The 1,153,433-nt window shown below is 40.6% G+C and overlaps 1 protein-coding gene, 6 long non-coding RNA genes, 1 other non-coding gene and 1 pseudogene across 22 annotated transcripts; 4 read left to right on the top strand and 5 right to left on the bottom strand.

Moving 5' to 3' along the window:
* Positions 1–28,511: 28,511 nt before the first annotated feature.
* LOC123331022 lies at positions 28,512–66,845 on the bottom strand. The gene is made up of 2 exons (XR_006547431.2): positions 65,586–66,845; positions 28,512–28,951 (listed from the first exon to the last, which is right to left on the bottom strand). It is a non-coding gene; the product is annotated as an uncharacterized LOC123331022 (long non-coding RNA).
* A 186-nt stretch (positions 66,846–67,031) lies between these two features.
* On the top strand, positions 67,032–68,247 carry LOC123331017. Of its 2 annotated transcripts, XR_006640403.1 has the most exons (3): positions 67,032–67,171; positions 67,673–67,766; positions 68,051–68,247. It is a non-coding gene; the product is annotated as an uncharacterized LOC123331017 (long non-coding RNA). The 2 variants fall into 2 exon arrangements; XR_006547407.2 differs by lacking the exon at positions 67,032–67,171 and having other exon boundaries at positions 67,362–67,766.
* A 781-nt stretch (positions 68,248–69,028) lies between these two features.
* LOC123465238 lies at positions 69,029–160,861 on the top strand. 2 transcript variants are annotated; one of them, XR_006640401.1, is made up of 3 exons: positions 69,029–69,227; positions 160,349–160,452; positions 160,752–160,861. It is a non-coding gene; the product is annotated as an uncharacterized LOC123465238 (long non-coding RNA). The 2 variants fall into 2 exon arrangements; XR_006640400.1 differs by lacking the exons at positions 160,349–160,452; positions 160,752–160,861 and adding an exon at positions 82,728–83,140.
* An 87,167-nt stretch (positions 160,862–248,028) lies between these two features.
* LOC112587447 lies at positions 248,029–248,173 on the top strand. Its single transcript, XR_003111949.3, has one exon. It is a non-coding gene; the product is annotated as a small nucleolar RNA SNORA51 (small nucleolar RNA).
* Positions 248,174–309,991: 61,818 nt separating this feature from the next.
* Positions 309,992–937,573, top strand: UNC5D (unc-5 netrin receptor D). 9 transcript variants are annotated; one of them, XM_044933610.1, is made up of 18 exons: positions 569,744–569,902; positions 601,269–601,308; positions 658,321–658,539; positions 678,214–678,357; positions 711,558–711,661; positions 815,116–815,296; positions 816,165–816,332; positions 818,311–818,475; positions 838,980–839,012; positions 857,981–858,166; positions 862,578–862,955; positions 869,305–869,389; positions 892,366–892,534; positions 894,474–894,701; positions 903,921–904,070; positions 911,614–911,778; positions 920,303–920,481; positions 935,443–937,573. In XM_044933610.1, the coding sequence occupies exons 3-18, from the start codon at positions 658,458–658,460 to the stop codon at positions 935,645–935,647; spliced, it is 2,622 nt and encodes an 873-aa protein (XP_044789545.1). In that variant the 5' UTR covers positions 569,744–569,902; positions 601,269–601,308; positions 658,321–658,457; the 3' UTR covers positions 935,648–937,573. The 9 variants fall into 9 exon arrangements, with proteins under 9 accessions (XP_044789466.1, XP_044789366.1, XP_006058490.3 ...); XM_006058428.3 differs by lacking the exons at positions 569,744–569,902; positions 601,269–601,308 and adding an exon at positions 309,994–310,404 and having other exon boundaries at positions 857,981–858,127; XM_006058425.3 differs by lacking the exons at positions 569,744–569,902; positions 601,269–601,308 and adding an exon at positions 309,994–310,404.
* LOC112582979 lies at positions 350,652–352,466 on the bottom strand. Its single transcript, XR_003107344.3, has 3 exons — positions 352,225–352,466; positions 351,666–351,937; positions 350,652–350,777 (listed from the first exon to the last, which is right to left on the bottom strand). It is a non-coding gene; the product is annotated as an uncharacterized LOC112582979 (long non-coding RNA).
* Positions 722,804–722,901, bottom strand: LOC112587396 (annotated as a pseudogene).
* LOC123330977 lies at positions 851,564–879,938 on the bottom strand. Of its 2 annotated transcripts, none has more exons than XR_006547366.1 (3): positions 879,559–879,938; positions 872,668–872,807; positions 851,564–852,785 (listed from the first exon to the last, which is right to left on the bottom strand). It is a non-coding gene; the product is annotated as an uncharacterized LOC123330977 (long non-coding RNA). The 2 variants fall into 2 exon arrangements; XR_006547377.2 differs by lacking the exon at positions 851,564–852,785 and adding an exon at positions 855,181–856,191.
* Positions 918,951–970,519, bottom strand: LOC123330946. Of its 4 annotated transcripts, none has more exons than XR_006547319.1 (3): positions 970,362–970,519; positions 952,262–952,632; positions 918,951–919,743 (listed from the first exon to the last, which is right to left on the bottom strand). It is a non-coding gene; the product is annotated as an uncharacterized LOC123330946 (long non-coding RNA). The 4 variants fall into 4 exon arrangements; XR_006547285.1 differs by lacking the exon at positions 918,951–919,743 and adding an exon at positions 936,379–936,717; XR_006547295.1 differs by lacking the exon at positions 918,951–919,743 and adding an exon at positions 939,337–939,486.
* Between the last annotated feature and the right edge of the window lie 182,914 nt (positions 970,520–1,153,433).

Here is a 1,153,433-nt window from a genome sequence, read left to right as displayed (position 1 = left end):
GGCATCAACAACCTGCCTTTTGGATGCTTGACTTTTTTGAGTTATCATGGGTGAAATCAGTTATCTTCTGGGAAAATCTTAGATTTCCTTGCTGGTAATCACTTACTTACTCCTTTTTTGCCCACCTCTCTCTGAAACCAAAGCTAGAACAGCTCCTTTTGAAAAATTGGACGTATGATTGCTTGACAATGTGGTGTTAGTTTCTGCTGTACAACAGGGTCAGTCCACCATCTGTATACCTATACCCCCTCCCTCTTGAGCCTCCCTCCTACCTCCTCCCATCCCACCCATCATAGTCATCACAGAGCACTGAGGTCAGCTCCCTGTGCTGTATAGCAACTTCCCACTAGCTCTCTGTTTTATATATGGTAGTGTATATATGTATGTCAGTGCTGCTCTTCAGATGTGGTACATATAGAACAGCTTTTAAAGGAAAAGGTGAGAAGTTTTATCCAGAAAGACTTGCACACAGAGTTTGAGGTCAGTCACAGGGTGAGTATTGAGACAACAACAGGAGCAATAGATCCTTTTCCATTTCCCAAGCTGAAAGGAAACCGAATTTGTTCTCACTGATATTGCTAAAGACTACAGTAAAATCAATAATATAATTTGAGAAGCAGCAGTGTATGCTAGAATGAGCACAATATTTGGAGGGGAAAACTGAGAATTAAATTCTGAGTTGCTCTCTTACATCTTAACATGCCTGAACAGTTATCTAAGCTTCATGAGCAGTAGTCTCCTCATTTGGAACCCAAAAAGGCTGCTGGTAAGCTTAAATAAAAAATTACGTGAAAGTGCTCCCTATAAGATAGGCAGTCACTCTATTAGTCCCTCAATTTAGAACATATTTCATTAAAATTTTAACTCTTGTTTGTATTTATAAACTTATACAAGGATAGCATGCTTCTGTTTACCTAATTATCATCTTATTGCAATATTTGCACTAATAGAACCAAAAAATTAATTGAGTTTTACATTTGGATTTCTAATGTTTAAAGTATTTTCAGATAAATGGCACATTTGATGAGCCAGAGATGCTGCATTAAAATGAAAGTCATTGTATATGCAGAGGAGCAGAGAAACGGATCTTCATGGTGTAAATTCAAGATATAAAAGTGTACATGACAGGAAAAGCAAAGAGAAGACACCAACTAGTAGGCAAAGCTCTGTGCTCTTGTCATTGAGACACGTGCAAAAAAGATTGTCTGTCCCATGTCAGGCAAGCAATTAAAAACTGTAGAGATGACCAATCATCTTAGAAAAAACCAAAGAATTTTTAGGAGCTGTTATATGAAGAAGGGACTTCCTGGTGCCTCAGATGGTAAAGAATCTGCCTGCAGTGCAGGAGACCAGGGTTCGATCCCTGGGTTGGAAAGATCCCCTGGAGAAGGACATGGCAACCCATTCCAGTATCTGTGCCTGGAGAATCCCATGAACAGAGGAGCCTGGTGGACAGCAGTCATGGGGTTGCAAAGAGGCGGACACGACTTAACACACAGCACAGACACACACAAACCTTCATACGAGCGAGCTGTCCCCCTTTTCTAGCAAACCTTCTTATGGTACATATTTCTAACTTCAATGGGATTAAAGAGAATCTAATCAGATGGACATAGTAAAGTTGACTAAGTAAATTTGCAAGTTATTTCTCTCTCTTAAAATTCCACTGAAAAGGCAGAATAAATGAAAATATAAGGATAAACCAGCAGTAATATTGGAACAATGAAAGAATGCTAATGCCCAGGCTGAAAGAGTGATTTCTAAAAGATATAAATATATTGTGTGTGTGCATGCTCAGTTGTGTTGGACTCTTCGCGATCCCATGGACTGTAGCCCACCAGGCTCCTTTGTCCACGGAATTTTTCAGGCAAGAATACTGGAGTGGGTTGCCATTTCCTTTTCCAGAGGATCTTCCCAACCCAGGAATTGAACCCAAGTCTTGTGTCTCCTGCATTGTCAGGTGGATTCTTTACTACTATGCCACCTGAGAAGACCATAAATATATGCTATTAGGTAAAATTCAACAGAAAGGAGGAACTTACAAACATAAACAAAAGAACAGGAAATCCTCTTAAATATGATGAGTCTTCTTGGCAGAAACTTATAATAAGGACTCAGTTAGTGGAGTCCAGTTCAAACAATGGGCCATAGGCTAGTAGAGTGGTGTATTAATCACCAGCTGTATCAATAAACTTTTGCTCTATCAATAAACACATCCCAGATCTCATTGGCTTGCAGCAATAAACATCAGTTTCTTTCTCTTTTATATGAAGATTGACTAGGAAATCTTAGCTTAGCATGTGAGTTAGGTTCAAGTCCTCTTCAAAAGTTTTCTAATTCCAAAACCCAGGCTAGAGCATATCATATGAATATATAACACATCCTATCCAGGGTGTCCTGTCTTCAAGACCAAAGAATGGAGTACAACAGGGTGAGTGCAAACTTGTGATGCCTCCAAAGCTTGTGCTAAGAACTGGGACACATTCCATTTACCAAAGGCAGTCACATGATCAAGCCCCACATCAGTGTTTGGGAAAGTATTCCCGTATCCACATAGCATAGCAAGAGGACAGTTTAAGCATTTGAATAATAAAATCTACCACAGTCTTCTCTTTTAGTCACAAATATTCACTTCATTCAAAATATAAAGTGCATTCACCTTATCCTCAATACAGAAGCTCCAAAATTCCACTTGAATTTTCCATCACACTTAAAGTCCAGGACCTCAGGATACTCCTCTTATTTGTTCCAAATATAGGTCTTATTGATCCAGAGACCTCTGACCTAAAATGCTAATTATCCGCTCTCATATCTCACAACATACGATGTTGGAACAGAAAACAACGTACCGGCAAAAAAATTCACGTTCAGAAGGGTAAGAATGGGAGGCACATGGCAGTCACTGACCCACAGTAATTCTGAAATCTAGCAGGACAAACTTTGCAAGGTTCCCCCTCACGTGGTGGAGCACTGATTAGACATCAGTCTTACTCCCTGGTAATGCTTATTCCATTCTGCTCCTTTAGCTCTTGACTCTGTCCTTAGAAATTTCTTCTCTTATTCATTTTTCTCCTTGGACACATCTGAAAAGGGCATTAGAAAATATTTCCAGGATGGCTGAACAGCATCTCAGCCAGCTTTCTGCCTACCCAAAATTTGAGTGTGCAAGGGTCATTTTACATCTCAAAGAGTCATGATAACTCTAATTCAGATTGGAAATGGATTTGTCAGAACTTGGTGTGCTTGTTTGTTAGGTTTATTCTTACCTATTTTATTTAATCAGCTCCATATGCAAATGTCCTTATCCACAATTCTTTGCAAACTATGACTGAGTTTCTGATGTGACTTTGAATTTCTTGGTTGTCTGTGGGAACATGCCTTTAAAACCTGTTATAAGAATCATTTTGACCAGCTGAAAGGATGATCTTGGGTCAGATTAATCCAAAAAGTGGGTTCTTAAAAAGTTGCTACTGTCATGCCCTTGTTAGTTCTTTGCTCCCAGGTCCAGTGTTGAACTTGATCTCACTAGGTCTTTCTCAGTCAAAGGGAATTATATCATTCAGCCCTGTAAGCGACAACATTTATGGATTTTCTCTTTCTTCTCCTATTTTCAAAGAAGTTAAACTCTTTTTTTGTGTGTTGTTTTCCTCTAAGCTAGTATCATTTTCTTATAGAAACTTCTCAAAACCCTACCAGTAGCGATCAAATCAACTACCAACATTCTGTGTTGCAGTATCTTGAATGTACTCAAAATATGATGAACCCCTGTCTTTGGTTGATTCAGTAGGAAGAGAGAATGTTGGTAGTTGAGTTTGGGGTGGAGAGAGGTGAGCTGAGATCTGTTATATATGCCCTTTCTTCCAAGATTAGGCTAAAGGAGCTGCAGTTGCCTGGGGCATTTTCTTCTCATGCTTGAATGGAGGAGTAAAAGAGCATAAGCAAAAAGCACAAATATATTTGGAAGGCCTCCCAGCTAGAGCGACATGTCTTTGTAATAGCCAAAGATATGGCCAACCCAGCATATTAGCGCAGGTGAGTATAATTCTTCCACTGACAGGGTAAGACAGAAATGAATAGATACTAAATAAAATTTCAATTTGCCATAGCCAGACAGTAATTAATAGCTGTTGTTGAAAGGTTGTGCCAAGGATCCATTTTCACATAAGTAGATTCCAGTATTTGCCCTTAGGATAAAACTACAGGTCTAGTTTACTTCCACAAAATAATTAAGAGTTCTTTAATATGCCAGGGGCAAAGGTGACATATCTGGAATCCTTGTTGATTACCAGGAAAACTGAGATTTTCCCCAAAGCTGAAGAAATTCTCCCTCGTGACAAAAATTGGTCAAACATAGAACCTCACTCAAAAAGTTTGAGAAAAAATTATTATGAAAATAAAGTTTAGAAATCAACACGAGGACTTCCCTGGGGGTGCAGTGGTTAAGAATCTGCCTCCCAAGGCAGGAAACACAGGTTCAATCCCTGATCCAGGAAGATTCCACATGCTATGGAGCAACTAAGCCTCTGTGTCAAAACTACTGAAGCCCATGCACCTAGAGCCTGTTCAGTTCAGTTCAGTTGCTCAGTCCTGTCCAACTCTTTGTGACCCCATGAATTGCAGCACGCCAGGCCTCCTTTCCATCACCAACTCCCAGAATTCACTCAAATTCACGTCCATTGAGTCGGTAATGCCATCCAGCCATTTCATCCTCTGTCGTCTCCTTTTCCTCTTGCCCCCAATCCCTCCCAGCATCACAGTCTTTTCCAATGAGTCAACTCTTCACATGAGGTGGCCAAAGTACTGGAGTTTCAGCTTTAGCATCATTCCTTCCAAAGAACACCCAGGGCTGATCTGCTTTAGAATGGACTGGTTGGATCTCCTTGCAGTCCATGGGACTCTCAAGAGTCTTCTCCAACACCACAAGTCAAAAGCATCAATTCTTTGGCACTCAGCTTTCTTGACAGTACAACTCTCACATCCATACATGACCACTGGAAAAACCATAGCCTTGACTAGACAGACTTTTGTTGGCAAAGTAATGTCTCTGCTTTTGAATATGCTCTCTAGGTTGGTTATAACTTTCCTTCCAAGGAGTATGCGTCTTTTAATTTCATGGCTGCAGTCACCATCTGCAGTGATTTTGGAGCCCCCCAAAAATAAAGTCTGACACTGTTTCCACTGTTTCCTCATCCATTTCCCATGAAGTGATGGGACCAGATACCATGATCTTCATTTTCTGAATGTTGAGCTTTAAGCCAACTTTTTCACTCTCCTCTTTCACTTTCATCAAGAGGCTTTTTAGTTCCTCTTCACTTTCTGCCATAAGGGTGGTGTCATCTGCATATCTGAGGTTATTGAGATTTCTCCAGGCAATCTTGATTCCAGCTTGTGTTTCTTCCAGCCCAGTGTTTCTCATGATGTGCTCTGCATAGAAGTTAAATAAACAGGGTGACAATATACAGCCTTGATGTACTCCTTTTCCTATTTGGAACCAGTCTGTTGTTCCATGTCCAGTTCTAACTGCTGCTTCCTGACCTGCATAGAACCTGTGCTCCACAACAAAAGAGGCCACCACAATGAGAAGCCTGCACACTGCAACAAAAAGTAACCCTCATTTGCCACAACTAGAGAAAGCCCGCACAAAGCAATGAAGACCCATCACAGCCAAAAATAAAATAAATGAATAAAATTTAAAAAGAAAGAAATGAACACACAAGAAAGTTATTAAGGAAATAGAGTTAACACAAGAAACATTTTAAATTATTACATTATATTTTACATGTATAATTATATTATATTTAAGCTTTCAATATAATCTAAGTAGATCTTTAATTCTTAGAAAATAATGTGATAGGAAGAAAAGGCAAATGAGAAAGATAGGGAGTAAGGGAGAAAGAAAGAATGGAAATGCTATGAAAGAGTAATAATCAGAGTTATTGGAAATTAAATTCTGAAATGATGCTGCAACAATAAAAAAGTTGGACTAAAGAGCAGAAAGTTCACAGGTTACAAATATTAAAATATGTGAATTTGTTAGTTTGCAGAGAGATCAAGCCAAAGTGTCTTTCAGATTGCCAAAATAAGAGTAAAAAGAATAAGAATTCTGAGATTAAAAAAAAAATGAAGAATGGAGTAACTGTGTTGAACATTTAATATCCCACTGAAAAGGAGAAATATTTTCAATATTTAGCTAAACATATGGCAAAGATACCAGACAGTCATAACAGATATCAGACCACTCAGAATGGAAGTCACCTGAGATATAGTGTTTAGGACTTTGTGCTTTTGCTGCGAAGTACACAGGTTCAATCCCTGTTCAGGGAACTAGGATCCTACAAGCTGAGCGGCATGACCAAAATAAAAAACAAGAATGGAAATCCCATCATACATTGCACTGAGACTTAGCTGACAATTAGCACAGCTTTAATAGGAGACTCTGGAGTAGAAAACAGAAAGAACAAAGGGGGAAAGATACTTAAAGTGCTTTGGAAATAATTTAATTAGTGACGAATAAATTGGCTTTTGAGTTCTATACTGCAATGTGCTTGCTGGAATACAATAAATCAATGTTGTCAAAGTTCTGAATAAGAATGGTGATGATTATGATGATAATTACTGTTCCTTATTAGTATTTTATTCCTTAATTGTATGCTCAGGCAATACCTCCAATTATTCACATCTTCAACTAGAAATGAAGTCTCCTTTCCTGTTGACTAGGTTTGGTAGCCATCTAGATTCTTCTGTAGCAATTCGAATCCTAATGTACTACCATTTTACTTTACTCCATCGTCTTATGTATACCTTCAACAAAGAAAGTGAAGAACTAATTAGAGATATATGAGACCTATATTACAGATAATCCTAGAATTTTCATAAGGATGCTCTTGTCATTGCCTGATACTGAATTTTCTTTCTCTCCTGCCCCTCAGGTAGACGCAGCCAGCATTACTCTCTGGCATTTGATTCTGTTCTTTGTCCTAAGCACTTGTCTCATATTGCTTTGTGGGGTAATAATCACCCCTATTCCCATTCAGCCTATGTCAGGCTCTCAAAATATCACAATAGTTGAAAAACCCTAATTTGACACATGTGACAGAGAGGAATTTGCTGTTTCCTTGTGATCAGAAATTAAGACACTTTCTAAGACATAGGGTCAAGCAGGTAGAAGATCATCTGTTAAACCATGTTAAAAAAAAAAATCAAACCAACTCTCTTCCATCATAAAAACCAGAAGTCTCTTTCCTATATTTCATATAGTTTGCAACTTTGTTTACACAGCAGAAGATGAGGGAACCATGTGGTTCAATAGACAGAGTCTCTCTTTTCAAACAATTAAAGACCTAAATTTGAGCATGACTTTCTCTGTCGATAGGTTGTATAAGTTAAAAATTGTACTGTCTCAGAGTTTCAGTCTTCTTCATATGTATCTTGTAAATAACTCCTAATTTGCAGGATTGTTGGAAAAATATGTAAAAAAAAAATACCCGGTACTTTAAAAAATTACAACTGTTTTTACTTTTCAATTATTATTTTACTCCCAAAGGACTCTGGATTTTCTATAAATTAGCATAGTTCTAGAGAAAGCTTTCTACAGAAGAGAATGCCTTTCCCATTTTTGGCAGCCTGGTCAACAGAGAGATTTGTGAGCTGAGTGATGGGCCAATTTGTTGCCTGGATGAATTATATTCAAATAACTTCACCATGTCTCCCCCAGAGGACTGTTGATAAGGTTACAAGCTCATCAAGATGCTGTCCTGTGTAATAACAGCTGATTGGGTTTGAACTGAGGTCCCTTAAAGCAAAAACCAGGCAGCCAGGGGTCTCACAAAGCTGATTGGAATTGTGCCCTCCCCTGGCCTCTGCTTCCTTTTACTTTTGACAACTTAAGGTGGTAGGGAATGTTTCTGGGCAGCTAATGTTTTCAGGGTTGTGATCTAGTCTGAGGAAGAAAGAAATTTCTCTAGTGGCAAGTTTCATCCCTCCCTGGAATGAGCATGGTCACTTGCCCCTTAGTGCCATATCAAATATTTAACAGAGGTGTTAAAAATGGGGCTGAGACCACTCCATGCCTTCCGTGTCACTTCCACTAACTCTGATTCTCACATTAAACTTTAAATAAGGTGTTTGTCAGAGTAGTTGCTGACCTTGGTAAATAAGTGTTAATAAAATATTACCTAGAAAAACTGTGTTGCATAAATCACATTTCATCAACACTTCCTATTTTGTTTTCTTCATGAAATGGTGGGGAACAATCACTTCCATTTTTCTTTTTGAGGAAAGATATATTGCGTGTGTTGCTGTCCATCCGTTAAATTGCTTCCACATGGAGCATCTCTTATGGGCCCCAACTTTCCAGCATGACCTCTTGCTGTATGTCATTCAGGAGTGGTGGTGACTGGCAGAGTAGTCAGCTGGGCAGGATTTGTCTCTTGCAGCCTTGAGTTTCCAGAGGATTATTCTCCTAATCGTATATTTTTTTCCATAAGCTCTTTAATCAGCCCTTAATCCTCCTTCCTTCCTTTGCCAGAGCTAATTAAATCCTTTATGGAAGTGGGCAGTTTCCATGATGTCGGCAGGATGGGATCCTGGGGAAGCAGGCCTGGGGTCCTGTGGTGGGGATGCCCAAAGAACCCAGTGCAAGACTGGTGAAGACTGGTTCATTGATCCTAGGGAGGTTGCCAAGCTACCATAATCTTTTGAAGAAGGTGGGATTTCTCCATCAGGAAAGAGGGCTCTTTCTGGAAGAGTATTCAATACCGGGAATTACATAGGAAGCTGGGAAGGGCTTCCTATGAGACCAATGCTAAATGCGATTTCACCCCTCCTACCATCTTGCTGGGACTTCTCCGTTGCCCTTGGAGGTGGGGTATCTTTTGGTGGTGGGATCCAACATTCTCCTGTCTGTGGTTGTTCAGTGGTTAGTTGCAGTTTCTCAAAGGAGAAAGTGAGCACATTCCTTCTACTCCACCATCAGAACAATTCAAACTACCACACAATTGCACTCATCTCACACAAAGTAATGCTCAAAACCCTCCAAGCTAGGCTTCAACAGTACATGAACCAAAAACTTCAAGATGTTCAAGCTGGATTTAGAAAAGGCAGAGGAACCAGAGATCAAATTGCCAACATCGGTTGGGTCATAGAAAAAATAAGAGAATTCCAGAAAAACATCTACTTCTGCTTCACCAACTACACTAAAGCCTTTGGCTCTGTGGATCACAACAAACTGTGGGAAATTCTTCAAGAAATGGGAATACTAGACCACCTGACCTGCCTCCTGAGAAATCTGTGTTCAGGTCAAGAAGCAACAGATAGACATGGAACAACTGACTGGTTCCAAATTGGGAAAGGAGTACTTCAAGGCTGTATATCATCACCTTGCTTATTTAAATTATAGGCAGAGTACATCATATGAAATGCTGGACTGGATGAAGCACAAGCTAGATCAAGATTGCCAGGAGAAATATTGATAACCTCAGATATGCAAATGGCAACACCCTTATGGCAGAAAGCAAAGAGGAACTAAAGAGCCTCTTGATGAAAGTGAAAGAGGAGAATGAAAAAGCTGGCTTAAAAAAATCAACATTCAGAAAACTAAGATCATGGCATCTGGTCTCATCACTTCATGGCAAATAGATGGGGAAACAATGGAAACAGTGACAGACTTTATTTTTGTGGGCTCCAAAATCACTGCAGATGGTGACTGCAGCCTTGAAATTCAAAGATGCTTGCTCCTTGAAAGAAAAGCTATGACCAACCTAGACAGCATATTAAAAAAAAAAAAGAGAGACATTACTTTGCTGACAAACGTCCATCTAGTCAAAGCTATGGTTTTTCCAGTAGTCATGTATGGGTGTGAGAATTGGACCATAAAGAAAGCTGAGCACCGAAGAATTGATGCTTTTGAACTATGGTGTTGGAGAATACTCTTGAGAGTCCCTTGGACTGCAGGGAGATCCAATCAGTCCATCCTAAAGGAAATCATTCCTGAATATTCACTGGAAGGACTGAGGCTGAAGCTGAAGCTCCAATACTTTGGCCACCTGATGTGAAGAACTGACTATTGGAAAAGACTCTGCTGCTGGGAAAGATTGAAGGTAGGAGGAGAAGGGGACAACAGAGGATGAGGTGCTTGGATGGCATCACCAACTCAATGGGCATGAGTTTGAGTGAGCTCTGGGAGTTGGTGACAGACAGGGAAGCCTGGTGTGCTGCATTCCATGGTGTCACAAATAGACATGACTGAGTGACTGCACTGAACTGAACTAGGAAGGGCTCCTGTCTAACCTGAAGATCTCTGAAACTATGCTTAGTGATGAAAGGCATACTGATGGTGGTGGACCCAGACCACCTCCACACCTCTCACCACAACTGGAAGGTGTTGATCACACCACTCACACCATAATGATGTGCAGAACTCTGGTTCCTCTGTGTCATTCACTGATCACCCACCCATTCACTCTCTCATTCTTCAGACTTCTTATATAACAATTGTAGTCCATCCTGCAATTAATCATGTGCTTCCTGATGACATTTCTTATTTCACTGGCTTGAAGTATTACTTGCTTAATGGCATGTATGAGGGTTTAAGTCTCTCATTTCTCAGGTCATATACTTATTTTTTTTCTTCCTTCTATTGTTTTGCTAATTACATAAATTTTTTCAAGACCTCTATAGGTGGAAGGAATGTTTCCTAACTAGAAAATCCCAATAAGTTGCAATTCAGATCACTAGGACATCAGTTCCATTCCTCTGCCATTTGTGTATCAGATGAAGTTTTTTTTTCTTTTTTTATTGATTTTTAAATTGAAGTGTTCAGTTCAGTTCAATCACTCCCTCAGTCATGTCTGACTCTTTGTGACCCCATGGACTGCAGCATGCCAGACTTATACTTCACTAACTCTTGGAGCTTGCTCAAACTCATGTCCATTGAGTCAGTGATGCCATCCAATCATCTCATCCTCTGTTGTCCCCTTCTCCTCCTGCCCTCAATATTTCCCCACATCAGGGTCTTTTCAAATGAATCAGCTCTTAGCATCAGGTGGCCAAAGTATTGGAGTCTCAGCTTCAACATCAGTCCTTCCAATGAACACCCAGGACTTATCTCATGAATCCTTTATAACTGAGTGCTTAAAATGCGGCCAGTGTGACTGAGACCAAAATATCTAATTGTGTTTAATTTAATCAATTTAAATTTACATAGCTCTATGATAGCTTACGGTGAATGATGTCAAATTCCTGATCTCCAAAGATGTTTTAACTTTGGGACCAGGGACCAGGCTTGATCACTCAAGAGCTTTTGTGTAGCAGAGTTTTATTAAAGTATAAAAAGGGACAGAGAAAACTTCTGACATAGACATCAGAAGGGGGATGGAAAGTGCCCCTCTCTCTAGGCTTAGCAAGGGAGCTGTACATTTTTTTTAAATTGCCTATTACAATAAATGAAAAGAATGTCTCAAGGTTGTACTTGATCTTACTAGACCCACTCCCACAATTTACATTTTAAGATGACAGGTTAAGAATTAACAATAGAAAGATCTTACCAGACCCACTCCCATAATACACATTTTAAGATAACAGGGTTAGCCAGACGGTTTTCAAGAAGGAGAAACTGTCCTCAGTTCAATTCTGTTCAGTTCAGTGGCTCAGTCATGTCTGACTCTTTGTGACCACATGGACTGCATCACACCAGGCTTCCCTGTCCATCACCAACTCCTGGAGTTTGCTCAACTCTTGTCCCTCGTGTCGGTGATGCCATCCAACCATCTCATCCTCTGTCATCCCCCTCTCCTCCCACTTTCAATCTTTCCCAGCATCAGGGTCTTTTCCAGTGAGTCAGTTCATTGCATCAGGTGGCCAAAGTATTAGAGCTTCAGCTTCAGCATCAGTCCTTCCAATGAATATTCAGGACTGATTTACTTTAAGATTGACTGATTGGATCTCCCTGCAGTCCAAGGGACTCTCAAGAGTCTTCTCCAACACTACAGTTCAGAAATATCAATTCTTTGGCACTCAGCTTTCTTTATAGTCCAATCCTTAGTACAGAGTTTAAGCAGAGTTGTTTTGTTGTGTAATCATCAGCTTCAGACTTAAAAAAATAAAGCATTTTTTGTGACTTAAAGAGATGGGAATACCAGACCACCCGACCTGCCTCCTGAGAAATCTGTATGCAGGTCAAGAAACAACAGTTAGAATTGGACATGGAACAACAGACTGGTTCCAAATAGGGAAAGGAGTACTCCAAGGCTGTATATTGTCACCCTGCTTATTTAACTTATATGCAGAATACATCATGTGAAATGCTGGGCTGGATGAAGCACAAGCTAGAATCAAGATTGCTGGGAGAAATATCAATAACCTCAGATATGCAGATGACACCATCCTTATGGCAGAAAGTGAAGAGGATGAAAGTGAAAGAGGAGAGTAAAAAAGTTGGCTTAAAACTCAACATTCATAAAACTAAGATCACAGCATCTGATCCCATCACTTCATGGCAAATAGGTGGGGAAACAATGGAAACAGTGGGTGACTTCACTTTCCTGGGCTCCAAAATCACTGCAGATGGTAAATGCAGCCATGAAATTAAAAGACGCTTGCTCTTTGAAAGAAAAGCTATGAACAACATAGTCAGCATATTAAAAAGCAGAGACATTACTTTACCAACAAAGGTCCGTCTTATAAAAGCTATGGTTTTTCCATAGTCATTTATAAATGTGAGAGTTGGACTATAAAGAAAGCTGAGTGCCAAAGAATTGGTGCTTTTGAATTGTGGTGTTGGAGAAGACTCTTGAGAGTGCCTTGGACAGGAAGGAGATCCAACCAGTCCATCCTAAAGGAAATCAGTCCTGAATATTCATTGGAAGGACTGATGTTGAAGCTGAAACTCCAATACTTTGGCCGCCTGATGTGAAGAACCGACTCATTGGAAAAGACCCTGATGCTGGGAAAGATTGAAGGTGAGAGGAGAAGGAGACGACAGGGGATGAGATGGTCGGATGGCATCAGCAATGTGATGGACATGAATTTGAGCAAGCTCCAGGAGTTGGTGATTGGCAGGGAAGCCTGGCGTACTGCAGTCCATGGGGTCGCAAAGAGTTGGACATGACTGAGTGACTGAACTGAAGACTAAGGAATGTAGAAAATAAAAGTATATCCTTTTCTCCTCCTTGAGAATTCCAGACCCCTCTCTCCTCCTCAGGGACCCCGGACTTCTTATCAATCTGCCTAGGAATTGACTCTCTCATCTAGCATAGTGGCCCCTAAAATCTACCATTAATTCCTCCCATTCAAAAAATAAGAATTGCAAAATATAGTTAAGTTAGCAAATAAAAACAAAGTACCACCTTTGTTGGAAATTTACCCACCTGTAATTTTCAATGTAAACAGAAAAATAAGTTTTGAGAAGGGAGCCCAAACCAAGACCATTCTGGGGCTGTAGAGCCTGCTAGAAAAGGGGGAGACGTGCCTGTATACAGCTAATGAACTAGAACAGAATCTCACAGAGTGTGAGAGGTGGGAAGATGAAAGAGCACAGATTGAGTTGTTCAGCAGCGCAGAGCGCCTGTCTAGAAAATAATTTAACCTTTGATCGTTCACTCTGGGGAATAGGGAAGAATGGATCTTACTTTACAAAGAGAAGTGCTTTCTTATAATGGATCTCCATGTAGAAATGGATAAACTAGCTAGTAGCTTTTAACTAGATTGCAGATAAATGGAAATGATTATAGGAAGCCACGCAAATTAGGCAGTAAGCATGACAGCCCTGCTGACTCCCCACAGACACCTTTGCAAATACATTACCGCCTGAGACAGAGCTGCTCATTTATTACCATCTTATTTGTATGCCTCTCCTTCCAGCATAAGTCACATAGGATGCTTGTATAAAAAAAGTAGGATACGATGGTCGGGAAAACTTTTCGCCTCCTGCTGTTCACGCTGTCACACAGAACTGGCACTGTGTGGACTTCCTGCAGGCTGGCTAGGGACAGCTAGTTAATCATGCCTCCCAGAAAAGTTCCTGTTTGCAGGAGTGGAGGCTGAGCAAATTACTCTCCTACTTGGGTGCTCCCTTCCTCTCACCTCTGTGCTTCTCTCGGACTAGGGTTTTTGCCCAGCTTGTGGCTGATGAACTAGAATCACACATTGTATACTGCACGGCTGCAAAGATGGTGTTGATGACGGGGATGACTTAAACTGTAAAGCTCAGAACTTCAAATATGGATCCAGCATTGTGAAACTGTCTATATTACTGAATGTAAAAACAGAAGTCAAACACAGTAATGAACAAAGTAGTACAAAAACCTGCAATTGTTCCTACAACATTAATGAGTAATGTTGAAGCTTCCCTGAGCACATCAAGAGAAGCACTTTGGGGAAATTCTACTTGGGTTTCAGTTCTCAAAAGGCAGGTAGCTTACTTGGGCTAAACCAGCTAAACGTATTGTAATATAATTAGAGCTGTTCAGAGTTCTGGGGAACAGCCTGTCAATTCTTCCTGGATTTCATTTTTAATTTGCCTCGGGAGCATAGGACCCACTTCAGAGTCTATTTAAATAGAGACAGTCTTGCACAGGTACATATGTAAATATCCCTCCAAGGCTAAGTGGTGATGCTAAAATAAGCTGCTGTAGGTATTAGCCAACTGGTTTGAGCTACACACTTGAGAAAATCTGTTCTCTGGGGAGACCATTTTGAATCTTATAATTGCCTAATAATTCTTCTCCATTCCTAAATATGCTTTCATGTCTGTTATTTTTAAATTTGTATAATTTTGGATCTTTTGACTGAGCAGTTCTTTTCCCAGGTATATACTGGGACAGACGTTGTGTGTGTGTGTATCACCGAAAGATATGTACAAGAATGTACACATGAGTACCATTTAGAAACAGCCCAAATATTTTCCAAAAGTAGAAGAGATAAATATATCATATGGTATAATGATGGAAAGGAGTACTACATAGCAGTGGAAAAGAACACAAATGGCTGCACACAAATATAGGAATAGCATTACATCACTAACATAATGTTGACAAAGGGAACAAATAAAAAATCATATGCATTTAGAGTTTTGTGTGTGTGTATACCAGTAGATTAAAAACACGTTTTGGAGCTTCAAGTCAGGATAGTATAAAGGGACACAAGAACTGAAGTTGTGAAGTACTGGGAATATTTTATTGCTTGATCTGTGGGTGTGTTTGGTTTAGAAAATTTCATTGAACTATATGCTTAACAATTGGTGCATTATACTATGATATTATACTCAGCAAAAACACATGAAAATAGAAAAAGCTTGTTTTACATTTTAATTTTTTTATATGTAAGAACATGAAAATAGAACAAACTTGTCTTACATTTTAATTTTTTACTAAATGCAAATTTTCATTTTACATTTTCATTGTTTTACTAAAGTCCAAATAGTACAAAAGCTTATTTCATACAGTATTTTATTAAAACTTTTTATTAATATTACACAAAATCGAATAAATCATAAGCATGAAGTTTGATAAACTTTTAGATAGTCCCATGTAACCAGAACCTATGTTCAAAAATAATCAAAAAGTAGTATAATGCTATACCATTGATAAGAATCCTGCTGCTGCTGCTGCTGCTGCTAAGTTGCTTCAGTCGTGTCCAACTCTGTGCGACCCCATAGACAGCAGCCCACCAGGCTCCCCTGTCCCTGGGATTCTCCAGGCAAGAACACTGGAGTGGGTTGCCATTTCCTTCTCCAATGCATGAAAGTGAAAAGTGAAAGTGAAGTCACTCAGTCATGTCCGACTCTCAGCAACCCCATGGACTACAGCCCACCAGGCTCCTCCATCCATGGGATTTTCCAGGGAAGAGTGCTGGAGTGGGGTGCCATCACCTTCTCCGTGTAGGAAAACTGGGAAAGGTAAATTAGGGCCAGGTCATAAACAGTCTTGATTAATAAGGTGCAACATAATGTAATCCAAAAAACATTTTCCTGCCCCTCTTCCTCGATTAAGGCTAAGGCAATTCTGTATGGTCTTCAGCTTCATCTTATTCTTGCCTCTTCGCCTAGCTGAGCCCCCAGATGAAGGAAGAAACAATAGCCAGGCTGTTATTAATACTGCCTCTTCCACAGTGCCACCCTCCTGCAACCAGACTCACTTTTACCTACCCCCACAATGGGGATGCTAACTGATCTCCTCCCCTCTCCCTACCCTTTTTCTTCTTTCCTCCACACTCCTGGATCCATATCCCTCTTCCTGGGGTCATTTTTCCTTCCCATCATCCATTCTCTCCCTCCTACTATCCCATCTGTTTACCCAGTGTTCTTTCAAAAAGCTGGACCTATAAAGCTGGACTTAGATTCCTGTCTAAACCCCCCAAGCAACCCTGGGTAAGCGCCGCTGCTCACAAAGGAGAAACTGAAGTCCATGCAAGGAAGAATTAGGAGAAGTAGAAGGCAATGGCACCCCACTCCAGTACTCTTGCCTGGAAAATCCCATGGATGGAGGAGCCTGGAGGGCTGCAGTCCGTGAGGTCGCTGAGAGTCGGACACAGCTGAGCAACTTCACTTTCACTTTTCACTTTGATGCATTGGAGAAGGCAATGGCACCCCACTCCAGTGTTCTTGCCTGGAGAATCCCAGGGATGGCGGAGCCTGGTGGGCTGCCCTCTATGGGGTTGCACAGAGTCGGACACGACTAAAGCGACAGCAGCAGCAGCCTTCAACTTAGCAAACGACAGGCCCTCGCAGGTTTAATTTCCCGAGAGTGGCAGGAGGGCAATACCCAACAGTAAGGTCTCAAAGGAGTCCTAGCATCCTGTCAAGTGGGGCTTACACCTCCTTGCGTCTGTCTGACCATCATTGTGACATGACAGCTCTTCGTAGGGCCCTGCTCTCTGACTGACTGGCTCCATCTCATTCCCTCAGGTCTCGGCTTAAAGTCACCTTTTTTGGGGGTAGGGGGTGACTGGCTCCATCTCATTCCCTCAGGTCTTGGCTTAAGAGTCACCTTATTTTTGCGGGGGGGAGGGGGGTGCTTCCCGGGCACCGATCTAAGGGAGACCTTCTGTCAAGACCCCATACAGTTCGCCAGGACGAGGACCACTGGGGACGCCTCGAGCGTCTCAAGAGGAGGCGCCTGGCGGGCTCGCGGGCTCCGCCGACGCACGGAGACGGTCGCCAAGCCCCGGTATGAAACGGGGCGCCGCCCCCCGACCCCGAGCTCCCGGGCCCGCCTCGCTCGTCCCCGCGGCACCTCCCGCAGCTTCAGCCCCAGGGCCTGCTTCCTTAAATATGACTCTGTGATAAAGTAGTGAATAATACAGTGTGCTTATTTTAGCATATTCATTGTTTCACAGTCTTTGATTTTGGGTACCTTGTGTCGATTTGAAAGGGAAGTCAAGACGAAGAAGAAATAAAATTTAAATTTAGTTTTGCTTTTTGTGATTAGATATATGCCAATAACTTACTTTAATAATGTTTCAAGCTGATGAATTTGGTTTTAAAAACCTGTGGAGGTAGAAAATGACTCTTATGGTCTTGCATGTATAACAATGAACTTTATTCATTGGAGATTTGTGTCCTATATCAAACTGCCTAACTCTCTCATTCAGTAGATAAATGATTCAGTACATCACATAGCCTTTGTATGTTTTGATTTCATGAAGCAAAATGATATCTGACATCTATTTTGTTTAATATTATTAGACATTACTTTTGCCTCTTTTTAACTTTTCTTTCCCAATAATTAATTTATTCAACAATTTATAAATGTTTATTTTATTCTTAGCACTACGATAACACAAAGATATATATAAGATAGTCATTTTTCCAAAATAGTTTATGTAAGTTAGGGGAAAAAAAAAAAGGCATGTGATAAACATTTATATCAAGCAGTACCTGTATGAGTTATATTTAAGGGTGAAAAAAGTACAAATTCCAAAGGCAGGATGCCCCAAAATAAGATTTCCTTGACTGGTGGATGGTGGTTTCCGGATGGTGGTTTAGTCACTAAGTCATGTCTGACTTTTACGACTCCATGGACTGTAGCCTGCCAGGCTCCTCTGTCCATAGGATTCTCCGGCCAAGAATACTGGGGTGGGTTGCTGTTTCCTCCTCCGTGGGGTCTTCCTGAACCTAGGTCTCCTGCACTGCGGGCAGATTCTTCACTGATCGAGCTACAAGGACTGGTAAAACAATGCTGAAGCAAAAAGACCAAAGTTTTCCATGAGAAGAACTTCTCTTCAGGATTCTGTCAAGAGTTTCCATTATTAGATAGGTTCAGCTAATCATACTCTAGTAATCATTTTAAAGTAAGGTTCTTAGTCCAAACAACATGCAAAACAAAAGCAGAATAAAACTCCCCAAAAATGTGTTTTATAAAAATTATAAATGAAGCCAACTTCAACTCTTCACTGCTTAACTGAGCCAGAATTGTGTTTCTTTTATATTCTTACAGTTAACTTCAATTCAGTTGTTATGTTCCTTTCATATAAAAGACACCAATTCTTACTCTTTTAAGAAAGAAAAATCACAAGTTTTCTTCTTGCAAAAAAGGAAGATAAGTAATCAATGCATGTATGAAAAACCTGGCTACTTACTATAAAAATTCAAAATAAAACAAATATGAGACTGATTCCCTGGAATTTAGAGCAGACATGGGTACACTGTATTTATGCAGTAACCCATTAATGAATATTCAGTTTATCAAATGAATGAATGACATAATTCTATTCTCAATCATAAAGTGGACGGACAGAGAATAAATTTTCATAAGTAATAGTTCAGATTTGTGGTGGGAGCATAAACAGGTACAACTTTTCTGAAAAACAATTGCGCAAAATGTAAAAATTTCAAGAAGTTCCACTATCCATTTTTGAATAGTTTCTCTACAAATTTAGTGCTTAGTATTAAAAATAACCAAAACTGTACATAAAGTTTTACATATAAGGATATCCACTTTGTGTTAGTAATAAATTGAATAATTTAAATGTTGGGGGATTTGGGGATGAAAATATTAAATACATAGGATGCAATATTATACATCTATTAAAACATGTTATCAGATTATATTATTCATAATATAACTATTAATAGAATAATGTTTACAATGTAATATTTAGGATACAAATTCAGGTATAAATATTATCCCAGTTCTATAAAATAAACACAGTTTAGTTCAGTCTCTCAGTTGTGTCCGACTCTTTGCGACCCCATGAACCGCAGCACGCCAGGCCTCCCTGTCCATCACCAAATCCCAGAGTTTATTCAAACTCATCTCCATTGAGTCGGTGATGCCATCCAGCCATCTCATCCTCTGTCTCCCCTTGTCCTCCTGCCTTCAATCTTTCCCAGCATCAGACTCTTCCAATGAGTCAGTTCTTTGCACCTGGTGGCTGAAGTATTGGAATCAGCTTCAACATCAGTCCTTCCAGTGAACACTCAGTACTGATTTCCTTTAGGATGGACTGGTTGGATCTCCTTGCAGTCCAAGGGACTCTCAAGAGTCTTCTCCAACACCACAGTTCAAAAGCATCAAATCTTCAGTGCTCAGCTTTCTTTATAGTCCAACTCTCACATCCACACATGACTACTAGGAAAAAAAAACAACATAGCTTTAACTAGATGGACCTTTGTTGGTAAAGTAATGTCTCTGCTTTTTAATATGCTGTCTAGGTTTGTCATAGATTTTCTTCCAAGGAGCAAGTGTCTTTTAATTTCATGGCTGCAATCACCATTTGCAGGGATTTTGGAACCCAAAAAAATAAAGTCAGCCACTGTTTCCCCATCTATTTGTCATAAAGTGATGGGACCGGATGCCACGATCTTCGTTTTCTGACTGTTGAGCTTTAAGCCAACTTTTTCACTCTTCTATTTCACTTTCATCAAGAGGCTCTTTAGTTCTTCTTTACTTTCTGCCATAAGGGTGGTGTCATCTGCATATCTGAGGTTATTGATATTTCTCCCAGCAGTCTTAATTCCAGCTTGTGCTTCATCCAGCTCAGCATTTCTCATGATATACTCTGCATAGAAGTTTGATAAGCAGGGTGACAATATACAACCTTAATGTACTCCTTTTCCTATTTGGAACCAGTCTGTTGTTCCATGTCCAGTTCTAACTGTTGCTTCCTGACCTGCATACAGGTTTCTCAAGAGGCAGGTCAGGTGGTCTGGTATGCCCATCTCTTCCAGAATTTTCCACAGTTTATTGTGATCCACATAGTCAAAGGCTTTGGCCTAGTCAATAAAGCAGAAGTAGATGTTTTCCTGGAACTCTCTTGCTTTTTTGATGATCCAGCAGTTGTTGGCAATTTGATCTCTGGTTCCTCACCTTTTCTAAATCCAGCTTGAACATCTGGAAGTTCACTGTTCATGTATTGTTGAAGCCTGGCTTGGAGAATTTTGAGCAGTACTTTACTAGCGTGTGAGATGAGTGCAATTGTGCGGTAGTTTGAGCATTCTTTGGCATTGCCTTTCTTTGGGATTGGAATGAAAAGTGACCTTTTCCAGTCCTGGGGCCACTGCTGAGTTTTCCAAATTTGCTGGCATATTGAGTGCAGCACTTTCACAGCATCATCTTTCAGGATTTGAAAGAGCTCAACTGGAATTCCATCACCTTCACTAGCTTTGTTCATAGTGATGCTTTCTAAGTCCCACTTGACTTCACATTCCAGGATGTCCGGCTCTAGGTCAGTGATCACACCATCGTGATTATCTGGGTCGTGAAGATCTTTTTTGTGCAGTTCTTCTGTGTATTCTTGCCACCTCTTCTTAATATCTTCTGCTTCTGTTAGGTCCATACCATTTCTGTCCTTTATCGAGCCCATCTTTGCATGAAATGTTCCCTTGGTATCTCTAATTTTCTTGAAGAGATCTCTAGTCTTTCCCATTTTATTGATTTCCTCTATTTCTTTGCACTGATCACTGAGGAAGGCTTTCTTATCTCTTCTCGCTCTTCTTTGGAACTCTGCATTCAAATGGGTATATCTTTCCTTTTCTTCTTTGCTTTTGGCTTCTCTTCTTTTCACAGCTATTTGTAAGGCCTCCTCAGACAGCCATTTTTCCTTTTTGCATTTCTTTTTCTTGGGGATGGTCTTGATCCCTGTCTCCTGTACAGTGTCATGAACCTCTGTCCATAGTTCATCAGACACTCTGTCTATCAGATCTAGTCCTTTAAATCTATTTCTCATTTCTACTGTATAATCATAAGGGATTTGATTTAGGTCATACCTGAATGGTCTAATGGTTTTCCCTACTTTCTTCCATTTAAGTCTGAATTTTGAAATAAGGAGTTCATGATCTGAGCCACAGTCAGCTCCCAGTCATGCTTTTCCTAACTGTATAGAGCTTCTCCATCTTTGGCTGCAAAAAATATAATCAATCTGATTTCGGTGTTGACCATCTGGTGATGTCCATGTGTAGAGTCTTCTCTTGTATTGTTGGAAAACGGTGTTTGCTATGACCAGTGTGTTCTCTTGGCAAACTCTATTAGCCAAATTAGAAAAATATATCAAGTATTGAACAGTGGCTATTTATGAATAAAGAAATTTAAGTTGGCTTTTTTTGCTGTTTTTAAATAATTAAATACTAATAATACAGCATGTTTTTTATTTCATTTTGTTCTCTTTCAAATTTCAAATCTTGACCTGACTTTATAGCTTTCCTTTCTCATCTTTCCTGTCATACTCTTTACTCTTGATAAACTGATCTATGTGTTTGTTCTTCAAAAGGAGCAAGTTAGGAAGTTCTACTCCAATATTCTAAGACACAAAAATAAGTCACACCTCTCTTTAATGATTCTGTTCCTATTCACCAGTATCCATAACTGAGCCGTGCCTTGGATCCTCAGTAACTGACTTATCCAATGACAACTAGTAGATCACTTTTACCTCCATGTATCACTTTGACCTCCATATACCAGCTGCTGAATTGCTATGCCCAGGCCCCTCTATTCATGATTAACATATCCCCATAATGTTGACTACAACACACATCTACACTTCCTCATAGTCAACATATATACTCATTAGAAACTATATTCCACCTGCTGGAATGGCTGCTCCCACCGAGACCATCTCTCAGCATCTCTCCCACTGTGTAAGTTAGTGATAGCTCTAGATTCCATTCCGCCCAGGCTGCAGTGGACAAAGCAATGGGTAAACACGGCTTGAGATTTGAGAAGACTCTGACCAGTCACAATTCTTATTACTAAATTTGAACTTGGATAAAGATCACTTTTTTCTTTTAAATGTGAACAGTTAATAGTTTTCTATAACAATGTGCTGTATGAGCCTTTTATGAAGTGATGTAATAACTTTGGATTCAGACTGCCTACGTTTGAATCCCAGCTCTGCCACTCGCCATTGGAATAATGTCTTGAGTGATTAATTTAAACATCCAGTGTCTCTGTTTTCCCATTAGTACTATGGACATAATTAATGGTAACTACTTCATTGGGTTGTTATAAGGATAATTTTGGGGGGCTCCAAAATGACTTCAGATGGTAATTGCAACCATGAAATTCAAAGACGCTTGCTCCTTGGAAGAAAAGCTATGACCAACCTAGACAGCACATTAAAAAGCACAGACATTACTTTGCTGACAAAGATCTGTCTAGTCAAAGCTATGGTTTTTCCAGTAGTCATGTATGGATGTGAGAGTTGGACTATAAAGTAAGCTGAGTGCCGAAGAACTGATGCTTTTGAACTGTGGTGTCAGAGAAGACTCTTGAGAGTCCCTTGGACTGCAAGATTAAACCAGTCCATCCTAAAGGAAATCAGTCCTGAATATTCATTAGAAGGACTGATACCGAAGCTAAGACTCCAATACTTTGGCCACCTGATGCAAAGAACTGACTCATTGGAAAAGACCCTGATGCTGGGAAAGATTGAAGGCAGGAGGAAAAGGGGATGACAGAGGATGAGATGGTTGGATGGCATCACTGACTTGATGGACATGAGTTTGAATAAGCTCTGGAAGTTGGTGGTGGACAGGGAAGCCTGCTGTGCTGCAGTCCATGGGGTTGCAAAGAGTTGAACACAACTGAGCAACTGAACTGAACTGAAAGGATAAAAGATATTATTATATATAAAGTGCTCTGAACAGTACATGGGAAATAGTGTGTATCACAGGACTTGTAGTCCACAGGTAGAATTACACAGCCCTGTTTCTTCAGGACAACTCCACAGCTTTAAATAATGACCTTTTGAAAACTGAAGAGTAAAAGCGCTCTGAATAATGTCAAGTTATCAGAAAAAGACTGAATAAGAATGTGCCACTATTGAAGTTAGGGCCCTTGAATAACACAGGGTGTAGGCAATATCCAGAAAGGGATGTATATGGAGAATCAATATGAGTGTCTCAAATGTAAATGAGAGTATTTTCCTGATCTATGTTCTCATTCAAACTCTGATGAAATGAGCATATTCTCTATTACTACCTCTCCAATAGGAGAGTCTGATGGTCTTGGTAACCTTGGAAACTGGATGAGATTATAGGGCTTTAGGGACCTTAACAGTGAAGAGATTTTTGATTCACAACTGAGGGAAGGTCTGAGTTATACCCAAACCAGCAACAGGTGTTGATAAATGAAGCCGTGATTCAAGAGTGTTGGAATTAACATCACACAAAGTGGTCATTCACTCCTGTTTTTCCCTTAGCTCAAGTACTGCTTCTCCAAGCGTAGAGACATTACTGAGACTAATTCATGCTTCTAATTTTTCATTCTTCCACTGCTTGTTCTGTAATCTGTAAGCAATGTTCTTCTCAATTTCTGTTTTTTATCAAATCCATCATCCTTTCATTCAGTTTATTTTGCTCATCACCTGCCACAATATCACTGATGTTCAGTGGCAATTTGAATAGACGTGAAATAATTTTCCTATGCACATTTCACCTGATGATATTAAAGCAATAACAAAAATTCTTCTCTCAGTTTCAACCTATAGGGACACTATTAGTTATGGCCTACTGAAAGGAAAAATTAAAATGAAGACTCTAAAAACTAAAACATCCAATAATTCTGACATTTTTATGAACTATAAGGCAGCTTGCTTATTTTTTTAAGTAAGATGAAAAATGCAAGACAGTGGGAGTGTAAATCCCTGAATGTGTAAATGAGTGGGCCCCAGATGCCAGTATTTTGAGGAACTGAGAACGAGTTGTCTGTATTAGAGTCAAAGCAACAAAAAGGCAAACTGGAGAAAAGATCCCGTAAGTCATCCTTTTCTCTTTACATCAGTCACAAAATTAGGATGAATTCTCACAGACTCTTATTTCTCTCCAGTTCTTTCAAATAATTCTTTGAAAGAGTTTTTTTTTTTTTTTTTTTTTAAACAGGAGAACATGTGGTAGATTAAAAATGATCTCCCAGACTTTGCTTCTCCTCCCATTGACAGCCAGAATCTAACCCCTCTCCCATTGAGTCTGGGGTGCTCTTATTGACTTGCCTGATCAATAATTATTCCAGTTCTTCTGAAATTAGGCCAGGAAAAAGCCCTGCAGTTTTCATCCAGGCCTCTGGGAACATTCTGTCTTGGACCCCTAAGCTACCTTGCAAGAGAGCTAACTCTTGGCCACCACGCTAAAGGTCGCACATAGAAAGCCATGGCCACCACACAGGAGGAGAGAGAAGCTCAGCTCAGCGCTTTGGGCCTCTAGCCATTGGGTGAGCCCGTCCGAGGCCCCAGCAGCAGAGGTGAGTCAGCACCCAATATGCTAAAGTTTCAGATCTGTAAGAAGCACAAAGTCCCATCGTTCTTTTAAACCACTAATTTCAAAATGGTTATGTGGCAATAGAGAACATGATCATGATTAAATAGCATATAACCAACTTGCTTGGCCAAGAAACAGGGGTGTGCCTGGGCATGTACTGCATTCCTGTGCCAGTGACCTGAAGAGAATACGGGACAGTATTTTTTTAATTGAAGTATACTTGGTTTACAATATTACATTAGTTTCAGGTATACAACATAGAGATGTAATATTTTGTATAGATTATATTCCACTTAAAGTTATTATAAAATAATGGCTATATTACTCTGTGCTATAAAATATATCCTTGTCACTTATCTTTAGTAGGATGGAATTTAGAGGAATGGCAATTTTGAAGCAATAAAGTGAAAGAGACATTGTAGTTTGAATCACATACTCATTTATAATGAAAATTCTTTATTTGGAGCAGACTCCAGAATAATAAAGAGTTTTACACACAACTCAGATCATTTGTTGGATGTATGTTTCTAGGGTAATCCGGAGTTACTTATTCCAAAAAGGGCTGATGATAAGGGCTCTAAGTTTTACTAAAGGTTTGGTGTCTGCATTCTTTAACTACTCACTGTGTTACAGAATTAGCTTTTCTCTTTGTTAATAGGGTTTTGTTTATATTTTTATTTTCACAGTAAGGTCTAGATAGTCTAGACCTCAGTGTCTGATAATATATTTTAAATCCTCAATACTACTCTGTAACCTTTACTACATAGCCAATTTTGTTTTGTTTTTTCTCCCTAAGATTTTTTCATTCCCATATTGACTTTTGCTTTGAATATATTTTTTTCAGTCTTTTATTCATAATCTTTGGCTGAAGCAACAAAAATCACAGCCGCTAGTAGTAACTACTTGCCAACAAATGTCTATAAAAATATTTTTCTTATAAAAGTCCCCTCTGATTCATTTTGGAGAAGGGAATGTCAACCCACTCCAGTATTCTTGCCTGGAGAATCCCATGGGCAGAGGAGAGCCTGGTGGGCTACAGTCCATGGGGTCACAAAGAGTCGAACACAACTAAGAAACTTTCACTCATTCACTGACTCATTTTATTGGGGTTGTCAGCATTATCTTCCTTTCCCTTATTTAAAAATGAAATATTCAAGAATATGGAAAAGTGCCATTAGATAAGAAGAAAAAAATAGTTTTAGGTCTACTGTACACTATAATTCTAATAGGAATACAGATGCACATACGTATATATCAACACAGCAGAAGAATTTCCCACATCATTTTTTAAAATTTTTAATAGTATGATTAACTCTTTCAACATATAGAATTTTTAAACTTTTATTTCTTTTTAATTTGAAATAACACATTTTTTCATTTCACTTGGCATACATATAAGAATGAGTAATACTCATGTATTTCCTTAAGAGTTTACAGAACACTTCCACATAACTTTGCTCATGTGGTCCCCACAGCAATCCTATAAGATAAAGTATTAGAATCTTTGGACTTGGTTTCTCTGGTCCTCTCACTTCAGCATGCATGCATACTCAGTTGCTCGGTTGTGTTCAACTCTTGGTGACCCCATGAACCATAGCCCACCAGGCTCCTCTATCCATGGGATTTTTCAGACAAGAATACTGGAGTGGGTTGTGATTTCCTCCTCCAGGGAATCTTCCTGACCCAGGGATCGAACCCATGTATCCTTCATCTCTGCATTGGCAGGTGGTTTCTCTACCACTGAGCCACCTGGGCTCACTTCAGCTCTCTGGCATAAATTTTAGATTCACATTCCATTTTACAAATAAAGGAAATGGGGCTTGGAAATGCCATCGAGTCCCACAGCTTGAAAGTGGCAGACACCAAAAATTAATGCACATCTAACTCCAAAGGCAGGATTGCAGCAGCCCATAGCAGCACACCTTGCCTGCAGACCACTCCTGTGTTCTCTGCGGCTGTACCTCCTTGCTCCTTTTGGGACATGTCTTGGTCTTGCCATTTCTCTCTAAGGCAATCATTTGCCCAGATCAGATTTCCTTGACACCACGTTCTCTGAACTCTGGATTCCTTCTGGCAGCTTGGCTGTGGTTCCACCTTCCCCATGCTCCAGCTCACACATTCACCACGACTCACTCCAGATCTCAGCATCATCCTGACTGCTCTCACAGTAGTTAGATTCACGCTCTGAAAGACTAGCCCTGCTTGCTGAAGAAGTTCCTGCAACTTTCCGAATTTGAGTTTTATCACATGCCAGATGAGAATTATGGACACGTTTCCCATTATTTTTGTGAAAGCTTTATGGGCCCTTTACCAGAAAACTCTAAATAATTGAGTAACACCTTGTTAATTCTATATTAAGGGAGCTATGAAAAGAAGAACTTTAAGTATATATTATCTGATATTTTATTTAAGAGCAGTAAGACATTTGAGTCAACTAGGGAGAAATAGCTACTTCAAATTCATGCTGTTTTGAATAAAACTATATCAATTTAACAAGATTTCATTGCACCAAGATATGCTGTTATTACTTTGTTGCATACATTATGGAAAGTTGTATGGAATTATGATAGTGCCAGCTAAATTTTCATTTTTGTATTTATCAAAGATTCTGTGACATTTGCCACCATCGTTTGATGAGTTTTGGGGGTTCTCCCCCCACCCCTAGACTTCTCTTACCAACATGATTCTGTTTTCCTGAATGTGATCTTCAGCCATTCATACCATAGTCACCACAGACCAAAGTCCATGAAGGCAAATTGAAAACAGTTACTAGGAATCACACTTACTGTCTTAGAAAGCTCACCCCAAAGGTTCCTTCCACTGATGGGGAACCTTGGAGCTCTGAAACACTGCACTGTTCTTCTGTACTTTCTGTATCTTAAATTAAAAGATGTCTCCAGTTGGTCTCTCCAGTGCCCAACCTCTGACTTCCTCCTGGGTATTTTTAACCATTACATACCTCGTTCTGTCTTTGTCTTATGTTGTAACCCACCATCTTGGAGGGAAGAGATGAGATGGATATATGTCTGTTCAAGCTTCATGAAGCCACACTTCAACCCTGGCACTCAGGCTTCTAACTCCCTGAGGATGGCTATGGTCCCTCCATATCACACCCTCCCAGGGAGCATTGAGATGCCTGTAGTCCAGGTGGAGGCCATGAAGAGATATTTGGTGCCTGGGGTACTGGATCAGGTCCTACAAGTATATTCTCCCGTGAGAGAAGGAGAACAAATACCTGGTGGCCTTGAGAATTTAGCCACTTTTCTCCAGTACATTGGATTTCCACAGTCTTCATAGCTTTTAATACACTCCCTCACGGACCAGAGGAGTATTCCTATCGTGTGGAAGCATTGATAATCTGTTTTATAGATAAAAACAAAAATTGTAGATAGATTTATAGATAATAAAAAGGTTTCTCTGATGGCTCAAATGGTAAAGAATCTGCTTGCAACGAGGGAGACCTGGATCTGATCCCTGTGTTGGGAAGATTCCCTGGAGAAGGGAATAGCTATCCACTCCAGTATTCTGGCCTGGAGAATTCCATGGGCCAGAAGAGCCTGGTTGGATACAGTCCATGGGGTCACACAAAGAAAAAAGATTTATAGATTAAAAAAACTTCTAAAAGAAAAAAATTTGAAGTTTAAGTGACTTACATAAGGCCACATGGATATTTAGAGTCAAGATAACTTCTCTTGAAGGCTGCCTTTACATTGTTCCAAGCCTTTGGACTTAGGCTTTAGGGTCTGGGCTAGGGATTGGACAGAGTCCTGATATCAAGATTCCCTAATCCAGACTTCCTGTGAAGGAAGGTGAAAGACAAAGAGAGTTGTGAACCATTGGGTCTGTTATTAAAAGCACATGCCATTTCTGAAGGGAGGAATTATGCAGTAGATCAGAAACAAGAGTGGAGAAGGAGGAGAGTTCATCCAGATAACCGCATCCGAAGAGCTGAATAGATGGGAAGTTAGAAACACAGGACAAGGGTGGAAATGAAGTAGGAGGAAAATTTTAAAGCTCAGTATGTTATGTCAAAGACTGTTGAGAGACCAGGGTCTTCAACCCTGGGTGTTGGCTGTGCATGTCACTCTGGGCAGTGTTGTATGATCTCTTGGCCGGAGAACCATCGAAGACCATACATCACTGTGACGCAGCGCTCTCCCCATTTTCTCTTTCTTAGCTTGAAGCGCCTCGGCTCCTTCCTGTTTTGTAGTTTATGTTTCCATGTTCTGTCTTACTTTCACCTCTTCTCTTGATGGTTTCTGGAGACTAACAATTAATCAAAATTAATCAAAGATTGATGAGAACTTGGCAAGCAAAACAATGATAATTCTGAATCTAAAGCATCCTTTATGGATCTCGTTTGCTTTTCTAAAGTACAGGCTGACAGAATGTCCCCTGATACTCCTTGAGACCAAATCCTAGTCCACAGCAAAAGGCCTTGCCAAAGCTTTAGACTTCCTTCTCCTCTCCCCTCATGAATGCCTATCAACTATCTGAAGGGTCGCTCATCAACCTTAGTGAGTTTGTTCAGTTTATTATAACCATTTATCTGATAACCTTTCACCATTGTAATCCATAGGTAATTTTATAAAGAGCCACAATTTCCTCTTTTTTCCTGTTTTTGTCTGATTCTTTCCTACCACTTTGGTGCCACTAGAAGCAAGAGTACCAAAGATCGATCATGAATGATTCAGAAAAATGCAGTGGACTTGCACAGGCCTGAGCCTGAGTGCTCCACAGCTTCAAACGTGCATGACTTTAGCTATTTACCTCAGTCCAAAGTATTGTACATGAGGCTGCCCTAGTGGCTCAGTGGTAAAGAACCTGCCGGCTGATGCAGGAGATGCAGGTTCAATCCCTGGGTCTGTAAGATCCCCTGCAGGAGGAAATGGCAACCCACACCAGTATTCTTGCCTGGAGAATCCCATGGACAGAGGAGCCTGGTGGGCTATAGTTCATGGGGTCACAAAGAGTCAGACATGGCTGAGTGTCTAACATTTCACTTTTTTTCATTTTCTCATAGAACTCAGGAAAACAGTCTACTTATTGTTGGCTAGTTAATTATAAAAATATATGATAAAGGATACAGATGTAAGAGATGCATAGGACAGGTATGAAGCAAGGGGCCCAGGGCTTCCGTACTCTCTCTGGGTGCCCTACCCCTGACCCCCACCACGTGTTCAGCAACAAAGCTCTTCTAGCCCCATACTTTATATAGGGGCTTCATCATGTAATCACAATTGATCATTAAGTACACTTCCAGCCCCTCTCCACTTTCTGGAGAATGGGAGGTAGGACCCAAAATTCCAAGCTTCCGATCATGGCTTGGTATTTTTTGTGATGAACTCTTCCCTGGGAACCCCTCCAGAGTCACCTTATTGGAACAAAAGACACTCCTATGTATTTTAATAATTTCAAAGTTTATTCATGTAAGAGCCCTCTGCCTCACCTTCTGGTGGAAGTATCAGATCAGATCAGTCTCTCAGTCGTGTCTGACTCTTTGCGACCCCATGAACCGCAGCACGCCAGGCCTCCCTGTCCATCACCAACTCCCGGAGTTCACCCAGACTCATGTCCATCGAGTCCGTGATGCCATCCAGCCATCTCATCCTCTGTCGTCCCCTTCTCCTCCTGCCCCCAATCTCTCCCAGCATCAGAGTCTTTTCCAATGAGTCAACTCTTCGCATGAGGTGGCCAAAGTACTGGAGTTTCAGCTTTAGCATCATTCCTTCCAAAGAAATCCCAGGGCTGATCTCCTTCAGAAGGGACTGGTTGGATCTCCTTGCAGGCCAAGGGACTCTCAAGAGTCTTCTCCAACACCACAGTTCAAAAGCATCAATTCTTCAGCGCTCAGCCTTCTTCACAGTCCAACTCTCACATCCATACATGACCACAGGAAAAACCATAGCCTTGACTAGACGAACCTTTGTTGGCAAAGTAACGTCTCTGCTTTTGAATATGCTATCTAGGTTGGTCATAACTTTCCTTTCAAGGAGTAAGCGTCTTTTAATTTCATGGCTGCAGTCACCATCTGCAGTGATTTTGGAGCCCAGAAAAATAAAGTCTGACACTGTTTCCACTGTCTCCCCATCTACTTCCCATGAAGTGGTAGGACCGGATGCCATTATCTTTGCTTTCTGAATGTTGAGCTTTAAGCCAACTTTTTCACTCTCCACTTTCTAGGCAGTTATTAAATATAACCAGGGCTTGAAAGAAAGCTACAAAAATCACTCTAGTGAGCAAAATCCCTGGAAAATTTATAGTCAATTCTTCCCTGAATGATGACAGCTTCCCTGGTGGCTCAGTGGTAAAGAATCTGCCTGCCAATGCAGGAGATGCAGGTTCAGTCCCTGAGTTGGGAAGATCCCCTGGAGAAGGAAATGGCAACCCACTCCAGTATTCTGGTAAATCCCATAGACAGAGGAGCCTGGTGGACTATAGGCCATGGGATCACAAAAGAGTTGGACACAACTTAGCAACTAAACAGTAACAAAAAATGATGACAAGCTACCCAAACCATACATATAAAATTCTACAGATGTATATGTCATGGAAGTTAGTGCTGTTTTTGTGCTTATTTTATCCTTTGATTTACTGTAGTCTCTGATTTTGTTGGACTGCAAATCCACACACACCAGTGTTTGGTTTACTTTCACTGATATATCCAAAAGCTGTAACATTTGCTTCATCTTTTACTTTTGCAAACTAAACCTCTCAAATTTACTGCAGGGATTTACTTTATTTTATTCTGCCTTTTGTTTCTTTATTTTTCCCTTCTATCCTGGCTGGTTAGAATTGGCAGCTGCTTTGCCCATTCCCGGGAGAAAATCCTACACAGCTAATGATGCTGGTAGGGGTTCCATTCATTGCAAGAAAATGTCAAACAAGGTACTTAGGAAGTGGAATTGGCTGGAGAATGTGGCTGTACATTATTATTTAGAGTGGAGGGGGGAAGGTAGGTCTGTCAGTTCTTTGCATTTAAATGTCATTCTTGTCTGTTTCATGGAGTTTTATGTCAGATTGAATATAACTGAGATTCAGCTAGTATGAGTTAATGGAGCTACTTCTGCTACTAAGTACCATTTTTCCTCTTGTTTTCAGAGGTTATATGAAAATCTGGGCAGTATGATGTGAAATCAGCATGTCTTTATGCCTTATACACACACACACAGAATCACACAGTCCATATACTCTCTTGTGCCATTAACTGTATAATTTATGTGAGAATCAAATTGTGGGTACTGCCTGCCCTATTCTGGAAAATCCCATGGACATAAGAGCCTGGTAGGCTGCAGTCTATGGGGTCGCTTAGAGTCGGACACGACTGAGCGGCTTCACTTTCCCTTTTCACTTTCACGCATTGGAGAAGGAAATGGCAACCCAGTCCAGTGTTCTTGCCTGGAGAATCTCAGGGACGGGGGAGCCTGGTGAGCAGCCGTCTCTGGGGTCGCACAGAGTCGGACACGACTGAAGCAATTTAGCAGCAGAAGAAATTATTTTTTCCAGCATTTTATCTTATACTGAACTAATCTCTTGTTTTCTCATCTTCCTTCTTGTTATCTCCCTTCATCGATAGAAAGTGGACATCAACATATGCACTGTCTTTTTTTACTTATGAAGGTTATGCTTCTATTTGGTCCTTGTTGTGAACTGAATCTTGTTCCCCCAAAAAGCATACATTGAAGCCTAAGCCCACTGTGATTTTGGAGGTAGGATTTTTAAGGAAGTAATTAAGGTTAAATGAGGTCATAGGGTGGGGCCCTACTCCCAGAAGACTGGACTCCTTGTAAGAATAGGAAGGAGTCTTGTAAGAATTGGGAAAGGAGTACATCAAGGCTGTATATTGTCACCCTGCTTATTTAACTTATATGCAGCATACATCATGGAGAATGCCAGGCTGGATGAAGCACAAGCTGGAATCAAGATTGCAGGGAGAAATATCAGTAACCTCAGATATGCAGATGACACCACCCTTATGGCAAAAAACAAAGAAGAACTAAAGAGACTCTTGATGAAAGTGAAAGAAAAGAGTGAAAAGGCTGGCTTAAAACTCAACATTCAGAGAACTAAAATCATGACATCCAGTCCCATCACTTCATGGTAAATAGAAGGGGAAACAATGGAAACAGTGACAGACTTTATTTTCTTGGGCTCCAAAATTACTGCAGATGGTGACTGCAGTCATGAAATAAAAAAATGCTTGCTCCTTGGAAGAAAAGCTATGATAAACCTAGATAGCATATTAAAAAGCAGAGACAGCACTTTGCCAACAAAGGTCCGTCTAGTCAAAGCTATGGTTTTTCTAGTAGTCATGTATGGATATGAGAGTTGGACCATAAAGAAAACTGAGTCCCAAAGAACTGATGCTTTTGAACTGTGGTGCTGGAGAAGATTCTTGAGGATCCCTTGGACAGGAAGGAGATCCAACCAGTCCACCCTAAAGGAAATCAGTCCTGAATATTCACTGGAATGACTGATGCTGAGACTGAAGCTCCAGTGCTTTGGCCACCTGATGAGAAGAACTGACTCATTGGAAAAGACCCTGATGCTGGGAAAGATTGAAGGCAGGAGGAGAAGGGGACAACAGAGGATGAGATGGTTGGATGGCATCACCAACTCGATGGACATGAGTTTGAGCAAGCTCCGGAGTTGGTGATGGACAGGGAAGCCTGGTGTGCTGCAGTCCATGGGGTCACAAAGAGTTGGACACAACTGAGCGGCTGAACTGAACTGAAGAATTGGAAAAGATACCAGAGATTTCTCACTCTCTCAGTCTGTGAGGACACAGCAAGAAGGCAGCTGTCTGCCAGGCAGGAAGAGAGGTCCCACTAGAGATCAACCCTACTGGCGCCTTGATTGGACTTCAAGCCTCTAGAACTGTGAGAAATAAATTTCTGTTGTTTAACCCACATGATCTGTGACATTCTATTATGGCAACTTAAGTAGATGAATATAGTGCTCAATAAAATGCATATTCCAAATTATCTTCTCTCCTCTTAGTGATGAATATATTTCATATAATCTAGCCTCTTTCATCTTGCCCTCTTAGAATTATTTTCAAATGTTTTTATATTTTAAACTTGATTTTCAAAACACTAGACTTACAGAAATTGCAAAGCTAGGACGCAGAGTTTCTGTGTACTCTTCACTTGGTTTTTCCTAAGGTTTACATCATGTGTAACCAGAGTGAAACGATGGAATCCAGAAAATTAGCATTGGAATATATGGGGTATTAGTAAATAATCTATCGACTCTGTTCTTGTTTTACCAGTTTTTCAACTAATGTTTGTTTCATAATTCTGGTTCCAATTCAGTATTCCATATTATTATTTATCCCTTTTTTCCAAATTGTGACAGTTACAAGTACTTGATACGTTTCTCTCTCAGGTGCTTATACATTTGAAGAATACTGGTTAGTTTTCTTATACAATATTTTAAAATTTAGATTTCCTTGCTATTTTCTCAGGATTTGATTGAGATTATCCATTTTTGGCAAGAAAAGCACAGAAATGAATTGTGAGCTTCTCAGTGCTTTATCGCAGGGGCACATGATGCTGATATGTCTTGTTACTGATGATGTTGATTCTGATGACTTTGTTAAGGTAGTATCAGTCACATATCTCCACTTTACAGTTACTTTCCTTTAAAATTGTTAACTGTCTTGTGAGGAGATAATTTGAGATTATGCAAATGTAATTTTTCCTTATTTTTTTCCACCAATTTTAGCATCCATCAGTAATTCTTATGGAGAAGGAAATGGCAACCTGCTCCAGTGTTCTTGCCTGGAGAATCCCAGGGATGGCGGAGCCTGGTGGGCTGCCGTCTATGGGGTCGCACAGAGTCGGACACGACTGAAGTGACTTAGCAGCAGCAGCAGCAGTAATTCTTATCTGCAACTGTTAGGACTGAAATTTTTCCTAGTGATAATTTTTCATCTCCATCATTCTTCCACACTGTATAATTGGAATTTTTCTAGAGAAGGGGCTTTCCCTTCTCCCTAAAATATTTATTCATTCCATCATTTATTTATATCAGTACAATCTTATGAATATTTATTCTTTGTGTTATAATCTATTAGTGTCATATTTTGTCATTGTTCAAGTTGTCACATGTTTGGTCATTTAAGGGTCTTTCAGTTGGCTCCTTAATTTAAAAATCCTTTATTGCTAAAAACTATGCTAACCATCTTGTGAGGTTTCAGTGAATTGTAATCTTTTGGGTGGTGGAGAGTCTCGCATCAGTGTCAATGACTGCTGACTGATAGGATGGTAGTTGTTGAAGGCCAGGGTAGCTGTGGCAATATCTTAAAAAAGGACAACATGGAAATCTGCCACACTGAATGACTCTTCCCTTCACCAGTGATCTTTCTGTAACACACAAGGCTGGAGTGTATCAGATATTCTGAATCTTCTGTTGTCATTTTAACAGTTTTCACAGCATCTTCATCAAGAGTTGATTCCATCTCAAGAAACCACTCTCTATTCATCCACAAGAAGCAACTTCTCAATCATTCAAGTTTTATTCTGAGATGGCAGCAATTCAGTCACACCTTCAGGCTCTACTTCTAATTCTAGTTCTCTAATTCTCTTGCTATTTCCACCGTATCTGCAGTTATGTCTTCCACTGAAGTCTTGAACCCTTCCAAGTCCATGAAATTTGGAATCAGCTTCTTCCAAACTCCCATTAATATTTATTCTTTAACCGCTTCCATGACGAAGGAAGAATGTTCTTAATGGCATTTAGAATGGTGAATCCTTTTCAGAATCTTTTCGATCTACTTTGCCCAGATTCATGAGAGAAATCACTATCTATGGAAGCTGTGGTCTTAAGAAATCTCTTTCTTAAATAATAAGACTTGAAAGTTGAGATTACTCCTTGATCAGTGGGCTGGAGAATGAATGCTGGGCTAGCAGACATGAAAACAACGTTAATCTTGTTGAACATCTCCATCAGAGCTCTTGGATGGCTATGTGTATCATCAATGAACAGAAATATTTTGAAGGTAATCTTTTTTTCTGAGCAGTATGTTTCCACAGTGGGCTTAAAGTATTCAGTAAATCTTGTTGTAAACAAAGCCATCTAGACATTGTCATTCCATTTACAGAGCACAAATGGAGTAGATTTAGGCCCTAGGATTTTCAGAATGGTAAATGAACACTGGCTTCAGCTTCAAGTCACCAGCTGCATTGGCCCCTAACAAGAGAGTCAGCCAGTTTTTTTTAAGCCTTGAAGCCAGACATTGACTTCCGCTCTCTAGCTGTGAAAGTCCTAGATGGAATCTTCTTCAAATATAATGCCCTTTTCATCTACATTGAAAAATCTGTTGTTCACTGTAGTCACCTTCATTAATTATCTTAGCTAGATCTTATAGAAAACTTGCTACAGCCTCTATATCAGCCCTTGCTACTTCACCTTGTACTTTATATTATGGAGTTGGCTTCTTTACTTAAACCTCATGAACCAAACTCTGCTGGCTTCAAACTTTTCTTCTGGAGCTTCCTCACCTCTCTCAGCCTTCATAGAACTACAGAAAGTTATTACATTGCTCTGGATTAGATTTTCGCTTTAAGAAACCTTGTAAATGGTTTGATCTTCTATCCAGACCACTCAAACTTTCTCCATATCAGCAATAAGGCTATTTTGCTTTTTTATCCTTTGTGTGTTCATTGGAGGAACACTCTTAATTTCCTTCAAGAATTTCCCCTTTGCATTCATAACTTGGTTGGCAGTTTGGTGCAAGAGACCTAGATTTTGGCATCTCTGAGATTAGGACATGCTTTCTTCACTAAACTTCATCATTTCTAGATTTTTATTTAATGTGAGAGATGTATAATTTTTCTTTACACTCAAACAACTAGAGGCCATTGTAGGATTATTAACTCACCTAATTTCAGTATTGTGTCTTAAGCGATACAGAGGCTGAAGGAGAGATGGAAAGGGACGGGGGAAGACCAGTTGGTGGATCAGTCAGAACACACATAGCATTAAGTTCGTAGTCGTGTTCGAGCATGATTTGTAGGACCTCAAAGACAATTACAGTAGTAGCACCAAAGATAACTGATCACAGATCACAATAACAAATACAGTTATGAAAATAAAAGTTTCGAATATCTGGAGCATTGCCAAAATGTGACACAGAATCATGAAGTAAGCCAATGCTGCTGGGAAAAAAAAAATGGTGCCATAGACAAGCTTGCCACGAATCCTCAATTTGTAAAAAGTGCAATATCTGTAAAATACAGTAAAGTGAAGTGCAATAACACAAGGCGTGCCTGTATATGCACTTTTACAGAGATAGAGCCTTATCCATTTTCTTAACTGTAACTTCTTTTTCCAACACTGAGCAACATGACTTTCGTTAGTTGCTATATATTAGCTTATCTTCTCAATCCTAACATGTACATAAATTAGTTTTAGAGTTACTAGCCATATCTCCATGAAAATCAAATTTGCTAACAAGAATACCATATCAGTATACAGTTTTTTTGTTGTTGTTGTCATCCTTCCAGCATGTAACCAAAGTCGTCTTTTCCAAAGTATTTAGGTCACTTCTTCTCTGTCCCATGCCCTTCAATGTGATTATTTTATTCAAGTTATTCAAGCATAATACAAACTCATTTGTTATCATTTGAATTCCATTTGGGATCTCCCCAGCACCCTGGGGTTGGTTCCAATTATTTATTTATTTGGGAGGAAGGGGTTCCCACCACTGGATTGTGATGTAGTGGTGGTAAGGTGGAGGAACCGTCCCCTCGGATTCAACAAACCGTTCTTGGACAGCAGCTGCATGTCCTACAGTTTGACTCAACCCTGCCACTCCCTGGAGGTAGCATCAGATCCTGCAGTTTAAGGACTCAGGCCTGCAAGACCGCCCCACACACAGTTCAGACACCAATCTCAAGCCTAGTTTGTTATCTGCACTTCTGACCTGGGTGTAAATCCGAGAGCCCCAAGACCCGCTTCTTAGGTTCATTTAATTTGCTAGACTGGCTCACAGAGCTCCGGGAACCAGTAAGAGATAAAAAGATGTATAGAGTGAGGTCTTAGGAAGAGTGCAGAGCTTCATTGACCTCTCTGAGAACAACACTCTTCCCAAATCTATGAGTGTTAACCAACCCAGAAACTTTTCAAACCCCATCCATTTGGGATTTTGTGGAGGCTTCATTACACAGTTATGATTGATTAAATCATTGGCTGTTGACCATCAGTTCAACCTACAGCCCCTCTCTCCTCCTCAGAGGTGAGGTGGGGGTGAGGACTGAGAGTTGCAGCCTTCTAATCAGGTGGCTGTTTCTCCGGGCAACCAGCCCCCATCCATAGGCACTTTCCAAAAGTCACCTCATTAACACAACAAAAGACATTTTTATTGCTCTCATCTCTTAGGAAATACCAAGGGTTTTCTGAGCTCTGTGTCAGAAATTGGATGAAGACCACGAATATATATATATATATATATATATATATACACACACATACATATATATATATACACACATATGTATGTGTATATTGTCACTCTGCTTATTTAACTTATATGCAGAGTACATCATGAGAAATGCTGGGCTGGATGAAGCACAGGCTGGAATCAAGATTGCCAGCAGAAATATCAATAACCTCAGATATGCAGATGACACCACCCTTATGGCAGAAAGTGAAGAGGAACTGAAAAGCCTCTTGATGAAAGTGAAAGAGGAAAGTGAAAAAGCTGGCTTAAAACTCAACATTCAGAAAACGAAGATCATGGCATCCAGTCCCATCATGTCATGGGAAATAGATGGAGAAACAGTAGAAACAGTGACACACTTTATTTTTTTGGGCTCCAAAATCACTGCAGATGGTGACTGTAGCCATGAAATTAAAAGATGCTTGCTCTTTGGAAGAAAAGCTATGACCAACCATGCTGCTGCTGCTGCTAAGTCACTTCAGTCATGTCCATTTCTGTGCGACCCCACAGGCAGAAGCCCACCAGGCTCCCCCATCCCTGGGATTCTCCAGGCAAGAATGACCAACCATGACAGCATATTAAAAAGCAGAGACATCACTTCACCAACATCAAAGTCAAAGCTTTGCCATCTAGTCAAAACTATGGTTTTTCCAGTAGTCATGTATGGATGTGAGAGTTGGACTATAAAGAAAGCTGAGTGCCGAAGAATTGATACTTTTGAAGTGGTCTTAGAGGATACTCTTGAGAGTCCTTTGGAGTGCAAGAAGATCCAACCAGTCCATCCTAAAGCAAATCAGTCCTGAATGCTCATTGGAAGGACTGAGCTGAAGCTGAAACTCCCAATACTTTGGCCACCTAATGCAAAGAACTGACTCATTGGAAAAGACCCTGATGCTGGTAAAGACTGAAGGTAGAAGGAGAAGGGGAAGACAGAGGATGAGATGGATGGATGGCATCACCAACTCAATGGACAGAGTTTGAGTAGGCTCTGGGAGTTGGTGATGGACAGGGAAGCCTGGCATGCCACAGTCCATGGGGTTGCAAAGAGTCGGACATGACTGAGCAACTGAACTGAACTGTTAGGTAACTCAGCTCATTAGTTTCTGGTTTATTCATCCTCCATTTTTTTCTTTTTGCATAGGTTAGCAGATACATGCATAATTTCTTAACTTTCTTTCTTGTATAAAGATTAGTATACTTTAGATAATATTTTGTAATTAAGTCATATATTTTGATGAGAAAACAGGGCACATTCCCCAAATAATTGACTAGAGCTTATAAAACAGGAAACTAATACCCTGGACTTTGGGGCTGAAAGGATCTGAATTTGAACCAAGTTCAATCAAGTACTAATTGTGTGATCTTAGAAAACTAACATATCTACATATTAATTCCTTTGTCTATAAAATAGAGATAATATTAGTATCCACGTCACAAGTCTGCTTAAGGCTTAAATAAGCATTACATCTAAAGCTCTCAACATAGTGCTTGACATTTGATGAAGTACTCAAGAAGTGGTATAAGTATTAGTAATATCAAGTGTATTAATACAGGAACTGTCAATTTGTAATTAGCTAATTGCTTATGGCTAGAAGGAAATAGCAACCCACTCCAGTATTCTTGCTTGGAGAACCCCATGGACAGAGGAGCCTGGTGGGCTGCTGTCCATGGGATTGCACAGAGTGGACACAACTGAAATGACTTAGCATACATGCATGCTTGGAGAAGGAAATGGCAACCCACTCCAGTATTCTTGCCTGGAGAATCCCAGGGATGGATGAGCCTTGTGGGCTGCGGTCTATGGGGTCGCACAGAGTTGGACACGACTGAAGTGACTTAGCAGTAGCAGCAGAAACTTTTTTAATTTTCATAATTTCTTTCTTTAAATGAGGACCATCAGAAACTTTGCACACAAATAAATTTTTTCCCCAGAGAATTTTATAAAAGACATAGCTGATCATACTATTAATTTGGAAGAAAATCCTCAACTCTGCCATACTGAAATTTCAGTATTTTTTAAAAGTTCAGATATCCTATTTGTACTAATCTTAATCTCTTTCACTTCATACTATAAGACTCATTATACTTCTGTGCACCAACTTTCTATGCAATTTTGACAATGGGATTTGTAAAAGAGAAGATCTTTATGGCTAATATAATTTTTTGTACTGGAAAAGGGACAGCTAATGGGAGTCTCTATAAAGCACAGGAAACTTAGCTCAGTGCTCTGTGGTGACCTAGAGGGGTGAGATGAGGGGATGGGAGAGGTCTAAGGGAGGGGAATATATGTATCCAAAGAGCTGATTCATTTCATGGTACAGTAGAAACTAACACAACATTGTAAAGCAACTGCAATAAGAAAAAAAAAAAGACGCAATTACAAAATAATAATAATAATGTTTTGTACTGGAAGGGTAATGTAAAAGTAGTTAATCTGTTTAAGTATACTGTTGCAGTAATTTTAATATGTTATTATATTTAAAGATGAATTTAAAGTCTGTGAATCTTGCACAAACTGAGCAATATTGATTCGAAAGAATTGTCCCTGTGTTGGCAAAATTTTAATTTGTTAGCATTTACTAAGTCCCTGATATAGGTCATGAATTTGAGCAAACTCCGGGAGATAGTGGAGGACAGAGGAGTCTGGCATGTTACAGTCCGTGGGGTTGCAAAAAGTCAGACATGACTTAGCGACTGAACAACAGCAACGGGTCATGCCTGTGTTAGTTGCTGGAGGTAAAACAACAAAAAAGTAGCCCTTCCATGAAGGACCTCACAGTCTAGTTAGTTTCCAGAAGTTAGTCACTTGAGTTGGTGGGAAAGGGTGTGAAAACTGGACTTCACATCTTGGACCTTCTTTGATGCAACCAAAATCTGTGTGGACCATTCAGAATGAATTTAACCAGTTGTAACCCATTAGAATAATCTTTGCAATCCTCCTTCATTCTGTAAGTAAGTTTTGAGCAACAATTAGATGCAAGGCACTTTTCTAGATGCAGAATCCACCACAGTGAATCCCCACTCTCAGGGAGCTAGAGGAAGAAGGCAACTCGGCCATTTATCAATGCAAATCAGTCAAGTGATCATAAATGCTAGGGACAAAGTTGATGAAGCATATGGAGAATAGATGAGTGTGACATTTTGTTCAGATTTGGTTAGGAAAGACCTCTCTAATAAAGGAATATCTGAGCAAAGATTTAAGAAGTGGAGAGTCAATGCGATGTGATAATCTGGAGAAGGAGAATTCCCTGAAACAAATTCAGAGGTCCAGAGTTGGAAGTATGCCTGACATATTTCATAATGAGCAGAGAGTCAGTGGGGAGAGAGAAAGGAAATGAGAGAGTAAGAGAAATAAGGACAGTAGGGTAGTGAAGGCCAGTTTCCTATAGGAGAAATTGTCAGAGGATTTTGAGCAGATGAATGGCATGATCTGTCTTACAGCTGTAAAAATTAATCAAGATATCCATAATTAAATAGGATTGGGAGACCAGAAGGGAAGAGGTGAGTTTTTTTTGTTGGCTTTTTTTAGTTTTATTGTTATTACTTTTTTTTTTTTTTTTTTTGGCTGTGCTGCAAGGCATCTGGGGTATTAGTTCCCCAACCAGCGATTGAATGCAGGCCCACACTTCCCCTATCCCTCCTCCCCCCACACCCCCTGCAGCAGTGGGATTGTGGAGTCCTTCCCACTGGACCACTGGAGAAGTCCCCCGGAAGGGGAACCCAACAGGAAGAGGAAAGACTCCAGTTCTTTCCTGGCAAAAACTCAGCTAAGGAAAAAATCCAAGGACTTTTTGTTTATTATAACCCTCCCAACTTCTTTTTCCTCTCTTTAAAAATGTTCTCCTTCCCTTGCTGGGTGGGGACTTAACCATGGCTTGCCATTGTTGCAGACCCCGAATTACAGTTCTCTGTTGATTGCTGAGAAATCCTGCTTTCCTGGAAAAATATCTGTCTTTTTGTTTCAGGTCAACACAATATAGAAGGATCCTGTTTGTCTTTGTACAAGAACAGGCTGTCACATTTCAAGACATATGGCTGAAAACAGGGAACTCTGTTGGAGAGGAGATCCAGCAACCGAAACCCTGGGAGAAATACCACATCTCAGGCACAGGTGGGAACAGTGGTGTGTGGAGGTGGTGGTTTTCTTAAAGTATTTTGAACATAGATTCATTAAGGGTGAATCCAAAGTTTGGATAAAAACCCCATCTGAATCATTAATTATCTATTAAGGGCCCCAATATAGAAGCCATTCTTCCATTTTTTTTTCCTGGGGAAGCTGCATTCCATTTCCTGAGAGGGGAAAAAAGGATGTGCTAAAATTAAACCACAGACACATGTACGGTGTCTCAAATGGATGGAGGCCTATCTCCTGCTTTATGTATCACCTTGCCTAGGAGGACTGAGAAATCGTGTGGTCTTGCATAGAATATCAGCACTTGCACTTGCATAGAATAGCAGCATCCAGAGCTGCAGGGACTTTTTCTGACTCTCAGCAATGTGAAAAAAGCTGAGGCTAGTTCAGTGCCATGAAAGGAAAGGCAAGTGTTGGTCCCTCTGTCACGTCTGACTCTTTTCGATCCCATGGGCTGTAGCCCGCCAGGCTCCTCTGTCCGTGGAATTCTCCAGGCAAGAATACTTGAGTGGATTGCCATTCTCTTCTCCAAGGATATTCCCAACCCAGGGATCGAACCTGGGTCTCCTGCACTGCAGGCAATTCTTTACTGTCTAAGCCATGCTGTTTAATATGAAGTCCAGTTCAAACCTGAGTCATGTGTCCACATCCTGATGCTATAAGCTGATCCACGTATGGTGTATTCTTTGGGGCCAGAAATATGCTCTACCTTCTAACATTACTTTAGAAATTTTACTTTATTGGACTGCATATCTTGGGATTTATTTGCAGATTAGGAGTTACCATGCTTGAAACTGCCAGTCTTTTACCCCCCAAATGATCCGGTGTCTAATGTCTATGAGCCTAGAGCACTTCCTTCTTTTTTCTTTTAATTATAGAGAAGAAAGGAGTTTTTTTCTACTCAGATAGCTTCTCACAATTTAGAAAAATCAGATATTTCTTTGCCAAGGGCGGAGAAATACCAGACATACACTGTTCTGTCTTATTTCTGACTGTGAAAGTTTCCTGCATTCTTTCGATTTTTGAAGGCCATGGTGAATTTATTTATTGTTAGGAACTGTCTTTTTATTTTTTTTGTCTGAAATATTGTGTTTTTCTTTTCTCTCCACAGTGTGTCAGGTTGCCTACGTTTATCTTAGAAAAATAATAAGACTGACTTGAAAAAATGAATTTATGTTGTCTTGGCTCCTGCTGCACTACCATAAGCATTTTAAATGACTCAGAGGAATTATCTGTATTAATAAAAATGAATTATTAATTGGGTCTTATAATTTAATACTTGAGTTCTGATTCCTTTATTTTAGAAAGAGGTTTCATTTAGAACTGTAGTGGGCACATTTAGATATACTAATCTTTATTTCAAGCCCTCCTTTTAAGAAGGCAGCTATAGTTGCAAATCTTACCGTGGAACCAAAGGAGGAAGCAATAGATTCAAAGGAGAATAAATTCATACATCTAATGTTACAGAAAATAAGTTTATACATTTAATGTTACAGAAAGCAGACATCAACCTGACCTGAACGTTACTGCTGGCAATGGACCCAACTGGAAAACCTGATAAGCTTTTTAGGGTCAAGTGGAAATGATGGTGCTTAATTACACATGGACTTTATTTTGTTCATTAAAAGCTGCAGGTAAGCAGTGCTCCCACAAGGATTTGGGGCCAGATTCACAAGGGACCATATGCACGCCTTCTATTTCCCAGGCATGATTTACTTAATTCAACACGGTTGAATCCAGTGATATTTCAGGTGAAAACACTAGAAAGAGTCCTGTGGCTAGAGTGAGAGAGCATAAATTAAATGGTGTGACAAGTGTTAGGGCACATCCATTTTCTGAGCCTCAGTTTCCTTATCTGAAGAAAGTAAAGTGGGGCAGCTGGAGTAGGTACATTTTAAAACAATTTCCAAATACGAGATGGAGAATATCTTTTAAATGTTGTTATCCTTCAGGAGGCCATCAGCATTTAAATAACCTTGTTAATATTGGGGAAAAAAAAGACCATTCATGGCCCACTGACCATGCACACATTCGCAGCCACTTTCCCCTTCAGCGTGATGCAGGGAAGGTTGTGTGATGTGTTCAGTATCAGCCCTCCAGCTCTCAACCGCATCTGAACTGGGATATGGTTGGTGGCTGCCAGGAATCTAGTCCCCCTGATCTTACGCCAGGATGGTACATTACCCACATCTGATTTTTATTTGACCCAGGAGCAAATACCTTTTAACTCTAGGCCCTAATAATTTAAAACATCCTCTGAATCCAAAATTTCCTGGAATAGGATGAAAGGGGGCAGTTAAAATATTTTTGTGAATTTCCTTCTAGGTTAAAAAAAAAAAAAAAAATTGTATCATCTAGGAGCAGAAATCCCAGATATGGGATCCCTTTCGATCCTAAGCTGTTTCTTTTATAATATTAATCCTGAGGCTTTGTGGGGTTAGAAATGATTCCATAATCAGTTGAGACCTCCTCTAAAGGCTTCATTATACCTGAGGTTCATTTGTTGATGGTAGGAAAGTCAAAGGGATAGCTGACTAACCACATAGCAAACATTGTTCTGTTGTTTTTTTAGAAAACCATTCCTCAATTATGTGCCAGGCTGAATAATAATAATAGCAAACACATGTGTGACACTTGTGTGCCCAGTGCAGTAAGTGCTTTACATATAATAATTAGTTTAATCATCACTGTGAGGGAGGTATTATTATCACCGCATACAGATGAGAAAACTAAGGCATCAAATAACTTACCTAAGGTTTCACAAGCTAATTTTTGAAACCAGCAACCTGGCACTTTAGTCTCTGCATTTGACTATGGAAACAGCACATGCATCGGTTTCCACAGCCCTTATAGCATCCTAATTTAGCATCCTAATGTATCATTCTATTTGGGCTTCCCAGGTGGTGCTAGTGGTAAAAATCCCACCTGCCAATGCAGGAGGCATACAAGACTGGGGTTCGATCCCTAGGTTGGGAAGATCCCCCCAGAGGAGGGCATGGCAACCCACTCCAGTATTCTTGCCTGGAGAATCCCATGGACAGAGGAGCCTGGTGAGCTACAGTCCAGAGAGTTACAATGAATTGGACACTACTGAAGCAACTTGGCCGGAGAAGGCGATGGCACCCCACTCCAGTACTCTTGCCTGGAGAATCCCAGGGACGGGGGAGCCTGGCGGTTATTTGCTTTTTGTTGTTGTTCTTGTTCCTGGAAATCTTATGGCTGTGATTTCAGAGTTTGTGTGTCTAAATAGAATTTCAAAGAGGAGGGTAAATGAGTCATAAAGTTCTGAGAGTTAGAGATATGACCCACAAAAGAAAAAAAAAAAAATCTCAAGGTCATCGGAGCTTTGTAACTAATAGTTCAGGCCCTGAAGTCCAACAGCTGTGGTTGAAATTCGGCTCTGTGGCTGATGATTATGGATCCTTGGGTAAGTGATTTACACTGCTGAAGTTCTAAAAAAATACTTGAATACCAGGCAAGTTAGCAATTCAGGAGCCAAGAGAAATGGAGATCCAGTTATAGGATTTAGAGTGTAAGATAAGAATTTGGTCTAAAATCCATATTGGAAAGCCTGGTGCTTAAATGTTACTGAAAAAAGGAAAAAGGAGATTAGAACTAAGGCTGGCTTGACCCTGAACTGAGTCACATCCGTTTTTCGCTAGGTTTGTCTAAGGCCATCTCTGGCTTTGGGCACATTTGAATCAAGAGCTCACAGTCAGTGATGCCACGTTTTAGCACTTATGGCTACCACATTGAGAAGAGGACAGAGAACCCATTAGCTATCAGGTCCCACCATAACGGAGGGGGAAATGTGCTAAGGTTGGCTCTGGAGTGGTGTTTAACCACGCTTCTCTATGATCTGCCTGTCTGTTTGCTAACACTTTTCCCTTCCTAGCTAGAAAATTGGGGCAGTTAAAGAACTACCTGTTTTCCCCACTGGAAACAAATAGTCACCAAAGATTGGCATTGTCTCACAACGTCTTTCTCCTAAGCACTCCTCGTCCTTAAAATTACCGAACGGTTGGCTTATACCTTGTGCTGTGTTGTGCTTAGTCGCTCAGTTGTGTCCAACTCTTTGCAACCCCATGGACAGGCTCCTCTGTCCATGGGGATTCTCCAGGAAAGCATACTGGAGTGGGTTTCCATGCCCTCCTCCAGGGAATCTTCCCAACCCAGGGATCGAACCCAGGTCTCACATTGCAGGCAGATTCTTTACCAGCTGAGCTACCAGGGAAGCCCTGTTATACCTTATCTCCCTGGAATGAGCATTCATAATCAGATTAGGGAAGGTCTAGGTCAATCTACCTGCTAATGAAGGAGACACAAGAGGTGCAGTTTCCATCCCTGGGTTGGAAAGATCTCTTGGAGAAGGAAATGGCAACCCACTCCAGAATTCTTGCCTGGAAAATCCCATGGACAAAGGCGTCTCATGGGCTACAGTCTATGGGACTGCAAAGAGTTGGACATGAGTGAATGCACACACAGACAGGTCAGTCACAGACTGTTAATCAAGGGCCCTACTCATAATAATAATGTGAAGATTGATTCATCATTGTTCCTAAGATCTTCAACTTTCTGAGAATTCTATGGAAACGTTGTTGGAAGCTGGACTGATACTGAAACCTCAGGCTCTCTGTACACCAGTGCCATTATCATCAAATCCCAGAGACAGAGGTTTGGGTGAAGGACAAAAATACAGCTTTATTGCTTTCTCAGGCAAAAGGAGACACAATAGGCTTTTGCCTTGAAAAAATATGTCTCAATCCCAAAGGATTTGATGAAAGGCTTTATAACAGTGAGCCAAAGATAGGGTCTCAGATAAGATTAGAGTATGAGCAGGGCTTGTACTCCCTTAAGCACCAGGTAGCATGGCAGATGGGGCTTCCCTGGTGGCTCAGAGGGTAAAACGTCTGCCTGCTATGCAGGAGACCCAGGTTTGATCCCTGCGTCAGGAAGATCCACTGGAGAAGGAAATGGCAACCCACTCCAGTACTCTTGCCTGGAAAATCCCTTGGATGGAGAAGCCTGATAGGCTACAGTCCATGGTGCCACAAAGAGTTGGACACAACTGAGTGACTTGACTTTCACTTTCAGCATGGCAGAGTGGTCTGAGGCACTGGATTAAGACTCCAGTCTCTTCGGGGAGGAGGGGCACTGGTTCAACTCCTACTGCTGCCAAGAAGCAATTTTGGGCTTGCCATTTGGTCCTAGTGGTAAAAAACCTGACTGCCAATGCAGGAGACATAAGAGACTTGGGTTTGATCCCTGGGTTGGGAAGATCCCCTGCAGGAGGGCATGGCAACCCACTCCAGTATTCTTGCCTGGAGAATCCCCATGGACAGAGGAGTCAGGTGGGCTGCAGTCCATGGGGTCACAAAAAGTCGGACTTAGCATACCCTTAATCTCCTGTCAGGTGGTCGGTCTCCTGATCTTGATGACCTTCTCTGGTCCTTTAATCTTACCTCAGGTAGTTTTTTGGCTGGTCCTCCCTTGATTGGCAATTGTTCAGATCCACCGTTTGGAACTCATGGAAGGTTATAACTCCAGCCAAGACTCATGGCTGGAGTCTTGGCTACAAGAAATGTGGGACAGAAAGGCCTCTTAGCCCAGGAGTCCCACAAAGCCCCACTTGGTTTCAAGACTGCCATCACCAGTAAAGAAAAGGTATGAAGTTCAAAAATATATATGTATATCAATGACCAGCACATAACAGTTGCCACTTAATAAATACATATGTGCTAAGTTGCTTCAGTTGTGTCTGACTCTTTTGTGACACAATGGACTGTAGCCTGGAAGGCTCCTCTGTCCTTGGGATTCTCCAGGCAAGGATACTGGAGTGCATTCCCATACCCTCCTCCAGGGTGTCGCCCCAACCCAGGGATCAAACCCACCTCTCTTATGTGTCCTGCATTGGCAGGCAAGTTCTGTTCCACTAGTGCCACCTGGGAAACCCTTAATAAATACAGTGGCATTCAAACAAATATATGATCATGAAAGGCAAATACACCCTCAGAGGTAGACTTGCCTGCAAGTCAAGGCAACCCCCTTGCTTACCAACCTCAAGGCCAAAACTGCTTCATTTTCTTCTTTACTAACTTTTTCTCTAAACCAAGTAAAATCTGATTATCAACTGTGATATCTCCAAGACATGCCTCCACAAGAAAGATAAGTTTACCCTTCTGTGTCTACATTTTTCTGAAGTTTGAGAATTACCCACTAACATTTTGCAAGAAACAGAGGGGATATAAGTGGCTGCTTGATGGTACTAAGACACATCCGAATATGGAGACACATGGGGACCATCTCTCAACCTGCATCACGTGACAATCAAAACGCATGGAAATCACATGGCATGGGCTGTTCCATCATGTTCATTGGGAACAGAGACCAACTCAATGTGAGAGCAACTTGGCTTACCCTAATAGGAGTTACAGAGTAATTAAATTCTTCCACATCACATGTAAGTATAATGTGTTAATAAAAAAGTAATCACACCTCCATTGTTTCTGCAGGTTCAACTTAATTACACGGCAGTTAGAACTCTCTCTCCTTATTCATACTCAGCAAGGACTCCCTTTACCATCTGCTGATATTTAATTAATATACATTCAACACCCTGCTCTATTATTAAATGTAATTTAACAACTTCCTCTGCAATCTAAATTCAGAGCAACATGAATGGAACACATAATGAAAGGAAACAGCATCTACTCCCCTTATTAAAGTATTATATACATATTTATCTACACATTACTTTAATCCAATTTAGGAAAGATATTTTTCACCTCTAAACATACTGTGACTCTTGGAAGCTTCAGGAGTTTGTAGATTACTATGAGCCAAGATAGAGTTAACTAGGTTAGCAGAGTTACGTAATGAAAACAGCCCCCTCTTGACTGTTTCAAAAGCTTGGGAATTTGAAGAATTGGTAGATGAATTAGAAAAAAACAGTAGATGCTGATTCCTAGCTAATATTTTCAGTAAATGTTTAATTTACTGAAATGTTAGTATGTATAAACCTCAGATGTAAAAGAGAGTGATGGCAGGGCTTAGAGAAAACAGCTGCCCTCGTTACCGAAATTCAGATGATGTCAAGATTTCCAGTTTAACTTATATGTACTTGGCATTATAAACCAAAGAATATTAAACCTGCAAGTTTCTAAATGTTGTGAGGAAAAAGAATCAGGCATTGATATACTTAAGATTCGAGTATTGCAAAAAGTGGAAACCCAAGCCAGTGATGTAGGAAGTGGGGCAGTCGGGGTGGTTGACCTCTGCCCCAGGTGCAGGCAACAAGGGAACAGTGTATGGTCTAAAGAGAAAGTGTAAACATTTATAAAAACCAATTAGCAGTCAGCCTGCTGTTTATTACCACCATACAGTGGCAGTTTGGGTGATCAGCTACGTCTGTCTGAAGGGTAGGCTGTTCCTCCCAAGTCCTCCTCACTTCCCATTGACAAAGCGCCTCCCAAACTCCTAAGTCAAGAATACAGTCACAATTTACATCACTGTGCCACCCGATCGCAACTCACTGTCTAAGGAAAATTTGATACGAACAATATTATAAATGGGAGGCAAAAATTCATTTTAGTTCTATCCAAGCTAATCCAAATCATGCAGATAGGATATCCTGCTTTGAGATATCCTGGCATGATAACACTCTCTGACAATGTAACTCTTAAAGAACCTCCATGCTTGCTGAAATATCAATAGAGTAGGAGGGCACATGTATCAGGAATCCCCTGCTCTGGGGCTTCCCTAGTGGTCCAGTGGTTAAGAATCCACTTGACACTGCAGGGGACACAGGTTCGATCCCCAGCCCAGGAAGATCTCACATGCCACGGAGCAACTAAGCCCATGCACCGCAACTATTGAGCCTGTACTCTAGGGCCTGTGCTTCGAAACAAGAGAAGCCACTGCCGTGAGAAGGCCATTCACAGCAAGTAGAGAAAGCCCCCATGCAGCAACAAAACCAATAAATACATAAATAATTTTATTTTTAAAAAAGGAGAAACACTTGCTCTGAACTGTGCATTCCCAAAAATTGAGAAACCCTCTTATAACGGTAGCAACAGAAAACATTCATGTTTGAGTCTAATGTGTACCAATTTGGTGGATAGCCTAGGTGGTTTTGATGGAGACTTGAGAGGCAACAGTGAAGTGGGCTGGGTTAGGATGTGGTGGACCCTATCTCAGGGGTCAAGTAGAATCCCCTGGTTTGTATGGATCCTCAAAGACCAGTTCAACACATCTTGGGGCTCCCACTCTCTGTGATGTGGGCAACACACCATCTAATGCTGTATACTAAGATTCATTGTTTCCCTGTTCAGTTCAGAAGGTGATTAGTCCTAGTAATTCTTCTTTATGCCCCTAGTACTATGCCCAGTGTCTTTTACGTGAGTCACTCTCAGCCCATGTGTATTAAGTTGAAATTACTTGATCAGGACCCCTGTTCTACCAGGTATTACAGAAAAAGTTAATTGGGATTACATGATTTTTATAACATCCTATATAGCAAACAGGGGCTCCCTGGTGGCTCAGAGGTTAAAGCGTCTGCCTGGAATGCGGGAAACCCGGGTTTGATCCCTGGGTCAGGAAAGATCCCCTGGAGAAGGAAATGGCAACCCACTCCAGTACTCTTGCCTGGAGAATCCCATGGAGGGAGGAGCCTGGTAGGCAACTGGGAACAGCAAACATCATTATTTTTGCCTTTGATATTCTCTTCCCAAAGTTCAAGTAATTTCTCTAGTTCAGTGAGGGTTAAAGATTCATTTTTTTCCTTTCTCTCAGGGACTGTCTTTCAAGAACTTCTCTCTCATTCCTGCATCACCAGCAAAATCAAAATCCCCTTGAGGATGAGTAATTTAAAATATATAAATGCCTGTAAGTCCCAGTTGCCTTTGCAGAGATGCTAGAGGGAAGATGTTTTTCTCATCACTGTAGCTGAAGCAAGCTGTCAATCATTATTGACAAAAAGAGCCAGCCAAAGCTATCCTCAGGACCAGCTATTGCTACCTGCTCCAGAAGACAAGCCCCATGAGCTTTCTGTCTCTGACATTCCCAGAAGTCACACAAATGCCTCACTCAAGGTATCATTATCATTTCAGGGGTGCTTTTACTTTTTACTCAATTTTTTTTAAGGTGGGGAGAGCGATAAAGGGAGAAAAGAACTCAAAGGAAAAATTTAACTGTAATTTCTGATCACAGATAACAGCTCTGGGCAGACCCTTATCTGTGTTTGATTTTACAAGGTTGAAACTGAATGCATTCCCTCTTCCATCCTCAGAGGGCTATGAGCAGTCTCACCCAGCTGGCTGCATAGTTACAGAACAGAGAGGGCCAGACACGAGTGAGGTCCAGCCTGGGATGCTTCCGTCATGATGAGGCAGTGGCATTGTTTGAAGCTGCATATAGTTATTGTCTAGCCCTAAGCTAGCCCTATTTTTGTACCTACACATAGCTGACCTCTAAAGACCATGTCCTGTTAGCTTCTAAGCTTAACATTTTCTTTCTTTAGTAAAATTTCTCACATCTTTTTATAGTAGCATGCAAAATTTTAAAACATAACCTAAAGTAGGAAATACATTTTACATTGCAGTCTGGTGGTAGTGGTGGTAGTTTAGTCACTAAGTTGAGTCTGACTCTTGTGATCCCATGGACTGTAGCCCGCCAGGCTCCTCTGTCCATGCAATTCTCCAGGCAAGAATACTAGAGTGGGTTGCCATTTCCTTCTCCAGGGGATCTTCCTGACCCATGGATTGAACCCATGTCTCCTGCATTACAGGTAGATTCTTTATGCAGAGCCATCAGAGAAGCCCATGTAATCCTATCAATATGCACAATAGATTTGTTGTGCATTAAGTACATATCAGGGCAACAAATGTTTCATAAAACAACACTGAACTATATTGTGAGACATTTTCTAATATGTTCTATGCATTTTCTTTTCTTTCTTCCCCCTTTCTTTCTTTTCTTTTTCTTCTTTGTTTCTTCCTGTCTAATATGGCATGGCCACCTAAGTCCTACTTCTCAGCTTGAGAAATACTGCCTTATGCCACATTAGCACACCTATTCCTAGATATAACAATCTATTTTATAACTGAAACTGATTATCTTTTCAATAAAGAAAATAAACCTCACCATCATTCTGGACTGTTTCTTGATGGCTCTTGTTGAATATACTTCTGTGGTCACAAGATCAATACAGTTTTTACACCAGACAAGGATATAGGTTATAAAAAAAAAAAAAAAAAAAAAAAAAAAAACAAAGAAAAATGTACAGAAGTATAGTTGGAGAGAACAGGATGGCAGAGGAGTAGGTGGACGTGAAGTACATTTCTCTCCACGGATACATCAGGAATACACCTTCAGACACAAAAGTGCATGCAGAATACCAGCTGAGAACAGACAGGAGTACCAGACCAGTGGAAAAGAATATATGGAACCACGCAAAACTCGGTAGGGTGAAGGAACTAGCCGGGGGGAAACAGGAGTGTGAGTAGGACTGGACCTGCCCTCAGCGGGCAGGGGAACTGAGGCAGGGGTCTGATCCCTACATCAGGGCAGTTGTCTGAGTCAGAGGAGAAACATTTAAGGCTGAGAGTGAAACAGCTGATCTGTGGCAGCCTAAATGGAATGAGAATCAGACAGTCCTTGCTGCAGCCATACATACCCTGGGCAGGAATGCGGGTCCCCTAGAAGGCTCAGTGGCCAGGAGCTGGAATTTAGGGGTTGTGGAGCAATCCCAGGGCGAGGGCTGCTGTTGACTGCAGAGAGAAGGATTTGAGGGAGGAGACGGTGGTGGAGAATGCCTGTGGAGGAAAGCCAGGCAGCCATGGAAGCAAAGTGATACTGCTGAGTCATGAGTAGGGGGTGGAGCCAGCACCATAGCCCCTCCCCACAGGCCAGCATCAGCAGCTGAACAATAGAGAGGCTGCCCCAGCAAACGCCTGACGCGCTGAACTATAGAATAGGACCCCACCTAGGGTTCCCCTTTAAGTGCCTGACACATTGATCTACAGAGTAGGACCCCAGCCAGGGGGGCCCCCTCTAGGTGCCTGAACACCAAACAATAGAGAAGGGCCCCAGCCAAGGGAGCTCTCTAACTACCTGAACTGGCAGAGCTATGGAGAAAGACTGGCCAAAGAGGCCTTCTGATTGCCAGCTATAAAGGGCTCGGAAAAAAGGCTCAGATAGGGCCATGATTCCTGTGGTGGAGGCAATCTGTGTCCCTGCACACTTTGCAGTGCCAGGGCCCCCACAAGCCAAGCATCTGTGCCACCTTCACGCTCAACTCTCAATGGGGCAGAGCTGCCCCAGGCCAAAAAAAAAAAAAAAAAAAAAATCTTGCATCTATATACGCAGGGTCACTGTGGTCATAACCAACTCTTTGCGACCCTGTAGACTGTGGCCTGCCAGGCTTCTCTGCCACGGGGGGTTCTCCAGGCAAGAATACTGGAGTGTACTGGCCAATACTGGTTGCCATACCCTTCTAGAGCACTATATTCCCTGCTGCCCTAGCTGCCAACTCCCCTGAGTACCTGGTGCTGCCAGAATCCCTGCAACCCAAGCAGCTGCACTGCCTCCACACCTGGCCCTCGCAGGGGCAGACCCAAGTCCTCCACGGCAGCCTCAAGAGCAAACCCCAGTGGACTACCCACATGCAGAGGTGGAAATAAAACAATTGAAACCCAGGGGCAGTGTGACTAAAGAAGACCCAAAACCTTCCCACCAGCTATACAAGCTCCAGATTAAATCCACACAATCCCCTAGGCAGACTTTGTGCCTATGGAATATATAAAAGGACATTGCGAGCTCCCACGAAAGAAAATGCACTAGTTCTGATAGCTGTGGACATGGGAAGCATGAACACACAGGAGTAGGACCAGATTAGAATCTGAGCTGCCCCCACAACAGGTCCTGAGATGAGCACAGTGTTGGAGGGCATCCAAGTGGGTGAGGTGGACTGTGACTCCCAGCAAGGAAAAGGACTCTTGCAGCAGTGACTCAAGAAAAACATTATTCTTATGTTTTCACTTGCTCTGTAGATTCTTTTGGATTCCCCCCTCCCCCGCATTGTAATTGTGGATTTTATTGGCACTATGAAATCTAATTAAGCTTTTGAGCTTTTTTTTTTTTCCCCTCAGTCATATTTTTTATCATTGTCATAAACCTCTGCCTCTATGTTGGGCTTTTGCAGTTCTGTAGAATTTTCCTTTTTTCCCTTTCCTCTTTTTTCTTAATTTTAATTTTTAATTTTTTAAACATAGTATTATTTTTCCACATTTATTCCTCTGCTTTTCCTGCTATGATTTTTTCCCTTGCAGCTAATCTTTAATGTATATAAATCTTTATCTACTTCTATTTAACTTTGCATAACTGTTCTTGCTTTTTCTTTCTTTCCTTTCATCTCAACGTATTTGTTAGTTTTGTTTTCATCACTTTATTCCCCACTTGGCACCTCGCTTTAGTTTGGTTTTCTGGTTTGTGCTTTAGTTTTGTTCTTAACTGATAAATATAATTTTTGATTTCCTTTGTTTGCCAGGTCAATCTACTGTACTTTATTTTTGGTGGACTCTTTTGATTTTGCTTGTGGGTGTATATGTATATATTCCATTATTTTAATTATTATTTTCCTGATTTTGTAACTGCCATTTGTCTGGGGTTCATCTTTGGTTTCTTATTTTTGGGTATTTGTTTTAATCTCACTTAATGCCATAACAGACCACTTGTGGAATCTTCGTTCTTGACCAAAGATCAAGTTCTGAGTCTTTGGAGTGGGAGCACTGACTCCAAGACCCTAGACTATCAGAGAACTAACCCTAGAGAGTATCAAATAATGAGAACTCACACGAAGGAAACCACTTGAATACAAAACCCGGCATGACCCAACCACCAGCAGCACCCTGTGCAGGATGCCTCATCTAAACAACAAACAAAACAAAAATACAAACCCAATCATCAGCAGACAGGATTAGCACCTCACTCAGCTTTGCCCATCAGAGGAAAAACAAGCAAGCAAGCAAACAAACAAACAAAAAAAGACTCAGCACAATCTCACTCTATATGAAGGTTACACAAACCACCAGACCAATCTTAGGAGGGCAGAAGCCAAAAGGTAGAAAGAATTCAACCTTGAAGCCTGGGAAAAGGATACCTCAAACACAATACGTTAAAAAAAAAAAAAAAAAAATTGAAAAGGCAGAGAAATACTATAGAAGTGAAGGAACAAATTAGAAATGCAGAAGTCCAAATAAATGAAGAGGAAATAGGCAAACTACCTGCAAAGGGATTCAGAATAAGGATAGTAAAGATGATCAAAAACCTTGAAAACAAAATGGAGAAAATACCAAGAATCAATTAACAAAGACTTAGAAGATTTAAAGAATAAACATACAGAGAAAAACAACACACTTATTGAAATTAAAAATACTCTGAAAGAAATCAATAGCAGAATATCTGGAGCAGAAGAATGACTCAGTGAGCTGGAAGATAAAATGGTGGAAATAACTTCTGAAGAGCAAAATAAAGTAAAAAGAATGAAAAGAACTGAGGATAGTCTCAGAGACCTCTGGGACAATATCAAATGAACCAACATTCAAATTATATGGATTCAAGAAGAGAAAAAGAAAGGGTATGAGAAAAATTTTGAAGAGATTATAGTTGAAAATTTCCCCAACATGGAAAAGGAAATAGTCAAGTCCACAGAGTCCCATACAGGATAAACCCAAGGAGAAGCATGCCAAGACACATACTAATCAAACTAACAAAGACTAAACACAAAGAAAGACTATTAAAAGCAGCAAGGGAAAAGCAACAAGTAGCATACAAGGGAAACCCCATACGTTTAACAGCTGATCTTTCAGCAGAAACTCCACAGGCCGGAAGGGAGTGGCAGGATATATTTAAAGTACTGAAAGGGAAAAATCAACAACAAAGATTATTGTACCCAGCAAGGACCTCATTCAAAATTGATGGAGAAATAAAAAGCTTTTCAGACAAGCAAAAGTTAAGAGAATTTGGTACCACCAAATCAGCTTTACAACAAATGTTAAACAGACTTATATAGTCAAGAAATACAAGAGAAGAAAAAAGATCTACAAAATCAACCCCAAACAATTAAGAAAATGAAAATAGGAACATATATATCAATAATTACTTTAAATGTAAATGGGTTAAATGCTTCAACAAAAAGATACAGACTGGCTGAATGGATACAAAAGCAAGATCCATATATATGCTGTCTACAAGAAACCCACTTCAGACCTAAAGACACATATAGACTGAAAGTGAGAGGATGAGAAAATATATTCCATGCAAATGGGAAGAAAGCTGGAGTAGCAATCCTCATATCAGACAAAATAGACCTTAAAATCAAGAAGATTACAAGAGATAAGGAATGACACTACATAATGATCAAGGGATCAATCTAAGAGGAAGACATAACAATTGTAAATATCTATGAACCCAACATAGGAGCACCTCAATACATAAGACAAACACTATCATACATAAAAGGAGAAATTGGCAGTAACACAATAATAGTAGGAGACTTTAACACCCCACTCACACCAATGGACAGATCATCAAAACATAAAATTAATGAGGAAACACAAGTCTTAAATGCTACATTAGATGAGATGTATCTCATTGATATCTTCAGGACGTTCCATCCAAATGTAGAAGAATACACCTTCTTCTCAAGTGCAGATGGAACATTCTCCAGGATAGACCATAACTTGGGTCACAAATCAAACCTCAGTAAATTTAAGAAAATTGAAATGATATCAAACATATTTTCTGACCACAACACTATGAGACTAGATATCAATTACAAGAAAAAAACTGTAAGAAACACAAACATGTGGAGGTTAAACAATCCTTTCTAAATCACCAACAGGTTACTGAAGAAATAAAAAGTGAAATCAAAAAATTTCTAGAAACAAATGGCAATGAAAACATGACAACTCAAAACCTATGGGATGCAGCAAAAGCGGCCCTACGAGGGAAGTTTATAGTAATACAAACCTACCTCAGGAAACAAGAAAAACAATGAATAGACAATCTAACTTTACACCTAAAATGACTGGAAAAAGAAGAATAACCCCCCCAAATTAGTATAAGGAAAGAAATCATAAAGGTCTGAGCAGAAATAAATGAAAAAGAAATGAAAGACACAATAGTAACGATTAATAAAACTAAAAGCTGGTTCTTTGAGAAGATAAACAAAATTGACAAAACTTTGGCCAGAGTCATCAAGAAAAAAATTGAGAAGAATCAAATCAACAAAATTAGAAATGAAAAAGAAGAGGTTACAATAGACAATGCAGAAATATAAAGGATTCTAAGAGACTATTATGAACAACTATATGGCAATAAGATGGATAACCTGAAAGAAATGGACAGATTCTTAGAAAAGTTCAATCTTCCAAGACTGAACCAGGAAGAAATAGAAATTATGAACAACCCAATTACAAGCACGGAAATTGAAGCTGTCATTGAAAATCTCCCAAAAAACAAAAGCTCGGGACCAGATGGCTTCACAGGAGAATTCTATCAAATGTTAGAGACGAGATAATGCCTATCCTTCTAAAACTCTTTCAAAAAGTTACAGAGGAAGGAACACTTCCAAACTCATTCTACAAGGCCACCATCACCCTGATACCAAAACCAAAGATAAAACACACAAATAAAACACTATAGGCCAATATCACTGATGAACATAGATGCAAAAATCCTCAACCAAATTTTAGCAAAGAGAATTCAGCAACACATCAAAAATCTCATACACCATGAACAAGTTCGGTTTATTCCAGGGATGCAAGGATTCTTCAATATACACAAATCAATGTGATACACCATATTAACAAAATGAAAGATAAAAACCATATGATAATAGATTCAGAAAAAGCCTTTGACAAAATTCAGCATGCATTTATGATTAAAACTTTTCAAAAAATGGGCATAGAAGGATGCTACCTCAACATAGTCAAGGCCATATATGATAAGCCAACAGCAAACATTATTCTCAATGGTGAAGAACTGAAAGCATTCCCCCTAAGATCAGGAACAAAACAAGGGTTTCCACTTTCACCACTATCATTCAACATAGTTCTGGAAGTCCTAGCTACAGTAATCAGAAAAGAAAAAGAAATAAAAGGAATCCAGATTGGAAAAGAAGAAATAAAGTTCTTACTGTTTGCAGATGAATGACACTGTACATAGAAAACTCTAAAGATAGTATCAGAAAATTACTAGAGCTAATTAGTGAATTTAACAAAGTTGCAGGATACAAAATCAGTATACAGAAATCACTTGCATTTCTATATACTAACAATGAAAATCAGAAAGAGAAATTAAGGAATCAATCCCATTCACCAGTGCAACAAAAAGAATTAAATATCTAGGAATAATCTTACCTAAGGAGACAAAAGAACTGTACACAGAAAATTATTAGACTAATGAAAGAAATCAAAGATGACATAAACAGATGGAGAGATATTCCATGTTCCTTGGTAGGAAAAATCAATGTTGTGAAAATGACTATACTACCAAATGCAGTTGACAGATTAAATGTGATCCTATCAAACTACCAATGACATTTTTCACAGAATTAGAACAAAAAATTTCACAATTCATATGGAAACACAAAAGACCCTGAATAGCCAAACCAGTCTTGAGAAGGAAGAATGGAGATGGAGGAATCAACCTTCCTGACTTCAGATTATGCTACAAAGCTATGGTCATCAAGAGAGTATGGTACTGGCACAAAAACAGAAATATAGACCAATGGAACAAGATAGAAAGCCCAGAAATAAACACATGCATCTATGGGTACCTTATTTTTGATGAATGAGGCAAGAATATACAATGGGGCAAAGACAGCCTCTTCAATCAATGGTGCTGGAAAAACTGGACAGCTATGTGTAAGAGAATGAAATTAGAACATTTCCTAACACCATACACAAAGATAAACTAAAAATGGATTAAAGATCTAAATGTAAGACCAGAGACTATAAAACTCTTAGAGGAAAACATAGGTAGAACACTGGATGACATAAATCAAAGCAAGATCCTCTATGACCCACCTCCTAGAGTGATGGAAATAAAAACAAAAGTAAACAACTGGGACCTGATTAAACTTAATGGCTTTTGCACAGCAAAGGAAACACTAAGCAAGGTGAAAAGACAACCCTCAGAATAGGAGAAAATAATAGCAAATGAAACAACTGACAAAGGATTACTTTCCAAAATATACAAGCAGCTCATACAACTCATACCAGGAAAACAAACAACCCAATCAAAAAGTGGGGAAAAGACCCACACAGACATTTCTCCAAAGGAGACATACAGATGGCTAACAAACACATGAATAGATGCTCAACGTCACTCATGCAAATCAAATCAAAACCACAATGAGATATCACCTCACACCAGTCAGAATGGCCCTCATCAAAGAGTCTACAAACAATAAATGCTGGAGAGGGTGTGGAGAAAAGGGAACACTCTTGCACTATTGGTGGGAATGTTAATTGATAACAGCCACAATGGAAGACAGTATGGAGATTCCTTGAAAAACTAGGAATAAAATCACCATATGACCCAGCAACCCCACTCCTGGGCATATACCCTGAGGAAACCAAAATGGAAAAAGACACATGTATCCCATTATTCATTGTAGCACTATTTACAATAGCTAGAACATGGAAGCAACCTAGATGTCCATTGACAGATGAATGGATAAAGAAGTCGTGGTATACATACACAATGGAATATTACTTATCCATAAAAAGGAATGCCTTTGAGTCAGTTCTGATGAGGTGGATGAACCTAGAACCTATTATACAGAGTTAAGTAAGTCAGAAAGAAGAAGATATATATCATATCCTAATGCATATATACAGCATCTAGAAAAATGATACTGAAGAATTTACGTACAGGGCAGCAATGGAGAAACAGACATAGAGAATAGACTTATGGACATGGGGAGAGGGGAGGAGAGAGTGAGATGTATGGAAAGAGTAACATGGAAACTTACATTACCATATGTAAAATAGATAGTCAACAGGAATTTGCTGTATGGCTCAGGAAACTCAAACAGAGGCTCTGTATCAACCTAGAGGGGTGGGATGGGAAGAGAGATGGGAGGGAAGTTCTAAAGGGAGGAGATATATGTATACCTATGGCTGATTCATATTGAGGCTTGACAGAAAACAACAAAATTCTGTAAAGCAATTATCCTTCAATAAAAAATAAATTTTTAAAAAATGTTTGTACAAAGTACTGGTTAGGTCACACTTGGACTAGTGTGTGTACTGCTGGTTAAACTACCTCAAGAAAGTGATAAAGAAACTAGAGAGTTTCCAGGGAAGGCAGGTGATAGGGCTGAAGTCCCTGGAGATTCCAGGTAAAGGATATTTTGAAGAAAGTTTTCCTGCAGGGTGTCATATATGAATCTGTCTCATGAAGTCATCAGGTCTTCCCAGGTGGCTCAACATTAAAGAATTTTACTACAGTGTGGGAACTGCAAGAGACATGGGTTCAATCCCTGGGTGGGAAGATCCCCTGGAGGAGGGCATGGCAACCCACTCCAGTATTCTTACCTGGGAAATCTCAAGGACAGAGGAACCTGGCAGGCTACAGTACATAGGGAAGTACAGAGTCAGACACGACTGGAGCGACTTAGCACACACATAACATCATCACTCTGCTTTGCATCCAGCAGTGAGTCTGGAATTCTTTTAATCTGATTTTTTTAGATTGATATCAAAGGATTGCTTTGGAAATGAGTGAATTTTCTTTATGTTTGAACCTCCACAGCATGAATGCATTTATGTCCTTCAACTATGCAATCATGGTATTGCCTTTAAATTCTAGGACTTGTCCTCTCGATATTTCTGTCCTGGGGATGCTATCTGTGGCATCTCATGACAGTGTTGCAAGTGAAATGACCTCACAAAGAGATTCACTTCTTACATTATTAATTCAACACCTTCAGATGCCTGGAGACAAAGGTAAAGATAGAGCCATTATTTGAACATGCAGCCTCTGAGCCATGAGCAATTTTAGAAATCACACAATCCTTCTCGCTTCTTAATCCTCTCATTTTTTATGACTTAAACAAGGGTGCCTTCCCTGGTGGCTCAGACAGTAAAGAATCTGCCTGCAATGCAGGAGACCCAGGTTCAATCCCTAGGTCAGGAAGATTCCCTGGAGAAGGAAATGGCAACCCACTCCAGTATTCTTGCCTGGAGAATTCCATGGACAGAGGAGCCTGGCGGGCTACAGTCCATGGGGTTGAAAGGAGTTGGACGCAATTGAATGACTAACAGTGAACAAGCAAGGGTGCCAAACACATTTTGTCAACGTTAAGATCAAATTTAATTTCACTGATTCTTAAGCCAGTCTTATGTTTGTTTTCTTTTTTGTTTGTTTGTTTGGTTTTGTTGTTTTCTTAAACCACTATATCGTATACCTCAAATGTGACCAGAGAGCTATTTAAAGAGAACACTGCTATGGGCTGGATGTATGTGCCTTCCAAAAATTAATACCTGGAAGCCTAAATCTCCTATATGATGGTGTTTGTAGATAAGGCCTTTAGGAGTGAACTGGGTTTAGAGGAAGTTCTCAAGGTGGAGCCCCCATGATGGGATTTGTGAAGTGAAGTCGATCAGTCCTGTCCGGACTCTTTGTGACCCTGTGGACTGTAGCCCACCAGGCTCCTCCGTCCATGGGATTCTCCAGGCAAGAATACTGGAGTGGGTTGCCATTTCCTTCTCCAGGGGATCTTCCGGACCCAGGGATCAAACCCAGGTCTCCTGCATTGCAGGCAGACGCCTTAACCTCTGAGCCACCAGGGCAGACCCCTGATGGGATTAGTGCCCTGTTAAGAAGAAATCAAAGCTCTCTCTCCTTCAAATGAGCCTCATATGAGCAAGAAGGCTGCTGTCTCCAAGCCAAAAAGTGGGCTCCCACCAAGATACCAAATCTGCTGGCACCTTGATCTTGGACTTCCCAGCCTTCAGACTTTGAAAAATAAATATTTGTTGTTTAAGCCACCCAGTCTATGGTTTTTTTGTTTTTTGTTTTTTGCTCTAGTATCCTGAACTGAGTAAGGCAAATATTGTTTTAATTTAATCACTAGCTGGAGAAGAGGAAGAATGTCACTTCACCCTCCGTAGACTGCTTTCACTTCTTTGTCTCTCCTTATTCCCTGTTTCTAGTCTCTACAACCAAACACCAGCAAATCCAACACAGATATGAGCAGGACCACCTGACTGCTCTCAGCACAGGCCGGCAGAGCAAAGCAGGATAAGATTAGGTCTGAGATCTCTGTCATCTACCGTCAACACAATCATGTGGGCTTGAGCAATATTTGGGTCAAGGTAATTGTCTGGAGAATCTATTAATTGCACTGGTTAATGGATAATTATCAACTCATACCCATATGCTCTCTCTCTTTTTTTTTGTCCCCTACTGGAAAACATAACACAGCAACAATTTTTCCATTTAATATCCTAATAGACTTGCCTTATCTTGTGTTTCTCTGGGAATTTGTTCAACCAAGACTTCACTGATATAGAGCTGTTGTTTAAATTGAAAAATCGCAATGCCTTCCCCAACAACCTTGATACAAGTCTTATCTGTGCATGAAAGTGACAAAAACATATCTTTTTGTTGAGCCAGTGTGGGGACAAGCTAAGCCACATTGACATGTTACTTTAAATCTAGGACTAGGAAGAGAAGGCTGGTCCTTTCTTGGGGTTTACCTGATTATAAACACAAATGATATGAATGTGTGACTCTGCCACTTCTCTCTGGAACCTATCAGCAGTGTAAAAGGGGAGTGCACTATATTTTTTTAGGAAAGGTGTAGCTTTCGCATTTAGGTTAAAGCAGGAAGACGATGATGAAATCTGGAGAGTTTTTATGTAGGCTTCATGTCAACGTCTTGTATCAATTACACATTTATAGAAGCATCTCTAATGTATTTTATGAATTCATAGACTCTGTGTTGTGGTTGCCAGAGTTAAGCAGCAAGGTAATGAAAGAATATATTTGGAAGAGCCATTGAAACTGAGCAGGATCCTGTGGGGCCCCTGGGCACAAAGCCTTTCTGTGCCCCCTGTTTTTTCATTATAAAAAATGGACTTCATTCAACCTTCATGACCTTCCCTGAGTTCCAGTGGGCAGGTTCAAACATTTGCTAATTAGAAAAGGGATGGGATGCTGAGACAGAGGAGGGAGGAACTATCAGGAAACACATCAAGAAGTGTGTAGCCTTGGGACAAGGTCCTGGTCATACACATATACCCCCCAGGGGCATACATAACAATATCTTTGAGCAGTTTTGCAGCTACTAAAATCCCCACTGAGTGAGAGGAGTTAACTGTATGTGGCCCACAAGCACATTGATCCCAAACCAGTTGGAAGCAGAAGGTTGATGATGCCGAGTCCTATCTATTCTACCAACCAATCAGAAGAATGTCTGTGAGTTGATCACGCCCTCTTTGAACCATTTCTATAAAACTCCTCACTACCCCCCTAGGTTGGGACACAGTTTTGAGGGCAATAACCTGCTGTGGCCCCCTGTGACTGGCAAAGCAATAAAGTTAATCTTTTTCTACTTCACCCAAAACTCTTATCAGTGAAAGTATTAGTCGCTCAGTCACGTCCAACTCTTTGTAACCCCACAGACTGTAGTAGCCCACCAGGTTCCTCTGTCCATGGAATTCTCCAGGCAAGAACACTGGATTGGGTTGCCATTTCCTTCTCCAGTGCATGAAAGTGAAAAGTGAAAGTGAAGTCGCTCAGTCGTGTCCGACCCTCAGTGACCCCATGGACTGCAGCCTTCCAGGCTCCTCTGTCCATGGGATTTTCCAGGCAAGAGTACTGGAGTGGGTTGCCATTGCCTTCTCCAGGGGATCTTCCCAACCCGGGGATCAAACCCGGGTCTGCTGCACTGCAGGCAGATTCTTTACCATCTGAGCCCCCGGGGAAGCCCCAAAATTCTTATCTCCTAGATTTAATTTGGTGTTGGGGTACCGAGGCCAGAGTCTGCTCCACCATCCTATTCAATTAAACAGAAGTTTTAAGTATTACATTTCTTATCATCAATAAATGCAACACCTTAAGCCAAAACACATCACACAGATGAATATCTTTTCTGAAGGAGAAGCCAGTTCCTTTAGTTTAAGAAATGCCTAGATATGTCATAGCTAGTTGAATCTCTTGCTCATCTTCCATTGTCATGTTCTTTATTACATGTAATTGGAGAAATAGTAAGGCCCGCACAGTGTGGAGGGAGGGTGGGGCCATGTCTGTGCCAGTGTGTGTGTGAGTGAGTATACCTGCAGATGAAAGAGGAGAGAAGGAGGGATGATATGGGTAGATATTCAGGGTATAAATGGCTAAGTTTCTAGACCACAGGGTATCTACAGTTGGATGAGAAAAGCTCCTCAGAGAATTACAGCTGCTTCACAGCAGTGACACTTGCTGATAGATGCACCAGGAGCGTACCATTTCCTGATAAATCATTTCACAGAAGCCTATTCCCTAGGTGGGCTAGTAAGAACTGATTACTGGAACTTACAAGAACCAGAGAAAGATCATCCAATATATTTTAGGGTCTCAGTCTCTCAGCCTCATAAAAATAAAAAATAAATTAAAAAAAAAAAAAAAGTTTGATCTCTGCAACAGAAGGAGACATAGGGCCAAGTATAGGTAGTTTGCTTCATTCACATGCAGGGTGAGCTGGGCTGGCAATAAATGCATTATTATGAGGTACTCTGAGATGTCTTTAATCTGTTTTTAAAAAGTACATACACCTATACTATTGTTTTGTAGTACTTCTTTTCAGCAGCCAAATTATCCCCAAGAAGGTTGGCTCGCTGGTTTATTTCTATGTACAAGAATGAAATTTATCTGTGTGTAAGAGAATATACTCGCTGACCTTTACATGATATAAAGAAGCACTATGAATCTTAGTTCCTAATCACTCACCCTTCAGCTTGTCCTCGGCCCACGAGGCACTGGTAAAACGCTAGCCATAAGGAAAGAAAATTTTAAGAAGTAAGGAAGTGACAGTAACTGAAGACACCAGGTGCCTGTCGGCAAAGTTAGAGGATTTCATACACAGCTGTTCATGGTGGCAGAATTAAATGCTTTCATAGCTTCAGAACCTTGTCTTTGCTAAATTTCCTTTTTTTTTTTTTTTGCCTCCTGGGATTCAATTCATAGCCTGTCAGCATAACATTGTCTTTTACTTATCAGGAAAAAAGGTAAAGCTTCTTTGAGGGGATCAGTATTAAATAAGATGGTCTTACTCAGACATAGAAGTAAATTCCACACATCTCCCCAGGGCTCAGGACCAAAGTACTTGCAGATATGATGTCCTTCACTCTGGAGAGTCACAGTCTTCAGGACAGGAGCCAGAAATTGCAGAATGAAACAGTGGTTGTGGGGAAGTTAACGTGATGGTGCCAGTCATACTCTCTCGCCCCACACTCTCAGGCCCTCTCTCCCCTTGTTCTGTAAACAATGACTTTGAACGGTTATGTAACTGAGATCATGAAGCTGAGCTCACGTATAGCACTGCGCATGCGCGTCCCCGAGATACTCGCTTGGCCACGGGCTACTTTTGTTCTCTAAGTATATATAAGCTTCACCTGGAAAAGCCCTGGATAGTTGTTGTATGCAGTTATGTTGTGTTGTTATGTCATGTCTGCTGCTATGGCTGCTGCACCAGACAAGAGAGAATAAACGCATCTGCAGTTCTCACGGATCCTCGAATTTTCTTTCAGCCTTTTACCTCATGCTTTGTCTGCCACGGGTTCAGCCGAACAGTGAGCACAACGAGATGTAGCAAGACAGTTGGCAACAACAAGACAGTCGACAAGACCGTGGTCAAACAACCACGTCAATCAAATGCATAGTTTTATTTACTTGCATCATCTTTAATTCACATAGTAAATATTTGCAGGCACATATTCTACCCATTTTGCACGTTAGTAAACTGAGTCTTCGAGAGGTTACTTTATTTTCTCAGGGTCACCCAGCTTGTGAATAAATGCCAATGTCAGGATTTGGTTACTGGACTCAGATGGTTAAGGATCTGCCCACAATGGGCGAGACTGGGTTCAATCTCCAGGTAGCGAAGAGCCCCTGGAGAAGGAAATGGCCACCCACTCCAGTATTCTTGCCTGAAGAATACCATAGACAGAGGATCCATGGGGTCACAAAAAGTTGGGCACAACTGAGCGACTAACGTTAACTAGCTAATTGATTCTAAATTTTTCCCTTGATTCACCAAGCTTCTGAAAGGTCAAGCTTGAGAGAAGGGAACTGTTTTTATCCAAAATCATTTAGCAAGAGCTTTCCTCCTAACACTTGTGTGATGACCTCTTGTAGAAAATTCTGCTAGTATTATGGGACTAACACCTGTGCCAAAGCAGTGTCATGGAAGAAAAAAAATGACATAGCACAAGGAAATTGTAATATGTATATAGCAGACACACACACAAAGGCAACAGAGGATCAGGAAAAAAATAGATTAACTCTGCTTTGGATGACTAAGCTTACTCACGAGAAAGGTTTGAATTTAGTTATGCCTTGAAGGAAATCCTCACAGATGTGGAGAAGGGGAACAGTATGGCTGAAAAAGAAAAATGAAGCTAAACTCTGAGCAAAAGTGTAGGGCAAAGTCTGGGAGTTTCATGACTCAAATGAATGAGAGTACGGAAGGGTAAAAGGATACAAATTCCAAAATTCAGAAATTTGTATTTGATTCTGCACACAAAAGGGGCGTTTGAATTTTTCTAAAAAGAAATTTGGTAGCATTGTTTTACAGATTATGAGGATAGTCTGGCCCCTGGATGCAGAAGGCAGAATTTTAAAGTCTTTAGGTTCTGGGGTGAGTACATAGAGTGTGATGGAAATAAGAATATCTGAGGGTAGCGCTGACATATATACACTACCATGTGTAAAAGATAGCTAATGGGAAGCTGCTGTAGAGCACAAGGAACCCAACCCAGCGCTCTGTGATGACCTCAGGGGTGGGAAGTGGGGGTGGGGTGGGAGGGAGATTAAGAGGGAGGGGATATATGTTTACATATCACTGATTCACTTTGTTGCGCAGCAGAAACTGGCACAACATGTAAAGCAATTATACTTCAATAAAAAAAATAATAAATGTTTAAAAGGTCCTTATAGTAAAAAAAAATCTGGAAAACATATTTCCATCTGAAAGCCCTGAGATTTGAAAAGAGTAGCTGAGTGCATGGCCCATATGCCTGACCCTAAATGCTAATTAGTAGCAAGCCCAGGTGGTACCAATTCAATCAGCATCTCCATCCCTTGGGCTAAAGGTGACGGTTGTTAGGAGAGGAATGGACTGGTTGTATCTGCTCCACAGCAAACAGTGAACACTGCCTCCACCAAGCAAGCTGTGAATAAGCCTTACAAGATTCTGCAGGACGGTGGAGTGGAGCTTTATCTCAACTGTGAAGGTAAGCCTCAGGCTGACATCAGCTTATAAAAGGCGAGAATCTGGAAAAGACACATCCATACTCTTAAACCCACGCTCTTTCTTCATACAGACCTCCTAAATACACTCGGCAAAAAGGCCAGCATTGTTTCTAAAAAGTGGCTTCCTGTGGCCACAGTCAAACACTAGATAAACTGAATATTTGCCTCTACATGTTATGACTACAGTCATTTAGGTCTGAAATCATTTAAAGCAGACAAACCCAAATGCTGCATCATTATAATTTTTTTTTTTTTTTTTTTTCAGAAAGCTCTAAGGATGCAGGTGGACATACCAAGAAGCTAATGAGGTTTAAGGTTCAGTGCTCCTGACTTGCAGGACACTTTGTGAGGCATGAGAAACAGCCTGAAAACATGTAAAATCTGTGGAATTTGTAGGCTTTTGTAATTTTGAGTTGTAATTTACTGTGATTTTTTTCCTGTCTAAATAAAAACTTGCCCTTATTTTTAAAATTCTATTTTATAAAGAGGGCCTCCCCAAATATTATAAGCTACCCCTCCATGGTTTCCTTACCTTGGGTCATGTAACTTCCTGATGTACTTTCCAAGCTAAATTGGTTGAAAATAGAAGCCCAGCTAACTAAATGATTTTACTCACTAAATATAATTACAGGTTTCCCCACTATTGGAAGGTGGAATGTTCCTATGAACCCTTTCATAAGCCCAAATGGTGCAAAGAAAAGAAGCAATTACCTTAGGACACTTCTTGCTAATGACACACAAAATAAATCGAGATAAAGCCCAGATGCTCACAGACACCGGTTCAAAGCATTGGTGGCTAGATGCTGGGATGCTGAGTATAGTTCTGGGGAAGGAGTTTGTGGGGCCGCCCTACCTGCTTGGGGTGCCCGCTGCCTCTATAGCACCTTACTGCAAAACAAACACTGAACACTATTTTCAATTTTCACCTTTTTTTTTTTTTTTTCATAAAAGCACAAATCCTCCTCTGATTTCTTTCAGTTAGAGAAAACAGGTACTAATACTGGTTTTTTGTAAAAGCAAAGTGGTGTAAAGTGAACTTTCCAAAAGCAGGGGCTACCTATATGATTTCCAGTCTCTTAACTGTTAGAGGTCATATGCATGCATGTGTACTCAGTAGCCCAGTGGTGTCAGACTCTTTGTGACCCCCGTGGACTGTAGCCCACCAGACTCCTCTGTCCTTGGGATTCTCCCAGCAAGAATATTGGAGTGGGTTGTCATTTCCTCCTCCAGGGGATCTTCCTGACACAGGGATGGAACCCACGTCTCTTGCATTGGCAAGTGGATTCTTTACCCATCATTGAGTTGGCTTTGTAATATTTATCTTGCAGCCATTTATGTCAGCAGTTGACAAAAAAGCCAGTTGTTTTTTAAGGCCAATCCCTCCTGCCAAAAATCTACATAATCTTCATATAAGAGAAGGCCACACCTTTTTCTTCTCTGTGGTAAGTGACATGCATCCATTTTATCCAAGAGTGATTTCAGGTTATTAAGGAACAGGTTAAAGAACAGAGGTTGAAACACACATCCCCATTTTGAATTACTGAAAATTTAATGCTTATCTGACATAGCTGGTCTAGTATTATGACAAAGGTCTTATATAAACAATGATAATTCAGTAACTAGAGTTTATATTGAGCTACAGCAGTTTACCTGGCAACAATTGATGTCTGCAGAGACAAAGGAAATGGAAAGGTCATTAACAGCCAGAGCCTAGTTTCTTCCAGGAGATTTCTATGTATGGTGATAAATAGTACATGGGGAGTCCACTGCAGTTTAACCGTACATCAAACTTGTTTCCCCTTTGTGCAGAACCTCAGCCTTAGAATGAGCAACACAGTGATCAATAAGAGAATTGGCCAAGGTTTTATATTGAATGCTTAATGAGATAATGGCAGCTGATTAGGGGAAAAGTTGGCTTATTTAAAAACAAACCGAAAAATTCTTATTTACAACTAAAACTGATAAATTCTACAATGGATTCTGGCAAACCAGGGGATGTTTGTGGAATTGTTCAAGGTAAGTAAATTCATGAGGCTGTGTGTCCATCAACCATGAAGAATAGTATTTGGACAGGTACAGGAGCAGGAAATCAACTCCATGTTTTTGTTTGTTTGTTTTCTTCTAATAATGTACATAAACAAATACTGTCAATATCTGGTCGGAAAGTGGCTTTAGCTTTATGAAGCTCGGCCTGCCTTTGAAGCTTGGGGAAGCCAGCTCCTCTGTGCCATTAGATCCTGGCACCTTTACGTTACTCTCATCCCAGATCTGTCAGTCACGTGAAGTCAGGCTTTGCCGCATGTTGTGATTGGACCTGAGGTTTGTGTTTCAGCGATTTATAATAAAATTTAAATAGAAGAAAAATCCTAGAGGTGTTCTTAATACTTTGCAGTGTTGTTATGTCAGACACAACTGAGGACTGAACTGAACTGAACTGACTTCATAAACTTGACTCTGTCTAGAGCAAAGTCTCCTGCTGACTGCTGTGTTCTGAGGGTAGGCCTGATTTTAGGGTATGAGCAGTCTATTGATACTGAGTTGGAGCGGAAGTCTTATTTTCAAGGACCTGAAGGAGACTTTACAGGCTAATAATATTTATTGCAGTTCTTCCCAATTATAAAAGTGTTGTGTTCCTCTTAAAAACATCTGTTTTTTTTTTTCATTGTAATTTTCCCTATTCCTACTTCATAGTTAACTTGAGATTCTGATTCAATAGGTATAAGGTGGGACTAGGACATCTGTGATTTTAATAAATTCTCCAGGTGATCCTGGGGTGATTCTTGCCAATGTTGAGAACCAATTATGAATTATAGATGGTGTCTTTTTTTTGTTATATCCTTGTTAACAAAGTTGTTACATTGCTAACAAAATATTTTATGAGTGTGTTCTCATGTCATTAACATCTCTTTGAGAGTATGATTTTCAGTGTTTTCATGGTTTCCTGTCATAGAAATGGACCATAAAGTTTAAAACATTTTGTAATTTTAATATTTAAAGTTATTTTAATTTAGCTCTTACAGATTATGTAGCAGGAAACTTTTCTATATATAAACATGTCAAACCTTCTGATACGTTTTTTCAGATAGATTTTTAGAAGTAATAGTACAGACCAAAAGATTTGCTTTCATTAAGGCTTTAAGGAATGTTGCTATTTTCCAGAAAAGCATGATGATAATTTATACTAGTAGCTATCATATTGCTTTTGTGACCTCACTCCACTAGTTTTAAATGTTATAATTATTTTTATCATTGCTAATTTGACAGCTGAAAACTGTTATCTCCTTGTATTCTTAATTTGCATATATTTGAATATAGAGATGGTAAACATTTTTTTTCCTATGTTTATGGAAATCTTTGGTAATCTTTCTTTGTAATCTTTCTTGGTAATCTTTATTTAATGGATTGTCTGTTTCTCAAGGAAGAGTTAAAGGTCCTCACTTAACTACAGAACATGGAGAGATTTTGAAATTCCCCCAGGACATCAAAATCTTCTCCTTCCTCTAACCTCTCAAGTCTAACTAAAGTGTGCACATGGGTTCCAGTCAGCTATACCAAGGTTACAACTTAAGGGAGGGGTCTCCAATCCAGCATATTTGTTCTCAGGGTCAAAGAAGACAGGAGGGAATCAACTTCGTTGTCAGTATCCTTCCCTTGACCTCATGTTGCCATAGGCAGGAGAGAAGTCCCCCTTTCCGGCTCTGTGTGGGGCTCCATCCCCTCTTCTGGGGCACTCCCAGTTTCCTGCAACCATCTAGGAGATAGATCAATCCCTTCATCCCTCTAACCCTGTCTGCTGCCATCCTCTATCCCTACCAAGAAACCCAACCTTCAACATTTCAGACTCTGGCCCCCCAACATCCCCAAATCTGGGTGTATCCCCCACCCTCTCTCAATCCCTGACACCTTTCCTCTGTGCCCTCTGAAACTCAGAATCCCTCGTCACCTACATCTCCATTATTTTCAGGTCCTTCTCCGAATGCCTCGAGTCCATTTTGTTCTTTCTGTCTCAGGGAGAACACTGCTTCTCTCCTGCAGCTTTCTCCGCTGGTGGCTTGTCTGTCTCTCACCCACTTCATCCTGGGCTCGGATGTGTGTTTGTGTCCTCCTTGCCCCTGCAGCTCTTCTTGGAACATAGTCCTCCATATGCTGTGAAAGCCTTTAGCTGTGAAGCTCGTGAAAACTCTATTACCAGCCCTCATGGTTGAGGTCACTTACACATCGCTCTCATCCCCTGACTGTTTTCAGCTCATGGCTCATGCTTATTCTGTCAACCACTAGTTGCAGGATGATTTTTGACTATTTTCAGTAGCCTCAGTTCTGACTCTTCCAACCTTGATGTCTCAGACCCTGATCTCCTCTGTTCTAGTGATCTTGAACTTCACCCAACCTCAGTCACTTTCTCAGATAGTTATGCCTTATATTTTGACTTTACCAATAACCACACTCCCTCCATATCCTCGGTTTCAAGCCTCTCTGATTTCCACATTCTGTCTTTTGAGCTCATTCCATCTAAGCACCCTGACTCACAATTCTTTGATCCTACTGGGACCTTCAGTCCATTGAACCTATTAAATTTTCCCAGCAACCTGTTCCTATAATGTCATTGGTCACTTCCTTACCCAGATTAAATCCCATATTCTAATGTTATCATGCAGATGTCCTCAACCCTCTACTTGTTTCTACTCACTTGTTTATGTTAAAGTGTTAGTCGCTCAGTCATGTCCAACTCTTTGCAACCCCATGGACTGTAGCTTGCCAAGCTCCTCTGTCCATGGAATTTTTTAAGGCAAGAATACTGGAGTGGGTAGCTATTCCCTTCTCCTGGGGATCTTCCTGACCCAAGAATTGAACCCAGGTCTCTTAAGTCTCCTGCATCAGCAGGTGGATTCTTGATCACCTAAGCCACCACTTGTTTCTACTGCTTGGTAAAATCACAAACCTGGCAAAATTCAACCATCAGACTAATAATTTGCAGCATCTGCACAGTTGAATGAGCCTAGGAGGAAACACACATCCATGCTGGGTGATCTCACTTGGAACTTGACAACACGTTCTGCTCAGTAGTTATATTTATGGTCCTTGAATTCTCCCCTTTCCTGGGACCATTGGTATCTTTTTGTTTCTACAAGCACTTAAAACATCTTCAATCTTAACTCATGACATTGATTCTTAATTTTCTGAGGAAATAGGAGCAATAAGAAAACAGCATCTACTTCATTTCATTTACTTTAATCTGTGCCTGGGCTTCCCTGGTAGCTCAGCTGGTTAAGAATCTGCCTGCAGTGCTGGAGACCCTGGTTCAGTTCCTGGGTCAGGAAGATCCCCTGGAGAAGGAACTAGCAGCCCACTCCAGTATTCTTGGGTTTCCCTGGTGGCTCAGATGGTAAAAAGTCCACCCACAATGTGGAAGACCTGGGTTCAATCCCTGGGTTGGGAAGATCCCCTGGAGGAAGGCAGGGAAACCCATTCCAGTATTCTTGCTTGGAGAATCCCCATGGACAGAGGAGCCTAGAGGGCTACAGTCCATGGGGTAACAGAGAGTCAGACACAACTGAGTGACTAAGCGCAGCATAGCGAAATCTGTGCCTGCCTTCTCTGCCTTCACTCTTGTTACTGTACTGGACAACTGCATTAATGAATCCCTTCCTCTAGACACACCCTATGCCATCTTATTTGACGGTTCCTTTCACTAAGAAGTGAAGTGTATTTTCTCACCTTTTGACTCTGGGTTTGACAGTGTAACTTGCTTTGGTTGATAGAATGAAGAAAAAGTGACAGGGCCAGTTCCAAACTAAGATTGCAAGTGGCCTGAAATTTTTCCACTGGTGTTCGTATGCTTCAGCCATTACCATGGGCCTGGACTCCAGAATGGGAAATGTCAGTCAGACCAGGGCCCAATCCATCAAGATGAGCTGAGTCACCAAACTCCAGCATAGAAATATTTTAAACTTGTAACTTATGTGCATCTCAGTTCAGTAGCTCAGTTGTGTCCGACTCATGCAACCCCATGAATCACAGCACGCCAGGCCTCCCTGTCCATCACCAACTCCCGGAATTCACTCAAACTCATGTCCATCAAGTCGGTGATGCCATCCAGCCATCTCATCCTCTGTCGTCCCCTTCTCCTCCTGCCCCCAATCCCTCCCAGCATCAGAGTCTTTTCCAATGAGTCAACTCTTCGCACGAGGTGGCCAAAGTATTGGAGTTTCAGCTTCAGCATCAGTCCTTCCAGTGACTATTCAGGACTGATCTCCTTCAGAATGGACTGGTTGGATCTCCTTGCAGTCCAAGAGATTCTCAAGAGTCTTCTCCAACACCACACTTCAAAAACATCAATTCTTCGGCACTCAGCTTTCTTCACAGTCCAACTCTCACCTCCATACATGACTACTGGAAAACCATAGCCTTGACTAGATGGACCTTTGTTGGCAAACTAATGTCTCTGCTTTTGAATATGCTATCTAGGTTGGTCATAACTTTCCTTCCAAGGAGCAAGTGTCTTTTAATTTCATGGCTGCAGTCACCATCTGCAGTGATTTTGGAGCCCCCAAAAATAAAGTCTGACACTGTTTCCCCATCTATTTCCCATGAAGTGATGGGACCAGATGCCATGATCTTTGTTTTTTAATGTTGAGCTTTAAGCCAACTTTTTCACTCTCCTCTTTCACTTTGATCAAGAGGCTTTTTAGTTCCTCTTCACTTTCTTCCATAAGAGTGGTGTCATCTGCATATCTGAGGTTATTGATATTTCTCCCTGCAATCTTGATTCCAGCTTATGCTTCTTCCAGCCCAGCATTTCTCATGATGTACTCTGCATATAAGTTAAATAAGCAGGGTGACAATATACAACCTTGACGAACTCCTTTTCCTATTTGGAACCAGTCTGTTGTTCCATGTCCAGTTCTAACTGTTGCTTCCTGACCTGCATACAGGTTTCTCAAGAGGCAGGTCAGGTGGTCTGGTATTCCCATCTCTTTCAGAATTTTCCACAGTTTATTGTGATCCACACAGTCAATTGTGATCCACACAGTCAAAGGCTTTGACATAGTCAATAAAGCAGAAATAGATGTTTTTCTGGAACTCTCTTGGTTTTTCTGTGATCCAGCAGATGTTGGCAATTGGATCTCTGATTCCTCTGCCTTTTCTAAAACCAACTTGAACATCTGGAAGTTCACGGTTCACGTACTGTTGAAGCCTGGCTTGGAGAATTTTGAGCAGTACTTTACTAGCGTGTGAGATGAGTGCAATTGTGTGGTAGTTTGAGCATTCTTTGGCATTGTCTTTCTTTGGGATTGGAATGAAAACTGACCTTTTCCAGTCCTGTGGCCACTGCTGAGTTTTCCAAATTTGCTGGCATATTGAGTGCAGCACTTTCACAGCATTATCTTTCAGTATTTGAAACAGCTCAACTGGAATTCCATCACCTCCACTAGCTTTGTTTGTAGTGATGCTTTCTAGGGCCCACTTGACTTCACATTCCAGGATGTCTAGCTCTAGGTCAGTGATCACACCATCGTGATTATTTCGGTCATGAAGATATTTTTTGTACATTTCTTCTGTGTATTCTTGCCACATCTTCTTAATATCTTCTGCTTCTGTTAGGTCCATACCATTTCTGTCCTTTATCGAGCCCATCTTTGCATGAAATCTTCCCTTGGTATCTCTAATTTTCTTGAAGAGATCTCTAGTCTTTCCCATTCTGTTGTTTTCCTCTATTTCTTTGCATTGATTGCTGAGAAAGGCTTACTTGTCTCTCCTTGCTATTCTTTGGAACTCTGCATTTGGATGCTTATATCTTTCCTTTTCTCCTTTGCTTTTCATTTCTCTTCTTTTCACAGCTCTTTGTAAGGCCTCCCCAGACAGCCATTTTGCTTTGTTGCATTTCTTTTCCATGGGGTCTAATACCACTAAATTGTATTCACCACTGAATACAGGTTTACTTTTTTTATTAAAAACGTTTTTTGAGATCATCATCAATTCATATATAGTTATGAAAAATAATGTAGAGAGTTGCACATACCCTTTACCCAGTTCTTCCCAGTTGAAATACCTTGCGAAACTAAATGATAGTATCACAACTTGAATATCCATCCAATCAATGTACAGAACCATTTCCATCACCACAAGGATCACTCATACTGCCCTCAATAGTGCATTCTTTTTCCTTCTTCAGTAGTATTCCATAATCTGGATGCATCTCAGTTTGTATAACCATTTGCGTATTGAAGGACTCATGGGCTGTTTCCAGTTTGCAGCTGTTATGAACAAACCTACTGTAAACATTTTTGAATAGGATTTGGTGTGAACGTAACTTCATTTATCTGGGATAAATGCATAGGAGCGCAATTTGCTTGCTGTTGCGGTAATTGCATACTTAGTTTTTTAAAGAAACTTCCAAACTGTTTTACTGAGTGGCTACACCATTTAAAAAAAATTATTGGAGTATAGTTGATTTACAATGCTGTGTTTGTTTCAGGTGTGCAGCAGAGCGATTCAGTCTATCTAAATATATACAGATACATGTATATGGGCTTTCCAGGTGGTGCTAGTGGTAAAGAATTTGCCTGCGAATGTAGGAGACACTAGAGAGCGGGGTTTGATCGCTGGGTCGGGAAGATTCCCTGGAGGGAGGGCATTGCAACCCACCTCAGTATTTTTGCCTGCAGAATCCCATGGACAGAGGAGCCTGGAGGGCTATAGTCCATAGGGTGTCAAAGAGTCAGACACACTGAAGCAACTTAGCATACACACATACATGTATATGTGTACATATATAGGCCCACTATCATATGATCTGAATCTGTTCAGATCTGATCTTTAAAGTTGACAGAGATATATTTTTTCTTTGATAGCCAATAAAATAATAAATTCTAAAGTTAGGAGATCAGAATATTAACTGTTCTAAAATCACATCTCTTCAGATACAAATAATATTAGATTCCCTGAGAAAGCAATGTCTATAGATCTTTATCTTTTACCTATCAACCAGTCATCATCTGAGAGAGATGATAAACACTCTAGGGAGTTTTCTAAATTAAAAAAAAAAAAAAAATAGAGCTCTTGGGTTTGCTCTACATCTTAGTTCCATGAAACCAGCTATTCCCAGCAGAGTACATTGCTCCATTTCTGTCCCTTTCATCTGACTCAAAGTGGGCTTAATACTGGAAATGAGGAAAATTAGAGGGTTATGGCGGAGAAGGCAATGGAATCCCACTCCAGTACTCTTGCCTGGAGAATCCCATGGACAGAGGAGCCTGGTGGGCTGCGATCTGTGGGGTTGCTAAGAGTCGGACACGACTGAGCAACTTCACTCTCCCTTTTCATTTTGATGCATTGGAGAAGGAAATGGCAACCCACTCCAGTGTTCTTGTCTGGAGAATCCCAGGGACGGCAGAGCCTGGTGGGCTGCCATCTATGGGGTCGCACAGAGTCAGACATGACTGAAGCGACTTAGCAGCAGCAGCAGCAGAGGGTTATGGACTGGGTTGAGGTCTTACTTTAGCTCAGCCAAAATAAAGTTTTATTCTCAGGGATTCAGATCAGATCTGTCGCTCAGTTGTCTCTGACTCTTTGCGACCCCATGAATCGTAGCATTATCAGCACACAAAAACTCACATAGGCATTGGTGGGATCAGTAGTGGAAACAAGATCACTTTGCTAAATCAAAGGTACACATTTTAAAACTAAGGTCATGGTATCTGGTCCCATCACTTCATGGCAAATAGATGGGGAAATAATGGAACAGTGGCAGGCTTTATTTTCTTGGGCTCCAAAATCACTGTGGATGCTGACTGCAGTCATCAAATTAAGACATTTGCTCCTTGGAAGAAAAGCTACGACAAACCTAGAGAGCATATTTGAAAATAGAGACATCTCTTTGCCAACAAAGGTCCATATAGTCAAAGCCATGATTTCTCCAGTAGTCATGTATGGATGTGAGTGTTGGACCATAAATAAGGCTGAGCACCCAAGAATTGATGCTTTTGAATTGTGGTGACTGAGAAGAATCTTGAGAGTCCCTTGGACAGCGAGGAGGTCAAACCAGTCAATCCTAAAGGAAATCAACCCTGAGTATTCTTTGGAAGGACTGATGCTGAAGCTCCAATACTTTGGCCACCTGATGTGAAGAGCCAACTCATAGGAGAAGAACCAGATGCTGGGAAAGATTGAAGGCAAGAGGAGAAGGGGGCGAGAGAGGATGAGATGTTTGGATGGCATCACTGACTCAATGGACATGAGTTTGAGCAAACTCTGGGTGATAGTAAAGAACAAGGACGGCTGGTATGCTGTGTCTGTGGGGTTGTAAAGAGTTGGACATGACTGAGCGACTGAACAACAACCAACGTGAAAAGAGAAGGCTCAGCCTCAAGATCTCTTGATTCTCTATTGTAAGTTGTGTGAGCAACTCAGTCTAACAAGTGAAACACTTCTAAGGGTGCCTTGAAAAACAGCTCAAAGGAAATCATGGGTTCAGATTCTCATTTATGCCACCTCACCTTCAGCCATCCTGCTGGCCAGTCATTATAAAAGCAAACTTAAGAATAAGAATAAATCTTAAAGAAGAAAGACTTTTACTTTTTTTACTCTTTAAAAACAATGACTCTATGGTAGATGGTTCAATGCAAATTCGAACTGAAATACTGAGAGTAAGGTAAACGAGAAAATAAATGAATCAAGTTAGAGTTAAAAATAAAAAATTCAAATTCCAATAGAATTAAAAGATTGAAAGTTAAAAATAATAAGATAAAGTAGGTGAAATGTAAAATAGAAGATAAAGAGCAAGAAGCCAATGAGATAAAAGGTTAAACACTTGAAAGTCGAGAAAATAAAAAATTAAGATAAAAGGCTAAAGTCCAGGAGATGAAAAGTTAAATATGTAAAAGAAAAATGGATTAAGGATGGAGAATAGAATGAGGAACTTAAAATGTAAAGCTGAAAAATGTGAATCTGGGGGGAAAAAAAAGCATTAGGAGAAAAATGTTTTGAAAGGCAAATGGAAAAAAGGGCTTGAATATTAGAGAAACAGGCAATCTTAAAAAGCATGAGAAAATCCTCCATCGGTTGACTAGGAGCAAGAATTTGCTGTAACTGATTTCTTAGGGGTATTGTGGCTTTCCTCTTCCTGCAGTGAAATTTGTCCTTTGAAGTAGCACTTCCCCTCAGGAACCCTACATACAGAGAACTTTTTCATCAAGTCACTTTCATGGTAGGGCCTGGGACTCATTTGTATAAAATAACAGTTGGATGGGGCCCCAGGCTGATACCAGCAGCATCCAGTTTGGCCTCTGAAAAATTCTAGGAGAAGAAAAATGTGATATATAGAATCAATACTCATCACATTGTGAAATACAGAATCAATAATCATCACATACATCTGCTTTTTGTGTTAGCTTGGAAAGCACCTCCCTGTTTATTATTTCCTTTTGATGTTGATACTGGCTGGCTTCATGAGGTGGACAGAGACCATTTACACCTTTAAGAAGAAACAGATTCCTAGAGACTTGAGGTTTACAGAGCTGACAAGCATGGAGCGGATAGCATTGCACTATGAGGAAAGAGCACTGAACTTAGCCTAGTTCTGAAGCTGAGGGATAAAACCACAGGTTTACACACTCCTAAAACAGGAGGTAGAACCAAGGGTGAATAAGGGGAAGCCCTTCAGAATTTTTGCAGTGAAGCCCATTCGCTTGACCTAAGCTGAAGGACCTCTGTGAATTGCCTTAGTTGGAAGGAAGTCTCTGCAAGGGCCTCCATGCCCTTTGAATCTAATCCCTTTCCTGTTTTCTGCCTGCCCCACCATATGTGATCTCCTCCATAGCCATTTGTGCAGCCACCTCGTGGCCTTGCCATGGCAGGTAAGAAATGAGAAATTGTGAGGACGGCTGCACTCCCTGGATTTTCATGGCCTTGCAATAAAAATATTTAGTGCAGGTGCTGTCTGACCAATGAACTGGTGACGAAGGGTTGCAGAGAGCAGTGAGCCTCAAAATCACCTTTCTGTCTGCAAGGAGCTGCCCCAGCCTCGATTGCCCTCATAGTCTGTAAATACCAAGGCCAGTAGAAGGAGTCATTGTTTCTGGTCATCATTAGAGAATTTCCACTTTGGGCAGGGGCTCACTATAAAAAAAAGAGTGTTGTTTTTGGTTTTAATCTTTGCTTTCTGCTGACCTTTGAAGGGGAAGACTTTGTAACCAAAGATTAACGTGAATTTGGACACCTCTTTGCTTTGAAAGAACCATCACCGTCTGTTGATAAACCAGGATGTCTGATGTCTGATGAAAGGAGAGGGCAAGGACAACCCTTTCCTCTCCACTCTCTGCTTCCTACAATTCTGAGTGTCCTTAATATGCTGACTTGATTTTCCCTGCTCTTGAGCTGTTGAAAGATAGAAGCAGCTAGGCGTGAAAGAGAAAAGTTAACAAGGGCAACAAAATAAAGAAAGCAAGGCATTATGGGTGATAGAGGAAGGCTCATAAGCCATTTTTAAAGAGAGAGCCAAAGCTTTCCAAGAATAATAGGTAAACCATGAATGCCATAGAAAATATGAAAAAATTTCTTCTTTAACTCCTGTGTTGTGGATTCATGTTTCTTCTCTGCTCTGACTCTCATACCCCTTTCCCTCTCATCCTTCTTTTTTAAAAATTTTTCTTGACTTTTCTTTTAAGTATATACCTTATACTTTAAGTATTGAAGTGTATTTGATTTACAATATTGTGTTGGTCTTGGGTATAAAGCAAAGTGATTTGATTATATATGTGTGTGTGTGTGAGACATATACATATGAATTATAGTTTATTATGGGTTAGCCACAGAGTTCATTTGGATGTTATGTGGTGGTTTAGTTGCTAAATCATGTCTGGCTCTTGCAACCCTATAGACTGTAGCCTGCCAGACTCCTCTGTCCATGGGATTTCCCAGCCAAGAATACTGGGAGTGGGTTGCCATTTCCTTCTCCAGGGGAATCTTCCTGACCCATGAATCAGACCCTGGTCTCTTGCATTGCAGGCAGTCTACTGCATTGCAGGTGGATTCTTTACCAAGTGAGCCACGAAATCCAAATGAACGTTTTGGCCAACCCCGTGTAAGATATTGTATATGGTTCTCTGTGCTATACAGTAAATTCTTGTTGTTTATCTATTTTATGTATCAGTTAAGTTCAGTCGCTCAGTCGTGTCCGACTCTTTGCGACTCCATGAATCGCAGCACGCCAGGCCTCCCTGTCCATCACCAACTCCCAGAGTTCACTCAGACTCACATCCATCAAGTCAGTGATGCCATCCAGCCATCTCATCCCCTCTGTCCCCTCCTCCTGCCCCCAATCCCTCCCAGCATCAGAGTCTTTTCCAATGAGTCAACTCTTCGCATGAGGTGGCCAAAGTACTGGAGTTTCAGCTTTAGCATCATTCCTTCCAAAGAAATCCCAGGGCTGATCTCCTTCAGAATGGACTGATTGGATCTCCTTGCAGTCCAAGGGACTCTCAAGAGTCTTCTCCAACACCACAGTTCAAAAGCATCAATTCTTCAGCGCTCAGCCTTCTTCATAGTCCAACTCTCACATCCATACATGGCCACAGGAAAAACCATAGCCTTGAGTAGACGGACCTTTGTTGGCAAAGTAATGTCTCTGCTTTTGAATATGCTATCTGGGTTGGTCATAACTTTCCTTCCAAGGAGTATGTGTCTTTTAATTTCATGGCTGCAGTCACCATCTGCAGTGATTTTGGAGCCCACAAACATAAAGTCTGACACTGTTTCCACTGTTTCCCCATCTATTTCCCATGAAGTGATGGGACCAGATGCCATGATCTTCGTTTTCTGAATGTAGTTTGTTAATCCTGTATTCTCAATTCGTCCATCTTCCTCCTTCCCCTTTGGTAACTGTTTTGTATGTCTGTGATTCTGCTTCTGTTTTGTAAACAAGTTTATTTTTCTTATTTTTCAGATTTCACATATAATGATATCATATGATATTCGTTTTTGTCTGATTTACTTCACTTAATATGATAATCTCCAGGTCTATCCATTTTCTTGACTTCTTAAAAAGCTGATCTCAAGGCTTTGTTCTAGCATCTTCACCTCCAGGTAGAAGCAGCATGATGACCATCCATTCGTTTCTTTTTTGCTTGTTTAACACATATTATTGAATTCCTGTTATGTGCCAGGCACTGTACTAGGCACTGCTGCTGCTGCTAAGTCACTTCAGTCGTGTCCAACTCTGTGTGACCCCATACATGGCAGCCTATCAGGCTCCGCGCTTCCTGGGATTCTCCAGGCAAGAACATTGGAGTGGGTTGCCATTTCCTTCTCCAATGCATGAAAGTGAAAAGTGAAAGTGAAGTCGCTCAGTTGTGACTGACTCTTAATGACCCCATGGACTGCAGCCCACCAGGCTCCTCCATCCATGGGATTTTCCAGGCAAGAGTACTGGAGTGGGGTGCCATCTCCTTCTCTGGTACTAGGCACTAAGAGTGCTAATTATAGTAAAGGCTTATATTGAATATCTGCTATGTGCAGTAATATATTAAAAATATTGTAAAAAAGTAGCCTGCATATTCTGAAAGAAATGCTGACCCAAACCTGCTTCACTAAGACATTACTTCTTGGGCAAAGCCATTTCAGATACCATCCCCCTTCCCTGGGCTTGTTTTCATTTGCAGGAAGGGAAAGTGACTGATAGTTCCTGTTTATCACTTTATGCCAATTTCTTATTCACTCAGATATCAGCTCTGTTGGCAGAAAAGTTATGCCTGGCATCTATCCTATATCTAATGTCAAAATATTAATGGGTCTTTCATTTATAGCAGAAGACAATTCATATAAAGGGGTAGCCATATGAGGCAGCTCAATACACACAACTAAGATCAGTAAACAAAAATAATTCTGTTTATACATTTGATAAAAATCCTCTTCAGTGTCTTTAATGAAACACATCCTGCTATAAGACCCCATTATACAGGCTTGGAATGAAGATTAGAAGTCATTACATCATGAGATATTTTGACAGCTGAAAATATGTCATGGATGTTTGAGCCTGAATTAATCAGCAGGGGCGAACAAGAAACCCAAAGGACACACGTGGGACAACCAGAGCTGAGAAGACATCAGCAAAGAACACCCAGGGATGCAGAGACCCAACAAGGTGGAGGACACCTCAAGAGAAGTCAAGGAGGAGCACGTGTGTGAGAGAAGACCAGAGTCTAGTTTCCCTACACTCAGTCTCCATCATGGAAGGATGTGGACAGAAACCATCTTGGTGGAGAATTGACATGCTGAGTTGCCTAATGGGAGCCTTAGTTACTATGATTTAACAAGACTGACTTTTTCTCAAGAGTAAGATCCCATAATATAAAATACAGAGAAAGTTACAATGTTTTAGACATAAGGGTCATTGTGTTTCAAAGATTCTACTCTCCATACATTGACTTAGTCGGAGTAGTGTTAATCGCTCAGTCGTGTCCAGCTCTTTGCAATCCCATGGACTCTAGTCTGCCAGGCTCTTCTGTCCATGAGATTCTCCTGGCAAGAATACTGGAGTGGATCGCCATTCCCTTCTCCAGAGGATCTTCCCAACCCAGGGATAGAACCCGGGTTTCCTGCATTGCAGGCAGGCTTTTTACCATTTGAGCTACAGGGAAGACCTAGTGTGAAAGTGAAAGTCACTCAGTCCTGCCCGACTCTTTGTGACCCCATGGACTATTCAGTCAAATACTGGAGTGGGCAGCCTTTCCCTTCTCCAAGGAATCTTCCCAATCCAGGGATCAAACCCAGGTCTCCCTCATTGCAGGAGGATTCTTTACCAGCTGAGCCACAAGGGAACTTATCTGGCCCTAACTGGGATTCATTTGAGGAAGGAGAAATACGAATGTAGTTTTGATGTCAGTGAAACTGTTACCAGAATACCAAGCAAGAATACAGATCAGTGAGTAATGTCAGCTTTGGAATGAACTTAACCTTACCCTTCAGAAGGCACTCCAACCATGACTTCTTGGTGAGAAAGAGGGCTCACACTGGTAAACACATGTTAGAGGGGATAATTTTTTTCCCCATTATAACTGAAATAAAAGACCATTTGCTCAAATTTTTTCATACGTCAAATATATTTTTGTCTTCTAATACTACCAACCTTTGCACACCAATAATAAAAGCCAAAATTAACAAAGAAAATAAATTTGTTCTCATAAGTTTATCACCATTTTAACCCTGTGTTGAAGTAAAGGTAACTTATGTATCACCTAAGAATTAAACAAGGAAAGAAAAAGACACATTATACTGTTGCTTTCTTGCTGGTTTGAAAAAAAAAATTTTTTTAAGGCATAGGAAATGCAGTCTAGCCTAATCAGGAGACGTTTGTTATTCTTTCTTGTTCTTCAGTCAAGCATTTATTACAAGGACAGGACATGGAGGTTTAATTAGGGGAGGGGCTCAACATGGGACACTTGTGTCTTAGTTGGATACAAAACCTCATCTGATTTCCAGCACTGTTCGGTAATAAATATTTAACAGGATACCATGCAGAGATGGAAAGTATTCAACTCATAGGAAGATGGAGCGCACCAGGCCAATGGTTAAACCAAATTACTACCTTTTGCAACTGGAGGCAGCAGATTCATAAGCGAGCCAACAGAAAAACCGAACCACTTTCCAACAGCATTGAATCTGGATGATGTTAATCCTTCTGCCAGCCTCAATTATGTTCACATGTATTTCCACTTCATCGTGTGTTTTCATTTAACTATTTTCATTTAAGCATGTATAAACATTCTGTCTAAACGTACATGACATTAAGGGAGGAAATTTGTAAGTCCAGGTAATAGGGCTCAGAGAAAAGTGGCCTTTAGAAGGGCTGTGTCTCACCTTGACACAGATATAAAGATCTGAAATCACTGTCTGGTTGGGTCTACACTGTATCTCAAATAAGATGAACACGCCCAGCAGGGTCTTAAAATCTTTTGGTGTGTTTGCTCCTTGCTTTCATGATCTTTTTGAATGCTAGAATCATGTTTCCATCCATTTCTTCATCACTGCTCATTCAGAAATTTGAAGCTAAGGATTCAGGATGTATCAGGGTTTCCAGAGGATTTAGTTATCTGATAAAATGACAAGGGAATAAATTAATAAATAACTAAAGGACAGGCCTGGAAAATCTAGTTGCAGACTGATTTTCCTGCAGTTTGAGTTTTCTTTTAAATATCTAGCTAAGGAAGAAAGCTGAGCACCAAAGAATTGATGCTTTTGAACTGTGGTGTTGGAGAAGGCTCTTGAGAGTCCCTTGGACTGCAAGGAGATCCAACCAGTCCATTCTGAAGGAGATCAGCCCTGGGTGTTCTTTGGAAGGAATAATGCTAAAGCTGAAACTCCAGTACTTTGGCCACCTCATGCGAAGAGTTGACTCATTGGAAAAGACTCTGATGCTGGGAGGGATTGGGGGCAAGAGGAGAAGGGGACGACAGAGGATGAGATGGCTGGATGGCATCACTGACTCGATGGACATGAGTCTGAGTGAACTCTGGGAGTTGGTGATGGACAGGGAGGCCTGGCGTGCTGTGATTCATGGGGTCGCAAAGAGTCGGATACGACTGAGCAACTGAACTGAACTGAACTGAAGGAACTTTTGCTGTAAAGGCAGCCATGTGTTGAATTCTATAAAAATCAAAGGTTGCCTGTATTTGTTTTTTAGACTGGATTTCCTCTCATTGAATTCCCGAAAGAATGGAAGTCATAAATAAATACCAATTATAACTCACTGTGGAGTTTGTAAATGATTCACGCTATTCCTTTTCCATCTGGCTTCCTTTCTTTCATCCCTTTGCTCTGTCTCTCCACACCTTTCTCCTTAAAATGAGACTAAGTCTGATCTTATGGGGTCATTATTATTTCTGAAGAAAAAAGAAAAACCTGCGCCTTCCTCCTTCCAACTGCATCCCCCACCTCCTTTTTTCCACACCCATGAGGGACCTAATTCTCTAACACAGGTCAGATATATAAAAAAAAAATACATTAATACCAAAGGAAGATTCATGGAAGGTGGCCTTTTTCCACTTAAAATTCTGAAACTACACACATTTTCTGGCAGGGTCTTACAAAATAAAATAGCTTCGATTCGTTTAAATTAAAATCCTTCTCATTTTCCTTCTGTTAAAAAAAAAGTCAACTCAAGTGACATTTTGCTAATAGTGATCATATCATTCAGTGAATATTTAAACTTTTGTAAGTTACTGACTATTCATTTTAGTTTTAAACACTGATTTATTGAGCAGTAGGTACACTCATTAAATATTCATTGAAAGATTCAATACTTTTGAAAGCATTTAAATAATGAAAAGGAAAAGGAACGGTAATAAGAATAACAATAACTAACATTTATTAAATGAAAATTCTGTGTCAGATGCTGTTCCAAGTACTTTACATGTATTAACTCAATTAATACAACAGCCCTGTCTGATGAGTCCTGGTGTCCCCGTTTAACACAGCAGGAACCTCTGAGAAGTTGAGTTTCTCACCTCAAACCCATGAACTGGAAAATGCCAGCATTTGAACCTTGATCATCTTCAGAGCTCGTGTTCTTAATGAAATGAGGAAATGAAGGAAATGAAAACAGCTTTTAAAGAGAAAACAGAAAAACTATCCAGACATGGTAAAATCATCAGTCCAAAGAATAAGAGATGCACAGATGCCCACCTTTTGATGACTGAAGAAGAGACAGCCAGAAATAAATATCCCCCAGCACATAGGAGTCCTCCTCAAATCTCTTCCAGACCAAGTGGAGTAGGGGGGGTGCAGAGTGCAGGTGATGATTCCAAAATCCAAGAATAAGATAAGGAATGCAGAGTAAAACGTGATAGCTTCCTGGGGTAAAGATGAGCTTAGGAAAAGAAGAGTCCATTTCATCTAATAGTCTAAGTCAGAAAGAGCCTAGCAGAGGGGTAGAAGAGCAAGTACAAAGCTATGAGATCTGGAAGATCCTAGAGAGGAAAAGAGTATAATGCCTGGGAATCTTTAAAATTTGACTGTAAGTAAGAGAAGTGGCTTTGCTGGTGGCTTAGTGGTAAAATGATATGCCTGCCAATTATTTGGCAGGAGACCCAGGTTCGATCCCTGGGCTGGGAAGATCCTCTAGAGGAGGGAATGGCAACTCACTCCAGTATTCTTGCTGGGAAATCCCATGGACAGAGGAGCCTGGCAGGCTATAGTCCATGGGGTCACAAGAGTCAGACACGACTTAGTGATGAAACCACCACCACTTTAACTGGGAGGACTGAAGAAAAGTGGCATTAAGTTAAAAACCAGCTTCAACTGTTTTCACAACTGCCTGTTACCAAAATTCAGGCTCAACTACTGTTCTCAGAGACTCTAAATAGGTTGTTTCTCTACCATCTCTTCTCAATATAGCCAGAGTAATCCTAATAAATATAAATGGAAACTTTTGACTTCTCCACTGGAACTCTTCCAATGGCTTCCCATCTACTTGTTGCAAAATCCAAACCTTTTCCAGAGCCCACAGACCCTTCCACACTGGTCCGCACTCACTGTGCTCTGGCCTCCCTATCTGTCTGCCTCAGGGCCTTTGCACCTTCTGTACCAATCATCTGTAAGTCTAGTACCTGAAACATCAGTAAGCTTGCTTTCCTATCATTTTTATGTCTCTGCTCAAATGACTTTTTGTTTTGAGACCTCTCACACAAGGCCTGGGACTCCAAGGTAGCTCAGTGGTAAAGAATCCCCTTCGCAATGCACGAGATACTAGAGACTCAGGTTTGATCCCTGGGTCGGGAAGATCCACTGGAGAAGGAAATGGCAACCCACTGCAGTAGTCTTGCCTGAGAAATCCCATGGACAGAGGAGCCTGATGGGCTATAGTCCATGGGGTCACAAAGAGTCAGACACAACTAGGCACAGCACAGCATCACACAAGGCTTTCTCTATCTTTTCCACTTGCTAGATGCTGTCGGTAACCCACACCATCATCTGGTATATTCCGTATTTATTTATCTTCGTTGTCTCTTCCCACAAGAATGCAAGCTTCCTAATGCAGGCATTTTGTATTCTTCATTGCTATGTCCCTAGCATGTAAAATAGTGCTGGATCCACAGCAGACATTCAAAAATAATTGTTGAACGAGTAAATGCAATCAAGAGTGCCGAGAATTCTGAATCGTGATAATGAGATTGAAAGGTAGAAAAGAGTCCTTATTTTATTAGTCTAGAGACAGTAGAATTTAGTCCTCAGCCATGTTTTATCTGCAGAGCAATTTTTCAAGAATATAAACTAACATTTAAATATCAAGAGAGTTCACATAAAAATCCAGAGTTCTGGCTCTTGCCAGAAGGTGAAAAAAGATTTGGCATCCACTGGACCTACACTCTCACATTTCAACAATTGTCCAAACTTGAGTAGCAGCTCCCATTTCAAGGCCAGGTCTGCCGTCACCCTTGAGCACACACACCCTACAACTATCTCTCCAGCATCACTGCCAAGTGTTACTTACCACTTATCATTTTTATTGTACTGTTGGGTGGATTATGGGAGAGAAATATTTCTCCGTACTCATGTCTCTGTCAGGATCAGGAAAACAAAAAAGCCACATGATTCAAGGAAAATGGGAGCGAATATATTTCTTTGTAGAAGCACAGACAGTCCTATATGTTAAAATGCCAACATTAGGCCACCTGTGCCATATATTTAACTGTCCGGCCCCTGTAATCACTTAAATTTGCCACACCTGTGCTCTATGCAAACTGAGAAAGACAAGGGCAATAGTAAGCTGGGTCTCTGAGGCCTTTTGGTGATTGGGCTTCGTGGCCTTAGAATAAGGACTCGTGATTCAGTATGTGTGTCCATTTGTGTGCTTTTGCATTCATCTTTTGTTTATTTTGTCTGAGCTTCCTAGGAAATTTTATTTGGGAGAAAACTATTTCAGGTGAAGAGTGTGAAATCTGTGACTTATTATCAAGTATCATGTGCCTTGAACAATGTTAAGTTGTTCTACATGTATCAGTTCATTCACTTAATCTTCCCAGCAAACCTACACAGTAATGATCACTATTACTTATTTCATAGGTAGGAAAACTGAGGCACAGATAGGAAGAACAGCTTGCCAGTAACATCAGAGCCAGTGAATGGCAGAGACAGAATTTTAGGCCAGGTGTGTCTGGCTCTGAAATTCACGCTCTTCACCATCTCCGTGCACTGCCTTCCTGTAACGCTACAGAGAGCCCCACAGCTTCTCCACCAGTGACCTTGGCGGGTGGGAGTGCTGTCTCGTGTCTTGTAGGATATAGAGCAGTATCCGTGGCCTCTACCCACTGGATACCAGCCACTCTCTCCCTCCACCCATGTGACAACCAAAATTTTCTCCAGGCATCCCTGAATGTTTTCTGAAGGACAAAGTGGCCCTTGGTTCAGAACGACTTCACTAAAGGGAAGATGAGGTTGGCTTGTCCCTCCTTGATCACACTAGTCATTAATAAGAGGCTTAGACAGCCAAAACAAAAGGTGGCAGCAACATTTTGAACTTAAAAGTTTAAATACCAAAAAAAAAAAAAAATGTAGATACAGCTCCAAATATGGCCTGTAATGAATGAACCACAAAACAGAGAGAGATGCATGGGTCCTAGTGATTGTCCATCCGTCCTCATCATGAACTTCCCCCTCTCGAGCAATCTTGGTGTAATCAAAAGTAAAGGCCCGGCTAGAGATCATTGTACTAAGTGAAGTAAGTCAGAGAAAAGATAAATGTCCTGTGATATCACTTATATGTGGAACCTAAAATATGGCACAAATGAGCCTATCTATGAAATAGAAACAGCTCACAGAGACTGAGAGCAGACTTGCGGTTGCCAAGGAGGGGTGGGGAAGGGATGGATTGGAGTTTGTGGTTGCCAAGGAGGGGTGGGGAAGGGATGGATTGGAGTTTGTGGTTAGCAGATACAAACTGTTATATAAAGGATGGATAAACAACAGGGCCCTACTGTATACACAGGGAACTATATTCAATATCCTGGGATAAACCATAATGGAAAAGAATATAAAAAAGAATGTGTGTATGTGTATAACTGAGTCAGTTTGCTTTACAGCAGAAATTAACACACTGTAAATCAACTACGAAATTTGAAATTGAAACCAGCACTGTGCTGTGCTTAGTTGCTCGGTCATGTCCGACTCTGTGACCCCATGGACTATAGCCCTCCAGGCTCCTCTGTCCATGGGGATTCTTCAGACAAGAATACTGAAGTGGGTTGCCATGCCCTTCTCCAGGGGATCCTCCCAACCCAGGGATCGAACCTAGGTCTCCTGCATTGCAAAAGGATTCTTTACCTCCTGAGTCACCAGGGAAGCTCCATTTCAATTAAAAAAAAAAAAAAGGCACTCACAGTACTGATCTTTGTTGATTTCAACATGAGCAACAGGCAAAGATGAATTGGAAAGTTAATAGAACCAAAAAAGAACAGAAATATTAATACTGAAATAGCCTAGCAATGCAACAGGCAGCTAATTACTTTTTTAAACAAAGATATTATTGATAAGCTGATTGGTTGAATTTTAAATCAAATGAAAATATGAATTTCAAATGTTTACTTTACGAAATAGTGTTTTTCTTCTATTAAAATCAGTCAGTCAGTTCAGTTGCTCAGTCATGTCCAAAACTCTTTGCGACCCCATGAACCACAGCACGCCAGGCCTCCCTGTCCATCACCAACTCCCGGAGTTTACCAAACTCACATCCATCGAGTCGGTGATGCCATCCAACCATCTCATCCACTGTCGTCCCCCTCTCCTCCTGCCTTCAATCTTTCCCAGCATCAGGGTCTTTTCCAATGAGTCAGTTCTTCACATGAGGTGGCCAAAGTACTGGAGTTTCAGCTTCAACATCAGTCCTTCCAGTGAATATTCAGGATTGATTTCCTTTAGGAGGGACTGGCTGGATCTCCTTGCAGTCCAAGGAACTCTCAAGAATCTTCTGCAACACCACAGTTCAAAAGCATCTGTTCTTCGGCATTTAGCTTTCTTTATGGTCCAACTCTCACATCCATACCTGACTACTGGAAAAACCATAGCTTTGACCAGACGGACCTTTGTTGGCAAAGTGATGTCTCTGCTTTTTAATATGCTGCCTAGGTTGGTCATGGCTTTTCTTCCAAGGAGCAAGCATCTTTTAATTTACAAACTGATGTAAGAGTAGAATTATGCTCCTCCCTCCTCACCTTTTGCCTCAGTGCCCCTTGCTAAGTGCCCCTGCTCCCAGCTGTCATTGTGCCCTTTGCTATGGAGTGGTTATGCCATGGTTTTGAAGGGTTGGCATCAGTAATATCTCAAGGCAACAGGTGCTATTAAGTTTGATTGAGCAGTGATGCTTTCTGGAGTTAGTATTAATTATAAGATTTAGATTCCATAGTATATTTGTATTTCATAAAAATACATATGTGTTGAAAATACCTAAAGGAAATGTCTAGCTATAAAATAAGAAAACAATTGATAGGGAAAAAAAGTGAAATATGGCTAGAGCTCCTTGTGTGTGTGTGTATTTGAGCACACCTTCCCTTTACTGAGGGAAGAATAATAGCATGTGTGTGGCTTAGCAAAATAATATTTATTACTGGGGAACTGTTTGACAGGTAGCCTGTGTGAAAAAGCTGCTAACGGGAGGCACGGTGTCTTACCTAATTATGATCCTTGCTTACAGGTCACAAAGGCCATCTCCAACTGGTCTATTCATATAGCAAATTTATTAGAAAGATTCTCAGGGGTCACACAAAATCCAAAGACATTATTAATAATCAGGATTCGGGAAGATGGGAACCTTCGCAGCAGGAGTTCATGAACCTTCCCTGAATTTGTGCTGTTCTCACTCTTCACCTTCAGTTCGCCATCCTGAGAATCTTGTTGGCCCTTCCTAGGTCAGGTTCCAATCCCTGGTGGAATTGGAAGCGGCCAGCATCCCATGGCAGGAAGACACTCTGAGGGGTTTCTTCTTGCTGTGAAAGACGGCAGTTCTCAATGAATAAAGTCTCAGCAGTCACGCCTATAGATGTCTGGGATTAGGTTTTTGAGACAGAGGAAAAAAACAAATGTAATATAGGGAGATAAGAATTCAGAAGTCGTGGGAATACAATGTAGTGGTAAAGAGCGTGGTCTACAAAACAAATAAGGTTCAAATTCTTGCTCCACCACATGCTAACTGTGACCTTGAGCAAGCACTTAACCTCTCTGTGCCTCAGTTTCCCCATCTGTAAAATAAAGCCAGTATCAAGCTGGCTTATGGAGTTGCTGTGAAGGTAAAACAAGTTAATAGAGCTCAACTATTTAGGTGGTAACTGACTCAAAAGAAATGCCAGATAAGTGGTAGCTCAGTTAACCCAAATGTGGCTGGTGACGTGGGTTTCCTTGGCTCTTGACTTTGCCCAACTTTAGATCATACTTAACTCAAACTTTGGGTGTCCCCCTGAAATTTCCAACTCCAATATATTAGTTGGGGGGAGAGGGAGGGATAGATGATAGATAGACAGGTAGCCAGTCAAATAGATAGGTATATAAAGCTTTCATGGGCAGCCAAAAATAAAAGATGATTCCCATATATCAAAATTTAATGAAATTCTTCTAGGTGTCTCTGACCTCTCCTTAAATTCCTCTACTCCTGTAAGTTTCTTTCTTTTGCCGGTGCAAGCTTTGAAGTCCCCTCTAAGGGCCCCAGCAATTCAATCTGATTTCAAGTTTGCACTCAGCTGAGAGGTTAAAAAAAAAAAAAAATGCTGCAGTTCAGCAATCTTACCCTCCATGCCAAGGGGCCCATCTGAGGATCCACACACAAAGCGTACAGGCCCTGTCCTGTGCTGGATGCAGTGAGAGGGAAAGCGCAGGAAACTGAAGTGAAGGGATTTTGCTGCAAAGAAATCTAGGTTTAACCCCAGGGTTTTAAACTTTCAAAACTGGAGATACAGAAATATCGTTTAAAGCAGGGTGTAGATCAGACAGAGAAAGAGTATTTCAACTTACCGAAGGCAAAACAAGGGCTGCAGGCCTGCACTAAGGCGAGTGTTAGTGAGATGGTCTCATTTGGATGAAAACGAAAAGCCTGGAGTGGAGAATCCTCGTGAAGGTGTGTGTGGAGGACCACAGGGGACATGGGGCCACTGCCTCCGGGTGCCCTGCAAGGTGGGTGCAAGGGCGCCGGGGCAGTGTGTGGTTGGCACTCATGCTTTGAATCCCAGTCCTGCCACTCAACACCTGCCTCTGAGGCTTTGGCAAATTACTTGATTCTCTTCTGTCCCAGTTTTCTCATCTGCAAAAATACCACATACCTCAGACTTCCCTGGGGGTCCAGTGGTTAGGCCTGTGCACTTCCAATGCAGGTGATGTGGGTTCAATCCCTGGTTGGGGAACTAGGATCTTGTGTATGGCACAGTGTGGCCAAAAAATTAAAAAATTAAAGAAAAAAAAAAAAAAGAACACATACCTCATATGCACATACCTTGTTTCATGCATTAAATAACAGCTTCTATGTGTAGGGCTTAGAACAGCACCTGTACATCACAAGAGCATGCCGTTATTAAATTGATTACATTGATTGACTGGTCATAATGACTGACTATGAAGGAGTCTTTCCATGTGGCAGAAGATGCGATGGGGAGGGGGGAGTTGAGAGTGTGTAGAATTCTGTTAAAATTCCAAAATAGTTTAAGCAATGGACACACTATCTAATATTCAAAGTTATGAAATTATATACTGGATACAGTTTTATAATGCAACAAACTATCCTAAGGTAACTTTTCACCCTGGAGGATGAGATGAAAAGAAAATCAAAGGCACAGGTCACGATCTGATAGAATGTGGTTTGAAGAAGAGCCACCGCACTTACGTGCTCCAGCCCAGTCCTCTCAGAGTCCTGGAAGCCCTCGCCTCAGATTCCGTCTCAGAACATCACCGCGGGGCCTTGTGCACGTGAGGCATAGGTTGTAGCCGTACCTGACGCTTCCCGCGCACAGTCATCAGTCTCCCTCGTCATCGTGATCTACTGCCTAGTTGAATGCATAGGTCCAGACTTATTTATTTAAGAAAGGACTAGGTACTATGGCCTGCTGTAGCATTTCATCCTCTAAACCTTGTGAAGGAGGTATCATCAGCCACATTTACCGACAATGAAGCTGAAGCTCAGAGAATCTCCATCCTTGTGCTTTGTACCAAGACCACACCACTGAGCAGTAGAAACAGGGTTTCAGCTCTGACCTTTCATCTGCTGTAATATGCTGCAATAATTTTTTTTTTCTTTCTGGAAGAAAACAAACAAAAAGACAACCCTCCTGCTACTTCCTGTGGCAGGAAGATGTCATTAGATGGACATTCCTGATTCCTGCAAAGATCTTACACGTTTTCGCCTTTCAAACTTCCCTTCCCACCTTTTCTTATACTTGTTTTATCTCCGGCCAAGTCAGCCAGCTCCTGCTGAGTTCCTGAAATTGCTCCCTGTTTTGCCTTTGCTCTTATTTCCACTGCCTGGAGCAGCTCCTCGAGTTCACATTGCTTCTCCGTTCAGGCTTATCTGACAGCCAAACTGGAAATGACTTTTTTCCCCCCTTCTTAATCAGTAGAACATACTCTCTGTGCCTCCCTTAAAGCATTTTTAATTTCTTAATCATGAAATGATGATCGATGTGACTGTTTTATTCCTGGAAACTTTTTAAAAGAAGGGAACTGTATCTGAAACATCTCTGGGATGCTTCAGATGGATAGTTTCTGCAGGCTTTAACAGATGGGCTTGAACCAAGGCATCATTGATCACCACGAACTGAGCAAATGCGCAAGGAGATCACTTTCAGAGGTGGCCTGGTAGAAGAGTGAAGAACTCAATTGTGGCACTACATGGATTACAATAGTTTTACAGGACTAGTTAATGTCCTTCGAATATGACATGATTTGAACCAGCACTCAGCTAGGATGCCTGAGTCTGGGAAGTCAAGGGTGAAAATAAGAATGAATCATCTCACTATGACATCCCATGACCCAGTAGAAGTCTTTTGTTTCTCATCCCCAAAACTTTGATTTCCTTTTAATCCGAGGTCTTGGTTTCCAAAACAAAGAAGCTTCCAAATCCTTGGGGTTTCTTGTCTTAAACAAGGGCTTCCTTGTCCTAAAAATTGAGACTGTCACCCAGTCACTTTGGGTGTCTCAAACGAACAAAGGAGTTTATACATCGGCTCGGTGACATATCAAGGGGAAACAGTTACTGTCACTCACTGGGGCATAAAGGAGCATGCCTGGAACCCAAGGGATTCTCTGAGGAAACTTTTAGTATCCCCATATTCCATAGTAAGCATTTCTGAGAAACTACAATAACAAAATACAAGCAAAACTACTAAAAAGTAGAGACCCACCAGGATAAAAACCACACCAACTGGGATACTGGCTGAGTGCAAAGGGAATATGAAATGAACAGTGGAGGAAGAAAGTGTCAAATTGTAGTTTTAGCCTTATGACTAGTTTCAAGAATGGGAACTGGATTAGTCATCCATGTTTCTCATTATTTTGCATATATATATAAAGTAATTTATCTTTTCCTTCTTCAATTCACTTTTTATCTGATATAAGATACGTTAATAGCAGTTAACTCTATAACTCATTGTTTAAGTTGAAGGATATCAAAAGGATTGTGACTTGTTAGAAGAGTGGTATATATAACCCAGGGTAAATAAAGTCGCATCCATCATGTAGTATCTCCATGTTTTTGTGCAAAGATGAGGATGTGTTTGGTTGTAGTCAGAAAAGCTGCATCAGATCCTGTTCTGTTCTTTCTTCTGAAGCTGAACAGGGGTTAAAGGGGAAGTATGGATACGAAGTTGACAAGAGAGTGGACTCTGCTAGATTATTAGATGCCGGCCTTTCACTTGATCCTTAGTGTGATGTGCATGAAAACAGGATTCACAGACCTTCAGCTGCAGAGAGCTTCTTGGAGAAAGGCCCCTGCTGTGTGCTCTGAGATTCATCACCACATTTTCAGTGAGACCACCCTTGCCATGGGCTACTTCCAGTCGATGACTGAGTGTGGCAAGGATACAGAGCAGACATCTTTCTGAGAGACCTGGGACTCCTCCAGAGACCAACTTTGGTTTGAAGGCTCCCTGAAACTTTTGGTGAATCTTCATTAGGCTGCACAGTGGTCTATGTCATTTCCACTTAACCCTTCTTCCCTCTTGCTTTGTATACTAATCATAAGAGCATCCTGGTCTGACATCTCTCCCAGCTTTCTCAGCTTCCTCTTCATTTTTCTGTCACAGGCATTTCCCCTAATAAAAACTGCATGTTTAACTCCATCTTAAAGTCAATTTCATGGAGAACCTGTATTAACACACTTCTACTCTACAATATCATTTATAATGCAGAGGGGAAGCCAAGAGCTATATTCCAAGATTATCCTTTCCTATGTGGCTTCAGGATAAAGTTTACCTATAAGTCACTTGCAGGACATCTAGAGGGCTTCCCTGGTGGTTCAGGTGGTTAAGAATCTGCCTGCAATGCAGGGGACCTGGATTTGATCCTTGAGTCAGGAAGATCCATTGGAGAAGGAAATGGCAACCCACTCCAGTATTCTTACCTGAAAAATCGCATGGACAGAGGAGCCTGGTAGGCTACAGTCCATGGGGTCACAAAGAGTTGGACATGACTGACCAACTCACACACACACACACACACACACATGCATACTCACACACATGACATTTACAAGGCAGAACGGAGGTGAGATCATTGTTTTTTGGGGGTCATTTTGAGCAACTATAGTGGTTTCTCTGATTTCCTTGTGAGTTATCTCTTCACTACAGTAAGCTGGAAAAATATCTTTCCCAAAGACTAAAAATTTCTAGTGGTTTATCATCGTACTTTTGAAAAACATCCACTTTAGTGTTTGACTGTGAGTTTTCAATGACTCTTTCCCCAGTCTTCTAACTGCAGCCTTCCAGAAGGTAGTTGTCCAAGATCAATAAGCTTTAATTCCTGTATTAAATCCCTTTATTCCAGGAATAATTGGAATAGCTCAATTTTCTTAACCATATCCAAACAGATACAAAAAGAAATTGTATAATCTCTGTACAATGCTTAAAATACAGGTATCCTCAGGGTCCCCATACAGTATTTGAGCATGAAAGATACTCACTAATTATTAAAAGAATGAAGAGCACTCTCTTTTCATTTAAAAAGGCATAATTATCAATTTTTAAAACTAGGTAAAATCCATAAATACTTGACCTTTTGGGTTTATCTTCCCCTGTTCTGCCATCTCTCTAGATTCTTGCATTTTTACTCCCAGCTCCACCCCTATCCACCTAGTTTTTAATCCTAATCTTTCTCTATTCCCTCACTCACACTAGAATCACAAGCATTCACTGGAACCCTTCCATTCTGGAAGGCACCACAACCTCCCATGGGCTCATTTTGGTTTCTCTGTTAATGATCTACTGTACCCATAGGAAATACCATGCATTCTCACACAGAGGCAAGTATGAGCTTTGCAAATTGCAAACCCAATTATGTAAAGGCCCACGCTTAAATGTCTTCCCTCAGCTTCTAGAATCTAGTCCAGAATCTTTGAATTGCCTTTCATGGCCCTGTGTGATATGTCTCTTCTCATTTAAATCACTTTCCCCCTTGCTCTGTGTTTTCACTACAGCCTTTTAAAAATGTCTCTAATATATATCAGGTTAACTTTCCATTTCACATTTTTTTTAAACATAATGTCCCTCTCCTTGAAATACTTCCCTCCTGATACACTCCCTGGCGCATGGGCATGGCACACACATCCTTCACCACAGTAATCTCATGCTGCAGGCGTCAGCTTGAAACTCACCTTCTTAGAAAAAGCCTTCTCTGATACCCTATGTAGGTCGAGTTCCTGTGTTACACATTCCCAGAAGGGCTTCTCCTATAAAGCACTTCTCACAAGTGTATTTAGTTCATTTTCTTAGATATTTTATCTCCTCCTCTTTTTCATTTAAAGTTTTTGTGGGAAGGGACCAATATTCTTACATTTGCCATCATATTTGTCTATGTTAGGCATTTGATAAATACTTTTTAATACATCCATAGTCTTCATATCAACAGGCAAAGTTTATAATCTGTATTTTGTCCACGCGCCTCTCTTCTGTGTTGGGGACCAAGAGTGAGCTAGTGACAGGACATTGTCTTCAAGACAGAATGCTGGAATTGGAGAGAATGTTAACACTTATCCCATCTTTATTTTTTTAAGAAAGCACAATAACTTATCAATTATCAAGAGCCCAGAACATAGCACAGTGACAAAATCAAAAGACAAATAAAAAATAAGGCCTGTTAATGTCTTTAGGATAGCTTAACCTAGTGTTATTTGAAAAAAAAAAAAAAAAAACACTTTATATTCACAAAAGCAAATGAAGTTTTAAAGTAAAGACATAAAATTAGTGGTTTAGATTGAATTTATTATAGACTTATGGCTCAGCTGGTAAAAACTCCACCTGCAATGCAAGAGACCTGGGTTCAATCCCTGGGTTGGAAAGATCCCCTGGAGAAGGGAAAGACTACCCACTCCAGTATTCTGGCCTGGAGAATTCCGTGCACCACAGTCCATGGGGTTGCAAAGAGCTGGACATGACTAAGCAACTTTCACTTCCAGAGAATACCACACATAAATAAGTTCTCATGAAACAATATTCGAAGAATTGCCCAGATTTGCCTTGGGCAGCAGCATAGGATCATCAGATGAAAAAAACTGTGCCCCTCTAAATTATCCTCCAGGTTCACATTGACCTCTTTAATTTTTTATGAAACAAGCATGCATGCCCATAAGACAAGCCTCTCACTCCTCCTACTGACTTTGAGATGAGCCGTTTCATTGTGCACAAAGGAAAAGACAATGTCTATTCCATTACTAATTTCAAGAAAGAGTCAGTATCTGAGGAAAACAACAATACTTCAGACTGCTGAAAATCCAGACAAGCAAAAAGTCACCCTTGGAAACCTCCACGGCTGGTAAATGGATTGTATTTGAGTTTCATGCTTCATTTTCCCCCTCCCAACTGAAACATTAAGAATTTCTCCAAACAATCTGACCTATTTGTCTAACAACACTCCAGTTTTTGTATATCATTCTTTTGGACCTTGACTTTAGTTTTTTTTTATTTTTATTTTTGAACTCTTCACTTCAAAGTAGTCTAATAACACTGGCAAAGTGTGCTCAAGCTTAGCTCTAAGATAGGCTCTAACAAGCTTAGCAAATCATATTATTGTTACATGCTGTCCTGGGCACCCTCTACTTCTGAATGAATAAAGCCAGAACTCAGATGCTCAGGAACCTAGAAACTGCTGTATCCACATCCTCCAGAATAGTAACCCCAAACCTAGTGCCACCATCAAGGGCTTCAAATGTATAAAAGTAGGTGGTTTCTGCCTCATTTCACTCATCTGTTTGGAATCCTAATGCAACAAAGGACATTCAGATAAGACTAAAGAAATTTGAATAACGTTATGGGCTTTGGTTCATGAATGCAAAATAAGCAAAAGATTAATCTTACCAACAAATATCATAGTAAATTCCACTTTCAAGTCTTTATTTGTGCAATCTCCCAAAATGAATGCTTTAGCCTCCCGCTTTACTTATTTTAATTCATTCATTTTCCAAAGCTAAACTGGAGACCTACCTTTTCTATCAATTCTGAGTTGACTACTTTAATCCCAGTGGTCTCTCCCTCTAAGGGCTTAGTGTGAGAATATGTGTCACACCATGTAACCCCTATTTATAATGTTATAACTTTTTTCTTTATTCCCTTTGTATCCATATTTTGGCTTGAATGATTGCAAGGTAAACAGATATGTCTTCATAAACTTCCTTTATATGGCAATCAACTTTGAGTATAATTCTAGCCTTAATGTATGTGACAGAATTTGTTCATCAATTTTTTTTAAAAAATCACAAGTGATGTGCCCCAAATTGTGTTTTCAGGTTCAATCGGGTATCTATCACTAGGTACCATTTTCCTGAGTGTATGCTGCTGCTAAGTCGCTTCAGTCGTGTCCGACTCTGTGCGACCCCATAGACGGAAGCCCACGAGGCTCCACCGTCCCTGGGATTCTCCAGGCAAGAACACTGGAGTGGATTGCCATTTCCTTCTCCAATGCATGAAAGTGAAAAGTGAAAGTGAAGTCGCTCAGTCATGTCCAACTCTTAGCGACCCCATGGACTGCAGCCTACCAGGCTCCTCTGTCCATGGGATTTTCCAAGCAAGAGTGCTGGAGTGGGGTGCCATTGCCTTCTCCGTCCTGAGTGTATAACCTACTATAATTTTGAAATTTATAGGAATGGCAAAGACTAACTGATCTTTTCTTTCAAAGGGACTCCAAACTCCCTAATGACTAAATATTGGGTTGGCCAAAGGTTGGTTTTTTTTGTTTTTCAAAAACCTGAACAAAACTTTTGGCTAACCCAATATACAATCTCAACTCTTCAATTCCTTCATAAACTGACTTCTGCCCCCAACTCCAGTCTTATCCCCTGATAGTCTCAAACATTTAACTTATGCTTCAAATAGGAGAGAGAATTCAACTTACTTGGGGGAAAGGAGGTGGGGTATGGATTTCCATGCTCTTCCCTACTTCCACTTATTTTGAAGTGCTCAAACCACTTCAGCTGGTCACTCCTAACACCTCAGCTAGTAAGACTTAAGTTCTCTTTCCCTGTTCTTCTATATTATTTCAAAGTATTAAGTCATATTATTTAAATGTAACTATTACAATACTATGTTGATGTAATTATATTTACTTATCCATCTTTCTGACCATATTGTGAGACTCTTTATAGCCAGAATAACTCACAATGTAGTTGGCACTTAATACATCTTCAAATGAAAACTTATTGAAAGTGAAGGGAAAGAAAGTATTCTAGGAACTATGATTCCCAATGGCCTAAAAATCCACAGATAGTTGGCATCATTAATATATTTACTACAATATAACAGAAAGTGCAAACTATTCTAAGAAATGCTTGTAGAAACAACCACTAATCATCTCAGTAAAGAGTCTGAAGCTTGAAAGCACATAGTCTATGTTTACTAAGCTGTAGATATGACCTTTCTCTATTACTTTTTATTGTGTATTCCTCACTATTTTATACTTTATACGGGTACTGTATATTCTATAACTCACCTATACTCTACTATAAACCTCTCTTATCCCCTACACACATCTTGAACCAACTGTCTTTCAATTGCAAGCTCTCTTTGAAATTTTCTACATTTTATAAGAATTTGAACTACCCCCAAATGTGGCCCTGTCTTCTGTAAGTTTCCAGCCAAGCAAATGCAATTCATAAGCACATTGGCCAAGTGGCTGGCACCAAGGCACATCAGCAGATCATTGCTTTAAGATGTAACTTTGTTGTTGTTCAGTTGCTAAGTTGTGTCTGACTCTTTGTGACCCCATAGACTGAAGCACACCAGGCTCCCCTGTCCCTCACTGTCTCCCAGAGTTTGCTCAAACTCATGTCCATTGATTGAGTGATGCAATCCAACCATCTCATCTTCTGTCGTCCCCTTCTCCTCCTGCCCTCAAACTTTCCCAGCATCAGGGTCTTTTCCAATGAGTTGACTCTTCTCATCAGGTCGCCAAAAATGTAACTTAGTGTCACAAAATGATGGAGCTGAAAGTTGCTTTCTTTCATTCATTTCTCAGTGCACACTGAGAAAGCAGACCTACTATGTGCAGGTGTAAAGCTGAGCTCTGGGCTCTTATAGCTCCAGACTTTCATTTTATACAAGTTCATGGCAAATCAATGGGGAAACAGTGGAAACAGTGGCTGACTTTATTTTTCTGGGCTCCAAAATCACTGCAGACGGTGACTGCAGCCATGAAATTAAAAGACGCTTACTCCTTGGAAGGAAAGTTATGACCAACCTAGACAGCATATTAAAAAGCAGAGACATTACTTTGCCAACAAAGGTCCGTCTAGTCAAGGCTATGATTTTTCCAGTAGTCATGTATGGATGTGAGAGTTGGACTGTGAAGAAAGCTGAGCACAGAAGAACTGATGTTTTTGAACTGTGGTGTTGGAGAAGACTCTTGAGAGTCCCTTGGACTGCAAGGAGATCCAAGCAGTCCATCCTAAAGGAGATCAGTCCTGGGTGTTCATTGGTAGGACTGACGTTGAAGCTGAAACTCCAATATATTGGCTACCTGATGTGAAGAGCTGACTCATTTGAAAAGAGCCTGATGCTGGGAAAGATTGAGGGCAGGAGGAGAAGGGGATGACAGAGGATGAGATGGTTGGATGCCATCACCGACTCAATAGACATGGGTTTGGGTGGACTCTGGGAGTTGGTGATGGACAGGGAGGCCTGGCGTGCTGCGGTTCATGGGGTCCCAAAGAGTCGGACATGACTGAGAGACTGAACTGAACTAAACTGAAGAAAGACATCCAGATGGGTAAGTCAATTCCCTCAATCACGAAGCTGCTGCTGCTGCTGCTAAGTCACTTCAGTAGTATCCAACTCTGTGCGACCCCATAGACGGCAGCCCACCAGGCTCCCCCGTCCCTGGGATTCTCCAGGCAAGAACACTGGAGTGGGTTGCCATTTCCTTCTCCAATGCATGAAAGTGAAAAGTGAAAGTGAAGTCGCTCAGTCATGTCCGACTCCTAGAGACCCCATGGACTGCAGCCTACCAGGCCCCTCCATCCATGGGATTTTCCAGGCAAGAGTACTGGAGTGGATTGTCATTGCCTTCTCCACAATCACTAAGCTAATTATTGCTAAAGTAAAGGGAGAAGTCAGGTCTCTGAGATTCCCCCTTCATTGCATTTGTAGCCATGAAGAGTCCGGTAAAGTTCACTAAAAGGAAAAATTTACCATTTCCAGAGGATCCTCAGTGCTAAAATTCCACCATCCATTCCTGTTGGCCCCTTCTCTTCCAAATTCTCCTGTGAGAAGTAAGAGACTAATTTTAAAATCTGTAGTAATTTAGAATAAATTCATTTTTAAGTGGGAAAAAGTTGGAGAAGCATGGAAATTCTGGCAGGGAAATAGATAACAAAAAACAATAATAAGGAGCAGGAAGAAAGGAAAATCTAAGTGATGCACCAAGACAGATGCCAACTACCTCATAACTTCACCTTAGGCCCACCCACCCTGTTTCAGAATGGAGTAATTAGCCGTCCATCCTTCTGTCAGAAGTTCTACCTGTGGTTTATAAACTTCATCCTTCTGCCCATGAGTAGACAGACCTAGTGAAAAATCACCATGATACAAAGTTTGCTGCTGATTAACAGAGTAACTGCAGGAATGCCCACTGTGGAGCCCAGAAAACAAAGAGCTTTAAGTGTTGATTGCAATGCTCTTCCTTGTTTTGGATCAGAAACATCAGCAGGAAGAAAGGACACTTAAAAAAGGATTTTTTTTTTTTTTTTTAAAGAAAATTGTAAGACCAGAAGAAATTCTAGCAAGAGCACAAGCTTTCTGATAAGAGGCCAAAAATGGCTTAGCTTGGCTGCCTGAATTTTTCACTCATAAATTGATTAGAAGCACTAGGTAGACTCTGAGTGTAAGTAGAAAAGAACCATCCTGGACAACTCGAAGGTAAAGCTTAATAGGGTCATGCCCAGATGGGGGCCAGTGGAGTGAATGCATGCTATTTATAAGAGAATATAAAAGAGAAATGGAACAGGAAGGCTGATGTGTCGCATCTAAAAATGAAGCCATTTTTCTCCAAGTTTCATATATACATTCCAGCCACTAAAATCCAGGACCACAAATGATGACAGTAGAGCTATTCGTTCCTTATGGAAGGTCCCATGAGCATCACTGTGTGTAGCTGCTGCCACCAATGACCCTCTGCTTGAAGCATTTGGGGCAGAAAAGTCACCCTCCATGTGAGGATTTTGACAAGTGGATCTCCTGTATGCCAGGCCCGCCACTCTCTTGCAGAGTCCCTGTTTCAGCACCACAAACAGCTCCTCAGAAAGTATCTAGATACATGGAGACGCTCGTCTTGAAGAGGACAACAGGGGAAATGGATTTGGGTACTTTTGGTGCCATTTCATTCAGAAATGATAAGTTATATCCCTCGAGAGAGAATCAGTTCTCAAAGAGGAGAGAAGGTTTAGCCTTTGAATTGGAGTCTGCGTGTGCTAGAAGTTTCATCAGACATACAATGCCAGACAACCCTGAATGACAAAGCTGTAGAGTGTATGCTAAACCCACCCTTCCTTTCTTCTGCCACTTCCTTTCTTTCTTTTGACTTTTGATTGTGGAAAGATTCAAACATAAATGCATAGAAAAGAGTGCATATGGGTACCTTCAGTACCCATCTTTGCGATTCTAAATTACAGTTGTCTGCCAATCTTGTTTCACCTCCACCTGTTTTACTTCCACTGCATTACTTTAAAGTGAACCTCAGATAGCATATCATTTTGTCATAAATAGGTCACTCTACCTTGCCATAACCTGTATTTCTTGAGATGTATTTCAGTTCAGTCCAGTCGCTCAGTTGTGTGTGACCCTTTATGACCCATGGACTACAGCACGCCAGGCTTGCCTGTCCATCACCAACTCCAGGAGCTTACTCAAACTCATGTTCATAGAGTCAGTGATACCATCCACCCATCTCATCCTCTGTTGTCCCATTCTCCTCCTGCCTTTAATCTTTCCCAGCAGAAAGATGAGCACACGTCCTTCTACTCTGCCTTCATTCTGCAAATTATTTTTTTTTAAACTGGCACTAGATTAAGCTGGGGGCTCTGCTGGGACTTAGATGGTACATTCTTAGCACATCCTCTTCTGTATACCAAGAATGCTTTCCTACATTGATGATGAAATCTAGGGTGTATGATTTGGTAGCTCAGTAAACACAATTGAAGACAAGAGACCTGGGGATGGCATGGTGATTGTTTTCTGCCTAGCCCCTCAGACTGTGTATAATCTCCAATTTGCTTAAGAAAGTAGAGGGAATAATTTTCATGTAAGGCTGAGAGTCTGCACGTGGGGTTAAGGCTAGTGCTTAAAGGAGTTGTTTTAGGAAACATTGAGAACACTGATCAAAATAAATACAGTTTAGGGACCCATGTGTGAGATGAGCTTGGCAGAAAGTCACTTTTCTGACTTTTGCATGGAACTCAGCAACATTGATGTGGTGAGATTTATATAGCGTTTGGAAATAACTTCTATTGGCAGAATCTTAGGCATTTACACAAGGGGCAATTTCAGCTCTGGCAAGAGCAAATTCCCACCATTCATTCATTGATTCTTTCGTTTATTTATTCAAAAATGTACTGTATACTAGCCATTGCTCATGTTACTTGGGTCAATAGCAGAGATCAAGATAAGAAAAATTTGCTCACATTTTGGAGGGAAAAAGAAAAAATATGCCCTGAATATATAATATAATGTCGAGGTAGATAGATGTTATAACAAGGAAAGGAGACCAAATTAAAAGGAGACTAACTTCAGGGTTGTCTTTTACACACATGGACATGGAAGCCCTCTAGGAAGAGATAATTTCTGAGAAGCCTGAATAAATTATGAGGACAAGAAATGAACAGGTGTGAGTGAAAAGAGACTAGGTTAAAGGAACAGTGATTGCAGATTCTTTGAGATTTAAATAAGGTGGGTATGTCCAAGAAAAAAGGGCCAGTGTGACTTTAGTATGGTGTCCAGGTGGACAGGAAACCAAGAGGGAGTCCCATCAGTCTTGTAGACCTCTGGACGACAGTAATGAATTTGTTTGTGTTCTCTGCAAGATGTCTGCATTGCTTAATGACAGGCTTGAGTCTGGGATGTGGGCCTGAGGCTAAGCATTTAAAACAATGGAATAACAAGATCTGTTCAAATTTTTTAAAAGACCATGGCTTCTATGTAGGCAAGCAATTTCAAGCAATACAATGAAAGCAGAGACCTTGTAAGAAGCCATTGGGTTAATCTGGCAAGAGATGAGGGGATTGAGCCTAACAAAGAGATAGTGAGATGTGCTTGACTTTAAGCTACATTATCACATAAAGCTAATAGGACTTGCTAATGGATCAGATGGATGTGGGTGTGAGAGACTCAAGAATCTGGGGATTTGGCAGTGAGGTTTATGCTGGTGCCCTTTTCCAAGATGGAAAAGAGCAGGTCTGGGAGTGATGTAGAACATTTAGTTGCTAACAAACTACATTTACTCCTTGTTCTCTTTCTTCGGCAAAATCAGTTGTCCTCTCTACTGGTCATTCCTAGAAGTAAACAAATGTCCAGTAACATTTCACCTATCATATCTAATGCTGTTTCAACCTCCCTGGCTTTGCAGCGTCTGGCCCCCTTGGGCTATGTTTCCTGCTGAGTTTAGCCAATGAGAGAAAATGGGTGGAAATCAGAGGACAAGAAGAATGAAAACCAACATGCTTCTCTCAGGCCCTCTGCCGAAGTGGCATCGCTGGTAGAATCAAGGACTGAGCCTATTGGCTCTTGGACTGTATTTAGAGTTCAGGAAGTTCAAGAAGATCCAGAAAAAAAGGACTAAGATGGAGTGACCAATAGAGAAAGAAGAACCCCATAAACCAAATGATAAAATCTTTCAAAACACAAACAACCAAGTTTTGTCAAATGATGTTGAGAAGTCAAGTAAGATGTAACAGAGTATCTATCACATTTCATAACTGATTCTATGAGAAGAACAGCTTGGTTGGGTTGATGAAGGTAAAAGGTTGACCTGGAACTATTAAGGCAAAATATGAAAAGAGGAAATGAATATTGGTTAATTATAATGGGAACAGGGAAATGTGATTATAACTTGAGAGGAATATAGTGTTCGAAGCTGGAATGTTCGACAGATGGGAGATAAAGTAGCCAAGAGTTGCTGTTTTTGTTCAGTCACTAAGTCGTGTCTGACTCTTTGCAACGCCATGAACTGCAACACCCCAGACTTCCCTGTCCTTCACTATCTCCTGGAGTTTGCTCAGATTCAGGTCCATTGAATTGGTGATGCCATCCAACCATCTCATTCTCTGTTGCCCCCTTCTCCTCTTGTCCTCAATCTTTCCCAGCATCAGGGTCTTTTCCAGTGAGTCAGGTCTTTGCATCAGGTGGCCAAAGTATTGGAGCTTCAGCCTCAGCATCAGTCCTTCCAATGAATATTCAGGGTTGATTTCCTTTAGGGTTAACTGGTTTGATCTCCTTGTAGTCCAAGGGATTCTCAAGAGTCTTCTCTAGCACCACATTTGGAAAGCATCAGTTCTTTAGTTCTCAGCCTTCTTTATGGTTCAAATAGCCCTCAGAGGCCATCCAGTAAAGCAGAAATCCCTCTAATTTAAAACAAAGTTGACATAGCTCAGATGCCAACAAAGGTAGGTAAAGGAGCCCAGAATTAGCACCTGTAGGCCACTAATTCCTACTGCCCAACAGAACACGGTGGGGGAAAATAATGTAGGATCACCTGCAGAAGGTGGAACCACATATCCATTTAGATCTGGAGCCAAGGAGAAGATTTTGCTTTGGTCAGAGCTCTTCCTCATCCAAGATTCTTCTCCCTGGGACAATTAGGGAATTTGGGATTGACATGTACACACTCCTATATTTAAAATGGATAAACAACAGGAACCTACTGTATAGCACAGGGAACTCTGCTCAATGTTACATGGCAGCCTGGATGGGAGGGGGGTTTGGAGGAGAATGGATATGTGTATATGTATGGCTGAGTCCCTTTGCTGTCCATCTGGAATTATCATAGCGTTGTTAACTGGCTGTACTCCTATGCTGCTGCTGCTGCTGCTAAGTCGCTTCAGTCGTGTTTGACTCTGTGCGACCCCATAGACGGCGGCAGCCCACCAGGCTCCCTCATCCCTGGGATTCTTCAGGCAAGAACACTGGAGTGGGCTGCCATTTCCTTCTCCAATGTATGAAAGTGAAAAGTGAAAGTGAAGTCACTCAGTCGTGTCTGACTCTTCGCAACCCCATGGACTGCAGCCTACCAGGCTCCTTCATCCATGGGATTTTCCAGGCAAGAGTACTGGAGTGGGGTGTCATTGCCTTCTCTGGTACTCCTATACAAAGTTTTGAAAAATAATAAAAAAACCAGCCAATCAAAAAAAGAAAAAAATCCTTTTCCCTGATGGCTCAATATTGTCTTGGCAAGTCTTACTGCATGCAGTGATTCTCAACAATGTCTGGACATCCAAATCATCTGGGGAGCCTTTAAAACATACCAGTGCCCAGACTGTACCTCCAACTGGTTAAATCAGAATCTATGTAGTAGGGAGCAAAGCTTTGGTGTTTTTTAAAAGATCCCTAAGGATTCTAATGTATAATCAGGGTTGAGAACCACTGCTCAAAATTCTGCAAGGTAAAACAGCACTGAATGCTTTCTTGCAGGAAAGTGCCTCCGATGCTTGCATCCGGATTTGAGGAATCCATCATTACAGTGAATAGTGAAAGCCCCAGACCTCTTGGTTGAATTAATTTCCTTAATGAAATAGGCTGCCTGAAAGCTTCATCCCTTTAATGCTGTTTTGAGGTTATGAGAGCAAAAGATGAAAAGCCCAGAAGCAATGTTCTCTGTTTTCTTTCACAAGAACAGAATAATTAAGCAATGTGGTTACCCACATGGCACTGAGAGATGCGTTTTCCACAGCGCTGTAGGTCACAGCTGAGAGAGGTGCAAGCGTTTATGTTAGCCATGGGAGGGGGGAATTAATACATCTGATCTCTTCAGACCACTAAAATGCCTTTCAAAGGGGCTCGTGTTTGTGCTTCTCCAATTTGGAATCCATCATGTACCTCATAATTAGGGCTTCTCTCTTTCTTGGGAGCCTGTAACGTTTGTCACTTTTAGGGAATCAAAGTCTTGAGTCTGTGGATCAGAAATAAGTCCCCATTCTTTTATTGAGAATCCTGCATTTCGGGTAAGTAATTTCCCCAAGCAGCTGGGACTTAGTCCATGTTCTTAGTTATAATTAAATGATAAATCTTCACGTGGAAGGCATCCAACAGCAAGGATGTCAGTTCCATCAAAGTGGAATAGATCACAGACACATTTACCTAGGAAGATGATTCCACTTTGGAAAACTATATTCTCTTTTCAGAAGCCAGGTGACAAGCAGTGCCCGTGAACGGTAACAAAAGGTGCTTTAGTGACTCGTGATACATCTTTCACACTCTACATCCATGCAGTTTTCAGGAAATGATGAGTGCCTCCCGCCCTGTCTCACATTTTCTTTTGGCATCAGCATCCCCAGTGCCCAGAGAGTCTTAGCACTCAGCATTGATGGAAGGATGCTGTGGTGCTCAGGGACGATGCAGTACACATCCCAGGCAGCTCTTCTTGTGGCACTCAGGTCATTGTACCTTTCAGGATGGTTACTTTCAAATCTCTTCCCTAAACAAACGTTTATTAAATACCTACTGTGGACTGGTCTTGTACTAGGCAACGTGGGAGGTTTTAAGACAACCCTGACTATGACATTTTTGAGTCAATTACCCAGTTTGGCACTGAGAGTTGATTAAGATCGGGGCGGGGGTGGGGGGGAAGCAAAGAGCTTGGAGCTGATAATTCAATTTGTCCTTTCCAAATTAAAAATTACATGGCTCTGTTGACATATGTCTGTGTACGTTGATCTCTCTATGTTTCTATATAGTAGAGTTTAATTCGTGTTTGTATACAACATGCATGTGCGGGCATGCATGCTAAGTCACTTCAGTCGTGTCTGACTCTTTGCTACCCCATGGACTGTAGCCCACCAGGCTCCTCTGTCCATGGGATTCTCTAGGCAAGAATACTGGAGTGAGTTGCAATGCCCCCTTCCAGGTCATCTTCCTGACTCAGGGATTGAACCCATGTCTCTTACATCTCCTGCATTGGTAGGTAGGTTCTTTACCACTAGTACCACCTGGGAATCCCAGATATGCACAGGGCTCTATAACTACGAAGAATTCAGTTAGCTCTTATTCACCAACCCAGCAGTTCTGTGATCTTAGACAAGTTCATGGACCTAAATCAGTCTCAATTTCCTCATCAAAATTGTAAGGACATCTATCTTGTTAGTGAACAGATCATAGAATCAGACTAATTGCCTAATTGAGCAAACTGCATAACCTCCCTGTGCCTCAGTTTCCTTATTTGTAAAAGAGGACTCAGAACTGTACCTATTGCATATCATCATATCATTGTTATCAAGGTAACATGTATCTATATTATGAAAGTCTTTGAATAATGCCTGACACCAAATAAGTGCTGAATCTGTGTCAGTTATTATTTTATTGCTATATATATTGCTACTATTGTTTGACTCTACTAGAGAGCAAATATTTTTATTGCTCCCTAAGGGCAACCTTTTCATTCCAGCAATATTCCATTGCCAGGCCCTTGTTGCTGCTTTTTTGTTATAAGAATATTCCTTTTAAAAGTTGTTTTTGTTATTGCCAATATTTCTCCTTTCACTGTTTTTATTTTTAATTCTTTTGTGGTATATACGGAGAAGGCAATGGCACCCCACTCCAGTACTCTTGCCTGGAAAATCCCATGGATGGAGGAGCCTAGTGGGCTGAAGTCCATGGGATCGCTAAGAGTCGGACACGACTGAGCAACTTCACTTTCACTTTTCACTTTCATGCACTGGAGAAGGATATGGCAACCCACTCCAGTGTTCTTGCCTGGAGAATCCCAGGGACGGGGGAGCCTGGTGGGCTGCTGTCTATGGGGTCGCACAGAGTCAGACACAACTGAAGCGACTTAGCAGCAGCAGTGGTATATGCAACATACAATGTATCAACGTAATCATTTTATTTCATACAATTCTGTGGCATTAAGTACATTCATATTGTTGTGCACTCATCATCACCTTCCATCACTGCCTCTCATCTTTCAAAATTGAAGCTCTATTCCCATTAAATAATAAATCCCCTATTCACCACTTCCCCTAGCAGCCCCCGTTCTACATGCTATCTTTATGATGCTGGATGCTTTAATTATCTGATATAAGGAGAATCACACAATATGTTTCCTTTTGTAGTTGACATTTCACTTAGTATATTGTCCTCAAGTTTCATCCATATTGTAGCATATGCCACCTCCATGTATTTTGATATTCTGCTATTAGATGCATAAATATTTATAATTGTTATATCATCTTGCTGTAGTCAAAACTTTTAATAATATATGTGTGCTCAATCACTCAGTTGTGTCTGACTCTGTGATCCCATCGACTATAGCCCACCAGATTCCTCTGTCTATGGGATTTTCCAGGCAAGAGTACTGGAGTGGGTTGCAATGTCCTTCTACAAGGGGTCTTCCTGACTCAGAGATCGAACCCTGCATCTCTTGCATTTCCTGCATCATCAGGCAGATTCTTTACCACTAGCACCACCTGAGAAGCCCTTAATAATATATAATGCCCTTCTCCACTTGAAAGTTTGATTGTAATGTGTCTTGGCAATGATCTCTCTTTAAGTTCATCCTACTTGGAATTCATTGAGTTTCTTTAGTATATACGCATGCATCCAATTCATGGATGTATATTTAGGTATTTTGTCAAACTTGGCAAGTTTTTTACTATTCTTCAAGTAATCTCTCTGCTTGTTTTCTCCCTTCTCCTTCTGGGACTCCCACAGTGCATATGTTGGTTTCCTTGATGGTCTTGCACAGGTCCTTAGGCTCAGTTCACTTTTTTTCTTTTTCTTTTTCCTGTCCCTCAGTCTTAATAATTTAAATTGTACTATTTTCAAGGTCACTGATTCTTTTTTTCTGCATGCTCAAATCTGTCTTTAAATCCCTTTAGCTAATTTTTTATTTCAGTTGTTATGTAATTTTCAGTTCCAAAATTTCTTTTTGGTTTCTTTCTAGGTTTTTTGACTCATAACTGATATTTGCATTTGTTCATGTATTATTTTCATGACTTTCTCTACAACGTTCTTCAGTTCTTTGAGTATCTTTAAGAAAATTGTTTAAAGGTATTTGTCTAGAAGGTCTGCCATCTGGTCTTACCCTGGGACAGTGTGTGTTGGGTATTTTGTTTTTTTCTTTTGAATAAGCCATGTGCTATGCTCAGTTGCTTCAGCTGCGTCCAACTCTTTGCAACCCTATGGACAGTGGGCTGTAAGGCTCCTCTGTCCATGGAATTCTCCAGGCAAGAATACTGGAGTAGGTTGTCATTCCCTTCTTCAGGGGATCTTCCTGACCCAGGCCATGCTTTCCTGATTTTTGTTTGTTTGTTTGTTTTTGGCATGGCTTGTGGCTTTCTTGTTGAAAACTGGATATTCAAATATAATGATATGATAATTCTGGAAATAAGATTCTCCCCATTTCCCAGGATTTGCTGTTTTTTGCTTTTGTTTTGGTGTGGTTTTATTTTAGGCTGTGTATAAGTTGAGGAACAGCCTGAGATGTAAACTAAAGATCTTTTTAGGTCTCTTCTGAGACTGTGCCTTCCCCTGAGCATGGATGGTGGCTTCCTAATTTTCCCTGTATATGTAGTTGCTTTTGAGTGTACTAGTCTTTAATATCTGGCTCCCAAAAGGAGAAAAAGAATAAATGAGAGACCAAAAACCATGCACACTAGCCATTTAAATCCCCTGAAATTCACTTTAGCTGGAGAAGGAGGGGCTTGCAACAAGGAAGGAAGAACAAAAAGTCCGCTCTCCTCTTTGTCTGCACGTCTATAGCAGAAGCAGCAGTCAAAACATGGATCCCTGACAACCGGAGGACAGGGTCCTTATTGCCCACCCTTGCTCCCTTAAGCTTTGTGCAAGCTTCTGCAGGAACATGTGCATGCTTCTCCAGGAACATGTGCACAGCTGCCTGCCACTGGACAGCCACTATTGAGCTAAACACTAAAATCAACCAAAGTTAATTTCAGTTTCCTGTCCAAGTCTTACCCCAGAAGTTGTAAGCCTTCAATAGAGTTCCAGTATAGTTACATCTGGAGAAGGCAATGGCACCTCACTCCAGTACTCTTGCCTGGAAAATCTCATGGATGGAGGAGCCTGGTAGGCTGCAGTCCATAGGGTTGCTAAGAGCCGGACACGACTGAGCGACTTCACTTTCACTTTTCACTTCCATGCATTGGAAAAGGAAATGGCAACCTACTCCAGTGTTCTTGCCTGGAGAATCCCAGGGACGGGGGAGCCTGGTGGGCTGCCGTCTCTGGGGTCGCACAGAGTCGGACACGACTGAAGTGACTTAGCATAGTTACATCAGATAGACTCTGCCAGTGCAGTTGTGTCCATTTTATTTTTCAAAGTCAGGTTCATTGATGTATAATTTATTTACGAAAAAATTTTCCCACCTTTTGGCACACAGTCCTGTGAATTTGAACAAATGCATAGTTGAGTAATGACCACTATATTCAAAACATAAATCATTTCCACCATCTCAAATATTCCCTCCAGCCCATTTTTAGGCAAGTCCCTCACATACTCTTAGTCCCAGAAAATCACTGATCTTTTTCCTGTCCCTTTGATTTTTGCCTTTTTCAGACTGTAGTATAACTAGAAACCTGCAGTATGTAACCTTTTGAGTCTGACTTTTTTCACTTAAAATAATGCGCATGAGATTACTGACTACTAATATAGTATGATATTCTATCATATGAATGTACCACGAATTGTTTACCACACACAAATTGATAGATATTTGTGTTGTTTCTAGTTTGAGGTAATTATAAATAAGGCTGCTGTAATCTTTCATGTAGAAGACTGTGTGAACATAAATTATTGCTTTTCTTGGAATTAGGAGCGGAGTGGATGAGTAGTATATAATAAGTATTTGATTAACTTTGTAAATCTTCTGCAGTCCATTTTGCTTACCCAACAGCAATGTATGTATGAGTCCCAGTTTCTCTGTTTCTTCATTAGCACTTGATATTATCCATTTTAAAAAGAAACATTATAAGAGGAAAGGGCTAGTGCCATAGGCTGAATGTCCGTACCCTCCCGCAACTGCCCTGCTCCCAGTTCCTCTGTTGAAATTCTAACCTCTCAAGTGGTATCAGAAAGTGGAGACTTTGAAAGTTAACAAGATAAAAGTGGAGCTTGTAGAATGGAATTAATGTCTTTATAAAAGACATTCCAAAAAGCTTCCGTGTCCTTCTGCGACAAGAAGACACAACAAAGAGATGACCAACCATGAACCAGGAAGTACACTCTCACCAGACCCCTAATTTGCTGACACCTTAATCTTGGACTTTACAGCCTCTATAACTGTGAGGATAAATATTTGCCTTTTACACCACCCAATATTTTTGCTATAGTGTTCCAAATGTGCTAAGATAAGAATTGGTACCAGGAGGAGTATGCTGCTATACCAAATACTTTAAAATGTAGAAGCAGCTTTGGAACTGGGTACTAGTTGGAGACTGGAAGAGTTTTGAGGTTCAAGGTAGAAAAAGCCTACATTGATGTGTACACATCTTCAGGGGCAACGCTAGTAAAAGGCTCAAAAAGAAAAGAGGAGAGCTATAGAGAAAGCCTCAGTCTTCTGAGAGAATACTTAAGTAATCCTAATGTCAATGAAAACATGGATGGTAAGGATCATTCTGATGAGGTATCCACTAAAAATAATGAACATGCTATTGGACACTGGAGGAAAGATGATAATTGTGATGAAGTAGTAAATAACTTTGCTGAATCATGTTCATATTCTACTATTTTGTGCAAATGATGACGATGGATATTTAGCTGCAGCTATTTTTAGGTAAAGTGAGGGTCTGTGGCTTGACTTCTCCAGACTTCTCATAGTAAAATGCAGGAAGAGTAAAACTGTACAAATGGAAGTGTTAAATTAAAAATAGGCACAACTTAAAGGTCTATAATGTAAAAAAAATAAAGCCTGACTGGAATAGAACACTAATGGTGTGGCCAATGGTAAAGCACTCCAGTATTATTGCCTGGGAAATTTCCATGGAGAGAGGAGCCTGGTGGGGATAGACCATGGGGTCCCAAAAAGTCAGGTAAGACTGAGCCACTGAGCACAAAAGGGCTTCCCAGGGGGCACTAGTGGTTAAGAACCTGCCTGCCAATGCAGGAGACATAAGAGACATGGAATCGATCCCTGTGTCAGGAAGATTCCCTAGAGGAGGGCATGGCATCCACTCCAGTATTCTCCCTGGAGAATCCCATAGCCCACCAGGGTCCTCTTAGTTCATAGGTTCACAAAGAGTCAGACAGAACTGAAGCCACTTAGCACAGCATAGTAGTAAGCACAAAGCAACCACTTAACAATAGAATGGGAAAGACTAGAGATCTCTTCAAGAAAACTAGATACCAAGGGAACATTTCATGCAAAGATGAGCACAATAAAGGACAGAAATGGTATGGGCCTAACAGAAGCAGAAGATATTAGGAAGAGGTGGCAAGACTACACAGAAGAACTATACAAAAAAATCTTCATGACCCAGATAACCACGATGGTGTGATCACCCACCTAGAGCCAAACATCCTGGAATGCGAAGTCAAGTAGGCCTTAGGAAGCGTCACAACAAACAAAGCTAGTGGAAGTGATGGAATTCCAGTTGAGCTATTTCAAATCCTAAAAGATGATTCTGTGAAAGTGCTGTGCTCAATATGCCAGCAACTTTGGAAAACTCAGCAGTGGCCACAGGACTGGAAAAGGTCAGTTTTCATTCCAATCCCGAAGAAAGGCAATGCCAAAGTGCTCAAACTACAGCACAATTGTACTCATCTCACGCTCTAGCAAAGTAATTCTCAAAATTCTCCAAGCCAGGTTTCAACAGTATGTGAACCATGAACTTCCAGATGTTCAAGTTGGTTTTAGAAAAGGCAGAGGAACCAGAGATCAAATTGCCGTCATCCATTGGATCATCAGAAAAACAAGAGAGTTTTAGAAAAATATCTACTTCTGTTTTATTGACTATGATGAAGATTTTGACTGTGTGGGTCACAACAAACTGTGGAAAAGTCTTCAAGAGATGGGAATACCAGACCACCGGACCTGCCTCCTGAGAAATCTATATGCAGGTCAAGAAACAATAGTTAGAACTGGACATGGAACAACAGACTAGTTCCAAATCAGGAAAGGCTGTATGTTGTCACCCTGCTTATTTAACTTATATGCAGAGTACATCATGTGAAATGCTGGACTGGATGAAGCACAAACTGGAATCTAGATTGCCAGGAGAAATATCAATAACCTCAGATATGCAGATGACACCACCCTTATGGCAGAAAGCAAAAAACAACTAAAGAGCCTCTTGATGAAGGTGAAAGCAAAGAGTGAAAATGTTGGCTTAAAACTCAACATTCAGAAAACTAAAATCATGGCATCTAGTCCCATCATTTCATAGCAAATAGAAGGGGAAACAATGGAAACAGTGACAGAGTTTATTTATTTTTTTTTTTTTTGTGGGGCTCCAAAATCACTGCAGATGGTGACTGCAGCCATGAAATTAAAAGACACTTGCTCCTTGGAATAAAAGTTATGACCAACCTAGACAGCATATTAAAAAACAGAGACATTACTTTGTCCGCAAATGTCCATCTAGTCCAAGCTATGGTTTTTCCATATGGTCATGTATGGATGTGAGAGTTGGACTATAAAGAAAGTAGAGTGCTGAAGAATTGATGCTTTTGAACTGTGGTGTTGGAGAAGACTCTTGAGAGTCCCTTGGACAGCAAGGAGATCCTACCAGTCCATCCTAAAAGAAATCAGTCCTGAATATTCATTGGCAGGACTGATGCTGAAGCTGAAACTCCAGCACTTTGGCCACCTGATATGAAGAACTAACTCATTTGAAAAGACCCTGATGCTGGGAAAGATCCAAGGCAGGAGAAGGGGACGACAGAGGGTGAGATGGTTGGATGGCATCACCAACTCAGTGGACATGAGTTTGAGTAGGTTCCAGGAGTTGGTGATGGACAGGGAAGCCTGGCCTACTGCAATCCATGGGGTCTCAAAGGGTCAGACTGGACTGAGCGACTGAACTGAACTGAACTGATAAGGAGATTATCAAGGAAGCCATCTCAAAGGAAACCAGGAGCTATTCTCCAAGATAATAGAAGAATTCCCAGAAGGCAATTCAGAGATCACTAAGGGCTTCCCTTGTGGCTCAGCTGGTAAAGAGTCCACCTGCAATGAGGGAGACCTGGGTTCGATCCCTGGGTTGGGAAGATCCCCTGGAGAAGGGAAAGGCTACCCACTCCAGTATTCTGGCCTGGAGAATTCCATGGACACTATAGTCCATGGGGTCGCAAAGAGTCAGATGCAACTGAGAGACTTTCACTTTCACTTTCAAGGCCCATTACAGGCCCAGATGCGGGGCCCAGAGGGCAGAGCCATTTCGAAGGAGGGGCAGCTAGCAAGGATGGACCTCAATCCACGGTATCCAGTGCTGCCTCCCATCATGGGCCATCCTCTACTCACTACAGTACCGCTCTGTAGGGGTGATGTTGCCACCCTTGTGGGCTTGGAATGCAGAGCATTGAGCCAAACAGGATAAATCTTGACCCTCAAGGTTTAAGGTATTATTTGCCTAGCTGGCTCTGGATTTACCCTGGGACTTGCCATCCCTTTCTTCTTTTCCATTTTTCTCTTTGGAAATGGAAATGTCTTTACTACTCTTGTCTCACTATTGTATTTAGGAAGCACTTAAAGGATTTGGTTTCAGAAGTTCACTGCTGGGGAAGAATTTGCCTCAGGGTGAACCATTCTTTGGGTCTCATGCTTATCTGATGTAGGTGTTCACATGAAACTTTGAACTAAGACTGGAATGAGTCACAACGTTGGGGCCTGTTGGGGTGGAATTAGTGTATTTTGCATGTCAGCAGGAGGTGAATTTGGGAGATCAAAGGCAGAATGCTATATACTGCTTGTGTACCCTTAAAATTCATGTTGAAGTCCTAACCCCCAATTTGATAGTTAGGAGATGGGGCCTTTGGAGGGTTATCAGGCCTTGAAGATGGAGCCCTCATGAACTGGATTAGTGTCCTTATATGGAAGACCCCAAAAGTTCCCTCTCCCTTGTGCCTTGAAGACAAAGTAAGAAGATGGTTGTCAATGAGGTAGAAAGCGGGCTTTCACCAGACACCTTAATCTTTCTAGCTGCCATAACTATGAGAAATAAATGTCTGTTTTTCAAGCCACCCAGTCCATGGTATTTTTCTTAAAGCAACCTGAACTAAGAGAAGTGGTACCACACCGTGGTTTAAATATGTATATCCTTGATTATTTAATCTTTTTTATTGGCTGTCCAGATATTAGTTGCTGCACATTGAATTTTCAATCTTCTTTTAGTTTCGGCATCATCTTTTAGTTTTGGCATGCGAACTCTTAGTTGGGATATGTGGGAATCCTGACCAGGATTGAACTCGGGCCCCCTGCATTGGAAACACAGAGTCTTTGTTCAGGAAGATCCCTTAATGTCTTTTGAAAAACAGAAGTTTTAAGTTGTGATCGAGTCTAGTTTATTGATTTTTTTTCTTTTATGATTCATGATGCTATTTGAGATTTTTAATTTTATTTGAGATATTTTTCCCCCTAAACCAAGGTGACAACTGTTTTCTTCCATGTTTCCTTTTAGAAATTTTAACATGTAAAGTTTTATATTTAGATCTATGATACATTTAAAGTTCAGTTTTGTTTCTGATGTGAGATTTGGGTCATTCCTTCACATATGGATATCCAGTTATTCCAGCACCAATGTTGCCATATAACACTACATATTCTTGGGAGTATATCCCATTCTATTTATAGGTGATTGTATAAGTTTGGATCAACTTATGAATAACTGTTTTATTAATCTATCTATATTTTTACCACCACCACACTGATGGACAGGGAAGCCTGGCCTACTGCAGTCCGTGGGGTCTCAAAGGGATCTCAAAGGTAGCTTTCTCAAAAGCCTTGATATCAAGTAGTATATAAGTCCTCCATTTTTTATCTTCTTTTTAAAAATTATTTCCTGATATTCTAGCTCCTTTGCTTTTCCATATAAGAAAATCTTAGAAATCAATCTGTCACTCTCTACAAAAGAAAACTGCAGAGATTATGTAAATTTATAGATGAGTTTGAGATAGTTTACATTTGAACAGTACTGAGCCTTCCAATCTATTAGCATAATTTATCTCTCTATTTGTTTAGATCTCATTCAAGTCCTGTCAGCAATGCTTTGAGGTTTTTAGCTACAAACCTTGCACATAATTTACTAGATTCATCTTTTAGCAGTCAATGGTTTTTAGTGATATTGTAATAATACTTTTTTTAGTTTCGAGGTTTTATTACTAATACGTAAAAATTCAGTTACTTTTATATATTAATCCACAATCCTGCAACTTTGAAAAACTTACTGACTAGTAGGTTCTGGTGCATTTTAGGGATAGTTTTATTTTTTTAATTTATCTGTATGGCCTTTATTTCTCTTACAAATACTGCACTATATATGAACTCCAGTGTAATGTAGATAGAATAGGACTGCTGAAAGCATCCTTGTACCCAGTACTAAGGGAAACTCATTGAATGTTAAACACTATTAAGAATTCACCCATAGATTTTTCATGAGGAGGTTATCTTTAATTCCTAGTTTTCTGAGGCCTGTTATCTTGAATGAATGTTTTGTTAAATGTCTTTTTTTTTTTTTTTTTCCCCTGCATCCGTTGACATGGTCATATTAATTGTCTTAACCAGCCAAATAAAGTGAATTATATCTTAACCAAATAAAGTGAATTACATCCATTGATTTCAAATGTTTGCATTCCTAGGATGGTCATAATATATTGATACTATCCTTTCTATATATTGCTGGATTCCATGGCAAATGCTTTGTTGAGAATTTTTCTGTTTATGTCTTGAGGGAAATTGATTTGTAGTTTTCTTGTCAGGTATTTGTCTAGGTTTTAAGATGAGGGAAATGGCGGCCTCATAAAAGCAATTCTGATATGTTCCATTTTCTTTCATTGTGTGGAAGAAATTATATAATGCTGATATTATTACTTCCTAAAATTTAGTAGAATTTGTGAAAGAAATCATCAGGATCTGGAGCTTAAATTGTTTCAATTAACTAAATAGATATATGACTGTTCTTTTCTATATTACTTCTGGGTGAGTTGATCAATTTCTTTATTTCCTAATTTGTTCATTTTATCTAAATTGTTAAATTTACTGGCATAAAGTGTTTATAGTTTTTGCTTCTTAACCTTTTAATGTCTGTTGAAGTACTAGTGATGCTCCTCCTTGTACATCTAACATTGCTAAGTAATGTCCCTTCAGTCTTTTTTTAGAGGATTCTAAATTTTATTGCTCTTTACCATTACTGATCATTGTGTTTCATTGATTATAATCAAATTTATGGTTGCAAGTGCTTTCCTATTTGTTCTATTGATTCCTTTGTTCCTTTTCTTCTTTTTCTATTTATTTTAGAATTAATTGAGTGTTTTTATGATTCTGTCTAAACTCTTAGCATGTTAGGCATATACATCTTTCTAAAAATATCATAGTTGGTTACCCTTGTAATTACAACATGGGCTTCCCTAGTAGCTTAGCTGGTAAAGAATCCACCTGCAATGCAGAAAACCCAGGTTCAATTCCTGAGTCGGGAGGATCCCCTGGAGAAGGGATAGGCTGCCCATTCCAGTATTCATGGGCATCCCTGGTGACTCAGATGGTAAAGAATCCATCTGCAATGTGGAAGACCTGCGTTCGATCCTTGGGTTGGGAAGATCCACTGGAGGAGGGCATGGAAACCCACTCCAGTATTCTTGCCTGGAGAATCCCCATGGACAGAGGAGCCTGGCAGGCTACAGAACATGGGGTCAAAAGAGTCAGACATGACTGAGTGACTAAGCACAGCACCTAATTACAACATACAAATTTAGTTTATCACAGTTTGCCTTCAAGTAATATCATACTGTTCATATATAGAGTCTTAAATGAGTGTAATTATAATTCTTTTTTCTCTTGGTTTTTGCCGTCACTGTCATATATTTTGCTTTTACATATGTTGTAAACCCCACAATGTATCATTACTGGGTTTTTTCCAATTTTCAAGTAATTATAGATAAGGAATAAAATGACTCTTTAAAGTTACCTTTATTTTTATGATTTATATAGGTTTTTTAGGTCCATGTTCCTACCTAATCGGAAGAACTGAAGCACTTCCTTTAATATTTCTTATAATGAAAATCTGTTTCCTACTTTTTTTTTTTCTAGTGGTCTTTTAGTTTCACTTTGTTGTTCTTTTTCAGTCATTCACTCATGTCTGGCTCTTTGCGACCCCATAGACTGCAGCATTCCAGGCTTCCCTATCCATCACCATCTCCTGGCACTTTCTCAATCTCATGTCCATGGAGTTGGTGATGCCATCCAAACATCTTGTCCTCTATTGTCCCTGTCTCCTCTTGCCTTCAATCTTTCCTAGCATCAGAATGGCTTCTTCACACCAGGTGGCTAAAGTATTAGAGCTTCAGCTTCAGCATCAGTCCTTCTAATGAATATTCAGGATTGATTTCCTTTAAGATTGATTGTTTTGATCTCCTGGCAGTCCAAGAGATGCTCAAAAGTCTTCTCCAACACCACAGTTCAAAAGCATCAATTCTTTAGTGCTCAGCCTTCTTTATGGTCCAACTCTTACATCCATACGTGACTACTGTAAAAACCATAGCCTTGACTAGATGGACCTTTGTCAGCAAAGTAATGTCTCTGTTTTTTAATACACTGTCTATGTTTGTCATAGCTTTTCTTCCACAGAGCAAGCGTCTTTTAATTTCATGGCTGCAGTCACCATCTGCAGTGATTTTGAAGCCCAAGAAAATAAAGTCTGTTACTGTTTCCAACACTTTATCTCATAAAAGTATATGCTGGCATTTTTTCAGCCTTTTATAATATGTCACTTCGATATCTTCTTGAGCCTTCCATAATGTTTATCTTTGTTCATTTATATCTTTATGATTTTTTCTGTAGTTTTACTTTTGAGAAATTGGAAAATGAGTATGTCTAATTACATGTGTGTGCACTTTGGATTTTATTCTTTGTTCTGTATTCCATTTGGGGGTCTCCACTGTTTGCCAATGGTTTGATGTCTTTTATTATCTTTGGAAAATTCCCATCCTTCATTTCTTCAAATATTTATTCTTCCCTGTTCTCTCGCTATTCTGAGATTCCAAGTATTAGCATGTTAAATAACTTGCTACTAGTTAAATCTCTTGGATGCTCAGTTATGTTTTTTCTCTTTCTGCAATTTGAATAATTTCTATTGATCTCTTTAACTTCACTAATTCCCAGCTAAACCTAGTCTACCAAACAGCCCTTTGAAAGAATGACTTCTGTTATCATTCTTAATTTCTACCCTTTCGTTTGTCTCTTTCCTATAGTATATATATATGTATCTTTGCTAAAATTCCTCATCTTCACAAATATTGTTTGTGCTTCTACTAGATAGATCCTTTCAGACATGTCACAGTTATTTTTCAAATTGTTGTCTTATAGTTCCAAAATCTGAAACAACTCAGTCTGATTCTGTTGATTGGCTTTTTATCTTGACAATGCATTGTTTGTTTTTTCTTTTCTTGCTTTTGTGTGTGTCTTTTTTTCTTTTTTTCTTATTTTTCACTGAATCTTAGGCATTTTATGTAGAACAGTAGATACAGGGGTAAATAATATTTATGCCTGAAAATAGAATTGTTTCTTCCTCGATCAGGCCATTAGAGAAAAGGGTTGAGTCGATTTAAGCAGCAGTTGATCTGTGTTTGGGTTTTGTTGTTGCTACGGTTACCCTAAGTACCATCAGCTCAAATTTCTCTGATGGAGCACGGCCACTCACTTCTGATGAGAGTCTGGCCTACAGCACCAGAGAGTTTTTCTCAGTTCCCTGGTTAGCCCAAGCATTTTGGATAACTGGGGCACTCTCTCTATACCCTTCCCCTATTTTAATGGACCAGGTGCTTTCTGATCCTCACTGTATACCTCCTATACTTTGGGCAGGGGCAGGGGAGATGCTCTGTTGTCCAGGTTCAGCCTGTTGTAGGCAGGTTTTCTAACAATGGGCCTCAGATAAAGAACTTTATAAGCATTTCAGTTTTTCCTCTGTGTGACAGGCATATTTTCCTTGTGTCTGTGATGGATCTTTTGAAAAAGAGCTTCTTGCATCTATCTCAATGGTAGCTGACTTTCAATATGAGCTTTGGCACCTAAAATGCATCCCTGTTCTTCTTTCAGAAGTGGAAGAAGTTTTCTTCTATTCTTTCCTCAGAAGAAGTAGGATTCACTACCCTCTCCCAGGAGCCTTAAAACATTTACTTTGTATAAGAAAAAGGGTTCTAACCACTTTGATTGTTGCAACCAAATTATCATCATCCATTGCCTGGATTATTGTTACAATTTTTTTTTTTTCACTTTCTTTTTTTTTTTTTTAATTTTATTTTATTTTTAAACTTTACATAATTGTATTAGTTTTGCCAAATATCAAAATGAATCCGCCACAGGTATACATGTGTTCCCCATCCTGAACCCTCCTCCCTCCTCCCTCCCCATTCCATCCCTCTGGGTCGTCCCAGTGCACCAGCCCCAAGCATCCAGTATCGTGCATCGAACCTGGACTGGCAACTCGTTTCATACATGATATTTTACATGTTTCAATGCCATTCTCCCAAATCTTCCCACCCTCTCCCTCTCTCACAGAGTCCATAAGACTGTTCTATACGTAAGTGTCTCTTTTGCTGTCTCGTAGACAGGGTTATTGTTACCATCTTTCTAAATTCCATATATATGCGTTAGTATACTGTATTGGTGTTTTTCTTTCTGGCTTACTTCACTCTGTATAATAGGCTCCAGTTTCATCCACCTCATTAGAACTGATTCAAATGTATTCTTTTTAATGGCTGAATAATACTCCATTGTGTATATGTACCACAGCTTTCTTATCCATTCATCTGCTGATGGACATCTAGGTTGCTTCCATGTCCTGGCTATTATAAACAGTGCTGCGATGAACATTGGGGTACATGTGTCTCTTTCCCTTCTGGTTTCCTCAGTGTGTATGCCCAGCGGTGGGATTGCTGGGTCGTATGGCAGGTCTATTTCCAGTTTTTTAAGGAATCTCCACACTGTTCTCCATAGTGGCTGTACTAGTTTGCATTCCCACCAACAGTGTAAGAGGGTTCCCTTTTCTCCACACCCTCTCCAGCATTTATTACTTGTAGACTTTTGGATCGCAGCCATTCTGACTGGTGTGAAATGGTACCTCATAGTGGTTTTGATTTGCATTTCTCTGATAATGAGTGATGTTGAGCATCTTTTCATGTATTGTTACAATTTTTAAACTAATCACCTTCATTCCACTTTTGCCCCAGTACTTGTCATCATGGCAGTAAGAGTGAATTTTGGAAACATAGGTCAGATCGTTTCACTTTCCTACCCCCAAAACCCTCCACTGATCCCTGTTTAAGTCAGAATTCTCCATGCAAGAATACTGGAGTGGGTAGCCTATTCCCTTCTCCAGAGGAATTTACCGACCCAAGTATGGAACCAGAGTCTCCTGCGTTGCAGGTGGATTCTTTACCAGCTGAACTACCAGGGAAGCCCCCAGTGGGTAAAGAATCTGCCTGCCAATGCAGGAGACACAGGGAATGCAGATTTGATCTCTGGGTGGGGAGGATCCTCTGGAGAAGGAAATGGCAACCCACTCCAGTATTCTTGCCTGGAAAATTCCATGGACAGAGGAGCCTGGCTGGCTACAGTCCACGGACTTTCAGAGAGTCAGACACGATTGAACACACGCGCGCACACACACACACACACACATGCATGGACCCCATAGTATATAAATGTTTTACTTGTTTACTATGCTTGGTTGTCCTTCCTCCCATTAAAAAAGAAAGCCATGATTTTTGTCTCTTTTTCACTGCTTATCTCTAGTGCTTTGAAAAGTATCTAGCAAGTAGTAAACAGTCATTAAATGACTGTTGAATGAATTGTTAATTCAGGGTTGATTGTTTGAATTAAATTAAGTAGCATGTAAAATATTTGATATTCAAGAGTATCTCAGCAAATACTTTTTAATGAGTACAGCAAGCAGGGATGAGCTCATATTAAAAATATTCTATAATGAATGGGTATGCATTTTAAGTTTTTAAACTTTAAATTCCCTATTCTAAGTTAGAAAAAAAATGAAAAAGTACAAATTTAAAAACTGAATCCCCATAAGTGAGAAGGTCAAGGTAGTAGAAGACAGTGTGCATTTTACCATTTTTGTGAAGATTTTAAAGTATGAAAAGAGTATTTCTCTAAAAGACACACAACTCTGTGTGAAAGTAATTGTCTATGGAGGCAACCCTAGGGCACTAGTGAGTATCAGGGTTGTATAAGGACTTATTTTCCACTGAATATACTTAGTTCCTGTTGATGTTTAAAAAAATCATATGCATGTACAGCTTACTATAAGTAAATAAAATCCAGTAACTACATTTATAGATGAATTTGACTTCTCTAGAGAAACAGGAAAAAGAATTATGTGTGTGTCTGTGGTGTGTGTGTCTGTGTCTGTGTCTGTGTGGAGAGAGAGAGAGTGGCTGTAAGGAACTGACTCACTGAGTATAGAAGCTGGCAAGTTTAATCTAACAATGCAGGCCAGCAGGCTGCAAACCCAGAAGAACTTATGGTGCAGGTAAAATCCAAAGGCCATCTGTTGGAGAATTTTGTATAGCTTGGAGAGGTCAGTCTTTTGTTCTGTTTAGCTCTTCAACTGATTAGGTGAGGTCCACCCACATTTTGAAAGGCAATCTGCTTATCCAGAGTTGACCATTTAAATGTTAAATTCATCCTAAAATACTCCCCATGATGACACATGAAGTTAACCATCATAATAGGTATTTGCCCAAGACAAATTAAATACTCAACTAAAAAATGTCTTTTACAAAAATTCATAGCAGTTTTATTCAGAATAGACAAGTCCATCAGCAAGAGAATGGATAAATATGCAGTCATATACTTATAAATGGGGATACTAGTTATGACTAAAAAGGAAAATGTCCTGATATGCTCCAACATAGATTAATCGCAAAAGCATTAATCTGAATGAAGAAAGGATTACATTAAAAAGTTCATCAAGTATAACTCAATTTATATAAAGCTCTAGAACAGGCAAAACTAATCTATAGTTGAAAAAATCAGAATGGTGTTGAATCTAAGGGAAGGTATTGAGGAAAAAGCTTGAACTTTCCAGGGTAATAGAAATGTTCATATCTTAAGAGGGATTTGATTTTCACAGATGTATGCAGATGCTAAACCTATCAAATTGTACACTAAAAATTTTTGCATATACTTAATAGAAATTTTAACTTACAAACAATAAACAAATGCTGAATACTAGTAATAATATGTATGCTCAAGTTTTCAGAAGTACCTAAACGTTTCAGCATGCATATTATTAAATGGAGTTTAGTATTTGCTATTGTCTTCAGTTCAGTTCAGTTCAGTCACTCAGTTGTGTCTGATTTTTTGCGACCCCGTGAATCGCAGCATGCCAGGCCTCCCTGTCCATCACCAACTCCCGGAGTTCACTCAGACTCATGTCCATCGAGTCAGTGATGCCATCCAGCCATCTCATCCTCTGTCGTCCCCTTCTCCTCCTGCCCCCAGTCCCTCCCAGCATCAGAGTCTTTTCCAATGAGTCAACTCTTCGCATGAGGTGGCCAAAATATTGGAGTTTCAGCTTTAGCATCATTCCTTCCAAAGAAATCCCAGGGCTGATCTCCTTCAGAATGGACTGGTTGGGTCTCCTTGCAGTCCAAGGGACTCTCAAGAGTCTTCTCCAACACCACAGTTCAAAAGCATCAATTCTTCGGCACTCAGCTTTCTTGACAGGCCAACTCTCACATCCATACATGACCACTGGAAAAACCATAGCCTTGACTAGATGAACCTTTGTTGGCAAAGTAATGTCTCTGCTTTTGAATATGCTATCTAGGTTGGTCATAACTTTCCTTCAAAGGAGTAAGTGTCTTTTAATTTCATGGCTGTTGTCACCATCTGCAGTGATTTTGGAGCCCCCAAAAATAAAGTCTGACACTGTTTCCACTGTTTCTCCATCTATTTCCCATGAAGTGATGGGACCAGATGCCATGATCTTCATTTTCTGAATGTTGAGCTTTAAGCCAACTTTTTCACTCTCCACTTTAACTTCCATCAAGAGGCTTTTTTAGCTCTCATTCACTTTCTGCTATAATGGTGGTTATCATCTGCCTATCTGAGGTTACTGATATTTCTCCTGGCAGTCTTGATTCCAGCTTGTGTTTCTTCTAGTCCAGCATTTCTCATGATGCACTCTGCATATAAGTTAAATAAGCAGGGTGACAATATACAGCCTTGATGTACTCCTTTTCTTAGTTGGAACCAGTCTGTTGTTCCATGTCCAGTTCTAACTATTGTTTCCTCACCTGCATATAGGTTTCTCAAGAGGCAGGTCAGGCGGTCTGGTATTCCCATCTCTTTCAGAATTTTCCACAGTTTATTGTCTACAGCCTACTTTAAAATGCATCAAAAACTTAAGTGTATTTGTGGATAAACAATGGGAGAGAGAGTTATGTGAGAAAGAAAATGTGGTAAAGTTAATCATGGAAGTCACATGGTAGATATACGGGAATTCATCATACACGTCTATGGTTTCCTAAGTTTGAAACTTTTTATAACAAAATATTGGGAAAAAAGAAAGCATAAATAAAACAATTTTTAAAGTATCTCTTAATACATTCAGCATAATTGACCCTTTTTTGGTAAAAATGAAAACACTTTTCCAATTAATTTACATTTAAATAGAACATATCTACAAGGAAAAACTATAATAAAGTTTTTAATGTTACCTCTTTCAATTCCATTTCTTACTGAAGAGCAGAAGCAAACTGTAATAAAAACTAAAGCATTTCTTATGAGGAAATGCACGTGATTATTCCCTTCAACCAGGCATGAAAGGGAGAATTTTAAAAGAGGGTTCATGAAGCTTTTATCTCCCCGCCTAAAGTGTATTGTTACTGTTGCTATTGCTGTTAGAACTTTAGACCTAGAAGTCATGGCACATTATATTGAAGCATTGATAACAAAGCTTCCTTTGCATCACTACAATTTTCTAGTTGAAGGGCTCAGAGATCTTCAGATAGAATAGGAGTGATAAATCCTAACACTTGAGTCTGATCCCTGATTGCAAAATAAAAGCCTTTCTTTTACCATAAGTTTGGCAACAACTTGTATGAACCAGTGATTTTGAAAACTAAGTTTTGCAAAAGAAAAAAGAGTAAAATTTCTTCTAACTTTCAACAACAATTTCAGATATGAAATAAAAACATTGCCTATATCAGAATGACTTAAACGATGTTCATAACTGCACTAAGGATTGTGAACTTGACACCCTATTTTATCATCAAATAAGGGCTCAATCATCTCTTCTAAATCAGAATTCTTTTGGGACCCCCTTCCCATTTTTGTTTCTCTGTTATTCCACTTCCACAGTGTCTTCTGTGGAAGACACACACTAATGCACATAGACACAGCCTGGTGATGTTGAAAAAGTATTTTCTAATAATAATACATCAGTGCCCTTTCATTTACCTAGTGCCTTACATTTCAATATGCTTGAGGAATTTAAAGCCCGCTAAGACTCAATAAGGTGATGTTGTCTGCAGCACTAGTTCTCAAACAGTTGTTCAAAGAGAGTTGCATGAAAATCACTGAGGTGGCTTATTTTCAAAGCAGCTTTATGGAACATACACTACAGCTATTCAAGCAGAATTCTGTACAATGGTGCCCAGGGTCTTATATCCAGATCCAGATATTTTCACTCAATAAGATTTAAGAATCACAATATGCATACCAATGCTTATTCTTGGCATGAGAATCTTTTTTGTGGTTGTTTTAATTGGATGATAATTGCTTTACAATGTTGTGGTGGTTTCTGCTGTACAGCAGCATGGATCAGCCATGGGAATACTTATAACCTCTCTCTCGTGAGCCTCCCGCCCACCCACGCCCCATTCCACCCTTCTAGTTAGTCACAGAGTGCCAGCCTGGCCTCCCTGTGTTATATAGCAGCTTCCTACTAGTTATCAATTTTACATATTGGCATGACAATCGTGATTGAAATTATCAGCTGGGGTCCAGCTAGTTCTGGACCTCCTTTTTTTTGTTTTTGTTTTTGAATGTGTGGATCTATTGAACTATGGAACTAAAAAGAGACAGAAGGATTAATTGAAAATGCTTTTATGTCCACAATGCAGTAACTTTGCTAGAGTGTATGTATATAGATATAAAAGAAAAGTGAAGATGGAATCAAGATAGGCAATCAGATTAATATTTATGTGGTTCTGGTTTTAAGACCTATTCCCTTCTTTCTAGAAACTACTAGTAATCTTAAGCAAATGAGTTTAGAATATATCTTTGGCCATAGTCTTTCTTGGACTTCCCTGTTGGCTCAGTGGTAAAGAACCCACCTGCCAATGTAGGAGATGAAGGTTCGATTCCTGGGTCAGGAAGATTCTCTGGAGAAAGAATTGGTGGCACATTCCAGTCTTCTTGCCTGGGAAATCTCATGGATAGAGGAGCCTGGCTGGGTACGGTCCATGGGGTCGTGAAAGAGTCAGAGGTAACTTAGCAATTAAATAACAACAACCAGAAATCCTAACCAAGTGAGCCTAAAATATATCTGTTTGGTCATAGTCTTTCGTGTATTTCTTTGTCATCCTGGGTCACTCTTCTTCATCTTTGACTTTCAGTGCAATGGTGGTTTTTTTACAGCAGCTATGACATTTAATGTTGGGAGGCAACTCTCCATTGGTTTCTCGTATTTCTCTCTGTCTTATAAGCAGAGGCATTGACTGCCTTTGTTCTGAGGTATATTTTCAAGAATGTGTGCATGCAAGTAACCTCGGAAGGTAGAGGTGATGTCTTCCTCCAAAGCAGCAGGTAGGTGTGCTTGATGTCCGATACAAAGATTCGAGTTTTCTAAGCCCCAGGGTTCACTCCTGTAATACAACTCCTCACATATTCAGGTATCACCTGTTTCTCTTCACATCATCTCAGAGGAACTAGGGTTTGGGACTCCAGTATAAGAAAACACTGAGTCTTTGGCTGCTGGAAGTAATTACTGATATTTGTCCTATCTCTAATCTAGAGGTTGTGTGCCTTCTGCGAGCATCTTCTTCCATAATCTATGGTGGGGTAATTTACTAGTTTGAAGGTAAAGTAAAATCCCAAAGGCTTTACAGTTTTGACCGCTAATTGCATAATGTTTTCAATTTCTCTCAGCTTACGAGAGGTTCAGACTAAGCCACAAGTCCTAGAAAAATTTGGGTAGTTCTATAATAGTTATCACTGTTGCTGACTTATAAAATTTCAGGAAGTTTTTTCAGCTGCAAAGCAACACTCTGAAAACACTTCTACAAGTGGTTTGTAGACCAGGTACGGTGTCTTTCTTTTTACCAGGTTTACACTGTGCTAGGTTGTCTCTCTTGAGAACTAGGAAATATGTTCTTCTGTAGAGAAGAGTTTGGCATCTGACCCAACAATGGCCTGAGCGTATGCAGCAGCTTCCAGGTTAAATCTGAACTGAAACATACTCTCCCATTGATTTTATGATTGATTTTCTCAATGGCTCTCATCAACTTCACCAAAGCTGCCTAAGCAACTGGAGAGAAGGGAGGATGGTAGTGATCCCTTACCTATTTATTATTTCTGTGGTCATTTATAGACTATGAAATTATTTTACTTTATTTCATTTTATGTGAGTATAGTATCATAGGCTTAAATAGGCAAAATCGTCTTAGAACTGTCATCTGTATGTAAGCTCCCACACAAAGCAGATGCACAAACTGTAAGCAGACACTGCTTAGTTACCTACAGTGTTGGGAGCTGATGGAATTCACAGTCAGTGTTTTTATCACGATTGTGCATATTTAATATTTCAAAATGTCTGCCTATACCAACCCTAAGTTATATCAATCGTCTCCAACCCTTCATCCCAAGCCCATCATCTGGTGCCACCACTGACTTTATCTGTCCTATCCCAGATAATCACCCATGATCTCTTCCCCAAACTAAACTCAGCAAATGACCACAATTATATTTTAAAAGACATGGCTTCAAAATCTTTGAATATTCTGGCAAAATTCACACTAAAATGAATTAATATGTGCTTTTCCCATGATGGCCTAATGACCAAACTCAACAATGTATTGGTCTTTTCCATGCAGATCACCACACTATTGATCTATATTATGTTCACAGTTAACTAGAAACATCAGGTCTTCTTCACATGAATTCCTGATAAACCAGATTCATCACATTGTAAATGCCAGCAATTGATCTTTTTTCCTTTTATCTAAAGTAATCTAACTGCTAAATTAATTTGGTGGGTTTTAATCCATTTCCATCCTCTTAGGATTCTTTCCAAGTGTTTATCCTTCAATCAAAACTGTTTGTAACTTTTCCAAGATTTCTCATTAAAAACTCTGAAACAAATGCCTTTACACCTTTAATTTATTGATTAAAACATCAGACAGAACAGGACCAATAACAGAACTCTTTGATCTTTAACTTTAGCCCCCTCTCACAATTGACATAGTTCTAAAGATCTATATTTTTAAGTGTGATTATTTAAAAGGCTTAAAATTTACCTTTCTATATTATCAACTAGAATTCATATATTTATATTATTCCCAAAGTTACAGTGACTTGAGAAAATGTAATGTGTCTTGCTCAAATTTGAAAAAATGTTTTGATTAAGCTTTTGTTATAAAATGTATAAATATTTATTGTAGAAAATTTCAAAATCACACAGAAAATTTAGAGAGAGTACAGTTGACCCTAGAATGAAGGTAGCTGTCAAAATCAGAACTGGTACATATAACTTGGAAAAAAACATGTAAATAAAGACATAAATATGAAAACACATGCAGCACACATATTTAATATTATTAGAAAAGAGAGTTCTACAACTTCAAATCACCTGTACCTAGAGAAACCAACATTAAAGGCTAGCATAGCCATTCTTAGAGTTCTCACTATCACTTCGACACATGTGTGCAGAACAGGGCTATGTCTGAGGAGAAGGCATGGAAAATACAAAACGAGAAAGGAGAGACAGACAAAGCGAACATAAAACCACCACAGAAAAATCCAACACTGAACTCAAGTCTGAAACCTGGTAACTGAAAGTACTTGTTGTTTAGTTGCTAAGTTAAGTCCAACTCTTTTGCGACCCCATGGGCTGTAGCCCACCAGGCTCTTGTGTCCATGGGATACTGGAGTGAGGTTGCCATGTTCTTCTCCAGAGGACCTTCCCGACCCAAGGATTGAACTCATGTCTCCTGCCTTGCAGGTGGATTCTTTACCACTAACCCACCAGGGAAGCTGAAAAGTTCTAGACGTGATTAGAGAATTCAAAAACATTTAGGTGACAGTCTTCAGTTCAGTTCAGTCGCTAAAGCATGTCTGACTCTTTGCGACCCCATGAATCGCAGCACGCCAGGCCTCCCTGTCCATCACCAACTCCCGGAGTTCACCCAGACTCACATCCATCGAGTCAGTGATGCCATCCAGCCATCTCATCCTCTGTCGTCCCCTTCTCCTCCTGCCCCCAATCCCTCCCAGCATCAGAGTCTTTTCCAATGAGTCAACTCTTCGCGTGAGGTGGCCAAAGTACTGGAGTTTCAGCTTTAGCATCATTCCTTCCAAAGAAATCCCAGGGCTGATCTCCTTCAGAATGGACTGGTTGGATCTCCTTGCAGTATTTCTGGAGAAGAAGGTAATTAGAGAGGAGAGACATCTTTCTAAATTGTAGTAATGAAGGTAAAGAAGCAATTAAGAGAAAAAATAGGGCTCTTGAAAAAATAAAAATAAAGAACAAGACCTAGGAATTATTTCCTGCCACATTAAAGATACTCATTTAAAAAGTAACTTCATTAAACTGACCAAAAAAATGTACTTTTGAAATATGAACTTTGTTTATGAAATGGATTGAATAAAATTAGCCTATTTCCATATAAAGCCACTATAAGATAAAGACAGAAAATGATAAACAGTATATATGATAAAAATTCCTTTAAAAGAACCAACCACAAAGCATAAAAAATGAGACTACAAACAAACTGAATAAAATATCCTAAAGCAAGTGTTTGAAGATAATTTTTATATAACAAATACAGTTAGGACAACTAGAAAGGAAGTAAGACTTGATGAAACTCAGCAAAGAAACTAAAGAAAAAGGTCATAGATAAGGATTAAGGTAAAAGATAATTGAGAATGGATTTAAATGAAAATTTAATAAGGGAACCTGAATAGGGACTGATAAACGAACAAAACAATGAGAAAAAGAAAGAAAAAAAAAAAACGAGTCAGAGGGAAAGTGATCCAGTTGGGATACAGGCAAAGAAGAGCTAACATAAGATAAATAAAATTCTGGAAGAAGAGTATTAAACAGTGTTACTGAACTTGTATATAAATCTGCAGTCCAGAGGTCTGCTTTTGTTCACATGAAGCAAACAAGGCCCTGGCTTACATTCCTGTCTCAACAACTAGAAAACTGGAGAAAATGTATGTCAACCATGCTGAAACACTGAAGATCACTTAGTGAAGGACTGTGATCCATAAAAGAAGAGAAGCAAATGATTCTTAGTGACGAATCATTGTGAGCCTACGATTGTTCCCATCCTGGGATGTTTCTATTAATAGCAGAGCGCTGTGACTGTGGCCCAGATCATCAGCTCCTCAGTGCAAAATTCAAGCTAAAACTGAAGAAAGTAGGGAAAAACCACTGGGCTTCATAGGTAGTGCTGGTGGCCAAGAATCCACCTGCCAAATGCAGGAGAGATAAGAGACATGGGTTTGATCCCTGGGTTGGGAAAATTCCCTGGAGCAGGGCATGGCAACCCATTCAAGTATTTTTGCCTGGAGAATCCCATGGACAGAGGAGCCTGGAGGTTACAGTTCACAGGGTCACAAAGAGTCAGACACAACTGAAGCGACTTAGCATGCACACACAGAGAAAACCACTAGACAATTCACTTATGACCTAAATCAAGTCCCTTATGATTATGCAGTAGAGGTGATGTTTCAGATTCAAGGGATTAGATCTGGTAGACAGTGCACCTGAAGAACTATCGACAGAGGTTCATAACATTGTACAGGAGGCAGTGGCCAAAACCATCCCAAAGAAAAAGAAATGCAAGAAGGCAAAGCAATTGTCTGAGGAGACTTAACTCATAGCTTCAGAAAGAAAAGAAGCAAAAAGCAAGGGAGAAAGAGGAAGATACATCCAACTGAATGCACAGTTCCAGAGAACAGCAAGGAGAGAAAAGGATTTCTAAATGAACAGTGCAGAGAAATAAAGGAAAAAAATAGAATGGGAAAGACTAGAGAGCTCTTCAAGAAAATCGGAAATATAAAGGGAACATTTCATGCAAGGATGGGCAGATAAAGGACAGAAATGGTAAGGACCTAATAGAAGCATAAGAGATTTAAAAGAGGTGACAAGAATACACAGAACAACTATACAAAAAAGATCTTAATGACCCAGATAACCACAAGAGTGTGATCAGTCACCTAGAGCCAGACATCCTGAAATCTGGAGTCAAGTAGGCCTTAGGAAACATGACTACACACAAGGCTAGCGGAGGTGATGGAATTCCAGCTGAGCAATTTCAAATCCTAAAAGATGATGCTGTTAAAGTGCTGCCCTCGATGAATGGATAAGAAAGCTATGGTACATATACACAATGGAGTATTACTCAGCCATTAAAAAGAATACATTTGAATCAGTTCTAATGAGGTGGATGAAACTGGAGCCTATTATACAGAGTGAAGTCAGCCAGAAAGAAAAACACCAATACAGTATACTAACACATATATATGGAATTTAGAAAGATGGTAACAATAACCCTGTGTACGAGACAGCAAAAGAGACACTGATGTATAGAACAGTCTTATGGACTCTGTGGGAGAGGGAGAGGGTGGGAAGATTTGGGAGAATGGCATTGAAACATGTAAAATATCATGTATGAAACGAGTTGCCAGTCCAGGTTCGATGCACGATATTGGATGCTTGGGGCTGGTGCACTGGGATGACCCAGAAGGATGGTATGGGGAGGGAGGAGGGAGGAGGGTTCAGGATGGGGAACACATGTATACCTGTGGCGGATTCATTTTGATATTTGGCAAAACTAATACAATTATGTAAAGTTTAAAAATAAAATAAAATTTAAAAAATAAATAAATAAATAAAATAAAGTGCAGCCCTCAATATGTTAGCAAATTTGGAAAACTCAGCACTGGCCACAGGACTGGAAAAGGTCAGTTTTCATTACAATCTCAAAGAAGGGCAGAGTCAGAGAATGTGAAATTGTGCTCATTTTGCTCAAAATGCTAGTAACGTGATGCTCAAAATGCTTCAATCTAGGCTTTAGAGCACATGAACTGAGAAATTCCAGATATACAAGCTGGGTTTTAAAAAGACAGAGAAACCAGAGATCAAATTGTCAACATTCCTTGGATCACAGAGAAAACAAGGGAATTCCAGCAAAGCATTTTCTTCTGCTTCATTAACTATGCTAAAGCCTTTGATTGTGTGGATCACAACAAACTCTGGAAAATCCTTAAAGAGATGGGAATACCTGACCACCTTACCTGTCTCCTGAGAAACCTCTATTGGGGTCAAGAAGCAACAGTTAATACATGGAACAATGGACTGGTTCAAAATTGGAAAAGGAGTACGTCAAGGCTATAATATTGTCACCCTGTTTATTTAACTTATATGCAGAGTACATTAAGCAAAATGCTGGGCTGAATGAATCACAAGCTGAAATCAAAATTTCTTGGAGAAATATCAATAACCTCAGATATGCAGATGATACCACTCTGATGGCAGAAACTGAAGAGGAACTAAAGAACCTCTTGATGAGGATGAAAGAGGAAAGTGAAAAAGTTGGCTTAAAAAGCAACATTCAAAAAACTATGATCATAGCATATGGTCCCATCATTTCATGGCAAATAGATGGGAAAAAAGTGGAACCAGTGACAGGTTTTTTTTTTTTTTTTTTTTCCCCTTGGGCTTCAAAATTACTGTGGACAGCGACTGCAGCTGTGAAATTAAAAGATGCTTGCTTTTTGGAAGGAAAGGTATGACAAACCTAGATAGTGTATTAAAAAACAAAGACATCACATAGTCGAAGCTGTGGTTTTTCCAGTAGTCATGTACAAATGTGAGATTTGGACCATAAAGAAGGCTGAGCACTAAAGAATTGATACCTTTGAATTGTGGTGCTGCAGAAGACTCTTGAGAGTCCCGTGAACTGCAAGACCACACCAGTCAATCCTAAAGGAAATCAACCCTGAATATTCATTGGAAGGACTGATGCTGAAGCTCCAATACTTTGGCCACCTGATGCAAAGTATAGACTCATTGGAAAAGACCCTTATGCTGGGAAAGATTGAAAGGAAAAGGAGAAGGGGATGACGAAATGAGATGGTTAGGTAGCGCCATCAACTCAATGGACATGAATCCGAGCAAACTCCAAGAGCTAATTAAAGACAGGAAAGGCTGGCATGCTACAGTCCATGGGGTTGGCAAGAGTTGGACATGATTTAGTAACTGAGCAACAACAACATGGCCTCAGTTGAGCTGAGGAGGCAGAGATTTAACACTTGTCTGATTTCTCGACTGATCACAAACTTGGGAGACACACAGAAGAACCCAAAGGAACCTGGTTTAAAAGCAGCAGATAGGAGATTTAAGAGCAAAACTGAGATATCAATTTTTTCATAATGTTCAAGAAGTCATTTCTTTAAAGTTTAAATCCAAGCAAGTAAACCAATACTCTTCAGAAAAACACAACTGAATCCATAGTCCCTATAACATACTATCTACAACATGCATTCAATAACAAAAAGTTGTGAGATATGAAAAAACAAAAGCACACATACACAAATTTTATTTTTAAGTGTTACCCCATACACAGGAAGAGACAGTCAATTAAAAAGTATTTTGTGTATGAACAACTGTTGGATATAGCTGACAAAGACTTCAAATCATCTGTTATAAATATGTTCAACAAATTAAGAGAAAAATATCCAAAGTATTAAAGAAAGTCTTATAAAAGTGAATGAACAAATGAGAAATAGAAATAGAGAACTAAAAACTTCAACAAAATGCATATGTAAGTGGAAATTGCCATCACAGAAAGTTAAAAATGACCAGTTGGAGAATAATAGCTGATTGGTTCACTTGATCTTGAAACATATACAAAAGCAATAAAGAAGTGAAGCTTTACCTTAATAAAATATGTTTACATCAATGGAAATGAAAAGGGGGTCGAGAAGTAAACTCCCAGATTTATGAGCAATTGATTTTTGACAAAGGCACAGAGGTAATTCCACAAGGGAAAAAATTGTTAATAACTTTTTAGCTAATAATACTTGGACCACTTGGTGCCAATCAACAAAAAAAGTAGATCTCAAGCTTTATCTCCTATCATACACAACATTAATTCAAAATAATGCCTAAGAGATGGATAGACCTATTGTAAAAATTATAATAATAAAGATTCCAGAAGATAGCATAGAAGATTCAGGACTCAGGTTCCTTAGACAAGACCTAGAAAACTAGAAGCATAGAAGAAAAAAAAAAAAAATAGATAAATTTCATCAAATTTTAAAATGCCTTACAAAATATACTCCTAGGGAAAATAATAGGCTGCCACACACTAGGAGGAAATATTCACAGTAAATATATCTGATAAAGGAGTTGCATGCAGAAAATGTCAAAAATTTCTACAATTCAGTAATATAAAGACAAACAGCTTCCACAAAACTGGCAAAAGATTTGAGCAGAAACTTTGTAAAAGAAGGTTTTTGAATATCCATTAATTACATAAAAAAGTGTTCATCATTAGTCATCAGGGAAATGCAAATTAAAGCAACAATTAGATACCACTCCACGCGCACTAGAATGGCTTAAATAACAAATAACAACAAAGTGAAACGACAAAGTATTGGCAAGGATGTGGAACACCCAGAGCACTTTTACAGTCTTGGTAGTGATGTGAAAAGGTTCAAGAACTTTGCAAAACAGGTCATCCAGTCAGTTCAGTCACTCAGTCATGTCTGACACTTTGTGACCCCATGGACTGCAGCACACCAGGCTTCCCTGTCCATCACCAACACCCAAACCTTACTCAAACTCGATGCCATCCAGCCATCTCATCCTCTGTCTTCCCCTTCTCCTCCTGCCTTCAATCTTTCCCAGCATAAGGGTATCTTCCAGTGAGTCACGTCTTTTAGGAGCAAGTGTCTTTTAATTTCATGACTGCAGTCATCATCTGCAGTGATTTTGGAGCCCAAAAATATAAACTCTCACTGTTTCCATTGTTCCCCATCTATTTGCCATGAAGTGATGGGACCGGATTCCATGATCTTAGTTTTCTGAATGTTAAGTTTTAAGCCAACTTTTTCACTCTCCTCTTTCACTTTCATCAAGACGCTCTTCAGTTCCTCTTCACTTTCTGCCATAAGGGTGGTGTCATCTGCATATCTGAGGTTATTGATATTTCTCCCAGTAATCTTGATTCCAGCTCGTGCTTCATCCAGCCCAGCATTTCACATGATGTACTCTGCATACAAGTTAAATAAGCAGGGTGACAATATACAGCCTTGACATACTCCTTTTCCTATTTGGAACCAGTCTGTTGTTCCATGTCCAGTTCTAACTGTTGCTTCTTGACCTGCATACAGATTTCTCAGGAATCAGGTAAGGTGGTCTGATAGTCTCATCTCTTGAAGAATTTTCCACAGTTTGTTGTGATCCACACAGTCAAAGGCATTGGTGTAGCCAATAAAGCAGAAGTAGATGTTTTTCTGTAACTCTCTTGCATTTTCAATGATCCAACCGATGTTGGCAATTTGATCTCTGGTTCCTCTGCCTTTTATAAATCCAGCTTGAACATCTGGAAGTTCTTAGTTCATATACTGTTGAATCCTGGCTTGGAGAATTTTGAGCATTACTTTGCTAGCGTGTGAGATGAGTGCAATTGTGCAGTAGTTTGAGCATTATTTGGCATTGCCTTTCTTTAGGATTGGAATGAAAACTGACCTTTTCCAGCCTTGTGGCCACTGCTGACTTTTCTAAACTTGCTGGTCTATTGAGTGCAGCACTTTCACAGCATCATCTTTTAGGATTTGAAATAGCTCAACTAGAATTCCATCACCTGTACAAGCTTGTTCGTAGTGATGCTTCCTAAGGCCCACTTGACTTTGCATTCCAGGATGTCTGGCTCTAGGTGGGTGATTACACCATCATGATTATCTGTGTCATGAAGATTTTTTGGTATAGTGCTTCTGTGTATTTTTTCCACCTCTTCTTAATATCTTCTGTTTTTGTTAGGTCCATACCATTTCTGTACTTTTTTGTGCCCATCTTTGTATTAAATATTCCTTTGGTATCTCTAATTTTCTTGAAGTGATCTCTAGTCTTTCTCATTCTATTGTTTTCCTCTATTTCTTTGCATTGAACACTGAGGGAGGCTTTCTTATCTTTCCTTGCTATTCTTTGGAACTCTGCATTCAAATGGATATATATTTCTTTTCTCCTTTGCCTTTCACTTCTCTTCTTTTCATAGTGGTTTGTAAGTCCTCTTCAGACAACCATTTTTCCTTTCTTTGTCTTGGGGATGGTCTTGATCCCTGTCTCCTCTATAATGTCACAAACTTCCATCCATAGTTCTTCAGGCACTCTGTCTATTAGGTCTAATCCCTTAAATCTATTTCTCACTTCCACTGTATAATCCTTAGGGATTTTCTTTTGGTCATACCTGAATGGTCTAGTGTTTTCCCTACTTTCTTCAATTTAAGTCTGAATTTGGCAATAAGGAGTTCATGATCTGAGCCACAGTCAGCTCCCAGTCTTGTTTTTGCTGACTATATAGAACTTCTCCATCTTTGGCTGCAAAGAATATAATCAATCTGTTATCGATATTGACCATCTGGTGATGTTCATGTGTAGAGTTGTCTCGTGTTGTGGAAGAGAGGGTTTGCTATGACCAGTGCATTCTCTTGGCAAAACTCTGTTAGCCTTTGCCCTGTTTCGCCCTGTACTCCAAGGCCAAATTTGCCTGTTACTCCAGGTATTTCTTGACTTCCTACTTTTGCATTCCAGTCCCCTATAATGAAAATGACATATTTTTGGGGTGTTAGTTCTAGATGGTATTGTAGGTCTTCATAGAACCATTCAACTTCAGATTCTTCAGCATTACTGGTTGAGGTATAGACTTGGATTATTGTGATATTAGTGGTTTGGCTTGAAAAGAAACAGAGATCATTCTATTGTTTTTGAGATTGCACCCAGGAGCAGCATTTTGGACTTTTTTTTTTTTTTTTTTTTTTACTATGATGGCTACTCCATTTCTTCTAAGGGATTCTGGCCCACAGTAGTAGATACAATGGTTATCTGAGTTAAATTCACCCATTCCAGTCCATTTTAGTTCGCCGATTCCTAGAATGTTGATATTCACTCTTGCCGTCTCCTGTTTGACCACTTCCAACTTACCTTGATTCATGGACCTAACATTCTAGGTTCCTATGCAATATTGCTCTTTACAGCATTGGACTTTACTTCCATCACCAGTTACATCAACAACTGGGCATTGTTTTTGCTTTGGATTTGTCTCTTCATTCTTTCTGGAGTTATTTCTCCACTCTTTTCTGGTAGCATATTGAGCACCTACCGATCTGGGGAGTTCATCTTTCAGTGTCAGATCTTTTTGCCTTTTCAAACTGTTCATGTGGTTCTCATGGCAAGAATATTGAAGTAGTTTGCCATCACCTTCTCCAGTGGACCACGTTTTGTCAGAGCTCTCCAGTATGACCCGTCTGTCTTGGGTGGCCCTACATGGCATGGCTCATAGTTTCATTGAGTTAGACAAGGCTGTGGTCCATGTGATCAGTTTGATTAGTTTTCTGTGATTATGGTTTTCATTCTGTCTGCCCTCTGATGGATAAGGTAAGAGGCTTATGGCAGCTTCCTGATGGGAGAGACTGAGGGGGAAACTGAATCTTGTTCTGATGGGCCATGCTCAGTAAATCTTCAATCCATTTTTCTGTTGATGGGTGGGGCTGTGTTTACTCCCTGTTGTTTGACCTGAGGCCAAACTACAGTGGAGGTAATGAAGATAATGGTGACCTCCTTCAAAAGTTCCATGCACACACTGCTGCACTCAGTGCCCCTGACCCTGCAGCAGACTGCCTCTGACCCACGCCTCCATTGGAGACTCTGGACACTCATGGGCAAGTCTGGGTCAGTCTCTTATGGGGTCACTGCTCCTTTCTCCTGGGTCCCTGTGCACACAAAGTTGTGTTTGTGCCCTCCAAGAGTCTGTTTCCCCAGTCTTGTGTAAGCTCTGGTGGCTCTGTGGTGGGCTTAATGGTGACCTCCTCCAAGAGGGCTTATGCCACACCCAGGTCTGCTGCACCCAGAGCCCCTGCCCCTGCGACAGGCCACTGCTGACCTGTACTTCCGCAGAGACACTCAAACACTCAAAGGCAGGTCTGGCTCAGTCTCTGTGGGGTCTCCTGGTGTGCACAGGTTTTGTTTGAGTCCTCTAAGAGTCTCTGGTGGGTATGGAGTTTCATTCTCAATGTGATTTTGCCCCGCCTACCATCTTACTAGGGTTTCTCCTTTGCCCTTCGACCTTGGGTATCTTTTTTTGGTGGAATCCAGCATTCTTCTTCTGTCGATGGTTGTTCAGCAGCTAGTGGTAACTTTGGAGTTCTTGCAGGAGATGATGAACGCAAAACAGGTAGTTTCTTATAAAATTAAATGTATATGTATACTTACATGATTCCTAAATTTCACTCCTATTTATATAAGAGAAACCAAAACATGTTCATACAAAGACTTGTACACAAATGTTCAGAGAAGTCTTATTCCTAATAGCTCAAAAGTGAATCAACAACTGTGTGTCAGCCGATAAACTCATAAACAAATAGTGGTATATACATATAGAGTCTTCCCAGATGGTGAGGTGGGAATCCGCCTGCCAATGCAGGAGATGCAAGAGATAAGATTTGATCCCTTGGTTGGGAAGATCCCCTAGAGTAGGAAATGGCAACTCACTCCAGTATTCTTGCCTGGAGAAACCCATGGACAGAGGAGGCTTTTGGGCTTCAGTCCAAGGGGTCACAAAGAGTTGGGCATGACTGAGCATGCACCCACAGCACAACATATACATACAGAGGAATACTCATCAACAAAAAGAAATAAACTACTGACACATGCAATAGTATGGATAAATTCCAAAATCATGCTGAGAAAGAGAAGCAAAACAAAACAGAAGCCAGATACATTTTAGTTCATACTGTGTGATTCCATTTAAATGAATTCTGAAAAAGTGAAATCTGTAGTGTTAGGAATCAAATCAGTGCTTGCTTAGAGCCATGAAGTGGATTTGGAGGTAGTGCAAGTGCATTAGGGGAACGGCATTCAATAAAAGGGAACTCAAGGGAACTTTGAGTTATGAAAACTCCTTTATCTTGATTGTGGTGGTGGTTATGTGGGTTATATAAGCATACATTTATCCAAAGTCATCAAACTGTACATTTAAAATGGTTAACTCAATATGTATAAATTAAATATCAGTAAAACTGAATCCAAAAAAAAAAAAATCAGAAAAAGTTTTTGGTTTTGTTTTTAAAAAGAAGAACTATACCTACTTAAAAAAAATCCACTGGGGCCCTGGAGTAACTGTTGAAATTCTAAACTCTTTGAAAAAACTCTAATGAAGATATTCCAAGTTAAAGATTAAGACAAAAATTCTAGAAACTTAGACACTAAAAGACAAAGTAATAAAATCATATTGGTATCAGGGACCTCCTACATGGTGCTGGTGGTAAAGAACCTGCCAATGCAGAAGACATAAGAGATGTGGGTTCAATCCCTGGGTCAGGAAAATACCCTGGAGGAGGGCATGGCAACCCAATTCAATATTCTTGCCTGGAGAATCCCATGGACAGAGGAGCCTTGTGGGCTATAGTCCATAAGGTCATAAAGAGTCAGACATGACTGAAGCGACTTACCATGCATGTACATTGGGACCAGACATCTAAAAGTCAACATACAAAGAAAGGTAGTAATGCAGCAGCATTTGAATAAACTTTGAGAAAAGAAAGTATGATACAAGTATATTATATCCAATTAAGCTACTGTTCAACTGTCAAGGCCACAAATACTAAGTTTACACCTGAACGGACTCAGGCTGTCTCATGAGCCTTTCTAGAGGAAACTACCAGGGGATGATCTTCATTCAACCAAGAGATAATGTGCAATTTTTGGTGAAAATGCTCATGGTAAACATTCAGTATATTTAATTATAGATGTAAGACTAAAACAAGGATGAGGAAAAGGGTGAGAGAGGATTGTATATAAGTATGATCTCATAAAGTACAAAGAATTCAACTTTTAAAATGGAGAAAAAGAGGGATTGAAAATGGGAAAGTAAAATAAGTTCCTTTTTTGTTGAAATGGGAATAAAAAACAAAAGATAATCATTTAATATTGACCAACCAACTAATAAAAGGGAAAGCAAAAAAGAAGTGGGGATTATGATGCTCTAAAGGGTAAAAATAAAAAGATAATTGCTAGGACAAGCAAAACAAAACTCCCTTTAAAAAAATAAAAGCAAAGAAATTTATGTGAAAAAAAACATTGATTTTAACTTCCCAGAAATAGTCAATTGTTAGAATTAAAATCATTTCCAACCTCTCCCTCCACACCCTGTCTCTCCCCTTCTCTTTCTCTCCTATCCATTCTGTCTCTCTCCACGTGTGTTATTAGGACAAACCAGGAATTTTCATTTCATATTTCATCATGAGCATTATCCATGCCAACAAATGTTCCCAAAAAACAATGACTTTCAATAAATTTGTACATATTTCACATAATGGATGAATTAACATATTTGTTCTTCTGAAATCTTCATGATTCATCCTATATTTGTAATCAAGTGTTCATACATTTATTCAGTCATTCAACATATGTGTATAAGTTGTCTATTGCATGCAGTACATCAATGGGCAGGATAAAAGTATTCTCTGCCCTCCCTAGGAAGGCAATTAAATAATTATATGTGTGATTAATGTTAATAATGTAGAAGTTCAGAGAAACGTGGGGGTCCATTTGTGGGGGTCCAGTTAAATGGATTTTTCTCAACCTTGAGATGAAGTCTAGGTCTAGTTATGGTATTACTGTAGAAGGAAATGAAGTTTAAAATGAAGTATAGTAGGACTTCCATGGTGGTCCAGTGGTTAAGATTCTATGCTTCCAATGCAGGAAGCGTGAGTTTGACTCCTAGCTGGGGAACTAAGATTCCACACATCATGGCATGGTCCAAAAAAAAAAAGCATAGCAATGTGAAGTGGGCCTGGAATCAGGATCTGGGGATCATTTGGTTGTACTTTCTTATCATTTCCATTTTTCTATCATCTAAAGTCATATCCTTTGACTTTTTCCCTCTCTCTGAATAGACTGTATACTTACTTTTTAATTCTAGATGTTGAACTTCTTTTTTTCTCTAATTATGGTGTTTTAAATATGTCAAGGCTGTATATTGTCACCTCGTTTATTTAACTTATATGCAGAGTACATCATGAGAAACGCTGGACTGGAAGAAACACAAGCTGGAATCAAGATTGCCAGGAGAAATATCAATAACCTCAGATATGCAGATGACACCACCCTTATGGCAGAAAGTGAAGAGGAACTCAAAAGCCTCTTGAGGAAAGTGAAAGTGCAGAGTGGAAAAGTTGGCTTAAAGCTCCACATTCAGAAAACGAAGATCATGGCATCCAGTCCCATCACTTCATGGGAAATAGATGGGGAAACAGTGGAAACAGTGTCAGACTTTATTTTTCTGGGCTCTAAAATCACTGCAGATGGTGACTGCAGCCATGAAATTAAGAGGCGCTTACTCCTTGGAAGGAAAGTTATGACCAACCTAGATAGCATTTTAAAAAGCAGAGACATTACTTTGCCAACAAAGGTTCGTCTAGTCAAGGCTATGATATTTCCTGTGGTCATGTATGGATGTGAGAGTTGGACTGTGAAGAAGGCTGAGTGCTGAAGAATTGATGCTTTTGAACTGTGGTGTTGGAGAAGACTCTTGAGAGTCCCTTGGACTGCAAGGAGATCCAACCAGTCCATTCTGAAGGAGATCAGCCCTGGGATTTCTTTGGAAGGAATGATGCTAAAGCTGAAACTCCAGTACTTTGGCCACCTCATGCGAAGAGTTGACTCATTGGAAAAGACTCTGATGCTGGGAGGGTTTGGGGGCAAGAGGAGAAGGGGATGACAGTGGATGAGATGGCTGGATGGCATCACTGACTTGATGGACGTGAGTCTCATTGAACTCCGGGAGTTGGTGATGGACAGGGAGGCCTGGCGTGCTGCAATTCATGGGGTCACAAAGAGTCGGACACGACTGAGCGACTGATCTGATCAGAACTCTTCTTTGTGTTAAGATGAGAAGATAATTTTTCTGGCTTCCTTCTCTCTTGCCCATCTTTACACATTTTGTTGTTGTTATGAACTGATTCAGATTTTATGAATTATAATGTATCTTTCATTATACATATGCTTTAAAGAATTATCTTAGACATTTGCTATATTTTATGAACATTTTAATGACTGTCAACTCTACACGTAAATGGTTGTTGAGATATTTTATACCACAATTTGTCCATTTTTAGTTCCTTATCTTGACTAATTTTTTGATGGGCTGTAATATTTCAAATGTCCTTTCTTCCAGAAAAGTGATATCTTTGTTGATATTTATACACATCTTGTGCATAACATTTTAAAGAAAGATCAGAGTAATGTAATCAATGAAGAATTCATCATGTTTGGGCAAGATTTACTTTTAAAAAGTGAAATGTTGATCATGAAGAATCAGTTTAAATTCCATTTAAAATCCAGAATAGTCAAGTCTATAGAGACAGAGAATAGATCAGTGGTTGTCTGAGGCTGTGGGGCTGGGGAGATCAGACGTGCGGCTAGGTGATGTGATGTGGGGTTTCATTTGCAGATAAGAAAAATGTTATAAAATGTGTTGTGGTGATGAACGCACAACTTTGTAAGTATATCATCATTAAATTGTACAGTTGACTTGAATGAATTATGTGGTTTGTGAATTATATCACTATAAAGCTGTAAAAAAAATGAATTAGCTTATTATTTTCACTATTTAGTTGTCTATTGTTTGCTGAAATTCCTCTTCTTTTCCCAAAACTGGAGGCATCATCTGATCATTTCCTGGCTTTTGGCAATCGCTTCTCTTCACCATCGTTTCAAACTCAAAGTATGAACTTGATAAAAATCGCAGCCTTGTAAGCATTTCATGCAGACCCAGCAGGATATAATATTATGGATTTAAAGTTCATTTCTAATATTGACTCTTAGTTCTATTTCGCTATTATCTGCCTCTCTGAAGTCTGAGGTTATGCCCTCCTCACACTTTCACCCCTTAGCCAAATAAGCTATTACGAGTGGATCTTATCAACGAATTCATGTTCTTGGATAAAGTCTTCCCAGGAAACATCACATTCTGCAGAAACTTCATCACAATTGCAAAAACCCTTAAGCCAAAGAACAAAAGTTCTAATGGTGGGATTTAAGGCAATGGAAGAGATTAGAGAAGCATTTGGCAACATAAAGCGATTTTCAACTACCCTGAACTCAGGACAGGTGGCCATACCTCCCACTGAGTCTGGCTCTTGAGTGATCCTGGTTTACACTTCCATCCTCTACATTACATTCTGGGACCGTTAAGGCTAGAATTTCTTCAAAAAATTCCTCTTGCCTAACCTGGGTGGGTTTCATGACATTTTCCCATCTAGTTTGTTTTTTTCTCTCCCATGGCTGTCTGCAAATCCCTGTCAATGGAAGATGTTGATGTCTGCTATTATCAGGAAAGTAATAAGTTCAAATAGTTCTCTTTTCTTCATTTATGTTACTTTATTGAAACCTTTTTATGAACTTTGGCATTTTTTTACTCTTTATCTAAAATAATGCTGAAGATGCCTAAGATTTCAGACAAGATGTTTATGACGCCTTAGAAAAAAACAATGAGAAAATCAGAATCAGAGAAAACATGCTTTTAAAAAGATTACCTATATTCTGGGAATTTTTTGTAGTAACCAGAGAAAGAGAACAAAAGGCCATACAGTGATATTTTTAAATTAATTTGGCACCACTCAGGAGTGTCTGGAAGTCTGTGGAATGAAATCATGGATAACCTTTACCAGTGAACATCAGCTGAAAAAAAACTTATCATCCTTGGGAGCTGAAAGAATGAAGACAGAATCTAGGGCTTTAGAAAAGATTACCAGGACCCTCAGATCAGTTTAGTTCAGTTCAGTCACTAAGTCGTGTCCGACTCTTTGTGACCCCATGCATCGCAGCACGCCAGGCCTCCCTGTCCATCACCAACTCTCAGAGTTCACTCAGACTCACATCCATCGAGTCAGTGATGCCATCCAGCCATCTCATCCTCTGTCGTCCCCTTCTCCTCTTGCCCCCAATCCCTCCCAGCATCAGAGTCTTTTCCAATGAGTGAACTCTTCGAGTGAGGTGGCCAAAGTACTGGAGTTTCAGCTTTAGCATCATTCCTTCCAAAGAAATCCCAGGGCTGATCTCCTTCAGAAGGGACTGGTTAGATCTCCTTGCAGTCCAAGGGACTCTCAAGAGTTTTCTCCAACACCACGGTTCAAAAGCATCAATTCTTTGGTGCTTAGCTTTCTTCACAGTCCAACTCTCACATCCATACATGACCACAGGAAAAACCATAGCCTTGACTAGACAGACCTTTGTTGGCAAAGTAATGTCTCTGCTTTTGAATATGCTATCTAGGTTGGTCATAACTTTCTTTCCAAGGAGTAAGCATCTTTTAATTTCATGGCTGCAGTCACCATCTGCAGTGATTTTGGAGCCCCCAAAAATAAAGTCTGACACTGTTTCCACTGTTTCCCCATCTATTTCCCATGAAGTGATGGGACCGGATGCCATGATCTTCGTTATCCTCCACCCGCAATCCAATCATTACAGCTGAATCAATATACTCCATCACTAGTAATAGTCAAATCCTTTTTTGAAGAAAGATGCTACTTTAATCCCAAGTAATCTGCTGCTCTTTTACACACTCAATTAAATCTTCAGCTATCTTTTTGGATTATTTTAACATTCCTCTGTTCAATATAGCCTTCCTTCTTCCTCTTGTTGTGTCCTTGGAAATGAGAATTTATCATCCTTCTCTGGGTTTCAGTGTTGTTCATTATGGTTCTTCAAAGACTGTAAATCAACTGACTTCAATTTGTAAAAAATAATAACTAAAAAAGGAAGTCCCTTGGCCATAAGACTTCCTAATAAAAATTATTCACAAGAAATTTTTCAAAATTAAAAAAGAAAGAACCTTTTATTTGTCTCCCCTGCCCTTTTGCAGTTTCTCAGGGAGGCGCAAGTGTCAGCTGTTGAGGCAGTTTTTAATTATTGACTCATCAGACTTGGCCTTCCCCGGGGACAGGAAATCTGCTTTCTCGCATTTGTGTTATTGAGGGCAATGCCTAAGATATGATAAATAAATAACCGCGCGTGATGAATGTCTGCTCCTCCGTAGGCCACATGAGAAAACTTCTGTCAAAGCAGCCATGCTTCTTTCTACTTTTACCAAGGCGTCCTCACCGAAGCTGCCACGGCTGCTGCTGTGGAACAATAAGCAAGTGCTTCAAGCACCCATTTTTCCTGTGTTTGGAAAAAAAAAGGGTGGCAGGCTTCATAAATCCTAAGCGGTGGGGCCTGTCTGTTTTCATCCTTTCTCTGGTTCATTTTAAAGGAAGAAGAACACAAGTGAGATTTCCTCTCTGGAGATCTGGATGCCTGTTCTTGATTCATCATTGTGGGACTTCAGGCAACCCACTGTCTTTCTGGTTTTCAGTTTCCTTTACCCTGCTAACACGGCATCAGTGTTGTAAGACGGCAATGAAATGATATGCGTGGAAAATGTACAAATGTGAATGTTTATTAGCATCATTATTAACAGGTGTCTTTTCTCTTTCACTCATTCCTTCATTTGACAGGTATTTATTTTAAGGTCTATGAAAGCTGGGTTTTAGTTTTGTTCACTGCTATGTCCTGTTACCGAAAACACCACCTCACACATGGTCAACACTCATTAAATATTGAAGAAAATGAACGGATGAAGGAATGAAGAAGTGAGCTAAGAGTCCACCATGCAGTTACTGAGCCAGATACTGGCTAGTATAAAAGTGGATAAAACAGGCATGACCTCTTTAAAAGTGCCCCCTCTCTTCCACAGTTAATGATTTTTGCCCCTCAATTCAACCTATTCTTCCATTCATAATCTGATTTCTGCGTTCTCTTTGTTTTCTCTGGCTTGCTTTGTTTCCTCCCATGATTTTATCTTGGCATTTCAGAAGAACATTATTCAAAGTTTAGAAAGCGATATAATTCAGTGTGAAAGCTGATTTTAGTTTTTGATACTATCTAATTGTTCCAGTTAAGTGTACTTGATTTATGTGTATATTATCAAAACATTTTAATTTTCTATTTTGTTCTCCATTCTAAATAAGTCATAAAAATTTCTACATGGGAAAGAGAATACAGGCATGACCTCTGCCCTTATGGGATTTATTCAATGATTTATCCTTAAGTATGATGTTAGTTATGGGTATTTTTATAGATACTATTTTTCAGAATGAGAAACCTTTCTTCTATTCCCAGTTTGCCAAAGACTTTTACTGGAAATACTGTGCCAAATACTATTCTGCATCTAATGAGATAACAATATGAGTTTTCCTAAATCTATTAATATGTCAAGTTACTTTCAGTGCCTTTTCTTCTTCTTTTTGTGTTTCTTTTTATTTCTTGAGGTATAGTTGATTTACAATATTGTGTTAGTTTCAGGTGTACAGCAAAGTGATTCAGTTAAACATATGTGTGTGTTTTTCAGATTATTTGTATTTGTATTATGTGTATTATTTTGTGTTATATTATGTGTATTTGTATTATGTGTATTATTTTCTGTTATAGGTTATTACAAGATATTAAATACAGTTTCCCCAAGTATGTAGCAAATTTTTGTTGTCTATCTAGTTTATATACGGTCATGTGCATCTGTTAATCTGATTCTCCCAATTTATCCCTCTCCTCTTCCACTTTTGTCGGAGAAGGCAATGGCACCCCACTCCAGTACTCTTGCCTGGAAAATCCCATGGATGGAGGAGCCTGGTAGGCTGCAGTCCATGGGGTCACGAAGAGTGGGACACGACTGAGCAACTTCACTTTCACTTTTCACTTTCACGCATTGGAGAAGGAAATGGCAACCGACTCCAGTGTTCTTGCCTGGAGAATCCCAGGGACGGGGGAGCCTGGTGGGCTGCCATCTATGGGGTCACACAGAGTCGGACACGACTGAAGCGACTTAGCAGCTTTCACTTTTGTACGTTTGTTTCCTATGTCTATGAATATGTTGTGTAAATAATCACTATTGTTTAGATTCAAAATAGTGATATCATATAATGTTTGTCTTTCTCAGTCTGACTTCATTTAGTATGACAATTTTTAGGTTCATCTGTGTTGTTGCAAATGGCTGTGTTTCATTCTTTTTTATGACTGAATAATATTCCCATTCTTGCTTTTCAAAAGTGGGGCTTTTGAGTAAGCCCCACTTGTTTATGAAATGTTACCATTTTAAATACTGCTGAATTTTATTTGCAAAAATATATTATTAAAGTTTGGTCTCTATGTTCATGAGACATATTTGTGTATAACATGTCTATTGTTGGATTCCTTTTGTCAGGCTTTAAAATCAGTACTTTGCTATCCTAATGAAACAACTTGGTATGTTTCCTGCCCTACTTTCTCAAAGTATTTCTGTAGGATTAATAGTATTACCTTCTTAAATGTTTGATAAAATGCATCACTTAAGCATCACTGGACCTGAAATTTTCTTCTTGGGAGCATTTTTAATAGATGACAAAATTATTTTAATGAGTATATGACTCTTCAGATTTTATCCTATACCATTTTGGGTAGGTTTTAAATCTCAAGGGATTTATCCATTTTATCTGAGTTGTCAAATTTAGTAGAACAAAATTGTTGATAACATTCCCTTAATACCATTTAATATCTATACCTCTATTCTGATATTTCATTTTTAATTGCTGATGCAATATTGATAATTTATGTCTTTCTTCTTTGAAAAAAAAAGCCTATTCAAGTCTTCTACCCACTTTTAATCAAATGTTTTGGTAGTGAACTGTATTAGTTCTTTATATATTTTGTATATTAACCCATTATCAGATATATTATTTGTAAATATTTATCCCTATCAGTGGTTCTTTTCAGTTATGTTGATGATTTCTTTTGATGTGCAAAAGCTTTTTAGTTTGAAGTGGTCCCCTCTGCTTATTTTTGCTTTGTTTTTGTTGTTGATGAAATAGATCCTATAGATACATGGGATGCCAAGATTGATGCTAAAGAGCATAATGTGGCTTTTCTAGGAGTTTTATTGTTTCAAGTCTTACATCTAAGTCTTTAGTCCATTTTTACTTTATTTTTCTACACTTTTTGGGAAAATGATCTAGTTTTATTCTTTTACATGTAGCTGTCCCATTTTCCCAACACCACTTGTTGAAGAGACTGTATTTTCTCCCCTGTATACTCCTGTCTCCTTTGTTGTACATTAATTGACATTAATTGTGTGTGGGGTTCTTTCTGAGTTCTCTTTTCTGTTTCATGGATCGCTGTGTTTGTTTTTGTGCCAGTACCGCACTTTTTGATTATTAAAGCTTTGAAGTATAGTCTGAAGTTAGGGACTGGGGTGCTGCTTCCTGCATCAGTTTCTGCTTGCGAGTCTCTTCTCCAGTAAGTTATCCTCTGTATGCTCCTGCCTGACTCACCGTGTGACGGGGTCAGTGGTTTGCCCTCTGTTCTCATCTCACTAATGGAGTCCTTCTAGACTATCGAATTTTTCAGTCTGTTCAACTTTTTGCTGTGCTTAGTTGCTCAGTCGTGTCTAACTCTTTGTGACCCCATGGGCTGTAACCCACCAGGCTCCTCCATCCATAGGATTCTCCAGGCAAGAATACTGGAGTGGGTTGCATGGAGTGGCAACTTTCAAGCTCCTTATATGTGGAACCAGAAACCATAACTCACAATTTTCTAAATACAACATCCCACTCACATACACACATGCTGTCATTCTCTTAACTCAAAATTCATTTCAGCTGTCATTTCTCTTTCATTTCATTTATAAGAAAACTTGTTTAAAGTGACACGCTCGTTGTCTTTGGTTAGGGTCCTTTCTTTTTTACCTTGTGCCCATTTCTATAGGGATTTTGCCAGTAATACTTTACTGAAACTATTCTTATCAAATTCACATAAGCACTTGGTAAACCTAATGGTAAATTATTAGTTATCTTACTTAATGTAACAGTAACACTTAACGTAATTATTTACTCCTTCCTCTTGGAACTGTTGGATTGGCCAAAAAGTTCGTTTGGGCTTTTCCATAAGATGTTATAGAAAAACTCAAATAAACATTTTGACCAACCTTATATTTTCTTTACTTGACTTCCAGGGTATCACACTCTCATCTTTCTTCTCTGGCTGCTGCTTCTTAATTTCCTCATCTGGCTTTTCCTCATCTCCTTGCCTTCTAGATAATTTAGAACTCAGTCTTTAGACCTTCACCCTTTTGTATTTACTCTTATTATTTAGTGATCTCATCCAGGGACTTTGTTTTAAACAACATCTATATGCTGATATCTCTCAAATATATGTGTCAAGACCAATCCTAGCTCATGAAATACTATGTATCTCCCACAAAAATTTAACTCTGCTATGCGATTCATGGGGTCGCAAAGAGTCAGACACGACTGAGCGACTCATCTGATCTGATCTGATCTGATACTCAGCATATCCTTCAGGATACAGACATTTTATTTATTTTTTAAAGATTTTTAAGAATATTTATTTAGGCTGCACAGGTCTTAGCTGCAGTAGGCAGGATCTTCCATTTTTGTTGCAGCATAAAGGACCTAGTTCTCTAACCAGGGATTGAATCCAGGTTCTCTGCATTGGGAATGTGGTGTCCTACCCACTGGGCCACCAGGGAAGTTCCAGGAAATAGATATTTTAAACTTAACCTAAGTCAAACTGAATATTTGATTTTCCCCTCTAAACATATTCCATCCAGCTTTCTCCATCTCAGTTAATGGTAAATGCATGCATCTGGTTACTAGGAATTTTACTGGTGACAGGGAAATGTGTCAAGAGATTAGTGAGGAAACCGTATTACTTCCCCTACAACATGTAGTCAGAATCCTCTGTCATCAAAATCCCTACTATCAGCTTTCTGCCCAAGCAGCCACTTTCTCTTTTGTGAATTTTTGCCATATTCTTGTAACTTGTCTCCCTTTTTTGATCTTTGTCAAACCTAATCTACTCACAACATGCAATCAAATAGGTTAGATCCTATTACTTCTCTGCATCAACCCTCTAATGACTTTTCTCCCAACTCAGAGTAAAGGTCAAAAATCTTTCAAGAGCATGGAAGGTCCTGTACAATCAGTCTCACCCGTTATCTCTCAAATGTCACCTCCTACTATCTCTGCTTGCTTATTCTGTTCTAGCCACACTCAACCGCTTGCTATTTACTTTCCTACATTTACAAACATGTAGGACTTCTGGAAGTAATGCTTTTATTTCCTGAGATGCTTTCCTTGGATAGTTGTGTGCCTTGTTTCTTTTCCTCCATCAGATCTTTATTTAAATGTATTATTAGTGAGGCTTTTCATGATCTTATTTATAACTGGAATCTTCCAACTTCTTTAACTCCTTTCTCTTTTTTATTTTTTGTTTTAGAATTTATCACCTGCACACTGTGCTACATCTATCGATCTAATTTTTGTTTCTCCCTCACTACGTTTATGAATAGATTTTTGCTTGTTCTATTTACACATGTAAAATTAATATATAGTATGGTGAATTATTACTTTCTATGTGCAAAGGAAAATGGATCTGAAATGCAAATAATAAAATGGGCATTACTTGTTGAGTATTTAGAATATGCCAGCCTCTAGGCTAAGAGTTTAACACATCCTATCTCTCTCATTTAATCTTCACAAAAATCCATTAGGGTAAAACTGGTCTTCCTGAATATTTCAAGTGAGAACTCTAAAGCAAGAAAGAAGAAATAATTTTCCAAAGTCAAACATGTTGGCAAGGCCAGTTAGTATCTGAGCCCAGCCATTATGATTCTAGAGCTCATATTCTCAGCCACCACAAGAACATTTGATAAATAAAACTATAATTATGCAGATTAAGACCTTCATAATTAATTAATTAATGGCAACACATTCTTCTAGGTCTGTGAGATATAAAAAGAAGATATAAATAAATTGTCCTTCAACTAACTTTTAAAGATGCCAATAAGATGGTTGTCTCAGGACTTCCCTGGCGATCTACTGTTTAGAACTCCACCCTTCCACTGCAGGGGACATGGGTGTGATCCCTGGTCTGGGACAGTGTGGCCAAAAAAAAAAAAATTTTTTTTTCAAAAGATGATTGTTTATTTTTAAACACAAACTTTCTTTAAATATTGTTAATTAGGAAAATAAAAACTTCTAAAATGTTTTTGAATGAAAAATATAGAAGCATTATACTTTTCTTTGGTAGACTCCCTATTATGTGTTAGGCAATTGTTTAAGTTATGTTTTTTTCTGTCTTGGGCAGCTTTGAATTTATAGCTCTTAAAAATTCCTAAAAGGACACAACTAAAAATTTAATGGGCATTTCAGCTAAGTCTTCTTGAATTTTGTATTAGATTTCCCCTTAGCCTTGGGTAAAGCCATAAAAAAAATTGCCTGCTTAAAAATCTAATCATCACACAGGAACCTTCCTAAAGTCAGCATCAAATAGAATAAAGTATATTTTATTAATGATACAATTCACAAAATTACCAAGCCTGCCACTCTCTGCCCTCCGGGGAAACCTCCTCCTACTATTAAATGTACACCAGTCACTGGTGTTTGTTCTGTGTAATTTAACCTTCTGATTGCCTTGAATGCTTAATGAACTAGATTAAGTGAAATGCTGATGAAAAGTGTTAAAATCTGCTGCGAAGGGAGACCACTGAAATCCTTGTCTTAAGACAGAGCCCAAGAATGCAGAGTCCTGATATGAGGAACTGGAATCCGGAAGGGACATGAAAACTTTTTTCACTTCCTAAGTGAGGTTTTGTGAAGGAATGGAGTCAAAGATCCAATCAGGCCTGGGAATCTAGGCCCCTCTTGTGGAGCAGTGGCCCTGTTTCTACTTAAATGCCTTTTTCTTCTTCAACATATATATCTAGGACTCATGCCACATTATAACTGATCTCTTCCTCTTACTTCAATGGTTGGTTTATCCTTAGTTTGAATAACTTTCTTCCTTCAATTTGTCTCAAAGAAAGAGGAGGTGTGTCTCCCTGGGAGACTAAACGATGCTGTAATAACTAAGAAATACCAAGTGAAAATTTAAATGACGTTGAAAATTGAGATGCAAATGATAAAGCCGTGGCAATTTATGATAGCAGTTTTCCAGTATCTAACGTGGATTTCCCTACTGAGATGGAAGAAATGGTCCAAATGGCATGCTGATTGTCTGAGAGTAAATTTCTACTAACTAAATTTATGCACAAAACTAATTTGATTTATTAAACTTATTTACTCCTCCAGTGAAATTATGACTCCACTTCAGAGGACATAAGCCAATGAGAAGATAAGTTCTTATTTCTGAAGTATCTTAGAGTGGAATGAGAAGCAAATTGTTTCAACAGAAATGAGCTTTGTGTGTGTGTGTGTGTGTGCACGCATGCATGTGTGTAAGGGCTGCTAAGGGATTTATATAACTGCAAAGACACACTTACGCACTGGAGCTTGTGTGATTACGCTTATTTCCATCCTGTTCAGAAGCTACCCTAAAGATGCAACTCTACACGAAGCCAAACCGTGTGAGATTCTGAGGGAGCTTTTAACAAGCATCACATCTGCCTTAAGACACATACTTTGCTAGTGTAGAATGCTCTGACCCTGAGAGAATTCCACCCCTGACACAGAGTGGGAAATTAGGGAATTATTCACACTACTTTCAACTGTTCCTTTATTCTAATGCCCCCAATAAGGTGGGGTTTTCTTCCCTTTCATTTATTCTTTAAATGTCTGGAGTTAAGAGTACTTAATTGGGCTGAATCGAATACATGGGCATTAAAAGAATTAAATTGGCTGTTTTTAAATTGCTCCAGCTGGCCCCCAAACCATTTTGAAACACTGCATTAGACAAAAACAATTAAAAAGATGTCAGGAGACAAAATATAAGGAGAGAAAGATGGATTTTTCTACTCTGCTACTTTATGACTTCTGATAGAATCTTTTAACAAACTTGTTTAATCTCAAGAACCTACCTAAATATATATGTTCAGTAAAACTTCATTGAGTAAATTAATTCATAGAAAATATTAAAGATGCACACAAGAGAGGAGATAATCTTATGACTGTGTTTTGACTTTTAAATAACATTTTATTAATATATGCAAAGGACACTGATTATTCCTAAAACTTAGAGAAGATACAATTATCTGTACTTTATGTGTGTGTGTGTATTAGTCGCTTAGTAGTGTCCGACTCTTTGTGACCCTATAGACTGTAGCCCGCCAGGCTCCTCAGTCCCTGGGATTCTCCAGGCAAGAATATTGGAGTGGGTTGCCATTTCCTTCTCCAGGGGAACTTACCAACCCAGGGATTGAACCCTGGTCTCCTGCATTGCAGGCAGATTCTTTACCATCTGAGCCACGAAGGAAGCCCTTATAAACCTGTCTGCTGCTGCTGCTGCTAAGTCGCTTCAGTCGTGTCTGACTCTGTGCGACCCCATAGACAGCAGCCCACCAGGCTCCACCGTCCCTGGGATTCTCCAGGCAAGAACACTGGAGTCGGTTGCCATTTCCTTCTCCAATGCGTGAAAGTGAAAAGTGAAAGTGAAATCGCCCAATCGTGTTCGACTCTTCGCGACCCCATGGACTGCAGCCCACCAGGCTCCTCCATCCATGGGATTTTCCAGGCAAGAGTACTGGAGTGGGGTGCCATTGCCTTCTCCAATAAACCTGTCTATTTTATAGTTATTCTCAGTCTTTAAGAGAAATAAAACACAAAGTCATATTCAATCACACTTATGATTCATATTTGCTCATGTTATTACCCTACTCAGTTCTTTCTCACTGATATAAAGATAGGTCCAATTTCTTTCCTTCTTTCTTTTTAAGTATTTGTTTATTTGGCTGTACCAGGTCTTTGTTGCAGCATGCGTCATCTTCATTCTTCATTGTATCATGCAGGATCTTTAGTTGTGACATGTGGAATCTAGTTGCCTGACCAGGGAACAAAGCCAAGCCCCTTGCACTGGAAGCATGAAGTCTTATCCACTGCACTAGCAGGGAAGTCCCAAAGGTTCAGTTTCAAAGATGGGTGAAAAATGGCTGTAGGTGATTAGTTTTGATGACAATATTGAAATGTTTTCTGAAGAGATGAAGAAAAACTTTATGATAGGGTATCTATTAATAACATGGATAGAGGGAAACTTCAAGGGAAACCTTCACTTAGTACCAGTGTCAGAAATAGAGACTAGTTTATAACAATTGTAAGATGACATGTGGAGAAGGCAATGGCACCCCACTCCAGTACTCTTGCCTGGAAAATCCCATGGATGGAGGAGCCTGGTGGGCTGCAGTCCATGGGGTCGCTAAGAGTCGGACACGACTGAGCCACTTCACTTTCATGCGTTGGAGAAGGAAATGGCAACCCACTCCAGTGTTCTTGCCTGGAGAATCCCAGGGACAGGGAGCCTGGTGGGCTGATGTCTATGGGGTCACACAGAGTTGGACACGACTGAAGTGACTTAGCAGCAGCAGCAGCAGCAAGATGACATGTAACTACATATACATGAGTATACACACACCCACACACACACACACACACACACTCACACACACATATACACATTTATTAGATCATGCTGGGGAATGACCCTAAACAAGCAGAACTTAAGAAGATTTAACCCCTGAAAGAAGTATGAGAAGAGATTTCAGCTCAGGCCATTTGCATGAAAGACAGATTATGGAGTTTGAATTGTGCCCAAATGGGCTTGGAAAAGACCTCTTAATTATATGGAAGCCCACCAGGGTCATATCTTAAAAGTAAACACTGCATCCCAGGGCTGAGGATACACTTAAAATAAATTGCAAAACATTTGATTCCTCCCCCCAACCAAGTATAACAAAGCTGTTCTCCACAAAATTAAGTATGTAATAGCATTTTTATACATATTAAGAAACTTCAGTATTTGAATCATAGTCAAGATAAAAATTAATCAAAAGAAAAGTGACTCTGAGGTGACATAAATATTGGGTTTAGCATACAAGTATTTTAAAGAAGCTATTTTAATTGTGTTAAAGTGGTATTAATAATGTGGGTGGCTATGCATGTGTGGGGCCAAGAGATAGATGAAAATCTCTGTACTTTTTCTCTCAATCTTTCTGTGAACCTAAAACTGCTCTTAAATAAGTCTATAAAAAATTAAAAAAATGAATTATGATGTGGGGTGAAGGTGAATTACTATAGCAATGTCCTTGGGGAGATGGAATAAATTCTAATCCTGAGAGCACCCAGGATGGTAAATGAGGTAACTGGACATCGTAGTTTTATTCTGATTGTTTCTATTTTCTCAGATAATTAGAAAATAAACTACTCACGGAGAGAATTTAAGAGAGGAGAAGGTATGAAATATTTTATAAGGGGGGTGTTGCTTTTTTTCTAACATTTTAGTAATTATAGTGAGCTATCTTGTATATCCACCAAGTAATTATACTGAGTTATTTTGTGTATCTTGTATCTACCAAGTCAGTTGATTGTTTATCTCAATTATTTTCTCCCTTTGCTGAGACCCAGTTTTGCCACTGTACTGTTTATGGAGAGCAAGTATTTATCTGTGTCTATGGTACCTACTTCATTGTCTGGCACACAATGGGCATTTAAGCAATACTTCCTAAACCAATAATTATTTAGAACCTTATTGTGTTTATGTTTATTACTGATTTTTTACATACATACGTGTTGAAGGCATGTGTATCATGTTAGTCCTTGAACCCTTCCCAGCATCAATTATCTAGCTGTATCCAGAATACTGTCTTCTGAAATTAAAAAAGAAATATGCTGCCTTTCAGGGAATATTTTAATGGCTTATGCCTTGTAAATATTCAAATTTGGGAAAAGTATTTTCACCAATCTGTATCTTAGGGCAGATAGTTCAACTGTTTCTAGAGTACCGTCAGCATGAATAATTCTCACAGGAAAGAAAGACCACACTGTTTGAAATCAGAGATTGTCATGAGAATTTATCGTCCTATTTGGAGTGCTGTTTTAGCACCCTCCTGTCCTCTGTCTGTAAACTGGGGTCACATATTAAATGAGAAGCTATTGTCCAGATCAAAGTTAGTAAATAGTGGCATTCAATACGTTGGAGCTAGGGAACCCAGTGCTTCCATATTATATCTCTAGTTTTAAGTCAAGCTGACAATGAAAGTTGTCCAGCTGGAGACTACAATTTACCTTGAGCTATATTTTGTTAAAGGAAGAATCACTTGCGTAGAATCCCATTGTTGTATAAATGTGAGACTCATAGGCACCCAAGGACCCAGACTGTGATCAAAACTCTTAATGTAAACTGAAGAAGGCCTATAGCATTTGAACAAAGAGACGGACTGAAGAACATCAGTGGGTGAATAGATCACCACTGAAAAACCACTGAGGCTTCTGTAAGTGTTTGGAATAGAAAGAACGTCATATGCGTGAAGGAGACAACTTTAGACTGCTTGGGCCAGAACTTTACTGATTGGCAGGAGTATAAGAAGCAGCCATAGAAGAAGCCCTCTAGTGGACTCATCATCTTCTCTATTTTCTTGCCATGATGCTTTTGAGCAGAGTAGACCTCTATCCTTTCTCAGAGCCCAACTGTCAAGTAGGCATTGATTGAAGTCACTTTTAATTTGAAAATCTAAAACATATGTAACCTCATTTGATATTAACCAGCAAATTAGATCATAAAAATTACATTACTGTAACTAATAATATTAAAATCAGCAGTAGGTGACAGCTTCACAGAGGAACCCCAAGGGGAAAGCAGAATGGCCCACTATTCTCTGTGATGACCTAAAGGGCTGGGATGGGGGTGATGGGAGGGAGGCTCAAGAGGAAAGGGATGGATGTATATTTATAGCTGATCCACATGCTTGTACAGCAGGAACCAATACAACATTATAATGCAATTATTTTTCAATTAAAGGTAAGTTTTAAAAAAGAATGGCCCACGATTTCCCTCTTGTATGATTCCCTTCAGCTTAAATGTTTCTCTGAAGCTCTTTCTTTTTTAAACTCAGGCATCCAACTAAGACCAAACTTAGTCTCCTAATTTCCAGCTTCTGAACCCAAGTTCCTACTAAGATTCAGTGAGCTCTTCTGCCCTGCTACTTTTCAGAATACTCTGTGGACGTCAAAAAGAGCAGCTGAGATTTTTACTGCCTCTTTGGAGAAAATGCCAGCCTGTCTTGTCTTCCTAGAGAAGCCATGAGCTCCTAGTAGGTAAGTACTATCTGATGCTTGATTTATGGTTCTCTATAACATCCAGCACAGTGAGTAGATTTATGATTGATGGATTGGTTAGTTGTGAAAACACATTTTATGGTGGGCAATGAACCCAGGCATGAAGAAAGCTCTCTGTCACAGCTGGAATTTCCAATATCCCTGTGGTGCTAATCATGACTTCCCTGTTGCTTTACTTATCTGACATCTATTTCTCATCAGCCGTCGCCAACTGCTACCGTTGATATTTTACTGTTCTTTACCTTGATTGCTGTCCCCCAACCCTGCCTCCCCAAAAGACTCACCCTGAAGAGTGGCTTTTTGGTGTGAAATGCCAAGTCTATAACAATGAGGTTTATACAAAGACCAAAAAGAAAACTGAAGGCAGTTGGCATAAAAACTTCACTTGGTAAGTCCTAACCTCACCTTTTTTGAACCTTTTCTCTTGCTTTTGTTATTCTGTTCTATGAAAGTCACTGTATTTAGTACCTTGTACTATCTCCATTCTTAAAAGTGAAGAAAATGTTAATTGTGTCAAAGGCTAAGCATCATTTAATTACCCTTTTTAAAGAATGTGAAAGGCATTGAAAATATTTAACTGCCAGGTGAACTTCAGAAAAGTAGCAAGACTAGGCAGTACAGTGTTCCAATTCAATGAGCAGCGGGCTGGGTTTAAAGAATGTTAGTGAATGGATGAGAAAATGTGATTAAAATGTCAGTCCTGCCAATGGTTGATTACTTTCCCTGGAATATACTAACGGAGTTCCTCAAGCAGTTTATTGTGTCTCTTATCTCCACCATCACCTTTCTTTCTGAGAGCAAGTAAGGGCTTTCAATATGGTTTCCCAGGTAGCTTCTCACAATTAAAGCAGAGGTAAATCTTCAAAAATGACATAATTAGGATTGGATGATGAAGCGCTTGAATGTTCTGTCCCAGTTTATCTTTCTAATAGGAACTTTAGCCCTAAGACTTTCAGTCACCCAATTCTCTGCCTCACATTTTTAATGGACTGAAAAAATTGGTGTGGGTGACTGGGTAAAATGTGGTACAAATGACTCAAAAGTGCTGGATCCATAGTAGGGTAGGGTAAAAATTGATATCCACATGAATTTGAAGAATGGGTGCTCCCCCTCATACCTCTTGCTCAGAAGAAGCTTCTCTGATGTGAGGTTACCCAGTGCAATCCAGTACTGCCATCTGTTCTGTTCTAATTCACCATCTCTAACTGAAGTATTTGGTTTTATTGTCTATTCCCTTCAACCATGTGTGAGTGTGTGTGTGTTGGGGAAAGAGAATTAAGCACACAAAATCAGTTCAGTTCAGTTGCTCAGTTGTGTCCGACTCTTTACAACCCCAATGGACTGCAGGACGCCAGGCTTCCCTGTCCATCACCAGCTCCCAGACTTTGCTCAAACTCATGAGATGCCATCCAACCGTCTCATCCTCTGTCGTCCCCTTCTCCTCCTGCCTTCAATCTTTCCAAGCATCAGGGTCTTTTCCAATGAGTAGGCTCTTCACATCAGGTGGCCAAAATATTGAAGTTTCAGCTTCAGCGTCAGTCCTTCCAATGAACATTCAGGGTTGATTTCCTTTAGGTCAGACTGGTTGGATACCCTTGCAATCCAAGGGACTCTCAATAGTTTTCTCCAACATCACAGTTCAAAAGCATCAATTCTTTGGTGCTCAGCTTTCTAGCTTTCTTTCAGCCCAACTTTCACACTACATGAAAAACCATAACTTTGACTAGAAAAAACAAAAGAGCAATAGTATGTGGTCCTTTTCCTAAAAGGCTCAGTCTTCTTAAGACACGTTCATATAAACTAAGTATTCAGCATGTGTGCATACTCAATCATGTCCAAATCTTTTGCAACCCCATGGACTGGAGTTCACCAGGCCCCTCCATCCCCGGGATTTCCCAGGCAAGAATACTGGAGTTGGTTGCCATTTCTTCCTCCAAGGGATCTTCCCAACCCAGGTATCAAACCTGTGTCTCATATCTCCTGCATTGGCAGGCAGGTTCCTTACCACTGTGCCAGCTGGGAAGCACATAAACAAGCTAAAGCCTGCACCAAATGCACTGGGACATAGAAGAAATAATACTCAACTCAGGAAATGGCAACCCACTGCAGTATTCTTGCCTGGGAAATCCCATGGACAGAGGAATCTGGCGGCCTACAGTCCATGGAGTCCCAAAGAGTCAGGCTGGATTGAGCAACTAACACACACTGTATGAGGAAAGCAGCAAAAGTATCACAGACACAACAGGTTTGAGTTTGACACAATTAATGATAAGGAAGACACCCTACTAGGGAGCCCAGCAGGAACAGATGCACAGTGACATCCAAATCAGTGGTACATCCAAGGAGGTGCACTCAGTTGGGATGGTGACAGAGCAGGGTATGTGGAAGAAGGGTGAGGATTACAACAACTGAAACTGAAAAGTCAAGATTGAGCACAGACCAAGATAAAAGATTATAACACTGATGGAAATCTACTGAAGATGAATTTGGTAAAGAAAATTTTGTGATTGTCCCTTTCTGATGGCAAGTGTAGGTAAGACCGAAAGTGAAATGAAAGTGAAAGTTACTCAGTAGTGTCCGACTCTATGCGACCCCATGGACTATGCAGTCCATGGAATTCTCCCAGGCCAGAATACTGGAGTGGGTAGCCTTTCTCTTCTCTAGGGGATCTTCCCAACCCAGGGATCAAACCCAGGTCTCCCACATTGCAGGCGGATTCTTTACCAGATGAGCCACACGGGAAGCCCGTAGGTAAGGCTAGAGGCAAGGAAACTAATGAGATCATCTCAGTGGTTCTGAAGAGAAGACAAAAGCCTTTTGGGACAAGAGTGGCAGTGTTAGGAAGAACAGCAACCAGCTTGAGACACTTAAAGCTGAAATTCACATGACTGAGTTGCACTGAAAGATGAAAGTGATATAGAAGGATGTTCTGGCTTCTGAGTCATTTATAGGCCCTTCAATAAAGTTGAGGATATAGGAGGAAGAGCAAGCTTGAGTGAAAAAGATATTGTTCAAACCTGAACGTGTTGTTTGAGCCATTTGTGACATTCCTCAGGCATTGATCTTGGCAGGAACTTAAATATATGTCTATAACTCAGGAAAGAGTTCTGGTCTGGAAACTTAGATATAAGAATCATCAGCATAGAGGTAATAATAGAAGCTGTGTCTTGTATGAGAAAGCATTCAGGGTCCTTATCAAGTCACCTCAACCTACCTCAACATACAATTCTAGACTCATCTATGATTGTTTTTCTAGTCAATTTCTTTCCTACATAAAGCATATTCTTTTCATTATCTTGACACAAACTTTATGAATTTTTACCCAAATACCTTTGTCATACTATTGCCACTTCCTAAAAAGTTATGTTCTTCCTTTTGACTTCCAGTATTCTATTTTTCCTTTAAAATAAACTCAAGTCTCTCTTAGTCTGTGAATCCTTTTGTGACTAATCACACTAAATACTATCAGTACTTCATTTGAATTGCTACAGGTTATACTATATGTCTCAACTATTAGTTACTTGTTTTGTAGTTAATATTAATTTATAACTATATAATAATTTATATAAATGTATAATTTAATGCACATTATTATGTGCAAATATTTTTTGCTTTTTTGTAAGATTATTTTAAAGACAAATATTATAACCTATGAAGGCATATGTAATGTACTATGTCCCATACATCATACATATACAATAGTTTTACTATTGGTTTTGTAGCTGTGAAAGTGAAAGTGTTAGTTGCTCAGTCGTGTCTGACTCTGCGAGCCCATGGACTGTAGCCTGCCAGGCTTCTCTGCCCACGGGATTTCTCAAGAGTACTGGAGTGGATTGCCTTCTCTTCTCCAGGGGATCTTCCTGACACAGTGATTGAACCCAGGTCTCCTGCATTGCAGGCAGTTTCTTTACCATCTGAGCTATCAGAGAAGCCTACATATAGCAACAGTTATACTACTAATGATCCTTATACAACCTCTTTAAAAGATGGTTGTAAGGGTCAAATGAAATAATTTGTAAAAAGTACTTTGTAATTATGAAGCATCTTATAAATTTAAGGAAGATTATTATCATATCATTTAAATAATAAATATGTGAGAGTTATATATATTACCATATCCTACATGCATAATAAATGATCATAAGAAATAAAAAGTTTTAGAACTGATGTAATATTACAGACCAGACTTGTGAAATATACCTTCAGAGCTTATATTGTTGGCCTTTAAAAGAAGAATCCTCACTTCTGATGAGGGAAAATTTGGGTTCTGAACTAACAAAACAGAAGAAAACTCCAGATTCACAGCTGTTCTAGAGAATGTCATGTTAATTATTTCCTCCTTATACTTAGAATTATGCTTTAAAAAACGGCGTTCACTTACACATTCTTTAGAAAGTAGAAATGACCACAGTAAACATTTAAATAAGAAAAAAGTTGGAAGTTTTCACTACCTGTCTGTAGACGCATGAAATTTTAGTAATGGAGAAAGTGTCGTATTGACATTAAGACAAAAAGGAAAAAAAAAGTAGAATGATGTACATGATTAGACAATTCAAAAAGAAACTCACACTCACATGGTCAATCCAATTTGGTTCAGGTACAAAGACAATTTCTTGGCAATAGATTTCAACAAATGATGCTGGAACAATTGAATAGCCATTTATAAGATATTTACCTTAATTCTTACCTCATAGCTTATACAAAATTTAAGTTGAGATTGAGCCTAGGCTTAAATGTAATTTTTTTTTTTAATTTTTGAAAGAAAACAAGGGAGAAAATCTTAGTGACCTTGGGTTTGGCAACAATTTTTTAGATGGAACACACATCATGAACTATAAATGCAGAAATCAATAATTTGGGCTTCATCAAAATATAAAAAATCCTTTGCTCTTCTAAAGACACTGATTAACATATACACACTACTATATATAAAATGGGCTTACCAGGTGCCACAGTGGTGAAGAATCTGCCCGCCAGTGCAGGAAACACAAGAGACGTGGGTTTGATCCCTGAGTCGGGAAGATCCCCCAGAGAAGAAAACGGCCACCTACTCCAGTATTCTTGTCTGGAAAATTCCATGGACAGAGGAGCCTGGCAGGCTACAGTCCATGGGATCAAAAAGAGTCTGACATGACTGAGCATACACACACACATATATAAAATAGATCACCAACAAAGACTTACTATATAGCACAGGAATCTGTACACAGATTAGGTAATAACCTATAAGGGAAAAGTATCTGAAAAAGAAAAAAAAATATATATACATATATATATATAACTGAATCACTTTGCTGTACACCTGGAACTAACACAGCATTGTAAATCAACTATACTTCAATGAAAGAAAGAAAAGAAACTGCTATAAAAGTGACATGATAGGCCACAAACTTCGATAAAATATTTTCGAGACATATTTCTGAGAATATTTTAGTCTAGACTATATAAATATTTTAGTCTAGATTATATAAAGAATATTTAACATCTCAATGTTAAAAAGACAAACAACTATATTTTTAAATAAGCCAAAAATATTTGACAAATATTTCACAAAAATATAGAGTTGGTAAATATGTATGAGAAAAGATGTTCAATATCATTAGGAAAGTACAACTTATATCACAATGAAATATGATGGTGTAATCACTAGAAGGGCTAAAATTAAAAATACTGCTCTTATTGACTCTTGACAAGAATGTAGGGCAATCAGAACTCACATTCATTGCTGGTGGGAAAGTAAAATGGTTCAACTACTCTGGAAAAATTTAACAGTTAAGAAACTTAACTTCTTAACTGTTAAACATAGACATAATATACAACCCAGATATTTCATTCCTATATATTAATATTTACCCAAAGAAATAAAAATATACTCCCAAAGATTGGTACATGAATGTCCACAGCATTATTATTTGTAGTAGGAAAAAAAAACTGGAAACAATGAATGTGTTCATATGAGTGGATAATAATTTAGTCTATTCATATAAATGGAATATTACTGTTGATTTAAAAATAAACTTCTAATGCACATAATATGAATGCATCTCAAAATATTTGTGCCAAAGAAAAAAGCCAGATAACAAAGAGTTTATACAGCACACTTCCGTTTATATAAAGTCCTAGAAAAATCAAACTAAGCCATAGTGACAGAAATCAGATCAGTTATTGTCTGGAGACAGGGGCCAGGAAAACGGAGAGGAAGAGAGAGAAAGGAGTTACAAAGAAGTAATAAGAAAATTTTGAAGAGTGGCATTAATAGATATGTCCACTGTCTCGATTGGAATGTTATGTATATGTCAAAACTTATCAAGTTGTACACTTTAAATATAGGCAGTTTATCAAATGTCAGTTTTACCTCAATAAAGCTACAAAAATATTTTAAAGGTTAAATGTCTGCCTTAAACAAAAGGTACATGTCTTTTGGTAGACATTCTTGAGAAAGAAGAAATTTGGTAAACCAGCAGAACTTCTATTAAGTTTGCCAAGCCATCCATCTTGCTTCATATTTCTCTTACTGAGCCTCCTAGAAGTCCCACTTTCATGTTCCATATGGTGTGAGTTCAGTGGAAGAGGAAAGCCAATAATATGTTAGAGCCAATAATAATGTGTAGCCAATAATAATGTGTAGAGACCAGGAAAGGCACAAATCCATCTCTTCAGCCTCAGGTACTCCTCACCAGAGCCCAAATGGTATAGTGTTTGGGTGAGAATTTTGCTACATCAACAAAGCAGGAAGCATCTCTTCTTATCAGTCTTTATCACGTAGTTTCACTGATAGACCCCCTTTGTTTGGAACCAGACCTTTTTTTGCTATATCCCAGAAGCCATTCATCACAGTAGGATTCTATGAGACACTTTTTTTCTTTTTTTTTTAATTCATTATTATTTCTATGAGACACTTTTAAAATCCCCTTTACATATATATACATATATAATATAGATGGCAGCCCACCAGGCTCCCCCATCCCTGGGATTCTCCAGGCAAGAACACTGGAGTGGGTTGCCATTTCCTTCTCCAATGCATGAAAGTGAAAAGTCAAAGTGAAGTCACTCAGTCGTGTCCGACTCTTAGCGACCCCATGGACTGCAGCCCCCAGGCTCCTCCGTCCATGGGATTTTCCAGGCACGAGTACTGGAGTGGGTTGCCATTGCTTTCTCTGATATATATATGTATATAAAACCAAATCACTGTGCTGTATGGCAGAAATTAACATTGTAAACCAACTATGTTGTTGTTGTTCAGTCACCCAGTTGTGTCTGACTCTTTGTGATTCCATGGACTGCAGCATGCCAGGCCTCCCTGTCCTTCACCATCTCCTGAAGTTTGCCCAAGTTCATGTCCATTGCATCAGTGATGTCACTGAGCCATCTCATCCTCTGATACCCTCTTCTCATTCTGCCCTCAATCCTTCCCAGCATCAGGGACTTTTTCAATGAGTTGGCTGCTTGCATCAGGCGACTGAAATACTGGAGCTTCAGCTTCAGCATCAGTCCTTCCAATGAGTATTCAAGGTTTATTTCCTTTAATATTGACTGGTTTGATCTCCTTGCTGTGCAACAGACTCTCAGGAGTCTTCTCCAGCACCACAGTTTGAAGGTATCAATTCATACCTCTGCCTTCTTTACAGTCCAGTTCTCACAACAAAAGATAAAATCCCTCATACAAAGTAAATTCTGAACCTTTTCTTGCCATCTGGAATTCCATTTTCTGATATATGTGTGTTTCCAAGTATATCAACAGATTGTAGAAATGGATCATAAAGAGTTACAACAGAGAGTTACAAAGACAATATGAGTTGTCTCAGTAAGCAATCTGAGTTCAGTTCACTGAAGATGAAATGTGTTAAAATATCCAAGAATGAAGGAGCTCAGTCTTCTTTGGAGGAAAAATCTTACTGAGAAATAAGAATGGTCACTTGCTTTTGCTAGTCCTCCTTAGCAAAGAGAAGACCACTTGCAGACCGAGCCAGCAGTCAATTATAACCATGAATAGCAATGAATCAGAAGATACCTAAGGGCTTCCCAGGTAGCTCAAATGGTAAAGAATCTGCCTGCAATGTGAGAGACCTGGGTTCGATCCCTGGATTGGGAAGATCCCCTGGAGAAGGGACTGGCAACCCACTCCACTATTCTTGCCTGGAGAATTCCATGGGCAGAGGAGCCTGGTAGGTTACAGTCCATGGGGTTGCAAAGAGTTGGACACGACTGAATGATGAACATCTTCACTTCAGAAGATAGCTTCCCACCAACCAGGAGCAATGAGTCTGAACTTTATCTTTCTGTATCAAACTTGGTGTCAACCCTGAACACTTGTGTCCCCACTGAGTTGTAGCTTTCCATTACTCATCTGCAAACAGTTTGTCTGACCCTAAGTTTTGATTTTCTGGATTATCTGGTTCCATTTTGATTCACTTTGGTGAATATTCACTGAATTCTGCTCTGTGCACTGAATTGTGTTAAATCAAGGTACTACAAGGATAAAGACTAACCAAAATCTCACCAAATCATGAAAATAGAAATCTGAGAAATATATGGACCTTGACTTAAATGAACCCATATCTAAACTGTGAGACTGATTACCAGTATTATTACTAATCTTGGTCCCATATCTATTTATTGTTTGGTTCCAGGCATCTCCTCCTGGGGCCACTATCTGTTACCCCAAATTCTTTCTGCCACACCAAAGACCATCTTGGACTCTTTGGGTACTGATTCACAACATATGTTTTCTAAAAATGTAACAGTGTAGTTTGATTGGCAACCCATCTTAGGGTCATTCCTTCAGCTGGTTTTTAGCACGGCCCATTCTTGCCTTCTTTATCCTCCCTACCAGCTTTCTATAAATATTTCATAATGTTTCGTATCCAAGCTTCTATAGGTTATGGAACTATAAGTGTGTTAGCTGGTAATATTATGATGCTCACTTTAGTATTCAAACATTGTCCTTGACTGACAAGAAATTCAAGGAGGGCATCTAAAGTTAGTGTAAATATCAAGGATCAAGAGCTCAAATATCTGGGATCAATGCCAGGCCGAGGCAAAAAGAGATCACAATTTTATTCAAATATTACAAAAGAAAGGAAATTAGGTAATTCTCAAATATTACAAAAGAAAATTTGGTAAGTATCCCTCTAGAATGACCACACACACACACACACAAAAACAATTGTTCTGGAATAGTAGACTCTGGCCTTGCTCTTTGTCATAGTAAAAGAAAGGAAGTTATAGACAGGAAGATGCTAAAGGAAATACTGAAAGAGAGAGTTAATCTCCAGGAGCAGGTCCTATGGAAAGAAGGTGGTGTGATCTGTTGCATATGTCAAAATGTTGTCAAAGAGGGGGAATATAATTTTATGTGATACTATAGTAGGCTGAGAGGACAAGGTGAAAATGGATATGAATTGAGATGTTGAAGACAGAGAAAGTCAAGTCAGAAATTTTCAGTTCTGCCAGTATCACAGGTACAGTTAGAACTTTCAGATGACACGCGTAGGGGTGGCAACCCGAGGAAATTGATTCTCTGGACGAATGTGGAGCAGTTGCTTCAGGCGAGGGATGCTATGTTGTATCTCCCACATATAAATAAATAGATCAAGGAGTATTGAGCAGCTGGGAAGACCTAACTGTGTTTACTTAGCATGAAATTGCAGTGGACCCAATTACTTTAGTTTGTGACTTTCCTTGGCTACAGCCCAGCAGAAAGAGTAGAGACAATGCTGGATGAGGTTACCCAGGATTAGGAATCTATAAAGTAGACTTGACAGAAGGTTGGGAGTGGCAGTGGGAAGTTCTAAGGTGTTAAAGAGATGTCACAGAATTGTCTGACCATGGGTTCTAAACTTTGTAGGAAGACAAGGGGATTCAGACAGAGTTGGTGGACTGAGGACAGGGAGAGTTTCAGGAATTTAAATTTATGAAGAAGGTGAAGAGGCTATCAGCAAGAATAAAGGGTTAAGATAAAGGCCTGATTAAAAGGACAGCAACAACAGCAAGCACCTCAGAGATCCCAAGGGGAATGATAATGAGGTCTGCAGACAGCCTTACTATTATGTAGCTGAAATGGTATCAGTGTAAAGGTCAAGACAATGGCAAAAACAGAGTAGAGAGGAAATGCATAAGCAAGATACTGTGCTTATTGAGAAAATGGATAAATGCCCTGGATATAGACAGATGTGAACAGAGTCATCCAAAAGATACTGAAGAAATGTCATAAACCCCAAAGGTAAGCAAGCTATTGAGTGAAACCATAGTCTGGAAGTAACCATAGCACGAGAGAAGTTAAAAAAAGTCTGAATCCATCAATTTGCCTCAAGACTTGTCAAGGTGAGGGAACAGAGATGAACTTGGTAAGAAATCAAGGATCAAGTAAGCCACTGGAGAAAGCCAATTTTCTATGAAGGCTAAGAGATAGAACACTAATGGAAAAGATTCAGTCATAGGGAAATTTCCTTGTTTATAGAGTACCATAAATTTTCCATATAGCACAATTAAATGGATAGGAGGAGAAATGGGAAATGTGTAGGCAGGAAGTCTAACCTGAAAAATAGTCTAACCTGAAAAAAGTCTAACCTGAAAAATAGTGGGACTAGACAGGAAGGAAAGAGTGCACTCCTATGGTAGTAAGTGTTGAGAACTGGCATGAAGGAAGTGTTTAAGAACTAGATATCTTTACTCAACTCTTCTTTGCTAAATTTATATCACATTACTACTTATAGATAATACTTCAATGCTGAAAAAATAAATCATTGAGGGCTAGCTGAGAAAAAAACAGGCTGAAAATTAAAGTGAGGAAGAAATTTAGATCTCAATCAATTCTTACAGTAAAGAAAATGAGTTTAATGAAGTTAAATAGCCTGTCTAAACTTCCTCAGCTCGGGAATAGAATTCAAGTCTTTTAACCACATTGTGCCTAATTAACTGTCAAACAGAAGACACAGATTTTTGCCCCATCTCTACCATTAGCTAGCTTTCTTTGATGTATTCTTAACCACTATCTGATTTTTTTCCCTTTATTATTATTTCACATACAAATCACACAAAAAGGCAGTGTTTGCTCTCCTGTGTCTCCTGGTGGTAAGGTGAACTCAGCCTGGGACCTTAAGCTAGCAACACTGCCTGGAGTTTCCTTTCCTTTCTCAAGGAGGAGAAAGGAGAACCTTTAATTTTGAATTCAGGATTCTCAGATTTCCACTAAATTTTTGATCAACATGTTATTTATTAAAGTTGCAACCAGCTATGGGGTTTTCTTTCTGGCCTGCTATTTTTCTTTTATTTCTCATATTCCCTCATATTTCTCATATTCCCTGTGGAACAGTATGTAACACATTAATATACTTTGCCACTGACAAATGTTTGAACTCAATAAAGTCAGTTCATCTTTCTGGTCTGTACGTCATTTACTTGTGAAGTGAGGAAGTTGTACAACACTATTCCTCAACTCATAAAAGATGTAAGAATTTGCTATGAAACTCTTCATTTTTTCTATTCTCTCTTCCTTTTCCCCACCAAAGCTCAAAGTGTCAGGATTTTCTCCAACTTGAAGGATTCAAAAGTCTGTTTAGTTCTAAAATGTATAGCAGACAGTATCTACTCTAAGGTCATGCTGCAGTGACGAATAGCCCCCAAACTGCAGTTTATATCCAAAGAGACACATGGTTTGAGGTATGCTGGGTAAATAAGTTCTGCAGATCTAAGGTACAGCAGTGTGTCTATATAGTTAGCAACACTGTACAATACACCTGAAATTTAGTGAGAGAGTAGATCTAAAATGTTCTTACTACAAAAGAAAAGTCAGAAAGACGAAAAAAGGTAACAGATATGTTATTTTGCGGCAATTATTTTACAACATATTTGTATGACAAAACATCAGACTGTATACCTTAGATGTATACCACTTTTACTTGTCAATTAAAGAAAGTCTTTTTTTTTTTAAGTCCACTGTGAGCCAAATGAATTCCAGGTTAATTTTCTTTCACATGAAAGCTCAGCATTCCAGACTGTTGTAATCTCATGACACCAACATCTTTTCACAGCAGCACATGCTATCAGGATCTCTGGGTGAATTAGATAGTCAAGTACTGAAAACAAAATGCTTTAGAAGAAAGTGGCGTGTAGTGCTTTTGCTCACATTTTATAAGACAAACAAGTCCTATGGCCCCGCCAGAATTCAAGGGGTGGAAAAGTCCAACTCTCCTAATGTCTCCTGATGAAAGAACTGGCTAATGGGGGGTAGTTAAAATACCCCAACAGTTTAGAAACATAGCATTTAAATTCCATTTCCCCCTACTTTAAGTGCTCATAATAGCCAGGAATAGCTCAATAGTCTAGGCATTCTTGTATTAACATGCTATTAAAATGCTTATAGTAATGTACAGGTGCTCTTATCTTAGTTTAAATACTAGCTAAGGGAAATCGGCTGTTTTCAAATGGTTATAAACAAAGAGCATTTGAGATGCATGAACTCTAAATCGTAAGTGCCCGTGGATTTAATTTTCTGTCTACATTTTCAAGTTCTGCGGGCTTTATTATTTGTGGAATTAAGTTTGTCTGTTTGCTTTTTATTTGCTTTGCTTTTTGTTTTAGTTCTATAAAAACATATAGAAACTAAAAGTCACTTATTCGGTCTGGAAATCTGCTGTATTAAAATTATACACAATAATAACATAAGGATAAAATTCTTAGCATGTTTTTCAGTCCCGTATTAAGAAAATGTTGCTCGCAGGACTATTCAAAAAAGAAACTAGGAAAGAACTGAACCATAAAGATCACTTGTGAAAAGTTTGGCTTTCTCCCCATCTATGTGACAAAACTGCCCCAAATTTACTCAAAATTAGGTTGAGATGAGATAGGATGCCTGCATCTATGCTTTGGGATTTTCCTAAAGATGCATCTTACGACTGGCCTTTTAATTTTCCTTGATTTTCACTTTACCTATGGAGAGTAGAGCCATTTACCAGAAGTTCGCCAAGACACAATGGGGATTTTCCCAGAATGCTGCATACTAAAGTTAGTAGACTAAATACTCAATGTATATGCCTTTCCCAGACCCTTTCTCATATAGTATGTTCCCACAATAATTGCTAAGTGGGACAAGTGGGACTCATGATTCAGGTCTTTTACCCACAGTTGATTGGACCAGAGACAAGGAATCACGTGACCCCCTAGAAAGCTGAGTCTCTGCCTTGGTGATCCTGAAAGCTTTCTAAGTTCTGGCTCAGGAATACCCTGAAAACCAACTACTCTACCCTTGCTCAGTTCCTAAAGATATTGCTTTAACTTTGAATAAAAAGGTAGCTTTTCAGGTGTTTGTTTTGCTTAAGGTAGTTTCCATACCTTTGTGTCCCATTATAAACAAATTAGTCCTGATGAAGACGCTAGGCATTTGCCATATAATGGTAGGTAAAAATTTTGAGCATATATTGTGTTTCAGACACTATTCTAAGCACTATATATATATTCTTTCAGTCCTCAAAATTGCCTAAGTCAGTTGTTATATTATCCTAAATTTACAAACAAAGAAACCAAGGTTAAGTCATCTGCTGAAATCATAGAGCCAGAGTCAGGATTCAAACTGTTACTGAGTCCACGTTTGTACTGCTCACAGCACAACAGCCCAATAAGTTGAGAGACAAGTTACTGGGGCAAGGAACAGTGACTTTACTTAGAAAACCAACAGACCAAGAAGATGTTAGACTGGTGTCCCAAAGAACCATCTTACCTGAGCTAGACTTCAGGATTCTTTTAAACTAAAAGGGAAGGGTATATTGCTGGTTGTTGCAAATTTCTTGGTGCCAGACTTCTTTGTTCTTTAAGTTGTCCTTATGGCTCTGATCTGATTATCCCTGTAAACCTCCAAAAAGACAAAGGTTATTCTCTGTTCTGCAATTTTTTATCTCTACATGAATGCAAAACTATTCTGCTTTTAAAGGTGAGAGCCCTGAGAATCGGCTGTCCTGTGTATTTCAGGCCATAGGCAGCATTCTTTTATAAATAGGACAGAGCCAGCATGGCTCAGCACAGGCCACAGAGCACAGGGGTTAGAGCCACATGAATAGGTCCAATATGGAGTCAGATTTGTTCTTCTCTGTTACCAAGCCAATGAAGTCTGACTCTAGAGCATGTACTTTAACCACTGTGACACAACACTCTTGGAGATAATAGCTCTTGGTGTCTCTCTGCTAGGGTTTGTATTCACTAGTGCCAAAAGTATAAAAAGATAGGTTTGAGAATTTCAAAGTGGAGAACCTCCAGAATAAGATGTCTGGAAAATCATCGAGGTTGGGAGAGAGGATGAGGTCTGGAGATACCAGAAACTAGTGTACAGCCATCAGAATACACCATTTAATGCCTGAGAAGTTTGCTGAAATTCTTGCCTGGAGCAATGGTGTGGAGTGGAGGATGAAAGCTGCCCCTGCTGGAAGTAAGAGCAATGTTTTTGCTTTTGCTGTTGCCTTTTAGCCTCTTAAGAGTTTATAAATTAATGCACCAGCTTATATACATGAATCACTTACCGACTAGGTTCTGCAAGTTTTTACTTCCTCCAGAACATAATTGATTCAGATGTTTTGAACTATATCCTTTCTATTGTTAATAAACCCTCAGCACTTCAGTAACTGGCGAAGACTGAACAAACAAATAAATAATAGAGAGATTTTTTAATATAATTTTATAATCAGGTAACTCCAGCAATTGAATTAGTCTCCAGCACTTCATTATCAGACCTGTCACAGACTAAACATTCTGCTACCTAACAGATTTCTGCAAAGATTCTTCCACTAGTCATGCTTCTAATTTCCTCCCCCTTGACAAGAGACATCAGATATATTATGAAGTGCAGCTGATTTTTATCCCCGACATTAAAAAAAAAAAAGCTTGTTTTGTTGTTGTTGTTGTTTTTCACCTCAATCACACCCTGTTCCTTCATAGGAAACACTCAACGTGTGTCATGGAACCTGCCGGTGCTTACTACCTTGGGCTGTGTAAGAGGTAAAATAAAAATGATCAGATTTAAAGGGGCAGCAGTAATGAGAATGCAGGAAGAAAATCATCTGGAATAAATGGTTATCTGAGGACACAGCAAATGCCGCATAGCAAATTGTGGAGCCTCGGCAGTATTTCCAGGCCCCCACTTCATGTGAAGGTTAAACAACACGGCCTATAGTCTAGGCAGTGGGAAACAAATTAGTGACTCTGCAGGGAGAAAGGCTGGTGGCTGCTCCAGTACTTACATCTAGAAGTAATCTAGTCAGAATCATTGCAGGATATGGAGAAGTCCTTACTATTAACAGGTGAACATAAAAGTTTAGTACTAAGTTGAGAAAAAGGAGATAATTTAGATGAATATATCTATAACAGATGGAGGCCACCAAGAAATATGATTCTTCACCTTTTATCAATAGTCAACATGCTTTTAAAAAACTCGAAGACTGAAATTGTGGACAAGCTACTTGTGTGCCAATGGTCACCCTTTCCATACGTTAGAGGACTGGCTCCAGGAATTTATATACTGGGACTCTCAGTTGGGAACTTCCAAACTGCTGCAGCCTTTGTTGTGAGCCTTTCTGGCAATGGCACCTGTTCATCACATTGTTTGTTTGTTTGTTTACAATTTTAGAGGACTATATCTATTTCATGGGAGAAAGGGTAGATGTTTTATATAATCAATTTTATAATCTACAGTTTTCTTATCTGTTGGTTCTTCTGTTATTGGTCCGGCTCAGTTCAGTTCAATCGCTCAGTCATGTCCGACTCTTTGCGACCCCATGGACTGCAGTATGCCAGGCTTCCCTGTCCACCACCAACTCCTGGAGCTTGCTCAAACTCATGTCCATTGCGTCAGTGATGCCACACAACCATCTCATCCTCTGTCACCCCATTCTGCTCCAGCTTTCCAATCTTGCCCAGAATCAGGTTCTTTTCCAATGAATCAGTCCTTTGCATCAGGTGGCCAAATTATTGGAGTTTCAGCTTCAGCATCAGTCCTTCCAATGAATATTCAGGACTGATTTCCTTTAAGATTGACTGGTTTGATCTCCGTGAAGTCCAAGGGACTCTCAAGAGTCTTCTCCAACACCACAGTTCAAAAGCATCAAGTCTTCAGCACTCAGCTTTCTTTATGGTTCAACTCTCACATCCATACATGACTACTGGAAAAACCATAGCTTTGACTAGATGGACCTTTGTTGGCAAAGTAATGTCTCTGCTTTTTAATATGCTGCCTAGATTGGTCATAGCTTTTCTTCCAAGGAGCAAGCATCTTTTAATTTCATGGCTGCAGTCACCATCTGCAGTGATTTTGGAGCCCAAAAATATAAAGTCTGACACTGTTTCCACTGTTTCCCCATCTATTTCCCATGAAGTGATGGGATCAGATGCCATGATCTTCGTTTTCTGAATGTTGAGCTTTAAGCCAACTTTTTCACTCTCCTCTTTCACTTTCATCAAGAGGCTTTTTAGTTCCTCTTCACTTTCTGCCATAAGGGTGATGTCATCTGCATATCTGAGGTTATTGATATTTCTCCCAGCAATCTTGATTCCAGCTTGTGCTTCTTCCAGCCCAGCGTTTCTCATGATGTACTCTGCAAATAAGTTAAATAAGCAGGGTGACAATATACAGCCTTGACGTACTCCTTTCCTGATTTGGAACCAGATGATTGTTTCATGTCTAGTTCTAAATGTTGCTTCTTGACCTGCATACAGATTTCTCAGGAGGCAGGTAAGGTGGTCTGGTATTCCCATATCTTGAAAAAAATTCCACAGTTTGTTGTGATCCACACAGTCAAAGGCTTTGGCATAGTCAATAAAGCAGAAGTAGATGTTTTTCTCAAGTTCTGTAGCTTTTTCTATGATCTAATGGATGTTGGCAATCTGATCTCTGGTTCCTTTGCCTTTTCTAAATACACTTTGAACATCTGGAGGTTAATGGTTCACATACTTTTGAAGCCTGGCTTGAGAATTTTTAGCACTAGTTTGCTAGTGTGTGAGATGAGAGCAATTGTGCAGTGGTTTGAACATTCTTTGGCATTGCATTTCTTCAGGATTGGAATTAAAACTGACCTTTTCCAGTCCTGTGGCCACTGCTGAGTTTTCCAAATTTTCTGACATATTGAGTGCAGCACTTTCACAGCTTTATCTTTTAGGATTTGAAATAGCTCAACTGGAATTCCATCACTTCCACTAGCTTTGTTCGTAGTGATGCTTCCCAAGGCCCACGTGACTTCGCATTCCAGGCTCTCTGGCTCTAGGTGAGTGATCACACCATCGTGATTAACTGGGTCATGAAGATCTTTTTTTGTATAGTTCTTCTGTGTATTTTTGCCACTTGTTCTTAATATCCTCTCCTTCTGTTAGGTCCATACCATTTCTGTCCTTTATTGTGCCCATCTTTACATGAAATATTCCCTTGGTATCTCTAATTTTCTTGAAGAGATCTCTAGTCTTTCCCATTCTACTGTTTTCCTCTATTTATTTGTACTGATCACTGAGGAATGCTTTCCTATCTCTCCTCTTTATTCTTTGAAACTCTGCATTCAGATGGGTATATCTTTCCTTTTCTTCTTTGCCTTTAGTGTCTCTTCTTTTCTCAGCCATTTGTAAGGCCTCCTCAGATAACCATTTTGCCTTTTTGCATTTCTTTATCTTGGGGATGGTCTTGATTACTGCCTCCTCTACAATGTCAAGAACCTCCATCCATAGTTCTTCAGGCACTCTGTCTATCAGATCTAATCCCTTGAATCTGTTTTTCACTTCCACTGTATAATCATAAGGTATTTGATTTAGGTCATACCTGAATGGTCTAGTGATTTTCCCTACTTTCTTCAACTTAAGTCTGAATTTTGCAGTAAAGAGTTCATGATCTGAGCCACAGTCAGCTCCCAGTCTTGTTTTAGGACTGTATAGAGCTTCTCCATTTTTGGCTGCAAAGAATATAATCAATCTGATTTCAGTATTGACCATCTGGTGATGTCCATGTGTAGAGTCACCTCTTGTGTTGTTGGAAAAGGGTGTTTGCTGGAACCAGTGCATTCTCTTGCAAAACTCTTTTAACCTTTGCCCGGCTTCCTTTTGTACTACAAGGCCAAACTTGTCTATTACTCCAGGTATCTCTTGACTTCCTACTTTGCATTCCAGTTCTCTATAATGAAAAGGACATCTTTTTTGGGGTGCTAGTTCTAGAAGTTCTAGAAGGTCTCATAGAACCCTTTAATTTTAGCTTCTTTGGCATTAGTGGTTGGGGCATAGACTTGGATTACTGTGATATTGAATGGTTTGCCTTGGAAATGAACAGAGATCATCTGTTATTTTTGAGATTGCACCCAACCAAGTACTGCATTTCGGACTTTTTGTTGACTATGATGGTGGCTACTTCTTTTCTTCAAAGGGATTCTTGCCCACAGTAGTAGATATAATGGCCATCTGAATTAAATTTGCCTTTTCCAGTCCATTTTAGTTCTCTGATCAAAAATGTAGATATTCACTCTTGCCATCTCCTGTTTGACCACTTTCAATTTACCTTGATTCATGGACCTAACGTTCCAGGTTCCTATGCAATTACAGCATCGGACTTTACTTCCATCACCAATCACACCCACAACTGGAGGCTGTTTTTGCTTTGGCTCCATCTCTTCATTGTTTCTGGAGTTATTTCTCCACTCTTCTCCACTAGCATATTGGGCACCTACCCAATACACTGGCTGCTGCTGCTGCTAAGTCGCTTCAGTCACGTCTGACTCTGTGCGACCCCATAGATGGCAACCCTCCAGGCTCCCCCGTCCTGGGATTCTCCAGGCAAGAACACTGGAGTGGGTTGCCATTTCCTTCTCCAATGCATGAAAGTGAAAAGTGAAAGTGAAGTCACTCAGTCATGCCCGACTCTTCGCGACCCCATGGACTGCAGCCTACCAGGCTCCTCCATCCATGGGACTTTCCAGGCAAGAGTACTGGAGTGGGTTGCCATTGCCTTCTCTGAATATACTGGCTAGGGATTCCCAAACATTAGTTAATAGAAAAATTACTAGGAGAGTTAAAGTGTTTATACAGTTTCCTGGCATTGTCCCCTTTAGTTCTGGGTGAGGTCTTGAAATTGAATTTTTCAACAATTACTCAGCTGATTCCTACTTTGGGTACTCTATGGACCAGACTTTGGGAAACACTCTTCCAGAATGACCAAGTTTGCAGAGCATTGCTTAGGAATAACCCTAGCCTGTGCTATGCTTAGTAACAATGTTGCTTTGGCTCACATAAGAGCTGGAGAACAAAATATTGAACAGGAGAGACAAGCACAGACCCATGATGCATCCATCTCTATGCCTGGGCTGGCTGCCCTGCAGTTGGCAAGTAAGGCTCATTTCTGATGAGTAGAGAGGGACTTAGCAAGCTCCTAGGGAAAAGAAGTCTAACATCTTAGATTTGTTCATTCTAGTAGTCAGAATCTCATTTCCAATCAGATCATCAAGAGTATTTAAGGCGATAAGATGATCAGTTTCCTGACTGTGATTGCAAACTCAAAACAGTACGTTTATAGCTTGGAAATCCCAGAGAAGAGCATCTCTCACTGATGCTGCTCTTAAGGTTACAAGTCAGACTAATACATTTTGATACAGCTTGTCTATCAAGTCACCTAAAGTTCTACTTTTGATTAGTAGACAAAGACCTGGGGGTGAAGAGGAAACCTGTAATTAATCAGTCAATGGCCAAGCAGCTGTATCAGTTCAGTTCAGAATTCAGTCGCTCAGTTGGGTCAAGGAAGGAGAGAATTGCAGCAAAATCAATGGAAGTTTATACAGCCCCTTCAGTTCAGTTCAGTCACTCAGTCATGTCCAACTCTTTGGGACCCCATGAATCGCAGCACGCCAGGCCTCCCTGTCCATCACCAACTCCTGGAGTTCACTCAGACTCACGTCCATCGAGTCAGTGATGCCATCCAGCCATCTCATCCTCCGTCGTCCCCTTCTCCTTCTGCCCCCAATCCCTCCCAGCATCAGAGTCTTTTCCAATGAGTCAACTCTTCGCACGAGGTGGCCAAAGTACTGGAGTTTCAACTTTAGCATTATTCCTTCCAAAGAAATCCCAGGGCTGATCTTCTTCAGAATGGACTGGTTGGTGGCTAAATTTGCTCCCTACCCTTCATACCCTATTTGTGATCAGAATTGCACCTTCATTGTTGTTCCGTCGATCAGTCATGTCCAACTCTTTGCAACCCCAGGGACTACAGCACACCAGGACTACAGTCCTGCACTTTAGTGCATATGAAAACAAAATCGACCTGCTGCAAACATCACATCCAAAATTGGTCTTTTGTGAACATTTAATGTAAAGAGGATGAGGAGAATTATTACATTATGTACAGCATTTCACTTAAAAAATTTAAAAACCTATTTTGCCAAACAATTTAATAACTGCCCCCTCCAGTTTGTACAGTCCACTAAACAAAGCCCTCTAATGTTAGTATTTCAGGGAACCAAGCCACATATGAAACCCCCGTGGAGTGGGGACATTGCTATCAGTTAAACTTTTGATCCCTGACTTCCCCTGTAAATCAACAGAAGGAAGATGTTTCCCTTCGTATTAGACACCAGCTCCTAAATGTCCCTTTCCTTTGAAATCTAAGATAAAAATGGGAAATACTTTTAGCTCCTGAATTGACTAACTGGTTGATCAGCATTTACAGAAGGTATCCGTTAGGACCTGTGGGAGCAATTTTTTAGACAACTTCAATTTCGAAGTTGTCTTCTATTTGCCTAAAGTGATCCTTTCCCTTAAGTGCAGTGAGGTGGCTGAATATCAGTGCTGTTTCTTTGATGATCAACAACAAGCCTTACTCTAAGGGCAGTGACCTCCTCCATTTTGGATGACATTCCCTGATAATACATCAAGTCTGACACTTAACCCTTATACAACTCAGTAAGAATAGAGGCTCCTGCTGTTTTAATGCCTATGGGAGAATCACATGTGCTCAGCAATGTAATCACTCCTGTTAAGAGGAGTCTTAGCCTTCAAGTTCTTAATGTTTTTCAGAAACTCACAGCTGAGAGTAGATAAATGTCAGTACATTGCTCATATTAAAGTTTAATTGTCTTATTTTTGTAGAATAGTGGGCTAGTTCATACAATTGACTTTTTTTTTTTTTTACACCAAATATGGGAACATGAGAAGCAGAAGTCAAAAAGCCAAAAGCAGAATCTTGGAAGAGTAAAGTATGATAGGGTTTTAGAGATGATGATATTAAATCTCCTCATTTTACAGATAAGGAAAATGAGGTTCAGAGAAAAGTATCCCTGCTCTCCAAATAGATCACACTTTCGAGCTGGTGTTTGTCCTGCTTCTACCTGGAACTTTCTTCCATTTGATAAGTTTCTACATATTCTAAATTCCACACTGCAAGTCCACTAGCGATGCATCTCTATTGTAGTCTGATAGCATTGTTTTAAATAGTTGGCTGTATATTTATGTCTTTAGGGGAGTGCCTTAATTATCTTTTTATTCTCCATTCCAACTGCAATGTGTTGTACAGAGAAGTTACTTTAAAAAAAAAAACAAAACTGAGTGACTTCTTCAAGGTCACACAAGTAGCCATAAAAACCACTGATTGTGTGTGTGTCTGTGTGCACTCGTTAACTTTATTTGGCTAACTTTGCTATATTGACTCAAAGATTATAGAAGAATTGGCTATGTCTGTTATGCTTCTCATTTTAACAGAATACATCTGGAAAAGGTGAAAGTATTGAAAAGACTCAGGTGTATTTTTCTCTTTTTTTTTTTTTTGCCACTGGTCTCATCTTTATAGACATGAGAAACAAACAACAAGACCTTGAAACTTAAATGGCATAGGAATAAATGCTAGTTCTCCTATCATTTGTGAATTATTCAGCTGATATGAACTGTCTACATGAGCTATTATTCAACTCATCTGGATATCCTTTCTAAAAGGGATATTGTAGATGTAAATGAGATTTATGAGATTATGTTTGCAAAGCACAGGAAAACAGTAGGCATTCTATAGAGGTTACTTCTTTCTCTTCTTCTCCCATAATTTGACACTGTATAATTTCCAGGCTTTTTTTTTTTTAATATACATTATCTCATTTGAGTCTTATTATAGCTCTGTGGGGTGGGCAGAAGAGATACTACCCTCTAATTATAGACAAAGAAAATGACATTTGAGATGTGTTTCTGAGAAGATAAAATCAGGCATTTTTTGTATCTATCAACATAGAATCTATCCAGTATCACAAATCAATGCTAAATGTTTTCATATGCTGAAGTATAAGATAAACACAAACTCTGTCTTTCATAGCTACCCGCACTTTCCTAGCAAAGTCCAAGGGAGTCCAAGATGAACCATGATGGAGTCTCAGAAATAACCATGATGGAGTCTCAGAAATAACCACAGTCCAATCTGACAAGAACTAGTTTAAGTCAGATATACTCTCAATATAATAGGATTATAAAGCAATGCAACTGCTAAGGATAATGAAACGTGGAAGTGATTGTTGTCATTAACTTGTAAACACAGTATCCAGACATAGCTTTCTTCATTCTGCTGAGATACTTCTTCAGGTTACATGTGGTCAGTATTTTCCCTGAGTGAGTCAGTCTCTTTATTATTAAAATATCTCCAATCTTACTGAGCTTCCCTGGTGGCTCAGGCAGTAAAGAATCTGCCTGCAATGCAGGAGACCCAGGTTTGATCCCTGGCTCAGAAGATCCTCTGGAAAAGGAAATGGCAACCCACTCCAGTATTTTTGCCTGGAGAAGTCAATGGACAAAGAGCCTGGTGGGCTACAGTCCATGGGGTCACAAAGAGTCAGAAACGACTGAGTGACCAACACTTTTCAATCTTACTGATGATTTTAGAAGCATGTGAAGAGCTGGTGGCTTCCTCCATGAAGTTATTGCCATCTCTTATATAATATAGAAGATGGAGGTCAGATTGCTGAAATACAATGTTGCCCGTGATTCCTTTAAGCAAGGGTGGAAGGGTAAGGGGTGAGTTTACCTTCCCCTTTAAAAAAGAGATATAGCTAGTAAGTAGCCACAGGCCTTTAATTGAGCTATTATGTGAAAGAGGATGTGAATAATATATGTTTGGCTAAAGCTGGGACAGGACGCTGGCTACAGTTTCATAGCCCGGTTGTTGTACATTTCTATGGCAATGACATAGAAGAGAGTGGACTCTGCCGGGTGGATGTGGTGGGCCCCTTTGCTAACACCTTCACTGACTGTTTGCCACTCATCTCGTTTTCAAGCGTTCTCTTCTTCCCTCAGATATGGTCAGTAAACACATAAAGGTGATTCTAGAGTTGGACACAGCGTGGCCCTCTGTTGGCCAAGCAGGGTATTATATCAGGCCCCTAGATCTCCATTCCCTCTGGAGACATACTCTTTGACTTTCTGTCTCTGTGTGTGTTCATAGCTCAGTCCTGTCTGCCTCTTTGCAACTCTAAGGACTGTAGCCCGCCAGGCTCCTCTGTCCATGGAATTCCCCAGGCAAGAATACTGGAGTGGGTTGCCATTCCCTTCTCCGAGGGATCTGCCCGACCTCAGGAAAGAACCCAGGTCTCCTGCATTGCAGGCAGATTCTTTACCATCTGAGCCACCAAGGAAGCCCCTGAGCACTGCCAATAGGGAAAATGGCCTAGAAAGAACTTTGTCCTCTTTGAAGATAAAGCACCTCTTTTCTTGTAACCCCCTGATTAAATTCTCTCCTCTTCAACCTCATGTTTTGTTTTGTTCTGGATTACCCCCTACAGTTCATCATTCCAAGTCCTGCAATAAAATGTAAAAGGCATTGAAAAATATACTTAGATATAGAGTTGGAAAGATATGGTAGCATTCAAAATTTTCCTTGAAATCCTTAAGTCTTCTCAATGTGCTAAGTTCCATAGAAACCAACTATTTCACCATTTTTCCTTCATTGCCACTCTTCCACATACTGCCTGCACCACGATACTTTTAGATGGGGTATAAAGCCTGGGATAAAGAAGGAAGGGTGGGTGGATATGGCAGCAGTGGCTGACTAGGAATGTCTCTTAGGGAGATAGACATCTGATATTTGGAAAGGAATCATGAAAATAAATCAATTTAGAGGCATGACTTTTTCATGCATCATTTCTTTAAATAAACTTTTTATTTTTTACTAGCTGTAGATCTATAGAAAAATTGCTAAAATAATACAGTGAGTTCCCTTATGTTGTTATTGTTTAGTTGCTAAGTTGTGTCTAACTCTTTTGCAACCCCACGGACTTTATTTAGCCTGCCAGTGTCCTCTGTCCATGGGATTTTCCAGGCAAGGATACTGGAGTGGGTTGCCATTTCCTTCTCTAGGGGATCTTTCCTACCTAGGGATCAAACCCATGTCTCCTGCACATCACTTGCATTGCAGGTGGATTCTTTACCCGCTGAGTACCAGGGAAGCCCAAGTTTCCTTGTATCCCACACCTAATTTCCCCTATTACTAACATCTTTCATTAGCATGGTATATTTGCCAGAACAAACCAGTGTTATATTTTTTTATTAAATAGATATTAATATAAATTATGTTACATTGACACAAGTACATTGATATTAAATATATATAATTGTTAAGGTCTGAACAGATTAGCCTGGTGGGCTACAGTCAATGGGATTGCAAAGAGTCAGACATGATTGAGCGACTAACACTAACTAAACATTCTTCCTTTTTGTCTTCTCTTCCTTTTTCCTTCTTTATTAGTCCTGTCTAAATAAATGAAGATCATCACATGAGACAGTGCAAGACTGCTGATTCACAACTCGCTATAGCAAGGGAGTCAGGAACTTAAAGACAGGCAGAGAAAAGAAAAGTTCTAGAGTGGAAAAGAGGGAAGGCTCATGTGTGCGCTGCTGGAAACTGTTCATGTGAGAAGCTGTAGGCAAGCTAACCATACTATCTTATAGAAAAACCCAAATGAACTTTTTGGCCAATCCAATAGAAGTAGGGCATCCTAGGCGATTGGGTATGGGGGTCTCTTTTACTTCCTCTGCTCAGTCCTAAGTTGGAATCAAAGACAAAAATTAGAGAAGGAGTCAGTTATGTACCAGTTCCTGGCCATTAAGAGATAATCGTTAGAGAAGTTATTGGTCATCTTTCTGGATTGCTCCTAGGGACAGCAATCTGACTTCGTACCAGTCTGTCTGACAGCAGGCTGGGTTCCTGGGCTGTTTACAGTAGATCAAGGGGTTGCTTTCCTGAGCAAGTTGCTGCAGCTCATGGGTCAGATTTCAGTTTTTCTATATGGTCTGGTTATTGTCCATTCATACACTGGATCCCTCACTCCTCTTAACTGTTTCATCTTCTTTTCTGAAAATCTTTTCTTATTTTGCCTTCAGTTCAGTTCAGTTCATTTCAGTCACTCAGTCATGTCTGACTTCTTATGACCCCAGGAATTGCAGCACGCCAGGCCTCCCTGTCCATCACCAACTCCCGGAGTTCACCCAAACTCATGTCCATCGAGTCGGTGATGCCATCCAGCCATCTCATCCTCTGTCGTCCCCTTCTCCTCCTGCCCCAAATCCCTCCCAGCATCAGTCTTTTCCAATGAGTCAACTCTTTGCAAGAGGTGGCCAAAGTATTGGAGTTTCAGCTTCAGCATCAGTCCTTCCCAAAGAACACCCAGGACTGATCTCTTTTAGAATGGACTGACTGGATCTCCTTGTAGTCCAAGGGACTCTCAAGAGTCTTCTCCAACACCACAGTTCAAAAGCATCAATTCTTCGGCACACAGCTTTCTTCACAGTCCAACTCTCACATCCATACATGACCACTGGAAAAACCATAGCCTTGACTAGACAGACCTTTGTTGGCAAAGTAATGTCTCTGCTTTTTAATATGCTATCTAGGCTGGTCATAACTTTCCTTCCAAGGAGTAAGCGTCTTTTAATTTCATGGCTGCAGTCACCATCTGCAGTGATTTTGGAGCCCAAAAAAATAAAGTCTGACACTGTTTCCACTGTTTCCCCATCTATTTCCCATGAAGTGATGGGACCAGATGCCATGATCTTAGTTTTCTGAATGTTGAGCTATAAGCCAACTTTTTCTCTCTGCTCTTTCACTTTCATCAAGAGGCTTTTTAGTTCCTCTTCACTTTTTGCCATAAGGGTGGTGTCATCTGCATATCTGAGGTTATTGATATTTCTCCTGGCAATCTTGATTCCAGCTTGTGCTTCGTCCAGCTTATTTCATCTTAATATTTGTCTTTTCTCAGTGCTCAGTAAAGATTGGAAAAGAAGAATATGAAATGTGCCCAAAATTCAATGTGTAAGGAAACATTTTCTTCATTTGCATCAAGCTCTCAGTAACTCTTGTCTTAAAGATGGAGAATTAGGGAAATTTTGTGATCCAGAAGCTGCAGTAAAGTTTGTTTTCATGAACACATAGTAAATGCCATTTTATTATTTGACTATGATCACACATAATATTGAAATGCTTCTCTGTACAAATTTCCCAGAAAACAGAAACTTAAAAGTTGAAAACATTACTTAGTATCTTCTGGACTTGAAGTTGGAATGAATATACTTCATTTTCTCTACTCTGGACTTTATAACATGTGGAACCATTTTGAGACGAGGTAGCAGAAAAATAACATAGCCTTCAATCAGTTCAGTTCAGTTCAGTTCAGTTCAGTCTCTCAGTCATGTCCGACTCTTTGCGACCTCATGAATTGAAGCACGCCAGGCCTCCCTGTCCATCACCAACTCCCGGAGTTCACTCAGACTCACGTCTATCGAGTCAGTGATGCCATATAGCCATCTCATCCTCTGTCGTCCCCTTCTCCTCCTGCCCCCAATCCCTCCCAGCATCAGAGTCTTTTCCAATGAGTCAACTCTTCGCATGAGGTGGCCAAAGTGCTACCTCTAAAATAGTTCATCCTTCTCACTTTAGAAACTCTGAATGGATCCTAAATGTGGCCATTTGACCTAACAGTGCTTCCTGTCTGAGATGCATTAAAAAAAAAAAAAATTGAAAAAGGCTTTAAAGAAAGTAGATGTTTGTGTCTTCTTGAAATATAACTCACTGGAGCAGTAAACCTAAGTGAATCAGTGAGCAGTAAGAGTGAGAGGCTCATTTAAATTAAGAGCTAGAACTGATATTTTTATGGAACACCTGTTCCTGTGTGCTGAAGATCTGTGATCAAAGTGCTAGGAATATATTCAATTTTCATATTCATTGCAGATTTGCTAAGTTTGTGGATCACACTTTATTATGTGAAATTTATTTTTAATGGAATTCTTCCTCTCTTCCGGGTTTGTAAAGCTAATTAGATATTGATACCTTTAGTTGTGAACACCTGCACCATTTTCTCTGATCCACTCTCTACCTAAGGTAACACGGGGGTCTTTCCAAGGGAAATGAATATTGCCATATGTCTCCAAACCCACAGAGAAGGGAGTAAGGTTAAACACTAGGTCACAACAACCTCCTACTGGAAAAAAGTGCCCAAGAACAGCATTTTTGAAGGTGATCCAGCTGTGCAAGTTGAATCATTGCTCACAGTAATTTTACTAATGCATTGCATCCTGAATTTTAAAAGCCCAATGAGTCACCCTATATGGCCAACTGCTTACATTATTAAGCAGAACATAAAGGCATTTACATACATTGGCATAATTCATTGCTGGATCAACCAAATTAACTTCTACTTTTGGAAGCCTTCAGACTTCACTTGAACAAAATAAATGGTCCTTTAACCAGTGAAATGTGCTCTCAAATATAGAATTAAAATGTCACCTGTTCTGAATTTTTTATTTATTTAATTTTTATTTATTATTATTTTTTATTATGTGCCTATGTTGTTCTTCAGAGAAGGCAGTGGCACCCGACTCCAGTACTCTTGCCTGGAAAATCGCATGGACGGAGGAGCCTGGAAGGCTGTAGTCCATGGGGTCGCTGAGGGTCGGACACGACTGAGCGACTTCACTTTCACTTTTCATTTTCATGCATTGGAGAAGGAAATGGCAACCCACTCCAATGTTCTTGCCTGGAGAATCCCAGGGATAGGGGAGCCTGGTGGGCTGCCGTCTATGGGGTCTCACAGAGTCAGACACGACTGAAGTGACTTAGCAGCAGCAGCAGCAGCAGCATGTTGTTCTTCCATGAAAGTAGTTCACCAGTACAGGTGAATCTGGAGAACAAAGGCCTATGTGAAATTGTCTAACATACTAACATTACACCCATGTGAGGGTATAGGACATTCTCCTGGCTTGACTTACCCAGAAAGTATCCTTCAATTCATTTCAGAGAGGCAGAGAGCAGACTAAATTCTCTCTGGATGGTGTATTGAGTCTAGACCATTTCCAGCTTTATGAAAACCGGATTTATATGAGGTTTCTTCAAGTCCTTTATAAAGAAATACCAATGTTACGGTGTTTGAAAAGAGGTAACAACTTTTTCTGGGTAATAACAGTGTCTCTTCCTGTGGCCATTCTCCACAATTATGACCATCACTCATCATTTATGGTACATGGCACTTTTTATCTTCAGAACATTTGAGGCATTTTATCAAATTTTCCACACATCACTAGGAGGCTCAGCTGCCTATAACATTCTGGATATCACACTGTACTTTGAAAAGTGTCTGGGGATTTTATTTATTGAGTCATTAGTGATAGGAACAGAACATCTATATTTATCATCATTTCTGAAAGAACACGGTCAGTCATTGGTCCATGATTGGAGAGTATTTGTTTAATCTCCAAGGCAAATATATGACTCTTTCCTGTGTTACAGTTACTTTGGTCATGCAATGCTTTCTCATTTTGTCTTGTATATGTTTGTTCTGTAACTGTATTAGTTAGCATGCTATGCCATCAAACATGGAGTATGGTCTGTACACATTTTACACACAATGCTCATTAGATAATTATCTCATGGAAAGAGCACAAGTGATACAGCATTAGATAATACTTATGCAGTTTTTTACCATCTTAAAAGTTAAAAGAGTCTTGAGGAATCCCTATACCACTTTCAAAGATTCTTGAACTTCTCCAGCATTAGGTAACTCATTAACTTAAGCTATTTTCTGGAGCCACACAGGGACTAGAATGTTAACATGCATGAAAGGGCTAGAAATAAAGTGTGGCCTTTTCAAGGTGGAAAGGCGAAACTGAGATGCCCATATAAAATCAGAACCTCTGTGGAACTACAGACTTAGCAAATAGGTTCACACTAGAAAAAAAATCTAGACATTACAACTTGAAGAATCATGGAGATTTGTTTATTTGTTTATTTGTTTGAGGTCTTAAGAGGACTAAAAAGCCTCTTGATGAAAGTGAAAGTGGAGAGTGAAAAAGGTGGCTTAAAGCTCAACATTCAGAAAACGAAGATCATGGCATCTGGTCCCATCACTTCATGGGAAATAGGTGGGGAAACAGTGGAAACAGTGTCAGACTTTATTTTTGGGGGCTCCAAAATCACTGCAGATGGTGACTGCAGCCATGAAATTAAAAGATGCTTGCTCCTTGGAAGAAAAGCTATGACCAATCTAGGCAGCATATTGAAAAGCAGAGACATTACTTTGCCAACAAAGGTCCATCTAGTCAAAGCTATGGTTTTTTCCAGTAGTCATGTAAGGATGTGAGAGTTGAACCATAAAGAAAGCTGAGCACCGAAGAATTGATGCTTTTGAACTGTGGTGTTGGAGAAGCCTCTTGAGAGTCCCTTGGACTGCAAGGAGATTCAACCAGTCCATTCTGAAGGAGATCAGCCCTTGGATTTCTTTGGAAGGAATGATGCTAAAGCTGAAACTCCAGTACTTTGGCCATCTCACACGAAGAGTTGACTCATTGGAAAAGACTCTGATGCTGGGAAGGATTGGGGGCAGGAGGAGAAGGGGACGACAGAGGATGAGATGGCTGGATGGCATCACTGACTTGATGGATGTGAGTCTGGGTGAACTCCAGGAGTTGGTGATGGACAGGGAGGCCTGGCATGCTGCGATTCATGGGGTCGCAAAGAGTCGGACACGACTGAGTGACTGAACTGAACTGAACTGATAATTTGTTTACTTTAGTTTGGCCTGCTTTCTATTCCTGGGAAAAGTCCCCCTTACTAAGAATTTATAACATGCATTTGAGATTTAAATTTATCATACCAAATGGTTCAAGAACACCTAATTATCAAATTAATAAAAATATAAACATAAAATATAAAACCTCTCCTATAAATCAAAGGCAGTCACCTAGAATTCACCCCCCAGTCTTAATAATTCATTTCATGAACCAAAATAAAAAACATGTAAGGGAATAATCTACTGTGATAGAGAGAGCTTTTGGAATTAAAGAACTAAGATCTTTGTATCTTCCTGGGGGAATGGTATGCATGAACTGTTAAATCTGGAAAGTCAATATGAGTGATGCATGTTAAAAATTTAAGGGTATTTGTAAGAAAATAGAGACTATAAATGTTAAAACAGTGGCGGTATGGGGGAGAAAAGAAATAAACTCCAGAAGACAGGAAAACAGAGAAATGCTGCTGCTGCTGCTAAGTCGCTTCAGTCGTGTCCGACTCTGTGCGACCCCATAGACGGTAGCCTACCAGGCTCCCCCGTCCCTGGGGTTCCCCAGGCAAGAACACTGGAGTGGGTTGCCATTTCCTTCTCCAATGCATGAAAGTGAAAGTGAAATCACTCAGTCTTGTCTGACCCTTAGCGACTCCATGGACTGCAGCCTACCAGGCTCCTCCGTCCATGGGATTTTCCAGGCAAGAGTACTGGAGTGGGGTGCCATCGCCTTCTCTGAACAGAGAAATAAGAAACACCAAAAAGCAGGGAAATTAGCAACAAATAAGCTGGAAGAAATAAATCCATGTATATTATAAAATCAGTGTGAGAAATTGCATCTCTAAGAAGATAAAGTTAATTGTTTTCCCTATTCCTCCCACTAAGTACAGTTTAAAACTTGGACATTATAAACAAAAATTATCATAAGAACACTCTGAGAGCTGAAGAGGGAAGGCAAATTGGTTGAGGATCTCAGAACAAGAGGAACAGTATAATAATCTTTTCCCTGAGTTTTTCTTTTTACCTCATATAATCCAAACTTAGAGCTGAAATTAATAGCAACCCAGAAATACCAGCAAGGACAGAGAAAAGGAGCTTCCCAGCTTCCACTGACACCATGAGGGACTGATTTTGCTATTGCTGGATGGTGGTAAAATTCCAGACTGTCCACTAGGACTCGTCTGATACCATCCCAGCAGGAGTAAGCGGGATTCCTCATGATTTATTGCTGCGTGGGTAGGTGGGGGGAAATAACCAGACTTTCCATATGGTCTCAGGTGACACTGTGGGATGAGGGGAAGGGGTGGCCACATTACCATCTGCAGAGACAGAAGTCTCAGCTTGTTACTCAGCATCACCGGTGGTAAGGGGTTGGGGTGCCTTGTTTCAGCCTAGTGAGAGTGAAAGTCTAGGCTTCTGATTTGGCCCCTGTTGGATTTGATGATGATAGAGCGCTCTCTGTGGTGTTTGGCTGGAGAAAAGTGATTGTTGTCCAAAAATGTTTTGTCTTGTAGTAATGCTTCTTTCCTGGACCTTTGGCTACGGAGTGCAGACTTTAGTTACTTCCAGTCTGGGATGTATGAGGCAAAATGGACTAACACGTGTTCTTCCTCAGGTTGAGGTCCTAGCCATTCTCCCTTCTTCTTTCCAACCTATCAGAGTTTTCTTAGGTTTGTTTTATGCATAACCTGGGCTTCTCCAGGTGGCGCTAGTGGTAAAGAACCCGCCTGCCAATGCAGGAGACATAAGAGATGTGGATTCAATCCCTGGGTTGAGAAGATTCCCCTGGAGGAGGGCATGGCAACCCACTCCAGTATTCTAGCCTGGAGAATCTTGTGGACAGAGGAGCCTGGCGGGCAATGGTCCACAGCATCGCATAGAGTCGGACGTGACTAAGCAACTTGACACTGGCCCTGGCCTGCATACTCTCCAACGCGTTTAGTTATACACAGTGTGAGGAACAGGGAAAAGTTCTTTCGCCTTCTTCCTCAAAGTGGAAGCTTTCTAGCTTCCTTTCCAAATCTTCTTGCTCCCAGGAATAAAATATGTTGTATATTTATATAAGTGTATATTATATGTATGACATATTATATAGCCAAGAGAGCTGAATAGTTGTACATAAGCAGCTTTATATGCTCTCATAGTCTGTATACTGAACTTGGATTTCTGTTCTCCTATTTCTACCACAGCATATTTTGTCTGGAAGAGCATATCCAAAATAGAGAAAGCAAGAGAAAAAAAATTAAATTGTAGTTTCTTCCCTCAACTTCCCTCAGCCTTCTGTACAGGAAGTTCATTCCCTTTTTTGTTCTCATGGTTTTTAATGTAATTTTAAATACCTATGTTTATAGTTAGAATTTTCAGAGGTTTGCATATTTCACCGTACCTCATATGAGTCTTATTTTTTTTAATAATTTTTCATTTTATACTACCATTTATTTAATGTTTGTTAAGTGTTCTACCAAATAACTATACGGCTATTAATTTTTAAATGCTATGAAAATGGATTTTCTTTTTGGCTGTGCCACATGGCTTGTGGGATCTTAGTCCCCCAACCAGGGATTGAACCTGTGCTCTTGAGAGTGAAAGTATGGTATTCTAACCAGTGGACTACCAGGGAATTTGCTGAAAATAGATTTTAGAGTTATTTTTTTCATGAAATATGTTTATTCATAAGTCATACTGATTACACAGAAAAATAAACAGACATGGCCTCAGCCTTCATGGCTTTTGCATTCTGTAAGCAAGATAATAATAAGGAAGCAAACAAAAATACACAGGAATTGCATATTGTGGCGGGTGCTGTAAATGGCTTGGAAATGTAACATTGTGGAGAATAATAAAGTAGATCGACCTAGGAGGGTCGCCAAGGAAAACTGGACTGAGAGGCTAAGACTTGAAAGAACAGAAAGAAATCAGTTCCACAAAGAGTGAAGTAGAGAGTGTCCTAAGCAATGAAGAGAGAAGACAGCATCACACACTGACACAGAGGTGTGGAGAATGACCCCCTCACGTTTGGAAACTCCCTTCCATGACCATTTTCCGGTTGGTTTTCTTCAACTCTTCAAGATGCTGCTTTTGCCTACCATCTGCTCAAGCAGAAGCTGGTCAGGTCTCAAGAAACATGGGTAGTGCCATCTTTTCCCATGCTACAGAAGCCTCAGGTCACCAGCTGACTACCCATTCATCTGAAATCAAAACCCTAAAAGCAATAACACTTTCTGCATCATCCAATCTCCAAAGCACAAGGCCAAGGGCAGAAACTAAATGAAAAGAACTGCTATGAAGAAGCAATTGAAGACTGGGAATAGAATGCCAGGGTTCCAATCTTAATTGAGCCATGCCTTTTTTTTTTTTTTTTTTTAATGTGGGTGAGCTGTTGCCTCTACTTGAGAAATTATTCTTTCTTGCCTTGAAGGATAAAAACCTTGGTGGTGGAAAAGACATTTGAGATTCAGTGGTATAGCTCTCTTAGCAGAAAACCAGGTGTATACCAATTTCCAACCTTCATATCCAGCAATCCACTGTACCTCACAGCTGTTACCCATAAACCTGCCCTGTCTTAGCTCCCAGGAATTTAAACCAGAATAAATTGTAAGTAATCAGTGAATGTGTATGATATAGCATTTGTAAACATAATCTATTTACATTTTATATACTTGTACAAAATAGCTGGGTGTTTCAATTTCCTCATAAAAACAACTAGATGTATTCAGAGAAGTGTTAATGTTACATAAGGTGAAGTTAAGTACTTACAGTTTTTCTACTTCCACGAGTATTCCTACCTCTGCTGAAGACAGAGATGGCTAACTAGTAATTGCCTGGGGAGAATGAGACACACAGAGCATTTTCTCTTTCAGATAATGTTGAGCATCTTTCCAGAGAAGAATAAGACTTGACAAGAGGGAAAAGCATGGGAGAGATTTGTTTTTAGATGATTTAAACACCAACTGTAAGCCTCAAAGGAAAAAAATATACAAGACAGAAATAAAAATGAATGATGACTTAATTGGGACAGTATTAGACAGGGCACTGAGAATTTTAACTATGCCACTTAAAAGCTTTCTCCGTAGGATCAGAAGGAGAATCAAGGCATAATCTGTGGCCAAACATAAGAATCTAGCAAGACAGACTTCGTGTTTCTGAGATTTAAAAAAAAAAATTTTTTCTACTTTGGATGTAAGTACTGCAAGGAGATCCAACCAGTCCATTCTGAAGGAGATCAGCCCTGGGATTTCTTTGGAAGGAATGATGCTAAAGCTGAAACTCCAGTACTTTGGCCACCTCATGCGAAGAGTTGACTCATTGGAAAAGACTCTGATGCTGGGAGGGATTGGGGGCAAGAGGAGAAGAGGACAACAGAGGATGAGATGGCTGGATGGCATCACTGACTCAATGGACATGAGTCTCAGTAAACTCCGGGAGTTGGTGATGGACAAGGAGGCCTGGCATGCTGTGATTCATGGAGTCGCAAGGAGTCGGACATGACTGAGCAACTGATCTGATCTGATCTGAATTTGAAATAAACATTTTTATTCTAGTGATATCCCCCACTTTATTCACTGCCTATTGAGCTCATTCAACCTAACAATCTCCATTCTACCTCTCCTAGAACCAACATCTCCCAAAGTATCTTCTGTGAGTTCTATTATAATTTCAAAGTATATTTCAGAAAAGAAAGATTCTATGTAAAGTTAAATTTGAGAAATGCTGAGTGAAACAAGGCTACATGTTCATCTTCTTCAGGGCTTTACCAAAATAAGTTGCCTTTCCCACATCTATTTGAGCAAAGTACACTTTATGCATCAAGAAAGATATTCCTCAAAACGGAACTTAGGAACCAAAATCTCTCTAGACAAGCTGCAATATCAAAGCACAATTCGTGGAATCCTTGTATGAAACGAAAAAGCATAACTTTCGTTTCTCCTTTCACATTGCAAAAATGCTCCACAGAATAAGAGTCTATTATGATTTGCCACTTAGGGTACACATCTCTGTGCAGAAGCAAGGAGTGTCCGTTCTTTTTACCTCTTCATCTGCCCCAAAGCTTGTACTGGACAACGCGATTATCTAGTCTTGCTTTCATATAGCCCAGAGCAGGAACCTCATCACTCTTCTCCCCCTTGTTTTTCTTTCTTCTTTTATATCATGTATCAGTCCATGGGGTCATGAAAGAGTCAGACATGAAAAGTCAGACATGACTTAGCTACTGAACAACAACATCGTTGCTAGTCATAAATGACAAATTCGTGCTCATTGTGGAAAATTCACCAGAGTAAAAGAACATTAAAAATCTGAATTTATATTGTTTAAAATTATCTAAACATGTATGTGTGTGTGCACACACTCAGTTGTGTCTGACTCTTTGCAACCCCATGGACTGTAGCTCACCAGACTCCTCTGTCAATGGAATTTTCCAGGCAAGAATACTGGAGTGGGTTGCCATTTTCTACTCCAGGGGATCTTCCTGACCCAGGGATCAAACCTTCATCTCTTGTGTCTCCTGCATTGGGAGGTGAATTCTTTATCACTGGCACCACATGTATATTTGGTAATAAATGCTTGAGAACAGCCAAAAACTCATGAAGCAAAAGAACAAGAGTAAAAGTTGTTTAGTAAAATTTGCCTTAACAGATATCACAATACACTAAATATTCACTGTAATATAATCAATATAGTAGTGCATAGGAATGGACAAACAAATTATTTGAACCAAAGAGAAAATCCAAGAATAGATCCAAGAAAATACAATAATGTGGGACAAGGGGATATTTAAATTCAATGAGGAACAGTGATTTATTTTAAAGAGGCTACATGGACAACAGCTATATCTCAGGAAAAAAATGAAATTACATCTCTTTCACACATTCTTTACAAAATAAATTACAACTGGATTATACACTTAAATTTACTTATTTTAAATGAAAGAATAAACCCATGGCAGAAAATGCAGAAAATTATATGTTTAAAATATAAGAAGGAGATATTTTTTTACTAAGACAAATACCTCAAACTACTAAGAAATAAATATTTCAATATATAAATATGTAAATTTTATATGCAAAAGTATAAAATAAGAAGTCAATAGGTAACCCTGATACCAAAATCAGACAGACATCACACAAAAGAAGAGAGTTACAGGCCAATATTTTTTGTGAACATAGATGCAAAAATCCTCAACAAAATATTAGCAGACCAAATCCAACAATGTATTAAAAGGATGAAGAGGCAGAAAAAAAAGCGGGGGCGGGGGTAGGCTTCCCTGTTAGCTCAGCGGTAAAGAATCTGCCTGAAATGCAAGAGATGTGGGTTCAATCCCTGGGTCAGAAAGATCCCCTGGAAAAGGCAATGTCAACCCACTCCAGTATCCTTGCCTGGAGAATCCCATGGACAGAGAAGCCTGCTGGGCTACAGTCCATGGGGTTGCAAAGAATCGGACATGACTGAAGCAACTTAGCAGCAGCAGCAGGAAAAAAAAAGAAAACATCCATTCATGATTAGAAAAAAAATTCTCACCAAAGTGGGAACATATCTTAACATAATAAAAGCCATTTACAACAAACCTGAAGCCAGTACAATACTCAGCAATGAAAAACTGAAAGCCTTCTTGCTAAATTCAGGAACAAAACAAGGATGCCTACACTTACTGTTTCCATTCAACACAGTATGGGAAGTCATAGTCACAACAGTCAGATAAGGAAAAGAAGTAAAAGCTATGCAAATTGGAAGAGATAAAACTGTCACTATCCAAGTTGACATGAAACCAAATATGGAGAACCCTAAAAGCTCCACACAAAAACTATTAGAACTAATAAATGAACTTAGCAATGTAGAACGTTTTAAGATTAATATACAGAAATCTGTTACCTTTCTTTATACTAACAATGAGGTATCGGAAAGATAATAATCCATTTAAAATCATATCAAAAAACAATGAAATACTTAGCAATAAGCTTAACCAAGGAGGTGAAAGACCTATATGCTGAAAACTGTAAAAAAAAAAAATTGATGAAAGAAATTAAAGATGATTCAAAGAAATGGAAAGATATCCCATGCTCTTGGATTGCAAGAATTAATTTTGTTAAAATGGGCATACTACCTACTGGAGTGGGTTGCCATTTCCTTCTCCACAGATTTAATGCAATGTTTATCAAAATACCCATAACAGTTTTCACATAATTAGAACATATAATCCTAAAATTTATCAGTTCAGTTCAATTCAGTCACTCAGTCGTGTCCCACTCTTTGTGACCCCATGAATCACAGCACGCCAGGCCTCCCTGTCCATCACCAACTCCTGGAGTTTACCCAAACTCATGTCCATTGAGTCGGTGATGCCATCCAGCCATCTCATCCTCTGTCGTCCCCTTCTCCTCCTGCTTCAATCCCTCCCAGCGTCATATGGAACCACAAAAGAGCTAGAATTGCCAAAGCAATCCTGAGAGAAAAGAACAAAGCTGGAGGCATGAACCTTCCAAACTTCAGACAACACTACAAAGCTACAGTAATCAAATAAGCATGGTATTGGTACAAAACCAGACATATGGCTCAGTGGAATAGAATAGAGAGTCCGGAAATAAACCCACACATCGAAGTGAGAATATACAATGGAGAAAAGAGAGTCTCTTCAACAAGTCATGTTGGGAAAGCAGGAAAGCCACATGTAAATTAATGAAGTTAGAATACTTCCTCATACCATGCACAAAACTAAACCCAAAATGGCTTAAAGAGTTACAAATATAAGACATGACATGGTAAAACTCCTAAAAGAGAACATAGGCAAACTATTCTGACATAAATTGAAGCAATATTTCTTAGTTCACTTTCCCAAGGCAAAACAATATTAATAATAAAAGCAAAAATAAGCAAATGGAACCTAATCAAACTTAAAAAGCTTTTGCACAGAAAAGGAAACCATTAACAAAAGAAAAAGACAACCCACAGAATGGGAGAAAATATCTGCAAATGATGCAATTGACAATGAGTTAATATCCAAAATATCTAATACAAGCAATTCATATAGCACAAAATTGAAAAACAAACCATCCAATTGAGATTTGACAAAAGACCTAAATAAACATTTTTCCAAAGAAGCAATACAGATGAACAATAGGCACAAGAAAAGATGCTCAATATAGCTAATTATTAGAGAAATGAGATCAAAACCACAATGAGATATCACCTCATACCAGTCAGAGGGACTATCATCAAAAAATCAATAAATAATAAATGTTGGAAAGTACATAGAGGAAAAAGGAATCTTCCTATATACTGTTTGTGGGAATGTAAATTGGCACAGCCACAATGAAAAAGAGTATGGAAGTTCCTTAAAAAGGTAAAAATAGAGTTGCCATATGATCTGGAAATCCCACTCCTGGGCATATATCTAGACAAAAATATACTTCAAAAAGATACATGCACCCCAATGTTTATAGAAGTACTATTTACAGTAACCAAAACATAGAAACAGCCCAAGAGCTCGTTAAGAGACAGTTGGCTTAAGAAAACATGATATATATACACACACACATCCATGATGGAATATTATTCAACTATAAAACAACACAATGTTGCCATTTGCAGCAACAATTATACTTAATGAAGTATATCATACTTAGCTAAGTAAACCAGATGAAGAACATATCATATGATATCACTTATATGTAAAATGTAAAAATATACACATGAATCTGTATATGAAACAGAAATAGGCCCACAGACATAGAAAACAAATTTATGGTTACCAAGAGGGAGAGAGAGCAGAGAAGAGACAAACTGGGAGCTTGGTGCTGACAGATACAAACTGCTACACATAAAATAGATACACAACAGATATTTATTATATAGCAGAGGGAATTATATTCAATATCTTTAAATAACCTATAATGAAAAAATCTAAAATATATGTATTATATATACATATGAATCACTTTACTGTACACCTGAAACAAATACAATATTGTAAATCAACTATACTTTAATAAAAAGGTCAATAGGTAAATGTTTGGCTTTGAAAAAATGAAAGCAGATGACAAACAAAAATGTTTATAATTGTGATACACAGGGATTCTTTATAAATGTAAGAAAAATATAGGGCAACTCAAGAGAAAAATTGGCAAAAATAGAAAAAAGCAATTCACAGAATACAAATTCTAATCACAAAATTAATGCCATCTAGGTAAATTCACCTGAAGGTGACCATAAAATATAATTTTATGCCACTAAGATTAGCACATATTTTATTTAAAAACCAACATTTACTGCTGGAAGAAATATGAGATGGAAACGTTAATTGTTACGTTAATTGTCATGTAGAATATGGAAATAAATCTGGCAAGAACAATTGAAAGTAAATATACAGCATTTAATAATAAATTCCTAGTCCTGGTAGTATTCCCCATTGGAAAAAGAAAAGCTTCAGTGTGTACAGAAGTATGCACATGGATGACTATTGCAGAATTACTTGTACAGGCAAAAAATGCAAGTAAGTTTCTCTTCTACTGGGAAGCAGAAAGATGGGGAAAGCATGGCTGCTCCCACACTAGCAATAAGAAAAACCTGAATCAGCTAAAAAATCACAACTTCTCCTGACATCATCAGAATAACCAGATGTGGACACACCCCTCCCAGGTGAGACACATTGGCAGACAAACTTGCTTGTGGCAGACAAAAGAAGGGGAGCTGGTTATTCAAGCTACTCAGATGCGCTCATTTAGGGTCTCTTTCTCATTGAACTCATCAGATGCTTACAAGAAATACTGGTGGCAGGACAGAAGAGACTGACCCCGCCCGCTACACACTGCTTTTGGTGTCAATAGGCAGGAGGAGACTGGGAACACTTTGGCGAAGTCATAGAGCCTCACCACCCCCACCCCCTCCCACAGACACTTATTTCATTTGAAACCAAAGCCTTAAGCATCTAAGAAGAGTTAATAAATACCATTATCTGAAAGGTACACATTAAGACTCATGGTGGCTGGTGGAAAAATAAAACAACATTACTAGGCATGCTTTTGAACTGTGGTGCTGGAGAAGACTCCTGAGAGTCCCTTGGACTGCAAGGAAATCCAACCAGTCAGACCTAAAGAAAATCAACCCTAAACATTCATTGGAAGGACTCATGCTGACCACCTGACCTGCCTCCTGAGAAATCTGTATGCAGGTTAGGAAGCAACAGTTAGAACTGGACATGGAACAACAGACTGGTTCCAAATAGGAAAAGGAGTATGTCAAGGCTGTATATTGTCGCCCTACTTATTTAACTTATATGCAGAGTACATTATGAGAAACTCTGGGCTGGAGGAAGCACAAGCTGGAATCAAGATTGCTGGGAGAAATGTCAATAACCTCAGATATGCAGATGACACCACCCTTATGGTAAAAAGTGAGGAAGAACTAAAGAGCCTCTTGATGAAAGTGAAAGAGGAGACTGAAAAAGTTGGCTTAAAGCTCAACATTCAGAAAACTAAGATCATGGAATCAGGTCCCATCACTTCATAGCAAATAGATGGGGAAACAGTGGAAACAGTGGCTGACTTTATTTTCCTGGTCTCCAAAGTCACTGCAGGTGGTGATTGCAGCCATGAAATTAAAAGATGCTTAACTCCTTGGAAGCAAAGTTATGACCAACCTAGACAACATATTTAAAAGCAGAGACATTACTTTGCCAACAAAGGTCCATCTAGTCAAGGCTATGGTTTTTCCTGTGGTCATGTATGGATGTGGGAGTTGGACTGTGAAGAAGGCTGAGTGCCGAAGACTTGATGCTTTTGAACTGTGGTGTTGGAGAAGACTCTTGAGAGTCCCTTGGACTGCAAGGAAATCCAACCAGTCCATTCTAAAGGAGATCAGTCCTGGGTGTTCATTGGAAGGACTGATGTTGAAGCTGAAACTCCAGTACTTTGGCCACCTGATGCAAAGAGCTGACTCGTCAGAAAAGACCCTGATGCTGGGAAAGATTGAGGGCAGGAGGAAAAGGGGATGACAGAGGATGAGATGGCTGGATGATATCACTGACTCAATAGACATGAGTTTGAGTAAACTCCTGGAGATGTGAGGGACAGGGAAGACTGGCATGCTGCAGTCCATGAAGTCGCAAAGAGTCGGACACCAGTTAGCAAATGAACAAAAGCAAGTACTAGGCATTAGCAAAAACATAACATTGGGTCCTAGATTCTTATGTCAATGCTATTGGAGGTCACTTACCACTGGGGTGGGCTTCCGTGGTGGCTCAGATGGTAAAGAATCTGCCTGCAATGCAGGAGACCCAGGTTTGATCCCTGGGTTGGGAAGATTACCTGGAGAAGAGAATGGAAACGCACTCCAGTATTCTTGCCTGGAGAATTCCATGGACAGAGGAGCCTGGTGGGCTACAGTCCCTGGGGTCATCAAGAGTCAGACACGACTAAGCAACTAAACTTTCACTTTCACACCACTGGGGAATATGGTGGAAAATCCCTCCTATAAAATTTTCTACCAATAAAAAGAAAGTTTTGATTCCTATGGCGAGGAGAGACAAGAAGGCTGAGAAAGCCCTACCTTTAAGGCCTGGCTAAGTGTGACTCAGGGCCAGAAACACCACCAGGAGCCTGGCAAAGCACTGAATAATATGAACTGCAGTCTAGCAGTGGCAGAGGGAAAAGAACTTGGAGCAGTCTTTCCTTTCTTCATGAAAGGACAGGCAAGAAAGGCTGAATGTAAGACTGTAACCCCTGGTGGCTCAGATGGTAAAGAATCAGCCTGCAATGTGGGAGACCTAGATTTGATCCCTGGTTTGGGAAGATCCCCTGGAGGAGGGCATGGCAACCCACTCCAGTATTCTTGACTGGAGAATCCCATGGACAGATAGTGTGGTGGGCTACAGCCCAAAGGGTCACAAAATGTTGGCGTGACTGAGCGACTAAGCACCAGCACAGTACAAGACTGTAACACAAACACTAAGAAAAGCCTCTGACATGACAGCCCTCTCCCTAAACACAAAGGAACAGCAGACTAATGCTCGAATTTTCTTTTTTTTTTGGTAGCAGCTTTATTGAGATATGGTTTATACCACATGTAATTCATCAGTGTGAAGTGTACAATTCATGACTTTCAGGACATTCACAGAGTTGTGCAGACACCACTACAATCAACTTCCAAACATTTGCATCAGCTGCCCCCCAAATTCTGTACCACTTATATATTATCCTCATCGGTTCCTTGCCCCCCACCCCTCCAGCTCTTAGACAAGTAGACAACTCGAATCTGCTCTCTGTGTCTAATTAGTTCACATTAGTCTGTCAGTCATGTCCGACTCTTTGCAATCCCATGGACTGTAGCCAGCCAGGCTCCTCCGTCCATAGGATTTTCCAGGGTAGAGTACTGGAGCGGGTTGCCATTTCCTCCTCCAGGGGATCTTCCCGACCCAGGGATCAAACCCACGTCTTTTGCATCCCCTGCATTGGCAGGAAAGTTCTTTACCAATAGCACAACCTTTTCTATTCTGGACATTTCCTATAAATGAAATCATATAGTTTGTGACATTCTGTGAGTGATTTCTTTCACTTAGCATGATGTTTTATGTGGTGGCCTGTGTCAGCATTTCATTACTATTTATGGCCAAATAAGAATGCCATCTTTTGCCTATCAGTATGGCACGCAGCGGGAGAAGGCAATGGCACCCCACTCCAGTACTCTTGCCTGGAAAATCCCATGGATGGAGGAGCCTGGTGGGCTGCAGTCCATGGGGTCGCTAAGAGTTGGACACGACTGAGTGACTTCACTTTCACTTTTCACTTTCCTGCATTGGAGAAGGAAATGGCAACCCACTCCAGTGTCCTTGCCTGGAGAATCCCAGGGACTGGGGAGCCTGGTGGGCTGCCGTCTATGGGGTCGCACAGAGTCGGACACGACTGAAGCGACTTAGCAGCAGCAGCAGCGCAGCACTTGGTGAACAGGAAAGTTGTTTCCATGTTAGGGATATTATGAAATGCTGCCGTTCTTTGGCGGGGTATACTTTTAAGAGTGGAACAGCTGGGCAAATGGTGATTCATTCTCTGCTTAACGTTTTGAGGAACTGTTCTCCAAAGTGGCTGTGTCATTTCTATTCCTGCCAGCAGTGTATGAAAATTCAAACTTGTCCACAGACTTGCCCAACCTTGTTTTCTGTCTTTTAGATTATACCCATCCTAGTAGATGAGAAATGGTATCTCAACATGGTTTTGATTTGCATTTCCTTAACGATGTTGAGGGCTTCCTTGATAGCTCAGTTGGTAAAGAATCCACATGCAATGCAGGAGACCCTGGTTCCATTCCCGGGTCGGGAAAGATCTACTGGAGAAGGGATAGGCTGCTACTGCTGCTGCTAAGTCACTTCAGTCGTGTCCCACTCTGTGCAACCCCACAGATGGCAGCCCACCAGGCTCCCCTGTCCCTGGGATTCTCCAGGCAAGAACACTGGAGTGGGTTGCCATTTCCTTCTCCAGTGCATGAAGGCGAAAAGTGAAAGTGAAGTCGCTCAGTCGTGTCCGACTCTTAACAACTCCATGGACTGCAGCCTACCAGGCTCCTCTGTCCATGGATTTTCCAGGCAAGAGTACCGGAGTGGGGTGCCATTGCCTTCTCTGAGGGATAGGCTACCCACTCCATATTCTTGGGCTTCCCTTGTGGCTCGGCCGGTAAAGAATCCACCTGCAATGCAGGACACCTGGGTTCAATCCCTGGGTTGAGAAGATTCCCTGGGAAAGGGAAAGGCTACCCATTCCAGTATTCTGGCCTGGAGAATTCCAAGGACTGTATAGTCCTTAGGGTTGCAAAGAGTCGGACACAACTGATTGACTAAGTACAATAATGTTGAATATCTTTACATTATCTTGTTGTTCATTTGTAAAATGGACTGAATAGGTCCATTTGGAAAAATTTCCATTGGAAAAGATGTATGAATAGGTCATTTGACCATCTTTAATAGGATTGTGTGTGAGTGCTTAGTTGCTCAATCATGTCTGACTCTTTTCGACCCCACGGACTAGCCTGCCAGGCTCTTCTGTCCATGGGGATTCTCCAGGAAAGAATATTGGAGTGGGTTGCCATGCCCTCCTCCAGTGGATCTTCATGACCCAGAAATGAGACCAGAGTCTCCTGCATTGCAGGGGCATTCTTTACCAGCTGAGCTACTACGGAAGCCCCTTTAATGGGGTTATTTGCCTTTTATTATTAAATTGTAAGAGTATTCTGTATGCATGCATGCTCAGTCGCTTCTGTATCAGTTCAGTTGAGTCACTCAGTCGTGTCTGATTCTTTGTGACCCCATGGACCGCAGCAAGCCAGGCTTCCCTGTCCATCACCATTTCTTGGAATTTACTCACTCATGTCCATTGAGTCGGTGATACCATCCAACCATCTCATCTTCTGTCATCCCCTTCTCCTCCAGCCTTCAATTTTTCCCAGCATCAGGGTCTTTTCAAATGAGTCAGTTTTTCACATCAGGTGGCCTAAGTATTGGAGTTTCTGCTCCAGCATCAGTCCTTCCAATGAATATTCAGGACTGATTTCCTTTAGGATGGACTGCTTGGATCTCCTTTCAGTCCAAGAGATTCTCAAGAGTCTTCTCCAACACCATAGTTCAAAAGCATCAATTATTCAGCACTCAGCTTTCTTTATAGTCCAACTCTCACATCCATACATGACTATTGGAAAAACCATAGCTTTGACTAGATGGACTTTTGTTAGCAAAGTAATGTCTCTGCTTTTTAATATGCTATCTAGATTGGTCATAGCTTTTCTTCCAAGGAGCAAGTGTCTTTTAATTTCATGGCTGCTTTCACCATCTGCAGTGATTTTGGAGCCCAAGAAAATATCTGTCACCATTTCCATTGTTTCCCCATCTATTTGCCATGAAGTGATGGGACCAGATGTCATGATCTTAGTTTTCTGAATGTTGAATTTTAAGCCAACTTTTTCACTCTCCTCTTTCACTTTCATCAAGAGGTTCTTCAATTCTTCTTCACTTTCTGCCATAACAGTGGTGTCATCTGCATATCTGAGGTTATTGATATTTCTCCCAGCAATCTTGATTCCAGCTTGTGCTTCATCCAGCCCAGCATTTTGCAAGAGGTACTCTGCATAGAAGTTAAATAAGCAGGGTGACAATATACTGCCTTGATGTACTCCTTTTCTAATTTAGAACCAGTCTGTTGTTCCATGTCCAGTTCTAACTGTTGCTTCTTGACCTTCATACAGATTTCTCAGGAGGCAGGTTAGATGATCTGATATATTCCCATCTGTTGAAGAATTTTTCACAGTTTGTTGTGATCCACACAAAGACTTTGGAGTGGTCAATAAAGCAGAAGTAGATGTTTTTCTGGAACTCTCTTGCTTTTTCGATGATCCAACAGATGTTGGCAATTTTATCTCTGGTTCCTCTGCCTTTTCTAAATCTAGTTTGAACATCTGGAAGTTCACAGTTCACATACTGTTTAAGCTTGACTTGGAGAATGTTGAGCATCACTTTGAGATGAGTGCCATTGTGCGGTAGTTATACAACACCCTTATCATATTTAAGACTTGCAAACATTGTCTCCCATAGTGTGGGTTATCTTTTCTCTTTTTCAGAAGTTAACTTACCTGTTTTTGGCTGCACTGGGTCTTTGTGGCTGCACACAGTCTTTCTCTAGTTGCGGTGAGCAAGGCGCCCTGAGCAGAGCTCTCATTGCAGTGGCTTCTCTCGTTGCAGAGCACAGACACTAGAGCGTGCAGGCTTCAGTAACTGCAGCTTGCAGGCTCCAGAGCACAGGCTCAGTAGTTGCGGCACATGGGCTTAGCGGCTCCACGACATGTGGAATCTTCCTGGACCAGGGATGGAACCTGCGTCCTTGAATCGGTAGGTGAATTCTTATCCACTGAGCCACCAGGGAAGTCTTCACTGTCTTTTCTTCCCAGGTTTCTTAAGATATAATTTGACATATATAGCATAAGTTTAAGGTGGTTTGATACATACATATATATATATATAAAATGAAGTGTTTACCACAATAAAGTTAGTTAACACATCTTTGCCTCACATAATTACAATTTTTTGTTGGTGATGTTATGGTAAGAACATTAAACTCTACCCACATAGCAACTTTCTACTATACAATGCAATAGCATTAACTGTAGTTACCACACTGTACCGTAGATCTCCAGAACTTACTCATACAACTGAAAGCTTGTAATCTACCCTTACGTACATCTCCTGATTTCCCCCATTCCTTAACCCCCGGAAACAACCATTATACTCTCTATTTCTATGAGTCTGATGTTTTTGTATGTTAGTCGCTCAGTCCGGTCCAGCTCTTGGTGACCCCATGGACTGTAGCCCTCCAGGCTCCTCTGTCCGTGGGACTTTCCAGGCAAGCATACTGGAGTGGCTGCCATTTCCTCCTCCAAGAGATCTTCCCAACCCAGGGATCAAACCCATGTTGCCTGCTTGGCAGGTGAATTCTTTACCATTGAGCCACCTGGGAAGCCCATTCTTTTATAATATATACACTCAGTGATATGAATTTGATTCTAAGCACTGCTCTCCTTGCATTTCACAAATTTTGGTAAGCTGTGCTTTCATCTTCACTAAGTGAAAATCAAAATCAAAGTATTTTTGAATTTTTTTGAAATTTTTTTCTTTGGTCTATAGAGGTGTGTTGTTTAACATTGATATATTTTCTGTTGCCCTTTTTTTGGTTTCTCATTATTTTCTGTTTTGTGATTTTAGTTGAGCATTTTATGTGAATCCATGGTCTTTCCTATCTTAACATGTTATTCATACTTATTTTATTACTTCTAAAGGTATTTTTTTATATTGCTCTGGAGTTTGGGGCAACTTATCCAACTCCACTTTCAAGTAATACTATGTCACTTCATAGGTAGTGCTAATGTTTTATGATAACAAAGTGATTCTAAATCCTCCCTCCTGTTCCTGTAATCACTGGTATTATTCATTCAACTTAAACATAAACATATTTATAAACACATAACATATATGTATGTAATCAAGTATATTGTTGCTATTATTTTAAATAAGCTGTTATTTGTAGATTAATCAAGAATAGGAAAAATAAAAGTTCTTATTTTACTTATTCCTTCTTTGATGTTCTTTGTTTCTATTTGTAGATCCATGCATCTGACTTACATCATTTTGTTTTGCTCTGCAGTTGACCCTTGGACAGTAAGGGTTTGAACCATATGAGTCCAATTATATGTGAAATTCTTTTTGTCAGTAGTAAATCCTATAGTACCACATGATCTCTGTTTGGTTGAATCCATAGATGTGGAATCATGAATACAGAGGAACTCCAGATATGGAGGGCTGACTATAAGTTATACTCAGATTTTCAACTGCACAAAAAGTTGGCACTCTGACACCCATGTTCAAGGGTCAAGTATACTTTTATTTTTTAATTTTTTTTAATTTTATTTTATTTTTAAACTTTACATAATTGTATTAGTTTTGCCAAATATCAGAATGAATTGGCAGGTCTATTGGTAACACAGTTCCTTAATTTTTTTTCTCAGAAAGTCTCTATTTCTCCATCATTTTTGAAGGATAATTTCCGAGGATACAATATTCTAGACTGGTGAGGTTTTTCCTCTCAGTACTTCAAGTATTTCACTCCTCTCTCATCTTGTTTGCTTTGTTCCTCAGAGAAGTCAGATATAATTCTCATATTATTTCCTCTATAAATAAAGTATTTTTCCCCCTCTGAATTCTTTCAAAATTCTTTCTTTATCTTTGATCTTCTGTAGTTTGAATACAATAAACCTACAGTGCATTCATACCCTGCCTGGTGATCTCTTAGTTTCCTCATTCTGTGTTTTGATGTTGAACATTGATTTTGAAGAACTATCAGTCATTATTGTTTCTAATATTTCCTGTGTTTCTTTCTCTCTTTCTTTTCCTTCTGGTATTCCCGTTGTGCACGTTATACCTTTTGAAACCCATAGTTCTAGGATAGTCTATTCTGGTCTTTTATTTTCACTTTGCTTTTCAGGTTTTGAGAATTCTATAGATATATCGTTAAACTCAGAAATTCTTTCTTCAGCTATGTCCAGTCTACTAATAAACCTACTGAAGACATTCATTTCTGTTACACGGCTTTTGATCTTTAGTATTTAGTTTTCTTATAATTTTCATCTCTCTGCTTCCACTTCCCACCTGTTCTTGCATGCTGTTGATGCATGAGAGCCCTTAGCATTTTATTCATAGTTGTTTTAATTTCCTCTCTGACAATTGCAATATACCTGTCATATTCAAGTTTGGTTTCAACACTGTCTCTGTCTCTTTAAACTGTGTGCTATTGCATTTCAGGAGTTTTGCAATATTTTTTTGATAGCCGGATATGATGTACTGGGTAGAAAAAACTGTTGTGTTGCATTTATTAATTTATAATACATATTACCACAATTTAAGAAAATAACAATGTGATAGACCAAACACTATTGTATACTTTATACAGGTGAATTACATGGTATGTGAATTACACCCAATAAAGCTATTAAACAATTAAAATGGTAAAATTATAGAGATGGAGAACAGATTAATGGTTATCAGGGGCTAGTGATGAGGGGAGGGAGACTGTAAATGGAGTGGCACAGGGGTCCCTTTGTGCTGATGGAACGGTTCTGAATCTTGATCGTGATGGTAATTACACACATCTGCAAATGGTGTGGATGGAATAAAACTACACAGAACTGCAAACACACACACAGATTTCCTGGATTTAATATTTTACTATGGTTATTTTTTTTTGGAGTTACCATCTAGGGAAGCTGGATGAAGAATTCACAGGACTGTACAATGTTTACACCATCTCATGGGTCTATAACTTGTTAACTAGAGGTAGGTGTAGAGAGAGAGAAAAGGTTATAACCTAATCTTAAAAAAGATAGAGAGAAAGAAAGAGAAAAGAAACAAATTAGTATAGCACAGAGAACTCTATTCATTCCCACCAACAGTATAAGAGGGTTCCCTTTTCTCCACACCCTCTCCAGCATTTATTGCTTGTAGACTTTTGGATCTCAGCCATTCTGACTGGCGTGAAATGGTACCTCATAGTGGTTTTGATTTGCATTTCTTTGATTATGAGTGATGTTGAGCATCTCTTCATGTGTTTGTTAGCCATCTGTATGTCTTCTTTGGAGAAATGTCTGTTTAGTTCTTTGACCCATTTTTTGATTGGGTCATTTATTTTTCTGGAGTTGAGCTGTAGGAGTTGCTTGTATATTTTTGAGATTAGTTGTTTGTCAGTTGCTTCATTTGCTATTATTTTCTCCCATTCTATAGGCTGCTTTTTCACCTTGCTAATAGTTTCCTTTGATGTGCAGAAGCTTTTAAGGTTAATTAGGTCCCATTTGTTTATTTTTGCTTTTATTTCCAATATTCTGGGAGGTGGGTCATAGAGGATCCTGCTGTGATGTATGTCAGAGAGTGTTTTGCCTATGTTCTCCTCTAGGAGTTTTATGGTTTCTGGTCTTATGTTTGGATCTTTAATCCATTTTGAGTTTATTTTTGTGTATGGTGTTAGAAAGTGTTCTAGTTTCATTCTTTTACAAGTGGTTGATCAGATTTCCCAGCACCACTTGTTAAAGAGATTGTCTTTAATCCATTGTATATTCTTGCCTCCTTTGTCAAAGATAAGGTGTCCATATGTGAGTGGATTTATCTCTGGGCTTTCTATTTTGTTCCATTGATCTATATTTCTGTCTTTGTGCCAGTACCATACTGTCTTGATAACTGTGGCTTTGTAGTAGAGCCTGAAGTCAGGTAGGTTTTCCTCCAGTTCCATTCTTCTTTCTCAAGATAGCTTTGGCTATTTGAGGTTTTTTGTATTTCCATACAAATTGTGAAATTATTTGTTCTAGCTCTGTGAAAATGCAAACTAGTACAGCCACTATGGAGAACAGTGTGGAGATTCCTTAAAAAACTGGAAATAGAACTGCCTTATGATCCAGCAATCCACTGCTGGGCATACACACTGAGGAAACCAGAAGGGAAAGAGACACGTGTACCCCAATGTTCATTGCAGCACTGTTTATAATAGCCAGGACATGGAAGCAACCTAGATGTCCATCAGCAGATGAATGGATAAGAAAGCTATGGTACATATACACAATGGAGTATTACTCAGCCATTAAAAAGAATACATTTGAATCAGTTCTAATGAGGTGGATGAAACTGGAGCCTATTATACAGAGTGAAGTAAGCCAGAAAGAAAAACACCAATACAGTATACTAACGCATATATATGCAATTTAGAAAGATGGTAACAATAACCCTGTGTACGAGACAGCAAAAGAGACACTGATGTATAGAACAGTCTTATGGACTCTGTGGGAGAGGGAGAGGGTGGGGAGCTTTGGGAGAATGGCATTGAAACATGTAAAATATCATGTATGAAACGAGTTGCCAGTCCAGGTTCGATGCACGACACTGGATGCTTGGGGCTGGTGCACTGGGACGACCCAGAGGGATGGTATGGGGAGGGAGGATGGAGGAGGGTTCAGGATGGGGAACACATGTGTACCTGTGGTGGATTCATTTTGATATTTGGCAAAACTAATACAATTATGTAAAGTTTAAAAATAAAATAAAATTTAAAAAAAGAGATTTCTATTCAATACTCTGTAATGACCTATGTGGGAAAAGAATCTAAAAAAGAGTGGATATATGTATATGTATAACAATTTCACTTTTCTGTACACCCCAAATTAGCACACCATTGTAAATCAACTATACTCCAATAAAAATTTTTTAAAAAGAAACTAAAATACATAAAAGAAGAAATGATATAGCAGATATAAGCCAAAAAAAAAAAAAAAAACCGCCACAGGGTCAGGAAAAACTCAAATTCTGAGAGTGGCAATCACTTTCCATCTTAGCAAGTGATTTTTGAGTGAGAGTGACAGTTGGAGCTAGAGGTGTAATTTACTGATTAATATCTGAAATCTACACTTTTCCTCCATCAGAAGCTGCTACTGTCATGTAAGGCCCATCATTTCTCACCTGCATGTAGCATCAGCCTCCCAACTCATCTCTCTGATTCCATCTTACCTTCCCCAATCACTCTTCACACAATAGCCACAGTAATGTTTTTAAAATGTCAATCCTATGAGGTCACTGAAAACGTCCCTTTCCTATATTAAAATACCAAATAAAAAAAAAGTAATTCTTTTGGGATAGCTTCTATTTCTACAGTTTACTTTTTACAACTGACTTCTTAAATGCTCATTTTTATGTGAGTTATGGAGTTCATTTTTCTTCCAAACAATGGACTATTTTGCCTACATTCAGTCAAGTAAGACTTTCTAAACATCTTTATTTGTGATGTCAGTTTTATCATTCAATAAATCCAATGTGTTCTTGCCTATTTCTGAGTCATTTACTGTCTTAAATTGGTCTGTTAACACATTATTTCATTATTTTAAGTTATAATATATTATATACATGTTAATATAGATTCTTCTTTAAGACTTTTAATATTCAGATTCTTGAATATTAATTTTTGAACATTGAACCAAAAATTGGGCATGATTCTCTTATTTTCAGATAATTCTTAATTTATACTTTCAAGCTTAAAGACCTTTTGTAATTTTCAGTACATTTGTATTTAAACATATAAAATAAATTGGCATCCTTAAATACTCAGTTGTCTTGTGCAAGAATGAAATGAGCCTACTAAATTGATTCCTGAATATTTCAGTATCTGCACCGATGGTACTTCCAATACAAAGTCTCTCAGTTACTTAATCTGTTCTCCTCTAACAATCTGATTCTCCTCCTGGCCTCCACCCACTCCACCCACTCCTATAGTCCTATTCTAGACCTCCAGTGCCAATAATCACCCCTCTCCTACATCCTCAGTTCCAAGTGTCACCTAGCTTTTCAGTTTACTCTGTTTAGAACCCGAATTCCAAAGTTCTTAAATCCTTAAATCCATTCATTTTCTCCCCTATATCTTACATCCTCACTGAATCTCCTATATACCTTCAATAACAGTATTTGCATTTTATTAATGATTATTATCTTTTAGAGATATGCTCAACTCAGCTGCTTTTCTCTCCATTAATCCTATTCACCTTGAAAACTTTCAGTTCAGTTCAGTAGCTCAGTCATGTCCAGTCTTTGTGACCCCATGGACTGCAGCATGCCAGGCCTCCCTGTCCATCACCAACTCCCAGAGTTTACTCAAACTCATGTCCATCAAGTCGGTGATGCCATCTAACCATCTCATTCTCTGTCGTCCCCTTCTCCTCCCTCCCTCAATCTTTCCCAGCATCAGGGTCTTTTCCAGTGAGTCAGCTCTTCGCACACCTTTCTCCATAGTGGCTGTACTAGTTTGCATTCCCACCAACAGTGGAAGAGGGTTCCCTTTTCTCCACACCCTCTCCAGCATTTATTACTTGTAGACTTTTGAATCGCAGCCATTCTGACTGGTGTGAAATGGTACCTCATAGTGGTTTTGATTTGAATTTCTCTGATAATGAGTGACGTTGAGCATCTCTTCATGTGTTTGTTAGCCATCTGTATGTCTTCTTTGGAGAAATGTCTATTTAGTTCTTTGGCCCATTTTTTGATTGGGTCATTTATTTTTCTGGAGTTGAGCTGTAGGAGTTGCTTGTATATTCTCGAGATTAGTTGTTTGTCAGTTGCTTCATTTGCTATTATCTTCTCCCATTCTGAAGGCTGTCTTTTCACCTTGCTAATAGTTTCCTTTGATGTGCAGAAGCTTTTAAGGTTAATTAGGTCCCATTTGTTTATTTTTGCTTTTATTTCCAATATTCTGGGAGGTGGGTCATAGAGGATCCTGCTGTGATGTATGTCAGAGAGTGTTTTGCATATGTTCTCCTCTAGGAGTTTTATAGTTTCTGGTCTTACGTTTAGATCTTTAATCCATTTTGAGTTTATTTTTGTGTATGGTGTTAGAAAGTGTTCTAGTTTCATTCTTTTACAAGTGGTTGACCAGAGTTCCCAGCACCACTTGTTAAAGAGATTGTCTTTAATCCATTGTATATTCTTGCCTCCTTTGTCAAAGATAAGGTGTCCATATGTGCGTGGATTTATCTCTGGGCTTTCTATTTTGTTCCATTGATCAATATTTCTGTCTTTGTGCCAGTACCATACTGTCTTGATAACTGTGGCTTTGTAGTAGAGCCTGAAGTCAGGTAGGTTGATTCCTCCAGTTCCATTCTTCTTTCTCAAGATCGCTTTGGCTATTCGAGGTTTTTTGTATTTCCATACAAATTGTGAAATTATTTGTTCTAGCTCTGTGAAGAATGCTGTTGGTAGCTTGATAGGGATTGCATTGAATCTATAGATTGCTTTGGGTAGTATACTCATTTTCACTATATTGATTCTTCCAATCCATGAACATGGTATATCTCTCCATCTGTTAGTGTCCTCTTTGATTTCTTTCACCAGTGTTTTATAGTTTTCTATATATAGGTCTTTAGTTTCTTTAGGTAGATATATTCCTAAGTATTTTATTCTTTCCGTTGCAATGGTGAATGGAATTGTTTCCTTAATTTCTCTTTCTGTTTTCTCATTATTAGTGTATAGGAATGCAAGGGATTTCTGTGTGTTGATTTTATATCCTGCAACTTTACTATATTCATTGATTAGCTCTAGTAATTTTCTGGTGGAGTCTTTAGGGTTTTCTATGTAGAGGATCATGTCATCTGCAAACAGTGAGAGCTTTACTTCTTCTTTTCCAATTTGGATTCCTTTTATTTCTTTTTCTGCTCTGATTGCTGTGGCCAAAACTTCCAAAACTATGTTGAATAGTAATGGTGAAAGTGGGCACCCTTGTCTTGTTCCTGACTTTAGAGGAAATGCTTTCAATTTTTCACCATTGAGGATAATGTTTGCTGTGGGTTTGTCATATATAGCTTTTATTATGTTGAGGTATGTTCCTTCTATTCCTGCTTTCTGGAGAGTTTTTATCATAAATGGATGTTGAATTTTGTCAAAGGCTTTCTCTGCATCTATTGAGATAATCATATGGTTTTTATTTTTCAATTTGTTAATGTGGTGTATTACATTGATTGATTTGCAGATATTGAAGAATCCTTGCATCCCTGGGATAAAGCCCACTTGGTCATGGTGTATGATCTTTTTAATGTGTTGTTGGATTCTGATTGCTAGAATTTTGTTAAGGATTTTTGCATCTATGTTCATCAGTGATATTGGCCTGTAGTTTTCTTTTTTTGTGGGATCTTTGTCAGGTTTTGGTATTAGGGTGATGGTGGCCTCATAGAATGAGTTTGGAAGTTTACCATCCTCTGCAATTTTCTGGAAGAGTTTGAGCAGGATAGGTGTTAGCTCCTCTCTAAATTTTTGGTAGAAATCAGCTGTGAAGCCGTCTGGAACTGGGCTTTTGTTTGCTGGAAGATTTTTTATTACAGTTTCAATTTCCGTGCTTGTGATGGGTCTGTTAAGATTTTCTATTTCTTCCTGGTCGAGTTTTGGAAAGTTGTACTTTTCTAAGAATTTGTCCATTTCTTCCACGTTGTCCATTTTATTGGCATATAATTGTTGATAGTAGTCTCTTATGATCCTTTGTATTTCTGTGTTGTCTGTTGTGATCTCTCCATTTTCATTTCTAATTTTATTGATTTGATTTTTCTCCCTTTGTTTCTTGATGAGTCTGGGTAATGGTTTGTCAATTTTATTTATCCTTTCAAAAAACCAGCTAGTAGAAGGAAAGAAATCTTAAAACTTAGAGCAGAAATAAATGCAAAAGAAACAAAAGAGATCTTAGATTATTTTCTTTTATGACATAAGGGTATGTGAAGTCCATTTTCAGATTTTCAAGACATAACAAAGTCCTTGGTTCTCTATCTGTGCTCTCAACCTTAGTGATCTCTTCCAATTCCAAAGATTTTTTATTAGGTTGAATCATATGAAATTGCTATTTTTTCCATCAAAAAAATGATCAGATGTTCTGAATAGTGTATAGTTAACCTACATTCCATTTATGCCACATTATGCCACACTCTTGCCTGGAAAATCCCATGGACGGAGGAGCCTGGTAGGCTGCAGTCGAAGAGTTGGACATGACTGAGCAACTTCACTTTCACTTTTCACTTTCACGCATTGAGGAAGGAAATGGCAACCCACTCCAGTGTTCTTGCCTGGAGAATCCCAGGGATGGGGGAGCCTGGTGGGCTGCCATCTATGGGATCACAGAGAGTCAGACATGACTGAAGTGACTTAGCAGCAGTAGCAGCAGCATGCCACACTCAGCTCAGCTGTGTCCTCTCAATCCCAATCAGTGTAGTCAAATGCCCCCTCAGCAAGCCCTAAGGCCATCTAACAGATAGAACAACCTTGACTGGTTATATCTGTCCTCCTGCTCATTTCCACCAAACCACTCTGTCTTTTGCTTAGCCCATGTAAACTGAAGGTGATTCCATCCTTCCAGTGGCCAACATCAAAGTCTTTGAGTTCTTTGCTGTCTTTCTTTTGCTCCACATATCTGGGCAGCCAAAAATTCCATTGACTCTACTTTCAAAATAGGTTGAGAATTTCAAATCCCCCATTAGTCTCATCTTGGGACCAGTTACCATCATTTCCAACTTGGGTTATTGCATTTACTTTCTATGTCTCCCTGCTTCAAACTACCCTCTATAAGAGTCTATTCTCAACACAACAGCTACAGTCATCTTTTTAGAACATGTGTGTATGCTTAGTCACTCTGTCATGTCCTACTCTTTTGCGAACCCATGGACTGTAGCCCGTCAGGGATCAATTCATGGGATTCTCCAGGCAAGACTACTGGAAGGGGTAGCTATTCCCTTCTCTCGGGGGTCTTCCAGACCCAGGGATCAAATCAGGGTCTCCTGCATTGAAGGCAGATTCTTTAAGATTATCTGAGCCACCAGGGAAGCCCCTTTTTAGAACATATCTCAGATTATCTCACTTTCCTTCTCAAAATCACCTGTCTCCCCATGTTACCTAAAATAAAAGTCATATTCAGTGCGATAATTTTTAGAAAACCCTACTAACCTGGCTTCTACTGCTTTCATAGGCCCACACTGTCCCCTCCTCCCTCGCTGGGCTCCAGCCTTTACCTTCCTCTGCCTGAAGTGCTCTTCCCCAGTCTGCCAACCGGTGCAAACTCCTGTATGCACCCCATTTCCTGTCCATCATCACATCCTCAGTGAGAGCTGCCTGAGAAACCAGCCCTCCCCACCCCCAACAAAGGCACTCCCATTCCCGCCATCCTGATGAATTTTTCATCGTGATTCCACAGCATTAATCACCTTATAGCATACTACACAATTTACTTCGTTTTTATGTTTATGGCCTATTTTTATCTACTCCTGCAAAATTACAACTCCATGATTATCTGCTTTGTTTATTGATTGAATTCTAGGGACATAGAATAGTGTCTGGTACTGGTAAGTGATAGATACCGGTTCATACCATAAAGGCTTTCCTTCTTTAATTTTAAAAGTATTATCTAAATATTAGAAAAGTCCAGACAGTCTTACTTTCTGTATTGATTGAGCTGAGCTATCTGCTATACAAAATTGTTGCAATTTTACATCTCCAATTAATATCACCCAGATACCCTTCTCTTAACATATGAACCATCCTCAGTTTGCACTCTTACATCTATCATTTTCTATTAATGCTTCCTTGCTTTTCCCTTTGGTTTCCAAAATGCTGTCCACCATTTCAGCCACTATTGTGTGGACATCCAAATTTAAACAGAAATATCACCATATTTTACAGCCTTTAAAATCTCTGAGCCAATTCACAATATAAAGTTTCTTTAATAACCACAGTTTTCCTAAACCAGGTTTACCAGCAATAAAATGTCTTTAACTGATTTTCCCCCACTTGTCCTTAAACTTTTCAGCTGACACACTAAATTGGTGCAAGTCATGTGATGTGCTAAAATATGAATCTACCATCCATCTTGATACAACCCAATTCAACGTATCAGCTGAATTCATTTTCAAAAGCCCTGCAGCTCCACAGAAATGCAGCATTTTAAAGTCACATAAAGATAACAAAAGATTGGGTTGGATGTTAACTTTCTAAAACCCTGCAAGAAATGAAAGGATCTCCTCAACAGGAAGTGCTCTCTGCCCATCCCTCAGGATGGCACTCCCTGCTCTGCAGCAATATCCACCCTGGACCTTTTCCATGTTCTGTTTCTACAATAAGCAACAATATTTATTATAAAGAGATCTCATAGAATCTGCAGTCCTGTAGACAGACCTGTAAACTGCACAGAATGTAGCACTCCAGTGTAAAAGAAACTAACTCTGTTCTCTTCTACTTTGAGTAACAATATTCTTTCTTGTCACCCAAGTTGAGAGGTATGTAACTGACAAATGTACCTTGCTATAGGTAATAGAGAAGGGATGGCAACCCACTCCTGTATTCTTGCCTGGAGAATACCATGGAATGACCTGGCTAGCTACTGTCCATGAGATCACAAGGAGTCGGACATGACTGAGTGACCAACACTGTAGGTAATAGAAGTAAATTGTGAAATCAGATGATGTATCTTAAATGTTTATCTCTGGCACTGAATCTAGATACAAGGTCAGTGTCATTTTGCCAAAGGGGGAAAAAATCTTTAGAAGAAATATGTTCATTGTGTGTTCATTTTATGTGTCATATTTGGCTAGGTCATATTTGAGTACTCAGGCATTTGAACGAACACTCTTCCAGATGTTGCAATTAAGGTATTTTTAGATGAGATTAACATTTACATCAGTAGTCTTTGAGTGAAATAGATTACCCTCTATAGTGTGAGTGGACCTCATCTAATTAGTTGAGGACCTTAAGAGGAAAACAAGACTGTGTTGTCCCCAAGGAAGAGGGAATTCTACCTTCAGCAGCAACATTGAATTGCTACGTCTCCAGCCTGATGGCCTGCCCTTAAAATTTTGGAGTTGCTAGCCTCCACATTTCTGTGAGTCTAGTAGTTCTATTTCTCTGAAGAACCCTGACAAATATACATGATGTTTAACACCATTAATGAAAAGAGGTCCAAATCAATATGAAATAAAGCTAAAATTTGTTATTGTTTTCCATTACCCTCTTTTCTTTTATTTTTTCAGATTAGAAAAGATACTTTTATTCTGAAGGGTTATTATGAAGAGGAAAGGGGACTATTACAGGAGGATAAGAGTCCTTCAGGGAGAAGGACTATTACTCTAGAGAGGGTATGTTTACATAGAGGTAGGACTTTATTTCTACAAGGGGCAATATTATTGCAGAGAGGTGACTAATATGATAGAGGGGAGATACAACAATAAATGGGGCTATGACCACGTAGGGGGGATGTTACTGTGGAGAAAGTGAAAGTTGCTTGGTCATATCTGACTCTATACAGGCCATGGAATTCTCCAGGCCAGAATACTGGAGTGGATAGCCCTTCTCCAGGAGATCTTCCCAACCCAGGGAGTGAACCCAGGTCTCCCGCAATGCAGGCGGATTCTTTACCAGCTGAGCCACCAGGGAAGCCCTACTGTGGAGAGGGGACTCATAATAAAGGAGGACCCTTACTGTAGTGGGAGACTATTACTGTGGAGGGGGGAATTTTGTAATAGGGGGACTCTGATACCATGGGGACAGTTACGTAGGGGAGGGGCTATGACAATACTATTATAATAAAGGGAACTATTACAATAGAGGGGGACCATTCTGTAGAGGGGGACTGTTACAGAAGTTCAGTTCAGTTCAGTTGCTCAGTCATGTCCGACTCTTTGCGACCCCATGAACTGCAGCAGGCCAGGCCTCCCTGTCCATCACCAACTCCTGGAGTCCACCCAAACCCATGTTCATTGAGTTGGTGATGCCATACAACCATCTCATCCTCTGTCGTCCCCTTCTCCTCCTGCCCTCAATCTTTCCCTACATCAGAGTCTTTTCAAATGAGTCAGCTCTTCACATCAGGTGACCAAAGTATTGAAGTTTAAGCTTCCACATCAGTCCTTCCAATGAACACCCAGGACTGATCTCCTTTAGGATAGACTGGTTGGATCTCCTTGCAGTCCAAGGGACTCTCAAGAGTCTTCTCCAACACCACAGTTCAAAAACATTAATTCTTCAGCACTCAGCTTTCTTTATAGTCCAACTCTCACACCCATACATGACCACTGGAAAAACCATAGCCTTGACTAGATGTACTTTTTATACATATATATATATAGATATAGATATAGATATATAGATACAGCATATAGTTTATAGAAGGAACATACCTCAACATAATTAAAGCTATATATGACAAACCCACAGCAAACATTATCCTCAATGGTGAAAAATTGAAAGCATTTCCCCTAAAGTCAGGAACAAGACAAGGGAGCCCACTCTCACCACTACTATTCAACATAGTTTTGAAAGTTTTGGCCACAGCAATCAGAGCAGAAAAAGAAATAAAATGAATCCAGATTGGAAAAGAAGAGGTAAAACTCACTGTTTGCAGATGACATGATCCTCTACATAGAAAACCCTAAAGACTCCACCAGAAAATTACTAGAGCTAATTAATGAGGATAGTAAAGTTGCAGGATATAAAATCAACACACAGAAATCCCTTGCATTCCTATACACTAACAGTGAGAAAACAGAAAGAGAAATTAAGGAAACAATTCCATTCACCATTGCAATGAAAAGAATAAAATACTTAGGAATATATCTACCTAAAGAAACAAAAGACCTATATACAGAAAACTATAAAACACTGGTGAAAGAAATCAAAGAGGAAACAAATAGATGGAGAAATATACCGTGTTCATGGATCAGAAGAATCAATATAGTGAAAATGAGTATACTACCCAAAGCAATCTATAGATTCAATGCAATCCCCATCAAGCTACCAATGGTATTTTTCACAGAACTAGATCAAATAATTTCACAATTTGTATTGAAATACAAAAAACCCTCGAATAGCCAAAGCAATCTTGAGAAAGAAGACTGGAACTGGAGGAATCAACCTGCCTGACTTCAGGCTCTACTACAAAGCCACAGTCATCAAGACAGTATGGTACTTGCACAAAGATAGAAATATAGATCAATGGAACAAAACAGAAAGCCCAGAGATAAATCCACGCACCTATGGTCACCTTATCTTCGACAAAGGAGGCAAGAATATACAATGGAGAAAAGACAATCTCTTTAGCAAGTGGTGCTGGGAAAACTGGTCAATGACTTGTAAAAAAATGAAACTAGAACACTTTCAAACACCATACACAAAAATAAACTCAATGGATTAAAGATCTAAACGTAAGGCCAGAAACTATAAAAATCCTAGAGGAAGACATAGGCAAAACAGTCTCTGACATAAATCACAACAGGATCCTCTATGATCCACCTCCCAGAATATTGGAAATAAAAGCAAAAATAAACAAATGGGGCCTAATTAAAATTAAAAGCTTTTGCACAACAAAGGAAACTATAAGCAAGGTGAAAAGACAGCCTTCAGAATGGGAGAAAATAATAGCAAATGAAGCAATGGACAAAGAATTAATCTCAAAAATATACGAGCAACACCTGCACCTCAATTCCAGAAAAATAAATGACCCACTCAAAAAATGGGCCAAAGAACTAAACAGACATTTCTCCAAAGAAGACATACAGATGGCTAACAAACACATGAAAAGATGCTCAATATCACTCATTATTAGAAAAATGCAAATCAAAACCACAATGAGGTACCATTTCATGCCAGTCAGAATGGCTGCTATCCAAAAGTCTACAAGCAATAAATGCTGGAGAGGGTGTGGAGAAAAGGGAACCCTCTTCCACTGTTGGTGGGAATGCAAACTAGTACAGCCACTATGGAGAACAGTGTGGAGATTCCTTAAAAAACTGGAAACAGAACTGCCATACGACCCAGCAATCCCACTGCTGGGCATACACACTGAGGAAACCAGATTTGAAAGAGACACATGTACCCCAATGTTCATCGCAGCACTGTTTATAATAGCCAGAACATAGAAGCAACCTAGATGTCCATCAGCAGACAAATGGATAAGAAAGCTGTGATACATATACACAATGGAATATTACTCAGCCATTATAAAGAATACATTTGAATCAGTTCTAATGAGGTGGATGAAACTGGAGCCTATTATGCAGAGTGAAGTAAGCCAGAAAGAAAAACACCAATACAGTATACTAACGCATATATATGGAATTTAGAAAGATGGTAACGATAACCCTGTATCCGAGACCGCAAAAGAGATACAGATGTATAGAACAGTCTTTTGGAGAGGGCAAGGGTGGGATGGTTCGTGAGAATGGCATTGAAATATGTTTATTATCATATGTGAAATGGATCACCAGCCCAGGTTTGATGCATGATACAGGGTGCTCGGGGCTGGTGCACTGGGATGACCCAGAGGGATGGGATGGGGAGGGAGGTGGGAGGGGGGTTCAGGATGGAGAACACATGTACACCCATGGTGGATTCATGTCAATGTATGGCAAAACCAATACAATATTGTAAAGTAAAATAAATAAATAAATAAAATTGTAAGCCTGGAAAAAAAAATAAATAAAATGGATAGCCAACAAGGTCCTACTCTATAGCAAAAAAAGAAAGAAAGAATGGTGCGGTCACAAAACATGTTTTTTTTGTGGTGAAAAAGGAAAATGCAGTTAGTATCCCATACTGTACAGTATCATTGCCTACCCTCTTTTCTTAAAATGAGCACAATAAACCAAAAAGTTTATTTGGTTATTTTTTAGTATCAGTGCTTCTAAGAAGGAAAATATTTCCTAATTTTGAGTTTACAAAGAATAATATATAACCCTTTCTGTGATGTTATATTTCACAGATTTAAGAGTTTCTCTTTACTAGTGTAAGCTATTAGGTATTTTTTTCCAGAATAGTTATAAACAATACAATCCTTGGTTGACATTGGAAAACTGTTTTCCAATGTTTGAGAAGTTAGGCTTAAAATTTATTCTCAAAAGGCTTTTTTTCTCCCAAGTAACATAAGAAAAGTACATAGTTTTATGGTAGCACATGTTTAATGTGCTTGAACCCAAGGGGTGGGGAGACATGAACTTCTTATTGTGTTGAAATATCATCTTCTATACCACCAGGAATCAAATTTGGCCATCCCCTGCTTTGTTATTAGCCAAAAAAAATAATGTATAAAATGTTTTAAAGTTTTCCTGAGTCACAATTTCACAGAAAAGACAAGCCACCAGTATAGCATGGTGGTTACAAATGTCTCTGAATTGGAATCCTAATTTTACCGTTTCATAGACATGTCAGGTGGGGCTCTTTCTTTCTCATCCACAAAGAAAGAAAATAATAATATCTTTCTTTATGTTATTTTGCCACTTAAATGAATGTAATGCATGTAAAACCCTTAGGATGTAATAAACTCTCAATCCATTTGGTCTTTATGTATAAATAGAGAGGCTTTAGTTTATATTTCTGATTGTGTCTGTCTACACATAAAACTAGTTGAGATTACTAGACACATCTGAGGTCAATATAAAGAACAGGAACTAGTTACTATTTGGTTGCAAAACTTTTGTTCACTACATGCACTTGTGCTTTTCCGCCAATTGAAACATGAGTTCTGTGTACCCATGCAGCAGAATTAGCCCTGTTTCTCCTTTATGCAGCACTTTGATGGGAGGCCTCAGCTTTCTGAATATGATGGCAATCATCAGCTGTTTTAGATACAGTAGGTCCTTCTGAGAAAGTTTCTGAAAAACGTTCCCCTGGGCTTTAGTCCCACTTTCTGCTCTTTTAGCAACCAGTTGTAGGCAAATCATTTATCTTCAAATTCATTTTGGAGAAATCTCCCATGGAATATTTGGATATTTTTATTTGTTCTTCCACCTCCAGTCCCTCTCCTTTGCCATATTCCTGATAAATTGTGTTCTTTCTTTGCTCTCAGATTGCATTTTTTTTGTTGTTTATGCTTTGACATCAAAATGTCCTAATGAGTAGAAGAATGGGCATTAAATTCTTTGCTGTCATTTTACTTTGACTTAACTTTAATTTTTCATTTTGTGGCTCCATTTGTATAGGGACAGAATATAAAACCAAAGACCACATGCAGATACCGTAATATGAGTTTATAAAACATGAGTTATCCATTAAACAATTCCCTATTAAGTAAGTTAATTGAATCTCAGTTCTTTTTTAGTCTCTATTTTCTCTGTTGCCTTTTTAATCCATAAAATCAAGCTAAATTCAAATCCTCCCCCAACTACAAGGGAAATACAAATGTCCACCTTTCCCCTCTCTGTATTGTCACCTTTCCCCCCTGTATCGTCACCTTCCCCCTCCCCCTGTATCGTCACCTTTCCCCCCTGTATCGTCACCTTTCCCCCCCTGTATCGTCACCTTTCCCCCCCTGTATCGTCACCTTTCCCCCACTGTATCACCTTACATAAGGTAGTTGCCATTCGGACATGTAAAAATCACATCTACAATTATATGCATACAGATGTTCCACAAATACTGGTTTTAGAGAAATGGATTTTTTCCTCCTGAAAATCTGGAACATCAGACATGTTCCATCTTTATTTAATGGAACAGTCTAAACCTTGCTAAAATTAGAACTTTCAAGATTGATTACATCATTGATCAAACCAAAGCTATTCTGGCATTAACATCTGTTAATCAACCAGATGTTCCTTATGGTCTCAGTGACTGAAGAAGACTCTTTCCCTGCTGGTTATGGACTAATGGGGAAGTGCTTTTTCCAAGGGACTCTTCTCAATACTGAAGGAGAGACAATATAAATTCTAAAAATGAAAAAATTTGTGATGAGTCTCTTTTGATCTATACTTGCTACACTGGAGTTGTACACAATCTGTGTTCTTCTTTGGGTTAATAAGTCTGACTCACTTTCTGACATCAATCCTAGTCTTATTTTAAGGGAGCATATTTTGGCTCCCTTTCAGTGAAACATCTGCAATCCACACACACATACAAAAAGTAAGCTACTTGTAAATAAAAAATCTTTACCTATTTTATAACTCAGTCTCTTACTAACCCCTTGGCTTGTCCAAGTACAATGTCAATATGGAAATTTACCTACTGGCAGCTGCCAAATTCTCAGTCAGTGGCTCACAATCAGAATCTCTTTAGTCAGAACAATGCCAAATTTTAAAAAATTGGTCCCATGAGCTTAGCCTTATTGCATATATATGTATATGCAACAAGGCTGAAAGTTTAGACTATTCCATTAAATAAAGATGGAACATGTCTGATGTTCCAGATTTTCAGCCATATATATATGCCTGAATATATATATATATACACACAAATATATATTTATATATAAATAAAACTGAGTCATATTGTCATACACAAGAAAGTAATAAATTGTAAATCAACTATACTTCAGTAAAAAGCTTTTCAAAAAAAGAAAGAGAAAAGGAGTAAGGAAGGAAAAAGGGAAAGACAAAAGGAAAATAATTGCCATAATTTTTATTTTACCCTTAAGGATGTTTTAAATTGATGTAGGGCCCAAAGCTTTTCCTAGGATACACGGTCAGAGGAAATTTTTTATTTATTTTTTTTTAATCTCTCCTTACACTCCATTCCATTCCTAACATTTATATAAATTTTGCTTTAAATAAACCCAAAGAGCATTAGAAATTATAATAAGCTGCAGAACATTTTGGCCTTAGAGGTCTAAAGGGAAAAGGTACCAATAAATAAAGGGATAGACCCAATATCAAGGCTTGGCCTTCAGGTTATGGGAAAACTAAAGAAATATTTGCACAGTTTTGAGCTCTGGCTTGTTTTAGCTGCAGTTAATAGATCAGCCTGGGCTCTCTCATCTCCCCTCCATTTCCTTGCACATCACCTGCATCTAATCCCTGTCCAGGTATCCTGACCACAGCAGAGGAAAAACGACTGGTCACGTGTCCCGGAAGGCAGTGATGTTAATACCACACGGGGCTGTATAATGCCCCTTCCCATCACAACACTTCTTTTCTTACAGCGTCTCATTTTCATCCTCAAAACAAACCCGTGAGGCAGGCATTATGATTCCATAGCCCAGGGAACTAAGGTTCAGACTAGTCAAGTGAATGCCCAGTGCATACACGATGTGTGAGACAGCGGGAATTCTAACCGGGTCTCCAAATCTCCAGTTCAAAGAGTTCTTTCTTTATCGCCAGAGAAAGGACGTGGCTCACTGAAATGACAAGGAAAGGTCGGAAAGGATCAGGGCTGAACAAACTGCCATTTCTCCTTCCTCTGCATCACAAATTCTGCCCAGATGACGTACCCTGAGCCAGGGAAACACAGTCCAACATGCTCACAAATCTAAGATGCTGGCTCTCAAAGCGGAGGAGCGGAGGGCGTCTCCAGAGACAGCAGCCGGGCCATGTGACAGTTGTTTGTCTCTTGGATCCTTGGAGAATGAAGGAACAGTGCTGAATTTACACTCACAAGCAACTGTTCAAAACAAAAAAAGAAAACAGAGTCCAAACGTTCCTATTTGAGTGATCCTTGCCAGGTGAGACAATGACTGACCTTTTCTGAAGCCACACACGGCGCTGAGCTGTATGCATCTGTGTTTCACCTTAGAAAACTCACAATGGGAATTAATAACAGCTTTCCTGACGGCGGGAGTGGGGGTAAAGGGACTTTGACTTCACAGCAGGGACTTGGCAGGCCCTTACTATTTCGGAGCTTCTCCTGCATTATGCCAGTGACACGATATTCCGGAGCCAGGGAAAGCTGGCTTTTAAGGTGAAAGTACCTGGGGAGAAATGTCTCGCCTTCCCAGCCAAGGACGTTTCCAGTGGCAGCCAAACCCAACAGGGACCGTCTCTCTTCTTTCCCACAAGCCGACTACAGACTCAGATGGTATAAAGGCGAAAGGAGTGCCATGCCCTTATCCGGTCATCTCACAGCTGAGACGTAATAAGAACTTATTTCAGTTCACCATCAGGTCCCTGTTCATCTTGCTATCTTTGGTCCATTGCTTGTAAGCTTTCTTCAGCCAAGTTGCTGCATGAAAAAGTCTTTATTCTAACTCCTTTAAAAACTTGATTTTTTTTTTTTTTTTGCAGTTTTAATTGTTTATTTTAGGCTGTGCTGAGTCTTCATTGCTGGGCACAGGTCTTCTCCAATTGCCGCGAGCAGGGATTACTTTCTAGTTGTGGTGCATGGGTTTTTCATTGCAATGGCTTCTCTTGTTGTGGAGCAGGGACTCTGGGGCTCATGGGCTCAGTAGTTGCATCTCCCTGGCTCTAGAGCACAGGCTCAGTAGTTGTGGTGCCGCCTGGGCATAGTTGCTCGGAAGCACGCGCATCTTCTCAGATCAGGGATCCAACCGTATCTCCTGCATTGGGAGCAGGGAGTCTTAGCCACTGGACCACTAGGAAAATCCTTAACTCCCTTAAAAACTTGAGGACCTATTCTAGATGGATAGTATAGAAATTTCCAAAGACAAGTTCAGCTAATTGTTGATACATGGTTCTGCCTATCCTGAGTCTCAGTCCCTTTGAGATTAATCCATTGGGAGCCTTTTCTTTAAATCTCTTATCATGTGGTTACTAGTAGGCTCTATAGCCTGGTGATTATAAAGTGGGTTAGCTTGGAATATAAATTTGTGTTCAAATTCCAACTTCCAACTCTACATTGTTAGCCTCATAAGTCCCTTGGACTGCAAGGAGATCCAACCAGTCCATTCTGAAGGAGATCAGCCCTGGGATTTCTTTGGAAGGAATGATGCTAAAGCTGAAACTCCAGTACTTTGGCCACCTCATGCGAAGAGTTGACTCATTGGAAAAGACTCTGATGCTGAGGGGGATTGGGGGCAGGAGGAGAAGGGGACGACAGAGGATGAGATGGCTGGATGGCATCACTGACTTGATGGACGTGAGTCTGAGTGAACTCCAGGAGTTGGTGATGGACAGGGAGGCCTGGTGTGCTGCGATTCATGGGGTCACAAAGAGTCGGACACCACTGAGTGACTGAACTGAACTGAACTGAACTGATCCATGTGTATCAGGGATCACAATAACTAACTTTTAGAATGATTGTGAAGATGATAAGAGTAATATATGCGGAGCACTTACCATGTTCCCCAGCACGTTTAATATATTTAATGAATAGTAACTATACAGATGGCACAGGAATACATGTATACCACAAAGAAAACTAAGGAATATATCATGCCTTTAATAAAATAAAGAATACAAAATCCTTTAAAAAAAAAAGGGACACAACTGAACTCTGATTTTTTAAATATCGTTCTGAAAGTCTTTAATAACATTAGAAATACTGCATAGAGCTATAAAAAATGGTTATCACACTATATTCCTAGTCATACATCTCTTCAGTTGGCTTGGTCCTCATCCCTAGGTCCAAGGTTAGCTCTGTTAATTGAACTTGTTAATGCGATTGGCTCAGAGGAACAAGGTAGCAGCCAATGAGGACATGGAAGGCAAGGTTCTCTTCACATTGTCCTTTATCATTTAAAGAACTCACATGTCTTGTATACTCAGTGGGCAATTCAGAGCAATGTCTGGTTAATTTCCCAAAGGGTGGAATTCAATGTTATAATCATCACACACATGGAATACAGCTTCACATACTTGAAAAAGAGAGCAAAACTAGAATATATTCCTTGTTTGAAGTTAATTAAAGTGGTAGTGAAACAGCATATAAAACACTGTCTGCAGCCAACTAACTCTGCTATACTGAGGATGTTGATTTATCTTGCTCCTGGTGCATATATTTTTTTACAGTTCTCCTACTCAAGTAAACAAGAGTGCCTTTTTGTGTGAAAAATTAACAGGGATGCTTAAAAGTGGATGTTTCAAGTGCTTCCTGCTGGTCTCTTACAGGGCGCCCATTTAAGATTACAGAAAAAAGGAACAAAGTTTTTCCCATCTTATTTCCTCTCTGTGTTTTAGTAAGTCTTTGGCCTGTACATGCTCACACAATCATTTAGAGAACAAATTCATTCTTCATGGTTTTAAGGCCGCCTAGGATACAAACTAGATGCAAGTTAGGCATTTATGTGAGATTAACATGGAAATCAGACTTTTTTCTATGCATCTATGCCTCTTTTCCTCCCTGCACCAAAAATGGGGTCCAGGTAAGTTATAAATCCTCATGAATGATTATTGAGGGGATACACAAATTTCCACTCTTGTTTTCTAATCTGCTTAAGCCAACACATGTTTGTTCTTTTTTATGTAATCAGTAAGGATCAAGAAACTCCTAGATACTACAAGCTGATTCTTTTTTCCCCCCAAATTTCACATGAAGAACCTTCTTTGAATTCACTCTCTATCACACTCGTCCCCACTGGCTTAACTGTTCTCCTGTTGTCTTGCTAGCATCACACTTAGAATTATCTACTAAAGATCTGGCGTCATGCTTTGTGTTTTATAATCAGTAATTTTTAAATATCTTAAAACAAGGAGTTAAATTCTACCAATGCCATCTTTATTGAAGTATTGTTGACAACATTGTGTTAATTTTAGGTATACAGCAAAGTGATTCACCTATCAGTTCAGTTCAGTTCAGTCGCTCAGTCGTGTCTGACTCTTTACAACCCCATGGACTGCACCATGCCAGGCCTCCCTGTCTATCACCAACTCCCAGAATTTACCCAAACTCATGTCCATTGAGTCACTGATGTCATCCAACCTTCTTATCCTCTGGCATCCCCTTCTTCTCCAGCCTTCAATCTTTCCAAGCATCAGGGTCTTTCCAATGAGTCAGTTCTTTCCATCAGGTGGCCAAAGTATTGGAGTTTCAGCTTCAACATCAGTCCTTCCAATGAATATTCAGGACTGATTTCCTTTAGTATGGATTAGTTGTATCTCCTTGCAGTACAACGGACACTCAAGAGTCTTCTCCAACACCACAGTTCAAGAGCATCAATTCTTCGGTGCTCAGCTTTCTTCACAGTCCAACTCTCACATCCATACATGACTACTGGAAAAACCATAGTTTTGACTAGACAGACCTTTGTTGGCAAAGTAATGTATCTGCTTTTTAATATGCTGTCGAGATTCGTCATAGCTTTTCTTCCAAGAAGCAAGCATCTGTTAATTTCATGGCTGCAGTCACCATCTGCAGTGATTTTGGAGTCCCCAAAAGTAAAGTCTGCCACTGTTTCCACTGTTTCTGCATCTATTTGCCATGATCTTTGTTTTTTGAATGCTGAGCCTTAAGCCAGCTTTTTCACTCTCCTCTTTCATCAAAAGGCTCGTTAGTTCTTCTTCACTTTCTGCTCTAAGGGTGGTGTCATCTGCATATCTGAGGTTATTGATATTTCTCCTGGCAATCTTGATTCCAGCTTGTGCTTCAACCATCCCAGCATTTCACATGATATACTCTGCATATTAGTTAAATAAGCAGGATGACAATATACATCCTTGACATACTCATTTCCCAATTTGGAACCAGTCTGTAGCTGATTGTGGCTCAAATCATGAACTCCTTATTGCAAAATTCAGACTTAAATTGAAGAAAATAGGGAAAACCACTAGACCATTCATATATGACCTAAATCAAATCCCTTATGATTATACAGTGGAAGTGAGAAATAGATTCAAGGGATTAGGTCTGATAAATGGAGTGCCTGAATAACTATGGATGGAGGTTCATGACATTGTACAGGAGGCAGGGAATCAAGACCATCTGCAAGACAAAGAAATTCAAAAAGGCACAATGGTTGTCTAAGGAGGCCTTACAAATTGCTGTGAAAAGAAGAGAAGCTAAAGGCAAAGGAGAAAAAGAAAGATATACCCATCTGAATGCAGAGTTCCAAAGAATAGCAAGAGGGATAAGAAAACCCTCCTCAGTGATCAATGCAAAGAAATAGAGGAAAACAATATAATGGGAAAGACTAGAGATCTCTTCAAGAAAATTAGAGATACCAAGGAACATTTCATGCAAAGATGGGCTCAATAAAGGACAGAAATGGTATGGACCTAACAGAAGCAGAAGACATTAAGAAGAGGTGGCAAGAATACACAGAAGAACTATACAAAAAAAAAGATCTTCATGACCAAGATAACCTTGATGGTGTGATCACTCACCTAGAGCCAGATGTCCTGGAATGTGAAGTCAAGTGGGCCTTAGGAAGCATCACTATGAACAAAGCTAGTGGAGGTGACGGAATTCCAGTTAAGCTATTTCAAATCCTAAAAGATGATGCTGTGAAAGTGCTGCACTCAATGTGCCAGCAAATTTAGAAAACTCAGCAATGACCACAGGACTGGAAAAGGTCAGTTTTCATTATAATCCCAAAGAAAGGCAATGCCAAAGAATGTTCAAACCACCACACAATTGCACTGATCTCACACACTACCAAAGTAATGCTCAAAATTCTCCAAGTCAGATTCAACAGTATTTGAACCGTGAACTTCCAGATGTTCAAGCTGGATTTAGAAAAGGGAGAGGAACCAGAGATCAAATTGCCAACATCTCTTGGATCATCAAAAAAGCAAGAGAGTTCCAGAAAAACATCTACTTCTGCTTTATTGACTATACCAAAGGCTTTGACTGTGTGGATCACAACAAACTATGGGAAATTCTTCAATAGATGGGAAAACCAGACCAGCTTATCTGCCTCCTGAGAAATCTGTATGCAGGTGCAGATTTAGTTATGCATATATATTATCTTTTTAATCTTTTCCACTATAGGTCATTACAAGATGTTGAATATAGTTCCCTGTGCTATACAGTAAATCCCTGTTATTTATTTTATATATGGTTGTGTGTATATGTTAATCCCATACTCCTAACTTATCCTTCCCCACTTCCCACTTTGGTAACCATAACTTGGTTTTCTAAGTCTGTGAATCTGTTTGTGTTTTGTAAATAAGTTCATTTTATTATATTTTTAGATTCCACAAATAAGTGACATCATATAACATTTTTCTTTGTCTGACTTACTTTCACTTAATATGATAATATCCAGGTCCATCATGCTGCTGCAAGGGGCATTGTTTTATCCTTTTTATGGCTAAGTAGTATTCCATTGTGTATACATATGATACATGTTCTTTATCCATCCATCTGTTGATGGACATGTTGGTTGGTTGCTTCCATGTCTTGGCTACTGTGAATAGCGCTGCTGTAATGAGAAGTATCAGTATCATTTTATAGAAAGGAAATGAAGTTTAGAGAAATTTAATGATTTGATCAAAGCTGCATCATAGGAATGAAACTAAGCAGAGTTCGTTTCTTCATTGTCATACGGCATTGCCTTCACTAATAATAGGACTCAAATTGGTGAGGAGAGAAGGAACTTGGAAAACATTGAGCCCAACTGCTTCATTTCACATATGGAGAAACTAAGTGAGATTAAATGTTTAGCCCAAGCTTTCAAGGTTAAGCTGATCTAAATTAGAAATCTTAATCCAAACTCAAGTCTATTGCTCTTTTCACATTTTTAGAATTTACAATTTACAATGTAATTCAATTCAACAGGAAAATGCTCCTTGCCAATGCCAGCATTCATTGCTAATTTATTGCATCCTTTCCTTGCTTCAGGTCCTTTTACTTCACCTGCATTTCTCAGCAAGTGTTTCTTCACTCATCTTCATTTCTCCATCTTCCCTCTCCTCAGTCCCTCTATCTTGAAGTAAATGACCATTTTCAACTCCTCTTACTTCTTGCTCAAGTTTGCTTTGGTTCCCTTGGCTGTCTGTTCTCCCCATTTTCTTTCTATTAATACATGCATGTGTGAGTGTTAAGTTGTTTCAGGTATGTCCGACTCTTTGCTGCCCTATGGACTATAGCCTGCCGGGCTCCTCTGTCCATGGGATTCTCCAGGCAAGAATACTAGAGTGGGTTGCCATACCATCCTCCAGGGGATCTTTCCCACCCAGGGATCAAACCCGCATCTCCTGTGACTTCTTCAGTGCAGGCAGATTCTTTAACCTCTGAGCTACTGGGACAGCCCCTATTAATGCATACTCAACTGCTTTTTTCAATCTCACTTCCTCTCCTCAACCAGGCCTTATAATGTATGGTCCCTAATGCTTCATCTATGGTTTTATCTTCTTTATCTCAATCACAACTTTATTTATACCATCACCTACATGCTCATGATTTCCACATCAGCAACTCCACCCTGATATTCAAACTCAAACTGAATACTATCTGCAGAATATTCCAACCATCATGAAATTATACATGCAACATTGACTCAAAATGCTCTTTGCTTCCCATCAGACTTGTTTTTTCTTTTTCTTCTTTTCTTGCTTCATGACATTACCATCTACTGACCACTTTAACAGTTACTTGCCAGTTGTTCACCAATATCCGTGTTCTATTCCTTAATGTCACGTGGCTAGACTACATTTCCTGGCTCTCTTGCAGTTAGGTGGGCTTCCCAGTTGGCGCTAGTGGTAAAGAAGCTGCCTGCCAGTACAGGAGATGTAAGAGACACAGGTTCAATCCCTGGGTTGGGAAGATCCCCTGGAGTAGAAAATGGCACTCCAATTGAGTATGCTTGCCTGGAAGATTCCATGAGCAGAGGAGTCTGGCAAGCTATAGTTCATGGGGCTGCAAAGAGTCAGATATGCCTTTGTTGAAACTAATTGTCACAGAAATTAGCTAAACCCTGACCAACAGTATCACCTAGGTGATACTCACTAGGTGAGAAATGTTAGTCAGGAATGGCCCTGTCACCTTACTTCCTTTGCGTACACAACCATTATCAACACCAGGATTCTCCCTATTATCTTTTTTTTTTTAATCTCTCCATTTTTACCACTCTTATCTCCATGTGTGTATGTTAGTCGCTCAGTCGTGTCTGACTCCCTGTGACCCCATGAGGTAGCCCACCAAGCTCCCCTGTCCATGGAATTCTCCATGCAAGAATACTAGAGTGGGTTGCCATTCCCTTCTCCAGGGGATCTTCCCAACCCAGGGATCGAACCCAGGTCTCCTGCATTGCAGGCAGATGCTTTACTGTCTCAGCCACCAGGGAAGGCTCTTATCCCCATGTAATTGTTCCCATTTATTCTCATGGTTTCATATCTTTTATTAGACCTAAGCAATTTATTCTCAATTGTACTTTGCCTCAAATATCTTGTGAAATTCAACCCTCTCCTCTGCTTTCTTCTTAGGTTAACATCTAAAATATCAATGCCTGGAATCATTTCATGGCCTAAAATCACTGTTATGCGTGCAAAAATGGCATGGCACTCAAGTCTCTTTGAATTTCCTTCTCTATACTTTCGCCATTCCAAATGTTTCACATTTTACTCACACTATTCACTTTCTTCTTCCCTCACTTTATTTATTCTATTTATAAGTATGTAAAAGCTGACTCTTTGGAAAAGACCCTGATGCTGGGAAAGATTGAAGGCAAAAGGAGAAAGGGGAGGCAGAGGATGAGATGGTTAGATAGCATCACTGACTCAATGGACATGAATTTGAGCACACTCTGGGAGGTAGTGAAGAAGGGGGAAGCCTCACGTGCTGCAGTCCATGGGGTCGCAAAGAGTCGGACACAACTTACCAAACACAAAAACATTTATAATGGTAGAGAATTATATTTTTGTTCTACGCTGTAAAAATTCTACTTATTCTTCAAAGTCCAAAGTCTTTGTGGTACTGGGGTACTTTCTCCCACCCCAAGGTCAGGCTTGATTCCTATATCCTCTGTGTATGTAACTATTCCACCTTAGCTCTAAAAATCCTTTGTCTCCTCATTATTTTGAAGGATACTAAAAGCCTAGTATCAATGTCTTTTCCAGTGTTTCTTTCCTATTTTAAGGGAGCAAGCTTTGTTCTTAAAGAAAGGAGCCAATAAAGATTTGGCAAATAACAGAAAATGAATGAAAGTCAGATGCAAGGTCAAACATATTTCATCTGTGAGACGTGTTGCTAGGTACTGGTGTTCAGACAAATGGCTCACGGACCACTCTGCTTTCAAAACAAAGTCTAATGGTTTCTCTCTATGTATCCCAACTCATCAAAGATTTGTTGTTTTCTCCAGTCGTTCATTTATCTCAACTCTTTGAAAAGGTTGGAGTTCAAAGCTGTCTTTTAACTTTTTCTTATATTTTATGACATACTTTAGGCTTTTCTTGGATTAAGAAGCATAAACCACTTACCCTAGAAAATGCATAAGAGATCAAAGTAATGTACCTCTGAAGAGTACACTTAAGAACTCAGAAAGGGTAGTAATATTACCATATAATTATTTCAATTTATCTATCTCTCAAAGCCCAAGGAATCCTTTTTCACTTTTCTAGACCATAAGTGTATCACCTCCTTTTAGAAAGTCCAAGAAGATGGTATACAGCTGATTCATAATACTAATTAATTAATCACTGCTTTTATGTAATGTTCCATGTTGTAGCTTATGCTTTTCTTAATTAATTTTAGTATCCATATACCTTTATCTCCTTGCTATGTTTTAAAGACTTCAAGCATAAAATATCCCTTGGAAATTAGTGGTCTATTTCATATGTTGTTTAAATAATCACTCCAGTTTTGTTTTGACTTGGTTTAATCCTTAGAATACACAGCAAACTATTCATGCTTCTTGTATTTCATTTGGAGAAGGGGGTGTATTTCTTTTGCTTAGTCTGTTTAACTGTAGGTTATATATTCAACCTTTGCTCTTCCTTGCTTCTGTGATGATGATCAAGGTCGTTATTTCCAGCTGGGCTCACCTGGTGTATTTTAATTGAATAAGAACTGGTAGGTGGGATCATATTAAAATGAATTGTATTGTGACTCATATCATTTTGCTTGGGACTTGAATGTCAAACCATACATGGTTCTAGAATTGGTTCTGAGAAATGACAGGAGGGAGAGAACAAGATCGCCTCTGTGTTCATAACAATGGAGTTTAAATGCCAAGTCTGATTTTAACTCACAGTTTTTTACTTTTTTGTGCCCTGATGCGGTCACCGTGGTTTCACTCATTTCATTGTTTGTGTTTCCGCTCTACGCAATGTCAGGAAGGAATCTGCTTCCTTCATGGCTATGTACTCATGTCAGATTTAGATTCATATATTTTTTTCAAGGAGGAAGAACTGGAATCAATTGAGGGCCTGCAGCTGGATCCTTGAGGCTATTTTGTTAACATAAATAAATAATCACAGGAGTCATGGTTACATGGTGGCCATAAACCTGCTCCAACTTAGGGTCTGAAAGCACATAAAAGAGAACAAATGGTCTCTCTGCCCCTAACCTTCGACCCTGGCTGTATCCTGCTTGAAACACCAAAATAGGCCGTCTGTCTCTCTTCACTTCTCATTAAAAAAAAAAATTGCTATTTATTTATTTTTGGCTATGCTGGGTCTTCATTGCTGCATGGGCTTTCTCTAGTTGCAGCAAGTGGTATGGAGAAGGCAATGGCACCCCACTCCAGTACTCTTGCCTGGAAAATCCCATGGATGGAGGGGCCTGGTGGGCTGCAGTCCATGGGGTCGCTAGGAGTCGGACTCGACTGAGCGACTTCACTTTCACTTTTCACTTTCATGCATTGGAGAAGGAAATGGCAACCCACTCCAGTGTTCTTGCCTGGAGAATCCCAGGGACGGGGGAGCCTGGTGGGCTGCAGTCTATGGGGTCGCACAGAGTCAGACACGACTGAAGCGACTTAGCAGCAGCAGCAGCTGCAAGTGGTAGCTACTCTCTAGCTGTGGCGAGTGGAAACTGCTCTCCGCTTGCAGTGCACAGGCTTCTTCTGTTGCAGAGCACGGCTTTTAGGGCGTGTGGGCTCAGTAGTTGTGGCTACCCCGCTTTAGAGCACAGGCTCAGTAGTTGTGGCACCCAGGCTTAGTACCACCCCCCACCCCCGCAAGTGGCATCTTCCCAGATCAGGGATGGAACCTGTGTCTCCTGCATTGGCAGGCGGATTCCTTACCACTGAGCCACTGGGAAGCCCTGTCACCTCTCATTTTGAATTCAGAGGGGGGAAAAAAAGGGAAGGTGGTCCATCAGAAGCAAAGGGTATAATTAAAGCTGTTCCTAAGAAAAGCAGGACACAAGCATTCTTTCATTTCTAGGAATTTTTCTTTCCCTTCCCCCCATAAGAACAAAAATAAAAATAAAAAAGAAATTAGAAGTGACTCTAATAACATTTGAAAGTGAAGTCGTTCAGTCGTGTCCGACTCTTTGCGACCCCATGGACTGTAGCCCACGAGGCTCCTCCATCCATGGGATTCTCCATGCAAGAATACTGGAGTGGGTTGCCATTTCCTTCTCCAGGGGATATTGCCGACCCAGGGATCGAACCCAGGTCTCCCGCATTGCAGGCAGACGCTTTAACCTCTGAGCTACCAGAATTAAGGAAATATTGGTATTCAATGCTTTTCAGAAAAACATTCAATGTGTTGCTTCTGAAAAACATTGAATTTTCTGCAAAGTAGCTTTCTTCCCCCATCCGCACGGCCAGAATGCCTTCCCAAGCGTCTAACAGAGCAACCATTTATCTGACTGGCATCACCCTGCCCAGGCTGCAGAGGCTGGACGGTGTTATATTTTGAACGTCAGTGCAACCTGCTCTCCAAGGCCTCTGAAACCCCTAAGCCAGAAAGTCTGCTTGCAGAATGGAATTCCTTAATCGAATGTTCAAAGCTCATTACCTCTAAGGAGCTCCGGACTTCCTGCCCCACAACCATCTGACAGATGGAAAAAGGAGAAAGCTCCTGCTGGGGTTTCCCAGGGACGAAAATCTTTGTTCATACTTGTTAATAATGTGAAGCTTGGAATCCTCAGACAGCATTTCCCTTCACTGAGTCTGCAAATCTCCTCCCTGTCCTTTTTGTGTGTAACAGAGTTAATTCCCAGAGCCAGCACTAAACTAACACACGATGACAGCTTCTCCCTCAGCTCAGTCAGGCGAACACGCGGCGTCAGATTCAAAATGAAAGTCCCACGTCCTTCTGTTTCCTGGCAGTGAGGAACAATACAGGCCGAATCCAATGCAAATCCTTCTTTGAAGTCGGTTTGCATGGGTCCGTCCCCTGCCCTCTACTGCCGATAGGTGGCGCTGCTGCAAAGCAGATCACTGCACTCTAGGCGTGCGTGCAGGACCGTGGTACAGAGCTCTGGAGTCGGGTATGCAGCCTGGTGGATGTACCCTGGCACACCCCAACAAACAACAGCGGGACCGGCCCTCGTTCTGGCAGCAAAAATGATATCTACTCGTCAAGAAGCAGATGATTCAACCACAAACTAAAATAGCATTTTTGCACAGGACCCAAACTTTGACCTATATTTAAATAATTCTAGGCTTCTCTTTCATCAGTTCCAGATTCTTGTCCTTAAATGAGCTTAACTGTAGTTTACCTCATTAAAACATTTAAAAATGTTCATTACATTACAATTCCCTCGGCACGTGCTGAGAGTATTCTTGTTGTCTGTTTTAATATATGAGACTCAAGACTTCATTTCCCCCTTTCTCCCCTTAACCTGGGAGCTGTCTTTCAAAGGATGGCAGGGACCACAGACAAGAACAGAAGCTCTGACTTCAGAAATATATCCATCAGAAACAAGGGGAAAAAAAATCAAAACCGGATCAAGAAGAGATATACACATATGCATATATATGTTTGTGTGTGTGTGTATATGTGTGTATTTATCTCCCCTACAGAATTTATCCAGGTTTTATTCTTTAATGCCTTTCCCTCTCTTGACAGAAAAAATGTGGTTATTTTATTGAAATGATGTGTATGAAGATAACGTGAGGTTAAAACAACAGCAACAAGTTGAAAATCATCCTTACCCATCTGTAATGAGTTGCTGATCAGCTCAAGAGAAGCTACAAGGAATTAAATGCTATGTAAGGCCCATTGTCCTGTCCACCCTATGCCTGTCCATCTTTTCTTCACAACTTGGGATCCTTAGCCAGTGAGTGATCTTGAAGCTCAGCTTTCTAGAACCATCATGCCACAGAGAATGGCATAGGGAACTAAACAAACTGTTCCAAATTCACAAGACATTTCTGAATTTTTTTTGCTTCACAGGAAAAAAAAAATCACTCTAAGCCTTCTAAAACTAGCTCTGAATATTTTTGCTCCTAATTCTGGCAAAACATCAATTTCCAGTGACACCCAACACATCTTTCCCATCACAACTCCCCCTCACCCCCCACTGCCCCCACCCAGATGATTCCCTTCCCCACAAAGCTATGTTTCAACTGAATAGTCTCTGGAAGCCAGCTACGTACTCCTTACATGACTGAGGACAGGGCAATGATAGTTTCCTAAGCTTGGAAGAACTGGGTAGAACAATAGTAATCAGGATGCAGCACAGGCATCAGTAGCAATGGTCCGCATTACAGTTACTGAAACTCAGTTGGTTTTAACTCCATTTTCATTACTGGGAAGCTCATTTGTTCCTGATAAGCTCAACCTTTCTAAGGGGGCCAACCCCCGGAAACACATTTGTCACACTCCGTGTTAGTGCATCTGGAACCTAAGCTGAGTACCATCATGGGTTTCTGGACATCCTCAAGTTATTCTACTGGCCAAAGTTGCATGATTAATATCTTAAAATACCTACTTTCAGGAAATGTGCCTCTTCCTGGGTTAGGTAAATAATGTATTTCTACATAAGAGAAGTTTGAGGGTATCAGGAAAACTGCTCTGATACCCTGACCTCCACCCAAATGGAAAGTTATTGAATCATAAATCTGATTTTATAAAAATCTGTTTCTAATCTTCCTGCAGCTAAACATTATTCTTTCCTGCTACTATGTTCAAAACTATATGTCTCTCCAAAAGATGTGTTCAAGCTAATTCATAGTTTTCTTTTTAAAAGAATCATTGTATCTTGCATTTCTAAAGAAAGGAATACTCGTAAGCCAATTGAATTCTTTTTCCTTAATAGTACAAATATTATTCAAGTCACCTTTCAGCCAATACAGGGTCTATCTTAGATGACTATCAAGAAGTTCCCACTGTATAGCACAGGGGATTCTTCGCAATGCCCTGTGGTGATCTAAATGAGAAGGAAATCCAAAAAGGAGGGGGGATATATATATATATATATATGTATCTGATTCACTTTTCTGTATAGCCAAAACTAACATATTATAAAGCAATATACTCCAATAAAAACTTTTTAAAAATTCCTTCTATTTCTGGGATATTCCTGGTGGTTCAGTGGTTAAGACTCTGTGCTTCCAATGCAGGGGGCACAGGTTTGATTCCTGGTTAGGGAAATAAGATCCCACATGGCATGTGGTACATCCAAAAAAAGAAAGAAAGGAAAAAGAAATTCCCTCTATTTCTGATTTCCATCCTCTTCTGCCCCCCTGCTTTTTATTTTCGAAATTACATTTTAAAAAATATACAGATAAACATAAAACAGATGCTCAAGTCTACTTCAAAAGATCCTTGTTCACTTGCTATGCAAAGAAGAGAGTTTAGAACCAGAGATCCAGTGAAAGATTGTAGCTTGTTGAATTTCCTTTGAACAGCACATTTCCAAAGCATCATATCAGAACACCCACGACATATCCATTGGTTTCAATGAATTTTTATTAAGTTCTTATTCAGTGGGGCAAATGAAATTTTAAGTCTGTAATTCTTCAAAGTGGTTCATCTCAATCTCAGAACAATCATCTTAATAGTATTCATCACTCTCCAAAATTATTTATTTGTGTACACTTTTATTTTTCTCTCCCAACTGAATAAATCTTTATTAAAATACACTGGAATACTGGTTGACACATAAAGACTTTATAAGTAATTGTGATGAATAAATAATGTCCCACACATTCTGCTGTTACAGGTGGAAATAAAATAAGAAGTTAATTCGTCTTCACTCATTGTTGGTAGGAATGCAAAGTGGTTCGGCCACTTTGGAGATCAGTTTGTTAGTTTCTTATGAACTTAAGCATACCCATACTGTATGACTCATCATCTGTGGGACTGAGCAATCCTACTTCTGGTTTTTACTCAAATCAACTGAAAATTTACATTCACCTAAGAACTGTGTTGTTGGAGAAGACTCTTGAGAGTCCCTTGGACTGCAAGGAGGTCCAACCAATCCATCCCAAAGGAGATGGGTATTCATTGGAAGGACTGATGTTGAAGCTGAAACTCCAATACTTTGGCCACCTCACGCGAAGAGTTGACTCATTGGAAAAGACCCTGATGCTGGGAGGGATTGGGGGCAGGAGGAGAAGGGGACAGAGGACGAGATGGCTGGATGGCATTACCGACTCGATGGACATGAGTTTGAGTGAACTCAGGGAGTTGGTGATGGACAGGGAGGCCTGGTGTGCTGCGATTCATGGGGTCACAAAGAGTCGGACATGACTGAGCAACTAAACTGAACTGAACTGAACTGAAGACCGGTACAAAACCTTTATAGCCACTTTGTTCACGATTGCTGAAAGTTAATGTCAGTCAACAGATAAAGTAAATTGTGGTGCATCCATACAATGAAACATGATTCAACAGTAAAATGGAATGAATTCCTGATGAAACACATTCATTTTTGCTAAATATAGGAAACCAGACCAAAAACACTACATGTGTCCTAGGCCATTTGGTGTGATATTTTTGAAAAGGCAAAACTACAAGGATGGATAACAGATAAGTATTTGTTTGAAGGATTTGAGGAGGGGGAGTGACTGACTCAGAGGAGACACAGGGGAATTCGTGGGGTGACAGGACAATTCTATATGGTGCTGTGTAGGGGTGCATATGACTGTGCATTTTTCTTCTTTCTTTTTCTTTTTTATTTGGCTGAGCTGGTTCTTAGCTGCAGCACGTGGGATCTTCATAGCTCTTAGCTCGACCAGGGACCAAACTCAGGCCCCCTGCTGTGGGAGTGTGGAGTCTTAACCATGGACTGCCAGGGAAGTCCTTGGCAGTATACAGTGGACTTTATTACATGCAAATTAAAATAAACAAACAGAAGATGTTGGAGGATCCTGGATAAAATGCAGACTCTGATAAATGAGTCTAATTATATTCCAAATAAGGGAAAAAATCTCACTGGAGAGAGTGGCGGGGTAGCGGGGGGAAATGAGGTGACCTAAGTAACAAAAGGTAAACAGTGGTTTGACTAAAAAATATGACCAAAGGAAAAAAACTACTTTGCCTAAATATCATACTATAGTTGGTAAGTTTGTTTTTCAGGGGTGCAGTTTAGCTATTCTGAAACTACATGTACACTAGAGTTTAACACATCAGTCAGTGGTTGTGAATAATGGGAGCTAAGGTTCTCACTGCCAAAGAAAGAAGTGACCAAATCAAATAAAGGTGGATTAGAGTAGAAGCTATAGTATCAGAGAGGAAGAGAAAATAGAGGGGCGGGACTGAAATACAGCAGGAATATAGACGTAGGATAATGTCCTGACGTATATATTACATAGTTCTGTGCAGTGAGAGAGCCCCAAAGCAGCGACAGGCCAGTAGCCCCAAGGGCAATTGGGCCCAGATCTTTGTTTCTAAATGCCATTCATTGATAACAGGAACCCAGGCTCCTTGGAGAAATTGTTGATTCAAGTGTCCAGGAAATGCAAAATGATTCTGGAGCATCTGGAAATGCCAGACATTAAAGAAGTGCCCCCTCCCCCAAATAGAGGTATGTCAAAGACATCCAACCTTCTGACAGCCAACACTGGAACAAAATAAAGAGAATATTGGGTTATAACACAAATAATAATACAAAAGTTCATGACATGGTGGCATAACTAGATGATTAAGTAAATGAATAAGTGGGGAAACAGACAAATAGTCCTTACAGAAGAATCCCAAATATTAAATACAAAAAGAAAGATAGAAATAGGAAGGCACCCCTGATCCACCACAGTAATAACCGCTTCTTGCAGAATCCACTGAGAGATGCTAAAATTCTGTGAGCAAAATGTGAAGGAGAAATAGGAAAAACGAATAGCCTGAAATCATCTCTGCCATAACTTATTAACTACCGTCATGGTTTTTAATATATTCCCAGAAAGTCTTTGGTACTCCTCCCTACACAGGAGGTGGACCTTAGTGCCTCTCCCCTGAAATGTGGGCTGATCTTAGCGACTTGCTTCTAATGAATAGAGTATGAAAAGAAAAATAAACAAATAGCAGCAGAGAAGCCTGGCAGACAGTAGCTTAAGAAAGGGTTTGAGGCTAACATCGTCAATGATAAGTCACACTGATGTCATGTGCCTTCTGGTAGAATGTGATAATAAGGGTACTTCATCTCTTTGGTATTTTTCCCTTAAACTTGTAGCCTCCATCTAATCATGAGAAAACCCAAGACAAACACAGAAGGCAGTACAGTCTACAAAACCCTTGTACAGTACCCTTCAAAAGTATCAATGTTACACACCAATATAAGAAAAAAGAAACATTGGTGGAACATAAAGTGACGTGATGCCTAAATGCAATGTGGAGTCCTGGATCGGATCCTGGAACAGAAAAAGGACTTTTCATTTACTTATTTTCATATTTGAAAAACTGGAGAAATCCAAAGAAGCTCTGAAGTTTAGATAATAGTTGTTTTTGTTGTTTTAGTTGCTAAGTCATGTCCAACTCTTTGTGACCTCATGGACTATAACCTTCCAGGCTCCTCTGTCCATGGGGTTTCCCGGGCAAGCATAATTGAGTGGGTTGCCCTCTTCCTGACCCAGGGATCAAACCCACATCTCTTGCCTTGCAGGTGGATCCTTTACCACTGAGCCACCTGGGAAGCTCTTAGCTAATAGTAGTACTGCACTAATAAGAATTTCTTAGTTTGGTAAACTTGCTATCATTGGGCTTCCCTGGTGGCTCAGACAGTAAAGTGTCTGTCCGTGACATGGGAGACCTGGGTTTGATCCCTGGGTTGGGAAGATCCCTTGGAGAAGGGAATGGCAACCCACTCCAGTACTCTTGCCTGGAGAATCCCATGGATGGAGGAGCCTGGTAGGCTACAGTCTGTGGGGTCGCAAAGAGTCAGACACAGACACAGACACTGAGCGACTTCAGTTTCACTTTCTTTCAAACTTGCTATAATTATGTAAGATGTTCGCATAAAAGGAAACTAGATCTAGGGTATATAGGACTCTCTATACTATTTTTTTTTTTTAATGGGGCTTCCCTGGTGGCTCAAAGGGTAAAGCATCTGCCTGCAATACAGAACACCTGGGTTTGATCCCTGGTCGGGAAGATCCCCTGGAGAAGGAAATGGCAACCCACTCCAGTACTCTTGCCTGGAAAATCCCACGGATGGAGAAACCTGGTAGGCTACAGTCCATGGGGTATACTATATTTTCAACACTTCTACAAATCTGAATTAATTTTAAGACAAAACATCTTTTAAAAAATATTTATTTGACTATGCTGGATCTTAGTTGTGACAAGCAGGATCTAGTTCCCTGATCAGGAATCAAATCCAAGCCCCCTGCTTTGGAAGTGTGTAGTCTTAGCCACCAGATCACCAAGGAAGTCCCTCAAGACAAAAACTTTAAAAAGAAAACAAGTTAGCTGGTAATATATGTCAAATGAATATTAAAGACCAAAACTGATAAAGGATAACCACTCTGAGTATGGACCTTATCAACAAGGAAACAGATTAGAAGTTGGGTGTTGGAGGGGTGTTTAGAATTCAAAAATCTAGAATGTAAGAGGAAGGTGTAACAAGAACAGAGTTGTAGCAACAGAAGTGCTCAACTGGTTAAGAAAGTTCTGAGTGAACCAGTCCAACCGGATCTCAAGCTGGAGAATAATGGAGGGCAGAGATGACAGGACTTTCTTATGGTATAAATAATGGTTTTGCAATGTGGGTGCACGATTTGATTACCTGCAACATTTATTTTTCTCAATGAAATATCTTCGACTTTATTCCTCGGTAAAAGGGTGAGTTCCTTACGATCACCCAGACATTATCGCATCAACTTGTATAACTAGTAGAAATGTGTTTGTGGTGATTTGGTTTGGGGTATTTTTTTCAGCCACCAATGAACTTGTTACTGACCCAAATATTTGAGTCAGTGTCTCAGAGGACGTTTAGGCAGAGATGTTAAGATCACGACATTTGATTGAAATCTTATGAATGGGTTAGAACACTGAGAAATGATGTAGGCTTCCTGGATCCCTGGATCTAGTTTTCTTTTCTTTTCTTTTCTCTTCTTGTCTTTTCTTTCTTTGCAGCTGTCAGTCAAAGACCCTCCCCAGTGCTCCTGAGTCACAATCCGCAGACACTGGCCGCTCTCACAAGGTGGCCCCTACCCAAAAGTGTTGTCATCTTTGTGCTCGAAGGATTTGAGCTGTCTTTACCGGAATGTTAGTAGTGTTTCTACATGACTTAACATTTGTTAGTTAAGGAGTCTGCCTGGAGCGACTGTGGCCTTGTGCATTGTCACATCCTATAATTCCTGTTCTTCCTACGCACTCAATAGCCCTCTGTGGTCTTCTTGGATGAGCAGCATCTTTTTCACTTCATTTTATGGGAGAAATGCAAAGCGAAGTCCTCTAGGGGGCCAGTTGCCTACTTAGTTGAAGTTCAACTAATGATAGGAACTGTAGCTGAAGCATGGAAGCTAATTCCCTTCACTATCTTCATTCCATTGGCTTTCATTAAATGTCACTGGCCATGTGTTTTCAAGTACCAATCCTGCCATCCAAATGTAAACACATATCGACCCTCCTCATTGCAATCAGCAACTCCCCCCCAACACACACACACACACACACACACACACACACACAGACTCCCCATGGACTCACACACATATTTTGCTTTCATCAAGCCTGGAAATAATTTTCTGCTTTGGGGCAGGAAAATTCTTTCCTGCTGGTAATGAAAACTGTAAAAATGTGCCCATGAAATTCTGTCTCCTTGGAATTCACTGCTGCTCAAACCAAGATTTTGCTGGTAACAAGTTGCTGAGGGAGGGGTTGGGAGGGTGAATTTTGCATGATTGGCGGTGTCTTCATCTAGTCCCATGCTAAAATCTGGACTGCATGTGATATAGTAGCCATGGAAAGTGAGCACATATTTTGCACTCCCCACAATGTGATCAAACATGGATAAATCTTTTGTTCTTAAAATTAATTATGGGCTGGTCCAGAGAGCACTGAGGATCAACTCCCACCTGACAAGAGTGTCTCACTGTAGAGGTTGGCAGGAAAGCATTTCCTAAGATATGAACCTAATTAAACTGAAAATACAGAATGTTAAGGATAAAACCTCAGATTCATGATGTGGTTTGAGCCAACAAGGAAAAAAAAAAGGGAGGGGGCTTTAATCCAAGCAGAAAAAGAGGATGCATAAGAATATGAATTTGATGGTATTGGGGGATCCCAGACAGAGTCCCAGAGGCCAGGAGAAAGCCCAGGCAATTGTAACTAAGAGCGCTCATCATTTTTTTTTCCCCTACCTGCTTGGCACCTTGGCCATGGCCCAGAGAGGCATCATTCATTTTACAGAGCAGTGTGTTGCCCCCTTCAGACTTTGACATCACTGTGAAAATTCAAACGAAGACTTTTTGCAGAAGTGGTTTTCCTCCCGTGGACACCCCACATTCTGAAGGGAAAAAGGACTGTGCTGATGAATTTGCCCACATGAATTCTCATGTGCTCTCCCCATGTGCCCGAGTCCCTTCTCCCTAGCGTGCACGTGCACGTACACACACACACACACACACACACACACACAACTCTTTGGAACTGAGTCCCCAAGAAATCAGAGACATAGGCTTCTGTTTTATGTGTGGTGCCAAACAGAAGCAAAAACTGTCTGCTCCTACTCATAAATTCTGTTTCATTGCAACAAGAAAGCATGCTCTTTCTCTGTCACTCTCGCACGCGCACTCACACACATCCACTCCCAGAAATGTTCCTACTTTTCAGCACATGATCAATAGGCGGATACCCACCTCAGGAAAGTTGCAATTGCTGTTTGCATCTAGCAGTCAATGGGAACTCTGGCAAAGCTGTATTCTGGAAGAGCCATTGGAGAGGTCAGCATGAAGCCTGACTTCAGTCCCCAAGAGAGAAAACAAGTGAGCCCTGATGAGGGTGAGTTGGTCCCCATACCATCATATCGGCTTGACTTGTCACAGGGTGTCCTGACATGCTAGCTTGACATTCGGAAAATAGATACACTGGATGAGAAATCATGGAGGAAAATAATTGTACGTGGCAGAGAGGAATAGGAAGACATTTCTGAACCCCTCTCCCTAGGTGGCTCAGACAGTAAAGAATCACATGCAATGCAGGAGATGTGTGCTTGATCCCCGGGTCAGGAAGACCCCCTGGAGAAGGGAATGGCAACCCATGACAGCATTCTTGTCTGGATAATCCCATGGATAAAGGAGTCTGGCAGGCTACAGTCCATGGGGTCGCAAAGAGTCGGACATGATTAAGTAACTAAACAACAACAAAACCTTCTTTTCTAAGAAAATCACTCCCTGGCACCCCAAAATGTCAAACTGAAAGTCTAATAAGGTTAAGGGATTTGATTCTCTCCAAAGAAAAAGGAAATAAGAGTCAAACCAAAATAATTGTTTAATAGGAAAACAATACCCTGGTCTCTCTCACACCTCAGATGAGAAACTCAAAAATCAATTTACAAAGAAAGTTCTTGCTTTCCTTGTGAATTAGAAACTCTGCAGATGAAAAATTCCTGTCTTTGACTTCAATTTCTGCCACAAACCTGAGAAGCAGCTCAGTTGGTGTTCTCGAAAGCTGCCCCTGAGGGCATGTGATGTCCAATTTTTTTTTGATAAAATGATATTTCCCAACCTCATGCATATCCCTTCCATTTTCCTGGATGCTTCAGCAAATACATGCAAGACTCTGCATTCAAGTGGATTTTGTCATCTATGTCTCTCTAAACATCATTCCCAACCTGAACAGTTTTGAATACCACTTAATGAAATCATTTTCTTTGCTTTAAAAAAAAACAGTATCAAGTTTTGAAATGTGATCATTCTGTTATCTCAGCTCATTATAATTACCCTCGAAATAATCAGTAATTACCTTCTTTTAACCTTTAGTTCTATCTTGGGCTACAACTAAAGGATTCAAGTGAAAGGAAATGAGGGTTCTCACTCTCCTTGAAAAAAATCTGTTCTTAAGCAAATCTTTCAGTATACACCCTCTGATCCTTTTCTGCCTTGGTTTCTTTACTTGGGTAATTTTCTCTTTAATTGCATTCTCATTTTCAAAGAAAATGAGAATGTGTTGGTTTTAAAAAATAAATAGGTGACTTTCAAAAGGAGGAAAACACCGCCTTCTAAAAGGAAGAGAAGAAATACATACCCCACTCACACTCTATCAGATATTATCTTGTTTTTTGCTCAGCATTGATCTCAAGTCAGTGGTAAAGACACAGGGTTTATGTAACTTATGCCCAGATCAGTTGAGAGGTGGAACTCCAGTCCAGACTTCTGGGATCCTAACATCCCTGTCAAGGCCTCTGAAGCTTCCCGAGGTCATGAAATGGATGTGTGAGAACTATCAGAAAAGTTCTGGGATGTCTGAAATTGGGCATTTATTTTTTTGCCATCTTTTCCAGTATTTGCATTGTTTGAGCTTCAGTATTGAATATTAGTGTTGTAAAAGTTTGTGTGTGTGTGTTTTAGCAGTAGTAGAAATCATTAATGTAAAATAATCTAAAATATTACCATCAGCCATCTTGTTGCTTACTGCAGGCTGTGTTCTTACACTGACCATATAGAATCAGAATAGAAAAGTGAAAGAGTAAACCCACCCCATGTACACCTCAGTCCAGGCAGGCCCTTTGCCTGGTCTGTATTGTGAATGGGGGGACATGGAATATAAATAAAAATAATATTAATAAATAAAAATAAAAGTAAAAATAATTTTAAAATAAAGTGAAAAAATTTTTTTAAATTAGCAGTGAATAAATGTATTTTTTAATGCTAAGAAAAATATAGAGAATTTCACCCTTTTAAGCATCTCCTGGATCTTTATTTTTTAAAAATGCCAAGAAAAGAAAAATGGCAGTGCTGAAAGCCAGAAACTTAGTAGAAAGAATCCAAACCTTTAATTACCCAAGCTAAATGGAATTTAGAAGCACATCGTGAATGATGAAGAATCTTCCTTTTTTTCTTGGGAAAAGAAATCTATTTTATATCACTAACAAGAGCCAGAAATAACTTTTAAATCTAAAGTCTTGTGTAAGGCATCTACAAATAGATCAAAAGGCAGAGTCACTTCTGCGGTTATTATTTAGGCACTAAGTTATGTCCAACTCTTTTGCGACCCCGTGGTCTGTAGCCCGCCAGGCTCCTCTGTCCATGGGATTTCCCAGGCAAGGAGTGGGTTGCCATTTCCTTCAGAGGATCTTTCCAACCAAGGGATTGAACCTGGGTCTCCTGCATTGGCAGGCGGATTCTTTACCACTGAACCACCACTACCTACAAATATAAGTATAATCTCAGCATCTTTCTTCTGAAAGTCCAACTCATCCACTTTAACTTATTGAAAGTATGAATTAAAACTTTCTTTATAGCAGAAGAAACCCATGTAATTGTATACCATAAAATTTATACACAATGAATATGTAATATCTAACTAAATTCTCAATTATTATTTTTTAAATTATAATACTGATCATGCTGCTGCAGCTGCTGCTAAGTCACTTCAGTTGTGTCTGACTCTGTGCGACCCCATAGACAGCAGCCCACCAGGCTCCCCCGTCCCTGGGATTCTCCAGGCAAGAACACTGGAGTGGGTTGCCATTCCCTTCTCCAATGCATGAAAGTGAAAAGTGAAAGTGAAGGCGCTCAGTCGTGTCTGACTCCCAGCGACCCCATGGACTGCAACCCACCAGGCTCCTCCATCCATGGGATTTTTCCAGGCAAGAGTACTGTAGTGGGCTGCCATTGCCTTCTCCAATACTGATCATAGTGAGTGAATTTCAGAATACTATCACAAAGACCAACTGAATATCATACTTGTATGAGAAGTAAACTTATAAAAAGTATAAAAGAGTTAGTAATATACTGCATACATATGATTATAATGTATACTGCTTCTATATCAGGAATTAGTAAACTAAACTTAAAGGCTAAATCCTGCCCCACTTCCTGTTTTTGTCAGTAAAGTTTTATTGGAATACAGCCCTGTTCATTTGTTTACTTATTGTCTCTGGCTACTTTTATGCAAATGCAATGGAGAATTGAGTAGTTGCAGCAAAAATACTCCATCCTGCAAAGCCTAAAATATTTATTCTTTTACAGAAAAAGTTTGTCAATCCCTGATCTACATATTTTGTGGAATTGAGTTTCATTAAGGAGCTTTCCTGGATTTACTGCAGTGACAAATTCTGGAGTTAATTGATGAGCTATGATGTGCTTAGTCGCTCAGTTGCATCTGACTCTTTGTGACCCCATGGACTAGAGCCTGCCAGGCTTCTCCATCCATGGGGATTCTCCAGGAAAGAATACTGGAGTGGGTTGCCATGCCCTCCTCCAGGGAATCTTCCCAACCCAGGGATCGAACCCAGGTTTCCCACATTACAGGCAGATTAATTACCATCTGAGCCACCAGGGAAGCCCAATTGATGAGCAAGTAAATTTGTATTTTTGGATAAATTCTGTGATTCTATTTCAGTTCAATGTGATGAAACTAAGTACATGTATACACATATATAAATCCTAGAAGTATACCTAAGAGTTATATAAACAGATGTATATATACAGGCAAGTGTTCATATAAACTCTCCAAAAGATTTAAAGTTGCTCCTTGCTACCTTGGTCTTTCTAAGCCTCAATTTCCCCATTGGTAAAAGGATAATAGTAATTGTTACATTATTTCATCATCATCATCATGATACTCACATTCAGTCATGTCTGACTCTTTGCGACCCCATGGACTGCAGCCTGCAAGGCTCCTCTGTCCATGGGATTTTCCAGGAAAGAATACAGGAGTGGGTTGCGATTTCTTCCTCCAGGGGAACTTCCCCATCCAGGGATCAAACTGGAATCTCTTGAGGCTCCTTCATTGTCAGGCAGGTTCTTTATTGCATATTAGCAAAATAATGCCATAATGATTAAAGGAAACGAATGCTGAATGGAATGCCCAGCATAGAATAAGCACTTAATAAATGTAAGTTACTAATATTTTAGGTTGCTTTATTGACAGCCTTTGCCCCCAAGGAAGCGGATCTGTCTCTGAGAGAAGGTATGTGATCTTTCTTATAGGGAAGATCAAAAGTCATTATCAGAATGCTTGTGTTGCCTTCTAGACCACCCATGTATAAAACCAAAGGATGTGCCTTATCAGTGGGCTGACAATCTGAACTCGATTCTTGTCAGAGCTTAATCCAGATTAGCTCTTCTTTGATGCATATAAAAAGAAAACTCAGAATGATTGGTTTGTACCAAGACAGAGTGCCTGAAGAATTATGGATGGGGGTTCGTGACATTGTACAGGAGGCAGGGATCGAGACCATCCTCAAGAAAAAGAAAGGCAATGGTTGTCTTTCAAAGACAAATGGTTGTCTGAGGAGGCCTTATAAATAGCTGTGAAAAGAAGAGAAGTGAAAGGCAAAGGAGAAAAGGAAAGATACACCCATTTGAATGCAGAGTTCCAAAGAATAGCAAGAAGAGATAAGAAGGCCTTCCTCAATGATCAATGCAAGGAAATAGAAGAAAACAATAGAATGGGAAAGACTAGAGATCCCTTCAAGAAAATTAGAGATACCAAGAGAACATTTCACACAAAGATGGGCACAATAAAGGACAGAAATGGTATGGATCTAACAGAAGCAGAAGATATTAAGAAGAGGTGGTAAGAATACACAGAAGAACTGTACAAAAAAGATCTTCATGACCGAGATCATCACAATGGTGTGATCACTGACCTAGAGCCAGACATCCTGGAATGCGAAGTCAAATGGACCTTAGGAAGCATCACTATGAACAAAGCTAGTGGAGGTGATGGAATTCCAGTTGAGCTCTTTCAAATCCTAAAAGATGATGCTGTTAAAATGTGGCACTCAATATACCAGCAAATTTGGAAAACTCAGCAGTGGCCACAGGACTGGAAAAGGTCAGTTTTGATTCCAATCCCAAAGAAAGGCAATGACAAAGAATGCTCAAACTACCACACAATTGCACTCATCTCATATGCTAGCAAAGTAATGCTCAAAATTCTCCAAGCCAGGCTTCAACAGTATGTGAACCGTGAACTTTCAGATGTTCAATCTGGATTTAGAAAAGACAGAGGAACCAGAGATCAAATTGCCAACATCTCTTGGATCATTGAAAAAGCAAGAGAATTCCAGAGAAACATCTATTTTTGCTTTATTGACTATGCCAAAGCCTTTGACTGTGTGGATCACAGCAAACTATGGAAAATTCTTCAAGAGATGGGAATACCTGACCACCTTACCTGCCTTCTGAGAAACCTATATGCAGGTCAGGAGGCAACAGTTAGAACTGGACATGAAACAACAGACTGGTTCCAAATCAGGAAAGGAGTCCGTCAAGGCTGTATATTGTCACCCTGCTTATTTAACATCTATGAGGAATACATCATGAGAAACAGAAGGGATGGATGAAGCACAAGCTGGAATCAAGATTTCCAGGAGAAATATCAATAACCTCAGATATGCAGATGACACCACCCTTATGACAGAAAGTGAAGAAGAACTAAAGAGTCTCTTGATGAAAGTGAAAGAGGAGAGTGAAAATGTTGGCTTAAAACTCAACATTCAGAAAATGAAGATCATGGCATCTGGTCCCATCACTTCATAGCAAATAGATCAAGAAACAATGGAAACAGTGACAGACTTTATTATTTGGGGCTCCAAAATCACTGCAGATGGTGATTGCAGCCTTGAAATTAAAAGACGCATACTCCTTGGAAGAAAAGTTATGACCAACCTAAACAGCATATTAAAAAGCAGAGACATTACTTTGCTAACAAAGGTCTGTCTAGTCAAAGCTATGATTTTTCCAGTAGTCATGTATAGGTGTGAGTGTTGGACTATAAAGAAAGTTGAGTGCTGAAGAATTAAGTTTTGAACTGTGCTGTTGGAGAAAACTCTTGAGAGTCCCTTGGACTGCAAGGAGATCCAACCAGTCCATCCTAAAGGAGATCAGTCCTGGGTGTTCATTTGAAGGACTGATGCTGAAACTGAAACTCCAATACTTGGGCCACCTGATGCAAAGAGCTGACCCATTTGAAAAGACCCTGATGCTGGGAAAGATTGAAGGCAGGAGGAGAAGGGGATGACAGATGATGAGATGGTTGGATGGCATCACCGGCTCAATGGACATGAGTTTGGGTAAACTCCGGGAGTTGGTGATGGACAGGGAGGCCTGGGGTGCTGTGGCCCATGGGGTCGCAAAGAGTCGTACATGACTGAGCAATTCAACTGAACTGAACTGACCAAGATTAGTATAAGGCAAACACTAATCATCCACTCATTTTTTACAATTCATTTATTTGTTAATTTTTGGCTGTATTGGGACTTCGCTGTGGCACTTAAACTCTTCATTACTGCATGCAGACTTTCTCTAGTTGCAACGAGCGAGGACTACTCTCCAGTTGCAGTGTGCGGGGTTCTCATTACAGTAGCTTCTCTTGCTGCGGAGCACAGGCTCTGGGGTGCGAGGGCTTCAGTAGTTCTGTCACGCAGGCTCAGTAGTTGTGGCCCATGGGCTTAGCTGTTCTGATGCATGTGGAATCTTAGTACCTGGACCAGGGATCAAACCCATGTCCTCTGAATTGGTAGGTGAATTCTTAACCACTGGACAACTAGGGAGGTCCCTAATCATCCATTCTTATAGCCTTTTAAAAGTTTGTTTAGCATCAAGTGTGCTGATAAACAGAATACATCATCTAGGATATATTTCCTTCACTTGACATCAACTTATCAGGTGCCAGGGAAGACCTCTGGGGCATCACAAACACTAGCCTAGCTCTACATGAAATTGCTCTGTTGGAGTGATTTGTCCATCCACTGACATTTGGGGTCTGTTTCTTTTTTCTACCTCTTTCTCTCATCAGCTCCACCTGATTTTTGAATCACTGATGCCCAGTGATAATTTCTTGGCTCTAACTCTGGCTTCTCTCTTCTATGGCTTTTGTCATCTTCTGTATATCTCTTGATCTCAGCATTCAGCTCTGTTTTTCCTTCACTTTGGGGAATGAATAAGATTAATTTGTTGCTTCTCCAGCAAAACCCTCCCCACCAGCTCCCACAGTCTTCATCCCTTTGGTGGTATCACACCAGATAGTATAAAATACTTTCACTGAGTTAAAAATCTCACCTTATATCCTTATTTTTGCTGAGGATCACTATAAAAAAAAGTCTACATGAAGTACATTTTTGTACTTCTAGCCAATTTTCTTTTGAGGATTTGTCTGTTATTAATCAGGAACTCCAATGGGAAGATTTGTATTAGACTGTTTTGCACACAGTTTAATGCCAGACACTCTCTCTCTTCTAAATAACTGAAGTGTGTGGTTTTTTTCAGACTATGAAGGCACTGTAACCTTTTCTTTTTATCTAACTACCTATCTGTTGGCTTAATAACTGGGTGCTCAGACTAAATATGACATTTGAATGTAATTACTGCCTAATCCATGTTTCTATGCAAATTTTTGTTATTTTCTATGAAGTCACAAATCTCTTTTTGGTACCCAAGAGAAATATGAAAACAAACCCCCCTCCCCAAATACATTTTTAAAAAATTTCTACATGCCATGATTTCTAAACAGAATCTGAGAATTAATCATTACACTTAAACTTTTAAAGAAGTGATAAAGGTGGATCTGGGTGTTTCCAGATGGTGTTAGTGGTAAAGTCCCAACTGCCTTTGCAAGAGACATAAGAGACGTGGGTTCGATCTGTGGGTCAGGAAGATCCCCTTAAGGAGGGCATGGCAACCCACTCCAGTATTCTTGCCGGGAGAATCCCATGGACAGAGGAGTGTGGCGGGCTATAGTCCATAGAGTTGCAAAGAGTTGGACATGACTGAAGCGACTTAGCATGCACGCACAGATGTATCAATGGCTATTAGCCATCTTGAATTTCACTGGAATCTTAGTTCAGCATATTGTCCAAAACTTTGTCAGTAGGAGGAAAGGAAGTAAGCACCTTTAATAACAAGCTAAGAACCATATACAGAGTGGAGTTAGGTATTATTAAATACCATGACTATTGAATTAGTTCCTCAAGGAGAGGCAGCTTCATTTCACTGACCAGCAATCCCTGGAAACCATGGAATCTCTCAGTTTTGAGCAGACATTTTAATTGAGATATAAGTGATATATAACATTAATTGCAGGTGTACAACATAATGTTTCAACATTTGTATGTATTATGAAGTGATCATCACAAAAACTTAACAGCCATTACCATACTTTTTTACAAAGTTTTTATTATGGTGGCAACTTTTAAGATCTACTCTCTTAGCAACTTTCAAATATAAACTCTATACAGATGTCCCTTTTATGAGCCATGTTTTTCTTTTCCACTGCTTGTCTCCTACTGTCAACAGCAGTCCAAAAATAATAAATAGAAATTTCTAGAAAGAAACAGTTCAAAAGTTTTAAATTGCTCACAGCACTGATAAAATCTCATGCCATCCAGCTAGTCACTTGGTAATCCTCTGGTTATCAGATTTACTGTCAAAGTATCACAGTGCTTAAGTTCAAGTACCCATAATTTAATAAATAGCCTCAAAGTGCACAAGAGATGAGGCTGGCAATTTGAATATGCCAAAAAAGAAGTCATAAAGTGCTTCCTCAAAGTAAAATGGTGGAAGTCCAGCTTTGCTGTTGCACCTCAAACTGCAAAAGATACAGCTACAGAACATCATAAATTCTTAGTAAAGACAGTTGTTGTCATTGTAGTTCAGATGCTCAGTCATGTCTGACTCTTTGTGACCCCATGGACTGCAGCACGCCAGGCTCCTCTGTTACCCATTAGCTCCTGGATTTTGCTCAAATTCATGTCCATTGAGTTGGTGATGCCATCTTACCATCTCATCCTGTGCTGCCCCCTTCTCCTTTGCCTTCAATCTTTCCCAGCATTAGGGTGTTTTCTAATGAATCAGCTCTTCACATCAGGTGCCCAAAGTCCAGGGGTTACAGCTTCAGCATCAGTCCTTCCAGGGAATATTCAGGGTTGATTTTCTTTAGGATTGACTGGTTTGATCTCTTTATTGTCCAAGGGACTCACAAGAGTCTTATCCAGCATCACACTTCGAAAGCATCCGTTCTTTGGCCCTCAGTCTTCTTTATGGTCCAACTCTCACATCTATGCATGGCTACTGGTAAAACCAGACCTTTGACTATATGAACCTTTGTTGGCTAAGTGATGTCTCTGCTTTTTAATACACTGTCTAAGTTTGTTATAGCTTTCCTTCCAAGCAGCAAGCATCTTTGAATTTCATGGCTGCAGTCACCATCTGCAGTGATTTTGGAGCCTGAGAAAACAAGATCTGTCACTGCTTCCACTTTTCCCCTTCTATTTGCCATGAAGTGATGGGACTGAATGAATGCCATGATCTTACTTTTTATAAGACTGAATTTCAAGCCAGCTTTCACTCTTCTCTTTTCACTCTCCTTTTTCACCCTCATCAATAGGCTCTCTAGTTCTTTTTCACTTTCTACCATTAGTGTGGTATCATCTGCATATCTGAGATTGCTGGTATTTCTCCTGAAAATACATTAAATATATACAATAAGATATTTTGAGAGAAAGACAATTTTCACCTGTTATTATAGTATATTGTTATAATTATTCTATATTGTTATTAGTTATTGTTGCTAATCTCTGTGCCTAATTATAAATTAAACTTTATCATAAGTATGTATGTATGGGAAAAAACATATGTAGGGTTCAGGCATCCACTGGGGTCTTGAAACTTATCCCCCACAGATAAGAGACGACTTCTGTGTTATTATCTGTAGCTAACACTGTACATTATATTCCCAGGACTTATTTATTTTATACCTGAAGTCTGTTCTTTTTGGCCCCTTTCACTCATTTCACTTGCCCTTCCTCTATTTCTGGCAACCACCAGTCTGTTCTCTGTATCTATGAGCTCGATTTTATTTGATTTTTTGTTTTTAGATTCCATTTATGTATAAGTGAGATCGTACAGTGTTTGTCATTCTCTGTCTGATTCATTTTGCTCAGCATACATAATGCCCTCAAGGTCTATCCATGTTGCTGCAAAAGGCAAGATTTCATTATTTTTGTGGCTTAATTGTGTTCCATTGTCTGAGTGTGTATTTCCCATCTTGTTTATCCATTCATCTGTCAGTGGACACTCAGGTTGTTTCCTTATCCTGGTTATTGTAAGTCACGCTGCAGTAAACCTTGAGGTGTGTGTCCTTTCGGGTTAGTGTTATTGCTTTCTTCAGATAAATGCCCAGTAGTGGAATTGCTAGGTTATATGGTAGTTCTAGTTTTAAATTCTGAGGCACCTCCATGCTCTTTTCCATAGTGGCTGCACCATTTTACATTCCTACCAACTGAGCACAAGGGGTCCCTTCTCTCCATATCCTCGCCAACACTTGTTATTTCTTGTCCTTTTGAGGATAGTTATTCTAACAGGTGTGGGGGTGGTAACTCATTGTGATTTTGACTTTCCTGATTATTAGTTATGCTGAGCATTTTTTTAATCTACCTGTTGGCTATTCCAATGTCCTCTTTGCAAAAATGTCTATTCAGATCCTCTCAGCATTTTTAAATCAGATTGATTTTTTTTTTTTTTTGCTATTGAATTGTTATGAGTTCTTTATATAGTTTGGATAATAACTTCTTATCATCTGTATGATTTGCAAATATTTTCTGCCATTCCCTAGGTTGCCTTGTCATTTTGTTGACAATTTCCTTTGATGTAGCCCCATTTGCTTATTTTTGCTTTTGGAGTCAGATCCAAGAAATCTTCGCCAAGACCTATACATATTTTTACTGTGAGATTTTTTTCTGATTTTTTTCTTACATTTTATAAATGAATTGGTCATACTATTAACATTCCATATAGTCTCAATAGATAATCACTACTTTAAAATGTATGTGATTATGCCTTTATACACATTTGAAAAAAGAGAACCCTTGGTGAAAATGCATGGAGAGAAAATCAAGCGTTTTGAAATCTGTGTATTGTTACAGAGATCCATTGATATGGTATATTGGTATTTTCGTTTAATAAAAATACAAAAGGAAACTAATAGTCCACCTGTAAATAGTGATTTTTGCATCAGTTGGGGGCTAGATCTTGGGAAATACAAAGCATGTAATAAATAACGCTTGCTTAAAGGAAATCACAATTCTTCTTCTTCTTCTTTTTCATAGCTTAAAACAAACATTTGTTATTATCCCTCTTGCTGTGAGAGTTGACTGGGCCTCCTTGGATGGCTCTGATTTTGGCCTGCCATGCTGTTGGAGCCACATGGCCATGAGGCTGGAGTCCTCTAAAGGCTCCCTCCCTCCCGTGCGGATCTGCTGGTGTGGCTGGGGGATGGCTGGGTGTTTCCCCTCACTCTCATGCTTTCCGCACACAGCCTTTCCACGTTGCTTCCTTTACTGCATGGCCCGAACTTCTCACATGGCCGCTGGCTTCCCCAAAGCAAGTGGACTGAGAGCTTAAAATCATTTTCCATGGCTAAAATGAAATAATAGTCATAGTTTAACGAACACCAATTCCCATGCCAGATATTATGGATATATTTTATTCTATTCTCATAACAACCCAGACCCAGAGATTGAACCTGGGACATCTACATTGCAGGCAGGTTCTTTACCATCTGAACCACCTAGGAAACCCTAAGAATCCAGGAGAGTATCACTATTCCTATATTAAAGATGAAGGAACCGAGACTCGGAATTGTTATCTAATTGCACCACTGCACACAGCGGGAAAATGGGCAATTCAGGCTGTTTTATCCAATTCAAATCCAGATTTATTCTCTCTTTAAAACCCATATCCTTTCTCCTCTGCTGAGCCACCTCTTATGAACCCAGGAAAAGTTAAATGGCAATACAAGAGATAAAAAACAGTTCAATAAATGGGATGTCATGAATATGTAAGTTCTCTAGGACTTCAGCACAGGTGAAATTCCCTATGAACTAGGATTTCTGAGCTTTCTTACAAGGGATTAAATGATCTAAGTGCTATAAACTTTTGTTCACAAACTGAAGATAATTCTACAAGGTATATATTTTCTTCTTATCAGACATTTTTGCCTACCTCAAATTCTGTATCTTCCCTCCTGACACAGATATTAAAATTCCAGATCTGCTAACGGCTGAGCAGATATAGTTTTCCTTAAGTAGCTTGGATAATAACTCTTGGTTATCTTGATATTTTTGCTGATTTCCTTTTTGCTGTATTAGACTATACCTAGATGATATGAGCATTGTTATTTAAGCCTAAAAGAGAGTCCAATCCACTGATTAAATCAGGAAGAAAGGGTGATTCCATTAGAAGAGGCAGTTGCTAAATTTATGGAGTATTTTCTCTGTTGGTTGCAGACAGAGAGAGATAGCCTTGTAAAATCCTAAAATGCACCTCAAACTTTGCCTTATGCCCACTGGATGTGACCACCAGGTTTAGAGCTTCATGTCTGGTTGACTCTTATTTCCTACTGTACCCCTATGTGGAGCAAGAGCCCCATTGAGGGACTATTCCAGAAAATATGGATTCCAGGGACGGGGAGAGAAATGGCACATACCCATATAGGACATGCAGCAGATTCATCTTCATGCTGATTTGTTGTTTTTCTGTTGCTCAGTCATGTCTGACTCTTTGCGACCCCATGGACTGCAGCACGCCAGGCTTCCCTGTCCTTCACCATCTTCTGGAGCTTGCTCCAACTCATGTCCATCAAGTCAGTGAGCCCATCCAACGATCTTGTCCTCTGTCAGCTCCTTCTCCTCCTGCCTTCAGTCTTTCCCAGCATCGGGGTCTTTTCTAAAGAATCAGCTCCTCGCATCAGGTGGCCAAAGTATTGGAGCTTCAGCATCATGCTGATTATATCCCCCAAATCACAGAAAGTGGATCCTTGTCAAATTAGGCAGTGGAATCTTTAATGAGTTTGAAAGCGCTAATGTCATTGGCTACATCTGAGGGAATTAAGTTGGCCTGGATAAAGGCTACACACAAGTTATCTCAATCATTTTCTTTTCTCATGATGCTTTCTAATCCTAGGCTTGTTGTTGTTCAGTCACTAAGTCATGTCTGAGTCTTTGTGATACCATAGACTACAGCACACTAGGCTTCCCTGTCCTTCACCATCTCCTAGAATTTGCTCAAACTCATGCCCATTGACTCGATGATGCTATCCAACTATCTCATCCTCTGTCACCCCCTTCTCCTCCTGCCCTCACTCTTTCCCAACATCAAGGTCTTTTTCAATGAGTCAGCTCTTCTCATCAAGTGGCCAAAGTATTGGAGCTTCAGCATCAGTCCTTTCAATGAATATCCAGGTTTGATTTCCTTTAGGATTGACTGGTTTGATCTTGTTGTCCAGGGGGTTTTCAGATATTTTAATATGTCTATGCCACCATCCAGAGTTTTTTGGTTTGGTAAAAAAGAGGAATCCGATGATACTATCATGCATCTGGACTGTAAGTTACTGGAGGTAGGGATGTGGGCAAGACCACCAGATTCTTCTAGGCCTCTGAAGTGGTGCTTGTACACATCATATTTCCTTTATAGACAATTATCTTTTGAAGCTCTGCCTGCTGAACACTTTACACTCAAGTGATAGCAAACTCCTGTGTTGGCTTTACACCAAAGTTGGTCTCTGGAATTTTGTTCAATTCTTTGCTCTGTCATTCTTTACTCCTCTTACTCCTGCCTAGCTTCGAGTTCTAGCTCAGATATCTTCTCCTCCAGGAAACTTTCCAAAGCCCCCTTCCATGCCACACACACTTCTGCATGTTCCTGAAATAGTCCACTGGAGGCATCTGTGTATCATGTCTGTCTCCATAAATCCATTAGGAATAAATATCATTTCTCACTCATCTTTGCACCCCAGTGCCCACCTCCATGCCTGGCTTGTAGTTTGAGCTCGGTAGGATTTGTTGAACTAAAGAATGAATGAGCAGGAGCTCAATGAGGCAAACCAGAGAACTGGTTGTCCCAAGCACAAGCACTGTCCTTTGCATGGCTCAGAAAGGATCTCTTGTACAGGAATTCTAACCGAGTTATTCCATGTTGCCTCACAGAAGCATAAATCCATTCTTTTAACCTTCTAAAGTTCAAAATTGCTATGGAAAACACAATTGGGAAGTTCTAACAATTCATTGGGGGCTTCCTTGGTGGCTCAGTCAATAAGGAATCTGCCTGCAATGCAGGAGACCTGGGTTTGATCCCCGGGTAGGGAAAATCCCCTGGAGAAGGAAATGGCAACCCACTCCAGTATCCTTACCTGGATAATCCCCTGGACAGAGGAGCCTGGTGGGCTACCGTCCATAGGGTCACGAGAGTTGGACACAACTTAGAGACTAAACCACTACCAGCCAACAATTCATTGAGTCTAAACTGCTTCCCTTAGGAGTCATGGGAAGAGCCAAGAAGAAAGAGGTAGAAACTGATGTAACCAAAGTGGGAGTTTCTGATGATACCCAGACAGGCACTAAGTCCAGGAAAGCAGACAGAACAGAATGATACCAAACTAAAGTGGTGTGTTCTCCTGGCACAGGGGAAGAGACAGCAAGCCAAAGAGGTCAGACAAATAGAAAGGGATTCAAGTTAATTTCTTAAAAGAACTGATACTATTTGAGACTTGCTTGCATGTGCCAAATTTTCAACAGCCACAGGCTGAGTGGATAATGATGCTGACTGCCTTGCTGTGCTTTCCAGAGATGGGCAGCATTCTCTGGCCAGCTCCATGGCAGATCGGAAATGAGGAACCCCGGGATATTAGCTGTGAATGATCCCAGTGCTGACCGGCAGATCACAGATTTATTTAAGACCAGCAGGAAATGAAGTGGGTATCATGGCCCCCTAAGACTTTCGGATCAGCTTAGAAGACAGGACGGCAATGAGATACAGTAGACAGCCCTTCGAAATCAGTGAAGTGCTATTGGCATCTGTTTGGGGAATAAGAGATTGTGCCGATGGGGAAGGACAGGAGGTTCTGTCTTTCATTGTCAAGCTGGGAAGCCCCTAGGAGCTTAATCCCAGCCTCCCTTGCTCCAATGCTGCTATTGGAATGAGATCTTCTGCAAAAGGCTGCTTTGGCAAAAGATGCTACTAATGTTTCTCGTTGAGTTTAAAGAAAGAGAGTCAAAGAATTGCTTTATCTCCTATAGCCTCTTCATCAGTGAATAGGATTCATGATCCTGGAGTGAGTGAGATTTGAGTTTCTTCAGGTCAAATACTATCCATGAGAGCAGGCACCCGGGTCACCCCAAGCTATCGAGAAATTCTTCTGGACAGAAGCGATGAACTGCAGTTCCCAGCTGCATACTGAATGTTTCCTATTAACTCACTATCCTTTGCAGTAAATCAACTTACTCTCCATTACAATAGATGGCAATACTGTATTACTTGTCAGCAACAAGCTGCCATAATAAGGCTCTTTCAGACAACCTCTCAGATACAGATTGTGATGTCTGGAGAAATAGAATTGCTTTTTTAAAAAAAGTATGAGCCATGACTGTGTAATGAGGTCAGATCCAGTATTTCAACAGGAGGGTCCCTGAATTTTCTTACATCACAACAAGAAATTGACTGCAAAGAGCATGATGAACATTCATTATTTTAATTGAAAACTATTTATGAAATTGAGGTCCTATGAATTCAGCAACAGAAATATCTTGTCCAAAATGTTCAAAGCCTACAGAAACTACAAATTATCCAGTGGACTCTGGAAATAGCCAGAAGGCTTGGATCCATTGCTTGACTCTGCAGCTTGCCAGCTGTGTGACCACAGGTAGGGTGAAAGTGAAAGTCGCTTAGTCGTGTCCAACTCTTTGCAACCCCATGGACTATACAGTCCATGGAATTCTCCAGGCCAGAATACTAGAATGGGTAACCTTTCCCTTCTCCAGGGGATCTTCCCAACCCAGGGATTGAACCCAGGTGTCCCACACTGCAGGTGGATTCTTTACCAGCTAAGCCACCAGGGAAGCTCAAGAATACTAGAGTGAGTAGCCTATCCCTTCTCCAGTGGATCTTCCCAACCCAGGAATCAAACTGGTATCTCCTACATTGCAGGCTGATTCTTTACCAGCTGAGCTACCAGGTTACTTGGACCCCATCCTTACCTCCCAGGTCTGATGAAGGCAACAATCATCTCTTCTATTGGAACACATGATTGTGGTTTAAATGAGATGACATCCTTAATGTGCCTCCACAAATCCCTGTTACACAGGTATCAGATCAATGTCACTTAGTGTTGTCTTATGCCCAGTGTTTCTTTCTTTTTTTTTTTTTTATGCCCAGTGTTTCTAAGTCTGCAGCATTGTACAGCCAGAAGCTCCATTTAATTCAAGGAACCAGAGCATGCCTGCTCCTTATCTCTTGTCCTTCCCCTCATGCCAGCGCAGATTTGAACTCTCAGGAAATATTCCACGGGGGGTTGAACGTTGAGCTTCCCAAAGGAACAAATAAAGAGACCAAAGTCAGCTTGTCCCCACCGGGTTGGCATCTGACAAAGATTTGAAGTGGCTCTGAGGCATCACAGAGAATGGCTGCAAATCACATTGTCAGCCCAAAGTGCATCAAAGCCGTTCGCTGGCTTGAGCCACCCCAGGGAGCGTCTCCATTCAGCATCGTCCATGCACAATCGTGCTGGGCCCTGGCAGGATGGGGAGGAGCTTGCCATCCCATATGGCCCCTGGTTTGTAGCAAGCACTTGACGAGGAAGAAATAATGACAGTAATAACCCTTCTTCACCCACAAACGGGACCCCATTACGGACATCTGTCACCATTAGCACCACTGACACAAAATCTGATATTACTCTGTGCTGCAGAAAATGGGAGGAAACGCACTTTGTAGCTAATGGGAAGTTCCCTTGCCTGAGCGATGAACATGGAGAGCATCCACTGATGGTGACAAGCACGCCCAGCTCTCTGTGTGCTGCTAATACGGAGAAAGAGCCGATAGCTCCACTTGAAGTCATTTTGCTTTTGCTTAGTTCTACTTTTCCAGCCACAATCTTCCTTATGATATCTTAGTAGAATCCTGACTCAGTGGCATCCTTCTTTGACCTCTTGTCTGGACGATGGATGCACCCCCTCCTATCAAAAAGGTCTCTGCAAACTTTGGGAGGAATTTCTGACTAAGAGAACCATAACTGGTCCCTCCCTGCTCTCTGGGTATAAAAAGCCCCTTCTGTCACACAAGTCTGGCTTCCCAAGTGGTTCAGTGGTTCAGTGGTAAAGAATCCACCTGCCAATGCAGGAGACCTGGGTTCAATCCCTGGGTCAGGAAGATCCTCTGGAGGAGGAAATGGGAACCCACTGCAGGATTCTTGCCTGGAGAATCCCATGGACAGAGGAGCCTGGAGGGCTATTGTCCATAGAGTCGCAGAGTCGCACATGACTAAGCAACTGAGCACACACATACATCATACATCACATGAGCCTTGAATAAGTCAGCTTCTTAGTGACTTAGTGACTTAGTGACAGTCTCTCTGGATCAGTGGTTTGTAAGAAATACAAAACTACTTTCAATGTCCTCATAGGTTTAAGGCTGTGCCATTTCTTCACAGAAGGAAGCAGGTTAGTAGCAGAAAGAGGTAGGTTTCCAATCTCTTGAGAATTTGACAAAGGTCAGCCCAATATGGAGCCAGTTTTTTCTTTCTTGATTTCTTAGCAGGAGTTGATATTCTGGTTAGCTAGGAGAAAATAAAATGTTCATGCCTGATTACTCCAAAGCAATGAGCCAGTCCAAGTCCAGTGAAAGGTCTTCAAGCGGGACCAACATAATCCACAATGTACATGACGTCCTGTTGCTTTGACATTGATGTCTTTGGGTTGTACTTGGTGGTGTCTCCAGTTTGACCATCACACATTTTCCTGACATCCTCATCATTCTGCATAGAAGACTGGGCTAGTGGTACAATGATCTGAATCACAAAACCAGCTGGAAAGTTCTGAATTAGATCTTTCAGCTTGTCATTTCAAATTGTTAGCCGACATGAACCCAATTCCATTTCAAAAACTACATGATGCAAGCTAATATATTTTACATTAAGTATGTTCTGTGTGGATCACAATAAACTGTGGAAAATTCTGAAAGAGATAGGACTACCAGACCACCTGACCTGCCTCTTGAGAAACCTATATGCAGGTCAGGAAGCAACAGTTAGAACTGGACATGGAACAACAGACTGGTTCCAAATAGGAAAAGCAGTACATCAAGGCTGTATATTGTCACCCTGCTTATTTAACTTATATGCAGAGTACATCATGAGAAACGCTGGGCTGGAAGAAGCACAAGCTGGAATCAAGATTGCTGGGAGAAATATCAATAACCTCAGATATGCAGATGACACCACCCTTATAGCAGAAAGTGAAGAGGAACTAAAAAGCCTCTTGATGAAAGTGAAAGAGCAGAGTGAAAAAGTTGGCTTAAAGCTCAACATTCAGAAAACGAAGATCATGGCATCCGGTCCCATTGCTTCATGGGAAATAGATGGGGAAACAATGGAAACAGTGTCAGACTTTATTTTTCTGGGCTCCAAAATCACTGCAGATGGTGACTGCAGCCATGAAATTAAAAGACGCTTACTCCTTGGAAGAAAACTTATGACCAACCTAGATAGCATATTCAAAAGCAGCGACATTACTTTGCCAACAAAGGTCTGTCCAGTCAAGGCTATGGTTTTTCCAGTCTTCATGTATGGATGTGAGAGTTGGACTGTGAAGAAGGCTGAGCACCGAAGAATTGATGCTTTTGAACTGTGGTGTTGGAGAAGACTCTTGAGAGTCCCTTGGACTGCAAGGAGATCCAACCAGTCCATTCTGAAGGAGATCAGCCCTGGGATTTCTTTGGAAGGAATGATGCTGAAGCTGAAACTCCGGTACTTTGGCCACCTCATGTGAAGAGTTGACTCATTTGAAAAGACTCTGATGCTGGGAGGGATTGGGGGCAGGAGGAGAAGGGGAAGACAGAGGATGAGACGGCTGGATGGCATTACTGACTCGATGGATGTGAGTCTGAGTGAACTCCGGGAGTTGGTGATGGACAGGGAGGCCTGGCGTGCTGCGATTCATGGGGTCGCAAAGAGTCGGACATGACTGAGTGACTGAACTAAACTGAACTGAACTGAAAGGGATCTAAAGACAAATGTTCCAAAGGCTTGAATATAATAGCTGGACCTTGGATGTTGTTGTTTATTTGCTCATTTGTGTCCAATTCTTTTGCAACCCCATGGACTGTAGCCTTCCAGGCTCCTCTCTCTATGGGATTTCCCAGGCAAGAATACTGGAGTTAGTCACCATTTTCTGCTCCAGAGGATCTTCCCAACCCAAGGATCGAACCCATGTCTCTTGCATTGGCAGGCAGTTTCTTTACCACTGAGCCACCAGGAAAGCCCAAACCTTGTGTTGATTAGTAAGAGATTGAGTTCCATGCTCTGCCTGTTGTTCAGGGGTGCCCTGCCATCTATCCCCCAAGTGACCTGATCCCTCTAAGCCTCTATTTTCATCTTCAAATGAGAATAATAATACTCCTATCTCCTGGCGGTGGTGGTGGTTTAGTCGCTAAGTCGAGTCTGACTCTTGTGACTCTGTGGGCTGTAGCCTGCCAGGCTCCTCTGTCCCTGGGATTCTCCAGGCAACAATACTGGAGTCAGTTGCCATTTCCTTCTCCAGAGGATCGTCCCATGCCAGGAACTGAACACGGGTGTCCTGCATTGTAGGCAGATTCTTTACTGACTGGGCTATGAGGGAAGCCCCTTCTATCCCCGAGAGTTATAATAATGATTAAATGAGCTAATCTACACATGGCACTTACCCTTGTGCCCACAACAAAGGACGCCTTTATGAGCATCACCCATGACGATGGTGATGATTTCTCTTTCTCTTGGCATTTACTACTTTACATTTTTCTGTTTCACTTGGCATTTCCATGTATGTGAGCACGTGGGCTTTTCTTCTCCTGACTGGCCCTGTCTCCAGGTATAGTCACATTGAGATTAGAACTTGAATATGTGAATTTCAGGGCAGCATAAATACTAAACCTATAGCATATATCATTCTGCATGTAGATAGAAGTATTGAGAGAGAAATATCTGGGTCTCTGCCCCAACATGTCCAATTCTGTGTATTTTTTATGTTGTTCACCCTCTGAGAGTTATTTTGTCTGGGTTATTTTTTGCAAACTTACACGGTTGATTTCCCATCAAAGGAAACACCATGCTAGGTTAGTAGTGTGCTCTGGACCCGCAAGAGTGGTTTTCTTGCATCCACTCAGCATGTGGTTTATATAGGACCTATCCTATAGAAATATCCTTACATACAGTATAGCCTTACATACTGCTTATCTTATGACACCATCAATATACCGTAACTTTTAATATCCTGACTGATGGGGCGAGTGCAGTCTTGCATTTCTATTCCCACTGGACTGACTGTAGCATTCACAGGCTGCTGGTTGAGAGTCTGTGCTCATGGGAATTCAATGTAACATTTCACTGATTCAGAAACAGTGGATGGAAGCGGCTGAACCCAAACCTTGCACTGTGGACCTGCCCTCCAACTTTATCCCCCCAACAAGGCATCAGTTGACAAAGGAAGACATTTTCCCTTTTCTCTTTTCACTTAACATCTCCTGATGTGCACTCTCAGTGATCATGAACACTTGAAGAGATCCTCTTCATCAAGGCAGTGAACCACTTCTGTGAGAACTGTTGCATCTCCTTCCATTTATCTCCAAAGATGCTCTTCAGGCTGATTCTTCATCCCGGGGTTGTTTTACTTCAAGTCAGCAGGGGGCCCCCAAATCACCTCTACTTTCACAATTTTTTATATTAAATATATAAACACATTTAGTAATAATTTTTTTACTATTTATTTTTCTCAATCAACTTTCCAATAGATATTCCAAGATTTAAGTGATTTTGAAATAATGACATTTAAGGTGATCCCTTCCTTGCAGGACAGCTTAATCCACCTTAAAGAGGTGTTTCTTTTTCTTTGTTCATTATTCTAGTTATATAATGGATATATGACATCAGTGCTTATGTTTAAGATGTGCAACGTGACAACTTAATAAATGTATTGGGTTGGTCAAAAAGTTGGTTTGGGTTTCCATACAATGCTATGGAAAAGCCAGAGAATGTTTTGACCAACCCAATATATATTACAAAATGATCATTGCAATAGGTTTAGTTAACATCTATCACCTCTCACAGTTACAACTTTTTTTCTTGTGATGAGAAATTTTAAGATCTATAATCTTTGCAAACTTCAAATATAAATACAGTATCATGAACTATAAACCCATGCATATATGGTGAACTAATATTTGACAATGTGAATCACAACAAAATGGAAAGTTCTTAAAGAGATGGGAATACCACGCCACCTTACCTGCCTCCTGAGAAATCTGTATGCAAGTCAAGAAGCGACAGTTAGAACTGGACATGGAACGATGACCTGGTTCAAAATTTGGAAAGGACTACAAGGCTATATATTGTCACCCTGCTTATTTAACTTATATGCAGAGTACATCACGTGAAATCCTGGGCTAGATGAAACCAAGCTGGAATCAGGATTGCCAGGAGAAATATCAACAACTCAGATATGCAGATGGTACAACTCTAATGGCAGAAAGGGAAGAGGAACTAAAGAGCCTCTTGATGAGGGTGAAAGAAGAGAGTGAAAAAGCTGGCTTAAAACTCAACATTCAGAAAACTAAGATCATGGCATCTGGTCCCATCACTTCACAGCAAACAGAAGGAGAAAAAGTGGAAGCAGTGACAGATTTTCTTTTCATGGGCTCCAAAATCACTTCAGACAGTGACTGCAGCCATGAAATTGAAAGACACTTTTTCCTTGAAAGGAAAGCTATGACAAAACTAGACAGCATATTAAAAAGCAGAGACATCACTTTGCTGACAAAGATTGGTATAGTCAAAGCTATGGTTTTTCCAGTAGTCATGTACGGATGTGAGAAAATGTTAGTCGCTCAATCATGCCTGACTCTTTGCAACCCAATGGACAAAAGAGAAGCTCACCAGGCTTCTGTGTCCATGGGATTCTTCAGGCCATAATACTGGAGTGGAGTGCCATTTCCTTCTCCAGGGGATCTTCCTGACCCAGGGATCAAACCTGGGTCTCCTGCATTGCCGGCAGATTCTTTAGCTACTGAGCCACCAGGGGAATCTTTGAGAGTTGGACCATGAAGAAGGCTGAGTGCATAAGAATTGATGCTTCGAATTGCAGTGCTGGAGAAGACTCTTGAGAGTCCCTTAGATTGCAAAGAGATCAAACCAGTCAAATCTTAAAGGAAACCAATCCTGAATATTCATTGGAAGGACTGATGCTGAAGCTCCAATACTTTGGCCACCTGAAGAGAAATGTGGCTCATTGGAAAAGATCCTGATGCTGGGAAAGACTGAAGGCAAAAGAAGGGGGCTGCAGAGGATGAGATGGTTAGATGGTATCACCGACTCAATGGACATGAGTTTGAGCAAACTCTGGGAGATAGTAAAGGACAGGGAAGCCTGGTGTGTTGCAGTCCATAGGCTCATGAGAAGTCAGACATGACTTACCAACTGAACAACAAATATTTGACAAGGGAGCCAAGAATACTTGATGGAGAAAAGAAAATGTCTTCAATAAATGGTGTCAGGAAAGCTGGATTTTCACATTCAAAAGAGTGAAACTAGACTCCTGTCTTATACAGCTCACGAAAACTTAACTCAAAATAGATTAAAGATTTAAATGTAAAACCTGAAACTATAAAACTTCTAGGAGAAAACATAGGAAAAATCCTTCTTGACACTGGTCTTAGCAATTATATTTTTTATATATGACATCTAAAGCACTTAAAAAAAGCAAAAATGAAGAAGTTGGATTATTGCTTTGTAGATAATAATGATGATAGCTATATGTACTTGTTCTTACTATATGGTAATAATATGCTAATTAGTTAACATGCCTTATAACATACAACCTTCATTAACGGCTCAGTGAATTATACACCATTGCTATCATCATTATGTAGATGAAAAAATTTGAAGTTAGGGGGTGTTTAATAACTTTCCAGGTGACAGAGAAGGAGATGATAAAGTCAGGATTTGAACCTCGGTGGGTCCAAATTCCAGTCTCTGCTTGTAACCACTATGTTCAGATGATACCATGACCTCACATCCTTCTAGTCACAGATTTTTTTCTTCTATTACTTTGTTTCCTTCCCCTACATTGCAGTAGAGCTGGTGGTTGTGATTCATCGCAGCGTAAGGCACTCATGTGTTGAACAAGTATTTATTATGGCCCACGAACGTGTAAAGGTGATTTCAGCTGGTAGAGAGGAAATAAAGTGGGTACGTGAAGAATTATTTTCTAAATTCTCCCAGATAATTTCTTTACTCCACATTACATGTTAAGTACGGTTTCTCTATCCTACTTTCTCCTAGAGAGACTCTGCAGCTTTTTGTACTTAACTCCTATTTTACACTATGCGGTGCTGTGCAAAACAGTGTATAAGCTATTTTAAAGACCACCTTGGGTAACTTTCCTGTAATGTTTGAATCTGAAATATTTTCCCCTAAACCTTCAACTTTCCATATAGTCAAGCTGCTAAATTGCCTCTCTGAGAGGCAGAAATTACTCTGTTGATTTGATTTCCTTTGTTTTCTTAAGCAAGTATAAGATATAACCAATTTCTTTTTAATCCCACCACTAGTCCCATGTCTCTCTCCTCGGATCTAAAACTCTAGACAATGCTGAACATTAAGTACTTGCAGGAATAGTAACTTTTAACGAATGGGAAAAAAGTTATGTGTTCTAATTTAATCAGCATCCTTAACCCTCTTTAAGGATTTTCTAGCCCAGGTTCAAAACAAAAGTGAAGCCACAAACAAGCAATCACAACAATCAGGACCTGGCATCCATATCTTCCTTCTGTGCTTCTGTGTCTATTGTTTCTCAAGCAACTCTTATAAGGCTGCCTTAAAGATCTCCCTTAAGAACCAGAGGCAGGTATTTTTGCTACTGTTTTTTTCTTTTTTAAACTTTTAAACTTCTTTATGTGGTAATGAGTCAATATGAGAAGATACAGACCTTTACGTTTTGAAAATTTATCATAGAGGTGGTACTCTTTTTGGAAACCATGCATTTGAACTCTTGCTTTCTGTAGATCAGGGTTACTTGAAATTAGAAGCAAGCAAGCAGTTAATGACCAGTTCCTTCCCTGAACCTGAATCATGATACAATTAAGTCAAGAGAATATTAAGTAGGGATAATTTCTCTTGGTTACAGAACAAGTGAAGTATTGTAAGGATTTATGCCACTTTAAATAACGGAATCCAATGATTCAAGAGCTCAAATTTGATTATGTGCTTATGACTAGAATCTCAGATCTATATCTATTCTACTGACTATACAACACCTCCTATTATATTCTGCTTTGGTCAGAAGTTTCTCTATGGAATTTGGTTAGATTTAGAATGTCTGTTCACCTTCATTTTAAAACATTCTGCTTATTCAATCTCAGAGTGGGTTTGTGATGGAGGCCTATGTTGGCTTTGTTCTGTGCAGTCTGATTTGGGAGGTTTCAGAACCTCAAAGGTAAGGATTTCATCAGTTTACATGAGACATATATTTGTAAATAAAAACATGTGCACTTCTATAAATAAAAAAAAAGATTACTTGTAACAGAGAACAAACCTGACTCCATATTGGATCTACTCCTTTATCTCTAACCCCTGTGCTCTGTTGCCTGTGCTGAGTCATGAGGGCTCTGCACCTTTTGAAAAAGAATGTTTCCTGTGGCCTGAAACATACAGAGTAGCCATTTCTCAAGGCATTGCCTCCAATGCTTGTCCTTTAAAATATAACACTTTTCCATTCACATAGAGGTAAAAAGTCACAGAACAGAAAACAAGTGTCCTATTGCAAGTTTATAGGAACATTGTGATCAGACCTGCCTGGATAGCTGCAAAAAGATTCCTGTACCAAGAAATTTGCAACAACCAGCCACACCCCTTCCCCTTTCAGTATAAAAGAAGTCTGGTGGCTCAGTGGTAAAGAATCTGCCTGCCCATGCAGGGGACATGGGTTTGACCCTTGGTCTGGGAAGATCCCACATGCCATGGTGCAGCTAAGCCTTGTGCACCACATCTACTCAAGCCTCACTCTAGAGCCCGTGCTCTGCAATAAGAGAAGCCATTGCAATGAGAAGTCCATTGCCACATCCGGAGAATAACCTGCATGCAGCAATAAAGACCCAAGACAGCCAAAAATAAATAAATAAATAAATGCAATTTAAAAAAAGATGTCTGAATTCTACTAATAACTCTGGTAAGATAGTTCTTTGGGACATTAGTCCACCGCTTTCCTAGTGTGATAAATTTCAGGATAAAGTCACTATTCCTTACCCCAACATCTAATCCTTCAGTTTATTGGACTTTTATGTGGTGAGAAGTACCAGCTGAGATTTGGTAACATATTTTAAAATTTCAGGTAAAAACACATATACATTTGTATTACATAGACATCCTAAACTTGAAATATAAGCAAATTTCACTGTCACACAGACACACACACACACACACAACTTTGGATTTCTTAAAAAAAAAAAAAAAAAAAAAACTTTGGATTTCTTCAGATTACATTAGAAAGTACTAGAATATATTCTTCAAATAAAGTGATTCTTTTGAACCAAAATGTTTTCCCTGGTTTAAACATACCTGCAATATGTTTCATATTGAGATAAATCAGAGCACTTAACTAAAGAATGAATTGAGTATTATTGGCCATAATCTTTTATATAGAATTTTAGACTTTAGGTAATATTTATGTGGATGCTCATAACTATGAAAAATAGCCAGAGAAGTTCGTTTGTCCTTACATTATATCAAGCCTTTCTTCTTTATTACTGTGTAGGCCAAACAGAACGGCGAATGACCTGTGGATAATGGAGAGGGTTTTCAGTGGAGGCCAAAGTGCCAGACACTGGCAGACCCCCTACACCACCTCATGAATGGTCTGCCATTTCTGTACCAATTCTTAACCCTGAGCCTTTCATCTTTCTTTCTTTCTCCCAATCTTGTAAGGCCCAGAGGCTGAACCTGAAAAGGTGTGAAATTTCCTTTTCTGTCATCTCTTAACTCATCTCTCCAAGTTCACAGAGGTGCCTGGACTGTGCAGATAAACTTTTATCTATCTCTTGTTAACACGTTCAATGTCCCACAGGAGATGATTCTAAATCCTTCCCAGAGTTACCTCCATCTGCCGCAACTCTTAAGAGGTGGCCTTTTCGTTTTCCTCTTTACCTTGTTGAAAAGTGCCAGTGCATCTAGCTTCAATTCCTAATCTCATCTCCACTTCATCTAACAACAAAGGCTTTCCATCATCTCAGGATCCCCATGGATGGTGCCCTAATCTCATATCCCTTCTGTCTCAGAGGATGAGACCTCTCTCTATGTGTAGTCTTGACACTGTAGTCTTTTGCGTCTCTCAAGAATTTCTTTCTTGAATTAAAAATTCTTTTTAACAACAGTTTTAGTTTCTGGCTTTCTGTTGGCCTTTTTTTTTTCCCCTTTTGCTTTTTTCGGTGTTCAGGTCTCCTCACTTATAACTAAAAACTAACAAATAAGAAACACACCAGTATGTACTTTTAAGAATATAAATTAGAATCTCCTCCTTTCCTCTTGGAGATTGTAAACTGTAGAAAGAAATAATGGGGGAAAAAAGTGCAAGCAAAAAGTTTCACACACTCTGAAATGAAACGAAAATCTGGAAAGCTGATGGGGCAGGGTTGTAAGGGAGCTGGCATGGTATTGGACATCAAGAGTAGCAGTGAGTTGTGAAGGAAATCGTGAAGAATCTGAGTGTGGGAGACCCCAGAAAGCACTGGTAACAGTACTTTACTCTTGATCCTGAGGATCAAGGGCATATTCCAAGGTACAATGGCTGAGAATAGAGCTGAGCATTATCCAGAAGCCCCAGTGAGCAGAGATGGCAAGAAAAGTGATAAGGGACAAGACATGGCTGATGCGAGAAATTATTTTATGAAATATCCCTTAAATAAATCCCATGGAAACAGCCTCCTGTGAGCCCAGAGCTGGTAGCAGAAACCCCTCCTGGACCAAATTAATTTTGGAGAAGGGTGGAAGCTTGTTGAGAAGTCACATAGAAAAACACAAAGGAATATCATCCTGGAGTCTACAGTCTGTTTTGCAGGCTGCAGAAGATGGACCCTTTATTTGTAAGACATTTTTCTTTGCCCCACATAGCCCCAGTCCCACCCACCATGGAAAATTGCACACAGCAGGTCCAGAAGCATCTAACCCATTTAACCTTGAGTCATAAAAACACAGCGGCACAGAATCCATACAAAAATACTATTACAAAGGTGTAAAAAAGTAGTAAAGCTTTCCGACAGGAGAACAGTCACCAGAAAAATACTGCCAAGTTGCAGCTGAAGATTTAGCCAAAGATCCCTCCATTAAAATGAGTTATGAAGCAATCACTGGAAGAAGGAAGACCACAAGGCAGAAAAATAAGAACACGGGGGAAATGGCCACACGACAGGGAGCGGCGAGCATCTGCTGACGGAATCCAGAGAAAGAAGAGAAGGAAGACTCACAGAAAGGAAGATTACTGGAAAGAGTACAAGAAAGACAGTTACTCTGGCTGTCAGTAGCCACTGCAGCACAGAGTAAAAACGAGAAAATAAAGGAAGTAAAATGAATGGAGAGTTAGAAGAGATACAGAGGACAGATGCAAAGGGCAGGCGACATATTTATATATGGAATTTTCTTTTAATTGAACTAGAGTTGATTAACAATGTTGTGTTAGTTTCAGGTGTACAGCAAAATGATTCAGTTGTATATGTGTATTGGAATTCTTAAAAACAAACAAAAAAGCAAATATTTTAAAACGTAATTCAAAAGTCTTTTCTGGAAACTCCCCTGGTGATCCAGTGGCTAAGACTCAGTACTTCCACTGCAGGAGTCACAGGTCACAGGAAAAAAAAAAAAAAAATATATATATATATATTAAAAGAAACTTTTCTGAAAATAAAGAAACTTTGAACCTACATTTTGGTCCCCTGAAAAAATGGGCCAGAATAGTCAACTCTGTAAACTTTACTAGTAAAGCTTTTGAATGTTAAAGATAACAAAAGAATTTTTCCACATACAAGACACCAAAAAAAATTAATTCTAATGGGAAAAAAATACCCTTTATATAATTAAACTAACATCAGATGTCTCTCTAACATGATACCCAATGCCAAAAAACAGTGAAGTAGCCCCTGAAAAATACTGAAGGCGGAAAGAGTATGAGTCAAAGATTTTCTGTCTAGCCAAGCTATCCTTTAAGCATATAAAAGATTAAAGCTATGTAAAATAACTACCAACTAAGTTTATTTTATTTATTTTTAAAATTTTTTTTTTTTTTTTTGCCACATCATGTAGCATATGGTATTTTAGTTCCCGGACCAGGGATCAAACCCTTACTCCCTGCAGTGGAATTATGCAGTCTTAACTACTAGACTGCCATGGAAGTCTCCACTACAAACTGTTGAAAATGGAAAAAATTCAGAGAATACATTTTCTGTAAGTTCTACTTGGAGAAAATAACTATAAACTTGGGAAAGGCTTAGCTGCAGACTTGTGTTAAATGGAGACTCTATTTTGCTACAATTAAACTTAAACCAAGGTGTAAATAAGAATAATAGAATCATTGGAAATATAAGATGGCTTGAAAACAGAAAATAGCTAACATGAAGAAGAGAAGAAAGCAAGAGGGTGCAAGTGAAAACTTGCAGATGCCTCATCATTAATAGCTAGGAGGCAAAAGATAGCCTTTAAACCTGGCAAACCAAATAGTAGAAATACACGCATATTTAAGAGTACAGTGGTATTGGAGAAGACTCTTGAGAGTCCCTTGGACTGCAAGGAGATCCAACCAGTCCATCCTAAAGGAAATCTGTCCTAAAAATTCATTGGAAGGACTGAGGTCAAAGCTGAAACTCCAATACTTTGACCACCTGATGAGAAGAGCTGACTCATTTGAAAAGACTCTGATGCTGGAAGAGATTGAAGGCGGGAGGAGAAGGGGACGACAGAGGATGAGATGGTTGGATGGCATCACTGATTTGATGGACAGGGGTTTGAGTGGACTCCAGGAGTTGGTGATGGACAGGGAGGCCTGGCCTGCTGCAGTCCATGAGGTCACAAAGAGTCGGATACAACTGAGCGACTGAACTGACTGACTGAAGAGTACAGTGGTGAACATGAAGGGAAAATACTGTTAAGTCAATTAGGGGGACACTGAGGCAGAAAGGAGGGAGAGAGAAAAGGAATATCAAAGTATCTATTTTTATGAATAGATACAAGATATTATAATGGTGACCATCTGAAAATGTAAACTTTTAAAATATTAAATGATGCACAATTTTTGAAAAAAAAAAAAAAAAAAAAAGTCGACATATGAGAGCTCGTCCTCAGAAGAAACTAGTTAACCAGAGCCTAACCTTCTGGGGTGTTAGCAGAGCTTACCTGACCTGGAGGAAAGCAGACACCAACCCTATCCGGCCAGCTCTCGCCATCTTGTTTCCTCTATACCCGCGACCCCTTTCCCAGGGAGTTTTTCAGTTTTTTTTCTCTCCACTTGTGGGGAGAGGAAAAGCTGAGAAACATTTGTGACTTTCACAGTCCAGATACATAGACTCATGAACAATGTGAAATCTGATCAATGACCATAGAGTACTTCTCCTTCCTCCCCACCTTACACCACGTGACAAAGAACCTATTTATAGTAGTAAAGACATATATTCAGAGTTGCTTATATTTGCATAAAGAAAAATCGGGGAATATATTCAGGAAAATAATACATGTGATTACTTGCTAGAGCCAACAGGCAAAAACCAAAATAAATGAGGGTCTACCTTAAAAGGAAATAGGACCTTTTTATGTTGGTTTGATTTTTTTTCTTACCAAAATGAATGTCTTACCTGCAAAAAAAAAAATGTATTTTTATTATTTAGAAGTTTAAAACTTAAACATCAACTATTTTAAAATAAAGTAAATTGCATTCTAACTGCAAAAATTTCATCAGAAAACTGTCCTTTTGGGAATTCCCTGGCAGTCCAGTGGTTAGGACTCTCTGCTTCCACTGCAGGGGGCCCAAGTTTGATCCCTGGTTGGACACAGTCAAAAAAAGAAAAAAAGAAAAGAAAAAACTGAATTTTGAGCCTCTTGTTCCTTCACACTGCCATTCTACCTCTTTTTCATATACACACAGACTTGTTGAAAGAGTAATAAATAGTATTTCAATCAAAGTGTAAGCAAATTATATTCGCTTTTTTCCACTTCCTTACCATCTGTTACATACCAGATAAATACTGCAGTTGACTTGACTTCCCAAGGTCATCCATGATCTTATATGGACAAAGCTATAAAAATTATTATCGTTAATAAACCTACTTTTGGTGAATTGAGAATGTTAGAGAAGCTTGTTATTTAAAAGAAATCAGAAATGAATCATTTTCTTAGTACATGATATTTAACTCCTAATTTGTTTTTTTCATGTTGCAATTTTTGGTAATTTCAATGCTGTTAAAATAATCTCAGGTAGAATGATTTTTATTCTTGAAATGAAACTTCAGGAAGAATATGACTTGTTGATTCCATTATTTTAAAAAGATGTGTGTATATAGTTAGGTGTGTAGTTACAGAGCCCTGCTCAAAATGTCCATACTCTAGTTCAGCAATTCATGTATTTCAATTCAGCCACCCCAAGTACATACCACATAGTGTCCATTCATGGGAGCTCCTTCATTCTCCACGTCAGAGTCTCTTCTTAAACCTCCCCACCCACACACCCACCTGTTTTGAAAATGTTTATCAAATCCACAATTTCATTGGTATGTACTTGCTTCCTCTCACTAATGCTAACTCCATTTTCCAGGCTTAGTGTGCTGTAAAAGAATCTGAAATTGCATTTTGTCTAAGGTACTTAAGGAGCACTCATTTTCATCACACAATTGAAAGGAAATGTGTTTTTCAAGTAAAAGAAGAACATATAGCCTGAAAAATGCCTTTGTTTTCCTTTTGGTGCCAGAGCTTACTTCATTACGTTAATTCCAGAAGGCCTGCAAAAGAAAACTGACTTCAACCAAACAGTAATCCATAGTGAAATTGACTAATCCAGTTTCCACTTATTACCAACTCTGTTAAATACAAAAGGTAGTAAATTACACTGGGGGGAGGTGGGGAAGAGCACATGCTGTCTCTAAATTGCTAATAAATGGGAAAGTCAAGATCTTTTTTCATGGGGTGTGCATGAAGCAATAAAGGACATGTGTGCAAATGGGAATTTTGCAGCCTGTCCTTATAAACACCTGTAGGCAATTCTATCAGAATTCAAGAGTAATCTTCAACTCAGGCAAATCAAAGAAGCATTTTTATCTGGCAAAACCAGGCACAGAGAAGAGCAAGTAAAGAGAAATTAAGAATTTCATTAGGAAAAGCCATGAAACAATACAACTGTTCAGTATACTATGTAATGAATTTCAGCTTTGTATTTGCCAGATACTTCACATCCATACATTCCCTGCCCTTCACTGTGCATCAGCTTCTTAAGTACAGACACAAACGCAATTAAAAAAGCATTCTCAAAGATACAGAAAAGTATGTATAGTTTATCTTGTTTTAAGGAAGAAGGGAATATAAATATATGTGTGTAGTATATATGTGTATACATCTGGGTATACAGGTATATACATATAAATATAAATGTATTTGCTCATATTGTTAAGGGTACCCATGGTAGGTAGGTGGGAATATGATAAAGGGAACAGAAATTCAAGCTAAACTTTTTTGACTATACTTTGCTTTAGAAATTAGACTTTGAAATCATGGACATGTATTATGTAATTCTAAAACAAAAATTTTTGAAAGAACTTAGAAATAAAAACTAAAATGAAATAAAAAATAACTGTGATTCAATTTTTGGCATAGCCAGTCAGAGAGGAAATATTTCAAGGGACTTTAAAACATGATAATTTGGCCGTACATCCACAGTGGAATAGATCCCAAAGGAAACGAAGTGCAAAATAAAAAATGTGGCTGTTTTCGCTAACCATATCATTGGTGGTAATGTGATATTATTCTTAGGAGAACTTTGTGTGTATAATGTGAGATGAGCAAATGAGTAATTACATTGGCATTATAGAGAACTAAGATTTTGAGGCATGGGACAAATGAAATATTGATGTAAGATCAGTGGTATTAAGTAAAATCTCTATAGTCTTGATTTTTAACTGGAAAATAATTATAAATTCAAAATTCATCTTATTTATTTTATTATTTTTTAATTAATTAGTTATTTTTGGCCATGCCACACAGCATGCTTCATCTTAGTTCCCCAACCAAGGAATGGAACCTGCGCCCCCTGCAGGGGACGCCGGGAGTCGTCCTGAGCCGTCAGGGAGGTCCCCTGGCTTATGTTTTTTTAATGTGTGTTTTCCAGTTCTGCCTAAAAACAATGAATGACTAAATAGTGGCTAAAATCCCTAGTGCCTAATTGTGGCTTTTACATGCTAAAACCAAGTGGAAAAAAAACAAAAACAAAAACAAAACAGGACTCCTCAAAGAAATAGCTATTAACGGAAGGAAAATGTCTTAGATACTTTTCCAAATAATCAAAGAGAGGGTGCCTTGAAAAGTGGATGGAGATATAAAGGAAACAAGATGAGCATTTCCACACCAGTAAACAAGGAAGGCATCAGAGAGGATCACACTGGGTCGAAAGAACTTGGGAGCCAACTTAGGTAGTACTGCCTGTTCAAAGATGAGCCAGTTTGAGCATTGATCAAGAAAACAATTACAGTGGCTTGAAAAATATTAAACTATTTAAATCCATGAGTTCAGAATGATACAAAAAAGCCAGCCATCACTTTTGAAAAATATTAAGACCAACTCATTATTTTGAAAGCTCAGAGATGAAAAAAAAAAAAAAAAGTCAAGCATTTAACCTTTAAGAGCTATACCTTAGGGCAACCAAACAGTTGATGAAGATAAATCTCTCTTTATAGAAGAATTCACACTAATGATCGAAGAAAGAATGATAGATTACTTATCTCTAACCTCTAATGAATTAATGCAATTAGTGATTTTTGGTTGCTAATACTATCATAATGAGCGGGAAAACAGGAAACTCTGCACCTTCTACCAGAGGGATACACCACCACCTGGGTATGAATTCGTCTGGGAAAAAATCAAACTTGGATATGATAATTACCAGTGTACATGAAACACAGAGAACAACAGAGCATGTCAGTGTTATGGAGATGAACTCCACAACACAGTCTGCAAGAAATTCTACCAGAAAATGACGATTCTATAACAACCACCAAAAAAAAAAAAAAAGGGTTAAAAAAAAAGAGAAACGGAGGATGAATCCATAAGTCAGAAGACACTTAAGAAACACATTTCTGCAACTAACATGACATTATAAATCAACTCTACTCCAGTAAAATTTTTTTGAAAATCTCTATACAATCCAAGGAATATATTTTATATTTAAAATGTGGTATTAATTGAAATGTGACTGGAAATATTTAGAGAGAAAATAAATTGAGCCTATTAAGAATTCTCATGCTGCTGCTAAGTCGCTTCAGTCGTGTCCGACTCTGTGCGACCCCATAGACAGCAGCTCATGAGGCTCCCCCGTCCCTGGGATTCTCCAGGCAAGAACACTGGAGTGGGTTGCCATTTCCTTCTCCAATGCATGAACGTGAAAAGTGAAAGTGAAGTCACTCAGTCGTGTCCGACTCCTCGAGACCCCATGGACTGCAGCCTACCAGGCTCCTCTGTCCACGGGATTTTCCAGGCAAGACTACTGGAGTGGGGTGCCATTGCCTTCTCCGAGAATTCTCATAGGTTACCAACATTTTCAAAGAAACGTATAAAAACATAATGTGAAATGACATTCATCTATTATAAACTTGAGGCAATTTATAAATAAAAATTTTAAAGTTTCAAGCACTTAAAAAACAAAAAAAAGAAGTTAACCAATCACAATGCATGGCTCTTGCTTGGCTCCGAGCTCAATAAGCAAAGAGTCAAATAATATAGAATTTGTGAAATGGGAGTGATGCATGGGATGCTGGCTGTGCCCCAGCCACTGTCTCTCAGTCTCCCCAAGAGATCAGAGGTTCTTGGGCTAGCCAGGATCTTCCCGAGTCTCTCTGGAGACAGGTCAGAAGGCCCAGGAGATAACGCTTAACCTGTGAGATGTGACGGTGGATGAATGCCCAGTTTCCTTGACCTTCCATGGCACAATTCTGACATGTGCCCCAGAGAGTGTCTCCCAGGGTCTCCAGGGGGACTGACTCCCTCCTCGCACAACAGTGCCCGGTCATTAGCACAATCTTTCTTGACTTCTGTCACCTCCACTTGGCCACTTCCTCCCATTGGTGTCATCCTCCCAAGTGACACCCCAATCTGTCTTAGGGTCTACTCTTTTGAGGACCCCAGGTTAAGACAATGAGAATTCTGTAATAATAACTTATTTTTTTTTTGTCTGGAGTATGACTATAGCATTGATTCTATGGTTTTATAAAGGAATTCTTCTAGAGGTAATTTTTAAAATAATTGCAGATAAAATTATATAATGCCTAGACTTTGTTTCAAAATATAATTATGAGAGAGTTGTTGGAAAAGTGGGTGGAGTTACAGACATGCAAAACTGCCTCTGATTTTATAATTGGTGAAGCTTTGTGATAGGTTCATGGAGGTTTATTACACTTTTACCACTACTTTTATAGATATTTAATATTTTACATAGTAGAGCTCTATGAAATTACATCCACACCAAAGACATTTCTGGAAGGATTCAAAGAAAGTAGTAAAACTGGTTACGTCTAATGAGGGGCAGTAGGGAGGGAGGAAAATAGGGTGGGAGGAAGATTTTTCAATGTATAATTTTTAAAAACTATTTGTTTTTATTTATTTATATGGCTGCTTCAGGTTTTATTTGCAATATGTGGGATCTAGTTCCCTGACTGGGGATCGAACCTGGGTCCCATGCATTGGGAGTGCAAAGTCTTAGCTACTGGACCACCAGGGAAGTCCCTGTGTAATATTTTTTAATCCTTAAAAGCTGGACCAACAGAAAGCATAACATTTTCAAAGAGCAGAAAAAATGTTGTACATAATAATAAGGCTACAGCAGTTAGAGGAGAAAGTAAAACGCAGTATGATTGATCACAGCAGTTTCCTGCATAAAGTCTTTCAAATGTAACCCACTGACCTAAAGACAAGGACCAAAATCTTTTAACACATCCCCAAAGTCCCTACAGGATCTAGTCCATGTCCACCTGTCAAGTTTTAGCTCTTAGGTACTTGATTTGACATGCCCAAACATTTTTTTCATTTTTGTTAATCTCTTTCTCTCCTCAAAACCTTTGCACAAGCAATTTCCTCTTCCTTAGTGCAGCATTCTCTAACCCCAGACTAAGTTCTCACTTCATGTACATAAACAGTACCCTGTGTCACCAGTCATCACAATTGTGATTTCATTATTTTTATACAATAATCTGTAGAGTAGTTGTGATTTTAGTCCACAAATCCAGCTGCGTAAGAAAATAAACCTTTCTGTAATGTCTCTTTCTCCCCTGTTAGAACTTCATCTTAATGAGCACAGGAGCTCTTGGTCCCTTTGGAAATTCCAGGACATGGTAGACGCTCACTCAATATTTACTAGGCAGAGAAAGATGAATGGATGGATGGATCGATGAGTGGATGGATGAATTGAAGAACAAATAAGTAAATGAATGGATGCATCTATGAGCAGAATCTTTTGAAGCCAAGCCATCAGTTTTGTTGCCCAGTGAAAGATTTGAATTAACATGTGGCTGATCTTTGTATTTCACTGTTTCTGAAATCTAATGAAAGGTTTGGTTTTATGCTGCAAATAAGGAGAAAGAGAATACCGTAACTGAAGCAGATGCCTCTACACTGGGGCTACCCTGGTGGCTCAGACGGTAAAGAATCTGCCTGGGATGCGGGAAACTTGGGTTCTATCCCTGAGTTGGGAAGATCCCTTGGAGGAGGGCATGGCAACCCACTCCAGTATTCTTGCCTGGAGAATCCCCTTGAACAGAGGAGCCTGGCAGGCTGCAGTCCATGGCGTCGCAAAGAGTCGGACACAACTGAGCGACTAAGCACAGCACACAGCTCTACACTGAGGCCACTCCACGCCTGGTATCATAGTAATCACTCTCTTTTTTAACACTTTAATACAACAGGCAGTGCGAAGGGAATTCCACCATAATATGAGAATATTAAAACTTCCTTTCAGTATTATTATCAGTGTTGATAAGTAATAATATATGTCAAAGTGCTTCGCACATATCAAGGATTTTAAAATCTAAGTCTGTGCTAATTCATGGTCCAGATTCCCTAGAGGAAATCCCAGGTTTATTTCAAATAACCTTGCTGCTTGCATCATATAAAGCAAAAACTAACATTTCTGTTCAAATTTACTCTGAGTAAGCAGGGATATTTAAGTACACACAACCAAAAGTGGGACTACCTACAAGACTAGTCAACTGAAAAAGGTAAATTGACTGAAAAATAGTTGTGAATAAGTAGACTCTTCCTAGACTTTCCTACTTTTGAATCCAGTTAAAGGGCTTCCCTGGTGGCTCAGACAGTAAAGCATCTGCCTACAATGTGGGAGACCCAGGTTCGATCCCTCAGTTGGGAAGATCTCCTGGAGAAGGAAATGGCAACCCACTCCAGTAGTTTTGCCTGGAAAATCCCATGGACGGAGGAGCCTGGTAGGCTACAGTCCATGGGGTCGCAAAGAGTCAGACATGACTGAGCAACTTCACTTTCCTTTCTAAAGGGCTAACTTAAAAATCTCTAGTTTTTGTCATGCTCACATAACCCATTTTTCCATTTAAAAATATTTGTGTCTATATGGCCAAGAAGTACTTCCTCATTTCTTATTTTTAATATATTTTATCTATCGATCTATTTTGGCTGTGCTAGGTCTTTGTTGCTGCAAGCGGCTTGCTTTCGCACACAGGATACTCTGTTCTTCGTTGTCATGCTCAGTCTTCTCACAGCGGTGGTTTCCCTTGTTGTAGAGCACAGGGTCTAGGGTGCTCAGGCTTCAGTACTTGACACGCAGGCTTAGTTGCCCTGTGGCATGCGGGTTCTTCCCACATGATCAGCAGGGTAAATGGATGCTTCGACCCAGGACCTGGCCATGCTTCACTCCATTGATGTTGCAGAAGGTACACAGCTCTTGGTCAACTGGAGTTTCAGCAAAAATGTTAACCTTTTACAGAAGCAAAACTATCACCCGAATCACAGAAGAAGCATGACTCTTTTGAGCATTGCCTCTGATGCTCTTTGTACCATCAAAAATCACTGAAAACAAGGCCTTTTAATTTTGGTGCAAATTCTTTGTGGCAAGTTCTTGATGCTACAAGATATAATATATGCTCATAGAAACTATTTTCTTTTAATAGGCACTTAAGAAACTATTTCCTTTTAATTTCTAAAACCAGCAGAGCAGGTGCAAATTTATCCTCATGTACTGAAGTGTATTTTAAGTTAATTAAAAAACTTTCTAAAGAGATTGAATATGGTGATTCCCCTTTGAACTAGTTACAGTGACTCATAGACTCATTCTTCCTCCTCTTTGTTTGGTGCTAACCCATACATCTGACTCAGCCACAAAAAACAGTTGATTCATCAAGTTGAATTTCACTTTGAGACAATCCATAATCACTGTAAGAAGTTCTTCTTCATCTTAAGATGTTTATTTGGAGTAGCTAACCTAGACTCTGTGCTTATGGTGTTACTAATAGTTTGATCCTTGTAGCCATCTATTTCACTTGATTATTGACATAAGGATTTTGATTGTATGCTTCAAATGGCTTCTTAAATTTAAATAACCTTCAATTAGCTTATTCTCAATTCCTCTGCTTCAAGCCATGTTTTCTTGGGGCGCTTCCCTGGCAGTCTAGTGGTCGAGACTCCACGTTTTCACTGCAGGGGCCATGGGTTTGATCTCTAGTTGGGAACTATTATCCCACATACCACATTGTGTGGCCAAAAAGCCATGTTTTCTTGGGTATTCAGGTATCAAGTTATGTCTGGTTTAACTCCTTGCCTTTTATTTGATTGTCCAGGAAGTAGAAATAGGGTGAGATTGGTCTTTAACAATTGAGTTGCCCAGGGCTCAATGTCATGGAATTCCATCCACCTTCATTATATGTGGAATAAGCCCAGTTGATATTATATTTGAGGTTCTTCAACAAGACATATAGGAGAAATATTTCTGTGGGAACAACTGGAAGCCAGCATTAGCAAGACGATGTGAGCTGAACTCAAACAAGACCGAGTTACTCCCATATCCCTAGAATACAGGCTGGAGAACTCAGTGTAGCCAAAAGGCAGATCTGTTTAGCACCAACACTACCATTTAACTCAGTTCAGCTCTCCACCACACATGGATCACGGATCATTGTGACAAGTTTTGCACCAGTAATTGTGACTGTTCACCAGAGAATCTTGCATGAATTATTCTGTCAGATCTTTGCTCTCAGGTCTTATATGGATCATAATAATGGGATTGTGAAGGAAAAGACACTCAAAATGTCAGTTGGTACCGAGGCAGAAAGTCAGTGCTAAGTGAAGGTTAGCTCATGTGGACATGTCTATATATCTATTACTTTTTAAAATTTTTTAAATATTTTGTTAATTATAGTTGATTTACAATATTGTGTTAATTTCAGGTATACAGCAAAACGATTGTTTATATACATATGGATATATTATTTTTTAGATTCTTTTCCTTTACAAGTTATTACATGATATTGAGTATAGTTCCTTGTGCTGTGCTCTCCAGTTGGTCTTTCCTTATTACTTTTAGGTCCTAACTCAAGTTATTACTCTCATAACACAAAGCCTATCATGTCCTCTATATCTAAAAAGTGAGAGGAGAAGAAAGCTAGATATAATTTTCTTTTCTCACATATATATATATCATATAAATGTATATATATGCATGTACATATCATACACATATATCGATCACATACATATATACATACATTATGGTGCTTCATTGCTCTGTTGTGTCCAACTCTTTGCAACCCCATGGACTGTAGCCCGCCAGGCTCCTCTGTCCATGGGATTTTTCAGGCAGGAATACTGGAGTGGGTTGCCATTTCCTTCCCCAACATATATTATATATACACACACATATATATAAGGACTGTCTGACTTCCAGTCAATACACTTGCATTTATCGAAATGTTTATTTCTATAACTGAGCACCTTGAAATGCTTTATACCATTGAATTATATGCTATTAATTACATAACTTTTTTCACAGAGAAAAAAACATACCAGATGTCATATACTCAAGGTGAAAGTGAAAGTGAAGTCGCTCAGTCATGTCCGACTCTTTGTGACCCCATGGACAGTAGCCTACCAGGCTCTGCCGTCCATGGGATTTTCCAGGCAAGAATACTGGAGTGGGCTGCCATTTCCTTCTCCAATATACTCAAGGTATGTCATATTTATTCTACAGATAAAACAACTGTACTAGTTAAAGTAGATATATATTTAGCACATTTTTCCCCATGCTGTGTTTGTGCTTTTTCTCAAATCATACATATTCTACACCAGGAGTGTTTATCTGTTTCAACCCTGAAAACCTCTTCCACATTGTCAGTAAAGAGCGACCTGATTCCCCTTGTCCATAGCATGATAAGTGAAGACCTGAAACAAACAAGTCACTTTCACAATCAGCATCCAACCATCTGTCCCTCTCTTTGTGTGTGTGTGTGGTTTGCAGTTCATACTTCTCAAGAAACAGAATCCTCTTATACTAATATTCTTGCATAATACAATTCATTTCATTGATTTTTACCAGATGGATTTGCCCTGACTTGTCAGTCTTTGCAAGTCTACCTTGTTTACGTTTATTTTTCTGAGTTTACTATGAGTCATGCTCATCATGAGGACCCCATAGATGAGAGAGACACTTCCTGGCTTGTATTAAATAAAAACCAATTGGTTACCTTGTCAAACACATTTTTCTATACTGTAGCAATAGCAACATTGGTTGTGGCCAAGTTAAATGCTGTGATACACAATTGTGTTCATTCTTCAATAGGATACACAAGCAACGTACCATAGAACTGCTTTAAGTTATAAGGCAATAACCATGCTGGCCCAACATAAACAACAAGAACACACACATTGTTCATTTTGAAATAAAATTAAGCATAACATAATTGTATTAGATATTGCTTTGGCACAAACCTAACTGCATTTTGCTTTAATGTATGTAATGGATGCCAATATATTGTTGCATAAAAGTAATGTGACCTTAAGACTACAGAGGGAATCCCCATCTCCACCTAGGAATTTGGTTATAAAGTTGGAAACTATTCTACCCTTACATTTTATTACCAAAGAATCAACAGATATTTTAGATTAGTTATTAAAAGAAATCTCTGTGCTCAATCACTGAGTTGTGTCCAACTCATTGTGACCCCATGGACTATAACCTGCTAGGCTCCTCTGTCCATGGAATTTTCCAGGCAAGAATACCCAAACGAGTTGCCATTTCTACTGCAGGGGATCTTTGTGATGCAGGGATTGAGCTAGAGTCTCCTGAGTCTCCCTCATTGCAGGCAGATTCTTTACCACAGCACCACCAAATCTTTAAAAAGAAAGTAGATCAACTGTGATTGATGACATCTGGGATACCTTCAAAATTATTTTATATATACATTATTTGATAATGTATATATAACACCAGAATATTTTGATGACTCAGCAGCAAGGAAAGGAGATCCACAAATTAATTTGGCATTGTGTTTATATATTTTCCAAAACACCCAGTGCAGGGGATGATTCTCTTGACCATGAATATACAGTGGAAAGACTCTAAAATGAAGAATGGCAGTTTACGTGAATGATAACGTGTCAGAGATGTCACAAGGGGCTCCCGCATCTTCAATTCTGTGCCTTCCAATAACCACTGTGTACAGAATGGGGGCTACTGATCGGAACTCTCCAACATACACACTGCCCACCACAATCCCACAGTAACGGGAGGATTATTTATTTAGATATTCCCATACATCGTAATAATTGAGCATTCTTGTCTGTCAGTTTCCTATGGGCTTGGAATTACAAAGCAGCCAAATCATTTCAGGTCAAACCACTGAGAATAAGTTCTTGAACCCATCCAGGTGAGACGAGACTTTGATTAGCAGTGACAAAAATGAAGTGCAGGTCATCCCTGTAGCCATGCTTTGAGTTGAATGCCGAGTTCCTTTTGTTCAATGTAGCAAAATTACTATTTTTTTCCACATGCCTAGTTAGTACGGAGAAGGCAATGGCAACCCACTCCAGTACTCTTGACTTGAAAATCCCTGGTAGGCTGCAGTCCATGGGGTCACAAAGAGTCCGACATGACTGAAGCGACTTAGCAGCAGCAGCAGCAGCAGTTGGTAAGCAGTTAATGAAAATACTTACAAATAGCATGACTTTTTTTTTTTTTAAAAAGCCAAGCAGATTTTAGTTTCTGTGTCCTCAACTCACTTATTCTAAAATTGTGTCAGTATTCAGAAATTTCCCTGATACTCTGTATTTCTTTCTGATCATGATTGTTATCAAAATTGTCCTCATCACATTTATACAGACAACAGAGTCCACTCAAGAAGACATAGGCAAAGAGAAAAAAATACTTGCAAAGAAGTGCCTTCCTTTACAGAGTGGAATCAAGATGTTCTTTTTTACCTCTAAGAGAATGACCATGAGTCTAAGGACTGGGGTAATTTACCCAATAAAATAGCCTCAAATATTTAAAAAAAATGTGTTTGGTGATAGAATGATGTTATTTACATAAAAAGAAATAAATAACATTTTGCAAAAGAGTTTTAATTAAAATGTTAATTATCTATTAGACATAGTCTTTATTATTTTGCTTAACGAGGCTGACCTCCAGAGATCAAGATTCTTGCACTGAAATTTACCAATGGACTCATGTCATGTGATGTGTCCTTTGAATATTCATACTTTTTAGATAGCTAGATAATTGGTGTATCAAAGCCTGAAGCGCCTCTTTGCCCTGTCAGGAAAGATGTAGTTGTTTCTAAGGACTTGAGAGGAGAATATTAGCCGTTGTGACAAAGATAAAATTTTTTTTAAAGTTTCACCTCCATCTATTAACCCATAGGAAATAAATCAGAGGTGATCATTTACAAAAAAATAAATAAGAATATGCCTCTTATTCAAGTTTATGAATTCATAGATTTGGGGAGCTGGAGTTTAATATATGTTTTATATTACTTTATATAATATCCTGGGATTCCGGAAGGCCCCCTAGAGGAGAGCATGGCAACCCAGTCCAGTATTCATGCCTGGAAAATCCCATGGGCAGAGGAGCCTGGTGGGCTATAGTCAACAGGGTCACAAGGAGTCAGACACAACTGAAGCGACTTAGCACGTGTGTACACACACAGACACACACAATATCCTATTACTAATCTCTCAGAACCTGAAGCACTGCACCTATTATTAAAATACCAACTTGAATTGTTTTCACTGGATTAGAAGCAATAAACCATTGTATACTCTGAGTCCAGAAAGGCAGGTGGTACTTGAGACTTAGAAAGATTTACCTGCCACTCAGTGTAGGATTGGAGGGGAGAGAGAAAGTTGAGCAAAATCTTGCAGGAAAGATATGAACCTACTTGCAGGGCAAGAATAGAGACATAGAGGTAGAGGAAGGACATGTGGACATGGTCGGGGGAGGGGAAGGTGGGATGATTGGGAGATAGATACACTATATACTCTATATACATTACTGTGTGAAAAACAGATAACTAGCAGGAAACTCGGAGAAGGCAATGGTACCCCACTCCAGTACTCTTGCCTGGAAAATCCCATGGACGGAGGAGCCTGGTGGGCTGCAGTCCATGGGGTCGCACAGAGTGGGACACGACTGAGCGACTTCACTTTCACTTTTCACTTTCACTCACTGGAGAAGGAAATGGCAACCGACTCCAGTGTTCTTGCCTGGAGAATCCCAGGGACGGGGAAGCCTGGTGGGCTGCCGTCTATGGGGTCGCACAGAGTCGTACACGACTGAAGCGACTTAGCAGCAGCCACAGCAGCGGGAAACTGCTGTATAGAGCAGGGAGCTTGGCTCGGTGCCCTGTGATAACCTAGAGCGATGGCACGGGGGGCTGGCTGGGAGATCTAGAGGGAGGGAACATATGTATGCATATACCTGAATCACCGTATGGTACAGCAGAAAGTAACACAACATTTTACTCCAATGAAAAGCAAGAAAAAGTGAGAGTGTTAGTCATTCCATCGTGTCCAACTCTTTGCAACCCCATGGACTGTAGCCCACCAGGCTCCCCTGTCCATGGGATTCTCCAGGCAAGAATACTGAAGTGGGTTGCCATTCCCTTCTACGGGGGATCTTCATGACCCAGGGATTGAATCCAGGTCTCCTGCATTGCAGGTAGGTTCTTTTACTTTCTGAGCCACCAGAGAAGCCAAAAGGTAATGAAAAAAGACCTGAGAGCTCAAACTAGTTGTCTGAAAAAAGCAAAAATAAAAACAAGAATGAAAAAGACATCATTAATTATTTGTGCATCTTATATTGAAAATTAAAAAGGGAGTCTTTATTCAAGGCATAAACTATGAGAAATTCAAAAATGTATAAAATTAAAATGCATTCAAAATATAGAGTATTGGATAATAGTTAAGGATATGGGCTCTGAAGTGAAGAAAATCACTTATTATATGGTTGAAACTATTTTCTGAGTTTTAAATTTTCATTGAAAGTGAAAGTCACTCAGTCGTGTCCAACTCTTTGTGACACTATGGACTATAGAGTCCATGGAATTCTCCAGGCCAGAATACTGGAATGGGTAGCCTTTCCCTTCTCCAGGGGATCTTCCCCACCCAGCGATCGAACCCAGGTCTCCCGCATTGCAGGTGGATTGTTTACCAGCTGAACCACAAAGGAAGCTCAAGAATATTGGAGTGGGTAGCCTATCCCTTCCTCAGCGGATCTTTGCAACCCAGGAACCGAACCAGGGTCTCCTGCATTGCAGGCAGATTCTTTACCACCTGAGCTATTAGGGAAACTCTGATAATAAATTTAGTAAATTTTCTAAATTTAGTAAAAATTTATTCAGTTCAGTTCAGTCGCTCAGTCGTGTCCAGCTCTTTGCGACCCCATGGACCACAGCACCCCAGGCCTCCCTGTCCATCACCAGCTCCCGGAGTTTACCCAAATTCATGTCCACTGAGTTGGTGATGCCATCCAACCATCTCATCCTCTGTCGTCCCCTTCTCCTCCCGCCTTCAATCTTTCCCAGCATCAGGGTCTTTAATGAGTCAGCTATTCTCATCAGGTGGCCAAAGTACTGGAGTTTCAGCTTCAACATCAGTCCTTCCAATGAACACTTAGGACTGATCTCCTTTAGGATGGAATTTTCATTACTTAACATAAATTGCTAGAAATTCAATTTAGTACTTTTAAATGTGTAACTCACAGAAGACAATATCCAGTTATTTTAAGTAAACCAGGCTTTTAAGAAAATGTATGAAGTCTTGTAATTATCACAATTCAGTTTTAGAACAACTGTATCACCGGAAAGCATTACCACACACAGGTTTACAAGCAGTTCTTGTTCCAACCGTGCCCTCCCAACCCGTAACCCCAAGAAAACACTGAAAAGCTCTGAGTGAAATTGCTAGATTAGATATTGAGTGTATGCTAATCTTTTGAGAAAACTAGTAGTTTTTCAAAGCCACTGCATCCACCAGCAATGAGTGAGGGTTCCAGTTGCTGCATATTGTCAACCCACATTTTATATTGTTGATCTTTTATATTTTAGCCTTTCTTGTAGTTTTATAATGGTCTCTCATTGTAATTTTAACTTGGATTTCTCTAATCACTAATAATGTTCAATGCATTTCTCTATGCCCATTGTTCATTCAGATATTTTCTTTGAAACTCTGAACATGAAAATGGGCAAGGGCCTGACCATTCGTGACAAATTCTGCAGCAACAAGTCCAGGAAAGCCAAACAAAGACCTCTGCAGCAACTGGCCCAGAAAGGTCAGGAATTGGTAAATAACTCCCAGATTTCTTTATTTTTGATTCGGCTTTCAACTCAGGATCAAAGGAGAGCTCTGTTCTTTTTTTTCCTTTCATTTTGTTTTTAATTATCTTGCCTAGTTTTAAGCTATAGAATCTGTCTCCTACTCAGTGCAAGGGATGTTTCTGCTTAGTTTTTGATTTTTCCATTTCATTTTTTTTTGGTCTGGCTCCCTAGGGCTTGCTTGTGTTTACATAGTTTAGTGGTTAGCCAATAATTTGCCAAGAGCTTATATTCAAACACCTGAAGCCCATAAGGCTGTCATCCTAGGCAGTTCGATGTCTCTGTGGTTCTGGGAGCACATTCATATTTCCAGCCAGTTTCCACAACTCCATCGCCTTTTACTTCTTGCTGGATTCTCTCAGGTCTACTTTGCTGTTGTATGTAGTTTCCTAGTCAGTCAGGTATATGCAAGGAACCTCCTTCAGCTCTTCTGGAGCTCTCACCTTTGCAGAATCTCCCATTAATTTCTGCCTGGCTGCCTGCTTGCCACACGGGACCCTCAGTCCTGGAGTAGCACACTTGCAGGTGTTTCCCATTCATTTCCTATTGAGTTTGCCGTTTACAGCTGACAGAGCTACACGATGTCACTCCTGCCCCATGTGAGTCTCCCACTCGCATCAAATCTGCTAGGATTTGGGGCCAGTCTAAGGCTGGCAAACCTACAGTTCTCACCAGTCAAACTGGGGGGAAAGGATAAGAGTGTACTGAGGCCAGTGGGCCCCAACTCCCACTGTTTTTGCTGCAGCTCTTCGCATTTTATCTCCTTGGTTTGTCTCACTTTCTCCCAATTCAGAGCCTGAAGTGGCTCTTTTTATCCAGTTTTAAGTTGTTGTTTTTTTTTTGGGGGGGGGGGCTAGGATTCACTGACACTCAATTCACAGGCCGATGTTTGTCTTCTTTATCAACTTTGGAAGAGTCTGAACCAGCTGTTGTATTCTACAGCACACCAAAGTTCAGTTAGATAAAACAATTTCTCTGTGGATTTTCTTCTCTTTTGCTTCTTAATGTTATTCATTTTTGGTTTCATATATTCTGCCCTGTCTTCTGTTCCTTTGGGGGCATCTACATCAACCACAGGAGAAGGCAATGGCACCCCACTCTGGTACTCTTGCCTGGAAAATCACATGGACGGAGGAGCCTGATGGGCTGCAGTCCATGGGGTCGCTAAGAGTCGGACACGACTGAGCGACTTTTCACTTTCATGCATTGGAGAAGGAAATGGCAACCCACTCCAGTGTTCTTGCCTGGAGAATCCCAGGGACGGGGGAGCCTGGTGGGCTGCCGTCTGTGGGGTCGCACAGAGTCGGACACGACTGAAGCGACTCAACAGTCAACAGCAACGTCAACCACAAACACGTGAGGGGCAACTCCTATATACTAATTTTGCACTGGATTGTAGTCATGTGGAGAAGACAATGACACCTTGAAAGAGAATATCCTGCAACCCTCCTGAGGCAAGTGATCTATTTTGTCTCTTTTTCATGTCCTTTTGTATGATGTTTTGGTCATTGCCCATGTTTTCAATTATTTTGCTTCACTAGATACTATAAAAAGAGGCTTGTTTCAATTTTATTTAAAAAATTGTGATATGTGAATTCCTTAGTAACATGATTCTTTAGCTTGTTGATTCTGGTGATGCGCTCCTTTTTTAAATTTTTATTTTTCAGTTTTTGGCTGCATCAGTTCTTTCTTTAGTTGCAGTGAGTAGCTGCTACTCTCTAGCTGCGGTGCTCGGGTTTCTCGTTGTGGTGGCTTCTCTTGCTGTGAAGCGTGGGCTCTAGGGCACTCAGGCTTCAATAGTTGTGGCTCATGGCCTTAGCTCCCCCATGACATGTGGAATCTTCCCAGACCAGAGATCAAACCCATGTCCCCTGCATTTTTTTTCCTAGTATAAATTTATTTATTTTAATTGGAGGCTAATTACTTTACAATATTGTATTGGTTTTGCCATACATCAACATGAATCCACCACTGGTGTACACGTGCTCCTCATCCTGAACCCCCCTCCCACCTCCCTCCCCGTAACCTGCCTCTGGGTCATCCCAGTGCACCAGCCCTGAGCACTCTGTATCATGCATTGAACCTGGACTGGTGATACGTTTCACATATGATAATATACATGTTTCAATGCCATTCTCCCAAATCATCCCACCCTCGCCCTCTCCCACAGAGTCCAAAAGACTGTTCTATACATCTGTGTCTCTTTTGCTGTCTCGCATACAGTTATTGTTACCATCTTTCTAAATTCCATATATATGCATTAGTATACTATATTGGTGTTCTTCTTTCTGGCTTACTTCACTCTGTATAATAGGCTCCAGTTTCATCCACCTCACTAGAACTGATTCAAATGTATTCTTTTTAATGGCTGAGTAATACTCCATTGTGTATATGTACCACAGCTTTCTTATCCATTCGTCTGCTGATGGACATCTAGGTTGCTTCCATGTCCTGGTTATTATAAACAGTGCTGTGATGAACATTGGGGTACATGTGTCTCTTTCAAATCTGGTTTCCTCAGTGTGTATGCCCAGCAGTGGGATTGCTGGGTCGTATGGCAGTTCTATTTCCAGTTTTTTAAGGAATCTCCACACTGTTCTCCATAGTGGCTGTACTAGTTTGCATTCCCACCAACAGTGGAAGAGGGTTCCCTTTTCTCCACACCCTCTCCAGCATTTATTGCTTGTAGACTTTTGGATAGCAGCCATTTTGACTGGTGTGAAATGGTACCTCATTGTGGTTTTGATTTGCGTTTCTCTGATAATGAGTGATGTTGAGCATCTTTTCATGTGTTTGTTAGCCATCTGTATATCTTCTTTGGAGAAATGTCTGTTTAGTTCTTTGGCCCATTTTTTGATTGGGTCATTTATTTTTCTGGAATTGAGTGGCAGGAGTTACTTGTATATTTTTGAGATTAATTCTTTGTCAGTTGCTTCATTTGCCATTATTTTCTCCCATTCTGAAGGCTGTCTTTTCACCTTGCTTATAGGATATACAATGGAGAAAAGACAATCTCTCTAAGAAGTGGTGCTGGGAAAATGGTCAACCACTTGTAAAAGAATGAAACTAGAACACTTTCTAACACCATACACAAAATTAAACTCAAAATGGATTAAAGATCTAAACATAAGACCAGAAACTATAAAACTCCTAGAGGAGAATATAGGCAAAAGACATAAATCACAGCAGGATCCTCTATGACCCACCTCCCAGAATATTGGAAATAAAAGCAAAGATAAACAAATGGGACCTAATTAAAATTAAAAGCTTCTGCACAACAAAGGAAACTATGAGCAAGGTGAAAAGGCAGGTGGATTCTTAACCACTGGACCACCAAGGAAGTCGCTGATGGTGCACTCTTATTGAGGCCAATTTCCTGCTCTTCATCATGCAGATTGTAAGCTCATATTTGTCTGGATTTTCTGGAGGAAAATCCCTGTGTTCAAAATTTGTTCTCCAAACAGGACATTCTTTTCCTTGGCTATATACCCTTGAGACACTACCCATCTTGCACAAGTTAATTTCATGGTTTCGACTTTCTATAACCACATAGGTAATATATTTTTGACCCTGAAACCTATATTTAGAAAAGCCTCATTTAAAATTCTTAAAAACTTTCTAACCTAGATCTTAGGCCAAGACAGTTGAGCCTTCTTGTGGCCTCTCTTTGTTAAGTGGATATTTCTGGTTCATATTTTCAGTTTTGTTGAAGTACTTTATGGGTCCCTGGTTTGTATACAGGTCTCACGTCTAATTCCTCCCCTTCTGAAGATCCAAGGATTAGCTTCATATGCCCAGAGTGAGCATTAAAATGCAATCCTGTAGGCTGTAGACTTTGTTAAATTCCCCAGGACAACCCCAGCCTCAAAGGAATCTTATCTTTCCAGATTTATTTCTGGCCTCTGCATTTTCTCCTTAATTTGAAGGGAACTTTGAACTATAGAGAAGTATATGATATTTGATCTAGCATTTCTAGCTTTTTCATTTGTTTTTCTGATGCCACAAGCAGAAATCTCCAGAGGGGTTTTAGTAATTTCTAGAATTTAGTTCTGGCATCATCTAAGTAGGAGAATCATACACGTATCAGAAATGTTTGTTCACTAGGCTCCTTTGGGCTCAGTATAACTTTAATGTATTGCATTGGCTGAATCATCTTGAACATCATTCAATACTGAGAGTGACAGCGCTCTAGCCTGTTCACAGTTTTAATGAGAATGACGCGCGCTTTGCTGTATCACTTTGGCTCTGGCTGTGGAATAGTCAATCACAAGAGTGCCTTACTCTTTATAGTTTGATCATTTTTAGCCAGAACATATATGCAAAATGTCTCAGATGCCCTTTTAGCCCCTCCTGAGGTGACTGCAAGGTTTCAAGTACTCAAATATTGTAACGTGTGTGTCGCGCAAGTGACAGCTGTTACCACCTCCAGGGGAGGAGTCTTACTCTACCTGAAGCAACTTTCCCCCTGTTGCTCAGTCAACTCTGCACTGTCAACTCACTCCATGGTTTGGGCTTGCTAGAAAGACAGGAGTCACAGAGATATTACGGAGTAACAAGGCTCACTCCCCCAACAGAACAGACAGAGCAACATCAGCTTCAATAGAGGGTGTTAGGCCCCCACCTCAAACTGACACTGGGTGGTGGTCTGCATGCACCTCCTCTTTTTTTTGCAAACAATGGACCCCATCCCCTCCTCTGTGCAATCTGAGATACAGAAAGATGAGGCAGGCCCAAAGGTCGTATGACACACACCATTCAGCTGAACAAAGGAGTGTATCTGGAACCGGGTTAAATGCTCCTAAACTGGGTGATGTGCTCAGCACAGGGCGTGGGGCTCTTTATCTCTCTGAAATATCCCAGGTGCAAGGCCACTCTTACAGGGTCATGCAGGGGTCAAAAGACCACATGCACAAAGGAGACAAACATCTTTCCCCAATGTAAATATATCTATATATATCTAATATAGATGTAAATATATCTATATCATATGTAGTCACATATATACATATACAATGCAGTTGTTTTATTAGACTTTTGTAATTATATTCATATAGAATTTATTTGGTATGAAAAAGGGATTTCTTGCTTAAATTTTCTTTGTTGAAATTTGAATCTTAAAGAAATAATGTTCATTTTATCTAGTAGAAGAATATAAAGATGCATAAAATAAATTAGTAATCTCTTCCTACTCTCAAACTCTCCCTGCTTCATTTCCACATTTTTCTATTCGTAACAATACACACAAAGTTTACATATTTATTTTTGGTTGTGTTTTGGGGTTTTGTTGGCTTGATTAAAATGGAATCCCTATGACTCATAATTTATTTTCCTGAATTATACTCAGTATCTTGTAATAACGGGCTTCCCTGGTGTCTCAGATGGTAAGGAATCTGCCTGCAATGTAGCTCAACCGTGTCTGACTCTTTAGATCACCAGTCTCCTCTGTCTGTGGAATTCTCCAGGCAAGAATACTGGAGTGAGTAGCCATTCCTTTCTCCAGGGGATCTGCCCAACCCAGGGACTGAACCCAGGTCTTCTACACTGCAGGCAGACTCCTTACCATCCGAGCCACCAGGGAAGCCCATTATTACGACATACTGAATATAATCCAGGAAAATAAATCATGAGTCATAGGGATTCCATTTTAATCAAGCCAACAAAACCCCCCAAAACAACCAAAAATAAAGACCTGGGTTCAATTTGTAAATTGAACAAATTTACAATTTATATATTGTAAATCAACTATATATTTCAACTTTAAAAAGAAAAAAAAAAGAAACAGTAATCATATAAGTTTCAAAAATATTCCCCATTCTACTGTTTGTTTTTTGATGTTATACAGTTATGACGTTTAGATGTAGTTTTAAAAATCACTTTAATTAAGTGTAGCTTACATACAGAAAAATGAACAGATCATGATTATACAGGTTAATGATTTATTACAGTGAACAAAGCCATAAAACCATCACCCAGATCAAGAAATAGGACAATATCTGCAGCCAAAAAATTCTCCCATTGTCCTCCTTTATTCACAATGCCTTTCCTCATTCCTCACTTTTAACAGATATGGATTAATCTTGCCACTATTAAGATTTATATATGTACACATATTTTAAACACACTATGATTTTGTTTGATGTGATCAATTTTCATTTACCTAAAAATGTCACCTTTTTATTGCTTTTTTCCTCTATTTTCATATTTGTCTTTTCACATGGTGTCACTGTCCTTCTGCCTGAAGGACTGTCCTTCTGCCCTTTAGCACATTCATTGATTTGCATCTGCTGATGATAAATTCCCTCATATTTTATTTGTGGGAAAATGTTTACATGCTTTACCTTCATAAGGGTATTTTTACTGAATATAGAATTTAATGTGGAGCACTATACCGAGTCATGTGGAGACCTCTACCAAGGTCACAGATATGGAGCCCTGTACCAAGGTCAGAGGACAAAAATCTTCAGAACTGACAAAGCTCCATAGCAACTGTTGCTATGTGTACCCCTGGCCTAAACCAGCATTCCCCGACTCCATATTAGGTAAAATATCCACCCTATAACACCCTAACCAATCATCTAATGCCACACTTCCAGCAGGAATTTTCTTTGTCTTGAGGCTATAAAACTTGGACACCTTCCTAAAGGAATTGATCCTAAAGGAAAGCAACCCTGAATATTCATTGGAAGGACTGATGCTGAAGCTGAAGCTCCAACACTTTGGCTACCTGATGTGAAGAGACAACTCATTGGAAAAGACTCTGATGCTGGGAAAGATTGAAGGTGGGAGGAGAAGGGGATAAAAGAGGATGAGATGGTTGGATGGCATCATCGACTTGATGCACATGAGTTTGAGCAAGCTTCAGGAGATAGTGAAGGACAGAGGAGCCTGTTGTGCAGCAGCCAATGAGGTTGCAAAGAGATGGACATGACTTAGCGACTGAACAACAACATAAAAATTGTCTACTAACATTTGAAAGGGGTTGGCTTTCCCTGATCTGTCAAGACGTCGACCTGTTGCTTTTGCAGTGCTTCCTTATCTCTGTTCTTTACTCTTAATAAGGGCTTCCCTGATAGCTAAGTTGGTAAAGAATCCACCTGCAATGCAGGAGACCCCGGTTCCATTCCTGGTTCGGGAAGATCCGCAGGAGAAGGGATAGGCTACCTACTCCAGTATTCTTGGGCTTCCCTTGTGGCTCAGCTGGTAAAGGATCTGCCTACAACGCAGGAGACCTGGGTTCGATCACTGGGTTGGAAGATCCCCTGGGGAAGGGCAAAGCTACTCACTCATATATTCTGGCCTGGAGAATTCCACTGGCCTGTATAGTCCATGGGGTTGCAAAGAGCTGGACACAGCTGAGCGACTTGCTCTTAATAAACTCATTCCCTTCTGAACTATTCTTGTGCTCTTTTCTCCATTTATTTTTGTTGGTTTGTTTCTCTATGCTTCATTCTGGGCATTTTCTTCTGATCTCTCTTTCATATCACCAATTATCTCTTCATCTGTGTCTATTACAATATTACCCATCCAAAAAATTCCTATTTTCAATGGCTCTTATCTTTAAATCTGAAAATTTCAATGGATTATTTTGATTTCTTTTGTTCATTGGTAAACTTTTCCATATTTTCATGTAATTTACCAAAAATATTAATCATATTGACATGCTGATCTGTGCTTTATAAAGCCTCTTAATCTTTAAAGTGTGAGAAATTCCTTTAAATGTTCTATACTATAAAGTCATTACATTTTACACCTATATTTATTTCACTGTAATAATCTGATGGTATTATTCTGTGGTCTTCAGCACAAATCTGTTTCTTTCTACAAAATATTTTTTTAATATTTGATGATTTTAATACAGTCACTCAATCATTGGCATTCTGTTATACCTTTGATATTCTATTCATTTGTATATCATTATAATGTCTTAGTGGGTTTATTTTTATGTATTGTACTTAGTAATTTGAGTGTAATTTTCAGATGAATAATTATTTATACCTTTAATCCTTGAAAAATTTCATCTTGTAGCTCCTGAAAGGGCTTCCCTGAGAGCTCAGTTGGTAAAGAATCCACCTGCAATGCAGGAGACCCTGGTTTGATTCATGGGTCAAAGTCTCCAGCATTGCAGGTGGATTCTTTACCAACTGAAAAATTATTTCCCCACCATCTCCTTTATGGTCACTTTTTAAAACATCTTATTAGCAGAGTATTTAAATCTAGGCTCAAAGTCTCTTAATTTCTCTTACATGTTTGAAATCATACTTACATTTTTTGTCTATATCTGATGTCTCTTCAATACTATTTTTAAATTAACCAATTGTCTCTTCTTTTTGTCAGCCTTGAGCCCTGTGTTTTATTACTTTTCTTTTTTTAAAAAATTATTTATTTATTTTAACTGGAGAATAATTACCTTACAATATTGTGATGGCTTTTGCCATACATCAACATGAATCAACCATAGGTACACATATGTGCCCCTCATCTTGAACTCCCCTCCCCTCCCACCTCCCTCCATACCCCATTCCTCCAGGTCATCACCGTTTATTACTTTTCAAATACCATTGTTCAATTCCAAGAGTTATGTCCTCTTATCCACTAATATTGATTTATTTCAGCTTAACTTCAATTTTATATGATTTTTATGATTTTATAATAAGTGTAGTTTTTCTTTTTATACCTTGGAGCTTTCCAAATAAAGATATTTGATGTCCTGTGATTTTTTTTTCATGAAGAGTAAATTAACATTCAAGTTGATTTTATTTTTATGTATTTTTAGCATTATATTATTTTTAAGTATTTTAGGATATTGGTTAGTATGATCATTTTAAGGCAGAAAATTCTTTTTCTGCTCCCCTCCCCCACTTCATCTCTTTTCAGTGATTACCATTCTGGATTTCAGATTTGTGGCTATCTGCACCTAAAACCAAGTTTAAATTAGGTCTTATAAAAGTGATTCAGGACTTCTGAGTTGTAGAATTATTGGGAGATATGGTATTCAGCCAATATGAACCAATATATCAATATTAATATTAGGTTCACCTCCCAATGAGAGATTTTTGTCTTTATAATTCATCTTTCCCTAAAGATTCATCTTAGATTGACTGAATTTGCTAGATGGACTTTACTTTTGGGTTGGAAAATTCCAACTCAGTCTCTTCAAGTTGCTCCAACTCTGATATCCATGTAGCAAGAAACCATAGATTTCCTATCACGCTGGATTATTTGGATTCCCTCATGCCACTTCCTGCTTTGGGAGCGAGAGCCCAGAATGTGCATGGATTTAGCTTCACTCACCATTTGTCAGTTCTGTTCTGTTGCTGATCCATGAAGATATTTACCTTGGCTTTGAGCCAGGCTATTTGTCTTCAGTTTTGTTTTTTTATTGTTGTTGTTGCTTATCATTCCTATGCGTCTGAAGTAGAGTAGGATTAAAGGATAAAATTACCAGGTCATCTTGGTCAGAACTCATTTCCATTTCTTCATTCTTGAAGAATATTTTCTAATATTTCAGTTCTTTTGTTTCACACACACCCATACCCACACCCACGGACACACTCTAGGTATATGAACTAATTCATTCATACACACACATACACACATATATATGTAGGCATATGTCACATATGTGATGCATCGATGCATTTATATAGATATGTATTCATTCATTCATTTATATATGAATGAAACACATACAAAAACACAAACAGTTCATTTGTACACACACATATACAGATCTTCATCAACTTACTATGGGGTTCTGTCCCATAAACCCATCATCACTGGAAATACTGTTAAATTGAAAATGCACTTAATACAGCCATAGAACATCATAGCTTAGCCCGACCTACCTTAAAAGTGCTCAGAACACTTCCTTTGGCCTAAAGTTGGTCAAAATCATTTAACACAAAGCCTATTTTAAAAGAAAGCACTGAATATCTCATGTGTTGGTTGACGACTATATGCAAAGTGAAAAACAGCCTGAATGATGGGTCCAGAATGGTGGTGTGCTCATTGTTCACCCTTGTGATCACAACGCTGAGCTGTGGTTATCAGCAGAGACCATCAGACTACATGTCAATGGCCCTAGATAAGATTAGAATTCAAACTTTGAAGCACAGTTTCTACAGAACGCATTTCATTTTCACATTATCATAAAGTCAACAAATTATGTCAAACCACGGAAGTTGGGGACCGTCTATATAAATAAATGACATGGCACAACCACTCAGATGCCCAGAGTGTGTGTGTGCATGCGCGTGTATGTGTGTTTACATACATGTGTAATTTGCTTCCTCTTCTCAACAGAGTAATATATTGTCAGTGACTGAATGCAAGAGAGTCAAAGGAATTCTACATTTGTTTTGTTTGGATTAGTTTCTTATAAAAGCTCTAATAATGATCATGGGCCTCTAGTGATCCCCAAAATCTACTCTTGAACTAGATTGTCTCTCTAGGGAAGCTGGTACTTGGATTGGGATGAAGTCATCCTTATACCTGACAAGTTGAGGGGAATACGTGGTTGAATTAAATTGCAAATGGTACTCTTTTAAATTTTATTTTCGGTAAAATACTACTTAACATGTAAAGCAGATCTTTTCTCCTTCAGAATGCATGACAGCCATTTACTAATGAATGCTTTTAAATCTACTGCCTGAGCCTTAAGATATAACAAATTATAAATTCATAGTTTTTTTCCCATAAAGATGGATAAAAGGAAGCAGGTATATAGTAGGATTTGGGTCAGAAAAGTCAAAGCTGTATTTGAAAATTGGAAATGATCCTGTGTGTTAAGCTAGCATTTTCTCTTTGTACACCATTGATTGGAATCATGCAACAGTTACTTAAGTACTGCTTTGAAGGATCCAAAGAAGTTGTCATCCCTCTCAGTGACAGGTAGTCATTTATGGATGTTTTATTCCAGAAGGGAGGTCAAGGGAACTGAAGGGAAAAAGAAAGTGAAAGAAGAAAATTTTTAAAAATGAAAAGAAACCTTATTTTGCTTATTTCATTTTACTTCTCAGAGAAGCCATATTTTTCTTAGTGATTGGCATTGGTACAAGTGGCTTCTTAAGATCAAAGACTCTTTGAGAAACTTTGATAACATAATCCACCCCCAAATGCATACACTATCATTCTGTTCATCATAATTTGTCCCGGAGGCTAGACTCCTTTTTCTTCTCTTGGTCCTGGTACTACAGCAGGCTCTATTGACCTTTCTAGTCTCCAACTTTGACAGATTGCATCCATCTATTCCTTAGCCCTTGTTCTGCAGGAAAACAGGCAACTTTAGTGTAGAAAGAAAGCCACTGGCTCTGTTCATCGCTGGATCCTGGAAACTGTGCGTCTAACCTTACATTTCCCCAACAATTGACTTTGGGTTCCAGGAAAATAAAGCAGCTCTGAATCTTGTAATATTAATAAGGGAATGGAGAGGTTAGAATATGAGTTTGCTCTGCTTGTCATATTTTTGGACTCTTGATTCTGTTCTTGACCAGAACCTGCAGGGCAGTCATCTCTTCATGGGTTCAGCTGTCTTCTACTTGGGGTGTGAAGAAAGAATGCCATCTACCAGGGCAGTAAAGAAAGGACATCGCGGCCATCATGACATCAGTCACTGACAGTGCTCCCTGAGGGGATTCAGGGTGGAGAAGAGAAGGATACTGGCCCTAAATAGTTAACTCTAACATCAAAGGATTGATTTCAATGAGCCCAGACTCTGCATCTCCCCATATATAGAAAAGCGCTAAGTTCATTGACTTGAGACATCTGAGTTTTTTCTTTAATTAACAGTAATCTTTCAACGTTCCAGCTACCTGGTTTTTGTTGCAAAAATTCCCATATATACTGGCTCCTCACTCACCTCTTCAGAGCAGTTCCTCAGAGCTACTTGAGAGGCTGCTGCCTGGGCTTAAGTTCTCAGCAAGTCCACTGAATAAAACATCATTCTCGACTTCTAGATTCTGCTTTTTTTTTTTTTCAGTTGGCAGGAGACAGGTGTGTGGTGTAGTGAAGGTGACATGGCAGTCATGTGACCTGAAATATACATTTACTTTATCTCTGGAAGTCTCTTCCCCTATTTTCTCTATTCACCAGCAGGCATATACCAACCAGCATAGATCAAGAGGAAGAAATGAATGAATGAATGAATGGTCCTCCATGGCAGCTTGTGGAAGGAACACACAGATACAACCTGGGCAGTAAAAACCTGTCACAAACACAGACTCCACAAAGGTTTGGTGGGATCTTCCACTTGACAGTTAAGAATCATAGCCTTTCCTCCCAACATGGAAAGACACCAGGCTCTCCCCGAGCTACCAAAAGGTGCTGGGCTGAGAAACTGGCACATTTCTGATGCTCCGTGCCAAGGTCAGGTAACTCAGGGGTTGCATGTGACACTGTCATCAGAGGCCACATCTTCTATGAATTAACACATCTTGTCTTTCTTCACCCAGTTTATTATTTTCTTAAAGAGCTAACACATTAATTTTACTGCCAAAGAATTGTGTTTCTTGTTATTATTTTTAAGTTTTTCATTCATCCGTGTCAGCAGCTACAGTCCAAACTCCTAGATGCCTGATTTCAGGAAGAAAGTCCTGGAGTAGAAAACAAGGAAGGCACACTTGTGGTGTCAGGAAAAATGTGTTTAGTTAGAGTCTTATCTGAGTGCCCCACTGCCCTTTCTAAACAAATGTATTGAATTTCTGCACTTTATCGCTGCCTTGTAGCCCAACATCCAAAATAGACTTCTCTAATTTTGTGTGTGTGAGAGAGTGTCCTTAACAAACGATCCCATATTGCCTTTACCAGGGAAGGTTGTTAACCTGGATTATTGTACCCAGACAGAACATCACATGTGGAGCGCTCAAGCCTCCCCAGCTCTCAGCATCCTTTTCTCCCCCTGTTCCAGCAGTTTTCTGAACCATAAGTAGGTTGTGAGCCCATAGTGGTGAGTGAAATCCTGTCTGCTCTCTGTAAGTCCCGTGCATTTCTGAAATACGCTGCTCTGATTGAACAAGACCTTTCTGGGGAAATGACTGACACCGAGTATGCCCAATGGCAACATTGCTTGCAGACTATCTCATTTAATTGTACTGCCAGGTTCACCCATTGCAGTAGCCAGCTGTTGCTCTTTCATCTGTTGATTTCAGGCCTTCCCCTATTAATGATCATAACTGTATGATGAATAGAGACAGGGCCTTTTATCAGAAACATCCGGCAGTAGCAGAGCTTAGAAACACTTGAGTCGAGAAATGAGAAATAGTAGTCAGGTTCCTGGAGGAGGAAAGCCACAGATGTGGGAAGACTGCCTCTCTATGGTGCATGCTTAGGAAAGGATCTGTGTGCAGCCTGCAAAGGCCCTAGAAACCTTATGAAAGATTCTGACAGCGGTTGTAACTAAAACTGCCCATTCAGTCCTGAAAGTAAAGCAAGATGTACCACTATGTGGTAGAGTTCTTTTCTGCTCTTTTCCCCCTAAGTTTTCCCCCAATATTCCTAAACCCATCTTCTCCATCTCTTCAGTTAACTCTTCAGTTATTCCCAAAGGTTTTGATCTCACTGACTTCTGACACCTGGCTTTTGTTCAGGTTTTCAATAGGCATCTCTTGCTCCTAAACTAATCCAGTTCTATTGTTAGGGAGGCCCCACGATGTCTCCATACTTTTTTGAAAGCTTCCTCATCTAAGGGCCTTCCTCTCTCTTCTGAGTGTGTTTTGTCTTTAGTAATCTAGATCCAAACTATAGTTCCTTTGCTCTTTTTCATAAAGAATTCACTCGCCTCCATAACTTTCCTGATGATTTGGATCTCCTAGAAGAAAAGCCACATGTTGATAGGCATGGCTTTCCACCCACCCCCGGCTTCTTTTTCCCTCTCCATCTCCTGGAACAAGTTCTTTCCCTTACTCTTTTTTTTTTATTTAAGATTATTATTATTGATTTTTTTTTTTTTTTTGGATGTGGACCATTTTTTTAAAAGTCTTTATTGAATTTATTACAATATTGCTTCTGCTTTATGTTTTGGTTTCTGGGCCACGAGACATGTGAAATCTTAACCTCCAACCAGGGGTCAAACCTAATCCCCTACATTGAGGCGAAATCTTAACCATTGGACCACCTGGGAAGTCCCACCCCTTACTCTTGCAGAATCTCTACATTATTTAATGTCCTTTGGAGTTTTACCACTTCTACCAAACAGGTGCATTAGATCATTTAAAATGTTTTTTTTTATTTTTTTTTCCTAGGCAAATACACAGGATTTCCTAAGGAGTTATAATTAACAACTTAAAAATCATTAATTATATTCAGAAGGGCATATCTTGCCATGCAAAATCTATTTTCTCCTCCAAATTACACTCGAATATTTTCTATTTTTTGAGACTAGTTTGGCTAGAGATAATCAAAAGGCTGCGAAGAAAGAAGGAAATCCTACCACTTGAAACAGTAAGAATGGACCTGAAGGGCATTATGCAAAGTGAGGTAAGTCAGAAGGAGAAAAAGTACTTCATGTTCTCACTTACATGTGTGATCCAAAACAAAAACAACGAACAAAATGAACCAAACTCACACATACAGAGTACAGATTGGTGTTTGCCAGAGGTAGGGGGTGAGGGCTAGGTGAAATAGGTGGACAGGATCAGAAGGTACATACTTCCAGTTATAAAATAAATAATTCCTGGGGATGTATGTACAGTATAGCATGGTGACTGTAGTTAAAAACACTGTTTTTCTTATGTGAAATTTGCTGAGTGGATCTTATAAGTTCTCATCACAAGAAAAAAGATCGAACTATGTAAGGTGATAAATGTTGACTTGTGATCATTTCATAATACATACAAATATCAAATCATCGTTTTGTACACCTGAAACTCACATAACATTATATGTCAATTATACTGCAATATCTCTAGGTATCAACTGCTAGAAAATAGTCATAGTCAATTCAAGCAGCAAAAACGAGAAAAACACTTTCCTAAGCCTATTCCTTAAATGAATATTCCTTGGTTACAGCTAACACTTATAGATCGGCTATGATCCAAAATAATTTCTCTAGAACACAACGCATTTGCTACATAATTGTCCCAGTTTCAGAAGGAGTGGCTTAATTTCCAACTTGATTGTACTGAGCATTCAAGATCACGATATGCTCGAGTTGAAAATGATGGATCTTCAATAGGGTTGATCTTCAGCTTATCTAGTGAAATACCCCCATTTTACAGATGAAGAAACTGAGAAGAGGGGCTGTTGACTTGCCTCAGGCCACATAGTCAGTCCCCAGCAGTGTCAGGGCCTAGCACCCTGGCATCCTGATTCTCAGGTCAGTTCTTCCATGCTGCTCCTCAGCCAGAGACCACGATCTCAAGTAGTGACCGCTCAGTGTACTTCTCCAAATGGATATGGATGTTTCTCCAAATGGAATGGAGTATGATTCATGCATCTTATAAAATAGCCAGAGTTAGATTAACAGAGGGTGTATTGAGATGTAGAACATGATTAATATGGGACCTAAAATGAATACCTGGTCTGTGATGTGTTATAATACTGAAGACCCCACCTCTCCCAACCCAGTAGTTAAACAGTATTGAAGAAAATGAGGCGGAAGGTCTATCTCTGATAAACCCGACAGACTGGACACAACCTCAGGCTTTATCTTGGGTTTAGAATTGTTCAAACTGCTGCCTCATTCTTGATGGTCAGTCACTTGGTTATGTGAGCGAGTGAATGAAAGTCACTCAGTCGTGTCCGACTCTGTGACCCCATGGTCCATACAGTCCATGGACCTCTCCAGGCCAGAATACTGGAGTGGGTAGCCTTTTCCTTCTCCAGGGGATCTTCCCAACCCAGGGATTGAACCCACATCTCCTGCATTGCAGACCAATTCTTTACCAGCTGAGTCACGTTATGTGACCTTGAGCAAATCACTCTCTACTCAGCTTGACTAGCTGCCCGGCAGGGATGCTGCTGCTGCTGCTAAGTCGCTTTAGTCATGTCTGACTCTGTGCGACCCCATAGACGGCAGCCCACCAGGCTCCCCCGTCCCTGGGATTCTCCAGGCAAGGACTCTGGAGTGGGTTGCCATTTCCTTCTCCAATGCATGAAAGTGAAAAGTGAAAGGGAAGTTGCTCAGTCGTGTCCGACCCTCAGCGACCCCATGGACTGCAGCCCACCAGGCTCCTCCGTCCATGGGATTTTCCAGGCAAGAGTACTGGAGTGGGGTGCCATTGCCCGGCAGGGATAATAATACCTAACTTCCAGAGTTTGGTTCTTTTCTGAAACAACAAAAACAAAAATATATAATATATATTTATATACAACAAATATATGAACACATGATATATACATGTCCATATGTAATGGACCTATACTGAGCAAGGTATGCACTCAAAGATTCTTAGTTTCTGTCCTCTCTTAATTGTCATCCCAATTTTACTGGACTTATTAATCTCATCTGTTAACCTTATTAGTGCATCTATTTCTTAGATATTTTTTCAAAATAAAATTATTATACTTTTGCATCCCTTTGAAGTCAATAGTACTTAAATACTATCTCAGAGAAACAGTCATTCCTTTTTCTTTCTTTTTTTAAAGAAAATACTCATTTGTGATATACCTGTCACATAGTCTTGAAGAATAAGGAAAGTTGGAGGATGAATGACTATTTTCCAGGAGACAGGTAAAGCATATTTGGTAGATTAATTCCCAATTCACCTTCTCAGAGGAAAAGGACAAAACCCTCATTTACCAAGATTCTAAAGAGATTTTCAGACGAGTCCCTGGCCAGTCCCACATCAGTCTTTGTTTCCAAGCCTTCATTCTCCAGAGCTTGGTTTTCTTGACCGGGTCCCAAACCTTTTATTGAACGGCAAGAAGACGTGAGGAAGTGATTGCTGACAGTCACGTGTCTGGTGGCACTCCGGAGAGGGATGGCCTGCGTGCTTATCAAGGAATCAATCTTTCTGCCTATCATCCTCTTTTTCCTGGGAAGAAAGCTATTTATCGCAATTACCTCATCCAGAACAATTACCTCACTTTAAACTGTTTATTCTCCTGAGAAAGGTGTTTGGGAGCAGGTAACAACTTGACCAGAGAGATGGATTTTTGTAAAAGTTCTGTGTCGATGTTGAATGTAGGCAGTGGGGAGCCGTTGACAACTTTGTCTTTCTTTCAAACCAAGACTTCAGTTTCTTTTGGGTCCACCAGGCAAAAGGGGACACACATTCTGACCAGCTGAGTTTAGACACCATTTGGGGGTGGGGGTGGGGCTCAATACTCCGAGAGCATGAGATGCCTTGCCTATGGAGCCTTGAACTCAGAGCCAAACCCCCTGGGGTGTTCTTTGCTCTGAAACTGTGTGGCCCAAGGCAATGTCTCTCAAATGACTCCTTCTGCAGGAGGGAGACTAAGAGGCAACCACAAGGTACTTTCAAAAGCAGTTAAATAAAGATTTGACAGTCTATTCAAAACAAACCACACTTTTAAGAAAAGTCTTCTTTCCTTCTTACAAAGGCCCAGCACGACTGCCTTTCCCTGATGCCTAGGAGGAAGGCAATTGCCAGGGCCCAGATTAAAACAAAACAGGAGCTGTCAGAAACGAGGTAGCTTTCTGAAAAGTTGGGGGAATTCCAGCGTGATTAGAACCGCAGACAAGGAAATTGGGGGTAAATAAAGAAAACTCAATCACATCCTCCGAGGGCACCCATGATCCCCCACCGCTTTCTGTACATCCTTGCATATTTCGCCTAGCTGCAATAATGGGTTTATTCTAGTGATATTTTTTTTCCCCCACTTGGTATTTGAGTCTTTTTTTTTTTTTTTAATGCTTCAAGAGTGTTGCCTGATTTGATTAAAAAAAAAAAATGGAAGCTAGAGAGGCAGGGCTGGGAAAGGGCTCAAAGTTGAACAGAACAGTGGTTTCCAAGAAGCAGGAGACTCAGGCTGCCGAGATGCTCACATCTTTCTGCGCCGGGTTCGCCTCTACGAAGCCCGCCGGCTCTGCTCGCATCTTTGGAGCGCGCATGACCTCCGCGAGCCCCGCTCAGGCCCCGCGTCCGCGCTCGCTGAGCTGAGGCTTTTTTACGGAGCGTGCGGGAACCTGGGGCGGGGCGGGGGGCTGTGCGCAGCCGCCGCGGGGCTCACCTGCGCCTCCCGCCGCCCGCCCCACCCAGCGCCGCGCGGCCGGCCGCCCCCGCCCCTCCCGCCGCCCCGCCCCGGCCCGGCTCATTGGCTGCCGCTCGGAGGGGAGGAGAAGGGGCGGCCACGGGGGTCTCATTAGGGATGCGGGTTCCCTCCTTACCTCCCTAGTCCGGATCCCGGCGGCGGCGGGAGAGCTGTTCGCGAGCGGTGCGGAGGGGAAGGCGGGCGGCTCCGGCAGTGACCGTGGCGGCGTCGGTCGCCCCGCCGTGGGAGGCTATGGGGACGCGCGCATCCTCTGGGTGCCCAGCGCGCGGCGACTCGGAGCGCCCTGCCCCGCTGCTGTAGGGAGCGGCCGTGGAGCAGTCACTCGCTGAAGACCCCCGGGACCCACTCTCCTCGGCCCCCCTGGCTCGTCGAGCCTTTCCCGGGGCGCGGAAGAGGACCTGTACTCCCAAGTGGGGCGAGCAGTATGGGGAGAGCGGCCGCCGCAGGAAGAGGCGCTGGAGGGGCGCGCCAGTGGCTCCCTTGGCTGGGGCTCTGCTTCTGGGCGGCGGGGGCTGCGGCTGCCCGAGGTAAGCGCGGGGCCCAGCGGGCGGCGGGGCCGGGTGGGGGGAGGTGGGGACGCGGGAGAGGCGACTGATCGGGACCCGCACCGATGGCCTTGGCTTCGCAAGTTGCGCCCTGCCCCTCCCCGCACGCGCGGAGCGCAAGGGGTGGCTGTCGGGTGGAGGACCTCCGAGGGGACCACTGTCTGTCTCCCACCCCAAGTTTGAGATCAGCTGCAATCCTACAGGTTGCTGGGACCGCTGGGCCCCTACCCTGCCTTGATTCTCTTCGTTCGCTCCCTTTTCCGAGCCCTCCCCAATTGCTGCAGACTGGAGTCCGCCGCTCTCTTCACTCCAATCTCGCTCTCTCGAGTCCACTCCACTTCCTTCCGAAGCGAGCCCGTTCTCGGGTGGGCGCCCGGAGGGGTGTCCGAGAGCTCCTGGGGAGAAGGGACCGGGTATTGGGAGACTCGGTAGGATGGGCTTGAATGGAGATCGCGCCTTTTCCCTTTAGGGAGCAGCACTTAGGTTGAGGTCCGCGAAGCTCGAGACGCCTTGGGCGACAGCAGCCCGAGGTCGTGGGCAGCACTGGGCTGTCTTTCAAGAAGGCCGCCGTGTACCCGGGAAAGCTGTGTGCGCGGGCCGCGCGTAACTGCGCCTGCAGTGCCCAGCCGGGTTCGCAGTTGGCCCGAGGTTGGTCGCCCGGCGCCTGGTTTCCCTGCCGGGTGCCGGCTCCTGCCCGGGAGCTCGCCGGCGCGGGGCCCCTGAGAGGCAGGGAAGCCGCTGCTTCTTTCTATTTAGAGACGTAGACCCCATTTTTCCTGGCTCCTTTGGACTCCAGTAGAGGGAAATTTTGCAACTGGTTTCAGCTCCACCTTGAGCGAGGACGGGGAGCATCAACTTAAAACCCGCGGACTTGTTTGAAGGTGATCAGAGGCAGTGTTACGCATTGCTTGAGGACTGTGCCTTTTACCTTTGAAATCACCAGGAAGCTTCTCCTTTCCGCTCTTCTTTACCTTTCTTTATTTCCTGGGTGTCATCCATTAGGCTTAGAATTTGTAAATTACATTCAGTGACTTACCTAACGCTGGTCTGGCGAGAGGTGAAACAGACCTGCCCACCTCATTTCCCTCGAACATACTGTGAGTAGGCACGAGACAGAAAAGGGTGGAAAGGGTTGAGGATGATCATAAAAGAACCAGTATCATCTCATTTTTATAAAAGCTAACGGTGTGTTAAAAGCAGTCTTGCTGCCTGGAATGAAGAATTAAAAAAAAAAAAAAGGTGGATAGAGGTTTTTCCCCTTTTATGATCCTGTTCAGTGACTATTTGCATTTCATTTCCTGAAAAGTTTTTTTCCCCCTCCTTTTAATGGAGTAGGCTTTTAAAAAGGCAGGAAAGGCTTAAAAATGAGCCAGTGATTGCACACACTGATGGTGGGGAGCATAGTTCTTTTCCTTGCTGGAAGAAGCACAAGCTTCAGCCATTTAATTTACTACAGAGAATGCCTCCTTGCAAAGTCGGCTCTGAGTTGTTTTTAATACACTGTTCTGGGGGAAAGCGGGCCTTTTCTGTCCTGAATGTTGATTTTAAATGTCTGAGTTTCCACTTGGCTATTCTATGCTGAGTACCTAAGAGTGACTGATGCCACATACTGACCTTTGGAATTTGGTTGATGGGTCTGTCTTGAATCTAGCTTGAAACAAGAGGTGCGGACTTGCCAAAAAGCCTCTTGGATGGAGTTTTGCTGGCTGTGAAACTAAGGCTAGCACCTCTTGTCGGCAAGCTGTTCTTCGGAGGACTCCTGGAAAACAAGCTGTACACTCTGCAGGCTTATTTACAACAAATGCCTTGCTCAGATCATAGTAATGTTCAAGACACATGGAGTGGAGCTGTACATTTGACTAATATTTCCCTTGTAATATTTTACTTGCTGGGGCAGCAAGCCCATTACCTTTAGCACCTGTCAGAGATTCCCCAGGAAATGAGCAGTAAACAGGCTGCAAGTCTGCGAAGCCACACGTACCTGACTTGGGACAGGTGAGCACAATTGAGTTTTTCAGAACAAAGGGTGGGTTTCAATGTTACTTCAGTTCTCCCAGCCCAGGAAGGTGCCCTTTCATTGAAAGCAAGATGAGGTTCCCCTGGGGACGTGTTTACTAAGTGGTGTCTCTGGGGATGGCCTCTTGTCGTTCTTACTTATCCAAGTAAATAGTTTTTTATGTTGTTCTTTTCACATTGTTTTGAACCAAGCTTCTCTGCTTTCCCTCAACAACAGGATAGACAGAACTAGGCTCTTGACTTTGGCTATATAATACTATTGAACAATTCAGTAGCCATTTCTTTACAATTAGCTGTCATTTATTTGTTTCCAAGATGATTGTACCAACTCCTTTCCCTCCCCTTTTCTTTCATTCCATATTTAAAGTAAAACCGTCTGAAAATCGGAATGAGATTTCAGATGATTGGCTTTGAGTGTCCTCAAAAAGGAAACTACCTGGGGCAACAGACTGCCTGAAGATACTACGTTCTGGTTCTCTTCTTTGTAAGCTAGACTGACTTCAGATTTATGTTGCTGATGGATAGCATACCGTAAGGAAGGCACTTGGGTACCATGATTACCGTATATTTTAACACTTTCCAACTTGAAAGAAAGTGGTTTAAAAGTTATTCATGACCTGCCAAGTGCTAATTGAATCCCCATCATGTTGTCACACTGATTTGTTTTTGTTCTTTGAAAAAAAGGAGCCCCGCTGTTGATCTGGTTGTAATTCCTCTGTTAGCTACTGTACTTACGAGATCCCAGTCTGAAGGCAGGGAGGAAGATGATCTCAGGTAGGCTGAGCTTTCACCCAGTTTCCTTAAAAAATTTTTCTGGACAATGCAATCTTCCTTACCGTAACCATAGCAATGCATTAAGGGCAAGAGAAATATATGTCTACTTTATGGGCACAGTAGGTCGTGTGGTTTGTGCATACTTAAATCCATTTACCTCCCTCATTCCTACAGTTTTAAATCTATATTCACTTTCTCCTTAATGAACATTATTACTGCCTCCCCTGCCCTACATTCTGCTGCTTTTTCCTCCAAAATCGGCCATTCCACAGAGGGCTATGAAAAAAGAGCCTTTTCTCCCAATTTCTTGATGGGTTTTTCTTTTTGTGACTCTTGGATTGTGCTCTTAGTTTGAGCAGTCCAGTGATACATTCTTTTCCTACCCAACAAAGGCTTCAGCTCAGGAAATCACTTTAAGTATATCCGTTGTTAAGAAATTTCATTGTTTTTACCTGGCCATATAATAGCAGCACCTGTCACCATTTTCTTTTTTTTTTTTAATATTCTTACTAGGAAAAATAGTAATGTCAGCCTTCCATTCGTCTCACTCTTTGAGTGACATGTCTGTGGTTTTTTAAGTGGTACCCTGCAGGCTGGGAAAACCTGTGGAACCCCGGGAATCCTCAGCGAGTTCCATCAAAACTCTCTAAGTGGGACTGGTAGGTCCATACCCTGCAGTCTCAGTCGTTGGGGAAACCCTTTCCTGTTGCCTCAATGACTCATAAACTTTTCACCATCCTCCTTCCACCAAATAATGACCCAGCTTAAAGTATCGCCAGCTTTCAAGGTTTCTCAAGAAATAGCCTGTTCAGGAGTTCATGAAATTTGATATCACTTCCTTGGGTCTGTCTTCTTTTTTAAATATGGAGGCTGGGGACCCAGACCATAGGGGTTATAGTCTAATCCCAAAGACAGGTGTATGAAGAAAGATTTATTCCATCACATCCTCTTAAGGAAGGTGATGGTGGTGGTATAGAGTGTCTTCTTAATGGGCAGACACAGGTGTTCACAGAGCCAGAACATGTCCCCCTTCTTGTTACACCTTAGCCATGAATTCTGATCGTCCCTTTCGTTGGGTGGTACCACTTGACCCACTGCGTTATTGTCTCGTCTTCTGTCCTCCTTATTCAGCTGCCTCCATGAACAAACAGACTCAAATAACCAAAGGGAGCTTTCTTCTGTCATTCTTGGCCACAGGCTCTAGGTCATAGCACTTACCTGCTCACCCGCTAGTGTGTTCAGTACCTGCCATTGGCCGGAGACCTATCATTGCTGCTCTTTATATCATGCCTGTTCTTTAAGAGAAGGTGTTTTTGCAGCCTTGCTTGAATATTAAATAATACTAGTAGTGACTGTATTTATGGGCTTCCCTGGTGGCTCAGTGGTAGAGAATCCTCCTGCCAATGCAGGAGATGTGGGTTTGATCCCTGGGTGGGGGATGATCCCCTGGAGGAGGAAATGGCAACCCCCTCCAGTGTTCTTGGTCTGGAGAATCCCATGGACAGAGGAGCCTGGTGGGCTACAGTCCATAGGGTCTCAAAGAGTTGGGCGCTAAGCAACAGAGCATGCACGCACACCTTGGTTAATTAAAGAATTTTACATGTGTTAGCTCATAGAATGCTTAAAATAAGTCTTTGAGGTGAGCACTCTTAAGATTTTTCTGTTTAAGACAAGAGAACAACTTCACAGAGAGGTCAGGTTCCTTGCTCAAGGCCATGAAGTTTATTTTGTGGTGGTGCCTGGATTTGAACCCACGCAGTCCCGCTCCAGAGCCCACGGTAAAGAGGCTTTTCTAAGCTGTGCCGAAAGCAAAACGGCTCTGATATTTTGGTGACACGAGGGCTAAAATTATCTTTCTAACTATGAGATTTGCAGAAGAATTTAGAGGAGCTTAAATAAATCTATAAATGTATTCAGCTACATCTCAGAGATTTATGTTGTATGGAAACAGCCACCCTCTCACCATTCAGCTTAATATACTTTGGGATCAGATTCACACTTAAAATTCTGAGCACCAGCTTCTAATGCGATAGCTTGTACCCCCCACCTCCAATTTTGAATTTCAGCACAAAATATTGCTCTGATTGAATACGCCATCCATGGAATGGCAGATCCCAAGAGACTATTTGTTGCCTGTCTTGTATTTTTAGCCTTGTTTGCCGGGGAAATGTGAAGCATGAGATTCAAGACTAGATTGTTAACACCAGAGGTTGCTGTTTCTGCTGTTTTGGGTACTCCTGCTGCTGCTTCTGCGAGGCAGATGGCTCGATTCATTTATAGAAGAGAGAGATTCGTTCTGTTTTGCATCTCCACTTTGAGAAGAACTTTTAATTGTTTGGTACCACATTGCGTTGTCTGCTCTTACTGTGTGCGTACACATGCTGTGCGTAGATAACGGGCAGAAATTAGGCGGATGTTCCCGTGTTCAGTTTGGACCGCGTTAGAAATCGACGGTGCACTCTCATGCTTCTGGAGGATTTCTTTGAAAAGTGGATTTGTGCACAGGACGGTGGGGACCGCGTATGTTGTTCTCCACACCCCCGCCCTCTCTGGACTTCCCTGGACTAAGAAATTAGGGGCAGAAATATTAGGGTTGTGTTGGTGGGGCTAAAGTAGAAACCAGAACGTGGAGTCCGCTTGTCGGCTTACGTCAGACCACGACAGGATGTAAACTGTTCCCTGATGTTTCAGGTTGTCAAATGTTTCTTAATACGGTTTCCAAGAGGACAGGAGTTCAGGGAGGCCTCTATTTCTCCTATATGATCAGTTTCTTCTGACAGTTTCCTTCCTAATTAAGAAAGCCGGAAGCCAAAAGCTGTCTTCCAAGTGAGGTCAGTTACAGCCTTACTTAAAGCAAGTATTGACTTTCTGCCCCCAGATTTCTGGTTCATAAAGTGCTAAAGAGCCTCTCTCCCCAGAATGAGAGACCTTGACACTCTATCTGCTTCTGCTGGAACCTGGCTTATAAGGATGGGAGGAAGCATATGGGTAATTTCATTGCAACCCCATGGAATTTGACTCAGGATGGGTTTTACAAGATGTGTTGTTTCACTTCCACTGAATGGTGTAACTTCTCAATCAGGTAAGTCCAAGGGAAAATGACACTGCAGACATCCCCTGAAGGTAAGTGATTTGGCAGGCAGTCATAGGAAGCAGGAGATACTAGAGGTTAAAGCAAAGAAATCCTGATGACTTCAAGGGCCCAACCAACATTGGGATGACTAGGCTTAATGTCATTCATAGATTTTACTATAAAAGCAAGTGTATTTACTAAATATTGAATTAGAAGATTTGCCTCTATAAGAAATTTGTGGCACATTCTGTGGAGTTGTTTTCGTGAGATTGGTGGTTCCTGCCTTGTCACAGTACTTATTTAGTAGTTACTGTCTTTATTTGAATTTAATTTAATAAAATCTCCTGGAAGAGGAAGGGAAACCAAATGATCACGGGTTATGAAAGCTAGGCTGGTAATATTTGAAATACACAAATCAGGGCTTTTCAAATGTTAATGTATGTTTGAATCACTGCACATCTTGTTAAAATGCACATTCGGATTCCGTAAATCTGGGGAGGGGCCTGAGTTTCCATTTTCTGACAAACTTCCAGATGACACTGTCTGACCACACTTTGAGTAGCAGGTCATGGATGGTAGTAATTCAAGATTAAGAAAAAAAAATTTTTTTTTAATCTTCAGTATTGCTTTTCACTTGGAAGACAGTATGAAGTAGGGTCCTATGTAAGAGTATTGTAAAAATGCCAATAGAAGAATAGGCAAAGACAAATGTCAGTTTTAACACAGAGAAATGTAGAACCACTTATAAAGCATTCAGGGAGAGCCCCATTCTGATGGAATATCGTGTCTTGTTTCCAGCATTTGGAATGATGGGTGTAATATTTTCAAAGGCTTGGGTTTTGTTTTGAAGTAATGGAGGACTTAAGTCTGTTCCTAGTTCATTAAGAAACTGAGTCCCCCAGAAGTTGAACAACCCAAAGTCAGAGTTTTATTGAATTAAGGACCTTTTCTACCTCCTTTCATCTTATCGTATCTCTTGACTTGCGCTGTACTTAAAAATGATCCCGAGTTCAGGATATTGAAAGTGAGGCTGTACTGAAGGGAGAAGTCGAACAGAAACAGTTGGTTAAAAACAAAAGCAGAGGAATGTTCATGTGGGGCACATTTGCTCCCCAAGCAGCTGGATCCTGACATGATGTGGGAGTAGGTTTTGGGTCCTCTTTGCTGTGTCTGGACTTCCCTGGTGGCTCAGACGGTAAAGCGTCTGTCTACGATGTGGGAGACCTGGGTTCGATCCCAGTTGGGAAGATCCCCTGGAGAAGGAAATGGCAATCCACTCCAGTACTATTGCCTGGAAAATCCCATGGACAGAGGAGCCTGGTAGGCTACAGCCTATGGGGCTGCAAAGAGTCGGACACGACTGAGTGACTTCACTTTCACTTGCTGTGTCTACTTGGCAATGGCCGTCTCGCTTAATGTTACTTAACCCCGCACTGGCAGGGCTGGTCCCATAACACATGCTAAACAATATTTTTTATTTTAACCTTATTATGTTAAGGTATCAGATCAGATCAGATCAGTCGCTCAGTCGTGTCGGACTTTGCGACCCCATGAATCGCAGCACGCCAGGCCTCCCTGTCCATCACCAACTCCTGGAGTTCACTCAGACTCACATATATCGAGTCAGTGATGCCATCCAGCCATCTCATCCTCTGTCGTCCCCTTCTCCTCCTGCCCCCAATCCCTCCCAGCATCAGAGTCTTTTCCAATGAGTCAACTCTTCACATGAGGTGGCCAAAGTACTGGAGTTTCAGCTTTAGCATCATTCCTTCCAAAGAAATCCCAGGGCTGATCTCCTTCAGAATGGACTGGTTGGATCTCCTTGCAGTCCAAGGGACTCTCAAGAGTCTTCTCCAACACCACAGTTCAAAAGCATCAACGATTTCTAAAATTTACTCAATATTGTGATAAAATATTCAGGAAAATTTAGTTACCATAATAAATTAAATAACTGTAAGAGGGTTTTACATATGCCAACCCCCCTACAACAGATTGTAAAGCCGACATTCCTGGATGCATGTGTGCGTGCTAAGTTGTTTCAGTCGTGTCCGACTCTTTGCAACCCCATGGACTGTAGCCCTCCAGGCTCCTCTGTCCATGGGATTCTCCAGGCAAGGATACTGGAGTGGGTTGCTGTGCCCTCCTCCAGGGGATCTCCCCAATCCAAGGATCAAACCTGCAGCTCCTATATTGCAGGCAGATTCTTCGCTGCTGAACTACCAGGGAAGCCCACATTCCTGGATACGTTCTTCTAAAAAGACGATTAAGTGTAAGATGTGACACTATCATGGAGGGCTGTTTGCAATAATTCATTTGCATGTAATTTGACATTTTTAGGTCCATTCACAGTTGGGATAGTTTTGTATTTTTACATCCACCCTGATATGGAGCAGATGATGAAATTAAGGTTTAGAGACTTTTTTTCCCACCCAAGGCTGGACAGAGAGTCATAAATAGCACTAGGACCAGATGCCGAGTCTCCAAATGGTTTCTGGGACTTTCTGACTACCTTGTCAGTCTGTTCTATTTATTTTGGTACCAAATAAGTTGATTGCACTTAAGTTGGATCTTAACAACATTCTGCTCGTACTACTTTTGAGACAGGACTGGGAATCCACGAACAGGTGTGATAGAAGGAGAAATAAATGAGTAAAAAATTTCAGTGATAGCTGTTGACTTCTTGGTTTATGTGGTGGTATGTTTCTCATGATTATGAACATAAGTGGTCCCATCTGGGAAAGGGAACAAGTAGAAGAGTGTCAGGAGTGACAGAGGCAAGTGAAATTGTGAATATATGGAAAATAGTATACTGTGTGCCGTATATGTGCTTCCCTGGTAGCTCAGCTGGTAAGGAATCTGCCTGCAATGCAGGAGACCCAGTTCAATTCCTGGGTGGGGAAGATCCCCTGGAGAAGGGATAGGCTACCCACTGTTGTATTCTTGGGCTTCCCTGGTGGCTCAGATGGGAAAAGAATCTGCCTGCAATGCAGGAGACCTGGATTTGATCCCTGAGTTGGGAAGATCCCCTGGAGGAGGGCATGGCAACGCACTCCAGTATTCTTGCCTGGAGAATCCCCATGGACCGAGGAGCCTGGCGGGCTACAGTCCATGGGGTTGCAAAGAGTTGGACACGACTGAGTGACTAAGCACACACACATACTGTAGTATGGCCTCAGTGGTATGTAAACTATCCTGAGGAGTTTGCTAACTAAATTTCTTAAAGGGATTAAAATTTAGTTCATTAAAGTAACATCACAGTTTGTTCTTCTGCAGTTTTATTTTAAAGATGTCATTATAGGCACAAAGCACTCTTTAGAAATACAGTCCTGGCTTCTTAATCTGAATCTCTTTCTAAATACATTGTGTTTATTAGTATTGGGTTGGCCAAAAGGTATGTTTGTAGTTTTCAAACGAACCTTTGGGCCAACCCAGTAATCTTGTGCTTTTTTCTCTCTGTATACAGTTTAGAGATAAGATTAAATTCTTTTGATTTGTGCTGCTGCTGCTAAGTCGCTTCAGTTGTGTCCGACTCTGTGCGACCCCATAGACAGAAGCCCACCAGGCTCCCCGTCCCTGGGATTCTCCAGGCAAGAACACTGGAGTCCGTTGCCATTTCCTTTTCCAATGCATGAAAATGAAACGTGAAAGTGAAATCGCTCAGTCGTGTCCAACTCTTTGCGACCCCATGAACTGCAGCCTACCAGGCTCCTCCGTCCGTGGAATTTTCCAGGCAAGAGTACTGGAGTGGGGTGCCATTGCCTTCTCCTTTTGATTTGTACCTGGAAGTTATCTGAGAGGAGGAGAAGGGGATGACAGAGGATGAGATGGTTGGATGGCATCACTGACTCAATGGACATGTGTTTGAGTAATCTCCGGGAGTTGGTGATGGACAGGGAAGCCTGGCGTACTGCAGTCCATGGGGTCCCAAAGAGTCAGACACAACTGAGTGACTGAGCTGAACTGAACCATGTATTTGGACTTGCAATAATAATTTTCATCAATGTGTCTTTAAGAATTATCTCCTCTATTTTTGAAAAAGAAATAGGAAAAAAAATACAGACCACAAAATGAAATTCTTTGCTGGAGAAATATATGTGTTGTAAGCCTTTTGAAAGGAGCTGGGAAAATTGTAACTGTCCTTCATCTGAATAGTCAACCCTTGTATCTCCCTCAGCCTACAGACCTGCAGCTGCAGTGATTGCCAGAAGCTTGCATCAGGAAACTTCCCAAGTTATCTCCCTTCAAAAAAATAAAAAGGCAATCAGGAGGTTCACAGGTTTTGTCAGTGTTAGGTGTGTGGGTGGGATGTAAGTGTTTGGGGGGTTTGTTTTAAAGGAAGAATGGTTTTAAAAATATTTGTCATTTTTTTTTCACCTTGGAGCAAAGAGTACATAAAAATAAAATGCCACCCACCCATCCCAAATACAAAAATGAAAACTAAAACCCATTGGCTATTATCGCAAGTTTAGCAGACTGCTTGAAATGCGCATCAATCTTGGAGAGCAATGTGGAAAGACAGCCCTCCCCTATCATATCCTGCAGCAGACAACACCATCACTTGTGCAGTCAATTATTAATAATTGTCAAGGGGATAAGTGCCTTAATGTGCAGATATCTGTATGTATGTAGTATATATTAGTAGAATGTCATATATCATCATCATTGCAAACTTACATCATTAAAGTTCAATGCTATTAATTTAAATGCCATTAATAACACTTAAACTTGAGATGGAGACACAGTTTTGACTTGATCGTCAGGTTCTTAATTTGGTGCCCCGTTTCTTGCTTTCTCCCTGATCTTTCCCATCCAACCCCCAAATCTCCATCTCCTCTTGCTCCCTGTCTCCTCGCCAAGTCAAAACTGCCTTCCTGGGACTTCCCTGGCGGTCCAGTAGTTAGGACTCAGTGCTTCCACTGCAGGGGGCATGGGTTCGATGCCTGGTCAGGGAACTAAGATCCCATGTACCATGTGGCGTGGCCAAAAAAAAAAAAGAAGCTTTAAAAATAATAACAGGAAAAAAACAAAAAACAAAAAACAAACCCTGCCTTCCTATTTGAGCAGTGTGGTGGGCTGCAAATTAAAGGCTGCATGTCCTGCAAAGGTCACTTTTTTCCTCTGGTTCTTTTATTTCTAAAATGAGAAGAGACAGCATTATCATCAGACTTCCTTCTTGCTCTAATATTATTGTATGATGCTACCTGGTTGTTTTAAGTACCATTTCTTCACAGTATTTTTGGCATATCAGGCGGCATTTCATGGTATTTTAAATGTGTCAAAACCTTCAGTAATAAGTACTCCGAAAGAATTTTTAGGACGAGTTAGTAGGACTTCAGGAATGTTGTTGGTGACCCTTGGCTCAAGTGTTTTCAAGAATCATCAGTAAAAGAAGTGTGATTTTTACATATGAATTTCTCTTAAATCAGTGGTTGTAAACTGTTGCACGCATGTGCAACTCCAGCAGCAGAAGTAGGGTGAGTGGGGAAAAGGGCCGAGTGGGTTAGAGTCCATCCATGGCGGCCCGTTGTTGCCCAGCTGGGCGCATGGACCCACAGTTGCTAGGCTGACTTTTTATTTTTTAGCAGAAACCATCTATATGCTATTTCATGGTACATTTCTAGATTTGAACCTTTCTCAAGTTATTTTAGTAAAACGCCTTTAATTCAACAAAAGTCACAGGATACAGCACTCAACCTTCCAGTTTGTCTCAAGACAAGGACTTTTGCCACCTTTTGTTAGATTTAAAGGGTCAGGGAATCAGTTGGTCCTCATTTTCAACGATGGTCTTTGAGCTCTGCTAATAAAGCTTTTTATAGCTTTGTGGAGGAGTGTTGTCTATTGTCTTCCTTTCCTCTTTTGTTTTCTTGCAGTTTGATGACCATCTTTTAGTGTTTGGGTTGCTTTTTCTTTGTGTGTGTGTGTGTGTGTATCCATTGTCGTTTTTAGGTTTGCTATCCCCGTGAGGTTTTGATACAGCAGTCTATATATTGGGTTGGCCAAAACGTTTGTTCAGGTTTTCCCATATCCAAACGTTTTGGCCAACCCAGTTTGTACAGAATTGGTCTTTTTCCTGTCTAGAGAAATTCCGTTAGCATTTGAGGAGCATTGTCTAAAAGCAAAAGATCGAAAGCATGTGAGTGGCCTTTTATTTAACACAGGATAAAAATTAATTTGATCAGTAAGTTCTTTGTGCCGCTGCATCCCATTTGTAAAGAAGAATCATAAAATTGTATTGCTGAAAATGTATAGGACCCTAACATGTCTAGTGAGTGAGTGTTAGTTGCTCGATTGTGTCCGACTCTTTGTGACCCCATGAACTGTAGCCTGCCAGGCTCCTCTGTCTGGAATTCTTTAGGCAAGAATACTGGGGTGGGTTGTCATTTCCTTCTCCAGGGGATCTTCCTCACCCAGGGACTGAACCTGGCTCTCCTGCATTTCAGATGGATTCTTTACCATCTGAGCTACCAGGGAAATCCCAAAATGTCTATACTGAAGCTCAGATCTCTGCATAAGCAACTGAGGTCTAAAGAAGCGGCATAGATTGCTTGCCTTGTAGGAGATCATTTCTATGAATGTTTGCCTATGAACCCAGATCTTCATTTTCTCAGGGTTCTTGCCTCTTCTTCTTTTTGGATCCATAATAACAATCACAATCAGTAGAGGCACCAAGGAATTCAAAAGAATGATACCCTGAGACTAAAGCCTATTGATTATTTCACCCAGCTGTTAAAGGATGTTTCCCTTTTGCTTAAAATGTTTGTTTTTCTAAATACCTTTGAAATAGGATAGATTTTTCATCTTTGGTGCTGTTCTGAATCATAGAATGATGAGGCTGTGATTTAAGGGGCTCACAGTTTATTGTAGCAGAGCTAATGACCTATATTACATTTTCTGTATCTACATCATAGATTGGTTTTGTGTTTTTATGAAATTTAGGGTGAGTCAAGCTTTTGTTCCAATTACTTACCCTCTGCATCTTTGGTAAAAATTTTGTTCATTCAGTATGAATTCACTAGAAGACCCTAAATATGTTCTAAATATGGTTATTAAAAATTCTGTACATTGGATGAAGTTAGTCACTTCTCTTCAGCTCAGACTATGTGATGTTACTGCCATGAGTTAGAAGAGAAAACCTTATGCTTTATCCAAGGAAATAACTTTAGTGTGAATATTTGCCACACAACTCCTAATTCTTATCTGGATAAGGAAATTGCTTCCACTTTTTATGTTTCCCTATTTAAATCTGGATATTCATGTGTGGTGAGAAGGTAATACTTTCCAGTTGGAATGGTGAGCTAGGTCCATTGTGATGAGGTGGTGTTAATTCAGATGGATTCAGAGGTTGGGTGCTTAGAGGACCACTAGATGGAGCAGATTCTCAATGTGCACAAGTAATAGACTTCCTGGGTAGGAAAGTTCCCCTGGAAAAGGCTACCCACTCCAGTATGCTTGGGCTTACCTGGTGGCTCAGACGGTAAAGAATCAATCCACCTGCAATGTGGGAGACCTGGGTTCGATCCCTGGGTCGGGAGGATCCCCTGGAGGAGGACATGGCCACCCACTTCGTTGTTTTTACCTGGAGAATCCCCACGGACAGAGGTGGGCTACAGTCCATGGGGTTGAAAAGAGTTGGACACAACTGAGCGATTAAACACAGCACAGTTGACTTGTACTTCTTAGAAGAAAGCTTTTTGAGGCTGGCAGCAAGTTGCCAGTGATACCCTCAAAAGGTCATTTGGATCCAAAGAGAGTGACTGGATGTAATTTTGAAAACCTCAATTGCTTCCCCTTCTTGCCATCTCTGGTAGTTTATTTTTGGCCACACCTTGTGGCATGTGGAATTTTAATTCCCTGACCAGGGATTGAATCCTCACCCCCTGCAGTGGAATCTGAGTGCTAATCTCTGGACCACGGCCAGGGAAGTCCCATTGATCTTTATCTTAGAGTGAATTTTGCATCTCTGATGGCCACGATAACTTTCAAAAAACAATCCCTGTAGTTGAGCTGGAGCTTATAAACTCCAGTGACTCTGTGATGATTATTCATGTTGAAGCCACCTTGTTGGAAAAGTGTTAGACGTGGAGGGTGTGGAAAACTTCCGATTCTTGGAGATTAGGTGTCAAAATATTCAGGGTTTGGTTATTTTTAGCAGTTATCAGTGAAGGTTCTTGCTGCTGGAAATAATGATTAGGTTTTAAAGCTGCAAATTCCCAGCCATCACCCAAAGGACCCCCTGCCTGTCCACCCTTTTTTTTTTCCAAACTGGTAGAAACGCTGACCTCTGTAATATTGTCACTCAGGTTAAGTGAAAAGATGACAGAGAAGTGCTTTGAATGTGTGTGCCTACTAGCTTTAAAGTTTGAAATTGATATTTAATATTTAAGCAGTTTCATTGAAACATAGTAGATTGAAAAATGAGTGCCAAATGTTGAACGTCACCTCTGTTTAGAGAGATACGTATGTGTGTAATTTAAATTTTGAAGAGAAAATTTAATCCTCGTGTTCTCAATCAGCTGATGCCAGGACCTCCATCTCAGAAAAACTTACTCAGCATCTCAGGGGAGAGGATCCACTGATACTGTTTTTAAGTTCCTCAGGTGAGTCTCAGTTTGAGAACCAAAGATTGAGAGCCACTGGTTTAGTGGGTACATTGATTGTGAGCAAATATAGAAACTGATCCTGTTTTTGTCTTTTGTTTCCTTTGAGATTTAGAGAAGATATTTGACAATCCTGGTCATAGCAAAGTGTAAGGGATTAAGGTGGCCACCCAGGTTTCTTCTCCCCATTGAATTAAGCCTTAGATTTTCATGTTGGATCACAAATAACTTGGATGATTGGCATTGGATAATGGTACTCAGCATTTCAGTCTTTAGGAACTTGCCTCTTCCTGCTAGGAAGGAGGAACTGAGGTATTGATCAAAAGGATGTGATTAAATAAGAGACATGATATAATAAAGGAACAGAGTTTTAAGAACTCAGGGTTGGAGGTTGTACCATATGTTTCCCTTCCGACAAGAGCTCAAGGGCCCACGAATGGAGAGTCCTACTAGGGCTCATCTAACGTCTCCTAGGTCCAGGATATAAGTGATAAGTGATCACATTTATAAGTGGGTTTCTATCTTTGTGCTCATCGTGGTATTGAATGAAGGCAGCATAGTCCCTGTTACAGTGTTGGGCTGCCCCTATTGGCACTGTTGCTGTTGACGGAATTGGGTGGGAACAGCTGGTACCTCTTTGCCAATTTAGGAACTATGACATAGCAATTCTTTCTAAAGCAAGTGTTTCTTAAAGTTCTATTCTGCTCACGGCTGCCAATGGTTCCTTCTTTGTCTGTGAAATCAAATAATTTCGTGATCAATTGTTGCACATGAGTTTAGTTCAAAGAATCAAAATGGGTATCTGTGCACTTCACCACCATATTGATAGAACGTTATCAACCCTTGACTCATCTCTGTGTTTCTCCTTTATTCTCATCCCGCTGGTTCTCCTTCAGAAATAATATTACTTGAATTTTGTGCCTATCATTTCCTGGTCTTTAAAACTATTTTAAACAAATATGTAGGTATTCCTAAACAGAGTTTACTTTTGCCTCTTTTTGACATATATTTATAGTCTTCAGCAATTGTTTTTTTCACCCAGTATTAGTTTTCAGCTATGTTATGTTGAATCACTTCCCTCCCTTACAATATTTGGTGCTGTGACTGAACCATAATTGACTTATTTATTTTACTCTCAGTGATATTTGGCTTGTTTTCAGGTTGTTTTTTTTTCTATTATGAAAAGTGCTACTAGGAACATTCATGTACATGTCTAATGGTACCCACTTTTCAAGTGTTTCTCATCTGAGAGTAAATTAGTAAGACCCAGAGCATGAGTATGTTAGAATTTCCAGATAAGCCAAAGCATTTTTCAAAGATGAGTTCTCATCACTTCACATCAGCCAACAGTTAATATTTCCAGGCCTAGAGATTTCTGCTAATTTAGTGGGTATAATATGATTATCTCTGAATGGACTTAATTTCCATATCCCTGATTACTAATGAAGTTAAACATTGTTTCATTTATTTCATTGCCGTTTATATTTCTTCTATAAACACCTACTCAAGTCTTTTGCTCATTTTTTCTATTTGTCTTAATGAATTACAGGAGTTTTAAATGCACATGTGTGTGTGTGTTTGCGCATACTAAGTCACTTCAGTTTTGTCCAACTCTTTGTGACTCTATGGACTGTAGCCGCCAGGCTTCTCTGTCCGTGGGGATTCTCCAGGCCAGAAGACTGGAGTGGGTTGCCATGCCCTCCTCCAGGGGATCTTCCTGACCCAAGGATTGAACCCACATTCTCCTGCACTGGTAGGTGAGTTCTTTACCACTAGCGCCACCTGGGAAGCCCGTGTGTGTGTGTGTGTGTGTGTGTGTATTTTAATAAGCTTTAATGTTATATGTGGTTGGAATTTCTTCCAGTTTTTTTTTTAACTTAACTGATGACTTGACTTTTTAATGTTATCTTCTTACGAACTCAGGTTTTAATTTTATGGTAATCAGTGTTGTCAGTCATTTTATGCTCTTCTGAGTATGTTTAGGAAATCCTCCCTGAATCTCATGAAGTATATTCTTCTAATAGTCTAAAATTTTATATTTTGGTCTTTCATATTTATGCCTTAATCCATCCAGAATAGATTTTTTTTCCTGTGTAGAGTTTGAGTTAGGGATTTAATTTCATTCTTTCATGTGAATAACCAGTTGTCACAGAACCATTGATTGAGGGGGGTCTCCCTCCTTTTTCTAATGATCTGTAGTGCCATCTTTGTAATGTATGAAAGTTTCATAGATGCTTGGGGAGTTTTTCAATCTGGGGTTAAGTGTTCTTCCAACGAACCTTTCTGGTTTCATTTCCCACTGCCCTTTCATGTCCCCCCTACTCATCCAGACTCCATGCTGTGCTTCAAAATTGTCTCATGATTTCCTTTGTCTTGTGCATTTTCTCCTTTTCTTATGTCTCCCGTCCTGCATCTTGCTGTTGTTTTTAGGTATATTTATTTCTCTTTTGTGTCACATTGGGTATCAGTTTTTGAAAGCAGGCTTTGTTTTGTTCATCTTTGATACTTGTGAGCAGAAGTGGGTGTCTTTTACTGAATAGCTATTTGATAAATTGTTGACCTAAATTGTATCTTAGAAATTACCCAAGCAGTCTCATTTTATTTGCCCACCTACGATCATTGGGATTTGCAGTGTTTAAATGCAGTGCCTAAGGTCATAGAGCTTGGTTGGTCCCCGACTTTTTCCCTTGAGCTTATTCTAGAACACCTTTCATTATCAGTTCTGTTAGCAAAGAACTAAAGTATCAGACACTGTCCAGAAATAGGAACTAATCCTGAAAATCCTGGAAAATCAACACACGTGGTAGGTCCATGATTCCTTGGCTTGTTGAGTCAGTTTTGGACAGTGATGTTCACAGCACATCCAAATATTGAGCATTTCCCAAACATGTTGTACTGGCTCTCATCTCTGGACTCTTGTTCATATTCCTTGCTCAACAGAACTGTTTTTATAGACCACTGTCCACGAGTCTTCTGTACTCCTAGAGATTAATTTCTTGTTGAATGCTCAATTTCCATACTTTGGCATCACTTCTGTTCCTCCACCAGTCAGACAGTATTTTAATTTATTAAAAAAATTTTTTTTTTCTTGATTTTTGTCTCCTTAGAGGTGAAAGGCAATTTACTATTCTACCATGTCTTCTCAGAACCTAACCCAGGGCTGTGTCAGCTGTAAGTTAGGGTTTTTTATATATAATTTTGTTTTAAGTTTATTTATTTTTGGCTGAGCTGGGTCTTCGTTGCTGTGTGGGCTTTTCTGTAGTTACAGCAAGCAGGCATTACCCTCTAGGTGCGGTCTGCAGTATTCACATTATGGTGGCTTCTCTTGTTGTGGAGCAGAGGCTCTAGGGAGCACGGGATTCCATAGTTGCAGCTCCGGGGCTCCAGCACAGGCTTAATCGTGTGGCCCACGGACTTAGTTTGTCCTTGGCATGTGGGATCTTCCCGGATCAGGGATTGAACCCTGAGGCTCCTGCATTGGCAGGTGGATTCTTTACCACTGAGCCACCATGGAAGCCTTTAAGTTAGGTCTTTAAGATGCTCTATATGCAAAAACCAAACAAGCCAAAAACAAACAAACAAACAAACAACCCACAAAACCTTCAAGTAAGCTTATAAATATGTCCTGTCATTCCACCTTTCGATGTGTAATTTGGGTGAAATCAAATTCCGTTTAATTCACCTATTTAATGCTGGGAACTTCTGAGCAGGAGAACATCCAGAAATGGAGTCGGGGGACTAGCAGGGGCTGACACAGGATGTCTAGGGGCCGACACACTCTTCTGCACTCTTTTAGTCACATGTGGGCTACATGGTTAGAGTAACACAACTAATGAGCCTGGAGAGCTTTATTTGTGCCTATTCCAAGTAGCTTTTTTGGGTGAAAAAATTTTTTTTTCTGACTTAGAAGGATGTTCTGTGCTCATTGTAAGAAATTTGAAAATATGGGAAGGTACTAAAGAGGACAGAAATCCCCAACAGAGCATTCAAAAATAGCCATCTTACGGGAGTTCTTATGGTGCCTCTGGTTGTTGGCAGATCTCTACTGGTCCCTCCTGTCCTTCATCTTTTGGAAGGAGAACCAGTTACGTGATTATTAAACCAGATACGTTAGTTCAGCTCTCCTTGTCTTCTCAGAAAGTTGACATTGTGGTGGCAGACTTAGTGCCTCCTTGCTGAATCCTGTGTGCTCTGGATAATGTGAAATGATCACATTGTTGTTTTTTCTACAGCTGACCAGAGCTAGTGTGCATACCCTTTGCTGTGCCCAAGATCATGAGTAGCAACTTCTTTAGAAGTGTTACACAGTAGGGCTTTGTGTTAACTGAACCAAGATATACACTTATTTTTTATCTCTTCAGTATGAGAAAGGCAAAGTGATTGAAGTACTCCTTTAACATTCAGAACAGAATTTTTAAATTTTTTTTTAAACTCTTCAAGACAGCTTTGAAAGATGGTTTTCTTATTCCCAGTATGTTACCATATACTGGTTTTATCTCGGCATCAGAATGAATCAAACTTTGGCCAGTATGGGCAAATAGGGATACATTTGGACAAATAGGGATACATTTATTAGAATATTTATTGTTCTTGTGTGGTTGGGGACTATCTCAGTTGTGGTAAAGTCTTATCTCTAGGTAGCCAAGAGCAGTGATCACATTACATGTGCTCAAATTATATTCTGTGTTGTTTTTATTCCTTGGAGTTGAATAGGAATTTTCTAGGCAAAGTTAATTAAGATTAGAGCAATTAGTCATTGCCAGGTCTCCTTCCCACCTTCTTATGCTAATTTATTAATAAAATGCATGTGAAGTAATTAAGATGTAGAAAATGAAAATCAGAAGACCATATATTTTGGCATAGCATGACTCAACATATTCTCACTTCATCCATCTCTCCATCACCACCCTCCCTCATAGCCAAAGTACTTACCTCCAGAGTGAAACATCAACAGTTCCTCACCTATAGAAGTGTTTTCCTCTCTGTGTGTGTATACGTAATGACATCAGAGTTCTGTAGCTGGTAGTGGTTTTGTAGGGAGTTGGATGTCTGTTTCCTCATTTGATACCTGCTGACAGGGGCAGTTTGGTTTTCTGAATCTTTGAATACTTGTTTGGCCTATTTTAGTTATTCAAGGAACACGCGAAGAGTAGAATGGATGAATCATTAGCACCATAATGAGTTTTTGTGTGTTAGCTGAGCTCTGACTTGATAATTATATGTTAATGTCAATGTTTGCTATATGTAACCATCACACTAGAGGCTTAACATATATGTGCTTCAATTCCTACAACAACCTGTGAAGGTAGGCATTATTATCTGCTTTACAAATAAGGACATTAAAAGTCAAGTATACTTCTATAAGTCCAGACTACTGATGAGTATGAGCGTAGGGATTTGTCACAGGTCAGCTTTGTTCCAACAACGCATTCTTTCCTGCTATCGTATCAGGATGCCTTCTAATTTTGACGTGTGTGTGTGTGTGTGTGTATGTGTATATACATATATGTGTATACACACAATGGAATGAAAAGAGTGAAATAATGCCATTAGTTGCAACATGGATATACCCGGAGATTATCATACTAAGTGAAGTCAGAAAGAGAAATATTAGGTGATATCACTTATATGTGGAATCTATAAAATAATACAAATGAATCTGTATACAAAACAGAAACACTAACAGAATACAAATTTATGTTTACCGAAGGAGAAAGGCAGAGGGGAGGGATACATTAGGAGTATGAAATTAACAGACACAAACTACTATACATAAAATAGAGAAGCAGCAAGGATTTGTTGTATAGCATAGGGAATTGTGTTCAATATCTTAATAACCTATAATGAAAAATAATCTGAAAACAGTAACTGGATATATTTTGCTGTATGCCTGAAACTGACGTGATATTGTAGAAGTACTATGAGCAGTATGAGGAATACAATTTGTATCCTCCAAACTAGGTTTTTGTCATTTTAATACATGAAAGTAAATTTAAATTTTAAAAAATGCCCTCTACCTTTGTAATGAAGATTCTCATGAGTGTCCAGGCTTCTTTGGATATAATACTCCTTTCAGAGCCAGCTATGGTTGGGTTTCCAAAGTAGCTTTCCCGAATCACCGTGCTGTCCATATGAAACTAACACAGTATTGTGCATCAGTTGTACTTCAATAAATAACAATGACAAAGAGCTTTCCCAGCCCCTTCGTAGTCCCCAGGTATGGTAGAGGTTCCCTAAGAAAATGTGTGTTGAAATCCAGCTTCTTGATTCTGTCTTTGGCTCCTGTCTCTGCTGTGAGCAGTTTATCAATTACAATTTTTCCTAATGTGTAAGTGTCCTTGAATGTCAGTCTTGTTTTCCCCTTTGACAGTTTAAGCAGTGAGCATGGACATGACAGTGTCTGGCTCTCTGGGCCTGGCTGGATGGCAAGCCAATTTTGCCGATCTTATACTGGGGGAAACTGGACCCAATCTCCATGGCATCTTCAGGACCTGTCTGTGCTTCATGTACATCCAAAAGAAGATTGCAACAGTAAGCCCCCTGCCATGGATATGGTATTATGTATGGCTGACCTTGCTTTGGGCAAAGAATATGCGTGCGTTGATGTACAAACTAATAATAGTTGGCAATAGTAATTATAGGCCAAATGATTACCTCAGGTAAAATTAGCAACCTGCATTTTAACAGGGCTTTCATCGCCTGAAATTCACTAATAGAATTAACCCCATTGGTGGGTACCGGGAATTCACATGTATTTAACACATCCATGCATTGTGCTATCCAGATTATGGGACCTTTTAATTTTAGTCCTCAAAGGGGGGGAGATGAGATTACAGAGAAGGAAATAAAATTGGAAGGTATTAGCTAGATTTTCCTGGGTCATTACAGGTTCTAAGTGACACATCTGAATATTAAAATAAAAATCTTTTCCAAAAAACATTTATTGAGTATATTTAAGGTTCCCTGGTGGCTCAGCCAGTAAAGAATCTCCCTGCAATGCAGGAGACCTGGGTTCGATCCAAGGGTTGGGAAGATCCCCTGGAGAAGGAAATGGCAACCCACTCCAGTTTTCTTGCTTAGAGAATACTGTGGACAGAGGAACCTGGCCAACTACAGTCCATGGGCTTGCAAAGAGTCAGACACGACTGAGTGACTGACATACAAAGTGTATAGATACTGTTTTTGAAAGCGGCAACGAAGAATATACTTATAAAGCACAGTCTCTACAATCAGACTGAGCTAGAATTTAGTTTTTAGCACTCATCAGCTGTGTGACCATAGGAAAATTAATTAACCTTTCTGTATGCTGTCTCCTCATCTGTAAAATGGAGATAAGTAATAGTATCTGCTGCTTAGGGATATTGTGAGGATTAATTAAATTCACTTATGCAAAGTACTTACAATTCTCATATGTAATATTTTATCTATCTTCATCACTGTTACTTCCATATTGAATCACTGTGCAAGAAACTGGGATCTAGAAATAAAAGCTACTGTACCTGCCATCGAGGATCTTCCAGCCGAGTGAGGGAGATGCTGGGATCCACTCTACAAGGCATTGTGGGAAATTCAGGGAGGGAGTAGAACTTGGAACATGGGCTTACTCCGAGGAAGAGTTAACCAGGCCAGCTGAGTGATGAATTTTGAGAAGGAAGGTTTTGAGAAGGTTTGGGAGATAGAGGACATTCAAGGCAGCACAAATCAGGACAAGATCCCTCCCCTCTAAGAAATGACTTCCTCTACTTACCCCCAGCTGGCCAGGCATCTGACAGAATAGAAAACATTATATGACATGGAGAAATAAACATACAGATGTCCTTGGAAGAGGATTCCATTGACTCGTTCTGAGATGTTCAGTCCTGAAATCCCATCCTCTTTATAAAGTAGTTTCTAATAGTGAGGTAGTAAGGGCAGACGGAAGCTGCAGTCATCCTTTCAAGACAAGACTTCTGACGGGAAGGAAGGCTCACACCGAGGACCAGCCCCCAGGGAAGGGAGAGCCTGTATTTAGTGGTGCTGGCTGGTGATCAGGACGGGAGAGGTCGGGAATGGACCTTAGTTTCACACACGTGACAGTATGGTCCAGGGTGGAAATTAATGCAGGCTAGATGCTCACCCTCATTGGAGCCTGGAAAAGAGTTGATTCCACGAGAAACAGACCCCACAGACGTTTGAGAGTGGCCAGTACCTCGTTTTGTTTTCTAGCCACGGACTCCAGGGGGCTATATATATATATCACTCTAGATGCTGTAACTACTCCCCATCACATGGCTGGTTCATTTTTACCTTTTCCAAGTGAACACTTTAGGCAGACTGATTTACTTTTTTTCCTCCTCTCTGAAATAGAGAAGTGCTCTTTAGCACTTTTACCCTTTGAAAATATAAAATCACTCAAGGGCTTTCATATTTTCAAAGGGCAGAAGCAACTTTAGCGAGAGAGAAGAGTGCAAAAAGCCGACTGATCTTTTTTTTTAAGCGCTATAATGAAAACATGTATAAGACATATCCTCCAGGCCTCTGTGTGTGGACGCTGGTAAAAGAGGTGGCCGAGGTAAAGAGAGGGAGAGGGCAGAGATGGATGCAGATCTGCAGAGTGAGGTGGCTTTCTCTGTGGCTGGGATTTTATTCTTTTTCTTTTTAACTTATTGGGGAAGAAATAATCCTTACCATTTTCCCCAAAGCACATGCTAAGATCCGCCTAAGTGGTAGCCCTCCATATTTTTTGGCCTTCATTGGATCTTAGTTCCCAACCAGGGATCAAGCCCACACCCTGGAAGTGAAAATGTGGAGTCCCAACCATTGGGCTGCCAAGGAAGTCTTCAGCCCTCCATATTTTATTTTTTAAATATTTTTTCATATGGACCATTTTCAAGTCTTTATTGAATTTGTTACAGCATTGTTTCTGTTTTCTTTTTTTGGCCCTCAGGCATGTGGGATCATAGCTCCCAGACCAGGGATCGAACCCACGCCCCCTGCAAAATCCTAACCACTACCACCACCATGGAAGTCCTTGCCTTCCATATTTTAATAGAGAAAATGATGGCTTCCTTCTTTGACATGGATTTGCCAAATCTCAGACCCCTGAGGATGAAATCATAACCATCAGGAACTTCACCATGTTATTCCTGAGTGAGTTTTGCCTTCGTGTGACAGCTAAAGTTATGTCTCCTCAAAGATGCAGAGAGAGCAGTTGACCTGTCAGGTTACGAAACAAATAACAGAGCTACCAGCCAGGCCCGTTGTCTTAGCGCTGCACCACACCTGAGCACGGCAGACACCTCTGGAGCGGTCCATCATTCAAAAGGGCCATATTTTACCCAATGAGGTGCTTACTACGAACTGCTATAGAAATGATCTACTAACTCCAGCTTCGTTGGCAGTCCTGGATGAGGGCATTCTGTGTCTCTTTACCTCCTCCCCAAATCACAGCAGAGTATTATCTGCAAGCAGGATTTTACTTATGTTTGGTGTTAAATGTAAACATCAACAATGTCATGAGGCATTCCTGGCAGGTATGATTCTTCAGTGCTGTGTGCCAGAAATGGGGTCCTCTGTTGGGGACCCCAGGGGTTACAGCATTAACCAGCAGGCCCTAGAATTGTCACGGACTTTGTTCTAAGAAGACATCCAGGACACTGCTGGCGTGTTCCAGGCTGAGTCGGGTTGGAGTCTGTGCATGCGTGCTAAGTCGCTTCAGTCACGTCCAACTCTTTGCGACCCTATGGGCTGTAGCCTGCCAGGCTCATCAGACCATGGGATTCTCCAGGCAAGAATACTGGAGTGGGTTGCCATTCCCTTCTCCAGGATTGGAGTTTACTGGAGTTTAAAGCTAATGAAGGATACATTTGCCATTTTGGTGACTCAAGGGTATTGTGATGACTTTTTATTAAGGTAGCCTGCATTGCTGAGTTCTGGAGACAGGGGGGATCTTCTGAGTGGTAGAGTCCCACTCTTCCCTGGCTTTACAGCAGAAAAGTGATTTAATTGTGAAACCATGTGAGAGTTTATGATGTTACCTTAGAGGGACTTGCCCATCCAAGGGCAACTTAAAATTCATGCACAGTAGCCACTCTGAAGGAATACCTAAGACTCATAAATAAAACAAACCTACCTTAATTTATGGCCAGAACCTTCTCTACCCATTGAGCTATTCAGAACTCTGCACAATTGATGTTTCTTTCCTCCAGTTATTTCAGTAAAAAAATGAACTCTATTTTATGCCATACAAGCATACTAATAAACCAGTGTTTTGCTGCTTATAAAGGCAAACTGTCACCTGTTAAAATATGTAACTGTCATAGAAAGATAAAAAAGGATCATTTAATAATGATGAACAATGTGCATGTGGCATAAATAGAATCCAAAAGGTAAACAGCAGTTTATTATGCCAGAGCCAGCCAGAGCTATTCCTCAGTGTGGAGGGCTCTCCACTGATCTGTGAGCTCTTCCTTTTAAGGGAAATATAACCTGGCTTAACAGTGATGCCTGTGTGTGTATTTAATGGAAGCTCATTGCTGGTGCAAAATCTGGACTGTTGCTCTCATGAGGGAGGGAAAAGTGGCTCTCAGGCATATTTCCTTAACTGATGAGGAAAATCTTAAGTGTTACATTGTTCTCTCGAGCTTCATAATAGGGAATATTTAGAAGTTTCATTGTTCTAGTAGGTTTGGAAAGGAGGTTGTTTTTAATTAAGCTATTCAGCTGCTTCTCAGTGTTTGAAGCCAAATATATCCTAGCAAGAGTATATCTGATGTGACTAAATAAAGCCAGTGTTAGCAAAAATAGAAGTGGGTTTATTGTAGCTGCCTGGGTTTCTTGATCTCTTTTTATCGGCGCATACAAATAATCTGTCCAAGATACAGCATTGAAAACTCCAGATTTCCTTTATGATGTCGGGGGATGGTTGTAGCCAGTGGACAGTATTAAAGTTGCATCCTTGTACACTGAATTTTAAGAGGCACTGAAGGGTTCTTTGGTTTTGGTGCAATGAACAAGAGATTGTAATGAAACTTTTTAAAATTAATACATTCTTCAGTTGTAGTCTGTTCCACTTTAGCGAACTAAAAACCAGAAGGGTAACCACAGGAAGAGTTTCTTCTCTTCTGGAGTCATTTCTTCTCCCTGTTTCCAGTTAGCATGTATTTATATTGACTAAAGTCTTGGAAGTGACAATATGGTTGGCTCAATAAATATTGAATGTTTTAAAGATGTGTGTAAATATTTGCCCAACAGACAGCCCTGCCTTCTTAAATATTTGGCCTTTTATATTAGGTTCAACGTGCAATGATTTAGAAGCTTATTCAACTATTGAACAGAACCATACCAGTTTTAAAAAGTCTTTCCAAGCCCAGTTAAGTTGGAAAGCATTGTATTCAGTGAATAATAGATTTTCACAAATCAAAGCAGATAAGACTGCATTGAAAAGATTAAGAAGGGCTTCATTGGAAAGCAAGGGTGAAGGTTTCTGGGATAGGAATGACCATTGCCTTGTGTCCCAGCTCCGTACCCAGTGTCCCCATCATAACAAGATTTCTTGTCCTGGAAATGTCCCTTCTTAGCAAAATTCTTAAAATAACTGAGTTGTTTGCCAAAGTGACTTATAGACTTATAGCAAAACAATCAATTCATAAATTCAAGTTGGAATCCTAAATATTAGGTCCCAGGGCAAAATTTGGCTACCTTCTCATACCCCCTAGTCAAATGAATCTTTTTCAGTATCAGCAATCTGTTTCTTCATCCCTTTTTTTTATGAGTCTTACCAAATTGACAGCAGTTCTTTTTTGCCTTTATGATAAAGTGTAGACTCCTTAATGCTGTAGTTTGGCCTCAGTCTACTCTTCTTTAATAGAGAATTTTTTAAGCCAGTTCTCTTTTTTTGGCCACACTGCTGGCATGTGGGACCGTAGTTCCCTGACCAGGGATTGAACTCAGGCCCCCTGGTGCCCTGCAGTGAAAGCGTGGAGTCTTAACCACTGGACCACCAGGGACGTCCCTCAACTTATTTTTCTAACTTCATGCCTCACCACTGTCCATTGTCTACCTTACTCTTCACGAAAATGTACCATGAGCTTTTCACAGCTCTGTACCTTTGCATATGACTATTTACCAGGACATCCATCTGCCTGACTTCTCTATCAAGCTGTTGAACTCCTACTTAGTCTTCAAAGCCCATTTCAAAGATGACCACCACTGGCAATTCTTCTAATGATTCCACTGGGCAGGACAAATCACTCTTCCCTGAAGCCAGTACTTCAGATAGGGCATTGCCATGAATGGCAATTCATAGATAGCTTATTTCTGTAAGTTTGTTGACATGTCATAGATACCTAATAAATGGGTATTCTTCTTTGTTATGAATAGTGGACTTTTTCATTCAACCTGGTGGTGATGGAACTCCCTGTCTGTAGTTTTGTATCCGAACAGGATGGGTATATTTAGGCTTTAAAAGAGCATTTGAGTGTTAAGCCTTGATCGCCGGATAGTTGGATGTGAGAATACAAACCGAATACATCCTTAGCCTGTTAGCCTTGGGGCTGTCACCTAATTCTCGAGCCTGTAACTGTCTTATTTGACAAATAGGAATAAATAATAATATTCTTTCCCTCTGAACTGGATGCAAATTCTGAAGTGACAAAAATTTGACGGAAATTTACCTGAAAATGATGTTCACATGTGGGTTTTTTTTGGCTCTAATTAATACCAGTATTCATTTTAATACATTTCCTGGAAAAAAGCCGTGTTTTATTTTTTTGTGATGAAGCTTATGTGGGTTGTCCTTTATTTGGTCCAGGAACAAACATAATCAAACCAGGTCTTGTGATCGCAACAATCGGGTGACATTTTGGAGAGTAAAAACATGGGCTCATTTATATTCAGCCACAGAATATACAGACCAGACTTACAGCATGACCTGTAGCTTATCAATTCATTGATCTATTTGCTCAGCACTGCAGATGGTATAAGTGCAAATGAATCGAGTGATAAAATTCCTCCACAAGCCTTTGAAGTGCAGCTTGCAGTATAATCTCTTGGGCTACAGGATATCTTTTTGGGTGAAATGTTGCCAATATAGAGAAAAACAAAGAGAATACTATATAGCGATTATCCCTATGGCTGTACCAAGCTTCATTAAATATATACTTTGAATCTAGAAATTAATCTTAAAAATTGAGCTTTTTAAATATATAAACCACAAATTGATTCTTTTGCCCACTCAGCCTATAGGCAGGGCCATCCTGAGATGGAGGAGATAGCATGGAAGAGGTGGGATGACACAGTCCAAAGGGCTTGCCATGATGGTAAGTAATGTTCTGGTTTTCACTCACCTGCATGAAATGGGAAGATAGCTTATAAATATTCCTGTGAACAAATATAAGCAGTCCTAATAAGACAAGCACAGATGAAACTAGAAGAAAATGGCAGAGCTGTACTTCCCCAGATCTGAGCACAGATTCCCTGTCACCCAGGTTGGGAGGGAAAACAATAACAGTCATACCAGGTTTGACAGAAAGTCAAATCATTTTATAGTGATGTTATTTTGACCATAGTTAATAATAATTCCACCCCTTTGTGGTAAGACTGCTACCTAATCATCAATTCAGTTCAGTTGCTCAGACATGTCCAACTCTTTGCGACCCCATGGACTCAGCACGCCAGGCTTCCCTGTCCATCACCAGCTCCCAGAGCTGGCTCACATTCATATCCATCGAGTCAGTGATGCCATCCAACCATCTCATCCTCTGTCGTCTCCTCCTCTTGCCTTCAATCTTTCCCAGCAGCAGGGTCTTTTCACATGAGTCAGTTCTTCACATCAGGTGACCAAAGTATTGGAGCTTCAGCATCAGTCCTTCCAATGAATATTCAGGACTGATTTCCTTTAGGATTGACTGGTTGGATCTTCTTGCAGTCCAAGGGACTCTCAAGAGTCTTCTCCAACACCACAGTTCAAAAGCATCAATTTTTTGGCATGCATTGGAGAAGAAAATGGCAACCCACTCCAGTGTTCTTGCCTGGAGAATTCCAGGGACGGGGGAGCCTGGTGGGCTGCCGTCTATGGGGTCACACAGAGTCGGACACGACTGCAGTGACTTAGCAACAGCAGCAGCTTTCTTTATAGTGCAACATTCACATCCATACACGACTCCTGGAAAAACCATAGCTTTGACTAGACGGACCTTCATAGTATGAAGCTAGTGTGATACCTAATCATATCATACAGTATATTTAAGTATGGAGGTATAATAACTAGTAAGGTATTTTGTGTTACATCTTTTTTTAAAAAAATGTATTGGATTATAGTTGATTTACAATGTTGTGTTCCAGGTGTACAGCAAAGTGAATCAGTTATGCATATACATATATCCACTCTTTTTCAGATTCTTTTCCCATAGAGGGTCATTACAGAGTACTGAATGGAGTTCCCTGTGCTATACAGCCTGTTATTAGTGATCTGTTTTATATATAGTAGTATTTATGTCAATCCCAGTCTCCCAGTTTATCCCTCCACCCTTTCACCTTGGTAACCATGTTTGTTTCTACATCTGTAATTTTATTTCTATTTTGCAGATCAATTAATTTGTACCTTTTTTTTAGATTCCACATATAAGCACTATCATATGATATTTGTCTTTGACTTCACTGAGTATGACAATCTCTAGGCTCATTCATGTTCCATTTTTTTTTTAAAGATTCTGTATTCTTTAGAGAAGGACTGACCTGCATTTTCTGAAAAAGGGCTAGATATTAAAAATTTTAGGCTTTGCCATAGGGTTCAGGCCACAGATTCACTACCACAGCTGCTTTGTTAATGAAAGCAACCAAAGACACCCCATTAATGAGATAAAATTAATATGTAGTGGCTGTGTTCCAATAAAAATTTATTTGTAATGGCAGGTAGCAGGCAGGATTTCACCTGTAGAATGTACTTCACTAATCTCTGTTAGACATACATTATAGAAAGGCTTCTGGAAATATGATGTCTGGGACTAGCATCAAAATACTCTGGAAGTGTAGGGAAAGTTTATAGAGATACAAATGAAGAACGTTGGACCATGTGATAATTATTGAAGTTGGGTGATACATGAGGGTTAAAGATGTATTTCTGACTATATATATTTAATAAACCTCCAGAACATTAGGAAAGACCTCATTTTTTTTTCCCTCAGGATGTTTAAAAGTCAAGCTTTCCTCCAGTAACTTAAAAAATTTCGCTGTTTTGGATGATAAACGCTCAGAAGCTTATTTCAGGTTTCTTGAGACCAGAAGATAGTCTGCCATATACCATTGGATGAAAAGTTTATTTCTTTTCCCTTGGTACAAATGGCCAAAATAATGTGTTCCAAAGATTACAACATTCAATTGAAATGCATTCCTTTGTTGGCAAGTACTGTTGTAAAACAGATCATAAATACACTGAAGACTTGAAGGAACAAGTATTAAAAGACACTAGACCACATGGGAAGCTGGCCAAAGAGTTAGATAAAAGTACAGAAATTTCAACATCTTAGAGCTAATGTTTGTTAGACCATACTCCAGTAGTGAGATATAGAAAGACTATGTCAATTCCTCTTACTGTATAATGAACTTCGCCTAATTTAGTGACTTAAGACCACTGCTGTTTTATTATGCTCTTGGATTCTGTGGGTCAGGAATTCAGTAGGGCTAATAGGGTGGCTTGTCCTCCACTGAAAGATGTCTGGGGCTTTGGCAGGGAAGGCTTGAATGCCTGGAAATGAGGGGACTGGTTAGGACTGGAATCATTTGGTACTTGGTGTGTATGTAGCCTCTGAGTAGTTGAGCTTCCCACAGCATGGCAGCTAGATTTTTTTTTTTTAGATTCACAATAAATTTTTATTTTTATTTACTTATTTATTTTTGTCCATAGCACGTGGCATGTGGGATCTTAGTTCCCTGAGCAGGGATCAAACCTGCACACCTTGCTTTGGAAGCATGGAGTTTTAACCACGGGCCTGCCAGGGAAGTAGCTGGATGCTGAAAGGTAGCATCCCATGTGGGGCATCTGGATGAGTGAATGTTCCAAGGTAACAGACAGAAGACAGGCTCTCATGACTCAATCTCAGAAATCACTTCTGTCAGTGTGGATGGAAGCCATCAGAAGCCCACCTAAATTAAAAAGCAGGAGCATAGACCCACGTCTAAATGGGAAGTGTCGAGGTATTAGGGGTCATGTATTAATATAAAACTGGTTTCCCAGGTGGTGCTAGTGGTAAAGAACCAGCCCGAGACTTGGGTTTGATTCTTAGGTCTGGAAGATCCCCTGGAGGGGAGGGCACAGCAACCCACTCCAGTATTCTTGCCTGGAGAATCCCATGGACAGAGGAGCCTGGAGGGCTACAGTCAATGAGGTCGCAGAGTCGGACATGACTGAAGGGATTGAGCACGCACACAGAAACTTTATGAATTTGCTGATTCTGGTTCTGGCTATATTGAGTTCCTTTTTGCCTTTTTCTTATCAACAACCTTAATGGCAACAACAACAATAATAATATAATAGACTTGTACTTAAGTAGTTATTATGATCTATTGATAGACTGTGTAATTGTCCTTAGGGGAGTGGTTGGTGTGATTTAGTATATTCTTCAAATTAAAAGTAAAACCTTGTGTCCTGTCAGATCTTAAATTATAAGATCTAAGACAGAGCTGCACTGTTCATTTATATTTTTATGAACCTCTTAGCTTTGTACAAGTCTCCAGCAGACACCTGCTTCATGGCCATTTAAAACAGTGGCTCATAATATACAGTAAATTTATAGGCAGTCATTTCTTGCAGTTGCCAACTTATGGTACTGTACTTGTGACTGCAATAAAAAAAAATCACTATTTATTTCTTTAACTTTTAACATCGAAATATGCCCCTAAAGTGCATTATGGAGATACTGCTGTGTCGCTGAGGATGGCCTCCTGCCATTTCTCATCAGTAGTACACATCTGTTTGGGTGAGCTTTGTTTGTAAAATACACAAATGTCGTAGTAAACACCAGTGATCTCGTTTAAATTTTATATTGTAGTATAGTCGATTTACAGTGTGGTGTTAGTTTCAGGTATACAGCAAAGTGATTCATTTACACACATACATATTCTTTTTCAGATTCTTTTCCCATATTGGTTATTACAGAGTACTGAGTAGAGTTCCCTGTGCTCTACAGTAGCTTCTTACTGATTAACTATTTTATATATAGTAGAGACACCCCTGGTATTTTAAGAGATTCATGAATTCTGAATTGTACGTATAGGAGAGTCACTGATCCTAAAGAGAGTGCGAGAGCTGGGTTTCAGATTCTCTCATTTAAATACATGTATTGGGTGCCTCTAACTTTCTAGGTGCTTCTCTAGGCTTTGGGATAGATGGACAGGTTTCTCCCCCCATGGGATTTCCCTTTGCCTGAATATGCTTAAAATGAGTTACAACTCTAAGGATAGCTTTTTGCAAGCTTTCATGTCTTCCTCTGTGACTTAGATAAAGATGAAAGCTCTTTTCAGCTGCATTGTTTACTGTGGCCATGGCTAGGTATAGTATAAGGTCAGTCTACCCATCACTGAATTAAAAGTCCAGAACTCACAGCAGTGGTGGAGAGGAGTTATGGCTCTGCTGTTCTTGGAATTGCTGGATTTTCAACAAAAGTGATGTTGAATTGCTGAGTATTTGTACAGCCCCAAACAAAACTGAAGATGATGTTTTTAAAAAAATAAGTGTTGCTTAAAACATAATTTCAGTTGTCCTGCTGAGGAATGTGATCTTTGCTTCCACTTAGAACATTTTTCCTTTTAAGTGTCCCTCACAGACTGGATTCCCTGGGATGCCCGTACCGAGGATACTATGGGGTGAGTGGGATTCGAGGAGGGTGAAATTGAAGGACACTTTAGCTGCAACAGAGGTTGCAGAGATTCCATGGGCTCAGAGTGGAATGGGCCATTACAATTGTCCCAAATGGAAACCAGTGCCTATGACTTTAAATACACCCCCATGGCCATCTTCTGCCCCTAACAGGCCCCAGATCTGGCCTGCCCGTGGGGATGGTGGGGCTTACTTTGAATGAGGAAGACTCTTGAGTGAGAAATTAACCCAGGGCTGGTCTCCAACGTCTGCACCTAAGTGCCCGCAGTTCCCCAGTGTATTCACAGGGACGCTGCTTGAACTACCAGGTTGACATACTTCCCAGTTTCCCCACTGCGTTGTTTTTTTTTCCTTTCAAATCCAGATTTTCAGAAATCGGTATGAGAAAAAGCAAGTACCGTAGAAAAATCAATGCAAAGCAGAAAAGGAGAGTGGTGGTGTCCATTTGCCCAGGGCTTGAAATTAGAGTGCTCAATGGCTGCTAAGTGGTTAGGACCTGAATACTTAGCAAGTTGTAAACAGTAGGTTGGGTGTCTCCTTAAGACTGTCATGAAGGACTCTCAGAAGTTAGCAAGTTTGAGGAGCTCTGGCCTTAGAACAGTTGTTGGGAGAGAAGGGCTCATCTGAAAGCTGTCAGCCACCAATGCTTCCAGTTGGGAGAAAAGGTATTTTGTCCTGAAGTTGGAATCTGAAAGCAACCCCTAGTGTTCATTACAGGGAATCATTATTGAGTAACCTCCTTGCCAGATACAACTCTTAAAAGTCAGACAGAGCATCAAACCAAACACTACTTCTTCAATTAATCTACAGGAGACATTTAAAGCAATCATGAAAGTGTGGAGATGCACGTGTCCTAAGATTCTCTGGTTGCCATTCATCATGTGAACATGTACCTAACAGTCAGGAAATATGTAAGCATTTCAAGATGGGATCAGGAGGTGTGATTTTAGTGCCCGAGTTCCTGGCTGCAACTTTGTGCTTTGGATCTTTATGTTGGATCTTGTTAGGTGAAAACACTTATAACCAGGCCTCTTTTGTTCTTAAGGAATCCAACTTCCCTCGATGGGAGGGAGTTGAATTCTGAATTTTGCTGTGAAACATAGTGTTAAAGAGTTTCCTCTATATTGGAAAGTTTCCCAAAATATTGATTTAAGAAATATTTTTCCCCAGGGAAGTTAGAGGAAAAAAAAATAGCAAGAACTCAGCAAAAACGGACTCAATTTTGAGGTTTTAGTTTTACAACATTGCCCCTTCAGGTGTGTGTGTGTGTATGCGCTTAGTCACTTAGTCATCTCTGACTCTTCGCAACCTATGGACTGTAGCCCGCCAGGCTCCTCTATCCATGGAATTCTCCAGGCAAGACTACTGGAGTGGGTTGCCATGCCCTTCTCCAGGGGATCTTCCCAACCCGGGATTGAACCCTTGTCTCCTGCATTGGCAGGCAAATTCTTTAGCAGTGAGCCACCTGGGAACCCTCCTCCAGGTGGATATATTTGAAAATCTCCTATGTGACAGTTATTATTGGTTTATGTAAATCCAGTTGTTTTTCCATTGTAGCCTGGATCAGAAAACGCTTACCAAGTGACTGCAGAGCCTGAAAAGTCTGTTAAATGCAAATTTACCATCTTCCACATAAATTTTATTTATAACTCTGGGGAAAATACACGCCTTAACAACCCAAAGCATTTCATTTCTTCGTAGGTCTGCTAGTATAATTTTTATGCCTACTACGGACTTTTAATCAATTTGTAATTTTTTTTTTTTTTTTGCTTACTGATGGAGTATGTGTTTGTCTAATTCAGTTGATTGAGCATAATTGTGGTTTGAATGGTGCTCATGTTTACCACTGAGAACCCCAAATCTTATCTCTTAAAGTTAAAAAGACCTTGCTCATTACCAGCTGGCATTTAAAGAGTAAAATCTTTTCTTAGTCATCGTAATATATAGGTTTCCTCTGATGGGGGTGTGAATTTGTTTTTTTTTTTTTTTTTTTAATTTTGGCTGTTCTGGATCTTTGTTGCTGCATGGAATTTTTTTGCTCTAGTTGCAGTAAGAGGCACCTACTCTGTAGTTGCATTGGGCAGGCTTCTGATGGCAGTGGCTTCTCTTGTGAACCACGGGTTTCTGGACACACAGACTCGGTAGTTGTGGCTGCCAGACTCTGGAGCACAGGCTCAATAGTTGTGGTTCACTAGGCTTAGTTGCTCCGTGGCGTGTGAGATCTTCTTGGATCAGGGATTGAACCGGTGTCTCCTGCATTGGCAGGGGGATTCTTTACCACTGAGCCACCAGGGAAACCCCAAACATGAACTTTTAAAAGACACCTTGGGAAAATAAAAAAGACACCACAGTGCAAAAGGACTGCCAGAGTGAAAAGCTAAGAACAAACTGTTTCTTCAGATGATGTAGCGAATCTCTAGAGAAGGATTTTTCATAAGAACCTGTTGCCTAACTCAAGCACAGCGGTGGTCACGTCCTAAGAAGCTAAACTGCGTCTCAAGGGTCAGGGAGAAAACGACTCACTAGCCAAATTGAATTTGTAACCTCTAACTTATCCGGCTGGTATCGGCAGAGGTCCAGCACCTCTGGGTTCAGTGTGTGTGTGTCTGTGTGTGTACAGGCATACACATGTCCAGGTTCGATGACGGTGACTGGTGATTCATGACACGTCCTTTGATCAGCCTGCTGCTGCTAAGTCACTTCAGTCGTGTCCGACTCTGCGACCCCATAGATGGCAGCCCACCAGGCTCCGCCGTCCCTGGGATTCTCCAGGCAAGAACACTGGAGTGGGTTGCCATTTCCTTCTCCGATGCATGAAAGTGAAAAGTGAAAGTGAAGTCGCTCAGTTGTGTCCAACCCTTAGCATGGACTGCAGCCTACCAGGCTCCTCCATCCATGGGATTTTCCATGCAAGAGTGCTGGAGTAGGGTGCCATTGCCTTCTCCGTTGATCAGCCTAGAAACTCCAAATCTCATTGCTTTGTGAGACACCCCATTTTGTCCTTTGGTGGCAGAGTTTGATATCAACTTTAATTTGTTATATGTCCCATAAAAGGTGTAGGTGGTTAGCAGCAGCTTCATCACCTCAAAGTTTGTCTGTCTGTGTCTCAAATATTGAATATGTATGTCAACCATAGGTGAGAACAGCCAGAGGGAGTTTTAGTAGGCAAAACGCCTTAGTATTTTATGTTTATCAATTCTAAAAATCTCTTTGATTACAATGAAATAGGAAGATAAATCTGCACATTTCTTCTGTCACTTTTATTTCTCATTTTGCCTTCTAATTTTCACCAAATTTCTCTTTATCTTTGTACTCTGGTTTCTGTTTTTGTTGCCAGGATTTTTCCCAAAGGCCCGGGTAGAAGAAATCTAATATTTTGGATTAAAAGTTCATAACATATGTCACCATCTGTTATAAGTAAATTAGCGTGTCCTGATTTCAGGCAAAGTGTGTTGGAGAAATAGTTTTATAAATTCAAATCAATATTATTGTGACAAAAAATGTGGGAAATCATGTCTTGCATGCAGAAAAATGTAATCTGCATTTCTTGTCTCTGGGGCAATATAATTGAAAATTGATATTCCTGTTCTTGGGGCTTCCTTGGTGGCTCAGGGGTCTCCAATGCAGGAGACCTGAGTTCGACCCCTGGGTCAGGAAGATCTCCTGGAGAAGGAAACAGCAACCCACTCCAGTATTCATGCCTGGGGAATCCACGGACAGAGAAATCTGGTGGGCTACAGTCTATGAGGTCACAAGAGATCGAATATGACTTAGCAACTAAACAATAGTCTTCTTTTTCGTGGTGTATTTTTATTCATGTTTCAGCTCCATGAAATTATGCTCGTTTCATTTTGTTTTCATTATTTTTGGAGTCGAGGTGACCAAAAGTGTGAGCTTTCAGGATCTAATCTCATCTTCAACATTCACTCTCTGTGTGACTTGGAGGAAATCAGTGTGCCACACTTTCCTCATCTGTAAAATGGGTATCATGATTCTTCCTAGGGCTTTAGGTACTATATAATGTAACATCGATTTGCCTCTAACAGCTGCTTTGTTTGTGTGGCCTACCTTTCACACACCTGTATCTATCAACCAATCTATATTCTAATATATCTATCTATCAACTAATCTATATTCGTTTTCATGTGTAGTTTAAATTTTTTTCCCTAGTACTCAGACCTTGTATAGACAAAATAGCATAGAATTTCTAAGGTTTTAGGGGCAGTCTGGCCAGAGAAATGGAATCTGTGCCAAGTCTGATTGTTTCCTTGGAAGACGGGATAGAGGTGTAATATTTCCTTTGTGGTTTAATGTTTGATCAGTTTTATTAGTGGTTTTATGGAAATCAGAGATACTGTAAAATGTGGTTTTGGCAGTTTATATGTTTCAGTGTATATCCATCTAATCGTGCCTTTTTTATTTATATTTTTTATTGGAATATAATTGCTTTATAATGTGTTAGTTTCTGCTGTACAGTGAAGTGAATCAGCTACATGTGTATACATACCCCCTCGCTTTCTGAACTCCCTCCTCCCCACTACCCCATCCCACCCCTCTAGGTCACCACAGAGCCCCAAGCTGGGCTCCCTGTGCTATACAGCATCTTCCAACTAGCTGTCTGTTTTACACACGATGGTGCTTTGATGTCAAACCTAATTTCCCAGTTTATCCCACCCTCCCTTTCCCTCCTGTGTCGACTGATTTGTTCTCCACATCTGCATTTCGATTTCATTTTTCAAGTCCTCTGGATAAGTTGTCAGAACAAGGGGTTATACTGATTGCTCCATAACAACATGGTTATATTGGTCGTGAACTTGCTCTCTGAATGTCGAATATTGACATGTAACAGATCAAAGGTTAGATGTGTGAAAGGTTGCTTGGGGTGGTGGTGGGGTTCAGAATTGCTTCTGGGCAGGCAGATTTTGAATGAAAGTTGATTGATTAAATTAGCACAACTAATGAATAACCCATCAGAATGTTGGTCAGACTCCAATGCATAGACAAGTGAGGTCAGGACGCCCACATGAACCCTGGTAATACAAGTACTCTTCAAGCTAGGGTGAGATTTTGCCAGTGGATTCAAACGTTTTTGAGCCATTACTGTAGCTGGGCATATTTTGAGATGGCTGTATCCAGCTACTTTAAGCAGATGGCATTAAAATTTTGATTATCCATCTTTTCCCACTTGTTTGGATTTCATATTCACTAAGCAGTTTTTTTCTGAGTTATATAATTTCCCTTGTCATTCTGTATATAAGGAGGTGGAGGTGATTTTTGCTTGAAATCATGCTTGGGATAGTTGTATATCATTATTAATTAATACATAAGCATTGGAATAATTGGCCTGTCCACTGGCAGGAATAAATCTTTAGGATAGTATTTTAAAAATTGGTAAATAGATGGTGCATTTTCAGAGCTTTTTCTCAGTGAAGAAGAGTTTTCAATTACTTTTTCCTTTAGTGATTCTTTTTTCTGTGTTTGCTCTGGTCTCTGTGTGGTATTCCTATAATGCATGTTGACTATCCTGTACCTGTGTTCATGATCATTTAGCTTTTCCTTTTTGCTCTTCATCTCTTTACTCTTCCCCTTGAGTCTGGAGAGACTTTTCTTGAGCTTTTTCCTTGACTGGTTTGAGTTTTTCCACAGTTTGGACTGCTACTCCCTGCCTTTTTTGCTGTCTTAACTATGTAGGCTGGCCTTTCTGTTTTTCCCTTGTTCTTCACTGCCTCTTTTCATGATCCTCTCTTTTCAGAGATGCAGTGTCCTTTTGAGTTGTATTTAGAGAATACATTTAGAAGAAATACTTCCATTTATTATTATCACGGTGTTTCTTAGAAAGATAATCACTTTGTCGCTTCAGAATTTTGCTTATGTGCAAGCGGAAACGTCTGTGCTTTTCAAAGATTGGCATTGGACATGTATTCTTTCAGAGATGGTATTGAATACTTTTCAGCTTCTCAGTCTCTAATGAAAGTGCTCAGAGATGCAGCGGCAGAGGTGGGGATGACCCGAGCCAAAGGAGGGACCCCAGGCAGCTTGACCTGTTTGCCAGTTTCTCCATGTAGAGCAGTCTGTAGGAATTCTCTGGACTACTGCTTTCTTACTTGGCCTGGTCTAATTCTTCCAATCAGCAGCCTACCAGGACCATACAACATTCTTCATGCCCAGGGAAAGCCAGGATTAATCTGTCAGTGACTCCTGATCGCAGAGGGCCCTCCAGCTCCTTGTGGACTCCAGATACACTGGGGAAGTCACCTGTGCCTCATACCACACCCACGCTCATCACCAACCCTGCCATTGTTACCTAATGGGTGTTGGCAGTACTAATTTTCTGGATCATTTCTGCGACCCTCCCAAGATACTTCCTTTGCATTTAAGATATCTCCCCTGGGTGTATTTTCCTTAATTTATTTCCATCTGTATTATATCTATAAAGTCCTTGAAGTTTCTGGTGTAAAAACCATAAGCAGAATATTCTTTATTTTTTTAAAAATCCAACTAATGGTCATTTCAGTGCATGTCTAAACTAGGGAATGGAGTTTCATGGGTTCGAGGAAATGTCTGCCCACTCCAGTGTTCTAGCCTGGAGAATCCCTTGGACAGAGGAGCCTGATGGGCTACAGTTCATGGGGTTGTCAAAGAGTTGGACATGACTGAGCAACTGAGCATGCATGCATTCTTTATTTTTAAAAAACCCAGTTGATGGTCATTTCAGTGTGTGTCTGAATTAGAAAATGGAGTTTCATGGAATTTCTTTATATTACCTGGAGAAGTGTCTTTTCAAAACAATCCCCTAAATATTAAAAAATTTTTTGCTGTTTTTATTGCTATTACTTTTTATTAGTTTTTATTTTATTGGGGTATGGTTGATTTACAATAATGTATTAGTTTCAGGTATATAGCGTCACTCAATTATACATAGACATATGTTCTTTTTCAGATTCTTTACTCATATAGGTTATTACAGAATATATTACAAATGAACTTGTTTATAAAACAGAAACAGATCTGCAGATTTTGAAAACAAACTTACGGTTCCCCAAGAGGAAGTGGGGGGCTATAAATTAGGAGTTTGAGATTAACATGCATACAGTATTATATATCAAACAGATAACCAACAAGGACCTTACTGTATAGCACAGGGGACTCTCCTACTCAATAAATGTTAAGTTTTGTACACTATGATAGGGTCTAGTTATTAGTACCAGTAGTGAGTGATTATCTGCCCTAAGAAAGATACAGGATTTACAGCCTCGGAGAAATCCAATTTCTGCTTTACGCTGGGCTTCCTGCTATGAGCCCAGGAGACTGCAGAGCCTGCCAGAATCTCCTGTACCCTGCTGAGATGCTCTGAGGAGGACGGGGGCATCTCCTGCATTCTAATGATGCCCTCCTTTCAACGCCTGTGTGCTCAGTCATTTTGTAAATAGTGACTCCTGCTTACAGACGTACAGCATTCTTTCTGCAAGAGCAAGGTAAATAAACTCAAGAGGAATAGTTGGGACTTCAGTCAGTTATCCGCCCACCGGCAAGTTGGGGTGTCTGTATTTACCTTGGAGAGAGGTGGTGCTGGGAAATGAGGGCCAGCTGTTCTGTGAGATTTAATGATGAACTTGTAAACGATTCAGAGAATGTAAACACAGTATAAATTTTTTGTGGGTGGCAAATTGTTCCCAAGCCGGATGACCCTTTGCAACGAAGTGAACATTTGTCAACATCGTATTTGTGTTATAGGTCGCACGGGTGATTAATGAACATGGTTCCCAAATGTAAAATATGGAGGAGTGAGTCCTCCGTGGCCCGTTAATAACCAGGGCTCCTGCCACAGTAAACCTCGAGGGATGATGGTGACTCTTCCTTCTCACCTTTATTCCAGCTACTTCCACACACACACACGTATAAACGCTCTGATGTTGAACGCTGCTGAAATGACCTTGCTTTGCTTCCGAAAGACTCCAGGGGTAGAGACGGACCCAGGCTGTGGGTGGATTGGGTTCTCCCATCGGCAAAAGATCCTCAGCTTCCAGTTAACTGCAGCAAACTGGAGTCAAGACCAACAGAAGATTAGCACTATACACCCCACCTTGTAAATCAAGAAAAATTCAGGATTCTGGGTGCTGTTATAATGGAAACGGAGCATTATCTTTTCAGTCATGCAGGTAAAGACCCAAGCATACTGTACTCCTCCATCAGTGTCCCTGAGGGACTGTATCCAAGACCCCTGTGGATCCCAGTACCCATGGGTGCCAAGTCCCTTGCGTGCTAAAATGGTATTGTGGTGTCAGTCCTTCGCAGCCGCAGATTCTATGTCTGCTGTTGGTTGAATAAGTGCATGTGGAAGCTTTGAATCCAGAGGGATGAATGTATCAACACTATGTATGAAGGAATGCTACCTTCTCTGTTCAGAGGTTGAGCTACACTTTCCTCTGCTAGAGGAACTTTTTAGAGAAGACAGCAGTGAAGTCTTGATAGTCAATCATTTAGTGTTTAGTGAGGGTCTGTGTCCTGTGTTACGTGTTAGATCTGAAGTTGATCTTCCTGATGATATGTTTTTCCTGCATTTGCTTTGATCTGTGAAATTGTGTCTGTCCCCACATGCGGGTGCTGGGGGTGACTGTTAATGTGAGGATGTAGGTGGCGTAACAAGGAATGCATCTGTCTCTCGTTGATGACTTTTTACCTGCTGTCAGCCATAACAGATAGCTCTGCTATCTGTCAGTACTTGAAATGTGCCTGTGCTTCTTAAACAAATTGTATCTTTAGAAATCTGCATTTTCTAATTTAGCATGGACCCCTTTTGCTTTGGACTTTACCAAGTGGTTAAGAACCTGCCTGCTCATGCAGGTTAGACATAAGAAATGCGGGTTCAATCCCTGGGTTGGGAAGATCCCCTGAAGGAGGGTACAGCAACCCACTCCGATATTCTTACCTGGAGAATTCCGTGGACTGAGGAGCCTGGCGGGCTGCGGTCCATGGGGTCATGGAGAGTCAGACACAACTGAAGCGACAGAGCATGTGCACACACTTCTTTTCCTTCCCCTTGCCATCTAGTTTTCTCTTTGCTCAGAAGGCTGCCTGTAAGTGGACTTCTCTCCTCGATGCTTTCTTCCATCAGTTCATTCTGTCCTGGGTTGCCAGGTTGATCTTGATGAGGTTCTGATCCTGTCTCTCCCTTCTCAAAATTCCCTGGTTCCCCATTGCCTAGCAAATGAAGTTCCCAGATGATATTTATTTAAAGCATACGCGTGCCTGCCTCCCCACTCGTTACCGGATTCCTTTTACCCGTCACTGCAGGCGCACCGCCTCCTCCCTCTGCTTCCCCGGCCAGAGCTCACTCTTTGCTTCACCAGCTCCCCGGATCTTTACATGGCCTCAGATCTCTGCTCTGTGATCATGTGTCCATGAACCCTCCTCCCCATGGGCAAGCCCCTCTCTGTGCTGAAGCCTTTGCTTCGCATCTTCCTCTGACTGCCCTGATGAGAACATACCTCTTTCCTGACAGCGTGGCATTTCTGCCTTTTCCTCTTGGCTCTCAAAGCCCTGATTGAAGGAAGGAGCGATTTCTCCAGCACCACAGCTGCGTGGGGTACAGGAAGGGCACCATTCATTGAAGATCCATCCCTCTGTCACTGAGTGTCCATGTTTCTTGCACTGAGTACTTACGGCTCTTTCCCTTTAATATTGTTTTTGGGCCAAAGTTCTCTTCTTTCTGAAACTCTTTCATTGCTGTACCCTCTAGCTAGAAGACACTCTTCCAAGTCACATACGTGATTCTTTTTAATTTGTTTTTTGATGGGAGGAAAACTGCTTTTCAGTGTTGTGTTGATTTCTGCCATACAACGTGAATCAACCATAAATGTACATATATCCCCTCCCTCCTCGATGTCCCATGCCTCTAGGTCATCATAGAGCCCCGAGCTGAGCTCCCTGTGCTATACAGCGGGTCCCCACTAGCTGTCTGCTTTACACATGGTTGTGTGTATATGTCAGTGCTGCTGTATCAGTTGGTTCCATCCTTTCCTTCCCCTGATGTGTCCTAAGCCTGTGCTCTACATCTGTGTCTATATTCTTGCCCTGCAAATAGGTTCATCAGTACCAGTGTTCCCCTATGGGCATGCCTGAGAACTGAGATTTAGGATAACCCCTGTCCACTGCCCCCTGTGACCTGCATCTCCGTTATTACAGGAAATAAATCCTGCCATGCCTTGATGCTTCTCCGTGGATATTATTTTCCCATTTCTCGCCTACTTCCTTCATTTCATTTGGTGAATGGTGTTATGATAGTGTCTTAAATCTAGGTATCCTTCTCACTTTTATATTCTCTCTTTTATGAATTATACTTTTATATCACTTCTTGAATACACACATTTAATGACCTATCCCCTCACATGTACTCAGTTATTCTTTTAGGTACTAAAATATTATATTATTTTCCATCACTTAATATCCATCTAGGCAGGATTCTGTTGTAAAAACAGTTCTAAATCTCCAAAGGCTCAGAGCAATTTGCGGAGGCTGGAACTTGGTCTCAATTTTCTTTTGCTTTTCTTAAAATAAGTAGGAGAAGCAAACCTAGGCATAGTTGGTCTCTTTTTAAAATATCCCCTGAAATGGTGGCCTGTTCTGTGTTACCACAGCAGCCAACACTCAGAACGCCGTGCTCTGGGATTGCTAACTACCACCCCTTTTGAACAATTCTGACACATAATTTTCTTTATGCCTGTTTATTGCTAATGTTCAGTTGTAAACTACGTAAATATAGTAAATAGCCTCCTCCTTTAGAAACCATCAGATCAGACTTGACTGTAAAACTCTATGACCCTCCTTGATAGCAATTTTCATCCTTTTTTTATGTGAATCATCAGAAGTTTTCGTCATGTGTGAGGTGTCTTCAACAAGGAGGAGAGTGTGTCAGGGTGAGGGTAGGATTCCTGTATTTCTTGGCCAATTCTTTGAATAAATAGAAAGACAAAGACCACGTGAAACTACATCAGACTGTATTATGCTTGTGTGTACTTTTTGCTGAAATAATCAGACTGAGTTTAGAAGTTATATGTACAAAGCAATGCTAGACTCATAGAAAGTATAAGCGACTTTTATTAAACTAAATAGCAAATATTTCTCTCTTTAAAATATAGTTTATAAAACCTTCTTTTAACTAATTTTTAAAAAATTCACAACTTTTGGCACTTCCCTGGTGGTCCAGTGGTTAAGACTCTACATTTCTGTTATAGGGAGCTCACGTTCTATCCCTGGTCAGGTAACTAAGAATCCACATTCCATGCTGCATGGCCAAAAAATTTTAAAAAGCATTTACTACTTTTGGTGATAGAGATTTTCTTTGCACAAGAATGGCAAAGTATCATCTCCCTTTGTTACCACTGATACCATCCATCTAAACTCCAGGTTTGATGCAAGGAGTTGCAGATAAATTACCTCCTGGCAATTTCAGTTATATGTACCAGTTGTCACTGGTAAAGAAACCACATTTGTTTTCCATGTAGCAGTAGAAAGTCTGGGAAAGTTATCTAAAAATGTAATTTGTATTTTCTGTAAGTAAAACATTTCTATCTCTGAGTTAGATGTTGCAAAGTTATTTTAATCAGTTTGTATCCCCTGACTTGGAGGGCATTCTTTCGTTTTTGATACCTTCCTGACCAGTGAGTTTAAAAATAGACTCTTTCTGGCTATTGAATGCCTTTGAATTCTTGGCCTGGAAATAATTATTAACACCTCAGTGATACACTCATGAAACAGTGACCTTTGTGTTTCTGATTTTTTTTTAACGTGTATGGTGTAATATAATAGCACTAATGTATAATCATAAGACTTTCACCTCTGTGTCTACGAACCACAAACTGTACTCAGGTAGATGTGAAACTGTTTAACAGTGTTGATAGCCTCATTGTCAGACTCAGGGATGAGGAAAAGTCCTGTGGGTTTCCCAGCTCCCCCTTCACAGAAAAAGACCAATTCATCTTCAGGTGAACACCCTTCTGTGGGCCTCCCTAGCAGAATTAGAGCATTCATGCTAGAAAATTCTGTACATAGGGGAGATAACCATTATCCCCGAATGTTTGGCTCTAGTTTTGTTTAGAAGTAGTAACTGGTTTCAGATGAAGCTTTGAATATATTGTGTGTTCTACGAATCTGTAAATAAAATTAAATTCTCTCCATAGGAGATGATAGTTGAACCTGAGTGAGTCACTGGGTAGCATTCATTTTGCTATTATATGAGATGAAGGTGAAAGGAAAAGAAGATCTAGCTCATAGATCAATTACATTTCTTTAGGGAGCTGGAGTAAACAATTTGTTCTTTCGGTCCAAAGCACAGAATGGGGGAAAAAACAAAAAAACAAAAAATGTCACTGTTCCATCTCAAATTAAGCTTCTTGTTGAGGAAACCTTACTGGGGATAAGTTCTGCAAAAATTACCCCCACGGAGGGCTGGCAAAGTCACAGGTCTATTTCCTCATCCATGAACTTGACAGTGAGGCTTCCAACATTGTCCAGGAGTTTCACATCTGTCTCCCTACAGTTTGGAGTTTCTAGGTCACAGAGGTAAGAGTCTTGGGATGATTCACTTAGGAACTTTTATATGATAGTATATACTTAAAAAAAATAACATTAGAAACATAAGTCACAATTCAGTGCGTGTGTCATTTTTTAGGAAAAAAATTCAAAGTGATAACTATTCATGGGGCCCCAAAGTTTTACATAAAGATGAAAAGCTTTTTGGGAGTTAAGAATTCCTGTAGCCTTCTGTAAAATCTGTCTTGACAACTGTTAAAAGGCATTATCGTCAGAAATAGGGCTGCATTTCACTGTCTGTCAAATATAACCCACATAGAGGACTTTAAGAAAGTATGACAAGGTGTGTTAAAGCAATTGGAAGAATTCACCAAAGATCAGCTACATCAGCTACTTTTAGGACAGACTTCAGAATAACCCCCCAAACCAGTGCCCAGGACCTTCAGTGGAAACTGAGTGGATCAGAATGGTCATTCATACACTGTGAGCAAAAAGGAGTGAAGGAATTTGAAACCACTTCTTTATTTTTGTACAAGTCAACCAACCAACTGTTCTAAAAATAAGTACCTCAGAAGAAATGTCTCTCCAAGGTCATGTGACTTCCTTGATGGTCTGGGAATAACTTGCAGCCCAAAGCTGGCATCTCTGGGGCCTTGGGAGCTGCTGGTGGGAAAGTAGACAGGCTTTTGCCCCAGAGAAATCATTGAGCTGGGAAACTGAAGAACAGTAGTTTCTGGACTCAACTTCACTTGTCCCAGGGGTTGGCTCTTAGACATTTGGGTGACTTCTGGGCTCTTGTTTGTTTTTTTTTTTTTTTTTTTTTTATGCTTAAATGAGGTAGACAGCAGATTGCCTGACCTTTAAGGCCATCTGACCACTGATAGGCCTTGAGTCTAAATTCCATTCCTTCCATTCCATTCTTCCATCTTTACCTTTTATGTTACTGAACTTCAGCTAATCAGAGACATAGCTCACATTTGTTATAATGATGAGGTTCAGTTTGAAGTCTAACTGGGTCCTTGTTTTATACGTAATTTCATCTAGTCAAAGCTATGGTTTTTCCAGTAGTCGTGTATGGATGTGAGAGTTGGACTACAAAGAAAGCTGAGCAGTGAAGAATTGATGCTCTTGAACTGTGGTGTTGGAGAAGACTCTTGAGAGTCCCTTGGACTGCAAGGAGATCCAACCAGTCCATCTTAAAGGAAATTAGTCCTGAATATTCATTGGAAGGACTGATGCTGAAACTGAAACTCCAATACTTTGGCCACCTGATGCGAAGAACTGACTCACTGGAAAAGACCCTGATGCTGGGAAAGATTGAAGGCAGGAGAAGAAGGAGATGACAGAGGATGAGATGGTTGGATAGTATCACCAACTTGATGGTGATAAGTTTGAGCAAGCTCCAGGATTTGGTGATGGACAGGGAAGCCTGGTGTGCTGCAGTCCATGGGGTCACAAAGAGTTGGACATGACTGAGCAACTGAATTGAACTGAATTATGGAAAGATTTATGCAGCCATGTCCAGAAGGATATTTTTTCCCTAAAACATTTATCCACTGGTTTTCGTTTAGTTCTTGAGACCATTGATTGTCTTCCCCATTTTGGCCACCTAACTGAATTTAGACTATTTCTAAAGTGGAGAGACTCATTGCATTGTAAGCTGGCCAGTTTCTTGGGAGTTTAGAAAGTCAAAATCGCTGGAAGGATATTAACAGCTCTCTAGCTCCAAATCCCTTTATGATTGATACAGTTCTATTTTCTCTTATTCTTTTTCTGATTTGTTTTATTTCCTCCCTTCACTAATTTTCCATCTCTGAAGAAGGAACTAAAGTGTCCGAATTGCATGCAGGGCATTTAAAAAGAATTTGTTCTGCATCTCTAATTACCTTTATCTATTATGTTAGGATTTTACTCACTTTGCCAAATTGCGCTGCTACAAAGCCCATTAGGGATTTTAAAAACCAGGATTAGTGCATACTGCATATTCAGAACTTTAGTTATTAATTCAGTTCTAGAGGAAAAATTTTGCTCTAATTATGGTAGCATTGCAGTGTTGGGCATTGGTCAAAGCTTTCAGAGATGGTTATAAACAACTTGAATTTATTTTAAGATGAATTAGTCGATTATATTCTGGAGTCAAAAATAAGTATACCACACCAGATTCCCTCAGACCCCACACTGTATACTGTATTACCCACATTTTTAAGTCTAAGGGCATTCGGCAAGTAATGTCACGCCAATTTGTGATATTCAAAGTAGCATAATAATATTGGTGTTAGTAGGTTCCTTAGAGTTGAAACTCCTATATGTGAAATCAGTTCAGTTAAAAACACAAAAACATTTTGCAAGTCATGGTAAAAACCGATGGTCTAGGTAACGACCATCCCTGGGAAGCTTATGTTTGTCTTGATTCAGTTGAATCTAGAGTTGACCCCAGACAGAGATGTGACATTTTATCAGTAACTACTTCTATCTGGCCATTTTTTTATGCCTCCTACAAAAATAAATGTTTTGTATTTCTCACTTTCCTTCTTAGGAAAAAATTCTCATAACTAGTCCTATAGAAACTTTTCGACTGTTGGATTAACTTTTACAAGAAAAGTTTACTCTAAATTGTGGCTTAATCAGCCTTTCCGTTTTCCAGTAAGTTATAGGATCTAGATAGCAGAGAATAATTTCAGTAGAAGAGTGACTATGGCTCTGAAATGACGTGGTCCAGTTACTGGGACCTTCCTTTTCAGTGATCTGCTTAGCAGAGAACAGAAAGAGTTAAATGATGGAATCACATCTCTTTAGGAAATGTGATTAGGATGTGATCCCCTTAACAGGTTGGCTTAGGCCACCCTGAGCAGAGGAACCTAGAATTCATGCCAGGAGGTCTCATTTTCCCCCCACTAAGGACATTGTCCCAGCCTGTCCTCCCCAAGATCTAATCTCAACTCCATAGCTACTTTAGAGGACTTACTGATGAGGGGCATAGAAGAGTTCCAGTCCTTGTTGCCCTAGCAGTTAACGCTTTAAAACTATGACAGGAGTTCTTTTTGTTCCCTAGCGCTCTGCTGTAAGATGTCTTTATAGTTTGCAGTTCTGCATCAGCAGATGCTGAGTACTTAGACCCCAGATATATTCAAGTTTGGCAGGGTCCTGTGACTTCCACTGGGTGGGTTTGAAAGTTAGGGGGCTGCTTTGGTATCTGCAACAGAGGGGATATGAGCCTGGGCTTCTTCCTTGCCTGTAGGATCAGCACTGGTAACTGGTGTTCTTTCCCATCAGTCTCAGATATGCTGCTGGTAGGGTTGCCTTTCACATGGGCCTCCTCTGCTGTTCTGGGAAGTTCAGCTCTACAGAGCAGCATCTGCCTTTGTTTTGAGCCCATTCCCTTGATGGAGGCCCTGCCTGCAAGTGGAATCCAGCCTTTGTTATAGAAAGTGAAAGTGAAGTCGCTCAGTGGTGTCCAACTCTTTGCAACCCCATGGACTGTAGCCTACTAGGCTCCTCTGTCCATGGGATTTTCCAGGCCAAGGTACTGGAGTGGGTTGCCACAGAAACACCTCCTTATCTCCTGTCTTCTTCCGAGGAAAGCCAGTCTTTCTTACAGGTGGAGCCACTCTGGCCTTCTCTCCCTTCAAACGTTCCCGATCCAGTTCACCCCTAAAGTTTGGTTCCATGGCCTCCTTGAATTTGTATTAAAAAAAACCCGCACAACTGTTAGTTCTCACTTGGGAATAGGAAAGGTCCATTTGTGTTAGTTTGAAAAGCTTGTGTGCTCTCTTGAGAGTGTGTGTCATGGAGACCAGCGGGTGGGAAGGGCTCCTAGGGTACCACAACAAGAGACACATTAATATCTCGGTAGATGATGCTGTTCCTCGACTCTTTGTCAGAATGAAGATTAATTGCTGAAACCTGTACAGAATGGCTATCATTAAAAAGTCTGTAAATAATAGATGTTAGAGAGGGTGTGGAGAAAAGAGAACCCTCCAAAAGCTGTGCAGCCATTATGGAAGACAAGGTGGAGATTTCTCAAGAAACTAAAAGTAGAGTTGCCTTGTGATCCAACAGTCCCATTCCTGGGCATATACCCAGACAAATCATAATAAGAAAAGACGCACGCACCCCTGTATTCACAGCAGCACTATTTACAGTATCCAAGACATGGAAACCACCTAAATTTTTATCAACAGATGAATGGGTAAAGAATATGTGGTTTTTTATGTACAATGGAACATTACTCAGCCGTCAAAGAATGAAATAATGCCATTTGCAGTGGCGTGGATGGACCTAGAGGTTATCATACTTAGTGAAATAAGTCAAAGACAAATGCTGTATGATGTCACTTATGTGTGGACTCTTAAATTGGGCACACATGAACATACCTATGAAACAAAAACAGGCCCACAGATAGAACAGACTTGTGGTTGCCAAGGATGGGGGGAGGAAGAACTGGGAGTTCGACATAAGCAGATGCAGACTAATGTATCCGGGGTGAAGAAACAACACTGTCTTACTGTATAGCATGCTCAGTTGTGTCTGACTCTTTGCGACCCCATGGACTGCAGCCCTCCAGGCTCCTCTGTCCATGGAATTTTCCAGGCAAAAATACTAGAGTTGGTTGCTGGTTCCTCCTCCAGGGGATCTTCGTGACCCAGGGATTGAACCCATGTCTTTTGTTTCTCCTGCACTGGCAGATTCTTTACCACGTGCCCACCTGGGAAGCCCCTTACTGTATAGCATAAGGAAGTATATTTGATATCCTGTGATAAACCATGATAGAAATGAATCTGAAAAAGTATATATATATATATTTGATACCTTGTGATAAACCATTATAGAAATGGATCTGAAAACGTATATATATAAATATATTTGATGTCCTGTGATAACCCATGATGGAAATGAATCTGAAAATGAATAATGAATAATCAGATTCATTTTCATCATGGGTTATCACAGGATATCAAATATATATATATAAAATATATGTAACTGAGTCAACTTTGCTCTACAGCAGAAATTAACAGAACATTGTAAATCAACTATACTTCAATAAAAATTAAAAAATTTGCTTAGACCTCTTAATATTTTTTGGTCATCCTGGGAAAGTAATGAGAAATGCTGATAAAATATATATCCTGGGGTGCGATTCAGACCTATCCATTCAGCAGCAGCAAGGGTTGCAGAATATCCCAATGAGAATAAAGCAAAGAAAATAGAGCACATTTCCATATATTGTCAGGAGGAAAAGTCTTGAAAGAACATGTGTTTGGTAGCCCTGGATGTAAGTATCAGTGTTGGTTCTTCCACAGTGAGTGTGTTAAGAGAAGTGGTACTTGAACATTGATAAAACCATTAGACTAGAAGAGCTCTGAGAAAGAGAAGTATGCTTTTGAATAAAGAGCAATGTTATTTGCATATCTTGTTTATTCATTTTCACCCATTTGAAAACTTGTGCACCTGCCGTACTGGCACTTCAGGGTTAAGGAAGATAATGTCCCCACTGTCAAAGTGTGCAAAGAAACCAGATTTCTCTGGAGCCAAGCATAGCGTAGTGGGTTCAGTGCGGTCAAGATGTTGTCATTACAGTAACCGAGACAAGGGAATGACCTAAATGTAGGCCAACAGATGAATGGATAAAGAAGATGTGGTGCAATGGAATTTTACTTGCCACGAAAAAGAATAAAATAACGCCATTTACAGCTACATGGATGGACCTAGAGATCCTTCGTAAGTGAAGTAAGTCAGACAGAGAAAGACAAATACCACACTATATCACTTATTTGTGGAATCTAAACTATGACACAAATGAACTTACCTGTGAAGCAGACAGGCTCATAGACATGGAGAACAGATTTGAGTGGCCAAAGAGGAAGGGAAGTGGAGGAGGGATGGAGTGGGAATTTGGGGTTAGCAGATGCAAATTTATGTATAGAATGGATAAATACAAAGTCCTACTATGTAGCATGGGGAACTATATTCAATATCCCGTGATAAATCATAATGGAAAAGAGTATGAAAAAAGAATGTATATGGGTGTTATCACTGAAATGCTTTCCTGTGCATCAGAAATGAACACAGCATTGTAAATCAACTACACTTCAATAAAATAAAAATTTAAAAAGATGGCGTGAATAGAGAATTTCTAGAATGCTTTGTCAGATGTAAACGTGTTCTGAGGAAGCAGGATTGATACTTGGGCTTGAAGGGTGAATTGGAACTAAGGCATCTCTAGTAAGTGGGAGTGGGTAGAGGTGTGGGATCGCAAGTGAAAAAAAGAGTGTGGGCAAAGCTTTCAAACTGGGCACTGATGGTGGAATGTCGGGGGCATGGCAAGTCCCCCGATGGAAGGAGCATCAAGAGAAAGTTGTTGAAGTTGAGGCTAGCCTCAAAGCTACCTGGAGAGAGCCTTAATGGCACTTCTAAGATGTGAGAGCTTTATTTCGCAGACAGAACGGAATTATCTATTATTTTGAAGCTGGAGAGACCTCTGTATCAGTACTTTCTTCCCTTCCTCTTTCTTCCTTATAGAGGATTTTATGCGCTTTGTGGAGGATGTAATAGAACAAAAATTAAAAAAAAAAATATGTGGAGCCTGGCACTGTCGTACATGGCTACTGGGAATGCAAACTGGTGCAGCCCTCCTGGAGGAAAAGTTGGTGACACATGACGAAACTACTTAGGCACTTACTTCTTGTCTCAGAATCCCACGTCTAGGAATTTGCAAAAGGCCCACCTCCACCAATGTGAAAATGTGTATTATATGAATACGATTACTTATTGTAGTGTTTGTAAGCACAAAATACTAGGAACAACCTAAATTTCCACAGAGAAGTGTGATGGAATAAATTACAGCCACACAGTGGAGTACGATACAGCTGTAAAAAAGAGTGAGGGTGATTTCTGTGAAGTGATTGCTATTGAGTAATTTCCAGAAATTACTTTTAAATAGAAACTTTTAGTACAAAGGGTATCCTGAATAAAAGTATTTTTCATTCAAGGAAAAAAAATATTTAAAAAGGTATCCGCTAATTTGTGTCAAAGAAATATGTGAATAAAATCAGTACCTAATGAGATTAATTACCTATAGGAAGGGGTGAAGAAAGGGATTAGGAATGAGGTAGTAAAGATGAGATGGAAACAAAACTTCTCTTTATATTTTTAGTTTGACTTTGCCTTTTAGAAGCAGAGTAATGTTTCATATATTAAAAAATAAATAAATAAAATTAACCAAAATGTGGTTGTGGTTTGTGATGGAACCCAAAGAGAATTCAAGTAATGATAAATGAATGTAATTGTATCATAAGTGACTTAAGTCACCTTGTGAAGGATGAAGAACTTGCCTAAATAACTTTTAAGAACATTTTAACTGGATCAATGTTAATATTTTAACTTAAAGACTAAAGTCAAAAGTGTACACAAAGGCTTTGATCTGTTTAGTGAATTTATTTCCCACAGAGATACGGGTTAGTGATTGTGAAACTATTTTGAGTATTCAAGGACTGAACAAGCAAGCACATATTGTGTAGCTAATGGAGAGCTGGATTTTTCATTATTGGAAAAAAAATTTTAAAGAGTAGAACAAACGCTTTGGTGTTATATTGGAATTAGAGGTATCAACATGAGCACATTTTGGGGGAATGTAGGGTAAATTAATTATATATTTTAAAGTCATCTATATCAATCACGGGCTTCCTAGGTAGCATGAGGGGTAAAGAATCTGCCTGCCAGTGCAGGAGATGTCAGAGATGTGGGTTTGATCCCTGGATCAGAAAGATTACCTAGAGGAAGGCATGGCAACACACTCCAGTATTCCTGCCTGGGAAATCCCATGGACAGAGGAGCCTGGTGGGCTGCAGTCCATGGGGTCGCACAGAGTCGGACACGACTGAAGCGACTTAGCAGCAGGAGCAGCAGCAGCAGCAGCTTAGTGACAGTGAGCACCCACAGCACCTCGATCCTGGTTACTAAATGCCATTTTCAATAAAAGAAACCATGTTTCCTTGAGAAATAACTGTAGAGCTTGAAAAAATACAACATGGACTTGGACCATCTTATAGTGTCAGCAAGTAATTTTCAAAAAAAGAGGCAGATGTTGAAAAGACACAGGCACCAACCTGAAAGAACTCCCAGTGGTTCAGAACAACTTGAGCAAGTAAATGAATAAACAATGGCGATATTACATTATAATCCACAGGATAAACAAACATCCCCAAGTCCATCCTGATATAAATATTAAAAAATAAATGCGGGAGAAGGAACTTTTTCAGAGAATCCCATTTCATAAATGCAGAAAGTGAGGGAAATAGAAAATTACCAGTGGGAACACAGCACAGTAGTTATTGATGCAAGCTGGATTCAATGAGGTTTGTGGGTGAAACACTTGAGTCGAAACTGGGCATTTGCAACATCTCCGAGTATCTCTTTCGGTATTCATTGTGTTACAGATAGAAAAAAATTAAAAAACAGAACACACCCAAAGGCAGTACTTTGACGAAGTGATTAAAGTTAATATCAGCAGTAATAAGGCATTCACATCACGTATCTCTTAATATGCAGTGAAAAGAACCCAACATCATTTTGTGCTGTTCTTGTCAAAAATAGATAACCTCAAATCTAATCATGGGACAACATCAGAGAAACTTGAGGGATATTCACAAAATTTTGCTTTTGTTTTTGGAAAAGTGTCAAGGATTTGAAGTGTAAGGAAAGCCTGAGAATTATCCTCAACTATAAGAGACTAAGGAGTCATGACCACTTAAGGCAACCGGGGTGTGTGCGGGGGTGGGGGGTGCTCCTTAACTGGCTCCTAGAAAAGAAAAACGACATCCACGGGGAAAAGAGTGAAATTTTAATAAGACCTATGTTTTAGTAAATAGGGTTGTGCCTGTGTTAATGTCTTGGCTTTCGTAATTGTATAATGATTTTGTAAGATATTAACACTAGGGAAAGGAGAGTGGGGAGTGTGGAGGAACCCTTGGTGCAGTGTAAGTTTCAATTTTGAAGAGGGACGGATGGGGAGAGAGAGATGGAGCCTGAGAGATGAATTAAGAAATTCAGCGATAATGAAGAAACATATGAATTTGAGAGGCCTAAAATGTGCCGGATAAAATGGGCTGAAAGATAGTGGGGACTGGGGATGAGGCACAGGGGTAGAATTTGACTCTAGTTAACCCAGGTTGGGCAAATGCAGCAGCTCACTGTTGTGTGTGAAATATTTATTTGGCATTGAGCAGCTCGGCAGTGCCACTGGGTTTCAAAGAAGGAGAGAAGCCCTGCCTCTCCAAATGGAGATGGGCTGAGAGCCAGATCAAAAAATCCTGTCTTGGGAGAAATTCAGTCTCCTCACTGTTTCCTTTTTTTAGGATTCTGGATGTTTCCTGTGGTATAAAAGAGAAAAGTTAACCGAAATGCAATTGAAATGTGATGCGACCTCATAACCTTACTACCAAGTGGAAGAACGGCAGGGCGCTCTCTGCGTATTTTCTTTTCCTGAAATGTTGCACACTGTGCAGCCTTTTAGAGGATTTTTAGAAGCTGCTTTAAAGAACTTTCTTTTCATGGTCAGATATGATAGTGTTAGCTCTACATGTGTGTGTGAGAGGGAGATGGAATACACATGGTAGGACACAGAGTGAGAATTGTGTTTTTTTTTTTTTTTAAGAGTGGGAATTTTGAAGAGATGCTATATGAAGGCAGGATGGAAGATAACTTTTTAAAATTCTTTTATATCTTTGGAGAACACGCATTAGGCATTCATGAAGATCTTATATGGCAAAGTGTTAAGCAGAAAAAGGATAATGGTCTAGGAAATTCAGAAATTCTGATAGTTTATTAAGATCTTAAGGCATAAGTGTTGTTGTAATAAATAAGCCTTCTTTACCATGTAATAGAATTAAGAAAAATTAACCATTTGTTGAGTGGTATGCCAGACCCTGGTGGCTCAAACGGTAAAGAATCTGCCTGCAGTGCAGGAGACCTGGGTTCAATCCCTGGGTCTGAAAGATTGATCCCCTGGAGAAGGAATTGGCAATCCACTCCAATATTCTTGCCTGGAGAATTCCATGGTCAGAGGAGCCTGGCAGGCTACAGTTCATGAGATTGCAAAGAGTCGGACACGACTGAGCAACTAACTTTCAGCTTTCATGCTAGTCCCCAAGGAATATGCTTTATATATGTGAATTTTAATTTTTACAAAACCCTGCAGTGTCATTCTTTACTATCTGATGGTTGGAATCTAAGATTTGAAGCAGCATTGCTCAGCAGAAACAGAGTGCAGGACACCAATGTAAGTCAAATACATAATTTGAATTTTAGTAGTGACTTTAAAACAGATAAAAGAACGAGTTTAATAATATATATTACTTAGTTCATCCAACATATCATCATTTCAATATGTAATCAATATACAAACATTAATGAGATACGGTTTACATTTTTTATACTAAGTGTTTAAATTGGATCCTATTTTTGCAGAGAACATATCTCAATTCGGATCCTCGATTTTCATTGGAAATACTTGATCTGTATTTAGACCTTGCGAAATGTACAAATTTGCATACCCAAGTTGTTCCAACATGCTTAAAAGTTGTTCCAATAATTGAACTGAGTATCTGCTTTTAAATTTAATTAGAATGAAATAAAACTGAAAATTCAGCCCCTGAGTCATATTTGCCACTTTTCAAGAGCTCAGTGGTAACCCTTGACTGAGGTTACCTTTGGTACCTTTTTGACTGACTAGGGGATGGTGTAAGTTTAGAGAATTAAAATTAATTACCCCCAGCCTGTGAGCCCCTAAGTCCTGGAAGCAACAGTTACATCTGAGTTAGCGCTGCTCAGAATTCCATGATCTTAACTCTGACTTCCAATATGAAAATACTGTTGCTTTGAATGGGTTTACTTTAATGAATGTGTTTCTTCTCTGCTTTTAGATAATTCTACTTAAGGCCTGAATGCCTAAAATCAATTGTCCAATGTTGAAGCAGCTTGTTTATAAGCCTGAGGAAATGCCGGCCCTGAGAGCAGCAAGTACATTTCACATTTCAGCAAGGCCAAAATGCTAATGTATTTCTTAGTTATTCTCAGTCTTTGCCACCATGAAATGGGGACTGAAATGCAAATGGTCAGCTGAAGCCATTTTGCTCTGGAGGCTAGCTCTGTATTTACCAACCTCCCTTAGTTGTTCTTCATTAACAGTCTGAGTTGTCTGTCCTTGTCACAGTGCTTTTAATTTTGTTTTGTACATTTAAGGGGCTCTTTCATGTTAAAAAAAAAAAAAGCCATTAGACTTCTTTTCTCATGAGAGTCACATTGTTCTCCCTAAAGAAGAGTTTTGGCTTCTAAAACAAGAGAAATCAAGACAGAGTCCTTTGATTGGCAGGGAACATTGCCACTATTTGATTTTTTTTTTTCCCCTTCAGCATCGCTAGAGAATTATTTTGATGCTTTCAAAATTTTCACTGATAAAATATTAAGAAAACCGTAAACTCAGTAGTTTCTTTCTTAGTGCTGGCCTGTTACAGACCTGGTTCCCAGGGAGGATGCTTGCTTGTTAGTGATTTGTATTTTTAGAGAGCGGGTTTTGCTCTATTTAGAAAGCAGAAAACCCTGTTTTTTGACTTTGACCATTCTTCAGATGGTGGATAATTGTTTTTGTACAGAGGGAAGGAAAAGAGTAAAAGAAAAGAAATTGAATGACATGCCAGCAATTTTCGTTAATTTCATAATAACTTAATCTATGTCAGACAAAGTAAAATGAATCGCAACCTAAAAGGAAATGACTTTTTAATGAAAATTGTTCAGGCATGTCATTTATACCGTGTGTGTATGTGTGCGTGCCTGTTTCAGACAGAAAAGCCGTTAAAGAGAAAAAAAGAAGAGCGAATATTAAGAGGCCGTAGTAATTTTGGAAGCCAGTGTTTTGTTTTCCTCTTTAGTTTGCTATGTGAAATGTTGGATGCAAATTATATGGGATAAAATAATTGTTCTCTCCCTGAACTATAGTCACAGTGTGACCTATTGGGCTTGCTCTATTTACTGTGTCTGCAGCGTAATTATGAAGACTTAGCTGCTCTCTGAAATAGTTACAGATGTGGGAGAAAAATAAATTACTTTTGCATGCTAGCCCTGGAAGCCGTGCTGTTGTAATATAATGTAATCGGCCATGAACAAAAGGAAGTTATTATATTCATTTATATTAGTTGGAAAGCCACAGAAATGTATTATATTATTTTAGGCTGAAGAATTGAAGCAGGGCCATTGATGGTATTTTTTTTCCCCTGATCATCCAGCTTTCCTCTGAAGGTCATCTTCATGAAATGTGATAATTTTAGCCTTTTCATTTTATTTAAGATATAAGCAAACCATGAGACCTGTCATCAAATATTTGAAGATGTACGGAAGAAGCATTATATTTGGTAAGTATGGTTTCAGGTGAGGAGAAATAGGATCAATGACAGGACAGATTTTAATTGACTATAAAGGAGAAATGATTGTGGACAGAACTATCTAGAAGGGGAAATTGCTTGAGAGATGGTGAGTTTCTAGAGCCTTCTGTCCTACTTACAGGTTCCCTTCTCCGAGATGCTCTAGAATCAGATTGGTGGATCTTTTGAAAAAGCAAACAAAATCATCCAATGTTCTTTTCCTTCCAACCCAGAGACCCATGAAGTCAGAACTCTAGGGGGAGCCTGGGTTTGTAGTCAAGTATTGCGGAAGTGTGAGTAAGCCTCTTAGGTATCATGACCTTGGGGGAATTCTTCTTGTCACTATTTCAGATTTTACATATATGGAGAGGAATATGATACTTATACCCTTTATGTGCAGAAATACGATGAGGTTAACATGGCTTTCTGTGAGATGTATTGGTCTATTTACTGAACCTTAAATAAGTAAACCCTACTTCAATATAAAGGTAACTGTTTCATTTTTCACTAGAAATGAAGAATAATAGTAAGTTGCTTTATACTACTTGGAGTAGTAAATAGATGATGCAAGTTAGGCAAATATATATATACACACACACACAACACACACATATATATATATAATTGTGAGCTTTGAAATAGATGGCAAATTTTTTGCATTTTTTTTTTTATTTATTAGATTACTTACATATGTTCTTACCTAGGGATCACCCTGTGACTTCCTTATTTAAAAATGTCCCTTGAAATATTTCTCAGTTTCTCAATGTTAACCAGTATATTGTCAGATTTGAAATCAAATTTCATAAGCATAATTTTAGTTATTTCTTCAAGGGAGAGATAGTGTAAGTGGTGAGGTTTTTACTGGCATATGAAGAAAAATACTTATTCACACATGAACACACACACAGAATAGGGAAGGGGAAGAACTATTCCTTCTGAGGGATTGTTCTGAGTGAACTTTCTTCATCATTTAGGTTTTTAAATTCTTAATGAAATGTCAGTAACTCTTGTTACTACCAGCCTATGAACTACTTCTGGAAGTGGAGGCTGTTGTAGATTTATGTAGGGGGTTGGAGGAAGAAGCCCTTCTGTAATATGTCATCACCGTAATGAATTATCTCTGAAATTTGACATGGAGTTTTTTTTTTTTTTAATCCAGAATGTTTCTGCTTAAGTTGAAATATACTTCTGGGATGAGTAGACATTGTCCCAATGTTCCATTTATGTTTCCCGTGGCTTAAAATTGTTTAATTGTAAATTTGAAAACATTTTTGATTGTCTTCATTCTGTTGTGGTTTTTGGCTATTTGAGATTTACAGTTGAAAGGCAGTTTGGCAAATCTCAAATTTTGTTAGTACAAGGTATTCACAGTTGGGCCAATAAAAATGGTGGTCAACATCGTAATGTAGAATTCAAACCCAGGACTTATCTGGCGGTCATTGCATTGACTCATTACTGCTAGTGATTACAGATCATCTGGACAAGATTCCTTATCTGCCTGACGTTCTTTGATCTGATTTCTGCTTTCCCAAGGGACTCAGGTGAGAAGGCATCATTCATGTAAGCTGTAGGTGGTCTTCAGTATTCCATGAGATGGTTGTGACTCCATCATTTGCCTGGTTCAGTTCAGTTCAGTCGCTCAGTCGTGTCTGACTCTTTGCGACCCCATGGACTGCAGCACGCCAGGCCTCCCTGTCCATCACCAACTCCCAGAGCTTACTCAAACTCATGTCCATTGAGTTGGTGATGCCATTGAACCATCTCATCCTCTGTCATCCCCTTCTCCTCCTGCGTTCAGTCTTTCCCAGCATCAGGGTCTTTTCTAATGAGTCGGTTCTTTGCATCAGGTGGCCAAAGTATTGGGAGTTTCAGCTTCAGCATCAGTCCTTCCAATGAATATTCAGGACTGATTTCCTTTAGGATGGACTGGTTTGATCTCCTTGCAAGCAGTCCAAGGGACTCTAATGGGACAGTCAGGATACCTGAAAGTTCTTCTTTGGTTAAATGAGAGGTTCAAGAGAGAATGAGATGAAGGGCTGAGTAGTGTAAAATCATGTAAATTGTATTAGATTAAAATGATAGAGATTGAAATAGAAAAAGCAACACACCATCATCTGCTGGGTACCTGGCTAATTAACCTTACATTTCTACTTGTGTGGTCTTTGGGGAGGCAGGGAGAGAATGCTCTGGGATGAAATTGACCTTGCTTTTCCTCCACATGCATATGGAAATGCCGGGCAAGGGCTTTGCAATTAATATTGATTCCATGTCAGAAGCATAACATTGATTGCAATGGAAAAGCCTGGCAGGGGTGTGTGGGGTGATCTCCTGAAGCTTTCATTTGGAACGTGTAAAAGTGCAAGCCCACATTATTGACTTCGGTGGAGATATTGAGGGTATTTGCTGGGGCCTGTGATCACTTACTTCTCATCTTCTATGAAGGCAGCTTTTTTGTACCACTTCGATTATGCCTTACATATTTTGTACTCAAAAAGAAGGCCATGTTTGCAGTGGAAGCAGCAGAGCTACCTGCCTTAAGCCTTTTTACACAAGGCTGGAGTACATGCATGTATAAATGTAAACTTCGAGGGCAGCTTTTTTCCAGCCTGTGAGTTTTGTGTATCATGAGTGCATGCTCAGTTGTGTACAACTCTTAGTAACCCCATGGATACCTGGCCCGCCAAGTTCCTCTATCCGTGGGATTTTCCAGGCAAGAATACTGGGGTGGGTTGCTGTTTCCTACTTAGGGGATACTCCCAAGCCAGGGATGCACTTGCATCAGCAGACGGATTCTTCACCATTGAGCCACCTGAGAAGCCCTTTGCGTATCATGGGTCTCTACCAAAAGGACATTCTGTCAGCAAGTAATTAACAAAGCCTTCCATTGAATAAATGGGACCAGATTCTGATTGGTTAATATAATGGCTGTATTCTCACCTGGGACTGCCTTTTGTGACTCGAATCCAAGGACACTCTTCCAGTGAAACTATAGACGTGTTTTATGGTTAAATAGTCCTGGGTTAACAACTACCATAGGGGCAGTCCAATTAACAGATCTATTCAGTTGGGCCCTATTTGCACTTCTGCTGTCAAGTCTAATTACTTCTTTTGAAATAAAAACTTTGGCCTTCACTCGGGTCTCTGGTGCCTGTCAGTGAATGATCATCTGTTTGCATCTCCTCAGCTATATTCACATTTCACAGGTCTGCCATCTGGTCATAGGAACCAAAGCTCCATCAGTATTTATATGTACAAAATGGCAATTCCTGAGAAAGGATGGTTTCAACTTAAGTGAATGCACGGTTTAACATTGATACTAGAATTACACGTGGACACCATGCTTTGCCGGTCAACAGCGATTATTCCATGCCATGGATGTTTTTGTCTTTCATAGGAAAGAGCTGTTGTGCTGTAAAACTTATAGGACCTGAAATCTGTGCTTTTAGTGCTTGAAGAGGGGAGACGAGGAGGGAGAGAGCTGGGTTGGATAGATGACAGCCCCCGGCCACAGAGGGGTAGTAATGGCACGACAGCCTTGTCTTTACATCACTTGTTTCATGCTTGATGCTTCCGGAACAACTGCTCTGCTGCAGGGACGTGGGCTGAGAGCTGATCCCTGCTCAGCTGGGCTCGTCTTCCTCAACATGAAATGATTCTGAGCACTTTGAGTGTTTGGGAAGTTCCCCTGTGACAATTATTGCTCTCGCAAGCCATAATGTTTGCCAGTGAACTGAGCTCTGTTTCAACCTATGGATTTAGAAACCGAGGCATGATGACCTTGCTACCTAGGATCATATAGTTTTAGGGTAGAAGGAATTGCAGTTAAGTCTTAAACACTCATGTTGCAGACAAGACGCTGAGTGCAGAGGAGTTAAGCTGATGGTTAGATGCCCTGGGCACTGCTTCCTTTGCTCAGGGACAAAACCCTGAATCACTCGGTTGCATGTTGTGTTTTCTGCCCATAGATCATTCAAGTTCTTAGCCTTTGTGGGTCTTTGACTATATTAATGGGAGACGTGCATCTGGAAAAATAACTTTTTAAAAAACATTTTATTTTGTATTGGGGTATAGCTGATTATCAATGTTGTGATAGTTTCAGGTAAACAGCAGAGGGACTCAGCCATATGTATACAAATATCCATTCTCCCCCAAACTCCCCTCCCATCCCGGCTGCCACATAACATTGAGCAGAGTTCCCTGTGCTATACAGTAGGTCCTTGTTATCCATTTTAAATACAGCAGTGTGTCCATGTTGATCCCAAACTCCCTAGCTACCCTTTGCCCCCATCCATCCCCTGGCAACCATAAATTCATTCCCTAAGTCTGCCAGTCTATTTCTGTTTTGTAAGTAAGTTTATTTGTATCATTTCTTTTTAGATTCTCCATATAAGGGATGTCAAACAATATTTCTTTGTCACTACAAATACTGTTTAAGCATGAGTCCTGTTTGAAACAAACCAAGAACACTAAAATGTGAATTTTATTCCAAAAGGTTAATTGTGGATACTTAGCAGTGACTTTTAAAACTTGTTTGGGACTGATACAACCAGAATTCCTGTAAGTCATTTCTCTTACATTTTTGTCACTGTAACATACAGTTTTTACCTAATAATTTAAAATGTTCTCAGACTTTAAAAGACATAAGCCCCTTCTTGGGCCTTACTGGAGATACAGACTCCACAGTACAGCATCAGGAAATGATTTGAGTAATTCTAGAGTCCAAGAAACTGCATGTTCAAAGATTCCAGGTGGTTCTGTTACATACAGATCATCAAAAGATACTTAGGTCCTCATCAATGAAGTGTGCTAATTTTGAATTCTGATTAATTTTTAATTTCAGTCATTGCTTTTTGAGAAATGACGTGTTACAGTATTGTCTTTGAAGGCACTATAAAAAAGTGTTTCTATAGTTTTGGTGCTAAAGATGATTTTTAATGTCTGTGCCTCTATTTGATGACTTTTATACTTGGATACTTTATTCAAGTGTTCCTTGAAAGTTACAAGTGTCTTTTTTTTTTTTTTAGAAAGACCACCATGCCATAGCAATAAATAGTTTAACATTTTTTACATAGTTTAGTGTATAATCCAATGTGAAACTGAAATTCTGTTTGTTTTTACATCTTTTTAAAGAACTTTGTCAATAAATAAAGTAAATCAAAGATGAGAAAACAGAGGGAGAGCCTGAATTGAATTTCAGCCTTAAATTACCTGAAATTATTACATTTTCAAGAATTTACAGCTAATCTGCAGAGCTCTCTATGGCAAAATATAGGCAGCAGTTAGAAGAGCATTTTTCAGAGTTTTAAAAAAAGTTTAGAAAGAGAGGGAATGAAGAACTAAGGATGGGAGCAGAAAAGGGGAAAGGAAGGAAAGTATTAATTATATACTGCAAATATATTTGCATAGAAGCTTGTCTCTCACTATATATGGAGTATATCATGAATCTGTTTCTGATTTAATTCACTAAGCGTTTAGAAGTGTCTACTGTGAATGGTCAGATTTCCATGGATGTATCGGTTTGCTAGAGCTGCCATAACAAAATACCACGGCTAGGTGGTTTAAACAATAGAACTTTATTTTCTCAAAGCTTGGGGGGCTGGAAGTTCAAGGTCAGGATGCCTGCAGGGTTGGTGGTCCTGAGGCCTCTGTCCTTGACTTGTCTTTTCACTGCGTCCTTACATGAACTTTCCTCTCAGGGCCCACCCCACAACCCTAGTAAGTCTCTCTGAATTCTAATCATTTAAGGTCCAGTCAGATTGGACTAGGGCCATCCTTATGACCTCATGTAACCTTAATTACCCATTTAAAGGCCCTATCTCCCAATCAGTCATATTGGGGGTTAGAAATTCAGCTTCTGAATTTTTGATCATACACAATTCATACTGTAACAAAGGATATAAAGATAAGAGTAAGAGAGACACACAATTTGATGGGCTAATTGGACTAATGGCAGTGTCCATTCTAATAAATAAAGTGAAAAATGTAAACAGTGCCTGTAAAAGCCTGGGGAAGAAGGATACTGTCCTTGGACCCAGTAGGAAAGGTTCATTGTGGGGATTATGTTTGATACTAGTCTATGGAGCTATGAACCCAATTGTGAGAAAGGAGGGAAGTTGGGGGATTGAGGCAAGGTGCGTAGCAAATGGAAGTGAGCACGTGAGCATGCGTACAGGGAAATTGTGGGTCATGAAACTGAAAGGTTATTTCAGAGAATGTTAGGAAAAGTGTCAGCGCTCTGCCCAGGAGTTGGGACCATGGATGCTGGTATCTGCTTTGTGTACTGGTTGGTGGATCCTACAGTGATGATGGTCAGTGGTGCCAACTCAGATGCTGGGCAGGCTATTATATTATCTTGGTTTGAGAAATTACTGAACTTCAGGAAACTTTTGCTTCCTCATCTCTTAAATAGTGATAACATTTTCCCCTTCTTCATCGGCCTGCTGAGAGAACTAACTTCGATAATGCACGCAAAGTGCAAGCAAGCTGTACCGAAGACACTTGACCCGTGCTGAGTGGACAGTATTTGTTTCATTCCTCAAGTAATTCAGCAAATATATAGCATAGATTTGGTGCTGCAGCTGGGGCACAGTATATTTTGGTAACAGTATATTTTGATAACAGTATATCAAAATGATGATTGTGTAGAATTTAAAATAATAAGCAACAAGCTCCTGTTGCATAGAGCAGGGAGTTATATTCAACAATCTGTGATAAACCATCATGGGAAAGAATATGAAAAAGGATATATATGTGTGTGTGTGTATAACTGAACTACTTCACCATACAGCAGAAATGAACACAGCATCATAAATCAACTATACTTCAATAAAATTTAAAAAATAAAATACATTGTCACGCCATCAGCACCAACATGCGTGGCAAGTGGTTTGAGGAATGGGGGAGTGGAAGGCATAGAGGGGGTCTTCCCAGGTGGCCCAGTTGTAAGGAATCTGCCTGCCAATGTAGGAGACATGTGTTTGATCCCTGGGTCAAGAAAATTCCCCTGGAGGAGGAAATGGCAACCCGTTCCAGTACTCTTGCCTGGAGAATACCATGGACAAAGGAGCCTGGTGGACTACAGTCCATAGGGTCACAAACACTGAGCATCAGGAGTAGAGGGAGGGCTGGAAGCAAAGAACAGATCAAAGCGACTTGAGAAGTATGAGGAAGAGAACCTTCCATCAGGTCCTGCAGGATTTGTGCGATACGTTATTACCTGTTGTACCTGAAATCCTTGCATCAACACTCCTGACTTCACATCAGCATCATCAATTTCCATCTGTTTCCCAGTTTTTTTTTTTAACTCCCTCATTCTTCTTAAAATTCTGGGCTTTTATGCTCATGCTGTGCTCTATTCAGTCAGTATTTCCTTCTGAGAGGTAAAGTCGTGTTTCCCAAGCTAACATTGTTTTGCAATTAAATAAAATCAGTTAAGAACAATTTAATTGAATGCTGTCATCACGATAAATCATTGTGACGCTTGGCTGTCAGCACCCCACTTCTGAAAACACCTCTTGTGGCAAGATCCAACACAGTGTATAGTCATATCCAAAATGTTTAACCAGGATGACATAATTGTCAAATCTGTAATTGTGCTTTTACTGCCTGTAGCATTCACTCCTATTGGAAAATGTCAGGAATCGCTGTTGCAGGCAAGTCAAACGTTGAGAGAGAGGTCCAGAAACGAATCCTCTGCTGAGATTAAAAAGCATCATGAGTCCTTGGTGACTTAAAGTTGAATGCCCTAGGTATCAGGAAATATCTTCTAGGGATGTTCACATGACATTTCAAGTTTGGAAAGAATGCAGGGAAGTCCAGCCCTGTCTGTGCAACTAAGAATTATTAGGTGTGGAAATTGGATGCAAGGATCTTTCGAAGGCAGTAAGGATGGGTTTGTCATACTGGGTCATATTTTAAAATGAATTTTGACATGTTCAATAGGCTTCATCACACATCATTAGCATCTCCAAATACTTTACAGACTCCAGTGACACCTGCTATGTTAGCCGGGACATCAGATCAGAAGACAGATTCACGGATGTCAGACGAAGTGTGGAACTGGTGTTGAATTTTCCCCTCTGTGTTAGCAACACGTGTTTCAATTCAGGATGGCATTCCATGATATCACCTCCCACTAAATTGTTACTCTTGTCTAGCCTTTATTTACTATTTTCTTTTATAACCAAAATTGTCAAATTAGTATCCCCTCCCACCCCCAAACCAACTTCCTGCACCCATCGGCAGAATGCCTAGCTGTATCAACATGCACTCACTTGACATCTGTGTATCAGATGACAAGAGGTTCCTGTCAAGCGCTGGGTAACCACATTAAAATAATTCAGCAGGTCCTTTGAAAGGAACAATCAGTTCAAATTCAATGGAAATTTCCACTTAAAGGGAGTGCAGCCATCACCGACCGAATAGATATTAGTCCACATTTATTTGATTAGAGCTCACCCACGATATGTCATTAGCATGGACCGAGCTTTTCTTAGACTACAAGGAGTGCAAGCCTCATGTCAATTGCAAATATGATGCAGCCTTTCAAATATTTATTTAGAAGGGTATAGTTCATGGAAATCGTTTCTTTGACATTGAGTATAATGCTCTTTAATATCATGGTGCTTTGTTCCTGTGATCTTGCATTTGACTGTGCTGAACTGCTGTACAGAAAATATTTGAGCAGACTGTAGACTGCTCATCAGCTTTTCTTCTAGATGACATGGAACCACGTCGCATGTGATAGAAAATTGCTATGATTATCCTGTCCCACGTGGAAGTTTTGTGATTTTGCAGAAAGGAAACTGAAGAGCCTTTCAAGCCTGAGATGGGCAGGTTGTTTTGTTGGTCTTCCACTGACATTTCTTCTAAATGGAAGAATGCACATGGAGGGTTTGGTCAGTCACACCAGCGACTTATCGAGTTGTCTCTCTTTGTTGCCTTCCTCAGTAGCTGAGAGGATGGACACAGGGTAGGGCTGCCCACGGCCAGATCCTGTCTCTGTCGCTTAGGAACTCTGACTTCGGCAAGTTGCAGCCTGTTTAGACACACTTCTTCATCTGTTACATAGATATAATAATAGTACATAGGATTGTTCTGAAGATTAATGAGTTTATGTACTTAATAAGCTTAGAGCAGTGCCTGGCACCCAGTAAGAGCTGAGTAAATTTTAGCCGTCACTGTTATTATAACTTTTGTTGGTTTGAGTTGATGTGTGGAAGTTAAATATTGTTACATTTTTTGAGGCTTCATTGAGCATGAGAAAGATGTCCTGAGAATGGAAAAAGGTTCTGTGTTCTAATTTTCTAAATTGATGGAGCATTTGGATTCTGAAAATAATTGTTGCAGTTTCTCCTTTGAAAAGTTCTGGTCAAAATTACCGAACAGATAGATGGCTTTTGAGCACTCAGAAGAAACTGGTGGTCACTGTCCATCATGATGTGTTCATTTAAAGCAAGTCATTCCCAACTAACCTGATCTCATTTTTGGAAAGAGGTACTAGGTTGTTGAAATGTGAGATGCCCTGTCTGGATCTCTGCAAGCTATGTGGATTCATTATATATTTTGATCAAAATGCGGAAATATAAGCTTAATCAACTGGAGTGAGCATTATGTGGATAGAATATCACAAAAGTGATTATTCTCAAGAGAGATCTCTCATAAGTTCAAGTCCAGTTATTTTGTTCACTTTCATATTTATATCCATGGTTTTTGAGAGGATTGGGAAAATGTGCATCATATGTGAGTGATACACATTTCGGAGAGGAACTTAATATTGGTGACAAATCCAAGTTTCATAGCAGTTACATATTATAGAATAAACAAGGACCTACTGTATAGCACAGGAAACTATATTCAATATCTTGTAATTACCTATAGCGGAAAAGAATCTGAAAAAGAATACCCTGAATATTCATTAGAAGGACTGATGCTGAAGCTGAAGTTCCATTGCTTTGGCCACCTGATGCAAAGAGCCAACTCACTGGAAAAGAGCCTACTCATTGGAAAAGACACTGATGCTAGGAAAGCTTGAAGGCAAAAGGAGAGGAGGGCGGCAGAAGAGAGATGGTTAGATAGCTTCACCAACTCAATCGACATGAATTTGAGCAAACTTTGAGAGATGGTGAAGGACAGGGAAGCCTGCCATGCTGCAGTCCATGGGGTCACAAAGAAGAGTCAAATAGGACTTAGTGTCTGAACAACAACAAAAACATAACTGAATCACTTTGCTGTACACTAAACAAATACGACATTGCAAATCATACTTCAATTAAAAAGTGTTTCAAAAAATAGTAGGCACAATGGTTGAAACAAGGTAACATTTAATAGAAGTATGGTATATGAAAGATCATATTAATATATTTTTTAAAACTCACAGTAGTAAAGTTGCTCAGTCGTGTCTGACTCTTTGCCACCCCATGGACTGTAGCCTACCAGGTTCCTCTGTCCATGGGATTTTCCAGGCAATAGTTCTGGAGTGGATTGCCATTTCCTTCTCCAAGGGATCTTCCTGACCCAGGGATCAAACCCGGATCCCCCACATTGTGGACAGATGCTTAACAGTCTGAGCCACCAGGGAAGTCCTAGTAAAGTAGACTAGGCTTAGCAAGAGTTTATTTAAACATATTTTGAACCTTGAAATACAAATAATTTTCTTTTGGGGAGTCAACTCTTATTAGTTAAGGTTGACTGAAGTACCATGATAAGGAGGAATCGAAAGTAAAGCAACAGTTAATCTCCAATAGTGACACAGTCCCTACCCTTAAGTAGCTTATAAAATAGTGAAGGTGGTAAGTATATGAGTGTTGCTGTACAGTATGGAAACAGCAATGGAGTAAACAGAGTTCTTCAGAATTCACAGAAGGAACTTTTTTCTATTTAATGTCTTTTAATTGAAGTATATTTGCAATACTGTGTTAGTTTCAGGTATAAAGCAAAGTGATTCAGATATATATATATGTGTGTGTGTGTGTGTGTGTGTGTGTGTGTGTATGAAAAACCCTAACCCATATATAATACATATATGGTATGATATACACACACATATATATTCCTTTTCAGATTCTTTTACATTTTAAGTATTAGAAGATATTGATTATATTAATAGTTCCCTGTGTTGTATAGTTGGTTCTTGTTGTCTACCTATTTTATATATAGTAGTGTGTATCTGTTAATCCCATACTCCTAACTTATCCCTCTCCCCACTTTCCTCTTTGGTAACCATAAGATTGATTTCCATGTCTGTGAGTCTTTCTTTTTTGTAAATAAGTTCATTTGAATCAGAGACATTGAACACCACATAATTATGGCAAGAAATGATCCTCCAAAGAGAATATAATTTAAACTAAGAGAACTAGGCGTTTGCCACCTGATGGTAGGGACAGTGGAATTTATAACTTGTAAATGGGGCTATGAGTACATGTATATTTAAGGATGGTTTCTGTACCAGTGATTCAAGTGACAATAGGAAGCAAGGCGGAGGCCACTGAGTTATAATAGCCAATATTCATACATGCCTGAAACTTTTAAAAATGCTTTACCTATATTAATTCATTTAATCCTGTCATATCCATTAGCTTTTGCTGCATAACAAAACTCCTGTAACTTAGGGGCTCATAACAGTCATTTATTGTTACTCACTAGTCTAGGAGTCAGATACTTCATTTTGCTGGAAGAGCCAGGCTTGGTCCATCATGGCTGGACTTTCTCATTTGTTCTCAGGTGGTGGTTCATCTACTCTGGATGATCTGGAATGGTCTCGCTCCCATTTTTGGCATTTGTTTTGCTTCTGGTTGGGGCAGTGGAGATGACCTGACCCTTATCTGGTCATTCAGCAGGCCAGCCAGACTTGTTCATGTGATAGTCACAGGGACTCAAGATTAGCAAGAAGACAACTCTCACTGTTCAAGCCCCTTCCAAGCCTCTTCCAAGCTCAAGTTCAGAGCAAGTCATGTGGTCCACTCACATGGTGTGAAAAGTGATTCCATGTGAGAATGGTGTGAGAAGTGATTCCATGTCTTGAGAAGAGTGATAGTATGTGTGACCAATTTTGTCATCTGTACAACTTTAAAAATCGCAGTGACAAAGGTACTGTTACTATAAACCTCAATAATCTCTGAGGTACAGGGAGATTTAACATGGTCAAGGTCACAGAGCCGATGAATGGCAGGTCTGCAATGAGACAGTCTGATTCTGTAGTCTGATTCTTATCCTGTCTACTGGCTTCTTGGGGCAGGCACAATAAGATAGGTACTGACCTCAAGAAACACTGTGTGTCATTGTAGGAAGTTGGGGTTTTATTTTTAGAGCACTGGAGAGTCAGTGAAGAATGATCAAAAGATTGACACAGACAGCTTTACAGCTTAGGAAGCTCACTTGAGCTGCATGATGGAGAATGAATTATAAGGGCCATATTGGAAATTGATCAACTGATTATTGCTGCTGCTGCTAAGTCGCTTCAGTCATGTCCGACTCTGTGCAACCCCATAGACAGCAGCCCACCAGGCTCCCCTGTCCCTGGGATTCTCCAGGCAAGAACACTGGAGTGGGTTGCCATTTCCTTCTCCAAACTGATTATTGGGATGCTGATAAGACACTGGTCTAGAGGCGTGGTAGTTGAATAGCTGTATAAATTTATCTAAAGTAAGGAAACATGTTACAGTTTTTTCATATGAACATGACAGTATTGACTTGGTGTCAATAGCTTGGGGAAACTAGCATTTTGAGCTTGTAACACATTTAGGAAAGTAGAATTACTTTGTCGTTTGTTAGTCGATAAAGAGTAAGAGAGGCAGATGATGTTTGTTGATATAAATAAATGATTGGAGTTGACAGCAGAGGTGTGAAAGGCATTTTAGGGCATGCATTTGCTAATTGGCGTGGTAAAGATGCTTGACCCCATTCTGTCTCTATAAGTGAAACATATAGATGGTAGTTATCCGGTGAACACAAAACTCCTTTGTGATTGTCCATCTGCCAAATTAACTCACAAAGTGAAAAAAATATTTCTGCAGAATACTGACTGACTCAGCAGCTGAGAAAAATCAGATAAGTCGCCCTATTTGAGGATGAAAGGAGGATTTTGTTATCTTATTTGATTGAGCGATTTCTGGCCTCTCGATTTCTGGAATGGTTCATGTGAGCCTGAATGAAAGTGATTACAGATTTAATCGAGAGTATAATTATTTAGGTTAAATTTTCATTGAGCCTGCATTTCGGTGTGATAAGTAAGTGAGGTCAGAGATAATGCAGAGACTATGCAGATTCGTTGTCTTCATTGCTTATATTACTTTGCATTTTTTAGGAAGTATACTGTCAGATGGGTTGTTGGGGGCTACAAGAGGACATTCATTTAATCATTGTGAATAGCCATGACAGCCAAAAAGCCAGTCTTTGAAAGAAAGTGAACTTGTACAACACACAGTAATTGTTGTGACTTGCAGAGGATAAACTAGTATGTAAACTTACAGTGGGTGAGTATTAGAGCTTGTAGAATCCTTAGTATATATTTCAGTTCCTCCATTTTGTGAATAAAGACATTGAGGTTCAGAAGAGTTAAATCACATTTCCAAAGTTATGTAGCTAATTAGCAGAGCTGAGAAAATAAACCAACTTTCTAGTTCCTGTATAATGCATCTTCTGTCATCATTTGCTGTTGCAGTGCTGCTTAATAGTTATGAGTAATTCATCCCCAAATAGTATGTGTCAGAAGGGAATCGGTGTACCTGTTATTGCTAAAATTTACAAACAAACCTCTGTCCACTCACTGATAGAGCATGTCTGAAGATGTTTAAAAGAAAAGGATTTTGGTTGTTCTGGTCGCCAGCTGTTGACCAGTTGACTCTGTTTACTACAATGGACATTATAACAATGTCTTAGTAAATCTACCATGGCCAAAGGTATAATTTTTTTACCTTACCACCCAAAAATTAAATGATAACAATATCAGGATGAACTCAACTGAGGATGCTGAATCACATTAAAGTACTTGAAAGAGACTAACAGGTAGAAAGTAGATTTGTTATTGTTTAGTTGCTCAGTCGTGTCTGACTCTTTTGTGACCCCAAGGGCTGTAGCCCGCCAGGCTCCTCTCCCCATGGGATTTCCAAGGCGAGAATACTGGAGTGGGTTGCCATTTCCTTTTCCAGGGGATCTTCCTGACCCAGGGATTGAACCTGTGCCTCCTTCATTGGTAGGCAGATTCTTTACCACTGAATCACCTGAAGCCCCAGAAAGCAGATATGTGGTAATAACAGGATGAACTCAAGTAAGGATGCTGAATCACATTGAAGTACTTAAAAAGAGACTTTACAGATTGAAAGCATGGGGCCCAACAATTAGCAATGAGAAACACAGCCATCTGTCAAAGTAGACATTCCTTTCGACCTGTTACGTGCACTCTCTTGGTTCCACTGATGTGGGAAACCAGGTTACTTGGTGAGCTTGGGGTTAGACTGAGGGTCAGTTCAGTTCAGTCACCCAGTCGTGTCCGACTCTTTGCAACCCCATGAATTGCAGCACGCCAGGCCTCCCTGTCCATCACCAACTCCCGGAGTTCACTCAGACTCACGTCCATCGAGTCAGTGATGCCATCCACCCATCTCATCCTCTGTCGTCCCTTTCTCCTCCTGCCCTCAATCCCTCCCAGCATCAGAGTCTTTTCTAATGAGTCAACTCTTCGCATGAGGTGGCCAAAGTACTGGAATTTCAGCTTTAGCATCATTCCTTCCAATGAACACCCATGACTGATCTCCTTCAGAATGGACTGGTTGGATATCCTTGCAGTCCAAGGGACTCTCATGAGTCTTCTCCAACACCACAGTTCAAAAGCATCAATTCTTCGGAGCTCAGCTTTCTTCACAGTCCAACGCTCACATCCATACATGACCACTGGAAAAACCATAGCCTTGACTAGACGGACCTTTGTTGGCAAAGTAATGTCTCTGCTTTTGAATATGCTATCTAGGTTGGTCATAACTTTCCTTCCAAGGAGTAAATGTCTTTTAATTTCATGGCTGCAGTCACCATCTGCAGTGATTCTGGAGCCCAAAGAAATAAAATCAGCCACTGTTTCCCCATCTATCTGCCATGAAGTGATGGGACCAGATGCCATGATCTTAGTTTTCTGAATGTTGAGCTTTAAGCCACTTTATCACTCTCCTCTTTCACTTTCATCAAGAGGCTCTCTAGTTCTTCTTCATGTTCTACCATAAGGGTGGTGTCATCTGTATATCTGAGTTTATTGATATTTCTCCTGGCAATCTTGATTCCAGCTTGTGCTTCTTCCAGCCCAGTGTTTCTCATGATGTACTCTGCACATAAGTTAAATAAGCAGGGTGACAATATACAGCCTTGACGAACTCCTTTTCCTATTTGGAACCAGTCTGTTGTTTCATGTCCTGTTCTAATTGTTGCTTCCTGACCTGCATATAGGTTTCTCAAGAGACTGAGGGTAGGTTTAGATAATTGACAAATATTTTATGGTTCCAAGCTTATATTGTCTAATATGTCCATGTTCACTGTAGGAATTTATTCTGCTGGGACCAGGCTCCTTAGGCTTGGCGTGAGTATGACACAGCTTCTGGTCAGTAGGGGGACTGGCCCTGCCTAAGCTTGTTCTGGTTTCTGTCTTCCCTTTTGTCAATTTCTGACTGTCCTCTCTTCTGATTAATACTCTTTCTGCCGGTAAAGAATCTGCCTGCAATTCAGAAGACCCGGGTTTGATCCCTGGGTAGGGAACATCCCCTGGAGAAGGGAATGGCACTCCAGTATTCTTGCCTGGAGAATCCCATGCACAGAGGAGCCTGTGGGCTACAGTCCAAAGAGTCAGACATAACTGAGTGACTAACACTTTCACTTTTCCCACATCCTGAGTACCATATATGTTAATATATTTTCAGATTTTGTTGGGCATAAGAACTAGTCTGTCTCTGAAAGGGGATTTTTACATATCTCTGGTCTAATTTTACTATCTGATTTTTAGAAGACAGTGTGCTACTCTTTATTTCATGATTCTTGGAAGATAATCACATCACCTCACTGTTACTTCCATGTTCTGCTCCCAGCCTGTAGGTTGGTGTCCAAATTCTACATAAATGTCCAAGTTCTTTGGCAGGGTTTAGATGGACTGATACAGAAAGAGTGGTCTTTTTCCTGATACCCAGTCAAGAACCAGAATTACTAGTTCTCATTCCTCCATTAATAGTAATGAGATGGATAGGTCAGGTAGGCACATGATCAATGTAAGGATCTGTCAGGTAGGATTACAAAGGATAGACTTGGAAATCAGATTCAGGGTTTGAAGTGGGTCCCACTTCTTAACCAGCTGTGTGGTCTGGGGCAGGTATTTTTGCGAATGATACTGTTTTATCATCCATGACATTTTAATGATACATGTCTTTTACAGTTGTTTTAGGATTTAAAGCAGTTTTGTACACTTAAAGCTTTACAGATGTGGCTTCAACGTAGGTGTTTAGGATTTGTGTATTTTCTCTTCCATCAGAGAACTGGAGATGGTCACTTCCCATTGGATAACACTTTAGTATCCTAAGCAAGTCAGAATAGCCTGAATACAAATCCCAGTGTGGTATGTTGTTAGTAAGAGCACAGATTTTGAGTAGTGACCTTTGGATACCGAAGCAGCAGACATGTGTGTTTCTGGAATAGCTGTAACCTATCCATTCAGAGTATGTCTGAGTATCCTTAGAATGTACAAAAATGAATACTCAGGAGGCTCATGTATCAGAAAATCTACCCAAGTGCATAGAATCTTAGAGAAGGATCTCACTCTCACTGAAGAAGGTATCTCCTCTTCTTTCAGGTCTTTGGGGGAAAAAAGGGGATTCTGTGATCTTCCAGGGTAGCATTTCATAATCATAAGTCATATGCATGCAGTGCTTTAGGCTGACAAGGCCTCTTCAAGCTCACGTGCACAAGTATGGTGACAAGTCTGGATTTTCCCCTTGTCTGAGACATACAATCACATTATAGCTTCTTATTAAAACACACCTTTTAGGCCAACTTAACTTCTCATTTCGGAGAAGGCAATGGCACCCCACTCCAGTACTCTTGCCTGGAAAATCCCGTGGACGGAGGAGCCTGGTGGGCTGCAGTCCATGGGGTCGCTAATAGTCGGACACGACTGAGAGACTTCACTTTCACTTTTCACTTTCATGCATTGGAGAAGGAAATGGCAACTCACTCCAGTGTTCTTGCCTGGAGAATCCCAGGGACGGGGGAGCCTGGTGGGCTGCCATCTATGGGGTCGCACAGAGTCGGACACGACTGAAGCGACTTAGCAGCAGCAGCAGCAGCAGCAACTTCTCATTTCTGGAAACATGAGTCTATTTCCCTTTGCTGTATGTGAGGCTGTTTGAATTCTTGATCCAGTGTGCACTTGGATAAAGGTCAGATTAATCTGTATTCCTTAATAGGATTGTCTCTTTTCCTGTGACATAAGAGGTTCTTGTCTCTTTGAAATGTGTATTTCGGTGAAGACCACTCCACTGTCACTTTCTGTGAGCTTCTGCACTTTTTTCTTTTAAAATAGTATCTAGCTAAGAGAATCCCTAGACTGAAATACACTGATTTCCATTCCATAGTGAGGAAGGCAGAAAAGAACAAGATGCCTTTTTGACGATACATTTCATATGTGATCAAGACGAGAATCAAAATGTTCTACCATGATTTTCATGTTCTCGTGGGAAATACCAGTAGTACCTAGAAACCAAAGAGAAGTGAGGACTGTATATTCTTGACATCACCGTTTGCTTTTGTGAAGTCGGCTATAATGACAGCAGTTATTACAGCAAATTCTGTTCAACATACGAATATTTGTTAGCAGCCCCAGCCTGTCATACTGCCTTTGCATACACTCGCGTAGAACCTGATTGTGTCCTCATGACTTCAGGAGGCACTGGACGTGAAATGTGAACTCTGTAGCAGGTTCGTGAATATGCTGATCCACTATGTACTACAGCTAAGACATAGAACCAACTGTCTATCGGCAGATGAATGGATAAAGAAGACTGTTGTATGTATATACAATGGAATACTACTCACACATAGAAAAAATGAAATAATACCATTTGCAGCAACACAGATGGACCAAGAGGTTATCAGACTAAGTAAATCAGAAAGAGAAAAATAGCATATGGTTTCATTTATATAGGACTTCCCTGGTGGCTCAGACGATAAAGAAACTGCCTGAAATGCAGGAGATCCAGGGTTCAATCCCTGCGTTGGGAAGATCCCCTGGAGAAGTAAATAACAACCCTTTCCAGTATTCTTACCTGGAGAATTTCACGGACAGAGGAGCCCGGTGGGTTACAGTCCAGGGGGTCATAAAGAGTCGGTCATGACTGACTACCACTTGACATTTATCACTTATATATGGAATCTAAAATATAACACAAATGAGCTTATCTATGAACAGAGACAGACAGACATAGAGAAGAGACTGGTGATTACCTAGGGGAGGAGTGGGGGGTGGGGAAAGAAAGATTGGGAGTTTAAGGTTTGCACCTGCAAACTCTTACTTATGGAATGGATAAATAACAGGGTCCTACTGTAAAAGCACAGGGAACTGTATTCAGTATCCTGTGAAAAACTATAATAGAAAAGAATATGTATAGTTGAATCACTTTGCCATATAGTAGAAATTAATATAATATTGTAAATTAACTATACTTCAATAAAATAAAAAAAGAGAACATGCTCATCCTAGGGCCAGACATCCACAGAAGCAGATCAGGGACAAGAGTCTTCCTGGAAGCTGGGGCTCCCAGGGTTTCAGTTACAAGTACTGCCTGAAGTTATTAGAAAGCTGCTGACTTTGTGTCTCATCACCTTTCCTTTCACCATCCCTTATGCTGGTTAAAAATACCGTGGTGCAGTTTAAGAAAGCCTTTGGAACTGCTCAGTGGATATTTTGATCCCCATTTTGTAGTCAGGAAATGAAAACCCACAGTACCTACTTCACGAGTTTCTTAAGAGGAAAACATGAGGAACATGTATGTGAAATCCTCAGCCCAGTGCCTTAAACATCATAGATGTTCCCTTTCATTATCCCCTGTGTAATCGTGGCTTTCCAGGTGGCTCAGTGGTAAAGAATCCACCTGCCAATCCTGGAGACACCGGAGATAGGGGTTTGATCCCTGGGTCAGGAAGATCCGCTGGGGGAGGAAATGGCAACCAGCTCCAGTTTCTTGCCTGGGAAGGCTCGTGGACAGAAGGGCCTGGCAGGCTACAGTCCACAGGGTTGCAAGGAGTTGAACAAGACTGAGGATGCTCGCACACACACATGAAATCAATAATTGGTTTTTGGAGGGAAAACATTTTTAATGACAACTATGAATGAAAGGCATAATATCATTATGTAAGCAGATTCTGGAGTAGAGTTACCTATATGGGAGGGGTTATTTATTTTTACTACTGGGTGCAGGATTTATTTTTTCTTTTAGAGGCGGCACACATTAATATTTATTACCTGCTCATTTCTTAGACATGCTGAATTACAAATAATTAATGGTTTGTAGTCCTCATGTAAAGAATTGAAAAAAAAATTAGTTATCTTTTTTCCTTCCTTCTTTCCTTCCATTTCCCCCTCCTTCCTCCCTCTCTGCCTCCCGCCTTCCCTCTGTTTCTTTTCCTTTACATTAGAAAACGGTTCTTCTGCCAGCATAGCTCATAAATTGGCTAAGAGAAAAACATGTGTAAATCTTCATTTTACAAACTCACCTTAGTTTCTTGGGATTAGCATCAGCTTTGGGTCCATCCCTTTCCTTGTGGTCTGATACTCCCTGGGTCAGTCTGTGGCTTGCAGGTAATATTGTTGAATTCCCCTAGGGGACTGAATGAACCATGATGCTTTAATCCCCTCTCTGACACTGCCTTCTCAGAAGGATTTAATCCTGATAGGAATAGGGGATAAGTGTATGCGAATGTCCCTCATTTGCAATGCAGGTTGTGTCTGCCTCTTTAAATAAAGTAAAGGTTAATATGTTGATTTCCTATTTATAGGTAACTTAATGCTTCTAATTTTTTCTAATCATGGCACAAGGTTTCGGCTCAGTACTATGATTTCTTAAATGATCTTTCTAAATCGCTGTAATGTTATGATGAGTTTACTACTCTCCAAAGAGGTTGGATTGACAGGTTTAAAGAGACAAATCATCCAGTACTTTTTTTTTTTTTGCCACATAATATCTAGTTACAGCAGCAAGCCCTTCCGTTAAGCAAGCTGTATTTCTTGATGATGTATCTATAGGCATTTTTTATTTTAGCCCAGGCATTTCTGCTTTGGCAATCCAGATTTAACAGTAGGGCCAATATGATCTTCACATAGATCAGAAGAGAATCAGACAATATTAATCTAAAAACTGAGCTAATACACTCCATCAGAGGAAGTAGAGATTAATTCATTGCATCATTTCCATTTCTGACACTTAAAAAAAAAAACTTGACATTTTACTGTTTTTGCTTTCTTCTTTCCCTTTATACATGGATTAAACTTTAGAAAAGCCTTTCTTCAGTCAGTATGAGACCTGGGGCCACCTTAAAGAAGCAAACTTTGCCTCCACAGACCAGCACATGTTCTCTGAAAGGGAATGGGCTGCCTAATTGGTGTCTTTATGTTTTTGTTGAGTCTACTTGACACAACCTTTCCTTGCAGTCGCTTGGTTTCTAAGAAAATGCCATATACCACCTTGAATGAACTTCCGAATCACCTGTCTGCCCACCTTCCACTCTGTCCTTTACCATTTTTGAGTGATTCCAAAAACTATAAACTATGAAAAATAGACATTTCTTCCAAGTAGAAACAAGTCTGAAGGCTTATTCGTTTGACAAATATCACATTATCAGTTCTTTGTGTAAAGCATTCTGTTGGGCACTGGAAATATGACTGCTGCTAACTCAAAACACATATATGGTACCTGTAGGGTATAGAGCACGGTTCTAAGCACATTTACTTATATTAGTATAGTTTTATTTGAAATACCTACATGTTATTATCCCATATTATTATGGGATAATTATCTTATTATTCCCATATTAGTGATGAATAAATTGAAGCCCAGAAATTTTGTTATTTGTCCAAGGTACTTCTAAGTGGTGAAGTTGAATCTGTTCCCAAGCAGGATTTATGCAAAACTGCTTAGTTGCTCAGTTATGTCTGACTCTTTGAGACCCCATGGCTCGTAACCTACCAGACTCCTCTGTCCATGGGATTTCCCAGGCAAGACTACTGGAGTGGGTTGCCATGTCTTCCCCCAGGGGATCTTCCTGATCCAGGGATCGAACCCACATCTCTTACATCTCCTGCTTTGGCAGATGTATTCTTTGCCACTGTGTCACCAGGGAAGCTTTGAGAACCAGGACAGACTCACTCAAATCCGTCTGGACTCCCTGAAAGAGGTGGATGGGCACAAGGGGCCTCTGCTGGTACCAGGACTCCACATCCTTGAGTTCAGACAGAGGAGAGGGATCTGCTCTGGTCCCTTCTTCGATGTCTCTGGAATCTTCTATCAAATACAGTATGCATTTAACTACTTGTACAAAGATGATTGCTAGCAAAGTCATTGACGTTCCCAGATTTCGTAGGTTGTCATTTTGTCCAGTTTTCGTTCAGAAAAGTGCCTGTTCAGTCTCTCAGGAGCATGTCCTGTGCACACAGGTTCTGGGCAAACATAATAATGGTGAGTCATTCCATCTATTCACTTAATGGGTGTTTACTGAGTACTTACTATGTACCAGTTACAATATAAGATGATGATGTTATTTAGTTGCTAAGTTGTGCCCAACTCTCTTGCCCCATGGGTTGTAGCCCATCAGGTTCCTCTGCCCATGGGATTCTCCAGGCAAGAATACTGGAGTGAGTTGCCTTGCCCTCCTCCAGGGGATCTTCCTGACCCAGGGATCAAACCTGCATCTCCTGCACTATAGGTGGATTCTCTACTGCTGAGTCACCAGGGAAGTCCACTATATAAGGTACATGAAGACAAAAAGACGAATAATAAAATTATTTTCCCAATTTCCTATGCCATTTAAGTTGTCCCTTGCTTCATTTTCATCTTTTGTTTTCCTGCTGTTTTCAAGTATTTAAAATGGGTAATGTAGATATTAGAAAGTTCAGTTCAGTCGCTTAGTCATGTCCGACTCTTTGTGACCCCATGAATCGCAGCACGCCAGGCCTCCCTGTCCATCACCAACTCCCAGAGTTCACTCAAACTCATGTCCATCGAGTTGGTGGTGTCATCCAGCCATCTCATCCTCTGTCATCCCCTTTTCCTCCTGCCATCAATCCTTCCAAGCATCAGAGCCTTTTCCAGTGAGTCAACTCTTTGCATGAGGTGGCCAAAGTACTGGAGTTTCAGCTTTAGCATCATTCCTTCCAAAGAACACCCAGGACTGATCTCCTTTAGAATGGACTGGTTGGATCTCCTTGCAGTCCAAGGGACTCTCAAGAGTCTTCTCCAACACCAAAAGCACCAAAAGTTCAAAAGCATCAATTCTTTGGTGCTCAGCTTTCTTCACAGTCCAACTCTCGCATCCATACATGACCACTTGTAAAACCATAGCCTTGACTAGACAGAACTTTGTTGGCAAAGTAATGTCTCTGCGTTTCAATATGCTATCTAGGTTGGTCATAACTTTTCTTCCAAGGAGTAAGCGTCTTTTAATTTCATGGCTGCACTCACCATCTGCAGTGATTTTAGAGCCCCCCAAAATAAAGTCTGACGCTGTTTCCACTGTTTCCCCATCTATCTGCCATGAAGTGATGGGACCAGATGCCATGATCTTCATTTTCTGAATGTTGAGCTTTAAGCCAGCTTACTCACTCTCCTCTTTCATCAAGAGGCTTTTTAGTTCCTCTTCACTTTCTGCCATAAGGGCGGTGTCATCTGCATATCTGAGGTTATTGATATTTCTCCCGGCAATCTTGATTCCAGCTTGTGCTTCTTCCAGCCCAGCGTTTCTCATGATGTACTCTACATATAAGTTAAATAAGCAGGGTGACAATATACAGCTTGATGTACTCCTTTTCCTATTTGGAACCAGTCTGTTGTTCCATGTCCAGTTCTAACTGTTGCTTCCTGACCTGCATATAAGTTTCTCAAGAGGCAGGTCAGGTGGTCTGGTATTCCCATGTCTTTCAGAATTTTCCACAATTTGTTGTGATCCACACAGTCAAAGGCTTTGGCATAGTCAATAAAGCAGAAATAGATGTTTTTCTGTAGCTCTGTTGCTTTTTCGATGATCCAGCAGATGTTGGCAATTTGATCTCTCATTCCTCTGCCTTTTCTAAAACCAGCTTGAACATCAGGAAGTTCACGGTTCACGTATTGCTAAAGCCTGGCTTGGAGAATTTTGAGCATTACTTTACTAGCGTGTGAGATGAGTGCAATTGTGTGGTAGTTTGAGCATTCTTTGGCATTGCCTTTCTTTGGGATTGGAATGAAAACTGACCTTTTCCAGTCCTGTGGCCACTGCTGAGTTTTCCAAATTTGTTGGCATATTGAGTGCAGCACTTTCACAGCATCATCTTTCAGGATTTGAAATAGCTCAACTGGAATTCCATCACCTCCACTAGCTTTGTTCATAGTGATGCTTTCTAAGGCCCGCTTGACTTCACATTCCAGGATGTCTGGCTCTAGGTCAATAATCATACCATCGTGATTATCTGGGTTATGAAGATCTTTTTTTGTACAGTTCTTCTGTGTATTCTTGCCACCTCTTCTTAATATCTTCTGCTTCTGTTAGGTCCATACCATTTCTGTCTTTTATTGAGCCCATCTTTGCATGAAATATTCCCTTGGTATCTCTGATTTTCTTGAAGAGATCTCTAGTCTTTCCCATTCTGTTGTTTTCCTCTATTTCTTTGCATTGATCACTAAGGAAGGCTTTCTTATCTCTTCTTGCTATTCTTTGGAACTCTGCATTCAGATGCATATATCTTTCCTTTTCTCCTTTGCTTTTCGATTCTCTTCTTTTCACAGCTATTTGTAAGGCCTCCCCAGACAGCCATTTTGCTTTTTTTGCATTTCTTTTCCATGGGGATGGTCTTGATCCCTGTCTCCTGTACAGTGTCACAAATCTCAGTCCATAGTTCATCAGGCACTCTATCAGATCTAGTCCCTTAAATCTATTTCTCACTTCCACTGTATAATCATAAGGGATTTGATTTAGGTCATACCTGAATGGCCTAGTGGTTTTCCCTACTTTCTTCAATTTAAGTCTGAATTTGGCAATAAGGAGCTCATGATCTGAGCCACAGTCAGCTCCCGGTCTTGTTTTTGTTGACTGCATAGAGCTTCTCCATCTTTGGCTGCAAAGAATATAATCAATCTGATTTCAGTGTTGACCATCTGGTGATGTCCATGTGTAAAGTCTTCTCTTTTGTTGTTGGAAGAGGGTGTTTGCTATGACCAGTGAATTCTCTTGGCAAAATTCTATTAGCCTTTGCCCTGCTTCATTCCGTATTCCAAGGCCAAATTTGCTGTTACTCCAGGTGGTTCTTGACTTCCTACTTTTGCATTCCAGTCCCCTATAATGAAAAGGACATCTTTTTGGGGTGTTAGTTCTAAAAGGTCTTGTAGGTCTTCATAGGACCGTTCAACTTCAGCTTCTTCAGTGTTACTGGTTGGGGCATAGTCTTGGATTACTGTGATATTGAATGGTTTACCTTAGAAACGAACAGAGATCATTCTGTCGTTTTTGAGATTGCATCCAAGTACTGCATTTCGGCCTCTTTTGTTGACCATGATGGCTACTCCATTTCTTCTAAGGGATTCCTGCCCTCAGTAGTAGATATAATGGTCATCTGAGTTAAATTCACCCATTCCAGTCCATTTTAGGTCGCTGATTCCTAGAATGTTGACGTTCACTCTTGCCATCTCCTGTTTGACCACTTCCAATTTGCCTTGATTCATGGACCTGACTTTCCAGGTTCCTATGCAATATTGCTCTTTACCGCATCGGACCTTGCTTCTATCACCAGTCACATCCACAACTGGGTATTATTTTTGCCTGGCTGCATCCCTTCATTCTTTCTGGAGTTATTTCTCCACCGATCTCCAGTAGCATATTGGGCACCTACTGACCTGGGGAGTTCCTCTCTCAGTTTCCTATCATTTTGCCTTTTCATACTCTTTATGGGGTTCTCAAGGCAAGAATACTAAAGTGGTTTGCCATTCCCTTCTCCAGTGGACCACATTCTGTCAAGATATTAGAAAAGCACTTCATAAATCCTAAACTGCTGTGAAAATATTCACTTTTATTTTTATCATTGCTTATTATATTGGACAAATTTCCATGTGCCTGCCTCATAGGCAACTTCAGCCATTTGTAAATTCCATTTATATTCTAGCTGAATGATTCAACTTGGTGTTTGTGGTTACTGAGTAAAAGATACATAGTCAATTAAAATTTCAAAACTAATATTCAGCATGAGATGACCGAGTTGCTAAATGAAAATGAATATTATATGATGAAGGGAAGCTGCAAATTTACTTAGGTCTTTCTATCAAATTAGCAACTTGCTTGTTACAGAGAATGAATGCTAATTAGTTCTCTGAGCTGCAGAAGGCAGCCCATATCTGTCCCAGGACAATGTTTGTTAAGCGGCCTCATTTCTTTAAGGTATTGGCCCCTTTTTTTCTGACACTGACATAAGAAAAGGGCAGATGGCCATTGTCGTGTGCCAGGAACTGTGTCGGATGATAACCACCCATCTCCTCTTTCAGCATCTGAGACAGTCATGTTTCTTGAATTAGGAGCACAGCTTGGAAACACTGTAGGATCTTCCCACCCAGTGAAAATCTGAAACTAAATAAGACCCAGAGATAGAAGACCCTTGGATTCAGGCCTAAATCAAGTGCATAGAACCCAGTAGGGCAATGACAAACCATTTTGTCAGCCTTTGTCAGTTTGATGTTAATGATAAACTTCATTCTTTAAACACATTCATTATACAAACATGCATACAAAGGTTGGGACTGGAAAAATAACATTTCTCGTGATTATTTTAAAAGAATCTTACCCTGAAATGTTTCTAGGTTGAAAATCTGAGACCCCCAGTGAAAATTTAACAGGAACATCCATGATTTTGTACCAAAGGGAGACAGATTCAAGTGCCAAGACAAGGAATACAGGCAGAAAAATATGATCGAAAAAAGCTTTGACATGGCACAGGGTTGGGGTGGAGAGGGGATTGAACCGGAGTCTGTCTTAAGTGATCAGGCTTGGTTCTAGTTTACACTAGCCTGAACACACATGAGGCAGTGCCTTCCATCTGGGTACCATGTTCAGAACAGAATCATTTAGAACATGTTCAAGGGAGAGTCACCCCTAGTGTTAAGAATTTGAAACCAAGAAGTATTTAAGACCTCAAATGCATCTAAAACATTGAGTTTCATGTGGAAGAAGGAGAAAGAGAAAAGTAAGATCATCTGTTTAATGTCCTCTGTGTTCTGATCAGTCCAAGGCCCAGAAATCACCCCAAATCATGTGGTGGCCTGGTATCTAGTTGAGGCTGGGTCTTATGCATCAGCTTGTATAGCAATACCACGGTGTTACTAGGATCCTAACTTGGGTCTTTTGGTCTTTAAAGCCCGTATTCCTTACTCTCCACTTTGTCATCTCCTGAAGGGTTAGAATGAGATCAATGAGTATAGACTTTAACAGTGATTTGGATCCTGCGTGATGAAGACTTTTCTACCATAGTCTTTAATGGTAAAATAGGTTTTTGTAGGAGAAAGGAATTATTCAGGCTTCAGCAGGATGTCCTCTTGGCTCGAATGCTGTCCTTTAAGATCCTTTCTAACTCTAAAAGTGTATATCTTTCTTTTTTAAATTAGACTATAGTTGCTTGACAATGTTGTATTAGTTTCTGATATATAGTAAAGTGAGTCAGCCACATGTATACACATATCCCCTCTTCTGTGAATTTCCTGCCCATTTAGGTCACCAAAGAGCTTTGAGTACAGTTGCCTGTACTATACTATAGGTTCCCATTAGTTATCTGTTTTTTATATAGTAGTGTACGTATGGCAATCCCAATCTCCCAATTCATCCCACCCCCTCCCCCAATCCTATTGATATCCATGTTTGTTCTCTACATCTGTGTCTCTGTTCCTGCTTTGTAAAAACAGTTTATGCCGTTTTCCTAGATTCCACATATAAGCATTAATGTATGAAAGTGTGTGTTTCTTGATTTTATGAATAAACCAACAGAACATCAGAGTGTAGTAACACATCACTAAAGAGAGAGAATAAAGGCAGGCAGAGAAAGGACTGGTCACGGCAGGAGGCAAGAAGCCAGAAGACACAGGGAGGGAAAGCCCCGCTGGTAGTTACGATGCAGGAGATCCAGAGGACCCCACAGACCAGGGTTTCAGTTTCAAGTGGAAAAGAAATAAGATAGAAGCCATCAGCACCCTGAGAAGTGATCCTGAGGTGACGTTCTACAGAATCAGCCCCTCCTCCTCTCCAGTGATAGGTACTGTAGCAGGGCATGTGTGGTCCAGAACCCTGGGTGATGACAAGTCTGTAAATGTGTTCAGCTCCCGGAAGTTGCATCATTTTAATGTTTGTTTGTTTTAAAGATTCAGCCTTAGCAGAGTTGAAATGGGCCTTGCATTGCATGGACAATGCAGTGGATTGACTTGTAGAGGCGGAAATTTGCCTGAATGAGTAAAGGTGGTCAGATGTGTATTTCTAAGAATAGCAAAGCAACGAACGTGCATTATTCCTAGAGCCTCAGCAGAGAGATGAAGGGAAGAAATGGCCATGAGAATTAAATGCCCACTGAGTTCTGAAACATACAGCCATAAGGATACTTTCTAACCATGTTTCCCAAAGGGTGTTTCAGTGGTCAGCGTACAGCTCCGTCACTTGAAACTATGTAAATTACACCAGTTAAGTTTCATCTGGACCAAATGGCCTTTCAAGATGAGGATGCTCTTGAGGAATGTCCTTTTTGCGTGTGTTCCCATGGGGGCATGTTTGCTGACCCATCTCCTACCAATGACCTGGGCATACCACTGGTGTCAGGCCATCCCAACATCCTGGAGAGAATTCCCAGCTGATGGAAATTGCCACATAGTCTGTATTTGGCAGGAAGACAAGTTTCCCTTCATCCAGGCTCCTGTGATGGCAAGTAGGGCTTGGCAGGGCTCCTTTGCCAAGGGAAATGTATGAACTCTGTCTTCTCCATGGATTCTACTTATGTCTCCTTTGAACTAGAGGCTTGTCTGTTGGAGGAGGAGCCTGGGAAGCTGGTTCCCAACCTGCCTAATTGACTGCTACTGTTCTTCGTGAGTTTGGTGAGCTCCCCAGTTGGAGAGCTGTGATTCATTTGCCATCCGCAATGATGGATTGAAGGTGACAGCCCGAGTTAAAGTTCTGAGCTCCCAGCTGGTTAGTGGATTTCACAAGTACAATGTTGCAAGAGTCATTTATCAGAAGTGTGAATCCAGAGATTTCGATGTTTGAGGTGACAGCTGTTAGACACACTACTTAGAGAAAAACTCACAGAAGATTAGGATAAGAAGGTCTTTGATTTTTTCATCCATGTGATTGGAAAGTTGGAGTAAGGAAAGGTCTCCATGGACATTTTTCTGCTGTTCAAGTGCCAGGAAGAGATTTGGGTGACCTCACATTTCAGTGGAGGCAACCTTCGAATAAGATGTGTGTGTATATTTGTAAATAAATTTAAAACCCTGGAAAAGATACCCTGGAAATCATTTAAAAAAATTAGATTTACTTTTGCATATGGACCTAATGCTGTTATTAGTAGTGGGGAGATAATCCCTGTGCAAAGTCACAGAAAGTAGTGGGTCCAATTCTTTTAGTCACAGATGGTAGAGTCCATGACAATTTTGCACTTCAGACAATGAATACATTTATCCTCCACAGGGAAGTAAATGAAATCATCATTTGCAATACTGCCTGTTTTTGTTTTTTTTTTAATTGTCATATCTAAACATCAGTGTTCAAAGCAAGACATTCATTCACTTCCTGGCAGGGACCCAGATTCGGTTAATTCTTGGGAGTTAATAGCTTTGGTCAGGACAGAGGTTCAAGCTCCCCACCCCCGCTTCCTGCTGTAAATAATTATCCAAATTCCATTTCAAAGATATGTCTATGGATCTCTTTCCTTGTAAAGTTTAGTGGGTATTGGGCCTCTTGATGTAATAGAGCAGTTCCCAAGGCAGGCAAGACTCAGTTTTCAGAGAAAATTTTAATGTGCCAGCTTACACATCCCATATAAACTTAATAAAACCAGATTGGCCCATTGTGAAAACTCCTTCTTCTAAGACAGGCTGTCTATATCAGGAGCCTTTATTCTTGGAGGCCACAGGGGTATCCTTCTGTATGTGACCCCTGAAGTGAATTGGTTCTTTCATAATACATTTTGGAAGGATTCTGTTTCTTCCCCAGTCACATGCTTATTACACTGTTTGTCCTTCTTTGTCTTTTTCACATCTCCTTTCCCCAAATCCCTGCTTTATTTATGTTTTTAATTTTTAAATTGATTTTTATTGGAGTGTAGATGTTTTGCAATGCCGTATTAGTTTCTGCTGTACAAAGTGATACATTCCTGCCCTGATCTCTTATCTCAACTTTATTTTCTGAGATACTCGATAGAGTTCCTTTACTCATAAGGTCAACTTTTTCTCCAGGTTTCCCTTTTTAATTTTCTGAACTAAGAGCCTTTAAAAAATATCTCTTTTCTGTATTACATCCTCTAATCATCACTAGCTCCCATACAAAAGGTATGCTTTCTCTCTTGTACAGGAAATTGGACTCAGAGTGCTTAAGTAATTTGCTCAAAGTCAGAGCCAGAATTTGATTTTGGAATTGTTCACTTCCCGCTTCCTATGTTTTTATTTCCTATGCTGTAGTCTCCAGTGTGTTGGCTCTGGAGAGCCATTTTCCCATCATATAGGAAGATTCCTTATTTCTTATCAAGAAAAAATAAGATAGACCTCTTTCAGCATATAGAAGTGACATAGGTAGAGAATATTCCCAATTTCTTGGTTTTTATAGGGATGACTTATGTCTGAAAAAAGAAACAGGAGATGACAATCCTTAAAACATTCAATTAGATTGGAGTTCTAATCAGCCTGGAAACTAAATAATCACCAGAAAAATGCTGAACATTATGTGAAATTCTGTTAATAGTGCCTTATATTTTGCCTGTTAGGTTTTTTAAATGTTTACTGCATTTTTTTTTTTTCCCCCCTTGGCTGTGCCATGCAGCATACAGGATCTTAGTTCCCTGACCAGGAATTGAACCGTGCCCCCTGCAGTAGCGGAGAAGGCGATGGCACCCCACTCCAGTACTCTTGCCTGGAAAATCCCAGGGATGGAGGAGCCTGGTGGGCTGCAGTCCATGGGGTCACAAAGAGTCGGACACAACTGAGCGACTTCACTTTCACTTTTCACTTTCATGCATTGGAGAAGGAAATGGCAACCCACTCCAGTGTTCTTGCCTGGAGAATCCCAGGGATGGGGGAGCCTGGTGGGCTGCCGTCTCTGGGGTCACACACAGTCGGACACGACTGAAGAGACTTAGCAGCAGCAGCCCCTGCAGTAGAAGCATGGAGTCTTGACCACCAGAATGCCAGGAAATCCCCTGCTGATTATTTTAGCTGTCTTTTGATATTTCCTCCTCCCTGACTCCTTCTCGTATATTAGGCCATGATTAGGTTTGGTACAAAACGGAATCAGTAAAAAATTAAGTAAAAGTTATAAAAACAAAAAGTCTGTACCTGGGGCCCAGCCCGGCTTGCCCAAGGGTGGCCTCTCCGTTAGCAGAATCAGCGGCTTTGTTCCCGTTGCATGTGCCTCCAGGATGGCACTCACTCACTCCAGGATTGAACTCACTCTTATTATTCACATTTCCCTGCATGTTTCTAGACTTGGATTTCTGGCACTTGAGCAGGTATGAGCGGTGCTTTCTTCAACTTGTGATAATAATAATAGGTAACATGTACTTGATGCTGGAAAAGATTGAGGGCAGAGGAGAAGGGGGCGGCAGGGAATGAGATGGTTGGATGGCATCACTGACTCAAGGGGCAGGGGTTTAAGCAAACTCCAGGAGATAGTGAAGGGCAGAGAAGCCTCGCGTGCTGAGTCCATGGGGTCACAAAGAGTCAGACATGACTGAACAGCTGAACAACGTCGACAGCATGTGATGAATCCTTAAATACTAGGCACTGGCCTGAGCATGTCAGTTGCGTTATCTCATTAAATTGTTCATACTTACGAAGGAGACAACTAAATCATGTTTGGAAATTTAGTGACTTCTGAACGTTCGCAGCTGCTAAGGCATTTGTTCAAAGCCACAGAGATGGTCAATAGTGACATCAGATTTAAACCTTTAATTTTTCTGACTTCATTGGCTGAGTCTTTCACCCTAGTTCATATTTGATTTCCATGATCCAGTGCAGTATTTGTTACATACTAATTGCTCAACAAATGGTTCTTGCATTGCCAAATAAGATGGAGTCTGTATGCTGTTGAAACATACTAGGCTAATAATTAGTAGATGAAAGATTCAGTTAGAAAGATGCTGTCTTTGGCTTTGTGATCTCAACAATTCACATTACCTGTCTGGACTATGGGTTTTCTTCATCTGTAAAGTGAAGGGGAAGTGGTAAAATGAGCCTTAAGATCTCTTCTATACTCTGGTGAATAAAACCACAAGTGGTGACTAGAAAAATAATTCAAAGCCACTCGCTGACACACCAGTTATTTGGCGAATAGCTATTGCATTATTCCAGTTGCTCTTCAGTTCAGCCGTAGTGGTATAATTCCATTTAGATCCAATCTAGATACATTTTTGCAGGGCCTCTATCATTTTTCAGACTCTTTGAAAAACAAAATACATTTAGGCTTCAAACCTTGAGTTTGGAAATCTGAAATATACATAAGATGATATGAATGAGCCTGACTTTGATTACCATAGGGCAGCAGAGCTGGGGGCGGCAATAAAAAAACCTATAAAATGGAACTTGATCTGACCCATGGCAGGTCGTCTTAATGCAAGGATGCCTTGGCTTTCAAGTGGATTCTTTCACTGTATTATACAAAATCTGGATAAAGTGATAAGTTAGTTTAAAAATGATTGTATAAAGTGAAGTGCACTGTCGCACAGGAAAGCATTTTGCCCCAGGGAGACCAAAATTGTAACCTCATTTCCTTTCTTTTGAGGACTCCCTGGGTTGCTTGTGGTTGCCACGGTTGGGTGGGTTGGTTTGTCGTTTGCCAAGTTAAGATGATCTTGATATTTTTTTCTTTTTTGAGGAATTGTTATCCAAAAGAGATGTTTTAAGAGGCAGAAGGAAAAGGCAGAGAAACCGAGAAAAAGCCAGGAAAAAGGAGGACCAGAGACAAAGATGTGTGTGTGTGTGTGTGTGTGTGTGTCTCAGAGAGATATATTAATTCATAAGCCTTATAGATATTTGAAAAAGTTTAAAGACATGGGACAGTTATATTGGGGAGGCCATTGGGTTTGCTTGAAGGTCAATGATGCAAAAAAATTAAAAAATGAAAGTTGATGACTTTGGCAGTTGCCTTCTCTAACAGTTTATAGACACTTCCTCACTGACACTGTCCCTCCCCCAGCTGCTATGGCATGACTGTTCAGCACAGATCCCTGTGGTCAGAAAGATCCCCTGGAGAAGGGAATGGCCGCCCACTCCAGTATTCTTGCCTGGGGATTTTCATGGACAGAGGAGCCTGGTGGGCTACAGTCTTTGGGGTTGCAGAGAGTTGGACACAACTGAGTGGCTAACACACCTGTTCTCCCTGTGTATGATAGAATGCTTCATCCATGCAGGTGGCAGTGACCATAAAGATCAGGGGGACCTTTGGACTGCTGGACAGGTGAGTGCTGTGTCCACTTGTCTTACTTTATCTCTCCTGCCATTTGGACTGCTTGCCTGCTGGTTCAGGCAGAGACGATAAGCAATGTGAGCCTGCACTACCAGTCAGGTTGCTCGCCACTGAACATGATTCAGCCTTTACATATAAATCATTTTCTTGTTTTGTTTGTAAACCAGTTGTTCTCCTGAAGAAGGATCCAGAAAGTGCACTGAACACAGTCAAACTGCCTGATACAGGCCAATAAGATTGGGCTATGGATTCAGCCTGCCCTCCTGCTTATATCACTACAAACTGTAGAATATTTGCAACATACTTCTAATAGGAAAACAAGATTTCCTTTGCCTGGATCTTAGGAAAGCTGGTGGCAACAGGCGTCGTTCCCAGCATAAAGCAAGTGTTCAGTGTTTGATAATCATTATTATGATTTTGATTGCTCTTGTTTTCTGTCTTCCCTGAGGTTAGTTAATTTCTACTGTAAGGATGCTGTCCTTTGACCCATCTAATAGATGGTCAGGCTTCAGAATGACTTGATGAGTACCCTTTTGGAGGATAAAATCACAAGCTTTCTGATTTCAGGCCAAAATATGCTAAAATTAAGGTGAATGCTAGTAGTATGCTGGGCTTCCCTTGTGCCTCAACTGGTAAAGAATCCACCTGCAATGTGGGAGACCTGTGTTTGATCCCTGGGTTGGGAAGATCCCCTGGAGAAGGAAAAGGCTACCCACTCCAGTATTCTGGCCTGGAGACTTCCATGGACTGTATAGTCCATGGGGTCACAAAGAGTTTGACACAACTGAGTGACTTTCACTTCACTTCTAGTAGTAACTTAGAGTGTTTTAAAATAATAATGTTAGATCAGTGTTTAGCTTTCAGTCTGAATCCATTTTGGAGACTTTTATTGTTCTCCTGTGAAGCAGCACAGCAGGTTTATGAAAAGCTCATGTTCAGAGTTTTTGGTCTCATACGCTTGGAACTTCCCTGGTGGTCCAGTGGTTAAGACTTTGGCTTCCAACGCAGGAAGTGCAGGCTTGATCCCTATTTGGGGAGCTAAGATACTACATGCCTCTTGGCCAAAAAACCAAAACAAAACAGAAGCAATATTATAACAAGTTCAAAAAAGACTTTAAAAATGGTCCACATTAAAAAAAAAAAAGACCCCCCAAAACAAAAAAGTTCTTGGTCTCATAATCTCAACTGCAAATCTTCAGGTTCACATGAGGGTATTGGCAGTAACAACCCCAATGAGAAGCGATCTCTCCCTTTCTTTCTTAGGGAAACTTTGAAGTATTGTTTGAAAATGCAAATATTTCATCTGAGTTCTTGTTGAATTTTAACAGCTCTTTTGTTTTCTTTGCTACATTTGAATATGTTGGACTCTGATGACTGGTCAGAACTTGATTATCAAGAGAATTCTGTGGTTTTAAAACATAAAATATTGGCAGTTGAACATATAATTGAGCATGTGTGCTAAGTTGCTTCAGTTGTGCCCAACTCTTTGCGACCCTATAGACCATAGCCTGCCAGGCTCCTCTGTCCATGGGATTCTCCAGACAGGAATACTGGAGTGGGTTGCCATGCCCTCCTCTAGGCAATCTTCCTGTCCTGCATTAACAGGCGAGCTCTTTAGTTCTAGCACCTTCTGGGAAGCTCATAATTATACCCAGTCAACTATTAGTTAGAGGCAGATTAGTCATGGGTAAGACCAAGCAAGTTCTAGGTACCTTATTTTTGGGCCAAGGCATTTGATAATTGGGCCATAGGTGATGAGTGCTAAATGTTCACCTCTGTCCATCTTCACGCAATAACTGCAGTGGTATCAAGAAGAGGAGGGAAGTGAATGTGACATCTGGGCAGCTGGAGTGTGAGGACCACAAGGAGAAAGCCCTGGTCCTCATTCCAGCATTAACTGAGCTGACATGCTCCCGGCATTGATGATGCGTCTGAGTGGGGTTCATACACGGTTCTAATCAAGCTTTGACTACATAATTCTCCAACCAGGAAGGCAAAAGAAGCTGTCCCACGTCTCCGATGCCCTTATGAATAAGCTGCTCTGAGATCAGAAGTGGATTTCCTATGTAGCTAAAGCCATGTAAGCTTTAAACCTCTTCCTATTATGGGCCCCCTTCCAAATTCTACTTTGTGTCTGACTTGTAGGTCTCTCAGAACCTGGAACATGAGTATTTGCTACAATCATAACTTCAGAGTAAATTTCTTCCTGCCAAACTAAAATTAGAACATGGGATGCTTTACTGCAATGTTTTAAAATGCTGATACTATAAGTTGTATTGGTTAATTGCCAATTACCCAGCATTCAGATTTTAGAAATTTTGGGAGGGTCTCAGGTGCACCGCTAAGTAGTCTAAATGAATTAACCGTCAATGTCAATAAAAATTCCTATAACAGAGCGTTTTTCCTCCATAGAAAAGGTGTGGCAGGAGCCCTCCTTCAGAACAGAACCTTTTTGATTTTTTTTTAACTTAATTTTGTATGCAGTGGAAGCTTACCACTTTTATTTAACTTCACAACCCGAGGGATTGGAATAGCAGACAGTGAAGAAAATAGATTAAAAGAATAAGTTTAAAAAAACCTTACCTAAACAAGCAAAAAGTAACAGTAGAGATCAGAGGCAGCTGGGAAAAGACAGAAGCTGCATGAATGCAATCAGCAGGAATGTGGGGTCATTTAAAGTGTCCAGGCACGTGGATCAAAACCAGCTTTGTCCTTAAGGATTTAATTTGCAGGCAGGTAACAAAATCACTAATTAGAACAACAGGCATCAAGTAGCCCTTTATATTCTATAGACTAAAGTAAGTGAAATTGCACTAAAGTAAAACTGAATTAAAGTCAATACTCTCCCCTCCCATGCAGGCTGCCATATAACACTGAGCAGAGTTCCCTGAGCTATACAATCGGTTCTTACTGGTTATCCATTTTAAATATAGCAGAGTGTGTCCATCCCAAACTCCCTAACTATCCCTTGGAGGGGAGTCTGGGGGAGAATGGATACATGGATATGTATGAGATGCTCTGCTGTGTATCTGAAACTATCACAACATTGTTAATTGGTTACTCTCCAATATAAAATAAAATGTTTGCGAAAAATAAACTCAGCATTCTTTTTCTCAGTAGGACATTTAATAATATCTGAGGCCATATACTTTGGTGGTTAAGGGCACAGACTTTGGAGTTGGACTGCCAAGATTTTAAAATTTGGGTATAATCAATGTATAGTATGGAGAAGGCATGGCACCCCACTCCAGTACTCTTGCCTGGAAAATCCCATGGATGGAGGAGCCTGGTGGGCTGCAGTCCATGGGGTCGCTAAGAGTCAGACATGACTGAGCGACTTCACTTTCTCTTTTCACTTTCATGCATTGGAGAAGGAAATGGCAACCCACTCTAGTGTTCTTGCCTGGAGAATCCCAGGGACGAGGGAGCCTGGTGGGCTGCTGTCTATGGGGTTGCACAGAATCGGACACGACTGAAGTGACTTAGCAATGTATAGTAAAGTACACATCTTTAAAGTGTCCAATTGGGTGAATTTTGACCTGTATGTTGATGTGTGAACATCACCACATCTAAGATAATAAACCTAACCATCACCCCCATCATTACTTAGTTCCACTTATGAATGCATAGGTCTCTTCTGCATTCCCTTTCCAGGCAATCACTGATCTCCTTTGTATTACTAAAAGCTTGCCTTTTCTGGAAAATTATATACGTGGAATCATACTGTGTGTGTGCTTTTTTTGATCAAAATTCTTTCACTTGACTCAGTTGATTTTAGATTCTTCTACGTTGTGTGTCTGTTGCTTTTTATGACTCAGCAGCATCCCATTGTGTGTCTTTGTGACAGTGTTTATCTGTTGGCCCATTGATGGACGTTGGATTGTTTCCACTTTTGGGCTATCACAAGTAAAACCGTTAAGAACTTTCATGTGCAAAATCTTCGTGTGGACATGCTTTCGATTGCTTGAGTAAATACCTCTGAGTGGAATGACTCATGCTAGATATATGGTGATTATACTTGGCTTAAATTTCGGTTGTATGATCAACTCGCTTATGACATTGTGTTAGTCACTTAATCTGTTCGATGGTAACTAAGGCACCAGTTTATTGGAAGGATTAAATGATATGATTCATGGAAAGCCCTTAGTAAGCATTTACAGTTTTAAATAATTATTTTTTTTAATCTTTAACAATTTTAAAACAATTTAAAAATTTTATCAGTGCTGAAATTTTTTTCTTCTCAGGAAGGTTCATTCATGTGAAAAATGATTATTCCATCATACTGCATCAGAAGGGTCTAAGTCTATTTTTATTATATTTCCTTAGGACATGAGCTGTGTGTATGGTTACCAGCTAGCAACATACAGAGAATGATAGGCAATCGACCTTTGAAGCGATAGGTTCAAATGAGTGATTTCAGTTTCTGAAAGACTATTCATATATTAAAATGCAGGGAAGGTGTAATCAGTCTAATAAGAGTTAGTAATAGGTACCCATTTCTGTGTGGAGAGTCAATGATAGAAGAGCTAAGATAAAGGAAATGCAATTCTTAAGTGTCTCCTTTAGAGTGTAGTAAACTGAGGAGTGATCTTTAGATTGAGGGCTAAGACCACTTTCCTTATCAGTTGGCTTTGCTTTGGGAACATCGTTTAACCTCTCTGCCACTTAGAAGAATGAGCCTCCAGCTCAAAAATTGATGAATCTGTGACATATGATGTGACGAGATACTTTCTTAACATTGCCGGCACTCCCTAAAATCTAAACTTTAAGTTGAATCATGGTTAATTATGCCCGTGGGGAGTTTTATAATTGTTTGTGGAGAGGTGCAGTGTTTTAGTGGATTTATGCAGGAATCTTCACTGCTGTCTGGATTCAGTGCTGTGATCTTTTTTCAGCGCTGTGGATGCTGAGGACTAGCCAAAGATCACAGGTGATGTAGCTGAGCTCTCAGGTTCTAGAGAGGGTCAGAGCTGATCGGCCATGCCCACTCCATGTCTGCTTTCAAGCAGGCCAGACCTGGGTAGTGCCGAGACCTCTTTCTTTTTCCCAAGAGTACTCTGCTAAGGATGTGGTTTTTCAGACACCAGGCCCACATAGATTCAGGGACATGGTGATTTTTCTTTGATTTTATGTTTAGTTTTACTGTTGTTTTGGATATTCTTTTCAGCACTGCCTTATGTGAAATTAACTCTGATGTGGCACTGAAACTGACACCTGCTCTCTGTCTTCTCAGCTAACAGCTGGATGAACAGATGCCTATAAGCCACTGCTGTTCAGTAACCCCCCCGAACTATTTTGTCAGGATGATCACGTGCATTTTTCATACTTATTTATTTATAAGTTGAGATGCTTTTCTGTGAGTAATATTCAAAATGCTGACCCCATCATGGGAGAGTAATGATTGAGAAATTTTGCAGTGTTTATAAATTCTGATACAATACATCATGGGCTTCAACTGCTGAGTGTGATCTTAATGCTGTCTTTTATAGACGTACGCTTGAGGAGACATCAGTGTCTTCAATACATGTCCATCTCCCTATCCTCTCATCTCAACATCACCACCTAGCAGTGTGCAAGAGAGGGCTTTTGATAGGCATTTCCATGGTTCATGCTAATGTCTTTTCAATTAAAATTTGATTATTTTCTTGGAGGAATCCTCAGAGGCAGGAACAGCTTATTTGTCAGTATCTTATTTAGATTTTGCTTTTAGGCAGACTGCTTTCTGTCCATTCTGACATAAGGAAGTAATGTTTTGGGTCACTACTGACATTTTACTTATTGTTGTTCAGTCGCTAAGTTGTGTCTGACTTTTTGTTCTACCCCATGGATTGCAGCACACCGGGCCTCCCCTGTCCTTCACTTTCTCCTGGAGTTTGCTCAGATTCATGTCCTTTGAGTTGGTGATGCTATCCGACCATCTCATCCTCTGCCTCCCCCTTCTTTGCCTTCAGTCTTTCCCAGCATCAGGGTTATGTGTTTAGCTTTTTCAGTGGGTCTGTGGGGTTGAAGCACATGTATTTACTTCAGTTTCCAATCATTGAGAAAGCAGTCAGCTTTTTCTACCACGTTAGGAAAATTTTCCCAGTTGCAGGCAGTTCCTCTTAACATTCTGGTGTGTACACAGCACACATTGAATTTTGCTCTCTTCAGTAAGTTAGTCGAATGCTTTCTCTCAAACAAACCTAACTTCTGATTATCTTTGTTGGAAAAACTCTAAAAGCCTCATTCTATGCAAATATGGAAAAACTATTATCTTTCCATATCCCATGGTGGGGAGTAAAAGCAAATCAGATGGCCAAGAAAGTCAACTGTTGATCTAATATCAACATTTCCAGAGTGGTAATCGTACTTTGAGTTATTACTGTCAAAATGATCAGTTATTAAAGGCTTGTGTTTGTGATTTTTTTCACTCCTGCATTATCCAAATTGATTGGCATGAAGTAAAAATTTAATTTGCCTTTTGCTTTCTCATTGTTGTAAAATGTTTGCAGAATACAAATGATATTAAAATTATTGTGCAGTATTCATAATCAGAGTTCTAATTTAAAGTTTTAAAAGGAAATGAGATGAAACCTCGATTTTGTGTATGTGTGTATATTTATATGTATATTCAATACTTTATAATAACCTATAATGGAAAAGTAAGAAACAAAAGATTCAGTTTAACGTTGGAAAGCAAGGAGATCAAACCAGTCAATCTTAAAAGGAAATCTATCCTGAATACTCTTGGGAAGGACTGATGCTGAAGCTAAGGCTCCAATACTTTGGCCACTTGATGGGAACAGCTGACTCATTGAAAAGACCCTGATGCTGGGAAAGATTGAAGGCAGAAGGAGAAGGGAACGACAGAGAAAGAGATGGTTGGATAACATCACCAGTTCAGTGGACGTGAACTTGGGTAAACTCCAGGAGATAGTGAAGGACAGGGAAGCCTAGTGTGCTGTGGTCCATGGGGCCATGAAGAGTCAGACATGACTTGGCAACTGAACGACAGCAACAAAAAGAATGGAAAAGGCTCTGAAGAAGAATATGTGTATGTGTGTGTGTAACCATATCACTTTGCTATATACCTGAAACTAACATTGTAAGTCAACTACAATTTTTAATGAAAAGTACATGGAGGGTATAGGCGACCTGGGGCAGTTGTGAGCTGCTGGAGCAGAGAGTGGGTGACAGAGTTAGAAGAATGCATCTGGACTGGAAAACCAGGACGGATGATTGACAAGGAGTTTTCCAACCTCCATTCCCACAAAACACACATAAAGCACTTTACTAGAGGGATAAAGAAAGAAAGAAAAGAAAGTGAAGTCGCTCAGTTGTGTCCGACTCTTTGCGACCCCATGGATTGTAGCCTCCCAGGCTCCTCCATCCATGGGATTTTGCAGGCAAGAATATTGGAGTGGGTTGCCGTTTCCTTCTCCAGGAGGTCTTCCCAACCCAGGGATTGTATTGAACCTGGGTCTCCTACATTGTAGGCAGACGCTTAACCATCTGAGCCACCAGGGAAGTCCACTGACTAGAGGGATACATGCTTCTAAATAAAAATATCCTTGGGAATGCCTTGGCACTGAATATGCTGTACAATGTCATGGAAGAATACAGCAATCTGTTGAGTGACAGACACAGCAGTTAGCAAATGGTTGTGTGTGGACCAGAGGAATTTTCAGTCTGTGGATTTTTCTTTCGTAGCTATTTGATTTAAAACTAGTCACTTTGATTGCAGTGTGGTCACTAGTTTAATGTGTTGGGGGTTCTGCATGGGTGTTGCAATGTGGGGGTGAAAAATAAAGCAGCAGATGGGATTGAAGGAAGTGAAGATCCCTGCATGGTGCACAGGGTGCCCTGGGATCTTCTATTTGCAACTTAGAATTAATCTGTGCTTTGTCTCTGGTACCCAGGTCCCCTCTTCATAATACGTTTGGTCATTTGAGATGTACAATTGAGAGGAAAAAACTGAATTTGTGTATACTAGTATGCTGCCTGTTGATAATAAATAGTACTGGTTTGGTAACCCCAGAGTTGAGGGTTACATAATAACCACCCAAAGAGACTTCAATCTTTGTCCAATCATTAGGACCTTGCAACTCAGGGGCCAAAAATTTCCAGTCAGGTGTTAACTGGGCAAAAAGTATTTTGGTCAAAACTTGACTCTTGATACTCACTGTCCTACGAGTAAAGTATAATTTCAGGGGAGGAGAATAGCTTTCTGAAATTAATATTCTATAGTTTGAAAATGGTTGATTTCAGAACCTGGGAACATACCTGACCTATGAATATTGTAATAGTGATTATCTATAGTTACACGCCTATTGTAAGTATATTGGCATAACTTAATCACAAAGATAGCAATTTTCAGGAACACTGAGAGCAAAATCCTTAATATTTCTACTGTATAAATCATGTTGGAATAATTCAGATTTTTTTCCATTATAATCTAGACATGATTTTTATTTATGAGTACTCAAAAACTAATAATGGCTTTTAATTGGACACTCATCACCCATTTTTGATACATGCCTAAGGGAATGGAAAAGATAAGGCATACTTGACAATTTTCTTTGAGTAGTGTTCCATGTTACATGGATTTTAATTCTTTTCTTTTTTTTAAGGTGGACCATTTTTAAAGCCCTTATTGAATTTGTTACAATGTTTTTCTGTTTTCTGGGTTTTTTTTTTTTTTTTTTTTTTTGGCTGCAAGGCCCTTTTTGACCAGGAATTGAACCCACGCCTCCTGCTTGGAAGGTGAAGTATTCACCCCTTGACCACCAGAGAAGTCCCCAGATTTTAATTCTTACTTGACCTATTACCCAAATAGCCTTCTACATAGATAGCAAACACAGCAGCCAAAACCAAAATGGTGAGGTGGGGGTGATGAGGGAGAAGTCTTTATTTTTAGAGGAGACACGTTGGAAGTTGATGGAACTAACGGCCATTGTATTTATTTTTTCCTCTTCTCCTTACCATTTTACAACATTTTTGGCCTGTCATCTTGATATAACCTTTACACAAGTGCTCAGAAGAAAGTGGAGATGCTTAATAATCATGCAAATTAGGCAGAACAGACACATCTTTGATAGGAGAATTAACTAAGAGCAAAACATGTTATTAACAAGTGGCCAGTGATGTGACAAATATTTTGTGTCAATGGAATTAATACTGAAACATGTAGCAGCCAGCTTTTATTTTAAAAATGAGAAAAATCATAGTTAATTCAGTTTTATGAGACAAATATATATTAAACAGATGTTGTATTGATGACTTAGGCAACAGCATGCAATTTTTTTCCATTTTTTTAATGTTTGGAGAAAATAGGGCAAAATGTCAAACACTGCAGGTTTATAATAGCCTGACTATGTCATAGTATCAATACTGCAGAGTATGGATTTTATTTTCTACCCCCACCCCCATTTTTAAGACTCTTGGCTATCAATCTTGTAACATGCTGAAAATTTTAACTTGCCCTTGATGTAGTGAAGTGATTTTTGTCCCTGATAATTTGCAGTCTAAACAGGTCCGTTGATGGAAATCTTAGGACTCAGTGGAGCTCACAGATAGGAGTCTTGTAAATAATATAAAATTCAGTGGTCCAAGAGTGTGAGTTCTGACCTTTCCCTGTGACCTCAGAATCCCAAGTATTTGGATTAGATCTTATATTGTGGATGAACTGGAGAAGAGCATAGAAACCCACTGCAGTATTCTTGCCTGGGAAATCCCATGGACAGAGGAGCCTGGTGGCTATCGATAGGGTTTCAAGAGGTGGATAGGGCTTAGTGACTATACCATTACCACCATGGAAGGACAGACAGAAGGCAGGATGCTCTCATATCCCATTACTCATTCTTATTCATTGTGTGAGACTTGATCCTCTATTGAGTGACCACATACTGCGTTTATAAAATTGCTTGCTGTGTTGTGTTGCCTTCTGAATCAAAAAATGTTGAATCCACATTGTAAACCAACTATACTTAAATCGAATTAAAAAAAAATAAAAAAGATGTTAAGTATGATCTTCTGCCATATATGCTGAAATTTCCCAATTCATCCCATCCTCCCGTTCCCCCTTGGTATCTGTAAGTTTGTTCTCTACATCTATGTCTCTGTTTCTGCTTTGCAAATACGTTTATCTGTACCATTTTTGTAGATTCTACATGTAAGTGATATTATATTTGTCTTTTCTCTTTCTGATGTACTTCACTCTGTATAACAGTATCTAGGTCTATCCACATCTCTGTGGATGAGATTAGTGTTATCTTATAGTACTTCTTTTTCAGTTTGAGGGCTTCCCACGGGGATGGGGTAGCCAAGGAGGGAACTTCAAGGACAATGTGTGGCATTGTTATTATGTAGCTGATGCATCATGGTATTCAAAGAAATAGGAAGACTATACCCAGTCATCTGCTCACATGTACATCTCTGGCTAACCTTACTGGACCCAAGGGGCAGGTGGAAATGCCACACTTAGTGCAAGGGAATTGGTGAACAAGTATCTGAGTCCAGGACGACTTAGAGAGTACCCGACAATCTCTCCCAGGAGTCTCCGGCAGGCCTGGGCTGCAGGGTCAGGGTAACCTGCTTGGGTTCTGTATATCAGCTTCCTTCCCTTCCCTGCGTCCCCTTGATCATGCTATACCTGCAGATGTTGCCATGATTCACAGTTTGGAACTTCATAGGAGTGTGTCTCAGAGAAACCAACTTTCAGGTAAATCCCTGTGACATGGGTTGCTTTGGGGTGAGGAGGAAAGACAACTGGTGCAGCTGAAATTTGAATACCACTGGGAAACTCACGTGAACATCCAGGGAGCATTTATGTAGTAACTTGGGCTTTCAATAACTTTTTGTCAGGTATACTTATTTTGTTAGCGATGAATGTTCTTAAAAGAATTAGAAAATTCGGGTCATGCAAACCTAAATGTTCAAGTCATCCAGCAGCTAGAGGTAAAGGTGGAATAAATCTTACACTGACACGTATCCCTTGCTGTGACTCACAGGGTCCATCCAGTTTCAGAGCAGCATTGTGTTCAAGAGAACACGTCCATCAAAAGAAGGGAAAGTCAAAGTAGCATGAATTCTTTAATTTCTTGGAGTGTTTAAGGGTTAAGTATGTGAAACATAGTCATCACCTCTAACATGGGTATTTCTTCTTCACGCCCTTCAAATACTAGGACAGCTCCCACATCTTTTTTTTTTTTCTTTTACATACAATTTCTCCCCAAATAAAACTCCTGAAAATATCCCACCCATATCAGATTGGTACCACTTATCTTCCTCTTCCTTCCTTTTTGTTCCTAAGTTTACAGGACTTAGAAATCTTAAAAACACCTGCTTGACTCACTGGTTCCCTCCTTAGAAGGCTTAGGAGAGAATCAGCGCAGGAGTGGGTCCCCAGCCTCCCTTAGCAGTTCAGGGTGGTGCCGCAGATCTGAAGACATTGATTAATAAACAATGTGTGTTCTGCTACAGAGATATTTAGACCATGCCTTAGTTTTCTGTGACAGTTTTTTTTTTTTTTCACTTAGCAGTGCCTTGTATAGTTTGTTCTTTAATAATTATGAATGCACAGTCATTTCTGTTGGATTTCACAGATTCAATTAGAGAGTATAATTTATTTGCCTAGTCTGCTATTTCTGAATATATATGATACTTCCATTTTTTTTCTCCTGTTATAAGTTGCTGTGTGTATATGTTTACGTACTGACTTGCTACTTTCCTTAGGATCATTTGCAGATGTGAAATTACTAAGTCACAGATTGCACTTTTCAAATCTTCTGATATACATTGCCATTTTATCTTCCAGTAATATATGGGTATAGTGATTTTGCCAGGACCTCAAACAACCAAGAGGTCAGTGTTCTGTTTTCATCTTTGTCAGTAGATAGGCAAATAAATATATAAATAGCATCTTGTGAAACATCTGGTTTCTTTTTTCATTAATTGCATTTTATTTGGGTAACATTTGTATTTAACGTAATGTAAGTTTCATGTGGACAGCCTTTTATTTCTGCTCTTTGTACACTATAACATGCTCACCACCAAAAGTTTACTTTAGTTTCCTCTCCCCATATAGTTGATCCCCCTTACATGTTTTGCCTTCCCTCCCTGCTACCCCCAGGACTTTGGTAATCACTGCTCTGTTCTCTGTACCTATGTATCTGTTTTTGTTTGGTTCAGTTTGCTTATTTAGTTAGTTTTTTTATATTTTACATATGAATTAAATCATATGCATGTGTCTTTCTTCCTCTGACTTATTTCTCTCAGCATAATAACTTCAAGATCCATCCATGTTGACACAAATAGCAAGATTTCATCTTTTTACAGCTGAATAGTGTTTGTGTGTGTGTGTGTGTGTGTGTGTGTGTGTGTGTGTGTGAGAGAGAGAGAGATACCATCTTTATCCATTCATCCATTGATTGGCACTTGAGTTTGTTTCTATATCTTGGGAATTGTAAATAATGGTGCAGTAAACATAAGGGTGTGTATATTTTTTGAATTAGTGTTTTCATATTTTTTGGATAAATACTGAGAAGTGGAGGATAGCTAGATCATATGGTAGTTCTCTTCTTAATTTCTTTTGTATGTTACACAATCTTCTTTGTGTTCCATAAATTACTCTTCTATCTGCAGCCTACTTTTTCATTGAGGTTTTTATCTTTGATCTATTAAGCGTGCTTAATAGATAAAAAGAAGTTATCTATTTATCTGGGAAATGTTTCCTAGGGTGGTATTGTCTTTGTAAAACATTAGGCTTTTACGCTGGATACTTGAGGAATTATAGTTTTAATTAACAAATCAGAAATCGTCTTTGCTAAATGATTCCTTTTTACCTCGTGGCCACTACAGGCCTCCTTTCTTCAAGTCACAGCACATGTGGTATCATCTCTCATGTGCTGGCCCTTTTTCAGAGCTTCAGAAATGAGAAGCCACTTTATATAATTCTCTAGTGTTGCTGTGTTGAATATAAATGAATGTGTTTGCAAATTCCACTGAAGGATCGCTTTTATCATTCTCATGATTTAAAGTTATTATACTGCACGAGAATTTCATGAAAGATCCATTGGAAGGTTATATTAGATTGCCTATCAAAGTTGGTGTTACTGACAAATGCTGGAGAATTTCAGAGAAGACTGAGACCAGTATCAGCCTGTGCAGTTGCTTCTTGAGGGAGGCAGTGGCTTGAAATGGCTCTGCTGTGATTTCAGTAGGTAAAGAGATAGAAAAAGACATTGTGGATCTTGTTCTTTCTTTCTTTCTTTTTTTTTTTGTATAAGCAGGAAAGGCCTCTTCCAACACAGAGCAAGTAAATAAAAATAAATGGCAATGTCAGTACACAGGCCAGCTGCTCACCCACAATTGAATTGCCCAGTAGCAAGATTCAGCTGCTTGTGGAAGCCCAGATGACCTTCTGTGCTACTCTTCACAAGCAGAGCACACAGTGGCCTTGAGTCTTGGGTCAAACTTGGCAGTGAAATTACATGATCTCTGTGCTTCTGCTTGGATGGAATTTTGTCTTGTTCTGTATCTTTGTTTCAGGTTCACATGCATGGGCTCAGATAATCATACTGTGTAACTGTAGACGACTGTAAGTGATATTCCTTGATATGCTGAATAACTGTGCGGGAATATAAATGATATTTATGAGGAAGTTGGGAGTGCTTTAAATATTGTGAAAATGCTGACTTTGACACATTGGGGATAATGATGCAGAAACACTAGGCTCTTTGTAAACTGTTTAATGGCAACAATTTTCTAAATCAAAGCAATCTACACTTCCCCCTTTACAATTTCATCTCTAACTACTATAGTCTCATAAAGAGGTTTACTACACAGAACTTTTGCTTTTGTGAATGTTTATCCCATACTCTGGTGCTTTGAACCATTTATATTTTGTCTTTTAAGGCAGAAATATTCCATGGGGGTTAGAAGGATGTGTCATTTTGGCTGAAATACGGTTTTGTCAATACACGCAGAGTTTAAGGAGCATGAGTTTTAAGCATGTGAGATGATTTCCTTCTATAGTGTTTAATATCCTAGATAAATATCAGTACTTAAACCAGCGGGGTTGTGTGCTTACATAGAAATAATGCAACGGTGATGTACATAGGTCTCTAACCTGTTGAGTAATGGGTGTGCGATGGTAAATGCCAGGAGGATTACATGGTGTGACTGAATTTCATTTAATTTTTCAAATATGGCAAAGTTTAATCTGTGTGTTAACGTCTGTATTTGCTAAATTATAGACATTTTCCTTTAAAAGCACATTTTTCTCCATATGTGAGCTGGAAAGAATGCTTATAATCTAATTATCTTTAATTGTAACCAGTGCTGTTTACATTTCATAATGTCTGCATGTATTTCTGACCTGCTGTATCTTCATTTAATGAGTTTTCCTCTAGAATTTCCCATCGCCCCCTTTGTTTGCAGCAGATGAAAAAAAAATAATAAGTTAATAAAAAAGACCAGAAGGCTGAGAGAAAAATACTTGCTGGAAAACACTTGAAGACTTGTAAAGGGAGCTGGAAAGCAGTTTCCTACTCTTGTGTTCTTTTTGTCATGCGGAACATTTCTAGAAATAAAGATTCTTCTGTATTCTGCGCTGAGTACATTTGAATCTCCCATCTCAGTGTTAGTAAGTTCCCTCTGATTCCACTTTTCATGTTCATTTGCACAGAGAGATTTCTTTTATTCGGCAAAGTAATTTTCATCTTCTCTGATGGTTTAAGACACAGGAAGAAAAGTAAACCTAGCTTTGTGCTCAGAAACACAATATGCCAGCCTTATATCTCTGGGACTTTGCTATAAACTTTTATCTTAAATGTTCTTCTGTGTGCTCACAAAAATTTAAAGGATATGAAACACATATTGCATTTTTTTTTACCCTCAAACACTGAACAAAAACTCATGCATGAAAGTGCCTAATAAAATGGATAATGTCCAAAGGAAGGAAGAGAGGTTTTATGATTCTGATACAGACCTGACAGAAGAAAATTAGGTTAAAAAGCAGAATAATCTCTTGGTGAGAAGTGTGACTAACCAGTGGAAAGATAGAGAAGATTTGCACATTTAATTTCTGGGGATCTTGGCTCTGTATGATTTTACCCTGAACTTTTGGTTCATGGTATGTATATTCTCTGGAGGATTTCCATGTCATTTTTATGTTGGAATTCTAAGATAAAAAAAAAAAAATTCTCTAAATTGAAAAACTCTGGCTTTACCTGACTGCCTCTTTCAATTTTCTATATGCTCCTGTGGAAAAAGAGGAAATGAACTTTAGCTGGGGGTCTGGGAGGTAAAAAACTGTCAGTGGAAGCCATGATACTCTCATTATTTAGACTAGTAGAAACTGACAGGAACTGTGTAGAAATAATTATTTTCTTTGTGTGGAGTTGCAAATCAGATTAGAGGCTTTCGATCATAATGACTAATTAAATACGTATTTATATAGAAAATAATGAAAACTCATTAGGACTGCAAAGATTTTTTTTTCCATAAATATGCTTAAGGAATCATTTTAAAACATGGGTGATGTATGGAATTTCAAGGTGTATTTTCCTCTTTAGTCATATGTGCTGTTTTCCTGTTCTTTTCCCCCAGTATATACTGCAGAATCAATGTGTGGATTACAGAAGCTTCCCTGGTGCTCCAGTGGTTAAGACTCTGCACTCCCATGCGGAGGGCACGGGTTCAGTCCCTGGTTGAGGAACGAAGGTCCTGCCTGGTGCACCGTGTGTCCCTAAAAAAAGGTTTTATTAAATGTATGTATCCCGGTTGGAGCAGGTTAATCGTCAGAAAGAAAATGAAGGAGAAATATAGAATTCTCAAGGAGCATCTTAATTTCAGGGAAAATATAAAACCATGAAATGAAAATAGTTGATATGTTTACATACATATGTAGAGTATGTATAAATATTTGTATATGTACACAATTTTATATGTATAAATATTTATCACATCATCATATAACCAAGAATTTTTAGCTTAAGTAGTCAGCATTTGATGCAATTAAAGAAGATGAAAAATTTGTATTATGGTCTTGAATGTAGAATGGAATCAGTTGCTTTTTTGGACAGTAGGTAGTGGAGGATCACAATTCTAAATATATATATTTTTAAATTTAGAGTTAAAAGGAGATGTTGTGAGAGGGCAGGAAGACTTCACTACTCCTTCGTTTGCCCAGTTTTAAGTTTTCTAATGATTCCATGTACCAGATGTTGCCATGCCCAGCAGTGATTTTTGTCTTTGTGTTTGTTTTGGTTGACTCACATTGCACCTATTCAGCGTAACACGCTACATCACTGCAGACCAGAAAATTTATACATTAGAGGACAGTGTACACACCTTTTAAAATTGCTTATGCGGATATATTTAAGTAGATTTAGTCTCCATATCATTGGTGGTGTCTTACCCAAATAAAATCATTCTGTATGCATTAATTTGCCTTTTTCACTAAAGAAATATACCATGGAGTGAAAAAAGTGAGTACAAGTCATGCAGTCAGTGGAGCAAGTTTGGGAGTGTCTGGAATATCATATAGGACAGTTGGGAGAGAAGCAAGTTCAGTGGTTACGACGACTGTCGCGTGCTACAGGATAAGATGGATATACCAAATACAGGTAATAAGTAAACACTAGCTTCTTTATTTCTAGGATCACAGATACAGACATTCTAGTTAAAGCTTTAGATCAGCCTGGGAAAATCAGTGCGGCGTTACCACACTGAGAAGTACTCCTCTATCCATGAGAATAAGAACTTTAAGACAGGAATGAAATGCTGTTTCTCTGTGATGAATGACGAACATGAAAAGTTCTGATAATTCCAAAATTTGGAGAGGATGAAAAGAAGAGCAATACATATGCTGCTGGCAGTAAAAATTGGGAAATATTTTTTATTATCTAATAAAGTTGAAGGTTATGTGTATCCAAATCCAGCATTTTCATTCTAGAAATACACCCGAGAAGTCCTCAAACGCTGCTATTTTGTCTCTAGAGTCTTAAACTTTATTAGGAGCCCCAAACAGCTTTTGCTTCCGTAGGTTTTATCTATTCATTTTTTTCTTTTACATTTTGACCGTGCCTCAAGGCATGTGGGATTTTTGTTCTCTGACCAGGGATTGAACACTCGCCCCCTGAGGTAGAAGTGCAGAGTCTTAGCCATTGGACCACCAGGGAAATCCTATCATCTATTGATCTTCACCAAAAATAAGCTTTACATTTTTAGAACATTTTAAGATATTTATTACCATATCTAGAATAACAAAAATATACCCACCACATGTTAGCATAAACAGCAAGTTTTTATGAAAATTAGCTATGTTTTACAAAACAAAAATGAACTTAAAAACATGATTTTTTCATCTTTGCAAATCTTTTTAATGTTTGGCTGAATAGGAAGCAACTCATATCTGCTTCTGGATTCAATCTATTTCGGTTATGTTGTTTTGGTCCCCATATATGAAGAAAATCTAGGCCCACACTGATGTAAACTTGATGAAGGAAGAGGTGTTTACAATCTTTTTAGGTATCTATAGGAATTCTTTTTGATACTACATAAAACTTGACATATAGTAGTTTTGTAAAGTTTAGTGGCAATTTAATAAAACAATATCAAAGAACTTTTACTCTTTGTTTCTGTTCTGGTAGATTGCATTTTGGTTGGGTGTTTATCCACAGTAATTTTGTGATATCATGCAACATTAAATTAGAAAATATTGATAGACTTAGTTCTAAACACCTTCCAAAAGTGGACCCATTGCATAATGCAATGGAAAAATTACTTTCATTAATATTACTACCGATTTCATCTGAATAGTCTTTGATTATTAGGAAGCTGTAACTTTACAGTGACAGATGAATTTTTAGCAATTCTGATTGTCACGTGAAAGCACACACTTTTGTTATTGTCCATGAGTACTGTCTTTTGTTTCGTTTTGTTTGAAATGATAATTTCACTGTTTATTTTCAAGACAATTTCTGCTCAATGCTGAAGTCTGGATAATAGTTTTTTCAGTCTTTCAGTGTAACAGTGTTCCATGAAAAAAAAAGCTAGTTTAGCTTATAGCTCAGTGACATAAGAGTTTTTTTACTTCAGTATGCAAGAGAAGGGCTTTATGCATAATTTTTGTTTTTTAAAAAGCATGTATTCAGGAGTAGAGACCTAATAAAATTAATGATTGTTATTACTGCATTAATGTCCTGAGGTTGACACTTTTTTCCTGCTGAATCATGTGGCAGTATATCATTTTTGCCTACAGTTTACTTACCATTGGTTTTATACCATGAGTTCAGTGTCATGTGGTGAAAAAAGAAAATCACACTTTAATATTGTTAGTAAAAATAAATTTTTCTTCCTGGTCATGTGGATGTTGTGAAGCCTTAGGATTCTGTGAATCACATTTTGAGAAATTTTAAAAATATTTGCATGTCTTCACCACAGTATAGGTATAAGTATGTGTATAGTTTAGTTGTGTGTAATACAGAAATACTTGGAAATAACTCCAGCAGCCATTAACTTGAGGATGGAGAAATAAATTGTAGTGCAAAGGAATGAAACTGTGCCATTTGCAGAGATGTAGGTGGACTGAGAGATTGTCATACAGAGTGAAGTCAGAAAGAGAAGAACAAATACCTTATGTTAATGCATATATACAGAATCTAGAAAAATGGTACAGATGGGCCTATTTGTAAAGCAGAAATAGAGACACTGATATAAAGAAAAAACCCATGGACATCCGGGGGGGAGGAGGGTGGGATGAGTTAGAAGATTGAGATGGACATGTATACACTGCTGCTGCTGCTGCTAAGTCGCTTCAGTTGTGTCTGACTCTGTGCGACCCCATAGACGGCAGCCCACCAGGCTCCCCCATCCCTGGGATTCTCCAGGCAAGAACACTGGAGTGGGTTGCCATTTCCTTCTCCAGTGCGTGAAAGTGAAGTTGCTCACTTGTGCCCGACTCTCAGCTACCCCATGAACTGCAGCCTTCCAGGCTCCTCTGTTCATGGGATTTTCCAGGCAAGAGTACTGGAGTGAGGTGCCATTGCCTTCTCCTACGTATAAAATAGATGACTAACGTGAACCTACTGCACAGCACAGGGACCTCTGCTCAGTGCTCTGTGGTGACCTAAATGAGAAGGAAATCCTAAAAAGGGGATATATGTATACGTCTAGCTGTTCCACTTTACTGTGCAGCAGAAAATAGCGCAACACTGTAAAGCAACTATACTCCAATAAAAATTTAAAAGTAAATCGTAGTGCACAGGCATAGCTCACTTTACTGCACTAACCTTCATTGTGCTTTGCACATACTGCATTTTTTTTTTTTTAAATTGAAGGTTTGTGGCAACCCTGCATGAAGCAAGTCTGTGGCGCTGTTTTTCCAAGAGCACTTGCTCACTTCGTGTTTCCATGTCACGTTTATTTGTAATTCTCTTAAGATTTCAAATGTTTTCATTATTGTTGTGTTTGTTATGGTGGTTTGCGATCAGTGATCTTTGATATTACTATTGTAATTGTTGAGGGGCCCACAAACCCTATGAGAGGCCGCACTTAACTGATAAATGTGTGTGTACTAACTGCTCCCCTGACTGGCTTTTTCCCTCTCCCCGTCTCCTCTGGCTTCTGTCTTTGGGGGTTGGAGAAATATTAAAATTAGGCCAATTAATAACCCTTCAGTGGCCTCTTGAGTGTTCAGATGACGAGTCCCATGTATCTCACTTTAAATCAAAAGAAACAAATGATTAAGCTTAGTAAGGAAGGCAAGATAGACTGAAAGCTAAGCCTCTTGTACCAGTTAGCCAAGTTGTAAATGCAAAGGAAAAGTTCTGGAAGGAAATTAAAAGTGCTACTCCAGTGATAAACATGTAAGTGATAAGAAAGCAGGACAGCCTTATTGCTGATATGGACAAAAGTGTGAATGTTCTGGGTATATCAATGCAGCCATAACATTCCTGAGAGCCAAAGTCTAATCTAGAGCCTAAAGCTCTATCTCTCTTCAATTCTGAGAAGGCTGAGAGAGGTGAGGAAGCTGGAGGAGAAAAGTTTGAAGCTGGCAGTAGTTGGTTTAAGGAAAGCAGCCACATTCATAAAATAAAAGTTCAAGTTGAAGCAGCAATTGCTGATGTAGAAGCTGCAGCAAATTATCCAGAAGATCTAGCCAAGATAATGAAGATAATACAGATTTGTTATTGTTGTTGAGTCGCTCAGTCGTGTCCAACTCTTTGTGACCCCATGGACTGCACCACTCCAGGCTTCCCTGTCCTTCACCATCTCCTGGAACTTCCTTAAACTCAAGTCCATTGAGTCCACAGACAGGCTTCCCTGTCCTTCACCATCTCCCGGAGCTTGCTCAGACTCATGACCATCGAGTCGGTGATGCCATCCAACCATCTCATCCTCTGTCATTCCCTTCTCCTGCCTTCAGTCTTTCCCACCTTCAGGGTCTTTTCCAATGAGTCAGGTCTTCGCATCAGATGGCCAAAGTATTGAATCTTCAGCATCAGTCCCTCCAATATTCAGGACTGACCTCCTTTAGGATGGACTGGTTGGATCTCCTTGGAGTCCAAGGGACTCTGAAGTCTTCTCCAACACCACAGTTCAAAAGCATCCATTCTTCAGTGTTCAGCTTTCTTTATGGTCCAACTCTTATATCCATACATGACTACTGGAAAAACCATCGCTTTTTCAATAAAGTAATATCCGTGCTTTTTAATATGCCGTCTAGGTTTGTCATAGCTTTTCTTTCAAGGAGCAAGCATCTTTTAATTTCATGGCTACAGTCACCATCTGCAGTGATTTTGGAGCCCAATAAAATAAAGTCTGTCACTGTTTCCATTGTTCTCCAATCTATTTGCCATGAAGTGATGGGACAGGGTGCCATGATCTTCATTTTTTGAATGTTGAGTTTTAAGCCAGTGTTTTCTTTTTCTTTTATTTTTTATTTTATTTTTAAACTTTACAATATTGTACTGGTTTTGCCAAATATCGAAATGAATCCGCCACAGGTATACATGTGTTCCCCATCCTGAACCCTCCTCCCTCCTCCCTCCTCCCTCCCCATACCATCCCTCTGGGTCGTCCCAGTGCACCAGCCCCAAGCATCCAGTATCGTGCATCGAACCTGGACTGGCGACTCGTTTCATACATGATAGTATACATGTTTCAATGCCATTCTCCCAAATCTTCCCACCCTCTCCCTCTCCCACAGAGTCCATAAGACTGTTCTATACATCAGTGTCTCTTTTGCTGTCTCGTATACATGGTTATTGTTACCATCTTTCTAAATTCCATATATATGTGTTAGTATACTGTATTGGTATTTTTCTTTCTGGCTTACTTCACTGTGTATAATAGGCTCCAGTTTCATCCATCTCATTAGAACTGATTCAAATGAATTCTTTTTAATGGCTGAGTAATACTCCATTGTGTATATGTACCATAGCTTTCTTATCCATTCATCTGCTGATAGACATCTAGGTTGCTTCCATGTCCTGGCTATTATAAACAGTGCTGTGATGAACATTGGGGTACACATGTCTCTTTCCCTTCTGGTTTTCTCAGTGTGTATGCCCAGCAGTGGGATTGCTGGACCATAAGGCAGTTCTATTTCCAGTTTTTTAAGTAATCTCCACACTGTTCTCCATAGTGGTTAAGCCAGTGTATTCATTCTCTTCTTTCACCTTCATTAAGAGGCTCTTTAGTTCCTCTCCACTTTCTGCCCTAACTGTAGTGACATCTGCATATCTGAGATTATTGATATTTCTCCCAGTCTTGATTCCAGCATGTGCTTCATCTAGCCTGGCATTTCATATGATATACTCTGCATATAAGTTAAATAAGCAGGGTGACAATATACAGCCTTGACTCCTTTCCCAATTTTGAACCAATCCATTGTTCCATGTCCAGTTCTAACTGTTGGTTTTTGACCTGCATACATGTTTCTCAGGAGGCAGATAAGATGGTCTGGTATTCCCATCTCTTGAAGAATTTTCTCCAGTTTGCTTTGATCCATGCAGTCAAAGGCTTTAGTGTAGTCAATGAAGCAGATGTTCTTCTGGAATTCTTTTTCTTTCTCTCTGACCCAGCGGGTGTTGGTAATTTGATCTCTGGTTCCTCTGGCTTTTCTAAAACCAGCTTGAACATCTGGAAGTTCACGGTTCACGTACTGTTGAAGCCTGGCTTGGAGAATTTTGAGCATTACTTTGCTAGCATGTGAAATGAGTGCAGTTGTGCAGTAGTTTGAACATTCTTTGGCATTGCCTTTCTTTGGGATTAAAATAAAAACTGACCTTTTCCAGTTCTATGACCACTGCTGAGTTTTCCAAATTTGCTGGCATATTGAGTGCTTCACTTTACCAGCATCATCTTTTAGGATTTGAAATAGCTCAGCTGGAACTCCATCACTTCCACTAGCATTGTTCATGCTACAAACTCTCCACCATTTCCCGTCCATCTTGTGTGGCCCTACACGGCATGGCTCATAGTTTCATTGAGTTAGACAAGGCTGTTATCTGTGTGATCATTTTTGGATGATACAGTAGCAATGAATTTTTCAATGTAGACCAAGCAGCCTTCCATGGAAGAAGATAACCGTCTAGGACTTCCGTAGCTAGAGAGAAGTCAGTGTTTGGCTTCAAAGAGGATAGGACAAATCTCTTATTAGGTTCTGATGTATTTGATGACTTTTAAGTTGAAGCCCACAGTGGTAAAGCATCCACCTACCAGTGCAGGAGACGTTAAGAGTGGGTGCGATCCCTAGGTTGAGAAGATCCCTTGGAGGAGGAAATGGCCGCCCACTCCAGTGTTCTTGCCTAGACAGTTCCTTGGGCAGAGGCACCTGGTGGGGTACAGTGCACTGGGTTGCAAGGAGTCAGATATGACTGAGCACCAGCACCACCACAACCAGTGCTCATTTACCATTCTGAAAATCCTAGGGCCTTTCAGAGTGATGCTGCATCTGTTCTGCCTTTGCTCTGTACGTGGAACAACAAAGCTTGTATGAGAGCACACCTCTTTACAACATGGTTTACTGAATATTTTAAGCCCATTTTGGAAACCTACTACTCAGGAAAAAAAAAAAAGACTTCTTTCAGAATATTACTGCTTATTGATAAAGCACCTGGTCATTCAAGAGCTTTGATGAAGATGTACAAAGAGATTTACATTGTTTTCATGCCTGCTAGCACAACATCATTTTGTAGCCCATGGATTAGGAGAAATTTTGAATTTCAAGTCGTGTCATTGGAGAAATACATTTTGTAAAACTCTCACTTCCAGAGATAGTGATTCCTCTGATGGATCTGGGCAAAATAAAATAAACATCTTCTGGAAAGTATTTAACATTCTAGATGCTATTAGGAACATTTGAACTATAAGGAAAGTTGAGTGCCGAAGAATTGATGCTTTTGAACTGTGGTGTTGGAGAAGACTCTTGAGAGTCCCTTGGACTGCAAGGAGATCCAACCAGTCCATCCTAAAGCAGATCAGTCCTGAATATTCATTGGAAGGACTGATGCTGAAGCTGAAACTCCAATTCTCTGGCTACCTGATGCGAAGAACTGACTGATTGGAAAAGATCCTGATGCTGGGAAAGATTGAAGGTGGGAGGAGAAGGGGATGACAGAGAATGAGATGGTTGAGTGGTATCACCAACTCAAAGGACGTGAGTTTGAGTAAACTCTGGGAGTTGGTGATGGACAGGGAGGCCTGGAGTGCTGCAATCCATGGGGTCACAAAGAGTCAGATATGACTGAGGAACTGAATTGAGGAACATTTGTGATCGAAGGGAAGAAGTCATAATATCAACATTAACAAAAGTTTGGAGGAAGGTTTTTCCAACCTTCATGAATAACTTTGAGGGGTTCAGAATTTCAGAGGAGGAAGTAATTGCAGAGGTGGAGGAAATAGGGAGAGAACTAGAAGTGAAGCTGAAGATGTGACTAAATTGCTAAAATCTCATGATAAAGCTTCAAAGAGTGGGAAATGGCATCTTACGGATAAGCAGAGAAAGGGATTTCTTGAAAGAGACTCTACACAGGCTGAAGATTCTGTGAAGACTGTTGGAACAACACAAAGGATTTAGAATATTACACAGACTTAGTTGATAAAGCGGCAGTAAGGTTTGAGAGGATGACTTCAGCTTTGAAAGAAGTTCTATTCTGATTAAAATGCTATCAAATAGCAGTGCATACTACAGAGAAATTGTTCATCAGAGGAAGAGCCAATCAGTATGCAAGCTTCATTGTTGTTTCCTTTAAGAAATTCCCACAAAGAAATCCTTTAAGAATCCCCCCAATTCTGCAAATACCACTCTGATCAGTCAGCAGTCGTCAACATCAAGGCAGGGCAAACAAAAAAAGATTATGACCTGCCAGAGGTTTAGATGATGGTTAACTTTTTGTAGCTATAAAGTATTTTAAAGTAAGGTATGTACATTTTTTAGACATAATGCTATTATTACTAATAGACTACAGTATAATGTAAACATAACTTTTATATGCACTTAGAAACCAAAAAACTTGTGTGACTCACTATATTGCAGTACTTGCTTTATGATGGTGGTCTGGAACTGAACCCAGAAAATCTTCAAGATATATAGTAGGGTTCTATCTCAAGAGCATAACGTTAGATGAAAAGAGAAAAATGAAAAAAATTATAGCAGACCACTAAGTATGCCTCGACTAAAATATGATCTCCATGAAATTGAGTGTTTTTAAGTATTGAATTCATGTTTGGATCTTAAATATCCATAAATTCCTAGCAAAAAAAACAGGTACTCAATATTTTTTAAATGAATAAGTGCTATCAATAAAATCCAAGAGAATGTAAAACTCAACAATATAATGTTTGGAGAACATCGATGGAAAAATAAGCTCCTTCACCACTTTTGATTTCAAAGCATTTCTAGCTTTAAAATGTACCCCGAAAGTGAGTTTACATTTTCTAGATAACTATTTTTGACATAATTGCTTAGAAACAGTCAAATTTTCTATCTTCCATCTTCATTCTAAGTATTTAGAGTTTATTTAATAAATTTAGTTTATTTAATAAAATAGGGGACGGGGGAATTATGTTTGCAAAAATGTTTAAGAACATGCTGTCTTCTGTTTCTGAGGTTTTGATTTTCAGTCTGTACACCCTCTTCTTTTGTGACCTTCAAGTGCCTGAAGATCATTGCATTTGTTGTAGTTTTTTTGTTGCTTTTAGCCCAATCCCCAATATTCACTAAGTAGACAATGTCTGGGCTTCATGATGGCTCAGATGGTAAGGAATCTGGCTGCAATGCAGGAGACTCAGATTCGATCCCTGGGAGAAGAGAATGACTACCCACTCCAGTGTTCTTGCCTGGAGAATCCCATGGACAGAGGAGCCTGGTGAGCTACAGTGCATGGGGTCACAAAGAGTTGGACACAACTCTTTAACACTTTCATTTTTCAGATAATGTTTCAATTTCATTTAATGGAAAAAGAAGGATTTTGAAAACTAATCTAAAAAGTTCTTTTAAATGGAAGCTTATGTCTTTAGATTTCGTATTATTCTGGGGAGGATATTTCTTCTGGTTTGAAAACAGCTGTGTGTGTGTGTGCGTGCGTGTGTGTGTGTGTGTGTGTAGTTAAACTTTATAAACTGCCAAGTTGAAAAAACTAGTGTGAATATGAGTAAGCTTTTGGCAGTTGAAAATTAGCTGCAGGAATCCACATATGTGCAAGTACTTTTAACAAAGACCCCTATTCCAAAACCTTGAGATTCATTTTTTCACAAAAGGTCATTGAAAATCCTTTATAATTTCTCTTACCCACCAAGTCCGTACATGACTCATGAAGCCTTTAAACAGTGATAAACTTTTAACAGTTATAACTCATCTTATGGAAAGTTTTCTAAAATATTCCTGATAGTGATATTTAAGGCACTTGAACTCATAGTATTAAATATATCTATACAGTTTGATTGCATTTTATAAAGGTAAATAGGTTGATATAGGTCAGTGTAAGTGATTTTAAGTCTAAGAAATTATGGAAAATGGCACCATCTTCCTTGATAAATTACAGTCAGGACCATCCTCTTGCTGTTGTTTTTGAAGACTGTAGAATCAAACCACTGATCTGCACATAGAGACTAAGAATTGTTTCCCATAGAAAATATGACATTAAATAAATATCATTTATAAAACATGAAATTTACTAATCTCATTGCCCCCAAGAAACATCCATTGCGCTGTTGCCTAATATGAGATGTGGTTTGTGTTATTGGAATTATAAATGGTAAGACTTTAATTTTATTTAATATTATTAATAAAAATTCAGGTTGAAAGATGGAAGTGCTATTTTTCCCCTTTAAAGATTAATAGAGCCTTAAAAGTCTAATAAAAGCTGGTGCTTATATTCTCAAAACATATTTTTCTCATGACCAAAAGTTTGTAAATGTGCATGCTCAGCTGTGTCTGACTCTTTGTGACCCCATGGACTCTGTTCTGCCAGGATCTCTGTCCATGGAATTTTCCAGGCCAGGAATACTGGAGTGGGTTCCCATTTCCTAATTCAGGGGCTCTTGCTGACCCAGCAGCCGAACCTGTGTCTCTTGCATTGGCAGATGAATTCTTTACCACTGCACCACCTGGGAAGTCCAAAAATTTATCTATTTTATCTTTTGTCTCCTCATCTCTCCCTCACTACAGCCCCAGACAACCACCAATATATTGTTTCTGTGAAATTAGTTTTAAAAAAATATTCTTCATATAAGTAATAATATCCATTATGTGTCTCTCTTTCTGATTTATTTCAGTTAGAATGATGTTCATTCATGTTGTTGCAAATGGCAGGATTTCCTTATCTTTAATGGCTGAATCATTACATGCATGTGTGTACGTGTATAGATATATATGTATGTATATATGTATTACATTTTTTGTCCATTCATCCTAGTTTACTTCCATATCTTGTCTATTGTGAATAATGCTGCATTGTACTTGGTATTGAGGATATCTCTTTGAGATATTCATTCCCTCTGGATGTATACCCATAATTGGAATTGCTGGATCATATGGCAGCTCTATTTTTAACTTTTAGAGGAATTATTTGCTGTTTTCCATAGTGGCTGCACCAGTTACATTTCCTGTAACAGTGGAAAGTGGTTTTCTTTTCTTTGCATCTTTGCCAACACATAATATTTCAAGTCTTGTTGATAATAGACATCCTAACAGATATGAAGTGATATCTCATTATGGTTTTGCTAATCTTTTAAAATTTATTAAGACTTGTTTTGTCACCTAACCTATTATCTATTTGGGAAAATGTTCTGTGTGATCATGGAAGAATGTGTATTCTTCTGCTGTGGGGTGGAATGATCTGAATATGTCTGTTAGGTATATTGATTTGGTTGAAAGTGTAGTTCAAGTCCATTGTTTCCTTATTGATTTTATGTGTGAATGATCTATCCATTGTTGAAAGTGGGGTATTGAAATCCCCTGTTATTATTGCATTGAGGTCTATTTTTATTTTCAGTTCTGTTGGCTAATAAACATATGAAGAGATGCTCAACATCACTCATTATTAGTGAAATGCAAATCAAAACTTCAATGAGATATCACTTCACCCCAGACAGAATGACCATAATCAAAAAATCCCAAAACCACGATCCCTGGAGAGGGTATGGAGAAAAGGGAACCCTTCTACACTGCTGGTGGGAATGTAAATTGATACAGCCACTATGGAGGACATTATGGAGATTCCTGAAGAAACTAGGAATAAGGAATTAGATCTGATAGACAGAGTGCCTGAAGAACTATGAGTGGAGGTTTGTGACATTGTACAGCAGACAGGGATCAAGACCATCCCCAAGAAGTGCAAAAAAAAAAAAAAAATGTCTGTCTGAGGAGGCCTTACAAATAGCTGTGAAAAGAAGAGAAGCGAAAAGCAAAAGAAAAAAGGAAAGATATACCCATTTGAATGCAGAGTTCCAAAGAATAGCAAGGAGAGGTAAGAAAGCCTTCCTCAGTGATCAGTGCAAAGAAATAGTGGAAAACAATAGAATGGGAAAGACTAGAGATCTCTTCAAGAAGATACCAAGGGAACATTTCATGCAAATATGGGCTCAATAAAGGACAGAAATGGTATGGACCTAACAAAAACAGAAGATATTAAGAGGTGGCAAGAATACACAGAAGAACTGTACAAAAAAGATCTTCATGACCCAGTAATCATGATAGTCTGATTACTCACCTAGAGCCAGACATCCTGGAATGCAAAGTCAAATGGGCCTTAGGAAGCATCACTATGAACAAAGCTAGTGGAGGTGATGGAATTCCAGTTGAACTCTTTCAAATCCTAAAAGATGATGCTGTGAAAGTGCTGCACCCAGTATGCCAGCAAATTTGGAAAACTCGGCAGTGGCCACAGGACTGGAAAAGGTCAGTTTTCATTCCAATCCCAAAGAATGCTCAAACTACCGCACAACTGCACTCATCTCACACGCTAGTAAAGTAATGCTCAAAATTCTCCAAGCCAGGCTTCAACAGTACATGAACTTCCAGATGTTTAAGCTGGTTTTAGAAAAGGCAGAGGAATAAGAGATCAAATTCCCAACATCTGTTGGATCATTGAAAAAGCAAGAGAGTTCCAGAAAACATCTATTTCTGCTTTATTGACTTTGCCAAAGCCTTTGACTATGTGGATCACCACAAACTGTGGAACATTCTTAAAGAGATGGGAATACCAGACCACTTGACCTGCCTCTTGAGAAATCTGTATGCAGGTCAGAAAGCAATAGCTGGAAATGGACATGGAACAACAGACTTGTTCCAAATCGGGAAAGAAGTATGTCAAGGCTGTATATTGTCACCCTGCTTATTTAACTTATATGCAGAGTACATCATGAGAAATGCTGGGCTGGAGGAAACACAAGCTGGAATCAAGATTGCCAGGAGAAATATCAATAACCTCAGATATGCAGATGACACCACCCTTATGGCAGAAAGTGAAGAGGAACTAAAAAGCCTCTTGAGGAAAGTGAAAGGGGAGAGTGAAAAAGTTGGCTTAAAACTCAACATTCAGAAAACGAAGATCATGGCATCTGGTCCCATCACTTCATATCAATAGATGGGAAACAGTGGAAAGAGTGACAGATTTTATCTTTTTGGGCTCCAAAATTACTGCAGATGGTGACTACAGCCATGAAATTAAAAGACGCTTACTCCTTGGAAGGAAAAGTTAAGACCAACCTAGACGGCATGCTAAAAAGCAGAGGTGTTACTTTGCCAACAAAGATCTGTCTTGTCAAGGCTATGGTTTTCCAGTAGTCATGTATGGCTGTGAGAGCTGGACCATAAATAAAGCTGAATGCTGAAGAATTGATATTTTTGAACTGTGGTGTTGGAGAAGACTCTTGAGAGTCCTTTGGACTGCAAAGAGATCCAGCTAGTCCATCCTAAAGGAAATCAGTCCTGAATATTCATTGGAGGGACTGATGTTGAAGCTGAAACACCAATACTTTGGTCACCTGATGCGAAGAACTGACTGATTGGAAAAGACCCTGATGCTGGGAAAGATTGAAGGTGGGAGGAGAAGGGGACGACAGAGGGTTAGATGGTTGGATGGCATCACTGACTCAGTGGACATGGGCTTGATTAAACTAGGGGAGTTGGTGATGGACAGAGAGGCCTGGTGTGCTGTAGTCCATGGGGTCTCAAAGACTCAGACATGACTGAGCAACTGAACTGAAAACCACCATATGACCAAGCAATACCACTTCTAGGCATATACCCTGAAGAAACCGAAACTGGAAAAAGACACATGTACCCCAATGTTCACTGCAGCACTATTTACAATAGCCGAGACATGGAAGCAGCCTAGATGTCTGTCAACAGATCGATGGATAAAGAAGCAGTGGTACATATACACAATGGAGTAGTACTCAGCCATGAAAAGGAATGCATTTGAATCAGTTCTATCGAGGTGGATGAACCCAGATCCTGTTATACAGAGTGAAGTTAAGTCAGAGAAAAACAAGTATCTTTTATCAACACACATATATATGGATTCTAGAAGGATGGGACTGACAAATCTATTCTCAGAGCAGGAATGGAGATGCGGACTCCGAGAACAGACTTATGGAGAAGGGTGGGGGAGAACAGGGAGAGGGTGGGATGAATGGAGAGAGTAGGATGGATGCATATACCCTCACATACATAAATAGGTAACCAATGGGAATTTGTGTCTGTCTGCCTCAGGAAACTCAAACAGGGAATCTGTAATAACCTAGAGGAGTGGGAATGCACAGAAGGTGGGAGATTGAATGACGAGGAAGGGGATATATGTACACCTATGGTTAATTCATGTTGATATATGATAGAAATCAAACCAATATTGTAAACCAATCAATTAATTAAAAATAATTATTTTTAAAAAAGTTAAAGTCAATACCAGCTTTATACATAACGACTAAAAACCAGTAACAATTTGGATATCCTCCAGCAGGTTAATGGTTACAGTGTGGTATGTCCACAGCTTGGAATACAACTCACCATTAAAAAGGAATGAATTTTTAAAAAATAGTTTAATATGTTGAGATGCTCCAATATTGTGTGTGTATATATTTACAATTATTACTTCCTCTTGATAAATTGTATTTTATCAAGAGGAAGTAACTCCTTTATAATTGTATAATGTAAATACAATTACAGTTGTAAATACAATTATAATGTAATTGTATAATGATCTTTTAAAATAAAAAGTTTACTGCTGCTAAATTTGCCACTAGCCCTATCTGTGTTCCCTTGTATGTGATTAGTCTTCTTTCTCTTGCTTACTTTGAAATTCTATTTTTGTCTTTGATTTTGGAGAGTTTGATTATAATATATTTATGTGAAGATCTCCTTGTGTTGAATCTATCTGGAGATCTTTGAGCCTCATGTACCTTTGTGGCTGTGTATTTCCAACTGATTTAGGAAGCTTTCAGCTATTATTCCTTTAAACAAGCCTTCATTTCCTTTCTCTCTTCTTCTTCTTTTGGAACTCCTATAACGCTAATAGCGTTTTCTTGGATGGTATGCCATAATTTATGTCAGTTTTCCTCTTTCGTTTTTAGTTCTTTTTTCTTTGCTGTATAATGTTGAGAGATCTGTATTCAAGTTCTCAGATTTTCTTTTCTTCTGTTTGATTGAGCCTGCTGTTGAAGCTCTCTATGTCATGTTTCATGGTATTCATTATGTTCTTTAGTTCTATAATTTCTGTTCAGTACTTTAAAAATATCGTTTATATCGCTTTGCTGAACAGCTCATTTTGTTCACACATTATTTTTCTGAGTTCTTTGACTTGTCTGTCTGTATTTTCTTGACCCTTGAGTTTCTTGAAAATAATTGTTTGAATTCTTTTTTCTGGCAATTCACAGGTTTCCATTTCTTTGAGGTCAGTCACTGGAAAATTATTATTTTCCATTCGTGGTGTCATGGTTTTGCTTTTTCACGCTTCTCATGGCTTTGCATTTATACGTGTGAATTTAAGGGAGCGGTTGCCTCTTTCAGCCTTTTATGAATTGACTTTGATGGGGAAGGACTTTCCTTGAAGTTGAATACAGAAGCACCGGCTGGGTGGGGTTCAGTGTCTCTTATGTCTGGGATGCCACCGAGGCAGGGTCTCTTGAGTATCTCCTTCAGCTGAAATCATCTTCTGCTAAAACTTCTGGAGTTTTCTGTGGTCAAGACTGCAGAGGTTCTCTGAATAGCAGTGTCAGCTAGGGCTCTCAGTGTCATCCTCAGAGGTGAAGACTGCTGGGGTCCTTTTGTTCCCTTTATTCTCTTGGGGAGGATATTTTATTTGAGGTTATCCCTGTTGGCCCCAGGTATGGTGTGCTGTCTCTCAATGCAGAAGTGGAGCTGTGGTTGGGGGATCAGGTGCTTGTAGAGCTACTGTGGCACCTGGGTCCTGGGACAGAGATGTATTTTTTATGGTGGTGATGTTGGTGTCTGAGGTGCAGGCCTGTGTCCATCTCCTGTGGAACCAGGGTCTGCATCTGTGGGACTCAGGGCAGTGGTCCTGGCCTCGTGTGTGTGTGTGTGTGTGTGTATGTTGGGGAGACCAGCATTAGCACAGGCCTGGGACCATAGGGTACAGCAGTGTCTTTGGCCCAGGGGTGGGGCAGGGTGCAGTAGCAGGAGGCCCTGGGAGTGGTGGGTCAGAGTCCCAACTCTGGTCCCCCAGAGGGTAGAGTTGGAGATAGTAGCAGCTTGGCTCTGCTGATTGGAGGTCAATGCCACAACCTCCTGGGGGAGGTCACAGAATCCTGGGGGTGGGCACAGAGCTACCACAGTACAGCCCAGTGATGGCAGGACAAAACAATGACTTACAACCCCAGGGGCTGGACACAGAGAAGCCCTAGTGCCCTCCCCTACCTGTGTGATGACAAATCAGAGCCACAACTAGAACCTTTGGGTTGGGGCACAAAGCTGCAGCATCACAGCCCAAGCACAGCCATGATTTATGATCTACAGTGGGCAGTCACAGAACAGTAAGTAGCATGATCCTGGTGATGGTCCCATTAAAGCCTCATGTCAGGACCCAGAGATGGAGAGACAGCAGCAGCAGCTCAGTCCCGGTGATGCAGGTCAAAGCAGTGACTTAGGACCTGGGTCTGCAACTATGACATTAAGTGCGTAAGCATCGGCTGTGCCATCCTGGTTACTAGGAGTCGAAGCCCGACTTGAGCCCCAGAGGGTTGTTACAGAGCAGCAGCAGCTCTGGTCCCCGGAGGACCGGGAGGAGACACATCAGTATGGGCTCTGGGCAGCTCTATCAACTGGTTAAGACTGTGGGATCCTTGGTAGCAAATGCTGCTGATGTTCATGACCTCCTTTTCCCTGCGGGGTGAAATCTCTCCCAGTGGATCACCCCTGGTGCCAAGCTGTTTGGACTTGGGAAGGTGGTGATGCAGGTAAGATGCTTCCTACATTTTTCTGTGCAGCCATCCTTGGGTTTTGAGCTCTATAGGGTTTCTGCTGCTTTTCACCATAGTCTTGAGCTTTCCCGGAGCTATTTTTGTTGATTTGTAATTGTTTACATACTGTTTTTGTGGAAGAGATGAGCATTGCGATCCTCTAGCCCTCCCTCTAGGCCTCAATCTTTCTGACATCATCTTCTTAATAATTTTAAGTGTAAAAAGTTATCAACATCAAAAATTATAACTAAAATTCTATTGTCTAGTGAAAGCCAAGAAATTTCCCCATTGTTTCTTTTTAATTGCACTATAATTACATTGATTCAAATGTTGCTGAAAATAAATGACTCACTAATAAGGATCTTAGAAAATTTTTATTCTATCAAGATTTTCTCAATGATGATAGTTCTTAATGACACTTAACTAATATCTTTTTGCAGGATATTGCACTCATTACAGCAAAATAGATCAACAAATATTCTGTGCTACTATGACCCTAAATGCATAAACCACTGGGAAAAAGTCTGATAAATTCAACTGCGTTAAGAAAATTGTCATGGTAATACCCTGATGAGCAAATTCAAAAGATAATTTGGGAAAGAACTTTTCAAAATTCCTACCAGAGCCAAAGTGATAGTTTCTTTAACATAAATAATCCCTAGAAATCAATAGGAAATGGACCAATACCTCCTTACAACAGTAAGCAAAGAATAAGAGCCAGTGACTTACAGAAGTGGAAGTGTAAATGGCTCTAAAACACAAACAGTACATAAAAGAATTATAAAACACGCCGAAACAACACTTTTCACCTGTTAAATTAGCAAAACTCTAAACAGTAGTAATAAAATCATGTCTATGGATAAAATAAACCACTGACTTTGGTATTGTAACTTTATACAGTCTCTATATAGGCAAAATTGAGAGAAATTATCTAAATTATGCATCCATATGCCCTCTCTCCCAGAACTCTTACATCCTGGAAATAAGTGTCCTGTGTGCTAGGAAATGAAGGATAGTCATTACAGCAGAAGAGCAAAAACTAGAGGCATCCTAATATGCATCCATAGCGTTCTGAGTAAATACAGAGCAGTGGACTAGGCACTACTCTAAAAATGAACAAGCTACCATATGTATTTTTAAAATTTTCAGTACTTGTACGATTCTTTTTTAAAATTTATTTTTAATTGGAAAATGGTTGCTTTACAATGTTGTGTTGGTTTCTGCCATACAGCAACATGAATGAGCCTAAGTATACATATATCCTCTCCACCACCATCCGCTCGTCTAGGTCATCACAGAGCATCGAGCTGAGCTCCCGGTGCTGTACAACAACTTCCTACTAGCTATCTGTTTTACACATGGTAGTGGTATGTATGTCAGTGCTACTCTCTATATGTATTAATATTGAAAAATCTCCAAAATATGTACTGAGAATGGAAAGGTTCAGGACAGTGTATAGTGATTGTGTAGAATAGGGGGAAAGTTATACCCATCTGTACATCCATGCTCATATACATATTTTTTATATAAAATGTACCTATATATGTATATAGGTGTTTACATGCAGTTATATGACAGCATATGTGCTTTTATTGAATGAAATATTTCTAGAAATATTATAGGACACTGAATATACTTTTTGTCTTCGGGGAAGGATACTAGGTGGCCAAAGAGAGGGTTGGAAGGGTCACTTTTCTCTATTATCTTTACAGAGTTTTAGAGTTTGGATAATGTAAATATATTACTTAGCCAGAAAATAAGTGAAATATGTATTTAAAATAGCATAAAAATAAAATACTAATATGACTCCTGCAGTTCATTTGGGTATATTTGGTAGTTATTTGCCAAGTTGTGTTGAATACAAGAAAATTTATTGGACTCACAGAGCACTATTATTTTTTTCTTTCCTTTTTTAAAGACTGAATTGGGTGTTATACTGCAAATAGAATAAAATAAGTGGGTCATGTCTTTTGTAGTCGATATGTTTACTCTTTTTTTTTTCCCACCTCTTGTTTTTTCCCCACCTCTTCTTGGTTTTTCTTCTGATACATTAGGCAAAGCAGGGGCAATGCTCAAATATATGAGTGACAGCTTGTCACTGGAAAAGTTCATAGTGGGAATTTTTATGAGTTTATGACATCTTTGTTAATAAGCACTTAAAATGAACATCTGACAAGATGTTAACAGAGGGATGTGGTGAACTCTAGTGCAACTGGAGCTATTTCATATGCATGTGTTTTCAAGGTAACTGAACATCCTCTGTATATTATGCAAAATGTATTTTGTTTTGCTTATTCCATGTAGTAATTCTTGTCATTGGTCTGGTTACTTTTTATGCTGCTGCTGTGCTTTCGCTGAGGTGAAGGAGAGGTTCTCTTGAGACCAGGGAGACAATCTTTTTTACTTAGGATCCTAAAATGGTGGTTTTGCTTTCTTAGTTCACTGATAATTGCCTCCCAGTTATTCTTTACTGCCTAACAGACAACCTCAAAGCTTCGTGGCTTAAACAAAGTCGTTTATATAGCTCATGATTTTCTGGGTAAGGATGTTAGGAAGGACTGGCCTGTGTGGTTTGGTTTGGATCCAGAGCTGGGGCTGGATGATGCATTTCTAAGATGGTTTCCTCACTCACATGTGTGGTGTCTCAGTTCTCTGTGGCCCCTCTCCCTCCACACAGCGGCTTGTCCTAGCGGCTCTCTCTGTGGCTGTGATTCCCACAGTGTGTTCGTGTCCAGGTAGTCACTCTGCTCTGGCAGCTGATCACCAAGGGACCGAAGTGAAAGCTGCCTGTCTCCTTCGGGCTGGGCCGGAAACTACACTGCGTCACTTCCGGCCAGTTCCGTTATCCAGTGAAGTCACAGGGTCTGCTCAGATTCAAGGGGCGGGAACACGCACCGGAGCTCTAGGTAGAGGGCGTGTCAAAGAGTTTTGAGGCCAGTTCCTTTCTTTTGAAGAACTTGGACAAGATATTGAGGGATCTGTTGGCAACTTTTTGAATGCCATCATTCAACTCAAACCCCAGAGGGTGCCTTCCTTCCTCCTTAGCAAGTAACCTGAGCTTCTGGGCCAAGTCAACGGAACTTAACTTGCTTCTTTCTTTAAAAAAAAATTTTATCGTGGTAAGGTTGGAAGGCATCAGCGACTCAATGGACAGGAGTCTGAGCAAGCTCCAGGAGTTGGTGATGGACTGGGAGGCCTGGCGTGTTGCAGTCCATGGGGTCTCAGAGACTCAGACACGACTCAGCGACTGAACTGAGCTGAACTGAAAAGTCACATAGTATAAAACATATTATTGTAACCGTCTGTAACTGTACAGTGAATGCCCTAAGTAGATTCACATTGTTGTGCAACTTTTTAAACACTTAACTCCCCATTCTCCATCCCCATCCCCCACCTGGCGCCTGGCACCCACCAGTGTACTTTCTGACTATGAATTTGACTCTTCTAGGTACCCCGTCTCAGTGGAATCAAACAATGTTTGTCTGTACCTAAGATATATTGAAATGCCTTTTTAAGGTTAACTTAATATATGTCCTACAAACAGATTGTACTTTCCCCCTCCGTGTTATACAGTAGGTGAGGTTTCTTTATCTTGTTAGGAAGTACCTGCCCAGATGAGAACTCTGAACATTGTGAGTCAGTCTCTGTTCTTCCTCTCCATTCCCACAGTCTGTAACCTGACCCTCAATCTCAAAGCTGTGCTTTCTCTTTCCTGATAAAAAGCCTTTTAAAAATAGCTCCCTTGGTCTTCCATCTTGATATGTCAAGCAGATTGAAGTAGCCCCTGAGAACCTTGTAATGCAATGCTCTCATCAACAGGACCAGGAAGCTTGTTTCCAGTTCCTTAGCAGTCTTGTTACTTAGCCAGTGTGAGTGTAATGCTTCGGGTCTGTGTCTGTTTTCCTAGCACCATGCAGCTCTAAGAACAGGGTCAGTGCTGACCGTAATAGCTGTGGAAATAGATGGTGATAAACAATTTTTCTTTGTTTCAACTTCTGTGATTCTAACCCACTTTTTTATCCCCCTTTCACTACGTACTACCTCTATTTTGACTTCCTTTATATCTTGTCTAGTTCATGCACAGTCTCCTAATTGTCTTCCCTGTTACCAGTCTTGTCTCTTCTGTTCTATTCTTCACATGCTTACTGAAGTGAAGCATCCTGATGTGAAAATCGGGTTCCCCTCACTTGAATTTCTGTAATGACTCTGTTGTCACCAGAGTAAAGTCAAATAACTTCCAAGCCTCTGAATGATTGGCCCCACTTTCCTTGAGCCTCATGATGATAGAGTTCCTCTTCTCACCTGTTGTTCCAACTACAGGGTCTCCTTTTGGCCCTTAGTGTGTGCGTGCTAAGTCGCTTCAGTCGTGTCCGACTCTGTGACCCTATGGACCGTAGCCCTCCAGGCTCCTCTGTCCATGAGATTCTCCGAGCAAGAATACTGGAGTGGGTTGTCATGCCTGCTTCCAGGGGATCTTTACAACCCAGGAATCGAACCCGAGAATCTCATCTCTTGCATTGGCAGGTTGGTTCTTTTCCACTAGCATCACCTGAGAAGCCCTTAGTATGTGCTGCTTTTTCTTGACTGTAAACTTTCCTCATGATGCTCTTCTGCCTGCATTTCTCTCCCCTTCTTTTGTTTTTTGTTTTTTTCTCGTTTTTAACGGGAATGTTTTAACCCTGAACCATTCCATTTTAACTGAGTTTTAACCCTGAATCATTTCATTTTAACTATCATTTTCTTATGAAGCATTTTTAAGTTTGTGATACACATGCTTATGTGTAGTGACAGTCATTCTTGCTGTCCTTTTTATAAAATTTTAGGAGCTGGTACTACATCTATCTTTTGGTGTTACTGTGGAGCTGATATCACTTTAAGCCTTTGTTGAGTTAAGTGGAAATTGGGTTTTTATATGAATCAGTTAAAAACTAACCTGTTATAAATCATGATTGCTTATGAATATCTAAGATACAGATAGAAAATGGACCTAGGGATTATAAATCTCTTTAAGCAGAAACTTTATTTCTATTTGAATGCTCATATTTTTGTTTGCTTTTTACATTCTTGCTTTTACACTTAGTGATGGTCTGAACATGTCTGGGATCCTCTTTTTTTTTTTTTTCCTTTTCCTTTTTCTTTTCTTCTTGCACTTGGGCTATCAATGCTCTCCAAACAGAAATTCTTTACATAGCTACCAGCTTCCATATTTTTGCCCAAAATCATGGGATGAGGTTCTTTTCTGACTTTGTTGCCCCTTTAGAATGCACATCTTATTGAATATATCTTCATTTGTGGACATTACAGGGACTTCCCAGGTGGCATAGTGATAGAGAATCTGCCTGCCAATGCAGGAGGCACAGGGAGATTCAGGTTCAATCCCTGGATCAGGAAGATCCCCTGGAGAAGGGAATGGCAACCCACTCCAGTATTCTTGCCTGGAGAATTCCATGGACAGAGGAGCCTGGTGGACAGTCTATGGGATCGCAAACAGTCAGACACGACTTAGCAACTAAGCAAAAGCAAAATTACTGAAGTCTTTGTGGGTCATGTAGCAATCATCTGTAAACTATTTTTTGATTGAGATGTTCTGGTGAATTGATTTGTTACTATTTGTTATGTGGATTATCAAGTTAAAAAAAATACATACAGTATCACTAGGTCTCTCCTTTCTTTCAATTCCTACCTTATGGCCCTTATCTTTGCTGGTCCCTCAGCACTGAGTTCAGTAGCTTCTTCAAAGATGCCCTACATTACATTCATTAAGTGGATGTGTTTCTAATGATCTTCTGTGATGATTCAGAGAGTTAGGATGGGTTCGAAAATGATGAATACCAATTATCATTATATCATAAAAGCTTGGAAGTGAGGGTTAATGGAGAGTTTCTGTACATTAGCTGATTCTCTGATCACTTTCCATTTTTTTTTCCTGAATTAGCTGAAATTATTCTAGTTCATCTGTGAACTCAAATAATAACTGCATTACAAATGTGGTTTGTTCTAGGATTATTATTATTTTTCTTCTGTCCCTGCACCATTCCCAGCTTCTCACTGTGTCCTTGAAGTCTCTCTGCAGTGCATTTATCAAGCCCAGGTCAGTGGCCATGTTATCTCGTAAGGTCCCTATATCAGCATTGTCTCCTGTTTCCTCTGACATATAAATGTATCTATCCTTTCCAGACGGTAGTAACATGTTGAATTCCTGTAACTCACACCGGAAGCCTTCTCTTCTGTTGGGGAGTGCTTTAATTAGAGGCTCTCTTACCCTAAATTTTGTGGAATGCATTTTCCTTTAAAGTAGCTTTTGCCATCTTCATTAAATCAGTCAGGGGAGATGTGGTCTCTGATACTGGGCTTTGCTGAACTGCTGATTGGGTTGATGTTCTTGGCATTTTCCCTGGAACGCTGAGAGTGTTGGAGGATTCTACAATCTGTCTTGTTTAGTGCACTGTCTATAGGTTACCAGTTATTAGTCAGAAAGGAAATTGTCTTCTCTGCTCCACGTATCTGAATCTTAACTGCAGTTCTGTTAGAAGTCAAGTATGTGCATTTCTGAATTCAATCTATTAATTTCTGCTCTCTTGGGTATATATTTCAGGAGTATGGAAGACTCTGTGGCCATGGTAGTAGATCTAAACTGTGGCTATAGTCATATGAATATATATTCCAAGAAAAGATATGAAGTTGACAATGTAGGTTTTTAAAACTCCAACTGTAGCTGCTGCTGCTAAGTCACTTCAGTCGTGTCTGAATCTGTGCCACGCCATAGACGGCAGCCCACCAGGCTCCCCCGTCCCTGGGATTCTCCAGGCAAGAACACTGGAGTGGGTTGCCATTGCCTTCTCCAATGCATAAAAGTGAAAAGTGAAAAGTGAAAGTGAAGTCGCTCAGTCGTGTCTGACTCTTAGCGACCCCATGGACTGCAGCCTACCAGGCTCCTCCCATCCATGGGATTTTCCAGGCAAGAGTACTGGAGTGGGGTGCCATTGCCTTCTCCACCAACTGTAGCTACTGACAGTCATTTTAAACTCCTCCTGTGTTTTCTTGTTGGTCTCTTCAAATGGCAGGCTTATGACTGGGATACTATTGCAGAATTGCTATAGCTTCAGACAGTTCTATTTTTCTACAAGTTGCTTTAAAAATATTTTTAAGAATAATACACTGTCCAACATCAAAAACACCTTTGAACTCTTTTTTTTTTTTCCCAAAAAGAAAGTAAGTTTAATGGATGTTCAAGTATCTGAGAACTAGCATGTTTGCCAGGATCATGATAAATGGTATGTAGGTATTGGAGGAGTTTTGGGGTAGTTGCAAATATTAAACAAGATTCAGTCCTTTGCATAATGGAATGTAAAGAGTTTTGGACAAGGAGTTAGGGGACCTGGGTTCTGGTCTGGGCTCTGCTTGAGTATTTCTCACTTTCTTTTTTTATTATGTATTTTTGGCCATATCAGCACATGGGGGATCTTACTTCCCCAACTAAGAATCGCACCCAGGCCTCCTGCATTGGAAGCACAGACTCTTAACCACTGGCCCACCAGGGAAGTCCATTAATTTTTTTTTTAAATAATACTGTGTTAATTTCCAGTGTACACAACAGTGATTCAGATATACACACACATATATATAGTCTGACTCTTTGTGACCCCATGGACTGTAGCCCACCAGTCTCCTCTATCCTTGGAATTTTCCAGGCAGGATACTGGGGTGAGTTGCCATTTCCTACTTCTGGGGATCTTCTCTACCCAGGGATCGAACTTGCGCCTCCTGCATTGGCAGGTGGGTTCTTTACCACTGAGTCACCTGGGAAGCTATATTTCAGATTCTTTTCCGTTATAGGTTACTACAAAATATTGAGTATAGTTCCCTGTGCTATGCAATAGGTCCTTGTTGGTTTCATATATAGTGGTGTGTGTATGTTACTCCCGAACTCCTCTAATTTATCCCTCCCTCTTCTCCCCCTTTGCTAATCATAAACTTGTTTTCTATATCTGTGGTTCTATATCTGTTCTGTAAAGAAATTCATTTGTATATTTTTTCTCACTTCCTTTTCTTATGTGAATATTATCATCTCTCCCTGTTTCTGTCTACTTTGTGATCTAAAGTAGCCAGACTGGATGTTATCCAAGACCTAGTTTATGAAACCCCATGGCTAGCCTTGATTTTAACAGGGACACTAAGCAAATAAGGCAATAAATAGGGCTGTTGGATCTTATGTTATCAGACCATGTAACCTCTAGGGAACAAGAAATGTTTAGGACAGACTCACAAGGAATTAGCCACCTATCCCAGTGCCTTCAAGATGCCAATTCTTGAGTGTTAAGAAATCAGCACAATGGACTGATTGCTTTCGGGTGAGATAGTGAGTGTTGTTGATATCAGGAGCAGAGAGCATAGAAATGCAGAGATGTGTGACAGGGTCAGTAGCTTGCAGCCTATGGCATCTATGCAGGAGGTAATTTGAGTTCTCAGAATGGCTTGTGTAAGCTTCTTTCCTTTAACAGAACTGAAATTTTCCAGTCTTGACCATCATTCCCAGTAATATGAGTCTTAGTAACAGCTTTAACTAGCCATCTCTTTTAGTCATTTTTGTTTGTTGTTGTTAAATTAGACCTGTGATGCCACTCTGCATAGGACAATCCAAATTAGTAAAAGTTATTTCCAGAAATAGGAGATTATCATATGAAGTGAAGTCAGACAGAGGACAGATATCATATGATGTCACTTACGTGTGAAATCTGCAAAAAAAAAAAAAAGATGCAAATGAACTTATTTCCAAAACAGAGATTTATAGACAGAACACAAAGTCACGGTTACCAAAGAGGATGGCAGGCTGGGGATGAGGTCATATGTTAGAAGTTTGTGATTAACACATGCACACTACTGTACGTAAGATAGATAACCAACAAAGACCTGCTGTATAGCACAGGGAACTGTACTCAATTTCTTATGATACTGAGTACCTATAGTGGAAAAGAATCTAAAATAGAATATATGTATAACTAACTCTCTTTGATATACACTTGAAACACAACATTGTAAATTAACTATACTTCAGTTAAGACAGAACCCAAAAAACTATATGCGGATCGTATGTTGAATACATATTATATATTGTATTTCATTCTAAGGCATACGTTTTAATCTCTGAATTTGAAATGTTTATTATTGATGACATTTTCTGGTTAAAATGGGCAAAACACTTACCTTCAGGGGTAAATAAAATATAGGTGCATCTTGCAATCAACGATAGCTTAGATTTGATGGATTATGGTATTTACCTTTATCACCAGTCATGATATCAGTCCCCTAATTCAAGCAACGTTCATAGTGAAGTAGAGATAGAAAACCTTCATAAATGTATGCGGGATGTTGGGCATGGAAGAATTTCACTAAACTTTTCACACGTTGCAGTTGAGAATTGAGTCACTATCGGAGGTTGGTCCTCTGTAGCCCTGTTTGCTTATTTTACTATCTACTAGAAAGTTTCTTTTTAATGGAATTAGAAATCTTGAAGTAAATGGACTTCCCTTTTGCAAATGCGCTCCTTTACAAGAAAGTAGGTGAAAAGCACTTAGTCCAGAGCCCATAATGAATGGCAACCATAAAGTGCCTTCTGGGTGAGAGCACTTTCTGGCTAAGTGTATGGCTTTAGCATTTTCGCATTTAGTCTTCTGTGAGGGTGGCCATCTCTCACCAGAGCAATGAAGGGCGGCACTTCAGTGGATGAAACCAGGGAAGAATCTCTTTCTTACAAATGACTGGGCCACTGTGACAGTGGAAATAACTAGGCTCTAAAGCATATGTTATTTTTGAATTTTTCATTTTGAAATATTTTAAGACTCACAGAAGAGTGACAAAAACAGATTTGCTGTAAACCCTGCTCTCAAATTCCCCAAACTAACATTAAAAAAAAAAAAGTGCAGCAATCTAAATCATGACATTAACCTTGATCCATGATTGTTTTCTTCTTTTTAAAAAATTTTTTCACCATATTTTTATTGGAGTATATATTTAATTTAGAATATTGTGTTAGTTTCAGGTATACAGCAGTGATTCAGTTACAGATCTATGTATATATATCTATTCTTTTTAGATTATTTTCCATTATAGGTTTTGTTGTTGTTGTTCAGTCACCCATTCCTGTCCGACTCTTTGTGACCTCATGGACAGCAACATGCTAGGCCTCCCTGTCCCTCACCATCTCCGGGAGTTTGCCCAAGTTCATGTTCATTGAATCAGTGATACCATCAAGCCCTCTTGTCCTCTGATGCCCTCTTTTCCTTCTGTCCTTGATCTTTCCCAGCATCATTTTCCAATGAGTTATCTGTTTGCATCAGATAACCAAAATACTGGAGTTTCAGCTTCAGTGTCCTTCCAGTGAATATTCGGGGTTGATTTCCCTTCAGGTTTGCTGGTTTGATCTCTTTGCTGTCCAGGGGACTTTCAGAAGTCTTCTCCAGCATCACAGTTCTAAGGCATCAATTCTTTGGTGTTCTGCCTTGTGTATGGTCCAGCTCTCACAACCATATGTGACCACTGGGAAGACCATATAGTCAAGGCTATATGGACCTTTGTCAGCAGAGTAACGTCTTTGCTTTTCAACACAGTGTTTAGGTTTGTCATTGCTTTCCTGGGTGACAACAGGCAGCCCTGTTGTACTTCTTTCTCAATCTTGAACCAATCAGTTGTTCCATACAGGGTTCTAACTGTTGCTTCTTGACCCATATACAGGTTTCTCAGGAGACAGGTAAGATGGTCTGGTATTCCTATCTCTCTAAGAACTTTCCAGTTTGTCATGAGCCATAGAGTCAAAGGCTTTTGCATAGTCAATGAAACAAAATTTTTCTGAAATTCCCTTGCTTTTTCTATAATCCAGTAAATGTTGGCAATTTGATCTCTAGTTCCTCTTCCTTTTCTAAACCCAGCTTGGACATCTGAAAGTTCTTGTTTTGCATAATGGCAAAGCCTAGAATGCAAGATTTTAAGCATGACCTTACTAGCATAGGAGATGAGTGTAATTGTCCAGTGACAATTCTTTGGCCCAGCACATTCAAATAATGTCCAGCACATTCTTTGATGCTGCCCTTCTTGGGAATTGGGATGAGGATTGACCTTTGCCAGTCCTGTGGCCACTGCTGGGTCTTCCAGATTTGTGGACATAATGAATGCAAAACCTTGATGGCATCATCCTTTAGGGATTTGAACAGTCCTGCTGGAATCTCATGGCATCCATTAGCTTTATTAGCAGCAGTGCTTCTTAAGGCCTGCTTGACTTCCCACTCTGGTATGTCTGGCTCTGGGTGCCTGACCACACCATTGTGGTCATCCAGTTCATTAAGACGGTTTTGTACAGCTCTTCCATGTATTCTTTCCATCTCTTCTTGATTTCTTCAGCATCTACTAGGTCTCTGCCATTTTTATTCATTATTTGCCCATCTTTGGGCAGAATCCTCCCTTGAGGTTTCCAGTTTTCCTGAAGAGATCTCTAGGCTTTCCCCTTTTCTTGTTTTCTTCTGTTATTAAACAGTCTTCGTTGAAGAAGGCCTTCTTGTCTCTTCCAGCTGTTCTTTGAAACTCTGCGCTTTTACTGGATGTGCCTTTCGCCCTCTCCCTTGCTTTTCGCTTCTTTTTGTTCTTTTGCAATTTATAAAGTCTCCTCAGATAACCACTTTGCCTTTTTGCTCTTCTTTTCCTTTGGGATTGTTTTGTTTGCTGCCTCGTGTACAGTATTATGGACCTCGGTCCATAGTTCTTCAGACACACTGCTACCTAGATCTAGTCCCTTGAATCTGTTTGTTGCCACTGCAAATTCACATGGGATTTGATTTAAGTCATACCTAACTGGCCTAATCTGTTCCCTGCTTTCTTTAGTTTAAGCTGATCATCTGAACCTCTGTCAGCTCCAGGTCTTGTTTTTGCTGACTGTATACAGCTTCTCCATCTTTGGCTAAAGAGTATAATCTATTTGATTTTGGTATTGACCATTTGGTGATGTCCGTGTCTCTAGTGTTGTTGAAAGAGAATATTTGCTATGACTAGTGCATTCTCTTGGCAGAATTCAGTTAGCCTTTGCCCTGCTTCATTTTCTTCTCCAAGGTCAAATTTGCCTGTTACCCAAGGTATACCTTGACTTCCTACTTTTGCATTCCAATCCCTGATGATGAAAAGAACATCTTTTATTTTGGGTGTTAGTTCTAAGAGGTCTTCTAGGTCTTCATACAACTGATCAGCTTCTTGGGCATCAGTGGTAGGGACATAGACTTGAATTACTGTGATGTTGAATGGCTTGCCTTGGAAACGAACCGAGATCATTCTGTCATTTTTGAGGTTGTACAACCAAATACTGTATTTCAAATTCTTTTGTTGATTATGAGGGCTACTTCATTTCTTCTATGGGATTCTTGCCCCAAGTATTAGATGTAACGATCATCTGAATTAAGTTCACCCTTTCCTGTCCATTTTAATTCGCTGATTGCTAAGATGTTGATGTTTATTCTTACCATCTCCTGCTTGACTGTGTCCAGTTTTCTTTGATTCATGGATCTAACATTCCAGGTTCCTATACGATACTCTTTTATGTGGCATTGGATTTTACTTTTGTCACTAGACACATCAACAACTGAGCATCATATCTGCTTTGGCCTAGCCGCTTCATTCATTCTGGGGTTATTGGTAATTCTCCTCCACTCTTCCCCAGTAACATATTGGACACCTTCAGGCCTGGGGGACTCATCTTTGGTGTCATATCTTTTGGGGCTTTTATACAGTTCGTGAGGTTGTCGTGGCAAGTATACTGGGGTGGTTTGCATTCCATCCTCCTGTGAATCACGTTTTGTCAGAACTCCCTACAAATGACCCATCTGTCTTGGGTGGCTCTGCATGGCATGGCTCATGGCTTCATGGAACTATACAAGCCCTTCTGCCAGAAGAAGGCAGTGCTCCATAAAGGGGATAGGTTATTACAAGATGTTAAATATAGTTCCTGTGCTATACACTGGGTCCTTTTATCTATTTTTTTAGATCCATATTATATTCTAATCCAGAGTTTATCATACTTTTTCTATTTTTTTCATACAATTTCTGTTAGCAGCCCAAGAATAAATGTTTTTGGCTTTCTTGGCTATAAGGTTCTGTAGCTACTACTCATCTCTGCTGTTGAACAAGAGCATCTGTAGATAATACTAGATGAATGGTAATAGCTTTATTTCAAAACTTTAATCATAACAATAGGTGGCCAGCTGGCCTTAGGCTTCCCTGGTGGCTCAGTTGGTAAAGCATCTGCCTGCAATGCAGGAGACCCAGGTTCGATCCCTAGAATGGGATGATCCTCTGGAGAAGGACACAGCAACCCGCTCCAGCATTCTTGCCTGGAAAATCCCATGAACAGAGGATCCTGGTGGGTTACAGTTCATGGAGTCACAAAGAGTCGGACATGACTGAGTGACTAATACTTTGCACTTCAGCCAGCCTTAGTTGGCCAACCCACGAAATCCACAGACCTTTTTAAAAAATTGACGATTTTCCCACAAATGACTTTTCTTTGGTACAGAGCCCAACCTCAGATCAGATGTTGCATGTAATTGTTATATCTCTTAGTCTCTTAACGTGCAATAGTTTCTCGGTCTGATTTTATATTAGTAACCATAAAACTTTTGAAGCATAGTGACCAGTTATTTTGTAGTTTAGATATCAGTCTGGGCTTTTGTGGTATTTCTTCCTGTTCTTATTTGACTTATACTTTTTTTTTTTTTTTGGATCGTGCCACACAGCTTGTGGGATCTTAGTTTCCCAACCAGGGATTGAACCCAGGCCCTTGGTAGTGAAAGCATGGAATTCAAACCCCTAGACCACCAGGGAATCCCTGGATTGTACCTTTTTTAGGAGCAACACAGAGGTAATAATTGTGACCTTTTCTATGCTTTATCTCAGAAGGCCCATTATGTCTATTTATCCCATTATTGGTGAGGCTAATATGGGTCATTTGGTTATTAGCATGCCATTTGCCACATTTTCCCCCTGTAAGGTTATCCTTTTTCTATCTGTAATTGAGATGTTACCAGTTTCCCTTTATACTGTTCATTTGAGGCTGTGTACTCATAATACTTCCACGCATCAGTTTTAGTGTTCATTAATGACTCCTTCCTCACACAATTATATTAATAATCTGTTGCATACCAAGTGGTAGTTTTTAAAGTTTCCTTATTTCTTCTACATTTGTCGGTTGAAATTTTATGGTAAGAATTTGCTTTTCCCTTATTCGTTTGTTGGTTCATATTTTAATTTGAGCTGATGGATTCTTATTTTATACTTTGGACTGAGTTCTTTTGCTGTCATGATTTATATCGTTTTTCAAAACTATCCCAGATTTGACTGCTGGGAGGCCCCTGCAGTTAGTTGCTGTATCCTTTTGAATGTCCCTGTCATTCCTTTACGGGCTTTCCTATGTTATGGCACCCCCAAGATGTTCCTGGCTCACCTTTTTTCCTTGCTCCAGTCCTGGAATGAGGGCATTTTGTCACAGAGTTCTGGTTCTTTTTTATACAAGAATAATATTCAGAAACCATGACCAAGAGTTAGGCACAGTATTGTCCTGGAGTGCCATTGGCTCCAAGCCCTCTCAGTGAACAGAGCTAGACAGTGAATGAGCAAAATGTACATACACACACACACACACACACATCTGTATTTATGTCTGTGTCTGCATGTCTGTATCATTATATAAAAGTCCATGAGTTTATACCAATACCTCTTACATCGATCCAACATAACAGAATTCATCTTTTCCTTATTCCTTATTTGTAGCAGCCTTCTTTTCCAGTGAGTAAGCTGGCTGTCATTATCCATGATATAATTAATTATTTAATCAATCCTAGAATAACATAAGATAGATTTGAAATTGCTAGCCTATATCCTTGTGAAAATAAACCTGTTATTTTTGTGCAGTTCTTTGGTTTTTAAAAAATTATTGATGTATAGTTGATTTCCAATGTTGTGTTGAATTGCTGCCGTACAGCAAAGTGACTCAGTTATACATGTATATATGCTTTTCATATTCTTTCCCGTTGTGGTTTAATCACAGAATGTTGAATATGGTTGCCTGTGCTGTATAGTAGGACCTTGTTGTTTATCCATTGTACTTATTTATATAAGAGTTTGCATTTGCTGATGCCAAACTCTCACTCCATCCTTCCTCCACCCTTCTTGCCCCTTGGAAACCGCCAGTCTGTTCTTTTTATCTATGGGTCTGTTTTTGTTTTGTAAGTATGTTCATTTGTGTCGTATTTTAGATTCTACTTGTAAATAATATCATATGGTACTTATCTTTCTTTTTCTCACTTTCTTTAGTATGATAATCTCTAGTCCCATCCATGTTGCTACAAATGGCATCATTTCATTCTTTTTAATGGCTGAGTACATTTATACACTCTCATATATCCAGCAAAAAAAAAACGTACATTTATATATTATATATAAGAAATGCACATATATACATATTTAAAGGATATTTTTTGTATGTAGCATTGTTTGTAATTGCAAAAAAATGGAAACAACCTCCATATGCCTACAGAGGAGAGAGACCAAATTAACCACTGTACATTGTACATTCACACAATGAAATGCTGTGTAACCATAACATAAATGAAGAAGATTTCTATGAACTGAGTTGGAGATAATTCTAAGACACATTGTTAACTAAAGGAAAAAATATACATAAGGAGAGGGTGCGAGCAGGAAGCCCCTAGAGTACATTGTGTCTCCAACACCTTCTTTCCCTACCATCTTTTTGTCCAAAATTTTTCCTTCAGAGGATTCTCTTTTGCTTGTAGTTTTCATACAAAAAATTTAAAAAAGCAAATGTGAAGGGTGAAGTGATGACGCAATAACACAGTTACCAGTCACTCACAGTCAGGAGATAAAGTGTTGGAGAATTGCCCTTGGTCAAAGAGGAAAGGAAACATTCCTGCAGTACCCAGCTCTGAAGACGTGGGGAAGGGATCTCTGGTGGGAAATAGAGTTGTTGTGTTAAGTATTGAGTTTTTCTTTCTAGACACCAGCTAGGTGTAGGCAATGCTTTGCATGTTTTCTACTAGGTAAAATAAGACATTAATGGACAAGTAACAGTAGAGATGCCCTGATCTAAAACTTGAAATGTTTCAACTGTAGTTTATATTAACTTAGTCAGTGAAACAACTATCCTCAGTTTGGAGGGAAGAAAATATAACAAAATATAATTGAATCTCTAGGCATAATAAGCCAGTGGAACAAGAACTGTATCATTTCACACTTTATTCACTACTCCTAAAATGTCATGCTTTTGGGTGGGGTGGGGAAGAAAAAAAGAGGAAAGAAGAGGTGACTCATACATGGGCTCCTAGGGTGCTTGACCAAAATGTACTCACGCTTGGAATTAAATCACCTTTTAATTAACCAATTGCATTTTTTCTTCTAAAGGAGGCAGAGATCTAGTGTGTGGAAATGTACAGACTGGTACGGTAGACCCTCCATACCTGTGGGCTGCATGTCCATGGTTCCTCATCCATGGATTCCAAGGGCCAACTGCATATTTTCTCACTCTTTGTTCCTCTTACCTTTGCGCCTTTGATGGAGATGCTGATGAACTTCTTCCACTTTTCCGTAATGTTCCATTTCCCTCTGGCTTCACGCTCATGAGCTTTACCTGCTTCCCTCCCCGCAGCGCACACACGAACTCACTCCTATTTTGACTGATTCGTCTCCATCTTCAGCTTTCATTTAGATGTCATTTCTCAGATAATTTTCCCCAAACCTCCAGAATTGGTGAGGTTTTTCTGTTACATATTGTTTTGTCTGTTCTTCTAGAACTCCTCCTGTATTTGCTTACATAAATGTTCATTTCCCCTTCTTCTAAGGTCTTTGAATACCAAAGCTCTGTCTGTCATCTGCCTCTGATTAAATCCCCCTAGAGCAGTATTTCGGAGAAGGCAATGGCAGCCCACTCCAGTATTCTTGCCTGGAATATCCCATGGATGGAGGAGCCTGGTGGGCTGCAGTCCATAGGGTCGCTAAGAGTCGGACACGACTGAGCGACTTCACTTTCACTTTTCACTTTCATGCATTAGAGAAGGAAATGGCAACCCACTCCAGTGTTCTTGCCTGGAGAATCCCAGGGACGGGGGAGCCTGGTGGGCTGCTGTCTGTGGGGTCGCACAGAGTCAGACACCACTGAAGCGACTTAACAGTAGCAGCAGCAGCAGCAGCAGCAGCAGAGCAGTATTTGGGCTTCCCTGGTGGCTCAGGGAACGAAATGGCAACCCACTCCAGTATTCTTGCCTGGAAAATCCCATGGACAGAGGAGCCTGGTGGGCTGTAGTCAATGGGGTTGCAAAGAGTTGGATGTGACTGAACCACTAACACTGATGGCTCGGATGGTAAAGAATCCTCCGGTAATGCGAGATACCTGGGTTCGATCCCTGGGTTGGGAAGGTCCCATGGAGGAGGTCATGGCAACCCACTCCAGTATTCCTGCCTGGAGAATCCCATGGACAGAGGAACCTGGTGGGCTATAGTTCCATGGGGTTGCAAAAAGTATGGCAAGACTGAGCGACTAAGCACAGCACAGAGCAGTATTTCCCACCCATCATATATTTACTGAGTGAAAGGATTCACAAATGGCCCAGCAATCTGAGATGTGAGGTAATGTAAACCATGGGTCCTCCTTCCCTTGAGTCCTTTAGAGTCTATAAATATAATGTATTGAAAAACAGTTAATGAAAGACAACAGGGTTATTAAAGCATGATTACCATCATTTAAGATATAGTACATATTCTATTTTTTTTTTCCCATGGTAGACAGCTTGGTAAAAAGCCTAATCACCTAAGATTAATGGAAATTATTTTCATAGCTCATGTCATAATAGAGATCATTAGCCTGGTGCAGTCTCCTTTTGTACAGCTCCAAGTAGGAAAAGATTAATAAAATAATTTGAAATGTAGAGCTATTTGATGTGCCTATAGTGGCTATAATTTAGTTAGTGGAAGTAACAGCCGGCTGCAGATCTATTGACTTAAAATGGTCCTAGTAATTTTTTTGCTGCAGAACTTCTTAGAGCTTGTCATATACTCCTCTTTACTGTGAATCTTGCAGAGAATCCTTTTTATATTTGTTTCTTTATTGAACTGCACCAGTTGCTAGTGACTGTAATGGCATGTGGGATCTTATCCCCTGACCAGGGATTGAACCCAGGCCTCTTCATTGGGAGCATGAAGTCTTAGCCACTGGGCCACCAGGAAAGTCCCCAGAGAATATATTATACAGCATTGCCATAATAATCATGGAGCAGTTTTTTTTTTTCTCCCCATAAATGAGCATCTTCTAAAATTAGTGATTATTACTATGTATCTATTATCTGTCAACTGCTTATCCATCTACCTATCTACCTACCCATTAAGAGAATTACTATTGAATTTTTACCTGTTCCTTTCTCTCCCCATGTTTTTATGCCCTTCTGCAATTTCTTTCTGCCATTACACTTTTTCCCCCTAACTTCTAATTTCTTCCCTGAATCAAAACAGAAATAGTTCTCTTTTTGGGGGGAGATAATACATTATTTTTAAATTAATATTTATTGGAGTATAGTTGCTTTAAAATGTTGTGCTAGTTTCTACTGCATAGCAAAATGAATCAGCCACACATATACCTGTATCCACTCCCTTTTGAACTTCCTTCCCATTTAAGTCAGTACGGTGCACTAGCGAGTTCTCTGTGTTACACAGTAGGTTCTTGCTAGTTATCTATTTTATACATAGTATCAATAGTGTATATATGTCAATCCCAACCTCCCAATTCCTTCCATTCTCCCTTACCTTCACCATTGGTATCCATACATTCGTTGTCTACCTCTGTGTCTCTGTTACTGCTTTGCAAATAAGACTATACCATTTTTCTAGATTCTATATATATGTGTTATTATATGGTATTTGTTTTTCTCTTAATGAAAAAAAGAATGTTTCAGATACAGTGTACTTGTCAGTTACAACAGGAACCTCACCCTCCCCAGCTGATAACCTGATCATAAATGGATCATGTTGGGCGCCCATATATGTGACAATATGTCCCGATACTTTTCCAGCGGGGGGCGGGGGGGAAGCATTAATAATTATTAGAAATGTAATAAAACTGTTGAATGTTCACATCTCAACTATAAACTCTAAAATATGTCAGTTCTGATTCGATAGCAGTATAAAAGAGCAAATAGAAATATAGGGAAGTCAAAACTGAAAACAAAAATATATGGCATTAGTCAGATGACATCCATAAAACAAAGAGGCAAGAAGGGTGAATTTATAATGGTGGCACTTTGGGCTATGGGAGACTTGAAGTTTGCTTTCCCGGGCTTGTCCGACCAAATGAACCAAACCAGTTAATCTTTCTGTCGTGCGGTGTGACACAGAAGAGAAAGGTGGGTGGCACTGGAGTCATTTACAGTACCCTCTGTACCTTCCGTCTCGCTGCCTTATTTGTTTCTCCCCTCTCTCTCTCTGCCTCTCTGTCCTTTCCTCTGTTTTTAATTTATCAACAAGCAGATTTAATTTATCAACAAGCTGGTGCACACAGGTGCAACCCTCTACTTTTGCTTTACACTGGAAGTGATGGTTCAGTGATGTGGTAGAGCTCATGGGAAGACAAAACAGTCAACCCATGGTGCTTCAAGTTGCAAAGTTTCAAAGATGCAAGCGTGTGTTCGCATGTCCGGTCACGTAAGTTAGTTCACGTGTCTGGTGTACATTGTCCCCTGTGTTCATCCTCTACAGGTGCTTGTGATTTGGTGTACTTTGCTATACAGTACGGTGTAGAGTACACGGGGGCAGTATCTTTGTTTCTAGCCCAGGATGTCTGGAAGCAAGAGTAAAAGCAGCGGTTGTGTAGCTGGTCCTGCTAAGAAGCTCCAGCTGTTGCACAGTACCACGGTACTTTTCATGGTACTGTAAGATTAAGAATGTTTTATATATATGTTTTTTATGTATTATAAATTGGTTACATACAGTACAGTACTATATACTTGGTTGTGTTAGTTGGGTACTTAGGCTGACTTTGTTGAACCTCCACACAGATTGGACAAACAAATACGCTTTTGGAATGGAGAGCGTTCATACGAAGGGAACTTCCTGTATTCCCTTGAGTAGTCAGGCCATAGGGCTTTTGAAAGTGATTTCAAGTATATTCACACTTAAAAGGATAGCGCTTTTACAGTTAAGTGGAGAACCCTAATAGAGAGAGGCTATTTATGCAGAGGTTGGCCGGTACGCTCACTCCCTTGGTTTTTTTTTTTTTTTTGCCTCTGTCAGAGAAGGCTTTGTCTATATTAAGTGTGTACGTGTAACGTCTGAAACGTTTCCACGTCTTAGTCCAGTGGTGCTGAGTTCTGTTGGCTGCGTCCATCCATAGATGGATCCTGGAAAACTCTTCTTTCTCTTCTGGTTTGTTTTTGTTGTTTGCAAACAGCTCCCCTGGAAACAGGCATGATGGTTGCTGCAGGATGGTATATATATATAGACAATTCCAATTTCCCCTCTATTTTTGTCTTCTTTATTTGCCTCAGAATAAGCTATAATGAATAGACCTTTGTCTCTGGTGCTTTTGTTTAGTAAGGATTTCATTAGGACTTTCTTGCCATGCTTTCACTGTATATTCAGGATTTATCATCAGTGGCATAAGGATACATTTTTCCGGGTAGCAGTTTTGTATCTTTTTGCTTTACATTTGGAACGTCTCTTCTTCCTTCTTTTTGTTTCTGACTCTTAAAGAGTATTCCAGGTATGTTTCCCTTTCTTCATTTTTCTTAAAGCTTGAGACCAATTTATGTTTTAAAACTTTATTTTTTATTTTGTATTGGGGTATAGGGGGTTAACAGTGATATGAGAGTTTCATGTGAACAGTGATGGGACTCAGCAATACATACACACGTATCCATTCTCCCCTAGTTGAGACCAGTTTAGAGAGAAACTTTTAATCCAGAGTTTCTAAGAGGCTAACATGCCTTGTGAGGAAGAAACCTTTTTCTAGTTAAACTGTATCTGTGGTCTTCCTAAAATGACCTGGTGAAATGCAACTCTGACATAATCTGTAGTGTAGTAGTATAAATACTCTGTATCAACTATGACTATTCATTTCCAGAAGGGTTTTCAAATTGAAAATTAAGAAAACAAAAAAGCTTGGGTTTCTGTCATGACATATGGCAGAATGCTAAAATAAATAAAAAATATAGTTTGTAGTAACAGATGGATTTGAACCGCAGTTGGATCTGTTGAATACTTTTTTTAATATTTAATTTACAATGAATCTTTAATATAACATTTAACTAAGTGTTCTGTCATATTCTTTTTAAATGTATGCAGTCTTTTCAATGTAATTGTGTCTAGAAAATTTCAAAAGAATATTGAGTGTTGAAAATTAAAACGGTCTCTGAAGGAAAAAAAAAACACAGTAATTTTCCTGAGATTTTTATGGTTCCCTTTTATTTGCGCTGCTCAGAATGTTGCATATTTTTTTTTAAACAGTCTGTCAGGCTCTTCTTTATTTTCAGTTTGTTGAAAAAAATGGAACCAAACAATGAAAGTAACTTTTAGTCAAGAAAATCAAACATACATGCTGAGGCCATTGAATCCATTCTGTTTGTTGGGATGGAGCCAAATACTACAGTAGTTTTCTAGCAGAATTATGGTTGTGGTATAACCATGGTTACTATCCTTCATGGAGATAATCTGAATAAATGAAATCACTAAGAAAGTGATAAAGCAACTTAATCAATCACATCTAAAGAGAGCCAATGAAAAATTCTCTAGAGCTAACTTATAATGTACCTTTTAAAACATTTCATGAAAAAAAATATATATATATATTTTTTTTTTTCTTTTCCCCCCTAAAAGAGTGTTAGTAAAGATGGAAAGGGTCAGTAGCAGTTAAGAGGTGTTCTGTTTTATACTTCATGCATTTGGGTTGGTCAGTAAGTTTACTAGAGATTTTCCATAACATCTAATGGAAAAATCTGAATAAACTTTTTTGACCAACCCAATACTTTCTCCATTGGACTGCTATACCTTGGTCATGACTTGAACACCTCGGTCCCATTAATGTAGAAGTAAGGAATATAGAGCTGTGTTCCAGGCCAATACTTATTAAACACTTTCTTCCCTTGCATTTGATGATACTCTTTATTTGGGCATGTGTTAAGTCGACATTATCGTTTTAAAAAAAATTAGGTGTTAAAGACATAGAACGCTTATTGAGGAATATGTCTGGAACTCAAGCCTTTGTCTAGTAAACACCTGTTGAAAGAGGGAATAACACGGATTGTGGATCTGTTCTTTCCTGGTTTGGTAAGTGAGCCTTGAACCTCGTTCTGATGTCTTGTGTCTTGATAGCTGTTGTCACCGTAGAAGACACATACCGGACAGGAAGGTTGGTCCAGGTCATAATTCTTGAAATCTGTGTCTCTGGATATTTTGTGTACATAACTCTGGATCCTTGAGCTTTTTTGTTGATAGTTTTTCTTTTTTGCCCCGCTGTGGCAGCACTAGTGGTATAGAGCCTACCTGCCAATGCAAGAGACTAAGAGACAGGGGTTGGATTCCTGGGTGGGAAGATCCCCTGGAGAAGGAAATGGCAACCCACTCCAGTATGCTTGCTGGAAATCCCATAGACAGAGGAGCCCCAAGGGCCACAGTCCAGGGGTCACAAAGAATTGGACACGACTGAAGTGACTTAGCAGACACAGTGTATTATGGTATTTCTGCATAGTGTCCCATTAGGAAGCAGATGTTTAGAACTGAAAACAGTTCAAAGACCTTTCCTCGTAGCTATGACCTGTGGGCTTATGGTTCCTTTGAATGGAATGAACAAGGAAGAACAATGAATTGTTGTCTAACTGGGTGGGTGAGGAGGAATCATGACACAGAGTTAACTACTCTTCTGATCTTTTATCTTAGCCTCTGATCTGAGTCTGCTATTTCTTTCTCTCTTCCTGCCTTCCCAGACCATTTGATAACAACTATAATAAATCATGTAACACTTGCTTTGGCACATCACTAGTTTTTGACTCTTTGATACCATGTTAATCTTGTCCATTTTTAAAGATTTTTGTTTTTGATGTGGACCATTTTTAAAGTCTTTATTGAATTTGTTACAATATGGCTTCTGTGGTTTATGTTCTGGTTTTCAGGCAGAACCCAGTAAGGTCTGGGATCTTACTCCCTGACCAGGGATTGAACCTGCACACCCTGCATTGGAAGGGGAAGTCTTAACCCCTGGACTGCTAGGGAAGTCTCTTAGGTGTTAATACACTTAAACAGGGAAGCAGATGGGCTTTCCTACTGTAGCCATTGTTTGCTAGTTGATGCTGAAACTTCAAGATGGAAAAGAATACCTAAATGGGAAGGAAATCCAAAAGACTGGGAAAATATGTATATGTATGGCTGATTCACTTTGCTCTACCATAGAAAACACATCATTATAAAGCAGCTGTACTCCAATAGGGATTCCCTGGTGGCTCAGAGGGTAAAGCGTCTGCCTGCAATGCGGGAGACCTGGGTTTGATCCCTGGGTTGGGAAGATCCCCTGGAGAAGGAAATGGCAACCTACTCCAGTATTCTTGCCTGGAGAATCCCAGGCTCCAATAACAATACTCCAATAATAATTTTTAAGAATATTTATGGCTGCGCTGGGTCTTTGGTGCTGCTCGCGGGCTTTCTCTAGTTGCAGAAGAGCGCGAGCTGCTCTCCAGTTGCAGCGTTAGGGCTTGTGATTGCGGTGGCTTCTCCTGTTGTGGCCCCTGGACTCGATAGCACTGCCTCAGTAGTTGTGTATGGGCTTAGCTGCCCTGAAGCACACAGTTCTTCCTAGATCAAGGATTGAACTGGTGTCCCCTGCATTGCCGGGCGGATTCGTAACCACTGGACCACCAGAGAAGCCCCTTCCAATGACAATTTTTTTTTTTTAAAGGAATATGTCCTCAATTTCACAGTGGGTCAGACAGGCTGAATATTTTCCATTCACCCATCCACCTCATATTTTCTTTGACTGAATCATTTCTTTTCCCACACCAGTGAGTGCCCAAAGAGGTTTCGTCCCAGCTCCAGTTGTTTGCTTTGTTTTATGTGCCAGGTAAGTGGTTCTTTCTGCCCTGTCCCCTCCCTTTCTCTCACATGGGCTAACTTACATAACCTTTCCAGAAGGATAACCTCTCCTCTTGTATTTCTTCAGTGGCTCCATATGTAACGAGTAACTTCACTAGGAGGACCCAGCCTGTCCCGATTCTGAGGAACGTCAAGTGGCGGTGCCGCATCTCAAAACAGTTGCACTCTTGGAACGAATAAGGGTCCAAAGTGAAATGAATTGTGAGTTATTCGTGCCCCGCTGTTCAGTGACATTAGCGCGCCATATGGTGCTACGCTGAATGATTCCAGACATCCTGGGAAATGCTACCTACTCCACAGTACAATAGGCACTTCTTTAAAAAACACATGTAGCAATAAAGTCTGGCCATGTTTATCCTTCTTTTCTCCTGTCAGGCATCTTTTTTTTTTTTAATTTTTTATTTTTAGCAGAGCTTTTATTTTCTGGTTAATAAGCATCCCAAATTATGAAGCAGCACATTTGTCCTGCTTGCCCTGGGCTACCCGCCTGAGCTGGTGAACGTTTCATGTCTCTCTCGAGTGCAATAAAGCTGACGGTTCATATAGCCGGGTGGGCTCCCCTGATAAGGTAGATAATGTTATTATTTTGAATGTACCCTGTCCTGAGAATGTTACCAGTGTTGCACTGAGGTTACCTTATCCCCAGAGAGACTTTGAGGGTTGAGAGAGAAGAGATGAGAATCAGTTGTTGGCAGTTGTACACTATTTGAAAGTTTAAACCCCAGGGTAGGGACATTCCTGACAGTCCAGTGACTGAGTTTGCCTTCCAGGGCAGGGTGTGGGTTCGATCCCTGGTTGGGGAGCTAAGATTCCACATGCCTCGCAGCCAAAAAAATCAAAACATGAGACAGAAGCAATATTGTAATAAGTTCAATAAAGGCTTTACAAGTGGTCCACATCAAGACATCTTTAAAAGAAGAGGAAAAGCCCAGAGTTAACTCAGAATTCACAAGTCTAAAGTCATCTTCACTTTTATTATAGATGTTATAGGGGAAAAAAAATAACACTGATGATACATCAGTACAGACTCAACTTTATCTCATTTAAGCACCAGAAATCAAACTGATTTTTTCTTTCTCCCATGTGCTTGACTTTTCAAAATGGGTTGGGAATTATTCTGTCTTAGGGGAAGGGATCAGCAAGTATGTGATAATGTAGATTTACAAAGCTGGGCTTTTCTTAATACTATATATTAGCTTCTAAAATACTACGAGCTTTCCAGAGAAATTATAGGGGTTTTTTGGTGGCATACTCATCATTTTATGTACGTCTTCAATGTGTATTGATGATACTGCGTTTCACTTGGAGAAATTACCACCTCACCTATTCTTGGCTTCTACCATAAACCATTCCTTTACTGTTTAGTAGAAGTAATTCAGTTAAATGATGACAGAAAGTATATCTTTTAAATTGAGTTTGTCTGGTGTTCTGAGCCAGGTGTCTGAGGAGGATGATGTAATGTTTGGAATGGAAACTTTCTCTTGTCAAAAGAAGTTGTAAGAAAGAATTATAAGTGAGAATGAATCTGTGAAGGGTATTCCCCCATTTCTGGTTGAAATCTGTCTCCTGAGAGGTTCCAAGAAGGGGCTATGCAGCTTAAAGAAGACATAAAACTTTTATGTCTAAAGAATTGGCTAAGGATGATAGAGCTTGGTTGGGTCCATGAAGAGACAAAGCCAGAAGGATGCTGTTAATAATTACCATCCTTGGTCCCTCTCTACTTCCTTCCACCCACATTCCCATTCCTGTTGAGCATCAGCAAACTCCTATATTTGTTACATCTCAAGAGGCTATGCTGAATTCTCATTTCAGTTATATATAATTTTCCTCTACATTCTAATAGATTGCAGACCTACACCAAAGTCTTCATTGGTTTATACCCTTTGTGAGAGAAGTGGGGTTGTTGACAATTTTGGATTGTAGAATTTAAAACATGTAACACAGTTATTGCTGTGTAATACATTGAGAATTAAATGCTCTCAGCTTTATCTGAGATTCTTGAGGCTCAACTTTAATAAGGAGGTAAGATGTGTTTTAATTAGCTTAGCGGATCAGATTTTCACCTAGAAATGAACCTCCTATGAAACATGAGAAAATTTATTTTACTCTAAGGAACTGATTGTTCTTTTTATAACCTTTTCTATATTGCTTATTTTCATCATTGAATTTTTTTTATCATGTATACTGTAAAGGTGGAATTTAGCTAAAGATTGTATCTGAATTTTTAGAAACTGTCATGAACAGTTCAAAGTAATGAGATTGTCTTATAAGGGAAATAAGATAATCACAATGTAGAATGAAAAAAAAAAAAGCTTTATTTACATGTGAGGTTGGGCTCCAAAATCACTACAGATGGTGACTGCAACCATGAAATTAAAAGACGCTTACTCCTTGGAAGGAAAGTTATGACCAACCTAGATAGCATACTGAAAAGCAGAGACATTACTTTGCCAACAAAGGTTTGTCTAGTCAAGGCTATGGTTTTTCCTGTGGTCATGTATGGATGTGAGAGTTGGACTGTGAAGAAGGCTGAGCGCCGAAGAATTGATGCTTTTGAACTGTGGTGTTGGAGAAGACTCTTGAGAGTCCCTTGGACTGCAAGGAGATCCAACCAGTCCATTCTGAAGGAGATCAGCCCTGGGATTTCTTTGGAAGGAATGATGCTAAAGCTGAAACTCCAGTACTTTGGCCACCTCATGTGAAGAGCTGACTCATTGGAAAAGACTCTGATGCTGGGAGGGATTGGGGGCAGGAGGAGAAGGGGCCGACAGAGGATGAGATGGCTGGATGGCATCACTGACTCGATGGACATGAGTTTGAGTGAACTCCGGGAGTTGGTGATGGACAGGGAGGCCTGGCGTGCTGCAATTCATGGGGTCGCAAAGAGTCGGACACGACTGAGCGACTGATCTGATCTGATCTGATCTGATCTTAGACCATCTCTACCACCTTGAAAGATGAGAGGAATCAAAGCTCTGAAAGTTTGCTTTGTGGGCAGGACTGAGTACTTAGCGCAGAGTATTTAAGGTGAAAGATGTCTGTTACCCACACGTGTTAAAGGGACCAGAATATTAGTATGAGTCACTAAAGTATGGCTTCCTAATGTTTCCTACCTTGATACACAAACTTGCTCGGTGCTGGTGAAGGAGAGATGAAGAAAAAAGTACACGTGATGTGAAGGTGTTCAGTTCAGTTCAGTTCAGTCACTCAGTCATGTCCGACTCTTTGCGACCCCGTGAATCGAAGCATGCCAGGCCTCCCTGTCCATCACCAACTCCCGGAGTTCACTGAAACTCACGTCCATTGAGTCAGTGATGTCATCCAGCCATCTCATCTTCTGTCGTCCCCTTCTCCTCTTGCCCCCAATCCCTCCCAGCATCAGAGTCTTCCAATGAGTCAACTCTTTGCATGAGGTGGCTAAAGTACTGGAGTTTCAGCTTACTCTTTCGTTGACCATGATGGCTACTCCATTTCTTCTGAGGGATTCCTGCCTGCAGTAGTAGATATGATGGTCATCTGAGTTAAAGTCACCCATTCCAGTCCATTTTAGCTTGCTGATTCCTAGAATGTCGACATTCACTCTTGCCATCTCTTGTTTGACCACTTCCAATTTGCCTTGATTCATGGACCTGACATTCCAGATTCCTATGCAATATTGCTCTTTACAGCACTGGACCTTGCTTCTATCACCAGTCACATCCACAGCTGGGTATTGTTTTTGCTTTGGCTCCATCCCTTCATTCTTTCTGGAGTTATTTATCCACTGATCTCCAGTAGCATATTGGGCACCTACTGACCTGGGGAGTTCCTCTTTCAGTATCCTATCATTTTGCCTTTTCATACTGTTCATGGGGTTCTCAAGGCAAGAATACTGAAGTGGTTTGCCATTCGCTTCTCCAGTGGACCACATTCTGTCATATCTTTCCACCATGACCTGCCCATCTTGGTTTGCCCCACGGGCAGGGCTTAGTTTCATTGAGTTAGCCAAGGCTGTGGTCCTAGTGTGATTAGATTGACTAGTTTTCTGTGAGTATGGTTTCAGTATGTCTGCCCTCTGTTGCCCTCTTGCAACACCTACCATCTTATGTGGGTTTCTCTTACCTTGGGCGTGGGGTATCTCTTCACGGCTACTCCAGCAAAGTGCAGCCATTGCTCCTTACCTTGGACGAGAGGTATCTCCTCACCGCCGCCCTTCCTGACCTTCAACTTGGGATAGCTTCTCTAGGCCCTCCTGCGCCCACGCAGCCACCGCTCCTTGGACGTGGGGTTGGTCCTTCCGGCCGCCGCCCCTAGCCTTGGGCGTGGGGGCATGGGGTAAGTCCTCTTGGCCGCCGCCCCTGACTTCAGACACAGGGTACCTCCTCTTGGCTGCCTAGTAAATACAAAATAGCCTTGTAATTAGGGTACCATATCAGCCATTGAAAAAGGACAAAACAAGACAGGATGAAGAGATTTACAAGTGATAAATATATCAGCAGACAGACTTAATGGGAAGCTTGAATGGGGTTGCTTTTTTTTTTTGCCTTGTATAAATGCTAAGTTTTCTTAGCAAAGAAAGGACACATAAAATACAATCCTTTAAATGTTAATATGTGTGACCATGAAAATAAGAAAAGCAGTCTTATAACACTTGTACTGTTAGCATAACAGACACCATTGCTTCTGTTAACAGCCTCTGATAACATGTGCCTACTCCCTTTGCTAGGTGTAAGGAACAATTTCCTCTAAGAGTGCAGCATAACCCTTAAATAATCTTTTATCTTTGACGTTATTGATACAACCTTCAGAGATATTAGCACCTATAGAAATTAGAGATGGTCAAGAAACCCTCCTCCCACAGTTGAACTTTTAGCTAAGAAAAAGAGAAAACTTGCACACGAAAAGTAAACAACTTACAGTTGAGTCTGTGCGGAATGATGGTGAAAGGTTGTTGCTGAATCACGCAAAGACGCCGGGATTCTTGGCCTCCAGAGGAGAAGAATTCAGTCCAGGGCCAGAGACAAGGCTTGATTGCTCAGAGCTTTTGTGTAATAAAGTTTTATTTAAGTATAAAGGAGATAGAGAAAGCTTCTGACATAGACATCAGAAGGGGGTAGAAAGAATACCCGCTTCCTAGTGTTAGCAATGGAGTTATATACTCTCCAATGAATCCATAGAATGTCTGGAGGTTGTAAAGACCTCACCAGACCTACTCCCATAATTTACATTTTAAGATAGCAGAATTAGCCAGAAGGTTTAAACCAGAGACTGTCCTCAGGCATGATACATTATTGTTATATAATCCTAGTAAAGACCAAACTTACTCCCATAATTTACATTTTAAGATAACAGAATTAGCCAGAAGGTTTTATCCAGAGACTGTCCTCAGGCATGATACAATTATTGTTATATAGACCTACTCCCATAATTTACATTTTAAAATAACAGGATTATCTAGAAGGTTTAATCTAGAGACTGTCCTCAGGCAGGATACATAATCCTAAGTAATGTAGAGGAGAAAAAAAAAACTTTGTCCTTTCTTCCTCCTTGAGAATTCCAGACCCCTCTCTCCTTGAGGACCCCTAGACTTCTTACCAACCTGCCTAGAAAATGACTCTCTCAATGGCAAACCAGCCTTTATACAATAACAATTGTGACCAATGAGATTAATGGTAGTGGCTTTACAATCTATATTTAATTTTAACACTGGGAATTCCATTTGTTAGAAATCACAAACATTTTAAGGGAAAGCAATAGAATAAAGAAAGGTCATTGAGAATTTTCTTCTCTAATCCAAACTATTGATTCAGTGAAATTTCATGGAGTTGGCAGTTCCCAAAGCTATAGAAGAATGGCTGGGCCCTTGAATTTGTCCCATTAGTTCAATTGCATTTATGAAAAGAGGAATTATATTTTTAATCCCCTTAAAGTAGGAGCTCAGGGTGGTATTTGGAATCCCAAATGCTGGTCATTTTTAGATTCTCTTGCAATGGGAAAATTCCAGGTGAAACCGCTTCTGTGTATGCTCCCATTTCATGAAACTCAGAAGAAATGTGAAAAATTCCTCATAGTCGGTTTTTTGCTAGTTATGATCTGTATCGTGTTATGCTGAAGAAGTTTTTCGATTGTGCAGTTTTTTAATCAAAAAAAAAATCGGACCACTTTCTGTCTTAAGTAAAATTGAGATTACGAAAAATGAATTAAAATGTACTGTTAGTGGAGCTGATTTCCCCAATGGCTCAAGAGGTAAAGAATCTTCCCACAAGGCAGGAGACACAGGTGGTGTGGTTTTGATCCCTGGGTCGTCAAGGTCCCCTGGAGAAGGAAATGGCAACCCATTCCAGTATTCTTGCCTGGGAAATCCCATGGCCAGAGGAGCCTGGTGGGCTACAGCCTATGGGGTCGCAAAGAGTCAGACATGACTTGAGAATGTGCACACACATTAGTGGAGCTGAAGTAATATACGCAGAGCATACTGTACCGTTTTTGTGGGGGACTCCTTTGATTTGGTGTGATCTTGGTACCATGCACTTTCTCTTGGCACTAGGAAGTATGTAGATGCCAGTGATGGAGTGATGATGGCACATATGAATTTTAAGCCCCTCCTAAAAAGCCCTCTGCTGGAAAAACTTTGCTTCTCATAACGTCATGAGAGTGGGCTAGAGAGAGTTTCTGCAGAATGAAGTGTATTTGATGAAGAAAATGGCGTTGGCCTGTGAGATGTCCTTTGCAAGTCAGAACAAACATAGGGAGCTATAGTGAATTCGACCCAAGGAGTGGTGGCTAGTGAGCTTAGTTGGGAAAAATTCTGGGCTAAGAAGTTCCAGTTAAATGTGTGTGAGTAAGGGTGGCTATTGCGAGGGGAAGGAGGAAAGGTATATGCTTTTTGGCAAGTGTGTGCCATTGATATAAAGAGGCATTTGATGGAAATAGGTGAAAAGACTTTTTTGGTTCTCCTTGGAAGTTATTCTTCAACTCCAAGCAGTTTCAGAGACTCCTCAAACAGGGCTTGGGCTCTGTTCAAAGCCTTCTTAAATGTGGTCCCAATGTGCCTCTGCAGTATTCACTTGCTCTCCAGGGTGGTCTCTGGGTTCTATAACCATCTGCCCTCTTCTGTAATCTCTTTTTATGCTATTCCATCAGCCAGGAACACTCACTCCCACCCCACCATCAATCCCCATACTTACCATCTTCTGTGGGCAGCAAAAACCATACCTTTCTCGTAGAAATGTCTCAACTGCCTCATTTCATAACACTTGTCTTCTTTTCTGCATGACCTTGGGTAAACTGAGGCAGCTATCCACTGAGTGCTTTGCTGTTCAGTTGCCAAGTTGTGTGTCTGACTCTTTGCAACCCCATGGACTGCAGCTTGCCAGGCTCCCCTGTCCTTCACTATCTCCCTGAGTTTGCTCAAATTCATGTCTGTTGAGTCAGTGATGCCATTCAACCATCTCTTCCTCTGTCGCCCCTTCTGCCCTGAGTCTTTCCCAGTATCAAGCTCTTTTTCAGTGAGTTGGCTCTTCGCATCAGATGGCCAAAGTATTGGAGCTTCAGCGTCAGTCCTTCCAATGAGTATTCAGGATTAATTTCTTTTAGAATTGACTGGTTTGACCTCCTTACAGTCCAAGGGACTCTCAGGAGTTGTCTCCAGCACCACAGTTTGAAAGCATCAATTCTTTGATGCTCAGCCTTCTTTATGGTCCAACTCTCATATCTGTACGTGACTACTGGAAAAAACATAGCTTTGACTAGACAGAGCTTTGCCGGCAGTGATGTCTCTGCTTTTGAATACTCTGTCTAGTTTTGTTGTAGCTTTCCTTCCAAGGAGGAGGGGCTTTTTAATTTAATGGTAGCAGTGACTATCCACAATGGTTTTGGAGCCCAAGAAAATAAAATCTGCCACTATTTCCATTTCCCCATCTATTTGCCATGAAGTGATGGGACCAGATGCCATGAGCTTCGTTTTTTGAATGTTGAGTTTTAAGCCAGCTTTTCTTTTACTTTTCTTTTCTGCATGACCTTGAGTAAACTGAAGTTGCTATCCACTGAGTCTTTTGCTGTTCAGTCACTCAGTTGTGTATGATTCTTTGTGATCCCATGGACTGCAGCATGCCAGGTTTCCCTGTCCATCACCATCTCCCAGAGTTTGCACAAACTCATGTCCATTGAGTCAGTGATGCCAACCAACCATCTCATCCTCTGCCGTCCCCTTCTCCTCCTGCCTTCAGTCTTTCCCAGCATCACAGTCTTTTCTACTGAGTCAGTTCTTCCCATCAGGTGGATGAAGTATTGGAGCTTCAGGTTCAGCCTCAGTCCTTCCAATGAATATTCAGGGTTGGTTTCCTTTCGGATTGACTGGTTTGATCTCTTTGCTGTCCCAGGGGCTCTTTTACCTCTCCTTATACATTTCTGTGTGTGCCTGTCATTTTCTCCAGTGAGAGGTGAGGCTTTTCTAAAAGCACCATGCGCTGTATCATTTTGTCTCTTCCTCAGATCACATGCTTCCTGGTGCCTGATTGCCCAGCAGATACTTTTTGTTCAGCCACAGGGATCATTGCAGACCTTGATCACAGCACCACTTTTAGGCATCCAGCCCGATCTGGGGCCTAGGAGACCTTTGGAAGGGAGATGCTGTCAGACAGAACCTGCCCAGACTCAGGCATGGAGTGACTGTTGTCCTGTGCTGTGGAACTCAAGTGTCCTATTTGCATTGGAAATCTTCCTGGAGCCTGTGAACCCAGCTCACACTGAGAACAGCTTCCTGCTGAGCCCAGCGGGTACACAGGAGAGTGAGTGGTGTGCCTTTGTGGGTCCTGGCTTTGGGGTCATGAAAGCAAGAGTGTTTCTGTAATTGCAACACAGCGGGAAAGCTCCCTGGGTCACCTTTCCTGACTGGGGACCGCAGCCTCCTGCCAGGCAGCCTGGGACTACATTAGTAAACCTCTGTAGGACCACAGGGACGGCTGGACTGCCTTTGATTCATCTGCCCTTGTGCCTCTGGTTTATCTGTGTTTACTATAGAAAGGTAGTGATATTTACCAGCGGAGCTCCATGTGGGCCAAGGGAAAGATATTCCATATCTGTGGATACTGCAGGGTCCTTGGGACATGGAGGGTCACTTTTCTGAAGGATTTAGCAACAAGGTCGAATCTGGCCTTTTTTAAAAAAGGTGCTTTTCTTCTGAGCCTATCCGTTTGCTCTGAGCTTTGAGTTTTCCTCCTGAGAGAAGTTGTCTGTCTTTCATTTGTATACTTTGTTTCTGTGTTCCTTTTTTTGAGGCGTGTCCTTTATTTTCTCAGCATATTACAGACACTCCAGGGTCACCCAGAGCTCCTGCTGCTTCTGTGTCATCCTTGCCAGAGCTCCTTGTATCATATTTGTTGCTTAGTGATTAGGTGATTAGGATTACTTCTAGCTGCTGCTGTCTCCTCACTCACTCCCTGTCCATCTCTACTCTGAAACATTTAGTGTGTTTGTAAACAAACTTTACTATGATGATCAACTGGCTGGCTTCGTAATCCTGTAATTACACACAAGATCCTTCGTAATCCACAACTCCTTGCCTGTGATATCTTGTGATAGCCTTTCTACAAGGGCATACACATGTGATCCTTAAATTGTTGTTCTTCAGTTACCCAGTCTTGTCCCACTCTTTGTGACCCCATGGACTGCAGCACGCCAGGCCTCCCTGTCCTTCACCATCTCCCAGAGTTTGCCCAAGTTCATATTCCTTGCATCGGGGATGCCATCCAGCCATCTCCTCCTCTGATTCCCTCTTCTCCTTCTGCCCTCTATCTTCCCCAACATCAGGGGCTTTTCCGAAGAGTCATCTGTTCGCATCAGATGACTAAATTACTGGAACTTCAGTCAGCATCAGTCCTTCCAGTGAATATTGAGGGTTGATCTCCCTTCAGATTGACTGGTTTGATCTCCTTGCTGTCCGAGGGACTTTCAGGAGCCTTCTCCAGCACCACGGTTTGAAGGCATCAATTCTTTGGTGCTCGGCCTTCTTTACGGTCCAGCTCTCACAACCATACATGACCACTAGGAAGACCATAGCCCTGACCATACGAACCTTTGTCGGTAGATTAATATCTCAGCTTTTCAACACACTGTTTAGGTTTGTCATCGCTCTCCTGCCAAGAAGCATTCATCTTCTGATTTCACGGCTGTAGTCACTGCAGTGATTTTCAAACCCAAGAGGAGGGAATCTGTCACTACTTCCACTTTTCCCCCCTCTATTTGCCATGCAGTAATGAGGGCTGATGCCATGATTTTAGTTTTATTTTTAAATATTTAGTCTTAAGCCGGCTCTTTCACTCTCCTCCTTCACCGTCATCAAGAGGCTCTTTAGTTCCTCTTCGCTTTCTGCCATTAGAGTGATAACATCCCCATGTCTGAGGTCCTTAAACACACCTCCTTAAAATACAGAATGAGCTGTATGAGTGCTGTTTTCTGCCAAAACAAGATATTTTCCTTTGTGACTCTCTTTTCACTTGGCCTCAACCCTTTTGGGTCTCTCGTAGTATTTCCTTGAAGCTTTCAGCCTCCTGCATGGGCTCCAGGCAAAGCAAAAGGATTTGAGGGAGCTGACACAGTTCTGAAGAGCAAGGCCAGTCTTGGGTTTCATACGTCAGGCTGAAAAGGATGGGTCATATCACACTAGGAGTGGAGGCTCCTGTACTTAAGAATCAATGCTGGTTGTTGCCAGTTCTCTGGCCTGCCAGTCCGGTAACCCAGACAGGTGCCTGCTCCTCCTGTAGGAAGTGGACTCCTGCTCCTGCCCTCGAGCCCCATTGTGTCAAGAGATTCGTCCCCTCCTGTTTGGCCCATAACCAAACCCTGCCCGACCCTGTGAGGGGGCCCATTCAGAGTCTCCTGCTAAAAGTTGGGGTGTCCAGCCCCTGCTTCAGCTGTGCCTGCCTAATCCCAGTCTGGTTTCCGGTTCTCAGCACTCCTGGAAAGCCTTGTGACCATCAGGACAAGCCAATCCTTAACGGTCTCTCACTTGCCCCATTTATTTGTTTAATTTATTTTATTGAAGTAGAGTTGATTTCCAGCATTGTGTTAATTTCTGCTATACAGCAAAGTGATTCAATTCAATGTGATTCAATGATATATTTACACACACACACATACATACCTATATATACACACACATGCATATATTGGGTTAGTCAATATATATATATTGGGTTAGCCCAAAGGTTCGTTCTGGTTTTTCCATACGATGTTATGCAAAAATCCAAATGAATTTTTGGGCCAGTCCAATATATTCTTTTCTATAGTCTTTTCCATTATGGTTTATCACAGGATATCGAATCTAGTTCCTTGTGTTCTACAGTAGAACCTTGTTTATCCATTCTCTATAGAGTAGTTTGCATGTGCTAATCCCACACTCCCAATCCATACCCCTCTCCCCTCAGCAAACTATTGCTAAGTCCGGTGGCTTTCAGACTCCTCCTGATACATTGGCTGGTGAGAGCTGTAGGGAGAGTGCGGAAGTCCGGGCGTTTCTCTTCCACTCCTGGGTTGGAAAGGTGCTGTGGGATAGTAGAGCCCGGTGGAAGGAAGGCTGAGGAATGGGTCAGGTGTGGCCTGGGGGCTTCTGACCGTGGCCCCAGTCAGATTGCTTTCCCGTCACGCCTCAGGGCATTGGTAAAAGCAAAGGGCAGCGTTGTTGGTGGACTCAGGTTGCAGGTGTGGAGGGGCTCTTTGGATTTGCAGGGGAGAACCCTCGGGAAAAGGATAGACGACTATTCTCCAGTCTTATTATTCCAGCTAGCCATTCTCCCATGTCCAGGAGAATACATATTTCTTTTGATTTCCTATATTGCTGATTGTGGAAATGGGAGTGATAACATCTGAGCTGTAGTCTCTTGAGCAGAGGAAAGAATGAAAGTCATCTAATTCAACCTGCTCACTTGACAGGAGATAAGTGAAGCCTGCAGGGATGTTCACGTCTGCCACGGTCACACAGCTGCTCTGTGAGGGCACCTGGCTCCCCCTCTGGGGACCCTCCCCTTGGTAGTGACAACACCCTGGTTGTTTAGCTCCTTTTCAGCTTATTTCCCAGCAACCCCATAAAACAATCCACCTTCCTCTTTTCTCCTTTGTATCGATGGCATCACACCAATTGCTTCATCCCCCACAATGAAGATCTATCTGAACATCATCTTCACCCTCTCTACACCATCAGTCACTACACCAATGGATTCTATCATCTCTCCATCTGGTGTTATCTGTTCTGTTCCTTTCTTTCTCTTTGCTTTTATTTTAATATTTTTCAAAAATTATTCATTTCTCTGGCTGTTCCCAGTCCTAGTTTGGCATGTGGGATCTTTGATCTTCGTTGTGGCATGCAAACTCGTAGCTGCGGCATGTGGGATCTAGTTCCCTGTCCAGGGATTGAACCTGGGGTCCCTACATTGGAAGCGTGAAGTCTTAGCCATTGGACCACTAGGGGGTCCCTTTTTTCTTCTCATTGTATTCCGTGTGCTTGGCACGTAGGTCTGCGTGACCCTTTCCAGTCACAGCAGTCGGGGTTTTTCTGACTTTGGGGGCCTCTTGCCCTAAAACCTCACTGCTGGGTTCATCTCTGGTTACATGACTACAGTCCTGTCTGTCTCCTGCCTCACTTGTCATCTAAAACCCCCTGACTTTCCATTGCCTTAGAGTCTCTGCCTGAGACCCCAAGTTACGGAAGCCAGTAACTTAATGAGAAGGCAAACCCTACAACTCACCTTTAACAAAGGCTGCATGAGGAGAGACAGGGGGATTGAGGCTTCACAAAGTTACGGCTTCCTGTTTACATTGGCCCAACAACATACACTTTGACACGTTGTATTATATACTTGTTTATATTAAAAGATATGCATGAGTATGCGATACGTTGCTTCAGTTGCATCTAACTCTCTTTGACCCTATGGACTGTAGTCCGCCAGGCTCCTCTGTCCATGGGATCTTCCAGGTAAGAGTACTGGAGTGGGTTTCCATACCTTCCTGCAAGAGATTTTCTTGACCCAAGGGTCGAACCTGAGTCTCTTAATTCTCCTGCATTGGCACGTGGTTTCTTTACCACTAGTGCCACCTGGGAAGCCTTTTATATATATGCATACACAGAAATATGTCTGAATATATTATAATATGGGGGACACAAACACTCCATCCTGTCTGAAAGAATAATGCTGCTTTCTAAGGCATGATCTTTTATTCAGGGGGATGTTGAAGCTTTTGGAGAGGAATGCCACTGAAAGATTCCTTGGGTATGATTTTTATTCATAGTGATGATGATTTTTAATTATAATTTCATGCTTGTAAGAATCTGGCTTCCAGATTAGAAGGTTGAAAGGAATGCTTATTTGAACTTGTAAAGCAGAGGAAGCCAAAAGTTTACTGTAAAATCTCAAATCAGATGAGGAAGGAAGAATTGGGTTCTTAGGCAGTTAAGAGTGATATCCTCTGGCAGTTACAGCAGTATGTCAGTTCATCAGGGTATGTGGTGTGGAAACTGATAGTAAATATGTGTTAATATTTGCATCATAGTTCTTACCTTAAGCCTAAAAGAGTTTTCATGACCATGTTGAAAAGAAAAAAAGAATTCCTGAAGGTGATTGATTTGTTTAATACCATATTTGCCAGGACCTGCTTACCATCTTCTTGCTCTGACATTACCTTCTAATCACCCAAAAGATGTTTACGGAGAGACTTCCCTGGTGGTCCAGTGGCTGAGACTCAGTGCTCCCAAAGCAGGGGGCCCAGGTTTGATCCCTGGTCAGGGATGAGATCTCACAGGCTGCAACTGAAAGATCCTACATGCTGCTATTAAGACCCAACACAGCTAAATAAATAGATAAATATTTTTTTTTTAAAGATGATCACTGGATAATGAGTAGAAGGAAAGTCTTGAGTTCAACTCTGTGGATAGACACAAAGGGCTGTGTGTGTGTGTGTGTGTGTGTGCAAAAAAATTCTGCCAGAGAAATGACTGGTCTGCTTATATAGAGTACCTTACAGGTAGTCAATTTGTATAATAATCAGCATTAAAAATCAACTTCCTAAATGTTCCGAAGGACTGGAAGAGAGAACTCCTAGGAATCAGAATGAGATCTGTGTGTGTTGACTGGGGTGATCGTGAAAGATTTTATGGAGCAAATGATACTTAAATTTTGCCTTTAGAGTCTAAATGATTTATTTATCTTGTTCTTTTTACCTCTGCAAGTTCTGGGGCCCTGAATCCTAGCTGATTTATAGCTGCAGAGCTGGCCAGCTCTGTGTGAACACATGCCCCCAGCTATCCACCCCAAGCCAGTCACTCAGGGATTCAGTTTAGTGAGATCCTCACTGTATCACCAGCTCAGCTACTCCGTTGTCCACTGGCCTCAGCTCTGGGCCCTTGGGCTATTTTGAAACTATTATTATTTAGAATGAGTAATTTAATTCCAGAGACAATCATCTATATTTTTGTATTTAATTAAGTAGTCATTAGAATGCTTAGTTTCAGGCATCTTTTTGTATGGTCTGAAGCACTCTCATGTGTATAGATTGCACTTATTAAACTTTTAGCTCTGCCAAACCATTGCTGTTTAGTTGCTCAGTTGTGTTTGACTCTTTGTGACCCCATGGACTCCAGCACACCAGGCTTCCCTGTCCTTCAGTATAGCCCAGAGGTTGCTCAAACTCCTGTCCATTGATTTGGTGATGCCATCCCACCATCTCATCCTCTGTTGTCCCCTTCTCCTCCTGCCTTCAATCTTTCCCAGCATCAGGGTCTTTTCCAGTGAGTCTGCTCTTCTCATCAGTGGCCAAGGTATTGGAGCTGCAACTTCAACATCAGTCCTTGCAATGAATCTTCAGGATTGATTTTCTTTAGGATGGACTGGTTGGATCTCCTTGCAGTCCAAGGGACTCTCAAGAGTCTTCTCCAACACCATAGAAGATAACAAGAAATATTGAAGTTTTGCTCCTTTGATTTTAGCCTAAAGCCTTATCACAAAGCATATAAGTCGCCCTGTGCTCCACACACATGCCAGTGCTTGATTTAACAGAACCATCCCTTCCTTTCCTTTCCATGCTCTCTTGTTGCAGATATCCTCTGCTTTTGTTTTGTGCTGAAGTTTACATTTCATATTAAATCTTTATCAAAAGGTGAGTGGATGTGGTTCAGCCCCTCTGGCAGGATCACCTGTTTGAAGGTTGGTTGTGATATCAAAAATAGTGTTGCAGCACTTTGAGGGGATTCATTTGCCTTTGGGATTTTAATAGAACTTTGTAATTATGGATTATGTCGGTGCAAATACATTTTTAAGTAACAAGCTACTGCAAATCTTAACACCGTAAGCCCCAAATAAATCAATCGTAAATAACCTTCAGTTCTTCACAGCTCTGCACAGGCTAAGATGAAATCTGTCAAGGTGAATTGAAAGGCATCTAGAAGCTTCGAATTTGAGGTTCTGTGTTTTCCCCTGCAGGAGCTGATGACATGTTTTGATATGTAACACGGGTCAGACAACTGTATTTCTTATCCTCCTTTACGTGTCTCTGATGTCTTTAAACAGAAAAGAAAAAAATGTTGGCGAGATTTTCAGAACTGCCTCAAGTTGCATTTTCTAAGAGAAAGTGAGCTTGTTTGGGGTCCTTTGCTTACACAATTGTGAACAGAGATGCCCCTTTTTATTTTCTGATTAAACAAAAAAATGTAACACTTCCCTTTGTAGATTTGGGATTTTATGGATCTATTATTTACGTAAAAATACAGTTTTTCATTCACCTTAGAGTTTACCTGCTAAAGTACTTTATCTTTTGTTTTGTCTTGAGACTGAGCTTTAATATTTTACTGGTAATAAATTCCAAAAGATGAATGGGAATCACAAAGGAGTTTTTTGCTTTGTAGATTTATAGTGACTGTGACTGGACTTGGTTCCTACTGTCGTGTCTCAAGGACAGTCACACCTGCCAGCGAAAATGGTGCTTGTTCAGGGAGCCCCGTACGCTGGGGAGGTTGTCTGTGCCCTCGGACTGTGGGTGTGGCTTTGAAGTTTCTGTGCAAGTTTGTGTCTCACCTTTATGCTGCTGCTGCTGCTGCTAAGTCGCTTCAGTCGTGTCCAACTCTATGCAACCCCATAGACGGCAGCCCACCAGGCTCCCCCATCCCTGGGATTCTCCAGGCAAGAACACGGGAGTGGGTTGCCATTTCCTTCTCTAATGCATGAGAGTGAAAAGTGAAAGTGAAGCCGCTCAGTCTTGACCGACTCTTAGTGACCCCATGGACTGCAGCCCACCAGGCTCCTCCATCCATGGGATTTTCCAGGCAAGAGTACTGGAGTGGGGTGCCATTGCCTCACCTTTAAATCCTTGATCATAGTCCCTCTCTTAATTTGTAGATATTATAGGCATTTTGTTAATATTACATCATCTCCTTTTGACTGAAAGTGCCAGGAATTTGGTGCCAGGAGACTGCACAAGCCTAGTAACTTCAGATGTAGATGGATCCTTGCTTAGAATACTCCCCACTGGAAGGTACCAGAGAAGAATATGCAGTTTGTGATGGTTTGATAGCCCATTATCATTTTTATTTTTAAATTATTTTTCTTTGAAGGATGATTGTTCTACAATATTGTGTTGTCTTCTTCTGTACAAAGTGAATCAGCTGTAAGTACATATATGTCCCCTCCCTCTTGAACCTCCCCGCCCGCCCCATCCCACCCCTCCAGGCTGTCCCAGAGTACCTCACAGAGCTCCCTGTGTTATACTGCAACTTCCCACTAGCTATCTGTTTTACATATGGTAATGTGTATGTTTCAATGCTAGTCTCTCAATTCGTCTCACCCTTTTCTTCCCTGGCTCTGTCTAAAGTCTGTTCTCTATGTCTGTATTTCTATTCCTGCCCTGCAAAGAGTTTCATCAGTACCATTTTTCTAGATTCCACATATATTTGTTAATACATGATATCTGTTTTTCTCTTTCTGACTTACTTCACTCTGTATAGAGGCTCTAGGTTCCTCCACCTCTCTAGGACTGATGAGCCCATTATAATTTAAAGAACACTTCGTATCAATGATCAGATTTAAGTGATTCTGTAAGAGGGTAGTTTAAGATCGTCCTGATTTTCTGGACAAGGACCACAGTGACATTACCAGCAGCTCACCTGCAAAATAACCAGGGCTCAGGCTAGGACCCGTGCCTTTTAACTTAGGACTGGTGTTGCTTTCATTCATCTGTGCCATTTCCTGCAATGCCAGCCTCAAGCAAGTCTTCCAGTTAAATGTCTTAGCTAAGGGTGGGGGGAAAAAAAAATATATATATATATATACACACACACACACATATATATTTATATAAAATAGTCATTAGACCATGCCTTTGAAGAGCTCACTGTCAAAAGAAGGGGATGAAAATTACAAGGCAAGTTGAGAAGTGCTATTAGAATTAGGTAATTTTATATCTATTTCTTTGAGTTCATAGAGCGAGAACTGACAGATGTTACCTGAGAGGTTTCTGGGAGGAAAGATCTTTCCATCACAACTTAAAGGATGAATAGGTAAAGCACATCTCAGAAGGTGAGGTGGTATGGGCAAAGCAGGGCAGCCTGGATGAGTGTGGTCTGCCCTTGAGCATAGGCAGAAGTGGAAAGAAATGGAAATTGAGGCTGAACAGGGAGGATTTAACATGAGTTTCAGGGACTTCCCTGGTGGGCATAGGGTTACTACTCTGAGATTTCACTGTAGGGAGTGTGAGTTCAATACCTGGTCAGGGAACTTAAAATCCCACATACTGCCTGGTGTGGCCAAAATAAAATAAAATGTAAACTAAAGCTTGTCTTTCAGGTGGCAACCTTATTTTGTAGTTGCTGTTCAGTCGCTTCAGCCATGTCCAATTCTTTGCAACCCCATGCAGCCTGCCAGGCTCCTCTGTCCAGGGATTTTCCAGGCAAGAATACTGGAGTGGATTGTCATGCTCTTCTCCAGGGGATCTTCCTGACCTGAGGATTGAACCTGTGTCTCCTCCATTGCAGGTGGATTCTTTCCCACTGAGCCATATAATTTTTTTTTAATCTTTTTCTGAAAGGTCCTTGTTGGTTACCTATTTTAAGTAGAGCAGTGGGTACATGTCGATCCCAAATGTCCTGAATTTTTAATAAACCTAAGTCCATCACATATACGTGGGTGTGTGTCAACAAAAAGTTTCATTAGAATAATGTGGTCTTAGAAAAGTATGGGTGTGTTCGTAAATGAGCTCTGTTTCCCACAGTGTTTAGGACAGGCTGTGCAATAGAAGAATTCAGTAAATACCTGATTTGACAGATTTGTCACTGGCAGCATAGGGGCATCTATAACTGTATATTGAGATACACCTTTCTTGTGTTCCAGTCTTTCTCCCCTTCCCCCTGATTTAGCTTGGAAGTACAGTAAGTACTTCCTTAGTAAGTAGGAAGTACCACTACATATGAACCTTCAAAGATGGGAATGTGTATTCCACCTGCATCGGAAGTGAGTGAGATCGCAGCCTGCCCTCCATCTCCTATTGTTGATGATTTGTCAGCCCTACCATCTCCCACCTCCTCTCCCCACCCTACTCAGTAACTCTCTCCTTGAGTGTTCATTTGATGCCAGTTGCTGTATGCCAGCTGTTGTTCTGTACTACTGTACTTTTTAAGGCGCTGTCCTGTAAGATTGAAAATGTGTATTTTTGTGCCTTTTTTTTTTTTACATTATTATTTGTAAGAAAAGTATTGTAAGGCTATTACAATGCAAAACTATATAGCCAATTGTGTTAGTTGAGTACCTCAGCCAACTGCGTCGGGATCTACGAAGAGATTGAAGTTACAAAGACGCTCTAGGAATAGAACTCGTTTGTATGTAGGGGAGTTAATGTATTTTGTATCTTTCAAGTCCCTGCAGACAGAGTCAACTCTCTAAAAGCCCATTCTGTTGTTAATGCCTATTTATTTGGTTGAGCTTTCTTTCCAGTGAGTCTGCTTGTTCCTTCAGCACTTTGGGCTGCCTAATGAGATGCAGGACTCTTCATCAGAGTTACAGTGGGTGGTGGCTGCTAACTGGGACAAAGGGAAGAAAGAGGTGAGCCATTGACCCACATTTATGGATTGTGCTACTTAATTAGCAGGTGAAAGTGACACTCGATTTCTTTCTCATTTTTTAACTTGACAGGCTGAGCAGAGATAGTCGTGCCCCCAAAGGAAGGTTTTTATCTCCCTGCTGTAAAAGTCACCCTGGACTTTGGTCTGATTGGGGTTTACATTTTTTTTAGGTCTGTGAATTGAGAGTCTGTCAGGAGCTCAACCTGTCTAGATGCCCCAGAAGGCATGGGTCTTCCCTTTGGAATCTGAGGGAGAGGACAGTAAATTATGTGGGAGCCCTTTGGGAGAGGCAGTGTGTGTGGAAGACACACCCCAAGTGGTCTCCTGAAAAGGCCAGTGTAAAATGGAGTGGACCTCGGCCAGCAGCCACGTCTCAGCATGCTGCTTCCCTGGTGAAACTGACTTGGTTTGCCAGTGCTGTGGAATCAGAAACTAAGATGGGAAAGGTCTATGCAATCTCACCACCCCCTTCCCCGCCTGCCAGTCTAGGGAATTGTTCCTTACAGTTGAGCCTCTAGTTCCTTGTCCAGTCCACTTTTAAACGATGCAAGTGATAAAGTATTGATCTTGCCCGGTGCTGAATTTCTTTTGATTTGTTCAAGCTGTCATTCTGCACACAAACTCGTGTAACTCCTCGTTAAGATTCTTGCACCACCTGAAACCTACATGCCACAGATTTTCCAGTGGGGATGGTTTCTCTATTAAACAGGGTCCACTTAGTTGTTGTTCTTTTTTCTTTATGTTTTGGCATCATTTTATTTGTTTTATTAATTTTCTAGTCTCAAAGCCATTCTCAGATGATTCCATTAAAAGGACGTGGGATATTTGCCATTTATCAGCAAAAGAATGATAGATGATTGGAAAGAGAGATTATTCATGCCTTGTCACGATCAATATGACTCCATTCTATAACTGCTTTTTTTTTTTTTTGTAAGTTCCCAATTTAACTTTATTTTTTTTTTCCCAGATTGCCTGACATGTAGGCCACTCTTATTTTTTTATTTTTATTTTTTAATTCATTTATTTTAATTAGAGGCTAATTACTTTACAATATTGTATTGGTTTTGCCATACATCAACATGAATCCACCGCGGGTGTACACGTGTTCCCAGTCTTGAACCCTCCTCCCACCTCCCTCCCCATACCATCCCTCTGGGTCATTCCAGTGCACCAGCCCCAAGCATCCTGTATCCTGCATCGAACCTGGACTGGCGATTCATTTCTTATATGGTATTATACATGTTTCAGTGCCATAACTGCTTTTTTGAAAGAAAGTTATTTGACTCACTTTTTGGCTGTGCTGCCTCTTTGTCACTGCACGTGGGCTTTCTCTCGTTGCAGGCAGCGGGGTCTACCCTCTAGTTACTGTTGGGCTGGCTTCTCATTGTGGTTTCTCGTGTTTCGAAGCAGAGGCTGTAGGCGCATGGGCTTCAGCAGTGGTGCACAGGCTTAGTTGCTTCATGGTATGTGGGGTCTTTCCAGACCAGGGATCGAATCTGTATTCCCTGCATTGGAAGTGGATTCTCAACCACTGGACCACCAGGGAAGTACAATGGCTGCTCTTTGTGCACTTAAAGTGATCTTGGGCTTAGTCGCTCGGTCGAGTCTGACTCTGTGGACTGTACCCATGGGCTGTAGCCCACCAGGCTCCTCTGTCTATGGAGATTCTCCAGGCAAGAATACTGGTGTGGGTTGCCATCTCTTTCTCCAGGGAAAGTGAGCTTACACCCTAGTTATTTGTGCCCACATCCTTCTGCCTTCCTCTACTCAACAAAGACAATAGCTGGCATTGTCTTCGGCTTTTGTGTTCTGTTTGTCTTGTCTTACCCTCTCACCAATACCGCGTTCTTTTGATGACTGTCCTTTTACACTAAGTCTTGAAACTGGCTCAGGTGTGCCCTGCAGCTTTGTTCTTTTCCAGAATTGTTGACTGTTGAGACTATTTGATGTCTTTGCCCTTCCATACAAATTTAAATTCAGCATGTCAGTATCGACAGAAAAGTTACGGGAATTGGGATTTTGCCGAATTAATAAATACAAAGGAATGGTGTTCTTTCTAGCTGAAAGTTTTCCCCTGTTTCACAAGAATTCCTGACATCTCTGACTCTTTGCAAGCAACAGTTTTGTATTTGGTTGTAGTAGATGGCCTCCGTGCCCTTTCTAACCATGATTCGATGATGTCTATAATTGGTTTCTTTTACTTAGTTCCCAGGCATGTCTTAGAGCATGAAACAATTGTTGTATGTACTTAAAGTTATGAAAGAGATTATTCTATATTTGAAAGGTCAACATTCAGGCCTAATCTGACTTTAGCGTCTTTTTTCCTAGTTTTCCTTTTTCCAGCAAAAATTTGTAAGGAAAAGAAGAAAGTTAGCTATCACCTATTTTCAAACTATTTAATTTAAACTCTCTAAGAGCATGATGTGTTCAAATTTAGATATAGAAATTATTAACATTGTTAGCTAAAAGCAGAAACAGAATACATCTTTCTTTAGACCCACAGGATTTAAATAGGGAAATCTTTCAGCTCTGAGAGCCTGTAAATCAATTGCTTGCCTTTCTAACAACAGTACCTCATTGTATTTTAACTGGAAGATTGGGTGATTTCTTCTGTTAATTATTTTTTTGTAAAAGGAGATTCAATGCTGTGAGGGAAAAATTGACAAAAAGCCTGAGGAGGGAAAAAAATCATCTAGGTTATAATTTTCGAAGTGCTCTTGCTGTATTGTTAACCAAACTCTGGCTACACCCTGTGCACTGAATCTCTGACCTATGAAAAATGGTGTGGGTTCCCCCATTTATCTTGTTTGAGCAGTAAAGAAAATATAATTGAAGAAATGGCATTGAAGTGTATCCTGGGTTATTTGTTATCAAAAGTGACACTTGGGAGGCTTTTCACATGAAATTTCAACATAAGAAGTGGCTGAATCTGTGACGATGGGGATAGGACAATTTGAGTTTAGTGTTTTTTTTTTTTTGGAAGTTCTGGTTGAAAATGATATGGGCAGGGCTTACTTTTTTTTTCTCTTTTAAAACTGACTCTTTTGAAGGTGATGTTGGTGGAGGGGTAGTTACAGACTGACAATGAGAAGTCGCCTCTGAAATGTGACTATTGTAATTTACAGAATGAACTATTGTGCATTTGTACAATGACTGTTGTAATTTGCAGAAAAAACCTGCCCCACCCCGATAGCAGTGGCATCAGTACCCCCTAGGTGTCTGTTAGAAATGCAGAGTCTCAGGCCCTCTGGGTCAGTCTAATGCACGCTGATGTATAACAACCTCAGGCTTGAGCAGTTTTCAGTGATAAGTCCCTTCTCTAGTCCCCTAATTTACCTTCTTCACCTGCTCAGAACACTCCTGTTTGCTATTGTGGCAACGTTCTTTAACACCAAATAAATAATTTCAGTAAATAAAAGATCATGGAGAGACAAACAGAACTGATATTCCACGTAAGGATCCTTGAGCTGATTATCCTTGAGCTGGGCCATGTGGTGGTTGTGCAACTCTGGATAACTTCCTCAACATCTCTGACCAGTGTCTTCACGGGCAGGATGGGGATAATGCAGTGATCATTAGATTATTCATCTCATTCAGTTTTGTGAGTACCTTATTTAGAGAGGGTAACTGGCACCTAGTTAGTATGCAATAAAAGTTAGCTATTTTTAAATTATGACTAACACTAAAAATTTTTAAAGGGGTGCTCTATGTATTTAGGATTATACACTTGTGCAAATAAATGCTATCTGCTTCTTTTTAAAAAAAAAATTATTTTTATTTATTTATTTGGCTGTGCCTGGTGTTAGTTGCAGAACTTGGGATCTTATCAATAGTTGTGGCATGTGAGATTTAGTTCCCTGACCAGGGATTGAACCCTCCTGCATTGGGAGCATGGAGTCTTAGCCATTGGATCCCTGGTTCTTTTTCTGAAAGCTAGCTGTAAAAGGATAATCAGCTGGGAAGAGAAATAATACCAAAATTATTGTAATCATAATTAATACCAAATAAGTAATAATAAGATTTCCAAAAGAGTAGCACACCAACTATGTGAAAAGGACCAAGAGTGTGTAAGGAATAACGCTGCAAAGGAGTTTTCTTAGGTCCTGTTTAAGAACCGGCTTTTTCTTAAGATGGAACATTTGGAAATGGAAGCTCCTTCACAGCTCTTTAAACTAGCTCCTTTCCCCAAAGATGTTGAGTGCTGAACTTTCCATCTGCCTTACTCTGAGCAGGTTCAGTGTGTTTCCCTTGCTTACACAGCTTCAAAGGTTTAAATCAGAGTGTCCTACAGTCTTGGAATAGCAGCCCAAATAAAAGGGCTGTAAGATCAAACAGATCCCTGGCAAGTGCACAGCGTGACTCTAGTGTTTTGTTAGGGGGTGGACTCATAGCAATCTGTATGCGTGTTTTCAGTGAATTCAGTTCAATGCAGATGTTCTCCCTATGTGTAATCCCCGAGTTCAGTGCTACAGACACATGAAAGATACGTGAAAATTAGTCCCTGCTATCCAGATTCTAACAGATTCTGTTCTGTGCTGGCTTCCTCTTTTGTTTGTCTGATTTTTCAATTGAGAGTTACAGATTGTTCTAGAATGTGTTTTGTTGTTGTTCTAGAATGAACTATCTTTGATGGTAAAAATTTAGGCATTGCCGAGACAGTCAACATTTAGAAGTGAAAAAGCATACTCTCATGTTGAAAGCCTAAGATTTCCCAGCTTAGTAAAATGAGTAAGGCGCTTTTGAAAGGAGATTTCAGCATTTCATGGGGTGACTGGCATGATTCCTTTTACTGAATCCATTCATTGTTTATTTGGGTTGCTTTTATGTTTTTTTCATGAACTTCAGAGTTGACAAGTAGACAGAGGAACATTTGGGGTATATGTCATTATTTCTTAACTGAGTGGAAATAAGATTCTTTAAACTTTTACCTGTGGTTTTCAATGATAAAGACACATCAGAACCATCCGTGTGGAATTTTCTATAGAAATACAGAAGCTCAAGGTCCATTTGTGGAGATTCTGAATTTGTAGGTCATGTTCCCCCAGGATGTCTAATAGTGATTGAATGTGCGTGTGCTAAATCGCTTCAGTCGTGTCCAACTCTTTGTGACCCTATGGACTGTAGCCCACAAGGTTCCTCTGTCCATTGGATTCTCCAGGTAAGAATACTGGAGTGGGTTGCCATGCCATCCTCCAGGGCTTGAACCCAGGGATTGAACCCATGCCTCTTATGTCTCCTGTGTTGGTTGGAGGTTCTTTACCATTAGTGACACTTGGGAGGTCCCAGGATTGAGTAGCCTTGCCTTTTTCTTGATTCCTGTTACTTCTGGCTTTTTCAAGGTGTAAGAGAAAAAAAAAAAAGTGAGAGCTTTGCTCTCAAATTTTAATGTGCATGGCAGTCACCTGGGCATCTCATTAGAATGAGGTGGGGGCCTGGGGCTTTGCATTTCCAAGGAGTTGGAGGTGATAGAGATGCTATAGGTTTCTAGAAAGTAGAAAAGAATTGGGTCAAGATTTGTACTTTTGGACTTCCCTGGTGGTCCAGTGGTTGAGAATCCACCTGCCAACTCAGGGGACATGGGTTCAGTCCCTGGTCCGGGAAGATCTCACATACCTTGGGGCAACTGAGCCCGTGCTCTAGAAGCTGTGCTCCACAACAAGGGCAGCCACCATGGTGAGAAGCCCAACACTGCAACTAGAGAAAGCTCGCGTGCAGCAAAGAAGGCCCAGCACAGCCCCAAAATAAATTAAAACAAAAACAATTTGCACTTTGGCCATCACTATAAATAAGAAAATCTGATACCCACTGTTTAACTTGCACCCCGCCATGTTCTTCCACTTATTTTATAATCAACAGAAAAGAATGTTGTGACTTGCTAAGTGAGTTGCCCTTTCTTCCTTTACAAGATTAAATATAGCTATTACCAATCCTGATAACTACTTTGTGGTATAGATAGGGTTTTGCAACCACGGTTCACCTCCTTAATGGAATTCCAGAGGTTAATGTTCTGACTGATAAAAAAAAAAAGTCAGTCTTGTGAGGCAATATATAGAAGCAATGAGAAGTTATAGGAAATGAGAAAGAACATGTGTGTGGACATCTAGATACAGTTATGTCTGCATGATTATACTTACCATTGGCTATTAAAAGAAGGTGCCTACTCATTATACCTACCTGTTGAGAGCATTTACTTCAAATAGGTTTGAAAAACTTACTGTGCACAGTAAATCTGCAGTAAATAGGAGGTTTATTTGCTAACATTACTATTGTTGTGGCTAGTGTTATTATCAGTGATCGCAGTGCTCATTTTTCATAAGATCCTTTTAAGAGAACTCTCTTGGTGTTAGGTACAATATAAGGTAAAAATAATTTTGAAGACAAGAATTCTGAGAATCAAAATCTTTAAGGGAAGATTTAGGATCAAACTGAAATATGGAAAATATTTTTAAAGACAAAAAAAAAAATGCTGGTTTTGCTAAAGAAACGTGCAAAAGAAATATTTTTCCTGTTCATTGATATAATATTATGGCACATTATTAATCTTAGCAAAGTCTCTCGAAATGTACTGATGCATGTATTCCATTTTCAAATATCTTGTTAATTTGTCTTTATGGATTGAATGGCCATGTTCTCTTGGGAAAACTGGGTTCCAACTGACAGATGTAACTTGGATGTAATGAATGATAACAGCTCTTCATTGTCTTCTGCACTGGTTACACTAATGCAGTGATCTCCTCTCCTCATTTTATGAGAGAGTTAACACACACACACACACACACGAACAAAAATGGAAGATATTTCTCCAGTTGCAAGGTCACATCTGCAGAGCCCCCTTTGCTGTGTAAGGTGTCATAGTCCCAGGTTCTGAGGATTAGGGTGACAGATGAGACCCATCTTGAGGGGTAGGGAAGTTGCATTGTTTGACCAACCACATGGGAGACAGATTCCACAGATGGTGGGGTCAGCCTTGTCCACCTGTAGCTTTTGGCTACCAGAACCACCTCACACACACACAAGTCGCTCAGTTGTGTCCGACTCTTTGCGACCCCATGGATTGCAGCCCACCAGGCCCCTCGGTCCATGGGATTTTCCAGGCATGAATACTGGAGTGGGTTGCCATTTCCTTCTCCACAAGGGACAGATAATTCTTTGGTAATCTTTGGAGCCTTTATTTATGTTCAAAAAGCAAGAATTATAGAGCTTCTCCTTGTAATAAGTTGATGTCAATGAGATCTATTTGATAACATATATATAATGTTTTTTCTTCTTCTTTATTACTATTACTTTTTTTTGGTCTGTGCCGGGTTTTCTTCGTTACATGGGCTTTCTCTAGTTGTAGCAGGCGGGGGCTCCTCTCTAGTTGCGGTGTGCAGGCTTCTCATTGTGCTGGCTTCTCTTGTGGAGCGTGGGCTCTAGGGTGCCGGGGCTTCTGTAGTTGTGGTTCCTGGGCTCTAGATCACAGGCTCAATAGGTACAGCGCACAGGCTTTGTTGCTTCTCAGCCTGTGGGATCTTCCCAGATCAGGGATCGAACTCATGTCTCCTGCATTGGCAGGTAGATTCTTTACCACTGAGTCACCAGGGAAGCCCCTGCCCCACCTTTTTTTTTTTTTTTTTTTTTAAAAGGAAACTGCTGTTCATTTTGTGCTCGTTCACTCCAACAGGACATAGAATACACTATAGATGCTTATGCAAATACAAATATATATTGAAAACCTATTCCTACCGTTTATCCTCTGTAATCGAATGACTCCCTTGATACAACGCTGTTTCAGATGATCTTTGGAAGGAAATACTTGCATTTGGCTTTATATATCACACTGTCATATAGGTCATTCTCAGCAATGCTTTCCATAAATTTAGGAATTCTTTTCTTTCAGGCACATTGCTAATAGTACTCCCCAAATTAAAGACCTCTACAAGCATAGTCCTTGAGTGAGATGAAAAGCACCAAAGACATGCATGGATTTGAACGCCTGACTTCAGTCACTGAAAATGAAGAGCACCTTGATTCAGGGGTGACTCTTTTCTGCCCCCTTTCATTATCTTAGGGTCTTTCAGCCATGGATGCTATTCTTATTAAGCCTGAAACCACCTCATGACTATTTTGGCTCTGATGTAAAGAGAAGCAAAAAGAACCTGAGTTGTAACTTGTAGCTTTATAGAAGTTTTGCACTAGATTGGAATAAACCACTGTAGAACTTAAGATGATCTGTTTCAACTTTCATGTGACTAAAGGAATAAATATATATCTGCTTTCGGAATTTCTTTTCCTTCCCTCTTTCCCCCTTTTCTCCTCCCTCTCTTTCTTCTTGTTTTCTCTTGCCCACTTCTCCTTTCTTTGCTCTCTTTCTCATTTTTTCCCCTCTTCTTCTTCTTAGCCCTACATGTTAAATGATGTCGGTGTGATTTAAGCAAACCACTTGACCACTCAGTCATGGAGCCAGTGAGGTTTGTCCCAGGGTTAGTTCTCCCTATGCAGAAGATGTGGAGCTAAATGGTTTTTTGAATATTATTTCAAATGAACTGTATACACACAAAAGTCACTTGTCATTTAGTGAACAAACTGTGTTAGAATACAAACTCTGTAACTAGTTCCCAGAAGAAGAAACATAAATACACCACAAATCGGATTCTACAGTTTTGTAACTTTCCACGACAGCATATACTCACTTACATTGCACCGCTTTCATATGTTATTTAACTCTATTTCATGAGCATTTAGGTAATTTCCAATTTTTCATCACGTGCGTGTGCTAGTCACTCAGTTGAGTTCGTGACCCCATGGACTGCATGCAGCCCACCAGGCTCCTCTGTCCATGGAATTCTCCAGGCAAGAATACTGGAGTGGGTGGCCATTCCCTTCTCCAAGAGATCTTCCTGACCCAGGGATCGAACCTGGATCTCCTGCATTGCAGGTAAGTTCTTTACCATCTGAGTCACCAGGGAAGCCCTTTTACCATGTAAAGAATCATAAAATAGTCTTGAACATAGAATTTTCTTGGTACTTTGTTCTAGTACATTTGTTAGATGAATAGGTAGACAGAGAAGTGGAAATACCTTGGCCCGCCCTCAGCTTTCTCTGACAAATATTCATTTTGTTTTCCCTTGAAAATGTTTTAGATATTTATATTTATAAACCAAACAACCCCCCCCAATTATAAGGGCTATTCTTTCTTCATAGAACTAGTGGGAAATTACATGGATAATATTTAAGAGAGTTCTGGGAACCTCAGATCAGAAGGGAGACCTTTTATTCAAAGCTGTGATGCTCCAATGTGAACATCTTAAAGAGCAGGGACTATTTTTGTTTTTATTGCTTTCTGTTAATATCTAGCACTCTGGTAAGTTGACTATGTGGACAGTTCATAATGGTACTTAATGATAAAAATGAAATAAATATCGTTTTTCCCTAAAGATACAGCTGTCAAAAAATAGAGGATTTAGCCCAGTAAAGTACTTGCACATCTGATAGGGGTAAAAGACAACTTTTGACCAACATCTTCATCATCCTTTAAAAGAAAAAAGGAATAAAGAAAGGTAGCCAAGAGAGATTATGTGGGGTGGGGTCAAGGCTACAGTATAATTATCCTGAAGTCTGGATTTGCTTTTGCCTTTTTTTGCTAGAATTGTTATTCCATTTTTAAATAAGATTTTCTCTGAATAATGTATTTTTGGATTTAATCCTAGAGAAATAATCATTTCAAATGCTTGGAGAGGTTATAAATAATCAACACACCATCCCCTAAATCTGCCCAGTATTTACATCTCTGTGTTTAGTGCTCCCATCCAGAATAGATAGGTGATGGCTAATTCTATATTTTCACAAAGTAAGAAAGTACCTTTTAGTCAGAAAAAGAAGAAAATCCACAACCACTTCCTGAGCCTCTGACATCATTTTCCTCTGACATCAGCAAGTCCCAGCTTCTCTTTTGTATCACCATCCCCAGGCGTTCTGTGTGGCCCATAGCTGCAGAGTTTAAACTTGATTCTTCAGCTTCGTGGAGAGGTCAGGGCTCGGGAACACTGGGAAATTTACCCTGCATATCAAGATGTTGTTTCTGGTAATTTCTTATGATGACTTTATCTCCCTGAGGAAGGGAAAGAAAGGTCCAAGAACATGAACCATGTGAAGTTCCATTTGGAGAGCATGTAGCTTTCATAGTCACTAGATGAAGTGGCCCGTGCGGTTGTATCTCTGAAGTATTTATCTTATGTTGTCCCCTCTCCCTTCTTTGATCACTTATTATATTTTAGTTCCAAAATCTCTGTTTTGGCAATTTGATCATTGTGTCTGGGGTCCACCCTAGGTGTAGGAGTCCCTAAGAGGACCCAGACCCACTCCAGTGTTCTTGCCTGGAGAATCCCAGGGACGGGGGAGCCTGGTAGGCTGCCGTCTATGGGGTCGCACAGAGTTGGACACGACTGAAGCGACTTAGCAGCAGCAGCAGCAAGAGGACCCAGAGGACTCAGCGCGTGGTTGTACTCACGGCTGTGATGTGTTACGGTGAAATGTACAGAGTGAATAGGAAAAGCAAAAGGGGCATGGCGGAGTCAGGGGCCGGCGGACATCTGCGTCCAAGAGTCTTCTTTCAGTGTTTCACCAGAGGCACATAATCCCTCCAGAAACAAATTGGGGTAACACATGTGAAGTGGCACCACTCAGGGAAGCTTGTTGGAGACTCAGGGCAGAGGGTTTCCACTGAGGCTGGTAGGGCAGGTACCCTCTACCTGGCATGAACCAAAATTCCAGACTCCTATAAGGAAAGCAGCTGTTCCACATAAACCATGCTATTTATGTCAGCAGTCTAGTTCCAGTGGATCATTGTATCAGTTATAGCAATGGGGAAAGCCCTCTTGAAATCCAAGTGGCCAGAGGCCAATTCAAGGCTAACTGTGTTAACGTTACTATCCTTTGAAAGAGTAGTAATCTGGCCTGCTAGGTGAACCCTTTTCTACACAGTCTATTTGCCTCTTGTGTCCCAGAGATATTGCCACCTGATACAAAACAGGCACTTCTTGAAAATGTCAGGTGACACCTAACATCTTGCTAAAACTTAAGCTTTCCTTGCCTGCTCTTTCATCCCAATACACAGTCATCTAAAAGATACCTGGAGTCAGAACCTCCTGGTGGTCCAGTGATTCGGACTCTGCTCTTCCACCTCAGAGGGCCACCAGTTTGATCCCTGATCAAGGAACTAAGATCCTACATGCTGTGCAGTGTGACTAAAAAATAGAAAGAAAAAAAGAAAGATAACCAGAGTCCACCCAGCTTTGTTCTCTCTCAGCACTGTTCTCAGTTCAGTTCAGTCACTCAGTTGTGTCCAACTCGCTGCGACCCCATGGACTCCAGCACACCAGGCTTCCCTGTCCCTCACCAACTCCTGGAGCTTCCTCAAACTCACGTCCATCAGGCCGGTGATGCCATCCAACCATCTCATCCTCTGTCATCCCCTTCTCCTCCCACCTTCAATCTTTCCCAGCATCAGAGTCTTTTCCAAGGTGTCAATTCTTCGCATCAGGTGGCCAAAGTATTGGAGTTTCAGCTTGAACATCAGTCTTTCCAGCTCATGCCGTTTTCATCTCTATATGAGATGGTCATGGTAACCTCCAGAGTGCCTCTCTGTTAAACGTTTGCCTTCTTCTAATCCATACACTAGCAGATTCCCTGGTGGCTCAGATGGTAAAGAATCCACCTGGCAATGCCGGAAACTGGTCTCGATCCCTGGGTCGGAAAGATCCCCTGGAGAAGGGAATGGCTACCTACTACAGTATTCTGGTCTGGAGAATCCCATGGACAGAGGAGCCTGGTGGGCTATAGTCAGACGTGACTGAATGACTCACATTTTCACTTTTTCAACCCATACACTACAAAGCGGCCTGAGACTGTTTTCTTGAAATGGGAGAACATTATTTCTTAATATTCTTCTGTGACTTCACATTGTTCTTAAGGTGAACTCTGATGTCTGGAATATGACATTAGCTGGGAATATGACCCATCTGGCTCCATTTAGAACTTCTCTCATTTTGCATCTGCACAGGTCCTCTCTCTGATTTTATCAAATTCACTGAGCTTTCTCCATCCTGAGGCTCTGAACAAGTTTATTTGGACACCAAGAATAGCTAGTGTTTCTCTAGTTGTTAGGCTGTTGTTCATATCTGACTCTGTGACCCTAAATCTTACCTGACTCTGTGACTCCATGGATTGTAGCCCCCCAGGGTGCTCTGTTCATGGAATTTTCCTGGCAGGAATACTGGAGTTCGTTACCATTTTCTTTTCCGGGGTATCCTCCAGACCCAGGGGTTGAACCCATGTCTTCTGCATTGGCAGTTGGATTACCACAGAGCCACCAGGGAAGCCCACTGTTAGGCTGACACCTGTTAATTGTTGGAGCTTACTTTTAAATGTGGGCAACCACATAATTTATTATCCAAACCAAAACACTTCACAGTAAAAGAAAAAAAAAGGGTGTTATTTATAATTATTCTGCATCAACAAGTGTAACCTTGGAGATATAACCATTCTGCTAATTGATCTCTCCCCTGGAGGGTCCTGTTTCAACCACATCCTTTTAAATTGGATCACTGTCTCTATAACAACCATTTTCCTTCATACTGCCCACCTCATAATCACTCATTTTATACTAATTTACGTGCTCATTTGCTTGACATCTTTTACCCCCACAATAGTATGAAGTTTTACAAATTCACAGGCAATATAACCAGCATTTGGCAATGCCACTAGACCTTTTATAGTCTCTAAATTCATAATTACATAATAGCACTGCTTTTAAACATGCATGTTTTGATCTGTCTTTTCTTCACTCTACTTGCTTTATTTTTTTTTTTTTTCCTCCCTGATATTGTATTTGGGAAACTCTTCATTACCTTCTTGGGTTTATCTTTCAGTTGCTGTCTTACTGAATGTGTAAAGAATTAATTTGGTTATATGTTGTAATGTTTCACTTCTGCAAAAACTCAAGCATATTGGTTCGCTAGTGATTTGTGTGTATTTTAAATTAAATGGGCATGCTGCAAATTTCAATAATTAAAAAAAACCCAAGTACTATTTAATAATAAAAAAGTTGTCTTTATATCAATTAATTCATCTCACCCTGTAAGAATGAATTTGCTCTGATCTCTTGGAAGTGGTCAAGCACAAAATAGGTTTCTGTGAAGACCTTCTGGCATTTCCAGCCCTTTAGGTGGCGATAGAGACAACACTGCCTTCTTTTTTTTTTTTTTTTCAAAGGCCTTAAGAGTCAAATAGCTCTTACAAGTTGTGGGTTAAATTAACAATATGGCTAGACTGCTATCATCCCACGATTCTGATACCCTATTCTCTAGAGAGTGAGCACTTCTATTTTGTTTCAGATTCAACCTGAAGTGAAGGGTTTGCCCATCAATTTTCAAGCCACGTATTTTCTGCTATCTTTGGGAATTTGTTTACACGCTTACTTCTACATCTGGGCATCACAAATTTACACGCATGCGTATGTCAAAAGTTAGTATATTTAACATCTGTGTCTGTTTAAAAGATAAGAAAAACTGTGAGTTGGAACTGAGATTGCTTTAATTACAGAATAAAAGCTTTTCATTGATCTTAATTCAATATAACAGATTTAAATTTTAATCCTCAAAGCTGGGTGTAGACACAGTTGATTGGGTTCCCAGTAGGGGTTCCTCTTTGCCAGCGGAGCTATCCTCAACTCTAGGGCTGAATGATGCAATGCTTTCTTCTTTTGAAGCCCCAGCAGCCAGGGAAAAGGCATATCCCCCAGTGAGACCTGAGGGGAAGTCCAACAATAGGGTCTGAGTGTAGACAGCTTGGGAGACATGTTTTTCTTATGATCAAAACAGCTATGTGTGGAGCAACTGTCTTTTTTTTCTGTCTTTGGATAGGATTAAAAACATGTGATGCCTGGAGCAGTGGCAGCCCTCTTTTGACCATGAAAATTAAACCTGATGATAAGCAGAAAGATGGAAAGAGATGGATCTTTAATGATAACACTGGGCAGTTATATTAATGTTGGGAGCCACTGCTCCCTCCCTTTCTAATGTAAGGTTTAAGCCATTTTTGGTAAAGATTTTGTTTCTTAAGGCAAAAAAAAAAAAAAAAAAAGCCAATACACTGGGAAAATTAATTTAAACATCCAAATGCATTTATAATAAATTTACCTTTAAAATGTTCATTTTGAGTGTGGGCTTACGTGCATACTCTGGTGAAGTATTCCAGCTAGTATCTGAATTGAGACAACAGATATTTACCACTGGGCTTAACAATCAAGCTATTCATTGTCCTGGATTCTACTAACCTCAATTAAGGCAAAATTTTGTTAACAGGATTCTTTGTCCTTTACTGACCTTTTCTCTTCCTTCCTGATAGGCCTAACCAGAGATGGAGTTTTCATTTTTTTGGTTCATAAAGCAAAACCCTACATTCATCTCTCCTAATTGTGTTTTCCTTTGGGTCATGAGAGCAACAGAAATTGATATGTTGGATTTTTATCAACGCACATGTCATTTGAGTAGTCAACGCAAACTTCCTAGGCCAGCTTTTGTGGACAGTGATAAATTTGGACAGTTTTGTAAGCATTCTATCAGCACCACCATCTCCCCCCACACTCAAAACTACAGTAATAGTTGTTTACAACCCCTTCCTGTTCACTTTCAGGAGTGATGGAGAAAGTTAGGAGTCTGTGATTGTCATGGTTGCCATTATTTCTGGGTTATTTGCCTTCCTGCATCATGTATGCTTACGCAGTGGAAGGGGTGTATATATAAATGATATAACATCTCTATTCATTAGCGCTGGGAGTTCCCAGGGTGAGTCAGTTCTACTGTTGTATTGGCACCAGTAATACAATTTACATTCTTAATAGTCCCTAGAATTACCAGAAATAAACACCAGGATTGCATCATCCTTGGGATGTTAGCTCAGACCAGCTCTTACAAAAGAGCTATGCTGTTGTTTCGTTGCTAAGTTGTGTCCAACTCTTTTGTGACCTCATGGACTGTAGCCCTCCAGGCTTTTCTGTCCATGGGATTTCCCAGGCAAGGATACTGGAGTGAGTTGCCATTTCCTTCTCCAGGGGATCTTCCTGACCCAGAGACTGAACCTGTGTGTCCTGCATTGGCAGGCAGATTCTTTACCTCTGAGCCACCTTGGAAGCTCTAAAGAGCATACCTTCTTATAAAAGAAGATAAAATACTCATAATTGAAAATAGAACATAGATTCAAACGATTATGTAGAGAATGGATAAGCAACAAGATCTTACTATAGAGTACAATATCAGGTGCAGAATCACAGGATATTAAATAAATCAAACCAAAATAGAAAAGAACGTAAAAAGAATATATATATGTATAACTAAATCACTTTGCTGTACAGCAGAAATTAACAGAGTAAAGCAACTATACTTCAATTAGAAAATAAATTGAGCAAAGTCCACCTAACCATGACACAGATACTGCTAAAAACATGGGGGAAGAGGCCAAGAGAGACATAGTAGATGTGATGGTTCTGAGATTAGAAGGGAAACGTATGTCTGCTTGCATATCTCTTGTAAAGCCTTCCCACCATCAGAGATTTTCTTTTAAAAAAAATTGTAAGAGGGAAAGAGGCATTCCTTGTTCCAATTTCATTCTTCTGTTTTCCTTCCTGAAAGGTGGTACGGATAACTTAATGCTGAACGATGTTGGATTCGTGATCTCCGAAGAAGTTTTAGCTTCAGGACCAGGGGCCAGACTTGATCGCTCAAGAGCTTTTGTGTAGCAGGGTTTTATTAAAGTGAAAGAGGACATAGAAAGCTTCTGGCATAGACATCAGAAGGGGGACAGAGATTGCCCCACTCCCTAATCTTAGCAAGGGAGCTATATACTTTTTTAATTGGTTATTACAGTAAATCAAAAGAATGTCTCAAGGCTGTAAAGTTTTTACTAGACCCACTCCCACAATTTACATTTTAAAACAACAGGATTAATCAGAAGGTTTTCAAGGAAGAGAAACTGTTCTCAAGCAGGATACACTGTTGTTATATAATCCTTAGTAAAGAGTTTAAGCTGAGTTGTTTTGTTGTGTAATCATCAGCTCTGGACTTAAAGAAGAAAACATTTTGTGTGACTAAGACTAAGGGATGTAGGGAAAAAAAGTTTGTCCTTTTCTTCTCCTTGAGAACGCCAGACCCCTATCTCCTCTTCAAGAGCCCTGGACCCCTCTCTCCTCCTCAGGGACGCCAGACTTCTTATCAACCTACCTAGAAATTGCCTCTCATTTCCCCCTTTTCTTTTAGGAGAATGACATTACCAAGGGAAAGGGGTATCGTTTTCGTTCCATAACTACTTCCTGTTGTTGAAGGGTGTCATCCCTAAATTGTTGAGGCAACATAAGTCTCCTAACTCTCACATTGAGGGTCTCTGATCCAGGGGCCCCAAGTAATAGTTGGAGGAGGCTGGGGCACTCCTAGAAGCCTGGACAACCAATTGTATCTTAAAAGCTTTTAGACGGTTAGAAACAAACCACGTTTTACAGTTACAGATGTAGGGCAAAACAGTCATTAACCCAAGTTAAAACATAATCAAAGGTAAAAGTTACATTTTGTTGATAGTCACGGTACAGTAGATCTTGGACCAGAAGGGAATCTTACAAAATCCCTGTGTGGGCTGAGATCATCACCTGAGTCATCATATTCTAGAAGAAATTAAAGAGAAAACATGTCTGATATTTATGAGCCTTCTAGAATGAATGCCTTGAATGAAAATAGATAGCCAGACCCTTTAGGAAGCTTTCAAAAGAAACGGGCACGGTCGGCATTGACCTGTGCAGATACTGCCATTCTTTATGCTTACTTTCAACTGTTAGACTGTCCTCTTAGTGAAATGTGAGAAATATTGATCTTAATTTTGCCTCGTAAATTATGGATTTGACCTGGACAGCTTTCGCACAGTTGCATACCTTGGCACTCGGATCGGTCTTTGTATGATTGCATTTCTGCCCCATTATTCTCCTTCCAGGTAGGTCACCCAAAGGCTCCACATCTCAGTGTTAAAATCTAATCTGCAAGGAATCTGGTCTGATAATGCCATGTTGAGAGGCTTACAGAAAATGGGATGTGTCTCTCAGTGTCTCCTATCCTTCTAGGTTGGAATTTGAAATTTATGCTAACTCTCTGTTCTTACGAGACCCTAGGAGATTGGTTTTCTTGGGCCATCCACCCCCCTGACTGGTGCATTTGTCTGGTAATGGCTTTCATCTTCAACCCTCCAAATGCAGGAGGCATTAGGATTCTCCATCAGAAGCCTGTGTGATTATCCTTCCTTTCTTCCTACCACTTACTCTTCCATCTTTATTACCCTTAACCCTTCTTTGCCCACAAAGAATAGTGAGAGGTTGAGAACTGTAACTGTTAAGGCATTGAGGGGAGTTGGATGCCCCTCAAATGATTCCATCCTGTTCTTTGTTCACCTAGGAATTTTGCATGAGTGTGGTAGCCCTCTTGGATTTTAAGGATCCAATGCTCATTTCTAGTATCACCCCAATCTTGGGAAGCCACACCCTCATGAGCATTTATTTTGCCTCTTAAACCTGTTCTTTCCTCCCATCTTCATCGTCAGATCTGCTGAGCCATTGCAAGACAGGCATTAGCAGATCCTCAGCAGCAGGGAATACATGAGTTAACGTTTGTTAAGTGTTCGCTGTTTCTGCTTCCTGTCACCTGTATTTATTCATCAGGCCAGGTCATCACATTACACTGTGTAAATCACAGATGTGAAAGCATAGTCATTTGTAATGCTCTCCCCTGCTGCCGAAACTCCTTGGTCAGCAAGCTCTCGTCACCATGTCACGTTTATATAAGCTGCATTCAGGCCACCTTCTCAGCAGAGATGCTGTGTGTTAACGTGTTTGGGTTGCTGGGTATCGTGGGCAGTCAGGATGGGTGGAAGAGGGGTGCTTCTGGATCCAGCCTGGAGCTTTATTGTTCTCGCCATTCCAAGGGCCGCCATGTCGCATCTACTATTAGTGACAACATAATAGTCACTGGAAACGGCCTTCTTAGGTACTGGAAGCACAAGAAAGTGTAAATACTTCAGTGTCTGGAATTCAGCTACAGTAAGAACATTCTGCTGCTGATGTGGAGGATTATCTCAGAAAGGATACTCATCACCATCTTCTTCAACCATTCCCAGAATGACTCAGTTCAGTTCAGTTGGTCAGTCATGTCCAACTCTTTGCAACCCCATGGACTGCAGCACGCCAGGCTTCCCTGTCCATCGTCAACTTCCGGAGCTTGCTCAAACTCATGTCATCAAGTCGGTGATGACATCCAACTACTTCATCCTCCGTTGTCCCCTTCTCCTCCTCCTGCCTTCGATCTTTCCCAGCATCAGGGTCTTTTCCAGTGAGTCAGTTCTTCACATCATGTAGCCAAAGTATGATTGCTGCTGCTGCTGCTAAGTCGCTTCAGCCGTGTCCGACTCTGTGTGACCCCATAGACGGCAGCCCACCAGGCTCCCCTGTCCCTGGGATTCTCCAGGCAAGAATACTGGAGTAGGTTGCCATTTCCTTCTCCAATGCATGAAAGTGAAAAGTGAAAGTGAAGTCGCTCAGTCTTGTCCGACTCTTAGCAACCCCATGGACTGTGGCCTACCAGGCTTCTCCGTCCATGGGATTTTCCAGACAAGAGTACTGGAGTGGGGTGCCATTGCCTTCTCTGAAAGTATGATTAGACCTAGCTAAATCCACATAGTCACTCCTGGTGGGGCAGGGTGCCCTGTTCCTGGACCATCTTCTCCTCTGGTCCCTCCTCTAACTTTTCTCCATATCCTCCCACCGAATCTTATCTCCTGTCAGCTCTCCGGTTTGCTGTGTGGAGATGCCATGTGGGTGTTGACATGCGCTGCCTGCACTTGTTCTGCTAGGCTGAGGTCCGGCAGATGGTGTTCCCTCTCCAGGCATGGCTCCCTAGGGCCTGAGACAGCCTGGGAGAGGACGTGAAGTCCTCATAGCCTCTCTCATCTTGAAAACAGAAAGACAGACATTCCAGTAAATGGTAACTTCTGGAAGGTCTATTCGAAAATGCAAGGGTTTGTAGAGATGTGGTGGAAGAAAGGGTTTGCCCAGCATGGTTAGACATTTCCAGAGGACTAGGCCTCTTCATGGTTTGGGAAGAGGCTGGGAGAGGTGATCAAATTTGAGTCCCATATGTGAGGGACATACTACCATCCTGATGGCCAGCAGTGGGTTTGAGAAGGAAGAGGAGAAATAGATACTAGTTATAAAGGGAGCAGGAGGAGAAGGGGGAAACAGAGGCTGAGATGGTTGGATGGCATCACTGACTCAACGGACATGAGTTTGAGCAAACTTCAGGAGATAATGAAGAACAGGGAAGCCTAGTGTGCTGTAGTTCATGGGGTTGACTTAGTGACTTAGTGGACATGACTTAGTGACTGAGCAACAGCATAAAGCGAGCAGGGTTCTGGGGTGTGTGGATTTGGGAGAAAACTGGGGTTGCAGAGTATCTATACTTTTGCTCCTCACATTATGACCTGGGAAGAGCAGATGTGATCACCTAGTAGAGTCTTAGAAATGAAGATTCTTGGGCCCTATCCCAGAACTGTATCAAATTAGAATCTGCACAAAAAAATTTGTATTAGCTTATAGGTGATTTACAGTGGTGTTAGTTTCAGGTGTACAGGAAAATGAATCCATTATACATATATGTGTATATGTGCACATATACATATCCTTGTTAAAAAAAAATTTAGAATCTGCATTTTAACATGATTTCCCAGATGACTTTTAGACACTTTTAAATTTGATCCATGCCGGTCAATGCTAATAGTGGCTAAAGGGACTTTATATGTTAGGCTCTTGTGCCTTATATTCTTACCTACAAAATGAGAATTATTGTACCTGCTTTACTATTGTTATAAATACTTTTAAAATAAAGCACTCATGCAACCAGAAACATTTTTGAAACCAATATGTGATCAATGAGCTGTCAAGAGTTCAGAGACTTCCTACAAGGAATCTCATTTTCAATCTTGGCAGCAATTCCAAGCCAAGTGGTGGTAACTGCTCTCACCCAGATGATGTTGAAAAGAGGAGTCATTAGAAGTCAGAGATGGGAGAGGGGGTGGTGTGTGTCTTAGACATCAGGCAGTATATGAGAAGTGTACATTGGTTCCCAATAAAAATGAGCCCTGAACTCTAATTTATACGTTGCGTTGTTGTGAAATTTCAGCAGTCCGATGGACCAGATCTCAGCAATGCTTGTGGAATCATGCTGACTGTATGGTTTGATCCATTGCCTTCAGGGACTTCCCTGGTGGTCCAGTGGTTAAGGCCTTGACTTCCAACACAGGGGGTGCAGGTTCCATCCCTGGTCAGGGGCTAAGATCCCACATGCCTTGTGGCCAACAAGCCAAAACATAAAACAGGAGAAATATTCTGACAAATTCAATAAACACTTTGAAAATTGTCCATATAAAAAAAAGTCTGGAAAAATATTACATAGAAAGGTGACCTGGCAATGGCAGTATGTATTTTATGCTAATTGGAAAGAACCAATGTTAGATGTGCAAGGAGTTTTAAAAATATTTCCCTAAATGTGTTATTTCCATAAAGATGCATGTTTCTTTGGTAATGAAGGTTCCTCTAATGTTAAACTGTTTCCAGAAGTTGACATTCTCTGTTTACAACATTTTTTTTTTACAGGTTCTGAAATCACATTATCACAGTTGATTCATTTTCTAATTTTCAACTTCATTTCTAGTTACAGCTCTGACCAGCTTTTAGCACTTCTTCCCTGAGGGAAAATATTATTACATGTGACTATATCTTTCCTTTTGGTGTGCTGAACTGGAGTATATAAAAATAATATCTGTGTGAATAAAATTTGCTGAATTTAGAATTCTGACATACGTAACTCAGAGTTTTAGTCATATTCTAGGTTTGCAGATTTAACTAGACTGAAAAGATAAATGTGAAATTAAATGTTTCTGAGCATTCTCTATTAATATAGTATTCATTTAATTTAATTATAGAGTACAAATTGATTCAGGAGGTTTTATCTCTCCTTCCATTTTATTGTATTTTACCTTTGTTAGAAAATAGTGCCTCTGATAGGACTAGAGATAACAGCTTGGTTCTCCAGATTATAATTATTAATACCTTTTACTTCTTTAAAAAACAGATAATCATGCTAAGTGAGGTAAGCCAGACAGACAATATCATACAAAATCACTTGTAAGTATAATCTTAAAAAAAAAAAATGATACAAATACATTTATTTACAAAATGGAAAGAGATCCACAGATGTAAAAAACAAACTTATGGTAACCAAAGGGGAAAGGACGGGGAAGGATAAATTAGGTGTTTGGAATTAACAGATATTAACACTATGTAAAACAGATAAACAACAAGGACCTGCTGTATAGCACAGGAACTATATTCAGTGTCTTGTAATCTATAATGGAAAAAATATGTATATGCACACACGCATATATATTAGCTGGAATCGCTGTGCTATACACCTGAAACAAACACAACATTGTAAATCAACTGGAATTAAAAAAAAAACACAAAACACTGAACCTTCAACAATGTGAGTTGCTGCTGCTGCTGTTGCTGCTGCTAAGTCGCTTCAGTCGTGTCCCACTCTGTGCGACCCCATAGACGGCAGCCCACCAGGCTCCTTCGTCCATGGGATTTTCCAGGCAAGAGTACTGGAGTGGGTTGCCATTTCCTTCTCTGAACGTAAGTTGAATGCTATACAAAAGATGACAGTAGTTGGTAAACATTAATCATTTTTACATTGCATAATGGAGTATTGATAAATGATACATAGTTTTAAGAATTCATGGGAAATACATATTTTCAAGGATATCTTTACAGTGATAAAACTTAGTCACCCTCATTTTCTAAGACTGTGCTTTATCTGTCCTTTAAACTAGTCCTGAAAGATTAGAGGAGAGTCACTTGGCACAGAAAAGTTTACAGAGTAAAGGACACTCCTGCCTCAACTTTCAAAAATGCACTTTGCACAGAGCATTTGGTACTGAGGGAGGAGAGAAAGGAGCAGGAGGTACTTCAGTTTCCTTGAAGGGCTTTGTGAAGACTTTGATAGAACTTGAGATGACCTTCTAGATTTAGGAAACAGAAGAGTAAGGAAAACACATGAGCAAAGTCCCACAGCGGGTCAGTCGCCGTGAAGATGCTCAGTTCAGTTCAGTCCAGTCATTCAGTTGTGTCTGATTCTTTGCAACCCCATGGACTGCAGCACACCAGGCTTCGCTGTCCATCACCAACTCCTGGAGCTTGCTCAAACTCATGTCCATTGCGTCAGTGATGACATCCAGCCATCTCATCCTCTGTCATCCCCTTCTTCTCCTGCCTTCAATCTTTCACAGCATTAGGGTCTTTTCCAAAGAGTCAGTTCTTTGCATCAGGAAGCCAAAGATTGGATCTTCAGCTTCAGCATCAGTCCTTCCATGAATATTCAGGACTGATTTCCTTTAGGATGGACTGGTTGGATCTCCTTGCAATCCAAAGGACTCTCTAGAGTCTTCTCCAACACCATAGTTCAAAAGCATCAATTTTTCTGTGTTCAGCTTTCTTTATGGTCCAACTCTCATATCCATACATGACATACATGACTACCATAGCTTTGACTAAATGGACCTTTGTCAACAAAGTAATGTCTCTGCTTTTTAATATGCTGTCTAGGTTGGTCATAGCTTTTCCTCCATGGAGCAAGTGTCTTTTAATTTCATGGCTGCAGTCACCATCTGCAGTGGTTTTGGAGTCCAAGAAAAGAAAGTCTGTGACTATTTCCATCATTGCCACATCTATTTGCCATAAAGTGATGGGACCGGATGCCATGCCCTTAGTTTTTAAATGTTAAGTTTTAAGCCAGCTTTTTCAGTCTCCTCTTTCAACTTTCATCAAGAGGCTCTTTAGTTCTTCTTCGCTTTCTGCCATAAGGGTGGTGTCATCTACATATCTGAGGTTATTGATATTTCTCCCAGCAATCTTGATTCCAGCTTGTGCTTCATCCAGCCCAGCATTTCGCATAATGTGCTCTGCATCTCTTGAAGAATTTTTCACAGTCTGTTGTGATCCATGCAGTCAAAGGTTTTGGCGTAGTCATTGAAGCAGAAGTAGATGTTTTTCTGGAATTCTCTTGATTTTTCTGTGATCCAACTTGAGTTTTCCAAATTTGCTGGCGTATTGAGTGCAGCACTTTCACAGCATCATCTTTTAGGATTTGAAAGAGCTCAACTGGAATTCCATCACCTATACTAGCTTTGTTCATAGTGATGCTTCCTAAAGGCCACTCCACTTCATGTTCCAGGACGTCTGGCTCTAGGTGAATGATCACACCATTGTGGTTATCTGGATCATGAATAACTTTTTTGTGTAGTTCTTGTATTCTTGCCACCTTTTCTTAATATCTTCTGCTTCTGTTAGGTCCATGATGTTTCTATCCTTTATTTTGCCCATCTTAGCATAAAATGTTCCTTTGGTATCTCTAATTTTCTTGAAGAGGTCTCTGGTTTTTTCCCATTCTATTGTTTTCTTCTATTTCTTTGTATTGGAATAACAGGCAAGTTTGGCCTTGGAGTGTAAAATGAAGCAGCGCAACAGCTAACAGAGTTTTGCATAACTAACATCCTCTTCCAATAACACAAGAGACAACTCTACACATGGGCATCAGCAGACGGTCAATACTGAAATCAGATTGATTGTATTCTTTGCAGCCAAAGATGGAGAAGCTCTATACAGTTAGCAAAAACAAGACTAGGAACAGACTGTGGCTCAGATCATGAACTTCTTATTGCAAAATTCAGACTTAAATTGAAGAAAGTATGGAAAACCACTAGACCATTCAGGTATAACCTAAATCAAATCTGTTATGATTATACAGTGGAAGTGACAAATAGATTCCAGGGATTAGATCTGATAGACAGAGTGCCTGAAGAAGTATGGATGGAGGTTCATGACATTGTACAGGACACAGGGATCAAGACCATCTGCAAGAAAGAGAAGTGCAAAAAGGCAAAATGGTTGTCTGAGGAGGCCTACAAATAGCTGAGAAAAGAAGAGAAGCTAAAGGCAAAGGAGAAAAGAAAGATATATTCATCTGAATGTAGAGTTGCAATGAATAGCCAGGAGAAATAAGATAGCCTTCCTAAGTATGTGTGTATATATACACATAAATATAAGTAAAAAACATTTCCTAGTAATATTTTGGGGCATAACTATTTTTGATTGTCCAGTGATACACTTTCAGATAGATACAGCATGTACCTACAAACCATTACGCTGAATTTGATCGCTTTCTGAGAAGAACCCCTAGACCACATGATAGAAATACAGGTTTTTAAAATGGAAGACTAAACTGTAATTATTCCTCTACTTTTAGATCATCTGGTATCAACTGTTTACCTAGGAAAGTTTGTGATTGTTCATATCATTTTTGACAAAATCTTTTAATGAGAGTATTTTAAAAAATTGTTATTTGGAAAGAAACCAACAATATCTGTTTCAAACATGTTCAGATATAATGATTTGTTTTCCATGTTTCTCTTTTTCTAGTTCACTCAGATTTTAAACATTAAAGAGCTCTTTTGTTCTCTTGCCTTTGTAATTGCTTGTGTTCTCGATAATTTTTAAAAATATATAATGTATAAATGACTATTTCAGAATGCACATCCTCATTTTGAAAATGATAGAGTCTTAACTCATCAGGTGAAAAAGGACAGGATATAAAAGTCCGTTGCAACAACCAACATTTTTGTGTATGTTTGTGTGTGGTCTTGTTACGCTATGTTAAACTACAATTACACGGCGAGTCAAATCTGGACAGTTAGCCCCAGTGTTACCGCCTTCTGCTAGTGTTTGGTCTTTCCCTTTACATGGCTGACAGTGCGTGGATGCAATGTGTTATTTAACAGAAAAGTAAAGGAAAAGCAGGAAGAATATTTCTTGTATTAAATAGAAGCGTATACAACTGTTGAATGCTCCAGTGCAGCCACCAATTAAAACTCATACTCACTTGCAAGAGTTTAGAATGTAACCAAACATTTAGATAAGTAGGTATGTAGAGATAGAAATAGAGAGAGAAAAAAATATCTATTTTTTCCACAAAAACCCATGTATTTCACTTTCTTAAAATGTATTTGTAATTTAGTTAATGTGTAGTTCAGGCCTCTTGGTAAATGCCCAGAGTCATATAATTACTGTCACATTCAAGATGCCAAGCACTTCTGTTATCCCCAGAGGTCTCCCTCCTGTGACCACTTTGTTGTGAATCATTCCCTCCACTCTTTATCTGTGGTATCCACTGATCTCTATCATTTTGTGTTTTCCAAAATTTCCTGTTTAATTAATAGAGTAGGGAGCCTTTTAAATGTAATTTATTTCACTTTCGATAATGCCTTTGTGTTTCGTCCATATTGTGATATGTACTGCTGCTGCTGCTGCTAAGTTGCTTCAGTCGTGTCCGACTCTGTGCAACCCCATAGACGGCAGCCCACCAGGCTCCTCTGTCCATGGGATTTTCCAGGCAAGAGTACTCGTAGTAGTCTATTCCTTCTTATTTCTAAGTTGCATCCCATTGTATGGATGTACTGCAGTTTGTTTATCCAGTCATTGAAAGATATTTGAATTATGTACCATTTTGGACAACTGTGATTGGAAATGCTTTAAAAATTCTCACGCAGGTGTTTCTATGGACCTAAGTGCATTTTTCCTGGATAAATATATATCATTGGAAATGCTAGGTCTTATGATAAGTATAGATGAACTTTATAAACAACTCTTCTCCAAACAAGCTATACCATATTGCGTTCCTGCCAGCAGTGTATGAGAAATCCAGTCTCTAGACCTAGAGAGGTCTATTGGTATTATTCCTTGGTATTGTCAGCTTTTGTTGTTGTTTTAATTCTTAGCTTTCTAATAGCTAGAAACTGATGTCTTATATGGTTTTATATTTTCCTAAAACATTTTTGAGAATCTTTTTTTGACATCTGCCTATCTTATTAGACATATATATATCTTCTTTGGGGTTGTGTATGCTCATATCTTTCACCTATTTATAAATTGGGAGTTCTGTTATTTTGTGGAATTTTGAGAATTTAAACATATATTTTCTGAATACAAGATTGGTTTGTTTTTATTGGATATGCAAGTTGAAAACAGTTTTTCTAAGTCTGTGACTTGTCGTTTCCTTTTAGCTCCATGTCTAGAAAGTTCTCAACTGTAGCAAAGTCTCATTTATTGAGTTTTTCTTCTGCAATCATGCTTTTTATTTAATATCATGTCTAACATCAATGGCAACCCCCTCCTGTGTTCTTGCCTGGAGAATCCCAGGGACAGAGGAGCCTGGTGGGCTGTCGTCTCTGGGGTTGCACAGAGTCAGACACAACTGAAGCGACTTAGCAGCAGCAGCAGCAGCAACATCAAAACTAGCTCACCAAACCCAAGGTTCAGTGTATTTTCTTTTATGTTTTCTTCTCTAAAAGGTATAATTTTACATTTTTATACAGATTGACAGTCCACTTTGAATTAATTTTTATACAAAGTGTGATTTATGTGTTTAGGTAGGTTCTTCTCTTTGTTGTTTTCATCTTCTTCATCTTTTTCTTTCCCCATATAGACTATCCAGCTGCTAGAGCACCATTTGTTGAAAAAACTCTTTTCTCCATTGAATTGCCTTTATATTTTGTGAAAAATCTGTTGACTGTATTTGTGTGATTCTATTTCTTGGTTTTCTTTTACGTTCCATTGGGCTGTATCTCTATTCTTTCACCAATACTGCATTCTCTTGATTACTGTCATTTTACACTAAGTCTTGAAACTGGGTCGGGTGTGTCCAGCTTTGTTCTTTTCAGTATTGTTGACTATTGAGTGCCTTTGCCTTTCCATAGAAATTTTAGATTCAGCATGTCAATATCGACAAAAGAAATGTTGCCAAGACTGGGATTTTGTTGAATCAGTAAATAAAACTGGGGAGAATTGACATTTTAAGAACAATGAGTATTCCTGTCCATGAGCAGGGATAACCCTCCATTTGTTTAGGTCTTGGATTTACGTTTCACTGAAGATTTATATCTAACTGTGCTTTAGAGAAAACCTAGTTAACTCCAAACAACTAGTGTCTAGTATGTTGTAAACATTCAGCATATATGTATTGGATAAAGTAGCAGCTTAGTTAGTTCAGTCGCTCAGTCTTGTCTGACTCTTTGCAACCCCATGAATTGCAGCACGCCAGGCCTCCCTATCCATCACCAACTCCCGGAGTTCACTCAAACTCACGTCCATCGAGTCGGTGATGCCATCCAGCCATCTCATCCTCTGTCGTCCCTTTCTCCTCCTGCCCTCAATCCCTCTCAGCATCAGAGTCTTTCCAATGAGTCAACTCTTCGCATGAGATGGCCAAAGTACTGGAGTTTCAGCTTCAGCATCATTCCTTCCAAAGAACACCCAGGACTGATCTTCTTTAGAATGGACTGGTTGGATCTCCTTGCAGTCCAAGAAACTCTCAAGAGTCTTCTCCAACACCACAGTTCAAAAGCATCAATTCTTCAGCGCTTAGCTTTCTTGACAATCCAACTCTCACATCCATACATGACTATTGGAAAAACCATAGCCTTGACTAGACAGACCTTTGTTGGCAAAGTAATGTCTCTGCTTTTGATTATGCTATCTAGGTTGGTCATAACTTTCCTTCCAAGGAGTAAGCGTCTTTTAATTTCATGGCTGCAGTCACCATCTGCAGTGATTTTGGAGCCCCCAAAAATAAAGTCTGACACTGTTTCAACTGTTTCCCCATCTATTTCCAAAGATGTAATTGATTTTGCCTTTTCTCCTCATACCCTTGAAGGAAGGGGAACCTTTGGGCGATTAAGGAAAGTGCACTTTTAAATTTTTTTTTAAGACAAAAGAATCCTTTGGGAAAATCATTCCAAAACTTATTAAGCTCACTAGTCAAAATTAAGTTTTGGTATAATAATCATCATCATCATGGTAGTGCCTTTTATCTTTTAAGATTTTCTGATGTGGAGTATCTTTTTTAAAGTCTTTTGTTGAATTTGTTACATTATTGCTTCTGTTTTATGTTTTTATTTTTTGACCACAAGGCATGTGGGATCTTAGCTGCCCAACCAGGTGTGGAACCAGCATTCCTTGCATTGGAAAGTGAACTCTTAACCACTGGACCACCAGAGAAGTCCCAATAGTACCTTTTACTTTTGAAAGGGAGAAGGTAGCAAGTGGCTTTGTAAGGCAGGATAAGTTTGTTTTTCAAACCATTCCCTGCCCCTGCTCTCCATGTCCCTCCAGCCTGGGCAATGTTAGGAATCTCTGTATGGTGGAGTAGAAGGAGGCGTCAGTGCCCCTCTCTTCCAGTGATTATCACCTTGTTTCATTTCAGCAGGACACCTGTGTTTCCAGTGGAATCTTACCCAGACATGCAGTCAAAACAGATAAAAGTAGAGCCGCTCAGGCTGAACTAGACTCCACAGAGATATTTGAAAGCTGTGTATCATGACTGCAATGATGAGAAAACTGAGCCTCAATGAGATTATATAACTTCCCTAGGGTCACACAACAGATTGTTTTAAAAGTGTAAATAGAGTTGCCATCTCCTGATTCTTAGGACAAGGCTCCAAATGACTGCCTTTTCAGATTTTCCTCAAACTAAAATTTATGTTTCTATGGGAACTGTGTTTCTTATCTCCCTTGTCCGATATAGTGAGACATGTGACTAGACTCAGTCGTGTCCGACTCTTTGCAACCCCATGGACTGTAGCCTACCAGGATCCTCCATCTATGGATTTTCCAGGCAAGAGTACTGGAGTGGGTTACCATTTCCTTCTCCAGGGGATCCTCCCGACCCAGGAATTGAACCCAGGTTTCCCGTATTGTAGGTAGAGGCTTTACTGTCTGAGCCACCAAGGAAGTCCGACTAGACTCTATCGTAGCCTTAATATTTGATTCAAGAGGAGGATGTTGGAGGCTCCTCCCCACAGAGTGAAGGAGCCCTCGTTGATGGCTAAATATCTACGATGAGTATGTTACTATTTTATGTTTTTCTCCTGATGCAGGTGGAAAAATACTGACAGACTTGGAAGAGAGATTTCTGAAAACTAGGTGTCAGATTAGTTTAAGGACCCTTCCTGGAACAGGGTGGTGCTTTTCCACCTGGGACCCCTGGCACCCCAGGCAGCGGTGCTGATGCCTCCGGGCTTCCAAAGTTTGTGTTCACTTTGGAGGAAATGGTCTCCTGCTATCTCTGAATGGAGGGAAGGTCATCCTAAGATGTAACAGTTAAGCTGTTTAAACTGGTTGCATTTGCAATTCTTTAGTCACAACTGGGAAAAAAAAAAAGCACCAACCTAAAGTTGAAAATTATGTTTTATTTGGCAGTCTTAAGCGTGGAAAGCAGCCTGGCAGATCACTCTGAGGGACTGCTCTGAAGATGTCAGGGAGGAACCAGAATGAATAGGAGTTTCTGCAACAAAATCTAGGGGCTTGGAGCATCAAAAGATGACTATTAATGAAAGAAAACCAGATAGCCCAAGTTAATGAATTTAGCACTGTTTTACGGAAGATGCTGGGCTCATTGAAATCATTCTTCTGAAGTGGGCCTTAGCTAGCTCGGGCCAGTGTCCTGCTTTTCTCGGTACTGAGGCCCCTCAGGGTATGCTGCTGTGCATAGTTGCAGAGGCTGACAGCTTGGTGGCAGGAGGCCTGTTTGTCTCCGTCCTGTGTTCCCTCTGGGCTCACCATCAGGGGCAGAAGTAGTGGCCAATGGCTTGATGGCTGCAACATCCTTTGTTTGCTGATATTGCAGATGGCATTCCTTGTCTATAACTGGAATTGGATTTTCTTGGTATTTTGTGAAGATACAGAAAAACTACAGACATACCTGGAATGAGTCTTATCTGAAACTGCAAATACCATTCCTGATTTCGGAGTAGCTGTGTTATCTCTTTTCTAGCCCTCTGTTTCCTATGGAGCAGAGGCTTTGCGAATGTCACTTTCTCATGTACAGCGCTGGGCACGTAATAGACAGTGACCACGTTTTTCCTGAATTGAACGACTTGAGTGAATGGAATGGTTCTTATTTAGATCGCAGGTTGAATGCTACCTCTGTAGAGACGTCCCCCCTGGCCACCTTACCTGTGCACAGACCCCCCGTCACCCTGAATTTCATTACCCAGCTGTATTACATCTCGTCTTAGAAACAGCACTGACATTGCAGTCCATCTGTATTTACTTATTTATAGGATTTCATTTATTTATTTACGGCTGCGCTGGATCTTCATTGCTGCATGAGGGCTGTCTCTAGTTGCTGTGACTGGGGCTGCCCTTCATCGTGGTGTGCGGGCTTCTCCCTTCGGTGACTTCCCTTGTTGCCGAGCAGAGGCTCTAGCGTGCAGGCTCATTTGGTGTGAGCACAGGCTTAGTTGCTCCGGGGCATGTGGGATTTTCCTGGACCAGGGATCGAACCTGTATACCCTCCAGTGGCAGGCAGATTCATAACCACAGGACCACCAGAAAAGTCCTTATATTTGTTTATTTGTCTTTCTTCCTCCTCTAGAATATCATCTCTAGGAGGGCAAGGGCTGTGTCCATTTTGCTTACCAATGTGTATGCACAGTACTTAGAAAAGTCCTTGGCATCTTGTGTTAAAAAGTGTGCCATAGGTGTTCCTCGATTGAATGAATGATGATTCTTACCGCTTGGAATGATTCTACTCAAAATGAAAGAAATGATCACATATCACTTAGGTCCTATCCTATTCCTGTGACACTAGGAAAATATTGAAGAGATGGGAAGGGGGTGGTTTTTCTCATTTCCAGAACATCTTGTATTGAGAAAAGTTTGTCATGTGCTCTAGTTGACCTCTTTGTCTTTCCTGATGGTTTTTATACCTCTGCTATTTTTTTGGTGTCTAAACAGCCTCTGGTAAATGTCGGTGTTCTATTTTACATCTACTTCAGTATAAATGCTTCAGGTGTACCTTGAATGCAATATTGGCTCTTAGGTTTCCTGAGAGCCAGCCATGTCCTGTTTTTAAAACTCTCCAATGGGCGCCAGTGAGGAATATCCTGAAACTGTCCACACTGACAGTAATAGAGATAAAGTGCCCAGATGGGTGGTCTTGCCTCTTCTGATTGGATCTTATGCTAAAAATATAAGCACTACTGGGTTAAGTGAAAACAAATGATTTGGCAGAAACTTCAGAGAGGTTCCCTGGGGCTAAGGCTGCTCCCTGTTTTTAGTGCCTATGCCCTCTGCTCTTTGCATGCAGTGACAGAAAAAAACATGTACTCCAAATCAGAATGAGCTGACATCTTATCCTAAACACAAAGGGTTCTTTATGACCACAGGCAGCATACTTAACGTCTCCCTGCCATGGTTTTATCATCTTTAATATGACAGAATGGAGTCCTTTTTTTCCAGAATGAGAATCCTAAAAAATGAGTCAATCCATGCAAATAAAGCACTCTGAGCCTTTCAGAAAGAAAATTCTTACAGTAAGATAAGACGTTGGTAGACTGGCCCTTCCGTTTATTGTTCTGATGAGCTTTTCCTACTGAGTAGACGGCTTGCTATCTGGTTGGGGAAACTGCTCTGGTGTGTTCCTTCCTGTCTGTCATGCACAACTAGTTAGATGTTTGTTCTAACTCCCAGGTCTAGTCATCTAGAAATAGACCCTGACTCTGACTACACTGAGAGCCGCAGAAAACTCTTTGGAGAGGGAGGCAAGTATGCAGTCTACAGAGATAATTTTACAGCTCATGTGCGGGTCTCGCTGGATTTCTTTTCAGCATAGAAAATGACCTGGTTCTATTGAATTTCACTGTCAGGGTGGTTTCTTGTTTACCTTGATCAGCAGCAAAGGCACCAGCTAGCGGATTGTGCCAGGAGCTGTCTACAGAGTTTGGAAGTTCTGTTTTGTTTATTTCAAGGGGCAACGGTGAATTGGTCTGTGCAGTTAATGCAAAACAAATCTACATTAGCCATGTTCTGTGTCCCTGCCTTCTAGATTTCTGAAGATATTCCTCTTAAGTTTCCTAATTAGGGATTCTGATTTCCAATGCCCCCTTTTTTGCTGTCTTAGGCGAATTGAAGATGGACAGCTGGAGACTAGGATTTTAACAGACTTTGGGGGGGGAAAAAAACCCCAAGCCTTTTATCTGTTTGTTCCTTTCCCTCTTAAACTCATTAAGAATATAGTCAGAAGCCTGATGCCACCTAGAGCTTTCTACAACATCATTTTAAGTGTAAAGATAGCAAATGTCACTGTCCTGATGACAGGCGTTAAGTGGGCTGGTGGTTGATGGTGGTGGTGATAACGGTGATGATGATGGTTATCCTCTGACTTTCTGCCATCAACTAAGTCACGTGACAAAATGTAAAAGGAGATAATTTGATCCTGATGAAAGTATCTCTCTGCCCAGGGAACTTGTAATTGTGCTCCAAGCCCCAAATAGCTAGAGTTCCTCAATCATCCATTCAACTTAAGAGAAAGTCTGAGATCTTTTCAAATGCTATGTGAAAGTAGTGAGCCTGGCCTAAGAAATCAGAAAATGTGGAACTACTTTAATCCATCTCTTAAATCGGTAGCAGAGAGTTTTTCTTTTTGTTCCTAGTAGAACATTGTAGCATTGAATTTCATAGAGCATAGATGTTACATCAGTGGGTCCTAATGCTGGCTGCCCATTAGGCTTGTTTCAGGAGCTTTAAGAATTACCTGTGTCCTATAACCTCAAGGATCCTCAGATTCTTGATTGTGTTCAGACCCAGCTATGAGTATGTTGTTTGTAAAGCTCCCCAGCTGGTTTTAAAGCACCATTAAGGTGGAGACACACTTGTGGCATTAACTGATTCTACAAGCTCAATTTCCCTCCATTTCTTTTATATTAATCTTACTGGATGATCTGCAGTAAAGATATCATAGAAATCCAAAAGAGATCCTAGAACTTCTGATAAAATTATGTTTTTAAGTCACTCATCAGTGGGCATCAAGACTTATGTCTTCTTTGTGATCTCTTGAGTATTTATGTTAAATGTTATAGAAGAGGAAAGGTTTTTCTCTATCTTTCTAGCTTCTTTCATTTCAGTTCAGTTGCTCAGTTATGTCTGACTCTTTGTGGCCCCATGGACTGAAGGACGCCAGGCCTCCCTGTCCATCACCAACTCCTGGAGTTTACTCAAACAATCGAGTCAGTGATACCATCCGACCATCTCATCTTCTGTCTTCCCCTTCTCCTCCCACTTTCAATCTTTTGCAGCATCAGGTTCTTTTCAAATGAGCAATTTCTTAATATCAGATAGCCAAAATATTGGAGTTTCAGCTTCAGCATCAGTCCTTCCAATGAATATTCAGGGCTGATTTCCTATAGGATGGACTGGTTGGATCTCCTTGCAGTCCAGGGGACTCTCAAGAGTCTTCTCCAACACCGCAGTTCAAAAGCATCAATTCCTCAGTGCTCAGCTTTCTTTATAGTCCGACTCACGCATCCATACATGACTACTGGAAAAAAACATAGCTTTGATTAAACAGACCTTTGTTGGCAAAGTAATGTCTTTGCTTTTTAATATACTGTCATGGTTGGTCATAGCTTTTTTTCCAAAGAGCAAGCATCTTTTAATTTCATGGCTGCAGTCACCATCTGCAGTGATTTTGGAGCCCAAAATAATAAAGTCTCTCACTGTTTCCATTGTTTCCCCATCTATTTGCCATGAAGTGATGGGACCAAATGCCATGATCTTAGTTTTCTGAATGTTGAGTTTCAAGCCAACTTTTTCACTCTCCTCTTTCATTTTCATCAAGGGGCTCTTTAGTTCTTCTTGGCTTTCTGCCATAAGGGTGGTGTCATCTGCCTATCTGAGTTATTGATATTTCTCCTGGGAATCTTGATTCCAGCTTGTGCTTCATCCAGCCCAGTGTTTCTCATGATGTACTCTGCATATAAGTTAAATAAACAGCGTGACAATATACAGTGTTGACGTACTCCTTTCCCAATTTGGAACCAGTCTGTTATTCCATGTCCAGTTCTAACTGTTGCTTCCTGACCTGCATACAGATTTCTCAGGAGGCAGGTCAGGTGGTCTGATATTCCCATCTCTTGAAGAATTTTCCACAGTTTGTTGTGATCCACACAGTCAAAGGCTTTGGCATAGTCAATAAAGCAGCAATAGATGTTTTTGTGGAAGTCGCTTGCTTTTTTTAATGATCCAATGGATGTTGGGAATTTGATCTCTGGTTCCTCTGCCTTTTTTAAATCCAGCTTGAAGATCTGGAAGTTTACTGTTCATGTACCGCTGAAGCCTGGCTTGGAGAATTTTGAGCATTTCTTTGCTAGCGTGTGAGATAAGTGCAATTGTGCGGTACTTTGAGCATTCTTTGGCATTGCCTTTCTTTGGGATTGGAATCAAAACTGACCTTTTCCAGTCCTGTGACCACTGCTGAGTTTTCCAAGTGCACTGGCATATTGAGTGCTTCAGTTTCATAGCATCATCTTTTAGGATTTGAAATAGCTCAACTGGAATTCCATCATGTCCACTAGCTTTGTTCGTAGTAATGCTTCCTAAGGCCCACTTGACTTTGCATTCCAGGATGTCTGGCTCTAGGTGAGTGATCACACCATTGTGATGATCTGGGTCTAGCTTCTTTAGGCAAATGTAATAATTAAATGGAGTTACGACAGTTTAGTGGGTGAAAGACAACTTTAAGTACATGTGTATGGGACCCTCCATAAGAATCTGAGACCCGTAGCCATCTGGTAATTGAAGTTTATGGCCATCCTGAGCTAAGGAGAAGAGGGGCAGGGATTTGGAACTTTAAAGGAGGGAAGAAGGCAGTTCACATGGAGATGGAGATGTTGTTTGCCATGCCCTGTAGAGATCATGGTACTTGGAGAAATTTGGGAAAAAAAAGACACAGGCTCTGTGTGCTCCCACTGACACCATACTTAGCCCACAGTCTTGTAGTTATCATTGGTGATAGCTCTCTTCCTGGACCAAGCACCCTGTCTAAACTCTTTTAGGCAATTAAAAGTGAAAGTGTTAGTCATTCAGTCTTGACTGACTCTTTGTGACCCCGTGAACTGTAACCCATTAAGAGGCCGTCAAAAGCTCTTCCTGAGACTTTGCGGCCTCAGTTGTCTTCTAGTCAGAATAATCCACACGCCAGAGTGGCACATTTGGGGGAAGCTTATTCTGAACCCCTTCCATGTTTTAGTATAAGACTTGGGTTGTCATTAAAGTTTAGAATTTATGGTGATGACTTTGTTGTCATGTAGCTATAACATATGATATCTTATCTGCATATATTTTCAAAGTGTAGCCTTCTTTTTCTACCACTGATCTTATTATTAATATAATCTTGTCACAGTCTTCATTTGTCTTATTTAAAAAAAAAAAATCTTCTAGCCTCATTGTTAGCCTAATGGAAGTCTTCCAGTTCCTTATTCACCAACCTGAAAGTTTGGAATGAAAATGAACACTATGATTGACTATTATTCAGATATCTTTTTAAAAAATGGATATCTAAGAACAAAAACTTTAAAATGACCAAATAGCAGAGGAAGTTGAGCTTCTTGAAAAAATATAAATTGTTTTGTTTGTCCTATTTCTATGTAAGCTCTGACCTGGATGGAAATGTGCAAACTCTCACCTGTGAAGAAATTCTCTTGTCCATCACACTTGTGGTTTCATTTATTCCAAATTTTCCTCCAACCCCCAGCCATGCAGAGCAGCATATGGTATCTTAGTTCCTGGGCCAGGAATTGAACCCAGGCCTCCTGGAGTGAGAATGCACAGTCTTAACCACTGGACCATCAGGGAAGTTCCCTCCAACTCTTTAAGTGTCAATTTTCCAGATCACAATAATCTTGAGGTCTTTTCCAATCTCAGTAGTGAACATGGAAATATGCGCTGGTCCCTGAACAGGAAGACTCATTATTTTTCACTATCTGTTGTCGCCTATTAGAAAATATTCTCTAATAAACTGTCAGAGTGCTTAATGGAACTCAACTAGGACTGTGAATCCAACTTCTGCAGGGAACTGCTTCAAGGACCTTATGGCTAGACATTATCTCAGACCAGCTGAATCAGAATTTTGTTTAGGGAGGGCAAGGTTTGGGAGTTAGATGAATGTATTAAAATTATCCAAGATACTCTGCTCAGGAACAAATTGCTTCTCCCAGTATTATTACAAAAATTATTGTAGGTTTTCTGCTGATAGTCTTGTAATTTGTTTCTAAATCTCTAATTGATCTTGGCATAATTGTATAGGCTTACAATCTGACAGAATTCAGGATCTTAACTTTATTTTTTTCTAAATGGATAGTCAAGTGAGTCAATATAAGTAGGTGATTCTAATGTGAAATTAGGGTTGAGAAGTAAATTCCCAAACCATCCTTGACTATGCAGTCCATCTGATTTATTTTTCCTTCTAATTGTATTTATTTATGTATTAAATAAGCAACAAATGCACATCATGAATTATTTACAGTCTATTCATAGTTATACAGAGAGGAAGAAGTCTCCCTCCTCCCTTTCCTCTCCCCTCGCTGCTTAGTTTTCCTTTACCTCCCAAAGCAATCACTCTTTGGTTTCTCAAATATTCTCCATCGGATTCCTTTTCAATGAGTCAGCTATATATCAATACTTCTTTTACCCATAGATCTTGGAGGGTGCCTGCAGCACCCTCTCACTTGCTGTTGGAGAATTTTCCAGGTCATTACTGTGAATTTCCAGTTATCCACTGCTGCTTCTACTTCTGTGATTCTTGTGTTCACTTTTAGTTATACCATTTCAGCTTTAAGTATTTCAGAAGATACACCGTTAGTCATGAAGGCCATGGTAGCTTCTCTATGCTCCCCAACTTTCCTCAACTGTGTACAAGCTACATCAAACTTAAAATTATTTTATGGATCTAAAACATGAATGGCAAAGGAATAGGAAGACAACTGCAGTTATACTGAAAGATTTGGGTTTGATTTCTTTGGGAAATGCATTTTGTACACGGTGAAGTACTTAACAAAGCGGAGTTTTGTTATCGCGACTGCTCTTGGCGTCACCCTTACCGGATACAAGATTCCAGGATACCAGAAAGGGTTAGGCATGACTACAGGAAGACTGACTTGCTCTAGGGATTGTCGCTGCTGACCACATTGTTAGATTAATCATTCAGTCAGAAAAAGAGGAGCAGATTTTAGGCACAGAAAGGAAATGTAGAGAGCAAGATTAAAAAAGAAGCAGTTAGTTCAGCCCCCTGCCCCCCCAAGATTAGTTTCCTATTGTCCCTGACTTTTTTGACTTAAAAATGACTAAGTGCGAACTTGAATTTGGCGTTTTTAAAATCACTGGGATGACCCAGAGGGATGGTACGGGGAGGGAGGTGGGAGAGGGGTTCAGGATGGGGAACACGTGTACACCCGTGGTGGATTCACGTTGATGTATGGCAAAACCAATGCAATATTGTAAAGTAATTAGCCTCCAATTAAAATAAATAAATTTAAATTAAAAAAATAATAAAATCAGTCTTTCATAAGCAAGTGGCTCTCTAAAGGCCTGGACAATGTAAATGTAAAAAATCAGTAGTCAGCCATCAGATAGAAAGTTGATGACGGCCCTCAAAATTTCTAATTAGGATAAATACATGAAGAAAACACAGGTGGTCTCACTGTCTTTAGTTTTGTTGTGTTTTAGAAAGTATTTGAATTTATGACATTTCTTTTCTCATAATAGAATCAAGGCCTAAGTGACTGTTGTGATTTTTCCAACTGGGAGAGGAGGTGTGTGTGACCTTGATTTACAAGCGATGACGTGCCGTACTCAGGTTTGTTTCCGTTGTAGGCAAACTTCATCTGGAAGACAGCAGGTGGATATGCTAATATAAAAATAATTCTATAGGTTTCATTCAGTGAGTTTTAAAAATTATTAAAGTATTGTTGATTTATAATATTGTGTTAGTTTCAGATGTACAGCATAGCGATTCAGTATTTTTGCCTATTATATTTTGTTATAGGTTATTTTGAGATAAAGGGTATAAATTCCTGTGTGATACAGTAAATCCTTATTGCTTATCCGTTTTTTATACAATCGTTTGTATCTGTTCATCCCATACCGCTAATTTCTCCCTCCCAACCTCCTTTTCCCCTTGGGTAACTAGTTTGCTCTCTGTCTGTGAGTGAAATTGGTGGAGCCACTATGGAAAACAGTATGGAAGCACCTTTAAGAACTAAAAATGGAACTCCCATATGACCCAGCAATTCCACTCCTGGGTGGAAAAAATGAAATTGCTGCTTTGAAAAGACACATGCAGTCCCATGTTCTTAGCAGAACTATTTGCAAGAGCCAGGTGACTCAGCAGGTAAAGAACCTGACTGAAGTGTGCAGGAGGCCCAGGATCCATCCCTGGGTTGGGAGGATCCCCTGGAGAAGGGAATGGCTACCCAGTGCAGTATTCTTGCCTGGAGAATCCCATGGACAGAGGAGTCTGGTAGGCTACAGTCTATGGGGTCACAAAGAGTCGGACACAACTGAGTGACTAACACACAAGATATGGATGTGCCTAAGTGCCCATCAACCGAAGATGTGGTATGTAATTATATAGTTTTTAAAGTCCGTGGTTATCATTGAGATGGAACTTGACCATTTGAAGGTCCTGTAAAATGAACTGTTTGAATGTGGGGTCTGCTCTTGGGAGTTAATATCCAGAACTCTGCTGAGAGAAGATGTGCTGGGTGATTTTTACATCAGATTCAGTGGGGCAAGATGAATTCAGGTACTTGTATTAGGTTTGGATATACATTTTAAGTAGGATTGATGTGGCTGAGGAGTGGGCTGTACAAATGATTTATTTTCTCCAATAGAGCCATTTGAAAAAAAAAAAAAAGGGTGCAGAAAAGCAATATATCATGAAGTGGATCAGCCAGTATAGCACTCCCTTCTTATTTTGCTTGAAGTAACAGGTCAAACATATATGATTTTTTTTTTTAATGACATGAGTCTAAGTGTTACAGAAATAAATTTTCTCTTTTAAACACGCTAATGTCTTTTCATCTGCTTATTTATTATGACATGCGTTCACCTCTTGGTTATTAAATTTCCCTGTTGAAATGAAAACTGTCTCTTCATTTTAAAAGTGATTGCCAGAGAGACACCCCAGGCATGCTTATATTTCTCCTTTCATATTTCTAAGTCAACCAACAAAAGAGTCATTATCCCAGATCCACAGATGTGAGGTGTCCAAGGCAGCATATTTGTGTCACACTGTATGAGACTTTTGCCTCTGATGTCTGGGTTCTAACTATGCCCACTTCCAGCTCCACTGAGCAGCACTAGGTGAGGTAGTTTTAATCAGGTGAATGCATTCATTTCTTCTGGAAAGCCCGGAGCTCTCCTCTTTCCAGGCCCTACGCCTGCTGCTGAGAGTGTCGAGTTTTGAAAACAGAGTTGGGGTTCAAACCGCTTTAAAGCTAATTGGTGTTGTATATTATTTCTGTTTAATTAAAAGCCAGTTGGTCCTGTTCTTTTTGCTTCTCACTGCCCAGGGCTCACATCAGCAGTGTTCAGAACTAATCTCAGTGGTTTATTGTAGTTAGCCCTGCCCCCTTAGTTTTCCAACAGCTATCTCGCAGCCTCTGGGGAGCAGTTGTTATCAGAAATTCAACCTGTTCCCTTCCAGGGCTGGAGAGTTGCTGCCAGAATTTCATTTCATTTTTGTCCCATCTGCAGGTGCCAGAAGCTGGCTTCATACTTGACATGTAGTGGCATTTGGGGCATATTGTTCATTTCAATAGACATTAATGATGATTTTAAATCCTTTATTGCAGACCAGCTTTTCCACATGCTATAGACCCCCATTACAGGCTGGTTGAGCACAGAAGTACCTCTGCTGAATTGAACAAATGCTAAAAGCTTTTTATCTCCTGTCTTCACAGTATATGATAGAATGCCATTCATAGTCTGGGCAGGATTCCTGATTGTGACGCCAACAAATAAACAAACCAAAAAAGAAAATCAAGAAAAGGTGGGAGGGAATTCATAGGAACAAAAGCCGTCTCCTATTGCTATGTCATATCTCATCAATAGTATCAGTTTCTATATAAGACTACCATGGTATATGTAGAGGAGACACTTATGGTTGCCAGTGGGTAAGGCAGGGGGTGGGAGAAATTGGGAGACTAGGATTGACATATACATATGACTACATATAAAATGGGCTTCCCAGGTGGTGTTGGTGGTAAAGAACTGACCTGCCAATGGAGGAGATGTGGGTTCGATTCCTGTGTTGGGAAGATCCCCTGGAGAAGGAAATGGCAACCCACTCTAGTGTTCTTGCCTGGGAAATTCCATGGACAGAGGAACCTGGTGGGCTAGAGTTCATGGGGTCACAAAGATTTGGACACCTTGAAGTGACTTAGCATGCACATATAAAATAGAGAACTAATAAGAATCTTCTGGATGGCATAGGGAACTCGACTCAATACTCTCTCATTACCTATATGGGAAAATAATCTAAAAAAGAGTGGATATATGTATGCTGCTGCTGCTGCTGCTAAGTCACTTCAGTCGTGTCTGACTCTGTGCGACCCCATAGACGGCAGCCCGCCAGGCTCCCCCGTCCCTGGGATTCTCCAGGCAAGAACACTGGAGTGGGCTGCCATTTCCTTCTCCAGTGCATGAAAGTGAAAAGTGAAAGTGAATTTGCTCAGTCATGTCTGACTCCTAGCAACCCCATGGACTGCAGCCCACCAGGCTCCTCCATCCATGGGATCTTCCAGGCAAGAGTGTTGGAGTGGGGTGTCATTGCCTTCTCCCGGATATATGTATACGTGTGACTAAATCACTTTTCTGTGTACCTGAAACTAACAACATTGTAAATCAACTATACTTTAATGAAAATTAAAGCAAACCAAATCTAACATATTAAATAGGCTTCTCACCAGCCGACTCTGGAATATTCGTCTTCCCTCTGTCTCTACAATGTCTTAAATGTTATGTCCAAAACTGTTGAATACACATTGCTAGAATTTTCATGGTTGAGTTGAGAAGGTGTTTGGAAGGATGAAGGTGTACAGGTGTTAATATTTTCATATTTGGTTTCATGTGGACATAGCCTGAAAGCCCACGGGATGGTGGATGATCACTGACTTCTGCTAGGCATTGGGACTTTGAAAATGTGAACCCGCTGTTTGGGTGCAGTGGCGGAAGCTGCCAGAAGTCTTCAAGAATCACTTGTTAGTAGAAGAATTCACAGCTCTGCATGGTTCCCAAAATACAGCCAAGAGTATCACAACAAACTGGCTCATTAGCACCTAGTTTTAAACTGCTGCACTTAAGCAACATCACTGCCTTACAGAGAGGGTGATACAAACCACGTGTGAGCTTCTGTGTAGCCAGAATTCTCCAGCATCACAAGTCAGGCCAATTAAGCAGCTGACCCGACTTCCTGCGGGGAGGAATCTCTTGCATCTCTGTGGCCAGGTAATGAAGGATCATTTCAGTAACTGTGTTTTTCGTTCTCCCTCCCTTTTTTTGTTTTATAAGGAAAGAATTTGAAATTAAAGAACCTTGTGGAAGCTGTGCAGGTTTTATAAATACATATTTAATTTAATAGTTTTCACGAACCTGGTAAATAACTCACACACATCCTCTTGATTGGAGATTGAAGAACAAGATCTGACCTCCTAGAAAACTTTTCATTAGAATCTACTGACACAGCATCTTCTCTTACTGTTTCTTTCCCCTGTACTGATGCCCTTCTGGCTGTTGTTAAAGGTAGTTGCCTATGTGATGCTGTGCCTGTTGCTTCCTGGATATCTCAAAGTAAGATGTGAACACGGAACCCAGGATGAAATGCCTGTTAGCTCCATCCATTTGAATACAATTAGCCTGGAGTCTGAGAAGTTACAACTCAAGAACAGATGAGCACATGTATTTATGAGGATACCAGATCCCCCTTAGGAAGCAGAAGGTGCTTCCTGTTTTCCACTTCCTCCCGTAATAGCCTACAGTTTAGGATATAAGTGAGTGGAAAAGTCAAAGTGATGTCCTATTAAATAGATGCATTAATATGGAGAATTTTTTCCTGGAGAGGCTGCTATTTCAGTACGTTGGAAGGGAGTGTGTATTTCTCTCATGCCTTAGTATAGAAAGGGTAGACCCAGGAGAGCTATAAAAATCAGCATTCTATAAAATATCTGACAAGTCAAGTGGGATACAGCTCAGAAATGATGTGTGACTCCTTTGTTTTGGAATTACCCGAGACTGACTGAAGTTAGAGCCTGGTCTCTGCTGTCTTTCTTTGCAAGGCTGGATCTGGGCTACATTGTGAAGGCATACAGAGTCCCCTTCTCCTCCCCGCCAACGCCCTTCTAAGGACTGTTTGCCACAAAGGGCTACTTTATCCACCATCCCCCTTTCTCCTCCAGTAAGATTTGTTTTCAGGAAAGGTTATGACATTAATCTGAGTGTGCATCAATGTTTTATTCTCTCAAAACACAGTAAGTGTAGGTGAGAGAGCTGTGCCATTCGGGTACCGAGCGTGGCTTCTGTGTACATTTGAAATGGCACAGGCTGAAATGCAGTGTCCTCCTCCGCTCTGAACCAGAACAGAAAACTTGTCACAGTTCTGCTAGCTCTGCCTGGAGAGGCCACTGTGGCGTGGACCTCAAGACCTCACCTATTAACTGGATTGGAAAAGGGAGAAGATAATTACTAGTATTGGGGAATACACAGGATTTAGGAAGGAAGACACTTTGATATCTTTACACTTTGGTATAAAGAAAGCTGAGTGCCAAAGAATTGATGCTTTTGAACTGTGGTGTTGGAGAAGACTCTTGAGAGTCCCTTGGGTTGTAAGGAGATCCAACCAGTCCATCCTAAAGGAAATCAGTCCTAAATATTCATTGGAAGGACTGATGCTGAAGCTGAAACTCCAGTACTTTGGCCACCTGATGCGAAGAACTGACTCACTGGAAAAGACCCTGATGCTGGGAAAGATTGAAGGTGGGAGAAGGGGACGACAGAGGATGAGATGGTGGGATGGCATCACTGACTCGATGGACATGAATTTGAGCAAGCTTCGGGAGTTGGTGATGGACAAGGTGCTTCAGTCCATGGGGTCGCAAAGAGTCAGACACGACTGAGCGACTGAACTGAACTGAACACTTTGGTGACAAATACACATATCCCCACTGAAGTGATTCATGAAACAAGTACAGCTCTTGTTTTTAGAGACTTTTAAATTATGTCTTCCCGGTGGGAATTTGTTGTCATTTATCCATTTGTTATTTGGCAGCAGCGTTGTATGCAAACTACTGTTGTAATTTATATGCTTCAATATTGATTGGATTATTCTTATAAGCATGTATTTTTACAGCCAAAAATATGTATTTATCAGATATACATATATATATATATAAACGTGTGTGTATCCAAATAACTCCACCCTTCAGCTGTAGATTACTATTGACTAAACTTTTTTGTATCTTGTTGTTTAGCTTTTAAATAGTGAAAAAAACACCTTTAACTCAGCATTTATATACACACGTGTATATATGTATACATACACATCTCCACATATTCTGCAGGGGGCCTTTCTGAAAGACATTTTCACTGATGACCCATAAAAGACACAAGATAAAATCAGACGTTGAACAGGGTAATGTACCTTCTGCTTTCTTCATGTCCACTGATAGAAGACTTGTTCAACACTGACTTTCTGGCTGTTTTTACCTCTGCAGAGGTTTTTTTGTGTGTGGTTGAGATTGTTGGAGCTGTTTTAAGTGTAGAGGCACCCACCCTGATGCTCTCCATGTCCCCGGCAGTTATAACAGACCTCACTGTGGCCCCTTTTTCGAGAGTGAATGGCTCAAGGTGACAGCTTCAGTTGGGCTGCTGATGGAACTCTCTGGAAACTGTAAGAAGAATGTCTCATAGATAAGTGTCACACTGCGTCTTGCTTAGAAAGAACTCGGGGAGGACTGGGTATCGTTGGAAGACCATTCTCTCAGCTACTCTTTGTCTTGCTGAGCAGAGGGTGTTTGAATCGGTCCTGATGTGAGAGAGGGGTTTGGCTCTTCTCTGAAGAATCATCTTCTCTTGGCAGTGATGGTCTAGAAACTTTGTTGCCCTGCCTAGTGGGAGACCATTCATTGGACCCCAGCACTCATGAATGGACGGATCCCCTCCATAATATACAGTGAAACATGATGGCATGTTCCCATGAATGTAGCTGTTCTGTTGCCTTTAAATTTCAGGTACACAGAAAATTATTTGTTCATATTTAACTAAAACCACTGCCAGATTTGTGTGCCTATAAATTTGGATGTGGCTTAATGTCACTTGGAATAATAATAATTGGAAGACAAGCCCTGTCAATAAATTTATTGAGTACACTTCCCTGGTGGCTCAGATGGTAAGGAATCTGCCTGCAATGCAGGACACCCAGATTCAGTCCCTGGGTCAGAAAATTGAAGGAAATGGCAACCCACTCCAGTGTTCGTACCTGGGAAATACCATGGACAGAGGAGCCTGGCAGGCTACAGTCCATAGGGTCACAGAGAGTTGGACTCAACTGAATGACTAAAACATACCTTACCTTTAAGCGCTTTATACAAATGATCCCATGTAATTTTCATAACAACCACTAGAGGTACACAGCATTTTCTGTCTTTTGACATTTGGAAACCGGGATTGAGAAGTAGTGATTTACTCAACCATCTGCAGTGACCATGCTCACCCGTGTCCTGGGAAATTCAAATGGCGAAGAGTACAGGTGTCTTATTACAGGCTCTCCAACAAATACCCCACGAGGTGGACACAAAGCTCCCATGTCTTTGTGGCTTGCTTTGGATTATATGGTTACTACTTGAGTGCTGGTCCTGGAATCCGGGTCTTGTCACCTTTCTTTCAATACTGATCTCCAGGACTTCCCTGGCAGTCTGGTAGTTGAGATCCTGTGCTTCCACTGCGAGGAGCATGGGGAACTAAGATCCCACATGCTGAGCAGTGCAGTTAAAAAAAAAGCTGACCTCCATCAAGTGAAAATGATGTTTTGCTTTTGAGAAGCAGCTGCAGCGTGACTTAGCCAGTGGGTTGCCGGCTTAGTCACTTTTGTGGCAGGAGGTAGTTCTATCTGCATGGGGAACTGTGCTTACAGTTCTGTTGGGGATGCAAGAACAGAGCAGGTGACTGTACTGAGCAGGCACCTCCTCAGATTGTACTGAACCCCTCGGCTCATACGCACATGAACCACCCACTGTCACTGCTCGTGCGTCTTTAGGTATGTTCACGGGAGCCAGGCTGGCCATGCCATGCCCTCCGGATGCCATGCTCCAGGCAGCCTCCTGACCCTCCCTCTGGACATTTCTCCTCTCTGAAATGTCCTCTCTCTTCCTGTCTGTCAGCTACTCCTACTCTTGATGACAGGGATCGACTCTTACACGTGAGCCGGAGTCTTCTTTCCTGATGAAACTAACTTTATTCCCATTAGAAAGAAAACATATTTCTTTCCTTCTGTGGATTAATAGACCCATGGGCTTAGAAATTGACTCACATTGTCATTGATGGGGTACAATACATAAGAAGGTGACAATTACTTGTGCCAGCCCCAATTTAGGCAAGCAGCGATTGATCACCAGATTTGTGATGATGAGAGGTTTTTAATAGGTCTCATATTTTGGAGACAGAGTCATTGGAAAATGTCTTCTGAAGGATGGAAAACTAGGTAGGCTCTTTTCCCCAGAAGCATGCAGGGTGACTACTCTTGGCTTTAATTGAAACTAAAGAGCTCAAAGAAGCTGGAGTCAGTTAAGACATAAAATAGCAGTAAGGGGTTTATAAACTGAAAGAAGTTAATAAAGAGGGTAGGAGTTCTGAGTGAGCTTGAGTGATTTCTTTCTGTTGTGCTTTTGTACGGATAATGAGGCAAGTGAGATAGTCAATGACAAAGCATACACTTTGAAAATGCAGAAGTCTATAGGAATGTAAGAATTAACACAGTGCCTATATAATGAGGTAATTAATACAGTACCAGTGCCAATGTGTAATTTTTAATTTTTTATTTACCTCATTAAAAAAAAGAACAAGGGAAAGTCATTTTAATGGTATATTTTATTTAACAGGAAATATCTAAAATGTTATCACTTCAACATGTAATCAATCTTTTAGGATCGCTTTAGTACTAAGTTTGGGGACTCTGGTGTGTCTTTTATGTGCAACAAATTTCAGTTTTGTTTTTTTTTTAACAGTAGAAATTGTTACTTGTATACTTATTTAATTCTCTATTACATGTAATTTAAATTCACAATTTTTTCCTGCAGACACTGTGTTATCTTTTTATGAATCAGTTTTCCTGGGCATTTTTTATCAAGTACTAGACTTCTGTAGTGTGTTTCAGTGTTCAGAAATTCCTTCAGTTATCTATTAAAATACTTCTGTGGATTTCCAGCTTTTTTTTTTCTATCACACATAAATTTTTCATAGACACAGTTCTGTCACAGAGTAGGAAATTTTCTAATTTTTTGTTTGTATAATTTGAAACCTAGTTCAAAATTGCAAGAGCAATACAATGAAATTCTAAACATTCTTACTCAGATTTAATATTTGTTTATGTTTTTTTATCCCATTTTTAACAAATTTCAATTTTGATTAACCATGTTTCCAGGGCTCAGTAACTCATGTGGTTACCATATTGGACCCAACAGATACAGGGTATCTGTGTAGAAATGAGATACAAACCCTGTGATTCTTGCGTGAGCTGCAAAATCTATAAAGCTATAAAAGCCATAAAGCTTTTTACAAAATAAGCTTTCCTAGACTTCATTCATAGAGGCTTTGACTTGGTAAGCCTGTTATTGAAGCTCTGCAGGTGACTTTGGCAGTGACTTTCAGGGTCAGCTTCGCACACTAGCCTCCCAAGGGTGTCCTTAGGCCTCATGCCTCTCTCCCCCTAACTGTTCTGCTTGTTAGGAAGGTAACTCAGCAGACAACAAACTAGTTTTTATATAATCAAGGGATTAGCGTATTAGCTGCTGCAACTTAAACAGTGAGTTTCTAAGAGTGCTAACGTTTTCTCTGTTTAACCCTTGGTTATGAGATGGTGGTTGGTGGGGCTGATTGGGAGGTGGCGTGCCCACCCTGCAGTATGTGGGATCTTAGTTCCTCGACCAGGGATTGAACTTATGCCCTCTGCAATGGAAGCATGGAGTCTTAACCACTGGACCACCAAAGAAGTCCCGAGGAGCTATTTGTTTGGAGTGTGGGTGGTCAAGTACAGAGTTGAAACTGCCCCTCTTCTAGCAGAGCCGAGTGCCAGGGAAGTGGTCTTCTCTCTGTCTTCTGCCCTCTCATATGTCCATTATTTCTTAACTCTCTGCAGAGAAACAGAATTGGGAAAAAGGCAGGCCTCTGGTGAGGTTCTGTTTCAGCCCCTGGCTAAATGCATTTGTCTCTTAGCTACCCATTTAAGCTTCTTGGTGCTTCTGTTTATCCAGCCACAAATTGTGGGAAATGCTGATGTATATACCCTCGGAGACCCCCAGGTTAAAACACTGCTGTGCTCAGTATGCCATGTCACCTCAGGATTATGGTAAGCTACATAGCATGCCTGGGAGTTAAGTAAGTGCTTATAGAAATTTGAACAAAGCTGTACTTGAGAAGGTCAAATTGACTCGCTCAAGGACAATACTTTTTTCTCGAGGGCTCTGACTGCTGCCTGAGAACCAATTGGCTTCCTCCTCTTGACTGCTCTTCAAGTCATAGGCTTCCTTGTCTTCTAGCCCTGCCCCCACTCGCCACTTGTGAGAGGTTCTGCAGGCTGTGTGTCTGTGAAGGTTTGCTTTCTGGCGACACTTCTGTGACCTGTTTTCTAACCCTCTCAGGGTTGGAAGAAACCTCAGAACCATTTGGTGAACCTCTAATATCATCTTTGCACATCTTTTTGTTTCTCCTGACGCTTAACCCTTTCGTTTATTTCTTAGCTACCCCAAGAAGGGGCATTTCACCATCTCCTAAGGCAGTCCATTTCATGTCTAAACAGTTCATTTTCCCCTTTATTTAAATGAAATGTTTATTTCTGTAACTTCCACCCTTTGAAGCTGTGTAGGTCCTCTGAACAGGACTGGCTACAGCTCTTTCACCACCATCAAATAGTCCACCTGCCTTTTTAGGCTAATTCAGAGTTCTTCCAAGCGTTTGTCAGAAAACTTTGTAAATTTCTTTATTCTCCTCTGAATGGGCTTCAAGGACTGTACGTTAAGTGTGATACTTTAACTATAACCTGACCAACACAGATTTATAAAAGATGGATGAAATATAGAAAATAAAGGAGCAAATGAAAACCTATGTGAAGGTTTTCTTTTCTCCTGTGAGTGATCGTAGAATTCACAATGTAGATGATATCCTATATTTTCCATGTCTTACATGGTTTATGAAACCAAGTAGAACAGTGTGACCTTTCTTTTGCTCAATATTCCTTTCTAATATTACACTAGGAGACTTGTTTTCAGGTTGATATATTAAGTAAACTACCCTATGATGGTCTTCTATAATCATCCATATGCTTGTGTTGTTAAGTTGAAGGCATCTTTCTCTTATTTGTATAGTGAGCAGCCTTAAAACTATTAAAAAGTTGTATTTTTAACTTCAGAGTTTTGTTGCCCCCACATACCCATTTCTAGTGTTTGAAATTAAGCAGCAGGGAGATTTAGGCTGAATGGTCCAGGACCATTGGAGTGAGCTAGACCTCTGAGATGCATTCAGCTGCGTGGTGCTAACAGACTGCTTAGTCCACATCATTGCCTGGCCTCTAGGGTGCATGCCCAGTGGAAGGCATTTATTCACAAAATTAAAAGCACAGCAAGTAAAAGCCAAGGTTTTATTTAAGCCCGTTTATTGACTCCTATTCTGCTACTATTTACTAAATTTCTCAGTGATGCAAGATGATGGGCAAGTTGATTCTGGCAATCACCTGGCTCCACTAAAAGTGGATGCATCTTCCTTGATTTATTCCTTTTGCATTGACAAAACAGCTTTTGGTAGAATTGGAGGTTATCCAGGTGTTGCTGGATAGAGTATGTAGGATTCAAGGTTTGGTTTTTGGTTTTTCCTTTTGAATTCTTCTGTCAAGTCCGCTTAATGAAATGAAACCTATAGAGAGGCTGGCATGCTTGGGATTCAGTGCCTGTTTTCACCTCTGTTTACCTAAGTCCCTTCTTGCTCTTCCAGTGAATATTCTCATATTGTAGGTGCACGCACGCGTGCACGCACGCGCACACACACACACACGTACATGCACAGCTGAACACAGATCTCCAAAAAAAACCCACCTGTGGTTATCTCTGGTAGCATCCACCTAGTCAGAAAACAGAATGAAAAGTCCAAGGATTCTTCCAACTACCACTGTATTGTGTGTTAAATTCTACTTGCTGAGATGCTTTTATCATCAAAGAACTCTCAACCTTTGTAGCACGGTGGATGCCAAACAGAATTGGCTAGCTTTGTCCACCGTCAACCTTGAGAGACAAAGGGATTTATACTGCTCTTTTTAAAAAATTGTTTTATTCAAGTATAGTTGATTTATAATGTTGTGTTAATTTTTTCTGTAAAGCAAAGTGATTCAGTTACACACACACACACACACACACACACACACACATATATACACACACACTTTTTTTTCATATTCTTTTCCATTATGGTTTATCCCAGTATATTAAATATAGTTTCTGTGCTATTTAGTAGGACTTTGCTTTTTATCTATATATAAACTATTATATTTAATAGATTGCATCTGGTAATTCTAGACTCCCAATCCATCCCCCCACCCTACACCCCCCTTGGCATATGCTGCTCTTTGAAGAGTGGGTAGACATTTTAGATCCAACAGTGATGAAATGTGGGTGATCTAGGGAGAAATTGTTTATGACAGATGATTTCAGTTAGTATCTTCCTGCAGCATAATTCTGCACTATGATTTCTTAGCTCTTCCCCTTTCCTGTGTACTGACCACACTGGATTAATTCATTCTTGGTTCTCTTTGACAGTTTTGCCCTCCCTGATAAAATCTCCAGTATGAAGTCAAATTGATCAAACCAACGTTTTTTCCTGGCATGTTCATTCATAAGTCACACGCTTCTGAAACACATTTGACTTTTCCTGCTAATAAAATTGTGAGACATTCTGTGCCAGGGCGACTTAGAGCTTTTGCATCTAAGACTCATAGATACCCTGGGTCTGGTGAGCGTATCATAGAATTGTAGTTTACAATCATTTTCAAAAGCAAACTTTTTTTCCCCTAAACTGTATCTTTTCTGGAAACCCAATATTTGGTATACATAAATGAAATAGTTCTCAGGTGGAACTGAAGATGGATAGTCCACAATCCCAAGGCATGATATCCTGAGAAATTGGCTCATATGGTTTCCCTCTCATTCACTGACACAAGACTGAGATACTCAAGGGTATGTCACATCATATTTTTAATCCTGCTTCTTGCAGAATAATGGATGATGCTCCTTCCTGGCATGCTTGGACCCCATTAGGACACATTTTCCATTGTGCCATATAAGGAAACCATGCTGGTGTTCATAAACTATGACATCAGTTCAGTGGCTCAGTCATGTCTGACTCTTTGCGAGCCCTGAACTGCAGCACGCCAGGCTTCCCTGTCCATCACCAGCTTCCAGAGCTTGCTCAAAGTCAGTCCATCAAGTCGGTGATGCCATCTAACCATCTCATCCTCTGTTGTCCCCTTCTCCTCCCACCTTCAAACTTTCCCAGCATCAGGGTTGTTTCCAATGAGTCAGCTCTTCACATCAGATGGACAAAGTATTGGAGCTTCAGCTTGAGCGTCAGTCCTTCCAATGTATATTCAGGACTGATTTCCTTTAGGATTGACTGGTTTGATCTCCTTGCAGTCCAAGGGACTCGCAAGAGTCTTCTCCAACACCACAGTTCAAAAGCATCAATTCTTCGCCCCTTAGCTTGCTTTATGGTCCAGCTCTCACATCCATACATGACTACTGGAAAAACCGTAGCTTTGACTATGGTCAAACTATGACATGCACACATATATAGACCACACACACAAACACACAATAAATTCTTGTTGGATATCCGTGTTTTTCACTGGATGCCTGAGGTCAGTTAACAGGTGTTGAAATCTTGATCATCAAGGACTCAGCAATTAGAGTTTTCTGACAAGCTTAACTTGAGCAACACAAAGGAAAACAGAAAACTGCAGTAGTGAGAAAGAGATGGTTCACTCATGGAAAACATTAACAATGCCAGAAACCAGCACTCGCTGTGGGGATGGTGGCTACATTTCTGACTATTGAAACTTTTTGTTAAAAGCTTTGATGCCCTCAAACAAGAAGTAAATAATCGTTGGAAAAGTAGGCAGTTTACAAAGGAATCTAATATGGGAATTGATTTGTCATTGAGAGAGTGGAAAGTGTTGCTAAACTGGAGTAAACCTCTTTGCCCCAGTTTGCTAGGTAAATGGAAAATGTGGTAGCAATGAAAGTGAAATCTTTTGGCTATTTTATGCTTCATTTACATTTATAAAACACACATTGCAGTTGATTGTCAGCATGAATATGGACTGTGTTTTTCAAAAGCTATGTTTCCACGTTTTTTATTCCTTTCTTCTTTGGTGATGCAGAACTGAGGTGTATTGGGAGTTAGTGGCATTAAGAAGTCAAAAAGTGGCGTGCTAGAGATTTTTAACTGTAATTTTTCATAGAGATGGCAATAATCTGAGGCTATAAATTGAGCAGTTAATTAGATTTTTCTCTATGTAACCTGTTCTTCTTAGATAAATATTTTAGCGGATAGTCGGTATTCTTGGCTGGAATGTCCCAGGGACAGAGGAGCCTGATGGGCTGCCGTCTATGGGGTCACAAACAGTCGGACACGACTGAAGTGACTTAGCAGCAGCAGCAGCAGAGTACCACTATCTTAGTATTTTATCTCTGTGGTGATGATCAAGGTGAATTTATTCTACCCAAATTGTTATTTACAATGTCAGTCTCAACATTTTAGATCCTTATGCCATAGCCTCTCTAAGGCATTGAACTTGAACCCTTCTTCAATTTATTTTATGATAATACTGTTATTTTTATTATTTAACTTTGCAGCTTGAAAATATTCCTTGGGGAAATGAGTTTCATAAGCTTATTCTACAAGTTGTAAAATAAAAATTTCCCATTTTGTCAGTGTTATCACAGTATAGTTTGTTTGTTTTTTTTTTTACAATAACCATATCCATTTAAAGAGTACTCTTTTATGAGTTTTGATACCACTGCAATCAAGTACAGAATGTTTCTGTCATCTCCAAATGTTTCTTGGTGTTCCTTTCTGGTCTATTCCTGTCCCAATCCTTGGCCTATGACAACTACTGAAATTATTTTTTTTCACTAGACAGCCTAATATTGTGTTTGAATTTTAAAACTACCTTTAAAAATGTTGACACCCAGCTTTTTGCTGTTGGCAAACAATGGTAGAAAGAAAAATATAGAAAAGAAAAGATAATATGCTATTTGGCTTTTCATTTGGGAAGTATACAGATTCAGTTAATACAGTAGATTGTTTATTAAGAACTTGAAAATAATCCCCGAAAGCCTCTATTATGTCATCATTTAGAACTAACACACAAACTTTATAAATTTATACCAAAGGATTTTTTATGAATAAAGTACAAGGATACTGAACTTCAGATAGTAAAAACAGTTTTGCATTATTTTGAGACGGTGGTACATTAGTTAAGTTTCACCCTACATTTTTATACTGCGTTTTGGTTTCCAAACTTAACACAATGTAATATTTAATTTAAAAGTAATTTATCAATTGTGCTTTATCTCAAATAATAATAGTTCTAATAAATTATTCTTAAAAGTGGCATGGCGTGCGTATATGTATGTTCAGTCATGTCTGAGTCTTTGTGACCCTATGGACTATAGCCCACCAGGCTCCTCTGTTCATGGAGTTCTCCAGGCAAGAATACTGGAGTGGGTTACCATTTCCTCTTCCAGGGCATTATCCAGACCCAGAAATTGAACTCACATCTCCTACATCTCCTGCATTAGCATGTGGATTCTTTACCACTAAGCCACCTGGGAAGCCACGAAGTGGCCTAGATTACTTGTTAAATCGGACAGCATAAATAGTTTTCTGTGCAACTTATGATTAACTTAAAATACATAGAGTATTAAAAGGAACTTTATGATACAATATTTAAAAACATTGATTATAATTTAAACTGTCTTCTATATTAGATCACAGAGGAATGATTAAGAGGATAAGTTCTGGAGTCAGGATATCTAGCTTGGAATCCTGGATCTCTAATGTACCTGATGTATGACCTTGGGCAAATAATTTTTGGGCCCAGTACACTTATCTATAAAATAGGGAAAGTAATGCCAATCTATGTTATAGTGTTCTTGGGAGTATCAAACAAGTTTAGCCATGTAAAATGTCTGAAATAGGACCAGACACACAGAAGGACCTCTGTTATTATTATCCCTCCCCAAAATAGTTATTCTCCCAGTTTTGAAAATATATTATTATGTCATAGTTCTATAAATCAGAAAAGCTTGGGAAACACCCCACTGAAATATCTGTAATCCTTATTCATATATATATATATATATATATATGAATATATGGAGAAGGCAATGGCACCCCACTCCAGTACTGTTGCCCGGAAAATCCCATGGATGGAGGAGCCTGGTGGGCTGCAGTCCATGGGGTTGCTAAGAGTCAGACATGACTGAGTGACTTCACTTTCACTTTCCACTTTCATGCATTGGAGAAGGAAATGGCAACTCACTTCAGTGTTCTTGCCTGGAGAATCCCAGGGACAGAGAAGCCTGGTAGGCTGCAGTCCATGGGGTCGCACAGAGTCAGACACAACTGAAGCGACTTGGCAACATGAATATATATTTATACACAGACATAAATATGCTTATATATATACATATTATACATGCATAAATGTATGTATGTTTTGGCTGTGCTGGATCTTTGTTGCAGTGCTGAGGTTCTTTGTTGCAGCACGTGGACTTTTTCCCTAGTTGCGCCATGGCTTCTCCAGTTGTGGTGCCTGGACTTAGTTGCCCCACAGAACATGGAATCTTAGTTCTCTGACCAGGGATTAAACCCATGTCCCCTGCACTGGAAGGTGGATTCTTAATCACTGGACCTGCAGGGAAGTCCCTCATTATCTTTTCATGTGAAATATTTCCTCCCTTTCTGGCTTTATGGTACTGGCCAAGGTGCTGAAAAGGCCCTGTCTCTTTACTGTACTATTTTATCCTGAACACTTCAAACTAGAATCATTTGGGTTAGAGCATCCTGGAATTAGTGCATAATTCTGTGAAATCAATGTTGTCCACTTGGTAGTAGAAAAAAAGGGAGGCATGTTTGATGATAGATGTGGGAAAGTGGGTCACTTGTCAGTTAAATAACAAACCATCTCTTATCACACTTGCATTGAAACCACATTGTGTATATTTTTCATATTTACATAAGAGTAGCAGTTTCCAATTTCTCAGTTCAATTTGCCAAACAATTGGCTGTCCTGCTTGAGTACTTTTGATCTGCAATCACTTTCAAGACCAGAGCAGCTTTGCCTAGTGCCAGGGACAATTAATTTCTCTAGACACTAATAAAGGATGTTTCACTTGGTTGCGCAAGTTAAATAGTGAGTTTGTAGTCAAACAAACAAACATATAAACAAACAGAACAGATACTCACAAATTATTTGATTTCTAGAAGTCAGTGTCCATGACTTCTATGTTATTATATCCTTAAAAATTAATAGTGTTGGCATGTATTAGGCACAGAAATTCTTATGTAATTAAATCGACTACTTGATTTCCAAAGCAGATTTGGAAAGCTGAAATTTATCTTCATTGACTGTCTTTTTCCTATGAAGATTTAGATGATAAAATTCTATTGGTATGCCAAATTTCTCTAAAAATAGCAATAATCAAGTTGTAGGATGGGTAACCTAATGTAGTGGTAGGGCTCACGATGAGATCATTCTACCTGGTCAATAATATTCACAGGCACCTTGGAATTTCCTGTTTTATGTCAAAATGGATATGCCCTTTGTTCATTTGTTAAGGATATAATATTGAGCCTTAAATTATTTATAATATTTTCCATATGGATTTTCTAAAATTTCTTTTTGGTTTATGATGTGAATGATATACAAGAAGAAAAAGTCACCAATTAACTCCTAAAGAATGAAATAGTAGTTTATACATGTTTAAATGTGTAATTTTTATCAATCTCTTCCAACAGAAACAGTCATAAAAATTAATTCTTTTGTGAAAGACTAGTATTAAAAATAGTTGTGTGATTGTGACATCTCCAGGGGGTGCATATACTGGGTTTATGAGTTCAAATGTCCTAGAGGCGGTGATTTCAGATTTAATATGAGGCTCTGCTGAAGATACCTGTTCCTTTTAGAGGATTTTGTGTTTTCTAATTTTGTTTCCCTCATAGTACTAAAATATAGAAATGAACTTAATACCATTTTAGTGAAAATATAGCAAGTTCTACTAATAAGAGTCTATGGATAAATTTTGGTGTTGAAAGCTATCGGTTGTTGCCTTAGAATTATTCCAAAATGAAAATATCTTTGGGGGGAATGTGGAAAATTAAAAGGAATCATTTTTAAATTATTTTAATTTTAAGCAAGAGCTGTGTAACAACAGAAATCATCTCTTTTTAACTTCTGAAATAAAAATGTGGAACAGTTACTTTTAGCTTTTTTAAATAATATGGGTTTTTTTTTTTTTTTTTGAGAAGGAACTGTTTTCCCAGAAAGAAGATTACCATTTTTCTTTCTCTAATTTCTTCTCTTCTTCCTCCTTGCATGATTGTGATTCTCTTGCTGTAAATCTTGGATGATTATTTACTAGTACTTTCATACTTTTGCATGTGGCTGTTCAGTTTTCCCCACACCTTTCAGTGAAGAGACTATCCCTTCATCATTGTACACTCTTGCCTCCTTTGTTGTAAAGTAATTGGTCACAGAAGTCTAGGTTTATTTTATTATGGGACTCTCCTTTCTGTTTCATTGATGAATGTATCTGCTTTTATGCTAATACCATACTATTTTGATAACTACAGCTTTGAAGTGTAGTTTAAAGTTAGGCTGCACGATGCCACCAACTTTGTTCTACTTTGGGCTTCTCTTGTGGCCCAGGCAGTAAAAAAATCTGCCTGCAATGCAGGAGACTCCAGTTTGATCCCTGGGTCAGAAAGATCCCCTGGAGAAGGGAGTGGCTACCCATTCTAGTGTTCTTGCCCAGGAAATCCTATGGACAGAGGAGCCTGGTAGTCTGTAGTCCAAGAGGGTCACAAAGGGTCAGACACAACTGAGTGGCTAACACTTTCACTTTCAATTTGTTCTTCTTTCTCAAATTTCCTTTCAGTTCAGTTCAGTTGAGTTGCTCAGTCGTGTCTGACTGTTTGCGACCCCATGAATTGCAGCACGCCAGGCCTCCTGGAGATTACTCAGACTCACGTCCATTAAGTCAGCGATGCCATCCAGCCATCTCATCCTCTGTCGTCCCCTTCTCCTCCTGCCCCCAATCCCTCCCAGCATCAGAGTCTTTTCCAATGAGTCAACTCTTCACATGAGGTGGCCAAAGTACTGGAGTTTCAGCTTTAGCATTATTCCTTCCAAAGAAATCCCAGGGCCGATCTCCTTCAGAATGGACTGTTTGGATCTCCTTGCAGTCCAAGGGACTCTCAAGAGTCTTCTCCAACACCACAGTTCAAAAGCATCAATTCTTCAGCGCTCAGCCTTCTTCACAGTCCAACTCTCACATCCATACATGACCACAGGAAAAACCATAGCCTTGACTAGACGGACCTTTGTTGGCAAAGTAATGTCTCTGCTTTTGAATATGCTATCTAGGTTGGTCATAACTTTCCTTCCAAGGAGTAAGCGTCTTTTAATTTCATGGCTGCAGTCACCATCTGCAGTGATTTTTGAGCCCCCAAAAATAAAGTCTGACACTGTTTCCACTCTTTACCCATCTATTTCCCATGAAGTGATGGGACCGTATGCCATGATCTTTCTTTTCTGAATGTTGAGCTTTAAGCCAACTTTTTCACTCTCCACTGTCACTTTCATCAAGAGGCTTTTTAGTTCCTCTTCACTTTCTGCCATAAGGGTGGTGTTATCTGCATATCTGAGGTTATTGATATTTCTCCTGGCAATCTTTGGCTATTCGGAATCTTCTGTGGTTCCATACATGTTTTAGAATTGTTTGGTGTTTCTGTGAAAGAGGCTACTGGAATTTTGGTAGGGATTGCACTGCATCTGTACATTGCTTTGGGTCGCATGGATGTTTTAACACGATTAGTTTTTCAGCATGAGCACAGAATAGTTTTATTGATTTGTGTCTTTAGTTTCCTTCACTGGTACACGTTTTCAGTGTCTTGGCCTTTTACCTCCTTGGTTAAATTTATTGCTAGGTATTTTATTCTTACTGGTGAAATTGTAAGTCAGATAGTTTTCTCAACTTCTCTTTCTGGTAGTTTGTTGTTAGTGTATGGGAATGCAATAGATTTTTGTATATTAATTTTGTATCCTGCAATTTGCATGAATTCATTTATTAGTACTAACAGTCTTTTGGTGAGATGATTTTCTTCTTCTTGAAGTACAGTTGATTTACAATCTTGTGTTAATTTCTGATATACAGCAAAGTGATTCAGTTTATATATATATACACGCACATATATATTTTTTACATTTAGGTTATTAAAGATATTGAATGTAGTTCTCTGTGCTTTAGAGTAGGATCTTGTGGTTTATCTATACAAGCTGGTATTGTGTAGTAGTTTGTGTCTGCTAATCCCAAACTCCTAATTTATCCCCCTGTCCTTTCTACTTTAGTAACTAAAAGTTTGTCTTCTATGTCTGTGATTCTGTTTCTGTTATGTAAATGAGCTCATTTTTGTTGTGTGTTAGATTCTGTATGTAAGTAATATCATATATTTGACCTTCTTTGACTTCATTTATGATAATCTCAAGGTCCATCCATGTTGTTACAATTGGCACTGTTTTATTCTTTTTTTGTGGCTGAGTAGTATTCCTTTTTAAACATTACTTCTTTATTCATTCATCTGTGGGTGGATGCTTGGCTGTTTCTATGTCTTTGTTATTGTTAATAGTTCTGATCAGATATGCAGATGATACCACCCTTAGGGCAGAAATTGAAGAGGAGTCTCTTTATAAAGGTGAAAGAGGAGAGTGAAAAAGCTGGCTTAAAACTCAACATTCAGGAAACTAAGATCATGGCATCTGGTCCCATAACTTCATAGCAAATAGATGGGGAAGCAATGGAAACATTGACAAACTTTATTTTCCTGGGCTCCAAAATCACTGCAGATGGTGACTGCAGCCATGAAATTAAAAGACGCTTACTCCTTGGAAGAAAAGCTATGACCAACCTAGACAGCATATTAAAAAGCAGAGACATTACTCTGCTGACAAGCGTCCATCTAGTCAAAGCTTTGGTTTTCTAGTAGTCATGTATGGATGTGAGAGTTGGACTGTGAAGAAAGCTGAGCGCCGAAGAATTGATGCTTTTGAACTGTGGTGTTGGAGAAGACTCTTGAGAGTCCCTTGGACTGCAAGGAGATCCAACCAGTCCATCATAAAGGAGATCAGTCCTGGGTGTTCATTGGAAGGATTGATGCTGAAACTCCAATACTTTGGCCACCTGTTGTGAAGAGCCGACTCTTTGGAAGGGACTCTGCTCTGGGAAAGATTGAAGAAGGCAGGAGGAGAAGGGGATGACACAGGATGAGATGGTTGGATGGTATCACTGACTCGATGGACATGAATTTGAGAAAGCTCTGGGAGATGGTGATGGACAGGGAGGCCTGGCGTGCTACAGTCTATGGGGTTGCAAAAAGTTGGACACGACTGAGCATCTGAACTACTATGAGCATAGGGTTGCATGTATATTTTCAAATTAGAATTTTCTCCAGATACGTGCCCATGAGTGGAATTGCTGGATCTTATGGTAGCTCTTTTTTTGTTTGTTTCTCAGCTTTTTGAGGAGCCTCCATACTGTTTCCCATGGTCCCTGCAAGTGAAACAATTTTTAATTGCATGTTTAATACCAATACTTGAATGTTGTTCAATTCCCTACTATCATTTACTATAACAGACTTCATTCAAAACATCTCATTTTTCATGCTTCATTATTCTAAGTGACAAAGCATGCCCTCAAGGGATTAGGATGGATATTGCATATATAATTTTCATTATAAAAGTCTAAACATATGGCATGACTGTTAGGTATTTACTAGAAAAATGTCACATTTTGCTCATATCAGTGTCTTCTTGATTTAATATATTACATATCTTCTCTAACATTGAATAAATAGATGATACATCTGTAAGATATAGATGTAATAAAAAAGAAATCCTTTTGATCTGTGGAGAATGATGAGTGAAGTTCTTATCTGGCAATAGACAAACAGGTACTCTTCCCAATATCTATCAGTGTTAAGGGAAATAAAGCAACATTTGTAGATGATTGCCTGATAAATACTCATTAAATGCTATAGACCATTAAATGGGCTAATAGCTGTTCTAGGGCTAAATTGAATCAACATTCGTATACCTGAATGGTACGTCACTAGCTCCCTGTAATATCATTTAGTCTCCTCTCTTCTGAGTTACACCTTGTAGTGGTGCCATTAGCCAATATCAAAAGATCCTATAGAAAAGAGACCTGTAAAAAATTTCAAGTCTACTGTAAAAATGCTGTTATGGTCTTTGTTCATGGGATTGCAATGCCACTTTCATGAGTTCCCTTGAGGAGAGATGGTTTACTGCTTCCTGAACTTTCATATCAGGAACAGTTGGATTTCTTCTGAGCAGTTGATTTTTTTGTCTTGTAATGGATCCCTGGTTTGTAAACTGATTAGCTTTCTCTTATGGGAAGCCAAAATACTGAATCATATGTTAACTCACTTGATATTACAGTTATATATGGCTCCTTTTAAGACCTTATTTCATGTTTCTCTACTTTCCCCCCTGTTTCTTCAGATGTATGTTAGCTTGGCATATTTTATTTTTTTTAATTGAAGTATAGCAACATTTAAAAACTCATGTGAAAACGAAAAGATTAAATGAAGCTAGTTTGTAGAGTGCCTTCACAATGCCTCAATAGTGCCCATGATTAGGAAAATCTTAAAATGTATCATTCAGACCGAGTCTGCATTGACGGTTAAATGGGGCACTATTAATAATCATTCCAGGACAGTCAGCGTGAAATCAGGTCTGTCGTAGGCAGAGATGTATGGTCACCTTGTATATAGGAAACCATAAATGCCTTTACGCCGATGTATGCTATCAAGGATCTTTCTCTGTAAATATACATATATATATGTATATGTGTGCATGGGCTTAGTTGCTTAGTTGAATCCTACTCTTGCAACCCCATAGACTGTAGCCGCCAGGCTCCTCCGTCCATGGGATTCTCCAGGCAAGAATACTGGAGTGGGTTGCCATTTCCTTCTCCAGGGGATCTTCCCGATCCAGAGATAGAACCCAGGTCTCCTGCATGTCAGACAGACTCTTTACCGACTGAGCTACGAGGAAAGCCCATATATGTAAATACATATGTAGATACATACACGCATATATATATATTTAAAAATTTTTCTTTTTGCTGAGACTATTTAACATAAGACAGTCAAACCACCTTTACTGGGAGATTTGCTTTGATCCTGGTTTTCACATAATCTGACTTGGCAAAGTCTTTAGCAAGTGGGAAGATTTAAAGTACAAGGTTGAAGTTTAGGTTAAGACTTTAGTTAATTAATGATCAAGAACATACAAGGTAGAGAATCAGAGCTAGAGAATTTGGGATATCAGTTTCTCCAAGACTAGGGAACATTTATCAGAAGCCCATTTACCAGAATTAGGGCATGAAATTATACTTGAATGTCAGGAGATTCAGAGGTCAGGTCTGACTTTAGAGAAGGCAGGGCTAAGCTTGTATTTGGGACTTGAGAGAGCTCCATTTAGGGAGTAAAGGGAGGCAGAAACTGGAAATCTGAGTTGGTGAATGAGACAGCCTGGGTTCAAATATTGATTTTGCCAAGCTGAGTGACCACGGGCAAGTTAATTAAATCATCTGAGCCATCTTTCTAGATTGTATAATGTAGATGATAATACCTGTCTCACAAATTGCCTTAAAGATGTGAAAAGTACTTAAAATAGTGTCTGCCATCCAGTGGGATGTCAGTAAATACTGATTGTCATCGTGTTCCAACACGATGGCTATGTTCTCGGGCTAATCCATTATGTGCCATGATGAATAAAATAGCACGAGGGTAACCTTTTCTTAATTTGGAGGAAACCCAACGTGATTGAATTATTCTCAGTTGGCAGTTTCCCTGAGATCGGGGTTTCCACCCTTTGGTGTTTGCTACTGCTTGTCTGCCGGTGGGAGGCAATAGATGACAAAACAAATGGATGAACAGTATCAGTATTTCGTACTTTTCTTCCCAAATCGAAACAGTCCGAGTGTTTCACCGTTTGGGTGAGTTTAAGAACCTGTGCCTGGTTTAGAACCTTGTGTCTGGAACATAGTGATGTTTGTTTTAACAGAAGTCTCTTGGGCCCATGGAAAGGCAGCTTCCTCAATCCCTGGGCTTTATTTTTTGCTGCCTAAACTGGGATTGGTTGGACAGAAGTGTATTTGAGATCCCTGTCATTTCCAAGAAGGGCAGGCATCATTTGCCAGCTCTGGGAAGTCTTTTCCTAGGATAGTTATGCTAAAAAGCCAAAAAAAAAAAACAAAAAAACCAAAACGTAAAAAGTATAACTGTACTGAACTCCTCACTAAGAGTGTCAACAATCTCTTTTAGGCTAGCATAATTCACCTTATAAAGGTAATCAAAAGGAGGCAGGGGAATGATTTCCAGTTGGAAGAAGATAGATCCAGTTGTACGACGCAGGGATATAGAAGGTCACAAGGCGGATATCTGCAGCTGAAGACTCTTTTCCTCCAGCTACTCACTAATTCTCACTGTTTTCTAAGGACAGTTGTCCCCAAGTTCAACTCTGTCACTCTGATGACCTGTATGGCTAAGAAGTAGCAGTAGGCCCCAGGGGCCTCTAACGAACTCTATCGTTTCTCTTGGAGAAATGTTTCTTCGTAGGCAAGAAACTAAGCATCGCCATCTGGGCTTATCTGAGATCCTAAAAGCCCTCTGAATGTGTGTTGATGGCCTCATTTTAAAGTCCCCAATGCATCCTTGGAGCACATCACAGGGACATAAATCACTCTTAGAAAGTACATTCTTCCAAACTCTGTCAGCCCATGTCTCTCAGAAAATACATTCACTTTTGGCAGCTGTTTATGAAGCTTGGCTTTATGAAAAAATAATACTAGTAAAAGGGGAGCTAAAGATGTTTGTATTCTCTCTCTCTTTTTTTTTAATTTATATTTTCAGCTGGTATCCAGACGAACAGTCTTGTGACTGCTTCCATTGGTGGCTTCCTGATGCATTCAAGGCTGTTGTTAAATTGGAATCACACTGGACGTAGAAGCCCTCTGAATCTCACCTCCTCCATGCAGCCTTCCGTGGCTCCTCTTTTTATTTATTTATTTATTTATTAAGAGTTATTTGTTTATTTTTCGGCTGTGGTGGTTCTTCATTGCTGCGCGTGGGCTTTCTCTAGTCGCAGCGGGCAGGGGCTACTGCTCATTGTAATGTGTGGGCTTCTTCCTGCAGTGGCTACTCTTGTGGAACACGAGCTTTAGGGCATGGGCTCAGTAGTTGTGGGGCACAGGCTTAGTTGCCCTGCGGCATGTGGCATCTTCCCTGACCGGGAATCGAACCAGTGTCCCCTGCATTGCAAAGCAGATTCTCAACCAGGGGCCCACCCGGGAATCCCCCTTGGCTACTCTTGCCCTGATTAAAGAGAAGGAATATCAATGCTCATGGCAGTGCTATGCAGATTTAGTTGGTGTTGGCAATTCTTATCTTCTCTAAACCACTCTACCATATAAAACGTTTGTCACAGATTAATTTGTATATATTCTTTGATTAATGAGTGCTGTGTTTGTCTTCCTAGTATTGTTTCTCATCCATGTGTTCTGTAATAAATTGTTTGGGGATTCATGCACGGTGATCTTATCACTATGGCTACACTAGAAATGTTCTCAAATGAGAGCAAGGACCAGATTGTATCTGCTCCCTTAACTAATGTTTAATAAGGGTCTGCTGCTTAGATGTTTTCTGAAAATGTTGGCTGGTAAAAGATGGTGGCTCTTCAGGGCACGCAATTTCCTGTTGGTATAAATAACTTCCCACTCTAGGCCATGAGCATTTGGTTTTCTTATGCAAGAAGATCTTTGTCTTATTAATAACTTTATTGAGGTATGATAGACAAGTAAACAGTTGCACATACTTAATGTGTACAAGTTGGGGATACATATGTGTCTGTGAAACCGTCACTGACATCAAGGCCATAGATGTAGCATTACTAGTAAATGTGTCCTGGCATTCCTTTATTATTACTTTTTGTGTGGGTCTTTGTAAAGATTACCCACTTGGAAAATTGTAAGTGTACAGTACAGTATTGTTAGCTCTAGGCACGATGCTGTGTAGTGGCCATGCCTAATTTATGGATCTTGTGTAATTGTAAATCTGGACCCTTTGCTCATCTATTTCCCCTTCCGCTCAGCAACTGGTAAAACTTTGCTTTTATGAGATTAACTATTTTAGATTTCACGAGTATGTGAGATCATGCAATATTTGTCTTTCTGTGTCTGGTTCATTTCACATAATGTCCTCCAGGTTCATCTATGATGTTGCAAAAGGCAGGATTTCTTTCTTTTTTAAGGCTAGATGTTATATGTGCAGTGAATTTCTTTATCCATTCATCCTTCAGTGAACATGTAGGCTGATTATATATCTTTGTTGTGAATCACACAGCAGTGAACGTGGGATTATAGATGTTTCTTTGAGATCCTGATTTTGATTCCTTTGAATAAATAACCCAAAATGAAATGACTGGATGATGTGGTAGTTCCAGCTTTAATTTTTTGAGGAACTGCCACACTAATTTCCATTGTAGCTGTGTCAATTTACATTCACACCAACAGTGTACAAGGGTTCACTTTTCTCCACGTCTTGTCCACACTTATTTTTTTATTGTTTGAAAATAGCCATCCTAACAGGTATGAGGATGTGGTTTTTGTTTGCATTTCTCTGATGGTTAATGGCATTGAGTACCCTTTCAAATACCTGTTGGCCATTTGTTTGTTCTCTTTAGAGACGAAAGAAACTTGTTAGCCACTCAGTCGTGTCCAACCTTTTGTGACCCCAGGGACTATAGCCCACCAGGCTCTTCTGTCCATGGGATTTCCCAGGCAAGAATACTGGAGTGGGTTGCCATTTCCGTCTCTAGGGAATCTTCCTCACCCAGGGATCGAACCTTCCTGCATTGGCAGGTGGATTTTTTTTTTTACCACTAGCGCTACCTGGGGAGCCCTTGGTTACCAGAATCTTACGAAATCGTGAGTAGATTCAAGACTTTTTAAAAACCAGAGTTCTGGTCCCGTGTCTAAGGAAGTCTTCATACAACTTATTTATAGAAGAATATATTTAAATTTTCTTGCCTATCCATACTCTTTGAGGACCATAACATTTGCCAGTGAATACCCATTTCAAAAATAGCTTATGCTCTTTAATAAAAACCTATTTTGCTGATTAGAGATGAAGTGTTTGCAGTAGTTACCATAGCTTTTAGATTATATGAGCCTGCACAATACAAGCAATTAATTGTCTTTGTAAATTGAAGCTCTGTTACATATTCAAACACACACACACACACACACACACACACACACACACACACATTCTCTCTCTCTCTCCCCCCCTCTCTTTCTCTCTCCCTCTCTCTTTCTCCCTCTCTCCCTCCCTCCCTCACTCCTTAAGTATTTTAAAGTGTATTAAAGGCTTCCCTAATGGCTCAGTGATAAAGAATTCACTTGTAATGCAGGTGACACAGGTTTGATCCCTGAGTCAGTGAAGATCTCCTGGAGAATGAAATGGCAACCCACTCCAGTATTCTCGCCTGGGAAATTCTATGGACAGAATTGCCTGGTGGGCTACAGCCCAAAGGATTGCAAAGGGTCAGATAAGAGTGAATGATGAAGTACACTCAGACATCACAACACCATTTTATAATAGGAGCCGTTAGGCTTAGAGAGGTTGAGCAATTTGTCTTTGATTTAACAGCTAGTAGTTGGGAAAGGAAAGCAATGACACCGTGGCTTTGGTCTCCATATCCATACATATTATTATTATTATTTTTAAGTTCCTTTGTGTGCGTGAATTTTTTGTTGAGTTTGTTTGTTTGTTTTTTGGTCCTTTTTAAAAATACTTATTTGGCTTTGCCAGGTCTTAGTTGCCACACATGGGACCTTCAGTCTTTGGGTGGTGTGTGGGTCTTTAGTTGCGGCATGTGGGATCTAGTCCCCCGACCAGAGATTGAACTCAGGGCCCCTGCATTGGTCTTTATCCCTTGGACTACCGGGGAAGTCCGTATACATATTCTTCATGCCATACCATACATTGTGAGCTGTTTCTTTCTCTGGGTACTAAAGACCAAAGACTATTTATTTGACTAAGAACAACCTACTTCTTATTATCAAGGAGGAAATTCTAACAATACTTGTAAAATATGTCCCTATGCATTTGCTTTCCTGGGGCACGTAGAGACTTTGGTATTCGTGAGTCAATTTGCTCTGTGTGGCAATGAGGGGCAGTCTCTAGGGGAAGGACGTGGAGGAGATTCAGCAGGGGTTGCAATCTCAACAGATTACTAAATTACTGCAGCCACAGAAGCTGGCGTGCTCAGACTGGAATAAATGGAAAAAGGAAGATGAGATGGGAGCATAAAAGCTCACAGCCAGACATCTTCTCACTCCATCATGATGCAGCTTGGTATCCGTGATGTTGGTGACTTTAGTTCTTTGATGAGTCTCAAAGTATAGATTATGGATTCCAGTGGAAATCTGGTAAATATCCAGTGCTAATCAAGAAAGAACACCCTGCCTGGTGTCTGCTCCCGATCTTTGCCTGCTGATGGTAGTATCTTCACACTAGAAAGTATTCTCTATTCTAACAAATTTTGGTTAAAAACTGCACTTTTTAAAAATGAATTGGTGCTTTCTGATGTTATTCCCTTGAGGTTTGATAGTTGCCATGAAGTCAACACCTGGAATGTAATACAGAATTTGATTTGCATATGAAAGCCTATATGTAAATGTACCTGAAGGTGATGTATCAGAAGTCGCTATTCATCTTTCATCATGGAGAGAGAACCTGGAGTTGTATGCCCTTTGTAGATTCTCTTAGATAGAGATACAAGAAATTAAAGGAAGCATTTTAAATCAACTTTACTTCAGTAGAACTTTTTTTAAAGTTTTAATACCAGAAAAGAAAGGTCACATTCTTCATTGCTTCAAATATGGAAATTGATGGTATTGATTGTTGTATATATTTTCCTTCCTCATTCTTTAAACACACATTTTATTGAAAAAAATGAAATTATTTGGCACAGCCTAATAAAATAATTTAATTTGTTATTATCTCTTATCCAGTGTTTAAAGGCATTTTAGGGGACCGTTTCTTTTCTTTTTTTTTTTCAATTTTTTCTTGAAGAACATGTATAAGCTATTAAACAATTGTTCCTAAGAGGTTTATGAGTGCACACTCATAAACCCACTGGGGCTGCTATTATAGGAAGGGGAAGTCTTTTAATATTTTAATTCTTTAGAATGAACATTTAAGGGGACCGTTCCCTACCCCCATCTCTGAATGTTCATCTTCTTACCAGAAGGTGAATGAGTTTGGAAGCACCATTGGAAGAAGCATCGATTTCCCCATTCTTCTTTCAGACCTGCTTAAGTACAGCTGTTCCAGGGCTTGCTTTTATGGTAAGCTTCATACGCTTTGCATCATCTGCTACTTCTTCCTATTGAACCAAGTGGTAAACTCTTTAAGGGACTTTGGTAATTTCAGTTTGGAAGCACATTCCATCTGAGATTACTCAGAACATTCAAAGAGTGCTTACCCTCTGAAAGTAATCAGTCTATTGTAGCAGATAGAAGGGCCTGATTGATTTTCTTTTCCCCTCTCAAGTAACACATAGAATGAGCATTCTCCCCAACTCATTCATCTTCTGAAATCAAATTAGAGGAGGAAACTCTTTCCTTGAATAATCTTAGCCTTAAGAAGATCAGTGCAACAGAAATTATAGAATTTGGGAGTATAGTGTAACATTCTGACTTGGTCTAACCCTGAACCTAGGTCTCTGACTTCCAAATTTCTGTTCTATTGTAGGGTAGAAAATCTTTTCCTTTTTTCTTTTGTAGGTTCTTTGGTCCAATGATGAAATTGATTTAAGAGATTAGTAGAAGAAAACTTTGTATGTATGGGAGCTCACAGAAGTGTGAGACTCAAAAGAAGTGACCAGGGTGGGCAGCTGTTTTTAGACATTTTTAGACAAAGAAACGATAAATGTCTGAAGTATTGACATGAGAAAGAAGTGTGGCTTTGGAGTAGTAAATTAATAAGGAAGTAACAAAGTGTGTTAATACAGAGTTCTCGGTCTTGAATTCCTTATTTCTGGTGATAAGGATGTTTCTCTACCTTCTCATATGGGAAGGGCACCTTTCACAGGGGAGATTTATTTCCAGCCTTCAGGGGGACAAAGGAGGGTCAGAGTGACCTTCTTGCATCAGCTGTTTCTTAAGTAACTTTAATTTGAAATAATCAGTATGCCAGAGGGGCGTATTTAGGATGGCCTGTCCTGAATCCCATCACCTTCAACTACAGCTTGCTTTCTCTGACTTTATCAGAAACCCAAGTGCCCAAAGTAACAGAAAACTCATAAAAATTATCCTTTTTGACTATAAAAAAAAGAATAAGGAACTTTTACTTGGTGATTTTTATGTCAAAGAACGGAGGGAGATACTATACCTAGAAGTCTCATGTATGCCTTTTATGGCATTCCTATTACTGCCCTCTGCTCACTTTTAGTTTTAATTGGAGGATGATCACTTTACAATGTTGTTTCTGCTGTGCAAAGAAGTGAATGAGCTGTAAGTGTACATATATCCCCTCAGTCTTGAGCCTCCCTCCCACCCACCCACAGAGCCAAGCTTTCTGTGCCTTATAGTAGCTTCCACTAGCTAGCTAGTTTACACATGGTAGTGTGTATATGTCAGTATCAGTGTCCCAATTCATCCCACCCCCTCTTACCTGTGTCCACACATCCATTCTTTACATCTGCATCTCTATTTCTGCCCTGGAAATAGGCTCATTGGTGCCATTTTTCTAGATTCCACATATAAGAGAAAAATAAATATCATATATTAATGCATGTATCTGCTCACTTCTTAAAAATATTTTTTGATTTTATTTTAGTTATGTATGTATTCATTTTTGGCTGCACTGGGTCTTTGTTGCTGTGTGTGGGCTTTTCTCTCGTTGCAGTATGCAGACTTCTCATTGCGGTGGCTTCTCTTGTTGCAGAGCACCGGCTCTAAGGCACTCCGTCTTCAGGAGTTGTAGCTCATGGGCTCAGTAGTTGTTATGCACAGGCTTATTGCCCCGTGACATGTGGGATCTTCCCAGAGCAGGGATCAAACTCGCGTCCCCTGCATTGGCAGGTGGATTCTTAACCATTGGACCAGGAGGGAAGTCTGTCTGCTCACTCTACGTGTCCCAGTTGGCATGAGAAACTATGAAGTCGTGCTAGCTGTGGGTGATGTTTTCATCCTGGGGTAGCACTGTATCATGTGAATTACATCTCACTGGACTCAGTAATGTGAACATCAGTCCTTATCTATTTCTTCCACTGACTTCAGAGTGCAGCATCCCAGCTTTCTTTCCTTGTACCACCATCCAGCCCTTCATAGGTCCATTATTCAGCTGGCCCTCCCTCTGACCTCATTCACTCCCTGCCCTTCAGTAAGGATAATTCTTTTGAAGAGTCTGAATGGCTTTGTGGCAAGTAATTACAGAAGGATTGGAAAAATAGGCGTTAATAACAAATATGAGTACGTTCCAAAATGTGATAAAATTTTAAAAGCTGTTACTTGACATTGTAGTGAAATAGGAATAGTGATAGATTTACATTCCTACTAAAATAATACATGTAACATTTACTCCATAATAAATGTTATTCTGAGTCTCTTACACCTGTTAATTCATTCAGCTTAGAAATGAAGGCTATAAATCTTAGATCCAATAACAGTTTTGAGGGTTGGGTACCATTATGTAATCTCACTGTTTTTATTTTACAGTTGAAGGAACTGAAGTTTGGAGATTAAGTATGATACTTTTACACACTTAGGAAACATCAATGCTGCGATTCAACCCTAAGTAGTCTGGCTCAGAAGTCCATGATCTTACCTGTTAGCCAGTAAAGTGTGGTCCTCAGGGTGTAGGAACATCAGTGTCACTTGCTGCTGCTGCTGCTGCTGCTAAGTCGCTTCAGTTGTGTCCGACTCTGTGCGACCCCATAGACGGCAGCCCACCAGGCTCTCCCGTCCCTGGGGTTCTCCAAGCAAGAACACTGGAGTGGGTTGCCATTTCCTTCTCCAATGCATGAAAGTAAAAAGTGAAAGTGAAGTCACTTAGTCATGTCTGACTCTTAGCAACCCCATGGACTGCAGCCTACCAGACTCCTCCATCCATGGGATTTTCCAGGCAAGAGTACTGGAGTGGGGTGCCATTGCCTTCTCCACAGTGTCACTTGAGAAACTGCTAAATCAGAAACCTTTTGGATGGACCCCACTGACAAACACTACTGGTTATTCTGATGCCTTATGTAAAAAGTCTTTCATTGACTTGTCTCTCTGATCTCATGATTGTTCTTACTTTGCTTTTTAACAATAGCAAAAAAAGTTTTAACAATTCTGTAATCGAGAGTTAATTTCAGAAGTTTGGAAAGTATATAAAAAAGGTTTTTTTAAAAAAAGCTGAAATCTAAGTGGTAATCATGATTGTAATTCGTTGCTTAGTAGCTAAGTCATTTCTGATTTTTTTTTTTTTTTTTGACCTCATGGACTGTAGTTTGCCAGGCTCCTTTGTCCGGAAATTTCCCAGGCAAGAATACTGGAGTGGGTTACCATTTCCTTCTCCAGGGGATCTTCCCAACCCAGAGATTGAACCCTCATCTCCTGCATCGGCAGATGGACTCTTCACCACTAATTTGCTTGCATTTACATAATATACTGTGAACATGTTTTTCAGTCATTGACAATTTTAAAATACCATTATAAGTAACTCCCTGCATTTTCAATGTGCAGAGATTTTACTTGTGGTTTTTTGTTTTGATTCCTACATTTTTGAGAATTTTTTTTATTGGCATATATTTTGCATACCATATTACATTGTTTTTACACTAAAAAGAGTCTACAACTCAAAAACAGATAAGCATTAGATTTTTGAGTAGCTAATTCATAAATTTGATGTGTTCATTTAGTTCTTTAACCCCCATAATATTTGTTTCATTTTGATATCAGATATAGAAGATCAAGTTTTGAAAAGTTAAAAAAAAAAAAAAAAACGAAAAAGACAGTAATTACATTTATCCAATGTCACTAATTGACATTCTTCTTTTAAAAAAAATTATAAAAATCCCTCGTAAAATGCCTGGGTGAACTCAAATATATGTGGAATTCATGAATAAATGAATGAGCCTCATTTGACCTCTCTGAATTTCAGGCATTTCCGATCTTTAAAAAAAATTTTTTTTAGTTGGGTAAAATTGTGTTAACAATGTTGTTTTCCTGCTGTGTAACAAAGTGAATCAGCTGTATGTTTACATGTATCCTTTCCCTCTTGAACCTCACTCCCACCCCTCTAGGTCATCACAGAACACTGAACTGAGCTCCCTGTGCTATGCAGCAGCTTCCACTACCTGTCTGTTTTACACATGGCGATGTATATATATATCAACACTAGTCTCTGGATTGTTCCCCCCTCCCTTTCCTCCCCTGTGTCCACAGGTCCATTCTGTATGTCTGCATCTCTATTCGTGTCCAGCAGATAGGTTCATCAGCACCATTTTTCTAGAAGGAATTTCTTTTTTAATGAAGATTTCTATTTCTTAGCTCATTCCCTATCTTTGTAGAGTCTGAGGTCAGATATTTGTTGTTGTTTAGCTGCTCAGTCATGTCCAACCTTAGCGATATGATGGACTCCAGCACACCAGGATTCCCTGTCCTTCACCAGCTACCAGAGTTTGCTCAAACTCATGTCCATTGACTTGGTGATGCCATCCAACCATCTCATCCTCTGTTTTCCCCTTCTCCTCCTGCCTTCAGTCTTTTCCAGCATCAGGGTTTTTCTCCAGTCAGTCAGTTCTTCACATCAGGTGGCCAAAGGATTGGAGTTTCAGCTTCAGCATCAGTCCTTGCAATGAATATTCAGGACTGATTTCCTTTGGGATGGACTGGTTTGATCTTCTTGAAGTCCAAGGGACTCTTCAAGTGTCTTCTCCAACACCACAGCTCAAGAGCTCCAATTTTTCAGTGTTCAGCCTTCTTTATGGTCCAGTTCTCACAGGAATACTGGAAAAACTGTAGCTTTGACTAGACAGACCTTTGTCAGCAAAGTAATGTCCCTACTTTTTAATATGCTAGGTTGGTCATAGCTTTTCTTTCAAGGAGCACGCTTCTTTTAATTTCATGGCTGCAATCAACATCTGCAGTGATTTTGGAGCCCAAGAAACAAGTCTTTCACTGTTTCCATTGTTTCCCCATCTATTTGCCATGAAGTGATGTGACCAGATGCCATGATCTTCATTTTTTGAATGTTAAGTTTTAAGTCAACTTTTCACACTCCTCTTTGAATTTTATCGAGAGGCTCTTTAGTTCCTCTTTGCTTTCTGCCATAAGGATGCTGTCATCTGCATATCTGAGGTTATTGATATTTCTTTTGACAATCTTGATTCCAGCTTGTGTTTTATCCAGCCCAGCATTTCACATGATGTACTCTGCATATAAGTTAAATACGCATGGTGACAATATACAGCTTTGACGAACTCCATTCCCAATTTGGACCCAGTCCATTGTTCCATGTCCGGTTCTAACTGTTGCTTCTTGACCTGCAAACAGATTTCTCAGGAGGCAGGTGAGGTGGTCTGTTATTCCTATCTCTTTAAGAATTTTGCACAGTTTGTTGAGATGCACACAGTCAAAGGCTTTAGTGTAGTCAATAAAGCAGAAGGATATGTTTTTCTGTAATTTTCTTCCTTTTTCTATGATCCAATGGATGTTGGCAATTTGATCTCTGGTTCCTCTGCCTTTTCTAAATCCAGCTTGAACATCTGGAAGTTCTTGGTTCATGTACTATTGAAGCCTCACTTGGAGAATTTTGAGCATTACTTTGCTATCGGGGAGATGAGTACAGTTGTGCAGTATTTTCAACATTCTTTGGCATTGCCTTTCTTTGGGATTGGAATGAAAACTGCCCTTTTTCAGTCCCGTGGCCACTGCTGAGTTTTCAAATTTGCTGGCATATTGAGTGCAGCACTTTAACAACATCATCTTTTAGGATTCAAAATAGCTCAGCTGGAATTCTATCACCTCCACTGGCTTTGTTCATAGTAATGTTTCCTAAGACCCACTTGACTTTGCATTTCAGGATGTCTGGTTCTAGGTGAGTGATTAGATCATCATGGTTATCTGGGTCATGAAGGTGTCTTTTGTATAGGTCTTCTGCGTATTCTTGCCACCTCTTCTTAATATCTTCTGCTTCTGTTAGGTCTGTACCATTTCTGTCCTTAATTGTGCCCATCTTTGCATGAAATGTTCCCTTGGTATTTCTAATTTTCTTGAAGAGATCTCTTGTCTTTCCCATTCTATTGTAGTCTTCGTTCTTTGCGTTGATCACTTAGGAAGGCTTTCTTATCTTTCCTTGCTGTTCTTTGAAACTCTGCATTCACATGGTTCACATCCTCAGAGCTTTTCTCCTTTGCCTTTTGCTTCTGTTCTTTTCTCAGCTATTTGTAAGGCCTCCTCAGACAACCATTTTGCCTTTTTGCATTTGTTTTTCTTGGGGATGATTTTGATCACCGCCTCCTGTGTAATGTTACGAACCTCCATCCAGAGTTCTTCAGGCACTCTGTCTACCAGATCTAATCCCTTGAATCTATTTGTCACTTCCACTGCATAATTCTAAGGGATTTGGTTTAGGTCATCAGCTGGTAAAGAATCCTTCTGCAAAGCAGGAGACCCTGGTTTGATTCCTGGGTCAGGAAGATCTGCTAGAGAAATGGTAGGCTACCCACTCCAGTATTCTTGGGTTTCCTTAATGGCTCAGCTGGTAAAGAATTCGCCTGCAATGCAGGAGACCTGGGTTTGCTCCCTGGGTTGGGAATATCCCCTGGAGAAAGGAACGACTACCCACTCCAGTATTCTGTTGGAGAATTATGTGTGTGTGTATAATCCACAGGATTGCAAAGAATTGGACACTACTGAGCAACTTTCACTTTGAATGTCCTAGTGGTTTTTCCTACTTTCTTCAATTTAAGTCTGAATTTTGCAATAAGGATTTCATGATCTGAGCCTCAATCAGATATTTGTTGATGACAAAATCATTTAACTTACACAGGAAGCCCAATTAGTTCTTCGTATCTAATGCCTTCTTGTCTGAGACAGTGAATAATAGTCCATTTTGGCTTGATCACTTCTTCCCTGACACAATCGTCATTGTCTGTAAAATTTACCTTGAAGATAAATGGGAAATACTATTTGTGAACTATCTTCTGCTGTGTATACTTTCACAAGCGTGAGTCTCTTTTATTTTTGCACAGAGATATGGAGGTTTCTGGGCTGGTTTTGATAACACTTAGCATCATTACCATCACTTGCACCGTTATCATTGTTTCCATCATCCTCAGAGCTAAGAATGAACATTATGGTATGATTACTTTGTGTCAGCCAGGTAATTCTAAGTGCTGTGTAATAGCTCATTGAATTTATGCACACATACACAGACACACACACACACACACACACACACACACACACACTGTGTGAAGTAAATACTCTTATTTTCACAATAGCACGAGGTGGAGAAAATTGAGGTCATATATCAAACAAGTGGAATTGCTAAGTGTTTAGTAGATATAAGTATTTTAAAAACGCTTATCTCCAAACATCCTAAATGCTTGATGAATTGATGAGCTCTCCTTTTATGTATGAAAAACGTAGCAATCGGAGAGGTTAAGTGATTTGCTCAAGGAGAAATCACTAGTTGTTTGGTAGAGAGCTTCAAGTTCAACCACGAAGTTCAAATTAGAAAATTCTTATCAGCTATGTAAAGGGATGGGCCTAGGAGAGCCCAAGTGTGACAGCTCAGGCTTTGGAACTGGGTTAGAATTCTTCTATTGGGTTGAACAAAAGGTTCATTGAAGTTTTTTCATAAGATGTTACCAGAAAAACCCACATGAACTTTTTGGTCAACCCGATACTAACATGTATTCTTTTTTTATCTTAAAGTCTTTCTAAGCTTGTTACCTCATGTGCAAAATGGAGAAAATACGGATGTCTTTCTGGAGATATTATAAGGCTTAAATGACATTTAAAGTGCTTGCAAATGTATCTTTTGGGCAATAATGCCCAATTAATGGGCAATTGCAATTAAAACAGTAGATTTTTTGGGTGAGCTGAGTTGTGGATACTGACATGGCAGGGAGAGAAAAAATTAGAGGATTAATTAATCACTCCCTCTGCTCCATCTAGATGTGAGATTTTTCAGAAAATCTAGTTCCAAGTCTTTTCTCTGCTTCTATAATTAGTCTTAAACCAGTTATAGGAGGACATCAGAAGATACGGAAGAAATTCAACAGTATCCTACCAGGAAGTAATACTCCTGTCTGTGAGTGTCTGAACTTTTTTTCTGTTTAAAAGTCCTGTCATGTTTAAAGCATTTTTCCAGCATTCTCCAAAATATCCTCCTTCTGCCTCTTCCCCTTTTGCTTGTTTCAGAAATTTTTAGCTGTAACGGCAGCACATTTTGTTATCAGTTTAGCAAATTAGTTGAACCCAGGAAGGGCATGGAGAAGGCAATGGCACCCCACTCCAGTACCCTTGCCTGGAAAATCCCATGGATGGAGGAGCCTGGTGGGCTGCAGTCCATGGAGTCGTTAAGAGTCGGACACGACTGAGCAACTTCACTTGCACTTTTCACTTTCATGCATTGGAGAAGGAAATGGCAACCCACTCCCGTGTTCTTGCCTGGAGAATCCCAGGGACGGGGGAGCCTGGTGGGCTGCCGTCTATGGGGTTGCACAGAGTCGGACACAACTGAAGTGACTTTGCAGCAGCAGCAGCAGCAGCAGCAGGAAGGGCATTGGCGGGAAGCTCTTCAGGAGTTTCATCAGAAGTGCCGGTAACATTGTGTATTTGCAGCTGGCATCCGAAGTGGGAGGCAGCCTCGTGGGACTGAGCCCTGACCTGTTGGACACAATGCTGTCGTGGGGTATGTAGTTGTCAGATTGTAGGACAGCCAGCTGGTGCTGGAGAATTGCTTGGTGGTATGGGGAGAAATCCACAGGCATCGGGTTGGTCCTGGAATCTTTTCTCTTTCTTCTCCACAAAGCTTTGTTAGACTGTCTTGACTCATGCTGATTTCTTTCTTATGAAATACCCTAGTCTGGCTATTATTCTGTGTTTTTCTGGAACTATTAACGACACATCTTTGTTGAATTGTATTACACTAGACATAATACCTCAGTTAAGATTTAAGCTCCTCGAGGGCAGAGAATGCAAATGTAACCTATATAGCACTTAGCAAGATGTCTTGTAGTAAGTGCTGAATACATCTGGATTGATAAACACACACTAGTGAACTCTGAGGGTGTGCTAAGAATGTCCTCCTTGTCACTTCTTTTTTTTTTTTTTTAAGTCTTTATTGAATTTGGTATATCGCTTCTGTTTTATGTTTTGGTTTTTTGGCTATAAGGCATGTGGGATCTTAGTTCCTTGACCAGAGATTGAACCCACACCTCTTGCATTGGAAGGCAAAGTCTGGACCACCTGGGAAATCCCCTCCTTGGCACTTCTGATGACCATTTTTTACATGATTTGTGCCTTACCCAAAGAAGACCAGTGCTGTCCTCTACAAAGAAAGAAAATAATCCTCTGTAAGACAGCTGGCCATATACTTAATCTGAGATTTCCTCTTCTGGGCTTACTCTTAGCAATTTATAATATCAATACCTATAACAACACCTCAGGTGGTTCTTTAGCTTAGAAATTAGAAAGGCAAAAATGCTTTTGAGTATGTCTAATGATAAAGTAATAATGCTTCTGATGCCTTATGAAACAAGTACTATTATTATCTACATTCTCTAGGGAGAGCTAAATACTGATATCAAATATCCTGACCAGCAAATGAAGATCAACTACTATCATTTCTGAAAGCAATCTGCCTTTCCTCAATAAGACATTGGTAATAATCTGTATCAACTAGGAGACTAAGTGAATAGTTCATTTATTAGCAGATCCGTCCTAAATAGTTTCTAGGTACTAGGCATAATTTTAAGTTCTTTAAATGCATTAAGATATTTTGTCTTGACCATAGTCCAAAGCGGTAGACAGTATTGCTATCTTAATTTTATAAATGAAGAAACAGGCATAGAGAGGCAAAAGGATGTGCCAAGGTCACATGGGAGGTTGAACTAAATTCCAACCCCAAGAGTAACCTTCTGGAATTTTCACCTCTTCATACTCATTTTTTTTGTTTTTTTGGTATAGACTGAGTTGTTATTTTTTAAACTTCATTGAAGTACAGTGATTCACAGAGCTATTAGTTTCTGCTGTACAGCAAAGTGATGCAGTTATACATACATACTTCTTCATATTCTTTTCTGTTACAGTTTATCATAGGATAGTGAATGTATTCGGTTGACCAAAATATTAGTTCACGTTTTTCTGCTTACCGGAAAACCCGAACGAACTTTTGGCCAAACCAGTAGCTCCCTATGCCATGCCGTAGGCCCTTGTTTATCCATCCTTACGCTCTTAAGCGGTACACTGCTTTGTAACGTTGGTCTTTCCATGTTCTTGTCTGGGAGTCCCTGTGGATCTGGGTCCTGCTATGATGCTTCTTTCTCTTCCCTCTTATTACCAAATGTAGGTCACTATAAATCTGCACTTGGTGCTGGAACTCTCTGGATCTGTGCCTGAGAGTCCTGTGCCTTTAGTCTTCCTGATAGCTGAGTTCTCTCTCCCAGTGCACCTGGCTCTGCACACCATGATATTAGGAGAAGGAATCTGAAGTGTAAGGGAAAGCCACTTCCTGCTTGGCAGCAAACCAAGCTTGGAGCTTTCTTTGTGAAGCCTTTCACACCCCCTGTGATCCCTTCTTCCTTTGTCCGCACTCTCAGGCAGTGAGCACTAGTTTAACACATTTGTTTAATTCAAGAGTTATATAAGTTACTTCTCCCTATGTGGTGAGCTGTTATTCAACATGATGGTTACCTACCCAATTCAAAGTGCAATGTTCAGGGACTTTGCTGGTGGTCCAGTGGTTAAGACTTCTTCCAACTGAGGGGGTGTAGATATGATTCCTGGTTGGGGAGCTGGGATGCTGCATGCTTTGGGGCCAAAAAAAACAAAACATGAAACAGAAGCAATCTTGGAACAGATTCAGTAAAGACTTTAAAAATGGTCCATGTTGGAAACCCTTTAAAAACAAAAACAAACAAAGAAAACAAATTTCAGTGTTCAGTGCCTGGCACAGGAAGTGAAAAGTGAAAGTGAAAGTCACTCAGTCGGGTCTGACTCTTTGTGACCCCATGGACCATACAGTCCATGGAATTTTCCAGGCCAGAATACGGGAGTGAGTAGCCTTTCCCTTCTCCAGGGGATCTTCCCAATCCAGGGATCGAACCCAGGTTTCCTGTATTCCTGGTGGATTCTTTGCCAGCTGAGCCACAAGGGAAGACCAAGAATACTGGTGTGCATAGCCTATCCCTTCTCCAGCAGATCTTTCCGACCCAGGAATCGAACAGGATCTCCTACATTGCAGGTGGATTCTTTACCAACCGAGCACAGAAAGAAAGTGAAGTCGCTCAGTCGTGTACGACTCTTTGTGACCCCATGGACTGTAGTCTGTCAGGCTCCTCCATCCATGGGATTTTTCAGGCAAGAATATTGGGAGTGGGTTGCCATTTCCTTCTCCAGGGGATCTTCCTGACTTAGGGATTAAACCCGAGTCTCCCGCATTGTAGGCAGATGATTTACCATCTGAGTCACCAGGGAAGTCCCGAGCACAGAGCAATCACTAAATATTTATGTAATTAATGTCTGAACCGATGCTCTGAGTTACAATGCCCTGTATGTATTTAACTTAGTTGCTTCCAGTTTCAGTTTGTTTGTGTGTTTGTGTGTAGAAGAGATTTCTAATTTCCTTTATTAACCACATTTTCAAGCACCTAATCCACATGATGTTATCCTAATTACCAACCAAAGTTAGATAAAAAGAGACATAGTAGTAGCTTTCTTTGACTTCTTCAGAATTTAAGGCTCAAAAAAAAAAAGTGTCACTGATGATTCTGCTTAAGATATGCAGACAAAGAAAGGCATTACATAGAAAAATAAATGGATATTACTGTCCATGAGCTGCAGGTATTTATTGTCCAAATGGACTTGTATGAAAGGTTTCTAATGGAAAGATAACAGACTTAGGCCCCTTCAGATGGAGGCATTAGTATTCTGATCCAAGAGTTTCAGAGGCATTAGTTTACTTTGAATATTTTCATATCTTTTTACCACTGGGGCCTTTAATATTGGAACAAATTGATGTCTAGAGTCCAAAAAAAGCTGTTTAGTGTGTGATAGTGGAGAATTAAATAATGCATTTGTCCTGCGGGCTTCTGGCTCTTACACAAAATCAGAATACCCACAAGCCCCTTTTGTGAATCTGGATGTCTTCATTGGAAAGGGAGGAAATCTGTTTAATTACTGACCTGAAATGAATGTCATGAGGATGAAGTTGCACTTCTTTCTACTTGAATTTCTGTTCCTGACTCCAGTAGCATTTGCTGGTACCGAGAGCCGTGAATTATCCCAGAATTTCAGAGTTCTTTTTGATTCATTACCAGTGGCATCCATTCTGTTGCATCCTATCTCCATCAAAATGGAGATTTAAGATTTGTAAAGCAAATGGATTGTATCTTGAGGGCCTTGAAAAAGGGGAGCATGACAGAGGCAAAGTTAACTTGAAAGTGCCTGGCATTGCCTGTGAAAGTTCCAATTTCTGGCCACCCCCAGTCAGCGCAATCTGCCTTTGTCTGATATAATAATCTGATAATTAGAATTTGCCAGATATACGGGGACCGTCTGGATGAAAGAGTCCAAAGGACAGTTAGGAGAAGAACAAATCAAACAAGAGAATAATTGTGTCTTTAATTGTAAAATTCTGTCAGAGAAACAGAGAAAAGAGAGGATCAAGTCCTCTGGCATTTTCTCAGTTAATTTCGTCTAATTGTGGTTGGCCTAGTTCTTTTTTTGTCTGTGTTCCCTCCTTGCGGGCCTCTTTGCTGCTTCGCATCTCATGGGGGCAGCACGTTCAGGACTCCACTTTCCAACGTGTGTTTCTAAAAGGCAGAGTGAGACATCTGGCTCCCACCCACTCTCCAGCCTACCAGGACATTCCTCGTCCTTCTTTAGCTGCGGTGTAAAATTAACCTCCTGCCCACACTCCGCGCAAGGGGATGGCTTCGTTTTTGTGAGCTGTCTTTTCTTTCCTCCCTTCCCCCTGCCACTTCTTCTAATAGCAGAGAAGTACAGCATCAGAGAAATAGATGAAAGCTTATGAACGCTGAAACTATTTCCTTATAATTCCATAGCACGTTTAATTCCACATGATATACTTGGAGTCTTGGGTTTGTAACCTACTCTGTGACCCACCCACTTGACAGACCATCTCTCTTTTGCCCCAGTTTTTCATGTGATTTAGAACAGGGGTGGAAAGGAGAAGCCATAACGTTGCCATAGTTCTTTTTGAGCCATTGCAGCCTGAACAGGCAGGGTTCTAGATCGTAAAAGAGAAAGCACTCAGGAACACACAAGAGAATCAGCAAGGAGGAGCATTCTCTTCACCCAGCTCAAAGATTCCGGTAAAGGGGTCAGAATGTTGTTGTTGTTCAGGTGCCCAGTTGTGTTCAACTCTTTGCAACCCCATGGACTGCAGCACGCCAGGCCTCCCTGTCCCTCACAATCTCCTGGAGTTTGCCCAAGTTCATGATCATTGCATCGGTAATGCTGTCCAGCCATTTCATTCTCTGATGCCCCTTTCTCTTCTGCCCTCAATCTTTCCCAGCCTCAGGGACTTTTCCAATGAGTCATCTCTTTGCATCAGATAACCAAAATACTGGAGTTTCAGCTTCAATATCAGTCTTTCCAGTGAATATTCAGTGTTGATCTCCCTTCAGATTGACTGGTTTGATCTCCTTGCTGTCCAAGGGACTTTCAGGCGTCTTCTCCAGCACCACAGTTCAAAGGCATCAATTCTCTGGTGTTCTGCCTTCTTTATGGTCCAGCTCTCGCAACTGTACATGACCACTGGGAAGACCATAGCCTTGACTATATAGACCTTTGTCAGCAGAGTAATATCTCTGCTTTTCAACACACTGTCTAGGTTCATCATCGCTTTCCTGCCAAGAAGAAATTGTCTTCTGATTTCATGGCTGCAGTCACAGTCTGCAGTGATTTTGGAGCCCAAGAAGAGGCAATCTGTCACTACTTCCACCTTTTTCCCTTCTGTTTGCCATGAAGTAATGGGGCCAGATGCCATGATCTTAGTTTTTTACTATTTAGTTTTCAGTCGGCTCTTTCACTTTCTTCCTTCACCGTCATCAAGAGGCTCTTTAGTTCCTCTTCACCTTCTGCCATTAAAGTGGTATCATCTGCATATCTGAGGTTGTTATTTCTCTGCCTATTTTGATTCCAGCTTTTAACTCATCCAGCCTGGCATTTCTCATGATGTGCTCAGCGTGTGGATTAAACAAACAGGGTGACAGCAGACAGCCCTGTCATACTCCTTTCTCCATCTTGAACCAATTAGTGGTTCTGTACAGGGTTCTAACTGTTGCTTTTTGACCCACATACAGGTTTCTGAGGAGACAGGTAAGATGGTCTGGTATTCCCATCTCTCTAAGAGTTTTCCACAGTCATGATCCATACAGTCAAAGGTTTTTGTGTAGTCGATGAAACAAAATTTTTCTGAAATCCCCTTGCTTTTTCTATAATCCAGCAAATGTTGGCAATTTGATCTCTAGTTCCTCTTCCTTTTCTAAACCCAGCTTGGACATCTGGAACTTCTTGATTCACATAATCCTGAAGCCTAGAATACAAGATTTTAAGCATAACCTTACGAGCACGGGAGATGAGTGCAATTGTCCGATGATTAGCACATTCTTTGGTGCTGCCCTTCTTGGGAATTGGGATGAGGATTGACCTTTTCCAGTCCTGTGGCCCCTGCTGGGTCTTCCAGATCTGCTGCTGACATAACAAATGCAGAACTTTGATGGCATCATCCTTTAGGGATTCGAATTGTCCTTCTGGAATTTCATCACAGAATATGGGGTCAGAATTGCCACCCCCAAATATGCCACTTTGGTGTAAGGATTATTTTGAACTGAAAGCAGTTGAGAAAAAGCAAACCCAGGAAGAGTTCTGCCTTCCCCCTGTCTGCCTAAAGAAACAAAGCCTCCTTTTCCCTGTGTGAAGACTTCCGGTTCCCCTCTCCCAAACCAGTAGGAGAACCACCACGGTTAATACTGGAGATGGAACCTCAGACCTGAGACAAGTCTGCACAGATTATTTAAATTATCATTATCTTCCACTAGCTTCCCCATAACTCACCTTTTCACAGTTTACTGCCTCTAGAAACTCGCACCCCTTTTCCTTCATCTAGTCACTTCAATATAATTTATTACCCTTTGTTTAAATGGTATATAAGCTCTCAAGCCTGACACTTTTTTTCACTTCTTTTCTGTGAAGCCCCCCTGCACATAAAAATTTAAAACATGAATAAGATTTGTTGATCTATCCTCCTGTTAAACTGGCTTTTTGTCAGTTTAATCCACCGATGCCAGTTTAGAATTTAAAATTGTAAAGGGAAAGTTTTACCCTACCCTGGTGAAGAATCGTTTCCCATTTGGCAGCTTCTCTTTTCTGACTCAGGAAACCTTCTCTAGAGCTCATTTATAAGTCTGAGTCTCAAATGAAAAATATCCCACATCATGGATTTCATTCTTTCATTCCACAAACATTTATTGAGCACATTTATTTAAAGCTTACTTCTTACTCTTATGTAGTTGACAAGGTAGCAGAGGCAAAATTTTAGGGTCCATGGAGACTTCAGATTTTCTCCAGTGAAAATTACTATAGAGATAAAGGGTCCCATGCATCAAGCTTCTTTCTCTTTCTTTCTTTCCTTTCTATCATCTTAGCGTATCCTGATTTCATATATAATGTATTTTATAAAGTAGTAACAAATGTTTGACCTTCCTAAGCATAATTTTATTCCATAAAATAAAGTTTTTACATTAGAAATGGGTAATCTAACATCATGTAAAAAATACAAAATGGCTTTTGGGAAACAAAAGCATAGAACAGCCAGGCATTTAGAGACCAAATTTCCTAGCAGTTAAGGTAAATCCCCAATGGCCTGCATAATTCAGAGATATGTATTTTTTATTTTAAGAAAGAGAATCTATTTGTCAAAATAGGCAGCATATTTCTGATTCCATATACTGGAATATTTGAATATTTTGAATATTCATTTGAATATTACCTAGCACTGTAATTCAATGGCTATTCTGTCCCTGCCCCACCTTATTTAGAAACTGGGTTATTAGACTGTTATTCTCCTTTGGTTGGTGGTTTTCAAACTTGAGTGTGTATCAAATACATGTGGAGGGCTTGTTCAACACAGATTGCTGGGTCGCATCCCAGGATTTTTGATTCTATAGGTCTAGGATGGAGCCAAGTTTTAGCATTTCCAGGCGATGCTGAGGCCACTGGTTTAGGAAGCACAGTTGGAGATTCACTACTCGAGGACATAAGAAGTCAGCAGTTACACAGGTTTGGGTGAAATTGTTCCTGTTTGTGGATCCCTGCAGGGTTTAGGATCCAGTTACAGATCTTCCCTTTACCTAACACTTAGCATTGTCTTCTTAAAGCACTGTAAGAATGAAGGGGTCATGCTGCTTCAGAAAACTTTCAGTCTGACTTGAGACAGCATCACTTTGCTTAAAAAGTACCAACACCAATGAGCTTCCCAGGTGGCTCAGTGGTAAAGAATCTGCCTGCCAATGGAGGAGACATGAGTTCCATCCTTGGGTCTGAAAGATTGCCTATCGAAGGGAATGGCAACCCACTCCAGTATTTTTGCCTGGAAAAATGCTATGGATAGAGGATCCTGGTAGGCTGCAGTCCTTGGGGTCACAAAGGGTTGGACGCAGCTGAGTGACTGAGCATTCAAGCACCAAAACCGCTTAGTGAGGTTTTGGTGAGGTCAGATGAGGCAGGACCTGACCACGGTGGGCTACTGGAAAAAGAATTACTGTTGTAATTGACAGAGGAACTCTAATTGCAATTGCAATTACTGCTGTGATTCTAGCTGTCAGAATATTTGCTAAGCATTGTTAAATTCCATAGCGCTTTGCTTCATTCCATGGAAATCTCAACTCTAGGGACTTCCCTGGTGGTCCAGTGGTTAAGAATGAGCCTTGCGATGCAGGGCATGCAAGTTTGATCCCTGGTCAGGCAACTAAGATCCCACATGCCTTAGAGTAACTAAGCCTGTGAACCACAACTCAAACTCCATGCACTGCAATGAAAGACCCCCCATGATGCAACGACTATCCCCATGCTGCAACTAAGGCCCAGCACACCCAAATAAACAAACAAGAAATCTGGACCTTAATGCTGCAGTCCCACTAATGTTCTCTGGCTTGTTAGGAAAGGACAGTGGGAGACAGTTATGGGGTGGGCATCAGACGACTCTCTGGGATTGTTGCACGATCACACCCACTAAACATATCTCACTTTCATTGTCTTTAGCACTTATAAACTGTAATGCATAACATACTGCTCCCTGTTTTACTTGTAGTGCCTTTAGACGAGGTTTGGGGTTATGGCTCAGAGTTGTTAAAGTATGTTCTTGAGCAAGTTGTCTTACTTTCTCTGACTAGACCTCATTTTCCTCTTTTGTTAAGGGCATAAGAATGCCAACTCTTAATTAGGGTTGCTCAGAAGGCAATGGCATCCCACTCCAGTACTCTTGCCTGGAAAATCCCATGGACGGAGGAGCCTGGTAGGCTGCAGTCCACGGGGTCTTGAAGAGTCAGACATGACTAAGCGACTTCACTTTCACTTTTCACTTTCATGCATTGGAGAAGGAAATGGCAACCCACTCTAGTATTCTTGCCTGGAGAATCCCAGGGATGGGGGAGCCTGGTGGGCTGCCGTCTATGGGGTCGCACAGAGTTGGACACGACTGAAGCGACTTAGCAGCAGCAGCGGATTAAATGGTATAGTTTGTAAAATGATTGGCAGGTAATAAACACTTAATTCTTCCCCTTTCTCTTTTCCTCATTTGCCGAGTACATTTTTTTTAATGAATTGACATTTTCTGTTTGTAGTCATAAGGGGAAAGATTCTTGAGTCTTATGATATTTCTATTTTATTCCAGCCGCAGACTATGGAGGCTTTTCCAGTTTAAGAATTAGTAAACTTCAAATTCTGACTTCTGACCTCTTCCTCCTTTTTTTTCTTTTTTAAGTTTTGTGTGTGTGTGTGTGTGTGTGTGTGTGTGTGTACCATTTTTTAAAAGTCTTTATTGTATTTGTTACAGTATTGCTTCTATTTTGTGCTCTGGTCTTTTGGCTATGAGGCATGTGGATCTTCGCTCCCAGACTAGGGATCGAACCTGTACCCCCTGCATTGGAAGGTGAAATCTTCCACTGGACTACCTCTTCCTTCTTTAATTGTTTTTCCTTTTCTGTCCCAATAGGCTGACAATGGCCAAGGTCTAAACTGTTGGTTCTTATCATTTAGCATTCCCACAGTAACAGGTTTGAATATACCTTCACAATGGTGATAAGTACAGATAGCTAATCAGGTTCTATTGGAGTGGACATAAACATGTCCCCTTTAAATCAGTCTTTCAAGCTGCTTGAAATATATGCATCCCTTTGGTTCAGGTGCTACCCGTAGGCAGGGGTATGGAAGCTGATTCTAAGGTGAAATGGAGAGGAGTTGGAATGATGTCTAGGGCCCAAATCCATGGGCAAGGGTCATGTATGAGTGCAGCTCTCTGCTGTTTTAAAAAGTTTCTTGGATACTTACCTTTTGAGTCCCTTAGGAGTCCAGTGGGGAAAAAAAAAAAACGAATTGACTTCAGAACATTGACTGGGTCTTGTCTGCTCTTTCACTCTCAGTGCTTAACCCAGTGTCTGCACAGTAGGGGCTCGGTCATTACTTTTGAAGGAAAGAGCTTATTAAAATAGCAACATCCTTGGAATTCGTGCACCACCCCAAGTCATCCAAGAATCTCCTGAAAGAAAAATTGGCAAGCAGTTTTTCCAGAGACCTATTCAAATTGGCAGCAAAGCACAGAGCATCCAGTAAAGACCTTGTGAGCCTTTATTATTTGATGAGCTCTGTGGTGGACTGGGCATTGAGCTTCCTGGGGATTGCTAAAGCACATTGCTGCCTGCTCTTCACAAGGCAGATGCAGGAGAGGGTGCAGCTGGTACAGAACAGGAGGTCAGAGCAGGACCTTGGAGAGTCCCCAGTGCAACCCCTTCACTGCATAGAAGAGGAAGCTCACTGCCTTCTTGAGGAGACGGTTTCCTGGCACAGGAATGCCCACCAATACCTTTCCCTACCTTGTAATGAACCCAGAAATGAGTTCTGTAATTGAGCATGAGTGATGTCAGGATATGTTCTGCAATGAAGCACTGCTAATGGCGGTTATCGACCTTGTCAGTTGCTCGCTGAGGAGGGCGCACCGAGATTGGTAGTGGGGTAGTGCTGCTTTTCCTGAGGCCGCCAGCACTGACCGGTTGGTCATGAGATTTGGTCCCACTTCAGTCCAACGTGGCATCTTTAATTAATAGTGTTTAGAGGAAAACAAACAAGAGGACAAGGCTGGCATGGAAAGCCCTCACTTTATGCCAGTAAGGAAAACGATGATGCCCATTTTAAATAACAAGACACTTAAAGATGGATAAAAACAGGTACAGCAGGAGCAGAGCCCAGGGGTGCTGGGGCTGATTGGTACTCACCCAGGTCAGAGGCATGCTCCAAAAGGAAAGCAGTAGGATGAGACAGAACGAGGAGCCTTTTGAAAATTGAGGCACCTCGTGCAAGAGCTTCCCTGGTGGCTCAGTGGTAAAGCATCCACCTGCCAATGCAGAGAGACGCAGGTTTGATCCCTGGGTTGGGAAGATCCCTGGAGAAGAAAATGGCAACCCACTCCAGTATTCTTGCCTGGAGAATCCCACGGACAGAGGAGCCTGGTGGGCTACAGTCCATGTGTTCGGAAAGAGTTGGACACAACTTAGCAACTGAACAAGAGCAACCTAATGCAAGGTTCACACTTTATTGGGTTTTCCTGTTATATCTTATCCAAAAGTAAATCCAAGTAAAAATTTCATCATCTAAGTATAAAATCTTTTCTCCCTTCAGTTTTCTGTACTTCTTCCCTCCACCCAACCCCTTCCTTTTGGCCTTTTCTTTCATGCAGGTGGGGAGGGGGGGGGAAGATTTCAGAAAATCCATAAGCATTGGCAGGCAGATTCTTTAGCGCTGGCCACCTGGGAAGCCCCCCATGAGTTGTAGAGTATCTCAATTGAAGTCATTGATTGATGTATTAATAATTCATTTTCATAGCTCTTTAGCAGAGTGGGACAATGAAATGAGAGATATCATTGGAGAGGTTAACTCATCTGATTTCACTGAGCTTAATTCATCTGGTTTCCTATGGATGACAACCTTTGGTTCCTTGTGTGGATGAGACCCTGTTCCATTCATTCTTTGAGGAGTCTTCGGGGGTCAGGCGAGGCTGGAGGATTTCAAGCAACAATGCTGAGCCTCGAACCAGAAAGGATAGTGGTGCCAATAACAAGGAGAAGCAGGCTAATGACATTTCAGTTTTTAAATTCTTGGCCGCATTTGTCTCTCATGCTGCAATGTTGTTGAAGTATAACTGCTTGTTAAACACACATTAATTCTGGAATCCATGGTGAATCCAATCACACAGAGCTGAGTTTACTGGGCTTGCTACACAAGCCTTTTGACATTTGAGGGCAAATGTTCAAATCACAAAGCTGAAGGTCATGGCGTGTATTAGACAGGGAGGAATTAAGAAGATGCATGCCCCGACAATCTCTTGCAGAGTCTTTATAAACCTGTCACCATCACCAATGCATTATTTATCAGATTAGGTAAGGAAATGTTATCTTTTTTAAAAACAGGTCTTAGTTATGAGGGTGGTTGGGGTCCACTTGTACTCACTGTCAAGAGGGAAAGCATCTTATTTCCATCCCAGACCCTTCCTGTTGCACTAATGAGCCTTCTTGTTTTGATATCCAACACGTTGTTGCAGATATTTTTAGCTTGATTTTTTGCCATTGGACAGTCTTTCTGTAACTGACAAACATTTGCATGAATATAGCTCTCATTAGGTATTTTTAGGTCTGCCATGGCCTTTAGACAAGTGTAACTAAATGGGAGGGTTCTATCCTGTAAGGTTCAGCTCAGTAACTCATCAATATTGGCAGTGGTGTTGGCATCCAGTTAAGCATCAGCCAGCTCATCTGAGCGGGAGAGCTGGTCCCTGAATGGTGTGGAAGTTTATAGTGAAGGGAGAAGAAGAATAAGCTCTACTTTACATCCACAAACTGTGCATTTACAAAACTTGGACTATCAAATTGTTTTTACTCCCAGAAAAGTTAGGAGATTCTTAATTGGGCAGTAAGATGACAAATGCTGGCTCTGTCACTTTCGGAGCAACAGAGGCGGGAATGTTCCTGTTTCAAAATGTTCCTGAGGCTTACTTTCCCTAAAGGAGGTTATAATCTCCCCGGGGAGACTGACTTGACAGCTTGAGAGACACCAGATTCAAGATTTCTTGTGGAAATGTCGGTTAAAACAAACTCCCTATCAGGAAATAGTCCAGATGCTGCCGCATGCAATGCAAAGCCTGGACTTGTTAACTTGAAATTACACCAGGACCACAAAACCTCTGAAATACACATGGCTTCATCAAATTACTCCAAATCCCCTGGGGTAGATAAAGTTTAAACCAAGGAAATGCACTGGCTACAGTACTACACCACAATGCCAATTCATTTTTATTCATTGATCTTTGAGTGTATGTTTTATTTATCAATCCTGCATTTTCCCTCCTCTTTGGCGTGTGATGCAGAACCTTTTAAAGGTCTGCAAGCTTCTTGCAACCTTTGCTCCCATATTGGACCCAATGTTTTTTGTTTTTTTTTTCTTATCAGTCTCTTAACTGGCTGTTTTTCTCTTCTTTCTTGCTCTGCTCTGTGCTTATGCCCTTCAGGCTGGCTTGGATCACCCTTCTCTCTTCTTCACATTTAGAAGACTCATTTGTCCTCACCCGCCAGCAGCCACGGTGATTTTTCCAGACTTTGACCATCTGGTGCTCTATGTAATTAGAAAGTGAAACAGGGAAGGTGGTCAGGATGAGTTTCACTATTGGTTCCTGGGCAGATCTTTGCCTTACTACTATTATTTCACATTTGCACTTAGGTGCCAGTAAAACAAGCAGATTGGATTTCTGTGCATGGCGTTGCTGGATGTGACACTGTGTTTTGAGTGTGAGATGTGGTTCTAAGAACAAGACCACCCAGTAGCAGAGGCTACTGAAAGGCTGACATGGTTGATGTGATGAGTTTGCTACTTGGGTAGTTAGCACAAAGTCCAAGTGCAGGGAGGCCTGGTGTGCTGCAGTCCATGGGGTCGCAAAGAGTTGGATACAAGTTGGCTACTGAACAACAACAAAATGCACTATACTCTTTGGAAGGAGCGATGGTGGGCGAGTTGGGTAGAGCATGGACTTTGAATGGAGACTTGTTGGCAAATTCTATAAACCATTGTTTTTGTAGATGAGCTGGAGACTTTTAGTTGCAGAACTCCTGATCTCTGGGTTTATATTCCATGCTTCCACATTGCCTTACCTTCTGAATCTCCTGCTTCTGTGCTGTGTCCTAATAAAGAGGGATGACTGCCCAGGGTTTCATCTGGAAGGGTTCCATGAGCAGAAGCAAAGCAGAGCTGAGTGAGGTGATTGACAAGCCTACCCATCCCTTGGAGGAGGTGGCAGAACTCTAATATACAGGACCAGGAATGGATCCTAACACATAGAAATAGAAATCCCATTCCTGCTGGAGAAGATGTGCCCTTTGGACAGTGTTCACACATATTGTTTAGCATTTTAAGAACAAACAAGAGAACAGAAAGTTATGAGCAAACCTTGGAGAGATACAGTCCAGTCACTACAATGAATGAACAAATCCAGTTTCATTGATCCTCAAGGCAGTCCCAGGGAGCAGGTGCTGGGAAGTATGTAACAACTTCCTTAAGGCCATAGTCATGGTTCTGTGATAAGAATTGAAATGAGTCCTTGTTGCCGTTTGTAGAAGCCATGACCAACTATGAACCAATATGACCAACTTAACAAACTAACAAACTTCCCAGCAAGCTAGACACAAACCTTCAGATGCTTGCAAGGGATTTTAGAGGTGCTTTAATCCAGACCTTTCATAATGGATGAGGAAACAGACTTCTGGTAGTTCATGATGTCTGGGTGAACGTTGTGGTGTTCTTAAACATGGCTTTAATGCTTAGAAAGATTATTTAAGGGCTATTTTCATTTTGAATAGTAATATTCAGTTTATTAAAATTACCAATTCAAAAACAGAGTTCTTTCTTAAGCCTTTAAATTCAATTTACAAATCTCATTATTCTTTTACTAAATTCAGCAACTTTAGTAATTGCTTTGAAAGGGTTTCTTTTTTTTACAGCCTAGTTAATGAAATCACTTAAATATTTTAAACTGCACTTATAAATTTAATATATTTGATTTTCTTTTTAAGTACTTAAATTGTCTAACAAACTTTCCCATGTGCTTAAATAACACTTGGCAATCTCATAAAGTTTTAAATATGGTAGATCTTAATTCTTTTGTGTGTTACAATATTACTTGTAACTTGAGAAAAGTTTTCTTAAGAGTTACCAACTTAAATTTACAATTTTAAAAGTGATTCAGTTAGGTACCATTTAAAGCTTAAAGATCATAAAGATGACCTCTTGTATATTCTTCAATGTTGAATTCTCAAGCAATACAAGTGGTGTATTTAAAACACAAATATGCCCATAATAATCTTAAGTTTAACAAAAAATAATGGGCTGAAAATTATATACTTTGTTATTTTTGTACTTTATTCTATATTTCCCTATGAGTAAATGATTCTTTCAATCAATAAGAGAAAGAACATATGATACCAAGGTCAGCTAGGTCCCTATCTTAGCATAGGTGATGTGTGGACTGAAAAGAATAAGATGGGAGAAGCAACTTGATTCTTGCCAGAGACATTGCTCTAATGATGGGTGCAATAAAGTAGTGATTCCAGAACATGAAAGAGATTCCATCTCACAGCTCAAATCTCAGGTAATTTTTTTAAAATTTGATCTCAGATAATTTTTTGGTCTCTTTTCTCAACCTGTTTAGCTAACACTGATGACTTTTTCATTGTTGGTACTTAAGACACAGAATGTCTTTCCCCTCTGAAATACCACACCCTTATGTAATACTTTGGACTGAATAGATGCTGGATCTGGATTCTTGACGAATGTTTCCTTCTTGGCAGAACTACAGCTTATATAGGGAGAGAGTAAAAGTATTTCCAGCTAGATTTACACCTGTCGTGGCATTGCCTAAATGTGTTTCCACAAACTGAAATGAAGTCCCATTTCTACCACAAAGCCTACTGGGTCCTCTGTGGTTTTGATTGAGGAGTCCTGGAAATTTTTCTTTATTTGTGTATCTATCAGCCTTGAAAAGAAAAATTAGTTACAAGGAAGTACAAAGGCAAACACTTGGAGGAGAAAATGGCAACCCACACCCGTAATCTTGCTAGGAGAATCCTATGGACAGAGGATCCAGGCAGGCTACAGTCGATGGGGTTGCAAAGAGTCGGACTTGGCTGAGCATCCGAGCACACAGCACAAAGGGAAATACGATACGCAAATCTGGAAGGTGCCAAGGCCATTATGGAAATACAATTATTATAAAAAATTTGTTAGGTACCACTCTTTTTCATGCTGGATACTGATTATATGGTGCTTCCCTGGTGGTTCAGTGGTAAATAATCTGCCTATCAGTGTAGGAGACACTAATTCAATCTCTGACTTGGGAAGATCCTCTGGAGAAGGAAATGGCTTTCCACTCCAGTATTCTTGCCTGGAGAATCCCATGGATGGAGGAGCTTGGCGGGCTCCAGTCCATGGAGTCACAAAGAGTTGGACATGACTTAGGAACTAAACAACAACTGATTATATAACAAGGCAATACCTGCCGTGTTTACCCTGAAGCCAGACCACCTGGCCTTGCCTCCCTCTCTGCCTCTCATGACTGCATCAGTGATACCTGCTTCCAGTAACTCATCCAGAAAACAGTAACAAGACTGGCCTTAGAGGACTGCTGGGTGGGTTAAATGTGCTAGAATGGAGGCGTTACAAAGTCAGCCATTTTGTCTGGTTATTGATTTATTCTCAGCACCTGGAAATTACATATGCTCAAAAAATTGTCTCACTAAACATAAAGTGCTTCAGACAGAGACTCGAATGTAGCAAATGTCCAGTACATGTTGACTCTTGCCTTTGATGACAACTTGCTCACAGTCACTTGCAGAATTTTAATTTTGTACTGATGTATTCAGAAATTGTTGATTAATGTTTCCCATGATGGTAGTTTTGTACTGGTATTTACTTTTGATATTACTCTAACCAAGAGAAAAGCCTTGGGAAAGCTGAATGACTCCAGCACTTGGGTGCCCAGCTTATTTGTAATTTTCTGGGTTTGAAGGTCTTCTTTCTTATCTTCCTTAGCAGATGTGCACCTTTTATTTTGCCCTATTCTTTTTTCCTTAAGTGAGCTTGCCTTTACGTCCTCCTTGACTCTCAGCCTCTTCCCTGTGGGTTTTTTGTGTGTTTGTTCTGTTTTTGTTGTTGCTGTTGTTGTTTTCTGTGTGTACACCCTTTAAGTGGAGGCAGTCTTTGAAGGTCCGTTTTTGACTGTTTATGTCCGTAATTCATCTACATTCCTGGCCGATCTCCTCGATGTGTGTAGCTTTAAGTAAACCTCCCTTTATTCCTATCTCTGACCATCCCCTAAGTCAGAGACGCTCCACCTAAGAAACATCTACTATTTTCTCCAACTCTGACAAGAGAATAATATTTTTATTACATTTGAAATTTGAATGATGTGGGACTCTTTCATTCTCCCCTCCAGAACTCAGAGTATATTCAAAACCTTGTCTGTCCTTCCTTCACCCCATCCGTGTTGAGACCCATATCAGTAACCATGCAGGCTCTTTGATCCCCATCTTTCTGGCCTCCCCAAGCTGGTAGGTACCTCCTTCTTATTATGGTCTTCTCGCACTGTGATTAGGTAGAATATTAACTTTCCTTCCCCCAGTTCCTAACCTCTGGAACCTATGAATCTGTTAGCATATGTGAAAAGGGGGAATTAAGGTTGCGAGTACAATTGAAGATGCTGATCAGCTGACCTTAAATTAGGGTGAGGTTCCGGGCTGGCTCAGGTGTACCCAATGTAATCACAAGTGTCTTTACAAGTAGAAGAGGGAAGTGGAAGAGGGAGCTCCGGAGTGTGGCTGTAGGAGGAGATCCAGGCGAATGGATGTGAGATGAGTTCCGACCTGCATTGCTGCTTTTGAAGATGGAGGAAGGGACCCTGAGCCAAGACGTGTGAGTAGCTTTTTAAATCTGGAAATGCCCAAGAAACAGACTCTGTGCTATAGCCACTGGGAAGTCAAGCTGCCTTGCCAGCCCTTTGCTTTCGTCTAGTGAGACCCGTATCAGACTTCTTAGCTAGAGACTTGTAAGATAATAAGCGTGAGTTTTAAGCCATTGAGTTTGTAGTAAGTAATTGATTACAGAAACATCAGGAAGCGAACACACCCACCTTCATGCTTTAACTCAAGTTGGTCATAATGTTGGGATTAAGCTGCTACTTCACATGGACTTACTGAAGTCTAATAAACACTTCAAGGCCTAGTATAAATCTCTCCTGCTCTAAAACTTTTCAGGTTCCTACAGTCAAAATTCAGCTCTCTAACCCTGCTTATTTAAAACTTTATGTCCTGTATCAGCACTTTCTCTCTTTTATTAGACATGTATGTCTCCCTCATTCAACATGGACTATGGATATCCAGAAAATAAGACCCATATATTATTTATCTGTGAATCCCTCCTGTAAAAGCTTTACATTCAAGCCAGTGGTTTTTGAATCAAATTGTAAAAATGCAACACATTGGAAATGATGCTAAATATGAGTCCTCAATGCCCACAAAATAGATATACTCTTAATAGAAATAATCTTCATTATCCCATGAGATTATTTCTCTTTGACCTCTTTCAAAACCAGAATTTCAATCCTTTTTAGTTGAAAGTGAAAGAATTTCAGTCCTGTATTGACAGTCATAATATGGGTTTTTTAAAGAAGTTTATGTAATGAGAATGTCATTGACCATTTGAAAATACAAATATATGCACATATATTAAGAAAAAATCTTTTCCTAACAGAACTTCCATAAACAGCATAATCACGCTCACAGGTTCTGTGTCTTACTGAGCATAGTTGTATTATGTACTAGTTTTCTGTGTTTCCTGTAGTGAGAGGTCATGAGAAATTGTGGAAATTTCTTCCTTGCTGCCATCTAATTTCACTTTTTCAATTGGAATACAAATTACAGTCAAGGATGCTCTCTCCTAGAGACTCTTTGACAAGGGGTGAAATTCCAGGTTGTGTGAACATGTAGGGCTGTAATAAAATTAGCATGTGAAGCCACTGAGGGTGTCTTCCAAAGCTGCTTCTGACAAGCAACTTTTGAATTTGTGAGTTCAGAAATTCATATCCTCTCATCAGTTCTTCCTTCAGATGCTTTCCTTAAAAATTGCTCCTAACTCCAGTGCCAGTTGTCTTTCCATTAAGTAATGGATGTCTGGTTTCTAATCCCTGAGAACCCAGGTGAAGCTACCTGTTCTGTTCTTAGCAGTACCCACTTGGTCATGGAACTGTGTTCTGGAAAGAAGAGAGGAACAGGTCGGGGAGGCAGATGGACATGTGGAGTTAGTTGTTTTCAAAGAGGGTGGATTGACCGTTTGAAAGCACAGGTTAAGCTATGAAGGCAGGGTAGACGGTAACTTACATCAGCTGAAACACACAAGCTTGCTGGATTCATCTCCTTAGGTGAGCAGTATTAATGTTCACAGTCATTTAGAGCCATTATCTTATCTGAAAGCATCCCAGCTGCAAGGACACTATGACAGCCCTCACACCAGATAAAATATTTGTTAGAGTAACCTTTCAGTGATCATCCAGATATTTAAAGAACTTGAGATAAGGGAGAATATACATGCCCTTGAGTGTGGCATTTTGGGGCAAAGCTAAAACTTATGGGCAGTCGTTGTTAGGAGGTAGAGTTCACTCACTATCAAAAAGCATTGTCTTCCAACAAGAGCTGTGTAATCACAGAGTAAGCTGCTGCTAACCAAAGTCTTTCCCCTCAAAGTGGAATGATTCATTTTTAGCAAAATGTTGGGTGTCAAGTGGTATTTGGTGACATTTATTCTCTTTTTTTCCTACCAAATCTGAAATTCTGTGATGTAATCAAAAGGATTCACACACTGGATGAATTTGTATGCTTCTTTACAAGAAATCCAGAAATGTGCCAACTTATTCCTTAAAGATAATAACACTAAACTGAAGTAGTATTAGAACAGATCTTACCTGCTGTTGATTTTAATCCTCTGTTGCAAAATCAAGATGGTACCTCCAACTCAACAGGTGATGAAACTAAGTTAACCTGGAGGCTCAGGATCTGCCACTCCTAGAGTGGTGAATAATCACTGAGAACATGTGAAAATGAAGCCTCCGGTGAATGGAAATAGGCAGGTACTTCTGACCATCATCACCAGCTGTCGCTACCGGTCAGTTCTTCTCTTTATTTTGCCTGTGCTCTTTGGGAAGCCAAACTCAACCTTCAAAATGGATAAAATGACCCACTGTGGTAAATGTTGTTTCAGTGCTTTCTTTCTTGAAAAATGATTTTGGATTAATATAATCCAAATATCTAAATAAAATAATAAATATCCAATATAATAATATCCAAAAACTTGGATATTAAACGCTGAGTTCTCTTGCGCAGCTTTGATCCCCATGTTGGAAATTCTGTTACTGTCTTTGGCCTCTGTTTCCTAGACAGACTGAATTGATGGAGGTTGAGATTCTCCAGTCTTTCAAGTTAACGTCACCATGCCAGCACTCACTAACTTCTCACCTGGCCAGTGTCAGCCAATCACTCCGGGCTTTTTAATCTTGCAAAGTGATGAGAGTCCCATTTTGCCATCATTCCCAAAGAGCAATACAGAGCGACTCTGAACACCTCCCGGAGAAGTAGGTATAATTTCCAGGAGACAGTGTTGAAGACTTTTTAATTAGGATTCTTCCCTTCAGCATGCTGCGTTCACAGGTGGGCTAGAAGAAAAGCGAGGGTGTAGGAGTGCTTGGGAAACAGGAGAGCCCTTGTTAATTGGAGATAGAAATGGGGAAAAAAAGTGGCCAAAGAAGCCTCTGCAGAGAGAGAAAATATGCGTGTCGTGTGCAAGGTGGGAGTTGCAGAGGGTGGTAGCTGATAATATGAAATAATCTATTATTGCACCTTTCTCAGCAAGTTAAAAATGCTCCAGTGATGTGACAGGAGCTATTAGCTTATTATGATCAAAAAGAAAACAAGTTTTATGAACATTCATTTTCAGACTGGTAAAAAAATCTTCTAATTATCAGGATGACATATAGGTTAAAGTTTGGAGCCAACTGGATTTGACTTAAAACAGACAATTCATTTAGGCTCCATGAGGCTCATTTTCTTTATCTTTAAAGAGGGAATAATACTTGCCTAAGTGTATTATCTAGCAAGTTAGAATATGTGAAATAATGCATAGAAAACACTTGGGCTAGTATCCCTTTATAGGTCATATTCAATGGATATTATTAAATAGTATTGTCAGGACCCAAGCTGAGGAACCTATAAGTTACCAAAAATACTGTCATCTTTTACTGCAACAGCCAACATTGACTGCATGTGTATTTTTTTGAGTGAGGAGGAGGGAACTATGCAGGCTTGATTTAATAACTCAGAATAACTCAACCTCAGATTACCTACTTGATATTTCTATGCCTTAATTTCCCTACCATTCCAGGATCTTGATAGCATTCACTACTCCCTCATCTGGCAGAGAAGCCAGAAAGTTTAGATGGCATGAATCTGCCTAATATTTCCATTCAACCAAAAAAGGGCCTTTGAAGGAAGCTATAATGCATTTTCCCAGGAAGACCTGAATGCTCTATATCAGGTTCTCAGCTCAAAATCCGATCTCCCAACCCATTATTGCATTTATGCCCTGCATACATCAGTTTTTGCACCTTAAAAAGTCTCAAAATATGATGGGAGAGATTTAGGAGTATGGCAGAGGCATTTTCCAGGGGTGTGGAAATGAAGGAAAGAATGCTGAAACTTCTCAAATGCATGATGACTGCCTAACTGCTCACCCATTCCTTCCTTGTCTTCTGGGTACCATTCATGAAGGAGGCTGTTATGAAGATCACTGGTCCTGGTAAATCCATTTTAGATTTCATTTTAAACTGACTTCCCAGCAGAATATTAAGTAAAATCATGAACAAATAGTCAGCCAGGAGCTAAGGACAAAAGAGTAAATATATATTACTAGTAATCAAGAAGCAAACATCTATTCTAATAGTTGCAATTAACTGAGACATATATTAATGCAGGCCTGCTTAAAATAATGTGGAAATACCACAGGTGTGCAGGATCTTGGCAAAGACTCCTCCTCTTTAAACATGCCTTTATGCTGACACATAATGTATCTATGCAATTCTTTTCATAATACAGCAGGCATTTATTAAGCATCCTTTCTTCTATGTATGGCACTCTGTTGGCCTGAGGAAAATCGATTGTGGATTCTCATTAAGGAGGTAATGGTTTGGCTGGGTAAGGAAGACATATAGTTTGTGTAAAGAATTAGCATGCGGTTGGTAGGGCATTGACTGGTGAAGCACGACTTGGCAACTTTGAGACCCATGTCTCCACCCCGTCCCTCAGGGCCTTTTGTCTTCTGTGTGTCGTTAAAACATGCCTTTATAGAGATGATCACACTTAAGTTTGCAGCCACTGTTTTGAGTTCTCATTTTGAAACTTTTCTGAGTTGGTTTTTGTAGTTATAAGATGGTTCAGTTCACACTGCAAGCTAACAGAGGTCCCAGCACTTGAACCTGAGTTTCCCGCTTCTAGGAGCTGGAGCCCAGCCCTTGATCACAGCTTCTAGGAGCATGGAGCCCAGCCCTTGATCACAGCTTCTAGGAGCATGGAGCCCAGCCCTTGATCACAGCTTCTAGGAGCATGGAGCCCAGCCCTTGATCACAGCTTCTAGGAGCATGGAGCCCAGCCCTTGATCACAGCTTCTAGGAGCATGGAGCCCAGCCCTTGATCACAGCTTCTAGGAGCATGGAGCCCAGCCCTTGATCACAGCTTCTAGGAGCATGGAGCCCAGCCCTTGATCACAGCTTCTAGGAGCATGGAGCCCAGCCCTTGATCACAGCTTCTAGGAGCTGGAGCCCAGCCCTTGATCACAGCTTCTAGGAGCATGGAGCCCAGCCCTTGATCACAGCTTCTAGGAGCATGGAGCCCAGCCCTTGATCACAGCTTCTAGGAGCATGGAGCCCAGCCCTTGATCACAGCTTCTAGGAGCTGGAGCCCAGCCCTTGATCACAGCTTCTAGGAGCATGGAGCCCAGCCCTTGATCACAGCTTCTAGGAGCATGGAGCCCAGCCCTTGACCACAGCTTCTAGAAGCATGGAGCCCAGCCCTTGATCACAGCTGCCAACTCAACCCCCACACTTCCTTCAGAGCTCTTGCTTGCAAAGGACTGTTTGGTGGTCTTTCCCTGCGTCTAGAACTGATAATGTTTAGCAGCTAATACCCTTATCACCTCTCATTTATTTCAAAACTTCAATATCCAGGGAATGGCCATTCCAAGAGATTCCTTCAGTTAGCAAATCTTTCTTGACTTGTTTTATGCTGTAGATGATTTGATTAAAGTGTTTCACCAGAAATAGAGAATTCTGGAATTAGACAAAGCATCTCCCTGCTATCCCCATCCCTGCAAATGGAAAGGGTTGCATAAAATCCATTTTTTATTTCAGCATTCAAGGAAGACTGTTATAATTAAAATGGATTGTAACCCCTTGCAACCTAGCATGAAAAACATTGGGGAGAACACTAGGTATTGTTTTGTTTTGTTTTTAAACTGTATTTAAGTTCCCTCTCTCTCTCTCTCTTTAGTCACTAAGTTGTGTCCAACTCTTGCAACCCCATGGATTGTAGCCTGCCAGGCTCCTCTGTCCATGGGATTCTTCAGGCAAGAATACTAGAGTGGGTTGCCATTTCCTTTTCCAGGGGATCTTCTTGATCCAGGAATCAAACCCAGGTCTCCTGCATTGCAGGCAGATTCTACACCAACTGAGCTGTGAGGGAAGCCCCTTTTAAATTCCCTAGTGGACCTTAAAGCAAGGACCTTCATACCAAAAGAAGCATAGTAAAAACATCCAACTGATGCTTTATCATATGGTGTCATATTACATCTTCCTGGTATATATCCTGGTTTCCTCCACTGTAATTAAGAATTAATATTCTGGGATCTAGGGATGTTATCTGAGATGCAGTAGACAACCACTTTTTAATGTTTTACTTAATAAATTAAACAAATGTGTAATGGTGGACACATTTTTGCCTGTTGGCTTTGTTACAGTGTGGTTTGGTGATTATTTAAAGATCCACGGAGTTATTAAAAGAAGAAGCTGCCATTCCAGCAAGATATATTTATGCTTTATTGTAGATCACTGCCAACAATTTAATGGCTATATAAATTAAAACAAAACAGGCAAACACTCAAGTGTTTGCTTTGTGATTCAGTGCAGGATGGACCAGGAAAGCTGTTATTTTCATAGTCTCTGTCTTTAGGGAGTTAAGACAACAAGAGCAAAGTGTAAAGAGACCGTTAGACAGACCTCAAGTGTGTAGTGTTTAAATGAAGTTTTCCACTTTAGCAGAAACTAAGGATGAGTCTACTATAAAGAAGCCAAAGGGTCTTGAGATTTATGTAGTTGGACAAAAAGATCACCTCAAGGAATGCTTCACCATTCCCACAGGTCGGGAGAAACTTTATGAGGAAGCAGAGTGGGTGAGAAGGGCTTGGGGACACAGTCAGAGAGAGGGTGCCAGTGCAAGAATGAGCAGTAGTAGCTTATTTCATAAATTTTATTTTATTGGAGTATGCTGCTGCTGCTAAGTCACTTCAGTCGTTTCCGACTCTGTGTGACCCCAGAGACAGCAGCCCACCAGGCTCCCCCGTCCCTGGGATTCTCCAGGCAAGAACACTGGAGTGGGTTGCCATTTCCTTCTCCAATGCATGAAAGTGAAGAGAGAAAGTGAAGTCGCTCAGTCGTCTCCAACTCTTGGTGACTCCATGGACTACAGCCCACCAGGCTCCTCCATCCATGGGATTTTCCAGGCAAGAGTGCTGGAGTGGGGTGCCACTGCCTTCTCCTTATTGGAGTATAGTTGATTTATAATGATGTGTTATTTTCTGGTATTTAGCAATGTGATTCATTTACACACACACACACATTCTTTTTTGTTTTCTTACCCATTATGGTTTCTCACAGGATATTGAATATAATTCCTTGTGCTATACCATAAGACCTTGTTGTTTATTCATTCTATATACAATAGTTGTACAACAGTAGTTAATTGCTTAATTTATTGAAGTATAGTTGACCTACAGTGTTGTATTAATTTTTCCTGTACAGCAAAGTGATTCAATTATAATGTCAATATATTTTTCATATTCTTTCCATTATGGTTTATCACAGGATATTGAACATAGCTCCCTGCGCTGTACGGTAGGATCTTGTTGTTTATCCATTCTATATGTGACAGTCGAGCAGCAGAAGTTCAGAACCTGCACTAACAAAAGAGGGAGGGGTTTGGTGAGCATTAGACCAGGAAAACAGTCCACAAATGAGGGAATCAGTGTCATTCCTGGAGGTGGGTAGAACGGTGGGATTGGCAGTAAGTTGATAAGTGGTCTTAAGCTGAGATGGAGTGGGAGGAAGCTAAAAAAAGAACTATTAAAAAGAAAAAAAAAAAAAAAACTTTAAGAAAAGTGTGAAGCTTTTGATCTGAACACAGAATGTCCTGGTAAGCACCTTATGAACTATAACTTGTGTTTTTAATGGAAACAAAGACACAGACAAGAGTGATAGCATACTTATGGAAAGGGATGTAGAAAAGAAATCCTTCTGGGAAAATAAAAATAGAGCATGTGGTCTCCATCACCATAAAGCCCCTTGGTAAATAGTTGAGGGAGAAAATGTTCTTGGCTCAGAAACTGAATCAAGAATCCTCTTGAAGCAAAAAATAGAAAAAGTCCCTTGCTTAAAGTAACAGAGGTATTTAGTTGCCAAGATGAATATAAACGCAAGTTTCCTCTCCCCCGGATCCTTCCGTGACAGCAGCATGGAAGGTATTGCATGAAGGTAGAGTGTTGGAGGCTGACTTGTCCACGTGGGTTCAGTGGCACGGGTGTGTGAGTAGCAAGCACAAATCATAGAGGTAAACCCGAGTTCTCATCCTGTCAGGCTGGCAGAACGATGAACCAACACAGCAGGATGTGAAAATAATATTCAAGTTGTCCATTGTAGAATGTGGTGTTTTGTTCAATGTGATCACCCTGACAGTTGGTGACAGGGCCTCCAAGAAACAAGTGAACTGATGACCCAAGTGACAGGGAAAGTGTCACCCGCAACTGACAACCTGGGAGGAATAAGAGGGTGAAGAACCTGGAAATGGACCCATGGGGTTCATTAAGAAAAGGGAGGTGAAAGGCAATGCCCACAGTGGCATTTCCTTATAAACAGTGGAATCCAGATTGATTTTAAAAGGTAAATCCCATGAAGACTTTTGTAAGCTTTAGGCAATGCTGTATCTGCAAACTTTAGAACAGTACCTTGGTATATGGCGAGCATTCAATATTTGTTGAATAATTAGGTGGCTGGATGGATGATGAGAAGATGGGTGGGAGCATATTCAGATTCTTTTCTTTTTTTCCCCAAGCATTGACAGTAACAGGCACTCACCCAGAAGTTGAATGAGTTCCGTTCACAAGCTCAGGAGCCCCATACAGCTCTAAGAATGGCATGAAGGACATTTAAGCTTTTAAAGTCAGCATTCTCCACTAAAGACCCTGAATGGTGGAGAGTAGAAACCATCAAGGTAATGATTAGATTCCATTTGCTTTAGAGTATTAAGAACCTCGGAGAAGGCAATGGCACCCCATTCCAGTACTCTTGCCTGGAAAATCCCATGGACGGAGGAGCCTGGTAGGCTGCTGGAAATTACTGACAGTATAAAAGTGGTGTCTTGGCTACTTGAGGGTGTGTGTGTGTGCCTACACATATTTAAACCTGAGGAGATATACATTGGGATACAGATTTGTGTCATCTGTTCATCAGAGACTTCCACCTGGACTTTTCCCCTTTATGTTCTTCTTATCCCTTTTCTGATTTACCACAGTTCACTTTACTTTTTTTCAATTTTTTAACTCTTTATTTTATATGGGAGTATAGCTATTTAACAATGTTGTGATAGTTTCAGTTGGACAGTGAAGGGATTCAGCTGTATACATTCACATATCCATTCTCCCCTAAACTCCCCTCCCATCCAGGCTGCTGCATAACATTGAGCACAGTTCCCTGTGCTCTACAGTAGGTCCTTGCTGGTTGTCTGTCTTAAATACAGCAGTGTGTACATAACTGATCCGAACTATCCCTTGCCCCTCTGCTTGCCCCCAGCAACCTTAAGTTCATTCTCTAAGTCTTTGAGTTTATACTACCACAGTTCATTTTAAACTTGCCTGCATTCTTATCCTCAGTAGATGCATAAACAAGAATTTTTGACTTGACATTAGTTTGATTTGAATTTTTTTTAATGATATTCAACGTACCCACCCATCATCAGAAAGCCAGAGGAGAGTGTTGTCTAGCTCCCAAAACATGACAACTGTTGAGATGTGGGTTATGGGAATATGAGGAAAAGAGCTTCTCAGATGTGATGTGTATGCTGCCTTTACATACAGATAATTTCTGCTGTCTTATAGAGTCTGTACACATTGACTATTCCACATGCTTCCTCACTTTCACTGCTGTCTCTTACAGTTAGGGCAAAGCCATGGGAATAGTTCTGGTCCCCAACAGGAATGTGATGGCTTACTTCCAGGTGAAGGTAGCTAAAAGCCAGCATGGTCCCTGCTCCCTCTCTCTGCCTCAGCAGCCTTGAAGGCCACATGTTGAGATGGTGGCCTCACAAGATGGCAGTTTCTTGGGTCCCTGAGTCCTGGATGGAGCATCACCCCCATTGACCTGCTTTGGATCTTATGGAAGCAAGGAAAAGCCCTTCATTGTAGGAGGCCTCTGAGATTTCATGGCTCGTTGCAATGGCTAAGACATACTATCCCGACTCATAAAGTTTTGTATAAGGCTTCAGTGAACTAAACTGCTTTACGGTGCTGGAGAGGCGGCCCACTAGAGGAGTGAATCATAAAAATCCCCATAGGTGGGTGGAGTTGATAATCTGAGCCTCAGTAGGTGAGGTCATTCATTCTGTAAATTACTTAACACATGCTTGACCTGAGATGTATCAACACATTTTTAGAGACTAATAGAATTAACATCACCACGTGAAGTTGTAAGAGCTTAAAATTCATCAAGGGGGTCATTATAAGACTTATGAGTGTCATTATCATTCACTTTTGCTCCAGTAGGGTTTTGTTTCAACCTTGTGCATATTATAAACACAAGTTTATTACCGTAAAATTTTCCAAAATGATGCATTGCAAAATTTTTGAGCAAAGAATTTTTCAGTGAATTTCATGCAGGTACTTTCTGTAGTCCAAGCAGTGTATTTACTGGGGTCTCAGAAAATGATTCTTCTTCAGAATATAGTTCTGATTTAGATGATGTGAATACTAGACCAACAAAAAGGCAAAAAAGTCTTAGTGATTGATTCTGATACAGAAAGTGGAAATGAATTGGTGCTGGAGAAGACCGTATCAGTGTGCCAGGTATAGCTATTGAATGTAATAACCCGCCACATGTTCGTGAAATAACAGTTTTTGGTTGGCCAAAATAAAAATGGCTCCTGTAGTCGTTAGTTTCTGCAAAAGTCCCACAGTCAATAATGAGTTAAATCATGGGGGATTAAATTGTAGAGAAGAAACAGACTGAGGTCTTTCCACCCCTGTCACCACCTCCCACTGGAGTTTAGGAGGCTGAATCTGGACTTTCAACATTTGAAGGAATAAAAGAATATCCAGGGGAAAGGAGTAGAGTGTGTGTGGCTTTGTTTGTTTTTGTTTCATTTATCCCAAGCATTGACAAAAATGTTACACATAGGAGTTTAACTCCGTCTGCCTTTGATGTGGACAGTGACCAGCAAATAAAGCACCTCAATGAGACACTGGGCTTCCCTGCTGGCTCAGGGGGTAAAGAATCTGCCCACAGTGTGGGAGACTCAAGCTCAGTCTCTAGGTTGGGAAGATCCCCTGGAGAAGGGGATGCATTCCAGTATTCTTGCCCGGAGAGTCCCATGGACAGAGGAGTCTGGCGGGCTACAGTCCATGGGGTTGGACAGAGTCAGACACGACTGAGGGACTTAACATTTTCACTTTCACATTGAAACACAAGAGCGTGACTCTGGGACGGCTGGGTTGCACGTGTAATTTTCTCCAAGGCCTGTCCCTTTTTGCCAGGTAGGTGCACACAGCAGTCACACGCAGGCCCAAAAGGTGACATAGAAGCAGTTACTGCAGTCCCCGAGCCTGGCCGCCTCCTTCCCTGTGCTGGCTCTGTACCAGGATTTGAACTCCCTGCTTGCCTGTGCATCTGTACTGTGAGTGTAGGACTTTCAGCCTTCTAGAGAGCTGCAGGCTTATCTTGAGACTCCTAGCTTTGAACAGTGACTCCCAAAGGACCCAGCCATAGCCTGGTCCTGGCCCTTCTGAACAGGTGGGTGGAAGATGGGGGAAGAGGGGCCCATTTGTCACCTTGTTTGGGATTTTGTTTATTATCTAGTCACTAAGTCATGCCAGACTCTTTGCAGCTCCATGGACTATAGCCTGCCAGGCTCCTGTCCATGGAACTTTCCATGCAAGAATACTGGAGTGGGTTGCCATTTCCTCCTTGAGGGCATCTTCCCTGACTCTGGGACTGAACCCACATCTCCTGCATTGGCAGGTGGATTCCTTACCACTGAGCTACCTGGGAAGCCCTCTTCCAGAATTGCTTAAGAACCTTCTGAGTGTTTTACATTTTGTTTTAACAAGGAGGTTGGGACAAACTGATCTTGGTCCTGATTTCTTGTTCAAGTTTTTACAAATTGTGACATAGATACATGCTGTTGACACTCTGCTTATGAGCAGACCCGTCCTCACTTCTATTCTGAGTATAGGTAGGGGGTTTGCACCCATGTTATGCTTGGAAAGGGATCCTTTTTTTCAACTGTGGAGATGTGTTGAGCCCCAGTTGGCAGGGTCTAGCACCATCCTTTTCAACTTCTGTTTGTAGAGTACTCATTGAATGCTTGATCTGAAATAAATGTGGTTGCTGGAGTGAAAAGTGTTCGAGTGCAGTGCTTTTTCATCAGTGACTCTATCATTGGACAATATCTTATACACAGAAACCTCAACTGTCTCTTGTATTTGCTGTAAGGTGGTAATGCTGTGAGACCTGCAGTCATCAGACCTTCAGGCTGATCCTTTCTGTTAAATTAGGACTGGTGCTAGTGGAATCACCTTTTAACTAGCCTCTGAATGTAGTTGTTCAGTAGCTAAGTCGTGTCTGACTCTGTGCAACCCCATGGACTACAGCACCCAGGCTTCCCTGTCCTTCATTGTCTCCTAGAGTTTGCTCAAACTCAGGTCCATTGAGTCGGTGATACCATCCAAACATCTCATCTTCTGTTGCCCCCTTCTCCTCCTGCCCTCAATCTTTCTTAGCATCAGGATCTTTTCCAGTGAGTCAGCTCTTCCCATCAGTTGGCCAAAGTATTGACACTTCAGCTTCAGTCCTTCCAATGAATATTCAGAGTTGATTTCCTTTAGGATTGACTGGTTTGATCTCCTTTCTGTCCAAGGGCCTCTCAAAAGTCTTCAGCACTGCAATTTGAAAGCCTCTGAATGACGCTGCTGCAGATGCAAGTTCTGAAAACCAGTGAGTTGGGCCATGGTCTTTAGCAGGTATACTAGAGTCGCAGAATCCCCACCTCCAGGAAGCAATTTGTGATCTCTAGTCCTGGGTCCACTGCGGCATCAGCTAAACACTTCTCTTGGTATTAATTTATTCATCTATGGATGGAGGAGCCTGGTAGGCTACAGTCCATGGGGTTGCTGAGAGTTGGACATGACTGAGCGACTTCACTTTCACTTTTCACTTTCATTCATTGGAGAAGGGAATGGCAACCCACTCCCATGTTCTTGCCTGGAGAATCCCAGGGACAGGGGAGCCTGGTGGGTTGCTGTCTATGGGGTCGCGCAGAGTTGCAACTAAAGCAACTTAGCAGCAGCAGCTATAAAGGTGTCCTGCTAAACACTTGCAGAATTTTCTTCCACTTCTAAAATTGTATGACTATCTGATCTTTCATTCATATCAGTATTCTCCCAGAACTGTAACTTGAATGTGTGAACTCAGATGGGAGAAAAGGTATCTCCTGTGACTGAGAACTTGGACACTTTCTGGCCTTAACTTGGAACCTCGTCACAAGGGCTCAGAGCAGTGTCTGTCCTCAGCATCACCGCTGATAAATGTCTGTCTCCCCTTAGTTTATTCTCCAGGTTAGCTTTCCTTTCTGTTTTCTCCTGACTTGCAAGACCTCTTGTTGTAGGTGAGCCTCAAGTGAAATTCTCACCTTTTCCTGAAAGTTAAGACAGCTCCCAGCCATAGAAGTTCTTTCCTGTTTATTTTTCTCTGCGAAACTCCGGCTGGAAAAATAAATGAAGGATTATACATATGTATCTTTTCATTTCTTTCAGGCTTCATAGCCCAGGGTCTGATGCTTTGATCAGCTATTCTGGCATTAATATTGATTTCCATTCTGCTCTTTTTTGTTATTATTTTTCATCCCTTACTGCTAAAATTCAGCCTGTCTTTCCACTGTCTGCATTAAATTCCTTCTGTGATCTTTCTAGCAGGGCATTCATTTAAATGTTTATCCACATCTACTGCGCTGACCAGACGCAGCCCCCTTATGGGTCCTTCTAGTTTACCTAAAGTGCTGCAAGACACTCCTAATCTTTTACGATAATTTTCTTTGAACTTTAAAAGATACTTGTCTGCTTTTGTGATTCATTTCACTTAATTTTGAACTTCTCTGAGGGCCTAATTGTAATGTGTTGAAATCTTAGGATGTAGCTTTTTTCTCTTTCTCTTTTGATTAGTTCTGAGTTTCCTTCTCACTTTGCATGGTAATTGTTTTTAGTGTATATATTGCTTCTGTAAGCTGACATTCGTCGTTATTTTATCTTCTCTTTTGTCCTTTTCCCTCCTTCTCATCCATTACATAGCATTTGGGTATTTACCTGGATAATTTCAAAGTCTGTGTCACATCATTGAAAATCAGCTTCTTTTCTCTTTCTTCACCAGATGATTTTATGATACCCATTGTTTAAAAATGCTGCTGCTAATGATAATGCTTTCTGCTCAGAAAGAATTATTCTTGAATTTGCGTATGGAGAAAATTTGAATGGAGCATTTCTGACATCCAATCAAAGATAATCATGGGTGGCTATTAAGCAACAGGGGAGGAAAAAAAAATAATAAAAATGAAAAACTAGATTTATTCAGAGTCTTATGGACCAGAAACTTAACATCATGTTATTCTTCAGTACTTTTTACCAAGAATCCATTAATGAACACTCAGTGGTAACATCTGGATACACAGAGCAACTGATAAAAATCATATATTACTGTGTCTTGACTGATCACACAAATGGAAGTAGTTAACCATTTTTATTGAGTTTCTGTTTATTTTTGTTCTCAAAACCAGCAGTTTAAGTAGGAAGATAATCTTTGAACATGATCATTGATAAATGAAAGTAAATATTCATATGGAATTTTGAATTTCATGCCAGAGAGCTGACATCACTAATGAAGATGGATAAAAGGCTTTATTAAATCAGTGGATAATTTCATTTTAAGAAGGCCCTGGATGCAAATCTCATAATTCATGCACTTACCAATGTTCTTCCTTGCTATTGCCGTTAGATAATGACATCTTAGGGCAATAGTCAGAATCTTGAGTTTGGATTTTTGGCCTTATTTTATAATAATCAACACAGATGGGTTCACCACTTCAAAAGTTTTTGAATTTTTATTGAGCTGTTTTTCACAGTGTAACAAACAAAGTGGGCTGCCATGAGGAAGCCAACGCAGGGGTCTTAGTTTAAATGTTGATATACAGACTTGGTTTAGTTGTCGACCTAGAACAATCTGTAACCAGATTAACAGTCCGTATGTTAGAGGCACACATAGGAAAACCCCCTTTTCCTCAACAGCTTCTACAGAAAGTGACTTGGCATAAAACTGTTGCAACCTTGTACTTTAATATTCTGATACAAATATGTAAGCACATTTTGCCTTCAACATCTGTTCTCACTAGATTCTTATTTCAAAGGCTTGTATTTCTTAACCTTCACTACTTGCTGCTCTTATTTGTCCATAAGAGAACCACATTTCAAGCAGACAACCGTGCTCAACTTACAGGCATGTGTCTGTGAAAGGAGAAACCAACATTGAGTTCTCATATTTAGTTACGGTTTTATTTTCAGTGTTTTTGCTGAAGCTGATGATACGTGATGTGATAACGTTAAACATTCTATGCATTTTGATCAAGTGTGAATGATGTATCCGAGGAAGCAAAAAGTCAAGTACAACAGTTTTGTAACCTGCTTTTAATGAGATCATTAGGGAGTTAAGGCTCTATTGGTAGAGTTACACTGCAGTCGTCCCTCTTAGCTACTGAGTTTATTTAAATTACATTTCAAACTAGTCATTGTAGAAGAGCGTTTTGGAAAATGAGTGAAATAAAGGGCGAGTCTTTCAAGAGTATGATATCTGTTTAGATTGGGAGATTTAGAGAAATGGTGTTTGTCTCTGGACCTCAGAAAGAGGAATGTGTTGATAGAAATATCTTCAGTACTGGACTGCCGCATTTTCTTTCAAATCCAGACTTGGCTCTTAGGGGCTTTGAAAAGCTTTGTTTGTACCTTCTGATTTTGAGGATACAAACACACAAACCAGGTAAGCCTGCTTTGCTCAAAACTAGGGGCAGAAAGTCACCTGGCATTTCTAATAAATGATTTGTTAGTCTTTGAAAGGCTTTGATTTTTGATGAGGGTATTCTCTTTTGTTAGAGAAGGAACACAAAGGAGTTGAAATCAGCTGATGGCTGGAGCCAAAGTGTCAGTGTTATGACTGCGCAGGTTTCCATTACCTGTGTGCGCATTAACTTTGTAGGGAATCCATCCCTCTTTCCTCTGGGAGACACTAGCTGTTGACTCGCCTGTTCATGCTGTTTTCTAAGAGTGATCCCTGACCAACTGTTACTGTCTCTTCCGTGCTGCTCATTGACTCAGCTGAGCCTGGGTCTTTTGCAGCCCGCCAGGCTCCTTTGTCCATGGATTTCCCAGGCAAGAATACTGGAGTGGGTTGCCATGTCCTTCTCCAGGGGAATCTTCCCGACCCAGGGATCCATCCTGGGTCTCTTGCTTGGCAGGCAATTCTTTACTTGGGAAGCCCCAAGTTATCAATTACATGCTAAGTCTATTCAAGATCATTTCAGTTTCCAATACTGTATTTTATTTCTATAATGAATTAGTGATTTAAATGTAGAGTGTTGAACACACGATCTTTATAGACAGAGGATTTCTTTCTTTTTGCTCATAAAGGTATGTGATTGCACTACCAAAACAATGCTTTTCTGAAAAATAGGGAAATTAACGTTACACCAATGCACATTTTGTCACTTAACAAATAAATTCTACTACGTTAAGGAAGAAAATTGAAACTAAACAAAGCAACCCTGTGGCATTTTGGATACATGGAAGAAGAAAGGATTTTTGTTCAAGTTTTCAATGAGATTAAGAACAGAAACTAGATTTTGAAAATTATTTAGGCATTACAGGGATCTGATCCTTGTTCTTGGGTGTTCCCTAGGAAACGTCAGGAGGTTTCTTGGTAAAGAGAGAGAAAGACAAAGATCTTTTCATCGTTCAGATCTTTCAATTCAGATTGGTGTGGCAAAAGAGATCATCATTAAAAAAAATTTATTGGCAGCCTCTTATGTTCGGGGACCTGTTCTAGAATGCTGGGATACATTGGTGATTAGGTAAATACAGATCTCTGATCCTAAAGGGCTTACATTCTAGCAGGGGCAAAGCAGAAAATGTATAATAAACCTCATAACTAAGTGAATTACAGAGGACAGAGGTGATAAGTGCTATTTAAAAAAAGTACAGGGGGCAAGATAAAGGAGATGAGAAGAGGCTGCTATTTGCTTTGAGTAGGTAGGGTGGTCCTTATTGAGAAGATAATGTTTGAACCTAAAAGGGAAAGTCAGCAAGGTGGATATTAAATGAGAAGACTTCAGGAAAAAGGAAAAGCCCAAGTAGAGCCTCTACAGTGGGAGAAGCAGGTGGGGTTAAAGGAGAGTTCAAGTAGGGGGAATAAATGGGAAAGAGGAGCTTGTTTGAAGGTTTTGAACAAGGTATGAAATAATGCAACTTAACTTTTCAAACCATTGCTCTGGCTTCCGTCAAGACTGTTGGTGCCCAAAGGAGAAAGCAGTGGGATTAGTTATGAGGCCATTACAATGATTTGTTCAAGCAAGAAATTATGATTGCTTTGATCAGGGTGGGAACAGTGGATATGCTAAGAAACAGGTCCAATTTGGGTATACCTTGAAGGGAGAGCCCACAGGATTTCCTGATAATTGGATTTGAGATGTGAGAAAGCAGTCTACCAACAGTGACTCAAGGCAGCTTTTTTAAATTTCATTTTTATTTTATATTGGAATATAACTGATTAACAGTCTCGTGTTTCAGGTGCACAGCAAAGTGATTCAGTTTTATACACACACACACACACACACACACACACACACACACACATCCATTCTTTTTCAGATTCTTTTCTCATATTGGTCATTACAGAATGTTGAATAGTTTCCTGTGCTATACAGTAGGTCCTTGTTGATTCTCTATTTATCTGTGTGTATATTGTTAATCCCAAATTCCTGATTTATATCCCTCCACCACCATTTTCCCCTTTGGTAACCATATATTTGATACAAGTTTGATTTTGAAGCTTGTGAGTCTGTTTCTGCTTTGTAGATAAGTTCATTTGCATCAGGCTGGATGGAGAATCATGTTGCATCATGTTGGCTTCAGCGGGCAGGGGACTCGGTTGTGGATGTTTATAAGGTGACAGCTAGACTCCCAGATGGAGAAATGCCATGTAGGGAAGCGGAGTTATGTCAAAATGCCTGTAATTTTGGTGAACGGAGAGCATGAGAAGTTCATAAGAGCTGCGACAAAGTTTCTTCGCTGATTCTGTGGATGAATTCATCTTTGTTGAAGCCAACTGACTTTATTTGCTTTTTAGCATGTAAAGCTGTGTGCATATTTTATCAGGCAAACATATCCTACCAGAAAAGGGAATTGACCTTTAACGCTGAATAAAGTGCTCACAGCCCATTTGACTGGCAGAGGATTAGGGAGCAGAAGGCAGGGAGTACTGTCATTCCTATTATCAGAGCCGAGACGCTGTGCGCGCATCACGCCTTCATGGTGTTAGCACCACAATTTTTGTAATGAAAAACAACCATGAAAACAAATAGTAAAATCCCCATCTTACACAGTAGATTTGTACTGGCCCTTCAACACCCACACACTTAACACTTTTCTGCATAATATGATATTAGATTCTGGAATAAATACTCTTCCGAGCCTGTATATTCTTGTCTATCTCTGAATTCAAGTATAAGTACGGAATAGCTTTTTGAAAAGTGTAATATTGAACAAGAGTTAAAACAGTGGATTTTCACCACCTCCTCAAAAACAACAACGATTTCATTTAAAAAATGCTGCTTTCTAATTATCCTCCATATATATGTAATAATCAGGCTTTACGCTGATACGGATAGAGTTTTGTTTGTGGGTTTTTAAAATTTAGAGTATGCTAGTCTTTTTGTTTGGTTGGGTTTTGGTTTGGTTTTAAATATCCCATTCCAACACCCTCCAGTTTCCAAGATACCAACCAGATTGTTAACACTGGTTGTTTAGCCCATCACACATGGCGTTGGGTATATGTAAGAAAAGTAGGTCTAAAGAATTTCCTGAAAATTCAGATTTGAGGTGCAGGACAAATGTGAAGGTAGGTAGAGTATTTATATAATTTGTGGTCCTTTTAAGATCATGCTATCTAAATTTCTCTAGCTCGACTGAATAGTGAATTTCTCTCCATGCCAGAGATACAGATGTAATCATTGTTTTTAATACCTAGTGTTCCATATTATTCATTGTTTTAATTGTTCCCCTATGGATGGACAGTCAAGAATTTTTTTTTTCTCTTTTGGTACTGACTGTAGTGTTTATAAAGCACTTTATGCCTTATCTGGCACAAAGTCAGCACACTAAAAATGTTAGCTGTTTTATTGACCAATTTGCCATAGTAAGTGTTGGAGCTGCTGCAGTTTGAACAGACTACCATTTATGAAGACTGTGTTGTAACGCTGTCACTATACCTCCCCTCCTGCTCCTTCTCTTTCCTTCTTTGTAACAGCTGTAACAGTTACTGAGTTCTAAGCTCACCCTTCAATTGAAGACCAGTGACTCACCCTGAGACAGGGAGGGGTGTAGGGTAAAGTGAAGTGAAGTGAATTTGCTCAGTCGTGTCCTACTCTTTGCGACCCCATCGACTGTAGACTACCAGGCTCCTCTGTCCATGGGATTTTCTAGGCCAAGGTACTGGAGTGGATTGCCTTTTCCTTCTCCAGGGGATCTTCCCAACCCAGGGCTCGAACCCGGGTCTCCCCCATTGTAGACAGACGCTTTACCGTCTGAGCCACCAGGAAGTCCGGTACAACCTTTAAAATGAAACAGCCTGAGGACATGCCATCAACTGATTTGAACCAAATAGGTCCAAGATGGCTGCCAAGACAGTTCCGGGGCTGGCCATAAAGGTGAAAAGTGGGTGGTGACCTAATTCCTGGAAATCCCCACCCCTTCCCTAGAATGCCTGGAATACTCCTCCCACTCATTAGCCTGTGAAGCTACCCACCCCTTAGACACTGACAGTCCCAAACCCTGGGGCCCCTCTTGCCTCCCGAGTTGGCCCACCCTCCATCTGTGGCCTGTGTTTGCTCCCTGATAACCCTTCATTCACTTCACTGACTCACTCTTGAATCCTTTCCTGCGGGAACCCAAGAACCCGCGCTTGGCAGCTATCCCAGGGACTCAGACGTGAGCTGGGATGTGATTGTCCTCTCATGCCCCACTCTCCTTCCCGCAGCTACCGTATGGTTGATATTCCACAGTATTCTCAGTACACCTGTGATTTCAAGACCAGACTTAAGCTTTTCCTCCAAAGCTAGTTCTCCACCACATTTTAAAAGATTCGATTGCTATTTCCAATATACGTCTACTCATTTGTGCCTAGAGCTTGCTCATTCTCCTGCACCTTTTGACCTCTTTACCTTCACATCCAGTTTATCAGAAGAATAGGTGGATTAGATTCCTTCCCTGTCCCTCAAATCTTTTATTTCCCCCTAGGAGAAGGCAATGGCACCCCACTCCAGTACTCTTGCCTGGAAAATCCCATGGATGGAGGAGCCTGGAAGGCTGCAGTTCACGGGGTCACTGAGGGTCGGACACGACTGAGCGACATCACTTTCACTTTTCACTTTCATGCATTGGAGAAGGAAATGGCAACCCACTCCAGTGTTCTTGCCTGGAGAATCGCAGGGACAGGGAATCCTGGTGGGCTGCCGTCTATGGGGTCACACAGAGTCGGACACGACTGAAGTGACTTAGCAATTCCTCGCTTTTAGCATCCTAGTTAAAACATGTATGATTTCAAACTTAATTCCATACTTTTTGTCTTCATCCCGTCAAATATATCCTGTCCATATGCCAAGTTAAATGGTTAGCGTATGCTTTATATATGTCACTGTGTCTAAAATAAGCCTAAATGCATCTTTTAACTACAGATTAAAAGATAACTGAGTCCTGGCATTTTAGGAGGAAGCAGCATTAGTTCAAGGCATCTTCTCTCTAGCATCTCAGCTGGCAAGGATCTTTGAGCTACAATTTGAATTATACACCTCCAAAAGGAATCTGTACTTCTTCCCAAGGGAGATGATGACTTTTTAGATAATTCAGATTATGAGCATATTCTTCCTCAACTTGAATTAATAATGCCTTTCATTGCTTTCCACACTTATTTTCCCTGGAAGTTTGCCTTTTGAAGTTCCAGAATAAATCTAATTTCTCTAAAATGTAACTTTGAACTCCATAAAGAACACTGCCACATTGCCATCTCATTCCTAGATGAAACTGCTGACTTGAATGTTGCTAGTATAACAATCTTTCTAGTTTACGAGTTCTGGGCATGCTAAAAATTATCTTAAAGTATGTACCTTAGACTTGAAAATAGTTGTCTAAATGAGGCCTGAGGAAGAGTCTATTAATTTACCAGGATTTTTTTTTTTTTAATCTACTTTGTGCAAATTCAGTGCTATGTGTTGGTTAATGAAAGAGAAATTAACCTTAGGAAAGTTGCTGCTGCTGCTAAGTCGCTTCAGTCGTGTCCGACTCTGTGCGACCCCATAGACGGCAGCCCACCAGGCTCTGCCATCCCTGGGATTCTCCAGGCAAGAACACTGGAGTGGGTTGCCATTTCCTTCTCCGATGCGTGAAAGTGAAGTCTGTCAGTCGTGTCCAACTCGTAGCAACCCAATGGACTGCAGCCTACCAGGCTCTTCCGCCCATGGGATTTTCCAGGCAAGAGTACTGGAGTGGGTTGCCATTGCCTTAGAGACCACAGATAAAATTTTCGTTTAAAAATGAATGATTTAGAAAGTGACCAAGAGATCCAGTTTTTTTTAAGGCTGCCACCAATCCTACAAGAATTAAGAAAGAGAGGCTGCTCATCTGGAGTCTTCGATCTTGGTGGACAGGCCTTAAAATCTGATTCGTGATTTGACAGCACAGGACGATACAGATCTCCTCTAAGCACTGTGAAATAATTAGGTTCCAAAAGACCTGTCCTAAGTTCAGAAAGACATCTCACCTCCAAACCACTAATGCTCTGAAAGTGGCCAAATTAGGAGCATTTCTTTACCTGCTAAGTTTACCTGCCATAAATGGATCAAGATATTCAGTCTTTATACATCCCCAGTCATCAGCAGGAGATCTGTGTGTGTGTGTGTCTGCCTGTCTCAGAGGTCACTAGCAGGCTAGTCTTCCTGAAGCACAGATCGGATTGGGTCACTCCAGAGGGGGGATTTGTTGACAAACTTTGGCTTGAAAAGTGGAAACTGATCCAAGAACTAGAGCGTGTTAATTGGTTTACTTCTACCTCTTAACAGCAATATGGTTCTTCTTCGGTATTGAACTCCCTACTAACAGCGTGACCCAAGAATGTTTATCCTTCTGTTAATTGTAATGAGTAAATTGGCACAAAGAAAAATAAAGAGTTTTTTTTTTTTTTTTTTTGCTCTATTTTATTTTATTTTTTAGCCTACTTTCAACCTCCATGGATCCTAGGAGATATTGATTCATAAGCACCATTCAGAGGAGCGGTGGTTAAATCAATACATTAGCCTAGGATGAGTCTCAGGAACAGATAAAAACATTGTAATTAATTTTGTCTTTAGGCAGTCACTTACTCTGGTTTTCTGACACCAGAGGCTCAGAGTCTGGTTAACACAGGGCAGCTGGAGTTGGGATTCTAGGCAGGAAACTTGTGCTGCATCCTAATGCTGGGAGGCGGGGAGGGGCTTGTGAACCAGCCAATCGATCGCTGCCTCCAGAGACCTGGCTTCAATTTACAATATAATCTTATCTAGATAATGACCCTTAAGGGGAAGCTGAGTTCCTTTATCTCTGCCTGTAATGAATTAAGCATATTTATATTCAATCACCAAGACATCAGTGTCAAGCTCCTTGTCAAAAGCCTGTTAAGAGGAAAGGAAGGGGAAAAACAATAAAGGAAAAACCCTGCAACCCCCTGGAACTGCTCAGCTCTTGTCAAACCTTCCCATTGAGCTAAAACTTGATGCTGCTACAGCTCACTGCTTGGGCTTCCACTGGGGCAGCCTGACCAGCTCTTAAAGCCAGAGTCTCCAGTTATCCACATTTTCTCTTTTCTTCACTCTACCCCAGTCTATCAGTAAGCTTTATCACTTATGCTCTAAAATATGTTTCTGTTGCCTTTTTTGTTTCTTCATCCTTGTCACTGATTTCCTAGGCTGGGCGCCATCTATTCCTTCCTGTCATTGAAGCAGCTTCTTGGTTTGCTCTTCTCACCTGCATACCACTGAGGGGCATTCGTCACCCAATAGAAAAGTGATCTGCTTAAAAGATCAGTGGGGTTGGGTCATTCTTCTGTGATGGCTTCTCCTGACTTTACAGTGAAAGGAATACCCTGCCTCTCAACTGCCTGCATGATTTAGCTCCTTGTTGTTTTTCAGTTGCTAAGTTGTATCTGAGTCTTTGCGACCCCACAGACTGCAGCATGCCAGGCTTCCATGTCCTTCAGCATCTCCAAGAGTTTGCTCAAACTCATGTCCGTTGAATCAGTGATGCCATCCAATCATCTCATCCTCTGTCATCCCCTTCTCCTGCCCTCAGTCTTTCTCAGCATCAGGGTCTTTTCCAATGAGTCAGCTCTTCATGTCAGGTGGCCTAAGTATTGGAGCTTCAGCTTCATCAGTCCTTCCAATGAATATTTAGGATTGATTTCCTTTAGGATGGACTGGTTGGATCTCCTTGCAGTCCAAGGGACTTTAGGGTACTAATACGGCCTCTTCTTGAGTCACTCTTCTTCTGTATGTAGCATTCTAGTTTTTAGTTGCTTTGAAAACACTTTACCTCTCTCTCTATCCAGTCTTAGGACCAGTGCCATTTCCTCTGCTTCAAATTTTCTTCCCTCCACTGGGTATAACAATCTCCTTCTCTTTCAGATCTCAGTTGAAAGATCATCTATTCAGAGAGGCAGTCTTGACCATCCTATTCAAAAGAGGTCCTCCCAGCAGTCTTTACAGGCTTTGCATCTCTCTGTCTAGTTTTCTTCACACTATTCATCACAAACTAATTATTTGTGCTTTATGCACTTTTGGTCTTTGTCAAAAAATACAGTGTGTGTGTGTGTATAATTCATGAAATCCAGGACCAAGTCAGTTTTAATTATTGCTTTCCTAATAAAATAAATGCTTATTAATACTTTTCAGTGCTCTTGTCTGCAGGTGGAGCCAGAGAGAAGAATGAATTTAACAGTACCTCCCATGAGAAGGCAGGGCAGTTCTGTTCTCTGCCAGTGACTCTGTAGCAGAATCCTAGTACAGTTTCTTATCTGGATGCATGTGCCCATTTTGAACCATAGTCTGTTTCATGATGTATGGTGCTGGTAAAGGTGTGAATTGGGCAAGTATCATTCTAGAGATCTTAAAGGTTCTCCTCGACTTAACTGACATGGAGTTCAGTATCACAGGTATCACTCGTGGCTCAGACGGTAAAGACTCAGCCTGCAGTGCAGGAGACCTGGGTTTGATCCCTGGGTCAGGAAGAGCCCCTGGAGAGGGAAGTGGCAACCCACTCCAGTATTCTTGGCCTGGAAAATTCCACAGAGGAGCCTGTTGGGCTACAGACCAGGGGGTCACAAAGAGTCAGAAAAGACTGAGCAACTAACACTTTAGCGTTACAGGAAGAAGAGCTAAAATGTATCAGGTATATATTATGTGCCTACCAGGATGCTAAGCACTTTGCATCCCTTGCTTAATACTTAAAACAACCTTTTGAGTCCTGTTGACAATTCAGTCAATGTTGATATAGCTAGCAAAACCTGGGTTATAAACTAGGTAGTTAGACTCTAATTCTCAATATTTTAACAACACTCATAAATGTATTTGCCTTAAAGAGCCTCCTCTCTTAAATTGTTTTGTTTTTACTGAAGCAAAGATGGTATGATCTCAGTACTCTTAAGTCACCCACATAATACTTCATATAATTTCATTGGATCACTCTGGATCGCTCTTTGATACAGCAGGAAAAATCCATAGATTCATCAGACAAACCCTGAAAAGCTAAATGCACATAAAACGGTAGGTGGGAGGGCAGTGACATAATAAAGACTGATACTCTGTCTTTTGCCTTAAAGTTCATTCTGGTACTAATGATTATAACCAGTAATAGTTCCCCTATATCCCTAGGACTGAGCCAATATCTGTTTCTAGAATACCTTCAGGGTAGCCTTTTGAGAAATGACAGATTGATTAGAATATATTCATCTTAAATATATTAATATTTTCAAAATTTAGAGAGTTGAGAAACCATCTGGTTTATCATATTCTTACTATGGATTACACACTAACTTGATGTGAAAAGTATCTCATTTAATTTCTGTAACATAAGCCAAGCAATTATTACTCCATTATGTGGTGGTATAACCTGATGCATAGAAAGCTTTAAGTAATTTTATATTTTAGATCCTGTATTAATGGCCAGTGTGTCGACCCACTCGCCCTTCTGGTTTTTGTGGTACCACCTACCCAAATAGCTCTAATCTCCTAAGTAACATGCACAGTACATGCATTGAAAAGAAAGGCTTTGAATTCAAACTATGCTTGTCAATCTTGGTTCCCCCTTTTCCTAGCAAGGAGTACCTGAGTACAGTCTTGATTTTGCTATAGTTTGGTTTTCTCATCTATAAAGTGGTGATAATCAGAATTTAAGAGTTGTTCCAAGAGTCAGATGAAATATTATATGTCAAACCATGGTAGACACAGGGGAAATGCTCAAATGATGGTCGTTCACCATGGTCCCCATTGTTGGCACAGATGTCTTAGGTATAAGCTGCACATGACCAGTCCCCAGCTCTGGCGTCACCCTGGTGCTGATTTCATCCAAGACTTCGTGCAGCTTGGAGATTGCTCAGGGGGCTAGCTGACTCTTTCTTAATGCTTTAAATGTTGTGCTGCCTTTTTTTTTTCCTAGGCAGTAATTTACCTTTGACAGTGATGGATTATTATTCAGCTTTGATTCATAGCTGCGTTGCCATATAAGGAGAGAGTAGCATATCAATGAGGAGAGGTGCTGTTTTAAATATGGGAAATATTTTCAGTAATTTCCTAATTAGCATGAACAGAGAGAAAAGGCATTTGCTGAGCTCTATGAGGGGGCACGTTCTAATTCCTGTTATGCATATGTAAGACTGAATTCCGTCTCCTGTAGTGATTCATTCAGTGCATGCTGTCTCATGGGATTCATCCCTCAAACATGCACCCAAGTGTGCCGAGTGGGGACAGGGAGCCAGAAGCAGCTCTATCCTGGTGCTGATGCTGAGTCGGAATGAGACCAGAGGAGACATCAGAAATCTCACTCTGAGCTTCTCCTTCTGGTAAATGTGAGAATGATCTTTGACCTCCCTACTCCAAGGGAAACTTACAAGGATTAGAATCCAAAAAGAACCCAGAGTTGAGGTCCAACAACAAATGATTATTCACTTGGTTTTGTTCTAATCATCATCATTGACTGGTTTGTTCCATGAAATCAAAACCAGTGGTAAGTCAGAATACCTGTGTTTTGTCACCAAGGGATCAGGAAAAGATATGTAATTGAATAATGTCTGTTTAAAAAAAAAAAGGCGAAATAAGTACCTACTTCAGTGAATTTAGTATCATTATCATCTGTATGAAAGTATCGTGCCATTCCAATATGTAGCTCAGGAAAGTTCCCAGAGATATTTGAAGAGGCTACCCTGAGTGTTAGGCTTCCCTTGTAGCTCAGTTGGTTAAAAAAAAAAAAAAAAAAAAAAAATTCTGCCTACAATGCAGGAGACCAGGGTTTGATTCCTGAGTTGGTTATACCCCTGGAGAAGGAAATGGTAATCTACTTCACTATTCTTGCCTGCAGAATCCTATGGACAGAGAAACCTGGCAGGCTACAGTCCATGGGGTCCCAAGAGTCAGACACGACTTAGTGACTAAACCACCACCACTCTGAGTGTTAGCATTGTAGTGATGGAAGAAGTCTTACCTTTCCGTGCACCCTTTGAACAGTTAAGGAAACGCAGGCTGAAAGACGTGAAGGGAATGTCTCTGAGTCGTAGAACTGAGTCTTAATGTTAGTCTTTATGAGTCTTAATGCCAGCCAAGATGCTTGCAGAAAATAATGATAGATACCCAGGCCATATTATCTTAACTCTAGGATTCAGTGGATGGTTTTATTAGGCTCAGTTCCTGAGAAATTTTAGTCCAGTTACTCTTTGAAGGTAGAGGATATCAGTCTTTGGAAACTTTTCGTTACTGTTCATTTCATTATGGATCACAACACTCTACCTGACACATATGCCTTACAAAATTGAAATGATGCTTGGTGTCATGGATGATTTTGTGGTAACGTGACTTAGACCATGGTGCCCAGATGTTTAATTCAACGTAATTCCGAGTGTTTCTGTGAAGTTGTTTTTGTTCGTTAAATGAGATTAACATTTAAATTAATAACTTTTAGTAAAGGAGATTACCCTCCATAAAGTAGGTGGACCTCATTCAATAAGTTGAAGGTCTTCATAGAAAAAAAAACCCACTAACCTCCTCTGAGCAAGAATGATTTCTGCCAGCAAACTGCTTTTGAACCCCAATTGCAGGCTGTCCCTGGGTTTTCAGTTTGCTGTTCATCCTTGCAGATCTGGGAAAACTACCAGAGAACAGATGTATATCCTGTTGATTCTGTTTCTCTCCTGAACCCTGATTGATAAAGATTTTGATCCTGGGGAGTAGGGTTATTCTATACTACGTGCCTAGGGATGTGGAATTGTCTTTGGAACTGGGTGATCGGTTGAGGCTGGAAGAGCTTTTGGAGTACATATTAACATAGAAGAAGCCTAGACTGCTTTGGAGAGACTGTTGGTAGAAATAAGAACATCAAAGAAAAGGATGACTCAAGTGGTGATTCGTCACTTTCATGAGTCAGGACTCAGAAATGAGGTGCATGCTATGGGAGGAAAGGCAGTCCTGGTTATAAAAATGCAAAGAACTTCACTTGAGTGGTGTCCCAGCATTTTGTAGAAGGTAGAATTTGTAAGTGATGTTGGAAATTACTTGAGGACATTTCTAATCACAGCATTGAAGGCATGACTTGGTTTCTCCCCGATTTAGGATAAAATGCCAGTAGAGAAAGTAAAGGATTGGTGAGCAAAAAGAAACCAGGACTTGGATACTTGTAAAACTCTCAGTGTATCCATGTTGGAAAAAAAAAAAAAAAATGAGAACACATTTTCTGGAGATAACAGCAAGGGGGTGGATGAGTAGTCATTTGATAAAGAGATTACAGTGTGACTCATGGATCCAGGTAAGGTGTTGGCAGAAGACAAAAATAGAAATGGGGTTGCACTGGCAGAAATACGCCCAGCTTGGGCTACTGGGGGGACAGATCTGGGATAGAATAAAGGAAGACAGATTTCTGAGCCTTTAGAGAGTGAACAATACAGGTGTCTAGCTGTGGCCATGTCTTGTCCTTCAAGAAATGGGAAAGATAGATGACCCCAAAGGTGATTCAGAGATTGGCAGAGGTGCTTCTGCCACTGTGAGCACAGGCCCAAGGAGTCAGGCTGTTTCCTCCTTGATTTCAGTAGGCAGGGCTACCTCCTATGTTTCCGGAGATCAACACTGCCAACCCAGTGCACCTGGAAGGTGAGACCACCATCCTGGTGGACCTAGACCTAAAAGCATCAAACCAAAGAGAATTAGTCTCAAGCCTTACAAATCAAATGGAATTTGCCCTGGTAGGCTTTCAGACTTGCTGGTGACCCTGGGTTGGTTGGTTGGTTTGTTTTCCCTCTTTTTCTGATTTTCCATTTTGAAAAGGGAATGTCTGTCTTCTGCCATCTCACCATTGTATTCTGAAAATAGATGATGAAGGAAAGTTACACGGCTCAAAATAGCCTGGAGTGAAAACTCCCATCCAGGTCCTCCCCACCATTCTATGCAAAACAAAGAACTCTCTCACCCGAAGAAAAGAAAATGGACATTGAGGTTGATTACAACCAGCTCCCAGCCGGTCCAGCCTCTGGCCGATCTCCAGAATTCCTTGCCCTAGCCGTTTAAGAAATAACTACTCCGAACAACCTTGGAGAAGAACAGGCCCCCTTAAGACAGTAGATTTCCACATATATGTCTATATATACTTACTCTTTCCTTGGCTTAGTGCAGCAGCTCACTAATCTGACTGCTGCCCTTCCTTGCCTCATTAAAGGCGGTCTGTCCTGTAAATTGCCAGTCTCCTCCTTTTTCTGAACCTCACCTTCTCTAACTCCCTTACCCTAGAGATAATGTGTCTGGTTTCAAAGGTTCATATCTGTAAGGAATTTTATCTCATGATGAATTATACCTCGAGTTGTTCCCACATTTGATTTAGATGAGAAAGTGAAAGTCATTCAGTTGTGTCTGATTCTTTGCATACAGTCCAGGAATTCTCCAGAGCAGAATACTGGAGTGGGTAGCCTTTCCCTTCTCCAGGAGATCTTCCCAACCCAGGGATCGAACCCAGGTCTCTCGCATTGCAGGCGGATTCTTTACCAGCTGAGCCACAACGGAAGCCCAAGAATACTGGAGTGGAGTGGGTAGCCTCTCCCTTCTTCAGCAGATCTTCCTGACTCGGGAATTGAACCTGGGTCTCCTGCACTGCTGGTGGATTCTTTACCAACTGAAAAACTATCAGGGAAGCCCTTAGATGAGATCAGACACTTAAACATGATGCTGATATGGTTTAAAACTTGGGGAGCTGTTAGGATGGGAATGAATTTATTTTACACATGAAAACATGAAGTTTGGAGGGCAGAGTGTTCTGTTCTCAGTACCTCAGAATGTAACTATAATTGGAGACAGGACCTTTAGAAAGTGTTAGTTGCTCAGGAATGTCCAACTCTTGGCAACCCCATGGACTGTAGCCGCCAGGCTCCTCTGTCCATGGGATTCTCCAGGCAAGAACACTGGAGTGGGTTGCCATTTCCTCCTCCAGGGGATATGACTGACCCAGAGATTGAACCCAGGTCTCCAACATTGCAGGCAGATTATTTACTGCCTGAACCAGAAGGTTAAGTTAAAATAAGGCCATTAGAATAGGCCCGGATCCTATCTGAATGATGACCTAATAAGAACAGGAAGTTTGATGGACAACAGACACCAGGGATGAGCAGTACAGAGAAAAGACCATGGAATGAAATAGTGAGAAGGTGGCCATGTACAAGCCAAGGAGTGAGGTCTCAGGAGAAAGCAAACCTGTTGATACCTTGTTATGAGTCTGGTATTTTGTTATGGCAGCCCTGGGAAACTAATACATTTGAAACTTTCCAATTCTATTATTCTGGACTGTTCACTTACTAGACTCAGTTTTATCTGTCACATCTGCTTCGATAAACATGATGCTTTGAGTTACTGCAAAAGTTGAATATTGTGATCCAGGGTATTCCATCTACTCTGGAATCATGAGGTATCATCTGAGGTGTGTGTGTGAAAGATTTATGCTCACTTGAAATCACATCCGGGGCTTCCCAGGCGGATCACTGACTGGTAAAGCAATCTGCCTGCAATGTGGGAGACCCGGCTTCAATCCCTGAATCAGCAAGAAGCCCTGGAGAAGGAAATAGCAACCCATTCCCAGTGTTCTTGCCTGGGAAATCCCATGGACAGAGGAGCCTGGCAGGCTACAGTCCATGGGGTCACAGAGTTGTATAAGACTTACTGACTAAATAACAGCAAACTTACATCCAGCTTTGATTTTAGTTTTATGTTTGTCGTTGTTGTTGAAGATCATCTTTGAGTTTTTACAATAGTAAATACTGCCCATTTAAAAGAGAGAGATCACTATTCACACATATGTTGACTTCACTTAAATATAACCATAGGGGAAAGGATCCATTATAAGGATACTATAGCATATTATAATATGTTTTCTTAAAATTGTGAGTTGGTTGTTACTATAACCAGAGATTTTTGTTTTATTTAGCAATTTGATTTTCTTTCCTTGGGCGGTCATCAGAAACAGGAGTATATAAATGTGGTTGGTATTTGTTTGCCTTACTAAGGGTTTTAGAGGCTTATGGAAGAGAAATATGTAGATAACCAAAGCTTTCTTTGTACCAAAACTGAAACACGGGGTGATCTTGGATAGAAATATCTTTAAAGCACATTATTTGAATCCTTAGCTTGGTGTGTTAGAGAGTCACCCTGCCTTAGATGTCTTGGGTGATTTGGGGTTTCATTATGAACAATATTCTACTGGTCTCTGAAAGTGAAGCGGATGTTCAGAAGATATTAAAAGGTTTGGCACTGCTTGTCATTTCATTAAATGGCTTCATGTGGCTCTCTATACCCTGAGTTCTTAGGAATAGTTTTATCACATTTTTTTAAACAAAAATTTTAAACTATTTTCAGCTGTTTCTTTTCCTTTCCATTCACTTACCTATAGCATTCCTTTCCGCCATTCCTTACTTGATTCTTTTTTTAAATCACTGTGTGCTTAAATAATTAACTACAGTTTGTAAATTAAGCACATGTAGGCTAAGATGATAAATTTTTAGTGCATAAATTTTATAGCATTAGTATTAGTATAAGGTTATCAGTGCTTTCCATTTGCTTGTTTCATTCAGATGAGGCTGCTGAGTGAACTTTAGGTAAAGTATTTTCATAGTAAGTATCATCAAACAAGGACATCTTTCCAAAAAGTGTCTCTTTATGATGTTTGAAGCCTTTGTGGAAGTGAAATATAGATGCTGTGTTTTGAGAAGGTATGATCATTTATTTAACATGTGTAATTTTTCAAAATAAACATGAACTGAATTAGGGAGATACTATTAAGAACATTAATATGACAGACTTGACTTTAAACAATGGGCTCATGGTTTATTAATTGTTTTACTTGCCATAAACAAGAGATTCATTATTCAAAGATACCTCAACTCTAGATCATTCCATCACCATGTTCTTCCATTTTAATTTTTAAAAACTAGATGTTTTATATGTTTATTTCTATAAAATAAGGAACTCCAACATTATCATCCTTGGTCGCTAGTAACACAACATACCCAAATGTACTCCTAGAAAAAGACAGCACTTAAGGAATTATTTTCCTAGAAGAGGAGTTCCACAACTCAGTTATTTCTGTTTTCCACCCTCACGCTGTGGTATTTGGGGCTTAATAAAATTGTTACAGAACTCAGGGTCAAAAGCCAGTAATTGAGAGGCAAATGTTGGTAGAAAGGAAAGATGCTTTATTCAGAAAAGCCAGCAACCTGGGGAGAAGGTGGACCCTTGTCCAGAGACCAGTTCTGAAAATTCTGCTCAGCCATGATAATTTTTAAAGGGAAAATGAGCTCAGTTGATGATTAAGGTAGGAGGTCAGTTTCTTTGTTATTTTCCCACTGTGTGCAGACTGCCGGCTTCTCATCTTTCTTTGGACGCTGTCTTGCCTGCATAAATTAACTAGGGGGAAACTGAGGGTAGAGAGGCAGTCATTCTTTAACTACTTAATTCTTCATTTTTACTCCTCCTAATACAGGAAAGGATCAACAGGTTAGGCAAGGCATTGTGTATATCCCATAAAGCAAATAAAAATAAGGAGGTTAAATGAGACCTAGTGGTGATGGACAGGGAGGCCTGGCCTGTTGTGATTCATGGGGTTCCAAAGTGTCGGACACGACTGAGCCACTGAACTGAAGTGGTCTCATTGCTGTGATTAAGACTTAAGGGGAGCAGCTTACATAAAGTTACTATGTGACATATGTATCCTTTGGCTTGATTTCTTCCCTCCCCTCAGCCTAGCATATGTTTCTAGTATTTAAATTTCTTTTTCTTATTTATTCTACTCTCAAACCTTTATTTGCAGACACTAACTGTATATAACTATCACTAGCTTTTGTGGGAATGCTTATTAATCAGATCTTTTGTTCCTTCCCTTCCTCTTTTAAAACCCATTTCCCTTATCATTCTTGTAACTGTAAGGGGACAAGATGCCTACAACTTCCTTTTGGTGGATGGCTTTGCATGAAGCAAGTATTTGGTAAACAAGAATTAGATAATCACAAATATTTTGTTAGCTAATTTTCTTTATTTTCCATTTTTCCTGAATGCTGCATTCTTCTTTTTTGCTTTCTTTCTAGAGTCTAAATATAAGTCTTAACTTTCTTGCCTTTGTTAAAGAATGAGCTTCAAGTGTAGGTCAAATGAAACATTGTTATGCTACTATTGTGCTTCAGAGCTTCTTAATGTTCATCTCTTAACTATGAGAAGATGTAAATTAGAATAAATAACTTTATCAGGGTGCAAAAGGAGGGCAATATAAAAGGACTGCTATCATTTTCATCCTGAATCAAGAAAAAGCTCATGTTGGCTGTCAGTGGTTAGGAACTTAGGGTTGCAAAAGCTGTCACGTCCATGACGACACTAAAAATTTCCTCTTATCTCCACTTTAATTTGGAGAAGGCAATGGCACCCCACTCCAGTACTCTTGCCTGGAAAATCCCATGGACAGAGGAGCCTGGTAGGCTGCAGTCCATGGGGTTGCTAAGAGTTGGGCACGACTGAGTGACTTCCCTTTCACTTTTCACTTTCATGCATTGGAGAAGGAAATGGCAACCCACTCCAGTGTTCTTGTCTGGAGAATCCCAGGGACGGGGGAACCTGGTGGGCCCCCGTCTATGGGGTCGCACAGAGTTGGACATGACTGAAGCGACTTAGCAGTAGCAGCAGCCACTTTAATTTCACCAACAATTAAGTTTTGCTTCAACAAAGCCTGTGACCAAAACCAACACACACACACACATGAGCGCGTGCGCACACACGCGCACACCCACACACAAAATAACAGTTCACCTGGTGGTTAAGCATATGTTCCTGGTCTTGAAAGCAGGAATCCTGTTATGTGATCCATTTTGCTGGAGTGTCTAGGTTGTATATGTTATGTAATGTTGGGTTGTGTGTGTTATGAAATGTTGTGTCACAGTGGCTCTAGAAGCCAAATGCTTTAAAACTCACTAGAATTTCCTTACGTTGTTGATCTTATGTTTACAATGACTGAATTTGCTTTCCCAGTTGACAAATAATTTCACAGTATCTGTAGGTTGTTTGAATCAAAAAACACAAGAAGACCAGCCAACAGAATTCCAATCCCACAAATGGCATTAAAACAAAAAGAGTTTTTGGTGTTATTAATAGGAAAGAAATTAATACTGAGATTTAGATATTTTTTAGAATTAAACAAATTTCTGGGCTTCCCTGGTGGCTTAGCAGTAAACTATCTGGCTGTAATGCATGAGATGCTAGAGACACGGGTTTGATCCTGAGTCGGAAAGATCCCCTGAAGGAGGAAATGGCAACCCACTCCGGTATTGTTGCCTGAAGAATCCCATGGACAGGAGCCCAGCAGGCTACAGTCCATCGAGTCACAAAGAGTTGGACATGACTGAGCGACTAAACAGCACTAAAGAGAATATTCAGTTACATTAAGTTTGGTTTGTAGTGTTCTTTAGAAGGGTGGTTTGAAGCAGACTTTGTTTTTTGTTTTTGTTTTTTTTTTTTTTAATTAAATGTATTTCTTTTTGGCCACACTGTGTGGTTTGTGGGATCTTAATTGCCTGACCATGGATTGAACCTGTGCTCTTGACAGTGAAAGTGTGGAGTCTTAACTATTGGACTGCCAGGGAGTTCCCTACATTTTATTTCTTTAATTGATAAGCTTTCTACAATATTTCTATGAATAAGAGACTTGCCTTTCTAGGTTTTTCTAGACTATACCAAGAAAAAAGTTACTGAAACTGATAGTGAATTTTTTCTTAAGCAAAAGGAACATCCATGAAAATATTTAGAAATTAGAGAAGGCAATGGTACCCCACTCCAGTACTCTTGCCTGGAAAATCCCATGGATGGAGGACCCTGGAAGGCTGCAGTCCATGGAGTTGCTGAGGGTCGGACAGGACGGAGCGACTTCACTTTTACTTTTCGCTTTCATGCATTGGAGAAGGAAATGGCAACCCACTCCAGTGTTCTTGCCTGGAGAATCCCAGGGATGGGGGAGCCTGGTGGGCCCCCATCTATGGGGTCGCACAGAGTCGGACATGACTGAGATGACTTAGCAGCAGCAGCTTGATTTTAGTGATTTTGTTTTTTAAATAACTAACATTTGAATACATGGAAAGATGATTTAAGTAATTTATTACTTGCAGGTGGATCCCTTTCATAAAATGGATGCCAAGAGTCTAGTTCTCAAAATTACCTTCTCACTTTCCTTATCTTGTCTGTTCTAAATGTGTAAAATGCCCCTTTAGTTGGTTTTCCCTTTCCTGAACTCTAAAGAAATACACAAACTACATTCTCTGTGAGATTATTTGTATTTAGTATTATAAAGTCACATCCAAAATTATGCGGTTTCTAATGATAACGAATCTAAATCTTTGGCATCTCTTCAGAACAACTCGGAAGACCTGAGTTCAGTATGTTTCTAAAGAAAATGAAATGATGTATTAAACATGCTGTTCTAGTCCAACAGCACTTTACATTATAATAATTTTTTGACACGCTAGATGTATTTACCTAATGTCTAAGTATGATATTTTTCCTAAACTCCTAGAAGATTCACTTATACTGTAATATGTTGGTTACTCTTCAGAAAATCCTATGAGAGAGCCAAGTATTATTATGTTTATTTTTCAGCGAGAAAATCTGTCATCTCTGGGAAGAATTGATTTGCTAAGAATTACAGATAGTGACCATGATAAAAAAAAAAGGTATTCTTCCACTCACTATTTGCTATTCCAACCATTGGTACACACTGTCAGAATTATAATTTTTAAACTGTGAGCCTCATGTAAGTTGTTTCAAGGGTCTGGAATATTTTATTCAGATGTACTTGTCCAGGATAATTCTGACAGATCAGAATTTTGTCCCCATCTCCAGCATCAAAATTGTCAGTTAAATTTTTGTGATCTTAGTTCTGCATCTTTGACATATATTTTTTAATAAAGGGACTTTCCACTGTCCTGTTTTCATTGTACTTTTCAGCAATTTTCTTTTTAAAGTTTCGGGCAGAAGAATCTTAGAACCTAGTTTTGGCGCTTTTCCTCTCTCTTGGAAAGAGCATTTCATATGTTTCTCTGTCTAGTCTCCTGGTTTTGTATTAGGGAGTGGTATTCAAGGAATGGGCCCAGTGAGGCTCAGAGTTGTGACCAGGGCATAAAAAGAGGGACTGAATTGGGACTAGACGCCTGACAGCTCACCTTATTGCCACGTGATGGTTGGGAGCTCATTTTGAATCCCAGGAGAGAGACTGGCTGAGGACTCGGCCATGCCGCAGGTGCTGTCAGACAGAAGCTCCCGGAGAAGTCGGTGTATGTAGAGATAAGGAAAGCATGTCAAAACATTTTTTTCCTAACAGAATTTTGGAGGAGTGTGAACATTTCTATTTGGCTGGTGGAGGCTCATTCTATTAAGTAGGAGAAAAGTCTTGATTTAGAGACAAGCTTGAAAGTAATTTCTGCCTGATATTTAGGCAGGTGGCACTTGGCCATATCTCCATCTGGCTGCTCCTCTCTGGGCCTTTGGGACCACCTAGCTTGTTCATTTCAGTCCTCAGTTTACCTGGGTTCAGTGGAGATCAGGAAACTAGATTATTCACAGGTATATTAAGGATGGTGTGTGTATGAACATGTTAATTGAAATGCCAAAAGTAATGGTGGCCATCTTCTCTTCTTTGTCTCATCAAGAAAGAGATTTCTTATTAATAAAGTTGATATTAGCTATTACTATCAGAAGCTATCCTTTGACCAATTATTTACATTCGGGTACCAGTCTAGGTGCTAAAGTTACGGTGGTGACCGCATGGGCAAAAACATGTACTCCCTGCTCTCAAGCAAAGTCCACGAGTAGAAAACAGGGCAGATATTAACCCAAATCATCACAACTGTGGATGTTGAATTACAAAATGGAATTGGTTTTCTTTTTGTTTTGTAATTTCTAAATGTATTTTATATTGAAATATAGTTGATTTCAAGTTTCGTATTAGTTTCAGGTATATTGCAAAGTGATTCAGTTACATACATACATACATGTTGTTTTCAGATTCTTTTCCCATATAGATCCTTATAGAGTATTGAGTTCCCTGTGCTATACAGCAGGTTCTTATTATATATTTTATATAAAGTAGTGTGTATATGCTAATCTCAGACTCCTAGTTTAACCCTTCCTATTCCTTTGGTAACCATAAGTTTCTTTTCTATGTCTGTGAGTCTATTTCTGTTTTGTAAATAAGTTTATTTGTATCATTTTTTAAATTGCATATATAAGTGATATCATTTATTTATCTTTTTCTTTCTGACTTACTTAGTATCATAGTCTCAAGGCTTATCCAGGTTGCTGCAGATGGCATTATTTCATTCTTTTTTATGGCTGAGTAATGTGGAATTAGTTTTCCGAAGGCAGGAAGTATGGTTCTATAAGGGCAGTGACTGAAGTTGCTCAGTCATGTCGGACTCTTTGTGACTCCATGGATTGTAGCCTGCCAGGCTCCTCCATCCATGGGATTTTCCAGTAGCCAATGGTTAATTCCCCTCAAGCTGATTCTTCGATTGCTACCCAGAGGCGGAGTTAGAATGGAGCAGATGAAGGAGGGGTGGAAGACCATAGCAGATAGAAGCATGTAGCTGACCCAGGAGGATGGAGGGAGGGAAAGGCTGGAGAGGGTTCAGATAGCCAGTCTCGCTGGGTCTTTCAGATCATTCAAGGCACATGATCTTTGTCTAAGGACTTTGGAAGTCCATAAGGGATTTCTAAACAGAAAAGATCTTTCTTGCCAAAGTGTGAAGAACAGTTTGATGTGGGTGTCAGAACTAAAGGGAGACACTGGTGGAAAAGTCTGTTGCAATAGTCGGGGGAAAGACGATGCTTACTTAGATTAGAGCACTATAGTCAGACATGAATGTATTGAGAGATATTTTAGTAGTCTGACGGGTGGAATAGGTTGAAAATGGAGGTGAGAGAGAAAAGGAAGGGAAGTCAAACATAATTCCTACCTATATAAGTTTAAAAAACTGTTTTATGGAGATACAAATTACATGTCAGAAAATTGATCCATTTTTAAGCGTACAACTCAAAGTTTAGTCTGTTTTTAGAGTTGGACTGCCAGCGTCACAGCCTGATTCTAAAATACTTCCATCACCGTAAAAAGAAACTTCATGCCCATTTATAGTCACTCGTCATCCCTATCTCTGGCCCTAGGCAACAGCTAATCTGTATAGATTTGCCTTTTGTGGGCATTTTGTAAAAATGGAATCATACAATCTGTGTTCTTTTTGTCTGGCTTCTGTCACTCACCAAACTGTTTGAGGTGCATCCAGCTTGTAGCTTACCTATGCAATTGGAAACCTGGTCGGACCTTTCTTTTAGGGCAGCACCAGAGAAGAGGTGGGGTTGGCAGTGAGGAGGAAGAGAGGATGAGTTAGGTTTTGGACACGTCAAGTGTCAGATGCCTTTTTGGTAATTAAAGCTCTGAGCATGGATAAAAAACACACAAGGAAAAATATGACTTGGACAGGACCTCGGGGTATTCCAACCTTTTCATAATCAATCCAGGGACGAATTTGAAGGAAACCAAGAAGAAATGTCCCTTGAAATTAAGGACAGACAAAAACAAAATAACATTTCAAGGAGAAAGGAGTTGTTCAGTGTGTCAGTTAAGCATAGATTGAAATGTTCATTGGCACTATCATTGTGAAAACCATTGGTGATGTTGGTGGGATCTGTGTTGGTTGAATGTAGATTATGTAGGTTGAAGATTGAGTTGCGAGGAATAATGAATGTAGGTCACTCTTTTGTGAAGGAGGAGAAATGTAGTGGAGTGTAGATCTGTAGACTGTTTCGACTAACACGATAGAGATTTAATCACAGCTAAATATTGACCAGAAGCATCAGTACAGGAAAACTGAAAAGCTATATGTTATAGAAAAGAAAAGGAAACATGATAGGTGAGCATCCTGGAAAAGCAGGAGGAATTGGATCAGACGCACCCTTGCAGGAAGAAGAAGATGGACCACCTCCAGCATGAAGAGAATGGAGAGAGATGGAGGCAGATTGATGTTCGACTTTAGGACTCGTGTTTCAGCTCTGTTGGCACATCTGTGTTACTGCAGCTGAAATGTTTACTTTAAGGTGGTTGGCTGGATTTAGTCATTATTTGTGACCTAAAGCCATGGTTGAGTGTATACAGAGGATCCACAAACCTAGCTTTATTAGCTTGAAACCCACAGTCATTTTAGAAAGTGTGTGAATCACACATGACAACAACCAAAAGTTGTTGATTTGACTATTACTCTTCAGAGAATCTACTCTTTGACCAATTATTTACATTCAGGTACCAGTCTGGGTGCTCAAGATACAGTTGTGACCACAAGGAGCAAAGTATACATCAACCCTACTCTCATGCAAATTCCATGGGTGGAAAAGGGGGGATGGGGTGTTAACCCAAATCATCAGAGAGGCGGATGTTTAACTACAAAATGGGAATAGGTTTCCTTTTGTTGTAGCTGTTTTCTTTGTTTTAGTAATTTAGTTGGCAAAATTTCAGCTTTTATGAACTTTCCCTATGTATTCTCTTTGCTTTCATCCCTGTTCTCTTTCCCTGGATAAATTCTGCTCCCCCCACCGCCCCCACCTCCGCACACACTAGCTTCCAAGCATTCATCAATTGTTTGAGACTTCTTGCTGGGAAATAGGAACTCAACCAGCTTAGTCTAAAGCAGGATGTGAATAACACCGCCGTAAGCACCTCAGTTGTTTGAATCAGCATTTGGTTCCTTCAAATCCCTTTACTTTAATCATGACAATTGATCTACAAATCAAGTTGAAGGAAGAGCTTGGGGATTGGTTCAGACCGATAGCTTCGGTAAATAAAATGTTTCTCCAACCCACACACCGCAGGTCCAATTATGAGGAAGGCAGGATTCCGTCTCCTTCAATACTGTCTTCCCGCCACTTGCAAGTCTGCATATTAGCATACAGTTCAGACCAGAGGCCTGATAAGCACCTGCCTTACGTCTATCATTGAACTGGGAAGGAACCTTGGTTTTTGTTATCCTTTGTGAAAACTGGGTATTAGCCTTGCTCTCCCTTAATTCACCCTCATGGAAGCTTGTCTCTTTGATTTATCATAACTTAACTGACCAAAATGACAAATCTCCCCACTAAACAAATCACATGTGATTCAGTGACCTCAGCTTAGTGGTTGGGAAAACTTTTCTGTTCTCTGGGGTGAAGACTTTTAAACCATTGTAAATATATTTTAATTGTATCTGTTCTGGCGTCATTTAGCCAGAGGAAGCAATTTTTTAGGAGCCCATTTCATCTCCCTTGAAATTTTTGGTCTTCACATTGAAAAGCTTTTGAGATGAGTAGCTTGGAGGGAGAAATGGGAGCAAGCAGAAGCTACAGGAGCGAAGGAGCCATTTATAAACAGCATGTCGAAGGCCTGCTCTCGTTCCCAAGCAGCAGGGCATTATTAATATGTAACAGTTAATACCCTATATTGCTTCTCAGCTATGACTCATTAGTGGAAATATTGCAAGATTTTGAAAAAAAAAATGCAAATCATGGCAACACAAACATCTCATTTTCTCATCCTCCTGCCCCGACCCCATGTTTCATAAATGTCCATGCTGGAAATCCAGAACATCTGATATTCTAACTGAATCTTTGTGCAAGTGAAAATATCAAATTGGGAAGGTGTGTAAATATTGTCTTGCCCCACTCAAACCCAAGATGACATTAAACAAGAGACACAAGTTAGTACTTCCCTTTTCATTGTAAATCCGGTTGGTTGAATCCATGGGTATGGATCCTACAAATACAGAGGGATGACTCTGGGACTTGAGCATCTCCAAATTTTGGTGTTCATAGTGGGTCCAGGAATCTGTGCCCCACAGATTGCAAGACTGCATGCGTGCTGAGTTTCTTCAGTCATGTCCAACTCTTTGTGACCCTATGGATCATAGTCTGCCAGGCTCCTCTGTTTATGGGATTCTCCAGGCAAGAATACTAGAATGGGTTGGCATGCCCTCCTCCAGGGGATCTTCTCGACCCATGGATCAAATCCATTTCTCTTACGTCTCCTGCATTGGCAGACAGGTTCTTTACTGCTGGCACCACCTGGGATGCCCGCAGATCCCAAGGAATGACTCTAATTGATTGCATGTTTTGATGGCATTAAGCTATGTATTCTAATATTAGTTTTCAGAGATACTTGTTTTTATCTCTCATTGACTTATGTTAGGCTTGTAATTTGTGAGATGCTTCTAGTAACCCCCTTATATTTCTAGTCCAGCTATGTATACATGAACTTAACTGTTTCCTCTTTTGTGAAGCCATGTGTGATATCTCTTTCCTGAACTTTCCATCACTATACTCATCAAATCATACTCACTGAATGTTTCCAACTTGCCTACTAGGCTAAGAGCATCTTGAGCTCTTGTGGTATCCTCATGCTTAGCAAAAAACAAGACAAAACAACCCATATGCATATACCATGGCTGCTCAAGAAAGGATGGGTGATTGATTGAATGCATGCATGTGAAAATTAAACGATTGGGCCAAATCATTTTGAAATTGACCAGATATTGTCTGTTGGGGAGTGAAGATGAGTAAATGTGACCTTTTAAAAATAGATAAAAATAGAACCAGGAACTCTGTAAGAGGGGCTCATACAACTGTTATAAAGTAGGTGGTAGGACCAGAGCAGTAGAGAGAAAGATTTCTCTAGGCGTTCTAGGCTGCTCTGGGTGCTTTACCGTAAGCTTGATATCAGGGGCGTGTCTCATTTGTGCACTGGTGCTTAGCACATCACCTGCTACTTGGTTGTTACTGTTCAGTCGCCGAGTTGTGTCCGATTCTTTGCCACACCATAGACTGCAGCACACCAGGCCTCCCTGTCCCTCACAATCTCCTGGAGTTTGCCCAAGTTATGTCCATTGACTCGGTGATGCCATCTAACCATCTCATCCTCTGTCACCCTCTTCTTCTGCTTTCAATCTTTCCCAGCATCAGGGTCTTTTCCAATGAGTTAGCTGTTCACATCAGGTGGACAAAGTATTGGAGTTTCAGCATCAGTCCTTCCAAAGAGTATTCAGGGTTGATTTCCTTTCGGATTGACTGGTTTGATCACCTTTCAGTCCAAGGGGCTCTCAAGAGTCTTCTCCAGCACCACAGTTTGAAAGCATCAGTTCTTTGGTGCTCTGCCTTCTTTATGGTCCAACTCACACACTGTACATGACCACTGGAAAAGACCATAGCCTTGACTATATGGACCTTTGTCAGCAAAGTGATGTCTTTGCTTTTTAATATGCTGTCTAGGTTTGTCATAGCTTTTCTTCCAAGAAGCAATCATCTTCTAATTTCATGGCTGCAGTCACTGTCCACAGAGAGTGAAAAAGCTGGCTTAAAACTCAATACTAAAAAAACAAACCTAAGATCATGGTATTCAGTTCCATCACTTCATGGCAAATAGAAGGTAAAAAGGTAGAAGCAATGACAGATTTCCACTTCTTAGGGTCTAAGATCACTGCTATATGGTAGATGCTCAATAAAAGTGATGTCTGATGGCTGGAAGCAGCCAGGCAGTCTGACATGAAAGTAAGTGCTCTATGGAAGAGTTTACAGGGATCATAAAATGTGATTGCCCAAGGCAGTCAAAATAAGTCCATCTGTGTAGAGGGGCTTACTGTCAAGAATAAATTCTAAGGACTTCATCGCTTCTGGGCGCTGTCTGACGTAGACTAAAAGCAAAAGTGCCCTCCCTGGCTAGCCTGCAGCCTGCTTGGCCCCGAGATGTTGCTTTTGTGCTGATGGCTGCTTTTGTTAAGTGTCTGTACAAGAGATCTTAAGAAGAGGAGAGCTCTCAAAGGCAGATCACAATGGGCTGAACCCCAGGTAGAGGCAACCGAGTGTGGTGTGGGAGAGAAAAACGAACTCCTTTTAGGAGGGAACCTCTCAAGTTATCCAGAACCAAAGCTTCACAGCATCTGTCTTGATTTTTGAAGTTTCTGTGCAAGGGCAGATGGAAGACAAAAAAGAAGGTGAAAAGAAACATTTAAAGTCACCTCTCTCCTAATTCAGAATTAAATCATTTGGGTTAAATTACCCCCATTCTTCCCATCATTAGAGTGTATTTCATGAACATAGACTGTTCTCCTGAGCTTTATAGACTTCCTGGTATTTTACCTATGAGCAAATAGCATCTTGTGCTTTATTTGATGTCTTAACAAAGAAAAACCTTGTGTTTGAGGAAATGATTCATGCTTATTGAATGTGATTTCCTTTCTTAACGTCAGCATTAAATAAGTATGGGAGACGTGATGATCTGTGATAACTCACATTCTAAGTCTGACTGTTTTGTAAATATATACATAGATAAAATATGGGTTTAAATACAAAAGAAACTGCAGTGGAATAATGCTTTCTTCTCAGCTGGTGAGAGACAGCTACTACTGGTGTTTTATGAGTATATTAATCCTCATTGGTAGATATAAATGCATTGGTCTCCCATAGCCAATTATAAATGTTTTATGGGAAGTTCCCTCTCTCAATTTCTCCAGAGCCTCACTGAGGTAAAGATATCATGGCCTAGCTTACCTGAGGCACATAAAGAACTACTTAAATAGAGAGAGTCCCAGAGTGGGGTTGAACTTGGAGGGAAGGACGACCCATAAACTTACCATTCCTACAAGCCAAAGTCATTTTTATTCTTTTTATTTTTTAGCCTCACTGCGCTGCATGTGGGATCTTAGTTCCCTGTCCAGGGATTGAACCCGTGCCCCTGAAGTGGGAACATGGAGTCCTCATCCCTGGACAGCCAGTGTGCATGCTCGGTCGCTAAGTCATGTGTAACTCTTTTTCAACCCCATGGACTGTACCCCATCAGGCTCCTCTGTCCATGGGATTTCCCAGGCAAGAATACTGGAGTGGGTTGCCATTTCCTTCTCCAGGGGATCTTGCAGACCCAGGGATTGACTCCTTCATTGACAGGTAGATTCTTTACCACTGAGCCACCTGGGAGGCCCTCTGGACCACCAGGGAAGTCGCCACAGTTCTTTGTTGAAGTACAGAGACCTTGTCCTGTTCTTACATGTGCATGTGAGCAGGAACACTTTTCAGGGCTGGTCTTACCAGCCTGGATGAAAGGGAAAATCCCCTGAGCTTCAGTGCTCCTCATATGTAATTACTAGTCTTCTTATACATATATGGTTAACCTTCACACAATGTGAGGGGTAGGGGAGTCCACTCAGCACATGGTCAAAAATCTGCATATAACATGGTAGGCCATTGGCATCTGCAGATTCAAATGACCACAGATTGTGTAGATTGGTAGTATTATCTACCATTGAAAAATATCTGCATGTAAGTGGACCCTCGCAGTTTAAACCCCTACTGTTCAAGGGTCGGCTTTGAAAAAAATGAAAATGTTAGTCACTCAGTCATGTCCAACTCTTTTCAATGCCATGGACTGTAGCCCATCAGACTTCACTGTCTATGGAATTCACTAGACAAGAATGCTGTAGTGGGCTGCTATTATCTTCTCTAGGGGATTTTCCCAACCCCAAGGATTGAACCTGGGTCTCCTGCACTCTATAATGTAGATACCTATATTTTCATTTTTTTTAATTAAACTTTTAATTTTGTATTGGATTATAGCCGATTAACAAACATTTTTGTGATAGTTTCAGGTGAACAGTGAAGGGATTCAGCCATACATATACACATAGCCATTCTCTCCCAAACTCTCCTGCCTTCATGGTTTTTTTTTTTTTTCTTTAACAGATTAGGAAACTGCTTAACCTCTTTCTCAAAGTGGATCTGTGGGCCATGAGCATCAGTATTACTTTGGAATTCGTAGGTAGAGAAAATGCCATGATTTTCCCCAGAAGGACTTCAACAGAACCTGCATTTTCAGTACGTCCTCCCAGATGGTACTAGTGGTAAAGAACCTGCCTGCAATGCAGGAGAATCAGAAGACCCAGGTTCCATCCCTGGGTGGGGAAGATCCCCTGGAGGAGGGCATGGCAACCCACTCTAGTATTCTTGCCTGGAGAATCCCATGGACAGAAGAGTCTGGTGAGCTGCCGTGCATAGAGTCACCAAGAGTCACACAACTGACGTGACCTAGCTTGTAGTACTCAGGTGATCTGCAGCAGTGCCCAAATTCACACAGATGAATAACATGGCAAAGCCAGGACTCAAACAGAGCGAGAACTGGCCTCAGAATCTGCCCTTTGGTGAAGTGACCTGCCCAAGATCAGAGCCGGCAGATATCAGAGGTAGAATTTGATCTCTGCTCAAGAAGTGGTGTATTTCACTCTCTGTTAGAGCTGCATTCTCTGATGGAGAAATTAAGAGTAATGAGCAGCGTAAGTTTTTGTTAATTAGAATGCTTAAAGGCTGTGCTGGAAGTTTTCTTAATAGGCAGGGAGTTGGAATGTTAATTCCCACGCCCACCCATGGTGTGCCTCCCTCTGAATCTTCATTGCAGAAGAGTGTGTATTAAAAATGCTTTCTTGCCTAATGCTATCTTGAGATCTAAGCAAAAAGGACAGTGAAAAGAACATTAAATATAGCTACCTGTCATGCATGCGAGCTGTGTGCCCGGCAGAGTGTTCATCAGCATGGAACATTTATAATTTAATTCAAGAAGCAAAACCATAAAGTAGGAAATATATTATCTCCTGTGATTTTTGACACATGAAACGTTTGCCATGTTCGGCTGATCTTAATTAGCTTTAATTCTTGAAGGATGAATGAGACACAGATAGAGAACAAAGATCTGAGGGTCTCCCAGATTGGGGGAGGTATAAGGTAAAGTTCAGAAGGGGCTTGTGTCACATGTTCACAGGACTTTCTGGCTGGAAGGAAGCAATGATTATTGATAAGTTCTCACTTTCTTCTGGCGTTACAGCTGTTTAACTTCTGGCATTAACTGTTGGTTAAAGGGCATTGACTCTGGACCCAGATACCTAGGTTAAATCCTGGGTTAGCCATAATCAGCTATGGGACCTTGGGCAACACATAATCTTTCTGTTTCTACCTTTGTTATATGGCAAACTAGCAGTAAGTTATTCTTATTTAGTCACTAAGTCATGTCTGACTTTTTGTGACCCCATGAGCTGTAGCCCGCCAGGCTCCTCTATCTGCAGGATTTCCAGGCAAGAGTACGGGAGTGGGTTGTCATTTCTTTCTCCAGGGGATCTTCCCAACTCAGAGATCAAACCTATCTCCTGCTTTGGCAGCCGGATTCTTTACCACTGAGCCACCAGGGAAGCCCAAGGTAGCATTTTAAGGGTGGTTAAAAAAAGCTGATATATATCCTTGGTTGGGTGTTGACATCACAGGGGATCTAGCAATGCTAGCTAGCTCTTAGTTTCCAAGTCACTTTGGGGATACCAAGAGCTATTAGATAAGAGTTGGTATAAAACTGTAGAGCTGAGGACTAATGAATGGATGAAGAAATCCCGAAGTGGAATGAGTTGAGTGAAAGAGAACAAAGGAAGAGAAGACAAGACAGTTTGTCTCAGGCTTAAGTATCATATGAAAGTCTTAGATGCCATTCAGACCCTCTGCTCTGCTGGCTCCTTTGATTGCGTCATTCTGAAAGAGTCTCTGATTTTAGTGTGGATCAGAATCACCTGGGGAATGGTTTAAGATGTGTCCTGATGAACTCCGCCTCTCATATGATGATGTGTTAAGTCTGCTGTGGGAGTCAGACATGTAAATTCTATTACTCCCTCTTGCGGTCATGGTGGTTCTGTGATGGCTTTTCCTCCCTCACAGAAAACCTCTGCCTCCCCATTCAGCAACCTGTTTGCACCAACAAGTGCCCTCTGCAGATAGAGGAACACCTGAGCCATACTTGCAGAGGTACTGAGAGAGAAGAGCCATTGTTCTAGACTGCATAAGGATGGGATTATATGAACTTATTCAGGATCCAATTACTTGGGAATGATGGATAAGGATGTCAGAAAATTAGAGGAAAATTTAGAAGACAAAAAAAAAAAAAAAAAATTCCTAGTACAATTGAATGGCCAGAAGCTGTTCTGCTATTCTGGATTAAGGAAACTAAATCAAGTGTTCAAAAAATAATTTCAAATCAATTTAAGAGTTGAGAGTTGAGAGTCTGAGTCGCATGCAGCATTGGAAGTTCTAGACAGAGGAAAACCAGCTTTGAGAGTCAGGGTAGGTCAGGGCTCCTTAGTAACAGGTTGGTGATAGCAGTGTAGACCTTCGAGAAACTATTGGGAGGACTGTGGTGAGGGTCAGTGTGAAAAATCGACACAGAGATAGAGCTACGAGGGCGTGAGGTGCAGCAACTGCAATAGGAGATTCCAGATACTGTCAGAAGCATATGGAATACATCATCATCATTGCAAAATTGCCAGCATATTTAAGTTCCTCCAACTGTGCATTAGAGACCGTCTAGATGACTTTATTTTTAAAGCTAAGCATATTATCCCCATATGAGATAGTGTATGTAAGTAAGGAAAGATTTTTGCACAGTGCTTGGCTCTGACCCAGATTCCCTATGCTCAAATGCCCCCTTTTCTACTTCCAACTGGGTGAATTGAGCAGGTTATAACACCTTTCTGTGCTGTTTCCTAACAACCTGCAAGAACTGCTGTGATAGTCAAGTAAGCTTGTATGCTGACATGTTTGAAATAATACTTGACTTTGAGACTTTTCTTGATGTTCGCTGTTGTCCTAACTTTCATTTAATATGCATTCTGCCATCTTCAAGTGGTAGGAAAAAGCCCTAACTTGGATGATCTAAACTATAAGAATATTTATTAGATGCAACTTGAATGATTAATTCAGATATGCAGTGAGGATGTCAGAAAACCAGATACTTTGGAACGTTATACTCCATTAATCCTCAGTGATTTGCCTGTGTACCCAGGCTGGCTGCACTCATGGTAATAGCTAAAGGTGTTCCAGCCATCACATCCAGACACATCATGTAGTAGAAAAAAGATCCTTTCTTCCTGAGTGTATCTTTCTAAGCCCCCTAGTGTATTGTCATTCATGTCTTAATGGTCAGAATTGTTTTCAGTCTGATTACTGGTAAGGCCAATACAATTGGAAGTATCTTGATTGGCATAAGAAGTTGCAGAATCTTGCAAAGGAGATTTCTAGATGGGGTTCCTCTTCAAAAAGAAGCAGCAGCTCCTAAGCAGTGGTATCCCCCCACCCCCAAAAAAAAGTTTGTCTAATGCCACACAGAAAGTAACAGGCCAGGTTTTGAGTCGCAAGCTCACAAAGTAAAGATTGTAACTTACAATTCAGAGATCTGTTTGCTTTGGGTCTGGCACCCATCTGTTGAGGAGTCTGGGAGTGCCAATGAAGTCATTGCAGGGGATATGATGATGGGGGAGTTCAGAACAGGGCAGCTTTGGTCCAGCACAGACTAATGACTGTGCTTATCCAAGGTCTGAGGTGGAAGGGACCTGTGGGTCCTGAGTGAGACAGGTATGCCTTTGGGAGTCAGCGCTGTTGGAAGAGGGCTCCCAACCTCCAGGAGTAAATGAGAGGTGCCCATTACTGGTGCCATGAGTGGCAGTCTGTCCGGGACTGTGTAATTAAGAATGGCTTTGTGGACAAGGTGCCAGAGGGCAGTGACAGTACAGTCTAGCAGATGGAGAAATTGTCATGGGTCTCCGTGATTGATAAAAGACAAATCAAGAAGGAAAAAACATAGAAACCTTGCTTTTGGAACTGAGTAGGTCACAAGGACTTTGATGTAGGAGCTGAAGTCAAAAGCCCTTGTTCTGTCGCTCACTGGTTCTGAGATGGCAAATGGGGCACTTAGATTCTCTTAGTAAAACGAACTTGAGAATGACATCTCCCAGGACTGTTATTGGAGAAGGAAATGGGAACCCGCTCCAGTATTCTTGTTTGAAGAATCCCATGGACAGAGGAGCCTGGTGGGCTACAGTCCACAGGGTCGCCAAGAGTCGGGCACAACTGAGCATGCCCACACATACAGCTGTTACAGGGACCGATGGGTTTACACGTGGGAACACCTTGAGAACTCAAAACTTCCATCTGGTAATTTCTTGACACCCTGATGCTCTTTCCTCACCATGTGGACTCCAGTGCATTCATAATACAGTGACTTTGGAGGGTCTTTTGTTCCACTTAAAGTTAACACTTATTTTCAGATGCAGCTGGGGAGAAAAGTTGAAACTCTGACCTAGGTCTAGATCATTTCAAATTTTTTAATTATCCTCATCTGCGTAGGGCCTGACATCCTGACTTGATGAGAGAGCACCAGGAGTTTACTAATAAAAAATAGTATATTTCTTTTCAGAGACCAGTCAGTGAGTGACAAAGACAGGGCGAGTTTATACCAAGCCACTGCCTCTGAGTGTTCTCCCGTAATTACTAAACGGGCAAGTCAAGAGGGAGCCCTCCAAAAAGACAAACGGCACGTTTTTTGAAGTCTCTCTGGGAAGGAGAAACTGGCTCCATGTCTCTTCCAATATCCTCTCAAAAAAGAGGATTTCAGAGTGGAAAACAAATTCTGATAGATGGCCAGGTGGCCCCAGGGCAGGGGCTTTGCCTCTCAGAATGGCAGCGAAGCACTAAGCCCCTTAATTACACACACTGGTGATAAGCTTAGGCAGAGCTGAGAGGGAGAAAGTTGGAGAATAAAGATGTAGGACTTCGTCTGCAGTCCTGCAGTGAACTGGAGGTAGCTGGCGGAATTCTGTCGCCTTCGGAAAATAAAATTCAGCAATGTGCATGCTTCAGATTTGATTCTGTAAGTATATTTTTAACACATAAACATAGCCTGAATTAATCACAGCTAACGTCTGATGAATACAGGATTACTTCTTTTCTGATTCTCTCTACTACTCCTTAAGGTAGATATTATCAACTCCATTTTTCTAAAAGATTTTTTTTTTTGATGTGGACTATTTTTAACGAGTTTATAGAATTTGTTACTATATGACTTCTGCTTTATGTTTTGGCTTTGTGGCCTCGAGGCATGCGGGATTCTAGCTCCCCCACCAGGGATCGAATCCGCACCCACCTGCATTAGAAAACAAAGTCTTAACCACTGGACCACCAGAGAAGTTCCCTAAACTCTTATTTTAATACATTAGGAGGCTGTGATGGCTTGGGATGGCTAAGGGACTAAAATCAGGCAAGTTCAGGTGTGTCTGATGACACGTTCTTTCCTGCCGGTTAATACTGTGTCATTGGATAAAACCGTATACACAGAAATTATGTAGACACAAGGAAGCTGTATAGGACGGAATGTGGGGCATGAGGGAGAAATCTATATCCCGGGGGTCGGGGGGACACAGCTTCATTTCTTGAGGGTTGATCAAGGGAAAAAAGACTTCGTATTGTGTCAGAGTAGCAGGGAGAAGGCAATGGCACCCCACTCCAGTACTCTTGCCTGGAAAATCCCATGGATGGTGGAGCCTGGTGGGTTGCAGTCCATGGGGTTGCTAAGAGTCAGACACGACTGAGTGACTTCCCTTTCACTTTTCACTTTCATGCATTGGAGAAAGAAATGGCAACCTACTCCACTGTTCTTGCCTGGAGAATCCCAGGGACAGGGGAGCCTGGTGGGCTGCCGAATATGGGGTCGCACAGAGTTGGACACGACTGATGTGACTTAGCTGCAGCAGCAGCAGCAGCAATAAGGGCAAATGGCCTGGCTGCAGCCCTTCGTGGGAAACAGGGTGATGCACCAGGGCCAGGAAGTGGGAAGAGAGGCCCAGGAAAGGCTCCAGATGAGTTGGGCCCTGATGCTAGAGAGGGAACACAGAGCCTAATATGGACCCCATGTAAAGATCTTGAGCTTGTCTAGCTTGTTAGGGGCATTAAGAATTCTTTATTTTATTTTTTAAAAAATTTTATTAGTGTATAGTTGATTTGCTTCCAGGTTGCACAGTGTTAAAGGCAAGGCAGGAGACGCGGGTTCAATTCCTGGGTCAGGAAGATTCCCCTGGAGAAGGGAATTGCAACCCACTCCAATATTCTTGCCTGGAGAATTCCATGGACATTTGAACCTGGTGGGCTACAGTCCATGGGGTCACAAAGAGTTGGGATACAACTGAGAACACACACACACACAGTTGATGTACAGTGTGGTGTTAGTTTCAGTTGCACGGTACAGCGATTCAGCTATACATATACATGTGTTCATTCTTTTTCAGATTCTTTTCTCATATAAGTTATCACAGACATATTCATAGAGTTGCCTGTGCTCTATGATAGATCCTTGTTGGTTATCTGTTATATATATATATATATTAAGAGGAGTGTTTTTGTAAGTGAATCGCAAGCCCCTGATTTATCCCCTCCCCCATGATTCCCCCGTGGCAACCATAAGTTTGCTTTCAGTATTTATAGGTCTGTTTTATAAATACATATGTGTCATCTTTTAAAAAATGATTAGATTCCATGTATGAGTGATATCATGGTATTTGTCATTCTGTTTTACTTACTTCACTTAGTATGAATGGATGGAATCTCCAGGTCCATCCATGTTGCTGCACATGGCATTACTTCATTCTTTTTTACAGCTGAGTAGTATTCCATTGTATGTAATTAAGGCAAATGTGGTTCTTGGAGACAGTGGGGCATAGCACCTGCTGGATTTCTTCTCTTGTATTCTTCCCCTTCCCCTTTCTCATCAGCTCCTAAGTTAAAATAAGGGTCACTGGTTGTGTGCACACTTGCTTGTGTGCACACCTGTGCCCGGTGGGCCCCTCCTGGCTCTGACTTGTTTATGGAAAATAAAGCTTCAATGTTGAGCTTGTGACAAACAGCCTCTTAAGACCTCTGCACTATGAGGTTGCCCAGGACCCAAGAAAGAGATTATTCAACACCACCATAGCCTCTCGAGTGAACTCAAATGCAGACAGCTCGGCTTGCCAAGATACATCACGTTTACAGTCTATAAATTGGAATCTGGCTCCTTTCTTTTTTTCAGGAAGTAATTTTTGCACATTTTCCGGGTCTGTGTGATTCATACGGTTCCTTCCAGAGTTCCTCCTAATGATCATACCTGCTCTCTGCTCTTACCACATCAAGGACTTACCAGGAAAATTGATGTATACCAAGGATGACGCACATGCAGCAATGTCTGGTATTTCTATAATGTCACACTTAAATTATTCACTCACTCTTGACAGGGACAAATGTGCAGTGAAATTTACTAATTGGGACTAATTGATAGAAAGGCCAATTATACAGCAAAGTCTCCATTTGCTGGAATCCAGCTAGCAAGACCCCAATTCATCAGTTGTTGGGTTTTCATGTCTAGGAGAATTCGCAGCTCTTAAGGAAATCAAGCTTTCAGGGACATTTCCTCTCCAAAGTGATTGCTAGATTATTCCTTAGGGTCAGTATACAAGTAGCACTACTTTGACTGAACACTGACCTTTCTTGGTAGCCAGGCTTCCTGAGATGCCAAGAAAATAGAGACGAGTTGTATAATGCTAACTGTCATGCTGCTGCTGCTGCTAAGTCACTTCAGTCGTGTCCGACTCTGTGCAACCCCATAGACGGCAGCACACCAGGCTCCCCCGTCCCAAGAACACTGGAGTGGGTTGCCATTTCCTTCTCCAATGCATGAAAGTGAAAAGTGAAAGTGAAGTCGCTCAGTTGTGTCCGACTCCTAGTGACCCCATGGACTGCAGCCTACCAGGCTCCTTCGTCCATGGGATTCTCCAGGCAAGAGTACTGGAGTGGGATGCCATTGCCTTTTCCACTAACTGTCACGACTTCTGCCTAATTCTCAGGGGCCCAGGACCAGTGTACAGAATGATGTTCATAACAATAGCAAAAACAACCCTGATTCCAATATCCTGAACACAATAATAAGCCTTTTATATGGCTTAAATTTTAATTTTGACATCCATTCTAGGAAGAAAGTTCTAAGTTTATCCTTATTTTATATATAAGAAAATGAAGGTTTAGGAGTTAAATAAATTACTGAAGGTCTCATAGGAGTAAGTGATACAGGGTATCTGAATCCAGGCTCTCTGATTGGCAAAGCTTATTCACTTAACCGCTTCCAGAATCTTCTGGGCCCCTGACCCTTAGAGAAGGAGATTAGCTTGAGAGGCTAAGATTGCCTCCTTATCAGGTGTGCATTGGCAGAAGATGGACAATGTGTTGATTGGGATGTTGATTTGGGAGTTCAGTGTGTTGATTTGAGAGTTCAACATGTAAAGGATGTTGAGGTAATTATATTTAAATTTTATATTGAAAGTTTATTCCAGCTCAGAGATGCTATCATTCTAAGCAGAAAACAAACCTGACTAAAACGTCTCACCCCCTTATAGTCTCAGCTAATAGATGCACTAGGGTAAGACAAGTTACAAACATAAATTATGAATTAAAAAGGAAGACATTTGATAGCTTTCTCATTTCATATGTGCATGTGTGCATGCTCAGTCATGTCTGAATCTTTGCAACCCACCCGGGTCCTCTGTCCATGGGATTTCCCAGGCAAGAATACTGGAGTGGGTAGCCATGTCCTCCTCCAGGGGATCTTCCCAACCCAGAGATTGGACCCGCAAGTCTCCTGCATCTCCTACATCGACAAGTGGATTCCTTTACCACTGAGCCACCAGGGAAGCCCTACAGTCAAGCAAATAACATTGAATTATCTGGATAGATTACAAGTGGACTTACTTGGCCCTCATGTAAAAGGGAGGCTTCTGAAGAAGTCCTTGAAAAATAGGATTTTTAAACTAGTTTCAACAGTTTCTTCCCCCCATATTATTTACATTTAAAAATTTTACTTGGAAAACTCTCCTTTTAGAGGTGTTTCTAACTAGTATCATTTCTAACTAGTTCAGTTCAGTTGCTCATGTCCTACTCTTTGCTTCCCCATAGACGCATGCCAGGCCTCCCTGTCCATCACCAACTCCCTGAGCCTACTCAAACTCATGTCCCTCGAGTCAATGATGCCATCCAACCATCTCATCCTCTGTCAGCCCCTTCTCCTGCCTTCAGTTTCTAACTAGGGCGTGTATTAAGAACGCACCACTATAAAATGTGTGTGTTTGTTAGATTGCTGACTGTGAGAGCGGATTGTGGATGTTTGTACTGTACCCCAGTTCACCATGCGTTCTGAGGACCCATTACTCAAACACATGCACTCACAGAGGAAATACAGATAAGGCAAGGAAATCTGTCTCTCCACTCACAAGAATACTAAAGAGTAATCAGGCCTGCAGTCACTTCATTAGTTACCTGGCTGGATTCTCCTTAGTTCTCCAAAAGTTTTGCCATTATCTATTTTAAAAACTAATTGAATTTACTAAGAAGAATTTAAATTATATTTCTTTCCTTGCAATTGATGAGGTAGGATTCTTATAGTCTGACCAAGAGCAATGTCTTGAACTTTGGAGAATGTTGCAATCTTGAGGAAAAACACTGGCAAGGAAATCATTGTAGTTTCATTCTTACCGTGACTCATTTAAGCTGAGAACTCTCAACTTAATTCTACCTTTTCTCTTCTCTCTCACAAGCCTGGATGATGAAGAAATACTTTTGTTTCTTAGTACCTATTTTCCCCCAGATTTCCTTATATCATTAAAAGTAGAGCAGCTTGGGACTTCCCTGGTGGTTCAGTGGTTAAGACATTGCCTTGTAAGTGGTGTGGCTTTGATCCCTGGTTGGGATTGAGCCACAATCTTACATGTCTCAGGGTCAAAAAACCAAAATAAAACAGAAGCAGTGTTGTAACAAATTCAATAAAGACTTTAAAAAAATGGTCCACATCAAAAAATCTTATACTATAACCGAGAAAGACACATGTAGCCCAGTATTCATAGTAGCACTATTTACATGGTTGAACATGGAAGCAACCTAGATATCCATTGACAGATGAATGGATAAAGAGGTGGCACGTATATACAATGGAATATCACTTGATGATAAAAAAAAGGACAAATTTGAGTCAGTTCTACTGAGGTGGATGAACCTAGAGCCTGTTATAACAGAGTGAAGTAAATCAGAAAGAGAAAAACAAATAGCATATGTTAACACATATATATGGAATCTAGAAAAAATGGTATTGATGAATCTGTTTGCAGGGAAAGAAGGGAGATGCAGATATAGGGAACAGACTCGTGCACACACTGGGGGAAGTGGAGAGTGGGATGAATGGAGAAAGTAGCATCAACCTATACAAACTATCACGTGTCGAACAGATAACTGGTGAGAAGTTGCTATATAACACAGGGAGCCTAGCCAGGCACTCTATGATCTAGAGGGTTGTGATGGGGGAAGGGGAGAGAGGCTCAAGAGGGAGATGATGCATGTATAATTATGGCTGATTTGTGTTGTTGTACCGCAGAAAACATCACAACATTATAAAACAATTTTCCTTCAATTAAAAATAAATTTAAAAAATCTTAGAAACAAAATAGAACAGCTTTCTGGAGCAGTTTGGAAATCATCCTTAGCATCTTTAAGATCTGTTTTCATGCCTTAAGGAAAAAAACAACGTGTAAGGTTCACAGCCTCACTGAGCCAGGGTCTCGTCTGGTGTTCGAGATTTGCCAATGACCTGGAAATAGATCGTTGTGTATCTGACATTCTAGTAGAGAAATAGGAAATAGACAGTATGCTTTATAAATAAGAAAAAAGGTCTATAAACTTAAAAGGTGAAAGTACTATGGAAAAAGAAGAAGCAGGTTGGGGCATGGAAAATCGAGAGTGAAAGACACAGGTTGTCGTCTAGAACAGAGCTCTCCGGGTTGGCCTCAGAGAAAAGGTGACATCTGAGCTGATAATAAAGTGAGGGGACGTCCCTGGTGGTCCAGTGGTTAAGACTTCGCCTTCCAATGCAGAGGATGCAAGTTTGATCCTTGGTCTGGGAACTAAGACCTCACATGCTGTGGGGCACCCTGCAACCACTGAGCCCATTTGTACAACGAGAGCTCACATGCGTCCCCGTGTGCCACAATGATGGAGCCAAATAAGTAAATATTAAAAATAAGAAATTAAAACACAATAATCTTTTTTTTTTTTTTTAAAGAAAAGGGATACCATGACTCCAAAGGTTTGTCATTGCCCTTAGATTCAGACTCAAAGTCCAGGGGCCTACAAGGACCTCTGTGTGTGCTATCTCCTCTCTCTTCCTCATTCTCATCTCCCATCTGCTCCTCACTGCCCTTTGCCTTCTGCTTCCCCGCTGCCATACACACCTCTCTCCACATCTGCTTCCTCTGTTTCCTCTAGTATTAAAGTCATGTTCCCACCTCAGGACCTTTACACTTGATATTCCCTGTGCTTTTGAAGTGTGGTGTTGGAGAAGACTCTTGAAAGTCCCTTGGACTGCAAGGAGATCCAACCAGTCCATCCTAAAGGAGATCAGTCCTGAATACTCATTGGAAGGACTGATGTTGAAGCTGAAACTCCAATACTTTGGCCATCTGATGCGAAGAACTGACTCATTGGAAAAGACCCTGATGCTGGGAAAGATTGAAGGCTGGAGGAGAAGGGGACAACAGAGGATGAGATGGTTGGATGGCATCACGGACTCAACAGACATGAGTTTGGGTAAACTCCAGGAGTTGGTGATGCACAGGGAGGCCTGGCGTGCTGTAGTCCATGGGGTCGTAAAGAGTTGGACGTGACTGAGAGATTGAACTGAAATGATTCCCTGTGCTAGAAATGTTCTTTCCTAAATATGCATATGCAATGCTTCCCTACCTCTTTTTCCCTTTCCCTTCCTAAGCCCTTTTAGCCGCCACACTACCATCAATCGTAATTCCCCCTTACCCAACAACTTATTTCCTGCTTTATTTTTTCCTATGGAATTTTATCACCATCTAACATGCTATGTTGGAGAAGGAAATGGCAACCCACTCCATTATTCTTGCCTGGAGAATCCCAGGGATGGGGGAGCCTAGTGGGCTGCCACCTAAGGGGTCGCTAAGAGTTGGACACGACTGAGCGACTTCACTTTCACTTTTCACTTTTATGCACTGGAGAAGGAAATGGCAACCCACTCCAGTATTCTTGCCTGGAGAATCCCAGGGACGGGGGAGCCTGGTGGGCTGCCGTCTATGGGGTCGCACAGAGTCGGACACGACTGAAGTGACTTAGCAGCAACAGCAGCAACATGCTGTGTATTTTTAAAATGTCATACATGTGGGGACTTCCCTGGTGGTTCAGTGGCTAAGACTTCGCCTTCCAGTGCAGGGAACGTGGGTTCGATTCCCAGTCAGGCAGTTAAGATCCCACATGTCTCGTGACCAAAAAACACAAACATAAATCAGAAGCAATGTTGTAACAAATTCAATGAGAAATCTAAAAATGGTCCACATCAAAAATTATTTAAAATGTGTATATTGTCTGTCTCTCCCCCGGCCTCAAGAATATCAGTTACTTGAAGGGGAGGGATTTTATCTCCTGATGATGAGTGAATATTTCACTCCCAGCATGGTGTCTGGCACAGAGAAGGCATTGAATAAGTGGTCCTGGACTGACTGATTGGTGTGTCTATAATGGTTGCTTGCCTGTTAAATAGTTTTTTTTTTTTTTTTTAATACCTCTGAAAAGAGTTTGCTATTTAAATCTAAATAATGCATGCAACTGGTCATTTTTGTTTACCTCATTTGTTTAACATTTTTAAGCACTGCAGAAATATACTTCATTGATGGATTGCATAACATTCCAATTCAGTGAATTGGAATCCATTGGTTATCATTATAAACAAAGGCCACTTAAGAAAGCTATTGGTGAAAAGGGTGTGGGGGCAGGAAGAGCCTCCAAATTAAACACAGTATTCTGAATTAATTTGTTTGATGTTTGTTCGGTATGGTGTTTCAGTGGAACCTTCATTCTCCACCTATCCTAAAACTGGTTCCATTATGCGTCTTAGCAGCCAGGTGACCTAAGAAGTGTAAGCCCCACATAGGAAAGAATGGCTGGACGTGTGCAGAGTTGAAGACCTGGAGTGCTAGTATGCAATCCTCTCTCCATCACAGTGTACTGCAAATGCTTTTAGCTTTTCCCCTTGTCGTCACATACCCGTCCGCCAAGCTCTTACACAGTTAGGAAGTGAGCAAATAGAGCTTTCAAGAGAAGCTTTGAGAACAAACATTATCAGAATGCCAGAGTGATCCATCTCTGCATCACAGAGCAGATGGAAGTCGTTTCAGCGAAGCAAGAAGAGTCAAGCCCGACATCCACTCCAGGCTGGCTTGTGTACAGCATCCTAATCTGAGCAGATAAGCACCTGTCTTCAGGAACCAGGTCATGGTAGAAAATGATCACTGGGTCCTTGCATCCTGACCTGGGAGATGGCTACTAACCAAATACAGCTTTCAACTTGCCTTTATTTTGTTTGAACGTTGCATTTCTTGGGCTTTAAAAGTCTGAAAATATTTTCTCCTTCCATAGTGGCCATTCAAACACAAAGCGGAATCAACATTTTAACATTCAGATGAGCCAGAGTTCGTTTACAGTTCGAGATTGGGAGCGCACTGCTTTTGTGTGATAATATTGGAAATTTATTTCCACAAGTTATTGCACATTCATTCCTGAAGTTTTCATTGCAGAAAATTGCCAGAAGGAATGGATTTTGTCTTCTTCAGCTGGCAGAACAATTTTCCACCTGTCGCCCAAATATTTGATGAGAAGGATTATGTTGCCGGCTCAGAAGTTTATACTGTGGATCCTTAGGAAGTGAGAGGGTCTAATGAAACCACTGCCCTGATATCAGGTCTAGCTTGCTAAAGTGTCTATGAAGCTGTGGATGGATTTCTGATGGCTAGGGCAATTTCTGAAAGACTAGCTTCAATGATACATACGCCTCACACATATACAACAAAGAGTTCTCAACTTGCCACAAATGAGGTTTTTCATCTTTTTCTCTGTAACAGTATTCTTGTATTCAGCAAAACTCTTATGTGGCCTTGCCAGAGATCTGAATTAATTGCCTGATATTATTGTTGTTCATCTTCCTGTTAAATGGAACCAAAAAGAAGCACCAGTCCATGGGTATACATGAAATTGTCATTTGATTTCACGTTCGAATAATTCATTGTCTCCAATGAGTTTTACATTCCTCTGTTGCTGGTGAAGTATACTCAGCATAGTACAGTCAACAAAAACAGATTTCAACATTCCATGCATAATGGCAGCAACCTTTTAAACTGTCAGAATAAATATAAAACTGTTTTTCCCTTGTTTCTTCAAACGCTTTATGGACTTCATAAGTAATAATAATATTGCTGCTGTCAGGCGAATTTTTCTGGAGCATAGATTTTATTGTGCCATATCAGGACTCCTCAATTGCCTCAGAGGAAAGGCTAGAATTCTTGGGCTGGCATTCCTGTACCTGGATAATGAGATTCTGACTTAGCTATTTTAGCTTATTTTCCACTTCCCCATGTACTTTCCAAGCCATTGACAGTGGACTATTCTTCCTTGTGCATTCTTTGTAGATTTCTTAATCCCGATAACTTTTGTTTGTGCTGTTTTCTCATCTTTCTTATTTATCAAACTCAAGTTTTACCCTCCCATCATGACCTTACTCAAATTCTTCTCTCCTCCAAAAGCCTTCCATGAAACATGCAGCTGGAAATATTACCTTCTGAACTCAGACCTTCTTCATAGACGTTGTTTATTAAGTCTTTCTGTTTATTTCCATCAGTCACATGCAAATCTTGAATAAGATTTTATCATTAACAGCATTTTGTTGTGTTGTCATTAATGTGAATATAATAGCCTTGCTGCAAACGGAATTGTGTATTTCTCTTCTGAAAATCTGCTCCAGTTTGTACTAGATGTTGGTACAGTTGACACTTGAACAAACAAAGCTTCGAGCTGTGTGTGTTCCACTTACCCAGATTTTTTTGATGCTAAACACTGCAGTGTCTGAATTGGCAGCTGCAGAAATGCAGACGTGGAGCAGATATTTCTATGGAGGTAGTGATACTTCTCCATGGGTTTTTGCATTCACAGAGCGTGGGTGCCGGTAGTCCCCATGCTGTTCAGGGTTCAACCATACCCCCCACAGCTCATTAGTGTCAGCTCGCTCATTGGTCATTTGGCATCAGGCCACCACTAATAGAGCTTCAGCAATCTGCAAAAAGCTACTGTGTTGATCATAATCTTTCCCATAAGATGTTTTCAACTGATGGGAACAGCAACATTCACACCGGGAGCACCCAAGACAGAACTGAAAAGCTGATCAGCTCTCTGCCTCACTCCCTCTCTACTGCCCTCCCAAAGATACCTGCCCAGACCTTCCCCCGCCAACTCAGCCCCTGAGCTGCTGCTTTGCCCTCTCTGTGGGCACAGGTCACAGGAAACCTTTGCTTTGTGCATCCCAGGAAACGCTGTGCCATCCTGGGCCAGTGGTCCTGTGCAAGTATATCAGAGATCCCAGGTAGGACATGCTGCATCTTTTAGTGTTAATTTTACTTAAAAATATTGGCTCAGCTGGTGAAGAATCTGCCTGCAATGCGGGAGACCTGGGTTCGATCCCTGAGTTGGGAAGATCCCCTGGAGATGGGAAAAGCTACCCACTCCAGTATTCTGGCCTAGAAAATTCCATGGACTGTATGTTCCACGGAGTCACAAAGAGTCGGACGTGACTGAGCAACTTTTTCACTTACTTAAAAATATGAAGTCATCATTTTTTGCTTTGCTTAATTATAAAGTGAAATTCAAAATTTGGCTGAATTTTAAGAAGGCAGCAGGTACCAGAGAGATGTCTTGTTTGTGGTCATGCTGTTCTTTTTCACCAACACTTCTCTAAGAAATCTACATTCATTCTTCTCTGCCAGCAGGATGATTTCAGTATAATAATTTAAATCTTTGATGTCATCTAGCCTTTTTGTTGTTCAGTCACTCAGTCGTGTCTGACTCTTTGCGACCCCATGGACTGCAGCACGCCAGGCTTCGTTGTCCTCTGCTATCTCCCGGAGTTTGCTCAGACTCATGTCCATTGAGTTGATGATGCCATCCAACCATCACATTCTCTGTTGCCCGCTTCCCCTCTTGCCCTCTATCTTTCCCAGCATCAGGGGCCTTTTTGTAGTTGATAGGTTTTTGTCCCCTTCTCTTTGCCTCGTTTTCTAAAATTTCCCCTTTACTTTTCTTCTCCCCAAACCGTTTCTGCACCAACTTCAGAAATGTGCCTGCCTTTATCATCTCTGGTTGAGGCAGCTAGAAGGCTTACTATGCATCTAGACTGTCACGTGGTCATGAGAACTGGGGATCCAGATGTATGGGTGAGAGAGAGTGGTAAGGGCAGGACCTGGTTCTTGCTGGTGTCAGGGCAGATCTTAAACATGAGGGACAATTAAATACAGGCCATCTTTCGGTTTCCAGTCTCTCTTAAAGAGAGGAAAGTGAGGTTGGGGAAGGTGAGGCTTGCTTGTGTGTAGTCTTGTGCTTCTCCAGGGCTGAGACTGAAGAGAAGGGTTACCTGGACTTTAACCTTGGGTCCTAGGACACTGCGGACTTCTAGAGCGATTGGGGACCTGCACTATTCTCAACAGTTCACACAGCATAATGAGAAGTGTACATTTACTCCCAATCTGTTTTTCTGATTCAGGTTGTAGCTTTTGAAATCCAGAAGAATTATATTGGTAATCATGGATGAATCAAAAATTCTGGCTATTGTTGTCCCTGAGAATTTTTAAAAAATACTGAAAAAATGAACACTTGTATACCCATCTTTCACCCAGCTGTCTCTTAATTATTATTTATTACTAATCATAAGGGTATTATTTTCCAATTGGCCTGATAGATTTTTAACTAGAGAAATAAGTAGTACAGATAAAGCTTCTTCTTCCAAACCCCTTTCCATCTTCTTTCCCTTCACCATCTTCCCAAAGAGCAGCTTCTGTCTGTAAGTTAATAGCTTTCTATTTTATTTTCATATTTTAGCATACATTTATATACTTGTGAGTACATAATTTTCACTGCATTACTTCATGACGGTAGTTTACAAAAGTTTACAAAATGAAATCCTACAGAATTTATCCGTCTGTAACATATTTCTTTTTCCTTCTCATGTAACATAAATTGAGACTTATCTGTTGGTAGATATTCATGGTCATTTCTTACAAGATAGTCGTCTATTCCTTGAACACACCTTATATGATTAGTTCTACTTTTATTACATATATTGATTTTATTTTTTCTCTAGGAAGCATCTAGAACATACTTATGTGTGCTTATTTGGGCTCATATCCTGATAGAAATTTCTGTATGTCTTTTTTAAAAAATATTTATTTGGCTGCATTGGGTCCTAATTGCAGCATGAAGGATATTTGTTTTTGTCAGCCATACTCTCTAGTCTTGGCACATGGGCTGAGTTGCCCCACAGCATGTGGGATCTTAGTTTCCTGAACAGTAATCAAACCCACGCCCCTGCAGTGCAAGTCAGATTCTTAACCACTGGACCACCAGGGAAGTCACTACATCTTTAATTACTAAAAAGCAGTGGGAGAAATTATTTCACAAATGTCATTTACTAGGCAGAATCCTTTTAACCGTGAACTCCAAAGGAAGAACTAGTCAAAGGAATTGGATGCCATTGATGTAATGCACCTCTCTGCCCATGAACAGGGCTGAATTTAAGTCATCTTAGACATTTTCTCTATACCTTTTGAAAAAATACCAGAGTAGGAGTCCACGGATCCCTTTGGTGGTTTCATATTTTAGTTTCTCAGAGCACTAAGGTTCAGAAATTTTTCATAGCATTTGACCTAAATTCCTACTTCTATCATTGAAGCCCCCATTGCCTCTTGCTTTCTCCAGAAGTACTGAAGCCCAGGGACTTACCTCCACTCTTACAATAGCCCTTTCCTTCCTGAGAGGCTATTTGAAGTTCTTTTTCCCTTTAGCCCAGAGTGCGGTCTCTTTAAATCCTCCTTCTTGAATTTCTTCCTCTAGATCATCTGTGTAGTTCTATTCCAGGCTTTTGAAAATTTATCCATATCTTTAGCTTTATAACACATGTGTGTGTGTGCACACATGTGCTGAGTTGCTCAGCCATGTCCTCTTCTTTGCGACCCCATGGACTGTAGCCTGCCAGGCTCCTCTGTCCATGAGATTCCCTAGGCAAGAATACTAGAGTGGGTTGCCAGGCCCATCTTCAGGGGATCTTCCCAACCCAGAGATCAAACTCATGGCTTCTGAATCGCAGGTAGAGTCCTTACCACTGAGCCACTGGGGAAGCCCCTAGTTTTATAGTGCTCAAGGCTAAAAAGAAAAATCTTATGATGCTCTTGCAGAAGACTGACAGAATCACCTCATAACTTTTAATATGTGACTCTCTGTGTTTATATTTATGTATACATACATATGTGTTATCTTTTATTTGGGAGATGATCTATTGTGTTCCTCTGCTTAGCAAGATTTACATGTTTACAATACACATATATACACACTCATATACAATGATAGTACTTCATGGCTAGATTATATTTAGCATGTGGTCTTTTAGGTTGACCAATTATGCCTTTTGATATGTTGCACAAACCATATATTTTACTATGTAGGCATTTGTTTAGTTGATTAAAAAAAAAATGAGCGAGTGACTAGAGCATGCCAGAAGACGTGTAAAGAAAGTTCATAGCAGGATTGTTTTCAATAGTAAAGAAAAAACAAAATAAAATAATGGCTATTAACAGAATGGATAAGTAAATCATGATACATTCACACCATGGAATAGTCAGTGAAATGTAGGAACTGCAACCACATATATTGGCAATGATGAATTTTAAAAACAGTGTTGAGGCATTTCTCTGGTAGTACACTGGATTGGAATCGATCTGCCAATGCAGGGGACACAGGTTTGATCCCTGGTCCGCGAAGATTCCATATGGCTCAGAGCAACTAAGCCTGTGAGCCACAAGTACTGAAGCCGGTGTGCTGCAGTGGCTGAAGCCTAGGCACCAAGAGCCTGTGCTCCACCACGAGAAAAGTCAGCACAGTGAGACACTCTGGCACTTCGAGGAAGAGTGTCCCCTGCTCTCTGCAACTAGAAAAAGCCCAGGCAAAGGAACAAAGACCCAGTGCAGCCTAAGATAAATTAAAAACAAACAGTGTTGAGGGGAAAAAAGCAATAAAAAGAGTAAGAATGGCCAATAAATACATGAAGAGAGGCCCAAAGCATGAGCCATTATGCAAATACAAATCACACTCATAAGATAACTACTACATAATAAAACTAGGATCAGTTCAGTTCAGTCATGTCCGACTCTTTGCGACCCTATGGACTGCAGCATGCCAGGCCTCCCTGTCCATCATCAACTCCCGGAGTTTACTCAAGCTCATGTCCATTGAGTCGGTGATGACATCCAACCACCTCATCCTCTGTCATCCCCTTCTCCTCCCGCCTTCAATCTTCTCCAGCATTGGGGTCTTTTCAAATGAGTCAGTCCTTCGCATCAGGTGGCCAAAGTATCAGAGTTTCAGCTTCAGCATCAGTCCTTCCAATGAACATTCAAGACTGATTTCCTTTAGGATGGACTGGTTGGATCTCCTTGCAGTCCAAGGGACTCTCAAGAGTCTTCTCCAACACCCCAGTTCAAAAGCATCAATTCTTCGGCACTCAGCTTTCTTTATGGTCCAACTCTCACATCATACATGACTACAGGAGAAACCATAGCCTTGACTAGATGGACCTTTGTTGGCACTGGGATGGCTGTATTCAAAAAAGGATAATAACAAAGATAAGGGGACTTCCCTGCTCGTCCAGTGGTTAAAACTTAGCCTTACAGCGCTCAGGGTTTGAGTTGATCTATGGCCAGGGAGTTAAGATCCCACATGCCTCATGGCCAAAAAACAAAAGCATAATGTGCTCAGTCACTTCAATCATGTCCAACTCTCTGCAACTCTATGGACCATGGCCCACCAGGCTCCTCTGTCCAAGGGATTCTCCAGGCAAGAATATGCAATATTGTAACATTCAATAAAAACTTTAAAAATAGTCCCCATGAAATAATCTCTAAAAGTAATCTTAAAAAATAACAAAGATATTAAGATGATATGGATAAATTTTCATCTCTATACATTATTGGCAGAAATCTACAGTCAGTGTAGAAAAGAGTTTTTAAGAGTTAAGTATAGGGTAATCATACAACCCACCAGTTTGACTCATAGATATACCTGAAAGAAACGAAAACACATGTCTGTGCAAAATCTTGTTTATAAATGTCCATAGCAACATTACTTATAGTAGTGAATAGGTCCCAGGTATCCATCAACTGATGAATAAACTACTGTTTATCCATACAATGGAATATTCCTTAATAAAAAGGATCCCTAGAAATATGCTGCATGGATGCACTTTCAGAATAATACAAATGATGGCATGTTTTGATTCAATTTCTATAAAATGTCCAGAATGGGCAAATTCACAGAGACAGATTAATGATTGTCGGGGGCTAGGGTGGAGGGAAGAGGAGGAGTAACTGTTCATGGGTACAAGAGGTCTTTGGAGGGGTGATATAAATACACTGAACTTAGTTTGTAGTGATAGTTACACAAATCTGTGAATTTACTAAGGCACATTGGCTTTCCTGATAGCTCAGCTGATAAAGAATTCACCTGCAATGCAGGAGAACTCAGTTCAGTTTCTGGGTTGGGAAGATCCCATGGAGAAGGGATAGGCTACCCACTCCAATATTCTTGGTCTTCCCTGTGTCTCAGATGGTTAAGAATTTGCCCACAAATGTGAGAGACCTGAGTTCGATCCCTGGGTTGGGAAGATCCTCTGGAGGTGAGCGTGGCAACACACTCCAATAATCTTGCCTGGAGAATCCCCACTCCAGTATTCTTGCCTGGAGAATTTTGGGAGAATCGCCAAAAAACAACAGTGTGGAGTGGTGGTCATCAGTCCCTGGGTTTCAGACAAGGAATCATATCAAGAATCATATCAAGAATTATAGACACATGGTGTTGGGAGTATTCTGTTTTCTTAGGTTGGATAGCATGTTCCTTTTACTATCATCTTCCTTTCTGATGTTTCCATATATTGTTTTTAGTCAGTGCCTATTATTGAAAACTTTATATGCACCGAGTACTTTATAGTAAAATTCTGAGGGCATCCTTTTCTGCCTTAAAAGGAGCTATAGTATTCCACTAATGTAAAGCGACCTACGTTTATACTATTCCTGTACCCTCAGACTAATAGGGTGGGGCTGAGGGTGACCATTCCATCACCCCCACCCAAAGGTGGCCCATTGCTTAGCCAGCACATTTATGAGCTTTTGGGTTATAGAAATCTGAGTTGTTTTGTGTTATAAAATGGAGGTGCAAGTTTTTTTTCCCCTTAAAGTCAGTTCTGTTATTTCATTTTTTAAGAAGGACTGGGCAGAGGAGGAATAGGTAAGGGTGAGAAGTGAGAGGAAAAAAAACAAAACTACATGGAGGAGTAGAGAATTTATTTTTATGAAAATGGTGATCTGATAGCCAGTTTATGTTTTGCTGAAATTGACATTTAAATGTCATCCAGCTCCAGGGACATTGATATAATCCTGTTGTCTAACAAAGACTTTGTATAAGTAAACTTCATTGAGCACTTAATGTTTTGGTTGTTTTTTCATTGAAATATACTTTACATATCACATAGATTAATTTCAGTTGTACAACCTAACAATATTCGTATGTATAAAATGATCATAAGTCTGCTGCTGCTGCTGCTAAGTCACTTCAGTCCTGTCCAACTCTGTGCGACCCCATAGACGGCAGCCCACCAGGCTCCCCCGTCCCTGGGATTCTCCAGGCAAGAACACTGGAGTGGGTTGCCATTTCCTTCTCCAATGCGTGAAAGTGAAGTCGCTCAGTCGTGTCTGACTCTTGGCGACCCCATGGACTGCAGCCTACCAGGCTCCTCCATCCATGGGATTTTCCAGGCAAGAGTACTGGAGTGGGGTACCATTGCCTTCTCCGGATCATAAGTCTAATTAACACCTATCACCATCATAGATAGATATTTTTTCTTGTGATGAGGACTTTTCAGATTTTTCAGATTTCCTCTCTTAGCAACTTGCAAGTACGCCGTAAATGCGTTAACTACAGTCGCTGTGTGGTACATTACTTCCCCAGTGTTTATTTTATAACTGTACCTTTTGATCCCTTCTTCCATTTCACCCATCTTTTACCTCCAGGCTCTGGCAAACGCCAGTGTATCCTCTATATTGATGATCTCACTTTTTTGTTCGTCTGCTTTGACTTTTTAGTTTCAACATACAAGGGAGATCCTAGAGTATTTCTATGTCTCTGACTTTTTTTTTTTCCACTTACCATAATACCCTTAAGTTTTAGCCATGTTGTCATAAATAGTAAGATGCCCTTCTTTGTGTTGGCTGAGTAATATTCTGTATATACATTTACATACGCATCATGTTTTCTTTATCCATCTGTCCATTATTAGCCAGTTAGGCTGTTTCCATATACTGGCTATTTTAAAACAGTACGTCAATGAAAAGCATATCTTTTTGAGTTAGTTTTTTTTTTTTTTTTCTCTTCAGGTAAATAGGCAAATATTGCTGGATCAATTTTAAATTTTTGAGGAATCTCCATACTGTTTTCCACAGTGGTTGTACCGATTTATATTCCCACCAACAGTGCACGAAGTTTTCCTTTTCTTTGCCTCCTCAACAACACTTTTTATTTCTTGTCTTTATGGTAATAGCCATTCTAACAGGTGTGAGGCGATGGCTTATTGCGGCGTGGATTTTCATTTCCCTGATGATTAGTGATGCTGAGCACCTTGTCATGTTCCTGTTGGCCATCTGTGCCTTCTTTGGAAAAACGTCTATTCGAGTCCTCTGTCCATTCTTAATAGGATTTATTTTTTGGAATTGAGTTGTATGAGTTCTTTGTACATCCTGAATATTAGCCCCTTATCAGATACATGTTTTGTAAGTATTTTCTCCCATTTGATAGGTTCCATTTTCATCTTGTGGATGGTTTCCTTTGCTATGCAGATTTTTTTTTTTAAGAAATCGTTGGAAAAAGCCGTGTTTCAGGACTAGTGATTGTGTCACAAGAGGAATGACATCACTGATTTAAAGAGAGAGCTGATAAACTAATTTAGAGAGGAAGACAAAAGCTAAGAAAAGGCTCAGTCTTCCAACTTCTTGGGTAGGTTCCATATAGAGAATAGGAACAGTTTATCCTGATGTTATGATTTCCAGCCCCATAAATGCACTCAATTTGGTTGGTGAGACTCTCATTTGAAATCCTTTCTGTATCTTAAAAAAATAGTATATCTCTGGGGTACAAGATTATTCTTCCATCTGAAGCGTCCCTTTTGACTTCTTATATATGACTCTGTTTTTATATGCTCACTTTTCAAAATTATAAAAGTTAAGTGGCATTTTTAGTCGCTGCTCTAAAGTTATTACACATGAATCTAAATTGGGTCTCATCAGCACCTTAATGAACAAACTCCTTATAACCCAGCCTTAATCAAAATGTTTTTAAGAATTAGAGCAATGATCAGCTATCAGGCTCCATGTGCTTCGCTCAGATATTAAATTTCAGATCCCCCGAGGAACAATTCACATGACTGTTGGAGTACCCCAAGTCATAAATGAATGTCCCATGTTCCCCATCCCCTGAAACACTGTACACAACACCCCCCGCTAATCCTAGTATCCCCATTTAGTATCTGCTGATTCTAATAATTATCATTTAATAATGTTTATTTCACTGAGTCTGTTTTTAGAATAAATTCTGTGACAATGCTTTAGCTAACTGGCACGGTACTTGGATGCCTAAAATCAGATTCAAAGAATAACTTTTCTCATCAGTTTTGCACCCACTTGGCAGTAATCTGATCCAAACTCAATTCTAGTAGTCTTTGATGAGCTCTCATGTGGAGCCAAATCTAAATTCCTTCAAAGAGGGATGTTTCGCTTGCCCTCTCTGATCAGTGGAGCCCTCGCCGACCTCCAAGAGCTTTCTAAGATGATTACAATGAGCGCTGCGGCTGCAACCAATTCCTGAAATGCCTTGGGATATTTTTACCCTACATGCTGTTATGCAGAGAGGAAGTTGCATCAAAAAGGAATGAAATAGTTCAAGGCAACTTTGGGCTAAAATGTCAATTTTTTTTTTCATGTGAATCTCCATAGTCTGTGGTAGAAAGAACTCTGTTTATTAAGACAGATGTTTCCAGTTCCCTAATCTTGACTCTACCTTTATCTAGATTAGTGAACTTGGACAAATTACATAGATTCCATGACTGGCACTTTGTTTCTAAAATATAAGTTAAAATGGATGACTTCTAGAATGTCTTCTAGTAGTAACATGCAATGTTTCCAAAGAAAGGTTTAGGACACTCTACCCCTTTCTCCTTTTTTCTATAATAGACACCCCAACTGTTCATCTAAGGGGCTTCCCAGGTGGCACTAGTGGTAAGGAACCTGCCTCCCAATGCAGGAGACACAAGAGACAAGGGTTCCATCCCTGGGTTGGGAAGATCTCCTGGAGGAGGGCAGAGCAACCCGCTCTCGCATTCTTGTCTGGAAAATCCGGACAGAGGAGCCTGGAAGGCTACAGTCCATGGGACTGCACGAGTTGAACATGACCGAGTGAATGAGCATGTTCATCTAAAGTCCTTTTTTTATTTTTTAAAAAACTTTAGTTTGTATTGGAGCATAGCCGATTAACAAGGTTAGTTTCAGGTGAACAGCGAAGGGATATATGTGTATGTGTATCATATATGTCTATCAGCCATAGATACACATGTATTCATTCTTTTTCTTAAGGGCCTTTTTTCAAAACACAATGTGATGACTTTTACCTTTGCTTTAAATCCTTGCTTATAGAAACTTGGTTGAGTGCATTTACCAAGTAATGATTATTTGACATCTACCAACTTAACATCTGGAGAAGGCAATGGCACCCCACTCCAGTACTCTTGCCTGGAAAATCCCATGGACGGAGGAGCCTGGTGGGCTGCAGTCCATGGGATTGCTAGGAGTCAGACACGACTGAGCGACTTCACTTTGACTTTTCACTTTCATGCATTGGAGGAGGAAATGGCAACCCACTCCAGTGTTCTTGCCTGGAGAATCCCATGGACAGAGGAGCCTGGTGGGCTGCTGTCTATGGGGTCACACACAGTCGGACACGACTGAAGCGACTTAGCAGCAGTAGCAGCAGCAGCAGCAACTTAACATCAGAGAAGGCGATGGCACCCCACTCCAGTACTCTTGCCTGGAAAATCCCATGGACGGAGGAGCCTGGTAGGCTGCAGTCCATGGGGTCTCGAAGAGTCGGACACGACTGAGTGACTTCACTTTCACTTTTGACTTTCATGCATTGGAGAAGGAAATGGCATCCCACTCCAGTGTTGTTGCCTGGAGAATCCCAGGGACGGGGGAGCCTGGTGGGCTGCCGTCTATGGGGTCGCACAGAGTTGGACATGACTGAAGTGACTTAGCAGCAGCAGCAGCAGCAGCTTAATAGTAAAGTATATCAAACATGTCTAGAAAGAGTGCCTTCTTCATCTACTTTTGTGATTCAAGGCCTACTTTTACTTATTACAATGGCATTATTGTTTTGGCTGATTTTAGAACATTAATTTGCAATCAACAAAGCAAGTAGGAAGAAGTTTATCTGTATCAGGTAATTATGTATCAATAGATAATTTGCAAGAAATGACAGAAATGCTTATTTATTTGAAGGATCCCATGGATAAGATGAAGTTGGAGTATCAGAGCCACTTAAAATCCCTTTTGAAACTCTTTAACTTGTTTTAATTGGGCAGAAAGGCAATGTGTTACTTCCGAAGTACTTAGTCACAGTAAAACCCAGTTCAGCTATTAAAAAAGAAAATCTTCTTTTCTCTCCCTACCCTAGAATGGTCATAAAGAGTCTACAAATATGGTCTTACTTTGTGTGTGTCCCAAATATCACTGGCATAATTATGTCCCCATTTGGCTCATTAAACATTACATTCTCCTGTGAGTCACTGCATGACGATGCCCCAGCCATGAAACAGTGGCCTGTGAAACAAAGGGGAGAAAATACAATTTCAATCTAGTGGTTTTACCTTTAAGTGTGTTGTTGGCAATTGAGGACGTTGCTTTGAGGTATAATTAATCTCACCGAAGTCTAGTGTTTTCCACTTATTAGTAGAAAACCCGTCATCTGCATTTGTGGCAAGCCCAGACCTTCATCCAGACCCAGGGTCCACATTTATCTTGAGGGTTTGCGTTGTTGCCTGCAGTCATAGGGAAAGGAGTACATTCTTCTGAAAGTGGCTCCTTGAGACCTTGGACACTGGAGTTATAATAAGCGTGGGAACTTGCCTCATCAATCTTGCCTGGTTCTGTGAAACGCACACATGGCCTCAGGAGCATTTAGTACTTTGAAAGCCAAGTAGGTGTCTCCCTAGAGGAATATTCCACCAGAGCTGTTGAGGTTGTCATAGCTGTTTAATTTGGGATTTGTGTAGGGTAGGTTAGGGACCTCAGACAGGGTGAAGCAGAAGATGAGTGAGTTATTTTGGTTATTTTGGAATATTAATTTCATAATCTCTGAAGGATTATCTCCAGGAATTTTAAATGTTGAGAGATGAAGAATTTATTTTGTTTTTTCATATATAGAAAGTATTTCTATACTTTCTACCATGCAAGAAATGGAAATTAACCAGCAGAGAGAAATGTTTCTCTTAAATATGTTGATATTTTTTGGAGTACTCAGTTGTCCCTTCCCCAATTTTTTTTTAATGACCTGTGAATGCCCAGGTTACTCCAATAAGTGTTTGCTTATCAATATAACTCACCTTTCAACACCCACTACGATTGCCTCAGTTGGAGCCACGTGGCCATCACACTAGCTTTCTTCCTGACTAGGTCCCATTCTGAATGAGTAACTGATTAGTTTTATTCATCACCGGTCAGAAGTTTGTGTGCCTTCATTTCTGTGTTCATCACAGTTTATTATGGAGAAGGCAGTGGCACCCCACTCCAGTACTCTTGCCTGGAAAATCCCATGGACGGAGGAGCCTGGTAGGCTGCAGTCCATGGGGTTGCTAAGAGTCAGGCACGACTGAGCGACTTCACTTTCACTTTTCACTTTCATGCATTGGAGAAGGAAATGGCAACCCACTCCAGTATTCTTGCCTGGAGAATCCCAGGGACAGGGGAGTCTGGTGGGCTGCCGTCTATGGGGTCATACAGAGTCGGACACGACTGAAGCGACTTAGCAGCAGCAGCAGCACAGTTTATTGTGGGGTTTCTCTCTTGTAATGGAAAGTCACTTGGGAAAAAAATGAAAGAAACACCTTGTAATCTGCAGTCTAAGAGATTGTGTAGTAAACAGTGTAGGCTCCTTGGTTACTTTTTTTCTCTTTGTTACAAATAGAAACTTTGAGGGGCTTCTCCTTTGCCTTTATTGTAAGGACCTCCAGAGTTACTCTGTTGTCTTGCTAGAGGTGCTGTATAGAGCAGATGACCATGGTGGTGATGTTTTGAGTTGAACCCCTCCTATATGGTGATAGTGACCGTACTTCAGGGCCTCCTACCCAAAAGATGGACAACATCCAGTCAGGTTTCCTGGACCTCTGGAATCAAGGAGTCACTTTTAGAGTTGATTTTATCATCCATTTGGTGGAAAGAATCATTTCCATGTAGGTTTCATGAGGCCATGTTCCTCACCCCCTTAAACATCGTACATAACCCCTACAAATCTAAGTAACCTTCTGTACTGCTAATTCTAAAAATTAACATTTAAAAGTGTTTATTTTACCTTGAGACTCACAGTCAGATTTACTTGTTTCATTTTGCATCCTAGGCATTATGTGTTAGTGATGAAATGGTAAGGTAGCACTTACCTAGGCTTTTTTTCCCCCCAATGAAGTATCGTCCAATTTTTTCCAATTGTGGTACCGTCCTTGTCAGCTTCCTCCAACATTGCTGTGCTCTGTGTGCATCATGCTGTCAACTTGAAGCACTGTCTTAACTGTGAACTTTAATGTCTTGACATTGTTGTTTTCAGATGTAGGTTCTAAGTTTGCTTTCTGTTTTGCAGTTACATTAAATCCTAATTCTAATCGACTGTAAACACTTTTGGCCTTCTGATTGATAGCCTTTGTGTTGACAATTCTAGATGATTCTAGAATTTAATTGGAGTGTAGTTGATTTACAATGTCTTGTTAATGTCTGCTGTTTAGCAAAGCGATTCTGTTACAGACATGCATACACGCTTTTTCATTTTCTTTTCCATTATGGTTTGTCACAAAGTACTTAATATAGTTCCCTGTGCACCACAGTACTTCTTGTTTATCCAGTCTCTGTATACTAGTCTGAATCTGCTAATCCCAGACACTCACTTTATCCCTCCTCCATCTCTTCTCCCTCTTGGCAGCCAAAGTCTGTTCTCTCTCTGCAAGTCTGTTTCTGTTTTGTGGATAAGTTCATTTGTGTCATATTTTAGATTCCACATGTAAATGATACTATATGGTATTTGTCGTCTTCTCTGACATACTTTACTTTGTATGATAATCTCTAGTTCCATCCATGTGACTGCAAATGGCACTACTTGATTCTTTTTTTTATGGCTGAATAGTATTCCTTGGAAGGACTGATGTTGAAGCTGAAACTCCAGTACTTTGGCCACCTGATGCGAAGAGCTGACTCATTTGAAAAGACCCTGATACTGGGAAAGATTGAGGGTGGGAGGAGAAGGGGACGGCAGAGGATGAGATGGTTGGATGGCATCACTGACTCAATGGACATGACTTTAGGTAAACTGCGGGAGTTGGTGATGGACAGGGAGTCCTGGCGTGCTGTAGTTCGTGGGGTCGCAAAGAGTTGGACATGACTGAGCAACTGAACTGAAGTATTCCTTGTAAATATGTTTGATGGTTCTCGATTTGCCTAAAAATTCATTCTAAATAAGTGTGAGTCACCTCATTTAGGTACATCTGATGACTTAGGTGTACCTGATACTATGTCTGAAAATTATATGGTCCCATTTGTCATTGAAAATATCAAAAAATCTTTCCTGGATTTTGTAGTGCTATTGTTTCTCTAATTTAGAATTTGAAATGGTCACAGAAACTGTATGTGCCTATAAGAAAACTGTTGATAAGTGTGTTTTAACATAATAAGGCTACAGAAAAGATTGAGAGAGTGTACTGTTACTGACCAGGGTTCTTGACCTTCCTTAATCAAATACAAAGTGTTAAGAGGCCAGACAAAAAATTTAGGCGTGGCTTTATTTGCAGCAGAGGGGAGTGAAGACAAATGCCAGGTTCCCTCGTTGCTGGTTCCTTGTAAGGGGTGAGGGTAAGGTTGCATCCAGGGATCAGGCTGGAGGAGTGGCTTAGGTAGTTTGCCCATCCCATTGGTGGTGCTGATTGCCGGGGGCATGCATAGAACCTTGCTTTTGCTTCCAACACCCTGTTTTTGCTCCTAGATCTTCAGAAGTAGTAGTTGGGTTTTTGGTCTTTCTGTCTTTTGTAGTAAAGAACCCACCTGCCAATGAAGGAAATGTAAATGACACAGTTTCAATCCCTGGGCAGGAAGATCCCCTGCAGGAGGGCATGGCAACCCACTCCATTATACTCGCCTAGAGAATCCCATGGACAGAGGATCCTGGAGGGCTACAGTTCATAGAGTCTCAGAGTCCGACACGGCTAAAGTGACACCAAGCACAGCAGCGTGCCCGTCTCTAGTTTGCCCCAGCTGTATATGCATGGTTATCTTTAATCCCATGTGGTTTCTTTGTACTTTGTTGCTAGAGGAGTTACTTGCCCAGGTGCAAGGATTGCAAAGAGTTCCATGTCCCAGCCTGTCTCGATGATATCAACATCTATTCTATCGACAGCCTCTTCCTTCCTAACCTCCCTAACAAGGACCATGGTGTTGATCTCTGGACTGCCCACATCTTTGCCCTGTGAAAGTCACCTCTAAATGCTGGGGAAGGTCTCATTCCTTCTAGAGCATGTGGACCCATTTAACTGATGGTGTAACATCTGCCCCCAAAGTACCAACTCTAGGGTTGCTTGTTGCTTGTAGTTTCAAAATCTTTTGCATAGTAGCGCGGGTCATTACTGCTCTCCTGACCCAGACCCTGGGTACCAACAAAATTAAGTGCTTGCTATAAGCTATAGGTGCCTGCAAGCTATCCATCTGTTGATGACAAATAGCAAACAGGAATGGCCTAATGATATTCACATGATTGATTCATATTCATTTATACATGGAGGAGGATGCTGAGACAGCTAAATAATTAAATCACATAATGCAATTAAACTTACTCTATTCGAGTGCTCTTTTTCTCCCATTCTTCTCGCTGACAGTATGCATACTAGGCTTCACCCTAGTACAGTTAAGCTGATTAGGTAATACTAAGCTGCTCAAGTATGTAGTGGGCTTTTTTGTTGTTGCCTTTTTTTTTTTTCGCATGAAATTCTTTATATCAAACACCAGATTCTCAAGGTATAACTTCAGGTCTTTAAATAATGTCCATAAAGGTTTTGTTCGAACACATTCCAGCAGACACGAGTGACCTTAATCCTCTAAGAATGCCCAGGCTCCCAGAACTGGTCACTGGCTTTCGATCTTAGATATTCCTTTGTAAATCAAACACATGTAAATTTTTCAGGCATTTCTTGAAATGCTGTTGAGTAGATTGGGCTCTTGCTCTGACAGTTTCTTCCTCACAAGGAAAATAATCTATAGGATGAAAATATACTTCTTCATCTACTTGCCCATCCATCCATCCCTCAGTTTATATCTAATAATTATACTAATATGCTAACAATTTATATTGTATATTGATTGCCTAATATATGCCTTATAATACCCTAAGCAACTCACATTTCTCTACTTGAATGTACACAATAGGCTTGTAATATATATTATTCACTTTCTATAAGAAATGACATGAAGGATAAAGTAGATTAGATATCTGGCCTAAGATCATATAATTCATTATTAAGGAAACCTGGATTTGAGTCTAGCTCTAACTCCAAAGTCCACATCCCTTTCCTTGCATCAAGCTGCGCCTCGATAAGAGATATCAGAAGGAACACTTTATTGTGCTTCCAATCCAGCTTGGTAGAAATCTGTTTCTGACAGTGTTGAGCAGCTTGTCTAAGGAGGATGAAAAAAAGTAAGCCTCTTCTATTGTACACATTCCACCTCCCAATCAGATAACTGTCACATCAGATCAGGACACAGCTTCTGTTGTTGGTCACTACTGCCATTGGTGTATTGTCAGTCTTTGCTGAATCCCAGATCCCAGCAGGCTCAACTAAATCTGTGTATTAGGTAAAATAACAAAGGAATTAAAGGCTTTTACATGAGCATCAAAATTTCATCCTCCTATCAATGTCTTAGGTGTTTTTCAGAAGGACTTTGTTGTGCAAAGAAGGTCATCTCATTAAGCAGTGAAAGACAAATCCTGTTGCTTTCGCTTTTCTTTATGAATCTTCTGCATAAAATACTGATTTTTTAGAAAAGATGTCAGTGTTTTCCTTAGTAAGACCTTTTTCGTGTATGTAGAGCTAGCCATTCTTATCAAAATGTTGTCTTTTGGAATAGTGAAACTGATCTCTTGACTGCTGTTCTCTTGACTGCTGTTATTCCAAGTTGGAGATGAATGAAGAAATTAATGCATTGGAGGAAATAACCGAAAAAGTCAGGTGTTGTTAGTATTATTAAGGACTTAAAATAATAGAATCTATAAATTGTTTAGAATCAAGTTGTTTTAGAGATTATACAGCTATACTCTTAAAAATCTAAAACAAAAATAAAAATGGTAAAAAATAAATGAATATACAGTTCATAAAAAGTAAATGACAATAGTTGGATATTCTTTAATATTTACCTTGACTAGTGATCAGAAAGCATGTTTTAAACAATATTTTATGCATCTATTAACAAATGTCCCCCAAATATGTTTTAGTGATGAGGATAAAGAAAATTGGTAAACTCCTCTAATGCTGGTGGTTATGCCAATTTGCATGGTCCTTTAGAAAATAAATTTAGTCACACATGATAGGAACTTAGTACATTTTTATTGCAAAGATCATGGTCATAAAATTTTATCACATTTTCATTTATCTATATACTTATTTACCCTTTTCCTTCATAGAACTTCAAGTCTAGAGGAAGGTGCAATGATATATATGAATAACTGTATATTAGTACAGATCATTATGTAAAGACAAGGAAATAGGTGACCCAGAGTCAGAATTTTTGTGGTTCCAGAAGGTCTTATATGATCAGTATCAACTAAGTTAAACCTGAAGGATAAGAATAGGCTATAAGCAAAGTGGGGGGATGGTACTGAGGGCAGAAGGAAAACAGGGGTGTGTTTCCAGGTGAAGATCATTTTACCCTTGAAAGAATTGAGAGAGATTCCCTCTAGCCTCCTGGAGGTGAAGTCATTGGTCACAAAGCTAGAGATGTTAAGTGTGGACCAGATCATGAAAAGTCTTGCTCAAAAGCCATGTCAGAAAATGGGAATCTTAGCCAAAGGATTGACGGGTTATAAGACAGAATGCCATGTTTGAATTTGCATTTGACAGAGTTCATTCTGCTTATAGAATGGATGTAAGGAGGGCAAATAAGGATGATGATGAAGACAGGACCAATTGTCATGATTCAGGGGAGTGATGGTGGTGACTAGCTTAGTAGGAATAGAGATATAGGGCTAGTCGTGAATTTAGGAGACAGAACCAGTAGGACCTTGTGATGAATTGGGTGTTTGGTGAGCAAAGGAAAAGTAGATCATGTCCGGGTTCTAGCTTAGGGAACTCAGTGAATGTTAGGGTCTTTTTTTTTTTTTAGGGCAACTGAGCCAAATAGTGGATGTGAGGGGCTAAGCCATACGTCCTGTTTTAGGCATAAGGAGTCAGTGAGATCTATGGAAAATTGAGGTGAATACACGAGAGGCAAGTTACTGTACAGGTTTGAAGCTGCAGAGAACTCTGCTAGCGATGTAAATTCATGTGTAATCAGGATATAGATGGTATAGATGAAATATCAGTGCTATAAATCTAACATTTAGAAATAGCTAAATGGGGACTTCCCTAGCAGTCCAGTGGTTGAGACTTAGCTTTGCAGTGTCAGTAATGTGGGTTCGATCCTTGGCCAGGGAACTAAGATCCCACATGCCATGTGCTGTGGCCAAAAATAATAAAATATAGAAGAAAATTCAATTGTATTATTTAGAAAGCAATAATGAAATGTTAAATAGTGTAGAAATTAGAAAAAACAAAACTGATATATCTACTCTTAATCATTAAGAATTGGCCTAATGAAAAATTAACAAAACCATGACAAAATGAGATAACATCTTGAAATATATGTGAAATATATATGGGTGTGTATATGTATATACACACATACACACACCCTATTCAAAGAAAGTCAAAATATTAAATATATATTTGAAAAAGAAAGATCTGAAAATGAAATATACCAAATTATTAATAGTATTAGTTTTGGGGAACTTGGTAACAATGGATGATGATGTCTTTTTAAAATACACATATTATTTGTACTTTTCTATAATTTGCATTTTATCAACATAATAAGCCATGATTTTCAATACAAAATACATCATAAAATGTTAAAGATGTTTTTGCATTGTATTTGAGTTTGCTCAAATATTTGCCAGTTACAATGTCCTCATAAAAGATTTTACAAGATTGTTTCCTCGGCAGAGTTTCTCAGTAGACAGCAATACAGAATGTAGTTATAAATTTAATCTTTTGTGGCCCACCCAAACAAAAGCAGCATAGTATAATGGGGAAAATACTCTTTTAGAAGTCAATAGAGAGATTTCCACTGAATCTGCTCCTTGGAGTTCTTTAGCAAGTTGTTTAACCTCTGAGGGCCTTGATTATTTGTAGGATAAGACAGTTGGCCCAGATTTTATCTAAGGTGAACTCCCACTCTATTTTGCCTGAGTCCAGGTCACATAGGAAAAAAATTATTTCAAACTGTGTTCCAGTCAAATCACCCCTTATTTATTCAGATATGTGACTAAATGATCACAGTCTAAGTTGCTTTTTTTTTAATGTGACCTGACATCTAATGGAAATGTATTTATTTCAAAGGGAGTTTAGTGTCTGTTCCTTATGTTTTTGTTTCTTTTTGTCCTACAAAGATTGAAAGTCCCTGCCATATTAATGTGCAGAACATAAAACACCAAGCACTTCCTGAGAGGTAATTTTCCAAGAATGAAAAATATGAGAATGGTGTTGGATTGTTTGCTTTTCTATCATTCAATGTTGTATTAAAACAACCATTTTTCCATAGCTATGAATGGCTTCACTCTTGAAAACTGTCAGTTACAGATGAAAAGTGATAGCACTCTGAAAGCAAAACCATTCCCAAATCGCACTAGTTTTTCACATGAATTTGAAGTCTAATCAGTGGCCCACATTCATACATAAACGTATCTATTGTGGGGTGAAAAATTAAGAAACGATCTTTAAGCTTTATCTCAAACCTGGTTTTCAACAAAATATTACCCTTTTTTGTTTACATTTTAAAATGAATTTTTATCAACCTGTCAATCAAATTCTTTCCATTTTTCCCCCCAGGGACATATTTACCATTTATTTCTGCCGTGATTCATGAATTTCACCATACTAGGAGTTAGACAGCATGAAGTAAAATCTAGAAGTTGCCACAGTATAGTTTACTGAGACTTCCATATTCTTGCACTAGAATAGTGTGTATGTGTGTTTTCTGATTCTAAGTGTTTATTTAAGAATGCATTATATCTCCCCAAAGTTTTTCTGATTGAAAATGTTACTTTACTTCACATTTTCTTTTCACAGACTAAACAATATGAGTTTAATACAGTAAGTGGTGAATGTTAACTGTAGAGTACTGCATTGTTTTAAGTTTCTGTAATGTCCTAAACTTGTTTTTGTTATCATTACTTTAATGAGTGTGAGTGAGCATGGTTGTGATGCTGCCTCAATTAGCCTTCGGCCTTTGGTAAAGGATATTAAACTGGAAAAAAAATAAAAATAAAAAAAAATAAAACTAATACAATTATGTAAAATTTAAAAATAAAATTAAAAAAACTCAAATGAAACATGTAAAAAAATAATAATAAAAAAGCAAAACACTTAATAAAAATTTAAATTATCAGTAATCCCATCGCACATTGAAAACCACTGGGCTAAATTTGGCCTCATTTTAGAGTCTCTTTGGACAGACTGTTATTATGGGAACAGGTGTCTCATGCTAAATCTGATTGCACATTTCTGGTTTCCATTAAGGGACAAGGCGCCATCAGAACTCGTGTAAAATCTCTGGCTTCATCCCAATTTCAGAAGTCAGTTTTGCAGATGACTCAAGCAAGAGCTTAAAATAGTGGATGATTTAAAAACCAAACCAAAACAACAACAACAAAAAACTTCCCCTGTGGCCTTGGGAGAAATATCACTTGTGTTGATGTGGCTGGAAAAAAAAACAACTCCTTCCTCAGTACTGGAACATGCATGGTTTCTTCTTCAGCATACACATGGAATGACTTTAAAGTGGCCTTAGGGCTCAGACAATAAACTGAGACCGCTGTCTTTCTTTGATATGGTGATTACTCTGTGTCTGCATCTCAGAAAACTTAATGAAAGGCACATAGAAATAAGAGATGTTGGAGCCAAGTTGGTCCAATAATTTAGTACCAATGCCAAAGTCAACTCTTTATAAACTGTGAATTGTAAGGAACACGATATTTTGTTTTATCTAACTCTTCAGTGCCCATTCTGTGCACTCATGGCACACATATGCACTCACCATGCCCTCAGTTGGAACACCTTCCCCATATGTTGCCCATTTCAACTCCTACATCAAACTATGCTGAAATGTAATCTTCCCCACAATGGCTGTCACAGACCTTCCTAAGGAAAGCTGGGCTTTCTCTCCTCTGTGCCTTGTGATATTTTGTATATACTTCCCGTCTACTCTTGGCATGCTTGTCATTGTTCAGTAATTATTTGTCTCTCATTCAATCAGAGACAGATAATACTTTGGCCACCTGATGCAAAGAGCCGACTCATTGAAAAAGACTTTGATGCTGGGAAAGATTGAGGGCAGGAGGATAAGGGGACAACAGAGGATGAGATGGTTGGATGGCATCATTGACTCAACAGACTTGAGTTTGAGCAAACTCCAGGAGCTAGAGAAGGGCAGGGAAGGTTGTTGTGCTGCAGTCCATGGGGTCGCAAAGAGTCAGACATGACTGAGCAACTGAACAACAAATTCAATCAGGGAGCTCCTTGGGGAAATTGACTGTCTTAGTTATCTGTAAAGTCAATGTCCAGTACCTAGAACACTGCCTAACCTGAGTAAGGATGTACCCGTATGTCAGTTTAACAAAAAGATTGACTATATGAAGGCAAACTGTGGTAGCCTGGGGAATGATGCTTTCATAACCTCTACTGAAATCTGAAGTTTTTTGTGTGAGGAACTGAGGACTTTTCAGATTTCTTTGAATACATTGTCAGTGTTGTTTACCGTCTACTCTGCAGAATTTAAAATCTGCTCAATGGAATAATATCTTAGACCATGTATAAGAATGACACAAGTGAGGTGAACTATGCAAATGAGATGATATAAAACATTTCCATATTTATTAGAGGTTGGGAAGAAGGCAGATCATTTCTGAGTTTAAAAAAAGAAAACTTTTATTGGAGCCTAGAGAAAGAGTCTGTTTCATAAATTGCATTAAATATTTGGTATGTAAAATTCCGGCTGTTGTTCTGCATTAAATGGATACAATGCACCCCTTACCTAATTAAGAAACCATATGGAGTCAAGACACATTTACATAAACAAAAGCAGAGAAGCCAGCTCTATTGTGTTGTCTCCGATTATGTAACTTGGTTTCCAAGGTATGGATTTGTTCTCTGATTTAAATATTGCCATGGACCAAATAGTTTCCAGACATTGAATGAAATTTAAAGAGCTATTTCTAAGGTGCCTTGACTTCATTTAAATATTGCAGTGAAAGGGACCCTGGAATGCTATGCAGTTTCCTACGTTTAATAACTGCTTGCCTGTTAAAGCCAGGAGTTTTGGAATCTGGCCAACAGGAAATCCATTGTATATTATTACATAGCTTTGCAGGATAACCATGTGCCTGGCGTATGGTGTAACCGTTTACTACATGTTTGTTGAATAAAGAAATGCGTCAGTGTGTTTTCAGAGTTGGTGACCTAACACAATTACTCTAGCATACATATGGGTAGCAAACAGAAATGGTATCAACAACAGTTTGTATCATGACGAGCACTGGGATGAAAATAATAACCATCACAGAACCGAAATATGAATATTGGGGTAATAAGTTTGGAGTGGAAATCTAAACCATAGTTATAATTCTTTCTCTTTTGTTTGACGGTCTTTATCCAGGCAATGATACTGATGGCAGTCAGTCGTGGCAAATTAAATGTATATAACGTGTTCTTACTTACTGTATTTTATCACATATATTATCTCACTTTACCATCACAGGGTACCCATTTTATGAATGAGAAAAATGGAACTTCAGAGTTAAGTTCTTCACCCAAGGTCACAAAGTTAAACCAGACTTTCAATCAGGTTATTTGATTCCGAAAGATCTTTTGTTTTACCAGATGTACTCTTTACTTTATGGCAGAGTTATTGGTGGAACTTGCAAACACAAATGCATGTTTTGTTGCAGCGAGAAATGCTCTTTGGAGATAGAAGAGAAAAAAATGAAATGTATTTCAAAATACTCTTGGGGAAAAGGTATGAAAATAATTTAGAATTTCTCAGAATATGTTAAAGCTCAACTTCGTTTATACTCTAACCCCGTGAAATGCCAGTGCCCTGATGGTCCAGGGTTTTATGAATCCCAATTTGGAATGACTGTTCCTCTGCTGTGCCCAGTCCTATTACAGACTTCACATTCCAAACAGTCCAACATTGGCAGTTTTACCTGGTTAAATATGATAAAATGACTAAAGCCCCGGTTCCAGTCCCTTTATTTTTACTGACGTTCACTGCATCTTGGTATATTCCTTGTATTTTAATTGGAGTTTTAGTCGTTAACTATTCCTGCTTAAGAGAGGGGAAGCTATTTCTAAAGGCAACATTGCAAAACCCTTCTCATTATTTTATTCTCAGCCATGCTTGTTCTCTGACTGCTTTGTCTGTTCCTGACTTTAGTGAGGATGCCTAGTCAGTTGACTCTAATCAGTCGAGTCCTTGCTGTGCTGTTCTCTCAAATATTTTCTGGAGACCTTTTCTGGGTATGTCCATAACACACTCATACAGAACTGGAATCACAGTCCAGCCAAAGGGATCACTGAGTGACCTTTAAGATGAATGTTACGCTTAATGTAAGTAGGTGAGGAGCCACACAGATCCTTGAGCCTCTCATATTTTGGTTTTTTGAGCTGTGTAACATTGACTGCCCTGGTGGCTCAGACGGTCTGGTAGGCCGTCCATGGGGTTGCAAAGAGTCAGACACGACTGAGGGAGTTCACTTTCACTTCATCGTTGCCATAATGTAGGCACTCACTCAATGACCCTATCAGACTTCTAAGGGTCCATTCACTTGAACTGAAATGGAATTGTGAGGCGTTTGAGTCAGATTTGCATTCAAATTCAGTTCCCACTTACTAGCAACATAACTTTAGATAAGACATATATTTGAAGCATTTTCTCAAATGCAGAAAGTGGTACTCAACAACCCGCCACTTAGATGTTGTAAAGTTTAAATGACTTAATCCATGTAGAAGGCTTATTACCATAACCTATAACCATTCAATACGTGGCAGCTCTTATTTTTACTCTCTGCTAACGTAGTTCCCTGGTGGCTCAGATTGTAGAGAATCTTCCTGCAATGTAAGATACTCAGGTTCGGTCCCTGGGTTGGTAAGATCCTGATCACTTGGGAATGGCTACCCACTCCAGTATTCTCGCCTGAAGCATACCATAGACAGAGTACCCTGGCAGGCTACAGTTCGTGGGATCACAAAGAGCTGGACACAACTGAGCAACAACAACAACAAAAAAAACCTACTTTCCATGGTTTGTTTTTAGCTTCCCCAAATACTTAACACCGTGAGCATTGGGATTTGATAGAGTGAAGCTTCACACTCTGGCTTTAAAACAGAAGATCTTGAGTATCAGTGAGTGTTTCCTGCAGAAACAACAGGAAGAAGCTGACATATTCTTTGGAGGTGAATGCCTCCTGATGTGTGTTCAGCCTCTGTGTTGTCAGAGCTGGTTGTCTGTGCCCGTCTGCAGTTTTTCCTTGTGCTCTTCCTCAGTTACAGCAGGAACAAAAGATAGGTTGATGCCCACCGCATGTATTCCTTCTATCAGGAAAGTAAAAGCTTTCTCAGAAACGTCTGTTTATGACTCATTGGCCATCGATGGGTGTCACGTGGCCCTTCCCACCTGGGAAGAAGTAAACTCAGTCTGTGACTTTTCATTCCTCTACCAAGTGGGAGAAGGCAGTTGGAGGTTGTCATCAGCATTTGTCACACCGAGTTTAAAAGTACAATCTGAGTTATAAAGCAGTGGTCAGCGTACTGAGATTCCAAGTAAGTTTACCTTGAAGTCTAAAATACCCATGCAGTCTTCCATATGATCATTTATTAAAGTAAGCCATCCCCTGCCACTCGCCTCCAGGCCTAGGATTTGTCTGTTCAGTTCAGTTCAGTTCAGTTCAGTCGCTCAGGCGTGTCTGACTCTTTGCAACCCCATGGAGCGCAGCAGGCCAGGCCTCCCTGTCCATCACCAACTCCCAGAGTTTACTCAAGCTCATGCCCATTGAGTCAGTGATGCCATCCAACCATCTCATCCTCTGTCGTCCCCTTCTCCTCCCGCCTTCAATCTTTCCCAGCATCAGGGTCTTTTCCAATGAGTCAGCTCTTTGCATCAGGTGGCCGAAGTATTGGAGTTTCAGCTTCAGCATCAGTCCTTTCAATGAATATTCAGGACTGATTTCCTTTAGGATTGACTGGTTGGATCTCCTTGCAGTCCAAGGGACTCTCAAGAGTCTTCTCCAACACCACAGTTCAAAAGCATTTAATATTATTTAAGTGTAGTTGATTTATGCTATTGTGTTCATTTCTGTTGTATAGCAAAGTGTTTCAGTTTAACATATATATACACACACACATTCTTTTTCATATTCTTTTCAATTATTTCATGTTCTTTTCTATTCTGGTTGTTAGCAACTTCTAGGTCCCAGCTTGGAACTTCTATTGGCAACTTCCTAGTCCAGTGGGTTAAGAAGGGGGTGTCTTGCAGGGGAGCAGCCTTCATTTTATGAGAGGAGCATCTGAAGGGCAGGGCACTGCTTCACCAGGAATTCAAGCCTGAGCCTAGGGAGGGTCCTCATGAGGGGAAGCCGTAGATAATCAGTGTGAGAGAAACACCACCCCCAACACTTCATGATGCACACAAAGCAAACCAGGGGAGAAAAAGGAAAATAGGTAACTCTTCTGTGTGCCTGGTAAGTAGCTTCAGTCTGTTGGACACTTTGTGACCATTATCCAGGCAAGAATACTGGAGTGGGTTGCCATGCCCTTCTTCAGGGGATCTTCCTGACCCAGGAATTGAACCTGGAATCTCTTAAGTTTCCTGCATTCGCAGGCAGAGTTTTTTTTTTTTTTAACCACTAGCACTCTTCTATTTTCACTTCATTTTTTGTCAGAAGGATGCAAAGAAATGGTAATATGTGTACAAATGTATACCTACAATCTCTCACCTCTCCACTCTTAGTGGCACAAATTGACTTTCGTTGTTGTTGCTTTTTGTTTTCCTGAAACATGGCCTTTTCTGTAAATATACATGATATTTATGTGGCTTCAATAATAGTTAAGATAGAATGCTACATTCAGCCTTTTTTTTCCCTCCTCTGAACATTGAGATTGATTGATTCTTTTAATTTCTTTTCCTTTTTTTAAAAATTGAAGTTTAGTTAGTGTTGTGTTAGTTTCAAGTGTACAGCAGGGTGATTCAGTTATACGTGTGTGTGTGTGTGTGTGTGTGTGTGTGTGTGTGTGTGTGTGTACACATACATATTACTGCCCTGTACCACGATTCTTTGCCATTCTAGGTTGGCTGTTAAAAGGTATTGAACATAGTTCCCTGTGCTGTTCTGTAGGTCCTTACTGTTTGTTTTTTATACAGTCATGTATATCCATTAATCCTAAACTCCTAGTTTATACCCTGCCATATCCCCTTTGGTAACCGTAACTTTGTTACCTCTGTCTATGAGTCTGTTTCTATTTTATAATTAAGGTTGATTGATTCTTAATGGATGTCCTCAGAACAGCCAGGACACTTCAAGCAGCCTTTCCCGTTCCACTCTTCTACTCTCTGAAGGCTGAACTATTTTATCAAAAGGCGCTTTATTAAAGTAGCAGGAAGCTATCCTAATTGCTTTCAGATCTCTGTGTGTTTTGGGGCTCAGATGGTTAAAGCTCGATTTATCTTATATTCCAGTCATTTTACTTAGGCTGGTTTAATATTGTATGTTTACTTAGAAAGTGTTTTCTGTGACCACTTACCCCATTTCAGTAGTCTCTTCTCACATTTATGCATTGTTATTTATACTAGCTAAACAACAGCGTGTAATGCACACCTGTGTTCACTTGGGCTACCACTTTGGGGCTTTGTATTTGTTCATCGGGTGACCCTTTTCTGTATCAGTGAATTACTTTGGACAAAACTCAAACCCCTGATGGGAGTGTGAGCTGTTTGATGCCCATATAAAATCTTTTAATACCTCTGCCATTTCCTCTAATGCATGGATTTACAGAAGCCTGAGGAGACTTGGTATTTATTGAAGATGGAAATTGTTTGAGCAGTCAATAACAAAATGAATTAATATGTGACATATTTTGTGAAGCCCATTGTAAATATAATTTAAAACATTAAAAAAAAAACACTTCTCAGATTCTTTCCTGAGACCCTTCTTTTTCCATGTGATAGATACATATTTTATTTTTTGAAGGAGTTTATCAAACTTTTATGGCTTAAACTGTTTACTCTCTCATTATTTGGAATATTGGCTTTCATGATGGTATTTTCATCTTGTGAGTTAACTTTTCTATTAACATGAGTTAACTTTTCTGTTACAAATGGATTTGAAAACTTATAAATCTCAAGCTTTTTAATGTGTGAACCCCCCCACACCTTGATTTGATATATTTAATGAAAAAATAGTTTGGAGAATCAAGCTCTTGTGTTTAATTTATTTCAGTGGCGTAGTACTTATGTATTCCTGTTGGTGAACAGTCTTTCCCATAACTCAGTGCCTTTTATTTCTTTCTTCTTTACACAAACACAAAATTACAGGCAGTCATTCCTCCTATGTGCTTTTGTCTTTGATGATACCCCCTACAGGCTCTTCAAAAGGATGTTCCACCTAATGTTGCGAGTTTTGTTTACCCTTGAGAGTGCTTAGTCATTTAGCCTCTTGACTTCAGTGTATACAAATGTCTGTGTTTGTTCAGAATTATAATGATGGCACCCAAAAAGCCAGGTTAGGACACAGACGCCTCCTGCCTCCAGACTCCCTCCTGATAACCTGGGTTTTGTTCTGCTGGTTTCATTAGGTCCCGTTTCTCCAGCTGGTCGTAAAGACTGGTTTGCTTTGAATGAGAGAAACCCTCTCTTGGGCAGAGTTGATCTTGGTATTGAAGATCAATACCAATACTTGGTATTTGCTTGCTTTGTTCTTTCTCCGGAATGCCATGGGAAGGCACAAAATAGGGTTCTTCTTGGTCATGCTCCACATTGCTCAGTAGGTATGTCTTTCTCCCGTTGGCCATGTGCTAGTTTCCTAGGGCTCAAGTCCTTGCTAAGTAGAGTAAAGTGGCAATGGAGCAAAGTCTTGGCTCCTGCTTTTTCCTTTTCGTATTATTTCTCTCCACTCATCACTTTCCTATACTTGGGGAGACGTATTTATTTCTTCACTTTGAGCAAATGTAACTATAGATCTTAAACCATAGCTTGTTAGTGATTTGTTTTGGTTCCTAGCCTTCAAAATGAAGTCATCCATGGGTAGAAATATTGGGGCAGGGAATGATGGTCTAAGACAAGCAGAAGAAATACACATTCCCTTTAGAAGGTTTGGTAGGTTTGGAAAAGAAACTATATCCAAGGTTGAACACCAGTCTCCAAGGTTCATAGGTAAAGAAAGTGGACAGTTGCCAATCCTTTGGACATGTCTTATGACCAACTATTCTCCACCAACATCACCATTATTCATACTCATGTATGGGAGAACCAGATCTATTCCCTCCATTATTTCAGCGTTTTGAGGCAGCTGGGGGCCCTCATTGAGTACTTCGAGGTAACCACTCACCAGGCTGAATCTCAAGATTCAGCCACAGGTATCTCTTTCAGTTCTGTCAACAAAAATATAAAGATTAAAAGCTGTAGTTAGAGGAGGGCTCCTATTCGTTACCTTCACTTGTCCAATAACCTTGGATGTGTGTTCGGCTAAAGGTACCCTATGGCGCTAATTCAATCTCTAAACACTAATTCCTCTGCATAGGCCTTGCAGGCGTGCTGATTAGGATGCAGAGTTTTCCAGGACAGATTCTTAGAGCCGGTTGTGTTTTTTGCCCTGATGCAGGTGCTGCCAGTGTAGACTGTTCTAACACCTTCTTCCATTTCACAGGAGCCGACAATGGTGAAGTCCTCCCTGATTCCATCCCATCAGCTCCTGGGACTCTGCCTCATTTCATAGAGGAGCCAGACGATGCTTACATCATCAAGAGCAACCCCATTGCACTGAGGTGCAAAGCAAGGCCAGCCATGCAGATATTCTTCAAATGCAACGGCGAGTGGGTCCATCAGAATGAGCATGTCTCTGAGGAGAGTCTGGATGAGAGTTCAGGTAAGAATGGGAAGCAACGGAAGAATCTATGGTAGCTTCTCAGATTTTTATGTCAATATGACTGGGGAAACCTGTGTTAAGTCAGACACCTTATTTGAGTGAAGTCATATTAACAGTATCCAAGGAATATAAGAGGAAGTCGTGTCTTGAAATGACTCCACAGCACTCCTGCTAGTCTACTCCAATACGGTAGACGAGCATTTTTTATTTTCCTGCTCTATATCACATTAAGACCTAATTTTGTATAAAAGTTAATATTCTCCCTGGAAATAAAATCAGGCAGTCACTGTTTTCATTTTCTGAATTCTGAATATTTTTTTCATGACATAAATCTTTCAAGAAGCACCCTTTTAAGCAGCCTAAATTCAGTTTCTCTAATCTTTCTTCCTGGCTATTATTCTTGTATGCTTCATTCTTTACAGCTGATGGTTTCTGAGTCGTCTGAGTTCTTTTGATTACTGTGTAATGGTAAAGAAGTTCACATTAGAAGACCAGATTTGAATAGGATCTCCTGTATAAAAGAAGTTCAGGACCATCTTGATTAGCTGGCTGATTTGTCTGGTGAGGAGTGATGATGAGAATAGTGATCATATTAGCTAATATTTATTGAGCACTTACTATTTAACCAGACCTTATCTAAGCTTCTGATACACATTATCCTACTGTCTTCTCAGTAGCCCTCTGGGATAAATAATGCTGTTATTGCCTTCTTATAAATAAGGGAACGGAGGCTCAAAGAGATTAAGTAAACTGTGGGCTTGTGCTGGATATCTAAATAAGATCATTTGACTCAAAACTTTCAAAATGTATTACTTTTATATTTTAGCATATAATAAAAACAGTATATGCTTTTGAACTTTGGCTTCTCAGACTAACAGAAAATTTAGCCTCATCCTAAATCCAATTTGATGTTACTCTATGTTATTGATTTTTATTAGTTCTAAACTTACTAGATGTCAGATTTTGAATAAATAAAGTCATGAATAATTAGGAAGTTGTATCAGCTTAATTTATTAACTATATACCAGTCCTGTTTAGTACACTAAGCTAAGTCTTTCAGAGTATTCCAGGAAGGGGAGGAGGCAAACTCTGATGTAGACCTTCATACCTACTAATAGATTTATGACCAGTATAAGTGCAAATGAAGTTATGATAAATGTCTAAAGAGTAGTAGATGGTGCTAGGGAGGATTTTAAAAAATCATGTCTAACTGGGACTCTCAGGAAAGGTGTGGAAGGAATAGCATTTGAAAGGAGCATTGACTATGTGATTCTATTATGCATAATTGATGCTACACTCTATTGAAGAGAGAGGGGTCTCAGTGGTCAATATTAGCAAATGAAAGAAAGCTGAGTGTGTGTTCTACTTAGTTTGGTTTGGTTGAAATATAAAATTGATACAGGAGATAGCAGTTGATAGCTGGAAAACAGCTCAATCAGTGGCATGAAAGACCTCAAATATCAGAGCAAGAAGTCCTTTACTCAACTTTATGGATATTTTCTTAATGGTAGGGATTGATTATATTGACATACAGGAATGCAATGGCTTTGAAACTATACTTCAAAAGATGAATCTGGAACAAGCCTTTGGGATGGTAAGGAGAAGCAGGAATGGAGAAGTTAAGAGACTTGAGTAATTCAGCTGAGAAGGTAAGGGCTGCTGCTTGAGGAATGGCCACAGGAATAAGAGCTAGATACTGATGTGAGAAGCAGTGTCACGAATCGGACATAATAGCTGAATGATTGAATGAATGGAGAAATAAAAACGAATCTCTTAACAGAAGGAAAAGGGTTATGCAATTAATATTAGTAATCACATTAGCAAGGAGAAAAGTCTGACATCATTGTTTGAACAAACTATACTTGAAATACTTGGGGATAATGAAGAGATGTAGATCTGGAACTAAGATCCTCATCGTAAAGAGTGAAGCCATGGAGATGGAGGAGTTGTCAAGAGAGAATGGGCAATATGACAAGAAAGTGGACCTAGAGATGCAGACACACCTCCTGAGGAGTCAGAAGAGGAACATCCGCACCCAACAGGGCAGTAAGCAGGGTATGCTGTGTTCCAAAGCAGAGGGGGAAAATCATTCCATAAAGATCTTCAGATATTACTCTGTCTCTGCCTAGGAACAATGAATGAGGCAAAGAACTGAACATATATATCAACAGTGCTAACGATTATGCAGTTCTGAGCTAATTTGGGTTTGTAGCATAAATGTATCAAAAGGTAGAGAATCACAATTCCCTAATCATTCCACTTTGGAATTAGAATGAGGAAGAAAACAGAAGTGCTTGTTTTAGATATACTATTCTTCAGACCAAAAGCATGCTTAGAATTCCAGTTTCTAAATGTGAGAATGGGAAGGGCTCTCAGTGGTAAACATAACAGCTCTGTTTTATTTATTAAAATAAAAGGTTCCAAGAAATACAAGTAGTTCATGCCGTAGCTATTGCTAGAACCCAGATCTCCTGATCTTCACTATGGATATATTTCCTTGATACTATAAAGGTCCATACAGATTCCTATGGTCTCCTTCCCAATCAAAATATTGACAAATTTCCTTACTGATATCAGGATGGGTTTCATCACCTGTCTCAGCATTTTCTATCATCAATCTGTTTAACGTTTAATTTCCCAAGTATAATCCTTATCACTATTCCACTGGAGTTTGTCTGTTCCTTTCCATCTCAGCCATCTCTCCAAGGGCTAATCCCTTATTCTTTGTTGTGTTTCCAGCACTGACAGAAGTTTGTAACAATTAAAGGTATAGAGACATTTCCAGGATTCCAGGTATAGTTTCCTTCTTTAAAGAAGGGTTTGGCAAAAATCAAAACCAATGAAGAGAACAAACTGAATCTTCGTATTGGGAAAGTTTTTGCTTCTGTGTTCCAAAGATTGGGATCATGAAGAGACCTAGGTGAATAAATCTGGTGTTAAGAGAGTTTGAGTCACAAACAGTAGCAATCTCATTTACCTTTGCATGAAGACTTCCAAGAAAAGTCTTGATATTTGGGGAGAGGGCAACAAAGGGAACAGCATTGCCCATAGGACAAAAGCCTATAGAACAATGTGAAATATGAAATGTGTATGTTTCTTAAACTCAGCTAGTCCAACTGGAGAGGGACTCAGATACTAGTGGCTACATAGGGTTGTGTGTTTTTTCCTCAGACATTTCTGTCCTAGATTTTGCCAGTAATGAACTGAAAATAGCAGAAAACCTTTGGGTAAACTGCTGCAAATAACAGATAGGAAGAACATTGAAAAATGGTCAGCTATTATTTTATACTACTGCTAGAAAATCCTATATCCATTCTCATTTAAAAACCTCTTGATAAATATTGCAGGCCCATTTAACACTCTACCCTCTTGTAATTTCACAACATTCAGTTTTGTTATTGCTTCCTGCTTTTAATTCCTTTCTCATTGCTAGGCAACTCCATGTCTTGAAGACAGCGGCGTTGATTACATTTTCTGCCTCCATGTAAAAGTCTCTGCTTTTGCTTCCTTTTAAAAAAAATAAAATTAAAAAAGACCAATAAAAGTCACAAATTTCAAAGGAACTGGGAAGAACAAAAAAAATCATAAATGACAAAATCTGAAGAGATTATACACTGATTTTAAAAAACAAGCTGTTGAGAACTTAAATTTTAACAACTACCTTTTGAAAAGAATTTAATAAGCACAACCTTTTCTTCCAAGTCATTTTGATTGAACCAATAGAAAAGAAATGTCTCTCCCTAAAACTGTTTTTTTCTTCTGTGTGCTTAATGAAAATCACTGTCTACCGAACACTGCAATTATGTTTCCTAAGCTCTGTATTCATAGTGGAAAAGTGGACACTGGAGCAAGATGAGTGGAGATATTAGACCCCAAACTAATGCATAAGTGCAATTAAGATTGGAAACAAAATGGCCTCAGGTATTGAAAAATAGATGCATTACCCCTCCCCTGGGTTTCTTCACTATGGAGCTGGAGAACAGGAGTTGGCTACCTTACAGCCTTAATGGCTTTTGATGGGGTCTGAAAAATAGTTCCTGCCAGTCCAGGGGGAGTGAATGACACCAGGAGACCAAGAACAGTGGGACCACATTTGACCAGGGGTAGACTGACGCGAAGCAGCAGCAGCAGCAGCAGAGAATTATCCATGCTGTTAAGAAGTTGAAAAGTATCTGCTTCAATATCTTTGGCCAACATGGTCTCCATTTTTAAATCCCAGAGAACTTTGATATCCTTTTTACTTACAGGTTTTCTTTCTTCACTGAACTAATGGGAAATGCATAGGACCTGGGAGTGTTGGGAGTCCACACAGAATCTTTTGTATTTCCAAATTGGAAGCAATAAGTCCTTTCAGTTGTTAAAGGCTGCAAACTGCCTTTGGTCTTTTCTGGTAATTTAGCCCCGTCATCTAACAGTTCAAATATAAGAAGAAAAAGGATTGTGTGTTTTCATGCAATTTAGCTTGGAAAACCCAGAGCAAGAGTTCTTTCCTGCAGAAAGCACAATTTATTTGACATGAGTTACTGTGTTTGCACAGACATGGCTATACCTCTTAGTAATGTACACTTTTAGTTCTCTGCACAAGCCAAGCAATCCCCTTTCATTTGTTCTGCCTCATTTCATTTGGAAATATGGGAAGTCTTCTTCCTTTATTTTTCTTCAGTTAACATCTGGAGTTGAGAGGCAGTCCCAGTTCAGGCATCGTGCCCCTGAGAAAAGGGTGGATTGTTCCAATAACCCAGAAATTAAAGAGTTTTAATATAATAAGCAAGTGCGTGTACACACACACATACACAGAGAAAAACAATAACCAGGAAAACTCATCCTTGGCAATCAGGATAATGTAGCCTGTGGGAAGCTTGAGTTATCAATAAGCTTAGCTACTTTTTTATTGTTCAATAAAAACGGAGTTCCCTTAACAAGCCTCCCTGGTTCTTATTCTGCCTTGGAGATATCGAACTCTAATGAGTGAAATAATGTGTATTTCAATGCATTATGGGAAAAGTCTCAACTCCAGTAAACTAATATTTTTCTTCTTAAAGAATATCATTTCAGGGATTTCACTGTGAGATTTCCTTCATAAAGAACTGGAGTCACTCTCTGGGGAGAAGAGGTTAATGGATTGTGTTGAGAAAAGGGAGAAGAACAGAAATAAAAATGTATTAAATCTTTAAAATTTATATCTAAGAACTTTGCTATGCCAGTGATGGGAATTTGGATATAGTATCTTCCAGAAAACCATTAATTTGAAGTTACCTTCAGTGTTCACAAATCACCAGGATACATTTGGGAAGCATATATTTGAGACCACAGAACACAGAAAAATCCATCTCTCAACTGTTCCATTGCCAGTTTGTTGGTTTAAAACTCACGTTTATAGAAACATTCTTCCACCCCACCCAGGTTTTATCCTGTTCACTACTCTGCTTCTCAGAGAGGACCGACCTATTCTAAAAAGGTGTTCAGGAAAATATTATGAATTCCTTCCCAAAATTTGTGACAGAACATGCAGACCTTGTCTTGTGTGTCTAATTTAAATCTGTCTTACCAAAAAAAAAAGCTGTTTAATATCATTTCATTCATAGCAGAGACAGAAGGCAGCTAACCATCTTATATAATTTAATGGCAAATCATGATATCAGCCCAATATTTGTTCTAAACCCTAAATTCTTAAGCAGTGTCTTTGGACTTTTGTAGTCTTTTCTGTTCATACAGCATTTAGAAGCGTGTCTCTTTATGTGAAGTGGGAATTACAAAGATATTTTAGAAACTGAGGATAGTCCTGTGGTTAAGAGTGTCAATATTAATGCAATGTGACACCTACCATTTTTGAGATCTGTTTATCCATTTACAGACTTTCTTAAGGTAGATATGTTGCTTAGTATCCTTTCACTTCAGCTTTGCCTTGTATAACACGGCAGTTACAATTGTATCTACTCTGGGAACTATAGTGGGGGTGGTCGAACCTAATGTGTGTGACATACTTAGCTCAGGGTCTGGTATATAGCAAATTCCCAATCGAGGTTAGCCTTCAAAATGATAAATATAAAACTGCTATATTAGTGTGTTATTTTATCTTTTCAGTTGTAAAACATTTCATTGTGTTTTACAGTATTACCAATGTTTAAATAGATGCAGTAGTAGTTTCTATGCTTCTAAAAACAAATAGAAAATTATGAACTTTTACAGTTCCAAAAAGTGCTGGTATGTTGTTGTTCATTCACTAAGTCATGTCTGACTCTTTGCGACCCCATGAATCGCAGCACGTGAGGCTTCCCTGTCCTTAACCATCTCCCAGAGCTTGCTCACACTCATGTCCATTGAGTCAGTGATGCCATCCAAACATCTCATCCTCTGCCACCCTCTTCTCTTGTCCTCAGTCTTTCCCAGCATCTGTGTTATTAATAGGTAAAGAGTTGTCTTTCATGGAATGACATCTCATTTGCCTAGGATTCACTGCATTGATTTACATTTTGTCTTGGTGATTCCTAGAGCCCCTGGTACCACCGAGGGAGATAGAATTGGTGGGATAATCTCAGGATGATTTACTACCAGGAAGTTGTTGTAGTGTCTGCAGGAATAAAAAGCCATTGACTGGGGCAACAGGGTTGGAAATCATGAGTGGGTTACCCACAAGCTGTGAGTGTGAGGTGTGAATAAGTCATTCAGGGGTCCTGTCCTCTAAATAACTCTCCCTTCCCTACTCCTGCCTCTTAAATTTCCCTTCTGTCTGTTATCAGACCACACTATCGAGTTAATTTACTTTCCTCTGCCAGACACCTCTGTGATGATTAATTCTAATCTCCGGTGAGGATGAAACTGGAGAGCTTGGGTGTATTCTTAGTTTCTGTACTTAAGACTGAACTTGCCATACTTCTGAGGGATATGTGGAGTGGTTATTATCCAGGGGAAACTAAAGAGTATTCATTAGGCATAGTGCACTTTCAAAGGAGGATGGTTTTTTTTTTTTTTTTTTTATCAAAATACATTTTAATCTTGTTGCTAGGATAAAGTGGCAAAAGACATTTAGCCCTAATTAAGCATCTGCCAGTAAAATGAAATATGGATCTACCTTTCAATTAGCTCCATTTAATTTGCTACTTTCAGTATAGCATGTTGGCCTGAAGATGTGTAAGCTCCCTTAAGAAATGGAAGCACAGTTCCATCTAAAGGCTTCTTTGCATCTCAAAGTTTTAAAACTTCAAATACGGATCAGATTCATGTGTCTTTACTAGAGCCTTGCCCTAGACCCTGAGCTAAATACTGGGCCTTCAGGTTGTAGGTAGAATGGCGCCCACCCTAGAAGCTTTTGGTGATGCTTCAGAGAGGTTAAAAGCCCATCTTATGTGATCTTTGGCAACCTGTGCTCCTCTTGTAGAATTTGTCACACTCCAATGTTCGGGCAGGTTGAAGTGTCTCCTGCTCTATCCACAAGCTCCTTTAGAACGAGAATCTTCATCATTTGCTTTGTCACAGTATCTTCAGTGCCTGGCAAAGTGGCAAGCACATCTGAGGCCTCAGTACAATGTTTTAAAAATAATGTATGTTGTCAACTGTGTCTTTGATCTGTTTCTTATGATATGGGACCTGCAGCAAAATAATAGGACTAGTAATACCATGGTTTTAAGATGATGGATATGATGACATTAATAGAAGTAAAGGGACATACAAATGATATAATGATTAGTCAAGAATGATATGTTCTTCAAAATTTGGGGAAGCTTACTGTTTGAGTCTACTTTCTGGGCTCTAAACCTTGGCTTCCTCTTGTTGTTCAGTCACCAATCATGTCCAATTCTGTGCATCCCCATGGATTACAGCATACCCTTCTTCCCTCTCCTTCACTGTCTCCTGGAGTGTGCTCAAATTCATGTCCATTGAATTGGTAATGGCATCTAACCATCTCTTTCTCTATCTCCCCCTTCTCCTCCTGCCCTCAATCTTTCCAGGCATCAAGGTGTTTTCCAAAGAGTCAGCTCTTCGAATCATGTGGCCAAAGTATTGGAGTTTCAGCATCAATCCTTCCAATGAATATTCAGGGTTGATTTCCTTTAGAATTCACTAGTGTGACCTCCTTGGGGCTCTCAAGAGTCTTCTCCAGCACCACAATTCGAAAGCGTTCTTTGGCGCTCAGCTTTACTTATGGTCCAGCTCTCACATCTGTACATGATTACTGGAAAAACCATAGCTTCCGCTACTTTTGTCAGCAGAATGACATCTCTGTTTTTATATTTTAATTGATCCTTGCTGTCTAGGTTTGTCATAGCTTTCCTTCAAAGGAGCAAACATCTTTTAATTTTATGGCTGCAGTCACTATCCACCATGATTTTGGGGCCCCAAAAAATAAAATCTGTTGCTTCCACTTTTTTCCCCTTCTATTTGCCATGAAGTGGTGGTACTAGGTACTAGATTCCATAATCTTATTTTTTCTGATGTTGAGTTTCAAGCCAGCTTCTTCACTCTCCTCTACTACCTGGACTGCTGCTGCTGCTGCTAAGTGGCTTCAGTCATGTCCGACTCGGTGTGACCCCATAGACGGCAGCCCACCAGGCTCCCCCGTCCCTGGGATTCTCCAGGCAACAACACTGGAGTGGGTTGCCATTTCCTTCTCCAATGCATGAAAGTGAAAAGTGAAAGTGAAGTCACTCAGTCATGTCTGACTCTTCTCGACCCCATGGACTGCAGCCCACCAGGCTCCTCTGTCCATGGGATTTTCCAGGCAAGAGTACTGGAGTGGGGTGCCATTGCCTTCTCCGACTGCCTGGACTAGTAAGAGATAAATGGGAAACGGCCCCTTGCATACATGGTGGAGTCACTTCTTCAAGCCGAATGGGCTGTTTTCCCTCTTCTTAGTAGACAGTGGGATGAGATGGGGCTGTGTCAGAGCCAGGTACACACATCAGAGGGACTGAGGGATCTAAGGGGATGCTGATCTGTTAAAGGAGGTTCTTGAATAAGAGGTGGTTGCTTCTCGTGGGGAGTTTGATATTTTTTTTTTCTCTTGCCCTAAATTGAGCAAGATCCCATGCTACTCATGAAGTTGTATTAGAATAGTTCTTTGGAGCTTTATCTGTGGAAGCTAACTCAATAGACTCATTCTCTGGGCTAATTCCCAATCATGAAACTGCTCAGTGTAGAAGACCAGGCCTGGAATAGGCATGACATGGGCTTGAACAGTCCAGGGAAATGGGCACGGAGATCACGCTGGAAAACAGTTCACCACAATCGAGTCGCAAGCCTCTTAACTACTTTACTGTGGTTTGAAAATATTACAGGAGGAAGAGGGATTCTCCTTTTTTCCCCTTGAATCTGGTTATTTAGTTATCTGAGTATCCCACTACAGAGAACTTCCGAAGACTGAACATCCAGTTGTGGTGATGTGTTTAGCCTCAGAGAACCATGTGAAACCCTCCCCATGCACCCATCCCCAGGTACATCTGAGAACTGCTTTGCAGCAAACCAGTGGCAGGATGGTATTGATGGGCTTCGTGGAAGTCTGATAATAATCAGAAGATGAAAGGCAGGGGGACAGCTGTTAGGTACTGGCTGCAGCTGGCATGGTGCTGAACGTTAAGTACTACTCTAGAAGCCTTTTCTAAAGAACAAGTTAGGACTTAAGCTAGAGCCCTTCTGTTAAAAGTGGACCAGAAATAAATACTCTGTATCATCTTATGGAAAAACTCAAATGGGCTTTTTGGTCAACCCGATAACGTTCAGCCTTTTTCTTTCTGTTTTCTTCTTCTATATCTCTCTTCTCTGAAGAGTGAAGCATATACTTCAATTAGTTTGAAAATTCCCTAACTTTTATTCTCCCAACAGGATTAGACCTGCTAAGAGTAACTAGTGTTTCCTATCTGATAAATACGGGGATTATAGCAATAACTGCTGTCAGCTTTTTTCTCATTTAAACAAATAACGGTGACAAATGATGAAGCTCTGTGCGGCTCTGTTGTGTTTAGTACACGCAGAGCAATTACTCATCCGCTGCCAGCGTTCATCTCTCTACAACTAAACCATCCACAGTGTAGAAAGCTTATTAGCATTTCAGTTCCATAGTCATATTTTTATCTTCTGTAAGACTCTCCTCCATAACAAAGGCTGATGGTTATAATTTGCACAATAATTTAAAGGGTTGGACTTTTCCATGCCTATTAGAGTTGCACAAGTTATCAGGTACCATGCTCGTCTTATTTATGACATGCCAGCTTCCATTTGCCTGGGATTTTTGTTCCCCTGTAGCACTTCCTCTGAACAAGTTAGCTGCCATCTCTTGAGATGGAGAAGTAGATGATGATCTCTACAACAGTATTCAGTGCGGGGGGCTGGGGGGTGGGTAAAGGTGTCCCGAAATAGAGTTGCTTTAAACGAATGTTTCTCAGGTGTGATTTCTCATGTATATATGTAAATGCACATGTTTATACATGTATGCGTATACATTTATTAATGCATGTACATACACACTGTGCTCAGTCGTGTCTGACTCTTGGTGATCCCATGGACTGTAGCCCGCTAAGCTCCTCTGTCTGTGGGATTTCCCAGACAAGAATACTGCAGTGGGTTGCCGTTTCCTCCTCCAGGGGATCTTCTGGACCCGGAGATCAAACCCTCATCGCTTAGGTCTCCCGCATTGGCAGATGGATTCTTCACCTTTGTGCCAACTGTGTGTGTGTGCTGTGCTTAGTTGCTCAGTCCTATCCAACTCTCTGCAACCCCATGGACTGTCAGGCTCCTCTGAGGGCTGCCAGGCTCCTCTGTCCATGGGGATTCTCCAGGCAAGAATACTGGAATGGGTTGCTGCTGTCTCCTCCAGGCGATCTTCCCAACCCAGGGATCAAACCCAGGTCTCCCTCACTGGAGGCAGATTCTTTACCATCTGAGCCACCAGGGAAGACCACACCACCTGGGAAGCACTTTATTAATGCATATATATATATATACACACACTATATCACTCAAAGAACAATAGTGAAGGTTTACGAGAGTATATATACTCTTCCCTGGTGGCTCAGACGGTAAAGTGTCTGCCTATAATGCAGGAGACCCGGGTTCAGTCCCTGGGTTGGGAAGATCTCCTGGAGAAGGCAATGGCACCCCACTCCAGTATTCTTGCCTGGAAAATCCTATGGATAGAGGAGCCTGGTAGGCAACAGTCCCTGGGGTCGCAAAGAGTTGGACACGACTGAGAAACTTCACTTCACTTCATGAGAGTATATACTATTTAATTTTCTATTTTTATGAAATGTTTTTTGTTATGGTGGAGAAAAGTATAATGCCATGTCCCACCAGTTTTCCTGGAGGGTATGGTTGACAAGGCTAAATACTTCACGTTAGAAGAAAAAGGCCTGGTGTGGAGAGCACACTATACTTTGTGGGAGAGGGGAGGTTAGCTAATTCACTTGTGGCCTTCTTTTTTAACTTGAATACAGTTGTTTTACAATGCTGTGTTAGTTTCTGCTGTATGATAAGTGAGTCAGCCCTAAGTAGACATGTGTCCCCTCTCTCTTGGGCCTCCCTTCCACTCTGCCCCCTCCCGCCCCTCGAAGGTGCTCGTAGAGAACCCAGCTGAGCTTCCAGTGTTATACAGCAGCTTACCACTAGCTACCTATTGTACACGTGATAGTGTAAATGTGAAGATGCTACTCTCTCGATTCAGACCGCCCTCCCCTCACCCGCTGTGTTCACATGTCCATTCTCTATATCTCTGCTTTGGAATTGGGTTCATTTGTACCATTTTCTCTAGGTTTCATATACATGGATTCATATACAGTATTTGTTTTTCTCTTTCTGACTTACTTCATGCTATAGGACAGACTCTAGGTCCATCCATGTCTGTACAAATAACTCTCTTTCATTCCTTTTACTGGCTGAGTAATATTCCATTGTATATATGTACCACATCTTTATCCATTCATCTGTCATCAGACACTTACATTGTTCCCATGTCCTAACTGTTATAAACAGTCCTGCAGTGAACACTGGGGGTACATGTGTCCTATTGAATTATAGTTTCCTCAGGGTATTTCCCCACTTGTGCCGGTAGGATTGCTGACTCATATGGTAGTTTTATTTTTAGTTTTCCTAGAGGGGATGGTTTCACAAGACTAAAGACCTCATGTTAGGGGGGGGAAAAAAAGCCTAAGCCAGAGAGATGCTATACTATTTTTGGGGGGGGGAGGGAGTGGTGTGTAGATTGCAGAGTTACTTATAGCTTTTTAAAGAAGGCTGATACCCCAGCGCTACCTTCCAAAGCATACTGTGTTTGGAAATAGTTGGCTGATACTCATTCCACTTTTCCAAACCCACGGGGAGCCTCTTTGAAGGACTTGAAACCAAGGCACTGTAATGCTGAAATCATGACTTCAGCATTCCCCTTTCAGCTGCGGTTAGTCTGAATGAGAGGTTGCAAGACTTCCTGACATGAATGGGGTGAGATCAATATGACCTTCACTGTGGGGGTCTGTGGCCGACTGTCTGTGCTTTCCAGAGCAAATGTATGGCTGTCCACGTGTAGTAACTGTGTTTTTCAAGGTTTAGTATTTTGATTCTCTGACATCTCAGGGTCTCGCTGACCTTCAAGGGACTGTCTTACCCAGGGATAGCTCATTCCTAGAGATGCAAATGACTCACCTGTAAGCATGTCCTTCATAAGCAAACCAACAGATACAGAGCTTTACCCCCAATATTCCTTTTATTAAACTCTTATTCTCCTGCCCTAACCTGGGACCAGGTACCAGACAAGTAGCAACAGTCATTCTCTCCCAGAGTCCACTGAAATGAAGCAAACTCACCAACTCTAAATCTTTTTACCTTGCCTCTCCAGTTCTTCCTAAGGAAACTGCAATAAAGTCTATTACCCCTGTCTCCTGACCCCTCTGCCTCCTGACAGACCCTGATGCTTCCCCATGTAGCCCTGGGTGATATGCCTCCTGTTTCTAGGGATCTGTGAGTGTAAACTTACTCCATGTCTGACTGTCTTCCTCTGTCTCATTAAAACAGGCCCCAGGTACCCTTGAAGCACCACAGTGCCTAGGTTAACTCATAGCATGTTTTAAGGTTTGGATAGGAAATTCTCTGCTTTATAAACATGATGACCTTGAACCATTTTGAGATGGTGTTTATCTTCATTTGCAACCTAGAGGAAGCTGATGGGTTTAGACATTCTTAAAAGATAGAGAAAGTAAAAATAAGTGTGTGTGTAATACACACACAAATATATATGTGTGTGTATATATATATATGTAAATATATGTATATATACTTAGGGCTTCTCAGGTGACGCAGTGGTAAAGAATCTGCCGGCCAATCCAGGAGACACAAGAGACACAGGTTCATCACTGGGTTGTGAAGATCCCCTGGAGAAGGGAATGGTAACTCACTCCAGTATTCTTGCCTGGGAAATCCCATGGACAGAGAAGCCTGGCAGGCTAAAGTCTGTGGTGTTGCAAAGAGTCAGACACGACTAAGCACACCCAAACGATGATGATATATAATTTGTGTATGTGTGTATTTCTCTTTCTCTTTACTTATATATATGTAGGCCTTCCCTGGTAGCTCAGTTGGTAAAAAAATCCAGACATTTCTCCAAAGAAGACATACAGATGGCTAACAAACACACGAAAAGATGCTCAACATCACTCATTATTAGAAAAATGCAAATCAAAACCACTATGAGGTACCATTTCACTCCAGTCAGAATGGCTGCGATCCAAAAGTCTACAAGCAATAAATGCTGGAGAAGGTGTGGAGAAAAGGGAACCCTCTTACACTGTTGGTGGGACTGCAAACTAGTACAGCCACTATGGAGAACAGTGTGGAGATTCCTTAAAAAACTGGAAATAGAACTGCCTTATGATCCAGCAATCCCACTGCTGGGCATACACACTGAGGAAACCAGAATCGAAAGAGACACGTGTACCCTACTGTTCATCGCAGCACTGTTTATAACAGCCAGGACATGGAAGCAACCTAGATGTCCATCAGCAGACGAATGGATAAGAAAGCTATGGTACATATACACAATGGAATATTACTCAGCTATTAAAAAGAATACATTTGAATCAGTTCTAATGACGTGGCTGACTGGAGCCTATTATACAGAGTGAAGTAAGCCAGAAAGAAGAACACCAATACAGTATACTAACGCATATATATGGAATTTAGAAAGAAGGTAACAATAACCCTGTATGTGAGACAGCAAAAGAGACACAGATGTATTGAACAGTCTTTTGGACTCTGTGGGAGAGGGCAAGGGCAGGATGATATGGGAGAATGGCATTGAAACATATAAATTATCATATGTGAAATGAATCTCCAGTCCAGGTTTGATGCATGATACAGGATGCTTGGGGCTGGTGCACTGGGATGACCCAGAGGGATGGGATGGGAAGGGAGGTGGGAGGGGGGTGTAGGTTGGGGAACACATGTACACCTGTGGTGGATTCATGTCAATGTATGGCAAAACCAATACAATATTGTAAAGTAAAATAAATTAATTAACTAAAAAGACTCCACCTGCAATGCAGAAGACTCCAGTTCGATTCCTAGGTCAGAAAGATCCACTGGAGAAGGGATAAGCTACCCACTCCAGTACTGTTGGGCTTCCCTTGTGGCTAAGCTGATAAAAAATCCGACTAAAATGCGGGAGACCTGGGTATATATATTTCTTTTTAGCCTGAACAGATTTTTGACTTACTGAATGCTTCTTCAGCAAGAGCTGATTGCCAAATGTCTTGCCTCTAAGTCTCCTTCTTCGATGACAGGGGAACTCAGGCATATCAATTACCCCACCTTACACCTGGATGCACTGATTTAACGACAGAATGATCTCTGTTTGTTTCCAAGGCAAACCATTCAGTATCACGGTAATCCAAGGCTATGCTCCAACCAGTAACACTAAAGAAGCTGCAGTTGAACGGTTCTATGAAGACCTACAAGACCTTTTAAAACTAACACCCAAAAAAGATGTCTTTTCATTATAGGGGACTGGAATGCAAAAGTAGGAAGTCAAGAACCACCTGGAGTAACAGGCAAATTTGGCCTTGGAAAACGGAATGAAGCAGGGCAAAGGCTAATAGAATTTTGCCAAGAGAATGCACTGGTCATAGCAAACACCCTCTTCCAACAACACAAGAGAAGACTCTACACATGGACATCACCAGATGGTCAACACCGAATTAGATTGATTACATTCTTTGCAGCCAAAGATGCAGAAGCTCTATACAGTCAGCAAAAACAAGACTGGGAGCTGACTGTGGCTCAGATCATGAGCTCCTTATTGCCAAATTCAGACTGAAATTGAAGAAAGTAGGGAAAACCACTAGACCATTCAGGTATGACCTAAATCAAATCCCTTATAATTATACAGTGGAAGTGAGAAAGAGATTTAAGGCACTAGATCTGATACACAGAGTGCCTGATGGACGGAGATTTGTGACATTGTACAGGAGACAGGGATCAAGAGCATCCCCATGGAAAAGAAATGCAAAAAAGCAAAATGGCTGTCTGGGGAGGCCTTACAAATAGCTGTGAAAGGAAGAGGAGCAAAAAGCAAAGGAGAAAAAGAAAGATATAAGCATCTGAATGCAGAGTTCCAAAGAATAGCAAGGAAAGATAAGAAAGCCTTCCTCAGTGATCAATGCAAAGAAAAAGTGGAAAACAACAGAATGGGATAGACTAGAGATCTCTTTAAGAAAATTGGAGATACCAAGGGAACATTTCATGCAAAGATGGGCTCAATAAAGGACAGAAATGGTATGTACCTAATAGAAGCAGAAGATATTAAGAAGAGATGGCAACAATACACAGAAGAACTGTACAAAAAAGATCTTCACGACCCAGACAATCATGATGGTGTGATCACTCACTCAGAGTCAGACATCCTGGAATGTGAAGTCAAGGGGGCCTTAGAAAGCCATCACTACGAACAAACCTAATGGAGGTGATGGAATTCCAGTTGAGCTATTTCAAATCCTGAAAGATGATGCTGTGAAAGTGCTGCACTCAGTATGCCAGCAAATTTGGAAAACTCAGCAATGGCCACAGGACTGGAAGAGTTCAGCTTTGATTCCAATCCCAAAGAAAGGCAATGCCAAAGAATGCTCAAACTACCGCCCAATTGCACTCATTTCACACGCTAGTAAAGTAGTGCTCAAAATTCTCCAAGCCACCCTTCAGCAATACGTGAACCATGAAATTCCAGATGTTCAAGCTGGTTTTAGAAAAGGCAGAGGAACCAGAGATCAAATTGCCAACATTCGCTGGATCATAGAAAAAGCAAGAGAGTTCCAGAAAAACATCTATTTCTGCTTTATTGACTATGCCAAAGCCTTTGACTGTGTGGATCACAATAAACTGTGGAAAATTCTTCAAGAGATGGGAATACCTGACCACCTGACCTGCCTCTTGAGAAACCTATATGCAGGTCAGGAAGCAACAGTTAGAACTGGACATGGAACAACAGACTGGTTCCAAATAGGAAAAGGAGTACGTCAAGGCTGTATATTGTCACCTTGTTTATTTAACTTCTATGCAGAGTACATCATGAGAAACTCTGGCCTGGAAGAAGCACAAGCTGGAATCAAGATTGCTGGGAGAAATATCAATAACCTCAGATATGCAGATGACACCACCCTTATGGCAGAAAGGGAAGAGGAACTAAAAAGCCTCCTGATGAAAGTGAAAGAGGAGAGTGAAAAAGTTGGCTTAAAGCTCAACATTCAGAAAACAAAGATCATGGCATCCGGTCCCATCACTTCATGGGAAATAGATGGGGAAACAGTGGAAACAGTGTCAGACTTTATTTTAGGGGACTCCAAAATCACTGCAGATGGTGATTGCAGCCATGAAATTAAAGATGCTTACTCCTTGGAGGGAAGTTATGACCAACCTAGATAGCATATTGAAAAACAGAGACATTACATTGCCAACAAAGGTCCATCTAGTCAAGGCTATGGTTTTCCCTGTGGTCATGTGTGGATGTGAGAGTTGGACTGTGAAGAAAGCTGAGCGCCAAAGAATTGATGCTTTTGAACTGTGGCTGTTGGAGAAGACTCTTGAGAGTCCCTTGGACTGCAAGGAGATCCAACCAGTGCATTCTGAAGGAGATCAGCCCTGGGATTTCTTTGGAAGGAATGATGCTAAAGCTGAAACTCCAGTACTTTGGCCACCTCATGCGAAGAGTTGACTCATTGGAAAAGATTCTGATGCTGGCAGGGATTGGGGGCAGGAGGAGAAGGGGACGACAGAGGATGAGATGGCTGGATGGCATCACTGACTCGATGGACGTGAGTCTGGGTGAACTCTGGGAGTTGGTGAGGGACAGGGAGGCCTGGTGTGCTGCGATTCATGGGGTCGCAAAGAGTCAGACACGACTGAGCGACTGAACTGAACTGAACTGAAGTCTTCTTTCCTGTTCAATGTAGGAGATGTCTTTCTGGACTTAAATCTCTGATAAGGTAAAAGGTGTGCTTCTGTGCCCTGTGCATAGATGTGAATGATCAACTGTCCTCAAGATGATTTTCTATGCGTGGTACCTTCCAGAAACTCACAAAGTCTCACTCAAATTGTGTACATGCTGATTGATGTGACCCTAAAGTGCTCTCATCACACACTATAAATATCATGTCATTGGTTGAGTGGAAGGCAGTGTTTCCCCAGACTGAGTATTTCACCTCCATTCTTGTTCTTTAAATCCTACCAGCACCCAGGGTATAATAAAATTCTACCTCCTGTACCAAGAGTCCCTGGCTCCTTTAGACTAACTGTTCCCATGGTTCTGTCCCCCGAATGCCTTTTGAACATAAGGAAAAAGCCTAGTTATGCACCCAAATTTTCTTTAAATATACCACGCATCAGTCTTATTTCCATAATTAAGTGTAAGTACCTGAAATACGAGGACCGAGTTGAATTTGAATGAGGGGCCTGTGCAGAGTCCTCGTTTGGGTCAAATCCTGGATCTTCCATTTACAGACTGTGTGATTGCAGACAAATGACTCTTAGGTCTGTTCTCTGGTCTGCAATGTGAGGCTTCAGCAGCCTCAGCTCTGTCCGTGCAATGCGGAAACATAAAGAGTGAACAGATGAAAGGCTTACAGTGATGCTGGGCACTTAGGCAGGATTCAGTAAGCACTTTTTTCTCCCATGCGGCCTATACCAGGGCAGAGCACAGGCTTGGCAAATGCCACTGGCTGCAGAGAGCATGCTGACTCTAAAGGCTGCTCTCCTGCTCGTGATGGTTTACCTGATGCTAGTGAAGAAGGGGTCCTTTTCCCCTCAGCACTTCATGCAAGGTGGCTGTCCTTCCCCTAAAAAAGAAAGGCTGATAGTCCTTGGATAGAGGTTTGAAAGAAGTTCACACTCCCCAATAAGCTGTATCAGGCAAACGTTTTGACTATTAGATGGAGAATACAAAGATATAGTAATGAAAAAAGGACAAGGTCAAGGTCTTAGTTTATCCCATTTCCTGAATGTAGTCTTCACCTCTTTTTCTATAAAGGCTTCTCTTTTAATTTGCCTCCTCATTCCATTGCACCAAGAACCTTTCTTCCTGGGTTCTCAAGCATTCAAGATCAACTTATTTCAGCTTGTCTGCATCCCTTGTGTGGTCTGGAGTTTTGGCTTTTCCTTGGTTTCCTGGACTCTTGACCATGCATAACCTCTGTCCCCTCCTTATTCTAAGCTGCATGGCGAGAGTGACCCTCTCCTGCCATACCCAGAGGTGGGGGCATTTAGAACCACCTGGAACTGTGTTTTGGGGTTGGTTTGTTGAGACCTCTTTAGTCTCTAGAATCCCAGCAATTAATTCGGGGCTACATTCTTCATGGTAGATTTTACATCAAGAAAGACAGGGGAAAGGGGAGAAGAACTTGGGAGATTGGGATTGATATTTGCATACTCCTGTATATAAAATAGGTAACTAGTCAGAACCTACTATATAGCACAGGGAACTCTATTCAATACTCTGTAATGACTTATGTGGGAATAGAATCTAAAAAAGAGTGGATATATGTATATGTATGGAGAAGGCAATGGCACCCCACTCCAGTACACTTGCCTGGAAAATCCCATGGATGGAGGAGCCTGGTGGGCTACAGTCCATGGGGTCGCTAGGAGTCGGACACAACTGAGCGACTTCACTTTCTCTTTTCACTTTCATGCATTGGAGAAGGAAATGGCAACCCACTCCAGTGTTGTTGCCTGGAGAATCCCAGGGACGGGGGAGCCTGGTGGGCTGCCGTCTATGGGGTTGCACAGAGTCGGACATGACTGAAGTGGTTTAGCATAGCATAGCATAGCATAGCATGTATATGTATAACTGATTCAGTTTGCTGTGCACCTGGAACAAAGACAACATTGTAAGTCAACTACATGCTATTAAAAAAAAAAAAAAAGAATGTTTATAAGAGCTGGGAAAAAAAAGAAAGCATGGTGTCAAGGGAGTGTGAAAACGATTCTCTTGTATGGGAACCACATTGGTTAATATTTTACACTTGTTCTTTTCAGCCTACTCAGCTGTTGGAATTTAATTAGCAGTAATATATTATTGTCAAAGTAATTAAAACCTCGCCTTGATTAAAAACAGACTGGTTTTAATTAACAGGAAGAGGTTGGGCTGGCCTTAACTTTCTCTTTAAGGAGTACACCGGCCTCAGTGGATTGGCTCTGTTTCCTCTGCAGGCTTGAAGGTCCGGGAGGTGTTTATCAACGTCACAAGGCAGCAGGTGGAGGACTTCCACGGGCCCGAGGACTACTGGTGCCAGTGTGTGGCATGGAGCCACCTGGGGACCTCCAAGAGCAGAAAGGCCTCCGTGCGCATCGCCTGTGAGTATATTCAGGGTGACCCTCTTGTCCTGTAGCGGCACAGACTAGCTGTTCACAGAGGGGCTGGGGACAGGCCAGGTGCTGCTACAGTGGGGAGATGAGGGGACGGCAAGAAACCATCAGAATTCTCTCCACCCCTAATCAGTCCTTTCTTTTAAAATTGTGTTTTTAATGTTTGAGAATTCCCTCTGGAACACAATCAGCAAATGAGCTGGGCTCAGAGATTCTGCCTAGGTTGTTAAAATGCAGGTGCCTCCACAATACCAGAAGAAATGGTTTTCCCCCAAAAAAAGAAAAGAGAAAAACCCACGCAAATGGATTCTGCTCTTCATCATCAGTGGCACAGTTCAGGGGGCATTGATGGGAAATGTTGAGCAGTGACTGTTTACTGTACTTTGCCAGCAAATCTGCAAAAATAAGACATTAAAGATTAAGGGAGTTTTATAGCCTCCTGTTAAACCTCTTTCCTCTGAATCTCAAAACATGGAAATGGGTTTTTAAAGTGCATTTGTTTGACCCAAGTAGGACTGACAAAAAGGCTCTTGAAGAAAAAAAAAAAGGGGATTGCCTTTCAGAAGAGCCTAAGGTTTCTTCATCACATTTTAGCATCAGTGTTTTTATCATCTCAAACATGTTTAGAAATACACAAATTTCCTTTCTCTTCCTTAAATGTCTTCATCCCTTCCACCCCAGTGAGTCCGCATGAAATCTCCTGTGCCAAGGAGTGTAAAAGCCCACCCCTGCTGCTGCTGCTGCTGCTGCGTCACCTCAGTCGTGTCTGACTCTGTGTGACCCCATAGACGGCAGCCCACCAGGCTCCCCCATCCCTGGGATTCTCCAGGCAAGAACACTGGAGTGGGTTGCCATTTCCTTCTCCAATGCATGAAAGTGAAAAGTGAAAGTGAAGTTGCTCAGTTGTGCCCGACTCTTAGCGACCCCATGGACTGCAGCCTACCAGGCTCCTCCATCCATGGGATTTTCCAGGCAAGAGTACTGGAGTGGGGTGCCATTGCCTTCTCCGCCCACCCCACAGCCCCTCAAAAGAAGAGGCCAGAGATGGTTACTGTTGTTGTTATTATATTAATACCTTTTTGAATGCTTCTTTTGAGAGTGCCGTGAAGAATATAGGTTAAGGGCCATTTATCTGAGGACTCAAGGAGTTCTTCGTAGCAAATGTGGATGGTTTGGGGATTGAGAATAAGACTAAATTGTGTGTTGAAGAGACATTTCTGTTTCTGGGGAAATGAAATCTCCCTCTCAGCACAGGCCCATCACCTTCACTGTCCTCACACTTTGGGAAGCTCTTGGCTGCATGTTGACTGGGCCCTTGGAGGCCAAGGAGGAGGTCATCTTGTAAGCTGTGCTCTTTGATGTAAGAGCCGTGGGAAACATTTTCCCTGTACCTGTAGTTGTTTTAGCCCACAAATAACTGTATGACTGGTCAGCTGAGACAGGGAATGTTTGATTTTATTCTTCCTTAAGACGCCCAGCTCTGTGCTCCTAGCGTGGCCTTGGTCAGCCTCGCCAAGGTATTTGACCCTAGTCAGGGTGAAGCAGATTATCCTTTAGAGCCCAAAGAGAGGAAAAGCAAAACCGTTTAGGGAATTTCAACACAAGTTCCCTCTATTTCCTTTGTCTTTTCCATATCACTTGCCCCCTTCTTTTTCTACTATCTCTTGAGCCCCACATGTATGCTATCCTATATATAGCATCTCATGAATCTGTCCATCTCCAAACTGTCACCTCCATACTTGCTCATTCATTCCTGGCAATTACGTGCCTGCTAGAAACCTCCAAAGGTTCCCCCTCTCCTTATAAAATTTGGCAGAGAATGGCTCAAACCCATCTTCTGTTAACTTCCACAACCTTTGATTGTATACACTGTACTCTGTCCTTCTACTAAACACATTGACCTTCTGCACATCATCCTTACTTCTCAGACATGTGCCTTTGCTCCAAGAGTATCCTGTTTCAGGAATGTGTATCCTGGTGGCTGAGAACCCAGATACTGAGGTCCTGTTGGTTTCCAGTTAGTAAGTCCACTGCTTAGTGTTGCAATGGGGGCCAAATGATTCTTCTCTTTGCATCTAATTTTATGATAAAAGAGTGCTGACTTTGTAGAGTTATTACAAAAGTTAGAGGTATTGATAACTATAGTGTCTAAAATCCTACCTCACACAGAGTTAACTTTTAACAATCATCAGTTATTATGACATATTTGATCCTCTGTATCTCCAGCATCATTAGCCAGTGTGTTAATACTTAAACTAGTTGAACTGAGTTACATTTCTGGTGCCTTAGAATTTTTCTGTGGGTTATGGCTATGTAGACTCTAACTTCATTTGAGGCCACCCCAAAGTATCCAATTCTCACAAGTGGGATAGGATTTAAGAATGTTTAAAAAATGGAAAACACTTTTCTTTTCACTGCCTACTTTTTAGAGTCAGCTGATACTTTTGTGATAATAATCTTGCAAATCTCTTTAGGGATTAAAAAACCATTTGGTCATTCTTGTACAGGATATGCACATGTGACTATAATAAAGGTGATTTTTAAGTAAAAAAGAAAATCTTTAAAGCCCATGTTATGCAGTTGGCTTAATATAATCTCTAATATTTAAACATATTTTTAATCTCTTCCTATGTAACAAGTGACAGATTCTTTCATTTATTTAAAATTATTTATGCAAGTCAAGACATGGTTTATCATTAAATATTGCATTTGACTTGGGAACCAGTGTACAGTAAAATGTAGATTGAAACTTAACCATGTTTAGTGGCATCAAAAGTGGAGGGAAAAAACTGCCTTTAGGACCTTGCTTAGAATTCTTTTGATTTACTTGCAGAAGGGTTAAAAAAAATAAAAAAAGACAGTTCTTATTTTTTTTATAACTTTCATGTTTTGTTGAAATAAGGGATTTCTGCCTGCTATTTGCAAGCATTTCCCAGCAAATAACATATTGCACATGAGAATAGTTATTATTCCCAATAAATGAAAAGCCAAATTGGATATAATGGTCACTATATTTCTTCTTTTTAAGATTGGTTTTTGAAGTGCTAAAGGCCTCTTCATGTGCTCAGTAAAGATTTTGATATATGAATGTAGCTTATGAATCTGATGACAGTTGTCTTGAGGGGACTTTGCAAAATTAGGATCATTTTTGTATGATTGATTAAACTATTGTAGTTCAACATCAGAGCTTCTTATGCTTCCTGCATTTAACCAATGATCCATTAAAAATTTAGCAGTTTCAAAACTGCAGTGGGCAAAACCTTCGTGGCATCTGAGCCATTCAACTGAGAGATGTCTTGTCATGATCACATTAGCTTATCTCTATAAAAACACCAGGAAGCTGGCCGGCATGCTATTGCTTAGAGATCATCTGATTTTCAAGGGAAAAAATACAGACACTATTATTTTATTCCTGTCACTTATATTTTCATTGAAATGGTCCCACCTGGGAATCAGTTAACTATGCAGATTCCTGGGTTCTACCCCAGACCCGAGGAAGGACCAGGGAAGCTGGGTTTGTATGAGGTTATCCAAGTGATTCTATGATTGTATAACCTTGGGACAGTGTACCCGGAAACAGGGCTTCTCAAACTTTCAACACGCATGCAAATCAGCTGATTTCCTGTTAAAATGTAGATGATTCAGTTAAGAGGATTCAGTATGTCCAGTCCAAGGTCTGAGATTCTGCCGTTTCTAAGAGTTCCCCGATCATGCCAATATTGCCAGTTGGTCTGTGGACCCTACTTTGAGTGGGAAGACCCTAAAACCTAGAACACCTTAGGAAGCACTGTTTAGGAAGTAGTTGGCACTTAATAGCTGAGAAAATGACATTCAGAAAAAGGTTAGATGGCATGACCACAGGTCTTCCAGCAAATAGATGGAAGACATGGAACCAGCTCTTAAATCCATCCATTCATCCTTCTGAGTGTTCTTGCTACTAAGCCCAGTTGATTGCATTCTTCTGTTAAATGGGAATTTGAGAACCATCATACAGAAAAACAAGTTCATGTACATGTAAGTGTTTTTTTGAGGGAAGCAGTGATTGCTTTCTTTCTCTGTTTCTGAAAAATTGAGTTCTTCCATGTGGTCATATTTTATATATACATACACACACATATATCATACATACACACACCTATATATAATACATATATGTGTATATATATGCACATGGGCTTTTTTGTTGTCTCAGTGATAAACAATCTGCCTACAATGCAGGAGACTCAGGTTCAATCCTTAGGTCAGGAAGATCCTCTGGAGAAGGAAATGGCAACCCACTCCAGTATTTTTGCCTGGGAAATCCTGTGGACAGAGGAGCCTGACAGCCTACAATCCATGGCACCATGAAGAGTCCAACATGACTGAGTGGTTTAACAACAATATATGCACACATGTAATCCATATGTAGGCTTCCCTGGTGGCTCAGATGGCAAAGAATCTGCCTAGAGTGCAAGAGGCCCAGGTTTGATCCCTGGGTCAGGAAGATCCCCTGGTGAAGGGAATGACAACCCATTCCAGTATTCTTGCCTAGAGAATTCTATGGACAGAGGACCCTGGTGGGCTACAGTCCATGGGGTCTCGAAGAGTCAGACACAACTGAACAAGTAACACACACACACAATACATATGAATAATATATATATATTTATACTTTATGTTATTATATAGAAATGTATTATATATATATATATATATATATGTATATATAGTTACATAAAATCATGAGCTATTCCTTAGTGGCCAAAAAGATTGGTACAGATTTTGTTTTAGTAGCTGAAGTGCCCGTCGTCTTAAACCATTGGATTTTCTTTCATCATTCCACCCCATGCCAGAGAGATGCTGGCTGTCCATCCAGCTGCCTAGGGCTGGAAGTAGCTGAAGCTCCATTTCAAAGTGTTTTTCTAAAGGTAAATAAATAAATACAGCCCAGCCACGTTCTGCCCCCCAAGTTGGCAGAAGTCCATCTCCAGGGAGCATCTCCCACGGGCCTCCTCTCGTTTGTCTGACTCAGTCGAGCTGGAGGTAGTCGGACGGCAGTGGCATCTGTTACTTCTGCTGCTGGACGATTGTCAAAACGAGGAATATTCAATTATTCATAGTTGTTTATTTTCATGGGTGAACATTTGACTGCCTAGCTATTGCTCTTCCTTCCCGTTTTTCTTCCTCTTCTTCATCTGCTTACAACATGTTTGGTGTCTGTCATTAACCCTTTGGTCAGGCAAACCCTTCTTGACACCCGAACTTCTTCTGCCATATGGGAATTGGGGGTTGAGAGAAACATTGGCCTGTTCCAGTCACATAGCAAGTTGGCAGCTTGAGATAAATTGAAGCAGGAACCCATTGCTGATTATTTTTTAAAAGATGAATCTATAAAATATGGATCCTGAATATAACTTTAATAGCTTATTGGAGACACTCCTCCTAAAATATCTATGCAGTTGTGCCAAGAATGAGTGAGAAACTTAGATGAGAATCTCTTTTAAAAGCTGTGAAACTCCCTACCTCATTTCACAGCCCCATAGCAAGAACAGTATTATTTTTTATTTGCTTTGATGGGATAGGGTGTTATCTTCTTTAAAAAATTATTTTTTTTCACATATTTAGTTTTGGTTGTGCTGGGTCTTCACTGCTGCACATGGGCTTTCTCTAGTTTCAGCAAAAAGGAGCTACTCTTGTTGCAGGGCATGGTCTCAAGGGTGCACAGGCTTCAGTAGTTGGGGTTCGCAGGCTCAGTAGTTGTGGCACATGGGCTTAGTTACCCCATGGCATGGGGGATCTTCCCAGACCAGGAATCAAACCTGTGTTCCCTGCATTGGCAGGCAGATTCTTAACCACTGGACTTCCAAGGAGGTCCAAGAGGGTGGCATCTTTTTCAAAACTTAAAGGAGATACCCAGCTAAACCTGTTAGGAATCTTGGCTTCATGGCTTTGATGAAAATTTCACATGCTAAAAGCTGTCCATAACCCTCTCTTGATGGCAAACTTAAATATAAAACAAACATCTTCATGTTTATTTGGTGCTTAGAGCACCTAGCTAAGGAAGGGGATGGACGTTGAAATGCAGCCTGCACCCCACCAGACAGGAATGCACCCCAGATGGTGGTTGCAACCACATGAGTGAAGGGGATGGGTTTCCTTGTAGCCGTTTTATTGCCAAGACCTTGTTCTCGCAGGTGTCCAATTTACACCAAAGTGCCCCCATAGGCTTGTGGCAGCAGAACTGGGTGCAAAATTTGTGGTACTGGGTGAAAAATGAAAATGTGGGCCCTATGTTCAAAAATCAAGAGTTTCAAGCCATCAGTATTAGAGCAATAAATCAACCATTCTGTTTCACACCCATGAAGATAGCCATGATGGCAGTAATGGTTGATGACTCCGGAAATCACTTTGTATATGTAATGGTTTTATAAAAAGGGACTAATTGGCCTAAAGGCTAGGGACACATTCCAACTGGCTCCATATGGAACTGGAGACAAGATTATTCTGTTTTTCCTCCAAAGCCAGAGGCCACATCACAGGAGCTAAGTTTTAAGATAACATATTTGGGGTCAAGCCAGCAACTAGAGATGTGCATATACCGGAGCATTCTTCCTGGACGACATTCTCCTGCAAACTGTACATAGGCAAGCGAGGGCTGTATGTCTGCCGGTGGTGATATTAGTAAAAGAAATTACTGCATTGGGTGAGCAGGTGACTAATAGGGGTTTCTTTTAGAAAACATATTGTGACATAATTCAGACTTTCAAGAAAGTTGCAGTGTAGTACAAAAAAATCCCATTAAGCTCTTTACTCACAACCTTCAAATGTTATCATTTGACCGTACTGGCTTTGACATCATGTCTTTCTGTGTTTATCAGTGGATGTATTTGTAATTAGACAATGATGGTTTGTATTTTGACTTACGATTAAGTTGCAAACATGATGCTCCCTTTGCCCTAAATACATTTTCCCTAAATGCTTTAAATACTGTATGTTCATTTTCTGACATGACTGTAGTATATTTATCAAGAAATTCGCATTGATACAGTTCTATTGTCCAGTCTAAAGACCTTATTCATCTTTTATCAGTTGTTCTGGAAAGTCCTTTATAACAATAACAAAAGTCCTAGATCATGGCTTTCATTCAGTTGCAAGGTCTCTTTAGCCTTCTTTAATCCAAATAATTGCATCGTCTTCCTTTGTTGTTCATTACACTGAATTTTTTCAAGTGTAAAGGTCAGTCATTTTGTGTAGTGTTGCTCAAATTGAACTTGTAAAAAAGAAATAGGAGTCACCTCGAAAGGACTTTGACAGGTCAAATCTGGGACAATTTGAGTCTCAAAAGAGATCATAGTAAAGGTTATAACTTATTAAATAAGAATCCATGAATCTACACTGATACATTTTTAAAAGAATATAAAAATAAATGGAAGGAGACAACTCTCTTTTATAATAGAATAAATGAATAAATGTAGAAGGAATGATGGAAATGGAAAATCATTTAGCACCTGTCATAACACTAATTGATTTAGACAAGTGTCATGGATGCTGAAATCAGTGGCTGAAAGTTTTAAGAGTAAAAGCAGGTTTATAGAACTGAACATGAAAGTATTTCTCCACAAGTCACTGACTAATGACAAGGAGGGAGTTAGTAACTTAGCAGTAGGGAATCCCACCATACACCACCTTAATCAGGTGGTCACAGTTGATATCATCAGCAGTGGGACAAATCCATGAATCACTCCTGATGAGTTAGACTGCATCACTTCAATGATAGTCCTTCCATATATAGCTCATCTGTATTTAACCCTAGGGAAACATTGGACAAGGTTAAATTGAGGAACGTTTTACATTATTGGTCATTTTTAACTACAAATATCTCGAAATTCTAGCCTGGTGTAGGAATGTTGATGGGGTGTCCTGGGGATATAAGATACTACAAGATAGACTTGGTCCATCTTTCTGAAATATCAGTTGTATTTCTCTTCAGATCAGTAAAATATAAACATGAACAGAAATATGGAAAAAATTTTTCTTGAATTGTGGAGATGCAGCCAGAAACGTCAAAGCCCTTTTGGGCATGCCACATCTTTTTAGGCTCTATCCCTAAATGTCTTAGGGATGTGACTTTATTCTCCTCTGCCAGTAGGGGCATTTAGTAGAAAGTGTGAATAACACTGAATTGTAGGAGATTGTGATTCTGTGAGTAGAGTAGGGTGATTTTTATGGAATTGTTGTAAACTGTGCTACTTTTGCTTAATGTGTACGTAACTGAATACATCGACCTTAAAGATAGGAACTTCTGGATAGCAGTGTGTGACTTCATAATGTTTCCTACTGTGGATGGTGAAAAATCCCCCAACCAAATAACATTCCTTCATGTCATTGATTGCCAAGTATTATTTTACTGAGAAGAACTTGCAGAAATAGGGCCACCACCTTTTTTAGGAAATCACAATTCAGTCTGCCATTCTGGCGAAATAAACCTTAAAATTCCTAGAAAATGGCCATTTCTCTAAAAGGCCATTTCTCATAGAGGTTTAAGAGGAAGAGGATATAGATTTTGCTTCAATTCAGCTCTTTTTTTTTTTTAAATTCTTAAGACATTTATTGTTTTTTTTTTTTAATTTTATTTTATTTTTAAACTTTACATAATTGTATTAGTTTTGCCAAATATCAAAATGAATCCACCACAGGTATACATGTGTTCCCCATCCTGAACCCTTGTCCCTCCTCCCTCCCCATACCATCCCTCTGGGTCATCCCAGTGCACTAGCCCCAAGCATCCAGTATCGTGCATCGAACCTGGACTGGCGACTCGTTTCATACATGATATTTTACATGTTTTAATGCCATTCTCCCAAATCTTCCCACCCTCTCCCTCTCCCACAGAGTCCATAAGACTGTTTTATACTTCAGTGTCTCTTTTGCTGTCTCGTACACAGGGTTATTGTTACCATCTTTCTAAATTCCATATATATGCGTTAGTATACTGTATTGGTGTTTTTCTTTCTGGCTTACTTCACTCTGTATAATAGGCTCCAGTTTCATCCACCTCATTAGAACTGATTCAAATGTATTCTTTTTAATGGCTGAGTAATACTCCATTGTGTATATGTACCACAGCTTTCTTATCCATTCATCTGCTGATGGACATCTAGGTTGCTTCCATGTCCTGGCTATTATAAACAGTGCTGCGATGAACATTGGGGTACACGTGTCTCTTTCCCTTCTGGTTTCCTCAGTGTGTATGCCCAGCAGTGGGATTGCTGGATCATAAGGCAGTTCTATTTCCAGGTTTTTAAGGAATCTCCACACTGTTCTCCATAGTGGCTGTACTAGTTTGCATTCCCACCAACAGTGTAAGAGGGTTCCCTTGTCTCCACACCCTCTCCAGCATTTATTACTTGTAGACTTTTGGATCGCAGCCATTCTGACTGGTGTGAAATGGTACCTCATAGTGGTTTTGATTTGCATTTCTCTGATAATGAGTGATGTTGAGCATCTTTTCATGTGTTTGTTAGCCATCTGTATGTCTTCTTTGGAGAAATGTCTATTTAGTTCTTTGGCCCATTTTTTGATTGGGTCATTTATTTTTCTGGAGTTGAGCTGTAGGAGTTGCTTGTATATTTTTGAGATTAGTTGTTTGTCAGTTGCTTCATTTGCTATTATTTTCAGCTCTTATTTTCTCCACTGAAGAAACCTTCTGACAGATAGTCTGAACAGATGATAAGCAAACAAAAGAAAACCAAAAAACCTGCAAAACAAAAACATGAGTTATCTTTGTCCATCTCTGAGGACTTTGTGAGCCTCGTGATATGATTGTTAAATTAGTTTAGTATCCTTCTACCAGGATAAGTAAGGACAAGAAGTGTGTTCTAGAGATTTGTTGAGTGTCAAAAAAAAAGCTAACCAAGGTGGGAAAGTGCTGGATAGCCATGAATAATTGTCACCTTTGCTAGATAGCACCACAATAAATACAATTCCATTCCTTTAAAGGGTTTATACTCTAGTATAGTGAATAGCATAGACTTATGAACAAATCTTTTTCAAGGGAGTGTGGCTAGAGTAAGCACAGTGTGTTTTTGGAGCTCACCCAAAGGATAATTTACTAATCCTCAAGTCCTGTGTTACATTTTCTGGGCTAATTCCTTAGGAAGGAGGAGGGTTGAGTTGAAGATCCCACGTTCAGGTTAAGGAGAGAGCTTGAGTTGTAAGCCCAGAAAAATGGACCAGTGTGGAAACTGCATGGAACTATGGGAAAACAAGGAGTTGGGGCTCCCGGGAGAGGGAGGCAGGTCGGATTGTGGAGGATGTTTGGATTCTCTGCTAAGAGTTTAGAGTCATCCATGATGTGGTCTGGGGCCACTGCACTGTCATAATCAGGCAGTGAAATGGTCATACGTTTGAACCCCTGCCCCACCTTGCTGTTCAGCCACAGAGATTTAAAGGGGAGCAAAGCTCAAGACATAGCTTGCACTAAGCTATGGGACTGCTGATGGGGCTTGAACTTGGCTGGATGATATATTTTAAAGGGGGAGGGGAAAATTGGAGATTCCAGGAACATGAAATGACCAAGACCATGTGGCTGCTTGCATGCAGTGGAGAGAAGTGAAGTAGACCTTAAGGAATTAACCCCAGGTTGGGGACTTTCTAGATTTGGGGTTAAAGTGACTGAATGAATGGTGATTTCCTGAAGTGAGATCATGAATAGAGTAGAAGAAACTAGTGTGGAGAACAAGATGCTGAGGTTGGTTTTTGATCAAGTTATGTGGGAACTACCCATGGAATATCTACGCACAGAATATACCCATGGAATATAGGATGAACCAGTCCATTCTAAAGGAAATCAGTCCTGAATAATCATTGAAAGGACTGATGCTGAAGCTAAAACTCCAATACTTTGGCCACCTGATGTGAAGAACTGACTCACTGGAAAACACCCGGATGCTGGGAAAGGTTGAAGGCAGAAAGATTGAGGAGAAGGGGACGACAGAGGATGAGATGGTTGGATGGCATCACCAATACAATGGACATGAGTTTCAGTAGGCTCCAGGACGTGGTGATGGACAGGGAAGCCTGGCGTGCTATAGTCTGTGGGGTTGCAAAGAGTTGGAGCGACTGAATGGAACTGAACCCATGGAATGTTCAATGAACTGTCATTATCAAGCAGTTGGGGTTATGAGCCTGAAGCCCGGGGATCAGCATCAAACATTAGAATTTGGCAAGTAGTTGGTCTTCAGGGTAGTAATGACCTTGTCCATCACAAAGATAGGAGGATCAGGTTTTTATCTGAAATATTTAAGGTGGTGTGACTTGGACTTCCCTGGTGGTCCAGTGGTAAAGACTTTGCCTTTCAGTGAAAAGGGTGTGGGTTCGATCCCTGGTCGGGGAGCTGAGATGTCATGTGTCTTGCAGCCAAAGAGCCAAAACATAAAACAGAAGCAATATTGTAACAAATTCAGTAGAGACTTTAAAAATTAGCCCACATCAAAATAAAAAAAAATCTTAAATGATGTTGACTAAGAAAGATGCACAACCTACAAGTTGAGAGTTATGCTTTATTTGGCAGGAACTTTTTAGGACTTTAAGCCCAGGGCACAGCATCACAGATAATGCTCAGAAAACTATTCTGAAGAGACAAGGTGAGAAGCCAGGATAGACAAAAGTTTTTGCAACAAAATACCAGGTAATCAGAATATCAAAGGATTCAGTTTAGTTCAGTCCCTCAGTCAGGTCCAACTCTTTGCGACCCCACGGACTGCAGCACTCCAGGCCTCCCTGTCCATCACCAGCTCCCGGAGTTCACTCAAACTCATGTCCATCGAGTCGGTGATACCATCCAGCCATCTCATCCTCTGCTGTCCCCTTCTCCTCCTGCCCCCAATCCCTCCCAGCATCAGAGTCTTTTCCAATGAGTCAACTCTTCGCATGAGGTGGCCAAAGTACTGGAGTTTCAGCTTTAGCATCATTCCTTCCAAAGAAATCCCAGGGCTGAGCTCCTTCAGAATGGACTGGTTGGATCTCCTTGCATTCCAAGAGATTCTCAAGAGTCTTCTCCAACACCACAGTTCAAAAGCATCAATTCTTCAGCACTCAGCTTTCTTCACAGTCCAACTCTCACATCCATACATAACTTTTGGAAAAACCATAGCCTTGACTAGACAGACCTTTGTTGGCAAAGTATTGTCTCTGCTTTTTAAAATGCTATCTAGGTTGCTCATAACTTTCCTTCCAAGGAGTAAGCGTCTTTTAATTTCATGGCTGCAATCACCATCTGCAATGATTTTGGAGCCCCAAAAAATAAAGTCAGCCACTGTTTCCACTGTTTCCCCATCTATTTGCCATGAAGTGATGGGACCATATGCCATGATCTTAGGATTATTGTTAACCAAAAGAAAACCTGAGGGAGGTAGGAGGAAGGTTCTAGAGGAAGGGGTGTACTTATGGCTGACTCATGTTGATATATGGCAGCAACCAATGCAATATTGTAAGTAATTATCCTCTAATTAAAAATAAATTAAAAAAAAGAAATCCTAGTATTTCAAGTTAAAGGAATTTAGTGCTTTTCTCTGTATGAAAAGTGAAAATGTTAGTCTCTCAGTTGCATCCAACTCTTTGCCACCCCACGACTGTAGCCCACCAGGCTCCTCTGTCCATGGGATTCTCCAGACAAGAATCCTGGAGTGGGTAGCCATTCCCCTCTCCAGGGGATCTTCCTGACCCACGGATCAAACCCAGGTCTCATGCATTGCAGACAGATTCTCTTCCGTCTGAGCCAGGAGGGAAGCCCTTTCTGTGTATGGGAAGATACAAGAGTCTGGGGTCATTGAAACCATTCCTTTGATATGCTCCTCAGCTCTCTGGGGCCAGTGTCCTGTGCTTTCTCATCCAGAGATTCCTCAGGTGCACTACCTTGGTTGCTACTAGACGGGCTTGGCAGTGGGCAGCACTTCATTTCTATCCTGAATGCCCTCAGCGCTCACCATTCAGGCAGCTGTAATGTGATGGTTTGATGGCTGCAAAGTCCTTTGTTTACTGATAGGCAGGCGGTATTTTAGTTCTCAAAGGTTTCCCACACTACACATTTCCCATCCTAAAGGGCTGGGAAAGAGAAAGAACAGTAGACCATGAGTAGAATTCTGTACGTGGTTAAGGAGTGGACAGAGGGGAGCCATAGAGGAAACAGAAGGAAAAAAAAAATGACAAGGCACTGAGAAATCCAAGAGAGGAGATTTTTCTTTTTTTTTTTCAATTATGAAAGTATGATAGCACATTTACAGGAGACTTGGAAAATTACAGAACAAAACTGCGCATAGTTCCATTATATATTACAGTTATTTTTAAGTAGATAAATTAAAAATTTTAGTTGGAGTTTCAGTATCAAAGGAAGAGTGGAGATTTTGATGAAGGAAGGAATGGCTCATGGTGTCAGTGTGATCAGCAGATTAAAGTAAGACATAGGAGGGGTCGGTTTATTTGCTTCCATTGACCCGGGACAAAGCAGTGTAATGAGGGTGACAGGAGATGCTCATAGGTCCAGGAATCAGTGGAAGATGAGAAAGTGGAGGTGGTATGGATGCCCTTGTCCAAAATTTTGACCGCAGATGAAAAATCTAGAGCACTAGCCATGGTGTTAACCATTTGAGGAATAGATGGATCCTGATACAAGCATGACATTTAGACAAGCTCATTTTAAAAGGTCACAAGAGCTGGGTTTGAGTTCTGGCATCTACCCAGCTTTGTCCTCTAGTTGAGTATCTCCTAAAACTTGCAGCCTACAAGGAGAAGCATACAGGGAGCTCTTAAAAAAAATTAAGGTTCCTGGGCTTTGTTCAAGATCTGTTGAATCATAATATCTAGGAGTAGGGTCCAGGAATGCTTTTGTGATTTTGCTGTCTTCCCACTGTCCACAAGTCAAGTTTTCTTTGCAGATTCCTCCTTCTCTTCCCGTTTCTAAGTATGGTAATACCCTTAAGTCTCTCCTTCGCCCACAGGTTTTCCCTAGGTGAAATCTCTCACTCCTTAACACCAATACTGTCTGTCTGTCTGTCGTTTAGTCATTTAGTTGCATCTGACTCTTATGCAACCCCATGGATGGTACCCACCAGGCTCCTCTATCCATGGGATTTCCCAGACAAGAATAATGGAATGGGCCACCATTTCCTTCTCCAGGAGATCTTCCCCACTCAGGGATCAAACCCGCATCTCCTGCATTACAGGGAGATTCTTTACCAGCTGAGCCTCCACGCAGTTGGTATCTGTTGATACACTGGTTTTCCTCGGCCCTGACCTTGCACCTCATCTCCTGATGACTTTGTTCAGTGCCTCCCTGATACATTCACTCAGATATCTAGTTGGCATCTCAACATAATATGTCCCAGAGAAAACTCTCTTGGTTTTCACCCCGTCAGCCCTGCTGCAAACCCGTGTTTCTCCCCAAATTTTCCAGTTCAATAATGGTGCCTCAGGGCTCATGGCAAGACCTGGGTGTCATCCTTGACTCTTCCATTTCCTTCAGTCACATCCCTTCCAGCAACAAGTCCCACCCCATCTGTATCCACAGCACATCCTGAATTTGCCCACTTCCCCCCATCTGGTTATGTCTTTACTGCGATAATCTTGCTGCTCCCTTTCTTGCCATACTAAAATCCATTCGCCACACAGCAGCCAGAAAAATTACTTAAACAACAAAACATACAAGTCATATCATGTTCTTCCCTTGGCTGAACTTCTCCCATTGGATTTCCAGATTCCATGATACTGGCCCCATAGAATTAGCTAGCCGCCTCTTATCTTGCCTTGCCCCAAATGCTCTCCTTCCCTGCATCAGCCCTGGTGACTTCTTTTATTACTCAAGCACCCCTAGTTGTCACTACTTCAGAGCCATTGTCATTCCTTTTTCCTGGCAAGAGTGCTCCAGACCTCTGAGTAATTGGTTCTTACTTGTGAGCTTTAGTTTTATCTGCATTATCGGTTAGTCTTCTTGTAAGACTTAATGTGAAATATAGAGCTTGCAAGGCAATGGCAATGGCACCCCACTCCAGTCCTCTTGCCTGGAAAATCCCATGGACGGAGGAGCCTGGTGGGCTGCAGTCCATGGGGTCGATAGGAGTCGGACACGACTGAGCGACTTCACTTTGACTTTTCACTTTAATGCATTGGAGGAGGAAATGGGAACCCACTCCAGTGTTCTTGCCTGGAGAATCCAAGGGACAGAGGAGCCTGGTGGGCTGCCGTCTATGGGGTCACACAGAGTCGGACACGGCTGAAGCGACTTAGCAGCAGCAGCAGCAACCAACATAGTGAACAACTTCTGGCTGGAGTGATCTCTTAGATCCTTCCTGTTCAGGCAAGATTTATTTAAGGTCCCGCAAAATGCCACTCTCATTTCTTCCACTCACTTGGGCCGAGCAGAAAGCAGAGTGCTAGGTAGTTAGTGGCTTATTGCAGCGTTTACGGGCTTAAGACACATGTCCACATCTTGTCGTGATCGACCTTCCAGGCCTCAGGGAGAACTAGGGAAAAGGGAGAATCAAAACACTAAAAATGCAGGATAAAAAATGCATTTCTTCTTGCTGCTAGGTTGGCATTTTCTTTTTTTCTTTCTCCCTTCTTTTTTGCACCCGCCCCTCCATCTCTCTGTAGTACTAGTACTGAATTACAATGAGATGGTGAGTATTGAAAGCATTAGGTTCTTTTTAAGTCATGTCATCTTAAACTCTGCTAGTTCATATCCCTCTCATTTCTGGGGGAGGGCTAGGAGGGCACCTGGCAAAGTCAGGAAAAATTCTTCTGCCTGTGTTGTTTTTAAAACTCTGTCCCATCGACCTTGGAGTTTGTTTGGTGTTCATGTGCTCATCAGGATGCTGGGCTGAAGATAAGCTCTAGTGCTGCTTGTAGGGGATGAGAGGTTCAGGCAGCACTACAGATGGTGAATCCTGACTGTAGAAGGATAAGGAGAGCCACTTTGCTATCTACTTCTTGAGAACTGAGCAGACGAGTCTAGTCAATGGCCCCTAGGACTGCACTGCTTTTTTCTCCATCAAAAGCACTTTTGTTCAAGACTTGTGATTACCAAGGGGAAGCGGGTGGGGGAAAGATGGTTTGGAAGATTGGGGTTAGCGGATTCAAAGCATTATATATAGGATACACAACAAGGTCTTACTATCTGGCACAGGCAACTATATTCAATATCCTTGATATACCATAATGGAAAAGAATTTCTTTAAGAGTGTGTGTGTGTGTGTGTGTGTGTGTGTGTGTGTATGTATGTGTGTGTGTATATATATATATATATATATATATATATATATATATATGCTGCTAAGTCACTTCAGTTGTGTTCAACTCTGTGTGACCCCACAGACGGCAGCTCACCATGCTCCCCCATCCCTGGGATTCTCCAGGCAAGAACACTGGAGTGGGTTGCCATTTCCTTCTCCAATGCATGAAAGTGAAAAGTGAAAGTGAAGTTGTTCAGTCATGTCCAACTCTTCGAGACCCCCATGGACTGCAGCCTACCAGGCTCCTCCATCCATGGGATTTTCCAGGCAAGAGTACTGGAGTGGGGTGCCATCGCCTTCTCTATACATACATACATATATATATATATATATATATATATATATATATTACTGAATCACCTTGCTGTCTAGCAGAAATTAACACTGTAAATCAACCATGCTTCAATTTTTTTAAAAAGTACTTGTTTCAGTGGCTATTCCTGCATTCACCTAAAGCTCAATTTTCCCATTAGAACCACCAGGGGAACAGTAGTGTTCTCAAACAGAACGAAGGTGAAACTTACCAGTATTTTGTCCCCATAGCTATCAGCAGAACGTGATGTAAAGCTACAGAATGTGAGGTATTAACTTTGTTTTAATTTGATTTAATACCTTGAAAACAAAGAAGCAGAGAATCCCTGTGTTTCCTCCTGTAACTTTTGTTCAGATGTGCTATTTAGGTCTTGCTTCAGCTGTCCTTTGTGTGTGGACATAGCCCAAATCAATATAATCAATACACAGAAATCGCCTTTTATGGAACCTGGAGATAAAGCAAACCTTTGACATTTTCCTCAGGTATAGTTGCCTTGTGGAGTCCCCACCTATCGTCCTGCTAAGAGAAGTGGTACTGAGAGCCTTCTTAAGCATAGATGGCTATGCTGTGTCGCACTTGAGTCCGCTGTCGTGTCCACTGGACCAGGAATGCACACCTGGGCAGGTTAGCTGCTATGAGTAGACTCAGAATGAGAGACTTACTCAAGAAGGGTAAAGTGATTGTGTACTTGTGGATTCTGGCTCTTCTGAATTTGACTTGATCCTCAAAGAGAATCAGGAGTTGATAGAGGCACCAGAAAGGGAAAGATAACAGTTAAAAGAAGCAGGCAATAGTGATCCTGAGATACCAGAAAGTGAAGTGAAAGTGTAAACCATTCAGTAGTGTCTGACTCTTTGTGACCCTTTGGACTGTAGCCCACCAGACTCCTCTGTCCATGGGGTTCTTTTCCAAAGGCAAGAATACTGGAATGGGTTGCCCTTCCCTTCTCCAGGGGATCTTCTGACTCATGGATCGAACCCAGGGCTTCTGCATTGCAAGTGAATTCTTTACCATCTGAGCCACCAGAGAAGCCAAGACATGAGTAAATACAATTAACAGATAAGCAGAGGCCATTAAGATAGAACAGAGGGACTTCCCTGGTGGTCCAGTGATTAAGAATCTGCCTTACAATGCAGGAGACTCAGCTTCAATGCCTGGTCAGGGAACTAAGATCGAATATGCTGCAGAGCAAGTAAGCCCACGTGCCAAAAGTGCTGAGCCCATGCACTGCAACAGAACCTGAATGATGCAACCAAGGCTGGATGCAGCTAAAAACAAATTAATATTAAAAAAAAAAAAAGAATGAAAAGCAGTTGGTTAGGAGGGCCACAACATCTGTGCTAAAAGGAGTATGAAATAACCCTGTTAACAGAATTGCATTGACTCTCTTTACCCCCTTGCTTGTTATCTGCTTACTTTGTGATCCGTATTCTGTCCTCCAAGCCTGGTGTGCCGTCTTCCTTGGTTTCCAGGGAGTCTTGGACTCAACACTGAGTCTTCCTCATATTCAGTTAATCCTAAAATTTTGATGGAATCTGAATGGATGTTTTTGTGTCCTTGTAAACAAAAGAAGCCAAATACAATGGAATGCGCTGAGTTGGGAATGGCTCAATAGAGAGCAGGTTAAATTAGTACTCAAAGCGTTTTGTGAAACTGCAGCTGTTTCTTCTCACCATAATGTGTCCCTGCTGCAGGATGCTGCCTTCCAACACCACTGTTGCCTGACAAACTCTGCTACTTGTTTGAAAGGGATAATGACACACCGTGCTAGTTATAAAACGATTTATTGACAACGGCAATTTAACAGCAGAGAAATTGCAGAGCACAGGGGAGCTAACGGAGCCCCAACGTTATTCTGTGGCTCAGAAAAGCAGTCTTGAGTAGCCTCTGCACAACAGGACCCCTGGCATCATCCAAACCCCTTGATGTCCCAATAAACAGACCCTGTGCATTGCACAGCACCAAGGTGGGATCAGAGGGAACATGGAAAGGTTCACACAATCCAGCTTTCATCTAAGTTGTCCCTCCTTCCCTCTTGCTGCCAGATTTACTCAGCGGTAGTTAAGGCTGTGGGCTTCCCTGGTGGCTCAGTGGTAGAGAACCCTGCCTGCCAATGCTGGAGACGCAGGTTCGGTCTCTGAGTCAGGAAGATACCCTGGAGAAGGAAATAGCAACCAACTCAAGTGCTCTCGCCTGGGAAATCCCATGGACAGAGGAGCCTGGAGGAGCTATAGTCCATGGGTCGCAAATGTGTTGTACATGACTTAGCGACCAAAAAATAAGTTAAGGCAACACTTTTCAGAAATCTTAGGACAGAGAAATCTACATGTGGAATTGTCCTTTAGGGCTGGCTATCCTTCAGAAAGACCGCAACGTCAGAACCAGGCGATTCACAGCCAGGGCATGAAATGACAGCAAGGAGCCGCCTGGCATCAACATGGATTAGTGTGTCAAGGATGGGCAGAATTCAGAGATGTAAGTAAGCCAGAGAGTTTAAGCCAGGCTGGCAAGAGAAGTATCTGTAAATGTACCAAAATACAAGGAGATTATCACCAAAGAAAGAATTGACCTGACAGGAAGCCTTTTCTGTGCTTCCTTTGGGAACTGGAGTTAGGAACTGACTTCTCAGGTATTAACCATCAGGGGCTGGAGTATTGAGGGCACCAAGCCTTGACTTTCCTTTTGCTGGCATCCATCTGTTCTGCATGTGAACCAGCCCTTTTATTACAACAAATGATCTGTATTTGGCTAAGTTACAAATTCCTTTTATGTATGACAAATGTGGTTTGTTGTTCCTTTAGTAAAATATGGGTGGGAAAGATGTGACGCTAATTTGAATGCCAGTGTATTCGGGCACTAATGGGACTTTGTACCATCCTCCTGCAATCTTAACAAATGATTATGACTATTAAAAAAAAAGACTATGATTTTTCACTGGCTGATTTGGTTTGAATGAGTAAATTATTTTTATTTCATTGCATTAACTGCCAGAACATTGAATGAGCCGATAACTCCCTGGTGTTTCTGAGCTGCAAAGAACTATTATCCGGAATTGAATTTTTATTGATTTTTCCGTGCTACAGTGACTTTTCTAACATAGTAGCATGAAAGGAAAATGAGAAAAAGGCCAAACAGGGCAGAAGGTGAGGAAAGGGAGGCGGCTGCTTCCCGTGGCCTGGCCCCGGATGGACCACTTATTGGCAAGCACGGCTGCCTGGTTGATCTCGTGGCTGATTGTATGATTTACAGGTTAGCCAAATACCTGCTTCGTTACCTCTCCTTCCTCTCCCTGCTCTGGTTCCAGTTGTTGTGTGCCTTGTTGGCATTCTGCTGAGGGACTGAACAGGGGACAAGGTGAAGAGGCAGCAGAAGCAGACAGAGTGATGCTCCAGATTGATCAGCACTGATGTTTGCTAGTATCCTTCACACTAGCTATGAAGATGAGAATGAACAAGCATTGCTTTAACAGCGTTGTAGTATATTTATCTATTGGAGACGTATGTGGTATATTAGTATATAGTAATCATTAAATGAGTTGATATGGAAGCTCACTGATCGATTTATCCACTCAGCAGATATTTATTGAGTGACCAGTACGTCCCGGGTACTGAAGGGAGGCAGTGAACCAAACAGATGAAAGATCTTTTTATCTGCAGAGATTTCCATAAGTAAAATCACATTAGGATGACTATCTCAGCATGTACCAAAGACTGAAAAATATAGTCCTTCTTGCTTCCTTCTTTAATAGATGCTGTAGGAGTGAAACTTGGTACAATAAAATGAAACAAAATGTACTTTTTCCCTGGCTTCTGATTCAGTTTGGTCTAGTTTAAAGAATCTTTTGACAACTTGTAGGAAAGAGGGGCTTTTTTGGGACATTATTTTTCTTTTTTCTGGCTGTAAAAGAAATCCACATTCATCACAGAAAATTTTAGAAAATGCAGAAACAGATGAAGAATATAATGAATATTCCCATAATTATCCAGTAGCAAATCTTTGAAATGCTGAGTGATTTCTCTTTAGGGCTTTTCCTATGACATATATAGTAATCCCATACCAGTTGCTATTTAAATATTTTTAAATCTTCAATCTTGATGTGTGTGTGTGTGTGTGTGTGTGTGTGTGTGTGTGTGCCTGCAGCTTGGTTCAGTTCCCTTCTACAAAATAATGGGAAAATTATTATTTTTTCTTTCCATAGATGATGTGAGTATCAGTGAGATCAGAAGGTGGAAATCTATTTATATTCTACCCTCTCAATATGTATGGATAGAAGACCAAGTCTAATAGAAGAGTGTCCTTATGGGATGTGCTAACTTATGGGAAGAGGGGTAGCTATGCAGGCATTTTGCAGAGACTTGCAAGAAAGAAACCAGAGAGCACGTATATGTAAAACAGTGTTTTAAGCCAGTAAAAGCCTGATGGAAATAGCAAATGAGGTATAGTGTGTCTGGCGGAGGCCTGTGAGATGCTCTGCCTCTTCCTACCAATACCTTTCTTTGAAAAACTTTCCTCTAATGATTAAGGTATGTCCTACTGGAATACAGTCTTATGGACCTTTCTACTTCTCTACTTCAACGCTCATCCCTGTACCTCTTGAGTGCGTGCTAAGTTGCTTCAGTCGTGTCTGACTCTCTGCGACCCTACAGACTGTAGCTCACCAGGCTCCTCTGTCCATGGGATTCTCCAGGCAAGAATACTGGACTGGGTTGCCATTTCCTTCTCCAGGGGATCTTCCCGATCTAGGGATCGAACCTGTGGCTTCTGCATTGCAGGCGGAATCTTTATTACAGAGGCATCAGGCTTGTTTAGTATCTATCCTCCCTGCTGGAGTGTATGCTGTAGGGAGGGTCTGTGTCAAGTTCAGTAATGTATCCCTGCTGCCTGGCACAGGGTCTGGCCATGGCCAACAGTGGGAGTGAATTCTGAATGAGGCTGTTACACATTTATGGAAAACCTGCAGGCAAATTAAGAGAAGGGCTACCCACCGAAACAAGTTTCTAAAGCGAATGTACCTGCTTTCATTTGGATATGAACGCATTCTATAAAAAGATAATTTTTACATTTGGAGGAGTACCATCCTTATATATTAAAAAATAGATAAAAGAGATCATTCACTGAATACCATTTTATCTTAGTAATTTATTCAAACATTTACTTGTAATTTAAAATATCCTTTGAGCTTTTTTTTTAAAGTTGGCATAGTATTACATTATATGAATGCACAAAAAGATAGTAACCATTCCCATATGATTAAATATTTATATTATTAGCAGTCATTCAGCATTTTAAATGATGATTTGAAGAATATCACTATGCTACATTTTTCTATATAGCTCTTTAATAGTTTTCTGAGAAAATTTTAGTAGTAGAATTACTGAATCATATAAATGAACTCTTTTTAATAATAGCTGTACTGAGATTTAATCCGTATGACTTGGCAATTAATTCATCTATTTAAAGCGTACAATTTGATAGTGTTTAGTTGCTCTCAGAATTGTGTGATCATCATCATTGTTTAGTTGCTAAGTAGTGTCCAATTCTTTGTCACCCCATGGACTATAGCCCACCAGGCTCCTCTATCAATGGGTTTTCCAGGCAAGAATACTGGAGTGGGTTGCCATTTTTATCTCCAAGGGATCTTCCTAGACCAGGGATTGAACCCACATCTCCTGTATTGGCAGGTGGATTCTTTACCACTGAGCCACCAGGGATGCCCTGTGCAATTATTACCAGAGTCCAATTGAGAATATTTTTTATCACGTCATAAGATAGAAGCATTCCCAGCCCTTCCCCCCACCTCACCTGCAGCCCTAATTAAATGCTTATCAACTTTCTCACTATATGTATTTACCTATTTTGGACATTTTTTTATTTAATAAATGGAATCATACAATATATGGTCTTTTCTAATTCATTTTTTTCATTTAGCATTGTGTTTTCAAGATTCTTCTACATTGTAGCATGTACCCATCCTTTGATTATTTTTATTGCCAAATAATATTTGGTTTTATGAATATACCAGTATTAATTTATTAGATAATGAACTCCTAAATTAACTTTTAAGGACATTTGGTATGTATTATCGGTTTCATGTTTAACCATTTTCATTTCTCCTAGCAATGTTTAAGGCTATTCAGTTCTCTCTTCTTTTTTTTTTTTTTTTTAGGTTTGTGATTTTCCAGGATTTTATTTTATTTTTTTAATTTTATTTTATTTTTAAACTTTACATAACTGTATTAGTTTTGCCAAATATATTCAGTTCTCTCAGTCAGTCAGTCAGTTCAGCCACTCAGTCGTGTCTGATTCTTTGTGACCCCATGGACTGCAGCATGCCAGGCTTCCCTGTCCATCACCAACTCCCAGAGCTTGCTCAGTCTTATGTCCATCGAGTCTGTGATGCCATCCAACCATCTCATCCTCTGTTATCCACTTCTTCTCCTGCCTTCAATCTTTCCCAGCATCAGGGTCTTTTCCTGTGAGTCAGTTCTTCACATCAGGTGGGCAAAGTGTTGGAGTTTCAGCTTCAGCATCAGTCCTTCCAATGAACATTCAGGACTGATTTCCTTTAGGATGGACTAGTTGGATCTCCTTGTAGACTGAGGGACTCTCAAGAGTCTTCTCCAACACCACAGTTCAAAAGAATCAATTCTTCAGCGCTCAGCTTTTTTTCAGAGAAGGCAATGGCAACCCACTCCAGTACTTTTGCCTGGCAAATCCCATGGATGGAGAAGCCTGGTAGGCTGCAGTCCATGGGGTCGCTAGGAGTCCGACACGACTGAGCAATTTCACTTTCACTTTTCACTTTCATTCATTGGAGAAGGAAATGGCAACCCACTCCAGTGTTCTTGCCTGGAGAATCTCAGACCCAGGGAGCCTGGTGGGCTGCCGTCTGTGGGATCACACAGAGTCGGACACTACTGAAGCAACTTAGCAGCAGCAGCTTTCTTTAGTGTCCAACTCTCACATCCATGTATGACTACTGGAAAAACCATAGCCTTGACTAGACAGACTTTTGTTGGCAAAATAATGTCTCTGCTGTTTAATATGCTGCTAGGTTGATCATAACTTTTCTTCCAAGGAGCAAGTGTCTTTTAATTTCATGGCCACAGTCACCATCTGCAGTAATTCTGGAGCCCAAAAATATAAAGTCTGTCACTGTTTCCATTGTTTCCCCATCTGTTTGCCATGAAGTGATGGGACTAGATTGCCATGATCTTAGTTTTCTGAATGTTGAGTTTTAAGCCAACTTTTTCACTTTCCTCTTTCACTTTCAAGAGGCTCTTTTCATTCAGTTCTCTATACTCTTTCTAAAACTGGAAACTGTCCTTTAAAACAAAGAAACAAACAAAACAGAGGCTGTTTGGAAGAGTAAAGAGACATACTGACACTTATTAAATTAGTGTTTCAGTAACAATTAGTGACATTAGCACTTCTAAATATCTTTTATTATTCATTTGTGTCCTTCTTTTGTAAGTTATGTTTTCATGCCCCTTTGACATTTTATTTTAGGGTATTTATCCTTCTCACTTTGTTCCAAAAGTGTCCTTTATAATATATTAAGACTGTTAAATTTTTCTTGTAGTGTTTTAGGTAAAAACAGTTTTCAGTTTTGACAAAACAGTATCTGCTGATCATTTCCTAAGGTATTCTTCCTCCAATTTTGGGTTTAGAAAAGGCTTTCCTAACTTAAGATCCAATAAGTATTTTATTACTGCTGTGGCTTTGTAGATAATATTTTTATTAAGATGGGATTTACTTTGGTATGAAATAAGATATAGATCTAACTTTATCTTTTTATCCAAACGGCCATCCTAATTTGTACATTGTATATCAGTATAAGGATCTTCCCTGGTGGTTCAGATGGTAAAGCATCTGCCTACAATGCGGGAGACCTGGGTTCAATCCCTGGGTCGGAAAGATCTCCTGGAGAAGGAAATGGCAACCTATTCCAGTATTCTTGCCTGGAAAATCCCATGGACGGAGGAACCTGGTTAGGCTACAGTCCATGGGGTCACAAAGAGTCAGACATGACTAAGCGACTTCACTCACTCATATCAGTATAAGTATATAATATTTAGTATATATCATATGCTAAGTTATGTTTTTATTTGAGTGCCTTTGAAAGGTGTTGTAGTTTATAAACAATTTGTATATTGATTAATGACAAGATCTTTTAATAGTCATGGCTTTATAATAGGATATAATGATAGATGTGACCTTAATTAAGACCTATTGGTGATGGACAGGGAGGCCTGGCGTGCTGGGATTCATGGGGTCGCAAAGAGTTGGACACAACTGAGCAACTGAACTGAACTGATGCGCCCAGTGCACTTAGAAGGATTCTGCACATATTAGCATTTAATTCAAACCCAACTATATGTAATAGAAATTAGTATGTTTTAATTTTCCAGATGAGGAATATGAGGCAAAGAGAAATAAAGATACTTATCAAGTCAAGGTGCTAGTAAGTGGCAGACCAACAATTCAGACAGATACAGACATAACCTCATTTCAGTGTGCTTTGCTTTATTGAAGGCATAAAAACAGTATTAATATTGTGGATCTCCATTAGAACTCTTGGATGACCAGGTACATTGTCAATTAAATCTGAACAATGAGCTTAAAATAGTCAGCACATCAGGTTGTAGACAGATGAGTTATTATCCAGGCTTTGTTGTTCTGTTATAATTTACTCAGGCAGAGTAAATTTAGCATCCTTCTTAAGAGCCATTGGATTTTCAGAATGGTAAATAAATGCTCAAATCAGATCAGTCACTCAGTCATGTCCGACTCTTTGCGACCCCATGAATCGCAGCACGACAGGCCTCCCTGTCCCTCACCAACTCCCGGAGTTCACTGAGACTCACGTCCATTGAGTGATGCCATCCAGCCATCTCATCCTCTGTTGTCCCCTTCTCCTCCTGCCCCCAATCCCTGCCAGCATCAGAATCTTTTCCAATGAGTCAACTCTTCACATGAGGTGGCCAAAGTATTGGAGTTTCAGCTTTAGCATCATTCTTTCCAAAGAAATCCCAGGGCTGATCTCCTTCAGAATGGACTGGTTGGATCTCCTTGCAGTCCAAGGGACTCTCAAGAGTCTTCTCCAACACCACAGTTCAAAAGCATCAATTCTTCAGCACTCAACCTTCTTCATAGTCCAACTTTCACATCCATACATGACCACAGGAAAAACCATAGCCTTGACTAGATGAACCTTTGTTGGCAAAGTAATGTCTCTGCTTTTGAATATGCTATCTAGGTTGGTCATAACTTTCCTTCCAAGGAGGAAGCATCTTTTAATTTCATGGCTGCAGTCACCATCTGCAGTGATTTTGGAGCCCAGAAAAATAAAGTCTGACACTGTTTCCCCATCTATTTCCCATGAAGTGGTGAGACCAGATGCCATGATCTTCGTTTTCTGAATGTTGAGCTTTAAGCCAACTTTTTCACTCTCCACTTTCACTTGCATCAAGAGGCTTTTGAGTTCTTCTTCACTTTATGCCATAAGGGTGGTGTCATCTGCATATCTGAGGTTATTGATATTTCTCCCGGCAATCTTGATTCCAGTTTGTGTTTCTTCCAGTCCAGCGTTTCTCATGATGTACTCTGCATATAAGTTAAATAAACAGGGTGACAATATACAGCCTTGATGAACTCCTTTTCCTATTTGGAACCAGTCTGTTGTTCCATGTCCAGTTCTAACTGTTGCTTCCTGACCTGCATACAAATTTCTCAAGAGGCAGGTGGTCTGGTATTCCCATGTCTTTCAGAATTTTTCACAGTTTATTGTGATCCACACAGTCAAAGGCTTTGGCATAGTCAATAAAGCAGAAATAGATGTTTTTCTGGAACTCTCTTGCTTTTTCCATGATCCAGCGAATGTTGGCAATTTGATCTCTGGTTCCTCTGCCTTTTCTAAAACCGGCTTGAACATCAGGAAGTTCATGGTTCACATATTGCTGAAGGCTGGTTTGGAGAATTTTGAGCATTACTTTACTAGAGTGTGAGATGGGTGCAATTGTGCGGTAGTTTGAGCATTCTTCAACTGAAAGTCATCAGCTGCATTAGCCCCTAACAAGGGTTGATATTGGCCATTCTGACAGAAGTGAGGTGGATTTGATTTTTGCATTTCTCTGGTTAGTGATGTTGAACACCTTGTCATGTACCCACTGGCCATTTGTACATCTTCTTTGGAAAAATGTTTGTTTGGGTCCTTTGCTCATTTTTTATTTGGATTGGGTCATTGTGTTTTTACTGTTGAGTTGAATGAATTCCTTATATATTTTGGATATAATGCCCTATCAAATATATAGTTTGAAAATATTTTCTCATTCCTCAGGTTGCCTTTCATGTTGATCATTTCTTTTGCTGCACATAAGTCAATTAATTTTATATAGTCGTTGTTGCTTGTAATTTTGTTGTTATATACAAAAGTGTTGTTAAGGAGTTTTTTTTTTCCCCCTTTGTTTTCCTAGAGGAGTTTCACAGTTTCAGGTTTTTATGTATAAGTCTTCAATCCATTTCAAGCTAACTTGTGTGTGTGATATAAGGGAAGGGTTCTCGTGCACATTTCATTCTTTTACATTTGCATATATCTAAATTTTCCAGCACCACTAGTGAAGAGACTGTCTTTTTCCCATTTGGTACGTTTGTATCTCGTTTCAAATATCAGTTAGCCATATATATGAAGGTTTATTTCTGGGCTCTTGCTTCTATTTCATTCATCTATTTCCCTGTTTTTATACCCCTACCATATTGTTTTGATTACTGTTGCTTTGTGGTGTAGTATGAAACCAGGAAATGTCATGCCTCCAAGTTTGTTCTTTTTTTCTCAAGTTTGTTTTGGCTCTTAAGTGTCTCTTGTGGTTCCATGCTAAATTTAGAATTTCTTCTCTTTTCTCGTGAAAGTGACAGTGGGATTTTGATAGGCATTGCATTGAATCTAAGATGGCTTTGGATAAAAGACGTTTTAACAGTGTTAATTCTTTATGAAAACTTTAGTTACTTCTGTTTATTTATTGTAAAATGCTTGTAAAATTATTTTTTACAGTTTTAGAAATTTTGTTAAAAATTTCAACTATAATATACCTAGAACAGTTTTTCTTTTCCAAATTATTTTGCCTTGTATCCAGTGAGCTCTTTTGCAAACTCAAGTTTTATCTCAACTCAGAGAAGACTGCATTTTATCGTTATTAATTTAATTACCATTTATTCTCTTTACACTTACTGTATCCTTCTAAACTAACTATTGTATTTAAATTGTATTTCTCTAACTCAACATTTTCTTTTGTTATTTGTTTTATCCTTTTTCTGGCAAACTCATTTATCATTTCGTCATTTCCTCCTAGCTCATGTGTTCAACTTATGTTTATTGATACTAAGAGCCTTTCCTATATCAGAAGGCACTGGGACTGTAAGAATGAATATCTCAGACATAAAGCCCATACTCATTGAACTGATGATCGAGTGAGGAAAACAGAGATAGAATATGTAATTATTAGAGTTCTCCTGGAAAACATTTTTTAAACTAGAGTCTGCTGGATACTAAGCTACTGCCCTCTCTAAAACGAATGGTTTGTATTTTGTGAAGCTAGGGCTAGGACTCCCTTGTCAGACCCTTGCTCCCCGTAAGGTTCCACCAATAGGGGGCGCCAGAGAAGACCGCAGAGTGAAAGAGGAAGGGAAGGCTGCTGCTTTCTGTTCATTTTCTGTCTCTGTCAACATCATCCCAGCAGAACTTCTGTATAGAAGTGGCAGCAGCTTCTTGCTTCCCACTTACTTTTTTAAAGTAATTCCAGATCCAGCTTTTTTATGTGCTGCACCCCGTCCCTCTCCTCCAAGAGATACCAGCACCACCAGCCCTTCTCAGAGGTCTAGGTCTTAAGTCCTGGGTCCCTCTTGCAAGTTCCTGAGGCACCAGCACGCTGCGCCCTCTCCTTGGAGAGTAGAGCCCTCTCTAAGCTTCAAAGTTCTCTAACCTCAGTGTCTTCCTTTGGTTCCCTCACCCCCACTCCCTGGGATGGGAACAGCTCCTAGGAGTTCCCCTTTTGCCTATTTAGCCCTTCAATTTTTACATGAATATTTTCTGTTAAAACAACTGTGTGCTTCCTGTTTCTTGCCTGGATCCTGACAAATCTGTCTTCTGTTCGATTTTCAGCAATCTTCAGTATGCTGTTTACTGTCTCCGTGACATATATTTCTAATTCAGCAGTTTTGTTTTGTTTTTTTTTTTCATGCATAGTGGCAGTTTTCTTGATCTCAGATGTTAGCCTATTTATAAATCCCTACTGTAGATTCTCAGTTACTATTTCCTTTTGATTTTAAATAACTTAAATTAGAAGTTCTCCAAAAATGCCTCTTGTTTCCAGTCTTAGGGGAAACTGTTTCAGTTCTATAGTTTGTCTCCTTCATTTGTAGTGTGATTCTTTTTACAAGGCTGGGGATGCTTCTCCTACTGTTAGAACTGACACAGTTTTCTCTGTGAATCTTTCAAGCCTTGGAACTAGCATAGGTGATCAAAGTATCTAGTTTGCCAATTCAGAAGTTGTCAGGAATTCCCTGGCGGTCCAGTGGTTAGGACTCCACTTCTTTCACTGCCAGGAGCCTGGGTTCAATCCCTGATCGGGAACTAAGATCCTGCGAGTTGCCTGGCAGGGTCAAGAAAAATACAAAATCAAAAACAAACAAACAAAAACCCTAAGCAAACAAACAAACAGCAAAACTAGATTGAGTGACCTATGATGAGAATCATAGGTAGAGCTGAAATCATTTACGTCTATGTCCAAGAATTTATTTCTGTAATTTTTGGTATATTTAGTAGCTCTCTGGAATTTGTCTGGTATGTTTGTCCTCCTTGGGAATCAAAAATACCAGAGTTCCTGCCACCAGTATTAGGCACAAGCCAGAACTCTGACACTTGGGTCTCTTACTTGGTGTGATACCTGGTGCGTGATGGGCTGCCTTTGATGAGTTGGATCCATGTTTATGACACCGAAGTTGTTGCCTGACCCTGTCTTCTGCCTTTAATCGTCCTATCTCTCCATTTAGAAGTGGATATATACTTCTTGTTGCAAAACTTCAACAGTGATTGCCAATGTCAATTGGAAAGATCAGGATGTCGTGTGGGTCCTTTCTTCAATCTGATCCTGACTGTATGAGATCAAAAAGAAATTTCTCCTAGCTTCTTGCTTATAGACAATACCCTTTCCTATATCCCAGTGTCATACAGGATTTTCCTTCTTTTTTTTTTTTTTTAAGATTTATTTAACTGGCTGCTCTAGGTCTCCGTTGCAGCACGTGGAATCTTTCCGTTGTGGAATATGGGATCTAGTTCCCTGAACAGGGATTGAACCCAGGACCCCCCAGCTTTGGGAGCACCACGTCTTAGCCACTGGACCACCAGAGAAATCCTCAGGGTTTTCCTTTCTTTATATTTGCTTAGCTAGTTCCTTAAGCAGGTGGGAGTATGGAGGAAAAACGACTAAAATCTAATTTCTTCTCATTTGCTGATGTGTGGAAATACCCCAAAACTCTGCATTTTGTTACCATTTCCATTTCTAGTGAGCAAAGAAAGGAAATAGAAGACAAAATAGAAATAGTATAAAACAAAATAGAAATTCCCACTCTCTGTTTTCTGTGCTTCATTGGGTTGAATGCAGATTATTTGGTGTTGTCAAAACTGCAATCATTGTGTAGCAGCCCTGGGTAAGACTTCCTTTTCGAAAACAAAGCAATCAAAGAAAAGGAAAAAGTAGCAAACAAACCAAACAGAATTAGGCACAAAAATACCACCGTTTCTTTCCATTAGCAAACCGATGTGTCATGTAAGAGTCCCCCACGCTCTGCAACAGGCTCCTTTCAGTACGGAGTCATCTGTCTTATCTGAGGTTTCAGTTACCCAGTTACCCACAGTCAACCTTATATTAAATGGAAAATTTCAGAAATAAACAATTCGTAAGTTTTAAGTCACGTGCTCTTCCGAGTAGCGTGATGAACTCTCCTGCCATCCAGCTGCATGCTGCACAGGAAGTGAATCATCTCTTCGTCCAGTGTGTCCTGCGCGTTCATCTTAGTAGCCGTCTTGGTTATCAGATAAGCTGTCCTGGTGTGACAGAACTTGTGTTCAAGTAACCCTTGTTTTAATTAATAATGGATCCAAAGCGTAAGGATAGCGATGCTGGAAATTCAGGTACACCAAAGAAATGCTGAAAAGTGCTTTCTTTAAGTGAAAGTTCTTAATAAGGATTTAGCAAGGAAAGAAAAATTATATGCTGAGCTTCTTAAGATCTATGGTAAGCATGAATCTTCTCTCCATGAAATGGTGATGAAGGGAAAAGAAACCCTTGTTCGTTTTACTGTCGCCCCTAAAACTAAAAACGTTACAGCCACCACACTGAAGTGCTCAGTTAAGATGGAAAAGCGTTAAATTTGTCCAGTAAGATACTTTGAGAGAGACTATATTCATGGAACGTTTATTACAGTATTCTGTTATAATTGTTCTATTTTAGTATTAGTATGTTGATCTCTTACTGTGCCTGCTTTATAAATTGAACTTTATCATAGGGATGTATGCATAGGAAAAAAAAGACATATAGGATTTGTACTATCTGTGGTTTCAGGCGCCCACTGGGTTCTTGGAATGAACCCCATGAATAAGGGGGTTTACTGTAGTCCTGATGAGTAAATTAGTCATAAGAAAAGAGGATTTTTTTAAATTTATTTATTGATTTGTTTGGCTGCATCAGGCCTGAGTTGTGGCGCATAGGGTCTTCTTTGCATTCTGTGAGGTCTTTTGTTTTGGTGTGCAGGCTCAGTAGGTGTAGCCCGCCTGCTTACTTATCCCATGGCACGTGGGATCTTAATTCCCCAACCAAGAAGTGAACCCACATCCTCTGCATTGCAGCACAGATTCTAAACCACTGGACCACCAGGGACGTTCCTGGAAAGGGGATTTTTGAGCAAAGGAGAATTTGTGGTCCAATTGTTCAGGAAACATGAGATTTTTCATTCTGGGGTTTATTCACATCCCCATCACTCATAGTTTTGTTATCAATTATGTGAACTTCCTCAAACTTGGAATCAGAAATTCTGAATCATAAAGGCTGTGGCAATTTGCAGATCTGCCGTGGCAATTTACAGATCTCTAATAGATGGAAGCTTGGCTTTACAATTTGGGAGGACAGCAGAGAAACGGGAAAATAGATCCTGCCACCTGCCTACAGTGTGAGTCCTTGTAAGATCCTTGGCTTCACACATACTCACGATGATCTCCAAATAGACAGCCCTGCTGAAAAAAGACATCAGTCGCCTCTGGGAAGGAAAACATTAAGAGTAAAATTCCAAAGAAAGTGAATACATGGATTGCTGGGCTTGTTATTCATGGCGTGTTTCTGACTTGCTAAAAGCAAGTTTAATGTATTTATACCATCTATACAGATGTAACTGATTCTGAAGCTCTGCTCTTTACAGAGAACATATTTCATGTTATTGTAAGCACTAAAGAAAATTAAATCAATAAATCCACAGCCTGTAATTTGAGATCCTCAGTTGAAGAAAAATACATTGTCCAGGAGGGAGGGGCAAGTCTTGAGGAAGGCTTGTCAAACTGTCTTCACTCCACTGTCCCAGGCTTTCAAATGACAGCAGAAATAAGCTTGTGGGTTTCAATCATCAAAGTGTTGTTATGACATCTCCAAAAGAAGTAGAGGCCAACTCCCACTCTTGTTAATGAAGCATATGCTTAAGTGGAAAGCCATGCAAATGATACTCTTTCTTTCTCAACTGTCCCCATGTGTGTCCTTTTCCCTGAAAAAGATTTGCTGGTGAGTACACAGAGACTAATGTCTGGACACGTGGTAAATTCTTCCCCATCCCTGGCGTTGATACTCTCTGTGACCACTGGCAAGCCAATTAACCCCTCCAAATGTCACCCTTCTACGTGTAAAAGGTTAATGGTGCAGCTTGTTTGCAGAGAGCCTGGAGTCTTCCATGAACGGCACTGCATGGATGCCCAGCGTTGTTGTTGGACTGGAGGGCATTATATTTTTTAATTATATATTTGGTGGGATAGGTTATAGATTTTGTTGTGGTTGAATGTTGCCTCTTCTCCCTTGTTACAAATAAAAGACTAATAGGTAATCACACTCTATTACCATCTTCTAGAGGTCCCTAGAGGGCGAAGGGAACACAGAGGTTACAGATTAATAATGCATTCTTTAGTTAATAAAATCACGAGCACCTCAGATGCATAATAGCTGTGGATGGCAATTTATTAGACCAAGTGTTTTATCAGATGCTAAGTAGATAATGCTAGCTAAGACTCATGAAGTAATGAGTTTTTCTTTCCTGCTCTTCTAGTAAATCTTCTATCCATCATATCAGTAGAGAACATTAGGGACAGTTTGGTTAAGGCTTATTTGAAATGTGTTTGAATATTCAGGAAAAGGATTCTTAGATTCTGGAACTCCTGAAACCAGGGGGGTGTGTGTGTGTGTGTGTGTGTGTGTGTGTGTGTGTCTAGATTGTGACAGTAAGCTCACTGTTTTATCATCTTTGGAGCAAATGTGGATCTTCCTGGCCCCAAAGTGTCATGTCTTTCCCATTCTTTGCAGATTTACGGAAAAACTTTGAGCAAGACCCGCAGGGAAGGGAGGTACCCATCGAAGGCATGATTGTGCTACACTGCCGGCCGCCCGAGGGAGTTCCTGCTGCGGAGGTAAGACCAGGCCAGTTCCCAAGACGGGGGACTGAGTCCTGTGTGCTCACAGGAGATGTAAGCCAGCCTGGGCCAGGCCTTCTTGCTGCCTGGACCCAACCGCTAAAGATGGTGAAGCGGCTGATGGGAATAAGCTGGAAGAGGAAATTGTCTCTCTAATTTCTTAAGCTCTCGCCAGCCAGTTTGGGTGAAATTGTTCTGTGCCCTTCCTCCTGGGGGCCTCGGCGATGCCGGTGCCTGCTCTGTGGCCTCATCCGTCACCCTGGGCACTCTGCTTTGTACATTGGTTTCTAGATCCATCTAACAGGCAAAGTCACATGAAAACAGTGTAGAAAGAAGGCGGCCGGGCTCCAGTGCCAAGTTGCACGGGTGATTGCGCTTATCCTTCATTTGCTTACGAAACAGACAACCCTGAAGTGTTTGTTAGGTTTTAGGTGCTGCGCTGGCGTGGGGGACACACGAAGTGTTGGAGGTCACAGATCTCTGATCAGTTACCTGTCGTTTGCAGTGAGGTGGTAGGAATCCAGAGTCGTCATAGTTTTTGCTCCTTGCTGGTTTTCCAGAAGCTTCTATCATACGGTTAGGCTATAATTGTCATAAATAACACACTGTGCTGGTGGGGATGGTGTTCTTTCAGTCACTATTAAAAGAGGTTCTGATAGACTCATAATATGGGTATTAAGATAATATTGTGGGGTCTATTCAGAAGTTCAAAGATTCCTTGATAAAGTCCTGTTTTGGGGTTGGCCGAAAACTTCAACCGGGTTTTCCTGTATAAGCTGATGGAAAAGCCTGAACAAATGTTTTAGCCAACCCAATACATATGCAAGCATAGGTCTGAGTCCAGCAGTAGAGAGGCCAGCTGTGACTCTTCTCTGAGCAGCTAGGGGAAGGTCCTGAGAGTGGTGGTTTCCTCACTAAGAAGTAGAGATATTAAAACAACAGGAGACTTTGTTGCACATTGCTGTGGGATTTTGCGTTTGGAAGGACAGAGGAGTAAAATGTTCCAAGGGGAACCGAAAACAGACAGACTTGCTGATCCAGACAAGAAGCCTGCAGGGTGGATTCTATTCAAAGCTCCCAAACTTCCCTGAAATGAAGTAAACGGACTTGAAAATTAAAGTGAACTCTCCATGCGTGATGCGAAATGATGAGAAAGGAAAATGCTTATTTTTAGATTTGTATTTAATGTGAAGCAAACAGATATTTGATCTCCTTTGGGCGATGCCTTGTTCTGTACAGAGAGTGTCCTGGATTTCCGAGGCGGGGAACAGGTGGCTGGGTGTAATGGGGCCGGGTGAATGTGGGTATCATTGAGGACACCCCACGTGTTCCTGGGGGACTCACTCAGGTACCAGCCGTTTGCTATAATCACACCATCTCTCATAACCAGGCTCTCTGCCAAGCCTGGGCTGGGTCACTGTGTCAACTTTGAAGCACCAGAGAGCACTGAAGATGGGCAGAAGGTCATGGTTTTATTATCTGTTCTGTGGGAACCGAACATTGTCTAGATGTCTAAAAATCAATTTTTACACCTAGAAGAGAGCTTAGATATTTACTTGGCACGGCCTTTCCATTTTAGGGGCAAGAAAACTGATACTCAGATCAATGACCCACCAAAGAAAGGTCTTACACCCATTTAAGTCATAACGCTGCTCAGTCTTCCCAAAGTTCCTCAGAACACTCAGAGAAAAGTCCACTTTCATGCTTTATGTGGTCCAGGATAATCAGGCCTGCTCTTACCTCTGACCTCATCTGTTGTTCAGTTTCCGGCCCTGCGGTAGCCACATTAGCCTCCTCACTCTTCAACAGCTGCACCAGCCACACGCCTGCCTCAGGACCTTTGCACATGCTGACTCCTCTGCTGGAACACTCTTCCCCAGTTACTCCATATTGTTTTTTCCCTTCCTTCAGGGCTTGCTCAGATACCTCCTGCTCAGTGAGGCCTGTTTAAGGCACTCTGATGACAATATCGGTTCCTTACCCTGCATGTATACTCTCAAGCCCCTTTCTCTGCATTTATTAACTCCTCAGCTCTTAGCACAACCATACTGTATTTATTCAACTTATTTTCTATTAGAATTAACCTCCACAAGGAGAATTTTGTTTGTTTGGCCATGCTACACAGAATGTGGGATCTTAGTTACCAGACCATGGGAGCACAGAGTCTTAAAATCACGGGACCTCCATGGAAGTCCCATATTTATTTTTTTATCCCCAGAACAGAAAAGAGTGTTCCCACTGTTCTCACATCCATGTGTCCAATAAATATGTGCTGAATATGAATGAAAAGTCATTTCCTGCCTTTATTCCTGAATATTGGAGGTAGTGCTGGGACTCAGCCCAGACCAAAGTGTGAATCCACTAGACTCTTGTTTTTGTTTTTTCTCCTGAGTGTTAGAAAATGGGTATATGTCCTTCTTCACTTGGTCTTTGAAGACACAGTGAAAATACAGAACAGAGAAGAGGAAGATAAGTATTGTGTAACCTGGTAGGGTAAGAGCCAAAAGGGAAGATATGCCTTGATATATAAGTGTGTCCATGAGTTTGTACACGTGCACACACACACATTGAAGTGTTTTTCCAGAGAGCTCAGGGATTTAGGAATTATAAGGACTCCATGGCTCTTTGGGGCCCTGGTTGGGAGGGAAGATCCCTGTTGGAGAAGGAATTAGCCTCTAGGAAGCAAGCAGCATTCCTAGCTGGTCAACTGTTGGGTTGGCCAAAAGGTTCATTCAGATTGTCCATACCATTGTATGGAAAAACCCAAAGGAATCTTTTGGCCAACTCAATACTTGGGAAAGGCTGAACTTGGGTTGAATTTGGAAGCAGCTCTTGAAACATCCCTCCACCTTTCTTGCCCCAACACTGTCCTTGAAAGGAAATGAGTTGTCCCTATTGGCTCAGTTCCTTTTTCCAACTTTATGTTTCTTTTGTTTATTTGTTATTGAAGTATAGGGCTTCCCAGGAGGCTCAGTGGTAAACATTCTGCCTGCCAATGCACAAGACGCAGGAGATGCAGGTTTGATCCCTGGGTAGGGAAGATCCCCTGGAGAAGGGCATGGCAACCCACTCCATTATTCTTGTCTGGAGAATCCCATGGGCAGAGGAGCCTGGCTGGCTATAGACCATGGGGTTGCAAAGAGCAGGACACGACTGAGCATACATGTATAGTGGCTTTCAATGTTGTATTACTTTCTGCTATATCACAAATACCTGTTGAGCTATATGGTAGCACAGATGGTAAAGAATCTGCCTGCAATGCAGGAAAGCTGGGTTTTATCCCTGGGTTGGAAAGATCCCCTGGAGAAGGGCATGGCAACCCACTCTAGTATTCTTTCCTAGAGAATTCCCACAAACAGAAGAGCCTGGCAGGCTACAGTCCATGGGGTCACAAAGAGTTGGACCCAACTAGGCAACTGTGTGTGTGTGTGTGTGTGTGTGTGTGTGTGTATTTATATATATCCCCTTTCTCTGGGGCCTCCCTCCTCCCCCGTCACGCCCCACCCCATTCTGATGTGATTTTCAGCTGTAACCACAGGAGCAGAACCTTATGTGAAAAACTTCCAGTAGTCACACACCCTGATGGCAGGGAAAACAGTATTTAGGAGAGTTCTTGGCCAGGGGAAGAAGGGACACAATAAACACAGACTTCTCAGTACGAAAGTATATTTTCTTTTCTGGTGCCTCCCCTCTTGCCAGATTTCTACACTGGTAGGTATTTACTTCCTGGATTAGTTTCTTGGGGCTGCTGGGACAAATGACTACATACCGGGACTTAAAACAGTCAAACTGAATTCTCTCACAGTTCTGGAGGTTAGAAGTCTGAAGTAGGGTGCAGGCAGGGTTAGTTTTCCTGGGGGCTCTGGAAAATGAGCTTGTCTCTTAGATTCTGGTGGTTTCTGACAATCCTTGCTGCCCTTGGGGTGTAGATACATGACTACAGACTCTGCCTCCATCTTCAAATGGGTATTATTCTCTCTGTATCTTTTTTATCACTTTCTTTTTTAATATTTATTTATTTGACTGTGCAGAGTCTTAGATGCAGCATCAGGACCTCTGATCTTGGTGGTGGTATGGGAGGTCTTTTGGGATCTTCCATTGTGTCATGCAAACTCTTAGGTGGGGCATGTGAAATCTAGTTCAACACTGAGGATCAAACCCGGGCCCCGTGCGTTGGGAGCATGGAGTCTTAGCCACTGGACCACCAGGGAAGTCTCTCTCTCTCTATCTCAATATGTCTGAATTTTGGCTCTTACAAGAACGTGAATCATTGGATGAGGGTCAACCTCAATCCAGTAATGCCTGGTGTTAATCTTCTTGGTCACAGTACGTCTGCAATGACCCTATTTCCAAATAAGGTCACATGCACAGCTTATGTGTGGGCTTGAAATTTGGGAAGGGGGCCACTCTTGAACTCAGTCCACTTTCCACTCCCCCTTGACATATTAATAATCTTTTATGTTTAAGCACATTGACATCATTAGAGATAAATTTCAGAGCCAGGCTGGCTGAAAGAGGGCCATTTCAAGGAACAGCTGTGACTGTAGGATGGTTTAGAACAGAAATTCTGAGCTGAAGAGGGGAAGCTTTGTTTCCCACCTTTTGTATTATGGATGAATATGGAGAATGTTTCAGCTGCACTGTGGGTTAATGGCTGGTGTGGGGCCCTAACAAGCTTTTATAGCATCTTCTTAAGGTGGGAAAGCATCTGGTTTCCAAACACATGTGTTACTTTGAAATTTCACTTATTTATGAGATGGATACTACCTATGTCTGTGCACTGATATTTACAGCTCTTTAGTTTCAGCAATAGCTTACACACTAGTTATGACCACCAACGTTTGTGTTTTTGTTGAAGGACAGGTCGATCTAGAGGAGAAAGCTGTAAGAGAGACGGATACAGATAGGGAAAGAAGGTGAAAATGTTCATACCTTCTGTGGTCAGGGTCTCTTGAAGGGGGGATGTCTGCCAATGCCTGTCATGGGGTCATTGCAGAGTATTTTTGTGCTTACTGACCTCTTTGTCATGCAAATATCCTAATGTTAATGACTCTTCAGAATGGCAGTAACTGGAAACTGCTCGGAAATTGATCAGTTACGTAATGGTCACTGTGAAATATCATCAGTTACCTTCTCTGAGCAGGTTGTGTTCCACCCGCTCCACTGCAGCCTGGTTCCCGCCCTGCCCACCTCCTGTGGGGTCCCAGAGGTCATCACTAGAAGGAGTTGTGACTGGTCCAGTCAGAACCAGCTGATGTACCAGCTGGTTTTGTCCTGCAGTGGAATAGGAGGTCTCCTACTTACCACATTGAAAGAAACCTTGGGAGCAAGTCTTATTTTCACAAGACACCTCTGTCTTCTCTCCGTAAGATAGAACATACTTGGCAACTAACTCTATCTAGATGACCAGACAAGGTGCTTTGCATAAGAATAGAAAGAGTGCCCCTCTGTGCCAGGCACTGTGTTAAGTAGTCTTTTCTATTTTTAATTTAATTTGCAGAAGTGTGCTATGAGATGCTAGAAAGCTCTTGGTATTTTCATGTCCATCTTACAGGAACTTGTCCAAGGTTTCAGATCACAGAGTCAATCAAACTTAAAGCTTAGACTTTTCCCTCTCTTTGTTAGTTGTTGTTTCTTTTTAGTGAGATGATAGGATTGGTTAGCCTCTGCAAAGCCTTTCTGGAAGCTTGGGACCCCTAGGCCAGTAATAACATATCTTCTTGTTCTGCTGCCTGACAGTCTGCCCTGAGAAATAGTTTTTTTCATTGAAATCTCTTCCAGCTGATATGCTAATCCTAAAGTTGTTCTAATTGCTGTTTCTTTGTTTGAAATAGGTCATCTGGTGATAAAACTTATGAACACGGAGGGAATAGAGGCTCTGGGAGCAGGGCAGTCCTGAAGCCCCTATGCTCCCAGGAGCCTGGGTTGGATGCAGTCTTAGGAAACAGGAAGTACGGAATGTCTTCAGTTACAGAGAGGGTGCCTCGGAGGGAAAGGAAAGGGGGCATATGAAGAGGAGAGAACACAAGTAGTCTCCACCCTTATTACAACTTTCCCCACATTTGGCCATGACCCCAAAAGATTTCATTGTCATAAAGGGCCCCGGTTATATCCTCATAAGTACATAATGATGTCTGTATCACCGGGTTCTCTCTCCTGAGATATAGTCGTGGAGTCTGGAAATGGTAGAGAACTGAAAATTCTTAGTGTGGCATAATTTTGTAACAATTTTGGAGTGAAACTGCAGTCCAATCCGGACTAGCACCTCCTACCACTATGACCTATGGCAAATACTGGCCACCCTGAACATCTGAAAATAGGAACAACACTTTTCCTGTAGGATTGCTCCAGCCAAAGAAGAAGAAAACCCAAGAATATGCAAGGCATCTAGCACAGTTTCGAATACTAAATAAATAGTAGAAAGGATTGTGGCTTCAGTTCTTCCTTCTCATTTTCTTCTTTTCTAAAGCATCGCGAACTTTGCTTCTCAGAGGAACATGTAGGGTTTCATTACGGTTGAGGATGCAGATTGAAATTGAAAACCTTTGTGATTTTTAACACACTTTCAGCCCCATGAAGAAGGATGCTGCTAGGACCAGCCCTTCTCTCCCCAGGCAGCCCATGAGCTCCTCCTCCAAGCCTGTGCCTTTTTCTTGCCTTTCAAGTTCATCAGAGGATGAAGCACCAGAATGCTTCCTGTCTTCCTCTCTTGTTATCTACTGCATATAATCTTTTATGGGCTTCCCTTGTGGCTCAATGGTAAAGAATCTGCCTATGAATGCAGGAGATGAGGTTTCCATCCCTGGGTCAGGAAGACCCCTGGAGAAGGAAACGGCAGCACACTCCAATATTCTTGCCTGGGGAAACCCATAGATAGAGGAGCCTGGCAGGCTGCAGTCCATGGAGTCACAAAAGAGTTGGACATGACTTAGCATCTGAGCACACACAATCTAGTGCATGGAGGAAATAAATGGTTATTTTGGTTATTTACAGAAGCTGGTAACTATCTGTGGTTTTACCTTATCCCTTGAGGGGTCTTATGAATGACATTCAGTTTAGTTGCATCACTCAGTCGTGTCTGACTCTGTGTGACCCCATGGACTGCAGCACACAAGGCTTCCCTGTCCATCACAAACTCCCAGAGCTTACTCAAACTCATGTCCATTGAGTCGGTGATGCCATCCAACCATCTCATCCTCTGTCGTCCCCTTCTCCTCCCACCTTCAATCTTTCCCAGCATCAGGGTCTTTTCAGTGAGTCAGTTCTTCACATCAGGTGGCCAAAGTATTGGAGTTTCAGCTTCAGCATCAGTCCTTTCAATGAATATTCAGGACTGATTTCCTCTAGGATGGACTGGTTGGATCTCCTTGCAGTCTAGAGGACTCTCAAGAGTCTTCTCCAACACCACAGTTCAAAAGCAGCAATTCTTCAGCACTCAGCTTGTTTTATAGTCCAGCTCTCACATCCATACATGACTACTGGAAAAACCATAGCCTTGACTAGATGGACCTTTGTTGGCAAAGTAATGTCTCTGCTTTTTAATAAGCTGTCTAGGTTAGTCACAGCTATTCTTCCAAGAAGCAAGTGTCTTTTAATTTCATGGCTGCAGTCACCATCTGCAGTGATTTTGGAGCCCCCCAAAATAAATTCTCTCATTGTTCCCATTGTTTCCCCATCTTTTTGCCATTAAGTGATGGGACTGGATTCCATGATCTTCATTTTCTGAATGTTGAGTTTCAAGCCAACTTATTCACTCTCCTTTTTCACTTTCATTAAGTTTAATTCTTCGCTTTTTGATAAGTGTGGTGTCATCCACGTATATGTGTATCTGAGAAATATTGATATGTCTCCTGGCAATCTTGATTCCAGCTTGTGCCTTATCCAGCCCAGCATTTCGCATGATGTACTCTGAATATAAGTTAAATAAACAGATTTACAGTATAAAGCCTTGACATACTCCTTTCCCAATCTGGAACCAGTCTGTTGTTCCATGTCTGGTTCTAATTGTTGTTTCTTGACCTGGATACAGATTTCTAAGGAGGCAAGTCAGGTGGTCAGATAGTCCCATCTCTTTTAAGAATTTTCCAGTTTGTTGCAATTCACACAGTCAAAGGCTTTGGCATAGTCAATAAAGCAGAAGTAGAAGTAGATGTCTGAAACTCGCTTGCTTTTTAATAATCCAACGGATGTTGGCAATTTGATCTCTGGTTCCTCTGCCTTTTGTAAATCCAGCTTGAACATCTGGAATTTCATGGTTCATGTACTGTTGAAGCCTAGCTTGCAGAATTTTAAGCATTACTTTCCTAGAGTGTGAGATGAGTGCATTTGTGTGGTAGTTTGAGCATTCTTTGGCATTGCCTTTCTTTGGGACTGGAATGAAAACTGACCTTTACCAGTCCTGTGGCCACTACTGAGTTTTCCAAATTTGCTGGCATATTGAGTGCAGCACTTTAACAACATCATCTTTAGTATTTGAAATAGCTCAACTGGAATTCCATCACCTCTACTAGCTTTGTTCGTAGTGATGCTTTCTAAGGCCCACTTGACTTCATATTCCAGGATGTCTGGCTCTAGGTGAGTGATCACACCATTGTGGCTATCTGGGTCATGAAGATCTTTTTTATATAATTCTTCTGTGTATTGTTGCCGCCTCTTCTTAATATCTTCTGCTTCTGTTAGGTCCATCCCATTTCTGTCCTTTATTGCAGCTGTCCTTACATGAAATGTTCCCCTGGTATCTCTAATTTTCTTGAAGAGATCTCTAGTCTTTCCCATTCTGTTGTTTTCCTCTATTTCTTTCCCCTGATCACTGAGGAAGGCTTTCTCATCTCTCCTTGCTATTCCTTGGAATTCTGCATTCAGATGGGTTTATCTTTGCTTTTCTCCTTTGCCCTTAGCTTCTCTTCTCTTCTCAGCTTTTTGTGAGGCCTCCTGAGGCAACCATTTTGCCTTTTTGCATTTCTTTTTCTTGGGGATGGTCTTGATCACTGCCTCCTGTACAATGTCACAAACCTCTGTCCATAGTTCTTCAGACACTCTATCAGATCTAATCCCTTGAATCTATTTGTCACTTCCACTGTATAATCAGAAGGGATTTGATGTACCCTTCTGAATAAACCATTGATAAACCACTGAATGGTCTAGTGGTTTTCCCTGCTTTCTTTAATTTAAGTCTGAATTTGGCAATAAAGAGTTCATGATCTGAGCCACAGTCAGCTCCTGGTCTTGTTTTTGCTAACTGTATAGAGCTTCTCCATCTTTGACTGCAAAGAATATAATCAATCTGATTTCGGTATTGACCATCTGGTGATGTCCATGTGTAGAGTCTTCTCTTGTGTTGTTGGAAGAGGGCATTTGCTATGACCAGTGCATTCTCTTTGCAGAATTCTGTTAGCCTTTGCCCTGCTTCATTTTGTACTCCAAGGCCAAGTCAAATTTGCCTGTTACTCTATGTATCTCTTGATTTCCTACTTTTGCATTCCGGTCCCCTATAATGAAAAGGGACATCTTTTTTGGGTGTTAGTTCTCGAATGTCTTCATAGATCCATTCAACTTCAGCTTCTGCAGCACTCCTGGTTGGGGATCTATGAAACTATGAGCCATGCCTTGTGGGGCCACCCAAGATGGACAGGTCATGATGGAGAGTTCTGACAAAACATGGTCCCCTGGAGAAGGAAATGGCAAACCACTTCAGTATTCTTGCCTTGAGAACCTCATGAACAGTATAAAAAGGCAAAAAGATAGAACACTGAAAGATAAACTTCCCAGATTGGTAGGTGCCCAATATGCTACTGGAGAGCAGTGGAGGAAAAACTCCAGAAAGAATGAAGAGATGGAGCCAAATCAAAAACAGCACCCAGTTGTAGATGTGACTGGTGATGGTGGTAAAGTCTGATGCTGTAAAGAGCAACATTGCATAGGAACCTGGAATGTTAGGTCCATGAATCAAGTTAAATTGGAGGTGGTCAAACAGGAGATGGCAAGAGTGAACATTAACATTTTAGGAATCAGTGAACTAAAATGGACAGGAATGGGTGAATTTAACTCAGATGACCATTATATCTACTACTGTGGGTAAGAATCCCTCAGGAGAAATGGAGTAGCCCTCATAGTCAACAAAAGAGTCTGAAATGCAGAACTATTTCAAAAGAGTCTGAAATACTTGGATGCAATCTCAAAAATGACAGAATGATCTCTGTTCGTTTCCAAGACAAACCATTCAGTATTACAGTAATCCAAGTCTGTGCCCCAACCAGTAATGAATGGCATTATTGTTACTAAAAACACTTGGGTATATAAACTTTTTTTTTTTTTTTAATCACCCAAAGTCCATAGTTTACACTAGGGTTCATTCTTAGTGTTTTACATTCTGTGGGTTTGGACAAATTAATAATGACATGTCTCCATCATTGGCCTTCCCAGGTGGTGCTAGTGGTAAAGAACCCACCTGACAATGGGAAAGACAAGAGACTCAGGTTGGATCCCTGGGTCGGGCAGATCCTCTGGAGGAGGGCATGTCAAACCACTCCAGTATTCTTGCCGGGAGAATTCCCATGGACAGAGGATTCTGGCAGGCTGCAGTCCATAGGATCACAAAGAGCTGGGCAGGACTGAAGCGACTTAGCACACATGCATGCATGTATTCACCATTATCGTATCATAGAGAGTCATTTCTCTGCCCTAAAAATTGCCTGTGCTCTGTTCATCCCTCCCTTCCCACAATGTCTGGAAACCTCTGATTTTTTTTTTTAACTGTCTACATGATTTTTCCTTTTCCAGAATGTCATATAGTTGAAAACATACAGCATGTCGCCTTTGCAGATTGGTGCCTTTCACTTAGTAATATGTGTTTGAGCTTCCTCCGTGTCTTTTCATGACTTAATAACTTATTTCTTTTGTAGCATTGGATAATATTCCATTGTTTGAATGTACCCGGTTTATTTATTCATTCACCTATTGAAGGACATCAAGGTTGCTTCCAAGATTTGGTAATTCTGAATGAAGCTGATATAAATATCCATATTTGTTTTGGGTTTTTGTGTGGCCGTAAATTTTTAGCTTATTTGAGTAAATATCAAGGAGTACTATTGCTGGATCGTGTGCTAAGAGTGTGTTTAGTTCTGTAGGAAGCTTCCAAACAAAAATATGTAATGCTTCATGAATTTTTGTTCATTGTTGCACAGGGCCATGCTAATCTTCTCTGAATCATTCCAATTTTAGTATGGGTGCATGCGTGCTAAGTCCCTTCAATTGTACAACGCTCTGGACTGTAGCCTGCCAGACTTCTCTGTCCATGGGGATTCTCCAGGCAAGAATCCTGAAGTGGGTTGTCATGCCCTCCTCGAGGGGATCTGCCTGACACAGGGATCGAACCTGCATCTCCTAGGTCTCTTGCATTGGCAAGCAAGTTCTTTACCAGGAGGGCTACCTCCAAAGCAGGCGTGGTATATAAACTTGAAGGTACTCACCAGGCAGCAGGCATAGGTTTAAATGAAATAATTAGTTGTGTGCTGTTCTGAAAATACCTGAAATGTGAACAGATGATAATTCAGCCTTTGCTAAATGCCATGAGCTCATCCCATTTGAGATGTATTAGAATGCATTTCTCACTAGAGTTGCTTTTAACCTCAACCTTGGGGCAGTTCTAACTAAAGATGGCCACTTTTTAGTGTTTGACACTGTTGTTTAGCTAAAACCAATTTGCTCTTTTCAAAACAATTCGTTATCCCACACTGCACTTTTTTATACTCCCCAATTAAATGCAAAATCTATCTTTCATAAAAGTTAGAAATTATGTCCAATGAAAATCCGACATTTTAATGGTTTTCCACAGATTAAAATTGTAGAGTTCTCAATAAACCCTGATTTACTGATGTTGGTTGTAAAATGGTTATTGCTGTTAATAAAGCCTGTAAATCTTAACAGGTTATATTTGCCTTGGACAATAAAACTTGCCATAAAGGCTTAGTGTCTAAGGCTAATTCTGCACACATCAAGGTAAACAACCTCCTCAAAATAATTCAATGTCTGAGAATTAAAAGCCCAAAGGCAAGCAACTAACAGATTGTAGCCTTGAGCCACTGCATGCTGGGCAATCTTATTGTTTTTATGTCACGGAGGAATCAAGATGGTGCTAGCATTAGAAAGGTCAAGGTCAAGGGGCCATGTCTTGGCTATTAGTTTTGGCTATTAGCACAAATAGTGCTGCTATGAATATAGGGATGCTTGTATGTTTTTGCATTATAGTTTTCTCCAGATATATTGGAGTGAGTAAGATTGCTGGATCGGATGGCACCTCTGTTTAGTTTTGGCGAACCTCCATGCTGTTTTACATAGTGAATGGATTGCATATGCACAATGGACTACTACTCAGCCATAAAAAAAGAGGGAAATAATGCCATTGGCAGCAACTTGGATGGACCTAGAGATGATCATACTAAGTAAAGATGTGATTTCACTTATATGTGGAATCTAAAATATGACACAAATGAATTTTATCTACAAAACAGAAACAGACTCAGACAGAGAGAACAGACCTGTGGTTGCTGTGGGGGAGGGAAGGATTGGGAGTTTGGGGATTATTGATGCAAACTATTACATTTAGAATGGATCAACAACTACTGCATAGTACAGGAAACTATATTCAGTGTCCTGTGATCAACTATAATGGAAAAGAACATGAAAAAAGAATACGTGTGTGTAACTGAATCACTTTGCTATAAAGCAGAAATCAATTATACTTCCAATTAAAAATAAATAGAAAAAAAGGTCAAGGGCCTTAGTCAATGACGTGTAGCTTGGAGAAGGTCCCCTTCTCTCTGTTGACTTATCAGTAGGTTGGCATGCTTGTGTTACAAGGTGAGATCCCAGGAACAGAATGAAAGAACGCACTTTTTGTCTTATAAAGTATGTCAGAGCCACACCTGTGTTCAAAAACAAATTACTGGTGAGGGTTGGGGCAGGAGGGTGGATTTAGGGAAAGTGTTAGTTACTCAGTCGTGTCCGACTCTTTGTGACCCCACGGACTGTAGCCCACCAGGCTCCTCTGTTCATGGAATTCTCCAGGCAAAAATACTGGAGTGGGTTGCCATCTCCTTCTCCAGGGTGAGTTTTGGAAAGGAGATCATTTTTTTCCTTCCAGATGCCCATGCGGAAGTCAAAGGTTTTTAAAGAAGCTCTGTTAATCTTGGTAGACTTGGTGAACATTTGTCCTACTTTATGTTCAGGGAATTTCTTTTAAAGTCGCACCTCCCTAAGGTGAAAGCTGAAAAGCTTATTTTCTAGTCTTTGTGGCTAGGCCCACTCGTCAGGTGTGCTCACCCAAGGTGGGGTGGAGAGTTGAGCAACGTGACAAAGTACTGGTATGGACATCCGTCTCTGGAGAGGATGGTGGCGGAGGTGCTACCAGCAGAACTGGCGAGTCTTACGGTTGGGAGCCTTGTCAATGTCATGGGTTTAGAACTGCGAGGACGCTGCCAAGTGACTCTCCGTTTCCCTATGATGTGGCTGCTCATTGTTCCATTTGGCTGCCCGTTATGTGTCTTTGACTTTACTGGAGAGTCTAGGCAATTCTGTGTGTGTGTGTGTGTGTGTGTGTGTGTGTGTAAGTCGCTTCAGTTGTGTCTGACTCTTTGGGACCCCATGGACTGTAGCCCTCCAGGCTGCTCTGTCCGTGGGGATTCTCCAGGCAAGAACACTGCAGTGGGTTGCCATAGCTACCTCCAGGTGTGTCTGTGGCACAATCATAAGCTCGTTTGGCTTTTAACCTAAAGGTTGGTGGTTCAAGCCTACCCAGGGACGTTTCCTAACTTTTTGGGCTTCCCTTGTGGCTCAGCTGGTAAAGAATCTGCCTGCAATGCGGGAGACCTGGGTTTGATCCCTGGGTTGGGAAGATGCCCTGGAGAAGGGAAAGGCTACCCGCTCCAATTTTCTGGCCTGGAGAATTCCACGGACTATAAATAGTCCACAGGGTCACAAAGAGTCAGACACGACTGAGCAACTTTCGCTTCACTTCCCTTCTTCCAGGGGATCTGCCCAACCCAGGGATTGAAACCGCATCTCTTACATCTCTTGCATTGGCAGGCAGATTCGTTAAAACAAGCACCACCTGGGAAGCCCTGGAAGAACTTTATTAGAGATATAATCTTTAATAAAGTCCTTTGCTACCTAAACAAGTCAGAGCAGAGTTGGTTGCTTGCAATGAAGAATTCTGAGTTTGACTCTCTGTGCCCTGTCTTACAGCTTCAAGGATGCCTTTGATGAGTACCTGAAAGTGTCCCTTAGAACCAAGAAAGTCACTATGAGCTAAAGGCTCTTTGAGGGCTGTTGATCTCTTTTTCTTTATCTGTAAAATAAGAAAGGGGGCTGGAAACTCCTAAGGCCCCTTTTGTATCTCCGATTATTCCTGTTGTATAAAGAATAGAATCAGCATACTATCAGATTTGTTTTAATAACTCTGTTAGACTAGTGCAGTTTTTAAGTCAGAAGCCCTTTTCCCTTCTCCCCTGTGAGGATATTCTTAATGAAAGGTTCATTTATTTCAAATTTGTTCATTGCCATAAAACCCAGGAGAGAATCTTATGACATTGAACTGTTTCGTACAAGAATCACTAGACTATTGTGTTTAACCTCAATCAAACAGACTAGGAAATGAGGATTTTATTTTTAAAAAAAGATTCTTAATAATCCACTGGAGGAACATTGAGATGCCCAAGTTCTGAAGCAGTGGACCTTAGGTATAAATAATTAATTTGGTGCAACCAAAGCAGAGAGAGAATGTCTAATAGTCCAGATAAACTTTGCTTTGAGGAGACTGACAATGAAGACCTTTGCAGAAAGCGACATTTGATTAGAATGTATAATATTGTAATAGAAACCTAATGGACTTTTAGAAAAGGGAATGTTGAATTGGTTAAATACTAGTAATTAAGTGCCAGTAAATTACTTCTCTAAAAACATTCCTGTAAAAAGAAATTTGCTATCGTAAGAGAGATGGGAAAATGAGGTTAATATAAGTTATTTAAAAAGTGAATATCTGCAGCCCAAATACCCTCATCATTAATAGAGGTCCTTAAGTCAATCTTATTAATGGACTGACTTTTACCACATCCTTATCTGAGAAATTCTGGTCCGTCACTGAGGAAGAAAAGAAGCCATCCAAAGCTCCTGATTTGTATTTCTTTTCTTTTTTTTTTCCCTTGTTCTGTATTCCTGGAGGGGGTGAAATATGGAGGATTGAAGTACATTTTTCAAAGCCAAGGGTAGAGACACATGATGAGGTGACAAAGACAGCGTCTTGACTCTTTTCCTTTTTTTTCCTGCATCTTCTAGGTCAGCCCCACACGCTCAACTTCCTTTCTTTCTTACGACTTTCTGGCTGTATTATTTACAGCCCCATCTCTGTGTGCCCCCATTTTTCTTTGTCTGGAAGGTCCATGACATCCCCCATCTGTCTGCCCTTTACAAAGTCTGGGAGAAGCTCTTTTAACCTAGCCCAGTCGGACTTCCTCCTTGGCCATCCCAGGTGACACTGACTTTGCTTTCTTAGAAATATCTACTTTAATCAGTGTGGCCTGGTCAAGTTAAGGACCACAGTTTCTCCTCTCCTCTAAACACTTTTAATTTTTTAATATTTATTGGCATATTGTTGATTTACAATGTTGTGTTAGTTTCAGGTATATAGCCAAGTGAATCAGTTATACACATATCCACTCTTTTTTAGGTTCTTTTCCAACATAGGTCATTGCATGGTGTTGAGTAGAGTTCCCTGTACTACACAGCAGGTTCTTATTAGTTATCTGTTTTATGTATAGCAGTGTGTATGTTTATAGCATAACACTATGAACATTTTTGTTGTTTCTCTTTCTTGCCCTACTTCTTGTATTAACTTCTATGACCTTATGTCATATTTGCTTGAGCTAACTCCCTTCAGGATAGGAAATGCAAATGATGCTTTCCAGTATCCTTTTATACCCTACCCTCCCACCCCCATCCTCCCCATCCCTTTCACTCCCACCCTCCCACTCCCCTCACCCTTACCTTAGCAGATAACACTTGGCTTCTGGGAATAGTCTGGAAGCCTCTGTGACTTAGTGGATGAATATCCACGTGACTGCTTTTTGGTATGCATATGTGCATGCTAAGTCACTTCAGTCGTGTTAGACTTTTTGCCACCCAATGAGCTATAGCCCACAAGGCTTCTCTGTCTATGGGATTTCCCAGGCAAGAATACTGGAGTCGGTTGCCATGCCCTCCTCTAGGGGATCGTCCCGATCCAAGGATTGAACCTGCGTCTCCTAAGGCTCCTGCATTGCAGGCAGATTCTTTACAGCTGAGCCACTGGGGAAGCCCACTCTTTGATATACATAATAATAAACTCTTAAATTCAAATGATCACTTTCAAATTTACAAAGATTTTTCACATATATTGACTCATTTGATCCTTAAAGCTACTGTCTGTGGGAAGGCAAATACAAGAATATCTCTGTTTTATGGAATCGTTGATTCTGTGGATAATTTCATGGAGAAACTACTTTATCGCCAACTTTCATTGTATATGCACTCATTGCCAGGTACTCGTCACTGAATCCTTCCAGCAACTTTCTGGGGTAGGTGACAGTTAGATGCCAGTGTTATAAATAAAGAAACCGAGGCACAGACTGATTAAGCAGCTTACTGAGTGATTAAGCCACTCATTGAATCCCGAAAGCCTGGATTCTGAGGCTGTTCTCTTAAAATTCAACCTGATGAAGCATCTTTATATGTTGGATGTTGTATGCTGAGCATGAGCCGAGTAAGATAAGAAGCCTGTCATTTTCTCACCTACCATCTTATTTCATGCATGTGCTACTGAAAGTATGAATGCAAGATTATGACATATGTGAACCTGTCTGTGTGTGTGCACACATGCCAGCCTTCTGCTTTTTCTTTTCCTCCATTTCTGGTTTTTTTTTTTTATTTCATTGAAGTATAGTTGATTTAGAATGTTGCATTACTTTCTGCTGTACAGCATGGTGGTTTCATGTATATACATATATGTGTACCATAGATATATTCTTTTTCATTATGGTTTATCACAGGATATTGAAGGATATCCCTGTGTTATACAATAGGACCTTGAGGCTTATTCATCCTAAATATAATAGTTTTGCTCCTGCTGCTCTCAAACCCCCGCTTTGTCCCTCCCTCACCGCCTTCCTCTTGGCAGCCGCAAGTCTGTTCTTTATGTCTGTGAGTCTGTTTCACAGATAAGTTCATTTGGGTCATGTTTTAGATTACATGTCTAAGTGACATCATGTGGTTTCCTGCATTTCTTTACTCTTGGCTATGATTCCATGGCTGAGTCTTACTATTCCCCGACTGCAGTGAAACGGCATCATTCAGTGGCCTTGAAATCTGCCCTGTTTTCAAGTTCCAGGGGTGCGCTGGCAGGGTTGCTCAGTGCCAGTATCCACTCTGAATAAACTTTGATTGGGTGGAGAAGCAGTTCACATCCTCCTCCCTCTCTTCCCCTCTTTCTTTTTTCCCCCTGGTGGATTGCATCCTTTATCCTTTCAGAATTTTCAGAGTCTGCTTAAGGTTTCTCAAATTGGGAGAAGAAGCAAATGGATCAAGAGGGAAGGCAATGCGGAGGGAAACAGGAGAAGGTCAGTAGTTAATCAATCGATAGTGAACTCTGAAAGGAAAGCACACACACAAAGGAAATGTGTGATTTCTGAGTTAACGGAATGAAGGTGTGGAGCGATTTCTCTATCCTTTGCCTTCTTATGCAGTTGAGCAGCCATAAACAGGCTTTATATCTTGAATTATGCAGAAGTAAAAGCAGTTTGGGAGGCTTCCCCATAAAGAGCCGCGGTTCTGTAATTCAGCAGTAATGCTCCACGGGCATGAATCAAGAGCTCAGTCCCCATCCTGCTGAGACAGCATGGATTTTAATGCTTCTCTGAAGCACACCACATGCCATCCTGACTCACTTAGCCAATGTAGGCTGCCTTTGTTTTTTAGGCAGAACTTTTTCAAACGTCAAACAGAAACCACCAACCACAGCCGTCACAGCTTCTCCTGGAACTCTTTTGCCATCATTTCCAAATCCTAATTGTCATCTGGTCTCTTGGAGAAGAGACCCAAGGGGTCTCTTTCTTTAGAGAAATGCCACCATCTCTAATAACTTTTGTTTGTTCTTTGTATTAATTTTTTATTGGAGTAAAATGGCTTTACAATGTTGTGTTAGTTTCTTGCTATGCAGCAAAGTCAGTCAGTGATATGTATACACATACCCTCTCATTTTTAGATTTCCTTCCCAGTTGAGTCACCACAGAACATCAGGTAGAGTTCCTTGTGCTATACAGCCTGTTCTCATTTGTTATTGCTGTTTAGTCACTAAGATGTGACCAACTCTTTTGTGACCCCATGGACAGTAGCCCACCAGGCTCCTCTGTCCCTGGAATTCTCCAGGCAAGAATACTGAAGTGGTTCGCCTTTCCCTTCTCCAGGGGATATTCCCAACCCAGAGATCGAACTTGGATCTCCTGCATTGGCAGGCAGATTCTTTACCATTGAGCCATCAGGGAATCGCCTGTTCTCGTTAGTTTTTTGTTTTAAACATGTGTTAGCTGCTCAGTCGTGTCCAGCTCTTTGCGACCTCTTTGCGACTGTAGCCTGCCAGGCTCCTCCGTCCATGGGATTCTCCAGGCAAGAAAGAATACTCGAGTGGGTTGCCATGCCCTTCTCTGAGGTTTTATACATAGTGATATCCCAATCTCCCAGTCATCCCACCCCTCCACATGATTTTTGTTTTTAGTTAACTGTGGGCAACTGAAAAAGTACACAAGTGCCCTGTGTGGTTTTTCACAAATACTAGTCAGATAGAACCTGCCTCTTTCTCCTTCATGGGGTACTTACAGACCCACAAAATAAGCACCCGCCCCCCAGGTACTGTGGAGATACGCCCAGCTGATCTTACAGCAGTTTCACTTCAGATCCACAATCTGCGTCCGCAGCAAGAATCCTCGATGGCCTCTTTCATCGCCCTGTGTAGCTCTCACGCTTCTCCACTCTGTTAAACGTTAAGGAGCCGTGATCTTCCCACAGAGCCGTCTTAGGATCAGCACAGTCAGTACGCTGAGTGCGAGAGCGACTTCATGAAACTCCCTGAGCCTCGGCTGGTGCAAGTCATGGTGGCTTCCGCACCACAGATGACAGGCCCGCTGCCCCAGCTTAGCACAGCTCACATCTGCACATAACTCCGATTCACTTGGCCTTGTCAGTTAAGCCTCCAAGAAAAACAACATCCAGTGTTCAGAGCCGAGCAGCTCATCATCCCCTGCCGCGGTGAATTTTGATTTAAATGTAACGGAGTCTCTCTTGGCTCTGGCTTAACTGAACTGGAACTGTTCTTTTAATTGTTGATTCAGTCTTGCCTTACAGATCTGGCTGTCAGTCCTCCCATCAGAGTCTCTTCCTTGATGTGCTTATTCATCGTGCACGAGGATGCTCATCCTCCGTGGACACCAGCACCAGCCCTTGCTAGTCAGACGAGATGGTTTAAATGTTGACTTCTGTGTGCAGAAGGTGTCACATGGGTGAGTCAAGAGCCAGCTCCATAGTAGCATTTGGAGATCACCTTTGCAGCAACAGCATCCCCTTTATTATAAGAGCTTCCCTAGTGACTCAAATGGTAAAGAATCTGCCTGCAGTGCAGGAGACCCAGGTTTGATCCTTGGGTGGAGATCCCCTGGAGAAGGGATGGCTTCCCAGGTGGCAGTGGTGGAAAAGACCCGCCGGCCAGTGCAGGAGGCGTAAGAGATGTGGGTTCTGTCCCTGGATTGTCAAGGTCCCCAGGACGAGGGCATGGCAACCCGCTCCAGTATTCTTGCCTGGAGAATTCCAGGGACAGGGGATCCTGGTGGGCTACAGTCCTTGGGGTCACAAAGAGTTGGACACGACTGAGCAATTAACACTTTCCCTGTGGGAGGTAGCTGTGGCATGTCACGGCAGGGGAACAAAAGAGCAGATCTGTCTAGTACCACGCCAGTTTGACAGGAGCAGTCGCTGGTACATCAGTTCTGGATGAGCCTATCAGTTTGATCTTTCCTTGTCATCTATGTTATGCTTGAAATATTAATTACCTTGGTTGCAATATCTTTGTATGTTTAGAAGGAGTAAAGTATTATGTGGTAATGAATATCCTATATTTGCTTGGGAAGATGTCTCCTTGATAGGCAGACAAGTCACATTCTCATTTTTAATTATTCAAATATGATAATAGGTGATAGGAGTTGGTACTGTAGAGGAGTGATGGTAATGACTGATCAAGAGAAAAGATAACAGAGCTCATGGGAAGAAAAGCCCTCAAGGGAAATGGAAGCTGACAAGTGCTAGATGATATGTATATGTCATTTCACTCAATGCCATGATCCTTCAAGATGTAAAATCCCCAAGAACGACCGTGTCTCTTAGATACCATATACTGAGGACCACGGGCCAGGCGCTCTGCTAGGCACTTGCCATCTGTCATCCTGTTTCATTCTCACAGCCGAGTTAGGTACTGTTGTTATTTTCATTTTTTAGATGTCAAAATTGAAGCTGACGTTAAGTAGCTTTCCTGAAATGTCTCCGACAGTGAGGGGCTGAGTTCTCTTTGATTTCAAAGCCCAGATCTTGAGACAGCCCTATAGTTCTTGTTTGTTTTTTTTGTTTTTAACCACGTGTTGTGTGCTTGGTAAGTGAGGGAGTAGTGACTCCAGCAGGGGTGTATCCCATTCCAATATTGCATCCTTTCTGTTCCATCAGAGGAGCCTCCAATGAGTGCTGGGTCAGCTCGGTTGTACCTGACATCAGAGTATGATTTAAAGACAACTTATGGGCAGTCTCTTGCTTGGTCTAATAAGCTTTCACCTCTTACTAGTTCAGTAGATGGCTTCTTTGCCTCAAGGAATGAGACCTGGTCTATATTCCTAACAAGCCCAACCATCCATCAAATGAAAGGAATATATAAATAACTATCTCAAGCAGAGTGTGCAGCCTATTATAATGTAACAGTGATAAAATAGAAGGGACATGACTATTTCTGTTGGCCAGAGTGGTCAACTAAGACTATGTCGAGTATAATTCCCATAGAGGTTTTGCAGGATGAATAAGAGGTCACCATGTTGGAAAGTTACACAGAGTACTCAGGGCGTAGGATCAGCTTGGCTAAAAGCAGGCACATGTCAAACAGCATGGTTGGCCAGGAAGTACAGTGAGTTTTGTTTGAGAAAGCCTAAAGTACATAGGGGAGCCTCAATGGAGTGGAGACTCATAGAAAGCCTGGTTGGCCATCTGAAAAATGTTGACTTTTTTTCTTAAGTTTTTTAAAAAAGTCTATTGAAGTATAGTTGATTTACAATATTGGATTTGTTTCAGACCTACAGCAAAATGATTTTGGTCATGCATATTTATGTATATGTCTGTATTTTCCCCATCCTTTTGCATTATACTTTATTACAAGATACTGAGTATCGTTCCCTGAGTTATACAGTAAATCCTTGTTGTTTAGAGAAACTTTGACTCTTGCTCACTGGTGACAGGGAGCCAGTGAAGGATTTGAATCAGAAGTAAGATGATAGATTTATGTGTCTGTTTTTTCAATGTCCTGCTATATTTAGTTCAAGAACCCAATAATTAGACAACAGGGAAGCACATAGGAAGTCATGAATGTATGTGTCTCTGTGTCATTGATTTGTTAATAAATAACTTCAGACTTGCAGAAACGTCCCAAAAGTAAGACCCAGAAATCCACAGAGGAGCCTACTTTCAATAATGCCCTGCCAAGTGCTGGGAGCACCATGCCTCCACTGTCTGGGCAAGAGCAGGCCTGTCTTTCCAAGCCCTCTTGGCATTTCCGCTGCAGGGGTCGCTTGGAGCCGGCGGGAGGAAGCGTTCACGATGTAGACACCTGTGGTCACCAGCCTCAATGCTGCAGCCTTTGGAGCACCACGGCCTTGACTCGCTCAATTCACTCTGCCCAGCTCACCTCTTGGGTGCCCTTCTCCCCTCTGCTCAGAACAAAAGTAGCAGCAGAAGAGAGGGTTCAGGCAGCCTCAGCTCCTTCTATGCCCTGCACCACCAGCCCTTCACCTCTGCATTCAGTGAGGACTTCCCGAACGACGTGACAGCACCTTTGAAGGTCTCCTTTGCCTCCTTTATGCCTTGCTCCTCACTTTCCTTGAAACGACCTGAGGTCCTGCTGTTTCCCAGAGGCTCTGAGTCCATTAGAAGCAGGCATGAAGCTCGGGATTGTCAGGCTCCCCTAGTCGTGAGAGTGCTTCACAAAAGCCTGGGTTCTGGGCTGACAAAGGACAGTGGAGTGTTGTCATTATTGTTTCTGCGAGGCTGGAGCTTTTCATCCAGATAGCGTAGGTATCCTCTCAAAGGCTCTTGGGTACCGCGGCTCTGGAGAGAGCTTTTGTTTTCTTCCGCTCACCTCTGCGACCAACTCATCGTGTGAAGTGAGCCTCTCCTTGCACCCTCCCCCGACCATTTTCTCAGTTAGCCTTGGTATCTGCTTTTACCCTGTACGCACTTGTTCCATGGGCCTCAGTCAGGTAAGCTCCCTGATGCTATTCCAGCTTCCCTGATCTCCTGCGTTCAAAGTGCTACGGCTATTATTCCTTTCATTTGCTTGCTTTCAAGTCTGAAATTTCACTCACATTCACTTCTGTACCTACCCAGTCATGCTCTTATTATGAGCTTTTCATCCTTGAGTTTTCCAGTTTCTCTTGCCTTCCTGGCTTCCAGTGGCAACTCTGCACCCCCAAAGAAATTGAAGACAGCTTCCGTGAAAGCTAATCCCCTGCCCTTTTGTGATACTTGGGTGGTCATTACTTAGGCTCCAAGGGGCACGAGACAGAGCTGGGATTCTCAGCCTCAACACAGTGGACATCTGGGGCTGGAGCCGCCTTTCTTGTGATGGTCTGTCCTGCTCCGTGTTGGATGTTTATAGCAACCTATCAGATGCCATTAGCACCTCACACCTCATTTTGTGACATCCAAAAATGTCTCCGGACGTTGCCAAATTTGCCGGGTTGAGATTCCCTGATCAGCGTGTTGGTTCTAGTTTCAGTTGAGTTCAGTCGCTTGGTTGTATCCGACTCCTTGTGACCCCATGGACTGCAGCATGCCAGGCTTCCCTGTCTGTCACCAACTCCCGAATTTACTCAGACCTCATGTCCATCAAGTCAGTAATGTCATCCAACCATCTCATCCTCTGTCGTCCCCTTCTCCTCCCGCCTTCAATCTTTCCCAGCATCAGGGTCTTCTCCAGTGAGTCAGTTCTTCGCATCAGGTGGCCAAAGTATTGGAGTTTCAGCTTCAGCATCAGTCCTTCCAAAGAATATTCAGGACTAATTTCTTTTAGGATGGATGGGTTGGATCTCCTTGCATCTCACTAAGATGCTACTCACGGTGTCTAAGAGAGTGGCTGCCCCAAATTGGGTGCTCAAAATTTTTTCTGACTTGAGCCCAGCATCAACAGATAGTTGTTAACATATGCCCACTGACCTGGGATCATACAGTAGGTAGAGGAAACCATGGTGTATTCATGTCTGTATAGGCAGCCCTAAGCTGAGTACCTTAGAAGAGATAAGAAAGCCTTCTTCAGTGATCAATGCAAAGAAATAGAGGAAAACAACAGAATGGGAAAGACTAGAGATCTCTTCAAGAAAATTAGAGATACAAAGGGAATATTTCATGTAAGGACAGGTGCAATGAAGGACAGAAACGGTATGGACCTAACAGAAGCAGAAGATATTAAGAAGAGGTGGCATGAATACACAGAAGAACTGTACAAAAAAGATCTTCACGACCCAGACAATCATGATGGTGTGATCACTCACCTAGAGCCAGACATCCTGGAATGTGAAGTCAAGTGGGCCTTAGAAAGCATCACTACGAACAAAGCTAGTGGAGGTGATGGAATTCCAGTTGAGCTCTTTCAAATCCTGAAAGATGATGCTGTGAAAGTGCTGCACTCAATACGCCAGCAAATTTGGAAAACTCAGTAGTGGCCACAGGACTGGAAAAGGTCAGTTTTCATTCCAATCCCAAAGAAAGGTAATGCCAAAGAATTCTCAAACTACTGCACAATTGCACTCATCTCACACCACATTAGTAAAGTAATGCTCAAAATTCTCCAAGCCAGGCTTCAGCAATATGTGAACCATGAGCTTCCAGATGTTCAAGCTGGTTTTAGAAAAGGCAGAGGAACCAGAGATCAAATTGCCAACATCCACTGGATCATTGAAAAAGCAAGATAGTTCCAGAAAAACATCTATTTCTGCTTTATTGACTATGCCAAAGCCTATGACTGTGTAGATCACAATCAACTGTGGAAAATTCTTCAAGAGAAGCGAATACCAGACCACCTGACCGGCCTCTTGAGAAACCTATATGCAGGTCAGGAAGCAACAGTTAGAACCGGACATGGAACAACAAACCAGTTCCAAATAGGAAAAGGAATACATCAAGGCTGTATATTGTTACCCTGCTTATTTAACTTATATGCAGAGTACATCATGAGAAACGCTGGGCTGGAAGAAGCACAGCTGGAATCAAGAATGCTGGGAGAAATATCAATAACTTCAGATATGCAGATGACACCACCCTTATGGCAGAAAGTGAAGAGGAACTCAAAAGCCTCTTGATGAAAGTGAAAGAGGAGAGTGAAAAAGTTGGCTTAAAGCTCAACAGTCAGAAAACGAAGATCATGGCACCCGGTCCCATCACTTCATGGGAAATAGATGGGGAAACAGTGGAAACAGTGTCAGACTTTATTTTTCTGGGCTCCAAAATCACTGCAGATGGTGATTGCAGCCATGAAATTAAAAGACGCTTCCTCCTTGGAAGGAAAGTTATAACCAACCTAGATAGCATATTAAAAAGCAGAGACATTACTTTGCCAACAAAGGTCCATCTAGTCAAGGCTATGGTTTTCCCAGTGGTCATGTATGGATGCGAGAGTTGGACTGTGAAGAAAGCTGAGCACCAAAGAATTGATGCTTTTGAACTGTGGTTGTTGGAGAAGACTCTTGAGAGTTCCTTGGACTGCAAGGAGATCCAACTAGTCCATTCTAAAGGAGATCAGTCCTGGGTGTTCATTGGAAGGAATGATGCTAAAGCTGAAACTCCAGTACTTTGGCCACCTCATGCAAAGAATTGACTCATTGGAAAAGACTCTGACGCTGGGAGGGATTGGGGGCAGGAGGAGAAAGGGACAACAGAGGATGAGATGGCTGGATGGCATCACCAACTCAATGGACGTGAGTTTGAGTGAATTCTGGGAGTTGGTGATGGACAGGGAGGCCTGGTGTGCTACAATTCATGGGGTCGCAAAAAGTCGGACATGACTGAGCAACTGAACCGAACTGAAGCTGAGTACCTGGCATAGACTAGACGTCTACTCATAAAACGTATGTTGAAGCAGTGTTTAAAGGAAAAGAGGAAGCAAAAAGTTCCAACAAAAATGAATGTTAGGTTCTTCAGATTCATCAGGGAGTTCTGTGTGTTGGGTGGGTGTGCCCTGAACTGTGAAATATGTGATGAAGCCATATAAGAAGAGCTGGATAAACAGGAAACCAGTGGGAGCAGCATGGTGAGTCAGGCAGCCGGAAGTTCTGTTCTGCAAAGAGATCGTCCTTATTTATACTCTGTTATTGTCTCAATAGCCCAAGTTACTCCACATGGAAAAATAAAAGCCACATTGCACAGGCCTTGAACCTATGGATCAAAAATGCATGTCATGGATTAATTACATGTGGCCACGACCCTGCTGGGGAAATCACCTCCAGGTAGGATGGTGGTACAATGTATTCCTGAAGGTTGCCTCATTCTCTGCTAGGGCAAATCCAAGATGGACATACGTATCCCATAGCTTCACTGGACATGACCGTAGAGTAAATGTGACATGTTAAATGCGGGAGGGAGACCTGGGTTTCAGACCCCCTTCTCAGCCTCATAATTAGGAAAGCTAAAATCCATTGTTTTGTTTTAATGACATCATTCCCTTTTCTACTTGAAAGGCAAGGGGCTAGGGAAAAGCAATCTTTGGGGGACCCTTAAAATCCAAGGGAGGCATTATTTACTAAATTACTATATTTAAAAGTATAGATCTCGGAATAAATCATAAGTCAGATAAGAGTTCAGTCCAAGCACATCCTTTTATTAGCTGTGTGATCTTGGGCTAATTCTGTGAGCTTTCTAAACTTACTGGTTTTCATGGCAAAATGGGATAATATGACCTCATAGGAATGCTGTGAAGTCTCATTCACCTGAGATCATATCATTATAACATTTACCTGAGTTCCTGGCACTTAGCACAATAAATGGTTATTACTACTAGTAGTTGTGTTTAGATGATAAACTCCATTCACATTTTACTGCTTTATTTTACTGTTTCTCCATAGTGTATGACTGGGGAACCAGATCCGCCTCTGTGGTGTTCTCACGTTGTGAATACACTGTTGAGGTGAAGCCGTGTTGAAGTTTGCATCCACTCGTCTCTTTTCCTAAATTATGTGATCCCATTTCATCCCCATCCCAATTAACCTGTTCTCATCATAGTCCCTACGAGGCTAATGCATATTTTCCAGATGGCTGTGATCTCCCTCAGTTTTCAGGATGCAGAGACAGTGGGAATCGTGTGTTCTCAGTGACACATTTATTTATTTCTCAAAGCAAAACAATGAAGCATGTGAGCAACTTGATTTTGTCATTGGAGGTGCTCTGTACCAGTCAAGGTGGGAGATCAGGATCAATATGACGAATGGACCTGAGCTCCAAGTGGTAGAATCAGCAAAGAGGATAAATTATCACCTCCCTCCTGCCTCTCGGATGGTAATTTCTTCTCACTGTCTCATCGGTGATGGCCAACGCTGTGTCTGCCCCAGCGGCTGTCAGACCAGTCACAAACCACACCTGGGAAGCATTTGGTCAACACATCCAGTGTTTCAAGCTCGGAGTCATTCTACGTTTGTTTGTTCCCCTTATTACTTTCTCTGGCTGAGTAAAATCTCTATTACTTGGGACTCAGGAACAGAGAATGGACTGTGAACACCCGAGGTGTGCATTTTATTTTATTTTTATTCTTTTTTGTGATGACTTCATTATTCCCTTATGCCTGAGTTTTTCCCAAAATTGTTCCCCCACCCCCCTACCTTTTTCTTTCTTCAGCATCTTCTTCTTTGGCTTGCCCATTTATAGAGTCCAGCTGCATGGAAGTGACCTGATGCCAGGGCTTGGGCTTCATTCTTCAGAACAGCAAAGGACTCCCAGACTTCTGGATTTCATAGACAATATTAATCCCCTCCCCTCTCTGTGAGAGAATGAGCTGAGTGTTGGTGGCTTTTTATTTTTTTCCAGGAAAGGATGTTAAGACATAAGAACCATTTTCTTTTTTTTCTTTTTTGGCTTCACTGCACAGCATGTGGGATCTTAGTTCCTTGATCAGACCCCCAGCCCCTACATTGGAAGAGTAGAGTCTTAACCACTGGACCACTAGGAAAGTCCCAAGAGCTATTTTCTATAACTATTATTTCATTTAGAAAAAGGAATTTCACAGCAACATACAATCACAGAATAATACATTTTATTTTTTTATCACTGAAATGTTTACAGTATTGTGTTAATTTCTGCTGCTGCTGCTAAGTCACTTCAGTTGTGTCCAACTCTGTGTGACCCCATGGACTGCAGCCTACCAGGCTCCTCCGTCCATGGGATTTTCCAGGCAAGAGTGCTGGAGTGGGGTGCCATTGCCTTCTCCGGTATTAATTTCTAGTATACAGCAAAGTGATTCAGATATACACACACACACACACACACACACATGTTCTTTTCTATTATGGCTTATTATAGGGTATTGAATATAGTGTTCTGTGCTATACAATAGGTCCTTGTTTTTTATTTTATATTTATTAGCAGTAGCATGTATCTGTTGATCTCAAATACCTAATTTATCCCTTTCCCACCCACTTTCCCCTTTGGTAACCTTAAACTGTTTTTTTTTTGTGTCTGTGGATCTATTTGTGTTTTGTATATAAGTTCATCTGTGTCATAGTTTTTAGATGTCACATGTAAGCAATATTATATGGTGGTTTAGTCGCTCAGTCCTGTCCATGTCTTTGCGACCCATGGATTGTAGCCTTCCAGGCTCCTCCTCCCATGGGATTTTTCCAGGCAAGAATACTGGAGTGGGTTGCCATTTCCTTCGCCAGGGGATCTTCCCAACCCAGGGACTGAACCCAGGTCTCCTACACTGCGGGCAGATTCTTGACCGACTGAGCTACCAGGGCAGCCAATATCATTTTACTTTGCCTTTGGCTGACGTCACTTAGTATGATCATCTCTGTGTCTGTCCATGTTGCTGCAAATGGTGTTATTTCATTCAGAATTATACATTTTAAATAAACATAGCTTTACAAACCAATTTTTTAAATTAATTCATTTTAATTGAAGGCTAATTACTTTACAATATTGTGGTTTTTGCCACCTCGTGCAAAGAGTTGACTCATTGGAAAAGACTCTGATGCTGGGAGGGATTGGGGGCAAGAGGTGAAGGGGATGACAGAGGATGAGATGGCTGGATGGCATCACTAACTCGATGGACGTGAGTCGGAGTGAACTCCGGGAGTTGGTGATGGACAGGGAGGCCTGGCGTGCTGCGATTCATGGGGTCGCAAAGAGTCGGACACAACTGAGCGACTGATCTGATCTGATCTGATCTGACATGAATCTGCCACGGGTGTACATGTGTCCCCCATCCTGAACCCCCTCCTACCTCCCCATCCCTCAGGGTCGTCCCAGTGCACCGGCCCTGAGCACCCTGTCTCATGCATTGAACCTGGACTGGCTATCTGTTTCACATACGGTAATATACATGTTTCAGTGCTATTCTCTCAAATCATCCCACCCTTGCCTTCTCCCACAGAGTCCAAAAGTCTGTTCTTTATCTCTGTGTCTCTTTTGCTGACTCGCATATAGTCTCATCATTACCATCTTTCTAAATTCCATATATATGCATTAATATACTCTATTGGTGTTTTTCTTTCTGACTTACTTCACTCTGTATAATAGGCTCCAGTTTCATCCACCTCATTACAAACCAATTTTTATTGTTTTCATTTGTCCTCTGTAAGACTAAAAGTCAAATAGCCCTTGCATTTTGTGAATGAGTGGTGCATGGCACCTGTCACCTTCCTGCAGGCAGCAATCGTAGGTTAGAATTAAGAATACTGCCCAAGGCTAGCTATAATGGAAGGAGCAATTAAAAATCTCTTTAGTTCTTTAATCAATTCCTCTGCATTATTCTTGTTTCAGGAATGCCTTTCTTCACATTGTGTCCGTGTTTTTGCTATGAAATCAGTACTGCCTGGAAGAGAAATGAGCTTACATTTCCACTAGAAGATACGGTAGTGATCATAGCATCCGAGTCTGTGTAGATATTTACTAGAACATGAAGAAAGAGCCAGACCCCGCGTTGCCCACAGGTTCTCCATGAACAAGCGTGATGGGCCTTGAAAATTGATGTCATAGATCATCATCCACAAGGTGCATGACCCATGATGATGGTTTTAGTTTTGTGTTTGATTTGCACCTTCGTGCTCAAAAGGCCTGAGCTCTGGAATCAACAGCTGGGAGTTCAGACCCTGCTTCTATCAATCACTGGCTGTATGATCTTATACAACTTCTTCCTCCTAAACTCATTTTCTCACTTGTAAAAATAAGTGTTGCCAATGCCCACCTCTGGAAAGTCCTGGGATATAAATGAAAGGATGGAGTTAACAATGATAGGTACACTGCTTGGCACATAACCTTTGGGGATATAAAGGCACTTCCTTATTCTTTTTTCATTGCAACTCCCTTTTAAAGGGAATACCTAAACAGGGCGTTTCAATACCATTCTCTGCTAGCTCAGATGGTATAGAGTCAGCCTGCAATGCAGGAAACCCAGGTTCGATCCCTGGGTCAGGAAGATCCTCTGGAGAAGGAAATGGCAAGCCACTCTAGTATTCTTGCCTAGAGAATTCCATGGACAGAGGAGCCTGGCAGGCTGCAATCATGGGGTTGCAAAGAGTCAGACACAATTGAGCAACTAAAACCATTCTGTCACTCTTAATTAACTAATTGCTATGATTCTTCCCTCTCTTCCAGCAGCCAGCTGTTTTGAGTCATGTTCTATATATGTATTTGCCTACGTACTCCTCCTCGTTATTCTTTAAAATAGGGCCCTTTTCAATTACAGGAATGTTAATTATTATTTTTCACCCTTAATTATTGTAATCTGCTACAGACTTACTTTGAGTGTGCATACGTGTGTGTGTGTGTGTTTTAACCCAGAAGTCTGTGAACTTCAGCAGTCTCTCCTAGCCTTTTATCTGTTTCCAACAACAGCGTTTCATTTCCAGCCCTGACAGGGCATTCCGCAGTGATGGGCTATACAGCTGCTTTCCTGAGAAGCATAAACTTCCCTTGATTTTTGAGTGTTCTGCAGAGGTTGGTACAGTATTATAAAACATCTTTAAAACTCTATCACTTGGAAAAAAAAAATGTTAGAGATGTGCCTTACAGGTTCTCTTTTATCAAATGTTTAACATAGGGTCTGGCACTTTGATGGGCTCCCTTCGATGTTCTCATGGATATCTACATAAACCCTGATGGTTTATTTACTACTGTAGCTTTTAATGGAAATGTAAAATAATTTCTCTTCTGGGCAGTACCGAGTTTCATTGCAAACCCATCCACCAAATGTGAAATTCACATAAAACACCAAGTTGTACGTATCGCCCTAGCTGGGACTCGTTGCTGCCTGTTGTTGATGGGCTGGTGTATTTACGGTTCTTGTACACATACTGTAAAACGGAACGTGGCAGGGTTGCTGTATTGTAATAAAACAGCAGGTGCTGGAGGAAGGAGAAAAGGGCTGGTGAATTACAGCCACCATTGTGCCTTGTTTCCCATTATTGAAAATGGAGTATGATTATTAAATGGGTGCGGTGTGCATTTTGCACACTTGGTGATACATCTTGCTTTTTATGTGTGCCTGGAACATCAATATTTGCTTTACTTTTAGGGAACATTAGTTACAAATACAATAAGTGTGTTTCATTTTTCACTGAAGACATATTGGCTTCGGTTCTCAAGGCAGAGTGTGCAATCTCTGTCCCAGCGATTATTGATCTAGAAACTCTGTTGAAAGTAAGCAAGACTGGTTTTTGTAATAAGCAAGCGCGGGTGTTGCTGCTGCTCACTGAGACACATGAAAGTGGAGTGAGTAGCAGTAAATAAGAGTTTAATTAAATTGCTCCTTGGCAGATAGTGGGACTATTTCTCAGCTTTGGTTTAGAACCTGTGGGGTCTCTTTTTCCTTTTGATGTGTATCTGGTCTTCTCATCGGTGCTAATGGGAACTCTGAACTGACCCTCTGTCCCATTGCGTCTGCCAAATACCACATGGATTTTTCTCCCTTGGGCTACATACCCGTGGCGGATTCATGTCAATGCATGGCAAAACCACTACAATGTTGTAATCAGCCTCCAATTAAAATAAATAAATTTATGTTAAAAATAAATAAATGTAAACAAAGAATTAAAAGTCTCCATGTAGAAGAAAGTGTCAAGGTACTCTCAGAGTATCTTATAAATGCTAAAATAATCATAATTTCTTAGAAGCCCATAAAAGATCCATATGTGCTTTGTGTAGGACTTCATTTCAGATTGTAATTACAACTGAAAGATTAAAGAATACCCTCCCCTTAGAATTGAATTCTCTGATGAGCTATATGCATAGGCGTGACTATGGTACTTGGTAAACCATGGAAACCGTGCTCCTAAGCTAGAAATGAATGAACAAGATTAATTACATTCTGTACGGTATTGCGTTGATAGCAGGGCACACGTAGCCTTCAGCTCATTTGGATTCAAAGCTGTATGAAAGGTATGAGTGCTTGAAAATGATTAAAGTCGAGCTAGCATGGTACAGTTTCCACTTGCTGTGTTGCTGTTACTTTCCCTGGAGCACAGGCTGGGAATATGTATCATGCAGGCATTCTCAGTGCCCCTCACAAAAGAGATGCTTCGTTATTTCTCTGTACGAGTTCAAACACACTCTGGATAACACCATCAGGCAAACCTACGTGTCCATGTAAGGACCAAATCTGTTTATGAAACTGCCTTGCTGGTTTGTAATTGCTTGTGTTTTCTCCCAGACATAGAATTTGTTGGTCCTGGAGATTAATTCGTTTAGTAAAACTCTAGACTGGCTCTGAGCACCCTGGGAAGCAGTGCTCATAACCAAGTGTGTGTTAGCTCTACTAGTCTGTAGAAACTGAAGCCCCACGCCCACAGACCCCTCAACACCCATCAATTGATATTATAGTAAGAAATGGTTAAAAGGCAGCAACTTCATTTATCTTTCTAAATCAAGCACAGATGTAAATAAAATGTATTTAGGGATTTTTTTTCTCTTTATTTTTTTATTGAAGTATAGTTGATTTGCAATGTATTGCTTTTCAGGTGTGCAGTAGAGTGATTCAGTTATGCATATAATGCAGCTATTCTTTTTCAGATTCTTTTTAATAAGCTTTTTATATTAGAGTATATCAGTTGACAACGTGATCATTTCAGGTGGACAGCAGAGGGACTCAGCCATACATATGCATGTGTCTGTTCCCTCCCGAACTCCCCTCCCATCCAGCCTACCGCATGACATTGAGCAGAGTTCCCTGTGCTATACAGAAGGACCTTGTTGATGATCTGTTGATATTTTATATATAGTGGTATGTATATGTCAATCCCAAACTCCTAATTTCTAACCTCCCCCTCCCCCTTGTGCAGTACATTTTTTTTTTTTTTTTTTTGACCATGCACAACTTTTGGGATCTTAGTTCCCTGACCAGGATCTTAGTGCCCATGGCAGTGAGAATACAAAGTCCTAACCACTGGACTACCAGGGAAATCTCCAGGAATTTAAAAAAGTAAAACAGAAGCAAATTTAAGAAAAGTTTATCATAGAGTCCATCATATCAACCTCTTCTCCAGTTTTTCTTATCAGTTTTATGCACACAATCTAGAGTAAAACCCAATCACTTTTAAGGTAGAGTAATGAGTTTCAAAAAATAACGTTCAGACGTGATTACCTGGTTTAATTAATCGAGTAATTTCTGCCATGTTTGTTTGATTCATCATCTTATGATGACAGACGAGCTGGGCGGGGGAAGATGCTTAGCACACTCAGGGCACCTTTATTATATTAATTTGTCACCATTCCCTTCATAGAAAAGCATACAGTCTTTTCCCTGGTGAATAATTTATAGCCTGTGGGTCTTCTGTATAAGACAGCAGCCATCTTTACTGAGCCCTCCTTTTGTTGCAGAAAGTAACCCAGGATCTTCAAATAGTCATCATGGCAAGAAATTCCAAATGCCATTCTCCAGTTGATAACACTTTATTCAAAAAACAAAGGAGGTGGGTGGTTCTTTGTTCGCTGTTTTTGTACTTACTGCACTGTCTTTTGTTGTTGTCGTAGGAAGAAGGAAGAAAGGTGTGAGTTTGGTGTCCAGGTGACAGACAATACTGCATTTCATAGACTTTTAAGACACCATCGATTGTGAGCAGAACCATCACTTTATATGCCACTAAAAAAGGCCACTTTTTAATCATAAGAAGTTATCAACTATAAACATGGCCAGATTTCCAAGATGTCAGTGTGCGAAGTGTGCATGTATATAAATATATGTATGTACATATATATAGTTTAGCTGTGCTCAGTCTTCATTGCTGTATGCAAGCTTTCTCTAGTTGCGGTGAGTGAGAGCTGCTCTCTAGTTGCAGTGTGCAGGCTTTTCATTACGGTGGCTTCTCTTGTTGTGGAGGACAGGCTCTAGGTGAACAGACTCAGCAGTTGCAGCTCGAAGGCTCTAAAGCACAGACTCGGTAGTTGTGGTGACCAGGCTTAGCTGTCCCATGGCGTGTGAAGTCTTCCCGGACCAGGCATCAAACCCTTGCCCCCTGCACTGGCAGGTGGATTCTTTACTACTGGACCACCGGGGAAGTCCTGCATGTGGATCTTAGAATCAGAGAAATATTTCTGTCCTTTCTTTCTTTCCTTTTCCCTAATATTGCACTTTAGAAACTTTACAACTCAGCAAACAATTGTCTTTTTTAAAAACACTCAGAACTTAATGTTTTCAGAAATGGATTAGGTATCAGATGACTAGGTCCTACATAACCTAGAGTGATCGGTTTTATGGGTTCACACAGAAGTGAGGTTTATGAAGGGGAAAAAGAACAAGCTTGGTATCACAAGCGCTATGAGGAGCTGGCTTACTGCTCTATCACAGTATGAGACTCATTCTTGATGATTTAATAATTAGAGGTTTCTCACCAGGTGGCCCCTTCTAGAAAATATCAGTATATAGTATCACAGAATTAGCAATTGTTAAATCTGGAGAGAATCGCAATGATAATCTAGACTTGCCCAACCCTTGTTTATACAGATGAGGAAATCAACCTCAGAATTCAAACATGGTCAGATTCCAGACTGGGGCCACCCCCTTTCTGTGGATACTCTTGTGGGTTTGCTTGCTGCAGAGATGGGCAGAAGATCCAGGGTATAGTTGACATCCAAAGCTTCTATCCATTTGCCTTTTGCGTTTGCCATTTTTCCTTCAAACTCCAAGTACTGTTTCTACAACAAGCCTATTTTTTCCTTAAATAATGGTGGTCATATTTTCTGTGGTTTTGAGTCAGAGTGGATAAGTGCTTAAATATGGGCACTTTTTAAATCACTCTGTCATCTCGTAGTTAGGAAGGGGTATACTTTAGTTGACCATGATGGCTACTCCATTTCTTCTAAGGGATTCCTGCCCAAAGTAGTAGATATAATGATCATCTGAGTTAAATTCACCCATTCCAGTCCATTTCAGTTCGCTGATTCCTAGAATGTCGACGTTCACTCTTGCCATCTCCTGTTTGACCCCTTCCAATTTGCCTTGATTCATGGACCTGACATTCCAGGTTCATATAATATTGCTCTTTATAGCATCGGACCTTGCTTCTATCACCAGTCACATCCACAGCTGGGTGTTCTTTTTGCTTTGGCTCCATCCCTTCATTGTTTCTGGAGTTATTTCTCCACTGATCTCCAGTAGCATATTGGGCACCTACTGACCTGGGGAGTTCCTCTTTCAGTATCCTATCATTTTGCCTTTTCTTACTGCTCATGGGGTTCTCAAGGCAAGAATACTGAAGTGGTTTGCCATTCCCTTCTCCAGTGGACCACTTTCTGTCAGACCTCTCCACCATGACCCGCCCGTCTTGGGTGGCCCCACAGGGCATGGCTTAGTTCATTGAGTTAGACAAGGCTGTGGTCCTAGTGTGATTAGATTGACTAGTTTTCTGTGATTATGGTTTCAGTGTGTCTGCCCTCTGATGCCCTCTTGCAAAACCTACCATCTTATTTGTGTTTCTCTTACCTTGGACATGGGGTATCTCTTCACGGCTGCTCCAGAAAAGCGCAGCCGGAGAAGACTCTTGAGAGTCCCTTGGACTGCAAGGAGATCCAACCAGTGCATCCTAAAGGAGATCAGTCCTGGGATTTCTTTGGAGGGAATGATGCTGAAGCTGAAATTCCAGTACTTTGGCCACCTCATGCAAAGAGTTGACTCATTGGAAAAGACTCTGATGCTGGGAGGGATTGGGGGCAGGTGAAAAAGACAACGACAGAGGATGAGATGGCTGGATGGCATCACCGACTCGATGGACGTGAGTCTGAGTGAACTCCGGGAGTTGGTGATGGACAGGGAGGCCTGGCGTGCTGTAATTCTTGGGGTTGCAAAGAGTCGGACACGACTGAGCAACTGAGCTGAGCTGAACTGATACTTTAGTTTCATGAAAAGAAAATGAAAGCATTAGTAGCTCATTCATATGTGACTGTGTAGCCTGTCAGGCTCCTCTGTCCATGGGATTTTCCAGGCAAGAATACCGGAGTGGGTTGTCATTTCCTTCTCCAGGGGATCTTCCTGATCCAGGGATTGAACCCGGGTCTCCCACATTGTGGGCAGATTCTTTACCACTGAGCCACCAGGGAAGCCCTAGTTTCACCAAAGTACATACAGATTTTTTAGCACACAACTATTATTTCTTCAAAGTCATGAAAGTGTTGAGATTATTATAAATGAGGTCATCTATATGATACATAGATCCTTTTATAATTTGGGGATCATCACTAGATTTTTATATTCCCAGCTATTTTTATTTCCATTTCTTATTGGATTATTGGAATCCTTTCTTACCGGCAGCTTTCTTGAAATTTTACCTTGAAAAAAATAAACTCAGGAAGATAGTGAAGGACAGGAACCCTGGCATCCATGGGATTACAAAGAGTCAGACACGACTGAGCAACTGAACAACAGTAAATAGATACTTACATGTGGAAAAGGCTTTAATTTTGTCCTTTATTTTCTGGATTGAATTTGAGGAATCCAATGAAATAAATGTAATGTATTGCTTCCATGACAGCAGATGAACTCTGGATGTTTTATATTGGACTTTACTTACAGGAAAGGTTGTTAAGATATTGGAATTAGTGGTAAAGCAATTTCAGCAACTTGGAACATCTACAGACACTCTTGCATTCATTGATACGTACTCTTTTTCTTCCCCCTCTGCTTGCAATTACTTTGATCGGTATATGATCAGGGATTAATAGGCTCTCATTTAAATCTGAGCAGTCCTGATCTCATAAAATAAGGCTAACTCAGGGATAGTTTACTTTTTTTCTGACACTGGCTGAGTCAACCAGACTGTTTATACAAGGAGCAGAGGGAAACCCAAAGCTAAGTCTTACCCACTCCTAAGAAGCAACAGGTTTCTGTGCCATCAAGCCAGGAATATCATGGCAGCTAAGTGCATTGAGAATGGTTTGGCTCTCTCTAGGGACCACCTTGCAAACTCTTGTAGAATTTCTCAGAATTTTCTCTGAAATTTTAGGACTGTACCATCTGATCCAGTTTTTCTGTTTCATTTAGTGATTCTTAGCGGGAGAGGAGGAAAGGCTAATTGAGTCTTCACAATCTTCCTCATCTAACTCTGTTAACTGGTTTAAAGTGCTACCAAAGATATGATTCAGAGCCACTTTACAAGGGGAAAAAAAAATCTGCCAGACGCTGCCAACTTTATCCCTAATTTAAGCCAGGCATCTCCCAAGGGCATGATTTTGGGTCTCAAGGATTTAAGACAGCACCTGGGTATCTCTGTGCTCAGCAGTCCTCATTTGTGAATGACAGCGGTTTCTCTGGATGGTGGGTCGCTGATCTCTGCTTTGTGAAAATGAAGCCTATTTGAGCTGGAAGGAGGGAGCCTAAGAAATAGTTTGAAGGGCTGCCTCACCTCAAGGAAGGTGAAATGAGATCCAGACATGTGGAGAGGACCGGTGATTGACTCAAAATCACACAGCTGGTTGCTGTCATGGCAGCCTCTCCACACAGCTCTCCCGACTCCGTAGAGTCTTCATTCATTTGCACCACACACTGCTGGAGGGCTCCACCATCCACTGTTGAAAAGTTGTTGACCCTGTTCCTGCAGTTCATTCGGTGTGCAGCCTCATTCGTCTTTGTCACCCCAGCACGTGTGTGGACTAGGGGAATTCCTAGTTTCAAACTTCAGGGAGTTTCCTGAAGCAGAAAAGTGCCCAAAATGTTCACATCTATGGCCAGTAGTCTGAACAGGGCAAATGGAGAGGAACTTACTCTGATTCTGCTTAGATCTCTTATTTCAGTATACTTTACCTCCCTGAGACTCAGTTCCTTCACCTATCAGTTCAGTTCAGTTCAGTTCAGTCACTCGGTCGTGTCTAACTCTTTGCGACCCTATGAAACGCAGCATGCCAGGCCTCCCTGTCCATCACCAACCCCCAGAGTTCACTCAAACTCATGTCCATCGAGTCGGTGATACCATCCCACCATCTCATCCTCTGCCGTCCCCTTCTCCTCCTGCCCCCAATCCCTCCCAGCAACAGGGTCTTTTCCAATGAGTCAGCTCTTCACACGAGGTGGCCAAAGTACTGGAGTTTCAGCTTTAGCATCAGTCCTTCCAGTGAACACCCAGGACTGATCTCCTTTAGGATGGACTGGTTGGATCTCCTTGCAGTCTAAGGGGCTCTCAAGAGTCTTCTCCAACACCACAGTTCAAAAGCATCAATTCTTCGGTGCTCAGCTTTTTTCACAGTCCAACTCTCACATCCATACATGACCACTGGAAAAACCATAGCCTTGACTAGACGAACCTTTGTTGGCAAAGTAATGTCTCTGCTTTTGAATATTCTATCTAGGTTGGTCATAACTTCCCTTCCAAGGAGTAAGCGTCTTTTAATTTCATGGCTGCAATCACCATCTGCAGTGATTTTGGAGCCCAAAAATTAAAGTCTGACACTGTTTCCACTGTTTCCCCATCTAGAACTGGACATGGACCAACAGACTGGTTCCAAATAGGAAAAGGAGTACGTCAAGGCTGTATATTGTCACCCTGCTTATTTAACTTCTATGCAGAGTACATCATGAGAAATGCTGGGCTGGAAGAAGCACAAGCTGGAATCAAGATTGCCGGGAGAAATATCAATAACCTCAGATATGCAGATGACACCACCCTTATGACAGAAAGTGAAGAGGAACCAAAAAGCCTCTTGATGAAAGTGAAAGAGGAGAGTGAAAAAGTAGGCTTCAAGCTCAACATTCAGAAAACGAAGATCATGGCGTTCGGTCCCATCTTCATCTATATTAGGAGGATATTGATGTCAATCACCCTTACGTCTGACCTTATAAGATGATGTACAGGGATTAGGTAATAGTTGTGGCAGTTTGGAGATCTGTACCCCCTCATTCTTGTACTTTTTTTCTGAGCATGTTTTAACATGACTAACTTCTTTTCCTATTTAATATGATTTTAAATTAACCAGAAAAAGAATTTTTCTGCATCATTTATCCAATTCTCCAAGGACAAGATGAATTCCTAACTCGGGTCCAGGTAGGCATTTGCACTCAGCACATGTCTAACATCACCCACTATTCCCAGGTGGTGCTGGTGGTAAAGAACCTGCCTGCAGTGCAGGAGACATAGAGATGTGGATTTGATCCCTAGGTGGAGAAGATCCCCTGGAGGAGCGCATGGCAACCCACTCCACTATTCTTGCCTGGAGAATCCCACGGACAGAGGAGCCTGGCGGGTTACAGTCCAGAGGGTCACAAAGAGTTGGACACGACTGAAGAGACTTTGCACGCACTTTTCCATCAGGCTAATAGAGCCTGGCCACTCTTCCCAGGCTGAAGCACAAAATCAACTGCATTGCCACAGAGCAATCAGGATCTCCTTGCACTTAAAACCAAGACCCAGTTATAACCAGACTACTGACTCCGAGATGAAACCAGCAGTAAATCTGTAGCCCTGCCCTGGATCTGCTTTCATCGTGGACAGAGAAGTTTTCTGTTTCCCCTGTTTGCAGTGAAATTCAGTCTCTTTTCCACTCATGCTTTCTTCTTAAGGTGTAAGGAATGCCTGCATCTACTGGGAAACAAACTTCTAACATGGTGTTGATCCCCTCCATAACTTGGAGCTAAAAGACCATCTATTTCATTTTGTCCGCTTTATGGAATGACATAGAAATCTTTTCCTTCTGACCTCAGGGGTTATGAAGGCTGAGTGTCGTTTGACTTCAGATCCATCTGGTTGTCCTCTGGTCCAGGTGACCATTATCTGAGGAGATCAGAGAACCAGCTGGCCATCGTGGTCTCTTGTCTGCTCTGGCTGTCACATTCAGAGATAGGAGGAGACGTGAAATTCTTCTCTGAAGGTCACATCCCTGAAGCCAGGGCCTCCTCCTGTTTGCTGTCTGGTCCCTTGCAGGACAGCATACAAGGTCACACCTCGCATTTATGCTGAGGTCCTCAGATTCATGGTGGGCTCCCTGTCCCTCCCAGGTGTGGCCACCTTCGGGCCAGAAGGGCTCACATAGATGTAGGCTGACTCACCCTCTCCCCCAAGGTGTGTGAGTCCTCACTTGCTGCAGGAGCCCTCCCAGTTCTCAGCAGCAGACGGATTCTTTTAGAACCCCTTTTCCTGTCCAAACCTTGCCTTTGACATCCCACATCTCTACAAACTGCCTGTTGGTGGACTCTCACCCTCTTTGTGTGCACTCTAGCTTTTATTTTTTTATCTGCAATTTTTAAAGGTTGCTTTCCATTTGCAGCTATTACAAAGTATTGTCTATATTCCCCCTGTTGTACAGTATATCACTGAGCCTGTCTTACACCCAGTAGGTTGGGCCTTCCACTCCCACATCCCTTGCTCCCACCCCCCACCCTGACTAGTTTGTTCTCTGTATCTGTGAGTCTGCTTCTGTTTGTTGTATTCACTAGTTTGCTGTATATTTTAGATTCCACATGTAAGGGATGCTGTACAGTGTGTGTCTTTCTCTAATTTCATTTAGCATCATGCCCTCCAAGTCCATTCATGTTGCTGCAGATGGCAAAGTTCTGTTTTATGGCTGAACAGTATTCCATGGTATATGTGTGTGTATATATCACATCCTCTTTATCCATCTGTAGGTAGACACTTAGGTCACTTCCATATCTTGGTATTGCAAATAATGCTGCTGTGAACATAGGGGAGCATGTATCATTTCAAAGTAGTGTTTTGGGGTTTTTAGAATATATACATTCAAGGGTGGAATCACGGGGTTGTATGGTGATTTCCAAGTGGGAAACTATTTTTGGTGTTTCGAGAAAGCTCCATGGTATTTCCCACAGTGGCTACACCAAAGAACTCTAGCTCTAATAATTGGCTCCTTCCTTATAGAAGAATGGTTGTTTCTCATCTACCAACTTGCAGTTCAGATAGCCTGCTGCTGCTGCTAAGTCACTTCAGTCATGTCTGACTCTGTGTGACCCCATAGATGGCAGCTGACCAGGCTCCCCCATCCCTGGGATTCTCCAGGCAAGAGCACTGGAGTGGGTTGCCATTTCCTTCTCCAATACATGAAAGTGAAAAGTGAAAGTAAAGTCGCTCAGTCATGTCTGACTCAGCCACCCCATGGACTGCAGCCTACCAGGCTCCTCCATCCATGGGATTTTCCAGGCAAGAGTACTGGAGTGGGGTGCCATTGCCTTCTGCATCAGATAGCCTGGGCCCCAGTTAATTTTCACCGAGTCAGTGTGACTGAGGTCTCCTCTGTAGGGCTCTCCACCTCCCTTCAACATCGACATTTACTCTAGAGCCTGTAGCCCTGTCTCCTGCAATATTCCATGACATTCTCTGCTCCCCTGGGGATATGACTCAGTGTGCAAAAAGTTGGACTCACAATTCCAGTGTTCAGGTAAATCAGTAGTCTAGCCTTGTTGTTGTTCAGTCACTACGTCATGCCCGATTCTTTGCAACCCCATGGACTGCAGCATGCCAGGCTTTACATGCTTGTTAACTGGCTGCCAGGTTTAAAATCTAAATCCTTCTTTGTTGATGGTCCCCTGTGTCCCACCATTTTCTGATTTACAGTTTTTTTTTTTTCTAAACCACAGTCAGTAATTTTGGGTGTACATTATTCAACATGTACCTTCTGGTCCAATACCAAGCAATTTATTTTATCCTCTTTTTGTTTCTTGAGATGAAGAATTACTTTCTGTTTTGATCCCAGGTGTAGTCTTTAAAATGTCTAGTCTAAAATGACTAGACTTGCATTTTCTGGTGCTCGGTACATATTTGTCGCATGGAGGTGCATAGGCAGTGAGTTCAGGCAGTGATGTGTGTCACAGAGCTGAGTTAGGCAAGAGGCAGCGTCACTTACCCGTGGGTGGGAATCCTTAAAAACGGTCAGGTGGAAGGTAGATTCTTAACAAGAAGCCAGATCAAAGCCTGGTGGTTGGTCCAAACTAGTTATCCACTGAAATGTAGAGAAGAACACAGGTTTAGTAGTTAAAAACCAAACAAAAAACTAGTGTTTCATTTTAACTCTGCCACTCATTCATTGACTTTTTTGGTCTTAAGATTTCTGGAATCTCAGCCCAGATAATATACGTCTCCCTATGTTATTATTAACATTTTAAAATCAAGAAAAACACCAATACAGTATACTAATGCATATATATGGAATTTAGAAAGATGGTAACAATAACCCTGTATGCAAGACAGCAAAAGAGACACAGATGTATAGAACAGTCTTTTGGACTCTGTGGGAGAGGGAGGGGGGATGATTTGAGAGAATGGCATTGAAACATGTATAATATCATACATGAAACAAATCGCCAGTCCAGGTTCGATGCAGGATACAGGAATCTTGGGGCTGGTGCACTGGGATGACCCAGAGGGATGGTATGGGGAGGGAGGTGGGAGGGGGGTTCAGGATTGGGAACACGTGTACACCCGTGGCGGATTCATGTTGATGTATGGCAAAACCAATACAATATCATAAAGTAAAAAAAAAAAAAAAAGATTATTTGGAAAATGATTTATAAACTCATGCGTACATGCTAAGTTGCTTCTGTTGTGTCCAACTCTTTGCGACTGTAGTCTGCCAGGCTCCTCTGTCCATGGAATTTTCCAGGCAAGAATACTGGAGCAGGTTGCCATTTCCTTCTGCAGGGGATCTTCCCAATTCAGGGAACAAGCCTGCGTCTCCTGTGCCTCCTGCATTGACAGGCAATTTCTTTACCACTGTAAACTCGTAAATGAGATTAGAACAAAACAAAACAAAATCAGCCATTTTATTTATGTTGTGATCTTAAGCATTTTTCCAGAATCACAGAGAATTTCCGTTCAATCAAGGCCTGTAAGCATGGTGTTTATTTTCCCCAAGAACCGAAAAATTTGCTTATTTTTACTTCTGTGTTAAACTGTAAACTAAACAAGGCAACACACAAAGAAGTAGCAAAGGTTAAAGCACAGGGAGACTGCAAAACACATCCCTACTGATGGGGACGCTGAAATGAGGAAGACCTCCAGTCCCAGGTCCTCTGGCGTGGACTAGAGAGCTCCTGGTGGAGCTGTGTGAATTCATTTCCGAGGCCTTGAGTGGCCTAAACGGATCTATTTGAGAAAATTAAGAGCATTAGAAGAATAATACTGAGTTCCAAGGTATATAGAGACAAGTTATTTCATTTTGAAAGGTTACACATACTGATTCAGGAAAAAAAAAAAAAGACTACAAAAAACAAACAGGTGATATGATAGCATACATTGATTTTGAAGTGACTTGTGTGCAGTTATATAGTAAATAAAGGAAAAATTCTTATATTCCGCACCCACCTCCTGGATTTTTTTCATGCTAAGTCTCTTTAGTCGTGTCTGACTCTGCGAACCCAAAGACTGTAGCCCACAAGGCTCCTGTGTCCATGGAATTTTCCAGGCAGGAATACTGGAGTGGGTTGCCATTTCTTTCTCTAAGGGATCCTCCCAACCCAGGGATCAAACTCAGGTCTCCTGCATTGGCAAGCAGGTTATTAACCACCTGGGAAGATTTCTGCAGAGTTGCACAAAACAGATACAGGCTTCTTAGAAGTGTCCAATAGGGCTTTATTTTTGAACCGCTATCCTTTGGCACCAGAATCTACATCCCACTGTGGGGAGTGTATACCACCTCATTCTCTTCGTCCTCCAAACTCTCCCCTCCCTGCGTCAGTCCCAGGGTATCACACTGCTAGTATTTACACATAGGTGTGTCCTTTGGGTTCCCAAGAGGCAGCTACAGAGTGATACTTCAGCTGCGATCACCTACCACATCCATACACAGCAAAATACTATGACTTTGAAAGGGATGCACGTGTCATCTGAACTCATGAAGTGTGTGGCTTCCACTTTACCTGTCGTTCATCCAGGGTCTACCCCCGTACCCAGAAGCCCCCTCCAGCACTGTGGCGATTCAGCTCTTAATGAAGTCAAGCAGAAGTTATAATAAGTCACTGCCTTGCCTGCTTGGAAAACATGATAATGCGCCTCAGTTGTAAGAAATCATTTTAACAACAGTGACTGGTGGCAGTTCATTGATGAAGGCTCTGTGAAGCCTGCTATATGCACATGATGCATGTAGAAAAGGGTTCTTCTGGGTGGCTTTTATTTATTTGTAATTTATACCCTGCCGACTTTCACAAAAGAATTTGAGCTGGCTGACAATAAAAGACACATATACAATAAGATTGTTATGTGTGTAGAAAGGGGAAATCCAAAAATCATATGGAGAGGAGAGATGACAAGAGTTACATTTGTCGGGTTTTCTTCCTCTTCAAGCGATAGAAGGAGATTGTGGTCTCAGCCTTCCCTCTCTCCAGCTCACTGAAGTGCCCTGAAGAGGAAGCATGCAATTCAGTGCTCAGAGAAATAAACCCAGTAAAATTATGATGGTGGACATAGCAGAGGAAATTATATTTAGAAAGAAAGAAAGTAGAAATCTTCGATAAGCAAAACCTACATAGTGATAATATTTTTCCTAATCACTTAGAGTTCTGATACCTGCTGCCCAATTCTATATTACACTTGCCTGGGATTATGCAGGACCTATTGATCTGCAGTCATTTGTGTGGATCGATTTCATGGAGTAGGGGACAGAAAGCAGAGTCTCCCAATAGGTTTTATATCTTCAGGTAATAGTTTTTAGTAACTAATCATCTGTCTCAAAGGAAATGGTAAATGACCTAAAATTAAACAAGTAAACGATACATTCTTGTGTGTGCGTGTGTGATTTGATGTCACCTTTTATTTCTTTTTTTTTAATTTTTAATTTTATATTGAAATATAGTTAATTTACAGTGTTAGTCTCAGGTTTACAGCAAAATGATTCAGGTATACTTATATTTATATCCTTTTTTTTTTCATATTCTTTGCCCTTCTAGGTTATTTTAGAATACTGAGTAGAGTTCCCTGTGCTAAACAGTTGGTCCTTGTTGTTTATTTTATATTTATTAGTGTGTATGTGTTAATCCCAAACTCGTAATTTAACCCCCACATGCATCTTTTCTGTTTGGTAACCATGAGTTTGTTTTCTAAGTCTGTAGGTCTCTTTCTGTTTTGTAAATAAGTTCATTGATATCAAGGATGAATTCATTTGATTGAAGCTGGGTTTCCTGAACCTCAGCACTGTTGACATTTGGGTCCCAATAATGTTTGTCACTGGGGGGATTGTAGGAAATTTAGTAGCATCCCTGGGCTCCACCCAATCAGTGTCAGTAGAAACCTCCTCCCACCTCAGTTGAGCCAATCAGCAATGACTCCAGACGTTGGCAAATGTCTCCCCTTGATTGGTGGGAAAATTGCCCCCAGAACATCAGTTTAGATAAAGACCTGTACAGAGACTGCCTCATAGAGCAGGTAACACTGCAGAATCCCTCCTTGGCTCTCTCATTCCCAGTGAGGGAATCCCACAGCCAAGGAAAGTACCTGAAGGTGTGGGGATTCCCAACAGGCCCCTAAAAGGATGTTCTTTAATCCTGTTCTCATGAGGTATTTGTGTATCTTGCCCATCCAAACATTTTAGAGACCCTGACTGCACCCTGCTAATTCAGCAGATGCAAGTAACCCCAGTACCATTGCAGACAACCCTGGCTACATTCCTGTGTGTTTACTCTGACAGTCAATAAATCACAAGTCATTTTCACGGGCTCTGTTCCCTAATGGGAGCAGTTCTACATGTCTGCCTGAGGTCTGTTCCTGCACTCATTCTGACTTCCTGTGGGGAAAATGCTAGTAAATGCTCTCCCATTCAACCGCTAAGGAAGAAATGTTTGAAACATAGAAAGTTCGTACTTTAATAGGATCATGCCCAAGTGTATCACAAATGAATTGCTTAGTTTTCTAAGTGCTTCCTAACATGGTTCGTAATGTGTAGCACACTTTTTAAGGTATTTTTTAAAGTTAGTTACTTTTTGGCTGCGCTGGGTCTTCATTGCTGTGGGGGCTTTCTCTAACTGCGGTGAATAGGGGCTACTCATTGGTTGTGGTGCCCAGACGTCTCGTTGTTGTGGCTTCTCTTGTTGCAGAGCACACACTCTAGACGTGTGGGCTCAGCTGTTGAGACACATGGACTTAGTTGCCCCTGAGGCATACAGAATCTCTTCAGACTAGGCATCGAACTCCTATCCCCTGCATTGGCAGGCTGATTTTTAACCACTGGACCTCCGGCGAAGTCCAGATACTCTGTTTTAATATCAAGTCCTTAAACAGAATTGTGCTCTGAAAGAGTTTACCTGTTTTGTCTTATTTGCTATTAACAAACTTTTTCTTCTTGATTGAGTCACAAATGTATTCTAGCTCAACTCAGGTTCAACTGTCACACCAAACATTGTCTTATTTAGACGTCATATGGAGGTCAAGTTTCCCAGGTGCATAGAATAAATGAGTTTTTATATAGTTCTGCCTCACTTTCCATCTAAAATCCCCAAAGCACTCTGTGGAGTAGTGCTTTTATCTTTATAATAATCTGTAAAATTGAGAGGGAGCTGGCAATAACGAGCCCATTGTAGAGATGAATGTGGCCAATGGGATTAGGGTTCCCATTTTCATAGTCCTAATTGGTTTGGGAGAGTCAGGATTGAACTGTACCAGTATACTGAACCCTGATAATGAAATAAAAACATGGTGATCATAGCTTAATAGAAGAATTCAGCCTCCTCTGTTGGCATTGGTGTCTCTTGGAGCTAATTGGAATTTTTTGCGAGTTTAAGTCAAAGAAGTGGGGGCAAATGGTGTGCTCCGTTTCCCAGGCGAGAGCTTTTTCACTCTTGCCTGGTAATGAGGATGCTTTTGAGAGACACTCACCCTTGATACTATTTAAGAGTTGCTTTTTGAACTGAGTTTTGCTGACCTGCTCTTTATTCTGCATGCACCAACCAACCAATATACAATAACCAACATACAACATGGCGGACCAAGTTCATCATTGTGTTTCTAATTCGGGACCAGCTGTCATTCATGGCCTTCCCCCTCTACGGTGTCTCTGAGACCGTGCTCTCTGAGTCTTATAAAGGATGGGAAGGAAAAAATGAAAAATCTTGTAGTACATCCTTACGCAGTTTTTCTTCATTTTTTTTTTATTCCAAGAACTACATGTGTACCAATTTGAGGTTTTTCACACTTCTCTCATGTTTAAAAAAAAAAGAGACGATTATTTGCTTTTTAATCCACAACAGTGAAGGAAGATATTTCACCTACATTTCTGCACATACTTTTGTTGTGAGAGCAAATACTTTCTCCATAGTAATTAAACCATAAGGCAGAGTAGCATCAATGCTCGGCTTTGAAAAAGCTTCTAATGGGAATCAGCTAAAATAGGTGCGGTGTCTGCATGAGAAGGCCAGTTTGGGTACAGAGATTCCTGAGTAAGGATTCAGTGCTTGCAAATGGGATCCAGCATGTAGTAGATACTTAATGTGACTGAATGGATGACAACTGCAAGAATGGACTATGTCCTCTGTATCTTGATTTTGTTATGGCTTGTTGTTTGTCCTCTAAGAAGGAAAGGATGAAAGTTTAATGTAATGTACTTGAGACTAGCCTCAGTCACAGCATCATGAGGAAGTGAAGAGTACTGAAATGAACATTTTTTTTAAAAAAGAAATTATTGAAATATAGTTTATTTACAATGATACATTAATTTCTGCTATAGCAACAAAGTGATTCAGTTATACACACACACGCACATATATATATTCTTTTTCATATTATTTTCCATTATGGTTTAAGATATTGAATATAGTTCCCTAAGCTATATAGTATGACCTTATTGTTTATCCATCCTATATATAATAGTTTGCATGCCCTGATACCAAACTCCAAACCAATCCCTTCCCCACAGCACTCCTTTTGGCAACCACAGTCTGGTCTCTTATGTCTGTGAATTTGTAGAATGAATACACTTAATATGGAAATGTATTGTAGTTAATAAAGAGTAAAAGCACTCAAGGGTACGTAAGTTACACCTACTTTGGTTTATTTCATTTTTTCCTAACCCTAACTTTATTTTTTGGGGCCCCAAAATCACTGCAGATGGTGACTGCAGCCATGAAATTAAAAGATGCTTACTCCTTGGAAGAAAAGTTATGACCAACCTAGATAGCATATTCCAAAGCAGAGACATTACTTTGCCAACAAAGGTCCATCTAGTCAAGGCTATGGTTTTTCCTGTGGTCATATATGGATGTGAGAGTTGGACTGTGAAGAAGGCTGAGCGCCAAAGAATTGATGCTTTTGAACTGTGGTGTTGGAGAACCCTCTTGAGAGTCCCTTGGACTGCAAGGAGATCCAATCAGTCCATTCTGAAGGGGATCAGCCCTGGGATTTCTTTGGAAGGAATGATGCTAAAGCTGAAATTCCAGTTCTTTGGCCACCTCATGCAAAGAGTTGACTCATTGGAAAAGACTCTGATGCTGGGAGGGATTGGGGGCAGGAGGAGAAGGGGCCGACAGAGGATGAGATGGCTGGATGGCATCACTGACTTGATGGACGTGAGTCTCAGTGAACTCCGGGAGTTGGTGATGGACAGGGAGGCCTGGCATGCTGTGATTCATGGGGTCGCAAAGAGTCGGACACGACTGAGCAACTGAACTGAACTGAACATTTGTTAAGTCCTTGATAGGTCAGATTCAGGAAAAATGCTGTCGATATCATAATAAAGACAGCTTTCTCACTTTGAGGTGCATACCCAAACTAAACTTCCAAATGTAAGGGGACAATAAAAAATGTGCAAACACGTACCAGATCCAGCATAAGAGAGAGAGGTGAATGGAACTCAGAGAAGGATGGTGAATGAAATCCCAGGACCATCACTAAGGAAATGGTCTGGGCAGCAGGCCCAGAGGCAAGTAACCCTGGTTGGCATTGAGGGATGGGGAGATCCAGAAAGAGTGTCTCAGAGAAGAAAATGAAATTGTAGCTTACTGTTAGGAAGGAGGAAAATTTCCCTCCACCCTTCTAGCTTCTTATGGCTGGTTGGAGAATTAAATTGACATGAGACAGATTAACAGGAAAAAATCGAATTTCATTGTGTAAATCTGGAAGCCTCACATACATGAGAGGTTCAGAGACAGAAGCCTAAAATGAGGTCTGTATACCATCCAGAGCTAAGGAATGGACTAGAGGCCTGGGGATTCCAAGGACAGGAGAGTCATTCATAGGACGAGGATAAGAAGAACAGGTGTTTGAAAATTAGATGTTTGCCCTGCCATGGAGATGGAACCACTTACATAAAATCTATCTCTGCTGATAACTGTTCTCTGGGAAAAATCTCCACTTTAAAATCTTCCAGGTAGTTAAGGCAGGGAGGTGATTTCTCTTGAACCCATAGGGTCTCTATTGCCTTTAGCTCAAAATAATCCTTATGCAAAAGAACGACATTTAGGGGAGGCTTGTTCTGAACCTTTACATCACCTAATTCATTTGTACATATTGAAAGGTTTACAGTTCTTTGGGAACTGAATTTGGAAGAAAAATTGCCTGCATCAAAAATTAATGGAATTATTAACTCCAGGGGGAGGAAAGTGTCAGGAAAGAAAAGTAATCACAGCAAATTAAGTAACTTAAATGCAAGCAGTGCTATATATTTCCAATACTGTAAACCTTGAATGTTAATTTAATCAAATGTGTAATATATTTATTATATTGGTAAGCTGGTGATTGAGAAATGTTTTGCTGAGGGATAGTATCATACTAAATCCTCATCCTCAACAGCAACAAATAACTACTACAGTCTATTTAAGATGGATAGCAACAAGGGCCTAGTGTATAGTACAGGGAACTCTACTCAATGTTGTGTGGCAGCCAGATGGGAGGGGAGTTTGGAGGAGAATGGATGCATGTATATATATGACTGAGTCCCTTCACTGTCCGCCTGAAACTATCATACGTTGTTAATTGGCTATACCCCAATACAAAATAGAGTTTAAAAAATCCAATTAGTAGTCAGAAAAGCACATTATTGTTACCTAGTGATACAAATACTAGAAAATAAAACACAAATTTAGAGAGGAGTTGGGGAGGGAAACCAGTGTTTTTCTTTATATCATATAAAATCTTTTGACTTTGAAAATTATGTGCATGGTGCATTTTCTTCTTTTGAAAATTCTTTAAGATATTGCATACAGTTCATAAAAGAAAAAAAAATTGAAAATAGTGCTGTACCAATTATGTAAGCCTAGTTCTCACTTACACTGTAATTCCTATTTTGTACATAATGAGGTTAAACAAGCTAGGCCAAATATTTTCCAGCTCTCAAAGTTCCTTGGTTACACGAAATTGAGGATTCATTCACTCCCTGGCTTTTAATTTTTATATCCTGATCTAATTATGATCTCTGCACTCAGGATTGTGGAGTAAATCACATAGCCCTTCTAGAATTCATGTGCCTAAAAGAAAGTAACTGGAAATTAACATGTGGTCAGACTACTTTGCTCTATGAGTAGCTTAAATTCAGATTCTGGACTTTGATCTTTGGAGGATTATGTAAAGCTTTCATGAGTGACTCTACATGAACAAGAAGGCCTGGTTTTAAAAATGTTAGACATCTTAGATTATCACAGACCTGCCTGAAGAAGGATGACTTAGAAGGATTCAGTACTCAAAGATGAAACTAAAATACTACTCATTCCAAATAATTGTGTCTTCCAAAATCTAGAATCCCTGGAAGTTCAGAGATGTTTTCACACTTGTCGTTCTTAACTATCATGTCTCTTACATTCTTTCTTTTTTTTTTTCTTTTCCTTTCAGGGTACAAGTCTTTTTATCAGAAGTGGTTTTTTTCTTTAATTGTTTATTTTAGTGATCTATGAACATTTCCTATTTCATAGAATTACGAATTTGAAAATATGTCCAAATCTCTCTTTGAGTAAAGGAATATTTTCTATAGATATTTTAGAGTTTTTTTTCCTGTTAGTTGTCTTTAATTCTTTATACCTAACTCTCTGAATGCCCCCTTCCTTCTGCTCATTCTCTCTCTAATAATTCTCAGAACTGTAACTTTAACCCCCTGGACCTTGTCTTTCTTTGGGCTTCCTTTTATGTGTAAGATGGCCTTTTTGAGATATGAAAATGGATTAGATTTGGGGCCAATCTAAGCCTGGAGCTATAAGTTATTTAATATAGACATTCACAAAGTATAGGTTAGGGTTTAGAAAGTTTCTCAAAGAGACAAATATCTCACACTTCTAGCAAAATATATATATATATATATATATGTATATACACACACACACACATGCATATAATTGACATATATATCTGTAGTGTATCTATATGACTATGACCATATGACATATGGTATCTTTATGACTAATGAGCAGAATTTTTTATATTCACCTCTTCCTCTGATACGAAAGCAAACTCTATTAAGTAATATTTTATGGCTGCTAAAGTATCCTAATCATTCTCTTCCTTTTCAGTTTTAGATAGTATTGTGGCAATATGATGTATTTTATAACTGGGGGTGGGGTAAGGTGGGGAATGGGAAAGAGAATACAACATTAGGAAGTCAGAGGTCACTGGAATGGAGGCCTGATCAGATCTTTGCCAGCTGTTTAAGTCAGTGGCCTGAAAGCGAAAAGCGAAAGTGTTTGTCGCTCAGTCATGTCCAAGTCTTTGTGACCCCATGGACTGTAGCCCGCCAGGCTCCTCTGTCCATGGAATTCTCCAGGCAAGAATACTGGAGTCGGTAGCCATTCCCTTCTCCAGGGGATCTTCACAACCCAGGGATTGAATGTGGGTCTCCCACATTGCAGGCGGATCCTTTACCATTTGAGCCACCAGGGAAGCCTAATCCGGTCTTCACCAGCTATTTAAGTCAGTGGCCTGCAGGGGTGTAATCACGTCTTCCTTTGTGAGAACACACAGAACCTTCATTTTAAAAGAAATGCTAGCCTTCCTTCCAGATTGCCATATACTATTATTTGCAATGGCTTGTGGCAGTATAACACATTTTGTATTATTTCATAGAAAAGAAAGGAGAAGTTAGGGCTCAAATTCTTGGGGTTTATTCACAGAGCCTGTGCAAAAATAGTACTATTTCAGGGTTGCTTGTGAAAATTGGAGTGACTTCTAAGGAGACAGACCTTGAAAACAATATTGTTTATCTGAAACTCTAGGCTAACAGATCTCAATTCCAAATGCTTTCTAAGATTTTTATAATGTAAATATAAAAGTGCAGGCACAGTCTCCTCGGGAACTTACTTCTCCACATCCTTTTCTGGGTACATAAGGTGGCATCATTTCACATTTTAATACCTTGAAAATCCTCTCAACTCCTGCAAGGCCTATGGTCAAAGCAAGGACCTGGGACATCTCTATAAAGCCCAATCCCATTCGTTTATATTTTCTGCCTGAGATTTTTTTTTAACATTTTAAAACATTTTATTTTTTATTGGAACATAATTGCTTTACAATGTTGTGTTTCTGCTGTGTAGTGAGATGAATCAGTTCTATGTATACACATATCCCCTCTCTCAGACCTTCCTCCCTCACATCATCCCCACCCCCACCCCCAGGTCATCCCAGAGCACTGAACTCGCACTCCCTGTGCTATACAGCAACTCCCCACTAGCTATTTTATACATGGTGGTATATGGCAGTGTGTATATGTCAATCTTACTCTCTCAATTCATTCCACCATCTCCTTCCCTCTCTGTGTCCATGTTTACCTCTGCATCTCTCTTCTTGCCCTGGAAATAGGGTCAATTGTAGAGACATGGACAGGCTCAAAGTCTGTCGTACAAGTCAGAAAGAAAATAAATATCATATACTAATATATATATGTGGAATATAGAACAATGGTACAGATGTCTGAGGCTTTTAACTTTTCCCTGACTCACTGGCCACAGAATAACTTCTCTGGGTGAGACTCACCTGACTACTCCTGGAGTTGATTTTACTCTTGCAGAGCCATGGAAAGGGCAGATCTTAATGTGATGTTGTTCAGTTGCTCAGTCATGTCCAAGTCTCTGTGACCTCATGAACTGCAGCACGCCAGGCTTCCCTGGCATTCAGTTTCCCCTGAAGTTTGTTCAGACTTATGTCCATTGAGTTGATGATGCCATCCAACCATGTCATCCTCTGTCACCTACCTGTCTTCCTGCCCTCAGTCTTTCCCAGCATCAGGGTCTTTTTCAATGAGTTGGCTCTAAACATCAGGTGGCTAAAGTATTGGAACTTTAGCATCAGTCCTTCCAATGAATATTTAGGGTTCATTTCCTTTAGAATGGACTGGTTGGATCTCCTTGCAGTCCAAGGGACTCTCAGGAGTCTTCTCCAGCACCACAGTTCAAAAGCATCAATTCTGCAGCACTCAGCCTTCTTTATGGTCCAACTCTCACATCCATACATGACTACTGGAAAAACCATAACTGACTATGCAGAGCTTTGTTAGCAAAGTGATGTCTCTGCTTTTTAATATGTTGTCTAGATTTGTCATAGCTTTTCTTCCAAGGAGAAGGAGTCTTTTAATTAAAAAAAAAAAAAGTTAAAATTTAAAGACACTTAATCTAATAGGCTCCTAGTAATATAGCAAAAATTAACAGGAGTGCTTCAGCCTCATCTCATTTCATGACTATTAAGTACATAACTTACTTATGTACTTGCTGCTGCTGCTAAGTCAACTTCAGTCGTTTCCGACTCTGTGTGACCCCATAGACGGCAGCCCACCAGGCACCCCCATGCCTGGGATTCTCCAGGCAAGAACACTGGAGTGGGCTGCCATTTCCTTCTCCAATGCATGAAAGTGAAAAGTGAAAGTGAAGTCGCTCAGTTGTGTCCGACCCTCAGCAACCCCATGGACTGCAGCCTTCCAGGCTCCTCCATCCATGGGATTTTCCAGGCAGGAGTATTGGAGTGGGGTGCCATTACCTTCTCCGACTTATGTACCTGGATGTTACCAAAAGCAATGTTAGAACGCAGGTCCTGGGATCAAGATTTTATTTTCTTGTATCTTGACTTTTTGTCCAGATTTTACTGATAGTAATAGGTCATATTCTTGCGCTTTCATAGTTCTCATATAAAAAAGCAATAGAAACAACATAAGGCACTATATTTTTAGAGACTTTTTCTTCCTTCTCCCTTACCCCACTTCTTTCCATGGGCAAATCATAACTGTCCACCTAGTTTGACACTTAGGCTTCAACCATTGAGCCTGTATTTTCTCTGATAAACCAAGTGGCCCTGGCTAATAGTGTTCCTCTGGACTCAACCAAGTCCAAGTCAGTTCAGTCTACCCATCAAATCTGTTAAGAGAGGAGTTATATCAACAGATTGCTTTCCTAGCTGGGTTCCTAGATACTCTCAAAGCATTTGCTAAATTTAATTAGTACATACTCCACAGATACTAGAAAGTACTGGTTTTTGGCAGGTCCAGATTTAATTTTAATGAGGCGTTAAGCACCTAGAAGACATCTTAATGATGAACTAAGCTCACAGAAGATATACCTTTGCATCATTACAAATGATTTTCCCCACTATCTTTAGTTACAAGGAATATTTTTTTTTCTCTTCTCCCTGTCCATTTCCAAATCTAGTACAATGTGTGTCCTTTGTCGACTTAGTTTAACACCCAGGTTCAGTATCTCTGGTTGAGAAAGGTGCTAGCAAGGCATCCTTAATGGAAGAGATGCTTTGCTTCTGGCCATGATGCTAATCCTTGTCTGTGGGAAAGTGTGAACTTTTAAGTCTCCCTAATCAGGGTTTCTCCAGCTCAGCACTGTTGACATTTGGGGTCAGATCAGTCTGCTGGTTGGGGAGGACGGTTCTCTGTGAGCACTTAGTAGGATGTCTAATGGCATCCCTGGCTTCTGTCCAATAGATGGCACTAGTAACTTCCCTTTGGCTCTGACAACTAAAAATGTCTCCACACATTATCAAGTCCCATGGTGAGGGTGGGGGACAATTGTCAGTTGAAGAAACACTGTCCTAATTCTATCCTTTCCTCTGGACTTTTTGTTACAATTCCCATCTCTGTTTTAAAAGCCCTACAGTTGAGACTTTTGAAGCAGAGTGGTCCTTAAATGACTTCAGAATCACTGAATGGCTCCTATGGGTCTAAAAATGTTTTGAAATGCTGATGGGCCAGGAAGGAGACTGGGGATGAGAATGAAGTCTGGAGAGGCTGTTTTTTCATTTTAATTTAGCTGTAGCAGCAAAATTGAAATACGATAAGGACTAAAGCCCTGGTCTTTATCAGGCTAATAATATCCCGAGCCCTTCATCATTTCCCCTGTAATACCTACAGAAACAAGGGGGGGATGATAAAGCTGTCCCAGGTGTTGGGCCATCTGCTGTGTTTGTCATAGCTGCTGAAAGAGTCTCTCTTACCCACAGCTCTGTGATGCACATTTCAAATCAGAAATTGTATCAAGGGCATTTGTAATCACTAACGAATTATCACAAATCCAAGTTCTGCTGGGTTGAAACTGAGGTTTGTATACCATCAAGGGTTCTGACCTCCTGATGCTTTTCAGTAAGAATAGGGACCAAGGATTGAGATATAAATGGTTAACAGAGAAAGGGTGATGGGGGTTTCTGTTGGGTCTGTCGTAGACACGTCTGTGAACATTTCCTGAGCATTTAAAGAAAACTCTTATTTCTCATCAGCATCTTTGATGTCAGTCATCCATCCACAGGAAACCAAGAAATTTTTCTTCACCTAGCTGTATTGATTTATGCTGATTCTACATCTTCTTTCTCCCTTGCTCCACCTCCCTAGTTATTTTTAAGACCTTGAGAATTAACGTTGATTAAAGGCTTCAGAAGGGAAAGCATCACATCACCCTCAGCTCCTGGGCCCACAATCTAGATCCCTTTTGAGCATTTTTAAAGCTCTCTGGGCTGATTTCTCAGACTGAAAATGACTCAGTGAGCAGACTGTGAGCTCATGCTGTAACCCGCACTCAGCTGGTCTACCTGCTACCAGCCTATTTCTTCCCTTCACTGATGGGACCACCTAAGCTTCTAATTCAAGAAAATATAGCATTTTCTCGCTTCCTGTGAAAGTTCTTCTTGAATCATGTTAAAGGGTTATGGTTAATTACATTTGTCCCCAGCTAGCAGAAATGCATGCAAACTGCAAGACTCCTTGAACCCACTTCACAACATTTCTCCATCAAAAGAAAAAGCTTTAAGTGAATTTTCACTCATTTCTAGTACTGTCCCTCTTCTTTTGAGTCTGTATAATCTAAGAGAGGCGAAATCACTCAAGAGTCAGACGTTCTACACCTGTCATTTCCCTTGACATAGACACCTGTCAAGCAGAGAGACTTGGAATAGTAACATGTGGAGGTTGATACTTTTTGGAATAGCTGATATAAATATCATGAAAGGTCCATTCTGTGGATCTGTTTGAACAATTTAATAATCCGAGTAGACAATCAAAATGACCTTGGGGCAGGGTAGTTAAATCTCCCCTAACTGTGTTTAATGCCACCCATGTGTGATATGAGAGTTCACACACACACACACACACACGTCTGTGCCCCAGCTCTTATTTGTACACACACACACACACACGTGTGTGCCCCAGCTCTTATTTGAATACAAATCTGATTTTGCTTTCTTAATATAAATCTCTCTTCCAGACAACTTGGAACCCTTGGACAAGCTTCCCTAAGCTAGCTGTAGAGAGGAATTTCCCTCTGGGTGGGTGGCAGAGCCCTTATTTGGGCTTAATTTACTGTTTTGGAGGAAGCTGAAGCAGCAGCTTGGTCTCCCTAATTAATCAATTATTGAATCCGTTGGGCATGCTTTGTGTGCTGTGAAAAAGATGCATGCATGCTGCCTGGTTTGCAGTTTTAGCCTCCAGGTGACCCTTTAACAACAATGAAAGAAAGTGGGGAAGAAACACATGCAAATCATAAGATTTGTTGAAAAGTGAAAGTTAGTCACTTAGTCGTGTCTGACTCTTTGTGATCCTGTGGACTGTAGCCCACCAGGCTCGTCCATGGAATTCTCCAGGCAAGAATACTGGAGTGGGTTGCCATTTCCTTTTCCAGGGGATCTTCCCCACCCAGGGATTGAACACAGGTCTCTTGCATTGCAGGCGGATTCTTTACCAGCTGAGCCACCAGGAAACCCATGTGCAATATTTCTCTATCAAAAAAATAGGTGAATTCTCATTGGCTTTTAGTATTCCTACTCCTCTTTCAGAATATGTCATCTAAAGGGAGTGTTTTTCCTAGACAAAACGCCTGGAATCTTACTTCCTTGCAGGAGTATTAAGTGAGACTCTGAACTAAGACATCTCCAAGTAGCTATGAGTGTTCTTCAGAAAATCCATAGTGACCAGGCAGAGGAGTGGCATTATTCTCTTGAAAGTTTTATTTTCATTTCTGCCCTCCTAGACTCTTGCTTCCAGGACTTGAAATTAAAAGACACTTACTCCTTGGAAGGAAAGTTATGACCAACCTAGACAGCATATTCAAAAGCAGAGACATTACTTTGCCAGCAAAGGTCCTTCTAGTTAAGGCTATGGTTTTTCCAGTAGTCATGTATGGATGTGAGAGCTGGACTGTGAAGAAAGCTGAGCGCCGAAGAATTGATGCTTTTGAACTGTGGTGTTGGAGAAGACTCTTGAGAGTCCCTTGGACTGCAAGGAGATCCAACCAGTCCATTCTGAAGGAGATCAGCCCTGGGATTTCTTTGGAAGGAAAGATGCTGAAGCTGAACTCCAGTACTTTGGCCACCTAATGCGAAGAGTTGACTCATTGGAAAAGACTCTGATGCTGGGAGGGATTGGGGGCAGGAGGAGAAGGGGACGACAGAGGATGAGATGGCTGGATGGCATCACTGACTCGATGGATGTCTCAGTGAACTCTGGGAGTTGGTGATGGACAGGGAGGCCTGGCGTGCTGCGATTGATGGGGTCGCAAAGAGTCAGACACGACTGAGCGACTGATCTCTGATCTCTCTCCCTCTACCAGTGAAAAAGAGTAGTGTGAATTTTAAAGCAGTAACTCTGACTTAATAAATATATTTAACATAACAATATAAATGTGTATTTGCTCAGGTAAAAATGGAATCTTGCCATTGATGTACTGTATTTTTCTAGCATTTCAGACACAGTGCTTGCTTCTAGTTAGTATTCATCCAGCCCTACCATCTAAATGTAACACATTTGTTAACCAATAATTGTATTTCTTCAAACATAGATGTAGCGTTGAGTTCAAACACTTACTCCCAGTGCAAATAGGAAGATGATTCATTAGCAGATCTTAATGATGTTTCTATCTGTCTGACTTCACCTGCATCTTATAAACAAACAGAAAATGTACCCTTTGAAAGTAACTGTTTATCAAGAGAAAGTGTCTTATATCTGTGCCTTCCTGGTTAGCTGTAACTCTGAACATAATCACACGTCGACTCTATTGCTTTTATACACTGTGCAGAAATATTCAAGTTGCTGTGGTAATCAAAAATAAAACCACACAGGCCAGCAGTGGAAAATAATTTATTTATTGAAACCATGCTTCATTTATCAAGATGCTTCATTATCATTAAAAATCCTGGCTTTGAGCTACTGTGGTGTGTGTGTGAGAGAGAGTGTGTGTGTTTATGTACATTCAATGATGTGCCTTTAGGAACCTCCAACATTATACAAGTATTTCATTTTGTCCTGAATTTTATTCTGTGTTTTTAGTGCTTAATCTTCATGTTAAGGGGAAGGAGGCCTGCAAGGAGAAGTTTGCTGTTTTCTATGATTATTGTCTGGATCCTAATCTTTGAAATGAGGGCTGTAGAGACAAGTGCCCTCTTTGTAGATTACATACAAAATAGAATCGCCACATTCTTATCTACAGTTTTGACCTGGCTTATCTATTGGCAGTGTGCAGACACTTCCTGGTTAAGTAGAAATTAAGGCCAAGTTGAAATAAACACAGACAATTGGCATGGACTTCTTTTTATCTTTTACTCTAGATTCAAGAAAGCTGCTTACCTAAGCACTGTAGAGAGCAAGATCTTGTGTTTCTCTGCATCTTTACTTCCCAAGTTAGCAGGATAAAGTAATATCCCAAACACAACTCAGGGAATTTGCTGTTCTTATTCCCACTAACTATAGTCAAGGGATCTAGAGTTTCTGCATTAGTCAGGTCATTTATTCTTTACTAGAAATAATTGAAATCAGCTGATACACATGTTCTCCATCACTTTAGAGTGTATCACATACACCTTCTGAACCATTTGGAGTCTCTTCTACCAACAATTAATCATAAGACAACATCTTCAGAAAGGAAAGAATGAGTAGGTATTCCAATTTTTTTTTAAGTACCAAATAATTCCAATTAATACAAAAAAGAGTCAATAGCTCTTCTTTATAGTCTATGATCTTCCAGTAGCCATTTGATCTCATCTTTAAAGTACAAAATTATTATGTAGTGATGTTGGCTAAATCTAGAACTTGATTTTAGGATTGTTAACTGTCTTTAACAAGTGGGACATGGGTACCTGTTCCCACAGTGTCCCCATAGGTCTAAATTCTTAAGGGAAATTAAAGATCCTCAGCTCCTTCTAAAAAGTCATTAGTGAGAGAAGTTGCAGAGAGCAAGAATTAAGATAACTTTGGTCAATATTCAAGTCAGGCTCTGATAATGTAAAATTATGTCATTGATGAATTGCGTTCATTATATTTTGGCATGATGTTGTGCCAAGGAAATCTACTGAACAAGGTGAATGATGCCTCTCTAGCTAATACTGTAGATTACAATCTAAACTTTACAGCATGCGTGTAAAGTATAAGCGACTCTGTTAGGTTCTCATGAGGAAATGCAGTGTCAAGAATTATCAGACAGGGATGACTTTGCATTCTTGTCACACACTAAGTTCTAGCTGATCTTTGAGATTATGTTGTCTGAGAAAGAACAAAGGAAAGGGATCTTGTCATAGTTCGTAATAACATTTAGGCATCAGATTTTTAGAATTGTTGGATGAGACTATTTCTGGAATGGGGACAAGTTCCCATTATAGAACTATCGTAATGAACAGGGAAAAGAAGTTGCAAACATTCAACTCAGACCATGAAGACTGAGTTTAAATAAATAAACCATTGAACCCAGATCTTAAAATTAATTCCATAGCATCAGGAAATTGGGATATAGACTAGTTAATGATTAAGACTCCAGATTGCTGGGAGAAATATCAATAATCTCAGATATGTAGATGACACCAACCTTATGGCAGAAAGTGAAGAAGAACTAAAGAGCCTCTTGATGAAAGGGAAAGAGGAGAGTAAAAAAGTTGGCTTAAAACTCAGCATTCAGAAAATTAAGATCATGGCATCTGGTCCCATCACTTCATGGCAAATAGATGGGTAAATAGTGGCAGGCTTTATTTTGGGGGGCTCCAAAATCACTGAAGATGGTGACTGCAGCCATGAAATTACAAGACGCTTGCTCCTTGGAAGAAAAGTTATGACCAATGTAGACAGCATATTAAAAAGCAGAGATGTTACTTTACCAACAAAGGTCCATCTAGTTAAAGCTATAGTTTTCCAGTAGTCATGTATGGATGTGAGAGTCGGACCATAAAGAAAGCTGAGCGCCGAAGAATTGATGCTTTTGAACTGTGGTGTTGGAGAAGACTCTTGAGAGACTCTTGGACTGTAAGGAGATCCAACCAGTCCATCCTAAAGGAAATCAGTCCTGAATATTCATCGGAAGGACTGATGGTGAGGCTGAAACTCCAATACTTTGGCCACCTGATCCAAAGAACTGACTCATTGGCAAAGACCCTGATGCTGGGAAAGAGTGAAGGCAGGAGGAGAAGGGGATGACAAAGGATGAGATGGTTAGATGGAATCACTGACTTGATGGACATGAGTTTGAGCAAGCTCTGGAAGTTGGTGATGGACAGGGAAGCCTGGTGTGCAGCAGTCCATGGGGTCGCAAAGAGTCTGACATGACTGAGTGACTCAACTTACTTCTAGAAAAAAACATCATATATTAACACATATATATGGAGTCTAGGAAAATGGTCCTGATGAACCTATTTGCAGCGCAGCAGTGGAGACACAGACATAGAGAACAGGCTTGTGGACACAGTAAGGGAGGAGAGGATGGTTATGAATGGAGAAAGTAGTATGAAAAGATACATTGCCATTTGTAAAGCAGATAGCCAGTGGGAATTTGCTGTGTGATTCAGGGAGCTCAGACCAGTGCTCTGTGAGCCTCTGGAGGGGTGGGAAGGGGTGGGAGGTAGGAGGGAGTTTCCAGAAGGAGGGGACGTATGAGTACCTGTGGCTGATTCCTGTTGATATATGGCAGAAGCCAACACAATATTGATAAGTAGTTACCCTCCAGTTAAAAATAAATAAATAAATAAATAAGACTCTGGCTTCTGCTCTGTTACTGATTTGATGTGAACCTCATGGTCACTTAGCCCCTCTGACTGTCTTCTCTCTGAGGGAATGTTAACTTACTGTGGGTGTCAGAGGCCTCCATTACCTTTGATGAAGCAGTTTCTGATCTGATAGATTATTGACAGCAGGAGTATTTTTATTCTTCATTAATAATCATGGTGCTAGATTACAAAGAGAAAAGACACCGTGGAAAAAAGATGGCTCTGTTTTGATGCAGTACTGGGGGTTGGCAGTTGCAGCAAAGAAGCCAGAAAACTAGAATTTGCATTGCTTAATACTCATCATGAACATCTTTGCAAATCATGATTTTCAATGAGGATGAAATGCCTTGTCAAAATATAGGTTTTTAAGGGACTTTCCTGGTGGTCTGGTGGTTAAGAATCTGCCTTCTAATGCAGGAGACATAGGTTTGATTCCCTGGTTGAGGAATTAAGATCCCACATGCTGCAGGGCAATTAGAGAAGCCGACACACCACAACCGAGGCCTAGGGCAGCCAAAAAGAAAAATACGTTTAAAAAAAAAATCTGTTCCTTTAACTTTCTTCAAGGTCTTATATTCTCAGCCTGTCAGGTCTTTGGCTCTGTGGTCGTATGACAGGTCTGCTCATAGAACCTCGCTTCACTGTTGGGGATAGTGGGATATCCTGTGGTCTAGCCTCTGTTGTACTGTTCAACACAGTCAGCGTCATTTAGAGGGTGGCCCTAGGAAGGTGGTAGAAATACGCACTCTTTGTGTTTCTGGTATCTGTGTATGAGCTGGGCCAGTCCAGGTAGGATTTTCCATAGAAACATATGTGGCCAGGACCTCCAGTTGCCAGGCCAGAACCGGAAGGTTGTGTGTCAGTATCAGGGACCAGAGAAGAAGAGAAGCATGGCTGGAGGGACTCAGGGTTAGAAGTGAAGGGTCAGCGTACAAGATGCACAAAGGGCAAGAGTGATGGAAGCAGGCAGTGGAGAGAAAGTGACGAGAACACGGTCAAGGGCACTCCCCAGGTGATGCAAGTGTTAAGATTTTGCCTTCAGGGTGTGCAGGTTTGATCTCTGGTCAGGGAGCTGAGATCCCACCTGCCACAAAGCCGGAAAAACCAAACCATAAAACAGAGGCAATATTGTAACAAATTCAATAAAGACTTTAAAAATGGTCCACATCAAAAAAAAGAAATTTTTATTTTTGAAAAGAACATGGTCAAGAACAGAGCTGGGAGCTAGGTTTGGAGAGGCTGAGACCAGACAGTTTGAGAAATCAAATTTTAGTTATGTGGCATGAATCAGGATGTGCTTTACTTGGGAAATATAAAAGAGTATATATCACTTATAGTTTTAGCTTGTTGTTGTTATTGTTCAGTCACTAAGTCGTGTCCGACTCTTTGTGAACCCATGGACTGCACACGCCAGGCTTCCCTGTCCTTCACGATCTCCCAGAGTTTGCTCAAACTCATGTCCATTGAGTCAGTGATGCCATCCAACCATCTCATTCTCAGTCGTCCCCTTCTCCTCTTGCCCTCAATCTTTCCCAGCATCAGAGTCTTTTCCATTGAGTTGACTCTCTGCATCAGGTGGCCAAAGTACTGGAGCTTCAGCATCCGTCCTTCCAAGGAAAGTTTTTGCTTAAATAAGAAAAAAAAATTCTTATTCCTAAACAGTTTAAAAAAATGAAACCCTACTTGGCAGACCACTCACCCTTTCTCTACCCACTAAAGATTAATTATATTTTGATATTTGGGCCACTCATTCCTTTCCCTTTCTTTTTTTCTGTTTTACCTAGAAGAGACATGCATAAATGATATGTTATTTAGTTTTTTCTAGTTTTGAATTTTGCATAAGTGAAATAGTACTCTTCTACATCTTATTCGATGTCATTTTAAATGACTGAGATGCACCCAAGTTGATGTGTATAATTGTAGTTCATTCATTCTCACTACTGTATATGGTTTTCCTGTATGAATATGTCACAGTTTATTTAGTCCTTCTCCTACTTAAGAACCTTTGGATTGGATCCAGGTTTTAGATACATGCAAACAATGTTTTTATCCCCACTCCTGACAGGCTTCCTGTGCAGATGTGCTGGAGTTTCTCTAGGGTACAGATGTAAGAATAAGCTGGATAATACAGCTTGTGCATATCCAACTTTGCCAGGCAATGCCAAGTTATTTTTAAGAGTGGTTATATAAAAGTAAACTCTCACCAGCTACCCCTGATCCTTACGGCCCCATATACTCAATGCCCCCTCATAGTTTCAAAGGTTCGATGCTTTGCCACTAGGGAAGAAGGTAAACAGGTCTTTTATAAAAGTTAAACATGCTTGAATTTATTTAAAAAGTCAATAGTTTAAGAAAGCGTGCTATAAAGTAAACCTTTTCCATTGCTTCTCAGTGTTGATGACTTATAACCATTTTGGATTTTTTTTTGCTTTTTCCATTCATGTTTCCATTCCTATGTCTTGATTTCTCATGTGGAGATAATACTGTATTACTCATAGAAAAGGAGGATGTAGCTTTCTATTCTCTTTTGATCTTTATTAAGTACTTTCCAGTCCCTTTCTTCTCAATATAGTTACACTGTACTTTTTGTTAAATCATTTTATGATAATTTATATGAGTTGCTGTTTGCGAAACAGTCATGCTGTTACTGTTTGTGAAACAGTCATGTCCAGCTCTTTTGTGACCCCAAGGACTGTAGCTTGCCTGACTCCTCTCTCCATGGGATTTCCCAGGCAAGAATACTGGGGTGAGTAGCCATTCCCTCTCCAGATGATCTTCCTGACCCAGGAATCAAACCAGTGTCTCCTGCTTGGCAGGTGGATTCTTTACTATTGAGCCACCTGGGAAGCCCACAATTGATATGAGCCTATAAAAGCTATTTGCAGATGTCCAAGTTATTATAACATGATTACTTTTATTATTCATTATTATAGTTTCCCTGGAGAGTAATTGCTAGATTTTTGTGTCATTTTCTTAGTTTTCTACATGGTTTATCAGCTCTCCACGAACCCCAGCAAATCTTTTCCAGGTATGAGAATTTTCTTTTTATATATGCAAGTATATTAGGTATTGAATGTTCAGCAAATGTTACCAACTTGAAGAAATCTTTCCTCTAGCCTTATCTGCTTTTAAATGATCTCTCTCTGGACTACATTGGATTCTTTTTTTTTTTTTTTTTTTTTTGATGTGGATGATTTTAAAAGTCTTCACTGGATTTGATACAATATTGCTTCTGTTTTCTATGTTTTGGTTTTTCGGCCATGAGGCACGTGGGACCTTGGCTCCCCAACCAGGAATTTAAGCCACACTCCCTGCACTTAAGACAGAATCTTAACCGCTGGATGGCCAAGGAAGTCCCCAGGCTGTATTCTTGAGATTTCCTATGACCCTAAATTGAATTCCATCACTGACTGTTTTTTTAAGATCTTCTTATTGTCTTTCTTCATTGTCACCATATGTGAGGATTTATTTTTGTTTATCCTGTTAGGGATCCATTGAATTCTTGAGTATGAGGATTGGTATTATTTATTAATTTAATAAATTTTGAGCTATTATTTTTTCAATGTTACCACTCGAATATTTTATGTTTTGCCTGTTAGAACTTAGATTAGAGCTATATTAGGCCAATGCGTCTCAAATTTAGCTTACAAAAAAGTCATGTGAATGACTTGTAGAACAAATTCCTGCCACATGGTGAGTTTGCATTGTGTCTTGAGAATGTGCAGGAAAGGATGCTATTAGTCTGTGGGCCACACTTGGAATCGGCTCTGCTAGAATCTCTCCTTCTCATTTCCCATGCCTTTTAACCACTTGATCATATATGCCATATTTTTCTCTCTCAGTGCTACTTCGCTTGTCATTTCCAGATATGCATGTGACAGTTTTACAGAGTTTTTCCCCAACTATGTCACATTTTATATTTTGAGTTTTATTCATGTGTTTTAAAATTGAATTTTTTTTTTCCTTTCTTAGGAACTTTTATTTTTTTTATCACTATGTATCTTTTTATTTTATTTTATTTTATTTTTAAACCTGAAACACTGTAAGCTCCATAAATTCCATTTGTTACTATTTCAGTGTTTTCTGATCAATTTTAATAGACTCGTTTTATTTGAGTAGATTGGGACTATTTTACATCCTGTACCTGTTAATTTACATAGCATCCTTTCTTTAAAATCTGATAATTCTTGTTATTATTTCTACAGATTCATTTATAAGACTTGTTTGCTCATGTGCTTAGAAATATTTTTTTTTTATTATGTTTCAAGCTTGGGATTTCATCCAAAGGGATTTTTTGTGACCTATGCTTAGAATAGTGCTTCCCTGGTGACTCAAATGGTAAAGAATCTACCTGTAATACGGGAGACCTGGGTTCGATCTCTGGGTCGGGAAGATCCCCTGGAGAAGGAAATGGCAACCCACTCCAGTATTCTTGCCTGGAGAATTCCATGAACAGAGGACCCTGGTGGGCCTGAGTCCCTGGGGTCGCAAGGAGTCGGACACGACTATGCAAATAACACACACATGCTTAGAATATGTTTCCCTAGATAGGATTTGCAAATTGTCTCTGCTAGGTACTTTAAGACAGTGATTACTTGATAAATATTTTTTTTCTTGAGATTTTTCTTCTGTGGATCCTGGCCTCACTCTTTGGAAAATGAACTTTGGGTGAGGACCTCTCAAGAGACTTTTTTCTCCCTTTTTCCACTCAGTGTCAGTTCCAAGAAAAGCCAAGTTTTCTGTGGACATGCTTTTCCTAGTGCATCTTCTCTGAGATGTTGCCGTCTGTGGGTACCTTCTTTGTGCTGGCTCTCTGATGACCTCCCACTCGGACGTCAGGCTTTGTGCTTGTCCTGTGTATGTGTTTCATTACCCAAGGGATTGGCATGCTGGTGGAAAATGCCCTCTCCTAGCTCACTTACCCAGAAAACATCTTGAAACGTCTGGCCTCTAATTTTTACTTACTTTATCACCATCCTAGACATGCTTTTAAAGAGCTTTTTTCCCCCCACATGCTACTAAGCATCTTAGTTATTCTGTGCTAGTAAGAATGTCTCTGCACATCTGTTCTGTCTTGTTTACAGAAAGCCTATTTCCAACTTTTTTGTGGGGGATAGGGGTGGGGCTTGGTATACCTTTCCATGATGTGAGTGGCTAACTTAACAGATGCCAGAAGTTGCAGACTGGTTGTATAATTTCAAGTAACTTGCATCACTCCTTTCCCCCTGGGTTTCTCATATCACATGGGAATTGAGCTAGAACAATTCTTTGTCTCTAAAATCCTGTGACTTGATGGTGGTGAAAGTGATGCACAAAATCTGCTTTCTAATGCCCTAGCACATTCAGCAGAAACTAGTGGCCACGTATACTATGCTTATAAAACTCATGTCTTCTGTTTTTCTTTTTTCTAATAAGAAAAACAGAAATAAAATTAGAAACGTTTCTTCCAGCTACTTCATCTAGTCATTTTCTAAGAGTTCATTGGCTCATCAGTTGTTCATCAGTTCAAACTACCATGCTTTCCATAATTAAGTTTTTCGTATTCATCTGGTTTTAACCAATTATCACATGGATATCAGCCAAAAAAATATTGTCATCTTCTCTTATTGAGATGAAAGTCTCCTGGTTATGTACCAAGTATTCAGATGCGTTGTTTTCTCAATTGGTGATATTGGGTGAGTGCCCATTTCCTTAGGGTATTTAATTGGTATCTAAGGAGTCATACATAGAAATAATGGACTTTACAACTCTCTCTAACTCCTTGTGTATTCCAGCTGCTCTCTTGAAAAGACATTGATCATTTCTGCACTTATTCAGAAAAAGAAGCCTTGTGGTCATCATTTTAATAATGACTACTTCATAATAAACACAGCTAGACATCATGGATCCCCAGAAATCGATTTTATTCCTTTTAAGAAGTTTCTAATTTTGTTGAGGAGACAGAATTTATGAAAAAGTAATTATTAATAATAGATAGGCAGTTTGGGATGGACATGTACACTCTGCTATATTCAAAGTAGATAACCATCACAGACCTACTATATAGAACAGGGAGCTCTGCTCAGTGTCATGTGGCAGCCTGAATGGGAGGTGTGTTTGCGGGAATGGATACCACTTCATGGGAAATAGATGGGGAAACAGTGGAAACAGTGTCAAACTTTATATTTCTGGGCTCCCAAATCGCTGCAGATGGTGACTGCAGCCATGAAATTAAAAGATGCTTACTCCTTGGAAGGAAAGTTATGACCAACCTAGATAGCATATTCAAAAGCAGAGACATTACTTTGCCAACAAAGGTTCGTCTAGTCAAGGCTATGGTTTTTCCTGTGGTCATGTATGGATGTGAGAGTTGGACTGTGAAGAAAGCTGAGTGCCAAAGAATTGATGCCTTTGAACTGTGGTGTTGGAGAAGACTCTTGAGAATCCCTTGGACTGCAAGGAGATCCAACCAGTCCATTCTGAAGGAGATCAGCCCTGGGATTTCTTTGGAAGGAATGATACTAAAGCTGAAACGCCAGTACTTTGGCCCCCTCATGCGAAGAGTTGACTCATAGGAAAAGACTCTGATGCTGGGAGGGATTGGGGGCAGGAGGAGAAGGGGCCGACAGAGGATGAGATGGCTGGATGGCATCACTGACTTGATGGACGTGAGTCTCAGTGAACTCCGGGGGTTGGTGATAGACAGGGAGGCCTGGCATGCTGCAATTCATGGGGTTGCAAAGAGTCGGACACAACTGAGCGACTGATCTGATCTGATCTGATATGTATGGCTGAGGCTCTTCACTGTTCACCTGACTGGTTCACAACATTGTTGATTGACTATACATCCCATAAAAAATAAAAAGTTTAAAAAATTTTTTTGTGAAAGAAGATAGAAGATACGAGACCCCAGTTTGGGATATAGGACAGAAAGTGCTCTAGAAATGTTGAGGAGTAAGGTAAAATAGTATGATACAGATAAATAAGCCATTATGAGGGAAAATGGTCCCTCTCGATAGTATCATATAAACAAGAAAAGAAAGGGTGCCAACAGTCAGATTATAATAAACAGCTACAGTGTGCAGGCTTTTGTCTAGAATTCACAGATTTCACTATGTGTAACTTTATATTCTAAATTGGAATAGTTAAAGATGGACCCAACTTTAGTTATGTATTTCTGTAAAATGCTCCCAACTTTAGTCATATGTTTATATAAAATGCTATCTGAATTTGTGTGGGAGTAATATTCATCTTGGGTACTATTGATATTAACCCCTGCAGGGTTCAGCAGAAAGAACAGTTACTGTTTTAAGTTAATTTAAGGAGACCCATCAGAGAAGGCAATGGCACCCCACTCCAGTACACCTGCCTGGAAAATCCCATGGGCGGAGGAGCCTGGTAGGCTGCAGTCCATGGGGTCACTGAGGGTCAGACACAACTGAGCGACTTCACTTTCACTTTTCACTTTCATGCATTGGAGAAGGAAATGGCAACCCACTCCAGTGTTCTTGCCTGGAGAATCCCAGGGACGGGGGAGCCTGGTGGGCTGCCGTTTATGGGGTCACACAGAGTCGGACACGACTGAAGTGATTTAGCAGCATCAAGGAGACCCATGCATCAGCCTCCCCCGAGTCACCTTCTTATTTCTTTGAGAGTGCCAGAATCTGTCTCATAGTCACTCCTGAGCCATCTGCCTCTCAGCTGATGTTGGGGTGCTGTGAACTCCTGCTCCCCACTCCCTTCTATTCCTTGCTTTGTTCCTGGCCTCCTGAACCCGACACAGTACAGTCATCTTCAGGGCAGAGGATGTGCGTTTAGCAGGACACACCTGATTTCACTGTCTCCGACCTTTACTCTTCCCAATATCAGCAGACTAAGCTATAAGGTATGTCAAGGTTTACTGAGACATTGAAAGTTAATGCAAAGGGAATTCTAGCCTAGAAAGCTAAAGATTGAATTCACTAGATGAAATAGAGTGTTCCTCATCTTTTAAGGGAAAAGAATGGAGTTAAACACATCACAGGGTTTCCCTTCTGGGATACACCCCAGTTCCTCTTTCCTTATTTACCTTCCTTCCTCTCCATCAGTTCAGTTCAGTTCAGTCACTCAATCATGTCCAACTCTTTGTGACCTCATGGACTGCAGCACGCCAGGCTTCCCTGTCCATCATCAACTCCCGGAGCTTGCTCAAAACTCATGTCCATCAAATTGGTGATGTCATCCAACCATCTCATCCTCTGTCATCCCCTTCTCCTCCTGCCTTCAATCTTTCTGAGCATCAGGGTCTTTTCCAATGAGTCAGTTCTTCGCATCAGGTGGCCAAAGTATTGGAGCTTCAGCTTCAGCATCAGTCCTTCCAATGAATATTCAGGCTAATTTCCTTTAGGATTGACTGGTTGGATCTCCTTTCAGTCCAAGGGTCTCTCAAGAGTCTTCTCCAACACTACAGTTCAAAAGCATCATTTCTTTGGCACTCAGCTTTCTTTATTGTCCAACTCTCACATCCATACATAACTACTGGAAAAACCATGGCTTTGATGAGATGGACCTTTGTCAGCAGGGTAATGTCTGCTTTTTAATATGCAGAGACATTTTTAGGTTGGTCATAACATTTCTTCCAAGGAACAATCATCTTTTAATTTCATGGCTGCAGTGATTTTGGAGCCCCCCAAAATAAAGTCTGTCACTGTTTCCATTGTTTCCCCAGCTATTTGCCATGAAGTGATGGGGATGCCATGATCTTAGTTTTCTCAATGTTGAGTTTTAAGCCAACTTTTTCAGTCTCCTCTTTCACTTTCATCAAGAGGCTCTTCACTTCCTCTTCACTTTCTGCTATGAGGGTGTCATCTGCATATCTGAGGTTTTTCCTCTTTCTCCCAGCAATCTTGATTCCAGCTTGTGCTTCATCCAGCCCGACATTTTGCATGATGTACTCTGCATAGAAGTTAAATGAGCTGGGTGACAATATACAGCCTTGACATATTCCTTTCCCAATGTGAAACCAGTCCATTGTTCCATGTCCAGTTCTAACTGTTGCTTATTGGCCTGCATACAGATTTTTCAGAGGGCAGGTAAGGTGGTCTGGGATTCCCATCTCCTGAAGAATTTTCCACAGTTTGTTGTGATCCACCCAGTCAGCAAAGGCTTTGGCATGGTCAATAAAGCAGAAGTAGACATGCTTCTGGGAACTCTCTTGCTTTTTCTATGATCCAGAAGATGTTGGCAATTTGATCTCTGGTTCCTCTGTCTTTTCTGAAGTTGTCCATTCACATACTGTTGGAGCTTTGCTTGGAGAATTTTGAGCATTACTTTGCTAGTGAGTGAGATGAGTGCAATTGTGCGGTAGTTTGAACATTCTTTGGCATTGCCTTTCTTTGGGATTATCAAGTCAGACCATAGAGAGACTCAACTTCTTGAACTTCCTTAATGCAAACGTTAACCATCTTTGCAGATCTCCACCCCAGAGCTTCACCACTGTAAGCTTAAGTCTTAGTCAAAGTCTGCTTCCTTCCCTTTGCTGTGCAGTCCCAGGGACATCAAGAACAGCACAGTCCCTAAAGTCTGAATTCTTCACTCTCAACTCCACACTGGGAAGCTGCACAGCTCAGAATGGATTTGATGTCAAAGTTTATCAATTTTTATTAAGAGTAAAGTGTGCATATACCTCCTCATTCTTCCTAGCTTCTGGCAGTTTTTTAATAATAAAACAAACAGCCATATACACAAACACACAAAATGCTCCTCCCATTCTCCTTAGGTAGATTAGTCTAGAACCACATTCAGCACTGTATCATGATACTCTATGTAGTTTTTATTGAAGTATAGTTGATTTACAATGCTGCATCATTTTTAGGTGTACAGCAAAGTGATTATATATATATTGGAGAAGGAAATGGCAACCCACTCTATTATTCTTGCCTGTAGAATCCCATGGACAGAGGAGCCTGGCCAGCTACAGTCCATGCAGTTGCAAGAGTTGGACATGTTGTAGCGAAGTATAGTTGATTTACAATGTCGTGTCAGTTTCAGGTGTACAGCAAAGTACTGTGTTGATGTTGAGTCACTAAGTTATGTCCGACTCTTTGTGACCTCAAGGACCCCAGCATGCCAGCGTCCTCTGTCCTCCACTGTCCCCCAGAGTTTTCCCAAATTCATGTCCATTGATTCGGTGATGCTATCTAACCATCTCATCCACTGCCGCCGCCCTCTCCTTTTGCCTTCAACCTTTCCCAGCCACCAGGATCATTTCCAAAGAGTCGAGTCTACACACACACACACATATACACACACATATATAATTCTTTTTATATTCTTTTCCATTATATGTTACTATAAAATATTGAGTATAGTTCCCCGTGTTATACATACATATATTTTTTTCTTTTTGTTTCTGATTCTTTTTCATTAGAGTTTATTACAAAATATTGAATATAGTTCCCTGTGCTATCGAGTAGGATCTTGTTGTTTTTTATTTTATGTATGGTAGTGTGCGTCTGTTGGGCTTCCCTGGTGGCTCAAATGGTAAAGAATCCGCCTACATTGCAGGAGACTCAGGTGTGATCCCTGGATCAGGAAGAACCCCTGGAGAAGGGAATGGCTACCCACTCCAGTATCCTTGCCTGGAGAACTCCATGGACAGAGGTGTCTGGCAGGCTAGAGTCCATGGTGTTGCAAAGAGTCAAGACATGATTAAGCGACTAACACACACACACTGTGTATCTGTTAATCTCACTCTCCCAATTTATTCCTACCCTTCTTTTCCCTTTTGGGGAAAGACAGTAAGACATGCTTTTTATGTCTATGTTTACTTCTGTTTGTAAGTTCATTTGTACTGTTTTTAGATTCCATATATAAGTGATACCATTATAATATTTGCCTTTCTCTGTCTGGCTTACTTCACTTAGCATGATCAGCTCTAGGTCCATCCATGTCCATGTTGTTGCAATTGGCGTTATTCAATTGTTTTTTATGATTGAGTAATATCCCATAGTCACTGTATGTATACCACAGATGATACCATATTTAAAAAAAAAAAAAAAGAATTTTGGTTACACAAAGATCTGGCTGAAAATTTGAAATTCCTGGAAATTTTGTGTTGATTGTGTGTACCTTAGGTCAGATTAGATTTGCAGGTACAGTAGGTACTTAAACTAATCTCCATATGCAATGAGCAGCAGTATAAAGGTTTATATTCCTTATCCAAGAAACCCAAAGGGCTAAGTAATAGTTATACATTGTAATTCTTGAATATTTCTAGAATTTTGCCTATAATTGTGATTATTTTTTACAGTACTTTAAAATTAGTAGAACTTCTATAAATTTGACATCAAGAGGGGGAAATTTTCATCTTTCAAGAATTATTAAATCAACCAGGCAGTCTTTTATGACTTCATAAGTAAAATGGAAATTTAAATGATCTTGGAAAGCCAGGCATCAAGCCAAGAGAGGCTGGAAATAAAATGCTCTGTAATTTGTTACTCTCAAAGACATATGACTACATACATGTGACGTAGGAAGACATCTCAACATTCTGTGTGAGTTAGCAAATGTGTTTGTTTGTTTTTTTCAATATCTCCCTAATCTGTAATAATCCCTGGTGGCTAAGTGGTAAAGAATCTGCTTGCCAATCAGGAGACGCGGTTTTGATCCCTGGTCAGGAAGATCCCCTGGAGAAAGAAAAGGCAACCCACTCCAGTATTCTTGCCTAAGAAATCCATGGACAGAGAAGCCTGGCAGGCTACAGTCCATGTGGTCGCAAAAAGTCAGACATGATTTTAGCAACTAAACAATAACATTCTTTAATAGAATTTTCATCTTCTAAAGTTGACTTGAATTTTTTGTTTTTACATCCATCTTTATAAAGGTATTTTATAAGTGATGTCTGTTCATCATAGGCATGTCAGCATATACATAGCAATGTTTAGAAAAATCAGTTTATTTGGGATTAAAATTAGGGTCTTTTTTCCCCCAAAAATATATTGCCTCATCTTTGAAGCTAGGGAATATATCTTTTACTCTTTCCCATCCCGTTGAACATTGGACCAAGTACTGGACACACAGTAGATGCTCTATAAATAGATACGTTGATGGCCTGAGAGTACCCAGATGTTACATGATGTTATAAAAAAGGAATATCTAATGTGATTAGATGGGGGAAAAATTAGGAGTGACCTTTTGGAAATACTTATGAGCAAAATAGTTTTTAAATGTCTGATTGCACAGAAAAATAGAAGTCAGCGTGATAGCCCATGTGACGGCAGAACCAGGCTGAATCAACCGTAGAATAAGTGGAGTGGCAAGGTGGCATTCTCTGGATGGCTAAAATTATGCAGTGCATTTTTATCACACTTTGTTGCTGTTTTTCTTTCTCGGGTCTTAGGAGCAGCAGTAGAAGCTGATTTATGAGTTGAGAGTCAGTGCCGAGTGTCAGATTTCTATAATGAGATTATATATTAAATCTAATGAAGGGAAAATATGCTTACCCAAACCAAATGACAACACCATGATTAAACGACTCCAATCCCGCGGTAGATTTGTTTAGACGATACAGCAGGTAAAGTGACCTCCTCTTCCCCTAGGTTTGTGATCAGTGCTGTGAAATGAAGATACATGTCCTTTATTATTCTGATGACATAACAATATCATAGAAGCAAACATGAACAAGATGGAAGTAGTAAACCGAGTGATGTGTTGTGGGTATTGGGAAGGTTTGGGTAGATCACCTATGTTCTATTTGATGGCGATTGCTGACTTGCGCAAAGTTGTTTGGTTATGAGCCTATGTTTATTCCATGTACATTTAATTCATGGAGTTCGTGGTACATTTCTGTAAGCATGTGTGTGCTTGAATGCCTGCACACCCATATATATACCCACTCAGAGAAACTGGAGCTCATGCTTTATCTTGAAGGAGATGGTAATTACATGGGTATTGTCTTCACCAAAACTACAAGTTCAACAAGAATAGTTATAGCTTCCTCATGGTACCTCCACATTGCTGGAGCGATGGAAGAGGTTTGGGAAAGGTTTTAGTAGTAACTGGATTTTAATTTTTTTATTTATTTTTTGGCCACACCATGTGTCATGTGGAATTAGTTTCCTGACCAGGGATCAAACTTATACCCCCTGCATTGGAAATGCAAAGTCTTAACCACTGGACCACCAGAAAAGTGCCCTAAGTGGACTTTTAAAGGATCAATACTTGAAAACTTGAGTAAATCTAAGCTCCAATTACCCAACCACCACCACTTAAAAGAAAAAAAAATTATTCTTAAAAAGAAAAAAAAAATAAATGGAGTTAGAGTAGAAGTCAACACTGTGGAAAGTAACTTTCATGAAAGAAGAAAAACCATTTACATGGAATGATTTAAATAAGATTTCATTTCCCCAAACGTCCATCCATTTTCAGCTTACCTCCATTTTCTCATTCTTGCCTGTAATTTCGCTATTATAGAGTTATTTCTTAAACTTTCTGTTCTAATTAAAATGCAGATATCTGAGGCTATGACATTTATGTACTTTCCAAATAATTAGTGTTCAATTTGGGGTTAAGATATACACTCTGTATGGGGAACTGTACTCAGTATCTTATATTAATAATAATGTATAATGGAAAATAATTCTATATACATTTTATATATATGGCTTCCCTAGGTAGCGCTAGTGGTAAAGAACCCACCTGCCAATGCAGGAGACATAAGAAACATGGGTTCGATTCCTGGGGCAGGATAATCCCCTGGAGAAGGACGTGGCAGCCCACTCCAATATTCTTGCCTGGAGAATCCCATGGACAGAGGAGCCTGGCGAGCTGCAGTCTGTGGGTTGCAAAGAGTTGAACACAATGGAAGAGACCTAGGGAGCACATGTGCATGCACACACACACGCACACACGTATTTTATATATATATAAAACTGAGTCACTTTGGTGTACACCTGAAGCTAACTTAACATTGTAAATCAACTATACCTCAATAAAATTTTTAAAATAATTATTTTCAGAGCCTATCGCTGTGGGCAGAACATGAGAGAAATGGATCAATTGAAGAGCATAAAAAGAGAGAAAGGGTGAAAAATGAATCTAGAAGAAAAGGTTTTATCTATATTATACTTTTGCCTAGAGCCGACTGTGAAAGAAAGTTAGCCTGATAAATGTAGTTTTCTCTTGGAAGCTTCCTCCACTCACGTTCAGTTGCTCCACTGCAGTTTTCTTCTTAAATATTCATGCATTGGAGGTCTGTGATCTGTAACCGAGACATCATGGTATTTAGCATGGCCACATGCAGATATTTTTAAGAGCAACTCCATTAAAGATCGTTTCTCTGGGAGCATTCTGTACTCTCTGGTGGTGTTTATCACCCAGCGTTTAGCTTTGATCCCTGTAATATATGCAGAGCCAAAGACACCCTTCATCACTCTGCTTCTGTTGGGAGTTGGTTTATGTTGTAAAACAGGGGAAATGGGAAAGAAGGAAGCAGAGTTACATATATACAGTAATCGATTGAGATAACACCATGAGATTAGATGCTTAGAGAGGAGAGTGGGAATAGATGGATTCTCTCCCCAGGGCTGTCTATTTACAATAAACTCTGGCTAACAACAAATTCTGCTGCCTTCTGCCTGACTCTGCTGGTTCTCATTTCTCTTATTCCATGAACTGAGTTTGGACCACGCCACCATTCCCCTCCCCTGTACAATTCCAGGCCTAAGCTGTGTATTTTGGAGTTCCGATCACTTGGGAAGGGCCATTGGTAAGTAAGGATGACTTGGAAATCCTCTGCCATTCTTCTCTGGTTAACTACAGCAAGGCATGGCATTCTATGCATAGAGTCGCCTCAGACAAGAAATGTTTATGAGAATCATTGGTGTAGAGAAGAGCTTGTTTGAATGGTTCTGGCATATTGGACCTGTTGCTCATTTCTAATGGTTGAAATACTGATACCTTCTTTGATAAGATAAGAGAAAACTCAGGATCTTGAATCTAAATTTTGGATTTAGGCTTGCCAGTTCTAATGTTGTCTTCTTTGCATCTGCTTTACTTTTAAATTTATTTTTTTTAATATTCTAGTTTAATCTTTTATTGAATATAGTTGATTTACAAGGTTCTATTAATTTCTGCACCCAGAGACTATCATGCTAAGTGAAGTAAATAAAAGAGAAAGACAAATACCATATGCCATCACTTATATGTGGAATCCAAAATATGACACAAATGAACCTATCTATGAAACAAAAACAGAATCACAGACATAAAGAAGAGAATGAAAAAAGAAAGAGACTGGTAGTTGCCAAGGGGGTGGGGGTGGGGGTGGGGGAGGGATGGAGTGAGAGCTTGGGGTTAGCAGATGTGAGCTTTTATATGTAGCTTATTTTTTTTATTGAAGTAAATCAAAACATTGATTTACAATGTTTTGTTGGTTTCAAGTATACAGGAAAGTGACTCAGTTATGCATGTATATATATCTATTTTTTCAGGTTCTTTTTCCTTACAGGTTATTACTTAATGTTGAGCATAGTTCATTGTCCTAGACAGTAGGTCATTATTGGTAATCTGTTTCATATGCAGTAGTGTGTATCTGTTAATCTCAAATACCTAACATTGCTGTTCTAGGTTAATATTTAATTTCTGTGTTTCTGGGTTAAAATTCCCAAGGAGGATTTGTGGCCAGGAAGGGAAGGCTTGGGAGTGGGCCCTGATTGGCCAAGTATAAAGGAAAGAAACCATCCAAAGAGAGGAATCTCCTAGTGTGGCATTTATATCTGCAATGACTAGCTTTTCTTCCTGCCTTTATACTGCTTTTGACTGAATGCTCAGGACCCTTACCCCCACTTCTAAGAGGTTGATCTTTGTGTCAGGTTCTAGAAATAGTCCTCACAGCCAGCCAATAAGCACATGAAAATGTACTCAACATCGCTAATTATTAGAGAAATGCAAATCAAAACTACAATGAAGTATCAGCTCATACTGGTCAGAATAACCACCATTAAAACATCTACAAATAATAAATGCTGGAGAAAGTGTGGTGAAAAGGGAACCCTCCTACCTTGTTGGCGGACCCGTGATTTGATATACTCACTGTGGAAAGCAGTATGGAGGTTTCTCAGAAATCTAAAAATAGAGCTATCATATGACCCAGCAGTCCCACTCCTGGGCGTATATAAAATGTGAATTCAAAAAGACACATGCCCCCTATGTTCATAGTAGCATTATTCACCATAGCCAAGACAAGAAAACAGCCTTAATGTCTGTTGACAGATGAATGGATAAAGAATATGTGGTGGATAAAGAACACATACACAATTGAACATAACTCAGCCATAAAAAAGAATGAAATGCCATTTGCAGCAACATAGATGCAACTGGTGGTTGCCGAGGGGGACCAAGAGATTATCATACTAAGTCAGAAAGAGAAAAACAAATGCAATATGATATCATTTATTTGTGAAATTTAACATATAACACAAATGAGCCTATCTGTGAAACAGAAACAAAATCATGGACATGCAGAACAAACTGGTGGTTGCCAAGGGGGCAGGGGGTGAGGGAGGGTTGGAGTGGGTGGTTGGGATTAGCAGATGTGAGCTTTTGTATAGAGAGTGGATAAACTACAAGATCCCACACTGTAGAGCATGGGCAACTATACTCAATATCCTGTGATAAACCATACTGGAAAAGGGAAAAAAAAAAAAAATTAGAAGCAGATCTCTGCCGGTTGGGGAAATCTGAGGAGCCCTGGCCAATCCACGGGACTCACAGGGCACTTTCTGCCCATCAGCGCAGAGTAGAGCTTAACTCCACTTCCCTGCTCCTGTCTTACCACAGTGACTACTGGCCTACAACGACCCTCAGTCCCAAGTGGCATACAAATAATTTCATAAGCAAACAGTCCAAGCAATATCTGTATTTTGTTGATGATTTTCTCATTCTAGAAGGTTCTGGTCTGGGATGCCTGAGTGTCCCCCACCAATGAAACCTGATGCTATCCTACCCAAGCGGGAGGGGCGTTCACTCATTTCTAGTTCCAGGTACATTCTTTCCGCTTTTCCCATTTTCCCTGGCTGAGGACCTAGCATTATTCTGCCAGCATTATCTTCTCCTAGAAAAAAGGACAATGGGCTGCGGAACACATTCTCTGCTGCCAGGCCTGAGGATTCTCATAAACGGGTATCAATTCCAGCACTTTGTCTCTGTATGAACTGCCTAAGAGGTGTGTTTTCTTGTATTGGTTATGCCAAAAGGGGACAAAACCCAAGCTTGGGGGGGAAGGAAAAAAAAAAAAAAATCCTGTGCCCTGAAGTTTACACTGAAAGTGAAATCTGGCTCTGTAATAAGATGTGTTCCAGCAGGCCCATCTGTAGTTTGACTTCCAGACTAGCCAGATGGAGTGAAGGCAGGCCCTGCACTTTACTGAAGTTGCAGTAGTTCATAGAGCAGACGATGCCCCCTGGTGATGCTGCAGTTGATGGGGATGCCAAGGTCGATGGGGGTAGCAGATGTATGTGAGGATCCGAGAGGGAACAACTCCACCCCGCCTGTGATTTGTGTAAGAAATACGAGCTTATAAGACAGGAGTCTTGCTTTAAAGCAAAATAAATACTTCCAGGGGAAAGGAAAGGGTCGTATAGCTCCGGGATCCTGAGGTAGGGAATGGACGGGCATGCAGAACCCAGAGCAGGTCACACCAAGCCCGCTCTCCGTAAATCTGTCACACCCCTGCTCACATTTCCACACAAGCAAATCCAAGCTAAAAATGAGCCTCTCTGAAAAGGAAAAGAAGTCATAAACGGTCAATCTGCAGTCACAGGTTTGCTGGAAGAGGAGAGACTATTACCATGCATCTCCTTCAGGGCGTCATTATGGGGGATTTACTTATTACCAACCAGCGTGTATAGATACATCAATGGATAAATGGACTTAAGCTACTTGATGTGTGCCGATTTGGAGCTCAGAGGGGAGGAAAAACAGCTGACACATTCCTCATCTTTAGACAGCCCAGATCCCAGCAGAAAATGATCTTTTTAGTACCCCCTGGCCAAACCCTCACCATTCTGTCCTTTTTCCAACTCATTGTAGTCTAAAGACAGATCCAATCAGCTTGCATTATTGCTGGTCTTAAACACTAGACAGATTGACACTATTGATTGCAGTGGTAGCTAGAGCATATTTGATGGTTTGGGCCATTTGGCCTAAAGGTACAATAAAATGATATTCATGACAAGCTAAAAATCCACAGGCAAATGGGAAGGGCAGCCCTTTAAGGAATCTCATCTGTAAGTCTGTCTCGTGATGGCGGCATGGAACCTCACTCGGGTGAGGCGGGTGCTGTGAAGGAAGGAGGGCGATTTTTGTAGATGTTGGGGAGAGACAGAAAGAGACAGCGAGAGAGGATGTTTTTACACTGGAGGAAAGAATTCGATGATAATTATTCTCAAACAGAATAGCCTCATTTCTGTCTTAGGTACTATGCACTTTGTAAGATGAGTAAAAGAGGTTGTTGTTTTATTCAGCTGTGTCCTACTTACGTTAGAAAATGCAGGTGAGAAGTAGTGGGTTGAAAAATAAAGGGTAAAGGACCTTGTACCAATTTGTATTTTTTAAAACAAGGTGTTGATTTATAAACTGAAAAGAACAGGCTCTAAGAAGATGACATGTGACTATCAGCCAGTTGCTGACCTTTTTTTTATATTAAGCTGGTTCCAGTTTTATCTTGCACTCAGAGATTGATGGATTGTTACCTTCAAGCATGCTGATATTCTGGATGCAGTGTATCTTCAGTCAAGAATTGTAGGTATTTCATAGTTTTGACCTATTAAATGATCACCACCAAACTTAAGTCTGCAAACAAACCTTATTTTCATTGATGAAGACTCTACAGTACCTAGTATAAAAATGTACTTTATCCTCAAACCAGAGACACTGGTGGTTGAGTGTTTCGAGGATGTCTGTTTTGCTGGGTGAGTCCAGTTGCTTAAGTCAATCATCAGTTCTTGAAAGCATCCCACAGCACATTATGGATAACATGTACAAAACAGGTATTTGAATTTGAAACTGTGGGGCCCCTTGTCTTAGTTAAGGGTACCAGTTGCCCAAGCTGGGAACTTGTGAGTTACGCATGTTTCTTCAATTCCTTCATTCACCCTTCCTCTCATTTTTCAATTATTACTACTTATCAATTCTATCCATTCTGATTTATGTCTTCTCTATTTTTACTTCACTGCCTTATTCATCATTTCTCATCATTTCCCCCCTTAGAGGAGTAATGACTTTCTATCTTTCTATCTTACTGGAGTAATGACTTTCTAATCCCCAGTGTCACCACACACCTTCCACATGGATGCCAGAATGATTTTTCTTCAGCAAAATTCCTTTAGTTAAAATCCATCACTCAGCCATAAAAAAGAAGGAAATAATGCCATTCATAGTAACAAAGATGGATGTAGAGATGATCATACTAAGTGAGGCAAAGACAAATATCATATGGTATCACTCATATGTGGAATTGAATTTTTAAGAAAGGATACAAATAAATTTATTTCAAAACAGAAACAGACTTACAGATATTAAAAAACAAAAACCTTATAGTTACCAAAGGGAAAGCATGGCAGTAGTGGGAAGGGTTAAATCAGGAGGTTGGGATGAACATATATACACTGCTATATGGAAGATAGGTAACCAGCAAGGACCTACCATATAGCACAGGGAACTAACTCTACTCAGTATTCTGTGATAACCTACAAGAGAAAAGAATCTGAAGAAGAATGAATGTATGTATGTGTATAACTGAATCACTTCATACCTGAAAACACAGCATTGCAAATCAGCCATATTGCAATAAAATTAAAAATTAAAGGCAAAAATTGGGGGAAAAAAGTCTGTCAGTGTCAGCTTCGTGCCTTCAGGCTTGAGATCAAACTCTGAGTGGCATGCAGAACCCACGTGCAAGCTGCAGGTGTTCTGGTCTCATCTTTTTGAACTGTTGACTCTGCCTTGTAAGTGAAACCACGTGAAATGATGTGTTTCTAGAATCTGCTACCAGTCCGTACTGTCAGTGTTGAGTCGTGTCCAGCTCTTCACGACCCCATGGACTGTATGTAGCCCGCAAGGCTCCTCTGCCCAAGGAATTTTCCAGGCATGAATACTGGAGTGGGGTGTCATTTCCTCCTCCGGGGGATCTTCCCAACCCAGGGATTGAACCCACATCTCCTGCATTGGCAGGAGTGCCACTTGGGAAGCCCCAGGATCTGCTGCTGCTGCTAAGTCTCTTCAGTTGTGTCCGACTCTGTGCGACCCCATAGATGGCAGCCCACCAGGCTCCCCCGTCCTTGGGATTCTCCAGGCAAGAACACTGGAGTGGGTTGCCATTTCCTTCTCCACAGGATCTGCTACCACATTACATTAATGTATTGCTTTACTCTTCCACAAAAATCCTTCCATTCAGATTCATGTTTAACCTCCCCAAATCCCCGTGAGGTAGAGAAAAGAAGGTACTGTTCTTTCTCATTTTACAGAAGAATAAGGCATTAACTCTATGCTGACATAATAATAAATACTATGCAGAAGTGATTCTTGAAAATTCTTATGTAGATTATAGAATTTTGAATTACAGATGGAGAAAGTACAATGTAAGCTTTTACCATCCAGCAGACTACTTGTCTTCTGCAGCTAACATTCAGCTGATTTTTTTTTTAATTTATTTTATTGAAGTATAGTTGATTTACCGTGTTGAGGTAATTGCTGTTATATAGCAGTGTGATTCAGTTTCTTTTCCATTATGGCTTATCACAGAATACTGAGCAGTATTCCCTGTGCTATACAGCAGGACCTTGTGGTTTATCCATTCTATGTATAACAGTTTGCATCTGCTAATCCCACTCCATCCCTCCACTTCCCTCCTCCCCCTTGACAACCGCAAGCCTGTACTCAATGAGTCTGTTTTTGTTTCATAAGTAAGTTCATCTCTACCATATTTTAGATTCCCCATATAAGTGATATATGATATTTGTCTTTCTCTGTCTGACTTCACTTAGTATGGCAATCTCTACGTCCATCCATGTTACTGCAAATGGCATTATGTTATTCTTTTTTATGGCTGAGTAATATTCCATTGTGGGTTTGCCAGGTGGCACTAGTGGTAAAGAACCCATCTGCCAATGCAGGAGACATAAGAAACCAGGGTTCAATCCCTGGGTTGGGAAGATCCCCTGGAGGAGAGCATGGCAACCCACTCCAGTATTGTTGCCTGGAGAATCCCATGGACAAAGCAGCCAGGCAGGCTACAGTCCATAGAGTTGCAAAGAGTTGAACACAACTGAAGTGACTTAGCATGCAGTATTCCATTGTAGACATGTACTATATGTCCTTTTTATCCATTTATCTGTTGATGGGCATTTTGGTTGTTTCCATGTCTTGGCTATTGTACATAGTGCTGTTGTGAATGTAAAGGTGCATGTATCTTTTTGAATTATAGAGTTGTCTGGATGTATGCTCAGGAGTGAGATTGTTGTATCATATGGCAACTCTATTTGTAGCTTTTTGAGGACCCTCCCTACCGTTTTTCATAGTGACTGTACCAATTTACAGCTGATTTTTAATGAGGTGTATACCCATTTAAGATACATATATGTACATTTATTTTTTCCAAAATAATCAAATATTTAATACCCAAGAAGATGTACTTTTTATTTTTTGGCAGTTTTGATCGTGGCTTTCCTTTGTTGATTGTGTTAATATAATTGACTCTCCAAGTGTTCTGAGATGAACCTAGAATCACCACCTCTTTCCCAACAACAGTTTATGGTACACTAAGGCTTGCAGGGTAATTTAAATTTTTTGTAAATATATGCCCACAAAGCAGTGAGTAATATGGAAAGGTGGATTTTTTAAGGCAAATAAACTGCTAAATATACTATATACAGGCATTGTAAAGTGATAGAACAATGAAGGACAGAAGCAGAGAGAATTGCAGACTAATCTCTACATTGTGCAGGAAACAAGTGTCTCCCCTAGTGATATTAATGGAATATTGTAAGCTCATTTCAGTACCAAAATTTAAATTAAAAAGGGAGGAGGAGGTTATGGAGTAAAAGCTGTTGAAAAATCTCATTTTCAGCAAGTTTGAAAAAAAGTCATGAAGCAATTTAGTTTATTTTTTAAACATTCCCTGTAGTGTTGTGAAGACCAAACAGCAGTTTTGAGCTAGTTCATAAAACCAGAATGCAAAGATGAGGAGGAGAAACCGAATAGAAAACAAATAGGAAACTGCCCAATTTAATTGACCAGGCTGATTAAAATGAGAAACATAAACACCCTCCCCAAATGAGAAAATGTTAGATGTAAAAAGTCACTTCTTTTTAGATTCCCCTTAGAATGTTTGTAATCCATGAAACTATTTATATTATTTAAAAAAATAAAAACAAATGAAAAACTCAGTTCTTTTAATGAAATTGTATAGTCAACTGAAGTTAAGTATGACATGTGAAAGTAATAGAATTTCATTTGAATGTCCCTCCATGAATTTAGAGCTTCAGGTTTTAACACAGTGACTCACTATCCATGATCGGCACAGTGTAAGATTATGCAGAAGTCATGAAGTTGTCTAAAACAGCTAGGTAAGGATAGCTGTGAATATAAAATACGACGTGGGACAGTCACTTAGTCTTCTAGCCATCTAGAAACAGATTGTTTTTCTTGTTAATGTATTAGTTTTTGGAAAAGAAAGATGCCACTTAAGACAATTTGTTTCATATCTTAGAGAGTAGGAGTATTAGAAACCTTTTGGGAACATATATTTGTTTGTTCAATGAAAATAGCTTTTCTCCTGCTTAAAAACATAATATAGATGGTAAAAAATAAGGTAAACTAGATTATGATAAAGTAACAAGCAACCTGGAAACCTCAGTGGCTTTAAAGCAACAAAGATGTGTTTATCACTCATATTACATATCCATCACATGTCAGCTGGACATAAATTAATTAGTATTTATTTAATATTTATTTATTTATGGACACTCTTACTGCAGTTCCAAGGTCGATGGAATAGCCATTCTCCAAAAACTTGTGAGCTGTTATGGCAGAGGGAGAAAGAGAAAAGGCAAGAGTGTCTTATTGCAGGAAATTAAATACTCAGGCCTGGAACCGAGAAGTCACTTCCACTAACAATGCATTGGCCAGAACTAGTCAGATTAACCCAACAAACCAAAAAGGAATCAGGAAGTACAGCTGTCCTTGTAAAGGAGATGGCCAGATATATTTGGGAAGTAGCTCATACTGAAAATTAAATCAATCTAGGAATCTCTAAAGAAAACTTTGATCTCCGAAAATTCCACTACCCAAACAACAGTTGGTGAACTGCCTTCCAGATAGTTATGTGTCTTTGAATATAGAGATAATACAAATATGGTTTTATGATCTACTTTTAACAATAATATATCATGGAGATATTTTCCATTTTATTAAGAAATAAATTCACCATTCTTTTTGATGGTTGCATAGTATTCTACCAAGTAAATGTGCATAATTGCCGTTAATGAAAATTTAGGTTGTTTATAGTTTCTTCATTATATACAAGGCTTAAATTAACATCTTAGCACACTATCTCTGGATTTTTAGTGATAATTATTCAGTTGCATGCATGCTCAGTCACTCAGTCATGTCCAACTCTTTGTGACCCTTTGGACTGTAGTCTACCAGGTTCCTCTGTCCGTGGGATTTTCAGACAGGAATACTAGAGGAGGTTGCCATTTCCTCCTCCAGGGCATCATCCTGACCCAGGGATCAAACCCATGTCTTCTGCATTGCAGGCGGATTCTTTATCTCCTGAGCCATCCAGGAAGCCCTTTTCAGTTGCAACCAGTGGGAATTTACATTAGATGATATCAGTATTTTCAGGTTAGGTAAAAATTACAACATTATCCTGCAAAAAGGATCTACTAATTGTACTAATTTATTCTATAACCTACAGTCACTGAAAACATCTACTTCTTTACACTTTGGCCAACCATATATAATTTCAGTATTTGCCAAAGTAATAGGCTAATAGCTCACTTGCATATTCATTATTTGTTGTTCATTCGCTAAGTCACGTCTGACTCTTTGCAACCCCACAAACTGCAGCACGCCAGGCTTTCCTGTCCTTCACTAACTCCCAGAGTTTGCTCAAACTCATGTCAATGGCTGGAGATGCCCTGCACCTATCTCATTCTTTGTTGTCTCCTTCTCTTGTTGCCCTCAGTCCTTCCCAACATCAAGGTCTATTGAGTCAGCTGTTCACATCAGATGTCCAGAGTATTAGAGCTTCAGCATCAGTCCTTCCAATGAATATTCAGGGTTGATTTACTTTAGGATTGATGGATTTGATCTCCTTGCTGTCCAAGGGACTCTCAAGAGTCTTCTCCAGCACCACAGTTTGAAAGCACCAATTCTTTGGCACTCAGCCTTCTTTAAGATCCAGTTCTCACATCTGTACATGACTACTGGAAAAAAACTAAATCTTTGACTATATGGACCTTTGTCAGCAAAGTGATGTCTCTGCTTTTGAATGCATTGTCTAGGTTTGTCATAACTTTTCTTCCAAGAGGTAAACGTGTTTTAATTTCATAGCTGCATTTACCATCCACAGTGATTTTAGAACCCAAGAAAATAAAATCTGTCACTGTTTCCACTTTTTCCTTCATCTGTTTGTAATGAAGTAATGGGACCAGATGCCATGATCTTACTTTTTGAATGTTGAGTTTTAAACCAGTCTTTTCACTCTCCTCTTTCACTCTCATCAAGAGGCTCTTTACTTTCTCTTCACTTTCTGCCATGAGAATGCTGTCATCTGCGTATCTGAGGCTGTTGAACAGTCTAAAAACTTTTAGAACAGTTGAAAAACTTTTCATGTATTAGCCCTCTATTTGTATTTTTCTCCTCTAAATAATCTACTTGAGTACTTACCTCATTTTCTGTTGGAATGCTTGTTTCCTACTGATTTTAGCATGATCTTTGTATATTAAAAAGCAGATGTACTGGTATTCATTCAGTACATTCTGGTAGAACATACTAACCAGCATATATTTTTATTGGGTTGGCATCACACTGTACAAAAGTTGCAAAAATGTATTTAGTACATTTTTCATATTTATTCTTGTGTATGACATTTTTTGGTATATAGAACTTTTACAATTTGGGAGTCAATCTTTATGGTTTCGGCTCTTGTACCATGCAAAAATCCTTTTCCACTCTAAAATTACGAAAATATTATCCCATGCTTTCTTATGGTATTTCTGTGGCTGTGCTTACTGTGCTTTTAATATTTTATATGCCTGAAGTATGTTTTGCTGTAAGGAGTCAGTCAGAGATACCACTTTATTTTTCAAGTGGCCCACTGACTTTGGAGAAGTTTCCATGAATATCATGGAAAATGAATGGAGGAGGACACTGTAGGTTTATTGTTATTATTTGCATTTAAAATAACAAAGAGTGGAGTCCTTTAATTAGCATGCTCTAGAAGGAACTTCATGTTGATACGGAGCCTGGGTCTTGACTTATACTTGCCTTTTACTCCAGTGGTAATTTTTAAGTTCTTAAATATTTCTCTTTCTTGACTTCCATGACACGTGCATTTCTGGTTTCTCTCCTGCCTCAACCTCAGCAGTGTGTTTCTGCAGCTTCTTTTTTCCTCTCCTGCTACTTTTCTTCAGCATTTATCTTAAACTCTTTTATCCCCTATCTTACTTCCTGCATGTTTTATATATACCTATAACCTTGGATAAAAATTGTTCTAAGACTGTGGAATATGCCCCGAAAGGTGTTGACTATATAAGTGTGACAGTGAACAGAGATCTGGGTTGAATGTTTATTTCAATGCCTTACGTACATCATGTGACTGTGATTGAAAGTTGCTCAGTCATGTTTGACACTTTGCAACCCCATGGAATAGTCCATGGAATTCTCCAGGCCAGTAGAGTGGGTAGCCATTCCTTTCTCCAGGAGATCTTCCCAACCCAGGGATCGAACCCAGGTCTCCCACATTGCAGGCAGATTCTTTACAAGCTGAGCCACCAGAGAATATAACTAAAGGCATCATTGAGTTAATTATTCGAGTACTTAGCCTATTTTTCCATTGCCAACCTTATTTGGTGTTTCTTTCTCTTTTGTTCTTTTGATTTCAGACTGCTCTTTTTATATCAGGCACTAAGGGGAGGTTCAGTCAGCCAATACCAGTGCAGCATCTGAAAATGACCTTTTCACTGGGTGTTCTCTCTGTCCCTTATATAATTCAGATATATGTGTGCCAAATTTCGATTGCCCTCTCTTTAAACCTTAGTCAGTTCAATCGCTCAGTTGTGTCCGACTCTTTTTGACCCCACGGACTGCAGCACACCAGGCTTTCCTGTCCTTCACTATCTCCCGGAGTTTACCCAAGTTCATGTCCACTGAATTAGTGATGCCATCCAACAATCTCATCCTCTGTCATCCCCTTTTCCTCCTGCCTTCAATCTATCCCAGCATCAGGGTCTTTTCCAATGAGTCAGCTCCTCGAATCAGGTGGTCAAAGTATTGGAGTTTCAGCTTCAGCATCAGTTCTTCCAATGAATATTCAGGACTAATTTCCTTTAGGATGGACTGGATAGATCTCCTTGCTGTCCCAGGGACTCTCAAGAGTCTTCTCCAACACCACAGTTCAAAAGCATCAACTCTTTGGCTTTTCAATTCAGCTTTCTTTAGTCCAACTCTCACATCCATATATGACTACTGGAAAAACCATAGCTTTTTTTTTGCAAAGTAATGCCTCTGTTTTTTAATATGCTGTCTAGGTTAAATCTTAAATCAGCCACAAATTTCTATTCGTTCTATGTTGCCATTTAACTTATTGTTAAGACTCTATTGTACAGACATACCTTATTTTATTGAGCTTCACCTAATTGCTGATAATGGGTTATGGATTTTTTGGCTTTATTATGGGTTTTTTTGCAAATTGAATGTTAGTGGCAATCCTGTTTGGTCATATACTATTTATTATTTGTTAGCAATAAAATATCTTTTAACTAAGCTGTGTATATTGTTTTCTTAGACATAATGTTGTTGCACACTTAACAGTCCACAGTATAATGTTAACTTTTATATTCACTGGGAAACCAAAAAAAATTGTGTGACTCACTTTATTGTGAAATTTGCTTTATTGAGGTAGTCTGCAGCCAAACCCACAATATCTCCAAGGTATGCTTGTATACCCATTATAACTTTCCAGTTCATCCCATCCCAGCCTCTCCTCAGGGTTCTGGTCACAGCCACATAGTTATCTTTCTGCTCCTTGCTTTCCCTGCCAGCCCCATCCCACATATTCTGTACATCATATCAGTTCACTTCAGTCACTCAGTCATGTCTGATTCTTCGCAACCCCATGGACTGCAGCACGCAAGGCTTCCCTATCCATCACCATCTCCCAGAGCTTGCTCAAACTCATGTCCATCGAGTAGGAGATGCCATCCAACCATCTCATCCTCTGTCATCCCCTTCTCCCCCTGCCTTCAATCTTTCCCAGCATCAGGGTCATTTCCAATGAGTCAGCTCTTCACATTGGAAGGGCAAAGTATTGGTACATCATATCAAGTCTTCTTTTTAAATTTAATTTAATTTTAATGGTGCAGTTATGTCACCTGCCATAGAATCTTTTCCAGTGAACCCCTATCTTCAGATGATGAGATTCAGATATTTTAGTGTCAGTCAGGTAAGGAAATCTATCCGTCTGTAACTTATACATTAAAAAATTCGAAAGCTAATTCCATCTGTTGAGCTTGAAAAGCACCTATGAAACTTACAAAGGTAGGTGCAAAGTAAGATGGCTAAGTATGAGACTATAGGTCAGGTCTCTGAACTGAAAATAATTTGGGAGTGTTCTTGGGGCCCCAGGAAGTATATACTTCATGTTTGGATAGAGAAGAAGCCAACGAAAAAGAGCATGAGTGGCCAGAGGACTGCAAAGAGAGAACAGGTGGTATCATCAGAACCAACGGAAGAGACAATCCAAAAATGACTCTTCCTACCCCTCAAAGACAAGGAAGAATACAAAACAGTTTGTACTAAATGTAGCAACATGGGGGACATCAGTGAAATCAGCAAGAGTCATTTCAGTGAGTTGATGGGGTGGAAGTCAGACTGAAAGGTAATGATGAGGGGTGACTAATTGCTAAAAGATCAAAGAGAGATTCCTGTGAAGCAAAGAAAGGAAGGGTATTGTTTGCTTACTTGTTTAAGATGGCAGAATCTTGAGCATGGTCAAATATTTCATTCAGTTCTTTCCTGCTGGTATTTTCTTAACTGTAAAGACATAGTTAACAATGTCCACTTTACCAAGTGGTTTAAGATGTGAAAGAACCTAAAATAGCATCTGACGCATAGCAGACCATCAATATAAATATGTTAATCTCTCTTATCTTCTCTTCTTCCCCTGTTTCAGCTCCACTGGGCCTTATTGTTGTATGCAAAATCTAATGCAGTTAGTTACAATAGAAATCCTTCATCTTTCTTACTAACCTGCCATCTCTTGAGGTTCTCTTTTTCTTTCCTTTTTTTACAATACAGTTGATTTACAATATTGTGTTAGTTTCAGGTGTACTGGAAAGTGATTCAGTTATGTATATATAATCTTTTCAGATTCTTTTTCATTACAGGTTATTGCAAGATACTGAATATAATTCCCTGTGCTATACAGAGGGCTTCCCAGGTGGCTCAGATGGTAAAGTGTCTGCCTGCAATGCAGGAGACCTGGGTTCGATCCCTGGGTTGGGAAGATCCTCTGGAGAAGGAAATGGAAACCACTCCAGTACTCTTGCCTGGAGAATTCCATGCACAGAGGAGCCTGGTATGCTCCAGTCCATGGGGTTGCAAAGAGTTGGTCCTTGTTGTTTAATTTATATATAGTAGTGCATATCTGTTAATCCCCAAAAGTGAAAGTGTTAGTCATTCAGTCGTGTCTGACGCTTTGCAACCCCATGGACTGTAGCCCACCAGGCTCCTCTGTCCACGGAATTCTCCAGGCAAGAGTACTGGAGTGGGTGGCCATTCCCTTCTCCAGAGGATCTTCCCAACCCAAGGCTCAAACCCATGTCTCCTGCATTGGCAGGTAGATTCTTTAGCCCTGAGTCACCAGGGAAGCCCAAAAGCAGGGGTAGGAAGGGGTAAATTAAGAGTTTGGAATTAGCATGGGCTTTCTCAGTGACACAGATAGTAAAGAATCTGCCTGCAATGCAGGAGACCTGGGTACAATCCCTGAGTCGGGAAGATCCCCTGGAGAAGGGAATGGCAACCCAGTCTAGTATTTTTGCCTGGGAAATCTCACAGACAGAGGAGCCTGTTGGGCTGCAGTCTATGGGGTCACAAGAGTTGGATGTGACTTAGCAACTGAAGAGCCACAAGCCTTCCCTTTTATCTTTGGTTACTACAGCTTGTTTTTCTATGTCTGTATGTTCTCTTCTACAAATAGTTCATTCTCTTTTACGAATAGTTCATTTTTTTTTCTTTTTTTTTTTTAGATTTTGCAAATAATACCGTATGATTTTTTATCTGACCGACTTCATTTAGTATAATAATCTTTAGATCTATTCATGTTGCCGCACGTGGCATTATTTCATTGTTTTTTATAGCTGAGTAATATTCCTCTTTAACGTCTGTTTTCCTAGGTGCTGGGCACATTCTAGTGTATACAAGTTTAATCTTAACTCATTATGTTGAATTGCCTTTTCAGCACAAACATTTGGAGAATAAATTCATTGCTTTCTATACAAAATATATTTGACTCTCCTGCCCTCTTTCCAGGTTGACAATGGTTAACCAGGCAGCAGGTTTATTAATAACAGAAAAGCAACATGGAAACAATAGAAATAGCAGTGGGGTTACCTTTGCAAAAGAGGGGCATTACATTGTGCACAAAGAACTTTTGTTTGAAGCAGGTAATGACAGGCTTACTCACTGTTTTATTCCTAATCAATATTTTGGAGAGAACACAAGAGCTGATGCTAATCACTGTCTACAGTGTAAAAGCACTGTCTGAACCGCTGATCTAGAGACATTATCCATACAAGACTTCAGAGTTTGAATTTGGCTATTTTGCACTTGAGTTATTATACTAAGCATGACTTTTTCTTAGTACCACGTGTATTTTTTCCTCTTTCATGGTGGCTTTGTGTCAGGTAAAAGGAGACTTCTATGGAGTGTACAGTCATCAAAGGGATGAAAGATGAATAAGCAGAGAGCTTTCTTTTTTTAAGCAACATTAACTCAGTGGCATCTACCAGGGCCGTAGATGCACTTAGCTGATTTCATTTTGATAATGCTGTAAGCTGGGCTCTGATAATTGCCTTCTGTAATTGGAACAAATTTATGATTATGCTAATTCATTCTCAGCCACCCAATATATGGAAGCTCAGCTCATCCATATCTGTCCCTGCATTTCCTTTGTAGATCATTACATGATTAGCCTTTCAATGTGGCTGATGGAAATATTTTTATTCTGAACAGATCTGGTTTCTCCAGTGGTTTGTGTCTATGTATGTGTCAGTGATCTGTGTTTGCATTTCCAAATTGTATGTAACTCTGATACGAGCTTTTAAAACCAGTTATGATGTCAACTTTTGAGTCTTTAATGCTTTAATCCTTACTAAGATGGCTATTTTCTCAGCACTTGAGTATACAGTACCTGGTAGTAAGGAACAGAAAAGGGGAACTGTTAATTAAGATCCCCTCACCACCACTTTAAAACCTGATGTACATACCAGAAATTGGTATGGAAGGAAATGTGAACACAGAGACTGTTTTGAGTCTCTCTGAAAGCCGACTCTTTGTTGGTTTGTTTTTTTTTAATCGGTTTTTTTTATGGCTGTTTTGGGTCTTTGTTGCTGCGTGTGAACTTTCCTTAGTTGTGGCGCGTGTTCAGAGACACATGCTTCTCACTGTGGTGGCTTCTCTTGTTGCAGAGCATGGCTGTAGGCAAGCAAGGTTTCAGCAGTTACGGCACATGCAACATGTGGGATCTTCCCGAACCAGGGATCCAACCCGCGTCCCCTGCATTGGCAGGCAGATTCCTAACCACTGGACCACCAGGAGAGTTCCTGAGGATTACAAACAACTCTTTGTAATCTTGTTCAAGAGTTCTTCCCATCCTAAAATAATCCTTTAAAATGAACAGGCAAATGATACTGTGTTTTAGGTCACACGTTCAGATAGCCAGTGCAGTTTGCAAAGCTTAAGAAGGTATTGCTTTACCAAAGGTTCAAAACCAGAATTCCTTTTCCCCTAGCAGGTGAGAGAGAGCAAATGTAGAATTAGCAATGAACAAGATCCATTCCATGAGGGAGAGCATAGCGGAAAAGCTAATGGTAGCACACACCTCCTTTATGAATCATCTTTTGATTGCAAATCTCTTCCCATTCTCATTTTTATGCTTCATCTGTTCAATGTTGTCTTTTCCCTCTGATCATCATTCGTGTAAATGCTTTACATTAATGTAAACATGTCTCATTTCTCACTCGTGACAATGTTACAGTTTCAATAAACAGTTGATCAGGGTGTTTACTTTCCCAGAGACCATTTACCTGTCAAAATGAATTAAAAAAAAAAATACCATGAGGCTGCACTTGACTTTCATAACTGAAACAGGGAAGTTAAAGGGCAACACTGATCTGACTAGAGACATAGAGTCAGAACATAACATTCTCTAATCAGAATTCAGGCTTCTACAGAAGAACTCTTGTCTGTCATTTCATTCAGCATCCGTGAGGGTGATTCTGTCTTTGATCGTTAGGTTTCTCTCACTTCACAATTAAGCTGAATTTCGACTTCCTTTTGTGATGCATAATCAGATAAGTGGAGCTAAATGGCAGAAAGTGCAGAGTAGGAGGCTTTAAAGTCAATCTATCCAGTCTGGAAAGAAAAGGAAGACAAAAAGGGGAAACATGAGAGTACTGTTATAAATAACTTGAAGGAAATAGTATCAAGGAGAGAGGAGAGGACAGGTGACATCTAATCTGAAAGCAGCAAAACAAGTGATGGCCTAAACTAAGATGAGAAGGTAATTGGCTCCGTTCTGAGTAGAGGCATGTCACCTATTGTAATAGTTAAGTCGCAGTTAAGACTTACTTTAGAATGCCAAGCCGAATCATGGGAAATGTTACGGAGCCAGCCTTCATGTGATCAGCAAGACAAGAAAATGGCTGATGTTTTGTGGCAGGAAACTGATTTGAAAGCTACAAATTCTAGTTGTACCATTTTCCAAGTTTGTTGCTTTAGGTGAATCACGTAGTCTGTAAAATGGGAAGAATAAGATATTTTCTGCCTGCCTTGCAACTGTCATGAGGATCAAATGAGATAAAGTGTTGGATAGCAGTGTGTTTGCTTTCAAGTGTAAAGACAGTGACCATTACCTCTGTGAGTTCCTTTGTCTTTTCTTCATGGTCACAAGACGGCTGCCTTAGCTTCACAATTGCATCCATGCCCAACCAAATAAAAGACCCGAAACACCTGTCCCTTTTCTTAGGAAAGCTATTTGCTAAATATTATAAGTTAATTTCCTAATTATTTATTTCCTGTAAGTCACCCAACATTGGCCTTCTGAAGTATTTTAAGACTGCAGGCTATTATCACAAAGATTTCATGGACTATCTTCATTCATTTCTGCCCATTGCCCCAAAGCAAAACCAAATACCAGATAACTGGGAGAGGACTACCCTAAGTTCTGAATAGTTATATAGGGACAAATATTAAGTTTGAATAAGTTTTATATGTTAAAAATAGTTCTGGCTACATTCTGAACATCTTGACAGGTTAATAGAACCAGAATGTGTGCATTCAAATAAGAGCTGGCCTTCTTTTTTTTTTTTTTAATTTTTTTAATTTTATTTTATTTTTAAACTTTACATAGTTGTATTAGTTTTGCCAAATATCAAAATGAATCCGCCACAGGTATACATGTGTTCCCCATCCTGAACCCTCCTCCCTCCTCCCTCCCCATTCCATCCCTCTGGGTCGTCCCCCTTTAAATCAACCGTCTGGGAGACAATATATGTATTCAACACTGCTGCTTTTGTCACGGTATTTTTTGCATCCCCCTGTCCTTAGGCATGATCATAAAATCCCCAAATATGTTTTCAAAATTATCTTCAGTCATGTCAATCCACTGTATTTCAATGTAATTTTGCAAATAGCATGGGGTCATTCCACCCAAATCTGGAAAATAAGATGGATGACTAAACACAGTGGTTAAAACACAAGATTTGAAGTCAAAACTTAGATTTAAATTCTGGTTCTACCATTAAAAAAAATTATATATATATATGGGCAAAATACTTAACATCCTTGTCATTTGCAAAATGGAGATGGTAAAAATGGTGTCCACCTCATAGACACATTTTAAGAGTGAAATTAATGAACATACGTATAGTGTTTAAAAGAGTACTTGGCATGTGTGTGGGTGAAGTTGCTTCAGTCATGTCTGACTCTTTGTGACCCCATGGACTGTACCCCGCCAGGCTCATCTGTCTGTGGGATTCTCCAGGCAAAAATACTGGGCTGGGTTGCCATGCCCTCCTCCAGGGGAATCTTCCCAACCCAGGAATCAAACCCATATCTGTTTATGTCTTTTGCATTGGCAGGCAGGTTCTTTAACACTTGAATCACCTGGGAAGCCCGCTTGGCACAAAATATACAACAAATGCTACGTCTCATTGTTTTAGGCTGGGAAATATTCATTTGATCAAAACTCATGATGTGACTTAAAGTAAATGAGAAATGTAGTGGTTAGACCAGTAGGCTAGGTGTGGAAGTCAAGGGCTCCCCCAGTGTCCTCTGGAACCCCCTCTTTACCTCTGCCTGGCCCCCTCCTCTCCACCCCTGTGTCCTTGGGTGCCATATCCCGTTTACCCCGACCTGCAACTGGAATACATGCTCCAGCCTTCTCATTTTCTCACAGAAATCCAATCATACGTGTTATTTGGTAAGATGGCAATTTACCAAAAAGTTTGGGAGGTTATATAGGGAATGCCCACATTGCGAATGACTGTGACTTTCCAGTGTTTCCCTGGCTGGGCCTCTCATACACACTAGTGAGCTGTCTGTCAGACAAGGTTGCCTTCCTAAGCCATCCTTAGTTGTAGTGGGGAGAAAAACCATTTATTACTCTTATATAACTCATACCTTGAGCAAATACATGAAATTCAATATGAGACCCTATGGAGCCATTATGAAATATTAGTGGTTCCCAGAATATATTTAAGAACAACTACACTCAAAATGTCTCTCTTCCATTTCATATCTAGACTCCACTCTGGGATTTAAAGCAAAAAATAATATCCCCTTCCTTGGCCCAATCCCTGAAATGCAGTTTGAAGTTGTATGTGTGTATGTATAATCACATCAGTCTCTAAACTTGCATATATGTTAATTCAGACTAAAAGCTTTATTCAACAGATGCTATTGAATATCCTCAAAAGAAGGTTGTATGCAAGTTATAGGAAGATTTAAAATATTGTTTTTGTTCTTAAGGAACTTGCCACTTGAGATGACCCCCAGGCAACGAGTAGATGAATTGAGAAGCTTCTAAAATCAGAAATCTGAGATTACATCTTTAAGAACAGCTCACTTTTACGTTTCCTCTAGCAAATCCCAAGAGGACTGGAACTGGGGGGATAAGAACACTTGGCGAAAGTGAATGTGTTCATCGCTCAGTTCTGTCCAACTCTTTGTGACCCCATAGACTGTAACCCACCAGGCTCCTCGTGCATAGAGTTCTCCCAGCAAGAGTACCAGAGTGGGTAAGCTATTCCCTTCTCCAGGGAATCTTCCCAACTGAGGGATCAAACCTGGGTCTCCTGCATTGTAGGTGGATTCTTTACCATCTGAGCCACCAGGGAAGCTGAGGGGATAAGAACACTTGGTAGATGATACCAACTCATAGCCCTCATTGGCATTTTCTATGGGATGTGAAGGAAGAGAGAGGTCCAAGTTGATACTATCTAGGATTCAAAGGACAACAAGCTTGGGATCCTGCATGGGAAGAAAGCTAGCCTGTTAAACTGCCTTTCTCTTTCTAGTCTAGTTTTTATACTTTTAGATGATTAACTCACCTTCTCATGCTCTTATGGAATATTACGAACAAGAACAGGAACATTAGAATCTGACATGCTTTCTGATGGAAATAAACCTTTAGGTGTAAAGTTTATCATACAGGATGTCTGACAAAAGGTCAGAAGAGGCGAAATGTCAAGACTCATGCAAACATTTTCAAATGTGACCCAGCTCTCAGATAAGCTGATCACCCATGAAGCATCAATCCATCCCTCTTCCAAAGGAGGCAGCCTCCCCATTCAATTGCACTATGCTGCCTATTGTTGCAGAAATTTATAGGGTTGTCAGTTACATCCCTTCTCTCCCCAGTTAACCAGAATGACGGATCAGGAACTCGCTGTCTGGCGTGAAATCTTAAGTGTCTTTGAAGGTCTGTTTATCCAGATTTGTTTATAAACTAGAAAAATTTACAAACTGCAGGCCATCTGCACATAAAACTATGTTAATGAACTCATGTGTCCTGCAAATCCATAAGCTCATTACCTCTAAATAACTGGTTTCTTCACACACACCTAACTGGGATTATCCATCTAAGCTAAATGAGTAGAAAAAAAAATTTTTTTTTTTCTCTGAAGATGTGAATGCCTTGCACCTTCCAGAATGTTAAGTCTTTCTGTCAAAGAGCTGACCTGTTAGCATGAGAACATTTGGATCAGTGATTTAAAAAAAAAATGTCCATTAGCTTCAGGGTGGTCAATGTATTGATCCCATACAGCTAATTTGAAAATGTGTATTGCTTTTGTTAAGAGCTTAATTAGGGCTTTGTTGGCAACTGCTTGTAAAATAATTTCTGAATTTAATACTCATGCCCTTATGATACTTGTAGAATACTGTATTTAAGTTCAGAAACTCTTAGATGCTTGGCAGTCATTTCTATGAAAAAGCATGGACAGTGGTCCATGATACATACGAACCAAAGCATTCTTGAATGATGGAGGAAGCCGACTCACTGAAAGGAATTAAATTCAGTGAAGTCTTCATTGTGGTGGCGCTCCCAAGAGGCCAGACAGCTCTTATGTTATGGTATCTGGAAAAAAGAGAATGAGTAGTGAATCTCCATGCAGTTTATGGATGTGTTTTGTTTGATCCTCACAATATATTTTGTAATGTGTGAGTCATCGTGTTAGAATTAAGAAATAGTCCATTAAAATACACAGCCCTGGCTTCTCAAGAAAGATGGAAGATCTGGTTACTTGGATAGCAAGGAGATCAGACCAGTCAATCCTAAAGGAAATTGACCCTGAATACTCATCGGAAGGACTGCTGCTGAAGCTCCAATATTTTGGCCACCTGATGTGAAGAGCCGACTCATTGGAAAAGACCTGATGCTGGGAAAGATTTAAAGCAAGAGAAGAGGGCAACAGAGGATGAAATGGTTGGATGGCATCACCAACTCAATGGACATGAACTGGGCAAACTCCAGATGGTTGAGGCACAGGGAGGCCTGGCGTGCTGTAGTCCATGGGGTTGCAAAGAGTCAGACACAGCTTAGCAGCTGAACAACTGGTGACACTGGTCACCATAGTCTGAACTGCACAAGTCCTGGGATCTGTGCTTTGTCACCAGAAGCACCAGGTCCCCATACATCCTGACACTGAAGCTATGTACCCCATAAATGTGAAGAGTGCTGTGGTGCACGGAAAGCAAAACCGATTTTAAAGCAAAAATGAGTTCACAGTCATTTTTCATTGCACTATCCTTGTTAATTTTTTAAAATACTCATGTCTCTATCTAAAGTGGGAAAAAACAAAAGGAGACAGAAAAATGATAACATGTTTTAAGAAAAATGAGAGTGAGCTCAGCTCTTCGAGGGAATGAGGAATAGGCGCTTGTCTTTAATATGCAAGCAACGTGCGTGGATGTCTTGCACCCAGCGCCTCGTCAGTAATTTATGTTACTTCCCTGGCCCCCAGGAACATTCGAGTTTGCAACTGCTGCTGTAGGAAATGCTTTTTTTTTTCTATTATCTTATTTATTAAACTATTCTGCATTAGGAGCACTTAGCTCATCAAAAATGTTTTAACATTTCTCTAAGTGACAAAAGCATAAATCCAACAGCAATTCGTCACTTTTATAAGCCCAGAAAATACCAGACTGATTTTCTCATAAAGATCCTGCCATCAGTTAAATGGATAAACGATTAGTGAACGAATAAAAAACAGCCCTGCAGTAAGTGGCAGTAACGTGCCCATTGTTTGTAGACATAACTGGATTGATGGACCTCAGTCATGACACTGTAAACACCAATTATGCCAGAATGTATATATCCTAAGGTTTCTCATTTGTCCGGTATATATTTTTTGGTTTTCAAGCTGTGTTCTGGGGGAACCGAGTAGCAGATCGTTGTCTATGTTCACAGTACATGTGGGTGGATGGGGGTAGATTGTATGGCAAGGGTCAACTTATAATTTATGGTACAGGTGTGCTGAACATCTCCATGCGGTCCGATTTTTTTTTAATTTATTATTTTTTTTTTGGCTGTCCTGGGGTTTACATTGCTGCGTGCGGACTTCTCTGGTTGTGGCGGGCAGGGGCTACTCTCTACTTGCTGTGCACGGGTGGCCAAACTCATTGCGGTGGCTTCTCTTGTTGCAGAACACAGGCTCTAGGCATGCAGGCTATGCATAAACACACACGTGTTATTTTTCAGATTCTTTTCCCACATAGGTTATTATACAATATAGAGTATAGTCCCCTGTGGTATACAGGTTTTTTTGTTTGTTTGTTTGTTTTAAGTCCCCAGTCATATCTGACTCTTTGTGACCCCATGAATTGTTTATTATGTATATATATAGATAGAAAGATATAGATATATATAGTGTGTGTGTATCTGTTATTCCCAAACTCCTAATTTGTCCATTCCCCCTTTCCCCTTTGGTAACCCTAAGTTTGTTTTCTATGTCTGTGAGTCTATTTCTGTTTTGTATATAAAGTTCATTTGTATCTTTTTAAAAAATTTCTACATGTAAATGATATCATAAGATATATATATATATGCTCACATATCATATACCATATGATCAAATAAGCTTTAATTTGAGGAAGCAGTATATGGCTAAATATACATTTGAATACTACTGTGCCATATGAGTAAAAGACTTTTATAAGCTAACGTTGTTGTTTTTCAGATTAATAAAGACCTTTTCCTTTATGTGCCACAGTTAATCACCAGGAAGGGAAAAAAACAGCTGCCCCAAGTCTTTTTTCAAAACCTCTGCAGCATATTGCATTTTCTTCCAGTCATTTTTAAAGAATATGTATGTTTGTGATTTCTTTTTTTGTTGTTTTTACAAATTTATGATTGCACTAAACACACAGTTTTGCAGTTTGACTCTTTCATGCATTATGAGCATTTTCAGGATTTTCACTAGTTGAAATCATGACCTTTAGAGCTATACAATATTAAATTGAATTATTGAATCATGATTTATTTAAATAGAGCTCTGCCATACTTTTTTTCTCTTTCTTTTTTGCAACTAAAAATAGTTTATTGTGTTTAAATCCTTGTTTGTAGCCCCAGTAATTTTCTTTGGCAAATTCTTGAGATCACAATTACAAGAACAAAAGGCTTACTGTCTTTAAACCTGTTAGATGGAGATAATAATAGGAAGAAAATTAAAGCAGGACACAGGGAGCAAGGGGACCTTGCTATATTAGAGAAGGGTTGTCAGGCAAGACCTCTCTAAGGAGGCAGCATTTGATTAGAGACCTGAATGAAAGGTGGGGCCTCGCAGGCCAGGCCTTCTGGGCAGAGGAAGCAGCAGGTGTTAAGGCCCTGAGATAGGAACTTGCTATGAATTTTCTAGAACATGAAGGAGTCCAGTAGGCCTGGAGTAGAGTGCACAGAGGTTACTTGGGGAATCTAAGGTGGGAAATTAACTAGGGGGCAGACCAAGAAGGACTTTCTTAGCCATGGTAAGGATGTGCAGTTTTGTTCTGAGTGGAGTCAAAGCTGTAGAATGATTTGGACCCAGAAAAGGATATGACCTAATCCCTTCGTGGAGAATCCACTATGGAGGCAGGAATGGAAGCACCAGAGAGATCATAGTTAAGAGGCTATTAGTGTCTTCCAAAAAGGAGATAATCATAGAGCAGCAATAGCAGAAATGCCTGGTACTCTGTAAGTTCAATTAAAAAAATACTGTATGTGTGTGTGCCTGTGTACATTTGTGTCATTTTCATGTTTGTTCTTTGGGTAGGAACAATGTCTTTATATTGTTGTTCACCTTTTCTTTAGTGGTATAAAATATTTATTGAGTTGTTTAATTAGCGTGTGTTTTTTCCGTCTTATTTTGGATGACATTTTATCATCAACTGATAATGAGAGCATGAGTGAGTGATTCAGATTATAAACCTCAGATCATCAGATTATTACCATTTTATATATCAGATCTGTGGCAAATATTATCCTCGTGTGTTGACCACTTCATTTTGTGCATGGGGTATTTTTATATAAGTTTTTAATTTGGAACCAGACCTCTGCTTAATGATTGTGGCTTTAATTTCCTCTGGGCCCAGATTTCCTTTGGAAAGCTTTCTTTGATTTCCAGGTGCTGCGCCTACTTTGGTTTCTGTTTCGAGGGCCTCTGCCCTCAGGGTCATTTCCTCACTAGAAATGATTTACTTATGGACCATGGCCAGACTTTCCCAACTTCCTGACCAGCTGTTTGCCGGGGGAAGGATGAAAAAAGAAGATGGCTTAAGGTGGAGACAGGAGGGAATGGCTTTGTAGGTGCTAGAAATGGAAAGGGTAGGAAATTAACAATCAGAAAACCAAACAGTCTGCTCTCAGAATTTCTGAGAGTTTCCCAGACCTGCTTTAAGCTGACCGATTTGTTCTCTCCAGTGACACAGCAATGATGGTGGTGTAAAAAACCCAATCCAATCGGCTTAACATAAATAAATGTTTTATCACAGATATTGCCGGCAACTCTTACTTTCTGGTGGCAATGTGGATTTACTTCTTTTCTTATAAATTTATTTCTTTGGATGTTCTGGGTCTTAGTTGCCACACGTGGGATCTTTTTAGCCGCATCATGTGGAGTCTAGTTCCCTGACCAGGGATTGAACCCAGGCCCCCTGTATTGGGGGCACAGAGTCTTAGCCACTGGACCACCAGGGAAGTCCCTAGATGTACTTGTTTCCATCTTAACCATTAAATGTAAGGTCCATGAAAGAAGAGGTTATGCTGGTTTTGTTTATCTCACTTTATTCAACTCTCAGGATGACCTCTGATGTTCAGTAAATGTTGGAATATTTATCAGTTGAATGAATGAATGGCTGGAACATATGAAGTGTTACTGGGGAGTGGAGGATATTTTGTAATGGACTGGTGGTCAGATTGTTTTAAAACTGGCTCCACTGCCCTGCTTCGTTAAACAGAGCAGTGCTTTTGGACTCTGCTTTTGGACATCATTAGTTCTTATACCCAAGGCTGGCACATGGTGATGCCTTGAGGAGCTGCTGGGGTTGAAGTAAGCTTGCCTCCTTACTTCATGGTCCTGCACCATGTTGCTTTTTCAGCTCTTGTACATGTTTTAAAGCAGTTCTCAGATCTCTTTTGGCTATTTTGGCATTATTTTCTTTTCTAAAAATCTGCCTCATCTAGGACTGATTTTGGATTGACTGATGGCTTCTGGTATTCTATACTCTCATTCTTGGGCTGGTTCTTGGGATAAATATTAAAGTATCAGTATAGGTTTTCTTCTGGTAAATAAATCCCTTTTAATGGGAGCCAAAAATATTTATTAAACCAAATTGCTAACAGGTGTCACTTGATTATTGGCAATAAATTATAATTGTTTACATTTAAAGATGAAATGAGACATCCTCTAAAGCCAACTTTCAATCTATGTTAGTGGTGGGCAGGGTACGTGAAAAGAACCCGGATGCATGTACTTACGTGTGAGGTCTTTTTGGTGTAGTGACTGCTTTCTTGGTTAAATTAAAGTTTTGATGTGTCTGTTAGATTCCTGTGTATAACACATAATGATAACTAGAGCTAAATGGTTCTTGTCAAACAGGAGCTGTGTACGGTGCTACCAAGATGGCACAAGAGAGTGGAGATGTTTAGATGTAGAAGCAGAAGACAGCATGGGAAAGGCAGGCAGCTGGATCAGGGAAGCCTGGTCTGCATGATGAATTAGGGGATGTAGGGACGGTGTGCCCCAGCTTCTGGGAGGATGAAGATCCAGGGAGCAGAAGGTCCCTCTGTGGCTTCCTCAGGTATCCAGGGAAAAAGTACTTTCGGCCAAGGATACGTTTAAGGTGGAACTGGAAAGAGAGAAATAGATACTCTAGGAGCAAGTCAGAGGAAACAAACCAGAGATGGGACTAGTCTAAACTCAGAGGACGTGAAAAGTGAGGTCCTTTGGAAGGGAGGCTGGGGCTTAAATGTGTCGGGTATCTGATCTGACCTAAACATCTGTTGAATCACTAAAGGAGTAACATAAATGATCACCAAATAAACATATCCCTGAAACCAGGGAACACTGAGATCTGAGTCTCATTTCTGTGTTTCTGATTACCCAAATCTATGTTGTTGTTGCTTAAATGCAAACAATATGAGCTTCAAACCTTGTCTGACAACATAATACCCTCTCTGCACAGAGTCCAAGCTCTACCTATATGTGTTGCTTTTTCTGATCTCCATTTTGGGCCAGTTATTGGAGTATCATCATCATCATCATCATCATCAGAGTTGTAACATGATGAAATATAATGAAATGACCTAATTACAGTCTTTTCTCTCTTCTATTGCATTTTTAGAAAATAGGTCAAAGTCAATAGGATGCTTATATTCTTTTCCCACCTCCAGTTTATTAACTGGAGTATTTATGTCCTGAATATACCAAATGAATGAAAAGGATGGTGTATGGAATAAAGATTAAAAAGATAGCATTCGTGTTGCCATTCTGTGTTATGTACATCTCTCTTCCATATGCTCTAACTACTCATTTTCCGATTCCAGAAAAGTTTTGTGTGTGTATGTGTGTTTAATGACTTGTAAACATTCCTGACTTCCGATAGGTGGAATGGCTGAAAAACGAGGAGCCCATAGACTCTGAACAAGATGAGCACATTGACACCAGGGCAGACCACAACCTCATCATCCGGCAGGCGCGGCTCTCAGACTCTGGGAATTACACTTGCATGGCGGCCAACATTGTAGCCAAGAGGAGGAGCCTGTCGGCTACAGTGGTGGTTTATGGTAAGACCAGCCCAAAGGCCTGGAGTGGATAGAGAGGATAGAAAGCAGAGGGGTAGAGGGAGGTGCATTTCCTTAGAACTTTCTGTGTCTAGCACTGAAGGGACTCCAGCGGGTTTCCATTACAGCGCCATCTCCTGCCTCAGCCCATTGGTAGGTGACGCCTATAGCCGTGAATGTATTTGCTCTTTCATCCAAGATTAGACTTCCGGGGGATAGTGAGTGACATTTTCAATCTATTTTCAAAAGAACTTTAAAAGACGCTTCTTTGCCTCCATTGTGTTTACATTTGAAAAGAATCCAGGTGAGCAACTTCTGCTTCCCACTCTTCCCAAACCCAACATCCACCCCATCATCCCCAGACTTGGCTATTCGCAGTTCCTCTTCTGGCATATGAAATCCACCAAAAACAAACATGACTATTTGCTGAATAGCTCAGGTAATGGATAAGTGAAATTCCCAGCTATTGAAGAAAGCACTGCCTTCCACAGTAGAAGAGCCCTGGGATTGACGTTTGAAGCACTGAAAGTTAATGGAAATTCAGATGCTGGTATTTTCTTCTTCTCCTCTGGAGTTGCAAGTGCTGTAGAGATATGTTGATGACTTCTTCCTCTGGTTCATCATTTCCTTGCAAAGCAAAGTCTCTGTGTCCCTCCTATGGTCTACAGAAGAGTAGACTGGGAGGTGGAGACTAGATCAGCCCCACAGTTGCCACACAGTGGGGCAGCCAGTGAGGGTCCCCACTGGTCTCTTGGTCCCTGGATGCCCAACTCACAACACCTGGCAAGTGGCTTGCACATAGTAGGCAATCAGTAAAAACCTCTTTCCTTTTTTTTTTTTTTCTTCTCCCCTCCCCATTTTTCTCTCTCAGTGAATGGAGGCTGGTCTTCCTGGACAGAGTGGTCAGCCTGCAATGTTCCCTGTGGGAGAGGATGGCAGAAACGTTCCCGGACCTGCACCAACCCAGCTCCTCTCAATGGTGGAGCCTTTTGTGAGGGAATGTCAGTGCAGAAAATAACCTGCACTGCTCTCTGTCCTGGTGAGATATGCGTAGATTTCCTTTCCCCTTCTCATCCACCACCACGGTCGAGCTGGTGTGAAGCGTTCAGTAGAACCTACCTTCCCAAAGTCAACATCTTCCAAGTTCTTAGAGCCTTTGTCCAGAGTATTGACCCGGAAGTAATTGTAATAGCAAGAACATGGATGAAATACCTCTATGTGGGGGCATAGTTTTTCTCTTCATACTCAGATTACCCTAGACACTCAACATCAGTAAGCCAAATGTTTTTATGTATTTTTATACTACCAGTGTTTGATTGGGCCAAGCCATGCCCTTCTCTCCTTGGGTTCTCCCATTGTGTAGCATTCATCTGTATAATAGGGTGTAGTGAATTGCCTTTGAGCACAAAACAGGTACCAAATACTTGACCTTTTATCATCAGTCATCATTCAACTAACCTCATCAGGTTTACCTTTGCATTTAAGACAATGCAATTGGCAGAGATTGCATCACAGCCATTTCTATTTTACATTTGGGCTATGATTGCCTTCCTTTCTGAATAGAGGCTTCATTTACCAAATATGGCTTTTACAAGTTCTTTTGCTCATCTTACTGGCTGTAACCCAATGTATACGATGAGAAGTAGATGAGCCAGAAGATGATTTTTTGAATGGGAAGCATATTCTCCCACTGAGAAGTAAATGGATCCTGGGTCTCACATGCATGATCCAACATTAAGTCCAAGGACACTGGACCAGAGACTTGTGTCTTTAAAATTGCAAATCTAGTACCACTCAAAGCTAAGGTGAGGCTTTTGCCAGTTGCCTGTGCTTGGAGTTTCATTTTGAATTTGTATTCAGTACACATTTATTGAGTGCTTACTATGTGCAGGTACTGTGCAAGACACATTTACACAAACAATGTCCTTTAGTTTTGTGTTGTGAGTTTTATGATTCCCCAATTGACAGAAATAGTAAAGTCAGGCTAAGTGCTTGCTTAGGGTGGCTCAGCCAAAATGTTGACAGAACCAAGACAAGGACTCAGATATTTTGCTTCAAATTTAGTATTTTTATTTTACCCTATACTGGGCTTCCCAGGTGGTTCAGTGGTAAACAATCTGCCTGCCAGTGCAGAAGACACAGGTTCAATTCCTGGATCAGGAAGATCCCCTGGAGAAGGAAAGGGCAACCCACTCCAGTATTCTTGCCTGGGAAATCTCATGGACAGAGGAGCCTGGCGGACTACAGTCCGTGGGGTCACAAAGAGTCAGACACGACTGAGCGGCTGAGCATGCATATGCTCTTGACTAGTCACTCTAGATTAAAAATGGCAATATCTTCAATAACCCACATAAGCACGGTTGCCCTATTCCTAGGAGGTAGTAAAACAATTGCTTCCAACAGCTGCCATAATCTCTAGGGTTGTTTTTTAGAGGAATTAAGTTCAGTTTGTTCGTTTCTACATACAGCAGCAATCTATGACCCAAGAAATTCTATCTATGTAAGTCTTGGTATCTTGGGGCTTGGCTGACCTGTTTTAGTTTAATACTATCAATATATATGGGTTTAACTTTTTATTATTGAGGGGCTTTTAGGACTTAAAGAGCATTTATTCTACTTTCTGTTCTAAACTGTCAACCCACAAGGAAGTAGTGATTACCAGTGGTTCTTGCACAGAGTGTATCTGTCCATCTAAGTGCACTTGGGCATAAAAGATGGGGAAAGAATGGATAATGACATGATTAGCTAACCTGAGGGCACGGGTAATTCACATGTTTGCCCAAATTCAGTCATTGGTCTCATCCTGCAATAGCAAGAGAATTACACTACTGCTGTTGTTCGCCTGTCTCTTTAGGAAAGAAACCATGGAGAGAAGATAAACAGATATATTATTTTCTTTCTGTGGTGGTGGTGATTGCTTTAAAATCTAGCTCTAAGAACCACAGTGGCCTTGGGGTGAGTCTCCTGACAGCTGTCAGATGCAGTCTAACGATGGCTCCTTCTGTTTCCCTTTGAAGTGGACGGGAGCTGGGAAGTGTGGAGTGAGTGGTCGGTCTGCAGCCCGGAGTGCGAGCATCTGCGGATCCGAGAATGCACAGCCCCCGCCCCGAGAAACGGGGGCAAATTCTGCGAAGGTCTAAGCCAGGAATCAGAGAACTGCACAGACGGCCTTTGCATCCTAGGTAAGAGCTTACGGTACACATCTTCTGTGTCTGTCCATCATAGGAAAAGATGCTATGATAATGCCAGGACCATTGATTCCGTGAAACCAGTTCCCAGAAAACAAAATCCCCCAGAGCAAAAAGAAAACGGGTGGAAAGTGTCAAAGAGCAGACAAATAGGTCACTTTAAACATTGTTACCACTGTCAGTTCCACCCGTGCCTATATTTACCGTGATTGTAACTAGATATGGTTGGGAGAGAAATGATGTAGGCAAATGTGTTAGACTTTGGGGCTTAGCAGTTCTTTTCTTACAGGGGCCATTGTCTTTAGGTTTGGTGAAATTCCGATCTGGATCAACGTAGGCTTGTTTTTCTCCCAAGAATTGTACCAGACTCTAAAGCATTTCGTAATCCTCAGAGGCCACGGGACATGCAGTGTGACCAAGGGACATGCATTCTGACTGTTACCTTACAGATGGGGGGAAATACAGCACCAAGGAGGTGGCTGGGTTTGTCTCAAATTGATGTGGCATGGCCCAAAATAGAATGCCCATTTCAGAACTTCCAAGCTTTTGCGTTATTCCTGAGGTTATGTTTTAACAAGTGACTGTCTGCCTGGGTATGAAACCATTGGAGGATTAAATAGAACCACACAGAGGTGAGTTTTAATTTGGTGGTATCCCTTACTAGCTTTGTGATCTAGGGGAAGTCACTCAACTGCTTAACTTCTATGAATTGTACCAAAAGTACCCCAAAAGTGCCTATTTTTGGTTATCTCCTGGGCCCAGCATTAAAAGAATATATTTTGAATATTTCATGGCACAGAATAGGTGCTCAATAAATAGCAATCCCTTCTCTGCTTGCCCATTGAGATGTGCTAAAGGGTATATTGATTTTTCTTAGATCCTTCAAAAACAAGAGATTCGAGGCGTACCTATTCTTTAGAACTAGGTTGCCTTCTAGGATGATATCCAGCAAAAAATAATGTAGTTCAATAATTTGTCATCTTTTCAGGAATATGTGTCACTTTTTATTTAGGAAGATTATAGTATGAAGGAGGCATCTAAGTTGTATTTATTTTTCGGTGTCAGTATGACTAGCTATGCTTGAAAGCAAGCCTCTACAAACAATTATATTTTCAAAATAAGTCAAAATGGTTAATGCATTAGTTAAAATGATCAGTACATTTGCTCAGTTCAAGTACTGAGTAATCTGCATATGTCAGATACAATACAAAGGTCTGTAATTAAAGAGAACCAAATCTTGGGCTTGCCTGGTGGCTCAGATGGTAAAGAATCTGCCTACAATGCAGAAGACCTGGGTTAAGTCCCTGGGTCGGGACGATCCCCTGGGGAAGGGAATGACTACTCCCTATAGTATTCTTGCCTGGAGAATCCCATAGACAGAGGAGCCTGGCAGGCTGCAGTCCATAGGATCGCAAAGATTCAGAGAAGACTAAGCGACTAATACTTTAACTTTAAACCCACCATCTCAGTAGTGAAAGGGCCTTGCTCTCTAGTAAATATACCATCACAATCAAGATAGACAATGTTGCCATTCATCCCCAAAGTTTGCTTGCGTTCTTCTGCAGTCATTTCTTTTCCCCTACCCCTAAGCACCACTTTTCTGCTTTCTTTCAGTAGTCATAATGCATTTGACATTCCTTCATTCTGCTGCACCTATCAGTAACTAACTTTTTATTTTTGTTAAATAGCGTTCCACATTATGGATCTACCGCAATGTTTATCCTTTCACCAGGTGACAGGCATAGAGTTGCTTCCGTCTGGGGGCTCCTATGAACAAAGCTGCTATGAACCCTTGTGTACAGACCTTGTGTGGACATGTATGTTCATTTCTTTTGGGTAAATACCTAGAAATGGGATTAGTGGTCCATATCATAATTAGGTATTTAATGATATAAGAACCTTTCTGAAAGAACTGTAATCGTTAAAATTTTTACCACTAGGATGTAACTGTGCTGGTTGTTCCACATCTTTGTTAGCACTTATTATTGGTCATTTTAAATTAAGTCATTCTAACGAATACGTAGATTTTTTTTTATTGTAACTTGCACTTCCATAATGGCTAATGATATTGAGCAGATTTTCATTTGTTAATTGGTCATTTATCTGTGTTTGCTGATGAAATGTCTGTTCCATTCTTTTCAAATATACAGTGACAACACAAACTCATTAGCAAGAGGTTTAAGGAAATGTGTTTCTGGCTACCCTTGACCAGCACCGGATATATCTGAAATACACCTTTAAGTTGTGACTATTTCTTGACATGTTTCTTAACATTGATTAGGACTATAGTTAAGACAATAATCTCATATATCTTCTAAAAAGCCCTTGACAGCATAACTGTGAGGCTACTGGTTATAGTTTAGATGATCATTAGATACTTTTGAAATATTAGAAATAAAAAATAGAAATAAGAGAATACTGATTGAAGTATTATAGAACTATTATAGTACATAGTAATAACCTTCCCTGCCTGCCTGCTCAGTTGCTTCTGCTGCTGCTGCTAAGTTGCTTCAGTCGTGTCCGACTCTGTGCGACCCCAGAGACGGCAGCCCACCAGGCTCCCCCGTCCCTGGGATTCTTCAGGCAAGAACACTGGAGTGGGTTGCCATTTGCTTCTCCAATGCATGAAAGTGAAAAGTGAAAGTGAAGTCGCTCAGTTGTGTCTGACTCCTAGCGACCCCATGGACTGCAGCCCACCAGGCTCGTCCTTCTGTGGGATTTTCCAGGCAAGAGTACTGGAGTGGGGTGCCATTGCCCTGTGGTATCCAATTCTTTGCAATCCCATGGACTGCAGCCCACCAGGCTCCTGTCCTAGAATCCTGTCCAGGGGATTCTCCAGGCAAGAGTACTGGAGAGGGTTCCATGCCTCCCTCCAGGGGATCTTCCCAACCCAGGGATCGAACCTGTGTCTCTTATGTCTCCTGTATCAGCAGGCAGGTTCTTTACCACTAGCGCCATCTAACAACCACCAGTTGGACTTGAGCTTAGGGAAAATTCTATAAATATCAAGCTTCAACCTTCGTTGACTGAAATTTAGAGTTCCTGATTGAAGACAGACAATGGTTAGCTCCAAATGTGAGGAAAAAAATGATCAAATATGTGAATATTATTTATTTGTACTTATATTGTTAGCTGAGTAAGAGGATTCTGACCAGTCCAGATCCCAGTTTTAAAATCTGAAATATTGTATTCACCAGCGTTCTCCAGAGAAACAGAACCAATACGATACATACATAAGATACAGGATATACACATACATATATAAAGATATTCATTATAAGAAACTGGCTCATATTATTATAGAAGCTGGCAAATCCAGAGTCTGTAGCACCAATGTCCCAGTTCAGAAGCTGTCAGGCAGGAGTCTCTCTTACCTGGGAAGGTCAGGCATTCAAATGATTAGGTGCAGCCCACACACAGTGTGGAGGGCAATTTGCTTTTTTCAGCCTGCTTATTGCAACTTTTGGCAACCCACTCCAGTGTTCTTGCCTGGAGAATCCCAGGGACGGGGGAGCCTGGTGGGCTGCCATCTATGGGGTCGCACAGAGTCGGACACGACTGAAGTGACTTAGCATAGCATTGCAACTTTGGTCTCATCTGAAAACACCCTCACAGACTAATGTTTGACCAAATATTTGGGTACCTGATGGCCTGCTCAGGTTGATACATGAAATTAACCATCCCAGATGCATGTGTACCTGTGAAGTTCCAAAGCCTAGCTCCTTCCTTAAAGCCAATCAAGCCGAGGTTCGGGCAGTTACTTTGTTACTGAATGAAACCCTCCTATGAACCTGGGCCATGTGTGGTCTTCTGTCTTACATGTGCAATTTAGTGAGTATTCTGTTTCCATTTGCCAGTAGTGGAAATAAGATGAGCAGAACGGTGGGTTTTAGAATATGTTCAGCATTGGAGGTGGAGAGCTCTGTTAAATCCCCTCATGAGTTTAAAACGCTATGTAAGCCTTTTCTTTCTGCTCAATCTCTTCATTCCCCTATTCCCTTTTCTACTTAAGAATGGGTTAGTCTAGCATTCTTTGCCTCTGTCGTATGCATATTAAGATGTCTGTCAAACATGATCACAGAGACTCTTGATGGTTACAATGACTAAGCTTTTTGATGGAAAAATTGAAGCCTGTGAAATCATAGATGTGAATGAGATGTATTTATACATCAGTGGGAAAGGAGTGTGTTTCTAAGAGCCTAACACTGGGATACAGTCTGCCCTTTAAGACACAGAGTGGGTCCCATGTCAGCAAAGATGAAGCACATTTGACTGTGTCTGCAAGAATCAATGAACAGCAGTCTAGTTAGATGGTGCCAACCTTACTCTGTGCTTCTGGTTGGTACTCTGCTGAAGTGCTCTTGGTGAAACTAGCTGTGCTCTCGGGATGGAGATCCAATGAAGGCTGGGTTTGATTAAAATAGCATTTGGCAACAGCTTTATGGAGCAGTCACTTTGTGAAAGATCTGGGTCATGTTCCAATTGGGGAATTTCCTTCATTTGATATTTTTTTTTCCTTTTATGCCAGACACAACCCTGAAGCAAGTCCTCAATTCCCCAACTTCTCTTGGCAGTTTCACAGTGACATTGCTTGGCTCTTGGATGACCTACAATTCTTTAATTTTTACTTAGCTCTCAACAAAGCATCTGGATTTCCTTTATTGTCCCTGAGAGCTGCATTTCTTCTAGAGACGGAGCTGCCAGCTCTGAACGATCGCTTTAATACTGGGGTATGATTGTTGCTTGGTCAGTTGTGACTGAGGCACAGGACCGTAGTGTTATGCTAGCACAGATGGCCACACCGAAATGCTCCCAACAAGGAAATAAATGCCCCAAGACTGGTGACGTTAGGCAATTGATGCCAATAGCAGTGAGTGCGAGGTTCCAAATTGCAAGCATAAACTAAACATCCAGTGCCTTTATGCTGGAACTGTTCTTTTCCAGGAAGATAATTATGTAGAATGCCTGTCGAGAGATGGGAACTTGTGGATCCATGTTTTCTAAGCTTTAACCTCAGAATCAGGTAGCTTTCTAACTGCGGTCCTTTCCACTTACTGAACTTAGCTGCCTCTGTGCTTGGAGGATCACTGATACGTACATGTAAATGACATGTGCATTCCTCATTGGCAGGAACTGTAGGGTGAACATGGTGGGGTGTTTAGTTTGAATCGGAGAAGTAAGGGGAACCTGTTCCCCACACTTTTTATTCCAGCAGATAGAAAACTAAAGGCTTTGCCTTCAGAAGTTTAAGTGAATTCGCTTCAGACAGGATTAGTGCCCAGATGGGCAGTGATGATGAACCCAGAGAAATGCCACAGGGGCCTGAAAGGGAAGCTTCATGTCTGAGCTACCTGATGGCTAATCCGTCCTTCTTGTCAGGATGTGAGATAGGTCAGTTCAACATTGACAGTTCAGAAACAGAAAGAGCAGTTACACGGTGCTTTGTTTTCATTTCTGATGGGTACGCTGATAAGAAAAGTTGGAGTTGACGGTTTGGAAACCTCATCAAGGATAAAGACATCCCATACAATAGCAGGTTCAAATAAACATCCCCAAGCTGCATCTCCAATCTATCCACATTGTCTGTTGAGCTATCTACTTACATGACCGAAAAGGTGAACCTGTAATCACATCAAAGGAAACGTTGCTTTGGTAAGCATTTTTCCCTTGGATCATTCTAAACCTCATTGTTATCCATTACAGTAATTACCTGGGTTCCTTCCCTGTATTTTCTAGGGCACTGAATAAGAAAATGTTCATTCCAGGGTTGGCTGAGTGCATCTGAAACAACTCTTAGTTTTTGCTGGTGGTTTACCAAATGTCTGCTTTGTATATGGGATTATAACAGATGGACGTCCCTTTATTAAAACAAAATCCACACATCCTTCCTTTGGGCAAAGAGTCAGGACTCACAGGACTCATTCTTCAACTTTTTGTTGGATAAGTTCATGTTTCAGGGCCCACTGCATTACACAGCTGCCTGATTGTAGTATCGTAAAATTGTAGTATCACAAAAAAATAAAACTGGCATCAGCAAGATAACATAGTAGCACAGTGCATTAAGTCGTCATGAAGTTTCCTACTGCTTGCTAATTCTCCCAAGGAGTTTTAATATTAAAAGCCCATTCCCACTCCATTTATAGTATATAGTAGGTATCCCTTTTTACATAAAGATTTCTCCTAGAAATACCCAATAACTGCCTCTCTGCATAACAAACAATTGATTAATTCAGAGTTGTCTTTATGTATTCTGCATAGAAGATGCAGATATAATATTGCACACCCACAGGAGTAATAAGAATGTAGATTTGGACACATATGGTATCATTAGCAGCTTAGCCACAGCCTTCCCCCAATGCCCCAGTAAAAACTCTCCCACGATGAGACCCAGTAAGAAGACCAGAGAATAACATTCTTTAATGAGAGAGGCTGAAGTGGCTCATAACTGAAGTTTCCCGTGTGCTTAATTAAAAAAGAAAATAGAGATAGCTTAATACTCACGTGTCTTAGTGAAGGCATTTTTAAAAGATTCTACAAGGCTAAAACTGTTCCATTTGTGCCTCATGATAAGAGGACCTGAACTCAAGTACCACATCCTAAGTGGACCTGAGCATAAAAAAGGCAAAAGAATGAACCGTATACAACAAATCACTGTAAAATGTCTCTGCTTTGTTATCCACCCCCTGTGGATTTTCTCTATTTATGCCTTGTTAACAAGAAGATAAAGACATCTGATTGTCTTTTTGAGCATAATCCACCTTCCAAATAAGGATTGATCTTCATCCATTGGCCAATGATTGATATGTATTTAGTAAACTATTTAAAAGAAAAAACAACCTGGCCTCAGGCGTAGAAAAAGAACTTATGATTACCGATGGGGAAAGTGGAAGAGGGATAAATTAGGAGTTTGAGATTAACATATACACACTACTGTATATAAAATAGATAAATAACATGACCTACTATATAGCACAGAGAAATGCAGTCAATATTTTGTAATTACCTCTAAGGGAAAGAATCTGAAGAAGAATATGTATAAATATGTATAGATAGATAGATAGATTTACTGTATACCTGAAACTAACAAAACATTGTAAATCAACTATACTTCAATTAAAAAAACAAAAAACATTGGCCTTTCTTACCAACCAGTTCTGAAACAAGTACTTAAGATGCTTTTTGTATGCAGGAAATGTTCATTCTGTCATCACCTTTACTTTATTCCTTCATAAACCAGTGCCACACATACAGAGTCATAACAAAGTAACCTACTTAAGAACTTCTTTCTCAGCTAATACATCAGCGCAATTGGTCCGTTTCTTTCTTCCACTTTGTCCTATTCCTATCAACTACCCGCCCCACAAGCATATTTTAATATGAACTTTTACACTGTGCTTACATTCTTTGAATGTGTTTGGACAGGAAGTACTTTGTCATGAGACAGAAACATTTCTAGAAGATTGTTTATTTGACACATCTTGTTAACTTTGTTCATTTTATGGGAGGAATTGAAATAAAACACTTCCACTGTAAATAGGAAGGACTTTTGAATTAAATTTGGGCAGCTGGAGAGCAGGATACATTACCTCCAAGATCACATTACTCAGAAAGGGTACACACATCACCAAGAAAACTCAATAGACAGACAAGAAGGGATGCCCACGACAGTGTGAACTGGAGGCAGAAAACCCAATAGAAAGCTTAAAGACATTTCTTCAGGAAGTGAAATTTTAGCCACAGTTGGTGGGCATACAAATACATGACAAAGAAAAAAGAAATGTTTGGTAGATGGCATCCCCAGAGAAGTCACTGGCTCTGAACTCAGGATGTGAGAAGGTCCAGAGGTTGAGTTGCCATGAGGGCTGGCCAGGGTGGGCCTGGGTTGAGCTGGCATTGAGAGCAAAGACTGCAGGGACTTCAGTGTCCTCTGTGGTCCTGAGTTGAGATGCTCTCTTTCTAAAATGTGAAAAATGACCATGAACCTAGAATTGAAAGAAATGAGGGAGCTGAGCCTACAGGATCTGAACATTCATCCTATAGATAGCAATCAGGTCCAAGAACCTGGGCTCTGGGGTCAGATTGCTTAAGTTTGAATTTTGGTTGCTAGGCTGTGAGAAAATTTCTTCATTTCTCAAAGCCTAAATATACTCATCTAGAAAATAAAAGTTATAATAATGCCTATTGGGACTTCCCTGGCAGTCCATTGGTTGGGACTCTGAGTTTCCAATGCAGGGGGCACATGTTTGACCCTTGGTGAGAGAACTGGGATCCCACGTGCCCCATGGTTCAGCCAAATAAATAAATAATAAAACCTTCCTTTAAAAATAAAAAGTATTAGTGCTTATTACAAAGAGTTCCTTTGAGGAGGAAATTACTTAATCCATGCAAAGTATTGGATATCTACAGTAAGCGCTCCATTTGTGTAAATAATAATGTGTATGTGTGTGTGTTCACATTATTATTCTAGTAATGGGATTCTTCCTGTTGCAGAAAAAGTAGGTTTTCCATTTTCTCCAGAAGTATTGACAAATGACACTGTAGATATTTTGTTAAAACCTTTCCTAATACATCTGACTAATATTTCTTTGTAGCAACTAGTTCTGAGTGGTTATTTGAGATGTACTATAAGGAAACAGCTTACAAGAACCCTAACAGCCTGGTATCAAACCAAAGGGTCAGCATCCTTTCTGAGAAACATCTCATGAGCATTGGGTTGGCCAAAAGATTGGTGGAACCTTTTGGCCAACCCAATAACTGAATGAACAGCTCTTGATTTTCCAGTCTTCCTTTGCAGATGGGGTTTAGTTCTAAGGAGGAGACAGACCAGGTGATCTCTGAGGTCCTAAGTCCTAAATTCTGTGATTCTAGTTAAAAATAACTCAAGGTGAATGCCCAGGAGAAAGGTCTTGATCCCCAAGTGAGAAAATCATTCCACATTATACTGACCGTTTCCCACGTGTTATGAAATAGATGTGTCCTAACAACTGTGTTAGAAAATAAAGCAGATTCTAAGTTGCCAACACACACTTAAAAATCCTTTCTCATTAGGGGAAAATAAATCCACCATACACACTACTGGACTTTACAGCAATCTACGGATTCCAGGGTTATCCTCCTGGTCCAGCCATTCTGAATCAGTGATATTTGTTACCAGTTAGCATTCCCCTTGTTCCTTATCCCCCCATCCTCAAATTAGCAGTTTTGCCCTGTTTTTTGCTTTGTTTTGTTTTTAATATGAAGTAGAGGGACTTTTCTGGCAGTCCAGTGGCTAAGAATTCACCTTCCAGTGCAGGGGGTACCACAGGTTCCATCTCTGTTGGGGAGGTAAGGTCCCACAAGCCTCGTGGTCAAAAAAAAACACAAACATAAAACAGATTTGCAATATTGTAGCAAATTCAATAAAGACTTTAACAGTGGTCAAGATCAAAAAAAAAACTTTTAAAAAGTTCATTTAAAATATATAGATCATATTTTTCAATAACTAATGCTATCCAGAGTCCCTTATGGTCAGGAAGTTTCCAAAATGTAGGCTTCTGTCCTATCAAACAAACTCTCTCCACTTCATTAGTTCTGTGTATTCCAGACCCTACCTCTCTCTGCAGTATATTTATTTAATCAGGGCTCAACAAAACCCTAGGTAAGAAATATTAGTCTGGCCTAGAGAAAGATTTAATGTCTGAGATCATAGAGTGGACCAACCATAAAAGAAATGGCAAGAACCCAATCAGGGAAGTGATTTAAAACAGAGTAATCTACTCTTGTAGAGAATTCAGTGCCCTCTGGGGTGTGCTGAGCAAAGTGAATTAATATAGACAGAGGAAACGTCTTTGTTTTGATCCTAACTTTCCTCCTTAAAGTGACAAATTAAATCCACGTGTGTCTTCAAGAGCATTGAGACGTGTGATCAAGAAAATGATGGTGGCATGAACATCACCAGGATGCTTTATCATTAACCCTGGCCTTTCCCTTTCTCTGGAGGAGTATATCATCCTGAGAGGAGCCCTGGGCCTACCCTCTAACCCCTATCCCTAACCCTAGCATGCAATGGAATAGAAAATTACCATGATCATTTATTTAGAAAGGGCCAAATGATCATGGGGTAGCGAAAAGCGCTCTGAACTGGGAGTCAGGAGTCTTAGGTCTTACTTGTTTTGTTAAGTAGCTTGTGGCTTTGACAGATCTCTCTCCATCCCTTGACTTGTGTCCATAACTATCAAACAGGTGGGAGGTGGGGGTGGATTTTGAGCTAGGTGATCTCTAAGATTGATTTCAATATGAAAACTTGATTCTAATTTTCCATCTTAAATGTAGCTTTCCTATACATGTGTGTATGTATGTATATGTAAATGAGTTTCATCTTGTATACGTGTGTGTGTTATACATCTATATAAGATGATAAATACCACTGGCAGGCCAGTGCTGTCAGATATTTGCATTTTACCAGTTTTGAGGAGATAGTCTAGTTCAATCACACCTAAGATTAGCCATTTGGATGATGACCATGCAGGCTGATGAGGGGACATCTTTTAGATCTGAAATCAAGGTAACCCCTCTCCTATCCACAGCAAAGTAGATAGCCAAATTGACAGCCTCTTCTAGGAACTGAGTCATCAAAGTAGGTCTCTAGCATCTACTCCATTCTCTTCTGTGAGAAGCTACAATGTCCTAGGAAATCCTGCAGAAATTGGGAAATTTGGAGACCCTGACTTTGTAATGCTTGTAATTGAATGTCCATACAAGCTGAGTAGCACTCATCCATTCAATAAATATTTATTGAGTACCTACCCTATTCCCTGGTGGCTCAGATGATAAAGAATCTGCCTGTAATGCATAAGACCTGGGTTCAATCCTTGTGTGAGGAAGATCCTCAGGAGAAGGGAATGGCAACCCACTCCAGTATTCTTGCCTGGAGAATCCCATGGACAGAGGAGCCTGGTGGGCTACAGTCCATGGGGTCACAAGGGGTCAGACACAACTGAGCAAATAACACTTTCACTTTCACCATATTCCCTTTACTGGTCCAGGCACTGGGATGGAAATGATGGAAAATGCAGACTCTAGGTGCAAGTAACTTAGAGTGTGGGCTTCCCACGTGACTCAGTGGTAGAGATTCCACCTACCAACCCAGGAGACACAGGATGTGGGTTCAATCCCAGGGTTGGGAGGATCCCTTGGGGGAGGAAATGGCAACCCTCTCCAGTATTCTTACATGGAAAATCCCATGGACAGAGGAGCCTGTTGGGCTACAGTCCATAGGGTTGCAAAGAGTCGGACACAATTGAGCATACACGCAACTTAGAGTGTCGTGGCAGGTACGTGTATGGCTGGCAGAAGGATGAGGAAGCTTGAAATCGAAAGTGACAGGCGCACAGTCGTGTCCGACTCTTTGGGACCCATGGACTGCACAGTCCATGGAATTCTCCAGGCCAGAATACTGGAGTGGGTAGCCTTTCCCTTCTCCAGGGGATCTTCCCAACCCAGCGATCCAACCCAGGTCTCCCGAATTGCAGGCAGATTCTTTACCAGCTGAGCCACAAGGAAAGCCCTGAGGGAGCTTAGAATAAATCTACTAGTCAAAGATTCTCAATTCACAATTTCTTTTCCAACTTTTTTTTTTTCCCTAAGAGATGACTGATGGCCTATGTATATCAGTTGCTAAGTATTTCTTTAGCAATTAGTGAATAGCCATCATAATAAACACCCTCCCAAATCTTACCACCACCCCTAATCCATTGCCTACACTGACCTCCCTGTGACCCAGCAACAAAAGGGACCAACCCAGACACACCATGACCCTATGTCAGGGCTGGTGCTTATTCTGATAGGATGCTTTCAAATGACTTTTTAAATAATTTGAATAGTATTCTTGCCTTACAGAAAATGGTCACCATGAAATTAATCAATAATTTATCCCCTTAAGCTTCAGTTACATACTCTGAACATTTTTGTTTAGTTTTCAGTGAATGCATGTGTGTGTGTACACATACATATTTTTCTGTTGTGGATGGAAGCAAGGGAATCAAAGCAAAACATGTTATAGGATGAAAAAAGGATTTTAATATGCAGCTTCCCTTGGAGCAGAGTTCAAAACATCTCACTTTATCACTTTGAGGCCAACTGCTGATAAGAAAGTGTAGACACGTGCTTAAACGTCTTTGCAGTGACCCCAAAGCATGTTGTACTCTGTATATCCAGCACGAAAACACACTAACTCACACAGAATCAGTGGGAATGGATGGGACTTTATAACAGAGGTGGTAGGAAATTTGGAAACTGAAATGATTTAGTTCAAAAATGAAATATGCAAATGCTCCCTAGAAGTACGGTCATTATGGATACTTATTTGTCTGAGTTTAGGAAATACAAAAGATATTCCTTAAAGAGATGTCAAATTTGAAAAAATAAAGAGGGAGGAAGACAGTCACTCATGGCATATGAATCTTGTGCTTCAGCTGGGGTGCGATTCTGGAAGGTCTTTGTCATCAGAAGTCACATCCATGAACTGTTTCTTAGAGTACTCAGCTGACTTCCCCAAATTAATATGATGAGATCTTGAACAGTTCTTTGGTGGAAAATATCAATAGAACTGATGTTCATTCATTCATGTACATCTCAAATCTTACAGGCTTTTATTCAGGTGAGGGTTTTTGCCATTCCAGTCCTGGACTTTTCTCTAATTACCCAGCTATCTCTGAGGAAGCCAGCAATTCCTCTAACAAGACATAACCACCTGGGACAGCCTGTGAGGACTCTCTCAAAACCTCTTATTGTCTATACTTGTCCTACCTGGCTGGATGTGCTCAGAATGCACTTTTTAAATTTTCATTTTATATTGGAGTAGATTTGGTTAACAATGTTGTATCAGTTTCAGGTCACATCAAAGTGATCTGGTTGTATATATCCATGTATCACAGCAAAGTGATCTGGTTGTATATATCCATGTATCACATCAAAGTGATCTGGTTGTATATATCCATGTATCACAGCAAAGTGATCTGGTTGTATATATCCATGTATCTTTTCTTTTCCAGATTCTTTTCCCATAGGGAGGGATAAATTGAGAGGTTGGGATTGACATATAGACACTGCTATTTGTAAGATAGATAACCAAAAGGACCTAATGTATAGCACAGGGAACTCTGCTCAAGAGTTCATTTTAAAAGGGGCAGCAGATCTTATGATGGTCTGTACAGGCTGGAGAGTGGGGATAAGAAGCAAGAATTAAACTAACTGAAGTAACACATGGGGTAAATACGGTCACCGAAGAGTTCTTTCTGAATAGGACCTTAAAAAAAGAGAAAAATGCAAAGTGGAAATTAAGAAGTGAAAAGAGCAAAAAGAGAGACGTGCTGTGCTGTACACTCTTGTAATTTTGCTGTGTTTCCCATCACCGGAAGAGTTTCAGGGTGTTTACAAGAACTGGTGATGTGTTCCTACGTGTCCTAGAGCCTTAGTGAACTTCCAGCATCCACAAGAGAATAAAACAGAATCTCTGCCTGTCATCTTCAGGGTCTGCCTGACACGCTCAATTGTGGCGATATTGCCAATGCAGAGCAGACCTCGTGTTTATCCAATTATCTGCCAGTGCTAATAACAAAGCAGGTCCACCAGATCCTAGGATTTCCTGAAACTTCAGAGAGCATAACACTGCTTCTTAATTAATGTCTTTGACGAAGACAGAAAGCATGTGGAAATGAAGCACAGTGATAATCAATAACTTCTTTTCTTCCAATCAGTAATCAAGCAAATAGCATGTTAAAAAATTTTCCAGCATTCTAACATGAATATATTCAAACACGTAAGAGTCTGTATCACCTAGATTCTACAGTTAGCATTTGCTGTATTGCTTTGGGCTTCCCAGATGGCACGAATGTTAAAGAACCTGCCTAACAATGCAGGAAACGCAAGAGACTTGGGTTCAGACCCTGGGTCGGGAAGATCCCCTGGAGGAGGGCATGGCAACCCGCTCCAGTATTCTTGCCTAGAGAATCCCATGGACAGAGGAGCCTGGCGGGCTGCAGTCCATGGGGTTGGCAAAGAGTCGAACATGACTGAAGTGACTTAGCACACACACATGCATATTGCTTTATCATATACCTGTCCCTCTACCAACCCATCTTATTTTTGATACATTTCAAAATAGATTGTAGACATAGGTACACTTCACTCTTAAACACTTCTGCAAGCATACAGTTGATTAGAGTTCAATATTTGTTTCATAGTCTTTTTGTTTAACTTTTTATTTTACACTGGAGTATAGCTGATTAACAATGCTGTGATAGTTTCGGGTGGACAGCAAAGGAGCTCAGCCATATATATATACTTGCATTCGTTCTCTCACAAACTATTTTCCCAACCAGACTGCCACAAAACATCAAGCAGAGTTCCTGTGCTATACAGTATGATCTTGCTGGTTATCCGTTTTAAATATAGCAGTGTGTACATGGCCACCCCTAACTATCCCTCCCCTCCACCCCTCCCCCCTGGAAACCAGAAGTTTGTTCTCTAAGTCTGTGAGTCTGTTTCTGTTTGGTAAATAAGTTCATTTGTATCATTTTTTTGTAGATTCTGCATAGAAGCACTATCACATGATATTTGTCTTTCTCTGACTTACTTCATTCACTTAGTATGATCATCTCTAGCCCCATCCACATTGCTGCAAATGGCATTATTTCATTCTTTTAAATATGATTTTCCTCTTCAGAACCCATAACTAATAGTGATGACATAAGTATAAAATCAAATGAACACTTATGAAGTACTATATTTTGACAAACCTATGCTTGGTATATTAGTGACGTTAAGTAAGATAAACTGTCCAGAGAAGGGAGAGATGCCTTTGAACAGAGTAGTAATCACCGAAGATTTCATGAAGGAAGCAGGAACTGATCTATGCATTGGAGAGAGGACATGTTTACGTAGGAGGTTTGGAGGGAGGAGGGCATCCAGAGGCAACAGCTTGGACAGAAGCACTGAGAGTTCATGGATTGATCAGACAAGAACATGGATTTTTCTTGAGGTGCGGTGGTAACTGAGTCATATTTGGTGGGGTGGGACCAGTTAATAGAAAACCATAAAGGTAGGCAGATAAATTGGCCACAATTCGGAGGCAATGTAGATTCATGGTAGATTCTTGTTTAATGATGCTAGAAAACTATTCCAGCAAATGAACTAGCCAGAGAGAATGGGCAAAGAAGACTGACTCTTCCACAGACTTTAGAATTGGCACTAAATAATTTGCGATTACAAAGATTGGAGGGTCAATTAAAATAAAATTGAATTCAAGACATATGTTGGGGAGGGGGGTGGTGAAAAAGGCTCCAAAGCCTTCATCAATCCACATGGTCAATGAAGAAGGAAATAATAAAAGTGGTCTTTGAAGATGAAAACAGGGGGCATGTCTGGTTTAGTGAAAAGAATGGTGATCATGAGCTCTAATGACATGTGTCAACTGTTGCCCTGAGGAGAGAGCTATGCAAGGGTCTCTCCTGGTGGGTATTTTGTCCACTCAGAGTGGCTTTGATGGCTGAATCTCAAGAAATGTGTATGGTATACAAAACCCATAGGAGCCAATTTCAAATAATCACAAGGCACAGGTTTTGAGGGCACCCCCTTGCCCAGTCTGTGGTTGGAGACTGAACACTCCATCCGCATCTGTCATCTTGCAACATCTCCACAGTGTAATGGTCCACAAACCCACTCTACATGCATGGCATCTCTCCTCGGTCTTGCTTGCTCTGATCTGGAGGATGTGGGTTGCACATAGCTGGCCATGTTTGTTCCCTGGCAGAGAAAGGATAAGACTGGATGTGGGTGGATAGGTAGGTGGGAAGATAGGAATGCAACCATAAATAGCTTGTAAGAACAATGGATACCATGGAAATGCTTTGGGAGCATCCTGTGTAACAAAGGGGGCCAAAAATTAAAGAAAGGTGGGAAAGAAATGAATCACCACCAAAAATAAAGAGGTAGATTGTTCTCTCTCCCTCTCTCTGCCTCTGCGTCTCTTTCTCCCCTTCCCTTCCTTTCTCTTATGTATAAATATGCATATACACCTCTGCACACATATACTCTTACCACACACATAGTGAGACACAAAGCAATATTTGCAATACATCACTGAGACAAAAGCAGACTGCAGAACAATATATAAAAGACAGTTCCATGTCTTTGAGGGTAAAAATGATCAATTACTGTCGATCAATTTCATGTGGTTTTCTGCTAATATATGTAGAAGCATCTATGTGTGCATATCATCTTACACATATAAAATCACAAGGGAAAAAAGAGCTTAGACTTGTATATATCATTTAGCATAATGGTGGTTATCTCTTGGTGGTGGAATTAGGCAGGGTTTTCTTGCACTTATCTATTTTTTTTTGATACAATAACTGCAGTAACTATAAGTAAAAAATGAGTTTTAAAGAAAGCATAACATTTTAAAATGCTATTAAGAAACACTTTTTTGCATCTTTAGCTTTTGCATCTTTAGCTTTTACATCTTTAGCAAAATCATTAGAAGACTGAGTTATAATTCCTTATTATCAATTTCCATTTACCCAGAAGATACTCTTGGTGTATATGTTAGACCCTGTGAAAACTGGTAGGATTTCCCCAAACCACAGATCAGCTGCCACTGGCTCAGAATTACATTTCTCTGCCTCTAAGATCCTTCTGGACCCATCTGTACACTCCAGCTGCCCCAGAGCCTCTTAAAGAGGCAGAGAGGAACCAAAGTAGAGTACACAGAGCCCTGGATTTTATTAGGAAGTGGGGGTGCCCTCAGTAATCACAAATACACAAATCCCAATTAATTAGAAGTTCTTGGAGGATGGCCCAGGCATGGGTATTAAAAAACAAAAACAAAAACCTCCAAGATAATTGTAATGTGCAGCCCATGTGAAGAACCACGGCTTTCATAGATTAATTTACTAAAGGGGTCATTTGAACCATGGCCTTGGAGAGAGGTGAAATTAAAACACGATTTGGTTGACCAAGGCCAGTAGCTGCGTGGCCCTGAGCCTTGTGAGAAAATGATTATGCAAAGAGAATGAAAGGACATGACCCGTGAGGTGGGCTGTTCTTGCACAACACCATGAGGTCTGGGGGCGGATAGTGGGGAGCCCTCTCTGGAGCTCACGGTAGAACAATCTCTAATCAGACATTTCAAGCTAGGAAAACGGTCTCTGAGAGCAGCTTGCTGATGAGATACTGGCATTTCACAAAGTACAGCAGAACCCAATGTTGATGCTGATGCCAGGGGACTAAAGCCCTCGTGGGCATCAGTGACTTCCAGCCTTTCCCATGAGAAGATGCAGGCGAACACACGTGCCAGACCTTAGCATTGCCACCAATGATAGAGCAGCAGCCATTTGAACACTTTTAACTCTGTTTCTGAAATTCATTTTATGTGGATTTGTATGGAATGTCTTTGGTAGTTATTCTAAAGATTTATAGGGGTGGAAGCTAGGGCACATGGAGGTCTTCTCGTCCCTGTCCTTTTTATGTATCAGAGTAAAGTTGCAACTTGCTCCTGGTGCCAGCAAGCAGAGGCCAGGAGTCAGCACACATTCCTTTTGTGTTTGGGGGTTTTGGGGTTTTTGGCTGCGCTGGGTCTTAGTTTTGGCATGTAGGTCTTCGTCGCAGCATGTGGAATCTTTAATTGGGGCATGTTGGATCTGAGTTCCCTGACTGGGGACTGAAGCTGGGATCCCTGCATTGGGAGCGCAGAGTCTTAACCACGGGACCACCAGGGAAGTCGTTAGGCGCAAGTATCTTGACTCGCGTTCAACTACCCCTGAAATTCACTAGAATTTCTGACTTGGAGCTGTGCCTGGTTTCCATGCAGCAGCACGTGGGTCACTTTTGTCCTCTGAACGAGTATGATGATCGTATTTATAACGTTAAAGTTACAGTATTACTTATAAACTACTATTTATCAATGCTAAACATGTGCTAGCCCTCTGCTTCATGGCTTCCGGGTTCTGTTCAATCCCCGGATCCAACCTTTAAGAACCTTATTTCTCCCACTTTACTGTGGGGAACGCTGAGGTCACAGAGATAGATGAAGACAACCTGAGACTTCTGATCCTGAGAGTCTGCACAAATCCCACTGCCAATGATGACGACCCCAGAGCTGGAGGTCGCGAGGTCAGAGGACAAAATGCCTTCCTCTTCTGCTATGTGCATCCGTGTGGTCCTCTGTCCGGGGTACTTAGCCTTGGAATTTTCATCCCCAACCACGCTTCTCATTTTTCAGAACTGTACCAGGTAGAACCACCCCGTTTTTGTTTTTGTTTTTACAGCTATATTCAATGTATTTTTCCGAAGAGTAGTTATATATCTCACCTGTTTTTAATCGATTTTCATTTTGCTACCCGGCATAATCTTCATTCCTGTGGTTTAGTGGGAAGAAAATACTGTTAGGCGCAGCCAGAGCTCCGAACAGCTGTTCTGCACGTCTCTTTGAGTAGCCCTACAATGCCTCACTTTCAGATGTCTCAGCCTTGGCCTGCCAGCAGGGCTATGCCCATGCCGAATGCTTTCCGATAGCGTGCAATAAGCAAAAACTGAAGTCAGGTTAAAACCACCAAAGTCGTTTTATTCTGATTCTTGAGTGCATTAGCATCTGGACCTTGGGAGTTTCCACCTGCTCTCAGGAAAACTAATATGGCATTGAATCTGTGCAGTCAGGGAAATGCAAGCTTTGGGCTTAAAGAAACCTGACTGTGTAAGAATCTGATCATATCAATTTGAACAAATTATCTTCTGTGAGGATTTTTTTTCAAGATTTTTTTGAATGAGACATTTTTTAAAGTCTTTATTGAATTTGTGACAATAATGGTTTCTGTTATATGTTTTGGGGTTTTTTTTTGGCTGTGAGGCATGTGGGATCTTAGCTCTCTAACCAGGAATCAAACCCACACGCCCTGCCCTGGGAGATGAAGTCCCAGTCACTGGACCACCAGACAAGATCCAGGATTTCCTTTTTAAAAAAGATTGGCCAGAAGTCACCCTTACTCAGTGAACTGTCCCCTTACTGTAAAAACAAAACAAAACAAAACAGTGGTGGTCCATTTGCAGAAGTATGATTTACACACAACTTTTAAAAGCTACCTCCATCACAAAACAGATGGCGAAATACACAAGAGTTGTATCTGAAAAACATGGCAAGGGTTTTCTGTCAAAATCAGTCTTTAGGGCAGGAGCGGGTTAGGGTAAGAGATACTCCGTGAAGGATTTGGAGTCTAGCTATGACTGTCTGCCTGGGAGGGGTTAAGATGCAGTCAGCCAGATAATATTTACGAAGTTCTCAGATGTGTAATGTGTGAGATTTGATTCCGTTCAAAACATAATCCAGAATGACAGTGTCTCACCCCGCTTGGCTTGCCTTCAGGCTAACAGGGGAAGGAGAGAACCCAGCGTGACCTTTCAAGGTCCCCTACTTGATGGCACTCTCTGAATGTTAGCAACAGTCCCTGTGCTTGCCATCTGATGGTGTTCCATCGACACCCTAAGAAGCCACCAATGAGAAGGGTGACGCACCCTGCAGATCCTCTGGAATTTAACATATAGTCTGAAGTGTAGTCTTCCTGGGTTTCTGCCTGGTGGTAGAGTCGTGTTGGCCTGGGATGGGACCAAGGGCAGGGCAGTGGTCAGTGGTGGGACTGTGGTGTAAGGCAGACAGAGTCCCAGGCACCATGTCTCCAAGTGATTTGCAAGATGACTGCGAATTATTTAGTGATGGAAGATGGTGGATGAAGAGACGTGAAAAGAATATATGGATAAATATAAGGATAAATATGTCTAGCTCACTTTAGAAAAGATTGAGTGTCTCTTCTCTGTATCCATCTCAGCTGACCACTGCCCTGCTCAATACCAGGATCAGAAGAACACCTTTCCATTAAGATCATCCACCTTTTAACAGATAATTGAGATCTGAAACAAAACATAATTTCTTAAAAACAAACCTTCAGCACACGCACTATACTACATCTATACCCAACAAGAACAGGAAAAAAAAAAAAAAAAACAGCAGAGTTTGGAACTATTTACCCAGGCCATGATAACTGCAAACCAGTGCGGGATCCCTTTAAATATTTATTCATGATTCATTTTTCTACCATCATATGTAGTGAAATGCATTCCTTACCTGAGCAGACTTCTGGCTGGATATAAAACAGGGCAGGCTGCAAGCTCACTGCTCTCATCATGCTGATAAGAATTTGGCAAATGCAACAGAGAGAGACTCTAGTAAGCCTGAGGGAATTTTATTTTAAAAGAATGAAGCAATCATCCTAGAAAAAATACTGCCAAAGAGAAAAAATTTTTTTAAATTAGAATGAAAAGGAAAAATAGGAACAACATAATCCATAGTGTCTGCAGAAAGAAAGTGTTTCCTTTATAGAGGTAGACGTGAAGGGATATAGAATATATATCTGCTCCGTGTGAATTTATTAAATGCAACTTTCTTTTTTTTTTCTCTTTCTTTCTTTTAGATAAAAAACCTCTTCATGAAATAAAACCCCAAAGTAAGTTATTTTTCCTCTTGCGGATATCATTTGTTCTCATATTTGCTGCTTTACTGTTATATTTGTTTAGAAGCCAAACAGAATTGCAGTTCCTACAAAAGATCCAGGGCTCTTGGGGGGAGGTTTCTTCTTGCTGGGTTTGGAGTCACATATCAGAGGTTAAAATGGAAAAGAAATATGCACACCCCTCCCCTCCTTCAGATTAAATCTCTGCTTTGATTCTGTCCACTGGTAGCAGTGCATTTCTCTACAGATGTCATCTAGGATTCTTATTTCTGAGATTTATCTCATTAAAATTTATAAATATTTGTCAGTACAGGCTTTCACAGGAGCAACCTTGGACAGTAGCCTGATTACAGAACTTTCCATCTAGGAGTGGAAGGGGGCGCCTGAGAGATCAACCCTGAAATCCATGGCAACTGATTAGATTAAGAGCCACAGTGAAATAGCCAGGAATTGAACCTAATGGGGGGCGGTAGATGCTGGCTGGAGCTCTCTGTCTACTGGCTTGCTTCCTGGCGAGGACTTTACCTTCCCTCCATCTTGGGCATCCACCAGATTTGGGGAAGTAGCACAGCTGGAATGATTGGCAGTTCCACCTTCAGCCTCACGGTGCTCAGACCTGGCAGAACTTGGGGGCCACCTGGAAGCCTTTTATAAATCCCAGTTCCTGGGTTGTCACCCCAGGGAAATCACATGAGAAGAGGAGATTTAGAACCCAGGAATCCTCAGTTTTAAAAGCTCCCTAGGGGATTTCAATGTGAAGCTCGGATTGAGAACCAGTGTCTTAAAAAAATATTCTCAAAACTTAGATAAGCAACCACACGCATCAGAATCTTGGGATATGGTGGAAGCTGGTTAAATATGACCCTCAAAAAAATAGAACAAATTAATCTGAATCCCCGGTACAGGGTCAGGGAGAGCTCTTGAGAATCTACATTTTAATATGTTCTCCCAGTGACTCTCAGAAATATGTAAAGTATATCAGGGTGTCATATAGATGTCAAAGTCCACGTGGAAGGGCATCAGCAGTGTAGCTCTTAGCAATAGGAGAGTTTGGTTTGTAAAGCTCGTGAAAGATGTTCTTGACTAGTATCTCCCATTTTAGTCTAAACCGAACAGCTTTTGATCTTTTAAATCCTAGGGTATTAAAATTCAAATAGCTTGGGAGACTTAACAGCTTTTATTAGCCACCTTCTTTGAAAGAATTAAGACCCCTGAAGATAGACAGAAATTGGTATCCAGGGAACAAGGGTCAGGAGGCATCAGAGAAAAAGATACACTAAAGCTGTGATGTTCCTATTTCAGATGTTGCTCCAGGCAGGCTTGAGATAGAAGGGTGCCATGAGTCGGAGAACTCCGCCAAACAACAGAAACAAGCTTTCTTAATTTGTTTTCCCTAGCATCTGCTGCCCATAGGCAGCGGCTTTTAAGTCATGCATGGTGGATTTGGAACTCCATAGGAAGATAGACGATGTAGAACCCTGGTTGTGTGTTGTGCATGTGTGTGCGTGAGTGCGCACATGCGGGGAGAGGGAGAAGGAGCAGGTCGATGAATATTTGTCTGGTCAAGACCTCAGGGTTTCCCTGGAGTAAGTGGAATCCTTCACCAATGCCTCCGGATCATAGAGTGCCCCGCCCCCTCATCCCCTGGTCCCCATGTCAAGCACAAGCAAAATTATGGGTAGCCATGTGGCAGCCAATATGTGTGTATGTTTTTAAAGATATTTTTATTTTATTTATTTCTTGGTTGTGCTGGGTCTTCTTTGCTGTGCACAGGTCTTCTCCAATTGCCCTTGAGCGGAGACTACTTTTTAGTTGTCCTGAGTGGGCTTCTCATTGCTGTGGCTTCTCGTTGTGGCGAAAGGGCTTCAGTCATTGCGGCTCCTGGGCTCTCGCACACAGGCTCAGCAGTTGCCATGCACAGGCTGAGTTGCTCCGTGGCATATGGGATCTTCCCGGACCAGGGATTGAACCTGTGGCTCTGGCACTGGCTGGTGGCTTCTTTACCACTGAGCCACCAGGGAACCCTGCATGTGTATTTTTTAAAAATTAATTTCACGCTTAGTTTGTGAGTCCAGTGCTGTTCTAATTTGGTTACATCTGTACATCCAGCCATAAAACCCCCAGTAGCTATTTCTGGTCCTCAGGGACTTCCTGAATGAGTTTTTGCTTGGGGTTCTCACTCCTGTACACCGTGCTTAATTGGTGGATACTGCTGCAGACTCGCTTAAACTGTTTTAATTTGTGATTTTCTAAAAATAAAACCTTAACAGAATCGATGTGATTGCAGAAGTCTCACAGAGGCATGCGATCAGGGTTCTGGAGGCTGCGTGGTTAGGAGTGCATCATACAGAGGCAGGCTGCAGTTTTGTTTGGTGAAAGGGGGGCTTCGTTGAAGACTCCATGAATCATCACTGATGCAAAATCAAAGTCAATTATGAAGATAATTGAGAAACAACCTTTCCCTATATATAGCCGTGCACGTGATCCTCTGCAAGGCGGGGCGGGTGGAAGCCATCTCTCAGAGCCTCCCGCACAGATCCATGTGAGGCAGACTGAGGAACCGGCTCTGAGTCGTGGGGAGGTGTGAAAAGAAAGTGAAGTCTGAAGGTATCTGTTGGCAAATCATAATGACAAACTGGGGGAAATCTGTGCTCGGCATCGCTCATGAAAGCACTTATTGTAAATGAGATAATTTAATCAATTACGTTTCCTAATGTACTAAACCGAATGTTTCATTTTCTGCTTCTGCACATCTTAAATTATCTTCAGGTGCTTTATGAGATTTAATCATAGTTAATAGAAACTTCATTACCATCAAATGTGCTTTCAATAAATGTTGTGTAACAATGTCAGGAAGTGCAGTAAAATATAGTAGGTTCTGAATGGCAAACACGCACCCCCGGAGTCAGGCTGAAAAATGGTCGCATGCATACAGTGAGACTCCCGGAGGCTTGGGAATGAGGCTTTGCTAAGAGGCTCCCCAAGGAACGGCTGGTTCAGCAAGTTCACCTTAGGGATGAAAAGGAGTCAGGTACCCCCTAGAAAACAGCTCAGAATGTATTCTTTCTCCATCACCTTCCCACGTAGTTTGGTAACTAACAGAAACACACACTAAGCCCAAATCCCATTCCCTGGTCAATTACCTCCAGGATTTCGCCAGTTGAATGTCTCCCGGTTACCCGGATCTCAGCTTTTTCAAAACTGAATGCGTCCTTCTCTGTCTCTGTTTTTAACCCAGGCCTCCTCCCATCTTCTCTCATTCAGTGAATGCTGTGCCTTCAACTCGGTAGGGTCCCACACCTGCACAGCCGCCTAGACTGCTGTCTTTTTCCTCTCCTTTCTCCAGCTCAGTACTCAGTGAATCACCACCATCTAACCATTCTGCCACGCAGATAGATCAAGTTCACCAACTCACTCCATTTTCTCTCTTCCATACCCCTCCCTCCATTCGGCATCTTTTTATTGAGTATCCCCCATGGGCGTGGACATGTTCTAGGTGGTGGAGAATCAGTATTGAGCCTACCAGATACAGTTTCTGCTCCCATGAAGCCTGCAGATCTAGTGAGGGAGATGGAAAAAAAATACAGAAAATTATATATAGAAGGCTGGGTGCCATGGAGGTGGTGACAAGTGTCATTAAGAAAAATAAAGCAGAAGAGGCTCAGGTAGGGATGGAGGGAGTGTTGCTTTTTTGTGTAAGCTGTTCAGAGAAGGTCTCTGCAGTAAAATCACCTTTAAGAAGACACCGGAAGAAAAGCAAGGGAACAGACATTCTGGATATCTGGGAGGAGAATATCCAGGGCAAGGGAAGAGTGGGATGCCAAGGCTGTGTGATGGGAGGCTGCTGTGGTATCCAAGGAACAATTAGGCTAGGTATCTGAGCAGAGTGGCAAAGGAAAGAGGCATAATAGCCCAGGTCAAAGAAGTGGTGCATGGGGGGAAAGTACCAAGTGTATTATAGGCTATGGTAATGACTTTGACCTTTACTGTGAGTGAGATGGAAAGCTATTGAAGGTGTTTATTCATAGTAACATGACCTAATATTTTCAAAGATAAACTCTACCCACTGCATGGAATGTAAACATACAGGGAACCAGAGCAGAAACAAGGAGATCTGTTACAATGATCTGTTATAACAAGAGTCTATTCCAATCATCTAGGCTATTACAATATAACTTTTATAATGACCTAGATTCAAGATGAGTGTGGCTTGGGCCAGATAGAGAACATTGGAAATTGTAGAAAAGGTCCATAATCTGGATATCTTTGGGAGGCAGAGTGAAAAGGAGTTGCGGATGCATTAGATAGAGTATGAGAGAAAGAAAAGCATCAGGGATGATTCCAAAATTTGAGCTATGCAACCTGAAGGATGGGCTGGCCATTACTGATCTGGGGCGAACTTGGTTTAGCATATCTGGAGGGAGACTCAAGAGTTCAGTGTTATAAATGCTACATTTAAGATACTTCTTAAACAGGCAGTTGAGTATATGAATCTGGAGGTCAGAGGAGAATCCTGGCAGTGACATAAATCTGGGGCTTGTCAGTGTCCAGAGGATATTTAAAACCAATAGGTTGAATGAGATCACTGGATAATGAGTGTGAACAGAGAACATATCTGAGGCCTCGGCCCTGAAAGATATCCACACTGAGATATAGGGCAGGTCAGAAGTTACTGCACAGGAGACAGAAAAGTAACAGCCAGTGAGTGAGAGAAAAGCCAAGTAAAAGGAAAATGGTGTCCAAGACAAAAACTGAATATTCGGGACAGCTTTCTTCCTAACCAGGATTTCTACCATTGCTTCCTGTATCTGGAGTTGGCTGATGTCAGTTTATCTGCTCTTTTAAAAAAACATCAATTCTGGTCACATCACTTCCATGTTTAAACCTTTACAAGAGCTGAACATTATTTTTAACATAAAGTACAAGGTATCTACTGTCTGTGGGATCTGGTCTCAGATGGCATTGTTTAGTCATATCAGCTTCTCTCAAGCTGCTTAATCATTAGGTATTTCCCTTTCTACCTTATCAACTTCCTATATTCTTCCACCAAACAAAGCTTCTTGGTTTTCTGAACACCCTGGGCCCATTTGGGCATATAGTTCTTTATATGTTGTTATGTCTGCCAGAAAACTTTCCCTCCACCTAATCTTACCGTGTTGAATGGATCCTTCCTTCAGGCTTCGGCTTGGGTCTTGCCTCTGCAAAGCCCCTAAAGGCTGAGTTAGTTATACCTCTAATTGGCCGATTGTCAAGCAATTTCTCTATTTCTATCCTGTGTGTTCATTGCGTTTATCCCAGGCTGAATTCCTTCTCTTATAGACATCCTTCCGGTCATCTGGTAGACAGTATAGGGTCTGTTCACCCTTATGCTTGTGGCATTTACCACCCTCCCCACATGGCACAGTGGTAAAGAACCTGCCTGCCAATGCAGGAGATCCAAGAGACATGGTTTCAGTCCCTGGGTCGGGAAGATCCCCTGGAGGAGGGCATGGCAACCCACCCCAGTAATCTGGCCTGGAAGATCCCATGAACAGAGGAGCCTGTTGGGCCATAGTCCCTGGGGCACAAAAGAGTCAGACATGACTTAGCGGCTGAGCACACACGAAGTAGTATGTATTAGATGTTCAATCCATACTTGTTATTATGGTCTTACATCTTCCCACTAACTCCTCACTGAGGCTTTTATTGTTAAAGTGAAAATAAAGACTTTGCTTTTATGTATTTATTTTAACTCATTCGTGTAGTAGATATTTATTGCACAATTATTCTGTATAAATTGTCTTGGCCCCGTGAAGCGTGAAGGAAACAATAAGAAATGTTTCTTCCCTACAACCTCAGTACAAAGTACAAGATGACAAGTGATTTGAGAAGAGGGGCAGTAAGGAGGCAGTATTTAATAATCATCTATTTGGTGCCCGGTGCTAGGTGACAGTCCAAACAGGAAGTTTCCCAGAATCATTTCTATCAAAGAATGACCCCAGTGTGTCCTTCTGTGTTGGTCGCTCAGTCATGTCTGACTCTTTGTGCCTCCATGGATTGTAGCCCACCAGACTCCTCTGTCCATGGAATTCTCCAGGCAGGAATCCTGAAGTGGGTTGCCATTTCCTTCTCCAGTGTGTCCTTACAGTCTAGAAATTAGGTATTTCTCGTCGCCTTACTGACAATCCACCCTACATCTTTTCCCCTAAGTACACTGCTTTCATCTATAGTGGAATAATGTAGATTCTGGGAATACACATTCTTGGGTTAGAGAACTCCTCAAAAGATGCAGAGTCCACACTGGCAAGTTGGACATTCTTTTTCATGCTGTATAGACTTGAATGGTACCTTGAACACACAGAACTATCTGCAACCTTGAACCATGCAGGCATGCTCGCTCAGCCATGCACTCATGTCTAACTCTTCATCACCCTATAGACTATAGCCTGCCACGCTCCTCTGTCCATGGGATTTTCCAGGCAAGAATACTGGAGTAGGTTGCCATTTTCTCCTCCAGGGAATCTTCCTGACCCAGGATCAAACCCACATCTCCTGTGGCTCCTGCACTGGCAGGCAGATTCTTTACCACTGAGCCACCTGGGAAGCCCACATTGAACCATCAGTTCAGTTCAGTTCAGTCTCTCAGTCGTGTTCGACTCTTTGCGACTCGATGAATCGCAGCACGCCAGGCCTCCCTGTCCATCACCAACTCCCAGAGTTTACTCAAACTCATGTCCATCAAGTTGGTGATGCCATTCAGCCATCTCATCCTCTGTTGTCCCCTTCTCCTCCTGCCCCCAATCCCTCCCAACATCAGGGTCTTTTCCAATGATTCAAATCTTCGCATGATGTGGCCAAACTTTTGGAGTTTCAGCTTCAACATCAGTCCTTCCGATGAACACCCAGGACTGATCTCCTTCAGAATGGACTGGTCGGATATCCTTGCAGTCCAAGGGACTGTCTAGAGTCTTCTCCAGCACCACAGTTCAAAAGCATCAATTCTTTGATGCTCAGCTTTCTTCACAGTCCAACTCTCACATCCATACATGACCACAGGAAAAACCATAGCCTTGACTAGACGGACCTTTGTTGGCAAAGTAATGTCTCTGCTTTTGAATATGCTATCTAGGTTGGTCATAACTTTCCTTCCAAGGAGTGTCTTTTAATTTCATGGATACAATCACCATCTGCAGTGATTTTGGAGCCCCAAAAAATAGACAGCCACTCTTTCCACTGTTTCCCCATCTATTTCCCATGAAGTGATGGGACCAGATGCCATGATCTTAGTTTTCTGAATGTTGAGCTTTAGTATCTTTAAATTCTCAGCAGACTTCTAGGTCTTTAAACTAACATTAGGTGACTGGCATCAATGCTAATCTCCTAGCCATGCTTTACAGGATAATTTTTTTTTTCTATTTTACCCATCATTTTTCATCTCCTGCTGATTATTTTCCATCACATAAATATAGCATTTTCCCCAAATTGCATGACTTGTTTGTCCTTTAGAATCATTCCTACTGTGAATCAATTCAACCTGAGCATATGTGCAACATTTGTAATTTTCTTACTGCTTGCAATCTTTTTATTATCTAATTTTTATCCCATCATAAGTGTATGCCTTTTCTTATGACCATTTTTAAGAATATCGTTGACCTTATTGGACATGATGAAGTTTCCTTCATTAAATACCCTGGAACTAAGCACAGCCACAGTGAATAAGTGATAGAATATAATGTTCTTCAGCATCAGAATAACTCAGGGTACTTGCTAAAAATGTGAATTCACAGGTCCCATCTCCCCACGTATTACTATATTCAAAGTTAGAACTTATATCGTGAATTCCCAGAGTAGAAAATGAAAGTGAAGTCATTTTCTCAAGGGCTGGATTTCAAATCCTGCTTTTTGAGTCTCTTTTTCATTTTACCTTGGTCTTCCTGATGGGGAAAAGGACAGTTATTTTGCAATCCAAAGGCAGAATTACCAGATAAAATAGAGACCCCTTGGTTACATTTGAATTTCACATCAGCAGTGAATACATTTTTGACATAAGCATGTCCCAAATATGGCATGAGAAATACTTCTACTCAAGTTAGACATTCTTGATCAGAAATTCAAATTTAATTCAAATTCAAATTTAATCATATTTGTAGTTGCTTAATCTGGCAACTTTACTGAAAAGAATAAAACATATCTGAATGTGCATTCTCAAGAAACATTTTATTAAATAGATTATCTGTACTGTCAATCTCGGGAGAATGGTTAGAATTAAAACAAATATTGGAGGAGGGAGCCTTTCAGTAAAAGCAAAATGTCTGAACAACAACAACAAAAAGAAGTCTACGGAAGTACAAAGTCTACTTGAAGAAAATGGATCTGGGCAGCCCTCATTGTGCTTTGTAGATACTGCTTTTTTTGTTTGTTTGTTTGTTAAGAAGTTGGGGTTTGTGGCAGCTCTGCACTGTCAGATGATAGCTACCATTTTTTTTGGCAATAAAGTATTTTCTAGTTAAGGTATAGCCATTGTTTCATTTAGATATAATACTATTGCACACTTAACAGACTACAGTATAGTATAAACATAACTTCTATATGTCCCAGAAAACCAAGCAAGCTGTGCCTGTCTGTATTACAATATTTGCTCTTTGCAGTGGTCTGAAAACTGAACCCATAATATCTTCGAGTGAGGTCTGTAATCAGATTCACCTAAAAAGTAGGGTCCATGTTGTTCAGTTGCTACCAGTGAACCAGTGAAGTTGCTCCGTCATGTCTGACTCTTTGCGACCCCATGGACTGCAGCACGCCAGGCTTCGCTGTTCTTCACTATGTTCAGAGTTTGCTCAAACTCATGTCCATTGAGTCGGTGATGCCATCCAACCATCTCATCCTCTGTCACCCTATTCTCCTCCTGCCTTCAATCTTTCCCAGCATCAGGGTCTTTTCCAGTGAGATGGCTCTTCGCATCAGATGGCCAAAATAACAGAGCTTCAGGATCAGGCCTTCCAATAAATATTCAGGGTTGATTTCCTTTAAGATTGACTGGTTGGATCTCCTTGCTGTCCAAGGGACTCTCAAGAGTCTTTTCCAGCACCACAGTTTGAAAGCATCAATTTTTTGGTGCTCAGCCTTCTTTATGGTTCAGCTCTCACATCCATACGTGACTACTAGAAAAACCATAGATTTGACTATACAGACCTTTGTCAGCCAAGTGATGTCTTTGCTTTTTAATGCACTGCCTAGATTTGTCATAACTTTCCTTCCAAGGAGCAGGAGTCAATATCATGGGTGCCGTCACCATCCACAGTGATTTTGTAGCCGAAGAAGATAAAGTCTGTCTCTGTTTCCATTGTTTCCCCATGTAGTCACCACCAAGTGATGTGACCAAATGCCATGATCTTTGCTTTTTGAGTGTTGAGTTTTAAGCCAGCTTTTTCATTCATCTCTTTCACCTTCATCAAGAGGCTCTTTAGTTCCTCTTCGCTTTCTGCCATAAGGGTGGTGGCATCTGCATATCTGAGGTTATTGATATTTCTTCCTGAAATCTTGATTCCAGCTTGTGCTTTATCGTACCTGGCATTTCACATGACGTACTCTGTATAGAAGTTAAATAAGCAGTGTGACAATATGCAGCCTTGGCATACTCGTTTCCCAGTTTGAACCAGTCCATTGTTCCATGTCCAGTTCTGACTGTTGCTTCTTGACTGGCACAGGTTTCTCAGGAAGCAGGTAAGGTGGCCTGGTATTCCAATCTCTAAGAATTTTCCACAGTTGGTTGTGATCCACACAGTCAAAGGCCTTAATACAGCCAATGAAGCAGAAGTTGGAGGGTCCATATAGAGGATAAATGAGCGACAACAGTTGAAAACTAGGATGGGGCAGAGCAGAAAGTATCTTGAGCCATAAGGGAAGCCCCTGTTAGAGTGAACTCGATGCCTACTCAAGAGTCATTGATAGGTTTTGAAGTGGCAGAACCAGAACTGTGTTTGGGGAGAGTAAGCCACGAGAATAACAGTTCAGAATGAATAAAGACTGGGGCCTGGGTACCAGGGTAGATGAGGCTGTGCCATGTGGGTGCCTGCTATCGAAACTGAGATGTGAGAGGCATTGGGGATGTTTCAGGAAGGCGTGTGAGTCATTTGGGGAAGGGGTCAATGGGCAGAAAAGGAAAGGTGACTCTTCAGGCTCAAGCCTGGTCTCTGATGATGTCATTACTAGAAAAGGGGAATTCAAGAAAATACTTGAAGAGATAAGAATGGTGACCTTATAAAACAGATGACAAATTTGAGATGTTAGCATAACACACAGTGGTGTGGTGGTTTTATCCATTGAGCGGGAGAATGATGAGGACTTCAGACAGGAGTCAAGGCAAGAGATCCTGATTTAAGACTGTTGGGCATCAAAGTAGTAGTTAGCACTGCCTGATGGAATGGTTGTGAACAATCTTCAGGAGGAAACAGTGGTTTGGGCAAAAGTCAGAATTTAATAGCATAAAAGAGCAATGAAATGTATAGAAATAGTGAACAAGTTAAATTATGATAGAGCCTGGCAGTGGGCTGAGCCCATGTAAAAAGAAGTAAAGCATGTCTGTACGTTCTGATAGGAACGATCTACAAGATATTGTACTCAGTGGGGGGAAAAGCAACATAATAAAGGAAATCATATGGAAGTATAATAATGATTATATAACTTATAGAGTGAGGATGGTAAAAAAAAATGGAAAGTTACAATTTGTTCCTGAAAGATCCCAAATATACTATCAACAGTGGTTACTTTTATTTTTTTTTAATTTTGTGTATTTTTTTATTGAAGTATAATTCATTTACAATGTTGTGTTCGTTTCAGGTGTACAGCAAAGTGATTCACTTCTATATATATATGTCTATCTTTTGTTTTTCAGATTCTTTTCCCTTATAAGTTATTACAAAATATTAAGTATAGTTCCCTGTGCTATACCATAGGTCCTTATTGGTTATCTGTTTTATATATAGTACTGTGAATTTGTTAATCCCAAACTCCTAATTTATCTCATCCCCTCCCTTTTCCCCTTTCATAACCATAAATTTGTTTTCTATGTCTATGGATCTATTTTTTATATAAGTTCATTTGTATCATTTTTTACACGTATGCAATATCATATATGTTGGCTTAGTTGAAGCCATATCTGTCTGGCTTAGTTGAAGGATGAATTTTTTTCTTGGTGTAGTGTAACTTTTTATAGTTCCTAAAGCACTTCCTCCTCCTGTGTGTGTTTTCTATTTATTCTTTTACTTCAACAGGGATAGAGGTTAACTGGTTAGGGAAATTATGATCAAGAAAGATTTAATGTTTTTAAAATGTTTTTTATAATTCTTTTCAACAAAGAGCTTAGGATTTCATGGATATGAAAAAAGACTGCCTCTTTCAGAGATCTATCAGGGAGTAAGTCAGGAGAGGGATTGGGGTAGAGGTGACTAGGGAGACCAGGCCGTGTTTGGAGGCAGAAGTCAAGGTGCAGGTTTGGAGGCAAAGTTGAAAGATGCGAGACCAAAAGGGAATAATGAATGAGGCCAGGTCCCTGCGGAGGCAAGAGAGGGCAGACCAGAGCCAGCCTGACACAGAGGAGGAGCAGCTGTTCAGGGAACAGGGAGAGGGAAAGGAAAGCACAGGACGGAGCAGAGGCATTTTGAGTTGCAGGGGAGGGGGTGTGTGTGCTGGAGGGAAGGAGACTCACATGGAAAAGCGGGCAGTGAGAAGCAGAGGTGATGAAGAAAGTAAACGGAGTTCAGAGTAACTGTTGATGAAAAGCTGTTCTCGGTCATGGGACATGAAGACAATAATTCTTAGGCTGCAAAGAAGCCCAGGTGGGTTTGCAGAGCACTGGATTTTTGATGATACCCACCAGTCTGGTTGGTGGGTTCCTGCAGCAGGGATAGTCGAGCCAGTGAGGGAGGAGAGGTGTGGAGGCCATCCTGTGATGGTTAGACCACTGGGGAGTGAAGACAGATGGGTGTCCAAACCCTACCTTTGCCATTTTCTCATGAAGAAGCCTCTACCCTATCTGAACCTGTACCGTCATCTGTAAAAGAAGAAAGAGAATACTTCTACGGCAAATAGATTTGATTGTGAGCATGGGAATATGATCATACCTGCGGTTCTCAGAGAAGCAGGCACAAGCTTAGTGCTCCATTACTGAGTTACCCTTGCCATCAAGAGGTTTTGTTGGTGAAATTTTCAGCCTCCGTACAGTAAGTCCCCCACATATGAACGAGTTCTGTTCCAAGAGTACGTCCGTAAGTCCACTCTGTTTGTAAGTCTGACAAAGTTAGCCTAGGTACCCAGCTAATACAATCGGCTATATAATACTCTACTGTAATAGGTTTATAATATTTTTCACACAAATAGTACATAAAAAACAAGCACAAAAAATAAAGAGAACTTTTTTTTTAAATCTTACAGTATAGTACCTTAGAAAGTACTAATACGGTAATACAGTACAATAGCTAGCAAACGGGGCACATTTGCATCTTTGGACTTTCACACCTTGAAGGCTCATATGTAAGGGACTTACTGTACGCTGTGCTGAATTACATCTCGGAGACAGAGTTTTGGGTGAAATAGAAAGAAAAAGCTTTATTGCTTTGCCAGGCAGCGGGGGCCACAGTGGGCTAATGCCTTCAAGTCTGCATGCCCTGCCCTGGAGAGGGTAGTGAGGAGTTGTATAGTCATGGTTCAAAGAGGATGCGATCAGCTCATGGACATTCTTCTGATTGGTGGTGAGGTGAGAAGGAAACAGCATCATCAGCTTAATGGTTCCAACTGGTCTGGAGCCTGTGTTCGTGTGGTCAGCAGTTTTCATCTGGTGGGGGCCTGCTTCCTACACGTCAAGTGTTTATCCATATCTTTTAGGGAAAAGGTAGTTCGGTGATTCTGCCAGGTGGCAAATTCAGAGTCTAAATAGTTTTCAGTTCCCCAGCCCAGCAGCCATTGTTTGTTTTTACATCTTCACATTTCCCAATCGTTAACTTCTGAGTCAGCCTCTTAGTGCAGAAGACAAGGACACAGGGGCTTGTGTGCGGTTTCAGTATCAGGCAGTGCGACCAGGGCAGGGGTTCACAGCCGGATAGGCATTGAGCCGGAGTCGAGCTGCCTTGGATTGAATCCCAGCTCTGCTACTTAACCGTCATGAGGCTTTGGGCAAGACAAGTGATTTTCTAGCCTCAGTTTCGATATTTAAATTGGCACCTTTTTACAAGTTTGTTGGAAGGATTAAAATGAGTTAATCAGTGTAAATAAAAGACTAGAACAGTGCCTGGCATACAGTAAGTGTTACTGAAAAATGTGCTGCTGTCTTTGTAATGACAACAAGGAGCTTTTGGAGGGTGGCAAGGTGGACAAACCGAGATGCTGACTGGTGTGAGATTCCAGGCAATGCAAGTATCATCAGAACTGCTCACCGTGGTTGACCAGAGCTGACCACTTTAAAGTTACTTTCTGATGCTTTTTTCAAGGAATGTGGTTTCTCAATGACACGTATGAACAGTTCGAACAATAACTTCTGTTATGTGCTAGCGTGCAGTTAAATGTTTTGGCACACCCCTCGGTATCTACAGCCCTGTCTGTACCTCTGGGCCAGGATGAGGAGGGGTTGGGCTAGAGACTGCTGCTTTCTGGGAGTCCAGCGGAGCAGCTAATTCTTCTGTCTTCCATTCATGTTCTCTCTCTCAGCCTTCTCTTTGTGCAGCTCTGTTGTGTGAATTCCTTAGTAATTCACTGCCTTAAACACATCAAGTCAAGTTGCTGAGTTTTTTCCTCCTAAAACAAGAGCAGTGGTCATTCTACAGTATCCAATAAGATAAAAAGAGAATACCATATGTTTGTCTTGACTTTTATATTGCAGTAGAGTTGATTAACGACGTTGTAACAGTTTCAGGTGTACAGCAAAGTGATTCAGTTACTCACATACATGTATCTGTTCTTTTCAAATTCATTTCTCATTTCGGTTGTTAACATGACTTTGAGCAGAGTTTCCTGTGCTGTACAGTAGGTCTTTGTTGGCCCGTTTTAAATCTAGCCACATGTACATGTCAGTCCCAAATTCTCTAACTGTATGTTTTGAAAGGCATTTTGTTGTGCTCCTTTATTCGTATTGTGTAGCTATCTAATCCTATAAAATAGATTCTAATCTGATACTTAAACTCATAATATGGGAATTGAGCTAAATTTCCATAAATAAGTGGCGTTAATATGTCTTTCAAATGAGAGTCCTGTGATGAGAGGAAGGCAAACTAAATGAACAGCCCTTAAATTTCGTCCTTGGGGTACATACGTCACTGTGAATGACTAGGTATGATTATAATTCATAAGGACAGGAGCTTGTGAATACCTAGTCCTTGAACTCTGAAGTTCAAAAGGACTTTGAAAAGTCACTTAGCCTTTCCCACCAGCTTTGACCAAAAATATAATAACTGCAGACTATCATCAAGTCATGCTGGTTTTGAGAAACTCTAAAGGAGATTTCACAAGCTTCCTCAGAAATACAGCACAGTTGTTTTTTTTTAACAACCCTCCTTGTAGAAAAGGTCATTTTAATATCTAACAGAGTCCCAATTGCCATAATAAAAGGCCAGGTCCTCCTTTTCAGCCCTTGTTAGAGTGGGTGAGGAGCTGGTTACTAGCTTCATCATAAATGAAGGTTCACTGGGCACCTACTGTGAGCTTCTTTTTAGAACCATGCTTTATGCATTAAAGATCCCCACAAGCCACTTTATAGTTCTCTTTTCTCCAGGCCAAATGAACCCATAAACGTTTCCTTTCCAGGGTCCTAGTTTCCAACTATTAATCTTTTCAACCTTTCTCTGTAGATAGTTCCCACTCCTTCCAGCAATGAACAGATCCCTCTGTAGTTTCTGACTAATTTGCAATATAAGAGATTTCCCCATCATTTTTATTTTTGTTTTCTTTAGCCTATAGATCATGCACAATTTTTTATACCACATGTTGCACCCTTCTGAACTTGGCCTAAAGCTTTCACAGTGCTTGGAGAGAGGAAATGGGGGTGGAAACTCAGGAAGGACATCAATCACACATTGATATGTATGACAGAAATCCAGAAAAAAAAAAAAAAAAAACCACCCTATGCGCACAAAGGCAGAATAGCCTGATCAAAGCTTTTTGTTCAGAATGAGTTGGAGGAAACAAACCAGCCCCAGATGTAAGAGTGAGCAGACAGATGTAAATGTGTGTGTGTGGCTGTAAGGAAAAGGCGGTCTCTGTGGCAGGGGTTCTACAGTCGCCCTCAGGCTAGTCTGAGTCCAGGGAGCAATCAACAGATAGTTGCACAGGATGACTCACTCATTTCTGGGGGAAATGACAGAGAAGTGCTTGTGCCGAGTGTCAAGTATGTAGGATGCCTTGGCATTCAGGTCATTAACCATCAAAAGATCCAAAAAGAGTTCTAGGAACCATAAGTGATGTCAGAGTTTAGAGAACCAGGGGTTGGCAGGGTTGGTGGACTAGCCAAGGCACAGTCCATCTGGCTTAGAGGAGGGGGCCCTGCACTGACAGATGGGTAGATAGAGGTGGGAAGGGCATAGATGCCTAGAGGCATGGGGGGTATATGACACAGACCCATCCTTATAATCTGAAAGGGGCACAGGGCCTTTGGCTAGCAGGTGGAAGCAGTGACTTCTGATATTCTTCCAATGAAAGCTGAGTGTGACCACATATGTACACGTGCACACGTGGAGTGGTTCTGCGTGGCACCCCTCCAAGTGCCCGTGTGCTCACAGACACAGACATCAAGCCTAAACCTCAGGTTCTCCTGGGGCCAGTCCTGGACACACATGAAAAGGGAATCAATTACATTTGTAAGGACACAGGAATCTTTACAGGGAAACCTACTCTACTGTCCTGGAGAAAAAAGATTAGCAAATGGTAGGGCAGGGGGACGGAGAAGGCAATGGCACCCCACTCCAGTACTTTTGCCTAGAAAATCCTATGGACAGAGGAGCCTGATGGGCTGCAGTCCGTGGGGTCGCGAAGAGTCGGACATGACTGAGCGACTTCACTTTCACTTTTCACTTTCATGCATTGGAGAAGGAAATGGCAACCCACTCCAGTGTTCTTGCCTGGAGAATCCCAGGGATGGGGAAGCCTGGTGGGCTGCCGTCTATGGGGTCGCACAGAGTCAGACATGACTGAAGCAACTTAGCAGCAGCAGCAGCAGGGCAGGGGGAATAAAGGAAGAATAAGATGAAGTAAAAGCAGTGAAGAGAGAAGAGAAAAAGAGCAAGAAGAAGGAAGTGACTCAACTTTAGAAGACTGAGCCCTAAGGATGACTGATGAGGTCTTGAGGACTCATGTCTGCCTCTGTAGCTGCACTTGGATACCGGAGTCCCATCACAGCCTTGTCTTTCAGACAAGAAACAATGGAGAATATGGACCACATGTTAATTTTCACCCATATGTCTTCATTTCCACTGAGCGGTTGACCTGTCACAAGTGTATGTTGAATGATGAGATCATTAGATGTAGAAACATCAAATTCCCAGAACAGATTGTTCTTGTAAAAATGAATCCCATGGACTTCTGAGTCTAGGTCAAACTGTCCCACCAGGTGCTAGGGTGAACCTCCTAGGGAAGCAGTGATCCCTGTACGAGTCTCTCTCCCTTCTTTCCCTACCCTAGCCCCAAAGTCCCCATATTCATTTCTAAAAATTCTATAATTCAGTATTTATTAAGAGGTTATTAAGAGGTTCTGCACATATTCCTGGGAGAGCAAACACAATGAGCTATATCTGACGTTGATACCTTCATCTGAAGCCGGAGAGTCCTTTTCTAAAACAGAACTTGTAACTTGAGAACGGAGAATTCTGGTTACCTGGGTAGCAAGAGGGTGGACACCAGAAACAGCAAGATAGGAATCCAGGGGAACAAAGACAGCTTGTTCCTGCTACTGAGTTCTGTGTCAGGATTTCACGTCCAGTGATATCCATTTTCAGCAGAAGTACTTTCACGTTGGTCATCCTCTGGCTTCTGGTCCTTCCTATTTTAGTACCTGGGAAGCTAAAGATGTCTTTGCGTCTACTTTGCCAGCTCAGTGACAGAGCAGCTGCATTCAGGACCCTGCCAGGCTCTTTCTCTAGTTGCTGAGCAGGTGTATTCTCCCCAGATACACCTTTTAAGATGATGGTGCCATCCATGAGCAGTGCCCAAGGACCTGGAGGGAAGAAGGGGGAAGGCTCACTGGGTTCAGTCCAGTTCTCTCCCTGCTCCTGGTGCCCTGGCTTGCCACACCTGCTGTGTTTTGTGACTTCTCTCTTCTCTAATGATTCCCTCCAAGGAATTTAATTGAGTAGAGGGAGAGTGAGACTGAATGAGGTGATGACTCCCCTTCTTTCTCCCCACATGACCTATTTGGACACTGGAACTTTGGCGGTGGCATCAGTCTTCACCCTGTGGTTCTGGGGAGCTGGGGAAGACCACCACTGATACCCCACCATCCCTAGCCCTCTCCTATTTGGACCACCATGAAGTTGAACTAAAGCCTAGATCACACTGTTTCTCAACACCTCCCAGGTTGCTGTTATGAAAAGCGTCTGATCACCCTCTGACCTTTCCGATACTGTTCTTTGAGATTACTGTTTTTCTCCCCCATGAATTATTTTTATGTGTTGGCCGCCCTATTACTGAACTGGTTCTGCTTGATTTCTTTGTTCCTGCTCTCATTTGGCGGCACCTTATTTTATAGTCCACTAACTTTGTTGAAAATAAATTTAGCCGTGTGGTTAGTCTTCCTCACTTGATAACATAAGTACCATATTAGGGTGCGGTGAGCACAGACTAAGTGCTGTGCAATTACAAGGTAAATATATGATGGGTTTATTTCATCTGCTAAACCCAGCAGGGGTGGCTGAGTAATTACTTTTGGACCTGTTTAGTATGCCTACCACATAATCTGTAAGGAGATCAGTTATGTAGTGAATACTTGCCCCCTTCCATTGTTAACACACTTCAAGACTTACATGTTCTTGGGTAGATGTCGTGCCGAATTGCACTAGCCATTCCGAGGCTCCTCAGGAATCAACCACACCCCGAGGACCTCTAGCCAAAGGGTTGGAAAGCAGCTACAGTGTTATCTTGGGGGATGGGGAGACACCCACCATCTAAATTTCAAACTAACGCTTTTATTTTTGCTTTGCCCATGCATTCAATAGGATGGAGTAGGAGAGGTATGGGAGAAACAGCATGTGCCCTCTTAGAGACCAGTCCTCATCCACAAAAACAAACTTCTAGAGTCAAGCATTCAGTTGGTGCCAGCAAACATTTACCATGGACATAAGAGTGCCTGGGACCGAGTGTTTTTCATATCTCACAACAGAAAGTCGCTCATAATGATTGTAAATACCCTGATGACTGTCAGCGTTCTGATGAACGTCAGCGTTCTGATGAACTGAGTGACGTGGGCCAAAGCTCAAGTTCATACTCCTGAGCTCTGGTCTCTTGACTCATAGACCATGCGTTACCTTATCACCCGAGAATGCTCTCTGTGAATGCATGCGCCCAGGCCATAGACAAGCAGAGCGGTTCACCCATATTTTGTCATTGTATGTGGGTCTCATGTCTTCCAACAAAAATAAAATATATATATATTAAAAAAAAAAAACTTTGCAGGGCAATAAGATTTCTTAAAACAAGCAAATTAAGCAGTTGCCTGTTTTTCCTTGAAAAATCTTATATTCTTTGCAAAATTGCTTCTGTTGCAGATTCCATTATGTGGTAAGCTACCCTAATGCAGTTAAGTTATTTAACTAGCATCCCTTTGATTTATACAAGGTCTTCTAGAAACCTGATTATTGTTGGAGAGTCCAACTCGCGACTAGCCACATCTGTCATGTTGCCTGATCTGTAGCTCCAAAAATTCCAAGAGTGTTTCATTCTGTGTCCTGCTATGGCTCTTTGGCGCTGTGCCCACGTTGGCCATTGAGGATTGCTCTTGTGTCTTTCAGGCATCGAGAATGCCAGCGACATCGCTTTGTACTCGGGCTTGGGCGCCGCGGTTGTGGCCGTTGCAGTCCTGGTCATCGGCATCACCCTGTACAGACGCAGCCAGAGTGACTATGGTGTGGATGTCATCGACTCTTCTGCACTGACAGGTGGCTTCCAGACCTTCAACTTCAAAACAGTCCGTCAAGGTCAGCGGCGTAGGGCCCCCAACAGCGCATCCTCAGGACCGTAGACTACACTCACACAGGACCCTCGTGCTCTTTGGTCCTGTATGAGGGTGGCTCTTGGCACTGGGAGCTGCTCCAAAATTGTCCTCACACCTTAGGATGCCAGGTTTGATGCAGGAGTCTGTCTGAGTTCTTGGCTGCCCTGAGGACCAATGGGTCTCAATTAACTATTGTTGTTTAGTCACGCAGTCATGTCTGTTTTGCAACCCTGCAGACTGTACCCCACCAGGCTCCTCTGTCCATGAGATTTCCCAGGCAAGAATACTGGAGTGGGTTAACATTTCCTTCTCTAGGGGATCTTTCCAACCCAGGGACTGAACCTGAGTCTCCTGCACTGCAGGCAAATGCTTTACCACTGAGTCACCCGGGAAGCTCCTCGATTTACCATTACCCACATTTTAAATATGGCGTGTCCATCTTTGATATGTAGTCAGTGTCTCAGGTCACCCAACTTTCTATTTTAACCAGCCTGCTTTGGGAATGTATGTTTAGTTAACTAAAATATTGATTATTCAAAGCTACAAACCAATGACTCTACCAGGCATATTTATTACACTATTTATTGATGGAGCTATTTTATTCAGTGGAGTTATTTCTATTTTAAATAAGTAAAAGGATTTTAGAGGATGTATGATGGGCTAGTTAACCAGAGAAAAAATGAAATTCTCAGCCTAAATGACTGTCTGCCTCTGCCACCTTGAAGCAGTCTTCTGTTGGAAGGGAAGGAAAATTTATCATGTCAAACAATAGCAGTATTTCATTTTGAAAACAGAAGAGTCCTTTGATTTTCTTCTAGCAACTAATAACTCTGTTCCTGATTGGGAGATGGAGATGAGACATAAATGGCTTTTATTTTAGAAAAAATGGAACCGTCTCATTTCCATAGATGAAGTTTTCTACTTTGACCCTTGTGGTCAATATTGTCACTTTTATTTCTGTTTATTGCTTGTCAGTAACACCTACAGTACAGGACAAGAAATCTTACTGCTTGGCAGTGATGGAGTAGGGACAGGGTGGTGCAGTGGAAAGCCAAGCAGGCTAGAATGGGGAGATGGTGGGAGATACAAGCGACTTGACTGCTTACCACTCACTACTGACACCTTGTGGCTCAGATGGTAAAGAATCTACCTTCTATGTGGGGGACCCGGTTTCCATCCCTGGGTTGGGAAGATCCTCTGGAAAAGGGCATAGCAACCCACTCCAGTATTCTTGCCTGGGGAATCTCACGGACAGAGGAGCCTGTGGGGGCTACAGTGAATGAGGTCCCAAGAGTCGGATACGACTGAGCAACTAACACTTTCACGTTCTGGCACCTTGGCTTCTGGTCTAAGTCTGGTTGATCTCAGATAAAAACATGTCACCTCAATGTACTAAGCTTATGTGACTTAGGACATGTGACTTATTTTGGCTGTGCTGGGTCTTCACTGCTGTGTGCAGACTTTTCTTCTAGTTGTGGCAAGTGGGGGCTACTCTCAGGTATGGTGCCCAAGCTTCTCACTGCGGTGGCTTCTCTTGTGGCAGAGCATGGGCTCTAGGGTCTTCCAGCTTCAGTAACTGCAGCGCCCAGGCTCTAGAGCACAGACTCAATAGTTACGGTGCACAGGCTTAATTGTTCTACAACATGTGGGATTTTCCCAGACCAGGGATCAGACTCCTGTCTCCTGCATTGGCAGGCAGATTCTTTACCACTGAGCCACCAGGGAAGTTCCAGTATATATGATTTAATTAGAAGTACATCCAGTGAACTAGTGGGTCAGACGATAAAGCGTCTGTCTGCAGTGCAGGAGACCCGGGTTCGATCCCTGGGTTGGGAAGATCCCCTGGAGAAGGAAATGGCAACCCTCTCCAGTACTCTTGCCTGGAAAATTCCGTGGACTAAGGAGCCTGGTAGGCTATAGTCCATGGGGTTGCAAAGAGTCAGACACGAATGAGCGACTTCACTTCATCCAAGGAACTAGTCTTGCAACTGTGTAAGAAACTAAAATTATATCTCCATCAAATCATAAGATATCACTGTCTCAGACCTTACCAGTTAAAAACAGAATACACAGTAGTGTGGGTGGCAGCTTTGTGTGTAAATTCAGAGGCTCTGAAGTCAGATTTGAATCCAAAATTGCTGTAAAACCTAGTAAATCAGTTATTCTGTCTGTCTTAATTTTTCCAGCTGTAAAATGGACATACTAACATCTATCTCAGGGGGGTCTTGTCAGGGTGAAACCGCCTGGAATAACATGGCTTATAATACCTTGGCTTAAGTAAGGTACTCAATGTAGAGCGCATCCTTCTAGAAGCTGGCTGTCTCCTCATACCTTGACAGAGGACACCAGTGAGTTCTGCAGAGCAGCAGGTGGTGGGTGAGAGTGGCGGTTCCCTGATCTTAACATCTGGGGAAGGCTGACTGGGATAAGCTGGTACATCATTACTATGAGGCATCTCGGAATGTAGGAAACTTATACTGTGACTCTCTCAGAGAGTATGTAGCCTTTCCAAACTTATTTTTACCGTTTTCTTTAACCAAGAACTCACAAAACTAGTGATACCAACAGAAGCCCCTTATCCAAATTCTACTCTCCCCTGCATTCATGGTGAGGCTATGCCTTACATGGATGCTCTGTTGTCTTCATGACTTCCCTTCTTGAGCAAATATGATTGGAGCCCCAGCAGGGTGAACAGTGAGACTTAATAGAATGTCATAGAGTAGACCAGGGCCTTGAAAAGGACATCCAAAGAGAAACTTGCGGTCACTGGGGAATTATCTTCAGTCAGACTTAAATCAAGTTGGCCACCAACCTTATATGTGTATATGTGTGTGTATTTTTCATATATATACACATACACAAACATACACATATGTGTGTGTATAGTGATAGGCAATTAAGACTTAAATCTAACTCTAGGAAATGTTTTTGCTTCTTGACTTTACATAAGATAGCAGGGTCTTCTAACAGTAGCCAGAAATTAAACGTTAGAAGGTGAGGGCGTGAGAGAAAACAGCCATGAGACCAAGAGAGATGCTTTTTCAGGCACCAGTGGAAACCCCTGCTCCAAACTTTTTAGATGTGAGATGGTTCTTCCATCCTGCTTCTTGCTTCATAACCCAGAGTAAGGCTGGTATCTGTAGAGTTTAGTGCAGTTCTGTTAAAAAGCTCAGCTCCTTATAATATAAAAAGATCCTCAAACATGGAAAAATGCCTCATCAAGGTGCTTTTACATCTATAAGGTATTTCATCTCATTTTGAACCTGCTCCTCTGTGATTTGGGATTCTTAGAGCGTCAGAACAAAGAGGTGGGAAAAGTCAGGGTTATAGATTTCCTGCTGGTGTTGTTACAAATTATGAAAATGGAAAAACAATAGAAGCTAATAGGATATGGTCTGAAATTGCAACATTTTCCAAAATATCACATGCGAAACATTTTTGTCAGGCCCCAAAGGAAAATGGTTTAATGTGTTTTGGGTTTCAATTTGAGATGTCACATTGATGGACTGATATGGGCAGGAAGTTTGGAACTGAGGGTTATTTTGTTATTTACTAATAAATGAGATTACTTCATCACAAGAAAATATCACAGCATTTCTTTTTACTATTTGGGCATAGAGAAAAAAATGGTTATGTCCCAGCCGATGAGAAAGTCCAATTTCTCATGTTTTTGTAAGGATTATTTTTCTCCATTTGTTTTGAGTCAGAAAGAAACGATTCTCAGCTGCTCCCCTTGTGGAAGCTGGGATCCTCTGTGCCTCTCAGAGTGACATTCATGTTATTAGAGTGAATTGGCTGCTCAGACATGGAGCAGCTCGTGAAGCCCCCTGACCCTTTTGCTCTGAGGACACATTTCCTCCCCCAGAAACTGCCCAGAATTCCATGGGAGACGTGTTGGCACCCACGCCACCTCGGTTATAAACAGCACCACCTCGTCACCATGCTGTGTCATCTCTTTGCCATTTAAACTGAACAGATGTTATTTTTGCTCCAAACTGGATTGCAAAACATCTTTCTTTCCTCTTTTATTTTTTTAGAAGCTCCTCTTTGCTCATTAAAATAATCCCGTAAACAATCATACCTGAGTAAGTTGCCTGGTGGAGTGCCAGAAATAATTGTTTTGAAAAGATAGCACATAAAGAACTCGAGAAAAGGATGAGTTAGATTGGCACCATTCAGGAAATTGACTGCAAAAGCCAGAGCTCCTGATTCCAAGGCTCTGGACACTATTGATCAGCCTGTTAGAGACACTTTAGATGCCCAGGGCGGGTCTGAGGGGTCAGCCGTGACCCGGGCAGCTGGTGAGCATGTGCAGCGTAGTTTGTAGACGCATATGAAGGAGTAACTATGATGCTTTACAGCTTCTGAGTGACAGATCCATCTTCTCTGACCAGGTAACTCCCTGCTCTTGAACCCCTCCATGCAACCAGACCTGACAGTGAGCCGAACGTACAGCGGGCCCATCTGTCTACAGGACCCCCTGGACAAGGAGCTCATGACAGAGTCTTCACTCTTTAACCCTTTGTCGGACATCAAAGTCAAAGTGCAGAGCTCATTCATGGTCTCCCTGGGAGTGTCCGAGCGAGCCGAGTACCACGGCAAGAATCATTCCGGGACTTTCCCCCACGTAAACAACTGCAGCTTCACGACAGTGCATGCCAGAAATAAGACGCCCTACATCCAGAACCTGTCATCACTCCCTACACGGACCGAGCTAAGGACCACGGGTGTCTTTGGCCATTTGGGAGGACGCTTAGTAATGCCAAATACAGGTGGGTGGTAAGTGTGCGTTTGTGTATCTTCTAGTGTTTGTTTGAATGTATTATATTTACATGATGATGTCCCGTAAGGTCCATTTTTAAGATCTTGACTCTTCCGGTGTCAGAGTGAACACCACCATAGCTCTGGAAGTTGGCTTGATTTACACAGCAAGCCAGAAGCAGCGCTGACATTACACTTTGCCGTCTGCGTCTCAGCATGGACCCTACACTCCATCAGATGCCGTTAGGGCTGACAGCCATGCTGGCTCAGAAGTTTTGGGTGGTCCCTAGAGTTTAAGCCCCTTGAAATATATTTCCTAGAACATGATCAGGAAGCACTGAAAACATTCTTTGATATGACTGCCAAATACCGTGTTTATAGTGAAGCATGGTTTACAGACAAGTTGATAGATGAGTGAAATGACACCCAAACTTCCTCAGTAACTGACCTGATGAATACAGTCAGCGTCCATCACCCTTGCTATCATGTTGCTTTATGATGAGCAGTAATGAGGGATCCTTTTGGGGTTGCTCTTTTGAATTCAAGCTCGGATCCTTGGCTATGTAGTTCAAGACTGCCTACGAGTGTTTTCTTCCTTTTGGTTGGAAGATTTTCATGTTGTTTTGACGTGTACAGCCCAGATAACTTCGACTCTACCTATGCATTAGTCTTCAGAGCTGCCATCTAAGATGTGGGATGGAGGAAGAGAGCAATCCCCAACACCACCCACCCCGCCCCACTATCTGAGCAACGAGATTTAGGGAGTGCTCTAAATCGTCGCTGTCAGCTGAGAGGAAAGGGAAAATGCCAGATCTGCCATTGTTGTTAAAGATCTGGATAGCATTAAGCTGGGACCAGCAGGGCCTTAGCAGATTTCTCTGTAGGGTAGAACAAACCCACCTAAAATATCAAGCATTTTATCTTGTACAGTGAATTCTATCGTAAGACTAGTCAGATGCTACTGTTCTACTGCCTGACCTTCTAAGTAGATTAGTGACTTGTGCCTGCCGTTTGTTCCAAGTTGATGATTGGTTTTCCTATATCCTTTGGTTCATTAAAAACTTAATTTCAGGGAAACAGCCCTCCAATGAAGACCCAATAATGATGTTGTATTCTAAATTTCCAATTCTCTAAATCTTCCTCGATGAGTAGGCCGTGGTAAGAATCTTTTTTCACATATGTAGGATGCCCTCCTCCTGGTGAGATATGACGGATAGGACGTCCATGTGTAAGGAGCAGGTGGCCATATTTACCAGGTACCCTTCTTGTTGTTTACTTCCGTGGTGGCTCAGACATTAAGGAGTCTGCCTGCAATGTGGGAGACCCAGGTTCGATCCCTGGATTGGGAAGATCCCCTGGAGAAGGAGATGGTTACCCACTCCAGTACTAGTGCCTGGAAAAATCCCATGGATGGAGGAGACTGGCAGGCAACAGTCCATGGGCTTGTGAAGAGTCGCACACGACTGAGCGGCTTCACTTCTTGTTTAGTTGATGAGTCATGTCCGACTCTTTCGCGACCCCTTAGAAAAAGAATCTGTAATTGGAAACGTGGGATCTAGAAAAGGAAAAGATGCAGAACCGGCCCTTTTGAAGAGAAGAGTATGTGTATATATCAGAATTATGAATTTGCGTGTTGAGTTTTTGTACCTTTATATTATTTCCACTTTCTTACCTAGTGGCTGGCACTTAGGCAGCTCTCAATAGTTACTAGTTGAATAGATTGGTCCCATCCTCATCTGTGTGTGTGTAAGAAGGGAGTGCCAGGATCCATCCATTTATCACCTATATTTGTTCAATGTTCATCACAGAACATGAAATGAAATCACGACGACAGACTTTTTTCTTGCTTCCCTTCTGACTTGAGAAGCATTTAGGTTGACAACCCAAAGTTCCAGTAGCATTATCTATGATTCCCAAACAACTCTGTGAAGGGGCGTTTTCAGAGCTCTGCACGAGAAGCCCTAGACCAGACTGAAGCTGTTCATTGGGAATGAATTTGAGAAAAAATAAGTGCAGGGAATTGAAACATATGCTCTGTTATTTGCAGAACATAAATGTAAAATATGCCCTGGGGAGCTAAAGTATAAAGAAGAGAGGCTCGGAAATTAAATTGTTCTCATGCTATCCATCCCAAATTACTGTGGGGTGCCTGGCAGTGGTTTGTGAGAAAGGTTGGCAGCAATCCCCACACTCTAAAAATCATTTATTATGCAAAATAGGAACCAAAAAACTCAGGTGGTTCTGTTGTCCTATCCAATAAAAGGCTCTCAGGATAGGTGGAGTTTGGGGGAGAGTATATCCTTTAATCAGAAATAACTTGTAGGACTTGTTGGATACATCTTTAGGGGACCACAAGTGTGAAGAGTTCCTACAGAGCCTTCATTCTTCGTAAAATATAATTTGCCACCAGCACCATCAGCTCCCACGACCTTTGCCTCTGGTGTTAGACTATCTTCAGTTTCCACGTACAATTTAGATAATTAAGTGGGGGACGAAAGTATGTTTAAAGGATCATCATACAACTTCTGATTGAAGGAAAGATGGGATCGTTTAAAACTCCAGTGATCCTACACATTCAGGTTGAATTGCTGTGTATTATGAATAATGTTTCAATCTACACACAAGGAATTAAGCTGACTTGAAAGGAATGCGATATGATCTGCTCTGCAAACAGCCCTTTCTCAAAAGTCCACACGCATATTTATTCTGACTGTCAGGCCCTGATGATCTGCAGAAGACTGCATGTCTCAAAGCCTGGCTGTTTTTTATTTTTATTTTTTTTTTAATTTTTACTGAAAGTTTTCAATCCTGTTCATTCATTCATATATTCATGATTTATTTTCTGAGAGCTTACTCTCTGCCAGGCATTGGGCCACGCATTACAGATGTAATAAACCCTTCGCTTCAGTTCAGTTCAGTCACTCAGTCGTGTCCGACTCTTTGTGACCCCATGAATCGCAGCACGCCAGGCCTCCCTGTCCATCACCAACTCCCGGAGTTTACTCAGACTCACATCCATTGAGTTAGTGATGCCATCCAGCCATCTCATCCTCTGCCGTCCCCTTCTCCTCCTGCCCCCAATCCGTCCCAGCATCAGAGTCTTTTCCAATGAGTCAACTCTTTGCATGAGGTGGCCAAAGTACTGGAGTTTCAGCTTTAGCATCATTCCTTCCAAAGAAATCCCAGGGCTGATCTCCTTTAGGATGGACTGGTTGGATCTCCTTGCAGTCCAGGGGACTCTCAAGAGTCTTCTCCAACACCACAGTTCAAAAGCATCAATTCTTCGGCACTCAGCCTTCTTCACAGTCCAACTCTCACATCCATACGTGACCACAGGAAAAACCATAGCCTTAACTAAACGGACCTTTGTTGGCAAAGTAATGTCTCTGCTTTTGAATATGCTATCTAGGTTGGTTATAACTTTCCTTCCAAGGAGTAAGCATCTTTTAATTTCATGGCTGCAGTCACCATCCGCAGTGATTTTGGAGTGCTTTTTTTAAAAAAAACACACTGTATGATATTATTTGAAAATTTAGAAAAGACAAACTAATCAACATGTCAGAAAGCAAATAAATGATCGTCTGGGTTGGTGATCGAACTGACTACTGAAGGGTGCGAGGGGGCTTTCTGTGGCAGTGGAATATTCTATCTTGACTGTGATGGTAACATGAGCGTATACACTTGCCCCAAAACGCGTTAATTTTTATAACTTAAGCATGTGAATTATACCTCAATCAGGGAATAGAGAAAAATGTGAAATGGGAGCACAACAGAACTCTTTTGGGTTAATTGCTCAGATGGCATTATTTCTTATGGTGGCACTCTGTGCTCTATCTCTAAATAAGGTCTAAATGTCTCTTATTATCATAGTCTAAAACAGAGGCAACAGAGAGAAGTGTGATGGCAAACAAACAATACAGAATGTCCAGGGTTGACATTTGCACACGCTGAATATCACACGTATAATTTCTGCTCCCCAGCAGGGAAGGATGTAATGGAGCCCACTTCATTTGGCAGCTACATTTAAGGAAGGATGGGCAATTAAAGGAGAAAACTGATCAGAGGCCACTGAGTATGGCAATTACTGTTCTCCTACTGTTGACATTAGGGTCTGGAATATAAATAGATACCCTAGCTGAAAAGCTGTGAGCAAGATTTAAATGGGCCTCATTTTTAGTGAAAGACACTGATGATAACTAGCGTGTTACTGAATAATGTTCGTAAATGTGAACCACACAACTTGTTTTGCCATGAGTCTTCCATTCCTCGATCCTGTAGCAGTGAACAGGAACACGGAAGGATATCAGTAAAGTCTGCCATCTCTAGATGTAAATTTATCAGCAGCAGCCTGAAAGCTTCCTGTGTAATTACATTAGCTCTAATGAAAGGAGAAAAGGTGAGTGCTGCATTATTCAAAGGATACCCTGAGATTTTACTTTGTCAAGATCTTAACTGTGTCTCGATTTCATTTCTTTTTATAAGCAAGAAGCTACATTAAAGAGACTCTCTGCCCTCTTTAGACTCTTCCCTTTTGGCCAAACTGAAATAGTAACTTCATAGCATTCAGGAGAAAAGAGAGGAATTTCCCAGAGTGGTATGAGGTGCCTTCCTGTGCCCACCCCACCTGAGTTTTCTTTCAATTTGACATTGATATGAATACAGCTAAGTTACCTTTAGCCTTAATCTTTTCTAGCGTCTGTTTGGAAATACGGAGCCAAATAGTAGCTACACAGCATCTTCAGTTCCTAAGCTTATTCACAAGTTTTCCCTCCTTCAGTTCTCTTGACAAAACACACTCCTCCATCAGTCACCTCCCTAAACTGACTTTAAGATGCACCCTTTAGAAGACAGTTACACACCAGGCTCCAGCAAAAATGTTAAATGTCTCACTCATCATCCTAGATACCTTTTCAAGAAATGAGTGGATAGAAAGAAACAGAGAAATACCTTTTAAATTTTAGAGCTGACTAACTGATACACGAAGAATTGATGCTTTTGAACTGTGGTGTTGGAGAAGACTCTTGAGAGTCCCTTGGGCTGCAAGGAGATCCCACCAGTCCATCCTAAAGGAGACCAGTCCCGGGTGTTCTTTGTAAGGACTGATGTTGAAGCTGAAATTCCAGTACTTTGGCCACCTCATGCGAAGAGCTGACTCATTGGAAAAGACCCTGATGCTGGGAGGGATTGGGGGCAGGAGGAGAAGGGGACGACAGAGGATGAGATGGCTGGATGGCATCACCGACTCGATGGATGTGAGTTTGAGTGAACTCTGGGAGTTGGTGATGGGCAGGGAGACCTGGCGTGCTGCGGTTCATGGGGTCACAAAGAGTCGGACACGACTGAGTGACTGAACTGAACTGATACACTGAAATTCTTAGTCTCAGATACGTATGATAGTGCTGGGTGTCAGGATACCTAATTTTATAAGAGACTTTTTACAATGCCAGGAAGGCTTTAATTTTTGAAATTTCTATTTATTGACATATAGTTGACTTACAGGGTTCGTGTTAAGTTCTGCTGAACAGCAAAGTGATTCCTTTGTGTGTATGTGTGTGTATATATACACACACACACACACACACACATTCTTTTTCATTATGGCTTAGCCCAGCATATTGAAGGTAGTTCCCTGTTCTATACAGTAGGACCTTGTTACTTATCCATTCTATATACAATAGTTTGCATTTGTTAATCCCAAATCGTCCTTCCCTGCCCCATTCCCCCTTAGCACCTGCAAGTCTGTCCTCTATGTCTGTAAATCTGTCTTTTGTGCCATGTATTAGCTTCCATGTATAAGTGATATCATATGTTTCTCTTTCTCTCACTTTTATTGGTAATCTCTAGGTCATATTGCTGCAAATGCCACTATTTCATTTTTTATGGCTAATATTCTAGGGTGTGTATACACACACACATCTTCTTTATCCATTCATCTATTGATGGGCACTTGGGTTGTTTCCATGTCTTGGCTGTTGTAAATAGTGCTGCTGAGAACATAGGAGTGCAGGTATCTTTTTGAATTACAGTTTTCTCTGGACATATGCCCGGGAGTGAGATTGCTAGATTTTATTATAACTCTCTTTTTAATTTTCTGAGGCACCTCCATACTATTGTCCATAATAGCTGTACCGATTTACATTAGGAAAACTTTAAGTAAAAATCTGAGTATACACTTGAATGATATGCCCTTCTATATGTCACTAAAGGAAACAATATCTTGTTATTATTTTGCACTTTGTGAAACTCCTATAAATTGCTGTGAGGTGGTCCATCTTTGAGAGCATCTGTAAGTTATTCAGCTGAGGTGCTTCTGGATAACTGGAGAATCTACAAATAACTTCTTGGCTTTTTCTGTTTCAGGGGTGAGTTTACTGATACCACATGGCGCCATCCCAGAGGAGAATTCCTGGGAAATTTACATGTCCATCAACCAAGGTGAATCCAGGTAAGAGACAGAGAAGGATGGCATATTAATGAGATCTTAAGTATGAAGTGGAACTTCTGCAGAAAATCTGAAGTTATTAAGATAATGTGACATAGAGGTATGTGAGTGAGAGTGTAAGCTACTTGGACTGTAAAGAGGAAAAAAGCAATTGCAAACTTGTTGGCTTTCCATTTGTAGACTGCTAACCCAAGTCACCAACATCTAGATAGCAGACACCGAAACCAGTATATCAGTAGCTGTGCTAAGTCACTTCAGTCGTGTCCGACTCTTTTGTGATTCCATGGACTGTAGCCCACCAGGCTCCTCTGTCCATGGGATTCTCCAGGCAAGAACACTGGAGTGGGTTGCTATTGCCTCCTCCCAGGGATCTAACCCGTGTCTCTAAGGTCTCCTGCACTGGCAGGCAGGTTCTTTACCAATAACACCACCATCAGTAGGGTCTGTCCACAAAGAGTCACTGTCTCACAGAAGCCTCCTCTCAAAAGAAAAACATATCCTCCTGGGGGTACTCTTTGGTTTTACACATTATGAAAAATGCAGAGAATAACTGCCTTGTGACCTTTTAGTATCAACAGAACACCTGCCCTATAGCCGAGAGACAATTTCTTAAGCAATTTTTCTCAAAGAAAAAAATAGTCTACACTTCAGTAGCTTTCAGATCTGACAAATTTCAGCAGCATTAAATTCAATTACATGAACAAATACAAATCTTGCCTCATACTTTTTTAATGAAAGTAGCTGGTTATTTTCCTAGTGCAACTATGGTATTTGTAGAAATGTTGCCTTCCTCCACCTAAGATAAACCAAACTCCTCTTTAGAAAGCAATTTCTCTTATCAGCTAGATCTGTATACCTCTGGCATTTTCAGTCATAATATCTTGGTTGGTTTAGAATAGATTTTGTTGTTAGCAAAAAAAAAAAAAAAAAATACACACACACATGAAAGACAAACAGAGAAAGAGATGGTTTGAACAGACTTTGATAGCTATCTCCATAATAGGATTTGTTAGTATCCAGTGGTTTTCACTTTCTGCTCTATGGGATTTGAGAAAAATGGGAGAAAAGGCTCTGCTAGCTGGCTGTTGGGGAGGAATTGCTTGTAAGCTATGTTGGGCTCTTGTGTTATCTGCTCAGTTCTGTAGACTGATGTCCTTTAGTTGGGCACCTGAAAACATTCCAGTGTTGAAGTATCTGCACTTGGCAAAAGGGAAACCAAGAAGCAGAAGTTTTATTCAAAAATCTCAACTAAGCAGACCTAAGAACAGACTTCTCTGGAATAGTTACCTTGTTTTTGTCTCTCTGGATGGATTTATTGAAGCAACTCTACCTGTTCAAAATTGAAGTCATGGTCAATTACACATAAGTGTCTAAATGCATCATCCTTCAAAAATCAGGTTTGAGGCAGAATCCAGGCAACCTTGCCTGAAAATCATGGCCTCTTGCAAACCCTCCTCCACTCTGCATCCTGTTCCCTTTGTGGTAATGAGTCCACAGAGCCTGTGTTCAGCTCTTTCTTCACAAACCCATCCCTACTTTCTTCTACCACATTATGCGAAAACCAGCCCAGGAGTCTTTCACAAATTCAAAGGCACCTAATGTACAACTCACCCCAATCCTCACCTCTTAGACCCTTCTTCTTAGGAGGGAAGGGCTAGATTGTGTCCAAAGACATCAAACATGCAAGGACTTAAATAGAAAGGCTCAAAAATGGGAGAGCTAGCTCTTGAGATATCCTGAAGTGGAAAAAATACATAAAAATTTGCCAGAGCCCAAAGGCTTTGAAAGACAAATTTGGCCTCCTGGGATCACACCCTGCTAAGCTTTGCAAGTTTCAGGTTTATCAGTTTGCTTTATCCATCTGTAGCTAAGGTGTAAGTTCATTGCTGCCTTTCAGGAAGTTGGACAGAAATAGGAACAACGTCCAAAACTTCCTATCTAGGAGGTGAGCATGTAACAGAGGATGGAGTAAAATTATAGGAAGCACACATTTCTATTTGCCAAAACCTTCCCAGCTGTTCCTGCCTCTCATGGAAATGACTGCTCACTAAACTGCAGCCCACTTACCTTCCTTGGCTGTTCTCGCTCCTTTTTAAGGAGCTCCAAACTACATACTGAAAAATAACACTAAAAATAGTAAATGCCTTTTAGTTACTCTTTTTTTAAAGCTCAGGTCAATTTTTTCCATGCTTGCTAGAGGGCTGCTCAGATCTGAGTTCTGCTTTTAATCCTGTGATTAATCAGACCACTGATGTACCTATTTAGTGTCTTCTCTTTTCTTTGTGATATCACTTGAAAACCCATTTTCATCTTATGCCATCTGTCATTCTGAACTTGAGCTCAGATTAAGACCCATTTCCGCAAAGTTCGTAAAGCTGGAACACCGCTGCTCTGACTTTTAGTTCAGAGGTGTGAGCGTTGGATTTTTCCGACTGCCCATCACTCCATACACAGCAAATTTCAGTGGGATCTCCCCAACACCATCTTGATTCTGTGTTTGAAGGCTGTTCCCTTCTCCTATTGATGATACATTTCTGTTACTCTTTCCTGAGTTACATCCCTGGTGTAGCAGGGTGATGACTTTGTGGAACTGTAACGGATAGCGCAGATGCCCAGGGATATAGCTGTGTGGAGTGAACCACAGACTCAGAACAAACCCCTATACTCAGGTAGTCTCAGATACATATACTTAACATTTTGGTAAGTTTCAAGTAAGGTTGTTCTTTGTCTGAAGTGTGGTTGTTCTTTGTCTGAATTGAATGTGCCCTCTCTCTCTTAGAACATCCTACTTGCATACCTGGGAAATTTCCAAGAGGAGATTGTATTGAATTAGCCAAAAATTTCACTCAGATGTGACAGAAAATCCAAACAAAGTTTCTGACCAACCCAATACTTCCTGTTAGATAGAATGATGTCACTTTCCTTCCTCAATGTTCCTGCTTTGTCTGTACTCTCAGACTTGAGACACCATCCTAATGAAGCTTTTCTAACCTCTTCTATCAGTCTGGACCTTTGGTTGGTCATAATGCTGTGGAAATAAACTCTGCTGACTTTGTGCGCATATAGGTACACATTAGTTTGCTAGAAGGAGACCTTGCATCCTCGGAAAAGTACTTACCTCTGTCTCAGTATAACTTGCAAGGTGCTCTCACATGCGTTTAAGTCATTTAATCTCCCCAGTAACAAAAAGAGAGTTTTGTACAGATTTTGCGATGAGCAAAAAGATATAAAAAATGAAGTTTCCAAGAAAGGAAGCTGCTTTGCAAGGATGTATTACTTACCAGCTGAGCTGGGATTTGACTTCAGGATATCTGACTCCAATTCCATGGCTCATGGACTAAAGGATGCCACCTCTCCTTGACATCAGAGACTTGAACAGCTTTCTGACCTTGAGTTACAAGGCTTAGCCCCTGGAATTGCTCTGTAAGAGAAGCAGACAGGATCAAGTTGAACATTCCTTAGACATCTACGGTGGTAAATTGCTGTTGTTACATTATAGCTGAGGGAAGAAAGGCTGGAAACAGGTGTCACATCAGTGCTGAAACTTAGCGGACATGATGTTCAGAGACTTTTGAGTTCGGTGGCTAAGAGTGTGAGCTCAGGCATCCGAGCCCTGGGTTCAGACTCACTGCTTTTATTCATGAGACTGTGGATAAGTTAATGAAACTCTTTGACTGTGGGTATAGAGTGGGTACTTAACTTATTAGGGATATTTATAGGATTGTATGATATATACAGTGATATTACAATCTTAAAGATGATAAAATAAGAAATCCTAATTAATACATTGTATTCGATAAAGTATTTTACCTATTAATACTGTAGAAAGGTATATGTCCTTTAATCTTCTCATCCATCCTGTATGGTAAACAATAATTATTCTTCTAATTTTGTAGATTTGAAAATTAAGACCAAGAAAACAGTACATTTGCTTCGGATGGCAGCAGGACTGGGCACCAAAACAAAAGTTTTTGACTAATAATGTATTTTTAGACTGTGTCCCACTTTAAGGCATATTATTCTTGAGTCTGGTAAGACGTGTTTGGTTGAGACACAGGGCTTATGCCTAACAATGGAAATACCATAAAACATACAGAGAGGGGTCCAGATTTGGGAAAGACAATGGTAACGTGATTATTCAATGTGGAATTATGGTGCAATAGAGAATTTCACAGAGAGCAGTGGGAAAATGGAGGAGACCTTAAGTCTATTCTAAGGATGGATTTACAGAGGGGGTAGAAGGGAAGGTGGATAAAAGATCAGTAGCACTTAGCCAGACAAAGAACAGTGTAAGGGTTATAAAACCCAGTGATTTCTAGCTCCAAGATAAATTTTCCAGTATTTCTATACAGTAGAAGGTAGGAAGGGGGTGGTTAAGAGTAAATAAATCCAGGCTTTATTATTATTATTATTCAGGTATAGTTGCTTTAGAGTGTTGCTTTCTGCTGTATGACGAAATGAATCAGCCATATGAATATAACTTCTGGGACCTCCCTCCATCCCCCATCCCACCCCTCTAGGTCATCTGGGAGCACCAAGCTGAGCTCCCTGTGCTACACAGCGGCTTCCCCCCAGCTGTTTTATACAGAGTTGTGTAGATCTGTCAGGCCTAATCTCCTAGTTCATTTCACACCTCTTCCCCTCCTACCAGTGTCCACACATCCCTTCTCTACATCTCTATTCCTGCCCTGCAAATAGTTCACCATTCTTTCTAAATTCCACATATATGTGTAAATACATGATATTTCTGTGTCTGACTTATTTCACTCTGTGTAACAGTCTCTAGGTCCATCCACATCTCTACAGATGCCCAGTTGGGTTGCCTTTCATGGCTGAGTAATATTCTATTGTATATATGTACCTCATCTTCTTTATCCATTTCTCTTTCAGTGGATATCTAGGTTGCTTCCAAGTCCTAGCCATGGTAAATAGTGCTGAAATGAACACTGGGGTGCATGTCTTTGTGAATTATGGTTTTCTCAGGGTATATGCTGGAGAAGAAAATGACAGCCCACTCCAGTGTTCTTGCCTGGAGAATCCCCTGGACAGAGGAGTCTGGAAGCCTGTAGTCAATGGGGTCGCAAGAGTTGACATGACTTAGTGACTAAACCACCACCACAAGGTGTATGCCCAGTAGTGGGATTGCTGGGTCATAGGGTAGTTCTGTTGTTTTTTAAGGAACCTCCATACTGTTCAGGTGTACAGCCAAGTAATTCAGGTTTGTTTTTTTTTTCAGATTCTTTTCCATTATAGGTTACAAGGTATTGAATATAATTCCATGTGCTATATAATAAATCCTTGTCATTTATCTATTAATCCCAAGTTCCTAATTTCTCTCTCCCCCTGACTTTCCCTTTTGGTAACCATAAATTTGTTTTCTGTGTCTATGAGTCTTTTCACAGATTATTTGCATTATTTTAGATTGCACATATAAGTAATATAATATTTATTTTTATCTGACTTCCTTCCCTGGCTCAGTCTCTTGTGGGGTTACTGCTCCTTTCTCCTGGTGCACACAAGGCTTTGTTTGTGCCCTCCCAGAGTCTGTTTTCCCAGACTTTCCTGTGGAAGTTCTGTAATCAAATCCCACTGGCCTTCAAAGTCAAATTCCCTGGGGGTTCTCAGTACCTTTGCTGGATTCTCAGGTTTGGAAATCTGTTGTGGGCCCTAGAACTTTTGCAACAGTGCGAGAACTTCTTTGGTCTAACCCTCCTCCAGTTTTGTGGGTCGTCTGCTCTGTGACTCTATGGTGGGGCTAATGGCGACCTCCTCCAAAAGGACTTACACCACACGCACCTCCCAGGACTGCTGCAGCCAGAGCCCCTGTCCACACCGCAGGCTGCTGCTGACCCGTGCCTCTGCAACACTCACAGGCAGGTCTGGCTCCGTCTCTTTTGGGGTCACTGCTCCTTTCCCTGGGTCTTGGTGTGCACAAAGTTTTGTTTGCACCCTTCAAGCATTTCTGGTGGGTATGAGATTTGATTTTAAATACAGTTGCACCTATCCTACCATCTTGTTGGGGCTTCTCCTTTCCCCTTGGACTTGGGATATCTTTTTTTGGTGGGATCCAACATTCTCCTTTCCATGGTTGTTCAGCAGCTAGTTGCGATTTTGGTCTTCTCACAGGAGATGAGTGCACATCCTACACCAACATCTTCCCTTCATATGATCATCTCTAGGTCCATCCATGTTACACATGGTAAGATTTCATTCCTTTTTGCGGCTGAGTAATATTCCATTGTATATATGTGCCACATACTCTCTATCCATCTGTCTGTTGGTGGACACTTAAGTTGCTTCTGTACATAGTGCTGCTAGGAACACTGTGGAGCGGGTATCAAATCTTGCCCCGCGCCCCCGCTTTAAAGTCACTTTGATGCCAAAATATTGCCTTAAGCAGCTTCCTTCCAATTCTACCCCAGGCCTAGGCATAGGCAGGATTAGGTTTTATGCACTGCTTCACTCACAAAATAGAGAATGCTTCCTGATGTCACAGGAGCTAGAGGAGCCTCACAGAAAGGCAATGGCATGAACTTGGATCTGCCAGAAGTATTTGCAGGTGAGAGGCCCTTGGGATTCTCCTGACACAAGGGTATTTAAGCAGCTAAGTCAATGCCATACACAGCCACCTTTATCAAGTAGGCTGCTTTGGAGGGCAGGAAACCAGCAATGATCACTTTTGACAAGCTTGTCTGTTTTCCCAAACTTTAATTCACAAGACTTGGGGTCTTTTCTAACATTTTTTCAGGAGCTTTTTTTTTGGGGGGGGTGGATTTTTCATCTTCTCTAAGAAAGTTTTGATAACTTTTATGAAATAAGGGTGTTTAATAGAACTATCCTATGACCCAGCAATCTCACTCCTAGGCATATGTCCAGAGAAAACCATAATTCGAAACGATACACACACCTTAATGTTCTCTGCAGCACTACTTACAATAGCCAAGAAATGGAAGCAGCCTAGATGCCCATCAGCAGAGGAGTTGATAAAGAATACGTGGTGCATATATACAATGAAATGGAACATATACTCAGCTATTGAAAAATAAAATAATACCATTTGCTGCAACATGGATGGACCCAAGATGATCGTAGTTAGTGAAGTCATACAAATATATAAACCCACTTACATGTGGCATCACCAAAAAGGTACAAATAAATTTATTTATAAAACAGAAATAGAGTCAAAGATGTAGAAAACAAACTTATGGTTACTGGGGGGAAGGAGGGAAGGCTAAAGTGGGAGATGGGGATTGACATATACACTGTACCGTATATACAGAGACAACTAATAAGGACTTACTGGAACAAACAGGGAACTCTGCTCAGTACTTTGTAATGACCTATAGGGAAAAGAATCTAGAGAATAAATATAGTTTATGTGTAGATGATTCACTTTGCTGTACACCTAAAACTAATACAACATTGTAAATCAACTATGCTCCAGTCATTTCTTTTTTTAAATAAAGGTATTTTTAAGAAATCAGTTATTTCAGAGCTTCCCCACATGTATACAGAAAATGATGTAACACAGTCATCTCACCACCCTGTCCCAGCTCACATTTTGCACCCCTCCCCATCCCATGGGCTTCCCTGTGGCTCAGCTGGTAAAGAATCCACCTGCAGTGTGGGAGACCTGGGTTCGATCCCTGGGTTGGGAAGATCCCCTGGAGAAGGGAAAGGCTACCTACTCCAGGATTCTGGCCTGGAGAATTCCAGGGACTGTATAGTCTATGGGATCGCAAAGAGTTGGACACAACTGAGTGACTTTCCCTTCCACTTTTTTCCCTGCCCCATGGTTGGTAAGCAGAGAAATGGACCAGAGCATTACTATATGGAGCTTTCTTCTGAGAAGCAATAAAATAAAATCAAAGACAAACAGTCATTTCGTTTTTCCAATTACACGGTCATGTGGATGCTGACCAAATGCTTAGACTAGAGTTAGAAATGTAAATAATCTTCCTGAAGAATGTACAAAAGGATACATATTTGGAGTTAGGGCTCAACCCAGGTGGAATATTTTCTCTCAGATGGTATGGTCTTCCCACTGGTACTTCTTGGCGTGAGGATTGGGAAGACAGAAATGGTGGTATTAGGAAATATTAACTTTGCGGGGAATGCCTTGATAATGGTGCAATAGCTTTGATAGCAAAACATGAAATAAGACCAAATGTAAGACGGGGAAGAAAGTAGGTCTGGATGGAATAAAGCAGACAGTTCCTTTTTAGTAATAACTCACAATTCAGCACTGCAGTGTAGCTGCTTCTGCACAATGGCTTCATGTAGCTTTTCCTCTCGAGTTGCCAGAACAACACACACAAAAACAAAATTATAAACAACGACTTGATCACATTGCAAGCCTAATAGAGGATACAAGCACTCAGAAATGTCCTTAGGCTGTTTGGGAGGACGTCATTTCTAGAAGACGAAACAGAAAACACAGATATGTATGTCCATTTAACTTGTAAAAATGGTGCTAATGAAATGGATCTGTTTCTAGTAAACTATTCTTTATGTCAAAGCAGACATTTGAGGCCATTTTAAAACCACTCATCCAAGTAAAATATGAAACTGCATACACTTTTCCTGGGGCACCTGATTTCACAGAAGCCAAGAAACCCCTATCATCAGACTACTACAATTACTGTAACGGTCCCAGTCAAAACCTTACCTCTTGAGTGCAAGGTGAGAGCACCTGTCTTTGGCTCTACCCTAGCACCAGGTGACTGGTTAGGACATTACTGCAGGGAGAAAGTGTCAGTCACTCAATCGTGTCTGACTCTCTGCAACCTCATGGATTGTAGCCCACCAGGCTCCTCTGTCCATGGGGATTCTCCAGGCAAAATACTGGAGTGGGTTGAAATGCCTGTCTCCAGGGGATCTTCCCAATCCAGGGATCAAACCCAGATCTCCCACATTGCAGGCGGATTCTTTACCATCTGAGCCACCAAGGAAGCCATTGAACACTAGAACCTTGTGTTTCTTTCTGCAAATATCCATGAGTGTGTACATAGGTGTGTGCATGGGTACTGGGAGGGGGTGGGTGGGCGTGGAATTTTGAATTCGATGTAAGATTATAGTTTTTAAATGAACAAAAATCAGCCCCCAAAGCAATTTTAAAAATTCAATTTCCTGAGAAGTTATAGAATTAAACTTAAATATCTTCAAGCTACCATGGACAGTTCCATTAAGCACAACTGTTAGAATGACTGCTAGGAAAACCAGAACCACTTAATACCACAATAGATGAAACCCAGTAACTCAAATGAATGATATTTTGCTACATGTGGTGACACACACAGATTTAACCAGGAGTGAAGGGCTGAACCTTGTGTAAAGGCTCAGGGCAGGTGCCAGAGAGCAAGTGACAACTGACTTCAAAGCTGAGTAAAAGGCATTCCGGGGAGTAGAATGTGCAACGGCACAGAGGTATAAACAGCATCACTTATTTTGGAACTAAGCAAATCAGAACAAAATAAGAAAAGTAGAGTGATAAGGAATGAGGCTGAAAAAATAAAAGATTTGACCATGTACAATATTGTTTGTTGACTAAGGGAAACTGAAACATACCTGGTGGGTAGGGATGGATGAGGCTTACTTACACTTGGTATGTTTTATCTCCTGCTTCATCTCCATTGCCACTTCCCACATTCAAGTATTTATTATTCCAGTATCCTTCTGAGTCCAGTAAAAAGATGTCTCATTTTGCCTAGTGCAGATATTAATAGTCCTCCTTTTCACACTCAGAATCTCTCAATTTGGACAATAAATGATAGTCATTCTACTTTTGAGTGTCCTCGTCTCTAGTTGTGAACATTTAAAATCCTTTCTCTAATCCCCACATTGCTCCCAATGGGCAGTGTTGAGAGAGAGAGACTTGGGGAAGAGGAACTCAGCAAGATCCAGCATGTGTGAATGTGTATGTGGGGGTTAATGTGGAATGAAAGAGATGAAGGACTTTAAGATAATTCACAGAATTCTGGCTTGGGAACTGACTATTAATTAGAAGAGAGAGGTTTGCCAGCTGAAGTCACCTGAGAGTTTGTGATAACAGTTGCTTTGGGAGCGACTCTGGATTTTTTTCTGGAACAAATACAGCTCTTTCCCTTATAAGAAAAGAGGTAGGAAGAAAATTGATTACAGAATAAATAAATAAAAATTATATGTATACTCACACAGAAAAAGATAACTGCTGAACTGAAATCCCATGTCACTTGTTTGGGCTTCCCTGGTGGCTCAGCAGTAAAGAATCTGCTTGCAATGCAGAAAACACAGGAGAGGTGGGTTCGATCCCCGGCTCAGGAAGATCCTGTGGAGAAGGGAATGGCAACCCACTCCAGTATTCTTGCCGGGAGAATGCCATGGTCAGAGGAGTCTGACAGGCTGCAGTCTACGGGGTCGCAGAGTCGAACATGACTGAAGCGACTTAGCGTGCATGCCTGCATGTCACTCATTTGGTTGGAGCATGGGACAACAATGCTACTCCCAGAAAAGTATGGCGATAGTGGATGCAGACTGGGTCTGTGTGCCTCATGCACAGCAGAATCTTCTGCCTTCGTTTTCTTTCCTTCCTAGCTAGGTAAGAATCTTCCAACCCTGAAGTAAACGAATGCCATACATAACATGTCAGGAAAGTAGTACAGGCTTAGGCATTAACATTACATGAAAATTGAAGAATAATTAAAAATGAGATGACATAGCTGAGTGAGGACCACAAGGGACCCAGAAGTCCTGAGTTCCAACCCCCTTTGCCACATCCTGCCTGGGCAGCTTTGAGCTACTCATTTTCTTTCTCTAAACCTCAATCTGTAAATTTTGTGTATTATTAACTGAATTCCAGGATTTGGATGAGGACAGTAGAGTGACTTTAAATAGGACAAGTCCTGTGCAAATTACATGCTACATTTTGTCTATCCATTTTTTTTTTTTAATTAAAAAGATGGAAAAGCACATGGAATTTGCTTGAGCTCTGTCTCAGTGATATTGAGTCCTTCCCTTTTAACTGCTAATGCATTCCGAGACTCAGAGGAAAGTTCAGTCCAAGTGACGTCAAACATAGTAAGTGTTCACTCTAAAATCAAGAGCCTTGTCTTAAGACTAGAGTTGCCAGATGATCCACAGGCACACTCCTAGGCATATACCCAGATGAAAGTGTGATTCAAAATGATACATTCACCCCTGTGTTCATGGCAGCACTACATTCAATGGCCAAGACGTGGAAGCATCCTAAATGTCCAACAACAGAGGCATGGATAAACAAAATGTGGTATACACAGACAGTGGAATACTACTCAGTCATAAAAGGTAACAACACCATTGGCAGCAACATGGAAGCAACTAGCGATTCTACTAAGGGAAGTCAGACAGACAAATACCATATAGTATCACTTATATGTAGCATCAAAAATATGACCCATATGCACCTATCTGCAAAACAAACAGACTCGTAGAAAACAGACCTGTGGTTGCCAAGGCAGAGGGGTGTAGAGAGGGGAAGGACTGGGAGCTTGGGAGTGGTAGATGCAAACTATGATGCAGAGGATGGATAAACAACAAGGGCTTACTGTACAGCACAGGGAACTATATTCAGTCTTCTGGTATAAGCTAATGGAAGAGAATCTAAAAACATAAAAAAAATTTTAAATAAAAATTGAAATAAAGAGCCTTGTGATAAAAGACACCCTGCATCAATTCTTTCATATGCTTCTGTTTCTGATAACACTCTGGCCTCTTGCTTGATACTTTAGAGGTATACTCTGTGGGTCCAAACAAGGGGTTCTGGGTGGGCTGGCATGTAGATGAGGAGATCAGCGTCCAGTCAAGCTGGGGAGGGTGCTTATGCCAACTTGAGTAAGCTTTGTCCCTGTCCACTCTGCCAGGCTTTCCTTGCTAGAGAGTGATGGATATAAATGAACGACACTGTTTGTTTACTGGTCAGTCACGGATTTGAATTTGGTTTGCTGCTTTGAGTTTTCAACATTTCTATTGGAATAAACACACTGATGGTATCTAGCTATCCCTTTGAGGAGATGTGGCGTTAATGAACTCTGTAACAGCCATAGGGACCCACTGGGGAGGGGAGGTGCTCCGAAATAGCAAACAGAGTTGCCACCTGTGCTCCAGAGAGGGGAGTAAATTGCTACCACTTGGGAAGCACATCAATTCCTCCAGGCTGCCAGGGCCATGCGGTGTCATAAAAGGGGCAATTTATCAAATGGTACCTTAATGGCTTAGAAGGGTTAATGCACCTTGAGCTGAAGTCTTTTCTGCAGTGAAATCACAATGGTTTCTTCACAGAGTCATTTAGGTTAGAATATAATGCCATTAACCCCCCAAAATGAGGTAGAGAAGAGAAAAATAGTGAAAGAAAGTGGGAAAGAAAAGGGGGGTTCTCACGTTGTCATCTTATGATTGCTCTTTTTGGAAAAGAGAACTTCCCCGTACCGCGCTCCTTACCCATCCCCTCCACCTCACATCCCCTTGGTCCATGCACAAACTGCATGCATGAAAATTGCCATCATTTTAATCAAAGTGCATTCGAAGCCCACAGGAGCTCACAATGTGAAGTGATTAGAGTGGTCCAGAGGAGTCTTTTAATTAAAGATGCCATTGACAAGATAACAATGGTCTGTGAATGTGGTTAATAGGTCTGAATGGAAGGGGCACCTTAATTCAGTAAGAGGAAAGTCACTGGTTTGTGAGTTTGATTGTGCATTGTAAAGGAACAGCACATACTGTAATTATTTTTATTTGTATGTGCCGTGTCTTTTATTGCTCATGCTGGAAGTAGAAATAACCTATCCTATTAAGATATTTAATATATATCATCCTTTCCATTTCACTTGGTTATAGCTTAATAAATATGCCAGGAGAAGATGCCAACCCACACTGGGGCTGCCCTCGTGCTTACTAAAGCAAGCCCTTTGAAAACCGGCATGATCAACCACCTCCCTCCCTTGGTTACAGTCTTTAAGACAAACCATAACAACTTCCCAGGACCCCATAAAGTTAGAGGCAGATAGGGAGCTTCACTCTGCACGTGAACTTCTGCAGCTGAAGCATGAAGATAACCAAAGGTCAGCCGACCCCCTCAAAGGTTGTGTGGTGTTGGGGAGATGGCAGTGGGTCAGGAGGCAGCAGAAGAGGGCTCTTGAGGTCCTAAATTTAAAGTGGACAAGCCATGAAAAGCCCAGTGGTAGACAGAAGAATGGCACCCCAAAGACATCCATACCCTCATCCCTGGCACCTTACATGATGAAAGGGACCTGGCAGATGGGATGAAAGGTTAAGGACATCGAGAAAGAGAGATCATCTGGATTATGCAGGTCAGCCCACAGAAGGATCCTTCTAAGAGGAGACAGGAGTGTCTATCAGATAATGAGATTTGAGGATGTCACAGGTCTCACCGATGAAATAAGGGGTTTCCACCCAAAGAATGCCAGCGACCTCTAGAAGCTGGGAGAAGCCAGGAAACAGATTCTTCTCCAGAACCTTGAGCAGGAATACTGCCCCACTGACACCTTCATTTTAGCTCCCTGGGACTTTTGTCTACATAACTGTAACATACATTTGTGTTGTTTTGATCCAGTAAGTCTATGAAAGTTTAGTAGCTCAGTCATGTCCTGCTCTGTGACCTGAGGGACTGTAGCAGCCCGCCAGGCTCCTCTATCCGTGGAATTCTCCAGGCAAGAATGCTGGAGTAGGTACCTATTCTCTTCTCCAGGGAATGTTTCTGACCCAGGGATAGAACCCAGGTCTCCCTCATTGCAAGCCAATTCTTTACCATCTGAGCCACCAGGGAAGGTAAGATCCAGAAAGCCTATGGAACAGCAATAATAGGAAACCAACACAAGCATCTGTTGTGGCCACACTACACTCCCCAAAGTGCTGTTTTCCTTACTCCAGTGTCTGTGAATACCATCTTAGCAATTCACATGCCAACATTACACCTTCGAGGTTCAGGTTTTGGAGACCACGTCCCAGAGAACATCTGTCTCTTCTACTGCTGGTACCCCCACCCAACACCACAGGACCCCCATCACTAACAGGAGATTCTGATCCCAGCTCTGTCACAAGGGGGTGTGACTTCGGCCCTGTCCCTCCACCCCGTGCCACACCCTCCTGTCTCCTTGATGGTGTTGCCCTGATTACTCCTGTGTCCTGTCCCTGCCCCCACCCAAATGAAGTGCTGCTCTGACAGGTTCCTCCAGAGAAGGCTGTTTTCCCCATCCAGAACGGCATGAGTAAACAACTTAGCAGATAATAAAACCTGTCATAGCAGCATACCACCTAGATCCACTCTTCTCCCCTCTCTGGTTCACTTTAAAGCGCTCTCCCTAAGCCATCATTATTCCGCTTCTCCTAGTAAACAAAGCTAAACGCCGACACTGCATGAAAGATGAGGTTTAAATTGTGTCTAGGAACTGGTGATTTACACATGATTTGTGATTCCTTTAGTATATTAATTGGTAAACACCCAATGAATGTGTATGTAAACTAAAGCGGCTGAACATATGCAGACAGTTGAATCTCTCAGTGGGGTGTTGCTCACATTTCAGCAAAGTCAAATCCTCATTCCAGCCTGTGTGTAACTGCTCGCCCAACCCCAAATCCCATGTGCCAACTCCCCACCCATGATCCTATTTCAGATAATACCAAGTGGGTGACACCGATCTTTAAGCCTTTTAATAGTAAAGCCATATGCTTCCATCCTCTGTAAACGGTGCCCGTTGGTTGTTGTAATCCACTGTTCTAACTGCTCCTCTCCTGCCCCACCTAACGGCGTAGAATGGTGTGAAGAGCTGTAACATTAGTTCCAGTGACTGCTCATCAACACCCCAACCGGGCAGCCTTCTGTACTAACACATGTACTATTTAGAGAAAGGCGATGTAGGAACTGACCCTGTGTATTTGCATTTTTCAACCATAGTGGTGGTTGGCGGTGGTTAGTCGCCAAGTCGTGTCTGACTCTTGTGACCCCATGGACTGTAGCCGGCCAGGCTCCTCTGTCCATGAGATTCTCCAGGCAGGAATACTGGAGTGGGTTGCCATTTCCTTCTCCAAAGCCTTCATAGTGAGCATTTCAACTTGACCAGCATCTAAGTTCCATTTCAGAAGCCTACTTGATCTGTATCTAACAGACCACTCCGCCCCCACTGTGTAAGGCATGGCTTCAGATGCTTTCTCAGGAATCACTCACGTTTTCAAGAACCACACTTTTCTCAAACAGTAGTGCCTAGCTAATGTGCATGCAGACAGTCCAAATGAAAAATACAAGTTCCTGGTCCCTATCTCAGAAATACTGAATCAGAATCATGGGTGGTGTCCAGGAATATAATTTTAAACAAGCTACCCAAGGAATTTGAACCACATTACAGTTTTACAGCTACTTAAAGACTGAAAGAGGAGTCTACTGTGATAAAGAGATTTTGTTCAACTTATTTTTTTCCTCTATTCTGCCCTTAATCACCTATCCTCCCTTTCTAGAAGTCTGTTTTGTTAAATCATATTCACAGGACTTCCCTGGTAGTCCAGTGGTTAAGAATCCACCTGCCAATGCAGGGGACATGGGTTTGATCCCTGGTCTGGGAAGATTCCACGTGCCATGAAGCAGCTAAGCCCATGCATTACAACTACTGAATTTACACTCTAGAGCCCAAGAGCCTCAACTACTGAGGCTCCAAGACTAGAACCCGTGCTCTGCAACAAGAGAAGCCACCGCAATGAAAAGCCTGTGCCCCACAACAGAGAGTAGCTCCCACTCGCTCCAAACAGAGAAAGCCACGTGCAGTACTGAAGACCCAGCACGTGCGTGCTCAGTCACTTCAGTCGTGTTCGACTCTTTGCGACCCCATGGACTGTAGCCCTCCAGGCTCCTCTGACCATGGAATTCTCCAGGCAAGAGTACTAGAGTGGGTTTCCATTTCCTTCTCTGGAGGATCTTCCCGAACCAGGGCTTGAACCCAAGTCTCCTGCATTGCAGGCAGATTCTTTACCACTGAGCCACCAGGGAAACCCCAAGACCCAGCACAGCCATAAATAAATAAATCTTTAAAAAATAAATCCTATTTACAGAGCAGTTGTTGGTTAGTTGCTCAGTCATGTTCGACTCAGCGACCCCATGGACTATAGCTCGCCAGGCTCCTCTGTCCATGGAGTTCTCCAGGCAAGAATACTGGAGTGGGTTGCCATGCCCTTCTCCAGGAGATCTTCCCCACCCTGGAATTGAACCCCGGTCTCCCGCATTGCAGGCAGATTCTTACCGTCTGAGCCATCAGGGAAGCCCACTGGAGTTGAGTCCCCCAGGAGACCTAGTCACACTATCGGGGTTGACTGATGTGCCACGCTGGCTTTTCTAAAGGGCCTGTCTCTCTGGGAGATCCTGAGATGGTGTTTCCTACTGATCTCAAAGATTTGGTCAGAGCTGTGTAGTGACACACACATCAGACTCGAGTAAGACAAGAGAAATCATAAACCTCAAACCATGATTTTTATCCATAGTGATGTTAGCACTGTTGGTCAGTATGAGGATTTCAGGGAAAAGAGAAAAAGAATAATAACAGTTAAAACTCTGTATCATCTCAGGTAGAAAAGTGTAGGAGGCTGGAGCCAGCTAAGTATAGCTTTCATCTATCGGCTTTTTATGTCTGTTCCATTAAAATATGATTTAATTATGGATTGACCCAGGGTCTGGCATAGTAAAACTATCATTACCTTCCTACCCGCATTCCTGAGTGATGCTCTGGGTAAAGGTGATCAAAAACCTACATTCCTCTGTAATGTAGACCATAAGGAGGAAAGGAGAGAGTGATGATTACCAAGCACAGCATGGCAGATAACAATAGTCAAAACCATGTCTTTAAAAATGGAGCTGAGTGTTTTGTTTGAAAAGAGTGACATGCTGCAAGCCTAGAATTGGGTCAAGAGATGTTGAGAACAAAAGCCAAATGTGCCCAGATGCAGCTCCAGACCTGCCATGGGCATGCCGCCTTGCAGCCGACCTTCACCGTGACCTTCTGTTGACCTTGGGGGGCAGATGATACTGCAGAATGTGAGTCCCCACGTGGCAAGGTCTGGACCACAACCTTGCCACCACCAAGTTCAGAACCATCACATTCTGTGCAGCCGTCAGCGACCCTAGTGATTTCATTGTAGGAATTCTGAACCTGAGCCCCTCTTCATTAGGATCTTTTTGTTTGTTTTGTCAGAATTTCACATTTAAGGAAAAGCTGCAAGGATAGTACAGGTGACTCCTGAACAACATGGCTTTGAACTGGATGGGTTCACTTTTCAGTAGTCAATAACTACAAGCTGTGTGTGGTTGGATCTGCAGGTGTGGAGCCACAGCTACGGAGAATCACGGAAGTTGAAGGACAGCCATAAGTTATGCATGGGTTTTTGACTTAGCAATGTTGCTGCCCATACACTCCCGTGTGGTCAAGGGTCCTCTATGTAGAGTTCCCAACCTTCCCACGCCCGGATGCACAAACGTTAACATTTTAGTATGTGTTCTGTGTTCTGCTGTTTCTCTCTCCGTGTGTGTAAATACTGGGTTAGCCAAAAAGTTTGTTCCAGCTTTTCCATGTTAGAGGCAAACTTGTGGCCAACCCAATAAAATACACACACACACACACAGTTTTTGACCATTGTGAATAAGATATTCCTTTGCCCCCAGATACTTCATTGTGTGTATCCTAAACACAAATTGTTACATGACCAAAGCAAATTATCAAAATCAGGAAATTAACATAGATACAATACTATTATTTACCTCACAGACTTTATTCCTATATCACCTGTTATCCAAATAATGTCCTTTATGGTGATGAAAATTCAGGTCCATTCACTACATTCTGTTATCATGCACCTTTTTTGGTCTCTCTTAATCTAGTGCAGTTTCTAAGTCTGTTGCTAGTTCATTATGTTGACTATTTTCAAGAGTGCAGATCAGCTAGTTTGTGAATATCCCTCAAGTTGGGCTGATGTTTGTTTAATAAATTCTGATGCTTAGTGTCAGTATAAGTATTATTGGCAGGAATGTTACAGAAGTGATGCTTGAGTTCCTTTTGCTTTTTCATATCAAGAAGTATGTTCTGAAAATTAATCCTTTTACTGGCAAGATTAACTGAGAACTTGGGTTACATGCTGTCTACCAAGGTTCTCAAGTATAAAGTCATGTCGATCCTTTGTAATTAATAAGTACCTTGTGGAAAGATACTTTGAAGCCATGCAAATCGTCTATTATTCTTCAAACTTTCACCAGAGTATAGAGCATCCTATTCATAATCCTTAACTGAGTCAGTTATTAATGTGGTTAGTTGTCAAATGATGACTTTCTACACTTATTAGTTGGCTTCTTGTTGTATGGACTTCCCTGGTGGCTCAGGTGGTAAAGAATCTGCCTGCAGTGCAGGTCTGGATTCAGTCCCTGTGTTGGGAAGTATCCCCTGGAGAAGGGAATGGCTTCCCACTCCGGTATTCTTGCCTGGAGAATTCCACAGACAGAGGAGCCTGGCGGGCTACGACTGAGCGACTAACACAACATGGTTGTTTGCTTCCGTATGCAAGAGTTTTTCCCTTCCCATTCATTCATTCATTCATTTATATCTGTATCTTTCCTGGTTCCTTATTTTATTCAATGGGTTATCATCCTTTACTACCATTATTCACTGTGATGCTCCAAATGTCCCATGCTTGGTCACTGGAAACCACTGGTTCCTATGCTTTCTTCATAAGTATTTTGAGTGCTTGTGGCCTATATTGGGAACTGGGCAGGGGTACAACAATAAAATAAATTAATAGTGCAGTGCATTGGAAGGCAATGAGTGTAAAATAAAAGAAAAACAAAGATCAGCTAGCGTTCAGGGTGAGAATGTCGCAGTGACATTGTTCAGGCCTGACGGGGGACATGCCTTGTTATTGAAGGAAAGGGAGCAAAGGTCTGTGGGGCATGAGAGAGCTAGTTGTGGGGACATCTGAAGGAAGATTCCAGAGCAGGAGAAATAGCAACACTTCCATAAGTGGGGGGAAGAGGGCGAGATGTTGGCATTTTCAGTGGGATTCCTCTGACTGCTGAGTTGAGAAGTGACCGTGATGGAAACACGAAAGCACTGCCAAGGTGCCTTCAATTCCCATAGTACTCATCCTAAGGCAGTGGAAATCCCCTTAAAGCACGTGTGTTGTGATAAGGGCAATCTATTGAATAAATTTTGGAGTAGGAAACAGCAACCCACGTCAGTATTCTTGCCAGGAAAGTCCAATGCACATAAGAGCCTGGTGGTCTACAGTCCATGGGGTTGCCAAGAGTCGGACACAACTGCGCGTGCACACATGCACACATTGAATAAAGTAGCCACCCAAAAGCACAGTTGCTGTAGAAATAAGGCTCAAAAAGGCAGGAGAGATGGGAGTTGAAGATTGAGAAGCAGAACCCTCACGCATGGAGTACATACTAGGTGCTTTTTAGGCTTTACTTCTTTTCACTCCAGAACAATCTTAGAGTATATCCTCTTTTTTTTTTTGACCACACTGCACATCATGCAGGATCTTAAGTTCTCTGACCAGGGATCGAACCCACAACCTTTGCATTGGAAGTGCAGTCTTAACCACTGAACTCCCAGGGAAGTCCTCGAGTAGATGTTACATGTTATGGGAGGCAAGTGAGGCTCCACGGGGCTTTCCGTTCTACCACCCTGTCTGGTTTTCTTGACACAGAAAAGGTCAGTGGAGGGACGTGGTGTCAGAGACAGTGCCATGAAGCACATAGAAAGGACATGATAAAGTTCCTTTCCCCTACTTCTGTGTTCTCTACGGCTCCTCTGCTACTCTTGGTTCTCTCGCTGTTAACTCACCCGTTAGCCATGTGGGGCTTTCTGTCTTGCCAGACTCCCAGACAAGAGGCCCTGTGCCCTTTACTAGCACCCTGTCCTGCCATGTATATTTATTTGGTGGGTAGGGACATCAAAGCTAAACAGATGGCAAAATTTTCCCCAGAACTCTCAGCTGCACTGCCAGAGCAGAAATTTGAATTCACAACCATGTTTCTATACAGTTGATCAATAAAGCCACCTGCTTACACAGACCTGGCTCTTAAATTATGGATCTTTTTATATGAGCATTCATAAACATGTACAGCATATATATGGAGAAAAGGCAGGGGCTGGTAACAAAATGAAAAAATTAAATAGCAAACATCTCATACAACCAGACTTTTCATACATGAGTGATGCACAGAGAGGCTGTTCATATTATGGTCCAGAAAATCACTGCTGTTATTAGTTCCCAGTTATTGGTAGCTCACAGCAATTTTAGAAGAATGCGTTGCCCTTTTTTTAACCTCTAGCAAAAGCATGAATACTTCCTTGGTGTATGTAATACTGGATTGGCTGAAAAGTGCATGGGGTTTCCCATAACATCTTATGGAAGAACCCAGATGGACTTTGCTGAACTCAATATGATGTAGGCAAACTTAAATGCCATCTACATATGCCTTACAAATCTTCGGTTTTACCCAGTTATGAGCTTCTTCCCTCAGTCCTGTTGCCCCCAGATGTCCTAGGTCTGTATCCATGACTCTACTTGGATGACATTTTTTCCTGCATCTTCTTTGGGACCAAGGACCAGCCATCTCCTAGCACCAACAGAGAAACACAGTGCATCTGGCCACAGGGCTCAGGAGCTCCAGAAATCAGAAATCTGGGCTGACTTTGCCGCCATCTCTTTGGCTGACTGCTCTGTGACCTTATGTTGTTAATACCTGTGCACACAGGTGTGTGGAGCACTTTAATTAATATTTGTAAATCTCCCTGATTGCCCCAGATAGAAGGTGGCAGAAAAGGGCAAATCATTATTAATCACAGGGGGAGAAAAAAATGGAGAGATTAAGTTTTGTTCCTTCACCAGAGACAGACCTACCCACACGGACACTGTTTTCACAGTAGGAGGATTAGACAGAAGTCTTATTTTCTTTGCGCTTCTGGAAATGTCCCATGTCTGCTTAATGCGAAGTCCCATTCCAGGTCCCACCTAGGTTTCTACGTGCACCTTCTCCAACTCCTAATGCTGTTTTAAGTTATTACTGAAAGGCGCCTTCTATTCACGAGTGTGAGAGTTCATCTAATGAGCTGCTTTCAGTTCATTTGGCATTAAATAATTCCCCCAATTCCCGTATGTTTGAACAATATGTTCAACAAGGGGGAATGCTTGTCTGAAAGCTATTAAAGTTCTTTTAGGAGCTTGTCCTCTGTCACTCATATGCACGCCAGCTATCCCTGTCTGTGAGGATGCAGGCAGCAATTACCCAGAAAACGTTCTAATGGCCACTGGCAGGCGTCCATGCGCAGACTGCCGCCTCGTGCTGGCTAGAGCCCTCACTGGAAATTCACATTTGAGTCAAACCTCGAGTAGAGCATTCTAGGCTGTTCACAGAACATTACTGATTACTAATACCTGAGTTTCCAGACCCACCCACCACCTCCCCCCGACCCCAACTTGGCCTGCCCTACTTAGAGATGTAAATGCATAAAAGGCATATTTTCTGTTTTGCCTAAGCTTTGTCTGGAAAGGAAGAGCTGATAAATTTGGTTGCCTACGAGGAAGGCTGACTTTGGGAAATGCAGCTTTTTGGAGAGGGAGGAAGACCCTGTGATCATACTCAAGTCTGCTTTAGGTACAGGAGATATGAGATGCTCCTCCTTGCTTATCTGCCTTGACTTTTGTTGCAGCAGCAAATTATAGATAATGAGCTAAAGGGTGACCGTGACTGACCAGAGAGGGAAACAAGCAGTGTCAACAAAAGCAATTCAGAAATTAACATGTTAGATGTGCTCGTGGAAAACCTGGTTGTTTATACAAGACCACAGAAAAGGTAGTATCTTTTAGTACTAACTTCATCCTGCTCTTTTGATCAGAGATGACATTCTTCAATGCCCTTCCTCGGTGAGATGAGAGAAAGCTTAGGCAATAATACCAATCCTAGCTCGCATGTCACACTGTTCATCTGAGAATCCTGAATTGCTTTACAGACTATATTCTGAATCAGTATATTTCTTACAAGTGAAAATACCGAAAAAAAAAAAAAAATCAACTAGCTTTTTCTAAAACACATAGCAGTTAGGGAAAATGGGTAGACTTCTGGGTTCTCATTGATTGCTGTCCTATAACCCACCCCATCTTACTGTTTAGGGACAGAGATTAAAAAACAAAAGCCACAAAAACGGAACAGGGAGGCATTCAGTCAGGTGGTATTATTTCCTTTTAGTCAAATTTCTTTGATCTGTTTCATGGCTCTGCCTTTTTGTTGTAAATTATTCACAACGCAGGAAAATCTGAACACCAGGTTTAGGCAGAATGATTTTAAATTTATAGCTAAAATAGGAAAATATGAAAGATATATATTTATGTATTTGATTATGCAGTTTATAACTGTCTACTGTGCCATCACTATAAAACTTGTGCATTTGCACATTGGCAGAAAATAAATGTTTTTGAAACCAGAAGAGACATTCAATCTGTATTCATTTGAAGTGTTGCTTTGTTTACAAAAGTAATTTGTTTTGCTGCTGACTAGCATTAAACGTATTTGTAGGAGGAGTTGTTGGGATTACCAGATTGGTCATTTCTACGGCAGCTTTGGCTTTGGTCATTGATAACATCATCAACGAGAATGAGGATTCAGCAGCTGGTGTGTGACATGCCAGCCAGGTCTTTTCTTTCTACTGTTCTGCCCTGTCTTTCTGAAGAAGCATCTGTCATTTTATTTTTCAAAACCTAGATATGAAATCTAGGCTTACCCTTAGTCTGTATGCTTGAGTGGTTCAAGATAGATGTCTGTAGTCCTGACCAAGTACCCTCTAGAAGGTGGTGTTCCCCAGGAGGGTGTCCTAGAAAGGGTTTTGCTAATAACCCCTATAACTGAATTCTCATCCAGGTATGCCCCTACTCCTTTACATGTTTCTCTCTTTTATTCTTTCCCAACCGTACAGCCTCCAGTCAGATGGATCCGAGGTGCTCCTGAGTCCGGAAGTCACCTGTGGTCCCCCTGACATGATCGTCACCACTCCCTTTGCCCTGACCATCCCACACTGTGCGGACGTCAGCTCTGAGCACTGGAACATCCATTTAAAGAAGAGGACCCAGCAGGGCAAGTGGGAGGTGAGACCCAAGAGCCTTCCTTAAAAACAAACAAACAAACACGGCTGTAGGGAGTTTGGAATGGACGTGTACACACTGCTATATTTAAAATGGATACCCAACAAGGACCTACTATATAGCACAGGGAACTCTGTTCAGTGTTATATGGCAGCCTGGATGGGAGGGGAGTCTGGGGGAGAATGGATACATGTATATGTATGGCTGAGTCCCTTCACTGTCCACCTAAAACTATCACAATACTGTTAATCGGCTGTACTCCACTATAAAATAAAAAGCTTCAAAAAAAAAAAAAACAAAACAACAACAACACAGGGTTTAGGTTCCACCTGTGGAATGGAATTAACTTTACCTTCTGTTCACACAAGTCAGCTGTGAAATTGGTGAGCATTTGCTTGTTTTCCAGGGGGTTGGCGGCCAGTATTACGACATCCTCAAGGTGTTGGCTAGTCGTGTGTGTGTCACGTGTGTCATAATGGGGAAAAGAAGCCAGAGAGGATATGAAGCTTTTTGCTTTGATTTTGGAATACAGTTGTAATCACCCCTACAGGCATGTACCCTGTGCACCTGCCTTTCGTACGTGAGACGGTGACTCCTGCCTTGGTTCCCAGGCCATTTCTCTGCCCCAGCTGACTTTCCTTGTGGCCTCTGTGGGAATTAGGGAAGAGGCCCAGGGTAAGCCAGCTGTATTCATAAAAGGAGTCACTATCTGTTTTTGCCAAAATAGGGGTTGTAACAAATTTATATAGAAGTATTCAGGAACAGAGTAGCTGCTAGGTAGATGTGGCTGAATGAATGAACACATTGAAAATCATTCTGTCTTTCCCTGTGTATGTGAAAGCATGTAAGAAACAGCATAAGGAGAGAAGAAAAAGAGACAAACTGAGAATCCACAAGAGAAAAGTAAGGACAAGAGAGCCGGTCACAGCGAAGAAAGATTGCAGGGGGCTGGCTATTTTAAGTGAAACCTGGTTTATCTGTCTGATGGGGATTCCTTTGATGTCTGTCTGGGGTCAGTTTGCCTGAAGGCAGATGAATTATCTTGTTGGAACACAATGACCTGTTCCAGCTAGCCCTGGGATCTTACCTCCCAGGAGATGCTTCAGGAGAAGGAAGTAAAAGGAAAATCATGTTTCTTGAGGAGAAGAAAATTCCCAGTTGCTTCAGTGGATTAGTTACCCTGCCCAGCTCTGTCTCGAAACTCTTCTTTGTTGAAAATGCATTCTGCTATTTATTCAGTTGTGATACAACCATAGGGGAATTTCCAGGGGTGTGAGGTTCCATAGGTTTTATAAAGGGGCCGGATTTGGGGCTCTTTTTCATTACATCTTGCTTTGCCTTGATTTTTACCACATTAGTTTTTCTTCCCAGCACTTCCTCACAGTCATTTACATCCAGATGGTGTTAGATTTACCCACTATCAAATCGGTCACACATACCTTAGCAGGGAGGGTGACATACTCTGATACATCTTAGTCAAACCATTTATTGGATGGTCCCTCGTGCATGGTTTTGATGGAGTGAAAAGAAGATAAAATATTTGAAAGAAAATAAACATTACCTTAAGGATATTGGAAGAGGTTTTCAGAAATAGACCTTTATAAAATAAAAACATAAAAGTTTGCTCATTGATGTTAAGGTTCAAGGCTGTTTTTGTTTTGTTTTTTAATTTGGCCTTGGACAAATTAACTGAAAATTGTAGAGCTTTGAAAGTGATGTTTGTTATAACCTACTAAATCGAATTCCTACTCTGCACTGAATATAGCCATTCCTTCAGCTCCTTATGTCAGCAGTTATTTTGATAAAAGAAAAACATTTAACACCAAGAAAATGAGTTCAATAAAAATATTCTGAAAAAAAGATGTTATGTCCTTGCAAAGTGACTGTTAAATCACATTGTGTTTCCCAAGCTGAGAGAATTCAAGATGCCTTTTCCCAACAGGAAGTGATGTCGGTGGAGGATGAATCCACATCCTGCTACTGCCTGTTGGACCCTTTTGCATGTCACGTGCTCCTAGACAGCTTTGGGACATATGCCCTCACCGGGGAACCCATCACAGACTGTGCCGTGAAGCAGCTCAAGGTGGCCGTTTTTGGCTGCATGTCCTGTAACTCTCTGGACTACAACTTGAGGGTCTACTGTGTGGACAACACCCCTTGGGCATTTCAGGTCAGCCTTTTTCTCTAGTTCCTCTTGTGGTATCATGGGAACATGGGGTTTCCTAAAGATCGGTGTCAATAGCGAATCTGATTGCAGAGGGCGGGTCTGGACGATGAACCCACATCACTGGCTCAGTGGGGATACCCATCTCGAAACAAGAGCTGTGTTACCATGTGCCCACTGGTATGCTGAAGGTACGATGGGGTACTTGGCTCTCAAGAAGAGAGGAGGGGTAAACTAATACACCAGACTGTGTGCTAAATGAGAAAACTGACTCGAAGGATAGTCATAATTCAGGAAGCAGAGGCCCAGTTGCGAGAGAGACATCTTTGAGGATCCTTGGGGAACCTTCTTGGAGAAATGAGATCTGAGACCTAAAGAGGAAGGGATGCCATGTCCAGAGAGGAGACTGGCGTGAACCACAGGAACCGGAGTCATTTGATGTGCAGCTGAGCAATGAGACAAGTGGTTGGATCACCTGAGGGTTGTAGTTCGGGGACAACAATTATAAATCATCCCTCTCAGTAGGTAGTCCCATGATATCTTGAACACACAGTCTGTTCATTTTTAGGGCAGAGATGGTTCCTTTCCATTTTTGCTCCTTTTAATCACATATGATCCTTTTTGAATTAGCACCTCTCAAAGAGTACAGGTTTATTAATAGCAGCAAAAATAATGCAGAAGTGCCTGTGTAAGCTCTGCCCGTATATAAATAGCATAGCTCTCCTGATGCACCTCATCCCGGGTCCCAGCTATTCCAGTTCTGAATCATTAAGCCCATTATGCTTTCCCTCCGTAACTAGCTTTTAAGACACTGAGCTGGAAATCTCATGTGTACCAGTGGAAGAGAAAAGATGACTTGAATCCTGAACATAAGCCAGTAGAGGTGACGCAGTACCAGCTTATGTGCCCACATTTCCCTATCTCTTAAGTAGCACAGGCCATTATAAAGGGCACGCTTCGGTATCTGACTGTTCACAACAGAGCTTTATCATGAGGGGTGCCATTTAGTCAAGAACATCAGTGTAAGCAGTTAAACCTCAACCTATGAATGACATCTTAAACTCTTCCTCTGCTTTTGAGACCCTGTAGTAAGAGGATTTCTCCAAGATAAAAATACCTAACGGACATTGAATAATCAAAAATCAACTGACATGTGATATCACTTCTATGTGTAATCTAAAAACATGACACAAATGACCTCATCAACGAAACAGAAACAGACAAGGAAACAGACTTGAAGCTGCCGGGAGGCAGCAGGGGAGAGATCGGGAGTTTGGGCTTAGCAGATGCACACTATTGTATATAGGATGGATAAACAACAAGGTCTGCCTGTATGGCACAGGCAACTATATTCGATATCCTGTGATAAACCACAGTAGAAAGTGAAAGTCACTCAGTCATGTCCGACTCTTTGTGACCCCATGGACTGTATAGTCCATGAAATTCTCCAAGCCAGAATACTGGAGTGGGTAGCCTTTCCCTTCTCCAGGGGATCTTCCCAACTCTGGGATTGAACCCATTGCAGGCAGATTCTTTATCAGCTGAGCCACCAGGGAAGCCCAAGAATACTGGAGTAGGTAGCCTAAAACCACAATAGGGAAGACTATAAAAAAGAATGTATCTATGCATATATCTGAAGAATGTGCAGTACAGCAGAAATGAACCCAACATTGTAAATCAACTATACTTTAAACAGAAAATTAACTGAGGTTACTACAACCACTGAATAGTTGTAAAATGTGTCGTACGCTACTTGGTGGTTTAGTAACTCAGGCAGATTTTGAAATCTCAGTGAACATGGAGGGCTGGGGTGGATTTCCAATCTCCTGTGTCATATGGGTTACCCACTGCTAACTAGGGTTACCCTGAGGATCTGTTCATCACAACCGCCTTGGAATTAAGACCTCATAACCGGTTTGGATTTTGCTTTGAATAACACTCTCACTGCTAATGTATATACCAGCAAGTTAGACATTTGCCCAAGGAATTTCTAAGTGACTTGCAGATAATGTATTTTCATTCCTACTGATTGCTACCAGATTCTAGAATAGCTCAGCTGTTCACAGATGAATTGCCGTGGGAATCATGAAAATGAAGCTCAAACCACAGCTTTTCAAACCACTCTCCATTCCTGTGGGTAGCAGATCCTTTTTAATCAGTGCTTGAAAAACTGGCATGCTCCAGCTAATTGAATATAAATGTCTTTATTTCATTGAGAGAGACTTCCTAAAATTCTTTAATTTTGCTGTAGAGAAATGTTTTCCAGTGGAGATACCTCTGGCCTGTTTGTCGGAATCTATTTACCTCCAGTGATTCCTTCTCTCTCCTATTATGTCAAATAAACCTGATTTTAGAGTTGAGTTGGGTTGTACTTGTTATTGACAGGATGTATGTGACAGCTGTCATGAGCAGCAAAGGCCGTGCTTTTCCCCTGGGGTTCTGAGAGATCACCAGACTTGGCTGAATAACTTTTCTGGCCTGAATCTGGAAAGATTAAAACATAACTCGTAGCTTTTCTGAACACAACCATTCACTGCCTGGTCTTAGTCTCGGAGTTTTGTGCAGGAAAGGAATCTTGCTTTCTGGGTGTTTATCTTGCTAAGTGAACATGTTCACAACCTTCTCCCCAAGTTCATTTAAACTACCTTCGTATCCCAAATCATCTATGTCCTGTTTTTCATGGCTTCATGTGCGGTATTTAGTTAGAGGGAAATATATAATTACAAAGCCATTAAAATAATTCCACTTGAAGAAAGCCATAGCAACAGTCTACAAGACTTCACACATTATTATTAGCTCCCCCCAACTTGAGTGGTGTGAGCTGAGCATCTTCTATGCAATGATGAGTCACCTGCTATAACTCCAATAGAACCCTAACTTCTTAGTCAAAATTCACAGGTAGTTTTTCATAAAGCCTTTCTGCAGAAATGGCCTACCCTGGAATTTTGCCTGTTAGCACTGTAATGAACATGTCTGTCATGATTTGGAAAGAGGCCAGCGTGCCTCTGACACTGCTGTCTTTCTCGTGCTGCATCTTTCAGAACTCAGAGAAGTGAAAAAAGTCTGAGCCCAGCCAGAACTGGGCTTGTAACCAAGAAGGAAACCTAGTTAAAGGGCATAGTTGCATTTTCACGTCCCTTCCGTCTCCCCGGGAAATTCTCGTTGTTCAGTTACTAAGTCTTGTCCAACTCTTTGCAGCCTCATGGACGGCAGCACGCCAGGCTTCCCTGTCCTTCACTATCTCCTGGAGTTTGCTCAGACTCATGTCCATTGAGTCAGTGATACCATCAATTATGTCCCCCAATTATGTAAACCCTCACCCTCTTACTGGAAATCCTTGGAAGAAGGGCAGCTTCTAGACCCAACTCTCCTGTCTTTGTAGAACCAGGTGGGTACTTGGCCCCACCAAAAAAAAAATATATATATATATATTCCTTTAGAGGATTTTAATCAAACACACACTCTTCATTTTCAGCCAGGCCCTCCTTCTCTTTTGGGCTTCCCCGGTAGCTCGGTGGTAAAGAATCTGCCTGCCAGGGCAGGAGACAGGGGTTCAATCTGGGTTGGGAAGGTCCCCTGGAGAAGCAAATGGCAACCACTCCAGTATTCCTGCCTGGGAAATGCCATGGACCAAGGAGCCTAGCGACAGTCCGTGGGAGTGTCATGGACTCAGGAGTCAGGCATGAGTCAGGCAAGGAGTCAGACATGACTTAGCAACTAAGCAACAACAACCTTCTCCTGTGCCCCCTGCAAGGCTGCTATGCTCACTTCCCATTTGCTCTGAGGATATTTCATCTGAATCCTTGTAGCAATTTCTTTGAATGACAAAAACAAAATACCTCAGGTACCTAGGTAAGACATAATTAATTTAGTTTCAGATATTTGAAGATATGTTAAATAAATCTAAAACCATCTCTATAGAAAATTAAATCAGGTCAGATAGGCTTTATTAAAAAAATATATAATAATAAATGCCATCTGCCCGAAGGTGAGAAAGGGACCAGTGACTTCCTGCTCCTGTATTTCTGTAATAATTAGAGCTGCAATTTTATGTTTGTGTGTTTGACATTGCTGCTTTTGATGAATTCAAACCAAAGGTTGCAGAATGGTGACTTATTTTCAAAACTGTAATATGCTAAGACCTAAGTTTCTGTTATCGTGTTTGTATTACGTTCTCTCTCTCTCCCCACACACACAAGTTCAAACAAACCTTGACACAGGGAAAGCAAGGAATTAAGCACTTGCCATATCTTAGGGGGGAAAAAAACGAAAAGAAAAAGCAACTAACGTTTTTCTCCGTTGCTTCCAGCACTCCTCTGCAGTACCCCCTTGGTCCTCATTACTTACTTGGCATTAATGTGGATTTAGAATCTAATTTCAAAGGATTTCCTCCAGATATAGTTCTTGTGTTTATCAATAATGCAACCTTGGGAAATATTGTTCACGTACAGCATTTAAAGGAAAACACACGGCGACAGAATTTCCGTATGTGTTCTTAAGTTCAAACAGTTTTGTCTCATAAATATGTAAATTCAGCCTGCCTGTTTTAGTATCCCTGAAGCACACCTGAATATTGCTGCCTGTCTCATTAAATCAACATAAACGGCTCAGTGAGACACAGCACAAGTTTCTCCTGGCCACAGCTCCCAGCCCTGGATGACTAGCAACCCCCAATGTGAAATGATGGAATAGAGGAGGTAGGAAAACCGCCAGCCACAGCCTTTAGGTACATTTTATATACAAGCAACCAGCCAGACCCTATTTCTAATTTAATTAACACAGGTGTCAATTCAACAGTAGATCCCCAGAGATTTAACAAAAAATCCTTGTCATATAGGAGGCAGAAAGGAAAGAATCGGATGGATATCAGACTCCACTTTTGGGGTGATTCTTCCGTGTGAATGACTCAGAAGTAGTTCAGTACAGCTGTTAGTACCACTGATTCATCTCAAACCTGGCTGATATGAGTATCATCTGAGAAGTATTTAAAAATACAGATCTCTAGGCCAAGCCCCCAAGCAAAACACAATAGGTTAAAGGGATACAACAAGGAGTTATGGGTTAGATACAATCTCTCCTATTTGGAAAGAGTTTCAGAGCTTCTATTCTGAAGCCAGTTGTGCCTTTACAGATACATCAACACGGTGATTAGTTCATTATTGGGTTTCTTTGTTTTAATAATTGTTTTGTTACACAATAGCTTGTAATTGCCTAATATTTTATACAAGATTACAAGACGTTTAATTGTATGTAGTTGGTTCATATTGGGGGTTCAATATGTGGAGATTCAAGTAAGCAAGCTAAAAAACAGAAGCAAACATAAATCATGGTTGTATTTAAATAGGGGCCCTAAAGCAGAATGGAGAAGGCAGTGGCACCCCACTCCAATACTCTTGCCTGGAAAATCTCATGGACAGAGGAGCCTGGTAGGCTGCAGTCCATGGGGTCGCTAAGAGTCAGACATGACTGAGCGACTTCACTTTCACTTTTCACTTTCATGCATTGGAGAAGGAAATGGCAACCCACTCCAGTGTTCTTGCCTGGAGAATCCCAGGGACGGGGGAGCCTGGTGGGCTGCCGTCTATGGGGTCGCAGAGTTGGACACGACTGAAGCGACTTAGGAGTAGCAACAAAGCAGAAATCTTTAAGGGGTATCATTTTCCTCAGTGATAATTACAAATGGAAATCCATTTTAAATGGGTTCCCAGGTGACTCTAGGGGTAGAGAATCCACCTGCCAATGAAGGAGATGCAAGAGATGAGAGTTCGATCCCTGGGGGTTGGGAAGATTCCCTGGAGAAGGAAATGGCAACCCACTCAAGTATTCTTGCCTGGAGAATTCCATGCACAGAGAAGCCAGGTGGGCTACAGTCCATGGGGCCAGAAACAGTCAGGCATGACTGAGCAACTAAGCCCATCCATTTTAAAAATGCTTAATATTCTCCATTCTGCATCTCAGGAATGGCTTAGATAGTATAAATAACCCTAGGGCAAAACCAGATTGACTTAGGTCATCTTGACATGTGTCTCACACCAATGAAAAATTACTTATGGGACAGTGTTAATGGCTGTCTGACCTTCACATGACTCTTAAAAAATCAAGTATAGTATAGGAAAATGCAGGGAAATCTCACAGAAAAACTACTAGACCATATAACCAACAAGGACCTACTATATAACACAGAGACCTCTGCTCAGTGTTGAGTGGCAGCCTGGATGGGAGAGGAGTTGGGGGGAGAGTGGATATGTGTATGTGTATGGCTGAGTCCCTTTGCTATCCACTATCACAACATTGTTAATTGGCTATATTCCAATATAAAATAAAAATTTTAAATACTCGACCATGAACAAGTATTGTATACAGTGGTTCTGTCACTAACCCATGTGACTGTAGGCAAATCACTTTCTTGAGGGTGCATCTCCATGTTTTCCTCTGTAAATAATCAACTTTTAAATCACTAAGCACCTTAAACTCCCTTCAAGTGGGATAATGCTATGTGGTTTGCAAATATTAAAATAACCTAGCTCTACACCAAGTAATCCATGACCTTGAACAAGCCACTTCATCTCCTGACCTTGGTTTATTTCTCTGTACTTTCAGGCATTAAAGAACAGGGTGCACCTCAGAGCGCCTAGTCAAATATATCAGTACTTTGACAAGTCAACACTGTTGTTACTTCACGACTTTAATATGGTTTGAATAAGCAAACTTCATATTTGCCCCTGATTCTAATCTTGCACCAGAATGGCAAAAAAGAAGTTAGTCTGTTACCATGCTAATGATTTTGTTTGACTGTAAATAAGCCCAGGGAAAAAACTGAAGCTTAAAGATTAAGTGACTTGCCTAAGACTATACAGAAATGTGATTAGACACCTGTGCCTTCCATTTTTGGTTTACAAGATGAATGCTCTCTTGAGTCTATGTACCCCCCAGAAGATTCCCATGCTCCCTTAAACCCAATGACATTAAACAAAAATACAAGTCCTTAGCATGGTAAGGGAGAATTCATGACTTGGCTCCTACCTTATATTTTCCATCATCTCCCACCATACACTTTCCACCATAGCCTTCTATCCCAGCGTACCTTTGTGGAGAGTCCATTGAGTGTCTGGAATACACTCTCCCTCCCTTTCCCATGACGAGCCCCTACGTTTACTTCTAGGTTCAGTTCAAATGTCACTTCCTCTCTTAATTTCCCGATTCATTCCCTGGCCTCTCTGCCCATCTGGGTTAGGCACCTTCTCTCTTGCCTTAACCTTTAGTGAAGTGGCTCAGTCATGTCCGACTCTTTCCGACCCCACGGACTGTAGCCTACCAGGCTCCTCTGTCCATGGGATTTTCCAGGCAATAGTACTGGAGTGGATTGCCATTTCTTTCTCCAGGGGATCTTCCCAACCCAAGAATTGAACCCGGGTCTCCCGCATCGTAGACAGACGATTTACCGTCTGACCTATGGCTTTTGCCAGTAGCCTTAACCTTTGGGAATATACATATTTGTAATAGTCAGATACAATATTATAGTCATATGCTCACTGTTCTAACCCTCTCTCTAGACTATGAGCTCCTTGGTGTTTCATTTCTGTCCACCCAGTGCCCAGCTAAGGCATCACTCTGCTGGACATTCATTAAATCTCCAAAGAGGGGACAGAGACCAGCATCTGTAAAGACCTAAAGTCAGCAAATGGCATTAATTCTGTTTCCTCCCACCCTGCCTCTTTCCTCCACTGTTTGTAGCCCTCATTAGACACTGGCGACCCTGTTACTATGTCCAACGCTTAGACGCACAACATAATGAATTACCTAGTACTGCCCAGTCCAGGGTAGTAATTGTCAACCACATGTGCATATCTACATTTAAATTAAAATCAAACATTTGGTTCCTTAGTCACTCTAACCACTCTGGCTAGTGGATACCATATTAAAACACACAGATGTGAACCTTTTCCATCACTGCAGAAAGTTCAGTGCTGACTTAGGGCCCCAAGACACACCCTTCCCACCCTAGAAGAGCTGGAGATGACGACACTGGAATGGACCGATTTAGTCCTGAGAAAAGACACTGGCAACCTATTAATCTAACTTATGTGTACATGAAGGATAAAAGCTGGAAAGCTGCTTCTTAGAAACATTTTTATTAATGTTAAATCTATACAGAGACAAGAGATGGGAAAGATAACTTCTGAAGATGTTTTCACTCACTGATAATTGAAATTTAAGTTTTATTGTATTTATAAGCCTAGCTGCCTTGCTTCTAACAATCTTTTTTAGACTCTGGGAAGATTATAGGCCATAATTAAAGGATTTCAGTTTTCCTATTTAGCCTAGCTCTGTAAGGAAATTTTAAGTCAATTAATGGTGATTTTTAAAATGAGGATTTAGGAAAATCTCTTATCTCCAGGAACGCTGAGAACCTCACCTCCCCCGCCCCACAGTAGTTTAACATTTTGTACAGTTCTTATCTGTTCTGTTATTTCACTTGTCTTATCAATAGGATTCTAAACACCACACATTTGGAACCAATTAAATGGTTTCCTTAGAATGTATGTGAATTGTGTTTATATGAGATATAAAGATTTCTCAGTAAAAGATAAAGGAATATTTGTCTCAGGAATTAGATTTTTTTTTTTTTTTTTTTTTCGTGAGATGAAGCTGACTTGACTACTTATTTTTTCTCGGCCTTTTGGCATAACTTCCATGAATGTTACTACAAATAAACATGATACATGCACTCTGCATTTATTTTGAGCTAAAGGATACATACTGGTTGATGCCTGTGTTGGGTACAAACAAGGGAACCATAGTGGAGAGGGGCTGTGTCTCCCTTTCTCATGAAATAGCATTCTGGGTCAGGTTAAGTACAAATACATCCCTTGATCATGGTGATACCAGCATGAAATTCACACAATGGAGGAAACTCAACAGTATTACAGTTTGCCTGGAGCAAAGAAGGTCTTCTAGTTTTAAAGACAGTATATATAAAAGCCTCAATAGTACAATAATGAAGAACAATTGTTTCTTTGTGACCAGATCCTTATTTCTCAACAGCCTGTAGCCCTTAGCCCTGACCTTGCAAGGACAGAAGGGTATAAAAGTAGTGTGTGTCCATCATGCTCTTGCCTGTTTCTGGGAGACACCTGGGAGGGAGCGTACCTATCTATGGAAGGAAAATGTGGAGGAAATTGTGGGCTTTATTGTTGTGCCTCTTTTCTTTTTCTTGTCCTATAGGAAGTGGTTTCAGATGAAAGGCATCAAGGTGGACAACTCCTGGAAGAACCAAAGTTGCTGCATTTCAAAGGGAATACTTTCAGTCTTCAGATCTCTGTCCTTGATATCCCCCCATTCCTCTGGAGAATTAAACCATTCACTGCATGCCAGGTACTGGCCAAGTGGGTTTCCAATAGAAACAGCTTTGCTTTAACCAGCAGGCATATCACACACCCTAGTAAGGGTACTCCTGACTTTTCCTTCTCCTTTAAAACTATGGATTTCATTTCAAAACTGTCACAGATGTGTAACTGGACTACACCCAGGGAAACCTATTGTCATAAATCCATGGGTTCCTAACAGGTGGGGGAAAAGGTGCTTGCATGTCAGGTAATATGACATTTATCCTCTCTCCTGTTTATATCACCACTCAGGATAGGTTGAAGAAGGCCATCTAAGAACTTAGAGCAAGATTTCTTTGTGGATTTGTTTGAATTCATATCAGTTCATTATGAGACAGTGTTTTAAGTCCTGTTCACCTATAGAATGAACTGGATATTAGGGAGAAACCTTTTAAGGGTGATCATTTTGAGTTGTAGAGAGCGCTGGCCAGCTAGGTGGGATCAAGAGATTTTGTTCTAAATAGATGAAATGCTTGCTGCCAAATGAATTGAGCAAGATGGGAAGAAGAAATCACAAATTGAAAAACAAAGAAATATTAATGCCTCTTAGAATATTTTTATGTAAAAATATTTGTGTTTCATCACTCATATACCTCATTATTAGAGACTTAAAAAAACTTCAGGATGACTTAAGAGTCTCTTTGGATCATGTTAAGGAATTTTTGAATAGTTGCTTAGCATGAAAAGATATCAACTTGTGACCTTGTCACTGAATTCTATGAAAATGTTCAGCAATAAGCATTGTTATCAGAAGCAGCCAACTGCTCTCCCATTGTTTCTTAAGCCAGAGTCATCTGGGCTTCAAGAGACAGGACATTTCCTTAACTCTGGAGCTTCTGGGAGACTGATACTGATCTGGACTCACAGGAGGCTTTCACGCTTCTCTGTTCTGCCCATCAGCATAACCTGCAGAGCCCTGTGGGTTTTTTCACCTATCTTTACAGCATTCATTTAAAAAAAAAAAAAAAACATGCACAAGATATACCAGCTTTTAGGATGGAAATCAGTCAAATCTCAAAGAGAAAAACCTTGGCCATTCCATGAGAGTTAGAAGAAAGTTGCACCATTACTGCTTTCTAACATTCAGAATTTTCTAATCAAATAAGGCCATATTTTTCTGTTTACTTTCCATTACCTCAGGAGCTGCCCCCTCTGTGTATAGTTTTAGAGCCTTCAAAACAGGTATCTCTCTCAGGGCCCTGAACAATTTTTTTGGATATTTAACATATTTTCTTATGGAGAGAGGTTTTCTATGAATAAATGTATTATTTATGATGATCTAGACCTAGATGTCTCTGTTTCCCAGAAAGCAGTATTCAAAGTTTGCAGGCCAAATTGAACTTCAGGGTATTGTTAAAACAACTCCTCATAGTCATGCAAATTCCTCTGTTTTAATCTTTGTTTAAGGGCATTGCTTCCCTGGATCTAATGCAAGTGACTCCAAAGTAACTATGAAGTTTAATGCTTGCAGATAAAAAAAGAAATCAGATAAAGAATTATAACCTCTCAGGAGCACTTAAACAACACTTCAACACCAGGGATTCAGTGAGAGCCTCAGGTAGAAAAGACTTGGAGGAGGGTAATGCCTGCTCACCCCGGAGGATGCAACAGGGCCAGCCAAAGTCAAAGGGCGCTGGCTGGCAAAGAAACCCAACCAGCTTTACTGTCAGGATGGGTTGGATTGCATAGAGGTTGTGAACATGTATAAATATTTGACTTCTGTAATTGAGCATAATTTGAAAGAGTCGTGGAAAGCTGAACAACAATTTAATTTTCTCTGCATCAGGCAGCTTGCCACTGAGGTTTCATTTCCACTTCATTTTTCTTTCCCACAAATGGCTTTCTGCTCTATTCTTCCTTTCTTTTCACCACCCTACCACCAATTTCTTTACTCCTGTGATCACTGAACTCCCCTGGTATATGTGACTACATATTGTGCTTGGCATAATGGCCACATTGTGACTGCTCCAGGCATCAGATGCATACACTTTGGGGAGGCTTTGCATTCAGCCTGATTGAACCTCATGGAGAGCATCGTGTGTGCTGACGAACTGGGCGTGGATAATAGAGAATGGCTTTTGATTTGGCTTAGTGGACGGGAACTCACAGAGCTCTACTGCAAAGACAGAAAACCCCACTACTGCTGACATCACTTATAGGTCTCTCCTTCACCTGGTAAATGTCCCCATCATCTTCCAAGTCAGTGGATAGACAAGTTCGAGTTATTGGTATTCCTGGTATTCCTGTCGTCTTATTCCTCTCTCCCTTTCTTTAACTTCAAAACAGCAATCTAGGAGTCAACATTTTCCAATTGGTACCCAAAGCTGACTCTCTAAGAAACTTTTTTTTTTTTTTCTTTCATCTGGGCAAGGTGGAATTTCCCAGGCATGGTGATATCCAGTGCATAAAATATTAATAGCTGCCCTATGAGACACCAACCAAGAAAAATTCTTAGAATGATGTGAGGTCCAGATTGGGTTTAGAACTGTGTGATGAGAGCCTATGTATAGGAGGACCAACTAGATTTTAAATCTTGCTGGTTTCAATTCTAGAGGATGACAGTTTATGAAATGCTAGGGTACAAACCTTATTGCTTATGAAACAAGGTAGGATGGATGAAAGGGAGGGGCATGTGAGGTTACAGGAGTTCTTAGGAGACCTGGTTACCATAGCACCCACTAACCTTGATTCAAAGAAAGAAAGAGACCCACAGTGCTAGTCCTTCCAAAATAAACAATTATTCATAAGACTCTACCACAACAAGGGATATGCTGTTGTCCCCTTCGAAGACTCAACAACCCTTCTCTGCATGGAAATAACTCTGCTCCCAGCATGTTCCTGGGACCTGAGAAGTACTAAATCGTATCCCCTCTTCCTTGCTGACAGTGGGGGTAGAGAAGCTGTAAAATATTATAAAGCTGAATCTAATAAAATATTAATTTATTTTTTAAGTCCTACAGAACACCAAGCCAGGCTGTCACCTCCGTAGGACGAAAGCAGCTGTCTTGCAGCATGCTGTGTATCTTGGAGAACCCAGTGTCTGTCTCCTGCTAGGATACAATTTACATTCTCTCCATCTGCTACGAAACTAATTATAATGGGACTCAAAAAGAAAACATTTCCGGAATTCTTTAAACACACATAACTTTGCTACACTTTGTCCTCTAGTATTACTTTCCCCAGAATTCATCTCAGCTCAGTGAGCATCTTGGTGTTTTGTTTTGTATTTTTTTGGGGGCCGGGTGGGGGGCAGAGAAGAATAAATGAAAGCAAAGATGATTGCCCGGAAAACACACTAACCGCAGTGCTTTTATTATTTTTAAATGTTTTGTTGAGCACCATTGGCAGCTGCTACTCAAGTCAACAACAACAAAAATATTCTTTTGACACAGTCTTAAAATCAGATTTTTTTAATGTTTTGATGGTGTGCAGTAGAATGGAAAGAAAAGCAAGAGGCATTTTTGTTTGTTTGCCAATTCTCATGTCTTTCTACAAGAAAAGATTATGTCTGCACTGGGTTCTTCCAGTGTTCTCAGGAGAAAATACACAAAATTTAGTAAGCGACACGACAGAAGATACTTTTCAACACATCATCAGTGCCGTCCATTTTTTCTTTTTTTAATGAAGATAGTATTACCAAAGATTCAAAGCCACTGCAGGAAATGTAGGTTTGTTGAAGAGCTGGACCTTGAATTCAGCTCTATCTGGTTCTTAAATCCAAACATTTGTATTACACAGTAATGACTCAAAATTTCAGTTTTAGAAAACAGAGACGTCTTTGGTTAGCGTAGTTAGGCAAAAACACCTTATTTAGGCGAAAGCATCAATGAACCATGGAGTCCTCTGTTATGCTTATTTTCACTCAAGGGGATGATACTGAGTGAGTATAAAAATGTAACATCTATTCACCACCATGCATTAAATAGATAGCCAGTGGGAAGCTGCAACTGTACTCCAATGAATTTTTAAAATACTCTGGTTTGGAGAAGAGTGCATTTCAGGGCTAGAAGATTGAGGCTGAACAGAGAGAGGACGGGGTGAGAGGACAGAAGCCCTTGAAGGCCTGGCAGGGGGCTGTGTTGACGACGGCAGGCATCCTGGGGCCATTCTTGTCCCCCAGGCAAAGGGATCATGCAATGAAAGCAGAGTTTCCAGGTGATGTGGTGACATCAGTGATTCCACTCATGATTACAGGCTCTTCCCTGAAAAATACCAGTCAACTGCTTTCTGCTTCCTCCCCAGTCCTCTCATTAATTCTGTGTAGTAGAGACGGAGATGGGAGGCTTGGTGAGCGGGCTACTCCAGTTAGCTATGATAAGACCAGAGAAGAGGCTCACACATGGAAACAGAAAGACTGTAGAATGACAGTGAGAGAGATGGTGATAATCCGTTCATAAAAGGTAGACTTGGGCCTGCCCTGGTGGTCCAGTGGCCAAGACTCCACACTCCCAAGGCAGGTGGCATGGGTTCGATTCCTGGTCAGGGAATATTCCACATGCTGCATGGTGTTCCCCCCCGCCCCCAAAAAAATGGTAGGATGTTTAAGAAAGGAAAGGCCAACTGAAATTATTTGTGCTGACTGGGGTATAATGTCAGTGATGGCTGTTAATGATATAAAAACCAGAGATGTAGCTGCTAGAGTCCTCCAGAGAAATGGCAACTGGGTGTTTGTGAGCAGATGAGGATTTGAAGAGCTCAGTCGATGGAGAGAGAAGAGCTGAAGGCTGAGATAAGAAGTAAAAGTTACCCTGGTTTACTGAACCAGGACACAGCAGGAGTAAGATTAGACAGCAAGGAGAAATGGCGGACCGTGTATAGTATAGAAGTATCTGGTATAGGATTTGGTGCAGGTGGACAGTCACTTTTGAGTGTTTTAGGGAATGACTTCCTCTCAAGTTTGCTGGGAGGCCCACCAATCAGGCTTCCCTGGTGGCTCAGAGTGGGGGGGGGTGGTCTGCCTGCAATGCAGGAGACCTGGGTTCAATCCCTGGGTCAGGAATATCCCCTGGAGAAGCAAATGGCAACCCACTCCAGTAGTCTTGCCTGGAAAATCCCATGGACAGAGAAACCTGGTAGGCTACACAGTCCATGGGGTCGCAGAGTCGGACACGACTGAACGACTTCACTTTCACCACCATTCAGCAGTGCCCTCTGTTGCTAGGACGGAAAGAGAAGAGCTCCTAAGTTAGTCTCTGTTTAGGGAGAAAGTGGGAAAGAGGTACCATTCACTGGTTCTGTGCTGCGGTCTTGCTGGTATATGAGCCAGCTGTGCCCCAGCCATGGGTTTCCTTGGTGACCATTAGCTTCATGCTTCTCCCAGCATTTGCCCTGGACAACAGCCTCTCTGTGGGAAAACACTAGTGAGCCTTCCGGCATACCCAGCTCATCTTAGTTTCTCAAAAGACTACTTCCAACCTACTGGCGTTTCATTAGAGAATGGTTTGGGTCGAGAAAAAAATATTTTAATCAAGGGATTAATGTGCTTATAAAACCTTTGGAAAACCTGGGAGAGCCAAGGTCAGAGAAAGCCGCCAGAGATATGAGGAAATCAGCAAGTTCCACAATTACAGGAAACCACCGCAACCCTGAAGCAGAAGGTTCTCAGAAGCCCCTGCAAACCTCACATACGCTGTCAGCTGAACCCTTGAGGTTTGCTTGCTGGTACCAGAGGAACAGAAACCATTTCTTCCCTTCCTTCCAAATTTAAAACAAGTACCTCTCATTGGCAGAACGGAAATGTGAACTCCCTGCTGGCAAGGGCTGTGAAATGTAGTTTTCAGACTTCTAGTTCTTTCTGTGTAGGGGAGAACTGAGGATGGGAGAGAGTTGCCTTCTTCCTAATAGCCCACATTCTGCACAGGGATAGAGGCAGCTGCAGTGTCAACATACAGACGTTCTCTGAGCCCTTAGTCCATTGCCTTTCCCTTGGTTCAAGTTTAAGAGCAAACAAATGAAACAACACCCCTACATCCCTTGGTGGGATGTGTGGTAGGGGTTAATGCCTGATTTCTTTTTCTCATGTTTCCCAAAACTGGCTCTCCTGTACTCAAGTCTTCCACAATCTAAACTCCATCTCTCTCTGCTGATCCCCCCTAGCAAGTACCCAGAAATCAGGATCTTTGAGACTTCCTGCAGAGAAAAATGAGGAAACCTGCAAGTGTATAGCATGAAGTTCAGGGATAACCAGGGAACTCTTGGTTCCTTAAAGTGGGTAAATTGAATTCTAAACATGGCTCATGGTCTTGTAACACCTTTTGACACCATCACCAGTCACGTTTCAGAGAATCAGAGTTCCAGACTTCATCCATCTTTTGCCACCTTTCAGCATCAATATTGGAGAAAATTGTGTTTGTAGTAACAGGTAAAAGAGCAAATTAATGAGTCAAAGGAAAGAGAAAGAAGTGAGATGCAGTTTACTATAGGCTGGGAATATGAGGTCATTGCCAAGGACCATAGCCTGATTCCAGTAGGAGGGAAAGACTTTCTGGTAGATGGAAGAATATCAGTGACTGACTGACCTCCACTTCACATTAATATAAACCACATGCCTGAGACAATTGGTGGCCAGCACTGGCTGGTCATGGGGAAAGGAGGAATATAGATTTTATAACTTACCCCCCAACCTCATTTAGTGAAATGGCATTTGCCACTCGATTGTAAGTCCCTATAAAGTGGAGACCAGACCTAAATTCTTACTATTCCTTTATTGTTTATCTAGTACAGTGTCTGGTTATTAGAAGGCATTGTACAAATAACTGTAGAGTGGATGAATTGAATGAGGAATTGACAAAATAGATTGTTCTGGGCTAACCTGTTGTGTTTGTGTCTCTCTCTGGTGGGGGTGTGTGTGTGTGTGTGTGTGTGTGTGTGTGTATGATCCTGCAGTAGGTTTCTCTCTCTGGTGTGTATGTGTGTGAGTGATCCTGCAGTAGGTGTAATTTTTATGCTGGATATATAGCAACATTATGCTATAATATGTATGTATATTATGTATAATAATTTACATTATTATACATATTATGTATAATATGTATAATATGCTTATACAGTTCAGCATGAGGCTGTGGTATGGGCATAAGTTCTGGCCAGTCACTTCTTCATAATTTTCATGTACATGAGATGATAACATCCTACCCTGGGCTTAGGTAGCAAAGAGTAGGCGTCTACTAGGAATCCTCCCATAGGAGTCGTCTAAAGAATCTTTTTGTCGTGGAAAAACATGGTGATTAACTTTTGATGGTCTTCTTTCTCATTGTGTGTGTCACCAAGTGAAATCTGAGCTCTTTCAGCGTGGTTTTGGAATTCGAATGTTATCAATTGGAATTGACATTAATTACTTTTGTGCTGCCTGGCATATGCTAGGACATTATTTCTACAACAATTCCACCAGAGTCGCTCAGGCAATTATCTCTGCTGCCATCACCATCATCATGATCATCCTAATTATTGTGATTAGGTCTGTCCTGCGCTCTGCTCCTCTCAGCCGGGCTCTGCACGCTCCAGCCCTCTCCTCTCCCCTCTGTCCCCCGCAGGAAGTCCCGTTCTCCCGCGTGTGGTGCAGTAACCGGCAGCCCCTGCACTGTGCCTTCTCCCTGGAGCGCTACACGCCCACCACCACCCAGCTGTCCTGCAAAATCTGCATCCGGCAGCTCAAAGGCCATGAACAGATCCTCCAAGTGCAGACGTCAATCCTCGAGGTGAGTCCTTGGTGTCCAGGTCACTTGACCTGTTTCTAAAGCCCATTATATACTTAGTTGTGCTATATGTATAGCATGAAAGAGATTCAAAATGCACTCACTCTTTTAATCCTCATTACTGATAAGGGAAAATCAACTTTTTCACAGGCTGAAGATTTGAACTGGGCCTGGAAACTTAACCCATTAGAGCATAGGCTCTGCGGAGGGGCCTTTGGGGAAGGAACTGGTCCAGGGCTTTTTATACACAAAACCACAACCAATCAAACAGTTCATGGTAGACCTGGAATCAGCTGAGATTCATTATTGAATTGAGACACATACCATAAGAAAATACAAGGTCACCATTGGGCTGCTTTTCTGCCAGTTCTTATGAGTTTCTTTCTTTTTTTTTTTTTTCTGATGAGTTTCTATAAGTCAGTTTCCCCATCTGTTATTACATTTTCAAGGCTTTGTTTCCTTACTGTCTTATAATTTTTTGATACCCTCCAGGATCAGGGTTCTACACATCCCCATTTCCATGAAGCCTAGAATTCATCAGTACAGTAAGAGACAGGATGGATAATAATCTCACTCTCCAAAGAAAGGGCATAATGCAAAAAGGGATACGACCTTGTCCAAGGTCACATGACTACTCAAGGGCAGAGTTAGAATGGGAGTCAGAGGAGAAGTCACTCGGGAACTTGTGTGCTGCCGTGGCTTTGATTGGCCCTAAGCCACTGAATGACTCTATGGCTCTGAGCTTCAGCTTATCGAGTAGACTATGGCCTTTCTTCCTGAATGGTTATTTCAGCAGGGGAGAGTAGCTGAGGGGCGGAATCAGGGGAGCTGATGACACCTTATTTAGCAATTTCAAGGTAATCCCTGGCTAGTTTAGAAAAACACACACACTGTTATGTTCATCTTAGAACATGTACATGTATATATACATATGGGTACTTCCCTGGTGGCTGTGTTAAAGAGTCCACCTGCCAATGCATGAGATGCAGGCTTGATCCCTGGGTCAGAAGGATCCCCTGGAGAAAGGAAATGGCAACCCGCTTCAGGATTCTTGCCTGAGAAACCCCATGGACAGAGGAGCCTGGCGGGCTACAGTCCAGGGGATTGCAGAGTCAGACAGGACTTAGTGACTAAACATCAACATATACACATACATACACATACACTTTTGTGTTTGCATATATAAATAAGACATATTCATTTGTTCACACTTAGCAGAAGGTTTAACACCTTTTGTATCTGTACTATTCAATTTCAGGTTATGATTTTTCTCAAAACATGTAGTCTGCATCACCACTTCCCTCCATTCTCACTGCATTTCATTATTTATGCAAAATGAGCATTGCTAATTCCCCCAAATAGTTTCCTCTGAAGTGCGATGGCTTTCCAAAGGAGCGTGCCTCAAAATTGATAGCTGTCTTAACTGACATGTTTCTACCATATCTGCATTCGTTATTGCCAATTAGCATTATGCGCTAAGGTAGTCCTGATGGGGAAGGTAGATGCAGAAACCTCAGGCAAGATACATTTAGAGTCTCTTTTTTGAACAGTCATGGCATTTTTAACACAATACGTTTCAAACTAAAATACAAATCATATGGGAGTTAGTTCTAAAATAAAAGGCAACTCTGAGAAGAGCTGCATTTCAGAATGAAGAGTGAAAGGCAGGACATAAAGGTGCCACTGATGAAAAGTTCCATAAATATCTATTAACAGGTCAACAAAAGAATTCCAGGTTTAAAAGGTTTTTTACTTTCTAAGGCATCCAGATACTGAAAATCAGTTTCAGCTATTACAACATGTTTGTGTAAAAGGAATATAATAAGGTTGATACTACATCCTGGTACCTTTGCATCTTGCTTAAATAAACTATAAAAGTTCATGGAGAGAAAATGAGCTAATAAACTTAATCTTGACTCTCCCATTCTGATGCTTCACAAAGTTTACAGTCACTTTGGAAAGCCTTAAAGAACATGACATCACCATCTTTCTTGATAAAAGGAGGCAAAAGTATAAGAATAATATTTAGATATTCAGTGTTGGACTACAGCTATCTGATTTGTAGGCTGCTGCACTTTAGAAGCTTTATTAACTTGTTTGATCCTGTAAGAATCATTTCATTAATAACTTTAAGTGTCCCTGCTGAATTTTGGCCCAGTTCATCCACATGTCTTTCTACCAAACTATTTCTTAGGCAGATCTCACTAACCATCATTTTCAATGTCAGAAGAAAATTAATTTTTAAAAGCCACTATATTTCAGGTCCTATTTCATATGCTTTCATGTATAATGGTCAGAATTCTGTAGGTTAGTATTATACCATCACAATTTTAAACAATCTCAAGGAAGTCAGCCTTCTTATCCAAGATCATAGAGCGAACCAGATGAGTAGCCACTGAGACACTTGACTTTAAGATCAAAGTCTGGCTTTCTATTCAGTACTACATCCGGATCCCAATCAAGGGGGTTTAATTTCTTAGTCCTAACCATGGGCCTTGTCCATAATACAAGCCCCCTCTTTAAGGGCTGATGCAGTAGTGGCAAACATCGCAACATCAGCTTTTTTCCCTAAGTCTAAGTAGATGAAAATTAGAAAATTCTTTCCTCAAGACTGAAGAAGAATGAGATGCACCTGTTTGTTTGTTGGGCTGGAATTAAGTATTCATTCTGCTGATCTTTAGGAACAGAATTGATTCCCTTCATAGAGGTCTGTTTGCAAAAGGATGTCTTGACTGAATGATCACTCAAGGTCCTTCCAACCCTGGGACTGTCTAATTGCTGGGAAAACACACATCTGGTGGTATATCTGGGATTAAAAAACATCCTCTCCTCCCTAAAAATGACTTGGTTTTTATGGTAGACAGTTCAAAGAAAATGAAGATCAAGTTCTGAGAAAGTTGGGAATACTTGGAGAAAGGCAGGATATTTTCAAGATCAGATCAGATCAGTCGCTCAGTCGTGTCCGACTCTTTGCGACCCCATGAATCGCAGCACGCCAGGCCTCCCTGTCGATCACCAACTCCCGGAGTTCACTCAGACTCACATCCATCGAGTCAGTGATGCCATCCAGCCATCTCATCCTCTGTCGTCCCCTTCTCCTCCTGCCCCCAATCCCCCCCAGCATGAGAGTCTTTTCCAATGAGTCAACTCTTCGCATGAGGTGGCCAAAGTACTGGAGTTTCAGCTTTAGTATCTTTCCTTCCAAAGAAATCCCAGGGCTGATCTCCTTCAGAATGGACTGGTTGGATCTCTTTGCAGTCCAAGGGACTCTCAGGAGTCTTCTCCAACACCACAGTTCAAAAGCATCAATTCTTCGGCACTCAGCCTTCTTCACAGTCCAACTCTCACATCCATACATGACCACAGGAAAAACCATAGCCTTGACTAGACGGACCTTTGTTGGCAAAGTAATGTCTCTGCTTTTGAATATGCTATCTAGGTTGGTCATAACTTTCCTTCCAAGGAGTAAGCGTCTTTTAATTTCATGGCTGCAGTCACCATCTGTAGTGATTTTGGAGCCCAGAAAAATAAAGTCTGACACTGTTTCCACTGTTTCCCCATGAGTCCACAATAATAGATAAATTGTTAAAATGCATATTTCATGGTCACTACACTAATGCAGAAAGATTCTGTGTTAGGTGGCTTTAATAAGTTAGTAATAGGCCATCATTGATTAATAATAATAATAGAACTAAAACTTTGAAGCTTCCAACAGATGTCTTTGAAATATGTACTTAAATATCCATCCCCCCCAAAAAAAATTCTCACATATCTAGGCTCAGAGCTCCTCCTTCCTACCCTAATTTACAATAGAACCATGAGAGATAAAAGATACATATATGTGTGTGTGTATATATAAACATTGATTTTAAATTAATTAATGCAGTGAGCATCTTCATTTGAAGGCATTTGGTTCTTTCTGCTCAGCCCCACATCCATCATATCCCTTCATGCCTCTTATTTAAATGGCTCTCCAAACATAATCATTCATATCAGTCAAATTTTAAAAGTATTTCAGTGATTAAGGTAATATATCTTTTCTGTTCTTTAGAGTGGCCATTATTATTCAGTCTTTAGAAGCAGGTTGGTTCTCCTTAAATTAACCCAACTAAATTACCTAATGATGATCACTAATTGATACCCTACAAAGCAACAGTATTGCCAATCTTAAAACTGGTGTGTGTTGTGTGTGTTTAGTCACTCAGTCATGTCTGACTCTTTGCGACCCCATGGACTGTAGCCCGCCAGGCTCCTCTGTCCATGAGGATTCTCCAGGCAAGAACACTGGAGTGGGTTGCCATGCCCTCCTCCAGGGGATCTTCCTGACCCAGGGATCGAACCCAGGTTTCCCACATTGCGGGTGGATTCTTTACCATCTGAGCCACCAGGGAAGCCCCGTGGACTGAAGCGAAATAATTTTGCTAATATTGAACAGAAGGGAAGAATCCCCAAGTCATTTATTTCCTCATTCCTTATTAATGTAACAATATTAAAGAATCTATCTTTTGGTAGAAACAACTTAAAATGGGAATCTTGCATGTTAAAATTTTCCCTTCAAGCAATGCTCTTATCTTTCTTGCAAAAGTGGTGGGGGATGATTTGTCTGTTACAAAGTCGACAGAATATTTGGAATTCCTCCCTGTTTTACAGCTCCTGCATTAACCAGGTAGCAGCAGCTTATCTCTTGTGTGCAGAGCATGAAAATCTACTGTTCCTCTGCATATTTAATTTAAACCATCAGAAGATGCAGCCACTGGATTCTTCTTAGTTGGCCCACATGTCTTCTAGAATGCATCATAAATGTTATGTAAAGTGCCATCCTTACAATTGGGAAATATTTACATTTCGAAACTTTGAAGGACATGGGGGCCCATTTATTAAAGTGTACTAAGCAGGGAAAAAAATACTTATTTTTAGAAGTCTCATGTAATATTTTATTCACCCTCAAATCATACCACTCTGTCCATTTTTTTTCTGAAGACTATGTATTGAGGTGGTCTTTCTTCTGCCAGCAGGAAAGACAGAGCTTAGTTGAGTTGGTCCAATCATAGATGCCATGAGAGCATCTGTCTCTTGTCATTTTTTGGCGTGGATAACCCGTTCCATTGGCAAGCCACCTTTTCACATGTTATCACTCTTTAGTGCCATTTTTACAATAACAACTACCATATTATCTCATATAGAATTCCTTTTATTCTCCCTCTGGTTTTTACTATTCATTTTAAGGACATTTTCCTGCCTTAAGTCAGGAAATATTTAAAGAAACTATTCCCACTTGATTTGCATTATTAAAAACTAAAAGAAATTTTACATACTATGATAAAAAATGATATATCTTACAACCTATTTTATGCAGTAAGAAGCCTGAGGTAGTTTATTTTATAAACATCTTATATATCGGAAAGGAACTGGCTACTCTGCCAGAAATATTGACTTATCCAGTCAATTTCTGTTCATTCAACAGCTACCCATCCTTCAAGGTCAACTCAAATGCCTCCTTCATGAAGTCCTCTTACTTTTTTTTTTTAATCTTTATTTTTTAAGTCCTTTTTTTTAACTTAAACATCCTATTTTATAGTGGAGTATAGCCAATTAACCATGTTGTGATAATTTCAGGTGAACAGCAAAGGGTCTCAGCCACACACAGCCATGTATCCATTCTCCCCTAAACTCCCCTCCCATCCAGGCTGCCACATCACATTGAGCAGAGTTCCCTGTGCTATACAGTAGGTCCTTGTTGGTTATCCATTTTAAATACAGCAGTGTGTACATGTCCATCCCAAACTCCCTGTCTCTTCCCCCTATTCTTCTCCCTGCTGCTGCTGTTAAGTCGCTTCAGTTGTGTCTGACTCTGTGCAACCCAATAGACGGCAGCCCACCAGGCTCCCCAGTCCCTGGGATTCTCCAGGCAAGAACACTGGAGTGGGTTGCCATTTCTTTCTCCAATGCATGAAACTGAAAAGTGAAAGTGAAGTCGCTCAGTCGTGTCTGACTCTTAGCGACCCCATGGACTGCAGCCCACCAGGCTCCTCTGTCCCTGGGATTTTCCAGGCAAGAGTACTGGAGTGGGTCGCCATTGCCTTCTCCGATTCTTCCCCCTAGCAACCAGAAATTCGTTCTCTGAGTCTCTTTTCTGTTCTGTAAATAAGTTCCTGAAATCCTACTTTTAATTCTTGAAGTATAATGCTAATATCACTCAGAGCATTTTTCCGAACCACTCTGGCCTGTGGGTTCTTGTTAGCTGTTTTGATGCAGGGTGGTGTAGTGAAGTAAGTCCTGGTAAAGGTGTTAGGGTATCAGAATTCTAGTTTCAGCTCTGGTAACATCTATCTGGGTGACTTCTACCAAAGTTTATAACCTCTGTGGAGTCTATTTTAAAAATGCCAGAAGACTGATTAGGAAATTGAGCCTGAGGGAAGTCCTGTAGCACCCAAGGTCACTGAGCTAGAAAATGGAAACTTGTACTCCAAAGCAAGACCTTGTTGACTCTGAAAACCACACTTTTTCTGTTTATGCTAACTCAAAAACTGGAAGAATTTGGATGAGTATTGTTCTATAATGCTCCAGGGATTAAAACTAAAACCAGTAAGTAGAATTTGTTGAATCTGGTAACATGTATTTTTAATTTCCAAGAACAAGATATAGTATGTCGCATTTCACAGATGTATTTGACCATGGGACTGCTCTTTCTCGGAATATCTTCTGAAATGCCCTGTGGGAATGCTGGGTTAAGGCACTGGATTCCAAAACACAGACCCCCAAAGGTCACTGTCCTAAATGGTTACAGAAAAACAAAAGATATATATATCACTCTTTAATAAGACCTTTGCATGAACACGTTTCCTCAGTTAACAGATTTTTGAAGATATAAAACTCACCAAGTCTGAAGTCAGATAGCTGTGTGAGCCTGAACACTAGCAGAGAAGTGCTGCTGTGGCCGTGGTGTCCACAGCAGGAAGGTGTGTAAGGGTCAGAAAAAGCATCAGGGGAAGTCACAGGGCAGTTCAGGAAGGGCAGGAAAGGTCAGCACAAGTTGACAAGTTCCTAATGCAAAGGAGAGTTTCTTGGGGTTTAAACAGTGCTAACTAGTCCCTTTACCCAACCTCAGATTTGTGTTTTAATTTCCCTTTGTATTAGTTTTCTTTTGTTGCATAACAAATTGCCACACATGTATCAGAAAAAAACAACACCCATTTATTGCCCCACATTTTTTGTAGGGCAGAAGTCTAGGCATGGCCTAACTGGTTTCTCTGATCAGGATCTCACAAGGCTGAGGTCAAGGTGGTGGTGGGAACATATTCTCGTCTAGAGCTCAGAGGGTTTTTTCTAAGTTTATTAGGGTTGTTGACAAATTCAGATCCTTTGGGCTATAGGACTGAAGTCCCCCTTTTCTTGCTGGCTGCTAGACAGGGTTTACTCACAGCTCCTAGGGAACACTCTCAGGTCCTAGCCACATATCCCCAGACCCAGCTCCCAACCATAGGCAGTTCACAGCATAGCTGTTTGCTTTCTTCCAAGCCACCAGGAGAGATACTTCCAGATAAGAGCTGTATCTTTTCTCTCTTAAGGGCTACTTGATTAGGTCAGGTCCACTCAGCAAAATCTCTTAGTCAATTCATAATCAACTGATTAGGGGCATAGTCATATCTGAAGAATTCCTGTTGACTTGTAATCCATCATAATCATGGGAGTGATTCAAAATACTCTTCAGGCCTTAAAATTCTGTTAGTCCATATAAAACTTTCAGCAACCGTTCCAACGTGATGGATAGATGTGTAATTTCACATTGGATATGATGAACCAACTGCCATGATGCACTGAAATAACAAATCGTCACTGGACAGCTCTAAGTCAGAAGAGTGGGCATTCCAGCAAGCGGGAGCTCTCCAGCCTGGACCACTCCACGAGCTAATGCACATCTCATCACTGACTCATGGCTGCCTCCTATTTTACCAAAGCAATTTCATTCTGAAACAAGACCAAAATATTTACTATAGAATCACATGTTAGGATTGGGAGAAACACAAACTTGAAAATGATCAACATACAATCAGTTCCCCTTTGTAGCTTTCCTGACATGTGGCTTCCCAGCCAGCTCCTTTGATCAGCCCATTCTCTGATCAGCTCTGACTCTCAGAAGGTCTGCTTACAATGAACTGAATCTGTCACCGGGCACCTTCTTCCAACTGATTCTAGATTTTTTTTTTTTTTTTTACATTGAGAATATTTTTAAAACTCTAATTCTGCTCTCAGCTGAGACCTCCTTGGATATAGGAAGCTGAAGGTTGTGACTCCCCTGAGTGAAAGAGGCTGCTGTAAATCTCCAGTCTACGATTTATTAAGCTACTAGAGACATTATTTACTATGTTAGAAGAGAGAGAGCTTGTCCGTGTATTTTATAGACTCCATCACAATGGGCAAGCATTTTTTGCATGTGTGTTAACACAACTTTTCTCAAAAAAACAAGAGTGTTGAACAGTAATGCTGCTACTTAGCTCTGATCCTGTTTTCTTTGTTTTGTTTATAGAGTGAAAGAGAGACCATCACTTTCTTTGCACAAGAGGATAGCACTTTTCCTGCACAGACTGGCCCCAAAGCCTTCAAAATCCCCTACTCCATCAGACAGCGGATTTGTGCTACGTTTGACACCCCCAATGCCAAAGGCAAGGACTGGCAGATGTTAGCACAGAAAAACAGCATCAACAGGTAACTGGGGGCAACTGCTAAAAGAGGATTTTACTAAATGAACTTGAAAAATAGAATGGGTTGGGTATATCCACGTAGTTTCTAGGCCCTGATATCTGTATGGATTCCTCTGGCCATATTTCATGTGATGTCTGGCCAAGGTAGTGGGAGAAGAGCAAAAATATGACAAGTGTGTGTGATCTTTCCCGCCACCACACTCCACCTTTGGGGATGTCATGAGAAAGTCTTACTTTGGTCCTGATCCCATCTACAGGTTTGCTAACTGGGCCACCATAATGGGGGTTTAGACTGTGTCATCTTGGTACTGGTGAGAGATCTCAGAGTCCTGAAAAGAAACCGAGAAGCAAGTTTCTCACACCTCCTCTCCCTGCTAGGGTAACCTTAAGCATTATTTAACCCCTAATAAGAATATGCTCAGGCTTCGCTGGAGGCTCAGTAGTAAAGAATCTGCCTGCCAATGCAGGAGACCTGAGTTCAATCCCTGGGGTCAGGAAGATCCCCTGGAGACGGAAGTAGCAATCCACTCCAGTATTCTTATCTGGGAAATCCCATGGACAGAGGAGCCTAGCAGGCTGCGTCCATGGGTTGCTAAAGAGTCAGGCATGACTTAGCAACTAAGCAATAACAAAGGATATGCTCAGCCTGAAGAACTGGGTGCCTGAATATAAAAAAGGAAGTTTGAGATGATGCTTCCCAGGTCTGAAGGCAGAGGGCTTTAAAATAAGCAAAAGATTACGTAGGCCCCACCTGTGAGTCTGCTGCTTAAACCAACCATTAATCGTTACTGTGCTAATGTTGTGGTTGAGTTGAAAGTAGACTAGAGAGATTCATTAATGGACTGTCTTAGTTTGAGGAGAAAAAGCAGGGGTGAGTCTATTCAGAGCAACTCTGATGAGGAGGCAGCTTTGGGCTCAGCTTGAGGAATGGTAGGGAAAAAAGCATTGACGAATCACATATCCTGTCACCTTAGCCACGTCGCACGCCCCGGAATGAAAAGAGAACAAGTTTTTTCAGTGCCATTTGCTTTCACTTCCCTTTGTGTCCCTCCCCCACTCCACTTTGGAGACAAAGCCTTGTTTTTCTTACTGTTTGCCTTACTCTGTCATTTCCATTTTTTGTTCTTTGTTTTTACAGACATCTTACCTGCCTCTCTCTTCTCTGAAAGCCAGGTAGATGTCTGCCAAGAAAGGATAGAGGGCCACTCCCTGTTTCAAAGGGATCCAGAATCCAAGAATGAAGGGGCCAACTAGAGAGCAGTCAGAGAGGAAAATCAAGAGAAAACGGAACTGACAGAGACAGGCCCGAAAAGAACACATTCTTGAAAAGGCAGATATTGAAAACGAGAGAACACAAAAATGTATGCGTGTGCAGGAGAAAAAAAATTAGGTTGAATTTTTCCCAGCAACTTTGATAAAGGATGAGATGTGTCATGTATAACTCGTGAACACCATGACTATGACGGTTTCACTTTCTGATCAACGCGGAGACGAGAATGAAAAACTTACCCAGAGAATAGAATGTGGTCTGAAAAAAAAAAAGAAGCGAACTTTGGGCAGGGACTCAAAAGCTCTGTACAGCAATCCTGGTTCTACAGCTAATATAAGTCTGCCCCCCACATATCACTGACCTCCCCTATAATACTTTCTCTACAGATGCAATTCATAGAATTCAAACTACATTAACTGTCTAATCCATTCTGGCAATAAGAGTTTATGATTTTTAATTCACCATTTACAAGAAAATAATTGCCACAAAATATCTACATGCCCATGGATGCTGTCATTAATTTGCTAAATGAGTATGTGCATGTCCCTGCCTTGTTCATTTTTTTCTCCACTTAAGAGTAAACACATGAGAACTACAAGGACTGCCTCCAAAGTCATCAATTTCAGACCTTGTACAGCAGGGAAAATGTATCTCAAACGGGGAGACTAACGTGGACATCCTTTTGTGTCTGGGCTGTAATGAGCAGTAACAGCTACACAGGGGCACGCTGTCCCCTCCAATGTCAAGGTCAAAACACAACAACAGTTGATGTGCCTGTTTGTTTTGGTTTGCTTCTGTCTCTCCTTGAAAACCCTTTCTCTAGGAAAGCCTAAATGTCCTTAACATCCAAAATTCAAACAACCTATTCTGGAAAGTTTCTAACATAGTTTCAAGAAAATCTCCATTTTCTGTCAGTTTTAGTAAGTGTTAGTCACTCAGTCACGTCCAGCTCTTTGCAACCCCACAGACCATATAACACACCAGGCTCCTGTCTCCATGGAATTCTCTAGGCAGGAATACTGGAGTGGGTTGCCATTTCCTTCTCCAGGGGATCTTCCCTACCCAGGGATCAAAATCAGGTCTCCTGCATTGCAGGTGGATTCTTTACCACCATCTGAGCCTCCAGGGAAGTCTGAATATATATATATATATATATATATATATATGTAAGTGTGCGTGTGTATATCTATCTATATATGTGTGTGTGTGTGTATATGTGTATGTGTGTATTTATACACACACATATATGCACACATGTATATATGCATGTACACACACACACACACACACACATATATCTTCTCCAGCATGGGAAGTAACGTGACAGAGGTGAAGAATATTTTCAGGTGTCATTTGTTAAAACTTCTTGTTGCATAATCTGAAATCACTGATCTCACTCTCTTCAGTTCAGTTCAGTTCAGTCGCTCAGTCGTGTCTGACTCTTTGCGACCCCATGAATCACAGCACCCCAGGCCTCCCTGTCCATCACCAACTCCCGGAGTTCACTCAGACTCATGTCCATCGAGTCAGTGATGCCATCCAGCCATCTCATCCTCTGTCGTCCCCTTCTCCTGCCCCCAATCCCTCCCAGCATCAGAGTCTTTTCCAATGAGTCAACTCTTTGCATGAGGTGGCCAAAGTACTGGAGTTTCAGCTTCAGCTCATTCCATCCAAAGAAATCCCAGGGCTGATCTCCTTCAGAATGGACTGGTTGGGTCTCCTTGCAGTCCAAGGGACTCTCAAGAGTCTTCTCCAACACCACAGTTCAAAAGCATCAATTCTTCGGCACTCAGCCTTCTTCACAGTCCCAACTCTCACATCCATACATGACCACAGGAAAAACCATAGCCTTAACTAGACAGACCTTTATTGGCAAAGTAATGTCTCTGCTTTTCAATATGCTATCTAGGTTGGTCATAACTTTTCTTCCAAGGAGTAAGCGTCTTTTAATTTTATGGCTGCAGTCACCATCTGCAGTGATTTTGGAGCCCAAAAAAATAAAGTCTGACACTGTTTCCCCATCTATTTCCCATGAAGTGATGGGACCAGATGCCATGATCTTAGTTTTCTGAATGTTGAGCTTTAGGCTGTCTTTTTCACTCTCCACTTTCACCTTCATCAAGAGGCTTTTTAGTTCCTCTTCACTTTCTGCCATAAGGGTGGTGTCATCTGCATATCTGAGGTTATTGATATTTCTCCCGGCAATCCTGATTCCAGCTTGTGTTTCTTCCAGTCCAGCGTTTCTCATGATGTACTCTGCATATAAGTTAAATAAGCAGGGTGACAATATACAGCCTTGACGTACTCCTTTTCCTATTTGGAACCAGTCTATTGTTCCATGTCCAGTACTAACTGTTGCTTCCTGACCTGCACTCTCTTAGGGTTACAAATAATAGAGTCCTTATTACATTACATAATCATCAGTTGCTAGTGTGATCATTAATGTGTGTTAAAACAGAAATCTGACATTGTCGACAGGCCAATATCATTGGGTAAGAAAGCTGTTCTGTAGCTTGAGATTTCATCAACCCTGATGTCACAAAAGATCATCACAGAGTCACTCTTCAATTAGGGAATTCACCTACCTCTGTCTTGTGACAGCATCTTTACCTGACTCTCCCCTTCCTTTCAATTCCCAAAAGTGAAAAGCTAGTACAGGAACAGCCCTCAAACCATAAAGGAAACATTTCAAACGGAGTGGAGAGAAACAGTGGCTGTTATCATGTTGCCAGTGAAAACATTCTCCTCCTTTTGGTAAATGCAAATGTCACTGATGATAATTTGCCTTTTTGTCAAACAAGTGTCTACTTAGATCTGAATAGGAAAGAAGATACATGAACTAGTAAGTTAAAGGCTTAGACTGTGAAACATGTCGGGGGGGTTGCGGGGGGCGTGCTGTAAGACAGCAACACAGGTGGCCTTGCAACTTGCCTGGCATATGGATCACGATAAATAAGCCACACAGCCCAGCAAAGAATGTCATAGTTAACAGCTGCAATTACAGATTCTGTGAGCAAACTATTACTCAGAGTCCATACTTACTGCATTTTCAGAGCTGAGATTGCACTTTTATTCTACAAATCCAGCTGCAATAATTCTCCACTTAAATGCTCTTGGCTACAACTGATTGGTATGTGGGTGGGACTAATAAAGAATTGATCACATAGGAGTAGAGGGTAGGGACCTTTGCTGAGAACTAAACTAAGTAATATCAGAAACTAACTGCTTCAGCTAAAAGTACTCACCCATATTTAAGTTTCCATAGCATTTTGTGTTTTTATGATACTTTTTAAAATTACAGTTAGATATACCTAGATAATACTATCTACTTCTGGGAAAATCAAGAAATTTGCCCTGAATGAATGACACGAACTTTTTCTTTGGATAGTATGCTGTGCTGTGCTTAGTCGTTTAGTCATGTCCGACTCTTTGCAACCCCATGGACTGTAACCCACCAGGCTCCTCTGTCCATGAGGATTTTCCAGGCAAGAATACTGGAATGGGTTGCCATGCCTTTCTCCAGGGGATTCTCCCAACCCAGGAATTGAACCAGGGTCTCCTGCGTTGCAGGCAGGTTCTTTACCAGCTGAGCTACCAGGGAAACTTTTGGATAGTATACTTGACCTTAAAATCTTGCCTAATAGAATTGATATGAATAAGCATCAAAGGATTTTGAAAGTTGGTCTCAAAAGAGAATTTGGCTATTATTATGGAAGATTCCTGTCTTTCCCCTCAGTACCTGAAATTCTACTATTAGGTCATTCTTCTTTAAGACTTCATGATGATCATATTCCAGAAATCCTTGTGAAAACACAGCAGCTTGACCAAGTTGCTATGGCAACAGATGCTGGATAAAGTGCGTGAGATACAAAAGGGTGAGGAGAAGGGAAGTGGCCAGAATGGAAGAAAGGATTCCAAGATGAAATGGAGTAGATAAATTACTTTATTAATAGTTTCTCATAATAGTATCCTTCTTTGAAGTACTGCTGGAGAAACGTATTGCTCATCGATCAGCTGTGTGTTCAATTGTACTTTGGATGTTAATGTTTTTAGATGATGGTGTAGAAACTACAAGCAAATGACATTTCTCAAGCCTCGTGGCTGACCAGTGGTGCTATGATAACTTGTTTTTCCACCAGATCTTTTAACAGGACCTCTAATGAGAAGCAGAATCTTCTCACGTTGAGGTCACATCCTTTTATTCCCTCTGCCCACCCTGTTAATTGGATGCACAGGAGCAATGAAATGGCCAGAGGGCAGTGGGGAAGGACAGAGGAATGTCACAAGACAGCTTATTAATCTATCTCTGAATAACTTGAGAATTCACTAAAAGTGGAACAGGCCCAGTGCCAACTTTCTTTGGGGTTAGTAAAGGAAGGAGGAGGAGAAAAGAAAAAGTGATTACAAAATATATACAGAATGCCTGCTTCACAGCAGACTACCAAGTATGGTCACTCAAGGACCCGTGAGACTTTATTTTCACTCTTGTGTTGGGGGATTTGCTAGGATTCCACCAAATGAAACTGTCTGGGTTTTGCAGGCTAGTGGTTAGAAAACACATCCTTAACCCTTAAATGATAAAGACAGTGCGAGGCTGCCATTTCAAAAAAAAAAAAAAGCAATCTTCATAACTCTAAGGAGAATTAATACATGGGGAGATAGCATTCATGACACAGGTCCTTGGAGGCAAAATATGATAAACCTCAAATCACATTTTCTGGTTCTGGCCCAATAGACTTTTGCCGAGTCTGACTTTGAAGAGCCTTCAGTGTGAAGCCAGAGAGACCCAACACAGCTAAGTGGTGGGTGTTCAGGCTTCGTTCCAGTTAAGGCAATGATTCATGAAACTCCCTACTAATAGGAATCTGAAAACAGCCTGGGGCCAGTTTAGGCATGAACAAGCCATGAACAAACCATATATACAGTTTGTAGAAAGAAAGAAAGTGAAGTTGCTCAGTCGTGTCCAACTCTTTGCGACCCCATGGACTGTAGCCTATCAGGGTCCTCGGTCCATGGGATTTTCCAGGCAAGAGCGCTGGAGTGGATTCCCATTTCCTTCTCCAGGGGATCTTCCCGACCCAGGAATCGAACCCAGGTCTCCCGCATTGCAGGCAGATGCTTTACCGTCTGAGCCACTAGGGAAGCCCTTACAGTTTGTAAGCGGCAGGTTTTTCTCCTAAAGGCAATATGCGAGAGCAGCTGTTTCTGCCCCTCCCAGAGAACCAACAGAGAAGGCAATGGCACCCACTCCAGATTTTTCAGCGTGGAAAATCCCATGGACGGAGGAGCCTGATAGGCTGCAGTCCATGGGGTCGCTAAGAGTCAGACGCGACTGAGTGGCTTTCACTTTTCACTTTCATGCATTGGAGAAGGAAATGGCAACCCACTCCAGTGTTCTTGCCTGGAGGATCCCAGGGACGGGGGAGCCTGGTGGGCTGCCGTCTATGGGGTCGCACAGAGTAGGACACGACTGAAGCGATTTAGCCACAGCAGCAGAGAACCAAAGTTGTGCTCCCACTCTAAGCTGCAGGAGTGGTGACAGGGGCATTGTATTCCTTTTATGCAAGGGGTGAGTTTGCACTGGTCTTTGAAGGACTAAGTTTCCCTTCTTTCTTTAGTCGCTAAGTCATATCTGACTCTCTTGTAACCCCAGGGACTATGGCCCACCAGGCTCTCCTGTTCATGGGACCTTCCAGGCAATAATACTGGAGTGGGTTCCCATTCCCTTCTCCAGGGGTTCTTCCCGACCCAGGGATTGAACCCATGTCTCCTGTGTTGGCAGGTGGGTTCTGTACCACTGAGCCACCAGGGAAGCCCTTCCCTTAAGTTAATGTAATTTTCAAAAAAGATGGACATGCCCAAGCCCCTTTATAGTGGAAATAAATCTCTTCGTGGGTTCATCTCAAGCAGTAGTACAAATGCTGACAAAGTCAGAATCCCTGGATTTGACTGTCTTCATAATTGGAGAAAATGAAATTATGGGGAGGATTTTCCTAATTCATTAAAGAATCCTTTAATAAAGTACGTAACTATTTCTTTTCAGTATGTGTGAAGATTTATTTAAACACATTGAGTATTTTTCAAACGGAAAAGTATCAATATTTCTCCCTTTCCCCCTTCAGGATTAGTACCGTGGTCTTTTATCTTGGAACAAATGGTGGTCTTTCTCCTCTACCCTCAGGATTCTTGAAAATATCTCAATGCTATGGAAGAGAAACTTTAAATGAGACATATTTTTCCACGCTATATCCCCATTCAAAGAAATTTGAGATTTGCTTTTGTAGTTTTCACTGCCATTCATTGCCAAATATGAGAAATTGTCAGAGGCTTATAATGAATGAAACTGGAGAGCTGAAAACAGAGTCTACAACTGGCTTTATTCCTTTTGGCAGCTCAGTGGGGGTCCTGAAGCCTCCAAGGCTTAAATCCATTTTCTAAAGAAGGAAGAATCCTTGCTAGTCCCTTTCAGGAGCCAGATAATGGAATAAGCAAAAGGAAGAACTATTAATATTAATTTTATTGCCAAATTAATTGGCCCCAAATAATTAATGCACCACCCTTAGGGCACAACAGAGTGGAACTCAGCATGTTTTCAGCTGCCTTTATGTTTTCCTCTTGGGTTCCCTATACCAGCTTCCTTTCATGTGAAGGCACAGGGTGGAGGGGGACAGTGGGAAGCAGGGAGAGGCAGAGGTGACATAATGATGAGCATCTTTTGCTTATTCTTTAGGAAGTGAATCAGACTTGATTTATCCTAAAAGCTGCTCTGCTGTTTGAGTGGCCAGTGAGGATGAAGTTTGGGGATGAAAGCTTGATGAAGTGACCAAATGCTTATGCTGTGTCCAATTACTGTTATTCAGTATAAATGGTTTTTCTCTTCTATTTGCATTTAAAGAACCATATGGAGGGCTGGTTTTGGTCACATAAGAGGTTTCCATTAAATGAGACAATTAGGATGATAGCAGGGATATTAATATTTTTTTTCATTATGACTATGTTTCAATTCCCTGTTTGGTACTATACCATAGGATTATGCACCATTCTTGTAATGATGTCTCCCAATTTATTATAGGCAGCTTAACTTAGTTTTCACTTTGTAAGTTGCCAAACTACTCAGAAGATATTTTTTAGAAAAAGTTGACATAGGTATAAACGGCAATGGTTTATAGACTATAAACAAATTTGTTGCCTCAGTGTTACAGGTGCGAGTGGTTCCCTGCTACTTGGAAGTGTTGAATGACACCCTAAATTCTGCATGCAAATACTGCACGTGCCTGCGATGAGGCATCTTCTGTGCGAAAAGATGTGAAGCTGCAGCTCACATGTGGTCCTCTGCTAGATTCATTCCTTCTCACAATTAGTTACAAAGAAGAGCTTACAGCTTTCAAATAGGCATATCAGGCCCCTGGTAGCAAGGCTCTGAGTCGCTAAAATAGAGGCTTTGTTATCTGAAATTCAGAATGAAAGGCAGTCCCTTATAGGTCTCACATAGTCAGATAGAACTAAGATGCTGAGACAGGCGGACTCCAGCTTTAAGCACACGTGCCTTGGGTAGCTCTTTCTGCCTGTACGTCCCCAGGGCTCACACACAGCCTCAGACCTGCTCCTCCTCCATTACTGTTATCTGATCTTTCTGCTAACTGACTGAGGATTTAGATGTTACTATTCCCTAAGATGTTTGTATTTGAATACTTCTTTCAAGTACTAAAGAAAGGGTGGTATCTTTCAATTCACACCAGACACCTAGACACTTTTCCTTTTCATAAAATGAGCCCTGGGTTGCAACAGTAAATGGAAGAATTTTATCATTAAGTCCTCAATTCTCTCCTCCTCTCTGTACCCAAAAATGGGAAGAGAAGGCACAGTAACTATTTCCAAAAATTCTCAAATCTAACCTAATTTCCAACTAACATGGTCATTAGTTTGAGGCTGTATTTTGAAAACTGAGATTGTATATTAAAATTTTGTGGTTGACCCATATACACCATTATAAGTTGGCCTGTGTCTAAGTAGTGAAATTGCTAAAGATTTGTGTTCTCAATTCTGCCCTGGCTTCCATAAAGAATGGAATTTTAATTGGGGATGAGGGACAACAGGGTAAGGAAGACTGGAAGATGAAATTAATCATAGTAATAAAATATCTCCTCAGGAGCTCAGGTGAATAGAAAGCTTGTAGAGGCAACAAAACAAAATTAAATAAACTATTACTACTTAATGAATGTACATAGATAAATCTATCTAGATGTCTTAGCATATACTTTTTACAGTTTATCTGGCTTCTTTCAGTGAGAGTTCCAAAGGAAAAGATGAGGCCATTGAATATACAGGATTTAGGACAAATGAATTGAAGACACAGTGTAATTCTAAAGTAAATTCCTAAGATTTAGAGTAGATAATCTTATCTATACAGTATGCAGGGCTTCCCTGATAGCTCACTTGGTAAAGAATCCCCCTGCAATGCAGGAGACCCTGGATTCCTGGATCAGGAAGATCCACTCAGAAGGGATAGGCTACCCAATCTAGTTGGAGAAGGCAATGGCACCCCATTCCAGTACTCTTGCCTGGAAAATCCCATGGATGGAGGAGCCTGGTAGGCTGCAGTCCATGGGGTCGCTAAGAGTCGGATACGACTTAAGCGACTTCACTTTCACTTTTCACTCTCATGCATTGGAGAAGGAAATGGCAACCCAATCTAGTATTCTTGGGCTTCCCTTATGGCTCAGCTGGTAAAGAATCTGCCTGCAATGCGGGGGACCTGGGTTTGATCCCTGGGTTGGAAAGATCCCCTGGAGAAGGGAAAGGCTGCCCACGCCACTATTGTGGTCTGCAGAATTCCATGGACTATCTAAGTCCATGGGGTCGCAAAGAGTCAGACACGAATGAACGACTTTCACTTTCACACAATATGCAGCATCTTTATGACACCACGAAAAAATAAATCTTATTTTTCAGAATTACCTTAGTCAATCAGAATTCGAAAAGCCTATGACAAAAGGTTCAGTGCATAAAAAAGTAACAATTTGAAGCACCTAAGACCAGCATAATAAACATTGACTTCTTTAAACATTTTTCAAAGAGAAAGGAAAAAATTGTTTTGTTTGGAGTCATCCACCTAAATTACAAGATGTCTGTTTTTGCCAAATGTTCCTTTTTCATTTCCAAAAAAAGGAAAACAAAGACACTCAGGAAATCAACTATTGCCATGAATTCTATTTTCTAGTATTAGCAGTATTTCCTGAATCATGTGTGCATTTATCTGCCAGTGTTCAAATGTACCAGCATTATTATGAAGACAAATGGGTCACACAGATTGGGATCAAAATAATTTCAAAAGGGAAGTAGGAAGATAACCAAATGGATATATGGTATACCCATTTTAAAAAAAAAAAATCATAATACATTTATACACATGTACGTGGTAAAATGGGGTTTCCCTAGTGGCTCAGATGGTAAAGAATTTGCCTGCAATGCAGGAGAACTGAGTTCCATCCCTGGGTCGGGAGTATCCCCTGGAGAAGGAAATGGCAACCCACTCCAGTATTCTGGCCTGGGAAATCCCATGGACAGAGGAGCCTGGTGGACTATAATCCATGGGGTCGCGAAGAGTTGGACACAACTGAGCAACAAACACTTAAGTAGTAAAAATAATTCAGCTATCTTTGAGAAATAGTCTGCATGTCGCCAATCTTTTTGGCACCAGAGACCAGTTTCATGGAAGGTCATTTTTCCATGGACTGGGGACAGGGGGCAGGGGATGGTTTCAGGGAGTTTCAAGGGCATTACATTTATTGTGCACTTTATTTCTATTATTGCATCAGTTCCATCTCAGATCATTGGGCAGCAAATCTCAGAGGTTCGGGCCTCCTGGCCCATAGCAGTAGCTCTCTAGGGTCTTTTGTCTATTAATTATCCTGAGGTAGACAGGTAAGTAGAGTTTAATAGGCTGTCTGTTTATCCCAAAGCTGACTGAATCATTTTTAATAAGGCTGATATGCTGCTACATGTATCTACTAAAATTAAGTGGAATTTGAGATTTGTGTGTATTGCCGAGTGTACTTGTATAAATTGAGAGCGTCAATCTGAAACATGCTTTGGGGAGCACATTTTACTTGCTACAATATGTTCAGAGATCCGTGCCAAGGGAGAGTTCTATTTCTGCCTCTTTGATCATTTAGCTTCCTGTAGCCCTGAGTGCCTAGTCTGCATCAGGGCATGTGCAGGACTTCTAAGAACCCAGTGCCTGACAAGACTCATCCTGCAGCTTTGCTGTTCTTCCTCCAGGCAGGTGTGTTTATAACACCTTCACACCGCAGCAGCATCTATGAATATTCTGAACGGTTTGTTGGGACAAGGATTAATCCCAACCTCCAAAACATATTTTTTATGCCTCTCCTAAAGTTGTGTTTTTACATTTCATGCCCAGATCATCTTCTCATGTCAAACGTCAAAGCTTCCCCAGCAGTTACCAAGGATAAAGATCTCAGAGTGGTTGGAACAGGACATGTAGCTCGGGGACCCCAGCAACTTCAACCCTCTAGGGCTTATTTTCAGCACCAGATGAATATTCAGTTTCATCTTCTCTCAAATGGCTACTATATCTGCAAGTCTAGTTTGGTTTAAAAGACAACATGGGACGTGATCGGCACCATGACCTGAGGGCCAAATCTGGCCCAACACCTGCTTTTCTAGCCCCAGAACTAGAATGGTTTCAGGAGAATATGCAAGAGTGATACGGTGTGACATGTGAAAACTATGACATTCAAATTTCAGTGTCTCTATAAATAAAGTTTTAATTGGAACACAGTCACGCCCTTCACTTACACTTACACATTGTCAATAGCTACTTTCCCACTGCCGTGGCAAAGTTGAGTAGCTGTTGTAGAGACCAGATGTGGTCCCTACAGTTAAAAATATTTCCTCTCTGGGCCTTTAAAGAAATACTTTGTCATGCATGGTATAGAATAACCAGTAGCTGTGGGGTTAATAGGATCACAAGGATTCCAGTCACTCCCCCAGACCTGAGTCCATTATTCATCAGTAGCAAATACAAAATATAAACCCTCAATAATGAGAAATGTGTACTTTTTGCGGTGCTTGCCAGCATTTGTTTTCCTTTGAAATGACATTGGAGAGCATTATTTCCCCCATGTCACAAATGTGTGTCAATGGTCATTCTCATAAATTACATAAATAAAAATTATTACACAGCCCACCTAGAATCCATTCACACCTAGTCTCTCAGTTTTTGCCTCTTTTTCAGCTATTTCTCCAGTTTGTATTCTGCTTAAACACTGGGTGGGATGTGCCCGTTTATGTATAGACCTGGAGATATAGCACCTTTCCCCACAAATAGCTCCCTCCAGGTAGGAGGAAGTGGCAGAATTCAAAGCAACATTTTAAGTAAAAGGAACCAGGATCACTTCAACTACAGAAACAATATTTGCTTTGCTATTTCTATTAGTGTAGGAATAACTATACTGGATTCCAGGGCCAACTATGGGGGGATGGCAGTGGTAGGAAGAAGGAAGGAAATAAAAGATAAAAGGAAAAGAAAGTAGAGAGAATTATTTTTTAATCTGGGCTTCTCCCTCTCTCAAACTAAGATTAAGATGTACTGGAAAATATCTGTTATACCCTGATATTTGTGCTATTTGGCAATCAACTAGCTTTAAGTAGTCTCTTAAGACTTTTGAACAAAATAGAACTTTATTCACTCAAAATTACTGTGCATGCATTGCTTATAAATGATAATGTGCCCTTAAAAACTTGTCTTCTCTTCCAACTGCTCTTGGCTATAGGAGTCTACTTTGTGATTACACGCTGAGTCTGATGATGGAAAGTCATACCATCTTCAAGATAGGCAAATCTTGGTTGACTTTGGGAAATCTTTTCAGTTCATCAGAATTTTACCGTGACATTTCTATCCCTGCTGTAAAAGTACCTCTGAAAACCTGTGACCTTCAATTCTGTGTGGTCTCAGTCTTCATCATAGCAAAGTTATCATCCAAAAGGTTGTCATTTGTTTTCACTGAAAATCTCATATCATCTGAAGCAAGCTCCAAGCAATCAATTACTCAGTCGATAGATACTGAATAAATACCTGTCACAGTATTACGATAAGTGTTGTTGCAGAATCAGAAAACGATTAGCTATGGCCCTTCCAAGTGTCTGCAATCACACTGAGAAGGCAGAGCTCACAAACATGGAATATATACATATGCATAGAAAGTGAAAGTGAAGTCGCTCAGTCGTGTCCGACTCTTTGAGACCCCATGGACTATAGCCTACCAGGCTTCTCCGTCCACAGGATTCTCCAGGCAAGAATACTGGAGTGGGTTACCAATTCCTTCTCCAGGGGATCTTCCCAACCCAGGGATCGAACCCTGGTCTCCAGCATTGGAGGCAGACGCTTTAACCTCTGAGCCACCAGGGGATTCTCCATAAATATGTGTATATATATACATATATATATGAATTTTACTCACATGAAAATGTAAGCAGAAGCATAAAGAGAAAAAATAATAAATCACTTTGAGCAAAGAGATGAGAATTGTCTATAAGATGTTACTGAAAAACCTAAATGAACCTTCTGGCCAACCCAGCACAATCCGGGCCTTGTAAGAGTGTAGGATCTTCAAAACAGAGGGGAAAGAGGGAAAGTGGGCATTTCCTAGCAACAGAATTCACTGGATGAAGGCAAGGAGAAAAGCATTACCTCTGTCAGTGTTAATGGCTCAAAGGAAAAGAGAATATGGAGGGAAAATACACATAGCCATAGCTAGGATGAGGCCAGACCAAGGCAGTCAGTGAAAGCAGGTAGATACCTGATGACTGAAGAAACAAAATGCAGGAGATATTAGAGAGTTTGGGGCTATAACAAGCTGGAAGGCGCTTGCTTGATTCAACTGTAAAAACAATAGAGCATAAATAATGAAGCCGCTGAGTTTGTCAGAAGGAAATAGAAGACTCAAAAATAAATGTCCTAGTGTGAGAGATTAGAAGAATAGCAGTAGTTACTGGGATTTTTTTTGCTTTTTTGATTCCTTTTTTAATTGGTAAAATATTTGTTATTAGAATGGGGGCCAGTGGGAGGCGTGGAGATTATACTGATTCCTGATGCACTGAGTCTGAGGAGGAAGATGGATCTCTAATTGGAGCAGTCCCTCGGTCATTTAAAAAGTCTGTCACTGGGTCACATTAACTTAGAAGACAGGAGGTGCCGATTTAGACACTGTCCACTTGGAGTTGATAACTAGTCCATTTGGTATATGAGCCCAAGAAATCACAGATAAAATCTTGACAGCCCTTATGTTCACCGTGGGAGGCATAAAGAAGTGTCAGATATTTTGAAAAAAAAAAAAAAATAGGAGTTACATCATCACATAAGCTAGTGGAATAGAGCTTTTTAAGAGGGTGTTCAGAGGACAAACACACATACACACACACACAACTCAAGGAAGGTGAGGACTAAGAAGACACTTACAGGATAAGAAGTTCATTGGAAACCCTCCAAAAGCACAGTTTCAGTTGAATGATCTGATACAAACTAGACCATCCCCAGGTCTACTTTAATGGAGCTCTGTAGTCCTATCAAAATAATAGCTATTACAGTTCATTTCTAATTCCCTTATAACTATCGTATATGTTCCTTTATTTCTGTTTGTCTTGTCATTTTGTTTCTTCAACTCTGTCTAGGAATTTATCTTATTTTGCTACACAAAGTAGCCCGTCTGCTGTCATTTTGAACCTGTGGGAAGCTCGTCATCAGCACGATGGTGACCTTGACTCCCTGGCCTGTGCCCTTGAAGAGATTGGGAGGACACACACGAAACTCTCGAACATTACGGAATCCCAGCTCGATGAAGCCGACTTCACCTACAGCAGGCAAAACGGACTCTAGTCCGCTTCCTCTCCTGAGAGAGTGACGGCCAGCTTTGGGACATTTGCTTTCAATGGGAAAGAAAGAGGCAGCTTTCTGCCCAGTGGCATTGGGGAGTTCAGCCTTCATTTATAATCAGTCAACATCCCTGATTGAAGACACTGAATTTGATATAGGTAAAATATATTGGTAGGGAAAGTATTAGCTCTCTTAAACATAAGATGGTTCTACAGTCTCCTCTGAATCCATACTTGGGTTCACGCTTGAGGGACTGCTCAGATTTGGAGTGATAAGGATAAAGTGAGGGCTTATCTAGTAGAAGTAACTTGGGGAAAGATGAGCTGTAGCAAAGCTGGGAAGACAGAGATTAAATCAGTGCATGTTTTGAAAGAGATTATTAATGACGTGCCCCCAAAGGACTGGCTGATGCTGGTACCAGACTGTCAAGAGTTTTCTAACCAACTGGCATGGGAGATGTTGGCAATCAGTGTAAACTGGCTTTTAGAAGTGAGACAGGGTTGCCAACTCATTTGTAGACTTCAACGGTGTCAAGAAGGGCATTTAGAATTTCAAATCTGAGTACACCACACCAGCACCAATTCCCTATCTATCCCAGCCACTTAATAGGTCGAGAGGTAAGAGACCACACGCTCGTCTTGTAGCATACCTACCCCACCTTCATTTTCTCCAAGGACAAATCTATCCACATTCTTTCTTCCCCTTACACTAGGGGAGAAGTTTCAAGGAACATAGACTTTTCAGTATGGGAATTTATTTTATCTAGCTTAACAGAACCATCTCTAATTCTCAGCTAAGCCACTGAAGTTGCAAAAGCTATTAGAACACAGCTTACACACAGATTTAGAGACAAGAGAGGTCAAATCAGATCCAAGGAAACATGAATTGCAGATGCCACAGGCCTCAAGCTGGCATTCCAGGGTCAGGCACTGATTCAGTTCCCCAGCATGGTGGTTATGAAGGGATGAGGGGTTTCATGGTCCTTTACAATCCAGTTCTTGAATTTTCCAGCCTTTTGGTATTGTGTTCATACAAAATCTCTCCATAGAGGCTATAGGTCATCCTCGTCTTGCCTGTTAAGAAATTAGCAAAAGGTCTTTGCTCTAAATGTTATCCAACTACATAGACACGAGGAATACTTCTACCACAACGTCTCAGAAACTACACACGTTGTTCAGAGAGCCTTCACGCTCCAATAATTCAACCTCCTTCAGTATGTTTTCTTTAAGGACCATTAACATAGTACACTATGTTTTAAATGAAAGGCAACAATATTGTGGAGAATTGAAATCTACAGATAACACATGACCCCCATCTTAACACTTCACTCCATCTTTTATCCTGTTTAATTATTTTTGACGAAATGTCCTGGTAGACTAAAGATGAACAGATTTGCTCCTGCTCATCTCTTGGTTGATGTTTTAATTAGCTGTCCAGAATCAGGACAATCAAAGTCAAGGACCTAGATTAACCCCAGGTTGAACAGCTACTTAGAGGTTGACTCCATTAGAATAAAAATAGTCAGGGAATGGGGGAGATGGGAAATACTTGGCAGTAGAGATGCAGTCAATTTTTTAAACAACATAGATCCTGATATGTTTAAAAAAATGAATCTCCACCTAAATGACAAACGACCTTAAAAAAAAGTAAGTTGAATTTACAATATCCTGGGTAAGGCTTTGAAGAACTCTTTAATGTCTTGGCCATTTTCTCTAATGAATGTGTGGTACAAAGGTCCCCTGTATTTGATAGAAGGCTTTGCTACATGAAATTCAAAAGCATCTTGCTTTTCTCAGGAACCAAAGGTATATTATATAGAACAAGTCCTCTTAGAGCTTTTTAGCATATTTTTCAAAATACCATCTCCATCAGGAAAACACCTTTTTGCTAGTGTACTCCAGTTGTTTATTCCTTCTAGGGAGCAAAACAGAGAAAGTGCAAAAGTGTAAATCATTCGCTACCCCTGATATGATTTGAGATAGAAGTGGAAATTGATGGTCAGTCTCCCACAATCAACCTGAGGGTTGATTGGCATGGGTGGTATATGGAAAGAATCTGCACTGAACTGCTGAATACAAACTTAAAGAAACACAGTGTAGAACTTATATTGTTATCTGTCTTGGACGATTTTTGTTTTAAATATCCTACCCATTTTTCCTCTTCTCTTCTAATTGGCCTTTTAATTGTTTCATCTAGTCTGTGAATTCACACAGATCTTTTTTCGATTTTTGATACATTTTTTATATTTTAAAACGATGGAAAATGTCAATGTTTTCCGTAGAATCTATCTAGATTGTTTTAAGAATTTATTATCAATCCCTGACTGTCTAGAATTTCCTCCCTTTTCTTTTTCTTTTTTGGCCTGATTTTTATAAATAAATGTGATAAAGGAAGCAAAAAAACATAATTCACCTCAAATTTCAGCCCAAAGTTCAAATCCACCTTTCAATCCATTTTGTTTCCTCTTTACATTTCTCATTTCTTCCAGGATCCCATGTAGGATTTCTACAGGGTTTCTACAGTAGGAGATTATGTGTCAGGTCAGGATTGTACAGTATTTTATAACAGAATTCCAAAGAGAACCCATGTTGTTGAGATTTCCAGACCAAGATGTGTTTGTGTGTGGCAGAAGAGTATGAAACTGCACATCAGATAGACGTAGCTGGTACTTGAACTTGTGGTTATTCACTGCAACCTAAACCCTGGTTTGATTTTAATACTTTCCTATCATCTTGCCTTTCTTGAAAGGGATTCACTCAGTCTAAGCACTTACACTCAAAGTCTTATTGTCCTAGAGCAAAATGAGACAATAAATTAAAGGTGATCTTTCATACTTGGTAGGCAACTTAAAATTTTTACAGGATAGCCCACTTAATGCCAAATCTTTCAGTGCTCAAATGCATCTAAGTCTAATAGTCCAGCCTCAAACATGACTTAAAAGGAGCCACCAAAACGCTGCATTTCCCAGCTTCACCAGACTGCAGCCCCATAAAGGTAATTTACAGTTTTTAGGGCATTGCTTGTGCAGCTTTCCAGGCTTACATTAAAAATCCTTTAAGCCAAAAGGAAGCTCACTCTATGGATTTAAATGCAAACTTCATTTGCCGGTGCAGGAAGTCTCATAAAACTCAGATGTACTCCCACAAAAATTTTATTGGCCTTTTTGTAAGAGATGAATAGGAATTGACAGTTCTCTTTAAAGAGGGGGAACTTCTCTTTTCTGTTATTTTTATTTCCAACTGCAGGTGTTCTCCTTTGCCACAGTCCCTGTTATTTTCAGTTGACTTTGAGAGAAGTTATGAAGTCAAATCACTAAACAGGGTTCTCTTTGGATTACAAGTTCTGGATGTATTTTAACAGTCTCCCTTGATAGAAATTCTCAACATCAGGATTGATAAGAGAATGTTAAAAAGAATAGAACTGGTTGAAGATGGTATTGTCCACTTTGCAAACATCTGACCAATCTACCTGTGAATTTCAAACTGTTACAGAATCTTTTGATATGCTTTGGGTTTTCTTTTCTTGCCATCTTCCCTTCGATTTCTTAATCCCCCTGTAAAGGTGTTGAGTCAGATGTGTTAAAGGTGAAGTTCTCTCAGAGGGTCTTTGTTCCAGATCCGTGAAGGTCACAGGAACTGTGGAGGAGCTGAGAAACAGCTTTTATGGCCCACGGTGTGGCCCGTTTTCATTAATTTTCCTCATGAAACATTGCAGAGTTCTGAATCCTTGGTAACTCCCATTGACTGGACCAGAGGTGACATCCACAGCAAATGGGAGAGCACCATATTGTCCTACAGATAGTGACACATTCTATGATCCCTTTGGTGTTAGTTGCCACAGTGCTGTAATTACAAAAATTGATGCTTTAGCCAAACGCTGAATGGCCACTGTTTCTGCCGTTTCCACTGTTTTGTCTGCATAGAACTTTCCTGAACTACAAGCAAAAATGTGTTTTGTCAAATGTCACAAAGTGAAAATGTTACTAATCTTAGGTGTGTTGCATATTTTGTGTTTTTACTTTCCTAACTTCTTTCAAAAGCTGCAGTTATAAAGCTGTTTGGCTGTGTTGACAGCATGTGGTGTTTTTGCAAAAGCAGTTCTAGGAGAGCCAGTGTCTACCATGGACTCTTCACATCCCCGACTCCAGGCTTGTCGACAAAACCGAGATGGCAATTCACGTGCTGTTATTTTTTTTCAAGAAAGAAAAGGGGATGGAAATCAGACCTGGCTGTTAGTCACTAGTGTGTAGTACTGTGATCTGAAGTAGGAAATTTAACTCACATAGAATAATTGTGGTTTTTGAAGCAGCTACTTTGATTTTTCCTTTTGCTGTGAAGATCATGGATTTGGAATGTCCTCACGAGGTGGGCCTAAGACAGTAACACCAAACTCCATGTCTTGGAACCCACCCTCCATCTGAACCCAAAGATTAAAAAGGCAGTAAGCTTCATGTTTAGGCCAGAGATGCAAAAGTTCCTCCCCCTCAATCCCTAATATTGAGTTTGGCAAGGGGTATTTTTTTTTTCCAAAAAGTTAAATGAGAAACTAAATTTGGTAATATAGTTCTTTGCATGAATGGAAATGTGTGTTAAATCATTTTACAAAAGGCATGATAATAATGAAAATGTCCTTTGGCTTCAAACTGTGCTTACCTGCCGAAAGTATTTCCCTATCTGAAGCATTATTTACATCCAAATTCCTAAATTGGACAAATTATATAATCCCATTACAATTGGATATAGAGAGTAGGTAGAAACATGACTGCAGTTCTGTTGAATCATGAAAAGGAAAGGTGATATTTGAGAATTTGTGGACAGAATATCATGCCTTCTGACCCCATTACTGAAACAGATATTATAACCAGAAATAGATCTAATAATTCTAGTATTCCTCCATTAGCAGCTCTGATGATACTTAAGGGGAAGTCACCTCTTACCAGGAGACTTCCATTTAAGCCTCATCAGAAGGTGACTAAAATATTTCAATCAGAAACACCTTCCAAGGCCTGTCCTAAATTATGCTGACCGCTCTCATTCAAAACTTCTCTGTAAGAAGGTGGGACACGCTCCATCTGTGGAAATTTTCCAGTCAGGAAAACAGTTTCCTCCTTTTCTAAACTGGAATAAAGGCCAACTTAACATTTCCCATTCTTCAGAACTGTATCTGATGGGTGCATGCAATCCAGTAAGTCTCAACCTAGAAATATTGCAAACATAAGCAGTTAAGGGGAAAACTGGATAATTCTTCCTGACTCAAACTAAAAAAAAACAAAAAGAAAAAAAGATATATATAAGTAATGGTTTACCTCCACTTCTTTATGGAAGAATTTTTAAAACAGATTTCCTTTTGTTCTGTTTATTTTGGGAAAGTGTGTGTGCGCATATGTGTGTGTGTCGGGGTGGGGAGGGTGGTTCTTTCAAATGACTCATATCTCAAACCCATTCCACTCTCAACATTCATTTGATGTGTTCAAAGCCGGAAAAAAAAAAAAAGCAGAACTGAATACTCAATTTGACATGAAGCTGAAGGAGTGAACAAGCCAGAGGAGCGAGTTTGAATAAAGCATGGCCTTGGCTTCATACCACCCTTTTTGTGCCTTGTATTATCAGTGTAAATTCTGAATGTTGTACAGTAAATCCTTGGATGGACTTCTTAGAAAAGGCTGCACTGGCTTCTTTTTCAGCACATGTACATATCTATAAATATATATACATATATATTTGGTAATGCCAAACAGCTGTGTTATATTGTATCGAACAAAAATGGACGGTTTGGATGTTTTATGTAGAGTTTGCAAAAAAAAAAAATTGGATGGTTACAGACTTTTCAAGATAAATGTACAGACATAAATTCCTGCATATCAGTTATTTATGAATAAAGAGTCTTTTATTGACATTTTAGGATACTCCATGAGTGGAACTTTGAACTCTCAATGAGAATCCCTTCTACACACTTCCTGACACATCCATGCTGGGGCTGGAATGCCTTCCATATCAAGGACAATTTCCAGTATATTGAACCTAATTAATATGTTGAACCTAATGTCTCCTGTCCTCAAGAAGAAGATAAAATGAGGCACATGGAAGCAAAGATGAGATGATCATTTTTTTTGAGATGATCTCCTAAATATTTCTAGACCACTTTAAAACACACACACACACACACATCACCACCCTTGGGATTATAGTTTTATACAGTCTTAAGATACCTGCCACACCCTAACTGGGATACCATTTCCATTATTCCTCAAAAGGCTTGCATTATTTTTACAGACACTCTAGAAAATGTTCTGCCGCTCCATGGGAAAACGTTAAGAACATAAGTAATGTTGTACACTTCAAATACATCTTGACTGACTGAATCTGTTTTGAATGGTTTTTAACACATTGTTGACCAGGGGATTTTTGCAGAAACTAAGGCCTGTGGCTGGCGATTTGTTATGTATGTGAATATTGAAATATCTCCAGTCAATAATGTTCAGGTAACAAAAGATGTATGATTATGCCTCTGGTCAATAAGCTGTTAAAATGCTGAAAGTGCCCAAGAATTTAACAACTGGTTGGAGCCATTTTCAACAGTACGATTTACTAGAAGATGGTTTCCAATCTACTTCAATGAGTTGGTTGTCAATGAAAAGGCCAAAAATTGGCTTAAACCAGTGCTTTCTAAAACTTGGTTTTTTAAACCATTTCACAGATAACAGGTTTTGTCCCAAAATTAAGTTGGAAATTTATAGAATAAAATGTTCTCTAGATTTCTGAAAATCTTTATGTGTACAATGGATCTAGTGTCTATGACAGAGCTCTGAGAGGAGTATAGGTAACATTTCCTCAACTTTTGGGGTTCTTATGGGTCTGATAGGAATGGGTGTGAATATTCACCAAGTGGCTGTGAGTTGTTTCAGCTATCCTTTTTGACCACTTTAAGGTAGACAGCACTTTAAAGCTAATTAAAATGTTTTTAAGTTACTGGTGGAATGATAATTGATTCTAATTAACTTAATCTAGGTAAATTAGTATGATTAGGTACTAATTGTTTCAGCTGTTCCTAATTGCTCAGTTGTTTCGGTTGTGTCCGACTCTCTGTGACCCCAAGCACGATAGACCACCAGGCTCCTCTGTCCATGGGATTTTCCCAGCAGGAATACTGGAGTGTGTTGCTATGCCCTCCTCCACAGGATCCCTGACCCAGGGATCGAACCCATACCTCCCTCATCTCCTGCATTGCAGGCAGAATTTGTTTACTGCTGAGCCACCAGGGAAGCCCATGATTAGGTAGAACCACCAACAATTTCAGAATTATTTGAAATCATTACAGCAAATAAATCCAGCTTGACTTTGTCAGAACAAATTTTAACTAGATAAAGGCTGTGTGGACTGACACAAAGGTCCATACCATATATAACTAGCTCGTTCTGATGGGAACTTAATAGATCAATTTGAACTGTTATAAAGAATTGTTAAAAAATTATTTTGAATAGTTTCATAAAATTTTAAACTCTTCAAAATAATTTTTTTAATGTATTGTCTAGTTAAGAACCAATTCTGAGTGGATTAAGCTACTTTGGGCTAATCTAGGTATGTTCTAACATTTGTTAGAATTTCAAACTTATTCTGATAGGGATTGCTCATTCATTTAAAAGACTTATTTAGCATTTACTCAATAATAACAGTCGGGGTTCAAATTCTCCCTTTACCATTTAACACTGATAATTTAGCATTGATTTAGCCTGGAGAATTTAATGGACAGAGAAGCCTGGCAGGCCACGGTCCATGGGAATGCAAAGAGTCAGACAAGACTGAGTGACAATCACTCACTCACTCACTCACGCAAGACACTTAATGGGCTTCCCCAGTGGCTTAGAGTTAAGGAATCTGCCTGCAATGCAGGAGCCACAGTTTCAATCCCTGGCTCAGAAAGAGCCCTTGGAGGAGGGCACAGAAATTCACCCCAGTCTTCTTGCCTGAAGAATCCCATGGAGAGAGGAGCTTGGTGGCCTATAGTCCATAGAGTGGCAAAGAATCAAACACAACTGAAGTGAGTTAGCACACATACACACAAGACACTTCATATTTCTACTTTATTTCTAATACAGGGGTGATCATAGAAATTTAGAGTCTTTCCAGTGTCTGAAGATTAAATGAAAAAAAAAAGAAAAATACAGGTAAAGCCCTTAGCACAATACATACTACTTAGTAAGCAACAGTGAGTGTTAGCTTTTGTCTTACTTTAGAGAGGCCGTATGCAGAGCAGCCAACAAAATGTGTATCAGATCAGCAAAGGCTGGGGAGTAATTGGAGTCTACCATTCTCTGGATATATGACCTTGGCCAAGAAACTATCTTTAAAAGGAGATAATCATATCAAACTCTGGACACAAAGTAAATGTTCTAGAAATAGTGTAATGCCTGAACACATCTCCAGCTGTCTCTGGCTGGGTCTGGTTCTGAACAGAGATGTTCTAGAACAGTGGTCCCCAACCCCTGGGCCATGGACTGTTAGGAAACAGGCCGTACAGCAGAAGGTGAGGAGCAGGCAAGCGACCAAAGCTCCCTCTCCTGCGCCCCATCTCTGGCGTTGCAACCTGAACCATCTCTCCCCCTCCACTCTCCATCTGTGGAAAAACTGTCTTCCACGGAACTGGTCCCTGGTGCCAAAAAGGTTGGGGACCACTGTTTTAGAGTGGTCCCTCATTTTACAGTTGTCCCTCACTATGGGAGGGATTCCAGAACCCCCAGAGATATCAGTCAAACCCTACAGATGCTCAAGAGGCATATAGAAGATGGCACAATACGTGCATGTAACCTATGCCCACTCTGCTGGATACTTTACTTTTTTAAACAGTTTAAAGTCTTTTTTGAATTTGTGACAATATTGCTTCTGTTTTATGATTTGGTTTTTTGGCCTCAGAGCATGTGGGATCTCAGCTCCCAGACCAGGGATGAAACCTGCACCCCATGCACGGGAAGGCGAAGTCTTAACCGCTGGACCACAGGGGAAGTCCCTTCTCCTGTATACTCGAAGTCATCTTTAGCTTACTTATAGCTAATCGAGTTGATCCTTGAACAATATGGGTTTGTACTCTGCAGGCCCCCCTTATACATGGATTTTTTTTTCAGTAGTAAATACTACAGTGCTAGAGGATCCATGATTGAACCCTCAAATGCAGAGGTACCATGTATGCAGAAGACTGGCTATAAGTTATATGTGGATTTTTCAACTGAGTCCCTAAGCCCTTCATTATGCAAGGGTCAGCTGCACAGAATAAATGTATTATGTAAATAGTTGCTGATGTGCAGCAAATTCAAATTGTTTTTTGGAACTTCATGGAATTTTACAATATTTTCAATCTTTGACGGACTGAATCACAGATAGGGAACCCACAGTACAGAGGACCAACTGTAGAAACATAGTCAAGTTCCAGGGCCAAAGATGTACTCAACTTCAGTGCCTTTCTGATACCTGAAAACTATTAAAAACAACAACAACATGTCTTGCTACCCATGAAATAAGGAAAAAGAAATTTGCTTTCAAATATAAAAGGTTAATGCTTAATACAGGCTTTAAAAATACTAAGTTCCCATTTTCTACCCGCATAGAATGGTTTGAGGAGTGAATGAGGCAAATGATGAGGCAAGTTCTTATTAAAAAGGTAACTATCAGGAAGACAAAGAATACTTTGTTTAAAATGACAATGATCTGGCATAGAACAGGTGCTCCAGTGAGGTGACTCATTTTCTGATTTTTCAGACAATGGCTTTAAAACATGACAATGTTCACAATTTAAACATCACAGAGCCGCCTGGGCACCATCACCTGTCTGTGCCAGACCCTCTCTGCTACAAGTCAGGCATTCATTAATAAGACTGACTCATCCTTCAGGAACCTCACACTCTGATAATCCAGAATCCCAGGAGTCACAGGAGACACGGGTTCTATCCCTGGGTCAGGAAGGTCCCCTGGAGAAGGAAATGGCAACTCCTTGCCTGAAAACTCCCACAGACAGAGGAGGCTGGCGGGTCCAAAGGGTCACAGTCAGACAAGACTGACTGAGCAAATAAACAAACCAAACAAACCTGATAAATCAGAAGAGTTTCATACCATCAAACAAGAGCTATGAAGGCAGACTGCTAAGGGGAGATGGGGGAGTAGACCAGGGTGTGTTGTGTGAGGGAACATTACACAGCCAAGTTGCCACTGGGCTAAGATTTAAAGATAGTTTATTATTAACCTTTTGTAAAAACCCTGTAATCTGTGGCTTAAAGTAACCATTTCTTATTCTTAGAAATTTATGGGTCAGCTGGGGGGTTCCACTGATCTGATTCTGGATTGGCTGATCTTAGCCAGACTCATCCATGTATGTGCAGGTACTGGGGAGGTTAGCTGGGCCAGTTCTTACCGACAAGGCTCTCACAAACTCTGTTCCACGCGCTTCATGATCTAGTAGGTTAGGCTGGTTATGTTATCATGATAAAGGCAGAAGAGGAGGCATGCCAAGTCTTTTGAGACCCAGTCTTGCAACACCACCTTTTTTTTTTAATATTCTAATGGCCAACATAACTCACAAGACCAGCCCATTTCAGAAATAAGGAAATACAATCCACCTCTTGAGGAGAATCACTGCAAAATCACAATGCAAAGAATGTGGATACAGAAAGGGATAGAGAATTTCAGTGGTAGTTTCAGTCTCTCCATCAGAGTTAAGAATTTATCAGACAAAAAATAAAGGAGGGATACAATACCCAAGACATGGAAGCAAACTAGTGCATCAATAGCAGAATAGATAAAGATGTGGTACACACACAATGGATTATTACTCAGCCATTAAAAAAAGAATGAAATAAAGCATTTGTAGCAACATGGATGGAGAAGGCAATGGCACCCCATTCCAGTACTCTTGCCTAGAAAATCCCATGGATGGAGGAGCCTGGAAGGCTGCAGTCCATGGGGTTGCTGAAGGTTGGACACGACTAAGCTACTTCACTTTCACTTTTCACTTTCATGCACTGGAGAAGGAAATGGCAACCCACTCCAGTGTTCTTGCCTGGAGAATCCCAGGGATGGGGGAGCCTGGTGGGCTGCTATCTATGGGGTTGCACAGAGTCAGACATGACTGAAGTGACTCAGCAGCAGCAGCAACATGGATCTACCTAGAGATTCTCATACTAAGTAAGCCAGACAAATATGATATCACTGGAATAAAAAAAATCCAAATGAATCTATTTACAAAACATAAACATAAAGAGACCCACATAGAAAACAAACTAATGGTTACCAAATGGGAAAGGTGTGTGGGGGGTGGGGGTGGGGGGAGTTAAATCAGAAGGTGGGAATTAATATACACACACTGCTATATATAAAATAGATAATCAATAAGGACCTACAGAATAGCACAGGGAACTATACTCAATATTTTCTAATAACCTATAAGGAAAAGTAATGTGAAATAAATATATATATATATCTGAATCATTGTACTATACACCTGAAACTAACACAATATTTTAAATTGACTATACGACAATAAAAAATTTAAAAAAAATACAGGAGGGAGAACATTCAAAGAGGAAGGCTAGCACTGATAAATATATTAATATGTATGTTGTTCAGGAGAGGTGACCATACTGTTTTTCATGCCTCTATGACCCACTGGATTTTCTACAATAGGATTTTCCAGACTTCTATGATGTTTTTAGGTACTGACCGTAATCATTAACCATGTTTGGGAAAAACTGAGTTAATCACATTTAGAAGGTTCCTTACCATGAGTCCTCTCAAAAGTTTTTGCATAATAATAGTAATCAACACTTTCTGAATAGTTTAATGTACTAGGCACTTTACATGGAATCAAACATTTAATCTCCTAGCAACCGATGAGGTTTTATTCACATTTTTTGTAAGCAGGGACCTTCAGTGTGGAGATTCCTTAAAAAACTGGAAATAGATGACCCAGCAATCCCACTGCTGGGCATACACACTGAGGAAACCAGAAGGGAAAGAGACACGTGTACCCCAATGTTCATCGCAGCACTGTTTATAATAGCCAGGACATGGAAGCAACCTAGATGTCCATCAGCAGACGAATGGATAAGAAAGCTGTGGTACATATACACAATCGAGTATTACTCAGCCATTAAAAAGAATACATTTGAATCAGTTCTAATGAGGTGGATGAAACTGGAGCCTATAATACAGAGTGAAGTAAGCCAGAAAGAAAAACACCAATACAGTATACTAACGCATATACATGGAAATTAGAAAGATGGTAACAATAACCCTGTATGCGAGACAGCACAAGAGACACAGATGTATAGAACAGTCTTTTGGACTCTGTAGGAGAGGGCAAGGGTTGGATGTTTGGGAGAATGGCATTGAAACATGTATAATATCATATGTGAAATGAATCGCCAGTCCAGGTTCGATGTATGATACAGGATGCTCGGGGCTGGTGCACTGGGATGACCCAGAGGGATGGTATGGGGAAGGAGGTGGGAGGGGAATTCAGGATGGGGAACACGTGTACACCCATGGCAGATTCATATTGATGTATGGCAAAACCAATACAATATTGTAAAGTAATTAGACTGCAATTAAAATAAATTTATATTAAAGAATGAAGGTATGCTAATATGCATTTTTAATCACTCAACCAAAGTTATTGTCTGCACCATTTTCTAAATATCTATTACTACTAACTCCCATTTAATGAGCATGTAGTAACATCTTGCAGCTCACATTTTGGGATTCACTTTTCTAAAGAAATTTAAGAACTAAATTGGGTCCTCATCTTAAATTAATTTAGTCCAGGTTAAAAATCTTATTTCTTTCTCATCTACCAACACATTTCTTAGCATTTTGCAAAATCTCTTCTCTCCAAACCCATGACAACTTTTTAATATTTTCATTCTTGCCTGTGAATGTTTGATTTAATCACATTCCACTATAACTAACTAAAAATACACTCTTAAAACTGATGGGGATGAGTTATTTGTTCAATCTACAAAGACCACTTTTAAAAGCTGGAGGCACCTTTATAATTAAGTGATCAGTATCAAATAACCTTGCTGTCTTCAAGCTCAGAGAAAAATTTAATCTATTCTTCCTTTCAAAAAGGAAAGTGTTGGGATTTTCCTGGTGGTACAGTGGTTAAGCATCAGCCTGCCAATGCAGGGGACACGGGTTCAATCCCTGGTCCAGGAAGGTCCCACATGCCACAGGGCAACTGACCCTGTGCTGAACCCACTTGCCCTAGAGCCCCATACTCTGCAACAAGAGAAGCCACCGCAAAGAGAAACCCTCACACCACAAGTAGAGAGTAGCCATCACTCACTGCAACTAGGGAAAGCCCACTCAGCAGAGACCCAACTTAGCCAAAGAAAAATAATTTTTAAAAGAGAAGTGTTGGGTATTCAGAGAAGGCAGTGGCACCCCACTCCAGTACTTTTGCCTAGAAAATCCCATGGACAGAGGAGCCTGGTAGACTGCAGTCCATGGGGTCGCTAGAGTCGGACACGACTGAGCGACTTCACTTTCATTTTTCACTTTCATGCATTGGAGAAGGAAATGGCAACCCACTCCAGTGTTCTTGCCTGGAGAATCCCAGGGACGGAGGAGCCTAGTGGGCTGCCGTCTATGGGGTCGCACAGAATTGGACACGACTGAAGTGACTTAGCAGTTGGGTATTCAACCATAGATGAGATGCTGTGAGTTAGATGAAAAGAACCCAGAGTAGATGAAGAAGAAAGTGCATGACATTGTAAATCAACTACACGTGCTCAGTCACTTCAGTCCTGTCCGACTCTGTGCGACCCTATGGACCGTAGCCCATAGAGCTCCTCCATGCCTGGGATTCTCCAAGGCAAGAATGCCCTCCTCCAGGGCATCTTGCCAAACCAGGGATCGAACCCACAACATCTCCTGCAAAGCAGGTAGATTCTTTACCACTGAGCCACCCAGGAAGCCTGAATCAACTATATTTCAATTAAAAAAAAAAAAGCTCCAAGGAAAGTTCTAATGATAGCTCTCAGGCCTATCAGTGGGGCATCAGACAATTCATTTTACTTTTTGGGTCTCAATTTTCACCTCTGTAAATTCATTATCATGAATATCCTGTCCCACTCTCTATATTTGTCAACAGTAGGGATCCAAAGAAACATTACATGTAAAAAATAACTTTATATTCTAGTAAATCCTCTGTAAGTATTTTAACCAAATGAGAACTGAACACTGTCAATGATAAAGAATCTGAAATTAATTTTTTAGACCAAATTATTGTTAGACAGATTTAAGGGACTAGATCTGATAGAGTGCCTGATGAACTATGGACGGAGGTTCGTGACATTGTACAGGAGACAGGGATTAAGACCATCCCCGTGGAAAAGAAATGCAAAAAAGCAAAATGGTTGTCTGAGGAGGCCTTACAAATAGCTGTGAAAAGAGAAGCAAAAAGCAAAGGAGAAAAGGAAAGATATTCCCAACTGAATGCAGAGTTCCAAAGAATAGCAAGGAGAGATTAAAAAGCCTTCCTCGGCGATCAGTGCAAAGAAATAGAGGAAAACAGCAGAATGGGAAAGCCTAGAGATCTCTTCAAGAACATTAGAGATACCAACGGAACATTTCATTGGAAGACAGGCTCGATAAAGGACAGAAATGGTAATGGACCTAAAAGAAGCAGAAGATATTAAGAAGAGGTGGCAAGAATACACAGAAGAACTGTACAAAAAAGAGCTTCATGAACCAGATGATCACGATGGTGTGATCACTCATCTAGAGCCAGACATCTTGGGATGTGAAGTCAAGGGGGCCTTAGGAAGCATCACTACGAACAAAGCTAGTAGAGGTGATGGAACTCCAGTTGAGCTATTTCAAATGCTGAAAGATGATGCTGTGAAAGTGCTGCTCTCAATATGCCAGCAAATTTGGAAAACTCAGCAGTGGCCACAGGCCTGGAAAAGGTCCGTTTTCATTCCAATCCCAAAGAAAGACAATGCCAAAGAATGCTCAAACTACCGCACAATTGCACTGATCTCACACGCTAGTAAAGTAATGCTCGAAATTCTCCAAGCCAGGCTTCAGCAATACGTGAACCGTGAACTTACAGATGGTCAAGCTGGTTTTAGAAAAGGCAGAGGAACCAGAGATCAAATTGCCAACATCTGCTGGATCATGGAAAAAGGAAGTGAGTTCCAGAAAAACATCTATTTCTGCTTTATTGACTATGCCAAAGCCTTTGACTGTGTGGATCACAATAAACTGTGGAAAATTCTGAAAGAGATGGGAATACCAGACCATCTGACCTGTCTCTTGAGAAACCTGTAGGCAGGTCAGGAAACAAGAGTTAGAACTGGACATGGAACAGACTGGTTCCAAATAGGAAAAGGAGTACGTCAAGGCTGTATATTGTCACCCTGCGTATTTAACTTATATGCAGAGTACATCATGAGAAACACTGGGCTGGAGGAAGCACAAGCTGGAATCAGGATTGCCGGGAGAAATCTCAATAACCTCAGATATGCAGATGACACCACCCTTATGGCAGAAAGTGAAGAGGAACTAAAAAGCCTCTTGATGAAAGTGAAAGGAGAGTGAAAAAGTTGGCTTAAAGCTCAACATTCAGAAAATGAAGATCGTGGCATCCGGTCCCATCACTTCATGGGAAATAGATGGGGAAACAGTGGAAACAGTGTCAGACTTATTTTTCTGGGCTCCAAAATCACTGCAGATGGTGACTGCAGCCACGAAATTAAAAGATGCTTACTCCTTGGAAGGAAAGTTATGACCAATCTAGGTAGCATATTGAAAAGCAGAGACATTACTTTGGCAACAAAGGTCCATCTAGTCAAGGCTATGGTTTTTCCACTAGTCATGTATGGTTGTGAAAGTTGGACTGTGAAGAAAGCTGAGCGCTGAAGAATTGATGGTTTTGAACTGTGGTGTTGGAGAAGACTCTTGAGAGTCCCTTGGACTGCAAGGAGATCCAACCAGTTCATCCTAAAGGAGATCAGTCCTCGGTGTTCATTGGAAGGACTGATGTTGAAGCTGAAACCCCAATACTTTGGCCACCTCATGGAAGAGTTGACTCACTGGAAAAGACCCTAATGCTGGAAAGGATTGGGGGCAGGAGGAGAAGGGGATGACAGAGGATGATATGGCTGGATGGCATCACCGACTTGATGGACATGGGTTTGGGTAGACTCCAGGAGTTGGTGATGGACAGGGAGGCCTGGCGTGCTGTGATTCATGGGGTCGCAAAGAGTCAGACACAACTGAGCTACTGAACTTAGAACTTATTGTTAGACTTGCAGGTAAAAAAAGTATAAGTGACCCATACTTCTTCCTTCATCTTTGCTGAGACCTAGGGTTAAATAATTTGTTTAAAATGCCCAGAAAGAGAGATGGTCTCTTCTTCTAGCATGATAGCTCAAAACCCAAATACTTTGGGAGAGATTATCAATAAGTATGTTTTTGACTACATCATAAATGAAAAATTATATAAAATACTAATATCAACTATACTTTTATTATCACTGAAAGAGGTTAATACTTCTTTTATGGGCCCACACTATCATTTGTTTTTATCATCCTTTACAATCTTGGCAAAAAAAGGAATACCACTTACCATTTAATTGTGTGTTCTACTGGCTCACAGCTTTACCCAAATGTTTGGTTTATTTAAAAAATATTCAAATATTTATTGATTGCCTACTATCAGGGAAACACTTGTCAACTACAAGTTGGCATTTGCCTTCTACCTCTACAAGGATTAAATCATGTGCTGCTGCTGATTTTCAACACCTCCTGAAAGGAGTTCAGGGTGGAGAGCAGAAAGGAGGCTTTCAGTGCTCTGGGAAAAACTGCCAGAACAGGTCTTAAGATAGTTAGACATTTTTGGAGCTGATTTTATGAGCCAATTCTTGTTTCTCCTTATATCTTGAAAAGCACCAAAATCCTTCATGGTGACATCTGCACCTCATGACTATCAGGAACCTCCTGAAAAAAAAAAAAAAATAGGTGCTTGATTGTCTGTGTTCCCTCTTCACCAAAATCACTCATATACCAAGCATCTCCTACCTCTTGGGCTTCCCGGGTGGCTCAGACAGTCAAGAATCTGCCTTCAATGAGGGAGACTTGGGTTTGATCCCTAGGTTGGGAAGATCTCCTGCAGAAGGGAAAGGTTACCCACACCAGTATTCTGGCCTGGAGAATTCCATGCACAGAGGAGCCTGGGGCTTCCCTCATAACTCAATAAGTAAAGAATCTGCCTGCAGTGCAGGAGACCCGGGTTTGATTCCTGGGTTGGGAAGATCCCTGGGAGAAGGAAATGGCAACCCACCCCAGTATTCTTGCCTGGAGAATCCCAAGACAAGCCTGGCAGGATGGTATCACAAGAGTCGGACATGACTTAGCAACTAAAGCATCACCACCCCTACATCACACCCATGCACCACCACACCATCAGCGCTACCTGAAAAGCTGTCTCCTGGACTGGACTTCCCATTTTGCCCCAAATAAATCTTAACTCACAACTCTCAAGTTGTGCTTTTTTTTTTTTTTTTTTTTTTTAAGTCAGCACACTATATTAGGCAGTGGAATACAACAATAATTTCAAGCAAAAGTACCCCACTCTTCCAGAGATTTCATTCTTCTGGCAGGGGATATGGAGGCAAAGAATAAAAACTAAGCATAGAATAAGTTACACACAGGAGACAGGCATGGGATTTCTGGCGGTGTGATTGAGTTGTACTTTAAATAAGGTTGTCAGGCAAGGTCTCACTGAGAAGGTGACTTTTGACTGAAGAGTTGAAGGAGAGGACAAGTGATTCGAGATCATCCCTGAAAGAAGAGGACTAAACACAAGGGCAACCTCCATTCCAAAGTCTTGAGGTGGAAGTACACTGGTCTATTCAGGGAACAGCAAGGAGGTCCCTGGGACTGGAGCACAAAGAAAGGAGGAGATGAGCTCAGAGAAGAAAGCGTGGTGAGGATGGATCAAATATTATCTTAGAAGGTCCGGACTTGTAGTCATGTGACTTGAGAAGATACTTGAGGGATTCAAGAAGTATTGGCATGCATCACATTGGTGGCTTAAAAATATGCAAGCCATACTGAGAATAGCTGCTAGGCAATTAGCACTTAGCAGTGGTGGGTGGAGATGACTGTGGGTTGGTTCAAAGTGGTTGCAGTATGGCTGATAAGTGTTTGGATTATGGATATATTCTGAAGGTACAGCCGGCAGGATTTGCTTATATACTGGATGGTTGTTGGAAAAGGAAGAAAGAAATGATGACCCCAAGGTTTTGTTCTGAGCAACCATGTTAAAACGTACATTTTTGTTGTTTCTTAGTCACTAAGTGGTGTCCAACTCTTTGTGACCCCACCAGGCTCCTCTTTCCATGGGACTTCCCAGGCAAGAATACAAGTGGGTTGCCATTTCCATCTCCAAGGGATCTTCCCAACCCAGGGATTGAAACTGTATCTCCTGCATTGGAGGTAGATTCTTTACCACTGAGCCACTAGGGAAGCCCTAAAATATGCATAGGGACATTTTAATATAAAGGTTTATAGGCAGTGAGTTTGAAACCAGGGTGCAACTTAAATTTGTTTTCTTGATCTAGGCAATTTAGCAGTATTTTTTAAAGCATGAGGCCTCTGAAGTAGAAATAGAGTGCTTATTAAAAACATACTTTTCTGAGTCTTACACCTCAGATTTTCATAATCAGACTAGAATGAGTACTGGAGATTAACAATCATACTAATCTTGCATTTCTATAACCTTATCCTGAGATTTTTAGGAGCAACAAAATCTAAAATTCACTGCATTAAAACAAATAGTCTGTGGGCTCCTAGAAAGACTTACTCTACATTCCACTACAAAGAAAGGACCAGTTATTTTTGCCCTGAAGGACAGAGAATGATTGACAGGCCTGTATCCCTCCTTTGTCACCAGCATCAGTAACTCAAGATATGAAGCCACTAGGGAAAAATAGAAGTTGTGTGGCTTCTCCTATCTCCATCCTTGTCTAAATCTAAGCAGTTGCCAATCCTGAATTTGTTTGAGGATTGTTTTTCATAGTTATTATAAAGTGGTAAGCCTGTGGTGGGGAGGGGGTAAAAAAAAAAAAGCCTGTTTCCATGTGTGAGGCTTCGTTCATCATGCACAATTCCATTTCTTTTCTTTCTCTCCCATTTTTCCTTCCATTTTCAATATAATTAGACTCAGGAGGACTTGAGATTTGTCTTCAAATATTTGAAAGTCTGTCATATGGAAGAGGGATTAGACTTGTTCTATCTGGTCCCAAATGGTAGAAACAGGATAATTTCTGCAGAAAATACAGGGTGACTTTCTTTTGGGGGGAAGAGGTATTCCTTATAGTGAGCATAGTTTTCATAGAGCTGTTTTAAATTTGGGATGACTTTAAGATTTTTTTTATTTTTAAAGTCTTTATTGAATTTGTTGCAATACTGCTTCTGCTCTAGGCCTTGGCTTCTTGACCACGAGGCATGTGGAATCCTGTCTCCCTGATTAGGGATCAAACTGGTACACCCTGCATCAGACCACCAGGGAAGTCCCTTGGGATGAGATTTTAAAGCATCTTCATCTTTCATTGAAACATTCAAATAGTGTCATGCTCTCTTTGTTGACACTTTTTTTGGCTTTGGGTAAGTCCTTACCTCCCATGGCACCACTCAGATTTTTTTCCTGTTTTTCTTTAATGGGAGGAGTCAAAAATCTGATTTAATCAGGTCTTCTTTCCCTAATTTAAGGATGAGCAAACCATCCTGGTAAATCTGAGTGTAAACACTAGGTTTCATCGGCTACAGGGTCTTTGCTGAAAAGTAATCAACTCGGCCACCAAAGCCGGAAAGCAGACAAAGACCATGTTTAAACAAGTGAGTGTGGCGGTGTTGCAATAAAACTTTATTTATGGACACTGAAACTTGATTTTCATATAATTTTTATGTGTCACAACCATTTAAATATTTAAAAACTATTCTTACTATTCTTGTGCTCAATAGCACTAATTATTAGAGAAATGCAAATCAAAACTACAATGAGGTACCGCCTCACATGGGTCAAAATGGCCATAATTAAAAAGTCTACAAATAACAAATGCTGATAGGGGTATGGAGAAAAGGGAACCTGTGCTGTTGGTGGGAATGTACACCGGCACAGCCACTATGGAAATCAGTATGGAGATTCCTCAAAAATCTAAAAGCAGAGCCGCCACGTGACCCAGCAATCCCCCATCTGGACATATATGAGGGAAAACAACACTAATTTTATAGCATTCATACACATTCATTGCAGCACTGTTCACAACAGCCAAGACATGGAAGGAAACTTAATGTTCATCAAGAGATGAATGGATGAAGAACACGTGGCACATATACACAATGGACTACTCCTCAGTCATAGCAAATGTAATAAAGCCATTTGCCACACATGGATGGACCTAGATTATCATCCTAAGTCAGACAGAGAAAGACAAATACCATAGGGTATCACTTATATGTGGGATCTAAAATATGACACAAGTGAAGTTATCTACAAAAGAGAGACAGACATGGGAACACACTTCTGGTTGACAAGGAGCAAGGGGGCAGGGGAGGGATGGATTTGGAGTTAGCAGATACAAACTGTTAAGTATAGAATGGACGAATAAGGTCCTACTATACTGGGAACTATATTCAGCACCTGTGATAAACCATAATGGAAAATAACATGGAAAATATGCGTATATATGTGTGTGTACATATATATAACTGAATCACATTACTGTACAGCAGGAATTATAATTATTTAGTTATACAGATAGTACTTCAATAAAAAATGTTTATTGTACTTCAATAAGATAAATGTTTAAATCTTAGAAAATGAAAATAAGAACTATTCTTAGTTCACAAATTATATATAAACAGGTAGCCAGCTGGATTTGACCCAAGGGCTACAGCTTACACCTGCTGCCTTAGCTTCTCATTATAGACCCTCAGGAGGGACAACATGTCCAAAGGACACAATCGGATGCATTAAGATCTGAAAGGAGAACCTGCCAAGAGCTGGGGGATGGGAGTGGTCCTTGTGCTAAATCAGAAGTCTTTTTATGTCCATGTTTCCATCTAAGTGGGTAATTTTTAAAGAGGTTTCATCTGAAGACATGATAGATGTGCATGCTTTGAACACAAAACCTGGAATAAAAGTCAGAAACTCTAGCAGGGAACTAAGAAGCAGAACTAAATCTGTTAACAAAACTTTGAGATTGATCACACCTCTACAGGGGTAACAGGTCTACATTTGTCAGAGAGAGAGCTTTTGGGCCAAACTGCACTGTAGTCTCGCTCATAATAGTCTTTGACTGCTCAGACACGACATTATTGTCTTGTAAAACCAGAGCATCTCCTGTTATTACCCATTTCAGGCTTAAAGTATAATAGATGACAATAAAGACTCTTTATATGTTTAAAGATTATTTCCCAGCCCATTTGGTAACACTTAATACCATCAAAGTCTCCAAAAGGGAGGAAGAAAGAATTTCAATAATGCTTACAAGATTTCCTCAAAGGGAGGTTCTGGTGACAGCTTTTCATTTTGGAGCAACTGGTAGAGAATTCTAAGGTAGTTATCTCCACGTTTACCGATTTCAGTGTGTGAGGCCTTATCTACCACTGACACATACCAATTTCCTTCCTTTTCTTTCTAGTCTATCTTTTTTTCGCTTTCAATATAATTAGGCTCAAGGGGACTTGATATTTGTCTTCAAATATGTGAAAGTCTGTCAAATGGAAGAGGGATTAGATTTGTTCTGCTTGGTCCCAAGTGGTAGAAATAGGACTAATTCTGCAGAAACTTCAGGGAGAGTTTATGTTTTTATTCCTTACAGGAAGCATAATTTTTTACAGAGATGTTTAAAACTATAATGAACTCAAGAATCTCAAGTCACTGAAGGTGTTCATATAGAAGCTCGACTACTACTTGGAAGGGGTTTTGTAAAAAGGACTCAGTTTGAACAACTGGGTCCGAGATTTAGGCAGTGAATTGTTGGCCTTCATATAATAGCAGCTGAGTTATTTGACTACTTAATATTGTAAACTACCGCAGCTGCTGCATCGCTTCAGTCGTGTCCGATTCTGTGCGACCCCAGAGACGACAGCCCACCAGGCTCCCCTGTCCCCGCGATTCTCCAGGCAAGAATACTGGAGTGGGGTGCCATTTCCTTCTCCATATTGTAAACTACTGTACTGAATATACATCCTTTGATACTCACAATGATAATTTCTATACTATTTAGTATTTAAACTTTACAAATGATGATACCAAAATCTAAGAGGCTAAGTAGCTTACCCTAAATTACATAGCTAGTAAATAAACTGCAGATTTGAACCCAGATTTACTTGACACCAAGACCCAGGCTCTTAAAACTATGCTGCTTCTCTGCAGTGGAGGAATGCAGTGAGCTTTAAGGACTTGATATGTACTACAAGATAGCTTTTAATTTAAGACTGACAAAAGTAAAGGATACAGAATATATGCATAGCTGCCTTACAGATGTTAGAATGAGTACATCAAAATATATACATCACAAAAATATGTTGAGTGAAAAAAATTGTATGGAACAACACATACAGTATATGACGCTGGTAACACACTTTGAAATTAGCAAAACAAAACTGCAAATTACTTAGGGAGATATACATGGACATTAAGATATAAACATGGATGAGAATAAGTTATACCAAATGAACTACCTCTGAAGAGTGAGGAAAAAGACTGAAATTGAAGAATATTGAGAGACTATCTCTGTGATATTTTGGTTCTTCATAATTAAGATAGGGAGAGAAAGAGAAATCCAAAGGAAAGATGATTATGATAAGGCTTTTCAAAAGTGTGGACATTTGTTATTTTCTATACTTTATCAATGCTTGGAAATTTTATTTGAATATGTATATATATAATTATGAAAAAATTAAAGCAGAAAATCTATGTATATATGTGGCAGATTAGCTACCTATTACTCTGCATCTCTCCTATCCTCAATGCCTAAAAAATGATAGCAAAGGAATTTATAGGCCATCAACCCACAAAGACAGGAAGAACAAAAGATCAAAGAGCAGAAAAAGTTAATTTAGGTAGAGAAGTAGTCTGGTAATTGAAGTAGTCTGAGAAACTCAACTCTAGAAATATTTGTAGTTTCAACCTAATGGTTGAGAAACTATCAAATCTCAAATAAAATAAATTAGATGAGAAAATACAGATACATAAGGAATTAAAATTGGAGATTAGTATCCAAAGAAAAGCAATGCCAGAAAAAGCAGATCAAACACTAAAAAAGAACCATAAAGGTATGAAGGAAAAAAAACAACTCAAATGGTAGACCAGGAAATAAATTGAGAAGACCTAAGAATCACTCTGCAATTTGACAACACCTCATAGAAGTTCTTAGATTTTCTCAAAGTAAAAAAGAAAGAACATCAGAAAGGAATTCACTGGACAGGTCCACTGTGGAGGAAATGATTTAACCTTACAACCTGGAATTTTATACTTAGACAAGCTATCAAATTAGAGGATACTCAATTTTTTAAAAAGTAAATAAATTAGAAGACGAAGACATTTCAGACAGAAAAGGTCTCAAAACTTTCCATTCTTAGGGAAATATGCACATTAAAAATAAGAAAACTAGAAAAAGTGAAGTCTAAAATCTAGAAACAAAGATCTAAAGAGAGATGAAAGCCCCAGGTTGACGAAAGTTACAGGATGACTGTTGTGCTTCAGTCACATCAAAAAGCATAAAATACCTAGGAATAAACCTACCTAAGGAGGCAAAGGCCTGAATTCTGAAAATTGTAAAACACCGATGAAAGAAACTGAAGATGACACAAACAGATCGAAAGACACACTATGTTCTTGGACTGGAAAAACCTATATCGTTACAGTGACCGTACTCAAGTTAAACTACGTATTCATTGCAATCCCTATGAAAATACTAATGGCATCTTTCACAGAACTAGATCAAATAATTCTAAAATTGGAAATAGAAACACAAAAGACCCCGAATTGCCAAAGCAATCTTGATCAAGAATAACAAAGCTGAAGGTATCATGCTCCCTGACTTCGTGTGAGTGCATGTTAAGTTGCTTCAGTAACGTGTGACTCTTTGAGACCACAGTGGACTGTAGCCCACAGGGCTATTCTGTCCATGGCATTCTCCCGGCAAGAATAGGGAACCGGGTTGCCATGCTCTCCTCTAGGGGATCTTCCTGACTCAGGGATCAAACCCACGTGTCTGGCATCTCGAGCACTGGCAGGTGGGCTCTTTACCACTAGCGCCACCACTAAAAAGCTACAGTAATCAAAAAAGTGCTTGGTGGCTCAGACAGTAAAGATCTGCCTGCAATGCAAGAGACCCAGGTTCGATCCCTGGGTTGGGAAGATCCCCTGGAGAAGGGAATGGCAACCCACTCCAGTATTCTTGCCTGGAGAATCCCATGGACAGAGGAGCCTGGCAGGCTACAGTCCCTGGGGTTGCAAAGAGTCGGACACAACTGAGAGACTAACATTTTCACTTTCAATCAAAACAATATGGTAGTGGCATAAAAAAAGACACACACATCAATGGAACCGAGGAGAGCCTAGAAATAAACCCATGTACTTATGATCAATTAATCTACTATTTCGACTGTGGGCAAGAAACCCTTAGAAGAAAAGGAGTAGCCTTCATAATCAACAAGAGTCTGAAATGCAGTACTTGTGTGAAATCTCAAAAACGACAGAATGATCTCTGTTCATTTCCAAGGCAAACCATTCAATATTACAGTACTCCAAGTCTATGCCCCAACCACGAATCCCAAAGAAGATGTAGGTCCTCATGGAACTATTCAAGACCTTTTAGAACTAACGCAAAAAAAAAAAAAAGTCTTTTTCATCAAAGGGGAATGGTATGCAAAAGTAGGACGTCAGGAGACACCTAGAGTCACAGGCAAGCTTGACCTTGGAGTACAAAATTTAGGAGGGCAAAGGCTAACAGATTTGCCAAGAGAATACACTGGTCATAGCAAACACCCTTTTCCAATAACACAAGAGATGAGTCACACATGGACATCACCAGATGGTCAATACCAAAATCAGGTTGATTATAGTCTTTGCTGCTGAAGACAGAGAATCTTCATACAGTCAGCAAAAACTAGACTGGGAGCTGACTGTGGCTCAGATCATGAACTCCTTATTGCCAAATTCAGACTGACACTGAAGAAAGTAGGGGAAACCACTAGACCATTCAGATATGACCTAAATCAAATCCCTTATGACCCTACAGTGGACGTGACAAATAGACACAAGGGATTAGATGTGACAGAGTGCCTACAGAACTATGGACAGAGGTTCATGACATCATACAGGAGGCAGTGATCAAAATCATCCCTAAGGAAAAGAAATTCAGAAAGGCAAAATGGCTGTCTGAGGAGGCCTTATAAATAGCTGAGAAAAGGCGAGGAGCAAACGCAAGGGCAAAAAGAAAAGATAAACCCATCTGAATGCAGAGTTCCAAAGAATAGCAAGGAGAGATAAGAAAGCCTTCCTCAGCAATCAGTGCAGAGAAATAGAAAAAAAACAATAGAATGGCAAAGACTAGAGATCTCGTCAAGAAAATTAGAGATAGCAAGGGAACTGCTACGGAGATCAGTGGAGAAATAACTCCAGAAAGAATGAAGGGATGGAGCCAAAGCAAAAAGAATACCCAGCTGTGGATGTGACTGGTGATGGAAGCAAGGTCCGATGCTGTAAAGAGCAATATTGCATAGGAACCTGGAATGTCAGTTCCATGAATCAAGGCAAATTGAAAGTGGTCAAACAAGTGATGGCAAGAGTGAATGTCGACCTTCTAGGAATCAGCAAACTGAAATGGACTGAAATGGGTGAATTTAACTCAGATGACCATTATATCTACTACTGCGGGCAGGAATCCCTTAGAAGAAATGGACTAGCCATCATGGTCAAGAGAGTCCGAAATGCAGTACTTGGATACAATCTCAAAAAAGACAGAATGATCTGTTTGTTTCCAAGGCAAACCATTCAATATCACAGTAATCCAAGTCTATGCCCCAACCAGTAACACTGAAGATGCTTTTGAACTGTGGTGTTGGAGAAGACTCTTGAGAGTCCCTTGGACTGTAAAGAGATCCAACCAGTCCATTCTGAAGGAGATCAGCCCTGGAATGTCTTTGGAAGGAATGATGCTAAAGCTGAAACTCCAATACATTGGCCACCTCATGTGAAGAGTTGACTCATTGGAAAAGACTCTGATGCTGGGAGGGATTGGGGGCAAGAGGAGAAGGCGACGACAGAGTATGAGATGGCTGGGGGGCATCACTGACTCGATGGACGTGAGTCTCAGTGAACTCCAGGAGTTGGTGATGGACAGGGAGGCCTGATGTGCTGCAATTCATGGGGTCGCGTAGAGTCGGACACGACTGAGCGACTGATCTAATCTGATCTGAAGGGAACATATCATGCAAAGATGGGCACAATTAATGACAAAAACTGTATGGACCTAACAGAAGCAGCAGATATTAAGAAGAGGTGGCAGGAAACACAGAATAACTATACAAAAAAGATCTTCATGATCCAGATAATCACGATGGTGTGATCACTCACCTAGAGCCAGACATCCTAGAATGCGAAGTCAAGTGGGCCTTAGGAAGCATCGCTACGAACAAAGCCATTGCAGGTGATGGAATTCCAGCTGAGCTATTTCAAATACTAAAAGATGATGCTATTAAAGTGATGCACTCAATATGCCAGAAAATGTGCAAAATTCAGCAGTGGCCACAGGGTTGGAAAAGATCAGTTTTCATTCCAAATCCAAAGAAGGGCAATGCCAAAGAATGTTCATACTACCATACAATTAAACTCATTTCACACGCTAGCAAAGTAATACTCAAAATTCTCTGAGCTAGATTTCAACAATACATGAACCGTAAAGTTCCAGATGTTCATGCTGGAATTATAAAGGCAGAAGAAGCAGAGAACAAACTGCCAACATCCATTGGATCATTGAAAAAGCTAGAGAATTTCAGAAAAATATCTACTTCTGCTTCATTGACTACGCTAAAATCTTTGGCATGTGGATCACAACAAACTGTGGAAAATTCTGAAAGAGATGTATACCTGTGGCGGCTTCATTTTGATATTTGGCAAAACTAATACAATTATGTAAAGTTTAAAAATAAAATAAAATTTAAAAAAAAAACGAGAGAGATGGGAATACCAGACCACCTGACCTGCCTCCTGAGAAATCTGTATGCACATCAGGAAGCAACAGTTAGAACTGGACATGGAACAATGGACTGGTTTCAAATTGGAAAAGAAATAGTTCAAGGCTGTATATTGTCACCCTGCTTATTTAACTTATATGCAGAATACGTCATGTGAAATGCTGGACTTGATCAAAGAATCAAGATTGCAGGGAGAAATATCAGGAACTTCATATATGCAGATGATACCACCCTTATGGCAGCAAATGAAGAGGAACTAAAGAGCCTCTTGATGAAAATGAAAGAGGAGACTGAAAAAGTTGGCTTAAAACTCAACATTCAGAAAACTAAGATCATGGCATCTGGTCCCACCACTTCATTGCAAATAGATGGGGAAACAGTGGAAACAGTGACCGACTTTATTTTCTTGGACTCCAAAAATCACTGCAGATGGTGACTACAGCCATGAAATTAAAAGATGCTTACGTCTTGAAAGAAAAGCTATGACCAACCTATACAGCATATTAAAAAGCAGAGACATTATGTTGCAGACAAATATCAGTCTAGTTAAAGCTATGGTTTTTCCAGTAGTCATGTATGGGTGTGATGGTTGTATCATAAAGAAAGCTGAGTGCTGAAGAATTGATGCCTTTGAACTGTGGTGTTGGAGAAGATTCTTGAGAGTCCCTTGGACTACAAGGAGATCAAACCAGTCAAAGGAGATCAAAAGGAAATCAACCCCAAATATTCATTGGAAGGACTGATGTTGAAGCCGAATGTCCAATACTTTTGGCCACCTGATGCGAAAAACTGACTCATTCGAAAAGATCCTGATGCTGGGAAAGATTGAAGGTGGGAGAAGGGGACGACAGAGGATGAGATGGTTGGATGGCATCACCGACTCAATGGATATGAGTTTGAGCAAGCTCCGAGAGTTCGTGATGGACAGGGAAGCCTGGCATACTGCAGTCCTTGGGGTTGTAAAGGATCAGACACAACTGGGCGACTGAACTGAATCTACAACAACAAAGGCAAGAATATACAATGAAGAAGAGTTTCTTCAAGTGGTACTGGGAAAACTGGACGGCTACATGGAAAAGAATAACTTTCTCTAATACAACATACAAAAATCAAAATAGATTAAAGACCTAAAAGTAAGACAAGGAATCCATAAGATTCCTAGAAGAAAAAATAGGCAGGACACTCTGACATAAACTATAATGATATTTTTTAGGATCTGTCTTTAACACCAAGGAAACAAAAGCAAAAACAAACACATGGGATCTAATTTACTTAAAAGCTTTTGCACAGCAAAGAAATCAACAAAACAAAAAGATAATCCACTGAATGAGAAAATATTTAAGTGATATGACTGAAAAGGGGTTAATATCAAAATATATAAACAACTCCTACAATTCAACATCTAAAAACAACCTGATTAAAACATGGGCAGGAGAGCTGAATGGACATTTTTTTCATAGAAGACACATGAAAAGATGCTCAACACTGCTAGTCTGAGAAATGCAAATCAAAACCACAACATCAACATCACCTCATACCTGTCAGAATGGTTATCATCAAAAAGAACAAATAACTAAGGTTGGTAAGAATGTGGAGAAAAAAGGAACTCTTGTACACTGTTGGTGGGACTGTACATTGATCAGACCGCTATGGAAAACAGTATAGAAATTCCCAAAAAAACTAACAAAACCACTATATCATTGAGCAATTCCACCACTGGATATAGATCCAAAAAACAAAAGCACTAATTAAAACAGAGACATGCATGTAATATTCACAACATTTTAATATCTAACAAGTGGAAGCAACCTAAGTGCTCATCTACAGATGAATGGATAAAGACATGATGTATATATTTATACACACATACATTCATACACAATGGAATGTTACGCAGCCATAAAAACTAATGCAATTTTGCCATTTGCAACAACATGAATGGACCTGTAGAATATTAAGTTAAGCGAAGTAAGTCAGAGAAAGCTAAATGCTGTATGTTATTACTTATATGTGGAATCTAATAAATAAAACAAATGAATGATTATAGCCAAACAAAAAGATACAGAGAACAAACAAACTAGTGGTTAGCAGTGGGAAAGGGAAGGGGGAAGGGGCACGATAGGGGTAGGAGATAAAGAGATAAACCACTATGTATAAAATAGGTTACAAGGATAAACTGTACAAGGCAGGGAAGATAGTATTTTATACATAACTTTGCATGGAGTACCATGTATAAACATTTTGAATCAATATGTTGTACCCTTGAAACTAATATCACATTGTGAGTCAACTATATCTCAATTTAAAAAAAAAAAAAATGGAGCAGGAGATCTGTGAGTTCCAGAAGCAATAACTGCAGTCAGAAGACAAAACACATGAAAACACCAAATATATATGAGTGTATTTAGGGGATATCATCAAATCTGTTAGACTGAGGGATAAACTGGTGACTGATACAGAGATAACTAAGCAAAATTAAATTGTGATAATCCTTCTTGAGGGGATCTCAAGAAGGACTTACTCTCCAAGAAAGTCAATGTGACTGAGGCACTACACTGCTCTGTTATGAATGTTTCATAGTCTTAATAATATAAACATATAATACAGATCTAACAAATGTGATGTAACTAAGAAGAGGATAATTATAGACAGAAGTGTTTATGAGTGAATGCGATTGCATGCTATGTGCATATCATTGTATGTGTGTGAGTGGGTGTGTTAAGTAGTTAAGAGAACTAGTTTCTCATCCTTCCCATTAGGTATCCAATGGAAAACATAAAACTTTAAAAAATTCAAGAAAGAAAAGTATAAAAATAGTATTTGCAAATACAGAAGCAAGTATAAAAGAACAGCTTAAAAAATTGAAAGAGGTTTCCTCGGGGACCAAGAATTAGGCGTGAATAAGGATGGAAAAGAAAACTTATTTTTCAGTAAATGTTTAGAAGTACCATTTAACATTTTAAAATGTATATTTATATTTTATTGTGTAACTAAAGAGGAGAAAAATGAAGAACTAATACTCAACTAGACAGTGAGACATTTTTATCGCAAGACAAAAGATTTACATGGCAAAGACCATTCTTGGTAGCAGGAAAGAATGAGTGCCTAATTGAAGTAGAATGCCTGCAATGTGTATTTGTTCTCTTTAAACCAAAGAAAGGGGCAGGGGGGAGAGCTTTCCAATCATGTCAATACACTTAACAATCTTGATTGAGCAGAGCAGAAACCAGCATGCAACCAGAGTAATTGTGTGATCATCTTTGCTCTGAAGTTTTATAAGTTTCTCCCACCACACTATGCCAAGCACACTTTTAGAGATGCAATTAAAATGAGGATTATCCCCAACCTACATGATGTTCTTAGGATTTGTTACATGCATTCAAAAACATTCTATCATGTTTTACTTTTTATCAATGTACTCTAGATTTGGAGTGTATTTCCCTTCTTTTTCTTTACCCTTTAATTTGGGAGGCAATTCCCATATTAATGACCTAATACCCACTGTTTGCCTCAAGGTCAAAGGGTCTGTCAATATTGTTTTAGTTTTAACTTTCCTCTAGTGCAAGAGTGATATTTTTATTTTAAAGTCATCTCCCTAGAAAAATCATTTCTCATGGCAAATATGCTCATTTGTACCTTTTTTAGACACAGAAGATTCTATCCAAATCAAATCAATAATACAATATTACTTCCAGCTGTGGGAACTGAGATAGGTCAGGGTTGGAGCAGCAGTAGAAAAATACATTGCCTAAACTCATATGGAGCTATAAACCAGAAACAACAATCAAGTATCCCATCACACAAACATCCCTGTGTTCCTAATTATTTTAAAGATGTATTTCAAGACCCAGAAGGTGAATACTCAGGTGGTCAAATCAAGAGAAAATGAACTATGCACGAAATTAAGGTAATACAACAAAAAACACCTATATTCTTCCCACTTATGCTATGTCCTCTGAAATACAGAGAAGAGATTAAGATATGGTTCTTGCCCTCAGGTAGAATGCAGTCCAGCTGGAGAGACACAAGTAGTACATGTGAAATGCAAAGAAAGGATCTGGAAATTCTTACAAATGAATAACAAGTGACTGAACTCAAAGACAGAGGACGACTGTGACACAGGGCTCAGAGAAAGGGAATAAGGAGAAAGAGGATTCATAGAAAAAGTGGGTTTGTTTGAGGCTTTGAGGAGGGGCAGGAATTTGGGCCAATGACTGGAAGGGGTTTGAATCCTTTGTAGTTTAGAAACTAGAATTTGTAGTTTAGAAATTGAAGCAACACATTGCGTTGGGACAGGAGTGGGGAAGGGAGAGCTTGGGGAAAACAGGAACGAGGTCAGAGTTGAGTGTATCATGGTTTCCTTTTTGTCAATTTATTCTGGATTTGGAGTGTATTTCCCTTCCTTTTCTTTAACTTTTAATTTGGGAGATGATGATCACATTAATGATCTAATACCCACCAGCTGCTGCAGGTGAAAGCATCTGTCAATGTTTTAGTTGTAACTTTTCTTTAGTACAACAGTGATACTTTTATTTTAAAGTCATCTCCCTAGTAAAATCAGTTCTCATTGCAGATACTCTCATTTCTCTGTATCCACACAGAGTTGGATCCAGGACCTCCTCGGTATATGAAAATCCACAAACATTCAAGTTTCATAGTTGGATTCCTCACCTGTGAATTCAACCAACCATGGGTGAAATTTTCCATTCGTGGTTGGTGGGATTCATGGATTCAAAGCCCACAAATATGGAGAACCAATTACATATTTACTGAAAAAAAAAAAAAAAAAGAATCCAAGTATGAGTGGACCCACACAGTTCACATCTGTGTTGTTCAAGGAACAAAACTGTATAGGCTTGAGTGCATCATTGAATGGTTCATCTAGGAGAAGCTGCGGGTCAGAAAGTGATCAGCCATTAAACAAAACAGATGGAAACTGGGCTTCCCAAGTGGCGCTAGTGATAAAGAAACTGCCTGCCAATGAAACAGACATAAGAGAGACAGGTTCAATCCCTGGGTCAGGAAGATTCCCTGGAGGGGGAAATGGTAACTCACTCCAGTATTCTTGCCTGGAGAATCCCATGGACAGAGGAGCCTGGTGGGCTATAATCCATAGGATCGCAAAGATTCAGGCATGACTGAAGTGACAGCATGCGTTAAGATGAAAACTAACTACAGTTTGGGAATGTCAATTCTCCAAAAATCAAGCGATTTCCATTAGCAACAGGTGCACTACTTCCCCTGGGGATCTTGGAGGATTCTTCTGTAGAAGTAGATCTTTGAGACCTTTCCAGGCATCACTGAGCCATCATGACATCTCCTCGATTCCAATCGCTGCTCACCTTAGCAGAAAGCTGGAAGAAATCTCACTCCTGATAGAAGTAAATCATGGACAGTGCTAATCTCGGATTAATCTGAAAAGCTGAGTAAAGAAAAATGGATCTTTCTCTGAACCATTTCAATCCACTTATTCTTTGATTCTGTGTATGTTTTTCCTTTAATATTTATTTCTCTGGCTGAGCAGTGTCTTAGTTGCAGCCCGAGATCTTCACTGCAGCACATGGGATCTAGTTCTGTGACCAGGGATCGAACCTGGGCCCCCTGCATTGGGAGCTGAGTCCTAACCACTGGACCACCAGTGAAGTCCTGTGCTGTTGTTTAAAACATCTATACCCTTAGTTAAAAGTGGGTGGAAATAGGGGGAAAATAAACATACATTTATACTAATCTGCTTGTGAAAGTGAGAATTGCTCAGTAGTATCTGACTCTTCGTGACCCCATGGACCATACAGTCCATGGAATTCTCCAGGCCAGAATACTGGAGTGGGTAGCCTTTCCCTTAACCAGGGGATCTTCCTAACCCAGGGACTGAACCCAGGTCTCCCGCATTGCAGGTGGATTCTTTACCAGCTGAGCCACCAGGGAAGCCCTAGTCTATAAATAATATAGATTCAGAGTTTTGCCCTCTGTCACATCCAATTTTAGGATATTTGAAAAGAAAGCTTTTACAAGATACTTGCAAACATTACTCAAGTGGTAAAATGGCTTCGTGGAACTCTCCTGATGGCTGGAAAGAAGGGGCTCTAGAGAGGCACCCCACCCTGTCCCCTCTTTATTAACTGGTTGAGAGGACCGTGACCCTATGGAACTTTTGCCTGGAGTTGGAGGTTGTAACATTTGTTTCGATTTCTCTCAACTACCCAGTTTCTCAAAATGCCTCTCAGGGTATCTCAGGTGGCTTCGTTCCTGTCTTTGCTCAGGTAAGGTTGATGATCTAATTTAGGTATGAGCCTTAGGCACCTATTTAGGTTTTCAGTTCTGCTTAAGGTAGAGGCACTAAGTGTTAATAAGTTTCAGGCAAGGAGGAGGAGAGGGGGAGGGGAGAAAAGGAATGGAAGTTGGGAGTGAAAGTGAAAGTCGCTCAGTTGTGTCCTACTATTTGCGACCCTACAGATTTTTATACAGTCCATGGAATCCTCCAGGCCAGAATACTGGAGTGGGCAGCTTTTCCCTTCTCCAGGGGATCTTCCCAACCCAGGGATAGAACCCAGGTCTCCTGCATTGCCGGCAGATTCTTTAGCAGCTGAGCCATCAGGGAAACCCTAGGATTAGCAGGTGCAAACTATTATATATAGAATGGGCAAACAACAAGGTCCTATTGTAGAGCGCAGGGAACTATATTCAATATTCTAAGATAAACCATACAGAAACAAAATAGGAGAGACAATATATATATAACAGTCAATTTTCTGTACAGAGAAACCTCCACAACATTGTAAATCAACTGCACTTCAACAAATCCTTTCCTAACGTTTCAGGCAAAAACTCATACCTAAAAGGGGAAGTTGTATACATGGAGTTCCTTTTAATGTGAATCTGGAAATTCTTATGATGAAGATGACCATTTTAATGACTACATTCAGTAGTGCTAAAAGAAACCCGGGGAAGTAGGGGAACAAAATGGTTTTCCAAAGAATTTGAAACTGACTGCCGCACGGTAGGCAAAAATCCAGCAGCACGAGCAATCTAAGCAAGAGTGACCGACACAGAAGAAAGCCAATATTAAGTGAACGAAGATAATTCACAAAATACTGCACAAAATACACCATACACAAAGTGCTGCAACACCCAATAAGGAGGGATATTCAACTGTGACAGCAATTCCAGTGTGTGGGTGTTTCCCCACTCCACCAAGCAGTTCTCCAATAACCAGCTGAGTCTAACTATTTACCTCAAGTCTGAACCCACAGCTTAAGGGCTCAGTCCTACAAGACCCCCACCCCAACTCCCACTCCCTGCAACCCCACAGATACTTCAGATGCCAACCATAAACCCCAACTGTCTCCTGGGGTTCTGACCAACTGGCTGTAGTTAAGTGGTTCCCAGGACCCCCTCCTTGAGGTTTATTAAATTGCTAGAACCACTCACAGAACTTAGAGAAATATTCTGCTTACCTTATCTTTGTTATAAAGAGGAACGGTCGAATGGAAGCGATATGCACGGCAAGGTGTGGGGTAAGTGTGAAGGACTCCCGTACTCTCCGAGTTGACCCTCCTCCCCCAGTCTCCAAGTTGGCCTCAAGATGGAGGCTCCTGTTTAAGGGTTTTTAATGGATGCTTTATTACATGGTCATGATTGATGACGTCATTGGCCAACAGTGATTGAACTCCAAGTTTCTGTTGATGGGCAGGCTGTGTTCCCAGCTGGAAGGAATGATGCTGAAGCTGAAGCTCCAATATTTAGGTCACCTGATGTAAAAGTCCCTAATGCTAGGAAAGATTGAGGGCCGAAGGAGAACAGGGCATCAGAGGATGAAATGGCTGGCTGGCATCACCGATGAAATGGACATGAACTTGGGCAAACTTCAGGCGATGGTGAGGGACAGGGAGGCCTGGCGTGCTACAGTCCATAGGGTTGCAAAGACTCAGACATGACTGGGCAACTGAGCAATGACAACAAGGACTGAGTATTAATAATATATTTTTGAAAAGATCTGAAAACACCTGGGCTACTGAGCGCAGCTGCAAGCATTGATACTAGGATGATATAGACAAAAATACACTTTATGGAAAGTCTGCTGTATATCAGATACTATGAAAAACATTTAGGGACATCATTAGAGGATCTGCGACAACCGTATAATACACACAGAGGTTAATTTCTGTTTACTAGAAGAAATGTAGTATATATATAACACATGATAATTTTAAAAAGGAACTCTACAGACCGCATAAAACAGAATCATTTACACAGTATATTGTGTTTGGATTTCTCTGTCTTCAGGAAAAATGTCATTCTTCTGTTCCAGATGGTGGATGATGCCTGAAATCTGATTTTCTGATAAGAGAGGCATTACACCATTGTTTTTATGATTAATACTGATACTTAATGAGTTGAATTATAACAAGGTGAATTTCTTGGGTATCTTCAATGTTAAGTTTTATTTTATATTTCAACAGTTTCGGTCTATCAGGCTGTCTGTCTCCATCTGCCTATTTTATTTCAACCTGTGTTGTCAGAGATTTTAACAACTTGAAAACTATCCAAGTAGTTCTGGAAAAAACAGAAGCAGGTTACAAATCCCCATTCCAGGGCTGCAGTGCACACACAATTAAAAGAACAGGAAGGAAATTCCTCAACATGCTGATTCCATTAATAGTGTCTTCTCTGGGTGCTGGGATCCTAGTGATCTGTATACACTCCCTGATACTCTCCAATATTTTCCAAAATGTTTACAATAAATATGCATTATTACTCACTCTTGAGCCTGTTATCAAAATTCTGCTTTGCATCTGGTGCTCAAACTATTGCACAATTGCATTCATCTCACACACTAGTAAAGTAATGCTTGAAATTCTCGAAGCCAGGCTTCAGCAATATGTGAACTGTGAACTTCCAGATGTTCAAGCTGGTTTTAGAAAAGGCAGAGGAACCAGAGATCAAATTGCCAACATCCGCTGGATCATAGAAAAAGCAAGAGAGTTCCAGAAAAACATCTATTTCTGCTTTACTGACTATGCCAAAGCCTTTGACTGTGTGGATCACAATAAACTGTGGAAAATTCTGAAAAAGATGGGAATACCAGACCACCTTACCTGCCTCTTGAGAAATCTGTATGCAGGTCGGGAAGCAACAGTTAGAACTGGACATGGAACAACAGATTGGTTCCAAATAGGAAAAGGAGTATGTCAAGGCTGTATATTGTCACCCTGGTTATTTAACTTACGTGCAGAGTACATCATGAGAAACGCTGGTCTGGAGGAAGCACAAGCTGGAATCAAGATTGTCGGGAGAAATATCAATAACCTCAGATATGCAGATGACACCACCCTTTTGGCAGAAAGTGAAGAAGAACTAAAGAGCCTCTTGATGAAAGTGAAAGAGGAGAATGAAAAAATTGGCTTAAAGCTCAACTTTCAGAAAACTAAGATCATAGTATCTGGTCCCATCACTTCAAGGGAAATAGATGGGGAAACAGTGGAAATAGTGTCAGACTTTATTTTTCTGGGCTCCAAAATCACTGCAGATGGTGACTGCAGCCATGAAATTAAAAGACGCTTACTCCTTGGAAGGAAATTTATGGCCCACCTAGGTCACATATTAAAAAGCAGAGACATTACTTTGCCAACAAAGGTCCATCTAGTCAAGGCTATGGTTTTTCCAGTGGTCATATATGGATGTGAGAGTTGGACTGTGAAGAAAGCTGAGCGCCGAAGAATTGATGGTTTTGAACTGTGGTGTTGGAGAAGACTCTTGAGAGTCCATTGGACTGCAAAGAGATCCAACCAGTCCATCCTAAAGGAGATCAGTCCTGGGTGTTCATTGGAAGGACTGATGTTGAAGCTGAAACTCCAGTACTTTGGCCACCTGATGCGAAGAGCTGACTCATTGGAAAAGACCCTGATGCTGGGAAAGATTGAGGGCAGGAGAAGGGGACAGCAGAGGATGAGATGGTTGGATGGCATCACCAACTCAATGGACATGGGTTTGGGTGGACTCCAGGAGTTGGTGATGGACAGGGAGGCCTGGCATGCTGCGGTTCATGGGGTCGCAAAGAGTCGGACACGACTGAGTGACTGAACTGAACTGAACTGAACTGAACCATCAAGCATATCTTCAAGTTAGCACCCACTGGTTACACTGAGTCTCTGAAAAGTGGCTTTCACAAGGACCACACAGCAGTTGCTCCACAGCATGTGAGATGTTAGTTGCCTGACCAGGGATTGAGCCTGCAGTGAATTCTTAACCACTGGACCAGCAGGGACATCCCCTACCATAGAATTCTTTGCTTTTTGAAGCACCAACCAAAGGAGAGAGCATTAGTCAGGTTTGAGACAGTAACATTCATGGCACCTCATTCCCTGAAAGGCACAATAAAATGGATTTTGACTTTACAGGCCACAGTTATTAGTCTCATCTCTCTTTGAAGATTTATCTTCATGGTTGGATGTTGAAGACTCATGCACACAGGTACACAAACACAAAGCAAATACAGCCATACACGCACACACAAACATGCCTCCACATGCAGAGAGCCACACAGAAGAGAGTTTAAATAAGCAAAGGCTCTTGATTTTGGTTGTCAAGTAAGAACTCATTCTGTATCCTGTCTTTCTCCTCCTATGGCAGTGTTCTTTCCAGTAGTGATGGAATAGAATGAAAAATCTGAAAGTCTAACATGAAAATGGTTTTGCTTTCCTGGCATCCACATAGGTTGGTACCTTTAGACACATAAAACAGAGTTGGAACTGCAGGTGAAAAGAAACGATTTGTATTTTCTTTGGTCACATTTTGTTGTTGTTGTTTTAAATTTGACACATTTGAGACTACAACATTTCCATGGTTGGTATTGATATGATCATTAGGTTAAGGTTTAATATTGCATAGCTGACTTGACCACATTTTCCCTTGTTCAGCTTGGATCTTAATATATCATTTAGTGACTGTCCAGATAAAACATTTAATTTCAGGGCTAGCTACTTCTAGCCACACTCGCTCTGTTTGCTTTGCCTCTAGGCATTCTCCTCATCAAGTAATGGTTCCTGCTGGACACAGCTCAGTCTAAGATATGCAAGAATGTGGACTTAAGAAAACATTAACCCCCACCCCTGAGAATGGGATCCCTGGTGGCCTGCAATACAGGAGACCTGTGTTCGATCCCTGAGTCCGGAAGATCCCCCTGGAGAAGGAAATGGCAACCCACTCCAGTATTCTTGCCCAGAGAATTCCATGGACAAAGGAGCCTGGGGCCTGGCTAGCTACAGTCTATGGGGTTGCAAAGAGTCGGACATGACTGAGCAACTAACATACACACACACCCCTAAGAATAACCCAATACATGATTTGCTGGAATCAAAGAACAAATGGGTAAGAATGTAAACCCTGGGACTTCCTTGGCAGTCCAGTGGCTAAGATTCCGTGCTCCTGATACCGAGGGCCTAGGTTCGATCCCTGGTCAGGGAACTAGATTCCACATGCCACAGTTAAGACCCAGCACATCAAAGTAAATTGAAAAAAAAAAAAAAAAGAATATAAACCCTACAACTGAGATTCAGTATAGTATAGACAGTTACGAGAAATTCAATTGAACCTGATAGAAATCAGATTGCAGGGAGGAACTACAGGGCTCGGAGGAAAAAACATCAACATAAAGAAGGAATGAGCCTGGCCCAATAACAGGGAACACAACTTGGAGGGAAGAGTATTTCTGAGTACACTACATTAGAAAGCATCTCAACTCAGGCCCTTGAAGGTGACCCAGCGCCCTTGGAAGGAGAGGTCTGTGTGTTGAACTTCTGATTGCATCCTTTGTGGATGCTGGCAAGCACCTGTGCTGGAAGATCCCCTGCTGCCATAACCATCTCCCTACATCTTGAGTAAAAAATGATGGTGCTAGAAAAGAAAGAAGTTGCTTGTTTAAGCCAGAAGGGGGTGAACATCAGATGTATAGCAAAAAGAGGTAAAAATTCCACCCAGTGAACAGATCACCACAGAAAGCCAGAGGTCTGTGAAAAGGATGTGTAAAGAGGAATGGGAGGATGGAAAGCCAGAAGGTTGGCATCACCCATTTTGAGCTGGTGTAGGTGGTATCAGGCTTCCCCATGGCTCAATGGCAAAGAATCGACCTGCCAATGCAGGAGACTCAGGTTCGATCCCTGGGTCGGGAAGATCCCTGGAGAAGGAAATGACAACCCACTTCCATATTCTTGCCTGGGAAATCCAATGGACAGAGGAGCCTGGCGGGCTACAGTCCATGGCATTGCCAAGAGTGGGACACGACTTACTGACTCTACAAGGAGGTGCTATCACCTGGACCAAGCGCTAAAGCATAGTCGACAGATGAGAAGAGCCAAGGTGTAGTCTAGGGCCCAAATAACTGTGAAACAAATTCCATATCCTATTTACAACTTTGTCTTTGAACACCCGGAGGAACACAACAAACAGCTACTCAGCAGAAGGAGATTATCAATATTGTGCATATAGGGGCTGATGACTACAGGAATCTGCTTTAGGACTAATAAGCTGGTGAGCTTAGGGGGCATTAAAAAGTTTTATTTATTACTTATACCTACACACAAACAAATTCATTACATAAATATCAGTTACAATAAAAGCTACACAACTTTATAATGAGCCTCATCTAAAACAAAGGTGAAGGTTTGCTCCACAACTAAAAGAAAAACCATAGAACTTTGAGAAATGGTACTTAATATGTGCACACAAATGTCAAATATATTACTTTTCTTTGACAAATGAATTATGTTCAAGAGGAAACCAAATGCATGTACAATAGAAAATGGCAGTGATACTTGTTCTCTGATAGCTTTCATATCGTATGATTTTTTTTAATGATTTATTTATTTGTATTTATTTATTTTGACTGCACTGAGTCTTAGCTGTGGCATGCAGGATCTAGTTTCCTGACCAGGGATAGTACCCAAGGCCCCCTGCTTTGGAAGCGCAGAGTCTTAGCCACTGGACTGCCAGGGAAGTCCCATATCAGGATTTTCAGAGTCAATACTGAAATGGAGAATCTTGTCAAGGGCCCCACTCCTTGAGACTCCCCTGAGGCCAGACTGGCTTTAGGCCTCTTTGACAAAGAGTTCCTGCCATATGCTGCTAGGGAAATGGTGTTATTTCCATTTCAATGAAGTGAATACAAAGAGCAGACAAACACTCTGAAAGCCTCCAGTTCATTAGCTTCCTATCACATTTGGGTCACAGGCTTGAACTCTGGGGTCCCCTCCCAGTCGCAGTCTTGAGATCTGAGGCCTGCTAATTGTTCCCCCAGAGCTGTGTTCAGGCAAAAGTGCCACCCAGAACCAGAAGAGCCAGGCATCCTTGTCTTCTGCATCTCCTCTTTGTGTTAATAATTGGGTGCATCTTGAGGAAAGCTGGAAACCCCGGTGACAGCTATCCCCTTCCCTTTTGGTGAGATAACCGGCTCATTAAATCTAAATGTGAAAGGCATTTTATTCTGAAGAGTCACATCCAAAGATTTACTCGCCCATTTTTCACCTGAGTTCCCCCTCCTGCTTATGCCTTTGTATTCACTAATGGCCTTTCTCTAAGTTATATAATCCTGTCACGGGTATAAAAATATCACTCGGAGGCTGCTCACTGGGGCTAAATCACTCAGCCCTTAGCAGTGACAGGGCGAGTGTCTGAGCCACACCAGAGGCAGGAGGACAGCTGTCCCCTCTCTCTCCAATGTCACTGGGCTGAGGAATGTTGAGGTTTTAATAAGATCATAAAGCAGAGTGACAGGGACAGGCACGATAGGTAGATTTCATTAGCATTCAGAATGCCTGGGATAATAAACTAGAGCAATTGAGCAGAAATGGGCAATTTGATCATTCAACATTTTTCAACACCAGCCCAAGCAGCTGGACGTGGAGAGGTTCCACTGACTTCTCTGCAGGCGAGCCCACTGGTGATGCACAGGTGAGCGCACAGCTATCATTTCTTCCCACCCACACTCCGGGCATGAGAGTGTTGATGGTGACTTACAGGCTTGGTGAGTGTAAATTGAGGATCAGGAAGAGGAAGTCTTCATATATCTTTGCAGTGGAGGTAGCCGCCTTTGGCTGGCTGACTTTCTTTTATGGCAAAGGGCCAATGGTGATTGAACGAGCCCTGGTGCAATGAGAGGAACCCCCAACACACAGTACTCTCTCCATGCACGTGGTTTCCCTGTAGAAACTCTAATCCACTGTGAGACTAGCCTTTAATAAAGTCATTCTCATCAACGTACCGAGGAACAACTTTTCCAGAACTGTCATCAAACCAAACATCATCAAAACAAACATTATTTTAATAATATAAAAACATAGTATATAAAATTTATATTGTATGAATTCAAACCTTGTGTATAAATTGACGAGATAGGACACTATCATAAGCAGTCATGGAACTTTATATTTAATAAGACACCGAGTCATTTGAACTAGTATACAGTTTTTTTGTCTTTGCTTTTTTGTTTGATTTTAGCTCTGTTTTGCTTTTTATTTTGAATGCCCTGGGTCTTCCTTGCTTTCTCTAGTTGTAGTATGCAGACATCTCTTGTTGAAACACTCAGACACACTTGCCCCACAGCATGTGGGATTTTAGTTTGCTGACCAGGGATCAAACCCCCATCCCTGCATTGGAAGGTAGATTCTTAACTCCTGGACCAGCAGGGAAGTCCTGAATCACTATACAGCTCCTGTGTGCACACAAGCTTGCGTGCTCAGTCATGTTCTCGTATGTGTACGTGCACATGCTTGCGTGCTCAGTCGTGTCCAACTCTGTGACACCATGGACTGCCACCTGCCAGGCTCCTCTGTCCATGAGATTCTCCAGGCAAGAAGACTGGAATGGGTTGCCATTTCCTCCTCCAGGGGATCTTCCCGACCCAGGAATCAAACCCACATCTCCTGTGTGTCCTGCTTTGGCAAGTGGATTCTTTACCACTGAGCCACCTGGGAAGCCTGAAGGAGCTCATATTTTCAGCTTAAATAGTTAAAAAAAAAATCCCAAATATTCACTGCTGAAATTGATTCTGATATCATAACTTTAAAAACTTATCAGTTCAACCATAGAGATTTTATGTATTGATGTATACTGGGGGATTATTAAGGCATGAATATATATTTGTATATAGGGGTGTGTGTGTATATATACATAATATATATATTATATATATATACCTATCCTTGCTCCAGTGGATCTTCCCGACCCAGGAATTGAACCGGGTCTCCTGCACTGCAGGTGGATTCTTTACCAACTGAACTATCAGAGAAGCCCATAAATACATAAACGTACATATATATGCATTTACACACAAATTGATTTCACCTTTCATGTAGCTTAATTGAGAAACTACCCACTCATCCAATGACCATGTCAACACATTTTGGAACTACTCTTCATGAATGTCTTAATAGTCATACTATTAAAATGAGCATTATTACTGTAAGTTGGAGAGTATTCTATTGCAAACAAGTATTTGTTTTCTATTTTTCTCCTCCTCTCATTTCTTTTCTTTAATTCTGCTTCCTTACTCTCTCAGTTCTTCAGTCAACGGCCTCAAGAACTCACAGAATGTATGTATTGGAGTAGAAAGAATACCAAAAGATACTCAAGAAGAACCTAAGAAATGAGGGCTGGGGAATGGCAGACCCTGAGGGTCCTGGGGTTGTGAAATGAAGAAACTGACAGGTCAACTGATGGGCTCTGAAATTCAGAATCAAGTTCAAGTTCAGATTCTAATTGGAATACTCATAATAGTTTGATTCTTGCTAGCTTGACCTCTGAACAATAGTTGACTTATCTATAAAGTAGGGTTAAAAATTTAGTGATATTAGGGGATTATTATGAGGATGAATTGTGGGTGAAGCTCTGAAAGTGGCTAGACCTGGTACTTTGTGACCATCTAAGGGGTGGGATCAATTCTTTGGCTTGGAGAAGACTCTTGAGAGTCCCTCGGACTGCAAAGAGGTCCAACCAGTTCATCCTAAAGGAGATCAGTCCTGGGTGTTCATTGGAAGGACTGATGCTGAAGCTGAAACTCCAATACTTTGGCCCCCTCATGTGAAGAATTGACTCATTGGAAAAGACCCTGATGCTGGGAGGGATTGGGGGCAAGAGGAGAAGGGGACGACAGAGGATGAGATGGCTGGATGGCATCACTGACTCGATGCACATGGGTTTGAGTGAACTCTGGGAGTTGGTGGTGGACAGGGAGGCCTGGCGTGCTGCAGTCCATGGGGTCGCAAAGAGTCGAATGTGACTGAGCAACTGAACTAACTAACTAGCTAACTAAGGGGTGGGATGGAGTGGGGAATGGGAGAGAGGTTCAAGAGGGAGGGGACATATGTATACCTGTGGCTGCTTCATGTTAATGTATGGCAGAAATCAATAAAACATTGTAAACCAATTATCCTCCAATTGAAAAATAAAATATAAAAGTGGCTAGGGTGCAGTGTTTAGATCTGTTCTCTCCTCTACCTACCTAAGTCCCTTCGTGGTCTTGGATAGGCTCAAGACTTCAAATATCATCCATATGCCAACGACTCCCAGTTTATCTCTCTAATACAGGACTCACCCTGAACTTCAGATCTGTATACTGAACTACTAGACATTTCTTGGATGTTCAACAGCATGTACAATTTAACGTATCGCAAGTTGAGTTTTTTATCTTTATCCTTCATCAACCTCTTTTCTCTTGTGGTCAACCTCACTTGGGACAAGTCTGCCATCCCATTCCTCAGGCCAACATCCTTGGAGGCATCTTGGACTCCTCACTTTCCCTCAAACAGATCCAACTCATCTGTAATCATGTGGAGTCTAACTTCAAAATAATTCCAGAACCCCATTACTTCTCAGTATCTCCTCTGCTAACTATCAACTTGTTATGGTTGACATTTATAGAATACTTCCCCAAACAATAGAAGATGCTTTTCCATTGCTTCTGAAGCATTTACCAAAGTAGACCATATATTGGGACATAAAACACATCTCAACCATCATTAACTCATGCCTAAGGCACTAGCCAGCTTCCCTTCACCCCCTCTGATCCACTATCTACCACACCTTCCATCGTATTACCCTGAAGGCAAATTGGTGGGGGTGATCAGTGGTCAACAAACCTTGTCTATAAAGGGATGGGTGGTAGATGTTTAAGGCTTTGCAGGCCGCAGTCATGCTGTGAAAGCAATTGTAGATGTTAATAAGAAGAATGTGCATGGCTGTGTTTCAATAAAATTCCTTTATGAAAACCAGTGCTAGGCCAGATTGGGACAATGCTTGGATATAACAGGGATTCCCCTTGGACTACAACAATGGATTCCACTGGGTTTGGTCAGTGGGGAAACATTGGCAAGAAATGAGAGGGAATGAAGAGAAGGTTAGCATCTGTGTTCTGCAGACACCCGCAGGGTCATATTATCCTGGCTACATCCCTCCATCTAAGGCTCAGCTGACATCAAGCATCTCTCTCCAGACACCAGTCTCTGTCTCTGGATCCTTCTGACAACTTTCTCCCTCATCCCTTCAAGCCGAGGGTGGCAACAAAAAAATGCTCTGTCCCTTGTGGTCTCCCCACATCCAGCCCATTGTTCTATAATAGTCCCTTTACTAAACTGTTCAAATAACCCACTTCAGTGTGCCATGGTGTCCTCTGGGACCCTGGCTGCTACACGTACATTAGAGCAGTAGCCCTGTGTGCCCCCTGCCTCCCTCTCTCAGTCCGCTTTTAGCAGAGTAGCTACAGTGATCCCGCTAAGTCAGGCAGCATCTGCCCCTGTCATTCAACCTCCAGGGGCTCCCACAGCCTCAGAGTCAACACCAGCGGCCCTGCAGTGGTCTGCGGGTTCTGTGAGACCTGCCCTCTGCTACCCGTTCTCTCTCCCCTCACTTCCTTCCATCCTCCCCTCACTCTGTCCCAGGCTCCTGACTTCTTCATGGACACTGCAACCCCTCAGGCTTACTCCTGCCACAGGCCCCTTGCACTGGCTGTGCCTCCTGTCAGATATTCTCCCAAATATCCAGAGGGTTCCATCCCTCACCGCTTGGTTTACTCCTTCACCTTTGCTCAAAAACAAGTGAGACTCCCACTTAAGACTTTATATCTCCCTTCTTCCTTTACTCCCAAGCCTGCTTTCCCAGCTATTTTATCTTACAGAACACCAGGTTCTGACTTAACTATATAGCTTACTATCACTTATTATCTCTCTCCCCATTATACTTAAGCCCCAGGAGGGCAGGGATTTTGGTCTCTGGATACCTACAACAACATAGACTTTCAGCGCATGCTTATTGAATGAATACTGGTTATTTGTGAAAAGCATTTTGGACTTAACAGTTGGCAAACCTGGTCTGAAATCCAATTTCTGCTTCATTTTTCCATCTTTCTTTTCTCCCTCTCCTCACCCCGCCCACCCCCACTTACTTCTTCCATTCTTTCTCTGATAGCCCTTGAAAAAAGTGTCTGTTTTTATAATTGCACAGAAAAATTAAGAGAAATCTGCATGTAACAAAATCAAATACAATTCTCACCTCCTCAAACTTGCCATATTGATCCCAATATCCAAAGTTCCTTTCCAACTGTTATTGATATGCAAATACAACCTTAAAATCATGAACATAGCACAGGTATTATTTTTATGTTTCACCGTTTGGCTTAATTTTTCCAAAATGAAACTGGCTCCCCTCTCTCCCGTAACTACGATGCTTCTTGAAAAATAAATGAACAGCACATATAATGTGAAAAAAAATAAGAGATATTAAAACCTCACCAGCTGAGGTACCACCGTTAGCATTTTGATGGTCACTCTTCTGTGAATATCATTATGCATTTGTATATGTATGTATGTGTGTATATGTGTCTGTGCTAATGTGGCTCAGTCGTGTCTCACTCTTTGCAATCCTATGGACTGGAGCCCTCTAGTCCTCTTGTCCTTGCGATTCTCCAGGAAAGAATACTAGAGTGGGTTGCCATGCCCTCCTCCAGGCTCTTCCTGACCCAGGGATCAAACCCAGGTCTCCTGCATTGTGGGCAAATTCTTTACCATCTGAGCCACCAGGGAAGCCCAAGCATACTGGAGTGGGTAGCCTATCCCTTCTCCAGGGGAAACTTCCTGACCCAAGGATTGAACTGGGATTTCCTGCATTGCAGGCGAATTCCTTACCAGCTGAGCTACCCAGGAAGCCCACTGGAGTGGGTCGCCCACATTGCAGGCAGATTCTTTATCAATTAAGCCATCAGGGAAGCCCGTGTGTGTTATAACACATATTATATCATTTTTTACAGAAAGAAGATGGCATGATAAATGTTATCGTAATTACTGAATCTATTTTAAAAATATAAATAAAAGTGTGACTTCTCTAAGCAGGGGATTAATATATATATTATAATCATATATATATATAAAATATGCAATATCAGGGTATTAATATATATTATATATAACACATATAATACCAGGGTATTAATATACATATTAAACATGTGCATGCTAAGTCGCTTCAGTCATGTCCGACTGTTTGTGACCTTATGGACTGTAGCCTGCCAGTCTCTTCTGTCCAGGGATTCTCCAGGCAAGAATACTGGAGTGGGTTGCCATGCCTTCCTCCAGGGGATCTGCCCAACCCAGGGCCCAAACCCATGCCTCTTATGTATTCTGCATTGGCAGGCAGGTTCTTTACCAATAGTGCCAACTGAAAGCCCCACATTATATATGCATGCTGGTGTATAATATAAGAGTTAACACAGAACATTCTTCAGTTTGCTTCATTTTCAAGTTGAGATTCCAGTGCTTTTTTTTCCAAAACAAAGAATTACAATCTCTCTCAAACTTGAGTATTATCAACCTATTTTAAAGTAAAAATAAAACTATTGTAAGTCCTGTGTACTGACTTTAGTGATTTTGTTGAAATGTGACTTAATATATACTAATGTATAACTTAATAGGTTTCTTATGTTTATGATTTTCATGTAAAACCAAAGAAAGTTGATAAATTAAATATAGAAACAACACTGTAAAATCAATAATATTCAAATTAATAACATTAATTTAATATGATTCATGGTTCTGTTTTGATGAAACTAAATTGCTAACATTTGGTTTAATGATTGAATGATATAGCCTCAAGTTGGAGCCTAAATTTAATTTCTCTCAGTGTTTTTACTTCAACAATACAAAAATGTTCATTTGTAATTGTGTTTTACAAATGAGTATTAATACCTTTAAGGCATTGTTGGCTAGCTCAAGTTAATCAGACCACATACTTAATCAAAACTGCCACCAATAAATTCATGATTGCAAATTTTAATGGAATTTCATTCTGTAGAGTTGTCTTATTCAATTACAGATCCTGGTAATCTTAGCATTGCTGCATTATTGAAATCTACTTTCAAAGAATCAATTTTTGCAAGGATTAGACACAGAAATAGTCACCATCTCATTTTTACTACTACCTTACCGATACTGTACTGGTGTACACAGATGGGCATGTTTGCACGATGTTTGCTGACCATTTGCCTGTGGTCTGGACAGTTTTGGTACAGCTTTGGGTGTGTGATTTTGTAAGGCTTGAGATGGCTGCATTTGTTACTCATTTTCCTATTTGAATCAAAGTAAAATACTGATTTGTAAGGTGTTCCCTGACACTATTTGTTATCACTCGGCAGGAATAGGCTCACAAACTCAGCGTTGAAGTTACATGGCAACATTTGGTTAGAAGATGGTCAACACGATGATAGAAAGTGGTATGTTTCATCACACAGATGATCACTATAACTAGGGTCTTCCCTGGTAGCTCAGTGGTAAAGTGTCTGTTAACTAAACCCCAACTTAATGAATTTTGTTAAAGATCTCACTGACCTGAGGAAATAAGGTTCTGCATCTTAGATTAGAAAACACATATATAAGGAGGTTTTAGAGTCTTCATGGATTTCCCTGGTGGCTCAGACAGTAAAGAATCTGCCTGCAATACAGGAGACCTGGGTTTGATCCCTGAGACAGGAAGATCCCCTGAAGAAGGGAATGGCTACCCACTCCAGTATTCTTGCCTGGAGAATTCCATGAACAGAGAAGACTAGTGGGCTACAGTTCATGGGGTTGCAAAGAGTCGGACACGACTAAGTGATTAACACTTTTTAGAGCTTACATAATTCTGGCTCAAACAATAGTTTCACAGGCTCTGCAAACATGGGAAATTTACTCAATCTTTCTGAACCTCTTTTTTTTTTTTCTTATTTGTAAAATGATGATCATTCTCATTGTTCACAGGAGAAAATGTGCGCTGTGGAGTTTGTGGTGAGAACTTAATGAATTGAAACAGACCAAGTCCCTGGCCAGATCTGAGTGCTATGAAACTCTCAGTTGCTTTTACAAGCAGAGCATGGTGCAGCCTCTCGCCCCAGGGACAAAGCCTCAACAGTTGGGTTTACCAAGTTCCTAAATCACTGCACTGAGTGGGCAATTATAGACTTAAGCGCCAGCCAGATATTAAGACCCAATTTCACAACCACAACATTATATAACTTTCCAACAAGCAAGGGGATAATCTTTTTGCATAGGACCAGTCCCTGATCTAATAAAAGCATTTCTCTTCTCTAAGGTTAAGAGCCACACTCAGTCCAGAGACAGCAGGCCAGTTAAATACGCATTCAAATGAGCTTCAACTCTCTTAAGGAGCAGTATTCAGGGCAAAGGGGGATACAAGGCAATTAAAAAACTTTTGTGGCTGATTAAGTGTTCACACACATGCTGTGAGCAGCTTTCCATATCCAAAGGTAGTAAAAATAAGGACTAGGGTTGATTGGGATGGCTTATATATACACACACATGCAGACATCTAAAGAGATTTTTCAATTAAAAAAATTTATTGGAGTATAGTTGCTTTACAGTGTTGTGTTAGTTTCTGCTGTACAGCAAAGTGAATCAGTTATATGTATATATGTATCCCCTCTTTTCTGGATTTCCTTCCCATTTAGGTCACCATAGAACATTGAGTTGGAGAAGACAATGGCAACCCACTCCAGTACTCTTGCCTGGAAAAGCCCATGGACGGAGGAGCCTGGTAGACTGTAGTCCATGTGGTTGCTAAGAGTTGGACACTACTGAGCGACTTCACTTTACTTTTCACTTTCATGCATTGGAGAAGGAAATGGCAACCTACTCCAGTGTTCTTGCTTGGAGAACCCCAGGGATGGGGGAGCCTGGTGGGCTGCCATCTATGGGGTCAAGAGTCAGACACAACTGAAGCGACTTAGCAGCAGCAGCAGAGCACTGAGTAGAACTCTCTGTGCTATACAACAGGCTGTCGTTAGTTATATGTTTCATACATAGTAATGTATATATGTCATCCCCAACCTCTCAATTCATCCCACCCCCACTACCCCTCCTTGGTGTCCATTCGTTTGTTCTCTACATCTGTGTCTCTATTTCGCTTTGCAAATAGGTTCATCCGTACCCTTTTTCTAGATTCCACATATATGCATTAATATACGATACTTATTTTTCTCTTTCTGACTTACTTCATTCTACATGATACGTATCAATATACACAATGGAGTATCAGACATAAAAAGGAATGAAATTGTGCCATTTACAGGAATGTGGATGGACCTAGACACTGTCATAAAAAGATTCTTTTAAAGCATTCAGTAAATATTTATTCAGACCCACATTTTTAAAAAATCCCAAGCGGTTGGAACTCCCTGGAGGAGATGGTAACTTGGGAGGAAGAAACATGCATAGATACGTCAGTGTAATACAATACGAGATGTACTAGTTCATGGATATTTACTAAATGCTGTAGAGGGGTTGAGACTTAAAATACATTTAAATTTATTTGTTTATTTATTTATTTTTGGCAGCACTGGGTCTTCATTAATGCACGAGGGCTTTCTCTAGTTGTGGTGAGTGGGGGGCCCCTCTCCAGTGGCGGAGCCCCAACTTCTCATTGCAGTGGCTTCTCTTGTTGCAGAGCACAGGCTCTAGGCCGTGTGAGCTTCAGTACTTGTGGTACATGGGCTTAGTCGCTCTGTGGCATGTCGAATCTTCAGGAGCAGGGATCAATCTGTGTCCCCTTCATTGGCAGGTGGATTCTTAACCACGGGGCCACCAGGGAAGTAGCTTAAAGTGCATCTTGATAGATGATGCAGGCTTTCTTTCATTTTAATTTTTTCCCCTGTATACTTTAGGAAATATACTGCATTTACTGCCTTCCTGGAGCACTTGTATTTTCTCTAGGGTCACAAATAAGGTGGATAATTGCTTTATGTTCAAGTCCTTCTAGGCGTCCAGTAACATTTCCATGGGGGCCAGGGGACGGTAAGTCAAAGAGCGATAGCGGCCGGGATGTAACAAGGAGCTCGGAGAGCACCCGCTCTCTTTCCTACAAGTCATCTGCAAGTTCACTTTTGTCTTAGAACATATATTTCCTGAGTCAGTGCAGGGAATGAGCCAGCTTTAAAAAAGCACTGAGTTGGTGGATTAAAGAAAAAAAAAAAATAGAAGGAGGGTGAGAGAGCTGAATATAAATTGCCAAGGGAAGCTGGAGACCAAGAACTGACACTGACTATGTTATCCGTGTAGTAACAGGGCCTTGTAAGCTTGGCACCAACTGCCAGCAGCCTGCTGTAAGCCAGGGATTAGATCCAGTGCCAGGGCAAAGAAGTATTCCTTTTTCTCTCCACTGGAGCTCTGGCCACCTACAGTCCTCATTTCCAGTATCTCTTCTTCCATGGTGCCACCTGGCCACTGCCAAGCCCTTCTCGGCTGAATGTCGATGATTGTGTTTATTCAAAGTCCTCTGCATGTCTCGCTCTCCCTCAGCGTTCCCCCCACTGGGCTGTGCGGGGCTGTGGAGATTTATAAACCTTCTTTTCAACAGCTGGCAGCTACAAATTAACTTTTTTACTTCATTAGGCTAATATGCTGAATTATGCCCAATTTGGAGCACCTGATTCCCTGCTCGCCACTTCCCTGTCCCCCGCCCGCCTCCAACAACCTCCTCTCATCAGTCAGGACCTGAGGAGCAGACAAGCAGCACGTGAAGCAGCCGGCAGGCTCGGTCAGAGCCCTGAGTGTGTTTGTCCAGCCCTGCAGGACCATGGAGGGCTTGGACCGTCCTGACCAACACAGCAATCAGGGCTGGTGTGAATGCAGGTTGCCGCCACAGTCATGAGAGGAGTGAACGTGATCGGAGAGCTCAATCACCCTCCGTCTTTGGACCACCTGCCTCTCCTCCAATAGCAGTTTCCACCCTGGACAGTCTGGTGGAGAGCTGCGTTTGGGTACCACTGCCTTTGATTTTCTCCAGCATTTCTGGGAAATCAGACTAAGTGAGATAGCATCACTTTCAACCCCTCCTCATTTTGCCATCAACCAGAAGACCAAAACCTGTCACTTCAAGACTTATGCAATCAGTGAGAAATAAAAAAGAAATAAAAATAATCCCCCTACCCCCATGTTTTATTATCTTTGGTTTTTTTTTTTGGCTGAACCACATGGCATAATGTGATCTTGGTTCTCCGACCAGGGATTGAACCCATGTCCCCACACTGGAAGCACAGAGTTCTAATCACTGGGCCACCAGGGAAGTCCTTTATCATCTTTTCTTGAATCACACCTGATAGGGGCTCCCTTCCAGCTAGATTTCCTTAAAGCCCCCAAATAGTTCAACACAATCTATAAAGTTGAACAAAGATCTTCCCACTGTCCTGTCAGGCTCAAGTACTAATTTTCTTCAGAGAGTTTTCCCCAGAGGGCACTGAAGGAAAACCAGCACAAACACAACTCTTAGAAAATCTCTTTCAGATCCATGGTGCCTGCTTCCCGCAGCTTCAGTGGATAAAGTTCTTTTTATCCCGTGGTTCTCCTGGAATCTTCCCTCCCTAAAAGCCTAGAGAATCAGGCTGGGGAGACAGGAGAGGCAGATAAACAGGATTTGCAGAAACAAAAACGGCTTAAATCTTATAAGGGGAGTTACACTTTGTAAAAGCAATTCAAGCGCACTTTGTACTTGGAGCAATAGTGGAAATAGTTTCTTAGAGATAGAGTTGGAGAATGTGAACCTTCAATAGGATATTTCTTGATTTTGTCCCCCATAGGTTTTGTCTTCTGTAAGCTTTTATTTTTATAGTTTGTAGTTCTGGCAGCCATATGTCCTTATTTTCCTAGGACAATGCTTGTTCACACCTGTTATCCCGATATAATTTAGTAAAATGCTTTCTTCTATTTTCAAATATATTCTAATCAAATCATACTAAGCAAAGTAAGTGAGAAAGACAAATACCATATGATACCACTTATAGGTAGAATCTAAAATATGACACAAATGAACTTATCTATGAAACAGAAAAAGACTCACAACATAGAGAACAGACTTGTAATTGCCAAGGGGGAGGGGAAATGTGGGAGGATGGATGGAGAGTTTGCAGTTAGCAGATGCAAACTGTTATCTATAGAGTGGATAAACACCAAGGTCCTATTGTACAGCACAGGAAGCAAGGACCTGCTGTACAGCACAGGGAACTCTGCTCAGTGTTATGTGGCAGCCTGGTTGGGAGAGGAGCATGGGGGAGAATGGATACATGTATATGTATGGCTTTGGCTGAGTGGCTTTGCTCTTCACCTGAAACTATCACATTGTTAATCGACTATATTCCAAAATGAAATAAAAAGATAAAAAAAAGAATCAATATGAAATGAAGACTCTGTTTTTAATGATGAGTGATTTTTGCTGAGATATATATATGCATATATAATATATAGATATATATAAGCTACTGCCTTGCTGACAAATGATATGTTACTGACTTGCAGAATTTTAAGATTTCCTGAATTATCTTTTATTTCCACTTCAGAAAAAAAGGTAAGAGAAATTAAAAATAAGTTACTATTTCCATTACAAACAAAAACAAAAAGAACACAGAAAAGAATGTATGTGTGTGTATATATATGTATATAGGTGTGTGTGTGTGTGTGTAGAATGAATCACTTTGTTGTACATCAGAAACTCACACATCAAAAATCAACTATACTTCAATAAAATAAAAAATCCAGCTAAAATTAACACAGCATTGCAAGTCAACTATAGTTGAATAAAACTCATTTTAATATATTCTAATCAGGACAATGAATTATAAGGTCATCCTATTTGATGTGAACTCTCCAATGACTATATGTTCAATCCCTCAACCTCAAAACAATAGGCATTTCAAGTGCCCTTTTCTTTCTGTTACTTTTTCCCCACATTTGGAGCAAAAAGTGATGGAGACGTTTTTGTGTTCAAAAGAGTATATGATTTGGAATGATACAGGTTTAGGTTTTAATTCCCTTGCTGACTTTTACTCTAACCTTGGTCCAGTTAATTGAACTCTTCATGTTCCTCACTGTCTTCTAAAACAAAGAAGCTAATTAGAACTCTCTTAAAAGGTGATTGAAAGCATTACATAAACTCTGAGCGGATGCTAGCACGGTGGCTGGGAGCGGCATCTGGAGGCTGCGGAGCTACCGCAGTAGGTCAGCTGCAGTTGTCCTGGTCACGGGTGGAGCAGCGTCAGGCTAGTGGAGAAAACAGCCCTGGACTTGTGTTCAGCTATTCCTCTATAACGAAACAGCTCTGTAACCTTGGACCAGCAAGCCAATTTCCTCCCCTGAGTTTAGGTCTTACCTAAATTGCAATTTCTTGCTTCCAACTGTAAAATGAAATGATGCTTATGAAAAACTTTATAGACAAGAAGTTGATAGGGACCGCAATCATTCATTCTCTGGAAGCTCTCTCTATCAGTCCTATTTGGGAGAGGATTCCTACATGTTCTGAGAAGGTGTATGATGTTATAGTTTAAGGAATGGAAGTGTGCTAGATAGAATGGAGGATGAGGGTCCTGTTTTCTGAAGCTCCAGTGTCTGCCAGGAGCAAACTGTGAGCTCAAGTTAATGGGTGAAGGCATACACAGGTAAACCAGTTGTCCATGGAGGGAAGCCCTTCCTAACAATCCAAGTGGTTGAAGATGAAATGTTGACTCTAGGTGGCTGACACAATGATTTATCCAAGAGCCCCCTTCTCTTATTTTCTCCTAACAGACTCCTTATTTTAAGGTAGAAGAAGCCCCCTAACCCAGTGGAAGCAGCCCTGCTCCCTAGTCCTGGGAATGAACCATGCTCAGTCTAAGTCAAGCATGGCAATCCCATTCCCTGGTGTCAGTGATCATCCAAGGTATGGGCTCAAAGCCCAATTCTGGTCAAGGAGACTTAGAGTGTGGTGTGGAAGAATGGATGGGGGAGGGGAACTCAACTTTCAGGATAAAAAACAGACCTTTCCCAGGACTATGCCTTTCCTAGTTCCTATGTCCTGCCTTGACTTCACTGTGGAGTGTTTGGTAGCTGTCATGCAGTCAAGAGATGACATACATGAGTCTGAGTATCCAGAATGGCAAAGACAATTCCATTGTCCCTAGTGAACTACTGTTCAACCTAGGAGTGTCTACCACTCATCAACTTAAAGGAGATTGTATAGTATATAAATTGCGTATTCCACTCTTAGATCTATGGACAGAAGCATTCCCAAGTGACATATCTCCATAAGTTGGAATTAGATCAATGAATCCAAAGACAATTTTTCTTGCTGTTGTTGTTGCTAACTCATGTCTGACTCATTTGCAACCCATAGACTGTAGCCTGCCAGGCTCCTCTGTCCATGGGATTTCCCAGCCAAGAATACTCAAGTGGGTTGCCATGTCCTCTCCAGGGGATCTTCCTGACCCAGGTATCAAACATGTCTCCTGCAATACAGGCAAATTTTTTTTTTTTTTTACCGCTGAACCATTTGGAAAGCTCAAAAACTATTTTAGAGTTTCTTTTTTTCAGTGTTTTCTTTCAATGTCTTTTGTGATTAATAGTTTGACTAAATATCATGCTTGGGTCATACAAAGAAGAAAAAATATTAGCTGTAGATGGGTCTCATATCTTTGTGTATTTCTATTTCTTTCTTATTTGCAAGAATAAATGTGAAAATTATGGGGCAGCAAAAGTATGTTGTTCTCTAAATGGAAGGGATTTTTAGACTCTCAATCAGTGCATGCATAAAATCCTGCTGTGATTAAGCCATGAAATGTAACTCACTCTATTGGTCTGAACATTTCTAATTTGTGTTTTTGGATTCTGGCATCCTTTATGTCTCCAGATCACTTGATATGCTTATAAAAACTAAGAGTTAAAAATAATAAAAATATGATTTGAAAAACCACACTGGGCTTCCCTGTCAGCAGTGCTTCCATTTTTATGTGTCAAGATTAATATTTCTCACGTACCAGCTCATTAAAAAAAGTAACCTTGGAACACAGTGTCAGGTGGAGATTTTTTTTTAAGATGTGCTGGAAATTATGCAGCCATAAAGAGCATTCCCACTAATTATCTTGGCACTCACGTTATGCTGACTGGTTTGTCACCAAGTTGGGGGTGGCAGAGTAGAGAACCCCTTCCAGACTGTCTCATACATTGCTTTGCTGCGTTTTCTCTCAAACTCATTTCCTTGATGCTCATATTTATGCAAAAGAGGGTAATGAGGTAGCCAAAGGTTATAGGGGGTGCAAAGGGCTTTGGGATGATGAGAGTATTGGAAACTAGGGAGGCTAGCCTCAGGCCATCTGAAATTGAAATCTGGGGTTAAATTAATAACTCAAACTGAGCCCATGCCATTTTATAGTAAGTCTGTCTCCTCTAGGGTTGAAACTATGTAGTTTTGCATTAAAGGATCTCCAGATATAACACCAAAAAATGTTTGAGACTATTCCACTGCAAGTCGCACCTCTTGGTAGCGGGCAAAAAATAAGGGGTTGGTGAGACGCCCACTATTCAAACTTGTCCTAGAATGTATTTGCATATTTCAGTCCATAGAATGTGTGTGCCTGTGTGTTGTCTTAAAGATTAATAATTGATCTTACACATATTTGTATGTGCAAACAGGCATTTGTTCCATAGTTACGTCCTCATAACTCCCTGGAAAGTCAGTGTCAGCCGGGGTCTAAGAAAGCTCAGGAGCAGAGCAAGATGCTAATTGGACTTGTGACTGTGTTTTCCTTTTACTGTATTTCTCTGCATTTTGGGACCAGGAACATTGAGATAACCTCCCAAAGTCAAGTTAAAGATATAGTTGACTCTTTATCTGTATTTTCCAGTGTAAGTGTGTTAAAGGAATGCTCCCAGGGGTAAAAATGTCAAAGAACAACAGTGAAAACGATACCTGGGAGACATAACAGATTTTCCCCTTGTAAACACTAGTCTGTAACTGTTGTGTAGACCAAAAGATGAAGAGATAGGTTAGCCTGAAAAGAGAAAACAGAATCCTATATTTCTCCCATGCCATGCTTGCTTTGATGGACAGGAAAGCCTGGCGTGCTGCAGTCCATGGATCGCAAAGAGTAGGACAGGACTGAGTGGCTGAACTGACTGATTGATGCTTGCCTTTCCAGGATTGGATGATGTGCTTGATTATGTCTCAAACTAGATATAACCTCTTAATAGGATGACGAGAAGGACTCTGAATTGATTAGAAGAATTAAAATTTGCTCTATCATAGCCAGCGAATATTCTTTGAACTGTGTATTTTAGAAAGTCATGGCTAAAACATGACTGACTGGAGGTGGCACTAGGGATAAAAGTGGTGATTTAGCAACATTTGCAATTTAAAGTACTCAAAATTGGACAAATCAAAGGATCCGTTTGTAGAAATGAAGACAGGATTTAAGTGATCTTTTTCCGCACCCTACAGAAGGTACTCCAAAACCCTGGTTCAGCGATACAGGTTGCAGTGCATTTTCACTTCCCAGCAGAGCCTTGTGAGTTGGGATACAAAGCCAATGAATGAAACGGTCTTTGAGTTCTGTCCCAGCTGTTGTTGATGGTACCATCTGATCATCCGTGATGATGGACCATGGATAATGGCCTGCTGACGATGTAGAGATTGTGAGGTGTACTCTTTCAACAGAAGTACTTGTGATTTCCTCCCTTCCAAGAACTTCTCTCTAGTCTGGAAGTAGCATAGAGTGAAAGACAAGAACTTTTGCTCTCCCTTAGCACAACCAAGATGAATAAAGGAGTTAAGGGGGAAAAAAGAATGTCCTTTATTTAAATTTTTTTTTAAAATGTAGCTTTTTTTTTTTTCTATCGAGAATACTTTTTATTATACAGGTTTCATATACACAACAATTATTTAGGGAACATTTACAGGCAAGGAGTTCAATTCCAAAACTCCATTTTCACCCACACGCACTGTACCTCACTCTGTACCTCCTTCGGGGGGTCAGCCCAACAGGAACAAGACAAAGTTATTGCTTTGTGGACAGACAGCTTCAATTAAATAAGAGTCTTCCAGAGTCAAGAACAGAATGAGTTTGGAAGTTTACCATCCTCTGCAATTTTCTGGAAGAGTTTGAGCAGGATAGGTGTCAGCTCTTCTCTAAATTTTTGGTAGACTTCAGCTGTGAAGCCGTCTGGACCTGGGCTTTTGTTTGCTGGAAGATTTTTGATTACAGTTTCAATTTCCGTATTTTTGTGAGAAGCTCCTTTCCTGCTTCTTCTCCAATAAGATAGTCAGAAGCTGCAGGGCAGGCTTGCTGAGACTTGTAACCACTTCCCCTAAAATTTGGCCCTGATTTCTCCTCCAATTCGATTTTCCGCAACTCAAACCCTGAGCCAAACTGAACCGCATTTTTCTTTCCACAAATGCCCACTGTCGTGCTCTCCAATCCCCTGACAGCTTTCCTTTTCTCTAATGTTCAGTTTTACCATCAGGAAATGGTGGCTTCCCTGGTGGCTCAGAGGGTAGAGTGTCTGCCTACAATGCAGGAGACCCGGGTTCAATCCCTGGGTAGTGAAGATCCCCTGGAGAAGGCAATGGCACCCCACTCCAGTACTCTTGCCTGGAAAATCCCATGGACTGAGAAGCCTGGTAGGCTACAGTCCATGGGGTCGCAAAGAGTCGGAAACGACTGAGCGACTTCACTTCACTTCACCATCAGGAAATGATCTGGTCTCCAAGTTCCCAGGGAGAAAAACCACAGGTGCCACACCTCAACTTATTGCTGGTGAAACCTCAAAACCTTATGCCCAGGCTCACCTTCTTTAGCTTTTCTGTTTCTGTTTGTTTGTTTTTTGGTTTTTTAATCTAAGGTCATTCACATTCCTCAGACAGCAAACCCTTCTGTTTTATGGGACATTATCCTGTAGTTGCTTGCTCTTTTGTTTGTATCTTAACTTGATCCTCTAGATTCTTGCTATCAGGATTAGAACCACTTACATTTCATCCATTATAAAATATTTCCTCTCTCTATCTCACTGTCCTGGTAAGCATAACATTTCTCTTATGTATAATATTGAGTACCTTTACAATTATAGGTAGATAATAGGCTTCCCAGGTGGCACTAGGGGTAAAGAAACCACCAGCCAATGCCAGAGACACAGGAGATGGGGATTTGATGCCTGGGAGGATCCCCTGGAGAAGGAAATGGCAACCTACTCCAGTAAGCGTTCTTGCTTGGAGAATCCCATGGACGGAGGAGCCTGGCAGGCTATAGTCCTTAGAGTCGCAAAGAATCAGACACAACTGAAGCAAGTTAGTATGCAATCAGTATAAACTTGTTATACAATGTTTTTCTTTTCTTTTAGTAAAAGTCTTACAGAGCAAGAACTTATGTTATTTAACTCACTGCTGAATATCTAGTGCCTAGCACTAGGTTGTAGGGAGCACTCATGTAGAGAGGTATTCTATATTTTTTTATTGAAGTTCATTTATAATGTATTAATTTATGCTGTAGAGCAAAGTGGCTCAGTTATACACATATATGTATATATACATATATTATATATACATTATTTTTCATTTTCTTTTCCATTACCATTCATCACAGGATATTGAATAAAGTTCCCTATGCTACATGGTAGGATCTTGTGTATCCATCCTATGTATAATAGTTTGCATGTGCTAACCCTCAAATCCCATTTCTTCCCTCCCTGTACCCACTTCCTTCTTGGCAACTACAAATCTATTCTATATGTCTGTGAGTCTATTTTTCTGTTTTGTGGATAAGTTTATTTGTGTCATATTTTAGATTCCACATATAAGTGATATCATATGGTATTTGTCTCTTTCACTTAGTTCACTTAGCATGATTATTTCTAGGTCCACCCATGTTGCTGTAAATAGCATTATTTCATTCCTTTTTAGGACTGAGTAGTATTTTATTGTACTCTTGCCTGGAGAATCCCATGGATGGAGGAGCCTGGTAGGCTTCAGTCCATGGGGTCACAAAGAGTCAGACACGACTGAGCGACTTCACTTTCACTTTTCACTTTCACGCATTGGAGGAGGACATGGCAACCCACTCCAGTGTTCTTGCCTGGAGAATCCCAGGGACGGCAGAGCCTGGTGGGCTGCCATCTATGGGGTCGCACAGAGTCAGACATGACTGAAATGACTTAGCAACAGCAGCAGCAGCAGCAGCAGTATTCTATTGTATATATCAACCAGAAAACTTAAAAAAATGGAAAGGTTTAAAAATGGAAATAAATACATAGCTATCTAGCAAACACATGAAAAGAGGAACAGCATCACTCATATTCAGTTCAGTTCAGTTCAGTCGCTCAATTGTGTCAGACTCTTTGCAACCGAATGAATCACAGCACGCCAGGCCTCCCTGTCCATCACCAACTCCCAGAGTTCACCCAAACTCATGTGCATTGAGTCGGTGTTGCCATCCAGCCATCTCATCCTCTGTTGTCCTCCTTTCCTCCTGCCCCCAATCCCACCCAGCATCAAGATCTTTTCCAATGAGTCAGCTCTTCACATGAGGTGGCCAAAGTATTGGAGTTTCAGTTTCAGTATCAGTCCTTCCAATGAACACCCAGGACTGATCTCCTTTAAGATGGAATGGTTGGATCCCCTTGCAGTCCAAGGGACTCTCAAGAGTCTTCTCCAACACCATAGTTCAAAAGCATCAGCACAGTTCAAAAGCATCAATTTTTTGGTGCTCAGCTTTCTTCACAGTCCAAATCTCACATCCATACAGGACTACTGGAAAAACCATAGCCTTGATTAGACAGACCTTTGTTGGCAAAGTAATATCTCTGCTTTTCAATATGCTATCTAGGTTGATCATAACTTTCCTTCCAGGGAGTAAGCATTGTTTAATTTCATAGCTGCAGTCACCATCTGCAGTGATTTTGGAACCCCCAAAAATAAAGTCTGACACTATTTCCAATGTTTCCCCATCTATTTCCCATGAAGTGATGGGATCAGATGCCATGATCTTCATTTTCTGATTGTTGAGCTTTAAGCCAACTTTTTCACTCTCCTCTTTCACCTTCATCAAGAGGCTTTTTAGTTCCTCTTCACTTTCTGCCATAATGGTGGTATCATCTGCATATCTGAGGTTTTTGATATTTCTTACGGCAATCCTGATTCCAGCTTGTGCTTCTGACAGCCCAGCGTTTCTCATGATGTACTCTGCATAGAAGTTAAATAAGCAGGGTGACAATATACAGCCTTGAAGTACTCCTTTTCCTATTTGGAACCAGTCTGTTGTTCCATGTCCAGTTCTAACTGTTGCTTCCTGACTTGCATATAGGTTTCTCAAGAGGCAGGTCAGGTGGTCTGGTATTCCCATCTCTTGAAGAATTTTCCACAGTTTATTGTGATCCACACTGTCAAAGGCTTTGGCATAGTCAATAAAGCAGAAATAGATGTTTTTCTGGAACTCTCTTGCTTTTTCCATGATCCAGAGATTGTTGGCAATTTGATCTCTGGTTCCTCTGCCTTTTCTAAAACCAGCTTGAACATCTGGAAGTTCACGGTTCACGTATTGCTGAAGCCTGGCTTGGAGAATTTTGAGCATTACTTTACTAGCGTGTGAGATGAGTGCAATTGTGTGGTAGTTTGAACATTCTTTGGCATTGCCTTTCCTTGGGATTGGAATGAAAACTGACCTTTTCCAGTCCTGTGGCCACTGCTGAGTTTCCCAAATTTGCTGGCATATTGAGTGCAGCACTTTCACAGCATCATCTTTCAGGATTTGAAAGAGCTCAACTGGAATTCCATCACCTTCACTAGCTTTGTTCGTAGTGATGCTTTCTAAGGCCCACTTGACTCCACCTTCCAGGATGTCTGGCTCTAGGTGAGTGATCACACCATCGTGATTATCTGTGTCATGAAGATCTTTTTTGTACAGTTCTGTGTATTCTTGCCACCTCTTATTAATATCTTCTGCTTCTGTTAGGTTCATACAATTTCTGTCCTTTATTGAGCCCATCTTTGCATGAAATGTTCCCTTGGTATCTCTAATTTTTTGAAGAGATCTCTAGGCTTTCCCATTCTGTTGTTTTCCTCTATTTCTTTGCATTGATCGCTGAGGAAGGCTTTCTTATCTCTTCTTGCTATTCTTTGGAACTCTGCATTCAGATGCTTATATCTTTCCTTTGCTCCTTTGCTTTTCGCTTCTCTTCTTTTCACAGCTATTTGTAAGGCCTCCCCAGACAGCCATTTTGCTTTTTTGCATTTCTTTTCCATGGGGATGGTCTTGATCCCTGTCTCCTGTACAATGTCACGAACCTCAGTCCATAGTTCATCAGGCACTCTATCTATCAGATCTAGTCCCTTAAATCTATTTCTCACTTCCACTGTATAATCATAAGGGATTTGATTTAGGTCATACCTGAATGGTCTAGTGGTTTTCCCTACTTTCTTCAATTTAAGTCTGAATTTGGCAATAAGGAGTTCATGATCTGAGCCACAGTCAGCTCCCAGTCTTGTTTTTGCTGACTGTATAGAGCTTCTCCATCTTTGGCTGCAAAGAATATAATCAATCTGATATCGGTGTTGAGCATCTGGGGATGTCCATGTGTAGAGTCTTCTATTGTGTTGTTGGAATAGAGCATTTGCTATGACCAGTGCGTTCTCTTGGCAAAATTCTATTAGCCTTTGCCCTGGTTCATTCTGTACCCCAAGGCAAAATTTGCCTGTTACTCCAGGTGTTTCTTGACTTCCTACTTTGCATTGCAGTCTCCTATAATAGTAAGGACATCGTTTTTGGGTGTTAGTTCTAAAAGGTCTTGTAGGTCTTCATAGAACCGTTCAACTTCAGGTTCTTTAGCGTTACTGGTTGGGGCATAGGCTTGGATTACCATGATATTGAATGGTTTGCCTTGGAAACGAACAGAGATCATTCTGTCGTTTTTAAGAATGCATGCAACTACTGCATTTTGGACTCTTTTGTTGACCATGATGGCTATTCCATTTCTTCTGAGGGATTCCTGCCTGCAGTAGTAGATATAATGGTCATCTGAGTTAAATTCACCATTCCAGTCCATTTTAGTCCACTGATTCCCAGAATATCAACGTTCACTCTTGCCATCTCCTGTTTGACCACTTCCAATTTGCCTTGATTAATCGACCTGAGATTCCAGTTTCCTATGCAATATTGCTTTTACAGCATTGGACCTTGCTTCTATGACTCATACTAGAGAAATGCAAATCAAAAGTACAATGAGATACCACCTCATGCCAGTCAGAATGACTGTCATCAAAAAATCTACAAACAATGAATCCTGGATAGGATGTAGAGAAAAGGAAACCCTCTTGCATTGCTGGTGGAAATGTAAATTGATACAGCCACTATGGAAGATGGTATGTAGATTCCTTAAAAAAACTAAGAATATAACCACCATATGACCCAGAAATCCCACTCCTAGGCATATACCCTGAGGAAATCAAAACTGAATAAGACACATGTACCCCAGTGTTCACTGCAGCACTATTTACAATAGAGATAACATGGAAGCAACCTAGATGTCCATCAACAGATGAAGGGATAAAGCCTCTGTGGTACATATATACAATAGAATATTACTCAGACATAAAAAGAAACACATTTGAGTCAGTTCTAATGAGGTGAATATGGAATGATGCAGGGCAAAGGCTAATAGAATTTTGCCAAGAGAACGCACTGGTCATAGCAAACACCCCCTTCCAACAACACAAGTGAAGACTCTACACATGGACATCCCCAGATGTCCAACACCGAAATCAGATTGATTATACTGTTTGCAGCCAAAGATGGAGAAGCTCTATACAGTCAGCAAAAACAAGACCGGGAGCTGACTGTGGCTCAGATCATGAACTCCTTATTGCCAAATTCAGAGTTAAATTGAAGAAAGTAGGGAAAACCACTAGACCATTCAGGTATGACCTAAATCAAATCCCTTATGATTATACAGTGGAAGTGAGAAATAGATTTAAGGGACTAGATCTGATAGATAGAGTGCCTGATGAACTATGGACTGAGGTTCGTGACATTGTACAGGAGACAGGGATCAAGACCATCCCCATGGAAAAGAAATGCAAAAAAGCAAAATGGCTGTCTGGGGAGGCCTTACAAATAGCTGTGAAAAGAAGAGAAGCGAAAAGCAAAGGAGCAAAGGAAAGATATAAGCATCTGAATGCAGAGTTCCAAAGAATAGCAAGAAGAGATAAGAAAGCCTTCCTCAGCGATCAATGCAAAGAAATAGAGGAAAACAACAGAATGGGAAACCCTCGAGATCTCTTCACGAAAATTAGAGATACCAAGGGAACATTTCATGCAAAGATGGGCTCAATAAAGGACAGAAATTGTATGAACCTAACAGAAGCAGAAGATATTAAGAAGAGGTGGCAAGAATACACAGAAGAACTGTACAAAAAAGATCTTCACGACACAGATAATCACGATGGTATGATCACTCACCTAGAGCCAGACATCCTGGAATGTGAAGTCAAGTGACCCTTAGAAAGCATCACTACGAACAAAGCTAGTGAAGGTGATGGAATTCCAGTTGAGCTCTTTCAAATCCTGAAAGATGATGCTGTGAAAGTGCTGCACTCAATATGCCAGCAAATTTGGGAAACTCAGCAGTGGCCACAGGACTGGAAAAGGTCAGTTTTCATTCCAATCCCAAGGAAAGGCAATGCCAATGAATGCTCAAACTACCGCACAATTGCACTCATCTCACACACTAGTAAAGTAATGCTCAAAATTCTCCAAGCCAGGCTTCAGCAATACATGAACCGTGAACTTCCAGATGTTCAAGCTGGTTTTAGAAAAGGCAGAGGATATTAATTACTTTTATATTAAAAATTAAAAAAAAAAGAAAAGGCAGAGGAACCAGAGATCAAATTGCCAACATCCGCTGGATCATCAAAAAAGCAAGAGTTCCAGAAAAACATCTATTTCTGCTTTATTGACTATGCCAAAGACTTTGACTGTGTGGATCACAATAAACTGTGGAAAATTCTGAAAGAGATGGAAATACCAGACCACCTGACCTGCCTCTTGAGAACCCTACATGCAGGTCAGGAAGCAAGAGTTAGAACTGGACATGGAACAACAGACTGGTTCCAAATAGGAAAAGGAGTACGTCAAGGTTGTATATTGTCACCCTGCTTATTTAACTTATATGCAGAGTACATCATGGAAACACTGGGCTGGAAGAAGCACAAGCTGGCATCAGGATTGTCAGGAGAAATATCAATAACCTTGGATATGCAGATGACACCACCCTTATGGCAGAAAGTGAAGAGGAACTAAAAAGCTTCTTGAGGAAAGTGAAAGAGGAGAGTGAAAAAGTTGGCTTAAAGCTCAACATTCAGAAAACTAAGATCATGGCATCTGGTCCCATCACTTCATGGGAAACAGATGGGGAAACAGTGGAAACAGTATCAGACTTTATTTTTCTGGGCTCCAAAATCACTGCAGATGGTGACTGCAGCCATGAAATTAAAAGACGCTTACTCCTTGGAAGGAAAGTTATGACCAACCTAGATAGCATATCAAAAAGAAGAGACATTACTTTGCCCACAAAGGTTCGTCTAGTCAAGGCTATGGTTTTTCCTGTAGTCATGTATGGATGTGAGATTTGGACTGTGAAGAAGGCCAAGTGCCAAAGAATTGATGCTTTTGAACTGTGGTGTTGGAGAAGACTCTTGAGAGTCCCTTGGCCTGCAAGGAGATCCAACCAGTCCATTCTAAGGGACATCAGCCCTGGGTGTTCGAAAGATGGCACTCAAGAATGTATTTTCAGAGCAGCAGTGGAGAAACAGATGCAGAAACCAGACCTAAGGACATGCAGGGAGGGGAGGATGGAGAGGTCAGATGTATGGCGAGAGTAACATGGCAATTTAGAATACCATATGTAAAATAGATAGGCAATGGGAATTTGCTGTGTGATGCAGGGAACTCAAACAGGGCCTCTGTGACAATCTAGAAGGTTGGGGTGTGGTGGGAGATGGAGGGGAGTTTTGGGAGGGAGGGGACATGGGTATATGTATGGCTTATTCCTGTTGATGTATGACAGAAAACCACAGAATTCTGTAAAGCAAATATCTTTCAATTAAAAAAAATTAAGTGGCAACAAAAAAACCCCACATAGCTATCAATAATTACCTTAAATGTTAATGGACTAAATGCTCCAATCAAAAGACACAGGAGTGGCAGATTGGATTTAAAAAAAAGAAAACAAGAACCTTCAATAATTTTTTGATGATGAATGATTATTAAGAATAATATTTGCATATTGTGAATCAACGAATGAATGAATGTTTGAATAATATTCTTCCTTTGGCTCTTTGTTTCTATCATTCCTTCTCTATAATCAGAAAGCCCTTTCCAGCCTCCTCCTTTTCTTATCCGAATCATTTGGATAATATCATCAGCTGATATTCAAATGAACTGTATCATATCACCCACCTTCTCCCACACCAGAAGACCCCTCAGTGTCTCCAAGTGAAAATAATTGCTCCCTCCTCAGAGCTCTCATCATTAGAAACTTTTAGTGTCTTACACTCTAGTAACTCGAGTGCATGCCTCTTCTCCAGGAAAATGCTGAGTGTTTATTGAGGACTGTTCAGGGAGAATACTACAGGAGTCCTCCACAACAACACAGCTTTCTACAGGGAAAGGGCTCAAGAAATGCCAAGCTAATCCAATCACCCATTTGTTCATTCACTTAACTATTTATTGAATCTCCACTAAGGCCCAGGCAGCTCTTGTAGGAATAAAATGGTGTACAAGACACAGTCTCTGTCTTTGCAAAACCTACAGTAAACGACACTGAAGAATTAGCCAGCAATCATGTTAGGGTGGTAGGTATTCTGGTAACGTGCAGCAAAGGGGCACCTATAGCAGGCTCGCTGAATTCAGGAAGGGCTTCTTAGACAAAGTGGGTACTTAAGTGGAGTCCTAAAGATGACTATGGCTCAGATCATCAGCGTCTCATAGCAAAATTCAGGCTTAAACTAGAGAAAGTTGGGGAAACCACTAGGCTAGCCAGGTACAATTTAAATCAAATCTCCTAAGAATATACCGTGGAGGTGACAAATAGATTCAAGGCATTAGATCTAGTAAACAGAGTGCCTGAAGAACTATGGACAGAGGTCTGTAGCACTGAACAGGAGGTAGCAAACAAAACCATCCCAGAGCAACAAGGCAAAGGGGTTGTCTGAGGAGGCTTTACAAATAGCTGAAGAAAGAAAAGAAGCTGAAGCTCCAACCCTTTGGCTACCTGATGTGAACAGCTGACTCACTGGAAAAGACCCTGATGCTGTGAAAGACTGAAGATAGAAGATGAGGGCAACAGAGGATGAGACGGTTGGATGGCATCACCAATGCAGTGAAGATGAACTTGGGCAAACTCCGGGAGGTGGTGAGGGGCAGGGAAGCCTGGCGTTCTGCGGTCCATGGGGTTGTGCTGAGTAGGACATGACCAGGCAACTGAATAACAACAAAGATGAGTAGAAATTAACCTAGGCTCAGAAAGCAGATGGTGGCTCAGAGGTTAAAGCGTCTGCTTGCAAGATGGGAGACCTGGGTTCAATCCCTGGGTCGGGAAGATCCCCTGGAGAAGAGAATGGCAACCCACTCCAGTATTCTTGCCTGGAGAATCCCATGGATGGAGGAGCCTGGTAGGTTACAGTCCATGGGGTCGCAAAGAGTCAGACACGAGTGAGCAACTTCACTCATTCACTCACTCAAGAAAGCAGAGGAAAAGCTTGTAAAAATGCTCAAAGGTGATCCAGAGAATAGCAGACTCGTAAGGTGGAGAGTAACTGGCAGGTGGAAGGGAGACCAGAGCTAGACTAAAGGCAAAGTGGGGGAACTTCCCTGGTAGTCCAGTATGTAACACTCCGTGCCCCCAGTGCAGGGGCCCGGGCTCGAATCCTGGCCAGAGAACTAGATCCCACATCCCGCAACTAAAGATCCTGTGTGTCGCAACTAAAGCCTGGCACAGCCAAATAAATATTAAAAAAAAAAAATAAAGGCGGAGGGAAACCACTGAATTGGAGAATTGCACGACTGGATTTGTATTTTAGAAAGTTCTGTTTTATAGATAAGTTCATTTGTACCATGTTTTTTAGGTTGCTCATATCAGCAATATCATGTAATATTTGTCTATGTCTGACTTATTTCACTTAGTATGATAATCTCGAGGTCCATCCATGTTGCTACAAATAGAAATAGACTCCCATACATAAAAATCAAATTTATGGTTACCAAAGGGGAAAGGTGGGGGGCAGGGATACATTGGACGTTTGGGACTGACATATACACTCTAATGTATTTAAAATATATAACAAAGAAGGGCCTACTGTATAGCACAGGGTACACTGCTCAATATTCTGGAACAATCTAAATGGGAAAAGAATTTGAAAAGAAAAGATACATGTAAAAATAAAAATAAAAAAGTCAATTAGACCATTTTTTTAAAAAGGAAGTTCCTTCTGGCTAGAAAAATGAAAGCACAAATAAATGAAAATAAAAGAGGACTTCCAGGTAGAATGTGAAAGTTAAACTCCCTCACCTTGCATTTCTCCCTCTGTGTATATATTTCCTGAGATTTACCATTTGTCCCCAAGGTAAAGTGTATTGAGAATCTTGTCCTTTGGTCAATTTTTTTCTATGAGACTTTAATAGTCTTCTCAGGTTGTTTAGAATTAATGAGGCAAATGTCCTCAATCAAGAAGCAATTTAAGAACATGCTGCTAATTTCAATGAGTTCTGTAAATGAACTAATTTAATACCGGTTGACCTTTTTATTTAGGGAGAATGATTTGTGGCTGTATTTTCCTGATTTGTGCCTATAAGCCTTGGCAGTCTGAATGAGCATTTTGAGCCCAGGGGTAAACATTAATCATGGTACAAGGATGGTATATTTTCAAGTGGAGCATGGAACATTCACTTTAGCGAGTGGAGGCTTGTATTTTAAAAGAAAGGTCTTGACTGCTTTTATTAAAATAGAAAGCTTTAATAGAATAAAGAATACTATGTAACTGTCTCTGGATATCCTCAGGGGATTGGTTCCAGGGCCCCTGTGGATACCAAAATCCATGGGATGCTCAAGTCTCTTATACAAAATGGCATAGTATTTGCACATAGCCTATGCACATCCTCTCATATTTTAAATCATCTGTAGATCACTTATAATGCCTCATACAATGTAAATGCTATGTAAATAGTTATCAGCATGTGGCAAATTCAAGTTTTGCTTTTTGGAACTTTCTGGATTCATCCTCCTCTGCCTCCCCCTCCCCCCACCAAGTATTTTTGATCCCAGGTTTGGCTGAATCCACTGTACTTCTTTGGTGATAATGAACAGGTAGACAAATGCTGAATCAGAGTATGAGATTTTAAACATATCCTAGAGATTTTGCTACCTTATCTTAAAAAAAAATTTTTTTTAACCTCTTTAGAGCTGGGATGGTACCAATTTCTTTTTTAATTCATTAGCATAAATGAAAATCTCACTTCCTGAATAAGACTCATGCACACTGATTGATACTTTAAGGATCCTGTCATTTCTTCTGTCTTTTACTACTTTGTCTAGCAAAGAGCCAATGATTCTGTAGAATTTTCTCTAAGATTAAGCTATCAGTAGGAATGTATCTTTTACTGATGAGTTCTGTATGAAGGGCTCTGCCTTAAGCCAGCAAATCTGCAGATTTATAAGCAATGAGAACATTTGACAATACCATCATACCAATAAAAGGAGAAAATATTATTTCTGCCACTGAAGCAGTTCCCATTTAATGGGAAGTATTGTTATAAGTGTAGTTTAGTGCTGTCGAATTCAGGTTGAATCAGCAGCTTTCAAGCCCCTGGTAGACTCAGTCTCATGCGAGGGAATGCAGAATTGAACTGAAAAAAATCAGGATGAGGTAGAATTTCTTTGAAAAGAGGTAGAAAGCACTAGCCATAACGAAAAGAGTTAATAAAATGACTACATTAACATTATGAATTCCTATTCATAAAAGGATACCATCAATAGAGCAAAAGACAAGACTCGGCAAAATAGAATATTGGCGAGGGGAACAAGATGGTGGAGGAGTAAGTGGACGTGGAGTACATCTCTCTCCATGGATACATAAGGAATACACCTTCAGACACAGAAGCGCATGCAGAACACCAGGGCAGGAGAGCAGACAGGAGTATTTGACCAGTGGAGAAGAATATATCAGTTCAGTTCAGTCGCTCAGTCGTGTCCAACTTTTTGCGACCCCATGAATCGCAGCACACCAGGCCTCCCTGTCCATCACCAACTCCCTGAGTTCACCCAGACTCACGTCCATCGAGTCAGTGATGCCATCCAGCCATCTCATCCTCTGTCGTCCCCTTCTCCTCCTGCCCCCAATCCCTCCCAGCATCAGAGTCTTTGCCAATGAGTCAACTCTTCACATGAGGTGGCCAAAGTACTGGAGTTTCAGCTTTAGCATCATTCCTTCCAAAGAAATCCCAGGACTGATCTCCTTCAGAATGGACTGGTTGGATCTCCTTGCAGTCCAAGGGACTCTCAAGAGTCTTCTCCAACACCACAGTTCAAAAGCATCAATTCTTCACACTCAGCCTTCTTCACAGTCCAACTCTCACATCCATACATGACTATAGGAAAAACCATAGCCTTGACTAGATGGACCTTTGTTAGCAAAGTAATGTCTCTGCTTTTGAATATGCTATCTAGGTTAGTCATAACTTTCCTTCCAAGGAGTAAGCATCTTTTAATTTCATGGCTGCAATCACCATCTGCAGTGATTTTGGAGCCCCAAAAAATAAAGTCTGACACTGTTTCCACTGTTTCTCCATATATTTCCCATGAAGTGATGGGACCAGATGCCATGATCTTAGTTTTCTGAATGTTGAGCTTTAAGCCAGCTCTTTCACTCTCCACTTTCACTTTCATCAAGAGGCTTTTTAGTTCTTCTTCACTTTCTGCCATAAGGGTGGTGTCATCTGCATATCTGAGGTTATTGATATTCCTCCCAGCAATCTTGATTCCAACTTGTGTTTCTTCCAGTCCAGAGTTTCTCATGATGTACTGCAAATAAGTTAAATAAGCAGGGTGACAATATACAGCCTTGATGTACTCCTTTTCCTATTTGGAACCAGTCTGTTGTGACCCACGCAAAACTCAATAGGACAAGGAACTAGAGGGAAAAACAGGAGTCTTAGTAGGACTGGACCTGCCCTCAGCAGGTGGGGGAACTGAACCAGGGGTCCAGTCCCCACATGAGGGCAATTGTCTGAGTCAGAGGAGAAACATTTAAGGCTGGGAGTAAAACAGCTGATCTGTGTCAGCCTAAAAGAATGAGCATCAGACAGTCCTTGCCACAGCCATGCATATCCTGGATAGGGATGCAGGTCCCCTGAAAGGCGCAGCAGCTGGGAGCTGGAAATTAGGGATTGTGGAGTAATCCCAGGGGAAGGGCTGCTGTTGACTGCAGAGAGACAGATCAAGGGGATGTGAGGAAGGAGACTGTGGTGGGAAATGCCCATGGAGGAAAGCCAGGCAGCCATGGAAGAAAGGCGATACTGCGGAGTCACGCGTAGAGGGTGGAGCCAGCACCACGGCCTCTCTCTCCCCACGCGCCATCTGCAGCTGAGCAATAGAGAGGCTGATCCATCAAAGGCCTGACTCACTGAACTACAGAGTACCCCACTCAGGGTGCCCCTTTAAGTGCCTGACTCACTGATCTACAGAGTAGACCCCAGGCAAGGGAGCCCTCTAAGTGCCTGAAAGGCAGAGCTACAGAGAAAGCCAAAGAGGCCTTCTGATCCCCAGCTACAAGAGGCTTGAAAAAAGACTCAGATAGGGCCATAACTCCTGGGGCAGAGGCAGTCCATGTCCCTGCGCACTTTGCGCCGCCGCAAGCCAGGCAGCTGAACCACACTCACACTCAACTGTCACTGGGGCAGAGCTGCCCCAGGCAAAAAAATATCTTGCATCTATGCACGCAAGGTTGCTTCGATTGTGTCCAACTCTTCCCGACATTGTAGACTATGGCCTGCCAGGCTTCTCTGCCAGGGGGTTTTTCCAGGCAAGAATACTGGAGTGTACTGGCCAATACTGGTTGCCATACCTTTCTAGAGCACTATATTTCATGCTGCCCTGGCTGCCAACTCCCCTGAGTACCTGGTGCGGCCAGAATCCCTGTGACCCAAGCAGCTGCACCACCTCCACACCTGGCCCTCACTGGGGCAGACCCAAGTCCTCCACGGCAGCCTCAGGAGCAAACCCCAGTGGACGACCCACATGCAGAGGTGGAAATAAAACCACAATTGAAACCCAGGAGCAGTGTGGCTAAGGAAGACCCAAAACCTTCCCACCGGCTGTACAAGCTGTAGATTAAATCCACACAATCAACTAGGCAGACTCTGTATCTATGGAATATATAAAAGGACATTGAGAAGTCCCACAAAAGAAAACACACTAGTTTTGATAGCTGTGGACATGGGAGACAAGAACACACAGGAGGAGGAGCAGATTAGAATCTGAGCTGCCCCCACAGCAGGTCCAGAGACCAGCACAGTGTTGGAGGGCATCCTAGGGAGGTGAGGTGGACTGTGACTCCCAGCGAGGGAAAGGACGCTGACAGCAGTAACTCAAGAAAAACATTTATTATTCTTACGTTTTCACTTGTCCTATAGATTCTTTTGGATTTCTTTTTTCTTTTTCTTTATCCTCTTTGTTGTAATTGTCAATTTCATTGGCACTATGAAATCTAATTAAGCTTTTGAAGCTTTTTTTTTTCCCCTCGGTCACACTTTTTATTGTTGTTATAAACCTCTGCCTCTACATTGGGCTTTTGCAGTTCTGCAGAGTTTTCCTTTTTTTTTTCCTCTCTCTTTTTCGATTTTTTTTTTAAGCCTATTATTACGTTTTCTACATTTATTCCTTTGTTTGCTTTTCCTTCTATTCTTTACCCCTTGTAGTTAATCTTTAATGTATATAAATCTTCTTTATATATCTCTATTTAACTTTGCATATCTATTCTTTCCTTCTTTCCTTTCCTCTCAATATATTTGTTAGTTTTATTTTCATTGCTTTATCCCCAACTGGCACCTTGTTTAGTTCTGTTTTCTAGTTTGTGCTTTAGTTAGTTTTGTTCTTAACTAGTAGATATAATTTTTGGTTTCCTTTGTTCGGCAGGTCAATCTATTGTACTTTATTTTTGTTGGACTGTTTTGCTTTTGCTTATGGGTGTATATGTATATGTGTATATTCAATAATACTTTTTATTGTTGTTATAAACATCTGCCTCTATTTTGGGCTTTGCAGTTCTGTGGAATTTACCTTTCTTTTCTCTTTTTTTAATTTTTTAAATCTATTATTATTTTTCTATATTTATTCCTTTGTTTGCTTTTCCTACTGTTTTTTCCCCTTGCAGTTAATCTTTAATGTATATAAAATATACATATATGTATATGTGTATATCCATTTTTAAAATTATATTTTGCCTGATTTTGTAACTGCCATTTGTCTGGGGTTCAACTTTGGTTTCTTGTTTTTGAGTATTTGTTTTAATCTCACTTAATGCCTTTTTTGGGCTCCAAAATCACTGCAGATGGTGATTGCAGCCATGAAATTAAAAGACGCTTACTCCTTGGAAGGAAAGTTATGACCAACCTAGATAGTATATTAAAAAGCAGAGACATTACTTTGCCAACAAAAGTCTGTCTAGTCAAGGCTATGGTTTTTCCAGTGGTCATGTATGGATGTGAGAGTTGGACTGTGAAGAAATCTGAGTGCCGAAGAATTGCTGCTTTTGAACTGTAGTGTTGCAGAAGACTCTTGAGAGTCCCTTGGACTGCAAGGAGATCCAACCAGTCCATTCTGAAGGAGATCAGTCCTGGGTGTTTTTTGGAAGGAATGATGCTAAAGCTGAAACTCCAGTACTTTGGCCACCTCATGCGAAGAGTTGACTCATTGGAAAAGACCCTGATGCTGGGAGGGATTGGGGGCAGGAGGAGAAGGGGACAACAGAGGATGAGATGGCTGGATGGCATCACCAACTCAATGGACATGAGTTTGAGTAAACTCCAGGAGTTGGTGATGGACAGGGAGACCTGGCGTGCTGCAATTCATGGGGTCGCAAAGAGTCGGACACGACTGAGTGACTGAACTGAACTGAACTGAACTGATGGCAAACATTATTCTCAATGGAGAAAAAAATGAAAGCACTCCCCCTAAGATCAGGAACAATACAAGAATGTCCAATTTCACCACTATTATTCAACATAGTTCTTGAAGTCCTAGCTACAGCAAATGGAAAAGAAAAAGAAAGAAAAGGAATCCAGATCAGAAATGAAGTAGCTCTCATTGTTTGCAAATGACATGACACTGTACATAGGAAACCCTAAAGATAGTATCAGAAAATTACTAGAGCTAATAAGTGAATATAGCAAAATCAAAACACAGAAATCACTTGTATTTCTATATACTAACAATGAAAAATCAGAAAGAGAAATTAAGGAATCAATCCCATTCACCACTGCAACAAAAGAATTAAATATCTAGGAATAAACTTACCTAAGGAGACAAAAGAACTGTACACAGAAAATTATAAGACACTAATGAAAGAAATCAAAGACAATATAAAGAGATGGAGAGATACTCCATGTTCCTGGTTAGGAAGATTCAATATTGTGAAAATGACTATACTACCAAATGCAATCTACAGATTCAATGCAATCCCTATCAAATTACCAATGACATTTTTCACAGAACTAGAACAAAAAATTTCACAATTCATATGGGAACACAAAAGACCCTGAATAGTCAAAGCAGTCTTATGAAAGAAGTGTTGAGAAGAAAGCTGGAGGAATCAACCTTCCTGACTTCAGATTATACTATAAAGCTACAGTCATCAAGACAGTACCGTACTTGCCTTAAAACAGAAATATAGATCAATGGAACAAGATAGAAAGTCCAGAAATAAACCCATGCACCTGTGGGTAACTTATTTTTGACAAAGGAGGCAAGAATATACAATGGAGCAAAGACAGCCTTTTCAGTAAATGGTGCTGGGAAAACTGGACAGCTACATGTAAAAGAATGAAATTAGAACACTGCCTAACACCATATACAAAGATAAATTCAAAATGGATTAAAGACCTAAATGTAAGACCAGAAACTATAAAACTCTTAGAGGAAAACATAGGCAGAACACTCGATGACATAAAGTAAGATCCTCTATGACCCACCTCCTTAAGTAATGGAAATAAAAACAAAAGTAAACAAGTGGGACCTGATTAAACCTAAAATCTTTTGCATAGCAAAGGAAACCATAAGCAAGATGAAAAGACAGCCCTCAGAATGGGAGAAAATAATAGCACATGAAACAACTGACAAAGGATTAATTTCCAAAATATACAAGCAGCTCATACAACTCAATACCAGAAAAACGAACAACCCAATCAAAAAGTGGGAAAAAGATCTAAACAGACATTTCTCCAAAGAAGACATACAGATGGCTAACAAACACATGAAAAGATGCTCAACATCACTCATTATTAGAGAAATGCAGATCAAGACTACAATAAGATATCACCTCACACCAGTCAGAATGACCCTCATCAAAAAGTCTACAAACAATAAATGCTGGAGAGGGTGTGGAGAAAAGGGAATGCTCTTGCACTGTTGGTGGGAATGTAAATTGATACAGCCACTTTAGAAGACAGTATGGAGAGTCCTTAAAAAACTAGGAATAAAATCACCATATGACATAGCAATCTCACTTGTAGGCATACTCCTTGAGGAAACCAAAATTTAAAAAGACACATGCATCCCATTGTTCATTGCAGCACTATTTACAATAGTTGGATCATGGAAGCAACCTAGATGTCCATCAACAGATGAATGGATGAAGAAGTTGTGGTACATATACGCAATGGAATATTATTCAGCCATAAAAAGGAACGGTTTTGAGTCAGTTCTATCATGAGGTGGATGAACCCAGAACCTATTACACAGAGTTAAGTAATTCAGAAAGATAAACATCATATTCTAATGCATACATTCAGAATATAGAAAAATGGTACTGAAGAATTACTTACAGGGCAGCAATGGAGAAACAGACATAGAGAATATACATATGGACATGGCGAGAGGGGAGGAGAGGGTGAGATGTATGGAGAGAGTAACAGGGAAACTTACATTACCATATGTAAAATATATAGCCAATGGGAATCTGCTGTATGGCTCAGGAAACTCAAACAGGGGCTCTGTATCAACCTAGAGGGTTGGGATGGAGAGGGAGATGGGAGGGAAGTTCAAAAGGAAGGGGATATATGTATACCTATGGCTGCTTCATGTTGAGGTTTGACAGAAAACAACAAAATTCTGTAAAGCAATTATACTTCAACTAAAAAAAAAAAAGAATTTTGGCTATACCCGTAACTACCAAAGGGCTTGTATCAAGAATAAAAACAGAAATTCTGCCATATTGTAGAAAAATGGCCAAAAAGTTTGAGTAGGCATTTTGGGAAAGAGAAAAATCCAGTGGTCAGTAATATTTGAGAAGGAGTTCATATCCCTGAGCCATCAAGGCATTGCAAATTAAACTATTAGATGTCATTATGTGCCCACCAGATTGGCACAAACTAACAAATTGAACAATATCATCTTGTTTGGCCCAAACCAAGAGAAACAGGAACTCATGCTGCTGGTAGGAGTACAACTGTTAAAACAACATTGAAAAACAACTTGGCATCACCTAGGAAAGCTGAAGATACGTGTAGCCTGTGACTCAGGATTTCCACCCCAAAGTGAGAAAGTCATGCACATAGATTTGCTCATATGTTGCTTCAGTTTCAAAATCTGGAAGAGAGCTGTGTTTTGTTTCATTTGGATGTGAGAGAGTCTGGAGCAAATGTAGGGTGGAGAATTAGGGAGGGAATAAGGGACTTGTGCCGGAGAAGGCAATGGCACCCCACTCCAGTACTCTTGCTTGGAAAATCCCATGGACGGAGGAGCCTGGTAGGCTGCAGTCCATGGGGTCTCTAAGAGTCGGACACGACTGAGCGACTTCACTTTCACCTTTCACTTTCATGCATTGAAGAAGGAAATGGCAACCAACTCCGGTGTTCTTGCCTGGAGAATCCCAGGGATGGCGGAGCCTGGCAGGCTGCCGTCTATGGGGTTGCACAGAGTCAGACACGACTGAAGCGACTTAGCAGCAGCAGCAGCAAGGGACTTGTGCACAAAGAGATAGAAAGGAAGGAGAGAGTGGAGGAAAGAAGACAGGAAAGATGGAGAGAAGAAAGGAAGGAAGGATGGACAGGAGGAGGCAGGAGAGGGTACATAGGAAGGGACCTTGTCTGTGAGGCTCTTTGCAAAATGAACTCTCCTTGAAGAAATGGAAAAATGTTTTGATTTTGATGATCTGCAAACCAGATAATTTTCTTTCATTTTTATGAGCTACTACCTGGACTAAAGAAACCATTTCTTAAATTAGATGCTGTGGTCTTTTTTTTTTTTTTCTTAAATTGAAGCATATTTGATTTACAGTGTTTCAGGTGTTCAGAAAAAAATGATTCATATATGTATATTTTTTCAGATTATTTTCTATTATAGGTTATTACAAGATATTGAATATAGTGCCCTGTGCTATGCTATAGGTCCTTGTTGTTTATCTAATTTATATATACTAATGTGTATCTCTTAATCCCAAATTCCCAGTTTCTCTCTCCCCCACCCTTTCCCCTCTGGTAACCATAAGGGTTTTTGTTTTTTAATGTCTGTGAGTCTGTTTTGTGAATAAGATCATTTTTCAGGAGGCTTCCTAAATGGCGCAGTGGTAAAGAATCCACTTGCCAGTGCAGGAAATGAAAGAGACATGGGTTCAATCCCTGGGTCAGGAAGCTCCCCTGGAGTTGGAAATGACAACCCACTCCAGTATTCTTGCCTGGGAAATTCCATGCACAGAGGAGCCAGCGGGCTACAGTCCATGGGGTCACAAAAGAGTCAGACTCGACTGTGATGCTGAGCACACACACACACTCACACATCATTGTTTAGATTCCACAGATGCTGTGACCTTATAAGCTAATGTTGCCCCAAATCTTGGAAAGAATAGATGGAACCCTCGTCCACCTTGGATTATAGGAAAAGAAACGCCATTGTTTATTTAACACCTAGTGTCTCTGCATGGTACAAAACCCTCTACATGTAAAAATCTGATTTAATCACCATGTTATATTATATAAATTCTCAAAACAACTCCAAATTTAACTCTAAACCTAAACTCTGTAAACTGTTATCCTTATTTTACAAAAACATACAGTTATGAAAGGCAAGTTGTCCAGATTATAAAATTTGTAGGAGGTAGAGCTGGAATTCAAATTCAGCTTCATGGTTCCTAAATAAAACATACAAGTGTGTACACAGACTTTCTGCCTTTGAGCTAGAGGCCAAGGCCATATGTTAAAGAGTAACTGAGCTGAAACCCTTTAAAATCCAGCACTGTGCCCTCCCGCCTCCCACCCCCCCAAAATCAGAAAAAAGTCTTTTCTTGTTTTTTTCTCACTAAAGTAATATCTCTTAGGCTTTACCACCCCTCCCCTCTCTTCTGTTTAGTGATTTTAGGGAAAATGCACTCTTCTGCCATGGAGAATAAGGAAAATGAAGGAGCACCTTGTTTTGCCCTGTCTCCCTTTTCTATGGGTTTTCCTTTCATTCTACTACCTTCTCGGGTGGTTCTCCAGGTGGGGCAGAAACACAGGAGGAATGCATCATTGTCAAGGTGAGACCCTTACCTTCAGGCACTGAGGTTACTTACTCAAAGGTAAAGGCTTCCCAGGTGGCGCTAGTGGTAAAGAACCCACCTGCCAATGCACAAGATGTGAAACACGCTGGCTCAACCCCCGGATCAGGAAGATCCCGAGGAGGAGGGCATGGCAACCCACTCCAGTATTCTTGCCTAGAGAATCCCATGGACAGAGGAGCCTGGTGGGCTACAGTCCATGAGGTCACAAGGAGTTGGACACTACATGAGCACACATGCGTGTATATCTATACCTCCTAAATATGTATAAACATATATCTACTGAATGTATATAAAGATATACATCCTAGATAGATATACCCTTATCATAAATATGTTTGTATATACGTATCTATATCTATGTATCTGTTAGAGCCCCAGAATCTTCTTCACTTATACCCGTGACTTCTGGGTTGGCTTTTCCAATTTTATTAGTTTCTTCTTGGTCCTACATGTACTTTACACACCGTATAACCACAACAAACCCTGTATTTGGCCACAGTTCTCTGATGCCAGGCTGGAACCCATAGCCCCTGGTGGGGGATGACTTCTGTCTCTGTCAGTTGATGAAATCCTATCCTCACCTGTGTCAAACATCCAGAAGAAAAAAAAAATTTTTTCTTGCTTTAATGTAAAAAAATCAACAAGTTCATTGAATGCACCAAATTTGCTCTTTTACCCATATTCTCTCATCCCGAACTCATTCAAAATCCTGTGCTAGGTCTTAGCAAGGTAGAGATACAGGAAAGACAACGTTTTCTGCCTTTTTTAAGCACTCAGAAGGGGAGACGACTAAGGCATTTTTGACACTAGGTTAAGCAGATGAACACAGGAAGGAAGACCTTTGCACGCCGAAGGTCAGCTTTGGGAAAGATGAAAAATGTACACGCTGCGCACCACTTTAATTGCCTCCAAGTTTTTTCCTTTTCCTTCTTCTTTTGCTTTTGGCAATTCATCTATCTTTAAAGTAACACACCGGAGAAGGCAATGGCACCCCACTCCAGTGCTCTTGCCTGGAAATCCCATGGACGGAGGAGCCTGGAAGGCTGCAGTCCATGGGGTCGCGAAGAGTTGGGCACGACTGAGCGACTTCACTTTCACTTTTCACTTTCATGCATTGGAGAAGGAAATGGCAACCCACTCCAGTGTTCTTGCCTGGAGAATCCCAGGGACTGGGGAGCCTGGTGGGCTGCCGTCTATGGGGTTGCACAGAGTCGGACACGACTGAAGCGACTTAGCAGCAAAGTAATACACATCACTCAAACTAAAAGCAGTAATGGTCATCAATGATAGAAAGTTGGTAGCAACATCATTTTTTTTTTTTTTTTTGGCTCCAGTGCACAGCGTGAAGTGAAAGTCAAAGTGTTAGTCACTCAGTCGTGTCTGACTCTTTGTGACCCCATGGACTATAGCCTGCCAGGCTCCTTGGTCCATGAGTTTCTCCAGGCAACAATACTGGAGAGGGTTGCCATTTCCTTCTCCAGGAGATCTTCCTGACCCTGGGATTGAACCTGGGTCTCCTGCATTTCAGGCAGATTCTTTACCGTCTGAGTCACCAGGGAAGCCCACTGCACAGCATGCAGGATCTTAATTCCCTGAGCAGGGAATAAAACCTGTATCCCCTACAGTGGAAGCATAGAGTCTTAACCACTGAATGGCCAGAAAGTTCCTGGGTTTTTTGTTTGTTTGTTTTTTGTTTTCTTGCAACATAATTTTAAGTACTTGATACAACCATGGAAAACGTACATACCAGTGAAATCTAATGCATGCCCTTTATCAAGAAGTGTGTACCACGTGGGTTATCTGAAGATGTGTTTTACTTCCTCAGTAGCATGAATGGAAACTTTTCAAGATAATCCATCCAGCTCCTCTGTCTTAATAAGCTCCAATTTTTCTCCTATTGAGAGGAAATACCTCAGTTCCTTGCGCTCACATCTTAAGCAAAGGGTCACAAGTGCATGTACCCCAGAGTTCATAACATATAGAGCAAAAGGCAAAGGAGAGCATAGGCATATAAAAATGAAAAGTATGAAGTCTGTTTTGCTCCAGGATCTTCAGGCTTGAGGCCTGACACTGAGCTTTCTTTGAATGGTGACTTCAAAAAGAAGATGGAAAATATTGGTGACTTTATTATTTTATTTTAACCCATATTTAAAGATTTCCAAGGTTCAAGTGATTTTTTGTTCCCTCAAATTGTTTTTTTTTTTTTTTCTCTTTTCCTGACTACTTCTAGCCCTAACTTGATCTCTACATGTCTCATTGGTCTACGTTAGCCAGATAGAAAGAGTAATATCTAGTTTTTTATTTCCAAAGGAAATTGTTATAACTATCAATGATGTAATAGAATTACATCAATAAACTAATACACTGAACTCTTTAGGAAAAAACCAAAACTTTACATGCAGTCTTTGCTTTCCTATAGATTTAAATGTGGATGATACACTTATCTAGTAATGCTTACAACCCACTTATATTTAGTATTTATTGCAGCATTCTGTCCTTTTTTTTCTTTTTTTTTTTTTTTTTGAACATGGGCGATAAACTAAGAGAACGCTTGGCTGTGGAAGGCCACCTGGTGTCAATGGAGAGTAACTACGGGCTTATGTGGAAGTTCAGGAAATGTGTTTCCCGCCTCATTGAACTTCTTGGTGTGTGTTTTGCAAAAGGCTCTACATATCTAGACAGCTCTGTTCAGCCTGTCTTTGCTTATCTCTGCAAACTGGAGGCAGCGATAGTACCCTTTTGGTGTTTTTTTCCCATTATATTATGGTAACATTTTTATAGGATTTAAATTGCATTCAGAATGCTTGAACGACCATTTCACTATGGATATATCTGATGATTAGAGATTTTATCAGAAGTTCTGACTCAGAAGACTCTAGTTAAAGTTGTTCCCTTCCCCTCCTCCCCACACCCTTGTATTCTTCCCTTCTGTCCCACCTTGTGGAACTCAGAAATGTCTTGATCTCTTCCAACTCCTTTTGCAAAAATGTAAGGCTTTAAAAGGAACAAAGTGTCTGCTTTTTCCAGTCATGAAACAAGTATTCTAATGCAGTACTTGTGGGAGATAAGTCGCAGGCGCCAATATCATAGTTATTTTTCATATTTTAATATGGTCAATATGGTAGACATACAACAGAGAAAAGAAAGTCACCCTTCAACCTTGGTGAAAAGTTTTAAAAATAAACATTTCAGAAATGGTAATGGTAGAACTTACCATATTCTGTTGTTTAAAGTGGGGGCGAATGGACTCATTCGGTTGCTCTCACCGTCTCAATTGTTTGCTTAGAAACCCAAAAGGACTCACTCTAGATAGATTTCCATACAGAATTAACTGAATTTAAATGGACCTGAAATTAACGTTGTTCCCTTTGTCCATTTCCTTCTCTTGTGTGGTATAATGGATGATGTCGTCAATGAGTCCTTCGGTTTTGGGAAATAACTTTTGTCACCTAAACTATTCTTTGCAGTGCTTTATGGTTCTCGATGATGAATAGTGAAAGGATCTTGGAGATGCCTAGTTAGCAGGCACTGGGTTTGAGGGCTCCCACTTCTGTTCTTTGTCCTCCTGTGGAGGGTTCTGGAAATGTGAGTGGGTCCATTTTCTGTGAATACTCTAAGATACTGTAAACTTTCAATAAGCTTTTTAGGGACAGACAACATTCATGAGAATCAAGGGCCTGACCTCGCCCTTTTTGGGTGATCTCATATTTCTTAATGCCTCAGATGAATCAGAAGAGAAAATGGGAAGTGAGAAAATGAAAAAAAAATATATTTTTTTAAAAAATTGTGTCTACTCTCTAATGGCTGATGCTGCTAGAAGTGAAGCATTTTGCTTTGAAAATGGATGGGATGCTTTCTGCCTTGCTGGAATGTCAGGAAGTGTAATTCATTAGTGGTTTGAAAAGTGCTTTGAGCTAATGGAATAAAAGGCACTGAAAAAACTCAGACTAATATTATTAAAAATGAAAAATTGCAACAGAGAAACAGATTTCCTCCAGAACACAGACATCAATATTGTGTCTACTATTACCCAGACAACCAGTTTGAGAAGGGAAAACTCCACTCAACTGGACATTTCATCCACACGTCTTGACCAATTTGACTGATATTATTTTCTTACTGAATTGTATAAATTCAGCTATTCTCTGAGAACCTAGATTCTAGCTCCTATTTAGGGAGCAAAAATACAATAGTATTCTTAGGTATTTCAATTGAGTATTAAAATCTATACATATTATTTGGTATACTTCGTCATTTACACTACTTATTTTTGTTTTCCTTCAGTGATTCTACCTTAACATTTAAGGTCCCATATATTCCCCACACCTTTCCCCATACAACTCTGGAAAATCATATTTCAAATCAATGCCTATCCTCATCTTTAGAGACTGTTGCCTTTGTTATACTGCCACAGTAATTAAGATGGGATATTCTGAAGTAAATTTAATGGATGGCAAGCATTTGTGCAGGTTTCCGAGAATATGAGACTTCTTATTGCTTTGTTCACATTTAGTTTTCCCATAGTAATGTTGGGCTGGGAATTAATGAACACAATTAGGGCTCTCTTTTGATACGGCAAACCTTTGAAACTCTTCATTATTGTGTTAACAGAACCTTGCTAATTTTCTCCTAAATGAATGCATTCCTGTTGCGATGTAGATTCTATTTTATAAGGCAATTCATTAGGTTTTCACTTTTCTCCCTTTGTTTGTTGATTTCAGTTTCTTTGTTCATGGTATCATTCAGGTAAGTAATAATCTAGAAAAACTTTCAATACTCTTTTTTTAGGGAAGGAGTATAATTTATCTTAATGATAATTGTTTACCACTGCATCTTTCTTTTAATGTATCATTCAAATGCAAAGACCAAACAAATTAATAGGTATTTTTAAATGCACCTTCTTAGGTCCTTTTGAAGTAGTAAAGATGGTCCTAAGGCTTTCCTTCCTTTTAAACTTCGTGTCCTCTGTCAAGACTTTGAACACAACTCATATTTTGTCGTTACTTTGTAATGCAATGGAAACTGCCAGCAGCAACCAGAGAAAGTGAACATTAGGGAACAGAGACATATATTATGTTGATGCTTCTAGCCTAATTACTAAATAACTCTACATGGGGAACGGAAGAGAGCATAGGTTAAGTGTTTGCCTTTCAATAAATTTTAAACTTAGTGAACTACTCCAAGCTTTAATGCAAAAGAAGAGTTGGCTCATGCTAATTCACAAATATGTATGTTAACAGTATTATTTTATTATATTTCTCGGCTGCAGAGAGAGGGAAGCTCTTTCTCATTAATAGCACTGAAAATCAGAATTGGAGTGAACTCAGGAAATGAAAGACAGCTTATTTTTCCTTTCAAAGGTAATGCATGAAATTTAACCCTTGAAAGAGATATTTCCTTTGCTCTCATCTCACTCTAAAATTTTTTTTTTTCCACATAGCTCAGTAGGCATGTGTGATCTTAGTTCACCAACTAGGAATCAAACCTGTGTCCCCTGCATCAGAAGTGTAGAGTCTTAACCATTGGAACACCAGGGAAGTCCCTTCATTCTTGAATTTTTAAAAAATTCTGTTATTAACTCATTGGTCATTTTCATTCCTTCCTTATTTCTTCTCTCACTTTGTCTTCCTTCCTCTCTCCCTCCCAATTTTTCTTCTTGGGTGAGGAAAAATAAAATACAGCCAAATTTTCTGCCAGAGGAGAACCACATAAATGCAGAAGGTCAAAACTACCAAGCTCAGACTTTGACAATGCTTTGCAAGGCTTTCAAACAGCTCAGTTTTGTGTGTGTATATGTGAGTGTCCATCCATTTTAAACAGCTTTAATGTCTCAGGATCTCTTTTGCCTAATCAAATTGGAGTTCGGTCTAATAGAAAAGTCTGCAGAGGATTAAGTTTAATGCACTATAATAGGTAACTGAAATTTTGTTAGTGCACATTTTATAAATGTGACTCTTAGTAAGGACCCAGAAAATTAGGTTTACAAGCATCTTGGAATGTTTCTGATGGGCTTTTTGCATCCTTCCTTTTACGTGGTGATCTCCAAAGAGACCATATGAATATTGGAAATACCAAGTGAAGAGTCAGAGAGAGGAGGAAGTGAGAGAGACCTTGAAGCCAGGTGTTCGGAAACCATTGTTTCAAGAGGCTGATGGTGAGATTAAATTGAATTGATTTACACAACAATTGGATACAGAGTACCAAGTAAAATGTCAAATGTAAAGGAAGAAATTACAAAATCTGTAAGCGCAATAATTATGCAAAAGAGTAGTAATGGTTTTCACAGCAAGGGGCTAAGTGTGTCTGACTTTAGCTTATTTACCTCTGTGGCAGAACAGAAATTAAGGACCAGCAAGGAAGCCTGTCTCCTGATATTGTATTTGAGGACCCAAGATACCTGTTACTGCCAGTGAGGAAAGAAGCCAACAGGCTTATGGAAATACATACAATGACTACTCCAATGTGCTTAGAGTTTACACTTTTCAGAGTACTTTCACCTCCATATTTTTAATTAATGTCCCCAATTATTTTGAAATGCAGGTGATGCTGGTATCCCATTTTAAGAGATGAGAATACCAACATCTAGCAAAATCATTTAAACAAGGGCAATTTTCATCCATTTCACTGACACAACTGGATAACTATCCTACTCAACCTACATTCATTTACTACTCATAAATTTGAAGTTTATGCCTCAGGCAATGGTAACCACTGTTGATTTCAGAGTAGAGAAATAAGATCAGAATTGTATTTAGGGAAATATCCAAAGTGGTTATATAACAGAGGAGGTGGGGTGGTCCCCAGGAAGGACGGGGGATTGAATTAGTGGGATATTGGATGAAGAGAAAAGAATGGTTTTGACAGTAAATGAGAAATCTCAAAAGTGCTGGAGAAGACCCTGCTTGGGACATGGAAGGGCTTGGCCCTGGGAACTGTAGGGTGAACTCCCTCAACGGTGACAGAAAGAAGTTGGTTGGTTTTACAGGCATCTTCATTTTTCAAACTCATTTTTCATAAGTTTGGAGAGTAATTACATGAGTAATTGCCATGATGGAATCTGAACTCTTTTCCTCCAGAAACAAATCATCCTGGCGATGGAATAACTACTTCACTAAAGTCTATTTTTTACTAATTTGAAGTCTGTGATCACTTGAAGAGGGCCTGCTAGTTAGAAATTTCTGTACCATCTGTAGAAAATAATTACCCCTTTGGCAAATTACTAATAAAGACAGGCCAGCATTATCTACAAATATATCTCAAGGAAATTAATTGTTTTCACATATTCTGAAGCCACAAGAACACCAGTCACTAGCATATTATTAATTTAAAAAATACAGAAGTTTCATTAATAGTACAACTACAGTGTTTCACAGCTTCCCATTGGAAATAGTTTAATTATACGTTATTGTTGCTCTTCAGTTACTGAGTCGTATACGACTCTGTGACCCCATGGATTGCAGTCTGCCAGGCTCCCCTGTCCTTCACTATCTCCTGGAGTTGGCTCAGATTCATGTCCATTGAGTTGGTGATGCCATCTAATCATCTTACCATCTGCCACCCCTTCTCCTTTTGCCTTCAATCTTTTCCAGCATCAGGGTCTTTTTCAATGAATCAGCTCTTTGCATCAGGTAGGCAAAGTACTTGAGTGTCAGCTTCAGCAACAGTCTTTTCAATGAATATTCAGGGTTGATTTCCTTTAGGACTGATTTGATCTTGCAGTCCAAGGGATTCGCAAGAGTCTTCTCCAGCACCATAACTGGAAAGCATCAATTCCTTGGCATTCAGCCTTCTTTATGGTCCAGAAAATAATGTGTTAATTATATAACACATTATGTATATGTGCTTGAAAAATGTGAACATTTCTGTATTCTGGATATTTCACTTCTGCCTAATTATTCTAAATTAATGTTAAGAATGTTTAGAGTTTCCTGACATCAAAGCTGTATATTGTCACCCTGCTTATTTAACTTATATGCAGAGTACATCATGAGAAACACTGGGCTGGACGAAGCACAAGCTGGAATCAAGATTGCCAGGAGAAATATCAATAACCTCAGATATGCAGATGATACCACCCTTATGGCAGAAAGTGAAGAACTAAAGAGCTTCTTGATGGAAGTGAAGGAGGAGAGTGAAAAAGTTGGCTTAAAGCTCAAACATTCAGAAAACGAAGATCATGGCATCTGGTCCCATCACTTCATGGGAAATAGATGGGGAAACAGTGGAAACAGTGTCAGACTTTATTTTTCTGGGCTCCAAAATCACTGCAGATGGTGATTGTAGCCATGAAATTAAAAGATGCTTACTCCTTGGAAGGAAAGTTATGACCAACCTAGACAGCATATTGAAAAGCAGAGACATTACTTTGCGAACAAAGGTCCATCTAATCAAGGCTATGGTTTTTCTAGTGGTCATGTATGGATGTGAGAGTTGGACTGTGAAGAAAGCTGAGCACCGAAGAATTGATGCTTTTGAACTGTGGTGTTGGAGAAGACTCTTGAGAGTCCCTTGGACTGCAAGGAGATCCAACCAGTCCATCCTAAAGGAGATCAGTCCTGGGTGTTCACTGGAAGGACTGATGTTGAAGCTGAAACTCCAATACTTTGGCCACCTGATGCGAAGAGCTGACTCACTTGAAAAGACCCTAATGCTGGGAAAGATTGAGGGCAGGAGGAGAAGGGGACAACAGAGGATGAGATGGTTGAATGGCATCACCGACTCGATGGACATGGGTTTGGGTGGACTCTGAGAGTTGGTGATGGACAGGGAGGCCTGGCATGCTGCAGTTCATGGGGTCGCAAAGAGTCGGACACGACTGAGTGACTGAACTGACTGACATTGAAAATCTATAGATTAAATCCATAAAATATTTTTATTTTTCCTAGCATTCCATACTCAAGGGGTCCTATGTTTAAACAAAGTTAGGCAAGTTTAAACAAGTTTAGACTAGTTCCAAAAAGTTTACACTAACTCAAATTTGTTTAGATATGTTTTATATTATGGGATGATATGGAAAGAAAGTAAAGCAAGCTGTTGATTTTCAAGGTTGTTGAATTAATTTAAGCATAGCTAATTCTGCTCCCCAAATAAAAGAGCATTCCTGTTCAATTCTAAGGCCTTGTGATTTGATCCACCATGAGACGGGGTCATAATCATAGACCAGAGCGGCTCAGCAGCCGATCACCTCGACTTGACTCATTTATGAATGACTTCCTCCTGAATTTCTGTTTGTATGCATGTGAAATTAAGTTGAAAGGAACATCAACCACCTTTTTGTTTGGTGATGCTGGCAGGGTTCAGGGGCTAATTCTATACATATGTTAAAGAAAGGAGCTTGAAAGCCACTCTTTCTTCCAGTGATTCCCAAGGTTGTGGCCCTAAATCACTTTGCCCAATATATACACACTCTTAATTGAACTGTCTCTGATCTCTGCTAGTTGTATGGAATACTTGATGCAACTGGCTTCTGTTATAACAATTTGGTTGCAGGAGGGGTGGGCCATTCTATATTAAAATAATCAATTCACTTGATTCTTCATATGCATAACCAGCTTTTTGATGAAATGTCATTCTTATACAGTAGAAATATCCAACATCTGCTTTCTAAGACTTTGGAGAATGGCTTTATTTACTCATATATTTATTTTAGGCTTTGTTTTTTGGTCTGATCCTGACAACCTATTACACATATGAGCATGTGAATGTTCACATTTGATGCCTGTTGTTTCTTGGAGAGTTAAAAATGGAATTATCCATTTCTTTGGCTTAGCTTTTGCCTTACTTTAATCGTACCCGGGAATTTCTATGAAACCAAGTCATGTTGTCAGTGGTGGCCTCCCCATCGAACTTTGCCTTGTCAAAATAATTTTATCATTCATAAATATTTCAGTGAAAACCAAAGATGGCTCATAAATGATTGATTTTGTAGAGTTCACTGACCTTTCCTGTGAAGCCTTTTATTATAATTAGAATAACCCATTCTAAATTTGACCATTAATTGTTAATAATGGGCTGACTAAAACCTAGGTTTCTTTAAAACATGAGAAATTAAATAGGTAGTTATAATGATGTATTGAAATTAAGGAGAATCATTATTGTTCAAAGCTCGGTCTCAAACTTAGCAATATAGTAAAGTGTATTCTGATTTCTAATTAAATCAGGCAAGCTTTGCAATTAGAAGTCTTCTATATTATCTAGAGGGATCCAGAAGCTTCTTTATCCAAGATAAAGAATACTTTAGAGGCTGAAAATGAACATGGATGGGTTATTTATATGTTCAGTCTAACCATTTCTTTGTTGAAATATGGCATTATTATTTTAGGTAGACATATAAAAATAATTATTACTTAACCGAAGACTACATGGCCCGAGAATTGAAACATTCTGGTATTAGACATATTGGGTCATGGATATAGGACTAAATTAGATTTTAAGGAGTCTTAAAATAGATAATAAGGACCTACAGGGAAAGACTCTGATGCTGGGAGAGATTGGGGGCAGGAGGACAAGGGGACGACAGAGGATGAGATGGCTGGATGGCATCACTGACTCGATGGACTTGAGTCTGGGTGAACTCCGGGAGTTGGTGATGGACAGGGAGGCCTGGCGTGCTGCGATTCATGGGGTCGCAAAGAGTCGGACACGACTGAGCGACTGAACTGAACTGAACTGAACTGACAGGGAACTCTACTTAATACTCTGTAATGACCTATAAGAGAAAAGAATTTTAAAAAGAGTGGATATATATTATATATATATAGACTGAATCCTCACTTTCCTGTATAGCAGAATCTAACACAATATTGTAAATCAACTATACGCCAATAAAAATTTTTCAAAAAAGAAGATGGTTTTCTTGCTTTCATCATCATAAGAAAAGTAGGTTTTAAAAATGACTTTTTTTCAGTCTTTCCAAATTCTCTAAAAAAGCACATAATGCTTTTATGAAAACAAAAGTTAAAAATACAAGAAAGCAAAAGCAAAAACGGAAAACAATTCCACCAGCCATAGGTTCCATTTTAAAGAGCCTATTTCCTTTTCAGTGTTTTTAATACTTAAGTTTTTTATAATGTATTCAAGGCAACAAGTATTTGAGGTACATTATTTCTATGTGCTATGCCTTGAGAATAAAGTAGACTAGCGAAACAAAGGCCGTGTTTTGCAGAAACTTAGAGTATAACTCGGAAGACCAGTCACTCGTTGCCTTACAGAAGCAAAAAGGGTGCCATAAATTCTGAATGGAAAGTAGAGACCACACTGTCATTGGAGAGTTTGAAGAAGATAAAGATGCTTGGCTGTGGTAGTTAGGAGACCCCTGATGGAAACAATAGGTGCCCCCCAACCGGGGTCTCTTAGATTAATACAACGAACTGCAAGTTGGGTACCTAACACATCACAGGGCCCTGGAATACTACCATAAGAGAAATGACTTCCTCTACAGCAAATGCTCTCTATATCCCCACACATCCCCTGTTCTCACCATTTCCATGCAGACTGGCTGACTTCCGAGGGTTAGTTTATAACGGTGGTAACTAATTACTCATTAATAGCACCCTTCTAATAGGATTTGTCCTTCTCCTCTCTCTCTTCTCCTTGTAACCTTATGATTTTTCCTGGAATAACCTCCCAGCTTAAACAACTTCTACTTGAATCTCTCACTACAGCTTAGCTCTGGGGAACCCAAACAAAGACAAGAATTTTACCAACTTCCTGTGCTGTGCTTAGTCACTCAGCTATGTCCAACTCTTTGTGACCCCATGAACTATAGCCTGCCAGGTTCCTCTGTCCATGGGGATCCTCCAGGCAAGAATACTGGAGTGGGTTGCCATGCCTTCCTCCAGGGGATTTTTCCTAACCCAGAGATAGAACTCAGGTCCCCTGCATTGCAGGCAGATTCTTTACCATCTGAGTGACCAGGGAAGCCCATGAATACTGGAATGGGTAGCCTATCCCTTCTCCAGGGGATACCCCTGACCCAGGAATCGAACCCAGGAATCTTTTGCGTGCAGGTGGATTCTTACCAGCTGAGCTACCAGGCTTCTAAAACTTACTGTAGAAAAATTCTAAAGATGCAGTACAAGATCATTCAGTAATATTCTTGTCTGCTAAGTAAGCTGTCAGGATTGAAGGCCTGATAGGGGTCATCTAATTCAATTTCCTTCGAGCAGATGCTGTTGGTACCCTGCCTGCATCTCCTTGGCCCACTCTTGAGGCAGTTTTCTTATGCTCAGATGATTTCCTGCTGCTCTCTGATGGAAGCATGATTGGTCCATGTGGGACAAAACTAAGTGTCCCAGGAGCAAGTGGCAAGCAATAAAGGATGAGTGTTGATGAATAAACACTCTGGTGAAAAATTCTGAAAAGTGACCATCTCAGAAGGTCTCTAGCAGGACAGAGACCTGTTAAATTCTTTTTTAATGCCATTTTTTATTCTTTCCCCCCCTATTTTATGACCACACCATGCAGCATGCACAATCTTAGTTTCCCAACCAACCTGCCCTTTGCAGTGGAAACATGGAGTCTTAACCACTGGACCACCAGCGAAGTCCTTCTCCAGCAGATTTTATTGCTGGTTTTCTACAGAGTTAACTCACAACTTATTGGTTAGCATGCTTTTTATTTACTGAGTCTCACTTTTTCACTGTTCACTGTTCACTGCTTCTTGGAGCCATAGCACTAATAAACTACTTGTATTCAAACCCTTGATCAGGGTGTGCTCTGGAGGAACTCAAACCTGGACACCTATTATTATAGAAAATAGGAAACTGGTCATACAACTAAATAACCAACCAAACAAACAAAGAAACAAACAACTCAATCAAAAAATGGGCTGAAGACTTTAATAGACATTTCTCCAAAGAAGAAATACAAATGGACAATAAGCACATGAAAAGATGGTCAACATTGCTAATTATTAGAGACATGCAAATCACAGCTACAATGAGGTAACACCTCAGACAGGTCAGAATGGCCATCATTGAAAAGTCTACAAATAGCAAATTCTGGAGAGGGTGTGGAGAAAAGGGGTCTCTCTCAGACTGTTGGTGGAAATAATAAGTTGGAGCAGACACTATGGAAAACAGTATGGAGGCTCATCAAGAATCTAAAACAAGAATTGCCACATGACCCAGCAATCCCATGCCTGGGCACATATCTGGAAAAAAACACTAATTGCAAAAGATACTTGCACCCCTGTTTTCACAGCAGCACTATTTACAGTAGCCAAGACATGGAAGAAACCTACATGTCCATTGACATGTGAATGGATGAAGACGACGTGGTACATATAAACAATGGAATACCACTCATCCATAAAAAGGAATGAATGACTGCCATTTACAGCAACATGGATGGACCCAAGATGATCATACTAACTGAAGTCAAAAAGAGAAAGACAAATACCAAATGTCACATGGTACCACCTATATGTGGAATCTAAACATGACACAAATGAACTTATCTATGAAACAAACATAATCACAGACAGAGGGAACAGACTGGTCATTAATAAGGAGGAGGGGTTTGGGAAAAGGATGGAGTGGGAGTTTGGAATTAGCAGATGCAAACTGTTACACATAGAATGGATAAACAACAAGGTCTAACCATAGAGCACAGAGAACTGTATTTAACATCCTATGATAAACCATATGCAAAAGAATATTAAAAATGTATGTATGTAGGTATAACTGAATTACTTTGCAGTACAGCAGAAAATAACACATTGCAAATCAACTGTACTTCAATAAAAAGTATTAAAACTTAAAAAAGGAAACTGAGACCAAGAAACTAAAAGTTACTTGCATAAAGGTCTATGAAGTTTGTTTGGAAGTGAAAGTGAAAGTCACTCAGTCATGTCCGACCCTTTGTGACTCCATGGACTGTATAGTCCATGGAATTCTCTAGGCCAGAATACTGGAATGGGTAGCCTTTCCCTTCTGCAGGGGATCTTCCCAACCTAGGGATCAAACGATTATGGTACAAATCCAGTTTCTATCATGCTTTCCTATTTATGTAACACTTGAATTTAAGCATGCATATATATATATATTAAAATAATAGTCCATGACGTAAAAGAATCACAACTTACTTAACTAGTTCATAATGTTGGGCATTTGAGTTCAAGCATCTATTGAAGGAATCATGGAAACTCACTGAGGAAAAGAATTATTTTTTCAGAGAATCTCCTGATTCCACCTGAACTGGAGATGTTTTCGATTGCATTTATAAATGTCAGCGTCCACCCTCCTCTGTTTGTATTTATGAATACCAGATGGGCTCTTTTTGAATGATAGCACAGTAAACGAATGGCAACCCATTAAGATCATTAAGGGAAGATGGTGTGGAATTTATGATCAGTGGGATGTCATTTATGCAACCAACTAGGATCCATAAACTACAAGACAATCTGACAAGGATTTGATTTCTGATCTGAATGAATGCATAGGAACCCCTACATCTGGAGACACACAGTGTTTTCCAAACTCTTTTCCAATGCTGTCCATTTTTTGTCCCATCGATTATCATTTTCACTGCTTTATTCAGGGATAAAATTAATTGCTAACTGCTAGGTTTCCTGAGCACAGTCAGTGAACGCATAAGCTTGTTTACTGTGTGCCAGATGGTCCCACAGTTACTTGGGGATGGACGGATATCGACAAAACAGAGTCTTTGGTACAAACTGATGCCCCCAAATAGTTTTATACGATGGACATCTGTAGCTGGGGGACTTGGACAAAAGACAAGCTTTCCAAGTAGCTGCAGATTCTTCCTGTCTTTGAAAAATAATCAGCCTTGCGAATGTCTTATTCTTTGACCCCAAAGCTCTGCATAACAAAGGATAGATCTCTTGGATATCTTTAAAACTGGTCCTATTCTCATGCTGCTATTAAGATGAAGGATGAGGGGTAAAGGCATGGTGCAAAGAAGTTTGCAATGTGAGGAAGGGTCAGAAAATGGCAAATGAACCCTTAAGATATATGTTCTTAGCCCTGGAATTTTTGAAATTTTTGTTTTAGGACACTCAGAGAATGCTTGCTCTTCTGAATCCGCTCCCCCTGGAATTAATAACTACTGAAGGTGCTTTTCCTCACTGAGGTTGGGGCATCTCCACCCTTCTTCAGATGGAGTGGCTAAGAGGCACTCTCTTGGCAGGGTTGTCAGAGTGACAGATCCATCCAGACCTTGCCAGTTGTGCTGCCCAGGGATGCTGTGTTGGTCCAGAGGCTGTCACCTGAACGCTGTGCTTCCGCTGCTCCAGGTGGACTCGCCATTGCGGAACAATTTTGAAGAGCTGGGTATTGATTTTTTTTTTTTTTTCAGGAAAAAAAAGGAGGTGGAATGAAGTTGCTCTTCCTGCAAGTGGCTGGATATGAAATGGTCTGTGGGTTAGCCCTGAACTCTATTAAAATCGGCAAATACCATCTTGAGGCTGTTAGGTTTCTCCTTGACATTAAAGCCCCCGAAGCTCAAGAAAACATCCAAGTATGGAGGCCTGTTGCCTGGGAGGGGAACATAGGAAACTCTTGTAAACCGTTAACATGTGTGAGAAATGAGATTATTACAATCACAGGAGCACTGCAGCAAGATACTTGGGGGACAGGAAGAGAAGCAGAGGCATTTGGCAAGCTCATAGCAAACTCCAAGGAGTAGTGGGTGGGTGGGTGGGGGAGGCACTAACAGGGTGGGGTAAGGGGAGGGGGCCCCCAAGGGCACGCTTTACTTCCTGCATAATACTGCCTTTACAGGGACGATTCTTCGTGCATCACCAACAGGGCACTGTTCAGTGTCTTGCAAATTACAGATGTGTCTATGAATATTGATGAAGAATGATGAAGCAGGTATAAAATGTTACAGGGTCTCTGGAGAAATTCAAAGAGCCATTTCTTGATCAGATTAGGAAATACAATGCCCATTAACATTACCACTTCGGAATTACCTCGTAGACAAAACATTAGCATTTAGTTCAAGTTAAAGTTATATTTCTGCCTTTAGAATTTGAATAAACCTGTACAGTTCTGGGAAGAGAAGAAAACTTGTCATCTTTCAGTCACCCAATAAGGCAAAGGTGATAGGTGTACCTTATAACATCCTAACAGTCTTCATAATAGTTCTGCTGAACTCAGCACTGGAAATCTATTCATCTATATTCAAAGGATTGATGGTAGAGCATTAATTTCATCAATATAAGCCCAACGGTTTAAAAAGAGGGTTGGATTAAACATTGCACGGGGCTTGTCAGTTCTGACACTTGACAACCTAATGAAATACAAACAGAAGGAATGGTTCTCCCTTTCTTTTCTGTCTTTCTCTCTCTTGCTTTTTTTCCCTTCCCTTACTCCCCTTCCCCCTCCTTCCTTCTCTCATCTTTGCTCCCTCCCTCCCTTCCTTCTGAGGCCAGGTTGGTGGAAAGGAAAGCTTGCTTTATTTTGGAGGCTGGCATCAGGGAGGGAAGAGGGGAGAGGAGCACGGATGCCTGTCTAAAGGCCAGCTCCCCCCACTGACAGTCGGGGGGCAAGAGCTTTTACAGGTGGAAGAAGGGGGTTACATGTAGAAACAGCAGTCAGCTCTTACAGTCATCCTGATTGAAACTGGTCACCAGTGATCTGACCAGCATCATCGTGATTGTTTTAAGTACAGTTAATCTTCAGAGTCAGTCTGTTCCCATTTCCTTGAGGTCAGTTTTCAGAATTGTGACTGCTTATATCATGGCTACAGTCTGGTCATCACGTAGTTAAATTCTCCACCTGGTGGGGGATTTCAGAATGTACAAGACAGCTCACAGGATATGCTCAGAATATTCCCTATAGTCCCTGAGAAAGAACTAAAGGTCCTTGACTTTGCTTAATGACTGCATTATTATTGTTTGGTCTCCTTTGACCGTTTTCCTTTGTTTCTGCATGTTCCCACTTCTCTGATTGAACTTACTCATTGGTTAAATTTTTCCCCAAAAGGTAGGCAGAGGACATGGAGGGCAAGAACCATAGGTTTCTCCTTTCTTTTCCTTCCTTCCTTCTGATGACAAGTTGCACCTTTTCATGACACAACAAGCTTTCCTTTCAGTTGAATGATTTTTCCTGCTTCCTCATACATACAACTTCTTTCTGAAGGAAGATGGCGGACAGAGGATTTGTGTGATAATCAGAAATGACTACTTAGAAAAACTGACTACTCTTTTCTTCTGAGTTCAGTCATACATGTAAGTATTGTACCTAACTTGGTATTGTTTCAGTGTTATCTTTAAGAAAAAACTTCATTCCAAAAAAAAAAAAAAAAAATCCACTGAGAAAAATCAATCTGTTGGGTCCACAGATTTGACTGGAAAACAAAAATAAACCTTGACGCTTAGGAAGGAAGGTGCTATTCTCCAAGTTTGACTAATGAGAGTTGAACTGGATAAACAGTGTTTATTGCTTTGTGGTTTTTATTGCATTTCAGGATCCCTGAAAATCAGCAAGTTCTGTCTGTTGCGGCTTTGCTTGCAGAGAAGTCCAATTAGTATAAGCTATACACGATAACCCCAGGCTCCTTTCCACACTATTCTCTGCGATTTTACAGAGGCTGGTAATTCAGAAGTGGAAGTTTCTCCAATCAGGTGCTTCCCCAAAATGTGCCACAGTTTTAATTTCATATGAATGATCTAATTTAAGTATAGGGCAAAACAGTAGAATATGAGACTAATTTATATAAAACTAAGTCAGTAGATTTTATAGCCTCTGAGAGCTTCTGTTTCTTTTTCTTTTTAAAAAGTTTTAGTACATGGTTGCTGTTCTTGAACTTGGAGAAGTAGATTCTTGCTCTTCAGTGTTATACTTACTTCAACTAAATAACTGTCAAAGGTGTGTTAGTTGTAATGTTGAGGAACCTTGGCTCAGGCAATCACAAACCATGTCCTGATGATTACATTTACCCCGATGAGCTTGGAGAAAAGTTCTGGCCTTGAGATTCAAGAATGAAGCACATTTCAGCCCTTAAATTGGTCAAAAATCAGAGGATAAATATGCTGATGGAGAGATTAATCTTTGCATTATGAGGTTTAAAAAATTACCTGCAGTTTTAATAGCACTAATTTATAGCACAAGTCTGAATTTGGCAATAAGGAGTTCATTATCTGAGCCACAGTCAGCTCCTGGTCTTGTTTTTGCTGACTGTATAGAGCTTCTCTATCTTTGGCTGCAAAGAATATAATCAATCTGATTTCGGTGTTGACCATCTGGTGATGTCCATGTGTAGAATCTTCTCTTGTGTTGATGGAAGAGGGTGTTTGTTATGACCATTGCATTTTCTTGGGAAAACTCTATTAGTCTTTGCCCTGCTTCATTCCGTATTCCAAGGCCAAATTCGTGTGTTACTCCAGCTGGTTCTTGACTTCCTACTTTTGCATTCCAGTCCTCTATAATGAAAAGGACATCTTTTTTGGGTGTTAGTTCTAAAAGGTCTTATAGGTCTTCATAGAACCATTCAACTTCAGCTTCTTCAGCATTACTGGTTGGGGCATAGACTTGGATTACTGTGATATTGAATGGTTTGCCTTGGAAACGAACAGATCATTCTGTCGTTTTTGAGAATGCATCCAAGTACTGCATTTTGGACTCTTTTGTTGACCATGATGGCCACTCCATTTCTTCTGAGGGATTCCTGCCCTCAGTAGTAGATATGATGGTCATCTGAGTTAAATTCACCCATTCCAGTCCATTTCAGTTCCCTGAGTCCTAGAATGTCGACATTCACTCTTGCCATCTCTTGTTTGACCACTTCCAATTTGCCTTGATTCATGCACCTGACATTCCAGGTTCCTATGCAATATTGCTCTTTACAGCATCGGACCTTGCTTCTATCACCAGTCACATCCACAGCTGGGTATTGTTTTTGCTTTGGCTCCATCCCTTCATTCTTTCTGGAGTTATTTCTCCACTGATCTCCAGTAGCATATTGGGCACCTACTGACCTGGGGAGTTCCTCTTTCAGTATCCTATCATTTTGCCTTTTCATACTGTTCATGGGGTTCTCAAGGCAAGAATACTGAAGTGGTTTGCCATTCCTTCTCCAGTGGACCACATTCTGTCAGATCTCTCCACCATGACCCGCCCATCTTGGGTTGTCCCATGGGCATGGCTTGGTTTCATTGAGTTAGACAAGGCTGTGGTCCTAGTGTGATTAGATTGACTAGTTTCCTGTGAGTATGGTTTCAGTGTGTCTGCCCTCTGACGCCCTCTTGCAACACCTACCGTCTTACTTGGGTTTCTCTTACCTTGGGCATGGGGTATCTCTTCAGGGCTGCTCCAGCAAAGCGTAGCCACTGCTCCTTACCTTAGACGAGGGGTATCTCCTCACCGCCTCCCTTCCTGACCTTCAACGTGGGATAGCTAGGCCCTCCTGTGCCTGCGCAGCCACGGCTCCTTGGGCGTGGGGTTGGTCCTCCCGGCCGCCCCCTGGCCTCGGGCTTGCGGGCGTGGGGTAGCTCCTCCCAGCCGCCACCCCTGACCTCAGATGTGGGGTAACTCCTCTCGTTGCTGCCCCTGAAGAAAGTAGGGAAAACCACTAGACCATTCAGGTATGACCTAAATCAAATCCCTTATGATTATACAGTGGAAGTGAGAAATAGATTTAAGGGACTAGATCTGATAGATAGAGTGCCTGATGAACTATGGACTGAGGTTCGTGACATTGTACAGGAGACAGGGATCAAGACCATCCCCATGGAAAAGAAATGCAAAAAAGCAAAATGGCTGTCTGGGGAGGCCTTACAAATAGCTGTGAAAAGAAGAGAAGCGAAAAGCAAAGGAGAATAGGAAAGATATAAACATCTGAATGCAGAGTTCCAAAGAATAGCAAGAAGAGATAAGAAAGCCTTCTTCAGTGATCAATGCAAAGAAATAGAGGAAAACAACAGAATGGGAAAGCCTAGAGATCTCTTTAAGAAAATTAGAGATACCAAAGGAACATTTCATGCAAAGATGGGCTCAATAAAGGACAGAAATGGTATGGACCTAACAGAAGCAAAAGATATTAAGAAGTAATGGCAAGAATACACAGAAGAACTGTACAAAAAAGAACTTCATGACTCAAATAATCATGATGGTGTGATCACTGACCTAGAGCCAGACATCCTGGAATGTGAAGTCAAGTGACCCTTAGAAAGCATCACTGTGAACAAAGCTAGTGGAGGTGATGGAATTCCAGTTGAGCTATTCAAAATCCTGAAAGATGATGCTGTGAAAGTGCTGCACTCAATATGCCAGCAAATTTGGAAAACTCAGCAGTGGCCACAGGACTGGAAAAGGTCAGTTTTCATTCCAATCCCAAGGAAGGGCAATGCCAAAGAATGCTCAAACTACCACACAATTGCACTCATCTCACACGCTAGCAAAGTAATGCTCAAAATTCTCCAAACCAGGCTTCAGCAACATGTGAACTGTGACTTCCTGATGTTCAAGCTGGTTTTAGAAAAGGCAGAGGAACCAGAAATCAAATTGCCAACATCCGCTGAATCATGGAAAAAGCAAGAGAGTTCCAGAAAAACATCTATTTCTGCTTTATTGACTATGCCAAAGCTTTTGACTGTGTGGATCACAATAAACTGTGGAAAATTCTGAAAGAGATGGGAATACCAGATCACCTGACCTGCTTCTTGAGAAACCTATATGCAGGTCAGGAAGCAACAGTTAGAACTGGACATGGAACAACAGGCTGGTTCCAAATAGGAAAAGGAGTACGTCAAGGCTGTATATTGTCACCCTGCTTATTTAACTTATATGCAGAGTACATCATGAGAAACGCTGGACTGGAAGAAACACAAGCTGGAATCAAGATTGCCGGGAGAAATATCAATCACCTCAGATATGCAGATGACACCACCCTTACGGCAGAAAGTGAAGAGGAGCTAAATAGCCTCTTCAGGAAAGTGAAAGTGGAGAGTGAAAATGTTGGCTTAAAGCTCAACATTCAGAAAACGAAGATCATGGCATCCGGTCCCATCACTTCATGGGAAATAGATGGGGAAACAGTGGAAACACTGTCAGACTTTATTTTTCTGGGCTCCAAAATCACTGCAGATGGTGACTGCAGCCATGAAATTAAAAGATGCTTACTCCTTGGAAGGAAAGTTATGACCAACCTAGATAGCATATTCAAAAGCAGAGACATTACTTTGCCAACAAAGGTCCATCTAGTCAAGGCTATGGTTTTTCCTGTGGTCATGTATGGATGTGGGAGTTGGACTGTGAAGAAAGCTGAGCACCGAAGAATTGATGCTTTTGAACTGTGGTGTTGGAGAAGACTCTTGAGAGTCCCTTGGACTGCAAGGAGATCCAACCAGTCCATTCTGAAGGAGATCAGCCTTGGGATGTCTTTGGAAGGAATGATGCTAAAGCTGAAACTCCAGTACTTTGGCCACCTCATGCAAAGAGTTGACTCACTGGAAAAGACTCTGATTCTGGGAGGGACTGGGGGCAGGAGGAAAAGGGGACGACAGAGGATGAGATGGCTGGATGGCATCACTGACTCGATGGACGTGAATCTGGGTGAACTCCGGGAGTTGGTTATGGACAGGGAGGCCTGGTGTGCTGCGATTCATGGGGTCGCAAAGAGTTGGACACGACTGAGAGACTGAACTGAACTTAACTGATAGCCCAAGTATTTAATTTCAATACCAATGGTGAAAAATGCAAAATAAGGTTTATAAAGATATCTAGGAGTCAGTAATTTCTTAGAGAGAAGAAACTTCAAGTTTCACAATATTGAAAAGCTTGAACCAAGTAACAAGGATTGGTTATGAATACAGATCATGTCTCCAGCAGCTAGTTATTTAATTCTAGGAAGCTTAGAGAGGCAAAAAAGGAGAAATGGATTATCTTCATAAGAGCTATTAATATATTGTTAAAAACTTTTCTACCCCTAGAAGAAATTTCATGTTATGTCATTGTTAGTTTCCTTGAGCTCTGGAATTCTGTTACAATGTTTAAGACCCTAAGTCTTAAATATATTTATTAATTTTATATTTTTAGGTGGGAAAGCGGAGATAGTATTTATTGAATATGCTTCCTGGAACTTTGAAAATAACAAATGAATTCTGATAGCAGTACCTTTGCATTGGCATCACTGCCAGGATCTTACAGATGAGGAGAAACCAAGGCTCAGAAAGCTTCCATGTGGCAGAGCTAACAGGTGAAGCCCTGATATCATTCCATTCCATTGCAGGGAGAGAGCTAACCGACCATCGAAGACACTGAGGTGAGAACCATCTCTGTAGCTTCATTGCTCTAATGATTGTGTTGAGAGTGAAAAAATGAGGGTGTGCTCCACAGCCAACACGGGGAAGACAAACATATCCAGAGGACAGACATTCCTTGGCAACCTATGAAACTACTAAAGATTCAAGACTTCTGTCCAGGACTCTCTAAGGCAGACAAAGAGATGCTTACATAACTAGGTGGATGGTTAGGCCAGTCTTCTGGGATAGCAGATCACAACTGGGCTGAATTGTAGGTACCAGGTGGGACATCAAACCCTCCCAATATGGTTCCACTTCCCCCCACATGGCTGTTTTAGTCCTTTAGCTCTGGAAGGCTAGGAGCCAGAAAGAAACGTAAAAATACATCCCTGCTGTATGTTAAATGTGCTCAGAAGAAAGCAAGGAACTTGCATAGAGCCGAGACCTCTGAGCATTTCCATGGGGGACATGGACCAGAACAATCTAAGGAAGTGGAAGCAAAGGGATTTCTGATACAAACCAACTTCATATTGTGCTCCTTGTTCAATTGTGTAGAGAACAAAATAAATGTGTTTGAACATTTTAACTTTCCCAGTCGATTTACTGTGTGTCGTGGACATGTCTTTTCAGATCCCTGGTCTGAAGGGAGTGAACAAATGAACACACACTATCTTATTACCATGATAAAAATTCTCTGAGTATGAGAAATCATTACCGGAACCTACAAAACGGTGAGGTCTATCAACATTTTCTAGGCTGACTTGAGAAACTCGGTGAAAGACCTAAATATCTGTGGTATGTGGCCGTCTCCCTCTGCTGCCTTAGACAAGTAAGGAGTGGGAAGGAGATGTGCAGCTATCGTGTACAGATCGTGTCTGACATGGAGAATGCGGTCCCGCAACACAGCCATTAAGCGCTGGGGTCAGAGGCAAGATTCATATATTCTGCAAAATAGCTTAGTTCAGTCATTCAGAGTCAACACATTCCCTTAAGACACAGAACAGTTGGCAGATGAAGGAGGCTCTTTGCTGCTGTCTCTGCCTGTAGCACTTACGGTAATCTTGTCAACATGGTGAGTGTGACAAATTGCATCTGCTTATTTTTGCTGTTTTCTAGAGGTGGGAGAAGAGATTTAACTCAAGATCCATCCTCACAATTTTGCTCCGCCTGCCAGCCCTTTCTGTAGTTCTTAGATCAGGGTGCTCATAGAAGGTCTTGAGCATCGCAAAACGTGCTGGGCAACGAAATCAGTTGTCTTGGAAGAGAGCACTGGAGAAAAACAAACACACTAGTAAAACAACATACAAACAGAGATTCCTTCAGGTGGGCAAAGCAATTTGTTTTGGAGTTTCCTTCTTTATATCACCCTTTGCTTTCAGTGTGTATGTGCGCACAAATGGGGTGTGTGTGTGTGTGTGTGAGTGAGAGAGAGAGACAGGCTGTGTGTGCGTGAAATGTTAGCATTAAAAAATTAACTCCTCCCTGACCCCCTGCTAAGACCTCCAGTCAATTTTAAATATCATACTGCTTCCCTCAAAATCACAGCTAGCTTCTGGCTCCCAAATTTGAAGATAGATATGCAGGGAAGGAGAGCTGGGTCAGAAAGAAGGCAGGAGGTAGGAACATTTTAATCTATCAGGAGGAAGTTTTTGAAAAAAATTCTAGAGTAAGAAATGAAAAATCTTGTGGGAAAAGAAACAGCCATAATAAAAGGTAGGAGAAGGTATTTCCAACAGGGACATATCCAAGAAGAAGGGGGTGGGAATTTAGGGGCACTCAAGTGCCTTCCTGTATTTTGATGCAAACAGTCAACTCATTGGGAAAGTCCCTGATGCTAGAGAAGAGTGAGGGCAGAAGGAGAAGGGGACGACAGAGGATGAGATGGCTGGATGGCATCAAGAGGCAATGGACATGAACTTGGGCAAACTCTGGGAGATGGTGAGGGACAGAGAAACCTGGTATGCTGCAGCCATGAGGTCGCCAAGAGTCGGACACAACTGGCTGACCGAACACCAGTGCCTTCCCAACTGAAAAGCTGCCTACTGGCCTTTGCCAGAAAGAAATTGGAGGAAATCTGTGTGAAAGCTCTGAACTGTTCTGACTGTATGCGTGGACATCTGAGGCAGGGACAAGCTCGTAAGTAATGGTGAGTTGTTATGACAGCAATTCAAGTGTGTGTGTGTTTGCATGTTTATGTGCGTGAGCGAAGGTTCGAAAGAGAGAGAGAGAGAAAGAGAGAGAGAACAACCTAAAAAGAGACAAAGAGAGGGTGCGAGAATAGAAGGTCGAAAATGGACATTGCAGGATGCCTGTGGTCTGGAGATGCATGATGTGAAAATATTCCCTGGGCACCAGCTGATGATTTTCCTTCTCAACCCTTTAGCAGTGCAGATGGTCCTTGAATTTTTGACTTAAAATTTTCACCATTATGATGACGTGAAAGCGATAGGCATTCAGTAGAAAGTATACTTGGAATTTTGATCCTTTTTTGGGTGAGCCTTATGCAGTACAATCCTCTCTGGTGTTTCTGGGCTGAGCAGCATAAGCTCCTAGGCAGGCCACTGGGAGTTGATCACGAGGGTGAGCAACTGACACACTCACAACCATTCTGCACCCACAGAGCCCCTCTGTTTTTTCACTTTCAGTACAGTATTCAACCCACTAAATGAGATACCCAAGACTTCACTATAAAACAAAGTTTGTGTTCAATGCTTTTGCCCAACTCTGGGCTAGCGGAAGTATTCTGTGAACATTTAAGGCAAGCTAGGTCAAGCTATGATGTTCAATAACATAGTTGTATCAAATGTATTTTTGACTTATTGGTATTTTCAGCTTGCAATGGGTTTATTGGGTTGTAAAGCAACAGTCACTCAGTCATGTCTGACACTTTGTGACCCCATGGACTGTAGCCCACTCTGTCCATGGAATTCTCCAGGCAAGAGTACTGGAGTGGGTTGCCATTGCTTTCTCCAGGGAATCTTCCTAACCCAGGGATAGAACCCAGGTCTCTCTCATTGCAGGTGAATTCTTTGCCATCTGAGCCACCAGGGAGGCACCATACTTCCTCGTAAACTGAGGAAGATCTGTGTGATCTGCAGTTCTCAATCCCAGCAGGCGTTAGAATCAAGTGGAGGGTTTGCTTAAACCCAGATTGCTGGCCTCCTTCTCCCATTCCCAGAGCTTCTGACTCAGGCGGCCTGCGGTGAAGCCAGGAGTTTACATTTCTATCAAGTTCACAGGGAACGCTGACTCTGCACGCTGATCTAACCCCAGTGCAGAAGCATTCTATGGTATGTGTTTATTTTCTCTCACAGTTTATAGATGAGGAAACAGCAGCCTCCATACAACAAGCAGATCCAGGCATTGTGACTTCAATTCCAGGCTACACAGTACAAACCAAAGTGGTGTTTAGAAAGCAGATCTTTCTCGAGATTGGCCCTTGTTGGCCTGTCAATCATTTACAGCTAACCAGAACTTGGGTCAAATGTATTTCAGTCCAGAGACACCGTCATCCCAGGATGTGATGGACAGATCTTTCATATTGATGTTTTTCGCTATGCATAGCTCTCTTGAGCATGCTGAGAAGCTTGTTATAGTGCCAGTTTTTCTCACATTTTAACAATTTAAAATATCAGCATTTTCTTATTTTAAAAATATCGTTTGTGCATGTAGAAAATATAGTAATTGTGTAATGAAGAAAATAACAACTTTTAGTTTTCTCTTGTGGAAATAATCATGGTCAATGTTTTAAAGATTTTGAGGTTAAGTTTTTAATAGAGTTGCATAAGCTTTTTTCTTTCCTCGAGTCTTTTTTTTTTTAAAAGCAGATATATTGATTCATATATTCAGATGAATATATAATTCACCCATGTGAAATGTACAATTCAATGGCTTTTCATGTAGTCACAAAGCTGTGGAAGTATCACCACAATTAATTTGGTGATTAAAAGAAGCAGTCACTCCCGCCCCCTCTCCCCTCCCACCCAATCCTCCAGCCATGGAAACTACTAATGTACTTTCTGTCTCCATGGACTTGCCTATTCTGGTTAACCGGAGTCATATGATACATGTTCTTGTGACTGGCTTCTTTTACGTAACCAATGTTTTTTCAAGGTTCATCTATGTTGTAGCACATATCGGTACTTCAATACTAGTTACTGATGAATAATATTACATTGTATGGATATACTGTGTTTATCTATCCATCAGTGGACTATTTGGGTTGTTTTCACCTCTTGAATACTGTGAATAATGCTTTTGACATTTGTGTACAAGTTTCTGTGTGGATGTATGTTTTCTATTCTCGTGTGTGTGTGTGTGTGTGTGTGTGTAAGAGAGAGAGCAAGCGAGGAGTGAAATTCCTGTAGTACACAGTTACTCTGTTTTTAACTTTCTCAGAAGCTGTCAAACAATTTTCAAAGCTGCACCATTTTACATCATTATGAGCAATGCATGAGGGTTTTAATTTCTCCCCATCCTTGCCAACACTTGTAATCAGACTTTTTAACTGGGCACATCCTAGTGGCTGTGAAGTGGTACCATATGGTGGTTTTGCTATTTCCTTAATAACTAATGATGTTAAATATCAGTTCATATGCTAGTTGATGATTTGTGTAGCTTCTTGCAGAAATGTCCATCCAGATCCCTTGCCTCTTTTAAAATTTGTTTCTGCATCATTTTGTGAATAAATTGTAGAAGTTCTTTATATATTCTGGATATAATTCCTTTATCAGATAAATGATTTGCAAGTATTCATTCCCATTGCATGGGCTTTTTACTATCTTGAAAGTTGTCTCCACTTCCTTTGAAGCACAAATGATTTTTTACTTTTGATGAAGTTCAGATAATTTTCTTCTTTTTTCACTTGAGCTTTTAGAGTCACATCTAAGAAGGTTTTGCCTAATCTAAGATCATGAAAACTGACTCCTATATTTCCTCTTTAAAGTTTAAAAGTTTTAGCTCTCACATTTTGGTCTATGATCCATTTTGAGTGAGCATTTGCTTATGATGTAAGAAAAGGGCCCAACTTCATTCTTTATTCTTTTGTATATGAATATCCAGTTGACCCAGCACACATTAAAAAAACTATTCTTTTCCTCACTTACTTGTGTATAATTCTTCTATCATACATTTAGATACATGGAATTTTTCAGGACATTTCTCTATTGCTTTAGGTATATTCCCCAATCTATTTTAAATGACAAGTCATTATCCTTTGGTAAATGTATCTTCCTACCTGCACACAGGAATTAACTTAGGAAACTGCCTGGCCTGAACTACACGTCCTGTACTGACCATGTGACTTCATATCTCTTGATCATATCTAATTCACTGAGGTGTTGGGGTTACAGGGAGGTATCTACTCCACAAGTTCAGAATCCTTGGAAAGATGGGATCAGGAAAAGGCAGATGTTAGCTTTAGTATTGATAAGGAGCTTGGAAAACATGACTTGAGAACATTGGTCAAATAGTTTTGTAACATTCTCTCATCTTTGTCCAAAATCTAGATTTTGGGGAAGCCAACCTGCATGAGATATTGGTTCAATAAAGCAAGACGTTCCACAGATCCAGAGTGGAAGGAAAAACAAAGGGGAGAGTCACCTGGTTCTTACCATCCCACCTGAGAAATAGGAACAAGTGACCATCACCTGCATAGGGCAATATAGCCAGAGCCAAGAAATCAGGACCATAACTCCAGTGCACTGTTTTTTCAAATTTTAGCCTGCTTTAGAATCCACTGGGGGGATTGCTATAGTCATTCATTATTTTCATTTTGAAATAATTTTAGACAAAGAAAAGTAGCAAAAACAGTTTCCATATAGTCTCCACCTAGTCATCCCTAGAAAGTGAAAGTGAAGTTGCTCAGTTGTGTCCAACTCTTTGCGACCCCATGGACTATAGCCCACCAGGCTCCTCCCTCCATGGGATTTTCCAGGCAAGAATACTGGGGACCAGAGATCAAATTGCCAACATCCGCTGGATCTCCAAAAAAACAAGAGAGTTCCAGAAAAACATCTATTTCTGCTTTATTGACTATGCCAAAGCCTTTGACTGTGTGGATCACAATAAACTGTGGAAAATTCTGAAATAGGTGGGAATACCAGACCACCTGACCTGCCTCTTGAGAAACCTATATGCAGGTCAGGAAGCAACAGTTAGAACTGGACATGGAAGAATAGACTGGTTCCAACTAGAAAAAGGAGTACATCAAGGCTGTATATTGTCACCCTGCTTATTTAACTTATATGCAGAGTACATCATGAGAAACGCTGGGCTGCAGGAAGCACAAGCTGGAATCAAGATTGCCGGGAGAAATATCAATAACCTCAGATATGCAGATGACACCACCTTTATGGCAGAAAGTGAAGAGGAACTAAAAAGCCTCTTCAGGAAAGTGAAAGAGAAGAGTGAAAAAGTTGGCTTAAAGTCCAACATTCAGAAAACTAAGATCATGGCATCTGGTCCCATCATTTCATGGGAAATAGACGGGGAAACAGTGGAAACAGTGTCAGACTTTACTTTTCTCGGCTCCAAAATCACTGCAGATGGTGATTGCAGCCATGAAATTAAAAGACGCTTACTCCTTGGAAGGAAAGTTATGACCAACCTAAATAGCATATTCAAAAGCAGAGACATTACTTTGCCAACAAAGGTCCATCTAGTCAAGGCTATGGTTTTCCCAGTGGTCATGTATGGATGTGAGAGTTGGACTGTGAAGAAAGCTGAGTGCTGAAGAATTGATGCTGTTGAACTGTGGTGTTGCAGAAGACTCTTGAGAGTCCCTTGGACTGCAAGGAGATCCAACCAGTCCATCCTAAAGGAGATCAGTCCTGGGTGTTCATTGGAAGGACTGATGCTGAAGCTGAAACTCCAATACTTTGGCCACCTCATGTGAAGAGTTGACTCATTGGAAAAGACTCTGATACTGGGAGGGATTGGGGGCAGGAGGAGAAGGGGACGACAGAGGATGAGATGGCTGGATGGCATCACCGACTTGATGCACATATGTTCTGGTGAACTCTGGGAGTTGGTGATGGACAGGGAGGCCTGGCGTGCTGCGATTCATCGGGTCGCAAAGAGTCGGACACGACTGAGCAACTACTGAACTGAACTGAACTAGAACAAATGCTATTACTCTGACTAGTGCTATTACTTTGAATAACAAACCATCCTTTGTCTCTGATTAGTGATTTCTTGTGAACACAAGAACACAATCTAGCTTATTTTTAAACTTGCAAGTAAAGTAAAATTTTAGAGCGTTCATACTTTAGAGAGGTGCATGTGTAAAATTGTGACGTTTAGAGCCCCTACAGTCAGAACCCAAGCATTTTGCTAGCACATGAGCTGATTCACTTGGCAGAAGGAGGGTGGGCATGTAATACTTGAGATGGATGAAAGGCAACAGCAGGGCCATCTTCCGGCTCAGCCTTTCTTGCAGCCTATTGCACAAACCTTAGAACCGCTTCAAGATGATGTTAAAGGCCTTAGTTTTTTTAACAGGAGGACTTAGCAGGTTTAAAGGCATTCAGCCTCCTTAGGGAGATTCTCCTGAGCAACAGGGTGAGACAAAACCCTATGGAACACCATGGATAAGGCAGTGAAGGATACTTGGGGTCTTGCTGCCCCAGAATGAGTTTTAATGCAGAAGAAAGAACATTCTCCCAACAGAGAATGAGAAACTGCCCCACCGCCCACAAAGTTCAGACACATGATTGTAATTACCCCCATTGCCCTAGAAAGCACCTTTAATCCTTGTGCTGGAATCAGACAAGAATTTACAAGGTGTCATTATGTCAATGGGGCACCAAATGCTCTGGATTAAGGTGGACTCCTTAACAAAATGTGCTACTGGGGTATTGAGCAGATCAATAGAATAGAATCAAAAAGCCAGACATAAACCTTTCCATTTATGGTCAATTGCTTTTCAAGAGGAATACTGAGACAGTTCAAAGAAAGAAAGCATAGGCTTTTTACAAAGTGCCGGAACTGATATCCATGTGTAAGAGAATGGAATCAGATCCTTTCCTTATACACAAACAAAACTTAACTCAAAGTAGGTCACTATTTAGAATTTGAAACTTTTAGAAGGAATCACAGTAGGCAAAGACTTCTTTAAAAAAAAATCCTATATTTATTTGGTTGCGCTGGGTCTTAGCTGAAGCCCTCAGAATCTTTAGTTGCAACACGTGGGATCTAGTTCCTTGATCAGAAATCAAATCTGGGCCCCCTGCATTGGGAGCTAAGGGTCTTAGCCCCTGGACTACCAGGGAAGTCCCAAAGACTTCTTTAATGTGAGAACAAGAAAAGAAGATAAATTGGACTCCATCGAAATTAAAATCTTTTGAATATCAAAGGACATCAAGAAAATGAAAGAACAACTCATAGGATGAGGTAAAATATTTGTAAATCTAATGCTTGATAAGCGATTTGCATCTAGAATATATAAGTGATGTCTGAACCTCAATAATAACAGGATAAACACTTCAGCTACAAAGGATATAAATGGACATTTCTCCAAAGAAGATATAGAATCACGTAAATAAGCCCATGAAATAATGATCAATATCATCAGTCATTTGGAAAATGCAAATTAGAACCACAATGAGATATGATTTCACACTCACTAGGACAGCTATAACCAAAAAGTCAGATAACAATAAGAATTTGGTAAAAATAGAGAAATTAGGACCCTCATGAGCTTCCCTGGTGGCTCAGATGGTAAAGAATCCGCCTGCAATGCAAAAGACCCAGGTTTGATACTTGGGTTGGGAAGATCCCCTAGAGAACAGAATGGCTACCCACTCCAGCATTCTTGCCTGGAGAAGTCCATGGACAAAGGAGCCTGGCAGGCTATGGTCCATGGGGTCACAAAGAATCAGAGAGGACCGAGTGACCAACACTTTCACTTTTTTCACTTTCACATTGTTGATGGGGTTGTATTTTTACCTGGCTTGGAAAATGGATTGGTTGCCCCTTCAAGAGTTAAACATTAAGTTACCATATGAGCCAACAATTCCACACCTGGTTACCCAATATTTAACCCAAGAAAATTGAAAACATATATCTGTACAAAAACTATTACACAGATGTTAATAGTAGCCTTATTTATAATAGTTAAAGAGAAAGACCTGAAATGTCCATTAGCTAATGAAAGGATAAACAATCAATGGTATTAACAGAATGGAACATTCAGGGATAAAGAGGAATGGGGTGCGGAGACAAGACAAGGTATAACATAGATGAGTCTTGTCAAGGAAGGAATGGAATAAGGAATTGGGAGTCTTGCTAACAAGTGTACAGTTTCCCTTTGGGGTGACGGAAATGTTCTGGAGTTAGATAGTAGTGATGGATGCACAACACTGCAATTACACTAAAAACCACTGAATCATACAGTTTAAAATGGTGAATTTTATGATGTGTGAATTATATCTTGATAATAAAAAAAAATTGTGTGCAAAAAAATACATGGCTGAACCTTGAAATCATTATGCTAAGTGAAAGATGCCAGACACAAAAGGCCACATATTGTACAATTCTGTTTATATGAAATGTCCAAAACTGTCAAATCCATAAAAACAAAAAGTAGGAGGGTGTTTGGCAGTGTTGGTGTGGGTGGTGGTAAATGGGTAGTGACTGCTAATGCATATGACCGTGCTTTTAGGGGTGAAAAAGAGTTTTAAAATTGATTGTGTTGATGGTTTCATAACTCTATGACAATAAGAAAAACCACTGAATTGTATACTTTAAAAAGATAAATTTTATGGCATGTGAATTATATCTCAATAAAAGTGCTATAAAAAGGACAACAATTTTACCTACTTAAGAAGCAGAAAGTTATGCAGTACCCATAAATAATGAAACAATTTAATAAATGTTTATAGCCTATATTTTTTAAAAAGGTGCTATAATATTGTGCGAGTCAAGGCCAAGTCCACAAACAACTGTAAACCCTGTGGTCCCAGGCAAACAATAATGTGCCCATGTTTGCTGAGTCAGAGAATTCCCAAAACTGAAATAGACAGCCTTCGGATAGATGAAAATGTATTGGAATTTAATTTGGTTGAGACAGAGAAGGCACCATATTGCTCAAAACTGAAAATAAACGTATCTTGTGATTGGTGCCACCTGATTCCTCTCTCCTCTGCTACTCCAACTTCCATTGCTTTAAGAAGATGGTCAAAGATAGGACAGATGTCTCCCTGTCCCCAAAGACTACCAAAGGTCATATATACCCGAATAAACATGCTGGGAAACTTCTGGGAGGAAAGGGACTTAAACTTTTATGGTTCTGTTGGATACAGGCATCCAAGTCTCCATCCTACACAATCTTGTGAGGGGAGGGGCACCTGAATTCCACCCATGGGTGTTAGTGGGAAAGGAAAGGCAACATGACCTTGTGGATAGGGCCTTGGGCAGATCCCATGTACTGAGGTTGTTTCTACACCTGATGTAAAGGAAGAGTCAATGCATTTATGCTTTCAATTCTCTGGCCTGTAAATACAATACATGATTATTCTGATCAGAAATTGTTGCATGTCAAGAAGTAACCATGCCTTTGGGGTCCTTAATACTGAACACCACTTTCAACTACAATTCCCTATGATTTAGGATTTTACCAATTAGAACCTCTGACAAAGGGAGTTAGCCTCTACCTGGAAGTGTTCATTGGGATTTTAGATTTCCTATCTTCCATTTGAAAAGCAGCTATTAGCTTGCTCTTGGGCTTTTCTCAACACTGAGCCCTGAACTCATGGGGGGTTTGATAGAGGCTATTGCCTGGTATTTCTATTTTGGAGTGGATTAATTTCTACTTTTTGACTGACAAGATGGGAGGGACCCAATAAGATGCTTTGCAATTGGAAATGGCATATTCAACAATGAAGAGGGCCTGGCTCCAGCAGTATCTCAGTTTTCTGACAAAGGGATCACTACAGATGGTGACTGCAACCATGAAATTAAAAGATGCTTATTCCTTGGAAGGAAAGTTATGACCAACCTAGATAGCATATTAAAAAGCAGAGACATAACTTTGCCAACAAAGGTCCATCTAGTCAAGGCTCTTTTTCCAGTAGTCATGTATAGATGTGAGAGTTGGACTATAAAGAAAGCTGAGCACTGAAAAATTGATGCTTTTGAACTATGGTGTAGGAGAAGACTCTTGAGAGTCCCTTGGACTGCAAGGAGATCCAACCAGTCCATCCAAAAGGAAATCAGCCCTGAGTGTCCATTGGAAGGACTGATGTTGAAGCTGAAACTCCAGAATTTTGGCCACCTGAAGCGAAGAGCTGACTCATTTGAAAAGACCCTGATGCTGGGAAAGATTGAAGGCAGGAGGAGAAGGGGATGACAGAGGATGAGATGGTTGGGTGGCATCACCAACTCAATGGACATGAGTTTGGGTAAACTCCAGGAGTTAGTGATGGACAGGGAGGCCTGGCATGCTGCAGTCCATGGGGTCGCAAAGAGTCCAACATGACTGAGCGACTGAACTGAGTCCACTTGGGGGGAACTTCATCCTAAACTCCAGCCTGTGGCAGAGTCACTGCTCAATGGAACTCTTGATTTCCGGAGGTTCTCCTGGATGCTGGGACCTGGTTATCAGACGGTTTGGCCAGACTGCTGTTTGATGACATGCACTGTGCTGCTGAGTCAGCTACGTAGCTGTGAAAATGGATGTGGTTGTGCCAATCAGCAGACGGATTGTTCTCATAGCTCTGGACAAAACCAGCCTTCCTAAGCTTCGTTTTAGTGTTTACTGATTCTTGAGCTGCTGCCAATAGTCTGGCTGTTTGGTCTGTCAGAAAACCAAAGGCAGGCGGATTAAAGACACAGTTTGGGGCAAATTAAAGGTACATTTTGAAGCAGATTAAAGGCACTTTGGGAGTTGCTGATTGGACCATCTGTGTCACTCACAAAGATATCCACAGTAAGGTCTGTTTTTGATAAGACCAACAATAATCTAGCTACTCATGGAGCCTGAACTCCACAGATCTACACATCTGCCTGGGTCCATCATCATACCATAGGCAGTCACACACCAGCCTCCAGAGACTGGGCACCAAGGACTTTATGCTCTGCTGCTGGTGGCCATGTTGTATGTCAGTCCAATCAGCCAACTCTGGCCATACTAGGTGGACTTTAAAAACCATTAGACTGGTGCAAAAGTAATTGCTTTTTTGCATTGTTGAAATTTGCCATTTGGTATTGGAATACATAAATAAATGTGGTTATGTTATACATCATTATAATGTGCAATTTCTTGGTTTGTGCTTTCTACTAATGAATTATTACTTGTTGTTTATTTTATATGCATTTTAGACTATGGCTATGATGTTAGACAAAAAGTAAATCCGAGTGATTTTATTTTATTCGAGTTCAAAATGGATCACAAAGCAGCAGAGACAATGTGAAACATCAACAACACATTTGGCCTAGGAACTGCTAGTGAGTGTACAGTGCAGCGGTGGTTCAAAAAGTTATGCAAAGGAGACGAAAACCTTGAAGATGAGAAGCGCATCAGCCAGCCACTGGAAGTTGACAATGACCCACTGAGAACATCATTGAAACTGATCCTCTTAAAACTATGCAAGAAGTTTCCCAAGAACTCAGTATCGATCAGTATATGGTTGTTTGGCACTTGAAACAAATTGGAAACATGATAAAGCTCAATAAGTGAGTGACTCATAAGTTGACCACAAATGAAAAAAAATTTTTTGAAGTGTCATCTTCCCTTATTCTATGCAACAAGGAACCATTTCTCAATTGGATTGTGACATGAGACAAAAAGTGGATTTTAAATGACAACCAGTGACAACCAAACTGAGTGACTAGACTGAGAAGAAACTCCAAAGCACTTCCCAAAGCCAAACTTGCACCAGAAAAATAACTGTCATGGTCATTGTTTGATAGTCTGCTGCTGGTCTGATCCACTACAGCTTTCTGAATCCCAGTGAAAACATTCCATCTGAGAAGTATGCTCAGCAAATCGATGAGATGCTCCAAAAACCACAGCACCTGCAGCTGGCACTGGTCAGAAAGGGCCCAGTTCTTCTCTGCGACTACACACGACTGTGTGTTGCACAACCAACCCTTCAAAAGTTGAATGAATTAGGCTACGAAGCTTTGCCTCATCTGCCACATTCACCTGACCACCAACTACCACCTCTTCAAGCATCTTGACAGCTTTTTGCAGGGAAAACACTTTCAGTCAGCAGGAGGCAGAAAATGCTTTCCAAGAGTTCATTGAATCCCAAAGCATGGATTTTTTTTTTTTTTTTTTTTGCTACAGGAATAAACCAACTTATTTCTCATTGGCAAAAATACGTTGATTGTAACGATTCCTATTTTGATTAATAAAGATGTTTTCGAGCCTAGTTATAAAGATATAAATTTCAGGGTCCGAAACCACTGTTTTTTTTGCATCAACCAACTGTGCCATGTTTTCAGCTTTCCAGATCATTCTCAGACTGAAAATGTGGTGCAGTGTTCCACACTGAATTGCAGCAGCCACTCAACAGTGGTACAGAAAGGATATTTGATGGACTTCCCATATTCCTTGTTATACACACGCACCTGCTATTATCCAGCGTGGTATGGCTCCTCAAAACTTGCCTGAAAAAGAGTTCTGACTCTATCTCCTTAATCTACTCTACACTTTAGTGAGGCAGTTTGGTCCTTGAATGAGGTCTCCTCAGAGAGAGATCATCTTAACTGCTTCCTATCCTTAAGATGAAAGGAGTAGAAAAGAAAACAGTGCAGACCTGCTCTGTAAATCTGGAATTCCTCCCTGTTCTTTTTTAATTTTCGGCTGCGCCGGGTCTTTGTTGCTTTGCACAGGTTTTCTCTAGTTGCCGTGAGTGGGGGTTACTCTTCATTGCAGTGTGCAGGCTTTTCACTGTGGCGGCTTCTCTTGTTGTGGAGCCTGGGCTCTAGGGCACATGGGCTCAGTAGTTGTGGCGAACGGGCTTAGTTGCTCTGGGGCATGTGGAATCTCCCTGGACCCAGGATCAAACTCATGTCCCCTGCATCGGCAGGCAGATTCTTAACCACTGAGCTGCCAGGGAAGTCCCCTCTGTGATTATTCTTGGGCATGACATTTTCCCTTTTTTCTAATGAGAGCTCCAGATCAGCCCTGTTGGCACATAGGCTGAATGACAGGCCAGCCTAAAGGGGCCCGAGGGGGCTGAAACTTAATTCTGGCTCAGCTTTTGGAGTCTCTTCTTTGACTGACAGGGTTTAAGATCTTTACAGATAATGAATTATCTCCTGATTGGCTGTACTGCTCGCAGAATCCCTGATGGAGGCCCATTTGGGCCAAGATTTGCGGCATAATGAGTCTCTATGAGATTTATAAAAATTCACTTTTCCCTCTTGCACTTGACTCTCCCAGACATAAGTTCTGAGTGCAAATGGGGACCAGTCCACATTTGCAGCCGTGGAATGAGAACAACAATCGCAGGGGGAGGGAACACATTAGATCCTGGGAGATATGGTAGCTCTCAGATATTAATAATCTGTCTTCCAGAGTTACCTTTGGAGATTTTCTCCAAAAAATGTCCTGTTGCTTCTCTCCCAAGCGATTGCATGTACCTCAAATTTAACCCAGTGTTGGGTCTACCATTCCTGACCAGTCCTAACCATGATTTGATCATATCCCCTCTTGACCCAGAGGAGGAAATGGCAGCCCACTCCACTATTATTGCCTAGGAAATCCAACGGACCAAGGAGCCTGGTGGGCTACAGTCCATGGGGTTACAAAGAGTCACACACGACTGAGCAACCGACACTCTCTTTTTCTTTCCTGTTAACCTGCTGACAAATAACAGGGGATGGTCCCAGTGTCTACCTGTCATCACCTTCTGATCTCTTCCCTACCCCATTCTTGGTCATTCTGTGAGGCAGGCAAATACAACCTAGTGTATGGTGTGATAAACATGACAGATTGGATGAATTGTGCTTTGGAAGCCCAAGACAATTATTCAAACTGAGCTGGGAAACCTGAGCTCTTCTGTCTGACTAGGAGGCCATACTAAAGGCTCTGCCAACCTCTGCCATGAGACTGATGTGGGTTCTACTCGGCTGGCCCTAACAATTATAAATTCTTTTAAGTGGTACCATGTGTGCCTTTGTGGCTGTATTGTGAGAAAGCCTGACATTCATTAACTTGTCTCTCTCTAAAAATATGGTGACTTGTACTTAATAGATGTTCATAAGAGATCCTCAAGTATTTAAGGAAATACCAACAATAAATCACATAGCCCTCACACAATTACAATATGTCTCTGAAATAAAGCTACTCTTAGATATTGGTGGGGGAGACATCTTGGGTGCATAACAGTCATTATTTACGCTCACTCTGTAGACATTTATCCATATAACATAGAGTCATCCATATGACAGGTGCCATGCAGTTAGAAAAATTGGTAAGAAATTTGTCTCTCACATAGGCTGATGTCATCAATGATGCAAACTTTACTCTAGAAAGCAATCAGTTAGCTCCAGTTCACTGGCCACTAGTCTTCCTTCTTATGGGCCAAGGCACAGAGCCTGGGCAAATGCTAATACCTCCTGCTGTGACTGGATGTCTCAAGTGACCTAAAGTAGACCCTGATGGCTTATGTGGTGGGTTTAGCTGCCTGGATATGGGATCCTGGGAGGAATAGTTGAGATTACTACCACAGGTTGATATTATCCTGATTGGAGATCTCTTCATGGTAGATTTTATTAAATGCTATATGTTACAAACTGAATGAACTTTGTTCCAGCCTCTGTTGGTCAGATTCATCAGAGTAGCACTGGCAGGGGATACTCATGGCCAATTCCACCAGAGCAGGGATGGCATAGAAATGAGGATGGACATTGTTGGGAAACAATTCTCCATGGGTCACTTACATTTCTGCATAACTTCGGAAGCAAGCCCTTAAATCTAGACTTGCACAGCAAACCTTCTTGGAAGGCAAAGAGGTTGTATTTCCCTCTCCAGCAAAGGACAGACTGACTTACAGTCTTAGAAGACAAGTGATCGTGTCTCTCTCTGGAGCAAAGGGTGTGTATGCCTGCTTCCTGATCATTATCAAAGACTCCAGTGCCCTAAGCTCAAAGGTCCTCTTTTGGAATGGGACCTACTGAATGTGAATGGCTCATTTGGCCCTCTACTTGTCCCTGTGTGAGAGAACCAGCATGGATGCTAAAATGCTAATATTCTGACACTTGCCGTTGTTGCGAGGAGTAAATGTCCTTTGCCTTTGACACAAGAGTCTTAGGTTTTCTATCAGCAAATCCATGAAAATATGGCAGGCCAGCTTGTTAGCTTGCAAGTAGTGTTTCATAGTTCTTGATACTGTTTGGAGGAGCTACATGCCAGAACTAGAAATAGCACACCTAAGACTGATGACACCAAAGGTGCTGAGATCTCAGCAGGTATTTCTCTTGCTGGGGTGGGAGGAACAAGAATTTGGAGGGGGCAATGTAGAGCGAACCGATAGAGCAAACAGGAAGTCCACTGTGCACGTTGGGCTGGCACCAAAGAGACTGGCATTAGGTGACATTTGGGGAAGCTTTATGAAGCTCATGAGGCCAGAAAAGGTTTGAAGAAAGCAGTTTGTTAAGGTGCATTCATCTGTTAGCATTTTGTAAAATGGACTGTGAATCAATGAAACAAACTCAATTCAATATATTGAATATATTGAACACTTACCATGTACAAAACCGCTACAGTGAGCTCTACAAACAATGCAGAGATGACTGAGAGGAGGCATACGAGGCGGCTTATAATTTGGGTGGGGAATGTTTTGTATCAGATCATATTGCAAGTGCAGATAAAGTAAGTTAAATAAATTGTATAAATGCTATAAAAATAAAGAGGTGCACATAATAAGGGATTAGAAATTTTGGAGGAGGGAAGTTGTATGTGTGCATGGTTTTTCCAAGGCTCCATCTGTGTTGAGTTCTACATCTGTGGTTAGTCTGCATGTTTCATGTCCAATGAAAAGTTTCTGAAGAAGCCTCTATCTGAAGGAAGGTCAGAGTGGGGACCTTGAGAGAGCATTCATTATGGGATCTACATACCACCAAACCTTCATGGCACTGGCCTGGATTTACCTAATTTAGTTGGGACCACTCATCATTCGTTGAGCTAAACACTTCAGGAGATGGAAAGCAGGAGATGGTGGACTGAAGGGGGAAAAGAGGCATACAAAGAAAAGCATCCTTCCTCTTCTATGTAGGGATCTCCTTATGTTCTTATTTATAGACATGGAGAGACCAAAGCCTACAGCCCTGCTTCCACCTCTGCCATTACGCATAGCAACACAAAGGTATCTCAGAACAATCCTGTCACTAGCACACACTGTGATGCTTTCTCTCAGGCATCTGTGCACATGGATTGTGCAAAGTCAGCCTGGGATACAGTGATTCTTTAATAAAAGGTTTATACTTTTGAATAAAGCACTTGAAGAGGGAGCTTTCTCTGCTGGAAAATTTTAAACACACAATGTATAGTTTTACTCCAGCAATAAACTCCTCTGGGACCACTTAAGTGTGGTTGTTAGGACTAACCAGAGTTAATATATGTGAAAAACACTTGGTAAACAGTAAAATGGTAGACACATTTATGAATATATTTATTTATTCATTCGAAGTCTTGGTCCAGAAAGAAGATAAGACCTATTATTTATGTTTCTATTCATACTGGGTCATCTGCCTTTTGGATAGGAGCAAATTAACTGAGATACTATTTTTAAAACATTTATTCTGCTCTATTATATTTCTCCAGAGTTCCTTGCTGGAAAACTCCTTCCTTCAGAGGACAGATGTGCCTCTGGGAAGACTGAAAAAAAGAATATATATATATATGTAAATATATATATATATGTATATATTCACTTTCCCTCTGATAAGACACTTCTGTATTAGAATATTTAGAAAAGAAAGCTGGAAAATATGAAAATTACCTTGTAGATGATCATTGTTGACATTATTATACATATTACAAATCATTTTTCTAAAGATAATACTTCCTATTTGAGAGTCTAAAAGTTTTTTTTTTTCAGTTAACAATATATTGTGATATTTTCTCATGTTTATAATATTCCTCAGAATCATCATTTTTAATTATAAATTTTCACATAGTGCTCCATTTGGAGACAGCATCATTAATTTGCTTAACTATTGTTTTTTGCTTAGATAGCGTGAGAATTTTCTCTTAATGAGTTAAACATACACCATCGACTTCCCAGGGGGTGCTAGTGGTGAAGTACCCACCTGCCGATGCAGGAGATGCAAGAGATGCAGGCTTGATCCTCGCGTCTGGAAGATCCCCTGGAGAAAGGAAGGGCTACCCACTCCATTATTCTTGCCTGGAGAACCCATGGACAGAGGAGCCTGGTGGGTTACAGTCCATGGGGTCACAAAGAGTTGGACACGACTTAAGTGATTTAGCATGCACACACACACACACCACGTGATACAGCCATCCTACTCCTTAGATATTTACCCAAGATAAATGAAACATCTCTCCATACAAAGACTTATGTGTATCAAATATTCATAGCAGCTTTAGTAATACTCCAAACTGAAAATAACCCCAATGTCCATCAACAGGTGAATGAATACACAAACTGGGGTATATACATGCACTGAGATACTACTTAGCAATAAAAAGGAAAGAACTACTGGAACATACAAGAACATGAATGAATCTCAAAATCATTGTGTGGACTGAAAGAATCCACACACAAAATAATATATGCCATGTGAGTCCTTTTACATAAAATTCTATAAAACACCCTAGAGTGACAGCGGTTGCTTAAGGACAAGAACAAAGGGAGGGATGGATTTCCAAGGGGCATGAGGGAACTTTCGGAGGTGATGGAAATATTCAGTGTCCTGATTTATCTGATTGATTCACACATGAAAACATTAAAATTCATTTAGCTGCACACTTTAAATATGTACTGTTCAGTGTACATTAATGTGATACTGCAATAAAGTCATTTAAAAACTCTACAGTTTGGGACATAGCAAATGGACATGTGGACACAGGGCAGAGAGTGGAGGGTGGGATGAGTTGAGAGATTAGGATTGGCATATATACACCACCATGTGTGAAACAGCTAGCTAGTAGGAACCTGCTGCATAGCACAGGGAGCTCAGTTCAGTGCTCTGTGATGACCTAGGGGGTGGGATGGTGGGGCTGGGAGGGAGGTTCAAGAAGGCGGGGGTGTATGTATATATATAGCTGATTCAGGTTGTTGTACAGCAGAAACTGACACATTGTGAAGTAATTATACTTCCAAAAAAAAAAAAAAAACTTCCACAATTTGGTATGAACACAGAATGTTGACGTGCGATGATCAACAGAATTCATAAATTGACTTTTACAAACCTACTTCCTTTAACGTGTTCTTAGAGGCTATTTTCCTGGGGAAAATGATAAGAACTTTTTAGGGTGTTGGGCACACACTGCATAGACGCCCTTCCAATGATTTTCCTGTCTATAGTCCCACTAGGGTCTAAATGTGTGCTTGTTTTCTGACAATTGGGAAGCTACTTTTCATTTGTGCATCCTTTATACCAGTATAAGGGCTTCCCTAGTGGCTCAGACGGTAAAGCGTCTGTCTGCAAACGCAGGAGACCCAGGTTCAATCCCTGGGTTGGGAAGATGCCCTGGAGAAGGAAATGGCAGCCCACTCCAGTATTCTTGCCTGGAGAATCCCATGGAACGTGGAGCCTGGTAGGCTACCGTCCATGGGGTCGCAAAGAGTCAGACACGACTGAGTGACTTCACTTATACCAGTATAAACTTCCTTAGGAGCCTATACAATTCTTTTCTGTGTAAATTAGTAGATAGAGCACAACTCATTCATTCCCAAATTAGACAAGTGTCTGCTTCTAGAAATTAGAGCTTATGGGACTGAAGAGAAGAGAAAGGATTCATATGCAGAACTACCCATTATTCATCATTGGTCAGATCCTACCAACAGAATCTTCTTCGAGTTCTCTAAACCATTATCTGACACAAGCTACCTGGTCTCATGTGGAGGTCAGGAATTTGAACTAATCCACAGAGCACAGGAAGTTGGCCACGGAGATTGAGAGGGCCCACGTGGGGTCTCATTGTTAAGATGGCTCATTATGTTGATCTCACAAACAAAAAATAAAATCACAGTGATCCTTGAGACTGACCAAACTGCCCAAACAACACTCTGCTTTCTCACTGGTGCCTACCTTCTCAAAGCTACGAGACCACCAGATTCCAGACCTCGGGCTACGTGAGCACAGGACTCAACTACAGGCTAAAAATTAACTCTCCCTTCAGAGAATTTTCTTTGGTGGGGTATAAGAAAGACCCTGTCAGAAAGGGAGGACCCTGGTGCTCCTTAAGGGCCAGTTACCCTCTCTTTTCCCTCTAATATATTTCCCTTTTTTTTTTTTTTTTTTTTTTTGTCTGACTGCCTGGCTCGCTCTCTTTTTCTCTGCACTTGCCTTGCAGAGATCAGGACAGGAATCTCATTTACATTCCATCATATAATGAAACAGAGAATCAGAGTCTGGGCTAAGGACCCAGCAGTCAGTCCCTACTTAACTCTCCCTACTGCTGATCTCAGAAATATCGATACATGGGAAAAGGGAAAGTGAAGTCGCTAAGTCATGTCTGACTCTTGGCGACTCCATGGACTGTAGCTCACCAGGCTCCTCTGTCCGTGGGATTCTCCAGACAAGAATACTGGAGTGGGTTGCCATTTCCTTCTCCAGGGGATCTTCCAGACCCAGGGATAGAACGAACCTGGGTCTCCCTCTTTGTAGGTAGACACATTACTATTTGAGTCACCAGGGAAGTCCTTGCTACATGGGAGGAACACTGAAATACCAATATCCTGTGGCGGCAACCATTTTATTTTGTTCCTGCAGAAAATATTTGTTACAAATATTAGTCTGCATGATTTAGTGGAGGGAGCACAGGTGTTTGAGCTGGCTTGGATATGGGATAAGTTACGTCATTTGATTTGATTTTAAATAAAATTTGTCTTGAAAGGTTGTTGGGAGTAGAAATTAGAATATATTTACAGTAAATAAATTTATGTATAAATTTATACATATAATAAATATATGTGCATGCATGCATGCTAAGTTGCTTCAGTCATGTCTGACTCTTTGCAACCCTATGGACAGTAGCCCACCAGGCACCTCTGTCCATGAGATTCTCCAAGCAAGAATACTGGAGTGGATTACCATGCCCTCCTCCAGGCAAGAATACTGGAGTGGATTACCATGCCCTCCTCCAGGGGATCTTCCCAACTAAGGGATCGAACCCGTGTCTCTTATGTCTCCTGCATTGGCAGGAGGGTTCTTTACCACTAGTGCCACCTGGAAAGCCCAAATATATGTGCATATATACATATATACTGCATGTATATAATAAACATATTCATATTGTACAGATATAATAAACATATATGTATATATTTATATATATTATGTATATAAATTTACCACAATGCTCAGTCCAAGTGCAATGTTAAATATTAGCTTCCTTCCCTGTTTAAAACAAAGTAATGGATATATGTCCCATTACCCAAAACAGATTGTTGCTGTCCTAATACTCTCTAATCTGTGGCTAGAAGGAAAACACAACATCTATACAAATGTCTTATAAACTTTAGAGTGCTGTGCCTATCTAAAATGCCATCCTTAGGGTTCCTTTGGCATCCTGTAATACCTGGATCAAGGTTAGCTCCCTGGAAAATAACAGAAAGTCCGTAGTAGTTGATCAATAAAGAGTTAAGAGGGCAAGTACTCAAAATACTTCCGTGGACACCAGGATGCCAAACTACTCTTTTTTTTTTTGTTTTTAATAACAAAGAAAAGTGCTGTGCTGACTATGTCCACCAGATAATTACCTTGAGGGTGCCAGTGCCGGCTGTTGGCAGCGGTTTAGTCATTGAGAACATTCTGGAAGGGAGCCAGGCAATTTTATATAATGAAGGAAGGTTGTTGGATACAATATATTCACAAAAGCAGTGACGGCTATGGTTGCTAACAAAAGGGAGACTTCAAGAAAACCAGGCTTGAATAAAAGCATTGTCTTACCCTTGATAACAAGGTCTATGTTGATAGCCACTGTGAAGTTGGAACAGCTGACCTGCTGTTAGCAAAATGCTTACATGGACTGCAAGGCTGGGAAGAAAACCAGAGAGCCTGTTTCCTAAGAGGGCGATGAGCATGCCGACACGCACTCTCCAAACCTTCTGACAGCTTGGGAAATCTCCGAAGTTACCTTGTATTTTTGGAAAGTGAGAAGCCAAAAAAAAAAAAAAAAAAATCCTGGGAAGTCATCCAAGTTTTAAAAACATCTTTTCTCTCTGTGGTCCTCCTGCTGTGATTTCAACTCTTTGCAGAGAAGGACAATCAATAGTTATTTTTAGATATTTAACACACCATGAGATTGGTAATTAACCAAGGCGATGTTCCTGAGAACAGTTTGCTTCTATATATGAAGGTAGTATTTGCATAAGGGTTTTTCTCCCCTACAGCAAATGTTTCTTAGCTCATTGAAGACTTTAATTCCTGCCACCCACGTACAAAGGTCATGATTATCTGTCTTGCTGCAAATTGTTTTTCTTCCTTTTACCCAATCCCAAAAGGCAGAATGAAAGGGAAGGGATCAGAAATCTTCAGCAAGTAGAGTGACTAAGAGAAGGTGTCTGAAAGCAGCAGATCATCGTCTTCCTCTTTCAGAATAAAAAGAAAAATGATGTAAACAAAAAAATAAGAAATACAAAGAGGGAAAAAGATAATAGTTGGTACGGCATTTCTGGGCTTCCCTGGTGGCTCAGAGGGTAAAGCTTCTGCCCTCAATGCAGAAGACCTGGGTTTGATCCCTAGGTCAGGAAGATCCCCTGGAGAAGGAAAAGGCAACCCTCTCCGGTACTCTTGCCTGGAAAATCCCATGGACGGAGAAGCCTGGTAGGCTACAGTCCATAGGGTCGCAGAGAGTCAGACAAGACTGAGCCACTTCACTTTCAAGGCATTTCTATTAGCAGGTAAAAGAAAAGTCAGAATGTTATGGGCCATTGTGTTTCTGAACAACACAAAAGAAGGAACACTCAATCAAGAAAATTGCGCTTAAGGACTTCCCTGGTGGCTCAGACGGTAAAGCGTCTGTCTACAATGCGGGAGACCTGGGTTCGATCCCTGGGTCAGGAAGATTCCCTGGAGAAGGAAATGGCAACCCATTCCAGTACTCTTGCTGCTGTCCATGGGGTCGCAAAGAGTTGGATACGACTGAGTGACTTCACTTTCTTTCTTTCTGTTCTAAACAAGCATACAGGAAATAACAAAGATGATTACCCTATGTTTAATACGCAGCAAACTGACTCCTTGTCTCCATCCTCTTTGAAAATACAGTTTTTTAAATTAGAGGTTTTTTCCCCATTGAAAGTGGGAAGTAGGCTCTCTGCAGCTCTCCACGGTCTCTGCCGGAGCTACGTCATTTTCTTATAATTGCAAGATGTGCCTTAGAGGCATGAAGAGATGCCAGGACATTAGCACATTGTGAACATCTGACCTCTGATTTGAGGAAATGATGAAAAATTAATGGGTGCAGATGTGCCCATCCGGCAGTGGACAGATGCTCTCTTTACACACCATTTAGAATTCCCTGGTGTGTTTGACTACACGATGATGAATACAGCAGCTAAATGAGATGAGGATCAGCAAGAGTGTTAGGAAAACAAAAGTTTATGCTAGAGGATGGTTACATTGTTGCCCACCAACTGGCCCCGATGTAACCAAAGCATCCTGCTGGGAGGGAGATGGTTTCACTTGGGGGCAGACCCAAGTGGGCAGACCCACTTGGCCCACTCACACTGCCTCCAACATTGTGACTAACACCCTGGTCTCTGTGCTTTTATATGTCCAGCCAGAGTCCGGGACAGGTGAGAGTCATGTAGTTATGTATTTAATTTGGTGACCTCTGGTTTCATACCATTGACATTTATCAAACACTTTTTTATCATAAGACTAGGCTATATTTCTGGTACTACCTGTATTCTTTTTCAGAAAATATAAGATACAAATACTAAGTAATATCTTTTTTCCAATAAACATGAATGAAAACATATTTTTCTTGTATAATCTTTACAAATGAATTTATGTGAAAACAACTTCCAAGCAGAAAAACGTCTTCTGTGAAATTTGTACCCATTTATTTAAACCCAAACTAGGGTATCATGTGAGAGTTGGACTATAAAGAAAGCTGAGCGCCAAAGAATTGATGCTTTTGAACTGTGGTGTTGGAGGAGACTCTTGAGAGTCCCTTGGACTGCAAGGAGAGTCAGCCAGTCCATCCTAAAGGAAATCAGTCCTGAATATTCATTGGAAGGACTGATGCTGAAGCTGAAACTCCAATACTTTGGCTGCCTGATACAAAGAACTGACTCATTGGAAAAGATCCTGATGGTGGGAAAGATTGAAGGTTGGAGGAGAAGGGGACAACAGAGGATGAGATTGTTGGGTGACATCACCGATGCGATGGACATGAGTTTGATTAGGCTCTGGGTATGGACAGGGAGGCCTGGTGTACTGCAGTCCACAGGGTCACAAAGAGTCAAACACGACCAAGCAACCAAACCGAACTGAACTGAGGGTATCAGAATAAGGTGTAACAGTGTAAATATTTTTTTCTGAAATATAATTGACTACAATATTATTCCCCAGTGGCTCAGTGGTAAAGAATCTGCCTGCAATGCAGGAGATGCAAGTTTGATCCCTGGGTTGGAAAGATCCCCTGCAGGAGGAAATGGCAACCTACTCCAGTATTCTTGCATAGAGAATCTCATGGACAGAGGAGCCAGGTGGGTTACAGTCTATGGAGTCACAAAGAGTCAAACATGACTAAGAGGCTGAGCACACATGAACATTATTATTGAGTTTCAGGTGTACAACATAATGATTTGACATTGGCATGCTTTATGAAATGATCACCATTTCTAGTAACCAGCTGTCCCTGTATTAAGTTCTTACAATACTACTAATCATACATTAAAAAATAATTTTTATTTGGTTGCACTGGGTCTTAGTTGTCACACACAAACTCTTAGTTGCAGCACGTGGGATCTAGTTCCCTGACCAGGGATCGAATCTGGGCTCCCGGTATTGGAAGTTGGAGTCTCAGCTACTGGACCGCCAGGGAAATACCTGATCACCCATCTTAATGCTGCATTATATCCTTATGGCTGATTTGTTTTGTAACTGGAACTCTGCACTTCAATCTCCTTCACCTGTTATCGCCCCTTCCCCAACTTCCTCCCCTCTGGCAACCACCTGTTTGTTCTCTGTATCTATAAGTCATTTTTGTTTTATAAATTGAAAATCTTTATTATTCAATAAGTATTTGGTGACTACATATCATAGGCCACAAAATGTACCAAGGAGAATATTAGTTATACATAATGTGCAACATCTCATACATAATGCATAATATAATGCATAGTAATATAGTTAAGTATTCAGAGAAGGCAATGGCACCCCACTCCAGTACTCTTGCCTGGAAAATCCCATGGATGGGGGAGCCTGGTAGGCTGCAGTTCATGGGGTCGCTAGGAGTCGGACACGACTGAGTGACTTCACTTTCACTTTTCACTTTCATGCATTGGAGAAGGAAATGGCAACCCACTCCAGTGATCTTGCCTGGATAATCCCAGGGATGGGGGAGCCTGATGGGCTGCCATCGATGGGGTCGCACAGAGTCGGACACGACTGAAGAGACTTAGCAGCAGCAGCAAAGTATTATTATTATTTATTTTTATTTTTGTATGTGTTGGGTCTTACCTTCAATTTCCTGGTGTGTGCGTGGTGGCGTGAGCTTAGTCACCCTGCGGCATGTGGGATCTTAGTTCCCTGGCCAGGGGTTTAACCTGCATCTCCTGCATTGGAAGGAAGATTCTTAACCACTGGACTATCAGGAAAATTCCATGTATTATTATCTAAACTTGGATTTTGGTGTATTTCATGTATAGTTATATGTATGGTGTTTGTATATCATCTGGATCTTCATAAATTCTGTTATGTATAGAATTTACGTTGTTATACATGAAATGTTCTGAAAGTGGATTTGGATAATAATCCAATAGGATCTCAGAAAGATGGAGGAAAATATAGTCTGAAACAAACAACAGTGACTTCATGGTAGAGTATAGATAGAGAGATACAGGATTAAAAAGGCTCTGAGAAATGAGCTTTGGTCTAAGTGGAGACACAGTTTTGTATGTGAAGCAAGCTCTGTGATTAAGACTAGCCTCATGGCCATTTGGAGGTCAGGGAAACATAGTATCATAAGCAAGAGGAAGCCACTGGACTTTTGAACAGTGACATGAAATGATGAAGCAGGTCTTAGGGAATCCTTCCCCAACTCAAACTTCAATCTGTTAGTATCATTGTTGTTTAGTCACTAAGTCATGTCTGACTCTTTTGCAATCCCATGGACTGTAGCCCACCAGTCTCCTCTGTCCATGGGATTTCCCAGGGAAGAATACTGGAGTGGGTTGCCATTTCCATCTCCAGGGGCTCCTCCCTACCAGGGATTGAAATCACATTTCCCGCACTGGCAGGAGGATTCTTTACCACTGAGCCCCCAGGGAAGCCTGTTAGTATCATATATCCCCCTCTTTTGGATTCCCTTTCCATTTAGGTCATCACAGAGCATTGAATAGAGTTCCCTGTGCTATAAAAGAGGGGGTATGTCTCTGTGTATAGCTGATTCACTTTGCTGTAGAGCAGAAACTAACACAACATGTTACCATGTTGGAGCAACTATACTCCAATAAAAATTAATGAAAAAAAATCTTAGTGTCCTATCGAGGGAGGCACACAGATTAAATTAAGCATAGAGAATAGTTCTGTTACAGGTGGCCCTGAATATAATCTGCATCCTTGGATTAAACAGTGATTTGAGTCCATCTCCAAGTTGCTGAGCTTTGAGTTTGGATCAAGAATTCTACTACGTTCCCCAAATGGAGCACTCACACAGTAAAATGGGGTACTTGAGATGTCTCAAAAGAGGTCACTTGAGCAAAACCAAAGCTTGGAAAATAGTAACAATATCTAAAGTTTAAATAAATATTTGAAGAAGTCTTGTTACTGAGATAATAGCGGTTTTTAGGTCCCCTACTAAAACTGGTAAACCCAGATAGATGTTTAAATTAAGCAATGAGGAAATTGGATCAAAGTAAAAACGTCACGACTAAAGACACTTAGAGCCCTAGAATAGTATAAAATGATATTTGGAATCTGCTTCCTTTAAAATAGAACAGACATCCTTCCACAAGAAAGATTTATGAGCCAAACTATTTAAAGAAAGAGAATTAGAATAAATTGAAGGGGACTTCCCTGGTAGTCCAGCAGCTAAAACTCTGCCCTCTCAATACAGGGGTTTGATCCCTGGTCAGGGAACTAGATACCACACGCTGCAACTAAGACCCAGCACAGTCAAATAAATAAAAATAAAAATACCTAAAAATAAAAATAAATAAAGTATTTTAAAATTGATTAGAATGAATTAAAGATGTCTGGACATTCCTTCCAGAAATGAGATTCTTATGACGCAAAGGAACCAAGGGCTCCAGAAAAATCCATAATATAGTTACTTCTTACATTTCTTCTCTGATCACACAGTCTAAACTTTTCTCTCCAACCATTCCTCAATATTCTATAAAATCTCCTTTGTTTCTTTCATAGTTCTTAAATGCTAATCTGAAATCATCTGGTTTATTTGGTTTAGTTAGTATAGAACTTCTTCCCCCATAAGAATGTATTAGAGATCAAACATATGGCTGCTAGGGATATGGAAGCAGGTAAGGGAGAGTTAGGTAGTTTGGGATAGCCATGTACACACTGCTATATTTAAAATGGATAACCAAAAAGGACCTACTCTTTGTTACAGCACAGGAAACCCAGCTCAGTGTTATATGGCAGCCTGGATGGGAGGGAAATTTGGGGGAGGATACATGTATATATATATGGCTGAGTCCCTCTGCTGTCCACCTGAAACTATCACAGCATTGTTAATTGGCTATACTTCAAAACAAAATGAAGTTTTAAAACAAGAATGTATGATCCATGAGGGCAGAGACCTGGCTATTACCTCCCCAGCACACAATGCCTTGTTTTATATATAGTAGGTGCTCAATAAATATTTGTGGAAAATCGAGTTACATATATAGTTGCTAAAGTGATGGGGCGAATGAGGCAGGGTGAGAAGAAAATAGGATCCTCTCTCTCTTAGCACCTGAGCTATTTACTTCAGAAAAGCCTTTCTGGAATTGCTTCAATTTTCCGCTTTTTGTAATGAGTTGGAGGGCAGAGTGGCAGCAAAAGCTCCTCTGATTGAAAACTCAGGCTCTGTGCAGCCTTAGCCCTTTCCTGGGTTTCTTGAAGATCGTTAGGTACCTCCTGGCCTGATCCCTTTTGCTCGAGGACTTGGCTGCCTTTCCTGGAATTATTATTTTTTTCTCTTCTATTATGCTTGTCCAATGTGGCACTTATGCTTTAATGCCTAATAGATAAAATGCTCTCTGCCAGCCTGTACTTCTGCCTGGAGAAAGTTTTACTGCTTCATAAAATCCTGTAATGCCCCAGTGTTTAAAAAAGATCTATCACTCTATCAGTGGGTCTTTATGGGCTCTGTGTACATTTTTTTGCAATGCAAGGTTGGTTCCTGAAGCAAAAAGGGGACAGAGATAAATGGATTTCTGTGCACTAACGAATGTCAAGAATTTGGCTCAATTTTATACTGAGGCAGTGTTAAATAGTGAAAGCAAAGTGTAGAAAACTCACATGCAATAGCATTAAGCATTATGAAGGAATGGTAATGTAAGATTTTCCCTTAGTAAGTGGCTATAGTAAGAGGATCTTTATTTTTTACTGGTTTGGGCTAGAGAGTCTTGATGGTTGCTGTTTCCATTTTTTCCCTCCTGACAGATGCTCAGAGGCCTAATGCCTGTCCAGTGCTGCTGGTGACAGGGGACATTGGACACAATGTGTCTTTGCCACCCGCTCTGCAGCAGCGATCACTGCATGGTCTGTAAAGTCTTTGAAAGGCATCTTTATTAAGGTATAAGCTGGAGGAGGATTGGTCCCATTTCAGGCACAAAATATATCTCCTGAATCTGTTGTTTGAGGGCTTCCTTAGTCACAAGTTGCCTCGTCTCTGTCAAGCGGATACTTAGGTGTGTGATCACACACAGGGACACTTGGCACTGGGGCTGTGTCTGTTCCTGTGTAGGTGACCAGAGACACCTGGAGGAAATGCGTGTCAACCAGGGTCCTGGGAACCCTCAAGCTGCTTCCTTGCTCTGCTGGGCTGCTGAGTCACTTCTGGCTGTGTCATGGGTGCGGGCACTCAGTCATTCCCTCATCATTCCAGCATCTGCAGGGAGAAGATGAACTCAGCCATCACCTGCTCTGTGGCCTGGTGGTGGGAATGACCTGATGCCCTGTCGGTGGATACTTGGGACAAGAGGGCTTGTAACTCCCATTCCCAGCCCTCTACCAAGTAGCTACTTCTCTCCTCATGGCTCTATCATGGGGCACTGAACCTGTGCTCAGAAACTCTCAGAGGGTAAGTGAGCATCTGATTCCACACAGATGAACAATGTGTGTGTGTGTGTGTGTGTGTGTGTGTGTGTGTGTGTGTGTTAGTTTCAGAAAGCATTTACTAAACGATTTGTTTGTGCTCTACACTTTAATAACAACTATGGTACAAAACACGTAGCAACAGTAACTGGAAATAGGACCTGATGCAGGGGTACTTGGCTGATTTAAATACTGTAAACAGATTAACACGGAAAGTTAACAAACAGGAAGCAGATGGCTCCCCCACAGATACGTCCGTTAAGTCCGATCCACTGCACAAACTTTCTGCAGCTCTGCAGCTGGACAAGCAGATACTGAGCAAATGCACATAGCGTGCCCACTTCTTGTCCTACCCAGGTTAGAGGATCAAAAGCACAAAGCCTGAAACACAAAAGGCTGCCACCAAAGAGTATTTTTTATCGTCAAATATGTGATTTTAAAAAGGAAAGCAAAAGAATGATCTGTTAGTGTTGAGATGGTCAGAAGCACCCCTCCCATTCCATTACAACAACTTAAAAGGGCAGATGATAATACTATGCATAAGATATACGTCAAAAAATTGGACAACCTGGAAGAAATGTACACATTTCTAGGAACAGAAAATTTTCCAAGATGGAATCATAAAGAAATAGACAATCTGAATAAACTGATTGGTAGTACAGAAAATAAATGCATAAGAAAAACGAACTCCCAGCAAATGCAAGTCCAGGTTGATAGAATTTCACAGAGGAATTCTATCAAACATATAGAGTATGGCTAATAGCATATTGAAAAGCAGAGATATTACCTTGCCAACAAATGTCCGTCTAGTCAAGGCTATGGTTTATCCAGTGGTCATGTATGGATGTGAGAGTTGGACTGTGAAGAAAGCTGAGTGCTGAAGAATTGATGGTTTTGAACTGTGGTGTTGGAGAAGACTCTTGAGAGTCCCTTGGACTGCAAGGAATACAACCAGTCCATTCTAAAGAAGATCAGTCCTGGGTGTTCATTGGAAGGGCTGATGCTGAAGCTGAAACTCCAATACTTTGGCCACCTCATGTGAAGAGCTGACTCATTTGAAAAGACCCTGATTCTGGGAAAGATTGAGGGCAGGAGGATAAGGGGATGACAGAGGATGAGATGATTGGATGGCATCACCGACTCAATGGACATGGGTTTGGGTGGACTCCGGGAGTTGGTGATGGACAGGGAGGCCTGGCGTGCTGTGGTTCATGGGGTCGCAAAGAATCGGACATGACTGAGCAACTGAACTGAACTGTCAAAATATACTAAAGCCCCATCTTGTTGAGCAAAACCACATTGGTTACATTAATTCATCTGGTTAGTTCCTCAAATACGTTTCTAAATTTCCTAGAAATAAACATGTGCTGTGTGCTGTGCTTAGTCGCTCAGTCACATCTGACACATCTGATATGTCTACACAGATGCTAGAGACTTAGAGCTAAATAAGTCAGGACCCCTTTAGACAAGTAGAGTTCTAGAGAAAATGCTCAGAACTTTTTCTTATGCTGCCACTTAGTGAGCTTTCTGATTTTCTCTAAAGAGATCTGGAAGTACAGAGTCAATGTCACAGGCTCTTGAGGCAATTTTATTAAATTCCTCATCTCTAGCTCCTAGTCTTCACTTCATGAAATGCATGTACCGCCACCTTAGGAATTCTTTCCAGTCAAAAGACCTGAGTTGCCATAGTTGCTGTTAAAAGCATGTTGGTTGAACTGCATTCTTGTCTGGAGTTAGGTGGGTAGGAGGGTTTGGGATTCAGGAAGGGGACAGGATAAGAACAGTTCTCTGCAAGGGAAGGAAGGAAGGGAGGCAGGAAGGGAGGGAGCAAGGAGGAGGCAGATAAGCTAGATATTCTGTACACTGCACAGATTTTGGGTGCTGGCAATGTTTAATGAGAACAACCTTCAGAACTTTTTGGCAAAAGTCACTGTAGATGATAATCGTAAAACTGAATATCTGTCTAAATTAGAAAAGTAATCTAACGTCAAGAACAAGATATACTAAAAATATTGGAACAGTTAAATGAGCATCTAAAATGTTGTGACAAACAGTGTAAGATCTTAGTAACATATGGAATCTTTGAAAAAAAATCCCAAACCAAGCTCATAGATAGAGACAACAGATTGGTGATTGCCAGGGGCAGGGGGCTTCAGGTGGGCTAATGGGTGAAGGGGGACAAGAGATATAAATATCCAGTTATAAAATAAATAAGGGGACAATATAAGTACAGCATGGTTGCTGTTTAGTCACTAAGTTGTATCCAGTTCTTTGAGGCCCCATTACCTCCAACATGGCAGCATCATGGCTGTATTATTGAATATTTAAAAGTTACTGAGAGTAGATTTTAATATCTCATCATAAGAAGAAAATTTTTTGTAACTATGTTTGGTGCCAAATGTTAACTAGACTTAGTGTGGGATCATGTCACAAGGCATGCAAATATCAAATTATTATGTTGGACACCTGAAACCAATGTAATTCAATTATGCTTTCATTGAAAAAATAAATGACTAGTGTCAATAAAATAAAATAAAAAGTTATGAATGTATTTCCTGGTTTAAAATATGGTGGCAGGAAATGTATATTTACAATTGAGACTAACTTGCATAAAAGGGAGTTCTGTGAAGTATCTGGTAAAAACTAGTTATCCTGAATTTCATCTAAGATTCAGGTGGTCTCAGAATAATATATATTGGAATTTAGTAAAATGAACTAGACCTTTAAAATTAGGTATGATATGATAAATAGTAAAATTATCATTAACACAAGAGAAAAATGGTGAACGGGGAAATGATCAGAGATAGGACTGTTGATTAACCATTCCGAGGATCTCTGTGCTAGTTCCGGTACATAAATTATTGAAACAATAGCTCAGATTCCTCTTTGTTTCCTAGGGCTGTACTAAACTTAGCCAGGAGAGGAGAAAGGAGAATTTCGGCAGGTAGCACTCTACCTATAGCTTGGAAGGAGACTGGAGAGACCTAGAGTCTATTTTCTCGGAGAAGGCAATGACACCCCACTCCAGTACTCTTGCCTGGAAAATCCCATGGACAGAGGAGCCTGGAGGGCTGCAGTCCATGGGGTCACTAAGAGTCGGACACTACTGAGCGACTTCACTTTCACTTTCATTCATTGCAGAAGGAAATGGCAACCCACTCCAGTGTTCTTGCCTGGAGAATCCCAGGGAGGGGGGAGCCTGGTGGGCTGCCGTCTATGGGGTTGCACAGAGTCGGACACGACTGAAGCAACTTAGCAGCAGCAGCAGAGTCTATTTTCTAGATAGACTGAATGAAAGGGCGTTCATACTGTTACCTCTAAGAGTAATTCCTAGAGCCACTACCTGCTCTAAAATTCTGAGTGGAAGTAGCTGATGTTATCTTTTTTTTTTTTTTTTAACACTGAAGAAGTGCACTTTCCTAAAATAAATAGCTGGTTGGGGAAAGAACTACTTACTGCCAGTCAGGTGCCTTTTGCATTCCACCTGCTGCCATGTGGACATGCAAGATTTACTCACAGAGGCTGAAAATTATTTCTTGAGAACCAGTTTAAAGTTCGGGTATAGCTGTTTGGAAAAGTCAGTTTGGGGTCAGGTATGTCTCAGGAGGAGGAAATGTTGACCTATATTACATGTCCTCTGTTTTGTTTCAGAAGAGGGGTGGAGATGAATTCTATACAACCTGGGAATCCGGCGGCAATGGGGGCGGGGGTGGGGGAGATCCTATTTTGATGTAAAGTCAGACTCTCTCTTATTCCTTCCACCCCTCCTGGGCCACACCAGAAGTAAAGTGCTGACAGCCAGCACTGGGGTATGGATGCCTAGGCTTTTGATTTAGAGGGACCTCCACAGGTTCACGACTGAGCAACTTCACTTTCACTTTTCACTTTGATGCATTAGAGAAGGAAATGGCAACCCACTCCAGTGTTCTTGCCTGGAGAATCCCAGGGATGGGGGAGCCTGGTGGGCTGCCGTCTATGGGGTCGCACAGAGTCGGACACGACTGAAGCGACTTAGCAGCAGCAGCAGCAGCCACAGGTTCAAAACTCCAAACTAACTGCTAATGTGGGAATGACCTGGAGTGATTTGCTTAACTGACTAAGGTCTCTGCTTGCATGTCTCTGAATGAAGTTCATAGTCTCAATCTCTTAGGAATATTGCAAAGATGAAATTAAATAGTGTATGTGAAGGAAAGCTAATGACAAACCTACTTAGTGTGTTAAAACGCAGAGACACTACTTTGTCAACTAAGGTCCATACAGTCAAAGTTACGATTTTTCCAGTAGTCATGTATAGATGTGTGTTGGACCATAAAGAAGGCTGAGTGCTGAAGAATTGATGCTTTTGAACTGTGGTGTTGGAGAAGACTCTTTTTTTTTGTTTTGTTTTGTTTTAATCATTTCCTTGTTTTAAAAGATTTATTCCTCCATTGAAATATGTATCTGTAAAAAGTGCATTGCTTAATTTTATGTACTTTGGAAATGATTATAAATGGAAGGATATTGTATTATCTCTCTGCAACTTGCCTATTCATTGTACATCATTTTTCACATTCACAAGTTTCTACTTGAAACTGAAGTTCATTTTGCCCCTCTCCCCTCTCCTCCCTTTTTTTCTAGTTTCTTTTGAATACATTTCTTTTTCCTTCAAACTTTTCCCTTAGTTAGATAGGCTATCTTTTATTTATTTATTTATTTTTTTATTCATGTTGGGCCTTGAGTTCATCTTTTTTTTTTTTCTTCTATTTTTTAATTTTTTTAATTTTATTTTATTTTTAAACTTTACAAAATTGTATTAGTTTTGCCAAATATCAAAATGAATCCGCCACAGGTATACATGTGTTCCCCATCCTGAACCCTCCTCCCTCCTCCCTCCCCATTCCATCCCTCTGGGTTATCCCAGTGCACCAGCCCCAAGCATCCAGTATCGTGCATTGAACCTGGACTGGCAACTCGTTTCTTGAGAGTCCCTTGGACTGCAAAGAGATCCAACCAGTCCATTATGAAGGAGATCAGCCCTGAATATTCATTGGAAGGAATAGCGCTGAAGCTGAAGTTCCAATATTTTGACCATCTGATGCAAAGAACCAACTCATTGGAAAAGACCTTGATGCTGGGAAAGATTGAAGGAGGGAGGAGAAGGGGGAGGCAGAGGATGAGATGGTTTAATAGCATCACCAACTCAATGGACATGAGTTTGAACAAACTCTGGGAGACAGTGAAGGACAGGGAAGCTTGGTGTGCTGCAGTCCATCGGGTCTCAAAGAGTTGAATACAATTTGGCAACTGAACAAATGTGACACCCTGGGATAATAACTGAGTCACTGAGGAAATATTTAATAAATGAAATCTTCCATATCTTATTTTCTAACGTGAAAAAATATTAATTGCCTGGAGGATTTTTTTTAAACAGATTGATGAGTTGCTTTTGGTCTTGTGTGAGGTTTATCATAAGGAGAAGCCAATTTTAACACATATTTTCTTACATACAACTGTTTGTACCACAAACTAATTTATGAAAAGAACAGGGATGTCAATGGGACCTAGAGGACACTTTCATCAGCTTTGTCACTGAAAGTACCAGGGACACAGTCTGTCTCACTCTGCAGGGGCCCAGAGTCAGGCCCCAAAACACCCAACAAGTGCCAGTGCTGGCTGAAGGGGTTCAATCAACATTAATCTTTGAATATTACTTACAGAGTTTATGAGGAAGAAAATGTGATTAACCACATAAAAAGAAAAAAAAAAAACCCATTTCTCAACTGAAGGGGAAAATTCCTTTGAGCATAAACAGATTGCACTATTTATACATGAAATATTTTCTGCATCTAAAAAGTTACCATGCTCAAGGATTCTAATTAATCGTGGTAGTTGCCAGGGAAACCAAACTAACTCAATGATAGGTCCGCAGGAAGGTGCTGTGCATTTGCGACTATGAGGCAGGTACTTCCTGTGCTAAAACTGAGCAGATGCTTAAGGATTTTAAATGTTCTAGAGAACACAGTGTTATCTGGATGGATTTCCTTAAACAACATCTTGATTTCCTTTCTTTATAACAACTTGGTTTGATACACGGACTAACTATATAAGTGTGATAGATTAAGAAGTAGTATTTAGGAACATGGTCGCTCGAAAAATCCCATGAACAGAGGAGGCTGGCGGACTCCATGTCTGTGGGATTGCAAAAGAGTCAGCCATGACTTAGTGACTAAAAAAAACAAATGATTGAATTAGGAGGCTGTGATTCCCACTGAAAGAGAGTCTTAATTCTATATACGGTTTGTGTTTGGCTACCTTGTTATGAGAACTGAGAGGGAAGCAGCTGGCAGTGAGAACATAATTTTAAAAATCCCATAAAATCAATAAATTTAGCTAAGTGACTGTTAGAGGAAATTGTGGGAAATGGATGGCATTTGGCTAGAGGACAAAGGATTGCCCACATTTTTCCTATTAACAACCTGTTTTCCTATGAAGATACCAAAAAGATGTATATACAAAGAGCTGGGGCAAATGAAATAAATAGAAGGTGACGAGGCAAGTTTAATCAGGTTTGAGGAAGTTTCTAACATGCTGTACTCATTAAGTCAAGTTTCTACAATTACTTAAACCTATTGTTTTATTTTTATAACTCAGATGCCTCTTGTATTTTTTCACTGAAGTGGTGCATTATTGAATCTATAGAGTTTAAAAGTCTACAATTATGTAATTATTGTCCAAAAACAGTATAATCATATTTACCATGTAGACGATAGGTAATGCTTCCCTGATACCCAGCCTGACCGTCCACCCATCCATCCCATCTATACACTTATTCAGTTAAAAATTACTTATTGAGTTCCTACTCTGTGCTCAGATCTATCAGTATATAATAATGAATAGAATTTCTACCCTTAGTAAGACAAATCATGAGCTGATAATGATAGAATCAAATGTTTAATAAGTTACAACTTTGTGAACTCTTTAAAAGGCTTGCCAGGAGCTCCAAGTTCAATCTATTTTCTATCTTCTTAAAAAAATCCAGCCTCTGGGTAAATTGCCACTTTTATCATTAGTTTCATGATCTATAGTAACATCCCTTGCTTTAAAGTCCACTTTTTTATACTATTGATCTGCTCTAGTTATTTTTTAGTTACTGTTATAATATCTCTCTCTGTGTGTATATATATATTAAATTTAAGGTATATCCCTGATCAGTAGCATGTGATTAAATGTATTTAAAAAATCTAGCCTGGTAATAGTAGGCTTTAAATTGGAAAGTTTGTTCTATTTAAATTTATTGTAATTACTCATGTATTTGGCTTTAAACCTACTATTTTATGTTTTCTTTTATCCCACCCATTCCTTTCTTCTCTCTCTCCCATCTTTCTTGGATCAATTATTATTCTTATTATTATTTAATTTTTTATTGGAGGATAGTTATTGTTTAATTTTTCTACTTTATTAGTTTGCAAGTTATATATTTTAAAATTTTTCATCTTCTGTTGTTTTACAGATGACAAAACAAATTCATGATTTATTAAATCTAGTATAAATTGAAATATTTAGCAATTCCTAGATGAAGCAGGGACCTAAGAATCCTTACTTCTCTTTGTTTTTCTTACCTTTTGTGCCATTATGTCATATTTATATTTCACCTATATTCCACCCCAGAAGACTCACTTCAGATAATTAGTATTTATGCATATTTATTCACATATCTATTAACACTCTTCCAGTTGCTCTTAATTTTTCCAGCAATTTTTCTGTTTTCATCTAGGACTGTTTTCCTCATACCTGAAGTACTCAATTTAATAGTTGTTTTCATGCAAGTCTACCAGTAAAAAACACTTGGTTCTCATTTTTCAAAAGCAATTTTTTTTTTTTTTGGTATTCATTCTTGAAGTATACTTTTCCTGGATATAGGCTTCTATGTTGATAGTTGTAATTTCCTCCATCCTTTTAAAAATACTACTTTCCATTGCCTTACTTCTCTAAAGGCTATATCTTTTTTACTTTGCTGCTTAGAAAAATTTCCCTTGTTTTCTTTTGTCCTCAGGAGGAGTTTAATTATACTGTGGTTGGGTATGGCTTTTTAAAACTAACACACTTGGGGAGAGTAAAGCACTTTTTGCTTCAGTGGTCTGATTTTTTTAAATCAGTTTTGAAAAACTTTTGGTTGATAAATTGCTTTCTCCCTGCTTTCCTCTATGACTACACATATATCGTAATTTTTCATTTTGTCCAAAGTGTCTTACATTCTTTTCTTCTTTTTCCTAGGCAATGAGCCTGTTTCTCAAGTTCACTCCTCTGCTGTGTTTAATCTGTTTTAAACACATAAGTTCTACATTTTAATTTTTTTCAGATCTAGAATTTCTATGACTCCTTTTATAGATTCCAGTTTTCTGGTGAAATTCTTTGATTATCCTGAAACAATTAATAACAACTATTTTATATCTAATACCTGATAGCTATAATACCTGGATCAGCTAAGAATCTGCTTGTATTGAATATTTTTTGACCTTGCTTTCAGTCATTTGGCATTTACTTTGGGCATATCTAATAATTTTTGACTGAATGCCAGACATCATTATGAAAAATTGTGTAGATGTCTTGAGACTCTGGCTTTGGCTGTCCTTCTCCTGAGAAGAGTTACTTTTGTTTTGGGACAGGTAGTTTGAGTTTGGGACTGTGCTTTTTTGAGTTAAGGTTTTAGAATCTGTGATACTAGGTCTGTTTGGTTGCTCTTACTCCTAGGATGTAGACTTTCTGGGTCTTAATTAGCAGTCTGTGATGTTTACCAGGGCTCATACAACAGATGTGAAGAGCTGACTCATTGGAAAAGACCCCTGATGCTGGGAAAGATTGAAGGCTGGAGGAGAAGGGGATGACATGGTTGGGGCGAGATGAGGAGAGGGCGAGATGGTTGGATGGCATCACTGACTCAATGGACATGAGTTTGAGCAAGCTCTGGGAGATGGTGAAGGACAGGGAAACCTGGCGTGCTGCAGTTCATGGGGTTGCAAAGAGTTGAATGCAACTGGACAACATACAACTTGGTATACAACCTGTGATGTTTACCAAGACTCATACAACTTGGGCTTCCCAGGTGGCTCAGTGATAAAGAATTCGCCTGCCAGTGCAGGAGATGCAAGAGACCTGGGTTCAATCCCTGGGTCAAGAAGATCCTCTGGAGTAGGAAATGACAACCCACTCCTGTATTCTTGCCTGGAAAATTCCCTGGATGGAGGGACCTGGCAGGCTACAAGCCCGTGGGGTCATAAAGAGTCAGATACAACTGAGCACACATGCGCTCATACACCTTGGTGGGCTCTGAAGTATGTTTTTGTTATTCTATTTCCATGAGATTGCCAAAAGTTCTGTTAAGTTTCCTAACCTCTTAACTGTTGCTATTTGTTGGTATTTCCTTAGCTTCTTTGTCTTTTTGTCCCAGATCCTTAATAAATGCCTGAAGGAAAAATACTTTTCCTTGGAAACCCATGCCTTCACGTCCTGGCTACCATGGTAATGCCATAATACCTTCAAACACAACTTTAAAATTTTTCCTAGCTTTTCTAGTTTTTATTAGACATGTAGTTGGTTTGCAACAAATGCCTCCACCACCAGAAGGGGGAATGTTTTATCATATTATTTTCCTAACTTGCCACATTTATTTAAGCTTTACTGACAGGTCAGGATCATATGCATCTTTTTTTTCCTAATGTTTTCACTTTCAAGAGAAGCCACAGCCTAGTATGTTTTTTGGTTTCATCAAGATTCATAATTCATTAATCTGTTGGCAAAAACATTTTTGTCTTTATTCAGCATCTACTAAGGTAACATTTTGATCATCTCCATAGTGAGCTAGGTCCCTGAACTGAAAAATAATTTTGATTCTAGCTTTTACATGAACATCTCAAGTGATTTAATGATTATTTTTCTCTTGACGGTTTAAGCTACCTTTGTGCTGGAGCATGTTAATTATATTTCTGCTCTCATATAAGTAAATCATTGAAGACTTACTTCTTGACAAACACTTGAATCTACCTACTTGCAGGACAGTTTTCTATGGTGCAGCTGCTTCACCTGAAAAATAAATGATTTGCTCACTAGGGAAAATTTTTTAAAAATGAGTTTTAGCTACTTCGGCAGAGCTTAACTCTCTGGATCTTCCAGAAGAGTTTCTCTGGTGAATTATTTTAAAGGAAGAGAGATAAAAATGAATCCTAGACACTGCTGGTATGCTGGGAGACAGTGGAGTCCCTACGAGATGCTCCTGATTTCAGGAGCAGTGTCCAGAGAGGAGGCCGTCCTGTGCCGTTTGAACAGGCTGGCTTGTCAGCACATCACACAGTGCCATCGATGGCACCAAGGACTGGAAAATGAAATTACAACTATTAGGCATCGAGCTATGTTTTAACATTTAGTTATAAAGGCCATGTCATGCCCTCAGAGATGAAGCAGGGATATTAGGCCTGACATTTTGAATTTCACATGCAAATTGGAAAATCCAACCTAAACTAAGAAAGGACAATGCGAGTAAATGGACTAAGTTCAGGATTCTGAAATAGCTCCTGGGTTAGGCGAATCAAGTTTCCCAAAGGCTCCTGTTTAACTCTATTGCTGGTGTAATCAAAGAAAAATTTCAAATAATACATCTGAATAATACCCGAAGAGTACTACCTGAGTATCTTATTTCATAGAGATTAGTAATAACATGTATCCAGGTGATACAAGTCAATATTATGCCACAGTAATGTAGTTTGTTTCACAACTAGATTATTACACAGATTTTTTAAAAACTTAATGGTGTTCAAAACCTCCCAATTATGGTACCCATATTGAATAGATTTATATTTTCCAAAGCTCTTAAGTTAGCCTTTCTTCACCATTTTCCAAAGTAGTTAACTGGCTTGCCCCAAAGCAAAATTTGAGGAAGTAATTGGGGCTGGAAGCTGTCTGATTTTCATTTCACTGATTTTGCTCCCACTTCCACACATTGTATGCCACCGACAAAATAGTTATCATGAGAAAACACATAGTTCTGTTGAAATAGGAACCTATTCTTTTTTTCTAAATATTTAAAAAATCTAGTTAATACAAGTCCATCAATGATCTTTTTTTGTACCAAATTTGAATCAATTAATACGTATAAAGCTAAGGGATATACAATCGAAAACAGTTTATACTGCTGTAGTCAAGAACACAGCTACCCATGTGTGCCCCTGGAAAAAATAGGGGTCCTAATGAAACACACCAGGACCCTTTAGTCCTTCCCTGCTGTGTCCTCCACCCTCCTTTTGTCTGTGGAAAAGCTTTAGCCAAAGAATACATTTCATCAGAGAAGTGAAAAAAATAGGAAAGCAAAGGAAAACTGTCAAACAGGACAAAACAGTAACAGTTTAGTCAGTGAGTAAAGTCAAGGGCCTTTAGCCCTTTCTCAAGGGCTATAGAAGATATTCTGAGCCCTGTCCTGTGAGCTGTCTTGTAGATATTGAAACCCCCCACCAGGTGGAAGAAGTTAACTACACGATGGCCAGATTGTACCCATGCATGAGTCCATTTTTTTTTTCCTTTAATAAGCACAGGTGTGTGTACAGGAGGTAAGAACTGGCTAAGAATGTATAGCTTTCACAGTGGGCCTTAGGCCCTAGAAATCTACTATACTCAGTATTCAAAAACAACACATTTGAAGTTCCTTTCCTTAAACGCCTTTTAGCCATTAAAGCCCTTAAATGGATCCTCTGTGCCTTGAATAGAGTCTAACTTCCACAGCACAGTCTACATCTGCCTGCCCCCATCTTCTCCCTTCTTGCAGTTCCTAGATTCTTCATGCCCTCTTCACATCTGGCCCTAAACCTTGAGATCTCTCCTCCTCTTCTGACCTTTGCCTGACTAATCCCTTTCATTCTTCTGGCTTGCCGTGCTTACTACTTTCTCTAAGAAATATTTTCTATGTCCCAGATATCAGTGAGATTCACCTCCTAGGTTTTCAAGCACCCAACATTTACTTTATCAAAGGCATCACAATGGGCATTGGAATTGCCTATTTGTTGGTCTTTATTACCCGCTATTCTCTATGCATGCTGTGTGTAGGATCTGTGTCTGTCTTGCTCCTCGTTTTATTTTAGGCATTTAGCACCCTGCCTGGCATATAGCAGACACTCCATATATCTGAAGAATGAATGAATACAAAATCATTCTGACTCTCTGAGAAAGGCCTTCAATGGGCGGACCTTCACAAGGACAAATATCACACTGATTTAGTATCTAATACATACCACCATTTTCTGTACATAATCTCTCAGTTAATCTCTTTTTATGGAAAAAAAGTAAGAAAACAGCTAATATCTTGTGATAGATTGTTTTCTTGGCCAAGATTTCCGTGGTCCCTTTTGAGGATATTGCCCTACTGAACTCACTCAGGGTCATGTGAAATGGGAACAGAAATGGCAAGTATGACTTTGGTGCAGTAGCTTCAAAGCAATGCACAGTGGCTTGCCATGTCATTGATCACTGATATGTTTCAAAAAGAAGTTTCTTTTAACTGAAACCTCAGATACTGTGGAACAAACCCCAGCTAACTTGAACAGGGTGAGAAATAGAAATGTTTGTTATTTTAAACCACTGAGATTAACACACTGAATAGCGTACTGTAGTCTACCCTGACTGCTGGAGATCCATTCAGCTGAGTGCCAATGAAGAGGTTTAGTGAAAAGATTCAACAGGGAATTTCAGGCACATCGTAGATTAGAACCAAGAACTCTTAGGTTTCATTGGAACAAAACACTTAAATGCCAGAAACTGGAGCTAATTGGTTCATATCTTAGAAGCAGCCTCACATTTCTACTTCCCAAAGCTTACCTACTATTTTTTCTTCCTCCCTCAATAAATTTTATATATGTAGCAGTTATAAATTTGACCCAAATGAAGAAGATCCCAGGCCTTTGTTTCTATATGCTCTTCCAACTTGGGACCCACTACCAACTGCCACCTCTCTCTGAGTCTCTTGGTCTATGTTATTGAGAGAGAGATTTATGATTTTAGTGAATCTTTTTGAACCAGGTTAAAAGTCAGAAGTTGCTGGCTGGTCAGTATTATTGCTCACCAGTCTAAAGTTTGTCCATTAGTTGTGTGTCTGTGTGAGTGTGCTGGGGAGGGTGGTCGTAGTTCAATAAGAAGCCATGTGCTACAGAACATAGCTATTTGGGACAGCAAAGACTGTGATTGGGTTCTGTGTCTTAAAAAGTATATAGGAAGAAGAGATATCTTAAAATATGTCAATTTGCCATGTCGGTTTTTTGAGGAAAATAGTATTATTTCTATTATTAGTATTATAACATTTCAGATTATAAAACTAAGATCAGGTAGGTAATTTGGCTAAAATTGTACACTAATAAGTAAAGGGCAGAGTAGATTTAAATTTTAAATTTTGCTATGTTTAGCTGACCCCAAATTTCATGCTTTGCAATATAGTAAATCACCTCAAAGATTGGAACTGTCTGCATCAGTGAAACAAGAATGAATAACTTTATTGCAAAAATGAAATAAAAATTTTAAGTATAACAAATGGGGTTACTTTTGAGGGGAAGAATGAATAATTGGTATACACCATGGGGGAGAAAATGTTTTATTCCCAACCTATTTTTCCAGTATTTCATTGTAAAAAGTTTAAATATACAGAACTTGGAGTAAATAGCCACATATCCACCTAGCTCTTAAAACTGAAATCAACATGTACACACCACTATATTTAAAATGGATAACCAAAAAGAATCTGCTGTATAGCACAAGGAACTCTGCTCAATGTTATGTGGCAGCCTGGATGGGAGGGGAGTTTCAGGAAGAATCGACACATGTACATGTATGGCTGAGTCCCTGTGCTGTCCACCTGAAACTATTACAACATTCTTAATCAGTTACTCCAATATAAAATAAAAAATGAAAAGTTTTATTGTGCTATATTCTTGCCTTATCACATATTCACATATTTATGCAGCCATCCATCAAGCTATCTTATTTTTGATGCACTTCCAATTGAGTCACGTGGCACCCTATCTTCAAAGACTTCACTAGTTTGTTGGAGTCTGGCAAAAATATTCTTAAAAGCACTCTAAGTCCTTGCTACTCAAAGTACGTCCCACGGCCACCAGTAGCACTGGCACCACCTGAGACCTTGTTAGAAATGCAGACTCTTAGGACCTTCTCTAGATCTGCTGCTGCTGCTGCTAAGTCGCTTCAGTCGTGTCCGACTCTGTGCGACCCCATAGACGGCAGCCCACCAGGCTCTCCCGTCCCTGGGATTCTCCAGGCAAGAACATTGGAGTGGGTTGCCATTTCCTCCTCCAATGCATGAAAGTGAAAAGCGAAAGTGAAGTCGCTCAGTTGTGTCGGACTCTTAGTGACCCCATGGACTGCAGCCTACCAGGCTCCTCCGTCCATGGCAGGAGGAGTATTTTCATTTCCTCCGTCCATTTTCTAGGCAAGAGTACTGGAGTGGGGTGCCATTGCCTTCTCCGTCTCTAGATCTACTGAACCATAATCTGCATTTCACTAAGATCCAGGTGATCTGCGTGTGCAGTAAATGTTGAAAGAGACTGATACGGATGACTCCCATGAACAACAAGGGTTGAGAAGTACTAAAAAGTAGTTTCATTACATGTTTCTTCCACTTAGCACCATGATGGTCTCAATTTGAATGTTGGGGTTTTAAAATCTCTGATGTGGGGAGAACACTTCACTTCTAGTAGAAGGGTCAGATGTGATCATTAATGGAGTGGAGCATAGACACAGGGTACCTGTTGTTTCCACAGGAACAGACACAGCAGGGGCATCCAATTTGATACCTCCCAATGGTGTTCTATTGTTACTCAGTTTTGTAGATAACAATGGAGAAAATAATCTAGGTAGGATCTAAAGAGAGCAAACAGATAGAACAGGTTTTTGAAGTCAGTTAGATACAAACTTATTAAAGGCCTAGATGGTTTGAAGTAGGGGTCAGGGCTGCAGGGAGAAAAGCAGTTTGGAGGCTCAAAAGAAGTGAGAAATGATAAAGAGAAGTGAGAAAGAACAATTTCTTAATCATTTATAGTTGAAGATTTACTGGGATGGGGAAGGACGATACAGTAGGGTCACCAATTCAGAGAGGCCAGGGATTCATTAAAAGGGTAAAAAGGGACTGAGTAGATTGGCAGTGAGTTTACTGAAAATCAGTAAACATTTATTAACGTGTGGCAGTCATGACACTGAACATAATTTCTTTGCTGATAAAAAAAAACAGCATAGAGAAAAATAAAATCATACATCCATGAAGAAGGGGCAAAAGTGGCATGCTCCAGTCATGAGAAAAAACAGAAAGAGATCACACAACCCGAGAGCTCCGGGCAGAAAGAAGAGTGAGCTACCCTGCAGAGTAATGGAATTCAGAAGCAAAACAAAACAGCCTTCTAAGTATTTCCATGGCAAACTAGGCGTCTCCGGATTACCAGAGAGTACCACCACATTCAACAGCCCCAGACAAAATCCCTAGAGATCTCTAGTCTTACTACTCAATTCTGTGTTATGCCAGCATCCTCTATGTCTAAAGAACTCCTATTTCAGCCGCCCTCCATAAGTGAGCCTGTGTCCTTCCAGTGACTATACTATTACCCAACCTCCAGGTGGAGTCACCGGTTCCCCTTTCTGTGTGAGTATGTGTTTGTATGTCTCTTTAAGTTCCCTAAAGTAAACGTGGCTTCCCAGGCAGCTCAGTGGTAAAGAATCTGCCTGCCAAGCAGGAGATGCGTGTTTGATCCCTGGGTCAGGAAGATCCCCTGGAGAAGGAAATGACAAGCCACTCTGGTATTCTTGCCTGGAAAATTTCATGGACAGAGGAGCCTGGCATGGGGTTGCAAAGAATTGGGCATGACTTCATGACTAAACAACAAAGTAAAAGCACAGTGAAGAAAGAAGCGTTTCATAGGTTGAAACTCCCAATACAACAGGACAATAGGTTAAGACCATTTACAATACACCCTCAACATCAGGACTGATGCCAAACTTTGTCTGTTTCCTGTTCCATCTTCTTAGGGGTATTGTATATTGGCATGGTTATGATGTCCTAAATGAATTGAGCACTTTCTCAAAAGTGTCACCTGATAAATGCATTCTCTCCACCAGATGTTTCTCTTCTCGTCAGCAGTTATGGATGCTATTTTTAGCCAGGGCTGTGAGTTTTATCTTTCCAAGTAGGACTGTTGCTTCAGCTCCTTTTATTTCACTTTGCTTCCATATTTTTTTTTTAAAAGGCTCATTTCAAAAAAATTTCTAAAGAAGCTTTCAGCAAATTTCAATGCTTTTTCTTCCTAGTCACCTAAATAGAACAGGCCAAAGAATGTAGCCTTCAGGCATCCTCTTAAAGGTTAGTACTTGATTTGCTGAAAACAATCTCAACTGTAGTGATTTAAAGTAAAATAATCCAAATCATCCAAGGATTGAATATTTTTATTTTAAAAGGGAACAAACAAGTGATCTACAGGCAAAAGTCTGAAATACAAAGTTTCTGAGGGAGATGAAATTTACCTTCCATAGTAAAGGTGTGCTAACTCCAAAGAATAGTTTTGTGCTATCCCATCCCATAAAATATTGTAAGTGACAGAGGGTGAGAGCAGGCATGCAGGACATTTTCCATTTTCCTTTCCAGATTCACTTTCCAACATTTCCCACCTGCTCTGTGCTCGAGCCCTGGCTGTTCAGGGCTGTATGAAGAGCCTTCCTGTATGAAGAGTCCATGACCTGCAGTTGGGTTTGGCCAACGAAAGGCATCAGCAGGATACATGAGGCTATAGGAGGCAGAGTTCTGTGTATTTATCTTCCGGGCTCCTTTCCTACTGGGTCTCCTCTGATTGGCTGCATCCCAAATTAAGTCCACAACTGCTGGGCAGATTTGTCTTTTCAAAAAATGTTTGTTTATGTATTTATTGACTGTGCTAGGTCTTCATTGCTAGCACAAGGGCTTTCTCTAGTTGCAGAGTGGGGGCTCCTCTCTAGTTTTGGTGTGTGGGCTTCTTATTGTGGTGGCTTCTCTTATTGTGAAACATAGGCTTGAGGCCACCCAGACTTCAGTAGCTGTGCCGCATGGGCTCAGCAGTCGTGGTGCATGGGCTTAGGTGCCCCACAGCATGCAGGATCTTCCTAGGCTGGGGATTGAAAGAACCCATGTCCTCTGCATTAGCAGGTAGATTCTTAACTACCAGACCACCAGGGAAGCCCCTTCCCACCCCCAAATTCGTCTTACAAGTTCCCTCTTCTTATTCCTGCACCTGATTCCTGCCCTTGCTCTATGAGGTATAGAGATAACAACACCACCCACAACAACACCCCACTGTCTTTGGCTCTTGGGTATTTCGCCATCCTTATTGTTCCCTTCCATTTTGTAAATACCTCCTTCTATAAACTTCCCTAAATTTCCCCATTTGAATTTTCCACATGCTTCCTGCTGGTGCCCTGACTGATACTAACAAAGTGGATCTTAGTTATACTAATTCATTCATTCATTTACTCATTCATCTAATCCTTTATTGATTTATTTATTCAACACATACAGAGTATCTACTCTGGGCTCTGTGCACTATGCTATTCTGTGCCTTAGGGAAATAAACACTGTGCAAAAAAAAAACCCAAGCAGGTAATCTCCACCCTTATGGAGCTTAGGTCTATTCAGGGGAGACAGACACCATCTAAAAGAAGCAACTGAATTACAACATGTTAGAAAGTGGAAAGTGTTAGGAAGATTTATGGAGGGAAAAGAGTAGGAAGCGTGTGTGTGGGAAGAGACAGGGTGTGATTTTAGATAATGTGGTTAGGGAAGGTTTCACTGAGAAGGTGGTATTTGGTTAAAGATTTAGAAGAGGGAAAAGAAAAAAAACAACGTAGACATTTGAGGGAAGCAGTCTAGGCTGAGGAAATTGCAGCTGCAAAGGCCTGAAGGCAGGGAATTCATGGATGTTTGAGGACAGTGTGGCTGGAATAAAAGGAGGGAGCAGGAGCATCCTGGGAGATGAGTTCAGGGAGAGGAGGGCATGTCAGAATGCACAGGGCAGATAAACCAGTAGAGGAACTGGCCTCCATTGGAGTAAGTCAGGGAGTCTTTGGAAATTACTGAGCAGAAGAATGATATATGAAGCTTGTTTTAAGAAGATTATTCTGGAACTTGTACTGAGAACAGGTGCTAAAGGAGTGAGTGTAGAATCAGGGAAACCAATTAGGATACTGTTGCAATAATTAAGTGGAGAGGTTTTGGTAGCTTGGAGCAGGGAGGTAGCAGAGAAGAGAAGAGAAGTGGTCAGCTTCTGAATACACCCTGAAAAAAACAACTGATAGATTGGATACTGTGTGTTGTCCAGGCTGATCAATTGTGTCTCCCTAAAACTCATATTTTGAAATTCTAACCCCAATGTAATGGTGTTGGTAGGTGATTAAGTATGGAGGGTGGAGGCTTCATGATGGGGATTAGTGCCCTTATAGAAGATACCCCTGAGAGCTCCCTGACCTCTTCTACCATATGAGGACACAGGCAGAAGATGGACATCTGTCAATCAGGAAGCATGCTCTCACCAGACACCAAACCTACCACAATCTCAAAATTCTTAGCGACCAGAACTGTAAGAAATAAATTTCTGTTGTTTATAAGCCATTCAATCTATGGTCATTTCTTACAGAAGCCAGACTGAGCTAAGACAGTGTATAAATGAGTGCATTCCAGAATAATCCCAGGGGTTTTAGATTAAGAAAACAGGAAGAGAGAGTAGTGGTTAATAGAGACAGAAGAGACTATAGAAGGGGAAGATTTGGGAATGAAGAACTGGATTTCAAGTTTGGGCCAAGTAAGCTTGAGATGTCTATTAGACATTCATGTGCAAAATTTGCAAAGGTAATTGGCTATATGTCTGGAATCCAGAGGAAATTTCCGGGTAGAAAGTATAGATATGGCTGTCATTCACTTTTATATTGTTTTGGGGACCATACAAGTGAATTTATCAGAGGAATTCTCAATAGAGAAGTCTAAACAAGGAATTTTGGGGTACTCCAACAATAAGATATTATGAAGATGGGGAGGAATTGGTAGTAGAGACTGAGAAAGAGAGTTCAGTGAAGGAAAAGGAAAACTGGATAGTATGACCTCTTAGAAACCAAGAGAATACAGTATTTCAAGAAAGAGAGTGCTTAACTATGTCAATTGTTTCCTATATTACAAGACAAACAATGAGAATTGTCTATTGGGTTTAGTAACATGGGAGTCATTGAAATGAGCTCCAGACTACAATCTGTGAGACTACTGCCAGTAGAGAGTCCTCCTCTTCTGCTAGTCTTGACAGTCTAAGAGACTATACTGTGAACCACCTGTGGGAGGGAACTATACATGATCTCTAGTAGTTGAGGGTGAACTCTGGCTGATAACAACAAAGCTGAAGCTCTCACTTCTATAGTTTCAAGGAGCTAAATCCTGCCAACAACCTCACTGTAGCCTGAAAGCTGATTCTTCTCTAGTCAAGCCAGGGGTGAAGCTAACCTTTAACAGGAAGGCATGGGTTATGTCTGCAGTCCCAGAATGTTCAGAGAAATCTGGACATTCAAAGTTTTCAAATGCCCATATGTTCCCATTTCATCTCAGAGTCACATTACTTACCAATCAAGGCCTTAACCTTGGCATAATAGACTTGCCAAGTTTCAGAATTAAATCTTATATGATACTCTACTACCAATTAAGTCCTGGACCTGATCTTTAGCTTTCTTTTTTCTCTTGCTGCAGCAGATGAGCTTTGCACGCTGCCAAAGAAGCTTTCACTGTTTGCCTTAAATTGATGATTTATTACCCTTGGCCTTTCATTATCTTTCTACCATGCTTAACAACCTCCAGTAACAGCTCTTCAATTCTGTATTCTTATAATTAGTATTTCCTATAGCTCTGAATGCTTGAGACTCTGTGTCTTTCCGGGTATTCTTTTCCATGGGTATACCCTGTCAAAGGGAGTATAACAATCGCAGCATGGCAACATGCTCAGGACCTGTCATAACTCCATTTCCCACCTGTGGTGCTGTCCTTCATGCCAACTTGGAGACTGATGCTGCAGTTCCAAAAGCTGACTGTAGAATCTGCCCTCTAGCATCACTTATCATACTATCTGTTACGTTTCCTTCTCTGCTAAGCAGACTCTGAGATAAAGATGTGTGCAGGTGTTTTCTGTGGTAGCAATGAAGTAAGGGGAGTAGAGCAAAGGGAGAAGTTGAAATGCAAAGCGTTTATAACAGAGCAGAATCCTTAGCTTATCTCACCGGGGCAACAGAGTTGGGATGGCCATTCAGAGATGTCGCTGACTGAGGCAAAAAAAGAAAAAAAAAAAAATCCTGGATCTTTGTACCCCTACATCAATCAGTCATTGGATGTAAAACCCTGGGGAAAAGGTATAATCTTGGTCAAGTCAGCTCTCTCTGGTGGAGGGTAATTCCTGTGAGGAGCAACTCAACTGTGAGCCAAGAACAGCCAGCCACATTAGCAGCTAGGTGACTAGATGCTTGTGCTCTGAAGCAGAGATCTGGACACGGCACTAGAGCAGAAAAAGGTAATGCTGGAGAGAGTGAGGTAGCTCAGAGAAACCATGGAATTCAGACAGGTGATGAGGTGGTATATCAGAGGATCATAGATCCCAATGATGTCTGTGGATTGTTGGAGTCAGCAAACCAGAGGTAACACACTACAATAACAAGAGATGGCATTTGGAGTGTGGGATGATTGTAATTGAGATTTTGAAAAGCTTCATGCTCAGAACCTTACATGACCATTTATTCTAAAGATTGAATCACTCAATCAGAAAGTCTGGTCATATATCAAACTACTTGCCAAATGAAAGCTTACCTATATATACCAGCGTACAGTTCTATTAGAATTGTATGCATTTAAACATGCCCACATATACAATCTTAAGAGTGTGGAAGGCTATAATCATCTTTGCTCCAGTGCTTGTGGCAAATTACATTGAAAAGTTTGGTGGTAACTAGTTTGGCAGTTTTCAAATTATCTCAGTGGAAATAAATGGTGTTTTTGTATCAGAAGTGACTATCACGGTTTTTCCCCAAATCTAGTTCAAAAGTGGATATTAAAACACAAGTAACCAAATATTCTTCTTTGTCTGTATTACAAAAGCCAATTCTCTTACTTCCTGGTCTCTGAAACTCTTTATCACAATTGAAATGTAGAGGTTCCTTGGAAACCAAGGAAAGTTTTTTTTTTTTTAATTGAAGTTTAGCTGATTTGCAATGTTGTATTAATTTCAGGTGTACAGCAAAGTGATTCAGATGCACACATATAAATGTATACTTTTTCAGATTTTTTTCAGAAATACATATATGTATGGTATGTACACACACACACACATACTTCTTGAGATTCTTTTATAGGTTATCACAAAACATTAAATATAGTTCCTTGTGCTATATAGTAGGTACTTGTTGGTTTTATTTTTTATATATAGTAGTGTGTATAGTTAATCCCAAATTCCTAATTTATCGTCTCCCTTTCTCCTTTGGTAACCATAAGTTTGATTTCTATGTCTGTGGGTCTGTTTCTGTTTTTTTCTTTTTTTAATATTAAGCTCATTTGTAATATTTTTTAATTTTTAGATTCTACATGTAAACAGTATCATATCTTTTGTCTTTCTCTGTCTAGCTTACTTTACTCAGTATGATAATCTCTAGGTTCACGGCAAGGAAAGCTTTGCACAAGAAATAGAAGTTTGTAGACTTCACATGCCAAAGAAAAGTCTGCAGGCTTTTAAACTCCAATTAGAATATGCTTCATTGGGAACTTCAATTTTTCATCCATTTCCAGAAGAAACTCACCATCCTCCACCAAATTTTGAAGGCTGCCGGAATAATTCAGGATGAAATGGCTACCTGCATACAGACATGAGGCAATGATGTGAACTTAATCAAAATTAGAGATCAAAAAGGATATTTGAACTATTCCTTCCTGAGGGGTAGATATTTCCTACAGCCCAATAAACTTTTATTTAAAAAATTCTACCTCTGATTCTACAGCTGTACTTATACATGCAGGCATATATTTGTATATGAACAACTCTATTCTGGATAAAATCAGGTAATCAGCGGTCCCCAACCATTTAGGCACCAGGGACCATTTTTGTGGAAGACAGGTTCCCATGGATGGGGGGATGATTCAAGAGCATTACACTTATTGGATACTTTCTTGCTCCTGTTACATCAGCACCACCTCAGATCATTAGGCATTAGATCCCAGAGGTCAGGGGGGACCCCTGACGTACTCTCCCACTGCTCGACTTTTTTCAGAGCACCATGAATGCTTTCCCTTAATATTCGTGATTGATTTTTCCATTCGTGTTGAGAAAGTATTGTGTATCCTAAAGCCAAGGCCCCAGATGGCATGAACAGGAAGGGCAGATAATCTCACAAATGTGTGTAGAATACTGAGTAGACAAGAGGGATAAAAAGAGAAAGAATTTATATAAACACAAAGTCAAGAGTGAGGAAATAGAACAAATTAATGATTTGACATCTATTTTATCACCTACTTTTCTGCAAACGCTGTTCTCATGCCTGTTTTTTTTTGTTTGTTTGTTTTTTTCATTTTAATCTTGATCTTTCTTTCAGAATTTTTGAGACTACTTGACAAAAGATAGTTGAGTGGTTTGGATCAGTATGAATATTCAATCAGATCACTTTGGGGCAGCCTTCAGGATTATCTTTGCTCTTTCCCTCCATCACAGATGATAGAATGTTCTAAGGCTATTCAGTAATTTGAATGGAATCTGACTAAACCAGCATACAAAAGATATTTTTCATGAAAAAAACTGATGCACAATGGACAAAAAGAAACTATAAACCAATCTTGCCCTCATGGAAGAAAGATAAACTTACATACAGTTAGGAAGCTATAAAATCCTAATGAATATTTCCTGTAGCTCCTCCAGAGAGGCCAGGATTGGGAAAAGGGGAATTCTAGTTATTGAAAAACTTCAAAAGGAAATACATTACATTATTGATACAATACTTGATAATATTAGTGGTGGGTACATGGATTTCCATGTATATCTTGGAATACATGTATATTATTTCATGTATATTATAATCTTCCTTTTTCTATATGTTTGCAGTACTTCATAGTAAAATACTGTAGAAGAAACTTAGGAGGAAATTATAATATTAAAGCTGAACTGTATGGAATTTGTTGCCTTCAATTGTGTTTGCCCCAGGAAAATAGCAATTTCCTATGGTTCAAGATAATAGCATAGACACTTGAAATAGCTTCTTCCTAAAACCACTCATGAAACACATTTTTTTTGAAATTTAGTATTTTAGTTAGTATGGCCCAAAGAAGGAAAACATGCTTACAAGGAATAGTTTAGTTCAGTTCAGTTGCTCAGTAGTGTCTGACTCTTTGCGACCCCATGAATCGCAGCACGCCAGGCCTCCCTGTCCATCACTAACGCCAGGAGTTTACCCAAACTCATGTCCACTGAGTCGGTGATGCCGTCCAGCCATCTCGTCTTTTGTAGTCCCCTTCTCATCCTGCCCCCAATCCCTCCCAGCATCAGAGTCTTTTCCAATGAGTCAACTCTTCGCATGAGGTGGCCAAAGTATTGGAATTTCAGCTTCAACATCAGTCCTTCTAATGAACACCCAGGACTGATCTCCTTTAGGATGGACTGGTTGGATCTCCTTGCAGTCCAAGGGACTCTCAAGAGTCTTCTCCAACACCACAGTTCAAAAGCATCAATTCTTCGGCGCTCAGCTTTCTTCACAGTCCAACTTTCACATCCGTACATGACCACTGGAAAAACCATAGCCTTGACTAGATGGACCTTTGTTGGCAAAGTAATGTCTCTGCTTTTGAATATGCTATCTAGATTGGTCATAACTTTCCTTCCAAGGAGAAAGCGTCTTTTCATTTCATTGATGCAATCACCATCTGCAGTGATTTTGGAGCTGAGAAAAGTAAAGTCAGCCACTGTTTCCCTGTCTATTTCCCATGAAATGATGGGACCAGATGCCATGATCTTAGTTTTCTGAATCTTGAGCTTTAAAGCCAACTTTTTCACTCTCCTCTTTCACTTTCCTCAAGAGCTTTTTAGCTCCTCTTCACTTTCTGCCATAAGGGTGGTGTCATCTGCATATCTGAGGTTATTGATATTTCTCCTGCAATCTTGATTCCAGCTTGTGCTTCTTCCAGCCCAGAGTTTCTCATGATGTACTCTGCATATAAGTTAAATAAGCAGGGTGTCAATATACAGCCTTGACATACTCCTTTTCCTATTTGGAACCAGCCTGTTGTTCCATGTCCAGTTCTAACTGTTGCTTCCTGACCTGCATATAGGTTTCTCAAGAGGCAGGTCAGGTGGTCTGGTATTCCCATCTCTTTCAGAATTTTCTGCAGTTTATTGTGATCCACACAAGGTAGTGTAATAGATAATTATTTCAGAAATAGAGTTTCTCTAGAGTCAATGTCTATTTTGTAACCAGTGATGTTACTAGTGCATCCATATTACAGAAAATCTCATAAAATGTTAATTCTATTCCTGAACATCAATGTAAAATATCAACGTAAAACAAGAAGGGTGGCTTTAATATGATTGCTTTCTTGGGTGAAATTAGGAATTTTTAGGCTATTCTAAACAGAGCAAATGAAAATTATTTGAGGCGTATGAGACATTGAATACTGGGTTTCTAAATGTCCTAATTTTCTGAACCTGTGACTATGCCACCTTACATAGCAAGAGAAATTGTGCAGATGTGACTAAGTATCTTGAGATGAGGCAATTAGCTGGATTAGCTGGATGAGTCCAAAGTAATCACAAAGGTCTTAATAAGAGGGATGCAGGAGGGTCAGAATCAGACGCTTTTGGATGGAAGCAGAGAGAGAAAAGGAGATGTGATGATGAAAACAGTGGTCAGAGTGATGTGGACCCATGAGATTCTAGGATCTGGAAACGGCAAGGATATAGATTCTCCTCTAGAATCGCCAGAAAGAACACGTTCCTGCTGACCCTTTTTAGGTTTCTGGCCTCCAAAACTGTAAGAAAATAAGTCTGTATTGTTTTAAACCACTAGACTTGTGACAACATGTTATAGCGGCAAGAGAGAATTAATGCAAAGCATTTTTTAAAAGGAAGAATTTCTGGGTTTCCCTGGTGGCTCAGTGGTAAAGAATCTGCCTGCCAATGCAGGAGACACAGGTTTGGTCCCTGGACCAAGAGGACGCCACATGCTGTGCAGCAATTAAGCCCATGCGCCACAACTGCCGAGCCTGTGCTCTAGAGTCGGGGAACCACGACTGCCGAAGACTGCGAGCCCAGAGCCTGTGCCTCGCAACAAGAGAAGCCCCCGCAGGGAGAAGCCCGTGTACCACAGTCAGAGAGTGATCCCCCGCTCGCTGCAACTAGAGAAAAGCCCATGCAGCAGTGAAGACCCAACATGCCAGAAACAAATAAAATTATTTTTAAAAAGGAAGAAAGATAAACTTACATACAGTTAGGAAGTTTACCTTTTTAGTTCTCATGCACTCAGTGGCATATGCACATATTAAAAATATTTCTGTTAGATTCATTTCTGGAAGTTTAGGTTTAAAGTTATCGCAAAGGCCTTTTGAATTAACTAAACTTTCGGCGCTTGTAGCAACCCACTCCAGTATTCTTGCCTGGAAAAAATCCCATGGACCGAGGAACCTGGCAGGCTACAGTCCATGGGGTTCCAAAGAGTTGGACACAACTGAGTGCTTTTTTTTTTTTCAGTGCTTGAATTGAATTTCTTCATCCTTATATACCACTCAGGATAGCAAATCCAAATATTTGGGTGAGTTTGTTCAGATGTATGAAAAATATTTTTCTCTCTATGGGTTTCTCCCGTTGATCTTAGTTTTACCTTTTGAATCTACACTAAATAAGGCCAATACCTCTCTTCCAGTGTATTTCACTAAAATGTTGGAAGATAACTACTGGGCCCTTCTTCTCTGTAACATCACAAAAATACTTCGATTTACTGGCTCAAGAATCATTTCCCCCAGTGTTATTTAGATATTGGATTTTATCATATTCAAGAATTTCTCAGTTTCTGGAAACAAATCATGATTGTTCCAAGCTTGTCTTGGGTTGCTTTATTCCCTTGTACCACAGATTATTCGTGGGTAGTTATCTAGGCCCGTTCTAACAATGGCACAATACAGGGTATTCTGCTATGTTTCTCAGTTAAAAAAAATAAAAGCAAAAGAAGAGAAAGTCACCTTTTTGATTTGGACATTAGGTTGGAAAGAGATAACAAAGCAATCATCTTGCAACCTTGAGGGGCCAAACCACAGAATAAAAGGGAGAAAGTTGAGGATAATGGAGCAGAATGATAGAATGAATTTAGGCTTTTGATAATATCACTTAAGAACTGAACTGATACTTGAAACACCAACTTCTAGACTTCTTGGTTTAGGAGATAATAAAACATCATTGTTTTAGTCAGCCTGGTCTGCTGTAAAAAAAGTACCACAGACAGGGTGGCTCAACTGTAAAAACGCATTGTCACATAGCTCTGGAGGCTGGAAGTATGAAACTGGGGGGCCAGCAAGTTTTGGCTCCGGTGAGGTTCCTCCTCCTGGTTTGCAGATGACACCTCTCGCTGTGTCTGTAACGTGGTGAAGAGACAGCAAGTGAGCTCTGGTCTCTTTCTTTTCTTACAAGGACATCAATTCCATCATGAAGCTGCCATCCTTATGACCTCATCCAAATCTGATTACTTCCCAAAGGCCCAACCCCAAGGACCATCACACTCAGGAAAGGTGGGGGGTGGGGGTGGTTAGGACTCCAACATATGAATTTGGGGGATACAAATATTCAGTCTGTGACAGTTCTTATTCTTTTATTTTCAGGCAAAAGAACCCTAACTCTGACATTTCTATTCCAGTTCTGTCAATACTCTGTATTTAAATTGGGTGCAAAACTTTCCATAGCCTTGGTTAATGTACACTGTTTCTCTTGCACATATCTATATCTCTTTTCACGAGTGAGGGAATGGGCAGAGGCCTTGGTCCAGGTTTAGCCGACAAGACAGAAAGTGAGATTATGTTATCAGTAATTTTAGATTTTATGGTTTTATTACGGCTTCCCAGTGGCACTAGTGGTAAAGAATCCACCTGACGATGCAGGAGACACAGGAGTCTCAGGTTTGATCCCTGCATTGGGAAGACCCCCTGGAGGAGGAAATGGCAACCCACTCCAGTATTCTTGCCTGGAGAATTCCATGGACAGAGGAGCCCAGTGGGCGGCAGTCTCTGGGACCGCAGAGAGTCGGACAAGACTGAGTGAGAATGCACACGTAGTTCTATTAGATCATGATTTCACAATTTCTTCAGAAGCCTCAGCCTTTTGTTGACTCCAGGTGAGTTCACCAGTGATTCTCTAGCATTTGCTAATCTATGTCTCATCTGTGATTAATCATGCAGTTGACTTTAGGGACCCAAGTAGGTGATCTTAGTCCTGTTGATTTTAGGCCTTTTGGGTCTTTTGAAGATTTCTTATTTTGGGGTTATAGTATTCTTGAATTTTTATTTAAATTATTCCAAATTTATGAATTCCTAGCCAGTCTCAGATGATCCACAGATGTGTTGAATGTTGTTGTTGTTGTTTAATCAACTCATTGTAGAAGACAGAGGTTTGTGTGATTCCATGTGAATTTCCCTAAAGTCCATAAAGGCTCAGTCATCTGATTGTTTACAAATGTCAATAGCTGCTCAAGAATCCCTTTTAGACTGTGATTCCCTTTAAAGCAGGGATGAGGACTTATTCATCTTTTCCAGGTATTGGGGATACAGAGCATCTGGTTCTCAGTAGGAAGCCACAGGATGTTTAATGAACTGGTCCTCCGCTCTTGCCTACCTATTAGCAGAGCCTGCGAAGACTTTATAATATACCAGTGCCTCACCTTACTCCAGCAGAATCAGATAGTTTAAGTGTTAGGCCTAGGTACTGATAATTTCAAAAAGCTCCTCAGGTAATTACAATGTATTCTTATTGTTCCAAACCACTGACATATTGAATCATTATTTTGTGACTCTGACTCAAATTCTTTTCTTATGTCTGTAAATTTATCATATGCTAAGTATACTTTTTGTAATTTTTTTTTCTCCATCACATTTTGTTTTGATTTATAACGCATGTAACTATCTGCCTGTCTTCTTAGATGGTAAATTACTTAGGATCTTAGATCCTAGTTTGCTTTCTGTTACAAAGAGTACAGCATCTTTCACGTAGTAGCTATTCAATAGAGGCTTAAATAGAAAGAAAGAATGATGTTTACGAACAAATATTGGAAGTGATTTGCCTGTTCTTGGAAGAGGTCGCTGAATGCTGTACTGGTTTTATTTTGTTTTCAGTGACAATACGCTCCTTTTGGAATTTATTTCCTTGCTGGTTTTTTAGATGGCCTTCTATTAGAGTTTTTTGTTTTGTTTTTGGCGTATTTGTTAGCTTGTGTCCCCAGGCTCTTGCTAAAATAATGGGGAGAGAGCAGAAACCAGCAAGTATTTGGCAGAGGTATTTTGAAGATAGAAAATTTCACCATGCATTTGTCATATGCATGTTTGGTGTTTATGTAGTGGATATTTGATGTAAGGACCAGAATTATGTACTTGCTGTGAAACCTTCTTGGCCATGGAAATTGTGAATATCAGGGTATTTGAAGGCATACAGGAAAGTAAGAAATGCTACAGGAATGTATCAGAATGCTACAGTGACTTAGAATTGGGCAAATCCAGAGTGAAATTTTTTTAGTAATTGAGTCATACATACTTGATACCCTCATTGCTTTCTCTATTTTGTTTTTACTGACTCAAGCATCTGATTATTATGCTTAGATGCTCTTGGATAAACTGACCACGAAATAGGGAGTAAGAAAACTCTACATATTAGTATTTCTGACAATCAGTTGAAAATTACTCTCATGCAGGAACCAAATAAGTTTTCTATATAAAGGGCTTGCTTTGCATCTATTGAAGAACGTGATGTCATCAAGCTTGATGTCCTGGATTCATGCACTGAGAGATTTTTTATTTTACCTTAAAAGACCACAATAATAATGTTGAAATCTCTCTTATCCTAATTTTCCTGATTAAAATGAAGGAATTCAACTAGGTGAGTGACTTTCCAAGGTCATATACCTCCTTAAAAGCACTGTTAGAGTTGAATCTGGGTTTTTATACTTTCTTTCCATCCACATGATTTGGTGGCTTTAGAAAAGAGAACAGACATTAAAAGGACATATATAATGCTCTGTTAGTTTATGAAATCTCTTACAATGCTGTATTGAATATCTATCTTTTCCTACTTTCCCAGATTTGACATTTGATTAACTTTTGAAATTACTGAAAATATCCTTATCCCCAGCATGAAAAATTATATCATACACTCACTCACATGGACAAGACTCTGTTTCTTCGATTGCTAGGGATTCTATCAAAATTAAATGGCAGTGGTTTTTTGAATGGCATGCCTTGGGGTCATTAAGTCATGACAACTTTTGTTTTTCATAAGGTTCACAGACAGAATAAACAGCGAAACAAATTTTTAAAAATCACTATCAGATGATATTTGAGCTTTAATCAGTCATAATAAGAAAAGTTGTAATTATTTAGTACAAAGCACATATGTTGGCTGAAAGTTTCATGCCTCTTCCAAATGATATAATAGAAATTAAACAGTGAAAATCTGATTTGAACCAAAGTTATGTTTATCTTGGAGGCAGCATGATTCATTAGAAAGACTAAGAAATTTGAAGCCAAACTGGGCTTCAGGAATCCAATCTGAATACTGTTACTTTCCAGCTATATGACTTTGGAATAATTCCCTAACTTTTCCAAGATCACTTACCTCATCTGCTAGATGAGAATAACGCTGTCAGAGTTATATTTAAAATTAAAAGAATATATGTAAAAATACTATGCATGTAGAAGTCACATGTTTCCCCAGAGAGAGTTGAGAGATTCATATTGATTATAAACAACTTGCAGGAAAACAGCTAACATCAGGCTCTGATAAGATCTGTGCAGTTTCCATGAATGTCTTACATTCAGTGGGCCCAAGAATTAATTTGCTGAGCAAAACAGTGGTTTCTTCTTGTCCACTCAAAAGTTGAAAGAATGAGCTGTCTAATTGCAACCTTACTTATCTTTTGCCCATGCTCATCTTATTTCATTCTAAGGCTTGCTGCCACAACACACTTCTGTGACTGAGAGAAGGCAGGGAGAGCATTGGCTAATACTTTCTGAAGCTTAGTCCTCTTTCCATGAAACTATGTTGACTGAAAATGTATTTTATTGTTAAGAAAGTAGAGAAGAAATCACCTTAAGAATTACTGACATTTCTACAGTGACACCTAACTCAAACAATATATTCTCTAATATATCCCACTACTACTTATGATGGAATTACTTAAGTAATCTGAAAATGCATCAAGAGAGAATATCTGAATTTCCTAATTGTTACCTTAGTATATGAGAAAGTGAAGTGTTAGTTGTTCAGTCGTGTCCAACTCTTTGTGACCCTGTGAAATGCAACCTGCCAGGCTCCTCTGTCCATGAATTTCCAGGCAAGAACACTGGAATGGGTTGCCATTTCCTTCTCCAGAGGATCTTCCTGATCCAAGAATCGAACCAGTGTCTCCTGCATTGGCAAGCAGATTCTTTACCATCTGAGCCACACAGACAGTGACCCTAGAGCCATCTATGCTGGTGAAGAGACACAGGACTCTAGGCAAGTTCAAGCCATGGACAAAACTTAAAGTTGCATATGCAGTAGAAGAAAACCTCATCTTCCTTTTCTGAACTATTTTTTTTGACTATGAAAAATAAAATAAATATATATTCCTGAAAAGGCCACTTGTCAAAGATTTCCGCTTCTGCCAAGATGGAGCCACAAGAACCAGGTTTACCTCCTGCCTGAATCAGTCAGGAAATGAACAAAAGTCTACGATTAGATGAACATTACAATTGCCTGAGATCATTGCTTGGAAAATGTTTCCAGGCCAACATTGGAAAGGAAGAATCCAGATGGAGCCTGGGGAAATCCCTGAGTTGAGGAAAGAGACCTGCTAGTCTGGAAAGACCAAAGCAACTGGGGTCCACAGGACAGAGTTCCAGAGAGGTAAAAACTGCACAGGAAATAATTTCAAAGAGCTGCAAAGGGTTCATCTCAAGTATTCAGTGGAATACTAATAAAATTTTGTTTGACAAAACTACTTAAGTTTGGGGAAAGACCCACCTGAAATGGTTAGAAATAATAGAATCTCAAACAGAACCAGAAATTATGCTTATTTTTAGATGCCAGTTTGGAAAACATCTTCATAATCCCTGAGGCAGTGAGGAAAATACACAAGAGTCTAGCCTCAGTCATGGAGCATAAATTGCCCTATACTAAGCACTGCTCTTAGCCTTATAAATCTTAAAATCAAGACTGAAAGTATCACACTAATTCCAAAGATATTAAATGTATTTCAGAACAAAGCTTTAAAATATTTGTAGAAATACAAAAACATTCAGCATATAAAATATATGATGTTTGGCTTCTGATAAAAATTCAAGGCATGCAAAGAAGCAGGAAAACATAAAGAGATAAAAATCAAAATCAACCCCATGCAAACACAAATGTTAGAATTAACAAAACAGAACATTAAAAGAGTCATTATAATTTTATTCCATATGTTCAAACAGTTCAGTAGAGTCATGGAAAATACATTTAAGTCCCATAATGGATTTCTAAAGACTGAAAACTTTAATGCATAAGATAAAAAATATGTAAGATAGGATTAATGGCCAATTAGACATTACAGAAGGAAATATTAGTAAATACATAGTGTTAGAATATATTAACATTGAAGCACGGAAAAGAGAATAATAAAATAAAAAATAAACAGAGCATCAGTTAGCTGTGAGACAACTTCAAGCAGCCTAATAGACTGGTAATGAAAGTTCCCTAAAGAGAGACAGGTGGGTTGGTGGATAAGCAAAGAAGAAATAATTGAATAATGAATAAAATTTTCAAAATTTTATAAAAGCTATAGACTTACAAATCCAAGAAGCTTAACTAATGCCTAGATAAGAAACAAGAAAAAACTATACCCAGACTATTAATAGCAAAAACCAGTGAGAAAGATAAAATTATAAAACAAATCAGAGTAAAAGGATGTAACATATAAAGTAATAAAGATATTCACTTACAAACAGTGTGAGACAACAGTGAATCGATAAATCATATATCTGGTAAGGGATTAAAATCCACAATATATAAAGAATACATACAACTCAATAACAAAAATCCCCAAACTGATTTTTAAAAAATGAGCAAGTACCTGAATAACCATTTTCCCAAAGAAGACATAATGATGGTCAACAGGCATGAGAAGGTGCACAACATCTAATTATGCTGGGCTGCTGCTGCTGCTGCTGCGTCACTTCAGTCATGCCCGACTCTGTGCGACCCCATAGATGGCAGCCCACCAGGCTCTGCAGTCCCTGGGATTCTCCAGGCAAGAACACTGGAGCGGGTTGCAATGCAAATAAAACTACAATGAGATATTACCTCACACCTATTAGAGTGGCTACTTTCAAAAAGTCAGGAACTAAAAAGTGTTGGTGAGGATGTGGGAAAAAGTGAACTGTTATCACCAGTGATGGGAATGTAAATTAGTGTAGCAATAATGAAAAACAGTATGGAAGTTCCTCCAAAGATTAAAAATATAATTACCACATGATCTAGGAGTCTCACTCTTGGGTATATATCAAAATGAAATGAAATCAGTATATTGAAGAGATATCTGCACGCCCATGTTCATTGAAGCATTATTCACCATAGCCAAGATATGAAAGCAACCTGTCAATGGATGAATGGATAAAGGAGATGTGGTATATATACACAGTGAAATATTATTCAGCCACGAGAAATAAGGACATCCTACCATTTGCAGCCATGTGGATGATCTTGAGGGCATTATGCTAAGTGAAATGATCCAGATAGAGGATGACAAATACCGCATGGTATCACTTATATATGTTTAAAAAGTCAAACTCATAGAAGCAGAGTCGAAGAGTAATTGCAGGAGGTTGGGGCGGGAGGGGTTAGGAGAGGTTGGTAAAAGGATACAAAAGTTGGGCTATGATATAAACAAGGCCTGAGGATCTACTGCAAAGAATGGTGACTAGAAATGATAATATTGTATTGAATAAATGAAACTTGCTAAGAGAGTAGAACTTAAATGTCCTCACCAAAAAACAAACAAAAAAATGTGAGGTGCTCGATATGCTAATTAATCAGATGGAAGGAACTCTTTCCCAGTATATATGTATGTCAAGTCACCATGATGTACACTTTAAATATCTTAAAATTTTATGTCACTTAAACCTCAATAAAGCTGAAATGAATAACATATACTATAAACCCTATAAAATCAATAAAAAATGATTTATAATAAGCCAACAATGGAGATAAAATGAAAAAAAAAAAATCCAAAAGGAGACAGGAACAAAAGGAAAAAGGGAAACAAAAAACAGAGGGGATAAGCAGAAAACCAATAGCAAGATACTAGTTTTAAACTCATGCATAAAATCACTTTAAATATAAGTGGTCAAATTAAAGGGCATAGATCATCACATAGAATTTTAAAATGCAAGATCCAACTCCATACGTCTAGAAGAAATGAACTTCAAATATAAAGACACAAATAATAATAAAGGATAGAAAAAATATTTACCATTTAAATAGTAATAAAAAAAAAAAACTGGAGTGGCCACACTTATACAAAGCAGAAGATTTCAGAGCATATAATACTTTCAAGGACAAAGTTTATTTCATAATAATAAAGATGTCAATTCTCAAGAAGATAAAGTGTTAAATGTTTATTCATTGAATAACTTAGCTCCAAAATATGTAAAGCAAAACCTGACACAACCTTAAGGAGAAAGAGAAAAATTCACAATTACAGCAGGAGATTTTAATACCTCTCCTGATAAATTATCAACCAAGTAGACCAAAAAAAAAAAAAAATCCATAGAGATGTAGATTTGAACAACTCCATCCACAACTTTATCACATCAGTATATATTTTTCCAGTGTTCAGAAAACATTTATCAAAGTAAACCATAAGCTGGTCAATAAAACAAATCTAAACAAATTTAAAATAATTCAAGTCAAACAAATTATGCACTTTTATCAAAACAGAGTTAAATCACAAATCACAGTAGAAAATTTCTGGATTCTAAAATTCATATGGAATTGCGAAAGATTTAGAGTTGCCAGAATAACTTTGAGAGAAAATAAAGGTAGAAAACTAATACTGCATGATTTTAAGACTTATTATAAACCTATGGTAATCATAAAAAAGTGATATTGGTATAAAGATAGACACATAACAATAGAACAGAACAAGCATTTGAAAAATAGACCCATACATATATGCATAACTAATTTTCAACAAGTTTAAGTGTTAGTTGAAGGAAAGTTACATGGCTCAAAATAGCCTGGAGTTAAAATTCCCCTCCAGGTCCTCCCCACCATTCTATGCAAAACAAAGAACTCTCTCACCAGAAGAAAAAAATGGATATTAAGGTTGATTTCCTCCAGGTCCCAGCTGGTCCAGCCTCTGGTCAATTTCCAAAATTCCTTGCCCCATCTTTTTAAGAGAAAACTACTCCGAACAACCTTGGAGAAGAACAGGTCCCCTTAAGACAAGAGCTTTCTACCAACATGCCTATATATACTTACTCTTTTCTTGGGTTAGTGCAGCAGCTCACTAATCTGACTGCTGCCCCTTCTTGCCTCATTAAAGGTGATCTGTTCCTGTAAAGTGCTGGTCTCCTTCTTTTTCTGAACCTAGCCTTTTCTAACTCCCTTACCCTACATTAGTCACTCAGACATGTCCAACTTTTTGTGACCCCATGGACTGTAGTCGACCAGACTCCTCTGTCCATGGGATTCTCCAGACAAAGTATTGGAATGGGTTGCCATTTCCTTGTCCACAGAATCTTCCCAACTCTGGATTCGAACCTGTGTCTCCTGCATTCCAGGCAGATTCTTTACCATCTGAACCACCAGAGAAGGCATACAAATAATCCAGTAGAGAAACCATTTTCAACACATAATGCTGACAGTACTGATATCTATATGAAAGAAAGGAGAAAAGGAAGAAAGAAAGATAATGGAGAACACAGAATCATACTTCACACTGGTTACAAAAGAGTAACTAAAAATAAATCATAAATCTAGATATAATACCTAAATGACAGAATTTTTAGAAGAAAACAGAGGGAAAATTTTATGACCTAGGGCTAGGCAAATGTTTTTCAGATATGATACCAAAGCCTGATTCATAAAATAATAAGTTTATATAATGGATTGCTTATATACAATTTATAAACTTGACTGTTTATATCCAGGGCTTCCCTGGTGGCAGTAAAGTATCTGCCTTCAATGCTGGAGACCTGGTTCAATCCCTGGGTCGGGAAGTTCCCCTGCAAGTGGAAAAGGCTACCCACTCCAGTATTCTTGCCTGGAGAATTCCATGGACAGAGGAGCCTGGTGGGCTATAGTCCATGGGTTGCAAAGAGTCAGCCACAACCAAGCGACTAACACTCTATACTATACTTTTTATGCTGAAGTGCATCAAAATTTAAAGCTTCTGCACTGTGAAAGTCATTGTTTAGAGAATGCAAAGACAAGCCACAAACTGGGAGAAATATTTGCAAACCACATTTGATGAAGGACCTGTAATCAAAATATAATGCATAAAGAACTCTTAAATCTTAATAACATAAACCTGATTACAGAATAGGGGAAAGATATGAACAAATGTTTCAAAGACCACATAGAGCTGGCAAGTAATCTTATGAAAACTTTAGTGTTTGGGGAAATACAAATTAGAACCACAATGATATTTCACTCCTAGAATGGCTAAAAGCATAGACTGGCTATAGAAAATGCTGGCAATAACGTGGAAGGGTTAGACTTACTATGCATTACTGGTGGTAATGTGAAACAGGCTAGCCACTTTGGAAAAGTTAGGTATTTTCTTCAGAAAGGTAGACATATACTTATCATTAATTCAGCCATTCCACTCCTAATTATTTCCCTAAGACAAATGAAAGTATATGTTCATAGCAACTTTATTTGTAATAGACAAAAAACCTGGACATAATTCTGATGTTCACCAACATGTAACTTGATATCTACATATAATGAAATGATAAATTATAAAAAAGACCTATTGATAACCACGAAACATGGATGAGTCTCAAAAGTAATTATGCTGAAAGAAGCCAAAGGATACATATAGTATTATTCTATTTATATAAAATTCTAGAAAGTTCAAACTAATCTATAGTGATTGCCATCCTCCCATGTTTGCTTGGGGGAAAGCAAGACAGGAAGCGGTAAAGGGAAAGGAAACTTTGTGTGGTGGTGGGTTTATGTTCATTATCTTGATGTGATAATTATTTCAGGGATTTATACAAAGGTCAAAATTGACCAAATTGTATACTTTAAACATTTGCAGTTCATCTCCAATTAAACAAACAAACAAAACAAAATTAGAAACAACCCACTACACTACATATGCTCCTTTAACCAAAGAACAAATGCCTACGCACTACATCAGCATTATCAAGCTTTATTTCTACAGTTATATTTCTATAGCTATCATTAGAGAAAGCACATAGACGCTCACAACTGTTTCATATGTTTTGTAAAATCTTCAAAATAGATCAATGAGATTCTGTACATCTAGTTTCCAACTCCTTCCCCTATCCTAAATCCCACAAATGTATATAAAACTTGGAAATAAGATATTCCTCTAAGGTGTATCTTTAAAATCAGCATACAATCAAAGCAAAGGTCTGCAAAATCTCCACTCAGGGTCAAGAATGTTTCTAGGTAGAAACATCTGATTGCACATGAAATGTCAACCTGATTGAATTTCCTAAGGAAAGAATATACCAATTGTGAAGGGATTTGCCACCAACAATAGAAACCTAGGTAAAGGAGCAGTTTTCAGGCCTCCTTTGTCCACAACCACTAAACAGTATCCAGCCCAAGAACTTGACCAATTCAATTTTGGGGACAATTGTATCCTTGGGATAGGTTCATGGATCTCAGTGTATGTGCTTAAATACCTAGACGTTAGATAATTAAATATTTTGTATCTTCAGAAAGCATCCTTTGAATAATAATCCAGCTTCTGAAAGACTCTGACTTTAAGGAGATAGTGGACAGATCAGAGAATCCCAGTGCCCCGTGGTAGTTAGAGATTCAACTTCAATGAAACACAGGCCTTCAGAAGTTATACCCTCATCTCTGTGTGCATGGCTAATATGCAGTTTCACTGGGAAGGCTGTCCTTCTGTCCTTCTCTTTGTCACTGAGCCTACAAGATGGAGATGGAGAACGAGGCTTTGTAACACTCATCGTGATAATGCAAGTTCATGGGGACCTGGCTGCAGCTGCCTATTTTCTATGAAAACTTTGACTATATTCCCATTTTTGGATTTCTCCAATTAGGTATTGTTATTAGCCATTTCATAGATGGAAAAACTGAAGCTCAGCAATGTTATTTCTCTTCTTCAAGTTCACCCGGGAGTAAAGGAAGAAGCTTAGGATCCTACTCAGGACTTCTGGCCTTGACTGCAAACTCCTCTTGTTGCTTCCTGCTAATAAAATTTGGTTACTGTTAAGAGATTTAAGTTTGTGATACCTGTAGGTGCTGGTAGAAGGCCTGGGGTGGGGGAGCTGATGATCAAGTGATGGAGGTGGAACAGAGAGGAACCATTTCTTAAAAGGTATCTACAAAACACATAAAGGTGCTAATGTCTTACACTGCCAGCCTAAACCCTGCCTTTCTGATAGCAAGAGCATCCATCGCCAAGATCAAGTTCATAGCATTTATTGACTTGTTCAAACTCTGTGAGTCTCTGCTTTGACTCAGGAATAATGTGTGTGCATGTGTGTGCTCCATCTGTTTCATGAATGCAAATAGGCATGACTAGGTGAGTGTTCGTGGTTGTCTTTAGACATGGTTGGTAATTGAAAATGATTCTGCTTCAGCATCAGATGCTGAGCTGGGATCTGATTGGGAATGAGTCCATGCTTCACCGTAGGATAAACCTCAAGGGCTGGGATTATCAGCCTTAGTTTAGCAGCGAGCTCCATTACAGTTCATTATATGTGACCGGATGTCTCAGGGGACCCAGAGGGCCCTGCTAACGCATTCAGGATATATCAGCCTGAGTGGCTTATATGTAAAAAGAGAAGAGTGAGGCAATTTTTTTCCCCACTGGGCGAAAGTTGAGGTGATTAAAGTTGACGGAGCTAATCTGTTGTTGGGATCAGTATGACAGTTGGTTATTTCTGCATATTTAAGGATGACAGCCTCACCTCAGACTGTCTACTTCCCAAATGGAAGCGTCAGCATTTACCTGTCTTGCTTAGTAAAATGCAGTGCACAGATCTACCATCGACCTGCCATCCAAGGGGGAGGTGAAGGGGCTGGTATTTAGTAAGGAATGAGAACTAGAATGTTAAGGCCTTCAGTGAAAAGGAATCAACTCTCAAAATAATTGGTGTAAAATGGTACAGATGAATTTATTTGCAACATAGAAATAGAGACACAGACACAGAGAGCAAACATATGGATGCCAAGGGGGCCACGGGGAGGTGAGATGGATTGGCAGGGTTGGACCCACACACACACTGCTGTGTATAAAACAGACAACTAATGAGAACCAGCTACAAAACATTTTAAAAATCTAGTAGCAATAAAAGGAGAAGGCAATGGCAACCCACTCCAGTACTCTTGTCTGGCAAATTCCATGGACAGAGGAGCCTGGTAGGCTGCAGTCCATGGGGTCGCTAGGAGTCAGACATGACTGAGCAACTTCACTTTCACTTTTCACTTTCATGCATTGGAGAAGGAAATGGCAACCCACTCCAGTGTTCTTGCCTGGAGGATCCCAGGGACGGAGGAGCCTGATGGGCTGCCATCTATGGGGTCGCACAGAGTCGGACACGACTGAAGTGACTTAGCAGCAGCAGCAGCAATAAAAAATTTGGCTTTTACTATGGAATTAGGGTCCAAATTCCTTGAGGGCAAGAATTGCATTCTTTTTTTTAGTTTTGTGCCACAGAAGAGTAACTGGCATATAGTAAGTACTCAAAAAATATTTACAGTATTTCACTGAATCATGATTTCTAAAAGAAAGCCAAATCACAATTTAGAGTTGTAAGAATTTTGTTCCATTGATTTGTTTCAATATTTTCCGATTCAATCCCACCTCCCTGTGATTCATTACCCACAGTGTTGATTTACAATGGAAAGCTTGTTCTGGGTGGCTCTGTCTACTTATACACATTTATTCGTAATATATTTTATTTGTATATTTTAAGCATTTTATTTATATAAATGTAATTTTATATATTAATTCATAAATATTTCATTATTAATATAAAGTATGAGTGAAGCAGTGCCAATCAAAAAGGAAGTCTGTCTTAGGAGGATATTATGGTGGAAATAATTTCTAGTTTCTCAAGAAGCCTGGCAGACTATGCAACAATTACATGTTAGCTGAATTAGTTTTAATTTTATTGATTTAGTTTTTGGCTGTACTGGGTTTTCCTTGCTGCACAGGCTTTTCTCTGGTTGCAGGAAGCAGGGGCTACTCTCTAGTTGCGGTGCACAGGCTTCTAACTGAGGTGGCTCAGCTGGTAAAGCATCCTCCTGCAATGCGGGAGGTCTGGGTTCAATCCCTAGGTTGGGAAGATCCCCTGGAGAAGGGAATGGCAACCCACTCCAGCATTCTGGCCTGGAGAATTCCATGGACTGTCTAGTACATGGGGTCACAAAGAGCAGGACAGACCGAGCCCCTTTCCCTGGCGCTCTTGCTGCAGAGCACAGGCTCGAGCGTGCACAGCGTTCAGTGGTTGTAGCACACGGGCTTCGTAGTCGTGGCTCTCAGGCTCTAGAGCACAGGCTCAGTAGCTGTGGTGCGTGGGTTTTGTCCGCAGCTTGTGGGATCTTCTCAGATCAGGGATGCAATCCATGTCTCACGTATTGGCAGGTGGATTCTTATCCACTGAGTCACGAGGGAAGGCCTGAATTTGTTTTAAATCTTTAAGACCGTACTGCTGGGCCTCTAGGCTTTGGCTTTATTTCAAAATTCTGTAAAATATACAAATAAAATAAAGTGTCCTAGCCTTAACGATTTGGCTTAGATTTTGTACATATCTATTAGTTTTCTACAGATTTTTTTATTGTTATATTTTATGCCATTTTTTATAACATTTTGGTATCATAGTTAAATTGATACTATAGCAATTCTTACAAGGTGAGTTATGTTACTTGAGCATTTATCTTCTCATAGTTTTATATTCTTGAACTGATTATAACTATTATATATGTTATATAAATACAGTACATCATAATTATGTTGAATCTATGTGACTCTAGCATTTTGTCATAATTTAAAGTATTTACAAATTAAGTCACTTGTGATATCTTAAATAATGATATCATATGTGATATATGTGCACAAGTGTATGTAATACATAAGTATATTCGACTTTAACAATTCAATCTGTGAGAACTAATGGCATGAGCATTGTTATAAAACTTTGAATATGGGATTTCACTGACAAAGAATACTTAACAAAAAGTAAAGTATATGGCAAAACTATAACATTTGCCTGATACTTCAGAGATAGAGAAGGCTAGTTCATTTTTGATACTGTGCTGATAGTACCTAAGAGCTTTGACTCTAGGTTTGAATTGTTGAAAAGTGAAAGGAATGTATCAGGTGTTTCTATACACGTATTTTCACCTGGAAGCAACACAAATAATCTCTGAAAAAGGAAAGTCTTAATTTGTCTCCAAATTAATTCATCCATCAATACATTTACCAATGCCAACTATGTATTCAATAGAATTCATTATGGTAGGCAGAAAGGAAAACACAAATATAAATGGCATATTACCCGTCTTTACAAAGCTAATAGTTAATTTGGGGAAAAGAAGTTCAAGTATGTACTTTTTTGTTCTGTTTTACACTACCATGTAGAATATGTTCAGTTCAGTTCAGTCGCTCAGTCATGTCCAACTCTTTGCAACCCCATGAATCACAGCACGCCAGGCCTCCCTGTCCATCACCAATTCCCAGAGTTCACCCAGACTCACATCCATCAAGTTAGTGATGCCATCCAGCCATCTCATCCTCTTTCATCCCCTTCTCCTCCTGCCCCTAATCCCTCCCAGCATCAGAGTCTTTTCCAATGAGTGAACTCTTCACATGAGGTGGCCAAAGTACTGGAGTTTCAGCTTTAGCATCATTCCTTCCAAAGAAATCCCAGGGCTGATCTCCTTCAGAATGGACTGGTTGGATCTCCAAATGTGTAGATGGCTATAAATAAGATTAAAACACAAACCTTAACTCAAGAGACTTATGGTATAGTAGGAAAGATAAAGTAAACATATAAACACATTTAGTGATGGAGTATGAAATTTATTATTAAAAAGATCTAAATAAAGTGCTATGGAATCTGAAAAGTGAACGTATGTAATATCAGTGGTTTCATTGACCAGGTGGCCCTTCAAATAAAGTTTGACAGGAAATACCAACAGCTTTCTAGTTACGTTCAATATTTGTAAGACACCTAGGAGAGTTTGACAGTCTATCAATTTCTCTTAATAATTATAATTCCAGATAGCCCAGGTGAGAAGTCATGGCACAATGTGATATGTGTGTCTGTGTGTGTGACATGGAGAAATGTGACATTATAGGCTATTGATAGATGATGTATACTTTTTCAATCTCTTCCATGTCCATTAATTTAAATAAGCACATATTTATCATTGACTACCTGACCTATCTTTAGGCTAGAACTTTCCTCTGAGTTTTTAGTCTCACAAACCAAATGCCAATTTAACAATTAGATATTTTAATACCCACTCCAGTATTCTTGACTAGAAAATTCCATGGACAGAGGAGCCTGAAGGGCTACATAGTCCACGGGATAGCAAAGAGTCAAACATGACTGAGCATGCACACACAATCACACACACAAACACACACAAACTCAACATGTCTACAATTACACTCTTGATCTTCCCTTTAGTTCTGGCGGTGGTGGTTTAGTGGTTAAGTCATGTTGATTCTTTGCAACCCCATGGACTATAGCCTGCCAGACTCCTCTGTCAATGGGATTTTCCAGGCAAGAATACTGGAGTGGGTTGCCTTTTTGCTGAGTATCTTCTTTCCGGTATATTGTAATTTTTTTTGGCTGGGGAAGACTGGTAGTTAAGGAATGGGCTGTACTGAAGAAAATTAAAATTTACAGGGCCAAGATAGTCAGAAAAAAGGCAGAGAGCCTCCACTTTCTCACCATGTCATGAAGAGGTGAGCTAAATGCCAGAGTGTAGTGGGTCTCAGTAAAGAGAACATGCCCCTGACAATTCCTCTCTTTATAGGGTAGACATGAAGGAGCTGTCTTGTCAGTGGGGGCTACACAAGCTGTGCAGCAATAGGCCATTTGGATTCGGGGTGCCACTGGTTCACATGAGTTGTCTAGGATGGCCCGCTGCCCAAGGAATGTTACAGAGACACCAGTCTCATGAGAACCTTGTTTGGGTGCAGCCCCCTATCTTCTAAAAGAAGGGGGAGTCCTCAGCCCCAGCTAGCTCATTCCCCATGCAACCCTCAGACATGTCCAAGTCTTTTGTGACCCCATGGACTACAGCTGCCAGGCTCCTTTTTCCATGGAATTCTCCAGGCAAGAAAACTGGAGTAGGTTGTCATTCCCTTCTCCAGGAGATCTTCCCAACCCAGGGATTGAACCTGAGTTTTCTGCATTGTAGGCAAATACCTTACTGTCTGAGCCACCAGAGAAGCCCTCCAGGCAACCCAGAATGAACTATTAAGGTCATAATCTGACAGTTCTGCTCATTTTTTGCAGGGGCTACTGCAGTGGCCTAGACTGGTTTTTGGCAAACTTTTTCTTCAAAGGGCCAAATAGAAAAGAATTTAGGCTTTGTTAAGCTGTATGGTTTCTGTCACAACTAAATAATTCTGCTCTTTGTAGCAGCCAAAGACAGTATGTAAACAGTATGTAAACAAATGACTGTATCTGTGTTTAATGAAACTACATTTACAAAAATAGGAGGTGGGCCAGGTTTAGCCCATGGGCTGGAGTTCTCTGATCTATGGTCCAGGAAGAGATTATGCCTTTTTGTGCCCTTGAAGTTTGGTGTGGTCATATGACATTGCTTTGGTCAATGGGGTATGAGAAGAAATGACATGTGCCACTTCCAACTGTAAGGCTTTAAGAGCTATTGTAAAATTTATTGCATTCCTTTCCATCTTACCAAAGAAATCCCTGTTTCAGATGGTGGAGGAGTCATCAACTTAGTTTCCTACATGAATATGCCATGGAACAGAGCTGCTATCTCACTGGGAATGGACATGTGGTGTAAATGAGAACTGAATCAGTCTTTTAATTTTTTTGAGATGCACTTCACATACCATAAAATTAATTCAGTGGTTTTTAGTAGATTCAGGGTTGAGCAACTATCACCACAAAACACTGTCAGAACATTTTCAATACCTGCCAAACAAACTCCATATACATCGCAGTTATTTCCTGTTTCCACTTACCTGAATCCCTACTTCCAACTCCAGGTGACCAATAACCTATTTTCTATCTGAGAACCTCTGTTATCTATATCATTAATAAATGGAAAATGCTTGTTTTTGAAGCATAACTCACCTGATAGATTCATCGGTCTTCTTCTAGTGTTATCTTTATAAATGGCACCCATCACCACAAAAATCAGAAACAGAGAAGTTACTCATGATACTACTTAACCTCATTCCCCAGTCCAGCTAAAGTATAGCTCCTATGAACTTTATTTTCTGGATATTTCTTGAATTTGTCTATTTCTCCTCCCTCTCCATTGCTATAACTACAGTTCAAGATACTGCCTTCACTTTCTTGTACTTTTGCTAGTGTTTTAAAATTTGTGACTGATATCAAACTTCAGGAATTGGAATGAGAAATCAGAATTCTTGGGAATTCTTTGGAAATCTTGAAGTCAAAAATTATTCTTTATTTTTCATACCAATTTATGTGTTTTTTTGGTAAGGAGGTTGTAATGATATATTTTGATAACAGTCACATCTACTTAAAAGTAATGAATGGTTATAATAAAGCATGCATCATTGTTCTTTGATCAGATTGTACTAAAAGTTTCAGAGATTTCCTACAAAAAGTAATAATAAATGCATGCTTTATCATTTTTATAAATGTCACAACATATTGTGACAAGATCCTACATTTCAATAATATATAAAATTGATCTCTGTTTGATAAAAGACATTTAGTAACAGAAAACATTAAATAAAGGGAATATTGTTACAAATTAAGTGCCAAACAAAAATCAGAAGTTGAAATATGAAATAAAGTTATTCTTAAAGTGAAATTTAAAAGTAACAAAAGCATTAACTGCCCTACTAGCCTAGATATTTGTCTCGTGACAAATATTGCAGATGTAGAAAATTTTCTTACATTGTTCACTGGTAGTCAAACTTTTAAGAGTTTGCTCAGAAGAATTTTAAGGTGGGTATTTGAGGTACTGCTGCTGCTGCTGCTGCTAAGTCACTTCAGTCTTGTCTGACTCTGTGCGACCCCATAGACGGCAGCCCACCAGGCTCCCCCGTCCCTGGGATTCTCCAGGCAAGAACACTGGAGTGGGTTGCCATTTCCTTCTCCAATGCATGAAAGTGAAAAGTGAAAGTGAAGTTGTGTCTGACTCTTAGCGACCCCATGGGCTGCAGCCTACCAGGCTCCTCCGTCCATGGGATTTTTCAGGCAAGAGTACTGGAGTGGGGTGCCATTGCCTTCTCTGTCATATGACCTAATTCTCTTTAATCAACATTCTGTTGCTTGCTCCAGTTTTGGTTTTGTCATGAAATCCATATTGTTTTTGCTAGTTCAGATTTTAGATTAGTTTCCAATTTTGTCCTGAAGTACCTACAACAATATCCTTTTCTCTTTACATAGGCTCTGTTAAAGTGCTTACACTGAACTGTAACCCACAGTAAACGTCAAACACTAGAAAACACTAGTGAATAATCTATTGCAAAGTGTTAAAATAACATGACTTTAGACCTCCTAGTAAGCTTAATACTACTACTTGGAATCATGTGTCAAAATTGCCAAGTTAAGGATTTTGCATCAAAAACTTGTTATTTTTTCAGAACATCAAACATAGGATTTACATGAAGTATACTATATGAATAAATGTATTAAGTGTTCTTATTTGTCAGAACAACTCCATCTTCTCAGCATAGAGGGCCACAGATACATGTTTGCAATGTGACAAGAGCTACAAGCCAAGAACGGTGGATTAGGTCTTGACCACTTCTCTCCTGTCTTCCTGTCTCAGCTCCTTCTACTCTTGCCTGTCCGTGTCAACATTTCCTGCACTGGCTTTATCACTTGATGTCAGTGCATTTCTTCAACTGAGCAGTCCCTGGGTGGATCATGGAGCTTTAATTCTATCAGTAGGATTATGTTACTTTTTCCTGTTTTTCTGAACTCTTGAATGATTTTTCTTGGGATTTAGAAAAAACAAATGTCCAGAGAAATTCCCATATGGAGACCCTAACTCTTACAATAGTCTCTCTGTATCCTTTCTAGCTCACCTTTCATCCTTTATCATATTCAGATTTTCTAAAAACACAAACCTGGTGAGGGCATTATCATGCTGAAATGTCTTTAGTGGCTTCTCCATTGCTCTTAAGCTAAAAAATACCCAAACCCTTCAAATGGTCAGAATGGCACCTGCAAACCTCTCTGGGCTCTCCTTACACATTCTTCATTTCACCATCTGTGTTACACTTGAACTACCAAGGGCTCCTTTTAATTCTGTGTTCTTCCTGTTGCGGGACCTTTGCATGTACTGTTTCCTGCATCTGAAAATCCTCCTCCATACTCATCCTGATCTCAGTTCAAATGACATTTCTTTAATTAAGTTTTCTCTACCTCAAGTTATGTCTGGTTTCTTTGTTAAGTGGTCTCTAACTTCTTTCCTACAAAACACTTGGCCCAGGTTATAATTATTCTGCAATCTTTGTGGGGTTATCTGTCAAAGAGCATGTGTAGAACATAGAAAGCACTCAGAAGCATATGTTGAAGGAACACTGAATGAGGAAAATCATGGTTCAGGAAGAAGCAGGACAGTATATGTAAACTTTATAGTCTCTGGTGGATCACAGGTTTTTTAAAAAAGTGCCCATAATCACAGTATAATGGAATAGCAGTTATATACCAAGCACTATGTTAATTTCTGGAATACGAGAGTGAACAAACTGACAAAAAAATCCCCATCCCCATTGGCGCTTATGTATTCTCACGGGAGGACACAAGGTGCAAAACGAGTCCGTACACGTAGTGTGCTACATAGCGACAGACACTGAGGAGCAAAAGAAATGATGCAGGTGGACACGTTTTCAGGGGGTGGGAATTAATATAACAGTTACAACGGATGTCAAGTAAAGCCTCACTGAAACTGACAAGTGTGCGAAGACCTGACAAAGAAGGACAGAGATAACCAACTACACTTCAATAAAAGTTAAAATAAAATTAGAAAGGGACAAAAAGAGTGAAAGGACTATTAAATTCTGTGATTTCACAGCCAGTCACTTCCTGGAGTGTCAGGAGAACACAGGTACTCAGTAAGGGAGGAACACTGCATGGGGGACTGTTGAGTTCAGTTGAGTGGCTCAATCATATCCAACTCTTTGTGACGCCATGGACCACAGCACGCCAGGCCTCCCTTCCATCACCAACTCCCGGAGTTTACTCAAACTCATGTCCATCGCGTTGGTGATGCCATCCAACCATCTCATCCTCTGTGGTCCCCTTCTCCTCCCCCCTTCAATCTTTCTCAGCATCAGGGTCTTTTCAAATGAGTCAGCTCTTTGCATCAGGTAGCCAAAGTATTGGAGTTTCAGCTTCAGCATCTGTCCTTCCAATGAATTTTCAGGACTGATTTCCTTTAGGATGGACTGGTTGGCTCTCCTTGCAGTCCAAGGGACTCTCAAGAGTCTTCTCCAACACCACAGTTCAAAAGCATCTATTCTTTGGTGCTCAGCTTTCTTTATAGTCCAACTCTCACATCCATACATGACTACTGGAAAAACCATAGCTTTGACTAGATGGACCTTTGTTGGCAAAGTAATGTCTCTGATTTTTAATATGCTGTCTAGGTTGGGCAGCGGGTTTATGGAGAAGGGTCATTCCACAGTAAATATATCTTGTTGTTGTTCAGTCGCTCAGTTATATCTGACACTTTGAGACCCCATGGACTGCAGCATGTCAGGCTTCCTTGTGCTTCACTATCTCCTGGAGTTTGCTCAAATTAATGCCCATTGAGTAGATGGTGGCATCCAACCATCTCATCCTCTGTTGCCCCCTTCTCCTCCTGCCCTCAATCTTTCCCAGCAACAGGGTCCTTTCCAATCGGCCATTAGAACTGCTAGGGATGACAACTAACAGTTACGTATGCAGCCTACCTTCGCTCTACAATTACCCCATTTTGTTTGTGTTACTGACCTCATTTTAAGGAGAAGGAAAGTCAAACATAACATTTTAGTAACTGATCAAGTTCACTCAAGGGGGAGAAAAAACAACAGAGTTGGTTATAGACTCTAGGAAAGGCTTACACTTCTTCTTTCAGAGCTGATTTTTTTCTAAAAAGAATAATATTAAAAGGATGAAACTGCAAACTTGATGCTTGACAACTGAATAAGCACAGTAATTTAGGAATATATAAACATTTCTTGTAGAACAGTCACTGAAAATATGTTGCCAGTGCAAGGCCAGCTTTGGCTGGCAGCAAAGCAACAGTGTAAGTCATTTAGAAAAGGGTACAGTACCATCAAGGCCTTTCTGATAGTTAACACTTATTTGACTCCTTCAGGAGAATAGAGCAGTGAGAGAGCTTAGAGTGAATGAAAATGTTTTATTCACAAGCAAATGAAATGTCTTGGGCTTAAAGCCAAAAAAAAAAAAAAATTTGTGTTGAATTTTTTCAGATGCCTAAAATTAACTTGCTCAATTTTCTTTCCACCCCCTGTACTCTTCGTCATCTACAAAATGAGAGCTTTTGACCAAATAATCTCTGTTTCTTTCCAGCTCTTAAATTTCATGACTCTATTCAATTTGTTAGGTAAGGGGGGAAAAGAGAGACTGTAAATTTAGTAGAAAAATTCTATTTCATCCAAAAGATAAAATAACATGCCCTTGACTTAGTAATTCTTCACATAAAATAGCTTCCTCATTGTGCTTTATCCTTAACATATCAGTAAAAGAGATTTAAAAAAAAATTCATTTCAAGCCCGATAGAGGTGGAAGGATCATAACTAAGAAAGATAACACATTTACTCTCAGAATTCTAATCCCAGATTGCAAGGATTCTCAAACATATTTTAAAATTAAGAACCAATGAAAATTTCTACATAATGAAAATAATCAAAATTCATCATCTTGAATGATTATTTAATTTGGATATTCTAGTAGTAAGTTTAATGTGTGAATGGCTAATTGTGTTGCAGAATTAAGAGACTGATAATGTCAAAACTATAAGTACATTTCAGAGACATTTTGAGTAGAGGTTTAAAATCATGTAAATATTTTAATAACAATATGTACTAGTATCTAGGGGCTTCTCTGGTGGCTCAGATGGTAAGGAGTCTGCTAGAAATGCAGGAGACCTGGGTTCAATCCCTGGGTTGGGAAGATCCCCTGGAGAAGAGAAAGGCTACCCACTCCAGTATTCTGGCCTGGAGAATTCCATGGACTGTATAGTCCATGGGGTTGCAGAGTCGGACACGACTGAATGACTTTCACTTCACTCGGGAAGATCCCCTGGAGGAGGGCATGGCAACCCACTCCAGTATTCTTGCCTGGAAACTCCCTATGGACAGAGAAGCCTGGTGAGCTACAGTCTATGGGGTCACAAAGAGCCGGACATGACTGAACGGCTAAGTGCGCGTGCGCGCACACACACACATGTACTAGTATCTAGATATGAAAAGTCAAAGACAAGCTCATCGTGTGAAATGCAAGGGCTTGGGGTCTCTCAATTCTTGAGTTTGTCAAAATGTCTTATCCTTTACAGGAGGTAATATAACCCTATTAAGCTACAAAACGGAGAAGGCAATGGCACCCCACTCCAGTACACTTGCCTGGAAAATCCCATGGACAAAGGAGCCTGGTGGGCTGCAGTCCATGGGGTCACGAAGAGTCTGACATGACTGAGCGACTTGACTTTCACTTTTCATTTTCATGCATTGGAGAAGGAAATGGCAACGCACTCCAGCGTTCTTGCCTGGAGAATCCCAGGGATGGGGGAGCCTGGTGGGCTGCCGTTTCTGGGGTCGCACAGAGTTGGACACGACTGAAGTGACTTAGCAGCAGTAGCAGTAGCAATCTACAAAAAATTGAGAGAGGTATGTTCATAGGACTCCATTACTAAAGCAAAGTGAAGTGTGTTATTGATACTATCATCAGGTTAATTAAGAATTATTAGTAATAAGAAAATAGGTACTTTTAACATTCTGATACCACTGAAAACAGATGTATCAGATGCTGCTTCAACGATACAAAATGATCTTAATGTGACAAGTTTTAAAATCTAATGCCACTACATTGCATAAACCAGTTAAGTTCTTTGGGACTTAATTTCTTTATTTGTAAAAGAAGCTTGGGTTGGATGAATCCTTTCAGAGCATGAGAGCACATGATAAAAGTAAATGTTTATTGGACGTTAACTGTGTGTCAGGAATTTTTCTAAGTTCATTTACATGTGTAAATTCATCTAGTTTGAAAAAAAACAATATGAAATGTTTACTATTGTCAACTTGGTTTTATAGAGTAAAAGATAGAGAGTTTCATTCATTTGCGTAAGATATGATATCTACTGAGTGGCAAGACAGAGACCTGAAGTTGAGTCATCCGGCACCAGAGTTCATAGTCTTAACCACAATGCAATCCTGCTGGTTTTTCAAATAGCATGTGCTACCAGGCTCTCCCCTCTCTTACTTGAGAACATTGTCGTTAGTGGGCAGAATAATCTCTTCCTTCCTAAAAAAGTATCTAATTCCTAATCCCTGAAACCATTGGAAATGTTAGCTAATGTTGAAAAAGGGACTTCACAGATACGATTAAGGTTAGGACTTTTAAATGGGCAGATTATCCTGGGTTATCTAGGTGAGCCGATGTAAACTTAGGGTCTTTACAAGAGGGAAGCAAGGGTGTCAGAGCAGAAAAAGGGGAGGCCCAGTGGATGTCATTACTAGAAGCCCGGGAATGCAGGCTGGGTAGCCTCTAGAAGCTGGAAGAAGGAACACGTTCTCCCCCTGGAGTCTCCAGCAGGAATGCAGTACTGTCAACATCTGGATTTTTAGTTCTGAGAGACTCATTTCAGGCTCTGATGTATGAACTGTAATATAATAGGCGTGTGCTATTTTAAGACACTAAACTTGTGGTAATTTGTCATAGCGGCAATAGGCAACTAATACACTACCACGCTGAGTTTCTGTTGATGGTCAGTGTGCTTCTCAGGTACGGTGAGTGGCATAAACACCATAAACCCATGGACTAGACAATCTCTAAGGTCTGTTTAGTTCTAAGATTGTATACATGTGTATGAGACATGTGTAGCTACATGTGGTAAATCACTGTCTTAACAGTTAGCCTTTAAAGAATATACAATGGGAAAAGGACAGTCTCTTCATCAAGTGGTGTTGGGAAAGTTGGACAGTCCATGTAAGCCAATGAAGTTAGAACACACCCTGGTAAAGAATCCGCTGGCAATACAGGAGACCCGGGTTCGATCCGTGGGTCAGGAAGATCCGCTGGAGAAGGAAATGGCAACCCACTCCAGTAATCCTGCCTGAAGAATTCCAGGGACAGAGAAGCTTTGCAGGCTACAGTCCAAGGGGCCGCAAAAAGTCATACATGACTGGGCCACTAACACTTTCACATCATACACAAAAATAAACTCAACATGGCTGAAAGATTTAAACATAAGACATGAGACCATAAAACTAGAAGAGATCATAGGCAAAACATTCTCTGACATAGCTTGTACCAATGTTTTGTTAGGTGAGTCTTTCAAGGCTATAGAAATAAAAATAAAAACAAATGGGACCTAATAAAACTTATAGGCTTTTACACAACAAAGGAAATCATAAGCAAAATGAAAAGCCTACAGAATAGGAGAAAATATTTGCAAATGATGTGACTGACAAGGGCTAAATTTCCAAAATATTCAAGTAGCTTATACAACTCAACAAGAAAAAAAACCAAACAACACAATTTAAAAATGGGCAGAAGACCTAGCAAACATTGCTCCAAAGAAGAAATACAGATGGCCAATCGGCACATGAAAAGATACTCAACATTGCTCATTATTAGAGAAATGCCAATCAAAATTACAATGAAGTACCACTTTACACCAGTCAGAACGCCCATCATTAAAAAGTCTACAAAAAACAAATGCTGGAGAGGGTGTGGAGAAAAGGGAACCCTCCTACACTGTTTGCAGGAATGTAAACTGGTACAGTCACTATGTAAAACAGTATGGAGGTTACTCAGAAGACTAAAAATAAGGTTACCATACTATCCAGCAATCCCACTCCTGAGCATATATCCAGACAAAAATATATTTCAGAAAGATACATATACCCCTATGTTCATAACAGCGTTATTCCCAATAGCCAAGATATGGAAAGAACCTAAATGTCCACCAACAGATGGGTGGATAAAGGAGACGTGGTATATATAAACAATGGAATACTGCTCAGCCACAAAAAACATGAAATAGTGTCCTCTGCAACAACATGGATGCAACTAGAAAGTATCATACGAAGTGAAGTAGGTCAGAAAGAGGAAGACACATACTGTATGATGCCACTTATGTGTGTGTGTGTCACTCAGTCATGTCCAACTCTTGGTGACCCCATGGACTGTCGCCTGCCAGGCTCCTCCATCCAAGGATTTCTCCAGGCAAGAATATTGGGGTTGGTGGCCATTCCATGCTCCAGGGGATCTTCCCGAGCCTGGAACTGAACCCGGGCCTCCTGCGTTGGAGGCAGATTCTTCACCATCTGAGTCATCAGGGAAGCCCCAATACCACTTACATGTGGAATCTAAAATATGACACAAATTACCCTATCTAGAAACAGAAACAGAGTCATGGACATAGAGACACAGATTTGTGGCTGCCACGGGGAAGAAGGTTGGAGGAGGGATGGGTGGGGCTTGGGGTTAGTAGATGTAAGCTATCATGTACAGTGGCTCCCTGATGGCTAGGCAGGTAAAGAATCCACCTGCAATGCAGGAGACAAGGACCTCCTGTACTGCGCAGGGAACTATATTCAATGTCCTGAGATAAACTATAATGGAAAAGAATATTTTAAAATGAATATATATATATATATATATATGTATAACTGAATCATTTTGCTGTATAGCAGGCATTAACACAACATTGTAAATCAACTATACTTCAATTAAAAAACACCCCCCAACACATACAACCCCCATCCAAAAAAACAGTAAGCTTTTAAGATGGTGCTTTAGTAATGACTTAGATAAAAAATAGTAGTAACAGATTCCAACTCTGTGTATGGATCAATCCCAGGAACTTACAGTAAAATTAAGGTGATATATAGGTTCAATATTTTTCATATTGCTTCATATATTCACCCAAATTATTTAAAACACTAAATTAATAAATGTTTCAATATAAAGTAACATATTAATGTGTTTCTTTCATTAATTTCTTTATGGGAAAAAGAAATATCTAGTTGAGTTTATTTATGAATAAACTCAATAAAAGAGTTTAATGAACTCTGAATTAGAATCAGATGATTAAATGACAGTCCTAATTCAACATATGATTGCAGTCATGAAATCTTTTGCTCTTGTTTTATATACTAACTTTTTTACTCCAAGAAGAGTTAGTCACAAGCTCTAATATTCGCAACTCAGTATTTAGACGTTTTGTGTGCAGGAGTATATTAATCTAAGAAGATTGATTGCAACTACAGCAGCCAAAATGGCATCAGAGGTAAGGTGAGAGAGATGAAGATGAGCTGATTAAGATCGTTTCAATCTATCCCAATCCTAAGCAGAATCTGAGTCATGCTATTAGAAGAAGATTCATTTTAAAAAAGAGGATTATGTAAAATTCACAGAAGGAAAATCTATGTGCATAGTTCTTCATACAATCATTTGATGAACCTAACATTCCAAAATACCAGAACATTCAGAGCTGCTCTGAAGACAATATTTAGCTGACACAACTAATTTTGATATTGTTTTATACTCAGGGTACATAGGAAGGGATTTTTTCTCAGTTGCCTTCAGGGATATCAGAAGCAGGTTCTGAAATGAACCAATTGGAGAACATTTTAAGAGGCACTTGCTCAGGAGCATATAAATTACAGTGTTTTATAACACCTTACACAACACTGAAATAATTTAGAGCATCATGGCAAGAAGCTAAATCTCAGTGGAGCTTTAAAAAAAAATTTTTTTTTAACATCTAAGGATTTTCAGTCCATGTAGAAAAGTGGATTCTATTTCCTAAAGAGAATGTAATAAGTATGTGAGCATCAGAACAGAGTTGCTTGTGTAAGCTCAGCTGGTTTTACCTGGAAGTTATTACTGAATAAATTGAAAATGATTGTGTGCATTTTACAAAAACATTGTGTTGTCCTGATGTAGCATCTTCCATCAGCTGTGTGGGGTTAGGGAGGTCATCTGGGTTCAGAGTTGTTTCTGAAGCAGAGATTTATAAAGTACATGTTGCATAATTACAAAGGGACAAAAGAATGGTTCAAAAAGAGTAAAGAATATGGGTTCTCAAGGATCTATTTACAGAGAAATGACACAAATATATGAGCAAGATGGAGAAAAATAGAACTCACAAACAACTACACAGTGATGTAATGTGGGCTATGACCAGGAGTGCCAAGGAAAGTAAAAATGAGCAAGATCAATGTAAGTTTCAATCGGTGAGGAGGCTTCCAAAGGAGAGTAGTCTTGATCAGGGAAGTGCAGTTAACTCAGGATTTAGATGCTCTGAGACAATAAGATAGGAGAATTCCATGAAGATGAGGATGAAGAAAATAATGCACAGTTCATTTATTTGCAAAAAACAAACAAACAAAACATGGAATGATGCCTATGTGGCAAAAGCTAATAATACAGTGAATAAAGCAATAAAAAATCACTTCCCTTGTAGTTCACACTCCACAAAAATAAGAAAAACGAATGGTTTGTTAGATAAGTGCTATGGAGAAAATGAAGCAGAAGAGATGACGTGGGACAATTGTGAAGTCACAGTTAAGATAGGTCTCACTTAGATTGATATAAGATCTGAAGGCGGTGAGAGAGCAAATCCTATGGCAAATCTAAGCACAGAGTTTTGAGGCAGGGGAGTCAGGCTCTGGTGTAAAATTCTGCCTGGCGTGTGGGAGCAAGATTTGGCAGGGTATGTAGCCAAAGCCAAATGACAAAAGGGAGAACTCTAGCAGATGAGACAGACTGGTGCAGGCTCCCAGGGTCATTTTAAGGCGTTTGGCTTTTACTCTGTGCGAGATGAGATAAGGAGTTATTGGAGGGTTAAAATACAAGAATGGCATGAACTTGTTTCTGTTTGACAATATTTCTCTGGATGATGTGCTGAGAACAGACTTCAGAGGGTAGGAGTGGAGGGAAAACACAGCTGTGTGGTTAGCTGCTTTGAGGACCTAGGAGACAGCAAGGGGTGGCTTGGACCACGGCAGTAGCTGTGAAGTTTGTAAAAAGTGGTCAAATTCTGAATGTAGTTTGTAGGCTGTTATTGTTGTTCAGTCACAAAGTCGTGTCTGACTCTTTGCGACCCCAAGAACTGTAGCATGCCAGGCTTGCAGCACACCCACATTTTGCCAACAGATTAAGAATGTAGGAAGAAGGAGGAAGGAAATGAGGGAAGGAGAGGGAGAGAGAATATGAATGAGAATGAGTTCTGAGCAACCAGAAGGATAGAGTTGCCATGAAATGGGGAAGATTGGGAAAAGAGTACGTTTGAGGTAGAAGATCCAATGTTCTGTTTAGCACAAGTTGAGTAGATGATTTTTGTCAGATATTGAATGCAGATGGGTTGTGTATGAGTCTAGAGTTGAGGAGGAATTGCTTGAGGGGTTTGTATGTTGTATTTCAAGACTTGGAGTTGCATGTTTCCAAAACATGGAGTGGATTGAAAAAAAGAAAAAAAAAAAAAAGAGCTACAAAGCAAGAACTCTAGGGCTCCAATGTTATGAGGTTGGAGAGATGAAGAGGAAGGGGTACATGAGGTTGAAAGCAAGGAGCTAGATATAGGAAGGAAGAAAACAGGAGGGTATTATGTCCTGCAAGCCCAAAGAAGAAACTGAAGGAGTAAGGAGAGCAATCCACTATGCCCAAGGTCACTGAAAGGTTAAGTAAGATAAAGACTGAGATTTGTTCATTAGATTCAGCTATGTAGAGCTTCCTGGTAGCTGAAAGCCTTGGCAAATTCTGATTATGTTAATATAGTCATCATTTTCCTATGCCATGTCTCCCTAGGGGTACAATATAGTTTCATTATCAATTATAAAACAGTTTCCAGCTTCTGGTGGTTTAAAGATATGATGAGCAATTCTTTGATATATTCTCCTTCAAAATATGTGGCTTAATACCCTTCCTCTTGAGTGGGGGGCTGCACTTAATGACTTGTTTCTTGCCTATGTGCCAGAAGTGAAAGCCTGTGATATCAATTAGGATGTTAAATATTGTGGCTTCCTCCTGGACTTGACTGCAATCTCATGACATACTGTGAGTGAGAATCACGTAGCTAATTCCATTCCTGAATTTACCATTCACAGAAACTGTGAAATAATGAGTGTTTATTAAGATTTGGGATAACATGTTATGTTGAAATAGATAACAAACACAGATTTTAGTACCTGGAAGTGAGCTGCAATCATAAATGCCCCAAAATGTGAAGTGACTTTGCAACTAAGTCCAGAAGCTAGAAAAAACTTTGAAGAGAATGTTCATGAAAGCTTATGTACCTTAAACAGACAGTTGTAGAAGTTGAGACTGTCAAAGAGGCTCAAAGGAAAGCAAGAACTATCTTTTTGGAAACAGAAAGGAAGGGATCCTTGTTAAGTAGTGTCAGAGAGGTTAGCGACGCTGTTACCAACAATAACACGGAAAGTAGAAAATGACTTAATGAATTGAGTGAACAAGCGAAAGTAATTTCTAGAGGGAATATTGAAGGTGCTATTTGCTTTCTTTCTACTTAGAGTAAAATGTGAGAGGAGAGACATAAATTTATGCAAGTCTGCCAAACCAAAGAAGCTAGGGTTTTGGCTTAAAAACTTCCTAGCCTCTCCAGATGGTGAAAGATTCTAAAATGAAGAAATAGCTTCTGCACGAATATGAAACCAAGAACTCTGCCAGGTCTGATGTTGAAACTGAGGATGTGGCTATAAAATCTCTTATTAAGATTTCAGGAGGATCAATTGTGCTGCCTCAGAATACCATTTAGTCAGAAAAAAGGGGCCCCTGCAGACCCGTATATCTCATAACTCCCCTCAATCAAATAATATGACTTCTAAGAACGTTAAGGGCTTTGTCCCTCAGCAGAAGCCCTAGATAGAGAAGAGTTTATATCAATTTGTAGGTGTAGATTTATCTAACGAATTGGAGCCCTAAACATTCACAGGAGACCCACAAATTTTAAAGAATTACATCAGCAGAAACACTGTCAGCTTAGACCGTGACAGAGATAGTGCTAAATAAAGAGAGATCTTGGAACACCTCCCCATCTCCTAATTCAACTGATAGGAATCAGACTTAGAAAGCTACTCAGCTACAAACACATGTTGCCTTTTATTAAAAAGGAAAGACAACTTAGACAGCAAAAATGATACTTCTCTATGACTCCTGGGGCCAAGAACCATGGAGAATTATTCCCAGGCTTTGAGTCCAAATCAAGAAATTGCTAACCTCTGTTAGACTGGATTTCAGAATGGTATGGACCAGTGACTCCTGGGTATCTTCCATATCTCTAGGGGTTATCCTGTGTCTATCCCATAATTGAGTGTAGGGCAAAGGGTGGTGCAGTGGTGAAGAGTCCACCTGCCAATTCAGGAAATGCAAGAGATGTGGGTTTGATCCCTGGGTTGGGAAGATCCCCTGGAGTAGGAAATGGCAACCCGCTCCAGTATTCTTGCCTGGAAAATCCCATGAACAGAGGAACCTACAGTTCATGGGGATCACAGAGCATCAGACACAGCTGAATGGCTGAGCCCAAGGGAAGAGAGTGACAGCTTGTTTGTTTAGTTTGCAGGTCTCTAATCAAAAGGAACTGTAAGCAAAGATCTGTACTTACAGCATGGATCTGTGAACCTGCCTTTGTGCCTCAATCTCATTTCTATGACATCATCTTGGATTTTAAGCTAACACTCCATTGGGGTTCTTGGGAGGGGATTGGTAAATGTATTCGGCATGTGGGACAAATAATATACAAGTCATGGCCACAGTACAAAGAGTGGAGGTTTTAAAACACATCTATAGATTCTTAATATGCCTCTCTTTAAGATGTAGAGCTCAATATTCTTCTCCCTTGAGTGTGGCTGGACTTAGTGACTCATTTCTAATGAATTGAGTTAGGTGTGAGTGACAGAGCATGACTTCAATGATGAGGATATAAAAGGCATTATGGCTTTCTCCTTTTTCTCTCTCTTGGATTGCTTGCCTGGGGAAAGGCAACTGCCATACATAAGGACGCTCAAGCAGCTTTATGAAGTGAGAACTGAGGCCTCCGGGCAAATATCAGTGAGTGAGCTTGGAAGCAGGTCACCCAGCTCTAGTCAAGATTTCAGATGGCTGGAGCCCCAAGGGACATTTCCATTTCCACCTCATGAGAGACCTTGAGCCAGAACCACTCAAATTCACGATCCGCAGAAACTGTGGAATAATAAATGTTTGCTGTTTTATGTCACAAAGTTTTAGGGCAAATACACAGCAACAGATAACCAAGATGAGACTCATTACGCTCTAGAAGCATCCCTGGAAACTTGACCTCTGAATTCTGCTTTAGGGGGATGTGAGTGTGTGGGAAGGGACAGGGCAGGATTACGCGGCTCATGAATGAAACCGTTGCTTATTTTTTCACCTGGCTTTCCTCTCACGGTTGCAGGAGGCCTCGTTCTCTCCCATTCCCCATATGCTGCTGTCCTAGTCGTTATTCTATTTTGCTCCAGTACTCATCACACTGAGAAGGAGAAAGTTTCTCCCTTCCCACTTGTGTTATAGTCTGTCACTAAAGCCATAAAAGAGAATTTTTTAATGTACTTAATTTCTAGCCTGGGCTCTAAGGATATTTCTAGCCTGGGCTCTAAGGATGGGCTCTAAGGGGCTTTTGGTTTCAGCCCCTTCTTTCCTCAGTTCAGGCCAGTTCAGTCGCTCAGTGGTGCTGACGCTTTGCAACCCCATGAATCGCAGCACGCCAGGCCTCCCTGTCCATCACCAACTCCCAGAGTTCACCCAGACTCACGTCCATCGAGTCAGTGATGCCATCCAGCCATCTCATCCTCTGTCGTCCCCTTCTCCTCCTGCCCCCAATCCCTCCCAGCATCAGAGTCTTTTCCAACGAGTCAACTCTTCTCATGAGGTGGCCAAAGTACCTTCTTTCCTAGGAAGCTGCTAACAGTTTATTCCTGAAGGGTGAGGCTGGAACAGTCTGAGAGACAACATACCCTAAAGAATTCATATCCTCTGTACCCTCTGCTTATAGAGCACTGACCAAGTCAGGTGCCTGTATATCATCTCCCTCTGAATATTGCAGTTAAGTGTGTGTTATCCACAAGCTTAATACATGTACAACAATATGACTATGATGGGAAAGAGGTTTTTTTATGTTTAAGAACTTAATAAATGGATAGTGTGATATGATCTAAAATATCTTACCAGATGACTACTTTGTAAGGTTCGTAAAGTTTAGGATTGCCATAAATGGTTATTTATAAGGATATAAAATGTATTTCCTCACTAGAAACTGTCCTGAAGGGACCAGTAGGCTGACAGGCATTCGGAGTTGCATAGACAGCTGTTTAATACAATCTCTGAGCCGTGAGAGCAAAACGACAACCTCAGATCTCCTTGGCAAAATGACCGAAGGGAACTGCTCCCACATATGTTGTTTAACTTTGAGCCACTTGACTCTGCCACGCTGACCACCAAGGGTTATGTGCTGGGTTGAAATTCTGCCACGAGAGATCATCTGAAAGGTCTACTCAGTAGGGCTGGTCTATCTAGACAATGATAGTATTTTCTAAGAGAAGATCGAATTTTATCAGTTACATCAGAGACATGTAGGAAGATCGTAATATGCTAAAAGAAAGGCACAGATTCGGAAAGAGTGGAAAGAGGAATGTTGGATTCTTTAGACAAGCACTTGGGTACTGCAGAGCAGAGCATGGAGTTGGGCAAAAATGGATTGTTAGACTCTGTGGGGATCCTGGGGCCCCAGGGATGTCTGAAAATTCTGAGTCTCTATGAGACCCTATTGCACCACCAGTGAGACTGGTTACCCTCCTTTTTTTTACTTCTGGTTTGACTTTATACTACATTCCTTCCACTAGAGAGAGCCTGATTATTTGATTCTTTACATTAGGGGTCTCCCAGCCTCTGGGATCGAATGCCTGATGATCTGAGGTAGAGCTAATGGGATAATAATTGAAATAAATTGCCCAATAAATGTAATGCACTTGAATCACCCTGAAATCATCCCCTCAACCCTTGGTTCAGGAAAAAAAATGTCTCCCATGAAACTGATCCCAAGTGCCAAAAGAGATGGGGATTGCTGCTTTAGAGGACCATTACCAGACACAGCAGTCTGAGTTTTTAGCTGTTAACCTCTTCGAGCTTCCCAGGTGGCTCAGTGGTAAAGAATCCACTCACCAAGCAAGAGATGTGAAGCCAGTCCTTGGGTTGGAATGCTCCCCTAGAGAAGAAATGACAACCCACTCCAGTATTCTTGCCTGGGAAATCCCATGGACAGAGGAGACTGGCACTGTCTGTATTACATACTGTTCCCAGTCTTTATACTGACCTGGGAGTTTCACTCCCTGAGTCAACAAATATTTATCTTAGGATTTATGATTCCCATTTTAAAATGAGGAACTTGAGCCTCAAAATGTTGAAGACTAGCCCACGATCACACAGGTAATCATTGTCAGAACTGGGATTCAAATCAAGCACTCTCTGGCTTCAAAGTTTCATCCACCAATCCAATAGTTTCCAAACCTGGCTAATAAATAATGAACAACCAATGTATGTCAGTTACTGTGGGTCAGGACACTTCAGATTTAGCAGCGAACAAAAGAGACAAAAACAATCTATATCCTAAGAGAAGGGAACAAATAAAATGGCTAACTGAAAGTGAAAGTGAAGTCGCTCAGTCGTGTCTGACTCTTTGCGACCCCATGAACTATAGCCTACCAGGCTCCTCCATTCATGGGATTTTCCAGGCAAGAGCACTGGAGTGGGGTGCCATTTCCTTTTCCTTCTTAACTGAAGGGCTTAAAAAACAAAGATTCCCAGGTGTTAGCCCCCCAAAATTACGCTTTTGTAGGTTAGGAGGTAGAGCTTCAGTATATATATTTTTAACATGGATCCCAGATCACATTTCGGTACTTAGTCTTGACTACATTCCACAAGAGAACACTGATTCCTTCTAACCATGTTTTAATTTATTTTGGTTATTCTGTTCAAGTCCTTAATATTCAAGAATATTAAGAAGTATTCTTGAATATATCTTACATAGTGTTTTCTTAAAGGTAAATTTTAGGAGAACTGATGGGATTTTCTTTAAACTAGAGATTAACTTTGGGTAGTGCAATATTTGCCAACTGATTATAGGAATCCTATAATGCATATATTTCTAAAAGTCTGATTAGGACTGGAGAGAGATTTAGAGAGCCGTATGAATCCACTAGCAAAGAAAGCACTGATTTTACAGGTATAATCACAGGGCTTTTAAAAAAATTATTTTTAAAACAAAAATATATCTCTGTTGAGGTTATTGATGATTACTTTAGAAGCCTGAGGGTTTTTTCCAACTTTATTTTTATTAATGTATATTACAGTACAGTTGCTTTAAAATGTTGTGTTGGCTTTTACTGTGTAGCAAAATGAATCAGACATACATATACATAGATCTCCTGCCTTTTGGATTTCCCTTCCATTGAGGACACCACCATGCATTACGTAGAGTTCCCTGTGCTTGCAGTGTGTTCCCATAACTGTCTGTTTTATGCACAGTATCAATAGTATATATGTGGCAATCCCAATCTCAATTTTTCACACTCTACCCAGAAGTTTGCCTCTTACAGTACCTAAACAAAAGATAACGAAATTGGAGGCCTGACCCTGGAAATTCTGTCTCTAGAGAAGACATGAGGTAGGGGGAGAAAGGCCTGAATCCTTCGACCAGGGTGGAAGGCTTGTGGGAGGCAGGCAGGCAGGACAAGTGGGAACATTTGTTCCAGGCCTCAAGATGCTGCACTTGCTTTGATTTCATACGGGAAGTGACGGGGAGGTATTTCATTCCAAGCTGGGAAGCAGGAAATAGGCAATTAGAGCAATGTCTGGTCTGGGGAGAGGAAGAGCAACTGCCAAATTAATTCATTTGCTCAAGGAACAAGGGGCTGCTGGTGAGTCACCAGCCCTAAGAAGGGCTCCCTTTGTGGTCAAGAGATAATTCTAAAGCCCAGCATTGATGGCCTGAGGCTTTAAAAATGACATCACCCATCCTTTCATATTGTTCTTTAAACTTCTGCATCTCCGGCCTTCCCTGAGTGGCCTGATGTTATAGGAAGTGAGCTTAGCCTGTTCTAACCATGGCCTGCCTATGACGTATAGCACAGCCATGCTCAAATTAGGTTAGCGTCATGGAGGGAACATTCTCAAACCCAGATACTAAAAGACAAGCTGTATTTCTCCCTGTTTCCCTCTCCTTCAGCCAGGACTCTAGAGCACATGTTGAATAATCACCAGGCAAGAAATTACCAGCATGAGTCAGCCTTATTACAGATGAACAGTTCATCGCTAATGTATTTAACTCAAGCTCTTGTTCTAATGAATTAGCTGCACTTAAGTGGCCTCTTGCAGCTGAGAACTTGTTTGGGGATAACAGTTCAGATGCAAATCCCATCTGTAAACACCCCTTTAAAACATTTAATACTTGTACAACATTTGAATCAAGGATTCTTTCCAGATCTATTGTCAGAACATCTTAAAAGAAATGTAAACATCTTGTGATTAAAAAAAAAAAATTCCAGCAATATGCAATGCATGCAGATGACCATTAGGGAAAAGTAAAAACAAATGTAGAAGGCCCTATAATTGAGATCGCTTTTCCCCTTGTGGCTGTGAATGTACATTCCCGTGAAGGTTATTTCGGGGCAGTTTAACTATTTTACCAGAGAAAATTTCAGCTGATGACTATATCAACAAGGCACAGAATCCTATTGTGGATCAGCTCTAAATCCTGTGAAGTCAAACAACCATTATTTGATTTATCCACAGTTTTGAGAAAGAAGATACACATGTCTAAAGTGATTCTTGGGAGTTAATATCATAAGTGCCAAAAGATCATCTAACCTGCAGTTCATCATGCAGTGATTTGAACAGCATTTGGGAGCCTCATGTCACTTCATTGAAGAAGAGTCTATAAATAAACACTGCTTAAAGTCCTTTGCCGATGAGCTAACAATGTCAGTGATACCTAGAGAGCCTGAGTTTCTCTAAGAACACGTAGCAACTTCCTCAGTCAGTGACCATAGACAAAGTTCTCACTTGCAGTATTCAGGTTTGAAGAGGGCAAAGCCAGGCTATACTGACCTTGAGCATGAGAAGGACTCATTGTCAATGACTCTGAAGTTTTAATAAGACACGGAAACTGAGATCTTATTCAAAGTTGGCCAAGACCTTAACAGAACATTGCACCAATTTAATGTCTGGAAATTGGATGGAGTCCAGAGGCGAAAACAAGAGCGATGATTAGATGGTAGGGAAAATAATAGTTCCTAGAAAAGCCTGAAGTCTTAAAAGATTGGAATTTTTTTTTCTTCTTCTTTTTTTTTTTTTTATTCTGAGGGAGCTGGGCGCTGAAAAGTTTTTTAAAAATCATCTTATTTTTTATGACAAAATATTGTAAAGGTAGATTGAGAAGTTGTACATGAGATAGTACACAATATATATGAATTTAGATAGAGTGTAAGGAAAATGTATTCTCTGGCTTGAAGGTTTTCAAATGCCTTATTGCTGAGGGTGATAAGGATGCCCTTTCCCCCCTGAGTGTTTGAGAATCGGTGGTCTCAGAGGCAGGACTGGCACTCCCTGGGTCACCTCCACAATTAACTTTTGGCCTCTTTCAGTCTTGGTGTAATTTCCTCAGATATTTGTTCATGGTTCTTACCAGACTCTTAGGGCCTCCCTGGTGGCTCAGATGGGAAAGAATTTGCCTGCAGTGCAGGAGACCCTGGTTCGATCCCTTGGTTGGGAAGATTCCCTGGAGAAGGAAATGGCAACTCACTCCAGTATTCTTGCCTGGGAAATCCCATGGACAGAGGAGGCTGATGGGCTACTGTCCATGGGATCACAAAGCCTTGGATATTACTGAGTGACTAACATCAGACTGTTACTGATTATAATTTTTCTCTATTCTGGCATAAGGGAATATCAATTTTACTAATTTTTCAACTATTTATCTACTTAGGTTTAAAATATTTGATGGAGCTTTATAAAGTATGGAGTCTGAAATCTATTTTTGTTCAGTCCAAAACATATATTTATACACAACGAGCTCCCTCATTTTATATACTGCAGACAAATAACAGAAGTATCTTTAACTTACTGGCCAACTACATTCCCTTTCTGACTATTCTTGCTAAGGAGATGGCTGCAGACTGTAAAAGTATTAGTGATTAATTCTGCGTATCCTACCTAATTGAATTCTCACATAGGTAAAGGTCTTTTGACAAAACCATTATATATTGTAATTAGTCAAATAGCTTTATACATGGAGAAAGAAAGAGATTAATGTATCTCTTTGGCTGAATGAAAGATGTGTCTAGATCACTGTGAATAAAGGATGTATATGTACTTATAAAACATTTTTTTGAATTAATGAATGGATTGTGTTTTAAAGGTAGTTATCTTAAATATACAAATTACTCTCAAATTATGTACTGGTGAAAAGTTCATACTGGCCATTGTCCCGATATCTGTCTTTTTTCAGGTAGATCATTTTGAGTTCAGAACAGATATTTTTCTCCATCTTAAATTGATAATCAGCTCCACCTTCCCTCTATCCATAACCATGAGCCATAGCAGTCAAGAATATATACCTACCATCGAAAAATCACTGCATAGCCACAGCTCAAGTGATTCCATAAATAATAAATCTAAGGCTCCCACCGTATCTCCTGTACCTTATTGAATCATCGCACACTTTAAACTGCTCCGTGGTGTGTTTAACAAATCTTTCACCATGTCCCAAAGTATTACTCATCATTTAGTCTGAAACACTTAGCAATTTCATAAAGTTTTGTATTCTGGCTCTAATGTGAGCCTTTAGAACAGAACTGAAATGTTAAATGTGTTTTATGTAAGTAGAAGTGATGGGAATTCATACATTACTAAACGTTTTTACACTTCTTTCCATTTCACCATTAATGCTTTCCTCCTGCATGGCCATTAATTTTTGTTGTAGCCAACAGGTTTTAAGCCTTTTCCTGCTCACTTGTAATGGAGCCCACAGACACGACAGAAAATAGAAGGTTTTAGACAGGCCTATTGGGTGTCCCGAAATGGCCGAATGTTACTGTGAATCATTTTTCTGGGGCAAGACTCACCATGAAGGACATTGCAGGGTCACAGCCTGCTCTTAGGCAGGCTCTCCCATGCTGGTTCGAAGAGGGTAAATGGCAGAAGCCATCATGAACTCAGGGTTTATGAAGCAGCCATGAAGCTTACTCTCTCCTCTCCTTCCTTTGTTTCCCTTTCTTCTCATTTTCAGCATCCTCAACAAACTTCACTTAGTCTTTTACCCCACCCCTTCCTTGCCCAGCTTCCTTTCCTGAAGGGCTGCTGCTGCTGCTGCTGCTGCTAAGGCACTTCAGTCGTGTCCGACTCTGTGCGACCCCATAGACGGCAGCCCACCAGGCTCCCCTGTCCCTGGGATTCTCCAGGCCAGAACACTGGAGTGGGTTGCCATTTCCTTCTCCAATGCATGAAAGTGAAAAGTGAAAGTGAAGTCGCTCAATCGTGCCCGACTCTTAGCGACCCCACGGACTGCAGCCTATCAGGCTCCTCCATCCATGGGATTTTCCAGGCAAGAGTACTGGACTGGGTCCTGAAGGGCTGATTGTCAGCAAATCCAGTCCCTCTGACTGGACACACCTGCTCCCTTTGTTTCTCCACAGCAGACGCGCTGGCTCAAGAGGAGAAATGATGAGAATTATGACCGAGATGAGTTCCATTGCTCTATAGCCATCTACAAAGCAGCTTGCTTCTGGCACCCTAGAGTCTTAACTTAGAAAGCATTTAGTGTTTGTGAATACAAGCTTAAGGCAAAAGAAATATTTGAAAGCTTTAAAAAAAAAAAAAAAAAGAACCTTAGGGGACTTCCCTGGTGGTCCGGTGACTAAGACTCCACACTCCCAATGCAGGGGGCCGAGTTAGATCTCAGGCTCCAGAACTATTAACAGATTTTGCATGCTGCAAACAAGAGTTCTCATGCCACAACTAAAGATCCTGCATGCCACATAAATATTTTTCAAAACAAATAAAAATAGAATCTTAAATTAGGTTTAGAAAACAACTTTAGCCTCTTAACATAATATACTAAATGTGGTACATTACCAATATTTTCTATTGCTGTGAAACAACTTATGTTTCTCTGTTTCCACAGGTATGGAGTCTGGGTCTCCCATCCTCTGCTCAGGATGCCACAGGGCTACAATCAAGGGCTCAGTCAAGGCCCGCATCCTACAGGCGGCTTGAGGCTTCTTCTTAGTGCTATGGGGATTCGTAGAATTCATGTCCTCCTGTTTGTATGAAGGTGGTCCTTACCTGCTAAATTAGGCTATGGCCACACCCCCTGCCTCACTCATTGGCTGATCAGAAAGTCATCACGAGGCTTCTGGCTTCTCAATGGCCAGCAAGAAACCATTCCCCTGGCTTCTCCCGAGCCTGATCTTTAGAGCCTTGTTTAATGGCTCACCCGAAAAGTCAGGCTCGCCCAGAATAATCTTCTTCTTAATTAACTTGAAGTCAACTAATTAGGGGTGTTAATTACATCTGTAAAATCCCTCAGTGCCATATGACTTAACGGAATCACCAGAGTGATATCGCAGCACCTTTGTGTGTTTTTACTGTTTTTGGTTAGAAGAAATTTTAGGTTCCAACACTCAAGCGAAGGGTTGTCTCCCTGGAAAAGAGGGAGAGTGAGTGAAATTAGCATACAAAGGGAAAAAAGTAAATATTTGTGACCAAGACACCGATGTTTTACTTATTTGAAATATGGCCAAGGAAATACGAGAGAACACGAATTCTGTAATTTTCACAAGTAGCTTTAAGAGCCATTATGTCATGTGCCTAGTTGCTCCTTTACTTCTCCCTTACGACAGGTATGTCTTATGTGAGGGTTGCTTTTCCAGCCTGGGGCTTGGAATGAAGAAAACTAGGAAAGATGTAGCCAAGTGCACTGAACATTCATGTGAGTAAAACAAAACCTGTGTTGAGATTTTGCTGTTTGTTCGTCATAGCATCCTCTAAGGAAACCTGATTTACATACTCCCTGTGTGTCTTAACTGTGATGCTTTTTCTGAGACTCTGCTCTTATCATTCTTTGTGTCCTTATCTCATACATATTATTTAAGATTTAGTTTAGAAAGTTTTCGATGGCCTCCCACTCTGGAAGAAAAGCTTCTATAGGCCTTGAAGCTCAAGTGTATGCCTTGACTGTAAAACTTACCACATGATATGAAAGTTGTCAGGTATGCCAAGATAGGAAGGGTGGTCTGAATCTTCGCAGTACGCCCACAAATAGCACAAGGCCTGTGATGGTTTTGGGCTGTGTCAACTTGGCTAGACTGAACCATCTTTTCCAGAATGTGCTTTCTTGTGTATTTCTTGTTAGGATGGGCCACAAGGGAGGGAGATTCTTGGGAGGTTTGGAAGGCAGAAGAGAAGCAGCACCCACTTTGTAGCTTACACACATTGCTGATCCACTGGCCTGCCTTCTTGGCAGGAAGCAGCGGCTGGGCCTGTGATTGGCCTATCTTCCCCTGGACCCTCCTACAGCTGCTTAGACTCCAGGCCAGGTGTGTGACAATGTCTGTGTGTGTGTGCGTGTGTTTCCACAACCTGCTTAATTTCTGTCCTTTCTTACAAAATCAAGCAAATCACCACTTTTGATTGTTAGATGGGCAACTTATTAAATTTTGGAACACATGAGAAATTTATGTTACTGTCCCCCAATACACATTGACATTACAAAATTATTTTTTATGAAACTTTCTTGGAAGCACCTCTCCTGGATTTAAATTCAGGTCATTGACTGGATTCTTAGATTTAAATTCCATTAATTCCTCTCTTGGATTTAAATTCAGATTTGCATGCACCTCTTTTAAAATTCAGCTATTGTTTATTACCACATTCTCATATATGAACTTTTTGTGGAGGAGAATACAAGGAATTGAACTTAGAGTTTGTTGTTATTGTTCAGTCGCTAAGTCATGTCCAACTGTTTATAACCCCATGGACTACAGCACACCAGGCTCCTCTGTCCTTCACTATCTCCTGGAGTTTGCTCAGATTCATGTCCATTGAGTTGGTGATGCTATTTAACCATTTCATCCTCTGCTGCCCCCTTCTGCTTTTGCCTTCAATCTTTCCCAGCATCAGGGTCTTTTCCAATCAGTCAGCTCTTCACATCAAAGTACTGGAGCTTCACCTTTAGCAACAGTCTTTCCAATGAGTATTTAGTGTTGATTTCCTTTAGGATTGACTGATTTGATCTTCTTGCAGTCCAAGGGACTCTCAAGAGTTTTCTTCAAGTACCACAATTCTTTGGTACTCGGCCTTCTTTAAGGTCCATTTCTCACAAACCACATAAATGACAATATGTAAAACACTTTGACACGAACAAAGTGATCGGTGATTTGCATTTCCCTACACTTTTGTATGCCTCTTGGGGAGAGATGATGATTTTGTTATTCATTACTGTGTTCTGAAAGCACACAGTGCTGTTCATCGTTCATTGCTTTGCACATGATAGATATTCAATAAATCTTTGGCATACTCAGTTTATTTCTAGTGTAGTATATCTTACAGTCTCTGTTTGTCTTTATCTGCTTCTTGTTCATTTTTTGCCTCCCACAAATAGAAGGAAAGGTCCATGAAGATAGCAAGCTTACCTGACTTGTTTATAACTATATCATTTTTTAAAAAAGATTTTTTGATGTGGATCATTTTTAAAGTCTTTATTGAAATTGTTACAATATTGCTTCTGGTTTATGTTTTGGTTTTTTGGCTTCAAGGCAAGTAGGATTTTAACTCCCTGACAGGGGACTGAACCTCTACCCGCTGCATTGGAAGGTGACGTCTTAACCCCTGGACCACAGCTGAAGTCCCCAGATATTTATTAAATGAATAAATAGCATGTGTAAAAATATCTGGCATTTAGTAGGTGCTCAAGAATTTAAAAATACATTGTTTGGATATGGGCTAGTTCGAAATGAAAGAAATTCAATTTCCCTTCAAATCAGCTTCTCTTCCCATGTATAGAGAAGAAAGTTCTATGCAAGAAAAATATATTTCAGGAGTTGAGAAGCATCCTTCAGAAAAGTTGCATTGATATCGCTATTTCTCTGGCTTTTTACAAAATCTAATGCAGCAAGAAAAAATGTCTTGCAGAATGACACAAAGCATTAGCCAAAGCACAGGGGGTGTCTCAGAAGGTAGGTTTAGACATACCATAATATGATTACATTGTTTTGAAGTTTCATTACTTTTTCATCTGAATGAATATGAAACCTAGAATATTAATACAATGAAGATTGGCAGTTGATGACCCTGCAGAGGCTGCTCCAAGTTGCTGATCAAACATGGACAGTGGTACCTTCAAATCTCAGAGTCATTTGTAGGTGTCTTGTCTGTAATCAGGATTTGCAAGTGATGGTGCATGAACTGTTCTCTGGTCATTGTTATTCAACACCATCACCTACCCTTGTCTGAGATCTTAAATGGGCTGTCTCATCTATCAAACCTCTCCCCATCCTATCCCCGCAGTATCTGAGATCAACAAAGCATGTAAAATCAGCACTTCATCAGTCCTTGAGAGGGTGCTGCTTCTGACACGTGAGCCTTCTTCCTTTCCCCACCAATCTACAGCCCATTCTGCATTTGACTTTTACAAATACCTTCCCCCAGATATAATGAGGCCCCCCGGGGTTGAAAGGTGAAAGGGGTTCTGAGTGATGCCATTTCCTTTTCTGATACCTTTGTGCCTGAGTGCCATGTGGAAGGTTTAATACCAACTCTATTCCTCTGATGCATATGACAATATAATATCCTCTAATTGCATCTGTTATGTCTTTGTACAAGGAGGAAAAATATTCTTTATGGCGGGACTACAAAATTACACACATTACAGCCGAATATTCAGGTATTAAAATAGGTTTTCCTGCTTGTTAGGGAAAAGAAGAAGCTGGAAATTGTTTTTATTTTTATTTTGCATTTCATGTACCATGGGCCTGATGGAGCTGCATTGGGTCATTTTACAGGTGTTTTAAAATACATGGCTCCTGTATATTTCATAGGAATGCCTCCGGATGATGCAAATGTTTCTTTAGGTAAACAAGAAGTAAATCCAAGTTATATCATTTTTTAAGTGCTCTTAAGGGGAAAATTAAAGGGTGATTGATTGCCTTTTTCTAAAACAAAGTCTATTTTGCTTTCTATTGCTTTTATTCGCCCAGAATTGACCAACTGACCAATCCAGATAGTATTTAGTTAAGTACATGTTCTATGTATATGAAACTCTCTGGCTGCTTATGTGTCCAAATGTGACCATTTGCATGAACAAGCCCAGGTAAGGTAGGGTCCACACATTTTTTTCTTTTCCCAAACAAGGTGCCTAACATTTTGCATCTGATTATACCCAAAACGGAGAAGGCAATGGCAGCCCACTCCAGTACTTTTGCCTAGAAAATCCCATGGACGGAGGGGCCTGGTAGGCTGCAGTCCAGGGGGTCACTAGAGTAGGACATGACTGAGGGACTTCACTTTCACTTTTCACTTTCATGCATTGGGGAAGGAAATGGCAACCCACTCCAGTGTTCTGGCCTGGAGAATCCCAGGGACAGGGAAGCCTGGTGGGCTGCCATCTATGGGGTTGCACAGAGTCAGACAGGACTGAAGTGACTTAGCAGCAGCAGCAGCATAGCCCCCAAAAATCTATTAACTTGTATCTCTGAATAAACACACAAATGCACACACATAAATAATGACTTGGAAAAAGTTGCTTTCTCACTAGTTTTGTTATTGTGTTTACTCTCACTGTTTAGATCTACACAGAAACAAAATGCTTGAGAAGAAATACAGTTGTACTTATTTGTATCTTCTTGGTCCTGACAGTGCTTATCAGTAACAGTGTATGGAGCTCTTCACAGGAGTGTATGTAGATTTCTCCTGGGCTTGAGATGAAGCCTTAGGATGAAACTAAGTGACAGAAACGAATGTCAAATGTAACAAATTTTTTGTTGTTGTTTAGTTGATAAGTTACCTCTGACTCTTTCTGACCCCATGGGCTGTGGCCCACCAGGCTCCTTGCATGGAATTCTCCAGACAAGAATACTGGAGGGGGTTGCCATGCCGTCCTGCATGTGATCTTCCTCAACCAGGGATCAAACCAGGATCTCTTGTGTCTCCTGCATGGGCAGGAAGATTCTTTCCTGGTGAGCCACCTGGGAAGCCCAAAGGGAAGGATAATAGCTCTTTTTTAAAGATGAAGAAACTGAAGCCATGAAGTTCATCCTATAAGCACTTACTCTGATTAGGGTAAATGAAGCAATCTGTGCTAATAGACTGCCTACATCCAAGTAGCTTAACAAATTAAACGTTCACGCTCACACAGAGTTCACTGGACATGTCTGCCATCAGGGAGAGGTATTCCATGTGGCCCTGCAGGGACCCAGCATCCTTCCGTCCGTCGTGTGGTTGCACCCTTCTCCAGGCGATCTGCACTGTGTCTCCTTCATTCAGCCAGTAGATAGGGAAACAGAAAGTTCATTTTTATGGGCCAGGCATGGAAATGACAAATATCGCTTCGACTCACGTTCCATGATTCTGTGGGCCAGTGCTTAGTAATATGGCCACTTTAAACAGCAAAAGAATATGGTAAATGTAGTCTATTTTGTGCCCAAGAGGAAAATGAGGCCAGTTTCAGCAAGCACATGGCAGTTTCTGCCACAACCAGTAACGAATCACAGAGCATGCCACTGTTCAGGTGCTCTTTACATTGGACTGTTCACTCTTGACAGTAATCACTCCTTGCCCCAATTTTAGATTTAGTCTGTTCAATTCCTCAGCATAGGGAACATCCCGTGAAGAGAGGGCATGTTCATAAATTCCATTTATTTCACCATCCACCAAGTCACTCAAAAAGTCACAGCTTCTCTCTAGAGGAGTTCAGAAACAGCCAGATAACAGAGAAGCAAAAAATGAGCTTTGACCGTATCTGGGAATTTGAGTTCTGATGGGGACACCTTGATGCCATAGCTTGTCATTCCTCTATTAGGTTTTGTGATAATAGTTTAATACAAACTCTAGTAAGGTGTTGTGCCCAGTTCTGTGATTTTTGTAGATAGGAGCTCTAGCAGGTGAAAGGGAAAAAACCCTTCCACCCCCCACCTTTTGCTGTTTTAATCCCAATACTAACTTGCTGCCAGGAAAGTTCAGAGAACCCACAGAGGGAGCCCTGGAGCATCTGGGTCACTGTGCTTCTCACTTTCCCTGGGTTTCTGTGTTCCCTGCTTTTCCCCCAAACTGGAGTGTTTCCTCCTTATGGTCCCTCACCTGCTTTCCAATTTCAGGTCTTAAGCAGGTGTGTGTAATTTTACCCAAGGTTTTCTCCAAACAGAATCTGCTCCTAATTTGTGACTTGGCCAACTTTGCATTTCCTTTTCACTGGCTTTTGAAGAACGCTGGGACTCAAAGAATGAAAGTAGGGTATTCAGATGAGGAACAGGGTAGCGAGCCACCGGAGAGAGTTCACATAAATATTTTAGGCATTTTTCAGAAGGAACCATCTTGCTTTTACCGTTGGTGAGGACCATTTCAATTTCCACTCACCTTGGGCATCTGGGCAAGTGATTATCTGCAAAGTCAGGTAAGATTTAAAGAATCCGGCCTTTTCTCTCTTTCTCTCTCTCTCTCTTTTTGCTGCAGAGCCACAAGCCCTGTTCTCACGCTAAATTTCTGATATAAAGGTAAAGGAGGAGAGACGTTTCCCCCAGTCACCGTGTGCAAAGCAAAGGAAGTCTCCATCTGCTCCTGAAACTCTGCTTTTTATGGGGTCTGTCAGGCTGCTTCAGTTTTGATGGACTTCAATGATAACATTCTTCCTTTTTTATTATTATTAGAAACAACAACACGCTCAAATCTTTCTCATTATTTTTTCATAAGGTCTAGGATTTAGTCTTATTGCCGCAGCCTCTGATGTTAAAATAACATTTACCCTGAAGCTTTCATCATACTTTCAGAGCATTTTTAACCCATCACCAGTGCCATCTCCTCTGGCTCGCCGTGTTGAGGCTGGAGCAAGAAAATTATCAGTACTTACAGGTGGGGTGCAATCTTAGCATCTGCCCTCTCACCCCAAATTAGGAAGAATGGACTGCTGGACACTGGGAGCTAAAGAAGCAACCTTGACACCTTCACACTTAAAGTGATGCTTTTTCTGCTTGCTGTTCATTTCTAACTGGCTAGGGACAGATTTGTGAAGTAGAGAAGATTCATCTTTGGTTTTTTGGTCTTCGTCCTCAGCGTGTTAAGGGGTCCCTAGGCGGTCTTTGTGTTGTTCACACTTCTCCCTACAATCCATTTCTCAATTCCTTCAAACCCAGCCTGTCCTCTCCCTGAAGCATCAGTTTTCATCCATTCAGTGGTCTATATTGATCCCTCACTGTAAGCCAGGCAGGCTTTTTTGTACTCGAGACATAAAGATATGATCTCTATCACCCCTAACTTTCAAGACTTGGAAGTCTAGGAAAAGGAAGGGCAAACTTTGCAAGGATTTTGTGCAAGGCATCAAAAATTAACTTCAAGGTTTGAGGAGAACACAGAAGCTGGTACAAATGCTTGGTAGCCTGGAACTGGCATCCCAGAGTGAAGATGACTGAGCCAGGCACTTAAAGGTGAGTTAGAAAAGTTGAAAGGACTTCCTGGATGAGGGAGTAGTGTGTGTACACAAAGAAAATGAGATACTCAGGGGAAAAGTCTAAGACTCTGTTTTCTAACAACCCCGACTCAACCCGGAATACATGTTCTTCACTAGACTGGTGGTTTTTAATATTACTTTATAGCCCTGACCTACCTGAGAGATATGACAACTGTCATTGGTAAAAGTAACTCTGAGACTCATAGCATATCAGAGGACCTGCATCTCTGCAGGGAGACAAATCAAGGGCTAAGGTTTAGAAAATTTTTCAACAGTGATTTTGAGAGTCTCTGGTTAAGACTCATGGGCACAGATGCTCCCAGGCCAGGGAGAACAGTCTATCATCTTTCCTTAGTAAACTGATAATTAAAAAAAAAAAACCTGTAATAAAATACAAATTAAAGTGTAAAAACAATAAAAAAGGAGAAATATTTTCAAGAGGTAAAGGAATTGGGCTAGGTAGTTTTCATGGAGTATTTAAAACACACCTTTATAGGGCTTTCTCTGGGGGTCCAGTGGTTAAGAATCTGCCTGCCAATGGAGGGGACGTGGGTTCGATCCCTGGTCCGGGAAGATCCCACATGCCTCAGGGCAACTAAGCTGGTGGCCAGTTACTGAGCCTGTGCTCTGGAGCACCTGAACTGCAGCTACTGAGGCCTGTGCTCCCCAGAGCCTGTACTCTGCAGCAAGATAAGCTATCGCAATGAGAAACCTGTCCACCCCTACTAGACCACAGCCCCCTGTGCAGCAACAAAGACCCAGTGCAGCCAAAACTAAATAAACAAATCAGTAAAATGCACTCGTATAGGCTTACTATATAGCACAGGGAACTATACTTCGTATTGTGCAATAACCTATAAAGGAAAAGAATCTGAAAAAGACTTCAGTTCAGTTCAGTTCAGTCACTCAGTCGTGTCTGACTCTTTGCAACCCCATGAATGGCAGCACGCCAGGCCTCCCTGTCCATCACCAACTCCCGGAGTTCACTCAGACTCATGTCCATCAAGTCAGTGATGCCATCCAGCCATCTCATCCTCTATCATCCCCTTCTCCTCCTGCCCCCAATCCCTCCCAGCATCAGAGTCTTTTCCAGTGAGTCAGCTCTTTGCATGAGGTGGCCAAAGTACTGGAGTTTCAGCTTTAGCATCATTCCTTCCAAAGAAATCCCAGGGCTGATCTCCTTCAGAATGGACTGGTTGGATCTCCTTGCAGTCCAAGGGACTCTCAAGAGTCTTCTCCAACACCACAGTTCAAAAGCATCAATTCTTTGGCGCTCAGCATTCTTCACAGTCCAACTCTCACATCCATACATGACCACAGGAAAAACCATAGCCTTGACTAGACAGAACTTTGTTGGCAAAGTAATGTCTCTGCTTTTGAATATGCTATCTAGGTTGGTCATAACTTTCCTTCCAAGGAGTAAGCGTCTTTTAATTTCATGGCTGCAGTCACCATCTGCAGTGATTTTGGAGCCCCAAAAAATAAAGTCTGACACTGTTTCCACTGTTCCGCCATCTATTTCCCATAAAGTGATGGGACCGGATGCCATGATCTTAGTTTTCTGAATGTTGAGCTTTAAGCCAACCTTTTCACTCTCCTCTTTCACTTTCATCAAGAGGCTTTTTAGATCCTCTTCACTTTCTGCCGTAAGGGTGGTATATATACATATATGTATATCAGGTATATACATATAATTCAGATATAACTCAGGGGAAAAATCGAAAACTCTTGTTTTCTAACAAGAATCACTTTGCTGTATACCCAAAACTAACAACATTGTAAATCAACTATGATTCAATAAAATAAAATGTACCCTTATAAATAAACAATGCCTCTATTGGCAATCCCTATAAAGATTTATTTATTTAGGGATCTGTCTCCAAAATTCAGTTTTGGAAAGCACCCTTAAGAAACTATAGTATAAACAGTTGGGGATTAGAAATATTTTAAGGTAAACATTATTTCCTAATAAACTAACAGATAAAGCAGAACGTTTATACCAGAGGATTCGGCTTGGTATCAGTCTCAATTGGCATGAAGGTTTTTCTCTTATTTGCTTCAAATCTGTATTTTAAAAAATGATGCCTTCCCCAGGAGATTCATTACCATATGGAAGAGTTGGAGCAGAGGGAGTAGTCAGAGTTGGATAGATAAAGATGTTCCAAAATATGAAGGTCTCTGGAACAGGCCATTTTATGTTGTCTCATGGCGTGATGAGTGTAGGTGCTACAAAGTGATCAGATAGTAAATTTAGAGCCAATAAAAAGGAGACACTTCAGAGGGCACGTCGTAGCTTGCTTGTAAGAATCGCTGACATGGAAGGTCAAGGAATTAAATACTGGAGTTGGATTTATACTATAGCTGACTGTTTTTATGGCCAATACAACATTTATTGGTATGCTAAGATAAAGTTAATCAAGTCTTGTGCTTCAAGGTGGGGAACTAAAGATTACCTCTTGAGAGTTTGGAATGAAGCTCTCCCAGAACCCTTCAGCATACACACTCGCACAATCATTTAGCTTTCTCTCCTTGCTGGAAGCTATTCGAAGTTCAGGAATATCTGATGAACCTATGGGCTTTAAAGAAAAGCCAAGCATTACTCTGAAGCTGTCACATTCTCTGGGGTGCGCTGCCCAAGCATTTTTCATCCTTAATTTCTCACAGGCAGAACTTAAACCTTAATTCTATACCTCTATCTTTGCATAGTCAATGGCCAATATCCTAAATTCTCTGGCTCCTTTAAAATTCTTCTTTAAAATTAGGCTGTCCTACATTTCAGAGGTAGATGGATGGTTGGATTAGACTAATGCTTGTCATCTATTATTCTCTAGATATATCCTCTAACCCAGGTCTCAGTGATCCATGACCATTTTATCTTTTTATTTTTAAAAAATAGCTTTGATCAAGTGATACTTTAATTTTAAAAAAGTGTTTTTGGAAGGTCCACCTGGTATGTGGGATCTTAGTTCCCTGACCAGGATTTGACCCTGTGCCCCCTACATTGGAAGCCTGAAGTCTTAACCACTGGAAGACCAGGGAAGTCCCCATGACCATTTTGGATGATAGTGTTGGTACTCTGTCAAGCTGACAATCTGAAACACTGATAGCCCAGTATTTGGGGAAGGCACAAGAATTTATGGTTTGGATTTTCATAAAGACATAAAAAGGTCTCCTCACATGGTTAATTGCTGGTAATTTTGGGCCCTGTGTTTCATACCTCAAGGTATGAACTGGATTAGAAATGGTTGAAAGTTGAAGGCTAGAGAGGAGGAGGGTAGACACTAATGAGTAGATTCATGTTATGGAAAAAATAACCAGGGTTCAAACCCAGGCTTTGTCACTTAGTCTCTGTGTGAACTTGACCAGTGATTCTTACTTTGATCTTAGCATCTTTCTCTATGAAGTGGGGGTCAGTCAGTCAGTTCAGTCGCTCAGTCGTGTCCAACCATGTGCGACCCCATAGAGGGCAGCCCACCAGGCTCCCCCATCCCTGGGATTCTCCAGGCAAGAACACTGGAGTGGGTTGCCATTTCCTTCTCCAATGCATGAAAGTGAAAAGTGAAAGTAAAGTCGCTCAGTCGTGTCTGACTCTTAGCGACCCCATGGACTGCAGCCCACCAGGCTTCTCTATTCATGGGATTTTCCAGGCAAGAGTACTGGAGTGGGGTGCCATCGCCTTCTCCGTGTGAAGTGGGGGTATTAAACATTAATTGGATTGTTGTGTATAGGTTAGATTTAACACACGGTCTTCAGTTGTGACCATTTTCTCCCCCAGGGAGGATTTGACGATGTTTGGATATGTTTTTGGTGATCACTACAAAGGACAAGGTAGGCAGATGCTACTGGCATCTAATGGTTGATACCGGCGTCAGCAGGGGATGATTCTAACAGTGCTTACAGTGCTCAGGGAAGCCTCCCATCCAACCCCCACAAAGAATTATCAGGACCAAAAAGTCACTATTGCTGAGCTGGAGAAACCGTGGACTTAATTTTTGTAAAGCAAGTAGAGTCATATCTGGCAGAAATAAAGGCTGGGAACTGTAAATAGCCTGAATTGTGTCCCCCAAGGTTGACATATTGGAGCCCTACCCCCCCGTACCCAGATACACTTGTACAGTAACTCCCCTATATCCGAATGAGTTCTGTTCTGAGAATGTACGTCCAATTTGTTCATAAGTCCAACAAAGTTAGCCAAGGTACCCAGCTGGCTAACACAATTGGCTATACACCGCTGTTTCTATGTTTGCTTCTGGACATCCTCAGCTTGAAACAGAGATACTGCACTACAGGACTCTACACGGTGCTGTACAGGAAAGTGCACAGAAGCACAGCCGCTGGTGGAGCATGCACACACGTGAACCAACTCACGTGATTGGACGTGCAAATGCATGGACCCATATTTGAAAGCTTGGAACTTCAAGTTTTGTATGTAGGGGACTTACTGTATTTAGGGAGAAAGTGAAGTCTCTCAGTCGTGTCCGACTCTTTGCGACCCCATGGACTGTAGCCTACCAGGCTCCTCTGTCCATGGGATTTTCCAGGCAATAGTACTGGAGTGGGTTGCCATTTCCTTCTCCAGGTGATCTTCCCAACCCAGGGATCGAACCCTGGTCTCCCACACTCTAGACAGACACTTTACCGTCTGAGCCACCAGGGAAGAGAAGGTGTTTTAAATGGTGATTAAGTTAAAATAAGGTCTTTAAATTGAGCCTTAATCCAACATGACATGATTAGGGCACAGAGAGGGAGTAGGAGCACCTGCTCACAAAGATCACGTGAGGACACAGTGAGACGGTAACTGTCTGCAGTCTGCGGAGAGGGGCCTTGGAAGAGACCAAACCTGCTGACACCCTGATCTTGGGCTTCTAGCCTCCAGAACTGAAAGAAAATAGATTTCTGTGGTTTATCCACATGTTCTGTGATATTTTGTTATGGAGTCCTGGCCGAATAATATACTAACAGCTATTGTTATCCTTATTGTTAAAAAGTAAATATTTGATTTGGAAAAAAAAATTTACCACAAAACTCAGGACTCGAATACCAACTCCATATTGTTATTTTAATAGCGCGTAGCCCCTTTAGAAAAACGGTCACTAGAGGTGGTTAAAGAAAATTTAGAAACGGAAACGCTCAGCTCATGGATATGACAAAGTGTACTACTCGCAGGAATCGTCCCAGATGACTCAGTAGGTAAAGAATCTGCCTGCAATGTAGGAGACTGCCTGCAATGCCGGAGACCCAGGTTCCATCCCTGAGTCAGGAAGATATCCTGGAGAAGGAAATGACAACCCACTCCAGTATTCTTGCCTGGGAAATCCCATGGACAGAGGAGCCTGGAGGGTACAGTCATTGGGGTCACAAAGAGTTGGACATGACTGAGTGATTAAACCACTGCCACAGAAGTAAGACTTGACTTAAGCAGAGTTCATAATGCTCTTTGAGGACTTATTTCGATTAGCCCAAACTGACCAGGATCTGATGCCATGAACCTTGTAGGTATCTGCAGTTGTCATGGATCCCTGAGTGAGATCTGTACAGGTTGCAGAGACAGCAAGTGAGTCTTCTAATGAAAAGCTGATTTTCTGGTCCCAAGTGCTATATGGGACCCCAATCTGGAGCCAAACCTGGGCATCTGCTGGGCATGAGAATTCTTTGTGCCTTGCTCTTCATGCTGTTCATGATCTTGTCCCTCAGCTCACACCTTCATTTGGAATGTTAAGGTCTTACTGCTCTGATGATAGAAGCCAGAAAAGGCGCCAAGGCAAGAGTGTTTCTCCCCAAGCCTGGGGCAGATGTTGCCCAAACAATGTTTCCCTAAACATCCCCATCAGGCCTTCTCTACTTGTTCCTTCCAAAGGGGAGTTGATCTCAGACATCAGGGAGAAGAGGGGAGGATGCCACTAACAATTAGTGAACATTAGGTGATGTTTTTAAGGGGATGAAGCATGGCTGCTGTCACATGTGCTTGTACTCAATTAGAAGGAAGTGGTAATTACAGAATCCACAGTTCAAGAGGAGAACATAAACCATGTACTGGGAGTGAGATACTAGAGACAGTGAACAGAGATCATTAAGGATGGTACAGAGGCTAACCAAATGGAAATTTATGAGAATTAGGAAAAGGCATGCCTTTTGGAAGATACATGGAATGCTCCATTTTTGTGAAAGCCTGACTCTGAAAGTTTTGAAAAGATTGTATTTGATTCTGGCAAGCAGAGCCCACCAAGGCAGGCTGGTTGAATTGCAGCCCTAGAAGTCCCCTTCTCCGTGCGTCCGAAGGCCACGGGTCAGAATGTAAGAATAGTTCATATCCAAAGTTGCTTACAACTCTTTACACTCTTAAGTCATTAGTGGAGAAACTGAGGTCTAGACAATACAGTGATGCACCAACTTCAGTTAGTTGCGCCAGGGGCCTCAGGATTCAAGTGTTCTGATTTCCAGGATACTCTACCATGTGCAAGGCACTCACCCAAGGCAGAGTCAAGATATGAGGAAGCACTAAAATTGCACATCTGTTCTAGGATATTCACTATCTCTTTGTTCTCATCCTCCTAATTATATCGACTTGTCTTTTGGACCCTTCACTACCACCACCTCAGGACTCTGCTATATTCATGAAGCTTAGATAATAGCCAAGAAATATTTTCAGTATGAAATACATTCATAGTATAGAAGACTATTTAGGTTTTACTTAAGACTAAAGTGTTTAGTTTCAGTTTTTACCAACTCTAGCAACTCTCAAAATTTTTTTTTTAAATAAGAGAACACTGGAATAAATTGTATGGTTGCAGTAATACAGTTAAATGAGATTTTGAAAAGAGATGAGGGAAGAAAGATACTAGCATTTGAGAACAGAATTTAACAGAATTTGTTAACTGTGAAAACTGAAAAAAACATATATCAAATAGGAATACAAAAAGTAAAGATTTAAGGTTCTACAAATATTGGACCAACTCAGAGTAGGTTTGTTTATTATGTATGATCTTGGGCAAGCTACTTAGTCTCTTTAAACTTTGTTTTTATTTTCCAACTCTAAAATGATATTTAATTTACTGGGTCCTTGTGAAAATTGGCAACAATGTATGCAAGGTACCCTGTGTGTGGTAGGTAGTACTGAGCAGTGAGGTAGCTTGACAAAAATGCCCCTCTATACCAACAGCATTTGGGAGATAAATTTGCTGTGGTCTTCCAGGGCTTCTCTGGTGGCTCAGTTGGTAAAGAATCTACATGCAGTGCAGGAGACTCAGGTTTGATCTCTGGGTGGAGAAGATCCCTTGGAGAAGGGCATGGCAACCCACTCCAATATTCTTGCCTGGAGAACTCCATGGACAGAGGAGTCTGGTGGGCTACAGACCACGGGGTCACAAAGAGTTGGACACGACTGACTGAGTTACACTTTCACTTTTCATTTTGCCGTGGTCCTATCAAACCACGAGTTTAATTCTCTACATGGTGAATTGAGCCTCTGTCTCTAATTTGCTTTAGGTATACAGTTATCACAGTAGTTTTGAATCAAGGTCCCTGTTTGCTTTCTTGGACTCTTGCAACTACATATAAATACGCCTGGGCTAGCCCATCTGGAAGACAACAGACATATAATTCAGTCACCAGCCTCACTCCACCCAACAGCCAGACAACCCCAGTAGCAGCACTGCCTAGCTGAAAAGCATTCGACTGCACAGGGAGGCCAACCAAAAGACCAGGAGATGAAAGAGTTTACATTTTCAAGCTGTGGGACTGTGAACTAATAAAGGAGTGTGTTTTAAGCCACTGTGTTTTGGGATGATCTATCAGACAGCAATAATGAACTAATAAAATGTAGTATTTTTCTTAGAGTGTTGAAATGATCAAGGACATTATCAGCTCCAGATAGCGTAAGGAGATCTTCAGAATTTTCTTTTATAGAGTATAGAAGCACCTTACAAAAATTTTTAATTTGTCTCTGAAAGTATTGTTGTTCTTTAGTTGCTAAGTTGTGTCGAACTTTTTTTGTGACCCCATGGACTATAGCCAGGCTTCTCTATCCATGGGATTTCCCAGGCAAGAATACTGGAATAGGGTGCCATTTCCTTCTCCATCTGAAAGTATTATTTTTGTCCAAAATGTCAGGTGGTAGCATCAATAAATAACTATAGCAAAGAGCAGATATTAATGATAGGAATATAGACTGGTAACACATGGTCGTTTCTTGCAGAAGTTGCTCTTTAAAAAGAAAGTTAAGGAAGGAAGGACTTGAAAGAGCAGAGGAATTATTGGAGAATGATTTGATGATAGCCTACAGTTAGCAGACATTAATTACTTACTCATATCCTCTCTAACCACTCCCCCCACACTACACACACACACACACACACACACACACACACACCACAGAATCACTCCCCTTGTAACAGCTTTTCCAAGGGCAGTTAGTAGATCACAGAACCCTTTACCCTTCTTTTCAGAAAACAGTATTAACCTCAGGCCACCCATTGTCCCCACCTGTTTTCTGTTTATTTCTGGTGCCAGAAACAAGCCCATGTATCCCACCCGACAGTGACCTCTGCATCTTCAGATGCATTCTGACAGGGTACAGCTTGGCCCCTATCTCAGACTGAGGCTCCAGGAGGAAGCTGTGCTGGGTCCCCAAGCCAGATGTCTGCCTAATGGGCAAACAGGGCAGGGTTTGCAAACAGACAGATATGGAGACTCCTGAAAGCAGTTTGCTTTGGCTCTCACTGGGAAACCAGGGTCCAGACTTCACAGAAGATTGAAAATTCAGGTCACATGTGATGGGAACTTGAACAGAAGCAACCGTTGCTTTTTAAAATCTGTGTTTATAGATTTTTTTTTTCCTTTAGAAATATCTGTCAAGAGCAGCAGGCAAGAGGAAGTTTGGCAGACGAGAAAGTTTCTTATTTATTTTCAGCAAATTGTTCTTGGATACATCTTTGGCTGAACGATGGACCAAAAACACCTGCCAGTTTCACCTTAGGTTTTGACAGAGAAATTGAGTTATGAAAGTGGCCTGGGATTGTAGATTATCTCAAATTCAAATCCAAGTAATCCATATAGTGAGAACAAAGAGAAAAATTCTAACTAATCTACATTAATGAAGCAGGGCAAAGACTAATAAGAGTTTTGCCAAGAAAATGCACTGGTCATAGCAAACACCCTATTCCAACAACACAAGAGAAGACTCTACATATGGACATCACCAGATGGTCAACACCAAAATCAGATTGATTATATTCTTTGCAGCCAAAGATGGAGAAGCTCTATACAGTCAGCAAAAACAAGACCAGGAGATGACTGTGGCTCAGATCATGAACTCCTTATTGCCAAATTCAGACTTAAATTGAAGAAAAACCACTAGATTATTCAGATATGACCTAAATCAAATCCCTTATGATTGTACAGTGGAAGTGAAAAATAGATTTAAGGGCCTAGATTTGATAGACAGAGTGCCTGATGAGCTATGGAATGAGGTTTGTGACATTGTACAGGAGACAGGGATCAAGACCATCCCCATGGAAAAGAAATGAAAAAAGCAAAATGGCTGTCTGGGGAGGCCTTACAAATAGCTGTGAAAAGAAGAGAAGTGAAAATCAAAGGAGAAAAGGAAAGATATAAACATCTGAATGCAGAGTTCCAAAGAATAGCAAGAAGAGATAAGAAAGCCTTCTTCAGCGATTAATGCAAAGAAATAGAGGAAAACAACAGAATGGGAAAGACTAGAGATCTCTTCAAGAAAATTAGAGATACCAAGGGAACATTTCATGCAAAGATGGGCTCGATAAAGGACAGAAATGGTATGGACCTAACAGAAGGAGGATATTAAGAAGAGATGGCAAGAATACACAGAAGAACTGTACAAAAAAGATCTTCACGACCCAGATAATCACGATGGTGTGATCACTGACCTAGAGCCAGACATCCTGGAATGTGAAGTCAAGTGGGCCTTGGAAAGCATCACTACAAACAAAGCTAGTGGAGGTGATGGAATTCCAGTTGAGCTATTTCAAATCCTGAAAGATGATGCTGTGAAAGTGCTGCACTCAATATGCCAGCAAATCTGGAACACTCAGCAGTGGCCACAGGACTGGAAAAGGTCAGTTTTCATTCCAATCCCAAAGAAAGGCAATGCCAAAGAATGCTCAAACTACCGCACAATTGCACTCATGTCACATGCTACCAAAGTAATGCTCAAAATTCTCCAAGCCAGGCTTCAGCAATATGTGAACTGTGAACTTCCTGATGTTCAAGCTGGTTTTAGAAAAGGCAGAGGAACCAGAGATCAAATTGCCAATATCCGCTGGATCATGGAAAAAGCAAGAGAGTTCCAGAAAAACATCTATTTCTGCTTTATTGACTATGCCAAAGCCTTTGACTGTGTGGATCACAATAAACTGTGGAAAATTCTGAAAGAGATGGGAATACCAGACCACCTGACCTGCCTCTTGAGAAATTTGTATGCAGGTCAGGAAACAACAGTTAGAACTGGACATGGAACAACAGACTGGTTCCAAATAGGAAAAGGAGTTCATCAAGGCTGTATATTGTCACCCTGCTTATTTAGCTTATATGCAGAGTACATCATGAGAAATGCTGGACTGGAAGAAGCACAAGCTAGAATCAAGATTGCGGGGAGAAATATCAATAACCTCAGATATGCAGATGATACCACCCTTATGGCAGAAAGTGAAGAGGAACTACAAAGCCTCTTGATGAAAGTGAAAGTGGAGAGTGAAAAGTTGGCTTAAAGCTCAACTTTCAGAAAACGAAGATCATGGCATCTGGTCCCATCACTTCATGGGAAATAGATGGGGAAACAGTGGAAACAGTATCAGACTTTATTTTTGGGGGCTCGAAAATCACTGCAGATGGTGACTACAACCATGAAATTAAAAGACGCTTACTCCTTGGAAGGAAAGTTATGACCAACCTAGATAGCATATTCAAAAGCAGAGACATTACCTTGCCAACAAAGGTTCGTCTAGTCAAGGCTATGGTTTTTCCAGTAGTCATGTATGGATGTGAGAGTTGGACTGTGAAGAAGGCTGAGTGCTGAAGAATTGATGCTTTTGAACTGTGGTGTTGGAGAAGACTCTTGAGAGTCCCTTGGACTGCGAGGAGATCCAACCAGTCCATTCTGAAGGAGATCCACCCTGGGATTTCTTTGGAAGGAATGATGCTAAAGCTGAAACTCCAGTACTTTGGCCACCTCATGCGAAGAGTTGACTCACTGGAAAAGACTCTGATGCTGGGAGGGATTGGGGGCAGGAGGAGAAGGGGATGACAGAGGATGAGATGGCTGGATGGCATCACCGACTTGATGGACGTGAGTCTGGGTGAACTCCGGGAGTCAGTGATGGACAGGGAGGCCTGGCGTGCTGCGATTCATGGGGTTGCAAAGAGTCGGACATGACTGAGTGACTGAACTGAACTGAGTTATGAAGATTTCACAAAAATTAAATTATATTTTCTATGAAGGGGCAAAAGATCAGAGAATTGGAGCATTTTAGATATTCAACATGCCTTAAAAAGCCCAGCATTTTACAGATTAAGAAACTGAAATTCATATATTTGAAGCTGCCAAGCAAGTACTTTCCCCCCAAAAAGCAGGTCAAGTTAGAAATCTGGGGATGCACAAAGTTACTTGTGCAAATTAGAACCCAGCAGATTAATTTCTCAAGTATTTTCTTAGAGAAATTAGCAAATACAATTTCTGAGTTGTAGAAATTATGTCTCAGTTTTCTGCCCTCACCAACTTTTCATTTCTAGCAACAGTACCTGAATATTCACTAAGTTAACTAATCGTCTATTTATTGCAGAAACCAACCCTCTACTCCATAAACTAAATTCTACCTGTGTGTTTGTACTTGTGTCTCACTAGTCACTGCCCTCAGGCTCCAAAATCAAAATTCTTATTAGAGAGATTAATTCATCTATGACTTTCAATACCATCAGTTCCTTCAATGCTACACAAAGCTAGGCATGGCAGCTTCCTTCTAAGCCCATGGAATGGCTGATAACTAGGATCTTTCCCAGAATTGATCTTCCCAGGGGCCTGTGAGATCCTGTGTAATCTAGCCTTGGCCAATGTCTCCAACCTTCCTCCTCACCACTAACAGGAGCACCTCCTAGTCTTGTTTCCTTTTCTGGGGTCCAGGAAGCTCAAGACTCAGGGCCTTTGCACTTGCCATTTCTGCTACCTAGAATGCTCTTCCCCACCTGCATCAGGGGACTGGCTTCTTCTCATTCTTCATGCATCAGCTTGTAAATCTCCTCCTCAGAGTGACTCTCACAGATGGCCCTATTTAAATTTTCCCTGCCTAATATTTTCTACCATTAACAAACTTATTTTACCATGGAGCCCTGACACAGCCAGTTCTCAAGTGGGAGTGATCTTGCCCTCCAGAACACACTTGGCGATGTCTGGCGACAGTTTTGGTTGGGAGGGGAGGGCTTCCTACTGGCATCTAGTGGGTGGAGGCCAGGGATGCTGCTAAACACTTCGCCATGCACAGAACAGCTCCACAACAAAACCATCAATACCAGTAGCAGTGTCAATAATGAGAAACCCTGGCGGCAGGGCAGGTAACTGCTAGGAGGTGACTGCAGGTTGACCTGCGAGCTGGATCCGGGCAATCAGAGGTCCCTTGGCTCCTCCCCGTCCTTGTAATTTACCATCTGCCCTCCCTCCCCACAGGGGGAGCCATTTTTTAGGAGGCAGTCATCAAAGACCAACGTGTTGTGGGTCCGTCCGCATGGTGGACATGACTGAACCCTGCTAAAGCCTCTAAAGATACTTAAAAGACTGTGGCCGAAGGGTTCAGAAATCTGTCTGGAGGTATTCAAACAAGCCGTGTATGTAAGTTCCCTTGCTGAGTAAACCTGCCGCCCACCTATCCGAGCGGCTGCTTCTTTCTTTGGTCTCTCCCTGCTCTTCTGTTCCGGGGACCGAATTCAGATTTCACTGGGAAGGCTCCTAGGAGGTTGGGGACCAGGAGTTTATGCACCAGCCAGGAGACCAAAGAAATGGGCTTTGGGAAAGAGGCACTCATGGAGGGAAATCCCTGGTTGACCATGCCCTCTTTGCGGACAGGGGTGACCCTTTGTGAGATGTCTGTGGTTCGACAGGTGATTTGGGGGACGCCCTGAGGATGCAGGCTGCTTGAATGTGCTTATTTGAGGGATGGCCCTTGTGCACTGTGACACAGAGGAGACTGCGGCAGGTCGTTAATAAGTATTTGTTGCAGGAAAGTATGACCCAGTCATGTTTAAGGACAATGGCTGACAGCCTTTTCAGGCAAAACTAGGAAAAGACCATAGAGAAAAGATATATTGTAAATTTAGCAGGATGCAATTTTGTATGGCATTAGTGAAACAGTTCTTATTAAAATCAAGACGTTTCCTCATGGTTTGATATATAATCTGTCTGGGTCAGGAGAAGACCTGTGAACAAAGTGTTAAGCAGATCAGTACTAATTCAAGAGACAGATTAGCCAAGGTGGTTCAGTGCCCAGCTCCAGTGTACCGGGTGGTGGTGTAGTTGCTAAGTCGTGTCCAGCTCTTGCGACCCCATGGACTGGAGTAGGTTGCCGTTTCCTTCTCCAGGGGATCTTCTCAACCCACAGATTTTTTACTGTTGAGCCACCTGTGCACCTGGAGTGCTCAATAAACACAGAAAAGGAACTACAGCATGACTGCTTGCGGTTGTAGCATCCAAATTTTTGATCATGGACCCCTGTGGATACAGTTGTTTGAATATGCACCATGATAAATGTATACATATTTATTCATAAATTATATGCATGTGCATATAGTACAGGCATTAATGTATGTATTATTAAGGAACCTAGATTCACTCAAGTTAGAATTCATTAGAAAGCACAGCTAATGACATCCATTGGTAGTGGATATAAATCCATATTTTAAAGGCTTTTCTTAAT

Source organism: Bubalus bubalis, chromosome 1 (assembly GCF_019923935.1).
Source record: "Bubalus bubalis isolate 160015118507 breed Murrah chromosome 1, NDDB_SH_1, whole genome shotgun sequence".
In the NCBI taxonomy this organism is placed as follows: domain Eukaryota; kingdom Metazoa; phylum Chordata; class Mammalia; order Artiodactyla; family Bovidae; genus Bubalus; species Bubalus bubalis.
Note: the sequence above shows the minus strand (reverse complement) of the source record. Positions and strands in the feature narration are given on the sequence as shown.

Coding starts and splice junctions, on each gene's coding strand:
- UNC5D (XM_006058425.3), top strand. CDS start 310,302: ATGGGGAGAGCGGCCGCCGCAGGAAGAGGCGCTGGAGGGGCGCGCCAG. Junction 310,405..658,320: donor GGGGGCTGCGGCTGCCCGAG/GTAAGCGCGGGG, acceptor TCCATTTCACAG/GAGCCGACAATGGTGAAGTC. Junction 816,333..818,310: donor CTGCACTGCTCTCTGTCCTG/GTGAGATATGCG, acceptor TTCCCTTTGAAG/TGGACGGGAGCTGGGAAGTG.